A 1080712-nucleotide genomic window follows, 5' to 3' on the forward strand; every position below is an offset into this window, starting at 1 on the left:
CCTCAGGTACCATACAATACCTTACCTCCGGTACCATACCTTACCTCAGGTACCCCACCATACCATACCTCACCTCAGGTACCCTACCATAAGTTACCTCAGGTACCCTAAAATACCATACAATACCTTAGCTCAGATACCCTACTGTACCATACCTTACCTCAGTTACGCTACCATACCATACCTCAGGCTCCCTAACATACCATACCATACCATACCTCAGGTACCCTACCATACCTTACCTCATGTACCCTACCATACCTTACCCCAGGCATCCTACCATAACATGCCTTACCTCAGGTACCATACCATACCTTACCTCAGGTACCATACCATACCATACCTTACCTCAGGTACCATACCATACCTTACCTCAGGTACCATACCATACCTTACCTCAGGTACCATACCATACCTTACCTCAGGTACCCTACCATACCTTACCTCAGGTACCCTACCATACCTTACCTCAGGTACCCTACCATACCAAACCTCAGGTACCCTACCATACCAAACCTCAGGTACCCTACCATACCAAACCTCAGGTACCCTACCATACCAAACCTCAGGTACCCTACCATACCAAACCTCAGGTACCCTACCATACCAAACCTCAGGTACCCTACCACACCTTACCTCAGGTACCCTACCATACAATACCATACCATACCATACCATACCATTCCATACCACACCACACCACACCACACCACACCACACCACACCACACCACACCACACCTTACCTCAGGTACCCTACCATACTATACCATACCTCAGGTACCTTACCATACCTTACCTCAGGTAGCCTACCTCACCATACCTTACCTCAGGTACCCTACCATACCATACCTTACCTCAGGTACCCTACAATACCATACCTTATCTCAAGTACCATACCTTACCTCAGGGACCTTACCATACCTTACCTCAGGGACCTTACCATACCATGCCTCAGGTACTCTGACATACCATACCATACAATACCTCAAGTACCCTACCATACCATACCATACCTTACCTTACCTTACCTTAGGTACCCTACCATACCATAACATACCTCATGTACCCTAACATACCCTACCTTACCTCATGTACCCTGCCATAACATACCATACCTCAGGTACCCTACCATACCATACCTTACCTCAGGTACCCTACTATACCTAACCCTAGGCATCCTACCATACCTTACCTTAACTTACCTTACCTTAGGTACCATACCATACCATATCATATGATATTTTACCTTGGGTACCCTACCATACCATACCCTACCTCAGGTACCCTACCATACCATACCTTAGGTACCTGATCATACTATACAGTACCATACAATACCTTACCTCCCGTACCCTACCATAATATACCATACCTCAAGTACCCTACTATAACATACCATCCCTCAGGTACCATACCTTACCTCAGGTACCATACAATACCTTACCTCAGGTACCATACCTTACCTCAGGTACCGTACCATACCATACAATACCATACCTTACCTCAAGTACCATACTGTACCTTACCTCAGGTACCTTACCTCAGGTACCCACCCACACAATACCATACCTTACCCCAGGTACCCAACCATATCTTATCTCAGGTACCCTACCATACCTTACCTCAGGTACCCTACCATACCTTACCTCAGGTACGCTACTATACCATACCTTACCTCAGGTACCCTACCATACCATGCCTCAGTTACCCTGACATACCATACCATACAATACCTCAAGTACCCTACCATACCACATGATACCATACCTTACTGTAGGTACCCTACCATAACATACCTTACCTCAGGCACCCTACCATAACATACCATACCTTATGCACCCTACTATAACAAACCATACGTTATATTATGTTATGTTATGTTAGATGTGCTTGTATAGCGCACGGCTGCCCCAGCCAAGGGGCGTCCCGGCGCTAGCTGCCTATGTCCAGGGGACAGCAAGATGGAATTGCAGGAGGTCCAGAGGTGTACACAACAAAACTAGTTAAACAGGTAAGTTTTTATGGCTTTGCGAAATGATAAAAGGTCATTCATTGCGCGGATGTGGGCTGGAAGTCCATTCCAAAGTTTGGCGGCTAAGTATCCAAACAAGCGGCCGCCCATTCTGGATAACTTGATGCGGGGATAATGACCAAGTTCTGACCTTCTGACCGAAGGGACCGCCTAGGGACATAGGGTGAGAGCAGAGGACATAACATAGGTGGAGAGCAGAGTTTCAAGATTTTAAAAGCAAGACAGAGAGTTTTAAAATGGATTCTCTTTTCAACAGGTAGCCAGTGTAGGTTCCTGAGGGTGGAGGAGACCGATTTGTGCCGGGGTAGCCCTGTAAGAGCTCTTGCAGCGGCGTTTTGGACTCTTTGTAGTCTCACTTTCTCAGCTACGTTAGTTCCCAGCAGAAGTGAACTAGCGTAGTCCAGCCGTGATAAAATAGCCGACTGTACTATCACTTGGCGGGTTTGGCGGTCGAAGAATTTCAAGATGGGCCGAAAGTTTCGAAGAATCCCAAAACATGTGGCAGCAACTATTTTTGTGTGGTGGGTAAAGTTCAGAGCAGAGTCCACCCAAACTCCTAGATTTTTTACCACCTTCTTGGGGGCAGGCGGTTGGTCTAAGGTTTCAGGCCACCAATTATTGCCCCAGACCGTAGTGTCTTTGCTTAAAAGCAGAACCTCCGTTTTACCGGCGTTTAATTGGAGGTAGTTTGCTGACATCCAGCTGGTGATGTCACTGAGAGTTTGCCTAAAGTTCATGGCACTAAGGCCATTATCGTCTTTTAGAGCCACCACCAGCTGGGTGTCGTCAGCATAGGACACCAATGTGAGTCCATATTTCCTAGCTACCTCTGCCAGTGGGAGGACATATACATTAAACAGGGTCGGGCTAAGAGCCGACCCCAGAGGAACTCCTTGTTCAACGGGACATACCTTCGAGATGAAAGGTGGGGTAGAGACCCTAAAGGATCTGTCGGCAAGGAAGGCCCTGAACCAGTCAAGGGCCTGGTCTACACTTCCTACTTCCTCAAGTCTGGACAGCAGTACCTTGTGTGAAACTGTATCAAAGGCAGCACTGAGATCTAAAAGAATCAGTGCCGCCTTTCCTCCTGCGTCCAGTATGGTCCGAAGATGTTCAATGACGTTAAGGAGAGCAGTCTCGGTACTGTGTCCAGCTCGGAATCCATGTTGAGACCTATCTAGAATGGAGTTAGACATTAGGAAGTTGGTCAGGATGGAATTGACATAGGCTTCTGCCACCTTGGCAGGCCAGGGGAGCAGGGAAATGGGCCTGAAATTCTCCGGGAGGCTAGGGTCAAGTGAGGGTTTTTTTATAATAGGTGAGACCCATGCTTGTTTCCAGGTGGTGGGGATGTTGGCCGTAAGGAAAGACGAGTTGGTGATGGCTCTGAGCGGACCCAGAACATGCTCACCAGCTTCTCTGAAGAATTCAGGTTTTAAAGGATCGGCAGGAGAGCCGGATTTGATTTTGGCACAGACTTTCAAATAGTTGTCATGGCTAATGGGAGGAATAACAGAAAGTTTAGGTCCATGAGAATCGGCGATGGATAAATTATGGGGCACAGTTGTAAACGTGTTGTTGATTTTTTTAATTTTGTCCATAAAGAAGGTGGCCAGATTTTCGCACAGGTCAGGGGAGGTATTGATGTTTTTTACAGTTTTTTTTGCACTCAGCTCTTTCATTATGCGAAAGATGGTTTTAGAGGCATTGTGACTGTTCTGAATTTCCGATGCATAGTATGCCGCCCTGGTCCTACATATGTTACGATGGTAGCTTTTTTGAAGCTGGCAGTAAATGCTTTTTAGCATGGGGTCGTAGTCCTTTCTCCATTTGCGTTCTGCTTTTTTTAGCTCTTTTCTGAGCAAGGTGAGCTCATTATTAAACCAGGGGCTAGATTCATGGGCTCGTGGTTTAGTTAGTTTAGCTGGAATTAATGAGTCTAGAGCTTTTGTTATCCGGTTGCAGAAACAATCGTAGTCTAAATGGGGATCGTCACTGGAAATGGAAGGGTCTGCAGTAAGGAGAGTGTGGAGGTCTTCCAAGCGGAGTTTTTTCCATGGTCTTTTCAAGACCTGGTGGGTGGAAATGGTAGAAAGGTCACTGCTAGCGGATAAATCCATAGTTACTAGGTAGTGATCTGTCCCGGTCATGGGGATGGGAGAATGGACATTCAGATTATCCAAGTTAGAAAAAACTGGGTCGAGAAGGTGCAGACCACTGTGTGTGGGACCCTTCACGAGTTGACAGAGCTGTAAGGCAGCAAGGTCAGCAATCAGGGAGTTGACCTTGTTGTCTGTAACTGAGTCAAAATGGATGTTTAGGTCCCCAATGATGGAGAAATTGGCGGTTTTGATGACTAAGGAACAGACATTCTCCAAGAGGGACTTTATAAAGTTCGCATCCGCGCCCGGGGGTCTGTAGATCAGGAGACCCGTAAGGGTGAGTTGGGGGTTAACTTTGATATGATACTGAGCACTTTCACAGTCCTCTATTACTAAATTAGTAAAGGTGCACGTAAGATGACTTTTAGCAATCATTGCTATCCCACCTCCTCTGGAATGTCTATCTAGGGTGTACGCGGTATAACCCTTAGGGGTTGCTAAGTTTATAATGGAGTCCATGTCCTCCTTCAACCATGTTTCTGTAACAAATAGAATGTCACAGGTTTGGTTGGATAGCAACTCGAAGATTTCTAGATGGTGTTTTGGAAGGGACCTGACATTCAAAAGGCCTAGTCTAAGGGTTGCAGGGGGGGATTTGATGCACGACGGTGGAAGTGTGAGTGTAGGCGCATGAAATCCACACAGGCACACGGCAAGGGAGTTATTGCAGTTAAGGCTGAATTTAGTACAGTGTACATGTCCTTGGTTCAGAGACAGTAGCTCATTTTTTGAGTATCTATAGTAACCTTCTTTAACCACATGGCTGCTGCGGGGATTTTTGCCCTGTGCTGGAAAATCATTGATGCCATTATTCATGACGAGCTCAGCTCGTCATCAGCACACGACACCCGTGGGTGATGACGAGCTGAGCTCGTCATCAGCAGCGAAAGGGTTAATGTCTCCTTGGGCTTGGGGCGACGTCCTGGCGCGGACGGGCTAGTCTTTGGCGCGTCTTCGGCGCGCCGCCGGCGCGCCCGCCCGCTGCGCGGACGTGCAAATCGAGTGTTTTTATCCATAGGTAAGTGAGGAGGGTGGGAGGGACAATGGCCTGCAACGTTTCCCTTCCCTTCCCAAGATGGCGGCTCCGGTGGGTGGGGGGAGTGCCCAGCGTCACTCACAAGCTGAGCTGCGCTGTCCGGTCTTGACGCTGCCTGGAGGGAAGTAATCTCACCCCAGGTAAGAACTTGCTTAAAAACGAACAATTTAAGATATATACAATTTTAAAAGATTTCAATTCTTAGGTGCTGAAGGCAGCGTTCGTGCGAGCCCTAAGTAGTTCCTGTGCTATTATTATTAGTCAACAATAACACCGATTCAATAGGGCGCAAGAGAGCGCTAAGAGCCCCGGCTTCCGCCTCAGGGCGAGTGAACAACTCGAAACAACAGACAATACCGGTTTCAAAGTTTTGAGTCCCTTAAGTAGTATGGGAGGGCGGGAGGGACGATGGACTGCACCGTCTCCCTTCCCTTCCCAAGATGGCGGCTCCGGTGGGTGGGGGGAGTGCCCAGCGTCACTCACAAGCTGAGCTGCGCTGTCCGGTCTTGACGCTGCCTGGAGGGAAGTAATCTCACCCCAGGTAAGAACTTGCTTAAAAACGAACAATTTAAGATATATACAATTTTAAAAGATTTCAATTCTTAGGTGCTGAAGGCAGCGTTCGTGCGAGCCCTAAGTAGTTCCTGTGCTATTATTATTAGCCAACAATAACACCAATTCAATAGGGCGCAAGAGAGCGCTAAGAGCCCCGGCTTCCGCCTCAGGGCGAGTGAACAACTCGAAACAACAGACCTCAGGTACTATACCATACCTTACCTCAGTTACCATACAATACCTTACCTCATGTACCATACCATACCTTACCTCATGTACCCTACCATACCATACCATACCTTACCTCAGGTACCATACCATACCATACCATACATTATCTCAGGTACCCAACCTTACCATACCTTACCTCAGGTACCGTACCATACCATACCTCAAGTACCATACCATACCATACCTCAGGTAATCTACCATACCTCAGTTACCTACCATACCATACCTCAGGTACCCTACCATACCATACCGTATCTCAGGTACCCTACCATACCATACCATACCTTACCTCAGGTACCTTACCATACCATACAATCCCTTACCTCAGGTACCCTACCATACCATACCATACCTTACCTCAGGTACCCTACCATACCATACCTCTGGTACCCTACCATACTATACCTTACCTTACCTTACCTCAGGTACCCTACCATACCTTACCTCAGGTGCCCTACCATACCATACCTTACCTCAGGTACCCTACCATACCATACCTTACGTCAGGTACCCTACCATACCAAACCTCAGGTACCATATCACACCTTACCTCGGGTACTCTACCATACCATACCATACCTTACCTCGAGTCCCCTACCATACCTTACCATACCTTACCTCAGGTACCCGATCCTGATATACCACACCATACAATACCTCAGGTACCCTACATACTATATTTTACCTTAGGTACCCTACCATACCATACCATACCTGAGGTACCCTATATGATATACCTCAGGTACCCTATCATACCATACAATACTATACCATATCTTACCTCAGGTACCCTACCATAACATATCATACCTCAGGTACCCTACTATAACATACCATATCTCAGGTACCATACCTTATCTCAGGTACCATACCTTACCTCAGGTACCATACAATACCTTACCTCAGGTACCATACCATACCATACCTTACCTCAGGTACCCTACCATACCATAACTTACCTCAGGTACCATACCATACCATACCTTACCACAGGAACCCTACCATACCACACATTACATCAGGTACCCTACCATACCATACATTACATCAGGTACCCTACCATACCATACCATACCTTACCTCAGGTATCCTACCTTACCTCAGGTACCCTACTATACCATACCATACCTTACCCCAGGTACCCTACCATTCCATCCCATACCTCAGGTACCTTACCATCCCTTACCTCAGGTACCCTACCATGCCATACCATATTTTACCTTAGGTACCCTACCATACCATACCATACCGGAGGTACCCTACCATGATATACCTCAGGTACCCTATCATACCATACAAAACCATACCATACCTTACCTCAGGTACCCTACCATAACATATCATACCTCAGGTACCCAACTGTAACTTACCATATCTTAGGTACCATACCTTACCTCAGGTATCATACAATACTTTACCTCAGGTACCATACCATACCTTACCTCAGGTACCCTACCATACCATACCATACCATACCTCACCTCAGGTACCATACCATACCATACCATACCTTACCTCAGGAACCCTACCATACCATATATTACCTCAGGTACCCTACCATACCATACCTTACCTCAGGTACCCTACCATACCATCCCATACCTCAGGTACCTTACCATCCCTTACCTCAGGTCCCCTACCATACCTTACCTCAGGTACCCCATCCTGATATACCACACCATGCAATACCTCAGGCACCCTACCACACTATACCATACTATATTTTACCTCAGGTACCCTACCATACCATACCTGAGGTACTCTACCATAATATACCTCAGGTACCCTATCATACCATACAATACCATACCATACCTTACCTCAGGTACCCTACCATAACATATCATACCTCAGGTACCCTACTATAACATACCATATCTCAGGTACCATACCTTACCTCAGGTACCATACAATACCTTACCTCAGGTACCATACCTTACCTCAGGTACCCTACCATACCATACCTCACCTCAGGTACCCTACCATAAGTTACCTCAGGTACCCTACCATACCATACCATACCTTACCTCATATACCCTACCGTACAATACCTTAGCTCAGGTACCATACCATACCATACCTTACCTTACCTCAGGAACCCTACCATACCATACATTACCTCAGGTACCCTACCATACCATACCATACCTTACCTCAGGTACCCTACCATACTTTACCTCAGGTACCCTACTATACCATACCATACCTTACCTCAGGTACCCTACCATACCATCCCATACCTCAGGTACCTTACCATCCCTTACCTCAAGTACCCTACCATGCTATACCATGCCTCAGGTACCCTGACATACTATACCAAACAATACCTCAAGTACCCTACCATACCACACAATACCATACCTTACCTCAGGTACACTACCATACCATACCGCAGGTACCCCATCATACCATATGATACTGTGCCATACCTTACCTCAGGCACCCTACCATACCATACATACCATACCATACCTCAGGTACCATAACATATCTTACCTCAGGTACCATACAATACCTTACCTCAGGTACCATACCTTACCTCAGGTACCCTAACATACCATACCTCACCTCAGGTACCCTACCATAAGTTACCTCAGGTACCCTACCATAAGTTACCTCAGGTACCCTACCATACCATACCTTACCTCAGATACCCTACCGTACCATACCTTACCTTACCTCAGGTACCCTACCATAACTTACCCCAGGCATCCTACCATACCATGCCTTACCTCAGGTACCATACCTTACCTCAGGTACCATACCATACCTTACCTCAGGTATCCTACCATACCTTACCTCAGGTACCCTACCATACCTTACCTCAGGTACCCTACCATACCTTACCTCAGGTACCCTACCATACCTTACCTCAGGTACCCTACCATACCTTACCTCAGGTACCCTACCATACCAAGCCTCAGGTACCCTACCATACCAAGCCTCAGGTACCACACCACACCACACCTTACCTCAGGTACCCTACCATACCATACAATACCATACCATACCATACCATACCATACCACACCTTACCCCAGGTACCCTACCATACTATACCATACCTTACCTCAGGTAGCCTACCACACCATACCTTACCTCAGGTACCCTACTATACCATACCTTACCTCAGGTACCCTAAAATACCATACCTTATCTCAGGTACCATACCTTACCTCAGGAACCTTACCATACCTTACCTCAGGTACCCTACTATACCATACCATGCCTCAGGTACCCCGACATACCATACTATACAATACCTCAAGTACCCTACCATACCACACAATACCATACCTTAACTCAGGTACACTACCATACCATACCTCAGGTACCCTATCATACCATACAATACCGTGCCATACCTTACCTCAGGCACCCTACCATACCATACCATACCATACCTCAGGTACCATAACATATCTTACCTCAGGTACCATACAATAACTTACCTCAGGTACCATACAATACCTTACATCAGGTACCCTACCATGTTATGTTATGTTAAATAGGTCTTCTATAGCGTGCGGCTTCTCCGAGGAGTGTCCCGGCGCTTTGTACTACATGACCTAAGAAGGAACAAACAAAACATAACAGTAAGGATAAGAACAAGAAGGTCACGATTCCGAACAGGGCAGGAGGTCTCTAGCAGATAAAGAGCCAAGTCTTTAAGCCCTTCCTGAACGCAAGTAAATTAGGCGTGGAACGCAGGGTCAGAGGTAAGGAGTTCCACAGCTGCGGAGCTAACAGCCTAAATGACCGTCCTCAAATGCGGGCTTTTTTTATTCGGGGGACTACCGCAAAGAAAAGGGACTCCGATCTCAAGGATCGTGCCGGATGGTAAAAAGCCAGCCTCCTTTGCAAGTATTGAGCTCCCGTGGCATGCAAAGCTTTGTGGGCCAGCGTCATAGCCTTGAATACTATCCGTTTCCGGATGGGGAGCCAATGTAAAGCTTGCAATAAACTAGAGGCACTGGCTCGCCTATGAAGGCCAAAGATGGCTCGCGCTGCAGCATTCTGGGCCACCTGTAGACGTTGTAATAGGTACTCCGGGAGGCCAAGATATAAGATGTTTGAATAATCCAATCTGGATCCAATGAGGGCCTGAACTGTCGTTCTCCTGTGTTCCTCAGAAAGCAACGGAAAGAACTTCGGAGCATCCTGAGAATGCCAAAACATGTTCCAGTAAGAGCCAGCACCTGGGATTTGAGCGTCAACCAGTTATTGATTTTAATTCCCAGGTTCTTGGCTGACTGGGATGAATGAGCTGGAGGGAACATGTCGGCGGGCCACCACCCATGCCAATCCGGATCAGATGGACATCCGAATAAAAGTATCTCAGATTTATCTTAGTTGCTCTTGAGGCTGTTCAGCTGGAACCAATTAAAAACAGCCCCAAGGCACCCACGGATACTTTCGCCATCAAATTCTTCACCCTTCCGGCAGGTGAAGAGAAGCTGGGTGTCATCGGCGTAGGATACGATCTGGGCCCCGAAGGACTCCACCAATGTCCCCAAAGGGGTCATAAAGATGTTAAATAGAGTTGGGCTCAACATGGAGCCCTGAGGAACTCCGACTCCCAAAGGCGACATCTCAGCGAATCCAGGGGAGGCCCAGACCGTTTGTCGGCGGTTGGCTAGAAAAGAGCGAAACCAACTGAGCACCGTCCCCCTCAGACCGATCTCACAAAGTCTTACGAGGAGATCCTCATGGGGGACGGTGTCAAAGGCCGCCAACAAATCCAGCATGACCAGCATCACCCTGCCTCCAACATCCAGCGTCTCCTTAACGACCTCCGAGACCCCCAATAGCGCTGTCTCTGTGCTTAAATTGGGGCGGAAGCCTTATTGAGAGGCATGTAATAGCTCGTGGGACTCCAAGAAATTGGAGAGCACACCATGTACATGCTTCTCAAGAATTTTAGTAAAAGCCGGAAGGAGCGAGGTGGGCCTGTAGTTGGCAGGGACCTCTGGGGCAAGGCTTAGTTTTTTGAGGAGAGGAATGACCATAGCCTGCTTCCATGACTGCGGGATAGCCCCCTGAGTAAGGGACTGATTCAGGATTGGGTTGGCTAGAGGGTTGACAATACCATTTTAGCTAGGAATTTAGCCGGGCAGGGATCACGTGGCGATCCAGATTTGAGATTCGTCATAAGTGTTAGTGACGAAGATATCGTGAGTGGCGGAAAAACCGCCAACACTGGACCAGAGGAAATAGGGTGGACTGGTCCCTCCGGTAGGTTCATAGAATCGACCGTCGGCCTAATGGGAAAAGAATCCTGTATCAACCTGATTTTAGTGGTGAAAAAATTGGCTATGGTGGCAGCCCAAGTCTCGGACGGAACTTCCTGAACTGAGTTAGAGCGCATAGTTGTAAATTCCCTGACAATCGAGAAAATCTCCTTGCAGGAGTTTGCTGCTTCCTCGATTCTCCTAACGAAGTAGCATTTTTTTTCCTGAAATACTTGTCGATGGTAAGATTTGATCATAGATCTATAGGTCAACGTCGCCTCGGCATCATACTGAGCCCACCACGTCCGTTCGGCAACTTTACACTGCCTACGGGAGTGCGCCAGCACCTCGGTGAACCATGGTGCCGAAACCCGTTTCACGGTAGTTCGAGGGGGCAGCACAGGGGCAAGCTCGTTCAGCCTATCTACGAGCCACGTCTGCAGGATTTCAAGATCATTATCCAGGTCACCGGTGTAGGAGACGGGATGGTTCTGGAGGGTCTGGGCCAACAACTCCGGGGTCACCCGATGAAATGCCCTAAAGGCACGTCCCTGCTGTCTCATGGCAATAGCTACTGGTTTCTTAGTGCCTAGTATGAAAAAGTGGGCTAGTCGATGGTCGGACCATAATACCGGCAGCAGTGCAGTCACCTCAACCGGGAGAGTAGAGAAAACCTGGTCTAATGTGTGGCCTTTATTGTGGGTAGGTCCAGAAAGATAGGGGAACAAGCCCAAAGAGGCCGTGATATCGATCATCTTGATGGTATCCAGATCAGAGCAGTCTTCCATATGGAAATTAAAGTCTCCGGCTAGTACACAGTGCTCTGCTCTTAGGGCTAATGTAGAAATTACAGACTGAAGTTCCTCAAAAAAGGATCCTGCAGGACCAGGAGGTCTGTAAACTAAAAGCCCCTTGAGAGATTGTTGGGATGACAGGGATAAGGAGAAAGCAAGGGATTCGGCGCCCGTGATGGCCTCCGTGTGAATGACAGAACACGTATAAGTTTTTTGCACCACGAGAGCCACGCCCCCCCTCTACCCTTCCCTCTGTCTTGCCTGAAGATATTATACTCAGGGGGAATCGCGGATACAATGTCAGGGTGTGATGACTCACTCAGCCATGTCTCAGTCAACATCAGACAAGCAGGTTTTTCAGTGGCCAGGAGATCGAAGATTTCCTGGGCATGTCTGTGGACTGATCTAGTGTTAAGGAGTAAGCAGAGATGTTTAGCATTTCGCTCCTCCTTGCTAGATATGGAAGGGGGGACACTTGCGAGATGCCAGCTACAACCAGGACATTTACGCTTACCCTTATAGTGGCCAGGAAATACCGCATGACAGAGGTCGGCTGGTTTATAAAAAGAGCGGAGCTCCTGGGACGAATAGGATATCATGGTGACACAAAGGTACAATGTGTAAGGAAGATAGCAGTCTGCCACGACGTACGCCTCCAGGACGCTGACGGGCGCAGACGGGCAGGACTCTGGCGCGACTCAGGCGCAGGTCCGGCGCGTCCGCTACGCGGAGGAAGGTGCGTGCTTTTTATAGCGCTGCTAGAGCGCGTGGACGGCGAGGCCTACACCCAAGATGGCCGCCAAAGTCAGATCCCAGCCCTCGGCGTCAATGCTCGGCCGAGGGCGGTCTGAATAACAAGAAAGGGTGAGGGAGCAACGAAGCGCCTAGGAGCGCTGGGAAGTCTCTAGCTCTGAACTCAGACGCTTATTATTCAAGCGCGGAGGGCAAAGCAAAAACGGCACAATATTAAAATGTCTAAACAGACAAGTCAAGACACACAAGTTAAAAGGTGCAAGAAAAGAGAGGAGACCTCCCGGCTTCCGCCTCAGGAGGGAAAAGGTCGTAGCAAGTGGTAATCCCTGAGCAAACACTCGATTTCCTTTTTATAGCGCTGCTACAGCGCGTGGACGGCAAAGCCTACACCCAAGATGGCCGCCAAAGTCAGATCCCAGCCCTCGGCGTCAATGCTCGGCCATAACATATCATACCTCAGGTACCCTACTATAACATACCATATCTCAGGTACCATACCTTACCTCAGGTACCATACAATACCTTACCTCAGGTACCATACCATATCTTACCTCAGGTACCATACAATACAATACCATACCCTACCATACCATACCATACCATACCATACCATACCATACCATACCACACCTTACCTCAGGTACCCTACCATACTATACCATACCTCAGGTACCTTACCATACCTTACCTCAGGTAGCCTACCACACCATACCTTACCTCAGGTACCCTACTATACCATACCTTACCTCAGGTACCCTACAATACCATACCGTATCTCAGGTACCATACCTTACCTCAGGAACCTTACCATACCTTACATCAGGTACCCTACTATACCATACCATGCCTCAGGTACCCTGACATACCATACCATACAATACCTCAAGTACCCTACCATACCACACAATACCATACCTTACCTCAGGTACCCTACAATACCATACCGTATCTCAGGTACCATACCTTACCTCAGGAACCTTACCATACCTTACATCAGGTACCCTACTATACCATACCATACCTCAGGTACCCTATCATACCATATGATACCGTGCCATACCTTACCTCAGGCAACCTACCATACCGTACCATACCATACCTCAGGTACCATAACATATCTTACCTCAAGTACCATACAATACCTTACCTCAGGTACCATACAATACCTTACCTCAGGTACCCTACCATACCATACCACACCTCAGGTACCCTACCATACCATAAGTTACCTCAGGTACCCTACCATACCATACCATACCTTACCTTATATACCCTACCGTACCATACCTTACCTTAGATACGCTACCATACCATACCTCAGGCACCCTAACATACCATAACATACCTTACCTTATGCACCCTACCATACCATACCTTACCTCAGGTACCCTACTATACCATACCATACCTTACCTCAGGTACCCTACCATACCATACCATACATCAGGTACCATAACATACCTTACCTCCGGTACCATACCATACCTTACCTCAGGTACCCCACCATACCAAATGTTACCTCAGGTACCCTACCATACCATACCTCACCTCAGGTACCCTACCATACCATAAGTTACTTCAGGTACCCTACAATACCCTACCTTATCTCAGGTCCCATACCTTACCTCAGGGACCCTACAATACCCTCAGGTCTCAGGTCCCATACCTTACCTCAGGTACCCTACAATACCCTACCTTATCTCAGGTCCCATACCTTACCTCAGGGACCTTACCATACCTTACCTCAGGTACCTTACCTCAGGTACTCTGACATACCAACCATACAATACCTCAAGTACCCTACCATGCCATACCATGCCTTACCTTAGGTACCCTACCATACCATAACATACCTCAGGTACCCTACCATACCATATCTTACCTCATGTACCCTACCATAACTTACCATACCTCAGGTACCCTACCATACCTTACCACAGGCATCCTACCATACCATACCTTACCTTAGGTACCATACCATACCATACCTCAGGTACCTTACCATACCTTACCTCAGGTACCCTACCACACCATACCTTACCTCAGGTACCCTACCACACCATACCTTACCTCAGGTACCCTACTATACCATACCTTACCTCAGGTACCCTACAATACCATACCTTATCTCAGGTACCCTACCATAACATCCCTTACCTTAGGTACCCTACCATACCACACTTTACCTCAGGTACCCTACCATACCATACCATACCTCAGGTACCCTACCATACCTTACCTCAGGTACTCTACCATACCATACCATACCATACCATACCTCAGCTACCATACCATACCATACCTCAGGTACCTTACCATACCTTACCTCAGGTACCCTACCACACCATACCTTACCTCAGGTACCCTACTATGCCATACCTTACCTCAGGTACCCTACAATACCATACCTTATCTCAGGTACCCTACCATAACACCCCTTACCTTAGGTACCCTACCATACCACACCTTACCTCAGGTACCCTACCATACCATACCATACCTCAGGTACCCTACTATACCATACCCTACCTTACCTCAGGTACCCTACCATACCATACCATACCTCAGGTATCTTACCATCCCTTACCTCAAGTACCCTATATACCACACAATACCATACTTACCTCACGTACACTACCATACCATACCTCAGGTACCCTATCATACCATATGATACCGTGCCATACCTTACCTCAGGCACCCTACCATACCATACCTTACCTCAGGTACCACAACATACCTTACCTCAGGTACCATACAATACCTTACCTCAGGTACCATACAATACCTTACCTCAGGTACCATACCATACCTCAGGTACCCTATCATACCATACCTCACCTTACCTCAGATACCCTACTGTACCTTACCTCAGGTACCCTACCATACCATACCATACTGTACCTCAGATACCCTACCGTACCATACCTTGACTCAGGTACCCTACCATACCATACCATACCTCAGGCACCCTAACATACCATAACATACCATACCTAAGGTACCCTACCATACCATGTCATACCTTACCTCAGGTACCATACCATACCATACCATACCATACCATACCATACCTTACCTTACCTCAGGAACCCTACCATACCAAACCTCAGGTACCATGCCACACCTTACCTCAGGTACCCTACGATACAATACCATACCATACCTTAATTCAGGTACCCTACCATACCATACCTTACCTCAGGTACTCTACCATACCATACCATACCTTACCTTACTTCAGCTGCCCTACAATACCATACCTCCGGTACCTTACCATACCTTACCTCAGGTACCCTACTACACCATACCTTACCTCAGGTACCCTACTATACCATACCTTACCTCAGGCACCCTACAATACCATACCTTACCTCAGGTACCCTACCATACCTTACCCTAGGCATCCTACCATACCATGCCTTACCTCAGGTACCATACCATACCTTACCTCAGGTACCATACCATACCTTACCTCGGGTACCATACCTTACCTTACCTCGGGTACCCTACCATACCTTACCTCGGGTACCCTACCATACCTTACCTCGGGTACCCTACCATACCTTACCTCGGGTACCCTACCATACCTTACCTCGGGTACCCTACCATACCTTACCTCAGGTACCCTACCATACCTTACCTCAGGTACCCTACCATACCATACCTCAGGTACCCTACCATACCTTACCTCAGGTACCCTACCATACCTTACCTCAGGTACCCTACCATACCTATTCTCAGGTACCACACCACACCTTACCTCAGGTACCCTACCATACCATACAATACCATACCATACCATACCTTACCTCAGGTACCCTACCATACCTTACCTCATGTACTCGACCATACCATACCATACCTTACCTCAGCTACCCTACTATACCATACTATACCATACCTCAGGTACCTTACCCTACCTTACCTCAGGTATCTTACCCTACCTTACCTCGGGTACCCTACCACACCATACCTTACCTCAGGTACCCTACCATACCACACCTTACCTCAGATACCCTTCAGTACCATACCTTACCTCAGGTACCCTACCATACCATACCATACCTTACCTCAGGTACCCTACTATACCTTACCCCAGGCATCCTACCATACCATGCCTTACCTCAGGTACCATACCATACCTTACCTCAGTACCATACTATACCTTACCTCAGGTACCCTACTATACCTTACCTCAGGTACCCTACCATACCTTACCTCAGGTACCCTACCATACCAAACCTCAGGTACCATACTACACCTTACCTCAGGTACCCTACCAAACAATACCATACCTTACCTCAGGTGCCCTACCATACCTTACCTCAGGTACTCTACCATACCATACCATACCTACCATACCATACCATACCATACCATACCTTACCTCAGCGACTCTACTATACCATACCATACCATACCTCAGGTATCTTACCATCCCTTACCTCAGGTGCCCTACCATACCATACCATACAATACCTCAAGTACCCTACCATACCACACAATACCATACCTTACCTCACGTACACTACCATACCATACCTCAGGTACCCTATCATACCATATGATACCGTGCCATACCTTACCTCAGGCACCCTACCATACCATACCATACCTCAGGTACCACAACATACCTTGCCTCAGGTACCATACAATACCTTATCCAATTAATTGGAGTCTCAGGGGGAGAGATAAAGGGATACAGGCTGCCCCCCACTCAAATCATAATCCACAAACACAGGCCTGTCCCCCAAGGCACTCTTTCTTTAGTTTAAATATACCGCGGATAAGGTGATAAAGAATTTTTATTACCACCAGTCAAGTACTCTTTGACTTTTCACATCCATCCTAAGTGTCCACTAATTAAGTTAATACGGTACTCACACTACAACCAACCAATCTATCGCCGTACCATCACCCACCACACAGTATTCGTGGGAAAAAGTGTGGAGAAGAGAGTGAGCACCTCACGGAAGAACCGCCAATCGGGTTATCTGACTAGTAATTGTCAGTGATCCCAATTTTCATCATTGGTTACTCACTCTCATAACAGTGGGAAAAGGGAAACAAACACCAGAAAAAGACCAACAACATATAACAGTGCTTCTTCTCTCTATCAGCCCCACGGTCTGCTGATTATTCTGATCATAGCGGGTTAACGTTTTACCCTTACTATATTTGTGTGCACATTTAACACAAAAACACAAACTCCCCCAGTGAGAAAGAAAACGTGAATCTGACACAGTTAAAATGAAAGAGTTCACTGGCCCCTCTAATTTTATTCTGGGCTGTGAATCCTCCCAAGTTAAAAATGACTCACACCATATGCAGTCTCAGGTGGGTCGTAGGTGCCAACATGTTTCGTTGCTCTTACTTTCCGCAACTTCTTCAGGGCGAATGGGGGTTACCCACTGTAATTGCCACTTTATTTCAACACACACCTATGATGGTAACAACAACATGATTGTAAAAAATCATTAAAATGAGCCAAAGGTTGAAAAGCCAACTGTAATACATGGTTGTGATATTCAAAGCCAAGTACATAATTACCTGGGGTTAGCGACTTTTACGCATACCTGCTACCCCTTTAATTGCCAGTATATTCGTGTCCAGGAGGATCACGTATTGATTCTGGAAACCCGCTTTCGTCGGGTCTTCTGCACACAGAAACAAGGACAGAACCACAAATAAAATTTGATTAGTATAGCGCAAGTCTATTGACCATCCTAAGCGTATTCTCAGCAACCTTGAAACTCCAGTTGAATACTACACACCTTGTTCCCAAGGTACACCCTGTCAAGAAACACCCCTCAATAGGCGTCTATCCTGCCAGATTACCAGCCCCGTGTGACGCCGGCACAATGCCATTACCGACCCAGTCACAAAGCTTACCAACACTCGGTCACCGGCACTGCTTCTCCTCAACCGCATCTCCTCCCGACTCGGCAAGCCGAATATCAGGGGGCGCATCCGGAAGCATAGGACGTTACATATCACGTGACCGCGGGACATCCCGTGTGGCGGCCATCTTACAGTGTGTTCCTACTCCCACATCACGGCTAATACTGCTGCATCGACATTTATTTTATATTGTAAATAGCAGCGATAATTATAACCCAACATCTAGGAATAATCTGGACTCAAAATTCGAACGATCCTAATTAAAAAATAAAAATAAAATATTAAGATCAAAAACCGGCTCCGAGTAATGCAGTGCCACTCTGCCATTAACATCGTCAAAGGCTCTTAATTGATGGATATCATGGATTATACTTGGCTGGGGGTCTAAAGGTCTACACTCTGTATTTAAACAAGTATAATAAAGATTACATGTAAGGGATCTCCACTATACTCCAAACATCAAGGGGGACCCCAATTGTGTAATAATGCTGGCGAAGCTTGCTAATCGGGGGTCTACACTATACTCTATGTATAGATAGAAAGTAAATGCCAAGGATACCTACTGCACTATATAATTAATGAAATACAGGTTTGGGGAGGCCAGGGACCTTATCAAGCTTGTCGAAAATAACAGGAAATTCATCATAATGTACACTCATCGTTTGGTGATTTTATTCCACTCAATCAGGTCATTCAACCCCTCGCGGTCTACTTGTTCCTGATATATCCAGCGGGCTTCCTTTCTCGACAAAATGTTTTCAACATTATGACCCTACCATACCATACCACACCTTACCTCAGTTACCCTACCATACCATATCATACCACACCTTACCTCAGATACCCTACCGTACCACACCTTACCTCAGGCACCCTAACATACCATAACATACCTTACCTCAGGTACCTTACCATACCTTACCCCAGGCATCCTACCACACCATGCCTTACCTTACCTTACCTCAGGTACCATACCATTGTATGGTACCTGAGGTAAGGTATGTTATGGTACCTTAGGTATGGTATGGTATGGTATGGTAGGGTGCCTGAGGTAAGGTATGGCACGGTATTGTGTGGTATGATAGGGTACCTGAGGTATGGTATGGTATCGTGTGGTATGGTAGGGTACTTGAGGTATTGTATGGTATGGTATATCAGGGTACCTGAGGCATGGTATGGTATGGTAGGGTACCTGAGGTAAGGGATGGTAAGGTACCTGAGGTATGGTATGGTATGGCAGGGTACCTGAGGTAAGGTATGGTATGGTATGGTATGGTATGGTATGGTATGGTATAGTAGGGTACCTGAGGTAAGGTATGGTACCTGAGGTATGGTATAGTATGGTATGGTACCTGAGGTAAGGCGTGGTATGGTAGGGTAGGGTACCTGAGATAAGGTATGGTATTGTAGGGTACCTGAGGTAAGGTATGGTATAGTAGGGTAACTGAGGTAAGGTATGGTGTAGTAGGGTACCTGAGGTAAGGTATGGTAAGGTACCCGAGGTATGGTATGGTATGGTAGGGTAGCTGAGGTAAGGTAAGGTAAGGTATGGTATGGTAGAGTACCTGAGGTAAGGTATGGTATGGTAGGGTACCTGAGGTAAGGTATGGTAAGGTATGGTATGGTATGGTACCGTAGGGTACCTGAGGTAAGGTGTGGTGTGGTGTGGTATGGTACCTGAGGTTTGATATGGTAGGGTACTTGAGGTAAGGTATGGGATGGTATGGTATGGTATGGTATGGTATGGTATGGTATGGTATGGTAGGGTACCTTAGGTATGGTATGTTATGGTATGTTAGGGTGCCTGAGGTATGGTATGGTATGGTAGGGTACCTGAGGTAAGGTATGGTACGGTAGGGTATCTGAGGTAAGGTATCATATGGTATGGTATGGTATGGTAGGGTACCTGAGGTAACTTATGGTATGGTAGAGTACCTGAGGTGAGGTATGGTATGGTAGGGTACATGAAGTAACGTATGGTATGGTATTGTGCCTGAGGTAAGGTATGGTATCATGTGGTATGGTAGGGTACTTGAGGTATTGTATGGTATGGTATGTCAGGGTACCTGAGGCATGGTATGGTATGGTATGGTATGGTAGGGTACCTGAGGTAAGGGATGGTAAGGCACCTGAGGTATGGTATGGTATGGTAGGGCACCTGAGGTATGGTATAGTATGGTAGGGTATCTGAGGTAAGGTGTGGTATGTATGGTACCTGAGATAAGGTATGGTATTGTAGGGTACCTGAGATAAGGTATGGTATTGTAGGGTACCTGAGGTAAGGTATGGTATAGTAGGATACCTGAGGTAAGGTATGGTGTAGTAGGGTACCTGAGGTAAGGTATGGTAAGGTACCTGAGGTATGGTATGGTATGGTAGGGTACATGAGGTAAGGTATGGTATGGTATGGTAGGGTACCTGAGGTATGGTATGGTAGTGTACCTGAGGTAAGGTATGGTATGGTGTGGTAGGGTACTTGAGGTATTTTATGGTATGGTATGTCAGAGTACCTGAGGCATAGTATGGTAGGGTACCTGGGGTAAGGTATGGTAAGGTCCCTGAGGTAAGGTATGGTACCTGAGATAAGGTATGGTATTGTAGGGTACCGGAGGTAAGGTGTGGTATAGTAGCTTACCTGATGTAAGGTATGGTGTGGTAGGGTACCTAGGGTAAGGTATGGTAAGGTACCTGAGGTATGGTCTAGTATGGTAGGGTACCTGAGTTAAGGTGTGGTTTGGTAGGGTACCTGAGATAAGGTATGGTATTGAAGGGTACCTGAGGTAAGGTATGGTATAGTAGGGTACCTGAGGTAAGGTATGGTGTGGTAGCATACCCGAGGTAAGGTATGGTAAGGTACCTGAGGTATGGTATGGTATGGTATAGTAGGGTAGCTGAGGTAAGGTATGATATGGTATGGTATTGTTTGGTAGGGTACCTGAGGTAAGGTGTAGTATGGTACCTGAGGTTTGGCATGGTAGGGTACCTGAGGTAAGGTATGGTAGGGTACCTGAGGTATGGTATGGTAGGGTACCTGAGGTAAGGTATGGTATGATACCTGAGGTAAGGTATGGTATGGTACTGAGGTAAGGTATGGTATGGTATGGTACCTGAGGTAAGGCATGGTATGGTAGGATGCCTGGGGTAAGGTATAGTAGGGTACCTGAGTTAAGGTATGGTAGGGTAGGGAACCCGAGGTAAGGTATGGTACTAAAGGGTATCTGAGGTAAGGTGTGGTATGGTAGGGTACCTGAGGTAAGGTATGGTGTGGTAGGGTACCCGAGGTAAGGTAGGGTAAGGTACCTGAGGTAAGGTAGGGTAAGGTACCTGAGGTATGGTATGGTATAGTAGGGTAGCTGAGGTAAGGTAAGGTATGGTATGGTATGGTATGGTATGGTATGGTCGAGTACCTGAGGTAAGGTATGGTATGGTATGGTATTGTATGGTATGGTAGGGTACCTGAGGTAAGGTGTGGTATGGTACCTGAGGTTTGGTATGGTAGGGTACCTGAGGTAAGGTATGGTAGGGTACCTGAGGTAAGGTATGGTAGGGTACCTATGGTATGGTATGGTAGGGTACCTGAGGTAAGGTATGGTAGGGTACCTGAGGTAAGGTATGGTAGGGTACCCGAGGTACGGTATGGTACGGTACCTGAGGTAAGGTATGGTATGGTACCTGAGGTAAGGTAAGCTCAGGCATGGTATGGTAGGATGCCTGGGGTAAGGTATGGTACCATACCATACCTCACCTCAGGTACCCTACCATACCATCCCTTACCTCAGGTACCCTACCATACTATACCACACCGTACCTCAGATACCCTACCATACCATACCTTACCTCAGGTACCCTACCATACCATACCTCAGGAACCCTAACATACCATAACATACCATACCATACCTAAGGTACCCTACTATACCATACCATACCTTACCTCAGGTACCCTACCATGCCTTACCCCAGGCATACTACCATACCATGTCTTACCTTACCTCAGGTACCATACCTTACCTCAAGTACCATACAGTACCTTACCTCAGGTACCCTACCACACCATACCATACCATACCTCAGGTACCTTACCATATCTTATCTCAGGTACCCTACCACACCATACCTTACCTCAGGTACCCTACTATACCATACATTACCTCAGGTACCCTACCATACCATAGCACACCTTACCTCAGATACTCTACTGTACCATACCTTACCTCAGGTACCCTACCATACCATACCTCAGTAACCCTAACATACCATAACATACCATACCTAAGGTACCCTACTATACCATACCATACCTTACCTCAGGTACCCTACTATACCATACCATACCTCAGGTATCATACCATACGATACCTCAGGTACCCTACCATACCATACCATCCGCCACCCAACCGCGAACAGGCTCCAGGGACCCTGGATCCCCCAACACTCACAGCTACGACTCAGCCACCCTCCTCGCTCTCAACCCTGAAAGAAACAACAACTGCCAGCAGTCCACGCCGAACAAGACCCATGGCCAGTTTTGCCACCACTGCAGAAAGACCATCACCTGCCCTGACCGCCAACACCAGCAGATGCATCCTCCTCAACGTGCACTGCATACACAGACACGCTGTGGAGATCAGGAACCTCCTGGATACCCAATGTCACCTTCTTTTCAGAAACTCGGACCAACGCCTCCTCCGCCCTGGACATCGCCATCGCCATTGCCATCCCGGTTGGATACAATATCTAGAGGAAGGACCACTCCAACCATCTCGGAGGAGGCCTTGCTATTGCGCACATTAACTCCCTCCGCCTCTCCACTGCCAGCAACACCTTCCCTGCCACCGAACACCTGCACTTCCAGGTCCAGACGAGCCCCAACTCCACACTCCACGGCACCCTCGCCTGGGCCCTGGGCCCTCGTCGCAGACTTCATCACCAACCTCATCGCACCCGAAGCCATCGCCTCCGTAGACTACATACTCATCGGTGACCTGAACTTCTACCTCGACAACCCCAGCAAACCCAACTCCACCAATCTCTGTGACAACCTCGCCAACATCGGACTAAAACAGCTAGTCACCACACCTACACACAAGGCAGAACAAACCCTCTACCCCATCTTCACAGGAGGAAACAGCATCCAATTCATTCATCTCGGAGAAGACAGAAGTCTTCATCCCTAGGAACCACCCCATCAGCATGGAACAACACCTGATGGCCCACCGCCCTCAGCAGCCCCCTGACCCCCATGGACCACGCCAGAAACCTTGGCATCATACTCGACTCCTCTCTCTCCATGAACCGGCAGGTCAACGCCGTCACCTCCAGCTGCTTTAACACCCTCCGCATCCTCCGTAAGACTTTCAAATGGATCCCCCCCAAGTCAAGGAAGACAGTCACCCACACACTCATTACCAGCAGACTGGACTACGGAAACACCCTCTACGCCAGTATAAACAAGTCTGTACTCCGCAAGCTCCAGATGATATAGAACACAGTCGCCAGAGTCGTCCTCGGTATCCCTCGAAACAAACACATCAGCTAACACCTACGGAATCTCCACTGGCTCACCGGCATGAAGAGAGTCACTTTCAAGATATTTACCCACACCTACAAATGCCTACACAACATTAGACCCCAATACCTCAACAACAAAATCACCTTCCAAGTACCCAAAAGGAACCTCCAATCCGCCAACCACGCCGAAAACCCACGCATCCGCAGAGTCAAAACAGGGGGAAGAGCCTTCTCCAGCATCTCGGCCAAGACCTGGAACAAGCTCCTGGTTGACATCAGACGCGCCCCTTCCTTGAACACCTTCAGGAAGGCTCTCAAGACCTGGCTCTTGGGCTGAACCGAACTGCTGCTCTCCCTCCTACCCCAGCACCTTGAGACCCTCATGGGTGAGTAGCACGCTTACCATTCCCCTGATTGATTGATTGATTGATTGATTGATTGATTGAGATGGAGGTGATGTTATACGTTGGAATCTCTACCACCCTCCCCTTGATGGATGACAGAAAGGCCCTCAGAGACACACGAATGGCTTGCTATGCCAACAGACTGATATGGACACAGAGTTTAGTGGTCTCAAGTGGAAGCCTAAGTCTCCCAAACCAGCAGTGACTAACCCATCACACCGTCAACTCTGTGCGGGGAAGGGAGAGGCCTCCACTGCAGGTCAAATTGCAATCACAAACCCACCACTGTAAATGATACACATTTTCCTCCAAAATATGGATGGCATCTAACAGGTTCCCAAGGAACTAGGCCCATTGGAACTTCAAATTCTATTGCAGAGTCAGTACATGTCATGTGACATGGTTGAAATGGAGTATGCAGGGAGCTAAATGGCCAAGGAGCCTCCCAACTGTTTTCTCTGAGATCCAGGATCAAGGATGAAACATCAGGATCACAGTCCGAATCTACTGAGATTGTTGCAATGGAGGAAAGGCCTTGAACTGAACTGTGTCCAGGACTTATCTGATGTAGTCTGGTGCAACTTTGATTCGTTGGTTGTGAATCCCGACGATGTTAAGGTTCAATGTCATCTGAAGTTGATCTACAACCGACTGAAGTGAGTCCACCTTCAACAGTCTGTTGTCCCATACCTCAACAACTGTTTTCTCAGACCTTTGAAGATGGGCAGGGACCACGGCCATCACTTTCCTCAATACCCGTGGGCCACTAATGTGGCCACAGGGGAACACAACAAACTGAAAATGCTCCTGCCCCAACTTGAATCAAAGGGTAACACCTGTGGGACTGCATGACAAGTATATTAAAGTACGCGTCCTGCATATCCAGGTCCAACACCCGTCATTCAGGTCCCAGGCAGACCAAATCTGGGCGAACATGAGCATATTGAGTTTGTCCATCCTCAGGAAGGCATTCAAAGGACGAAGCTCTAAGATTCGGCAACTCACCCATCCTTCTTCGGTATGAGAAAATAACGGGCACCCTTTCAATGGCTGCTTCGGAGAGGAAAACTTGCACCTTCTGCAACAGAATGGAAAGGTGTGACCCTGAGATATGCTCTGATGTCGGGCAAAGATTCTGTAGAGCAGATACGAATGGTTCCTCCAAATTGTTCGACATGTCGATGCCCTACCAGACGTTGGACGAGAAGGATCACCAATCTGGGGGGAAAATTCTTGATTCTGCCTCCCACCAGGTGATTGTCCACCCCTAATGGCAAGCTAAAGTGACTTGATGGCGTTTGCAGGACGGCATGGTGATTTGGAAGACTGGGGCCCTTGATGGCCTGTACATTATCTATCTACCTGATCTTCGCCCCTTGCCTCGAAAGGGCTGATGTGATTGCAGCAGAGGCTTGGGAGGCTGACAGTGCCTGTACACCAGCTCCCGAGAAGAGCCTCTGAATTTCTGGAACAGCTGAGGTAACTGTTTGGCAAAAAACAACAACTCTGCTTTAGAATGGAAAAATAGGGCATTGTACTCTATGGTTCTCTTGAAATCTGCCAAACAGACACTTCAGAGAGAGGCCTATACATCTTCATAGAATTCTGTGAAGCATAACCATGCATGGGGCAGAGCACCACATTACAGCCAACCACCCTTTCCAGTCAATTAGTTGTATCAAGACCAGCATATTCACGTAATTGGCCGCATCCAGATTATCCTGAATGGTTTGAGCAGTTGTGTCCTAAGGCTTTGAGGGTTCGCCAGCAAGATCTCACTGGCCATGTGCCAAAGGGCTTGGGCATATCTGCCCAACAAACAAACTATGTTGACTAACCGCAAGGCCAGGGTGGCCGTAGAGAACATTTGTTTTCCGAAAGCCTCAATCTTTTTTTTTACCTAAGATTCCCCCAGATAGAGAGTCTAAGTCAGGGATGACTTTGCTTGTTGAAGCCTGAACCACCAGGCTTTCAAGAGCATGCTGTTTTGTGAGGAAATCTGGGTCACCAGGTGACAGTCTGACATCTGGCCACTTGTCTATTGAGGAGTGGGTAAGAACAGGGCTTTGACCAAGTGCCCATTAAAGTGTCATAGAGGGACTCATTGAAAGAGAGGAAGGGCTTAGAAGTGGCTAGCTGAGACTGCAAGATTTTTGAAGGACATTTGTCTTACACATGCTGCTGGGGTCTTAACTGCAATGGTGGGTAGCTCTAAGTTTTATTACCACTGCAAATGGGACACTCTCCTTCATTGGAGGGTCAAATGGAGAGTTGAACCATGTATCGGGGAAGGTATCAAGCCCAATGTCTTCTTGTAAGTTCTTGAAAAAAATATAATTGTCATATTAAGTAGGTAAATTACCCCCATCATCTGTACTGGGTGGTGGAAAGTTTTGACCACAAATCTGAGGGAAAAAGACAATGGAACCACATTGGGCATGTCTGTTCTCGAAGAGGAATAGGAGTGGAATCACGATTTATAGGGACCACTTGCTCTTTCTTGTTATCATAGAACATCATTAATCAATATTTTGCTAAAGTCGGTTGGGGTCCAACATCGGAACTAGCAATGGATTCTCCACTGGCACCGGCCATACCAGCATCAACAAAAGGAGAAAGGCACCAGGGTGAGCACATGAGCCTGAACAGGAGCAGGTAGAAAGCTTGTGAAAGGCCCAACTGGGTCAGTTGGTGCAGAGGACAGATTAGTCAGCAGTAACCTGACGAACGACTCCTGTGAGTCTTTGGGGCCTGATAGTACACCAGCGGGAGCACGTAGAATGCCAAATATCTGCAACATGGTCTCATCGAAGGCTAAGACATGTTGCGGTGTTGCAGATGGCCCGGGAAGTTCCCACAAAGTCTACCTCTCACGATAACGAGCTCAGGAAAGAGAATGGCTCTGCACCCTCAACATGGAGCATACACGAAACTCAAGATGACTTCTTGCATTTGATGCACAGCTGTACATTACCACTTTTGGGTTCACTTATTTCACAACTTTGAGTTGAGCCTCGAGCCCAAGTACCAAGGATACATCTCATGTAGGTCTGTTACCGACATCTGTTTCCAACAGTTTCGGCATGGTTTGAAGCCTGTAGTTTTAAGAGAGGACATCATTCACTAGCACACTGGATTTTGTTTAGAAGACTGACGAAATTAGGACTGAAACTCTGGATATGCATTGGGAGGTACGGAAAGAAAGAATGGACATCAGTGTGAGGGCAGCTTTCAAAATCCTTCCTTTCACTTGGAAATGCCAAACAGAAATTGCAAAAATTGATTCCTATAACAACATCATACTGTCTAGATTCCCAGCATGAGGGTAAAACAGTTGTACTACAGACTGGGGAGAAGACACCTCATCTCAATGGGGCCAAACTTGAGCAAAAGCCAGAGCACCAGTATGTGGAGGATGGCTGGGACCTTTCTGGATTAGGGACTTGGAGGAGGTTTGCAGTAAGCACAGAGGAATTGCTACCAAGGGGTTGTGGAACTGTGTGATAAACAAGCGCAGATTAGTTGTAGGGAAAGGAGAGCAAACAGCATAAGAGTTGCATCGCATCACCACTTTCTCAGAACAGTCCTAGCCCTCGGAGGAAACATCTGAAAGAAAAGATGATTCTGGCTAAATGCCGAGGAAAGACAACTGGAGAACTCCTGCAGGCACCCAGGTATTGGAACGACTCTCCAAAGATCAAGTAGTTACAATGCTATTGCTGCTACATGGAGTGCCGCTCGAAGGTGTGGACACTGGGTGAATCTCTCTTTTCCTTTTGACTACAGACCAGCGGAGGCAGAGTAAGGAACTCTTACTGATTGAGGGGCAGTGAACTTCAGGACCAACAGCCGGTTCGGGACTGCGAGGACCAGCGGGCCTTGCATGACATCATTGGCCGCAGCTGGGGCCTCTTCCCGCACCCTCCTCCCTCTCGTACTTAACGCCTCGCGGGCCCCGCTCCGTGGGTGCCGCTTGAAGGCGTGGACACTGGGTGAATCTCTCTTTTCCTTTTGACTACGGACCAGCAGGAGGCAGAGCAAGGAACTCTTACCGATTGAGGGGCAGAGTACTTAGGATTAACAGCCGGTTCGGGACTGCGAGGACCAGCGGGTCTTGCGTGACATCATTGGCCGCAGCTGGGGCCTCTTCCCGCACCCTCCTCCATCTCGTACTTAATGCCTTGCGGGCCCCGCTCCGTGGGTGCCGCTTGAAGGCGTGGACACTGGTTGAATCTCTCTTTTCCTTTTGACTACGGACCAGCGGAGGCAGAGCAAGGAACTCTTACCGATTGAGGGGCAGAGTACTTCAGGACCAACAGCTGGTTCGGGACTGCGAGGACCAGTGGGCCTTGCATGACATCATTGGCCGCAGCTGGGGCCTCTTCCCGCACCCTCCTCCCTCTCGTACTTAACGCCTCGCGGGCCCCGCTCCGCGGGTACCGCTTGAAGGCGTGGACACTGGGTGAATCTCTCCTTTCCTTTTTACTACGGACCAGCGGAGGCAGAGCAAGGAACTCTTACCGAATGAGGGGCAGAGTACTTCAGGACGAACAGCCGGTTCGGGACTGCGAGGACTAGCGGCCTTGCGTGACATCATTGGCCGCAGCTGGGGCCTCTTCCCGCACCCTCCTCCCTCTCGTACTTAACGCCTCGCGGCCCCCGCTCTGCGGGGGCGGCTCGAAGGTGTGGACACTGGGTGAATCTCTCTTCTCTTTTGACTACAGACCAGCCGAGGCAGAGCAAGGAACTCTTACCGATTGAGGGGCAGAGTACTTCAGGACCAACAGCCGGTTCGGGACTGCGAGGACCAGCTGGCCTTGCATGACATCATTGGCCGCAGCGGGGGCCTCTTCCTGCACCCCTCCTCCTATCTATTTTAGCTACGCCTACATCCGCGCACGTGGGAAAAGCGCAGGTGAAGCCCGGGCCTAGGGCGGGCCCGTTTAAGCCCGTTCAAGCTCGTACAAGGGCGAGGCGGGCCACCCCCCTTACATCTCAGCAACGGCTGGCTCCTATTGTTTGCACTGTGTACCTCCGTAATTGTAATATTGTTGTGATATAATTGTAAATGGCAGCTAAGGAAGCTAGTAGTAAAATGGCTAGTGTAAACCTAATAGGTTCCATGGACAAATTCATCACCAGGATGAATTCCGCCATTGACCAGAGTATTACAATCATGGAGAGGCGGGTTTCTCAGGATCTGGCACTTGCCAGAAGATCTTCAATGGGTCCAATAGCCATTGCCAGGACTCCGGCCAATCATTATAGTCCTTCTAACCCTGATGTACTTCCTTCCCTGGAGTCTTTAATTTCCGACCCGCTGGTTTGTGTTATTGACAATTTCTCTGAAGGGAACCAAACCACGGCCTCTGATTTGCTTTTGATAACCCCCCCACGAACTACCTACAGAGCCTAGTCCTGTCAAGGAGCATAATACTAGACAACTTCGAGAAAGGCGTCAAGGGGCTATTCCAAAAACTAAACAGCATCTGGCCACTACTAATACTTAAAAGTTGGAAAAAGTAACCAAACGCAAGGGAAAAGCTATAATTGACAAAGGGCAGGCCCCCGAGACTACTAAGGCAATCGTACATACTCCTAATGTAATCATGACTCCTGCGAGATTGCCCCCGGAGGCTAACGGGTCAGAAAGTGGGGTACTTAACGGGTTGTATGTGGATGACCCCTTCATTAATAAGTTAGGAGATCTATTCAGACTTCTTCTCCGCCCAGTTCTTGAGAGGTTAACTAAGATTGAGGAAAAATTAGATAGGATTGGTGTAGTGTCCTCTGGTAAGGCTGATTCATGGAAAAAGGCGAAAGAATCTAGGAATGAAGCCCCTTTTAGTAATCCTTCGGGAGTGGGAGCTGTTAATGATCCTATAATCCCGCTACCCAAGTCCTCGGTAGGCGTGGGCGGAAAATCCGTTCCGCTCGCGGATTTTGCGGATTTTCGGGAAATCCGCAATCCGCGAGATTTGCGAATTTCCCGCAAAATCCGCAAATCCGCGAGCAGCGGATTTTGCTCGCACTGCTCGCACTGTTCGCGTGAGTTCGCGCCCCGCGAATAAGTGCAAAATTGCAGAAATACGATCTTAGCAAAACTGAAAGTAACTACTTACCAGGTTCAAAAGTTCAGGCTCATCATTAGTAGCCATTTCCTGGAGTGCTTCCTGAGGGGCCCCTCCAGAGTTCAGTTGCCAGTTGAAACTATTATGTGACCCTGCTCTGAACCTCAGAATAGTTACACATATGCCACAAAGGTCCTGAATTACAGCTAAGGGAGACAAGCAGGAGCCAGGCTGGAAGTTAAAATCCATTAATCAGCCCCTAATTCATTATTGTCAGTTGGGGCAGGGCAGGTGTTGTAACTAATTTTGCAACAATGAAAGCACTTAGCAAGTGCAAAAGATCACTAATCAGGGCGCACTAAGGAAGCAGGTGCCAGCTAAAAAAATATTCTGTGACACATGAATCAGCCCCAAATTAATTCAGGTCACTTGAGGCAGGGAAGGTGTGCTTTGCTTTGCCGAAAATAATGTACACTGGACAACCAGAGGGTGTGGTGATGAAACAGAGGGTGGCATGGGTGGGCCAGAGGGTGGCATGAGTAGTCAGAGAGTGGCAGTGGTGACAGAGAGTGGCAGTGATGAAGAAGAGTGTCCCAAACAGGCTGGACACGTAGAAACAACAAGTTCGCGAAACTTGCGACCCGACAGGTAAGTTCGCAATTTGCGAAAGTGTACAAAACCCTCGCGAACTGGCAGAAACACGGGCGAACACAAAAAAAAAAAATCCGCAAATTCACGGGAATTCGCGGATTTTGCGGATTGCGAATCCGCAAATCCGCAAAATTCGCGAACGCGAGATCCGCAAAATTCGCTCATGCTTAGTCCTCGGACATACTGGTTACAGCTGCTTCCTCTCTTAATTTACAAGCAAAGGTTCCAGGTGCAACACAGAGTAAAACGTCTCGAACAAACTAGGGTGATGGGTCCCCGAAGGAACTATCTGCCAGTGAAGGAATTAATATCGATCTTTCTCCGGAAGTAAGTCCTTATCTGGTAGTTCTAGCAGGAATACCAGTTTTGGAAAAAGGTGACCATGAATCATATGCATCTTTACGCAACAAGGTTGTGGCCTGGCTTAACAAATTTAGACCGCTACCTATGCATATTTTCAGTAGAATATTGATGGTCAAAAGGGTCTCATGGGTGGGACACTCAGTCAAGGACATTAGGGGAGACTTATCTTAGTCAACTTTGACGATCCCAGGACAGTAGGACATATTTGCAACTGGAAAAGTCATGGTCTAGGAACTTCCATTCTAGCACTCCCACTGTCCTATTTTTATCCCTCCGGTTTTCCTCCTCCCACAGATGACGATTGGACTTTAATACAACGGAGAGATGGGAGATTTAACCCTGGGGGAAACTGGAATCGCGGAGGTTGGTTAGACCCCCGGCTTGTTCCATTTTAATCCCCTGCCAAAACCGGTATAGTGGACTGGAAGCTGTTGACTGACTTCCGGTACAGGTAGGGGTTTCTCCTGTTTCAATTGTCCCCCCTAGAACCATCAATAATAGTCCCCTCTGGTTACCAGAACTCCATGGTACTCCATTCCCAACCTTGGCCACTCTAACACATGGGGGTAATAAGGATAATGTCCAAGGTTTAGATCACCCTTTGGGCTTGATGACTTCTTTGGACTCCACTGTTCTGGTAGGAAATGGTAATGACGGGCTCATGGAGCCTACAGTGCCTGTATTGGCTTGCCCTTTGATTCCAACTGTGGGTAGTGACAAAGGATCTGTCCAGGGGTTAGTCTCGCCACACGTTGATGTTGTTCCCATTAATGGTTATAACGGTAACGTTAACATTATTTCATGGAACGTAGCGGGCTTGCGCAAAAAAATACTACTTCCTGATTGGAATAACTTCATTGAGAAATATGACCTGTGCATTTTTCAGGAAACTTGGTGCCTTGAGCCAATGTATAAGTTTGGCTATTCTTCCTTTTATGTTCCAGCTATCTCTTCTGGGCGGGGTCGCCCGTCGGGCGGACTGTTAATTTGGGTCAAAATTGCGTTAAATTGTAAAATTACCCACCACCAAAGTACATCAATGGACCTGATGAGGCTAACGATTAGGAATCCTCAGGCTACAGTGACCCTGGAGCTTTTTAATATTTATGCCAGTGGTCTGCAAGGGGGGGCTAAATTTCCGACTATTTCTACGTTGGCAGATTTACTCCTAAGTTGCCCCACTGACTCCCTGGCCCTAATTGCTGGCGATTTTAAATGTACTTTTGAACCGTTGGCTGTAGATGGTGCTGGAGGATTTCACGATGAGGATGCTAGATGGGGCATACCTAAACTGACGATCGTGCCAATTAAAAAATGGACACCGATTGTCATTCAAATGAATGCCCTAATAATGGAGCATGCCCTAGTAGCTGTTAACGGGCGCACGCCATCTTATTTCTCGGGAGCCCACACTTACAATAGGGTTTCCTGCCCAAGCAGAATAGATTACATCTTGGTTGACAAGAGGCTATGGAAATTTGTGAGTGACATGACTGTTATCCCATCTATCCATAGCGACCATAATCCCTTGTCCCTTTGTATGCGGAACCAGTTGTTTAATGGGAAACCTCAGTCTAGTAGCAGACCGAGGATGCTGACCAGGGAAATAATACCTTCCAGTCATTTTTTCAAGAGGAATACTTTTGCATCTAAAAGGTTGACACAGTGCTTTTTTCAGAAACTGCAACGAAATCCTATGAGAGGAAAAACAAGTACAGCATTCAGGTGCAGTACAGTGACTTACAAGACAAAGCTCCTGAACGTGAGTATGGGGCAAGGTCCAAGGCAGCACCCACAGGTCACCTCAGGCAGCACTGGGGCAGCTGGATGCAGAGGTGCTTTTCAGTACTGGGTGCCCAATGTTATCCTATGGGGAAAAACAGGTACTGCATTAGGACACTGCGCTACGACTTGCGGAACCAATTTCCGGAACAAAAGGAGAGTATGGGGCAAGGTCCAAGGCAGCGACCACAGGTCACCTCGGGAGGCACTGGGGCAGCCAGATGCAGAGGTGATTTCAGCATAGGTGCCTGTGAGAAAGTGATTCTAACCATTTGAGTCGCACGGATGTTTTTTGCTTTTTCATCACCTGATTTGTTACCTTTTGATGTGGAAGAGCCGCATAACCTGGGATTAATCCACTTTAAACTGATGGCAAAATGGACTGCACGTGTTTTACGCCAGTGTCCGCCTTGTGAGATAAGGCTACTGCAATGCAGCCAGGGTAGAGGCACTGGGATGGTTACATGTGGACACGTGTGCACTCGTGTGTGCACCCGTATAAGGGCTGTGTGGGGGAGATTCCTGTTGTGCACAGCCCAGGACCAGTGTACAGATAGACTGGTGCAGAAGGGACTATGCAGAGTTGGGTGGTGACATGGAGTAGGCCTTATAATGTAGGGGTACACATGTGAGGGATAGTCAGTGTGCTTTACTGTTTCATTGTAGGAAAACTTCATTATACTCGTATGGAAAAGGATGCCTCACAGGGTAGCTTCAGTTCCCTTGAGCCTATAAACTCCAGACATGCATGAAAGTACAATGTAACTTGTGTGAAAAGAACCCTTTTTCTATATCCAAAAGCATATCTGTATCGCTTATGGGTCATCCAAAAAGGTCATACTCCTCTGACTTAGCTCAGAACTAGAGCCAATGCCTTGGATGACCCAGCTAGGCTGGATTAATGACCTTCCTCCCCCAGCTGTAGCATCAGATGCCTAGCCCTTCATGGCAAGCATTCCCCGGGGCGGAGGTGTTCTCTCCATAGGGGAGAGATGGGGTGAAGCTGTGGGGCATTAATCAGCAGCTGTCACCCGGTACCAGGCACCAGGCCTGTTCCAGGTCTGTGTCATGATGTCAGGAAGTGGGGGAAGTGGACTTTTCAGGAACCATGTGGCATGGGACCCCTTAAAATTACCTTCCGGGGGAAGACTAGGACGCATTTCTGTTAAACTTTGAAAGTGCCGCCCGGGCTTCAGGATGGTCAGAGTCTAAATGGCCTTTCTTTTTGGCCCCCCTTCTCACAGGAGAAGCGCAGGCTGCCTACCAGGTAGCGAATGCGAACGGCAACACTCCCTATAATGATATAAAAGAAATAATCCTCAATCACCTCGGGATGGATGCAGAGGCCTATAGGTTAAAGTTCAGGAGAGAGAGGAACCCCTATGAACAACCCAAAGACCCTCTTTTTCAAACCACAAACAAACACTAAGGAAGACATAATGTCTTTGATTTATTTGGAGCAGTTTATAGAAGCGCTACCCTTTTCCACACAGAGTTGGTTAAAACAACAGAAACCCCTGACAGTGGAACAGGCAGTAGAAGTAGCCACCTCCTTCTACTGGGCCCAACCACGATCTCTAGTGAAGCAGAAAAGAAACCCACAAAAGCCCTGCCTGACCCTGTACGATCTCACCAGTTTCGCCCCGAACCGCTCCCTAATCGAGGACCACAGTACTTCGAGTGTGTTGATTGGGGCCACATCGCCAGGCTGTGTCCTGGTAAGAAACCCCAGGAGGAGCCCATGGACATTAATTGCAAACCCCGTTCCATCTTATACACCGAGGAGATGGGACCGAGTTTCTATGTAATTTTGCAAGTACAAGGTACCACTGTACAGGCCCTTTTGGATTCCGGCTGTTGCCAGTCAGTGATCTTAGAGTCTCTCCTTAACACGTCAATATCCCCTACCAAGGAAACAGTGCCTATCAGGTTTGTACACAGTGATATCCGGGTATATCCCTTAGTGCAGCTCCCCATTACTTTACCAACGGGACGGGTGTTACATGTCAAGCTCGGTGTGCTGCCTTTCCTTCCTGAGCAGTTAATTATCGGACAAGATAATCTGTTATTTCTTGCTTTGCTAAGGGATACAATGAAACCCCTCCAATCCCAAGACCCTACCCACCAGGCCCTTCTCACTCATGCTGCCTGGCTATCTGACCATAGCTTTAGGTACAGCCAGACCCATGATCCCACCGTAGCCACCGCTTGGGAACATGCTAAACAAACTGCCCTTTTACCAAACCCTATGTATCCCTTTTTCTGTATTTTCAACGACTTACTATACAGAGTAGGAAAGCAGGGAGAACCCCCTCAATTGGTAGTTCCACAATTCTTTAGAGGGAAAGTACTGTTTTATGCCCACTCTCATCTATTAGCAGGACATAGGGGAGCACAAAAGACAACGGAGCTGCTGCTCCGCCATTTCTATTGGCCAGGGATCTTCTCTCATGTCACTAGATTCTGTCAGGAGTGTGAGGTGTGTAAGAAGAAAAATCCTTATAAACCGCCTGCCGTTCCCCTACAGCCGCTTCCCGTTCTTGGGAAACCGTTCAAAAGGATAGGCATGGACCGCATTGGCCCCCTACCTAGAACCAAAAAATGAAATGAATACGCCTTAGTCGTTGTGGATTATGCCACACGATACCCTTAAGCATTTTCCATACGCGCCCCCACCACTATGAATATTCGCAACAAATTACTAGAGCTATTCTCCAGAGTTGGTTTCCCCCATGATATACTCACGGATCAAAGGACCCCTTTTGTATCTAAACTAATGGCACAGGTTTATAAAACCCTCAACATCTCCCATATAAAAACGTATGTGTACCACCCACAAACTGATGGGTTGTGTGAGAGGTATAATGCCACCCTGAAACTCACATTAAAAAAGTTGTTAAGCGTTGAAGGCAAGGAATGGGACATGCTCCCCCTCTGGCCCTATATATCATCCGGTGCTAGACCCAGGCCAGTCTGGGATGTTCCCCTTTTCAACTTTTATACGGTCGGGAACCCCGTAGTCTTCTAGAAATGACCAAGGAGGTATGGGAACAGGAAGATCAAGAAGAAACTAAAACGTTTCTGGACTACACTCAGTCTTTACCTAACCGTCTGCACAAATTACGAGAGTTTGCTGACACTACTTTAGAACGAGCCCAAACCAAGCAACAAACCTTTTACAATAAAGGAAAAAAATGGAGACACCTCAGAGTAGGTGACTGGGTCTTGGTCTTACTACCCTCCAGCCCTTCCAAAGCGAGATTTGAGTGGCAAGGGCCATACAAGACCACAGACAAAATTGGATTAACATCTTACAGGGTACAGGTCACTCCAAAAAAGACTCTACTTTACCATATAAACTTATTTAAAAAATGGCTAGGACCACTTCCCAAGGATCTCTATACCACTTTTCGTGTCCAAGAATCCTCTTCCACTCTATCTCAACTGTTGATTAACCCCAAACTTAGTCCAGAGCAAAGGGAATCCTTACAACACACTCTCCTCCCCTTTTCCCCTCTATTCTCTGATCTCCCCGGAAAAACTACCCTACACACCATTCTTACTCAGCCTGGGGGTAGTGATAAAACAGAAACCCTATTGTATACCCGCTTGCCGTAGAGAAGCAATAAAACAAGAGGTAGAGAATATGCTCAGTCTAGGGGTCATAAACCATCCCAAAGTGAGTGATCCTCACCGATCGTTCTCGTCCGGAAATCGGACGGATCTGTCCGATTCTGCATTGACTTCAGGGCCGTCAATGCCATATCCAAGTGTGACTCCTATCCCCTCCCTCGAGTGGACGAGCTTATTGAAAAACTAGGTGATGCACAATACATCACCACCCTTGACTTCACAAAGGGATACTGGCAGGTGCCCCTAAGACCACAAGACCAAGAGAAGACTGCCTTTTCAATACCCACAGGCTTATACAAGTTCACGGTCCTGCCCTTTGGTCTACATGGAGCACCTGCCACCTTCCAAAGGCTTATGAACAAGGTATTATCAAGTCATCAGGCCTATTTGTCCGCATATCTCGACGATATTGTTGTATAGAGCCCCACTTGGTAGTCACACCTTCACCATTGTCATCAAGTCCTACAGGCCCTTCAATCAGCAGGCCTACACATCAATGCAAAAAAGTCAAGGGTAGGGTTCCAAAAAGGGAAATACCTAGGGTATCTCCTCGGTGACAGACATATTGAACCACAACAAGAAAAGGTAAAGGCAATCATACACACAGCTTTCCCTAGCACAAAAAAGGAGGTCAGGGCATTGTAAATTGATACTTGTATAGCGCACTACTCATCCGCAAGGGTCTCAAGGCACTTGTACGAATACCGCTGTGGAACCCATCCTGACTTTCCCTGTTAGGCGTCCACTCCTGGGCACCCCCAAGGTGGAGGCCAGGCATCCTTAGCGTTGTGGGAGCCGTTGTGGAGATTAAGCAAGCTATTGCCCAGAGTTACAGAGTGGGACTCCATGATTGGAATAGGCACCGAGGCGAGAATTATCAGGTCAGTCGAATTTTGAGCCCAAGACCCGCCGAGGCGAGGAATTGAACCCTGGTCCCGGGCCAGACCTCTGCATCAGGGTCTGCCGCTCTAACCATTGAGCCACACTTCTCCACATTGCTAGCCTTCTTGGATATTACCAAAGGATCATCCCTCAATACGCCAAAATAGCCTCTCCCCTCACCTATCTGTTAAAGAAAGAAACAAAGACCAGGGACTTTCTCCATCCCTCACCCACAGCAATAAGAGCCTTCCACAACCTGAAAGCTGCTATCACCTCCTCTCCAGTATTGAGGTCTCCTGACTTCACCAAACCATTTTTGCTCCAGACAGACACTTCTGAAAAGCGACTAGGGGCTGTCTCAGACTTCAGATGAGGGCATTGAACACCCCATCTTGGTGATCAGTCGCAAACTATATCCCCGGGAACAGCGCTATCCTATAATAGAGAAGGAGTGTCTTGCGATTAAATGGGCCGTAGACAAACTCTGTTACTACCTTGAGGGTTCCCACTTCCTCCTGTACACAGATCACATCCCCCTGTTGTGGATGAGCCGGAACAAAGGAAACAACCTGCTTATCTTATGATGGTTCTTGTCCTTGCAGCCTTATTAGTTTGAGGTCAGACATCGTAGAGGTTCTGTCAATGGGAATGCGGACTTCCTCTCCTGCTTTCCCCTATTCCCCGATTGGGAATGGTCAGAGGTAAGGGTGTGTAACAAAGTGATGCAGCATACAACAGAGACTGAGGATCTTACGGCAGATCGCTTCCCCCCTTATATTTCTCCGTATCCTCTCCTTTATTTACAGAAGCCCCCCGTGGAACAAACACTAAGCTTTCCCTTTAAGAATCTCTCTCTTTCTGGGAACACCCAGCCGACCACGTGACTGGGTCACATGATCTTCGCGTCTTGAAGGAGGAAGGGGCAGGTTACGAACTTGGTTCCTCGAGACCTCCGGCGTTGGAAGAAGAGGATACGAAGAGAAGAGGAGCCGTGCAGACCTTCTTCATCGCACCTGGAGCTCAAGACGCGGTGAGAGGCCGAACCCAGGCGAAAGACAGACTGGATCCCGGGACCCGACCTACTACCGAGGGGGAGCCAAAGAGGGAACCGGACCCTACCCAGCACTACACAGACCCCAGCCACGTCCCCGGAGGGACGTGGCTTTGCAAGGTATGGAGTCACCTGGGAACAATCTGGGGAACAGGGGTTGGAGTCTCTAGCGAGACGCTGGGTGGGGGAAAGTGAAGGGCACTAACGAGCACACAGTTGTGTTTGGTAAAAGCCACATAACCACTACCACATCGTACAGACCCCGTGAGCACTGGTGCTGGCAGTTGGTGTTATCTCCCCCTCACCCCCTTTCCCAGACTATATTGAGGAGGCGTAAAAACCCTCCTGACATCCTTCTTTGTTTTGTTCTTTTTTTAAAAAACTATTTTGGTTGGAGTACTTCCCAGAGGAATCAAGATATGGGGCTGGAGCTGAAATACCAAGGGAACGCCGTAAAAGACACTCTCTTTGAGGAAGAGAAAGGACTAAGGAGCCATCCTGAACCTGACTTATTGAACAACAGAGACAGTACTCTTAACCTTAATTGCCTTCACATTTTGCAGTCAATAAAATTAATTTCTAAGAACCACAACGTGAATCCCTCATTTCTTCTCCCCCACACTACACCCAAACCAAACCTTTTAGCAAAATTTGGATAATGAGAGTCTTGGGGGGTGGGGGGTATAATGTTTTAACCTTACAACATAGTTTGAATATAAACTCTTCACTGCAGTTTATACATAATTGTGTTATATCACAATTGTAACTTATGAACTGTAAGTAACTAAATCATGTCTGTGACAAAAGCAGTAACCCACTGAGGTACTCACATAAAATGCACTTTAGTGATCTGCATGTACACGTTCTTTGCAGCAGGCATATTAACCCTCTGTGCTACATCAGGATGGGAGAAAATTACCACTGACAGAATGTTGATGTTGCTCCAGCAGGAACATTATTCTCAAGAGTTATCTTGGCAGGATTTGAATTGTTGCCAGAAAACTCCTGGAAGCACAAGGGATTCGGCAGAAGGCGTTTTTATTCGTGAAAACATTGTCGTGGTTAAAAGGGCCGATTCCCTGACTCTTTCTCACTCACAGGTGGAACCCGTATTAAAACAAAAGTAAGCAAGTTCAGCAATGGCTGCAACCGCTTCCAAATGCACAGAACACACGAGCCTCTGCACCTGCACTGCAAGAAATAAAAGTGAAACCAAATTGAAAATACTCCATCAGGAGAGGGAAGCCCGACGGGCTGAACATGCGGGACCCTGCACCAAAAGAGCTGAAACAAACGCTACTCTATTATTAAAATAAAAATGTTTCCTACCTTACAACTCGAACCAACTTAAAACTTTGGGAAAAGGAGGCCCCTGTAGTGTCCTGCGAGACACGTTCTAGTGTCTCGACAGGCACTGGTCTAGCAGCCACTCCCCCTAGGGGAGTGGGCACACTGCACCCCACACCCATTCCTTACAGGCGTCACGGGTGATGTGAGCCTGCTAATAAAAGGGCCCGAGTGCACGTGCTCGGGCCAGTTATCATACTCAACCACGCAGTGTCAGTCTCAGTTATTTACCAGCATGTGGGCCTGAGGCCCAACATGACAATGGTGACGAGGCGGAAGCTGTGCCACGCGTGCCACATCTGCAAATCATCGTGGGGAAAATGAGGGAGAGAGCTGCCTGTCTAGAAGGCACCCCCTGTGAACGGCGCCGGCCGCCGAGAGGCCCGCGGGGCGTGTGTCGAGCCCCGGGCCTGTATGGAGATCAGGAGCTGACCGGGAGCCTACCCGGCACCTCATGAGCCTGCAGTGAACTGTCCCTGCGAGGAAGTGCCCCGGGGGAGAAAGGGCAGGACAAGCGGAGCCCACCCGCATCGACTGCGATGACCCGCCAGTTGGCGGCAAGCCTGGTGATTCAGTGAGAAGCTGTGGGGTTAAAGAAGAGACCCGAGCGAAAAAAGGCCAGAGGGTGGCACCCCGCTCCTTCAGCCCCGAGAATGAAACGCGGAATGCCCCGAGGTGATTCTAGGCCAGAGAGGGCCCACCCCGCTGCACCTGATGAAAGTACGCACTGACCTGCCCCCCGTGCAGCAGAGTGCGGCCCCCGGGGAAAGCAGGTCGGCAGACCAGTCTTTTCCCCGGGGAGTTCGCGCGAGGCTTAGGACAGGCAGGAAGTAGTTAGGGGTTAGGTCAGGGGTGGGAGGGGTTAGGAGGCTATTTAGGGGGACAGGAGGGGAACGACTTCCTTTTCCTGTCCCCGGTGCCTCAGGGAGAAGTCAGTTTTGGGAGTGTAGGCGGAGTGTGATTTAGGTAGGCGGAGTGCTAATTTACTGGATTGGACGTCGCAACCGGTGCCCCAGTGCGACGATTAGGTCAGTTTACTGTGTCCACAGTTAGGCGGGGTGCTATTTAGTTTTAAATTCGATGCGTCGCTAATGGTGCTCCGGTGCGGCGAGCGTAGGTGCCAAACCTCACGCATCTCGCGGACGGTCCGAGCGCGGGTGCCAAACTTCATGCATCTCGCGGGCGGAACTGGCGCTCATTTTCTAGAATGGCAACGCCTGATGCAGCCCGGTGTCCTGGACCAGGCGTGGGTCGGTATGACCCGCCCGCCCAGGTCAGCGTCTGCGGGGGTGGCTGCTGTTGTCGCAGCATGTATGGATGAACCCTCTGGGGCTCGTGAAGGAGTGCCCAAGAAGGGGAAGGGTAAGAAGCAGCAGGAGGCCCCTAAGAAAGGGGGGGGGGCAACTGAGCCTCCCTGCCAGGGTTGAGTCCGGGGACATGGTCCTGGAGGAGGAGGGGGGCCGGAGGGGAAGGGCACATGGGCCCCAAGAGTGCCGTTGGGGAGCCCGGGCAGGGCCAGGCTTCGCTGGCGTCACAGGCCAGGGTGTCTAGGAGCTTGGGTCAGTTGGTAGGGTATGATGAAAGCAGTGAGGGCAGTGGGGGGGGGACCAGGATGATTGGGAGGTGGCGGCTGGAGAGGAGTTTGCTCTCACGCTGTCCGGGGGAGAGGAAGGGTTCACCATCCTTGAGCAGCCGGTCGACCTTTCGGGGGGCGGGAAAGGGGTTGTGAGGGCCCTCTGAAGGCACAGCAGCAGGTGGGAGTAGGGCAGGCGGCGGGAAGTGCTGCGGCACCCGTGCCCGGGAAGGGAGGCCTGGGGGAGCCAGGGCAGTCTTCCATGTTCGACAGGTGGGTGCACATGACCAAGGAGGAGAGGGCCGCGACCAGCGTCGCGTCATTTCAGAATACGAGAGGGAGTGGCAGTGCTTAGGCGACGCCAGGGAGGCGAAGGCGGGTGGGGTGCTCAAGGGCGATGGGGCCCAGGCACCTGCGCGTGGTTGGGGGCCGGCTGGGGGTCGAGGAAAGGGGGCTCCAGGGGCTCAAGGGCAGTGGGTATGGGTGGAAGGTTCAGGGACTGCCTTGACGGATCAGAGACCTGGTGGCACCGGGGCCTCCCCGAGTGCATACGGCTCGGTGGGGGGGGGGGGACAAGCCAGCAGGGATAGCTGGCAGAGGCCGGGGTGGGCCGGCGGGGCACAAAACAGCCTCCAAACACCGGGACGAAGAAGCAGGGGGGTCCGTGGCGGCCTGCCCTCCAATGAGGGAGCGGGCACCGGCGATGTTGGAGTGCGAATTTATGCCTGGAGTGAAAGGGAAAGATGCTAAGAGAGTTGTGACGGAAGTGGTGCCGCTGGATGTGCAAGATGAATGGTTTGACTATGAGGATGAAGAGGATGATTTGGAAGAGGGTGAGTTGCGTGAACCTGAAAGTGTGTACAAGGCTAGGGTGACAACGGCCAAGGTTGGTGCTTTCCAGGAGGCACGGGACGGCACCAGTCGGGCCAGCAGAGGGATTTCGAAGCCGGCGGACGCACAGCGGCAGGAGAGGGACGCTCCTGCAGCTTTATCAGGTGAGGGCGCTTGGTGGGACGCCTGGACGGAAAGGGGAAAAGGGGGAAGGAAGAAGCCCTGCCCGTCGGTGGGGGATGGGTCTGTGCGGTCTGGGACCCCAGGTGGGGTGGTGCCTGTGACGGCTGATGGGGGGAAGCAGGTCGCGATGGCCAGCGCGCAGACTGACAAGGCGGAAGACATGGAGGGGAAGGAAGAGGGGGCTGAGAAGCTTCGGAAGAAGTTGCCATACATGGGTCTGGCGATGCCTCTGGGGTCACATTTGTCGGACAAAACGAGGGCAAGGATCTGGAGGCATGAATATGTTGATGTGTTTAAGCTCCTGCATAGGGAGATTCAGGCGAAGGAGGGGTCTAAAGAGGAGGAGTCGGAATTGACCAGGCGGCCGAGGCTGCCGGTAACAATGGAGAATTGGACGTCGGCCTTTTTGATTTACGCGAGTATTTATTGTGAGAAGTACGGGGATCGGGCGATTGCGTTGTTAAAGTATATGGATGTGATCAGGAAGGCGCAGCTTCATTTCGGGGGTTTTGCATGGTTGAGCTACTACGAGGAGTTCAGGGCCAGGGTCAGTGTTAATCCTGACAAACCATGGGGGGGACGTAGACCAGGAACTCTGGATTCAGTGGATGTCTTCGACACAGGCGTCTACGCATACGGCCAGCGGTCTTCCGGTCACTTATCGGTCTTTTCAGCTGCGCCCCGCCCAGTCTGGGGCGGGTAGTCAGGGAGCTGCAGGTGGACAAGGCAACCAGGCTGTGTGGTCTGGGACAGCAGGGCAACAGTACAAGCCAGCCCCTTCCGGGGCCTGCTGGGGGTTCAATAAAGGTTTCTGCAACCGTCCCTCCTGTAAGTTTAAACATGAATGTTCAAAGTGCGGGGGCGTCACCCAGTCACACAGTGCCTCACCCTGGCTATGCCATCAGAGCAGTGGAAATTTGCCAAGGGTAGGGGGCAGACTGGGCCAAAGGGCCCATACTCCGGTTAAGGTGGAGGCCATGGGTCCATGGCTCTCCCGGTACCCTGATAAGGAGGCGGCGCTGCGTTTGTACTGGGGTTTTGTGGAAGGTTTTCGAATTGGATATCAGGGGCCTAGGGAGAGGAGTTGGGCTGAGAACTTGCGGTCCGCCAAGGAATTGCCGGAGGTTGTGGCGCGTAAGCTGGGGAAGGAGGTTTCGGAGGGCAGGATTGCAGGTCCTTTTACTGATTGGCCGATGTCAGATCTCATTGTCTCGCCTTTGGGGGTGGTGCCCAAGAAAGAGCCTGGGGAATTCAGATCGATTCATGTAAATGTATGTATAGGCATTTATATAGCGCACTACTTACCCGGAGGGTCCCAAGGCGCTTCGACCGCTGCGAAACCCTTCCTGGCTTCCCTGAGAGATGGTCCCTTAATGGGTATCTCCAGGGTGAGACCAGGCATCCCCGGCGGTCTGGTGGGGCCGTTAGTGAAGATGAGGCAAGCTAATGCCCAGAGTTGCCGAGTGTGATCGCTGATCAGAGTGGGCACCGAGGCGAGAGAATTATCGAGTCCGCTGACCCAGGTCCAGAAACCTGCCGCGCCGGGAATCGAACCCTGGTCCACTTGTCTTGGCCGGAAGGTGGGTCTGTGAATGATTTTATCGCGGAGGAGGACTCCAGAGTGCTGTATGCGTCAGTGGATGATGCTATTGGTCTGGTGAGGTCCTGAGGGAGGGGGGCAGAGTTGGCCAAGTGTGACATCAAGTCGGCCTTTCGCCTTCTCCCCATTCATCCGACGGATTTCCCCTTGTTGGGCATGCAGTTTGACGGGGCCCTCTTTGTGGACATGGTGTTGCCGATGGGTTGTGCGATCTCCTGCGCGCTCTTCGAGACTTTCAGCTCCTTTTTGCAGTGGGCCTTTGTGGACCGCAGTGGGCACCGGCTGGTGTCCCACTATTTGGATGACTTTCTGTTTGTGGGCGCGGGTCGCTCTGGAGAATGTGGATCGGCTCTGCAGCAGTTTCAGTTGTTGGCACAGGATTTTGGGGTGCCGTTGGCACCGGAGAAGACTGAGGGGCCCAGTTGTTGCTTGACATTCCTTGGTATTGAGTTGGATTCGGTAACTTGGCAGGCGCGCTTACCAGTGAAGAAGGTGGCTGAGATGCAGGATGCCTCGAGAGGCGCGCTAGAGGTCCGGAAGATGGATTTGAGGCCTGTGCAGCGTTTGTTGGGATTGTTGAACTTTGCCTGCAGAGTGGTGAGGGCTGGGAGGACATTTTGTAGGCGGCTCGGCATGGCCATGTTGGGCGTGGCCCTCCCACACCACAGGGTCAGGGTCACGCTGGGAGTCCGGTCAAACTTGCGAGTGTGGCTGGTGTTCCTGGAGGACTTCAATGGTGTGTCTTTGGATTTCGCACGGGACAGGATGGTTTGGCAGGTTCAACTCTACTCGGACGCGGCGGGAGCGGCAGGTTTCGGGATCTTCTGGGACGGTCCCTGGTGTGCGGAACAGTGGCCAGCTCACTGGCTGCGCCAGGGCAGGAGCATTGTGTTTTTGGAGTTTTTTCCCTTGTTGGTTGTACTGCTGGTGTGGGGCCCAGAATTCAAGAACAGGTCGGTGTTGTTTCATGTGGACAATATGACTGTGGTGGACTTTGTGAACAACCAGAAAGCATGGGACCTGCGAGTGCTGCGCTTGCTGCGAAGTTTCATGCTGCTGTGTCTGCGTTTCAATGTGCTGTTTCGCGCGCAACATGTGCCTGACGCGAGTAACGAAATTGCGGATGTGTTATCTCGTTCGCAGTGGCAGCGCTTCAGGAAGCTGGCGCCGGGAGCGGAAGCTTGCAAGACCAAGGTGCCAGAGGGTATCTGGGCATGGGGGGAGAGAGAGTGGTTGGTTTGGTTGAGAAGTCCTTGGCGGAGTCCACTAGGCGGGCATACAGATTGGCGTGTGCTGAGTTTGGGGGCTTTGTGGGTTGGGGGAAGGATGCGGGGAAGCTGCACAGAGAGGTGTGTGAACAAAGGGTGGTGCACTTTGTGTTGGACTGCATGGATAGGGGATTGTCGCAGACGACAATTGCTGGCAAGTTGGCGGGAGTTTCTTTCTACAGCATGGTGTATTTGGGTTTTGATCCGGCTAGATCGGATCTGCTGAGTCGAATATTGAAGGGTTGGGGGCGGGTGCGGGCGGAAATGGGTCGGGGGAGTTGCCCCGTGAGGCAGTCACGTTTGACTTGTTGGAAAAGGTTTCGAAGGAGTTGCATTTCTGTTGTTACGACGGGGAGGAGGTGGTGTTGTTTCGCCTGTGCATGATCTGGATGTTTTTTGGAGCATTTCGTGTGTCAGAGTTGCTGGGGACCCATGGGGCGCCGGGTCAGATGTTTGCAGATGTGCGTGTGGATGGGGTGCGATTGGGCATCTGGCTGGGGCATTCTAAGACGGACCAGGTGGGGCGGGGCAAGTGGGTATGGTTGTCGGAGAGTGGGTGTGCAAGCGTGTGCCCAGTGCGAGAGTGGCTGGGGTTTTGTGGCCAGGTACAGAGGTCTGAAGGGGAGATTTTTGTGCACGCGTCGCGGAAGCGATTGACGTCATTCCAGTTGCTGGCTGTTCTGTGGATGGCTTTGAGGAGACTGGGCAGGGATCCGGCTCGCTATGGCACGCATTCGTTTTGGATTGGGGCAGCCACTGCGGCGGCAGGCTTGGGTTGGTCGTGGGAGGAGATCCGGAGGATTGGTCGCTGGCGGTCGCGGTGCTGTGAGCGCTATATGCGCAAGTGAGGGCGCGGGCATGCTGCTTGGACGGCTGCGCTGCTTGTCGCTTTCCTTGTTATGCTTTGGTACTAATCTCTTTCTCTTCATAGGTTGTGTTTGTGGACCAGGGGCCAAGACGGTCACTTGGGTCGTTGGGCATTCTTTTCTGCACTGGGCTTCAAAATACGCTGACAGGCAGGTGTACGGCCGTAGCCTGGGCCTGAGGACCAGCCATCACGAAGTACAATGGTGGGGTAAGAGTGGAATGCACTGGGGTGAACTGTTACCGTGGCTAACAATGAAAGTGTCGCAGCTGGGCTTCCCTGACATGCTTATCATCCACCTGGGGGAAAATGACTTGGTGAAGCAATCGGGGGTGTCACTGTTGCATTTGATGCAGAGGGATTTGGAGGTGATGAAACGCAATCTGGCTGGCGCCTGTATTGTGTGGACTGAATTTGTGCCACAGAGGATCTGGAGGGGTGCACTCAAGCCTGCGGCCGTTGAAAGGGCCCGCAGAAATTGAACAGGGCTATGAGACTCTTTTGTGCGGATCAGGGTATCAAAGTGCTGGCTCATGTCGGGCTCCAGCTGGAACGGCCACTTCTTTTCAGGGTTCAGGGACGACGGCATGCACCTTACTCACATGGGCAATGCACTTTACCTGATGGAGCTGCGGGATCCGATTAGTTTTTTGTGGAACGAATCGATATGGTGTAAGAGGGACTGAGTTCGAAAGGTGCACACTTGGTGGGGCAGGTAACCGCCCTCCGGGGGTTCCCTGGGTGGCGGGAACTGGGAGGGGTGGGGAGTCCATGACGGGCAGAATCACCCTTCCAGGGAGGGGGTTACAGGTGCAGGATGGGAGAGAGTGGTAGACGGGAGTGCGATGGATGGAAATGACGGAGGAGTTGGAAAGTGAAAAGGGGAAGTGAATGAGATGCAAAGAGGTCGTGGTGTGATTTGGGAGTGGCTGGTGGAGCACGTGAGTGGATGATGGGTGAAAGGCAGGATGTTGGGGGGATTGTTTAAGTTAATGATGTTATGTTTATTTGTGAATGTCATGCCTGTCCTAATAAATGGCCTTTTACGCAAACTGATGCGTGGAGTGGTTATTGCGCGATACACTGTAAGTGGCTGCGGCAAGCGAGCGTGATGAGGGTGGAGCAGCCCGCAGCTGACAAATGCAGTGCCAGCAACCCCCTGCGCAGCCTGTAAAGGAAAGTCACGCTGCAGTGTCGTATTGTAAATAATTCCACTGACGCGCTATTTGTATTTAAACTTTCACTTTAATCAGCCGGAGCGCCGGGAACCCTGACCGTTGCGTTAGCGGTCGGCGCCTCTATAAGATGGCTGCCTTCCGCTTCCTGTTGCTCCCCTTCCTGTTCCGGAACAACTAGAGCGTCACCACATATCTCCCCCCTTTAATCAACACAAACAGTATAACAATAGAGTCCTTACTTCCAGTTCATTTCAAAGTCTTTGAACTTCCCAGGTACCTTTACAGTTCTTCCCGCTCTGGTTCTCACTCCTTCACTCCCACCTTCTTCCAGTTCCTTTCTGTCCAGTCTTCCTCCAATGCCGTCTCTTTCTCTTTCTATCACTTCCTCACTGCTCTCTTCCTTGCACCAGCTCCTCGTTCCCTCGTATGCACTTCCTTCACCTTCACTGTCTTCCACTTGCTGCACACCTTCACTGACTTTCTCATTTTGCCTTCCTCCACTTGCTTCTTCGCCTTCGTCTACATACTCTGCGCCTTCCTCTTGTTCACTGCCCCACTTGATGATCTTGCTGCATTTTGCCATTCTGTCCTGTGACCACACCTTCCCATCACTGAGTAAGGCAGAACGTGCGTAGGGTTCCAGTACTTGCAAGGGCGGTGAGAACTTGCTCTCTCCTTTTTTCTTGAGGATAGCTAGCTTCACCCTTACCCAGTCGCCCTTCTCCTGCTCTGCACCTTGCACGTTGCGTTTCCTGTTGAAGTGTGTCGTGTATGTTTCTTGAGCTCTTTCCAAGTTCCTTCTGACCACTGCCGGTGACCATTTGCTTTGCACCACTAGTTTCCTCCACGCTAAGTTGTCTCTAGTGAAGGCTTCTCTTCCTCTTAAAACTTTAAATGGGCTGTATCCCGTGCTCCCCGGGGTGATCCGATAGGCCCAAATCATCTTCTCCAGCTCCTTCTCCCAGTCCAATCCATCATTGATCGCCGCTTGGATGGTGCCCATGATCACTCGATTGAAACGCTCCACTTGGCCGTTTCCTGCAGGGTGGTAGATGGGCGTATGTTTGACTTCTATCCCATTCCTGGCAGTGAAGGCAGTCCATTTGGCGGATGTGAATTGTGGCCCATTGTCGCACGTGACCATCTTTGGAATTCCTTCTCTGACGAATGTGGATCGTAAGAAGTTCACCACTGCTTCCGTGTCCACGGTCTCCGTCACTTCCACCTCCGGAAAACTTGGAAAATCTATTGATGAGAACCATGGCATACTTCAGCGTTCCTGCTTTGTTGAGGATGGGGCCCATAATGTCCACAGATAACATTTCCCACGGGCTATCCGGGATTGGGAACCGTCCCAACGGAGGTCTTAACATGCTCTGCGACTTGTCCGCCCTGGCACATGGTTCGCACTGCCTTACATATCTTTCTATCTGAGCATCGATGGCCGGCCACTAGTACGCTTGTCTAGCAAGGGCTTTGGTCTTTGTGATGCCCTGGTGCCCTTCATGCAGTAAGGACATCAAATGATTCAGTATGCCGCGCGGCGGGATCACTTTGTCGCCTCGCAATAGGAATGTTGGGTTCTCTGCTAATGACAGTTCCTCTCTTACTTCCCAATATCTCCTGAGCTCATCCTTGAGGTGTCTCTTTTCCGGCCACCCGTGGACTACGTACCCCTTGATGGCCTCCAAGTCATCGTCCTCTTTATAGGCTTCTTCCCATTCCTGGGCACTGATTACATTCTCTGTCTCTTGGATGGTGGCTACCACGAATCCTTCCCACTTATGTTTCTCCTGGTCCTCCGCCACTTCCATGGCTGCCGCTCTGCTGAGGAAGTCCGCCACTTTGTTTTGCGGCCCCGGGATGTGCTCTACTTCATACACATAGTCCAGTAGTCTGAGTGTCATTTTCGCAATTCTGGGTGTCGCATGAGCATGGCCACTGGAGGTCAGCACTTTGACCAAGGGTTTGTGGTCAGTCCTCACCAGGAATTTCGCACCCCACAAGTACTGCCTGGATCTTTCCATGGCCCAAACTACAGCCAGCATTTCTTTTTCAACTACGCTGAACTTTTCTTCGTTTGGCACTAGAGATCTTAAGTAAAGCTGACTGTTGACATGTCTCCATTTTTGGATTGCTGCATCAGTACCGCTCCCAAACCCGGTCACTGGCATCTGTTGTTAGGATAGATGCTGCCGTTGGATCAAATCCTTTTAGTGGAATGGCGGCTCCCATTTCCCGTTTGAGGGTGTCAAATTCTGTCTGTTCCTCCTGGCTCCATACGAACTTGTTCTTTTCTTTCAGTAGTTGGCGCAGGAGATGAGTTTTCGTTGCGAAGTGAGGAATGAACTTGCTGCAGGAATGACCGAACATCCTCCTTTTTGCTCGGGGTGGGGGCATGCAGGATGGCGTCCATGTTGGCCTTCTTTGGTTCAATCCCTCTTTCGCTCACCTTGTGACCCAGGTAGGTAACTGATTGCACTCCGAACTTGCATTTGGTCCATTCCGCTGTAAGTCCATTGTCTTGTAATGTGCGCAGTTTCTCGTTGTGGTCCTGCTTGGTTCTTCCCATGACTAAGATGTCGTCTTGAAAGAACTGTACATCTTCAACATTTCTCAGGATCCTGTGCATCATCTTCTGAAATACTGCCGCCGCCGAGGCCAGGCCAAACGGCATTCTCACGAACTCGTAGCAGCCGAAGGGCGTGATGAAGGACGTGAGGTGACAACAGGATGGGTGCAGTTTCACTTGGTGGTAGGCGGACGATAAATCCACTGTGGAAAACCACTTGATGTTCTTAGTCTTCGACAGCATCTCATTTATGCGGGGCAGAGGGAATTTGTCGATGACTATGTTCTTGTTTAATTCCCTGAGGTCGACGCACAGCCGCACCTTACCGTTGGGTTTCTGGGCCACCACCAGTGGTGAAAGCCATTCTGCACTCTCTATGGCTCTGATCACCCCTTCCTTTTCTAGCCTGTCCAGCTCCATCTGCACTGCTTCCCTACAACAGAACGGGATGTTCCTCACCTTGTGAACGACAGGTTTCGCTCCTTCCTTAAGTTTTATGAGGTGTTTGTACTTCGATAGTTCTCCAATTTGTCCGTTGAAGACTTTAGGGTATGCTCTGTGCCACGACTCCGTATCATCTTTCTCTTACCAATCCATTAGTAGGATTTTCTCAATGCCTCCTGGGTTGAGCTGTATCCCCAACGCTCCCTGGTCCTTCCAGCTTAGTACTGAGGGCCCTTTCTCTGCGATGTATAGCTTGCACTGTGCGTGACGGCCCCTGAACTCGAACAGGAGGGGGCAGTATCCCAACATGGGAATCTTCTGTCCAGTGTATGTGACCGGTCTCAGGTCCATCGGACGTAGTTCCTCCTCAACGTTGGAGACAAATTTTTCTTCCCACACTCATCTCTGTATGATGGAGATGGGGGCACCGCTGTCTGCAATCATTTCTATGAGTATCCCTCCTATGTGCATGTCTAGTCTTGGTTTGTCCGACTCAAAACCATCCATTTCTAACACCTGCACGTCTATGTAGAGAACTTCTTCTAAGTCATCTTCTTCCTCTTGATTGTCCACATTCTCTTGTTGCTCTTGGTCGACGTATCTGACCATTGCTCCCTTAGGCTTCCGGCGGCACACTTTCTCATAGTGCCCGAACACACTGCAGTATGAGCACCTTGCCCTGAATGCTGGGCACGCTTTGTCGTTCCCGAGATGCGCTGTGCTCCCACACCTGTAGCAGCTTAGTCGCCCTCCTTTGCTCGTTCTCAGGTCCGTTTGATTGGTTGGGGCTGGGCGTCGTCCCTCTTGATTCTTCGGTTGGTCTCTCGGCTTTGGCCACTCACTCTTCCCCGGTGCCATTATCTTGCACACTGTTTGCGATCCTCCCGTTTCCTTCTTGGCCGCTTGTGCACATCGCTTGGATAATTCGGCCTTCTTCACCATCGCCCAGATCTCTTTGAGGGGGGCGTCCCCATTTACCCACAGTTTTTCTTGGACGTGGGTGCTTGATGTGTGCATGATGATCTGATCCCTGATTAGTTCGTCGTGTAGTGTGCCAAATTTACACGAGAGGGCTAACTTCTGGAGGGCCACCACATACTCGTCCACAGACTCACCGCTCTTTTGCTTTCTTTGAAAGAAGTTGTATCTGTCTATGGCGACGCACACCACCGGCCGGTAATGTGCGTCGAGGTCGGCAATGGCGTGGCTGAAAACGTCGGTATCTGTGGCGTCCCTTGCTCCTTTGACTATGGTGTCATATACTCTAATCCCTTCAGGGCCTAAGTTATGCAACAATATTTTCTTCTTCCTCTTGCTAGAAAACGGGGTATCACCTTCCTCCTCCAAAGCATCAAGGTAATTCAGGAAGTACCTCTTCCAGTCTTCCCATTGCATGTCCGGTTCTCCGCTCTTCGTCAAGGATGGCACTAGCTGGGTGAGGGAGGATGACTGGGTAGCCATTTTGGGCTCGCCTCTCTGGCGAGTGGCAACCGGGATAGCCCGACTAGGTGGACTCCCCGGCGTGGACTGCTCGACTGCGTGCCCTTCGTCGCGATCGTCGTCGCTATCTTCCTCACCCTTCACTGCTGAGGAACCAGGTAAAGCCTGTTCAATTCTTTCCTTGGCTGGGTCTGAAGAGCCAGGCACCTCTTTGCCTGATCGCCGCTCCGCCAGCTTGCCGGGCACCTTGCAGCTAAAGTCTGAGATGGGTACTCCACTGAGTAGGGCCAAGCGCTTCCTGTCCGCCCTCTCTACGCCGCACTGCCTGTGCTCGCCTTCTAGCAGCTTCCACTGCCACCCAGGGTACTGTGCACCACTGGACCGGGCTCTTTAGCTTCCTCCCGTGCCCACAGTGTGCCTTTGCTGTATCCCCCTCCAGTCCTTTCTCCCCCCGCAGGCAGGTCATATGGTTGTGTACTTGCCGGCCTGTGGGTTGTGCTGGGGGGGGGCCGGTGCCGTTTCGCGCTCTTTTCCTCTCGGAGGTCGGGACCTCTGCCACGCTCCGGTGTTTCCTCCTGCTGTGGCGCTGTGTCGGAAAGCAGGTGGTGCGCGGGTTTCACTCGCTGAGCCTCGTCGCCATTGTCGTATTGTAAATAATTCCACTGACGCGCTATTTGTATTTAAACTTTCACTTTAATCAGCCGGAGCGCCGGGAACCCTGACCGTTGCGTTAGCGGTCGGCGCCTCTACAAGATGGCTGCCTTCCGCTTCCTGTTGCTCCCCTTCCTGTTCCGGTGAAGGAACAACTAGAGTGTCACCACATGCGGGAAGCCGTGAAAAGTGAACAGGCTAACAGAACTTACGGGGCCGTGGACTGAGCCTTCCTGGGGCATCCTGTCACCCCTGTGTATCTCGGGTCACAGCGTGTGAGCTGAGAGAGCCTCCGGCTGCAGGCAGGAAAAGAGCAGACGGAGGTATTAATGCCCAGCACGAGAGACGAAGGAAAATTCCCCCAGCGGCAACTCCGGCCATTCTCCATGCATCGAAGAACATTATTGAGGCTGCTGCGAGGGGCGGAGGACTCAATTAGACTGAGGCGGCACTAGCAGGTCAAGAGGGTCCTCGTTACATTAGATGCGGCCAAAACAAAAATATAATAAATAACAGGAGAAAGGACTTTCCCGGGGAGGCGCAGCGTAGACCCAAGCCTAATGGGGCGTAGTGGAAGGTCCCACCAGGACGGAGAAAGAGCCCGGAGTCAAGAAACTTGGGGACAGCCAGCACGAAGGCCGCGGCATGGGAAAAAGCTGCCAGGGCCGCTGAAATTAAAGCAGCACTGCCCTCCGGTGGCCGTTTTGCGGCAACGCATTCTGGGAGAACAAACAGTGCCGAGGACAGACAGGCAGGGAACAGACATCTGAGTACTGTAGCCTGCCCGAGGACACTGTAAGGGCTGGCCAGGAGACGCAATAAATTCCTCTCCGGGAAAAGTGAAGGGGAAGAGAATGCACACAAAAGCGAGAGAGGAAACCGTGATACTTCCACGGAAGAACAAAAAAGGATACCCAGGCAAGGATAATGCAAAGTAAGACTGCCGTGCGAGGTACACTAGTCCTAAAGCCACAGGAAGAAAAGAGAAGGCAAAATGATGTGCCAGAGTAGTGCTAGGCTACTACACATCCTTTGCGGATAAAGACAATATGTGCAGGAGGTAAAGCACGAGCAGCAAGCGACATCTGCCCAGACAAGCGGAAGGCTTATAAGGAGTACAGTCACAAGCCAGAGGCGGGCAGCTCCAACAAGGATCACCAGAAGAAGCACACAAAGAGTGGGTGCGTCGTGTATCACCCCAAAGCTGCTGCCAAGTACCAGAGCAGCAAGGTAGCACACGAAGTGATGCACCACTGTGTACAGCACTGGACTAAGATAAAGGAGAGCAGGTGCCCACACCGACTGCACAGATCACTGCGCAACCCCTACACAAGGGGAGGACAGAGTGGGATACATTGAGAAATGGTCAAGACGTTACAGCAATAGACTGACCAGGACAGTACCACCTGCCCCATGGGCTGCATGTCAGTTTGACATAGAGACACTGCTTACTCTAACAGAAAGCCTGCCCAGGCGCCGCCACGTAATGTCCATCCAAACAAGAGAGGCTACAAGTCCATAGCAGCCAGGCCAACAAGAATCAGTCACAGCAAGGAGATCACAGGTCAAGCAACAGCCCAAGGTAGACTACCCCTGCCAAAAGTGCAAGAAAGGACTGGGGCAGAAAGTTAGCCATCAGCAGCGGCCTAACTCCTCCACATGTGCGAAGAGCGTTCTATGCCCCTGGCGGTCAACAAGCACTACCGCAAAGAAGAAGAGCAGGCACGATCGGTGCCATAGGAGGGTGCCCTAGTGATGATAAGCACACAGTCCGAGGTACATGCCGCACACACCCAGAAGCGCGCTAGCACAGGTACACGCCCAGGAGGAAAATAAATCTCCCCAAGATAAGAGAAGCACTAGTGAAACCAGCAAGGAGATCCCACATATCTCCACAGCAGCAACAGCTATGGAACCCAGATGGGGCCAAAACTCAGCAGAGTGTCCTCCCTCATACTGCCACAAGCAGGAGTCGTCAGTGACCCAATGTTGACAAGAGGAGAGTTGTACACCACCAGTGGCCAGCCGCCACCACAGCTTACCACTGTCCATGGAAGTTATTCCCCGGAGAGGGAACACAGAAGAAGAAGCACCCAAGATAAGTGGCTGCCCGCCACGCAGCCGAGAAGAGCGACTGACGGTTCGCCGGAATGGTTCAGAGACCATTGAAGTTAATAGGCCCGTTGGCCTTGTTAGAACATGGGGCATGTCACTGCCCCAGAAGAAGAAGAAAAGTGGAAGTCGTGTTACCCAAAAGAGCTGGACACCCACAGGTGCATCAAAGGCAACAAGAGGAGAGGCCCAAGGACTCGTAGCAACACAACCCAAGAAACCCTTCAAAGACACCAGACAGACACCAAGGCAGACCGACGGCCCTGGCGACAGCACTAAGGATAACCACATGAAAGCGGCAGCAAGTGAGAACCGAGTCTCATACCACCACTTCCCCAGGTGAGCGTCAATCGGCGTCCCTGGACACAGGCTCAAGGGAGAACCAAGAGTAAGCCGCAGCAAGCGCAAACTGAGTCTCATCCCAATGCGTCTCCAGGTGACCGTCAATTGCCGTCCCCGGATAGAGCCTCAAGGGAGAACAAAGAGTAAGCCGCAGCGAGTGCAGACCGAGTATCATCCCAAAGTTTCCCCGGGTGAGCGGCAGCCGGCGTCCCTAGATACAGCCTCACGGGAGAGCTGAACACAAGCCACAGCAAACGCAAACCGTGTATCATCCCAACGCGTCCCCAGACGATCGTCCACCCCAGAGTGTCAGCAGTCTAAGTCAAACGGCATCCCTGCTCCTGACTGCAGATGCCATGGGTGAAGATGAGTATCAAGTGTCTTTCCTCACATCGCCTCAAGACGAAGTCGGCAGTGGCCCCAAGCCAGGCAACAGAGGATCCACACACTACGTGTCACGCCGGCACTGAAACGCAACCTCAGCAAGGCGGAGGCACAGGGCTAACAATTCCCTCCTGACATCCAGCTCTCCCAGCACGTCACCACCACCTGTCATCCTGAGTCACCACATGGCTGGCAACCGCGTTCACGTCAGCCATCACCACATGCGTCAAACACCACTCCCAGAGTATCCATGGACTGGAGTCACACGCTGTTGCCACACCAGCCGAGAGAAGAGACCAGAGGCTACTTGTGAACCGGGCACACCCCTGAACCACGCTAGCGAGAGCAAGCATCGGCCATGACACTTCCACCCTAGAGGGTTGTGCGTGCGACCAAGCAACGGCTCCTAGGTGATCCTGCAGCTGCCCCAGTCAGCACACAAGTGGTCCCAGTGTAGCCTTCCTGCAGTCCCGCAGCAACCACGGCAATGGGCCTCTCCAGACGGGAGAGTGAAAAGAGACTTTGCCCCACCAACGGCTCAGTGGTTACAGCCAAAGGAGTCCACAGAGACACGTGATCAGGCAACACCTCCACAAACCGTCACCATGAACTCCGTCAATGCTCATGACGCATCCCATTGAAAGAACTGTTTGAATTCACCACAGACCATCACCAACGTCAACAAAAGGGAAGTCATGCAAGTCATGCCATCCAAAGTGAACTGTCACCATGCAGTGGACGTCTCCAAGCCAGCGGTCGTGTCCTGAACCGTTCAGATTAAACTGTGAGTGCCAACCGAGAAGGTCCTGCTGCAGGCAGAGTCATCAACCCACGTCTGGCGCCTTCCTGCCACCTGTCTCAGAAGACTGATGGACCCTGTGGTGTTTTAGTTAATTGTTTTGTCCCCACAGGGTGGACCAACATTATGTTTGTTCTTTAATAAAGTTGGAAAGGAATGTAGTGTCCTGCGAGACATGTTCTAGTGTCTCGACAGGCACTGGTCTAGCAGCCACTCCCCCTAGGGGAGTGGGCACACTGCACCCCACACCCATCCATTACAGGAGTCACGGGTGATATGAGCCTGCTAATAAAAGGGCCCGAGTGCACGTGCTCGGGCCAGTTATCATACTCAACCACGCAGTGTCAGTCTCAGTTATTTACCAGCATGTGGGCCTGAGGCCCAACATGACAGCCCCTGCACTTCGAGGAAAGCCAAGCCGATAGTGTGTCTCAACTCTGTGCTACACCATGATCCTGCTGCAGTGGGCCGCCTGAAGTGTCGGTCTGTCGAGATCAGGGAGCACAATCAAACTCACGCCAGTGGCACGGGCAGCAGCTCCTGAGGGCCCAGTTTCATTGTCAGGAAATTGAAACAAAAAAAAACCCATAATGATGCATGCCTGATGCGGAGTCTGGACTGTGCAATATAGTCGGAGTCTGTTCCTGTGACGTCTGTAGTTCATTTTCGGCCGTAGAGGAAAGAATACTTCCCCTGTCCTGATAGTAAAAGAGCTGCTGCACGTCCCCTCACGCTTCCATTGACCTCACTTGACCTGTTCTCTCTCTACATTGATACCATTTACTTTAAGTAAATACCAGATTGGTTACTGGGTCACCCTTGTGAGCCCCTGTATAGTGTACCATAGGTACCCAGGGCATACGTGCACTCTAGGCCAACAAGGGGCTGCAGCATGTATTGTGCCACCCCTGGTTAGCCTTCCAAACTGACACCACAAGTCTGTTCTTGCAGCCTGGGTAAGGTGGTGTAATCACCCCTTACTTGGATGTACTATACCTATATTTATATACATATATATACACATCAAACACACAAGTTGTCCCTCACTTGAAAGGCCCACAAGCAGGTAGGTGTAAATTTCGTTTTAATGCGCAGATGCCATCGCAGACAGAGAAAAACAAAGTCCAGTTTAAATTACTGCAGCCTGACGCGTTTCATGCTCTCCTGAGCATTTCTTCAGAGGCTAGTGAAACTCTGTGTGGAGCACAGTCATTTTAATCAATTGCACCTGCCCCAGTGGGCGTTGGCTCCTTTGAGCCTGCTGGTACATGAAGTTCAAAGTTTTGTGCTTGTGCGCTGCTCCCAGAGTTAAAATAAAAGGATACTTCAATTGAACCCCAGTGGGCCTGGAAATTATTTCCTTCATGTTACACGATGTCAGTGTTCATCTGCACAACGCCCCATCTGCTCACCTCACGCTGTGTGCCTTCTGGCTCCAGCAAGAACCACACGTTCTGTGGCAGGGCTCTCTCCCGACCAGGACCGGCCGGTAAAACATCAAATACACAAGTTGTCCCTCACTTGAAAGGCCCACAAGCAGGTAGGTGTAAATTTCGTTTTAATGCGCAGATGCCATCGCAGACAGAGAAAAACAAAGTCCAGTTTAAATTGCTGCAGCCTGACGCTTTTCATGCTCTCCTGAGCATTTCTTCAGAGGCTAGTGAAACTCTGTGTGGAGCACAGTCATTTTAATCAATTGCACCTGCCCCAGTGGGCGTTGGCTCCTTTGAGCCTGCTGGTACATGAAGTTCAAAGTTTTGTGCTTGTGCGCTGCTCCCAGAGTTAAAATAAAAGGTTACTTCAATTGAACCCCAGTGGGCCTGGAAATTATTTCCTTCATGTTACACGATGTCAGTGTTCATCTGCACAACGCCCCATTTGCTCACCTCACGCTGTGTGCCTTCTGGCTCCAGCAAGAACCACACGTTCTGTGGCAGGGCTCTTTCCCGACCAGGACCGGCCGGTAAAACATCAAACACACAAGTTGTCCCTCACTTGAAAGGCCCACAAGCAGGTAGGTGTAAATTTCGTTTTAATGCGCAGATGCCATCGCAGACAGAGAAAAACAAAGTCCAGTTTAAATTACTGCAGCCTGACGTGTTTCATGCTCTCCTGAGCATTTCTTCAGAGGCTAGTGAAACTCTGTGTGGAGCACAGTCATTTTAATCAATTGCACCTGCCCCAGTGGGCGTTGGCTCCTTTGAGCCTGCTGGTACATGAAGTTCAAAGTTTTGTGCTTGTGCGCTGCTCCCAGAGTTAAAATAAAAGGTTACTTCAATTGAACCCCAGTGAGCCTGGAAATTATTTCCTTCATGTTACACGATGTCAGTGTTCATCTGCACAACGCCCCATCTGCTCACCTCACGCTGTGTGCCTTCTGGCTCCAGCAAGAACCACACGTTCTGTGGCAGGGCTCTCTCCCGACCAGGACCGGCCGGTAAAACATCAAACACACAAGTTGTCCCTCACTTGAAAGGCCCACAAGCAGGTAGGTGTAAATTTCGTTTTAATGCGCAGATGCCATCGCAGACAGAGAAAAACAAAGTCCAGTTTAAATTACTGCAGCCTGACGCGTTTCATGCTCTCCTGAGCATTTCTTCAGAGGCTAGTGAAACTCTGTGTGGAGCACAGTCATTTTAATCAATTGCACCTGCCCCAGTGGGCGTTGGCTCCTTTGAGCCTGCTGGTACATGAAGTTAAAAGTTTTGTGCTTGTGCGCTGCTCCCAGAGTTAAAATAAAAGGTTACTTCAATTGAACCCCAGTGGGCCTGGAAATTATTTCCTTCATGTTACACAATGTCAGTGTTCATCTGCACAACGCCCCATCTGCTCACCTCACGCTGTGTGCCTTCTGGCTCCAGCAAGAACCACACGTTCTGTGGCAGGGCTCTTTCCCGACCAGGACCGGCCAGTAAAACATCAAACACACAAGTTGTCCCTCACTTGAAAGGCCCACAAGCAGGTAGGTGTAAATTTCGTTTTAATGCGCAGATGCCATCGCAGACAGAGAAAAACAAAGTTCAGTTTAAATTACTGCAGCCTGAGCGTTTCATGCTCTCCTGAGCATTTCTTCAGAGGCTAGTGAAACTCTGTGTGGAGCACAGTCATTTTAATCAATTGCACCTGCCCCAGTGGGCGTTGGCTCCTTTGAGCCTGCTGGTACATGAAGTTCAAAGTTTTGTGATTGTGCGCTGCTCCCAGAGTTAAAATAAAAGGTTACTTCAATTGAACCCCAGTGGGCCTGGAAATTATTTCCTTCATGTTACACGATGTCAGTGTTCATCTGCACAACGCCCCATCTGCTCACCTCACGCTGTGTGCCTTCTGGCTCCAGCAAGAACCACACGTTCTGTGGCAGGGCTCTTTCCCAACCAGGACCGGCCGGTAAAACATCAAACACACAAGTTGTCCCTCACTTGAAAGGCCCACAAGCAGGTAGGTGTAAATTTCGTTTTAATGCGCAGATGCCATCGCAGACAGAGAAAAACAAAGTCCAGTTTAAATTACTGCAGCCTGACGCGTTTCATGCTCTCCTGAGCATTTCTTCAGAGGCTAGTGAAACTCTGTGTGGAGCACAGTCATTTTAATCAATTGCACCTGCCCCAGTGGGTGTTGGCTCCTTTGAGCCTGCTGGTACATGAAGTTCAAAGTTTTGTGATTGTGCGCTGCTCCCAGAGTTAAAATAAAAGGTTACTTCAATTGAACCCCAGTGGGCCTGGAAATTATTTCCTTCATGTTACACGATGTCAGTGTTCATCTGCACAACGCCCCATCTGCTCACCTCACGCTGTGTGCCTTCTGGCTCCAGCAAGAACCACACGTTCTGTGGCAGGGCTCTTTCCCAACCAGGACCGGCCGGTAAAACATCAAACACACAAGTTGTCCCTCACTTGAAAGGCCCACAAGCAGGTAGGTGTAAATTTCGTTTTAATGTGCAGATGCCATCGCAGACAGAGAAAAACAAAGTCCAGTTTAAATTGCTGCAGCCTGACACGTTTCATGCTCTCCTGAGCATTTCTTCAGAGGCTAGTGAAACTCTGTGTGGAGCACAGTCATTTTAATCAATTGCACCTGCCCCAGTGGGCGTTGGCTCCTTTGAGCCTGCTGGTACATGAAGTTCAAAGTTTTGTGCTTGTGCGCTGCTCCCAGAGTTAAAATAAAAGGTTACTTCAATTGAACCCCAGTGGGCCTGGAAATTATTTCCTTCATGTTACACAATGTCAGTGTTCATCTGCACAACGCCCCATTTGCTCACCTCACGCTGTGTGCCTTCTGGCTCCAGCAAGAACCACACGTTCTGTGGCAGGGCTCTTTCCCGACCAGGACCGGCCGGTAAAACATCAAACACACAAGTTGTCCCTCACTTGAAAGGCCCACAAGCAGGTAGGTGTAAATTTCGTTTTAATGCGCAGATGCCATCGCAGACAGAGAAAAACAAAAAGTCCAGTTTAAATTACTGCAGCCTGACGCGTTTCATGCTCTCCTGAGCATTTCTTCAGAGGCTAGTGAAACTCTGTGTGGAGCACAGTCATTTTAATCAATTCCTTCCAGGCCCACTGGGGTTCAATTGAAGTAACCTTTTATTTTAACTCTGGGAGCAGCGCAGCCCCATCTGCTCACCTCACGCTGTGTGCCTTCTGGCTCCAGCAAGAACCACACGTTCTGTGGCAGGGCTCTTTCCCGACCAGGACCTGCCGGTAAAACATCAAACACACAAGTTGTCCCTCACTTGAAAGGCCCACAAGCAGGTAGGTGTAAATTTCGTTTTAATGCGCAGATGCCATCGCAGACAGAGAAAAACAAAGTCCAGTTTAAATTACTGCAGCCTGACGCGTTTCATGCTCTCCTGAGCATTTCTTCAGAGGCTAGTGAAACTCTGTGTGGAGCACAGTCATTTTAATCAATTGCACCTGCCCCAGTGGGCGCTGGCTCCTTTGAGCCTGCTGGTACATGAAGTTCAAAGTTTTGTGCTTGTGCGCTGCTCCCAGAGTTAAAATAAAAGGTTACTTCAATTGAACCCCAGTGGGCCTGGAAATTATTTCCTTCATGTTACACAATGTCAGTGTTCATCTGCACAACGCCCCATCTGCTCACCTCACGCTGTGTGCCTTCTGGCTCCAGCAAGAACCACACGTTCTGTGGCAGGGCTCTTTCCTGACCAGGACCGGCCAGTAAAACATCAAACACACAAGTTGTCCCTCACTTGAAAGGCCCACAAGCAGGTAGGTGTAAATTTCGTTTTAATGCGCAGATGCCATCGCAGACAGAGAAAAACAAAGTCCAGTTTAAATTACTGCAGCCTGACGCGTTTCATGCTCTCCTGAGCATTTCTTCAGAGGCTAGTGAAACTCTGTGTGGAGCACAGTCATTTTTTTTTGATTTCAAGAAGATTTTATTAAGAGAGATAATGATAGCAATAATAAAACCAAATACAATATAAGTGATACATTTTGACACAAGAGAAAAATACAAACATGTACTCGACCATTAGCATTCGCTAAACAAATGTATCACCTTCTGATTTAAGGATGGGGACAAGGGAGGTAGCAGAAGAGAGCACAGTCATTTTAATCAATTGCACCTGCCCCAGTGGGCCTTGGCTCCTTTGAGCCTGCTGGTACATGAAGTTCAAAGTTTTGTGCTTGTGCGCTGCTCCCAGAGTTAAAATAAAAGGTTACTTCAATTGAACCCCAGTGGGCCTGGAAATTATTTCCTTCATGTTACACGATGTCAGTGTTCATCTGCACAACGCCCCATCTGCTCACCTCACGCTGTGTGCCTTCTGGCTCCAGCAAGAACCACACGTTCTGTGGCAGGGCTCTTTCCCAACCAGGACCGGCCGGTAAAACATCAAACACACAAGTTGTCCCTCACTTGAAAGGCCCACAAGCAGGTAGGTGTAAATTTCGTTTTAATGTGCAGATGCCATCGCAGACAGAGAAAAACAAAGTCCAGTTTGAATTGCTGCAGCCTGACACGTTTCATGCTCTCCTGAGCATTTCTTCAGAGGCTAGTGAAACTCTGTGTGGAGCACAGTCATTTTAATCAATTGCACCTGCCCCAGTGGGCGTTGGCTCCTTTGAGCCTGCTGGTACATGAAGTTCAAAGTTTTGTGCTTGTGCGCTGCTCCCAGAGTTAAAATAAAAGGTTACTTCAATTGAACCCCAGTGGGCCTGGAAATTATTTCCTTCATGTTACACAATGTCAGTGTTCATCTGCACAACGCCCCATTTGCTCACCTCACGCTGTGTGCCTTCTGGCTCCAGCAAGAACCACACGTTCTGTGGCAGGGCTCTTTCCCGACCAGGACCGGCCGGTAAAACATCAAACACACAAGTTGTCCCTCACTTGAAAGGCCCACAAGCAGGTAGGTGTAAATTTCGTTTTAATGCGCAGATGCCATCGCAGACAGAGAAAAACAAAAAGTCCAGTTTAAATTACTGCAGCCTGACGCGTTTCATGCTCTCCTGAGCATTTCTTCAGAGGCTAGTGAAACTCTGTGTGGAGCACAGTCATTTTAATCAATTCCTTCCAGGCCCACTGGGGTTCAATTGAAGTAACCTTTTATTTTAACTCTGGGAGCAGCGCAGCCCCATCTGCTCACCTCACGCTGTGTGCCTTCTGGCTCCAGCAAGAACCACACGTTCTGTGGCAGGGCTCTTTCCCGACCAGGACCTGCCGGTAAAACATCAAACACACAAGTTGTCCCTCACTTGAAAGGCCCACAAGCAGGTAGGTGTAAATTTCGTTTTAATGCGCAGATGCCATCGCAGACAGAGAAAAACAAAGTCCAGTTTAAATTACTGCAGCCTGACGCGTTTCATGCTCTCCTGAGCATTTCTTCAGAGGCTAGTGAAACTCTGGGGTTCAATTGAAGTAACCTTTTATTTTAACTCTGGGAGCAGCGCACAAGCACAAAACTTTGAACTTCATGTACCAGCAGGCTCAAAGGAGCCAACGCCCACTGGGGCAGGTGCAATTGATTAAAATGACTGTGCTCCACACAGAGTTTCACTAGCCTCTGAAGAAATGCTCAGGAGAGCATGAAACGCGTCAGGCTGCAGTAATTTAAACTGGACTTTGTTTTTCTCTGTCTGCGATGGCATCTGCGCATTAAAACGAAATTTACACCTACCTGCTTGTGGGCCTTTCAAGTGAGGGACAACTTGTGTGTTTGATATATACATACACATATACACCTATAAGTCACTCCTAATGCAGACCTTGGCAATCCTGGAGGTAGAGTGCTTGGTTTTATGTGAGAGGGTGCCCTAGCATGAGCTGATCCCCTCTGCAGCTATCGGAATCATCTCCTTATAGCTGTTCTATGATATAGCCATACCATATACTCTTAAATGCATTATAATCCTTGCGGTTAATACTAACTTTGGTTTGGCTTTATCAAAACATGTCGTACAAGGTGTCAAAACTTTGGAATACTACCACCCGCCAGTCCCGGCGGCAGGGGTAGCATTCCACCCTTCTAGAGGTAGAAGACATGTAGTTACTGGTTTACCCGGTTAAAGTTAAACAGAGCCTCAGCATCACAAAATGGATGCTGCTGCCACAGACACGAGTCTGCCCTCCTGCTGCTGGACGAAACTCCGGTAGGGGAGTCCTAGACAATAGGTTTCCTGTCCAGGGAGGTGCTGGCACCTCCCCAGACACCTCCCCAGACAGTCTCTTAGTGTATTGGGGCAGGGAGGGCTGCATTCAGTGAATGCTTTCCAGACGCTGCCTGGGGCACACAAGGTGCTCCATGCATTTCCCAGTTCCAACCGGTTGCTGGGGCACACAGCCCCAGCTCTGGCGCGAAACTGAACAAAGGGGAAGGGGTGTAACCACCCCCACCCCAGGTCCACCCATAGGAGGGACCTTAGAGTTAGTCCAACCCCTAAACTTGCTATAAGTATAGGACCCCAGTCCCTAGGACTTTAGATTACCCTGGACTAAACTCTGCAACATATATCCTGGACCTTCTGCATTCCATTTAGACTGGAAGATGGAAGAAATCTCCCTTGTGGTCAAGGAGTGACCACCCTGTTCAAACAGGCACCAACAGCATTGTTGCCGGTCTGCATTTTCGAGGCTCCCGCTGGACCCTGAAGAATCATTGACACAGGACACGGACTTCCAGATATCTCTGACCCCGACCTTTGCTCCCAGCAAGGCTGAGACCCGTGGCGGACATGAGAGACGTGGGACCGGAACTCCTGGACATCCTGCATTTTGCTACCTTCATCAACTTCCCGAGGTATCCCGAAGTTATGCATTGGAGTACTTGAAACCCCAGCCTGAGAAGCTTTTGCACCGAAGCTCAGAGGCCCACACTCCACGAGTGTCCCATGGGCCCGCTTTGTGTATTTCAGCTTGATTCGTCTTTGCGGTTTCTAGTCCGTTGATTAGTGAGCCCCCAAGAAGACCAATCTTGAAACTACTTTGCTTTCCTGGTTGCTCCAGGCTTGCTCCAGCTTCCCTGCAAAGGAGAAGCGCCCCAGACCTTGCTGGTCTACATCGAAGCCAATCTCGACATCTTGCATGGATTGTGTTTGCCCAGGCTTGTTGGGTCCAGTCCAGGCACCGACATAGCAGTCAACTAGATCCTTTGTGGGATTGCTCGAATCCAGCTCCTGGTCATCATCAATGCCTCCTGGTCCTCGTGGCTGAAGAGACAAACTTCACCTTTTCACCTGAAATCACCCGACATCTGGTGGCATCTTTCTATCGCCGCCTTGGCCTCTGCTTTCAGGTTCTTCACATCTCTGATCCACCCTTGGATCCACCCGGACACCTTTCCTCTGGTCGTCTGCAGCACTTCTTCGTAGCTCTCCATTGGAATAGACGACGAAAACCAACACGAAAAGACACCTTTGCACCCGGCTTCCCTGCGTGAGGTAACACGAGTACTCAGGTGCTCCAGTGGGTATTGACTCTCCAAGTATCCTAGTCTAAAAGGGTCCCATCACAGTTCACCTCCTTGTACCCTTAATCTTTAAAATTGTAACTTGTTCGTTTCCCATAGAAAGTCAATGGTAACCCGCAGCTGTGTTTAGGGGTTGTGTTTAGAATAAATAGATATATATTTGATATATGCCTTGTGTGATGGGCTTTAATTTGGTACTCAGGAGATTATAAATGGTATAACAACTTGCTTAACTCGTCTCCAAGTCTTAGCCTGAAGACTGCTCTCCACAGCTAACCCTAGGATAGCTTTCTATAAGGTTGACTTTATACCCTACCATCAATAAGTTTCAATTGGACTGGTGCAAGGTGCCCACTAGAATAGCGGACATCATATACCAGGCCAACTTCTCACATTGGTGTGCAGCGGATGGGATAAGAGCTTGCACTTGTTTTACCAAATAATGTTGAGAATATCATTTGAAAAATCACATCAAGGTACCTGTAGGTACATATAAATCAAGACTTACAATACATACATTCTACTGAACTTAGCAGTTGTAGGTGGTAAGGGCTTAGCACACGCGGACTACAACTTCTAGAGAGGTTCTAGTAGGTAACAAGTAGTGTAGGTAGGTACACACACCACTAGTCATGGCTTTAAAGACAGGAGCTATTGTCTCTCTGTCAGATGTCAGCAAAGAGCAGACATCTAAATATGACACATTCACTTTCCAAGACTTAAGAGGATTGTGTGTCACAAGAAAATCAAAGCAAGGACAGAGTCCCACCACCCAACATCTGATAGATATCTGTAAAGATCTTACCAATACTGTTCCGCAGGAGCGCCAGGGATACCAGGTACATGTAGCAAGGTCCTCAACTTTCCGCTACCACCAATTGCCTCTATCAGACGCTAGAGTGCGATGGTAAGCAGTGGAAAGAAGGGAAACGAAACAAGGAAAGAAGGGAGGAGACAGTCTTCGCAATTCAGCTCTCTCTCTCTGCTGGCAGGTAGGTGATAAGCATTGCTGTAAAAGAAAGGGAAGGCTTATCTATGCTCTATGAGACAAATAACTGTAGAACTCAAATAACCCTCTCCCAGAAAGTTACCTAATACACTGGTATGGTACTCTCTAACAAGCTGGAACCCCTCAGTGCAGGCTTAAAGAAATTTGTCTTTTCTCTCTAAAAAGGAATAACATAGAATTCAATCATAATCACTAAATGCAGGGCACAGTGTCTTCTATATTTCTGTCTTTATATCAATCTCACCAAGGCTGTTATTGAGTCCCAGAATATGTTGAGATATGTGAGGAGTTCTTCAATTCCCCTGTAAGGTAATTATAGCAATGTTGAGAGTCAGCAACTTGATATGGTGCAAAAAGTACTTAAAGCAGCGCCAGGCGCTGTTACCGTGGTTCCAGGGTTTCCAGTTGGTAAGTAGATCCAGCAAAGAGGTAGCACAGGCTGTCAAGAACCCAATCGTGCGCAATCAGGTGGGGAAATGGAGGATAAAATAATGGAGTCTGTATCTCCGCGTAGCGGAACCCCCCTACCAAATGAGCGTCGACGCCAACGGGACACTCCCCACGAGACCAGGCAGACCCGCGGGACAAAATCCGGCCGGTCTGCGGAGCCCAGTGATGAAGGATCCCGCTCACCTGCAAAAACCCACCGGCGGAGTCCGGCCACACCGAGATCCCAGGAATGAGAGGGACAGCTCTACCGAAGAAGGAGAGCGGGAACGGTGAGTCAAAACAAAAGGGGAAACCAAGTTGTAAGCAATAACAGGAATCCGTGAAGATACAAGAGTTTGCTGGCTCGCACAGAACGCGAGGAGAAAGTAATCAGTAGTCCGAATACAGAGGCAACACTAGAACGCGAAGCCCCGATGTTACAGGAAGTCGGGCTTTTCAACCTACCTAACTTCCTTGCACATGCGCGGTAGAGAACCGCCAGCTTGGAGTAGAACTGGCATTGGCAATCGTGACAATATCTTAGTGACAGATGACTTAGCAAAAGCATCAGATCCAGGTACTCAGGCTGATATGGATGGGGGCCATCCATCATTAGAAGAGGATCCTAGTGGGGCTCCCCACCAGGACTCTGAGGATGATGAGGATGTAGACCAGAATGTGGTTCCTGAACCCAATCTGGAAAACACAGGACTACCTGGAGATATGGATGGCCATTGTGGGCCTTCCATCATCCCCCCCAAATCGGCCTACTGGTGGACCTAGCAGACCGAGATCTCTTTCATGAGAATCTCACCATTCTGTTTCATTAATAGGGTCCAGCTTTACAAAAGTGGCCCCTAACACTCTGATCAATAAAAATAGACAAATACCCTCGGCCCCTTGGTTCTCTGAAGCCTTAAGGATAGATAAACAAGCATGTAGAAGACAAGAAAGAACTTGGCGGAAAAATTATGATTTTGTAGAACAAAGGAGATACGAAGCTATGATCTCAGCCTTTAAGAAAAAGTTGGTTGCAGAGAAAAGTAATTACTATACGTCTAAGATTGAAAAAGCTAGTGGGTCAAGCAAAGAACTTTTTCATACAATGCAAATCCTAACTTCCGTAAAACAAGATGATCCTACTATCCTTAATCTAGATTTTTGTGACGCCCTGGCACTTTAATTTAAATCCAAGGTGGAATGTATCTATGAGCAATTTACCCATTCAATCGTAGAGGAGAAACCAACTGCTCATCTTCTCAGTGAGCATACTTCCGAGTTTAATTTTCCACTGACCTCACCAGCTAAAATTACATAATTAATAACTATGTGTAAGTCGGGATCTCCAGAAGACCCTTGCCTCCTAAAATTCTACAAACCATTAATACTCTTACTCGCCCCCATCTCTCCATAATATTTAATCAAATGATAGAGCAGGGAATTTTCCCCACTGTGTGGAAGAAGGCGTGTATACTCCCCCTTCTGAAAAAAAGCAATCTGGATGCATTGGATACTGCTAATTATCGGCCGATCTCAAGAATTCCTCTCCCTGCTAAGATAATGGAAAAGATCATGAATGCCGAACTGACAAAATTTATGACCACTAATCAAGTTCTTGATCACAGCCAGTTTGGATTCAGAGCGGGCCACAGTACGGAGTCTGCTCCGATTAAAACCACAGAGGAAATTCGCGTACCGCTTGACAGTGGAGGGTCAGCAGCATTGGTGCTGCTGGACCTCTCCGCTGCATTTGATACGGTAAATCAAGCCCTCCTGTTTCAACGCCTGAGAGAGATCGGAATAGGAGGCAAAGCCCTTGCCCTTCAGTCTTCATTTCTATCTGATAAAACTCATTCAGTACATCTGGGAACATTTTGATCAGCGCCTTTTACTCTCCCATGTGGTGTTCCACAGGGCTCTTCGTTGAGACCTATGCTTTTTAACATTTATGTAGGGGAGTTGGTGTCTTTAATCAGAAATTTCAATCTTATCCCAACATCCTATGCTGATGACACTCAGTTGGTGATTTCTACAGAAAACAAGGACATTAATCACTCTCTTAATCTTCATAACTGCATGCTGTCTCTCAGTCATTGGACGAGCACTCACTGTTAAAAGTTGAATTACAATAAAACAGAGGTGATAATGTTTGGAAATTTGTCTCCTGCATGGTCTCCAGCTTGGTGGCCAGACAGTTTTGGACTCCTTCCCATACCTGTGGATAATGCTAGGAATCTCGGGGTTATTATAGATGGAAAGCTCAATTTAAAAAAGCAAGTGCCTAAGGTAGTGTCGACCTCATTCTGGATGATAAAAACTATTAGGAAAGTTCTTACATACATACCAAAATCATGTAGGAAATCTCTAGTAACCTCCTTAGTTCTGAATAAACTTGATTATTTTAACAGCTTGTATGTCAAGGTTCAGTCAACTCTACTGAGGAAGCTACAGGCGGTGCAAAATGCGGCTGCAAGACTGATTTTGGATATTCCAAAATGTCAATCAGTCAGAACTGAAATCAGAAAACTTCATTGGTTGCCTGTCTGTCAGAGGATAACATTTAAGAGCCTTTGTATTGCTCATAAAGCACTATACAGACAGGGGCTGAAGTTCTTGGAGGACCTGTTTTGATGGTACTCACCAAATAGAGTGCTGCGTTCAGCTAATGCCTTCCTTATGCAGCCAACTGGCTATAAAAATATGAACTGGGGCGGGAGGAGTCTCACCTTTAACACCATCAAAGAATGGAACTTGCTTCAGTTACATTTTAGGAATATTACTCATCATTTCGAATTTAGGAAACAACTGAAGACTTGGCTATTTTAATCAGTGGTTTTGAGCACAGCTATTTGAGTGCGCTAGCGCCAAAACACCTGCAGGTATTCGTGCTCTGTATAAATTCCATTAACATTAACATTAACATCTCACAGGAGGAGAACATTCCCTGAGAGAAAAGAGCATGAAGCTATAATGAGACAAGTCAAGCTTAGGATCAGGAGGCATGAAATTGCCCTTGAGACAGAGACCCTGGCTCTTGAAAGAGAGAGAAAATTGTGTGGGCTAGAGCACACTGGTGGCAGCAAAATCCCTAGTGGTAGGGATAGGTCTTATGACCATAAAAACCTAAGCAAGATTGTCCCTTCCTATCAGAGTGGGGATGACATCCACAAATGGATAACTGCATTGGAGAGGGCCTGCAAAGTACAGCAGGTACCCCAAAGTCAGTGTGCAGCAATCTTGTGGCTCTCCCTTGCAGACAAAGGTAGAGACAAGCTCCTCACTGTCAGAGAAGAGAATGCTGACAATTACAATGTCCTGAAGAGTGCTCTAATAGATGGGTTTGGCCTAAACACTGAACAGTATATGTGGCTGTTCAGAGATACCCAGAAGACACAGACTCAGTACTGGACAGACTTTGTAGATTGTGCTACTAAGGCTCTGGAAGGCTGGTTACTGGGCAGTAAAGTAAGTGACTATACAGGATTGTATAACCTTATAATGAGAGAACACATTCTTAATAAGGGTCAGAACCAGTTATTGCATCAACACCTGGTTGACTCGGATTTGACCTCTCCACAAGAATTGGGTAAGAGGGCAGACACATGGGTCAGAACCAGGGTGAAGCAGAATGTACAGAACCAAGGTTGTGACCAGAAGAAGCAGGACCAAAAGGGTGGGTAGAAAGCAAAAGACCAGAAATCTTCTCAAGGTCCCCAAAAAGCTTCTAAGGGTGGGGGTTCCCAACAATTCAAAAAGAAAGAAGGTTCAAAGAAACCCTGGTACAAGATGTGTAAAGTTAATTCTCACTGGACCAGTGATTGCACCAAAAAGGAGACAGCTCCAACCACCATTGCCCCTAAGGCAACTGTTCCCCCTAGTTCTGCTCCAAGTGGTGGTTCTCAACAGAAGGATGTAGTAGGGTTAACCCTGGGAACTGAGATGGACTCTGGTTTAGTCAGAGTACCAACTCAAGCTGTTTTGATCTGTGATGGAGGCATGGATATGTCCTTCCCTGTGAGTCCCAATAACTTGGGCAAGTACAGACAAACTCCTTTAGTCAATGAAAGAGAGGCTCAGGCCTACAGGGTCACACGGGCTAGTGTCACAATGGTGATACCTGACTTTGTGGACCCTGGACAGATCATACTAGGTGAAACCTACCTAGTGACCAATGCTAGCAATGCCAATACCACACACAGTATGGCAGTTGTTAATTTCTCCTGGGGAGGGGTGACTGGCCTTAAGAAGGTTGTTGTTAGTTCAGACCTCCCTGTAGAATGTTTTCTTGGCAATGACCTAGAGACTTCAGCCTGGTCTGAAGTGGAGTTTAGGACACATGCAGAAATGTTAGGCATCTCAGCACATGTGCTTGCTGTGACTAGGTCACAGGTCAGAAATTGCAACACTGAACAGGCACTGGATTCTGGAATAATGGACCAGTTGCCTACCAGGAAAAGGAGCAATAGGGTTAAGGCTGTCCCTCCCCCCTGCCTCAGGATGAGAATCATCATTCTGAGGAAGCTGATTGTGGGCCTGCAGAAGGAACTGTCCTAGAAGAGCTTGAACCTGATCAGGTTGAGTTTCTTGGGACAGGGGGACCTTCCAGGGCAGATCTGAGGCAGGCGCAGTTGGACTGCCCTTCTCTTGAACCCCTCAGACAGCAAACTGATGCTGAGGATGCAGGGAATGCTAGTGGAACCCATAAAGTTTATTGGGATGAAGGGCTCCTGTACTTAGAGGCTATAGACCCCAAGCCTGGTGCTTCCAGGAGGTTGGTCATACCTTTGGCATTCAGGGGCTTCCTTTTGACACTAGCCCATGACATTCCCCTTGCAGGACATCTTGGCTAGAACAAGACTTGGGACAGGCTTGTCCCTCACTTTCACTGGCCCCACATGTCAAAAGACACAAAGGAGTTTTATCACTCCTGTGTAACCTGCCAAGCCAGTGGCAAAGCAGGCGGCAATACAAAGACCCCCCTGATACCACTACCTTTGGTGGGGGTTCCCTTTGAAAGAGCTAGGATCGACATTGTTGGACCAATGGAACCCCAAACAGCCTCTGGGCACAGGTTTATTCTGGTGGTAGTGGATCATGCCACCAGATACTCAGAAGCTATTCCACTTAGGACCACTACAGCACCTGTTGTGGCAGGAGCCCTCATGGGAGTTTTCTCAAAGGGTGGTTTCCCTAAGGAGTTTGTATCAGATAGAGGTGCAAACTTCATGTCTAGTTACTTGACTGCAATGTGGAAGGAGTGTGGAGTGAACTATAAGTTCACCACACCCTATCACCCACAGTGCAATGGTCTAGTTGAAAGGTTCAACAAGACCTTAAAGGGCGAGATCAAGGGTCTCCCAGAAAAGCTCAGGCAGAGATGGGATATCCTGCTACCCTGCCTTTTGTTTGCTTACAGAGAGGTTCCTCAGAAGGGGGTTGGCTGCAGCCCTTTTGAACTTTTGTTTGGGCATCCTGTGAGAGGGCCCTTTTGTCTGGTGAAGGAATGGATGGAGTTACCTCTCACATTTCCAAAACAAGACATTGTGCACTATATACTTGGTCTCCGATCCAGGATGATTGAGTACATGAAAAAGGCACCCAAAAACCTTGAGGCAAGTCAGGAATTTCAAAAGGCCTCGCATGACCAAATGTCTGTACTGACTGTTTACCAGCCAGGACAGAAAGTGTGGGTGTTGGAGCCAGTGGCCCCAGCAGCTCTCCAAGACAAGTGAAGTGGACTCCACACTATTGTTGAACAGAAGGGAGAATTCACATATTTGGTTGATCTTGGACCTCCCAGGAGCCCCCACAGAGTGCTTCATATCAACAGACTGAAACCATATGTTGACTGGGCAGACATGGCGTGATCATGGCTACTGATGAAGGACAGGAGGAAGAGAGTGACCCTCTCCCAGACCTGCTCTCTCGAACCCTGATGATGGTTCGGTTGATGGTGTAGCCTTGGCAGGCAGCCTCACTGACCAGCAGCAGAGTGAATGCAGACAAGTTCTGCAGACATACAGACATATGTTTTCACTGACTCCAAGTCAGACTACCTGGTACACTCATTAAGTGGACACTGAAGACAGTCTGCCTGTTAAAAGTATAGGCAACCTGATCATGTCAGGGACTGTATCAGGACAGAAGTCCTGAAAATGTTGGAATTGGGAGTAATTGAACCTTCAGATAGCCTTGGGCTGGTCCAGTAGTCCTGGTGCCAAAACCTCACACCCAAGATGGCAAAAGAGAGATGAGCTTTTGTGTAGACTACAGAGGTCTCAATGCTGTCACTAAGACAGATGCCCATCCAAGACCCAGAGCAGATGAGCTCATAGATAAGTTGGCCTCTGCCAAATATCTGAGCACATTTGATCTGACAGCTGGCTACTGGCAAATCAGGTTAGCTGAGGAGGCCAAGCCAAAGACTGCATTTTCAACCCCTAGTGGACATTATCAGGCTGTGGTGATGTCCTTTGGTCTGAAAAATGCACCTGCCACATTTCAAAGGTTGGTGAACAAAGACCTCTCAGGCCTGGATGACTACTGTGCAGCTTATCTTGATGATATTGCTGCCTGGGACCAATAGTCTCACTAGTCCATTCCGTGTTTTTGTCAAGCCGCTAGCGAGAGGGAGCAGAGAGAGTGGTGTGCGGTGCGGTGAGAGCACACCCGAGACCGACGTCGTGCCTCCTTGCTGTGCCCCGAGTGTTCCAGGTGATCTCCGGTCTCCTGTGCTGCTCCCTCCAGCCCTGCTCCTGTACCCAGCTGCGGCGGCACGGGGCGTGAGAGCGGCATGGAGCTGAGCACGGAAGCTGAGCTAAGGGCACATACGAGGACGTTGAGGGCCGCCGTTGCACTTCTGAGTGCTACCAGTGGGCTCCTCTCTGGTTGCTGTGGAAGTGTGGCTGATCCAGGTGAGCTGGCGCAGAGAGCAGAGTGGAGGTGAGCAGGGCTGAGAGCAGCTGCAAATGCTGAGTGCTGCAGATACCGCAGTCACAGCTGCTGGAAGGATCGTCGGGAAAGCCGGGGCTGAGGCCCCCGATCTGGTCTTCCTGAGGCCACTGGACTCTGTGTGGTGCCCGGCGCAAGGCTTGTTTAACCCGCCAGCCGACCATAAAAAGTTTTCTTAACGCGGCAGGGGGCCATGGATCACTGCAAGGCGAGGGTCATCAACAGTACGGCAGGAGCCACAAATTGCCTGATAAAACGTAAGGTGTAAGTTGCTACCTGACTGTTTGTAAGGCACCTGGAGTGCCATTGTTAATCGCGGCAGGAGCTGCAGTTTATTTATTTGTAAAAGCACCCAGGCTGATTACGAGCTAAAGAGCCCAGCGTAAGCTACCAAAAGGCATCAGGAGCCGCAGACTGTCTGCTAAGCACCTGGGGCAGTGTAGGTAATTGTGGCAGGAGCCGCAGCCTACTTGTAAAGCATCCGGAAAAGTTGCTTAACGCGGTAGGTGCCACAGATTACCGGCCAAGCACCCGACCGCAGTGGAGCCAGTTTCAGGTCCTTGTGAAACTAATGTAAGTTTTCCTCCGTGTGGCCAGCAGAGTTCCAGAGACCCGCTACAGCAGTGAGGTGCGAGCCGTTTGTGCAGCAGCAGCGGCCACAAGTGGTTTGAGCTGTTCTGAGAAAAGGCTGGGCACGCTAAATCAAGTCGACAACCACTGTGTCTTAGAAGTTCAGGCGGCCCTCAGGCAGCCTTCAGGCATCTGCAGGAGAAATCATGAGGTCGGGAGGACTAGGGCGCCCCTTGCGTCTAAACCAAGGGGAAACAAAGGGAAGAATTCAAACCCTAGCAGAAAAAACAACACAGAGCCAAACCTCATTACAATCGAGCACGATATGGCAGAGGACCAGAGCATGGCCGCAGCCAAAAGTCAGGCTGCAACCACAACACACTGTACCCAACCAAAGATATACACAAAATTCAGCTTTCTAAGGGATGCGGGTTGGCTATTTTTTCCAGCAACAAATCTCTGCTAGGCCTGCAAACCCCATTGCTACCAGCATTATCACCTTTACCAAAGCTAGCAGCTAACACAAGCCTTTTACCTCTAGACAAACCAAAGAGACAACAGCATCATAGTGAGACTATGACTCATAGTAACACGATCAGCCCCCAGAAGCCTCCGACTAAAGGAGAGAAGTCCCACGAGTCAGCAGACAACCCGCCAGCATCTCCATCACAATCCACAAACAGTGTGGAAAACGCCTGCCTGGGCACCAGCCTGAGGATTACAACGGCAGGACAAAAACAGAATGAGGAAGCTACTTTAACATCTCAACTAGAAGACAAACCGGGAAATTGGCTCACCGAAAGGAAAGACGCCAGGCAGGCGTCCGGGGTCGACCCAAGGACAACAGCAGAGGACCAAATCAGGGAAACAAATCTCAGCTCCTCTGCAAACAGGCTGACCAGAAGTCATAGTACCCCGATCAAGCAAATAGAATTAATGACCAAAAGCCCCCCAACAATCACAGACATGCACGGACATGACCAAGGCAGTGTACCAATTTAACTGGGAGTTCCAGAGGCAGGCCTTCAGGAAGGCTCTCAGGACCCAAGCCAGAAAGAAGATACCAGGGCTATGGTGTCTTACCTAAACACACTTGAATGGGAAGACATGATTGCTACCTACAACTCAGACCAGAAGGAGTACCCAAACCAAAACTCTTTACAAGAGTCCTCCAGGGCTACTAACCAGGCAGCCCACAACACCAATAACGCTAATAAAAGCAAAAACGAGGAGGAAATCAGGAAAGAACAGAATTCTGGCACCTGGATCTCTCTTCTAAATACAATCCAATTAGCTGTTGAAGCCCTACAATTTCAATCATAAAAAATGGAGCTACAACTCACACTTCTGAATACCTCAGCAATATTTACAGCCGGAATTAATGAAAAACTGGGCAACATGAACAGCTTGATAATGAGAGCCCAGACAAACACCTACCTCACTTGCAACTGCAACCAAGTAGTCGATAAACTAGCAACGCTGCCCTCAATGCTAACTGGTTTCATAAGTGATAGAAAAAATGCTTCAGCAAAAAATGCAACAAAAGACTTGGGCACTATCGAAAGCGAAGAGGGGAAACCCAGCAGCAAAACACCCAGCAAAGGTTTAAAGGTTAACCTCGAGGCCCACAACGACAAGACTGCTCAAAGTGAAAACGTCAACAAAAAAGGAAAGGACGTAACCAAAAAACAAAAAACAAATATAACAAAATACTTTTCCATTTTTACAGGCCCTCAGGCGAAACGAGTAACAAACGCCAGGGATGCAGAGCAAACATGTCAGGCAACTCTGGCATCAAACAATCTCGAACAACAACAAAAATTAAATAGAAGAAGCACTGATCATGATGAATTAAAGAGACAAAAACAACCATAACGAAGGACAAAACCCCGATAAACTTAAGAACTAACAGAAAGACCACCCAGCTCCGGAGATACAGGGGGCTCCAAAGGGAAAGGCACACAAAAAAAACTCAAGCTGACTGGCAGGAAAACAGGCTCTCCTACAAGCTTGCATAAGAGCACTCATAAAAAGCTGATTTGGGATTACTCCGCTACCTCGAATCTCTACAAAGAAGATGGGCAAGACTCCCAAAATGAGGCTGGGAAACTAGGCATGATATTTGCAACTCTAAAACAAATTCAAATGGAAGCTAGAACGGAGAGTAGAAGAGCCAGGCATGACACCAAAAAAATCCAAGTCTCTATCAGGAGAATAAACAAAAAATGTGAGGAAGTGGATGAAAGAGTTACCGAAGTGGAAGAAAGGACTGGCAGGATAGAGGAGGAAGTGACGGACTGGCAGGCAAGCAGAGAAGAGCAATCGAAGATAATGGAGGACCTACAATGGAAGGTGGAGGATTTGGAGAATCGCCAGAGTCGAAATAATGCCCGACTCCTTGGAATAGAGGAAGGGGCAGAGGGGCAAGATCTCAGAGGCTTCGTCATTAAGTTGTTAAAAGGTGCCTTTCCAGAGGCCCCTTGGCAATGGGAACAAGAGGTGCAAAGAGCACACAGGTTTCCGCTCACGACAAAGGGGAAAAAAAGAGGTGACGGTACACTTCCAAGAGCGATGCTAGTATTTTTTGGAAATTTCCTGGCGAGACAAGAGCTGATGGATAAAGCCAGACCTGACTCTAAAAAGACGGTGGATGGAACAACATTCTTTGCAAGACCTGACTTTTGCCATGTCACAGTGGAAAGGAGGTGGAGGCTCAGGCAATTGATATCGGCATTTCAGAGCCAAGGCGCCGAGGCTTACTTGATGTTTCCGGCAAAACTAAAAGTTATCGTTGGGGGTAGAGTCAGAATGTTCTTCTCAGAGATTAAAGCTGGAGAATATTTAGAAGAGTTAAAAGAGCTGAAGGAAAAAGGGGGAGCTAGAAGATAGTATCAAGGAGAGGTACTAGCATAGGGGGGGGGCGGGGGGAAAAAAAAGACAAAGGGGATGAAAAAAAAAAAAGATAAACTGTAAAGAGCAGTAAAGAGCAGTAAAGAGAAATATGGAAAAGCCATATAAAGGCCGGGGGAATAGGATCTCTCAGGAGTAGGTTTTTTTCGTATTTGTAGGGGAGGAGAGGGGGGCGACGCCGCAATGCACAGTGGACACGCATAGGTCAGGACTGACCTATTTGCCTGTCGTAGGGGGGGGGGGCAGCAGTTGGGGAGGGGGGTACAGAAGGGGAGGGAGGTGGGGGGGGGCACGGTTGTTGGTTGGCGTAATAATACAGTACAGATTGGTAAAAGTCATTTTGATCATTATGATGGGAGGAAATGCTGGAAGCAATGGGCATGGGCACGAGCACTTGAAAAGTTGGAAAAAAGGAAAAAATGATAGATGGAAACTAGGATAATTACGTTGAATATATGTGGTCTAAATAACAGAGAAAAAAGACAAAAACTGGGGGCACTACTGCGATTCTGGAAAATTGATGTAGATTGTTTACAAGAAACGCATGTAGCCGTTAATGAGAAGTACCTGTTGGAGCAAATGGGTTTTGATGTTCTCGCCTATACAGGTCAGGTAGAAAGATGCAAGGGTGTTGCAGTGTTGGCAAGTAAAGGCTGCACAAAAGTCAAAAAGAAAAAGGAGGATAGTGAGGGGAGATGGGTGATGCTTGAGTTGGAAACAAATGCAAGACGATATACAATTGTCTCAGTGTATGGCCCAAACGATGATGAACCTGATGTTTTTGAATTTGTGGATAGTGAACTAGCATTATGGCCAGAACCTGTGATATGCTGCGGAGATTTTAACATTAACGGTTTAAATGGTCTGCTCGAGAAGTATGGGGGGAGGTATATTGGAAGAAAGAAAAAGATATGCAGATCAGTACAAAACCTTGCTCGTCATAATGCTTTAAGCGATATGTGGGCGGAAAAAAATCCAATGGGTTCAGGCAGCACCTTTTACTCTGCACCACACAAGTCAATAGCAAGATTGGACTATTTTCTCATTTCTAGTTCTCTTGTAGGTATCTCTAGAATAGAGCGATTCCCCAGGATAGTGTCAGATCATAACCCCCTGGTTTTAAGTATTCAAACCGCTCAAGTTAAAGAGAGAACAAGTTCTACCTGGACGTTTGAAAGAGGGCTGCTAAAGGATGAGGATTACATTATAAGAATGAAAGCATGGATAATACAATTTTGGGACATTAATAGATACTCTACTTCGGCAGATGTGGTATGGGATAGCTTCAAGGCAGGTATAAGGGGGGAGACACTAAGCTATACAATTGCAAGAAATAGAAGTGAGAAGGAGAAAACGGAAGAAGAGATAAGAATCCTATGGACACTGGAAGAGGCTCTGGTGGAGGCAATAAGCAAGCGGGAACCATTTGAACCGATTTTACTCGATTTGGAAACTCAAAAAGCAGAAACAGGTGTCTCGTTAGCACAGAAGCTAGCTAGGAATTACTTAGCAAAAAAAGAGAAGTGCTACGAATTCAATGAAAGGGTTGGGCATCTCCTGGCAATTAGAACAAGACAAACATTGGCAGCAGGGGAGATAAAAGAGGTTAGGGATAGCAGTGGGACAATTGTGAATAAGGTAGAGGATGTACAGGAGGTATTCAAGGGGGTATTATGAGGTCTTATACGAGAAAGATGTAACTACGAGAGAGATTGAGGAAGAAAGTATGGGTTATCTAACACCAAGACCACAGACAGAATTTAGTGTAGAAGAGAGGGATAAATTAGATGAGGTGTTAACTTTTCAGGAGATAGGGGATGCAGTAACTGATCTTCCATCGGGTAAAGCAGCAGGACAGGATCAGATACCTGTAGAGTTTTATAAAACTTTCTGGGATGTCATAGGTAAAAATTTGTGGGCAATATGCTGCTTGGCACAGGGAGGTAGGATTGTCCCAAAGTCATGGTCTGGTGCGGACATCATTGTGATCTTAAAAAAGGATAAACCATCAACAGAACCGGGGTCATATAGGCCAATTACTCTACTAAATGCTGATGTGAAGATCTATGCCAAGGCCCTTGCTAATAGGCTGAGTAAGGTCATTGAGAAAATGGTGTCCCCGGAACAACATGGGTTTATACCTGGTAAAGGGACTACCCAACACACCAGGCAAATGATCACTGTCCTAGATGCAGCAGAGGCCTTTGGAGACCCTGTCGCAGCAATCTTTTTAGACGCCGAGAAGGCTTTCGACAGGGTTTCCTGGGCTTACTTATGGAAAGCGATGGAATGGGCAGGAATAGGTAAAGGATTTATGGTAGCAATTCAGGCACTATACAGACAACCTACGGCTAGGATAAGAATCAACAAATCCTATTCAAAAACGGTTCAGATCGGGAGGGGGACAAGACAGGGGTGCCCAGCCTCCCCGTTGTTGTTTGCCATTTATCTGGACCCTTACCTGAGAAGGTTAACAGCTAACTGTAAGATCATGCCTGTTACATTGCATGAGAAAGATTATAAATTATTTGCCTATGCAGATGATGTGGCGATTATAACTCCAGAACCAGCGCAAGCACGGACTGAAATTGAACACGAGGCAAGGAAATTTGGTATGTTTTCAGGATATTCAATAAATAGAGGGAAAACACAGATAGTGCAGAATAATCACTCCACCTTTAGAGATACAAGAGTAGTTCAGGAAGCAACATACTTGGGAGTCAAGGTGACGGCTGAGCTAGGAAAACTGGTAGAGATAAACATGGGACCATTATTAGGGAAGGTTAAGAGGAATTTGGAGAGGGTCAATAATCTACATTTGACTTTAATGGGGCGTATTAATTTCATTAAAATGGTTACTTTTCCCAAATTTTTATACTTTTTTAGGGCAATCCCTCTACTGTTTGATGTGACATGGTTTAACAAAATAGAAGCAACACTGAATGGGTTAATTTGGGCACAAGGGAAGACACGTAGAGCTTATAGATTTCTGACACTACCAAGGGAAAAAGGAGGTTGGGGGGCACCAGATTTCAGATTTTATTATTGGGCAGCAGTACTGCAATACTCCAAAGCGCTATTAGGAGGCAGTTCTCATCAAGAGGAAGGGACAGGTATAGAGAATGTTTATAAAGCGTTGATGGGGGAAAGGGCAGAGAATGCCCTGGTTAATACAGTAGATTTTGCCTACTTCAAACATACTAGATTTAAGACCTTGGAGGCAGTATACAAAATCTGGAGGGTTATTATGAAGAAAGTAGGGTTAGGAAGATATAATAGATATCTGAGGCTATACTTAAATGTCGATTTGCCAACAGAAATTTTTGGGGATACTATAATGAAAGTTTGGAATGATAAAGGAGTTAAGAAATTAGGAGACTTGCTGGATGGGGAAGGGGGGTTTCTATTATTTCAAGAAATCCAACAGAGATTTAAAATACCTGGAAACAACTTCTTCAAATACTTGCAAATAAGAAGCTACTTTCATTTAAAACAGGGGGGGCCAGTAGGCATGACAAGTTGTAGGATTATGGATTATTTAGGGAGTGGCTTAAGGGGATCAATTAGACAATTGTATATAGAATTACAGGAGTATAAAATTGATGATAGGGAGAAATTTAGTAATAAATGGGTTGAGCAAGTAGGGGCCCACCCGGAATCTCTGCAAGCCTCATTAGATTTAGGAAGAACCACACTTTGTTCTGCTACCTTACAAACACAACATTATAAGACTATCTTTTCACTATATCACACACCAGCTAGAATTGCACAATGGGGGGGTAGCACTGGTATAACTTGTCCACGCTGTGACTCATCAAGTGCTAATCTCACGCATATGTTCTCGCAGTGCCCACAGCTATGCACCTTAAAAGTGGCAATAGAGGGATTTCTTGAGAAATCTTTAAGACTAAAAGTGAAATTAACAGATGAACTGTTAATATTAGGTATCAGTATAGGCGATAATAATAACTACCCTGAATTTTTATTTGTGGCCACAGCAGTTTTCAGACTAATTATTGCGAAAGCCTGGAAAGATAAATCTGCACCGACATTTCAAATATGGATGGCAAGGATGCTACACATATATAATATGGAGAAAGCCATCTATGATAGGAAAGGCAGAAGGGCAAGAATATTGGGGGGGAAGATATGGCGCCCTATAGAAGAGTGAAAGAATAGTAAGGCATAAAAACTCTTCTTCTTTTAGGATTATGTTAGGCTATGATTTACTCTGATTTGTTTTATATTTGGTTGGTTCTAGTTGTATGATAATATATATGAATGTATAATTGTGAGAAAATCCTGTACTGTATTCATTGCAATGTAACTTACAGAAAAAATGAAAGAAAATAAAAAATATTTAAAAAAAAAAAAAATGAATTAAAGGTTCAAACCTTGCCAACAAGAGACAAAAACAACCATTACGAAGGACAAAACCCCGATAAACTTAAGAACTAACAGAAAGACCACCCAGGGGCAACATCGTCAAATTATAAGGAGTGATCTAAGATCGACAATTGAGGAACCTCCAAAAGCCGACAACGGAAAGACCAACCAGGGGCAATACCGTAAAATTTTAAGGAGTGATTTAAGATCCCCAATTGACGAACCTACCTCTTCAGGGCAAGCAGGAGGTCAGACATGCAACTTACAGACAATAAGCTCACGTGAAACCAAGCAAACATCCTCATCATCAAATCCCCATATAGGGAACAGAAGGGAAACCAGCGGTCCAATAACAGGGCGAAATCAGGAAGCACCACCAAGACAGATAGAAACAAAGAGCACACACACCACTTCTAGACCAACGGAGTTCAATCTGTCAAAACGCACATACGATAAGGGAATAGAACCAAAACAAACACCTCTAAAACATACAACAACTATACCAAATACAAATATCTCCTTAGCATCTGGAGCTAGCAAGCGTCTGGAAGAAGAAAACTCATACAAAGAGCTAACCGCAACAAAGCACAAATTATCAACGGAACGAGAAAAACTTGAAATCAGTCATCAAAGCCACAGAGATCCTGGTTTTTTACCCAGAATACACGTCAAAGGGACAACAGGATATGTTAAATCAGACTAATGAAATTCATTCCACAGTTAGAGGGCACAAGCTCAAAGGACTTAGCCTCCGTAGAATTCCTACCTGCAGATATTCCACAAAGTGCGGAGGTGACTAAGACGACCTGGATGTCAAGCAATATAGCGGATTCGATCTTAGCAGCACTGGAGATATTCTAATACCTGGGGCATCAGGATCATCCCCTTTCAAAAACCAGCCTTCCTGCTACCATTTCTGAGTATGCCAAATTTAGCATCAAAGACACATCAGACACACCCTATCAGCGTACTTAGAGGCGCCCGGGCTAGCTCACTAAAAAGAAGTGTAAGCTGCCCACACGATCGACCAGACTCACGGTCGGTGGCAACAGTCGAGCTACCTCAAATTCCAAAAAGGGAAATACTGTCCCGTATCATCATAACACGCTCTGAATAGGTCTGACGCCACCCACAAGATTGACATCGTAGTGGGGAAAGGGAACCAATCATAGGCTTATGTTCTTGGAACATTAATGGTCTAAATACAAAAATAAACAACCCCGATTTTTCTGGATTATGTCTCCCTTTTTGACATAATAGCACTACAAGAAACTTGGCTCAAGGACCCACAGCACGTCAAGGGTTATACATCCTTCGCCACACCAGCTTCAAAGACCAGCAGATTTGGCCACCACTCAGGTGGATTGGCTACCTACATCTCCACCACAACAATAGCATCAGCAACCATTAGTCTCAACTTCAATTACAACACTAGCAGTTAAAATAAGAATTGTCCTTGACGGGAAAGAAGAGGAGGTATGCATAATTAACTCATATGTACATCCAAAAAATAAAGCCAAAGACCATATCAACTGGCCGAGTACGTCACCCAGATGGAAAACCCACTCTTCCTTCTGACAGGGGACCTAAACCAAGATCTAATGGGCTTGGCAGAAGAGGAGGAGGTATTGGCTCTAAACAGAATTCATAATGTCCCATCGCAAAGCGTCCTCTTAGACAGGAAAAAGCGCTGCAATAACCTCTTTCCTAATGACTTAGAACATGAAAATCTTCGGGCATGAATGGAAGATTTCTAGCAGACTCTCCCCCAGTCAATTCCTTTTATTCGACAAAAACAAGCTCCATACTGGACTACACATTTGCAAGCCTTGCGCTGTTCCCTCACATCTCAGGGTTCAGAATGGGCAATAAGGGTGATAGCGACCATCGCCCCCAAGAATGTCGCATAAGATCAAACACGCCAATCTCAATCAGGCCTGACACAACACTGGGGCCGATTCATTCCTTAAACCAAAAGAGGATCAAATGTACGATCACTAACACGAACCCTCAAGCCGAAATTGCACTTCAACTCTTCGACACCCAAACATCCATTGCAGCTGGGCACATTACCTATTGGGCTCAGTACACGGCAACATTGTTACAGAAGCTCGCAGTTAACTATTCTCCAAAAGACAGCCTTCGCACAGAGGGCAGCAAATGCAATCAAAACAAAGTTCAGAGAGCACAACTAAGGAACCTCAAAAGATCAGTAAACTGGACTCTACGCAAACTGAGAAAAGCTCCTAAAACACCAGCTTAGGAGCAGTGCTGAAACATCAAAGAGCAACGCTAAAACTATTTAAATGGAACATCAAAAGGGAGGGTGAAAAAGATGCATGGGCCAAACTCCTACACGACATTAACAGTAACAACAGTACCCGTTTCTGAGAAACAGTAAATGGTTTCATGCGCCCGCAGCACAAAGAAATAGGATCTCATATCTCTGAAGAGACCTGGACAAAATATCTCTCCCACCATTTCAACGATGACATAGAGCACCCAGAAGCTCATATGGGGATTAGTAAGATCCCAGAGAAAATTTGGAAAACGGGTAAGCTAGAGTCAAGGGGACAGGCCTTCCCAGGCATCACCAGCATCCACACAGAGACATTGAGGCGCCAGCGGTCAGACTTAATCCAAAAACAGATAGCAAACGGCAGAAAAGAAGGTGCCCCGGGCCCAAACGGCATACCACCTGCCCTTTACATAGCAAAGTACAAAGAGTGGTCTGATATTATGCAACCTCTATTCTTGGAAATCAAACTATTAAACAAAATTCCCGAATCTTGGCAGGGCTCGATGATCGTCCCAATCCACAAAAAGGGAGACAAGGCTGAACCAAACAACTACCGCTTAGTAGCCCTTATTGACAACGAGACGCAATATTTTGCCGGCACCATATTAGAGGAGCTTACACTTTGGGCCGAGTCAAATCAGATAATTCCGCTGAATCAGACAGGCTACAGAAAAACAACTGTAACATCAACAAACATTCTCGCCATGTCAGTAATTATTGATGCAGCAACAACATCCAAGATTCTTTTACATTTGTGCTATATTGACTTTAGCACCGCATTTGATAACATCGAGAGAGGCAGACATTGGGGAAAAGTAGCGCAATGGGGCCTACCACAATCAACCCTAAATATGCTGATGCTCCTCCACATGGACACCTGGGTGCAGGTGAAATTAGAAAGCAGCACTCCCCTGTCCTCAAAAGTACCAACCTTTAAAGGCTTGAAACAACGGTGCGTGCCTGCGCCAACCTTGTTCAATCTTTTTATGGCGTACCTATCGAAAGCGCTCGATGCCTGCAACTCTCACTCCCCAAGGTTAGGCGGAAAAACCTTGAGCAACCTTTTGTATGCAGACGATGTTGTGCTACTCAGTCACACTTACATCAACGTCTCCTTACTGAAATGCAGAATTACGCCAAGGAAAAAAACTTTAAAAAATCTCCGCAAAACAGGCACAATGTCAATTAATGTCAACAAAAAACAACGGAAGAGCTGGTTGCTCGGAAACATAAAAATTGACCTAGCTTGCGAGTACAAATACCTGGGAGTCATATTTGATAAAGAAGGCTCCTTCGCGCACCAAAAGCAGGAAATAAGAAGGAGAGGCTCATTGATTGCACAACTGTGGTCATAATCATATGTATACTAGAAATGTGCTAGGTTACCTCTCTCATGACCAATGTGAAGCTACAAAACTAACTGGGGGAGACATCCCTTAAGGATAAGAACCCTCACTCACCCGAGGGTGACATGCTTCATCATATGGGTTCCCCTTACCAGTGTTGAAATCCTAGTAAACACTGGGAGCTACTACCCCGGAGTTTAAAGGAGGAGCTCAGAGATGTTTTTTGTGGGCAAAGGGATGGTAATCCCATATGTGAGTAAGTAGGTGTAGTGAGGTTAGCAGCGCTGTGTTAAGGAAAGGTAAGTGAATATTAAAACTATCTAAGTGGATACACTAAAATACTTTATTGGTGTGTTCCGCTTGACAGGATTAAAAAGTAACAGCACAGTGGTATAGAGGTAGAACCACTGTCACTAGATGGTCGACATGTTTCAGCCTATTGATCCAAAGGTATCATCGGCTTTCTTCAGGACCAGATGGAAAATGTGTGATATTGCTGCTGTATGCATAGCGCGGGGCCTCCTCCCAGAGCAGCCAGCCAGGTTGAGGTGAGGCAGGATTTTCCTACTAGTGAGGGTAAGTCCTTATGAGTGTAAACCTACACCATTAAATCAATGACATATCATTTGCGCAACATATGTAATCTAAACAGATGTGTATATATGTTTCTCTCTTGTCTCTTTTTGTTTTGCTACTTACTTTGCAGATACCTGGGTATGACCTGATCATCTAATAAAGACAGGAATACCAGTGGAGTATATATACATTTATTTATTTTTTTCACATACTATTTGCAGCAGCAATATCACACATTTTCCATCTGGTCCTGAAGAAAGCCGATGATACCTTTGGATTAGGGAACGCACACTGAGTGGTCTATAAATATCCCTACAGACCCCCAATCTACTGTAGTTTTTTCATAACGAGGCTCATTGATTGCCTTGATGTTGAAAAATCTGGCAAACCAAATAATGGGGCCGACCATTACCCCGTTTCTGAAGGTAATCCAGGCAAAACTGCTTCCCTCGATTACTTATGGCAGCGAAGCAATGCAGGAAGGGACTCCAAAGACCTGGACAGCACACAGGTCAAGGCCTACAGAACAATGTTCTCGCTTCCGACTGACACATCTCCAGCTCAAATAAGATTGGAGTTCGGCCTGCAGAAACAAGATTTAGCCACGCAAGGAGCATACATCATCTGCTGCCACAAATCAAGAAGTGCCACCACAAACACACTAAACTCTCTGTTATGGAGTGATATACAAAACAGGGACGCTTCAGAGGCAAGAAAGTACCTACAGTCAGCTTTGGAGGTCACCAAACTCTCAGAGCTGTGAGACAAACAGATTGGGCATAGCAATTTCAAAAACATAGTCTGGAAAAATGTCAAATCACTCTCCTTACTGGAGGACAAGGTTGCATTCTCAAAAAGATTGCATGCATGGATGACTCTAAACTCCTACAAATCATTAATACCACAAACATACTTCAACCAGGGGTACCCCAGAGCCAGACTAGGGATTCTGCCATGCACAGGGCATCTACCACCATGGCTGAGGAAGGACGGCAATGAGGCCTGCAGTCTATGTAACTCCAGCAATGGCGACATACTTCATGTAACCTGCCGATGTGAAGACCTGCAACAAGCACGTCAATCGCTTCTTAAAGACCAATTTAAGCAGAGAGGGATTGGTACCAGAAGGCAAGCGGTGCTTGCCTGTCTGAATCCATCATCAAATACGCAACTTAACTGCAGATTTGTGAAATTCTTGAGAGTGGCTGAACAGAGAATGCTAAAACTGGTAGAAAACACTACAGAAGTAGGACTATCAGCAAATGGACACTAATTTGACTTAAAACCGAACAGTCTGTCTAGCACTAGAGCCACATCGCTGAGCAATCAGAGCCCATGTGGCAATCACAGTAACTGGCATAACAGGACGATAGCTCCCTATTACAGAGACCAGGACTGACCTGCGGATAGTGCAAAAACTGCTCTATCCAGCTCTGCCGAGTTTCTCCATAACCTAAAGGAATTTCCTATTTTATGACCTATTTTAAGTGTTTTATAACGATGTTTTAAGAATTTTGAAATTTGTTTGCAATTGTTTTAATTAACAAACGCAAATAAACAATTTTGAACCTTTGAAGATATTGCTGCCTTTAGTTCCACCTGGGAAGATCACCTGATCCACCTGAAAAATGTTTTGGAGGCCCTGCAAAAGGCAGGCCTAACTATCAAAGATACCAAGTGCCCGATAGGGCAGAGTCAGGTTGTGTACCTGGGCCACCTTGTAGGTGGAAGCCAGGTTCACCCAGACTCAGGTCAGAGCTTTCTTGGGCCTGACTGGGTACTATAGGAGATTTGTCAAGGGGTATGGTTCCATTGTGACACCCCTGAATGACTTAACTTCTAAAAGAATGCCTAAGAAAGTTCAGTGGACAGCCAGCTGTCAAAAGGCATTTGATGACCTGAAGCAGGCCATGTGCAATTCTCCCATTCTGCAAAGTCCTAACTACTCCAAAGAATTCATTGTCCAAACAGATGCTTCTGAGTTGGGGGTAGGGGCTGTGCTATCACAATTGAATGATGAAGGTCAGGACCAGCCAGTAGCTTTTATTAGCAGAAGGCTGACCCCTAGAGAGAAACGTTGGTCAGCTATTGAGAGGGAGGCCTTTGCTGTGGTTTGGGCCCAGAAGAAGCTGAGGCCATACTTGTTTGGCACTCACTTCACAGTTCAGACAGACCATAGGCCCCTCTTTTGGCTAAAACAGATGAAGGATGAAAATGCCAAACTGCTCAGGTGGTCCATTTCCCTACAGGGGATGGACTATACAGTCGAACATAGACCTGGGAGTAACCATGCCAATGCAGATGGACTCTCCAGATACTTGCACTTAGAACATGAAGACTCAACTGGTCAAGGTTAGTTTAATGTCCCTGCATTGGGGGGGGGGGGGGGGCTTGTGTAGGAGCGTAGGGTCTGCTTCCTATGGTTACCCCCACTTTTTGCTGTGATTCTCTAGTTTTCTGACTTTAGCGTGGCTGTGGAAGTGCTAATCAGGCCCACAGCCCAGCTGTTCTCTCTCTAAATTGATACCATGTACTTTGGGTACATACCAGACTGGTTACTGGGTCACCCTTGTGAGACCCTGTATAGTGTACAATAGGTACCCAGGGCATAGGTGCACCCTAGGCCTACCCGGGGCTGCAGCATGTATTGTGCCACCCCTGGTTAGCCTCCCAAACTGACACCACAGGTCTGTTCTTGCAGCTTGGGTAAGGTGGTGTAATCACCCCTTACTTAGATATAGTTTACCTATTTCTATATACATATATAGACACATATACACCTATAAGCCACTCCTAAGGCAGACCTCGACAATCCTGGAGGTAGAGTGCTTGGTTTTATGTGAGAGGGTGCCCTAGCATGAGCTGAGCCCCTCTGCAGCTTTCGGAACCATCTCCTTATAACTGTTCTATGATATAGCCATACCATATACTCTTAAATGCATTATAATCCTTTGCGGTTAATGCTAACTTTGGTTTGGCTTTATCAAAACATGTCTTGTAAGGTGTCAAACACTTTGGGATACTACCCCCCAATCAGTCCTGGTGGCGGGGGTAGCATTCCACCCTTCTAGAGGGAGAAGACATGTAGTTACTGGTTTACCCAGTTAAAGTTAAACAGAGCCTCAGCATCACAAAATGGATGCTGCTCCCACAGACACGAGTCTGCCTTCCTGCTGCTAGACTAAACTCCGGCAGGGGAGGCCTGGACAATAGGTTTCCTGTCCAGGAAGGTGTTGGCACCTCCCCAGACAGGCTCTTAGTGTATTGGAGCAGGAAGGGCTGCATTCAGAGAATGCTATCAAGACACTGCCTGGGGCACACAAGGTGCTCCATGCATTTCTCAGTTCAAACCGGTTGCTGGGGCACTCAGCCCCAGCTCTGGCGCAAAACTGGACAAAGGGGAAGGGGTGTAACCACCCCCACCCCAGGTCTACCCATAGGAGGGACCTTAGAGGTAGTCCAACCCCTAAACTTACTATAAGCATAGAACCCCAGTCCCTAGGACTTTAGGTTACCCTGGATGAAACTCTGCAACATATATGCTGGACCTTCGACATTCCATTTCGACTGGAAGACGGAAGAAATCTCCCTTGTGGTCAAGGAGTGACCACCCTGTTCAAACAGGCACCAACAGCATCATTGCCAGTCTGCATTTTCAAGGCTCCTGCCGGACCCTGAAGAATCTAAGACACAGGACATGGACTTTCAGACATCTCTGACCCCGACCTTTGCTCCCAGCAAAGTTGAGACCCGTGGCGGACACGAGAGACGGGGGACCGGAACTCCTGGACATCCTGCATTTTGCTACCTGCATCAACGTCCTGAGGTATCCTGAAGTTGTGCATTCGGATGCTTGAAGCCCCAGCCCGAGCATCTTTTTGCACCAAAGCTCAGAGGCCCACACTCCTACATCCCAACCTTTGGTTGTCCTGAGTAGCCCCAGCGATTCCACAGGCCCTAGGCCTGCTTTCTATTCCTCAAGTGGTTCTTATGCCACTGTTTTAGTATATGGTTTGTGAGGCCCCTAGGGCAAAACGTATACTGTGCAACTTAACGTATGCTAATTAAGTTCCTTGTATTGTACTTTTACCTCTTACCTCATAAAGAGTGCAGAGGGGTTGTGTTTAGAATAAATACATATATATTTGATATATACCTTGTGTGGTGTGCTTTCATATGGTACTCAAGAGATTATAAATGGTAAAACAACTTGCTTAACTCGTCTCCAAGTCTTAGCCTGAAGGCTGCTCTCCACTGCTACCCCTAGGATAGCTTTCTATAAGGTTGACTTTATAACCTACTATCAATAAGGGTCGATTGGACTGGTGCAAGGTGCCCACTAGAATAGTGGACATCATATACCAGGCCAACTTCTCGCATGCATCCGTGAATACATTTATTTTTTTGGGCGGTTTTTATATAGCACAAACTCAACCCAAAGGGTTTGGCATTACGTGAGACAAAGGAATATCGGAGACTCTTCCCAAGTGAACCGTGCCACGAGACTGCTGCAAGTTAATATTTATGGTATTTGGTCCTATAGTCAAGCCATTGTGCTGAGGGGGCACCCCGCACCGCATAGCCTGCGGGGGCCTGTGTTATGCCCCTGGACCCCCTCTCCTGTAGAAGGGGTGTGAATGTTTACAGTGTCATCAGGAAGTATTACCATCAGCTTATGTATATTTGTAAATTGTTGCATAGTACTGAGTCGTGGGTCTGCAATAAATGTACTTTGTCCAATCTTTGATTTTCTTTAGAAAAAGGAAGTCATTTATCCAGTGTTATTAATGTATATATGTGAATGATAATTACTAGCCCACACCATCTCCCTTTAGTAGGCCTTGGACTGCTCTGCAGTGCTACCCTATCAAAGTCAAGTGCTACAATGGGGTGTTTGGTTCCCAGTGGAGAACAAATGTAGAACCATTACTTGTGCAGACCACACAACTAGGGTGACCAGATTTTCAGAATGAAAAACCAGGACACAGCCATAGAAACAGAAAAAAGACTGTTTTGGCCATGAAAAAATCCCAGACCAGGACAGCCCTACATGGTACGATTATGGCCCAATATCTGCGCAATGACTGTGCCCCAACAGGACTTATAGTGACAAATTCCCCGAGGCTGTTTCTAAATGATAGGGAGTTTCTGAAGAATTGGGCTCTTATAGCCTGGAGGTGCACGAGAGACTGGCTGATTCTCATCATCCAAACCTCCAAACGCATAGCCGATGCCATACTAATAGAGATCCAAGTTCTTGAATCTAAAATCAAAACCACTCTAGCTCCCAAAGTCTTTCAAAAGAACTTAGACAACTCCAACAAAAACAACAAGGAGTTCAGGGAACATACTCTAACAGTCAAAATGGAAAAATTCAAGAAGGACCTTGACAAGTTTAAATTTGAGAAAGTGTATCCATACTCCAGTGATACCTACACCCCCCCAGACTTCAACACCACTGGCCGAAGAACAGGCTCCTCATATGGTACATCGAGCTCCGATGATAACACCTCAGGGAGTGATACCAGTAGTGAGAATTTCAATACAAGAGGCCAGGGCAGGGTAAGAGAAATTTTAGGTACAACTGGAGGGGCCATCAACCACAACAATGGTGGTCACCTAATCCTTGGCAGTTTGGGGGCATGCATTCCTTATTTCCGCCACAACAGTCAGGTTCCTTTCAACAGCCGATAGGACCCAATATGCCCAATTTCCCAGGGAATTTTCCCACGAACTTCCAGAACAGCTTCAACGGGCAGCCTTTTTTAGGGTTGGGCCGGGGCAGATCACGAGGGAGAAGAAGAGGGAAAACACAACCTCAGGTTCACTTCAGCCCCCCCTCCACCTCGACGGAGGCGAGGGTATTGAGGAGCAACTCGTCCAAGAACAAAGAAGCCGGACAGAGCAGTGCTGCTCCAGTATAGTAATGAACTTGAGTAAACATACTTTGACTCCAATTGAGGAAGAAGCCCTAAATAAGGGGCTAGGTTTGTACCAACCCATCGCAATGACGAGTTTGAGACCCGCTTGGAACTAGCGAGGTTTCTAAGGAAAATAAGACTACATTTCTTTTTCGCAGGGAAAGAAGCCCCCCTGCAAATTGAGGACAATGTCAACACGGGGCTGAAATGTAAGTCGACGTTTACACCTCCAACTCACTCAATGCCTCCTCAGGTCCTTGCTTATGAACAGGCACTCGAAAGAGAGATGGATGACCTTTTCTCTGAAAATAATAAGGTTTTCTATAACTTGCCTAAAGCACAGCATCTAGCGCTTACATCCTTAACTGAGAACAAGGACCTCACAATAAAACCGGCTGACAAGGGCGGATCGATTGTCATACTCGATACAGAGACCTATCGCAATGAATGTCTCAGACAACTGAACATGAGGAATGCTTACTCTCCCCTGAGCCATGATCCCACTGAAGAACTTAAACTTAACATCAAAACGCTGGTGGAAGAAGCGTCCTCGGAAGGATGGATAACACCAGCCGAGGCCTCCTACTTATGTACAGAACATCCGAAGATGCCATATTTTTACACCTTACCAAAGGTCCATAAAGAACAGCGACCACCCCCAGGACGCCCCATAATATCGGGGATAGGATCGGCCCTGGAACCCCTCTCCACTTTCGTGGATCATTTTCTGAGACCGATGGTGCAAGAAATGCCCACGTATCTTAAAGATACGACAGATTTGTTAAGACTAATACCCGACATCGAGTTCAACATGGATACCGATCTCTTGGTCTCTTTTGACGTAGAGGCACTTTACACCTCCATCCCTCAGGATGAGACATTGGACGTTGTACACCAATTACTGGATTCCAGGGATCTGAACAGCATTACACCAGTCCAGTTCATAATGGCCTGCGCCACATTGGCTATTAAACAGAACTTTGTTTCAATTTGAAGAGCAGGTCTACTTACAAAAGTCTGGAACCAGCATGGGGAGCGTCTATGCTCCCAGCTTGGCGAATTTATACGTCCACTCATTCGAACAAGAACACATCTTGAATGATCGCAATCCCTTTATCGATAACCTGAGGACCTGGAAAAGGTATATCGATGACATTTTTGTAACTTGGAGAGGGACAAAAGAAAAATGCATCGAATTCCTGAGTTGGCTCAACAGCAGAAACAATCATTTGAAGTTCACCATTGAAATAGGTCATCATGAACTGGCTTTTCTCGACCTATTAATCATTGCGAAACCAGAGGGCCTACAAACAGAGCTCTATAGAAAACCCACCTCCAGAAATTCGCTATTACTGTTTGACAGCCACCATCCGAAATCTCTGAAGGAGAATCTTTCTTTTGGCCAGTTTTTACGGGTTCAAAGAAACTGTTCAACAACCACGGCATTTAAGAAACACTCCAGCATCTTGAGTACTCAACTGGTTGCCCGAAAATACCCCCCCAGACTAGTCCAACAATCCATGAAACGAGCAATGAACAATAACCGGCAAGCTCTGTTGGAACCCAGACCCCCTAAGACTACACTGGATCGACTAACTTTTGTTCATACTTTTGGGAATCTCTCCAACAAAATCCAGAGTATGGTTCGGAAACACTGGCCGATTCTGAATTCGTGACGTTTGACCCTTCCACGTCCCCTAGTCTCCTTCAAAAGGGGTCCCAACCTGAAAGACAGACTGGTGCACACCAGACCACTTGAAGACCAACCAAGAGCTGTAGGTTCGCTATGGAACCTCCCTCCAGTCCAGGGACATCACCCCTGCGGGAATTGTCAAGTGTGTGCGCAGATGACAAAATCGGTTGAAATTGATTTTGGCACATCAAGACCTTGGAAGCAGACGAAGTTTACCAACTGCAATAGTGACCGTCTGATCTATCTGATAACCTGCCCCTGTGGATATAAGTATGTGGGTATGACCACACGGAAAGTCCGAATAAGAATATCGGAACACGAAAGCACCATTCGATGTGCTAGACAGGCCACGAAACTAACCACCCACTTCCTGGAAGCAAAACATCTAGCTACGGAATTTCATTGGACGGTCCTGGAACAACCCTTCATTCCATCACACACAGCGGATGTGGCTAGATACCTATTGATTAAAGAACAAAGATGGGTACTAAAACTTAACACATATCATGAAGGTCTGAATGATGAAATCCCATGGTCCACCCTGTAGTCTGTCATTTTTCAATGTATTCTCTAAACTGAGATATTACCAACTATATGAATATGTCATTACTGAACCTTTTTGGTCTTTCGCACAGTTTTCCTTTGACTAATATACACCACCCCATCGTGGTCTCATGCCCACCACGTGGACAGTCACACCATGTCTACTTTAACCAAATAGTGCATGAGCGCATGGGTTTACTGTGTAAACCACCGAGGTCTACATTGGTCAATATTTCTTTCAGGTGTAATCCCTTTCAGTACACACCTACTGTGTATCTCATGACAACACATGTCATGAGGCTGTAATCTGAAGATGAAACGAGTGCGGTCTTCTAAATCGGTTTACAACTTTACCTCGTACATATGCGTCTGATATCGCATTCATTTACACTGTCCCCACAGTTTCCTTGACAACCGACATATACAATTAGACCTCGCCCAGCTTGGCCGCCATTCTACCTATCATATTACTGGTTTACTCTGGGACCACCAATGGGCATGCTTGTAATATTTTAGACGCGAGCGGAACCAATAAGAGCACACGTCCGTACATACCACGTGACCTGTCCACCAATGGCAGCGCGTTTGAAATACAGCTTCGATCTTGCCTTCCGGTACCTCCCGAGTCGGCTAGGACGCCGGCCACGGAGTACCGACGGAAAGGTAAGACGAGCTGCTCCCCCACCTGATTACTCGCGGTCATGCTCCGTTCTCAAACGAGCACGTCTCACACATGAGAGGCGTTTCTCCTTCACACTTGGGAACGGCAGCATTAGAGATCAATGCGAGTCTCGCTGTTTCCCGGTCATTGATGGTAGAGATGTGTTTGTATACTGTTGTGCACACTATGTTTTACATGTGCTTCACATGTTTTTTAGAGCGGTGCTTCATTTTCCCCTGAGCCGCTGCCAGGTTGGGTGAAGCAAGTCTACCTTACAGATTAAGGTAAGAACTATATGTCGTTTGGATAATAATATGTTTTTCCAAATGGATGACAACTGACTCTCTAATAATAAGAGTACATATATCAACATCTTTTCAGTGTGATTTCATTATTTATCCATAGACGATGGACTTATCTATAGCTCATAGGATACAGATAGCCTAACCTGACACTCACTTCCTTTATTTTTTCCACAGTGAACGGCGCTAACTGTAATGGCATTTGGACTATACAGGTGACTTTATGCACTTGTTTCTTTTTTCCTTTTGTCACTCTTTCACTTTATGATTTATTCACGTTGTGCAGTAGCACTAGCATCAAAGTCCTGGTCCTGATGAAAGCAAGGACGCAATAGTCCATGTTTGCTGAAACATGTCGACCGACCCTACCTCAGACAGTCTACCTAACTTGACTGCCTAAGGTTATATTTATTTTTAACCTTGGTATTGAGAGCATACACAGAATAAATATCGTTCCGTGCTCTTTTGACCAATTTTAACACACTCTTTTGTCTTGGTTTCTTTCTCTCTCACATTTATTTGCACTGCACACCCCAGTCCCATGTCTTTTTCCACTCATTAAGATCGAGTGGTAGACCACACTGTAATTAATAACCACCTAAGGGACCTCCTTACCACCAGGTCATCCTTTGATTGTGGCACTGATTTTCTCAGACGGGTGGTCCGGATAAAATCCCAAATGATGAAGGGCGGATTCGTATGGTGACTGATGGGTATTTTCCTCATCCCTTGAGAGCCTTTTGTGTCGAATAATTTTTGACCCCTGGGTGATTAGGGGACTGTGGTTGATCAGGCGGTTAGCGTATACCTTTGAGCTTTGCTTGGTTTCAGACCCTCTGGTACTTTTTGTTGTTTCCATGCCAGATTATAGTCAGAGGAGGATTACACACAAAAACATATACATATATATACATATATATATATATATATATATATATATATATATATATATATATATATATATATATATATATTTATTCATATATTAACTACTGGTGGTTGCAAATAGATTGTTATAGTTAGCGCCAAAACAAAAAAAATACTTTTTGAATAGAAACAAGGTCCAGTTTCAAAACTAAAGGGCAACGCAGCCCAGGGGACCACCACCTCCCCGGGTCTAAATTCAAAGGATGCGTGTGGGGCTCACCCCCTCCATGGAGCCCCGGGGACTGCCACCTCCCCAGGGTTAATTTATTGTAATGCGGGGGGCCCGCGGTCTACGTGCTTCCCCGGGACCACCACCTCCCCAGGGCTACAATGTAGATGGGAGGGGGGCTGCGAGGACTCCCTCCAGGAGCCCTCCATGGCCCGGGGGACCGCCACCCCCCTGAGCCAGCTCTAGCAATGTCCCGCCAACTGCTCCCGCCATGCTAGAGCAAAGTCTGGTCTGCTTGATGGAAGCGAGAGCAGGAAAAATGCTCTTGCTTCCATGAAGCAAAGCAGAATTGCATTTGGGCAGTGGGAGCTGCATTTTTGCAGCTCCCTCTGCCCAAAAGCAATGCCGGCTCCCGCAGGAAGCCGGGAGCCGGCAGGGACCACGGGGTCCTTGAGGCTTCCCGCGGTCCCCAACAAAGTGGCCATGTCCCAGGGGATGGGGTCCCTGTGGCTGAAAATGGCCCAGGTAGGGGGGCCGCGCAGGCCCCACCTACCCATTCTTTTTATTTTTTTAAAAGAAAGGATGGGGTAATGCCACAGGGGAGGGGTCCCCGCGGCAATATCGGCCTCAGTAGGGTTCCACGTAGGGCCCACTTCAAAATAAAATAGAGGGCAGGCCCTGGGGGATAGGGACAGGGCCGGACTGGGAACTAAAACCGGCCCTGGCAAAGTGCTGGGACGACCCCCTCTCCGGGGGTTGGGGGTGCCGCCGAGCTCTTTGCCAGGGCCGGTTTTCGCCCGATTTTGTTACAGGGTCGATTTTGCAGCTATGCTGCAACAACGGCCCTGTAACAAAATCGGGCCCCAGGGGCCCAAAACCGGCCCCCACCCATGCGGTGCACCGGGGGATTGCCCGGTGCGCGCTACGGCCAGTCCGGGCCTGGATAGGGACCCCAGGGCAGAAATAAGCCTCAGGAGGGGGCCACAAGGCCTTCCTCCCATTTTATTTTCTTAAAAAATAAAAAAAGGTTCAGGGTCCGGGCTAAAGGGTCCCCAGGGTCCAAAAAGGTAAAGGGAAGAGGGCCAAAGAGCTCCCCTTCCTAAAGTTAAAAAGAAAAAACATCGGAAGCCTCTTCGAAGCTGAGGGTCCTTGAGGGTCAACTAACCTACCTGTCACCTCCAGTAAGCCCCGACGATGAGCAGCAAAGGGGACTTCTTCCCACAACCCAGAGCATGCCAGGAGGCGCGTTCGCAGAGTGGTGGAGATAGGGGTGTGACCTATCTAAACTAAGCAATCATGCTGTGTAGGACTTTTCAGAGGTAACAGAAGAGGTAGTTGGCCTCCAAGGATGTCTTTGGGAGCCAACTACCCCTCCTGTTACCTTCAGTAAGTCCCACACAGTGGGATTGCTAAGAGGTCTTTGGAGGCCACACCTCCTTTGTCTACCACTCTGCAAACGCAGTGCCTGGCGCACTACTGGTTGGGGGATTAAGTCCACTTTACTCAGAGGGAACTTGTGGCCAAGAAACCCTCCTAGTACCTCATGTAAATGCTACGCGTCAGAATTCCTGAGAGCCGGTCAGAGTCCCAGACTCCTTTCTCCACCACTCTGCAAACGTGACTGCTAGTTAAAAACCTTGGAAATTCACTGAAAAAAAACACAGGTTGAAGGGACGCTATAGTTAAACTGATATTTCACTCGTACAAAACCAGATATAGTCAGCCATTATAGTTAGCTGAGCTAACTATAACTCGCACCCTGCAATGCACTGCGTATGACCTCACATATTACATCACTCATGACATGGTCAGCGACATCACTAATGATATCGCAAATGACATCACTAATGACATCAGTGATGACATCATCCACAGCATCACTGACAAACCCACTCACACCTCTAACAAATCTTTTATATAGCCACAGACACTCCCACAAAACCATTCACAAACCCATTCATAGAGCCATACCAGTACTTACACACCAACTCACTGATTCATTGATCTATGCACACATCCACTCTCTCACCCATAGTGTCACTCATAGACCCACTCACTCACTAATTCAGCCTTTGACATATCCACTCGTACAGCCATTAAGGCACTCAAACACTATGTGAGTGTCTAGGTGTGTGACTGTATGAGTGAGTCAGCCATAGACCTACTCAATCATACAGTCACAATTTGTATGAGTAAGTAAGTGGATCGTTTTATAACTGTGTGAGTAACACATACTCACTCAGCTATACAGTCACTGACAGAAGCATGCACTCATCTATATAGCCACTCTCACATTCACTCACTCACGCATACAGGAACTCATATACACTGTCACTAACGTATACCGTATTTCACATATTCAGTTACTCACCCATACTGACATTTGCACTCAATCACTGACACAGCCATACAGACACTCTCTCACCCATACAACTTCTCACACAAGCAACAGTACCCCATACAGCCACTGACTGACTCACTCACTGATCCATACAGGCAGTCGCACACCTCCTCACCCACAAACACAGATGCCCAGACAACCATAGACCCAATCAATCAATCATCCATATAGCCATTCGCGTACCCACTAACACACTCATACACCTACTAATACATCAACTGACAGATACACACATTCACTCAACTAGTCACTCACCCATACATTGACAGTTTAAGTGAGTGATTAGGTGTCTCAGTGAGTCACACACCCACAGTCATCCATACAGTCACTCATACACCCACTGATTCACCAATACACCTTGGTATATATATTTAACACCCAAACTTTTAAGAAATAACAGTCTGAAATGTTACTCATAGTTGGCTGAATTTCGCTGGTTTTGTATAACGTCCCAGAATCCTGTGGTTTATATATATATATGACTCAAGAATATTATTGCATGGAAGCTTTACGCCAATTGAAAGACCATACATGTTACAGTAAAATAGGCAAAGAGGAGTATAATCACAGCATCATTCAATATCATGAGCTGCTTGAAAAATGGGATGCTAAAAAACAACGAACATACATTTTTGACTTGCCCACAACCGGTTACTCTGACTTTTTATCATCTGCCCAAAATCCATAAGAATGCTGTATCACCTACAGGCAGACCAATTATTTCCTCAAAAGGCAGTCTTACAGAAGCTATGTCCCAATATATTGATTTTTTCTTGATTGATTTTATTAAGACATTTCCCTCCTATATACGGGACACTACAGATTTTATCAGGACAATTGCAAATATCACATGAGAACCTGAAATGCTTATGATTGTTTTGGATGTTACAGGACTGTACACATGTATATCACGCCATCAGGGCATAGAAGCAGTGCAATATTTTCCCAAAAGTAGATCATTGCAATTTGCATTACATAATCAGATGCTGACCGAGTTTGTTACCTTCTGTCTTAACAAAAATATTTTTCTATTTCAGAAGCAACATTACAGATAGATTAGAGGGACGGTGATGGGAACCTGCTTCGCCCCCAGCTACGCAAACTTGTTAGTGGGCTGGTGGGAGAAGCAGGTAGCCTGGGCCAACGAAAATCAACAGTGGTTCTCATCAATTATTGGGTGGCATCGGTATATTGATGACCTTTTTATCTTTTGGAAAGTTCCCAGGGCTGAGCAGAAGCATATATCACACATCTGAATGACAATTCATTGAATCTACACTTCAGCGGTCAAATGAGTGACACAATTAGGGAAGGTAAAATCTGCACCTCTCTGTTTCGTAAGAACACAGCAGGTAACTCTATTTTGGAAGCCAACAGTTGTCATCCCAAACCTTTGAAGAATAGTATTCCCTATGGGGAATTACTACGTCTGAAAAGAAATTGTACACTAGACAGTGACTTTGAGAAAGCAGCACAAGAATCAATGGAAAGATTCAAAATCAGAGGATTATTCAGAGCAAATTTTTGTGAAATCCTTTGAAAAAGTTTAGAGAATACCCAGACCGTGCCTCCTAAAGGTCAAAAATAGATTAGAGAATAATGACCAAAGTACCCCTCGCTTTATCACAACTTTCTCGCATGATTCCAAACAAATTCTTCAGGTACTGTCACGTAATTGGCACATCTTGAAGTCAGATAACACTATTGGAACTAACATCTCAGATTACCCCAAAATAACTTACAGAAAAAATCGTTCATTGAGAGACCTGCTTGTGCATAGTCACTTTGATCCTGTTCCCAGATCACCAAGATTGGGGAATCTCACTGGTTTCTTCCCATGTCATTGCTGTAAAGCGTGTAGAACCAGTTCCAAAGTTACAAATTATCAAATACCAGGCAAAAAAATATGTAAAAAGATCAGCAAATTCATGACATGCACTACACCGTATTGTGTTTACTGTTTGGAGTGCCCCTGTAAATTACACTATATTGGCAGCATGATACAGCCCGTAAAATGGAGAACATTAGATCATGCGAGAGCCATAGAGCACAATGACCCGAACTATCCTGCCACCAGACATTTTGCTGAAGAACATCGGAGTGATCGCAACCTCCTTCGATACTTCTGTCTTGATCATATCCCTATTAAAGATCATGGGGGAAACAGAGAGACACAACTACGCAGGTTAGAGTCTAGATTTATCATAGACCTTCAAACCAGCACACCCCTAGGCCTGAATACAGAAGAGGAGGTATCTATTCATTTAGGTTAGTAGTGTCTTTCTGTATGTCTTCCCCCTTCATTTGAAAAAATCATAAAAGATTGTAAAAAGTTGTATAACTCGCAGACCCTCTTTTCATTTATTTTGAATTTGATTGAATCATTAGCGTAGATTGTGACTATCACACACCAGCTCCACACACAAGCCTGTCTAAAGGCTAAATATTTAGTTCTATTATAAACAGTAGTACAATGTATTACTAAGCGGTTTATTTGTTCTTAAAAAACATTTTCTTTATTGACATTAACTGAAATATCAGATCAAAAGTATGCATATAGACATGTCTAAGTAATGAATCATGATATAGATATAATGACTGTATATATTTGGACCAAAAAGTGTGATGAACTGAAAACAGATTAAGGTTGCATACACTTTCTTTTTCATTTTTATCTCACAATGAATTCCAGAAAATGCCGATTTATGGCTTAATTTTGTTGTTGCTGCTATATTACTATCAGTGTAGAAACACATGATAAGATGGCCGCCACATTTATGTATTTACTATAGTGCATCATCGATTTCCATGATTTCACGAATTCCATGACACTCACACCCAGTCAAAAGATCTGGGTTTAATCCATCACCGTTCTTTAGCCCACTCTGCCACCCCAGTTCAGACATGGCTATATGCAAATCAGTCTGACCCTGTGCCTCATGGGAACAGTCCAGCCCGAACTGCCAAAGAATGGTGATGGATCAAACCCAGATATTTTGACTGGGTGTGAGTGTTTGATTGGTTCAGATGCTCCGTCCATCTCCACCCCCTTTTGTACCGCTTTTGTCCGCCACAAGTGTGGCAGGGTATGCTCAGATGTGAGTCCCTTGCTCACTTTGCCACTGGATTCAAGCAAGCCGGGCTGAAGACGGCTGGAATGCCAAAAACCGGTCCTCGGAAGCTTGTTTCCGGTCCAGGGAAGACAAGGCTTGGCAGTTCAGGCTGGATTGTTCCCATGAGGCACAGGGTCAGACTAATTTGCATATAGCCATGTCTGAACTGGGGTGGCAGAGTGGGCTAAAGAACAGTGATGGATTAAACCCAGATCTTTTGACTGGGTGTGAGTGTTTGATTGATTCAGATGCTTGGTCCATCACCACCCCCTTTTGTACCACAAACAACTTCTCTGTCATTCTTAGGTGGACTAAACACAGTCCTGCTCTAACTGGCATAACAATAAACTCATATAAAGTGCATGTGAGTAACCGTAATCCACACCAGGATAAGAGCACTGTTCTAGAGATTCAAATAACACCTAGAGGCTTCCCACATAGGCCACACTGCAATTCAACATTTTCTTAACCAAGACTTTTAACACACCTACATGCCAACACACCCAATTCAGGCGGGACCTTCACGATTTTAAAGCCCAAATGGCGCCTTTATAGCTTTCTCCCAAGTGAAACGACCCCCATTTCAATGGGAGTATGGGAATTAATGAAAAAAATATTTCCCTTGCTTTATTTTTGAAAACCTCCCTTTTTCCCACTTCCAAATGTTTCATCAAAGTATTGTCTAACACTTGCAGCTTTCAATTTTGAAAATAACATTTCATTCTTCAAAAATGATTGACTCTGAGGGAAATGAGGAATTAGATGATTACTACAAGTATTGGTTGATTATACACTGAAACAAACAATGGTGGGACATTTCTCTTGGGCACTTGATCACACCTTTCCAGTCCATGTATCCGCGGCAACTCATTGAACTCTTGTGATCTTGCCTAAAGTGTCCTGCATTGTCGGTTATTTTCCCAGGCTCAACGGTCTCATATGGTTTGGTTACACTTCTCTGTTGCAACTGCACTGAAGAACAAGTTACTTACCTTCGGTAATGCTTTTTCTGGTGGATACAGTATTTGCCTGTGGATTCCTCACCTTTTGAATTACACCTTGAGCAGCATTACACAGAAACCTTTCTCCATAGCTCTCCCATATCGACGAGGACATCACAATGGAACAGCTCCTGTCACGCTCTGCTTTCTGGCCTCTTCGGGGCTGTGCTGAATTACCTATAACCTCCCCTATGAACGACCTCAGAGTCTGAAGTAGAAACACAGACCACTAAGTGAGTCCAACCGGGGAGGGAAAGGAAGGAAACAGCTGGGGGGGAGATCTGCAACAACAAACGACAGGTATTTAGAAACCCCCCCCGTAACTTTTAAGTGATGACCCACCCGCGTGTGCCGCTTTTACTCAAGCACTTCAAAAGAGTCTCACTCATACCTGTAAGGAAAACTCTATTGACCATATCCTAGGAGCCCAGGCATGAGGTGATACCAGAGATTCTACCCAGCTGCAGGGAAAACACAGAAAGGCATGCAATGAAACATGAAACCTAAGAAGGATTGTGCGATGCTTAATGAGGACCTACACACATACCAAAGTTCATGAACGAACACACTTCAATGGGTGAGATTTATTCCTTCTGCATTGGTACCCCTCATGTGTCTCGTGCATAGGGTAAAGATAAACAACGTTGTGGAAACAAAAGGAACAAGATAGCAGACAGTCTTAAAGTACTATCAACTCTGTCTTCCAGTGGTGTTATGCACACACCTCCATTCTTTAACACAGTTCGCCTGTTACCAGGAAGTCCGCCTTCGTTTGCAACTAGATGAAAGCAAACGTGGCAGTGTCCCGGTCGTACCAAAGTTGAATGCACTCTGGAAAATCGGGGAATGCTTCGTAGAAATGAAGCCACAATGTCCGCAGAAAAATGCGGCAAAACAAGTTCCCTCTCAGCCGAGAGGAGAAATCAATGGAACAAGGTACCACGCAGGAAACGTGGCTTGACTCCCGAACACGGAAGTTCCAAGATGATACTATAGTAAGTATCTCAGCTCCGGAGGTGAAAGACCCGCTTTCTTACCGTGACACCAGGAAAACCAACCAACAGTAAGGCACTTCACAGCAGTGGTAGGAACTATCGGCACCGCCGATTCCGCAAGCTTCTCTTTATTTCCGGGGATGCGTGCGCACTTCGCGTCACATGTGTGACGTGCCTCCCAGAATGCTGGGAATTGTAGTTCCTTTGCCATCCCGATGTTTTCAAGAGCGCGCTGACGTGTCAACGCACTGCATGCTAGCGGGTTTTGACAGCTCCACTCCCAACCCTGCGCTAAGCCATCGGAGCTATGAGAAGACCTCAGCGGTGTGCTGACGTCAGTTCCACCCATTTTTTCCGTGCCTTCGAGCCGTATGGGTGAACAGACAACATTTCAGTATACTCAGTATACAGTAACCAAGAAAGAAACTGGAAATTCTAAAACATGGAATGATGTAGGATTTGTCACTAGGAAACTAAGTATTTCAAAATAAAATGTATGAATCACATGTCTATTATTTTACGGTATAAATAGGCAGGCAACGGGGAGGCGGGTGGATCAGTGAGGAATCCACAGGCAGATACTGCATCCACCAGGAAAAGCGTTCCCGATGGTAAGTAACTTGTTCTTCTGATGGATACATCTGCTTGTGGATTACTTACCTTTTGAATTGAATCCCCAAGCAGTTCCGCTCTCGGAGGAGGGTGCCCGCCTATCTTATACAAAAAAATCTTGCAACACAGAAAGTGCAAAGTGAATATCCCTCCTCACCTCTGAGTCTAAGCAATAATGCTTCACGAAAGTGTGGAGGAAATCCCACGTTGCCGCCTTGCAGATGTCTACAACAGGGAAACCTCTAGCTAAAGCCAAAGAAGAAGACTTAGCTCTGGTGGAATGAGGTTGAATACCTCCAGGAGGCTCCTTCTTGGTCAAGGGGTAGCAGATTTTGATGGAGAGGATGATGCACCTAGTCAGTGTTCAATTGGGAACAGCCTTACCCTTCATCTTGCCCACATATCCAATGAAGAGTTGGTCATCCAACCTAAAGACCTTAGTCCTGTCCAGGTAGAAGATGACTGCCCTCTTAAGGTCCAGGTGGTGTAGTCTCTCCTTGAAAGGGTGAGGGAGGGATAAAAAAAGGGAAAGAAATAGATTGCCCTGGGTGAAAGGGAGTGATCACCTTAGGCAGGAAAGCATCTCCGGTCCTAAAAACCATTGTAATCCGCATAACTTGAGATAAATGGGGGCTTAGAGTTAAGGGCCTGTAGCTCACTAACCCTACAAGCAGAAGTTTTTGTAATCAGAATAATTGTTTTAGATGTTAAGAATCTCAATGGACAACTATGCAGGGGTTCAAATGGAGACCCCATCAAGAAAGTAAGGACTAAATTCAAATCCCACTGAGGAAGATAAAGGGAGTGGGGGGAAACCTAGTAATGAGACCCTTAATGAACCTCATGACTCTGGGGGATTTAAACAAAGAGGGTTGGTATGGTTAGCAATGAAAATCCTGCAAGGCAGACAAGTTGGGGTGGGCAGAATACTACACTCGAACAGCGTAGTGGATGAATCCAGCCAGCCCTGCTCCCCGGCCCAGTCCCTGCTTCTGAAAGAAGCCAGGCCGGGGAGAGCCTGCCTGGGCCTCAGTGCACCCCCGTCCCAAGCGCCCGGACCCTCGGCTGGCTAGTAGGACGAGGGGCTCTCGCACCACGGAGCCCGCTGGATGCAGCAGAGCCCCGGACCTGGTCCCAGCTTCCGAACCCTAGGGCCCGGCAGACCCCTGTCACCAGCGCCCGGACCCTCTGATGGCTTGCAGGACGGGGGGGCTCATGCATTCAGGGGCCTGCCGGGTGGAGCTCAAACCAGTCCCAGCTTCTGAACTCCAGCCAGGCCAGGGAGAGCCTCCCCGGGACACAGTGGACCCCCGTCCCCAGCACTCAGACCCTCCGATGGCTTGCAGGACGGGGGGGCTCGCGCACCCCGGGGCCTGCCAGACAGAGCTCAAGCCCCGGTCCCAGCTTCCGAGCCCCCGCCAGGCAGGGGAGAGCCTCCCCGTGCCCTGGTGGATCCCCGTCCCCAGCGTCCAGACCCTCTGATGGCTTGCAGGATGGGGGGGCTCACGCACCCCGGGGCCTGTAGGATGGAGCTCAATCCCCGGGCCGGTCCCAGCTTCCGAACCCTAGCCAGGCCGGGGAGAGCCTCCCCTGGACACAGTGGAACCCCACCCCCAGCACCCGGACCCTCGGCCGGAACCAAGGGGTGTTAAGGCCAGGCCTCGTCCTCTCCCCGACGGCCTGCACGGGGAGCCCATTTTCCTTGACTATTAAGCCCCCACGTAGTGGGGGCTTATAGAATTTTGAGGAAGGACAAAAATTGGAGTTAGCCCGGCCACCAGCCCGCAGGGCCATCTGTTAACCCAGCCCGCAGAGCCATCTGTTGACCCAGCCCGCAGGGCCATCTGGTCACCCTGCCCGCAGGGCCATCTGGTCACCTGGCTGCGGGACCAGATGGCCCGGGACGACCCAGCACCCAGATGGCCTGGGAGTGTGCCGTTCCCAGTCGCCCTTGCAGTCCGGCGAAGGTAACCGGGCGCACCGAGGCAGCCGCTCTGGAGGTTCCTTCCCCCGGGTGGCTGCTGCTCACCTCCCTGCCAGACTTGCCCGGGAGCAGTGGGAAGGGGAGGCCATCTGGTCACCCTGCCGACCCGCGAGGGATGGTGGGACCTGTCCCCGCACCCTGGTGGGGCAGGGACAGGAGGGGGAGGCCCCCGAGCCGAAGGACAGGAGGGGGAGGCCCGAACCGAAGGACAGGAGGGGGAAGCCCCCGAGCCAAAGGACAGGAGGGTGAGGCGGGCTCGCTCGGACCCGTGTTACCCCCTCCGCATCCCTCACGCCAGCCTCGCAGTAGAGCCACCCACCCCTGTGTGTGGTGTAGGGAGGCGTCTGCGGGCACTCACGCACCGAGAGACAAAAGCTTGGCTCAGAGGATGACTTTCAATAGATCGCAGCAAGGCAGCTGCTCTGCTACTTACGAAACCCTGACCCAGAATCCGGTCGTCTACAAATGATTTAGCACTGGGTGCCCCATGAACATGCAGTGAACTAAGGGCGATGGAGGCGGCCCCCTTCCGTCCACGCTCCGGTCCCCAAGCGAGCGGCTCTACGCACCGGCCCCCCGAGAGAGGCCGGCTATCCCAGGCCAACCGAGGCTCCACGGCACTGCGGTATCGTTAGGGTTTAGGGGGGTTTCTGACTTAGAGGCGTTCAGTCATAATCCCACAGATGGTAGCTTCACCCCATTGGCTCCTCAGCCAAGCACATACACCAAATGTCTGAATCTGCAGATCCTCTCGTACTGAGCAGGATTACTATTGCAACAACACATCATCAGTAGGGTAAAACTAATCTGTCTAACGACGGTCTAAACGCAGCTCACCTTCCCTATTAGTGGGTGAACAATCCAACGTTTGGTGAATTCTGCTTCACAATGATAGGAAGAGCGGACATTGAAGGATCAAAAAGCGACGTCGCTATGAACGCTTGGCCGCCTCAAGCCAGTTATCCCTGTGGTAACTTTTCTGACACCTCCTGCATGAAACCCAAAAAGTCAGAAGGATCGTGAGGCCCCGCTTTCACGGTCTGTATTCATACTGAAAATCGAGATCAAGCGAGCTTTTGCCCTTCTGTTCCGCGGGAGGTTTCTGTCCTCCCTAAGCTCGCCTTAGGACACCTGCGTTATCGTTTGACGAGGTGTAGGATAAGTGGGAGGCCCAGTCAAACTCCCCACCTGCCACTGTCCCCGGAGTGGGTCGTGCCCACTGGCGCTTGGAGCCAGAAGCGGGAGCCCCACGGGGCTCGCCCCGCCTCACTGGGTAAGTGAAAAAACAAGAGTAGTGGTATTTCACCGACGGCCCAAGGGCCAGCCACTTATCCTACACCTCTCATGTCTCTTCACAGTGGCAGACTAGAGTCAAGCTCAAAGAGGCCTCTTTCCCCTCTGGTTCTGCCAAGCCTGTTTCCTTGGCTGTGGTTTCGCTAGATAGTAGGTAGGGACAGTGGGAATCTCGTTGATCCATTCATGCACATCACTAATTAGATGACGAGGCATTTGGCTAATCTGTACCACCTCGCGGTAGCTCATTCTGGGTTATTATGCTGCCTATCAGCATCAATTAGGTTTTGCTTCCAACAATACAACATTCTTTCACTCCAGAGTACAGCCACACTGAACGCTGTCCTCACTGGAACTGAGATCATGTACAGGCCAGAAATAGTACACATTACAGTACTATTCCAACAATTTTAAGATTGTCTACGAACAGTTCTGAGAATTAAAATAAAATTAGCAGGACATCAATAATCAATGTGTGATATTTATGTGAATGCGATTATTTCAGAAACACGCCCAGTGCACACCTAGTCACCAAAAGTGGGGACAGGAGCGAACAGTATTAACCTGAAGCTCGCTGATGCAGGCCATCACTGAAACAAGCACAGAGCAGACAGCCACAGAGACAACAAGGTGGCATAGCTAAAATGAGCATAGGACTTCCCAACCGGGCAGCATGAACACTAGGGTGGGAACTAACTCACTAAATATAGAGATGCAGGGTGCAGAATCTGGGACGACCGGCAGCAGAAGGGCTGTTCCTTAGGCACAGCCGATATAGTGTAGGGCGATACCCAATGAAAGGGGCACATCCAAAGGAAGTGGCAGCAGAGGCACCAGAGAACCAATAGGAGCTGGTTAAAAGGAACGTCTATAAATGTAAAAAGGATCTCAGAATTCTACACCACATCCTCAGACTATAAGCGAAAATTAACCCTCATCCAGAAAGAGAGATCTAATTCAGCATCTGAACACATAGAAGGGAGGAGCGTAAATCTAGAGGACCACCCCACTGGGTGGGACGCAAAAGGGAACCTATTGCTGAAGATACAGTAAATATTTACAACAAGGGGTGGTGAGGGACAGAGTCTCTGAATTAAGCAGAAAGCTCTCACCCAGTCAAGAGATCAGGGCTAGATCCAACACCGTTTTTTAGCTCACTGCACCATCCCAGTTTCAGAACCTGGCTGTATGCAAATTAGTCTGTTCCTGTCCCAGTGCATGATGGGAACAGGGCAAACCAAACTACAAAAGCCAATTCTTACACTGGGAAGGAAACAAGCTCCCGGGGACCGGTTTCTGGCATTACAGCCGTCTTCGGCCCGGTTTGCTTGAATCCTGATGGTGCAATGAGCAAGGGTCTCACATCTGAGAATACCCTTCCACGCTTAGGGTGGACAAAAATATTTACAACAAGGGGTGGTGAGGGACAGAGTCTCTGAATTAAGCAGAAAGCTCTCACCCAGTCAAGAGATCAGGGCTAGATCCAACACCGTTTTTTAGCTCACTGCACCATCCCAGTTTCAGAACCTGGCTGTATGCAAATTAGTCTGTTCCTGTCCCAGTGCATGATGGGAACAGGGCAAACCAAACTACAAAAGCCAATTCTTACACTGGGAAGGAAACAAGCTCCCGGGGACCGGTTTCTGGCATTACAGCCGTCTTCGGCTCGGTTTGCTTGAATCCTGATGGTGCAATGAGCAAGGGTCCCCGTCCCCTGTTATGCCAGAAACCGGTCCCCGGTAGCTTGTCTCCTTTCTGGTGAAGAATTGGCTTGGTAGTTTAGTCTGCCCTGTTCCCATGATGCACTGGGCCAGGGACAGACTGATTTGCATATAGCCAGGTTCTGAGCTGGGATGGGGCAGTGAGATAAATAACGGTGATGGATCAAGCCCTGATCTTTGGACTGGGTAAGAGTGGTCTGTTTAACTCAGACACTCTGTTCATCACCACCCCCTTTTCTAAATCGAAGATACAGTAAAAGCAACGAAGTGCACTTAAGTGTACTGAAAGACACACTGCCGAGCAGAACAAGGGCAATCTGAGTGCAGCAGTGAAAAGCTCCCGGACACATGGAGACCTAGGACCAGACCTCGCAGCAGCGAAGAGAGGTGGAGATGTAGGGAGAAGGGTACCCATGGCAACCTGTATGTGTGTGTGTGTGTGTGTGTGTATATATATATATATATCCACGAACAGTCCACTCCAGTAGGGCTAGACAGAAGACCAGCACACCATACCTTCAGCTTCACAAAAGTTTATTAAATTCGAGCCCCTACCCCCACAACAGACGCGTTTCGCCCGGAGGCTTCGTCAGTGTTCACCAGTGTAAAGTTCTCAAACGCCATTTAAAGATCACTCGTCATAACCATCAATGACGGTATGTTGTTCTCAAATGCAGTATATAGCAGCCATCTTGTAACGTGCAAATAACGCAAAAATAAACATTTCATGGCGTAGAAATCACATAAAGTGCTCAGTGCAGGTTTAAAAAACATTAGGTGATCAATGTATATATTTATCTAAAGTGCACACATGTTTAATTTATTCGGCAAACATTAACCATTCTGCCAAATGTACTCTAGTGCTCAATCTCCCTAAAGTTATGTTGTTGTTACATAGTGGCAGAATTGTGTCCCCAAAATTGAGCCCTGAATGGGCTAATGCTCCCCTTCACAATTTCTTCAGTCCATATTGCCCTGGATGGGCTACCATTCAGAAGGGGAGGGGAGGGAGTTTTTTCTATTTTATTGGATGCAGTGGTGTTTGTCGAGAGTATACAAAATATGTGTAGAGATGCAAGGCCGCTCATGAGGAGTGTGGGAATTGTATGATGTTATACAATTCTTTAGGTCTTATTCCAGATGTATCCACATCTCCTCATTGTTGTTCAAACCCCAGGGGACTGTGGTTTTTAGCCCGATTATGTATTTGGATTCTAAAGTCCGGAGTCTTTTCTCTCTGTCACCACCCCTTTCGTTGCGTTCCACTTGGTCCATACAATAAAAGCTTAACAGGTCCCTGTCGCTTTTGTGGAACTCAGCGAAGTGTCTCGCTACGGGGTAGGCTTTGTCCCTGTTAGTTATTGCGCGAAGGTGTTCTAATATTCGCATTTTCGCGGGCTTGATCGTACTGCCTATATAGCGTTTTTTACAAAAAAAAAAATATATATATATATATATCAAGACAACTCCACAGCAACCTCCGGTCTTAGGAACGGCGAAGGAGGAAGACAGACCACAGGATCAGGTAAGTGAAGATTTTTATTTTTGATTTTAAAGTGGCAGCATAGACGCGTTTCAGGCTCAGGAGCCCTTATTCACAAGCGAAGATATATATAGCAATAAGGGTAACGAGCCACGACCATGCAGCATGGGTGTTATAAGAGAAAGACACCTAGTGCATTAATGGCAGGTGGTAGCACATATGCGAGATGACCCATGACGTATAGAAGATAGCGCCAAAGACACAACACTGAAAACCGTACAACTGTAAGATAAGAGCACCAGGGGGCGTAAGAGCCAGACCCACTTGGCATGAAGCAGAGTTACACAATAGCATACAAATACCTCACTTGGGGTATGGCACATCCCCAAACAACGGGGAACACCTGTTAGCAGTCAGAGGACCAGACACAAACAACCTGTGGAACAACGCCACAGTAGGCTTACTGCCAGCTTAAAATGCATACTGCATCTAAAGGATGCTAAATGAAAGAGTAACCACTCCAGAACATGTGACAAGAAGACCTGGGAAATACAGGCTTAAGGAGGAGGGCGAAAGCCCGCAAGTAGGGACTGAACAGTCGATTTGGCATGAGTATCAAACAATAGGACGCCATCAAAGGGTAGATCAACAAGGCGCTCCTGGATATTCTCTGAGAAGACTTTATCCCACAACCAAGCATGGCGCCATAAGGCACCGAACCAGCCATAGCTCAGCCTAAGGAATCGGCAGTATCCAAGACCAAGCGTATTGTAAATTCAGCAAGGTCACGGCCATCCCGGAGAAGATGGAGGTCAACACAAGCGCCTTCAGAGGTGGTTGCCCTGTGGGACTCTGCAGAGTCTCTTCTTTCAGAGGTAGCCCGAGCCAAAACACAGCCCGTATTCAGTGAATGAAGGGTGGTGCTAGTGGAGGTGAGGATGTTATGACCCAACGACTGTAGCCATCTGGATTCCCGGGAGGGAGGAAGCATTAGCTAAGGCACGGAAGGGAAGGCAGTTTACAGAATAAACCCCTGTACGTCTGGGTTAATGAATAAGCAAACTGGATCATGTGGAGCAGGAGGGTGGAGGTGCAAGACAGAATGAGCCACGGGATCACCGGAAGCTACCCGAGCCCAGGTGCCCAAAAGGGCTTCAAAAAACGAGGCTTCAAAGGGCAGAAGCGGCTCCACATTTCTCGACCCCTGGTGGAGGACATCTAGAAGAGGGTCTACAAGGGGTACTGAAGGGGGTTGTATGCCTATAACATGAGCTGCCAGGTAGACCACTCTAAGGAACGTCGCACCGGCCTCGGAAGCCGTCCGGAGAGGAGACAGCAACTCATCCGTAGGTGAGGGCTGTAAACTAGGTCTTTCACCCCAAGGAGGTTGACCAAGAAACGGAAGGTTCGAACAGGTCCAAATGAAGGAAGCCCCATTGACGAATGAGGGTCCTGATGGAAGCGGGGATCCTGCCAGGTCCAAAAATTCTAAGGGGGGGGGGGGGGGGGGGGGGACAGGCAAGGACAGATCCGGCATCGCCGGATGTGAAGGCAATGCCAGATTCTCTCTAGAAGCCTTCAGAGAAGCGTCAACAATCCGGCGTTAGGGCGGCGCCAAAGCAACTTCGGTCGGTGCCGACTCTGCCTCGTTCGGCGCTGACTCGGCCCCATCTGGCGCCGACTCAGCCTTGTCCAGTGCCGATTCCACGTCCACCACAACAAGCTCCGCTTCCGAAGAAGTGGACGACAAGCTTACGTCAACCTCAACCACAACAGGCTCCAGACTCCGAAGTAAGAGGTGGATTCAGAGCCGGGGAGGTGAGTTTATGGTGCCGGATCCAGAATGTCACGGACCCCGGCTCCGGGTAGGCAGAGGTGTGCTCGAAGCAAGGCGTTGAGCACCAGCAACCACCGTGATGCCACAGGGAGCCCCACTGGACTATGCGGCATGGCAGGGGGTGCTATGGGTCGTAGAAGGGGACCCAGCCGGGCCGCACGCTGACAACACCATATCTCCTTCTTTCCTGTAGGGCAAGGGCTCATGCGAGTCAGTCGGAGAGCCTGTATGTAGCGGAGGCCAGAGTATGCCCCAGGGACAGGAGAGGACTCAAGGAAAGCCTGCAGGGCCACGGCATTAGCCTCCGTCTAGTTCCGAGTTGCCCCCATGCCCGGAAAAGGCAGATAGGGGAGGGGTGACTTCCAGGGGCGCACATCCGGGGTGTTCCGGGAACTAGTACCCCCGACAACAGAGAGAAGGGAGGTCGAGGACCTCGGCAACATAAGCCGTGACTTACCCAGAAGAGGCGAACGACGCACCTGGGCTCCAGAAGGCGACCAACGACGTAACTGGAACTCACTGCCGAGGATGAGGCCAAAGGTTGAGACGACTCCGAACGGTACAGGCGAGCCGAAAGGAGCATCACTTGGTGCTCCCGCCGGGATTTCTGCTTGAGGTGTTGGGCGGCATCGCAGTCCATTGAGTCATGGTGTTCGCCCAGACTTTCACTGCCCTCATCCTCAGGCAGTGAAAGTACCAACCGCCCACCCAGGAAAACGACCACAGAACACACTAGACCAGGAGAATCACGAGAATCAAGGCAGCGCCCCTCACCTACCACCACAGAGGAAACCCCTACGACATCTACGCCTTTTTTAGAGGAAGGACCAGACGAGATAGACGACCCCGGAGGGGAAAAAGAGCAGGAAAAGGATCAAGAAGATATCCAACCATTAAACAAAAAGAAAGTCAAGGCGAGGAGGAATCGCTAGTTATAAACATATCAGACATACATTTAACCACTCACGAGATCAAACTTCTCCAACGAGGTACATCATTCATCGCAACAAGCAATACAAACTTACTGGAGTTGGAAGTTAGTACCTTCAAACTAACCAGGAAACTACGCTTAAGACAATTCTTTGAAAACATCATACCACCAGCCACTGATACCAAAACGGACCTTTTGCGGGGCCTACGTCCGCCCAGCACCTATATGCCTCCATGTAGCCATAAAAGTATAGACACTTTTTAAACTATCGTAAGACAAGACATTTCCAAAACATCACTACGAAAGACAAAGACACCTTAAAGAAAATTGCAGGCAACAACACCATAAAATGCCTAAAAGCTGACAAAGGGGGTGCTCTTGTCATCCTCAACACCAGCATGTATGAAGAAAAAATCAAGGAACACATCTCTGACCCTGAGACATAAATGCCGCTCGGAGGCAATCCTACCCTTTAATACAAAACGGAACTAACAGGATTTGTCACCAAAGCACATGAAGATGGTATCATTGACGATCGCACTAAAAAATACTTAGTAGTTGAACACCTCAGAAGTCCAACAATAACCATGTTGCCGAAAATCCACAAAAACCTAACGAACCCACCTTTCGGACCCATCGTATTCACGAGAGGGTCCCTGCATGAACCGATTGGTAAATTCCTCGACCGTTATTTACAACATTCTGTAATTAAGCTTAGAAGCTACATCAAAGATACCACAGAATTCCAAAAAAAACTTTCTGAAATCAACATCACCAACAACGAACAATTGATCCTCTGCACTGCAGATATCAAAAGCCTCCACACCTCCATTCCCCATGGCGGTGGCATTGAAGCCATTGAAAACGTCTTACTGAACAGCGACATCACGGAATCTCTTCAAACCTTCCTCATGGAACTGATGATATATACACTCCATCACAGCTATTTCGTACATGACCAACAGTGGTACCTACAGATGTCCGGCATGTCAATGGGCAATTGTTCAGCACCGACATATGCGAATCTTTACATGGGCGAATTTGAGTCAAGACACATATACACCGACACTAACTGGACCGACAACCTTCTATTATATGTTCGCTACATAGACTATCTCTTCTTCATCTGGAAGAATACTCAACACACCCTAGAGAAGGCCTTAAATGCCCTAAACACCAAAGACAACCGCATCACATTAACATGGAATATCAGTGACAAAGAAATCACATTCCTTGATGTCATGGTAAAACTCACAGAGACAGGAGTAGAAACCGATCTCTTTCGAAAAGCAACTGACCGCAATAATACCCCGCATCACACCAGTTTCCATCAGGATTCTCTGAAAAGACATTTACCATTCAGTCAAATGTTAAGAGTAAAACGAATCGTATCAAATCCAGACGCATGCACCAGCCAAATGATGCAAATGGCCAAAAGGTTTCAAAACAGAGGGTACCCACAAGAAACCCTCAATGAGGCAATCACAAAAGTATCCAACATCACAAGAGAGGAAGCCCTTAGAGGATCCACCACCATTGAAGACAACAAAAGAACGGTATTAGTTTCAAGATACTCCACAGCCAGCAAAACCTTTAAAAGCATCATTTTGAAACATTGGCGTATTCTGGCATCTGAGCCTGATTTTGGGAATCTTTTCAAAGAACCTCCAATCTTCGCTTATACGAGGACGGAAAATCTTAAAGAACTTCTATCCAAACCACCATGTAAACAGATGTCACACACTGGCACACGCCCGTGCCATAATTGCAACAGCTGCAATAACGTCATCCTTGGAAACATTATCAACCATCCGATGAGAGGTTTCAAAATTAAACTTAATGTTGATGCCTCGTGCGACTCCTCCAACCTCATTTACCTTCTCAAATGCCCTTGCGGCATGATCTACGTGGGTAAAACTACCAGAAAAATCAAAGTTCGTCTTAACGAACACAAATCAAACATTCGAACCAAAAACCAGAAGTCCAGTGTTGCAATTCACTTCAATGACTCCAACCACAATGTGGCCCAACTGAAGTACATGGTTCTTGAAACTATTTGCAAAAAAGAAGGGAAAGACAATAATAAACTGCTTCTTAAACGAGAAATGGCCTGGATCTATAGGCTTAAAGCGATGAAGCCACACGGTCTGAATGACCGTATTGAATTAAGTGCCTTTTTGTAGTACCCTGCGTGGTACCGTTCTTTACACATTGCCCCCTGGCAGCATAAGCTTGAGTGTCATTACTGTCCATATATAAATTCACACGCATGGTTCATGCACCTTTCTGTAACCAGAGTCACGTTCTCTATAAACATCTGTTTCCCTCATAACCTCCAACCCATCACGGGTTCCACCCTTCACACACTAGTTCCCACGTCCCCACTCCAATATGGCTGCCCAAACGTAACTTCACCCCAAGTCCTTCCACTATGTCTTGTGACCGAGCCTCATGACTCGTCACATGGCTTCTTTTCACTACGCCAATCGAACCTTTATCTTCCACTCTGTGGAAACTCCGCATTAGACCCCGGTCACCGCCACGGCTGACTGAGACCAAACGGAAGCGCTATGCAAGCGTCCTACCATCCCACAAGTAAGTCGGGGCCCCGACGGGTGTTAAAATGTTGTTTCACCGCTTGGTTTGAAACGCACATTTACAATACCTTACTTGTTTTCTTACCGTGCAGGTTTTCACCAAACAGACCAGCAAGATTGATGTAAGTTCTTATATACACCCTTTCCTGACCCAACTTTCAATTAGCTTTTAAAAATCGCCACATTCAAATTTAGCCCCCACGGCCTATAAGGTACCCTTTTACACCCCACCAGGTGACCAGGTTAGCATGTTTACCAGTGAATTTACACAAATGGAAAATAATGTTATGTATGTTTATATATGCTTTTGAGTCAGTTCCACATTGTAAAAGCGTTTACTAAGGGCTGCTCCAGCACGAAATGCAATGGAGCATTTGTTTTGTGTGAAACACTGCAGTCTCGACTCAACTGAATCATATGCTTGAATATGGATAAAATGAGTTTACAAAACAAAAATACGTGAACATTGATGAAAAATTTTGAATCTAAAATAAAAACACGTCAATTTTGAAACTACACAGGAGTCTGTCGTGTTTATGACGAACCCAATGGTGTGCCCAGTCACAAGGATGCGTTTACGCACATGGTAACGCACTCAACCGTTCGCCCAGACACCACATACAGATAAGGTGTGGGTCTGTCGCTAATATTTGCCGCGAACAGGAGGTACAAGTTTTAAAGCCCGAAGGCATCGCACACTGCTCCAGAAGCAAAGCGTCAAAAAGGGGCCTGAAAACAGTCCAGAAGAACCACTTACTCCGGATCCGCGTTGCACGAGGAAAAGAAGGAAACTGACGTCAGCGCGCCGAGGGACATATATGACCTCCCTGACTTCACGTAGGTGGACGAAGTCAGGGCGGGGTCGTGTGACGCTGTTCCCAGTCGTGCAGAGGTGCTGCTGCCGCAAAAAAAAATCTGGACCCAGTCTGTTGCCTGGGGATATTCTAAGTTAAGGAATCTGACGCTAGATGTCTCTATCAGATTGATCTGTCTACTCTAGTAGGTGGGCCAGGTTTGTAAATTGTGTGGAGTTAGATTTGGTGGAGTGTCTTTTGGCCGATAAAATAACAAGTACCACATCCGGCGGGAGAGAGAAAAAGCTCAGGTTGCCCTGTTCAATCTCCAGGCATAAAGGTGCAAGCTCTGGAGGTGGAGGTGTAGAACCTGCCTGTAGGAAAGTAGGATCTGCTTTTTATGGTTACCCTCAATATTTGCTTGATGTGATGCTGTTTTTGACTAGTCAGACTGGAGTCCTGAATAGCAAGATCGCAGTCAATCTGCTTTCTCCTAAAACTGTGGTCTTGTACTTAGGTACACCCCAGATGTGATAGTGCCTAGTATGTGGTACCCATGTACCCAGGGCATAGGTACGCCAGAGGTCTCCCATGGGCTGCAGCATGTATTATGCCACCGATTAGAGACCATTCAAAATGGCACTAAAGGCCTGCTTTTGTGCCTGTGTAAGTTGGCACATGCACCACTTACTTAAGATATAGGTTTACTATATCTAAGGGTCACTGCACTTAAAACCAAGCACCCTGCCCACTGGATTATAAAGGTCTGCTAAAGGGGTGACATAGGTTTGAGGTGAGAGGCTGCCCCTGCATGAACAGGACACCCTTGCAGCCTATGGAGTCCATTCTATAGGGTTGTCAATGAAGCAGCTATATACTAATATAGAGGGGCATTACGTGTATTTGGGCTCGATGGGAGCACTTGCCAGTGCCTGAAAGTCTACACAGGGACACCAAATGTTCCCCCGTGCATGGTCCAGTTCTAACCAGTCCTGAGAGCCGTTGGCACGAAACTGCACAAAGGACATGGGAGTAACCTCCCCACTGTCCAGACCCTCTCCTGGGAGAGTCTCCTGAATCTTCCTAACCTTCTCTTTGGGGTACTTACGGGTTCCCTGGGTGTAGGTCCCTAGATTAGTCCTGGACAAGATTCAGAACTGAAACCACTGCACTTTAACTGTCTGGGCACTCTGGACTTCGATGGACTTCATTTGGGCCTGACTTTGTCTCCCTTTCAGTGTGCTGCCTTGTTTGCCTGTGAGCCATACAGGAGTGGTGTAGGGCCTGTGGAGCATCCAAAACACCAGAAGATAATCTCCCTTGGAGTGAAGGAGTCACTCCCCTGCATTCGCAGGCACCAGAACACTGCTGATCGGTCTGCTGATCCCGAGTTCCTACGGACTCCGAAGAGGTCAACTACACATGATGTGGTTTGGTTTTCTACATCCCTTGAGGCCCGAGCTGCCCTCTCACCCTATTTGAGGCCATAATTCTTTGTGGGGGCTGCAATACCTGCACCCCTGTGTACTGCATACTTTTGCAAGTGCAAATGATTGTTGGTAATTCTGCAGCAAGTGCATTGGGCTCCAAGTAGCCCCAACCTCTGGCAACTTCTCCTGCAAAGATCTTTAACCACATTGCACCATGTGCTCTGTGGCCTTTTGTTTTGTAAAGCTGCCTAAGGTCCTCTCGCAACTCGTGTGTTCGACCTGTGGATCCTGTGGAGGATCAACTACATCTTCTTTGGGCTCCCCTGACTGCTGTGGTCTTGCTCTGACTCCCTTGCTTGGGGTGAGTCCCCTGGACCTTGCTGGTCCTCTTCCTGCAACTTAACATCCTGCATGGGTTGCTTTTGCCAAGGCTTGTTGGAGCTCACACTGGACACCGACCCCTCAGCACTCAACATCCTTCGTGAGATAGCTCGTATCTGGCTCCTGGGCATCATCAGCGTCGCCTGTTCCCCACAGCTGCAGAGTCAAGATCATCAACACCTATCGTGAAGCACCGCACATCGGTGGACATTCGACTACCGAGCCCTTGGTAACTCTCAAGTGACCCAGACTCTGTCCCCTCTGCTTTCAGGTACTCTTCATCAAGAATCCAAGTTTTGATTCCCACTGACACTTTCGCCTCTTCCAACATCAGCACTTTTCTGAAGTCCTCCATTGGGTTTGACTGCGGTTTCCGATGCCACTCACACTATGCACCTGGCTTCCCTGGGAAAGGTAACTTGGGTACAGTGGTATCCATGGGTGGTGTGGCGCTCCAACATTCTTTCTTCCACTGGTTTCTTCAGGGTCCACTGGGAAAGGACCTTAATCTTTGAAAATCCAACCGCGACTTGCACATAGATTTGTACGGAGCACACAGTTGTGTTCTCACACTGCACCCGCTCTCGTGGGGTCCCGGTCTGCTCACCTTGGGAGGTTCCTTGGGGTCCCAGCAATTCTACGTCCCCACAGCATTGTCCTGGCTCGAGTTGTGGTTCTTATACCAATTTTTTAGTGTATGGTTTGGTCCCCCGTGGGGCCCACTGTGTATTACATACTAGATAGTATTACATAATAAATACATATTTTTATAAATACCTTGTGTGGTTCTCTTTCATTTAATCTATACTATACGATTGCATTCTGGTAAAACAAGCTGCTTGATTTTATTTTTTTATTTATTTTTAGAGTTTTCTATAGCGCTAGCCAGACCCAAGGAAGGGTATCAGAGCGCTTTACATAATGAACAAAATATTAGATATCACAAATAGTGCACACATCGCATACAAAAACCAAGTCATAACAGTGATTAATACAGCATAACTTAGTTCAAAGAAAAAGCAGAAAAGAGAGTAATTCTGAACGATAACAGTCAGTTCGAGATTGTGCAAGACTTAGCATCTAACTATTTGTGGATGGCGAGTGTAGTCCAGTTTTGAGGTTGTGAGTTAGAGTGGTGATTGTCCAGATTTAAGTGAGGAATTTATTCATCAGGAATAGTTTTGCTTCCTTTTTGAAGAGAGGTATTGGGACGATTTTTCTGATTGATGGCGGAAGTGAGTTCCAGATTCTTGGTGCCGCTCCCAAAAATGCTCTGTTGGAGGTTTTAATCTTGTTGAACCGCGAGGGTTTCAGGAGTAGATTGTCTGCACTCCTAGAGAGTCTGTTTCCTCCAGATAAGGTAAGTTTCTGAGCTAGGTATTGTGGGGTGTTGTGGAGTAATGCCTTGTGCGTGATGCAAGCCATCTTTAAGTGAATACAAGCTTCGTAAGGTAGCCAATTGAGTGCCTTTAGGTGTGGTGAGATGTGGTCTAATTTCTTACATCCTGTGATAAGTCTTGCTGCGGCATTGAGACAGGCTTTTAGAGGGGCGGTTGAGATTTTAGGCAACCCCGAGAGGGTAGAACATTCGTATTCCAGCCTTGATATGACTAAGGACTGGACTGCAGTTTTGAGGTCTGAGTTTTCGATGAATGGCTTCATTTTTCTGAGATAACGGAGGTGAAAGCCAGCATTTTTAGCCATCAGGTTGATGTAAGTTTGCATGTTAAGGTTCTTATCCAGTGTGATACCAAGCGAAATTGTATAGTCCACCAATGTTGGTGTACAGTTCAGAGCAGTGATTATTTTGGTCCATTCCTTTGTTTCCCGTGAGTTGTTGGGGGCGAGATTAGAAGGAATTCAGTTTTTTGCGAGTTTAGCTTGAGGAAGTTGGCTGCTAACCATTGGACTGTTTTTTCGAGAGCTAGATTAATCGTCTTTATCTCTTCGATGGAGGTGATCTTGATGTAAAGTTGGGTATCATCCGCGTACATGTGGTAGGAGATGTTCGCCTGCTGTAGTAGATCGGTAAGTGGTTCGACGTATAAGTTGAATAGAGTGGGGGAAAGGGTAGAGCCTTGTGGTATTCCTAGTAGGTTAGGTGAGGAGAGTGAAAGAATCTAGTTGGACATGAACGATTGTGTGCTGTTTTCCAGAAAAGATTTGAACCATAGAAGGACTGTGCCAGATAGACCTGTTAAAAATTAGATTACGATGTGAACATTACCGGCGCCATCTTGTCAAACTTAGGCCTCTACAAGCGCGGATACAGTTTATTGCACCCGTACAGTAAGATCTCGCCTCCCATCAAAGGGGCCGGAATTAATCAATGCCACGACCCCATGAGATCTGACTGATTGCGCATATTTCAGCTCCTGCCGGAATGCCCAGCTGCGCGATAGCAATCACCTGCTGAGACTGGAGTGAGGGACATTTACTGCTGGGTATGTGTGGGAACGGGCCTGAAGCGGGGATTCTAAAGAGGTTTTACAATGCATTAAAGAAATGTCAGAAATGTGTTACCCTGCAATAAAACGTTACAAATCTGTATAAAAGGCCAGGCCGCAGAGATGCAGTTAAAGCACCTCGAGAAGACATTCTGAGTGTCCGATCGGACGTGTTTTCCTCTGGAGAAATAAACCCATTTCTTGCTTTCCAGTTTCCAGCGCCCGCCTCTTTATTTGATAATTACCGAGTGAATTAGAGGCGACTAACGCCAAGCAGTGCTTGAGGATAACTAGGGAAAATCTGCTTATTCAACAGACCCATCCTGTTTTCTAGTCTTCTTAGTAGTTCGTCATGATTGACCGTGTCTGAGGAGAGGTCGAGTAGAACTAACAGGCAGGTTTTATTGCTGACAAGGGCTAAGTGGGCGTCATCTACTATATGCAGGATGGCTGTTTCAGCGCTATGACCAGGTCTGAAACCAGACTGGTGGAGGTACAGTAGATTGAAATTTGTGATGTGTTGGTTCAGTTGATGCTGCACACATTTTTCCAAGACCTTAGCTAGCATGGGAATGTTGGTTATTGGTCGGAAGTTGTTGGGGTCTGAGGTATTAGCTGTTAGTTTTTTGATGATAGGGGTGACTTGTCCGGTTTTAAGGCAGTCCGGAATGTGACCTTGTGTTAACGAGGCATTGATGACTTTGGTCCATAGAGAGGTGATGATATGGTAGATGTGGGGTAGGCAATTTGATGGGACAGGGCTATTGAAGTAGTTGTTGAGTTTGGTAGTCGTAAGAATTTTGTTGATGTGATGGAGATCATAAGGTTTGAAAGTAGACCAGTGAGAGATATTCTTGGGTAGGGTCAGCTCATGTTGTACCAGATTGACGTCTAGGGTGACCTTTGGGGAGGCTGAGTTGCTTGCCGCCATACTTAGTTCGAGTAGGAGGGAATTTGTTTTTGCTGTGAAGAATGAGGAAAATTCTTCACGACTCGGCTGTGAGGTTGAAGTTACGAGTGCAGATTTAGCCAATTTGTTTGCTTGTTGTTTCAGAATTTCGAAGAGTTTTTTTGGTCTATTTTTGGCATTCTCTAGTTCTGATTTGAAGAAGTCTCTTTTTGAGTGTAGAATACTTTTATTGTATGAGTTTCTGGCTTTCCGGAGTAGTTTAAGATGGAGGGGGGAAGGATGTTGCTTCCATTTTTGTTCCATTGATCTGAGTTTGCGTCTCTCTTCATTTAGGGCTCCGCTGAACCATGGATTTTTATCTTTGCCCGGAATTCTTTTGAGTTTTGGCGGAGAGGCTTGGTTGAATACTTTGGTCATCGTAGAGTTATAGTGAGCAGTGAGGGCATTAACGTCTGATGTGCTCCCCACAGCTACCACTTGGAGAGCTTTCTAAGGTTGTCTGAGACCTCCTAAATCACCATAAGGGTTGTCTTGACTGGTACAGGGTGCCCGCTTACATTAGTGGATAGCATATACCAGGCCAGTCTCTCACACTGCACCAGCGACTGCGAAAGGTCTGCCCTGAGAGGGAGCGGACTGTGCAATGAGTGGTAAAGGAGGTCTGTGTACCACACCATTGTTGGGCAGTCCGGAGCGATCAATATGACTTGGGCCCGGTCTTGGTGAATCTTCTGCACAACTCGAGTAATCAAGGGTATGGGAGGAAAAGCATAAGCAAGCCGTGAGCCCCAGTCTAGGTGAAAGGTGTGGTACAGAACTACCCGCATCCAATACTGGAGACTGCAGAACGATGGACAGTGTGCGTTCTCGTGAGTGGCAAAACGGTCCAATCCCCACATCCCGAAAATGTGATGGACCACCTCAGAGTGGAGACGCCACTAGTGATCGGTCGAGTTTTGCCGACTGAGCACACATTCAGCTCTCCGGCTAGATGATTCTCAATCACACAAATCTGATGGCCCTGAACTGAGGATAGACAATATGACCCTACTCCTCCCTGTTTGTTTATGTACCACATCGTGGTAGTGTCGTTGTCAGGACCTGAACTGACTGACGTGAAGAGATGGAAGAAGGACTTTGGGATCCAAATGTATCGCCCGCAATTCTAGAAGATTGGTCTCCAGAGGAAGGATTGCTTAATATCAAAGACCCTTGATCTCCAGGTCCCCCAGACAAGCTCCTCACCCTAGAGTGGAGACATTCGTTATCACTGAGGCCACCGGAGAAGGAGGTTGAAACAGCTTCCCTTGAGACAGGTTGTCCAAAACACTCCACCATAACAACTCTACTGCGGTGTCTCTGGAGATTCTGACTACCTCCCTTAGAAACCACTGCATGCGGAGGACTCCACTGTAGTGCCCTCATGTGTCACTGTTGTTGACCAACAGTATGCATGAAGCGAACAGACCGAGCAGGCATAAGACCTTCAGAACTGGAACAGTCGCTCTATCTTGAAAAATTGAGATTAAATTCTAGATATCTAGAATCCTCTGAGGCAGAAAAGCCCGACTCACAGTAGTGTCCAGTACTGCCCCTATGAACAGGTTGCGCTGAGAGGCCACCAGGTGAGATTTGGGTACATTTATCAAAAAACCCAATTCGAACAACAGTCGCGTTTTTACCTGCAGGTGATGCAGCACCATCTTTGCCTTAAGCAGCCAGTCATCCAGCTACGAAAAAACTGGAATCCCGATCTTCTGAGATGCCCTGCTACCACCACCTTCACCTTTTGTGAAGACCCATAGAGCGGATGTAGGACCAAGCAGAAGGACCGCAAACTGGTAGTGCTGAGATCCCACAGTAAAACGGAGTGCTTCTGATGTAACTTCAGGATGGGAATGTGAAAATACACATCCTGTAAATCGATCAACACCATCCAGTCTTCCTGCTGCAGCACCAGAAGAACCTGAGGTATGGTCAACATCTTGAATTTCTCCAGTTTGAGGTAAAAATTCAAGATTTGAGGTCTAGGATCGGTCTCAATCGGCTGTCCTTTTTGGGGATCAGGAAATACAGAGAGTAGCATCCCTGCCCCCTCCTGCTCCAGAACAATCTCTTTTGCACCTTTCTGTAGCAAAGAGGGAACCTCTTGTTGCAGGAGCAACAGATGGTCCTCCGAGCACCAGCCCTGGCGAAGGGGGAAAGGAGGGGGGAAACTCCTGGAAAGGAAGGGCGTATCCATTTGCTACGAGATCCAAAACCCGGAGATCTGATGCAACAGATCTCCAATTTTGTAGAAAATGGGACACCCGACCACCCACGGGACAAACATGCTCTAAGATGGGGGATCTAGATCTGCTTCCATGCAGTACCAGTTGGGGGAATGGGAGAGGAGGATGAGAAAGATACTTGCTGATGAGCTGAGCTGCGAAGCCGACCTCTACCGTTCCCTCTGTACGATCTGTACAGAGGATTCGCCTATTGCTGCTACTGCCGGGCCCATAAGGAAGGAGACTTGCCAAACCAGCGAAATCTGCAGTAATCAAATCCTCTGGTCTTGGTCTGTAGCTCCAACGATCTACCTGTGGCCCTACTATCCTTAAAGCGCTGTAGCACTGAGTCGCTCTAGTACCAAAGAGGCAAGAGCCATCAAAAGGCAAGTCCAAAAGGGTGGCCTGCACATCTGAAGAAAAACCAGACCCTCTTAGCCAGGCATGCCTCTGATTACCACTGAGGTACCCATCACTCCAGCAACCGAGTCAGCTGTATCAAGCACAGATTGTATGACTTGAGGGGCTGCAGCTTGTGTTCCTGACAGAATCTCTGCAAAATGACCCTGAACATCCTCTGGAAGCTTGGGAATCACTTCCTTAGTAGTATCCATCAATGTGTGAATGTAGCATCTCAGAGCAGACAAGTTGCATTTGTGGAGCATGCAGTATACACCTTAGTGTGGAAGCTTTGTGGAAGCTCCGCCCACTCTCCGCCCGTCTTTTTCATTGGCTTAGGTCTGCACAGACTACTTTCTTTACCAATCCCCCACGCAGTCAGATGCCTTCTCGTCTGCCCCCGCCTCCCCCTTCGTGCCTTGTCGCCCGCCCGTACTCAGTTTGAAATGCAATAGGTCTAGCGTAAATGCAATTCCTATTGCATTGCAAATGCTTGCTTGGCTTGTATTCTGCTCTCACTCTGAAAAAGCCCAAATATTTAAAGGATACATTGATCGAAAGAAGAGCAGCGTCTGTGTGTGAACACCGCGTGCCTGTGATTGGCTCTGTCAGAGCGCGCGCCAAGGTACACATCCCCTCCGCCTGCCTTAACCGGTTCGATGCTGATGACGGAGCCGCTCCGTCATCAGCTGCGGTTGGGCTGTGCTGATGACGGAGCGGTTCCGTCATGGCCCGGCCGCCGCGCCTGCGCGGCGCTGATTTCGCGCCTGCGTGGCGCGTTCTATTAGGTGGGCGGGGCCATGACGGAACGCTCCGTCACGAGCACAGCCCAACTGCGGCTGGTGACAGAGCTGTTCTGTCACCAGCATGCGGCCGCCCCGCCCTTTTAGCGCTGCTGCGGAATAGCCGCCGCAGCGATGTGGTTAATGTAAAAAACAGACCTGAAGTGCTCTGCATGTGAGGAAACGACTCTCACTGGGGCTTATCAGAGCGAGCTCATTAAAAGTATATTATGCTGCTATAATAAAACACATTCTTCCTTTTCAGATGTCAACAAAGGAGAGAGTTTGCCGGCTGGCGTGAAAGGCTGACACCGCGCCTAATCACATCTAGTGATCCCTGATAAATGCACACACAGGTTAGCAGGCGTCTTTTTACATAACCTTTGGACAACACCAGTATGTTCCTAGAAGTCTTTTGCTGTACACAACCGAAGAGGAGCTGGGTCCTGGTCATGCGAGCTGCAATTTCTCGGGGGGCAGACCCACTGTTAGAGTTTGTTTCTTTTTAATAAAAAAAAATAATAATAATTAGATTTCCATTAAATAATATATTGAGGATTTAAAAGGGTACAGACGAACATGAAAATATATGTACTATCTGCTTTTATATACTTAGGCCCTCATTAGGAGTGGTGGAATCTCAACTTAAGTAAAACCTCTGGGTGAAATACCGCGCAGAAGTACTAGGTTTGTAAACTCCAACGTGGTTCAAATCAGCCCCCTCGCCACTGCCCTGACTTCCTGTTTCTCCCGCGCCAACCACCACCTCCTCCACCCAGGGTCGGATTGGGATCACAATTTGGCCCGGGCACGGACGAAAAAAGTGGACCACATTTAAGGGACGTGGCCCACAATTAAGGGGAGTGGCCCACATTCAAGGGGCGTGCCCTTTCATGAAACACCATTTGGTTACTCTTTGAGGTCTAATTTGTAGAGACATATTTAGTAAATTAAGCCTTTTAAAGCTTACAGAGCAAGTAACATTGGTAAAGACTAGGAGCACTGCAGTTCTGAAAACGAAATACTTACTTGCAGTCTTAACACTCTGCACAATGTCATTAGATACTCTTTCCCAACCAGCGATGTCCTAGACTCTAATCATCACATAAATCAAAAATCTAGTACAAAGTCAAGGAGCAAGGGTACGACTGGAATCTCTGGTAATAGAACATGTAATAACAAAAGTAAGAATTCACGAGGAAAAGGCAGTCTGGGGTGTAAAGAATGCTGAAAAATGTATCTGTACAATCTAGTCATAAATTTATTTCACAGCGAGCAGGTGATGTCCATATACATAAAACACAGTTTTATTCATATCTATTGCTGCCTTTAAGTCTTGGCCATGGGGAGACTGAAGATTACTCAAGAATCGTGCCCTAATGACCATGCATACTCCTTAAACTGATTGTTATAAATACAATTTTTTCACATTTATTTTTAACTAGCAGCCCGGCCCAGTGTTGCCCGGGGCAGAAGGGGGCTGAGGGCAGCATTTCAGGCTTGCGTGCACCTTACCTCAGCGCTTGCTCACAGTCACACAAACCCAGGCCCCCGCTCCAGTCCACCTCATTTCACCGCCCCCACTACTCTCACTTAAATGTCTGCACCAAATGTGAAAGCCGTTTTGAAACCTATCATTTATTTTGCTATCCCGCTCCAGTCCGCCTCACTTCACCGCTCCCCACTACACCAAGCCAGTCTACACGCCCCGCTGCAGTCCACTATCCCCGCTCCATTCCGCCTCACTTACCGCTCCTCCCCGCGTACTTCACCGCTCCTCCCCGCGTTTCACATACCTTATGGCGCTGCAGTCTTGCTATGTTCTCCTCTCCTCCATGCGCTGTTGTCCTCCATTCCGCTCCAGTCCACCTTACTTCACCGCTCTTCCCCGCGGTTCACGTACCTCATTCCTCCTCGCATTCCTGTCCTCCAATGATGTCAGCACGCACGTTGTTAGCACACACGGCCGGCGCTACTTCTTAGGGACTACTTTGTTTTATTGTTTATTTTTTAAATAACTTTTTTTTAATTTTCTTTATAGCCTATGTCCATCTACTGGAGCCCCCCTTTCCAACGCTGTATTGGGTGTTGCAATTGGTGGTGTACTTTTCGAGTTTACCTGGCTCAAAGGACACAGGTCTCCCTTTATAATAGTAGTATAGAAATGGGTGATGAGTAAGAACCTATCACAGAGATTTTGCAGAAAATGTGTTAATGTTTCATGCAATATCCATAAAAAATGTCTTTGAGATCAAACAGGCCATCACATATGAGAAATGGGAGGATGTCACTGAGATTATTTTCAGAAATTTTAGTGAGCTGTTACTGTGTTGTAATATTGAAAACACCCGTCAATGTCCTTGAATATTAGATGTAAATACATTAAGAATTTGGACAAGTATGGTAGTGCACTGTCCAGTGACCAGCTGAAATAGGGCATCAAAGAGCAGAAATTGGATTATAAATTCAAATATGTTCCAAACAGAGGCCCAAAAATATGTTTGGCCCAGGGCCCCCAAAATCCTTAAGATGTTTGGCACAGAAAAGGAATGAAAGTGAGAGGATACTGTTCTTGCACAGGACACAGGGCCAAGGTGATAATGGCCTACATGCTGAGCAACTAAAAAAACAGCAAGGCCCCTTTCTGTCACAAAATTATTCGAGCCCTCCAGGGAAGCAGCACCTAATAAGCAGCGAAGACCCTTCTATTACTAACCTACTCAATTCAATTCAATAAACTTTATTTCGTTGCTTTTGCAACATAAAAGATATACAATAAAAAGTACTTTGTACAATGCCAGAAATCAATAATCAATGCTACACATCATCGTTTTGGGTCACACTGTTATGGTTAGAATTATCACAAAATATTGAATAAATATATATAAAAAGATTAAAAATACATTATTACAGATTTAAAAAGTCATTAAATTTGAATTTATAACAGCCAAGGCATAGAAGTTTAGATTAGCAAAAAACAGATAAAAAGAAAAAAGAAAAAACATGGTTGGTCGTTTGAACAGATCCACAGGGTATGCAGTTTAAAAAGGAAGAGACATTTTCAATCTAATAAAGTTTACAGCCAGAAGAAATCTACTAATTCCAAACACAATTACTTGGCTGGTATCCGTATTTAGAATTCTGCCAGCTTCCTTATGGGAAGTAGAACCAATATTATGACATAGTGGCACTATCAATTTTTTCCTTGCTTTACCATAACTAGGACAAAAGAACAATATATGTAAGACGTCTTACCTTATATTGTTTGTACATAAAGTGCAGTAATCACTGTTTGTCTTACCCCAACTTTTCTCAGTGGCCTTAGTTCTCAATGTTCCATATCTGTATTTCAAGTACATGGTTTTGGCCAATGGTGGCTGAACCTCATCAAGAAACATTTCAAAATGGGCCACATTTTTAACCATTAAAACATTTTCAGTTAAAGGGCCGTGCGCTCTTATGTACGCAGAATCATGGCTCACGTAGGACCAAAAGGACAATTTAACAATTTTCTTAGAGGCCATGCTTAAGGACTCCGGCTCACTCCAAAAATAGGTTAGTCCTAGTTTGGTTAACCAGGCGCTTACGTGCTTAAACCAATAGATTTTGCTGCCACTATCTAGGTCCAATACTTCTTTCAACCCATTTTTGTATTCAATCAGTTCGGGGGTTGTCCATAATCTAACCCATATTAATAATGGTCTCAACATTGCATGGTGGTCAGTATGCTTAATGTTTAAGTCTAAAAATAGTGGTATCAATGGAGTGTTATTGGGTACTTTTAATAATCCCCTAATAAACTTGTTCTCCTGTATTTCAAAGGTCTTCCTACATACTGGTCCCCATAATTCTGCCCCATACAAAACAGCTGACTGGACCTTATACCTAAAAATCTCTATTGCTGGGGTAACTGCCTTGTTCACACATTTATTGCGTCTTTTGAATATTGGAAGACAGTTTTGTTTGAACACTATTTTTGATTTTTCTAGCTGTGGTCTCCATCCCAGTGACGAATCTAGTAATACCCCTAAGTATGTGGAACTCTGATCATAATCAAGTTTGTGACCATTTAGCATTAGGTTTCTTTTAAAACTTTTGTGCGGGTTTAGTGCCATATATTTTTTTTAATGTTAATTTCTAGCCCTTTTAAGGTGCAATATTGCTGGAACCTATCTAGTAGGATCTGAAGGCCCTGAGGAGTTTGTGAAATGAGGATCGTATCTTCCGCGAAGAGGAGGGACAGTACTCGTTCACCCCCCCCCCCCCCCCCCCCCAATCGGGGCGAATCATTAACCCAATTCTCCATATAAGCTGCAATATCATTAACAAAAAGGGAGAAAAGTGTGGGAGCCAGTACGCATCCCTGGCGTACTCCCCTTTTTATGGGGATTGGATCTGTAAGTTCCCCATTTGGGCCCCACCTAACCTTAGCATAGTTCTTCTGGTGCAAGCCTATCACCAAATTTAATAGTTCTCCAGGAAGTCCCTGCCTTTCCAGAGATTTCCAAAGTAGGTCACGAGGAATAAGGTCGAATGCTGCTCGTAGATCTACAAAGGTCACATACAAGTGGCCCTTGCGAATGATGACGTATTTCCAATACAAGCAGCACAACCTTAATACCTGATCTATGGTCCCTGTTTTTTCCCTGAACCCGGCCTGATATTTTGATAAAACTGATTCTTCATCCAACCAAGTGTTTATACGGTTTAATATGTGCCTGGCATATATCTTTTGAGTTATGTCTAAAAGACTAATAGGGCGATAATTAGCTGGATCGCCTCTGTCCCCCTTTTTAAAAATTGTAATAATTTCTGCACCATCCCATGTGTCCGGGATTTGGTCACCAGCCGCAATAACATTAAATAAATGATTTAAGTAGGGTGCCCAAACATCAATATTGTGTTTGTAAAGATCGCCTGGAATTTTATCAAGTCCAGGCGCCTTCCCTTGTTTAACGGAAGCAATTGCTAACTCAGTTTCCTGCAGGTCAAAGACTACCAGTGGGTGTGCTTTCTCTGGCTGGATAGAAATGTATTCTTCCTGAGGAGTTTCCTCGGTGGTTTGGGCTGCATACAGCACTGTAAAGTGTTTTACCCACGTGGCCTCATCTGGGAAAACCTCTCTAGAGCCTTTCTCACGTTTGTTCCCCTTAGCTACTAATTCCCAGAATTGCCTCTGGTCCTTGGTTTTGGCTGCTGATAGCATGCTGGACCATAGTTCCTCATCCCAAGAAGATTTTGCTTTTACCATTATCTTGTTATATGATTTCCTTTTATCTTTAATTTCTATAGGACCTTTTCTTTTGAGTGCATCGATCAAAATGGTTTTAGCAACACAGCATTCCTTATTGTACCATGGTTTACCTACTGGTTTTGCATTTACTGTGCCAGTCCCTTTTTTTGGTCTTTTTGTAAGAAGGTCTAACAATTTATTAAAAAGGGATTTATGTAATTTAATGAATTCTCCAGATTCACATCTAAATGGACAATATGATTCAAATGTGTTTACAAAGGTACAGTAAATATTAGCCAATAGGTCCTCTCTTTCCAGTATATATGCCCATTTGACAGCCCTTCGATTATTACTGAGAATGATATTATCTGTTGTTGGTAGCTGTGCTTGACTGTGGCCTTCCTCAATGTCTCCCGGCCCCTTTAATAAGCTTTGCAGAAAGCTAGTTTCAAGTGGGTAATGGTCACTGTCAAATCTTTCCTTGACCTTTAAATCATTTGTGTATGGCCATAGGTCAAAAGAAACAATAACATAATCTAATTTACTTTCACAATCTCGCCTCTTGAAAGTAGGTGCTTTCGGGCTATCAGATGGCATGCGCCCATTACATGCCCTCAAACCATGACTTGTGAGCAACCTTGTGATCTGAAGGGCTAGTGTGGTTCCAGCAACTGTTCCATTATTAGTCAATACAGGTATCCCATTAGCAACATCCTCATCTTCAAACAATTTAACCATGCCCATAATCGGTTCAAAATTGCAGTTCATGTCCCCACATAAGATTACGCTTGCATCTGGTTCTAAAGTGTCCATAAAAATCTCCAGTTTTTCAATGCATAGCGACTCCTTATAGGATGGATGAGGACTGTTATACACATTTATGAGGTTAATCCCCCTTTTATCCTCTGTGGTTATTTCCAGACCAAGTATGTCTAGGGAATCAATATTTAAGATTTTTATGCCAATGTTAATAGATACACTGATCCATATTAATAACCCTCCTGAGGCTCGTCCTCTTGGTGAAGGCACAGCCTCAATTTGGTATGTTTTATATCCAACTCTATGAACCTGATCCGTAGCCCAGGTTTCCTGCAACACACAGATATCAAAGGTATTCATATAAATATTCCAGTCAGGGTCACATACTTTTGCACGCACTCCCGCTACGTTCCATGAGACTAGTGTAATCAAAGAGGGCCCCTCATTTGACCCGCGGTTGCTTGATAGTGTAGATAAGGACAGGCTACTATTAACCCCAGTGCGGGTTGCAGTAATAGTATTTTCTACCCTCGGGGATCTATTCCCTTCTGCCTCCTTAGCTCCGTCTGAACTAAAGATGTTTGCACCACCACTGTCTTCCTCCCTGTTCATTAATCTTCAATCACATTCGTCCAGACCACTAAATACATCAAACCTATTCGATAACTCCAATGGCGTGAATGGCATAAGATGAGCCATTCTTCTGTGTTCACATGTATTGTGTCTGGGGGGTACGGTGTTCCACCCGGATGTAACAGGGGCTGGTGCTGGTTGGTACATATAAACAGGGTTCCTAACAAGCTCCATATTAGAGAAATGGTTATCAAAGAAGGCATTACTGGGTACCGATTGAGGTGGAAATACCACAGATCTTGGATAGAAGTAGGTTAATGGGCGCGGCGTGATACAATTGTTCGCATTGCCATGTGGCCAATTTAGTATGTATTGTACTGCATTTTTATCCCTAAAATTTACTACAACCACATCTCCCCCTATGTCCTTTGGTCTTCCACCTAGCCACGGCAAAGGTCGGACATGGACTATTTCGCCGTTAATATTACTGGCTATTGGTCTATGTGAGGTCAACCAGTGCATTATTTTATTCTTTAGTTGGAAGAAGCCTTCCCGCTTATTTCCAGACAACTCTGGTACCCCGGTGAGTACCACCACATAAGGTACGGCTTCCGGCGGGAGTTCAGTAGGTGGTCTCCTGCCTTGGACCCCTCTTGTATATCTAGCTTCTTCCTCCTCCAATCTTGGTAACCCATTTGATGAATTACCAATTTCCCTTGCTAGATTATTAGCTGGAATATCAGGAATGCGATTCAGTGTTGTGGCCGGTCTTGTCGCTGGTATTTTTGGCTGATTTGTGTTAGGATTGAGGGGATGTTTAGGTGCAGATGTTGTACTTGTAGACAAATGATTGGTAGCAGCCGATAAAACTGATTTCAAGTTATTATGTGAAGTGGTGGTAGAAGGTACTGCTACAACTGCGTCTGATGGGGAGGTATGTGCCGATGTGGAGGCTTGAGAAGGGATTAATGCTGTTATTGGCCCTTTATTTTCTGAAGTCCTAGTAGGATTTCCATGTATTGCCAGAGCTGCCTCTATTTTCCCTAGTCTTAGCTCCATTCCTTTTGGTCTTTCAACTATAGCTAATGTATAGCTTCTCACGATAAGTTCTATGCTATCCAGTAGATTACTAGTAGGGGCTAGTTGAGACCCTTCAACCATTAAATCATGTTCCGTATTAAACTCATTAGCTGAGTGAGAAGATGATGGTAGGAGTGTTGGAGGGTCTAATGCTGTTCCTGCAGCTTCCTTAACGACTATAGTTCCCGTGGCTCCGGTGCTAATAGGGTTAGACTTCTTCCCGAACTCAGAATGGCTCAGCTTTGGCTTAGTTGGATCCACCCTCTTACGTCTCTTTTTAGTTGACGGAGGGCCATGGATTTTATATGGCAGAGACCTCATAAGTTTTCCTCTTACTACCTTTCCTGGCCTGGGTGTTGGTGAAATCATGGCCTTTGATACATTAGGTGTACTAGAGGAATCAAGAGGAATAAGATCTGCTTCAGTTTGAGTTAGGCCGATGGAGGGTGCTAAGCATTCCCTAAGCAGTAGGGGCACACTGGCCACAGGTGAAATGGCATCCGTGGTATCGGCGCAGAGCTCGTTGTCCAGGGTAACAACAGGAATAGGCTCAGAAAGAGTCCTGTTCTTAATACGTTCAATAGAACGACGGCGGTCAGCCCGCCGATCTGCAAAAAGATAATTCTTTTGAACCTTCGGAAACAGCTTTAGTGAAATAGTTGTCCAGTGTTGCGTTCATCAGGCCCCCTGCTTTATCAGAAACAACAGTGCCCGGACTAAGCACGGTGGTAGACATTGATGTACGATGGCAATATTACACCAAACTATAGGAAATTTGGACAACTTACTCAAATGGAGTCCCACGACTAGGGGGACTGGCCCAGTCCAGTCTCCTTAGGCCTCTGAGGGCCACAGAGGGCCCGCCCTTTGCCCGGGCTTAGCCCGGCGCCCGCCCGCGCGTGTCCCGCGAGGCGGGAGGAGAGGCTTGGTCTTATGCGCCTACGGGCGCAGGAAGCTGACGCTGCCACCGGCGTCCTCAGGATGGAGCAGGGGACGCTGGGAATTGTAGGCGTGGGCGCGCTCTCCCCTCTCTGCAGCCGCGAGGACTACTGCGGCGGCGGGGAAGAGCGAAGCAAAGCTGCGGGTCCGAGTCCTGGTATCAGCAGGTAAGGTCACTGCTGAAAAGTGCTCCCACAATGTCTCACCCCCGCTCCCCGGCAGGAGGGCTTGGTCTTATGCGCCTCCGGGCGCAGGAAGCTGACGCTGCCACCGGCGTCCTCAGGATGGAGCAGGGGACGCTGGGAATTGTAGGTGTGGGCGCGCTCTCCCCTCTCTGCGGCCACGAGGACTACTGCGGCAGCGGGGAAGAGCGAAGCAAAGCTGCGGGTCCGAGTCCTAGTATCAGCAGGTAAGGTCACTGCTGAAAAGTGCTCCCACGATGTCTCACCTACTCAGCCCTCCCCAGACCTTCAGCTCAGGAGCACATGAATAGCAGTAAGGCCCCTGCAATTAGAAAATTAATTAGCCCTTCCCAGCCCTCCAGGCCTCAGGGCAATGTCCTGGCAGGGGAGCACAAAACACAGCCGCTGGGTCATCAATGGTAGCAAGGGGGAGGCTGAGGTGAAGATGGTGCAAGTTGCAAAGATCACCTGGCCCCGACAGCGAGACCCATTCTTTCTCGCCCACTATGCCCTGAATGTGAAGGGCTGTGGGCGAGGTGTTAAAACTAACACTGTTTATGTGCTGCGTGGGCCCCAGGGGGGCCGAGGTGAAAACGGCTCAAAGGCCTGAGCAACACCTGGCCTCCAGGGAGGCCGATTTTTGCAAACAATCACCCCCTCACCAGCCACCCTCAGCATGATTGCTCTGCAGGGCAGGGGGTGAAGAAGAGGCCACAGCGGATAATCGCTGCGGCCGCACAGTGAAGCTGCATTCATTTCTCTGTCTCTGTCTCCGTGCCCTCTGTGGGCCTTTTTTTTCTCCCCTTTCCTAGTCCACAGAGAGCACGAAGACAGAGACAGAGAAATGAATGCAGCTTCACTGTGCGGCTGGGAAAGGGGAGAAAAAAAAAACGGCCAACAGAGGGCACGGAGACACCGGCCCTTAGGCAGATTGCCCGAATGCCCGCATTGCCAATCCGCCCCTGCCTCCACCCCACACGCAAACGTGCTGAGCAAGCAGAAAATTGCTGTCTTTTTCCCCAGAGTCGGATAAAACACAAGGAAAAAATAAACAATACATCCGGTTCCCTTTTGATTATCCCCCATTCTGAGGAGATAATTTGTAATTGCAGTTTTTTTGCTGTGGGTATACATAGGTCTGGAAGTGTGGATTCCTTGCCGCTGAAATCCCCTGCCCAAAAACCATCACCCTTGTAATGAGTCCTAAGACCTTTAAAAACAGAGGGATCTATTAAGCAAGAACAGAGGGATCTATTAAGCAAGAAATGCATGCATTAAAAATTAAATGGAATTACCTACTGGCGATAGCCAGTAGGTATATATAGTTAGGATTTTTTCTCTATGGAACTTTTGAAAATTCTATGCCTAATAACTTTGGCGTTTGTGGACGGAATTGGCTGAAATTTTCAGGAAAATGGCACATTTTGTTTCTGAGCAGCTCCTGGAAATTTGGGGGGGGTTCGTCAAGGGGGGGCTGAGAAAAAAGGGGGGTCCCAAAACGCGTTTTTCCCATGTTAATTTCCATAGGGCGGTTGGACTCACTTTTAGCCCGAACGGCTGAATGGATTTCCACGAAACTTTGCAAAATTGTAGGGACTGTTAGCCCGATGTGCCTTTGCTAGGTCTCAATATATGTGCTTCAGTGAATTTTGAGAAATTAACGTTTAAAACAAGATATATATCTGTAACAGCGCTCCGGGCAGCGCTCCGGTTCGCGTACTTTTCGCTTATCGGAACTTTGCGAAGCGAAGCTGATTGGCTCTCCGGTGTCTGTCAACATTCTAAACAGTCCGGTGCGGCCGCCATCTTGTCTCTCGGTAGGATCGAGAGACAAGAGGAGGCCAAAACAAAGGGGGAAATGAAGGAAAGGGGGCAAGGTAGACCCCTTCTGACCCCCTAGGATTGATGAGGGGATATTATAGAGCCACGCTGGGCCCAAAAAAAAAAAAAAAAAAATTCCGATTTTTTCGCCGTAGAGACGCGTCTTGGTACGCGAACCGGGCAGCTAACCGGGAAGCTAACCGGCAGTGTAACGGGAGTCTGACGAGTAGCTGATTGGCTGTCAACATTGTAAACAGTCCGGAGCGGCCGCCATCTTGTCTCTCGGTAGGATCGAGAGACAAGAGGAGGCCAAAACAAAGGGGGAAATGAAGGAAAGGGGCAAGGTAGACCCCTTCTGACCCCTAGGATTGATGAGGGGATATTATAGAGCCACGCTGGGCCCAAAAAAAAAAAAAAAAAAATCCGATTTTTTCGCCGTAGAGACGCGTCTTGGTACGCGAACCGGGCAGCTAACCGGACAGCTAACCGGCAGTGTAACGGGAGTCTGAGGAGAAGCTGATTGGCTGTTATCATTGTAAACAGTCTGGAGCGGCCGCCATCTTGTCTCTCTGTGGGATCGAGAGACAAGAGGTGGAAAAAAAAAAAGGTGTAAATGAATGAAAGGGGTAAGGCAAACCCCTCCTGAACCCCTAGGATTGATGAGGGGGCTATTAAAGTTCCCTGGGGGGTGAAAAAAAAAATTGCGATTTTTCGCGGTAAAGGTGCTTCCTGGTACGTTAACCGGGCAGCTAACCGGCAGCGTAACGGGAGTCCGACATATTGTGTTTTTTGAACGTTTGTGATATGTGCACGTGTGGATTTTGTCTAATTAAGGTTAAAAAAAAATATATATATCTTTAAGCGTGTTCTGGCGCGCTTACGTTTTGGGTTTGGTTTGCGCTGCAGAGACGATACGTCCCGGTTATGCGCTGCATCATGAGGCGTCTCACGGGCTACGTGATACGTCACTTAATAAAGAATATATTTTACAGCTATAGATATTAGCTTTTAAAAAACCAATGAAATTCACAGAAAAAACCATAGGTTATAGACCATATATAGTTAGGAATTTGCATTTACAAAACCTTGAAAATTCACTGAAAAAACCATAGGTTATAGACCATATATAGTTAGGGATTAGCATTTAAAAAACCTTATTTTACTCGCACAAAACCATTGAAATTCCATTTATAGTTAGATGCACTAACTATATATCGCGGACCCGCAATCCACTGCTAATGATGTCACATATTACATCATTCATGACATGGTCAGTGACATCACTGATGACATCACTGATGACATCTCAAATGACATCACTGATGACATCACTGACATCTCATTTGACATTACTGATTACATCACTGATGATATCATTTATGTGATAATACATCTTCAGACTCTAATATAACCTTAGATACACTCAGTGTAAACAGGCACTCACAGACTGTCACACATCCATGGAGTTACCCACACACCTAGTCAGTCATGCAAAGAATCAATCACACCTCCATTTCCTCAACTATACAGTTATACACACCTTACTTATTCAAACATATACTAACACATATTTACTCTCTTATACAATCCTTAATACAAGTTCACAATGATTCATACAGCCACTCTCACATTCACTGGCTCTTATGTTCAGTTATTTATATATGTCAACTCTCACATGGAGTGTGTTTTACATATGTACTTACTTTGACATGTAGAACTGAGATATCCATTCACTCACCAATATACTCATGCACACAGTCAACTGTCCATACAGCTGTTTCTACATGCACTTTTGAACCCATACACCTAGGGAATCAACTGCTCACACATCTATGCACAGAGTTATACACCTCCCAGCCACCCACACACATACTCAGTCTCCCATACAAATACTTGGGCAACCATTCAATAACCCATATAGTTACTGATATAGCTACTGATTTAAACATGCAGCAGTTTACAGAAGAACATAAATAATGATTGCCAAATTAAGACACTTTAATCACTAACCCATGCACTCAGTGAGACACATTTAATCATTCTCTCATACAGTCAGTCATGCACCTACTAAATCCTTCATCCAGACACTTATACATCCACTCATTCTTCAATATGTAAGACATATTTTAACTTTACAGAAACATACAGTCACTGGGTGTTGTCATCAGTGATGTCATTTGAGATGTCATCAGTGATGTCATCAGTGATGTCACTGACCATGTCATGAATGATGTAATATGTGACATCATTAGCAGTGGATTGCGGGTCCGCGATATATAGTTAGTGCATCTAACTATATATGGAATTTAAATGGTTTTGTGCGAGTAAAATAAGGTTTTTTAAATGCTAATCCCTAACTATATATGGTCTATAACCTATGGTTTTTTCAGTGAATTTTCAAGGTTTTGTAAATGCAAATTCCTAACTATATATGGTCTATAACCTATGGTTTTTTCTGTGAATATATATATATATATATATATATATATATATATATATATATATATATATATATATATATATATATATATATATATATATGTATATATACTAGCAGCCCGTCCTGACGTCCGGGTATGAATTGCTGCCGGCCAGTAGTATATTGTTTTGCAGGATTTCGTTTAGATAGCATTTCTTATCTGTGACAGGCCTGTGAAACGCTCCGATTCACAGTGCACTGCTGATGCACTTAAGAGTGCGCGTTCAGTAGTGTGTGAACTCGAGTTTCCCTACTTTATTTTTCCTTGCAATATTATGTAGCGCGAACTCAACATGGCATGAGCACAATTTACATTACAGAAGAACACATTCATTTGTGGTAGGCACGGGGAGACAAAGCAATTTGCCTGGAATCACAGGATGTTGAGCTGATGCCGAGATTCGAACGTAACTCCCCAGCTCTAAAGTTCGCAATTCTAGAACTTGTGGCGGGAGGTGTGTCTAAAAGTGTATGCCGGTGCTGGCCATCAATGAGAGAGACCTGTGCATTTTTCATATGGGTGGTGAAAAAATATGAGTATGTTGATGGAGATGTGGGCCGCCGTGCCACCAATGTACTTACCGGGGGAGGGTAAACACCCATTATTCCGCAACTTTCTTTCCGCATACCATCACTCCGCATACTTTCATTAAGAAAGTACCATGACTCCGCAATGCCATTATAACGCATGGCATTACATTTTATGTGCTTTTACCACACATACATTTACAACGAAATTCGTTGTAAATCATGAATGGTAAAATCATGTTGTTTTAATGTTTGGATAATGTAAGTATGGGTATAGGGATATATGTTTTGGGGTGCTGAGGTATGTTTTGGGCTGTTTGGGTATTTTAAGGGTTAAGATATAGTTTTGGGTTATGGGGTACAGGGGTAGTTTTAGGATTCAGGGATAGGTATGAGTTTTGGGGTACAGGGGTATTTTTAGGGTTCAGGGCTGGGTTTGGGTTTTGGGGTATAGGGGTATTTTTAGGGTTCAGGGGTAGGTTTGGGTTTTGGGGTACAGGGGTATTTTAAGGGTTCAGGGCTAGGTTTGGGGGTACTGGGTTATTTTTAGGGTTCAGGGCTAGGTCTGGGTTTTGGGGTACAGGGGTATTTTAGGGTTCAGGGCTAGGTTTGGGTTTTGGGGTACAGGGGTATTTTTAGGGTTTAGGGATAGGTTTGGGTTTTGGGGTACAGGGTATATTTATAGGGTTAAGATGGGTTAGTGTTTAAGAGTGTTGGGGTATTTTAAGGAGTAAGGATGGATTATGATTATGGGGTGCAGGGGTATTTAAAGGGAGCAGGGTGGGATTAGCACATGATATGAGACATGGCATGAAGAGCAGAACGTACCACATGCCCCCAGAGTTTGTCACGGCCCCAGCACAACGCAGACACGCCCACAAGGGACTACTTTGCAGGTACAGTTCTTTTACCTTTTAAATGTATATGTTGGGCGTCTCCATAGCCTATGTCCTTCTGCTGCAACTGCCCTTTCCAACGCTGTATTGGGTGTTGTGATTGGTGCTGTGGTTCCTGAGAGTACCCGCCTCAAAGGTTTGGGCTCTCTCTTTATTATATTAGTATGGATTTAAATATATATATATATATATATATATATATATAGATATAGATATATATATATAGATAGATATACATGCAAAAGTTAGAAGCAAGTGAAAAGTTTTACACAGTGATATTCAGATTGTCTTATGCTGAATAAAGTTGAGAGCACTACCTAACTATCACAAAGCAAATACTCAAAACAGCTCTAGAACTTATATGACACCCAGATCACAAAAAACTTCCCAGATTTTTCTCAAACAACAGGCATTCGGACTGTGGACTTCATGGCAGCTTCTCTTGCCCAGTTTTCTGAAGGTGCGCAATTTTTGTCTCCTTCGCAGACTGAAATTATTTGTGAAGATCAGTTTTATCTGTAACACATTGTTAGTTCCTCGTATAAGCAAGAATATTCTTAAAAAAACAACTTATTGGAAACAAGATTCAGGTCTGGAGAAACCGTGTATAGTTACAACACTTATTTAAAGGCTGCTTAACATTAACCGCAAGCAGACAGAAAATGCATTTCAACAAACTGTAGTCAGTGCCAAAGTTAGCAAAGAGCAAAAGTAATGCACGATGGATAAAAAAAAACTGGAGAATTGAAGGAGGCGGGACGGGACTGGTGGAGCCAGAAGTTGTGGATTCGATCATGGATATAACCTAATGTGGGAAGGTTGTTACATACAGGCTGATTAGTAGAGGTTTCAACAACTGAAAACATTGTTACTGCCTTCATTTCATCTCATACCATTATCGGTAAAGAGAAGTTCACAAGACTCCCAAGGGCTTTTTAGGTCTTGTGGTGATTACCGCGCGAAAGCGCGGTCTCGCCAGAGACCTATAGTCACCGGCTCAGCTTCCCAGGAGACAAGAGATGGCCACGCACATCTTCAAGAATCGGATCGGAGCGGGCCGCGCGAGCATGTGCACATCTCCTGTCTTCTGGGAACTCCAACACACACAGTCACACCTCCCCCTGCTTTCGCATACGCATGCGCACACACAGAGACACACACACGAGCGCACATGCACGCACGCACACCAGAGACACACACCACTCCCCCCGCCACGCATACACACACACACACACACTAATTTTGTCTGCACACACACTGTATAAACATTGCGCCCACCACGAACTTGAACAATGCCATTAGAGCCGGAGGGGGTGCTAATCTGTGTGTCCGCCAGGTTTCTGGGTAAGGGGCTTAAACCGAACGAATCAGCGCACGCCAGAAGCTGCGGGGCGTAATCATTTATTCAACGAACATAAGCTGTATTATACGCTGTGTAAATGGAAAGCACAGATTTCACAAAACATGGGGCGATATGGGACAGAGGAGCATGCTTGGTCAACAGGAACGACCGGCGACGTCACTTCTATCAACGGACCACACGAAGGTCCTGCTTAGTTATTCAAACACCGTCGGTGCGCATACCATTCACAAGGGGGTGGGGGTGTAAAATGACAGACTGCTTTAGTGGTTACCTGGACACGGTGGTTAGCGAGGTCCCTTGCGGTGCATTCCGAGTTGCGCTCTATGTTGAGCGTTCACAGCAGGTTTTGTTTTCCCACGTAAGCGGCATTCATGAGAGGCCCCCGTCGGAATCTCTATCTGATTTGGGAAGCCCTGCGGTGACTGGCATTTCCCGAACCCGATTGAGCAAGAGGCTCTATACTCCTTGTATGGGAAAAATACCAAAACAAAGGAAGGACTAGGAGTTTCATACGACATAACCTAGTCTTACGGAAAAAATACAGGGATAAGTATATGAAAACGAAGGAGGGACTAGCGAGTTTGTAATTAGGGCTCACAGGTTTATGATATTTTTCTTTAAACATTTCCGTTGGCATTTATCCGTCTATATTCTCTGTCCATCTTATTGCTAGTTCTCAATATTTATTTAGTGTTTTGAGAAGGAATGGAGTCATAACATTTTATACATATTTAGTGTTTTGAGAAGGAATGGAGTCGTAACATTTGATATTTCCTTATTTATTTAAGTGCTAAACATGCATGAGGCCTGCCAAATGTTAGCAAATCAAGCAGCCAAACTCCTGCTGCCCGTCACCATCTACACCCGTTTACAACCATGCATCTTGTACATTCATACATTTTTTTTCTTTACACATCACTCGGGGTCACCACCACGTCACTCGGGGACACCACCACGTCACTCAGGAACACCCCCACATCACTCAGGGGCACCACATCATCACTCAGGGACACCACCACTCATCACTCAGGGACACCACCACATCACTCGGGGACACCACCACATCACTCGGGGACACCACCACATCACTCGGGGACACCACCACATCACTCAGGGGCACCACTACATCACTCAGGGGCACCACCACATCACTCAGGGGCACCACCACATCACTCAGGGGCACCACCACATCACTCAGGGGCACCACTCAGGGGCACCACCACACCACTCAGGGGCACCACCACATCACTAGGGGGCACCAGTACATCACTCGAGGGACACCACCACATCACTCGGGGACACCACCACATCACTCAGGGCCACCACCACATCACTCAGGGGCACCACCACATCACTCAGGGGCACCACCACATCACTCGGGGACACCACCATATCACTCGGGGACACCACCGCATCACTAGGGGACATCACCACATCACTAGGGGACACCACCACATCACTCAGGGACACCACCACATCACTCGGGGACACCACCACATCACTCGGGGACACCACCACATCACTCGGGGACACCACTGCATTACTCGGGGACACCTCCACATCAGTCGGGGACACCTCCACATCAGTCGGGGACACCACCACATCAGTCGGGGACACCTCCACATCACTCGGGGACACCACCACATCACTCGGGGACACCACCACATCACTCGGGGACACCACCACATCACTCTGGGACACCACGAATAAAACAATTACAGTTAATTGCGTTTGTGCCTGGGTGTTAATGGATTTTATTGTCTATGGCCTGGCAGCCCCATTCCTAGAAGATGGTGAATGGTCTTTTCTTTTTGCAAGTTATTTATGGTCTGGTGGACGTGGTACAGGTAGGCTTTTATTTATTTATTAGTTTTCACTTTTATATGGCGCAAACTTTACCCGCAGGTATCAGAGTGCTTTAAATCAGCATGCTTATAACAAGCAAGACTAGCACTCTATTACTTCCAACTTTGTTTAGCATAAGCAACAGCTAACCATTCACAAACAATGTTTATATACCAATTGCAAATTAAAGAAAAAAAATTAATGCAAAGCATTGTCATTTACAATGCCAGTAACTCAAACTTTAATGCTGCGAGACCTATTGCATTGCAAATGCTTGCTTGTTAATGCAGTGGTGATGTAGCTAAAACGCCCCTTCGCTGGTTAACCACTATTCACAGATCTGCTTGGCTGCCTTTTATTGTTTGTGTCCAGTCTGGTGAAACAAGTTAGAGTTACAAAGCTAGGGAAAGAATTATAAAAAAAGATATTAGACAAGTAAGATAGAACCCTGAATGCTGACCCAGGTCTGGTAACAGTTCCACCTGAATTCCCTCCAGGTCCTGTTGTGGTATCCCTAGAGCCATGTTATGTTGTTATGTTATGTTATGTTAAATCTATTTATTGAGCGCGCTAACACCATTAGGTTTCTTGGCGCTATACTGAGGGAGCAGGGAGGAGAGACAGAAAGAAAACCAGACTAAGAAAGAACAACTAGTGATAAGCTACAGTGAACAGGTACGTTTTGAGGGCAGATCTGAACGTGGGGTAGGGGGAGGATAACCTAAGAGAGAGAGGTAGGGAGTTCCAAAAAGAAGGGGCTAAAAAAGAAAACCTAAGGCCACCGTGTTTTTTCCGTTTGAATCTAGGGACGGAAAGTAAAGCCAGTTGGGATGACCGAAGGGTGCGAGAAGGGACATAGGGATGGAGCAAAGAAGAAATGAAGGAGGGGCCATGACCAGTGAGGGATTTGAAGATGATGCAAACAAGCTTAAATTTACAGCGGGCAGAGACCGGGAGCCAATGGAGGCTCTTAAGGAGAGGTTGAACGTGCTGATCCCTGGGTTGATGGTAAATCAAGCGAGCAGCTTGATTTTGGATCAGCTGGAGTCTCCTGAGTTGGTATGCAGGAATGCCTACGTATAGTGCATTTGCGTAGTCAAGCCTAGACATGACTAACGCAAGCAGGGCCAGAATAAGAGCATCAGTGGTCAGTAGGCGGGAGATTTTGCGTATTTTCCTGAGCTGGAAATGGCTAGAGGAAACTACAGCGCTGATCTGGGGTGTCATAGATAGATCGTTGCTTATGACAACTCCCAGACTTTTAGCTGAGTTGACGGGGCAAGGGGGATTGCCAAGACTGGCAGGCCAAAAGGAAGAGTGCCAGGGATTGGAGGGCCCCCCGACAAGGACCAGCTCAGTCTTGTCGGGGTTGAGTTTCAGATGGTGTGTGCCCATCCAATCACTGATGAAGCAGAGGGTATTTTGAAAAGTGGAGATGGATTGGTCACTGGAGTCAATGGTGAAAACCAGTTGGATGTCATCCGCGTAGTTGAACGCGGAGACATTGAATCGACGGAGGGAACGAATTAACGGGGCCAGGTACAAATTAAAAAGGAGAGGGGATAAGGAGGAACCCTGCGGGACACCACAGGTCAGTTTGACTTGAGGGGCGGAGAACTGGGACAACCTGACAGCTTGATGGCGATGGGTCAGGAAAGAGCGCACCCAATCCAAAGCAGTGCCCTGGATGCCAGCCTCTCCGACACGGTCGACCAAAATGTCATGGTCGACCGTGTCAAAGGCGGCCGACAAGTCCAGAAGAACCAGGGCCTGGCAGGTGTTAGCGTCGGCGCCCCTGCGTAGTTCGTCCATCACAGAGAGGATGACTGCTTCTGTGGAATGCGCAGGTCTGAACCCAGCCTGCTGGGGATCCAAAACACCAGAGTCCTCTATAAAAGAAGTAAGGGTCTGAGTGACGTGGGACTCCAGGACTTTGCTGAGGAAGGGAAGGAGGGAGATAGGGCGATAGTTGCTCATGGTGGAGGGATCAGCCGTGGGTTTTTTCAGAATGGCGACCACCTCTGCCCGTTTGAAGGAGGCCGGAACAACCCCTAAGGTTAAAGAGTTGTTTAAGAGGGCCAAAGGGGGGTCCGGACAAGAGGTGAAAGCTTCTCGCAGGGCAGAGGGGGGGCAACAATCGCTGGGGGAGCCAGAAGAGACTTTAAGCAAGAGGGGGAGAAAAGTCTCAGTTGAGATGAGGGGAAACTGGGAAAGGGTGTGAATAATGTGATGAGAGAAAGTACTGGCAGGAGGGGAGACAGGTGAAACATGAGCGGAAATGCTGGTTTTAATTTTAGCGATTTTATCCACAAAAAACTGATTCAAGGCATCGCAAAGGGGCTGGGTGGGGAGCGGGACAATAGTAACTCTAGCCGGATTGGACAGTTCCTCAACAATAGAAAAGATATTCTTAGATTTATTGGTGGAATTCAAGATCTTATTGGAGAAATAGTTAGATTTAGCCCGAGCTATAGCATATTTGTATTCCCTCATCTGAGAAGAAAAAACAGCCTTTGACTCAGGGGTGTATCCTCGGCGCCAGCGTCTTTCGGCCTGACGGAGACTAAGTTTCAGTGCCTTAAGTTCCTCGGTGAACCACCTATGGGCGTCATGACTGCGCCGCGTTTTCACAGGTTTTAAAGGTGCCACCGAGTCAGCGGCAGAAATGAGCCATTGGGTGAGGTGGTCCGATTGAGAGTCAATGGAAGTGGTGGGTTCTGTGATGGAAGGGGCTGATGAGCTCAGGAGGGAGGTGAATTTAATAAAGTCAGCCTTATTCCAATTACGTGCCAGAAAGTTTGATTCTCGGGTAATGTTGGCCAGGGGAGGCTTAGCAAGGGAAAAGGTAATGAGTAGATGGTCTGACCAAGAGCAGGGAAGGACAAGGGGAGGGGAAATAACTAGAGAAGAAGTCCATACCTGGTCCAAAATATGGCCTTTTATGTGCGTGGGTGTGTGTATATGTTGGGTGCAATTGAGACCCAGCATAAGATCAGAGAAGGCGAGGGAATCAGGGGTTTCGTGGGGGTCTGAGGGCCAGTAATTGAAGTCACCGAGGACTAAAACATTGGAGTTGTTGATAGTTAGCTGGGAGATGAGCTCCCCAAACTGTACAGAAAAGTTAGGCATGGGTTGGGGGGGGGCGATAAACTAGAACACATACAAGAGAGGACCCCGGTTGCTCTAGCCTGAGAGCGAGACAATCAGTCATAGGAATGCTAGGGGTGGGCACAGGGGAAAGCCTGATTGAGTGACGAATAATAGCTGCAACCCCGCCGCCCGCTCTGCCAGAGGGACGATTGGCTTGTAGTATATAGTATCCTGGAGGAATGGCCGCCAGGATATCAGGGGAAGAGTCATCTGTGAGCCAGGTCTCGGACAGGAACAAGATGTCAGGCTGTTCCGATCCTAAGAGGTAGAAGATGTCAGTTTTATGACTGACCAGAGACCGAGTGTTCAGGTACATCACAGATAGAGGGGAATTGAGGGCAAGTCCCGAGGTGGAAGGACGAGATTTGTCAGCTAGGGCCGGGGGACTATGAGTGAGGGAAGAAAAAATGATCTCAGGAAAGTGAGTCCTAGGGGTGGGCAAGCCGCATACGGCGTGCTTGACTGAGGCCTCAGGGGGAGGGAAGGAGGGTTTGTGAAGAGAGATAAGTGCGGAACGGGAATAGGCAAAGAGGGGAGCAGAGCGACATGCCCCGTGCCCCGGCCTGCCGCAGACGGGCGCAGACGGGCTTAACTCAGGCGCAACTCCGGCGCGCCTCCGGCGTGCCCGCTGCGCTCGTCCGCTGCGCTGACACATAGTGGCCGTTTAAATAGGGGCAGGACGAGGGTGGAGTCTCAGGGGAGCTTCATGCCGATTGAAGCCCAATCTAAGATGGCGCCCGCTGTCACTGGGAGCCCGAGGTAACAAACAGCCCCCAGCCAGCCACTCGCCTCTGAAAAGCGGAAAAAAGTAATTAGAGCCCTGCACAACAAAAGGTGAGGTTAAGCATACAATTTAAAAGACAGTGCGCAGCGTGAAAACGCCACCGCTCGCATTCGGCGGGGCGAAGGCTAAAAACACAGAGAGAAGCTCTCTCTCACTCACAACTCGCTCAGTGTCAGCAAGCGAGCCCACTGCCACCGGGCTGTCTGCAAAACACCATGATTTGGTGTTTGAAGAGGTGGAGCTAATGGTCTTTCCCCACTCCTTTCCATCACTTATTCAGTAAACCAGCATTGGCTTTTCACCTGAGCCCACTTCCGTTTTCAAGATCCAGACAGTAGATCAGACCAGGAAGGACCAAGCAGACCTGCATGACCACACTGTGTTTGATGTGCCATTCAGGGCCGGCTTAGGCAAAACACACTATATTTAAGAATTGTTGAACAACATCATTATATATAGGTGTTCCACACGCTAAGATCGGTGCTGTGCTTGTGAAAGTGAACTCACAACAAAACTACATAAATTATCGACATATATATTATTAAGAGCCTTGAGCTATTATGTTCAAAGTTAGTCAAACAAGGGCAATTTATCAACTCTTTATTTTGCCCTGTAACAGTCAATCCACATCAAGCTCTTAATTTGTTTGATTGTTGCCGTTTCAACCCATCTGCTGTACTGATACTTGGGTCAATAGATCTTAAAAATAAGATAAGATTGAGATAAGTTTTTCATCACAAATGCTAGCTGGTGATTATTATAATATTGCCTGTTCGAATAGATTCTGGTTCAACCAGATCCACACAAAAGTGATTTTTTATTCTTGAACTTTTTAACGCAGGAAATCACGCTGTGAGAAACTCCTTGACTAACACTCACTTTTCCAGGTTATGTATGAAGGTCATAAATTTTACGAGCTGACTAAATGTAGGTTTCGCCTAAACTTTTAGGAAACCAAACACATACTAACAAAGTCTGGAGTGTCTGCCAGCAGGGACCATATTTAAAAAGTGGCCCCTTTAAAGCAGGCTCTTGTTAAGTAAGGCAGCAGCTCCTCCGCTCTTTATTTACTGTCCCCATGGATGTACAATTTGACTTTATTAGCCACCAAACTACTGCTTGGTGTAGAATTTTAAAGGGGGCTGCACCTGATTATATGATGGAGCACTTACACAATGATACATTTATAGCCACGGAGTTCTATGTTGCACTAATGTGCTGCATCACTAAGGTCCCAAAAGCAAGACTGGTTGCATTGCAAATGCTTGTGTGATGATTGCTCCATCCTCTTAGATTCCCTATTTCCAGGCATGGAAGGGAAAGAGCCAGTAGAGAACTTAGTAGAACATGATGCCTAAGCTACTAAGCTCACAGGGGATGGGTGTGCAGATATGAATGCTGGATCCCCAGGAGCGACCTTGTATCTTCTTGCAACCGATCTGGACACAGAGGGGCAGTAATTGGCTTATGCTATAACTCTACAATGGGCTCAGTCAAAGCCTCATTAAAGGAAGCACAGGCTCTATTAGAGATGGAGAGTGATGAACGTATGTCAGGATGTTAGGCTTAGGCTCTGCAGTAGGTAACTGCAATTACAGCAGATCCGCCGCTGCCTTCCTTATTATGGAGTGCTAAGAAAAGACCTCCTGTGATGGAAGGCCTTTTGGAGAAGAGAGTTCCCACTTCGGAGATGTATCCAAACCCCTAGCCTCCTGCCGTCCCTCAAATTATTGCATAGGGTCAATAACCTCCCCTTCTTCAGCCTCTTCCTGCTGCTCCTGGACTCTTCCTCCTCCAACAGCTTATATGACCCCCTTCTGGGTATCGGCGTCCCCGGCGCCAGAGGTGGTGCCATTGACTTCCAGACCGGTGTCGATGGAGGCTCCACAGGGTTAGCTGAAGGTGCCAGGCGAGGCTGAGAGAGGGCTGGGCTGGAGCCAGACAGCACATGAGAATACTCCAACTGTCCTCTTCTCCCCAGGGATTGCACCGGCGTCGAGAACCTCGGCAGAGGCCAACTTCCCGGAGTCACTGGCATAAAAGCATAAAAGGCATCAATGGTGCCTGTGTGAAGTGAGGTGGCAAACCTCCAAGGGAGTATGACATCGGTCCCATGGGGCCAACAGGCGCACCAGTAGGGTTAGCCGCCCTTGCAAAGATGCTGAACATCGCATTCAAGAAATGCGAAGGATCCGTACCTGGAGCTGGAAAGAGTGGGTACGGATCCGGTACCGCTGGTTCAGGGACAGCTCGAGGAGGCTTAAGACTGGTTACGGTTGCTGTGCCGGAGACACTGGATTCGGGGTAGATTGGCTGGAGGTGAAGGCATTGCTTCCCCAGGTGCAGAGAACACCTCAAAGCCACAGAGGGCGCTGGAGTCACCCGAGGTGAAGGGGAGGGTGAGACGTTATCCTTTCTGCGACGCTGGAGTACCGGGGACCCTGACTTTGGTGACTTATCTTTAGACAAACGAAATCTGGCACCATGAAGGCGCTTTTTCTTGCATTTTCTCAGCGACTTCGAGGTGTGCGGAGTCAGAGCTTGGATCTCGTCCTTTTCCGGCCCCTCTTCTGCTTCTTTGCCCTGGCCATGAACAACTTAGCCTCCCTCTCTTTGAGGGCCTTCAAAATCATTGGTCGGCACAATGAACAACGCTCGAAGTCGTGATCCGATGAGAGGCACCAAAGACAATCATCATGGGGGTCAGTGATAGACATATGACCCCCATATTTCCTAAAAGGCTTGAAACCAGACGTCTACTGAGCAGCCATGTCACTGCTATAATTTTAGGAAGAACCTGCAACAATGAAATTCTCAGAAATGGAGAGCCATGGTAAAAATAATTACGTGTCGGCGACTCTGGAAAATGGGGACCTGACGTCAGCACGCCAACTAGGTCTTCTTATGGCTCCGTTGACATTGTGCGGGGTCGTAAGCGGAGCCATTCCATTGTGACGTCCTCGTCAACGTGGGAGAGCTATGGAGGAAAGTTTCTGTGGAATGATGCGCAAGGGGTAATTCAAAATGTGAGGAATCCACAGACAGATGCATCCATCAGAATTAATTCTTCAAGCATCCTTGATACTATTCATTCTCATAACCTAGAACGCTAGTTACAAAACAAACTTTTTCTTGCAGAATGTCCACATTGCATTGAACCCTTCTATTTCTAATGTCAGGCGTCCAAAATTTTCTTGTCGGCGTCCAAAATTTTCTTGTCTCCAGAGATCAGGTCCCAGATGATTTTGGGGTGAGGGGTAGGTTTGAGGGTTGGACAGATGCCTGTACCTCAGTGGTATTATGCTTGGCGATCACTTTGGAGCGGATGATCAGGATTTTCTACACCAGTCTTTCTTCAAAAGTTGTCTCAGTTGTCTCACCAGATCCATGACAAAGGACACGGGCAAAGGAAACAGAAATGCTAGAAATGGCATACCAAGTAACATATCTTTGTGTCTCTAGACAAAATCCTTTTTAGAATGGAATGATAGCGGTTTTGTCACGTTTTATTCATCTTTGAGCAACTTCCTTCTTTAGTGTTGCCTCCTGAGTACTCAAATGCTAATTTTTTTAGCATGTTCTGTTGTGTTAATGAAGGCAGAAAAAAAACCCATCAAAGAATATTGATATGTCTGCATGACTGTATTACTATAAATATATTAATAAACAAACAAAGTAAAGATAAAATTATAGACATGCCCCATTTTTGGAAAGAGATGATGGTTCTGTGTAAGCAACAGAGTACAATACAATTAATAACAAACCAAAGTGGAGTGCAATAATATATTGAGGCAACCTAATGTGTATGTGCAGAAAAACAAGACTCACTATGGATCCGGCATTTATTTCCGGTGGATGCAAAATTAAAAGGACACTCTAACCAGCGGCTTGACCTACAATTGCACTGTTGTGTCAAAGTGCCTCAAACCCATGTTTCAAAATTATACGTAAATACAGAGGTAAACTTGTATCACAAACACATTAAATGAATGGTCCAGACGCATACATCCAACACTTCAAAACTAGGCAGAGTAAGATTTAGATCAAAAATGGGGGACTTCATTTTCCCCATTAACAGACATTGAAGACTATTTTAGGAGGTAGACACCTAAATGAACACCAGTTTTAGCTTTAAAAAAATGTGGAGTCTACCGCCTGATTCAGGTCAGTTGGCATATATGCCGACGTGAAATGAAAATTAGCTAATCCATGACAAGTTGAAATGCTGAATTTTTGTGTGTGGGGTATGGACATCAGCACAGAAAATTGATGACTGTATTGAAAAAATTAAAACAGTTTATGAGAAGACCACCCAACAGCTGACAGAAGACGACGGCAGCATACCAAAAGTAGTCAGAGTGGCTCGCAAACCAATGAACTAGATGTGAAAACCTCTCCAGGACTTGCTAAGCATTCACTTCCCCGGTTGAGTGGCATCTTCTTGGGATTGAGAAAGCAGAGCACAAAGGGAAAGTTGAGTAGTAGATCCTTTTCTTCTGTGCTTTGTATGAATCCCTAATTCCCTCTCTTCACTTCAGTTGTTTTACAGTGTCTTAGAAAAGGTTTCTTGACAAAGAGTAAGCTACTTAGTAGAGTACACCCAATTGATCCTATTTGGGTTTTTGACTGTGTGCTCTGGATTTTAAGTTGCTTAACAAGAGGTCAGTGTTTGCCTTAATCTGAGCATACTCTTAACTTTATTTCTCCTCGAAACACCTCTACATAAGACTACGAGATCATTCCCAAAATATATGGTGATTCCAGGCATAAAAAGACATGGACCCAGGTAAATGGCTACACCAAGGCACAGACTGATTGATGAATTTCTGCCCCTTGTCAAATATACCCAGTACCTAAAAGGCAACTCAGCCAACAAAACACAACATTAACTCACAAGGAATCCACTCCATAGGAAGCATTCATATACCAGTAACTTCACAGAGCAACAGATGAGTAAAATCTATGTGCTCACTATACAAAGCAAGATATCTAGAAATATCTTCTCCTGCCCAAAAGCAATACAAGTTCAAACCATAATAATCTAGGTCCTTAGCAAGAGTTATAAAGAAAGCTGACATACACCAAGATAACTTCTCAAAGAAGAGTATGAACCCAACCAGAAGTGACCCTGGCTAGAAGATGAATAAATAATCAAATATAAATGCATGTTGTAGAGAATACATTCAACAAGCAATCACTAATGCATAGTCTGCAAACAATAACCTTACAGTGACTAATGTTTGGGGAAGCAGGCACATTAATACCAAAGTGATTGAAATGAAAAGTAAGACACTATTCAATCATGTTGGATACTCTTCGTAGCAAGGTTGATAGCGAAAATAATCAGATTATATTAATACAATAGAAACAAAGCATAAAACAGTTTGGAGTTCCTAAATGTTGATAAGAGATTTAGGGCTGATTTAGAGTTTGTCAAACGGGTGTAACAGATATCCCGTCCGCCTTATTACAAGTGCATGTGTAATAAGGCAGATATAATACTCCATCACAAACGTGATGGACATCCTGTCTGCCAAACTCTAAATAAGGCTCAAAGTGTTGGTCACAAGGCAATACATGGGAAATAAATAAATGCCCTTTCAATCCCAAATGCAATTTAAATTATACAAAATGCATCAAGAAGGCACAATCAAAGTCATTGCATACTGAACAGCCAATACCCCAGCAAATTAATTAAAACATTAGTTCTACTTTTTTCCCCAAATCTCAGTGATGCCATTCCTTTACTTAACAAATTATTAGAACTAACAACGATATAGTATAGGCAATCTTGGTATTACAAACACTGGTACACCACACAGACCATATATTTTGAAAGCTTCTGTGTGTGTGTGTGTGTATAATGCAATCACATACCTATTCAGACCATGAATCAGAGAGAAGGTCTTGTGCATACCAGCCTCTTTTTATATTTTTTACCTCGACAATCTGAGGGCAAGCATGAATCTAAAATGACCCACAGGGTCCGGAATATACTTCTTGTCCTGTATTCCACATCAACCTCCTCAATCCCTTCCTTGCCTCTTCAAAGCCCATCAGAGACCGGAATATGAAGAACAACTACTTTGGTTCATGCGGGTACTGCCAATGCCTTTCAACAGATATTGGAGACTAACTATATTCCAACTTTACTATTTTGTTCCAGGCACCAATGAAACTCATGATAACTTGAAAGATCAGAACATGTGGCCTAGGATTTCTAATCTGCACTCCCGGCACTGGGAATGACACCTATACCTTACACAAACCCTTGCCCCTTTTTGTGCAGTTATCCCTATTTTTTACTGACTTTTTTTGCTAGTTATTTGAATTCACACTGGGAAACTGCTGTCTGTCTAGTATCCAGGGTGTGTGTGCCTGTTCTGACCCCAAAAATGTGTAGCCCACAAGATATGGTGCATGGCATTTATAAGCGGGAATTTAAAATTACAATTGCTCTACAATGACAAGGCCCTAAAAGCTATTTTCACTGTGGCAGGCCCTGCCTGTCCTAGGAAGAAAGCTAGAGTGCAGTTTAAAATATGAATGGTTTGGGACCAGCTTTAAAAAATGATATAACCACAATTTCTATTCTTTATTAAAAACCAGTACAGTTGTGAAGTCGTATTTTTAGTAGATATTTAGGAAACATAACTTTTAGAAAGTTACCTTTTTCCTGCCTTAATCTCCTAGAAGCCAATTTGCATTAGCCAGACAGCATCTTTCCAGCAGTGCTTGATCTTAATTATGTGTGACATATGCTCCCGGACCGGTGACAATAACCTGGGTGTTAGGAGGTGTTTTTCTTCCCTTTGCAAAAAGATGGACTCAAGAACTTCAATAACTTTTAAGGGGCCTGGTACTTCACAAGTCAATGTAAAGTGAGACATGGAGAAAGAAAACCTTTATTGTACCAGCCAGGATGGCAGCAAACCCAGTGGGAGATAAGTTGCACCCAAAACCGGTTTTGAGTGACCACAGAGGAGGAGTTTGCTAATTTTTCTGGCCATGACTGGGTGGACACAGACTCTGGATAAGGGACAAAAGTTTCCCTCATTTCATATTTTACAAGGAAAGTACACTGTTGGATTGTTTACAGTAGGGCAAATGGTAAATGCTACAAGAGTGGGTAGGGTTGCCCCTGGAAATTTCTAGCTCATTGTTTAAGGAGGAGCCAGTAATCACTGCCCATTCACAAGCTAGTGCCAACCATAAATGTGGCCCACCGCGGCACCCTTAGAACACTTTCTGGACCTGTGGAAACACAGAGGTACGGACCCTGCTGTTTGAGACCCGTCAGGCTGGACCTGCTTTCACATGTACCAGGACAAATAAGTGGACTTCAAGAGTCTGTTTGCTGACCTCCTGTGTGGCTACAGGGACACAACAAGCTGCAGGAGCCTTTTTTTCTGGAGGACCCAGTTGGACCTGGACTGGGCTATACTGGTAGCCGTGGCTAGAGGGAGACCTGGTCGATATGTGCTAAGCCTGAGGTCCTTGAACCCTTGGCTGTTCTAACTGGACTTCCCCTACCATTTCAGAAAAGGTATGCAGATTTTTTTATTTTATTTAAATCAGCCACCGGATGATGGGGACCAGCCACCCAAACTGATCCAGCCAAGGCACGACTTCGCTCGGCTGCAGAAACAGGTTTCTCCTGATTGGAGCTTCTCTGCAGCAGAAAATAAATTTCTGTGAACACCTAGCACAAAGGTTTCCTGCCTCTTTGAATCCATAGTTAAAAACAGCGTTGTCCCGAAATTCTGTGCTTCGAAAAAGAGAGACCTATTGTAGAAGTCTTGAACGAGTGAAGGAGTGAAAAGTATCCAGCCAGTGACAGGTCTACCCACGACACACATATGCACCCTTTTCCCACAGAGCTTTCACCCCAAAACTAACAGCTTAAGCAGGACCCAGTCCAATTGCAATCTGGCTTCAAGAGGACTTCCTCAGATACTGCCTGCAATCTTGCCCCCACTAGAGGATTTCGACTTCCATTTCAGAGCAGTCCTAAGGTCAAATCTTTGACCGCGACGAACCTGCGCGACCTAACCGACCCGTGCTCCATTGCGTTTGGAATGAAATCGGGCCTAGGTCCCATCAGAGCGGATTAGAGCTTTACTTTTTCTTGTACTTTTTTCCTTAAATCTTTAAAGATCCATATGCCAGGTTCCCCTTATTTGATTTGTCATTGTAGTGTAATTTAGTATATAAAATTTGACTCTATTTTTATAACTTGGAGCAGGCATTTTATCGAGTTGTGTTTTTAACTTTTTTACTGTTTTAGTACATCTGCTCTATGCCATAGCTACCAGGAGTTGATATTATGTTCAAAATATTGAAACCTTTGGACTTAACACGTTTGTAAACTTACATGTTGCTGTGGACTACCATGCACCGTAAAAAATAATTTTCTTACAGTATGTGTAGTCCTAGCGAAAGTAAGACATTGCAAAATGCAACAAACCATTCATTAACCCTCCTTACTAAGAATTCCCTAAGCTGGAGCCTTCCAACAATTCGAATAGTAGGCCTGAGTGTAATTGTTCTCCAAAGCACAGAAAACCATCCAACCACATTCTGATAATGGAGTGCAATATTAACTTCCCTGATTGGCAAGCTTACAAAAGTTTTGTCAGTCATTGAACTGTTCTCAAATGCTCCATATATGGTGCAAAAAGACTTGAATCAAACCCACCACCGAAGGTAGTATTCTACACTAAAGAAGTGGAAGCTGCCATCTCTAAAATCCCCAGCTCCAGAGCCCCAGGGCTGAATTGGATACCTACAGATCTGGTCAAATGTAACATAGAACTATGGGTGCCATCTTGGACTACTGTATTCAATAATGTGTCTCAAATAACCTACCAAGGTCCTGCTCTCTCTCTCAACGATAGTGCCCATCTTCAAGACAGGCAATAGATCGAACCCAAAGTGTTACTGCCCCATCTCTCTGATTGACCTATCAGTAAAGATTTTGGGCAGGGTCATCTTTAACCAGGGCTGGGATTGGTCAGGGGAGAATAATATACTGTGGAGCAGTTATCTAATATAACAAAGGGGGTCCAAGGACATCTAGAGACACACAAGGGTTGACTCCCCAATCTATAAGTCTACCACAAACAAGAAACCTTTGGGTTTGAGAAAAAATATACAACTTATGAATAAAGGACCTAGCTACAAAGGCATATCCCTTTAAAAGGGCGAATTCCCTCACTTACCAGAGGTGGCATGGTTTATCATCGTGATTCTCCTCGTAGAGTGATACGTAGTTATGATACAGGCTACAACTCCCTTACTGAGAGGGAAGAACACAGGGAGATTTAAATGTAGAGGAGCAGTATGCTAAATACCACTGTAATGAGCTCAATGTTCTGAGAGCATCAAAGCAAGTGAAGGTGATAATAAAACTAGCTACAGGGTGTGCAGTATCCCTTTATTCAAGTGCTCCAGGGCCAGGATTAAAAACAGGGCACTCGAGGGGAACAAATATACCTGCAGTTAAGTGTCAGTAGGTGGTCGACTTGTTTCAGCCTAGTCAACCTTACACAGAGGTGTAGGCTCTTTCTTCGGGACCTACTCATAGGTGCTGCTGCTCAATGTGTTTAACGAAATAAGTGGTGTGAAAGTATGGATGAATATCAAATATCCAAAACCATCCAGTGATCCTAGTAAGTCGTAACAGAGTGGTGGATTCACTGGAAGTACCTGAAAACGGGAGAGCCAGCTCCTGGTACAGTTTATTTCAAGAGTGCTTACTCACTAATGTCGGGGAACACACCTCAACTTATCCTGGCCCGTGGCTTAGGGGACTCAGGGTGTCCTACAATAAATCATAGGCAGGGAAACTTTGTAAGAAGAATGATCACCCAGTAGGCGTCTAGGCATTCCATGGAAGTAAAGTAGAAAGACTAGGTATGACTAAACAGAGAAGACAGTACAGTGTAGGAGCGGTGTCTGCATTCAATGGAAAAGGGAAATGCATCCAAGAATCTGGATGCCCTCTAACAGAATGGGCCGTTGTTAAATGATTAGGAGAAAAAGCGGAAACTGCCCATTTTTAACCAAAAGAGCGTCAGCGCTTGTTAGAGAAGAAAGAAAGAGCGCTACACGTTTGCCTAGCACAGCAATAATCAGTGTACTCTCATAATGTATAGCAAGAATAGGACAAGGAGCATACTGTACTCCAGCAATTGTCACGCCCAAGGAAGATGGGCCCAGGACCAGGCGGTATTTGCTTGCTAGTGCTAGAAAAAGTACTAGTCACAACATAGGAACTAACTCAGTCGTTTTCTTTTTACAAGGCAGACCATTGCATGTGTGCTCAGAAGAGGGCACTGCTATGATACAGTGTGGTTTAAAAAAGGAGTACCAGGTCTAATAGAAAATGCATTTAAAGCCTCAGTAGTAGAGTATTAGACTAGTGCCTGAACAGCAGGACCTCTCAGTAAGAGGGAAAAAAGTAACATTATGGCAGGCGTCTGTACCTGGTTACGAAGTGTTTTTATACAAGGCAGATCATAGCATGTGTGCTCCGAAGAAGCCACAGCTATGGTCCAATGTGGTTTCAAACTGGAGCCCCGGGTATTATAGAAAGCACATGTAAAAGCCTCAGTAGTAGGGTAGCAGACCCATGCCCAAAAAAGGGGGACCTCTCAGTAAGATTTACGCAAACAGAAAAACAAAGTAACATTAGGAAAGGAGGCTATACCTGGATACGGAAAGTTAATACGTCCATCGTGCCACAGCAGGAGGGGGACAATTGCCACGGGATGTAGCTGCTGTATAATTACTTGATCCGCATTGTTACTGAGCTGGAACCAGTGTGTGACTGCTAATTCCTCCCACTGTGACCACGTCACATGTGCACAGCCACATGACCTAGTGCTCTTGGGAGATGTAGTCCCAAGCCCGGTAGGGACCACAATTCCAACTACACGGAGGTCCCGCCAGAGTAACGAACGAGCTATTCTCTCTAAGCGCATTTGGTTACACTCATGCCGGGGTTGGGACTACATCTCTCAAGAGCACATCGAATGCAGACACAATTTCTACATTGTATAGTAAGCCTTCATTGTCTAGAGATGCCTTATGTTTCTAATTTACTTCCGTGGAATGCCTAGATGCCCTCTGGGGGATCATCTTTCCTACATTACATTCCCATATTTGATTTTTTGTAGGACGGCGAGTTCCTTGAGCCACATGACTGGGTCGGTTGCGGCGTGTTCCCTGACATCAGCGGGCAAGCCCTTTTGTAATTAACTGTACCAGGAGCATGCTCTCCTCCCCTTTGTTTTATTTTATTTTCCTTGATCAATTGTACCCAGGAGTAAACAATACTAATTACACAGTAGATAAATGTGGCACAGTGCGACACCACCGCCAGCTGCCTACCACTGCCAGGCTTCTCAACTTGAAGCGAACGTAACTGTTTTAATGTTTGACTTAGCTGTTTATATTACTTACCTTATCTCTTCATGAATATGTTGTCTTTTCAGTTACCTCCAGTGAATCCACCAGTCTATGACGTAATAGGATCACTGGATGGTTTTGTATATTTGATAACCTTACACACTTTCACACCACTTAATTTGTTAAGCAAATTGAGAAGCAGCACTTATTATTAGGTCCTGAAGAAAGCCATTACCCCTCTGCACGAGGGTCACTAGCCTGAAACATGTTGACAGCATACTTACACTTACTTAGGGTTTATTTGTTTCCCGCAAGAGCCCTGTTTTTAATCCTGGCCCACAGACTCATAAAAAAAGGGATATTACGTACCCTGTAGCCTGTTTTTAAATCAACTTCACTTGTTCGGCTGCCCTCACTACCTTGAGCTCGTCACTGTGGTATTTAGCATACCGTTCCTCTACAATGAAACATCCCAGAGCTCCTCCCTCTGAGTGAGGGGATTGTATTGTGTACCGTGACTAAGTGTCATGGTAGGAGGAGAATTCTAATGATGAAGTATGCCACCTCTGGTAGCTGAGGGAATTCGTACTTTTAAAGGGATACCCCTTTGTAGCTAGGTCTTCATTTATAACAACTGTATATTTTTTCTCAGACCCAAGTCGTACACTTACTGTGGAGCAGTGCCTTAATCTCCATTTTATTATAGGAAATTCATTATTGCCATGTGCTGTCCACTGTACCTAGCATTTATGGACCTATCAACAGCATTCAACACTGTAAACCGTAGTAAGCCATGGAGGGTGCTGATGGATATGGGGTTGGATAATGTCCTGGCTGCAATCCCTACATGAGCATGTGAGGGCAAGGTTGCGGTTCGGCCAAGATGGAGTACTCTCTGAGGCCTTCTGTCTGGAACGTGGGCTCCGGCAAAGCCACAAGGTGGCACCCTTGTGGTTTATTTTATAAATTAATAACTTGACCCCATTCCTCATGGTGGCCTTTAAAGTTGTGCCTAAATAGGTAGCATGGCAATACCCACAGTACTTTACGCAGATGATGCAGTACTCATGGTTCGCATCCACTCTTCGGAGAGTGATAGATGCTTTTATTATATTAATGAGCAACCTGGCTCTGACCATCAATTTGAGTAAATCCTGCATTATGGCATGCGGTCCAAAGATACGCATTATATCCCCTGTAGTATGTAAAGGGAATCGACTAACCAGAGTGCATCCTTTCCTTAACTTGGGTATTACGTTTGATCGCTCAGGTGCATGGGTTGATCATGTTTCTGCCAGTACTTTCAAACTATCTAGGGCAGCAAGAGCTGTTCTAAATCTTCCATGGATAGTAGGCCACAGGCCTTGGCCCACCTTATCACTATTTATAATTCTAAGTGTGTTCCTATTGCTTGCTATGACACAGGGGTCTAGGGCTATTCCACCTGCTATCCCCTACAGGATGAGGAAAACCACATATGCAGAGTACTTCTGAGCCAACCTCCTGCTACGTCTAACTATTTTTCAAAGCAAACTTGGTTTGCTCTACCTGGAGGATGGCATCAAATTAGACCCGCTTTTACTATGTTTATCAGTTTGGGCCAACCCTGCAGCTAGACTGAAAAGAGAGGTCATTAGTAACTGCTTGCAGGAGGATAGGGGCAGCACAAAACTCTGGCTAGCCTATATGGTCACTGTCCTAAATGATCTAGGACACCCGAGATATTGGACTCTTCTGTGTTGATTTCCTCAACAGACAGTAAGGTGGTAAAAATCACTTTTTTGGGTAAAAAGAATCCTTTCAAGGGAAGGGCCGAACTATGGAAGTTTACAGTTTCTAATTATTGTGCTCTAAAGCAAAACGTGGAAATGGAACTGTATCTGACCTGGAAAAGTGGGCGACGGGAAAAGTGACTTCTCCTGTTTTAGGACAGGTAGGGTTCACCATATGCTGCGGTTTCCCTTGAGTTATTCATTTTAAGGGGCACCTGCCCTGGTGATCTGGTGATGGGGTTTCGGAGCAAACATTGCTTCATTTTGGTTTTTCTTGGGCAATTTTATCGGTTATATTTTAACCCTGTTTTGTTACCGTTTTTCGGGAAAAATCGATTTGATCAACGCATGGTGGCCCCTAAATTTCTGCAATTATTAAGCAAAGAGGAGGCATGCGATTGAGTTGGATTCTTTTTTAAGTTAGCTATTTACTCAAGAAACAGTAGGTTATAATGTATAAATACATTTTTTTGAATGAATTTTAAAGCAATTTTTGTAGGTTTTACCAGCTGTGCTTACGTGATGGATGGTTATCAAAGTTGGATCACCACCATAGCTGGTTGTTTGAAAAAGGAAATAACTGTATTTTAACTAATTGCTATATGAATGTTTAACTGTTACTAATTCTGCTTGTATGTGTACCATTGGTATGTGAATAAAGGTCGAATATATTCAATGGAGTGCAGTTAGGATTTTATGTAGTAATGTACACATTCCAAAGAAAGAACAGGAGGGTGATACGAACTTATCCTGAAAAGGATAGCTGAGTCAGAGGTCCAATGAGCTGGACAAAAAATATTTGCCAGAGTGGGCAAACGTGGTGAGAAAAGGACAGGATTAGGAAAACTAATTCCATACGATCGGAAGTCGGAATACTCTTTAAGAAAAAGAGTCGCTCTGATTGTTCAAAGAGACTGTAGAAAATTACAGGGGATGACAAACTGCTTCTGGCGTCTAGAGAGGGGTATTTAGGCAGAACAGCACCAGCATTTGTATGTGAACTGAGCAGTACGTTGTCGAGACTGGAAAATCTATAAGCTCATGTGAAGGGTAGGCAGGTGGCAACCTACATATTTGGTTGTGCACAACAGGGCAATGTAGACTGTCGAAGGCAAGGGAGGTGAAGGGAAACACAGAATGCCTAAATTGAATTGATGTGAGGCAAAGAAAGCATGGTATAATGAAGGCATAGACATAAGCTTAAGGGGAGGAAAGCACTGGACAACAAGGCAGGTTGATACTAGCAAGTAAAGTGAACGAGGAAGTCAATGAAATGTGAGGCTAACAGGTGCCAGAGTGGGGCCGAGCAAAGCTTTGCTAGGGTAGGCAGGGTGAAGAAAGCACAGAGAAGCATACTGACGCAGGATGTCATGTATGGCATGGGCTGGATAGCTAGACAGACTGTCTGGTGTGCACCAGATATATGAAGAAGCACCACAATATAAGCACATCCAAAAATGTTTTATACAGCGCAAAAGATCACACTTTGAAATGTAGAAGCTGAATATATTATCTAAAAATTAACCAATACATATTTTTCAAACCATGACTTTGCCGTTCCAGTTTACAGGCAGACAGCCACACTACAAAGCCCGCAGCTGTTGTGCACCCTAATCCCACTCCTTGAATGAATGAGACCGAGTCCCATCTTGAAATCAACATGGCAGGGTGCAACTTTCACGAAGAGGCGGCACAGCCCCACCCTATGTTCTCTTGTAATAAGGTGGCAATTGGCAATCCGGCAAAGGCCTCAATGTCCCTAAAAGGAACTCTTTCTACCAGGCAATATCGTTGTATTGTATTTATATTGTCTCAAAGAAAGGATGCTGAAGACAGTGAAGAGTCTGTGTGTGCTGATTTAGGTATCCGATTAAGAAAGTCTGTGCAGAACATGAGTCGGAATGATGTGGGCGGTCGATGGATGCTCACAGGTTCTGCTCCTCCTCCAAATCAACCTTGGTGAAATTAAGTAGAGGCTGTATTGAGCTATTAGTGCCATGACTCCGGAGGCTCTCAGTAGAGTCTGAAGACCCTGGATTGGGAGACAAGGAGGGAACAGACATGGATTATTTTTCTAAAGATCTGTACTGAAAACAAAATTACATTACTACAAAATCAAACCCCTTGTATCTAATCAGGACACCAAAGTACATTTAAATCATAGACAAGAGGGCAGATGCCAATACAATATACAAGAATTGGTTAATTAACCTCAACATTGTCCTACTTTTAATTATTATAGCACAACAACATAGCAAGTGTCCCTGACCTTAAACAAATGGAGCAGACTTCACCGCTAGCTCTAGACATTTTGCACTTACCCGACCCAATAGCAACAAGGAAGTTATGCCAGTGCTGTACCCATTTGGTTATCTTTTTTAATCAGAGGCGGGCGTCACTGTCAGCTCATATTGCAGCTGAGAAGCAACAACAGCAACATGCAGCACAACAGACACAAATGCAAATACCCTACTGTCCTTAACAGAAAGGGATATGTGTTGCCTTTGAGTCTAGGAAAGCTCGCAGATGGAAACCCAGCCAATATTCTTAATAAGTAACTAATTCTTCTTTTAAACACTCACTTCGCGCTCACTGTACTTTTGCTTTAGACACACAGCATGTAGTAAATATGGTACCAGGGCAATTTCATCATCGAGATCGGTTCTTCAGAGATGGCTAACCGTCTTAAGGATTGACTGCTGTAGCTGTACCAATGAACAATCCAAAATTAAGTTAATGAAGGCTTCGCTTTGGAAACGGTCATGTGAAATATTCACATGACCGTTATGCCAGTTCTTCATTAACCAGAGCACCGACTGGTACAGCTTCTACAGCATTTGCAGGTTAACCTCCAAATGTATGCTAACACTTCAGTACATTTAATGTTATAAAGCTGGGAGGAGAATTAAGCCAATATGTAAACTTCACTTGGCCATGTATTTCTAATTAAAATACTAAGGAAATCGTGCCTACAGTGAATATACACATATCCACTTAAAAGTCGTGCAAACTTTCACCAACAGGGTGCTTTGTAAAAGTGTTGCACTGGCTGCCTTCTACATGCTGGAATGGGTCACTGCCCTTCTCTGGGATGGATTATGAGCCTTGTGTATGGGGAGAGACATGAACGATCTGGATACCGGAGTCGTCCATCCACGTACTTGGCTAACACCATGTACTTTCCCTTATTGGCCTGGACAGCTGCTGGGCAACATTGCTTCTGTTGCTCCACCAGCATACTTAAACACTCTGCTGATATGGATGGGCCCCCACATAGCTGGCGCGCCAGGGCAAGTCCTCTGCGCCCACCCAAGTCAATTCCTCTGCCTGCGCCTGTCCCCCCCAGCCATTTTAATCCAGGTTCTGCTCTATCTGATGATTTAATATATATATATATATATATATATATATATATATATATATATATATTAATACCACACCAAACTTCACCATCCAAGAAGGCGCTGACTCCGTGTATCTCAGTTCAAGATTTTTATTGCATATCAACTTCTGCTCAGACGCGTTTCGGCGGCAACCTCCGCCTTGCTCACTAACGTCTGACTAAACAAAATGACACTTATATACATGTTTTTAACCAATCACATGTGTCAATATGGTCATACTTAATTGGCACTCATTAGTTTCCATGGCAATCATATGTTACACCCCATCAATTTGTATGTGTTTCACACTTCTATGGCGTTTTAGAATACATAACTTTGTTTCTAATATTGTAAAAAATAGGCACGTATTAAATATATACAAATAGTAAAGAAAGGTGCATTTCTAACATTCTGTTTCTTGTTTATCCCTTTATCACTGTTTGAATGTTCTTGGCGGGAGAAAACCTCCGTTTTCGGTGTTTGTTTACATGTTAATGGTGTCATGATTTTGCTGGCCTATCAGTTGAGGAGGTGTGTTCCCCTACGGCCCCTGATTGGTTACCCGGATACTGTCATTTCTCAAAAGGGTTCTGCCTATTCAGGCATCGGTTTGTTAGTCTGGTTGGCAGGGGCAGAGCACTTTCCCCGGTAACAGACGATCGTTCGTGATTCTAGTGAGTAATGACCTGTTTGTTCCGTTTCAGTCTGCTCGGGGTTTATTTAGCCTGTGCTACGAGGAACTTCCCATTGAACTATTAAGCCTTCGTTCTCTGGGACCAAGACCGCTGTTTCATACGAATTGTGATCACAGCGTCTCGAGTGTTTATTTAATAAAAACCAACATATAGTTTTCCCGCTTTAGAGAGAAATATTGTCGTTTTGCGTTAGTGCGCGTTAAATCTCCCTCTAAAAGTGATTCATCTCGGGAAGTGAAATGCCTGCGTGCTAGCTGTGCCATTAGGGGTGAGTTATTGCCAATTAGTCAAAAGGTAGTTCCTATGACTATGTGATAAAATATGTGATGATTCTCACATATTTACGTGTGCTGTTTAACAACGTTAAAGGTACTTGGGAAAGAGAGAGCGGACGCTGCTTCTATATATGGACGCTTAAAGCTTCATCCGCATTAAGCCCTACAGGGATTTTGGAATTGAGTAAAATTATATAACGTGATTCCAAACGACGCAATGCAAGTTTGCGATTGCCTCCCCTCAGATTTTTTGGGACACTATCCAGTACGCAATATGTCAAGCCTTTTGCATCACCACCATGTACTTCGTGGATATGTCTCGCAACAGGGTATGCTGGGTCCTTGTTGGTTATTGCCCTAAGATGTTGCAGCACTCTGACATGCACTGGGTGAATGGTTGATCCCACGTACATTTTACCACATATGCATGTTAGGAGGTATACCGCATGGTCTGTTTTACATGTATAGTGATCCCTCAGAGTGTAGGGTTGTTTGCGGAAGGGTACTGTGATGCTGACTGTGTTTTTGCCATGAATGCAGGCTTTGCATTTCATGCATTTTTTAAAACCTTTTTGGGATTGGTACCAGGCTTTTTGTTTGGGTATTTCTGGGGCATTACAAACCAATTGTTGTCGCATGGATTTTGCCTTTCTAAAAGACATTAGTGGCCTTTCACCCACTGTTTTGCCTATGGTTGCGTCATTTTTAACCAATGGCCAATGTCTTCGAAGTATTTTACGAAGATTGGCTTGGTGACGATTATAGCCTGTGATTAGCCTGGGTGGTTGTCTGTCCGGTGTGGATGTCACAGACTCCACTTCTTTTGTGAATAATAAATCCAGGCGGGTTTTGGAATTACATTTTGTTTCTGCAGCCTTGCATGTCTCATCTGTGTACCCTCTTTTTTTCAGTCTTGTAAAGAGATTAGTTTTTGCATCAGTTAACCCCTCTTTTGTGCTGCAATTGCGAGTCATCCTAAGGCATTCTGCGTATGGGATCGACTGTATTAGTGGTGTTGGGTGGAAGCTGTTCGCATGGAGGATTGTATTGCCCGCAGTGGGCTTACGGTATGTGCGTGTTTGTATTTTCCCATTCTCTACAAATAGCTCCACATCTAAAAACTGAATGCTTTCTTTGCTGGCATTGCACGTAAATTTTAGATTTAGTGAGTTCTCATTCAACTGTTCTGTGAAGATATTGGCACTTTCCACACTCCCCTCCCACAAAATAAATATGTTGTCTATAAATCGTTTATAAACAATTACATTATTCTCCAATGTCTCCTTGTGTAGGTTCTTAAGTACCTGCTCCTCCCACCAGCCCATATGCAGATTCGCATAGCTGGGGGAGAAGCATGTACCCATGGCTGAACCCTGGATCTGTTTATAAAACAACTTATCAAAGATAAAAGTATTATTTGTGAGACACCACTCAGTCATTTCCAAAATCATTGCAGTATGCTTGTACTGGTTCATAGGTCTTTTTCCCAAAAAATGTTTTATGGCATTTAGTCCATCTTTGTGTCTAATGCTGGTATACAGCCCTTGGACATCCAATGTTAGAAATACATAGTTCTCTTTCCATCTTACATCGAATATCTTTTTTAGGAAATCACCAGTGTCCTTTATATAGGCCGGTAGTTTTCTGACCTCTGGTTGGAGAAAGTGGTCAATGTACACACTCGTATTCTCGAAGAGGCTTCCTATGGCTGAAATTATAGGCCTCCCCGGCGGGACTTTCTCATTTTTGTGCACCTTTGGGATTAGGTACAGTTGTGCTGTTACCGGATAGTCTGTTTTAAGGAATTCTAGTTCATTCTTGCTCAGTAATCCTTCTCCTCTCCATTTGTACAGTTCATTATGGTACCTCTCTTGGATACCTACCAAATGGGTTGGACTTATCCTTGTGTAGCACTCCCTATCTTGCAATTGTGAAAGTGCCTCCGCATTGTACATTTCCAGTGGCCATAGTACAATGTTGCCACCTTTGTCGGACCATCTTACTACAATGTCTGGCCTGGATTTGATTTTCTCCATTAGTGCATTGTATTTTCTATTCTGGTCTTCATTTTTCCTATATCTCTGCTTGGTGCTTAGAATAGACAGTTCTTTGAGGTCTTTTATTACATATTCTGCAAACAGATCCAGTCCATCTTTTGGCATTGTTGGCATAAAAATTGATTTCGGTTTGAAACCGGTTTTCACTGGTTGCCAGATGTTAATATCCGAAGCCTTTGCTGCCCCACTGGGTGTGATTTCCTCATTTATTCCTTCATTCTCCATTTCCAAGTCAATTAGGTTCTGTAGTGTTTCCATGTGTTCAACATTTAGTGTATTTGTTGTTTCACTGCTCATTCCTGCTCCTGTTGTGGTAGCATTAACATTGTAGAAATACTTTTGCAGTTTTAGTTTTCTTATATAAAGGAAGAGATCAATCCTTGTTTGTGTGTAATCAAAGTTTGTGTCACTGCAGTAGGTCAGGCCTAGTGACAAAATTTCAAGTTCGTCATTGGTTAGCTCCATATTTGATAGATTTATTATTGTGTTGTCTTTTTCTGTAATATTCATCGGCGCCTGTTGGATCTGTATTTTTGTTTTTGTTTCTGTTTTTCTGTTTTTTGTGCCTGTGGCTCCCCATCTCCTGTCTTTCCGTCTCCTGCTCTTTGTTTTTGTTTTTGTGTTTGATTGTTCGTGCCTCGCCATGTTCCCTGAGTTAGTGTATTTCTCGGGCGCAATGTTCTGAGGCGTTGTAGGCGTAAAAAAGCAAGTTCTTCAGCTGGAGTTGGTGTTATATATATATATGAAATGCGTTACTTACCTGTAACAGCAGTTATCCAGTGTTGGTGTCTTTCATAGATTCACATGCCTGAATCATTCCCCGTCGCCGAGACGGGAGCCTCCGGTACATAAAAAAGTAATGTCCTAAGGACATACATAGAGAATATAGGCCGAAGGGCCTCCCCTTTTGGGGCCTTTCCACGTCCTTATGTAAAAGGACCGAACTCTCATCGTTAGCCAATCAGCTCCGACCTCCCTCTAGAACCTTCCCGGGAGGAGCCTCCGTCCCTCAGATTTTCGTACGCACCCAGCTAGGGTGTCGCAATGTAGACCTAGAGGTACGTGAGTCCTTACCGGGGAGGCGGGAGGGTTGCATGTGAATCTATGAAAGACACCAACACTGGATAACTGCTGTTACAGGTAAGTAACGCATTTCTTATCCAGTATTTGGGTGTCTTTCATAGATTCACATGCCTGAATCAGAGTAGCCAGCAGTTATACATGCATAGTGGTAAAGCACATTCTCACATCTAGCAGGCCTGCATAAATTACAGACAACATGAGAGAAACATGGTAATATACAGTCATGCATATAGCAGAGAAAACCATGAAGAATGTGCATACATGAGAGAAACATGGTAATATACAGTCATGCATATAGCAGAGAAAACCATGAAGAATGTGCATACCTGGATGGCGGGACGAGGTAAGGCTCACCTTATTGGAAGAGATGGCGCAGCACCGCTTGTCCCACTGCAGCGTCCTTCTGCAGTTCGATGTCCAGGCAGTAGTGCTTGGAAAAGGTATGCGGGGACTTCCATGTCGCCGCTCGGCAGATGTCCAGGATCGTCACTCCAGCGAAGAGCGCCGCTGACGTTGACATCGCTCTGGTCGAGTGGGCAGCCACTCGGTCTGTCAAAGGCCGTCCGGCCTGATCATGGCAGAAAGCAATTGCTGAAGAAATCCAGCGTGAGATGCTCTGTTTTGTCAAGGGCAACCCCATGCGCGGGTTGCTGTAGGCTACAAAGAGTTGAGAAGACTTCCTGACGTCTTTGGTCCTGTCCAAGTAGAATTTGAGACACCTTTTAAGGTCCAAGGAATGCAGCGCCCTTTCCGCTGCTGTGGAAGGGTCCGCAAAGAACGACTTGAGGACAATTGGTTCGTTCAGATGAAAGTCTGACGGCACTTTAGGAATGAATTTAGGGTTGGGCCTGAGTACCACTCGGTCGTGCCTGAATTGGAGATACGGTTCCTGAATGGACAGCGCCTGAAGTTCGCTGACCCGTCTGGCTGACGTCAGGGCTAGCAGGAGAGCCGTTTTCCAGGAAAGATGTTTGAGCGAGGCCCGGTGTATGGGCTCGAATGGGTGTTTCATTAGTTGGTTGAGCACCAAGTTCAACTGCCAGGTAGGAGGGACTTTCCGAGGCCTCGGAAAGGATCTGTAGAGCCCCTTCAGAAATTGCTTTACCAGTCGACTGGACCAGAGGGAGGGTCCCGATGGGGTCCTGGTGAACCTAGAAATCGCAGCCAGATGAACCTTAATGGAGGCGTGAGCCAGCCCCGATTGAGCCAGGTGTAGGAGGTACGGTAGCAGCTGTACTGGGGTGACCCGGAGGGGGTGTAAGTCTTGTTCCGAACACCACAAGCAGAACCTCTTCCACTTCAGCGAGTAGGTCTTGGTCGTGCTGCCCGCCCTCGCTTTGGCTAGTACTGCCCTGCAGTCCTGCGGTATATCTAGGTCTCCGAACTCACGGTGCTCAGGAGCCAGGCCGATAAGTTGAGCGAACGGAGGTTCGGGTGGTGTACTTGGCCTCCGGACATTGTCAAGAGGTTCGGGTGTTGTCGCAGGTGAATCGGGGGCCTGATGGACAGGCGAAGTAGATCCGAGAACCAATGTTGTCTCGGCCAGTACGGAGCAATCAGTATCAGCGTGCACGGTTCCGTCCTCATCTTCCGGAGGAGCCTCGGTATCATCGGGAACGGAGGAAAAGCGTACGCAAACACGCTGGACCAGCCGATGGAAAAAGCATTTCCCAGCGACCCCCGTTGGGGATGCCAGCTTGCGTAACTTCGGCATTTGGCGTTCCCTGCCGTCGCGAAGAGATCGATCCTCGGGGTGCCCCATTGTGAGAAGACGTGGGCCACCGTGTCGCCGTTGAGTTCCCATTCGTGGGAGAGAGAGGTCTGCCTGCTGAGGGCGTCCGCGATAGTGTTGTCCTTCCCTGGAACGTACTCCGCTTTGAGGGAGAGGCCGTGCGCCACCAACCAGTTCCAGATTTTTTGCGATTCTCGTGAGAGAGAGAGAGATCGCGTTCCCCCTTGTTTGTTCAGGTAGTGCATCGTCGTGGTGTTGTCTGTTTTGACGAGCACAGGGGAAGTGCCGATGCGTGGCAGGAAGGCCTGTAGAGCCAGATACACTGCTCTCAGTTCCAGGAGGTTGATGTGTAGTTGTTTCTCCTGGGCGTCCCATTTGCCGCTGACTCGAAGGTCCAGCAGTACTGCGCCCCTACCTTCCAGCGAGGCATCGGTCGTGATGACCAGTGGTGCCGGCGGCAGGAGGAACCGCAAGCCGGCCGTCAGGTGTGTCTTGTTTCTCCACCACAGAAGGGCCTTTATGATGGCCGGTGTGATCGTGATAATGTCGTCGAATGAGCCGGAACACTGTTTCCATTGTCTCGCCAACGCCTCCTGCAGGGGGCGCATGCGGAGCCTGCAGTGCGGTACGAGGAGAATGCATGAAGACATCATCCCTAGCAAGGATGTGAACGTCCGGACCTTGATGCGAGGCTTCTTGGCCACCGCCGCGGCCAGAGACAGTATTTTGCTGATCCTGTCCTCTGAGGGGAAAGCCTTCGCGCGCTCCGTGTCCAGGGTCGCCCCTAGGAAGGTGATCCTCGTCGACGGAGTAGTGCATGATTTTTTGAGGTTGATCGTCAGACCCAGCTGTTGGAAAAGAGCGCTGCAGGCGTTGAAGGAAGCCAACGCGTCCTCCGGGGAAGGAGCCTTCACCAGCCAGTCGTCCAGGTAGGGGAACACCTGGTGACCCCTTTGTCGCAGGAAGGCTGCCACTGGCGCCAAGCACTTCGTGAAGATACGTGGGGCAGATTTGAGGCCAAACGGCAAGACCTTGAACTGGTAATGTCTGCCCGCTATTTCGAACCGTAGGTATTTCCTGTGCCTGACGAGGATGGGGATATGGTAGTAGGCGTCCTGTAAGTCCAGGGAGACCATCGAGTCTCCTCTCTCCAGTGCTCCCAGGATCTCCTGGATTGTGACCATCCGGAAGGATTGACTCCTCAGGAAGGCGTTGAGCGCCCGGAGGTCTAAGATCGGCCTCCATTTGTCCCCTTTCTGTTGGACTAGGAAGAAGTGGGAATAAAAACCCTTCCCCTTCTGGGACTCCGGGACTCTTTCGATGGCTCCTTTGACCAACATGGCGGAGACTTCCTGGAGAAGGAGGCGCAGGTGTTTGTGGGCACGCTTCAGCGGAGGGGTGTTGGGAGGGGTGTTGACCAGTTCGAGGGAATGTCCAAATTGAATTATTTGTAGTACCCACCGATCCGTAGTGATTTTTTGCCAGTTGTGGAGGAAGTGGGTCAGTTTTCCCCCAATTCGAAAGGATTGAGACGGTGGTGGGACTGGCTGGAGTAAATGGTCACTGGCGGCCGCCAGTGCCCTTCTTGGCGGATTTGCCTCTGAAGGACGATCTCCCATAGGATGACTGTCGGGACTGTTGTTTTTGCTGGGGCTGGTTCCTGTTGCCGTAGGAATAGGACGACCGGTTTTGGTAGGAACCTCTGTAGGAGTACTGACCTCTGGAGCGGCCCCCTCGAAAGGATTGGTTCCGGGACTGGAGGGAGCCCAGAGCCCTTGCCGTGTCGGTGTCCTTTTTGATGGCCTGGAGTGCCTCGTCTATCTTCTCCCCAAAGAGGAATTGACCATCGAACGGCATATCCAGCACCTTAGATTGGACCTCCTGCCGAAAAGACGTCGCTTTGAGCCAGCCTTGGCGGCGGAGCACGGCAGCCCCGGCCAACTGGCGGAAGCCCGTCATGGCTGCGTCGATGGCGCAGTCGATAATTTCTGCCGCGGAGTTTTGTCCTTCTGCTAGAAGAGCTTTCACCTCGTCCTGGACCGTGGCCGGCAGGCCTTGCAGGTAGGGAGCTATGTCTTCCCATAGCTGGCGGTTGTAGCGGCCAAGGAGGGCGATGGAATTTGCCACCTTGATGGACATGGCGGATGTGGTGGAGAACCTCTTGCCTATGGTGTCCAGCTTCCGTCCTTCCTTGTCCGGGGGCGCAGACAACGGCGAGGAGGGGTTGCGGGATTGTTTTTGGGCCGCCTGAGTGACAACCGAGTCCGGTTTGGGGTGGCCGGTCAGGCAGGCAGGTGCGGAGTTCGGGGCCTTATATTTTTTGTCTAGGCGCGGAACCACCGCAGGCACCGAAGCAGGCGTGAGCATCAGCTTCTTGCCCTGTTCCCATAGAAAGTCTATAAGAGGAATAGACTTGGCCGATTTCTGGGTGTGCTCCTTGAAATCATGGAGGAAGCATTCCGTTTCCGCGGATTCCACTGCCATGTGAAACCTCCTTGCAGCTCTGTCCACCAGTTTGTGGAAACCTCCCACGTCCGCCGCTTCAGAGTGGCGCGGTCGTGGGGATGCCGGGGTAGACGAATGGTGTGATGACGCAGCATCGGCATCTTCGTCTCTGTGGTCCGAGGCGACGTCTTGCACCTCGCCTTCCTCTAAGTCCGTCTCATCCTCCTCGCTTTCCGATGAGTCCTCCGCCTGGGTTTGCGGTCGGAGTTGGCTCCGAGGACGGGCCTGGGGAGCGGAAGGGTGCGAGGCCGACGGTTGCGCTTGGGTGACCGGTACCTGGGCACCGCTGTCTGCGTCCGGGAACCGTTGTTTATAGTCCTGCACCAGGGATTTCAAATCGTTGACCAGAGACAGTGGCAAACAGATCATCGGGGTGTTCACCTTGTCGACGTTCAGGGAGCTGCCTTGATACATAACTTCGTCCCGGATCCCGTGGACGTCCTGGTGTTCTTCGTGAACCTCCTGTTCTTCGTCTGACTCCTCACTCTGGAGTGTTTCCTGTTCTTGCTCGGGTGCTAATTCCACCGTTGGGCGAACCGAGGGCGTTGGAATCGAGTGAATAGAGACTTCGACCAATCTCGATTCTTTCCAAGATGGCGCCGGGGTCTCTTCCGACGACGTGCGTGAAGATGGCGCCCCTGCCGTGTGTGTTGGTGATTTGGGCACCTCCGTCAGGGTCAATGGCATCAAATTTTGCGGGGATAAGGGTTTCGCCGCCTTACTGATGGCAGGGCCTTGGACTTGAGATATCTTTGTCGAAGGCGTGCTCTTTGAACTTGACTTCGACGTTTTAGGAGACGAACTTGACTTCGACGTCTTAGGTGACGAGCCTTCGGTATGATGTGTTTTCGGCGAAGGCGTACCTGTAGATTTAGACCTCTTAGGTGACGAAGAGGCCGCTTTCGTATTGGATGAAGGTTTCAGAGGAATGGTCGAGGAGACCGGTGCTCCTGAGGACGCAGTGGTGGTCGTCGTGGCCGTCGCGGAGGGCGATGAGGCCGTAGTGGTCGACCCAGTGGTCGTGACTGAGGTGGTCCGCTTAGTAGATGGAGCGGGCTTCTTGAACCTCTTGCCATCCTTAACAGACACGGAGGAGGTGGTGGAGCGTGCCTCCGAAGGCTTCCTGTGCGCCTTCTTAGGAGGAGTGTCTGTCTCACCAGGGGACTGCACCCTGGGTCTCTTCTTGGAGACTTTGGAGGTCGCGGAGACACTACCCTCGGAAGATTCCAGAGTGTCTCGGACCTTAAGCCTGTCGAGCCATTCGCGAAGGCGACTTTCCCTTTCCTTAACCGTCTTCTTTGGGAAGGCTCTACACACCCTACACTTGTCAGTGACGTGGTCAGGGTACAGGCAATATAAGCACAGGTCGTGCTTGTCCTCCGCTTGAATCCGCTGCTTGCCGCAGGAGGAACAGGCCCTTAGAAGGGCTTTCTTCTGTGAGTCCGCCATGGACGAAGCTTTCTTATTAGATTCCGACATGTAGTCGATGATAGGATAAATCCTTTTTTGACAAAGTGAATTTCGGCGAAGTTTGAGACTTCGAATTTTGGAAAACCTGAAGAGCTCAGGTTGGAGACTCCCTAGCACAACGTGCGGTAGAAAAATCTGAGGGACGGAGGCTCCTCCCGGGAAGGTTCTAGAGGGAGGTCGGAGCTGATTGGCTAACGATGAGAGTTCGGTCCTTTTACATAAGGACGTGGAAAGGCCCCAAAAGGGGAGGCCCTTCGGCCTATATTCTCTATGTATGTCCTTAGGACATTACTTTTTTATGTACCGGAGGCTCCCGTCTCGGCGACGGGGAATGATTCAGGCATGTGAATCTATGAAAGACACCCAAATACTGGATAATATATATATATATATATATATATATATATATATATATATATATATATATATATATATATATATATATCAATAGTAAACTGCCCCACTGTAGCAATACTATTGATCCCGCCTTCTTGGAGGGTACGGTGTCATGTAAACGCTGCAAATGTGTGCTTGGTATCAGCTGTGCCACTGAGCAACCCTGGAGTAATATTCTTGCCGGTGGACTTATTACTGTGAGGTCCCTCCTCAATCACGTCCAAGAAGTACATGGCCTGGTTATTGCTCTTCTTTTAGATTGTTTGTCTCTCACTGTGTCCTGCTGGCTCAAACCTTGGTCCAACCCAGCCATCTCAATTTCTCTCCCCCCGGGGACATGCCTCAGATGTGATAGGTCTGAAGGATTGTGTTACAAGCTTAGCCATTATTTTTCAAGATTCCTTCCAATTCAGCTATTTTGAGGTCAGCAATTTGAAGTGGGAGAGAGTTTGGGGTTTTGTTCTAAAATTGGTCACTCACAGTCCTTCGATGGGTGCTTAACATACTGCCGACCTGGGTTGTGTCCCAGTTTCTTGGCCACCCTAGGAGATGCCCTGTCGCCACTATTGCTCTAATAGGCTAACTTCAACTTACTAGATGATTTTAATTGAGACTTTTAGCATCAGGATTCTTCAGATCGTTAAAAGTGGTAGAGAGATTCTAACAATATTATACCTCCCTCAATTAGTAGGAGGCCCCATACACTCAGCTGGTCACATTTTGGTTGAGATTTGTACCAATTTCCCTCTACTGGTTTCGGAGGAACCTGTAGTTCACTAATGTTCGGACCATTGACTTGCTTACTTTAGGCTGACAGTGGATGTTAGATCTCGATCTAACCCCCAACCTGGCCAAAACCTTCATTACTTTCATAAATAGGAGAAATTCACAAGTTCCTATCTTTCTACCCGGCTGGCCATGACCCCCCTCATGGGAAGACTTCCAGATTAACTTGATTCGTGTAGTCCATAACCCACTGATTGAACAAATCAACTAGCCCCACTCGATATGCACCCTGGTACACACCTATTTTATCAGAAGGAAAGTTCACCTGCAAGCAGCGTGAGTGTAAATGGTGTTTGGCAACCAAATCTGAGGATCTGACTAACTTCAGGCTGGCCCAGAAGTCCTATCACAATTCTATTAGGCACGCCAAAAAAGCCTATTCCATCAGCCAAGTTGAAAAGACTAACTTTGACCCAAAAAGATCTTTCAAATCATTCCTGCAGCCTAAAGCCCTGTCAAGTGACATTCCCCCCTCACAGGCCCTATGTGATATTTTCACCTTCCTTGAAGAAAATATTTTAACATAGCCTCTAGCCCCGAACCAAACCAGTTACATGGAGAGGCTTCTCACCCCTCGTTTGCCACCTTTCATGAGATCAAGTTGTCACAATCATGACAAGCCATTATTTAGTGTAAGTACGTCTCTCCCCGAGATTCCTGCCCACTGGCCAATTCACATAAGGCCATTGACACAGTGAAACTAGCTATCAACCAGATATTAAATACTTCTCTTCTGTGGCCGAAGTCCCTAAATCTTGGAAAGTGGCTGTGGTCAAACCACTGCTAAACAAAAAAGCTCCTAGTGGACCCTTCAATTCTTGCCAATTTCAGGTCTATTTTGTTGCTTCCAGCGTTGGGCAAAATCTTGGAGAAAATGGCCAACTGTCAACTAACTTCCTATCTTGAAAGCTCACATGCACTCGACATTTGTCTATCTAGTTTCAGACCCAAGCATTCCACATACTCTGCCTTGTTAGAAGTCTCAGATCCAATAGTATCAAAACAGCATTGCTACCAGAATACAGCGTCATCTTAATTGTTTCAATCAGCAGTGTTCAGTACCATTTCCCATCCGATTCTCCTTCAGCATCGTCTTGAGATTGGCATATCTTAAAAGGCCTTGGAATGGTTTAGATCTTTTTTTTTTAGGGGGGGGGGGCAGATAGGAAACAACTGGTAGCTATCCTCCCCCTAGCTGCAAGGAGCTGTGGCTTTTGCCTTAACATCAAGGTTTGCTTATTTTAATAGCCTTTATGCAGAGAGTTAAAAGCAGTTGCTCAATAAACTCCAGATAGTCGAACACGCAGCCCCGGACTTTACTTAAACTTCCCAGAATTCCACTTCTGAAGCACTTAGGCGGTGCATAACAGCGTTTTATTTTAAATTCTCGTTCTGGTCTTTAGAGAATTTCATGCCACAGCCCCAAACATCTCACTGCCCGGTTCTATCACAATAGTACTCAGTGGATGCTGAGCTCTTCACACGCCAATCTTCTGAAAACTCTAAAATTATGTTTATTCATTCAAAGTGTACCCCCTTTGTTAGTCACCAGGCTAATGTAGAGACTAACGGTAAGTGGTGGCTATGTAGTGAAGTGACATTGTACTACCAATTCTCAATGAATATTTTAGCAGGCTCCCATAAATGGGATCTTTCCTCAACTTCTGAATGTTTCTCGGAAACTTTTGAAGTAGTCAAGGAGATCATAAGAAATTGTGTTTTCTGAGAAGACACAATGAATGTAGCCCGAAACAGAAAGTCTCCTTCAAGGTTGCTTTCATTGACGTGTTGCTTTACCTTGCCTAGGGGAACATCCATTTTCTTGTATGACCTAATTCTAACTAGTTTTTATTCACACAGCATCTTTCTAGCTATGGATTTTTAGATATTTCTATGTACATTACTAAACCAAAGACAGCAAGTATGTTCAAACAAAATCTTAATTTACATCTTGAATGGAAAAGCTAATCCTACCTAGTTTAAATAACTTTTACTGTCCAAGAAGCATTAAAGAGATAGGTTTCTGGAGTATAGTCATGGCAGACTAGACAGTTCTATACAGGAAATACCAGTAAGTAGTCTCTTAATTGGGGTGCTGGTAAAATGCCTGCATCTCATACCTAATAATCAGCTAAAACTAACCATTAGTCATGTCATGATTGTGTCATGAGGGCGGTAGTCATCCAAGATAGAAGTACCACTATGGGTATACTGTCAACACAGTCTAGCACTAGTGAGGTCAACTAAAAACAAAAATAAGGGACAGAGACAGCACTTGAGTGGCAATCACATTTAACAGAAAGTACGAGTTACTTACCTCTGGTAACAATGTATCTGGTAGAGACGATTCTAGCTGTAGATTCCTTAACATAGAATTATCCCCAGGCGTGACACTGGATCCGGAAAACTTTTTGCCACAGCATCCCTGCGCGCTGGGGGGATGGCATCAAGCGACTCCGCCCAGGCGTCGTCCGCGTACGTGACGTCAGCAAAATCACATAAGTCCCATCCCGGCGCGCCTACGTCCGTTTTCTTCGGAAAAATTTTCTGCGCCACAACGCAGAGCCACCAGACAAACTGTGGGAACGTGGTGTGCGAATAGCAGAACATTTGGAAAAAGGAATGGTGAGGGACAACACCATAAGGAACAGTGCCAGACACTGTAGTATCCAAAGCAGGGAAAAGAATTGAGATAGCACACAGCCCTGAGCCGCCACCCTGCCAGAATGTGGACAGTACCCCCCTGAGAAAAGGAACACATGCAACTGTCATGACAACCTGCAACAAGAGTAGAGCCCCAACCAAGAACAATGAAGGGGAACCCATTCCAAGACAGACAGGGAACGACAACCCTCCAAGTCTACCCCAGCACAGAGTGCGACCATCTCCCAAGGGAACAAGGGCAAGCACAGCCAGGTGACCCCAACCCAAAGGGTAGCAGAGGGGCCAGAAACTTAGAAACAAAGAGGGAGGAAGGGGAGGGATGAGAGTAAAGGCAAGTCCAAATCCTGAAGCAACCAGGGCAGAGGGGCACAGGAGTACCTATAGACCCATCCTCTAAATCACCAAAGAGGAGGAGGGGACAAGAACAAGACAAAAAAACATCCTGTTAAAAGAGCAAAGAATGCACTCATAGAAACACCGCCATCCACCAGAAGGTGACTGCAGAAGGCCAAGCCAAAAGGTCCTCCCAGAAAGGGGAGGAAGGGCGGGCCGCGAAGGAATCTGCGGCTAGAATCGTCTCGACCAGATACATCGTTACCGAAGGTAAGTAACTCATACATCTGATAGAGACTACTAGCCGCAGATTCCTTCACGTAGAATAGCTACCCTAGTCATACCCACGGGGAGGGAGGGTCTGCGGTAGGGCCCCACCAGCCTGGACATAACAGAGGGACCCACATGGGACTAGTCCAATGGACAGGGCGAAGAGCCCCTTCCTCCCAGGCAAGGGGGGAACCCCCACAAGCAGAACTCCACCAACCCCAAGAGGGGTGTGGGAAGAAGAAAGAAGAGGAAGAAAGCCCGTTCACTCAACAGAGGAACCAAGGGCAAGACCAGGGAGGCCGAAGCACCCCACGCCCCTACAAGGCGACAGAGCTTCCATCCAATGCCAGGGCAAGTAAGAGGAAGAAGAAAAGCCTAGAGGGCCCAAGGAAACGAGGGAAAAGAAGGCGAGCCCACCATAGATGGAAGGCAACAGACCAGACAGAGCGGCGCCGGAAGCAGGAAGAACAGCCCGGGGCCCTGGGAGGACCGGGCAGGCTATGCCTGACAAAGGGAGAAACACAGAACCATCCCAGCCTTCAGGACAGGAGCATGAAGGTGAGGAAATGACCAGACACACTACTACGAGGGGTCCGCACACACGACCTAAAGAAGCATCAGCAACATACATAAACGCCATGGAGAGCAGAGGCCAGAAGGCAACCAGATCTCCCTAGCAGAGCGCAAGCTATATAACAGCTGCCACTACCCCACATAGGGTACGTTAAGTCCCAAGACATGGGAACCCTCTTTGTAAGAAACTTCCGCAGCAGAGGAAAAAACGAAGGGAGCCACAGGAAAAACCCAGCAGAAGGCTTGAGAGAAAAACAGAAGGCCTAATCTCAGGGCCAAATCTGTGCAGATAACTCCAGCAAAAACACACACAGTCAACAAGGGGCCGTCCTGCAGCCAACAAAGCCACAGTTTCAGCAAAGAGGACACAAGTGGCCATAAAACACACCTCACAGCAAGGGCAACCTGCCCAAAAGAAGGTCCATGAACAAGATCAACTCAGCAGTCACTGAGGAGGAGAAGGAGGAGAGGAGGAGGAGGAGGACGGAGCCCTGCCAAGAATATTTGGATGGCAGAGTCTGCCGGGGCATGGAATAACAAAGTGCCATTGAATGGGAGATCAACCAGGTGCTCCCGAACATTTTCAGGAAACACACCGTCCCGAAGCCAAGCATGGCGACAGAGGGCAACCGAGGAAGCCATGGCACGTCCCAGCACCTCCGAGATGTCCAGAGCGGAGCGGAAAATAAACACTGCTAGCTCCCGGCCATCCAATGCATGATGCTGTAAGTCAGCCTGAACAGTCTCCTGTGAAGCGGCGGATCCCATGGACTCAGCCGAGACCTACAAAGAAGAGGTGGCCCTAGGCAACACACATAAGGTGTTAAGGGCCCACATAGCAGCGCTGGTAGAGGCGAACAAGTTGCGCCTCCAAGATTCCAGCCAGCGGGCCTCCTGGGACGGTGGAGACAACAGAGGTGGCACGGAGGGAAAAAAAGTCCACAAAAGTGGACTGGAGGCAGCGGGGTGGAGGGAAAGACACACCGGGTCACATGGCGCAAGAGGTATTGGGGAACCGGATGCCCTGTGGTGGGGCGCCCCCAAGTCCCCATCAGGGAAGAAAGGAGCGAACCCTCAAAGGGAAGTAATAGCTCCCTCTCACCAGAGCCTTGGTGGTGAACCTCCAAAGAATGGTCTGCCGGGAAATGAGCAACTGGGTCACCCATGCGCAGAATACCCACAGCCGTGGACACTGCGAGAGCGAAGGCCGCACCCGCCTCCGTAGGGCCCTGCGGCGGAGAAAGCAGCTCCTCCGTGGGCGACGGCTGTAAGCTAAGGCGGCTGTCACCGAAGCCAAGTGGGGCGGGCAAAGTTAGAAGGAGGAACCGAAGAGTGGGGAATGGCGGGGAGCCGCCCTTTGAGGACGCTGGTAAAAAAGCCACCACGTGGTGGCCTGTCTCCGGTGAAGATGACACCAGCAGGCACCCAACCTTCGGAGAAGTGGGAGCGTCCGGAGACGAATCCGCGACTAGACGCCTGTCCGGCGCCGTAGAGTCCGCAGCCGGAGGCCGGACGTCATCACCATCCGGCGCCGAAGGAGATGCCGTACAGGGCTCCTCCAAGTCACGCAGCGCCGGGGACCGGAGAGCTGAGCCGGAGCCGAAGTGGCCAAGGGGCGGTGCCGCAGCCGCCTGCGTGGAGCGACGAGAGGGACAGGGGAGTGACATGAAACCCTCTGCCAGCCTCGGCCTAGAATGTGACGGAGGTGGTCCGCCGACCCATGCGGTGCTGCCAGGACCTATTCAACCTCCAAATCAACCGCCGACGAGGCAGCCACCTGCGAGGAGGGACGAGAGGGGCCCGAGGGGGACGAGGGATCCCCGTCCAGCCTCGACCCGGAGCAGCACGAGGGGGGGTCCAGCGACCCCTGTTGTGCCACCCGGGCCAGTAGGCAAAGGCGCAGCATCAGCTCAGCCATGGACTAGGCCGCTGTCTGTCCAGAGGGACGAGCGGGGCTCAGGGATGCTACCCGAGCGCCTGCGACCTTCCGCAACACCATAGGGACTCCCATGGGAGTTTGCAGCGAGGCAGAGGCGCAGTGGTCTAAAGGAGGGACCCCCAAAGGGCCGCACCCCAACAGCACCACATCCTCCAAACCGGGATCCAAACCAGTTGGCGCCGGGGCCGGAGCCGCCGGCGACGCCGCGGAGGACCCCGCGGAATGCAAGGGATGTCGATGTCCCAGGAGGAGGAGGAGACACCAGCGAGGCCTGCAAAGCCGCCGCATATGTCTCCATCTGGGCTCTCGACGCCCCCTCACCGGGAAACGGTGGATAGGGGGACGAAAAGCGGGCCGCATCACCTGCGGAGAGCCCACGCCCCCGACAGGCCGGAAACCAGCCCCCAGGGACAAGCTGCGACACTTACCCACCGGGGAGCTACGCTCGTGCAACATCGGAGAGGGAAGAGGACGCCGATGACCGATTCTGAAACCTTCTGCCGAGGCTGACCGAGGGGATGAAGCCGACCTTGAGAGACGCGCCAACAGCCTCGACCCGGAGCAGCCCGAGGGGGGTCCAGCGACCCCTGTGGCGCCACCCGGGCCAGTAGTCACCGGCGCAGCATCAGCTCAGCCGTGGACAAGGCCGCTGTCTGTCCAGAGGGACGAGCGCGGGCTCAGGGATGCGACCCGAGCGCCTGCGACCTTCCGCAACACCATAGGGACTCCCATGGGAGTTTGCAGCGAGGCAGAGGCGCGGTGGTCTAAAGGAGGGACCCCCAAAGGGCCGCACCCCAACAGCACCACATCCTCCAAACCGGGATCCAAACCAGTTGGCGCCGGGGCCGGAGCCGCTGGGGCCGGAGCCGGAGCCGCCGGCGACTCAGCGGAGGGCCCCGCGCAATGCAAGCGATGTCAGTGTCCCAGGAGGAGGAGGAGACACCAGCGAGGTCTGCAAAGCCGCCGCATATGTCTCCATCTGGGCTCTCGACGCCCCCTCACCGGGAAACGGTGGATAGGGGGACGAAAAGTGGGGCCACATCACCTGCGGAGAGACCACGCCCCCGACAGGCCGGAAAACCAGCCCCCAGGGACAAGCTGCGACACTTACCCACCGGGGAGCTACGCTTGTGCAACACCGGAGAGGGAAGATGACGCCGACGACCGATTCTGAAACCTTCTGCCGAGGCTGATCGAGGGGATGACGCCGACCTTGAGAGACGCGCCAACAGTAGTTTAATCTGGCGCTCCCGTCACGACTTCGGCTTCAACTGTTGGCACGCTTCACAATCAGTGGTGCTGTGATCTTCCCCTAAACACCACATACAAATGAGGTGAGGGTCTGTCGCCGACATAAGGCGCCCGCACGACGTGCAAGTTTTAAAGCCCAAAGGCATTCACACACTGTTCCACCAAAAGATATCACAATGATGAAAGAAAAAAGGGGCCTAAACAGGCCCTAACAGAGACCGGATCCGCGTTGCACGCAGAAAAGGAAAAAACGGACGTAGGCGCGCCGGGGTGGGACTTATGTGACCTCGCTGACGTCACGTACGTGGGCAACGCCTGGGCGGAGTCTCGTGATGCCGTTCCCTGCGGCGGCGCAGGGATGCTGTGGCAAAAAGCTTTCTGGATCCAGTCTCACGCCTGGGGATAATTCTACGTTAAGGAATCTGCGGCTTGTAGTCTCTATCAGATCATAATATTTCTCACATTGTAACACCTACAAATGCTGAATGCCTTGGAAGCACTGACAGAGACTCCCTGGCAAGTGTGTTACTGTCAACGACATACAGCTGTGTCTCGTGGCTTAGTGGACTAATGGGTCTACCGTAGGGGCCTGTGTTTGACCTCATGGTCACAGGTTCAAATCCCGGCAGGTCCACTCAGCCTGTCATCTTTCTGAGGTCGATAAAATGAGTACCATTGAGTTGGGTAACAATAAACATCTGTTATTCAGCGTCAAGATACCCTTCCGGGTGAACATGCACTTTACAAATACTTGTTATGCTGTATGCTTTTTGGCATCTCAAAAGTAAAGTTAATTTGCCAAATGCATAGAAGCTTGGAATGGCTAATTTCACGCTTGCTCAGGTCAGCACCATCTTTTCATGGGAAGAAAGACCTTCTGTAACTGAAAGCTATCTTTCAATTAGAGAACAAGGATGTGGCTTTCCTCCTTCATGTAGCCCAGCTGGTACACCTCAAAGTGATCCTGAATGCCCACCTACCTGTTCAGATGACTTGGTTAAAGCAAATGATTTTGTGTAATAACTTTAAAAAGGCATGACCTAATGTGATTTGCATCAACAAAACATTAGCTAGCGAGGCCTGAAGAGAGTTTGGGATGTCATTTTAGGAATAGCGCTCTTCAGTATGCAAAATACAACTCAAAAGATCTTATTTAAACCTTGCCCATCTGTATTATTAGTTAGATGGTGATGACATAAAAAAGTGTTCAAATGTGCCATGCCTATACCGAATTCCTTCTCCTCTGAAGAAAAATAATAATCTTCAATAATTCTATCTAGCCTCTCTGGATGGAAGCAGGCGATTACTTTCCTCTTTTACTGGTTAGATCTACTGCAAAATAGACCAGATCGAAGGTTGCTTTTTTTACATTCAGCGACAAGAGAAACAAAGTGCTCACATGGAGAAAGTTAGGGCCATTTATCAGCAAATCATCCATATATGAACACACATCAATCCTCTCTTCCCTGTAATGATTCAATGTAGCTCCCACAGCAATACTGAGTAAACAAATGAACTATAGGGCTCAAAAAACAAAAGAATTATTAGTGCGCGGGTGATGTTTGACAGATGGAAATATGAACTTTCAAACTTTGAGGCATCTTCTGATAAAATTTCTCCTTAAAACTAAGACTACACTTGTGCACAAAAGGAGAGTAAGTATTAGGGTCAGATTATGGTTCCACTGCTTTGTATTTCAATAAAACGTAGAGTTTGGCCCTGGAGCTTTTGCAAATCAATAATAATGTGTTGTGAATTAAATATGTCCCGCAATCATCAAAACTATGTTATACTACAGATGCACATACAGGGGAGGGCAAACAGTCTCTTCGGATTCCTGCAGTAAAAATACTGATGTTATTTTATGAAAAACCTTTGAGGGCCGAAAGCAATACTGGAATAACTGGCAAGTGAAGATAACTCTCAAAACGGTGTTTTTCTCCATAGTGAAATCACAAACAAATAAGCCATACAAAAATAGAATCTTTACAGAATATCACAATAGACACTATGTGGCTTTTAGGTAACTATCTATGTTTCAACCAGGAACTCTTCAAGTGGTCAAAAGTATTTACTTTAAAGGCCCCTGAGCCCTCAGTTACCTTTGAGTGGAATGCTTCATCATAGCTCGCTCATGTCGAGTGCTGGCGAAACAAGTGGATTCACCCATGCAGTAAGGGAGTACTTGCAGTGGTTATGGCTATATAATCCCTACATCAGGTAGGTGTAAGGGACCTAAGAAAAACTGTTAAACTGTCTACTATGCAACAAGTAATGTTATAAGGGTTGCTGTTGGTAGTATTCAAAACGTAGACACAGAGGTTGATTCAACTTGTGATTGTCGTCTGCCGTAGAAAATGTCTAGTCCCTATCTCAACCCCAAAATGAGTGTGGAGCCTTCTTCAAGACCAAGGGCAGTGAAGCACTGCCTAATTAGACATTAGGTGGTGTATCTGAAGGATAGTGTTGGGTCGGTATACACCTGTTACAACGCATTTTTTACTCCGCACTACCATTACAACGCGACTTTTACAACTCATACCATTACAACGCATTGCGCTGGGGGGCGCTCTAGGATAGGGAATAAGTATAATTTACTATCCAACACCTTCCCTAGGGTCCACGGGGACTGGAGTTAGAATAGTAAATTATACTTACCACTATCCAGCACCCCAAAGCGCTATGCGTTGTAATGGTATGCGTTGTAATGGTCGCGTTGTAATGGTGGGTAGTTGTAATGGTATGCGTTGTAACGTCATACATCCATTGGGTCAGAGACTGGGTTTGCCTTAGGTGGAGGGGCAGGGTGTTCCAGGTCTTGGCAGCGAGGAAGAAGTAGGATCTTCCTCCCGTTCTGGTCTTGTGGATCCATGGGACGGTGGCTAGGGCAAGTTGGGCGGAGCGAAGTTGTCTGGCAGGTACGTGGAATGAGAGGCGGTGGTTCAGATATGCTGGTCCTACGTCGTGGAGAGCTTTGTAGGCATGTGTGAGGAGCTTGAAGGCGATTCTCTTGTTGAATGGGAGCCATTGGAGTTGTCAAAGGTGTTCTGTGATGTGGCTGCGGCGGGGGATGGCGAGGACCAGTCTGGCGGTGGCATTTGAATGCTCTGCAGTTTCCTGAGCTTTTTATGGGTCCGCGCCTGACTGCGCCCAGCGCCAGAACCCCTGGACCCCGCGAACACCACAACACCAGACTCCACTACGATGCCAGCAGCCTACACGCACTCAACGCCGGCCAAAACCACACCTGCTGCCAGGCCACCCCGAAATGGGCCCACGGACCCTTCTCCTGCCGCACCTGCTGCTTCACCTGCAACAGAACCACCAAACCTCCAAGGACCAGACCCAACCACCTCCACTCCTCAACACCTGCTCCGCACCTAAACACGCCTTCGAGCTCTGGGATCTGCTTGACACCTCCGCACCAGACGTGGCCTTCCTGACCAAGACCTGGTGGAACGACTCTTCAGCCCCCGACATCGCCATAGCCATCCCGGACAGCTACAAGATCACCCGCAGGGATCGCGCCAATGGAACCGAAGGAGGAATAGCCATCGTCCACAAGTCCACCCTCAAGGTCGCCACCCACGCAGACGACACCCTCAACACCCACGAACACCTGCACTTCCGGATCCACACCGCCCCCAACACCACGCTCAGAGGAACACTCATCTACAGACCCCCCGGACCACAGGCTCAGTTCAGCGACTCCATCGCCGACCTCGCCAGCACCCACTGACTACATCCTCCTCGGGGACCTGAACTTCCACCTCGAGAACAACAACGACGACGCCAACTCCGCCACCCTGATCGACAAACTCGCCAACCTCGGCCTCTAAACAACTCGTCACCGCGCCCACCCATGCCGCCAGCTACACGCTGGACCCCGTCTTCTCCACAGGCACCCTCTTCGCCTTCAACCACACCACCGAACTCCACTGGACCGACCACCGCTGCATTCATTTCAACTTCAAGAAACCAACCACGCACCACCGCACCCAACAGCTGCCACGCCGCTGCTGGAGCAAAGTAATCGAATACCAACTGATCACCACCCTCGCCCAGAACCCACTCAACGACCCCGCTAACCCAGACGCCGCAGCCCGCAACTTCAGACAATGGATCGACGACTGCGCCAACACCCTCGTCCCACTCAAGAAACCCTCCAACAGCCACACCAGCATTAGAGCCACCTGGTTCACAGACTAGCTCCAGACCTCCAAACGCGCATGCCGGAAACTGGAGAAAATATGGCGCCACGAACGCACACCGGACAACCACACAGCCCACAAGGACGCCACCCGCAGACATCCCCACCACATCAGATTAGCCAAGAGATCCTCCTTCAAGGACCGCTTGGACAACAACGCACACAACAGCAAACAACTCTTCAGCATCGTAAAGGAACTCTCCAACCCCAGCGCCAACCTGCCCTCACAAGAATTGTGCGACTCACTAGCCACCTTCTTCCACCGCAAGATTGCTGACATTCACGACAGCTTCAACACCCCGACCGCCCCGACCACGACAGATTCCGCCCCCCACGAACACCACCTGCACCAACCGCCTGACCTCCTGGTCCTACGTCAACGACGACGAGACGCGCAAGGTTATGAACTCCATCCACTGAGGATCTCCGTCGGACCCGTGCCCACACCACGTATTCAACTAAGCAGACGCAGCCATCGCACCCCAACTACGGTAGGTCATCAACATCTTATTCGAAACAGCGACATTCCGGAAAGCTGGAAACACGCCGATATCAACGCCCTCCTCTAGAAGCCCAAGGCAGACCCCAAGGACCTCAAGAACTTCCGGCCCATCTCCTTTCTCCCGTTCCCGGCAAAGGTCATCGAGAAACTGGTCAACAGGCAATTGGCCCGCCGCCTGGAAGACAACAACATCTTGGACCCGTCCCAGTCCGGATTAAGACGATTCAGACAAAACCACAGCCCGAGACAGCCCTCATCGCCGCCACAGACGACATCAGGCACCAACTAGACAACGGCGAAACATCAGCCCTCATCCTCCTGGACTGGTCGGCTGCCTTCGACACGGTCTGCCATCGCACTCTAAAGACACGCCTCCTAAAAGCCGGAGTCCAAGAGAAGGGCCTTGAGTAGACCACGTCCTTCCTCTCCGGCAGAACCCAGAGCTTCCGCCTCCCACCTTTCCAATCCAAAGCCACCGACATCATCTGCGGGTCCCCCAGGGCTCATCCCTCAGCCCGACGCTGTTCAACATCTACATGGCCCCCTTCGCACAAGTGGCCCGCCATCACGACCTCAACATCATCTCCTACGCCGACGACACCCAGCTCATCCTCTCCCTCACCAAGGACTCGCACATCCCCAGCCCCCCAAAAAAAGGAGTGACTCAAAGTAACCGTTAACTGACTCCCTGGATCCCACACTGAGGTCACCACAGTCCAGTTCAAGTAGGCCAAATCGGCTGATGGCCACCACAGAAGATTTGCTGCTAGCTGCCTTTGGGTGCCCTCAAGAGCCAGAATCTCGATGGCCAAAAGTCGCACCCTTGTCAACCGGACCCCAGAGTGCCGTCAGAGCCCAAATAGGTCGCCAAAGAGGGACACTAGCCCTTCTCCAATATTTTGCTGTGACCGCTGTATACGGAGACCGCTGGCCCATTCGCAGCTTGCCTACTACAGTCTTGAAGAGGACTTTGTTGGACCCCGATTTCTGTGGCCAAAGTCGCCCCACATTCCCCGTTGACCAAGGAATCACTGCAAAAGCACCCCCATTGACCGCACAGAAACTGAAGCATGCTTGAGCATCTTTCCATCCTGTATCCTCACCATCAAGAAGACTCAATTAAAGTCTGTGGTGGTTGTGTTGTAAAGGTTGGAACTGGACTGGAAAAAACTCTAGTGACCAGGTAACATTCCAAATCTATCCCATTGACTCCCCAGACCTTCTCCCAATCGGATTTGGTCACCCAAGCCTGGTATGAGTAGCCAAACTAACTTTACAAACTTCAAGTTTGCAAACTTTGACCAATGCTTGTTTGTGGGTGCATCAGAAAGTGATAAAACGTTCAAAAATATGTACATCCGGAACCCTCTGGTTGATTTTGCTCATCAAGGGCTCTAAAAATTCATAAAAATATAATCTATTTTTATAAATTGGTGTGATTCTTATGTGTTGTGTGGCTTTCAAATGTTGTTGTTTGGTACTGTTAAATGCTTTAAACCAAGTTCTTTTGCATAAGACATGGTGCCCACAGCCATAGCTACCCAGGGTTAAGCTGAAGGTTGTTCAAATGAGCCTGACTGGACCTAAGAGAAGTTTTTGCAAGTGTATTTCAAGGAATAACAATACCATATACTTCACCCAAATCCTCATACTAAGTTACTGTGAAATTTTAGGGACCATTTCTTAGACGAGTCAGTTAGTAAAATGTGCTGATGCGTGCTAGTATTTACAAAAAATATACATAATCCAAATTCAGTGTAACCAGTTTCAACTAAATTATGGAAAACATAAAAAACAGCATTAGCAAAAGCAATAGGGCTGACATTGGTCAGCCTTTATGTTTTGTCAATGAGTGTCTTGTTTTGACATGGTTTGAGCAAAACATTTTTGTTATGGAAGCTACCATGCCCTCACCATTATAACAAACATTAGTAAAACGCACAAATATATTTTAGTCTTAAAAAGCACACATTGCCACAGTAGCCCCTGGCACTGAACAAAACTAGTTTTGTGTGACAGGAAAGTATCGAAAGGTAAGTGAAAATTAACCCATCAAACAGCGGAGTCAGTAAACTTTTAGGTTTATGGGATTTTAGATAGACAAGCACAGCACATAAACAAATAAACAACATATAAACAAATTAATTCAAAAGCAATGACAAAAAATCTTTAAAAGGATTCCTACAAATCTACAGAGGATGAGCAATCAGGCCCACTTTACCTGGAGTAAGGTCAAAATTGAATCCACTCTTGACCTGTGCCTCAATAATACTAAGCGAGAACAAGTGGATAAAATAGATACTATATTTATCAAAATATTTGCCTGCTATTCAGCTTAGGAGATTCAACTCCTCATACAATGATCCAACTAATTTGAATTAAACCTCAAAACAATCAATTGGTTTATGTGTTCTAAAAAAAAAAAAAAGTCTGCAACTGTGCTTCGGCTAGCGCAGAAACCTTGAGTGGTTTGATCTATCGTGAGCTGACGCAGAATCCTTGAAGCACTTTCCCAGACTCAAATTATCGCTTCCGCCAAAGTCCATAATTTACCATCATGACAGGATCTCTTGGCTATGCCAAAGTCCACCCACAAACAACTCAATAGGAAAGGCCAACAGGAGTCCTACCGAATAAAAAACAAATGGCACCCCTTAGAATCGTATTTACAATACAATCAGCAAAAAATTGACTCCAATTTAGAGGCCAAAGAAAAGGTTTTTAAGATTTCACTTAGTATATGTCGCCTAAAAAAGTTTGAAGGGTCAGGGAACTTCAGTTCTAAATTTTCTCAATGCAGAGTTTGCAACTATCCAAAAGAGACACTAGAAAAAATCTTATGCCTCCGACCGAGCTTAAATGAAGTACGCACTAAATATCTACTACCAGCTTTCGGAAAGTCCTCACTCCGAACAGTAAAAGAGGCCATTTTAGCATGTTTAGCAGCACAACCGGGTGCTATCATTGAGAACTTGACAAGATTCTTCAACAGATGTTATGAAAGACTCCAATAGAAAAATATTGCAGCTATAGAGTCCATTGAATAACTGAACATTATTGTATTTTGGTATCAGAAGACCAATAGGACAATGCATATTCACATCACCCTTCCACGATTTTAACAAATAATGTTGACATTTTATAATTCCTGTATCCAAGAGAATGAGTGGGTCAGGGCATTAATTAATTTTAACTCATCTCACAGAAGAATGCTAGCGTAATTAAAAAAAAAAGACATTTGATCCGATGGCTTTATGGATATTGTAATCAATTTTAAAAATGCATACAAAAATGTTCTTTACTTACTCCGTTTGTAGATGTGCTACTTGTAAAAAAGCAGATAGATAGAATTTTAATAAAAACAAAAGTTCTTGGTTAACACCAGACCTAATTACGGGCTCAATTTTAAAGAAAGTCACAAAAGTGCACCATGGTATATGTCCTTCCATTAGTGCAGATTTACGGCTTTCATTAACTCACAAGAATTTACAGAAGTAGGCCAAGAAACCGTACTCCTAGAAAATATTTATGAACTTCATTTTAGCATGAGCAATATATATCCCTGTGTAGATTAGCTCATGTGAAAATCTGTTGAGTGTTCACAAGTTCTTTCCCACCAACCACTTTTTCCCAACCCTGGAAGAAGTTTTATTGCTGACCTTGTTAGGAGTACATTCCCAACCTTTCTCAGTATGGGAAAAGATAAGAGAAGAGCTGGTGAAAACCTCTAAAACATGGAACTTAGTGGGTTTGCACCAGTATGTAGATCTTTCAAAAGATGTAAATATAGTGGAATTTCTGGTATTCAAACCCTACTATAGTATGAGCCATGGCATAATCAGAAAGGCTAGTATCAGAGGGCTTATATAATGAGATTGCTTCAATAATATGTAGCTGCACTACACTGCACCAAAAGAACAAGTGTTTGTTTTTTACAGGATAAGTAGATTTAGGAAGCAATTTGTCCCATGGACAAGTAGATATGTTATTAAATTCCACATCCCTGTAAGTAGCTAAAAATGAATAATCAATGACTGACTAAACTACCAACAACACTTTGTTATGTTACTGGATATTTGTATATACATTTTTCACATATTACTCAGTCTCGAACTGCTTTTTACAGATTTTGGTCTGAGTTTGTGCTTCATCCAGCAGAGTTTTTCTACTCAGGAAAATTCATTTCCAAACCAAATTTAGTGTGGGTGGGGTGGTGAATGCTATTCTTATGATGTGTTTCATAGGTGGGGTTCTATAGATTGGAGTGGGTCTTGCAAATGTAGTCTGTGGGGTGGTTCATAGTGAGGATTCTGGCCATGCAGCTCAATTGTCGCTGAAGTTTGACTGACAAGTTTGGTTCAGATGAATCTCTCACTTCTAGCAGGTCTTGTATTCATCTCAGAGTTGTGTTGGTGAAGCAAGAAAATGTACAGTGGTGGCTCAGCTAACTGATTTTGTCAGAGAGTAGGACTTTAGACCTTGGAAGTGGGTTAGTATCTAATCGCAGAATGGTGTCTAAGGTCTTTTACCAAAGTTGGGGAGATACTTTTAGGCTATTCTTTGATGTCCTGAGAGTCTGCTGCCATCTCTCATTCCCAGCCCTGATTGAGCACTTGCTAAGTTTATCACTTTCAAAGCCCCTGATTCTCATGCACCAAACTCCTAAATTCACCCATGACGTTTCTTTTGGTCATCTCAAAACAATTCTGTGTCAGGAATTCTTCAACTTGTAGGTGTAATTGATAAGATAGTTGTATAGTCTGATGTAAAGTGTGTCACTCTACTAAAACTAGAATAGTACATCTTAGGCCATTACACTTCTTGTGGAGAAGTGTGGCTCAATGGTTAGAGCAGGCAGACCTCGATGCAGAGCTCTGACCAGGGACCAGGGTTCGATTCCTGCCCCGGCGGGTCTTGGGCTCATTAATTCCCCTGACCGGATATTCTCGCCTCAGTGCCTATTCTGATCATGGGTCCCACGCTGCAACTCTGGGCAATAGCTTGCTTAGTCTCCACAACGGCCCCCACAACGCGAGGGATGCCTGGTCTGCACCATGGGGGTGCCCAGGAGTGGACACTTCACAGGGAAAGCCAGGAAGGGTTCCCTTGCGGTATTCGTACACGCGCCGGGAAACCCACTGCGGGTAGCTGTGCGCTATACAAGTACAAAAACATTTACATTTACACCAATTAATCGTGGAACAATACACTATCAAAGATATGTAAGGTAAATCAGTTAACGGTTTAGAAAATAAAAATTGTAGAAAGGTAACCATTAAAAAACATGATTGCCCCACCTCCACTGAGACAATACAATGTTGTAGATGCAGTGCTCTTGAAACAGTGTTACATGGTAGTGGTACTCAAAGTAACATAAAACGTATATGTGGCAAGTTGGCAGTTCAATAGTCAAACAGTCTGTGGAGAAAAGGTATTAGCACGGTCTCAGTGTACAACTTTCTACATGGGTGCTAAAAGGAACTGTAAGGAGAGCTCATATAGAAGGGGAGTTCCTATTCTAGAGGAATGTGGTATAGGAGACATCTATGGGAACTGAAATGGAAAGGTAGTGAGTTAAGTTACTGTACTTGGTGATAAAAGCAAAGTGCGGTAGGCATGTAAGGGATTGGCTCAAGGTGGTGGTAGTTAGCAGAGGAAGGGACATCTTGTGAAAGTCACAGGGGTGAGGATTCGTGGACTAGGTGAAGGTGGTGGGGAAGAAGGAGGGTGCATGAGAGGGGGAAGAAAGATATGAGTAGATAGCAAGGAGGCAAAGAGAGTACAGAGAGATAGGAGAATTCAGGAGAAAAATGGGAGACGTGACAAAACAGAGGAGAGCAAGATATATAAACAGAGGAAGAGTTCAAAGGAGAAAAAAAGTGAAGGGCTGGAACAGGACAGGAGATAAGAGTATAGAGTATGGCATAGGAGGTGAGCAGAGAGCATGAGGACAAGGGACAAATAAAAGATAGGTGAGGGGAGAAGGAACACAAAAATGGAAGATCATGGGGAAGCTTGAAGGGAGCCCAAAAAAAAGAAAAAGAAGAGAGTTGGAAAGTGTAGGAGAGGGCAAGAAGGGTGAAAAGAAGCAAGAAAAAAAGAATGCGAGAGGGAAATGTGAGGGCAGACCAGGAGATAGAGGAAAGAGCAAGAGATGGGAGAGGAGGAAAGAGCAAGAGATGGGAGAGGCGAAGAGTGCAGGAGGAGGAAAGTGAGGGCCAGAAAAATGAGAAAAGAAATGAGAAGAGAGAAAAACGAGAAAGCAAGGAATACAAGGGTATGAGATGGACAAATGAGAACGAGAACAATCTAGGTGGAGGAAAGAGAAAGTTCGAAGACAGTGAGAGGGGGAGGAGAGAAATGGGGAGGACAGCAATAGAACAGAGGAAATTTAGAGAGACAAAGAAAATGGAAAGAAGCCGAACATTCAGAAAATGTTCACCATGTTTAATTTCGGGACTCTTGCAAAATTAATTCAAACATTGGCAAAACTTCTATTTACAGAGTGCAACCACAATAAAAAATAAAATCATCAATTTAAATGAGGATATGAATATCAACAAAGCATTTGCTATTCTGAAATGGTACTTGCGAATATGTAAACAAGACTTAGTAATGAACATTGGATCTGCACAAAACAAAATTCAACATTTGAAGGCAACTTTACAGGCAGAGCTTTGGCCGAATGCTCCCAGCAAATATTCTTGAAATTTATGGCACATGGTGCATGGAAAGGTATAATCAACAGCAATCCTTATCAAAACTTTCACAGCATTCAGAAACCTCTCAAGAGGGGAATTTAAAGGGGAGGGGAAGTCTCAAAAAGTTTTTTCCCTACTTGAAAACAGGGGCAAACCGTTACTTCTAAAGGATATTGGACAAGTAGTATTGTAACATTTTCATTCCTGGATTTAAGAATGTAGGACTTTAGATACGAATACAAAGGCAAACTGGATATTGTCAGTTCCACATGGCCGGGTATTCAAGTCAAGTCAAAACAACTTTATTCGGTGACAACAAGGCAAACACCATAAAAGCATACTAACACACATATATCAAAGAGAAAAAATAAAAACACATTCTGAATATATCTTGTATATGGAAACTGATTATAGTAAAATATGTGCAAATTTAGAGTACATGGAAATGACACAATGAAATATTAAAATCCATTTTCAAAAGACTCCTAAAAGTACGATCTACCACTAATTCTTCCAATAAAGTGCAAATGCGTTCAGTGCAAAGGGATGCATGCGGTCAATAAAAGAGTGGTATTACTCATCAAATTTTTAATACAATAGAGCATCCAAAAGAGCATATTCCTTTCTTTTCCTGATTGATTTTTGTATGTAACAGGTTACAGAGCTTATAATTTTCATTGTATCCAAGCTGCATAAAAAATTAAACGCATCCTTATAATTAAAAAGCATATTTTTTAAAAATAGTGGTTTCAATACAGTTTTTCGAAAATCCATATAAAAAGGGCAAAAAAGAATAAAGTGCAAAGTAGACTGGGCGATTTTGCCATCACATGGACAAGGGGGCAGGGTTCTGTGCCATTTCTCTGTTCTTGGGAAAGCAATTAAATAATGTAAGTTGCCCAACCTTAGCCTAGTCAAGTAAAAACGATGCTGGACATTCCGTACCAAGATAAGATATAACTGGGTCCGCTCATACATGGACGTTCACAATAAGCTACTACTGTTTCTTTTTGCTTAATCATCCTATCCCGATCACGTTCTAGAACTGTAAGATATCTCAATTTCAGGTCGCTTTTGCTGTATTCTTGTATGCTTATGGGATCGTCTATGCATATATCAATCAAAAGTTTTGAAATGTGCCCCAACCATGGTATTTTCATACACTGATCTAGTGCTAGACAGTCAACGATTAAATCCTTTGAAAATGTTGTTTCTTTCTTTGTCCATAAGGCATGCCACAATGTGAGTGAAGCTATATTGACAATATCACCTAAATGTGGGACGGACAGTTCTTTGTGAACGATCATGTTTGCGGTCGCACTGGGGACTGCCAGCAGTCTTTTTAGGAACTTGTTTTCATTAGCTTGAAGGATTGTCGTGTTTGCTCTCCCCCATATGGCAGCTCCATAATTAACTGCTGTAACACATTTACTTTTGTACAAAATAAAAATTTCTCATCTGGGTTTATTTCCAAGTTTTGTTGCAAACCTGAGAATTCCCTCGGTCGTTTTTAAAAACTTCATTTTACATAATTCAATGTGCGAATTCCAAGTACCGTTATTACAAAATAATAACCCCAAATATGAAAATGTCGGAGCTCTACTTATTGGAATCCCGCCCACGTGGTGCAGTCTGCACTTTTGTCTCTTTTGTCTCTTTCCCTCACATGACATTACAAATGTTTTTTTTAAATTCAACTGTAGGTCTATATTAGTCATGTATTGGGAGAAGTGTTCCATTAAGCATTGTAAGACATTTGCAGTTCTCGACATAAGGACAGCGTCATCCGCATATAATAACACGGGGGTGGAACGTGTTCCAACTTTTTGGGCATCTGCAGCCACTTCTTGTAAAACAGATCCACATTGTTTATGTATAAAGAAAATAAGAGGGGGGCCAATACACATCCCTGTCTAATGCCACGCTTTACTGCAAAGTCGGGCGTGCATTTCCCGGATTTTCCATACCGTACCCTTGTTGTTAAATAGGTGTAGATTTGGGATAAAAAAATAATTATTTCTAGGGTAGCACCAAGCCCTCTTAAAGTTTGCCATCATTTTTGGTGATTAACTAAATCGAAGGCGCTGGACAAATCTACAAAACATAGATGAAGAGTACCTTCCTTGGCTAACGTGTACTTCCCTATTAACAAATCTAAATTTAAACTTTGCTCCACCGTTCCAATTCCCCTTCTGAAACCATACTGTGCCGCTGTTAAGATGTCGTTTTCACTGGCCCAGTCTTCTAGCCTCTCTAACATGATTCGACCCATGATCTTAGAGGAGGAATCAAGAAGGGATATTGTGCGGTAGCAATTGGCCTTTTCCCTGTCCCCTTTTTCAAATTTGGGTACGATTATGCTTTCAACCCATGTCGTTGGCAAGGCTCCTCCCAGGGCGGCATTAAAAACTATCATTAGTATCGGTGTCCAAAAATCCAAATCATGCTTAAAAACATCTATCGGCACGCCGTCGGGCCTGCTGCTTTCCCACTTGGCCAGGTATTCACTTGCGTATTAATAGGCATTGACGGTTTCACATGTGCATGGGTCTCAGTGGTCTTCAGCTGGTCCAAGGTCTGAGTCAAGACTAAACTCCACAATGGGCTTAGTTTCACTCTGGGGATGTAGCAAAATGTAGGATTGGGCAGTCCAGAGAATATCCTAATTTTACTCCGCTTGAGGTTCAGGGATGATGGCCATTTGGGCGCAGGTACAGTCTTGCCCCACTGGAAAAGGTTACGGACAGTCCAGTAAAGACTAAGCACATCCAGAAATAGGCTGGTTATCTATAATAAGACATACACTGCTCTCATTTACCCATGACCAACACATTGGCTGACTAAGGAGTCGGGTTAGGCTGGAATCAGGACCGACTGCAGAACTGCCTGTTTCACAAAATGTGAAGAGGCTTTGAGGATGCCTACAGTACTACCTGGTAGCACAGTTGGCTTTTGACATGTAATTGAATCAATGACGTAACTCAGTTCAGCTCAAACTAATCATGAGTGCTAGATGAGAGTCAGACTTGGAGAGACAAAGATTTTCAACTTACAAATAAGCAGTCCAGGATGTGCTGTGCTGAATTGACACCATGTATTTTTTCATAACACTAAGGTACCTCCGACACATTTTTCAGAGCCATAGACCAAGAATAGTTCTTTCCATTCACAATAAAAGACAGGTAAAGATTACACAAGTTGAGTAAACATATAAGTAACAAGCAATAGCCATTGACGAGGGATAGCGGAAACAAAGAGACACCTTTTGTGGCTCTCTTCAACGTTTTAGTCAGCCCGTCAGTGGACTGCACACCTCTAAAGGTGATGCCTCTTTTATTACCACTTGCCTCCTCTACCCAAAATCAGAGTGGACTAAAAACAAGTGATGGATAAGATAGAAAGAAAAACATACCATGTTACTCGTCAATACCAATTGAGCAGGAATCAGGACCCAGAGCTGACCAAAACAGCAAAGGAAAAGAGACAGAAAAGGAAGGGCACATTAGAAATGAAATCAGAATAGAATGACACACACAGCAGAAAATACCTGCCAAAAAGCATTTTATTGTCTAGATTAGATCATTGGCAAAAGAGCAAACGTACAATTGCTGCCTGAAAGAGAAGTACACCTTTTCCACATAATCTAAACATGAACTTTGATCGGCTAAACTAACCTACACATACAGTACTGGTGTATTAGATGTATTTTGCTTTTATGACATTTATTTGTCGAATAAAGCTTTTTGCATTGGAATATTGGTACCCCATTAAAACTGGGGCCTCATTCCCCGGGATATAAAAGGATTCAAACCGACCACTCACACATTGAAGGTCTTTACCTCAAATACAGAATTGTACTGGTACCCTGAGTCCTGTAATGAGATACATTAAGTCATGGATGCTAATGTAATTTGTGGGACAGGTGTAATCGGATATTTGTTACAAGCACATGGCGCCATGTAATAGTAATTTCAGAAGTTTTTTGTAGGTATCTAGAAATACTGAAAGTCATTATAATGAATGACAGAAATGCAGGAATAAAGAAGCAAACCCATAAATTTGATGAGGACAACGAAAATCACAGATAAGGGTAAAGGAGAGAGCATAAAGTACAAAAAAAACACTGAGCTGACGCGAGGCAATTTAAAATAGGAACAGACATGAAGGAATAGCTGGAACAGTTTATTATTAATAAAAACATTAAAATCAAGGGGAAAGTACCAACCATTAGATTTGGTAGAAAGCAACAAAATTAAGAGCGCAAAGGGGAGCAACATCATGAAAAATGAAAAGCAAAAGAGAAACACAATATATACTTAGCCAATGAGAAGGTGAAACCGAAGTAACAACAAAACCCCCAAACTCACCAAATTAACTTTGGTACCTAAAGCGTTACACCTCCCTTGTGCTGCCAGTTTCCAAGATCTGTTTGATTCGAGCGTGCACTGGACTAGAAAAGGAAGCCTAAACTCATGCCCACACAAGTGCTCAGTGGCAGACTAAACCAAGAATAACTGGTCTCATGTATTCAATTTACTACAGCCCTGCCATACCAGGATGGAATAGGCACAGAATTAAAGAGATGACACATGGATCATTGTAAATGTAGGCAACTAACGATGTAGGGAGAACATTTTAACAAAGTTCATATACAGGTTTGAGTGCAGACTGGCATATTTCTGGAATTTACAACGATTTCCACAAAAAACTCTGATCAGGTGAAACCGTTCAAGTTTGCCAGATTTATTTCTAGCAAACTTTTTTGTGTCATAATTTTTTATTGGCGTCAATTTATATGTATGTTCTTGCAAAGCCTTTTTCACATTCAGTACAGTGATTGCACTGTGATGAATTGCCTTTCTATGCATTTCTACTCAAAGGCAAATGTTTATTCCGCTTGGAGAAATCCCTTCCAATATTCACCAATTTCAGTAGTGTTATCTTCCCGTTTGTCACTTGCCCTGTACACAAGTAAGTGTCAAAACATTACCAAGGTAAAAACGGGCCAAATAAAGGTTTGAGGACACCCACAACATCACACGTTTGTGAGTGCTCAGTGGGAGACCTATTGAGCGACCATTGAAGTACTATATGGCTCTCAACCATGAGCAATAAAGGATCAGCTCACTAGTGGCACTTATATGTCACCAAGGCAGTATTATATATCAAGTTCAGGAGTACAAGTAGTAGTTGTATAACTTTATTAGATTTATTTCCTAAAATCATAAAAGTACACAAGAGTAAAAACAATCATAAAAGAGAAATTAACTTGTTGCATAATAACCAGATGCATCCACAAAAATAAGAACATTACAGTATGTGTAACTAAAGCCGACTGTTCTAGAAAGGTTGAGCAACAGTACATATAGCCAACATGGCTCAACCCCCAACTTCTCAACATCCTCTTAGGGAGCGATATTTAAAGTGTAAATGCAAAAACATTTCTTAGAACAAACTTAAGACTCCAAAGAACATTCAAAGCAAAAATATAAAATCCAGATCAAGATACTCATTGCCAATGACACATCCCTGATTAAAAACGTGACAGAAAAAACAAACATCATGTGTGGGTAAGAGTTCTAAAAACAAAAATGCTGGCAGTTTATAAGGCCTCTCATGAACATAGTACTGGGCATGCAGCCCCAAATTTCACATCCTAAACTTGCTTTGGGGCACACATTCGGCATTATAAACATTAAGCATTGATTTAATCTGATAATGCCCAAGCCTTCGCAAAAATACTACAAGTGGTCCTCTTAAAAGCATAATATTTTTTATTGAGCAATGGTTTCCAATTAAGATGAGAATCAAGTAAGATGCCCAGACAAGTAAAATGCTCAATCCTGCTGATAAGTTTACCCATAACCATAAATATTTTTGGTCTGGTGTTTATATGACCAACCACCATGACATGGGATTTGGTATAGTTTGTTGTGAGGTCAAGACTATCCATGAAACTAGGTCAAGGAGTTAGGAGTTGTTGCAAACCCTTGGCCGTACATGTGACTAGGACTGCATCATAAGCATATAAGACCGCAGGCAGCAAGCGGCCACTCGCACTCGAAAGTCCATACCTTGTTCAGTTAAAACGGATTCCAGCCGATTAACGTACAGGATAATAAGAAAGAGGGCCAGGATACAGCTTTAGCCAACGCCTCTCTTTAATCTGAAGTTCTGAGTGCATTCTTCATTACACCATACATCAACCCCCATAGATCACCGCACGACCCAGAGCTTAGCTCTATTAACCCTATCAAATGTCGAGCTGAGGTCCATAAAGGCCAAATGAATTGCACCACCACTTGCCATTCTATATTTAGAGATTATCAAATGTAAATCCCGATTTTGTTTAATAGTTCCCCGCCCTGGCCTGAACCCATATCGAATCTCAGATAAAATCTTCTGTTCTTTTGACCAGGTAGTATGAAGGCCAAGGGGCACCCCAACTATGATTTTAAAGTCAATATCCACCAAAGAAATAGGTAACAGATGGATTCTATTCTATTCTCTGAATTAAATATAGGCACAATCGAAGAACTACAAATGGCTGCATTAATATGTTGGATCACTATTGGTGCCCACAAGCCAACTAGAGATTTTAACAAATCCCCAGGGACCCCATCAAGACCGGGAACCTTACCTGCTGGAAGTGACAAGATGGCATTCCTGACTTCCTCCAACTCAAAGGTAATCCCCAAGGCCTCCTGGCTGCTGTAAGTCGGGTGCTCACCCTTCTCCATATATACATATGGCTGCAAAATGTTCTACCCAGCCCACTGCAGTAATGGATGACAGTTGCACAGAAAACTGGTCTACTAAAAACAGAGGGGGAGTCACTACCCTCCAAAAAGCTGCATTATCCTGGGAAGCACAGGTCCCCAAGTAGGTTGTCCCACATCTCCTTTTGTAGAATCCTTTTTTGATCCCTGCATGCCAAACGATAAGTGGCCCTGGCCCTACTCACCTCTTCCCAGTTACAGGGATGCTTTTGCAAGGACACCATTAGCTCTCTATGGGCCTGTGAGCATTTATTGTCAAACCACTTATGGGGAGGTGCCAATGAAACTACTAGCCAAAGTAAGGTCAGACTTAATGCAGTCAGACAAACAACGGAAATTGACCATCTCGGCGTCCCATTTTTGGGATATGATCTGTCAAGTGAAGTGAAAAGCCTGGCCGCTAATTTTTTAGAAAAATGTTTGCTAATCCAGCCTCCAAAGACTCTGAAAGGTCTACAATCGATTTTAGGATTTCTACATTTCGGCAGAACATAATTTAATACTATGGAGAAAGAGTAAAACCTTTCTACAACCTAATCTGACCAGATTTCACAGCAAACAAGTGGACTTAAAAACAAACAGACACTCTACATTCAATTCAAGCTGACATGATAGCTTCAAAACACTTGCAGACATGAGTAAATGTCCGCAACCTGGTAATACGGGTAGTCTCCGGGTTATTAGGGTATACCTACATCATATTCAATGAAGGTGGGACTGTTCCAATCGCATACAAACCTCATTTGATTACGAATGCTGAAAATAGATTTGCAGCTACAGAAAAAATACTGACTGCAGCACAGACTGCTGTAGGGAGAGACAATGCCCTAGCAAAGGGGAAATGCAGCACCGCTATAACCCCAATACCAACTTTTGAACCGGTAACCAAAACCAGTAATCCAAATGCAAAGGCACTGCATCCATGTTGGATACAGTGGGCTAATTCTCTCACTGCAGTACGAACAAGAATACTCTCTCCTGAATGAAGTCTTGACTCTAGATCAGTATGAATACATCATTTAAACTGACAATTCTGCTAAACCTGCCATTGGAAATAAACAAGTTCCTTCCCAGCAATATGACTACGCAATCTCTGGGAGATTGCACAGCGCAGCTAGCAGAACTAAAAGCCCTGATACTAGCACTACAGTATACGGATTAGGAATTTCCCACACTAATAAAGCGATTCATTTTACTGTGTGCAATCTTACAATAAATCTCTTCATTACTTGAACCAGATGGGTTTAAAGACACCAACGGTGGCAAGATAAAACATAAATAGTTATGGGAACAAGTGGCAAAGCTGAAAGCATGCCTGCCATGGGCTCAAGTTATCACACCTTGAGTCATCAGCGTGTTGGCAAACACGTTGAAGGGAATTCACTGGCTGATGAAGCAGTCAAGGCGACACTGTGAACTGCTGCAGTTGCTGCAATCACTTGTTCACACACGAGAATAGACTGAGATGTACTAGTAGCTTTCAATGCCACAAAGAATGGCTCTGCCGTACTGCGGAAAGGCTCTCCACTCAAGTACTCCTACAAGTTAGATGTGCACAACGCACTGTGTGCTCAAATTCTAGGAGTGGGGGATGGAGTAATACCAAACAAAGATCACAGATTAGGCTTAATTCTAGCTGCACACAAGGGTCTGGGCTGTGCACACACAGGAGTCACTGCAACAATTTCATATTGGAGCAGCGTTACTGGTGGTCGGGGCTGACAGAACAAACAAAGGACTATGTCCTGAAGTGTGATACTTGCAAGCAGATGAACGGTTCCACCATTGACAAGCCACCACAAACACCATTACTGATTTCAGACAAATTCTTGCATGTATCTATTTGTACCACAAGTACATCTTGGTGGCAGTGGATTCATGCTCTAGATTCATGAGGGTTTGGTCCCAGCGCTCGGCTGACGCTCAAACTGTTATAAAGGTCTTGCGAGTCTTCATAAGGACATACACAACTGGCATGTTACATTCCAGCCATAGCCCCACGTTTAGCTCTCGGGCTCACAAGGAAGCCATGGAAAATATGGGTGTGGCCTTGTAGTACTCATCCCCCTACCATCCTGAGGGAAATTCAGTGGAGGAGAGGAAAAACCGGGGCCTAGAGCCAATCTTAACAGGGTATTAGGTGCAGGTAGTAGTCAATCACCTATACGGGTCCAGAGGGCACTCAGTAATGTGCCAAGAAAATCCTTGGGAGGCCGTGCCACTAATGAAATCCTGTTTGGGACAAGTATGTGGGTACCTGATCTCGATTGTGCCAGCACAGTGGCGGATGCAAAACCATTTGAACTGAATGACCCTTTGGCTGTTTTACAGGAACTCAATGAATTCCAGGCGTTACAAAGCAATGTACAAGTCAAACACCCGGCGACTGGGGAAGTGAAACCAGTTCCAGCAAGACCTGCCTGGGTCCCGCAGATTGAGGACCTGGTCAGGGAAAAAAATGTGGACTGAAGAGAGTTTGGGCCATCTTACAGAACACCTGTACCTGTCCTGGCGGTTGTGGGAACAAGAAGAGTACTTCTTCCACTTCTTGCCGGCAAAAAAGAGAAAAGGTTTGTCTGCATTGATCTGATCAAACTGCATCAAGTGGCCCATTCTCAACAGTAGGCAGCGTGGGGTCCTGAGTAACTGCAGATCTCCTTTTGCTACTATACAGGAAGTTCAGATGGAAAGACTAATAACCTTTCAAGACTCTACTACTCAAATGAAGAAGTGCCAAATAATAGAGCACCAATCATTCCAGTTGAAATTGAAAAACATCAGGAAGAAACTACAATGCAAGTTGCAATAAGCCCAACAATGAGGTCTACATTAATGTGCCTTCAAACAACACATCTGCCAGTTTGACAAAACCTACAGAACTACAAAAGATAGATCGAACAATGTCTGGCTACTTCATCAACTTCAATGATTTCTCCTTAGATACAAGTGAACCTGATCAAACACCATCCTTTTCAAAGAAAGATAAAATTCTATCTTTTGCTCAAAAAGACTTACTTAGTGACACCTTGGTTGCATATTTGGTTTACAACAGGAATAGTATACCTGTTAACTTGAATAGGCATAGTAACTGTATTTTTTCTGCTTGTGAAAGCACATTATCTCCCAGACTGCTCTGCAGTACAATCTGTGAACTTGGTCCTGAAACCACATACGCCATCACACTGTGAACAAAGAGACTTATCCCTGGTCAACATTACAGCAATTCCCTACACCTGATGGTATAGTTAGGGATAAAATTTCATATGATTTATTTGGTCCCACTAAACATTTAAAAATTCCACATTTGTTTAAAATTTCTTGAAATAATTTTATTACCCCCAGTACACACTCTTTGATGATTGAGACATTGAAACTATAAGTACAATGATTTCAGATTTAGAACAGTCATCTGCATTTCCTAACAGGGAATTGTATGAAGATACAGCTGATTACGATACCATGTTTTGTTACCAGCATTATGGTCATAATTCTTTGCATAGAGCAAGTATACCAAGCAATGCTAACACTTACCATCAATGGGAACATTGCCCGACACCACCAAAAGGTCGTTATGCCACATTCGTACAGAAGTTTGCATACTTTTCAGGGCTCAATACATAGGACCCATAATCATTTTACCACAAATTTGTATAGACTAATGCAACAACGAAGAAGATTATGTTGACATACTAAACTGATATATTCAGCAACTTTTATCGCCCAACTGTCTATATAGGATTTCGACTGCTGGAGAAACACCATAGACACAAAATCTACCTGGGGGACAAGAGAGTGGGATGTTCAGGGAACTGAGGCTTTATTTAGAGCTTGCCTCATACCATTCCAGATGATTTTCCTGAACAGAACAGTGCAACAGACTACCTGTTACGGGTTTGCAAAAATCAAATACCTGAAGACACTGAGCATCCCTTCAACTACATCTATTAAGGGCGTCTCAAATAACACACAGGGACACATGGTACAACTACGTACAATTCATCATCTCCCGATTGGAAGGGTTGGTTGGTTTGACCTGTAGACACAAATATGCGTAACTCAAGATTTAAGGGTACCACCGAAGGGTTTGGTATCCATAGGCCCGACCCACACTACATACACACAGACGACTCAGGGGTAGTGACTTCCTAAAGTGTCAGGACGTTGTGCACAGATTGGCTAGAGACGTCAACATTATCACAAGTAAAAAAAACTTGTCCCTTCTATCAGACAACATGCATCTTAAGGATTTCTTGTTAGGTTCCAAGACACCACGTAGGAAACGCTTCTTATGTACCATCTACAATGAAGTCTGGAAAGTCTCCTAACAGGAAGCTGCTTAGAGACTTTGTGAAATCAATAGAATTAACCTAGAAGAGGCCTTAGCTGTGGTAGACAACGGCATTACCACACTTTTGTCTCGTATTTATTCACTGGGCAACATTGTGTCCTAAGATATCGACATAATGGAACAAGATTTGTCTATTATACAACATGGGTAATCTCAGCTATGCGCTATTATGCTTCTAAGCTGGACGCTTCAATCATTGCGTTCTAGCCACGTTCCATGGTGATAAATTTAAGGAGACAAATCTGTTTTCAGCTAACAATCTGACCGAAAGACAATTAACTATGGCACGCAGAGATGCGAAGTAGACCATGCTGCTCATTGAAAAACGAGAGAAGTTACCTTTTACTGTAGCAGAATCACCATCTACGGAATGGTTAATCAATGGCTATATCACACTGCCAATCATGACATTTCAATTCCAATAGTGCCTGAAATATTACCCAGTAAGAATTGGGCAAAGGGTACATACGAGAAACACGTCATTACTAGGCGGTCATTATTTATTTATTTATAAAGTTTTATATAGCGCGAACATGATCTCGAAGGATATCAGAGAGCTTACAACCACTGCGTTGTAATGACCGCGTTGTAATGGCATGAAGTGTTCCAGTTTTGTGGTAAACGGTGTTTACTGTAGGTGCGGTTGGCTATCCACCAAGACACTCATTCTAGTTGGGCCGCTAGAACATAGTCCTTAAGAAAGGGGCTCCCTCCCCACCTTCTCAAGTAGGTAATTGCAACTTGTTCAAAGCTATGCGGTGGCAAGTACTCCCCCATATAAATTTTGGTTGGTACAATTTTGAGCTCCCGAAAGAAGGTGCGAAGGGTATCACTGGGAGTTTGGCAAAGTAATACAAAAGTCGCAGCAGCATCACTATCTTTGATAGTGCAATCGTCCCGGTTCGTGCCAGTGGGAGTTTATTCCATAAAGAGACCTGGGATTTCAAGGATGCTAATATGGGTAAATAAATTACCATCAAAAAGGTCAGGTGAGGTATGGTATAGGCAAATCCCTAAGTATCAGACCGCAGAGTTATGCCAGGTGAGGGGAGTTCCACTTAGGGCGATATATGTTGCGTGCCATGGTATCATGGAGGGGGCAAATGGAGGATCTGCTCCTATTGACCGTCATGACAATTAAACCGGCAAAGGACTGCAGGTGCTCTGGAAGAGGGTAGGGTCTGCGTAGGCGTCGCAGAGGAACAGTACGAGATTGTCAGCATACAATGACACTGTGTGTTTCCTAGCTGTGAGTAGGATGCCCCAGTGTGTTCCATCTTGGCGGAACCAAATGGTCATTGCAAAGATCAGGGGTGAAAGAGGACATGCCTGCCGAGTTCAACCGAAAAAGTCTTAGACATGTAGCGACCCACCTGAACTCGTGAAAGGGCCTTTGTATAGAGTAGCCGGGTGTAGGCTAGAAGCTGAATTCTTAACGCCTATCCATTCAAGCATCCTATAGAGATAATTCCAGTCTAATGAATCGAATCCCCAGGCCCAGCACCAGGCACACCATGAAGCTGAACCATCCCTGTATCTGGTCCTGAACGTGGAACAAAGGACAAAGGTTGTGGGAAGTGCTGTGTCTTGGACGAACCCATTCTGGTCTGGGTAGATAAGCTCCAGTAGAATTTGGACATAGAGGGCAAAGAGGATTTTACCCAGGATTTTGTAACCTGCCCCCAGTATGGCAATTGGGCGGTAGGAAGCAATAGCAGTGGGGTCTTGGTCTGGTTTAGGGCTGGAAACCAAAAAGGATTCTTGGAGAGGGGAGGGAAATTCACCCAGTCGGAGGACCTCAATGTGCATGGTGGCTAGGCAAGGGGTTAGAATATCAGTCTATGTGCTATAATTTTCTCCGCTATTAGCGCGGTAAACGCCACGTGGGTTTCTAACGCCTAAGTCAGTTTATGGAATAGACATAAGAATGACGGGCAGAATGCATGCGCCTCTTCGTTCACAATACCTGGCATATACGGAAAGAGATATGTGAATTTATTTTACTCCGCACACGCGGCTTCGATTTATCTTGTCTACCTCGGTCCTCATACACACTCAGTATTGTAGGATAAAAACACTCGGATTATGTCTCACCCCCGTAAAAGTACAAATCCCATCACACCATGCGATAATCGTAACCCCGCTATTTAGCGCCGAAAATATGACGTGCAAGAACGGCGCCAAAGTCAATTGCCAAACGAGCTGACGGGAGACAAAGCAGACCGACGATAAGAGCTCTCAAAGAACCCAAGCGCCCCTCCGTGTTTAACATCCGTGTTTAAACATCCGTTACAGACGAATCGTGAAATTGAACTTAGAGATATCTCCCCGTATACCAGACTCTGTAGCGCCGCGTCCCAAAGTTCACTAACATGCTCTTAATCGCTGCGATATACAGCCCTTTTTTCAAACATTCACATCGGCCCCAAACGTGAGAAGTAAGCACATATTAACACCGCCAGGCCATCCACCACACGAGTGGCTACGAGCATCCAAGCATACAACCAACACGTTCATTTTCCAGTAAGAAAACTCACGGGAAGCCAAACAACCCCCCGCCCGATGGTCACATCAATGCGTTTTTGCTGTCAGTCAGTGGGTAGCCAAACCGCTCCCTTTAACTCTCCTTTATTGTCTTTCCTCTCCCACCAGGATACTTATACAGAATTTCAAGAATGAGTATATCACTTCCTCTCATCTAATTGAGGTTGATCAACAGATGTCATTTATAAAGGAGATACATGCGCCTTGATTCCAGTGAGTAAAATCGATAACTAAGGTCATGAGTTTCACACATCTAAGGTTCAGCAACTGACAGAAATAAACAATTTTATGCCCACAGTTTTCACCAAAGAAATTCAGAAGAAACCGCTACAGGTACTACATGAGTGAGTGTTGTTCTGAATGTGAAGTTGAGAGTCTCTTTTGGCTGTTGATATTGACTTAGTGTTTTTGTTAATTTTATGTTTTCAAGATTTTATCTGTTTTGGTCCTGAGGAGAGTCCCATGAACTAACTGGATTCGAAACACGTCGACCTACTTGTATTGACAGACCTGTGTATATAGACTTTATGACTTCATGATTTGTACTGGATTCATTTATTTGCATTCAAACTTGGCTATTAATTGTTTTTCAAAAGAGAAATTCAGTTCCCTAGGCCCATCCTAGTTGTAAATATTTGAGAGGGCCATATCAATGAGGGTGGTATGGGAGTAATATCCTATATTTCCCTTATGATTCTGGATTGTTAAAATAATTGATTCAGATCTTTTTACGTCTTTTGACTTCCATTCACTTGCACATACCTTTCCTTCCCCTCACCACTTTGTATGTGTTATATATTGTTTTGAATATCTGTGGTATAAGTTTGACGAATAAGTGTTTGAAATATATGTAGTTTGTCCCCTTTTTTGTCTTTGTCTACACAATCCTTTCAACACCAAACTGTATATATTCACTATTTTCCTCCAACAATTTGGATTTACTTCTTAGTGTTTATTCAAGAACAAATAGAATTACTTTAAATTGTGATCCATGAACGCTTGATGTCAAAAAGCAAAAGAAAAACCCCCCAAAATTTTCTTTTGAAAATAAATAAATTTATATTTTTTGAGATACATTGCAGGACTGAAAGAGTGGTCTTTCAAGTTGAGAATGAGGAACTCAACTTATCGATTCTTTGACAAAAATGTTTGAGCAGTATTGGCAATTGTTTTGTTATATATAATTTTCTATAGCAAGGCCGTCCAAGCCTGGGGTCTTATCCCCGGCCAGGTCCTGGATTGCTTGTTTAACATCCGCTGGTGTTATAATTGCTACTTATCACCATAACTCAACAAGACTCCTCAGATGCAGAATATGGGGAGTAAGAAACGAGTCAAAGGTCCCTGCGGGGGTCCGCTTGGGCGCTACATAAATGAAGACATAATATCTATATAATTTCAAAAGGATATAGTTTTGTGTGTGGAAGGCCATGCCGGAGGGAGATCTCAACTCAAGAATAAAGTCTCCTTCTGCTCCAGTCAAATTACCCAAGTGAGGAGGCGGCACTATTTGTCGCCCTCTCTATGGGTTTTGGTGGAGTATGCCTCGAGGTTAAAACACAGCAGGCACTCCAAAAGGGAGGAATGTTGGGGCTTAGCCTCATTTAACGTGGTCAGCGGGTTGCATCATGTTCAGGCTGGCGGTCTAAGAGGGGGAGGCGCTACTCCGTTTCCGTAATTTCGATATCAAGGGTATGCCACATATCTACGATCTATTGAAGGCAAATACCTCAGGTGGCCACCTTGAAGGCGCCTCACTCCAGAAGTTTTTTAGAGGCTGTGCCTTCGTTGTCTGCAAAGTAAGCACAGGTGAGGGAGGCTTGGGTGTTCCGGAAGAAAGGATCTTCCAGACAGACCCGGGATAGATACCACATGGGGATTAGTGGGTGGGGGTACCCCATTGTAGATCAGTAATGTGGGCATCGTGGTTGGACACTACTCAGCCCAAGTATTCTGCAGCATGGAAGGAGGGCAGTAGGGTGTTGGAGCATAGCATACGGTCGAGGCGCATAAACAAATTGTGGGGTCTAGAATTAAAAGAGTACACCTGAGAGGTAGGGTGAAAGGCTCTCCACACATCCGTCAGCACCCAGTGCTGCATCCAGTTCAGAAAAAGTTCCCAGTGAATATGTGTGAGGAGTATGGTAAGGGTGGGTGGGAGTGGTCGAGTAGTAAATCCAGAATGCAATTGTAATCTCCTGCCAATATCCATGGGCCTTCCAGGCTAGGAATTTGAATTTGAATTTAAAACGTTTGTAAAGCGCAGCATTCACCCTGCTGTTTCTTGGCACTATGGAGACAGGTTTAGCAAATCAGGGCCGTGAATGAGTGGGGCAGAGAAATAAAGGGACAAATTACAATACAAGGAAAAGGCCTGTTTAAACAAAAAGGTTTTGAGGTCTTTGCGGAAGGAGGAATAATGTGTAGCAAATCGTAAGTGGTCGGGGAGGGAGTTCCAAAAGGTAGGAGCCAAAGTTGAAAAGTTGGCCCCTCCCCACTTTTTACGCTTGAAGCGTGGGATTTGCAGAAGGGATTTGGACGATGAACGAAGCTCTCTGGCAGGAACATATTCGTTAATCAGGGAAGAAATGAAAGCGGGGGCAGAACCCTGGCGAGCCTGAAAAACCATGCAGCCGGTTTTGAAAAGGGAACGTTCCTTGATAGGAAGCCAATGAAGCTCCTTAAGGAGGGGTGTTGAATGATGAAAGCGCGGGAGACCGTACACCAATCGTGTCGCTTGGTTCTGCACCATCTGGAGCTTCCGCAGGCTGTACGCTGGGATGCCGTTGTACAGGGCATTGGCGTAATCCAGCCGCGAAATCACCAGAGCGGACATGATCAGTTTGAGTGCCAGGGGGGAAAAGAAACGGGAAACAGTGCGAATGGTACGGAGAGTGAGGAAGCAGGAAGAAACAACAGAACTGATTTGTGAATGTAAAGTGAGTTGGTTATTCATTTTGACGCCCAGGGTTTTAACTGTGGAGGAAGGAGTGGGGGAAGGACCAAAAGAAGAGGGCCAGAAAAGAGAATTCCAGGGACTGGAAGAACCACCTGTGAGAACCAACTCGGTTTTGTCCGGGTTCAACTTGAGATGGTTGTGGTTCATCCAGTCCCTTATGAAAATCATAGTAGACTGGAAATTAGAAACAGAGTGGGGAGAAGCGGAGAGGCTGAAGATGAGCTGGAGGTCGTCCGCATAGTTATATACGGTGACCTCCAGCTTCTGAAGTGCAAAGATTAAAGGAAAGATGTAAAGATTGAACAGTAAGGGAGAAAGTGAGGAGCCTTGGGGAACACCACAAGTGACTTGAAGTGGAGTAGTCATGAAATCCCCACTCCGGACCGCCTGGGTGCGGTCCCTCAGGAAGGACGATAGCCAGACCAGGGCTGAGCCCTCGATTCCCGCCGCTCTGACAGGCAGAGAGTGTTGTCAGAACGCGTCTTGGTCAGAATTAGGGGCATCGATGCTCCTGAGTAATATAGGTATGCCACTGAGGTGCTCTTCAAGCAGCACATACCATCCTTCTTTGTCAACTATGTTATCTAAGGCCTGAAACTGGATCCCCGGTTGGATGTACAGGGTGAGGATTAACAATTGCTTGTGCAAGCAGGTCGTCGAGGGATCCAAAAGTATGTTATTCAGCTATTGAGAGAGAGGTTTTTGTGGTGCAGTGGGCTATAAAGAAAATTGGGATTTTTACATGGGGGTCATTTGTTTGTGGAGAAGACTGATCACAAGCCTTTTCAAGAGATTTTCATGAAAATGGACTTGATATTGTGTCTGAGAGAATACGTTGCTTGGTCATCGACCTACAAGACTTTTCATTTGAGGTCCAATATATTCCTGGTGTACACAACTAGGTATCCAACTGTTTGTCAAGATTAGTGGGAATTGAAAAGGAAGATGGTAGTGACCAAGATGGAGGTAAATGTATGTATTAACAGAGGGAAGGATTTCGGAGAGCGAATGGAAGGAGGAGGTAAAAGAAGATTGTGAAAAGAGGAATTTTATAAATAAAAACAGAATTGGAACAAATGTTGGAAGGAAAGGGAGGAAATCTTAAAAGCATTCTAGAATATTCCGAAAGAATTAAGTAAAAAAGATGCGGTGCAGTTCAGGGGTTCATGGCCAATTCCTCCTAAAAACCAGTGGAATAGGATTGTGCAACCGGCCCACGTCGGACATTTCAGTATCGTAAAAACATAAGAATGGACCAGAACAAAGTGCGAGTCAGAAGAATAATGGAGCGGATGTTACACCTTTGTTGAGTGTGGCTGGGTCAAGTCATGGGTCTCATCAGAAGGGTTTTGAAAACAGAAGAACCAAGGGCCCGATGTACGACGTGATTTTGCATGCGCAAATGGGGTTTGAGACCCGTTTGCGCATGCAAAATCACTGTGGGCCATGTGCAAAATTATTTTGCGAGCCGCAAAAAATTGCGACTCGCAAAATAGTGTTTAGCGACTCACAATTAGGAAGGGGCGTTCCACGGGCGTCTTTTCCTAATTGCGACTCGCAGCCCTATGTGTGAATGTTTTGCAACCGCAATTGCGGTCGCAAAACACTCACAAATTACCACCCTTTTCAAGACAGGCTCTGAAATATTTTTTAAGGGCAGGCACTGGTCCAAGGAACCACTAGCTGCCCTTAAAAAATTAAACGAAAACGTTCATTTTTTTTAAAAAAGGCCATTCCCAATGGGGTTGCAAATTGCGAGTGCCTCATTAATATTCCAGAGCCTCGCATTTTGCGACCCCCTTGTGAATCGTTAACAGAGTCTCTGACACTGTTGTACATTTGCGACATGCAAATTGCGCCTCGCAATATTTTGCAATTTGCAAGTCGCAAAAGCAAATGGTCGTACACCTGGTCCCAAGAGTCCTGCTTATTTGAAAGAGGGTATTCAAAGTTAACTTCTCATAAAAAAATACATATATACATTATGGAGTCGGTCGTTTGGGTTGATCAGGGAGCATGTATGTTCAAAAATTTTTACGATGGGAAATGCCCCTACTGCAATGTCCTTATTGTATATATTTTTGTTGTGTTACTTTAATAAAGAAAGGGAGAATTGCAATGTTCTTGATTGTTAAGCGGTAGTTGGAACCCTGGGTATGCTTTCCAGGAACTGGCAGTTACTGTGGGGAGCCAGTGGATGTGGTTTGTATCCAATAAAGATCCTACCTTATATGTTGACGATTTGGGATTCATGTCCAACATCATAGCCATACAACAAACTGTATGTACAGCAAAGGAGGCCGTGCATGTTAATTTCAGAGCATCTTAAGCGAGTATGAGCTGGATAATTCAGTCATAGTATGCAAATAAATTGTATGACATCATTGAATGAAACAATTACTGTGGAATTTTTAGGTCGCAGCCAACCAGAAAGCACAGCTGGCTGGCTATGCTAAAGACATCTTGGGGAGTTGCAGACAGTTGACCCGGGAATGCATTCCACCCATTGCTTTGTGGTTTGTAACTCAGGCTGTCCAGGTTTAGTTAGTCACTCTGAATGCCAAAGCTATGTTTACTGTATACTTCCATCCGGTCTCGTATTCTCTTATTCTCGTCAGAGAATACGAGACCGGATATACCCGTGGCTGTTACAGTATCAAGACGAAAGAGATCCATTATAGTGCCCACAAACCATTATCAAGAGGCGATTGGTGGCCTAGTAACAGAAGGAAAACCACGGGGAAGGAAACACCCTATATAACAGGAGGGGTTCCACCTATGCAATAGAGTGAGGATACAACCCAGAAGCTTCATAACCGGCGTTTAATTAACGAAACAAAGGGCAAACAAATAACCGAAGAAATAATTCCTATAAGCCAGAAACACCGATCAAACAGAGCAAGTATCTAACCGACCAAGTCCAGTGTCTGGTTACGTGTGGAAACTGTCCAAAACTAATACGGGAAATTCAGAACCCTGTACAAAGAAAGGTTATCTGCTATAACCCCAAACGAATTTGATTTGTCCTGATGAAGGTGTGAGCACATCCACGGGCCGATACACCGAAACGAGTCAACGCTTTTTCTAATAGAATTCAAGCCTAGGAGATTCCTGATATTTTGCACATTGTAATACTGGAAATCCGAATGAATTAATGTAAAGGCTGTTGAATCTGACAATCCGTAGCAACAAAAGGTGTTTAATTTAGAGTAGGGGTTTCTTTGTAGATTTTTTTTTTCTCAAATAATTTTTTTTGTGAATAATGGTAGGACTATGTTGATAATTTTGGAAATTGTATTCTCTTTTTTTCCTGTGATACACTGTATAAATGTGATTATGTTTTAAACTTCTTTTTAATTCATTGTACAATATGAAATGTTTTTTTATTTCACATGTTTTCAGTAGAATCTAATTGACTTTATACTGAAATTTTAACCAATATGTTTTTTAATAAAAAGACTGAACGGTATAAACTAGTTTGTGACCAGTGATTTGAATAGTAATTGGAATATATATTGTGAGTGAGTGAGATAGTTTTCCATCATACTAACTCTTCCAGGGATAGCCCTTTGACTTCTCAGTGCTATGAACATGGCCTGCAGCCGCCGAAGGACAAACAATTACACGAAAACACGCACTTCAATCCAGCGATAACAGCGACTGACAAGGATCTGCAGAGACCATCATACACGTGTCACGATTAGGAAGAAGATTTGCTGTCAACTGTGCAAATACACGATCTGGCTCGTTCACGGAATCACACTGTGTGATCTTGGGCAAGCCATTAATTCTTAATCTGCAAGCCACGTCTTTTCAATGGTAACGATGCCTCTTCTGCTCCTCCACCATAGATAGATAAGAAGTTATAGTAAGGAGGCAGGTCAAATTAAATGAGCGTGGATATAGAAATCAGGCATCGAGGGACGCTGAGCGAACTCAGAGCAAGGTTGCCGCATATGTTAGCAAAACATCTACTTATGCCACAAAACATTGTCTGATAGAGAGAGGATGCATTTGGGACCTTAAGTATTCTCTCTGTGCATAATGTCCCAGAAGAGATTCTTTAGTCATAGGCAGTGCCTCTGGAATTATGCGGCTGGGGAGGCCCAATTATGCGACAACACTGAATACATTATGCGGTCGGAAAAGGCAAATTATGTGACTTAGTGCAGCACATTTTATGATAGTATTACATCATTATTTTGATATTTTTGCAGTTGTTAACACTACCTGGGCATTGGATACAATACGAAATCAGCACCCATCCAGGAAATATTATCTTTTTAATCTCGAATGTCCATAATACATGTACAGATGCACAGTCTTTGTAAAGAAGGGATCCAAATTCTTGCAGACTTGCTTTTTCAAGTTCTTTATTAAAGTGTTTCTGCACAAGAGAAATCCAAGAACACAGAAAGATTCACTTCTTAGCCAGCCAACGCGTTTCGTCTCTTACAATGAGACTTCTTCAGGGCTAAGGATAAAGCATATCATAATTACACACCATTCACCATTTACATATACATTTAAATTTAAGAATAAAAACATTTTACGGGACAACCATCCAAAATGATATTGTCTCCATTTAATTTACCCAAGTTGGCCAATGAATTTTAAATACATAAAGCGTTTTAGTTAAGATTTTGTGAAAAGAAAGAGAGAAATAGATTTGGACACATAGAACAGAAGGAAGCACTGTTCTTTTAAAGAAACCCTAGTGGTTACACTAAGGTGCTCACAACCTTATTTTTGTCTGTATGTAAGATTGGCATGAAACTTATAAAATTACAATATAAGACAGATTTATACACCAAATAAAGCAACAAAAACCTGAGCCCATAGCATACCTTCCAAGATAGATTGTAAGCACAAATCAGTGCAGTATGGTAAATTTCGCAAAGACAGGATATTAAGGAAAGTTTGTTCTAAAAAGCGCAAAACAGAAACAATTTACACTTTAGATTATATGACACAAGGGGAAAATCTAGCACTAGACAATAACATTAAGGTAACAGTCCTACTCTAAACAATTATATATTATTGTCTATTATATAGATTTGAAATATTTGTTGAATATATTTCGTTATACACATAGCGGAAGGTGGCGATTGCACATTATAAGATGGCCGCCGCACGCATTGCCCTTCCCAGCCTTGACTGATAACTCTTCTTATTATCGCCTAAAATTGCTTGGCTTACTCTCGTGGAACGGACACGCATGTTTCTAGACTCGGTTCAAAATAATTTTAATCTCTTTTGCCTTAATTAGGTCTAGGTTCCGAGATAGGTGGAGTTGGAACCCTGAAACAACATATATCATGACTTGGTTTTGCACATTATAAGATGGCCGCTGTCCATAGCACTTACTATTGCCCACTTAAGATGTCTAGTTAGACCTTAATTAATCCAGGTGCAGTCAATTACAACTCAGCTTATGGTATATAAGCTAGAGTTGGAGACAGCTCATTCAGTTGCTGCCCTACTGCCGATGTGGATACACCGCTGGTCACCATGCCGTTTCAAGGTGAGTGTAGATAGTTAGATTACCAACTTTTTAACTGTAGCAACACTACTGGTTGACCTTATTTAAAGTCAACCTGTGCCCAGATCTTTTATAACTAATTTTTCTCAGGATTTATCCTCTTTTTCATATATCTGGTGCTTTTTTTATATAATGTTTTTATATAGTCAATTGACAAGAAAGCAATTCCCTACAATGTGCCTAATCCCCTTAATATTTTGTTGAGTTAACTTCCAATAGACATTCTGAGTAAAATGCAAGGAAAATGATAAAATCATGTTCAATGTTGGTACTTCAAATATAGGCTGCATTGAATGCACTGATGGTTGTGTTTTTTATATAACATTAGAATCAAGTGTAAACAGCCTGTAAGATGCACTTACAATGACACTTTGCCCTTTCTGTCTTTTTTATATATTATGCCCAGATTACTAAGAGTGAGCACAGCAAAAACAGGTAGCTCTCTGATTTCACTTGTGTTCAATGATTATTTGATGTATGAACGGTCTATTGTAACTTGATGGGTAATATTAAGATATTGTTATCAATCTGACACTCATTTTCAGTGTAAACAAATTCAGTTACCTAACAGACAGGGAATCTGGACGTTTTATGGGTTCTATCCTCCTGATTACTGACCATCATAATAAAGAGGTAACCGTACAGTTTGATGTAATAAAGTTTGCAGGACTTTATCAAATATAAGAGAGGACTATTAGGTCCAACAGCAATATAGCAACAAGGAATATTATAAACATCCAAGACTTTTCTGTTGTTCTTTAAAATATTCTGGGTCTCATTGATTACTTTTGCATTGTTTTTTGGTACAAGACCTAGATAACGAGGTATCACTGCGAATAAACAGCTAACAAACTGATAAGAACATGCCTATAATCTAGGGTAACATTTTACTGGCTAAACCAACAAATATTTCAAATCTATATAATAGACAATAATATATAATTGTTTAGAGTAGGACTGTTACCTTAATGTTATTGTCTAGTGCTAGATTTTGCCCTTGTGTCATATAATCTAAAGTGTAAATTGTTTCTGTTTTGCGCTTTTTAGAACAAACTTTCCTTAATATCCTGTCTTTGCGAAATTTACCATACTGCACTGATTTGTGCTTACAATCTATCTTGGAAGGTATGCTATGGGCTCAGGTTTTTGTTGCTTTATTTGGTGTATAAATCTGTCTTATATTGTAATTTTATAAGTTTCATGCCAATCTTACATACAGACAAAAATAAGGTTGTGAGCACCTTAGTGTAACCACTAGGGTTTCTTTAAAAGAACAGTGCTTCCTTCTGTTCTATGTGTCCAAATCTATTTCTCTCTTTCTTTCACAAAATCTTAACTAAAACGCTTTACGTATTTAAAATTCATTGGCCAACTTGGGTAAATTAAATGGAGACAATATCATTTTGGATGGTTGTCCCGTAAAATGTTTTTATTCTTAAATTTAAATGTATATGTAAATGGTGAATGGTGTGTAATTATGATATGCTTTATCCTTAGCCCTGAAGAAGTCTCATTGTAAGAGACGAAACGCGTTGGCTGGCTAAGAAGTGAATCTTTCTGTGTTCTTGGATTTCTCTTGTGCAGAAACACTTTAATAAAGGACTTGAAAAAGCAAGTCTGCAAGAATTTGGATCCCTTCTTTACAAAGACTGTGCATCTGTACATGTATTATGGACATTCGAGATTAAAAAGATAATATTTCCTGGATGGGTGCTGATTTCGTATTGTATCTTATGATTTTGGGCTTTGCCCTAGACGGAACAAACGGGGTTGTGTTCCTTGGAATCACAAGCACCATCAATTTGAGCTATAAGCCACAGGAGAAAGCAGGTGCAATTCATTTTACCTCAACCCTTGGTGTTTTTTTGTAAATAACTACCTGGGCATTGGTTACACCTCATTTGTTCCAGTTTAACACTCAAATATAACAATAAGCAACCATAAATGTAACCAGTCAAGCTCTAGAAAGAAAGGGCCTTCCACTGCACAGCAACACGTGACACTCATTGCGCCTTTAGTAACTATTGAACCGTTTGAGCTAAACTAAATTTTTGTTGTGTTAACATCGGTAAATTATGCAGCAGATGGTGAATTATGAGGCAAATGTGGCAAAGCTATAATTATGCGAAAAACCCGCGTACGCACAATGGCACAATTCCAGTGGCTCTGCGCATAGGTGATTTGTGACACAGCATCTCAATTGCAAATGAAGGTCAGGATGGGCTGTTCTCTCTGCAACCATCAGACATCTTATGTGCCAACACACAGCGTCTCCAATGTGTCCCGTATGCTCGCTGAATGTGCAGGGCCTTTCATGATAGGAGTGTCTGAGAACATCAGTGAGGCTTGTTCTACATGAGGTGGGTGTGGAGGACCTGGTGCAGCGCTTGGATCTGTGAGGCGCTTAGAAAAGTGGGCGCTTCGAGCTGAGCCCTGTGTCAGCCACGGGATTAAGCGCAACTTCATCCTTCTTTCGGTGTCTTTAAACCTTGTATTATTAGTGAACAAAAAAGAGTGTGGTAATGAAGCCACGTATTTAATTCAGCAGAGGACTTGCAATGCTAAGCGGTGCCTACACGTGTGAGAAATTAATGCAGAAGGCTCGTGGCAGGGTCTCCCGAGGCTGTGAGTAAATGTATGATCAATGAGAATAAATGCTGTTTGATTCGATATAGCGCCTCCCGCCTGATCCTCTACCACCGCTGTCTTCACAGCGAGTTCTTGGGTAAAGCCACTTCAATGCGCTATACCCAGATTATACCACTTCGGACAGGCGTTGATTATTTTATGTTAATCCTAACCAGCGGGTTGTGTGTGTGATGCTGCTACTGCACACCCTCCCTCGCTTCAATATTGGAGAATGTCGATGAACCAGAGGCCGGTCTGGTTTTGCGACCTTGCACTCCCACTTTCAAAGGTCAAATTTGAATTCCAAAGTAAAGTTCCAAACGCTGCCATCAGCACTTAACGTGTTGACATTCTTGAAGCCCGAGCCGAAGTAATAAGCAGAGACTCCCACGGAAGAGGAATGTGCCTACATGGAACCTGATCGGCGCTTACACACCGCGCTTAGTGGCACACATTCTATCAACCACTCACGGGTGAAAGGAGGCGCTGCCCTAGCCGGCTTGAAACTCGTGCACTTACTGCTTTGGAGGGCGCACAAATGCTTTTTTTTGCGATTTCATATAGCGCGAACTGGACCCGAAGGTATTGGAGCGCTTTATATGAGTACCATCTACGTTAGTATACATTCTAATTTTTTTAGCAGGCACGGGGAGATAAAGTGATTTACTCCTAATCAGAGGATGTTGAGCCCACATTGAGACTCGAGCACGCAGCCTTGATATTCACTGCATCAGTGCTTAATTGCACTGGTCGCAGGCTTCTGGTAAGAGCTTTTGGCACAAGGACTCATTCTTTCACAAGTAAAGAGCTGCTCTCATGCATTTCGCAGTTGAGGGAGTGTTCTGGGGGAATACTTGTCTGTGCAAGTGTGAGAGCACAACTCCGCACTTTTCAAGGGAAATGGTGCCATCTTTTTCTATTTTTGTAGTCGTGGTTGTGCTTGGCTGTAAAAGGCGCCAGCTTTTGGGAATGTACAAAGAAAACATGCAGTATAGTACAATATATAGCGTTTTCATCCACAGGCACGTTATTATTCTGTCATCCATTCAATCTTTCGTTCATCATTCAATCTTTCACCATTTCATCCATCCACCTATTCAAGCATTCATTACCTATGCATGCATCCATCCTTTCACTTACCCATCCATTGTTAAACAAAAAGCACAACTGCGTATTTTGAGTCTGAAATTCAATTTAATGTAAACAATGTCATATTTGAAAAAATGTCTAGGTATTCACCTTGAGCACAAACAGCGGTAGAATGTCCATTCATTTGGCACGGTGGCTCGCGAAACTCTTTACATAACTTTTCTAGCCCGCGACATTTGAGTCCTAGCTGTCATTAAACAGAGCATACTTGTGTTGTGCTCCTCCATTGCAGGTGCGTGAACTATACACATCATGCGCAATCACTGCCTGCATCCAGTGCTTGCTTGCGGTTCAAAAGTGAGCTCAAAGTAGCATTTACCATGGCTGTATGTACTTTTCCCAGCTACTTTATGTTAACATTAATACCTTTTCTGTACAGTTGCCATACACGTTATATTTTGGTATAACATGCACTTTTTTTGTTTAAATAATCACTCCACTAAAAACAAAAAAACATAAATAAAAAATATTGCCAATTAGAATGCCAATTACTCCAACTCGAGCAAATGCGAGACCTATTGCATTGCAAATGTTTGTTTTACAAAGTGAGTAAGATGAAAATTATCTGAAGCGGACAATTTCCGTTCACAGCGGGGACGCCGAGGATGTTCCTAGAATATAGGGAGATTTGTATTGTGACATTTATTTTCTTGGTTACTGGACATCGTTATTAATTTATTTGTTTAAATCAGCATTTGGTGCAGTGTGGAATGTTGGCCCTCATACACACACCTCTCCTCCGTGCTAGCTTTCCCGAGCTGCTTCCCAGGCCTCTCCAGACCCCCAAACATCCACACATAGGTGGCATGGGGTAAGATATCTTGCCATCTTCAACTGCTGAGACCCACAGCACTCTTACATGGAAGTAGAGGCTGTTGGGCCCAGAGAGCGACATATTCTTTCTACTCTGACCCTGTAAGGTCTCCGACTTTACTCTGTTTCTCTAAGTACTTTACTGACTAGGCTACAGATATACATACGTTTGGCAAGCAGACACCCTTGTCTTCACAGTATGCTCTAAGGGCAACATAGCCAGTGCTTGAGAGACTGGTGGGGCTGGAGAAGAGCCAGTCGCGCTTAAGAAAAAAGCCCGGGTTCCTTAGTAAGCTAGTCCACTTCTGGGGACTTTCATCAAAGATATGCTCTTTTTCCTGAAAGGGGTCTTTTTTGTCGAAAGAATAGAATCCAAAAATAACTGCTACACAAAGTAGGTTCATAGCAGTGCAAACATTTTCAAAATCGCATGCTGCTACTGCAGCAAAAGTGTTTCCACTCTACTAATTAAATTGACGCTAGCATACCGTGGCCGTTTGAGTTAAGTAGTAGCTTTTTAGGTCTCGCCTTTTCCATTCCGAAGGAATGGAAAATGGAGAGAATTCAAGTGCTCAAAATACTCGTGAAACCAAGGGTTTTTTGGTGCGGTTTTCTTCGAGTTCACGTGAATCACGTGACCAAACAAGCACGCGCATCAGCCTCCCTCCCTCCTAATTGCATTTTTTCACAGCCGCCACCACATCAAAGGGCTTCTCCCAGCGTGCGCTCCGCGGCTTCTCCTCCCCTAATTAATCATGGCTAGCCGGCTGTACTTTCAGTTTTCCGGACGCTCTTTACCTATGAGCAAACATCTACTTTATATTGTTATTGGTAATGTTGGTTTTAATTTTTCTGTGTAATTCACTGCCTAGGACACTGCTTAGTTAGTTTTAAAAAATTTCCAAAATTGCTGTTTAATAATATAGTGAGTCGCCCTTCTCGATGTTTCTGCTCGTCCGGTTGATTTTACCAATGCGAAGCGTTTCTGTGAGTCAATTTCCTGTTTATGCTCGTTTGCTGCGATGCATGCTTGAAGTCTAGTCTGTCATGTTGTGCGCGTTAAATTCTTTCTAGATGGCCGCCACGTCGTTTACTTCAGCGTGAAGACGTCGTTTTCAGCTGTCATTGACTTCAGCTGGCGATGACAGTTGCTTGTGGCGGTTGTTCATGGCAGTTGCTCGATACCGTTGACTATGTAATTGAGGCTTCTCACACATTACAAACTCCTTCATAGTTCCTGCTTTTATTCCTACCATATGCACTCACAGTTTATGTTAAATTTTTCTGGCACATACTTCAAATTTTTTTTTTTGCTGATCACTGTATAATATTTTACTTCGGTGACACACTGCGCCTTTCTTCAAAAGTCTTTGCGGGTCTTCACCACAAAATTCTTTAACTATACGCTGATCCAATTGCCTTCACAGTTTAAATTCGTGCTAAATTGCTGTTCGTTTTTTTCTGTGACACACAATTTCACTGACATTTCTTTATATTTTTCTTTGTCTGTACCTGCATGTTCGAGGCAAATGTTCTTGGCAATGTTCTCCGTTTGTTTTCTCGCAGCGTATTCCTTTATTTTACAAATGCAATCTCACATTCTGTGTGGGATGCAGGTCTTTAATGCAAACGGAAGTCATCATACCCAGGTCGCACCAGCCTTCTGCCAGTCCAGCCAGCAAGACATGCAAATGCAGGCCTGAGTCACGTGACGCTAATCCGGAGTCTCATGACCTCATTTCTTGCTGGTCATTCACGAGCTGGCTTTACAACCAGAAGGCAACGCTTGCTTTACCCGCCCCTGCACGTGACTCTTGCCTGCAAAACCAAGGTTGTGTAACTGCAGTTCCCACACGCATAGCTCTGCACTTCTGCCGCTCACAAACTCTGTCTATATTATGCAACAACCTGTTGCCTCTGTTGTCATACTTGTTTTTTCTAGTGGCCAAAGCTGGGTCCAGCGCCTATAGTATGGGGAATATCTGTGTGCACATGGGAATGCCTCCTTGTTTACAGTGAGGAGGGCTAAAGGAAGACTGAAAGCCACAGGCAGCCAGGGTGAGAGTGCACATAAGAGTGGAACAGCAGGCAGCCTCAGGATCACCACTGCACTCCCTTCAGTGATGACGCCACACCCCACTGTCCCAAGAGAAGCAGAGTCTGTGACAGGCGCCTAGGCAGTGAGGAATGCCTATATGTGCACAGGCAGCAGGCACAAAGAACGTCAGGAAGTGACAGACAGTTGGAGGGGGGGAGTGCACCGACGAGCGGTACCACTGCAGGCAGTCACGGGTGGGCACTCCACCCCTCCAGGCGAGGTCTCGGGGTGCAGAGAGCCCGGGCAGAGGATAGACGAGAGGGGCCGGAGAGAGTCCTGTTCAATGACTGTAGGAGCCTCCTTCTGTTAACACAACTATTAGGTCTGGCTGTCTTGGTGTCCTGAGTGCTAGGACAAGGGGAGTGTGTGTGTGGGGCGTAAAGAGAGTGAATCAATCCCCTTGGTGTTTCTGCCGTGTCCCGGACCTGTACATGTGATAAGAACAGAACCGGGCCCCTGGTAATGGAGAGACTGAAGGGATGCTCTCTGTGATGTGCTCACCCTTGTGTGTGTCCTCCCCACTTCCCTCCGTCATGTGCTCACCCTGTGTGCTTCCTTCCCACATTCTGGATATGCGCTGAACCAAAACCTCTCTCATATTTGATTTTATAACACATTTCTCCAACTATAATACTAATAATGTGATGCACTAAGGTGAAACACGTGTGTGTGTTACAGAAATAAACACATACTTAAATTTTCAAAAACACCTTTGCTGCAATGATTTAAAGCCCAGCTGTTTTCATGGGTCCGCAAGTGGACGGACTCTTAACACCCGCGCCTCAACTTTTACACTTAATTTGTTGACTCTCCTCCAGACAGGAATGATCAGTCTAGCCCAGGGCTTTCCTTTTAAAACGCTCGGCTGTCGGGTGTTAGTGCAATTGAAATAAAACAAGACTATACTTCCCAGAATGCATTGCGTCATACAATCAAAGTCAAGGGATTTGATATGGATAACCAAAAAGTCTGGTTCCCAAGACTAAAGGGGTGACTAAGTATGGTGGCTTGTACGAGGATCAGCCTCCCTCCCACCTCCCCCCTAATTGCTTTAACTTTCATTGCTTTGCGCTCTGCCTCAGGCCGGCATTTCTCCTCCCCTAATTATTCACTGCATGGCCAGCCGGCACATCAAAGCCTGCTGCTCCCCATGCGTCTCGTCACCCTTCCTCCCTTGTTTTGTTTGCAGGGATAGGGCAGGCTCTGAGACTTTTTCTTTTGTTTCTGCCCTTGTTTTCGAAATGTTGGCTTTTCTAACTATATATGTTCATCCAGAGGGAGTTCAGAAAAGATAACCGTAGTGGTAATAACCCTACATATCGGCATTTGTTTATCCTTTGGTTTCCGTAGCGTTTTTTGTTTCCAATCTGCATTTTTTTTTAGTTTCTCAGTTTCTCCATTGTTTTACTTATTCCGATCGGCATGTCTCTGTAATGTTTTTTTTTTTAATAGGCACAGGAAGAGCCGAGACTAAAACCAGTTTCCAAACTTTGCAGCTCTGGATATTACATCACATCCTCTCTCTAAATCAATCTGCATTTTTGAGGGGGAGTTTCGCAGTTTATTTCTTCTTGTGATCAGCATGTCTACATTTCTTTTTTTGTTTGCACGGATAGGGCAGGCTCTGAGACTCGAACCCTGTCCCCCAGTTTCAAAGTCGGAAACTCTAAATGTTACGCTACATCCTTTTTTCAGGCATTGCTGGGCACAGGCGTCACCCTGAATACTGTTTCATTGTGTTTGGCTTCCCAGAATGCATTGCGTCATAAAATCAAAGTCAAGGGATTTGATATGGATAACCAAACAGTCTCGTTCCCAAGACTAAAGGGGTGACTCTAAGTATGGTGGCTTGTACGAGGCTTGAAAAAAATATTGCAAAGAAAAGCTCAGTTCCTAGAGCGCGCTCCAAAGTTTTCTGAATAAGGTCCAGCATGTGTTTAATTTTATTTATTAGCACACAGCACCACTCAGCACCACCACAGCATCACTCAACACGACCACAGCATCACTCAACACCACCACAGCATCCCTCAGCACCAACACAGCATCCCTCAGCACCACCACAGCATCCCTCAGCACCACCACAGCATCCCTCAGCACCACCACAGCATCCCTCAGCACCAACACAGCATCACTCAGCACCAACACAGCATCACTCAGCACCCCCACAGCACCACTCAGCACCCCCACAGCACCACTCAGCACCCCCACAGCATCCCTCGGCACCACCACAGCATCCCTCGGCACCACCACAGCATCCCTCGGCACCACCACAGCATCCCTCGGCACCACCACAGCATCCCTCAGCACCACCACAGCATCCCTCAGCACCACCACAGCATCCCTCAGCACCACCACAGCATCACTCAGCACCACCACAGCATCACTCAGCACCACCACAGCACCACTCAGCACCACCACAGCACCACTCAGCACCACCACAGCACCACACAGCACCACATCACCACTCAGCTCAAAGACAGCATCACTCAGCGCAACCACAGCATTACTCAGCGCAACCACAGCATCAATCAACGCAACCACAGCATCACTCAGCACCACCACAGCATCACTCAGCACCACCACAGCATCACTCAGCACCACCACAGCATCACTCAGCACCACCACAGCATCACTAGTTCAAATATGTACTCTCAATGTTTGAAGCTTTATTGCAAATGTCACAAAAAAATGTTAAAATTTCACTTCTGTTCTTGGATTTTAGCCACTGAACATAATCTTCACAACAGTTATTTACAAAAGTTTAAGCTATTGTCATTAAAAGTTACAATCACTTTTATTTAAGTATTAATTATTTAAAAAATTTAAAAGCCAATGTTAATTGTAATATCAATACATCTAAGTCAAGTCAATACAAAACATGTGACATTACAAATACTAAAAGTGTCACATATGCTAAAGTTAAAAGTATTGGCATTGTAAATCACAAAACATAAATATAAAATGTCATTTACAAAACCAATAGCTCCAACTTTCCTACTGCGAGACCTATTGGCAACGCCAGTGCTTGTTACTCTTTACTATAATTGATTTCCTGCTTGAACGTATTTTTAGCAAAATATCCAGCAAAGGTTTTTCACATACCGCTTAATCATTATTTAAAGGCTAAACAGGTATTCTGGCAAACATTACGGTGAAAAGTTTAAATAGTCCCTTTACTTCAATTAGGCCTTTGGTATAGTATTGTATTCGAGCATGTATATAGCGCCTCATTCACCTGGTACATCACAAGGCGCTTTGAGGGTCGTTGCTTATGGTTGGTAGTAGTACTTTTAACAAAGTGACCCATGTAGACAGAATGCGGGTGTCAGGCATGAGGTTGGTGGGTGCATCAAATGTTTAGAAGTGAAAGTGCAAAGGCACTCATCATTGAGTAAAGCAGAGAGTGATTTTATAAAGTCGTTTTTGTGTTTCATTACCATACTAAGTAATGGGCTGCTCTGTTCATTGAGTCATTATTGTTTGTGCACTGTATCGTTTTATCAGTAAAACTATATGTGCAAATATATTAGTCATTTCAATTGAAAATATGTTGTCTAATTGCAGTGCACCACTATACCATGCACAATCCACTTTATGCCACTACACTATACAATACTCTACAACCCTACACTCCACTTTATGCCACTCTATGACACTCTGCTCTGACACTCCATGCCACTTTACTCCACTATACGCCACTATACGCTACTCTGCCCTATGACACTTTACTCCATTCTATGCTCCTCCCCTCCACTCTACTCTGCGCAATTCCCTCTACGCCACTGCACTCCAGGCTCCTCCAGTCTATGCCCCTCCATTCTAGGTCACTCTACACCACTCTATGAAATTCCCTCTAAGCCACTCCATGCCAGTTTACTTCACTCTATGCCACTCAACTCTACAACACTGTACTCCATTCTACGTCACTCAATGCCACTCCACTCTATGCAATGGCACTTCATTCTATGCTGTATTAGTGACTGAGAAAACAGGACTCACGCAAATAGTAAAAGAGTTACAGCTGGCTGAGATATTCCCTTCAGACCACCCTTCTGGCGGAGTCTCATCATATGGGATATTTGTTAATCCATCCAACCAACCGCCCAAGCCATCAATTGATGGTGCGGATATGGATGTGGAGTAGAAACTCTAGCCAGACTGTGCCAAGGTTAAAATCACGCCTGGTAGTCTGAATTTATAACTACACTATGGAGCTGTGCAGGACGGTCGACATGTTTCAGCCAAATTGGAAGTTTTATCCAGCTTTCGTCAGGAACTAGATGGTAAGCTACTGCAACATGATAAGGTGAAAGTGCATAAATGTTAATGAAATTAAGTGCTAAAATTATATAGGAATACGTATATCTACCAGGAACTTGGAGCCCCAATGTTCACAAGGAAGATGTGCATTCTATCTTAATCCTGTTGAAAAGAAGCAGAAGAAAAATACATATTCACATGTATAGCCATATATTCACAAGAGACTGTACAGTCAACACAACAGCAAAAGTAAATTATACTCTGCTTGTTCAGGAGTAAACTCACTCATTCACAGAAGAAAAAGATAGCCTAACGCATGTCTTCTGTACGAGCCTCTATCAGGAAGCGATCATACACATGCGCAATTTAGACAAACGCTTTTGTAACCATCTATTAACATTCATTTTGGCGGGTAATAGGCAGCGTAACAAGCTAATCAACCAATCGGTTACGATATATAAGGGAGGAGCCTGGTCCCAGTCGGTACCTCCACTTCCTCTCGGATGTCAGAGAGAGGTACCGACGGGCAGGTAAGGTGGCCTCCTATCTAGACACTGGGTATCTTTAGAATAGCCCTCAGACAAACTTTCATTCTATAACCATCTAGTTTATAACACTTAGAACCTTGAGTGTTTGTCCTCAGCCAAGTCCTGTGGGGTTTTCATTTTGGTTCATGTTGACTCTTTCTACATTCTGAAAGTTAGATATAGGATGCTACAGCTAAAAGCATGGGGCATATAACTTTGGATTTTATGTCCTTTTTCCTTTTGCACCTTAGAGCGGGCCTCATATTCCCGAGCGGTTGCTGGGTGAGGTGAGGTCATCTCCCACGCAATGCGCGGTGAGTATTCACAGTTAGGCTATCTTTTTCTTCTGTGAATGAGTGAGTTTACTCCTGAACAAGCAGAGTACAATTTACTTTTGCTGTTGTGTTGACTGTACAGTCTCTAGTGAATATATGGCTATACATGTGAATATGTATTTTTCTTGTGCTTCTTTTCAACAGGATTAAGATAGAATGCACATCTTCCTTGTGAACATTGGGGCTCCAAGTTCCTGGTAGATATAAGTATTCCTATATAATTTTAGCACTTAATTTCATTAACATTTGTGCACTTTCACCTTATCATGTTGCAGTAGCTTACCATCTAGGTCCTGACGAAAGCCGGATAAAACTTCCAATTTGGCTGAAACATGTTGACCGTCCTGCACAGCGCCATAGTGTAGTTATAAATTCAGACTACCAGGTGTGATTTTAACCTTGGCACTCAGACAATCCCTATTAAAATACTTTTTTGTCTGAGTCGTCAATCTTAAGTTTTCACCACAGCACTGCACCACACACCCTGAGCACTACCCTCTGAGTAACAGTCTGGCTAGAGTTTCTACTCCACATCCATATCCGCACCTTCAATTGATGGCTTGGGCGGTTGGTTGGATGGATTAACAAATATCCCATATGATGAGACTCCGCCAGAAGGGTGGTCTGAAGGGAATATCTCAGCCAGCTGTAACTCTCTTACTATTTGCGTGAGTCCTGTTTTCTCAGTCACTAATACAGCAACACACACCAGACCGGTCATTTCTATATTTTGTATAATGTCTTATGTAGGGAAATGAGATGACAGGTCGTTAAATATATTCCCTTGACCCTTTTCAAATTTAGTCTTTTTGGACTTCATTCTATGCTACTCTATGCCACTCCATTTTATGCCACTCTATGCCATTCCACTTTACGTCAGTAGATGCCACTCCACACTATGCCACTCTACTCTATGCCCATCCACGCCTCTCCACTCCACTCTGCTCCTTCACTCCACACCGCTCCACTCTGCGCCCTTCCACTCAACGCTATGCCATTCCACCCTACCCTATGCCAGTCTACTCCACTCTTTTTGCTACAATGCTCCACTCCACGACACTCTACTCTATGGCACTCCAAGACACTCTACACTACTCCATTTTTTTAATACACCCTACTCTTCGCTACGCCACACTATGACTCTACACACCATTCTCCTCTATGCCACTACATTTTTAGGTATACTGATCAGTAGCCACGCTGGAGTACAACATGGCTAAAACTCATTGGAAAAACCAATAGATCTTGCTGGGACAAGAACTATTAGCTTTGCCAATGCTAGTCATATTTGAAAACCATAGAACAGCGTACAGTGTATCAATATTGATGCAGCATTTACAAATATTTATAACAATTCTGAAAGGTAGTTAAATAATCAGGAGCCACCAAAGCAGGTAGACGGAAGTGCTACCCAATCAATACCAGTGATAAAGTAATAAGCAAGAAATATAAAAATCATCAGAAATATACATTCCAGGGAAAAAAACAATGAGCAATCTCCTAAAACGCTAGTCCAAATTAATAATCTAAACACATAGGAAGGCCTTTAACAATCATAGGGTTAGCAATGATCACTTAAATATTTTATGAGGGACCTTATGATCCACAATGTTAAACCCTGGGGAGAGTTTATACAGAAAAGGGATGGTTGCCTGGACCTCACCAAATGTCAGCAGCAGGCTAAGCAGTTTAAATGGGCAGGTACTGCCAGGTACTTCTGTATTTCTGAAAGTTTGAGTAAGCACCGGCATTTCTCAAAAGCAAGTATGGACACTTTGATATTTCTGTTTTAACACCTTGGCTGCTAGAGGTTTTCCCTCCTGTGCTGCATATGCATGATCCCCATTGTTCATGACGAGCTCAGCTCGTCATAAGCACACGACCAGTGTACTGCATGATGAGCTGAGCTCGTCATGAGCAGCGAAGGGGTTAAGTAAAGTACAAAATAGACCTTCCCCGACCTCCATCAGCACAAACTCAGATTCTAACTGGATCTGGGGCATAAATACAAGCACATAAGTACCATTTAAGGCGAATAACATTGTATATCATAGTACTCCTAGATAGGAGATCCAGTTAAACAGGTTTGAAAAGCCTTTTTTGGCAGTTAGTTTCATTCGAGATGACAAATATTTATTAGACTTTGTACTGTGCAAGTAAAACACTTGGGGGCCAATTACAATGTTGGGCGGAAAGCCTCCTCCCGACAGTCGTATTCTCCAAAGACTGACGGAACCCTTACATCCAACTCGTCTGTTTACAATACAACCGACCGATTACGATGCTCGCGGTCGGAAGGTAAACTAAGTGGTCATTCAGAATCGGTTCCGACTGGCTCTTGGAGAGTTCATGTCATTTGGAACCGACACCTCTACGGACCGCATTTTCAACCAAGCGATTATGATATCGGTTTACAACAGCCTTTCCGAGTCAGATTGTCTAACACGAAAAGGCTGTCAGAAAGTGACTTTTGGGGCCCCTAGTAGGGGCCCTTCATCCTGAGGCCTCCAGTTGGGGGCTGAGGGGATACCTAAGGGACCCTCTGTAAAACCTTGAACTCTGTTGCAGGCACCATGGTGTGCCTGCAACAGGGTCCAGAGATTTCCGCACACCCCCCATTTCCGCACACCCCCCATTTCCCCATAAGACCCTGTGTTGTTGGGCAGAACACAGGATCCCATAGGAGCCCATGGGAATCCAACCGAGCAGTGTTCGGTCGCATCGTAATCAGTCAGGCGGAACAGCTGACTGTGAGTCGGTCGGTCCCGATTCCGAGACGGTGTCAGGCGTAAAGTTTCCACGCAACATCGTAATTGGCCCCTAAATTTGTTCTAATATACAGGTGATAATTGTACGATTGAGACTTCAAAGAACATTTGCTGACAAACATAGGGAGTCAAATATCTTGTTTTATGTGAACAAAAATTATGGGGACAGCAGGGCACACCAGGTAACGAACATGCTACTTACCAGTATGCATCTGTTCTTGGCATGTAGGGCTGCTGACATTCATATCTGTGCATAGATCGCCGCCTAGTGTTGGGTCCGGATGATTGCACATTGTTGTCCTGGAAGAGTCTTCGAAGTATCACGAGACAGGTGGCTCCTCCCTTGGACTACAGTGCGCATGGGCATCCTCTCCATCCTCAGATTGTTTTTCGCCATTGTGGCAGAGATGGAGTGTAGTACAGTAAGTGATGACCATGCAAAGAGTAATTCTGAGTGCTGCAGCTGCTACAGGCGCCGGGGAGGAGGGCGGGCGATATGAATGTCAGCAGCCCTACATGCCAAGAACAGATGCATACTGGTAAGTAGAATATTCGGTTCGAGGCATGTGGGCTGCTGAATTCATATCTGTGCATAGAATATATAGCAGTCCCTCTATTGGCGGCGGCTGCCCGTGCCAGCTGCAGCAGTCTGAAAAAGTGTTTTTAGAACAGCCTGTCCTACAGCTGCCTGCTGTTTGGAGTGCACATCTACGCAGTAGTGTTTGGTAAATGTGTGTATGGTAGACCATGTGGCTGCTCTACAGATTTCCTCTAAAGGAATGTTTCCAAGGAAAGCCATGGATGCCCCTAACTTTCGTGTTGAGTGGGCTCTTGGGGGAATCGTTAATGTGCGCTTAGCCTTTTGATAGCAAATCTGTATGCACTTAACGATCCACCTGGCCACACCTGCTTTTGATATGGGGTTGCCTTTGTGTTGTGGTGAAAAGGCAACAAACAGTTGTTTTGTCTTTCTGAAATCTTTTGTCCTATCTATGTAGTACATTAGAGCTCTTTTGACGTCTAGTGTGTGGAGCATTCTCTCTGCCACTGAATCTGGATTCTGGAAGAACACTGGCAGTTCTATAGTTTGATTCATATGGAACTGTGAAACTACTTTAGGCAGAAACTTAGGGTTTGTGCGTAATACCACCCTGTTGGAGTGAATCTGTATGAATGGCTCTTGGATAGTTAGTGCTTGAAGTTCACTAACTCGTCGTAGCGATGTGATTGCTATTAGGAAAGCCACTTTCCACGTTAAGAATTGTATCTCGCATGAGTGTAGAGGCTCAAAAGTGGGACCCATCAGTCTGGTAAGGACCACATTTAGGTTCCATACAGGTGCCGGTGGGTGTCTGGGAGGAATAACTCGTTTGAGTCCCTCCAGAAAAGCTTTGATGGCAGGCACTCTGAAAAGTGAGAGATGCTGCCTGTTTTGGAGATAAGCTGCTATTGCGGATAAATGTATACGTATGGAAGCATATGTGTGACCAGGGGGCGGAGCAGGATCTTACAACAACCCCTCGATATGTTTTCCCCGCTTTGTCTCCACTACAGCGACCTGTGACCTGGAAAGGAGGGTCGTCTGATACTGCCAATGAAGTCCGCGACGAAGAGGGTGACTGTTACTTTAACTGGGCGGAGTTCCAGTCCGAGCACGGCCCTGGTCAGCCGGGGCTCCGGAAGTAAATGACGGCTCTTCCACAACAGGGGTGTGTCTATCACCCGGAGGGGAGGAGGAGGTGGCGAGAGGAGAAGGAGGCGAGCAGAAGGGAGGAACGGACGAGGAACAATGAGAATCGGAGGAAGAAGCGGAGGACGAGACGAGGCCCACGACTGGAGAGCCAGGAGGCCAACGACAAGGCGCTTCGCCCAGCCGCACTTCAAGGGAAGTGTGGCTCACCCAGGTACGGGACCGTATCGTGGGCTGGGCGGGGAGAAGAGGTTTTAGACCTCCCTCGAGCACTCGCCGCCGTTATCCATTCACAGTACCCCCATCCCCGTGAGAGCACACCTGGCCGAATCTTTGGTTATTAATACACGTGTGACTCCTCACTCCCTTTTCCCTGCCAGACTGAAGTAAACAGAACAAGTTTACTCAGAGCCTTTTTCTTTTCTTTGCATGCGAGCGGAGAGCGGCTCCCAAGACGGACAAGACGGCGACTGCAACGCCAGCGCGTCGGGACAACGACCCACCTTTGCCCTATTATCGCAATGGTACAAGGCGAAGGCGTTTGATAAAAGGAATAAAACCCGCCTTACCCCAACCTAAAGTCTACGAGTTTTCATCAAACCCGCCACAATAGGCCAGATTGCATTTGTATAGATGTAACAGATGATGTTGTGAGTAGATGCATCTAGTGGATTAATGTCGTTGTTGGCACAATAAATGACAAATCGCTTCCATTTTGCTGCATAACATGGTCTAGTTGTGGGCCTTCTTGCTTCCCTTATGATATCCATACAGTCAGGAGGCAGGTTGAGGTAGCCAAATTCTAAGACCTCAGGAGCTAGATCGCCAGGTTGAGATGTTGCGGATCTGGATGCTGAATGTTGCCATGGCTCTGCGTCAAAAGTCTGGGTGTGAGTTGTAGCCTTTGATGCGGTACCATGGAGAGTTCTAGAAACATGGTGTACCATGGTTGGCGTGCCCACGTTGGAGCAACCAGGATGAGAGTCATTGAGTGTTGCCTCAGTTTGCGTGCCACTAGCGGTATTAGCGGTGCTGGGGAAAAAGCGTACGCAAATATGCTTGACCAGTTCATCCATATCGCATTTCCCTGCGACTGTGGGTGTGGGAACCTGGCGGCAAAGATTTGGCATTTTGCGTTTTCCCTTGTGGCGAATAGGTCTATCTCTGGATGACCCCACTGCTGGAACTACGGTTGGAGTACTGATGGATGTATCTCCCACTCGTGCATCTGGTGGCTGTGCCTGCTGAGCAGGTCCGCCATATGATTGTCCTTGCCTGGGAGGTGTTCTGCCATGAGGAAGATGTTTCTCTGAATGGCCCACTTCCACATGCTCTGAGCCAGATGAGACAACTGTGGAGAGTGTGTACCTCCCTGCTTCTGTATGTAGTACATGGCAGTCATGTTGTCCATCCGGATCAACACTACTTTGTTGCACAAATGTACTTTGAATGCTTTCATTGCCATGAAGATTGCCATCAGTTCCAGAAGGTTGATGTGCATCTTTTTCTGCTGTGTTGTCCATAGTCCCTGCACTGTGTAGTGGAGTACATGAGCGCCTCATCGCTGGAGAGATGCGTCCGTCGTCAGTATTATCTGTGCCACAGGCTCTTGGAACGGTCGGCCCCTGCAAAGGTTTTGTGGGTCCACCAATGCAGAGAGCTGTATGCGCGACCGGTCACCAACACTAGGTCTTTCAATTGTCCGTGAGCCTGATTCCACTGACGTGCTAAGCACTCCCGAAGCGGACGCATGTGTAGTCTCGCGTGCGGGACTATGAAGATGCAGGAGGCCATCATGCCTATCAACTGCATGAACACCTGTGCTGGAAGCGAGTGTTCTGGGTTGAATTTCCGTATCAGCAATTGCATGCTGTTGACCCTCACTGAATTTGGCTGTGCTTTGGCTGCCAGAGTGTCTATTGTCGTGCCCAAGTACTGCCGTACGTGGGCGGGCTGAAGGTGGGACTTTGGATAATTCAGTGAAAACCCCAGATTGTGAAGAAGGTGAATGGTGTGGGACATGTGGGTGGCACATTGCTGGGCCGACTTTGCTTGGATAAGCCAATCGTCCAGATAAGGGTAGACGTGAACGTTCTGTCTCCGTAGGTGTGCAGCAACTGTCGCTAGGCACTTGGTAAACACCCTGGGTGCTGTTGTTACTCCGAAAGGGAGGACTTTGAACTGATAATGATGATCCGGAATGGTGAATCTGAGATATTTTCTGTGTGACGGGTGTACCGGTATATGGAAATATGCATCCTTTAGATCTAGTGTTGCGAGGAAATCTCCCTGACTGAGTAACGGTAGAACCTGCTGTAATGTGAGCATGTGAAAATGTTCTGACAAGATGTTTTGGTTTAGGGCCCTGAGGTCCAGTATGGGTCTGAGGGACCCGTCCTTTTTTGTGATCAAGAAGTACAGCGAGTACACCCCTGTACCTTTTTGTTCTACAGGCACGAGCTCTATGGCTCCTTTTTGCAGCATGCTGACTACCTCTTGCTGCAATAACTGTATATGCTCTGCGGACATAGGACGGTGTCTTGGGGGTATGTTGGGTGGAGTGGATGTTAACTCCAGACAATAACCGTACTGGATAAGCTGCCTCACCCACCTGTCTGTAGTTATGGATTTCCAGACCGGCAGGAACTGTTGTAGTCTCCCCCCCGACCGGTGTTATATGGTCGGCGGGTAGTGACAAGACGTCACTGTTTGTTAGTGGCGGAGGATCGGGAGTTGTTGTTTCCACAACCTCTGCCCTTGGAGCTGTTTCCACGATAGCCACCCCTATTGTTCTTGTTGTAGGTGGTCTGCGTGCCTCCTTTACTGTACTGTGTCTGCTGGGACACCTGGCCTCTGGAAGCTCCTCTATTGTTGGAGCGACGAAAAGAACCACCCCTGAACTGCTGCGACTGTAGAGCCCCCATAGACTTTGCAGTCCCTGTGTCCTTTTTAATTTTTTCTAGGGTGGTGTCCACTTCTGGGCCAAATAAGTAATCAGGGTTAACAGGCTGATTGAGTATGGTGGTTTGTATCTCAGGCTTGAAGCCGGAGATTCTCAGCCAGACATGTCTTCGTAACATAACGCTTGTATTAATAGCCCTGGCTGCAGTGTCTGCTGCGTCTAGCGCACACTTAATAGATGCGTTGGATATAAGTTTCCCTTCTTGTATTAGCATTTCTGCTGCCTCCTATTACTCATCTGGCAAGTGTTGTAACAGGGTCTCAAGTGTATCATAATGAGCCCTGTTGTATCTGGCTAAGAGTGCCTGTGTGTTGGAGATTCGCCAGACATTGGCCGCTTGAGCTGCCACCCTTTTCCCTGAGGCTTCTAGCACTTTAGATTCCTTGTCAGGGGGAGGAGCATCACCCGTGGTCTTTTATGAGCATTTGAAACAACCAGAGAGTCCAATGGCAACTGTCCCCTGATATATGTAGGGTCCACAGGTGCTGGTTTGTATTTTTTTTCAATCCTGGGGTTTACCACTCTTGCCTTTGTGGTCTCCTTAAAGATGTCTCCAGCGTGTTTCAGGACACCTTTTAGCATGGGTAGAGTCTTGACAGTTCTCTCTGAGGTTGAGAAGGTGTCAAATAAAAAGTCCTCTTCAATAGGGTCAGCATGGAGCTGGACATCGTGATTTTTTGCTGCCCTCTCAATAAGTGCGTTAAACGCAGCCGTGTCTTCTGTAGGTAAGGTTTTAACAGCATAGATATGACTGTCAGGGGCATTTTGTGGCTCCTCTGGGTCAACAGTGTCTGTCCAGGGTTCAGTGTGGTCTTCTGGATCAGTGTCTACAGGATAACTGTAATCCTCATTGTCACCATCCCTTACATCCACATCTGAATGTGTGGGTGAAAAAGGAACAGGTTCTTGTCCATATCGTTGTAGAGGTTCAAAAAGAAGAGGTGATGTTGCAGAATCCCTTTTTTTCTTTAATGGAATTTTATACGACTCCATAGGCTGTTCTGGGGCGATCTTTCGCTTGTAAATGGAAAGTCTACCAGTCTCAGCGTCGATGAATTGCCTCGACTGATCTTCCTGCAGAGGCTGTTGATGCTTTGTGGCCCCTTCAGTAATTGTAGGCTTTTGCTCCATGGACACCTTCTTGGCCGCTTCAATGCCCATCTTAGGAGCGAACGCCTTAGGTGTCACTGGCGGCGGCAGTATAAACTTAATCGGTGCCGACGCCTTTGGAGTTTTACTGACTGTCTTTGGGGGTGGAGTGGCCTTCGGTCCGACAGCTGTAGCTTTCTCCTTAATGCGCTGCAGCAAGTCCGACACCTGCTTTGAAAAAGAGGCGGATGGTTGTGTTGACTCGACGGGGTCCTTAGAGCCACTGCTTGTTTTGGGCTCGAGGTCTTTGCTGACCTTTGCTTTGTCGAGTTGACGTTTAGGATCGAGAACGTTCTGTGTTTCGAGTCCTTTGTTTGTGTCTACGGTCTTCGGCGCAGACTTCTTTGGGTCGATGTCCTTGACCTTCTTCTTCAGTGCCCCGGCCTTCGTCTCGACACCCTTTAGCGACCTCTCCGGGTCGATAGCACTCTTTTGTTTCGTCGGAGCCGATGGTTCAGAAGCCTTCGATCCGACCAAAGTAAGTTCGGTTTTGTTTCCGGTGCTTTCGGTTTTGTAGTCACCGATGTTTTTTGTTTCGATTTAGATCGATCAACCAATGGCTCTTTTGAATTGTCCGTAGCCGGGCCTTGAAGCGAGGCTGTAGAACTATGCGTTTGATCTTGGGTAAGGCCTTGTGGCGATCCCTCGACCTGAGCCTTACAGTGTTTTAGTCTTGGCCCCCATACCAACGGTTGGGCCTAGCTCCTCGCTCGAGCTATCTTCTACGGCCCCAAAGGCCTCATCTTCGTCTCCTACCTCGTCGACGACTTCTTCATTTTCGACCATCTCCTCATCCTTTGCGTCATAACTGGAGTCAATCTCTGATGCAGGATCAGACAGGTTCCCTTAAACCTCCTGCTCGACTCCCTCATCTTCCTCAGCATCGAAGATGTTCACCGGGTCAGGTGCCGTCTGCTGGGCTTCCTTCCGCGCCGCGCGCCGAAGGCGAAGTGTTTTCTTGGATCGGAACCGAGAACAAGCCATACAACTGGCTTCATCGTGATCCGGAGACAGGCACTTGTTGCACACCGGGTGGACATCAATGTGAGGATACTAGGAGTTGCAAACGGGACATCTCTTGAATGGGCTCCGTTCCATCATCGATCGTCGATAAGGCCTCTGGCGTCGACCGGGCCTTTAGTGCTTAGTAGCCACGCGGCTCTTCTTGACGTCCGGCTCGAGGATTGAGCTGGAACGAGTACTCGGCACCGATCGCAAAGACAATACCTAGAGGCCTTTTGGCCAAATATAACGTTTTTTATCGATTCCGAACTTGAGTTAACAAATATACATCCGAACCCAATGGCGGAAAAAAACAATCTGAGGATGGAGAAGATGCCCATGCGCACTGTAGTCCAGGGGAGGAGCCACCTATCTCGTGATACTTCGAAGACTCTTCCAGGACAACAATGTGCAATCATCCGGACCCAACACTAGGCGGCGATCTATGCACAGATATGAATTCAGCAGCCCACATGCCTCAAACCTACATATGGATCGCTGCACAGGGTGCATTCTGAATCTAATTAGGCTTCCAGCGATTAAGGTAGTTCAAGAAAAAGCAAAGAGAAACTTGAAAACAATGAGAAAAACAAGGCCTCCGTCCAGAACCAATAATATCTGTAGACCCATGCGGTATAGGCAGATTACCCAAGACACCTTAAGCAGGGAAGCAGGACTTGCAATGCAGATCCTCTCCTCCCGTCTCCTTTACCACTGCTGGTGTGAGTAGATCCCTGCCCATATGCTGGAGACCCTTTCAGTAAGAGCAACGCCTGCTTTATGGTATTTAAAAAAGAGCTGTAACAGGTACTAAATTCACAAATGTCATAACTAACAGTTAAGTGATTTTGGTGAGCTTGTTGTTGTTTTTTTTTCGGTGTGCAAGCTTAAATGTGGTAAAGCATCCTGGCAGCCTACAGTATTTGCAATGATTAATTTTTATCTATTTAGCTTCTTTGACTAATGTAATCTGTAAAGACCAGCTCATAGGAATTTAACATTTTGAGTTAGAACCAATTAAGTTTTCAGTTTTATGACAAGCAGGCACAACAACAGTGTTGACAACAATCTGTTTAAAAAGCCACAATCGATTCCAAGGTTCAAGTCAGCTAATCATTCAAGTACAGACAGATGTGAAGCTCCTGCCCTCTCAGAAGGACTAGCATAGCTATCTCAACTATGGTAAAGAACTAGGCAGTTTAATTTACATTAAAATACTTTAAAATGTGCAAGGGAGAAAATTGCTATGGATTAACAAACCTCCATTCCCCCAAAACCAAATCAAGACAAGAGAGGTATGTCTAGTGAAGAAAGGAAAGAAGTTACTTATCTGTAACAGTAGTTCTCCAGCACAGATATCTTTCATAGATTAGCATGCTTCAATTATTCCATGTTGTCAGACCGGGAACCCTCAGTTAGAATGCTAATATAGCAGAGTTGGCCCCACACTCAAAAACATTGAAATTTCTCAAAGACTCTAGTAACCGATTTGCCTCATTATGTATGAGCCAACCTGCAGCCAATCAAAGATTTGCCTCATTATGTATGAGCCAACGTGCAGCCAATCAAAGATCAGCACCATCAGGTATTTCCCCTGCCAGAAGTTCCCAACTGTTAGGTTTGTCTAGCACATACAAGAACACAAGATAAGGTAATTGGAATCATGGGGAGAAGGGTGGGTCGCATGTGAATCTCTAAAAGATGTAAATACAGGAGAACAGGAGTTACAGGTAAGTAACGTATTTCCTTCTCCAGTATTGCATCTTTCATAGATTTGCATGCTTGAATTAAGATTATCATAGCTGTACGCAATGGCAAAAACAGTGGATGACAGAGGTGAAGCTTATAAAAAAGGTTCTGGAGCACAGCCCTCCGAACTGGCATATCCTTGATAACATCCACATCCGTGCAATAATGCTTGGCGAAAGCATGTGTAGTTCTCCATGACAGCCTTGCAAATGTCCTTCAGAGAAAATCCTGCAAAAGAGAGCTGTAGTAGCGGTCACTGCTCTTGTAGAATGATTTCTTACTTATCTTATCAGAGACTTTTTCATGAGCTCATAGGATTTCATGTGGCATCTAACTATCCATCTTGCAAGAGTTTGTTTAGTAATTGGACCTCCTTTATTTATTGCTCCAAATGCTATAAATAGGTGTTCTGTTTTTCTAAAAGTCTTTGTAGTCTGTAAATAGAACTTTAAATCCAGGGAGTGTAATGATCTTTCCACTTCAGTCTTTGGATCTGGAAAGAAAGGAGGAAGCACTATTTTTCTCACAAATTAGAAGTTGATGGTACTTTTGAATGGTTGTCAATCTAACCTTTTTGTTTGCAAAAAGTAAAAATGCCTCTTTACAAGTTTGAGCTTGTAACTTACATGCCTATCTGAGGTGTTAGCTAGCAGGAAAGACATCTTCCAAGATAAAACCGTATTTAACTGTCATTTCGGAGCCAATTTGGAGATGGAGGTAGAATCTAAGGAGTCCTTATACTAATTCCTTAATAATACATTGTGAGATTAAAGATAATGGGTTAGGTTTTCACAAAAATCTATAAATTGCAGCTGGATGTACTTTGTTAGAGACTTAAAAGATGTGGCAAAGACTGTGAAGGTAACATCTGAAGTGCATCTAGGTTTTGTTTCATAGTCCACATAACAAAATGTTTCCACGTGGGTAATATGTTTTGACTGTAAAAGACGCTCTTGCTGCAAGTGGCCAAATTCTAAGTGCTGATGTTCCATACTGTCAATTTGGAGGAACTCAGATTGTGGAGTAGAAATTTTCCTGTCTTGTCTCAATAGCAGATGCGGGTCCAATGTGATACGGTTTTGTGTTCGTACCAACATGTTTTGTAGTATGGACTAAGCCTGGTTTGCACACATTTCTATGTTTGCATGGCTTATTAGAAAGTTTAAACGCCATTTAACCTTTTGCTGCCTATTGCACACGACACTGCATATAGCTGTTTTTGTAAGTTAAGCTGCATGAATGTCTTCATATGAGAAACACTTGTTTTCGACATCCCGAGACTTAGCTTGTGACCCTAGTCCGCACAGTGATCGCCATGAGCCGCAAAGGTTATCATAACATAGTAGCTTTTGTTCGAACTGATCGGCTCACTTAGTTAGACACAACACAGGGAAGCTGCGAAGTGAACTGAAATTCTGGCACCTTTATTATTGCACGACAGCAATGACTTCACACACTTGGAAGATTGTCGTTTCCAGTGCCGAGTGAGCTTTTTGATGATCCTGATGTGAATTACTACTGCTGATCTTAGAGGTATGGGGTCCCCCAAACAAGCCTAAGAGACCTTCTTTATTTTATAAAACATAGTTCCTATTTAGGGAGGGTGTTATAACTAGGTGCTATACGACTTGTTTTCACCATCATTGTAATATGATTTCTCCCTTTGTGTTTTATAGAATTGTAACAATGCTGAACATATTATTTCTGATTATATGTCTGCTTATATTAGCAAAAATACTTTACCTGAGAGCACATTGTTAAAATAAATATTTTAACCATACCCATGTCTCTTCTTTACTCCTGTTGTGGACTGGTATGAGAGTATAACGAAAGAGTGTTCTCATTTCCCACCATTCCTGATTATATCCTAAGTCGCATGTTCTGGGTTGTCTAATCATTGGTTACTTTGCTATAGGACGAAGAGCTAATGTGACACTGATACTAGCTGGTTGGGGTTTTCTAGGTACTACGGTGAGTTTTTGGTACCCCACAATTCACGGAGGTCCTGGTTTTCTGTGCACAGTTCTGTGTAGGAGCAGATTCCTTGCAACAGTTTCACAGTTCTAGCAACCAATGTTGCTGAGGCCACCCTTGGGTTATCAAGTTTTGCATTTGTAACTTGTGATAACTCTCGGAATGAAAAGCATGGGAGGGAAGGCACAGACAAATTATCCAGTCCAATCTATTTGAGATGTAATCTGTTTAATTCTGAGCTAGGGAGCACTCCGATTCTTCAATTATATTTAAACTTTTCAAAATGGTGCTGCGGTTCATAGGGGTTGTCAGTCCCTAGGTATGAAAAGCTAGTTATGTTGGGTATGTTGGCCCAACGAACCGTGCACTATGCACTTGGTGCTATGCACCTGAACAGGTTATATTTTCTTAACAAACAAACTTTCTGTTTTGTTTAATTGCTTCTATTTATTTTTAGATATTTTTTATCTTTTTTCATCTATGTATTACCACATTATAACATTGTATTTCAATGAATTGTATTTCATTCACAAAACCAAAACATAAGCATTACATTTCATGTAATATTCAACAATATTATGTGCTGTACAATTTCTGTAAAATGCCCGGTGCCCAATGCATTTCGGCACTACCAAAGTGCCTTCATCAGGGGCGAATCTGTAAACAATAAATGAAAATGACCATGTAATTTCAAATTTGAGATGCCCATGGGTGTTGTTATGTGTGTGCCCTGTGTGTTATCATACCTGTTCTCGTATTGCTCAACTCTTAAATCCTGTATAGAAAAATACATCTATTTAATCTTTCAGCCAAGCCATGTCTAACAATGCGTCCTAAATATTGATAAATAAACCAAGTCCAGATTGCAAACAAGCTCTACGTAGGCAAAACGGAACGCAAGATTAAGATCCGAATCACGGAGCATAAGAGTAGAATACGCAACATAAACCGAACGTCACCCTTAGCAGTTCACTGGAGAGACACAGGCCACACAATTTCTCAATTGCGGTTCTTTATCATTGAACAAGTAACCATGAAGGCAGGAATCAAAAATCACCAAAGATTGTTGCAAAGAGAATTATTTTGGATTAAAAACTTACACGCGATGGCTCCCATTGGTCTTAACGATAAATATGATTTATCTTGCTTTCTATGAGCAGACAAAGCATCTCATCAGTACGTGTAGATATTAAAATCAGAGCCCTTATGGGTCAGCGCATATAAACTGTAAATTATGAATATCAAGAACCTAAGAAGTTGCATAAATTTGACTAACTTAATCACAATATAGCACTGCGACAAGCAGCAAAGGGTTTTGAGATTTAATCGCAATGTATATTAAGAAATGTAATTAAGATACAACTGTACCTATTAAGAACTTATTGTGCACTTGAATACATTGGTTTATAATGTACACCTTATAACACGCACCATCATTGCCCATAATAAATTCTTTCAAATATAAACCTGAAGGTATTACACAACATCAACCATAGAGTGAACACATTGACAAGACACTTAGAACATTAGTCAGAACGAGGGTTTGTATAACGTGGTGGTTTAGCGAACGGTGTTATCGAGATAAAAACCCATTGTAATATGGCGTCCGTAGAATGATAGTAGCGTTAAAGCTTGAGGCTGATGCTGGTAACAACAAGAGAATCGCCGGGTCACTGCGATGTGACATTCATAACTTGCACATTAAACTTAAGATATTAGGCAGGACGAGGTTTGGGAACCGAGCGCAGGTGATACGAACAGCATTTGTGCCATAGAAAGCCCATTGAAATATGGCGTCCGCGATTTGATTACTGGCAGCACAATAGTCCGTTGTTTATGTTCTTGAATTCAGGCGCGAGGGAGACTGATATGAGACGCGGAACTATCAGCAACAGTTGAGACACTCTTTGATGGGAGAGTAGGTCGTTTTGGTACGGAGAGGATTGTTTGGAGACAAGGTAAGGTGTCTTCGGTTGCACCGAAAGTTATGTAGTTGAGGTGTAGCAATTCGTGATTGACCTTAGTATTGACTGCGAATTTGTTTGTTTATGTTTCGCAGTGAACATCATACGGACGCATTCACCAGGTATGCGGGAGTGGAATGGATAAGATGTTGAAATATAACTTACGGTTCAGAACATTGGAGTATTAATATAGCACACGCGATTTGTCATTATGTTTTGCAGAACGAAACAGTGCTGGAATAACAGGTATGACTGTCAATATACAGGAGTGTTTTTAAGATATACGGAAATGTTTTGAGTAGTGAGGAGGTTACTGAATACATTCCTTGTTTGTCGTTTAGGAAATTTTGAACACACGAGATCTGTGGTAAGCTCATGTTTGCAATCTGGACTTGGTTTATTTATCAATATTTAGGACGCATTGTTAGACATGGCTTGGCTGAAAGATTAAATAGATGTATTTTTCTATACAGGATTTAAGAGTTGAGCAATACGAGAACAGGTATGATAACACACAGGGCACACACATAACACCCATGGGCATCTCAAATTTGAAATTACATGGTCATTTTCATTTATTTTTTACAGATTCGCCTCTGATGAAGGCACTTTGGTAGTGCCGAAATGCATTGGGCACCGGGCATTTTACAGAAATTGTACAGCACATAATATTGTTGAATATTACATGAAATGTAATGCTTAATTTTTGGTTTTGTGAATGAAATACAATTCATTGAAATACAATGTTATAATGTGGTAATACATAGATGAAAAAAGATAAAAAAATATCTAAAAATAAATAGAAGCAATTAAACAAAACAGAAAGTTTATTGTTTGTTAAGAAAATATAACCTGTTCAGGTGCATAGCACCAAGTGGATAGTGCACGGTTCGTTGGGCCAACATACCCAACATAACTAGCAATCTATTTGAGAAGCATTTCCACTGGATCCTGAGCATGGCCTACTGCTGGCAAAGTTGGAACACTTGCTTTTCTGTTGTGCCTTGTCCCAATGTGGAAAACCTCATCTCAGAAAGATAAGCCGCAGTTGGTTGTCATCTAATTGCCACTGGGGAACAACCGAGTAGTGACTGTTTAAGCGATCTGCAACATCATTGTGCACTCCCAGCACATGGTCTACCAAAATTTCTGTATTGTAATGAATCACACTTTTCCAAAGATTTTGAGCTTCTTTGGACAGTGTGATTTGGTTTATCCCAGCTTCAAGATATAAAATACTGTTGTTGTGCTGTCTGTCCAAAAACTGACATGACCATTCTGGATCATTGGTAGGAAGGTATTGCTAGAATATGAATTTACTGTCAGAAGAGGAAACACAAGAGGTGTTTGGCAAAACAGTAAAGACTGGTTTAACTAAATGCAGCAGCCGAGAAACAGGCAACGGAGTAGGGGGTCTGAAGACTATCTCAAAGCACATTGGTTTAAGCCGTCATTTTATATATGACATGAGGGGTCATAAAACAGTTGTACATTCCTTTGGAGACAGAAATCCGGGCCAAGTCACAGGGCCATAAATCTGCTCTTTTGATAAGTAGCGCAGGTGGGCCTTGATCTTGCACGGACACAATGTGGGGCCAGTGGGTACGTGTCCAGATGTTCAGCTTGGGGAGGGTGTGATCACTGCATCTAAAGTGCATGCTGTGTTCTAACTGGCTGTGTGTTCCTAACTCGGGGTGGCATCTGAGTTTACGGTGTTTTGGGGAATGCCTGCCCCTCCAGCCAAACGTGATTTATTGGGGCCAATCTCCTGAGATGATTGTGGTGTCGCTGCCTATCTGTGGGATCGATCTGTGTTTTCCTGCTCGCGCAGTTGTCTAAGCGTTACATCGTCGTCTCCCTCCACCCACTCACCTGTGATCTGTCAATCAGTTATTTCAGGCCTAGGTCACAGGGCCTGCCTATGTATTTCTGACTCCGGTTGAGGGGGAGATCAGATTGGGTGAATTCAACAGCCGAGATGAGAATTTTCTATCGTACATATATCATGGTGTATATCAACATCGTATTTATCAATATTGACAAAGGCTTTCAGGGATAATGGTCCTGCTCTTTCAGGAAATGTATGAGCAGATTGCACTCCATATACCATTCATTTCCATGCCATGGAGATGAGTCCCATCCCGTGAGAGATGAGTCCGCTGTCAAGAATATTTGGAGCTTTGTCGCTGAAAATGTTGTCAGTTGTTGACCATCACCTAAGAGATTTTTCCTTTGGGGAAGTCATCATCCCAATCTTATTGAATTTGAGGTAATTTCTCGATTAATCTCATCTTTTTTTTTATAAATCTTTTTATTGACAAATCCAAAATAAAAGCATCAGGTGACAACCAACGTCATTACGAAAGTCATACATACATACATTTCAATACACCAGAATATACATTTAGGATTTTCCTTAGGGATCATTGAGACTCCCGCACCACAGTATCCTCATTTACAGTCGGAGGCTATACATATCTCCTCTCTGTAACTATTCCAAGCGCCCCAAATTTTCCCCCATTTCCCGGGTCGACCCCTGGCCACGTACACCGACCTCTCCCTAAACATGCACCAGTCTAAATCTTCCATCCATTTCTCCATCTGAGGCGCTTGACTGGCGCCCCATAGCTGCGCAATGTTTCGCTTTGCGATCATACATGCCAGAGTCACCCATTGCTTCCCATGTGCAGTAAGATCAGTAGGTTCCCAAACATTCAGGAGACAACGTCGGGTCTCCAACAACACTTCCACTCCCAGCACCTCTCGGAACTTTTCATGGATCTTGACCCAGTATTGCTGTATTTTGGTACAGTGCCATAAAACATGCATGAATGTTCCGGTCTCTCCACATCCTCTCCGACACTTCCCATCCTCCGCCAATCGCATCCGCACGAGCAGAGGTCCCTTGATGTAGGACCGGTGTAGTATTTTCAATTGCACCAACCCAAGTCTCATTTGGACAGCCACTGTTTTTGGGGAAGATACTGCCTCCCTCCAGTCTTCATCATCTAGGACTAGGCCATCAGCGCCCCATTGCTCTCTAATCTTTACCAGTGGATCCTCTGTGTGATTAATCAGATTTGTATAGATCAGAGAAATGTTTTTGGTTGGAAGATGACCATCTAATACCCGATCCTCTAATGGGGAAGCCTCTTGGGGCGTGGCGTCTCGAGGGATATGTGCCAATAGGGCATGCCTCCTCTGGAGATACCGGTATCGCTCGCTCTCTTGCAGCTGGTAGCTTTTCTGCAGGGCGTCAAATGTAAGAATTCCATCTTTCCCCCACACATCTTTAACTCGTGAGATCCCGATTAATCTCATTTTTAAATGACAATAAGGGATTCGAAAAATGCAGGAGGACAACATTCAGAGAACTGCTTTAAGTGTCCTCACTGTTGCAGTGTTCTTTGCTTGCAATAGGATTGATTGTTGTATCAACTTTTCTCCTCTTTTCTGAGAGGGATACACCATACCTAAATGTGTTGAAATTTTTGACTTGAAAAAGATTTAATTTTTGCTTGATGTTAGCGGAGACGTTTTGTGGTTGATAGCTAGTTTCAGACTGGAGAGAGTTAACCTCAGGATATTGACAGCCTTCACTGCCTGAGACAAGTTAATTGCCTGTTTGAGCCAGTTGTGTGAGTACAGGTATACCACCATGTTTTGTCTTAAGCACTAAGAGTCTTCATGGAATGCATGGCTCCAGTTACAACCTTCCTATTTCAGACCAAAAGGAAAGGCTCTGAATTGGAAATGGCAGCCTGTGATCATGAAGCAACGGAACCTTCTGAATTTCACATTTATACGTATGCTGAAATAAGTGTCTTCCAGATCTATAGATGCTAGGAAGTTCACTTCCTTTAATAAATTCAAAGTCTATTGCATGGTGACCACATGCAAACTCTAAGTTTTCATTTATTTGTTGAGATTCCTTAGATCCAGGATTAGTCGCTTATCTCTTGATCTTTTCAAGACAAGAGAAAATCTTGATTAAAATCCCTGAGATCTTTCTCCAGGCAGCACCTAGTCTATTGCTCCCTTTTGTAATTGTTTTGCAACCTCCACCAGAAACGGAGGGAGTTTTTGTTTTTCTTTCTGTGGCGGAATGCTCTACAAAATCCATGGTATGACCATGATAAACTATGTCCAGTACCCATCTGGCTGATTTTATACGTTGCTAGTTTTCCAAGAATAGTGTTATTCTACTCCCTACTGGCAACTGGATTAGGGAGCGTTTATCCATTGGGAAGGCATGCTTGTGTTCTTTTTGAGTCATATATAGAGGACTGATTCCCTCTTCTTCTTTGTCCTCTGTTATTCTTTTGCTGTCGCCAATCTGATACACATTGCCTATATGAGCAAAACAAAAGAATCCTTAACTATAAGATCTGCTTCGTTGTCTCCTATAATATCCAGATTGTTTTGTTTGCAAGACACCCAAAGATCTAGCAGTTTGTTTCGGTATCAGCCTTTATTGACTGAAGAGCTTATTTCATCTACTTTATTCCCAAAGATGCGGGTGCAGTCAAAAGGTATGTCCATTATGCTGGACTGTACTTCAGGACTAAAGGCCCTCCAACCATCTGTATAGTCTCATTAAGGTAGCATTGTCTATTTGACGATAAGCACAGGTGGGTGCATTAATAGCTGCATCAAATAGAGAAGCAGAAGCTTCCCCATCCATTATTATTGCTTTCGTTTTGGCTTTGTCCTCTTCAGGCAGCTTGCCTATTAACAGATACACATCATTCTAAAGTTGACGATCAAAACAAGCCACAATGAGAGTGGCGTTGGAAATTTTAACGCATCAGTAGAGTAGCCATTAGGTATAATTTTTTACCCGCAGAGTCCCATTTACGTACTTCATTGTCCATAGGTGCAGAGCAAGGAGTGGAAGGATTACGCGACCTTCATTGGACTACCGCAGCCACTACTGAATCAGTTTTAACCTGATTAAGGAAACAAGGTTTACTATATCGGTAGCTTTGCATTTTCTCTCCATTCTTACTAGATTAACAGTAGCCCTCAATGGATTTTGAATGGTTACCAGGTCTTCTTCAAATAAATGGTCTAATTTAGGTATTGACCTTGAACTTCTCTGTGCCTTTTCTTAGAAGTCGAAAAGGAAACATGAGCTTCCAACTGACGAAATTGATAAGCTAAAGCGTTAGGACACCTTATCGATATAACTATTCAATCTACCAATATCATCCGGTGGTTAGTCTCCTGGTTTTGGGTCAGCACTTGCATACTCTGGAATTCCAAAATTATTCCAGTCTGGGCGCCCTATCGGAGTTGTTGGATTCTCTTGATGAGATGCATCATCACCATCCTCATTCAATAGATGCAAATGTTGCAAGGCTGTGTTGCCCGTATACTGTAGTGCATTAAAAAGGCACTGGATGGTCCCGGGCGCTCCTCATCTGACGTTGATGGCTCAGCTTCAGGCGATATTTTTACCGGCAAATGTACATTTTCTGCTTTATTCTTTTCAGGTGTCTTGGGTCTAGTAATAGGTTGTGGCTCCACTGGCCAGGGATGAACTGGAAGTAGGGTTGGTGGTTGTGATGTGGACAACTCTTTAGATCCTGGCATTGAATGTGGTGGGAGCCTGTGATAGATGTCTTTAACCATTGCTTTTAAATAATTAAACATAGATAATGGAATGCGTACCATATGTCCGAGGATGCCAACTACTACTGTACTGGCCAAAACCTGGCACTGTGGGTAAACATAGTTCACATACCTTGTGATGCAGTGTACAGGGTTCTTGTTCGCCTGTCTGATTCTACATATCTGATTTTAAAGCCAGATGGTCTATCAGTCTCATAGTGATCATAGTCAAGTCCACTATCAACATTAAAAAAGACTTCCATTTCATCCATATTATGGTCATCATCATCTGCCTCTGGGTCTGAGTCAACTTCCTGAGATGTAATAGAGGAACATGAAACATTAAGGCATGTGATAGTAATTGCTCTGTAAATTGAGTCTTTTTTTGGTTTATATTTACTGATGTCGAAAATGTTTTTTTTGGCGGCGTCAACAGTGACATAGGTTGTATCGATGGCTGTATCATTAACCATGAAGTTGCTGTCATTGATGTTGAAGCCATCATAGATGATGTTGGTACTTTAATGTTGGTCGACGATACTGTCAAAAAGGGTGTAATGGAGGATTCCAGCACCATCATTGAAAAATGGTTTCCTCAACGTCTCCTTTGTTACCACAATAGGAACTGCCATCACCACCAATTAGGCTGAGTTCTTACTAGGCAACATACCTTTTGTTTCTCAAAGGATGTCTTTCTGGGTGTTGTTTCTTGAAGGATGACCTTTAATTTCTTAGTGAAAGTAGCTTTACTCTTTGACTTTTTTCTGTGTTTTGTTTTTGTTGCACCCACATTTTTAGAGATGTATCAGATAGCAGCTGACTTGATGTCTGAGCTTTAACCCCTTCGAAGCTAATGACGAGCTGGGCTCGTCATGGCGCTTACCTGCCCTGCGCGGATGACAAGGCCAGCTCGTCATGATTTATGGACTTTATGTTTTTTTAGCGCAGGACGGGAAAACGCCTAGCAGCCATGTGGTTAAAAGCAGGGTCAGAGGGTCTTGGAATCTGACTGAAAGTCTTGCTGATAGACTTTGGGACCACCATGACCTCATGGGCGTCCGTTTTGCACAACTAGTCTACTGCAATGCAATATGTGAGAACATGAGGCTGGGAAACTCGGTTCAGAAGTAATGGTTAATATTTACAAATAAAAAATAAACACGAGCTAAACAGTTTAGGCTAAAAAAAAAAAAAGCTAACAGATCTAATAGTAGATTTTTTTTGCTCAGACGTGCGTGGTATAATCTTCTGCCTCCAAGCACTCGCCTTCTAGGCCCGTAAAAGGCAGACGGCCCATTGTCCTTCTTTATGCGATGATCAGCAGCAGATAGAATGACAATGGGCCTGTCCACAGTCTGCTCGAGGTCGGGGAGGGGCTGCTGCAGCCTCTAGAGTTCAAAGAAGTGTGAGAGGTCCCAAGTGAGAGACCGTTTAAACTCCTGGGGCTTCTCGCAGGGGAACAGCACAGCCTGCTGTAGGTGTGAAAATTAGGGATAAAAGGAATGTTGATGGCCTACCTGCTCGGAACACATGGGGTCTGCTACAGCAATGTGCGCTGCCTAAGCGATAATATCACATTGTCACTGGGCCAGCACCGGATAGACCGGCATTCCAGGGGGGGGGGCAAGCGCAACCCCTTGCCCCCCCCTGCGGACGCCCATGCATGACCTGTAGGTGAAGCTTTTTCAAATTTCTCTTCAAGAATTCTTCTTGCATGATCCTTTAGAGCAGGGGTCTTCAAACTGGGGTGCGGGACCCCTTAGGGGACCCTCCAATGATCCCAGGGGGCGTCAGTATCTAGCCAAAGAAGTATTATGCTAATAACTGATTTATTTTCAGTTGAAAAAAATTAATGCCAATATGCTGCTCTGTAAATGGCCACCACTATTCTCATTTATATTCTGGGTGGGGGAAGATGTTCAAAGGGATGGGACTCAAAATTCCCCCCCTCAATTTTTGATAATCACAGTGTGAATTCTTTTACAGTCAGTAATGCCTGAATGACCAGAACTGTAAGCCTGGCAAGCATGCATTCGATTTAGTGTTTTAAATGGTAATAGAAATTAACTGCAATGTAAGTTTAGACCTATTTAAACATTGCCAATTTAATCAAATAATTGGGAAAAGGTTTGAGGGGGGCCGATGATTTCTTTTTTTTCGTCATTGGGGGTGGGTGGGAGGGGGACACAGCATTAAACAGTTTGCAGACTACTGCTTTGGAGTCTTTGAAGAAAAAAATAAGACATCTCTCACTTTTCTTTGGATTATGTCTGGGATGAAGGCAGTAAATACTTTGAATTATTGCCACCCAGAAAGATTTTCTTCTTTCTACAGTCTTTACAAGCTTTGGAGAGTGACTTCTATTGTGCCAGCTCTCCCACCTCCTTCTGATGTTACTTTAACTAAGTAAAGATTGACGAAAGGTATTCTGGTAGACAGATTCTCTTGAAGCTCCTCACTGTGACAAGTGGTGAAAAATCTGGCAGTTGGAAGCTTCTGGCACGGGCAGCCTTCAAGTTCTGGCCTCTGATTGGCTGCAGCTTGGTTCATACATAATGAGGTAAATAGGTTATTAAAGTCTATGAAAAATGTCGGTGTTCTTGAGTGTAGAGCCTTCACTGATATATTAACGTTTTAACCAAGAGTTCCCAGTACAGGGAATAATTCAAGCATGTACATTTATGAAACTCCCAATGCTGGAGAACCTGTTATATCCCTACTCTGGACCACACTAGTAGGAACAAAAAGTATTCCTTTTGTGTTTGTGGACCCTCACCGACATGCTAGTACTGTGGCATGCTTCATCCTCGGGTCCATGTGGCTGTAAAGACTCGGTGGGAGAGACCATATTTTCGGAGAGAGCACTTAGATGTCCAAAAGCATGTCTTTTAGTCTATTCTGACAGTGGGCACACTCAGCAGACTAAAGAAAGGTGTAATGGTGGTATCATTTACTGTAATGCTTTCAATGTAAATATTTTTCATGTGTTCCTGTGGGTTGCTTGGTGTCACGCGACTCACAGTCTTGTTGTTCTAATGCATTACCTGCATTCACAAGCGTTGCCGCGGACTGTCAGGATTTCCTTAGTAACGCTACTCCTAGCGTTGGATTCCTGGCAGCCGGACGGTTTTGATCGTGGGTGTGGACGTTCCTGAATAAACCCACTTTAAATCCACATCTGGCTACTGAGTGATCTATCCTCAACAACTTCAAAAGCAAACAATATAGGACTAAACTAACATTAGCTGAAAGGGGAGAAGGGGACAGAGCCCGATAGTGGGCCACCCACCCTAGCACCTGGGCCTCGCTTCAAAGTTCTTAAAACGATTGATGCACTTGCTCTGGTACCATGCAAAGGGACATCCTACAGAAGGACTGGGATGTACATGTAACAATTTTAATAAGCTTAGTAACCAGTTTAGTTTTCATTATTCTAACCAACCTGACGTTTGCCTCACATTACATTTCTTACCATATTCACATTACAACTTAGTTCTTGTAATTATTGACAATGAAAATATTTTACAATAAATAATCAAACAATGCATCCATTTTATACATTCAATTATTTAACATCAAGTGGTTTGTAAAAAGCCCTGAAATATCACTGTATTGTTAATCAGCACTATTTAAAACCGTATGTGGTTAGGCTTGTTATTCAGATAGCAAATGTCTGTAAATGTGAAGGAAACCACCGCACTCAAAGAGGTTAAACACAGTTTGAGGACCAGTGCCACTGACCCAGATAGCAGAGTTTAAGCAGTCCCTAAATGCTGTAAACTAGCACTGACGTTAGAACTTTCTGAGTAGGTGAGAAACTTAATGTGGATAAGGTAAGCAGGCATGCCATCATTACTTTGGTTTCACAGAAATTTGCTTATACTAATAATTGTTGGCCCAGAGAGTAGGTAACTGGACTACAGAAATACCTTTTGGGCCCAAATACACCAGACAAAGAATAAAAGTTGGAGATTTGTTCCCAAAGGGCTATTCTGATGTCTGGTGAAAATATCCAACTTCTCAGGATTTCACAAATAATTCTCTAAGAGTATCTAATAGTAGAAACAAAATCCAGCCATTGAAGCAAAATCAGTGAAATTTCCCTTTTTAACCCCAATGGTGAAGAGAAGAAAAAGCCATATTGGTTTCCAAAAATACTTCAATATGCATAGCAGCTCACAAAGTCCAAAATGCAATAAACATTAAAATGTTGTTGCAAGGATGTTATAGGGTAGTTATTTGCTGTTCTTATTAATGACCTGCAGTTGCAACAGAAATATGTAGCCAAGTGCTTCGATAGATTCATCTACAGCGAAACAGAGCATCCAAGATTGCCTTACAAGAGAGTTTACAAAGCACTGTCCTGCATTTTGGACTTCTCTACACCATGTGTCAAGACACATAAGTAAAAGGCACACCCTTGAGGTCGAACACATGATTTCTAAGGGGGTTAGACCCAGTATACAGAGTAATTGTTATTTGTTTTTTCTAAATATTTCACCAGATGTCCTATGCAAACATTTTGAATATGCCCTACATTTGCATTTCCTTGCTTCTAAATTCACTCCAGCATCACTGCTTGGTTGCTACACCCCAATCAGTCACCAGACAATCGTCATACTACTGTATGATGTACCATAAGGACGGTGATATTAGAGGGGTTACTGGTCCTATTAAAAGGACAGGCTTGTCTCCTTTACCTGGTAGGCACAAATCCAACGGAGGATCACTTGCTGTTTCGGTAAGACTTCGACGCTCACTGATGCTGTCGTGCGGTATATCTTCCATTGATTGTGGTCGGCTGCCTACAGTAAACGGGCAATGCATGGTCGTAAACCCTAGAACATGTTATTACTCTTCATAAAGTAAGATGCAATTGCCTTCCAAAGATACCTAGCAATAGAAAGACTCCAACACTTCAAAAAAGGTGAGGTCACACAACATCTTTATGAGATCAACAGCTGCAAACTTTATCATCTTCCCTGTCTTTGTATCTATTTTTTTCTGTTCCTGCCCTTGGGCCTGGTCTCCGCCCTCCACCTTGTTCTGCTCCATCTTTGTTCCCCATCACCATATTTTTACCAGACTAAGGCATACATCCTACCATCATTCAACGAGCAGGACTCTGTGATATCTTCAGCTGGAATGCTCTGTAATAAAAATAAAAAAAGAGAAGTGAGTTTTTTCGGCTCTGTATGCTGCTTGTTTACAATCAAAAGGGTGGCAAAAACGTTGGCTGGGTAGTTACACTGCTAGTTCCAATTTACAGCAGTGGAAAAAAGCTTCTATTCTGAGAAGAACTGACATAAATAGATATGTGGGTTGGGGGGGCTTCAATAAATCATGTGAACTAATCACAACTTACACGGCTCTCTCTCCTTATGAGCTGTGCTTCACATGGTGTGGGCAGCTGTAAATCTATGTCATCCGCCAGTTTCTCTTCGTCCTCTTCATGAATTGGAGATGAAGGTGACCTTAACGTACTGTCAGGAAAAAAGAAGAGTGTTCCATCAAATTCAAAGACAGATCGAATGAGGAAGCTGCACAATAACACCAAATACGCACACACAGACACACACACACACGTGGAGAAGTGTGGCTCACTGGTTAGAGGAGGCAGACCTGGAAGCAGAGGTCAGCCCGGGACCAGGGTTCAATTCCCGGCTCGGCGGGGTCTTGAGTCCTAAAATGTCCACGGACTCGACAATTCTCGCTCCGGTGCCTACTCGATTCACGGGTTCACACTCTGCGACTCTGGGCAATAGCTTGCTTAATCTCCACAACGACCCCTAGCGGTGGGATGCCTGGCTTTCACCTTGTGGATACCCTGCTGGGGTTATCTCACAGGGGAATACCAGGACGGGTTCCCTAAGCAAGCGCTTAGATACCGGGTCGGTGATTTGCGCTATATAAATACATGTACATTATATTACATCAGCATGTAGGGCAAAACCCTCTGAAAGGAAGAAGCAAGGAAGTGGACCGACATTTGCAGATATATATGCATGATAGGCAAAGTCTTGCATAATAATATCTCATCCATATCTCTCCTTGGTTTGCACATCTACATGCAGGGCTGCCCTCTGCAGCTGGAGTTTCACAGATGCAAGCAGTGGAAGCAGGGGTAGGGAAACATTTCACAGAGTGAGTCCGCACAGATTGAGCTGGAAAATTAGATGCTTTTCCAAAATGAGTGACAAGAGCAGTCGGAAACGGCAGAGGTCATCGAAAGCAAGGGAGAGCAGAGTCCTTGAGGATTGATGAGACCGATCACAAATCTGTGAATCATGGAGCTCTAAGGAGTGAGCGCACCAGACAGGTTGACATCCCCTCCATCAATCACCTCTACTACATCTAGCATTGTAATACCTTTAGATAGCAGTGCCCTATTCAGCAAAATGTGTTTTTTTAAGTCAATGAACCTTTCGCTCCCCCTCAAGAAAGGATGGACCACCGGGAATGGCTGCAGTGCATCCAGAGGGCTGTATACCTCTCAGTATCAATGAAAAAGGTTAGGTAAGAATGAAGTTCCTTTGAGGCACCATTTATTTATTTATTTATTTATTTATTTATGCAATGTATTTAGCGCACAAATACCCTGAGGTGTCTCGGCGCTGTACTATCAGCGCCATCAATTCGGTGTGGACCTTGTATTATCCCTGGTATGCTCTTTGTTACACCTGGCATTGTCCTGGCTTCTCCTGCTCTCAAGGGACAAGAAGCCACCAGCAGGTATATGCTTCTATTAGCCCGGTTTAATTTCAATTCTATTCTCTCCATGCTCGCCCTTAGCCTCACAGCAGGGAAAAAAAGGCTGGTGGGATTTGGTATGCAAGACGTCAAGCATGTGAGGACATTAGAATTTAACAGCAGAGTTGTCAAATTAGCAATTCTTTGCCTTTTGGTGAGCTGACATCCACTTCAAGGTAGTTTAATAGATTGCTAGAAAGACATAGGCCGCTCGTCTACAGCTAAGCAGTTTGAAAAATATCAGTAAAATGGCAGGGGGGAGTCTGGTTGAGTGGCTGTGTGGGTGAGCAAGTCCCATCAAAGTTCTTAAATAATATACAGATTGTGTACTGGAGCACACTTTTGAAGTACTCCACAAAAAAATAGAAATGGAAAGAAGAGGTTTCAATTCTTGCACTTTGCTATTTCAGACATTAATCTATCATACTGATCAAATGGCTAAATTGAGCTATTGGGAGCAGGGCGTATTTGAAAGGAGGAAGTAAGCAAGGAAGATGGCTTGAGAAAAAAGGGTATTTAAAACAGTCTAGTGAGCAGAGGGTTAATCAATACACATGTGAACTAAGCCAATGAATGTAACAGAAGAAAAAGTTACTTACCTTTGGTAACAATGTTTCCGGTGGATACCCTATCTCCCTGCAGACTCCACACCTATTAAATATTCTGGGCCACAGACTTAATCTGGAAACTTTTCAATAGCTCTCCGCACTAATAGGGGGTGCAGGCTCCACTTCGGCGCTGGATACAGCATCCTTATGATGTTACAGGAGCCATAAAGTGCCTTTGTTAAGGTGCAGATGTCAGTTTCAAACCGTTCTTAATGGGACTTCGAGGCGGACAGACGAAACTAGCATCAAATGAGTCAGGTGCAGCACAGTTTATAGAATTGGGGCCTTATTGGAAAACGTACTTGGTAACCAGCCGTACAAGAGGGAGAACGGCAGGACCATGAGCAATCTGCAGGTAGATATAGTATCCACCAGAAAGATGGTTTCCAAAAGTAAGCAACTTGTTTTTTCTGATGGATATTTCTTACTTGCAGTTTCCTCATTTTAAATAGATTCCCCAGCAGTACTCGACGGGGATGTGTGTGCATAGCTGGTTATACCAAGAAATCATGGAGGACTAAGCATACTAATGGACCTTCCCTTCACACTATCAAGGCCAAACAGTAATGTTTTGCAAAAGTGTGGAAAGAGAAGTTGCCATCTTGCGAATTTCTGCTACTGGTACCCCTCTTGCCAGAGCAGAAGTATCAGACTTTGCTCGGGTGGAATGAGCCCTGATGCCTTCCGGTGGTTCCCTGTGGGCCAGGATATAACACATTTGGATGTATATGATCAACCATGATAATGTCCTCTTGTGGACTGTATTGCCATTCATGTTGCCAACATATCCAATAAACAGTTGGTCATCCAGTCTGAACTGATTGATCTCTTGGGGTCTAGTCTGTGGGTGCTCTCCTCGTCCTAGTGTGATGTGGTGGAGGAAAGCAGGTAGGAGAGTGATAGACTGGCCTCACTGAAAAGGCATAACCACTTAGATCGGGAAGCAATCCTGGTTCTGAAGCACAAGTTATTACTTGTGTAACGATATATCTGTAAGAGACATTAGTGATAGATTCCTTACCTTAGAATATCCCCAGGCGTCAGACTGGATCCGGAAATTTTTGCGTAGCAGTACCCTTGCGTGTCGGTAGGCGTAGTCTGCGGCTCCGTGTCCTTTGTCGGTGTCGTGGGCGCCGTGATGACGTCGTCGGAGTACTTAGACGCCACCTCTGCGTGCTGACGTCAGTTCTTAGACACAGCTTTTCCGCGCCAGAAACGCAGAGCTATGCTAAAAACCAACACTGGTGCCATTGAAACTAGGGCCCTGAAAGGGGATGACCTTAACCCTAGATATCGGTTCGCAGAACGGGGAGGATGGGTGGGTCGGTAAGGAATCTATTAATAACTAATGTCTCTTACAGATATATCGTTACACAAGTAGTAACTTGTGCATCTGAAAGAGACACGTTAGTGATAGATTCCTTACCTTAGAATAGATACCCCAGCAATACCAAACCCGGGGGTGGGTCTGCGAACCAATAATAACACCAGAAAGTCCTGGAAGACGGAACGACCAAAGAAGCCATCCCTCCGGACTTGGCTGTCCAGGCAGTAGTGTCTTGCGAACGAGTGCAACGAGGCCCACGTAGCTGCCTGACAATTGTCCTGCAAGGGGACTCCCCGGCCCAGGGCAGTAGTAGTCGCCGTGGCCCGAGTGGAATGGGCCCTCGGGCCCAGCAGGAGGTTCCTTTTTAGCCAAGGAGTAGCACGCTTGGATGCACAACACGATCCACCGAGAGATGGTCCGTTTGTGCACCGCCCGTCCCTTCTTAGCGCCTACATAACCAACAAAGAGTTGGTCATCCACCCGGAACTGGCGTGTGCGATCCAAATAGAATGAAAGAGCACCTTTTGGGTCCAGACGGTGGAGCCGCTTTTCCTTCTTTGAGGGATGCGGAGGCGGAAAGAAGGTGGGCAAGGTGATAGACTGCCCGATGTGGAAGGCAGTGACTACCTTGGGCAGGAAAGAGGGCTTTGTCCGCAACACAACCTTGTCCGGATGGACAGAAAGGAAAGGAGGTTTAGAGGATAGAGCCTGGAGCTCACTCACTCTCCTGGCAGAGGTGATGGCAACCAGGAAAGCCGTTTTCAAGGTAAGAAGGCGGATAGGACCATTGTGAAGAGGCTCAAAGGGAGCGCACATCAGAAAAGTAAGAACCAGGTTCAAGTCCCACTGAGGCATCACAAAGGGAACCGGTGGAAACGTGTGTTTGATGCCCTTCATGAATCGATTAACAACAGGGGACTTGAACAAAGAAGGTTGATCAGGCAGCCTTAAAAAGGCTGAAAGGGCAGAAAGGTAGCCCTTGATAGTGCCCCGAGCAGAGCCCTGCTGGGGCAAGAGAAAGAAGGAAGAGAAGAACCTCAGAAAGAGGGGCAGAGAGAGGATCCACAGCCTTTGCTGTGCACCATGCCACAAATCTGTTCCACCTGCAGGCGTATACAGACTTTGTGGAGGGACGCAAGGCTGCCAGAATGATGTTACAGACTTCCGGAGGCAAGTCAAATGGCCTCAACTGTTGCCGCTCAATCTCCAAGCATGGAGGTGGAGACTGGACAGGTTCGGGTGGAGGACCGTCCCGTGCTGCTGCGACAGAAGGTCCTCCTGAAGAGGCAGACGAACCGGGGGATCGACTGACATACTGAGTAGCTCGGGATACCAGTATCTTCGTGCCCAGTCCGGAGCCACAAGGATGACTTGTGCCCAGTCGCGCTTGATCTTCTTCAGCACTCTGGGCAGAAGTTGTATAGGCAGAAAGGCTTACAAAAGACCGCAACTCCACTCGTGCAAAAAAGCGTCTCCGAGCGAGTGCCGCCTTGGAAATTCCAACGCGCAATGACATTGCGCGTTCTCTTCGGTGGCAAATAGATCTAACCAAGGCTCTCCCCACTGCAGAAAGAGACCTTGCGCCACGTCCGAGTTCAGACGCCATTAGTGATCCATCACGCACCGGCGGCTGAATACGTCCGCCCTGGCGTTCAGAGAACCTGCGAGGTGTTGAACCACGAGGGTCACACCCTGATGTTCCAGCCACTGCCAAAGGCGCAGAGCCTCCTGGCAGAGGGTCCACGACCCCACCCAGCCCTGTTTGCTGCAGTACCACATGGCGGTGGTGTTGTCCGTGAACACCTGCACTACACTCTCCCGGACAGAGGGGAGGAATGCCTTCAGTGCTAGATGAATCGCCCGCAGCTCCAAAAGGTTGATATGGAGCCGGGACTCCGCCGGAGACCAGAGGCCTCTGATCTCCGCCTCTCCTATGTGGCCTCACCAGCCCTGGAGGGACGCGTCCGTCACAACTATGTGCTCCGGTTGGAGACTATCTCCGATTCAGGAAGTGGCTGAAAACTCATCTCTTTCCTTAATTTCTGACCTCTCCCCTTTGCCCCCACTGACCCGCAGTTGTATGGATCTTAGCGCTGGGATACTTACGGGTGAATACGCGCTTTATAAAATTTAATAATAATAATATTCATAATAATAAGGGAGAGGGATCTGCCGCTGACCCAATCGCGGTCCGTGAGCCACCACTGCAGCTGTCTCGCAGTGCCCTCCGAGATCAGGACATGGTCGGACAGGTTGCCCTGATGCTGGGCCCACTGAAACTTCAGGTCCCACTGCAGAGCCCGCATCCGCCAACGGGAGTGATGCACCAGAAGGATGCAGGAAGCCATCAGCCCCAGAAGCCGCAGCGTCAACCTGACCGCAACTCGGGATTAAGGCTGAAAGATTGGAATCCGAGCCTGTATATCCCGAACCCGCTGTCCGGGTGGGTAAACCCGAAACTGCGCCGAGTCGAGAACCACTCCGATGAAAAGGAGTTTCTGAGAGGGACACAGGTGTGACTTCGGCACATTGATGGAGAACCCCAGCTGGTGCAAGAGGTCTGCCGTCGTCTGGAGATGGCTGACTACTGTCTGGGGCGAGCCTGCCTTCAACAACCAGTCGTCGAGGTAGGGGAAGACTGAAACCCCTAACCTGCGCAGATGAGCTGCGACCACCACCATCACTTTCGTTAACACCCGTGGGGCGCTGGTAAGGCCGAAAGGGAGCACGGTAAACTGAAAGTGCTCGTTGCCTACAGTGAACCGCAGGTAGCGCCGGTGGGTCGGCAGGACGGGGATGTGGAAATAAGCGTCCTGCAAGTCCAACGCTACCATCCAGTCTCCCGGGTCCAGGACAGCTAAGTCCTGAGCCAGAGTCAGCATTTTGAACTTCTCCTTCCGGAGGAAGCCGTTGACGTTCCGTAGGTCCAAGATAGGGCGTAGGCCCCCTTTGCCCTTCTTGGGTACCAGACAGTAGTGGGAGTAGCAACCACATCCTACTTCTGGCCCAGGAACGCGCTCAATGGACCCTTGGCCAAGAGGGCCGAAACTTCCTCCTGCAGAAACCGCAAATGATCCCCCGATACGCGTTGGTGTTGCGGTGGCATGGCTTGAGGGGTCGCCTCTAAGGGGAGGGTGTAGCCCCTTCGGACGATTTGCAGCACCCACCTGTCCGATGTGACAGTGCACCAGTGGGAGTGATGATGGCGAACCCTGCCCCCCACTGGCGTCACATGGGTCGAAAAGCACTAGGAGGGTTTTGAGGCGGATGCTGCGGGGGAAGGTGTGGACAGGCCTCGCCGTTGTCCCCGACCGCCTCCACGGCGATTTCCTTGGCCGCCACCGTGCTAGATGTTAGTCTGCGGTGCGTGGCTGGCAGCACGTGTGGGGGCGCCCCTACCTTGGCCATGAAAGGAGTGAAAGGCCCCCGTTTGCTGGCGCGGGCCGAGAGGTCCAAGGACTTGGCCGTAGCCCTGGAGTCCTTAAAGCGCTCAAGCGCATGGTCTGCCTTGTCGCCAAAAAGGAGACGGCCATCAAACAGCATGTCCATCAGTGTGTTCTGGACATCGGCCGAAAAGGTGTCGAATCTCAACCAGGCTTGGCGACGAATCACCACCATCGTTGCCATCACTCTACCTAGTGAGTCGGTGGTATCCAGCCCACACCAGATAGAATATTTTGCTGCATCCCGGCCTTCCACAAGGGCTTGGCCGAGTTTGGCCCGTACCTCCAACGGGCACTCTGGCAGCAATTCCGCGATCGTGTCCCACAGAGAGTGGGTGTAGCGGCCCAAGAGGCATGCGGTGTTGGAAGACCGCAGTCCCAGACTAAGGGATGAGAATACCTTCTTGCCGTACTGCTCATACCTCTTGGATTCCCTGTCCGGCGATGACCAGACTTTCGGGGGTGGGGTGGGTGGACAGGAAACATGAGTCGCCCGGTGGCATCTGGCCACGTTCCTATCTACGGGCGAACCTGTAGCGAGCCTGGACCAAGTGCCCAAAAGAACGTCAGTCAAGGCCTCATTAAACTGCAGCAGAGGCTCGGCCGAGCTTGACTGCGGTTTAAGGACCTCAGTGAGGAGGTTAATCCCCACGGCCGCGACCGGGAGCTCATGGCCCAGGGCCTTGGCCACCCTCATCAACACCACACTGTAGGTTGCCCCCTCCTCCGTAGCCACGGTAAGAGGCGAGACAAAGCCAGTGTCTGGTGATGTGTCCAGACCACTGGCATCCCCAAGTCCACCTGTCCAGTCCTCTTGTGACTGACACTCTCGGGTCAGAGGGTCCTCACACCCCTCCCAATACTCCTCTTCACCCATCCCCTGATAATCAGGTTTGCCAAACGATGAGACCGGTTCATAGAAGCTAAACTTCCCAAGCGGTGTTGAAAGCGCCGCCCAGCGGCCCCGTTCCGACGCCCGAACCGGAGCGAGGGAGGCATCGGGGATGGCGCCGCCCGAGGACGGCGCCGGAGGTGACACCTGAGGGACCGCACCGGTGAGGTCGTTAGGTCAACCAGTGACTACCCAGATCCCGAAGCGGATCCAGTGGAGCCCTGCAGCGCCGGGCCCGAAGGCGCCGGCGGTGTCGGGGCCAAAGCACCCGACAGCGCCGGGCCGAAGCCTCCGACCCGCTAGGGGCCCCAGACGGGTCCGCTGGGCCTGAAGGCACCGCGGAACCCATCGGGGAAGAGAGGGACCTCATGGCCATGAGGAAACGCTCGATCTCCCACGGCGTCGCGTCCTGCCCAGGGACCGCAGGGTGTGGAGCAGGCCGTAACGCCCGAGCGTGGGCGGTGTCACCCGAACCCCCGGCCACGCCGCGCGAGCGTCGGGGGGAGTCAGAAGATCGATGACGTCTCTTCGACTTCTTGTGGTTACCTGACGACGACTTCGACCCGGAGGAGCGATGCTGACTCTCGGAGCTGTGATGGCTCCGACCCCGCGGCCTGTCCCTCGACCTCCTGTGGGACCGGGACCTCTCGCGGCGCGGGGCTGACTGTCGGAGTTCGAGTCGCTTGCGGGACCGCTCCCGCATAGCTTTCGGAGTCACGGCCCGGCCTTGTCGTCGTGGTCGACGCCGAGACAGTGGAGACACCGACGGTGAGGGTCGGTGACCGACATCAGTGGGTCGCAATCCTCACAGGGCTTGAAACCAGGCCTCCCTATCGGCACCGTCCGGAGTGGCAAGACTCAAGAAAAATTATCAAAAGGGATCAAAAAAGTCTAGTCAAAAAGTGACTAAAGTACTGCTTTTTCCAGGTCTGCGTTTGCTGGCGCGGAAAAAAGAAGAACTGACGTCAGCATGCGGAGGCGGCGTCTAAGTACTCCGACGACGTCATCACGGCACCCACAACGGACGCGGAATCGCAGACGACGCCAACCGACGAGCAAGGGTACTGCTACGCAAAAATGTCCGGATCCAGTCTGACGCCTGGGGATATTCTAAGGTAAGGAATCTATCACTAACGTATCTCTTTGAGATTACCAGCTTGTCAGGAAAGAAAGAAGTGAAGGGAGGCTTGGCATTGAAAGTATGTCTCACTCACCTGTCTTGCAGAATTTACAGAAATAAGAATAACCTGTTTTGAAAGTAAGTACTCTCAATGGGCAACTAGGCAAGGGCTCAAATGGGGAGCATATAAAAAAAATTTGAGAAAAAGATTTAGGTCACATTGGGCGTTATGAAGGCCAAGGGGGAAATTGGATATTTAATCATAAAATCCTTTTAAAACCTCATTACTACGGGTGAGAAGGAATGTCTTGATAAGGGCGACCGAGAAAGGCTGATAATTACCAGTGTGCACGAGTGACTAACAGAATGCATGAAGCCAGAAGAACTAGTGGGCTTAAGACCATCAGGACTAAAACAAGCACTCTCCACTCTGAAAGATCGGAATCATAGTCTGAATGTATTGAACTCTCTGTGGAAGGGCAAAGTCTTGCCTTAATGTGGAGTCCAATATTGCCCCTATGAACATGGGGAGGGTATCAGGTGAGACTTTGGACTTGTTGATGGATAAGCCTAGGTCGAACAGCAGTGTCACTCTGACCGGCATCTGGTGCAAACCATCCCTGGAGGGTTGTTTTTGAGGATGCAGTCCTCCAAGTAAGGTACTGCAATTATTCCTGATCTTCTCAGATGAGTTTTGACTACCGCCATCACCTTTGTGAAGGCTCATGGTGCCGAAGTCAAGAAAAAAATGAAAGGATTGCGATCTTGTACTGGGCGAACGCTGCCATAAAGGGAAGGTACTTCCAGTGCAACTGTAGGATCAGAATGTGGAAATATGCAGCCTGAAGGTTGACCAACATCATCCAGTCTGTGCTTTCCAGTGCAAACAGTACTTAAGCCAGAGATAGCATTTTGAACTTCTTTTTGAGGAAATCCGGAGGTCTTGTATCAGGCACAGATCACCTTCCTTCTTTCGAACCAGAAAGTACCGGAATTAGCACTGCTCTCCCCTGTTCCTGCTCCTGCACTATCTCCACTGCTCCTTTTTGTGGTAGAACTTTTGTCTCCTGGATCTGCAGGTGACATGGTGGCATGGGAGGGGAGAAGGGTTGCAGGCCTGCTGAAAGATATGCTATACTCTCTTTCCATAATCTGTAATACACATTGTTCTGATGTGAAGGGCACTCCGGTCTGTGAAAAGGAGGATACCCGTCTTCCAATTGGCACCCTGAGTTCCAACATGATATAACTAGGGTGCTTCCTTGCGGTGGCTGGAGGGGAAAATGAGGAGGAATCATGCAGGGCATGTCCTTATCCCTTCTCATGTACTCTGTAGCGTTTGCACAGAGGGTTGGTCTGTTTTGATTACTGTGAGGTGTGCTGTGGTCTGCCTCAAAAGGAGAAACCTTTTAAGAAGCCGCTAAACATTTGAAACTGTTGATAGTCTCTCAGCTATGTTTGTAGGCCTGAGGATCTTGTGGTTGCTTTACTCTCTTTAATTCTTTCCAGGGCGTAAACAGCCTTAGCTCCAAAGAGATGTGTGCCATTAAAGGGGAGATCCATAAAAGTCTATTGGACATCCTGTGAAAAACTTGATCCTCTCAGCCAGCGTGGTCGCTAAGAGAGATCAACGTCCCCATAGCTCAGGCAAAAGCCGCAAGTATAACCCAAGTCGGTGCTGTTGGCGGTCACACTGAATGATGTAATGTGTAATGGATGTAATGCGGCTTGGTCCAAGTCGCGGTATTGCTGCAGTTTGCAGACCTGCGAAGTCGGAAAACCCCGGCTCGCATTGGGACATCAGCATTCTATTACAGGAGGATACGTAAAGCCGCGGGTGCTGTGCCCTCTTCAACATGGACCCACTTGGGTTTTATCATTCAGTGTGGCCCCCAACAGCACCCACTTGGGTTATACTTACAGCTTTTGGACGGCATTAACCAGGATGCCTTGCGGTGTTCAAGGCAAGAGAAATCCTGCAAGAAAGGGCGGGACTCTATTTTTGAATAAAAAGCAGGTGTTCCAAAACCATGCTGGTGGCGTCCTAATTCTGATTGGCTCTTGAAAAAGGAATACATTTTGAAACGCGTCGAGCCTTTGGAGATGGTTGAGGTAAAGTGCTGGTACCTGTGGCTGACCCTGCATTATGAGACTATGCTGGCATGAGGGTTCTCACACTATGGGCAACTTTGGTGTGTTTCTATAGAAAAAGGTTTTTTTTCTAATACTTTGGTGCTGTTCAATGAAATAGGCACAACATTTGCTAAAAAGTACATCCACTTTGGGTTGTTTCGTGCTAGTTGTGTGCAGATCTGTTAAGTGGGGCCAGTTAAAAAGTGTGCCTGTATTTATTTTTTTTTTTTTTAAGGGCCCGTTCCAAACATACCATTTCACATAGGTATCTTTGTGTTGGACACAGAAAAAAACATCTAAACGGAATTAGACAAAGTGTGGCATGAAGGTAAAACTTTAGTATTGGTAGTGACAAGTGCTTTGCTTGATTTGGTGTACACATGTTACACATGGCCAAGACTGTGAAAGCAGGGGCTGGCTGCCTGCAGAGGATGAGGGGCAAGACATGGGCAACAGCCAGATCCTGTGCCCCACCCCCAGTGGTTGGAGGCTAGGCCCGGTGACCCACCCGTATTACGCATGCTCAAAGGACATGCGCAGTGGGTGATGGAGGATACCAGAGGCATAGACACAGGCGGCCATTACCAACATGGGGCGAAGGCCCTTAGGGACAAAGAGGGAACTGAAGCCTATAGAGTGTTATGGTAATGCCAGGCTGCAGTACAGGCTCTGTGCGAAGTACTACTTATGAAATTAATGGCCCATTCATTTTTTTCCTATAATCGGGACGATCAGAGATTCTGCAGTGGAACCTTCAAGTGTGTGGGGGGGGGGAAAAGCCTGCCGTAAAATGGGACTGTGTCTTGGAACTGAGGAACCAAGAACACTGGTAAAAATATTTCATTAGAAAAATAAATAATGTTTGCAAAAATGAGGTAGCTCGGAGAAGATCCTTTGCCTTCATCATTTTTTTTGGGCACCCTTGCACGCAGAATTGGACATATTCCTTGAGGCTACGGAGGAAGAATGTCAGATACTTCCATGCATGTCAAACTGGTTTTTATTGTGTATGAGGATTTATGTAGAAATCACTTTGACAAGTTTCTGGGAATTGCCAATTTGTGGACGAAACTAGTTAGACCATTTCCACTTCTGCCTTTGAAAGAATTTGGAATCAACAAATGATGTATAGGAGAAGAGGTGCAATAACTTTTCAAAGGTTTATTTCATTTCAGATGATAAAGCCCTACTGGTAACTGTGAAATGTTATGTTATGTTACGTGAATTTGTACAGCGCACAGCTGCCCCAGCCAAGGGGCGTCCCGGCGCATGTCAAGGTAACACGCAACAACCACAGGAAACACAACAGCTAAAAGGAGAAATCAAGATTGAAACAGGAAAGTTTTTATCGCCTTGCGGAAGGAAAGAAGGTCTTCAAGCAACCGAATCCCCACCGGGAGCGAGTTCCAGAGTTCGGCTGCTTTGACCCGGAAGGAACGACCACCGATACGGCACAGCTTGTATCGCGGAGTGATGGCAAGAGCTTGGCCCAAGGATCTCAGATGTCGAGTGGGGATGTACCAGGACAGAAGGCCCGTAAGAGTTTGAGGGCCGTGCCTTTTAGGATCTTAAAGGCCAGGCACAGTACTTTGAACTGGATTCTTGCTCTGACCGGCAGCCAGTGCAGCGCTTTCAAAGTACTGGAAACAGGGCAAGATCTGGGAAGACCAACGATAGCTCTGGCGGCAGCGTTCTGCACTCGTTGGAGGCGAGTGACTTCGGCCAAGTTAGCGCCGACCAGAAGAGAGCTGGCATAATCCAGGCGCGATATAACAGTCGCCTGTATTACCAACTGCCGTGTATGAGAGTCAAAAAACTTCAGGACTGGTCGCAGAGCCCGGAGAATTCCAAAACACCATGCAGCCGTTTTCTTCGTGTGCCCCACAAAACTGAGAGTGGGATCCATCCACACTCCCAAGTTTTTTAATTCCGTCACAGGAAGGGGGGCCGGCCCAAGCTCCGAAGGCCACCACCTGTCCCCCCAGAGATCCGCCCTTCTACCGACGATCATGATCTCGGTCTTCTTCGCGTTGAGCTGGAGGCAGTTGGCCTTCATCCAGCTTGCCACCGCTCTGAGTCCACTCTGAAACCTGGGAGCATCCTGGTCTGCATCCCCGCTGATCGTAACCGCTAGCTGGGTGTCATCGGCATATGACACCATTGTCATACCCCACTGCCTGACAACCTCAGCTAGCGGTCTCACGTAAAGATTGAACAACGTGGGGCTCAGCGAGGATCCCTGCGGCACTCCCTGTTTCAGAGGATGGAAACTGGACTGGAACGGCGGTATCGCAATGCTGAAGAGACGACCATCGAGGAAGGACTGGAACCACTGGAGGGCGGACCCCCCCACTCCAATCTCCTCCAGGCGGTGCAACAGGATGGGATGGGAGACAGTATCAAAGGCGGCGCTTAGATCTAATAATACTAGCGCTGCCGTCTGTCCTGCATCCATCACTGTGCGAAGATGTTCAGCCATGGTGAGAAGGGCGGTTTCCGTGCTGTGCCCAGCACGGAACCCGTTCTGGGTGGAGTCTAGGATGTTGGCACGAGTAAGGTGATCGGAAAGAACCTTGTTCACGTGGGCCTCCACGACTTTGGTCGGCCAGGGGAGCAGGGAAATAGGCCGGTAATTTTCCGGCTTTTCCGGGTCCAAAGAGGGTTTCTTTAAAATAGGAGCTTCCAGCTTGATGAAACCGTACCCGTGTCAAAATCGTTCCATTCACAATGCACAGTCATTACATCAGGTTGCACACATGTCATATGCTTTCCACCAGAAGCTGATGTCATTTCATTCCATGGATGGCAATCCAAGTAATGCCCACTTTAGACAACATCCTTGTCAACACTGCAATTTGTTGCATACTCACAATCCCAGTAAACAAACGAGCGGCAAACTATCCACATATGAACCATGAAGTTGGAATACCTCTGAGAAGGAGCTCCCGTATCAAAAGTCCTCACCAAGAAACAGTCATTTGAATAGAAAAACGTATTTAATTTAAGGCAATTACATTATGAATGGCTGCTGTCTGTGAGCAGAACAAATTGTAGACGGTACAGTGTATCTTTAACCCTGGTACAGGTACAGTGACAAATGACCAACAGACTGGGCCTGTGGCTTGCAGAAACATTTTCACCTCAACTTTGCAAGTGGAAACCATCCACTGCAAAACATGGTCTGTGCAGTAATTGGTTTAAGCTCTTAATGTGACAGTAAGGACAACCAATGATTTTAAAGTGTGTCTCCTGAAGAATAGGCTACAGGTGGAGAACTTGTATCCTTGATATAAATTGGGAACATGGTTTGATCTGGTAACCTTGGAAACTCCTGCACAAAAAAGGAACCTTTTACTATTGGTTAATGATTTTAAAAAGTCATGTTCAACCAATGCCTTTGTTTGCAACAAACAATTAAACAAAGCTTATCTCTCATTGCATTATTTCAACCTGACCCTGGTTAGCCATATAAGCGTAGCCTCTATTAAAATGACTAGATGAAATCACAGGCTGCATGACGGCTCATGTGTTAACATGTGCTTACCCTCTTTTCACAGTAATACTTTCTAGACTTTCTACTAAATGTTAGAGATAGGGTAGCTTGAAAAGTACTTTATTTTGTGCAAGTGGCTCATTTTCTTACTTTATTGTCTAGGATACATCATGGGATAATAAAAGAGAAGGTAATTAAATGGAAGCAAAGTGATGAATTTCAAAGTTAAAACGGTAGTGTTGATCACCGTAGAAGTGCAAAATAAAGCAGCAGGTGTATTAAACATGCAACTCGATGCTTCATAAAGAATATCAAGAAGGACTTGACATGTGCAACTTTCAGGGGCATTTATTTATGGTATCTAAATGCTAGGAGGATGTGATTGTGTAAGGGTTTACCTCAAGTGAGTTAACAAGGCTAATGTAACTTCTACACACAAAGTGCAAGATTTATATGGGGTTTGCAGCCGGGAAGTCATGGAAAGTGAAGCAAAGCCGTGGTAAGTGTCATAAGAGTATTTCTTTTATAGTGCAAGAGGTATTTTGCACTGGAAATACACCCTTCTGTCTGTGCAAATAGTATTTTGCACCAGTTTACGTAGACCGATGTCCACTGTAGTTGAATTCTTTAGGAGTTGAGCACAGGCCATGCAACCCAACTATGTTGCGCACAGCAAAAGACTGTGCTTAGTAGTAGATGGACACCCATGGAGGATGGGGGTGCAGGGCTTGGACTGAGGCCAGGTCCCCCGCCCTACACCCACTTCACATGGCCTTACACTTGCAGAAGCTGGAGCAAGGGCAGTGCCTCAGACCAGGACCTCTGGGAGCCTACAACCACTGTTCTTTGAAGAAGGCCATGAGTAGCAGTACATTAGGGTGAAGTTGAAGGCCTAGTCATGCATCACCCACTGCACAAGGCCAGACCGATGCGTATTAATGATTGCCAGTCTGTGGTGGGTTGGGTGCAAGGTCTGAACGAAGACCAGGCCCTGCAGACAACCCCTGCAGTACAGTCCCTCTCACTCACTTGCTCATGCAACAGTTTACTGACTAGGATGCAGTGTTTCATTCACGTACCACAATAGTGCGGACTCTCAAACTTAGAAACAGAAAACAAAAGCAAAATGTTTATATACTTTTACTAGCAGCCAGTCCCGATGTTGTGCGGGTATGAATTGCTGCCGGCCAGTAGTATATTGTTATGTAGGATTTCGTTTTGATAGCATTTCTTATCTGTGACAGGCCTGTGAAACGCTCCGATTCACAGTGCACGGCTGATGCACTTATGAGTGCGCGTTCAGTAGTGTGTGAACTTGAGTTTCCCTACTTTATTTTTCCTTGCAATATTATATAGCGCAAACTCGACAACATGGCATGAGCACAATTTTCATTACAGAAGAACACATTCATTTGTGGTAGGCACAGGGAGACAAAGCGATTTGCCTGGAATCACAGGATGTTGAGCTGATGCCGAGATTCGAACATAGCTCCCCAGCTCTAAAGTTCGCAATTCTAGAACTTGTGGCGGGAGGTGTATCTAAAAGTGTATGTCGGTGCTGGCCATCAATGAGAGAGACCTGTGCATTTTTCAAATGGGTGGTGAAAAAATACGAGTATGTTGCTGGAGATGTGAGCCGCCGTGCCACCAATGTACTTACCGGGGGAGGGTAAACACCCATTATTCCGCAACTTTCTTTCCGCATAACCTCACTCTGCATACTTTCATTACGAAAGTACCATGACTCCGCAATGCCATTATAACGCATGGCATTACATTTTATATGCTTTTACCACGCATACATTTACAACGAAATTCGTTGTAAATGAATGAATAGTAAAAGCATGTTTTTTTCCTGTTTGGATAAGGTAAGTATGGGTACAGGGGTATATATTTTGGGGTACTGAGGTACATGTTTTGGGGTATTTTGGTTTTTTAAGGGTTCAGATATAGTTTTGGGTTATGGGGTAGTTTTAGGGTTTAGGGATAGGTATGGGTTTTGGGGCACAGGGGTGTTTTTAGGGTTCAGGGCTAGGTTTGGGTTTTGGGGTATAGGGGTATTTTATGGGTTCAGGGTTAGGTTTGGGTTTTGGGGTACAGGGGTATTTTAAGCGTTCTGGGCTAGGTTTGGGGTACAGGGGTATTTTAGGGTTCAGGGCTAGGTTTGTGTTTTGGGGTACAGGGGTATTTTAGGGTTCAGGGGTAGGTTTGGGTTCAGGGGTACAGGGTTGTTTTTAGGGTTCAGGGCTAGGTTTGGGTTTTGGGGTACAGGGGTATTTTTAGGGTTCAGGGGTAGGTTTGGGTTTTGAGGTACAGGGGTATTTATAGGGTTCAGGGTTAGGTTTGGATTTTGGGGTACAGGGTATATTTATAGGGGTATTTAAAGGGAGCAGGGTGGGCACACGATATGAGACATGGCATGAAGGGTGGAACGTACCACACACCCCCAGCGTTTGTAACACCCCCAGCACACAGCCACAGCACATGCCCACAGCACAACGCAGACACGCCCATAAGGGACTACTTTGCTGGCACGGTTCTTTTACCTTTTAAATGTATATGGTGGGCGTCTGCATAGCCTATGTCCTTCTGCTGCAACTGCCCTTTCCAATGCTGTATTGGGTGTTGTTATTGGTGCTGTGGTTCCTAAGATTACCTGCCTCAAAGGTTTGGGTTCTCTCTTTATTATAGTAGTATAGATGCCATTAAAGTTAGTTCTAAAAAAGAATAATTTTTTAAAACTTTTTTTGCGTCATTCCTTATGGACAAAAAAAAGTGCAACTGGAACAGTGGAATAGGAACTTGGTTTTCAAAAATAATTTGCATGATTACGGACGCTAAACAACTTGATTTCTTTGTGCTCGCACACTCTGCACCCCAAAGGCGAGACTATCCTGCAGACAAGGTAGAGTAGACAAATACTGACAAAGCCTGTGTCAAGCATATCTTTCTCCTGCTGCCGGATATGCTGAGACTATATTCATCCTCTTCAGAGTCACTGTTCTATTTGATTGCAATAAATTGTCTTTGATGTCAAGCATTAAGACTCTTATGCATTGATAATGTCCTCCAGAACTAATAGTTTTCACAACTTCCCCGGCTGAGTTTCTTGTCACATGATGCACACATGCCATACTTCGATGATTGCCTTTTCTCTCCAGCAGGAGCTCTGAATACCTGCCACACTACAGACTGTCGTGGAGAACTGTCTTTGGGCGGATCTTCACTGCGATCCTGAGCGGCTCCCTCTGTTTTTTAACTTTGCCGGTAATGTGATCCAGAAGCCATACCTGAAATTTGGAAAACGTTTGTATCCTCAAAAAAGCAAACCAGCAAAAAAACAGCCGGCTAATTTTGCTGTGTATGTTTCCCATAACCAGGAGTGAGGTGGTATGTCCTAAAAGACAATAAATATTTGGCTGTGGAATAATACAGTCACAAGAGTTGGTTAAATATGTCCAATGGGGTGCAAAGATTCCGGAATCCTCTGCGGTACCAAAAGCACGCCATGCAGCCGCAGAACAGGTTCTCGGTACCATTGTCCAAAAAAGGCTTAAAACATAGGCGTTTTGAAAACTACAGATGCAATGCTCAGTTTCAAATTGTCCTTAAGAATCCCTTGACCTCGAACAATAAAAACAAGTTTGTTTTCTTACCACATTCAACTTCGTAAAAGATTACTGGGTTGAGTAGCAAATCCAGAAAAAGGCGTCTCACCTTCCTGCTCTCATGAGACTACCGCAAAACTATAACATTGTTTCTAGTGAAGTCATAGATGGTCCGCAGATTCACAAATAGCCAAAAAAATGAAATAAGCCATCTGATAGCTAAGCAATGCCCACGAATTAAAAAAGCAAGTTTGCAGCTACTTGAAACAAGGAACTCACCCTTTGGAGGACACAGTGTTGCCTTTGGTTCTTCAGAGGATAAGACCAAGAAACTTCAGTCATTGCTATTATGGTATCTCAGGGCGGTGGAAAAGGCCAAAAAGCAGCAGGGCCATCTTTTGCATAGTCACACCAGGAAAAGGATGTTGTGGTGGTTGCTTTCACATCAATGGCTTCTGCAGTATCTCAACTAGAAAGAGTTTGATGTGGAAGTTTTTCACTTACCCATTTGGTGGAAATAAAAAACTATGCCTGCATGGTAATGTGCACGGTTTCTAACCGAGTGTTACAATGAGGCCATCCTGGCATGTACTCTTTTTGGATGTCCGGGGTGATTAAAGCATCTCAGGACTTCTCATTGTAATGAACTCTTCTAGGCAGAAGTCCAAAGGAAACCCCATGGACAAGCTATTGCTAGAGGAAGATCTTATCAGAGAAATCGGTCAGTGCAATGAAGAACAAGTCTGATCCGCAACTGCAGATGTCTGCAACATACTGCATTTCTTTAAAAAAAAGTCATTTGCTCAGGTGAACATAGTCAATGGACCATCTCTACTGTGATGAACCAACTCTTAATTAAACATCATAAAGATATTTATACATGCTCGTGGAAAATATAAAACCGAGACAAAAATGTTTGAGTAAAAAAAAGTTAATAGTTTAAGAAAACAGGGTACATAATAAAATTAATTACGGTCCGCTCAAAAATAAAAGAAAATGTACATCACAAAACCTTTAACAAATGTATGCTTAAAAGCCAAACTAAATTACATCATTAGAGAATCCTCAGTACAGGTAGGGTATGAGGCTTTCCTATACTACCAACCCCTGCTCACAAGGCTAAATGACATGTTTAGCAGAGGTAAACTGCCCATTATAAGTTGTGTAAAGGGCCTGCAACCGTTCGTTACCACGTAATCTTTATCTAAATAAAACAAGACCAAACAACGAAAATGCAACATACACAAGCAAAGATATCAATTTCAGACGCTTTAAAATAGTTCAGTTCAAAGAAAACTATGGATGCGTCACTTTTTAGTGTAAAGTACCTGGAATGTGTCAAAATCAAAAGACGAAACCAGGCACAGGGGAGATGAGGCGCTGACAACACGGCGATACGTTAATTACATAGTCTCAGGGGAGGTGATGCATCGATTCCTTTCTGTCAGAGGAGGTAATGCGTTGATTCCTTGTTGCGGTGCAGTGGAGGTGATACGTTGATTCCTTGTTTTCAGGGGGGTTGATGCGTCGATTCCATTCTGAGGAGGGAGGTGTAATGCATCCGATTTCAGAACGCGGCCTTGATTCCTTATTGTTGGGCAACGTTGATGAAGACTTGGCGCACAGGTGCGATGCGTGGAAAATACGGGCACACTGGGGTTGATGTAGGGGCAAAATAGGCGCGGTGTTGATTCTACCAGCCGCAAGTAGGTGATGCGTCAAATTTTTCACCCGCACAGCAGGGTCTGCATCAGAGTTGATTCACACGATCGGGCTGCGGCGATCTTGGAGCCGCAGGACAGTTGCTGCGTTGATTTTCCTGTCTCACTGCGGAGATGCGTTGGTTTTTCAAGCACCCGGCAAGCTTAGGGTGGGAAAAACAGGGACTGAAGGCTAGTGCTTGCATGTTCTTCTTTTCTTGCAGCAGAAGCTACCTCCAAGGGCCCAGAACTCGAATTGGCACCATTTGGCAAATCAGAAATTCCAGCAGAGGAGTTCAGGAACAGCAGGTGAAGTCTTTGATGGCCCTGAGACTTCTTAACAGAAGGCAATCACACAAAGGCCTTGAAGAATCTCGGCAAGCAGGATGATGAAGAAGTCCAGTTCTTTTACTCTCCAAGACAGCAGAGGCAAGCAGCAGGCCAGCCCAATACAGCAACAAGCAGAATGGCAGTCCCCCTCCAACAGCTTCTCCTGCTTTTCTTCTTGACACAATGTCCTCTTAGTTCAGAAGAAGTGTTCTAAAAATGTGGGGTCACAGGTCCAGTAATTATACCCCATTCCGACTTTGAAGTAGGTATACTTCAAAGGAAGGACTTTGTAGTGCACAAGACCCTGCCTTTCTCTGGCCTGGTTCCAGACACACTACTGGGTGTGTGGGGACAGGTTTGTGAGAGGACAGGCTCAGCCCTATTCAGGTGTCAGTGACAACTCTTCCCACCACTGTAGGTTAGGAAGGCCCATCAGCCTGGCAATAGGCAATCAGGATATGCAGGGCACACCTCAGCTCCCTTTGTGTATCTGTCTAGAGTGACTTAAAGGTTTTTGGTTAATCACTGCCTACATGTTCTGGTTATTCTTCATTTTTCTCCCGAAACTCTGTGCCTGAGCATACACGGTACTATAGATGCTTGTTTCATTAACTGCACGAGTCTCTCCTTGTGAACAGAAGCACATGTATTTAAAGACACTCGGTCTCCTTTTAGATATTCATGCAACAGTGCATTAGCAATCATGTGGTTGTGGATAGAAGCACATGCACTTAAAGATACTCGGTTTCTTTTCAGATATCCGTACAACGTTACATTAGCAATCTTCTGGCCCCTGGTCGGTGCCTAGTCGTGTTATCCAGGACACCTGATTGTCCTTTCGTCGAAATTGTTGCGTCTTTTCATCCCTTGGCGAGTTACATGTATTTGCGAGATTCATCCTCTCTTTCAGGTATATAGATTTTCCACACATTTAGTGGTTGCAGAACGCCATGTACTACTAATTTTCATGGCTATCCATCTATGCAGTCCATGTAAATTTCATAATGTTTTTCTTATTTTCAATTCATTATTAGCAACTATCATCCTAGTCTTCTGTCATCATTTTCTTAGTGTTTTGTCATCGAATTCTGGTAAGTGCTGATATTTGTGCTCACGGTGGCCAGTAACCTTTGCTGATTTTGAACTTGTCACTGGGGCCTACGGATGTTTCCTTTTCTTCCTCCCTTATTTTCTGGTTTTCTTCTTTTTTATGGCACATCTCCCTGTTTGGTCGTCTGTTCTAGTTCACTTACTAATCAGATCTGTACATCTAGCCAAGGGTGTTATCATTTGGTTTATGTTCCTTCTTACTTATTAGATTTATAAATTTTATGATGTTATCAAATTGTGCTCTTTACTGATGCTAGGCTATAATGTCTGCCCCTATCGCGTCCCTTTTTTTGTCTTCTTTTTAAGCAGGAATATTTGCCTTTGACGATTGGGTGTTTTAAATATTTTTGCCAGTTCATGTTCTTTGTATGTAAGTATTATCTACAGTCCTTTCCTTTTGGTATGGTTACCCCTCGAGAGATTAGCAGGACATTCATATGTTCCCATCCAATTACGATCTTCTATATGGGCCTTTTCTTCAAGCACTGTAATACAATATGCATCTATATGCCATGTCTGGGCTCATGTTTTGTTAATGATGAATTTATATATAGATTTCTGAAGTGAAGCCGATGATTCTTCTTGTTGATCTTTGTGAATTTTTGATCTATTGATTATATATGTCTTCATGCTTTATGTACATACTAGTTAAATGTATATATATTGGATTTGTGGCTTTGTAAATATAATGTTCATGGTTGTGTAAATATGTATCTGTATCCTGAATAAGATTAAAATTCCAAGATGTAAGGTTTTTAACAAACATTGTTGCCTTATGATGCTCACTGTATATATTTGACTTTTACCTATAATTGTAGTGCAATAGACGGTCACCTGATGAAGGCTGCCAAGCCGAAACGCGCGTAGTGTCTATCTACCGCATTGCATCCATCGTCTTTCTTTTCTAATGCTATGTGTGTGTCTGTCATGTGTTTTTTATGAATTTTTGTAATGCTGCTATATAAATAATGGATCATACCTTGAACGCATAACAGTATGAAATATAATTAATAATTGCAAAATAAGCTTTTTGAATAAAAAAATTGAAGAATCTTTCTACTAAGTTGGTGATTAGTCCTTTTCCTGTGGGTGTCAAATTGTGTTCCTTTTCCTGTGGGTGTCAAATTGTGTTCCTAATTAGTTTTTGATCTTGTAACTGTGTGTCCCTACTTGGCTATAGAACTTTTCCAAACTTTCTGTCTAGAGTGAATGCACTAACAACCCAACTGTCAGCCTAAACCAAACGTTGAATCCACAGGCAGGCAGAGACACAGAATAGTAAAGCAAAAAAACGCCCACTTTCTAAAAGTGGCATTTGCAAACACACAATTTAAAAACCAACTTTACTAAAAGATGTATTTTAAATTCTGAGTTTGGGAAACCCAAACTCCAAATCTCTCTCTCTTCACAATTGAAAGTTACAATTATAAGAGGTTACAAGACAGCTCCATTGATAACCTATGGGAGAAATAGATAGTCCTTTCAATAGTGAAAAACGAGATTAGCAGTATTCACTATCAGGACATGTAAGACACACCAGTACATGTCTTACCTTTCACATACAATGCACCCTGCCCATAGGACTACCTTGGGCCTACCTTAGGGGTGCCTTACTTGTAGAAAAAGGGAAAGTTTGGACCTAGCAATTGGGTGCACTTGATAGGTCGACATGCCAGTTTGAAACTGCCCTAACAGAAACTGCAGTGGCAGGCCTGATATGTGTTTGCAGGGCTACTCATGTGGGTGTTACAATCAGTGCTGACGGCCCACTAATAGCATTTGAATTACAGGCCCTGGGCTCTCACAGTGCACATTACGAGGGACTTACCACTCAATCAAATATGCCAATCATGGATAACCAATCTTAATTACATTATACACAGAGAGAACTTGCACTTTAGCACTGATCAGCAGTGGTAAGGTGCCTAGAGTTCTAAAACCAGCAAAAACGAAAGGCAGCACACAGTGAAAAACAGGAGTCGGAAGCAAAAAAAGACAATGGAAAAACAAGCCAAAAATGCCAGGTCTAACACCTCTGTTTAGTATGTATCACAGAGGAAAGACTAGTGCTATCTTAATGCCAGGCCATAAATATCCATCTGGGACAGACGCTCCAAGAGTAGAGAATGCAAAACAATATTAAAAGGCACCAACAGTGCCTCTGTCTAAAGACATTTTAATACAGTCAGACTTCAAGCATGCCACTTTAGGTGCTGTATTGTGGCCTAAAGCCTGATTGAGAAGGAAGTAAAAGGCCTGACTGCTTCAAATAATCTGATAATTGAATGTTCACTAGTTTCTCCAACATTCTAGAGAGTTCTGGGAGTAGAGAAATATCTGGAGTTTGAAAAAATGTCCAAGTTTGCATAGGGCTTTTTTTCAAAAGGGACTTTACCCTTGCATGGTTCCAAGGTGTTGGGACTGATGCAGGGTCAAGAGAGGTGTTCAACAGAGTATTGACGATTGGGTTAAATACTTACATCACCCTAACCAGCACCCTTCGAGGACTTGGGTCATCGGGAGAACCAGATTTACAGCCAATAATGGCTTGTTCAGATTACTGTAGGGTGAAATGCTTATTTTTTGAAAACATACTGTTTATTACTGAGAAGGAAACATGAGTTAATTCCAGATTTGAATCATTAGATTGTATTTTTTAGAGTTTCTGCTCCAATAAATCTCATAGTAAACCACAGAGTTCTACATAAGGCTTAACATCAGCACTGCAAGCTTAATTTTGGAGGAACAATTTATTGAATAAAGTATTTCTCTAGATCCATTCTTATCCGGCTTAAATTTTGAAGTGAAAAAGTGATTATAAATGATGTTGGATCATATTTAAGGTAGTTTTGAATTTTTATTTGTTTTTCACTAAGTGCCATATGTATGAACACATTTTCCCATAGACACAGAATGGGTAAAACCCTTTGATACATACGGCCCCAAGTAAATTTCCTGCCACTTTCTTTCCCAAAATTTGCAGCTCCTTTTTCTTTCAATTGCTAATGACAGGGAAAAACAGGGATCAAAGTTTAGTCTGCCTTTAAGAGGTGAATGATGTGGACTGGGAGAGTTTGTCCATTGCTGAGGTCATCAACTATTTACTTGATCTATGTTTGTTTTCATGTTCCCAGTTAATGCTGGCAAATAATCTGTTAAAGTGTTGACTAAACCCTCCTCTTTAATCTTAAACCCACGTATGAATTGTACAAGTGCTCATTGGCATTGAATGCTTTATACTTCTAAACTTGGTCTAGCCAAAAGGGACGAAAAAGCGATCAGACCAAAGTAATACTAGAGGGCGACCTACTATAAAGGACTAATGATTATTAAAAGTAATATATAAGACATTGCCCATTTAGTGAGTTGGTAAGGAAACTAATTGTCTCAAGTTAAGTGCTACTAATTTTTCTAGAAGTGCCTAGGCTAGTTAATTGCTCTCATTGTCAATGTGGAGATTAAAAACCCCATAAATAGTAAAATTATGTATTCCACACAATAATGGGCAAAGCATCGATTAAGGAATGAACAAATCCAAAAGCTTGGCAAGGGAGGACAATTAATTAAAGCGCCTGAAAAAGAAGATTGTTGTAAAGTTTTAAGACAAAAGCCCACATTTTCTGCTCCTAACAGACCATTTAAAGGGAAGTGGTGCACTGGAATGGGTTTTGAAAAATGATTGCTAATGCACTTTTTTTTACTATATGGTCCAGGTAGGTAATTGTATATCCTTGTGTAACAGACCCAGTAATATTGGTGTTTGAAAATTCATAAAAGCCATGTTTCTCTCAAAAACATGAAATCAATTTTGGTGCCGGTTAAGAATTCTGAAATCTCAAAAGCATAATTAGGGAGTGAACACATATTGATACCACACCCACTAAAATTGCCTGGGCTTTTTGTCTCATACTTTTGCCTTTCTACTATATTTTTGCAATTAGTTGGGAAGATCTTTCATGGCTTGGCTACAATCTGTATCAAAAGATTGCACTTAAGACAGGATAGTGGACAGACAATATCTTGTATATAAAGCTCGATTTTGCATCCTCCATAACTCAAAGTTCCCGAAGTTCTTTAGCAAAGTATGTGAATATTGATTAAATTTTTTAGGGTAAACTGGGCTGGCTTTGTCTACAAAGTGGATGTGCGCAGATGGACTTGACTCAATTGTATCTCTGGGTAACTAGTGTGTGTGGTGCCCCAAAATGGTGGCTTAAGGTGTACAAAAAGAAGAAAAAATTATGGAATGCAAACCGAGCAGGAAAGCGCTCTCAACACAACTTTGCAGACAGAAGAGCAAAGTGCAGAATATCAGTATTTCCTTCTTCCATAATAAATGAATTAAAATCATACATAAAGAACTAAAGGTGCAATTTAAACTGCCCCCAAACATGCTGTCAAAGTGTAAGAATATGAATCAATGGTTTGCAACCAGAATTCCATTTGCATATCATGGAAAAGTTACTGACTCCCAACCCGGGGTAGTAACATATTCACAAAGGAGACTACTTCAGACTTTCACTGAAACTTCGCTGTTCTGAATGTCTGCTGACACAAGTAGGCTACCATCCCTGTGATTTTAACCAATTGAAGTGAGTCACAATTTGCAACCAGCATAATTAATATTATTTAAGTTGGCCAGACGCAACTCACTCCAATTCCTTATACCTATTAGTATATAATAGGCGGGTTTACAAAATAGGTCTCTGGTAGCACAAATACTAGACTGAAATTGTGACTGCTTTTTGGTACCAGAACAGTAGTATCTCTGCTTTCAAATTAGACTTACGATGTTGCTCTAAATCCGAAGGAAAGGTTGCTTGATTTTCAGCTATCCCTTCTATCATTGTATAAAGTCAGGAGAGCCTCTTATCTCTGTACCAGTCCCTATGTGGGGTTGAAAACCGATGCTATAAGCAGATGAAGATAAACTCCTCCCATATGCATTGCATTACAATGTGATTTCACAGCACTTCAACCTTTACTTCTAATAATCAAAGACACTTAAGTTGGTCTCTAAGCTCTTCTAACACTCACTCTATGACAAAAGGACACTCAGGCAAGGGATAATTTGATAATCTCTCCACTATACTCAGTAGCTGAGTTTGAGGGGGCATAATCTTACACTGAAGTGAAAAAAACCCTCATGTATCTGTTTTTAGTTGCACAACAAGATCAGGAGAGCCCTAACTATTCTTCAGATCACCAGAAGAGGATACTTGTTATTTTCTGCTCCCAAATCAGTTGATAAGGGTTGGATGAATGTATGTACTGTTTCCCACCAGTTGAGCCTCTTAGCCCTGCTGCCACTCAACACCTGAGGTCAGGCTAGTTTACTGCTTTGTTCCCCTGTGCCACATGCTCAGAAAAGCCTCTAGTTATGCTTCCCATCACTATTTCAAATCAGGAATGCCACCTCGAACCTCGCTTATAATAAATAGGAGAAGCCAGGACGTCCCTGCTACTCTTGTGATAAAGCATAAAAGTTAAAATTTCAATTATGGCCAGATTCTCACCCGTCAGGAGACACGCTGATCTTGTTCTTCTGATGGCTCGTCTCAGTCACTCTATCAATTCCACCGAGAGGTCTGCTACTTAACCCATCTCCCATTCCAGAGTAGGTGATGGCATCATACAGAGGTGCGGTGGGGAGCGAAGGAGAGATAGATCTAAGGCCATTCAACGCTTCAAGTAGCGATATGGGCTCGTACCCTGGGGGGATGTTGTCAGAGCCCTGCATAAAAGAAGAATTTTAATCAAATGATGGACCTATTCATGTACTAAACGTGGAAAATATTTGATACACAATGGTAAAGAGAAAAAAAGAGACATTTCAGTCAACAACATATATCCCCGAAAAAGACAGCCATTAATATAAACAGAGCTCCGTTTGTAAAACAACTCCTTAAAACATTAATATACATTTTCCACACTTTTAATTTGCGAGCGCAGTAAAAAAAGAAAGAAACAAAAAGAAAAGAAAAAATTACTTAATTGAACCAACAGTTCCTTTGTATGGATACCCGATTACTTCACATTATTAAATATGTGCTGCATCAAGCAAGGCGTTGGAACACCTGAAACGATTCAGAAAAGGGGGTGGTGATGAACAGAGTGTCTGAATTAAGCAGACCACTCTTACCCAGTCCAAAGATCAGGGCTTGATCCATCACCGTTTTTTAGCTCACTGCACCATCCCAGCTCAGAACTTGGCTATATGCAAATTAGTCTGACCCTGGCCCAGTCTGCTTAATTCAGACACTCTGTTCATCACCACCCCCTTTTCTGAATCGTTTTTGGCCACTATAGGTGTGGCAGGGTATACTCAGACATGAGTCCCTTGCTCACTGCACCATCAGGATTCAAGCAAGCCGGGCCGACGACGGCTGAAATGCCAGAAACCGGTCCCCGGAAGCTTGTCTCCTTTCTGGTGAAGAATTGGCTTGGTAGTTTAGTCTGCCCTGTTCCCATGATGCACTGGGCCAGGGACACACTGATTTGCATATAGCCAGGTTCTGAGCTGGGATGGTGCAGTGAGCTAAATAACGGTGATGGATCAAGCCCTGATCTTTGGACTGGGTAAGAGTGGTCTGCTTAATTCAGACACTCTGTTCATCACCACCCCCTTTTCTGGAACACCTGACAAGCACTCACTTAAAAAATGGACATTTACCGTAATGGATTTCTGAGAACAGGTTGGAACAACTGGCAACATGCTCTAGAACACTAATAACAGAAGTACTTGCAGTGAAATCTTTATAGAAGCATGCATAAAATTCACCAAATAGAATTTTACGAAGATGAATTAGTTCTGGAGATAAATAGGAGTAAGCATTTAATCTACGAATAACATGATTTGATATTTACACGAAACTGCTGACCATCTTTTGAATCCTCTGGTTTTCTCAATATAACTATATTTTTTTGAGATTCAAGATATCATTTGTCTTTATAAAAGGCCTGAATGAGAAGAAGAGGTATGCAGTTCCTGTGAAGGAGGGAAGAGGAGGCTGGGTCGGTCAACACCCCTACCCTAAGTTGGAGACAGGGTTTCTCCCAATTTGGGAAGTGGGGCCCTCACACACCCGGTTTGGTGTCATGCTTCGTCATAGGGCTTGCTCCTCGTCAGGCTGGTGCTGCAATCCCTGACGGGCACCCTTTGAGGGGCTCCTTGTCGAAGATATTTTTCCCAAGCCTTTAGGTGTGGTACAGGTGTGGGGCCTCGAGGTGTAGATGTGGATAAAGTGTGTGATGAAATGGGGTGTGGAGGGATAAAATGAGGCACAGTGGTGCTCTAGAATGAATTTAATCTGCAATTCCACTGGACCCAGTTAAAAACATCAATGGTGTCAACGCTGATAAAAATGGTCAGAGGTGGCTTACAAGTGGGTGGTCAACAGGTTTACAAATGCCCGAGAAGACTGACTCACCAATAAACCAGACCTTTTGAAATGCATGGGCCATGTTCTTTCAAGATAACGTTAATGCGGTTTATAGTGGCTTCTCCCAATGTTTTTCTGAAGGGACGTCGCCCCCTTCAGGGACTACAGCTATTTGAAGTGAGGAAAGGGAAAGTCTCAGAGGCACTTCAAGCATCAGTGACCCCCCCCCCCTGAACTACCCTCTTTTCCTTCTTTAACTACTGATGAGGTCACCAATCTCCTGCTGTCCACTAAATCTGGTTCCCCTCTGGATCCATGTCCTCCTAGAATCTTCCACCTTCTGCCAGAAGTATTTGCCTCTCATCTGTCTCCGATTTTCAATCAAATGTTTTCCGCTGGTATGTTCCCGATTAACTAGAAACTAGCGTCTGTCCTCACCCTATTAAAGAAAGTAAATTTCGATGGGGCAGTTCCTAATAATTACCGCCCTATCTCCAGACTCCCTTTGCCAGCACAAATGGTGGAAAAAGCCACGAATAGTGCTATAATCAGACTATATTGAGAGGCATGCCTTTCTGGACGCCACTCAGTTTGGCTTTAGAAAGCACCACAGTACCGAACTGGCATTGATTTTGGCATCTGAACCGATTAGGTAGACAGTTGATGCAGGAGGCAATGCAGCACTTGTGCTGCTTGACCTCTCTGCCGCTGTTGATACTGTAAAGCACCATAAACTATTGGAAGTCCAGGAGGAGATTGGCATTAAAGGGAAAGCACTTGCTTTACTTAAATCATTCCTATCGGGCCAGGAACAGTTTGTGGCTCTATCAGAATTTAAGTCACCAAATTTCACTCTGCCATGTGGAGCACCACAGGGCTCTTCGTTGAGCCCCACTCTTTTTAATATCTATATTCCTCCACTGGCGAGGCTAATCAGAGCGCTGGGCTTCTCTGCTATTTCTTAAGCAGATGATACCCAGATTGTGGTTTCTTTGACAGGTTCACCAGCAGACACAGTTCTATACCGGTCTTCGCCAGGAGGGAGACTGGATGGCCACTAATTGTATGAAACTGAACTCTAGTAAGACTGAAATCTTACTCTTTGGAACCAACACTAACTTCTGGTCCCCTGCTCTTTGGCCTTCGGAGCTGGGCACGCCAATCCTACGAATAAGGTAAAAAATCTGGGAGTAACGTTTGACTCCATGCTTTCCTTTGAAGGCCATGTAAACCAAGTTACATTCATCTCCTTCTAAACACTAAAACTACTCAGAAGGATTCCTCCATTTATTCCGGTGGATTTGCGAAAGTTAGTGATCTCGGCTCTTGTTTTATCTAGAGCAGACTACTATAATGGCTTATTCATGAACCTTCACAAGAAATGCTTGACCAAGTTGCAGATTGTGCAAAATGCTGCTGTTCGTCTATTGATGAACATTCCAAAACATAAATCTGCTCCTCGGTGCTCAAAGAGTTACACTGACTAGCAGTGAATAGACAGATCGAGTTGAAGGCTCTCCGTATAGCTTTTAAAGCTATCCATGGTACAGGGCCTACCTTTTTTAGACAGAATTTGCAGCCATACATTCCAGCCCACCATCTCCGTTCAGCTCACGCCCATAACCTGGTAGTCCCCAGGTTCAAAAAGTGTTCTTGGGGTGGAAAGAGCTTTCTGGTCGGCACAAACAGACTTTGGAACTCGCTTCCTCTGAGGATAAAAGAAGAAACACACCTGATGGCCTTGAGTAAAGGCGTTAAAGACATCGCTATTTAATCTCTGATATGGTTTTAAAAAGGTCAGGTTTATCTTGTCTGCTGAGCTAGCGCCTTGAGACCTTCGGGTGAATGTCTTGCGCTTTATACATTTTTTTGTATTTCATTTCAGAAATCACGTGGCGATTCGTCAGGACGAGAAACACTACACTATCTACACAGTGGTTGGTTTGGTGATGCTCTCTAAAGTGCACCAAGCACTCTGGTGCCTAACATTGAGGTAACTTTATTATATATAGAATGGACCGCCCTGATTTGGGTTATGGTCAGACTCCATCGATTGACAGGCAGAGGATGTACGTTAGAAAAGTTATCATCAGTTCAGAAGGGATCCAGTGCCGGGAAAATACCCCTCATTCCGCCTGCCTTTACTAAAGTGCATTCAAGTATGAAAGTGATACTTACATTTCCCCTGAAGTGAAGAAAATACATAAAATATAGATAGTGAAATGGTTTGATTGACTTAAAAAATATAAATTGTTTTTGTGAGAAAGGCTGCATGGATAATAAACAATGCCTTCATAACACAATCACTTCTATATTTTGGTAATTTTTAGTCTCTTGTTTTTGACACAGTGGGTCACACTCCTAAGCTGTCATAACCCTCTTGGTTAAGCAAATATGAGTCTTAATGGGTTTGCTTCATATATTGACACTTGTATTTATTTATTTACTGTAAAATGGGTTTCAAAGCAGGTAGCCAATTAAATACGCTTGAGTGGGAAGGCATGAAGATTGCAATTTCAAAAACAATAATTAACGGATGAGGGAAGAAACTGAAGAAATCCAGAGTTATGGTAATTATCTAGGCAGTTACTGAGGTGGATGTAGCCTTACAAAGGATTAAGAAATATGCGCAACTGCCTTAAGAGGATTGCAGAGGGCTAGACATAGGCATTTCAACAGACAAGGATGCCAAAGAGTGTTTTCAAGGGTGCAGGGCTGAGGAAAGGTTCTAACCATAAGAGCAGTTTTCAGACCTCTTCTAAACGTCAAAGTCTTTTTCAGCTCTTGCGCATGTAGGCCGATGTTCCGAAATGTGGACCCTTGCACAAGAAGTGCTCTGCTGTCACATAAGTTACACCTTCAAAGGTCAGAGGCAGGAGGGTTGTAACTTAATGGCTATGAACGCCCTTTTAGAGATAAACCCCAATGTGTAGCAGTGCAGACTGAGTACAAGGAACTGAGATCGTTATTTTACCAGAAGTCAGTGTAGTAACTTGAGCATCCCCAAAGTAGGATCAAAACAACTCAAACTGTGTAGGAGACAGGCAGACTAATTTCAGGCACTTTGAAATTTGGTCAAATCTTCTTTTGGTAGTCGGACATAATTGACATGGCAACAGTACTGCTCAGAGATCACAGTGGGAACCAATGCAATAGTGTCAGAGCAGGGATGATTCCATGCAACTGGTATTCATGAGAGAATGTATTTTTGCTACAAACACTGGTGAGTGAGGAGAGGTCAATATCAAACAATAGCTGTAGGTTATGTGTCTTTTGTAAAAGTTGTGGTGGAGCTTTAGGGTAAAAGTGAAGCATCCACTGGGCCTCCAAGTAGGATCTCTGTTCTCTGTCTAGTGAAACAGAGCCAACTGTCCTTCGTCCAATGCTGGACAACTTCCAGATTGTTATCAACTCTGTGAGAGTCTGTAAATTCTTGCTCTCATTTAAGTAGCATGTGTGTTTCATTTGTGTACAAGTGGCACCCAAATAGATATTCTTCAAAGATGTGGGTCAGGGGGATCATACTGGTGTTGAACAGGATCAGTCAGATGGCTGATCCCTGAGGCAGCCCCACAATCAATGCTCCTGTACTCACTGTTATGTTTGCAGTTGAGTCTTGAACTTTAATGAATTCTTCTAAGATGAATCAGAAATCAGATGAAATATTTCTAGATAGACACTGAACCGTTTAGTGATCCCACTGGATTAAGACTGCTGCTGAAAATCTGGCAAGCACCAGAACAGTCACTAACAGAGACTCTGTCAAAAGATTCAAACAGACTCAAGGCCCTAGAGGTGCCATGGACAGGAGCTGTCCAAACACTCACCACATAAGGTAGGCGTGAAAAGTTGGTTTGAAAACCAGATACCCATTCCCCTATGCATCAAACTGACGTTAGTGTCAACTATCCAAGAGCAATGGATAGGGAACAGTTCCTCCCACTTAAATCAGCAGTGACACACAACTCCAAAGAGGAGCGAAAGGGGCAGTATTTAGATACAGTTACGGTGAAGATCAACATAAATAACATTAACTGTGAGGTGAAACGAACACCTGCAATGGGTAACCCAGGCACAAGTGAAAAAATCAAAACAACGATCTAAAAATTATATTTTTTAGTACCAGCAAAATAAAAGTGACAACATATTGCATTTTACTTTCATCTGCGTTTGATAACAGAGCACTAAGGAGTCAAACACATTAAAGTGTAATGACATATCAGTATATGTAAGTAGAGATAGGGGAATCTGAAAATCAGTTTAAAAGCGTGCATTACATAGGCTGATTTATAATAGAGCTATATCCAGTATTTGCAAAAACAATTGAATAGGCAGAATACTGCAAATTAAAATAAAGTATCAAAATAATTTGACCAAACACACAGATAAGCTTTCTGGCACCCCGGCTGCACTATTTTTGTACTATGTGCTTCCACTAATAGCTAACCTGTAAGTAGGCAAAGTTAGGGTCAAGAAAGACAAATTGATAGTCTTTAACAGACTACAAATGTACTTAGATGTAGATCTTACTATTCGAGCTGCACTTTTCAATTTATTCGCTATGACCCTTTGATAGGTAATTAATTAGTTAATGAATGTTACAGTAATTTCAATTATCGCTGATATCCCGAGCAATGAGATCTGATTGACTAAGAAATATAGGTTGTTATACATGCTTTATATATGTGACTTGAGGAATGTTTTATCAAAATAAAACACTGAAAGCAAAGTAATTTCAGATCATGTAAAACATTAAGCATCTTTAGGAGACTGGATAAAGATAAACCTAGCTTTTAAGCAGAAGTAAAAGTTAAATTATTCAGTGAAGAAATTAAGATAGGAAAGATTTAAGTGACTGTGCTGCATTAGTTAAGCTTTTTGAACTAGAGTTCCCATGTTGCTTCAGAGTATCTGATGTATCTTCACTGTCTTTGGACCAATCTAAAATGTAATACATCACTCACCATTAACTTCTCCTTGGTGTCACTCAGATATTTAAACATATTGCTGTTGTCATAAGTTGTCACTTTATTTGCCTTGATATGTGATAGATTTCCGGTTTTCTTTCTTGCCAAGTCTGTTGGCCTGTCAGCACTATCTCTCGGTGCAGGCTTACTATCTGGTGGCCTAATCAGATTACTGAGCAGGAGAGCATGAGGTCTCATGCAAGCTTGGGGAGTAACCTGTGAGCATTCTACGTTCTTCGCAACTTAAAAGTCTTACATAAACTCGACTAATTATCATTACAGCTACACCTTTCATGTGCTTTTCTCCCACATAAATCCTCAATTCTCCAGTTCACATTAGTTGCAGCTTCAATGTACTAATCATGTTTATTCTTACTTTAACACATAGGCTACACAGTTGACAGCTTTTTCAGTTGAATTTACTCTGCACAAACTACAGTTCTTTTGTTTGGAATGTTCCATAATGTAATTTCTGTTTATTGGCCATCTTACTTAGCTCATCGAAGATTGCTTCCTCTCTGTATGCCACATCACAATTTTCAACTTTCTTATTTCACTTATACTAAGCCTTAGATTTAATATGATTAACATACAACATGACAATATCACGATATTTCAGAGCAGAGTGGGCATTTCTAACCATGTCTCTGTAACCGCAAAGATATATAGATAAGACGTTTCTAAAAACTTGAAAAATATCTGTTGCAAGTGCCACTATGCATCTAGCATTTATCAGTGCAAGCAATAGTTTTCATGTAATGGTCAAATGTTCACATTACCACTATGTTAGCAAGTTAGCCACATATTGTACTTGTCACAATCTAGCATTGCTGTATTAATATTTCTATTATATTTACAAAAAGATTGATAGTCTGAGTCCTTAAGTGGCTGTTAGCTGACATGAACTAGTAAGTAATAATTGGAATATTAGTTTTCTGAAAAGCCAGCTAGAGTGCAATGCCTCTGCAATCTGTTTTTCTATCGTCTAAGAAATATTTGATGTTACAATTGATATTTATAGATTCTTTTTTCTGGGGGTTCTAATGGTTTTTTAAACAAGCAATGTAGGGTACAGTATATCTGTTGTCTTCTGAGCGCTCTGGGATGTGATTGTCTGAACTTATGAATTACTACCACCGCCCTAGCCATCCTATAACAATTAATTTAATCTATCCCACAAATAGTAAACCATGCCCACTTACTTTGAGAAATGGAGATCGCAGTTTATTGAAGTGTTGTCAAAGAATAACAGACAGTTTGGCTGTGATCATGCTAAAAAAACTATTCTGTGGCATATGGAATATTTATTTAAACATTCTCTAGCATAGTCTTGTCATTTTCGAATGCACCGCTGGCACAAAATTCATAGCAAAGATCAGCCTTACAAGCTTTTATTTTAACAATGGGTATTCCTAATAAGACAAAACCACATTTAAAACACTAATAAAAATGTTAACTTATCTGCCGCTGCGTACTTAAGACGCCGGAGTGTACAGTGATTAGCAGCTAGTCACACACAAATAGGCACAGAAATATACGCACAGAATGTTCATCATGGTCCAGAGACTGAGCAAGCACAGGACTGAAGGAGACTGGTGACAGGGCACCTGGCTTCTTCTTTACAGCGCGGATCTGCAGGAGAGCCCGGAATGCTGAAATTTGAAATGCAGTGTGATCACTTGACCAAAGAACTCTGCACATCTTTAGCATTATTCTTCCTATTTTCATTAAACAAAGTTTAACTTTTTGAAAAAAACACGAACATGACCGGTCTGAATGGGTGTCAAGTGTGGTTATCCTTCCTATTTTTGCAAGATCTTATCCATTTGCTAGACAAAATTTAGAATCTTACAATCTTTCAGAGACTTTTTCCCAACAAAAGCATCAACTATGGATGAGCCAATTTAACATAATAGTGACGATGAAAGCACAACCCCTGATGGAGATTATTGCTACCTTTTTGGAACAGGAAGGCAAGATGTATGAGTAATCAAAGTGATTCTGGGGTGTATTCCAGGTGTATGCATGTCCTTTCAGACCATATACTAGGGCTGCGAGTTTCAAGTGCTTCAGCATGCATTTCAACAGAAGACACACCCACAAATGTTAATACCATGTGCAAAAAAAAAAAAAAAAAAACCAAAATAGGTAAAGCTATGTTACCTACTCTGTATACATCAGTTTGTGGCATGCAGTGCTCTAGATCCACACACTGTGCATAGTCCTGCCATATAGTGTTAGGATCGAATGTGCGCATGGCATGGGTTCTTTGTTAGACTGTTTCTCTGCAAGGAGGGTGAGGCTATAAATGGAGCTAACAGATACAGAGTAGGCTGACAATGGGAAGAGAGAAGGGCCTCTGTAGAAACCAAGGCTCCCAGGGAGGAGGGTGGGCGCATGTTTTTCTACAGCACTCCATTCCACGAACAGATGCCTAATGGGTGATCTTATCCTTTCGTGGCATGTGTAGTTGTAGATACACATGCTGTTCATAAACTGTAAAGGAGCTCTCCCCTAAGAGGTGACTAGCCAGGGGATGTTGCAGAGGACTGAAAGAGTGCAAGGAGTACAGCTTGGCCAACCTTAGCATGTGGTTGTGGTTCTGAAAGAGAGACAAAGATATTGTCTTACAGAAACATTTTGTACGGTCACTGTAATACACGAGGGCCCTTTTGATATCTAATGTGGGAAGAGCACTCTCTGCCACCGACTCTGGATATGAGAAGAACATTGGGAGCTCAATAGTTTGATTGGGGTGGAAAGAAGGGACTACCTTGGGGAGAAATTTGGGGCTTGTCCTAAGAACTACCCTATCTGCATGAACTTGCAAGAAGGGTGCTTGAAGGGTTAAAGCCTGAAATGTACTCACAAGCTTGAGAGAGTTGATGGCCATTAGAAGGGTACCTTCCAGGAAAGGTACTTACTGCAAGGGATATGAATGAAAAGGTTCGAAAGGAGGGCCAATAAGTCTGGTGAGAACTGTGTTGAGATTTCAAATAGGGCAAGTGGTACCCTCGATGGAATTACTCTTTTGAGTCCCTTCATGAAGGCCCTAATGACTGGGAATCTGAAAAATGAAGTATGTTCTCTGTTCTGAAGGTAGGCAGCAACAGTGGCCAAGTGAAATGAAACAGAATCACAAGCAAGCCCTGATTTTTACAGGTGAAGCAGATAACAGACAATATCTTGGACAGCTGCCTTGAGAGGGTTGACGTGCCTGTGACTGCTGCAGTGCACAAACCCTTTTCATGTAGCTGCACAGAAGGCTCTTCTTGTAAGCCTGAGTGTTTCTCTGGGGATGGGTCATACACTCTGGAGGTAAGTTGAGGTAGCCAAATTCAAATACCTCAGGACCAAATTGCAAAGTTCTGCTTGGGATTTGGCCAGCTTGTTTGGAGGCACCAGGGAGAGGTCGAGGAGCGAATTACACCAGGGCAGTCTGGCCCAGGTGGGTGCCACTAGGATGAGAGTGAGGGATGTTTGCAGCAGTTTTCTAACACTGAACAGAAGAAGAGGCTGAGGCGGAAAAATGTATATAAATATCCCCTACTAATTCATTCATAGTGCATTCCCCTTGGATTGAGGTTGATGGTACCTGGAGGTGAAGCTTGGGCATTTTGCGTTTTTGGCGGTGGCAAAAGGCCTATGTTGAGGAGCCCCCCAAAGCCGTAAGTATGGGATTAGGATTCGCAGGTTGAGGTCCCACTCTAGGACTTGTTGCTTCATCAGGCTGAGCAGGTCTGCAAGGTTGTTGTCCACTCACGGAAGATATTCTGCTATTAGATGGACTTTGTGATGGAGTGCCCACCACCAAATGCCCTGAGCCAATCAAGATAACTGTGGGGGGAAGAGTGCCTCCCTGCTTCTGCAGGTAGCACAAGGCTGTGATGTCTGTATGAATGAGAACTACCTTGTACTGAACAAGAGTGAGGAACGACTTGCCACCAAGTCCAGCTATGTGATGTGTAGACCCCAATGAATGGGGTGTCCAGGTACCTTGAACATTCAAGTTTCTTAATTGCGCCCCCAAACCTGGTGAAGGAAGCTTCTATTGTGATGGTCACCTGCAGGGTCTGAGTCAAGAAAGGGCTTGTCTTGTAACAGATTGGTGCTGTTCTACCACTCAGAGACACTAGATCCTCCCAGCGACCCTTTGCTTGTGACTGTTGTGCAGCTAGGCACTCCTGAAATGGGCGCATGTGAAACATGGGATGGGGAACTATGGCAATGCAGGAGGCCATCATGCCAAGGAAGCGCATGACCATCCTTCTCGTTAGTCAGGGATCTGGCTGAAAAAGAGGGATCAACTTTTGGAAAGCTTGAACCTGTGCTGGGCTAGGATAAGCTTTCCTGGTGACTGAATTGAGAACTGCTCCCAAGAAGGGCTGCACCTTAAGGGGCTAGAGGTGGGACTTCCCTATGTTGATTCCAAAGCCCAGATTGTGTAACAGGTTGATGCTAAATTGGGTTAAGCTCTTGATCAGCCAGTCGTTCAAGTATTGGAATATGTGCATGCCGTTTCTCTAGAGGTAAGCAGTGACGCCGGCAAGACATTTTGTGAACATCCTGTGGATGGTGGTTACCCTGAATGGCAGCAGTTTGAACTGGAAATGCTGACCAATTAGCACAAACCAGAGGTACCAGCGATGTGCAGGGAGGAGCGGGATGTGGAAGTAGGCGTCCTTCAGATCGAGGGTGGTCATAAAGTTGCCTTGCTACAGTAGGCGGAGTGATATCCTGGAGTGTCACCATGTGGATTGCTCTGACAGGATGTACTCATTGAGGGGGCCTGAGGTCTAGTATGGGTCTGAGGGACCCATCCATATTTGGAATGAGAAAGTACAAGGAGTATACTCCATTGCTGAAGTGGTGGAGTGGCAATGGTTCCATGGCTCCCTTTACAAATTAGTGCCTGTACTTCCTCTTGAAGGAGGCGCTGGTTTTCCTGGGAGAGGGATTGTCTGAGGGGAGGGATGTTTGGTGGGGTTTAGGTGAGCTCTAAGCTGTATCCCGATTGATGATGGAAAGAAACCACCAGTTGAGGTGATCCCCTGCTAACAGGTGAGAAACCCCTGTAGTCATTCCCTGACAGGTGTAGTATGATCGGGGGAGAGGGAGTCACTTTTTAGTGCTGGTGCATGAGTTAGCCGCTGGACCCCTACCTCGGTTTCTAGAGCAACTGCCCTTGTAACCTCCCTGGAGTATCCCCATGATGGCGTTTGTTGGTGCTGTTGCCTCTGGTAAGAGGTAGATGCCTCAAGGGAAGTGGTCTTAGAGCCTCTTATATAGTTGGACCTTTGAAAGAACCCCACGGACAAGACTTCTGGAGTGCACACATCACCCTTGCGGTGTCCATGTCCTTTTGGACTTTTTCCAGCATCTCATAAACCTGCAGTGCAAAGAGGTGTTACCCATTGAAAGGCATGTTGAGGAGATGCTGTTGTACCTGTGGTTTAAAGCCAGAGAAATGCAGCCAGGCGTGGTGGCGAATCAGGACACTAGAGTTAATGCCTCCCGCTGCAGTGTCAGCTGAATCCAGGGCACAGAAGATGGTGGTGTTAGAATTGAGCTTCCCTTCGGAGACAAGCTTGTGTCCCCAATTTTTGTTCTCATCTGGGAGCTGCTTACAGGATCTTTAAGGGTTTCAGCTGCGGTTCATAGCATGCCTTTAAGCCTTGGGAGATACTGCTGACCTTTGGGTAGAAGAGTGTCTCCACGAGGAAGTCCTCATACTCCTGGTCCCTATTGAGCTCTACTTTGGGGAAGGTAGCGTTCCTGCTTAGGATGTCATGATTCGAGGTGCTATCATTGGAAGGAGTCAAAGTTGAAGTCAAACTTTTAGTTACATAGCGACTTAAAACTATTGCATAAGAGAAACAAAGCATTAAAAATCCTTAAAAAGTGATAAAATATTGTGTGAGCAGACGAAAGTCCTTTAAAATATATATTTCAAGTTCTTAGAATGTGTCTTGGTATAAAATTGTGCGGCCTCGGAGGAAAAGCCCATGATGGTAGCCTCGCTTGCAGCAAAGACTAATTCGACATTAAAATACAGCGAGATCATGCTTAAAAAGTAAACTGTTGCTCGAATTTAAGAGGTGCTTTGAATTATCTTTTGAAATATTTTGGGCTGGAAACCCCTACCTCAGCAGACTCGCTATTTTTAGCCACCAGTGTCAGGAATTGTACTAGTTGGCAGTTCAGCTGCTGATCCTCTAGTGCAAAGCAGGCCAGCACAGCTTGTCTCGGAGTCTGAATCACTCTTTGATTAAAATGAACTTTTAGGAGCTGTCTCCGTTTCTTCGATACTTCCTTTCAAGTGCATAGGAGCTGCAGCAGATCTTCTGTGGTCGTGCCACTTAAGCGGCAAGCAGTTCCTGCACAGTCCCTTGCCAGTATGAAAGGTGCCGAGTGCATGGTAGTAGCCCCAGGTAATATTTCAGGAATTGGTCTTTAATGGTTTGTGAGAAGCCTAGACTGAAGAATTTTTCAGGTGCCAGTGTGCTATAAGTGCTCAATGTCATCCAGCCATGTGCTCTTTTTGCTAATGTAGCTTTTTCTTCAACCAGCAATCGAAATCTTACTGATTTCCATACTAGCTTTTTGAATGCAGCATTGCTGATGGTTGATTCCCAGAGTTGTAAGATTCCTGTGTTGTGCAGGCATTCACTGAGGTAAGTCATGGCTGGTGAGGAGTCTTTCTGTTGCAGCTCTCACCACAGGTAGTGATTGAGGGTTTCTGGTGAAGCCTTCCGGATTCTGTCCCAGTTGATAATGAAGACTCCTTGCCTTGCCAAGGTCTGCCTTTGAAGTCCAACTCCATTGTTTGGCATCAAGCTCATTAGGGAGCAGGATGGGCTGCTGTTGATACTCCAAGCCCACTAACAACAGGGCTTTGGGCGCTGAATGCTTCGATGCAAACAAGTTTCTGCATGTCATGCACTGAATGGCTTTTTGGAGCCTAAGAAGTCTTGGTAGCCAAGATGGTTTTGGCACTCACTTTGAAGGATGTGTCGTCCCAATGGCCAGGTGTGGAGCAGTTGTCTTGGTGCTGGTAGGTGGCTGGCCTCTGATCTGTGACTATTGTACGATGCCAGCTATGGCTAACAGGAAACGGAGGATCGCAAGCCTGAGTGTAGGCTTCAGGGCTCAATGTCTGAACCTCATTAGGGCGGTGCTAGGCCTGTCGAAGCAGGTGTGGAGGTGTGGGGGTGGTATTGTACTCACAATCTAAGTCTTTTGGGCGAGATGTAGTTCTTCTACATCGGAGTCCAAGTGGGGGCCCGTTTCTGGGCTGAAGCAAAGGGCCAAAGTCTCTGACTCCACCTCGATGTCTTGATCCCAGAAGAGATCAGGGTTGTCGTCGTGTTGACAGGTCGCCATGGTACACTGAGCTAAGAGGAGATTTTCATGGTAGTAAATGCCTATTTTGGATTGGAAGTTGAGGCAGATAGTGCAGGACGCATCGTCATGCTCCAGTAAAAGACGCAATTATAGAAACAAATGTGGTCTGTCTAGGGATCTTTCGAGTGGCACTGTGGACAGTAATGCAAAGGAGTTCTTTCTATCACAAGGTCTGCATTCTTGGTGGAAGAAGCAGATGAGATGGTCGTGTGAAAGGGCAAGTGCCCCGAGGGGGTGATCAAAGGAACTCTGTCAAAGCCGACCAACGTTACCGTGATCAAAGCAACAGAATATGCGATTTGAGGTGGATGCACCGACAGGTACAGGAGACAAACAGCAGAAGGCGCGGACATGCAACTCCCAGGATGCACATCCAAACCCAAGGACAGATAGAGACAATCTAGCAGTGGAGCGGATGCCCATCGGCATTACCACTACCAGTAATAGGTGGAGTTACCATACCCTGTGACTCGAAGACTCTTTCTAGAGAAAACCAAGTTGCACACGTCGAGTCAAAAACTGAATGGAGGGAGTATGCATATCATGTGTATCTACAGCTACACATGCCACAAATGTATTTCTCTTGACAATTTACACAGAACCCTGTCCCTTGCAGGGCTTAATGTTTCACAACAGAAACAGAACAACCAAATATGGTCATGCCACTTTCGAGCTTGAATAAGGGCCCTATACTTCTCTCTCAAGCAAATGCCAAATAAACACCTGCTCAAACTCTGTCAATCAGCAGTCCTAATCTTTGGGCTACCACTAAACTACCCCGTGCAGCCTTCAGATTTAAATCCTTATGCTTCGTTGACACCATCCATTTGGTAGTCTTCCCTCCCCATTTGGAAGCGATCATCTCCATACCTTCATTCAAAATTGCACTGAAATCCCACCTGATCTCATTTGAACATCGTGACAAAGAATGTTTTACCACCAGTCACATACTCTTACACCCAATCTCCTTCATGCTCGCTTCCTTACTGATTGGGAATATACATCTTTTAAATTTACTGGCTTCTCATTTCACTCACCGCTAGAAGTAGCCAAGAAAACATAATTTCTTGATATGCATATTCATGAAGTGTATTTGTGATAGAAATCCTACTCATTAAAATAAAATTAAATCTTAATTTCGGACCATGACTACTTGCCGGCCTATGTCACTAATAAGGCAAACCAGGATAATGCAATGAAAGTTTTGATTGCTTTGGATCAATGTATGAACTCTGCAACAAAACACGAACATAATTAGTAAAATAAGCCTCTCACAATTAACCCATCAACGGCTAGTATAAAGATAAAAAAGAAATCCAATATAGTCTACAAGTGTGGTGATTGTAATTGCCATCTTCCAAGATGAAGTTCATTTTACTCAGGTTACCAAAACAATCTATGTTTTCCAATATGGTCCCATAGCCTTCTGACAAAATCATTAACGAACACATCAGAATTGTTTAACTTAGTTGTTAGGAGTGAATAGAGTTAATCTTTTTCACCCCAATTATCCAGTTTTAGTCACCAGTGGTGTAGAGGCAACTATCAGTAGTTTTATAATTCAGCTTTGTATTTTGCAGAAAGTACAGTAGAGGGTGTCATCAAGAAAGGAGTGGAAATACAAACGTGAACCTTTCACTTTTCACATAATGGGGCAGAAAAGTAAAATATATGACTGGTTGAGAAAAAGGCATAGAGACACACAGAATTGTTGTACTAGTTGATATAAGTGCTCCGGGCTACAAAGTGTTAAGGACAATACTCTGTAAATTGGGGAGCCGCACAGAGGGCATTCTGCAGATAAAGAGGGCATTTGTAAACTTGGAAAATCCAATCCTAGAGATTAGACTAACAGATGAGTGCCCTAGGTAAATATAAGTATTATTATTAACAACCCGAAAAATACTTACGCAATCTGCAAATGGGGCAGTTGTTTGCTTGGTAGCGAAGAGTATCAGCACATGAGTTGCACAAACAGAGATGGCGGCATGGCAGAATGAGAGTGTCACGCAGGTCCGAGAGGCACACCACACACTCACTGCTATTGTCACTGTTTTCATCGTCGGAAGGCTGCAGAAAAAGCAATGACATATTAGCTCATTGACTACAAACAAATCATTTGGAATAACTATTAACTAATTGCTTTGGATGTTACGTATGTAGTAATAGTGATAGTACCACTTGCTTTTCACACTGAATTCCTAACTACTAGGCTTCTCTTCCACTCCAATGAATAACAAGTGGTGCCTGTGTACTTGATAATACTAACACAATACACTTTGGATTTCTGGACAGAGAACAACTTTGACAGCGAACCGTGGCAGTATCAGATCTAGAAGTTGTGAATATCAAATCACAGACAGAATTGATATTAACTGCAAAGTATCACAAATGTAAGCAAAGTTAATGCACAAAATAAGTTCTAAAAAGCAAAGAAACTGCCAAACATTACATTAGAGAATAGGGTGTCACTTGTAACAAAGTTTCATCCCAGGTTGTTGCAAGGCAAACGTTCATTTAACTCTTCACACGATGGCAAGATTATTGTATTTTCTCTGAAGACTTGCTCTTGCCTGTTACTTGTAGTTGCTACTGTAGTGTAATTCACTTTGATAGGAAAGCTCAATATTCCATTGTTAGGTGCAGCACTAGACAACTTTATGTTCTAGAGCAGCGTTTTGAAAAGCGTAGGCCAGGATCGACTGGTGGATTGTGAGCAGATATTTGGCAGTTCGCGAGTCCTGATCTATTTGTCAGTAATATTTAAAATGATTAGCCCTGTTTGTGTACTAGTGAAAAGGTACTGAACAATGTCCCTAAGTCCAGTTTGAAAAATCTCCATGGCAAGCATTCTGGAGCGAGACTCCAGGTGAACCTTCCCGTATTAGTTGCTGTTTTATTTGTTTTTTTACTTCACAAAGTCATTTTACAATGTGCGATGCTACACAACCACACCTCTGGTGTATGATTCTCACACATAAATTGAGAAATATGGATGTGCTCTAACAGCTACAGTTGTAGAGTTTGGATCTGGGGGACCAGGTTGAAGTCCCAGTGTTGGCTCAAGATCCTTAATTCTGGGCTAATCAGTTAATCTCCTGTGCTTATAATAAATTGAATCTGACCTGGTGTAATGTAATATGGTGCTCATATAAAGTGATCCAGTGCCCTTGGGCTGTATTCATGTCACAAATTAGTTATCAACACCAGAATATTTCAGATGTCTTGTGAATTTAGTTAAGAGATGGCACAGACCAGCACCAAACTCGGAAAAGTATTCCAAGCTCCAGACTCAAGCGCAGTAAACCATGTGATACTTGTATGGGCAGATAGACATCTTGGCCATAGTCCGATACAGGAATGTGTGGTCAAGGTTGTGAGGTTTACAGCAATTTCTGTGATTGTAAAAAAAAAGAAAATGTTTAAATCACCCTGCTAGGTGGATTACGAACATCTGCTTTTCTAAAAACCAGGTCAAGGTTCTAACAAGCATTTACAATGCAACGGTTTTGCCTTTGCAAATGTTAGAGCTATTGGCATTGGAAATGACAACATTTTTATTTATGTGTTGGTTTTGAAAACATATAAATAAATGGCATTGTCATTTACAATGCCAATAGCTTAATCTCCCGCAAATGCCACACACACACACCCACCCACAAAGAGCCCCCCACAGAGAGCCCTCCCCACACAAACACAGAGCCCCCCCCACACACACACACACACACACAGGCCCCCCCCCACACACACACAGAGCCCCCCCCCACACACAGAGCCCCCCACACACACTGCGAGCCCCCCCCACACACACACCCACACACAGAGCCCCCTCCACACACCCACACAGAGCCCCCCACACACTGCAAGACCCCCCCACACACTGCGAGCCCCACACACTGCTGCTGTTTACAAGGAGGGGCCGCATGTAAAGGTCAAGTTGGACGCAAGCGGCCCCATGGGCCGTACATTGAGTATCACGGATTTAAAGTATACTCGCAGCAAGTTAGAACGGTAGCCGGGCCCTAAAGCAGCAAACCCATTACTTTCAATTAAAAAACGGAAAGTAATTATCACCGTTACCAATTCGAAATGAAGCAGTTTTTTCCGCCATGCATCTTCAGCAACAAAAACAAAAGACAAAAACAAAAGACAATGGCACTTAACCATCAACCACCGCGCTTTTAACAATTTCACTTTTCTCACAGACTTTACCTACCTCCACTAGGCTGACCTGTGGTGAAAAGGATGCAGTTTTGTTAGTAACAAGCACCCCTACATCTGATTAAACTAATATACTTGATGCTCCACGATCAGTATTGTGGTTCAATTCACATCCTCATAAAAATAGATTACATTTAGAACGAGCATGAACTAGGTAATCAGATGTAACTAGGGCGGATGGCGTTTATGTTCAATAAACTTGTGAGACAGGGGTTGAATTCGTTTTAGATCTTAAAGGTACACAAGCAACGAGGGGGTTAAGGAGCTCATGCACACAAGCAACGAGGAGGGGAAGGGGTGAGGAGCTCACGCACACAAGCAACGAGGGGGGAGGGGGTGAGGAGCGCACGCACACAAGGAACGAGAGGGGAGGGGAGTGAGGAGCTCACGCACACAAGACGGAAAACAAAGATGACAGCCACGAGTTTACCTTAAATGCAAAAACAGGAGCATACATACCAGGCAAAGATGGAAAACAGACACGACAACAACGAGCCACGCAAAGACGGAAAACAAAGAAGACAACAAAAAAACAAGACGGAAAGAAGCCACGGAGACGACAATCGCACAGCCCACTCCTGCAAAAGACACTTCGAAAAAGACCAAAACATGACGGGGGGGAAAAAAAAAAAAAAACAAAAAAAAAAAACATCCACCCATCGCCGCAATGACGTTGTTAAAGGGGCGGAGAGCGAAAAAATCGCCGGAACACCCACGAATCTGCTCGGACAATGACTGACGCATCTCTGTTCCAATGGCTAGCCTCCATTTATGGAGCTAGCCAATGGAACAGAGAGGCGGGTTAAAGCCCCATACTGAAACTCAAAAGATTTCGCCTGCAAGAACACTGCTGCACAGTGGACGCCAGACTAGAATCATTAGTTCCACTCACTAACATTAGCCTCTCTCAACCCTGGCTTACAACTTAATTCCTTTGGAATTTCCCCCATACCCTCCTTCCTGACAAAAGCACCGCCAAAACCACAAGGTGTTGCCTTGTACAACATCAGAACTTGGATTAGAGTCTACCTAATTACATTAAACAATCACAAGCGTCAGTTTAATATCAGGCACAACCACTGTCTAAATGGACAGAAGTGCTTTCTGACATTTATCTGCAGCATTACCCTGCTTCACGAACTATGGGGATGAGCTGGATAGCAAAGTCAAGAAGCCTTTCTTGCTTGCAGAAAAGGGTAAGCTTATTCTCATGTTCAATCAAAAGCAATTTGGTGAGGAATTAGTCTTGCTACAGTAAAGCAAGTCCAGCATATAGTCACTTTTGATCTATGGTGGAGCATATTTTACCTAGACCCAGGGAAGATATTGCCTGGCAATGCAACACAACTACATAGATGACCACACCTTCCGAACTCTAAGATGAGGTTGATGCCTGCCGTCACAAGGGGGAAATCAGAAGCTCATCAAAAGTATTATGATCTTGAGAAATTGTAGGTTCGCCATGAGCTAGTCTTACTGAACTTCTCTAAAATCCAAAGCGGTTTACAGAACACATTTATCCATGGTATGGTGTTAAGAAAAACGAAACAAAAATGTTACTTACCTGCGCCCATAAGGGTACAGTTTATGGTATTGCAGATTTACACACTATGTACTCTTCTGCCATTTAGTATTGGGTCTGGAATTTTATAGGTTCCTCCTAACATCTTCTGTTTCACCCTCAGGCATGACTACAACTATTTGTGACTTGCGGGCACGAGGACACAAACCTCATATTTGACTTTAGGGTTTCTTTCCCCTATTATATATTGTCTCTTTGATGCTGTGCTTTAAGTCTTAACAAATAAAATGTTCTTCTGTTAACCAGAGGGATTGGAAGGATAACCTATTAATTTGTAATAGAACAAACTGCTAAACAATGGTTATAAATAAGCAAGATTTGAAGTTTGCAGCATCTGAATATTCATATACTTTTCAGATGCTATGTACAGATTGGAGGCGGATTGGATATAAATGAACAGAAAGTAATTAATGTTTGACAACTGCTTGTCTGACTCAAGCTTATGAAGCCAACAGTAAATGTGTAAACAAACGACCATTTAGCAGTTATATAAATGTTGGCTCATCTGCAAATATCTCCTTCGTGATCCTTTCAACCAATCAATCGGGGTTGGTAAAGTACTGGGATCATCCGAAGAGCCAGGTCTTGAGGTCCTTCCTGGACTTAAGCAGTGTAGATACTTGCCGGAGGTGAAGATGGGGGGAGCATTCCAGGCCTTGGCTGCGAGATAGGAGAAGGACTCCAGTTCTGGTCTTGTAGATGCGCGGAATTGTGGCAAGAGAGAGCGCATCTAATCAGAGGGGTCTCTTGGGTCTGTGGAGGGAGAGGCGGTTGTTCAGGTATGCTGGTCCGATGTTGTGGAGGGCATTGTATGCGTGAGTGAGGAGGTTGAAGGTTGTTCTTCTTTCGATGGGGAGCCAGTGGAAATCACCGAGGTGTTGGGTGATGTGGTTGGGAAGGGGGATGTCTAGGGTCAGTCTGGCTGTGGTGTACTGGACGGTCTGGAGTTTTCCAAGTAGTTTCTAGTTGATTCCGGCATAGAGAGCGTTGCCGTAGTCCATTTTGCTTCATGATGAAGGCGTGCGTGACCGTTTTTCTGGACTACGATGGGATCCATTTGAATGTTATTCAGAGCATGCGAAGGGTGTTGAAATAAGTCAAAGATATGGCATTGATCTGGCGTTTCATCGTAAGCGATGAGTCTAGTATGATGCTGAGGTGCTCGTGTGTGGTCCATCAGGGTGTTGGGGTCTCCGAGGACGGGTGGCCACCATGTCGTCCCATGCGAAGGAGGTGGAGCAAAGGATGAGGACTTCGGTTTTCTTGGAATTGAGTTACAGGCAGCTCTTCTTCATCCAGGGGACAATAGCTTTTATCCTTTCTTGGAAGTTGTGCCTGCTGATGCTGGGTTCTTTGGTGAGGTAGAAGATGAGCTGGGTGTCATCGGCGTAGGAGATTATGTGGAGCCCATGGTTTCCGACAATGGTAAAGAGGTGGGCCATGTAGATGGTGAAGAGGGTGGGCCTGAGAGAGGATCCCTGGGGCACACCAAATCTGGTCTCTGTTGATTCAGAGAGGTAGGGCGGGAGTCTGACTAGCTGCGTTCTACCTGTGATAAATGAGCATATCCAGTCACGGGCCCTTCCGCGGATGCCGGTGTCATGGAGTCTGGTAGCTAGTGTATGGTAGGAGACAGTGTTAAAGGCAGCCGAGAGGTTCAGGATGATGAGGGTTTCTGTTCTGGCCCTAATCGTGGAGGGAACGGATGGTGTTGGTGGCGGCAGCGAATAGGAAGGTCTCAGTGCTGTGGTTGCTGCGGAATCCGAATTGGGAGATGTCCAGGATGTTGTTCGCTTTGATGAAGGTTGCTAGCTGATTGTTGTCAGCCTTTTCGATGGCCATGGCTGCGAATTGAAGCAGGGAGATGGGCTTGAAGTTCTTGAGGTCTGTCAGGTCTGCAGAGGGTTTCTTCAGGAGGGGGTTGACTTGGCAAGTTTCCAGTTGTCATGGAATGTGGCGGTTTCGAGGGAGCAATTGACCATTCAGAGTAGTTCAAGTGCAATGGCCAAGGGGCTCTGTGGAAGATGTGGGGTGGGCAGGCATCCAAGGGTGCTCCGAAGTAGATGTGCTTCATGGTCTTTAAGGTGTCTTTTGTTGTGAATGGGGTCCAAGTGAGAAGGGTCTGTTGGGTGGCGTCGCAGAGGGATGGGAGCTGGAGCAGTGCGGAGGTCATGGTTGTCGAAATTGTCGTAGATCATCTTAATCTTGAGGTGAAAAAAGGTGCGGAGTCTGTTGCAGAGGTCTTGGGAGGATGGGCGTCTGTTGTTTCGCTGCTGGGTTTGACACATCCCTTGATGATGAAGAAGAGTTCTTTGGTATTGTGGGTGTTGGTGAGAATTCGGTCTCTAAGGCATTTTTTCTTTGTGGATTTGAGAAAAGTTTGCATTCAGGTCTCCCAGTTAATAAGAGACTTCATCGATTGGATATTTCAATGTGGTATGAAGGATGCTCAAGAGTAAAAGAACCACAAAAATTTGAATCTATAGACATTAACAATGCCCAACACAGAAGACACAAGCAAACCAAGGCAATTTCCACTCTAAGGAATTCTTGGAGGCTTCTAACAATGCCCACTTAGGATCACTATAGAGTTTACTAGCGTTCAAGCACTTGTTATGGGCCCAACTATCTCTATGGCTTTTTGTTGGAGAAAAATAGAAAATAGAGTGGCAGTTCCAACTATTTATTCGAAGTTGTGCCCAAAAGGTGCAGATGCTGCTATTTTAACTTCTACCAGTCATGGAGAGATTTTCGTACGATGGCGCAGGTTGACACCAATAGCCATTTAATGTAACCGAAGTGGGACTGCACTTTCAACCAGTGATAACTCTGCAGCCTTGAGGACTAGATTGATGGTTCAAACAGTTCCAGAATCAATACAACTACCTCTAGACCACAGGACTGGAATCCCACAAAATAACTTGTGAAGTCTGTCATCTGTCCTCACTTGGCTGAAGAAAAGGCTTGGTGGAGGCACCATAGGGGATAGTTAGGGGACCAGAAAGCTTACCTTCTTGGATTCCTGAAGGCTATAGATCACCTCCCAGACACGTCACATGGTTATATTAGGCCGGGACAGATACTTAATTTTTACATGCTTACGTTCTTAATTTGCGTGTATCAAGAGGGAGAGAGAGGACCAGATAGCTAGTCCAGATCCCCGGTTTATATGTAGATTAATTAAAAAGAGACTAGCTATGGGTTGGGATGGTATGATGTTTACAATGTAAAAATCATGGTGACTCAGGTAAGTTTTGTCGGTCAGGGGTGGCACCCATTGGGTGTCTTTAGAAAGCCCTCACCCACCAACCTAGTTGAGGGATGTTAAGAAAGTGAGTTTAAAACGGCTTGGCGGGGGTCCCTATACCCGGAGGGTAAAAGACTTTATTAATAGGGACTCCGTCAGCGGTTAAAAATAAGGCTGTGGGACGTAAGAGGCGAGTTACGACCTCTCACGTCCTTTAGAGTGTCAACATGTTTCAGCCAGTGCCTTATTGATATGCTGGCTTTCTTCAGGACAGTTAAAATGGGTGTGGGTGTGATTAAAACTAGTGGGTGTGTAGTGTGGACTCATAGCCCTATTAATAAATTCTTTTACCCTCCGGGTATAGGGACCCCCGCCAAGCCGTTTTCAACTCACTTTCTTAATATCCCTCACCGCACACACAGTGACATACCTGCTCCGCTGTATTCAGGCGTCGTAGCACACCCGGGACACGCTAGGTGTCACTGGGTGGGCCCGATGATGAAGCATGCCACCAACTAGGTTGGTGGGTGAGGGCTTTCTAAAGACACCCAATGGGTGCCACCCCTGACCGACAAAACTTACCTGAGTCACCATGATTTTTACATTGTAAACATCATACCATCCCAACGCATTGCTAGTCTCTTTTTGATTAATCTACGTTCTTAATTTGCCTTCTCTTCTTAACCACAATGACTTCTGACACATTCATTTTGATGAAAAGTTCATCACGCAAACTGTTGTTTGTTTTGAGCGTTCAGCGACAGAGCTATCATAATAGAATAAACAATAGTGGCCTGACTGGGACTTTGGCATAGTAATATGGATGATGCTATTATATGTACAACATCAATCCTTTGTTTAGATACAAGAGCATTTTGTTGGCACTGAGAGGTCAACCCATGCTGGAATTCCAGCCCAGCTGACTCCTGTTTACCTCATGTGAGGGATGCTGTCCAGCTCTCCAGCAAGACGTGCAGCTTGATAACTCCTACCCACAGGTAATGAGGAGTTAGATCACCCTACGGGGATTTGGCATTCACTCACCCTAGACATGATAGGTTAAGAAGCGCTAGGTCAGAGTACAATATATTACACCACTTGTATGCAAGCATATATTCACTGTAATAACCAAAATGGTTGAACTGTTTATTTTTTTCACTATTCTCCTAATGCTAACCACATTATTGTGTTTCTTTCTATTAAATATTGAAACGCTTCACTGTGTATTTCTTGTGTATCGCTTTGGGTATGCATAAGTAACTAAGTGAAACGGTTCTACATCTGTGAACCCAATTTCCTTCGGGAGTAAGGATTATCATGTTCTGAGGTTGCATATCCATTTGTTACCTTGTAAGGTTAGAGGCAAAGATGGTACAATAAGTTAGCAGGACCTCGGACAACATATCTGGACTGTGCGCGTGGAATCAGTCTTCCACAGTTCTGATGGTTATATTGTTCAACAAATGCACAGTTTTACTTAGGAAAGTAAAAGCCGTTCGACAGACCCACAAGTCTCGCTTACTTTTCCTGCCAAAATAGTCTGGGGTGACTTCATTGCTTTGGGCAGTCTCTGTTCCTTGAGATATCCTCACAATAGTCCTTAGTCTGTTTTCCTTGCAATCCCTGGACTCCAGCTTGCAGTTCCGGTACAGCTCTTTGTGGAATTCCTCTTTTACTGGTTAAGTAACAAGGCCACTCTGCAGGTGTTTCCCAGACATATGCTTAGTGGTCTAATGGCTAGAGCGGTCAACCTCGAAGCTGGGGAACCAGGTTAAATCTTTTTTTTTTATAAGGACAACCCAGCAGAGGTTGCACTCCTGTTCCAAAGGACTCTGTCTAAAAGATGGGAGTATAAGCCTCATCTGTGTCAGTTCAATGAAGATTAACCTCATACCCACTAAGAGGGCTCATACTTATTATCCTCTAATAACAACAAGGGAATGCAAAAGCCAATTCGAGTCTGTACAGTTCAGTGTCCCAAGGCTCCTTTAATCATAGAGAGGCTTTTATTCCAGCTATTTTTTGCCACGTTCACAGGCTATTTACCCAGTATTTACATAGAGACCAGTTTAGGCTGGCTATAGAGTGATACATATTCACCTCTGTGTGGAAGATCCACTGTTAAACCAGAGGACCACAATACAGGAAAAAGTGGAGGAGTTGATTACACAGGCATGGTGCAGTTGTTCTCCAACAAAGGCAATGGATTGGCAACATCTCCCACCCACCAGGTGCATGAGTTTTTATGAGGAAAACAGTAGTGTTTGCACGTGCAAGCTGGGACGTCTAGAATGGTATCACCAGCCCAGCACAAAGGAAACCACAATCCTCTGCAGCACGTGCAAGTGGTCCAAAAGGCGCAAGCACTGACCTGTTCTTTTGCAACACACACACACAAAAACCCCTACACACATGCATTGCACTTCCAACCCCAGAGGGAATCATGTCTCAGACATAATATTAATCAACAACCCCAGTTGTGGGTACTGGACACTGTCCTGATAAGACCAATAAATGAAGTAGGGGCCCCCTGAGAGAACGGATTTGGGGCAGACAAGCAGGGGAAATACCAGCTAAATAGAAAAACAAAACAGTCTGCCCCTTTCAATTTATATTGTGGCTCAAATTGAGTCCTAACTTTACAAACAGCAGGGATAAGCTCACTGTAACCAGAGTACAAAACAACTTAAGTCATAGTCAAAAAACTTATAGGAAAATATTCATATTTTATTTCTTTTTTCATGTAAATATATCATTTCTTTTGTACAAACAATAAGACCAGGTTCACACAACATAGACAATGATGATATGTACCAAAATATTTCAAAAACATCCCACACACCCCTGAAAGTCTTCAGTCAAGCTTCCACAAACACACACATTCTAAAAGCATCCACAGACTCCATAAAGTCAGACATACAGATCCATTCTTCAATCATGCCATACACATCACACTTCAGCAGCCAAACGGTGTATACATAATGTGTCCAGGATAGTCTCCAAACATGGGATCGTAGACTAGATGAAAAAATCTCAGGACAGACTTAAAACGTCAACGAGCGTTTCAGTGCAATGCCAGGTCTAAGGCCACAACTTCATCAGGGCACACAGAAGAGGGGAGGGGGACGAGGAAACAGCATACAATTTTCAAATGTTTCTCTCAAGACGTTTTCAAACGCCTCAGGTGCTTGCTATATAGTGACGGGAAATCCGAGAGGTTTCCAGGTCAGGTATTCAGGATAGTCAAAACAGACAGCTCAGGGGCAGTTTTCTGGACAGAGATAACGCCCCCAATCGGTGGCAAGTAAATGTAAACGTCCACTCGGAATGGTCGAGAGCTCAGGTCCGGAGATGCTGGGTCTGGTCAGACGCAGTGAGGAAACGCCTATTCAAAAATGCCCAGGGGGAACAGTATTTCAGTATTTCAATCAGCTCCTGGACGTCTAGGCATAATCGTCCGAATCAACAATCCTTCCAACATGCGGTAATGCGTAACCGCCAAAGGACCCGATCGGGCCATTCTCCCTCAGAACAACAAAGACAATGCTGCCCTCTCCACCACTGTTGGCAGCATCCTTGGTTGACAAGCAGTAGCCACTGTCAATAAAAACATATGATCTCCATTGGTGTCTCAGTCGAATTGGAGTCCAGCTCTGATGACAAGAAAACATTATAGAAAGCGAGCACCTCCAGTAGGTTTGTATGATTTTGGAGCGTCACTGAGGAAAAATACTCAGGACGAGCTAGATTGAAGCAACAGCTGAGCAATACTGGTTGTACAAAGCCATGTAGAGTAGTTACGTCCACATCACCTTGCATGCCTACTGATTTCTCCTTAACATATCTGCCACATCGTTCTCCACCAACGCACAGTGATTGTTCTACATTTAAAAAACTTGGGCTGATCCTTGGGGATTAGGTTTACCCAAAGAACCGTTGCTGTGACTGCGAATTTTAAAGTGTGGAGTAGACACATGTAGTTTTGCAACGAGAACCAGCACTATACATCATACCCAACACTGCATAAACCTCGAGCAATTTCAATGAGCAGGATGCATCCTTGAGGTTGAATGTCGCTATTCAGTCTACATCTTTCAGTGATGGCATAACAGAATGCCATGTTTTCATATAGAAATTGGTCCAAATGCATATTCTTTAAGTGTTCAGAGTTGGAATGTGTGTCTCAGAATTTAATCATTTGTTCGATTAAGGAAACATACAGAATACACTAATTTCCCTCTCTCTTTTACCAGGATTTTTACCTTGATTTCCTTCTCAGTGTCAAAGCCACCTCATCCAACAGATGCAGCAAATAGTCAAAACTGGGGACTAGTCCCTAAGTGGTGTGGTGATGGGGTAATTACTTGAACTTTAAACAATAGCCTTCTTTGATTGTGGCTAGCACATATTTGTCAAGAGGTGATTTTTTTTATTTCATAATTTTTTACTATGATGAATACAAACACATGAATACATAGGAAAAGCATTTAACATTTTAAGCTCACAAAAGATTATTATCATAAAAGTTACCATAAGGATCAGAGAGAGGAAGAATTACATAAAGGAACTTGTATGAAATAGAGAATGGATTAGGAAAGAAAATAATATATTATATACGTTAATAAATACATATATTTCAATACATAGGTAACAGTAAAATAATTATAAGTATGAGATTTAAAATGTAAAGATTGATCCATAAAATACAAAATGCATAAAGTGAGGTGAATATTGAAAGATATGAGGATAGCTGTTGGAGAATCATAGATAAATAAGTAGATATATAAAATGGGATATATATATATATATATATATATATATATATATATATATATATATGCATATAAATAGAGAAATAAAAGTGAGAGAAAAAATAAATAAATATATAAAGGAATACATAGATAAATACAAATGTAAGTATAAATATACATTTATTGATAAATATAAAGATAAACAAAGATATAGATAAATATAAAGATATATATAGATATAAGCTCCTTGTCCAGATGAAAGAGAGTAAAGGGTGAAGAAAAGATATAAGGAGGGGAAGGAAGTACTTCGGGATCTCAAAGAAAGGGAGTGCAAACTTGTTGGAAAATGTCCTCTTGATCCTGAAGCCGATATAAAATACGTTCGTGGAATGCGGTTTGAATCATCACTACCAGCCTTTTTTCATTCGTAGGAGTATTTGTCAATGTCTTAGAATACATATTTTGGCTGTAGAAAGTGCAGTGTATAGAAGACGATTTTGCAGACTTGTAATGGTAGGAAGAGTCCAAAGATCATGCAATAAAGTAATAGAAAGGGAAAGGCGAAGGGAGGGGATAGTTCCCTGCAACATGACCCCTATGTAAGTCCATAACACAGCATGGAAGGACAATCACAAAGTAAATGGGGAAGATCACAATTGACTTCAGATCACCTCCAACATTTAGAATGCAACAATAACCCTGCTTTTTGTAATTTCAGAGGTGTTTTAAAAAGACAGAAATTCAAGCGAGCTTCTCCAGTGCCTTTGTCAAGGGCTGCCAATATATTCGACCATACATTATCTTCAAAAGTAATGTGTAGACGTTCCTGCCATTTCATTTGAAGAGCATTAGCAAGTGGTGTGCAAATAAGTGATGAGTTAAAACACCATACAAGCCTGACATCACTCCTTTGTGTCATCCCCATTTAAGGAGATAATCTAATATTGGTGAGGAGTTTAATATTCAGGGAGGAGAACCTAAACATCATCTTAGACAGTGTTTTAGCTGTAAGTATTGTGAAATTTGGTGTGATGGGAGATTAAACTCTTCATGAAGTAGGTCAAAGGATTTTAGCTGGACATTTGATATGACCTCAGGGCTTGAAAATTCCAATCGACCGCTCGCATAGTCGAGCTAAATTTAACAAGGTCGAGCTGTTTTTAGGTCCTACTCGCCCTTTCTGGCGAGTGGGAAAACAGACCAACTTTTGTACTCTGTCTGTGAAAACGGAGCAAATGTGACAAGATAACAAGATTTAAAGGCATTTTTATTGCTCACAAAGTTAATGAGCAATAGATGCCTTTCAATCGTGTTATCGTGTCACTTTTGACCCGCTTTCACAGACGGAGGTCAAGTAGGTTGCAGTTAGGTCGAGGACATTTTTTAAGGTACTAGTCCTGCAGGACTAGTACAATTTTTCCGATTATTCGAGCTCTGGACCTGATCAAGTGTTTGAATGCCACATGATATCCAACTAGACCATTGAAGCCCTTTACTATTTATTCGGATACTTTCATTACTCCAGAGTGAAGCTTTATAGTGTAAACAGTAAGAAATTTGTAGGAGGCGATGAGCTTTACTCCATGCTTGATATGTAGCTTGCATCACTGGATGTGCAGAGATGGTAAACCCAAACCACCACAGGGCGGCGAGTCAGTAATTTTGCAGCAGCTAAGCGAGGGTATATGGAACCCCAAACAAAACACTGAATACGAGCATCCACTCGACGTAATGTAGATAAGGGGATAACTATCGGAAGCATTCCCAGTATATAAGTAAAGCGAAGTAAGGTGACCATCCTAACAGCTTGTACCCTTCCCCACATAGAAAAACATGAGACCATTTAGCAAAATCAGTTTCCATTTGTGTTATAAGGTGAGTGATATCTGAAACCATACTCTATAGACCTCTAATAACTAGGACTCACAGATATTTTAATTGTGATGATCTCCAACAGAAGGAATAACCATCAATTAATGCTTTTGTGGTACCGGGAGAAAGTGGAAGCGTCTCACTCTCATTCCAGTTCACTTTATAACTAGAATGGATTGCAAAACTCTCAATAATTTCAGGTAAAGCTGGTAAAGAGTGCGGAAGATCTTTTAGAGTAAGGAGAATGTCATCAGCATATAAAAATTGTTTAGAATCACCATATGCTATAGGTATGCCTTGTATTTGTGGTGAATGAGGCAAGAGGTTCTATTGCTAATAGGAATAAAAGGGGAGAAAGGGGACAACCTTGATGAGTACCCCTACGAATTAGGAAAGGGTCTGAAAGAAAACCACCACAGTTAACCTGAGCTATTGGGTCATCATATAAAAGACGAACTTTAGAAATAAATGAATCACGTAGGCCAAAGCGCTTCATAGTTGCAAAAAGGTATCTCCAGTCCATTCGGTCAAATGCTTTTTCAGCACCTAATTAGAGTGCACCAGCATCTTCCGTCAACTCATTTGCAGTCCATAAAGTCTGAGCCAGAGTTCAAAGGTGATTTCTAGATGAGCGACCTGGAACAAAACCCACCTGTGAATGGTGTACAAGAGACGGAATAACTTTGTGAAGGTGTGCCGCTAAAATACTTGCGAAGATCTTAACATCACTATTTATTAGTGAGATGGGTCGATAACTACTACAAACAAGCGTATCTTTGCCAGATTTTGGGATGACTGCAATCAACTCTCTGTTAGAAATAAGACCAAGTGAATCTACTTGAACGGTCTCATGGAAAGCAGAAAATAAGGTTTCAGCTGTTTCCGTTCCGGTCCATATACAAAATTCCGCAAGGAAACCATCTTCCCCAGGGGACTTATGATAAGGTAGTTTGGCAATAGCTGCAGCTAATTCTTCTTTTCTAATAACCCCATCATGGAAAGTTCTACCCTCATCTGTAAGGCAAGGGAGGTTAACACCTTGGCTGCGGAGCATATTCCCCTCCTGTGCTGAAAATGCTTGAATTCCATTGTTCATGACAAGGTCAGCTCGTCATGAGCACACAAGCACCGTGCCTCATGATGAGCTGAGCTCGTCATGAGCATGGAAAGGGTTAATGTCAGCAAGATAGGCCACTAATTGATCTTCGGTTTTTGACATATCGGGAGTATAAAGTTGTTTATAATGGGCGTGGCCAAGATGGAGGAGTGAGTGGTCGCACTCTCCGTGAGCTCCCCCAAGCCTGGGCCTTTAGACCGCTAAAACTAGCTGATCCCCCCCCCCACGTTGCTGTAATTCGGCAGCGGGAGGTAGGGAGCCCCTAGCGACACCGCCCAGGGCGTCGATGGACTCCGTGGCTGCAGTGGAAGGACCCCGGAGGCGCGGCTAGGAGTGGCGGCGGCCCTGTGCGTGGGCTGGAAGTCGTGACGGGACCTGTCTCGTAGCGTGGCATTGCCAGTGAGGCGCCTTGGGACTGCGTGGCCTGCCTGGTGGTGACGGCTGTACCTCCTCGGCTTTGCGGAGGGTCCCGGCGGCTGTGGATGACCGGGAGCGGAGGGGCTGAGGTGCGGGCCCCGGCGAGAGACGCTACGTGAGGCCGAGGCTTGTGGCCTGTGCATCGGGCCTTGGTGCTGTTCCGGAGCGCCCCCCCAGCCTGCCACCCCCTGCTGAGGGAGTAAAGAAGGAGCCGAGCTGTGCCCCTGGCGCAGCGGATGATTCCGGCGGCGGCGTGGAAGCCTTGGTGAGACAGTCGGAGACTCTGACGCCGCTGGACGAGTGGAGCCACGCAACGCTGCATCTGCGGCCTTCGCTTCAGGTCCCGGGGTTGCTCTGTTGGTGGCTCCTGGCCTGGCGAGCCTCCATGGACGAGGTGGGGAGGGCCCGCTAGGCTTCTCCGCCATTGGGATCTTGGCTACTGTGTCGACGCCTCGGGCTGGCGAGGCCTGGGGGTGGTTCAGCATCGTAACGGCCTGCCCGGCGATTGCCCACCCAAGTTCGCCTGGAGTAATGTGGCACAGTGAACAGGCGGCGTGACGTGAATTGCCCCCCTTCTGCGATAGCCATCGGAGGTGAAGGCGTGCTGTTCGCGCTCGGCCTGGAGCACCGGGGGGCCTCTTGGGGCCGCGCCGGATCAGGGGGAGACCACCGCTGCGGAGGGAGTGCTCTGGGGCCGGTAGCCGGTCAGCGCGCTGGTGTCGATAGTTTTGTGCACCGAGTGCCCGAGGACCCCACGGCTCCTACGCCAGCAGTGGAGGCGGAGAGAGATCTCTTCTCGTGACCACCTTAGGGCCGGTGTCGGCCGGTGCCTGGACTTGAGGGCCCAGAAGAAGTACTCGGCCTGAAATTGGAGGTGAGCAGACCGCTGAACACGTGGCGGGGAAGGAGTAGTTTCTGTCCTGTAACTCCAGTTCTGTAGTAGGGGTATCTCTGTTATAGTCATAATCTAGTGAATAGTCCCGCCCATGTGCGTGGACCCCGGCAATCAAAAATAATCTCTTAAGTCGTCAAAATAATGCAGAAACTGCAAAGACACTTAAGAGAGAATTTAAAGACAAATAATGCAGCCTATATCCACAGGCTACACTGTCCAGTACTTCAACTAGAAATTCCACCAAAATTCATCACACACAGCACAGCCTGCTAGTTTCTACCATAGAGAAACCTGCCTTCCCCAGTCAAAGACTCAGGAATGATAGAGAGGAAGGTAGGGACAGACAAGCCCCATAGGCTGCCATTATGTGGCTTAAATAGGATACTGTGCCTTTAAGAGAACTTTCCAGAACCTCTCCCAGTATCCCAGAATGCATAGCAGGTCCCTCTACTTTCAGTTCTTTTTGAAGGCGAAGCACGCCAGACCTGTCGCATTCTTTACATGATGAAAAATCTCCACCGGGGAGGAGGGCGGGCGCTTATGACTATAACAGAGATACCCCTACTACAGAACTGGAGTTACAGGACAGAAACTACTCCTTCTGTAGTAGGGGATCTCTGTGTATAGTCATAATCTAGTGAATAGAATGGCAAGCCCATCCCCACACCAAAGCGGCGGTGGAGAATAAATACATAAACGCCACTACTGTGCGAACAAATTCCGCAGCGAAGCCTGCCCAACCTGAGCGTCTGCCCTGGCGTCAGTGTCCAGGCAGTAATGCATAGCAAAGGTATGAACCGACTTCCAAGTGGCTGCCTTGCAGATTTCCGCAATCGGCACGTTACGGAGCAGAGCCGTCGTGGCAGCTTTGCCCCTGGTGGAATGAGCCTTAGGCTTACCTCCTAAGGTCTTATTAGCTTTCTGATAACACAATTGTATGCAGGACACAATCCACCTAGAAATGGACTGCTTCGAGGTCGCAAGACCCATCCTGACCGATCCATAATTGATAAACAACTGGTCAGACCTACGAATATCCTTGGTTTTATCCAGATAAAATTTCAACACCCTGCTAACATCCAGGGAATGGAGAGACCTCTCCGCTGGGGATGAAGGGTTCTGAAAAAACGTAGGCAAAGTTATAGTCTGGTTGACATGAAAATCAGAAATAACCTTGGGAAGAAATTTAGGGTGAGTACGCATAACAACCTTAGCAGCATGAAATACAGTATAAGGTTCATTACAACACAACGCCTGAATTTCACTCACCCTGCGGGCCGATGTAATGGCCACGAGGAACGCCGCCTTCCAGGACAGGTGCTGCAACGAAGCCTTATGAATAGGTTCAAAAGGCTCCTTCATCAATCTGGACAGCACCACATTCAATTCCCATGAAGGCGAGGGAAGCCTGACAGGAGGGAATACTTTCTTCAAACCTTCCAGAAAATCTTTGATCACAGGGATCTGGAAAAAGGAAGTCTGTGAAGGGCATTTCCTGTAGGCAGTCAATGCAGCAAGATGTACCTTAATGGAATGGACATTAAGGCCAGACTGCGCCAAATGTAAAAGGTAAGGAAGGATGACATCTTCCTTGCAGGTCGTAGGATCATGGTTCTTAGACTGGCACCAGATACAAAACCTCTTCCACTTGTAAGCATATGAAGTCCGAGTGGAAGGTCTCTTAGACTCCTTCAGTATGTCCATGCAGTCATCGGGCAGATTCAGATGGCCATATTGCACTATCTCAGGAGCCATGCCGCCAAACTCAAAGACGAGAGGTTGGGGTGTAACATCCGCCCCCCGAACTTCGTGAGAAGGTCCGGCCTGCACGGCAACCGAATGTGAGGAAGGAGAGGCCGGTGAAGAAGGTCCGTGAACCACCACTGCCTGGGCCACTCCGGGGCGATGAGTATCATCCGAGCCCTGGACCGGGCCAGCTTGATGAGTACCGCCGGAATCAGGGGAATGGTAGGAAAGGCGTACAGAAAACCGTTCGTCCAGTTGATCCATAACGCATTCCCCAGCGTCCCCTGCTGGAAGTACCTGGAGGCGAAGTCTCTGCACTTGCTGTTTTCGGCGGTGGCGAACAAATCTACGTCTGGAGTTCCCCACCTTGCGAAGACTTCTCCGAGCACTTCGTCGTTTATGACCCATTCGTGGTTTTCCTGAAGCAGTCTGCTCAGTGCATCTGCCTGAACATTCTGCACACCTGGTAGATGGGTGGCCGTTATCGTCAGTCCTCTGGCCAGGAGCCAGTGCCAGATCGCCTGCGCCTCCTGTGACAGAGTGCGTGATCTCGACCCCCACTGCTTGTTGAGGTAATACATCGTGGTGGTATTGTCCGTCTGTACAAGCAGCGAGTTGGTCCGGAAGGACGGAAGAAAGGCCTTCAGCGCCAAGTGAACAGCCCTGAGTTCCAGGAAATTGATGTGATACGTGGCCTCCATCGGTGACCACGTGCCTTGAATCTGCAGAGTCCCGGAGTGCGCTCCCCATCCCAGAAGAGACGCATCCGTCACAACAGTCTGCGTGGGAATGTCCTTGTGAGGAGATTCTCCGCCGAACACCACCACTTCAGAGACTGAAGAGCATGCAGCGACAGTCGAATCTTGTCGTCCCAAGATCCCGTCCTCTGATCCCACTGGTCCTCCAAGCACTCCTACAACGGTCTCATGTGCAGCCGTGCGTGTGGCGTCAGGAAGATACAAGAGGCCATCGATCCCAGTAGAGAAGACACCGTCCTCACTGTTGTAGATGGAGTCGTCATAAGAGCCTGAGCCTTCCGAAGGAGTGATAATCGTCGCTCTTCCGAAGGAGACACGCTTGCTGACAGCGTATTGATGGAGGCTCCTAAGTACTGTATGCATTGGACCGGAGTCGGGACAGACTTGGCCATGTTGATGTGCAGTCCCAGCTTGTTCAGGAGAACGCACGTCTTCTGGAAGTGTGCTCGCGCTTCCGAGAAGGAGGATGCCTTGATCAACCAATCGTCCAAGTAAGGGTAGACGAACACCTTGTTCTTCCTCAGGTGTGCTGCTACCACCGCCATGCACTTCGAGAACGTTCTCGGCGCAGACTTCAGTCCGAATGGGAGTACTGTGTATTGATAGTGATAGGTGCCGACTTGGAACCGCAGGAACTTCCTGTGTTTGTGTGCAATGGGCACATGGAAGTAAGCATCCTGTAGGTCTATAGCGCAAAGCCAGTCTCCCTGTTGCAACTGAGGATAAATCTGATGCAACGACAGCATGCGGAACTTTTCTCTGCGAATCCATTTGTTTGCTTGTCGCAAATCCAGAATGGGCCTGAACTCGTTCTTGTCCTTCTTGCGAACCAGAAAGAACCGGGAGTACAGACCTCTTCCTCTCTGAGACAGAGGTACATCTTCTATCGCCCTTTTCCTTAACAGGACATCCGCTTCCGCCTGAAGCTCGCGCAGCTGAAACTGCGAGCTGACCGGGGGAATTGCTGGAGGAGGGCTGGTGAACCGAAGACTGTATCCATTGCAAACAATATTCAGCACCCACTTGTCCTGAGTAATTTGTCTCCACTCTGCCAGAAAAAGTTGTATGCTTCCCCCTACCGGAGTGGGTAACGGATCCGGGGGAAGTAAGTTCCTAGGGCCTCACTCATCCCCTCACTCAGGACCTCCATGAAGTCTTCACGCTGCTCCCGGGGCAAATGCTCCGCAAAGCGCTCAAGGGAGTCCCAGAGGGCGCGGTCGTAGCGTCCCAACAAAGCCGTGGCACTCACCGCTTTCATGGAGGTAGCGGAAGTTCCACAGACTTTCCTCCCCGCCGAGTCCATCCACCTTGACTCCTTGTCCGGGGGAACCGTGGAAGTCGGAGTGGTGGCATGCTGCTTGCGGGCCGCCGTGACGATGACGGAGTCAGGCGGAGGCTCCGCTCTCAAAAAGGCCGGATCCGAGTCGGGAGCCTGGTACTTCTTTAGCAATCTTGACGGAGCCGCCCTCGTCACCGCCGGGGTGAGAAACAGGGCCATAGCCGGTTCTTCCAGGCCCGGCACCAGGGGCAGGAGAGGACGAGACAGATGCTTTTGATGTAGAGTCTCGAAAATGACCGACGTCTTTGGCGTAGGCACGGTCAGGGATATGCCCAGCTTCGCCGCGCCCCTCAGCAGGACGTCGTGAAAAGCAACTAGGTCGTCTATCGGGGACACTCTGGTGTCCGGTGACCCCGACAGGGTAGGTGAATAGTCCCTGGTCCCCGAGGACCTCGTGTGTGAGCGAGATTCGCACCTCCTATGGCGGTGCCTCCATCTCGTGGATGACCTGTGCCGCGACCTCTCCTTCCGCCCAGAGCGAGAGCGAGATCTGCCAGCTCGTGGGCGCTCCTTTGGTTTACGTGGAAGGGTCTTCCGCGGTTCCTCCCGTGGTTTTGGTTTCGGAGTCCCCTTAGGAGGAGCAGGCAGGGAAGGCAGGGAAGTGGACCTCGGCGGAGGGACCACCGGCTGCGGTGCGGGCCCATGCGGAGGGACCGGAGGCGGAGAAGGATCTCCTGAAGGCATTGGCGGTTTAGGTGGAGGGTCCTCCTTAGGCACGGGGGAGGAGTCGGAGTTCTGGGTCGCGACGGAGTGTACACTGCCTTCTTCCTCTCACATGCTGGGCACTTCACAAAAAGTCCAGGCATTTTGGAGCCCCAAAACACCTAAAAAACAGCACAAAAGGGAGAGGAGAGCACCAAGAAATAAACTGCAACACTTTTAAAAGCCAAAAGTGCAAAAACAATTCCAATAAACCCTTGAAAAGGGAGAGCTCAATGCCAGGGTCCTGTAAGCAGGAGCCGGAAAAAAGAACTGAAAGTAGAGGGACCTGCTATGCATTCTGGGATACTGGGAGAAGTTCTGGAAAGTTCTCTTAAAGGCACAGTATCCTATTTAAGCCACATAATGGCAGCCTATGGGGCTTGTCTGTCCCTACCTTCCTCTCTATCATTCCTGAGTCTTTGACTGGGGGAGGCAGGTTTCTCTATGGTAGAAACTAGCAGGCTGTGCTGTGTGTGGTGAATTTTGGTGGAATTTCTAGTTGAAGTACTGGACAGTGTAGCCTGTGGATATAGGCTGCATTATTTGTCTTTAAATTCTCTCTTAAGTGTCTTTGCAGTTTCTACATTATTTTCACGACTTAAGAGATTATTTTTGATTGCCGGGGTCCACGCACATGGGCGGGACTATTCACTAGATTATGACTATACACAGAGATCCCCTACTACAGAAGCTGAGTGTCCTGGAGAGTGGTGCTGACCGGTCTGTTGGTGCCCTAGGGGCGAGGTGAGCGACAGCGGCTGTCCAGCGGCGCCACAGGCCTTCACGTGCAGAATGGCTAGCAACAGAGGGACCAAAAAGGGGGAGCGTACTTTGACGGACATGTTGAGCAGAGGCAATGCGAGGCAAGATCGGGGGCAACACTCCCCGAGCCAATCGGGCGGCTCCCAGGGGGCGAGCGGAGGGGAACCACCGGTCACCAGATCCTTCCTAGAGTCTCTTTTCAGCTCCCTGCGGGAGGATTTTCAGACATTAAAGCAGGAAGTGGCTGGAGAAGTTCGAGAGGTGCGGAGGGAGGTTGATGGCCTCGGTGAGAGGGTGACCACGGTGGAGGAGGCTGGACACGCCAGGGACGAGGAGATCACGCAGTTGCAGCAGGAGGTGATACGGTTGCGGGACCAGCATCTCGATCTTCAGGCACATGCCGAGGACCTGGAGAACCGGTCCCGGAGAAACAACATCCGGGTCCGGGGAGTTCCTTCCAGGGAGGAGGGGGAAGACGTGGCTGGATACCTGAGAGACTTGTTCAGAGAGATATTGGAAGAGCCGGCCGACTTCCCCATCCGGATAGACAGGGCACATAGAGTGGGCCTACAGCGCCGGTCCTCAGCGCCTCCCCCAGATATCCTAGCCTTCCTGCCGGACTACCCTCTGAAGGAAAGGATCCTCCGCGAAGCACGAAAGCGTCCATCCCTGGAGTTTAGGGGTCACCGGGTGGCCTTCTTCCAGGATCTGTCGGCGACCACGTTGCAGAAACGCAAGGCCTTCAAAATCGCAACTGACTTCCTACGGGAGCATGACACTCAGTACTCATGGGGCCACCCCTTCCGCCTCATCTTCCGTTGGAACGGGACTTTGCATCAGCTACGCTCCCTCCAGGATACCTGCGGGGTGCTGGGAATCACTGCGACGGACGACGGAGAACCCACTCCGCGCCATCGACGCATCACTAGAGATGGCTGGCTATCGGTCCCTGGTCGACAGTCTTCTACTTCTTCTGCACGACCGGACTCGCCTACTATTCAAGCGGACATGGACAGTGCAGTGCGGGGAGTGGCCAGGGACACGGCGTCCAGTGAGGTTGCATTGACGAGCCTGAGAGAACTCCGGGGGGAGATCGACATCGCTTAAACTGTAATGCAGGTTTGAGGGTCCGGGGGAGGGGGACGTCCACCTTTGTGACTTTCCGCAGGCTTGTCCGCTGAGGACCGGACTGGGACAATGGATTCTTGGGATCAGTTGGGGGACCAAGGGGTGAGGGAACGGGGATGTTGAGGCGGTTCCAGTTGCGGGTTGGGGTTGGGGACAGTTGGGGAGTTGGGATGGAGGGCGTAAGGGTCGGTGGGACGGGGAGTTGGAGGGAATTGGGATGGGGGAGGGACCCGGGAGCCCGGGAGTTGGGGAGGGGGGGGGGGGGGGGGGGAGGGTCGTCCAGTGCACTGTGCGGTTACTAGATACTCTGGCGATATGCATACATCTTAGTTTACCCGGATGGGGAAGCTGCGCACACACCTACACTTTCTTCTTTGCTTTGCTGCCTCTGGTAATGTTCGGGGCCCTCATACACTCCGCCTTACTAGAGTGGGGCCTTCACGCCTTCCTTTACATCTTTTTATATGCCCCCTGACACTTGTAAGGTTGTGACCCTGAACGTCAGGGGTTTGAACAATCCTGTCAAGCGGCGGGCAGTGCCTTCTCTCCTGGAGAATACCCGGGCGGACATATGTCTACTTCAGGAGACGCATCTGCTGCCACAGGACACACATATGCTGCGCTCCCATAAGTTCCCGTCACAGTTCTTCTCCTCCTGTACCACTAAGACAGCGGGGGTGGCGATACTGGTGGCCAGACACTTTAGGGGGGAAATCCTCCACAAGTTTACCGAACAGAAAGGCAGATTGTTGGCATACCGGTTTAGGATTGGGGGTCTTACTTTTACGATCGGGTCCCTGTATAGCCCTAATAAACGGCAGGAACGTTTCCTGCGGTCAACGGTTGAGGACATTACTGCCTCGCAGGATAGACATATTATTCTCGGGGGAGATTTTAACATGTTTTTTTATTCTGCGATGGACAGGTCGGGGCAGCGCTCCCCGCAGGTGGGGGAGTTCTCCGCCGACTGTAGGGCTCGGCTGGCGGAGGTGGACCTCCTTGATCTCTGGCGACACCTGCATCCCACGGACAGGGACTTTTCGTACTATTCCCATGCACATAAGATGTATGCGAGGCTAGACCACCTTTTGGTCACGTCTCCGGTGCAGGCGCTGGTCTCGGGGTCGGACATGGGAGTGCTGTCTCTATCGGATCATGCCCCGGTCGAGGCCACGTTGTGTTTGCCTCCGGCGGTTCTTCCTCCTAGGACATGGCGCCTCCGCGACACATTGCTGCACAGGAAAGAGGTGGTGGTCCGCATTGATGGCGCGATCCGGGAATATCTGACCCACATTGACAACTCTGACACCGCCCGGGCCACACAGTGGGTGGCCTTGAAAGCAGTCCTCCGAGGGGAATTTTTGGCGATCTCCTCTGCCGACAATAAAGAGCGACAGGCCAAGAGGGATGAACTCACCGATAGGGTCCGCGAGCTTGAACAGATACATCGCAGGACAGGGGCCCCCAGAATTTGGCAGCAGCTCAAGGAAGCGAGAAAGCTCCTGGCGGCCCTGGACTTGGACCGGGCGGAGTACGCTGCACTCCGGCTGCGCCATACCTTTTACACAGGGCAAATTACTGGCCAACAGGCTTCGAGTAGCGCGCCAGAGTCACCTGCTGAAGGAGATCTCTGACCCTACGGGGACGGTGGAGACGGATGACGCTCACATTGCAGCCGTATTCCGCAGGTTTTACGCGGATCTCTACGCTTGTGAGCCACCGGATGAGACGGCCATGGCCGCCTACTTGGACTCGGTCGCCTTGCCTTCCCTGGATCCCCTGCAGGCAGAGCACTTAAATCGAGACATCAGGATAGAGGAGGTGATTTCTGCCATCGCCAGGCTTAAACATGGCAAAGCGCCAGGCCCGGATGGCTACACCGCGCTCTTTTACAAAACGTTTTGCACGACGCTGGCCCCTATCCTTACTCGCCTCTTCAACTCGTTTGCTGAACCGGGAGCCATTCCGCCTGCTCTTCTGCGGGCCTTCATCACAGTTATCCCTAAACCTGGGAAGGACCCGAGGCATTGTGGTTCTTACAGGCCGACATCTCTTCTGAATACCGATTTGAAATTATACACGGGGATCCTGGCCGCCCGACTAGCCCCTCACTTGCCCGGTCTCATAGATCCTGACCAGGCTGGTTTTGTCCCGGGGAGGCAGACGGTTGACAACACGAAACGGATCGTCCACCTGCTGGAGAAGGCCTCCCGGATTCCAGGGGTATGAATGATGCTAGCGGTGGACACGGAGAAGGCATTTGACCGGGTGGACTGCCCTTATCTGGAACGAGTTCTGGTGAAGGCGGGCATAGGGGATAAGTTCCGCTCCATGATTTTTAACTGCTACAGACGGCCGACTCCTGTGGTCGCGTTAATGGGTATACCTCTAGGGCCTTTGACATCGAAAGAGGTACTAGGCAGGGATGCCCGCTCTCGCCCCTGCTCTTCGCCCTTTATATGGAGCCGTTCGCCCAGCGGGTTCGCGACAATCCGGCGGTGACAGGGGTGCGGATGGGAGGTTTCACACACGCTATAAGCCTTTATGCTGACGATGTCATCTTATCGCTTGACAAGCCCCGGACGGCTCTGTCGGCCTGCATCGAGGAGCTGGCCTCCTTTGGCGCGGTTGCGGGGTTCAAAATGAACATGGAAAAGTCGGTGGCTCTAGATATCTCCCTCGAGCCGGCCACTAGGACTTACCTACAGCACCAATTCCCCATGCTTTGGTCGTCAGAGGCGGTACCCTATCTGGGGATCCAGATTGCTCCCACTTTACCGGCCATGGTATAGGCCAACTACGTGGCCCTGGGTGTTAAGATCAGGGAGGAACTAGGCCGATGGAACCGCAGCACCTTCTCCTGGTTGGGCAGGATAGCCGCCATCAAAATGACGGTCCTGCCTCAGGTGCTTTACTTGTTCCGAGACCTACCGCTCCAGCCGCCAGTCGGGTGGATCCCGCAACTACAGGCGGACGTCTCGCGCTTTATCTGGCAGGGGAAGAAACCCAGAATGCGCAGAGCCCTCTCATTGCTGGCCCCTGAGGCGGGAGGTTTGGGAATACCTGACTTCCGTAAGTATTTCCAAGCAGCGCAGTTGCCTTATCTTGTGGAATGGAGTAGGTGGGAGTCCGATAAATACTGGCTCTTCCAGGACCAGGCGGTGGCGGGTAGACCCTTGCAGGAAATCCCATTTCTGCGCCGGCCTCACCGGCCCAAGAACTTGTAGGCCTCCTTTGTTACAAGAGTGCCCCTGCGGCGGGTATGGGATGCCACTAGCATTACGTATAGCCTCACCTCATTCCCGTCGCCACTCACACCGTTGGTGGACAATCCGGACTTTACCCCAGGAATGGAAAGGGGAGCATTCACACACTGGAGACAGGCGGGGTGTAGAGCCATGTGTCACTTGTATGGCCCTGAGGGGGTTGTCCCCTTCCCGCAGTTTTGCCAGGAGTTTTTACTCCCGGAGACCGAGAGGCACCGCTATATGCAAGCTCGTCATTGGGCTCTTCAACCGCAGGTGAGAGAGACGGCCGACAGGCACTTTCTTCCATATGAAAAGTGGTTACTGTCGCGTACGTCAGATTCAAAATTGATTACGGATCTCTATAGGCTACTACAACCGCCCTCGACACACCTCTATAACCCAGGGAGAGAACACTGGGAACGGGAGTTGGGGAGGACATTGAGCCCTAAGGACTGGGAGCACATATCCTATAGAGCGAGGCATTCGGCGTACCACATGGGTCTCACTTTCACACTGACCAAGATCTCCACCTATTGGTACTACACACCGGAGCGGGTTCACGAATTTGACCGTAGCAAGGATACATGTTGGCGAGGGTGCGGGCACCGGGGTACGCTTACACACATTCTATGGGATTGCCCACTACTGGAACCTTATTGGAGGGAAGTGCTGGATGAAATTGATTCTCATTTTGGCATTGAACTACCACGCTTCCCCGCATACACCTTGCTGGGGCTCCCGAATGGACTGATGTACCCCCTCAGATCCCGTAGGGGCAGGCAGATCGCCATCGCGCTAGGTTCAGCAGTCCAAAACATCCTGATACATTGGCACACTACCACGACACCCTCTATCACGGGTTGGTTCCATAGACTATGGCACGTGTTGGGCATGGAGAAATTGTCGCTCACAGTGGCTGGAGATATAGCGCAATTTAATGAGCTTTGGCAACCATTTCATTCCTTACTGCTCACAGAATTTAAGGAACTTACCTGTCCCAAGTACCTCCGCCTCTTGCGGCTCACGAGCCCGGCAGCGTCTGCCCAGTGAATTGATGGGGGACTCACTTTCCCTGTAGGAAGTGGCTTTGGTGTACACTTTGGATAGGGTCTGTGCACTGGACTTAGGGTGGGGAGGGGGGAAGGGAGGGGTCGGGACCGGGGAGTTGGGATGTTGGGGTTTTGGTGGGGGGTTTGCAATAGAAATGTCATTTCATGCTGCGACAATGCATACCATGTATTGCTGTGATGGACTAGCACACGAGAACTGCACCTGAGAATTCTCCGCCGGGGATGGGGCTCTGCCCGCCCTAATAAGACGCTCTATGGTGTTGTATGTTTGTCCTAGTATGTTGTGCTGAATAAAATACTTTAAACCTAAAGTTGTTTATAAAAGGATGCAAAAGCATCTACGATTTCTTGCATCTTAATAAGAATCTCACCCATTTCTGCACACATTGCCGGAACAGCCATAGCTGCCTCACGTGGTTTCAGCTGAACTGCAAGGAATCAACCTGCTTTCTCACCTTGCTCATAGTGCCTACCCTTAAGGCGTTGGAGCGCATATTCTGCTTTAGAAGTATATAGGTTGTTAAGCTCCATCTTAGCAATTTCTAGTTTACAGCCATTGGGTATTGTAGGGTGAGAAATATACTGATGTGTTAGGGAGGTGATTTGAGTCTCCAACTCAATGCGACAAAGTGATGCCGACTTATTGGTCTCTCCTGCATCTCTCATTAATTGACCTCGAATAGTTGCTTCAGCAGCTGCCCAGACCATTCTGCTGGAGGTAACTGATAATGTGGTAATAGTTAAATAATCAGAAATATGGGAGCATAGTAGTGTTTTACCTTTTACGTGGGCGATACCTTTGAATATTCATGCGCCATGGTGTACGGCCTGGAGAGGTAAACCTAATTCTAGGGCAAGAAGAACAGGCGCATGGTCTGATGTTGCAGCTTCCAAGCTTTGAGAATCAGTGTGGTAACAATAACCGAATGCAAAATAAAAAAAATCATCTATGCTGGCCTGGGTGCCATGGGTAGAGGAGAGGAAGGTATACTCCTGATCGGATGGGTGGCAAAGGTGCCAATTATCTACTAGTTCTTGATTTGAAGTTATGTCTCCCAATAAACTCTATCTCCCTCATTATATCTGTCTAGGGGGCCTGGTTGGTCAGTTATCGAACCACGGGCCAGATTCCAATCAACACCAATGACATATCTGGATGTCCCTATTTCTATCAATAGTCGATTCAAACTGAGAAAAAAGGAATGTTTGGCTTCTGTCGGAGCATATACGGAGCCCCCGGAAAGGATCTTGTCTCCTATTTTTAGCTTTGCAAAAATGTATCTGCCATCTGGATCATTCCAGGTTTTAATAAGGTAGAGATTTATGAAGTAGAATGGCCACTCTGCATTTCCGTGGTTGGGCCTCCTTAGGAAGAAGTTGTGTCGTTAGACCACAGTGTATAACCTTTCCTACCCAGTCTCGCCGTAATTTAGAAGATTCTAAAGCATATAAATGAGTTTCTTGTAGAAGAGCAATATCAGCGTTTTTTAAATTGCAAGTAGGATAGCACTTTTTTACATTTAATGAAATGTGTACGGCCATGAACATTCCATGAAATAATACGTAATGGGTGAGAGGTGGAAGAGATGTTAGATACCTGTGTGTGTTAGGAGGTGAAGATACTAAATTCTGAGGAAGATATAGAAGTAGAAAAGGAAGAAAGATAAAGAATGAATTCTGGACAAGGAGGGAGAGTAAATATCAAGTAATTGTTAATAAATAGTAGAATAAGTGAGAGAGAGGAAATATAAGACACTAAAAAGGCTGATAAGAAATTATCAGAGAGAAAAAAGGAAAAGAAAAAGAAAAAAGAAAAAATTGAAAAAGGATAAGTATACTACGTAAAAGCAACACAGTATTTAGGGGGATGAAACTGTTTTCTGTGGCTCTAGACTTTTGAGTTATATGCGCTGGGGAGCCCCATCCAGCAACAAAGTGGATAAAAAGGATATAAAAGAGTCATCGTATTATTAGTAACAAGTGAGCTTGCAATTATAAGGTGAATGAGTATTGAAATGTTGAGATATACAAAACATTGTATAAATAAGGGAAGACATACAAAATGATTAGAATATGATAAGAAAGAGGAAGGAATAGAAGGAGAGGGAAAATACAAAGAGGAATATATAAAATAGCACATGTGAGATCTTGAATGGTATGATAATGATAATAATGATAATAAATATTGAATATAATCATGTGATAATATGACAATTAAATTAAACAATGCAATAGTTGCATAGTAATACAATTAAATGTTATCACAATTAATTAGATAAATATTAATACATCAAGATAATATAGTAAAATTGGTAAATGGAAAACAAAGAAGAGAGATGTAGGGAGAGGACAGTTTTATAAAGTAAAGAGGAAGGCCTATGCTTTTTAAAAGTTTAGCTTATATATACCAATTCTTAATTCGTGTTATGCATAAAAATTCAAAACAATCATATCATAACACTATAAAATAGTAAAACTCTATCATGTGTGTATGCAAGGAGATAGAGGAGGGGAGAAAGGATTTAAGAAAAGGGATAGAATATAGTATAGCATAAATGACGAGCGAGAGGAGGAAAGAATAAAAGGAGAGGGAAAACAGAAAGAGGAATGTATAAAATAGCACACGTGGGATCTTGCACACTATAATAATGATATTCAATATTAAATACAATCATGTTTAAATAATATGACAATCACATTAAATAATGCAATAGTTGTATACTAATACAATTAAATGTTATCACAATGAATTAAGCTAATATTAATACATCAAGATAATATAGTAGATATGCAATGGAAAATTGATAAATAAGAAAAAAGAAGAAAAGAGATAAAGGAGAAGAGAACATTACCACTAAACGTCCAGGCTATATACATTGATGTAATTTTATAGAGTAAAGAGGAAAGCTATGTTATTTTAGAGTTTAGTTTATATATATATTAATTCTTAATTCATAACATTCATACAAATTCATAACATTCATATTATAACACTATAAAATAGTTAAACTCTATCATATGCATATGTTAAGAGATGGGGGAGAGAGGATTTAGGAAAAGGAATATAATATAGTAAAGCATTATATAATATAATATAACCCAAATACAATATAATATAGTGCAAAATGAGCATAACATCATAGATAATGCATAACAGAATAAATGAATATTCAGAAACGCATCAGATCGTAGTTTCAATAGATAGTGAAGTAAATGACTTCTGCCTGCTCTTCAGTAGTAATCAAAATAAATAATAAGTCAAAGTTCAGGAAACATCTTCAGATGATGAAAGATTTTAAAGGACAACGTGTTTTGTCTCGATCTCTTTCCTGCGTAAGAGCAGCTACTGCCTGCAGGGCTTGAGCTCGATCTGCAAAAGAGGGTATATGTCGGTCTGGATCTCTGCCTTTGCTTTGGGACCGATTTGGGTTGTACATAGATTCATCAGGAGATTTCTTGGATATCAGGGAAGAAAGTGGAGATTGTAGCTCAGGTATAAGCGCATTACATTCCATGCTTTGAGGAACAAGAGTGTCTAAAAAGAAACAGAGATCCTCTGGGTTAAAGAAGTCTTTGGATATGCCATCTTTAGTGATCCGTAGACGTGCTGGTTCAAAAAGGCCATATTGGATGTCTAGTGGACGTAAGCGGGGTATAAGAGAAAGAAAAGCTTTGCAGCATTCATTTGTTTCTTTTGAAAAATCTGCTGCCATTCGAACCTGATGACCCTCAAATTTATATGGACCATGTGTATGGGCACAATAATTAATTGACGAGCCTGTTCATGTGTTACAAAGCAGACAATGAGTTTACGTGGATGTAAGTTTCTCCCGCTTTTGAAAGTACCAATGTAATGTGCTCTCTGCATCTCTAACGGCGGATTGAAAGTAAGACCTGTAATTTTTAGGAGAGCTGTTATGAGAAACAATTTGACATCTGATCCTTCCATTCCTTCTGGAAAACCAAAGAAGCGGACATTGTCATAATTGTTTCTATCTTCCAAATCTATCATCTTACTTCTGAGGAAGAGAAGTTCTTGATCTCTATCTGGTATATTATTATTGTGTCTCTCAACGGTGGCTACTCGTTCAGTAAGTCCATCTAGTTTACTCTGAAATCCAGCAATATCTGCACATATCTATTTAGTTCCAGTAGTAAGGGCAGATATGGACGTCTCCATTCCCTCCAAACGCCGTCCAACCGCAGTGATTTCCTGAAGTATCCTCTCAATAGTGGGATCTGGTGCAGTTGACATCAAAGGGTTAGATGATTTTTGGGCTGGGAGGATGGTATTCCAAGCTTCTGAAGTTGAACATCCCTGGTTTCGAATTTAAGAGTATGAGGGATGCTTTATGGATTTACCAGTTGCTTTACTAGAAGGCATTGCCAGTTGCTCCTGTATAGAATTTTATAACTGGTAAACGATTGCTTACAAAATGAGCTGTCTTTGGCTCTTCAAAAACGCGGTGCAAATAAAAGTAAGTAGAAATCTTTTATGCGTTTCACACGATTCTGATGCACAACAGGAGCACGTCTTATTTATAGTAAGTTCAATCTCAGGCAGTTCCAAATATTGTATAACAAAGTATTGGATCAGCACATCTATCTCCTATAACAACAAAGAAGACTGTGTCGGAAATTGAGCGTTATAGAATAGTGTTGTTACTAATTATCTGATATTGTCTCGCCAAGCATGCAGGGAAATAGATAAAAGTTTGAAGTCACCTCTGGTATTTTAATCACGTGGCAAAAGCGCGTAAAATTTAGAGGCGGCTTAACTCCAGTCAGCACCACTTCACCGCATCAACAATGTAACAGAAGACTGGGAAAACAGCTCAAAGAAGAAGTGATTAAATTTCCAAGTATATGGTACAATGAGAAGAAGCAAAATCTCCTCAGATGCTTTGATGTACAGCAATAGCGCACTCTACCTCTTCCATCAGTTGAGGCACAAGCAGAACAACGAAGAAGACTGTGCATAGTCGTTCATCTTTGTTTCAGAAAGCCAACCACATAAGCAGTGAAGTCTTCCCAGGTGTCTCTGGAATTCAGGAGCCGCGCACCACTTTCTGAAGAGGCGTAAATTCAGCCAGCTGTGTCCTGTCAATGTCAAAGCGTTGCAGTGGATATCAGATCTTTGCCTCACCGGATACACGGGGGAGCAGACAGATGCAAAAACACCTCAGGCAGTTCCAGTTCATTTTAGCAGCTCGCAGTTCACACCCGGTTATCTCTCCTTTTTCTTCTCATGGTCAAGCAACACTGTTTCAGTCACATAATTCCCCATTTTGCCAAGAATCACATGAGGCAAAAGATATTCATAAAGAAGGGATGGAGCTGTTAATCTTTCCTCAAAAAGAGCCGACAACATCAGCAGTGAAGTCTCTCAGGCATCTCTGGAATTCAGGAGCCACGCACCGCATTCCGAAGAGGCGCGAGCTTAGTCAGCCATGTCCTATCAAAGTCGGAGTGTTGCAGCTGATATCAAATACACACTCGTAACATACCAGGGGATTACCTCACAACGCTGAAAGAGCCATACCAGTGAGTCCAGCTATTCAGACTGCATTTTCACCACAATTAGATCCTCTCTCACGACTCAAAAGGCTGTTTATTGCAGTCCGGGTCTTCCCTCAGCACAGAACTCCACAGGAGTCCATCTTGCACCGTTGCCAGACCACGCCCCCCAGAGGTGATTTCTTTCCATGTGAGAGGAAAAAAAAATCCATGCTACCCAAGTGACTCATGAGTGAAAGTGACGGGGTGGTAGAAGTTGTTATGGATAGAAGAGTCACGGTTTGGAGCTGGAGGAACCCTGATCTTCACATACCCTTGCTAGGGTTCTTGTATTGCCTTGAAAGGTGCCCTTCTTTCTCCCTCACCGTTCTTTTTTAAGGGTGGAATGCTGTGGCGAGTCGAAGTAACCTATGAATTGTGGGCTACTTTCATGTTTTTGTTAATTCTCATCTTGATGCCTTCTGCTACAAAGGTCCCCACTCCCCCCACCTCCTTGGGGCCAGTTCTCTTTTTGGGTAGGTCCTTTTTTAGACTTTTTCAGACCGATCCTACTTTACAGAGCAAACCAGCTATGTCAATGCCATTGTCTTTTGAATCGGTGTGAATCAAGGTAATTTCTTAAGTCCAATCTTCAGGCCTCTGAACGTGTGCCATTTGAGGTCGATGGCACTGAATTATGAGGCAGCCTCAAGCTCAACAGTGGTTTAGCTATGTTGTGAGACAATAGCAGGATAGAGCTTCAGTGTGTCTTCCTCGTTATAGTCTACCAAAGACTGTGCCTCCGACAGGCTGGTGTAGGAGCTGTGCTCTAGGCTTTTTCATTCTGCATCTTCCCCTTCTTTATTGTGTAGTCTGCAAACACTTTTGTGGCAGACAAAGAGTAACCATGATCTATGAACAAAGGCAAGTGTAAGTTTTTATCAGGCTTTCCCACAAAAAGTGGACCTTAACCACCATCCGCACTTGTGCCATTTTTATGGCCTGAGTCAGTGCACTGCTGGACAGAAAGAACTGGTCCCACAAGTATCCCACAACTCTCAGTCTGAATTTTAAAATCTGTTTGAGCCTTTTCAGAGCAGAAAATTACAGTTGTATGCAATTTAATCACATGCAACACTTTGAGAACCAATGGCAACAAAATAATAATCTAAGGCACAGTTTGTGTCTTGGTGCATTGAGGGTGTCATGGTGATGTTTAATAAATCATTTGGGCCAGACCAGAAGCTGTAACAAAAATAACAAAAAAATTAGAATAAAGGTATACTTAGGGGTTTCAGTTAAAACCGATTATAACTGAAAAAACACCACAAAAGTTAATATTTGTTTTTTGGTAGAAACTGGAAAACACTAGACTTTGCAGCATTTTTACTTCTTTCTTTCTTGGCCCCTCTGGTGTCAAAGCAGTTCAAGTGTACCCTCTATCAACAAACACTTTTCTGTGATCTATGCTGCTGCAATGACTTACTCTGCCCATGATGACACTTAATATGTTTTTTAAACCAGCTGCAAGGTCCCTGTCCATTAAGGACACCCTTCCATTCCCATTTGTGAGCAGGTCTCACCTTAAATGGCTTCAGATTACTGTTCATTGTACACTGCTATTTAGAGGCCAGCAGGTTTGTAGCTGAACTATTAGCAGGTTATTAGTCTAGGGCAGAGGTTCCAAATCTGTGCACTGCGGCAACCTGGTGCGCCTTCAAAACTAAACAGGGGCGCCATGAACAGATGCTGTAAGCATTAATAATGTACGTACTTCCACAAATCAAAGTCTCAGGTAAACTTTAAGCTCAAATTACAGTTCCCATCAGCCAGGGCGTGCTGAGATGCCAACAATTACACCAGTGTGAAAGGCTGTTTGAACTCCGAGGCAGAAGCTGCAGCTGCTGTTTGTTAGTCATTTGAACTCCAGCTGCACACAAATTCTAATTTTTGTTGATGGCTGAATGAAAGTGTTTCCGTCTGCCGTCAGTAGAGGTCTGTGTCTTGAAGGAGCCAATCAGACTTTCAAATGTTGCATGCAGGCCTCATGTGCCAAGGGGGGCGTTTGAAGGCCTGGGGTGGGGGTGGATGGGAGATTTCAGCAAATGTCTCAGCATGTATCACAAATTCGGGGTGTGATGCACGTACTATAACATTCACCAATTAGGGTAATTTTATCTTAACATCAGAGTCAAATCTTTCCCACCAGAGATGGCATCAGTGTGGTAGCTGTGCATGTTGAGGGGGATTTGGGTATGATAACCTGCACAACAAAACAGACACTTCTCTGCTAAGCTCCTAATTGTCCCACGGATTGTGTATGAACAGCAGGGCCTGGAGCTGTGTAGAGGACAGAAACGAATTTCAGCTAGTGTGAAATTTAGAAGCATTGGGCTGGCAAGCCTAAAGCTACAGCTCTTTCGGTGGATGCTAGTAACTCTGAGTTGGCTGTCTGTACAGCACACTCTGGGATCTCAGTTACTTCCTGGCACTATGGGAACTTTTGTGTGGTTTTTGTGGCTTTTAAAAATTGCTTTGTTCAGAGCCAATGGAAATAAACACAGCGTAAAGTCAATGGCTTTTTGAAAGGCCAATGCTCTTTTGCTCAATCTCTTGCTTTCTCTTGTGAGAGTGCCAAGTTTTGCCACTTTTGCTTTTGTGCACTGCACACAGATCACTGAGTACTGTACCACTTCTGACTGATTTAGATGAATAGTTACCTGTGTCCAAAATGAACTATCAACCCAAAGGGGTCAGATGCAGTTACTTTCTCCAGGAACCTGTGATTCGACCATTCTTCCAGTATCTGTAACACACGTTGGCATTTTTACTTTGACTTGATAGCATGCAATTTATTTCTAACCCATATGCATCGCGTGACAAATTAACTTTGTGGATTCTCTTTCTTGGCCCAGTCTGTCTGCAGACACTGAGCTTCCACCTCCAGCATGCAGGTTGTCATAAAGCGCCCCATAGGAAATGTAGGTCATGTACTGGTTGTCTCAGTGGAGTTCTGCACTGTGGTGCAACACACATTTTAGGCACCATTACTTAACATGTTTCTGATGAAAATTATGGAGTGTGACCTTTTTCTTACAAAATAACATTTTATCGTTACTAACATAAGAAATGCGTTACTTACCTGTAACAGCAGTTATCCAGTATTGGTGTCTTTCATAGATTCACATGCCTGAATCATTCCCCGTCGCCGAGACGGGAGCCTCCGGTACATAAAAAAGTAATGTCCTAAGGACATACATAGAGAATATAGGCCTAAGGGCCTCCCCTTTTGGGGCCTTTCCACGTCCTTATGTAAAAGGACCGAACTCTCATCGTTAGCCAATCAGCTCCGACCTCCCTCTAGAACCTTCCCGGGAGGAGCCTCCGTCCCTCAGATTTTCGTACGCACCCAGCTAGGGTGTCGCAATGTAGACCTAGAGGTACGTGAGTCCTTACCGGGGAGGCGGGAGGGTTGCATGTGAATCTATGAAAGACACCAATACTGGATAACTGCTGTTACAGGTAAGTAACGCATTTCTTATCCAGTATTTGGGTGTCTTTCATAGATTCACATGCCTGAATCAGAGTAGCCAGCAGTTATACATGCATAGTGGTAAAGCACATTCTCACATCTAGCAGGCCTGCATAAATTACAGACAACATGAGAGAAACATGGTAATATACAGTCATGCATATAGCAGAGAAAACCATGAAGAATGTGCATACCTGGATGGCGGGACGAGGTAAGGCTCACCTTATTGGAAGAGATGGCGCAGCACCGCTTGTCCCACTGCAGCGTCCTTCTGCAGTTCGATGTCCAGGCAGTAGTGCTTGGAAAAGGTATGCGGGGACTTCCATGTCGCCGCTCGGCAGATGTCCAGGATCGTCACTCCAGCGAAGAGCGCCGCTGACGTTGACATCGCTCTGGTCGAGTGGGCTGCCACTCGGTCTGTCAAAGGCCGTCCGGCCTGATCATGGCAGAAAGCAATTGCTGAAGAAATCCAGCGTGAGATGCTCTGTTTTGTCAAGGGCAACCCCATGCGCGGGTTGCTGTAGGCTACAAAGAGTTGAGAAGACTTCCTGACGTCTTTGGTCCTGTCCAAGTAGAATTTGAGACACCTTTTAAGGTCCAAGGAATGCAGCGCCCTTTCCGCTGCTGTGGAAGGGTCCGCAAAGAACGACTTGAGGACAATTGGTTCGTTCAGATGAAAGTCTGACGGCACTTTAGGAATGAATTTAGGGTTGGGCCTGAGTACCACTCGGTCGTGCCTGAATTGGAGATACGGTTCCTGAATGGACAGCGCCTGAAGTTCGCTGACCCGTCTGGCTGACGTCAGGGCTAGCAGGAGAGCCGTTTTCCAGGAAAGATGTTTGAGCGAGGCCCGGTGTATGGGCTCGAAAGGGTGTTTCATTAGTTGGTTGAGCACCAAGTTCAACTGCCAGGTAGGAGGGACTTTCCGAGGCCTCGGAAAGGATCTGTAGAGCCCCTTCAGAAATTGCTTTACCAGTCGACTGGACCAGAGGGAGGGTCCCGATGGGGTCCTGGTGAACCTAGAAATCGCAGCCAGATGAACCTTAATGGAGGCGTGAGCCAGCCCCGATTGAGCCAGGTGTAGGAGGTACGGTAGCAGCTGTACTGGGGTGACCCGGAGGGGGTGTAAGTCTTGTTCCGAACACCACAAGCAGAACCTCTTCCACTTCAGCGAGTAGGTCTTGGTCGTGCTGCCCGCCCTCGCTTTGGCTAGTACTGCCCTGCAGTCCTGCGGTATATCTAGGTCTCCGAACTCACGGTGCTCAGGAGCCAGGCCGATAAGTTGAGCGAACGGAGGTTCGGGTGGTGTACTTGGCCTCCGGACATTGTCAAGAGGTTCGGGTGTTGTCGCAGGTGAATCGGGGGCCTGATGGACCGGCGAAGTAGATCCGAGAACCAATGTTGTCTCGGCCAGTACGGAGCAATCAGTATCAGCGTGCACGGTTCCGTCCTCATCTTCCGGAGGAGCCTCGGTATCATCGGGAACGGAGGAAAAGCGTACGCAAACACGCTGGACCAGCCGATGGAAAAAGCATTTCCCAGCGACCCCCGTTGGGGATGCCAGCTTGCGTAGCTTCGGCATTTGGCGTTCCCTGCCGTCGCGAAGAGATCGATCCTCGGGGTGCCCCATTGAGAGAAGACGTGGGCCACCGTGTCGCCGTTGAGTTCCCATTCGTGGGAGAGAGAGGTCTGCCTGCTGAGGGCGTCCGCGATAGTGTTGTCCTTCCCTGGGACGTACTCCGCTTTGAGGGAGAGGCCGTGCGCCACCAACCAGTTCCAGATTTTTTGCGATTCTCGTGAGAGAGAGAGAGATCGCGTTCCCCCTTGTTTGTTCAGGTAGTGCATCGTCGTGGTGTTGTCTGTTTTGACGAGCACAGGGGAAGTGCCGATACGTGGCAGGAAGGCCTGTAGAGCCAGATACACTGCTCTCAGTTCCAGGAGGTTGATGTGTAGTTGTTTCTCCTGGGCGTCCCATATGCCGCTGACTCGAAGGTCCAGCAGTACTGCGCCCCAACCTTCCAGCGAGGCATCGGTCGTGATGACCAGTGGTGCCGGCGGCAGGAGGAACCGCAAGCCGGCCGTCAGGTGTGTCTTGTTTCTCCACCACAGAAGGGCCTTTATGATGGCCGGTGTGATCGTGATAATGTCGTCGAATGAGCCGGAACACTGTTTCCATTGTCTCGCCAACGCCTCCTGCAGGGGGCGCATGCGGAGCCTGCAGTGCGGTACGAGGAGAATGCATGAAGACATCATCCCTAGCAAGGATGTGAACGTCCGGACCTTGATGCGAGGCTTCTTGGCCACCGCCGCGGCCAGAGACAGTATTTTGCTGATCCTGTCCTCTGAGGGGAAAGCCTTCGCGCGCTCCGTGTCCAGGGTCGCCCCTAGGAAGGTGATCCTCGTCGACGGAGTAGTGCATGATTTTTTGAGGTTGATCGTCAAACCCAGCTGTTGGAAAAGAGCGCTGCAGGCGTTGAAGGAAGCCAACGCGTCCTCCGGGGAAGGAGCCTTCACCAGCCAGTCGTCCAGGTAGGGGAACACCTGGTGACCCCTTTGTCGCAGGAAGGCTGCCACTGGCGCCAAGCACTTCGTGAAGATACGTGGGGCAGATTTGAGGCCAAACGGCAAGACCTTGAACTGGTAATGTCTGCCCGCTATTTCGAACCGTAGGTATTTCCTGTGCCTGACGAGGATGGGGATATGGTAGTAGGCGTCCTGTAAGTCCAGGGAGACCATCGAGTCTCCTCTCTCCAGTGCTCCCAGGATCTCCTGGATTGTGACCATCCGGAAGGATTGACTCCTCAGGAAGGCGTTGAGCGCCCGGAGGTCTAAGATCGGCCTCCACTTGTCCCCTTTCTGTTGGACTAGGAAGAAGTGGGAATAAAAACCCTTCCCCTTCTGGGACTCCGGGACTCTTTCGATGGCTCCTTTGACCAACATGGCGGAGACTTCCTGGAGAAGGAGGCGCAGGTGTTTGTGGGCACGCTTCAGCGGAGGGGTGTTGGGAGGGGTGTTGACCAGTTCGAGGGAATGTCCAAATTGAATCATTTGTAGTACCCACCGATCCGTAGTGATTTTTTGCCAATTGTGGAGGAAGTGGGTCAGTTTTCCCCCAATTCGAAAGGATTGAGACGGTGGTGGGACTGGCTGGAGTAAATGGTCACTGGCGGCCGCCAGTGCCCTTCTTGGCGGATTTGCCTCTGAAGGACGATCTCCCATAGGATGACTGTCGGGACTGTTGTTTTTGCTGGGGCTGGTTCCTGTTGCCGTAGGAATAGGACGACCGGTTTTGGTAGGAACCTCTGTAGGAGTACTGACCTCTGGAGCGGCCCCCTCGAAAGGATTGGTTCCGGGACTGGAGGGAGCCCAGAGCCCTTGCCGTGTCGGTGTCCTTTTTGATGGCCTGGAGTGCCTCGTCTATCTTCTCCCCAAAGAGGAATTGACCATCGAATGGCATATCCAGCACCTTAGATTGGACCTCCTGCCGAAAAGACGTCGCTTTGAGCCAGCCTTGGCGGCGGAGCACGGCAGCCCCGGCCAACTGGCGGAATCCCGTCATGGGTGCGTCGATGGCGCAGTCGATAATTTCTGCCGCTGAGTTTTGTCCTTCTGCTAGAAGAGCTTTCACCTCGTCCTGGACCGTGGCCGGCAGGCCTTGCAGGTAGGGAGCTATGTCTTCCCATAGCTGGCGGTTGTAGCGGCCAAGGAGGGCGATGGAATTTGCCACCTTGATGGACATGGCGGATGTGGTGGAGAACCTCTTGCCTATGGTGTCCAGCTTCCGTCCTTCCTTGTCCGGGGGCGCAGACAGCGGCGAGGAGGGGTTGCGGGATTGTTTTTGGGCCGCCTGAGTGACAACCGAGTCCGGTTTGGGGTGGCCGGTCAGGCAGGCAGGTGCGGAGTTCGGGGCCTTATATTTTTTGTCTAGGCGCGGAACCACCGCAGGCACCGAAGCAGGTGTGAGCATCAGCTTCTTGCCCTGTTCCCATAGAAAGTCTATAAGAGGAATAGACTTGGCCGATTTCTGGGTGTGCTCCTTGAAATCATGGAGGAAGCATTCCGTTTCCGCGGATTCCACTGCCATGTGAAACCTCCTTGCAGCTCTGTCCACCAGTTTGTGGAAACCTCCCACATCCGCCGCTTCAGAGTGGCGCGGTCGTGGGGATGCCGGGGTAGACGAATGGTGTGATGACGCAGCATCGGCATCTTCGTCTCTGTGGTCCGAGGCGACGTCTTGCACCTCGCCTTCCTCTAAGTCCGTCTCATCCTCCTCGCTTTCCGATGAGTCCTCCGCCTGGGTTTGCGGTCGGAGTTGGCTCCGAGGACGGGCCTGGGGAGCGGAAGGGTGCGAGGCCGACGGTTGCGCTTGGGTGACCGGTACCTGGGCACCGCTGTCTGCGTCCGGGAACCGTTGTTTATAGTCCTGCACCAGGGATTTCAAATCGTTGACCAGAGACAGTGGCAAACAGATCATCGGGGTGTTCACCGTGTCGACGTTCAGGGATCTGCCTTGATACAGAACTTCGTCCCGGATCCCGTGGACGTCCTGGTGTTCTTCGTGAACCTCCTGTTCTTCGTCTGACTCCTCACTCTGGAGTGTTTCCTGTTCTTGCTCGGGTGCTAATTCCACCGTTGGGCGAACCGAGGGCGTTGGAATCGAGTGAATAGAGACTTCGACCAATCTCGATTCTTTCCAAGATGGCGCCGGGGTCTCTTCCGACGACGTGCGTGAAGATGGCGCCCCTGCCGTGTGTGTTGGTGATTTGGGCACCTCCGTCAGGGTCAATGGCATCAAATTTTGCGGGGATAAGGGTTTCGCCGCCTTACTGATGGCAGGGCCTTGGACTTGAGATATCTTTGTCGAAGGCGTGCTCTTTGAACTTGACTTCGACGTTTTAGGAGACGAACTTGACTTCGACGTCTTAGGTGACGAGCCTTCGGTATGATGTGTTTTCGGCGAAGGCGTACCTGTAGATTTAGACCTCTTAGGTGACGAAGAGGCCGCTTTCGTATTGGATGAAGGTTTCAGAGGAATGGTCGAGGAGACCGGTGCTCCTGAGGACGCAGTGGTGGTCGTCGTGGCCGTCGCGGAGGGCGATGAGGCCGTAGTGGTCGACCCAGTGGTCGTGACTGAGGTGGTCCGCTTAGTAGATGGAGCGGGCTTCTTGAACCTCTGGCCATCCTTAACAGACACGGAGGAGGTGGTGGAGCGTGCCTCCGAAGGCTTCCTGTGCGCCTTCTTAGGAGGAGTGTCTGTCTCACCAGGGGACTGCACCCTGGGTCTCTTCTTAGAGACTTTGGAGGTCGCGGAGACACTACCCTCGGAAGATTCCAGAGTGTCTCGGACCTTAAGCCTGTCGAGCCATTCGCGAAGGCGACTTTCCCTTTCCTTAACCGTCTTCTTTGGGAAGGCTCTACACACCCTACACTTGTCAGTGACGTGGTCAGGGTACAGGCAATATAAGCACAGGTCGTGCTTGTCCTCCGCTTGAATCCGCTGCTTGCCACAGGAGGAACAGGCCCTTAGAAGGGCTTTCTTCTGTGAGTCCGCCATGGACGAAGCTTTCTTATTAGATTCCGACATGTAGTCGATGATAGGATAAATCCTTTTTTGACAAAGTGAATTTCGGCGAAGTTTGAGACTTCGAATTTTGGAAAACCTGAAGAGCTCAGTGCGGTAGAAAAATCTGAGGGACGGAGGCTCCTCCCGGGAAGGTTCTAGAGGGAGGTCGGAGCTGATTGGCTAACGATGAGAGTTCGGTCCTTTTACATAAGGACGTGGAAAGGCCCCAAAAGGGGAGGCCCTTCGGCCTATATTCTCTATGTATGTCCTTAGGACATTACTTTTTTATGTACCGGAGGCTCCCGTCTCGGCGACGGGGAATGATTCAGGCATGTGAATCTATGAAAGACACCCAAATACTGGATAATTCTAGTTTGGGATCTTTTGTGCACTTGAGGCACTGCACAAAGGTGCCATGTCATGTCTTGGCTCTGCCCAGTGGAGTGTTCATCCATTGGGTTTTTGGGTAGATCTATTCATGTCCACTTGAGTGTTTGCATTGAAATGGATGACAAATATTTTGATAACTATACCACTCTACATTCACTCTACTGATGCTGGTATGCATTGGCACATTAACGCAATCTTGAGAAAGGTGTAAATGAGAAAAATTTCATTCATACCCCGCCCATCACCTGTTCCACTTGGCTCCCTGGAATGAGCCCCTCTAGAGTCAATTTTTTAAAACAAAAAGATAGTTTTTAAAAATTCCATATGCAGACCTCAGATTATTGTTTCTGGCTTACTTAACCAATTCAAGTTTACATTAAACAGCTGTCATATTTTTATTTTGTTACATCTATGATTACAATACCTTCATCTGCTTCATCCCAATTATTTTCAGGGTGAAAAATGGAAGTACTCCCAAAGCTGGGCTTACATCCCTTCGCCCACAAAAAAAATTAAAATATTGGGGAGCCATGGCCAATGGCCAATAGGTCAAGGGAGCCATGGGTCGAAAAAGTTTGGGAACCAGTGGTCTAGGGCAAGAGTTACCACACTTTGATGTCATCCTCTTTTACTGAGTGCGGGACAGATATCTATCCCGCACTCAGATATCACAATCTTGATATCTGAGGTTTTGGAAACCTCAGATATCAAGATTGTGACAAAGATCACTGTGCATATTTAAGCCAACAGAATCAGTGTCCTCCTTTAAAGCATTGTACCAAACACTCAGTTTTACATTGTGATGATCTGAAAAGCAGGCACACAGGAGTTGCTTCCTCACATAGATGCCAATGACTATATAATTAACAAGTTCAGCAAACACGCAAAAGCATAAAATAATACAGACAAGGACTTGAGTGTATTATTGATGAGTTATTGCAGGAGCAGATTCAAGGGAAAGGCGCAGTAAAAGGGAATTGGGCACAATAAAGGAGAGGAGAATTGATGATAGAAATTAACTTAGGACGGAAATAAAAGCAAATTCTTTATGTGAGCTGGGGGAAAAGTCAGTATTTGTTTATTAGAGCAAAAGCAAAAAAAAGACGACACTGATTTTTACTTTTTTTGAATTAAGTGGAAAACATGGAAGAAATCCAACTGAATTCACAACACATAGGAACTGAAAACAGTAAAGCTTAGTTAGAATACTCCTAGATGTCGGGGCAATGCAAATCATGTAAAACCACAATAGATATGCTGTAAAACTGCACATACAGAAACATAATCGTTTATCAAATGTAAATAGGGTTCAGAAACAGTCCAAATTAGAAACTAACAACATATTTTATATTTTTTCCTTTCACACAAAAATATTCTTGTTGATGTGATTATATGGGAATAGCCATGCCTGTTTCTGGTTTCTCACGTGCGATCAATAGAACTGTTCTTCTACAACATCCCTATGCATGGATTAAGCACAAGGATGAACTAAAACAGGCAATTCTTGTCTCCAATCTTAGAGAAACAATTCTAGATTATTTGATGCATAATATTTTGACAATAATAATCAAAATTGTAACTTTGTGAACCTAACTTACCTTGGTCTCTTGGCTGTTTTTATTTTCAATACCGTATATCTCCTGCAGAAGATAACTAACACGATCCACCTGCAAGAATGAACAAGTTCATGAGATTCTGGCAGGTACAGTAGTAACATAAGACAGTCTTATGATTTGTGACTAATAGGGAATTGGTAAAGTTACAAAGAGAAATTGAGAGGGGAGGGGTCACTGATTTTCTATTTTGCATAGCACACACTGCAAACTGTATAACCACTCAGTCAGGGAAAATGGAACAGTTGTGAAAGGTAAGATATTAAGCACACAGGAAGCAGAACCTCTCCAGTGGAGGAGAGCTTTTATTTTGCTGCCTGCTAGTCAGCCTGGTAATTCACAGCCTCATGCTTATGTGATTCAAGCACTGGTTTGAGGGCATTTCATAGGGAGATGTAGTGGTATTTCATTTGGTTACCAGAGCTCATACTTTGTGGTGATAAGGCAGCATTTCCTTTAGTGATATGGTGAGCTTTACCTGGTCATATGATGGTATATGCCACGTTGATTTAACATATCTGATCGGAGTAATCAATGTGCTGCTGTAGGAGTTTTTCATATGATTATTTAGAGGATATCATCGGGTCTCAAATGCCATTATGACTGGTAATCTGGGGTATTCAATGTCATTGGGTGTAGCATCAATCTGGCAAAATGGAGAATGCCATGTGATGTGGGACAGTCCACATGGTCATATGGGGAAGTACATCAGGGCATATCATCTGACAACTAGTGTGAGTCCAGGTGGCAATTTAGAGCCTTTTCGTAACAAAACAAAAATTCAGTGATAGCGCGCAAATTAGAAGCACCAAGCTACTTCTCATACAGCTATAAAAAAAGACTTTGCTTCTATTACGGAGGAGTTGCGTCCATAGCGGTAAGGTAGACATCATATACAAACAAGCATTGGGAAAGCCAACAGGTTCTTGTCTATGCAAGATCTATTGGCTTTATCAATGTTTGATAGCCATATTCCACAGCAGCGCAGCTGTTCTAGAGAGTGGCTGAAATTAAAAATAAAAGTGTGATGACGCAGATAGCACTTGCCTCATCATAGGGTTTTTTCTTTTTTTTTCAGCTAAGCTGCTGAACAGCACGGTTTAAACAAATATTGACAATAGATCTATTTGGCATTGTCAATTGTTTTTGCCATGTTATCCAGCACTGCGGCTGCTGTTCATCAAAATTGAGAAAAGTGGTGTGTAATGTACGTAGTGGGGGAATAGCAGAGAAAACATTAGAAATGATGTGCACTGGTAGAACTCTCTGTGTGGGCCTTAGTGCTGGATTAGCACAGAAGGATACACATCAGAAATGAGGTGCATCAACAGAGATGTGTGAGTAGGACTTTGTGTTTCCAATGTATCTCATTCGGATGTGCGCCATTCTGCTATTTCAAAGCACAAGTCTTGGTGCAAGTAGGAATGAGGGGCATTTGAACAGCTGTTTAAGGGTCTCGGGGTGAAATAGCTAGGAATACTGCACATCAGAAATGAGGTGCATCAGACGAGCTCTATGTTAATATTCGTTTCAAATAGCAGAGAGTGATGCATAGAAGAGAGTAATGCATATCAGAACGATGTACATAGTAGAGCTGGGCGTGAACCTCAATGCCAGAACAGCAGCTGGTAAGGCACATTTAAATCGAGGTCCTGTATTAGAGCACTTTGTGGGTTTCAGTGCTATAATGCCAGTGGATGTTGTACTCCAGAGATTAGTGCTTCGAGGGAGCTACAGTGCGGCTCAGTGTTACAACAGCAGGAGTGTTGCACAAAGAAAAGGCAAAACACAAGAATGACTAAGGGGCAGATGTATCAACAGAATTCTTACTCGCAAATGCTGCGATTCGCAAAAAAGCAGCGTTTGTGACTAAAAATTGGCAAAATGCTATGTAGTAGGAAAAATCGCATCGCAAAATGTGCGATTCCTTAATCTTGCGTAAGCATTTAGGGATTCGCAGATTGCGATTCCTTAAATGCTATGCAACAAGCATTCAATTTTTGCGATTTCTCCTTAAGAAATCGCAAATTACCACCCACTTCAAGTTGGTGGTAATTTGCGATTTCTTTCACAAATGCACTTTTTGGCATTTGTGAAGGTGCCATATGGCGCACATACATGCCCTTAGAGCATGTATATGCGCACACATTTTAATTTCCGGGGTGCATCAGGGTGTCCTTATGACACCCTTGCACCCTTGAAATTATTCTCAATTTGCGATTCTCAAAATGCAAATCGCAAATTGAGAATGACTTCACATTCATTCGTATGGGCCTCCTGGCCTATAGAAATGAATGAGAAAGCGTTCCTTAATTGCGATTTCGCAATTTGCAATCGCAATTAAGGAAAACTAAGAAATCGCTACAAAATTGCGATTTTTTACATACATTTCTTTTTGCAATTCTCAACTAGCGATTCTCAAAGAATCGCTAGTTGAGAATCGCAAACGGGGATTTTCATACATATGCCCCTAATTGTTCTTCTCCATGGCTTTTAAAGGCTGGTATTTTGCAAACGAAACCGCTTAAAAAGTAATGTATTTAATTAAACAATCAAAATAAAGGCTACAACAATTATCATGTGGGGGGTTTACAAAAGATCTTCAGTAGGATGAGATGAAAAACAGCACTTAAGCTTTAAAATAAAACCTATTTGTAATGGTATGTAAGAACAAATCACACTCCAATTTAGAAAGTACCACCTACCCAACTTAATCTGACTAATCCTAGGTATAATGTGACTTTCATTGGGAAAGGTGCACAGATCAAAATCCAAGGTATCTGAGGTATCTGGGACATAATGATTTTTTTTAACTATTTGTGCATTTTTATAAAATATTTAAGAATAAATGATTGGTTGTTTCCCATTCTGGTTTTAGGAATAAACAGGTAATATGCTCTGCATTCTAAACCATTACCCATTGCAGCATCTTGTAGAACACCCACATCTTTTGCTTTTGATTATTAAGAAAATTCACAAATTTAAGGTTATCTTCAAAGTGGTATATGTGTAGTTCTCTTTATTTAGAGTAATATATATGGGTTTGCTCATATTTTTAAACTATTAATTGGACAATTTACAAAAAGTACCATATTTGTAGTCCTGCTGTAGCACTGCATTTACAAACCTTCAACACTGAATGATCACTTTACATTTTGTGTTTGCAACACCTTAAAGTGGCACCACAAAGGCAGTGGAAATTACACAGTTTTTCCTATTTTTTTAAAGTTTTCAAAGAAATTAATGAACTAGAGTTGTATGCAAGCTTTCTTTTGCTGGTTATTTGTGTTGCTTCCCTGAAGAGGTGGTTTGTGTACACAGAGTAACAAACCCTCTACTAATTACATTTAGAAACCTTTGTCATAACTGCACATTATGATCTAAAATTAATGATGCCCAGTATTAACAAGCACAACAACAAAGGAAGATTGCCAATACTGATATGTTCTTTAAGAAAAAAGTTAAAGTTCAGGAATTTGAATAGCGCACTACTCACCCAGAGGGTCTCAAGGCGCTTGAGGGAGGGTGTGTGCATTACTTATCGAATAGCCAGGTTTTTAGCTGTTTTCTGAAGGAGAGGTGGTTCTGTGTAAGGCGGAGGTGAGAGGGGAGAGAATTCCAGGTTTTGGCCGCTAAGTAGGAGAAGGATCTTCTAAAAAATAAAAATAAAAATACTTTCTCCAAAGTACAGGCGACAGTTCAATACCTGGGGTGGCTATAGAATAGCTGTTTATTCAAAATTATTCAAACATGAACACCATTTATACTTTAGTGCGCCATTTCAGGTTATATTCTTATCCAGCAATGAAAATTAGGACACAAAAGCAGTAAAAAACTTCAACCATATCATCACTCTTCAGACATCACATTCAAACCACTTTCATTCAAACATCCATAAAATACACACAAACTGGAAGTGAGTAAACCAGTTGAAAAAATGACGGGTCAACTATAAGGTTATAAAACAATTCTTCGAAGTTGCAAGAAATGCACCACTGTCATTTCACTTTTTGTTAGTTAGTTGTCAAAAACCTATAACACTAAATGGGTGTATAAAAAGGAAAACCAAGTGCCAAATGAGTAGGCACCAGGATATCAAAAGTTGACCCTACACGGTCTACACGTTTCAAAATAAAGGCTACAACAATTATCATGTGGGGGGTTTACAAAAGATCTTCAGTAGGATGAGATGAAAAACAGCACTTAAGCTTTAGATTTGCAATTGCTGAATGTTTCGTGTTTCCACGAAATTCCATTGTGTTGGAAGAGTGCACCTTCCACAGTAAGGTCACAGCAGAGGCATGTCCCACTTTTATGGTGGCCTGTAATGGGGGTCAAACCCATAAGTTGTCTTAAGGTGGGTTGTGATTCCTTCGGGGGGGCTGCTCTTACTACATAGTTGGCAATACAATTTTCTTTTTTAAATGCAAACAGGGGAGACTTGTGTAGACTCTCATGCAAATTCACTAGATGCCAATTCTGTCCAATGATTTTTTTAAATTTGTTGGCATTAGGGCAAAAAGTAGTGACACAAACTTGACGTTTCAGTTGGAGTTTCTTTTTCCGTTCAAGAAGGTTTTCCCTAGGGGTCCATCTGGCACGTTTCATTGAATTTCGGACTAGTTTTTTCGGGTAACCTCGTTCACATAACTTTAAAGTTAAAAAGAAACTCCAACTGAAACGTCAAGTCATGAGAGTCTACATTACAAGCCACCATAAATGTGGGACATGCCTCTGCTGTGACCTTACTGTGGAAGGTGCACTCTTCCAACACAATGGAATTTCGTGGAAACACGAAACATTCAGCTTCCCGAGGGTCGTGCATGCGCAACCCATTGTGTGCTGTCATTGACTAATTGTTCGCCCATGGCGTCAGACCCGGCTTTCTGATGGTAAGAACTTTGTTCCTTCCATCAGTTACTTACCTGTAACTTCTTACTACGGCCCATTCGGTTCTAAATTCGGCGAGCACCGGTTTTGTTTTTGCAGAAAGTCGGCGTGTTGATTCTATCCTTGACGCTGCTATCGAAAGTCAAGTCTGTTGGAACCGCCCCCGGACTCAAATCAGGAACTCCGCCCAGTAAGCATTCTAGGACGGCCCGGTCTGAATGCGAATAGGTGGTTTCGCGAATTTACGAAGTGTACATGTTCTAAATCTTGTGCATGTGGTTTATTAAGGTTACCACTGCTTGCTGCGCCTGCATTGAAGATTAGACTACTGCTACTCCGGGACACTTGCTACTCCCTGTGAGGTAATCCATTTGGTTATATGACGCTAAGGACGTGCATCATGCACTTGCTATTTGGAAGTGTTACTAATACCCCCTTTCTTTTGATTTATTCTTTCTTCCTACGCTTCTTTCTTTCTTTTTCATTTCATGTAGGAGCCACCACATTTCCCTAAATAACTCTTCATTGTTCTTCTGACGGGTAAGCTGGAGTTGTGGTTTTTGTGTAGTAGTGCTTTTAAGGTTTTTGTGGTTATTCCAAAAACTGAATTACAAACTGAGATTTGGTCTTTGTTTCTCTTTCCTTTTTGTCCCCTCTGCAGAGCGTTCTATGGTCCTGAAGAGAATCCTGTCATTAATAAGGATTCGAAACACGTAGACCGTGTAGGGTCAACTTTTGATATCCTGGTGCCTAGTCATTTGGCACTTGTTTTCCTTCTTATACACCCATTTAGTGTTATAAGTTTTTGACAACTAACTAACAAAAAGTGAAATGACAGTGGTGTATTTCTTGCAACTTCGAAGAATTGTTTTATAACTTTATAGTTGACATGTCATTTTTTCAACTGGTTTACTCACTTCCAGTTTGTGTGTATTTTATGGATGTTTGAATGAAAGTGGTTTGAATGTGATATGTCTGAAAAGTGATGATATGGTTGAAGTTTTTTACTGTTTATGTGTCCTAATTTTCATTGCTGGATAAGAATATAACCAGAAATGGCGCACTAAAGTATAAATGGTTTTCATTTTTGAATAATTTTGAATAAACAGCTATTCCATAGCCACCCCAGGTATTGAACTGTCGTCTGTACTTTGGAGAAAGTATTTTTTCTAAAAGAACATATCAGTATTGGCAATTTTCCTTTGTTGTTGTACTTTCGAGGCTCAGTCTTACTGATTAGAGCCAGCCCTATTTGTTATTAGCAGTATTAATAAGAGCTTTTTAACCCAAAGATCCAAATTTGAGGATGGTCTGGTCACTTGAAGTTAGACTTTATTCTGAAGAACTGGTGTAATAATAGGGTTGTATGTAATTCTGGCCTGGCCAGATAGGTCATGTGTATTAAAACTGAGCAGAAACTGTGTCCCGCTAATTGTCATTTACACTGTAACGAAAGCATTTTTTTCATTAATGACTGACAATTATAGTTTTTATCTTAATTGTATGCACGGTGCTTTCCAACCTCCACATAAACACTCTAGTCGTGTTTTCCATCCTCCCTTGCTTCAGGCACGTCTTCAGTTCTTTTAAGCCCAAGATGGGAGAGAGAGAATATTTTAGAGACAGTTGGGAAGAAGATTATCAGCCCCCAATCTATTTTTGTATCCATCTTTACGGACCTTCATCTTCATTTTTTTCTGACCCGACAGACTTCACACCGGCACACACAACGGCACACACTTGCTCCTCCTACCTTTCTTTAATGTGGTGGTCATTTCTGAAAGTTTGCTATCCACATTATTGTTTTTTATATGACAGGCAATTTTGTTAGAATATGTGGAGGAAAATACCTCTTTTGTATGGTAAGCCCCATTTTTTTCTTGACTGGAGCTGCTGTTTTTTGACAGATTCTGCTAGCTTTTTGACTGCACACCGGTACACTGCCAACCAGCCTAAGTTAGGTATGCCAGCACATGATCTGCCCTCTAAAGCATTTTAAATGTGGCTACACTCCTGACGGGCATATTTAACTTACCTATAAGTCCCTAGTATATGGTACAAAAGTGTACCCAGGCCTTTAAGTTAAATGTCACTAATAGACTGCAGCACATATTGGGCCACCACTGAAGCAACAAAGCAAAGCAAGTCTTCAGGCCGGCTCCTGTCAATTCGATCTGATGAAATAGACCGTTTGTCAGGCATAAACCTTCTTTTTTAATACTTACAAGTCACCCATAGGATAGGCCCTAAATGCCCATAGGGCAGGGTGCATGGCATTTTAAAAGTAGGGATGTGAATGTTATGTTTTACATGTACTTGCAGTGAAAAACGACCAAAGGCATTATTTCAGTGAAGCAAGGCTAGCTCTCCCATAGGAGGGCACTGGGTTACATTATAACACCTTATAATGCTTAACTTCAGGTAGGGAGTAGCTAGGAAAATGAACCAAGGACTCATTTCAATAATAATTTAAAATCCAACTTACTGGTCAAGTTGGATTTTATATTACTAGTTTGAAATTAACACTTTTGGAAAGTCATCATTTTTCTGCCTCTGCCAAATGTTCCTTTGTGCCAGTGTTCAATGTCACACTAGAGCTGAATAGTACACTGATTAGAAGTGGCTCCCAGAGCAGAGACCAAAGGAAGAGGGGTTGTCTTTTTCATAATAGGGTGGTCATTTGGGCTTGTGCACCTTCTGAATGAGTTTACAATCATAATGCATTGTCACAAAAAAGATGATATTTCAGTTGCCAGATCTGAATATCCACCAATATGTAACAAAGGGTCTTGAGGCAAGTGTCTTACTGTTGGTTGATGTAAAATACTGCATTTCGATAAATGAAGGTCTTTTAATTTAAATGACTGTCTGTGCCAGAAAGCCAATTTCTTTCAGGATAAGAGACTGCAAAGCACCAAGACAAGTGGCAAGTGGCACCAGGCAGGTCGCTCCCCCCATCTGCCACGCAGCCCCCTGTGGGTTGATCCGCTGTTGCCGTTTTTCCTCCTGTCTGCTCGCTCCCTCTTTCTTTTTGTACCCCTGCGCTTGGAATCCAGTGCCACCTTGTTGTATTTGCTTTCTCTGCCCCTGCTTTTGCCTTCTGTACCCCTGTGCTCTGTTGTCCCCCTCCCGCAGTCTTTTCCCGCCGTTTTCCCCGGTTCTTCGCCCGCCGCTAAGCCCCTGCGGCCCGCCCCCTTCACTCCCATTGGCCACCCCGCTCCCACCTCCCAGCTGCTCCTCCCTCACTCTACCCTCATATGGAGACCGCGGAGCGGCCGCGCCGCTGGCGCGCCAAAGGCAACCCCGTCTGCGCCGGGACCGCGCCCTGCACCAGCGCCAGAACCCCTGACCCTCGACGATACCAACCCACCCGACGGACTTACAACGCCGCCACCCTCCACGCACTCATCACCGGCCGGAACCCCGCCTGCTACCAAGCCATCCCGAAACACACCCATGGACCCTTCACCTGCCAAGCCTGCAAATTCATCTGCCTCCGAACCTGCACCGCACCCGCCAAGACAAGCACCAGCAACAATCACCTCAAGTGCATCCTGCTCAACACCCGCTCCGTCCACAGGCACGCCGTCGAACTCTGGAGCCTCCTCGACACAACATCACCGGACGTCGCCTTCCTGACGGAACCCTGGATAAACGCCTCCTCAGCCCCCGACATTGCCATAGTCATCGCGGAGGGCTACAAGATCACCCAGAGGGACCGCATCAACCAAACAGGAGGAGGCATTGCCATCGTCCACAGAAACACCATCCGCATCACGACAAATTCCGAAGACACCTTCACCGCCGCCGAGCACCTTCACTTCCAGATACACACCGGCCCCAAGACCACCCTCAGAGGCACCCTCATCTACAGACCCCCGGGACCACGCACACAATTCAGCGAAGCCATTGCAGATTTTGTCAGTCCGCACGCCCTCACCTCCTCAGACTACATCCTCCTAGGGGACCTCAACTTCCACCTGGAGAACAACAATGACAGCAACACCGCCACCCTGCTGGACAACCTCGCCAACCTCGGACTCAAGCAACTGGTGAACACCCCCTCTCACTACGCCGGCCACACGCTTGACCCCGTCTTCTCATCCAGCAAGCACATCGCCTTCAGCCACTCCACCAGACTACATTGGACAGATCACAGCTGCATCCACTCCAACTTCAGGAGAACCACGACCCACCACCACCCGCAACAGATTCCCCGCAGAAGCTCGAGCAAGATCACCGCCGATCAGCTCACCACCGCCCTCAGCCAGACCCCCCCCGCCAACACGACGGACCCCAACGAAGCAGCCCGCAAAGTCACACAGCGGCTTACAAACTGCGCCGATGACCTCGCACCACTGAAGAATCCCCCCAGCAGACCCGGCAGCAAGAAAGCCGCGTGGTTCACCAACGACCTCAAAAACTCCAAGAAAAACTGCCGCACCCTCGAGAAAGCCTGGCGCCACGACCAGACATCAGAAAACATGACAGCCCTCAAGAACGCCACCCGCAAACACCACCAGCTGATCCGCACCACCAAAAGGACAACATTCAGAGAACGACTGGACAACAACACCCACAACAGCAAAGAACTCTTCAGCATCGTTAAAGAGCTCTCCAACTCCAGCACCTGCAACAACGACATCACACCCTCGCAAGACCTCTGCGACTCACTCGCCTCATTCCTCCACCGCAAGATCGCCGACATACACAACAGCTTTGGCGCACAGACCACGCACCCAACCACCCAACCAACGCCCCCCACCACCACCCTCCGCACCTGGACCCTGGTCAATACAAAAGGGGATGATGGACGGAGCGCTTGAGCAAATCAAACACTCACCCCCAGTCAACTGATCTGGGTTTGATCCATCACCATTCTTTAGCTCACTCAGCCACCCCAGATCAGACATGGCCATATGCAAATCAGTCTGACCCTGTGCCTCATGGGAACAGTCCAGCCCGAACTGCCAAGCCATGTCTTCCCTGGACCGGAAACAAGCATCCTGGGACCGGTTTTGGATTCATAATCCTCATCAGCCAGGCTATCTTGAATACAGTGGCAAAGTGAGCAAGAGACTCACGTTTGAGCATACCCTGCCAACTTAGGACGAACAAAGCGATACAAAAGGGGATGATGGACGGAGCGCTTGAGCAAATCAAACACTCAACCCCCAGTCAACTGATCTGGGTTTGATCCATCACCATTCTTTAGCTCACTCAGGCACCCCAGATCAGACATGGCCGCACTCATCGCAGCTACCGACAACATCAGGTCCCTGCTCGACAATGGGGAAACAGCTGCCCTCATCCTCCTGGACCTCTCAGCAGCCTTCGACACTGTATGCCACCGCACCCTGATACAGCGCCTCAGCAACACCGGTATCCAAGGATCGGCCTTGGAGTGGATCATCTCGTTCCTCACCGGAAGAACCCAGAGAGTCCGTTTCCCCCGTTCCGATCCGCGGCCACCGAAGTCATCTGCGGCGTTCCACAAGGATCCTCGCTCAGCCTCACCCTCTTCAACGTCTACATGAGCCCCCTCGCAGCCATCGCACGCCAACACAACCTCAACATAATCTCCTACGCAGACGACACCCAGCTGATCCTTTCCCTCACCAACGACCCCACCACCGCCAGAACCAGCCTCCAGGAAGGAATGAAAGACGTCGCGGAATGGATGAAGCTCAGCCGTCTGAAACTGAACTCAGACAAGACGGAAGTCCTCATCCTGGGACCATCCCCCTCCGCCTGGGACGACTCCTGGTGGCCCCCGGCCCTGGGCACTGCCCCCAAGCCAGCGGACCACGCACGCAACCTGGGCTTCATCCTGGACTCCTGCCTCACAATGACCAAGCAAGTCAATGCCGTCTCGTCATCCTGCTTCAACACCCTGCGCATGCTCCAAAACATCTTCCGGTGGATCCCCACCGAACAGGAAGACGGTCACCCAGGCCCTCGTCACCAGCCGTCTAGACTACGGAAACACCCTCTACGCTGGAACCACAGCCAAACTCCAGAAAAGACTCCAGCGCATACAGAACGCCTCGGCACGACTCATCCTGGACATCCCCCATCACAGCCACATCTCTGCCCATCTGAGAGACCTGCACTGGCTCCCCGTCAGCAAGAGGATCATGTTCAGACTCCTCACCCACGCACACAAGGCTCTCCAAGACATGGGCCCCAAATACCTCAACAACCGCCTCACATTCTACACACCCACCCGCCAGCTCCGCTCGGCCAGCCTCGCCCTCGCCTCCGTCCCACGAATTCGCAGAACCACCACAGGAGGAAGATCCTTCTCCTACCTAGTGGCCAAGACATGGAACTCCCTCCCCACCCACCTACGGCTGCCCCAGGACCACCTCTCCTTCAGGAAACAACTCAAGATCTGGCTGTTTGATCAGTAGAGACTGCCCCCCCCCCTCCCAGCGCCTTGAGACCCTAGCGGGTGAGTAGTGCGCTTTACAAATTTGTATGATTGATTGATTGATGTTTACACTAATAATACTCTTACAAATATGTTGCTTACGACAGTTATGGAATGGTGCACAAAACTCTACTTCTTGTGTGAAGGGACTCTGCCGATCAGCAGACAAGAGGATTTTGGAAGCATCTTGGAATGAGAATGTTTTAATATAGTTTATCTTCATTCTAGTGGAATGGAAGGTGCAATTGGATACGTCTTATATGCATCAAAATATGCAAGGTACTCCTAGATCATGTTTATGTGTGTGAAGCTCTGAAATATTCTTGAGGCTCCACTAGGACTCCTCCATCATTCAAGGTAATTCCTTGTTTCCTAACAAAGGCTGCATGATGAACATGTTACTTACCATCTGTAACACACTTTCCAACAGATATTCTAACTGCAGATTCCTCATCTTAGAATTTATCCGGGGTGCCAGACTGGATGCGGTAAATTTTTGTAGCAGTTCTCTTGCACTTAGTGGTGGCAGTACGGAGCTCCAGGCTGACTCCACACTGCCCCGAAAGTGATGGGTGCAGAGCCACCAATAAGCGCCACCTCCGAATGCTTACATCAGTTTCTTGTCTTATAGCCCTCTGACAAATAGCTCCGACAATTGTTGGAAACTTGGAAAGTGTACTAACATGGAACGTTTTTCCATTTCAAAAGACAACACTCCACAGTACAGCAAGGCAGGAGGAATCGGTGGCTAGATAGAGTACCCACCAGAAAAAACGTTCACAAAGGTAAGTAGCTTGTTCTTCTGATGCGTGTTTTTAACCACATAATCATCACCTTAGAATACATACCTAAGCAGAACCACTCCAAAGTGAAGGGTCGGTAGAGAGATCTCAGACCAGAAAGCCTTGCAGAACCAAGTAGACAAAGCGTCTCTGCTGCCAGACCTGGCTATCAAGGCAGTTGCTTCATGATTGTATGCACAGACGCTCACGTTGCTGGCTGGCAAGAACAGGCACTCCAAGCGTCAATGTAGTGGTAGCACACTTGGCCTTGGTGGAGTGGGTCCTCAGACCTTCCATGGGCTGCTTCTTCCCCAGTGTGTGTTATATTTAAATGCAAAGGGCTGTCCACCTCGAACAGGGTCCACTTCTGCACAGCCTCCCCTTTATTTGCTCCTGAAAAACCCACAGAAAGCTGGTCGCCCACTCAATGGTCCTTGGTACGATCAATGTAAAACTTAGAGCCCCTTTGGGATTCAACCTATGGAGCTTCTCCTTCTCCTTCAAGTGATGAGTGGGAGCAAAGTACTCTTGTATATGATTGAATGCCCAAAATGGAAAGAAGTCATGACTTTCAGGTAGAAGGCTACCAAAGTCAGCTGCACCAATTTGTGCAGGAACAAGATGTTGTAGGGTGGTTGCAATAAAAGTGCCTGCAGTTCACTCACCCAATGAGTTGACTTGATCACAATGAGGAACACAGTCTTCAAGTTCAAGACATGCAACCAACAGATATGCACAGGCTGGAACGGCATTCAGATTAGAAATTCAAAATCATGGTAACATCTCTGAGTGGCATAAACTGCTGGGGAGGAAAAATGTATGGCAAATCTTTAATAAACCTCACCACAACATGTGATTTAAACAAGGGCAGTTGGTCAGTCAAATGGAAAAAGGACTAACACCATGCCCACTGCAAGACCTTGCTGGACCTAACACAAAACTGACTGCAGTGAGCACGCCTTCAGCAGCTAGTCATTGAGGTAGTTCAGTTCAGTTCAAAACAACTTTATTTCGATTCATAACGAATCATAAAAAGCACATAGACAAAAAATACATAATTAAGGGGTGCAGTTACATCGGGTTGCAGTCGCAGTTAAAATAGAGCAATTAAAATATTTAAAACATTTTTTAAAAAGCAGCAATTTTTCAATAATTCCATAGGGTGTTGTCAAGACTTTTAAATTATCTATTTCCAGAACGTTTTTTAAGGCGGAAAGCAGCTACCAAGAAGTTAGCGACACTAAACATATTTAGTGGTGAGTCTAACTTTTTTAAGTAAAATAGGGCAGGCTTGATTTGGACGAACCCCTTGTTCTTAAGCAATGGGACAATATACTTTTTCCTGGGCAGATCATATATACCACAGAAGAACATAAAATGAGCAGTGTCCTGCAGAGAAAAACCGTCACATTTACAGGCCGCTAAGTCCTCTGGCTTGGCCCATACCTTAGAGTCATTTAACAGAAAGTGAATCTGGTTAAGTCTTAGTTTGGTTAATAACCAGCGGTGTAATGGAATAGACACTACTGTTAAATAAGGTTCAATGGCCGGTGTAGTTTTAGAAATATAGTGCTCCCTCACTGTGGGTTTCGCAAGCTCACAGCTCTCCCGCTCCATTTCTCTCACTTTAAAAAAAGTCGATTTGAACCATTCCAGGTCATTCTTAACGATGCAGTCTGGTTTATGGAAGAGATCTGGGCGGCCCAGGGAAGTTAGTGTTTTATTAATATATGCTAGCCACGGGATATTTTTCATATTGTCCAGAAGTAGGCAGTCTCTCATGATTGTGTGGTTCAGAGTTAAGTTGGAGTTCAGCCATGTTTTTAGCCACATCAAGATAGGGGATTGTTTGATGATGTCACTAATGTACCCCTGGCCTAGTTCCATATGGACAGAGAAAGTGGCTGTAGATTGAGGTAATCCTAGAAGCATACGTAAAAATCAGTTTTCTTCCATCTGTATTGCTTCTATATTGTTCGAATAACCCCAGATGGAAACCCCGTACCTTACTACTGATATTGATTTCGCTCTGTAGAGTGCCAGCATTGCTTCCGTGGGCTTACCACCCAGACGTTTTGAGAAGCCGACTATGGCTGCAGCTGTTCTTTTCATGGCATTGGTTTTGACGGATATTTGAGGTGCCCACGTACCCTTATCGTCGTATACTACCCCCAGGTAGGTAAAAGTTCTCACTTTGGAAATAGAAGTGTTAGCACAGTAGAAAGTCTTCAAGTCCTTATTTTTTCTGCCGCCTACAGCCATAACATGGGACTTGTCTGAATTGATTTTTAAACCAAGGGAGGTCATAAAGGCATCGAAGGATGTCAATAGTCTTTGTAGCCCAAGGGGGGTACGTGCCACGAGCACCGCGTCGTCCGCGTAAAGGAGGACCGGGGTGGACAGTCCGCCAAAACGCGGGACGTCGAGTGTTGCCAGCTCCAGTGTGGATTCAAGGTGGTTAATATAGAGTGTAAATAACATTGGGGCGAGAATACACCCCTGTCGCACCCCTCTGGTAGACTTGAATCCGGCTGTGCAGGCTCCTTCCTGCGTCATCCTGATGGATGCTTCTAGGTCCCGATGGGCCTCAGCCAGAAAATGAACCAAGGTAGGGTCCATCCCCAGTTCCAAGAGGATGTCCCACAGCCTGGACCTATTCACTAAGTCGAAGGCTGTGGACAGGTCCATGAACCCTAGGTAGATTGATCCGCTGGCTGCCATAGTGTATTTGCCTAGGATCAGATGTAAGTTGAGGCACTGGTCCTCCGTCCCTCTTCCCTTTCGAAACCCGTATTGGGCATTTGATAAGATGTTATTGCTGCCAGCCCACTCGTCGATCCTTGCCAGTATCACTTTCCCCAGGATTTTGAAAGACGAGTCGATAAGTGAGATGGGGCGGTAGCACCTCGGGTCTCCCCTCTGGCCTTTCTTGAAGATTGGAATGATGGTGGCGTGTGACCAGGAGACAGGCAAGCTATGTTTCATGGCGGCATTGAAGACGTTGGTCAGGATGTTTGCCCAGAAAGAGACATTGGCCTTGAACATGTCGGCTGGAACGCCATCTGGGCCTGGCGCTTTCTTCCCTACTGTGTTGGTTATGGCCTTTTCAACTTCTTCCATATTAAAGGAGAGTGCTGTCTTGGGGGAGTTGGATTTGAGGATAGTCGGTGTTTCGCATATTTGGTCACTCCCATAGATGATTTTAAAATGAGCTAACCAATCCTCCTCAGTGATGTTGGCCTCTAGGATATCGTTAGCTTCTCCAGAAAACAGGGGATTGTTTATAATGGCCCAGAAGCTGGAACTGTCTCTTAAAGTGGCTTTTTCCATTAGTGAGGCCCAGGCATCCTTTTTGAGAGCTTCTTTGCGTTCATGAATGATATTATAATATTCTTTTCTTAGTCTGGCAACTTCCCCTCTGTCCCTAGGGGATTTTTTTAATTCATTCAGGAGGCAAGTGTGTGCTTTCGAGCAGGCTTTATTGAACCAGCCCTTGGTCGGTCGAGTCTTCTTCCTAGATTTAACTGTGAGTTCATCAGAAATTACAGCACACAGGGTATCAAAGGCGGTGATTACATCCTCTCCCTGTTTAGAATTGTCTTGGCAAATATCTAATTCATTGCGGGCTTTGCTACTTAGAGTTTCGAGGAACTCAGATGGGACTACTTTGGACCATTTCAGCCTTCTTCCTTGGTCCGTGGGCCGCACAGCCAGCTCGGGCATTTTGGTTGTTCCCTCCTTAAGTAGGCCCGCAGAGCTGGCAAGCTCAAGGATGACTGGATTATGGTCACTGAACACAGCTACAACTGCGTTGTAAAAGAAGACCCAGCTTAATATTCCAGGGGAAACAAAGATGTAGTCAATAATGGATTCGGAGTTTCTAGCACTGTAGGTCATGACCCTTTCACTGTAGGTATTGAACCCCGGTTCGTAGAGGTCCACATTTGCTAGGAGGTTTTCTAGTGCCAGTCCTTTAGGGTTGTGTTCAAAGTGTTGGTAGTCGCCTGAGGTAGGGCAGTCAGTGTCTTCAATGTGGCAGGAAAGCCTGCAAAGATGAGTGTTAAAATCCCCCATAATTATAATGTGCAACAAAGTGGTTTGACGTTCTTTAAAGTTAATCAAGAAAGACTGTAGAGAACAGAGATGCTCAGTGGAGTGTCCGTCTACTACAGAGTTATAAAAATTAATAAGGATGTATTTATGACCATTGGCTAAGCTGATCTCTAGGCACAAGAAGTTGGGGGAGTTAGTGGTTATTTGTTTAACAGTCCCCGCCAGATGGACAGTAGTCAGAATCATAAGGCCCCCTTTGTCCCTCCCACAGGAGGATCTAGTAGCTGGGACAAAGTAAGATGTGAACCCAGGAACCCAGAAATTGCTGTTGCAGTCCCAGGTTTCTTGCAGGGCTATGATGTCATGTTGGTTCAGAAGGTTCAGCCAAACACTGTCCTCCCTTTTTGAGCGAAGTCCGGCTATGTTCCAGCTTATGAGTAGTCATTGAGGTACAAGAATAGAGTAACTCCTGACCTCCCACAATGCCATCACTTTCAAGAACAGTCAAGGTGTGCGGATGAGGCAGAATCAAAGGATATGAGCCAATGTGAAGGAATACAGGAAGGCATTCATTGGTCAGAGGTCCAAAACAGGCCCGAGGTCCCGGTCCTTTTTCAGGATGAGGAATCAGCAGGAATAACAACCGTCGCCTTTCTCCACGTCTTATATCTTCACCAATGGAGAGCAATGAGTGTAGGTCCTGTACTGTAATGGGATGAACGAGTGCTCCTATGAAATTTGTTCTGTTGTGGGAAGAGAGCAGAGGTTAGGTATAGTGGTTTTGGACAACTGGCTGGATAGGCTGTTGCTGTCTGTATGCCAGTCACCTGAAACAGCCCCTACATTTTCAGGACTGGAGGACATTACTTTGCAGAGCTCAACGACCCCAAGGAATGCACTGTAGGACTGCTGCCTTTGATGTATTCCAGAGCAGGGTCCATCTTCGCTTCAAAGAGGAGAGGCCCATCAAAAGGAATATCCACTTAAGATTCATGTACATCATTGGAGAATGCGGTAGACTATATCCAGGTAAGTCAACGAAGGAAAGCACTAGGAGTGACTGCCCTGCCAATGCCATCCATGGTGTCAAAGGCAGAACAGATAACTTAAATCCAAAGGCATTATTGTCCCAAGGCATCACTCCTTTGGGATTCTCCACTTTGGACACAGACTGAAAACTAGGCTACACCTTACTGATCAGTGCCTGTAAAATTAGAATCTCAGCAGTATGGTGCTTGGTCTTCGGATGTCAGCCTATGCTGCTTGATGACCTGCCAACTATCATGCAAGTAAGAACATGGTTTCAACCAAGTAGTCATCAAAGTATCCGTGACTTTAAATGGGAAGTTACATTAAATGGGAGAAAGAAGTCAGATGTTGGTGGCCCCAGCTGCAAAATGTCTGCTACAAAAATGTAGGGCACCTGTAGTTATAGTACTTCAGCAACACTCCGAATCAGCACTTTAAATGAGGCACTTTCTTCCACTGGTGGCCTTTGTGTTCTGTCAAACTTTGTCCCAAGCCAGTCAATCAGGGTGCAAGGCCTCATCAGTAAACATGAGAGGAGCAACCAGTCTCCCCTCACCATCATCTGTATCCTGCAGTGCACCCTGCTCTGGCACATGATCAGAGTCAGAATTAAAGAAGTTCATGGAGCCTTTGCTTATACGTGTGCTGCTGTAGAGGCACTGGGATACAGTCTATGCCATGACAACAGGTTGCGCTTTTGTGATGCAACATAGGTAAAGCTTGAACAGAGGTCGGCTCAAGAACAAACATGGGTGTTGGCAATGAATCATCAACTGGCATTGGGGCAGCAGGAACCAATATGAATATAGGGTCAGAGTGGAAGGGTGTACTAGATTCAGTAAGGACCTGGTAATGGGTCCTCAGTGGATGGGAACGCAACTGGATGTTCCTGCGGTTCAGTGTGGTCTAAAGGGACCTCAGAGGGAGCTAGAAGCATGCTGAAAATCTGCAGCATGGCATCTTCAAAGCCTTCAATTGGCACACCAGGACCAACTGAGGAATCTGACCCTAAAGAGAGTGCTATTTATATCTTGACGCCCTCGCACATTCTCTTTGGAGTCAGAGTTGCAAGATGGGGGTTGAGTCCCTGATAAAAGCTCTTAATGCAGGTTTAGTTGGAAGAGCAGGTTTATTGATCCAACCATCAACAGCAATCCTCAGCAACTGACACAGTATCAGAAAGTGAACACTCCATCAATGATGTAGATCATACAGTGTTCCATTAAAGAGACAGTAACCATAACACATCCCATTACCAATATAAAAGAAAAGATAAATAAGATCAAGAACAAAAACAGCTTCAAAACAGCTTGAAAGGAATTGCAACAAAAGGAAAAAACAGCCTAATACAGAAGAATAAAATTACAGACAAAGAACTGTACCAGATAATTAATACAGAACATAATCTTTAAATTTCCTGGGAACTTGTCTCGTCCTAGGAACCATACTTTAATTATCAAGAGCACAATCATGACTTTGGCTAGGAGAAGGGCAGGAATGACTGGAACTACCAATAGACACAGGACTACTATTGGAATGACTATTAAACCCAGAACACTTTGTTAATCTAGACATGTTCCAAGTGCACCCATTGTCTAAAGTCACAACATTTTTCCTAATAGCAGTGATGATGAAAGGACCCCTGAAATTGGAAGTACCCTTGTGCCCATATTTTGGCTTCTTCACAAGAACACAATCCCCAACATTCCATTTCCTATATTTGACAGCCATCCTTTCATCATAACGTTGTTTATACTTCCATTGATATCCAGCGAACGCATCCCTCCTTCTCAATTCACTTTCAACACTATCATCACAAATCCTCTCCGGAAGCCAAGCTGGGTTGAGTTTGGAATTAGCTAATCTCCCCCTGAATGCTTCAAAAGGAGACTTCTGCATGATAGAATTGGGAACAGTGCGATACACCCACCAGGTCTCCCTCAACACACTACTAAAAGAAACCTTAGATTACAAAGCCCTCTGCGCACAACTTTTAACAACCCTATTCATTCGTTCAGTAAGTCCATTCGCCTGAGGCGAATAAAGAGCTGTCTTCTGGTGAACAATACCAAGATCCTTAAGAAAACAGTCCATCTCATTGGAGGTAAATTGTACCCCATTGTCAGTAAGCAGGTATTTCGGCACACCCTCTGAGACGAACACGTCCTTAAGAAACTCAATGATAGCCCTGGAGTTCACCTTTCCCATACATTTTGAAATCACCCACTTTGAAGTGTAATCCACCAGTAGTACCACAAACCTCTCGTGTGAGGGCAGGAGCTCAAAAGGACCCGCTATGTCCAACCCCACTTTTGTCCAAACTGCAGAAGGAACTACTACCGGAGAAAGAGGAGAATGACTAGTGGTGTGTGATTTGTCATTGGCAGCACACAAATGGCAATCTCTCACAACAGCTTCCACCATCCGGTCCATACTAGGCCACCAATATCTTTCTCTGATACGAGCCTTGGTAAGGTTTCTCCCGAGATTGCCCTCATGAGCCAGATTGACAACTTTCTCACGCAAATCAATTGGAGTTACAAGTCTGTCACCTCTTAACAAATTACCCTGACAAAATGTCAAGTCATTTCTGGCAGTCCAATAAGGCTTTAATTCACTATCCAGTTGATCATACCTCGGCCACCCTACCCTGATAATATCCCTCAAAGACCGAAAAACAACGTCATTATTAATACAACTTGACCAATCATCCTTGGACAAAGAAGGTTCCAGAACCCAATTTATGGACACCAAATTACCTGAAAAGCAATCTCTTTCAATCAGCAACCTTGATAAACAGTCTGCAGGCTTGTTGTTCTGACCAGCAATATACTGTACAGTAAAATTAAATTCCTGTAGTCCTTCGCTCCATCTCTTCAATCTAGGTGTCATGTGATCACTTTGATGACAAGAAAATATCTGAACAAGAGGGCGATGATCAGATCTCACAACAAATGGAATGCCCCATAAAAAGAACTTAAAATGGTATATTGACCAAAATACAGCCAGCGCCTCTCTTTCAATGCAAGAGTAATTCAATTCTGCATCCTTCAAAGCTCTTGAAGCGAAAAATACCACAACCTCCTTTCCATTCACAACTTGAGAGAGAACAGCGCCAAGGCCTTTAAGGCTGGCATCTGTAGTGACAATAGTTTTTAATTTAGCATCAGAATGACCAAGAGTGGGCATCTTGCCAATTTCAGTCTTTATCAATTGAAACGCATCCTCACAATCACTAGACCAAGTGAATCGTACACCTTTTTTTAAAATGGATCTTATAGGCTCAACAATGCTGGCAAAACCTTTAACAAATTTGGAATAAAATTCCACCCTGCCCAAGAAAGACTTGGCCTGGTCTTTATCCTCTGGAGCTGGTGCTTTAACAATACTCTCAGCCAATTCTAGCTTAGGTTGTATCCCTTTCCCAGAGATTACATGTCCAAGGTAAGTAACTGAGTCCAAACCAATTCTGCATTTCTCTTTCTTAACAGTGAGTCCCCTGTCAGAAAGTCTATTTAACACGGATCTCAAGACCGTATCATGCTCCCTGGCATCCACTCCATACATCAAAATATCATCTTGAAAGAACATTACATTATGCAGATCTCCAAGAACCATTTTCATAACCCTTTGAAAGCAAGCAGCAGCCAAAGCTAAGCCAAAGGGCATTGTCAAGAACGATAAGCACCAAGGGGTGTGACAAAGGATGTTAAATGTCTAGACTCTTGATGTAAGACAATTTGGTGGTATGCAGAAGAGAGATCACGAACACTAAACATGTTCGCTCCCTTAAAAATACTAATGGATTCAGAAATATTTGGTAAAGGTTGTCGATCAACCCAGATACACTCATTTAATCCACGCAAATCCACACACATTCTTACCGCTTTTCCCCCATCCTTAGGTGCCAAAACTATAGGACTTAACCATTCTGAGGACTCAATTTCTTCAATTACTCCTAATTTCAAAAGTTTCTCCAATCTCAAAGGCTCAACCATCATTTTAGGGACTTTCCGAACTTTGTGCACACAAGGTTTAGCAGATTTCTTAAGAATAATTTTGTGTTCAAATCCCTTTAAAGAACCTGTGTCTGAAAAAACTTTAGGGAATTCAGAAAAAATGTTGTTGGAATCAGACACAGTGTTAATTTCTTGAGAAAGAGAGGAGGGAACTAAGTCTTCCATAAAAATGACTTGATTATGAGGATTCTTGGCACAAGGATTAAGGAGAATACCAAAATCATGTTGTTGTTTCCACCCAAAAAGATTGTCTCCTCTCACAGCCACATAAACCTTCCCAGTGATTTATTTTCCTCTAAACGAAATCTAAGCAACTATGTATCCCAAGATATCAATCTTGGAACGACCATAACTCAAAGGAGCAATATCTGGAGGCAACAGTGGAATACTTTCCAAACCAACAACTTCATCCCAAATTTTATTACCTATTAACGTATAAGGAGATCCTGAATCAGCCATGAGTTTGAACATATGCTTATAATACCTATATAACAAAAAGGCATAATAATCTTTTCAGAATCAACACTTTCCTCAGTTACATTTGAAACAACAACAGTGCGAACACTGTCAGAAACATTTTCATTAGACTTCTTCTTTTTGTTAGACTTGCAAACACAAGCATAGTGACCTTTACCCCCACAATTGTTACAGAGACTATCCTTTGCAAAACAGTTTGGATAATTAGAAGTGTGAGAGAAACTACCACACCTGAAACAACGCAAACTTTGATTAGAAAATGAGCGTTGTTGTCGAAAATCACGTTCTTTGGACAAAGAAGACTCTCTATTAAGCAAAGGACGAGCTTCTTGAGAACTTTTCTGAGAAGTTTTTTTGAGGTAACTTGTTTCTCACACTAGTTGAAACTTTCGCAATGGAATCAAGAGATTCTTCTAGAAATTCATCTTCCTGTAGCCTTTGCACAATATCTTGACTTTTCTTTTTTATATCAATAGAAGTGTGATTAGTCTCTTCTTTATTCTTTCTAAAAGTAGAAGTATTCTCCATGCCTTCTACAATAGCCATAGCCTCTTTCAGAGTAGGGTTTTTAGATAATAGTTTTTCTTGAACTCTTATACTATTAGTACATCTTACAAGCTGATCGCTCACGAGTGATTCAGCTAAGTCCCCAAAATCACACGTGCGTGCAAGAGTTTTTAAAACAACTACAAATGTACCCACACGTTCCACAGGGCCTTGTACACGAGTGAAAAATCTGTGGCGTTCTAAGGTAACATTAATTCTAGGACCAAAATAATTTTCAAGCATGGACATAGACATTTCAAAAATATCAGAAGGTTCACCATCAGCACCACCTACTGGTATAGTGTCCATACTATCATACGTGTGTCTACCATCAACCCCTAAATTATGTAACAGAATTGCCTGTTTTCTAGCAGCTGAAAACTTTTCCCCACCAATTGCGACTAGATAGGATTCAAAAAGATCCCGCAATCTCTTCCAGGGAAGAATAGGTTCTCCCTCTTCAGAAAGGAAAGGGGGAGGCTGTGACATACTGGAAGTGAACGTCATCTTGTGGTTTAGTATTCAACACAAGCAAATAAAAAAAAATGAATTAATGTTTAGATTATTAACACATAAGTCATATCTTTCTAACACAAGAAAATAAATAAAGAAAAAATGTGTTCAGAATGTGTCATCTACTTTTCCTGTCCTAAACTTTCTGGTGATGACACGATTACCAACAAGACAAATTACACCATTATACTTTTAAGTCAATGTGCTGTCGTGCAGTAAATTAGCCAAAAATATGATTTACTACAAGGGAATCATGAAAAGTAAATGTGCTGTCGTGCACATCGACGCTGAGAAAAACAATGATGTTAACAAAACACAGCCGTGTGTATTTCGTTGCTGTGCGCATCAGCGTGTTTGCCAAGGTTGCTAAGATTATCAAAGTTACTAAAATGCGCTGCCGTGCGCATCGGCGTGGTTGCCAAGGTTGTCAAGGTTACCAAAATGCGCTGCCGTGCGCATCGGCGTGAAGAGTTACACAATCCAAGATGGCCGTTGCGTGATGACGTTATGCGTCAAACGTCAAGGTCAAGGTTCAGTGGCACGTCACGTCAGGTTGCCAGGGAATCTTGAACGTCAAGACGAAGCTGACTCCAATGCTGATTCCGATGGAGAATGCAAGGTGAGCGCGCAGACACACTCGATGTCACCCGCTGCACAGGCGAAATTTAAGAGTAAACAATTTGAGATCGTAACGGCCAACAGGTGAACAGGCCAAAAGAAAATAACCTTTTTAGCGAAGATTGTATTGCACAATTAGCACCAAAGAGAGTACAGCAGTATTAAGCATAAACACTGCGTTTTCAAATCCAAATCCAAATTCAAAACGATAAGATAATGCAAATTATGACGAAAAGAAGTAGAAAATCCAAATAAGGCAGAAATAAATCCAAATTTCGAGATTTGTGCAGTACTGAATAATATCCAGTGTCCAAAGTTCAATATTAGTCCAATAGGAGTAGAAGAGTAGTCTTCAAAAATATAAGTTTGTTCAAACTTAGTCCAAATCCGAATCCAAATTGAAATTCAATTGTAGGGGAGTTGATGGTTGTAGGTGCTTGTCCCCAATCAAGCCTTGAACCTCGTCGCCAGTGATAAAACCTCTTAATGCAGGTTTAGTTGGAAGAGCAGGTTTATTGATCCAACCATCAACAGCAATCCTCAGCAACTGACACAGTATCAGAAAGTGAACACTCCATCAATGATGTAGAGCATACAGTGTTCCATTAAAGAGACAGTAACCATAACAGTCCAACTTCGCTTTCTTTTGCTTGTGCCTAGACTACCTCAAGGACTTCAAGTGGAAAGTAGAATAGTTGCGAGGCCAGCCCCCTTGCCAGGCCAGTAACTCGGATTGCAACAGGATCTGCAATTGGACTGCAACTTCTTTTTGTGATCAGTAATGTTCAACTTCACCTCCTGGTCTTGAATTGTCTTCAGGTATGTTAGGATGTCTTTATCACACAACTTAAGAGGTATGGCCAGAACCCAGGGTACAAAGACACACATCATGCGAGTATGTTACTTACATCTGCTTCCTGCTTTTGCGGCACAGCTTTAATCTTTTTATTTTCATTGGGGGCATTGTTCCCTAATACACAGAGTAAAGATGTTTGGAGTAATCAAAAGCCCAACAAAGTCAGGACAGTGGGTCTGAATCTGTCCCGGAAGGCATGGTCAGAAAGGAACAGATGTTAATGCGCAGGAGTATACTTCTTCTATGTAGCTTCGCTCTATCACTTCCAGGGATTTGTGGAATCAGCGTGGATCCGTACAATACCACCTGTCAGGGCACGTGAGCACTGCTACAAAATTCTCCTGATCCAGCTGGCACTTGGGAGATATTTGTAGAATGTAGTGTATCCTTGTGTTCTAGTATTAACATTGATGGGGGTTTGGAACTTCATGGAATTTAGAATGCCCTAAGGGTATGTGTATGAATTCTAGATTGTAAGCTGAAGCAGTCATTTTATGAGCTGTTAAGCAGGGAAGCTGTTGTGGGCCATGTATCGGAATAAACATTTTGTTTGGAAACTTCCTAGTGTTGGAATTTTACTTGGTTTCTTCCTAACCCACATCTATTTGGCGACAAGAGATTTAGGAGTTATTGGACCCACAGACACCCTGGGGATCCCTTCATTGCATTTGCTTTTCTTTACATGGAGATTTACATGGAAGAGTTCAAACACAGAAAAACAAGCGTGTTAATTGTGTTTACTGTTCGGAGTTTTGGAGCTATATTTGGAGCAGTAAGGTACTTTATCGTTTGGAGGTTGCCGTACCCGCTAACTTTTTTCAAGCACTGAAATAGCTTACTTTTGAAGCACGCTCTGTGTGCTGATTACAGCATTGATTTCTGCATTTCAGATTTCAGCTTCTTCAGAAAGCACATTCAGCAGCCATATTGGATGTATTTTTCTGGATTTGGAATTGCTTACTTTTCTAATACAATGTTCCGTGCTCAACTGCAAGATTTTACCGGCTCATTTTAGTTTGCTCGCTTGATTTAGTGGCAGGCACACATTTGTATTGGTAATATTTTGTGTAGTTTCCCATCTTAAATTATTTCATATATCTATTTTTTGCTGTTACTTGTTTTAATTCACTTTGTGGCGTATTTATGGCTTCTTCAAGTAATGTGGTGCAACCACCTACGGTTTTTGCAGAATCCAGGGAAACCATCAATGCCATGGAGGAAATGGCTTAAGGTTTTAGAAAACTACCTTGTTGCTATAGATGCTTTTAAGTATAATGCAATACGTCATGCCGCTTTACTATTTAATCATTTGGGTGACACTGGTCAGCAAGTCTTTGATAATTTACCAGTTGTATGCTCACCCATTCTGAAGGTGCTGCTTGGGATGTCTATCTAAACGCTATAGCTATAATGTCCAAAAAGTACACTGATGAACCTTCTGTTAAGCTTAAGAGGAACAATTTCTTCAAACGAAAGCAAGAGGTTGATAAATCATTTGATGACTATTTAGCAGTGCTTAGAGTTTTAGCTGCTAAGTGAGTTTGGTCCCAGTCTTGACATTTCTTTGCATGATCAGTTGGTTTTTAATTATTTTAATAAAAAGATTCAAGAACAGATTTTAACATGTAAAAATCCATCCTTGGATGAGGTCATGGCTATTGCCCGCAGCAATGAACAATCTGGCATATCCTCTAAGATTCTTGCAGAGGATCTCAGAGTTAAGACTTGTGAGTCACAGGCTAGTTCACATGTTGCTACTGTAGGGGAGTCAGATGATGTGGAAGTTAATGTTGCTGTGAACAAGAATGTATTTTTCTCTCTTTATCCCATTATCCCATTCCTCTTTTTTTTTTTTATCCTTTCATGGCACATTTTTTCTTTTCTTTTCCCAGCCCTTTATCTCGTCCTCCCTGATGAGTTAATAGAAACTTAGGTGAGTAAGCGGTAAACAGATGAGCGTGCTTTTACTGTTGTATTTCAACCCAGCTTAGAGCTATTCCCTCTGTTTCCTGCTCCCAAAAGACATTAAAAGTTCATCAGCAGCCTACACTGATCTAATGTTGTACATTTTATTATCTTGCATTATCTTCAGAGATGCAGGGAAGCCCATCTGTACTGTGGCACCTAGTTTGCGAAAAGCATCCATTCTTTGGCCTAGCTCCCATTGTTTATCTAAGGTAAAGCGGGATAGATCTGAGCGAATCTGAAAATTAAAATCTTTGAATGATAATGACTTTTGCTTAAGCTTAGGATGTGCTCTTTCAGGGAGTAGGTATGAAAATTTACAAGAATTTTCCTAGGTTTGGTCCGCTGAGGGTTGCGTCTAAAGGGGTCTCTGTGTATCCGTTGAATATCCGCAGCCAACTCTTCATTAGGGTGCGAGAGATTTAGAGTTTCCTTTAGTAGGGAAATAATATAGCTCTTGATATCCATTCCTTCGCTGCCTTCAGGAACATTCAAGATGCGTATATTGATGCGCCTTGCATTGTTCTCTAAGAGCTCCATTCTCTCTGACAGGGCCTGGTCTTCTTTTTTTAATCTCAAGATGTCATCACCGTGCCCTCAGCCCTCATTGATATTTGCCCCACCGTTTCCTCCAACGCTTGAGTTCTCACCGATAAGGTACATATTCTCTCATCAAGGGACTCACAGAAGTTCCTTATTTCCCTCTGGTTGGAAGCTGACTCAGCAAAACCCTGCTTTATCTCCGCAGATAGTGCCGCAAACATCAGTTGTATCGAGGCTACTGAGATAGTCTCCGAACTCGTCCCTGCGACCCCATTTATTTCTTGAGAAGACAGATGAGTGCCTCCCCCTAACTTAGAGTCAGGATTATTAAATGAAGGGCGTTCAGAAAAGATATCTGCTTCGAAGTTGTCTTCCATGTTAACTGTTTCATCCGAAATAGTTATCCTGATAGGTTCATTGCAACAGTCTGCTGGTACTGAGGGTAGCGCTGTTTCCTCAACAGTCGAAACAGCATTTTTCATGACTAAATCTGCAGAATTTTCGGGCAGTAATCCCTCTCCCTCTGTAGAGGGCTTTACTGGATGTTGTGACATGTGAGCAGAGTCAATATCAGTCGATTGCATCTGGTTGTTTAAAGAGTCAGCTGGAGTGATCTCTGTAACTGGAATCAGAGCCTGCCCATTAGTAGTCATGGTCTCGGACCCTGGGTAAAGCTTCGCGGTGGAGCTACCACTCTGGTGGTGCTCTTTCCCAATTTTCAGGACTTGGGGAACTACCTTAAAGTAAGAACGCAGAGATGGGGTAATTTTAGGTATGGAAGCGGGAAGGGGTTTTGCCCTGCCGCGTTTTCTACCCCTTTTTGCTTTAACCTCAATAGAAAGGTAGGATGAAGACTCCTGATCAGAGTACAATTTCGCTCGGGTTTGAGGGCTCTTATCCGAGTCAGAAACCTCCCTGCCAGCCTCCTACTCAGTAACTTGCAGTGCTCCTTTACCTTTCTTTTTACGGGGTATGCTAATTCCCACTGAGCTCTTCGCCGCGCTCTTACCTTTAGGTTTTTTAGCCGTCTCTGCTGCATTCATGCGTGCCAGGGATAAACCTTTAATTGAGGGTTCTCTGCCACTTCTGGTGTTTATTGCCTTTTTGGCGCGGTGCATCCTCTGTGACCGGCAAGGGGAAAAAAGTTGCTGCATTCTATAAGTGTGGGTCAACATTTCACATGGTAATAGTGCTACATGCCCTGCACAGGGTAAAAGGTGCTCTAATTGCAAGAAAATTGGGCATTTGTATTCGGTCTGTAAATCACACATACTGAGAACCAAAGTAAACCCGGTTGATGAGGACAAACTATGTGAAAGTCTTAATTTATTACTCACAGCGTATGTCAACATTGTGGAGGGTCAAAGAAAAAGGTGCAGACGTCCCATTTGTGATGTAAGTATTGGTAAGGTTAACTTGGGTAAAGTGGTAGACTCAGGTTTGCTGATTACCATTCTTGCATGTAACACCTTTAATAGGTTGTTGTCAAAAAAATTATTGATTCCAGCAGATGTCAATCAAAAGGCATTTGGGGATTATGATGTTCTTATGAAGGGGTATTTTAATGTTGTTGTTGTAGTGTTCGAAGTTAGAAGTGTTTTTACGAACATTTACGTAACTGTGAAAGGAAGTGATATTTTGGGGCGGTAGGATCAAGCAAATTTAGGCACCATCCTCAAACCAGGTGTTAGTGAACCTGTTATGTTCGGCGATTTATCAGTATCATCTATAACACATGTAATGCAAATGCTACTTACCAGTATGCATCTGTTCTTGGCATGTAGGGCTGCTGACATTCATATCTGTGCATAGATCGCCGCCTAGTGTTGGGTCCGGATGATTGCACATTGTTGTCCTGGAAGAGTCTTCGAAGTATCACGAGATAGGTGGCTCCTGCCCTGGACTACAGTGCGCATGGGCATCGCCTCCATTCCCAGATTGTTTTTAGCCATTGGCAGAGATGGAGTGAAGTATGTGAGTGATGACCATGCTATGAGCATATATATATACATATGAATGAATACTGCAGCTGCTACAGGCGCCGGGGAGGAGGGTGGGCGATATGAATGTCAGCAGCCCTACATGCCAAGAACAGATGCATACTGGTAAGTAGCATTTGCAGTTCGAGGCATGTGGGCTGCTGAATTCATATCTGTGCATAGAATACATAGCAGTCCCTCCATTAGCGGCGGCCGCCCGTGCCAGCTGCAGCAGTCTGAAAAAGTGTTTTGAGAACAGCCTGACCAACAGTTGCCTGCTGTTTGGAATGCACGTCTACACAGTAGTGTTTAGTGAAAGTATGTGTGGTAGACCATGTGGCTGCTCTACAGATATCTTCTAAGGGAATGTTACCTAGGAAAGCCATAGAGGCCCCCAACTTCCTGGTGGAATGGGCCCTCGGTGGGATAGTGAGAGTGCGCTTAGCTTTAGCGTAACAGATCTGAATGCATTTCACGATCCACCTAGCGATCCCCGCTTTGGAGATAGCGTTTCCCTTGTGGTGTGTGGCAAAAGCAACAAAAAGCTGCTTGGTTTTGCGAAAATCTTTTGTCCTGTCTACATAGTACATCAAGGCTCTCTTAACGTCAAGGGTGTGGAGCATCCGCTCCGCCAGCGTCTCTGGGTTTTGGAAAAACACCGGCAACTCAATTGTCTGGTTTATATGGAATTGAGATACAACCTTGGGTAAGAATTTAGGGTTAGTGCGGAGCACAACCCTGTTAGCATGCACCTGGAAGAAAGGTTCTTGAATGGTGAGCGCCTGCAGCTCGCTAACCCTCCGTAGCGATGTAATTGCTACTAAGAACGCAACCTTCCAAGTTAGAAACTGAAGCTCACAAGAGTGCAGTGGCTCGAAGGGAGGACCCATCAGCCTTGTAAGAACCACATTGAGGTTCCATTCCGGAGCTGGTGGTGTCCGTGGTGGAATGACCCTTTTGAGTCCTTCCAGAAAGGCCTGGATAGCAGGGACCTTAAAGAGTGACAGGTGTTGCCTATTCTGGAGGTATGCCGCCATAGCAGACAGGTGAATGCGGATGGAAGAGTACGCTAAATTGCATTGATACAGGTGAAACAGGTAACAAATGATGTTTTGAATGGAAGCATCTAGCGGGTCAATATTGTGGTTAACAAAGTAGATGACAAACCTCTTCCATTTGGCCGCATAGCAGGCTCTAGTAGTGGGCTTTCTTGCCTCCCGAATGATGTCCATGCAATCGGGGGGAAGATTGAGGTAGCCAAACTCTAGGACTTCAGGAGCCAGATCGCCAGGTTGAGCTGCTGCGGGTCTGGGTGCTGAATGTCGCCATGGTTCTGCGTCAGAAGGCTGGGGGTGAGATGAAGCCTTTGATGCGGTACCACGGAGAGTTCCAGAAACGTGGTTACCATGGTTGGCGAGCCCACGTTGGAGCAACCAGGATGAGAGTCATCGAGTGCTGCCTGAGCTTGCGTGCCACCAGCGGTATCAGAGGTGCTGGGGGAAAAGCGTACGCAAATCTGCCTGACCAGTTCATCCACATCGCATTGCCCTGTGATTGCGGGTGTGGGAATCTGGCGGCGAAGCTTTGGCATTTTGCGTTCTCCCTTGTGGCGAACAGGTCTATCTCTGGATGACCCCACCTTTGGAAGTACGGTTGGAGTACTGATGGATGTATCTCCCACTCGTGCATTTGATGGCTGTGCCTGCTGAGCAGATCCGCCATCTGATTGTCCTTTCCCGGGAGATGCTCTGCCATGAGGAAGATGTTCCTCTGAATGGCCCACTTCCACATGCTCTGAGCCAGATGAGACAGCTGCGGAGAGTGTGTGCCTCCCTGCTTCTGAATGTAGTACATGGCCGTCATGTTGTCCGTCCGGATCAACACGACTTTGTTGCACAGATGTACTTTGAACGCCTTTAAGGCCATGAAGATTGCCATCAGTTCCAACACATTGATGTGCATCTTCCTTTGCTGTAGTGTCCAGAGTCCCTGCACTGTGTACTGGAGTACATGCGCTCCCCATCCCTGGAGAGAGGCGTCCGTTGTCAGGATAATCTGTGGCACAGGCTCTTGGAATGGTCGGCCCTTGCAAAGGTTTTGTGGATTCCACCAATGCAGAGAGTTGTATGCCCGACCGCTCACCAACACTAGGTCTGTCAGTTGCCCATGAGCCTGAGTCCACTGACGTGCAAGGCACTCCTGAAGCGGACGCATATGTAGTCTCGCGTGCGGGACAATGGAGATGCAGGAGGCCATCATGCCTATCAACTGCATGAACACCTTCGCTGGAAGCGAGTGCTGAGGTCTGAATCGTTGGATCAGCGTCTGGATACTGGCGATTCTCACTGAATTTGGCTGCGCAGTGGCAGCCAGAGTATTGATTGTCGCGCCCAGATACTGTCGCACGTGGGCGGGCTGGAGATGGGACTTTGGGTAGTTCAGAGAGAATCCCAGATCGTGCAGGAGATGAATGGTGCGTGACACGTGGTCGACGCACTGCTGTTCTGTCTTTGCTTGAATGAGCCAGTCGTCCAAGTAGGGGTAGACGTGGACGTTCTGGCGACGGAGATGCGCCGCCACAGTCGCTAGGCACTTTGTAAATACCCTTGGCGCCGTGGTGACCCCGAACGGCAGAACCCTGAACTGGTAATGCTGGTCTTGAATCGTGAATCTGAGATACTTCCTGTGGGAAGGATGCAGGGGGATATGAAAATATGCATCTTTCAGATCCAGCGTAGCCAGGAAGTCCCCCTGCTGAAGCAGAGGGAGTACTTGCTGCAACGTGAGCATATGGAAGTGCTCCGAGAGAATGTACCAGTTGAGGGGCCTGAGGTCCAGGATGGGCCTGAGGGATCCGTCCTTTTTGGGAATTAGAAAATACAGGGAGTAAACCCCTGTTCCCCTTTCCTGCAATGGAACGAGCTCTATTGCCCCTTTTTGCAGCATGACTAGAACTTCCTGCTGCAACAAGGTCAAGTGCTCGCCGGACATAGGACGGCTCCTTGGGGGTATGTTTGGTGGAATGGAAGTAAGTTTCAGACAGTAACCGTACTGGATAAGAGACTTGACCCACCTGTCCGTGGTGATGGATCTCCACGCGGGCAGGAACTGCTGGAGTCTCCCCCCGACCGGTGTTGTATGGTCAGGGGCAGTGACAAGACGTCACTGCTTGTTGGCGGTGGTGGACCTGGAGCTGTTGTTTCCACGTCCCCTGCCCTTGACGTTATTGCCTCTGTAGCCACATCTACCCTTGTTGTTGTACGAGGTCTGGGTGTTACTTTTGTAATACTGTGTGGACTGCGATGCCTGACCCCTTGAGGTGCCTCTGGAATTGGAGCGGCGAAAGGAACCACTCCGAAACTGCTGAGACTGGAGGGCCCCCATAGACTTGGCAGTGTCTGTATCTTTTTTCATTTTTTCCAGCGTTGCATCCACCTCAGGGCCAAACAGGTGGTCAGGATTAACTGTTTGGTTCAGTATTGTCGTTTGAATATCGGGCTTGAACCCTGAAATTCTAAGCCAAGCATGCCGTCTAAGCAACACACTGGTGTTGATTGCCCTGGAGGCTGTATCGGCCACATCCAGCGCACATTTTATGGATGCGTTTGTGATGAGCTTTCCTTCCTGAATCAGCATTTCTCCTGCCTCCTTGTACTGGTCAGGCAAGTGTTGCAGTAGTGATTCTAAGGTGTCGTAATGAGCCCTATCATAGCGTGCAAGTAGGGCCTGTGTGTTTGAGATTCTCCAAATATTAGCTGCCTGTGCAGCAATTAGTTTCCCTGAGGTCTCGAAGATTTTGGACTCTTTGTCTGGGGGAGGAGCGTCACCAGTGGTCTGCGAGTTCGCCCTCTTCCGAGCGTTGGATACAACCAACGAGTCCAGTGGCAAGTGTCCCTTGATGTATGTAGGATCCGAGGGCGCTGCCTTATATTTTTTGTCAATGCGAGGGTTGACGACACGCGCCCGGGTGGGCTCCTTGAAGACCTCCGTTGCGTGTTTAAGCACCCCCTTAAGCATTGGCAGTGTTTTGACTGACTTTTAAGCCACTGAGAAAGTGTCAAATAAAAAGTCCACATCCACAGGGTCCGAGTGCAGCTCGACATCGTGGTTAGCCGCAGCTCTCTCGATCAGAGCGTTGAAGGCCGCTGAGTCCTCCGTCGGTGACGTTTTGGCCGCAAAAAGTTGCGTGTCCTGGCCCGACTGCGGGTCCTCCGTGTCGCCTCCGGCCGACCAAGGTTCGTGCTCCTCCTCCGGATCCGAGTACGCCGGATAGTTGTACTCGGCATCTTCCTCGTCAGCATCGCCTGCGGCGCAATGCGTCGGCGAGTGTCCTAGGGCTTGTGGAGACATAGGTTCTATCGGGGCCGAAGTTTCCGCAGAGTCCCTCTTATTTTTGAGAGGGATCCGAAAATGTTCCAACACCGGCTCAGTGGTGAATTTTCTCTTGAGGAGAGACAGTTTCCCAGTATTGGCGTCGATGATGACCTCTCGACGCTCCTCCTCAGCAAGCGGCTGGAGCCGAAGCTTCGACACCACTAAGGCTGCTTTCGGTGTCAATACCTCCTTCGAGGGCCCGCTATGTTTCGGCGCGAAAGCCTTCGGCGGCAGGGTAAAACGGATAGGCGTTTGCGCCTTCGCAGGCTTCGGCGTGTGCTTAGGCGCCACAGTGTCCTGATCAGGCACCACATTGTCCTTCCGTATCCGCTGCAGGGATTCCGCCACCTTCTTTGTTAAGGCAGGAGAGGGCTTGACCGGCTCGAGCGATCTCCCCGAGTCGGGAGTCGGATCGATGGCAGGCACCTTCTTCGGGGCCGACACCTCACGCGCCTTGTCCCCAAGGGCCGGCGCCGGCCGAGCCCGGGTCGCGTCGTCGCCCTGACGCTTCTTCGGAGCCGTCTTTGGGTCCTCGACCCCCTTCGTCACCGACGCAGCCGCGTCGGTCGACTTCGCCTTTGGCGCCGACCCAGAGGGCTTCGGGTCGGCCATCTTGGCGTGGCTCTTCAAGTCGGCCATCTTGAATTTTTGGGAAGTTGACGCCTCCAGAACCTTCTGCCCCAGCGCAACTTTCACTTTCGGTTTCGAAACCGAGGGAGCGTGACCAGATGGCTTCACTTTCGTTTTCTTCAATGGGAGTGGCGCCTCAGAAATGTCCGTGACCGGGCCCGGAGGCGGGGACGCAGGACTTATAAGTAGATCTTGGGTAAGGCCCGAAGGCGATCCCTCGACCCGGGCCGTATGAAGGGGATTGACCCCTGAGTCTGGTTGGGGATGCTCCTCCTCCGAGCTATCCCCTACGGTGGCAATAGCCCGATCGTCGTCCCCTACCTCGTCGGCGACTTCGTCAAAGTCCTCATCACCCGCGTCGTAGGCATCCCCTTCGGACGCGGGACTAGATTCCGAACCTTGTACGTCGTCTTCGTCTCCAACAGATTCTTGGAATATGTCGTCTGGTGGGGGCGCCGCGGTAGCCGAGAACTTGGCCTGGAGCCTATCTTGAGAGTTTTCTTGCACCGGAATTTCGAACACGCCATGCAGCTGTCTTCGTTACGGTCCGGTGACAAGCAGGTATTGCACACGGGGTGCACGTCGAGGAGTGAATATTTGGAGTTACACACCGGGCACTTCTTAAACGGTGTCCGCTCCATAGCAGAAGTGTAGTGTAGGCCCGTCCGCGCCGAAAGCACGCGGAAGGGTAGCAAGAGTTCGGAGCTGAGAGTCAGACAAGAAACCCGAACGCAACTATACCGACGCTCAGCCTAAAGACCTTCTGGTCTGAAGTAGAAGTTGAACAACTATCGGTTCCGACAGAGGGAACCGAAACACATCCGAACCCAATGGCGGAAAAAAACAATCTGGGGATGGAGGCGATGCCCATGCGCACTGTAGTCCAGGGGAGGAGCCACCTATCTCGTGATATTTCGAAGACTCTTCCAGGACAACAATGTGCAATCATCCGGACCCAACACTAGGCGGCGATCTATGCACAGATATGAATTCAGCAGCCCACATGCCTCGAACATGACAGATTACAAGAGATGACACTGGACATTCTATTAAGAAAATATTCCCAAGTATTAAGTGAGAAAGGGTTGTTATTAAAGGTTTTAAACATTCTATAAAACTGAAGACTAATGCATCTCCTGCAAATGCAAAAAGTCAGACCTGAACCGTTGTCAGGGCGTAAAGAATTGAAGAAGTTATTAGATAACATGTGCACCAAAGGAATTATTACTCCTGTTGAGTCATCCAATTGAGTGTACCCTATTGTAATTGCCTGTAAGAAAACTGGTGAGCTCCATTTATGTGCGGATTTGAGGGTTTTGAAACAAAATATTTAACTTGATCGTCATCCGCTCCCAAAATTTCATATGCTTGCAAATTTGGTTCTAGTAAAGCATTTTATTTAAAAAAATAAATGTTTTTATTGATTTTGTTTTAATAACACAACATTTTGCACATATTTTGGACATCAGTCTAGTAAGCCTCGTAGTTCATACTCTGCACACGCACACTTGTCTGGTATCACTGGAAACATTTGTGCCTTTCACCATTTGTCATGCTTTGTTAATACCCTCTTAACTTTCCCTTTCCATCCATTGTGCCTATATAGCCTCCCATTTACTGCTTGTGTGGGCTTGTCCAATAAATCCAGTCCATAGTGTTTCATCTAGTTTCCCCATACCTTTCGGAACTTGCCTGGGCACCCTCTACTCTTGTATGGTACCCTTTCAGCTGCCATACATTGATCCATTCCTGCTTTCCATTTCTTTACTGTTGGTGTGTCCTGTGCGCCCCAGTGTCATACTATATCTCTTTTCGTGACCACTACTCCCAGGGCACTAAACAGTAGTTGTGGTCTCCGATTATCTATGTAGCTATTTATCCCTAGTAAGAGGAATTTTGGATCTAGGGTGAGGAGGGGGGGGGACAGGGGCTGGATTCTCCCACTAAGTTCTTGTGTGATCTTTCCCCAGTAGATTTGTATCTTGGGCAGCCTCATAACGTGTGGTAGAAGTCCCCTTTCTCACCCTGGCATCTTAGGCAATTTGGAGTGTCCGCCCATCCTATTTTGTGGAGCTTGTCCCCATCATAATAGATCCTATGTAGTATCTTATACTGAATAAGACAGAGACATGTACTAATCGCCACTTTTCTGGGGTGAATAAGGGCAGCCACACAATCACTGTCTTCCATTGCACCCACCTCCGCCTCCCATTCATCTCAAAGGATACAAAGATTCTCTGGCATATTGTTATTCAGCGATTTGTACGGAAGGGCTACTGCTTTGTGTGTGAGCGGCTCTTGCAACAAATAGCCCTCCAGCGGCACGTATTCGGGAAAGCCCTCTGTGGTCAGGGCTTCTGCTGCCCATGCTTGTCTTATTTGTGTATTTAAAGAGGTGAGTGCTGTGGAGTTGGAATTTTTGCGTTGGGCGGTGAAGGCTTTGAGGGCACCTTGGACAGAATGTCTCCCACTGTTGAGATCCCCACTGTGTCCCAGTGGCCGAAACCTTTTATTTTACCTATTTCCCTCAGCCAGGTTTCTTTCCAGAGCGGCATTGCTTTTGTTATCTTATGAGCCCATCCAAGGGTTTTGGAGGCCCTCCCCCACACTTCCAATGTACTTCTTGTGGCTGGGAGTAGGCGGTGCTTCCCTGGCCGCCCATATAGGTAGTGGGTGAATGTATGTTGTTGCACTGTTTCACTTTCTACCATATATGTGGGGCGATTTCTGGCAATGTGTATCCAATCGTTGATTGGTGTTAGATGTTCTGCCCAATAGTAAGCTTCAATGTCTGGTACTGCTAGACCCTCCCATTATATGGGTTCCGTTGCTGTGTGTGAAGCACAATCCGTGGGTGTTTTCTCATGCATAGTAGCGAGCGCAATTCGGCCTCAATTTCCCGGAATATTGTCTGCAGGAGAGGGTAGTAGGAGTTCTGTAGGGCATAAAGGAACTGAGGCAGTGAGATCATTTTAAATTTTGCAGCCCTTCCCATTATCGTGAATGGTAGTGTACTCCATCGTTCTGTATCATCTTTGCACTTACGTATTATTCGTCTAACATTGTGTTCAAGACAGAGTTTCTTGTCTGTTGTGAGAAAAATGCCCAGATATATAAAGCCCTCTTCTACCATCTTTAAGTACTCAGGCAAGGGAGGCCCCCTACTTAAGGGTCTAGGGCGGTGGTTCCCAAAGTGTGCGCCGCGGCTCCCCGGTGCACCGTGATGAGAAGCCAGGGGCGCCGCGCCGCCGCCCAGGATGTGGGCCGTAGAAATTGCAGCCGCAATTCCTCCCCCTTCTTTGTCTGTCAGGTAACGTGATCCCAGCCCTCGCCCTCTGCATTTCAATGCCTCAATTAAGAGCTGCGCTCATCAACCCTGAGGCGAAATCCAGGAGGCCAACGACCCCGTGAAGCACCCAGCCGCACTCCAGGAGGAGCGTGGCTCACACAGGTGCATGCTCTGTTTCGGGGCCATAAGACAAAAACTAAGAAAAGAGTCTAGATCAGACCCAAGATGGGTGAACGAATTCATTGCAGTGTGTATGGAAATAGAAAAGAAAGGGGAAGAAGTCCCAATAGTAGCTGGTAGTATGTGAAAGGTAAGATGTAAAAGAATACATGCTCTATCAAATCCTGGCTGAGCGAGCAGACGCTTACCTAATTTTAAAAAAACAAGACCACCGGAAAATAGGTCACTATCACAGAGGCAATGGATGTAACTAGAAAGGAAAACGGATCTAAAATACTCATAATATTTTTAATAAAAAAAAATCTGAAAGAGTATGCATATATTAAACCTGCTATTAGCGGAAGTTGGTGTATGTAATACTGCGCCACTAAGTATAGATGGCTAATATCTGAAAACTAGTCGCCTCCGGTGTGGCATATAAAGAAAAACAATAAGACGCTTGTACCCAAAAAGTCTTAAAGAGTGGAGTTCACGAACGGAAATGGTAAAGGTAGAGTTTGTTTCTGTGTTGTGTTTAAAAACGGGCGGATGTCCCGCTTGAGGCTGAAATATATGAATAAATAAAATGCCATGAGTCTCATTATCTAAACAGGTGTATGCTCTGTTTCGGGGCTGAGGGTGGTGGGTAGGAGAGAGGTCAGGGATGTCGCAAGGAGCAGAGGGTCATGTTTGCTTCCTCACATGGCCTACCTGGGCCCCAGGTCCTCTTTGCTTCCTTACCGGTGATAGTCCTCTCCACACCATTTCCGCCTGACGGGTGTATGTATTCTCTCACTCCCTGTTCTGCGTATATCGAAAGGAAGCGGCCATAGACCTGATACTCTGTTTTGTTTCTTTTTGTTTATTTGAGCAAACAACGGTTCCTAAGCTGGGCCTTTTTTGGATTTTATATTCCCTTTTGAATTAAATGTTGGTCTCTTCGTACCAAACTGTAACAGTAAAAATAAAAAAAGATAATGTAATATAGCTATTTTAATTTATGATGTCATGTTTAACATGTAATGAGTGTTGTACTATATGAAGTCATGAACAGTGCATGAAAGGGCACAAGGTATAGTGTTAAAGCTCAGGTACATACTTTTTTCTTTCTCTTTTTTTTAAACCTTTATTTAACTTTTTTTCCATTAAAGACATTGCACATCACCGCTGTAAAAATAAAGTTTTATGATGTTGATGGCTACTCTATGATACCTGCATCACGCCTAGGTTTGATTCTTCATGTAGACCAGTGGTTCCCAAAGTGTGCGCCGCGGCACCCCGGTGCGCCGGTAAAAAATGCTGGGGAGCCACGGCCAACTGCCAATTAGGTCAAGGGAGCAGCGGGTCAAAAAAGTTTGGGAACCACTGGTCTAGGGCTACAGGCAAATTGACGTATACTAGTTTACCTTATATCGTGAGTGTCTACCATATTCTTCGATGGTCTGAAAGATAGCAGGGATCGTGTTTTCAGGTTCAGTTATGTATAACAAGAGATCGTCTGCTAAATAAAGAGATTCTTTCCTCACTAGCATCTTCCTGTGTGATCCTGAAGCCCTAAATTCTTTGGTGTTTTCAAATTCGACATGCCAGCTTCTCCAATGTCAATGCAAACAGCAGTGGGGATAGGGGGCACACCTGCCTGATCCCTCTGACAATTAGGAATTCCTGGAATGTTTTGCTGTTCACTCGTACCTTTGCCCTTGGGAAATTGTATAACAGAGCAACTCAGTTTCTAAATTTTGGTCCAAAGCTGAATTTTATGAGGGTAGACTCCAGAAAATGCCAGTGTACTGTGTCAAACTCCTTCTCAGCATTGACTGATAAGAAGCCTGAATGATCACAGTGAATCAGTGATGTTATGACATTTCTCAATCTTGTGGCCAGTTTGATCGCAAGGACCTTCACTTACACGTTTAGGAGGGAAATTGGGCGATAGGACTCACATCTATCCCTCGCTTTTCCTTACTTCTGTATCGTCACTATTGTGCGCAGGCAGAGGTCTGGTGGAAATATCCCTTCATCGTTTGCATCCTGGTAGAGATTTAGCTAGCACGTGTGTGCTCAAGAGATCTGCACATCTCTTGTAAAATTCGGCAGGAAAGCCTTTTGTTCCAGGGGTTTTCCCTGTGTGCAGTTTCCTTATTGTCGCCTTCACTTCATTTAGCGACAAATCTCCTTCCAGCTTCTACCTGTCTGTCCCTTCCAGTGACGGAGTCTGTATTTCTGAGAGGTAGTCCTCCATCTCCTGGGTGTCAGATAAGGGTTTGGCCTTATAAAAGCCCTTATAGTATGCAGCAATCTCTGCCACTATATGTTTGTCGTTTGTGTGCATCTGTCCTTGTCCATCAATTATGCACTTAACCCACCTGCTCTCTATTTCTTTTTTGAATAGCTAGGGGAGCAGTTTTCAGGCTTTGTTCCTGGTATCGTATAATCGGTGTAGGGTGGCTAAGTGCTGGTCTCTGGCCACATTATAAGCTAAATCACTGTATTCCTGTCTAAGTGTCTCCAGTCGTCTGGTGAGATGTGGATCTTGTCCTGTAATTGTCAGCTCTTCTTAAGTCAGGAGTTGGCGCTGTAGAGCTGGAAGCTTAGCACTAGTCACCTCCCGGAGCACTAATTCAGCCGCACCAAGACCTCGTGTGTGAAGGGAAGAAATCAGGGCCGGTGAACTAGCCCGTAGCAGCACAAACCAGGATGGTCCTCTCGCCTAGGGCACAGCCACTACTGAGCGCAAGAGTTCTCAATGGGACACACTTCAAAAGGTGACTGGCCGCCCCAAGAAAGAACGCATCCTGAAGGAAATGCTCTCCCGCCCCGCAACAGGCCCCGTGGGGGACCACGCCCGCAACTAAAACAAATGGGGGACAGGGTTGATCAGACAACCGAAGTGCCAGTAACCCGCACCTGTCTGGAGGCATTCTTCACAACTCTCCAGGAAGATCTCAGAGCAAAGCATAAACTCTCACAAGACATCCAAGAGGTCCAGAGAGATGTAGAAGTGCAGTTAGAAGGTGTAGCGGAACTGGAGGACAAGGAGGGGGGTTTGGAAGAGGAGACCGAGAAGCTTCAACAGGAGGTTCTTCGTCTCCAGGACAACATATAGACTTACAGTCCCACCTGGAGGACTTAGAAAATAGGTCCCAACTGAACAACATACGTATAAGAGGTGTGTTGCCTAAGGCAGAGGGAGACAACATCTTTGGATTTGCCAGTGACTGCTTCCGCCACATCCTCGATGGCCCGTCTGATTGCAGCATCCAAATTAATCTGTGTGCATGATTTCCAAGTCAAGGAGGAGATACTGCGCAAAGCGCACAACATGTATCCCATCACCTTCCAGGGTCAATCTCCGATCTGGCAGTCCTCACGCTACAGAAACGAAGAACATTCCGCCTGGCTACCACACATCTACGCAGCCATGGGATATCCTATTCGTGGGGTCACCCTTTTCACCTGATCTTTCGTTGGAAAGTAAGGCTATATTAACTACGACCCTTAACAGAGACCTGTTGGGTGCTGGGTCTTGAACCCCGAGGAGAGCAACAAGTTGGGGACCCCCTCCCTACAGAGGGAGAGACTAACATGCTGGAGAAGACAGGGATAGCAACGAACAAAAAACAGACCCGATCTGGTAGAGCTAGCCAAAAGCCAGCAAGCAGCTTTGGAGGCAGTACCATCAGCGCTGGGGAGACCTGAAGGGACTTGAAAGCCCTAGACAATCTACAGCACCACACAGAGTTATGAGGCCCGGCGGATGGCGGGGGAGACGGGGCCACTGGTCACACCTAGAACCCCATTGGATTAGCCATGCAGCCCCACCTGGTTGCAGGACTGAACTTAAGACCATGTTCCAAGATGTATATTTTTGTTTATTTGTGTTGTTTAGGTTACATCCGGGGTATACACTTCACATAGGGTACACCACTGCGCATACGACTGGGCGTCAACAGTCTTATCACAATCTATTGCCACTTCGGGGAAGAGGGGCGGCGACAACGTCAGAAGCACGCAGCTTTCCCTAAAATTCATGACAGGCACCCACCTTAGAATCCTCACACTTAATGTGCGAGGTCATAACAATACAACTAAGCTCAGGGCAGTACCCACTTATCTCGAGAACACATGAGCAGATATCTGCCTCCTACAGGAGACACACATCCTCCCAGGAGACTGCCATCAGCTTAAGTATAGGGCCTTCCCCCAGCAATTTTTCTCATCCTCCTTATCCAAAACAGCCTGAGCAGCCATTCGGAGAAAGGTGGAACAGAAAGAATGTGTGACTAACTACATATGTGAAAGGCAGTATGTGAGTGTTGGAGTATATAAATGACTATATGTGAGTGAGTGATATTGAGAGTGGCTGTATGAATGAGTGTATACTTGTATCAGTGATTGTATAACAGAGTAAGAATGCGTTTGTTTCTGCTTGAATAAGTGATGTGGTGTTTGTGTATAACTGAGTAAGTGGAAGTGTGATTGACTCTTTGCATGACTGACTAGGTGTGTGAGTAACTCTGGATGAGTGGTGGTGTGTGTCTCTGTATAGGTGTATGAGTGCATATGATAGTGTTGTATTGATGAGTTACTGCATGTATGTGTGATTGTATGGGTGAATGAGTGGATGTGTGTGTAGACATAGGAATCAGTGAGTGCGGATTTTGTAACTGGTATTGTTGTTGATGGTTTCGAAAATGGTAATCTGTATTTTAGAGTGGGTGTATCAAAGGTTATGTTTGGGTGTGAGGAGGTGCATCAGATTTTAATGTGGATGATGTCATCAGTGATGTCATCTGAGATGTCATCAGTGATGTCACTGACTAGGTCATGAATGATGTAATATGTGACGTCATCAGCAATGCATTGCGGGGGTGCGAGTTATAGTTAGCTGAACTAACTAGAACGGCGGAATTTATCTGGTTTTGTACGAGTGAAATGTCCAACTAACTATAACATCCCTGTAACCTATGGGTTTTTTCAGTGAATTTCTAGGCTTTTTTAAATACTCATTTCTAACTAGAACGTGCCTGAAACCTTTGGTTTTTTCAGTGAATTTCAAAAGTTTTTTAAATGCTAATTTCTAACTATAACGTCCTTGAAACCTGTGCTTTTTTCAGTAAACTTAAGAGGTTTTTTAAATACTAATTTCTAACTATAGCGTCCCTATTAAATCCCCTTGAATCCTGAGGGTCCTTGGGGGACAACTAGCCGACTATGTACCTCCAGTAAGCGCCACAGAGCTGTAGTGCAGAGAGGTGTTCAGAGCTCACGCCCCTTTTTACACCACGCTGCAAACGTGGCTTGTGGGGTACTGCTGCTCGTAGGACTAAGTCCATTTGTATCCTGAGGTTCTCTGGACACAAGAGGACCTCTTTGCCCCACCAGCAGTGCACCAGAAGCCGCATTTGCAGAGTGGTGTAATAAGGGGCATGGCCTCTGACCACCTCTCTGCAACACAGCTCTGTGGCGCTTACTGCAGGAACTTGGTGAGCTAGTTGGCCCCAGGGACCCTCAGGATTGAAGTGGACTGAATCCCCCAATTTAAAATGCGCCGTGGGGGTCTTTGCACACTTGTTGTTTCAGGCCCTGCCCCCCTCACTGCACCACTGTGCAAACGCGCCCCCTGGTGCGTTGTAAGTTGGGGGATTAAGTCCCCTTCAATCCTGAGGGTCCCTGGGATCAACTAGCCCACCAGGTACCTCCAGTAAGCGCCATAGACCTGCGTTGCAGAGAGGTGTAAAAAGGGGCGTGGCCTCGGACCACCACTTTGCAACCAGCTCTGTGGAGCTTACTGGAGGTACTTGGTGGGCTAGTTATCCCCCAAGGACCCTCAGGATTGAAGGGGACCAAATTCCCCAATTTACAATGTACCAGGGGGCACATTTGCGCACTTGCTGTTTCAGGTTCCACCCCCTCGCTGCACCACTGTGCAAACGTGCCCCCTGGTGCGTTGTAAGTTGGGGGATTAAGTCCCCGTCAATCCTGAGGGTCCATGGGGAACAGCTAGCCCACCAGGTACCTCCAGTAACCGCCACAGAGCTGCGTTGCAGATAGGTGTAAAACGGGGGTTGGCCTCAGACCACCTCTTTGCAACGCAGCTCTGTGGCGCAAACCCCCACGGTCCCAGCCAGCTCCCTGCGTCGTGCGGGAGCCGGCATTGCTTTTTCACATGGGGAGCTGCTGACATGCAGCTCTCCTTGTGGAAAGGCAATTCTGCTTTGGCTTTTGGAAGAGAGAGCAGGTTTCCCTGTTCTCGCTTCTAAAAGCCAAAGCAGAGTTTGCTATGAGAGGGCAGGAGCCACACGGCTACCGCCCTGACATAGCAATCAGCACCCCAGGACATTGCAGTAGCCGGTCCTGAGGGTTGGCGGCCACCAGGGCTATCAAGGGCACCTTTATTTTCTATACTCCAGGGAGGTGGTTGTGCCCGGTTTGGGGGTCTGTATCGGACCCCCCAATTTAAATATTTAGTGCCCCGGGTAGGTGGTGGTCAAATCTTTTTAAGGGTTTTACAGAGCTCCGGGCAGTGTGGGGGGAATTGGGACCCCCCCACGCATTTTGTTTTTCAAGCTCCGGGAAGGTGGCGGTCCCCGGGACTGCGGGGGCCACAGTGCCCACTGCATACATTAAAATTAGCCCCGGGGAGGTGGCAGTCCTCTTGGCTGCGAGGGGGCTTGGTCCCCCCGGCACATAATCAATAAAGCTCCGGGGAGGTGTCAGTCCTCGGGCTGCGGGGCCCCCCCGCAGGCCCTCACTAATAAATTGGCAGTGTCCCCGGGACTAGGCCCACCCTGGGGCATTTTTTAAACGATGCACGGGAGCCCACGCTTCATTGTTTTTGTATAATTTCGGCGGAATTCACAACCCTATCAAGCTTTCCGCCGATATTATAAAAAAATACTTTTTTTGGCCCTGGGGGTCCTCGAGAGACCACCTGAGCAGGCCTAGGGGTCAGGGTGTTTCTATGTTTTGTCTACTGTTTTCTTGTGACTCTGTTCTACCGAGACACAAGATGGCTGCCAACGCTTCCTGGTTTGGAGTGTTGGCAGCCAATTAGAATGAAGCTTGTGGTCGAGAGGGTTCGAGCGAACCCACCGCTGCCCCAGATATCGAAACTTTTTCTTTTTCTAATTTTTCAGGAACTACTGAACGGATTTACACCATTTAACAAAAAGGGCTCTTTCTGAACCAAGATCTACCCTTTTGCCAAATTTGGTGTAATTCCCTTCAGCAGTTTGGCCTGTATCTTTGAGTTTCCTATGGAAAATAACATGGGGAAAATCCCCCTTTTTTCTCGGCCCGCTTGACGAATCACCCCGAAACTTTCAATAGTTCTGAAAATTTCACGAAGATTCGTCATCCGGCTCCAAAGTTATTGGGAAAAGAAAAAACGCTTTTCCTATGGAAACTAGGTCCTAACTATAACTACCTACAATACGCCGCACTCAGGAACTTTTGGATTTCAAGATTTTATTTAACAGAGCCCAGTCTGCTCACCGACGCGTTTCAGCCTTGCGGCCTTGGTCAGCTCCATATTAGAATTGTGGTGGAATCATGGCCACATAGGATTTCAGAACAGGCCGTTCTGACATCTCACCTTAATCCTTATTGAATCTCTTCAGGCCACTGACTAGAGGCGAGAGCCTTTGTTCTCAGGGATTCCAAATGGACACTCCATTTTGGGGACTTCTCAAACCAGACCCCATAAATACTTATATTCCGTTACTATCTCCAGGTTATTGGAGCCCAGAAACCAGCTAAACTTTGTTATTCTTATTACCAAAACACAATAACTTTTTTTTCTCCATATTTACCACTAGCTTTTAATAATTACAATATTTCATGAACAGGTCCAGCTTTCTTTGCAAGCCTATCTCTGTCTGAGCTGAGATTACGAGACTGTCTACATATAAAAGGCATGCAACATTTTTGTCATCTATTTTGGGGCTGCCACCCTTTGCGCCCCCCCCCCCCCCGAATTGCTAGCAGATCAGATCTAAATAAGGAGAAAAGTAGGGGAGCCAGAACACACCCCTGACTTAATCCAATTTCAATTAATATTTTCTGAGTCAAAGTCCCCTCTGTGTCAAAAGAAGCAAGGCAGATGTGTTGGATTCCGTCCCCACTTTTTACCCTTGAGTTACACATCACCATGGCTCTTCAGAAAGACCTTCTGACATCAATGTTTTGGGTCTCATTTACACAATCTGAGGGGCAGAAGTTTGGCACATTATGGAAAGAACACACTACATTACATTTTCTAAACATGGTTCATTCTGTCAGGACCCCTTGAACTATGCTCTACAGCAAGACAGTATTACGAGACAGTGTCTCTATTTCTTGCCTCGGATACAGATTACGGGGTTTTTCCAAGCTCTTGCCACCAATAGGCCTAGAATAAGCACACACAGGATGTTATATTATAGCAGTAGTTAAGAATCGAGATACGTCAGCAGGAGGAAGACAATGCCCTAACTAATGTGCATTGCATGCAACCAGAGTAAACTTAACATGAGTATACAGCAAGTCATCTGAAACACAGTCACTACTGGACATCTAGCACTTAATAATGCATCCTTTGGACAGGCAGTTCAAAGCTCTGTTAATATAAAATGCTTTTGAAATGCTTATGCAAATGGTTACTTACAATTTGTTTTTGTTTGAGTGGCTTGACAGAGAAGCTACCATCAACGTGCTGTGAAATTAAAAAAAAATAGGCGAAAGGTAATCAGATGTTAATCTACATGTAAGAGGGTCTGACTGCACAACTGATGATCAATGCCTGCAGCTGCAGAAGTTGTGTGTGAATGGGGCATAGATATGATGAGGGCTACAGAGACTGTGGGTACCAATACCTCAACCAACAGAGAACATATAATCTCAACCAAAGACAGCATATAATCAGTGACAATAGACCAGGACAGAGGAATAGGAAAGAGGGACAAGCAAGTTTGAGGAACAAGCTTAGGCACAACCATTATAGAAGAATAAATGCCATGTGGGGCAAAGCACTGCAACAACACTGTGGTATCAAAATCTAAAAAGAGGAGGGGTAAGACAGTCTGGGGTTGCGGAGGGGATAGAAATGGGAGGCCAAAACTCAGTTGTGAGTAATGAAAGCAATGGTAGAAATAGTCATCAGAAACCGCGGTTTATCAATGTGGAATTAGCAAATCAAATAGTAGATATCAGAGATCCACTAAGTCCAAGGCGCAAACAAAGAGTGCAGGATATTTGAAGGTCAACAATATGGTGAGGCAGACATGTGGATAGCAGGCATGAAGAACAAGTTACTTACCATCAGTAACAATGTATCTGTAGGAGGCATAGGTTAGTTATAGATTCCTTACCTTAGAATTAGCCCCAAGTGTTTATTAGCAGTACCACTGCACGTTGGTAGGTGGCGTTGTTCTACTCCGCGTCCATCGTCAGCGTCATGGTCACCGGGACGACATCACGGTGGCTACTTAGATGCCGCCCCTGCGCGCTGGCGACAAGTCTGACACGTTCTTCCACGCCAGAAGCGCAGAGCCATGAAAGACACTGACCACTGGTGCGCCACACTAGGGCCCTGTAAGGGAGTCCCTATCCCTAGAAATCAGTTGGGAGAGTGGGGAGGATGGGTGGGGCAGTAAGGAATCTATAACTAACCTATGTCTCTTAAATATACATCGTTACCGAAGGTAAGCAACTTGTTCACCTGAAAGAGACAGTTAGTTATAGATTCCTTACCTTAGAATAGGTACCCCAGCAATACCATCCCCGGAGGAGGGACTGCGAACTAAGTTCATACCAAAAAGTCCTGGAGGACAGAAGGGGCAAAATAGGTGTTCCTCCCGACTTGGCTGTCCAGGCAGTAATGTCTGGTGAACATGTGCAAGGATGCACATGTGGCCGCCTGGCAGATGTCAAGAAGGGGGACTCCACATGCCAATGCAGCAGTTGCTGCAGTAGCCCTAGTTGAATGAACACGCAGCCCCACTGGAGGCTCCTTTTTCACTAAAGCATAACAGACTTTAGTATATAGGACAACCAATCGAGAGATGGCACGCTTGTGGACAGCCCGACCTTTCTTGGCACTCACATAGCCAACGAAGAGTTGATCATACACCCAGAAATCTTTTGTGCTGTCAAGGAAGAAGGACAGAGAATGTTCAGGCTCCAGACGGTGGAGTCTCTCCTCCTCCTTTGAAGGGTGCGGAGGTGGGAAAAGTAATCATCTGTCCTATGTGAAAAGGTGTAACCACTTTAGGAAGGAACAATGGTCTCATCCTAAGCACCACTTTGTGAGGATGCACAGAGAAGAAAGGGGGCTTGGAAGATAAGGCCTGAAGCTCACTCACCCTGCGAGCAGAGGTGATGGCTACAAGGAAAACAGTTTTCAGAGTGAGTAGCCAGAGAGTACAGTTGTGAAGAGGCTCGAAGGGAGCGCTCATAAGGTAAATTAAAACAAGATTCAAATCCCACTGGGGTATTATGAAAGGAGATGAAGGAAAGAAATGAATAGTGCCCTTAAAGAATCTACTTACAATAAGGGACTTGAAAAAAGAGGGTTCATGTGGTAGCCGAAGGAAAGCAGAAATAGCTGCAGGATAGCCTTTAAGAGTGCCCAGAGCAGAGCCCTGCTGGGCCAAGTAAAAAATGAACAAGAGAACCCCAGAAAGAAGGGAGGAAAGGGGCTCCACAGCCTTTGCTGTGCACTATACCACAAACTTGCTCCATCTACAGGCGTATAGCGTTTTAAACGTCTGGCTGCCAAGATGACATTACAGACTTCGGGTGAAAGGTCAAATGCTGTCAACTGTCGCCACTCAATCTACATGCAAGGAGGTGGAGGCTGGACAGGTTCGGGTGAAGGACTGTCCCCTGTTGCTGCAACAGAAGATCCTCTGAAGGGGAAGTCTGATCGGAGGATCGATAGCCATGCTCAGTAGCTAGGGGTGTCAGACTCTTCGTGTCCAGTCCGGAGCCACAAAAAATGGACTTGTTCCCAGTCGCGCTTGATCTACTTCAGCACTCGGGGCAGAAGTGGTACAGGTGGAAAGGCATAGAGGAGGCCGCAGTTCCACTCGAGACGAAAAGTATATTGAGCGAGTGCCTCCTTGGAAACTCCAACATGCACAACTGCTGACATTGCGTGTTCTCTTCGGAGGCAAACAAATCTAACCAAGGCTCTCCCCACCGCTGAAAGATACCTTGCACCACCTCTGAGTGAAGACTCCATTCATGATCTATCAGGCACTGATGGCTGAGTCTGTCTGCCCTGGCGTTCAGAGAACCTGCCAGGTGTTGGACCACCCAGGTCATGCCCTGATGTTCCAGCCATGTCCAGAGGCGAAGAGTCTCTTGACAAAGGGTCCACAAACCCACACGCCTTGTTTGTTGCAGTACCACATGGCAGTGGTGTTGACTGTGAACATCTGCACTACTTTCCCTTTGAGGGACGGACGGAAGGCTTTCAGTGCCATGCGGATCGCCTAAAGCTCCAACAGGTTGATGTGGAGCCCGGACTCCGCCAGAGACCAGATGCCACTGATCTCCGCCTCTCCCAGGTGGCCGCCCTATCCCAGAAGCAACGCATCGGTCATCACCGTAAGGTCTAGTTGGAGAAGGGAGAGGGATCTGCCTCTGACCCAAGCTGGGTTTGTTAACCACCACTGCAGTTGTTGTGCGGTTCCCTCCGAGATCTGGACCTAGTTAGAAAGAGTCCCACGATGCTGCGCCCACTGGAACTTCAAGTCCCACGGCAGAGCCTGCATATGCCACCTGGCAGGATCCACCAGCAGGATGCAGGCGGCCATGAGGTCCAGTAGCCTCAGAGTCATTCTCACTGAAATCCGTGCTAGCGGCTGAAACATCGGAATCAGAGCCCAAATTTCTGAGACTCACTGCTCGGGAGGATAGGCCCGAAACTGCACTGTGTCCAGAACAGCTCCGATGAAAGGGAGCGTCTGAGAGGGCGCGAGGTGTGGCTTCGGCACGTTGATATTAACCCCGAGCAAGTGCAAGAAGTGCGCTGTAGTCTGGAGGTGGGAGACGACAGCCTGGGGCGAGCCCACCTTCAACAGTCAGTCGTCGACATAGGGGAAGACTGGAGCCCCTGATCTGCGCAAATGAGCTGCAACCACAGCCAACATTTTTGTGAACACTGAGGGGCGCTGGTAAGGCCAAAGGGGAGCACGGTGAACTGAAAATGAATGTGGGCTACCGTGAACCGTAGAGTGCGCAACTTCCTGACGGCAAAGGGCCAAGTGATTCTCCGACATGCAATGGAAAGCAGGTGGCATGGAGGGAGGGGTAGCCTCGAAGGGGAGGGAGTAGCCCCTTCGGACTATTTGCAAAAGCCACCTGTCCGATGTGATGGATTGCCAGTGGGGCTAGTGATGGCGAATTCTGCCCCCCACTGGCCGCTGATGGGCCTGAAACTTCGGTCTAGGAGGGTTTGGAGGCTGCAGCAGGAGGGAAAAGGGTGATCTGGCCAGCCAGCTGGCTCCGAGACCCACAAGGTCACCAGGTCCCACGTCCGGGGCCACACAGAAGCTGGGCAACTTGCCTGAACCGGTGGCTAGACTGGGCCGAACGTGGTAGGGCACCCCTTCCATAGCCACGAAAGGGGTAAAAAGCAGACTGGAGTGGATGGGAAGATGCGGCGAGGCCCAAAGAACTGTCTGTAGCCCGAGAATCTTCAAAGCGCTCCTGCGCCGTGTCTGCTTTGTCGCCAAAAAGACGACGGCCATCAAAGGGCATGTCCAGCAAAGTTGCCAGGACATCCCCCGAAAAGCCATATGTCCTCAACCAGGCATGGAGTTTAAGGGCTACCGACGTGGCAATCGTTCTGCCTAGTGAGAGGGTGGTAGGCAGTCCACATCTACTCATGAATTTGGCTGCGTCTCTCCCATCTGCCACTGCTTGGAGAGAACGGCCCGGGACTCCTCCAGGCACTGAGGCAGCACCTACGCAAACGTATTCCAGATGGTGTGAGAGTATCAGCTGAAGAGGCACGCAGTATTCACGGACCGGAGTGCAAAGCTGGAGGAAGAGAACATGCGTTTTCCAAGGTGATCCAGCTTCTTGGATTCCATATCTGGTGAGCAGAAGGGAATGCACCCTTTGAAGAAGTGGCTTGGACCACCATCCTCTAAGGAAAAGGTTATGGGTGAGGAAAACTGGGTCGCCAGGGCCGGGTGATAGCGGCGGGCAATTGTCCTTTCCACACTAGCCCCTGTGCTGGGCTTGGACCAGATGGACGTCAGTGAAGGCTTCATTGAAGGGCAGAAGCGGTTCAGAGGCGGTTAAAGCAGGCTGAAACACCTCTGTCGGGAGGTTAGTCCTGGCTGCCAATGAAGGGAGCTCCAGGCCCAAGGCCTCGGCCGTTCTTTGTACCAACACAGCGTAGGACGCTTCCTCCTCCGTAGCCACGGTAGGGTGAGAAAGCATGCCAAAGTCTGGAGAAGTGTCCAGACCATTGGCATCACCCAGGTCCTATCTCCAGTCCAGCTCTTCTAGCTGGCCTGCTAAAGGGTCCAACAATCCCTCCCAGTCCTCATCACCACCTTCTGGATAGTAGGGCACACCAGGGATGATCAGAGGAACAATGGTACCCAACGGTGTCGAATCCGACATCAACTGATGTCGGTTCGGCTTCAGGTCCTCCTCGGGAGTGAGGATGGGCACAGCGTCGACCTGGGGCATGGCCTACGCCGGGGGCGTCATCTGGATAGGCGTCAGTGAAGGTCGAGTAAGATTGACCGGAGACGATACAGATCTACGACCAAATCCACAAGGGGCCGCCAGGGCCGGCCAAGAGCCATCGGCATCGAAGGCACATGACCCCCGACCAACTCCCTGGGGCCCGAAGGAGCGCAGGCAGAGTCGGGCTGCTCAAAAACGAGGTGGAGGGCCTAGTAAAATGTTAAAATTTGGGCAGGGGACGTTCCGGGTCACGAAAACGGGGGGAGGCATGGAGTCATCCCTGAAGTAGGCACCAGAGAAGGAGCCTTCGAGCGATGGCACTCCAGGTCCCACGTTTCATCAACCGACCAACTACGCGAAGGGGAATAGCGCTGGTGCTTCTTCGCCACCTTCTTCTTAGACTTTCCAGAGGATCTCGAGGACTTGGAGTGTGACAAGGTGTGGTGGCTCTGCGAGCGGTCTCAAGACCTTCCTCTTGAACGAGGCGGGAACAACACTGAGCCAACCGCCGGGCAGCCAATATCTTTCGTGACCGCTCCCGCAAAGGCTCTGGATTCATGGCCCGGCAGTTGGAGCATGACTTCGGGTCGTGGTCGCGCTCCAGACACCAAAGGCACACGAGGTGCGGATCCATTACAGACATCAGTTTGTGACAGGAGTCAGACAGCTTGAACCCCGTGCAGTGTTGGGACATTCCTAGCACACCAAAAGTCAAAGACTCGAAAAAGCAGTTGACAAAACGTCAAAAAATGATACGTCAAAAAACGACTAAGGGGTAGCTCTCTCCAGATCTGCGCTAGGCTGGTGCTGAAAAAGAAAGAAATGATGTAAGCATGCAGGGGCGGCATCGACCCACAGATGTGCAGGGGTACTGGTAAGAAAAAATTCTCCAGATCCAGTTTGACGCCTGGGTGGTAATTCTAAGGTAAGGAAACTATAACTGTCTCTTTCAGATTCATTGTATGGAGAAGATAAAGTTGATATATGAAGCAAGGTGCTGCCCAAAACAATTTGATAAAAAGTGTGGGAACTTGAGAGCTTACTATGGCTCGACCGGATGAGGCATCCCAGGCATCCCCTGTGGCAGAGAGCTTTATACACATTGCTGGAACAGACCACAAGAGTGCCACAGTCGCAGTCTCCTTCACCACTGAGCAAGTGAAATGCCCCAGTGATACCAGCAAAGCTATTTTAAATTTTCTATGCACCTGTCAATCGCCTCTACTTGTACAATTGACTGTTTTTGTGTGAGGTGCTATATTGCTGTACAACCGATGGTGGAATGTTAAAAGTTGTTTCGTAAAACAAGAAAACATTAAAAAAAAACAGAGAGAGAGAGAGAGAGAGAGAGAGAGAGAGAGAGAGAGAGAGAGAGAGAGAGAGAGAGAGAGAGAGAGAGAGAGAGAGAGAGAGAGAGAGAGAGAGAGAGAGAGAGAGAGAGAGAGAGATACAAAGAGAGACCGAGAGATGGACAGAGAGAGAGCGAGAGAGAGAGAGAGCGAGAGAGAGAGAATGATAGACTGAGACAGAGAGAGATAGACAGACAGACAGAGAGGTAGACAGACAGACCGAGAGACAAACAGACAGACAGACAGGGTTATGCAGGTGTCCTAAGTGACAAATAGAGCAAAGGAGTTTTGCAGGAGACAGGCCTGGTTAACCAGAGATTTTATTTTACAAGGCTGGTAGGTAGCAAAGATGTATGGGCCTCTTATGCTATGGTAGGCAGGCTTTTAGGGTGTAAGTGCCATGAAGAGTTCAAGTCCTTAAATCAACACAATCAGGGAGAAGAATGTAGCGTGTGTGGTATCCTGCACAGTGTATCTTGGAAGGCCTGGGGCAGATTATATCCCTTCAGTTTTGCTAGTTATTTTGGGGCAGATATATTCTATCTTGGGTGTGGGGTTCAGTGTATAGTCGCTGAGGTGGGGCAAAATGGTGGGGGGTTTTCATGAAGGTGGTGAAAGGTGGGAAGTAACTGAGATGTGGAAAGGAGTATAGCGGTCAAGTGGATAGAAACAGACAAGGTAGGGTTGGAAGGTGGTCTGGAGCGAGAGAGCCAGGCATGTAGTGATTACGGTACGGTCAGGGATGTAGATGGTAGGTGGAGCAGACATGTAGTGTCTGTACTACAGGCATGAATGTGGCGGTCAGACAGATTGTGAAGTATGATTTGGTTTGATCTGCGGGGATTTATAGAGTGCAGCAAATGCTTGGAGGCATCAAGGCGCTACAGTAAGGATGGGATAAGATACAGACGTGTGTGGAGGCAGATGGGTGGAAAAAAACATCTGAGTAGGTGAGCATTGACAGGGTGGAGAATTACCTACAGTGGTGGAAGAGGTGTAGGAGGCAGGTGGCAAGAAACCCTGGTTTTACCGTTGTGAGTTGTAGGGAAAGAACCTTGTGGACAGAAGACTCATTAAGGACAAAGACTCCAAGCACAAAAACTGGGAAGTGTTGGCAAGAGATTTGAAGCACAAATTCCACATAGACTGGGTTGGTAGAAGACTACATGTCAGGTAAGATTTGGTGGTTTGAATTTATGGACTACTTTCAAGACTATGATGCGCACTCATCTGTGCCATTTGAGGTCAAGGAGGATTATTTACCTTCTCAAAAGCCGCCAGCAACACATGAGCATGCCCTGTGACTTCTGCAAGAGAAAAGGAGACATAGTATTAGTGGATACAGATCGGATATGCACCTGGGTTACGTTGACCACCCGCACTAGCCTGAAACGTGTGATACACATGTACGGCAGTCTTTATTACTTGGATCAGATTTAATTTTCATAGACAAATGCAAGAGAAACACAAAAGTCAGAGCTAGTAGAGGACATGTTACTCAGCCACAATTCCTGTGTCACTACGAGCAACTCTTCTATTTCAATCTAAACGTCATGCTCCACTGTGGATCAACTCCAAGGCCTGCCTAATTCGCCCAAAATGTCTTACACCACAGATCAATAAATTCAGTAGCTCTTGCCAAACTGGATATCCAATGCCCCACCTAGTCAAATTACCAATTTACTGTGAACTAATGCCTTAGGCTTGGCTCTTCATGAGTAATGGAAGGCCACTCACATACCACTTTAACAAACTCATACCCACCTCAGCATCAACTAAGACTGCTCACAGAGGTGAATCTTTAAAATAAATAATATACCATTCCAAAGCTATGAACTACTATCAAACAAATGTACATTATTGTTATGGTCACACAAATTAAAGAGTCATACTTGTCCGCTGACAAAGTGCAGATAAACATGAATGCAATTTTTGTAGTAAGTGATTTAGACAGGACATGTAGATTTGACCATTTTAAATACCGTCCTTATTTCTTATAAATTTGATATGTTTTGGGTTTCAAGAACAAGTGGGGTTTACAACCGCTTCTAAGTACCAAATAAAGGGCTAACATTTTAGTCTCTTCCGACTTCTGCTAAATGTCCCTTCCCAAAACATCTAACGGTACACAGTCTAACAAATCATACTTTCACCAAAAGACTTTTCCTGCGTCCAGTACAGGAATATAAAGTTCTGCCTCCTCACAACTTCCCTAAAATCTTTCTTATGATACATTACAGAGGAACAAAAACCTCAAATCTCTTACCTCCCCTAAATATCTTATGTACAAAATCGAGTGGCAAGATAGCGTATGCCTGCCTAACGACACTCCGGCACCGGTAAAGTGACTCAAAGAAAAGTCTTTACTTAATGTCTTTCAAGAGACAAAGACCTAAACCTGCACTTAATTCTACATTATCTACTAACTTTTGGTGCTATAAACTTGAATTCTTGCTACCCTTATTCAATTCATCAACTGTACCTCAATACCCCATTCCATAATAAATACAGTATGTCTAAACACTGCCCCCTTCTACCACAGCAATATCCCCAAACTAGAACCAGATTCAAATGTTTGCATTCCTGCACCTACCTAACCTTATCAAAGACCCTCTCCAGAAGCACCGAAAAGGTACAAACTAATTCCTTACCACTCATACTGAATGCAATCTAACCATTAACTACATTGGAGCAAACACACACAAATACACATAGTGCTCCTGTGAGAAATTGGCTTGTTGGTAGGGGGGGAGGTTTAAGTTCTTCTCAAGCAACAGCCACTATCCAGGTCAGGGTGAACCACAAGAAATTACTAAATTAACTTCTATGAACTTTCTCGTAGCTCGTCACAAAAGCAGTTGGGCTTAACTTGGAGGCAATGTCTAAAGCATCTAGGCAGCACACAAACAGTAATAAAGTGAAAACACAACACAAGAACAATCTCACACCAATATAGAAAAATAGAGTAAAATGTAATAAATTATTTGACACCAAAAGGACAAAAATCCAATCCGATAAACCAGAGATATGCAAGGTAAGTATAGCATCTAAAAGCAGAAAGTGCCATTCGCAACTATGTAGTTGTGTGAGACCAGGTGAAAGTCACAAGTTCATGACAACGACTATGGAGCACAGGCTGGATACAGGGACCAGGTTAGTCCAGCGCAAAAAGTTACCTTCTAAAGTCTAAAGCGAAGTGTTCCATTCGCAGTGAAGGAGACTGCGAAGAGCAGATAGAGTGTCATGGATGGTCATTGCTGTAGAGCAAATCGCTGCAAATCTCTAGTTCAGGAGACACTTATTTGGTATAAGAAGCTTTATGAGTCTGTAGAATCGCTGTGCTTCTATGAGTCATTATAGTACTACTCATTTCAATTTGGGGCTTCCGGGATACACTGTTCTCAACTCTAATGCCTAGGTAAAAAGACCTCTCGATGTGCGAGAGATTAAAATAGAGTAATCGGCAAAGAGAACGGGTGGAATTGATACAATGTTCCGTTTATAGGAATCATGGGCACAACTCTTTAACTCATTGCTCACTACATTAAGAAAATTAAGTAGGGGCTAGAGCGCATCCCTGATGGGCACCACTAGGTTTCTGAATATGTTGGGATCAGTCATCTTTGTGAAATCTTATTATAGAGAGTAATGACGCCGGCACATCCATGGACAGGAGGCATTCACCCAGTTTTCGCCACCGGATTAAACCAAACGCGTCTTGGGGGCCACAAAAGCCATGTATAGGTGTTTCTTTCTGATCGTAATATGCTTCCAGCAAATTAGAGATAATTGGAAGACCTAAATAGTACTAACTTTGGTTCAAAAACCAACCTGAATCAATGACGGAATAGGAGTTTCTTCCATCCACCCATCCAGTTTACTCAGGACTTGCCTCCAGAACTACAAATACACCTTTTGTAGGTTGCCTAGTAAGCTCATCTGTCTTTAATTACTGGGGATCACTACACCAAACTTCTTATGGATTGGTATGATTTTGTGCACCCCCCAAAAAGAATCAGGAATACTCCCTCCTGCCATAATGTTGCTGGACAGCAAGATAATATACTGGGTCGAAACATCTACTTCTGATCGATATAAATCTTCTGGGATCATGTCACAACCAGAGGCCTTCTCATATTTGAGCAATTCAATAGCAGTCTGAGTATCTGAAAGAATACTCTCGAGAAAAAGACTCAGCGCTAGGAGATTGTTGGTGGCCATAAGTTGCTGCACAAGTTTTCAAGTCGGAACTTTACCAGAGGGTGCAGACGGTCAGCCAGAGTGCTGTGAGACTGCGGATATCGGATCCTAATTATAAAAGGGCTCTCGAAGAGTAAATATTCTAAAGTAATTACCAAGCCCCCTAGAAGGTTTTATCAAGAGCCAAGGTGAACAGCGAAAGACAAACATATGTTTTCAACTAAAGATAGACTCTCTAAATAGGACAGAGCTATTTCCTACATAAGATCGGATTATCCTCACCGAGGTTACTGCTATTTTAAATGACAAGTTTTAATACAAAGGTTGTCCTATCAAGCCTTGGACCACCTTGTTCCCCTCAACACCCAGATGAGAAAGGGTGCTATCAGGGAGATCATGCTAATTTAAGCAGGTGATTGTATGTAAACACTCAATATAATACAGAGTGCACACAATAGATGTCTTGATAAAGATGGACTTATAAGGCATAATCCCATCGAAACGTGTCAACGCTACAGTTTGATATACAATCTGGTCATTGAGCACTAGTGAAAGAAGGCTAACTGTATATGGCATACTCCCATGCTTGCAATATCATGTCATGAAGGAGGTGTAAAGTGTAAAGACCAATTTTTTCTGTCTAGCTTTTAGTGTTTCACTCTGGTAGTTTTCATGCTTACTGTGATCAATTCTTTTAATGGGGTGTATTTTTAGGTCTCGCGACCTATCAATGCGTGCAATTCAAGTCCTCAAAATCCTCTCAAACCAAGGGCTTTTTGCTGCGGTTTTCTTTAAGTTCGTGTGAATCACGTGACCAAACAAGCACGCGCATCAGCCTCCCTCCCTCCCTCCTACTCGTACTTTCAGTTTCTCCCGCCCCCATCCGGCCTCTCTCCAAGCGCATCGCGCTTTCGCACACAGGCATTCCGCCTGCCACACTTCTCCTCCCTCGCATTCCCGCCCCCCCACCAGGCTCTCCCGCCCCCATCCGGCTTCCCTCCGGCCTCTCTCCAGATAACTCAGTCGAACGACCTTCATCTAGCCATTAAATGCTTTATCCTCAAAGAGTCATAGAAAACTTTATATAAAAATAATGACGCAATTCTTTTTCATTATGCCTCCTTGATTCCTCATCCACCCACCGCAAACCCCAGCCTCCGGTGGCCGGCCGTACTTTCAGTTTCTCCCGCCCCCATCCGGCTTCCCTCCGGCCTCTCTCCAAGCGCATCGCCCTTTCACACACAGGCATTCCACCTGCCACACTTCTCCTCCCTCGCCGTCCCGCCCCCCCACCAGGCTCTCCCGCCCCCATCCGGCTTCCCTCCGGCCTCTCTCTAGATAACTAAGCTCGGGTCACCCGGTACATTTGGCTCCCATTGAAGTAGGCTGCATTCCTTTGTACTCTGCACTAGAGCTGCACAGCTACTATAACCAGATTACCTCAAGCCATGGCAGGCTGCTTCGCCCCCCCTTCCTTGCTTACATACCCCATTTAGAGTGCTGGTATCAAACTATTTTGCTGCGGCTTCTGTCCATATGTTATTGTAACCAAGCCTAAAGCACGTTATATTTGCTCCTTAACATCGGGCCCCCTTTGAACTACGCGCACAGCTTCCCCATTCCAAGCTGAGGCAAGCGCTCATACTACTCTAAAAAGCATAAGGACACGTTTTATATGGTCCTCCAGATAGGGCCCCCCAAGCACCCGATACCTAAAGTGGAGGTTCCTTCAATTACGCGCAAACTTTTTAATTAGAAGCCATGACAGGATCCCATAGTATTGTCAATAAGCACCAAGACATGTTCAATACATTCCTTATATATTTCGAGTCCATTCAACACCGGGTACATGCAAAAATAAAAAAAATAAAGTTTACACGGGAAATGCAGCACAACCAACATCCCCAGACTTTCATGCGCCAGCGTATTTCATCTCTAGTTACCCCTCGGTGCTTCTAGCATGAAGCGTGCCGATACAAAGCCTTAAAAAAAAGATCATACTGTCTCCCTCCAGTTACGACACACACGGAGACAACCCTGCCTGACTGAAACAAGCACTGGCGTTGCCAATAGGTTTCGCATTTGGAAAGTTGGAGCTATTGGTTTTGTAAATGACATTTTATACTTATATATTGTTATTGACAATGCCAATAACGATATATAAATATAAAATGTCATTTACAAAACCAATAGCTCCAACTTTCCTACTGCGAGACCTATTGGCAACGCCAGTGCTTGTTATGAATTTTTTGTGTTATGAACTGTAATGATTGATGTGCCCTTTTTTTAAATGTAATATTGTATATACAAACAAATAATAAATATATGGGATATTTTTTTTTATATTGAGTGTTTTTGTGGCTTTCCCTATTATATATGGTCCAATTGCAGGTGGTGTGGAATAGGCGACAAAGCATTTAGGAATGTGTGATGTGTGAACTTTGAGGTTACTCTAGGAGGGTGGACACCTGACTATGGTTACCCCAGATTTTTTGCCTTGTGTTTAGATGGTTTTAGACTTAGTTGGCCTGGTTCCCTGCTAATTAGGGCCCCAGGCTATCTGCTCTCTCTTTAAAATGGACTCCATGCACCCTAGGTGCATAACCAATCTGGTACTGGACACCTAATCAGCCCCTGTACATTGCACTATAGGTGCCCAGGGCATAGGTGCATCCAAGGCCTACCAGGGGCTGCAGCATATCTTTTGCCACCCCTGGCTGGACCTTAAATTGACACAACTGGCTGATCACTCAGCTGGGGCAAGGTGGTGTAATCACCCCTTGCTTAGATGTAGTATACCTATATCTGAACCTATATCTGGACACATATATACCTATAAGTCACTCCTATGGCAGGCCTTAATAATCCTGGAGGCAAAGTGCTTGGTTTTATGTGAGATGGTGCTCTAGCGTGAGCTGAGCCTGTCTGCAGCTGTCGGGACCAACTCCCTTAGCTATTCCGGGATATTGCCATACCATATACTCTTAAGTGCATTATAATCCATTGCGGTTATGTACTAACTTTGGTTTGGCTTTATCAAAACATGTCGTGTAAAGTGTCATACGATTTGGAATAATACCCCCTCGCCAGTCCTGGCGACGGGGGTAGCATTCCACCCCCCTAGAGGGAGAAGACATGTTACTTTGCTAAAACGCGGTTAATTCTAACCAGAGCCTCAGCATCACAAAATGGATGCTGCTGCCACAGACACAAGTCTGACCTCCTGCTGCTGACCAAAACTTGGCAGAGGAGGCCTGGACAAAGGGTGTCCTGTCGCAGGGAGGTGCTACACCTCCCCAGACAGGAGATAGTGTATTGGGGAAGGGAGGGCTGAAAGAAACTAGACACTGCCTGGTGGCAGAAGGCTTCCCCTTGCATAATCCGGTCGAACCGGTTCTGGGGCACTCCAGCCCCAGTCCCAGCGCGACCCTGGACAAAGGGAAAGGGGTGTGACAACCCCCTTCCTGAGTCCCACCCATAGGAGGGACCTAGCAGGTAATCCAGCCCACTAGATTGGTATAAGAGTGGGAGCAGTGCTAGTGCACACAGATTATCCTGACTGAAACTTATGAAACGAAACTCTGGACCCTTCGACATCCTACTCGACGTAGAAGACTGAAGAATCTCTCTTGTGGTCAAGGAGTGACCACCCTGTGCAAACAGGCACCATCCAGCACCTCACCGTTTGCTTTTTGCAGTTCCCGCCTGAACTAGAGCGACCGAGATCGACAAGACCCAGCGTTCCTGCCTTCTTACAGCCCGATCCACTGTCCCAGCGAATCTGAGACCCGTGGAGGCGACCTGAAGCGCGGAGCCGGCCATCTTGGAAAAACCACGAAGTGCTGACCATGCAGCTCCCGAGGCTCCCTCGACGCTGTGCATTGGGGTTTGAGAAGCCCCAGCCCTGAGTAGCTTTTGCACCAAAGCTACCCCCTCCACACTCTCCGAGTGCTGCGTGGGGCCCTTCTGCATTTTGCTGCTCAACGCGTTGGTCCGGTCGCTTGCCCGTTGGCTAGCGACCCCAGTACCGACGAACATTTGAATTTGCTCTGCCAGTCCGGTTGCTCTGGACTGGCCCTCGCTCCCCTGAAAAGGAGCACCCGCTCTGACCTTGCTGGTCCGAGTAAGAAGCGATCTTCTAATCCTGCGTGGGTTGCGCTTGCCAAGGTTTGTTTGCTCCAATCCGGAAGCCGACACAGCCGACAGCGAGAGCCTTCGTGGGACAGCTCGTGGTCCACTCCAGGACATCCTCGGTGCCCCAGAGTCCACCTGGCAGCGGAGACAAGCTTCTCGACAACCACCTGATTGCGCCCGACATTGCCTGGTTCCTTCCTGGTTCCACCCTGGTCACTGCTGAGTGACCCAGACTCTGACCCCTCTGCTTTCAGGTACCCTTCAGCTTCGATCCACCCTTGGATCGCACCGGACACTTCTCCTCTGGCCGCCTGCAGCATCATCATCTCCAGGCTCCATAGATCCACACAACGAAAGCCGACACGACTTTGCATCTGTGCACCCGCTTCCTGTGGGTGAGGTAACTCTTGAACGCCGGTGCTCCTGTATTGGTATACACCTCTAGTGTCTAGGTCTAAAGTTTTGTCCTTCTAGGTCAGTCGGAAGACTCTTAAAACAGTAACTCGAAAAGTTTTACGCACCATTGACTTTGCATTGGTGCATGTGTGTGCTTTCAGCGCTGCACCCGAATCCCGATGGCTGTGCCTGACTTCAGAATTGCTAGTCCCGATTGGTCCCAGCGATTCCCCAGGCCCTAGGCCTGACCACTGTTCGAGTAGTGATACTTATACCACTTTTTTAATATATGGTTTGCGTGGCCCCCTGGCCTCATCCATAATTGTGCAACTTTTATATGTTTAACTGTGCTTTTGTTTAAACGCTTGTACCTCTGGACTCAAAGAGTACAGGGGATTATTCTAGTAATACATACATATATTTTTATAATATATAACTTGTGTGGTGTCCTTTCATTTGATATTACAGGATTGTGAGTGGTAAAACAGCTTGCTTCACATGCCCTCTTGAGTTAAGCCTTTAAGGCTGCTTAGTCCATGCTACCCTTAGGATAGCTTGTCTATAAGGTTGACTTACAACCATCACCATAAGGGATTGTTTGGACTGATACAAGGTGCCCCCAGAATTGGAGACATCATATATCAGGCCAAGTTCTCACAGTTACTCTATAACATTATTTACCCAAAGGGATCTTCCTTTTTTCACTGCACAATTGAGAACACTGTTATATGAATATAGTCCAGAAAAGTGCTGTACCCACTGATTTGCTTGGATAATGTGATCAGTTCCAGTGACATCCATGGGTTATAATATGCCAAAAGTCAACCATGTCCGCCTTTATGGATGCTTCCAGTGGTTGTACCCAGTAATCTTCAAGACAGGCCCTCTTGGAAGCCACTCGTATGCGATTATAACTGACTTTAGTCTTTCTTATCAGATTGGTATTTCCAGATTTGACTGCTATAACCAATTGGGTTTTCATTTTCCTACAGTCATCAGTGAACCACAACATAGACCCTATTTTTCTCTAAGCACTGAATTGGAGTACTCGAGTAAAACATTACAGGAAGGAATTAAATAGGAGAATATGTATTTCTGATTTTGGGATATTATTATTATTATTTTTATTATTATTGTAGGAGTTTATAGAGCGCCTGGTGACGCCTCCCGGCGTGTCCCCGCGCTTAGGAGAGAGTATTACTTGGGCGGAAGAGAGACAGGCAGCAATCAGAGAAATTAACTGATGAAAAGATGAGTTTTTAGAAGTTTCCTAAAGGATGTTTCGCTTTTTTCCTGTCTAATGTTCATGGGGAGGGTGTTCCACTCCTTAGCCGCAAGAGTGCGGAAGGATCTGCCTCCAAGTCTGGCTTTTTTTGGGCGTATGGTTTTAAGTAAGCCTGTTCCCTTAGAACGTAGAGATCTGGAGGGTTCATAAAGGGAAACTAGGTCGGACAGATATGAGGGTGCTCTCTGGTGAATGATCCTATGGCACCAGAGGAGTGCCTTGAAAGTTAGCCTCTTTCTAATGGGCAGCCAATGCAGAGCATCCAGGGAAGGTTTAGATGGAGCTCTGCGCGGGAGTCTGAGCACAAGGCGTGCCGCTGAGTTTTGCAGGACCTGCAACTTTCTAATGTTTTTTTCAGAAGTGCCCAACAAAAGCACACTCCCGTAATCAATGCGGGAAGTGATCAGAGCTTGTGTCATGGTGCGCCTGGAACTCAATGGGAGTAGGTCCATGGTGCGGCTGAGTGTCTTCATAACTCCAAAACATTTTCCAACAGTTTTTCTAACATGACTGTCATACGAGAGTTTGTTGTCAATCCAGACACCTAAATTTTTGGCCTCCTGACTGGGGGTAGGTATTGGTCCCAGACATGTAGGCCACCAGTCCTTGGTCCAATTGGTGTTATTTCCCCCTATAATGAGCACCTCTGTTTTCGTCCCGTTTAATTTGAGACAGTGCTCATTCATCCATATGGCCAGCTTGCACATACAGGATTTGATATTATAGGTAGAAAGATCTGCAAAGATCAAAAAAAGATTATACATTTTAGAATATTTGACCATTTCACTGCCCTATGGTTGCTAGCTATAATGGGCTCAGAGTTATACCCATCAACACACATTGGAGTGTCAGACACAATGACATTTAAGGAGAGATGCAACGCGTTATATTAACTATCATTTCTACGTTTAACGATAAAGTCTTGTATTCTATTCCAGTACCTCACATCCAACAGAAAGTATACAACCCTGCTGCAGTAGCGGCCCTTGCAACAGTGCATGCTCCATCCTTATCCAAGGGTGAATGACCACTGCAAAATCTCAAACCATGGGAGAATGTTAGAGATGCAAGTTGAGTAGCCCCTACTGTGCAAGGCTGAAATTAATAGACCAATTATGCCCACAATCTTTCATAACCATTACATAGCGATTTACACCAATAAATTACCCTACAGTGATTATCACTGCATAATATTTCAAGTGGCCTAAACACACTTTGAAACGTCCCCATTTTTGATATTATATTTAATAAAAAAGGCACAAATCCATTACTTAGGTAAAAATAAAAACAATTCAATTCATTTTCATTCTATATTTCGATTAAAATAGATCATAAAAGAGTACATCCAAAGTTTAAAAAAGTACGCATGGTTAAAACAAGTTCATTCTAGAATGATTAGATAAAATGACATTACAGCTTTCATACACTTATTCAAAATCAGACAATTCCATTATTTTACATTTCATGGATCACAGAATTGATTTAAAATATCATAAATTGAATGCACTGTATTTCAATTAGATGTCAGCAGACAAGGAATAGTTTTAAAAATTATGCTGATTCAATGTCAAATTTCAGACAGCGAGTACGTATATGCCACATTGTAGTTATAAATTTGGCTACCGCAAACACAATCGGAGGTGAAACGTCCGTCTTTAGTATTCTGTAAGCCGGCAAGTAATGCCTGAACCCCAGATTTTTAAGAAGGGGGACCAGCCAGTACTTTCTCGGTTTCTGATAAGCTTTGCAGAAAAATAAACCATGCAAATCGTTTTCCTGGTGGTACATACAAGCTGGACAAAACTCTGGGGTAGGGGGGTGGGACCAAGTGCTGCTGAATGCTCTGAAAGGGATTGTGCCATACCTCCACTGTAAAAATAATTTTCTTGTCAAGGGAGGGCTGATTGCATCGAGGCCAAGTTCCTCATAATAGGAGTTTTTGGATTTAATGAATAATTGAGTTAAAGACCCCATTCGGGGATTCTGTAGTAGGGATGTTATTTTAAAATCATAGAAGACCTTTGATAAAGATTTGCGCGAAATATTGCTACAAGCATTTACAGGGTCCAACCAAAGTTCTTGTCTACCTAGGCTCTCACATATCTTTTTTATATATTTTAAAAAGGGAATGTTCATTGTGTTTGGAAGAGATAAAATCTCCTGTAACTCCACTCGAGAGCTCTGGGGTACTCCAAATTCGTCGCCAGAAAGTTTGTGGTTTTAATCCCAACTCTTCCTCAATTGATCTTAGGCCCAGATCTAGTCTGAGCGGGAAGAGTGGGGTGCTTGATAGTAAAGCCACCAGCTGTCTGATGAATTTGTTCTCATTGATTGTCAGGTTTTGTGCAGGTGCATGGCCCCACAACTGCCCCCCCCCCCCCCATATGTAACTGCCCCCCGGGCCTGCATTTTATAAATTTGGAGCACTGGACAGAGTGGTTTTTGGGTTGATCTGTTTGCCATCCTGGAGATACCACCCGTTAGCTGGGCCAATTTGGTATTAGCCTTTGTCCTGTGTGTATCCCAGGTCATGTTTTGATTGATGGTCACCCCCAGATACTCAAATGTATGAACCCTCTCTAGTCTCAGTGTGCCTATGGTGGGATTGGGGCGTGTTGAAGGAGGGGGGTTGAGAATCATGTATTTGGTTTTCAGGGCATTGATCTCAAGGCCCCGCTCAGCACAGAAGGTTTCAAACCCATCCAGGACCCGTTGTATTCCCATCGGGGATTTTGACAGCAGCAGGGTGTCGTCCGCAAACATGATAGCGGGCACCCTGTTGCCGTTGAGCTTTGGAGCAGCTATCCCCCTCAGGTGGTCGATTACCCAGTTGACAAAGAGGCAGAACAGGGTCAGTGCAAGCACACAACCCTGCCTCACCCCCCTGTCAACGGGGAATCTTCCTGATAGAATCCCATTTCTAGCGCACCTGACCCGTGCAAAATTGTCATGGTGCAGTCTTATCAGGATGTTAAGGATGTCAGTAGGGATGCCCATCTCAGCCAACACGGTCCACAGTCTAGCTCTAGGAACCAAATTGAAGGCGGCACGCAGGTCTACAAAGACCGTATAAAGGCTGCCTCCTTCGATTGTTGCAGTTTTCCAGAACAGAAGATTTAGTCTAAAGATCTGATCCGTTGTGGATATCTTCTTTCGGAAACCTGCCTGATTGGGGCTAAGAATGGAGGGCTCCTCGATCCAATTTTGAAGGCGGTCAAGTACCAGCCGGCCGGATAGTTTTTGGGGCACGTCGATAAGGCTTATGGGCCTGTAGTTGGCTGGAAGCAGGGGCGATCCATTCTTAAAAATAGGGACGATCTCTGCTCCCAGCCAAGTACAGGGCACCTCCATGCCCCTAAAAACTGTTAAAAATTGTCAAAAGATAGGGAGCCCAGATGTCCGGTTCTTGTTTAAAGATATCACCCGGAAGGCCGTCCAGGCCAGGCGCCTTTCCTGAGGCCAGCCCTGCAATGGCCACCCGTACCTCTGCCTCTGTGAAATGGTCCCCCTCCAGCAGTGAGTCAATAGGTGGCAGTGCATCAGTTGAGGCACCATCACCATCTGTGTACAAGGTCTGGAAGTGATTTTGCCAAACCTCGGCTGAGATGTAAGGCTCAATTGCAGTAGATAGCTCCTCAGACCCTGCATTCACTGTTCGCCAGAACTTCCGGGAATCCCTAGCAGCTAGTGCGATAGTCAGGTTCTCCCATTTGTCGTAATCCCATTCTGCCTTGGTGTGGGTGGTCAGCCGCTTGTAAGCCTTTCTCCTTTCCTGTATGAGAGATCTGTTTTTACCTCCCTTGAGGGCAGTCAATAGGTCAGATTTAGCTTTTTGGCAAGCCGCATTATACCAAGTAGGACAATGTGGCCTTCCTCCCCCTGACTTTCCCATGGAGAAAAGAACTTCTGCCATGGACTTAATAAGGTCCTCGTGAGCCATCCATAGTTCTACGTGCGCATCAGCAGTGTTGGGTTGCTCCATTAAAGCGCTCGCCCTTTCAAAAATAGGGATGACACGGGCATACAGCCCTGAGACCTTCTCTGAGTTGGCAGCTAACTTTTCCCACCTCACTCTTCATCTATTACTGGCCAGGGACAGTCCCAAATCAGTGCGATCTACCCCGCCCCCGTTTGAAATACCAGTGCCAGGGAGGGAATATTCTAATTCTAGTGCGTTATGATCGCTATCCTCCCTGGGTATCACCTAGAAGTCCTCAATGTGCGACCAGGAGGACAGTGGCACAAAAATGTAGTCTAGTCTTGACTCCCTTCCCGCCTTATTAAATGTACATTTTGGGGGAATGTCAGACTTCGTGCGTCCGTTACAAGCCCTGATCCCATGATTAAGCGTTAGCGTGGTGATCTGTACTGCTAGCGGTGTCCAGGCTCTAGGTGGAGGGGCCGCCGTTGGGGGAACTAGACACACCGCATCTTCCTCCAGTGAAATCTAGTCGGATAATCCTGCGAGAGGCTCGAAGTGTGAATTCAAGTCTCCTCCTACCAGGAATAAAATTCCCTGCGGGAGATCACTAAGGAAGGCGGAAAGTTCCTCGATTGTACTCGATTCCCTAGTTACGTTCACCGGCCTTGAGTAAACGTTTACCAATGCCAGTTTGCTGGAATTAGGCCATTCCAGGATGACAGATTGGATGTCATCCGACACTATGGTATGAGGTGTGGCCTTACAACCTAGGTGAGAAGCCACCCAAATCGCAAGGCCGCCCCTTTCCCCCCCACCTCGCAAGGGTGGAGAATACCGCAAAGCCTGAGCGGAAGTGTTCCTCCCGTGCCCAGGTTTCTTCGACTAGACAGATGTCTTTACTATCCACAAAGGTACTCCACTCTGGGCAATCAAGCTTATTTCCCAGACCAGCCAGGTTCCATGAGAGTATCTTTAACGGAGGCTGTCTGGGGTTGGGAGCAGAACTTGGGGCAATCCTTGTGTCAAGTTTACTCACAGGTGGTATTGCGATTTCGACCGTGTACCCTGGATTTCCTACCGGTCCCCCATGAATGGGCAACAGCCCCATTTGGGGGGGTTGGCCTTCCTGGTCATAGTGCCATTCGGCACGGGGCATAGTCCCTGTAATACACTGTGTATGACTGTTAGATCGACTATTGTTTCCTCCCTCAGCCCCACCATTTTGCTGTTTGCCCACCCGCCCCCACTTCTGGGGATGTCAGTCAATCATGTCCAGGCAGCTAAACCTATTATATGTGTTAAAGTAGGCAGGCTGCCTGTTTAAGTGTCGGAGGGAGTCTCCTCCCTCCCGGCCTCCCCAGCCATCCCCTCGCCTAGAAACTATTTCCCATCCCTCTTTATCGGGTACATAGTTCGTGGGTGGGTAGAAAAAGGAAAGAGGTAGGGATTGGATAGAAGTACCCAGATCACGATAAGACCAGCCACAAATATGAGTGACAGTCCTGTGATCCCCAAAGTTAATCACGGCACAGTCCCCTTTGATTGATTTCCTCAAGTTACCAACCCAGGGGACTCTTCTAACCGTGAGAACCTCGCTCACTATTCCTCGGGGGAGAGGTCGATTTATTGAAAGCCAGCTGGCCACCTTGTTCTTAAGTGAGGTTGCCGATTCTATGGTCTCTGGTTTCAGCTCTGGTATGCCAGCTAAGATAACTACATATGGTCCCGCCTCTGGGGGAAGATTCAGGGGCCTCATTTTTTGTGTCCTGACCGGGTCTCCCAGAGTAGCTTTGGTGTTGGGCCCTGAGTGGGTCGGTTTGGGGGCCCCTTCAGTTGGCTTTGGAATTGGGGAGTGGGTGGTGATCGGGTCAGGTTGTGTAGTTGGAATGGGCTGTTTAACCTCCTTCACTGATGGAACTAGTGTGACCCTCTTATTCTTAGGTTCAGCACCACCCCTAATGACCTTATTATCAGCTTTAAGGGCATCTGTTAAACGGACCGTTAATTTTTCTATGGTCGTGAGACTGGCCTCAATTTTAATTAGCCGGGCTTCTAGAGAGCTAAGGAGGGACTTCAGGAGAGCAGTCAAATTAGCAATGGTAATGACGCCTCCTTCCGTCAGGCTAGAGTTGGAATTTGCCTGCTCCGTTGCCCGAAGAGGTAAGTTTACTTGGGATGCAAGTGTGGATTTCTCAGGCAATTTGGGTGCAGATTTACCAGATTCCACAGAGTCGGCTTCCAGTACGGGATTGAGCTTGGCGGTTTTTGCCTTGCGACCGCCTGGGTTTTGGGTGACTCTTTTCCTTTTCGGTATTGCTCCTTCTCCAACTCCCTGCTTTAAACGGCTATCTCTGGGGTTAGGACTAGCAATATTGACAGAGGGGGGGGGGGGGCTACCAGATTGTGTAACTATCTGTGGTGGAGTTAGTGGGTGAGGAAGATCATTAAAAGAGATAGGAATATCTACATCAGACAATGCTATTGTCCCATTTCTCCCAATATCCCCTGAAGGAAGAGGGATACAATCAGATTCTTTTTCGGGAGTCCTTGCATGTGCTATAGTTCCCATAGAGGATCTTCTTACCCACTCGATTTCCTGGGATATCCGCCGTTCTAATACTGTAATTTCATCGATCAGGAGGGCGCCTGCTTTAACAAAATAATTATCTAGAGTGCTGGTTGAAACTCCGCTGGCCAGAGCACTTTTGCTCCTAGTTTCTCTGGAAGACATGGTCCTTTGCCTTCTGGCCAGTGTCTGACTAGGGTGTGCCTGAGACGAGCCAAAGGGGGGGGAAAGGGGGGGGCGGTCCGGTCTTGCCCGTGCTCGAACGGGCTACAATGGGCCCGCCCTTGGCCCAGCACTGCCCGCGCGCGTCCCGCGTATCGCGGGTTTGGCGTGGTTAAGTAGCGACAGGTGCGGCCGATGTAGCGCCGCTGCAACTGATGGGACTCGCAGTCCCGCTCCAGCACCGCCTCACTGCTACCAAGAATCACCCCAAGGGTCCAGCCAGGTAGGGTCTGTGAACAAGCTCCAACTGCTTCAGAGTCCCGAAGCCCTCACATCCGCGACTGCGAGCGGCACCCTAATTAAATATGGCAGAGCTCAACCTTTGCATTCAGTCAACAAATACAAATATTGCCATGAGCTTTAAAGCGGGTGTCTATGGCTGCCAATGACCAGGTTTCTCCTTGGGATTTCAGTCTGTAAGTTAATTTTCTCAAGTAGCGATAAGACACTTTACTCCTCAACCGGTACAAGGACTAATGCATTTACAGGTCTATGAACAGAGCTGTCCAATGTCAATTATTGCTTAATGATTGATTTATTTATGGATTAAGAAAATAATTTCAGTGATACAGGGATTGAGAAGAGGGGGGATTCTAAAATGGGACCTTTATACTAGGGTATGCGCCATAAATATGCACAAACATTCTTATTATTTTTTTTAAAGTCCAGTGGCGTTTTGTCAGAAAGGACATATAAATACATACGAAATACGATACCATGGAACCTTCTTTTCATGTTGATGTAAAATGACCAGGAGTTAACAGTCGATTACACTATAAATACTAAAAAAAAGTCCACATTGATCACACAGCCTCAAGGTATGTCTGGTATTATGTTTAGGTAGAAGAATGTTTAGGTAGAAAAGTTGTTTAGCAGTTTGTTATTAGCCACAGTGGCTGAATAAAGTTCCCATTTACACAGCCCACAATTATGCAGTTATTGAATGTAGCACATTCTCCAACGTGCACTTTCTTCAACATTTTTCAGTTCATTCCCATTATTTCAGACCCGAGTCAACACTCGGGTCAGCCAAACAGTTTATTTTGCAAAGCTGTGCAAGGTTCCTTTTTTCAAGCCCTTCCATCTTGATGATAAGGACGTTCCTCTAGCCTTTGATGAAGTTTATGAGCCTTACATCTGTTGGCGTGTGAACGGTTAGTTTCCACCTTATAATACCTCTATCATTATACAGAAAATAAAATAAAAAACCTTAATGAATGAAAAAGCCTCCTTATTTAGCAACGCCCTAGATAAGCTTAACAAAACGCCCAAAAGAGCTCTTTAACATAATCAATCAACAGACCTTCAAGCCAGCCATTAAAAAAACAGATATCCAAAGAACAATGTGAAAAATTTGCAAACTTCTTCAATGATGAAATCATAAAGATGGAGCTTTCCCTCAATCACAACCAGCTCTCAAAAGGGGACCCCACCCCCAGAAGTGAAGACAACAACCCCCCTTTTCACTCCACACCATCCTCGGCAACGATCACCTATTAGGAAAACATTGAGAGCCTGTAAACTCCAGGGTCCCACATAAACCAGAGAAGCTGGAAGACTTTCAACCCACTCACTGCGGAAGATGTCTTCTATGCTGGCTACGTCTAACCCCTCCTCCAACTTTCAGGACCCACTTCCAGCCTCTCTGGCAAAAAAAAAATCAACCACGCCCTAGCACCCCTCTGAACTAAGGTAATAAACAGCTGCCTGGAAACTCAAGCGATACCAGATTGTCTCAAACTTGGCCAAGTCACATCAAGAATCAAAAAACCGAAAGCAGACCCGAACAACCGCAATAATTTCAGAGCAGTTTCCAAACTCCCCTTACTAGTCAAAACCCTAGAGAGATACGTTCTGGCACAACTTGACCAACACATCGGAAACAAACATCTCCTGGACCTTCAGAAAAGGATGCAAGGACAGTAACAGCCATTCTGAACATAATAGACGACCTACACAAGTCACTGGACAAAGCTTGCCAACTCATTTTCCTAGGCCTATCAGCGGCCTTCGACACACTTGACCACAAGCTTCTCATGAATTCCCTTCAAAACAGAATTGGGGCAGACAATGTGGTTCTACGCTAGTTTGCCTCCTTTCTACACACCTTTCTACACACCCATGCTCAAAAAATAAAAATAGACAATCAAAACTCAAATACGACAGCGATCAAATACATCGCTCCCCCCTTTCCTCTCGGACCCCACACCGATCACCTGCGGAGTCCCCCAGGGCTCCTCCCTCAGCCCGACGCTCTTCAACGTCTACATGGCTCCACTTGCCCCCATCGTCAGAACCTACGGACTCAACATCGTGTCATATGCAGACGACACCCAGCTCATCCTCTCCCTATCCAACGAGCCCAACACCGCCAGACGCAACTTTCGAGAAGGCATGGAAGCTGTCGCCAAATGGATGAAAAACAGCTGCCTTCAACTAAACACCAACAAAACAGAAGTACTCTTCATGGGCCCAAACCCAGATGCCTGGAGCGACACCTGGTGGCCCACCGCCCTCGGAAACCCGCCAACCCCCACAGACCACGCACGCAACCTGGGAATCATCCTGGACTCCGAGCTCAAAATGGACCGCCAGATCAACTCTGTCTCATCTTCCTGCTTCCACACCCTCCGCCTCCTTCGTAAGACCTTCAAATGGATCCCCCTCGATCACCGAAAGACAGTCACTCACGCCCTGGTCACCAGCAGACTCGACTACGGCAACGCACTCTACGCCGGAATAAACAAAAACCTCATCCGCAAGCTACAGAACATCCAGAACGCCGCCGCAAGACTGGTCCTCAACCTGCCAAAACACTGCCACATCTCCCAGCACCTGCGCACACTCCACTGGCTCCCCGTCGAGGCGAGAATCACCTTTAAGATGCTCACCCACGCACACAAGGCCCTTCACGGCACCGGACCAGCATACCTGAACAGCCGACTCAAATTCCACGCACCCCAAAGGACCCTACGATCAGCCCAGCTTTCCTACGCCGTGGTCCCCCGCACCAGAAAGACCAGATCGGGAGGCCGCTCCTTCTCCTTCCTCGCGGCCAAAGCATGGAACGCCCTTCCGCTCCACCTCAGACAGACAACATCGCTCCCCATCTTCGCAAGAAACCTCAAAACCTGGCTCTTCGACAGACCCCCTCCTTGATGGAATGGAACCTGCACCCCCCCACCCCCCCACCCCTAGCGCCTTGAGACCCTTACGGGTGAGTAGTCGCGCTTTAACAAACTCCTGATTGATTGATTGATAGCCCAGGGAGTCATCCAAGGCTCTGTCCTCTCGCCCACAATATTAAATATTTACATGGAGCCTCTCACAGACATCCACAACCAAGGTAAAATCCCCTTCCATTTATATGCGGATGACATCCAGATATACAGGAAATCTCTTTTGTTGGAGACATTCACCAATTAAATGCCACCTTCAAAGAAGTCCAACACTGGCTCTCTCGCAACCACTTAAAGCTCAACAAAGATAAGACAGAAATACTATTCATTACAAAGCAGCCCACGCAGACGCTAGAATGGATAAACACTACTGAAGCTGTCAACTGCTATCTCTCACTAGCCAACTCTGTCAAATCTCTCTGGATCACTCTGGACTCCAAACTGATCATGAAAGATCATATTAAGAACAATGAAAAGGGTGCCTTCTACAAGCTGAAACTTCTCAGCAAAATCAAACTACCTACTGCAGTATTATCTCAAATCTACCACACAAGAGTTGGTGTTGTCGCCATTAGACTATGGGAATGCCTCCCTCACAAGCTCTGCCAAATCCCACCTTGTGCCCATTAGAACCACTCTTAACGCAGCAGCCAGAATGGTCACAGTCATCAAAAAAATTCAACCACATCTACCCAACCCTAAAAGATCTGAGATGGCTATCCATTGAAACGCACTGCAGCTTTAAAACAGCCTGTCTTACCCACAAAGCCCTATGCACCGGAAAACTAACCTAGCCCGCTTCTAAGCTTAAAAGGGAAGGACAGACAAGAAACCTCGGAAGCTGAAATACCATGATCCTCATCCTGCCCAAACCCCACAATCAAAAAACTCTGACTCGCTCATTTTCAAGCAATGCCCTATAACCTGGAACTCCACACCATTAAATATCAGGACCTACCTCTCCTTCCCATGCTCCAAGAGACAGTTAAAAGATCTCCTAATCAACCGGCATTTCAACTAATGAATCATTAACTGCCCAACGAAACAACATCCCCACCTTCAGCTCTCCCTGGACCTACCCCGCAACTTCTCCTCTCCTGTGAGCAACCACAGACTTGACCCGATATGGCCTTCCTGAGTTGATCTACCTCTTTACCTTGATGTTTAAACGTTAACGGAGTTGTTATAGCCCGCTACCTTGATGTAAACAGTTACTGACTTAAAGCGCTCTGATACCCATGGGTCCTGCTAGCACTATATAATACTCTTTAATAAATAATACATATTTGTTGATATTTCCACTGATGTGGATCAATTCTTTTCCCCTTTGATTGGATTTAAATTCATAAAGATTGCATTTACTCAAGCAGGTGTCTAAGCGCTGGTGGGAATAGACTTACACAGGAATCAGGTGTGTTGTGAACTTTCAAGAGTTTTGTTTCTGTGCAAATGGCTAATGGTGGGCCTGTGCAGTCAACAGAGAAAAGGCCTTACACCCTTGTTGAGACTTTCTGAATTTAGGGATGTTCACCAGATGTAATAAGATATAGCACGAAGATCTGGTAGGGAGATATAATGATTAGGCACATAGCCATGCATGGCTTTATGGCAGAGGTATAGAGCTTTCAATCAATCAGATATGTAAAGCGCAGCTAATCACCAGTGAGGGTATCAAGGCACTGAGAACACTGCGGCAGGGGAGGGTTCAGTTGAGCAGGTCCGGAGTCCTTTCCTTAATTCCAGCAGAGTAAGAAATCCGGATGTGGAGTGGGAGGTCATTCCAGGACTTCGCGGCGAGGTAGGAGAAGAAACATCCTCCACTCTTGCTGCGGGGGATGCAGGGGTTGTGAGCGAGGAAGAGGGAGGCTGTACCGTTGGTGGAAGTTCAGGAGGTGGTCGATGTGTGCTGGTCCTTGGTTGTCTAGGGCTTTGAAGGTGTGGGTCAACATTTTGAACAAGCATCTCTTCTGAATGGGGAACCAGTGGAGCTTCCTGAGGTGGGGGGTGATGTGGGTCCGCTTGGGGAGGTCTAGGAGGAGTCTGGCCGCCAAAATCTGTATGGTCTGCAGTCTCTTGAGGAGGTGCAAGGTGATTCCTATGTAGAGTAAGTTGACGTTGTCCAATCAACAGGTGAAAAGGACTTAGGTGACGGGCCGTCTCGCGTCAATGGGGAGCCACTTGAAGATCTTAAGGAGCATGCAAAGGGTGAGGAAGCAGGCAGATGAGACTGCGTTGATCTGTCTTTTCATGGTGAGCTTACTGTCCAGGATGATGTCAAGGTTGCCGGCGTGGTCAGTCAGAGTAGGTGAAGATCCTAGTTTGGAGGGTGCCAGGATACGCTCCACGGAGAGGTGATGTCCGCGATGCTCGTCATGCACTTACGGAAGTTGGTCAGCGTGACAGAGGGGTCCTCTGAAAGGGAGAGGATGAGTTGTGTTTTGTCTGCCTAGGATATGATGTTTAATCCATGTGTTCTGACTACGTTGGCCAAGGGCGTCATGTTGGTGTTGAACAGAGTAGGATTGAGAGACGTACCTTGAGCTAAGCCGCTGATGGTGTTCTTGGGTTCCAAGGGATAATGAAGGAAGACAGATTCCCTGGGTTCTTCCACTGAGGAAAAAAGTGATCCGTTTGAGGGTGTCTCTTTGGATGTCAATGTGGTGAAACTTTTGATGAGGGTGTGGTGTGATACTGTGTCTCACGCTGCTGAGAGGTCGAGGCAGATTGTGGAGAAGTGTGGCTCAATGGTTAGAGCAGTAGACCCTGATGCAGAGGTCTGGCCAGGACCAGGGTTCAATTCCCGATGCGGCAGGATCTTGGGCTCAATTGTCCACGGACTCGGTAAATCTCACCTCGGTGCCTACTCTAATCATGGGTCCCCACTCTGCAACTCTGGGCAACAGCTTGCTTAATCTCCACTACGGCCCTAAAGCACTGGGATGCCTGGTTTCACCTTCGGGGTGCCCAGTAGGGAGCATTTTACAGGGAAAGCCAGGACGGGTTTCACAGCGGTATACAGCGCCAAGATGCCTGTCAGGTGATAGTGCGCTTTACAAGTATACATACATTTACATCAGGCCTCAGATTTTTTTTCAGGTCAAAGAGTAATCCAATCTCATCTTTGGCTGCGATTAGCACGGTTTCGGGGCTGTGGCTGGTGAAAAATTCAGTTTGAGAGGTGTCCAGAAGATTGCTGACCTCCAGGTGTTCTGCAATTTGGCGGGTGATGGCCTTCTCGAGGACTTTAGTGGGAAATGGCAGCAGGGAGATAGGGCGGTAGTTCTGGAGTTGTTGGGGTTGGCAGAAGGTTTCTTGAGTTGGAGTTTGACTTCTGCATGTTTCCATTCTTCGGGGAAGGTGGCCATGGGGATGGATGCGTTAAAGATGGCGGTGAGCTTGTTGCTGTTCGTCTTCCTCCAGAGGTTGAAGACGTGGTGGGGACAGGGATCTGAGGGTGCTTCTGAGTGGATGGAGTTCATGATGGCTATGATGTCTTGTGTGGTGAGCAGGTCCAAGGTGATGAGCAGGTGGTCATGTTTATCATTTGCTGTCGCAAGAAGGCTGAGAAGTCGGTGGTGGTTGGTTGGGGATCGAAGTTTCTGTAGTTGGAGATCTTGTTGTGGAATAAGTCAGCCAGGGTGTCACAGAGTTCCTGGGAAGGGGTGATGATATTTTTGGTGACTGAAGGGTTGGAAGAACTCTCAGACAATGTTGAAGAGTTATTTGCTGTGGTTGGAACTTACTTCAATGCGGTTGGCAAAGGAGCTCCTTTTTGTCTCTTGCAGAAGTTGGTGGTATTGGTTCTGGGATGTCTTGAATGCGACACAGTCGGTCGGCTTCGTGCGGGTGCATCAATTCCTTTTGGGTCGTTTGCAAATGCGTTTCATGGTTATTAGTTCTATGGTGTACCAACTGACTTATTTGGAGGACCTCTTCAGTTTGGTGGTTTTAACAGGGGTGACTTGTTGGCAGAGTCGGTGATTCAGGCATAGAAGTATTTTATACCAGTTCTAGGTTGGCAGAAGGTGTTGATGGAGTCGGTCCATTGGTTCTCTGAGACTTTGTTCCAGCTGCAATGTGAAGTGCTGGGCGGCTTGGGGGTGGTGCTGGGGGACCCAAGATGGTAAAGTGGATGATGGAGTGGTCTGTCCAGGTGAGCTCGGTTGCATGGCCGTTCTGGAGTCTGTTGCTGGGTGTGAAGATCTGGTCAAATGTGTGTCCTGCGATGTGTGTGGGGTTAGTGACTAACTGACTGAGGCCGATGTTGAACATTTTCTAAAGGAGGTTATAAGTGTTAGCATAGGGTCATCAAGGTGAAAAGTGAGGCCTTCAAGGAAGATTTAGTGTTTGGATGTTTGGAGTAGATGGCGAGCGGGGGATGAATTCAGGGACGGCGTTGCAGAAGCTGGGATATGGTCCTGGGGGTCTGTAGGCGAGGGTGCCCCAGATCATGGTTTTTCTATCGGAATGAAGTTGGAAGTCGAGCTTTGAAGATGCAGCACTGACGCATAGGTAACCAGTGAGGAGGAAAGGTGAATAGGAATACTAAAACTCCAGCTATAACCTATAATGAGGTGAGCAGCTGCATTCTGTATCAACTGCAATTTATGACAAAGGAAAGCAGGATGCACTATGAAGAGGGATTTGCAGTAATCTAGCAGGCTGCTAACAGGTTGAACTAGCATTTTTCTTTGAAGAGCTATACAAAAGGGGAATTTGTTTTTCTAATGCCTTCTTCATAAAGAATCATGTGGCAGTTAGTTTGTTAAGGTTATCTTCAAAGGAGAATGTATTATTCGTTGTGTGTATTAGAGGTGGGCACTAGGCAGGCACTCAAGATTCTGGCCACCAACTGGAGATCCAGATGGGAGAGTTATCGAAAACTAAGACCACAGTCTTATTTGTGTTCCGCGTGAGAGAGGTGGCATTCATACAGTTTACGATTGAAGTAGAACAACTTTTGAAGCTGTCCTACAGAAGTTCATGCTCTTGTTCCAGTTTTAGGATGATTTAGGTATCGTCTGTAAAATTATATAAGATCAAGCCATAGGATAAAATGAAATCAGTCAGGGGAGCCAGAGAGTTTTGAAAAAAATATGGCTCGTTGATGAGCCCTGTGAAACCCCACGTTAATTTATTTAAAAGGGTAGTGATAAGTGACATATAGACTTTGGTTCATTCGGTAACACCTTTTCTAGTAGAGATTCTCTAACCCCAGATTCATCACTTATGAATTTTCCCAGGTGCAAGACTGGATCCAGAAACAGTTGCTAGCAATTCCCCTGGCCATCAGCAGGTGGCATCGTGTTGATCCACAGCAAATCTGTTTTGTCCCAAGTGACGTTGTGACCCCATATATGCGCCACGCTGCCATCTGTTTCTTTCTAAACTCTGTCCGTGCCATCAAACGAGAGGCCTTTGAAATCAGAATATGGTAGTGTGCAGACATTCAGATTTGGGTTCTTACTAATGAAATAAATGTGACCGTTCCAAAGACGGGGATGATAGTGGGTTGGTGAGGAATCTGTGGTTAAAGTCTATGCCAGTAGGAAAATGCTACTTACCAGTATGCATCTGTTCTTGGCATGTAGAGCTGCAGAGTCGTACACTATGCATTAGATCGTCACCTGGTGTTGGGCTCGGATGATTGCAGGTTGTTGTCTTCTTGGAGAAGTCTTTGTAGTCACGATATAGGTAACTCCTTCCTTGGACAATACTGCGCATGAGCATCTGCACCATCTTTAAATTGTTTTTCGCCATGATGGGAAATGATGGAGTTAGTAAAGATACAGTAAGAAAAAAAGGATGTCCATGCGTGTGCATCTAAGTAAGATGAGAACTGAATGGATACTGGTCCGGGGAGGCGGGAGGGCGTGTACGACTCTGCAGCTCTACATGCCAAGAACAGATGCATACTGGTAAGTAGCATTTTCCGTTCGAGGCATATGAGCTGCAGATCGTACACGATGCATCGATTGTGCAGCAGTGTCTCCCCTAGCGGTGGTCGCCTGTATCCATTGCAGTAGTCTGAAATAATGTTCTAAGGACAGCCTGGCCCACTGCAGCTTGCTGCTTGGCTTGCACATCAATACAATAGTGTTTAGTGAAGGTGTGTGGTGTAGACCATGTTGCTGCCTTGCATATGTCCTCTAATGGTATATTTCCTAAGAAAGCCATAGAGGCTCCTAGCTTGCGAGTGGAGTGTGCTCTAGGAGGAACTGTTAGCGTGCGTTTAGCTTTTTGATAGCATATCTGTATGCACTTAACAATCCACCTGGCAATCCCACCCTTAGAGATAGGTTTGCCTTTGTGTGGAGGACAGAAAGATACAAACAATTGTTTTGTCTTTCTAAAGGTTTTGGTTCTATCTATGTAGTATAGCAGAGCTCTTTTAACATCTAACGTGTGTAAGGCCGTTTCTGCTACCGAGTCTGGGTTTTGGAAAAACCCAGGTAACTCTACAGATTGGTTTAAATGAAAAGGTGTGATAACCTTTGGAAGAAATTTTGGATTAGACCTGAGAACCACTTTATTAGTATGTATTTGAAAGAATGGTTCTTGTATAGTGAACAATTGTATTCCACTTACTCTTCTGAGAGAGGTGATGGCAACAAGGAAAGCAGTTTTCCATGTGAGAAATTGCAGTTCACATTTATGCAGAGGCTCAAAAGTGGGTCCCATGAGTCTCGTAAGGACCAAATTTAGGTTCCATACTGGAGAAGGTGGTAGCCTGGGAGGGATTATTCTTTTTAATCCTTTCATAAATGCTATGATTGCAGGTACCCTAAAAAGATACAAGTGTTGTCTGTTTTGTAAATAGGCTGCAATTGCTGCAAGATGTAGGCGTATGGAAGAGCATGCCAAATTAGACGTTTGTAGATGTAAAAGGCAACAAATGATATTTTGGATGGAAGCATCCAGTGGATCAATGTGATTATTGTTTGCAATATATTGCAACTTTTTTCCATTTGGCGGCATAACACGCTCTAGTAGTGGGTTTCCTCGCCTCTTTAATGATATTCATGCAGTCTGTGGTAGGTTAAAATAACCAAACTCTAAGACTTCAGGAGCCAGATTGCCAAATTCAATTGGTTCGGGTCTGGGTGTCTAATTTCTCCATGGTTCTGTGTTAACATCGAGGGTGTGAGCTGTAACTTTTGATGTGGAACCAAAGAGAGATCTAGTAGTGTGGTGAGCCATGTGGGAGCTACTAGAATGAGCTTGAGAGACTGTTGTTTGAGCTTGCGCACCACTAGTGGAATGAGGGGGAGAGGCGGAAAAGCGTACGCAAATATGCCTGATCAGTTCATCCATATTGCATTGCCCTCTGACCTTGGGTGTGGAAACCTGGTGGCGAAGGTTGGGCATTTTGCATTTTCGTGGGTGGCAAACAGGTCTATGTGTGGGTGCCCTCACTGTTGGAAGAATGGTTGAAGAACTTGTGGATGTAGTTCCCATTCGTGAATCTGTTGTGACTGCCGACTTAACAGATCCGCTATCTGATTTATTTATTTATTTTATTTATTTTATTTATTTTTAACACTTATAAAGCGCTACTTATACCCTTGGGCGTCAAGGCGCTAAAACCATTATTGAAGAAAGTGAGGAATGAGAGAATAAACAGATTTGACGGTTGAGAATGGGTTACTGAGAGAAAAGCCAGGTTTTCAGGAGTTTGCGGAACTGGAACAGCGTAGCACTTCGTCTGATGTTAAGAGGCAAGGTGTTCCAGAGTCTGGGGGCCGCCACCAAAAAGCGACGGTCACCCCAGGACACTGTTTTGGTGCGTGGGACAAGCAGTTGGTTAAGGGTGGCTGAACGTAAAGCTCTTGTAGGTTTGTAGAGTTGAAGTTTGTCTCTTAAAAAATGTGGTCCTTGATTATTGACTGATTTGAAGACTATACAGAGGGCTTTGAAGCGGATTCTTTTTTGTACAGTCAGCCAATGGAGGTCTTTTATGTTTTTGGCAATGGGTTCGAACTTTGTTTTGCCGGTAATGAGACAGGCTGCTGCATTTTGTATAGTTTGAAGTTTTGTAGTGACTCGGGTTTGCGCATTAAGAAATAAACCATTACAATAATCCAAGGATGAGAGGACAAGAGCAGAAACCAGTGTCTTAATCGCAGATTCGGGAAGAAAAGGACGTATTTTACGAATCATTTTTAGTTTTAGGTGCGCTGTGGATGCTGTCTTGTTGGCGTGATCCATGAAGTTCTGTCCATCATCGAAGATAACCCCCAAATTCCTGACCTTCGAGGTCGGTGTGGGAGGAGTACCGAAGGTCTCTGGCCACCAACTGGTGGACCAGGCTGGGGATAATGGACCGAAAATGAGTACCTCAGTTTTTTCTGAGTTTAGCTTTAAGCAGTTTGTCGCCATCCAATCTCCTATATCTAGGAGCCCTTTCTTGAATTTTTCAGCTACTTGCTCTCCGTCACCTTTGATCGCCAACACTAGTTGGGTGTCGTCGGCGTACGAGGTAAGGCTCATCCCATGTGCTTTGATGGTCTTAGCTAGGTCCGACACATAGATGTTAAAGAGTGTCGGACTAAGGGATGAGCCTTGAGGAACACCACAGGGGGCGGAGAGTTGTGCTGATTGAAAGGGTCCTAGGATGACTGCCTGCGTTCTATTGGCGAGGAAAGAGGCTATTAGGTTTTTGGCCGTATGACAGATGCCAAATCCTTGGACACGGTCGACCAAGATGTTGTGGTCGACCGTGTCGAAAGCCGCTGATAGGTCTAGCAGAACCAGTATGGCAGTGCCACCTTGGTCCCTAATAACCCTGATATCATCAGCGGCTTTGATCAGGGCTGTCTCGGTCCCGTGATATTTTCGGAACCCAAACTGCGTGTTGTCAAGGAGCTGGTGTACTTCAATAAACTCAGAGATCTGGGTGTTCATGATCTTTTCGATTGTCTTTGCAATGAAAGGTAGACTGGCAATTGGTCGGTAGTTTTTTAGCTCATTTTTGTCGAGCGAGGGTTTTTTTAACAGAGGCTTTAGCAGAGTGTTTTTGAGCGAATTAGGGTAGTGGCCTGACCGCAATATCAAATTGCAGACCTGTGTGAGTGCCGGTATGATAACGTCTAAGACTGGTCTGAGGACAGATAGAGGGCAGGGGTCTAGGGGTGAGCCTGATTTGATGGTCAGAAGTGTGTTTTTTATTTGCTCCTGGGTGACTGGTTGAAAGCACGGGAAGGCATTAGCTGAGGAGGAAGTGACGGATGATATGGAGGCCGGAAGTGATTTGGAGGAAAATGCTTGATAAATGTCATCTACTTTAGTGTAGAAAAAAGATGCAAGAGAGTCACACAGAGATTGTGACGGGGGGGGCGTGAGATCCGGGGAGTTACCTGATAAAGCTTTGGTAATGGAGAATAGTTGTTTACTGGAGTTCCTGGCCTGCTCGATTTGGTCAGTGTAATATTCTCTTTTAGCTTGTGCTATCATATTTTTATATAGGGCTACGGCTTCCCTATAGGCAGACTTACTACCGGCATCATAGTCTTTTCTCCAGGTTCTCTCCTTGCTGCGGTTTATCTGTTTTTGTGTCCTAAGTTTATCGTTATACCAAGGAGCGGTGGGTTTAGCTCTGTTACTGGAGTGTTCCTTGGAAGGGGCTGATTGGTGAGATGCCTGGCCAATCCAGTCATATAATTGCTGGAGAGCTAAATTGGGGTCTGCAGCGAACTCTGGGCAGGTTTGTATGAGTGTGAGCTTAAAGTTTTCTAGATTTATATTTTTCCAGTCTTTAAACGGTAATTTGGGTACCGATTGGGGATTGTTGTTACAGTCATTGCCAGTGGCAATATTAGCAAAGATTGCAAAGTGATCTGTCCACTGCATGGGCAAAATGTTAGTGATTTGGAGTCCTTCTAAATTGGAAAAAATGGGGTCCAAAATGTGGCCTGCTTGGTGAGTGGAGGACATAACAAGCTGTTTTAGCCCTAGGTTGCCTAAGTCAGTGGTGAGGGCAACGGAGTCGGCTAGGTGATCGAGATCTAAATGAAAATTCAGGTTGTGATTGTGAACTCCTGGAAGGTGTTCCGCTAACAGATATATGTTTTGACGAACGGCCCATCTCCAAATGTTCTGTGCGAGCTGGGACAGTTGCAGAGAGTGTGCCCCCCCTGTTTTTGTATATAGTACATTGCTGTTATATTGTCCGTCCGGATTAAGACAGCTTTGTTCTGTACTTGAAGTTGAAAAGTTTTGAGTGCCAAGAATATCGCTAGCAACTCTAGATGGTTGATATGCAACAGCTTTAGTTGGTTGTTCCATCGACCTTGAGTCGTGTGGTGTAAGAGATGGGCTCCCCATCCTGTGAGGGATGCGTCTGTTGTGAGCCCTATTTGTGGAACAGGCTCGAGGAACGCCAGTCGTCTTGCCAAGTTTTTGGTGTTCCACCATTGCAGAGAGTGATGCGTACGGCTGTCTACCAACACCAGGTCTGTGAGCTGACCTTGAGCCTGATTCCACTGTTGTGCTAGACACTTTTGTAAGGAACGCATTTGCAGTCTTGCATGTGGCACTATGAAGATGCAAGATGCCATCATGCCTATTAATCTCATGAACACTCTTGCTTGGAGAGACTGTTGGTGTTGAAAAGTTGAGACTATGGCTTGAATGCTCTGTATCCTGGCTGGACTGGGATACGCTAGAGCTGTAGATGTGTTTATGGTAGCTAGCTCCTAGATACTGATGCAAGTGCGAAGGCTCTAGGCGCGACTTTGTGTAGTTGATCGTAAACCCTAAGTTGTGCAACAGTTGAATTGTCCGCTGAGTGTGTTGTACACATTGGTGGAATGATTTGGCTTTTATGAGCCAATCATCCAGGTAAGGGAAGACGTGTATCTATTGTCTTCTGAGATGTGCTGCTACTACTGCTAAGCACTTCGTGAACACCCGTGGAGCTGTTGTGACACCAAATGGAAGGACTTTGAACTGATGGTGCTGTCCTTGTATTACAAACCGTAGGTACTTCCTGTGAGCAGGATGTATTGGGATGTGAAAATAGGCGTCCTTTAGGTCTAGCGTTGAAAGGAAATCGCCTTGTTGCAACAGTGGGAGCACTTGTTGCAGAGTGATCATATGAAAATAATCTGATTGTATGTAAGGGTTGAGGGGCCTGAGGTCGAGAATTGGTCCCAGTGTCCCGTCCTTTTTGGGAATTAGAAAATACAGCGAGTAAACCTCTTTTTTACTTCTTTTTGTAGAAGTACTAGAACTTCCTGTTGAAGCAGAGTCAGGTGGTCTGTAGACATAGGACGCTGCCTGGGAGATATGTTTGGGGGGGGGGGGGGTTGCTGTAAGTTATAGGCAGTAGCCATGTTGGATAATCTGTCTCACCCACCTGTCCGTTGTGATTGAGTTCCAGACAGGCAGGAACTGTGTTAATCTGCCCCCCACAGGAGTGGAATGCTGATGGGGGAGCAGAGGGAAGTCACTGTTTAGTTGTGGAGGAGGAGCGGTTGCTGTTGTTACTGCGTCCTCTTCCCTTGTTATTATTGCCCCTGTATCCTCCTCAAAAATATCCTTTGTTAAAGGATGTTTGTGTTTGTGTCTTGAAAGATGTTGCTGTGTCTGCTCCAGTCTGCTTGGAGCCTCCTCTATAAAAGGAGCGACGAAAAGAACCTCTAGTCTGTGTGGACTGTAGAGCTCCCATTGACTTTGCCGTATCTGTGTCTTTTTTCATTTTCTCCAGTGTAGTGTCTACTTCTGGACCAAATAACTGGTTTTGGTTAAAAGGCTGGTTCAAAATTGTGGTTTGCACCTCTTGTTCAAACCAGGAAATGCGCAGTCATGCATGTCCCCCGAGTATCACGCTAGTATTTACAGCTCTAGCAGCTGTGTCTGCGACATCTAGTGAACATTTTATTGAGGCATTTGATATTAATTTGCCTTCTTGAATGAGCTCAGTTGCCTGATCTTTATACTGATCTGGAAGGTGCTGTATTAGTGTCTCTAATTGGTCGTAATGAGCCCTGTCTTAACGTGAGAGAAGGTCCTGTGTATTCGCAATGCGCCATATATTTGTAGCTTGTGCAGCAATCCTTTTACCCGACGCATCAATAACTTTGGATTCCTTGTCAGGTGGGGGCGTTTCACCAGAAGTCTGAATTCGCTCTTTTCCTTGCATTGGACACCACCAAGGAGTCTAGAGGAGGATGTCCCTTAATATAGGTTGGGTCAGAGGGTGCAGGCCTATATTCCTTTTCTATCCTAAGATTCAGTACCCTGGCACGTACAGGATCTTTGAATATTTCTGGAGCGTGCTGAATGACTCCTTTGATCATGGGAAGAATGTGAGTGGATCTGTGTGATGGCTCAAAAGTATCTAACAGAAAATCCTCCTCAATATCATCAGAGTGCATTGTAACATTGTGGTAGATAGCAGCTCTGTGTAAGAGGTGATTAAAGCCAATGCTGTCCTCTGGAGGAGAAGGCCTTGATGGGTATAACTGTGGATCCAGGATATCAGGCACATTATGAGGTGGAAAAGTATAAACATCCTCATCTAAAAGGATATGTATTTGGGTCTGCATTCGGATCCTCCCCACCACCTAAGTCATACTCCTCATCAGTTTGTGGTGAATGTGAGGATGCGGGAGAGGCTACAGGAGAGATTTGGGGTGAAATGTAAGGAGGGATAGGAGAGGAAGGAGATGCTGGAGAGGGAGGGTGCATAGGGGAAGTTGCACAGTCCTTTTTGGCAGGAACCACAGGTGTAGGTGGTGTTTCTGCTGGTCTCTTCTTATGAGGTATCGCACCCACATGTCCAGTCTTTGGGTTTATGTAGATCCTCTTGTTTAGGATCTGGTCTGAACAATTCTTCCTCTTCTTCCTCTACAACCTTCTTCGGCGTCGTTTTTTTCGGTTCTGACGGAGGTTGCTTTTGTCGTTTTGCCTTGGGAGGCGTTACAGTGTCCTGTGGCAAAGTTCTTGGTGCCAAAGGTGTTGCTTTCGGCTTGACAGGCGTGTCCGAGGGCTCTGGAACCTCGGGATCCGGCCTTGCGGGTGTTGTCACCGGAGCGGCAGTCTTCAGAGTGGAAGCTGACTTTCCATCTTTATCTTTGGAAGTCGACGGCTTCGGAGCCGAAGCTTCTTTCGGTACTATATTAGTCTGCGGTGCCGAAGGATCTTTTGATTTCGGTGCTGAAGAGTCTTTTGCTTTCGGTGCCGAAGAGTCTTTTGCTTTCGGTGCCGAAGAGTCTTTTGCTTTCGGTGCCGAAGAGTCTTTTGCTTTCGGTGCCGAAGAGTCTTTTGCTTTCGGTGCCGAAGAGTCTTTTGCTTTCGGTGCCGAAGAGTCTTTTGCTTTCGGTGCCGAAGAGTCTTTTGCTTTCGGTGCCGAAGAGTCTTTTGCTTTCGGTGCCGAAGAGTCTTTTGCTTTCGGTGCCGAAGACTCTTTTGGTTTCGGTGCCGAAGACTCTTTTGGTTTCGGTGCCGAAGACTCTTTTGGTTTCGGTGCCGAAGACTCTTTTGGTTTCGGTGCCGAAGACTCTTTTGGTTTCGGTGCCGAAGACTCTTTTGGTTTCGGTGCCGAAGACTCTTTTGGTTTCGGTGCCAAAGAGTCTTTTGGCTTCGGTGCCAAAGAGTCTTTTGGCTTCGGTGCCGAAGAGTCTTTTGGCTTCGGTGCCGAAGAGTCTTTTGGCTTCGGTGCCGAAGAGTCTTTTGGCTTCGGTGCCGAAGAGTCTTTTGGCTTCGGTGCCGAAGAGTCTTTTGGCTTCGGTGCCGAAGAGTCTTTTGGCTTCGGTGCCGAAGAGTCTTTTGGCTTCGGTGCCGAAGAGTATTTTGGCTTCGGTGCCGAAGAGTCATTTGGCTTCGGTACCGAAGAGTCATTTGGCTTCGGCGAAGAGTCTTTCGGACTCGGTGCCGTTGGAGGTGGTGGGATCGGCACGTGCGGTTTGCTCGATGCCGAAGCACCTGAAGGCGTAGTGGTCTTCCTTGGAGCCGAGCTCGAAGTCTGGGCTTCAATAGGGGGCGCTTGGTCTCGACTGGGCCCCTGGGCGGAGTGCTGGCCTTCGCCTTTGGCTTGGGCAGTGTATGGGGTGCAGGGGCAGAGGTACTCACGGGTTGACGTAATGGAATCGAGTCGTCCGAGTCCTCTGCCTCTGATATGATCTGGAGATCTCGCGAATCATCTTCTGGAACGAGCGGAACCTCGTCATCGAAGATATTCTCCGGTGCTGGGGCTGATCTCCTCATCTCGTGTCGACGGGCCCTCCGATCCCGGATGGTCTTCTTTGATCGGAAGGACGCACAAGCTGTGCAGGTCGACTCATTGTGATCCGGTGATAGACAGAGGTTGCAAACCTGGTGATGATCGCTATGCGGGAATTTTGCCTGGCATTTCGAGCATTTCTTGAATGCAGTTCTTTCCATGTAGTGTAGGCCGCACGCCGTTGATAGGCCTAACGGCCCACTTCGATGACCGGAATGGAAGTTATGTCGTCGAAAAGCCTTGTCTTCGATGTCGAAGGTAGTTTCTTGAAGTTTGTGGAAGTTTTGCGCTTCGAAGTTGCTGGAAAAGTTTTTCTATTTATTTATATTTATTTTGTGTACTTATAGAGCGCAGTCCTGTCACCCAAAGGGCATCCTGGCGCTTGAACTTCGAGCGGTTGCACTTTTCACTGCTCAAACAATTTTAGGAAAGAAATGTGTTTTTAACGCTTTCCTGAACAGAAAGTAGTCCCTGTGGCTTCTCAAAGAGAGTGGCAGGGAGTTCCAAAGTTTGGCCGCTGCAACACTAAATGAGCGGCCGCCCATCCTAACTCTCTGAAACCTCGGGACTACAAGCAGTTGTGCCGAAGAAGAGCGGAGGGGCCGTGAGGCAGAGTACCAAGCAAACATATTCTGCAGAGGTACTGGGCCCTGTTGATGTACTGCCTTAAACACCAGACACGCGGCTTTATACAGCACTCGCAGGTGTACCGGGAGCCAATGTAGATCTCTTAAAGCTAGAGTAGAAGAGCTAGACCTAGGGCGGGAAAGAGCCAGCTTGGCGGCCATATTCTGCACCCGTTGTAACTTCCCCAACAGGTTTTTTGGAGCCTCCAGAAGTAGCACATTACAGTAGTCTAGACGACTAAGTATGGTACCACGAACTACTTCCGGCCTGGCCTGGGCAGGGAGAAGGGGCAGAACTTTACGCAGCATGCGTAGCAGCATCATGCACGTAGAAATGGTTTTATTGACGTGCATGTCAAGCTGTAAATTTTGGCCGAAGATCACCCCCAAGTTACGAGCTGATTCTGCCGCCGACACTGGCTCGGGAAAGGTGGCAGGCCGAAGTTCTCTGGAAGTACCCGCGGGATCCGATCTATGGAACAATAGAGCACCTCCGTCTTTGAGCTGTTAAATTGTAAGGAGTTGGCCCGTAGCCAGTCCGCTGTGGCTGCCATACAGCGATGAAATGTCTCCAGCGGGACCGCATTGTTTCCTTCCAGAGAAAAGACCAGCTGGGTGTCGTCGGCGTAATTAAAAGCCGAGACACCAAAAGATTTTATAAGCTGGACCAGGGGGCGGAGGTACAGATTAAAAAGTATAGGGCTGATGGCTGAGCCCTGTGGGACCCCCTGCCCTACTTTCCGTGGCTCAGAGCGAAATGGAGGGAGCGAGACCAACTGTTGCCGGCTGCCAAGATAGGATATCAGCCAGTCTCTTGCACCCTCTGTGACCCCACAGTCCTCTAGTCTCCTGATAAGGGTCCGATGGCAGACCGTATCGAACGCGGCCGACATGTCGAGCAGCACTAAAAAGGCTGCCCGACCACTGTCGACATGCGAACGAAGATGGTCCAATAGGGTTACCAGTGCGGACTCTGTCCCGTGCCCGGGGCGGAAGCCAAACTGTGCCTCATCGAACCATCCGATATTCTCCAGGAAGCCTGAGAGTGAGCGGGTCACCCATTTTTCCATGATCTTAATAGGAAAAGGGAGCAAGGAGATTGGTCTATAGTTGGAAAGGCAGGCAGGGTCCAACGTTGGTTTCTTGAGCAGAGGTGACACTACTGCTAGCTTCCAGCACTCGGGAACAGATGCCAACTCCAAAGACTGGAGACAGATGGAATACAAAGGCTGAAAAAGTTCCCCGTGGAAAACCTTCCAGAATTTGGGAGGCAGTGGGTCGAGCGGAGAGCCCGAGGACACCATATGTGCCAGGCTGCAGAATTCTTCAAAGGAGGGACAGGGAAAGAGTCTTAGTTGGGGTCGACTGGAAGAGGTATCCGGAGCTCCCAAGCAAAGAACTGGGTTGCTCGGCTGGGGTCGACTGGGAGATCCGTCCGGAGCTCCCAGACTGGGGCCAGGGGCACCCGTCTGGGGTCGACTGGGCGGGCCAACTGGAGCTCCCGAGCCGAGAGCTCCCAGTACGAGAGCTGAGTCAGTCGGCTGGGGTCGACTGGGTAACCCGTTCGGAGCTCCCAAGCCAAGGCTAGAAACAACTGGCCGGGGTCGACTGAACAGGCTAACCGGAGCTCCCAAGCCAAGAGCAGCAGGCAAAGAGTTTTTTAAGCCCTCTAAGATCTTTGCAGTCTTCTCCTCAAAAGCACCCGCCAGGGAGTCGCACAGGGCCTGCGACGCAAGGACGTGTTAGCCACACACACAGGGTGGGACAAGTCCCTGACAATTTTAAACAGGGCTTGAGATTTATTAGGCGCTTAGTTCAAGGTGGATTCCAGAAAAGCCGCCTTAGCCAGCTTAATCTGCGCCTTGTAGCCCTGCAGTGCGAGCCTGAACGAGGCCTTTGCTGAGGTTGAATACTGCTTCCTCCAAGCTCTCTCAGCGCATTTGCAGCTCAACTTCAACTGTCGTAGCTCTTCCGTGTACCAGGGAAAAGCCCGGTTCACTCTCCCTCGAGACTTACGAAGGGGCACAACCTTGTCTAGCGTGTCAGTAATGGACCGGCACAGAGTAAGATAACTTTCCTCCACCGAGTTACTCAGACAGAAGTTGTCTGGTAGTAAAGAAGGCAGTGAAGATGAGCTGAATAGTCGGGACCAAGGTCTACCCAGTTTCGACAGTCCTACACCGGCTGCTTCAGAGGGATAATCCCCTATGCAAAGGGAGAAAGCCACCAGTGCGTGGTCGGTCCAGCATTGGCATAGGATATCTTTGACCACTACTGATTGAGCGTCAGCGAAAATCAGATCCAAGACATGACCTCCCCTGTGAGTCGCTGAACGGATCAGTTGCTGCAACTGAATGTCGCCAAAAGCTTGGCAGAGTGTCGTAAACGCCCCATCCAGTGGACCACCCTGCCATAAGTTGAAGTCCCCCAGGACCAACAGCTTAGAGTGAGTGTTAGATAGGTCATATATCAGGTCAAGGAAGTCTGATAGGGAAGGTACAGAGCCCGGTGGACGATAGCATAGCACGCCTGTGAGCAGTGTTCTCTCCAGATCTTTATTAGAGAACCCCATCAGTTCGAAGCCTGAAACCTCACTAATTTTAAGCTGGAAGAGACCCAGCGTTTCTCTATAGATAATACCAATTCCAACACCTCTGTTCTTCGGCCGAGGGGTGTGAATGATTTTAAAGCCTGGGGGGCAAGCCAATCCCAATTCAACTAGACAGTCCTCCCGAGTCCAAGTTTCGGTTAGGAACAACACATCCAACCCTGAGGATTCGATCAGGAAGGCAATCTCTGTATGGTGCTTGCAAAGCGACCGAACCTTAAGCAGTCCGCAAGACAGAGATTGAGACGGGAGTAGAGCAGTAGCCTTCTGAGTCGGGGGCGCCTGAGTCGGTCTTAGTTCCAAAAGGGCAGCCCGAGAATAAACTAGGCGGGGAGAATGCCATCCTTTTTTATGGTATTAGACCGAGCGGAAGTCCACCTCCTGCGTCCCTTGCCCTTCGCAAGATGGCGCCCGAAGTGCTCCCTGGCTTCAGCCCCACCCAAGATGACGGTCGGACCCGCTAGTCTGTCTATATCCCGCCGAATGCGGGTGGAGGATAATTAAAATGCAGGTAAGCCTGTCCAATTCCCCGGCCTACGGAGCCGACACTAAGTGAGCGGCGCAATTATTAGCAGGATTAGCGAGCTCAAGCAGCTCTCTGACGCGATGCCCAGCAGCGCAAATAAGTTTTAAAAATCACAGTTAAAATAAATTTACAGCAAAGAGCGCGCAGGCCAAAAGTTCTGACCTGTCTACGCACTCGCTGGCTTAAATAAGCTCACCAAGTGCGGAAGTCCGCCTCCTGCGTCCCTTGCCCTTCGCAAGATGGCGCCCGAAGTGCTCCCTGGCTTCAGCCCCACCCAAGATGGCGGTCGGACCCGCTAGTCTGTCTATATCCCGCCGAATGCGGGTGGAGAATAATTAAAATGCAGGTAAGCCTGTCCAATTCCCCTGCCTACGGAGCCGACACTAAGTGAGAGGCGCAATTATTAGCAAGATTAGCGAGCTCAAGCAGCTCTCTGACGCGATGCCCAGCAGCGCAAATAAGTTTTAAAAATCACAGTTAAAATAAAGTTACAGCAAAGAGCGCGCAGGCCAAAAGTTCTGACCTGTCTACGCACTCAGTGGCTTAAATAAGCTCACCAAGTGCGGAAGTCCGCCTACTGCGTCCCTTGCCCTTCGCAAGATGGCGCTCGAATTGCTCCCTGGCTTCAGCCCCACCCAAGATGGCGGTCGGACCCGCTAGTCTGTCTATATCCCGCCGAATGCGGGTGGAGAATAATTAAAATGCAGGTAAACCTGTCCAATTCCCGGGCCTACGGAGCCGACACTAAGTGAGCGGCGCAATTATTAGCAGGATTAGCGAGCTCAAGCAGCTCTCTGACGCGATGCCCAGCAGCGCAAATAAGTTTTAAAAATCACAGTTAAAATAAAGTTACAGCAAAGAGTGCGCAGGCCAAAGCGCCGGAGCGGAAAAACTTTCATCCGAACCCAGTGGCGGAAAAAAACAATCTAAGGATGGAGCCAATGCCCATGCGCAGTATTGTCCAAGGGAGGAGTAACCTATATCGTGACTACAAAGACTTCTCCAAGAAGACAACAACCTGCAATCATCCGAGCCCAACACCAGGTGGCGGTCTAATGCATAGTGTACGAGCTGCAGCTCATATGCCTCGAACAAGGCATTACCAAAGGAAAGTAACTTGTTCCTCTGCCAGAGACTTCTAACCGCAGATTCCTCACCTTGTGAACAAATACTAAATCAGTACCTCTCCAGATGGTGGGTATGTGGAATGACTCAGCCAAGGAAACCCTGCACGACAGATCCGGCAAAGTGCCCATCCCACCAGACCTGGCTGTCCAAGCAAGTGTTCTATGAATGTGTGGAAGGGAAATCCAAGTAACTGGTTGGCAAACACCCATAACTGGCACACCACGCTTTAACCCAGTAGTACCAGATTTTGCCCTGGTGAAATGAGTGTCCAATCCTTCTAGTGGGGCTGTTTTTGTCATGCCTGCTTGCAGAGAGCGGGCGCCGCACTCGTGACTGGAGATGTGTTTGGCAAAAATGATGTGGTTGGCAAAAGCTCCCCATACGATGGTGTGCGCATTGCGCATGCGCACGGTAGTTCCTGGTGCATTTAGGACCGCCTTTCCTTTCCGGAAGCGCTTCGCGTCTAGCTAGTGTTTCTGGTTCGTTCCGGGTCACTGGGGGAAGTCGTCCGTGGAGTCAGCGGTTGGCGTCTCTCCACCATCGGCGTTTTCGGCGGTATTTGTGAGTTCAGGAAGATTCCTGAAATTACGTCTTTCATTTGATTTATTATTTATGGCATGTTAGTACTTTTGGTTTAGAGCCGGTTGGCTCTCTATGGATTTCACTTCGCTTTTTGAATAGCGAGTGCCTTAATAATTAACTGACTCGAGGGTAGTCAGAATACGATGTGTTATCTCTGAGTGTATTTTCCAGGATTTAGCACGTTTGGTGTTATTCATCTTATGGACTTCTGCTTGTGTTTCAAGTCGAAGCCCTAGTTTTGTTGGGATTTTGTTGTATCTTACCTTGTGTCTGTGAACAAGGGAATTGGATGCTTGGAGCCTTTATAAGTGTATCCTCTGAAGTGAAGAGGTACAGTGCATATACAGAAAAACATTACATAACTCTAGAAACCTTGTGTCAGTACCTAATCACATGTTATCTTGTTTTTAGGAGAAAACATATATACATAGAAATCAAGACTTTCTTTTATACCGGGAACAAAGCTAAACACACAACATCCCATAGGTATATATATAAATATATTGGGCTCTAAGAACTCACATTCAGGAAAGCTGGAACAGAACTATAATAACCATCTGCTTTGTTTTGTAGATACAAATTTGGTTAAGCTTAAACCTGTCCTGTTAGACGATTGCTGGTTGCAGTGTCTTCCCCTCCTTTCCTTGTTGTGTTCCCCCGTTTTCCCCCAAGTCACCGCTTCTGTGTTAGTCGTTATTTCTGACACAGAGAGGTGATTAGGGGCGAGATTGGGGGCTAGGCATCAAGCTCAGTGGCACTCCTGCGACAATTGGAATCGAGCACGACAGATTTTTAGCCAGCTCACAGCAGATCTTGATGCATAATACAATCCATCAGGCGATGGTTCTCTTCTGCACAGCTTTGTCCTTTTTTGCTCCTGAGAACCCAATGAAAGGTTGGTGCTCCTGTTGGTTGTCTGGTCTGGTCAATGTAGAAACTCAGGGCACTCTTGGGGTCCAGATGGTGGAACCGCCCTTCTACTTTGGAGGAATGGAGAAGGGGGGTGGCATGGTGATTTTTTTTGTGTGAAGGATCAGTTTGTCTGGAAAAAATTAGGTGTATAGCTGCACCACAGATAGCACTTTATGTTCCCTGACTCATCTCGCAGATATTATGGAGACAAGAAATGCGGTCTTAATGGTGAGCAGACATAGAAGACAGCTGTGCATTGGTAAGTGAGGATCAAATTAAGGTCCCCCTGCGGCATAACAAATGGTGCAGGCAGGTACAAATGGATCAGCCTAACTGGGCTTAAAAAAAGGCAGAATATGAGTACATAAGACAACTTGGAATTTACGGTTTGGATGTTGCAGGAGGAACAACAAACAACAAATTTCTCCCAGCATTTCGCGTTTACAGTCTTGGTAGATGGATGCCTGGCTGCCCAGATAACATCAACCACTTTGGGAGGAAGGTCAAAAGCAATCAGCTGTTGCAGTTCAATCTCCATGCGTAGAAGTGTAGATTGTGAAGGCTCGGCTTGAGACTCCACTCTGCTCTGCTGCTGCGACAGGAGGTCCTACTCAAGGGACAGCTGGATCGGAGGACATGTGACCATGGCCAGAAGTTCTGAGTACCTTGCTCTCCTCGCCTAGTCCAGAGCCTTTAGGATGACTTTGGCCTAGGCTTTCTTGATTTGTTTCAGTTATCTGGGCAGGAGAGACATGGGTGGAAAGAAGTACAGGAGGCATGATCCCTAATGGAGGCGGAAGGCATCTCCTAGGGGGAGCTGCCTTGGGAACTCTATCATGCAAAGGTTTGGACACTGCGCGTTCTCTTTGGTGGCAAATAGTTTGAGCCAGGGCCCTCCATTTTGCTGGAAGATTCTGTGTGCCAGCTCAGAGTGTACCCGCCATTCATGATTCACTAGGCAATGGCAGCAGAATTTCTCCACCTTGGTATTAAAGAACCTGCCATGTGGTGGGTGACCAAGGAAATGCGATGATCGTGTAGCCACTTTGAAAAGGCTTAACGCCTCTTGGCACAGGATCCCCGATTCCACACCGCCCTTTCTGTTACAGTACGAGATGGCAGTAGTGCTTTCCAAAAAAAAATGTTTCTGTTCCCTTTTGTTAGTAGGGAAGAACAACTTTAGTGGCAAGCGAATCCCTCGCAATTCCACCAAACAGATATGGGTAGCCAAGTCTCCGCCGGAGTACTCGGATCTCCACCTCTCCCAGATAAACTCCCCAACCCAGAATCTATGGATCAGTCACAACCGCCTGCTCTGGGTGGGGTAGGTAAAGGAGTCAGCCGCAGGTCCAAATACAGTCAAGAAGCCACCACTGCTGGTCTTTCACAGTCTCCTTTAACACCTAGGTGGACTCTTTCACGTAGCCTTGGGGCGGATCCCACTGCACAGCCCGAATGGGTCACCTGGTGTGGTCGACAAGCAGGATGCCAAGATGCCCAGAGGTTTCAGAGTTGCTCTCACTGAAACCCAGGGTCAAGAGTTGAAACATTAGGATCATAGCACGAATGTCCTGGACCAATTGAGAAGTTGGAAAGAGCACCATATACAGGGTGGCACAGATGAAGAGAAGCCGTTGTGAAGGGATCATTGTGAATTTGGAACATGGATGGAAAATCCCAATGATGTCAACAGGCGTCCATTGTCTGGAGGGGTCTAAAGGCTCCATGAGGTGAGCCTACATTGAGGAGTCAGTCATTGAAGAATGAGAAAAATGGTAATCCCAACCTCGGCAGATGGGCTTCAACCACCACCATCACCTCTGAACACCTGAGGTGCACTGATAAGGTCAATGGGGAGCATTAAGAATTGAAAGTGCTCTTCGCCTACAAGACACCACAGATAATACCAGTGGTATTGCAGGATGGGAATATGAAAATAGGCGTCCTGCAAATCCAATGCTATCATCCAGTCTCCTGGATAAGGGGAAGACAGAACTTGGGCCACATGAGCATTCTGAACTTGTACTTCCAGAGGAAGAAGCCCAGAGGACGAACATCTATGATGGGGCGAAGGCCTCAGTCTTTCTTCTGCACCTGGACATAACTGGAGTAATAGCTAGTCCTGATCTCTAGCGTTGGCACCCTCACTATGCCTCCATTGCTAAGACAGTCTGATCTTCTCTGCCGATTATGGACAAATCGTCCTCAAGAAGGTCTTGTGATGTTGAAGGCATTTCCTATGGATGGGAGAGAAAAGGTAGGAAGTAAACCTGTTGCATAACCTGAAGAACTCATTGTTAGGACGTGATCCATCCATGGAGGTCAAAGGTGATAAGACATCCAACCGGCCAATCAGGAGCCACTGAAGCAAAAGGAAAGTGGTTTCGGGGCAGAAATAGGGATGGGGGGCCTGCTGAGGTCTGGGTAGTATGTTGCCCCTAGGGCCTGGATACTGTTGGTCTGTTCCCAGCCTCTTCCCAAAAATGTTTAAGAGGCATGCTGCTGCTGAGGTACATATTGGCAATGATATGCACTGCTAAAGCCTCAAAAGGGTAAGTTACTTGTGGGACTACAAGTAGGCTTGCCTAGGCCTACAGAGCAAGCATTGAGCTTGTTCTATTTCAACCCTTTTAAGGCAAAGTCCGCCTTCGCTCCTAACAACCAAGAGCCATCAAAGGGCATATCCATCAAGGACTGTTAGACGTCTGAGGAACAGCCCTTGAAACAAATCCAGGTGTGGTGCCGAAGCAGTACGCTGGTCCAGACTGCCCTACTCAGACAGTTGGTGGAATCCAGGTCTGATCGAATATAGTACTTCCTGTGTCCTGACCATTCAAAATCAAATGTTTTAATCTTGGTTGCATTTCCTCTGGGACAGCTAGCAAGAAGTCCACCATATTATCCTACAACATTTGCTAATGCCTTCCCAGGAGGCAAGAAATATTTACAGACCTGAGGGCACGGCTGGAGGAGGAAAACATTTGTTTGCCAATGTCTCCATTGGTTTAAACTCTCCTTCAATGGGAGTTGTGGGAAAGGTATTGCGGTTCTGATGACTGGTGGACACATGTACCAAAAAGCTCTCTGCGGTAGGAAGCTGGAGGAGAAAATCAGGTCCTCTAAGAGCAGGTCAGTGCTGCCTCACCACCCGCGCATTCAATGTTTTTGTTTAGGTTTATATGATTTGCATGGCTGCTTCCAATGAAATGTCCCATTAGTAGGATTCTATTGTATGATTGCTACCCCGATAAGAAGGAGCACCGAATTGTAGTGGGATGATTTAAAAAGTCCTGTTTCCAGCGGGTTTCAAAAAACTACTTCAGGATGAATTTTATGCAAAATGAGTGGCATAGTATTGCAGATCTTTGGCACAAGATATCTAAATAAACAAACCCCTACTTTCTTGTCTTGGTAATTGGGGGACCCCTCCCAGCAGAGACCACCATGGGGACCCGGAAGAAGTGTACGTTTTTATTAACTTCTGAAGATAGCCTGGACAGGTATTAAAGAAAATCCTGTACATGTAGCACATGGCTTTGAATTGGATCAATTTACCAATTGGCAGTTAATATATTTCTCCAAGATGTGTCCTGGGCAATGGGTTGTTGAGCTTTGAATCATCTGAAGACATCTTAGCCGTGTCTGAGAGAGGCCTAAGTAAAATACATTACTTTAGACCATAAGAGAAGATACTAGGGCTTCGACCAGAGTTTCCTGAGCCTAAGGAGGCAAGAACCACAACACTTTCTTCAGATATCGTAGCGTCCCAAAGGACCTAGTTGACATTGTCTTAACTTGGTCATCATAGGTGAGGTTCTGATCCAGCCAGACATCTAAGTGTTATACTCTAAGCTTTGGATGTCGACAAGGTCTCAAGGAGTCTAGCTACCATGCAGGGGACCAAATGTTTGAATGGTTCCCCTTAACCATCAACTCCCTTTTCCCCCTATTGGGCTCAAACAACTGTTGCTCCTCTACTTAGCCACCTCAGGAAGAGACATCAAACTAAATGGCGTGGTGCAGTGTGATGATCAATTGTGTGCAACATCCTGGTTTTGCCCAGGTGCCCACTAGGATATCAGTCATGACCTTATTAAAGGGTACTAGACAGGCTGGTTTGTCCTGGGTTAATGACCTCTTTGCATGTTTGTTTTCACCTCAGTAGTAGGTAAAGTGAGGTGGGCCTTCACCGCCCTGCTTATGACTGTGGTGAAGGAGGCAGATTCTTCCATTGCCATAGCCCATGTTGGAGAGACCTATATCCGAGGATGAAATAAGTCCATTGGCATCCAGATAATCAAGTATATTGCCATCATCATACTGTTCTTGGTCATCTTCATTGTCCCGATCATCATAGTAGGGGGCATATGTATACGGTTTGGATTTGGCATATTGTCTAGGTTGATTGGATGGCTCACTTTATCTCAGACGATGGTTACTGCATCGATTCTCGGACCAGTGGTGTTGGCAGTGTTGCTGAAGATCTGCTGGCTGTAATCCCACTAGTGGCCCCCTCGGATTCATGGGACCCAAAGAAATGCCAGAAACACTCAATGGGACATCAAAAATGGCGTCTATGGCTTGTTTTTGTGCTTGGACCTTTTGTGGTATCGCTGAAGGGCCAGGGAATTCATGCCACCTGTGGGCCAGTGTTGGAATCTGTTCCAACGTGAAGGACCAGCTCCTTCACCTAGAGGTGCCCGGGGCACGGCTCGGAGTGGTGTAAGTGACGGGAAGCTGGAGACCCTTGTCTGGTCTTGATGTGTTTCTTGGCGTTTCTCAACTTAGGTGACCTCAGTGACAAACGGTCACAGGGGCGAGAGATCAAACTTCGACCTGCATCATTTCTATGGCTTTGAACGGTGAAGTACGGCAATGGCAAGTTTCGCTTTATGTCGCAGATAGCCTTAAGGTTGATTTGGTTAGGACTGAGGCATCAGAGACGCATACTGTTGGCATCTGTCATTGACATATGACAGACACCACAAGTCTAAAAAAACTTTAGTTTTGGGGGTGGAGAGACCTACTGTTATGTTATGTTATGTCAGGTTATGTTATGTTATGTTATGTTATGTTAACGAAATGTATAAAGCGAATGGCGACCCCAGCACCGGGGCGTCCCGGCGCTAGCAGATCGGATGACAAAAGTAAAGGTGGAAGCTAGGGAAAGGACAGCCCAGAAAGTCCAGTACAGGTGCAACAGGGCAAGAAAACGCCCAGACTAGATGGAAGCGAACAGCCAGGTTTTAATCTGTTTTCTGAAAGCCAAGTGATCTTGGGTGCAGAGGGCCGAGATTGGGATAGAATTCCAGAGGACAGGAGCTAGAGACCTGAAAGAGCGTCCGCCCGCTCTGCTCCTGCGCACCCTGGGCGTGCAGGCCAGGTGCAAATCAGCAGAGCGCAGACCCGTGTAGGTACATACAATGAACAAAGTCCCTGCAGAATCTGGGGGCCTTGGCTAAACAGGATATTATGAAGGATACAGAGAGTTTTAAAATGGATACTCCGTTCGATCGGGAGCCAGTGTAACCAACGCAAGAGATGGGAAGTGTGACAGTATTTAGGAAGGGCAAACAGAGTGCGGGTGGCAGCATTCTGTGCCCCTTGTAATCTCTTTGTGACCGTTTTATTGGTACCCAGTAAAAGTCAGTTACAGTAGTCCAGACGAGAAAAGACTACTGATTGAATGATCATCTGACGGATGGGAGCAGCAAAGAATCCTAAGATGGGCTTCAACTCACGTAAGTGGCCAAAGCAAGTGCCTGCCACTTTGTTGGCATGCAGTTCAAAGGACGGGGAATTATCCATTAGGAACCCTACATTTTTTACTGAGTTTTTTGGCTGGGGGGTAGGACCCAGCACAGCGGGCCACCATTGGTGGTCCCATTTGTGCGAGTCTCTCTCAAACAGGAGCACCTCCGTTTTAGAGGAGTTAAGTTGGAGGTAATTACCCACCAGCCAATCTGAGATTGCCAAAATATCCTCCTGGAACCTAAGTTTATCTAGGCCGGGGTCTTTGGAAAAGGTAAATAGCAGCTGCGTGTCGGCCACATAGGATAGCATATTAATCCCCCGGGCCTTGGCGAAAAGGGCCAGAGGGCGGACGTACACGTTAAAAAGTGTAGGGCTCAGCGCAGAGCCTTGTGGGACACCGCAGTTGAGGGGATGGGTATTGGACTGATGAGGGGGGGCATGGATCTGGAAGGAGCGTTCAGATAGAAAAGATGCAAACCAGGCCCAGGCTGTTCCACTAACCTCGATCTCCCTGAGTCGATGGAGCAAGACCTCATGGGAGACCGTGTCGAAGGCCGCACTCAGATCAAGCAGCACTAGAGCTGTGGTGCCACCCTCGTCCAGTCCCGCCCTCAACTGCTCTGTGACTGCCAACAGCGCAGATTCTGTGCTATAATTAGACCGGAACCCGTTTTGTGACTTGTCCAGTATCTCATTTTCCTCTAGATACTTTTTAAGGATGGTGTTTAAATGGGATTCCATGACCTTCGCCAAGTAAGGGAGCAATGAGATGGGCCGGAAATTCTCAGGAGCAGATGCGTCCAATGTGGGCTTTTTTAGGATTGGAACGACCTTAGCGTATTACCATGATTTGGGGAGCACAGCTGACTGGAGTGATCTATTAATCAGTACCCTCCCCTCTGTCAGGAGGCAGTCTTGAACTTCATAAAAATGTCCGGTTTGACAGGGTCGGCAGGAAAGCTGGATTTCACCTTGTTGGAGATGGTTTCCATGTCTTTACAGGTCAGGCGGGTAGGGCTTGTAGGAGGGGGGAGGAGTCGGAGATAGTGGTAGAAGGCCAAGAATCCGGTACCACCCTACGCACATCGAGGGTAGTATAGATTCAGTCAATTTTATTAATAAAGTACTGGGCTAGAGCTTGGCAATGCTGGTTGGAGGAGATGATATTATTGGAGGCTGCTGTGGGTTTCGTCATATCATTGATGAGAAAATATGGTTTTAGAGGGATTAGCGCTTGAAGTGATTAGATTGGTATAAAATGCAGCTTTTGCCTTTTGAACAAGCTTATGATAGGCTTTGATCGCCCGTCTATAGAGTTGTTTTGCTGAGGGGTCATAGGAGCGTCTCCAGGAACGTTCCAAGGATTTGCAATGTTTTTTTCCTGCCTTAAAGACTCGTTATACCAAGCTTGGGATTTTGTACGCTTAGCACAAGTCAGTTGTTTAGGAATGCAGCAGTCTAATGTACTGCTAATCCAACTCCTATAGACCTTGCCCGCTTCCTCCAGATCGGTAGGCCATGTCGGACAGGAAGATTTTAAGCTGGACGCAAAGCCGGTGGTATCCAGTTTATGCCATGGCCGTTTCATAGGAGTGCTGGAGGACCTGCAGAGGGGCGTCCGCAAGATCAAAACTCATGAATAAGAAAATGGTCAGACCAAGTTAGCTGAAGAGAGACATGGGCAGTGACAGTATGGATATTAGAAAATACAGGGTCCAGTAGGGGGCCTGCTAGATGGGATAGACCCACTACTATTTGCATTAGTTGGCAGGCCTCCAAGTCCCACAGGAAGTTGGCAATTTCCTCGGAGTCCTGGCGGTCTAGATGCAAATTCAGATCGCCCAAAATGCTGAAATTGGCTGCCTACAAAGAAAGTGTGGATGCAGAGCATACAAGGGCCTCTCGGAAAGTTCTAGAGGGGCCCGGAGGGCGATAGATAAGAAGCCCAGAGAGGGTGAAAGTGTGTGATATACAGATTTTAAACAGCGCACACTCATAGTCCGGAATGTCATGGGGGTGATAGGGTGCAAGAGAAGGTTGATTTAAATATCACTGCTAGACCACCACCCCTTCCGCTGGATCTATTCTTTGCATGCAGGGAATAGCCCGAGGGGAGGGCCAGAGCAGGAATTGCCACAGAATTGTTTGTTAGCCATGTTTCAGTTACAAAAAGTATATCTGGAGCAGAGTCCTGAAGGAGATCAAAAACGTCTCTGTGATGTTTAACTAGCGACCTGCAGTTCAAACTGAAGATATTAATCTGTGGAATGCTGGTCGACCTAGATGGAGACCTATCGGTCACTTCAACTTTAAAACCGCATACCTTACACTGTAATGGAGGCATGGCTGGGTGCAGGCTGTGATTGCCACATGATGAATGATTATGCGCAGCAAGCAACTCCTCCCTGGAGTAGATAGAAGCCTGAATAGGGCCAGGGGGTCTGGCGTCTGGCGGCGTACCGGGGCGTACCGGCGCGGACGGGCGCACTCGGGCTTGCCTTTGGCGGTCCTTCGGCGTGCCAAAGAGCTGAGCACAAATTACATTTAGTGCAGGAAGAATGGAACCAACACCATCGGGTGAAGCTGGCATATTTAGGAGGGCCTAAACGTCACATTTGGGGCAGGAGGGATCAGACACAATGCCGTATGATGCCACCTGCCAACAAGCAAGGGAATTGCTAGCAAGTTTTTGGATCCAGTCCAGCATCACAGGAAATTCACAGGTTGAGGAATCTGCAGTTGGAAGTCTCCATAGGAACTGTGCTGGTTTCTAATATCTATAACTCTTCTGATTTGTAGGTAGATATAAGGTGCGCCTCGTGAATTGTTCGACAGTTTGCCATGTTCCCATTTGCAATGCTAAAACACTTTTGCACACTGGGTAATGTTTCGTTTTGAAAAGCATTTTTTGACTAGCCTATAACTTTGGCGCAGTTTCAAGCATCTTCATGAACTTTTCCCCCCAAAAAGTGCCCCAATGAATTGTGTTCTGCATGGAAAGTTTCAGAGTGATCCATCAAACGGGGGACAATGTGTTTCCTATGTAAATTCCCATACAGTCTTTAGACACGCCTGCAGCCCGAACTACTTGATGGAATCACATAAGTGTGGTAGAAAGGTAGATTTTGGGTTTGCAGATCACACGTTATTTGGTATAAATCCATTCAGTTGTTCTTGAGAAATTTAAGGAAATTCTAATTTGTACATCTATGATCTGAACTAATTTGTGAATAATCACAAGCTTGTGCTCAGATATGCAGAGCCCCGATTGACTGCCAGAACTTCAACTGGGAAGTGTTGGCAGCCACCTTGGGACTCTATTTTTTTCATGTTTTTATGGGAATCTTCTAAAGCAAAGGGGGCAGGGTAGGAATACCTGACCCCTTAAGCTCTGGTCTTGGAGGCCCAGACAGACCCCGGCAGGGAAAAAAAGCACTTTAAAAAAACATAAAGCATTGGTGTGTAATCCCGACAAATTCATGGCAAAAATGAAGAAGAAAAAAACAAGCACGGTCTCCCATGCTAGTTTTGAATCTGCCCCCGGGTGTGCCAGGTCCCGGGGGCATGCTTTCTTTATTAAACTAAATGAGGGGGTGAAAGTGACATTTATAAGCCCCGGGCACCACCACCGCCCCAGGGCTTATGTCAAATTAAAAGCAAGGGTGGGGGGCAGCACACCCCCACCCTCCCGGTACCTGGGGACCACCAGTTACCAAGGGCCACAAATAAAATTGATAGGGGATGGTGCTGCCCCCTGGGAATTTTAGTAAATGTAATGCAGGGAGGCATTGTGGATCCCACTGGGCCCCGGTGATCACCACCTCCCTGGGGCTTTTGTTATATTTAATGGGGGGAGGGGCTGCACAAACTGCCCCCTGCCCTGGGGACCACCACCCACTAGGGCTTTAACTAAAATGAATATGGGGTGGTCAACTCCCCTTCCCCTCCGAGAGCCAGGGTCCACCCCCTCCAAGGGGCTTTTGTTAAATTTAATGGGGCGGTTGCGCGGATGCCCTGAATCCCCGGGGACCAACACCTTCCCGGGGCCAAATACAGGAAGGGAGGGGGCCCCGTGCCCCCCTCCTGGATGGAGGCAATTATGCCCCTGGGGTTCAACACCCCACAGGGCCTGCTCCGTCTATGTCCGGTGGTGCCCACCCCCAGGACATAGCGGTTTGCCTTCGCTTGGCGGGAGATGGCAGCTCTCATCAAGCAAAAGAAAACACATTGACTTGAGCGATCAAACTGCTCCAACTGCTGGAAGCGGAGGGTACATCTCTTTCCCTGCAGAAGACATTAAACGATTGCTCTTGCACAGAGGGAGCAGCAAAACAGGCTCGCGCAGGAGACGGGGAGCCGGCTGGGACCGTCAGGGTCTTGTGTCTTCCCCAAGGTTCCCCATGCTGCACACTGGGTGCCCGGGGTGAGCTCCAAGGCACTCAGGAGACATGGCCAGGCCCTGGGGGATGGGGTCCCCAGGGCTAAGATCAGCCCAAGAAGAGGGGCCGTGTGCCCACTTTCCAATTACAGAAGAGGGCAAAACAGAGGGCAGAAAAGGCAAATTAGAAGCCAGATAAACAAGCAGGAAAGGCAAAACCGAGCAGAAAAACGATCAGGAAAGGCAAAACAGAGATGAAGAGGGCAAAACAGAGCACTCTGAGACTCACGCACCCACTCACAGACCCAATTAGACACTCACGCACCTACTCACAGACCCACTAAGAGACTCACGCGCCCACTCACAAACCCCACCGATGACTGATGCACTCACTCACAGACCTCCTCAGACAGACACACACACTTCCAGACCCATCCTGACATTAACACACACTCACAGACCTATTGAGACACTCATGCACTCACTCACTCACTCACTCACTCACTCACTCACTCACACACTCACTGTCACAAGTCTTTAACTACGCGGACGACAGCCAAATCCTGATCCAGATTGACAACTGTCCTGCAGCACATGTACGGATGTAGAATGTCTTGAAATTTATAGTTAACTGGATGACAGCAAACCACCTCAAAAATCAATCCCGATAAAACAGGTTTTGGCTGTCACCACGAATGTCAACCCTTGGAGTGATCTCTTCTGGCCACCAGATCTGGGCTCCTCCCCTGAGCCCTCACGAGTGGTAAAGAGTCTGGGTATTGAAATTGATGCTAAACTCTCCATGTCACACCAGGGAACAACCGTGGTAGGCACATGTGTGGGCTTATTGAGATTGCTGCGGAAACTTGCCCCCCTTCTCTCTTTTACGGCACTTCGTATGGCAGTGTTGCCATTGATTATCTCCAGTCTAGACTACGGGAATTTGCTGTATGTGGGCCTCCTCAGAAAACTCTTGTCTAGACTTCAGGTAGTCATGAATGATGCTGCCAGACTGGTGTGAGGCTCCCTAGACGAGCCCACGACACCCCCTTACTGCAGCAACTGAATTTCCTTCCGATCAAGCAGAGAACGAGATTCAAGGGGCTATGTATTGCCCACAAAGCCATCCATGGTCAAGCCCCAACATATATTAAGGAACGCTTGGAAAATTATAGGCCAGGACGTTCCCTGCGCTCCTCTGATGCCGGCTGGCTGGTCTGCCCCCGTTTCTTGACTTTGTCCACGGGGGTAGAGCTTTCTCCTCTTTAATTCCTCAACTTTGGAATGAGATGCCAGCAGAGCTCCGCAAGGAGCCCGTTCTACTCCCATTTAAGAAAAAACTAAAAACTCATCTGTTTATTGAAGCCTGGGGCACAATGTAGGCCAATCCTGGGCACACTTCCTACTACGGTACCAAGGTTGGGCATTCTTTCAAGTGCTTAGAGACCAGTGGTGATAATGCGCTATAGAAATCCCAATTAACATTAACAAGTTAGTGGTTAGTTAGGAAATAAAATTCAAAACTCCTTAGAAAGTCACTTAAATAACCAAAGGTTACAGAGATGTCATAGTTAGGAAACATTAAAAAAACCTTAGAAATTAGTTGGGCTCAGATTTCTCTCATACAAAACCAGTGAAATTCTGCAGTTATATTTATCTGAGTTAAGTATAACTCATGCCACCACAATGCACTGCTTATGACCTCACATAATACATTACTCATGACATGGTCATTGACATCACTAATGGCATCTCAAATGATACCACTGATGACATCATCCAGTGAGTGTAAGTGTTTTCTAAGAAGTTATAAGTGTTAAACATATATACTAAGCTACAACAAACGTTTAATTAGTGTACTAGGTGTACTAATAACTTCACCAACAACTCAGTAATGACATCTCAAATGACATCACTGATGACATCATCCACACAAAAGCACTCGCACACCCCCTCATAACCCAAAACAAGTTCTCATACACCCACTCAAATGCCCACACAACCACTCACATACCCATTCACAGATCCATACAAATATCACACAACCACTCTCTCCTCCATAGAGCCAATCACACACCCACTCACTCATACAGCCACTCACACAACCACTTTGTTACCCATACAGACTCTTGACACAGCCACTCACTCCCCCACAAATCTATTCACACACCAATGTATACACCCATACAGTCACTCACACACCCATACAGGTACTCAGATACCCACTCACACAGCCATTTGCTCCTGACTCAGACATCACTAGTTCGGGGGAATGCAAAAGTTGGCTCTTCACTCAGTTTGTCGACAGAAACGTAAAATTGGGAAAATGTCTGACTTGTGAAACTAAATATTCAAATTTAGTCTGAGAATTAACAAATGTTGCTCACCATCCCCTTCGTCCACAACAGCCTGTATGACAACGGGGAAGACTCCTCGATCCAAGTCATAGTTCAGCTGAGGATAAAAATAAGAGACATACATATAAACATGTGAGACTGCTAAGCCATGCATAGTGCTCAGTCTGTATAGAAAACTGTATGCGCACACTGGATTATAAGTGACATTCCACTTTTTCTTGAAGGAAACAGAGTTGAGGTGACCACTTTGGTCCAAACTTAAGCAGAGACACTACTCCATCCCACCTGCCCTTTAAAACTGGGAGATAACCACCTAGACTACAATATCAAAGTAACTAAGCCCCTTTTCGAAAATAAGAGAAAATCTACAAGCATACTTCACCACTAGATTGTAAACACTCCATAGTCCAGGAACAAACTAGGAAAAATCCTTCAATGCAACATCAAATAGATTGTTGATGATCATGAACCACTGGAGTACACTTCAAAAGCTCCTGAGAACCTCAGATCAGGCACTTAGAGACCTGTAGGGTGTCAAGGCAGAGGCCAACACAGGTCCAGTTGCCACCGATCAGCTGAGCAGTTACAGGTAAGTCATCTTGTAGCTTTTATTCTCGTAGCTTAAACCAGAGGTCATCCTTATGACACTTTAAGTCGACTTTATTGTTCATGGTACAAGAGAGCAGGTCCAGTTGTTCTTAAGGGATCTTCTCAGATCACAAGATCACAGGCAGCAAGTTCAATTCACTTCTGTTTTTCCTTAGGTTTAGGAAAGTTCTTGATTGGGTGCAGGGAGATGTCATATTCAAAAACAAATAGGAGGTTCCCCTGTTATTAATAGCAGGGAGGGGGATTGTAACAGTAAGAAAGGTTTGGAATCCCTGACTTTTAGAGTAGCAGATTGAAAATGACTGACTGAGTACTTATAAATGTGGTATAGCTTGAGGGGAATAGTTATCTATACCATAATGCCAAAAGTGAGAATACACACTAGGTAGGATAAGTTACTGAACCACGACTTAATTACCTTGAATTAAGAAACACAATCGAATATAACGGGCAGACAATTTATATGGAGTTATAAAAATGATCATAGAATTTATTATTTACCTCCCAAATGGGTTACAATCTAACACATTATCACAAAATAAAAAAACACCTGACGTGGTAATACAATAAAATATCTCAAACAAGTCAAAGTTAAAAAACAGTCGACGCAGCGTTTCGGTGCTTTATTTCTCTTGACACCTTCTTCAGGACCTTAAGACATTTGACTCCATTATTTCTGTATTTTAAAATTGATGCTTTTCGAATGATTACCACAAGGATTGCAAGCTGCTCAGGTGTTTCAATTCCCTTGAGCTCTTATTATACAAATGAGATCCTATGTATTCACGGAAGAGCCACCATCAATGAAGGGGGAACTTCTTATGGTTTTAAACCTATTATGAAGTTAGCCGGGTCTTTCATGAGTATGCTCGATTTATGCGGTTCTCGAACTTTCTCCAAGTCTTTTCTTTATGAGCGAACAGCGGATCTTGTTTTAAAATTCTAATTTCCAGGAAGACGATTTCACGGAGGAGCAGGGAGGCCATAATTTTAAAACAAGATCCGCTGTTCGCTCATAAAGAAAAGACGGTGGCTCTTCCGTGAATACATAGGATCGCATTTTTATAATAAGAGCTCAAGGGAATTGAAACACCTGAGCAGCTTGCAATAAATGGAGTCAAATGTCTTAAGGTCCTGAAGAAGGTGTCAAGAGAAATAAAGCACCGAAACGCTGCGTCGACTGTTTTTAACTTTGACTTGTTTCTATGATCATTTTTATAACTCCATATAAATTGTCTGCCCGTTATATTCGATTGTGTTTCTTAATTCAAGGTAATTAAGTCGTGGTTCAGTAACTTATCCTACCTAGTGTGTATTCTCACTTTTGGCATTATGGTATAGATAACTATTCCCCTCAAGCTAGACCACATTCATAAGTACTCAGTCAGTCATTTTCAATCTGCTACTCTAAAAGTCAGGGATTCCAAACCTTTCTTACTGCAGGGAGATGTCAACATTTATGCCTGGCACAAGCTATAGGGTGTGAACCATCCTAGGCATGCCCTAACCAATGAGGTTAAAGTTCCCGGGGACAACCCAACCCACTTTCTTTCAAGATAGGGAAAGTCTTCTGCCACACAAAACCTGGGTTCTGACGGCTGGGAAGCTGGGAGGCTATGTAGGAAGTGTATTATGGTATCCCTAGTGTCCTCACACATCTAGCACTAAAATACAGTTTGGTCAGTCGCTGGACACCATTAAACCTAGAGAAAGAAATCTGGTCAAATAAAGCAGAGTTTTCCAGGAACCAGACAAAGAATACATGAGAAAAGTTGTGGCATCCTGTTTGCCTTTCTTCCAAATATGCCCCAGTGTTATATGTAAAAACTAAGAGACAGATGTCTGGTGAGACAAAACAGGCCCTTCCCAAACGAGACATGGGATACACAAGAATGGCTTTGGCATTCTGTTTTCCTTCCTTTCAAGTGCACCCCCAATGTAATATGTAAAACCCAAGCAAACCTGTCAAGCAGGTTTGGCACTCAAGCTGGGTTTGACACTGTAATGTCAAAAAGGATGCTATGAGCCCCAGTGAGCATATTCTGTCAGGTTCAGATAAGTCATCTCTGCTATTTCAGGTCAGCCAATGGTTTTTCCTCTTGGAGGCCCTTTTAACCCTTTTCACACGGATTTAAATGTTGACTAGAGAGCAAATACAAATTTTGCTTACATGAATTTTGGGTAGGGTAAAGATACATTTCTGAAAGGTACTTTTCCTTAATATGTATTGAAACTTCTACCTAAATATTGAACTGGAATATTAAAAACTATTAAAATGCTTTATTATTTTTTTAACTATTCCCATTCCAGAGATACAGTTTAGGATTTGATCAGTATTCGGGTTTTCTGCATAAGACGGCTAGGCCTGCCACAGTGAAAAATAGATTTATGAGCTAGTTACTGTGAAGATATGTTATCATTAAATTTCTATATGTCTTACTTTTAAATGCAAGCCATGTATCCTGCCATGTGGACTGCAAGGCCAACATAGCGGCGATTTATTAATATTTAAAATTGAGGTTTTGACCCGTCAAAATGGCTTGTTTTGACCCATTAAAAGGGTTTATTTTGACAAGCCATTGTGAGGTTTTTAATCTGCCACAGTTAAGCTCCAATGGTAGGCTTGTGTTTTAGAATGTCAATGTAGTGGATGGCACAATGGGAGATGCAGTCCACTAGTGACGTTTAACTGACAGCCCCGTGTACATTTTATACAATATACTAGGGACGCATATGTAACTTAAATATACCAATTAGGAATATGTAATTTCTGGCACATTAAATCGTGGCGCACAATCACTTTTACCAGTGGTTAGCAGGGTTAAGCCAAACAAAGTTCTAAAGCCAGCAAAAATATGGGGTTTAGCAAAAGACAACTACTGGATGAGCATACAAAAAATCAGATTTGTAACAGGCAGTATTTAAAACTACCATCAAGAGACTCATTCACCTGGAATCCCATCAAAAGAAGGGGCCAGCAACTCTACAGCCAAGGTAAGTGGCCACCCATATTTCCACAAGAGAGATGGCTGCCTGCTCTCTCACAGAGAGAGGTATCACCTATAGTGAAAGAATCTATTTTTTTCTACCTCTTCGCAGCTTTCAAAAGTCCTCTATTACTGGCGCAGAGAGTCCTATAGAAATAAAGTCCGATATGGCAGATTTTGCTATATACGTACCTCATATACAGAGGCATTCACCAGTCAGGAAAACAACCTGGACAATCATGGTTAGGTACCATAAAAAGGTAGAGACACCCACACACACTCACTGAGGCAGCTCCAAACATTTACACCAATCAAGGGTATTGCAAGCTCCTTAACCATTTCAGGTGACCACCTGCACTTTTATTTCGCCTGCAGTCATAAGCACTCCTATACAAGATAGGCAGCTGCACACACCCATCCAATACCAATAAATGCAGCCATCCAAATCACATCAGGCGTTTCACAATCTGACAAGGAATACAGATGCCTATATTCTCACTAAAGCCTGCATATGGGCACACTCCTACAAATGGAGGGGAAGGCTGCAGGAAACCATGCCCCACATCCAAAGTCAGAGCTTTCTTTACATGAAATTATTTATTTATCTATTTAAACAACTTATAAAGTGCGCAAATACCCATAGGTGTCTTGTCGCTATGGCAGAAAATTGCCTAACTATATCCCCCTAGAGATGGGAAGAAAGGCGGTGCTCTACAATGAGCAGCACAGATAGCAATCTGTTTTGTTAAACATATTATAAGTCGTTTAATACACCACCTGCAACAGACTGAGGACTAACATCCAATTCCATTCACCTATATATATTCCATAATGAGCCATTGTACAACCACCAAAAGTTAAACATCCATCCACATGCCAGATGATTAGGTCTGTTTGAGGGCTTTTCTGAGGTCCTACGAAAGGCAGTGGGTTACTGGACAATATCCCATCTGGGGAATTGTTATTTCTCACTGCTACCTCAGGGAGAACCTAGCTATTCCTTTTAGGCAGTTGACTCTCAGGGTAGAAAGAGTACACAGTCAAGTCTTTATCCACGAGACAGAGGCACTAAAGACACTCCGATTCAGATGACACGTCAAATAATGCTAAATTATATCACTGTCCAGTCACTGCTTTACTGTGAAGTTAAACTAGTTGTATTAAACTAGTTCAGTCAAAAAGATGGCAAACCTGGAGTTCATATGAATTCAGAAAACACAGAATGATTAACCTGCACACCTATCCTTACACTATATACCTTATAACCTTTCGTGAATATCTTCAAAGAAGAATACTAATTTGAAACAATTGGTGCGAACCTGGAGATCCCTGACTAGCTCCTGTCAGGTAGGTATAATGGTCAATAAAGTTCAAACAGAATCTGTTTAAGTCCCAAGGTGCTCTGTTCACAAGCCCTGTGAGGTGCTGTAATAAAATGCAAATAATATAATATCTTTCAATCTTGTTCTTGAACCTGGAGTTTAGCCATGATGTCCAGTTTTAGACAATATTAATTCAAGCGGAGTTCATGGATTAGTTAGGGCCTGACTGGTTCCTAAATTTGTAAAAGACTAACAAAAATATTGAGCCAGCTTTCATTATAATGTCAAATGGGTGCCTTTCTTGCGGGGCCTCTACCCTAAAATCTAACCATCTTGGTGAAGATTTTGCAGTGAAGACAGAGCATAAAGGTCTGGAGGCACGAATTTCTGTCATTAGTGGAAGAAGTATATCTGGGATCTGCTTAGTTTGAGGCTAAAACCGTATAATTCAAGGATGGGGTAAGCACTGTTCAAAATATTATGATGGAAAGTACTTACCCTCATCCTTGAATTAGAAGGTTTTGGTATATTGAGAAATTGCTAAGTGGACACATTTTAACCTTATCAAAATAGTGTACATAAACTAAACAGGTTCTTCGGATTATTTCTGGGTTACCCCATTGTTTTTTAGTAGTTTAAGGTTAGACTTAACAAAGGCTTTAAAGGCAATACTCTGGAACTCAAAAACTAGGAAGATGGTACAGACTGCTAAAGAATCAGGGCAACCACCCCAAGTCACTGGAATTTAACCCTATTCTGGTGGAAGAGAAAGGGGCGTAACACAGGCCCCTGCATCCCCCGCGCTGTGGGGGGGCCCCCAAGCTCCAGGAGGCCCCCAAGCTCCAGGAGGCCCCCTCAGCACTGCCCTCTGGCCGGAGAGCTCCAGGTTTAGCTCGGAGGGGCCCCCTCTAAGTTCCGTACAGGGAGGCCCCCTTCAGTTTTCGTTACGCCAGTGGGAAGAGAAGGTAGGTTGAATGTCTCCTGGTGTCTTTACACTGTTGAACAAAAGAGGATTTAAGCACAGGATGAGTAGGCAACGGTGTAGGTGCACCCTTTTCAACGTAGCAGCTCCTTAACCCAGATGATGTCCTTACGCCATCTTGCGCAATTGGCCGGTGGGGACTTTGTGGAACCTGGATAAACAGGGTCTGTTAATCTTTCCACATGCAAGTCAGCTCAGCTGGGCATTGTTCCTAGTGGTTTGGTCACTCTTCTTGGCAGGAGCAGTTTAGCTTATCTGCCGGCAGTTAAGTCCTCTTACTGGTCCAGGTACCCAGAAGCAAGGTGATTAGTAGGCGTTCCCAAATTTAGAGCCACTCTTGATGGCAGGCAGAAATACAGAAGAAATCCTACTACTGTTCAAATGTCTTCTGTCTACATTGGTGTGCAGGCCTCTTCAGTCTCAGGACAACAGACATGAACCATGAACTGCTTGAGAGGGTCATATTTACACCACTTAGGGAGTGGCGTTGGGATTTCAAAGCCAACAAGAGGGTCTGCCACATTTAAACATTTGCAGGCACGTCCAACCCTGGAGAAGCATCCTAGTTATGGCTGTTGGCACAAAGTCCGCAATAAACCCAGTTCTGGCTGGTCAATGCGTTATGTGTACTGACCTCAGAAAAAGGCCTGCATATTTCCTAGTTGACCTGACAGATAACTGAAAGATAGCAAATGGGGAATAGGTGAATTTCACCTAGGCAGGGAAACCCTTTTGAGATGTGAATGGGCTTAAATCTCCCTTGTCCACCAAATATATACGTTTTGGAGGTGGGGCAGAGGAAGGCTGTGCCTGCTGAGTGGGATCCCCTACTCAACACTAAGAAAGCAACCATTTTGTGCAATACACACAAAAAAACAATGGGGCCGAAATGGACCTCACAAGTCACCAGTAAAATCATAAACAAAACATCGCACAAACACCAAATGAATCTATGACCCAAGCCCTGAAAGCACAGGGCTGGAAACCCCTATCAATGTGCATAAGCCTCCAAAATGTCTTTGATATGTTCTCTCTGTGTTCAATACACCTCATCATACAAGTGTTTCTTCTATATTCTGTGCCTTTTATCACACTGTTTCCAAACTATGAAAGGCGCGTCAGAATGCTGTATGAAGGGCATTATGTTTCCTTGTTGAAAATGGACAGAAAAATACACTGCTCCGTTACATCTTCACTCCACTTCATTTTGTTCAGAGCAAATGCCCACAAATATTGGTTCAGTTCTGTGTGCATTATTTTTGCACCTTATACTCCTAGTTAAACATTTTCAATAAAAATATTATATCCATAAATAAATAAAGAATCAATGTGTACATAGGAAGGTTTCACTTTATGGCCTGATGGGCTTTTATAAAACATTGTTCACGGTTTATCTCCTGCAAAAAACAATGTGTGAAATTAAATGTAGGCTCAGCAAAAGTTTTGACGAAAAAAAAACCTCCTCCCGTTTTCACATTAGACCACGAATCAAAGTAATATCTACAATGTCTGTCTCCCAAATCATATTTGAAAGACAAACTATAAATTATCACTGTCTAAAAATCATAAGAAACATACAAGCGCCACTTCAGTTGTATTAAATGGATAACAGTTAATACAACTAATTGACTGTGTGGGTTTGGGCTTGAGGGTAAGTGTGCGGGGTTGACTGTACACATGTGTGTCAGTTTGCATCTGACTGCGTTTGTGTGTAGGTGTGTAGGTGTGTGTAAGTAGGTGATTGAAAATATGCCTGTGAGTGTAATGATCGGTTTCACCGTGCGGTTGGAGAAGTTGGGATGGGAGACATTAAGTGCTTTACCTCATCGTCTTTCCACTCCGTGAAGTCGATTTTGAAGGCAGGCAAGGAGAACTGCTGGTTGACGCCCCTCTTATAATGAACAGTCTCTGACTGCATTGCAGGGATTTTTGTGCTGTATCTGAAGAGAGAAGGAGAAAGCCTTTTTAATGTCCGTATTCAGCTGGGGATCAAAGGTCACCATTTTCAATGCAGAATGAAAAGAAAGACGAGGAAGATGAACAATAAGAGTCGAGATAACCGGGGTCAGAAACAAGAAGGCGTAAAGGGAGAATATGAGACACTGGGAAGAGGGAATGACAGAGAACAAGAATGAAGTGGGCATGTGAGAAACTAAGGAGGTAAAAAAGTGTCAAAGCGTAACGTCAGATTTTACAGAAGTCGCTAAGACGGAGCAAAAATAAATAAAGAGTGTGAGAAGGAGAATTCGAGAAAAGAACTAAAAGGAGCGCAAGTGAGAGAAAGCTGCAAAGTGTACAAGAAAAAAAGCAAAAGAAAATCATACAGAGGCACAAGACGTGTTCATGATGTCAAACATGGAACAAGCATTGGCATAGCCAATAGGTCTCGCCTTTGGGACCGTATAAGTTTAGCCATGCAGCAGATTATCCCCTATTGTCAGGCGCACACACTCAACATACCAATAGCCACATGAGCGCTGCAACTATGATACGCGATTACCTTAGCGTGAACCCACCCATATATACGTGGTATATAATGTGGTGACAAGGTTACTGGGTATAAGGTAACGAGGTTGCAGTGTACTAACGAAGTATTTAATCAAAAGCCACATAAATGCTGCAGCTTCCGTTCGTTATTGTAGTAGCAAGAATCCTCACGTCTCTATGTTGTATACAATATGGTGACAAGGCACACGCCGAAAAACAAGTTACTTACCTTCGGTAACGCTTTTTTTGGTAGATACAGTATCTGCCTGTGGATTCCTCACCTTGTGAATATCCCCCTTGCTCGGAAGAACAAATGGAGGAGTACTACCCGATGAGGGTAACAGAAGGCTTTTGTCTACCCTCATCGGGTAGTACTCCTCCATTGTTCTTCCGAACCTTGACCAGGGAATCAGGAGTATTCCCCGTCCGACGACTACGGACGCAACTCCTTACTCTCCTTTTTGTTTTCCAATATCCCCCTTGCGTCAGCAACATTCGGAAATTCTTTTTGTAGCTTCGCGCCTACATGGACGACGTCATAGAGGCAAGGCATCGCGCGCGACTCCGCTGACGTCACCGACACCATAATAGGCCCACGCCGGCGTGATGACATCAGTTCCGCTCTTTTTTCCGTGCCTTCGAGGCACACGGACGGACCGATGACAGTAGATATATACACAGTATACACAGTACACAAATATCAAAATAACACACACACAGTGTGAAGCAAAAGCAATAATGCAATTGAAATAGAACATTATCCTGTCCAAATAAATATTTACATTACAATAAGCTCAAGTATAGAAGAGTGGACAACGGGGAGGCGGGTGGGTCAGTGAGGCATCCACAGGCAGATACTGTATCTACCAGAAAAAGCGTTACCGAAGGTAAGTAACTTGTTCTTCTGATAGATACATCTGCCAGTGGATTCCTCACCTTGTGAATAGAGTCCCACAGCAGTCCCCACTCCCGGAGGAGGGTGTCCACTCTCCTATACCAGATAATCTTGGAGGACAGAGCGAGCAAAGTGGCCGTCCCTCCTCACCTCGGTATCTACACAGTAATGCTTCGCAAAAGTGTGGAGGGAGGCCCAAGTTGCTGCTCTGCAGATATCCTCAACAGGTACACCTCTAAACAAAGCAAATGTTGAAGACTTTGCTCTAGTAGAATGAGCCCTTATACCCTCTGGAGGTTCCTTACCCGCCAGGGAGTAGCAGATCTTGATGCATAGTATGATCCATCTCGAGAGCGTGCGCTTGTGCACCACTGTCCCCTTCTTGCAGCCAGCAAATCCAACAAACAGCTGGTCATCCAACCTGAACTCTTGTTCTGTCCAGGTAAAAGCTCACCGCCCTCTTAGGGTCCAAGCGATGAAGTCTCTCCTCCTCCTTGGAAGGGTGAGGGGGAGGATAGAAGGTAGGGAGGGTAACTGACTGCCCCAGATGGACAGGAGTTACCACCTTCTGCAGAAAAGCAGCCCTGGTCTTCCGAACCAATCGTTCAACATGAATGGACAAAAATGGGGGCTTTAAACTAAGAGCTTGAAGCTCACTTACCCTCCTTGCCGAGGTAATTGCTACCAGAAAAATAGTCTTAAAAGACAAAAGTCTCAAGGGACACTTGTGTAAAGGTTCGAAAGGCGAACCCATCAAGAATGGAAGTACAAGGTTCAAGTCCCACTGAGGCACAATAAAAGGTGTTGGAGGAAATTTATTGGTAAGACCCTTAATGAATCGTAATACAATAGGAGATTTAAACAAAGAGGGCTGGTCCGGCAGACAAAGGAAAGCCGATAAGGCCGATAGATAACCTTAGATAGTTGCCATTGGAAAACCCTGCTGGGCCAAGGAAAGTGCAAATTGAAGTATATTGGACAAACGAGCCCTTAAAGGGTCGCCTGACTTCTCCCCACACCAAGCAACAAATTTAGACCATCTATAAGAATAAATGGACTTAGTGGAGTCACGCCTGGCCGATATGACATCCACCACATCGTATGGGAGAGAAAAGGAATTCAGGTTGCCCCGCTCAATCTCCAGGCATGAAGGTGTAAGGTCTGGAGGTGGGGATGTAGAACCTGCCCCTCCATCTGGGAGAGGAGATCTGCCCTGTGAGGGAGACGGAGCGGAGGGCACGAGGAGAGGTGGAGAAGATCTGTGTACCACACCCTCCTTGACCAATCCGGGGCGATCAATATAACTTGGGCCCGGTCTTGGCGAATCTTCCTCAGAACCCGAGGAATCAAGGGTATGGAAGGAAACGCATAAAGGAGTTGTGAGTCCCAACTCAACTGAAACGCGTCCCCCAGTGCTCCTTGCATTGGAAACTGGAGACTGCAGAATAACGGGCAGGGAGCATTCTCGCGAGTGGCAAACAGGTCCACCTGAGGAGTCCCCAACGTCTGAAAGACATAACGAACTACCTCTGGATGGAACCTCCACTCGTGGTCGGCAGAGAACTGCCGACTGAGACTGTGTGCACTTACGTTCAGAACCCCAGCCAGATGATTTGCCATCAGACAAATCTGATGGTCCAGGACCAGAGAAGCAGAACCTCCCTGCGGAGACACTGCGACCCCACACCTCTCTGCTTGTTGATATACCACACTGCGGTCGTGTTGTCCATCAGGACTTGAACTGACTGACCGCAAAGGGAAGGGAGGAATGCCTTGAGCGCCAAACGTATGGCCCGCAACTCTAGAAGGTTGATGTGAAGCAACCTTTCCTCTGGAGACCAAAGACCCTTGACCTCCAGATCCCCCCCGATGAGCACCCCACCCTAGAGTGGAGGCATCCGTTATCACCGTGGCCACCGATGGAGATAGTTGAAAAGGCTTTCCTTGAGACAGATTGCCTTCCACCCTCCACCAAGACAGATCCGCCGCAGGTTCTCTGGAGATCCTGACTGACTCCCTTAGATCTCCGCTGTGCTGATACCACTGCTTGCGGAGGCATGAGGTTCTTCGGTTTTCTACTTCGTCCCGTATTTGGCCGCCATTTTGTGTCCCGTCGCCATTTTGTGTTTTTCTTGTTGTCTTTGTTTACAGTGTGGCCCTGCCATCTGCAGTCTTTGTGCCACCATGTGTGTCCCAAGGCCTGTGTCACAGAAAACATTAAATTGATGTTGCAGCAACAGCTCAACGACCTCATGGCCATTGACATCGACTCAGACTAACTTGAGTCCTTTGTGTTTTGCCTGAGTAATGGCAAAAGGAGGGTCTGAGGTTCTTCGGTTTTCGAATTCGTCCAGTATTTGGCTGCCATTTTGTGTCCCGTCGCCATTTTGTGTTGCCCTCACTCAGGCAGCACGGCGAACGGAGTGGTTTTGCCTTTTCCAGCTGCTACATGTCTCGTCTGTTAAAAAGTAGCGCCCTGCCCTTGTTTACGAAACCGATGTCATGGTCTGGCAGAGTTCACTAATCCATGTCCAGGTTGATTGATCCCGGTCTCGACTGACTTTTTGGCTTCCCCTATTCTTTTCTTACTTTATCTTATCCGATTGGCCTTCGCTATTCTCTCCTTGTATTCTCTTGTTACATAACTATCTTTTGAGGCACACAAGTAAGTCTTGCCACCTGCAAATTGGATTGTAGGCACAAGCACTGATTAACTTGAGGGGAGGGGTGAACACAGGGTCTGAAAGCAGGGTGTTTTTGAGACACTTGATAGCTTGTTTTCCAACTTTTCCTATTGGCTAGCCTTGTATGTATTGGGAGTATACGTTGTAAATATGTGTGCTATAAAAGATTGTGCGCCACAGAATAAAGTGGCAGTCTCCTGACAACCTACTCTGTACTTGTGGGACAACTGTGCTTAGCTGCAGCTAATAAACCTGGTTTTCTACGCCTAACAGAGGGTCTTGTGTCTCTGTCTGACAAGGCAGGTGAACTCAGAGATTTAAGTCGTGCCCTGCGCCGCCAGGCCCATAAGGCCTGGTTCTCCAGGCACCACTGGAGTGCCCTCATGTGCGAGCGTGCATGGTTGACCAACAGAATGCAAGAAGCCATCAGACTGAGCAGACAAAGGACCTTCAGGACTGGAAGGACCGCTGCATTGTAAAATAAAGGAATCATTTCCTGTATGTCGTGAATCCTTTGAGGAGGAGGGAATGCACGACACACAGTAGTGTCCAGTACCGCATCTATGAACAGGTTGCGCTGGGAGGGCACCAGGTGAGATATGAGTACATTTATCGAAAAACCCAACCTGTGCAACAACTGAGTTGTCTCTTGCAGATGATGGAGCACTATGTCTGGAGATTCTGCTTTGATCAGCCAATCGTCCAGATACGGGAATACCGGTATCCCCGATCTTCTGAGATGTGCAGCCACCACAGCAATCACCTTGGTGTAGACTCGAGGCGCAGTAGTAAGACCAAACGGAAGGACCGCAAACTGGTAGTGTTGCGACCCAACCGTGAAACAGAGATACTTCCTGTGCAACTTCATGATGGGAATATGAAAATACGCATCCTGTAAATCGATCAACACCATCCAGTCTTCTTCCAGCAGCGCTTGAAGAACCTGTGCATGGGTGAGCATCTTGAACTTCTCCTACTTCAGGTAAAAATTCAAGATACTGAGATCCAAGATTGGACGAAGTCTGCCATCCTTCTTGGGGATCAGAAAATACCGGGAGTAGAATCCCTGACCCCTTTCCTGCTCTGGAACCACCTCTATTGCACCCTTTCTGAACAGAGCCAGGACTTCTTCTTGCAGGAGAAGCAAGTGGTCCTCCGAGCAATAACCCTGGCAAGGAGGGTAATTTGGGGGAAATTCCCGAAAGGGAAGAGCATACCCATTCTCCACGAGATTGAGAACCCAAAGATCGAATGTAATTTATTCCCAATCTTGCAGGAAATGGGTAAGCCGACCCCCCACTGGAATCACCTGATCCGGAATGGCGGATCTAGGGCTGCTTTGCTGCGTTGGCAGGGGGCTGGGAAGGGGAAGAGGAGGAGTAGGAGGAGTAGGAGGAGGAGGCTTGACGACCTCTAGGACTAGCTCTCGGTCTGCCCCTGTACGACTTGAACAGCATATTTTGCTGCTGCTGTGGCTGCTGCTGAGATTGTTTGTAGGCCCGAAAGGAAGACCTGCCAAATCCTCTGAAACGCCTCCCAGATGTACCTCTGGTCTGAAGGCCCAAAGACTTTGCTGTCGCTCTGCTGTCTTTAAATCGTATTAAAGCAGCGTCAGCCTTCTTGCCAAATAATCCTGACCCATCAAAGGGCAAATCTATCAAGGCAGACTGAACATCTGCAGAAAATTCTGATGACTTCAACTACGCAGCTCTCCTAGTGGCCTCCGAAGAGCCCATGGCTCTCGCCACCGAATCAGCCGTGCCCAGCCCACTCTGGATTACTTGCCTTACAGCAGCCTGAGTGTCCAAAATTACTTCCTGAAAGTCCTTTCTATCCCCTTCAAGAATTTTAGAAACCAACTGTTTTACGGAATCCATCAAAGCATGGATGTATCGTCCCATCAGGCAAGTTGCATTAGTTGATTTTAACGCCACGATGGCTGAGGAGAAGACCTTCTTTGCCGCCTGATCTTGTTTCCTTGACTCTTTTTCCCAAGGAACCTGCGGAAAAGCACCAGCAGACTTCTTTGAGCAGGCAGCTTGCACAACCAAACTCTCAGGCAGGGGATGTGTAGACAAAAAGTCCGGGTCATTAATGCCACCCTATATCTCCTCGCAACCGCCCTGGAAATGGCAGGGGCAGTCAGAGGTTTCTTCCACACCTCATAAATAAGTTCTGCCAAAGCATCATTGAATGGAAGCATTGGTTCAATCACAGAGGAAAGTGAATGAAGGACCTCAGTAAGAATATTTGATTTATATTCAGCGGTAGGCAGAGTAATATTTAACAAGTCTGCCGCCTTCTTTATAACGACATGGTAAGGAGTCACATCCTTTGAGGGTACATCAGACACAGAGGCCAAATCCCACTCAGGAGACAGTTCCAGGCCACTAGCCTCCTTCAGGTCATCAAAAGGATCCTCTGAATCCTTTAGCTCACCTTCCTCCAAGACTTCATCCCGATACCTCTCTTCCTCCAGAAGCCTCTGGGCCTCCTGTCTCGACCTCTCCTTCATAAATGAAGCCGAAGGATCAATGACCGACTCCGCCGGAGTCGGTGCCGGCATCGAAACCGAAGTCGGACGAGGCAGCTTAACTAGAGGTCGAACCGGATTCGGCATCAGAGTTGAGGGTATCGGCGTTGATGGATTCGGCGTCGAAGGCTTCGCCGGCGCTGGAAAATGCCAATGCGGTGCTGGAGCCAGCAAGAAAGGCATAAAGGGCGCAGGAGCATAAGCCTGGGGGACACCCAGATTAAATGCCAAAGGACCCGTGGGACAAACCGGTGCACCAGAGGGGTATATTGCCCTGGAGTAAACTCCAAACATGGCATTCAGGAACTGCGTTGGATCCTGACCTGAAGCCGGAAAGGCTGGATAAGAGCCCCCGGGTTGCTCTCGAGGGAGCGGAGTCGTCACAACGTCGACCTCCTCCTCAGGCTGGTGCACCGGGGTCAACGGACCCGCAGGCCACGAAGCTACGCCTTCACCAACTTCTTCCACCTCACCTTCATCCTCATGACCAGAAGGATTGGACGGAACCGGAGATGGATTCACTATCTGCTTCGGTGACCCAGGCGAATCCGCATGCGAAGCCTCACCCTCGCAGTCCTGTGCTTCCTAAGCCAAAGACACCACCTCCTTCCGAAGTAGCTTAACCTGCGACTTCGGTCTCGAACTAGAGTCCTTCTCTGAGTGATGTCGGGACTCATGGCTCCTCTTCTTGTGCTTCTTCCTCGAAGCATGAGCAGAAGTTGACTCCGAGCGCGACCTCGAACGAGACCTCAACCTCGAACGCCGAGTTCGCGACTTCGAAGTCTTCTTTTCTTGCATACTTTTCAATTTTGCAACGAGGAGCTTCGTCTCCCTCTTACGAAGGGCCTTCGGAGTCATCTTCTTACAAGATGGGCAATCCTCGACGTCATGGTCGGAGCTCAGACACCAGATGCAGAACTCATGCGGGTCAGTGATGGACATCGTCTTGCCACATTACCCGCAAGCTTTAAATCCAGTCTTCTTCGAAGACATCGACAGAAGACAATGAAACACAGAAAAAACTACAAAGTAACAAAAAGTTACTGTACAGCTACAGACGATCCCTTGAAAACCGTTAGTGTCGACGACGCAGAAAAAAGGGAACTGAGGTCATCAAGCCGGCGTGGGCCTAGTATGATGTTGGTGACGTCAGCGGAGTCGCGCGCGATGCCGTGCCTCTATGACGTCGTCCAGTCGGCGCGAAGCTACAAAAAGAATTTCCGAATGTTGCTGACACAAGGGGGAGGATTCCACTGGCAGATGTATCTATCAGAAAGGATCTGTATTGATTTATAACATCTTCATAAACTGAAGAGCGCTCTGAAGGAAGGCTGTTTATTTTTTTGTCGGGATACATCAAGGGAGTAGCTATGTGACAAGGATCCACGCCTGTCTGTATGTAACGGGCCAATAAAGAGACACCTGCTACCTTAGTGTGTAATATGAAGCACGAAACAAGTCGATAAGGGCTGTGCAGTATCCTCTCTGGGTACTGCCTATCAACATACATTCAGTGTTTGATATTCTGGGGCCTCCAGATGTGGGTAGACGCTGAGGCAATCCGTCCAGGATCACACACCACCTGCGTGCAATGGTCTACAGCATCTACACCGTGTTGTACTCAATCAATTTTAAGGGCAGTGGCCTGCTCTGTATATTTGCACCAAAACTCTTGCCCGATGCATAAAAACTGTTTACAAAGCTTAACGTTGTGAGGGAGCTACAGTGTTGCTTTCTGCACACACATAGCACCCCCTGCTCAGGAGGGGCATATGCACCCTTATCCCTCCCGGATGAACCATATTGGCGTAGCATATGTCAGATATTACATTCCTTCACTAACGGGCTACGATCCCTCGGATGTAAATCACCGTAAGGTGGGCAGGAAGATGGCCAGGAGATATTAGCAATACGCTCTGTAAGACACGTAGGTTTGTGTTGTGCTGTGGATTTTCCCAAGCCATTACCACAGCATTTCAACTCAGGTTTTGCAGGCATCAAACCTTCGATTAAACCTTCAGACACTTTTAGAGTCTGATCAGGCTGTAACCCAGCTGGCCCAGTAAAGTGCCAGAGTAAGAAACAAATAAATTGTAGCGAGATAACTGGTGCACCAGAGAAAAATAGATTAAGCTTTATGGACAGATTTAACAAGCAATGGCAATCATTTTGGATTTGTCAAAGTTTGAAAAACAGATGGCCCCTGCACGCCGCTGCTAATTAAAAGCAGATGGTCCTTGCGTGCCGCTGCTGGCTCCTGAGAGCAAAATGCTCTGGGAGTAAACATTTCCAAAAAACCTGGGACATCCACACGCCTTTGGCCAATTGCGTGCTAAAGCCAGACACAAAGGCCAATAGCGTGTGAGCACCACACGCACGAGCTTCTACTTAAGCTGAAGTGAATCCAAGAGGTCGATTTCCTAGAGCAGCGCATGCGCGCAGTGCTAGGCTTGACTTACAAAAAGGAAAAATGTTACACTAAGAGTGTTGAGTGTGTATGGTTTGTGAACCTAATGAGAAATTTAAAAAGAGGAAAGGAGGAAATGAAATATAGATGGACAGGGCAATAGCAGCAGAGGGCAAAACAAGATGGTCAGTTGCATGTGACAAAAGTTTACTTACAAATATGCATTCAACAAAACGGGGAGCATGAAATAATTAGGGGGCATGATGAACAGTGTAGAAAAAAATGCTAAAGAATAAAACAGCAGCAAGAAAGTAAGATAAGGATTAAGTGGAATGCAAGAGAAATATTTATGGGTGACAGAGGTTGAGGTGTAATAGGAGCACTGGACTACCCATTCACCACTTACAAACATCCAGTGAAGGAAGATAGGGGGAGTGAGCCAACAAGAAATCGAAAGCAGAGGTGACAGCTCAGAAATGAAGGTATGGAGTAAGCACACAAGGCAAACCCCACATTCTCCTAAGAAGGCCACAATGCTTTTTATAGATTAGGAACATCTCAATCTGTGGGGAAAATCAAAGTAAAATAAATGCTACCTAATTAAAAATACCATTGTTCATTACCAAACATCACAGAACAGTTTATCTGCCACTTTCATGACCAAACAAACATGACCAATAATTCCTAAGGCACCTTTATTTGATGAGATAGGAAGTCAAGCATCGGTCAAGGGTGAGGACCCAAGGAAATTCCATACAAGGCTGAAGGCTAGCATAGGAAGCTGTGTGGAAAGTACATCCCATATGGTACGAAGACTAATTTCCCAATACTTACACTGCAATCCCACCAACCAACTCCTCAGTAGCCTGGCATGAAATGGTGATAGCAACGCGGGCATCAGCATCAAATGTGAACTCCAAGCTATACAGCACTTTTGGTTTTGGATTCTCCTCAGTTGGACTGTCCACACCATCTTTGTACCTAGAGTCAAGAAAGATAAGTCAGTTCCCCAAAACAGTTGTGAATAAAATGGCCAAAGTGACTGTACAGAAACATCTAACTTGCTAGTAAATTCCAGAGCAGACATGGTCTTTCAATTCACGAGGGAGAAATCTTTCTATACAGCTAAATCGGCCTCATACTTTTTTATGTTTACCCCAGGAAGTTTGAAACTGTTACAGTGCCCAACTCAGCACATTGGGTTTGTACCAAATATCTAGGGACACAAGAATATTTGTACACATGGGCATTGTCCTCAAATCATGGAAGAATTTGAAACCTTGTTAATGGCTGCTGGTGCCCTGAGAATACACTTTCTCTGATGATAATATTGCTTATAGGACATAACCAGATACTTGGATACTCTCAATAAATCATACACCCAGGAGAAGAAATGACTTAAATTAGAAAGTACCAATGAAAAAGTCCTACAAGCAAAGTGACTGTTCATTCTTGGATTACGGTAAAAAGTCAGATGTCTTCAAGATAAACAAAACATTATCCATCAACAACTAACTGGCAAATGCTCCCCCTTCTCATACCTTACAAGACGAAGAGAATCCTTTCGTATATTCACCAAACTTCTTAACGTCTTAACTGGTTCATGGGGAGCGGGTGTCACATATGGAAACTTAGAAAAGGAAAAAAAGAAAAAAAGATTGAGAGTTTATGACATTTATCAGCGTTCCCAATTGGGTGTAATATTTACTTGCAGAATCATGTCACAACAAGCAAAAAAAGTACATTTGTATCTGGTAACAGTAATTTATTTTCAGGGTTTTGCAATTCACATTTAACCATGTGCCTTTTGCTTACCAAATTATTTTACAAAGCTTTCTATACACATAGATTAATTATGAGTAAGATTTGGGTAAAAAAGATTGGAAAATTAAAACTAGAGCAGGGGGTAGGACAAACAATGGTATCTAATACTAAGAGAGGTTGGGTTGAACATTGCAGTCCTATTTTTGGGTCCCCACTGTCCGTTTATTGCTGAACCCTCATTCTGCATATTAAGTTCATCTTATTGAGACCAGGAAAACAGTCAGGTTAGCCCAATGTCTGTTTAGGAGGCAGAGTCTTCTCTTTTTCAAAAGATAACTGTATAAACCGGTTTCATAATGCAGAAGAGACATCTTGTTTGGAATTATTAGCATTACCTAGAGGAGGACAAAATAATGATTTACTAGTATTGTCTTCATACCGACACGAGGTACATATTTTTTCTCTATCAAGTACTCACATCGGTTTGCAGCAATATGAACCGTGCAAAAACACCCTTGATCCAGGTTTTCTGGAAGTTAAGTCTTGGCAAACCCAAATGTGTGCTTGGCTCTTGTGGGTCAGGGGACCCCGTTGGCACAGTCATCTCCCTTGAACTCTGGCTTGGGAGTGAGGGTGCACAGGTACTTTGAGGCGTCGGTCACAGACTCACTTCTTTGTCTTTGTTTTCTGCAGAAAAGGCATTTAGGACAGTTGGGCCACTCACAATGTGGATCTCACTGTCCGCACTGGACACAATAAGCTTTGACTGCTGCAATGGGTCTGGGACATGGGTATTGGGCCTAGTGTACTCCTACTTGGTGGGGGAGATAGAACTGACCTTCAACAGTACAGGGTAATCTTCCAGGGGAGTTGCTGCTTCGTGCTGGCAAAGCACTAGCGGTCCTCTGGACTTCTTGGAGATAGCACAGCAGCGAGATCAGTCTGTTTCTCCCACGATTATTTGGGGGCACAGGTCAGGCTGGCAGGGTTGGCGCAAAGTCAGTGGTTGCTCCTCGGTTCTCATGACAGGACTCTTCTTTGTCCACATCATCTCTTGATATGTCGGAAAATGAAGATCTGGTATGGAAGTCCCCTAAATACTAAATTGAAGTGTGTTAAGGGGAATGAGGGGTAGTAGCCAATAGGCTACTTAACCCTGGGGTTACTATGCCTACTATGTGACCATTGCCTGTGGAAAGTGGGCATAACCCTGCCCAGAGTTCCTAAGTGTGCCAACACAAAGATGACCACTTCTGAAAAGTCATACCCACATCAGGTTAGGCCACCTTAGGGGTGGTACGAGCCGGAGGATGGGCACGGCTGCCTGACTAGCTAATTTTCCTACCTGTCCAGGTGGCAAAAGGCTTTGGATAAAGGGGGTCTGCTTCCTTTCCTGTCAGGGGAGCCAGATTCGCATTTCAAAGGTGGCAACTTCTTTGAAGCTTGCCGGCCTAGGGTGGCTAATCAGCAGGTCATCCTGTGGGAGGGGGTGTGACACCCTCTTCCCAGACAGGTTAACTTCCTGTTCTCCTAAGAGCAAAAGGCTCTCAGCCTAGGAGGTCAGAAACATTGTCTCAGGCGGTAAGCTGGAAAAAACTAGTCAGCCAACACAACAGAAGCTGGTAGATTTTTAGAGGGCACCTCTAAGGTGACCTCAGGGTGCATGTATTAATAAATCTGACACTGGAATCAGTCGTGATTTATTAATATGAGGTGTAGCTGGGGAACTCATTTTTACTAGTGCACGTACATACCTTAAGATGGCTTCCGTGCTCACTTGCAATGTCTATCAGTCGAACTAGACATCACAGGGTCATATCTGCTCATGCAGATATGTCCTCACATAAAATATATAACTCACCCTGCTTCAAGGCTCAAAGGCATGCTCTAGGGGTGACTTACATATATTTATTAAATGCAGTGACTTTGGCATGACACACAGGAGTGTGTCCTGTCATTTTTTCACTCATGGTTTGCAGCATGACAAGCAGCCTGCAATGGCAGTCTGTGTGAGATTTGTATGTGGGTCTTTTAGGGTGGCATAAGATATACTGCAGCTCTTAGGGACCCTCTTTAGCACCCCCTCCCTAGGTACCTAGGGTACCATTTGCTAGGGTCTTAGATGGGTGCTAAAGTGCTTATGCATGTGTAGCACAATTAGACTTAGGAAGGGGCACTGGAACAGAGGTCTGGTTACCAGGCCTCAATGCACTGTCAGAGTAGAAAATCAGAATCTAGTAGCTACAAGCATTTGCAATGCAATAGGTCTCGCACCGAGACACATTTGAGCAACAGAAAGTACAAATAAAAATGTGTGTTTATCTAGCTCCTGAAAAGTAAGAAAAAGCAACTGTAACGAACAAAGCAAATTGGCAAAAGTAGAAAAAAACGTGAGAATTATTGGATGAGTAATTTGCTTATAGATGTTTGCATTGTATTGCATTTAATATGTTATAGAAATAGAAGACTTAATAAACAGAACAGTGCATGTAAATGTTGTGGTGGTGAGTGATGCTGTTGTGTTGCAGAGTTAATATGTTGTTGTGCTTCTCACAAAGCAGGAAACTAATAATTAACACGGCAGGGCGCCAGCGAGTGCAAAAGCCCAATTAACAAAATGTAATAACAGACACGCCCTAAGTAAACACCAGCACCAATAAATCCGACATTCAGACCTACAATATCTGAAAGCAAAGCTTTTAACACTGATACTGACTCACTAAGCAGGAAATGAATGAACGCGGCATGGCGCCAATGTGGAAAAGGTCAGGCTGTTTAAGACAACTGCCAAAGCCTAATAAACAGATTGCAATACGAGAGAAGAGCAAGGTAAACAGCATTGGCATATAAATTGTATATGAAGGCCAAGTATATTTGGAGACAGATTATATTGCACAGAAACCTCTAACATTTGTAGGGCTTTACAAGTGACACGACGGATGGGCTGTTTAGTCCTGAGAATATGTAGATACATGTACTCCTGTCGGCACCTTTTGATATCACGTGGCATCTCTGTAACTTGGCTAATGTGGTGCGCGGTCTTGGAAACCTTGTTATGGGTGTTGGCGCCATGTGTGTCACCTCAGTTTAAGGTAGTCACCCTCACTCGCACTGCTAAGGCAGGTGCAAGGCCTAGAGCGAGGAGGCCTAGACATCCAGGCGCCCACTAACTGGTGTTTGGGAGCAAGGGTCCTGTATCTCAGTTAGCAGTTGTAAGCATGATGGGACTTGTAGTTGCACTTGTGTCACATGGCGGTCTAGACGTCCCAGCATGCCTAGTGCTACTGATTACTCAAGACTGGCCTACCCCCGCCCCTCCCCTGTGGAACACAAAGGTGCACACAAGCCTCTAACTGGCCTCCTGGTTCATGATCTATATGATATTAAGCACTGAAAAACAGCACAGCCACCTCCAGCAAACACTGCACGCTCGCCCATAGCTCAGCGGCGTAATGCACCTGCGACAGAGTATGTGCCGGTTTCCGAACAGTCTTCTTCAGCGCCTCACAACAGCCAACAGTAAGTGCCATATTCTAATTTATAGATTGTACCTGGCTCAAGCGAACTGCGGGAAGTCCTCGTGGATCTGGGGGTAAACCCTGCCTGCAGCTAATGGCACAAAAACAACCATTAGGCAGCGACTGCGTACCTCCTCCTGTGGCTTAGTAGCGACGCGCTAACTTGTAATGACCCCTCCCCCACCCCCAACCAAATGGTACTGTTGCTATCGACATAAGAGGATTAAACGTGCATTAGTGCGCCAAGAAATGAAAATCAACGCATCTCTGTTGTAGGGGCATTCGCTATTACACCAAGGCCACCTTGAAAGAGAGTCAAGAAGCAGCGTCATCTGCGCACATCTGTTAGGGAATCAGACCGCTAAAGCCTTCCTGAACGTAGGAAGACTCTCCTGCTTGGTAATCAAGGCTTTAAGTAGGCCGGTCTCACCGGGTCCGCGCACCAGCAATGTTTTGAAACGGGGCCGCAAAACGGACCCGATTCGGGCTCTTATTTTACTAGGCTGCAGGGGCAGCAGGCACATCAGCGTGCAAGTACTCACACTGCTCACTTCTCAGTAGTGGACAAAATACGGCATGACGGCATGCCAAGTGAGCGTTGTAGGGGAAGCAAAACCTTCCAAACAGTAAATGTTTCTCTGTATTTCCCTTATTTTGTTTAAATGGCGCCTGGGTTACCACACAGTTGTTTAGCAGCCCTTCACAAATGCCGATGATGAACCAATTACCGCGTGGCAGCCAAAAGACATGCTTTTCCCTAAATTTCCTTTGTCTGCCTAGCTCACCGACCCCGATTTTTCAACTCTATCCCTCGTACACATTCGCCAAGTGACACGAGAGACAGACTGCTTAGTATTGGAAGTAGGTAGATACATGTACTCCTGCCGGCACCTTTTGATGACACGTGGTATCTCTGCAACTTGGCTAATGGGGTGCACGGTACTCTACTCATGAAGCTTTAGTCTTCTTTGTGGGTCCAATTGTGTTTTTAGATTTGATGTAATTAAATTGCAGTTTAGTTCCCTGTGCGCGATGTTAACACTAATTCAATTGCAGTGTAGTTTTCTGTGCGCGTGCCGCTGTTCATTATATAAATACTATTTTCTTATAAAGCATTGCTCTTCTTTGTGGGTCCAATATGTGTTTTTCTTTTACATGTGACGCTATTCAATTGATTTTCACTTTCCTGTGCGCGTGCCGCTTGACGCTTGTCCCAAACAAACTAAAGACACACGGCATTAGGCGCGTTCTCTACACCACAGCTGCAGCGCCCGGCAGTCTCAACACGCGATGCTAACGCGCCAGCTGAAGCTCGTGCTATGAATGAAATCTATGACTATGATATAAATGACTGTTTATGATAGAAATACTTATTTTCATATGACGCATTGGTCTTCTTTGTGGGTCCAATATGTATTTTTACATTTCAGGCAATTCAATTGCTGTCCACTTTCCTGTGCGCGTGCCGCTGTTTATTATATAAATACTTATTTTCTTAAGCAGCATTGGTCTTCTTTGTGGGTCCAATATGTGTTTTTCTTTTACAGGCGACGCTATTGAATTGATTTTCACTTTCCTGTACGCGTGCCGCTTGACGCTTGCCCCAAACAACAAACTAAAGACACACGGCATTAGACGCGTTCTCTACACCACAGCTGCAGCGCCCGGCAGAGTCTCAAAACGTTATGCTAACGCGCCAGCTGAAGCGCATGCTAGGAATGAAATATAAACAAACACGCAAGTCATTAGGCGCGTTCACTACACCAGAGCTGCAGCGCCCGAGAATGTCCACGTGAGGCTAAAGCGCCAGCTCAAGCGCATGCTAGAAAAGATATCTAAACAAACACGGAAGTCATTAGGCGCGTTCTCTACACCAGAGCTGAGGCGCGCGGGAATGTCTCAACACGTGATGCTAGCGTGCAGGCTGAAGCGCGTGCTAGAGATGAAATCACCAAAGAAATACGCGTAGCCACCCCCGCTCAGCCATTCCCAGGAAACCCACAACAATAGGTCTTTCGCTTGAGCAGCGCTACGCGCTGCTAACACCAGCGAGACCTAAAAAAGGGGGCAAAAGTGTGTGGGTTAGGGGGTGTAACTGCAACAAAAACCCAGTTCTCTACAGTAAGCAACATTTGTAGACAGTTTTGCATTATTTTGTGTCACAGTAGCTGTCAGACCCAATCTCATTCCCTCTGTGACTCAAGGGAAACTAAGCAATTTTTGCAATAAGTAGTGACATTGTTCCTGCAAACAGAAAGCTCACGGAATGGTCGAGGACGACATCTTAATGCTATGACTTTCAGGGGATTTCACGGGTCAACGTTCAGGGATTACTCTAAGAGGATGCTGCTGCCAAGAATGCTTCATTCAGTTTTCACTCCTCACAATAAATAATATTGCCTAACCAGGAATAAAAGAATATTAACAGTTAAGGAAACAGGAAGCATTATGGCAAAATATATTTACTTTGGTTACTATTGCTGTAACTGTAGCAACATCTTGGTCTCAGGTCCTTGACAAATCAGGGGATACAGTAGCAACAAGCAGCCTAAGCTACAACCAAAGTGAATGATTGGCTTAACATGAATTTGATCACAACTGCAGTAAACTTAACTCAAGTATGGGGTTAGATGCTCTCAGCTGTTCACAGGAATGGAGCTGAAGGGGGTTGCATTCCTGAGCAACATCTGTGCTTTTCTTCCCCTAGGTGTTTGTCAGTAAAAACAAGAGGGCAAAGAGCAGGGAATCAGCGATCATGCTAGATCACATTCATTGTTGGGGAATGGAGAAGCTGCATCATAATGTACAGGTGCCGAATCTGTAATAAAGATGAATAAACTCTCCAGGAGACAAATTAAGTTAATCCGGTAAGAAGAGCCTTTAATGAAGCACCTGCAGTCACAGCGTACAGTCTTGAATGCCGTTTAACCGCACGGCAACTCTATTTAACTAACGCGTCTTTATTCAAGTAACAATACACACACGCGACACACACACGCGACTCAGACTTGCATGCACGCATCAACATTCAAAGAACAACATACAGACACGCGGCACCAAACTACATACACACCTCACGCGAACACAACACGCGACAATAACACATTCAAACCATAACACGATGTTTATTGTTGTGAATGACGCGCGTGCGTTCACGCGCGTCATTTCTAACAATAACCATACACTACACACCTCCCTCTTTTTTTTTTTTAAGAAAGAACAAAGTCATTGAACCTTGAAGGAATCTTGCGACATCTTGAACTCCTCAACAACTCTTGTTTTTTTTTTTTTTTTTTTTTTTTTTGCATTTATAATGCGCACAGATACCCACAAAGGGTTTCCCGGCGCCATGGCTAAAAGGGACAAAGCACAGAAAGCAACTGTTGACAACACATTGACCGCTATTTATTTATTTATTATTCTTGTGAATCACAATCAGTGGAGACAGTAGGTAATTCACTGTCAGTGGAAGCAGTAAGTAACTCAGATGACTTTGAGTCATTAGCGTCAACATCCAAAAATACATTGAATGAGTCATCTTCATTCAAAACAGCATTTGATAAAACATTTTCAGGAAATTCCTTGCTAATATTATATTTTGAAACTCTGCTGAAATGCCACACACTTCCATCAGTCACCCTTACAGCATTCTTAAATACTTCAACAACTTTAACAGGATCAGACCACTTCGCTAGTCCTTTATGTACGTAACTGCCTTTTTTCAACCTCACCAAATCACCAACATGAACAGGCACACAACTCCTTGTTCTATCTCTTGATAAATCTTTCCTCATCTTTTCCTTATAAGTATCAACTTTCCTGCGAATTTCTTCAAAGTCCACTTCTGCAAAATCAACACGATTACTGTCCTTATTCTTTAACCACCAAGGAACCAAATTAGTACTGGGTTTACGCCCTCTTAACATCTCAAAAGGAGATAGTAAAGTAATTGCATTGGGAGCAGTCCTATAAGATAATAACATGGACTGTAAAGCCTTGTTCCAGCACAATCCACCTTTGACAGCTGTTGGATAGCTTCCTTGACAACTCTATTGAATCTTTCTATTTGACCATTGGCCTCAGGATGGAATACTGCTATTCTTCTGTGAAAGATGCCACATCTACTAAAATACTTTTCCATTTGCCTACTAACAAACTGCGGACCATTATCTGTCACTACCTCCTGGGGAATACCCTCCCTGCAGAAAACTTCATCCATAAACTGTATAATAGCATCGCTAGTAACTTCCTTGACTGTTTTTATCTCTGGCCATTTTGAGAAATAATCTATAAGTACTATACCAAAGGAATGTTGTTGTGGTAAAACACCGAAAGGTGTTGGATCTTTCGCCGACTCAACCCACAACCACGGACGCGAGGATGGCCCCACTCCTCTGCCCCTGCTCGGATCGCCACACGCAATTTTGCACAGCGTGACCGCGAACCGGGAAAAGGGAGAAGGTAGGAAAATGTAAAACAAAGAAAAAGTAAAGCCAATGCTCTCTCTTTGTTACAGCACAGCAGACCCTCTTCTGTTGCATGGGAAAGGGGATCCTAACCTGCAGTCATAAGAGAAAAGAAACACAGAAAGGAAAGAGTTTGTTAACATATAGCCCAGTGCTCCTTCCTTTGATTCCCTATTCTCACACAAGAAACACATCCAACACACCCCAATCCCCTCCTTACTTGTGTAACATATCAGGAGTTATCCGAGAAGAGCAAACAATTCATTAGCAGTTCCAGGACCTGCTTAGTAGAATATTCTTATAAGTGAAAGGGGGAAAAAGTCATACGTCTGACATAAAAACCCCAGGAAGAAAAACGTGAAGTGCACACTAGGCACTAAACAATCCAACAAAAAATCCCACTTTCTGTGGCCACAGACTAAACACGCCACCAAAGGTAGCGCTAGAAAACTTCACTAAACCTCGGGCACCCAGAACCCGGCAAAGCTTCCGAGGTTCCCTCGGCGAGGAAAACCCTTTAGCACAGTCCCGATTTAACACAAAATCAGCAGCAGAAAGTTCACGCGCTTTCCCAAAGCGGACGCTTCTTTTACTTTACCGCCGATTCTCACTCGCTCTGGGAGACGACCGGAGCGGCACCCATCCGGGCGGCTGACACGAAGCCTCGTGCAGCAGAACGCCTCCGCTTGACGAGAAGCGATCAGAACAATCCAAAGTCCCACAGGTTCCCACGATGAATCCAGGAATACACGAAATCCCGACTCTCGAAAAACGCCAACAAGGTCAGAAACCAAGCACAGAGCCCTAGTGCTGGCGACCTAAATCCACGGAGGGAAGGGGGGCGGGGTTACCGAAAACAAGGAAACAGAGGAAGGACACCATAGGAAAATCGAAAGAAGGAAAAAGACTAGACCAGGGAGCTAAACCCTCACTAATTCCTAACAAAAGGTCCAATAATATCAATCCCAATCTTATTCCATGGTGATGCTGGTAAACCAACAGGTTGTGGTACACTGGGCAAAGCCTTAGCTGTTTTGTTACTGTTAGCACATAACCCACACAATTTCACCTGTTGCTCAACAAAATAATCAATACCTGGCCACCAGAAATTATTCTTTAAACATCTTCTAGTGACTGATATTCCAAAATGCCCAACATGAGCCAAATCCCAAAATTTTTTCCTGAGACCGAAAGGTGGAATAAATTTATCATTCCTTAATAATATCCCATTTTCTATGGCTAATTCATCCTTAATCTTGTGATAACTCATTAAACCACCTGTAAAGTTCCTTCCTTCAGGCCAGCCTCCCAACACATATTCCTTAACTTTTTTGAGTTCTAAGTCTTTGTTCATTTCCTCATTCCAGGTCTCCTCTTCTACTACTGAATTTTCTCCAAACACTAAATTAACATCATTATAAACATGTGCTACTTCGCATTCATCTTTGTCAACCACATCAGAATCCCTGCATGCCAATGGAAGCCTTGACATACAATCTGCATGAACATTCGATTTCCCAGGAATATATTCCAAGGAATACTGAACATTTTGTAACCTTGATGATAATCTGGCCAATCTTGAAGAAAGAGTACGTCCTCCACCTGGTGATAGTATATGTACCAAAGGCTTGTGATCGGTTTTAATGGTGAATTTCGTTCCCCATAAGAAGGGTCGGAAATGTTCAGCACCCCAAACACACGCCAGAAGTTCTCTTTCAATCACTGAATAATGACGTTCAGACTCTCTCAACGTTCTTGAGGCATACGATACAATCCATTCTTTACCCCATTCCTCTTGAATCAGTACAGCACCCAACCCACAACTACTTGCATCTACTGTCACAATACATTTTTTGCCAATTACAAATGGTTTAAGACAAGGCGCCTTGGTAATCATTGACTTCACAGCGTTGAAAGTTTCAGTCATAGTTTCTGTCCATTCAAATTTTGCATTCTTCTTCAAGAGCATCCTGAAAGGTTCAATCACACTTGCATAGTTTTGGATAACTTTTGCATAGAATTCAACAAGGCCTAAAAATGCAACCAACTGTTCCTTGTTCTGAGGAATAGGAGCTTTGCTGATGTTTTCCAAATGTGAGTTTTTAGGTCTAATGCCATTAGCACTAATACAATGTCCAAGATATTCTACTTCATCTTTCCTAAATTTGCACTTGGACGCACGTAGAGTTAAACCCTTCTCCGATAAGGCGTTCAATACTTTAAATAAATGCTTGTCATGTTCAATTATGTCTTTTCCCAAGACTAAAATATCATCCTGGAATGCAATTGCCCCAGTTAATCCATCCAGTGTCTCTTTCATCAGCCTCTGAAAAACTGCGGCTGCACTTGCTAACCCAAAAGGCATCCTGCAAAATCTATATAGCCCTTCAGGTGTAATAAAAGCAGTCAAATCTTTTGAATCCTCATGCAAAACCACTTGATGATACGCACTTGCTAGATCTAAACATGAGAAAACTTTGGCATTGTTCAATGTAGAAACCATTTCGTGTAGATTGGGCAAGGGATGTGAGTCCACACAAATGGCATTGTTCAAACTGCGTAAATCTATGCATACACGAAGATCTCCCCCAGATTTGATCGAAATTACAATGGGAGAAACCCATGGAGATGATTCGATGGGTTCTATAATATTCTTTTTGCACATGTCATCAAGAATTTCTTTTAATTTTTCTCTGTAAGAAAGAGGCACATTCCTCACTTTATGGCGGACAGGTAAAGCATTTGCATGCACTTTTATCCGATGTTCGAATCCTTTATATTTGCCTAGGACATCACAAAATAATTTTGGAAATTCTTCTTTAATTTTTTAAATCAAATCTTCTCAAGTTTCACTTTGTGCAGATTTGCTAGATTCAGAATCAATAGAATAAACAGGTGGATCAGCATTAGGATCAAGTTTCATTCCTAATTGTTCAGCATGTGGCCAATCCAATAATGAATCACCAGATTCCGTTATATACACCTTCCCATGTGTGGAGTAGCTTTTAAATTTAAGTTCAGCAATGAAATATCCAATGAGTTGCAATTTATGCCCTGTATATCCACTTGGTGTGATATCTGGTAGTATCAATTTAATATTAGGCCAGTTGGATTTAAACAAGACATTAGGCAGAATTGTGTACCATGAGCAAGAGTCAACAAATACTTTGGTAGAGACTCCATTAATAGTGATAAAACATGAAGGAAACTTCCTTACTTTTGGTTCTTTAGTTATACACATTATGGTATTCATGTCAAATTCACAATCACTTGAATTTTCTTGTTCTTGATCTTGAACTAAACTGACTTTCCTTGGTGCTGATCTGCAAACTTTTGAAAAATGCCCCTTTTTTTCAAATCTTGAACAAACTTTGTCCAGAGCTGGACACAATTTTGAATTTCCTAAATGATAACTACTACCACATCTGAAACAGTACATATTATAAGTTCTTGAATCAGGTTTTTGCCACATATTCATCCTTTGATCAGATCTTTGCCATGTATTTGTTCTCTGATCAGGTTTTTGCCATCTATTTCTGTATTCATTTTTATACTGGTTATCATTCCTTGTGTTAGCATATTTCCCATATTTCCCTGAATCTTTAAATTTCTCATTTTCTTTATTTATAATTAGAATATCAGATTTACTGTTGTTTTGCGAACGTATCTCATCTACAAATTTTTCTGAATGTTCTATTGAATTTGCAATTTCAATTGCTGCATTTAAGGTCATATCTGAAGTTGTCCATAGTCTTTGTTGTATCTTCTTGTTATTAGTACACATAAGGATCTGATCCCTTAAAACTTGGTCATAATTAATGTGTTCAAAATCGCAAGTGACTGCTAATGCTCTCAATGAAGATACGTAGTTGTCAATAGACTCATCTGCTTGTTGTTTTCTTGAGTAAAATATAAATCTTTCCATAACCATATTAATCTTTTTTCCATATCTAATAGCTAATTGGCTGGTAGCAATTTGATATACATCTAAATTAGAAGTGTCACTCAACGGAGGAAGACTTTTGAATTCTTTAAGTGCTATTCCACCAAGACAGTGCTTTAATAGAGCTAGTTTCCTTTCTGCTCCACATTCTTCTTCCTCTAAAACTTCAACATATGCCAAAAACATGGGTTCCCAAATGTCCCACTCAATAGGAGGATCGCCTTTACTAGTTAAGAATGAAGGAGGGGGTTGAATCCCAGTCATGGTTAATAAAAGATAAAAGATTTAAACAGTGAAGAGAAATAATTATTTAACAATAGAAATATTTGTGACTCACAACAGTGTGTGCGAATCACAGATGTCACTTACGGTTAATTTCTTCTTTGTAAATACTCTCCAAAGCAGATATGTTCCAGTTGTTGGTAATCCACAATGAACTGAATAAATAAAGTGTTCCCTTTTTTTTTTGTTTTGAAGATGATGCCAAGAAATAACCAATGAAAAGAGCTCTTATTAATCCATTTAGTATAATCCAATGAGAAACGTTGAAGAGCATCCAATAGAAAGTGCTAGTGTAAAACTTCCCAAGTGTAACAGCCAATGAGAACGATTTGTTGAAAAAAATAGAAAAACCCTTGAAAAATGTACTCGTTGCACGCATGGAAACGTGTTTCCGATCGTCGCCAGTGTAATAAAGATGAATAAACTCTCCAGGAGACAAATTAAGTTAATCAGGTAAGAAGAGCCTTTAATGAAGCACCTGCAGTCACAGCGTACAGTCTTGAATGCTGTTTAACCGCACGGCAACTCTATTTAACTAACGCGTCTTTATTCAAGTAACAATACACACACGCGACACACACACGCGACTCAGACTTGCATGCACGCATCAACATTCAAAGAACAACATACAGACACGCGGCACCAAACTACATACACACCTCACGCGAACACAACACGCGACAATAACACATTCAAACCAGAACACGATGTTTATTGTTGTGAATGACGCGCTTGCGTTCACGCGCGTCATTTCTAACAATAACCATACACTACAGAATCCCTGACAATGGGGAAGCGCCACTCATAAACAGGACTCTGGTACAGCTGCTAAGTCAGAGACCCATTGCCCTAACTCTGGCTCTGAATTTGAATGCAGTACTCACTAGAGGCAATAATGATAGAAGTTGGGCAAACAGGCCTATTCAAAGACGTCTCTCTGGGGTAGTGGAAGTTGTGGAGGGACAAGGACCCTCTTAAACCATATTAGTCACTTTCACACTTCTCATGGACAATGACAAGCACAGTCTCACAAAGGTATACAAACAGCAAGTTATCAGCGATTAAGATGCTGAGGCAAACAGGCCCTCATACAGCAGGTTACAGTTACACCAAGGTTGGGCTTTGTAGAGGTTGCACAGAAATGTGCTGGTCACTGGACTTTGGTCCTGGGAAAGGCTGTTTCACTAAACACCTGACATATCTTTTTACTTGGGTTACAGCAGCAGCCTTCTTCCTCCTCAGACATGGGTGTAGCCCTTACGAATCTAGGGTAGAAGTGAAATGGTGTGGCTGGAGTGTTCTACCACACGAAACATCAAAACATTAGAAAAAAAGCCAAAGCGGACAGCTTATATACAGTAAATGCTAGTTGATTTTCAATAAACTCACCAATCAAATTGAAAGTCAGCTTGCAACTTTAGGAGGGAGCAACTAATAAAGCACAAAAATACATGACAGCAAGCCTACAAGTGAACTGTGACTTTGCATATGGGGAATCAGTTTCATATGACCTCTGGCCAAGCAAATGCTGTTGGTAGCCAGGCACTCGCTTAATCTAGGGTGTGCATCTACGGCTATGTCCTTGGCCACAGCCATTTATCAATTGTTGTTCCTCGAAGTCCACAGGATAATGTGCTATGACTGGTTTTGTACAGGTCAGCTGAGTTCAAAACATCCTTCCAGCAACATGACATGGATGTGAATTAAATTCCAAACACATTGGTAAGTTCATGGCATGGTCGTGGCGATGGTTATCAAACACATTAAAAGAAGTACATCCATCACCCAAAAGAGCCTAGTACTCTGTCAATGACAATCTTACAAAAGCAACTTCAGTCCTTTCCAGAATACTGGTTGTAATGAGTTTTCTGCACAAAAAAACATACTAGGGTAATCGGAAGGAGAAAATAAGGCACTGTCAAGGACCTTTGTGTCTTACTGATTGCCTTTGCACTGGCCTTCTGTATATGAAAAGAATCGCTATGTAACTAGGTAGTTAAATGTGAATATTTCCAATTGCATCTTACTCCATTTGTTTTGCTGTTTTTGATTTAATTATGCTTTAACTTGATAAAATAACAGTTGGAGTTCAAATGGCGATACTTAAAAGTCAACAGCATGCAGCAAAAATAGTACCCTGAAGTGCCTGTCCATTAGGAAATTGTGTAAAACATGCAGGAAAAGATCTCGAAGATCATCAAAGATGTTGAATAACAAACTGGGAGCCAGCGGGCAAGTTTGTTTTGTCCCAGTTATTTGTAGAGGCCTTCCATTAATTTATCTCTTAAGCTAAAAGACATGGGTAGATAATGAATCTGCATAGGGGTCTTGGATCAGAGAAGTCAGTGGAGGTTTCTTTTTTTCTACTTTCCTCAAAGAGAATGTTCTTGTTATTTAATGTGAAAGCTGCTAATCTTAAATCACAAAGAAATGTTGCAAGCAGGTTGTTTTTCTTCTCCTGAGCTCAAGCTGTAAATGGGAATTAGAGCATAGCCTTGCATCCTAGTACACAGCCCTCATTAAAATAATGGAGTTTTGAGAAAATATTTATTTTAAGCTGAGAGCATGGATGCTTTCCTAACTTCAGTGTCTCAATTACCTTGGTGATTTGCCTTGGTGCGAAGTCTCCTCCTAAAGGCAGACATATTCTTCTGTCACTACATTTCGGCTATTTGAGGTAAACAGAGGTCCTGAGCTTAATTAGAGATATAAACAATTTTTGATATAGAACACAATAGGGAATTATTACGCCTGTTTTTGGGAGGATCAGGGAGGAAAAGGAACGATAAAGTTTTTTAGAAACCGCAGTGAATTCTTCAGGTGCAAGTGCACAGGTGAGTTAAAAACGCGAGAAAACCTGAAGAATTCACTGTGGTTCCGAGTATTGTAAATGTGTGCATATTCTTCAAAATGCCGACTACTCAGGCTTTGATTTCTAAAAACGTTGTTCCTTTTCCTCCCTGTTCCTCCCAAAAACAGGCATAATAATTTCCCCTGGCAAATCAATTGTTTTTACAGTCCTGATGATGATCCTTAACTATTTGAGCAATGTATCGAAACGTCGACTTTTTTAGGTGGACATACATGGAACCATTGTGTATCAATTTGCATGCTCCACTCTGGAGAACACGGTTTACACTGATTTAAAAGTGTCCAGTTTGCTCTTTTTCCTTGCCTGTGAATTTTTCTGCTCTAACTCTTGCTTCTATTTTCTGTCTCTCTCACTAGTTTGGTACAGGATTGTGCCCTACTACAAGCACCTACTTTTTGTATTCCAATTATTGTTTTGATTGTAACAAAATAAAAATCCTGGTCCGGCTGGACAGGTTAAATATATAGTCCCTATTGTGTTCTATATCAAAAATTGTTTATATCTCTAATTAAGCTCAGGACCTCTGTTCACGTCAAATAATCTACACCCATGGTCCTCTGCTACCTTTTGGGTCCCCCTTGTTTTTCATAAAAAACTGCATTTCGGCTAGCAGTTATGATCAGAAATTGATGTGCAATTCTTAATCCAACTGTGCTGGAAGATCTTACCATGAACAGTTCAGAGCCTTAACACCATCAATTTCCACAATGTCTTTCTGTTTGTGTTGTTACTCTTCGTAGACCTTTCAAGTCACAAGCATCTGTTCATTAGGATCTTAAATCTGCAAGTTATGTTATCTGCTCAGAGATGGTGCAGTGACTCACTCCCGAAGGAGTATCTTGGTGCTTGCTACTCAACGGCGGCACAGAGAAATTAAAACAAGCAGGTTTTTAATCATTTTTTTTTGTTACTTGGAGAGTTCCAAACAGGAACATACATGCAGAGGGAGTTTATTCCAGTGCAATGGGGCAAAATAAGAGAAGGAACGGCCCGACTGTATCATTGTGAATCCGAGGGAAAACTGGGGTTTCAGAGAGTGCCTTAGGAATCGCACACGCTTGTGCGTGTTCTTTTCCTTTTGTGTCCCACTATTGGCCTTTGCGTGCGTGTTTTCACTAAGACGGCATGCAATAGGCCAAAGGCAGGCGCATTGCTCCGCCCATGGCCGATTGGTGTCTATTAAGCGCACCAAAGGTCATGTGGTTTCAATTATCGTGCCCAGACACAGGCGCAATATTTGAAAGCACAGGTCTCGCTGTGGCGCATGCGCACCACTCGCAGGCTTCTTTTTTTTGGATCCATTTCACAGGGAAGTGTGGTGCAGTAGAGCGAGCCATATAAAACAAGCATTGGAAATGCAATAGGGCTCGCATTAGGAAAGTTTGAGCTATTGGTCTTATAAATTAATTTTTTTTATTTATGTGGTGTTTTTTTTAAATAGCTAAATTAATAGCTTTGTCATTTACAATGCCAATAGTTATAACTTTCGCAAATGTGACACCTATAGCATTTGTAATGCAACATGTTTTGTATTTATGTGACTTAGATATATTGATATTACAAATAACAATGGCTTTTAATTTTTTTAAATAATTAATACTTAAATAATGTATTTAATTTGTAATGGCAATAGCTTAAACTTTTGTAACTAACTTTTGTGAAGATTATGTTCAGTGTTTTTTATTGTGACGAAAATCCGAGAACAGAAGTGAAATATTAACATCTTTTTGTGATTTGTAATAAAGCGTGAAAGCTTGAAAACAACTTGAAACATTGAAAGAACATATTTGAACCAGTGATGCTGGGGTTGCGCTGAGTGATGCTGTGGTTGCGCTGAGTGATGCTGTGGTTGCGCTGAGTGGTGTGTGCATTGGTTGAGCTTAGTGGGTGCATTGGTGGAGCTGTTTGGTGGGTGCATTGGTGGAGCTTAGTTGGAGCATCGGTGGAACTGTATGGTGGGTGCATCGGCGGAGCTGTGTGGTGGGTGCATCGGCGGAGCTGTGTGGTGGGTGCATCGGCGGAGCTGTGTGGTGGGTGCATCGGCGGAGCTGTGTGGTGGGTGCATCTGTGGAGCTGTGTGGTGGGTGCATCGGTGGAGCTGTGTGCATCGGTGGAGCTGTGTGGTGGGTGCATCGGTGGAGCTGTGTGGTGGGTGCCTCGGTGGAGCTGTGTGGTGGGTGCCTCGGTGGAGCTGTGTGGTGGGTGCCTCGGTGGAGCTGTGTCGGTGGAGCTGTGTGTTGGCTGCATCGGTGGAGCTGTGTGGTGGGTGCCTCGGTGGAGCTGTGTAGGTGGAGCTGTGTGGTGGGTGCATCGGTGGAGCTGTGTGGTGGGTGCATCGGTGGAGCTGTGTGGTGGGTGCATCGGTGGAGCTTAGTGGGTGCATTGGTGGAGCTGTGTAGTGGGTGCATCGGTGGAGCTTAGTTGGTGCATCGGTGGAGCTGTGTGGTGGGTGCATCGGTGGAGCTTAGTTGGTGCATCGGTGGAGCTGTGTGGTGTGTGCATCGGTGGAGCTGTGTGGTGGGTGCCTCGGCGGAGCTGTGTGGTGGGTGCATCGGCGGAGCTGTGTGGTGGGTGCATCGGCGGAGCTGTGTGGTGGGTGCATCGGCGGAGCTGTGTGGTGGGTGCATCGGCGGAGCTGTGTGCTGGGTGCATCGGTGGAGCTGTGTGCTGGGTGCATCGGTGGAGCTGTGTGCTGGGTGCATCGGTGGAGCTGTGTGCATCGGTGGAGCTGTGTCGGTGGAGCTGTGTGGTGGGTGCATCGGTGGAGCTGGGTGGTGGGTGCATCGGTGGAGCTGGGTGGTGGGTGCATCGGTGGAGCTGGGTGGTGGGTGCATCGGTGGAGCTGTGTCGGTGGAGCTGTGTGTTGGCTGCATCGGTGGAGCTGTGTGGTGGGTGCATCGGTGGAGCTGTGTGGTGGGTGCATCGGTGGAGCTGTGTGGTGGGTGCCTCGGTGGAGCTGTGTGGTGGGTGCCTCGGTGGAGCTGTGTGGTGGGTGCCTCGGTGGAGCTGTGTGGTGGGTGCCTCGGTGGAGCTGTGTGGTGGGTGCCTCGGTGGAGCTGTGTGGTGGGTGCTTCTGTGGAGCTGTGTGGTGGGTGCTTCTGTGGAGCTGTGTGGTGGGTGCTTCTGTGGAGCTGTGTGGTGGGTGCTTCTGTGGAGCTGTGTGGTGGGTGCTTCTGTGGAGCTGTGTGGTGGGTGCATCGGTGGAGCAGTGTGGTGGGTGCATCAGTGGAGCAGTGTGGTGGGTGCATCCGTGGAGCTGTGTGGTGGGTGCCTCGGTGGAGCTGTGTGGTGGGTGCCTCGGTGGAGCTGTGTGGTGGGTGCCTCGGTGGAGCTGTGTGGTGGGTGCCTCGGTGGAGCTGTGTGGTGGGTGCATCGGTGGAGCTGTGTGGTGGGTGCATCGGTGGAGCTGTGTAGGTGGAGCTGTGTGGTGGGTGCATCGGTGGAGCTGTGTGGTTGGTGCATCGGTGGAGCTGTGTGGTGGGTGCCTCGGTGGAGCTGTGTGGTGGGTGCATCGGTGGAGCTGTGTAGGTGGAACTGTGTGGTGGGTGCATCGGTGGAGCTGTGTCGGTGGAGCTGTGTGGTGGGTGCATCGGTGGAGATGGGTGCATCGGTGGAGCTGTGTCGGTGGAGCTGTGTCGATGGAGCGGTCTGGTGGCTGCATCGGTGGAGCTGTGTGGTGGGTGCATCAGTGGAGCTGTGTGGTGGGTGCATCAGTGGAGCTGTGTGGTGGGTGCATCAGTGGAGCTGTGTGGTGGGTGCATCGGTGGAGCTGTGTGGTGGGTGCATCGGTGGAGCTGTGTGGTGGGTGCATCGGTGGAGCTGTGTGGTGGGTGCATCGGTGGAGCTGTGTGGTGGGTGCATCGGTGGAGCTGTGTAGGTGGAGCTGTGTGGTGGGTGCATCGGTGGAGCTGTGTAGGTGGAGCTGTGTGGTGGGTGCATTGGTGGAGCTGTGTGGTGGGTGCATCGGTGGAGCTGTGTGGTGGGTGCATCGGTGGAGCTGTGTAGGTGGAGCTGTGTGGTGGGTGCATCGGTGGAGCTGTGTGGTTGGTGCATTGGTGGAGCTGTGCGGTGGGTGCATTGGTGGAGCTGTGCGGTGGGTGCATTGGTGGAGCTGTGTGGTGGGTGCATCGGTGGAGCTGTGTAGGAGGAGCTGTGTGGTGGGTGCATTGGTGGAGCTGTGTGGTGGGTGCATTGGTAGAGCTGTGTGGTGGGTGCATCAGTGGAGCTGTGTGGTGGGTGCATCGGTGAAGCTGTGTGGTGGGTACATCGGTGAAGCTGTGTGGTGGGTGCATCGGTGAAGCTGTGTGGTGGGCGCATCGGTGGAGCTTAGTGGGTGCATTGGTGGAGCTGTGTGGTGGGTGCATCGGTGGAGCTGTGTAGGTGGAGCTGTGTGGTGGGTGCATCAGTGGAGCTGTGTGGTTGGTGCATTGGTGGAGTGTGTGGTTGGTGCATTGGTGGAGCTGTGTGGTGGGTGCATCGTGGAGCTGTGTGGTGGGTGCATCGATGGAGCTGTGTGGTGGGTGCATCGGTGGAGCTGTGTAGGTGGAGCTGTGTGGTGGGTGCATCGGTGGAGCTGTGTGGTTGGTGCATTGGTGGAGCTGTGCGGTGGGTGCATTGGTGGAGCTGTGTGGTGGGTGCATCGGTAGAGCTGTGTAGGAGGAGCTGTGTGGTGGGTGTATCGGTGGAGCTGTGTGGTGGGTGCATTGGTGGAGCTGTGCGGTGGGTGCATTGGTGGAGCTGTGTGGTGGGTGCATCGGTAGAGCTGTGTAGGAGGAGCTGTGTGGTGGGTGTATCGGTGGAGCTGTGTGGTGGGTGCATTGGTGGAGCTGTGTGGTGGGTGCATCAGTGGAGCTGTGTGGTGGGTGCATCAGTGAAGCTGTGTGGTGGGTACATCGGTGAAGCTGTGTGGTGGGTGCATCTGTGGAGCTTAGTGGGTGCATTGGTGGAGCAGCGAACGACCTTTTTCGAGCCCTACGAGTATTCAGAAAGAAGGATTTTCAGAAAATCTCCCCGTTTACATTTAAGGCAGGTTTCAAATCGCCAAACCTCGTCCCTTTGCTTTGGGAGGTAGAAACAAGGACCAGTACCACCCTGAGCTCCGCAGCACGGTCAAACCATCACCCAGCTCTGAAGTACGATCCTGGAGCAAGGTCATGTGGAGAGCCGCACGGGTTCCATTTTCGAGACGCATGGGCTCCATTTTCGAGCTTGCCAGTGAGCCAGCCCCTACCCTGGAAGTGCTTTCCCTATCTTGAAGAGTATCAGATGTGCAACGACCTGGAAATGAGCAGGGCACGCCCACGGTGAAGTCACTGATGGCAGATAAATATCGTCGTGCTTCCTAGTGGGACAGATCGTGGCATTTATTTTTCATAATAGTGAACACACTGGTTCATGCAGAGATAAGCGGTGCGAGTGGAGTGTTAGTGCTGCGTTGTCTCTTTAAGGGTGGCTTTCCAAAGTGATGTTTGCACCCCATTTTAATCTAGGTTAACAACCTTGCTGTTTTAGTGGCAGCGCCAGTATTTGCAGCAAACCAGAGTCGTAAAAGCAATGACGTGCGGAAGGTGGTGGAGGGGGGGGGGGGCAGCCTGGGAAAGTGAGATTGTATGAATTGCTTTGCAAACAAAGAACAAGAATTGGCTGCATAGGATTTGGGACAATAAAAAACAAATGAAAGAGGAGTGTGAGACACGGACTGTAGTCAGAGCTGAGAAAGGAGGGGTAAGAAGTTGAGTCCTGAGTGCGGCTGAGCTGGGGCTCGAAAGCAGGCTCAGAAGAGGTAGTCACCCTCCCCACCAGCCAAGATTAACTGCCCTGCTTAAAGGACATAAAAAAACAAGGGCTTGTCACCCTGGAATTTAGCACAGTAACAAAATGCACTGTCATTGAGTCCTTATTAGAGAAAGGATGTGGCATAATATACAGAGCTGCCAACTTAGGAAATGGGGAACAGGGTTCGAGTCCCTGCCGGTTCTCTACTATATAAAAAAAGGTTTAAAAAGGTGATTTTAAACAGAATTCAACTAAATTACCAAAACCTAACAATGTGCAGGATCGGCTGAACGTACCACTGGGAGACCCTACAGTAGCAAAAGTCCACATTAAACAAGCCTTCGGCATTGCTGTGGTGGGGAGGGGGGTGCGGGGAGAGTTTCAGAGTATTTGTCAGTCAGGCAGAGTTGGTAAGAGAAGGATTAAAGTAAGTGAGGAAAGACTTCGCGTGTCCATGCGTCTTGCGGTGTCAAAGTGGGATTGTAAAGGGGCATGTTAATGCTTCATCCTGACGCCTTGTTAACACTGCCTGCTGTCACGGGATCTTTCCGGCAACCCTTCACCCGACTTTAAACACTGAGCACACTGAAAGTGCCCTTAAAAGGCACTGAGAGACACATTCTGTGTGGGTTTCTTGCTTTTCAGTTTATGCTGTAAAAGAAAGCATTGCAAGGGTAAAGTTACATAGGATTTAGGGAAGAAGGGGAAGAAGGGAAGAATAGGGGAGAGTAAGGGTGACGAGACGCATGGGGAGCAGCAGCCTTTGATGTGCCAGGCCGGCCTTGGGCAGTGAATAATTAGGGGAGGAGAAATGCCAGAGCACACGCTGGGGTAAGCTTGTAGAGGGAGGCTGGCGGCTTTGATGCTGTGCACGCGCTTTTTCACGGGCACAGCATCAAATCGCCAGTTTAGGTAAGCTCTGGATAAGCTCCAATATGTGTCGACATCTGCAATGCTTGCGCATTGGCAGAGGTCGAGCCCTAAAAAGACTGCGGAGCTCTGTACAAGTTTGAAGGTAGTGACAGTTAATGTAAGTGGGGTGACTTCTGAGAGGGAGTGTGGGCTATTTAGTATGTTATGCATAACTCGGCGCCTCGTCACGGGTAGTAAGTGCTATGTAAATGCAATTAAAGCTGTGAGTGCAGCTGGAAGTGTGCGACGCACCGGTTCCTATTATTTGAGTTTTTTGGAGCTGCATTGCCTTCAGTGTTTCTTTGCCTCCTATTCCATTGGTCTCGGACACTTCATTAGCCCGAATGTGCCTTGTCTACTTTCTTGCTGGCGCGCTTTCTGTTCTCTGATTCTTAACACCTCATCCTCCACAGTGAGGCGCTGTGCTACAGACGAGGTGGACCGGAGCAGAAGCTTTTTACCAATGTAAATCAGTGACCATCAGCTATGCAGTTGGCCATGGACCTTATTCTCGGGTGACTGTTACAGGGACTTTTACTCCTGACAACAATGAGAATAGCACTGATGACAACAATGGGACTAGTGCGGATTCGAACAATGAGAATAGCACTGATGATACCAATGGGACTAGTGTCCATGACAACAGTGAGAATAGCGCTGATGATACCAATGGGACTAGTGCCCATGACAACAATGAGAATAGCGCTGATAATCATGGGACTAGTGCACATGACAACAATGAGAATAGCACTGATGATTCCAATGGGACTAGTGCTCCTGACAACAATGAGAATAGCACTGATAACCATGGGACTATTGGCCATGACAACAATGAGAATAGCGCTGATGATACCAATGGGACTAGTGCCCATGACAACGAGAATAGCGCGGATGATACCAATGAGACTAGTGCTGATGCCAACAATGAGAATAGCTCTGATGATAAAAATGGGACTGGTACCGATGCCAACAATCAGAATAGCGATGATGACAACAATGGGACTGGTGCCCATGACAACAATGAGAATAGCACTAATGATACCAATGGGACTAGTGCCCATGACAACAATGAAAATAGCGCTGATGATACCAATGGGACTAGTGCTCCTGACAACAATGAGAATAACACTGATGATACCAATGGGACTAGTGCCAATGCCAACAATGAGAATATCACTGATGATAACAATGGGACTAGTGCCCAGGACAACAATGAGAATAGCACTGATAACCATGGGACTAGTGCCCATGACAACAATGAGAATAGCGCTGATGATACCAATGGGACTAGTGCCGATGCCAACAATAAGAATAGCACTGATGATTCCAATGGGACTAGTGCCGATGCCAACAATAAGAATAGCACTGATGATACCAATGGGACTAGTGCCCAGGACAACAATGAGAATAGCACTGATGATACCAATGGGACTAGTGCTCCTGACAACAACGAGAATAGCACTGATAACCATGGGATTAGTGCCCCTGACAACAACGAGAATAGCACTGATGATACCAATCGGACTAGTGCCCATGACAACAATGAGATTAGCACTGAGGTGCCGCTCGAGTGGTGAACTCTGTCCTGCTCGCCATTCTACTGGTTGGGAGCCAACGCTACCTGGGGAAACATCGCCTTGCAGTTCGGCCGCAGTGGAGGTGAGAGGCGCAGGCGAGCGGGACTGCGAGGACCAGCATTCCATCGGTCATCGCCAGCTGGTTCCTCTTCCCGCCGCGCCGCGCCCCCTCCCAGTGCCGCGCCCCCCTGCCTGAACTCGTATTAAACTCCTCGCGGCCCCCGCTCTGCGGGTGCCGCTCGAGTGGTGAACTCTGTCCTGCTGTCCTGCTCGCCATTCTACTGGTTGGGAGCCAACGCTACCTGGGGAAACATCGCCTTGCAGTTCGGCCGCAGTGGAGGTGAGAGGCGCAGGCGAGCGGGACTGCGAGGACCAGCATTCCATCGGTCATCGCCAGCTGGTTCCTCTTCCCGCCGCGCCGCGCCCCCTCCCAGTGCCGCGCCCCCCTGCCTGAACTCGTATTAAACTCCTCGCGGCCCCCGCTCCGCGGGTGCCGCTCGAGTGGTGAACTCTGTCCTGCTGTCCTGCTCGCCATTCTACTGGTTGGGAGCCAACGCTACCTGGGGAAACATCGCCTTGCAGTTCGGCCGCAGTGGAGGTGAGAGGCGCAGGCGAGCGGGACTGCGAGGACCAGCATTCCATCGGTCATCGCCAGCTGGTTCCTCTTCCCGCCGCGCCGCGCCCCCTCCCAGTGCCGCGCCCCCCTGCCTGAACTCGTATTAAACTCCTCGCGGCCCCCGCTCCGCGGGGGCCGCTCGAGTGGTGAACTCTGTCCTGCTGTCCTGCTCGCCATTCTACTGGTTGGGAGCCAACGCTACCTGGGGAAACATCGCCTTGCAGTTCGGCCGCAGTGGAGGTGAGAGGCGCAGGCGAGCGGGACTGCGAGGACCAGCATTCCATCGGTCATCGCCAGCTGGTTCCTCTTCCCGCCGCGCCGCGCCCCCTCCCAGTGCCGCGCCCCCCTGCCTGAACTCGTATTAAACTCCTCGCGGCCCCCGCTCTGCGGGTGCCGCTCGAGTGGTGAACTCTGTCCTGCTGTCCTGCTCGCCATTCTACTGGTTGGGAGCCAACGCTACCTGGGGATACATCGCCTTGCAGTTCGGCCGCAGTGGAGGTGAGAGGCGCAGGCGAGCGGGACTGCGAGGACCAGCATTCCATCGGTCATCGCCAGCTGGTTCCTCTTCCCGCCGCGCCGCGCCCCCTCCCAGTGCCGCGCCCCCCTGCCTGAACTCGTATTAAACTCCTAGCGGCCCCCGCTCCGCGGGTGCCGCTCGAGTGGTGAACTCTGTCCTGCTGTCCTGCTCGCCATTCTACTGGTTGGGAGCCAACGCTACCTGGGGAAACATCGCCTTGCAGTTCGGCCGCAGTGGAGGTGAGAGGCGCAGGCGAGCGGGACTGCGAGGACCAGCATTCCATCGGTCATCGCCAGCTGGTTCCTCTTCCCGCCGCGCCGCGCCCCCTCCCAGTGCCGCGCCCCCCTGCCTGAACTCGTATTAAACTCCTCGCGGCCCCCGCTCCGCGGGAGCCGCTCGAGTGGTGAACTCTGTCCTGCTGTCCTGCTCGCCATTCTACTGGTTGGGAGCCAACGCTACCTGGGGAAACATCGCCTTGCAGTTCGGCCGCAGTGGAGGTGAGAGGCGCAGGCGAGCGGGACTGCGAGGACCAGCATTCCATCGGTCATCGCCAGCTGGTTCCTCTTCCCGCCGCGCCGCGCCCCCTCCCAGTGCCGCGCCCCCCTGCCTGAACTCGTATTAAACTCCTCGCGGCCCCCGCTCTGCGGGTGCCGCTCGAGTGGTGAACTCTGTCCTGCTGTCCTGCTCGCCATTCTACTGGTTGGGAGCCAACGCTACCTGGGGAAACATCGCCTTGCAGTTCGGCCGCAGTGGAGGTGAGAGGCGCAGGCGAGCGGGACTGCGAGGACCAGCATTCCATCGGTCATCGCCAGCTGGTTCCTCTTCCCGCCGCGCCGCGCCCCCTCCCAGTGCCACGCCCCCTTGTCATATTTAGGTAAACCTGCTCACGCGCATCGCGGGACGCGCGCGGGGCGGCCACCGGGGCGAAGACCGGGCAAAGAGCGGGCCGTTCTAGGCCGTTAGAGGCCGGCAGAGACCGGACCGGGCCACCCCTCTGACGCTCCCGGCCCTGTAGCTTCCCCCACATACTCCATAATGGCGACCAGAACTTCACGAAGCAAGTCCGCCCAACAAGGTACAAGCACTCTGGAAAACTTTTTCCCTAAGGCGAGTAAATTAGCTAGTAAATGCTCGTCAATCCCAGAGGCGCACCTTGAGATGGGTCCGGAAAGTGTGTTTTTGGATCAGGGGGATACTTTTTCCACAGACGCTAGTACACCGATCCCACTGGATGCCACCCATATGTCACTAATGGACAGTATTGATCAGACGATCGAGTCGGTCCTCCAGCAGTTAAGAACTCCCTTGACGCAGAGGGACAGGAACTCCTCCCGGCTATCTGGGATCTCTGACCATCCTGCCATTCCGGAAAGTAGGGGATCAGTCTTGCAAGATGCAGGCCAGGTCGACCTGCTTACAGACTCTGTAGGCAGCAGAGTGGAACAGCCTCCTAAAAGGAAAAGGTCCAGGAAAGCAAAGAAGGCAAAGAGGGCTAAAGTCGATACAATAGAGCCAAACCAGACTGACAGCATAGACATTTCTGCCTCTCCTGATCTCAATTTATCAAGGTCCAGGTCGAATCACATGGGCTCTCCAGCTCCCGCCTCCCTATCCCTGCACCCGGGCCCTTTTGTTTTTGGTGGGGCAACTTCTACTAGCACTGACTCATTAGTTAAATCACTCACAGACATCATGAAGAATTTGCTAAACCCCATTGCAGCTAAACTGGATGCCATAGAGTCCAGACTGAAGGCTCTGGAAAGTAGTCACCTAAGGAAAAGCCCTGGGTCAGCCACAAATGTGACAAATGCCCCTCCAGTCCCCCGGGCTTCCTCGGGGAATAGTCTGCTGTCCGCTGCACCGTCTCAGGGCGCCAATAGGGTGCTGCCAGGTACAGACGGTGCGCTTGTTTCCCAGACGCACCCTCTGTTACCTTCGGCACCTAGGCCCCCTGTCCCGGCCCCAAGGAGATCAAAGCAAATTCCTGCGCCACAGATAGGGGGAGTAGCGAACCCTACTAATGGCCCCACTGATGGTCCCGCTCCCCATTTTGACAGGCGCAGGGTGGTGAATCTGCCCCCAGAAGCAGTTCCATACACGGTAATCATGGTGGGAGTACCTGAGTTAACTGGTGACATGAGGGAGCCCCAAGACTCGTTACGTAACAAGGTGATAAGCTGGCTTAGTATCAACAGGCCGCTGCCTCCTAACCTGAAAGGCGAGGTCCTGATGGTCAGGAGGATCCCTTGGATTGGTCATACCCCAAAGAATAGGGCAGGGGATTGCATTATCATAAGCTTCAAAAGCCCCCATGTAGCTAACTACATCTCCAACTGGCTCGTAAGGCCTGACAAGTCCAATATTGAACTTGTCCCCCTCTCATACTTCTACCCAAATGTAAGCAGCAGTGAGGCTGGGGGGGAGAAGGGGTGGACTAGAGTAGGTTTTGCTGTGGATGGCTCACGCTATAGACCAAGGCACCACCCACCACATGCCCAGGCAAACTTCATACATCATAATAGATTTTCCTGCCTAGACCACGTCGACTGACCACAAACCAGGGAGACCTCTTTCAGCCCTGGGAAGATGGTGGATGACGTTCAAAGTCGGGTGGGAGAGAGTATAGCCCCTGTAACTGAACCTGGCCCGCAGGATAATGCTAAAGTTGAGGTGCAAAATCGGGTGGGAATGGCTGCAGCCCCTGCGACTGAACACGGCCCGCAGGATAACGCCAAAGATCGACCACTTAGCAGTGGTGACAGTCTGGGCTTACAGGGGTCTTATCACAACATCGGGACTGACCATATCCTGCAACTCGGGGGGGCGGAGTTGGCTGGTCCATCCGCCATCACGGAGTGCACTACTGCTCTGCCAGGAATTCATCCACCCACAGCCCCTGGACAACCCCCTACTGTAGGTCAAGGCCCTTTACCAATAGATCAGGGCTTGAGAATTGTTTCATGGAATGTAGCGGGCATTGCAAATAAGGAAGGCACACCGGAGTGGGACCATTTAGTGGGCAGTAGCGACATCCTCCTTCTCCAGGAAACGTGGGCGAGGGACACCGCAACTAGGAGCGGGTTTGAAGTATTTGAAATCCCTGCCAAATGGGGTGGGAGGGGGAGGCCGTCAGGTGGTCTGGCAATCTGGATCGCGAGCCACGCTGGGTGCCAGGTGGAACAGGTGCACACGTTCTCGCAGGACATCCAGTGTGTTCGGCTCACATGGCCTGGTAAACCATCATGGGCTATTGTGAACGTCTACTCGCGACCGGTTGCCGCACCAAACGAATCTCCAACCCTAAACGACCTGTCCTCCTTCCTGGGGCAACTCCCGGGAGATCTCAGGGTGGTGCTTGGAGGAGACTTCAACTGCCACTTTGAACCTTTGGAGGGCATGTCGGAGGGTGCCCTCACGGCCGAGGATGACTATTGGGGGGTCCCACCCTCGTCTTCCCCCCATCCCAAAGCCTGGTCCCCCCTTGCAATACAACTTATGTCCCTTACCCTGAACTACGCACTGGGGGCTTGTAATGGTCGCACCCCTTCCGACACTCCCTCAGTGTGTACTTTCAATAGGAGGGGTCACGAGTCGAGGCTAGATTACATCATGTTAGACATTACACTCTGGCCCAAAGTCCTCGACTTTAGGGTAATAAACAGGTCAGATAGTGACCATAATGCCCTTTGTTTAAATATCCAGTGGCCCATCCACTTAGCGGGCAAAGTGGTAGAAAACCCAGGGGGAGACATGGGGGAATTGGTCCTTACAACCAACAGGCGCAGGGTTAAGTGGGGAAAGCTTGTGAGCTCAGAAGAGACCATTAGCAAGCTATACGAGTTGGCACTCCCAAGGTTTATGGAGGTGGATGCACTTCTAAACGCACCAAGAACCCCGGAATACAATGAGAAACTGGGTGATATCCACCAGGATCTTGTAAGAGACTTGGCTGAGGTATTCTACCCGGTGGTGCCCAATAGAAAGAAAAAGACCCATGTTCCCACCTGGTATACCTCCTCTTGTAGGGCAGCAAAGACTGAGCTCATTGCTGCAATAAAAGAGGGGACAAATAAGGCCAAGGTACGTGACCTTAGGAAATACTATAAAGCTGTGTTAGCGACTGCCAGGACCGAGTGGGACTGGAATCACTGGCATGATCTTCATGATGCCCTAAAAGTCAGGGACTCCCGCAAATTCTGGGCCCTTATTAATAATGGCATAGGGGAACTCAAAAAAGCAGTGGAACCCAATATTGCCCCCGAGGTTTGGGAGGCCCATTTTGGGGAGCTCTATCAAGACACCAACCCCTGCCCTGACACAGCCCTGCTTGCGCCCTGTGGCGCACAGGATTGTGAAATGGAACTATCCCTGGGGGAGGTGGAGGCAGCCCTGAAGCACTTATCGGGGAAGGCGCCAGGTCTGGATAGGCTACCTGGGGATCTGTTTAGGCATCACATGGACATCTGGGGCCCATACCTTCTTATTCTTTTCAATGCCATCCTAGGAGGTATGTCAATCCCTGGGTCGTGGCTGGGGGCAGAGATTGTTCCGATCCTTAAGAAGGGATCTACTCTGCTCCCCGCCAACTACAGGCCTATTAGCCTAATAGATGTACCCCAAAAGCTCTTTGCGCGCCTCATCCTTAATCACCTCCTGGACTGGGTGGAGGACAATGACATCATGAGCCCCCTTCAGGCTGGCTTCAGAAAGAACACGTCGACCATGGACCAGATCTTCCGCCTTCTTCTCCTATATTGGAAGACTGTAACTATAGAGGGAGGAAGACTGTACATGGTCTTCGTGGATCTGAGGTCAGCCTTTGACCTAGTTCCCAGAGGGAAACTTTGGGAGGTTCTGCAGAAGCTAGGAGTGCCCCCCCACCTCCTTAGCATTATCATCAGGCTGCACGAGAACAACTATGCACAAGTGAGGTGTGGGAGGGATGGTAAGCTCTCGGGCAAATTTCCGGTCCGCCGAGGAGTCAGACAGGGCTGTGTCTTGGCGCCGACCCTGTTCTGCCTTTTCATCAACAGTGTCATTCAACATCTTGACACTGTTGAGGACAATGATGCCCCGGTTTTGGCAGGCAGGAGGGTTCCGGCAATCATGTTTGCTGACGATACCCTCCTGCTTTCCAAATCCCCCATGGGGATCCAGAGGGTTGTGAATGGTTTTGGCCTTTTCTGTCGCCAACATGGGTTGGAGGTCAACACAGATAAAACCAAGTTTATGATCTTCAATCCCCCTGCCAGAACCAGACCCAACCCAAAACTGGGGGAAGTTAGTCTTGAGAGGGTCTCGACCTTTATATATCTGGGGGTAACGCTACAAGAAAACTTAGCTTGGGACTGCCAGATAGCGAGATCAAGGCTGAAACTATCCCAGCTAGCAGGCGCACTCCTGAAGGTGGTAAATAAGTCCACCTTTAAGCCTGTAAGCCCGGCCCTTGAAACATACAGATCCCAAGCGAAGGCAGCAGCCATGTATGGCAGCGAGTTGTGGGGTCACAAAGCAGGGAAGGCACTGGCAGCGGTGGAAAATAGTTTTCTGAGACGACTACTTGCTCTCCCGCAAGGTACGCCACTCCTCCCCCTAAGATTGGATCTGGGGATACACTCCATTGCTGAAGATCTCCTATTGAAACCCGTGAAGTTTTGGCACCGGATATGGTCTACCGAGGAACTGTATCATTACAGGCAGGACCTTACCCATGTACTGAGGCTGAATGGTAGCAACAATATCCCCTGGCTGGCCTATATTAAATCAGAATTGTTCAGTTTGAACTTGCCAGACCTTTGGGATGATCCAGCTCAGGGTTGCCAAAGGATCACGCGTAAAACTCTTGCCCAGCTCTACAAAAACAAAAATCTGGCTGACATGGACAATGCCCATAGCAGCGGCACCTTGACGGGACGTTTTATCGAATCCAAAAATTCTTACCTTTTTGAACCTTTTATGGATTTTATCTTTCCTCTTTTGGCGAGGAAACTGTTTCTGCAATGGAGGTTTGGCACACTCCCCACTAAAGTATTCACCCATAAATGGACCATAGGGGGTGACAAACTCTGTCCTTGCTGTAAAACCAAGGATGAAGATGATTTGCACATAATGTTTGTTTGCCACGCGTACCAGAGTCCCAGGAAGCGCTGGATAGCACCGATGTGCCGAAACCTGGGTTTTCGGGAGTATCAACAAGCCTACAGGGTCATGAAAACCAATACCTTGGGTCATATTGTCTTTGCTGTTTCAAAATTCCTAATGGCAGCTTGGATAATAAGGAAGAAAATGTCCCCCTGAACTGGTACAACCGTGCACTCCTTACCCCATGCAGTCCCTCCAGACTTTTTATATATAAATACTGTATTATTTATACTGCATTTTATTGTGTAATATATGTATTGTATTTTATTGCATCTTTTATGGCCTATGTGGCCGAAATAAAGAATTTTTGGAATTGGATTAGCACTGATAACCATGGGACTAGTGCCCATGACAACAAGGAGAATAGCACTGATGATAACAATGGGACTAGTGCCCATTCCAACAGTGAGAATAGCACTGTTAGTACCAATGGGACTAGTGACGATGCCAACAATGAGAATAGCACTGATGATACCAATGGGACTAGTGTCCATGACAACAATGAGAATAGCACTGATGCCAACATTGGGACTGGTGCCCATGACAACAATGAGAATAGCACTAGTGATACCAATGGGACTAATGCTCCTGATAACAATGATAATAGAAACTGATGATAACAATTGGACTAGTGCTGATGCCAACAATGAGAATAGCACTGATAACCATGAGACTAGTGCCCATGACAACAAGGAGAATACGCCTGATGATAACAATGGGACTAGTGCCCATGATAACATGGAGAATAGCACTGATAACCATGTGACTAGTGCCCATGACAACAACGAGAATAGCACTGATAATCATGGGACTAGTGCCCGTGACAACAATGAGAATAGCGCTGATGATACCAATGGGACTAGTGCTCCTGACAACAATGAGAATAGCACTGATGATAACAATGGCACTAGTGCCGATGCCAACAATGAGAATAGCACTGATAATCATGGGACTAGTGCCCGTGACAACAATGAGAATAGCGCTGATGATACCAATGGGACTAGTGCTCCTGACAACAATGAGAATAGCACTGATGATAACAATGGGACTAGTGCCGATGCCAACAATGAGAATAGCACTGATAATCATGGGACTAGTGCCCGTGACAACAATGAGAATAGCGCTGATGATACCAATGGGACTAGTGCTCCTGACAACAATGAGAATAGCACTGATGATAACAATGGTACTAGTGCCGATGCCAACAATGAGAGTAGCACTGATGATACCAAATGGGACTAGTGCCCATGACAATAATTAGAATAGCACTGATGATAACAATGGGACTAGTGCCCATGCCAACAGTGAGAATAGCACTGATGATACCAATGGGACTAGTGCTGATGCCAACAGTGAGAATAGCACTGATGATACCAATGGGACTATTGCTCATGAAAGCAATGAGAATAGCACTGATAACCATGGGACTAGTGGTGATGATAACAAAGAAAATAGCTCTGATAAGAACAATGGGACTAGTGCTCATGACAACAATGAGAATAGCACTGATAACAATGACTAGAGCTCTGATAATAACAATGGGACTAGTTCTAACGAGAACAGTGACAATAGCGCTGATGACAACAATGAGGCTAGTGCCGATGACAACAAGACTAGTGCCGATGACAACGAGACTAGTGCCGGTGACAACGAGACTAGTGCCGATGACAATGAGACTAGTGCCGATGACAACAATAAGAATAGTGCTGATGATAACAGGACTGGTGCAGATGGCAAAACTGCATGATTAAGATACTGTTACTCAGGGTCCGCACTCCTCATTCATAGGAGATACTGTCCTGGACTCACATGCCTCTCATCAGTGTGCACACTGGTCTTTAACCATATTCCTCCAACAGATTCTAGCACATTTTTACAGGTTAATATGTTCCTTGTTTATTTAAATTATCACTCCACTTAAAAAACATAACTAACAAACATTAGCATTTACAATATCAATAGCTCCAACTTCAACAAATGTGAGACCTATTGCATTGCAAATGCTTGTTTGGTGGGCAGCCAGTGTTAGACTTTCCAGATAGGAACAAAGGCAGACCATGAGGGGAGGATGCTGGTGCTGGTGTGTTATGCATTACCTGCAGCTTGGACAGTAAAGAGTCGTTGGCTGCCACAGGTAGTGCATTACCATAGTCAAAGTGACTAGTAATTAACTCCTGAACCAGGGTTTATCTGGAAGTAGAGGGGAGCAAAGGGAAGACTTTTTTTAGGAGGTGCATGGTAGCAAAGCAAGTGACATAGGTAATGTAGGAAGCTGGCTCTGTACATGGTGTACCACTAGGTAGTGTAAAGGTGCACAGAGTCCAGAGATTCCCCCAAACATTTACAGGGTTCAATGCAAACACAAAGTTCTTGGTTAGTGGTAGTGTGGGCGAGCAGCCTTATGCCTAGCACAGAGGAGTGTAAGTGTGGTATCCTGCTGCTCAGCCAGAATGACTGCCTGATGGTCAGCCAGAATGACTGCCTGATGGAATGTTAGTGTTTGGATGCATGCGTGAATCAGCTGGATGAAGGGCTGAGCAGTAGGGAAGCTGCTCCTATTGGGGCTCCTACTTATACTCTGACTTTACCTCTCTGTATCTAACTTACCACCTCAACACATCTACGTGGTAAACTACCTTGCTTGGAGTGTCCTTTCTTCCATACTACATTTCTGTACCAGACGTGCTAAATTTCTTCAGCCTGAAGAGGCCATCATCCCACGCTCAAGGTAAAGGACTCTCTCCAAATTTAAAAGCTACACATTTGAAAGTTTACTGCATTTTCTAGTGTATATGCAGTGTGGTCTTTCTCCACACTTTCCACCCCAACCTCTCTTTGGAGTAGTTCTATTTTTTTCTGCATGTTATACTTATGTTGTGCTGTGTGGGTCCCTCCCACACCTTCTACCCATCTCCTTAGGGGTAATTCTGCATTTCTTGTATTCTATATCTTCCAACCATCTTAGCTTGGGGAAAGTTCTCTGGTGTTTTCCTTTTCTGATACTTTCCTATTTCTGCGTATTCTACACCACTTTACTTACTTCTTCACTTTTTTCTTCTTTCTAGCACCCTGTACTTTCCTGTTTGCCCGGCCAGCATACATGATCTTAGTACTTGGTTTCCTCTTTAGTCTGTTGTACGGGTTTGTATTTATTTTTGTGTTTCTGTTCAAAGGAAGATGGTGTAATAGTCGCTTGCACTGGTCTTTTTTCTCACTTCCTATCCACTTTACTTCCTCTGCCCGCTCTTTCCATATTTCATTTTCACGCCTTCTTTCAGTGTACCATTCCCTATATTTCATTCTTTTATTTTCTTGCCTCTTTCTGATGCCTTTTAAAACTTACTTCCTTTGCGTTATAAAGGGGGAGAGATATGTGATATCTTGCTGCTCAGCAGGAATGACTGCCTGATGGAATCTTTGTGTTTGGAATGTGTGTGTGCATGAATCAGTTGGATGAAGGTCTGAGCAGCAGGGAAGCTGCCCCTGGTGGAGCTCCTACTTAGACTCTGACTTTACCTCTCTGTATCTAACTTACCACCTCAATAAATCTATGTGGTAAACTACCTTGCTTAGAGCGTCCTTTTTTCGATATTACAGTAAGACATTTATTATACACACATTGACCAATAAATGGCACACAACTCAAAAAGGAGATCCAGACCAAATTTATAAAAATAAGCTTTGTTCAAGTTTTATTTTGAGAACAAGATCTTCGCAAAAAGTTACGTTTTTTAGGAAAAAAACTTTAGTCTTTCAAAAGTCAACAGTGCAATTTTCAAACAGTTCAATGTTAACCCATAGAGGAAAACAACAATATAGTTTCCGGGGGAATTTTACCACTTACAGTTCCAGTCTTCGGGGTCCAAGATCAGCAGAGGCCAAGGGTCAGGTAAGCACGAAGACTGCACCACTAGAGGCACAGGGGCGACCGAGTGCAGAGGTCAAATTCAGAGATGGCCGTTTAACAATGGAGACTGGGGGTGCTTGGAGTCACGCTGCTTCCGAGTAAGTAAATTGGTTGCAGGGGTCAAGCTTTGAAGGTTAGAGAAAGCTCAGGAGGGGCCTTAAGGCAGCACAAAACATACACCATCAGCGGCACAGGAACAGAAGGGTGCAAAAATAGCATCAGGTGGTCCATGCTTTTCAATGGAGAACGTGGATTTTGAAAACCGGCTTGAGGCATGGAAAGAGGCCTCTCTGAGGAAACCAGCGACAGCAGAGGCAAGTTGAGATGTCGTAGGGACACAGATGGGCGAGGCTCCTCAAGGCCCAGAGGCTTCGGGTGCAGGGGTGCCCTTCAACAGTGGGTTTTTCTTACCGGGCCAGTCTGGGTCGGGGGAGCCTCCGGAGTCTGGCTGCAGGCGTTGTCGTGGAGTCCAGAAGGGGTCAGCCAACACTGGACTTGGGGTCAGGATCGCTGAGGAACCTTTTCTGGATCAGTGGGCCACCTGGACACAGGTCAGAGGCATCAGATGCAGAGTGGTCAGGACTCGCTGTTCCGAAGGGCACCAGAGTACATTGTCTTGATTTCTTGGAGACAGGTCTGCTGTCCTCTGGAGTTCTGGTCTTTATCAAAGGCAGGCAGTCTTCCTCGAGTTCTGGAGGTCACTGGCTGCAGGTAAGGCGCTGTTTTGATTGCAGGGGATTCAAAGCTACAGACAGCCCGGTAGGACTGAGGCCAAGTCAGTAGGTGTCTTCAGTCTTCACTGAACAGAGTCTTCTTCATCCTTCTTGGGTCGACATTAACTAGTTTCTGGATTTAGGAGAGCCATCTACAAAGTAGATTTAGTGCTGTTTTGAGGAAGAGACAGGTAGAGGCACTGGGCACCTTACCTAGAGTGTCTACACCCTCAATTATGCCACCCTCCTGTGGTAGGGGAAATAGTCCTAGCCCTGATTGGAGGAGTCTCCCCAACTTCAAGATGACAGGGACTTAAAGGTGTTCTTCCCTTTGCCTCCTACTCCTTAGGGGTGGAGTTGGCAGAGATGGTTACACCTCCTTTTCTTCCTAGGTTTTCCCTCCCAAAGTGGGGGTCTAAACCCGGAGCTGCCATTTGCTGCTAGCAGCAGAGGCTGGGGTTGCATTACAAAGGTGGCAGGACTTTGAAACTTCCCTCTTGCACACTGTGCCCATCCTGGGGGAGGAGGTGTGACTCATCCACTCAGAATCGGTTTTTGTTTTTGGTCCCAGAGAGCGGAGGCTCTAGACCCGGGGGTCCAGAAACACATCTGTTGATGGCAGATAGACTGAAACCTGTGAGGGCCTCCACCCAGGTTGGTAGTTTTTCAGAGGGCAGCTGAAGTGCCCCCCTGATTACATGTTTCAATAGATCCCACACTGGCATCAGTGTGGGTTTACTGAGAGGAGTAGTTTGGTGCCAAACACTCCTGGGTTCAAGCCATCATGGTGCTGGAGAACATGAGTTGTCAGTTTTCCAGCCCATGTACTCTTCATGGCTTCCCTGGTACGTACAATATCTAAGAATAGACAAACATTGTTGGGGCATATCTGCTCATGCAACACTTGTGATATAGTGCACTCTGTGTTAGGGCTGTAAGGCCTGCTAGTGTTGTGACTTAGGGTGAACTTAGGCACTGCTAGTTTGCGCCATGTCGACTTTCTCGTTTGGTCTGCACCAGGGCCTGCGTGCTGTAGTGAGTCTGCATGGCTTAGATAATGAGTCCCTAGGGGACCCTCTTCAGTCCCCACACCCACCCTAGGTACCCAGGTACCATTTACTAGGGATTTACAGAGGGCCAATTGTGGAACAGTTTTAGGGAAGAAGCACTGGCACAGGGGACCTGGTTGGCAGTGACCCTGTGTATTACAATCGAAACCACATCAATTTCCAGGTAAAAAGTGGGGGTCCAACCATGTCAAAAGGCAGAGGTAGTGTAAATGTTGTCTTTCAAGGTGAGGGTTTGGTCGAGCTTGATATCCAGATTCTTTACAACCGGTTTTGGAATAGGGGCAGAGCCGAATTCCGTAGGCCACTAGTCTGCCGAACAGAGCTTCTATGCTTTGCCAAATAGTACAATCTTGGGTTTCTCGCTGTTCAATTGGAGCCAGTTTTTGGTCATCCACTCAACAACTTCTCTCATACAGTTAGCAAATTGAGTTTTAATCACTTCTAGATCGTGTTTTTTGTTGTTTGCGAAGTACCCATAGGTGTAGTTGGATATGAAACCCAGTGGCTATACTAGCAGGTCACCCCCAACATTTAGTGCTTCTTGAGAACTATCTATTTTCAGTCTAATAAAATGCATTTGAATGTCGGATTCTTTTAACCAGCCACTCAGTTCTTAATCAATTCTCATCCATTTAAGTCTTTTCTATACATGATGTTATAGATACGGTTTGAAGTGCCACTGGTCTCCTAGTCTCGATTTTTTTATGCGGGTGACACAGCAACTTGTATGGCAGATGATGCAGTTCCTACTAATTCATGGTTAGAAACATTACAACAATTGGTGTCCCAAGGCAAATATGTTCACTACCAGAGTTCCATCTGTGATAATATGTGCTTCAACTACGATATGAGTTGTAGATCTTTGTGTACATTGGCTTTTACAGCCAGGTTTCCTGGTGCTGTAACTGTGCCTATAGGATTACCCTGTATTCTAAGAAAGAACCTGGGTGAACTGTGAAGGTGTGTAATACTAACAATTTGAAAAGAAAGAAAAGTGTCAAGCAGCAGTTCTAAACCAGTTTTTATTCCCATTACCCACAATATATCTAAAGGCAGAATGGGTCTCTGATGTGTGAAACTTTTTAAACACTTACTATGCAGTAATCATGGTGACAAAAACAAAACGTGTGAGCAAGCAGCCCTTGCGCTCTATAAACTACATGTGGTTTCTACTGATACTCGCTCAACTTTTGCATCTCTAGGATGTCCAGGTTGCACCTTTGGGATCATTTCCTCGGCTTTCCTATGAGCTCATGTTAGCTCATTGTTTTTTTCAAATTTGTCTGTATGGTTGGAAGTGAGAATGCATGATTTACAGGGGAGTTTCAAAGTGCAACAGAACCAAGAGAGAGAAGACGAAAAACAATTGTGAAAAATTGAAAACAAAAGAGAAAAGTGGATAGCACTCTGCAGTGGATACAGTAGAAGGACAAATTAATGATTCCCACAAACCGAGGAATCTATTGACATAAGACATAATGTGGCCCAAGCACATGCAAATTGCCAGACAGCGAACACAAATGCATTTTAACAAATAAAAACAATAATTGTTAAAATTGATAGGTCACAGAACACACAAGCATTTATCAAGGCAACCCATGGGACAGGCACTGTTTTGCTAACACTAATGAAAGAAATTTAGTTCAACACCATAATGTTATTCCTGATACTGCAGCTAATTGCCAAAGAAAAGCTTTCTTACCTGAACTGGTCTATTGCCCAGGAAGTTGAGATCCATATTCTCTCCAAACAGATAACCCTCTGGGTGTGGCGTATCAAACTTCTCACCACCCATGAAGAAATGACTGGCAAAGTAGTTTCCTAGAAAATCAACAATTAATGATTGTTTGCTCTCATTATTTTTATTTTTTTAAGAAAAAATTTGATCTTTTGTAGTGTTTTTGGGTGCAGGAAACCGACGATGGATTGTCAGAATTTCTAACCGATTCCTGACACCAGACAGAGTCATGTATCGAAAATGGTACCCACTGGTACACATTTCTTTTTCAAAAATTCTCTTTTACACAAAAAAAATATAGGTGTGTGCTGTCAATGGCCAGGTGAGGGAAGGAAGGGCATGGACAGATCTTGTATGCATTACATGCCTGGGCAGAAATGTCAACATAATGGAGGCATGGGTTTGCCGCACTGTCAATAGGTATGACAATGAAGAATCTTCTGACGACTGGGAAAGGAATGTGAGTTAATCTATTTTTTTTTTAATAACCAATTTTATTGAAAGTTTTGCGGCAAGAAACAATTGTATCACACTGTAAAAATAGCAAGTGCAGAGGAAAACAGCAATCTCCGACATCAGCATGGCAAGGCAACACAGAATTAAATTGATAGGCCATATGCCCTCAAATGCAGCCGTGCTTCTCAGGACAGCCACGGGCTATATGAATTTGATTTCCTGGTGTGCGCATCATTCCATCCCCCTGCACCAGTACCTGGCAGTCTGTGGTACCTGTTGATTCCAGATTCGAGATTGGTGACCAAACAAGCCAGCACCAGGAAGGTCCGCTCCACCCTTGGTCCCCCGAATTCCTCCGCAAGCCCCAGCAGCACAGTGTGCAAGGTAAACTCCAAGGTGCAGCCCAGGACAGACTCTGCCGACTCCCTGCCAGAAGGGCCGCAGCACAGGGCAATCCCACGCCACGTGGAAGAAATCTGCAGTTGGTGACGCGCATCTAACAGATGTGACCAGGGTGTCAGGAAGAAGGTGCCGCAGGAGCAGCGGGGCAAGATAGGTCGTAGGTGTGCGTTAATCTTAAGGTGGAAAGGAGTAGAGCGAGTTTAAGAAGGTCTCTCCAGTTTAAAACTACTACCCATTACTCTTTCGGTTTATAAAGGAGGGGATGCTTTTCATTCTGACGTGTTTTCCCCAAGCATACAGTATATAGAATGGTGCTGCATAATTATTCATCTTACGGCTAATAAAGATGACAAGACTGTGTGCAGAATTTACGTATTAATTGCCTTCACATCCCCTCACCTGATAGGAAGACTTGTGGCCTGATGAAAGAAAAAGTAAAATTGCATGGGCCATTTTACATTTCATGTACAATGGCCAGGTGAATCAAATCAACAAAACATCCTGCCAACTTTGACACAGATGGCGGTCTACTTGCTATAGCTTTCATCAACTGTAAGTCTTTTGATGCTAGAAGTATAGCAGGAAGAGAAAAAAGCCAAGGCACAACAAACATGTTGAATTATTTGTTAAATTAAAGCTTAGGAAAGGATGCCAGATCACCCACCCAAGGTGATTCCAAAGCAGGCCAGATAAATATCAGATTGATTCAAGGACTATGCCTGGCAGAGTTTAGTGGGCTCAAACACCAGCAAAGGAACTGTTTTCTGGACAGAGACTTCGAAAAGCTAGTAAAGGAGGGGATGCATTACTGGAATTTATTAACGGTTAGCTGCAATACCTAAAGTGAGCAGTAATGGACAGCACGTGAGAACAGAATGACAGCATCTTTCAAAATCGAAATGTAATTTAATGACAGACTGTTAACACTACGGCAAAGTAAAGTATATCAACTCCCGACGCATGCACTCTGTCCTAAAGTGTACATGTTTTTTTATCCTGCAAAATTAAAACCTCACCCATCTACACCAATCTTGTTCACCTCCTGGCAGAAATAGGTTTGATGGTCAACAAACATGGTGAGGTTTCGCTTTTGCAACACAGGGATTAATCTGTGCATTTCTATTTGTACTACTCAGCAAGGACACCTGAGCCAATAATGAATCCATGAAGTAAATCTTAGTTTAAAGTCAAGGTAGAGGGATGTGAACCCACTAAGCTGCAAAAGGATTCATTGTAGAGACACAAAAAAAGGCTATGGGAATGCTGAATATGACGGTGTCAGAATGTTGGATTAGGCCACATCCTATCAAGAATAGAGTTGGTTTGAAAGCTATGGGTGACCGACCCAAGTGGTATAAATTAAGATCAGAAATGTGGGGATTCTTTTTGGTATGATAAAAGGGTTGTGGTTTATAATCCATTCTGTCTGTCTCATTATAGCCAACTTCTGAATGATTCTAGGGTTCAGTGGACATGCTCTTACCTGACTTTGGAGGGTATCTGTAAGCCGAATTTGCCTGAATATCAATGTCTTCCACTCCAGCGATTCTGCGGCTCAGAACGGACCCCATGGTGTCCTGAAGAGAAAAATAAAGATATTTTTCAATAAACTAACACGTAAATGAGAGACACACATCGATAGTTCAAAAGGCATAACTAGCCCCCAAAATTTCAGTTTTGGGAGAGTCATTAAGTCCTGATGGCCAACCAGTCATCTAACCAATTACTTTTGTATTCCATATGTACATCTACTGTCTGTGATATTACTACTGTATATGAGCCCTGTGAGTTTTACATTTCTGATGGCTGGATATCAGTGGAGTTATAATATTTTGTATCTGCACTTGGAGTGCTATTCCTTTTGAATATGTGCACTGTGGAATACTATCCTGTTGCACAGCTGTCCTGCCTGTTGTGGTATTCCTAATGAAACTGAATTATTAGATTCTTCTCTCTTAGCTGACATGTGCATTGCTATATTTACATCTGAAAGTGGTTCAGCGCTTTGCTTTCTCTTTTTGCATATTAGCACTGTGATTTAAATCGATATTGTTGCTGATATGCTAACAGGGTTATAGCAAAACACACGATGGACGGAATGCTGCGCAATCGCAAAACATTCACCCCCAGTCACAGATCTGGGTTTAATCCATCGTTATTTTGCTCACCAAGCCACCCCAGTTCAGACATGGCCATATGCAAATCAGTCTTGACCCTGTGCCTCATGGGAACAGTCCAGACCGAACTGCCAAGCCACGTCTTCCCTGGACTGGAATCAAGCATCCTAGGACCGGTTTCTGGCTATCAGCCGTCTTCAGCCAGGATAGCTTGAACAGGGTTATTATATTCAAACTGCAAATATGCTTGTTCGTTGTCTTAGTCCTAGTTCTAAAATCTGGCCTGGGCAGTGGCATAAGTATTTTTCTCAGATATCCGTCTCCCCTTATCATTTGTTGTATTCCACAGATATTTGCTCTTGAATTGTGCTATACCCAAAAATGTATCTGTGTTATGTCATGCAATATTTCACAGAGGACCCAGATTTGTGTTTAGTGGTATTACCTATGATTATTTGTATAGAGAACTGCGAGACTCCACTTACTCGAGCTAATTGAAAAACTTTTGGCAATGGAGATGCTCTATTGACTGGATATTTTGGTTACACGTGTGGCGGCAAGATGAGGTAGAGGAGATTATCAGTTTAAGGCAACTGAATATGCTTACTAAATTAATATGTTGGACTATAACCCCCTTGGATAAAAGAGAGTTTGGATCGCAACACTGCTGCCAGCCACACAACTGGTGATACTGGCTTGGAAGAAAGCAGAGAGACGCATGAGATGGGATGGCCGGGTGACCAAGGAAACCGCGCTCTGGGTGGGAACACGACTCAAGGAATTTGCCAAGCTGACAGGTTTTCGGAAGTGGGATCTGGTGAGCATTTCTCAGCTCAAAGACATAGTATATCATAAGGAGATGGTGACGTTCTCAAGCCTCCAGACTGAGTACTACATGAACAATACACAACATTTTAAGTATTTGCAATTAAAACATGCATGGCAGGCACAAAGTATTGACATGGAGGGCCTCCCAGAATACGCCCCACTCGAAGGACGGCTCTTGATGGGAGAAATTGGGGAAAAGGCAGTGTCCTGGACTTAAAGGACAACAATAAACAACACTCCAGACCCTTTGCGAAAACTGAGATTACAATGGGAGAAGAATCTGGGGGACATAGACAACTTAGATTGGGAAATGGCTTTGATGCATCCTAGGGAAGTAGCTATTAGGTCACAACTTTGATTGATTCAATCCAAGTATTTACACAGAATGTATTATGACAGAGCCCGATTACATAGGATAGTAAGAACGGACTCAACAAATTGTCTGAAGTGTAGGACCATGGAAGGGACCTTTTTTCACACTGTCTGGGGATGCACACAAACACAGAGATATTGGGGCATACTGCTGAAGGAGCTGGAACTTATATTGCAAGAATCAATACCCCCAGACCCCATGTTTATCTTGCTCAGAATACCCATGGAGATAGACCTGCCCAGAGCGATAGAAACTGACATTACTCCAGTTGGGTTTGGTAGTAGCCAAAAGAGACTTGGCGAGGGCATGTTTGGCTAAACCAATGCTAGAAGAATGGCGAAGGGGTAGGTACATGAACATGCTGGGGGAGAAGACAACGTATAAAGCAAGGGGATGCCCGAAAAAATTCTGGAAGATATGGAAGCCCTGGTTAACTTATTATGGTCTTGCACTTACGTACTCACAGTGAACTAGAGGGGTGGCAGGCTGAATGGGGGAGAAGGGTATAGGAACCCCTTTGGCGGGACCTCTGTTGATTAATTTGCTACTTATGTGATTGTGTTGTTGAACTCCGCTCAGATTATAATGAACATAGGAGTGAGATGCTTTGAATTTTAGACATGTTTCTGTAATGTAACTAAGAAAATGCAAATAAATACATTCCAAAAAAAAGAGTTTGGATCAACAGTTTGTTTCTAACTTCAAACATAGAACGTGCCTCTGATGAAGATGTCAGTTTCAGACTGCCAATTTTAGGTCGAGGACTGTAGGCTGCGCTTGCGCAGTCCCCGGGAGGAGATTTAATGTTTTGGAGTATGGGGGCTTGAACCCACCTCTCTCCTCCATTGACTGGCTTCCTAACCGGAGGCCAGCCATTGGAGGAGAGGGGAGTCACTCCAATAAAGCCCCGTCTCTTTCGGATTCGGGGGTGTGTTTTTTTGCGTTCTTCCGACTGTTACGTCACCCGTCACTCAGAACGCCAAAAACACGCCCCTGAATCCGAAATTTTCGGATGTTTGCGGCCGCCATTTTTTTTGTGCCTTATTTTTTTTTTTTGGATCTGTGGTGGATTCTAGTAATCTAGACACCATTCCACAGGTCTACAAAAGGGATTACAGCAGTCAGCAAAAATACGTGTCCTGTGTGAATGTGCTTCGAAGGCTGCTTTTATTGTTTGGTAATTCTATCTGATGGGGGTGTGTCTATTCGGGACTCCCCCCTGTATTCAGATCCCATGGCGGGTGGTTGTATCAGATCAAAGGTTGTGGCGGGTGTACCTATGGAGGACTGCATGCCCCTTCTCACTTGGCAGGTGCTCTGTGTTTTGGCGCCTCCTGGGCGTAGGGTTTTGTACGCGGGTTTCCCTGGCGCCTCTGCCCAGCCCCGAGAGTCCGTTACTCCCCCTTTTTACTATTCTTGCTGGTAATTGTAGCCCTGAACTCGAAATGGAAAATACAAAACTATAAATAGCACAAATGAAATCAACAAAGGACTAAGCAGACTATAATGCCCAACACTGACCAACCGGAGATCTTTGAAATGAGGACCAAGGAAGGGTGAGGTTCATTTTGCTCACCAAAAGGTTTCTGACCTAGCCAAAGTGATTCCAGCTAGCACCGTTGAGCATGGTTTGCTAGACAGGTAGTGTCTGGGCGATGGTTATCTCTGGCATCTGAGACTATTCATGCACTGAGTGGTCACTGTATATAATATGTGCCCTAATGGACTGTCATAACAGTAGGTTAAATACTACGATTTCTGTGAGATTACCATCCAGCAGCAATCACTCTGCACTTATTTGTCATTTAGAACATATTTGGGTTCTAGCACTTGAATGTGTTCCATCTCTTCTAGGAACCTTTGGAATGTCTCCTCCATTGTCAGCGCTATGAATACTTTCATAAAGGTAGCATGATATGTACCTTTTCTTCGTTACATTGGGCAATATGTTGTATAGCTATTCTTTGCTCTCTATATTATGCATTGTATATTCTCCTGTCTCCGTGGTCTTCACTTTTGTATCATTGCATTTTGATCATGTTTATAGTTTGAATTTTCCACAAGCAAGATGTCTTGAGCCTGTCTGAGTAGTGTTGCCTACTTTGTTTTCTGTAGCTAGCAGATCCATAGCTTGCTTTGCCTTGCTGTAGGTAGCAGATGTGTAGCTTGCTTTGCCTTGCTGTAGGTAGCAGATGCGTAGCTTGCTTTGCCTCGCTGTAGGTAGCAGATGTGTAGTGCTGTAGGTAGGGGATGAGTAGCTTGCTTTGTCTTGCTGTAGGTAGCAGATGCGTAGCTTGCTTTGCCTTGCTGTAGGTAGCAGATGCGTAGCTTGCTTTACCTCGCTGTAGGTAGCAGATGTGTAGTGCTGTAGGTAGGGGATGCGTAGCTAGCTTTGCCTTGCTGTAGGTAGCAGATGCCACATAATTAAATCTTCTGTTGTTGCATAGTGGCAGTGGCCCTGTATGTTGGTTGTTCAAATCGAATGTACAAAATTATTCTCCAGGTTTTTCTTTACACATTAGACGGTGTAAATACAGAGGTATGAATGTAGAAAATGAAAACGTCTCCCTGGCTTTGCCCATCCTCTGTGTGTGTGGGGATATATGTGTGTGTGGGGGGATCTCTGTGTGTGTGTGTGTGGGGATCTCTCTGTGTGTGGAGATCTGTGTGTGTGTGTGTGTTTGTGTGGGGTGGGGGGGATCTATCTACGTGCGTGGGTGTGAGCATCTATCTCTGATCTATCTCCGTGTGTGGGGGGGGGGTCTGTGTGTGTGGGGAGGGGGGATCTGTGTGTGTGTGTGGGGGGGGGAAATCTCTGTGTGTGGGTGGCTCCGTCTGGGTGTGGGTGGCTCCGTCTGGGTGTGGCTGGCTCCGTCTGGGTGTGGCTGGCTCCGTCTGGGTGTGGCTGGCTCCGTCTGGGTGTGGCTGGCTCCGTCTGGGTGTGGCTGGCTCCGTCTGGGTGTGGCTGGCTCCGTCTGGGTGTGGCTGGCTCCGTCTGGGTGTGGCTGGCTCCGTCTGGGTGTGGCTGGCTCCGTCTGGGTGTGGCTGGCTCCGTCTGGGTGTGGCTGGCTCCGTCTGGGTGTGGGTGGCTCCGTCTGGGTGTGGGTGGCTCCGTTTGTGTGTGGGTGGCTCCGTTTGTGTGTGGGTGGCTCTGTCTGTGTGTGGGTGGCTCTGTCTGTGTGTGGGTGGCTCTGTCTGTGTGTGGGTGGCTCTGTCTGTGTGTGGGTGGCTCTGTCTGTGTGTGGGTGGCTCTGTGTGTGTGTGTGTGGCTCTGTGTGTGTGGGTGGCTCTGTGTGTGTGGGTGGCTCTGTGTGTGTGGGTGGCTCTGTGTGTGTGGGTGGCTGTGTGTGTGTGGGTGGCTGTGTGTGTGGGGGTGGCTGTGTGTGTGGGGGTGGCTCTGTGTGTGTGGGGGTGGCTCTGTGTGTGTGGGTGGCTCTGTGTGTGTGGGTGGCTCTGTGTGTGTGGGTGGCTCTGTGTGTGTGTGTGGCTCTGTGTGGGTAGCTTTTTTTGTAGGTGGCTCTATGTGTGGGGGGCTGTGTGTGAGGGTGGCTCTGTGTGAGGGTGGCTCTGTGTGGGTGGCTCTGTGTGTGTAGGTGGCTCTGTGTGTGTAGGTGGCTCTGTGTGTGTAGGTGGCTCTGTGTGTGTAGGTGGCTCTGTGTGTGTAGGTGGCTCTGTGTGTGTAGGTGGCTCTGTGTGTGTAGGTGGCTCTATGCGAATGACTGTGGGTGGCTCTGTCTATGTGTGGGTGGCTGTCTGTGTGTGGGTGGCTGTCTCTGTGTGGGTGGCTCTGTGTGTGTGGGTGGCTCTGTGTGTGTGGGTGGCTCTGTGTGTGTGGGTGGCTCTGTGTGTGTGGGTGGCTCTGTGTGTGTAGCTTTTTTTGTAGGTGGCTCTATGTGTGGGTGGCTGTGTGTGAGGGTGGCTGTGTGTGAGGGTGGCTGTGTGTGAGGGTGGTTCTGTGTGTGGGTGGCTCCGTCTGTGTGTGGGTGGCTCCGTCTGGGTGTGGCTGGCTCCGTCTGGGTGTGGCTGGCTCCGTCTGGGTGTGGCTGGCTCCGTCTGGGTGTGGCTGGCTCCGTCTGGGTGTGGCTGGCTCCGTCTGGGTGTGGCTGGCTCCGTCTGGGTGTGGGTGGCTCCGTCTGTGTGTGGGTGGCTCTGTCTGTGTGTGGGTGGCTCTGTCTGTGTGTGGGTGGCTCTGTGTGTGTGTGGGTGGCTCTGTGTGTGTGTGGGTGGCTCTGTGTGTGTGGGTGGCTCTGTGTGTGTGGGTGGCTCTGTGTGTGTGGGTGGCTCTGTGTGTGGCTGTGTGTGTGGGGGTGGCTCTGTGTGTGTGGGTGGCTCTGTGTGTGTGGGTGGCTCTGTGTGTGTGGGTGGCTCTGTGTGTGTGGGTGGCTCTGTGTGTGTGGGTGGCTCTGTGTGGGTAGCTTTTTTTGTAGGTGGCTCTATGTGTGGGGGGCTGTGTGTGAGGGTGGCTCTGTGTGGGTGGCTCTGTGTGTGTAGGTGGCTCTGTGTGTGTAGGTGGCTCTGTGTGTGTAGGTGGCTCTGTGTGTGTAGGTGGCTCTGTGTGTGTAGGTGGCTCTGTGTGTGTAGGTGGTTTTGTGTGTGTAGGTGGCTCTGTGTGTGTGTAGGTGGCTCTGTGTGTGTGTAGGTGGCTCTGTGTGTGTGGGTGGCTCTATGCGAATGACTGTGGGTGGCTCTGTCTGTGTGTGGGTGGCTGTCTGTGTGTGGGTGGCTCTATGCGAATGACTGTGGGTGGCTCTGTCTGTGTGTGGGTGGCTGTCTGTGTGTGGGTGGCTGTCTGTGTGTGGGTGGCTGTCTGTGTGTGGGTGGCTGTCTGTGTGGGTGGCTCTGTGTGTGTGGGTGGCTCTGTGTGTGTGGGTGGCTCTGTGTGTGTGGGTGGCTCTGTGTGTGTGGGTGGCTCTGTGTGTGTGGGTGGCTCTGTGTGTGTAGCTTTTTTTGTAGGTGGCTCTATGTGTGGGTGGCTGTGTGTGAGGGTGGCTGTGTGTGAGGGTGGCTCTGTGTGAGGGTGGCTCTGTGTGAGGGTGGCTCTGTGTGAGGGTGGCTCTGTGTGAGGGTGGCTCTGTGTGAGGGTGGCTCTGTGTGAGGGTGGCTCTGTGTGAGGGTGGCTCTGTGTGAGGGTGGCTCTGTGTGGGTGGCTCTGTGTGGGTGGCTCTGTGTGGGTGGCTCTGTGTGCGTGAGGGTGGCTCTGTGTAGGTGGCTCTGTGTGTGTGGGTGGCTCTATGTGAATGACTGTGTGGGTGGCTCTGTGTGTGGCTCTGTGTGGGTGTAAATGCAATAGGTCATGTGTATGCGAGCGATTAAGCTATTGGCATTGTAAATGACAATGCCATTTATTTAACGATTAAGCTATTGGCAATGTAAATGACAATGCTATTTATTTAGGATTTAAAAAAAATAATAATAAAATGTCATGAGCAATGCCAATAGCTCTACCTTTAATAATGCCGAGACCATTGCATTATAAATGCCTGTTGTTATCTACTAGTATCATGGGGAAACATTCTCACTTCCCACACAAGACTGTTTTCGTTGCCTTATGAGTTTCACATTCCCTCTACACAATTTCTAAATGTGTATAACAATTTTTTTGAATGAAAAAAAGATTCTGAGAATGAATTACTATTATTATTAACAACGAATTTCTTTAGCAAGAACTATACCTCAAGAAGTGATTTTATACACAGGAGATGCCATAAAAACAAATCTGAGTGTACCAATTACATAATCAGTATCACAAAATGTATGGAATCAAAAACACGAGCATATATACAGACACACAGCAGGTAAGCAAGTAACCATGGCTTTACACTGTCAGGGACTTTTCCATTGGTTATCAGTGTTGGGCATATGAGATATTCATGTTGGTTGTCTGCATAGTAATTACAACCCAAACAGTAATGTTTGTTGCAATATCCGAGCAAAATATTCCCAATAGTTATCTGCGTAGCATGTTAGGATGCTATTTATCAGTTGTCAGGGTGTGTGTGGAGTAGTCTAATTTAGGTACTTCTCAAGGGTTTGCACAGAAATAGTAGACAGAGCAGTTACTTATATTCTACATTGTATGATTTTCCTCATTTAGCAATTAAATGCGCCATGGATATGTGGCTTCCATTAGACAGTATGCTGCTTGACAATATGCTACCATTCATTAACATGAAGCTACAAGTTTCTGTGTAGATGGCTATTATATAATAGTCATGCACTTTATAATCTAGCCCACAGAGGACAACACAACCTATATTGAGGCATACTACTATATTCTTAGTTTCTATAGGTGCCATGTGTTAGAATATATCCACTGGTTACTCGCTCTAGGCATTGGGATAAACCAACTGACCAAATGTTCAGCATTTGACTAACCCAAGATTTACATGAATGGACTATTCCCGTATTGATTTGGGAGCTTGAGAAACCCATTATCAATAGTTTCTTCAGTGTGAGAAAAATACCCACGTTTGGAGTCTGCTCCAAAAACTTGAAAATCCCCATTATGTAGATTGCGTCATGGACTATTGCTGTTACCAGTGTTACAAGTGTTCCTGTTTGTTATCTACAATACATGTTGCACAATTACATATTTTAGTTTGCTAAAATATTCGTACTAGTTCGCGGCACTGGAGGATAATTAAGTTACTATTTTGTGACGCCTGAGATACTGATGATTGAAATTGTTATTGCAAAATCTTATGGCATCAGAATTTTGGTATGTACGCTCATTAGTGGCATCATCTTAATACAATCGAAGATCATTAAAACACAGTTTGAAACCAAGATATGACAATTATAGCAGTTACAAGTGTTTCAGTGTGGTATGATAAACCTGGATGCCAAAGGCAGAACAATCTAGGGACTGATCCCAGAGATGTAAATGTAAGAATTCCTTCTTGGTTTAAACATGTACATTTTTTATACTTTGTGGAGTTATTTCTTTAAGCTAGTTACTGGTTAAATAAATGCAAGGAACTGAAGGGTTGGTATTAGCAGTAGATTAGACAGCATCTACCTCATTGCTGGGATGAGGGAAGCAACACAGTTGTCTAGAAACCATAAATCAAGGCCCCTAAACATGGATTGGTGTATGGCAACAGAAAATGTGGTTTAACTAAGCAGGAGCTGCCCCAATGTGATAAGATTTGGGGGAATTCAATGGAACAGAATGGCATGGACTGTAACAATCAATAGATCAGGAACACAATTCATTAACATGCAGCTACAAGTTTGAGTGTGGAGAAGTGTGGCTCAGGGGTTAGAGGCTGCAGACCCGGAAGCTGAGATTGGCCCTGGACCAGGGTTCAATTCCCCGCCCCGATGGGGGTTGGGCTCAATAATTCCACGGACTCGATAATTCTCGCTCCGGTGCCTACTCGACTCACGGGTTCACACTCTGCGACTCTGGGCAATAGCTTGCTTAATCTCCACAACGGCCCCTCGCGGCGGGATGCCTGGCTTTCACCTTGTGGATACCCTGCCGGGGTATCTCACAGGGGAATACCAGGACGGGTTCCCTAAGCAAGCGCATAGATGCCTGCGATGTGGGTTATTTGCGCTATATAAATACATGTACATTTACATTTACAATTACCATTACTTCTCTAACGAATTAAGATGCATCTCACACTTAACAATAGATAGTAAGACTAACTGCAATTAAATTTGCATGCTTTTTAGGTCTTCTTCCAAACAAGCATATTTGTGATGTACAAATTTGTCAAAACGATGTAAGTCTAGGAACATGCCACAGTGATACTGTAAAAAACGATTGGCATCAAACACAAACTCTGTTTTTCTCTATTTTCTCATAAAACCTTTGGTTCCATGTTACTAATAATTGTAAAATATATATGAAAAAACAAAACAATAAAATGTGCAGTTTAAAAAAAAAAAAGAAGGAATTCATTTGTGTACACCTATTGGTTGCTTTGTCAATGCACAGAAACAGCTATGCCAGGGTCAAGTCCCAGAAAAAGGGAACAAATACCACTTTTAGATCAGTCCGTGCCAATATTCAATTGAGGAGACCTTTGCGATGTAAATAGGTAGAATTAAAATCCTTTAAGGATCTGTGGGCCACCAGGGCTGTCCTATATGGTATTCAGCTAAAAGCGTTTCTGGGCTAGGTTCTTACTACCAGCCAGAAACTGGGGTAGAACCTATATCTTACAGCTGGACGCAATATTAATGTTTTTCATAGACCACTTCTTGATTTTTTTCCAAAACTGAGTGGCAAAAATATGCTGATATTTGAACTTGTCACATTTGCCGGTGATTCAGAGACAAAAGTCAAATGTCAGGCTGCTTTATTCTTTTAACATGGGGATTGATGCTTACTTTTCTTTCCCTGACTGCAAAGTGAGAGAAGATTTTAAAGTGAATTATGTGATAATGCAGGATGTTGTTTTTTGCAATGCACAACAAAAAGTAAAAACCTTTAAATGAGCTGCATGCATCCAGCAGTTAGGAAAGCAAAAATGAAGCACTTTTTTTGTAATTCTCTGGTGTGCTGGAAAAAGAAGTTTTAATAGGATCATGTCTTCTATAAACTTTAGAATATTGGCGTCATGGCAGCACTCTCCGTATCAGGCACCTTGCATTTTTTAGTCCACCCTTAACTATTGAATTTGAACCATTCACAATGATAAGTTTGTACTGGATGTTTCTGATAACACTCCCTATGCTGCTGAGGAATCTGCAATTGCATTTGCAATTGTATAGAATGCACCAATATATTTAGTTCTTTATAAAACATTTCTGTGTAGAGCGGGAGCTGCGCAGACAATCAAATATTCTTTCATCTTCATCTGCCTGCATGCACTATTTGTGAACAGCAATGAAGGATATTGAGGCTTTTCCTCCTTGTGGCTTTCTGGACTTCTTTGGACAGTGTTCTCATAATTTTGCCTGCCTTATTCCGAGAACTGGATTGGTTTGCCCAGCAACTAGGTAGTAGTCTGAGACATAGAAAACTTCCAATTGGCCTCACAGTACTTGTTGCCGTGGAACTTTGAAAAGTCATCCAAGACGGTCTGGTTCCCATGGTCAAGAAAGCAAGGGGTAACTCACTGGCACCCAGGGCACAGCACATCCAGAAAAGACAGACTTCTTTATGAGGCTCCAACACTACGAAAACATAGTGGATGATTGTTCACCATTCAAAAAGGCCCAGTTGGATGAACTGACAGGGCACAAGTTGTCAAAAAAAACAAATTAAAAAGAAAAAGCTCAAACAAGCAAGCATGGAATCTGATCAGTCCTCGGTGGAAAGCCTGCCACTGGTTATCCCCAAAATTGTAGTGTGAATAATTGCCAGTCTCTCTCCCCAACCGCAATCATTTAGAGTACCCCCTAAATCACAGGACTTGCACTTCAAAAGTTATCTTAATCCACTATTCAGGCTAATTCTAAATAGTGCTAATCAATTAAGAGTAAGTGACAAAATGAGAGGATGCTTTGGTAGCCCGCATGTTTCTGTGGATACCCACTCCAGCACAACGTCTAATAACTCTTCCTCTTTGCAAAGTCTAAATATAATAGTTGAGAAGCAGTTTGCTCAAGTTATAGTTCAATATATGAGGTTCTGAAATCCTCTCAGGAGGTCTTTGGAATTTGGCTTCTCCAAATCTAGATCGATTAGATTTAAAAAGAGTACTGAATCAGACACCTGCCTTACTGGCTGCTTTCAAAGTTTATAAGCATCCGATTTTCTAAGAATCATCACACAGAAGGTTGCTTTTCAGCTATGGGTCAGAAAGCGCCGGGACACTCCTTGGAGTAGCCGAGCGCTATATAAGACACCCATAACATTAACATTTGTCTCACTTCTCCCACATGAGCTATGCTAGATAAAAAGACAGCAGAAGCAACTCCATGATCACACTTCATCAGAGGACTTGATCTATTCCTTCTCGATTGTGGATTCCACATTTAAGAGGACTAGAATAAAGCACATAGCAATTTACAAAGAAACTTTAACAGCAGTATTTTGGGTGTAAGCTTACAGGGCCAAACTAAGTATGCTGTGTGCATATGGTCATAATGTGTCTGTGTGTTCTCAAAGAGACCTTAATAACAATAGGCTTGGCCGTCACGCAAAACGCACTATGGCAAACTGCCCTGCTGCTTGTCTCTTGGAGACCAGGCCCAGTAACTGCTTACCACGTGCGCTCAAACAACGAAGAAAGAAGAAGAGAGGATAAGAGAAGGGGTAAGGAGAGGAGCAAAGCAGTAGAGATGGGGCAAGAGAGCGAGTGTGTATCTGTTCTTATTTGCGGAAAGACTGCAAAGGTTTAAGACCTGACAATATATAAACATTTTCTCCCAGGCCTCCATCACAAACGTGAATAGTCCACAGGGAAGAATGCAAGATAACTCTGTATTCTCTTTCTACGCAAAGTAATGCCTATATTCAAACTTCTGGCAGCTTCGGTAATCTAACCTCATGCACCCCACAAAAAGGGGTGGCAATCAACAGGGTGACAAACTATTTTATATAGCACATGTTGCATAATGTTAGGTTTAGTCCAGTCAAATACAAAAGCCCGCATAAATAACTGTTGACAGGATTGCTCTCCTGTGAATCACTATAAGATGGCAACACCTTTGCAGGAGGCATTTCTCAGAGAAGATTGTCATGCTCTCCAACTGGCTAAGGCAGTCTCTGGGGGTAAAACACGTTTATAACGCAACTTTTTTTCCACATACATTCACTTCGCATACCATTATAACTACACTACCATTACCTCGCAATACTTTTATAACGAATACCATTATATCTTTTATGCTTTTACCACGCATGCTTTTACAACGAAATTCGTAGTAAAAGCATGAATGGTAAAAGTATATGTTTTTATTGTTTAAGTTTAAGGTAAGTATATGATTTTATTTTGGGGGTGTTGGGGTATATGTTTTAGGGGGTTAGGGGTATTTTAAGGGTGTGTTTGGATTATGGGGTGCACAGTGTATTTTTAGAGTATGGTATTTTTAAATTATAGGGTTGGTTTTGGGCTACAGGGGTATTTTTAGGATTCGGGGCTAGGTATGGGTTTTGGGGTACAGGGGTATTTTTAAGGTTCAGGGCTAGGTATGGGTTTTGGGGTACAGGGGTATTTTAGGGTTCAGGGCTAGGTTTGGGTTTTGGGGTACAGGGGTATTTTTAGGGTTCAGGGGTAGGTTTGGGTTTGGGGAAACAGGGGTATTTTAGGTTTCAGGGATAGGTTTGGGTTTTGGGGTACAGGGGTATTTTTAGGGTTGAGGGATAGGTTTGGGTTTGGGGTACAGGGGTATTTTTAGGGTTGAGGGGTAGGTTTGGGTTTTGGGGTACAGGGGTATTTTAGGGTTCAGTGCTATGTTTGGGTTTTGGGGTACAGGGGTATTAGGGTTCAGGGCTAGGTTTGGGTTTTGGGGTACAGGGGTATTTATAGGGTTCAGGGCTAGGTTTGGGTTTTGGGGTTCAAGGGTATTTTTAGGGTCAGGATGGGTTAGTGTTTAAGGGTGCTGGGGTATTTAAAGGGACTAGGGTGGGATTCGTTTTTAGGGTGTAAAGGGTAATTAATCATTAAAAAAAAATAATATATATGAAAATATATATATGTAATATTAATATAGATATACATATAATACAATCTAAAAGAAATAATGTTTTATTTGAATATATTATATATATATATATATATATATATATATATATATATTCAATGAAAAAACCATTGGTTTTAGGCCATATATAGTTAGGAATTAGCATTTACAAAACCTTATTTTACTCGCATAAAACCATTGAAATTCCATATATAGTTAGAAGCGCTAACTATATATCGCGCACCCGCAATCCACTGCTGATGATGTCACATATTACATCATTCATGACATGGTCAGTGACATCACTGATGACATCACTGATGACATCTCAAATGACATCACTGATGACAACTCAAATGACATCACTGATGACATCTCAAATGACATCACTGATGACATCACTGATCACAACATCCAGTGATTGTATGTGTCTGTAAAGTTTAAATATGTTTCACATATTGAAGAATGAGTGGATGTATAAGTGTCTGGATGAAGAATTTAGTAGGTGCATGACTGACTGTATGAGTGAGTGATTAAATGTGTCTCACTGAGTGCATGGGTTAGTGACTAAACTGTCTTAATTTGTGCATCAGTATGTTTGTTGTTGTGTAAGCTGCTGCATGTGTTGATCAGTAGCTATAAGAGTGGCCATATGGGTTATTGATTGGTTGCCCAAGTATTTGAATGGGAGGCTGAGTGTGTGTGTGGGTGGCTGGGAGGTGCGTGACTCTGTGCATAGATGTGTAAGCAATTGATTCACTAGGAGTATGAGTTCAAGAGTGCATGTGGAAACAGCTATATGGGCGGTTGACTATGCATGGGTGTGTTGGTGAGTGAATGGATTTCTCATTGGTACATGTGCAAGTAAGTACGTATGTAAAACACAATACATGTGAGAGTTGAGATATATAAATAACTGAACATAAGAGCCAGTGAATGTGTGAGTGGCTGTATCGATCACTGTGAGCTTGTATCAGGGATTATATAAGAGAATAAATATGTGTTATTATATGTTTGAATAAGTAAGATGTGTATAACTTTATAGTTGAGGAAATGGAGGTGTGATTGATTCTTTGCATGACTGACTAGGTGTGTGAGTAACTCCATGGATGAGTGACAGTCTGTGAGTGTCTGTTTATACTGAGTGTATGTAAGGTTATATTAGAGTCTGAAGAGGTTCATTGTATTATCACATGAGTGATGTGATCAGTGATGTCAAATGAGATGTCATCAGTGATGTCATTTGAGTTGTCATCAGTGATGTCATCAGTGATGTCATTTGAGATGTCATCAGTGATGTCATTTGAGTTGTCATCAGTGATGTCATTTGAGATGTCATCAGTGATGTCATTTGATTTTTTTTTTTTTTTTTTTTTATTTTCTTCAAAAATCACGGTTACATTTACAACACGCATTATTCAATTAAACGTTCGCAAATACTGACATATTTCATTTCCCACTACAAAAAGAAAAAAAAGGAAGAAAAGGTAAACATTCAAATAAACAATACTAACAATAATCTCCAGCTTTCCAATCCTTCCGGCTACTATCTTATACTTTATAGGCCTTCCTAACCTCCTCCCCTCCCTACCTTATCGGTCTATTTTTCCAATTCTCAATTGGGTCCCAAATCCTCTTGCCCAGAGATCTTCCTTTTTTCCCTTTCCTGTCATATATTGCTTTCTCCATATTATATGTAGCCAATAGTCTAGCAATCCACATTTGAAACGTTGGTGGTGCTTTTTCAAGCCATAATGTTGCAACACATATACGATATACCGCGGCTACCATAAACATAAACTCGATGGGAATAACATCTTCCCCTGTCACCACCCCCAGCAACAATAATTCATCTGTCAGCTTTACTTTATAGCCTAATGAAACGTCAATAAATTTTTCAATATCATTTTTTAAAGAGTACAATTGCGGGCATTTTGAGAATACATGAATTATATCTGCATCATTAGCATCACACCTAGAGCACGTAGTTCCTGTTGTACCTCCCCATTGTGCAATCCTTGCCGGAGTATAATACAATGAGTACAAAGTTTTGTAGTGCTGTGACTGTAAGGTTGTAGAGCATAAAGTGGTTCGACCCAAATCAAGCGATAATTGAAAGCCCTCTGGTTTTAAGCCAATTTTTCCCTCCCACTTCCTCACATATTTATCCCTGTCATCACTTTTATACTTTCCCAATTCTGCATATAGACACCGAATTGTGCAATGATCACTGTTCTCTATATAATCCATTAAACAGCATGAACCGAAACCCAAAGATCCACCTTGTTTATTTGCAAGGTAACTTCTAACCTGAAGATATTTAAAGAAACTATTATTCCCTACCCTAAAAATGTTTTGTATCTCCTGAAACTGCATGATTCTGCCCTGTTGATCCAATAAATCCCCAATTCTCTTGATCCCTTTATCCTCCCACCCCTTCATTACTGTATCTCCAAATATCTCCCCCGGGAGAGATCTGTTATTATACAGCCGTGTGTACCTGTTGTATCTTCCTATCCCTATTTTCTTTGAAATCGTCCTCCAGATATTATATGCCGCTTTGAGAGTTTTGAATCTTGTGTGCTTGAAATAGGTGAAATCAACTGTATTCAAGAATCCATTTACTGCCCCATCCCCTAACAACACTGTGTAAACATTAAAAAACCCTTGTGTCCTACCTCCTTGTTCGAAGTTACCACCACCAATTAATCCCTGAAAGTACTGTAAAGCTACCGCCCAATAATAAAATCTAAAATCAGGCGCCCCCCACCCACCTCTTTCTCTTGATACTGTCAGATGTCTATATGCTCTTCTGGTTTTGCCCTGTGCCCAAATAAATGCATTCACCGTAGCTTCTATCTTATTGAACCAACTATGATCAAAATATAGCGGGATTGCCCTGAATAAGTATAAAAATTTGGGGAATGTTATCATTTTGATTACATTTATTCTTCCCATCAATGTCAAATGTAATCTATGCATTCTTTCTGTGTTTTCTTTGACTTTACTTAATAATGGTCTAATGTTAAGGTCTACCAACGCGTCCAGATCTGCCGTCACTTTTATTCCTAAGTACGTTGCTTCCTTCACAACTCTACTATCCTGGAATATCATCTGGTTATTCTGTACTATCTGGGTCTTCCCTTTATTGATTTTATATCCTGAAAGTTCTCCAAAATTTGATGCTTCTCTTTCTATCTCTGGAATTGCTATATCTGGCTTGTTGGTGATGACAGCCACATCATCTGCGTACGCAAATACCTTATATCTCTTCTCATGCAGAACAATTGGGGGTATCCTATTATTTTCTTCCAGTCTCCTTAAAATGGGGTCTATATATAGGGCAAATAGTAGCGGTGATGCTGGGCAGCCCTGACGCGTCCCTCGTTGTATCTGTACAGTCTCACTATACCCTTTATTTATTCTTATTCTAGCCGTAGGGTTGGAGTAGACAGCCTGTATTGCTCTGATGTACCCTCTACCCACTCCATATTGCTCCATTACCTCCCATAAATAGTCCCAAGAGACCCTGTCGAAGGCCTTCTCTGCATCCAGAAATATAGCCGCGACCGGATCCCCTGCAACCTCCATAGCGTCCAGAATTGTGATCATTTGCCTTGTGTGCTGTGTAGTGCCCTTCCCTGGAATAAAACCATGTTGTGAAGTACTAACTAAGTGCTCTATAACTTTACTTAACCTAAATGCAAGTGATTTTGTGTATATTTTGGCATCCGCATTCATAAGTGTTATAGGACGATATGACCCAGGTTCTAGAGGTGGTTTATCTTTCTTTAAAATAACAATGATATCAGCCCCTGCCCATGAGTGTGGTATTGACTCTCCCCTCTGTGCTTGAATAAAAATCTCGTGCATATCTTTCCCTAATACATCCCAAAATATTTTATAAAATTCTGCCGGGATCTGGTCTGGGCCAGTAGCTTTCCCACAGGGTAGACTTTTCACAGCATCCTGGATCTCCTGTACTGTAAAACTCATCTCCAATTTCTCCTTCTCATCCCCTTCCAGTACTGGGTGCGTTATCATGTTCAAGTATTCTACTATCTCAGGTTTTGTTCTAGTTATATCCTGCTCATAAAGTTTCGTATAGAATCTCTTAAACACGTCCTGTATATCTGTTACTTTGTTTACCACTACTCCTACCTCGTTTTTAATTTCCTTAATCTCTCCTGCCGCTGCCTTCTGCCTAGTTCTAATAGCAAGGAGATGCCCAATTCTCTCGTTGTACTCATATCCCTCCTCTCTTTTGGCTAAATACCTAGCCGCAGCCCTTCTTGCTACACTTTCACCTGCCTCTGCCTTCTTCAGCTCTATATTTAGCAGTAAATCTTCCAACGGTTCCTGCATGTTGATTGCTGTTATTAGAGAGTCTTCTAGATCTTTTAATTCCCTTATCCTTGTTTCCATTTCCTCTCTCTCTTTTTTAGTTCGTTGCAACGTAAAGCAGAGAGTTTCCCCCCTAATACCTGCTTTAAAAGCATCCCAGACCATAGCAGGAGTTGCCGTCCCTCTATTAATTTCCCAAAATTGCTTAATCCAGGCTGCCATTCTTTTCACATAACCCTCATCTTTCAGAAGTCCTCTCTCAAAGGTCCAATTATAGCTCTTCCTCTCCTCTGCCATCTTATTTGGTAACGTCAGTACCAGCGGGTTATGATCTGATAACATCCTAGGCAGTCTTTCTAGTTGACTACCATCTACTAATGTGCTAGAAATCAGAAAATAATCTAATCTGACAACCAAACGATGAGGTGCTGAGTAATATGTACTACCCGTACCTGGTGGGTGGCTCTGTGCCCATAGATCGATCAACGCATTATGTCTCATAAAATCACATACAGCCTTACACACCTTCTTCTTCCTCCCCCCGTATACCTCACCACCCGACATACCCGACCTACCCAAACCGTTCAACCCATTTATATTCAAATCCCCACAACAAATAATTGGCTCTGGCCAAAGAGACAATTCGTGATCCAAATATTCAATAACCTCAGGGTCATCTTCTGTAGACCCATATATTGACACTAGTGTGCAACATCCTACACTAGTTTCACCCTCAAGTATAACCCATCTCCCGTTCTGATCTTTTTTTCTTTTTATTTTACAGACCCCTTTCTTAGCTAATATAGCTACTCCCTTAGTTTTGGTATCTTGTCTAGTAAAAGCTAACACCTCAAAACCCATTTGCTCCAGTAAAAATTTATTATTTCCTTCAATATGTGTCTCTTGGAGACATATTATATCTAATTTTAGCATTCTTAGCATTGCTGCTACTCTCTGCCTTTTCCCTCCATTATTAAGGCCACATATATTTATAGAGGCGATCCTCAAAGCCATCGACATATCTTATATTTTTCCATCACTTGACACCACTTTTTATTCTCATGAGCTTTAGCCTGCAGTACTCTTTCCTCAAATGTATTGTATTCCTCTGTTTCCTTATTGCGTGTTGTATTTAACCATATGTCCTGCCCCCCCCTCACCCCCCCCAGCTCTCCCCCCTCCCCCTGACTCCCTCCCCCCCTTTTACGGGCAAATAGGTCAATCCTGACCTATGTGTGGCCTCTTCCGCTGTAGGATCGCCTCTCTCTCCTGCCCTTCCCTGTTACCCCTATATGCTACCTGTAGTATAATAGTATCATGTTCTATGGTGGTTTCAGTGCATTTCTCTCTTTATTATTTCTTTCCCCCTCTCTGCTCTGTGAGCTCATCCAAGTATTCTCCTGCTTTAATCTCTGACGTGAATACCCTGATCTGCCCTTTATTAACAACCTTTAACCTTGCTGGGTAGAGTAAATATGCCTCTGCGCCTACATTTTGCAGGGGGGAAATCAGCTGCCGTAGCCTCCATCTTCTTTCGACTGTCACATGACAGAAGTCAGGTCTGGCAAAGAATGTAACATTATCAAAAGTCTTCTTGGCATCTGGTCTTGCTCTGTCCATGATCTCCTGTCTTGCAAGAAAGTTTCCTACGAACACAAGCATTGCTCTTGGCAATGCACTCTGCTGGGCTCTGTGATTTTTCTTCAATATTAGTGGGAATCTATGCGCTCTTTGAATTTCCGATTCCCACTGCCACTGGGAGTCCGGAAAAGCTCCTTTCAATAGTTTGATGACATAGCCCCTGGGGTCTTGCCCCTCCAAACCTTCCTCAATTCCAAGTAGCCTAACGTTATTCCGTCTTTGCCGGTTTTCAAAATCTTCTATCTTCCATTGGAGATCTTCCATTTTCTTCCCTTGTTCATTTTTAAAGTCCTGCCAGTCTGTCAACTCGTCCTCCATTCTTCCTGTCCTCTGTTCCACTTCTGACACCCTCTCTTCCACCACCTCATACTTCCTGTTCAGTTTCCTAATTGATGCCTGTATTTTCTTTGTGTCCCTCCTTGCCCTCCGACTTTCCACCCTGGCCTCCGCCTGTATTTGTTTTAAGGTACTGAACATCATTTCCATGGTTATGTTCTGGGGTGTACTACCAACCCCAATTCCGTCTCCAGACTCTTGATATATCCCAGAGGTCGCTGAATAGTCCCAGGACAGTTTTTTGTTTTTATTACTTTCACCACTTCTTCTTCTTACTCCTGACTTCTTTTTTCTTTGGCTATTTTTATCCCTTGAGTGTCCAGAGTTGTCTGAATCTAAGCCGGATGTAGTGACCTCGGTAGTGCTGCCCCCCTCCTGCTCACTCAAGTCTGTCGAGTCTGACCCTTCATTAACAGAGTAAAACTCTGGGGACCCCCCTCTAGCACCTCTGCTCTTAGCCTGCTGCTGTGAGTCCAGACTCGTAGAACTGCCCCAGTTAGCTTTGCCAATGCTTTTCTGCTCCGCGTTTAATCCAGCCTCCACTGACAATAAGGCATCCATCATCTGAATATTGTTCCTCTTTTCAAGCGCCCCCAGCTCCCCATTCACATTGCCACCCTCTCCACTGCTCACCGTAATCACTGCTGCTTCTTTTCCTTCGATGCCGGCAGTTCCCGCCTGATGCGTGTGAGACTGTGAGGGCTTCGCTGGTTGCCCAGCAACCATTCCGCCAGCGTCCTCGAGGACGTCTTTCGCTTCCGCGTTCGGAGTGTGGATCTCAGCGCTGGTTGCTTCGTTCTCTGTTTGCTGTTGCTGTTGCTGTTGGCCTGTTTTGACAGAGAAGGACTCCGTCAAGGTAGGCTGCCTCATACCCGCCGCGTCTTTGGAGGGGAGGGGGAGCGGGTTTATTCTGTGCGCTCTATGTTTCTCCTTCTCCCTGGCAATCGCCGCTTTAGCTGACGGCGTCTGTTGTTGTTGAGTTAGAATCTCCGTACCCATCTCGCCATCCGCCTCTTGTGTCTTCTTTCCAGCCAGCTCCTTCTTCCTTTGTTGAGCTTTAGATACCACGATCCCTGGAGCCGGCGTCTGCTTTTTGCCTGGGGCAGCCGTTTTCGGTATAGCGCCCGTGGCTGAAGCTACTGGCGCCCCCTTGTTGCGATTGGACATCTTTAGACTTTGCTGCAGGGCTCCGTTGATCCACTTTTTCCACTTCTGTGTAATTGCCACAATTAGCAATGCGATGTGGCTTTTCCCCCTGACTCCGTCAGGCTTGTACTGCGTCAACCAGCCTTCCAACATGAACATTTTCTTCACTCATCATCTTCTTCGCTCTGCCCACATGATACTATGTGGCAGGAGAGAGAGCAGAGTGCGACTGCTCCCTTCAGCGTTGTGGCGGCCATCTTGCCCCCTGAGCCTCCCTCAGTGATGTCATTTGAGTTGTCATCAGTGATGTCATTTGAGATGTCATCAGTGATGTCACTGACCATGTCATGAATGATGTAATATGTGACATCATCAGCAGTGGATTGCGGGTGCGCGATATATAGTTAGCGCTTCTAACTATATATGGAATTTCAATGGTTTTATGCGAGTAAAATAAGGTTTTGTAAATGCTAATTCCTAACTATATATGGCCTAAAACCAATGGTTTTTTCATTGAATTTTCAAGGTTTTGTAAATGCAAATTCCTAACTATATATCCACTATAACCTATGGTTTTTTCTGTGAATTTCATTGGTTTTTTAATAGCAAATATGAAAAGCTTTAAAATGTCAAGTACGTGATAGATAAAAACATTTTCGTATTTATGCACGCTGATGTGCTTTGAACGCTGCACCCCCCCCCCCTCCCCTCTTTTGTCTTAGTAGTACTCTCTCTTTGCAGATACTGAAGGGTAGTTAACGCAGGCCTTTACCCCCGTTGTAATCCGTCGTGCCTCCTTGTCTCTCCATTTGATGGATTGTTGTCCAAGCATTTACTGTTTTAGAATTGGTTCTCTTTGGATCATTCTCTATTTACAAACAAGCACAAAGTCGCAATACTCTGTTTAGTCTTTGCAGATAGTGAAAAATCGTGTAAAAAAATAAAAGTAATCGAGCAAAATCAGTAGGCCACTAATTGGATCTCTTTTTGACCTCGCTAAAATAGAAATATTAGGAACAACCCTTCATGAGAAATACGAAAATAGTGAGATGAACTGAGCTCCACACCATGAGGGCTGCAAGACAGCTCGGCTCCATCACCCATCCCGCACAAAATAACGACAAACCCTATGCAAATATTAAAAATATAGACAACACACCAGCAAAGAAACAGGGTAAAACATTTTATTAAAAAACTATTTACATAACGTTGGTTTATAAGATGATGTTAGTAGTGGACCGATGTGTGAATAGATCGAAAACAGCACAAGGCTCCAAGATCCGGATGGCAAGCTCCTGGATGTTGGGTGCCATAATTTAGAGTTCTGAATTGCAGCCTTTTTCAATGCCTGTGCTTTGTTGAATCAAAATGGCGGCTTGACACAAAGCTGACTCAAGCGTTGCTACTGATGCTATGCAGACCAAAACTGGTTTTCAGTTTGTACATTTTTCTAGATTTTTCAATCCAAGTTTGGTTGACTTTGTAGAACGATGGCTTCAGATTTTCAACATACGGTGTGGTGGCGCTGACTGGGAGGGGGCGCTTCGCTCCTGCCCCCTCCCCAAGTAAGATTTTCATACGTGAAAGTACGTTAATGGTTTTGGTCCCTGAGATGCTTCGATGTCACTACCATTCTCAAATAGCATAAGTTCTGGATGTTGGGTGCCATAGTTAAGAGTTCTGAGCAGTGCTTGTAACACTGTCTGAAGCTTATTTCCACCTACTGCAGCTTCACTATTCTCAAAGTAAGTGAGTGTCGTTTGTGGACCTGACTGCATTAGAAAACAATGTGATATGTTACCTTCCTAAACAGCTTGACGGAGGCCCCTGAGGGGCGGTGTGATGGCCATGGACTCGGAGAAGACGCTTGGCTCCGACACCCTCCCCAAGTCTTATAGCACTGGTGTAGCCTGAGATCGCCCCCGACATAGGCGGCCGGCTCCCGGGGTCCGGCGGAACTTTTTGCCTTTTGATGACTCTTCAATTCTGGACCTTGTCCCACAATCCGTTTGACCTGAAGACAAGCTGTAGTGGGGCGCCCCTTTATCGTTTTAGTTGCCATTCCGCCCGCTTTTGCTACACTGTGCCTCTTCCGCCATTCAGCTGTTTACCGCCCGCTCTTGCGACTACAGCGTCTCGCTCACCATGTAGTTGAGATGCGCCCGCTCTTGCGGTGCAGCGATAGGCGGCTGCCACAGGACTCTCAAAATGGCGGCCGGCTCTTCGGTTTTGGGCCTGGTCCACTAAAATGGCCCTGGGACACCTTGGAACTCGGACGCTTGTCTGCTAGGGCTTGGGTCCCATTCTCGAAAAGCGTCCCCTCAGCCGTGAAGATTCTACAAAAGTCTTGGGGGCCTCCGACTCCCGCAGGCTTCTGGTGGGGAGCGGCTGCCATGATTGCTCGTGGAATGGCCACGACGGAGCTACGAGATGGTAGTGGTCTCATGCTGACGCCAGCTTTAGTCTGAAACATCCAGAAACACTATAGACTACCAATTCGATCAGTTCCGGTAGCGCCCCAACATGACCCGGAAGAGAAGAACTTGCCCTCCCCTCTTTGACTGATGGTTCTTGTTGCCTGTCCCCTCTGTTGTCATTTAACAGAACTTTTTGGACTGCTGAAAGGGGTTGTGTTCTGAACGCTGGTTGGTGGAGACATTTAGACTATATTCTTGACCTACGTTGTCGCGTAATGCGTTTTATGACACGCCGCGTTAGCGCACCCGGAAGTGATCCGAGGCGCGGCGCGCAGCGCGTAACGTAAGCATAACAGGTCATGTGACTTGTTAATAAAACTTTTCATTGGTTCATTTTACTTTTGTTAATTTAATGATGAAAAGCTTGGTCATATGACCTAAAAATTACGCTTTTTATTATTTTCGAACAATATTTTTTTTTAAAACATATATTATAATATTCCAGGCTAATGTACTTTCCCGGAAAATTTACAACTGTCTTGCAAGTAAAATATATTCCTTTTTCGAGAAAAAGGGCGTTTCTTCCTTCCATGACGGAGCCGTTGAGTAAAAGAGATTCGGCCTGCTGTCTTAGTCGCCGATACGCCTGATAATCAGATTCTTATCGATCACTTTATGTTGCAGGCATGAAAAACACAACTGCCCTTGACCATTTATCTTTACTGCGTTCCTACATATTATACCTTTTATCCGTCATGTAATTGGACTGCTTTATTTCACTTGCCTTTTACTGATTCGAAAACAGTCACTAAAAGTAAAAACTTTACAAATGTAAATACTACTACCGTGTTTTGTTTTAAAAACCTTTATTGTGAAAATGTCAGTATACAAATACGGGCCTATAACCACGTGGGCCGGCCACGGAGCAAACTGAAATCGTATATGATGAGGAGACATTTACACTGTAGAAGAACGTAACGAGCGGGCCATTAGGTGACAAGAACAAAGGTGTCTAACAGTTGCGGAATCGGTGGACGTACATTTTGTAATTAAAATACGACAGGGCCACTTACAATAACATTTTCTAGATATACATTTGCGGGCAAGGAGTTACGAGTCCCATTTATACCGGCGCCATTTTGGGCGAGGCCGGGCAGGTCCAAGATATAGTCAAAATGTCTCCACCAACCATCGGCCAGACCAGAACCCCTTTCGGCCCTTTATGCTACAAGATGGTGTCTTCCATTCAGAAAATATTGGTGGCAGCATTTTGAAAGGAAACAGAAACAGCCGTTCTCCTAGTGAGTTTCACATTGTTACATTTAGGAAGAATGTTGAAGAGTAGTATGTGGAAAATCTGAAGCCATTTTTCTACAAACTCTCAATCAGACTTGGATGGAAAAAAAAAACCTGAAGAATGTACAAACTGAAAACCAATTTTTGTCTGTATCGCACCAACAGTAACGCTTGAGTCAGCTTTGTGTCAAGCCGCCATTTTCATTCAATCAATAGCGTCCCCCTGCACACATTCAGGGACCTGGTCGTGTCTTCAGATGAAACGCATTGTAGGAAAAGAAGCAGAAAGGAAAAGGAAAAAAGTTCCGCCGGACCTAGTGAAGCTGCAGCAGGTGCAAATAAGCTTCAGACAGTCTTACAAGCACTGCTCAGAACTCTCAACTGAGGCACTCAACATCCAGGACTTGCCATTCGGATCTTGGTGCCTTGTACTGGTTCCGACCTATTCACACATCGGTCCACTACTGACATCACCTCATAAGCCAACGGGGCACCCCACGCCGACTTTCGGCGCAGCATTGTAGGATGGCCACACCAGTGCGGCAACTTGCTGGACACAACATCGGGGCCATCCAGATCTCGGCGCGTTCGACTCACTGTACCGCAACAGTGACCGCAACTCAGCTGGACACGCCGTCTTTCGGCGCAGCATTGTAGGATGGCCACACCAGTGCGGCAATTTGCTGGACACCACCTCGGTGCCATCCGGATCTCGGCGCGTTCGAGTCACTGTACCGCAACAGTGACCGCAATTCAGCTGGACACGCCGTCTTTCGGCGCAGCATTGTAGGATGGCCACACCAGTGCGGCAATTTGCTGGACACCACCTCGGTGCCATCCGGATCTCGGCGCGTTCGAGTCACTGTACCGCAACAGTGACCGCAATTCAGCTGGACACGCCGTCTTTCGGCGCAGCATTGTAGGATGGCCACACCAGTGCGGCAATTTGCTGGACACCACCTCGGTGCCATCCGCATCTCGGCGCGTTCGAGTCACTGTACCGCAACAGTGACCGCAACTCAGCTGGACACGCCGTCTTTCGGCGCAGCATTGTAGGATGGCCACACCAGTGCGGCAATTTGCTGGACACCACCTCGGTACCATCCGGATCTCGGCCCGTTGTGCTGCCTTCGGCCTATTCGCACATCGGTCCGCTACTGACGCCGCCTCACGTGCCAACGGATTTTCTACGCTTTTTGTAGCCCTATGCCGCATAACAGGTCATGTGACTTGTTTATAAAACTTTTCATTGGTTCATTTTACTTTTGGTTTCCTAAAGATGGAAGGCTTGGTCATATGACCTAAAAATAACACTTTTCATTGGTTTAGAACATTTTTTTTTCCCAAACGATGAAAGCCCCACCTTGTTTCTGGATCATTCAGACTGAAGCTGGCGTCAGCATGAGAGCACCACCATCTCGGGGCTCCGTCGTGGTCATTCCGCGAGCAATCATGGCAGCCGCTCCCCACCGGAAGCCTGCGGGAGTCGGGGGCCCCCAAGACTTTTATACAATCTTCACGGCTGAGGGGACGCTTTTCGAGAATGGAGCCCAAGCCCTAGCAGGCAAGCGTCCGAGTTCCAAAGTGTCCCAGGGCCATTTCAGTGGACCAGGCCTAAAACCGAGGAGCTGTCCGCCATTTTAAGAGCCATGTGGCAGCCGCCTATCGCTGCACTGCAAGAGTGGGAGCAACTCAACAACATGGTGAGCGAGACGCTGTGGCCGCAAGAGCGAGCGCAACTCAGCTAGATGGCCGCCACCTGGGGAGGCCCGTTCACGCCGGCTCCCCCACGCCCCCCCCCCCCCCCGGGCCGCCGCACGCCAATTTTCGGAGCAGCATTGTAGGATACCAAAACCAGTGCGGCAGTTTACTGGACATCACCTGGGTGTCTGTCGTACATGTTGTGTCAGCCATGTGACACTGGACACAGACCGCTACTGACGAGGCCTCCCCCCGCACCACCCGGGACGCCCCACGCTGTTTTTCTGTGCTGCATTGTAGGATCCCTAAACCAGTGCGGCACCCAGGCGACATCACCTGGGTGCCGTCCAGAACTCTGCACGTTGTGCTGCCTTGGGACTATTCGCACAACAGACCGCTACTGACGAGGCCTCCCCCCGCCCCCCCCGGGACGCCCCACGCCAATTTTCGGAGCAGCATTGTAGGATCCCTAAACCAGTGCGGCACCCAGGCGACATCACCTGGGTGCCGTCCAGAACTCTGCACGTTGTGCTGCCTTGGGACTATTCGCACAAAAGACAGCTTCTAACCATTGTTGCTTTTTGTGTTGAGAAATGTTTAAATGTTTTTAGTTTTTGTTCCGTTCGTTAAAGTTAGTAGTTAATAAAGTTTTATAACCTTACTTTGTTGGAGTGTTATCTATTTTTTTAAAAACGGGTGAATGGGGCCTTGAATCGGGTTATTGTCATGTGTGGGCTTTGGAAGTGTGCTGCTGCAGGATCGGACATTTCAAACTCAAATGCACGTTCTTTTTCTTACCTTTCCGAAGCATGGAGCGCAATAGCAGGCAGAGAAAGGGTGATGCACGTGTTGAACACTACCTGACCTGGCAAGTTGCTGGCAGTGCCCCCCCGCCCGCTCCTGAAAGAGGGCACACACACACCGCCGCCCCGAGTACTTCACAAATCTTTAAAAGACCATGCGCTTGTTCATGAGGCTTAAATGGTTTATCACCTCTTCTAGAACCCCTGCATCGACCCTCTGACGTTTCATGGAAAAATTACCATGTAACACAATACCAAGCCCTGTCAGCTGAAACCCCCAAGGAATCGTGGGGCATATTATCAAGGGGGTTTATCTCCGCTTTTTTGGCTTTAAAAGCCATGAAAGCGGAGATAAAATTATTTCCCTATTACCAAGCTGTCGCTAACACCAGTTAGTGACAGCTAAAAGGAGATAGCGACCATCTTGGGCCCCGCTTTGCATGTCAGTGATACTTATCACTAATGACATGCAAAGTGGCGTGCCAAGATGTTAGCGACTGGAAACAGTCCCTAACATTGCTACCTTCTATTACCAACTTTTGGAGATATTCGCGCTAAGCGCGAATATCTCCAAAATCTAACACCTGCCCTGAGCAGTTCTTAGCCATGTTATCCAATGGGAGGTGGATAACATGGCTAAGAGCATTAGGTCGATAATACATGAATATCGCTGACTTTTCTGCGATAATAGCAAGGTTTATCTGCGATAAAAATCGCCGATGTGCGGCGATAATTTTTGTCTCTAAACAAGTTAGAGACAAAAATTATCGCTAGTTGTTCGTAATATGCCCCCGGGTTTTTGCTTGCAGAAATCGGGAGGCGGGAGACTAGCACTGAAATCAGTAGTCACACGCCTGAATCAGGAGGATTGGCATGTCTGAATTCTCTACAGCTGGGGCCATAAACTACATCCGCAGGGTTAGGTGATAGCCTGGGACCAGCCTGACATCTAAAATGGCTGCCGTGCACGACAAAATTGTGGCATTCGAAAAAAGGCAAGATGGCGCAGCCGCTGGAAGAGATGTATCAACATATATCAGCCTCCTCAGCCACCCTCAGGAAACATAGGGGATTAGGATACGTCTCCCGCACCCCCTTATACCTAGTACTTTAATTAACGAAGCACAAAATGGCGAATTCCCGTTTCGCTACCAGTTTGCGGCCCAGTTTGCGGCCCGTGAAGCGCTTCTACCGTGAAAAATCATTTTTTTTTTTTTTTTCCCCACGGGACCCTTTAATAACCCCAACAACATTCCTAGGGGGTCAAGAGGGGGATACCTTGCCCCCTTTCATTAAATTCCCCCTTAGTTTTTCACCTTTTCTTCTCTCTCGATCCTACCGAGAGACAAGATGGCGGCCGCTCCGGACTGTCACGCAGCAAAAAAAAAAAAAAGCTCACGCACAGCCGCTGGAAGAGATGTATCAACATATATCAGCCTCCTCAGCCACCCTCAGGAAACATAGGGGATTAGGATACGTCTCCCGCACCCACTTATAACTAGTACTTTAATTAACGAAGCACAAAATGGCGAATTCCCGTTTCGCTACCAGTTCGCGGCCGCGCTTCTACCGTGAAAAATCATTTTTTTTTATTTTCCCCACGAGACCCTTTAATAACCCCAACAACAATCCTAGGGGGTCAAGAGGGGTATACCTTGCACCCTTTCAATAAATTCCCCCTTCGTTTTTCACCTCTTCTCTCTCGATCCTACCGAGAGATAAGATGGCGGCCGCTCCGGACTGTTTAGAATGTTGACAGACACCGGAGAGCCAATCAGCTTTCTGCGCGCAAAGTTCCGTTTCGCGAAAAATAAGCGGACCGGATCGCTGCCCAGAGCGCTGTTACAGATATATATCTTGGTTTGAACGTTAATTTCTCAAAAACTACTGGAGCACATATATTGAGACCTAGCAAAGGCACATCGGGCTAACAGTCCCTACAATTTTGCCAAGTTTCGTGCAAATCCATTCAGCCGTTCGAGCTAAAAGTGAGTCCAACCGCCCTATGGAAAAATGAATGGGAAAAACGCGTTTTGGGACCCCCCTTTTTTCTCAGCCCCCCCTTGACTAAACTCCACCAAATTTTCAGGGGCTGCTCAGAAACAAAATGTGCCATTTTCCTGAAAATTTCAGCCGATTCCGTCCACAAACGCCAAAGTTATTAGACATAGAATTTTCAGAAATCCCATAGGGAAAAAATCCTAACTATATATACCTACTGGCGAGACGCCAGTAGGTAATATATATATATATATATATATATATAATATATTTTAATAAAGTACTTTTACAAAGTATATGACTTCACCACACATGCATTTGCGTTGCAATGGCATGCGTAATAAAGTCACATGCGTTGTAAAAGTTTGAGGAATTATGGCTTGCGGAGGAATGGTACTTTCGTAGTAAAAAATGCGGAGTGATGGTATGCGGGATGAAAGAATGCGGGATATCATCATATATTCGTCTCTGGGAACTCCTGGGAAGTAGCTTATAGAGGGCCTCACTGAAGGGGGACTAAAGGAAAGAGGTCCCTCTCAAGAACTATTGTTTGAGGAGTGCCATCGGGATTGTTCCCAGATAGAGGCCTGAAAGGTGTGCTCTCTTTGTTGGGATGTCAATGGGAAGATTATGAAGGAGGTGGCATGGGAACACACTCTGGCTATGGCTAACAAGGAGAGGCCGATTGGGGAAGGGTTGTCAGAGTACTTTTGTTTTTAGAGGGCTATGAAGATGTCTTTCAGGGAAGAGACGTGGGATCGCTGAGAGGGCTAGCAAGGACTCTCTTGGGATGCTACCAGTTAATATTGGGAGGGTTGAGGGAGATTTTAAAAGATTAGTCAGTGGTTATTCTTACAAAGGGTGTTGGGGGGGGGGGGGTAGGTCCACGGAAGGGTGGTTAGACATCCCAAACAGTCTTGATTTCACACCATCTGTCTCAGATTGTAGTAAATTTAGTACATATCTTGGTTTTCAGAGAGTCGACTAAACACAGAGGGGGTCAAGATGTCTTGTGTTCTAGGGCAGAATTAGTTAGCAGCTCTTATCAGAAAACAGTAGAAGTAACACAGATGATACTCTGTGTAAAAGATTAATGTAATTACCCTAAGCGCCTCATTATCTGTTTTTTATGTTGATGATAGCAGTCACTTTAGTCCTTCTGTTCCCCCTCAGTAGAAGCTAAATTAGAGTCTGAAAGGATACCCAAAGTACAGTAAGTAAGGAAGAAGTGCTTTGTTACCTAGGAGTACATAAGACGTACGACCGCTGGCACCCTCACTGAAGGCCAAATGTCAAACATCACATTCCATGGAACACACCCCACCCATGGGATGCAATGCAGCACAAGAAAGATCAAAACCCAACATATCCCACCCCTTTAATAAACTAAACAACAACTCACAACAAAAGAAATAAAAAGTACAAGTGTAAAAGTTACCCACACATCAAGAAAACAAAACAAAACATCACAATACAATTTAGGAACTTCCTAAAGTGAAAAGAAAGGAAGGTTAAACAACCCATCACATAATCATTTAGTCGGTCAAGAATATGTCTGGCATTCAACAAACATGTGAGTCGAGCTTACTGTACAACACTTGGAAAGTCAACGCACTTCTCATTTCCAGAGGCACCCAAATGTTTACACACCACATCAACTTTATGATCATGTACCAGAGAAATTTGTCTTTGTTCCGAAAACCATCAACTTTGCCAGCAAAGGGGCAGTACTCCCCCGGGTAGTTCTTCCAGCTATTCTTCTTTGCAGGTTCCTTGATCCAAGGAAGTTCTAAAGTTCTGGTGTCTGGGCCCCAATATTTATACCGCATTTCTCTTTGTTCTCTTGGGCAGCCTGTGCTTAGTCCAAACCAGTTTTGCCCTCTCTGGCCCAGCCTCCCGGCATGAGGTGAAAAAAGCATTGTCCATGGCAGACAAGGCCCATGAGGAGCAAGGAAAACTCCTCCCACTGCTCTAAATGCGGCCCAGGTCTATTCAGCCAAGTCAGGCTCATCCAAGAAAGGCAGGACACACCTAGACTCTAACAGTGGCTGTCTGAAGAGAATGCACACCCCCCCGCCCGTTACTCCAAATTCAGACATTCAATCCACAACCTAGCACAGGCACACAGGATGGCTAAGCAATACCTACTTTCTAAAAATCATCTATACTAAAAGATGGACCTCTACATTCTAAGTTCAGGCATACTAAACTCCATTTCTACATCTTGTCCCAATGGGAAGATATACTTGTAAAATGTTACAGAGGAGTCCACATTCTATCCTATGGGATAGATAGTCTTTTAACAGTGAAAAACGAATTACATTGCAATTCACTATCAGGACATGTCACACAATCAAGGACATGCCCTACCTTTCACATACACTACACCCTCCCTTATGGGTGACTCACAAGTAATAAAAGGGAAGGTTAGGGCTTGGCAAGTGGGTGCACTTGCCAAGTCAACATGGCAGTAAAAACTGCAAACAGACACTGCAGTGGCAGATCAGAGAACCCTTTCAAAGGCTGCTTGTGTGGGTGGCAAATTCCGTGCTGCATGCCCACTAGCAGCATTTGATTTACAGGCACTTTACTAGAGACTTACTAGTAAATAAAGTTTGCTAATCACGGAAACACCAATCCAAAATCCAATTTGCAATCTGAGAATTTGTACTTTATTATTATTATTATTATTATTATTATTACCAATGAACAGCTGTGAAAAAGTGCGCAGACACTAAACCAGCAAAAGCAGAGGCAAAACCAGGAGGCCAGAAAGCAAAAAGACAGGGAAAATACACCAAAAGATGCCAGGTCTAACACATGTCCTCTCCAGCTGAAAGTAGGGAAAACTACCTAATCTCCTTTGAGTTTTCTTCACTAAGGTGGAAGAACCTGGACAAACCAACAAAATTGGCATGTTCTTTGCCAGGGCGGTGTTCCATCGTAAAGTCCATTCCCTGTAGGGAGATGGACCACCTCAACAGTTTTGGGTTCTCACCCCTGTAGGAGAGTAGAGTCTGCTTCCTATGGCCTATGGTTACCCCCACTTTTTGCTGTGATTCTCTGCTTTTTCGACTTTAGTGTGGCTGTGGACCTGCTAATCAGGCCCACAGCTCGGCTGTTCTCTCTCTAAATTGATACCATGTACATTAGGTACATACCAGATTGGTTACTGGGTCACCCTTGTGAGCCCCTGTATAGTGTACCATAGGTACCCAGGGCATAGGTGCACCCTAGACCTACCAGGGGCTGCAGCATGTATTGGTCCACCCATGGTTTGCCTTCCATACCGACACCACAGGCCTGTTCACACAGCCTGGGTAAGGTGGTGTAATCACCCCTTACTTAGATATAGTATATCTATATATACTTATAGATACATATACACCTATAAGTTACTCCTATGGCAGGCCTTGACAATCCTGGAGGCAGAGTGCTTGGTTTTAGCATGAGCTGAGGTGCTCTGCAGCTTTCAGAACCATCTCCTTACAGCTGTTCTATGATATAGCCATGCCATATACTCTTAAGTGCATTATAATCCTCGCGGTTAATGCTAACTTTGGTTTGGCTTTATCAAAACATGTAGTTTAAGGTGTCAAACACTTTGGAATACTACCCCCCGCCCCCAAGCCAGTCCTTACGGCGGGAGTAGCATTCCACCCTTCTAGAGGGAGAAAACATGTAGTTACTGGTTTACCCGGTTAAAGTTAAACAGAGCCTCGGCATCACAAAATGGATGCTGCTGCCTGCCACAGACACAAGTCTACCCTCCTGCTGCTGGACGAAACTCCGGCGGGGGAGGCCTGGACAATAGGTTTCCTGTCCAGGGAGGTGCTGGCACCTCCCCAGACAGGCTTTAGTATATTGGGGTAGGAAGGGCTGCATTCAGTGAATGCTTTCCATACACTGCCTGGGGCACATAAGGTGCTCCATGCTTTTCCCAGTTCAAACCGGTTGCTGGGGCACTTTGCCCCAGCTCTGGCGCAAAACGGGACAAAGTAAAGGGGTGTAACCACCCCCTACCCAGGTCCACCCATAGGAGGGACCTTAAAGGTAGTCCAGCCGCTAAACTTAGTATAAGTATAGGAACCCAGTCCCTAGTACTTTAGATTACCCTGGAAGAAACTCTGAAACATAGATCCTGGACCTTCGACATTCCATTTCGACTGGAAGACGGAAGATATCTCCCTTGTAGTCAAGGAGTGACCACCCTGTTCAAACAGGCACCAACAGCAACTTTTACGGTCTGCATTTTCGAGGCTCCCACCGGACCCAGAAGAATCTGTGACACAGGACACAGACGTCTCTGACCCCGACCTTCGCTCACAGCAAAGCTGAGACCCGTGGCAGACACGAGAGACGTGGGACCGGAACTCCTGGACATCCTGCATTTTGCAAGCTGCACCTACGGTGTGTTACCGTTACAACGGAACTTTTACAACGTAATGCTGTTACAACGCAGCTATTACATCGTAAATACCATTACAATGCATGCCATTACAACGCATGGCATTACATAGCAGATGGTATTACAACGCATACCATTACATCGTAAGTATTGGTAAGTATTTAATTTTTTTTTTTATTTTATTTAATATGTTATTATTGTTTTAATTATTATTAATTATAAAAAAAAAATTATTTCGTTTTTAAATATTATAAATTAAATATATTAATTTAAGTATTTTTTAAAATAAGTATGAGTATAGGAGTATATGTTTTGGGGTACTGATGTATATGTTTTGGGGTGTTTGGGTATTTTTAGGTTTTAGGGCAGTGTTTGGGTTTTGGGGTACAGGGGTGTTTTTAGGTTTTAGGGCAGGGTTTGGGTTTTGGGGTACAGGGGTGTTTTTAGGTTTTAGGGTAGGGTTTGGGTTTTGGGGTACAGGGGTGTTTTTAGGTTTTAGGGTAGGGTTTGGGTTTTGGGGTACAGGGGTGTTTTTAGGTTTTAGGGTAGGGTTTGGGTTTTGGGGTACAGGGGTGTTTTTAGGTTTTAGGGTAGGGTTTGGGTTTTGGGGTACAGGGGTGTTTTTAGGTTTTAGGGCAGGGTTTGGGTTTTGGGGTACAGGGGTGTTTTTAGGTTTTAGGGCAGGGTTTGGGTTTTGGGGTACAGGGGTGTTTTTAGGTTTTAGGGTAGGGTTTGGGTTTTGGGGTACAGGGGTGTTTTTAGGTTTTAGGGTAGGGTTTGGGTTTTGGGGTACAGGGGTGTTTTTAGGTTTTAGGGTAGGGTTTGGGTTTTGGGGTACAGGGGTGTTTTTAGGTTTTAGGGCAGGGTTTGGGTTTTGGGGTACAGGGGTGTTTTTAGGTTTTAGGGCAGGGTTTGGGTTTTGGGGTACAGGGGTGTTTTTAGGTTTTAGGGTAGGGTTTGGGTTTTGGGGTACAGGGGTGTTTTTAGGTTTTAGGGCAGGGTTTGGGTTTTGGGGTACAGGGGTGTTTTTAGGTTTTAGGGCAGGGTTTGGGTTTTGGGGTACAGGGGTGTTTTTAGGTTTTAGGGCAGGGTTTGGGTTTTGGGGTACAGGGGTGTTTTTAGGTTTTAGGGCAGGGTTTGGGTTTTGGGGTACAGGGGTGTTTTTAGGTTTTAGGGCAGTGTTTGGGTTTTGGGGTACAGGGGTGTTTTTAGGTTTTAGGGCAGGGTTTGGGTTTTGGGGTACAGGGGTGTTTTTAGGTTTTAGGGCAGGGTTTGGGTTTTGGGGTACAGGGGTGTTTTTAGGTTTTAGGGCAGTGTTTGGGTTTTGGGGTACAGGGGTATTTCGACTTTAAATAAATTAAATTAATTAAATTAATTTTATTTACTTTAATTAAATTAATAACAATATTTACAATTATTAATTTAATTGTATTAATAAACGATTATAATTAAATTATATTATTTAAAAATGTTTAATTAATTAAATTCTTTTAATTTTATTAATTATAATTATATTATGTATTATTTATAACTTAATTAAATTATAATTATATTTATTGTAATTATTTGCATTATATTATTTTCAATTTAATAATTTTTTATATATCATTAATTATATTATTTTAAATATATTAAATTAATATATTTATTTAATTGTATTAATAAACGATTATAATTAAATTATATTATTTAAAAATGTTTAATTAATTAAATTCTTTTAATTTTATTAATTATAATTATATTATGTATTATTTATAACTTAATTAAATTATAATTATATTTATTGTTATTAATTACATTATATTTTTTTCTATTTATTAATTTTTTATATATCTTTAATTATATTATTTTAAATTACTATAATTAAATTAATTACTGTTTTAAAAATGTAATATTATTTTTATTATTTTAAATTAATTTAATTAACTTTATTACATTTTTTAAAAAAAAGATATACTTACCAATACTTACGATGTAATGGTATGCGTTGTAATACCATCTGCTATGTAATGCCATGCGTTGTAATGGCATGCATTGTAATGGTATTTGCGATGTAAAAATCGCGTTGTAACGGAACGCGTTGTAAAACATCGCGTTGTACTGACACCAATCCGCACCTACTTCACGAGGTATCTCAAAGTTATGCATTGGGGTGCTTGAAGCCCCAGACCTGAGCACAATTTGCAAAGAAGCTCTGAGGCCCCCACTCCACGAGTGACCCGTGGGCCCCGTTTTTGCATTTTAGCTCGACGCGTCTGCGCGGTTCCTTGCCCGTTGGCTAGTGAGCCCCCGAAAACTTTTCTTTGAATCTAACTTGCTTTCCTGGTTGCTCCAGGTTTGTTCTAACTTCCCTGCAAAGTTCCACAGATTTTGCTGATCTGCACCGAAGCCAATCTCGACATCCTGCGTGGGTTGCGTTTGCCAAGGCTTGTTGGGTCCAATCCGGATACCGACACCGCAGTCAACTAGATCCTTCGCGGGACAGCTCAAATCCAGTTCCTGGTCGTTGTCGACGGCTCCTGGTCCTCGTGGCTGAAGAGACAAGCTTCACCTCATCACCTAAAATTACCCGACATCTGGTGGCATCTTCCTATCGCTGCCCTGGTCACTGGCAAGTGACCCAGACTCTGTCCCTTCTGCTTTCAGGTTCTTCGATACACTCTTGGATCCACCCGGACACTTTTCCTATGGTCTCCTGCAGCACTTCCTTGCAGATCTCCATTGAAATAGACGACGAAACCCGACACCAAAAGAGACCTATGCACCCGGCTTCCGTGGGTGAGGTAACACTAGTACTTTGGTAGTCTTGAGGGTATTGGCCCTCCTAGTGTCTAAGTCCAAAAGGGTTCCATCGTAGTTTATTTAGAAGTGTCCTTAAATTGTAAATTTGTAACTTGTTCGTTTCCCATAGAAAGTCAATGGTAACACGCAGCTGTGTTTAGTCACTGCACGTGTCTCCCGTGGGCCTCCTACATCCTAACCTTTGGTTGTTTAGAGTAGCCCCAGCGATTCCACAGGTCCCAGGCCTGCTTTCTAATTCTCACATGGTTGTTATACCACTATTTTATTTTATGGTTTGTGAGACCCCTAAGGCAAAACGTATACTGTGCTACTTATCGTATGCTAATTAAGTAACTTGTATTGTACTTTTACCTCTGACCTCATAAAGAGTGCAGAGGGGTTTGTTTAGAATAACTACATATATATTTTATATATACCTTGTGTGGTGGACTTTCATTGGGTACTCAAGGGATTATAATTGGTAAAACAACTCTGTTAATTCGCCCTCTGAAGTCTTAGCCTGAAGACAGCTTGTCACTGCTACCCCTAGGATAGCTTGCTATAAGTTTGACTTTACAACCACCATCAATAAGGGTCGATTAGACTTGTGCAAGGTGCCCACTAGTACTAGTGGACATCATATGCCAGGCTAACTTCTCACAAACCCTCATTTGCATTAACCATCTGAGGGGCATGTGTACTGTCTGAACTCAGAAGTGAGTCCCAAACAGGCAGGGTCTTAGCTTCTTCAGTGCTTAGACCACAAAAATGCTTCTCGCTCTATGGCACTCCACCTCTGGTCCCTGAGGAGTAGTCTCCTGCTAAGGAATACTACAGGCTGGTCTAGGACTTCATTGTTTAGTTGTGAGAGCACTGCTCCGACATGCTCTGAAGCATTGTTCTGCACTACAAATTCCTTGGAGAAGTCGGAGGCGTTGAGCACGGACGCCATGCACATGGCTGCCTTCAAGACACTAAAAGATTTTTGGCAAACATCAGTCCAGATCACCTTCCTGGGCTGCTTCCTGGAAGTCAGCTCTGTCAAGGGTGCAACAATGGTGCCATTGCCCTTGAAAGATCTCCAGTAGCAGCCGGTGAGACCTAAAAGGCTCTCACCTCTGTCTGGGTCTTGGTGGGCTCTCAAGCCAGAATCTTAGGCTGTAGGGGATCAACCTGGCCACTTCCTACCTGGTGCCCCAAGTACATCACGGATCCCTGCCCAAACTGGCACTTACTGGCCCGGATTGTGAGGTCTGCCCTCTGCAGAGCCTTTAACATTTTCCAGAGGTGTTGGAACTGAACAATGCAATATCGTCCAGGTAGGCGGCACTGTAATCCTCCAGTCCAGCCAACACCTGGTAGACCAACCTCTGAAAGGTGGCAGAGGCATTCTTATACCCAAAGGCATCACCTGAAACTGGTAGGGGCCCTCTGGGATTGAAAATGCTGACCTTTACTTGGCCCCCTCAATTAAGGCAATCAGCCAGTACTCAGACGTCAAATCATATGTGCTGAGAAACTTGGCAGCTCCCAATTGATCAATGAGCTCATCAGATCGGGGGATGGGGTGCGCATCAGTCCTGGTGACTGCGTTGAGCCGATGGTAGTCGACGCAGAACCACAGTTCAGGAGTGGCACCGGGTGCAGCAGTCTTTGGTACCAACACCACTGGCCTTGCCGAAGGACTGTTGGGGGACTCGAGCACCCCTAACAGCAACATCTTCAAGACCTCCTCTTCGATGCTGGTTCGGACCTGGTTAACCTATAAATCTTGTGTTTCACAGGACGGCTGTCACCAGTGTACACGTCATAGGTTCACCAGTGAGTAACACCAGGGGTCATGGAGAAAAGTGTGGGGAACTGCGCTAACAATTGGTGATAGTCACTCTGCTGCTCTGGGGTCAGTGTAAGGGAGAGGATCACACCTTCCACTGGCCCACTGTGCTCCTTGGTAGACAGGAGGTCAGGGAGAGTTTCACTCGCCTCTTCTACCCAATCATCTGTCGCCAAAAGCATGCTCACTTCAGACGTCTCAAAGTGAGGCCTGAGGCGGTTCACATTGAGGATTCTCAAAGGGTTCCTGGGAGTCTGCAAATTCACCAGGCAGGTGACATTACTTTTGCGTCCCACCACCTCAAAAGGTCCAGTCCACTTGTCTTACAAGGCACAAGGTTCGACTGGGGCCGTGACTCACACGTTTTGACCAGGCTCGAAACTCCACCAGAGTGGCATACCAGTGTTTCATCTCCTCCTGGCTTGCTTTCAAGTTCGCCTTAGCGAGTTTGAGTTTCCTGAAGAGTGAAACTAGGTTCCTGACGCTAAATACATCCTGAGGAGTCTTCCTTGGAGCGGTCTCCCAGCCTTCCTTGACCAAACTGAGAGGTCCTCTCACAAGGTGCCCATACAGAAGCGCAAAGGGACTGAACCCTAATTACTTCTGTGGTACCTCCCGGTATGCAAAGAGAAGGCATGGCGAGAGGACGTCCCACTTAGGCCTCATGGTTTCTTTCATAACCCTTGATCATGCCCTTTAAGGTTTGGAGTGGTAAACTAGTAGGTTATACCGCACTACTCTCACAGGGATGTCATATACTTGGATAGGAAATTGGTCCCATGATCAGTTACCACCTCTCTGGGAAAGGCCACTCGGGAAAAGATCCCCATTAACGCCCGGCCTACCTCTGCGCCGCCATTATCCTGAGAGGGATAGCCCGCCGGGTACCGGGTGGCTTGGTCCACCAAGACCAGGATATACCGGTTGACCATGGCTGTCTTGGGATCCAGTGGCCCCACAATGTCCATCTCAACCCTTTCAAAATGGGTTCCTACAACTGGAAAAGGTTGGAGAGGAGCCTTACACTTTCTCCTACTCTTACCACTTGCAAGGCAAGTTTGGCAAGACCTGCAATGTGCATCTGACTGCATTCGCATTTGTGGCCAAAAGAAGTGGGTGACAATCCTGTCAAAGGCCTTGTCCTACCCCAAATGTCCTACCAGAGGCACATCATGAGCCAGACCCAGTAGGAAGGTCCTGAAGCTCTGGGGTACCACCAGCACAAGGGCTGACCCAGGTTTAGAGACCTTAGGCTCCCACTGCAGGAGACCATTCTCCCAGTAGATCCTGTGTGATCCAGACTGATAACCAGCTGTCTGATTTGCAGCCTGCTGCCGCAAACCTTCTAGAGAAGGGCATTCTTTTTGCTTCCTGACGAATTCTTCCCTGGTGGGACCACCTTCTTGCTGCCTGTGGGTCAGCTCATATAAGTCCCCCAGTTCAGTTATCTCCTCCCCTACGGTACAGGGGCGTCTCCCTTGAGGTCAGAGGTCAGCCTCCTCCCAGACCGTGGGAACTTCAGGGGGGGTGGGTTTCCCTCGCCCCGGCCTTTTCTCTTGGCAAGAACCTGGGCCATTGTTTCAGCTCCTTCCGCACACCCTTCCCAGCTGCCATTGACCAAGTGGTCGCACATGCCCACTCTTGTAACACAAGCATCTCCAAGTAAGACCTGAGCTCAACATCCTTCTGCAAGGACTGCTCCAAGTTGGTTCCAAGCAGACAATCTACAGGCATGGGAGGACTCACAACCACCCTCAAGAGACCTGAGCCCCCCCATTGAAAGGGAACCTGCGCCACCATACACTGACGCTCTGAGTTGTTCACAGCGACCAGGTGGATTGCCCCGGGAACTACTAGCTTCTCAGAGACCAGGTGACACTGGACTCAGGTCACACTGGCTACAGTATCTCTGAGAGCCTCTACCCTTCTCCCATTGATGGTCACCAAGGTGCTGTATTTCTTAGTGTTAGCAGGCACCTGGGACCATCTCAATGTCCCCTAGTAAAAGGAGGGTCATCTCTGCAGGATCCACACTCTCCAGTAGGTACCCATCCTTCCCAAGCACTACCCTAGCCAACATCTTGGACTGTCCACCGGTGGGTGGCTGTGCCCTCTCGGTACACTTGGGATCCTCTTTTAAGTGACCTACCTGCTCACAGGCACAGCACTTGCGGGGGCAGTCTGCGCAGGCTTCCCTGAAGAGACCCCTTATTTACCATCTCCAGGGGGATAGGAACCTTTACCCTGGGTATTAGCTTGAGGTCCTTTAGAGAACTCCTGTGCTTTACCCTTGCCCCCCCCCAAACTTCTACTGGAGACCCTGCCCACCTTTGGCAGAGTCTCCCTCATACACATTCTTGTGGACCCTGGTACGTACCCAGCCGTCCGCCTCCATAGCAAGGTTCCTGGGGTCAGTCAGCACACTATCAGTCAAGTGCTGGCACAGCTCTGCAAAACACAGGCTAGACACGTGCTTCCATGCAATCAAATTGTAGAGACCCTGAAAATCTGTCACATTATTGCCCTTCACCTAACCATCCAGTGACCTGCAAAAAGAATCCACACATTCCAACCAAGTGTTTTCATCAGTTTTACTACTGGACCTAAACTGGTCCCTGTACTTGTCAGGAGTGAGATCATACCTGGTGAGAAGGGCCTAGTTCATATCAGCGTAGGTGAGGCTATCTCCTTACCCGAAACCTCTTCTGGTAAAAGAGGCCACAATCCTGCTCCCCAATTCTTTTTATGGACCCCATTCATGTGTGTAGATGCCTCATAACCCTGAAACCACCTTTGTAGGTCATCCCCCTTCATGAATTCCTTGCCTCCATTCTTGGGGATGTGCACAATTCGATCTCACTGCTCTAAGAAATAGCGGCCACCAACTGTGCTGGACCTACTTCTTAGCTCCAGCTCCTTAATAAAACGCTCATGAACCAAGATCATCTCCCTTTCCTCCATGGCTATTCTTTGGTCTTCCCTCTCATTCTCCAGCCAGAGTTTTTCAAATTCAAACATCCTTGCCTCCCGCCAATCCCCCAGCTCCTCTGGTGACAAGCCACTTCTGCCTGCCCCGGAGGGTTCCTCCCTTCCCAAAAACACATCCATCTTAGGAATAGGCTCTTCCACCTCCACACTAAGATCTCCAGACTGCCCACTGGCATGTCTGGCTGCTACCCAGGCCCTCAGTGCCTTTTGTAGCTCCTCTTTCCTGGTGAGGCCCCTGATCTGGACTTTGATGTTCTTGCAGATAGCCTTCAACTCTTTCACGTTGTAGGATTCTAACCTCTCCTCCTCAAAGCCCACTTCCAAGGATGCAACCGATGATGCAATAGCAAGTTCAAGTTAATAACAAATGGCAAGATCAAACATAGGCCAAAAAGAACCAGTAGGTGGTACATAGTGGTCTGTGATATGGTACTAGTGTACATCCCATCACTGTAGGTCAAGTGCAAACGCAAGTCCTATCCTCACCGCTGACAACCAATGTTAGAAATGGGGGTCTCAATTTGGCAATGGTTTGCACCTTCTAGTTAGGATAAGGGGGATGCACTACTGAAATAACCCCTACTTACCCCCTTGGTAGCTTGGCAGGAGCAGTCAAGCTTATCTCAGAGGCAGCGTGTAAAACATTTGCACATAATCTACATTAATACCGTGAAAATAATACAAAAGTACACAATACCAGTTTTAGAAAATTAACCAATATTTATCTGTGCAAACAAGACCAAAATTATAAAAAATCCCACATACAGTAATCCAAAATATGCACTTTGCAAGAATAACTCTAAAATGCAGTTCCTTCAAGCCAGTACCTCGGTCCGGGGCTACTGTAGTGCTGAAAACAACAGAATCAAACCGTTCTGGCCGACCACACTTTGGTGTGGGCCGGCGATAGTGTCAGCAGACTCATAAACAGTACCTTTAGTTCTGTCTGACCTTGTCTGTGCGGGCCGATCTTGGCAACCTTCGCAGTTGCGATGTGAAGCATAGGGGTGTAGCGTGCGGTGCCCTCAAGTCAGGGTGCAGGCAACAGATCAGTGACAGTCGTCTAGCGGCATTGGTGAGACCAGAGCTGTGGTGCAGAGTGAGGCAGTCCTTGTGGCGGTACTGTGGGACCGACAGTGATGGTTGATGGGAGCTGGTGTCGTGCGGCCCAGACTGTGGTGTGGGATGGGGCAGTGTGTCGTGTGACTTACGAGCGGTACCCAAATACTACAGTGCGGTCACGGGTGTGGCAGTCAGCAGGCAGCGACATTATCAGTGAGACCAGGGCGACGGAGTGAAGCAAGACTCAGAGGGAACATAAAAGAAGGAACTACAGCAAAACCCGGAGGGACTTTGTTACACGATTAACAAAACCTATACTTTATTAAATCCCGACACTCACAAGTACTCTGTGGTCGGGTCTAATTCTTTCTCCTGTTACAGTCGTGTCAGAAGTAGGATTTAAAGATATGCCAACAGGAGATGGATTCACCGCAACCCATAAGCATGGAAGACATGGTCAAACAATTGGCGGAAGGACAGAGAATCTTAAAGCTCATGGTAGAGCAATAGACACAAACTACCCAGATAGGATAGAACTGCAGACAGCTATTAAAACCCAAGTTTCTGTGATTACCATCAACCAACAAGCACAAGACAGAGTCATCCAGAAGCTGGTTAATACTATAGCCAGTACGAAGGTTCACCCCAATATCCCCAGACAGTGTTACAAAAAACAGGTGATCTAAATTTTTTCTTTACAAATTTTGAGAGGGTGTCATCTCAGCTGCAAGGCCAACTGAACGCTGCGGACAGTATATTGCTCCCCTCCTATCTGGTGGATTACAAACGGCCTATCAAGTTGCAAATCCAGCTCATATCACACCTTAAACAGACATTAAGAGAACCATTTTACAGCGCTTAGGGTTAGACATTGAATATTAAAGAGTAATATTGCAGAAGGAAAAATGGAATCCACAACTCAAGAGCCCTCTTTCTAGAATTCAAAACTTGGGAAATCAGTGGTTGAGGCTGATGGGAGTGATCCTGGATGACGTATTAGATAAAATCCTCATGGAGCAATTTTTGGAAGCATAACGTTACAGTCACCATTGCTATAGATCTAGCCTGTGACATCTATCAATCTCCCGATTTTAGGGTCACCTAATTCCAAACAGGTCCGCATCTGGCTCCCAGTTAGGGTAATTCCATCCCTAAAACTCCTCCCTGATCTCTACCTGATCACAAAGTCTCCCTGAGATCCCCTGGGAATATGTGGGACAGGGACCCCAGTGCTTTCAGTGTGCCGAGTTGGGACATATAACACGCAACTGTCGCCAGAAATCCCCCCAAAGAAAAAAACAAGGAGATTGGATAGTCCTATGGTACAGTCCTTTATGCAGCGGACAGTCCAAGCAAGTACTAAAGGAACATGAAGGTGAATGGGATTTCATCCACTGTATTGGTTGACTCTGGTAGCCGACAGTCGGTGATGAGCCGAGAAAAGGTAACACCTGAACAATGACAGCAGAGGGAAACTGTAATGATCAACTGTGTCCATGGGGGACTGTAAATCTCAGCCAGTATCGAGGGTTTCTATAAACTGGACGGGTCAGTCCAAATTGTTGAAAGTAGGAGTAATTCCCCAGTTGGTGGAAGAAATGATAAAAGGCACTGCCTATCAGGACTTTTCCCTTTAATTGTACTTTACAGGTAAAGACGAGAAGGAGTCCAGTTGGTGGCGGGAGGCCCCTTTCAGACATGAATACATAGTGGGGGTAAGTGCAGCAGACAATTAACACACAGGGAGAAACAACTTCACAATTGACTATATATTAGCAGGAGAGACTCATCTTTATACTGTTTCTTCAACCACAGCTGGATCTGAGAATACACCATATAGTTTTCAGCCTGCACAAAAGAGGACCCCAATTTGACATTGAAGTGGGGATGGGCATTAAATGATGACAACGGTCAGGTAGGCCTCTATTTCAGTATATGAAATGGGCTGTTGTACAGAAAAGTGAAAGGGGGGGTTACAGTTGTGAAACAATAGGTGGTACCACTCCCTTTCTGACACCAGGTGTTACATTTGGCTCATAGTCAAGTGGGAGGGGGCCACTATGGTCGTAAAAAGATTGAGGAATATTTGTTAGTATGCTTATATTAGCCCGGAGTCTTCTCTGATATTTGATGAAGATTTGCCCAGGAACAAACAGTTCATTAAAGTAGTAGAAGCAAGACTACATTTCACTTTACTGCTTGATGCAAAGACTATATATTTACCACCATATTGCATTTTGGAGACTATACCATGAGCCTGGGCATTTCTCCACTCCCAGAGGTAATATGCACTCCATTTATTTTCTTTAATCACAAGCTTACTAGCAGCCTCAACAAAAATTATACATACGCCCAATCTTGCCACAAAAGAAGAGGAACATTTTCAAAAAAGTGACTGCCCTAGAGAACACAAGTTGTCCAAACTGAAAACCTGAATTAAAACCATGTATTTCAGTTCCATGTTTCTGAGTCTACCAGGCCACAACTGGAAAGGCAGTGATTCCCTTACCATGGAACTGGTACTGTGTTGTGGCCCTGCCTCGCTTTACAATATAGTGTTTATGTCCAGCATAGTTTGGTGAAGTGGAAAAGCTGACATTGGATGTCAGTTATCCTGGACCAGTGCCTGTGACTGTACGGGTTACTTGGCAAAATTATATGTGTGATAGATACTGATATTTACCATAGGTATTTCAAGGCTTAAGACCATTTCAATCCATCTGGGAACCAGAGGTATTAGTTTTCTGAACTTGTCTCCGAAAAGTTGTAACAGCGAGCAGTAAAGGCCTGTTTCCAGGAGATGGTAGAGGAATTAAAACACAAATGCAGTATGAATACTAATCACGCTATACACTTAATCTTGTGTGAGCTATATCCTTAGTTTGGCATCCCTGCCAGGTATCACGCATCATAGGTTATACTAACGCATTTCAGGGCAGGTGTCTGCATCACTGCACTTAAATCATTAGTCACGCATGTACAGCGCTCCAGGGACCATATTTACCGTCGTGTGCAAGGGAGCTGAGCTGCATAAAAAAGAATCCGGTCTTTCCAGGTAACATGCTAAAATTGCTTATCTGCAAGCTGCTGCCTCTGACAAATTAAACAAGCATTGGCAATAGGCCTCACCTTTGGGACTTTATGTGTTTAGCCATGCAGCACATTACCCTGTTAATAATCCGGCCACACAATTTTACGCTCTATGATGTTTAAGGACGCGATTCCTGTGTGCCATGGACAGAAACATGCTTTGTAAGGTACCGTGGTAACACTGGGCTGCAGAAATCAGTGCAGACTATAAGTCTATGCGTTCGACCAGAGGAGATGTCTGTTAAAAAAACATCTTCCACTCATGTGGTAAAATGCAGGCATGTGCAAATGGTTGCAACACATCATACTGCAAGTACACCGGCCGGAACATGTGAAGTATTCTGGAAGAATCCCCCACCACGGACCTGTCAAGAGCTTCCCCCATTCCTTAATGAGCGGACAAGTCACTAGTGGAACACACTAGCTCAGCTCCTGATTTAGATGTGTGCCAAACCATCATATTCATGGCCCCTGGACTGTGCGGCAGGGTACGGCTAAATTATGCGGCAGGGTTGACTAAATTAAGTGGCAAGAAATGGCAAATTATGTGGCATCATCCGGCACATTTTCTGATAGGATTAGTTCATTTTCAGGTCTCCTCTACAAAGCGCACACGTACTGCATAGGAGGACCTTTAGCTGCCACTCTGCTCTTTTTGAAAGCACATACTCGTGCTTGTGCCGGCATCCACCTTGCGGGAGCGAGCAGGGGCGCGTCACAAGCACGAGTATGTGCTTCCAAAAAGAGCAGACTGCGCGCACGCACCACTGCCGGGCTTGTTTCAAACTGCAGCGCAGTGGCCATTTGTTTTTCAAAATACTTATCATTCAGAGGTTTTGTGTTTGTGAATGCTCTTTACTTTCAGTGATTTTATGAAGTGAACTTGTTATTTTCACAGCAAAGTGCAGGGTCTCCAAAGAGGAGCTGAAGTACCAGGATGTTGGTTTAAATATTTATCATTCAGTAATGTGGAAGCACTTACTGGGAAAATATCCCAACTTGTCTCGCTTATGATTTGCAGACGGTGGCAGGGCTCAATCGTTTAGCCAGGTCTCTAACCCTCACCAGTTTGTAGAGACATGGTACATTCGAACACGTTATTTGTCCGATTTCTGTGAATCGCACTATGCACATTACTACACTAACATTGTGGACATTTTTACCAATTTTTGTTTGCTTGTTTGCAGTTTATTGTAGGGGTTGTTTAATTCCAGGTGCGTCCAGCGTATCTCAGATTAGGCTGGCTCCATGCCCTATTTTAAAGTGTAACCCTGATCTATGCAAATTAGTTCCAATTCGAATTGGAGAACAGAATTTTACTTTGCTCAGATATGTCACTAAATTAGTTTAATTAAGTTTATCTTTATTGTAATATATGCTACTTTGCAGACTTTACTAATAAGCTTAAATAAAAAGGGGACAACAAACTCACCAACTCTTACATACAATCTGGTAAATGTACCAATCTATTCATTTAATTAAATAACAGAATCGTGATAAAACTCTGGAGGTGTAGGATATTGAATTAAAAAAACTAAATACTCTAGGGGACGATTACTTCCCAATAAACATCTTCTGATGTCTCTGCAACAGCCCTGCCAAGTGCCACGCATCAGGTGTTAGACTAACGCATTCTAGTGCTGGTGTCCACATCACCGTACTAGAATCCATTAGTCATGCATGGAGAGCTCCCCAACGCTCTGTGGTTCATGAGGCGCTTCAAAATGTAGAATTAGCTGCTCTTGTGAGTAAAATCCTTAGTGAGTAGTATAGGGCAGCATACATTTAAGAGATCTAAGCATTATCAGTCAGCAATGAAAATATCAGAGGCGTCCGAGATCAGAGTGAATAACCATTGCTAAGGCTTTGTGCAGAGTGACAAGTATAGTAAGGCAAACTAAGGGTATACATGTGTCCACCTGAGTGGTGGATGGATTGAGCTAGCTATGTAGTATTGAGGTCAATAATCTATATGGTGATTGCCTTATCAGAAGTAATAAGCAGAGGCACATCTATCTGTGTGACCTCATACACACATCTAACTTTATACAGTAAACAATGCTATACTTCTTAAATAAATAATCTCTCTTTAGTGCAGGATTAAGAGCACAGCACTGGATACAGTTATGCCAATGAGAGGCCGAATGTTCGTTGTGCCATTAGATTTGGCAATTCTGGGGCGCACACATATTTTTTCAAAAAAGGAGGTAGTACTTAATTTGACTTGCGTTGAAGTGCGACAAATACAGTTTGGTTGCGTGACACTCTACCCGTACTAGTGAGACTTTTCATGTACCAAAGTGATCTTATGGGAGTTTGTATACTTCCTATTTCAGAGCTCCAGCGCATTGATTGCGCCTCAATCTGAAGCGAAGAGTAGCAGACCCTTGAATAAGTCTGCCATTCATGCACAGCTGTGTGAAAACACCACCCCATCTCCTTGCGTGGGCTCTGAATGTCAGGGGCTGTCTACAAGGCTACGTGGGCTATAGCTCTGTGCTGCAGGTTCTCTTAAAGGGTGCCTATAGTTTGACAGCAGTTATCCGGTTGGCAGAGGGCTGGCCAGTTCATTGGAGATATGTACAGCTGCTCCAGAGCATGGCAGCAGTGTTTGCATTTGTTTGAAAACTGGGGGACTGTGCAAGCTGTGGTAATTCACAGGGTTTTTACTAAACAGGATAAAGAGCCCTCCACCCCCCCAGAGATAATGTAGACGTTCTCAAGAGCTCTGTAGACAGGGTGGTAATGGGAGTCATGAGCTGTGAGGTTTCGGGAAGGGGGTACAAGGAGAAGAGATAATCTAAAGGGCTCTCTGGAATGTGCAAGACAGAGGTGGGAGAGCAAATGAAAGTATGCGAAAGATGCCTAGCTCTGGCTCAGGTTGAAGTCCTATCTTGAAAATGTGAACCCCATATCCCTGCTGAAAAGAACATGAACCACACGTTTTTGGAGAACTGTGTATTTTAAGAGAAAAGCTGTGAGATACTGCTTTACTCACACAGATGGCATCAAATTAGTTTACTTGTGGAACTTCTGTCGCACACTGCACCTGGTGCTCACCTGAGGGGTGGAGGGCGTTTTGTTTAAATAACATGGGTTTAAAACCAACTGCCACTTGGGCTAAGTACTTTTTGTTCCCAGTTTATTTATTCAACTTATAAAGCGCGCTATCACCTAGCAGGCATCCTGGCGCTGGGAAAACATGGCTCAAGGGGGCGCGAGATTCTGAAGGAACAAGGGGGCGCCTACTGCATTCTAGGAAACAGCCAGGTCTTTACCATTTTTCTAAAAGGAAGAAGCTCTCTCAGTTGCCTGATATCCCCGGGCAGGCTGTTCCATAATTTAGCGGCTGCCACCCCAAAGGATCTGCCCCCGATCTGACCTTACGAAACCTAGGAACCTTCAGCAGTCTTAGCGATGAAGAGAGCAGTGTTCTTCTTGGGATATACCAAGTGAATTTCTTACGCAAGCGCACAGGTCCTAACCCATGGAGGGCTTTAAATACAAGGCAGAGGGATTTAAACAGAACTCTTTGTCTCACTGGGAGCCAGTGCAATTTAGCTAATGCTGCGGAAGCCGAAGAGCTTCTAGGCAGACCTAATATCAGTTTGACGGTTGCCGACAGGATTCTTTGCAATCTATCCAACAGGAAGTTGGGGGAATCCAGCAAGAGAGCATTGCAATAATCGAGCCTACTGAGAATGGTGTATCTGGCCACTTGGGCGCGCACTTGAGAAGGCAGTAGCAGAATTTTTTTACGGCGGGATCTGATGACCGAAAAACAGGAAGCAGAAGTTTTTTTAACCTGACTTTCCAGAGTGAGCTTGTCTTCAAATACAATGCCCAGGTTGAGGACACTGGCAACCGGCTGGACAGTTGATCCCATACCCGAAGGCCAGAAATTGCTGGGAAGAAGAGGAGAAATCCTATTTGCCGAGCAGAAGATCACCTCAGTCTTTCCTGTGTTAAATTGTAGCGAGTTCTCCTGCAGCCAGCGAGCTGTGTCCCGCAAACAATTATGAAAAGCTTCTACTGAAATATGTTCTCACCCTCAAAAGAAAGGATCAATTGGGTATCATCCACATAGTTTATGATGTCAATATCGTAGGCCTTAATAACCGTGATCAGAGGTTTTAGATATACATTAAAGAGGATAGGGCTGATAGCCGATCCCTAGGGCACCCCATGCGGCACATTGGAGAATGTCGATTGAAAGGGGAGGGGGAGGGATACAGCCTGCTGCCCATCCCGCAGAAAGGAGCGGAACCACTGCAAGGCTGGACCCCGCACCCCACAATCGCTCAGCCTTCTCAACAGGATCTCATGGTTGACCGTATCAAAGGCGGCAGACAGGTAAAGTAGAATTAATGCTGCTGCCTGACCCCTGTCTGCCCGCCTTAGAAGCTCGTCCATAGCGGTCACCAGGGCCGTCTCGGTCCCATGAGCCGGCCGAAAACCGAACTGAACCTCATCCAACAAATTATGATGTTCAAGATAAGAGGAAAGAGTCTGACCAACAGCTCTTTCCACGATCTTAGCTGGAAATGGCAATAGGGAGATAGGTCTATAATTCTTCGAACACTCAGGATCGAGGGAGGGCTTCTTCAGCAACGGAGAAACTAACGCTTGTTTCCATTGAGGAGGAACATCACCATTAATAAGTGACTGGTTACAAATCAGCCTTAAGGCGGGAAACAGATCTACATTATATTCTTTCCAGATCTTGTGTGGCAGTGGGTCAAGGGGGGATTCAGAGGAAATACCCCATGCCAGGCTGCAGAATTCCTCCATCGTGAGAGGAGAAAAGCCACAGAGTGGTTCAGTAGCTTGATCACAAAGGCCGGAGACCATCATCCCTGAAACACCCACCCCATGTATTAAAGAGCATTCTGCTGCCAGGCCAGGGTTCCCTGCTGCTTGCTGATCACCCACCACCAGATCATCAATGATCAGCTGAATCTTTTCCCGAAAGAACCCAGCCAGGTTCTCAGAGTTAACACGAAGGTGTAATAACATTCTTCGTGCATTCAGGGTTAATTAATGTGTCAAGAATATTAAAGATACTTCTGGAGCTATTAGAAGCATTGCAAATTACAGAAGAGAAATAATCGGCTTTTGCCCTGTTAATCTCAATCTTATACTCCCCAATTTTCTGTTTCCAAAGCAGCCTGTCACACTCCTTATAGTCTCGCCTCCATCTCCTCTCTGCCTGTTTACAGGTGAGTTTGAGCGCGCTCAGTGTTGTGGTGAACCAAGGAGCAGATTTTCTGCTCTTAGCCATGTGTGTTTTTAGACGGGCACAAGCGTCCAACGTAGAGGTAATAGTTTGCACAGTACGGCATAATTATCCGTAACTGGCAGGACGGGAGAAAAACAGTCCCCAATTTCAAACACAGGGCCTGAACTCTTTCAGCATGATAGGCTCCTCCAGTCTCTACTAGTGTATTCGGTCCGGGTGCGGGAGACCAGACTCAAAGGAGATTTAAGTTCCACAAAAAATGTTATCATGGAGTGATCCGTCCAGTCCATAGGCAAAATATGGCCAATGTGTAGGAGGATAAACACGCCTGGACCGTGATTCAAGGCTATCAGCGGCTGAAACCTCAACCATATTTACTTGATCATTTCTCCCATGAGAGAAAACAGTACTTAACGTTATTGCGGCCGGGGTCATTTCCATCAAAAGATCTGACACCAAAATGGAAATACCCCTGGCAATCCAAGGAATGTCGCTTATGCGGAGGTCGGGACAAGTCCCTTTTACACCTGTTATGCATATGCCCCTCCCTGGCAGCTACCCGAAGAACGGTCCTCCGGGAAGCCTTAAGGAAGGAAGAAATACAGACATGCAGAGCTGCTGTCATCCAATGCCTTGGGGGGTCATCCATCCAACTGTCCTGTAGAGCAATAACATTTCTCAAAATGGCAGCAAGAGAGCTGGATAAAAAGGAAATCATTCACTAACTTAATTAGTTCCAGCATACCCATCAACGGCATTGTCTTAATGTTTCAAATTCTCCTGTTTTTAAATGTAAAATGTATTTTTATTTAAGGTGGTTCACCACCCTTTTATGATTTTTTTTACTGAAATCAAATAAAAGTATTCATGACTGACTGTGTAGGAGGAAAGGCCTGGATAAAATGAGATTGAGGAGGTGCAAAGCCTTGTGGGTGGGTTTCTCAACCAGCTGATGAAGGCCAAGACCCTCACAAGAGTTAATCAGATTATGGAGCCCAGGGTCAAGGGAACCATTGGACCACAGATTAAAATCATCCAGAATGACAAGCTTACGGTGAGTGGCAGCCATATCAGGGAGAGCATTTAGCAGAGATTGTTGCTGCTGAATACTAAAGGCCCCAGGAGGCCTATAACAAACGATCCCTGTGAATATTTACTCAGAGTCGCTCTTAATAGTCAGTCCTAGTAGTTCCACCCCAGGGACCAAGTCCATGTCAATAGTCCTGACCTTCCAAATATCTTTATAAATGACACCGATCCCCTCCCCCCCCCCCCCCTTCCACTAGGTCTAGGTTGATGGTGGATTTTATAAACTGGTGGGCAAGCCCAACCAAGATCGACCTCGCTGTCTGGGCTGGTCCAAGTTTCAGTCAGAAACAACATGCCAAGCTCATGAGAGAGCAATAGCAGCTGAATTTCTGCACTATGCTGAGGCAAAGATCTAACATTGAGGAGTGCACAGGTTAGTAAGCTCTTGGCTAAGAAGTCACCAATGGGGGATGCTGATTCAAGGAGCTTGAAAGTCCCTCTGTCAGCGTAACTTCCCCTAGATAAAGAAGAGCCTCCCTGGAGTATTTAATGGGACCTGCCTCCCAATTACAATGCGCCGCCCCCCCCCCCCCCCCCTCCCAGGCCCAAAGGGACAGCGTGACTGGCGCTGAGCGCTACCTTGGCGCGGACGTGCGCAGTTTTCATGCAACAATAAATAAAATTATGAAAAGCTCGTATTCCAGAAGTCTACGCCCTTCACATATTGGTTGATAGATAGGTTAGTACTACTATCGCCCCCATTTCAAGTTGTAAATCGCTGCAACAGTCAAACCGTCATCAACTTTCACCCAAAGCGCACTGAGACTGCATATCAACTCCGAGTACCCGCATCATATATTTCAAACTCACCCCTCGTCTAGTGGGGCAAAGGGCACCAACCTGAACACACACACAACAGTGACTGGGGACCGTCCACCACAATAAAAAGACTATAGTCCTAAGCTCCACCTCATTGCAACAAACCAACGAAAAACTCCTGCTGTCAAAGCACATCTACAGTATTTTTCCCACACTGCCACCTGATACGTCTCCAATTGACTCTAGGTCAACTAACCTGATCGCCTGACAGCTACTTAGTACTTACATGAACGGTCCGTAGATGCAACCAAATGTCAGTCTTCCGTTGTTGATCTTTTAGCGGATGTTATTTGCGCATAATTCTAACACTTCCGGGTAGCTTTAAAACCAATCCCACGATTGAATGTATTCTAAAGAGTTGTCTAGGCAGTGGTTGGTTACTGCTAATGTGTAGTGATCGCGGATTGAAGGAGTCTCTGTCACTCCTAGTTCGGAATACATAACTCCGGAGATCTGATTGGCTGACCAATCCTCACGTGCCTTTATCGGAGCCAGGCCATTACAATAATACATGTAAACATATTGCTTAAAGCTGTACGTCTGCGCCTCTTCACGATTGCAGAACAGATTTTGATGAGGCGGAACCTTACGGGCGCTTTCGGGGAGGGAAGAAGAGACAAGCAGGCAGGCTCAGACAGGCGACAGCGATATTTCTAAGCTTCCCTTTGACGTCGGAGGAGGCACAAATAGACTGGGGGTGCGACTCCTCCAATCCACGATCTCCTTACACATTAGCCGTAACCAACCACTGCTTAGACAACCCGGAATACATTCAATCGTGGGATTGGTTTTAAAGCGACCCGGAAGTGTTAGGATTATGGCCAAATGATATCCGCCAAAAGATCAACAACGGACGACGGACATTTGGTTGCATCTAGGGACGGTTCATGTAAGTATTAAGTAGTTGTCAGATGTTCAGATTAGTTGGCCTAGAGTCAATTGGAGGCTTAACAATGTGCATCCTGGCAGTGTGGGGGAAATATTGTGGAGGGGCTCTGACAGCTGGAGATTTTCGTTGGTTTGTGGCAGTGAGTTGGAGGTTGGGACTAGAATATTTTTACTGTGGCCAACAGCCCCTGGATGGGGCCCTTTGACCCACTAGAAAAGGGTTACCTTTGTATATGAAATGATGCGGTGACGAGGTCGATATGCAGTCTCAGTGCTCTTTGGTTGCATTTAGGTGAAGATTGATGGGTTGACTGCTGCAGCTAAATAAAACTTGAAATGGGTGTGATAGTACTGCCTATTAACCAAGGTGTGAAGGGCGTGGGCTGTTGGAATACGAGTAGGGTGGACAACTTTCCATTATATATTTGCAGGCCTATTTGCATGCGTATAGTAGGCACATTTCATGCAGACACCAGAAGACATGTGTTTGAAAGTGGCGACTATTCGTCACCAAGCGTATTTTAGGAGTTTTATTCTATATTCTGCAACTCCGAATCTGGCACAATCATAACTTCCAAGTCTTCAGATTGCTCATGTGTGAGATTTCCATGGTTTCAGTATAGGCACGAGTGACATTCCAAGGCCCAAATATGTGACACTTTGTTGCAATTGAATCTAAGCAATGAGGTCCATGTAAAGAGATAAATACCAGAAATGTCCCTCTCTTGAGCATTGAGAAACTCTAAAAAAGGCTTATAAACTGCTGCAAACCCCCTGAAATAGGTCAGCAACCTACATCTTGTGTTAACTTCTTCCCCTAGGCTTTCTTTACTGCGGGAATGGCATGTATTTGCAAAGTTAGTGCTGATCAGAGCCACTCTCGGTGTGCAAATGATAGTCTCTACAGCTTAACTCGGTATTACTGCAAGCCAGGGACTTTGTGATCTAACCATTATTCTGCACCCATAGGGCCCATTCACGTTGGCCTCCTGCTCTTTAGATCTCCCAGTTCATTCGAGTCCCCATGATGCTCCATCAGAAGATGACGAAGTTGAAAACATCCTGGTTTCCTTTGTGATTGGTACCTGGTGCACACTGTCTGCAGCAGGACCGTCTCTGTATGTGACATGGCTGTTAAAGATATTCCAGTCTGGTCTCTTTTCGTTGCCCAGTCAGCACAGGGGGCTGTTCACAAGAGGATCAAGAATGCCAGGACCATTCCCTAAAGACCGTGTGAGGAGATGAGGACTGTCTTTGGCCCAGAGTCAGTTTTATGTTACTGAAATGTAACAAAATACCTAGGCAAATTAAATGGGCTCACACTGAGATCACCATGGCTAACAATTGCCTCTAGACCTGAGTACGTCTAACATATTCCGACAATTGCCAGGATGGTAAATAAATACCTACACCTACTTACTTCCGCTGCTGTACTGCATTTTGTTGCACATATCACTAACAATGCTTTATAATGTGTGATCCTTTATCGTAATATATTGTATATTTACTACACTTGCCCTGTAAAGCGCTCTGTTACTCGCAAGAGTCTGGTTCGCGCTATATAAAACTTTCCAATAAATACGTGCTATGATGTGGACATCGGCATTAGAAGGCTCTATGCTAACATAAGATGCATGGTTCTTAGCCGGCGTGCTGTAGCCAGTAGCAGGTTACAACAATCTCATTTGTCCCTTTCACAGAGAGTTGCATGGGAGCTATGTGTATATGAGGTAGGCTTGTACCGTTACTCCATCTTCTCTGAGGCAGTGCTCAAGGCAGACTGAAAAGTCAGGGACTGTATGATCATTCAGCGAGTTTAACTCACTATGTACAGATAATAGGTTATAATATGTTCAAAGAAATAGTAAATATTGCAGTATGTGCTCTGTGAAAAAAACGATTCTCAGGCCACTATTGGTACTGCCTGCGTAAGCACACTGAGACTGACCACACAGCTGAGCTTAAGCACGTGACAGTGCGTGTGTCACACTAAATGTGCTTAAAGTAGCCTTCCTCGGTAGGGCCTTTGCCGATGTTTCGAGGTGCTTTCCCTAGTTCTGATGCCTGCATAACATTAGTCCAGAGGGCCCTTATGGTACCTTTTTATGACAGCATGACTTCTTGACTTAGCTGTGCTTATATAGCTGTGTTTTCAGTCTGATATTTAGATATAGGCCCAGGCTGGCATTGCTAACCCTTTAATTAATTAATACATACCACTTCTTCACCGCACACCAGTATTTGAGGAGGTCAACTGGGCAAATCATTCTCTAGGTGGTGCCTCCCACTGGAAAATAACAGGACAAGCAGCCGTTGGATCCATGTATGCTTCAGCCGTGCTCCTGTAGCTTTGTGTTTTCAGTCTGATATTCAGATCTAGGCCCAGGCCTGCATTGCTAACTCTTTAACAAATTAATGGTGCTTCATCAATGCACACCAGTATTTGAGGAGGTCAACTGGGCAAATCCGTCTTTGGGTGGTGCCTACCACTAGAATAAAACAGGACAAGGCAACGCTCGGATGCACATTTGCACAGTCTATCTGGGCACATGTTTGATTATTTTATGTTTCACTTAGTTTCACATGACGGTTGCTGAGAGCAGAGACCATGTGGTCCTGGTGCACTCTCGCAGGCTGGGATCTGGCTTCTGTAAGGCAGTTTGCTGTAACTACACAGACTGCCACCATCATGAGCTCCATCTACTCGGGAACACCCAAGGACCCCCACCCCAACACACATGTTCAACCTAGGTAACAGCACCATCAGCAAGGAACTTGCCTCAATCCTCAACGCATTCATCACCTCTGCCTCCTTTCCAGTAGAATGGAAACACGCAGAAATCAAGCCATTCCTCAAAAAAAAATCTGCAGACGCGGAAAAGCCCAAGAACTACCAGCCCTGCCACCCACTCACAAACTACCTTGAGACAACGACCTCCGGGACCCATCCCAATCTGGGTTCCGCTCAAATCACAGCACAAAAACCGCCCTACTTGGAGCCACCGATGACATCAGGACTCTCATAGACCAGGGAGAAACTGCAGCCCTAATCCCCCTTGACCTCTCAGCAGCCTTCGGCAATGAGTCCCACTACACCCTCCTAAAAAGACTCCACCAGATGGAGATGCCCTTAAGTGGATTGGATCTTTCGTCACCAGAGGAACCCAGAGCATACGCCTCCCACCCTACACCTCGGGCCCAAAGAACATAATCTGCGGCGTTCCCCCAATGGTCCTCACTGAGCCCAACCCTGTTCAGCACATACATGGCCCCTCCAGCCTCCTTGGTCAGACTCACGGTTTAAACATATCACATGCTGAGGACACTGCCTATCCCTAGACCCCAGGAAAACCAAAGCTGACTTCCACACGTGCATAACCAGCGTCGCTAGCTGAATGCAAACCAAATGCCTGCAACTTGGCCCAGACAAAACTAAGGTAGTTATCTTCTGAAGCAATACATCCCTGTGGGCACGTTCTGGTGGCTAGCAGAGCTGCCCCCCCCCTCCCACACCTTCAGAACAAGCTAAGAACCTTGGTATCATATTTGATAGCACCCTCACCATGAAATAACAGATAAACAGTGTCCTTGCCTGCTTCCTCACTCTCTGCATGCTCTGGAAAATCTTTAAGTGGCTCCACATCAGCACACTCAGGCCCTTGTCACCAGCCGCCTAGACTAGAGCAACAACCTTTACATTGGGGTCACCTCTCAGCTGTTGAACAGACTTCAGACCATTAAGAACACAGCAGCCAGGCTTGTCCTCTACCTCCCGAGTCAAACCCACATCACTCCTCACCTCAGAACACTCCACTGGCTAACTGTCCACAATAGGTGTAATTCAAAATACTTCCCCACCTCGACAGGGCCCTGTACACCGAAAAACCAGCCTACCTTAACTTCTCCTACCTGGCCACCAAGATCTGGAACTGGCTCCCCCCCCCTCTGCCTTCAGACCTCTCTATCTTTGCAGGAGTTTAGAGACAGGTTAAAAACCTGGCTGGCTGTTCAACTGTGTTACAGCAAAAAATGATGGACGGAATGCTGACAATGCAAACATTCTCCCCCAGTCAAAAGATCTGGGTTAAATCCATCGTTCTTTTGCCCACTACGCCACCCCATTTTGGACCCAGCCATATTCAAATTATTCTTGACCCTGTGCCCCATGGGAACAGTCCAAACCGAACTGCCTGGCCAGGTCCTCCCTGGACCGGAAACAAGCATTCTGGGACCTGTTTCAGGGTATGTCACCCTTCTTCAGCCATGCTAGCTTGAATCCAGTGTCACAGTGAGCACGGGACACACCTGGGCATACCCCTTCTTCAGCCAGGCTAGCTTCAATCCAGTGGCACAGTGAGCTGGGGCCCTGTTCCTATGGGGCACAGTGTCAAGACTGATTTGCATCTTCTGACTGGGGTAGAATGTTTGCATTGTCAGCATTCTGTCCATCATTTGTTTGCTGTATGGCTGTTTAACTGACCAGGTCCAGCAGCAGATACCCCCAGCACCTGGATACCCTCACAGGGGATAAGCCGCGCTTTACAGATCCTAATTGATTGCCCTGAACCTGGTTAGCAGGCTTCAGTGCACTTTGAGTTGAAATCCAGCACCAAGTAGTTCTAATGGGGGCACAAAGTGGGGGGACAACTGCAACAAATTCCAGTTTGCTCCATGTACCACACATTTTGCTGTTGATACAACATTGCAGTGCTTTTCGGTAGTGCAGGGTATGACTTTTCAAATTTTACCCTCGCAGACCATAGTCTGGTTCTGTAGTGGGGGCTTGTCAGGTTTCTTTATCTTTCTTTCTTTATTCGGTTCATAAATACAAACCATAAAAGCACATACTCATTAAAATATTTAAACCTTATTAAAAGAAAAAGGAGAAAATTAAAAAAATACAAATAACAAGCACAGCAGAACTTCACATTTAAAACAAAATTCAGAACCTAGGAGCTGATGTTGTCAACCAAAGTGCAGAGTGCAAACTAAGTAATAAATACGCATCGCATATTTGAAAACAACCCACTTCCTACCAAGTTTTCATAAGGTACTTCGAAGCACGGCAGCAATAAAATAAAAAAATCAGTAATCGCAAACGGCTGCAGCGATAGTGTTTCTGTGCTCACGGGTACACTTCCTAAAAGAGACAACACTTAGACATACTCCCCAGCTTCAGCAAAAATAGAAGTGGCGGTAAATGTCTAGTAAATAGGGGAACCTTTTTAAGGAGCGGAATTAAAAACCTTTTGGTGAAACAACGGTAAAACCTACAAAAAAATAAGAAATGTCAACATTTGCAAGAAGTGCACATCGCAAGGGCAAACCTTCATAAAATTAGGATCATACTGGCCCAGAGGAAACAAAAGCTAACTCCTAATCTTATTCTTTGTAAATCTTGTCAGTAGCACCCTATACCAAGTTTTGGGCACCAACTTCAAATATGGTTCCAGCCCTGTTGTTGTATAGACCAACACGTACTACCTATTGACCGGCCTCGTCAGCTCCAACACTTTGCTACCCACCTTCTTGAATCACTGAACCTTGATTTAACCCAGTTTTTGTCCCTGGTGGAAATGTTAGCTGGATGAAGGAAAATATCAGATCTGCCTAGCCTATTATAGGTATCCTTGATATTGGTTAGCCAGGGGATGCCGTATCCCCTGTCAGATTAAGGGCGATCCAATATAATCTTGTTATTTGGAAAAGCTACTATGGTGTTCCAAATAGAGCACCTTAGTATCAACCGTGCCAGATTAACGTCATCAGCTACGTAGGATAATCCCAATTCCTCATGAACAGCGTAAATCGGCGACCGCGGTGAAATACCAAAAATAAGTCTACATATTCTGTTCTCATCCTGTAAAAATGTAGCTGCCTTATAACCCAACAAACTAGAGCCATAAGTGAGGACAGGTATGCACTTCCTTTTGTAAATCTCAATCATGGGTGCGATAGGGTAATTGCCAATTTTGGAGGCTAGACTGAAAAGGGAACCAATAGAATTGCCAGAGTGCAACGCCCACGCCCCTTTCTTTTGCCCTAAATGCAAAATGCCCTGGTTCTAGTGGGCCTTTAACCCTGGTTCTAGTGGGCCTTTAACCCTCCCCCAAACATCCCATCTGCCCCCGAGTGATGAGGGTGCAGAAAGGCACTATTACCCCTTCTGGGACCAGGGGTATATGCAGGCCTCGAAAAATACACTTGCAATGTCGAGTGACATTTTATCAGGTGCTGGCAAGTTAACTTAAACTGGAAGGTACAGGTGTTCTGTTCATTCAGAAAGTGAATGAGCAATAAAGACATCTTTAAATCTTTTTTTGTCTTGACATATTTGCTGTCTGTCAAGGCCAGAGGTCAAATGTCAGTTTGTCTTTTTACTAATTGTTGCTTATCTGTTCCTAGAAAATGGTTTTTACTTTGCTCTCTCTTATTATAGGTAGTGCTTTTTGTCAAGGGATTTATCTGGCAATAATTGCGAAACAAAAGGCTGTAAATGTCCGTTTTTTTTAACACACATTTAAACTGCTTGTAAATTATTAATACAATTATTTCAAAATATATCAAAATTTATGAAAACATTTTGTTTGTTATTCAGAAGTGTGATGTAAACAAAGTTTACATAGGTGCAAAACAAATCACAACACTTTACTTGGTGATGTGCAAATGACAAATATTTGCAGAAACTCGATTTCCAGACATTGTACTCTACATAGTTTTTAAATCACATGTCCGTGGGATATTCTCTGGGCATTTCAATATAAAATCTGCTGATTGCAAATGAGTGTGCTGCTACTTTATCCTTTAGTTATGTAGTTATTAAAAGTGACAGTTTTTAAACATGAGTTAGAAAACATTCCTGCCACTGCATTGACGACAATGCGGTTAATGAACTGAGACAAGGCGGCGATCATGTGTATCCTATATGTGGCTACATTTGTATTGTATATGGAGCAAAAGTTTAGTTTATTAAACTGAACGATTTTTCTGTACAGTAGACATGCTGAACTTGTGTATTTAAAGGTTCTCTCATATGTGTTAAAGAAGAAAATGCTGGCTCAATGAATTAAAATACTTGCTCAGTAGCACACAATTTGCAACCAGTTTATGGGTCAAGAGCATTCTAATTAGGTCGAGTAGATTATTCAAATCACTGGACCTGCAGGTCTAGTAACATTTTTAGGATTTTTCAAAGCCTATGTTTCCATGTTACGGTGGAGTACCACCTCCTTTTTGTTTGTTTTTGTTGCCATTTTGAAATCCTTGGTGTTTACTGTGCTTACTTCTCCACCACCCTCATGGGTAGGGAGGGTGGCATATTGGTGGACAATACCCCTAACCATCCCCCAGGCTGGCAAAAATCCTATTTGGTTCCGGAGTAGAAGAGAGCATAGGCCCATGACCAGGGGGGGCGATACCTCCAAAACAATACTACATAAATGCCGTCCTTCTGATCTAGTAGACTCTCTGCCCCCTCTGGGAAGTTATTGGGAGATAATTGCCCCATCCACCTCCTAGTGGATGCAGAAAGACTGTTGAGCCCTTTTTTGGGACGCAGGGCATCACAGTGCCGGTGCTGGACAGGCCCTACCCCTGTGGGTTTATCCCCTTGTGTTTAGATAACTGTCTGGCTCCCCGGGGGAGCAGATTGAGGGTGTCTGTGCCCTTTCAGGTGTAGGGTATGGCCATGCCCATGCTGGGCACCCTCCACTCCTATGTTTATTTCTTTAAAATGTACCCTGATGTCTACTGGGCTTTTTAACCACCCTCCTCCTGTTGTAGATTGGGGGTTATTGCCCATCTTGGAAACCAGGAGGGCAGAAAGATAGGTTTTTTTTTTGGGTGGGGGCATGGCCATGCCCATTGTGGGCAGCCCGCTATATTTTTATTTAAGTAACTAACCTGATGTCAAGTGGTCTTCTGCCCCCCTCCCCCCATTTTGAGGGTAATCACCCCCACATCCCCCTCCCCCCCAGGGGAATGGGGGCAGAACATAGTTGGCATGTCTATTGGTGGTGGAGGCATGGCCATCCCTGGTGGGCAGCCCCCATCCCTATATTTTTATTTCTTTGAATCCCTGGTACATAGAGGGCTTTCTGACTCCACAGGGGGGTCAGGTCAGTGGTAGTTGTCCTATCTGCCCCCACAGGGGGCAGAAAGACTACGTTTGGAGGGGGGTTGGGGGAGTACTTGCCCTTGCCTAAGGGGTTGCTCCCCCATCCCTGCCGGCTAGTGGGTGAATCCCTGCTTGAGACGGGCTCTCCTGTGGCGATCCCCAAGCAGGGATGCTCTGGGCAGAGCTACCTTTGGAAAATGGAGATTCTTCTTTATTTCAACGATACCGCTCCCAAAATAATTAGTGTTTGGAAGGGATGGGGCAGGGCTGAGATATGTCCCGTGCACTAATTCAGTGAAAGTGAAACTGCCCTTCGAGTACTTTTACTTTCACTTTTGAAATGTAATGACCTCAGCACGGTCTGCACGCTGATCATCATTGAAAACAAAAAAATAGCTCAGGCTGCTCGGGAAGCTCTGCCTGAGCCAGAGCGCGGGGGTAAAAGAAGGAAACTCTCTAGTGCTAAGCAACAGAGGGGCCTTTCTAACCCTCCTCCGTGACGAGCAATGATGATGCACACGGAGTAGGGGGTGCGGGTGTCGGCCAGTGTTGTGCCTCCTCCCCAGGATGGGCTGGGTCCACAAAGGGGAAGCTTCAAAATCCTGCCACCTTTGAAAGCTATCACTGCCTTTTACTGCCTCCAGCAACTGGCCTCCTCCAGTTCTGCCCCCCACTTTGGGCAGGTGAATCGGTGGGAAAACCAAGCTACGAAGAGAGAAGTGCCCACCTTTGTCAACCCCACTCATCAGGTAGGGGCGGCGAGGTGAAGCACACATTTCAGTCCCTGCCAATTAGGGAGAGGCTCATGCCCCCCTCCCACTGGATGGTAGCATAAATGGGAGTGTATCCACCCAAAGGAAGGGACCCATTGGTCCTGACCTGTACACCCCTATTAACACGCCTACTTTTAGTATTTAGAGATGACTCTGAACCTTGCCTCCTCAGATTAGAGGAAGGAAAAAAAAGGACCTAAGACCCATGCTGACCCAGGAAGAAGACCCCTTAAGCTTTGGCCCCAGCCCTATCAGCATGTTCTTCCTTTAACCTGTCCAGATCAAGAACCGCAGCGAGTCCAGCAACCCCCAGAGCGCGGAGGAACTGCCCTGCACTTATCAAACTGTCTGTCTGTCTCCCATGAGCACCAGATTTGCTCAAGCCAAGAATCAAACACAGACTCCAGAACCAGATGGCTCTGCGATTCTGCACCAGACATCCAGGGCCCGAGTTTGAGTGGCCCAAGACCAGGAGGAGGTCTCCCCAGCGATCCTGACCTGGGTTCTGGTGATCCCTGACCTTCTTCAAGCTTCCAGGCCATGCCTGCAGCATTCCACCTGAAGGGTCCCCCGAACATGACCAGAGCTGGTAAAAAAAACAGACACCAAATGACACCCTTGCACCCGATGCCCCACAGCCTTGGGTGTCCCCACAGCCCTGGGTGGCCCAACCAAAGGTGTCCAGGCATCTCCCAAGAACCCAACTTACCTCTCCAGCCAGTTGTTGCCTTCAGGAAGTCTCACTGACGGAGCCTGCAGCAACGTTGCCGAACCATAGGTCTCCATTGGAAACCACAGGGTCTCCTCCATCCTCTTGGCACCCTGCACCCAGCAGCCCCTGTGCCACTGGTGGTGCGGCTTCTGTGCTGATTGTTGGCCCATGCAGTGCAGACCTTAACCCCAGAAGCTGCTTTGCTCCCACAGCCAAGTGCCTGCTAAGCAGTCCATGACCGAAAGCCTCTTTATCCCAATTGGCTAACATTGTGCCCCTGCACTCTGCACCCGGCCGCCCCTGTGCCGCTGGTGGTGCAATTGAAGTCCCTACCTAGACCTTGGAGAACCTTGGTCCTATTCCCCAAATCTCCCACTCTTAATGAGTTTTTGTTCCTAAAATGGTTTGTGTTGTGCTGCTTTTTGTATGGAAGATAGAGTAACTATACCTTAAACCAGAGGTTTTCAAACTGGAGGGGGCGGGTCCCACTGGGTGGGCCATAGGTGATCTCGGGGGGAGGGGTTGGGGATCACTAGCCAAGAGAAGTATGATGCTTGGTTTTTACTGTTAAAAAATGAGCAGCAGTAAGCCACCTTATAATTGGACATCACTAGCAACTTTTGTAATTTATATCATGAATGTGAGTATGTATAACTAGCATATGCAATGCAATTGTACTCGCCTTTGGGACCTTATATGTATTTAGCTATGCAGCACATTAGCCTGGGGGCTAAAACATCTGCTGTTCTTTAACATAGAGGGAAAATAAGCACCAAACTGCGTGACACTCCAGGTATGGGAGCACATGGAGAGAAATTTTGCCTTTCAGCAGGAAATGGTACAGTCCAAAGCTCTATTTTTAATATAAAATCGGGGCCTTCGGTGGTCATATTACTGAAAATGCAAGATTTGAAAAAAATATTGTTGTCTATGGGTGCTCATGGAAGACCATTTCTATGGACTGGAATCTAGAGAATGCAAAAATGATTCTGGTATTTTACTGACATCTGCTGGTCGTTTTCTATCAAGAACATTTAAATAGAGGCAGTTGCCAGAAAGAAAAACAAGCATTTGCAGTGCAATAGGTCTCGCATTAGGAAAGTGTGAGCTATTGGTATTGTAAATGACTATTTTTTTTTAATATGGGCTGGCTTTGAAAATATATAAATTAATAACATTGTTATTCACGAAGCATATAGCTTACACTTTCCTAATGCGAGTCCTATTGGCTATGGCAATGCTTGTTGGTAGCAAGCAAGGACAGTGCTGTTGTGGTGCTGAGTGATGATGTGGTTGGGCTGAGTGATGATGTGGTTGGGCTGAGTGATGATGTGGTTGGGCTGAGTGATGATGTGGTTGGGCTGAGTGATGATGTGGTTGGGCTGAGTGATGATGTGGTTGGGCTGAGTGATGATGTGGTTGGGCTGAGTGATGATGTGGTTGGGCTGAGTGATGTGGTGGTGTCCCAGAGTGATGTGGTAGTATCACGTCCCAGAGTGATGTGGTGGTATCACGTCCCAGAGTGATGTGGTGGTATCACGTCCCAGAGTGATGTGGTGGTATCACGTCCCAGAGTGATGTGGTGGTATCACGTCCCAGAGTGATGTGGTGGTATCACGTCCCAGAGTGATGTGGTGGTATCGCGTCCCAGAGTGATGTGGTGGTATCACGTCCCAGAGTGATGTGGTGGTATCACGTCCTAGAGTGATGTGGTGGTGTCCCAGAGGGATGTGGTGGTGTCCCAGAGGGATGTGGTGATGTCCCAGAGGGACGTGGTGATGTCCCAGAGGGACGTGGTGATGTCCCAGAGGGATGTGGTGGTGTCCCAGAGGGATGTGGTGGTGTCCCAGAGGGATGTGGTGGTGTCTCAGAGGGATGTGGTGGTGCCCCTGAGTGATGAGGTGGTGCCCCTGAGTGATGAGGTGGTGCCCCTGAGTGATGAGGTGGTGCCCCTGAGTGATGAGGTGGTGCCCCTGAGTGATGAGGTGGTGCCCCTGAGTGATGAGATGGTGTCCCTGAGTGATGTGGTTGTGGTGGTGTCCCTGAGTGATGTGGTGGTGTCCCTGAGTGATGTGGTGGTGTCCCAGGGTGATGTGGTGGTGTTGTGAGGCGTGCAGCAGTGTGTGGCGTGCAGTAGTGTGCAGCATGCAGCAGTGTGAGGCGGGCAGCAGTGTGCAGATTGCAGCAGTATGAGTAATGCAGCAGTGTGCAGCATGAGAATAAGTGTTAATGGAGAGTGATGGGCAGAGGTATTGGCACGGAGAGTGTGGCCGAAGCAACGGTAAAGCGTGCGCATATGTGTAAGTGGCAGGAGAGAGTGCGTGGCAGAGTAAAAGGCAGAGCAGGGAACAACAATAGGATAGGTGGCAGGATAGAGTACAGGGTATAGGAAGAGGCAGGGGGAGGCTAAAATATAAGGATAGGTGGCAGAATAGAGTGCATGACAAAGGGAACAAAATGCTGACTGTTGTGTGTTATGGCAAGAAAAGCGAAAACAAAACGACGCCACTGGAAGCGTATGGCATTGCAAATGCTTGTTACGTGAGGGGGCGCTGCGGTGCATTGGCAAGCTCGATGGCATTGCCTCCATAAAAATGCATATAAAGCTCAACCATATGCAAACAAAAGTAAGCCAATGGAGAGACTAACCTGTGCATGCAGTGCATATACACCCCAAAAAAAATGACTGGCAATAAGCACTGGTAAACAGACAGAAAAACGGAGGATGGGGGTGAGAGTTTAGGATTAAATGAGTTTATGCTGGTTGCGATTTTTTTAAAACAGCAGTCCTGGCACCGAGGCCAAAAATTGTATGGGTAGGCGCTTCAAATAACTGATTTAGTCGTAGGCAGAAAGGGTAATGTTGTGCACTGGTATTCAGATGGTTTGTGATTCGTGGTGGGCATGTTAGGCACGGAGGGAGACAGGATTGCAGGAGATATGTGTGGGGAGGTGCGCTTCCTGGGGATGGAGGATGGGTGTTGTGCTGCTTTGTGACGGGCTTGGAGCGTGGTTGGGCATGCTATGTTGGTTCTAGAGGGTAGGGGCCGGCGGGTATCAGTGAAGTGGCGGGGGCTGCTGCGGAAGCATCGGCTTGGTAGTAATGCATTTGGTCGTTGGATGCAGGAGCGGAGGGGCACTGTGTTCAAAACTGCAGTTGTTGGAGCGGGGAAATAATGTTTAGATCTTGGCGTGGCTCATAAACATCCGGTGATCCTGGGCAGAGTATTAATGACCCACAGTTTCGAAAAAGAGGAATTCGGTATGGTGTGGGGTGAGACAACGGGGTGGCATAAAGGCGCCTGGCACAGTGTTTAAAGTCCCACGGGGAGTATGGGTGTCACCTGACTAGGTCGCATGGCAGGGGTGGAGGCGCAAGGGGGATGGGTACAGGGGGAGGCCTTTGAAGTGGATTTTTCCCCGTACTCTTGTTGGGGGGAATAGGGGTGTCAGGGGTTGTGAGCACGATGTTGTGGAAGACCGGAAGGAGTGTCGGGTTTCAGGGCGAAGGGAGGGCGAAGTAAAAGCATGAGTATAGGTAACAGGACAGAGCATGAGTATAGGAAACAGGACAGAGTTTGGTGGAAAGTTACCGGCACGTAGATGCAATACCATATGGCATATAATAAAACACGAGAAAGAGGCACAGGGAGTTAAAAACATATTGATAGTAGCAAGATAAAAGTGCGGGGCAGAGTGAAACGCAGAGCGAAGCTAGAACATGAGTATAGGTGGGAGGATAAAGTGCATAGTGGAATGTAAGCATTGCGAGTTATAGAGCAGGAGAATAAGTGTTAATGGAGAGTGAGGGGCAGAGGTATTGGCACGGAGAGTGTGGCGGAAGCGAAGGTAAAGCGTGCGCATATGTGTAAGTGGCAGGAGAGAGTGCGCGGCAGAGCAAAAGGCAGAGCAGGGAACAACAATAGGATAGGTGGCAGGATAGAGTACATGGTATAGGAAGAGGCAGGTGGAGGCTAAAATATAAGAATAGGTGGCAGAATAGAGTGCATGACAAAGGGAACAAAATACTGACCAGAAAAGCAACAAGCTCGCGGCTTTGCTGTGGGGGTGGATGGAGCAGCAGCCTTTGATGTGGTGTGCGAGTCGGATGAGGGTGGGAGGCAGGAGAGCAGGGGAGCGAGCGAGTGGGAGGGAACCAGCATGGGGTGTGAGTGAGACCATGCGCGCGCCTGGCGAAGTGTCACGGTTCAGTAGACAACATGCATTGCGAGGAATCTGGCTTGGAATCCTCTTGGTCAAAGAGTTTTTTTAACTACAATAGTTCAGAGTTATCAATAGCTCGACCTAAAAACAGTCCCCAAGCAGAAAGCAACTCTGGTATTTTACTGACTTCTACTGGTTGTTTTCTATTAAGACAGTTAAATAGAGGCAGTTGAACAGGGAAAAAAGTCCCTAAGCTGAAGCAGACAAGTCCTAGGGCTGATCTCCAGAGCCCACAAAGTACAGACACATATAAGTAAATACTAAAGGATATACAAGAGGTGTCAAATGCTCGACCTAAAAAGGGGTAACGGAGATTAACTGCAATGTTTAAATATGTTTAGACATATTTAAACATTGCCAATTTAGCAGAATAATTGTAAAAAAATTGAGTGGGTTCCCCCAAGGATTTTTCTTTTACAGGGGAGAGCGCAGCATTAAGAAGTTTGAAGACCACTGCCTTAAATCAAGAAATGTCTTACTTACCTTGTATTGTGAGATCCCTCTGTGTGATATCTAGGCCTACCACTCAGGTAGTCGATGTAATCTGAATCAAAAAGTGTTCCAAAAGTAATTGCTGTGGAATTTAAATTGCTTTTTGAAGCCATACCAACCTGTAACAATTGCAAATCCATCCCCAATTGCATTTCTGTGTAAAGGTTTACAATTGAAAGTACATTTTACCAACCTCTACCAAGTTCTGCTTGGTTCTAGAAATAAAATATAACTAAACCTTTCTTTTATGCTTACCCAATTGGTCTGGATTCTGTCTCTGAGAGTGTGTATCAGTTCTTGAGTGAGTGAATACAATAAATGCTAACACACCCTCTGGATAAGCCTAACTGCTCACCCATGCTACCACAAAGAGAGATGTTAGTACTTACTTAACTTAGCCTCTGCCATACCTCTCGGGACTCCCTGGACTCTGTGCACTCTATACCTTACTTTGGTATAGTATATACAAAGCCAGCTTCCTACAGCCTTCTCATGGACTTTGGCAGAGAACAGGAGGAGCGTGATGGGAAGATAGTTCTGGAGGTAGTTGGGGGTCTGCAAAGAGTTTGAGGAGTGGTTGTATTTCTGAGTATTCTAGGTGTCAGGGAAAGTGGCTGTGAAGATGGAGGAGTTGACGATGGTAGTGAGTTGGTGGCTGACCCCGTCGCTTCCTAGGTTCAAGAGTCGATGGGGGGCACAGGTCGGTGGGTGCACCTGAGTGGAGGGAGTTTATTAAGGCCTAGGTATTCGCTTTGCTGAGTAGTTCCCATGTGGTGAGCAGGTGTCGGCAGCGGTGTTCGTAGGAGTGGGGATGCTGAGTAGGTCAGTGGCTTGTGGCTCTAAGTTTCTGTAAATGGTGATTATCTTGTTGTGGGAGTGGTCTGCAAGGGCGTCGCAAAGTTCCTGTGAGGGCGAAGTCTAGTTTTCTGTGCCTGACAGGTAAACTCTCTGACGATGGCGAAGAGTTCCTTGGTCTGGTTATCGCTGGCCTCGATGTGGTGTGTCAGGGCCCACTGTTTCATGGTTTTAAGTAGGTGGTGGTAGTTGTTGAGGGCAGACTTGAAGATGGTTCGATCTCTGTCGGTTTTGCTGCAGTGTCATTTTCTTTCCAGTTGGTTGCATATGTATTTCACTGCGCTGAGGTCTGGAGACTACCAGCTGGCTCGTTTGGTGGGTCTGTGCATTCTGACTGCCTGGTTCAAGTTGGTGGAGGTGCTGGGCTGGGAGAGGCAGAAGGCATCGGTGCTGAGTGACCTGGGTCCTGCTGCGGAAAGGGGCGATGTGGAGGTTGGGGGTGGTGCAGGGGGAATCTCGCGATGGTAAATTGTATGATAGAATGATCAGAACAGATGAGTTCTGTGGTGTTGCTATATCTGATTCTGTTGCTGGACGTGAAGATGGGATCCAGCGTGTGTCCAGCTCTGTGCATGGGGTCTGAGACCAGCTGCATGAAGCCGATGTAGTCCATTCATTCCGGTAGGTCAGTGGAGTTGGTGTCTGTGGGATCGTCCAGGTAACCGTTGAGGTCTCCCAAAAAGACAGTGTTCTGATTCAGCGGCAAGCAGGGTGATGAATTCAGTGATGGCGTCTCTGAGGCCGGTTTGCGGTCCTGGGGATCTGTATGCAAGGGCGCCTCTGATGGTGGTATTTGCCGTCGGCATGGAGCTGGAAATTCAGGTGATCCATGAATGGTGTTCTTTCTTCTTCGGTGGCCATACAGAAGATTACTTCCTTGTGTACGATGCAATGCTGCCTTCGTGTCTGCTGGTTCTGTTGTGGTGTTTCATTTTGTAGCCGCTGGGAGTTGCGGGGGCGATGTCTGGGGCTGGCACGGGGTGAGCCAGGTCTCTGATGAATCTTATGTTTGGGGGTGTGTGGAAATAGTGTCCCAGACTTCTGTGGCGTGTTTGCACAGAGATCTTGCATTGATAGGAGGCATCTGAGTTGATCCAGGGGGGTCTCGGGTGGCAGGGACGGCGAAGTGCAGGATTCTGCTAGGGCGGTCGATCCTTGGGTGGTGTTGAAGCTGCAGTGAAGACTAGTAAAGGTACCCGATGTTGAGCGAGGAGGTGCGAGGCAGCAGTTGTTGCATTTGGGGTCTAGTGTGTGGAAATCAGCGGCAGAGTACCTGTGGGAGTCTGGAGGGTCAGGGTTTCTGGCGCTAGGTGCGATCCAGGTGCTGCGGGCTCCATTAAACAGGTCCTGGTAGGGGTGCTGGGGAGGTGTTGGAGCGGGAAAAAGGTGCAGGGGAAACGGTGACGAGAAAATTGGTGACAGTGCAGGGCCTGGTGCACTGGAAACCTGGGTGCTGTTGCAGGAGGGATGTGCTGGCTGACGAATGCTGTCTCTCAGGAGCAGCCTGGCCATCAGCAAGGTGGGAGCTTGCAAGGAACTGCGCACTGAAGCCGCACTGAGGCCTCCATTAAATAGGTCCTGGGAGAGGCGCTGGGTAGGCAGGAAGTGTGGGAGTGGAAAAAAGCATGTGATAAAACTGCAGTGGGAAAACTGGTGAGGGCTCATGGCCCCCTGGGAGACTGGAGACCTGGGCACTGGCACAAGCATTCTACCAACAGGATGCACAACTCCCTTTCTATTCGAAAGTTTGAAAACAAATTGTATTTGAACCTTACTGCAGTCCCACTGTTTTTCACCCAATTAACCTCTTTCAGTCTAGTTTTCAAACTGTTGTTATCCGCTGGAACTGAACTTTTTCACATGTACAACTGTAATCTGTACTTGAACTACTTGCCCTCTCAAATGTATTTGATATTGTTGATAACCCCAAAATGAGCTCTCGTCACTGTAGGCATTACAAATAAAGGATGTGACTGGTTCTCCTCTCTATCAGGTCAGCCTTTCTCAGTCTCCTGATGCTCCTCAGACTAATAACCAACACCTTTCCTGGTTGGCTTCCACCAAGGCTCAGTTTTGGTCATTCTGCTCTTTACATTATCTCATGCTGAGGTTTTGCTAATCATTTTTTATCCTTTATGCTGCTGCTACTGACATTTTCTTTTCTGAAACCTTCATTTCTGATCCTCAGTCCAATATGTGACTGATTTGCAGCATTCACCAAAGAAGTGCAATCTGTTCCTTTTGCATGACGCATCTAAGATTAAAATGGCATATTTTGCTGAAACATTGAATCCCTCTGATGTCTATGCTGTTTTCAAATTTAGCCAGAAATTTTGGTGTACATTTAAACTTAGTATAAGCATAAAACCAATAGCTCCTTCTGCCAGATTCTGAGCACAATATTTGCAGAAACCATCTCTTTTTCACATGGCAGAAATTATACTCTTTGAACTTGTCCTGAGCGAGAAAGTTTATTGCAACAAATTACAGGTAGGCATCCTCATCTTTTGCATGAAAGAATATAATTTTAGAACATTGCTAGCAGGACACAATACAATCTTTCTGGGTGTACATGAACAATTTGCTAAAATCACCAAATTAGTTGGATATTAACAAAAATAACATTGCAACATTCAAGCTACTAATCTGTCTTCTAAGCCACTAACTGTTTATTCCCAACTGCTTTTCACAAAAGACAAACTGAAATGTGCCCCCCTCATAAGATTAACGTAAACGTTGTCACTCCTAAACCTCACTGCCTCCATCAAAGTGGACAAAGTTTTGGTGGTTTTGCACCTGGACTATGGTAGCTCGCTAAATATGAGGACAGATACTTACTATCTTAACTTAAGGTGTTACAGAATGTGGCTGACTGCTTGTTAACAACTATCTGGTTGTTGTTTTTCAAGCTCTCGAGCGGTGTTCGCATTTAATGCACCCTTCATTGTACATCACATTATTCTTTCCTGATCCTTTGTCTGCGATCTTTCTTACTTATGTTTACTTAAGCGAAAGAAAAAGATCCTACTTGTAGAGGCAAAGTGTATATCAAACCCGCTGAAATAATTCAATTTACTTTGACAGTGGTCTGGGCTTTTCGGAAAAAACTAAACCTTGTTTTCTCATTCATTGTCTGGAGTGTATATCTGGTATTGCTAAATCAAAAAAAGTGCTGCATTTAAAAAAAAAAAAAAAAAAAGAAGTCCTGCAATATCGACAAACAGTGTCTTGTACATTACGATATCTAGACCAGTGTCCATAGCCAGCCTGAGATGGGCAGACTATGTTCAGCAACTGGTTTGTTTTAGGAATGAATTAATTGAGGTAAAGAGCATACATCTGGTTCTGCTGATCATCGGATGAAAAGATTAAAATATATACTTTGTAGTCGTTGTAACAGGATACCAGAGACTGTCTCCAGAGTCACTGTGAGAGAGGGAAGTCTAAGCCGCTAGAGTGGCAATGAAAAGGAACACACACCAGGTTCTGCAGGTCAGCACAACATGGTCAAGCAGCACTTTGGCAAGCCTTGCTACCATGTGTAACACGTGGAATCAAGATTTGCAGTCAGTGTAATTGGTCACTGGAGCAAGGAGGCAATGTTTCGGCTTTTAGGATTGCATTTCTGTTGCATCACCCTACTTTCTGAGTGTTGTGTGTGCAAGGTTTAATGAGAATATTTAAGCTGTGTTTCCTGTAGGAAGTCTCTGCCATATGGTTGTGTAATCGCTAGAGAGCTCTACGCGTCTTGGTGCACTCAAAGATTTTAACAAGACACAAAGTTTGGTTTTCTAGACCCCTTGGCACTAAGGGCTTAGTCCTTGTGTCAACCCAAATCCGAAAAACAGTTGTACTGCAACTATTAAACTCATTGAGCAATATCTGAGCTAGTTGTGTCCTAGGTAACGATCAATAGCATGGGATGTTACTGGGATAATCCGTGAAACTCCAAATCTCCTTATGTTAAACAAAAACATTCAAGAACACCAAGGATACATTTAAAATATTTATTTTAAAATCAAAATCCCAGTCCCGTGCACAATATGAATTGTAACCACATTAAAGACATATTATGTCAGTAGCAACTGTTACAAATAGTGTGAATAATAGATACCATTCTATTTCTAGAAATAGAGCAAAGCTAAATATCAAGGCTATTTTGAGTTTCAAAGACACATTTGCATACCTGTTTGGGCAATTATGTTCTATGTTTAAGGAAAAAAACAAGATCTGCTAATTCCCATCTGACGAGGCTGACTGCACTGATAAGTTGGCGAGCGAAGGCTAAGGGCTTTCCGTCCCAGTAGCACTCAGTAGCAATCTGAGATATGATGTACAACCTGTCCCAGTGTCATCTGGCTTGTAGACTCCTCTACTTTCCACTTTCTGTGCTCGACTTTTATAACATACATACCTCATTGTTAACAACCCTTTATGTGAACAACACACAAAGTGGCCTAATGCCCTTTCAATACATGTTGTTCTGAATAGCAAGATATGTAGTTGTCCGCCATCTAGAAAGTCTTCGAAATAAATAACAAACTAATGTAAAAATGAAGCAGTCAGCATTTAAATGAAACATTGCAAATATATTCATATAAACTTGATTATCACACTACAGACCATAATAATATAAACCAAACACCCATCAAATGAATCGTTAGTGTTCAGCATTTAAATTAATTGCTTACAACAAGTAACTGGAGCAGGAGAATTCCCAGTATAGGTAAAAACACAATATTCATGACAGCATTTCTGTCTGAGAATATTTCATTGCAGTAGTGTACTGTAATCTGAAAAGTTGTTTTCCATTATTGAAGTTGAGCATGATAAAATCTTCACAAAGTTATATTGCTGCGCTAGTAGTAACAATTGACCTTTTGATTTTCAAGGTGATAGATAATCATGCTAGTGATCAAATTCGTTTATAGATGAAATAAACAGCTGAAGATTGAATAAGTAAAAGGAGCACAAGTGGTAGAAAATGAACTTCTTACCATGGTCTTCCAATATATCCAGTTGTAGTTGTTATTTATTTTGCAGTTTTGTTCAGCACTCATTGGTCATGAGAGTGCTGTACTTGGTAGTTTACCCAAATGGACTAGCTATAGGCTATATGTTCTTTCGCCTTCACGTACAGTAGCAAGAATTCTTAGTAACATACATCTGTTAGACGTGTGTGATGAAAGTTCACAGGTTAGTACTCCTGAAGTATACGGAGGAAGGCCCTCAAATCTTGGCTTTTTGTTTCCACCTGATTCATTAACCTTTCGTACTCCGCTAGCGCCAAGACACCCTTTGGGGCAGACGAGCGCTGTAGAAAAAAAACAGTTTGCAACATTAACGTTTTGAGGGGGAAGAAACACAGAAATGCACCTGCTCTAGTTTGCAGTGCTGACTATAACTTGCGCCCCTGCGTTGCACTGCTTATGACCTCACATATGACATCACTCAGAACCTGTTCTATGACAATACTGATGACATCATCCAATGAGTGTGTTAGTTTGTTATATAGTTTACATAGTGGCAGGTAGCTAGCATATTACTTTTCAACCTAATGTTGTACATCCTGGGTCCAGTTACTGGGTGTAAGTGTTTACAAAACAAATGTGATTCTAATGCATCAGAGATGTGTAGAGTTATTGAACACGTTATAAATCTTTGTATTGAACAGTAACCCTGTGTGCAGATGACAGTTGACGAGTTCAGTCCAGTATGTGCCTCACATGTTTTTTTGGACTCTGCAGAAAAAGTTTCCAAGAGGGCAAAAATTCTACAAAGTAGACACTAAGTAAATAAGCAGCCTTGAATTATTAGACCAAATCGTCTCAGTATGACAATTTCTACATAACATAGAAGACTGTGTGTACCAGGTACTAACCTATGTACTTGTTTAGCTTTTAGAAGATGGGGTATCTGTAAACTTTTCATCACAATATGAAGCCTGAAGTTAGTATGATTTAGCACCTGAAAACCTAGTAATTTAATAAGCGAATAGTGTCTCTTTGGAAAAGTTTTGTATGGAGTGTAGATTTTAATACTTTTTAATACTCTTTGGTGTACTTCTCATGAGAGGATCACTGTCTGAAGACTCACTTTTCTACTCATATCAACTTCATTTCTCAATGGAGGTTTGGTGACTGTGAGACAGTTAATACAGATAAGGGCTGTCTGTAGTAGATTATTAATTTTGGAAGAGACTTTGAGAATCTTGAGCGACGTGTCTTTCTTTGAAAACTTGTATACAGATTGAAATCTGTGTGCAGTTACAGTTTCCCATATATCTTTGGTTGATTGTTTATATGAACCAGAATGCCAGTGTAGTGTATGGTATAGGGTCCGTGTTGCACATAACCCATGCTACACCCAAAGGGAGTTGTATCTGTCATGGCATTAATGATGCTTCATATTAATCAGAGCTGTTGTGTACTCCTTTCAGGTTTCTGATGTCATACTAGTTTATAGAACATTGTGTTTAAAAAAGCTTGGATAATGTCATCAGTGACATCATCAATTGTGAGATTCTGAGATGTCATCAGTGGTGTTATAATTGAGTTCATAGAAAATGTTGTAAATGATGTTAAGCAGTGCATGGCAGGCACATGTTTTTGTTGTTTTTTTTTTAGTTCAAAACGTTAGTGTTGTCACTGGCAAATTCACATAACTATAATGTTAATTTCATCTTTGTTTATATGTGTGTGTGTACACACACATGATGGTCATCCGGTGGGGTCCCAAAAGAGTTATAAATAAAAATGCAACGCTTGCACTCTCCGCACTACTGTGGGGAATCTCTTTTGCGACAGAACCATAACTTTTTAAATTTATTTTTTAAAGGAATACAGGGGGTGGGGGCGTTGGGCAGCAAAGCAGCAGAGGTCACCCACACTTGGTTGGGTGCAGGGCCAGGACGAAGGCGGCATACAGTGTGGAGTTGGTTCCTCGCTGGGGATTGGATTCAGGGCCTGGCTATATATTTATTTATATACAGGCCTCAAAGTCCCCAAAAATTTACTAGACCTGCAGGTCTAGTAATTTAAATAATCTACTCAGGCGTGGCCAAGATGGCGGTGTGAGAGGACGTGCCTCTCTGAGCTCCCGCCGCCGGTCACTGCAACTAGCACTATCACAGCACCTGCCCGGCCGAGAGTGACCCCCAGGGAGCCCCTGGCGCCAGCGCCTAGCCAGCGACGACCTTCAGGTCCGGCGCTGCGGCCGGAGGCGGCCTGACCCTTGCGGTGTTCGGCCGCAGCAGAGAGTGAGGCCTAGCGCGCCCCGCGAGACCAGGGCACGGCTGAGAGCGAGGCGAGGAGGGCGGAGCCAAGGAGCCGCCGGGGATCGCCTGAGGCAGGTACAGACTGAGGCGGCGGGTCTGCTTTATAGCTTCCAGATCGCAGGCCATACCTTGCTGGTGGGTTCAGTCTATGGCCCGAACGAGGGGCAGGAAAGATTCTTACATACGGCACTAGAGACCGCTACATCCACCACACACGCACTTGCTGTTGGGGGGAGACCTTAACATTGTTTTTCACAACACGGCAGACCGCTCAGGCCAGAGATCCGGGCAGGTGGGAGCACTCACAGCAGCAGGACACGCGCATGTGGCAGACTTGGGCCTCATAGATTTATGGCGACACACGCACCCCCAGACCATAGCATACACGTACTACTCGGCGGCGCGCAAGACGTATGCGAGGCTGGATTATTTCCTGTGCTCCTCTCAACTGGCGCTGCAGGTCGAGGAGGTGGAGATACTGCCAGCCGCGCTCTCGGATCACTCCCCAGTGGTAACGACACTTCGTATGGGTGCCATGCCAGCTCCGCAACGACACTGGAGGCTGCGAGACGGCCTCTTGCAGTTGCCCGACACCCTAACCCGCCTCACAGCTGCGATTGACCACTTTTTGGAACACAACGCCAATGATGATACCTCAAAGGCCACTCAGTGGGCAGCCCTCAAGGCGGTCCTCCGCGGGGAACTTATCTCCATAGCCACCGCCAACAACAGGGACAGGGCGCTGAAGCGTGCCGAGCTTACCCAACGGGTGGCGGAACTAGAACAGATGCACCAACGCACGGGGGCGGCGAGGGCATGGCGCCAATTATGCGCCGAACGGAAAATGTTGGCAGCTTTGGATCAAGATGTAGCGGAATACGCCGCTATGCGCCTTAAGCACGCCTATTACACCGGAGGCGACCGATGCGGGAAGCTTCTGGCAAGCAGACTACGGGCGCAAACTCAACGGCAGCAGGTGCGCTCTCTCCTGTCGGCTGATGGCAGCCAGATCACAGAAGACGCGGCGATTGCGGCAACCTTTGGCAACTTTTATGCGGCGCTATACGACGCAGACCACCTGGACCCACTTGCCGGCCCGGCCTACCTGCAGGGTGCGGAGCTCCCCTCCCTCAACCAGGCCCAAGCGGACTTTCTGGAACGGCCCATTGGCCTGGAGGAAGTCATCTCTGCCATTGCCCGCCTTAAGGTGGGGAAATCCCCGGGACCCGATGGCTATACTGCGGCCTTCTACAAGACCTTTTGCCAGCAGCTTGCCCCCCTCTTGCGCGACCTGTTTAACACCTTTGACACGCCTGGTGCCATCCACCCGGACCTGCTAGAGGCGTCCATCTCTGTCATTCCCAAACCGGGCCGCGACCCAGCGACGTGTGGCTTCTACAGGCCCATCTCGCTGCTGAATGTGGACTTGAAGCTCTACACTGGCATTCTAGCGGGCCGCATTGCACCATACATGCAGCAGTTGATAGACCCTGACCAGGCGGGCTTTATCCCCCAACGGCAGACCAGCGACAACACCAGGCGAGTGCTGCACCTCATTGAGGCCGGGTCGCGCACTAAACCGGGCTGCATGCTACTCACCATCGATGCGGAGAAAGCATTCGACAGAGTGCACTGGCCCTACCTCGACCAGGTTCTCCGCCACTTCGGATTTGGGGAGAAACTCCGCCACCGCATCTTCAATTGCTATCGCCGGCCCAACGCCACGGTCAGGATGAACGGTCATACCTCCCCGAGATTCGACTTGGCAGAGGCACGCGTCAGGGCTGCCCTCTGTCGCCGCTTCTATTCGCACTATATATGGAACCGATGGCTCAGAGGGTGCGGCAGCATGCGCTCATATCTGGTATCAAATTTGGTGCCGACACGCATAAGATCAGCCTGTACGCTGACGACGTCTTGCTGTCCCTTACCGACCCAATGCAATCCCTGCGTGCTCTCTTTGTGGAGCTCTACACCTTTGCCCTGGCCTCGGGTTTTAAAATCAACGAAGCCAAATCTGAAGCCCTGAACATCTCCCTAAGCCCAGACGTGGTGGCCGAGATTAAATCGGAATTCAAGATACAATGGTCGGACGCAACCGTCCCGTACCTAGGCGTTCGCCTGGCTCCTACTGTCAGGGGTACTGCGCGAGTCAATTACGAGGCCCTCACACTCAAACTTCGGGAGCAGCTCCGGCGCTGGAAGCCGCTTACACTGTCATGGCTAGGCAGAATTGCCGCAGTCAAAATGACACTGCTGCCGCAGATCCTGTATCTGTTTCAGACGCTCCCCTTGAACCCCCCGAAGGGTTGGCTTCAACAAACCCAATCGGAACTGTCACGGTTCATTTGGAACGGCCGGCGACCTAGGTTTAAGCACACTCTCGCCACTCTGCCCCCAGCGAACGGGGGGGTCGGCGTGCCCGACCTCACCCTGTACTTTCAGGCAGCACAGCTGCGCACCTTCGTGGAATGGTTCCAGCTGGAGTCCGGCAAACACTGGCTCTTCCAGGACCAGGCAGTGGCCGGCCGTACCCTCCAGGGCGTACCTTTCCTACCACGCCGACACCGTCCCCCTAACCTGTACGCCTCTGAAATCACTAGCACCGCCCTGCGAGTGTGGGACAGAGTGGCCGTGGCCAAGGGGCTGACCACCTTCCCCTCACCTATGACTCCCATATTTGAGAATCCGGACTTCTCGCCGGGCTTGGACCCCGGAGCATTCACGACGTGGCGGACGACGCCCTGTAGAGCGGCGGGACACATGTTCGACATCAAGGGGTTCCTCCCGTTCCAGCAGGTCAAGGCGGATTACGGCGTGGCCGAATCGGAACGCTTGCAATACCTGCAGGTGCGCCACTGGGTGCTCCACCCCTCGATCCAGCCCGGGGCCCAACGGCACCTCACGCCCTACGAACGGTGGCAGCTGACACGCACCTCGGACAAGAAATTGATTTCGGACCTTTATCAGCAGCTACTTCTCACTCAGGCACACACGTACAACGCGGGCCAAGTCCGGTGGGAAAGGGACCTGGGGAGGCAGCTCACTAGGAAAGAATGGGAGGGGGTGTACCATAGGGCCAGACACTCGGCGCACCACACCGGGCTTACCGAGACATTGACTAAGGTAGCCACATACTGGTACCACACCCCTGAGAGACTACATCAATGGGATGCCCGAATAAGTGACAGATGCTGGAGGGGGTGTGGGGAACTAGGGACATTGGAACACCTGCTATGGAGCTGTGAGGCGCTGCGCCCCTATTGGGACCCTATCCTGGACCTTATTGATGCACACCTGGACACACAACTGCCGCGCTTCCCAGCATACATTATTCTAGGCCTCCCAAACGCCCTCATGTACCCTCTGAAATCCTGGAGAGGACGCTTGATCGCGCTTGCGCTTGGGGCTGCGGTCCAAAACATTGTGGCCCACTGGAGAGCAATTCAGGCTCCGCAGCAATTGGGGTGGCTTCACCGGCTCTGGGCGATCCTGGGAATGGAGAAACTATCACTGGCGGCAGCTGGGAGGGGGGCGGACTTTGCGGAACTCTGGCGGCCATTCCTCGCCCTGCTTACCGGGGAGTTTCGGGAGGTGAGCTGCCCACGCTACCTGCGCCTGCTACGCCTGGCAGAAACACCTCTCCCAGACCCCAAGACACACGCCCGTAAGCGCACGGGCCCTGCGCGCGCAGCACCACCTGACTGTTAATAGTGGACCACAACCGATAGATTAATCCCGGAAATGGACAAGGAGAGGGGAGGGTTGGGGTGGGAAGGGTAGGGGGGTTGTTTACAGTTCTTTGTTTCTCAAGTTGCACTAGCACTGATCAGCTTGCACCGTTGTAGCACCTCTTATGACGCGGCCGGCCCAGTGGGGTTGTAGGCGGCTTGCTGTGTTAACAGATGATGTACCCGCTGGCCTCGTGTTGGGTGTCAGAGGGATCGCTGACCTAGGCCTCCCTGGAGTGGTGACGGCCCCTACAGATGTATCGGAGGTGCATTTCTTTGCCTATGCTCAATAAAATATTTAATACATAAATAATCTACTCAACCTTTTGTAATTCTCTTGACCCATTAACTGGTTTCAAATTATGTGAGCGTGGGGAAATAATTGAATTAATTGAGCCGCCATTTTCTTCATTATCACATATGAGAGCACATTCAAAAGTGCGAGTTCAGCATATCTGCTGTACAAAAAACTCTTTTGTTTGATTTAACAGACTATACTTTATTTCCATATATAATACAAATCTGGCCTCATATAGGATACACATGACCCCTGACTTTCCTTGTAGTTCATTAAAAGCATTTTCATCAGGACGAAGGCAGGAATTTTTCTCAAATCATGTTTAAAACTATCACTTTTAATAAATACATAACTAAAGCATGAAGTGGTAGCACAGTGTCATTTGTAATCAGCAGATTTTACATTTAAATGGCCACAAACTTTCCAATTGACATGCAGCATTACTGATAAAACTATATATATAGTGTACAAACAATGTTTGGAAATAGAGTTTCTACAAATATGTCTCGTATTGTATTGTAATTGCATTTATATAGCGCTTTCTACCCCTGACGAGGCGTCAAAGCGCTTTTTCAGCGAGTAGCAAGCTACTCCGGGACCCATAGAGGATTAGTGTTGAATTAGTATAGTGAAACATGCAAGTACATTTTAAGTGGTGGATAAGTTAGTCAGTTATTTGGATTTGGAATGATAGCAGAAGGATAGAGGAGGAAAAAAGATTTGTATTAATATAGCGCTTGTTACCCTGATGGGGTGTTGAGGCACGCTATTCAGGAAGCCCATAAAGGATTAGTGGTGAATTAATATGTTGAAATTTGAATCCATTTCAGTGGTGGATATTAGTCAGTTATTTGGAGTAAGAAGAATAGCAGAGGGATGAAAGGGGAAGTAAGGTTTGCATTCATGTAGCACTTGTTACCCCTGATGGATGTTGGAGAGCTTTTCTGGTTTGTTTTGCTCCTATTTAACTCTTTGTTTGCATCACACTTCTTAATTACAAAAAATATGCTTCTGTTATTCCTGATGAATTTTGAAATATTTGTAATATTAATTTACAGACTATTTGTATATATGTTATGTGTTCGAGAATAATAACTGACCTCTTCAGACCGGTCACTTGACAAAATCACTAACTCTAGTAAGAGAGCAAAAAATAAACCTCATTTTCCAAGCAGCAATTAGTTAAAAGACAAGCTGACATTTGACCTTTTTCATTCACTAGACCACAAATGTGTCAAGATAAAAACACGATTTAATGGCCTCTTTATTGCTCATTCACTTTCTGAATAAACAGAAAACCTGTTCCTTTCCAGCCTAAGTTTACTTGCCAGATGGGACCAGTATGTACTAAAAATAGCTCAACCTGATAAAATTTTACTCATTTGTGAATGGGCAGGTAGATTTTTCGAGGCCTGATATGCTACCCAGTTGCAGTCACCACTGGGTAGGTATAGTTAGGATGGTGTTTTCATAGGAATTTTTTGTGTGTGTGTTGCAAATAACTTGGGTGCCGTTTGATAAATCTCCATGTAACTTTCAGAAAAAGTACTAATTTTTGACTAGCTTGTGCATGGAAAGTTTCAGAGAGATCAGCCAAGCAGGTGCTAAGAGAAATCACATTTGCCCATAGAAACTTTAGACGCAGCTGTAGCCCAAACCGCTGAACGGATTACATCAAATTTGGCAGAACGCTAGTTATTAGTCCAGAAAAAGTGGTTTTGTAATATTGTATAAATCCGTTCAGGTGATATGTTCAGTAACAATGTAATGTTTTAAACTAAAAAGAAAACCGAGAAATTCACCAGTTACAGTTATCTCAAGTAACTATAACTTGTGACCTAAGGTAACTATAACTCCTGCCCTCGCCATGCACTGCTAATTAGCTTACATATTACATCACTTGTGACCTCTTCTATGACATCACTGATAATATCACTGCATCATTTACCAAGAAATCATTGATGACAAAAATGTGCATAGCAGGGGTGCAGGTGTCTTGACCCAACAAGGTATTTTAAAGTGTAGCCTCTTGGTGACTTGAGTAAGCCAGAAAATATTTACTGTCACATTTGTCCTTAGTGCCTATATCTTAGCTGAAGGGTTGTTAAAAAAAAAAATGTATAAATTGACTGACAGAGTATGCTTTTCATGACTTTTCATGATTCGCCACTTGTGACACCACCCTTTTCCATTGCCACACCTTGGCACCCAATGTATGGGTTCCGTTAGTAAATGTTTCAATTTCCAGTACTGCATATAGACATGCAAAAATAGATGTGTTGAGTAGCATACCATACCATAATAAGACCTTGAATACCTTATTGCACATTCCATCTTTCAAGGACTCCATCAAAATAGGAATACCTTGCACCATCCTTCCTTGTAAGAAGAATGCCATCTCTAACGAGACTGTAGAACAGTAAAGGTTTTGGATCCAACGTCTGCCCAGCCTGGATCTCAACAACAGGGAAAACAGAACAGGTTGACTGGACAGGAAAAAATTAAACAAAACAAATTTCCGCCACGTAGTCAATATGTACCACGTGAACACCGGGCAAGAATCCCAAACCAAATTTATTTTCTTTTTTTAACTCAAGTTATTAACGATTCAAGTACACGTGGACAAACAAAACGACTGTTACGACAGTGGATACATGATAACAATATCTACAAATATACAACACTTTTCCAGATGAATCAAGCAACATCATTGAGCAAGACACACAAAACACAATACAAAATTCAGTGAACAATATAAATTGTGATAATATACAGTGCAAAAAACTTTAGGATTTACAATAAATATATGACCAGTCCATCGGACTAAGGGACCATGGGACAGGCGGTGGAGATGGAATGAGAAGCCTGCCTGTCAACCAAGCCTGTGGTTAAATGTTTTGAATGGGTTGCTCAACTAGGATCCAAAATAATCGGTAAAGTTCTATCCTAGGGGCACCCTTGATGTTTGCCACAGGGTGGGAGTGTCGACGCGTTTCGAACCAGCGTTATTACAGGTTCTCTTCAGGACAGGGACTGGGGGTCGTGATTCTGTAAAAAATATACAGAGTGGGTGTCAATTGTATCTATCATAGTACTGTTACAAAATAAGCTGACTCCAGGGAACAAGGGAAAAAGTGATTACCTGCACAATGGCAAGGAATAGCAGAGGTGTCGGTAAATCTCAACCGGACAAATTGTTCTGAAACAACAAGTGAGAGAAAGAGGGGGGGCTTAGCGCGGTTGCACACCAGGGGGCATGGGAGAATGCGAATGAAGGCATGGTGTAAGATATTTTAGGAGTCCTACCTGTACTTCACCCAGGAATTATGCTGAGGGTGTGGTGCCTGCGCAGCAGCGCACAGTCGAGGTGGGAGACCGCTCACATGTTCAAGCGTCTATGTTTTTATAACTGGGAATCATAAAGGAAACAACGTGCCCAGAGTAAGTGTCCGATATGCCGAGTCTGCGAGCTCACTGATAACAGTTATAGACCCAAATGGACAAAAGCCTACCTGAAGTAACGTCCACACCAGCAAGCGGTTAGTTGCTTGTGCTGGAACCTGTTACAGAAAAAGCGTGAGCTTAGATTAAAGACAGGCTGGAGCGTGGCACGCTAGGAATTGTAAAGGAAAGCGCGTCCCATGTACGAGGAAACACTTACTTCTCGGAGGAATCAATCCGGCGTTTCAGGAGGCAGCGCAATCAAGCAGTGAAGCGCAGCGCTCAAACACCAAACTAAAAAACCGGCGCAGTCAGAAGGTCAAAGGGTGTGACTAAGGGGGCGCCCCAGGAGGATGCTGGTAATTGTAGTTAAAATGACTCCACTGAGACGCGTCTCCGTGAGGGTGGGTTTGAACGTTTTTTTACATTTTAACATCTTACCACGTAGTGTTGTAATGCGGCTAAAATTGAACAAGTCATACAAACAGTTGGACGTGTGATTAGAGGGTAGATTTAAACGTTTTTCGACATTTAACATCTTGCAACAGAAGCGTTGTAATTCGGCAACATATTTCTAAATAAAACAAGTCCTGCAAACAATTGACCGTGTGATTACACAGGGTAGATTTAAACATTTTTCGACATTTGACATCTTGCAACAGAAGCGTTGTAATTCGGCAACATATTTCTAAATAAAACAAGTCCTGCAAACAATGGAACGTGTGACTACAGACACCAAATGCAGTTGTAATTCGGCAGCAGTTTTATAAAAAATTAAACCAGCCCTGCAAACAGTAAAACGTGTGCCTGAACCAAATTCATATATAATTCGCACACATGGTATGGGGTCAACCTCTTAAATAGGCGAGGGGTCCTTGCTCTCATAGCAAATGAGTAATCTACACATAGACCTCAATGGTCTCAAGGGTACGTGTGATGCTGACAGTTCGTGAAGACACATCAATCCTGTGCAAGTAAAGGAAGATCACTATTGCAAACATTCTATCATCCACACCCTGGTTGCCTCAACGCGCTGAACACAGAAGATTGTGCAAACACACAAAGTGACAGATTGGGGAATTGCAGAAAGGTAGTTCAAAGTAGACAACCAGCCAAGCTCAGCCAAAAAAATTCAGTTCATAAGCTGGTAGATTCAGTCATTTCATTCAAGCCCGAGTTGGAAGTGTCAAACTTGAGTATGAGGTACGCCTCTTTTTGTGATAGGCGGACGTCTGGGTCACCGTTGCCACCCTTGATGACCGCTAGGACGGTCCATCTCATGTCCTGACTGGAATGTTTTTGTTGAACGAAATGAGAGACCATGGGGGCCGTCATGATTTTGTTGTTAATTCTTGACCGATGTTGTATGATTCTCTGACGCACCTCCTGTGTGGTTTTGCCAATGTATAGCAGGTTGCACGGACATAATATGGCGTACACAGTGTATTTGGTCTTGCAATTTGTGTGTTCGTTGTGCCGCCAAAATTTGTTTCCATCCGTGAAGAGTGAGCCTTCCATTGTGAGATCACATACGGAACATGTCCCGCACTTACGATGCCCAATGACTGGGCTTGCTCCGAAGATGGTACTTTGGGAGACCTTTTTTGGAGGCGGTCTGGTAGATGTAATCATTTGGCCAATGCTCCTATTCTTCTTGAGTGCAAAGAGGGGGACACCTATGTCGGGGAGAATTTCCTGCACCAAATGCCAACTTTTTCTGATGATTTTTTGGAGTTGGTTGGTGTGGGGTCCAAAGGTGGAAACACACACCATCCTCTCAGTCGTGGGCCTCGTTCTTTTTTCCAGGAGGTGTTCCCTAGGTGTCCATCTAGCCCTCTTCATGGAGTGCTTCAAGAGTTTCTGGGGATACCCACGCTCTTGTAGCCTTGAGGTGAGACCCAGGCCATGCATCTCAAACTGGTCGATGGTAGTGCAGTTTTGTCTCACTCTGAGGTACTGGCCATAAGGGAGGTTATCCCTTAGGCTCCGCGGGTGGTAGCTCTTGTAATGAAGACTCTGTGTTTGAGCCCATCTCCAAATTTGTTGATGTTTCTTGAAGCCCCTTGTGACGCAGGTACCATCCTTTCTGCGGGATACCATGGATTTCATAAACAAAGTTGAAGGCCTTCCATTTGATCCCTCCAGTCAACTCCTAGTTTCCATGGATGTGTCTTCTTTATACACACAGATACCACAACAAGATGGCTTAGATGTAATGGAACTGTATCTGGACAGCCGACCACGCCCTCACCGAGTGCCTACCGAATTCATAATTTCCTTGGCGACTGTTACTCTGAAAAAGAACTTTTTTACCTTCGAAGAGGAAATGTTTCTCCAAATCAAGGGCTCAGCCATGGGCTGCCCTTTTGCCCCCGAAATGGCTATCTTGTACATGGGCCAATTCGAAGAAAAATTTGTTCTGAACAACAACCCCTACAGAGACTGCATTGGACAATGGTTCCGATATATAGATGACGTGTGGTGTGTGTGGAACGGAACATCTTTACAACTGGAAGAATTCCACGTGTGGCTGAACAATAGGAGTCCTGATATCAAGTTCAGTCTGAGCTACCATGAAAGATCTCTTCCATTTCTGGATGTCGAAATTTCAGTCAGAGACAATGTGTTGTTGTGCTTGTTGTACCAAAAAAAGACGGACAAAAACAATGCTCTTCATTACAAGAGCTACCACCCGCGGAGCCTAAGGGATAACCTCCCTTATGGCCAGTACCTCCGAGTGAGACGAAACTGCACTACCATCGACCAGTTTGAGATGCATGGCCTGGGTCTCACCTCAAGGCTACAAGAGCGTGGGTATCCCCAGAAACTCTTGAATCACTCCATGAAGAGGGCTAGATGGACACCTAGGGATCACCTCCTGGAAAAAAGAACGAGGCCCACGACTGAGAGGATGGTGTGTGTTTCCACCTTTGGACCCCACACCAACCAACTCCAAAAAATCATCAGAAAAAGTTGGCATTTGGTGCAGGAAATTCTACCCGACATAGGTGTCCCCCTCTTTGCACTCAAGAAGAATAGGAGCATTGGCCAAATGATTACATCTACCAGACCGCCTCCAAAAAAGGTCTCCCAAAGTACCATCTTCGGAGCAAGCCCAGTCATTGGGCACCGTAAGTGCGGGACATGTTCCGTATGTGATCTCACAATGGAAGGCTCACTCTTCACGGATGGAAACAAATTCTGGCGGCACAACGAACACACAAATTGCAAGACCAAATACACTGTGTACGCCATATTATGTCCGTGCAACCTGCTATACATTGGCAAAACCACACAGGAGGTGCGCCAGAGAATCATACAACATCGGTCAAGAATTAACAACAAAATCATGACGGCCCCCATGGTCTCTCATTTCGTTCAACAAAAACATTCCAGTCAGGACATGAGATGGACCGTCCTAGCGGTCATCAAGGGTGGCAACGGTGACCCAGACGTCCGCCTATCACAAAAAGAGGCGTACCTCATACTCAAGTTTGACACTTCCAACTCGGGCTTGAATGAAATGACTGAATCTACCAGCTTATGAACTGAATTTTTTTGGCTGAGCTTGGCTGGTTGTCTACTTTGAACTACCTTTCTGCAATTCCCCAATCTGTCACTTTGTGTGTTTGCACAATCTTCTGTGTTCAGCGCGTTGAGGCAACCAGGGTGTGGATGATAGAATGTTTGCAATAGTGATCTTCCTTTACTTGCACAGGATTGATGTGTCTTCACGAACTGTCAGCATCACACGTACCCTTGAGACCATTGAGGTCTATGTGTAGATTACTCATTTGCTATGAGAGCAAGGACCCCTCGCCTATTTAAGAGGTTGACCCCATACCATGTGTGCGAATTATATATGAATTTGGTTCAGGCACACGTTTTACTGTTTGCAGGGCTGGTTTCATTTTTTATAAAACTGCTGCCGAATTACAACTGCATTTGGTGTCTGTAGTCACACGTTCCATTGTTTGCAGGACTTGTTTTATTTAGAAATATGTTGCCGAATTACAACGCTTCTGTTGCAAGATGTCAAATGTCGAAAAATGTTTAAATCTACCCTGTGTAATCACACGGTCCATTGTTTGCAGGACTTGTTTTATTTAGAAATATGTTGCCGAATTACAACGCTTCTGTTGCAAGATGTTAAATGTCGAAAAACGTTTAAATCTACCCTCTGTAATCACACGTCCAACTGTTTGTATGACTTGTTCAATTTTAGCCGCATTACAACACTACGTGGTAAGATGTTAAAATGTAAAAAAACGTTCAAACCCACCCTCACGGAGACGCGTCTCAGTGGAGTCATTTTAACTACAATTACCAGCATCCTCCTGGGGCGCCCCCTTAGTCACACCCTTTGACCTTCTGACTGCGCCGTTTTTTTAGTTTGGTGTTTGAGCGCGGCGCTTCACTGCTTGATTGCGCTGCCTCCTGAAACGCCGGATTGATTCCTCCGAGAAGTAAGTGTTTCCTCGTACATGGGACGCGCTTTCCTTTACAATTCCTAGCGTGCCACGCTCCAGCCTGTCTTTAATCTAAGCTCACGCTTTTTCTGTAACAGGTTCCAGCACAAGCAACTAACCGCTTGCTGGTGTGGACGTTACTTCAGGTAGGCTTTTGTCCATTTGGGTCTATAACTGTTATCAGTGTGCTCGCAGACTCGGCATATCGGACACTTACTCTGGGCACGTTGTTTCCTTTATGATTCCCAGTTATAAAACATAGACGCTTGAACATGTGAGCGGTCTCCCACCTCGACTGTGCGCTGCTGCGCAGGCACCACACCCTCAGCATAATTCCTGGGTGAAGTACAGGTAGGACTCCTAAAATATCTTACACCATGCCTTCATTCGCATTCTCCCATGCCCCCTGGTGTGCAACCGCGCTAAGCCCCCCCTCTTTCTCTCACTTGTTGTTTCAGAACAATTTGTCCGGTTGAGATTTACCGACACCTCTGCTATTCCTTGCCATTGTGCAGGTAATCACTTTTTCCCTTGTTCCCTGGAGTCAGCTTATTTTGTAACAGTACTATGATAGATACAATTGACACCCACTCTGTATATTTTTTACAGAATCACGACCCCCAGTCCCTGTCCTGAAGAGAACCTGTAATAACGCTGGTTCGAAACGCGTCGACACTCCCACCCTGTGGCAAACATCAAGGGTGCCCCTAGGATAGAACTTTACCGATTATTTTGGATCCTAGTTGAGCAACCCATTCAAAACATTTAACCACAGACTTGGTTGACAGGCAGGCTTCTCATTCCATCTCCACCGCCTGTCCCATGGTCCCTTAGTCCGATGGACTGGTCATATATTTATTGTAAATCCTAAAGTTTTTTGCACTGTATATTATCACAATTTATATTGTTCACTGAATTTTGTATTGTGTTTTGTGTGTCTTGCTCAATGATGTTGCTTGATTCATCTGTATAAGTGTTGTATATTTGTAAAATTTGTATATTTGTAGATATTGTTATCATGTATCCACTGTCGTAACAGTCGTTTTGTTTGTCCACGTGTACTTGAATCGTTAATAACTTGAGTTAAAAAAAGAAAATAAATTTGGTTTGGGATTCTTGCCCGGTGTTCACGTGGTACATATTGACTACGTGGCGGAAATTTGTTTTGTTTAATTTTTTCCTATCTCTAACGAGAGGCATCTAAAAGGCCAAATACTAGAGTTTCTTTGAAGTTGGTTCACATAATTCAAGCCATGCCAGGGCATGTAAACGTCCTGAAAGTGAATGCCATCCAATATCTATTCTACTCCACTCTCCCAATTCAGATCCCTCCCAGTCTAGGCTTTTTGACCTTTACAACTAAATGATTGGGTTTATATGGGCTGAAGGAAGGGCTAGGCCTAACAAAACGATTCTTCTAGAACCAAAGGAGAGAGGAGATGTAGCGTGCCCTGATATAATTAAATATTATCAGACTCCTTATGTGCAGGTCATTGCAGATTGGGGGAGATGGACATAAAATGGCTCTTGGTGCATAAATGGGTAGGAAGATTACTATGGCATTTGGAATGATAGCCAGACGAATGCCTAGCTGGCAACCCCAGTAAAAACTATTTTTGAGATCAAAAATGGAGTATTCATGAAGGGTGGCCTGACCTCTTTCCCTTTACCCAACACACATATCTACCAGAATCATGTCTTCGCCCAGCATGTAAGGGAGAAGCCTTCAAAAGATGGAAGAAAGGATAATACACAATGCTTTCAGATCTCTATCTGTGAACCCAAAGAAAATCTTTTGAGGAATGTGAATCAGACTTCTGGGTAACAGATTTAATGGGATGCATTATCTCCAGTTACGTCTCTGAAGTCTCTTGCCGCTGAATAGAAAAGCAGGCACTAGCCCTCTACGGAGTTCAAGACATATGTCAAAAAATATGATTGCTCCTCAGGCCTTACCTCAAACATAAAGAAAAACCTCCAGATAAATAAACCTACGGTCAAAACATCCTCCCAAAACAAATGGAGTGTATGGATATATGAGCTGCAATTCCTCTACCCACAAGTATCTCCTACAGTGAATCAACCTATAAAATCATACTTTAGTGGTATATAACCCCACAAAATATATATTGGGTCTTCCTAGCCGCCATAGACTGCTGTTGAAGGTGCCACACAAAGTTGGGATCGCTCCTGCAAATTTAGTGTGAGAGTGCATTTGTCCAGATATTTGGAGTTGTTGGGACTTATCGAAGGGGTCATAGGATTCCATGTTCTGAGGGACACTGGGCTAACCTTGGTGGGAGTGAAGGTCCTAGACTAGATGACTTGAATAAAATTACACTTCTCTTAAACATATAAGGAGCAGTAAGGATAGCCATTAGCCTCCATTAGGGCAGAACAGATTAAATGCCAGGGATAGCCCGTTGGTTCCATAAACTATGGCAGATGGAATGAAAATAGGAGAAAAAATCACACACAGTCTGCTTGGCCCTGACTCCAAGTGATCGAATATATGGAATCCCCTGATAATTTATTTCACTAAATAAAAGAATATATATGATTTGCGATTGTTGGATTAAGGGCTTTACAACTGTGTATCTAATAGTGTTCCGGTGGATGTGGTTAGTTAGGGCGACACGTTTAAGAAGGAAGAGACAGGATAAGGAAGAGGCAAAAAAGATCGCCTTATACTATGGAAGCTCTGTTTTAAGCCAGCGATGTAGGATTTTAGATCTACATCAGACTGGGGAGTTTTTGGGAAGTTGTATTTAAGTCAACGGTCACGTTTTGTCTTCTGATATATTTGATGTAAAACTTTCATTGATTTACCACAAGAGCGTGTGTCCCAGTCCTATCTATGCAGACTTGGTGAGAACCATCACATGTCAACTGTGCGAGTCGTTGTTGCGTCCCCTTGCTTTGAAAGTCATCTGTCATTGGTACTGCTGTTTCTAATTTATTACCCAGCACCACTCGGCAAGGCTGCGCTGCTGTGAGTTGCACTTTCCTCACAGACCCAGCCTCTGAGTTTCTGGGTCGAGCGCGTTGCCATCATGACGCCGTGTGTCATCCCCGAGAGGGATTAAGCCACACTTCATTCTGATGGAAATGCTAATCGGCGCGGGGGGCCCATTATCGCCGAGGCAGGAGTCTCCATTCATCAGGGTCTGGACACAACGAGGGTTGTTATTTCTTCTCCTGGCGGGGAGGCGGCCGGGTGATTACTTCCCCACTTAGCCTTGTATTCTTTACTTGGCTTCCGGTCCTTCGGTGTCCGCCCCGGCTTCTGAGGAGATCTCCAAGCGGCCCATTTGCGTTCCACTAAAGCGCAGCAAGGACGGGGCCTCTTCCACTCTCTCGGCGATCACTGATGATGCATGTGGTCATTCACAGAGATTTAGTGCTTGAGCGCTGCGACCAGGCGAGGCGTCCTTTTAGGATTTAAGTGAGTAACGACCGACACCTTTCTGCATAATAGTATCGCCCCTTCATTTGCTGCACGGCGCCTCATACAAAGCCCGGTCTTTAAAACGCATTAGGAATACATCTGTATTCTGAAAAGTGTGGCACGTTTTACTAATGCAGTGTAAGAGCAGAGAGCAGTTATGCATTAAGTGTATAATAATTGCGATACTTTTCCTATAGGGCCAGCTTGACAGGAAAGTAACTGTATTTCTGTTCTTTCTACAGTACTAGATATGAAGTGCCTCTGTATTCCTTATTCCCTTCTCCATTCACGGTTTATATATATATATATATATATATACACACTGAGGAAGGACTGTTGTCTGAAACGCATCTGTCATCTTTTGCCGTATGCAGTAAATACAATCTGCTGCCATACCCGGAGTGCTTCAAGTCTTCTTTCCGAGCTGTGAGGGAGACCAACGAGCTTCAATATATATAATATAATTTTTTTTTAATTTCAATATATTTATTGTTTTTACTTATAGCACAGAAAATTACTGATGTAATTGGTGTTATTATTCCTTAATTTGTAGATGTTTACTTTCGTTATGATTTAATTATAATGACAGATAATACTTTGTTGCTGAAGACTGACTCCATGTTTTTGAACACAAAATGCTTACGTTAATGTATTCATTTAAAAAAAAACCTTTGTTTGACGGGAGGGGGTGTGGGGGAGATATGCGCCTAAACCGCACCCAGCTGACTTGAGACAAGGCAACATGAATTTCAATGAGCCCCCCCCCCCCCCCCCCCCATATTTTTGTTCTCAAATTTCGGCGGGTAAACTGAGCACACCGTCTCCGGAGTGGATATTTAATATGCATCGCTGTAGGGGTTTGAGAGAAGCTTGTCAGAAATGGAGAGGGCCCTGCCCATCTGTCAGTGTTTTTTCTTTCAAAAATGTAAATCGAATTTATTGCTGGAACGACCTCCTCTTCCCACCCCCCTCGTTTTATGTGAGATAGGCCCCGAATGAAGAGTTTATTTAAATTAACACGTTTTCTTTGTATAATTTGTGATGCAATGGAGGCCGTGGATTGGTCCACAATCTGTTTTTGGGATACAGTATCCTAATTCCTATTTTTAGCAGCTACAATGTTAACGCAGTAATCTTAATTCTGAGATTTTAATATTTCTGTTGGTTTCTTTATGTACACTGAACATTTTTAACTTGTTTGAACAGCAGACCTTTGAAAAAGAGGCAGCTTGGGGTTTATCTACTTAGGCTGGAAATGCTGATCGGTGTTAAGTGTTGAAAATGTGTTCTGTTTCAGGATCCCCCAGAGGTTACAGACCGAAGAGCGTAGCAGCATGAGAGGAGAGAGAAGCACTTCAATTTTCCGCCTCCAAAGCTCTGTATAGCAGTCTCCTCCTCCCTGCTTCCTACCCACTATTTGGCTAATCCAGGGGAGCCTTTGGGAGCTGGATGTGGGCTAGACACTGGTCTGCCGTCACATGTGTAGCATGTGGAGCGTACAACCCCACTAATGAAAGGTAAAATGGGGACCCAGGGCAGCCCCGTGAAGAGCTATGACTACCTGCTCAAGTTCCTACTGGTTGGCGACAGCGATGTAGGGAAAGGAGAGATCTTGGAGAGCCTGCAGGATGGGTCATCTGAATCTCCTTACGCATACAGTAATGGTAAGTACTGAGAGCAATAGTTCTTTTATGGTACTTGTATTTTTTTATTTCTTATTAGCCAGTGTGCAAGTTTTGCGATTTTTGTAAGCATGGTTGGATTTAGCATTTAAAGCTGTGTAAATATTTGTGATTTCCTAGAATATTCAGCACACACCTTTACATAATTACTAGTACGGTGGTAAACCCAATATTTAAATCCTACGTACTGTATCTTATGTCTGTTGCATAAGTCAAATGTTTGTTGATCAACCCTTTTCTGTGAAACCTTTTAAGCTCAAGTTGATGTTTCATTATAACTTTGTGCCTGGTGCCAAAGCAATTCTTACCGTAAGAGGATGGTACAAAAATTATTTTGTGTTTCTTGACCACTCAATAGTGAACACAGCAGCGCACCCCATAAAATAATGTTTGATAATAAATTCATTACCAAGACCTAGGTCTGTTTTTTGGAAGCTTTTTTAATGAGAATATTAAAAGCCACTGTTCTTTTCGAGTTTTTCCTTCAGGTCATGTAGTTTCCACAGTAAGTGTAGTGCTATCTTTTAAATCAATGCCTTTTTCATTCACCGGTTCATTAATTACATTTTCTTGGTGTCTAGAACAAACGAGGCCCCAGTGCAGGTGTGCACACAGTGTGTGCCTACATAATTCAGCTAGTTGGAGGTTTGACATTTTTTATAAACTATGTGCTTGTCCAAGGTAAGGAATACATCAGAATCTACTTATCCTTGGAAACAAATCCACTTGTCAATTTTGGTGCAATATTTGCAGGTAACAAATTATGGCAGTAGTCTTATTATATCAGAACTCTGATAATAGATTCTCTGCGTATGCTAGGGCTAATTCTATCTGTTTTTTTTTATTCTAGCAAGGCTCTGTGTTTACTACTTTACCCGCATTTATATTCAGAGCCTAGAAGTAGGCAGTAAGTGGAAGTTCCAGGATTGGAATGCCATGCGAGTCTGTGCATAGTCTCAAAGTAACATGTTTATGGGAATTCACCAACTTTTCTCCGATATCTCCCCCATTTGACAAGGGTGGAAATTTACTCCAGACAAGGGCAGAAGTGAAAGTTTTTTTCCAGACCGGGGAAAAGTGGGTGTAAGGAAAGGGAATTTGCAATCGCTCAGATTTTTCGCATTAGTAAATATTTCTCTGCTCTCTATAGGAAAAGGAGATGCTTCTATTAAACCTGTTCCGTGCCCATGGTGCCTTGTAGAGAATGGAGACATATTTAATAAATCGTGGACTGAAATTACTCTAGTGAAGAATTTGGTGAATGAACAGCTAATGACCCAAATAAAAGGCCGTTTCAATATCGAGCAGCATTAAATCACTTCTGTCCGAAGCTCTGGCCAAGGCTGCATTTATCTCCCTTGGGCACTGACCGTTTCTGTTTCTGGGCATAAAGTTGCTTTGGTTTTTACAGACTAATGTTTTTATTAGATTTTAGCCAGTCTGAAGGCAAGGACCTTTGCCAGGATCTTTGCTTTAACATTTATTAATGAGATTGGGCAGTAAGACGGGCACTCATTTGGAGGCTTGCTTTGATTTGGGATCATAGAGTTTCATGGAGGTCAGGCAAAAGGGACCCTTTACTTAAAGCCTCCTCAAACACACCCCTTCATTTTAGGAGCCACCAAAATGGCAGATTTTTGAAAAACGTTCTGCCATAGCCTGCAGTATCTCCTCAGTTATAATGTGGATGTCTAGTTCAAGGCGTCATAAGCACAAGAGCATGTTCGTGGGATATTGTTTACAATAATATTGTTTACAATAGGCTCTAAGCCAGCTGATTCACTGCTTTAGTACACTTTTTTTTTTTTTTTTTTACAGTAATGGTAGATAGTGGCTACAATTTAGGTGCCTGGTTAGATGGTGATAAGATTTCTATCTCCTTTAAAGTTGCTGGTATAGAGTGCTTAAGTGACATTGCAACCGATTAGCTGGTCGGCCGATCTCTGCTTTCATATATATATATTTTTGCAATGTCATTTCTTTTATTTAAAAAAAAAAAGTATTTTGCATGCACATGATTTGTAAAGTTACTAGGTATATGTTGACCAGAAACAGCAGACTTGCCAAGACCAGATCTCTTGGCTTTGCACATTCTTATTTTATGTTTCATTGAGACTTTCTGTGGAAAAGTGTGGCATGCTAATTGGGCCTTTGAGCTTTGTGTACTAATGCGTATTTCTGGTAATTCAGTTGAATTTTCATAAAGTTTTGTACAATAATTTTATTGGGAGTTTCCTTCCGCACCAGCTCTTTATTTTTGTACTTGGATGGAATTGCACTATGTGTTTCTGTTATCAGTCCCATGCACGGTATCTATTCAAATGTTGCACCAAATGAGTGAATGTGATTGTAGCACTAATTTCGTTATGGATTGTGAGTTTCCCCACATTTGTTTAAACGTTCAAAACTCCTTAGGAGCAACATTTGTTTTTGTACTATTCTTCTATACTCTGTTGCCATCAAAAGTGATATCAAGACCATCAGACTTTGCAGTCACAAAAATAAATGTGTAATGTTATAATAGCTATGCAATACTTGGGCAAAAAGACTGTAATTTGTCTGCTTTGCCCATTACCCTTGTTTTTTTTTTCTGTGTGGAATATTGTCTTAATGGTTTGCCATGTAGCGCGAGCACCATAGCAGATGACTGAATGCCCCTTTAAGGCATGTTTCCTTCATGGTGAAAGGGGGGATTGTTAGCGTTGCATGGTTAATAGGGAGCAGGGAAAGTATTGGTTGGGACATGCTCTGTGTTTGATTGCATTTTCACATAGTATGTTGCACAGGGGTTTCAGAGCAAACCCCATCACAGAAAGCAAGCTTCTACATAATTTGTAAAGTAACCTATATAATGACTCCAAGCAGCTGGGCCAATTTTCCATTTAAAACTACAGCTTCCATCTTGTCTAATAAGTGGTGTGTTGAGGTTTTTACCTTCGTTCACAAAGACCTTGTAGCATTTTGCCAGAGCCTAAAGAAATATTTGTTTAGGAAAGCTTTTGGGCTCTAGTCTTATCAACTTCATGCTGCTTTTCTTCAGCAAGTGCTCTGACGACCCAGCACTGCCTGTGGTGTGATGCTGTACACGCACACAAGCTTATTTAGTGTTGTCCTACGGTCCTACAAAGTTTTAGAGCCCAAAACAGGCATTTAGTTATCCACAACTTCTACTTATTTTATGAAGCGGGACAGTTTGACTTATACAGATGTGCAGTACTTCAGTTCTGCTGTGTTTTCTGCTGCACAAAGTCAGACATGGAGTTCAGTATCGTAGCAAGGATACAATGGGCCCTGGTGCAAGCAAGGGAAATGTTTCATTTGCCTGCTGTTAGGGGACTAAACTACAATTATCCTGGGTAAATGGGGCCAGGTGCACTGCACCTGCAGCTCCAATAGTAGCTATGCCTCTGATGAAGTTAAGCCTTCGACTTACATTTCGAAAAAGGCACAACAAGGACACAGTTCCTGGTGTGATGGCACATTTGATTATTGATCTGATGAACTGTAAATATTTTGCATTTTTGAATTTTTCAGTGGGACACATTTTACTACCATTTATTACTGGCTACACGGATTGGTGACATTATTGACCTGTTTTGTGGAAAAATCATCACCTTTAATAATCCTCCTGTGCCGATGCTGTACTGAATCAAAGAGCATGTCCTGGGGTGACTTGGACTTCTTGCTTTGTGCCCTGTTGTCTGAAATATTAAACTACTGTTCAGCGCCTGGGGTTGATGGATGTTTAAGCAAGGCGTGTTTTGTTTGTCGTTCTCTATCCGTCTTTGTCATTTGTAAACCTCCATCATTGTCTAACTTCCTGGAGGGTGTAGTCCTTTCATTCCTATTAAAAAGCTAGCCTGTTGAAGGTCCCTTTTCCTTTTCTTAATCATTGAAGTTCAGAGTAAGATTTCTTCCTGCAGTTTACTATCCGTACAACTCGAGTCCTTTGAATCTGTGTGTTTATTTCCCGTTTTTTTTCTTCTGAGCCTCTCTTCAAACCTAGGCACGTGCTAAACACAGCGATGTTTCTTTATAGGTGTGGACGAAGTGGCAGTAATTATTAGAGTATTTGGAATGCATATTGTGAGCTATTGGATACTTTTTATTCAGTCTTTATATATATGCTTGATTTAAACCTATATAAAAAATTACTCTGCTCTGAATTAATTTTCAATATGAATTTTGCCGATTTAGCATATATAGGCAAGTCTGCTTCACCCAAGGACTAAATGGGCATGCTAGGCTCTATGGTGCCTTCCTGTAGTATAGCATTTATGAACATCTTTCTGAGCCCCTTATTTAAAAGTTATGTTTTCGTTGGCTAACTGTCTTTCACAGAATGTGACAGTGCACATCTTGTTCTACTTCACTTCAAACATTGGTTGGAGTGACACATTGACTTCCCCAGATGATACAAGGCCTTTTTTTTGTATGCCTGGCCAAGTATTCAGATATATATATATAATTATACAGCCAGTTCTATATCGGTAGTTGCGGCTGCACTACCTTTCACCATGTTCAGCGAGGCAGAGAGGAGAGAGGCGGAACTTGGGATGTTTAAAAATAAGAAAAAACCAGATGGGACACTAAAGGCAGGCACTAGTCAAGCTGGAGGAGGTAGCACCACTTTAAACTCCAAATTGGCCACTTTAGAACGGCTCTATGAAAGAGAGATCAGAAAGTGGTGGGAGGCAACATCATTGCAAAACTACATCGATGTTGACCGTGTCCCCCGTGGACTAAGAATATATACCATCCCAGCATACGAGAACCCGGACCCTAAATTATTGGATGCCTGGGCAGAACACACAGCGGCATCCTGTAAAGGCAGTCTGGAAATACTAGTTCGCTTTGCCTGGAGTGATAGAGATAAAGCTCTGACACAGATCAAGGAGATTGAGGATGAGTTACTTAAGGAAGAAGACCAGACTGGCTTGGAAGAAAAACGTGAACTAATCAAAAAACGTCTGAAAAAATATGAACATAAAATTAAACAACGCAAAAAAGAAAAGTTTGATAGAGATGAAAATGATTACAAAATGGGAAGAGTGTTAACCTTTGCCAAGAAATATGATCATACCAGGAAACAACTGAAGAAAAAGGCAAGCGGTCCAAACACTGTGGAACCTGCAACCTCTGAATCCGACACTAACGCGGATGAAGTGATTAGTGAAGATGGGAGTGAAGAGGCTTCTTCTTTTCAGGTGGAATACAAGGTCATGCGCAACAACCAACTGGAAGGAAGCAGAGGCAAACCCCCGGACAATCAAGGAGCAAGAGGAAGACGAGGCGGGGGGGCTGCGGGAAGAAATCCACTAGGTTTGCCACCAGTAACACGCAGCATGAAGAACTATCCAAAGAAAAAGAACTAAGTTTGAACCAGGAACACACCATGAAATCTGATAATCTGACCATCATCAACTTAACTGACAAAGTACTTACTACTGAAGAAAATTCCATCCTTCAATTGGACTTATCCTTCTGCCCACAAAGGAACTTTGAATTTGCGCAGACTCGGATTGATGTTTTTAAGTTCACGAGAAAATTGAAATTAAACAAATTTTTCAAATCAAAACCGCACATTGAGAGCGCTGTGTCTGGGAGCGAAAGTGCCACTGAGAGCCTTAGATGCCGTGATCTTGGGGGTCTTCGAGCTATGGAGAGCCTCGATCAAGAAATCAACCTGGGCCAGGCAGGAGAAGTCACTAACACTCAGATACTGGCCACTTCCAACATCCAACAAAAGGGAGGTTGCAGTGGATTTAAACCGGCATCCACATTTATGCCCATCATGAGCACGGACGCTATCGACATCTTCTCGGACCCTGTCCTGAGAGATCTTACCAGACTACGCAAGGTGGAACAGTATACCTCGTCTAACGACAACTTCACCAAGCAACAGCAAACGGCTCTACAGACTCTGTGCTCAGACTCAGGCATGGTCTGCAAACCTTCTGATAAAGGGGGGAATATTGTGCTCCTCACTGCTGCACAATACGAAAATGAGGCGAAACGACTGTTGGGAGACACAGAAACCTACACAATCGTGGGTGAAAAAGACTACAACCGTAGCGTGGGTGAGTACCACGACATGATATCCAAATGGTACAATATAAACATGCTCAGCACAGATGAATATCTATTTCTGCGCTGTCTTAGTCCAGTGATTCCCACTTTCTACCACCTTCCCAAGGTGCATAAAGACATTGTCAATCCTCCGGGAAGGCCCATAGTTGCTTCCAATTGCAGCCTCACTGAAAATCTTTCCATTTATGTGGACTCGTTCCTCTCTCCGTTGGTCATGTCATTGCCCTCTTATCTTAGAGACACTAAGCATTTTTTGACTCTTATGGACAATATTGTTTGGAAAGACACTTACTGCATGATGGTACTTGACATCGCCAGTCTATACACATGTATAGCACATGACGATGGTTTGAGATCGATGGCTAGTTTTCTGGACAAACGTCCTATACGTTTTTATGAACACAATAAGATATTGCTTGACTTCATGAATTTTGGTTTGAAAAATAACATCTTTCTTTTCAGCAAACAGTTATACAGGCAGATCTCTGGAGTTGCCATGGGATCTTGCTCCGCTCCAAGTTTTGCCAACCTCTTTGTAGGTTGGTGGGAGGAGCAGGCTCCTTGGAAAATAACTAATCCAGAGTGGAATAACAGCATTATAGGATGGCATCGTTACATTGACGATTTGTTCATCATCCTTGACAGCCCCACAGAAACTGCAAGTGTGTTCATAGACGTACTCAATAATAATGACAGGAATTTAAAATTCTCAGGTCACATAAGTAGGACTTCAGTCAACTACCTTGATCTCACGGTATATATAGATGACAAAGGAATGGTGCAAACCAAACTATTCAGGAAAGAGACGGCAGGCAACTCCACCCTTTTTGCCACAAGTAGCCATCCACGCCCATTGGTCGAAAGCATCCCTTATGGCGAACTTTTGAGGCTCAGGCGCAATAATTCCAGCCCTGACGACTTCAAGAAGGCGGCGGAGGCCAGTCTTCAGAGATTTCGTATAAGAGGCTACAGTGAGAAGGTGTTAGCTCGCGCCCTTGACAGAGCTAACAAGATGCAGAGAAAAGCCTTGTTAGAACCTAAGAAAACTGTCAAATCTAACAATGGGGCATTTCGCCTAATTACCACTTTCTCACGTAATGCTGGGCAAATTAAAAAGATACTCAAAAAGAATTGGAATATTCTTATGTCCGATAACATCATCAAAGCTGACTTGCCGAGTAATCCTCTTGTAACTTTCAGGAAGGCCAGATCACTCAGAGACCAGTTAGTATCTAGTCACTATACTGCTCCTGACAGTAAACCCAAACTTCCTGCATTGAATGGTTTTTATCCTTGTGGCCGGTGCAAGGCCTGTAAACACAGCAAGCGGACGCTTGCTTATAAAGTTTCAGGTCTTCCCACACCCAAAAAGATCACTAAATTCCTAACGTGCTCTACTGCATATGTCATCTATTGTCTCACCTGCCCTTGTGGCCTGAATTATATCGGCAGTACCACCAATGCGGTAAAATTGAGAATATTAGAGCACATGCGTGCCATTGCCAAAAAAGATGTCACCTACCCCGTAGCGAGGCACTTCGAAAAGAAACATAATAGTAACAGGGATCTGTTATCATACATCTGTCTCGACAGTGTAGCAGCTAACATCAGGGGTGGTGACCGCTTTCTCAAGCTCAGAAGGCTTGAGTCCAGATACATAATCGATTTGCAGAGCAAACACCCGAATGGCCTCAACATGCACGAAGAACTTTCAGTTCATTTGGGTTGATTCTTTTGCATTACCTTTTATGATGGACACCCATGATGGCATTAGTACTGTATTCTTGATGAGCATCTTTTCTTGTCCGTACATGCATTTAGCACATCTAGTTTCAGGATATTCGATTATATATTTTTGTGTTGATTGTTAGCTCTTACATCCCATGTTAATTCTGTACAGGTGCAGTACTGTAAGCCCATCCTGGGCATTATCTGAGGTTGCTATGTTCAGCCACATTACGGGTGCTTTCATACACTATATTAGGAGATGTGACACTGTGAGCCTTTGTATTAGGAGTATCTTTACCCGGGTTTTTGCATACCATAATTATGTATCTATATGCTCTGACATTGGTTTTTTCACATTGCTCAGTGTTTGATATATCTTGTTTGCACTCTTGATACAGTACTGTTCACTTGTTCGAGGATATGCCCATCCAGGGCGTCTATGTAAAAGAAGGACTATTGGACCATTGGTGCCCATCATGGGCGTGATAACTCTTGCAGTCCCCAAGTCAATCATTGTGGGGCTTGCGATTAGCTTTGTGGGTACATTCACCTTGTATATGCTTCGTTTATGTATGCAATACAATTGTATTATACCATCTAAAGATGTCCGATCGATTATCCACCTTGTACATAGTCCCCTTTTGCTTTCTATTGTTAATTGCGGAAGTAAGATTTGTTTTAAATGAGTTGAGCGCCTTCGCTCTGTGCATATCTTGACAAAGCCCTCTGGCGAAACGCGTCCTATGCTGTAAAGTTCCCTAATAAATCTTTGTGGAACTACCCCCTGCGTGTGCTGCTTTCCTTACGAACAGACGGTTCGTGGATGTTTGAAGCTGTGATAAATACAACGGGTACACCCCCGTTTGGCGTGCACCCGCTCACGTGTGCAACCGGCTGGTGTTTCGAGCCCTGCATAATTATATATATATATATATATATATATATATATATATATATATATATATATATATATATATATATATATATATATATATATATATATATATATATTTTTTTTTTTTTTAACGGTTATTTTTTAGGTGTAAAGGACCTCCTTGATAATTATCACGCCACTCTGATTTAATAAAATGTAAAATACAAATTGATTATAGCAGAAAGTTAACAGTGAAAATCAAATTGTTATGGGAAAGAAAACCAGATGTATACTTATTTGAACTGTAATAATTATTATTGAGAGGTGAATTTTTATATCTTACCAACCTAAATGGAAACCAATTCGAGGATTTCACCCCTGCCAAAGCAGATTTGTCATAAGTCTATGCAGGTTTCTGCTTAATGGTCAAATTATTTGTAAACATAAAACTTGCTGTCAAGAATGTAAATCAAGCACCAGGCTACAATAATAACCCAACATTTTAATAAACACAAACCTTATGTAGCTATAACAAAAATCACAATTTGGATTAAGTGGCACCCCAATCAACAGGTGGATATAGTAAAACATCCTAAAGATTATATTGGATAAATAGTCTAGGCATTGCTTCAAAACGGCATAAATGAATCTGATGACTTGTAGTATTTTTTTTCATCTTCTGATGCAATATGATTAAACAAGTTGGTAAGGAAAAGTTTGTTGTGATTATTAATTAGGGATGTGGCTGAGTTAAATGGAATATAAGATTTCATTACAATGTACTTAAAGGTTGATGACAGTTTGACATATAATGGGTGTGATAAAATAAACTAAACAGCCCGTCAGACTAACAAGATGGTGTCTATAATGGACCTTAAAAAGATACTTTGGTGCCATTGAGACATCAGGAAGTTACACAATGAACATAGACCAAGATTGAAGACTGACTTTTCGTTCACAGAAGGTTGCAATGAGAATCTTTAAAGTATTTAATGAGTGATCTTTAACATGGTTATGGCTTGAGGTGAAGGCATACAAGCAAGTGCTATTACTGATCTGATAAGGAGAAATTAATACTGGACTGTCTAGCTTGGTTGTAATTGATTAAGAGGTATGGAGTTTTTAAGGTATTGATAGAGAAGCATTTTATGTTTGTTTACCTTAAGGAGTGTGCTATTGTAAAAAAGCAAAAGTGTATAGCCTGGAGTTGATGACCAATTGAAGTCAGTATGGTAAAATAGATTCATAATCATCAGACTAAAGTTTGTAATTCACATTGAAATCTGAGATCTATTAAATTACAGACCACCTGTTGAAAGCCTTTATTTGAAATATATTAATAACATCTTGAACTTCTAAGAGAAAGTGTTTTTTTAAAGAATGTGTTTCAAAAAGTCAGAATTATTATGTAATATGTAACCAGTGATGTTGATAAGACCTGTCGCTGTCTGAGGAAGCCAGTGCTTAATCGGAACTAATTTTTTGTATAATTGAGCCTGTGGTTTAATTTTTGTTCACTCCGACTGCCTATCTAGGCTTTACTATACTTCTGCAGTAAATAACAAGGTGGTAGACGGAATGCTGGAATTCATCTCAGCCATTGGTGATCAATCAAGCTGAATTTACGTCTATTTTTTTTTGTCCCGCAATGCCGCTCTTGACAGATTGCCATGGGCAAATAAGACCTGATTCTGCGGCCGACAGGAACATTCCAGCCATAGCTACCAGGCCAGCATGCCTGAGCTAGTATTCTCTTTCCAATAGTGAATTGTAAGAATTCCCCATTGTATTAAGCTAGCGATATTGCCTTTTCCTTTACCATTAGTAAGATCGGCAGACCCCAAGCATCACTTCTCCTTGATTTGATGGCTTCTTTTGCTTTATTCTGCTGGCACATGCGCATTTGTAAACCAAAATTCCTAATGTCAATGTGGTTAGTGTGACACACTGCTCAGCCCTTTAAGCTATGCTCTTGTAATGCACAGCTAGTACTGAGCAACACGTCGTCACAAAAATACTAACTGCTGATTGGGGTAAACTGAAGAGGCCTTGTGCACTTTACCCTCTGGGAAAGAGGACTGACTGGCCTGTATGTTTAGTTCCAGGCATGTCCTATAATTGTTTTGCATTTGTGATTACAGATCAGCCCATGCACATTCTGCCACATAAAGTTACACTTAAACCTATTTGTCTAATAGGGGGAGATCAAGGGAATTAGCAGCTCAAGAGACCGTACACAAGGAGCTGTGTGTGTGTTAAATTAAAAGAAAAAGGATGTCATCCCTGACTCAGAGGTAAGATATTTAAACATCAGTCTCCAAGCACACGGAATGTTATATGAACACAAATAAGAGTCATTCCATCATTCTTATGTTCTTCAATATTTTCTGTAATGGAATTCGGATTCTTCTGCCAGCCAACTCGTGTTTTCGTCAGTGGGTGTGTCACCCTACGACTTCCTTGGGGCTGTACTCCATAGTCTCTCTCCCAAAGAATGAGTAGAGATTCCGAATTTGTCAATACTGTGTAATTTTCTTAATCGGCATAAGAGCGTCTTGCTCTAGTGTCCTCGGTACCAGAGTACGGGCCAGAGTTTCCACAACTTCACTCTCAACGTACAAGTCTGGACCCGAGTGTGGGTCGGCAAGCCCACAGTCAGTAACTCTGCGTGCATGTCCAACTCTTGTTCAATTGTGTTTTAATTCATCCAAACACTTCTTAGTTGTAGCTATAGATAAATATTGGATTCATAACTGCTTGTTTTAAATCTAATTTAGTGACTTTAAAAACGCAAGACATGCTGTCCTCACATACATGAACAATAATGCATAAGAGGTTGGGTCCGTCATGAGGCAGTGCACTTTTATGTTCCTTCAAAAAATTGTCTAATGTTCGTGTTTTGAATATATAATGTGACTAGGTTGGTGATCCTTGCATCGGAGAGAAGCACGCTTTCTTGGATGCGACCCAGTTTATGTTCAGAAAGCATCATAGCACCGAATTCGCACTGATCACAGTGTCTAAATGATTAGGAAGACCGTTGATGTAGGAAGCAATGCAGCACTTGTGCTGCTTGACCTCTCTGCAGCATTCGATACGGTGAACCATCTAAAATTACTGGAAGTCTTAAAGGGGATCGTATCAAAGAGAAAGCGTTCGCATTACTACTTTTTTTTAAATTTGATCGGGAACAATGTGTGGCTCTTGGTGAGTTTGTCACCAAATTTTACATTGCCATGCGGAGTGCCTCAGGGGTCGTCGGTAAGCCCGACCTTTTTTAACATATACATCACACCACTGGCAAGACTAATTAGGTCGCTGGGTTTCTCGGCTATTTCCTATGCCGATGATACCCAGATTGTAGTCTCTGTGACAGGCTCCCCTGATGACACTGCTGTACAGTTTCACACCTGTCTTCGTCAGGTTGCGGATTGGATGGCCGCCAATTGCTTGAAATTGAACTCCAGTAAGACTGAAGTCCTACTTTTTGGAGGCCATACTAATTTTTGGTGACCAGTTTTGTGGCTGTCAGAATTGGGCCCATTACCAACGCCCACAAATAAGGTGAGAAACTTGGGAATCTTATTTGACTCTATCGTTTCGTTTGAAGATCATGTCAATCAGGTCACAGCCCTTTCCTTTTTCACACTAAATGTGCTGTGAAGGATTCTTCCATTCATTCCGGCTGAACTGCGGAAATTAGTGGTCATGGCTCTGGTGCTATCAAGAGCTGATTACTGTAACGGTTTATTTATCAACCTTCGGAAGAAGTGCCTGTCCAAATTACAGATTGTACAAAACGCAGCTGCATGTCTTCTGTTGAATAACACAAGACATAAATCTGTTTTACCAGTGCTTAAGGAACTACACTGGTTGCCGGTGAGGAGGAGGGTTGAGTTTAAGGCTCTCTGCATTGCTTTTAAGGCCATGCATTTTATTGGGCCGTGCTTTTTAGGTCTCGGCCTGATCCAGCGCATGCACTGGTCTGGCTGAGACATTTAGTAGCTGCTTTCCCGGTGACCAGCTTACTATCACGCGCACTAGAGTGCGCACACCTGCGTGTAATAGCAAGCTGATGGCCGGCAAGGTAGCACTTGCAATGACGCTCATGCGCTCCACTTGCGTCACCACTCCTAATAGTGCATGCTTTTCCTTGCTTTCTCCTTTGTGTGTTCCTTCTTTTTCCCACCAAAGCTCGTCGGATGCTTCCCACGGTTATCCCGACAAAGAACGGGCAGGTGAGCCTCGCGCCTTAATCACAGCATAAATTACTGCATTGCGGTCTAATGCGCGAACATGGACTCCTACAATTGCATGTAAGAAAGAGCATCCATGGCAGAGTCAGTCTAACCCTAGGTTTTGAATACTGTTGTGAAGTGCCAATCACGAGTGCGGGATGCAAATGCAAGCTGTTTACCCACAAGTGCCAGGGCACATTCTTATTGGTCCTTTGTGTCGCCTCGTGCCACCTAATAATGCTCTGCACTTTCATATTTGTAATTATTACTGGAAGCGTGTCAACTGTACATTTTGTTTTACGTCATAACCCGAATTACGTCATATGGTCTAAAGGAAGCCTTACTCCATTGTTGGACGACTAACTAATCTTAATTCTACAGAAAACACGTACAACTACTTCTGCTGTGGGATAAAATACTATACTTTTCACACGCTGCTCTGTGTTTGTAGTACATCTCTGGGTCACACTTCATCATTCCACTGCCCAGGACTTCACCCCACGGACTGCACCTCTTCCGTGGCCCCAAACTGCCACGTATACGCTGTCTGTATACGCTATGTTAACTGAGAAAGGCATATCTTTGTATCTATCCAGCAGGGTCCTCAGGTTTGACAGTGTTTTTAAACTGATCTCCCACTGTGTGTTGAAGGTGTGCCCCTCAGGAGCCCTCACACCACCCCTTATCTCGATAGAGTATTCTGAGTGTTTTAAGGCAGCGCTGTGTACAGATTGACGACTCGTCCTGCAGCGGCTTGGCCCTGGGTAGCCTTGACTGTCCTTTCACCCCACAGGCTGCACAATGCTCGAAGACCCTCTCCGCACGCTCCAGGTAGACAGATGCACGGAGCATGCACATACTTCAAAGAGTGCAGATGCAGCGTGAATCACTTCAGCGCAGCACCTCTCCTGCTGCGTCAATGTATTTGTGTATACATCGTTTGAGCAGCAGGACACTCCCCAGGGAGTTGTCTCGGTGTAACACAAGATTATGTATTAGCTGTGTCAGTGTCAGCCAGAATTAAATTATGGAGCACAGTGAGTTATTCATAGGTAAATAAACTACAAGGGTGCTTTCTTCTACTTTCCACTCTTCTGAAGACATCATTCACATGATCAGTACAGCTTGTCTTTCAGCCTTGGCAAACACAAACAGCTTGTGTTCCAGGGGTGTAACTATCAACAGTACTGAAGGTGCAGTGGCCCCGGAGCCCTTCAGTCTAAGGGGTCCAACGCACCCCGCCTGTAGCTGTTTTTTACTGCCAATATCAAACGAAGGGATGGGGAGCCAATTTCCCCAGTTTGCACCACAGCACATGGCACCCTTCTATGCCACTATTCTGATTATGTAGTTGTGTTTGTGATACTGTATCAGACAGCACTGAGCAGACACAGGGTTCATTAACTGTGGTTAACCTGTGGAGGTGTACATTGACGTATTGTACATGCATAATGGTTACATTTAACTTGTAAAAGATGGCCACTGGTTTAAAAAATGAATTGGAAGGTATTGCTAAACATTCCTGTATTTAACATATTTTAGAAAGCGATGGCACCAAGTTGCGTTTTCTCTGATAGGAGGAGAAACGAGCATTGGCATAGCCAAAGGTCTTGCCTTTGGTACCTTATAAGTGTTTAGCCATGCAACAGTTGATGCTGTTGCACCAAGGATATTGTGCTGCATCACTAAATACTTATAAGGTCCCAAAGGCAAGACCTATATGCTATGCCAGTACTTGTTTAAACATAATCTACAGCCTTATGTATCTGTTCGCAATCTTCGTTCTTCCCATTCTCACAGTCTGATAATCCCCAGGTTTAAAAAATCCTCATGGGGTGGAAGAAGCTCTCTGGTCGGTACGACCAGACTTTGGAACTCCCTTCCTCTAAAGTTAAAACAGGAAACACAACTGCCGGCCTTCAGGAAGGCCTTGAAGACCTGGCTATTTAACCTCTCACAGGGCCATGAATCGGCTAGTTAATCTCAGTTGATGAGCTAGCGCCTTGACACCTTCGGGTGAATGTTCGCACTTTATGAGTTGCCATTTCATTTCATTTCTTTTCTGTTTTTGGTGTGTACTCCTCTTTAGAAATAGTTGTCACGTTTCGGCCAGTCCACTTCCATGAATTAATACAATTGATTATGGTTTGGATAATGTATCAGAGAAGTCCAATAATAATTCAATTATTATTACAGACACATACAAAAAAGAATATTTATCCCTCAATTTAGATTTCTTGGTTTATTCAGTAGCATTGGAAGTAGCAGCATTGCCTATCAATCTGATTCTTCATCATGCTTCTCCTAACGTCTGGTAAAACTAACTGGGGTCCTCGTGCCTACTCTTTGATCATATATACACACACAACACACACACACACCTATACATATATATTCTCTCTCCCCCTCCCCCACACCCCTCCCTCTCCCTCTCCCCCACACCCCTCCCTCTCCCTCTCCCCCTCCCTCTCCCCCTCTCCCTCTCCCCCTCCCTCTCTTTCTCCCTCTCTTTCTCCCTCTCTTTCTCCCTCTCTTTCTCCCTCTCTTTCTCCCTCTCTTTCTCCCTCTCTTCCTCCCTCTCTCCCTCTCTCTCCCCCCCCCCCCCTCCCCCTGTCATGAAATGGACCGGACCACCAGATGCTTTTAACGAGTAATGATTTTTTTCATTCACCACCAGCTAGTGCTGTATTTTAAGCAGCTTCCTGAACTGTTGGCACCATGACACTACCATCTCCATTTAATTAAACAAGCATTGGCAATGCCAATAGGTCTGGTTTGTGAATGCACTGTCAACCCAGAGCTGGAAATCCATGCATCTCAATGACTGCTCTCCGCCCACTTGTGCTGCTGCCAGAGAAAAACTTTATAAGTAATCTAGTTTTCTTAAATGCTTTAATAGCTTTCCGTTTGCATCTGTGTTTCTGTGAAAGTTCAAGCACATGCAGCTGGATAAATAAACAAAATGATCACAGCCGTGTGGCGGGGCAAACACTTTTTTGTGGAAGCCCATAACATCTGCCCAAAAAAAAATGTACTCCGGACCCCCAACATGTGGGCGGAACCAAAGTCCTCTCCTCCTGATACTCGCATAATTGTCTAGCAACAGATTTGCTGTCAAGTCAGACCATGACTGAATCACAGCTCATTCCTAGAGAGCATGAAATTGATTTGGAACTTTTACTTTTTCTCCAAGTTAAGTAAGACAACCAAAAATAGTTTCCTATTCTCACGGTAGCCAATTGGTATTGTTTAACAAAGGTCAATAGTTCTTTCTGAGGTCCTGATGTTTGCATATAAGTTAAAGAAAGGCTGCTTCTTTTGGTATGAGGATGAAATTCTGGCATTCTCATGAAAACTACCTTTTGCTTTCCTTATTCTGCTTCCACAAATTAATAATACCACAGTGCTTTGGTGACCATAGCAGCAGTCCCAAGTGAAATAAATACAATATGCTGAGAAGTGTACTGTCTGGTCCCTGTTGTACACGTTTTCTTGTTCTTGACTGTTATTACAACAAAATGAACTAAAGGAACACCATACTGTCACCTTCTGTCTGAAAAGTAATGAATACTCTTCTTTGAAAATTGCCAAAAAGCATGAAATACACAAAGTTTATTTTTTTTTCTGGGTAGCATTGAGTGAAAAATATAGAAAATTATTGGGATAGCTTTAGCTATAAATTGAATTAGGAATGAAAGAAAATATAGTGGATCAAAAGAGTAATCCTCTCACTGTAGCTGCAGTATAAGAACATGCACAAATTAAAGAATGTGGTCCTTTTGAAAGAGGTTTTCTTTCTGTATCATAGTTTTGCAGCTACAGTTATTGATTTGATTTACACTTATTGCTAGCACCGTAAATCACCATAAATAAACTGGTAAGCCATGATTCTCCAGAGCTATTCTTCTATGACCCCCAAGAAAGAAGTGAAGTTCTTGTTTAAATACACTGGATTCTGTGGTACACATCTCTAAATGGTGCTGAGATTTCTATGCTCTTGGGTTCTTGGTGCGTCACAATGGCTAAAGATGCCGTAATGTTTGGGCCAATACATTGACTGGCTGTAGGCACATACCTCTTGAATAACAGTTAATAATTTGCCTGAATTTAAGTCTTAATTTTATGCCCCACATATCTTATTTCGCTAAAGTTTGTCAACAAAAAGTGAATTCTCGTCGATTTTATAAGGGGGGGTGGGCTAAATTTGGTTTAAATTTCCATTGCCTTCCCAACCAAATTGCATCTACATTGATAATGGTACTAAGCTCTCCTCGGTTATTTCGGACCTATAGAGCTCTAGCTCTCTCGAAGTGATTAATGCCAGGTAGTACTTTACATTATTGAGTGATCTTCGTCTGCACTCTGGCTCCTGTTCCATTAGCTGTGATTACCATCAGCCAAATAGTGTCTTCTCACTTTGCCACCTTCTCTGAGCAGCAAGGTCTATGAGCCTATCAATCACTTCACTCTGGCAGTGGGCCGATTGGGAAGCAAGTGTATACTGTTCTGTAAAACACATCTGCATGTCCCTTGTTATGTCTTTATAGTCCCACGGTTTGTGAACTTAAAAGGGTAAATGTGGGTTGCATAGTTGAGATGCTTTGTTTTGCCTCTATTCAGCTAAGGGTATGTTGTCATATACTGCCGCACCCTACACATGGTTTATATTTTGGAATATTGTTGCAGATAGTTGATGCGCGCACTTCAGAAGAGTTAAACGCCTGATTTTACTTTGTGACAATATAACCAAGTGTGATTGTTAGGAGTTGAGTTCCTGCTGCAGACTGGTCTTTAATGCAGCAGGCAGTTGGTGATTATGCTAAAAAATAAATATTGAGATATTTATAAGCTTTCACTCTAAAGTAAACAAAAAAGTGATGGGTGGAATGATTGAGTTAGGGGAGAAGATGTGGTGTTACGGCCAGAGCCGCAGACCTTGGAACTTGGTAACCGGATTAGAGTCTTGGCATTGGCTCAATATTCTGTGATTCTGGGCTAATCAATTAATCGCTCGTGTCTTAAAATTTTTAAAAAGCCTTGAAATACATTTTTTTTTTTTTTTTAATGAATGAGACCTTTGTGTAATGTAACTGGTGCTCATGTAAAGCACGCCAATACTTTTGGGCCGAGTTTGCGTTTTATAAAACCACCCAAAAACAAACTGTCAGCCACTGGCAATTACTCTGTGTTAGAAATGGGGGGTCTCTAGTTAGCAATGGTTTGCACCTTTGTCCAAGTAGGGACCCTTTTTCCTCGTCAGGGTAAGGGGGATACATTTCTAAAATAAACCCTGCTTAACCCCCTTGGTAGCTTGTCATGAGCAGCCAGGTTTATCTCATAGGCAGTGTGGAAAGCATTTGCACATAACCAACAGTAATACAGAGAAAACACCACAAAAGGACACCTCCCCAGTTTAGAAAAATATCCAATATTTTGTATATATCCAAAACAAGACCAAAACTATAAGAATCCAAATCCAACATACAGTACTTGAAAATATATACCTTGCAAGATATCCTTTAAAATTGTAGAAACATCTCAAAAACACAGTTTTTCCTAGTCGGGAGCTCCGTCTGATACTGAAAACAGAATCCAACTAGTCCGTCTAACCGCGTCAGTCGGGGTTGTCGGCAGACTCGTAAACAGTACCTTTTGCTCAGTGGCCGACACGTTGGTGAGAGCCGGTCATGGCAACCATCGCGGTTGCAATGTGAAGGGGTGCAGCATGCGGTGCCCGCAAAGCACGGTGCAAGCAGCGGCTCGGTGACGGTCGTCCAGCGGCATCGGTCAGACCAGGGCTGCAGTGCAGAGTGAAGGCGGTGCTCGATGCGGTGCTTACAGATCTAAGTGCAGGCAACTGAGCTGGTTGTGGGAAGCTGGCATCGGTCAGTGCAGACTGCGGTGTGGGACAAGGCAGTGCGTCGTGAAACTTATGAGTGGTGCCCCAGCCACAATGCGGTCACGGGTGTCGAAGTCAGTAGGCACCGCACAGGTCACGGTGCAAGCAGCGGCTCGGTGGTGATAGCGTCGGTGAGACCAAGGTTGTGGTGTGAGATGCGGCGGGGCCTTCAGGACACGGAGCCAGTGACGGAGTCACTGACGGAGTCTGTTGCTTTTCCCTTCTCTGTGGCAACAGAAAAAACGGTTCCAGAGGTTGGTGAAGTATTTGCAGTCCCTGAGACTTCAGAACAGAAGGCAAGCTTTACTTCAACCCCTTGGAGATACTCCGCACAAGTAAAGAAAGTTCACTTCTGTCCTTTCACTGCAGGCAGAAGCAGCAACTGCAGGCCAACCCAGCAAAGGGGCAGCACTCCTTCTGGCAGCTCTTCCAGCTCTTCTTTATGGTAGGTTCCTTGATTCTAGTGAGTTATAAAGTTTTGAGTTCTGGGCCCCAATATTTATACTCCAAATTCCTTTGTTCTCTCAGGCAAAGTGTGTCTGTACTTAGTCTAAACCAGTTCTGTCCTCTCAGGCCTAGATTCCCAGCAGGAGGCGGAGACAGCGTTGTCCAAGGCAGACCAGGCCAATTCAGGTGCAAGGAAACTTCCTTCCACTACTCTAAATGCAGCCCAGGTCTTTCCAGCTCTGCCATGACTCATCCAGGAAAGGCAGGACACCCCTCCCCCGTGGTTATCTGTGGAGAATGCACATCCCCTGTCCCTGTCACTCCTCAGACAGACCGTCAATCCACAAACCCAGCAGAGGCACACAGGATGGCAAAACAAGAAAATACCTACTTTCTAAAAGTTGCATTTGCAAACACCGAACCTAAAAATCATCTTTACTAAAAGATGCATTTTTACATTCTTAGTCCAGGCATACTAAACTCCATTTCCCTATCTTGTCTCAGTGGGAAGTTATGCTTATAAGATGTTATAAGTAAGCTCCCATTCTACCTTATGGGACAGATAACCTTTCCATCGTGGAAAACAAAATGCACTGTAATTCCCTACCAGAACATGCTACACACATCAATACATGTCCTACCTTTAACACACACAGTAATCTGTCCAAAGGGGTACCTTGGGCCTACCAAAGGGGTGACTTACATTTAAGAAAATTGAAGATTAGGGCCTGGCAAGTGTGTGCCCTTGCCAGGTCAACATGGCAGTTACAAACTGCCCGCAGACCCTGCAGTGGCAGGTCTGAGATACCTTTTCATGGCTACTCATGTGGGCGGCACAATCGGTGCTGCAGGCCCGCTAGTAGAATTTGGTTTACATGCCCTGGCACACTCAGTGAACTTTATTAGGGGCTTACTAGTAAATCCAGTATGGAAATCATGGAAACACCAATCCATAATAACAATTTACAACAGGAGCACTTGCACTTTAACTCTAAACAGCAGTGAGAAAGTGCATTGAGACACTAAACCAGCAAAAACAGAGCCAAAACCGGGAGGTCAGAAAGCAAAAAGACAGGGGAAAAACACCAAAAGCTGCCAGGTCTAACAGGGACTATTAGAGAAGGACTTTGTGAGATAATGAGCTTTTACTGTGGATTTAATGTCTCAGAAACCGTAATCTCATCTTTGTAATAAGTGGTCCTGCATTTTAGTTAAACTCCGCTTTTTGCATTCTTGCACTCCTTGGATATGTCCTTCACTAGAGCCACCTTACCTACCCTTAATGTCAGATGTCACCTTTGGATCTGAGACAGCAGCCCCTAGTGCACCTTACAATGTGAATGCATCATTCTGATAGGCATATGAGTGTAAAGTGGTTGGTCATAAACTAGTTGCGTTGTTGCCATGTTTGTATGTATTTGTTGAGCAAACGACACTGAATTAGCATTCTGTCCAAACTCTCATGTGAGATTAAGAAGTCTGTGTTGTGCACTTTGCTGTGCAGTGCACCTTTAAAAATGATCCAGGACAAGTCTGCGAATTAGCAAACTGCTGTGCTCTTATGCGACTAACGTCTGCTTGTGTAACGGTGTTCGTCCATGATTTTTAAAACTGGCGTTTGTAGTGAACCCCTGGATGACGCATTTTAATCTGCTGCTTGGGTGCGGTTGGTACTATGTTAATGTATTGTTTGCTTTGCAGCCTTGCAGTGATTTGCTTCCAGTGATCTGAGAGGAGTCTGTTACAGTTCTTAACTACTTGCATGGTTAGCAGATTCATCCTGGCATCCAGCCATCAGTTGTTACTCGTTTTTAAGGTTAACATTAACAAGAACCACGCATGCACTGTTTATGTTGATGGTGTTGCCAGCTGAATCAAAATATTTCCTAGATATAGGACTGCTGGTTAAAGGAAAATTGAGATCTGGTCTACTTTAACTTTAGGAAGGGCTTCAACATGACGATGTTGAACAGAAAGCTAGCAGAAAGATAAGTGGCCTTTGTGTGTGTTTATGAGAAGGAACTATTAGAAACTGCCTGTTGCTGCTCAAGGAAGAGAGAGCAAGATATTGGGTCTGCTTGGACCTTAGCAAGGAACTCAACATGAGTCTTTATAGAAAACCTTCAAACCAGCTAAGGAGCCTCTTTTGGATATCGGTAGGGAAATCTGCTAGGAAACTGTTAAGTCCATTGTAGACCAATGAAGTCCTAACTGGAATTCACTCTGGAATAAGGAGCTTGACTGTCTAACCAACCTAGAAACCTGTTCTGTTTCCTTCCTGTTGAGTGATTCTCCCCACCCCCCACCCTCCCCTCCGGAACTACTGGTGCTAAAGGCTATACTTACTGGGTGTCTCTCTCTGTCCGCGGGACTGGGATCTGTTCACATTGAGTTAATCTTACTTAGAAATCTCCTTCTTTAATTAGCAGCCAGTTTTTGTAGGAATTTATTAGAATTTTATAGATTTTTTGTGATTACCTCCATAATCTTGCATGATTTTAGGACACCCTATTGTGTGGTAAAATAACCCCAACCTCCTTCATGGCACGACTTGTCTAGTTTCCAAACTCGGCCACCATCATCTTACTCAAATTGCAGGTTGATAGAGTATGTTTGTTTTTCACTTGCCGTCTTTAGCTTTGTATAGTTTTCCGGTGCCTATACAAAGACAGCAGTAGAAGAGTTCTGGGTATGTCCTTGCATGGATGCTGTGGGATCGTAATCTAGAAGTCACCGCCTACCGAAGTGGCTGCACTCATGTGTGAAGACCCGCCCTTCAGCTGCATCAGAAATCTCTGGCTTTGCCTTTTGGAATAATAGAAGCACGCTGCCGTGCGTGTGAGGAAATGTCCATCCATGCGGCGGGCCGCTCTACGTCCTTCCTGTGCTTCCGTCCTTCCACCTGGCTTCTCGTGCTGGCTGCAGCTACAGGCTCCCCTACACCGCCTGCGTCATCGGTGGAGCAGCCAGTCTCTCGGGGATAGCCAGCTAGATGCGTGGTTCACACCCACAAGCGCTTTAAGAGGAATAAATATTTCAAGGCATATAAATATTGAGCGGAAAGGGAAATGCACTGCAAGTGTACTCCGCTATTCCTGTACTGTTTGCAAGTGCAGGCCCCTGCTTCATGTCCGCCTTTGGCAGGCTGTCGTGGTTCACCAGTCAATGCAGAACATGCTTTCAATGTCGCACGTATATGTGAATGCAGTCATCTGTGAAGTAAATGCGTGGCAGCAAGTCTTGAAACTTGTGTAGAACAGCGGGGCTGGGCGTGCTAAATGGGATCTACCTCATTATTCAAAGTCTGTTTAAAGAGTGGTCTATAATTGTTCGGACCATTTTCCTATTGTAGTTAATGGTCTTCACGTTGAAAAACGGAAACGATCTAGAATCCCCTAGTTATTCCTTCCCTTCAGGAATTTGTATTATGATTTACCTTTATTTTCATTGTATTTCAGTTGCCTTTAACATTTGTATCATTAATGCAGAGTCTCATTGACTTTGAGCATTGGTTCTTGCAGCTGCCAAGCATACCCCCTTGAAGCACCACTGCTGATCTTTCGTACTGCCATTGTGTCTTCACCATCAGCACCACTGTCTCAAGTCCTAGTATTTTTTTCTGTTTGCCCCATATATTAGCACTAGGCCTTGACCCTTGATGCCACAATGGTTTTTTTATTTTCAATGTAGCCGCACACACAAATAGATCAAGAATAATATTGGCGTGTCTCATATGGATATTCAGAGAAGACCTGAGTGGGATATGCTGAGATTTCTGTGTTTATGGAAGCACTCAGCCTAAAGCTGAATCTCTTTGGTGTGCTGCTTGTTCATGGTGTGGAACGGGGAGGATGGAGCAACTTGTACATTCATTTAGAATATGGTTGTGCAAGTGCTACCTCAGTCCTGTAGGAGGCCCAGGGTGTACTCTCCCAAGCTGTCACCGATGGGAGAGATGCAGCAGAGTTTAATGATCGATGCAGACTTGACACGCCCGACACACTAGGCAGAGTGGTTTCCACAACACTGGCCCTGACTAAGGGTGGCTGACATTTTGAGGGATGTCTAAGCTATCCTTATGGACATTTGTGACTTCAGGCACTGTTACTGACTCAGTGAAATAAGTTGTTATAGCTGTATTTCCTAAAACTACTGCAGGATCGCTGTAATCCTAATGAGTCTCCTGCCTACAGTCTACCACCTGCAACAACTACTCAACAGTTCATAGACAAGTTATAGATTTCAGGTGATCTTCTTATAGGAGACAAGCCCTGTATGTCAAAAAACACTCTTATCTACCACCACTTATCTGTTCCAGCACAAGTGACTTCTGAGCATCACAATTTATATGTGTAGTAGAATAGAACAGGACAATTTATATATATAGTAGAATAGAACAGGACTGTATCCGAAAAGCACTTGGGCCTAACATCCCAAACACCACCGGAATGCCCTTTTGGAATGTGGTGTTGGTGACTGAAAACACAGACCCAGGGACATATGTTCTTCTCGGGTAACCAGGGTTACCCTGAGAGCCTGGGACAAGTTAGCTCCCTTGAATGGTAACGCCTCCATGCACTTCCTGCTGAACCCTGTTAACACTAACACTGACTTCTCTCCCGTTTTTAGGTTTTGACTAGCGAACTGCGCAGCTGCAGGGAAAACCTTATGAGAAGAGTAGAGTGGCTTTGGTCCCCCCCTCTGTTTCCATTGGCTAGCTCCATAAATGGAGGCAAGCCATTGGAACAGACATCTACTTGTCATCCTGAGAGCAGATTCGGGGGCGTTCCTGCAAATTTTTGGCTTTCCGCCCCTTTCGAAATCGTCATGCGGCGGTGGGCGGTGTTTATTTTTTTGTCGCGTCCATGTGTATTTTGTTCATTCTGCAGCCGACCGCCGCCGGAGGAAGTCCAGGTGAGTGCCCGCTCCCGCCCCTCCTCCCGCTGACCGTGTGCCGTTCTCGCCTCCCGCTGACCGTGTGCCGTTCCCGCCCCCCCCCCCCCCCCGCCTCCCACTGTCCGTGCCTTTCCCGCCCCACCTCCCGCTGTCCGTGCCTTTCCCGCCCCCCCTCCCGCTGTCCGTGCCTTTCCTGCCAACACTGACCTTCAGTTTTCCGGATGTAATCCAATATCAAGGTCTGTGGTAGAGGCTTAGCAGTTGATAATTATTTCGTCTGGAGCGCTCTGACACTTATTCCGTCTCACCAGTGCTCGGGGATGTGGGAGACTCTGTTCACGGCGACTGCTACTTCGCGGGTGGGCATTGCACACGCTGGGTTCCACTGCCGCTGAATGGCTCGAATGTGGATAACCAGAAAACCAATCCAGGAACCACTGTGCGCGACATAAATGACTAAATATTTAAGCCGCCTAAACCGCACTCCTCTCTCCTGACCCCTTCACAACTCTGGGACTGCGGGCCACGCCGTGTAGCCCGCAGCTAACCGTTCTGCTTCAGGCTCCAATCCGCCTGCGGTTCCTAATCCCTTTGCACGATACCAGATTGGCAAATCCAACGGTGGGCTGACGGTGCCTTAGCTTTTTCTCTCTGTCTTTAAAGGACTTGAAAGTCAGCAATGGTGTTCTCTATGAGGCTGGACACCTATTTTGAGCGTTTGTCATCTCCCTTTCAGCGTGGAGTGGATCCCTGTTTTATCCCTGCGCAGCCAGGCCAGACACTCATTTAGACATCGGGTGATGCCCAGGCGCTTGATAGATGTGTGGAACCACTTGCTTATTGGCTGTAATCACCACGAGTTGAGAACAAAAACAGTCCATAATAAAATAGAACTCCTTCTGCATTGCCATCGTCTTAAACGTAATCCCGGCACAGGCATTTTTTAATGGCTGCTCACCGCCTTTTGGTGATTATTGCTGAATCGTCCTGTTAGTTTTCAGCTATAAAATGTAGCTCTGTGCAATCAGATCACATGGAATGAGGTAGCTGTCTAGCTCATTTCCTTCCTGTTGGAAATGGGGGTTACCCAAATCTCAAAGGGGGTAGCATGGCATCAAGCGGGCAGGCCAAACTCCAAGGACATGTGAAGCATTCACGCAGTACCCACAGACGACACACCAGGCACACTACAAAAAGAGTCACGACACCACCTTTGGTTGGAAAAAGATTGGAAAAAGATTAAGTTTAGTTATGTCTCCAACCTGCAAGGTAAAAAGGAACAAAATAGTGGTAGTCACAACAAGGCGCCAACTGGCACCGGAGCCAAGTACATCAGGGGAATTATCTACATGGGACAAAAGGGTTGAGTCCATAGTCCATAGCTGTAAGGAAAAAGGATGGTTAAATGAACATTAGACCTGGGGCCAATCTGGCGGGGCCAACTCAGGGTCTCATCCTCAGGGGTAGGCTGTAATTGCAAAATCCAACATTATGCATGAATACACCTCAGGCGTTATAACACCAAACCCCACCCCTGTAAGGGAATAACAACAGGTTATCACAGTATACAACTTACAGGAACACCTGGAATAAATCAGTTCAACAGCTCATAAATCTGGGGCATAGACAGGGACCTGAGATAACTCGTCAGGCCACACAGCAGGCACAGCGCTATCACTGGAAGGGGGCGCTTTTCTCGGAGGACAGCTCCTCCCTCAGCCCACACAGTCCTCAGGGCCAACAGCACTTCGGGGGCCACACCAATCGCAGGGCACAGTCCCTTGGGGGCACAATGCTCCACAGGCAGCAACAGTCTTTAGACTCCCAGCGCTTAGGGGGCGATACTGCAGTTTACGCCAGTCAGCTGTCCACAGCCCTTCACCATAGGCACCTCACAGCCCAGCGCTTCCAAAGGGGCCACAGCTTCCTTGGGGGCATCAACCTCCCCAAAACAGCGCTATTGCAGCACAGCACCTGGCAGCACACCTCACAGGGGGGTGAACAGTCCCACAGTCCGCCTCAGGGGCACACTCCTCACCTCCTGGGCGCTTCTTCACGCAGAGCTGGCGTGGTACCTGGTCCAACAGCGTCAGTGACCTGGGTAGGGTCCCTCCCTTGTCAGGGGCCCATGGGGACAGCAGCGGGGGGGGGGGGGTTTATAGGGGTGCAGGGCCCAGCTCACAGGCCCATGTGGCGGTAGCACCTCACAGCAGGTCCCCCTCCCTTCCTTGTCCCAGCGCTGACTGACTCTCTGGTGACACTTCTCCCTATTTATACCCTCCTCCCAGGCAGTGCCAGGACCTTCTAGAATGTTGGCACATCTAGCCTAAACTGGTTCTAGGGGAGGGGGTGAGCACCCTGGGTGCCAGGCTTTCCCTCCAAAAGCTAGGGGTTGCTGGGTATTAATGACTAGACCGCCAACCTAACGCAGTCAGGTGGCACTACCCAGGCCATGGCATCCATTTTAAAATACAATACATTTCAGTCAGGTGCAGTTTTAAAATGGGGGATATTTTCTGTACACCATTTACAACATGTAATTTTACATTTTCACAAAGTGTCTCACACCACTCATGGCCTATACAGGTTTAATCCCATGGGGGAGACATCCTAGGTAAGGGGGTCAAAAGCGAAAAATTTTGGGGGAAAAAGGCCAAGTCCAACACGACTCCCCCCCAGCCAAAAGCCAGGGTAGACCGATCAATGCCTTGATGGGCTTCCCTGCTTGGGGCGGAAAAAGGTGGACGCAGGCCTGCAACTACAGGAGCACCTGCAGTCTCTCCTCCACTCTGGAACCCATTGGTTCTCTTTCGCAACCCTCCCTTCACCAACAAAACCACCCCACTGGTGTTCCCTAGTGGGATGTTTCTCTTTCCTAGAGTGGGAGGCTCTAGCCTCAGGCTCGTAATTCTCTTGAACCACTCTCTTCTCTCCAAATTGCCACGGGTCCACCCATCTGGGGTCTACACCCTCAGAATGACCAGCCCTTAGGGGCAAGGCTCCCCTCCCCCTACTTCTCCTCCTAGGGTTCCTCCATCTCCTACGCCTGGGGACACCCTCACACAACTCTCTCCCCAACCTGGAGTCGAAACTCACAGGCTGAACCGGTGACAGGGGCGAGTCCTCCCTCTCCCTGCACCCCCTCCCAGAATTCTGCACCCTCCTACCCGGAGAAGTACCCCTGGGAGTCACTTCCGGGGGGACTCTGATTACAGATGTCCCTCCCACCAGGGCAGGCAACTCCTGTCCCTGGCCACCCAACCCGGGATCTATGCCCTGTGGCTGAGCCGGTGACAGAGAGGAGACCTTCCTCCCTCTGCACCCCCTCCCAGAGTTCCGCACCCTCCCGCCCGGAGAAGTACCCCTGGGAGTCACTTCCGGGGGGACTCTGGCTACAGATGTCCCTCCCACCAGGGCAGGCAACTCCTGTCCCTGGCCACCCAACCCAGGATCTGCGCCCTGTGGCTGAGCCGGTGACAGAGAAGAGACCTTCCTCCCTCTGCACCCCCTCCCAGAGTTCCGCACCCTCCCACTGGAAGTGGTACCCCTGGGAGTCAATTTGGTAGGGACCTGCCTTACAGGAACCCCACCCTCCAGGCCAGGCAACTCCTGAACCTGGAACCCCAGTCCAAGATCTAGACCCTGTGACTGGTCAGACCCCCGAACCACCGAAGCTCTGATTAATGATGCTCCGGGTTCTCCTGACATAAGGGGATCCCTCCCTCTGGATGACACATCGGGGCAGCCTAGCCTCCCAAGCTGGGGTTCTCTTAAAGAACACTCCAGGCCTGGTGGCCGCAGCTGGGGTACCTTGGGACACCTCCCCGTCTCACTCCCTTCAGGATCACTCCCCTCTGCCTTCCCAGACACTCTGGCACTTACCCAGAGGTCTGCCTCCCGTGCAAGTTCCCTGGTGTCTGAGAACCCGCACTGCAACAGATGGTGACGCAGTCTTGGGAAACAACTCCTCAGCATGTGCTCCCGGATAACGGCATGGCACAGCCCTTCCCAATCCTCCACTGCTCTCCTCACCACCCAATCCTCCAGTACAGTCCAACACTCCTCCTCAAACTCTCCCCAGGACTGATGGGACAGCTTTCCCCTGCCCCTAAACACTAACCCGTCCTCCTCTTCCGGGGAATCAGGCACGGTCTCCTGGGCTTCGGGAGTGGGACTCCTTGCACTGGACCTACACTCGCTGCCACCACTGGATCCCACCCACCTCGGTGAATCCAGACTCCTAAAACCCCTCTCAGGGGACAAACTACCCACCTGAGCTGATCTCTCCCTGGCGAAGGCCCTCTCCGCCTCCGCCATCCTCTCCAGCGCTAGGACTCTTTCAGTCTCTAGTCGCTGCTCTTCTACCCTCAGCTGCGCTAAGCCCTCGACATGCCTGAGCTTTGCCAGCGCCAGCTGATACTCCCTCTCTTCTCTCCTATCTACCCACTCTTCTGGGGACAGGGAAAGGGATGGGGCAGTGGCCCCTGGGCTGGACCCAGTGCGAGACTCCCTATCTTCGGTGTCCTCCACAGCTACTGGCGTCTCCGCCCTCTCAAACTCTTCCTCCTCATCGGAATAACTACCTCCCAGGGTTCTGGATGGGGAGCCCTCTCTCTGGTCTCTAACCCACTGACCCTTCAACACCTCGGGGGGGGTAGTCAGATAAGTCCCCATCAATCTCTAAGGGCTCTCCCCTCTTGAGGGCCTCATAGAGAAACAGGTTCCTCCTAATGTTCCCTACTGGGGGTATCCCTCTCTCCAGGAGGAAGTCTATCACCTCCTGTTCGGTGTACTCCATCAGTTCCACTTCCTGGTAGATCAACCCCATCGTGGCGAGGTACACCCGGGACACACCCTCCCAGTGGAACAAGGGGACAATTCAGAACACTCTTCAGGAGGAAGCAATCAAAAAACACAATAATCCCCACAACAAGGCTCGGATTACATCCAAAGCTCTATTTGCAGTGTAACCCGTGGCCGCTGTGGTACTGCGCAAACACAAGTCCTATCCCACCGCTCTGCCACCAAATGTTGGAAATGGGGGTTACCCAAATCTCAAAGGGGGTAGCATGGCATCAAGCGGGCAGGCCAAACTCCAAGGACATGTGAAGCATTCACGCAGTACCCACAGACGACACACCAGGCACACTACAAAAAGAGTCACAACACCACCTTTGGTTGGAAAAAGATTAAGTTTAGTTATGTCTCCAACCTGCAAGGTAAAAAGGAACAAAATAGTGGTAGTCACAACAAGGCGCCAACTGGCACCGGAGCCAAGTACATCAGGGGAATTATCTACATGGGACAAAAGGGTTGAGTCCATAGTCCATAGCTGTAAGGAAAAAGGATGGTTAAATGAACATTAGACCTGGGGCCAATCTGGCGGGGCCAACTCAGGGTCTCATCCTCAGGGGTAGGCTGTAATTGCAAAATCCAACATTATGCATGAATACACCTCAGGCGTTATAACACCAAACCCCACCCCTGTAAGGGAATAACAACAGGTTATCACAGTATACAACTTACAGGAACACCTGGAATAAATCAGTTCAACAGCTCATAAATCTGGGGCATAGACAGGGACCTGAGATAACTCGTCAGGCCACACAGCAGGCACAGCGCTATCACTGGAAGGGGGCGCTTTTCTCGGAGGACAGCTCCTCCCTCAGCCCACACAGTCCTCAGGGCCAACAGCACTTCGGGGGCCACACCAATCGCAGGGCACAGTCCCTTGGGGGCACAATGCTCCACAGGCAGCAACAGTCTTTAGACTCCCAGCGCTTAGGGGGCGATACTGCAGTTTACGCCAGTCAGCTGTCCACAGCCCTTCACCATAGGCACCTCACAGCCCAGCGCTTCCAAAGGGGCCACAGCTTCCTTGGGGGCATCAACCTCCCCAAAACAGCGCTATTGCAGCACAGCACCTGGCAGCACACCTCACAGGGGGGTGAACAGTCCCACAGTCCGCCTCAGGGGCACACTCCTCACCTCCTGGGCGCTTCTTCACGCAGAGCTGGCGTGGTACCTGGTCCAACAGCGTCAGTGACCTGGGTAGGGTCCCTCCCTTGTCAGGGGCCCATGGGGACAGCAGGGGGGGGGAGGGGTTTATAGGGGTGCAGGGCCCAGCTCACAGGCCCATGTGGCGGTAGCACCTCACAGCAGGTCCCCCTCCCTTCCTTGTCCCAGCGCTGACTGACTCTCTGGTGACACTTCTCCCTATTTATACCCTCCTCCCAGGCAGTGCCAGGACCTTCTAGAATGTTGGCACATCTAGCCTAAACTGGTTCTAGGGGAGGGGGTGAGCACCCTGGGTGCCAGGCTTTCCCTCCAAAAGCTAGGGGTTGCTGGGTATTAATGACTAGACCGCCAACCTAACGCAGTCAGGTGGCACTACCCAGGCCATGGCATCCATTTTAAAATACAATACATTTCAGTCAGGTGCAGTTTTAAAATGGGGGATATTTTCTGTACACCATTTACAACATGTAATTTTACATTTTCACAAAGTGTCTCACACCACTCATGGCCTATACAGGTTTAATCCCATGGGGGAGACATCCTAGGTAAGGGGGTCAAAAGCGAAAAATTTTGGGGGAAAAAGGCCAAGTCCAACACTTCCCTACTGCATCTATTTTGCTGCTAGTGCACTGTGACTTCACACACTATAATGGTATGGTATGATGTTAGCATTTATATAGTGTTTATTAACCCTGGTGCATCTCTCTCCCCAGTCTGTCACCTTTGAAGTCCTTTTTACACCTGTTGGTTACCTAAGCGGTCGGTTCATCTCCAACAACAGTGTATAACTTGCACAGGGGGGCTCGCAGTGTGTAGAGGGCTCTGTGTGGGTGTGTGGGGGGCTCTGTGTGGGTGTGTGGAGGGCTCTGTGTGGGTGTTTGGAGGGCTCTGTGTGGGTGTTTGGAGGGCTCTGTGTGGGTGTGTGGAGGGCTCTGTGGGTGTGTGTGGGGGGGCTCTGTGGGTGTGTGGGGGGCTCTGTGTGGGTGTGTGGGGGGGCTCTGTGTGGGTGTGTGGAGGGCTCTGTGTGGGGGGGCTCTGTGTGGGTGTGTGGGGGGGCTCTGTGTGGGTGTGTGGGGGGGCTCGCAGTGTGTGTGTGAGGGCTCTGTGTGGGGGGCTCTGTGTGGGTGGGCCCTGTGTGTGGGGGGGGCTCTGTGGAGGGGCGCTGTGTGGGGGGGCTCGGTGTGGGTGTGTGTGGCATTTGCGAGAGATTAAGCTATTGGCATTATAAATGACAATGCCATTTATTTATAGGTTTTCAAAACGAACACATAAATAAAAAAAATTGTCATTTACAATGCAAATAGCTCTAACTTTTCCAAAGGCAAAACCGTTGCATTGTAAATGCTTGTTTGGGAGATGTCAGGAAGCAAGCTGTCAAAGGATAAGAGACTTCTACAACCAGGAATGGATTCAGTCTTTGAACAAATTAAGAATAACTACGGGGTTCCTAAGAGAGAAAGAATGAGATGCTTACATAAAAGACACTGGTTAGGTATTTCATGCTACCAATGGGTCTCATTCCAGCAGACTTCACATCCTTCGAAAAATGAGTCATCACAAAGTGGGAGGATAAGCACATGATGTCTGACATTTACATATTTCTTAATTTTAAGACATCTCCAGGGAAAACTCAGCGCAAAAGCGGTGGTAGGCAGATTTTGAGCACACTCTCTCTGAGGAAGACTGGACCAGCATATTTTACAGAACGCTAGCACCACAGGTAAAAAAAAGCTTTGTTAAAAAATTGTTATACTGATGCTATACCCCTGCATGCCTCAGTATCTAGAATTCAACAAAATCGGCTGACTGGGTGCCTTGCTGTCTGCACCACTACAATTTCACAAGCAAACTACTATAGCACTGCCCCAAATTCAAACGATAGCGCAGGAAGTGCTGTGAAATAAACCCAATATTCAACACAGATTTATCACAATTTCCATCATACAACGTCCTTGACCTACCCAACAAACCTGTCACCTGCGATCAAAAAGAGGTAAGGCCATAGCACTAGCTCTGTGCGCTGGCAAACAGGTCACCACTTTTCTGCAGATGCCCAATGTGATCCCCGAGTACGAAATCTCTATGCAACCTATGGGAATTCCTGAGTATGGAAACCTGATACATAGAACAAATGCATTGCACCTAGAGGAAAGCAGGCTATAGCACAAACTTAGTTCACACAAATGGTAATACTGGGTATGCCCTACAGTGAAACTCTCAATGCTCTGGGTGCGACGGAGGAAGGCAGGGGTAATTGCCTGTTGTTTTAACAGATTGTTTTCTACTATCTATTCTTACTTTTTTTCTTCCTCTTCCCCCCTCTTTATCCCCTCTCCCTCCCTCTCCCCCCCCCCTCCCCCTCTCGTCCTCCTCTCTGCCACGCTCATATCCTTTTGATATCTGACCCCTGCTGGCTTACAGTTGTAGGTGGGCATATGTGTTCAAAATAACAATAAAAGGATTTAAACCACAAAGCTACTAATAAAGTTAGGACACCGATGTGCTTGAAACGTCAAAACTTAATTCCACAGCACCAGCACTCAATTTTTAACAAAGTGCGTGTTACCCAACTTTACTCTGACATTCTTTTCACTGCTAATGCTATCTTTGGAATTATTCAGAATGCGATCTTCTTATTGGACCAGTCCTCCAGACCCAGCACTCTAAGGTCTCTCTTGCTGATTGTGCTGAACCTTTTAAGGCCCCGGGAAGAAGTCGTCCAGGAAGAAAAGCCATTTGCTAAATTGGAAATAAAAATAAATGAGGGCTAATGGAACCCTGGAATAGGATTTGTTAGCTGCAGTGCGAGGGGAATATAAATAGAATATGGTGAAGTGGTTGATAATCTTGACAGTCTCCACTGTGTGAATGTTACGATATTGGCAGTTAGATGGGGCCCTGCCTGCTACAGGTATGGCCTCTCAGTGCAGTTGGCTGTCTGTTGACTTTCCAACAATTTCGAGGTTACCATCGCTGGAGTCCAATTCCTCTTGTGATGAAGTTATATAGGTAATGTGTTATGGTCCTCTTCCTAGTTAAAGAGTTAATGATGCCTGGTGTTTGGGTTACACTAGACAGCGTTCCTGCTAGTTGCTTGTTTATTTTGTAGGTCTGGGATAAACCCATTAACCAGCAGAAAGGAGGTGGAGTGCTCTTGTGTGTGTGCTCTCTCCTGTCTACCTTGAACTTATTAGGCTTATGTTAGAACCCTAGAACAAAATGTTTTGGTATGCACTTTCAAGTCTCCCCATAATCGTAGCTATTACAGATAAACAGGTGATTAATACCTTCGTCGCTCATGACGAGCTGAGCTCGTCATAATGGCCGTGGAACGCCCACGCAGGGATCATTCCCCTCCTGTGTGGGCCGTTCCATTAAGTGGGCGGAGTCATGCCGAGCTCAGCTCGTCATGAGCACAGCTCCACTGTGCTGCATGATGAGCTGAGCTCGTCACGAGCACCGCCGCGCGGCCCCCCTCCCCCTGTGCAGCGGGGGGAATTAGCCCCGCGGCGAAGGAGTTATGGGATCAGTATTTTTTTTAATATGGGGGAGCAATATCTTGGTGCGTGTCTATATATGGAGATTCAACTACAATATTTTCCCAATGCCATAAAATAAATATGCCAGCTTGCGTGTGTTGGACCTCTAACAACTGAAGGATTTGGAATAGAATAATGTTCGAGGCTTGTGAGCTGTAGATCACATGGTTTGCAAACTCCTTCCATCTAGTGTTGGGTCCGGATGTTTGCAAGTGGTTTGTCTTTCCAGTCACAAGGTAAGGTGACTCCTCCTTTCAGTGATAGTGCGCATGGGAATTGACTCCATTGTTAAATTGTTTTTCCCGCCATCGGGTTCAGACGTGTAGTGCTGCGCTCCTGTTCGAAACCGCTCCTCGGGTTCCCCTCGGTGCGCAATTCACTTACACTCGATGGTTTAGATTTAGATTGTGTATCCCATTTCTTCGCGTATCATGTTGGATGTATAAAAACCCTATTTTGATCGGAAATTCATAGAAGGCTGTCAGGCCTAACTGCGTCGGTCCACCTCGCAGTAGATGGAACAGGCTCCATTTAACTTCTGCACTCGGTGCCACATGAAGTTCCCGCGCACAGACTCTCACAAAGTGTGCAACTTGTGCTCCTCTCTGGAGCACAACGAACAGAGTGTGACGTGTGTAGATCGTTCCGCTTGAAGAAAAGCTCTGTGACCATCTGGCTCGAAGTTGCCAAATGCAGAGCCAAAACACCAGATCCATTCCGGACCTCTTCAGAGAAGATTCCGAGCAAGAGACTTACGATGCATTAGGGGCAGAAAAAGAAGAACAGGAAGATCCTGTATCCGGCTCAATGTCCGGCTCTTATATGGACGAAGAGGTTCCACAAGGTCAGCTTATCTAGCGTACCGAACCTCCCTTGCCCGAAGGTCTTACTCGGCTCAAGAAAAAGGCTTTGGACCCACCTCCGCCTTCAGGCGATTATCTGCACCGAGAAAATGTTTCCAAGGACCCGCCTTCCAGCTCGGCACAAAACAAACACTAAAGCCTTCCGGCTCGGGATCGAGTCGGCCACAGTCTGTCACCGAGCCCAAAACCTTTGGCCCCGAAATCGAAACCACACTCTGAGCCGGTTCCTTTGACACCGAAGCAAAAACCAACTTCGGATCTGACATTTTCGGCACCCGAAAAGCTCTGCGTCTAAACACAAAGATGTTCCAGTACCACAACAAGAGCCCCGTTTCGACTTCCAGCCTTCAAAACCGGACCCAAAACAGAAGGACTCTATATTAACCCTAAAACTGGACACATATCTACTAAATTGCCACATAAACGTAAACCTGAGTCAGAAGGCACTTATCACATTCCTTTAAAAGGGAAGCATGCTGGTACTAACCCTTCTCCTCCTCCTTCATCACCTCCTTCGCCACAAAACCAGCATTTACTAATTACACCTACTAATTCACCACAACCACAAACACCTGAAGATCAGGATGATGGGGATGAGGATGAGGGAGATGGTCCTTTACCTACAGACCCCTCGAAGGGCTCCCGGTTTTATGGTATATTTTTTTTAAAATTTCTGTTTGTATTTATCCATATTTATTTTTGGGGCATTTTATCTGTATTTATCCATATTTATGTTATGTTTTGTGTATTAATGTAGTTGTAAAACTGTACATTTCCATATTTAAATGATAGGCGCGCACTCATACTTTGATTTCTGCCAAATATTAGATAGTAGTACATCCACTGGCTAATATTAGCATTATGTTACTTCGTGTGAATGAAATGGAGAGTATGAACTTGAAGAAGTCAAAAAGGAAAAACATTTCGATCTATGATAGATCCATTATAAAAGGCCTACAAGAGAATCCAAACATCCACATACTTAAAGCCGATAAAGGAGGCGCCATAGTCATCATGGACAAGTCAATGTACTACAGAAAAGTGAACGAACATGTAGAAGACACCATGACATATTTGAAATTGGACAGAGACCCTACAGATGAATTGCAACGAACCCTCTCTGAAATCTTGACCAAAGCACTGGACCAAGGACATATAACCGCTACAACCAAACAATTTCTAACGGTGACTAATCCCAGGACTAATCCCAGGAGACCATCACTCTATATGCTCCCCAAGGTGCATAAAAATCTCTCAGACCCCCCCATGCGTCCGATTGTGACCGGGTGTGGTACCATTTTTGAACCACTCGGTCAGTATATCGATACATTTTTACAACCATTCGTTCAAAAATGGCCATCGTATACCAAAGATACCAATGACTTTCTTTTGACGTTAAAAAATGTCAACATAACGAGTCCCATACTATTGTGCACAATTGACGTCAAGTCATTGTACACTTCAATTCCCCACCTAGCTGGGTTGGAAGCCGTGGAATGGGCTTTGCTGCAACAGAATTCAATAAGAGCTAACAAAGTGTTTATTCTAGAGTTATTACATTTTTGTTTACACCACAGCTATTTCAAATGGTCCTCCGATTATTTTCTTCAACAGCATGGAACATCCATGGAACATCCATGGGATTTGCCGGGGCTCCGGCATATGCCAATACCTTTATGGCAAAATTTGAGGCAGATCACATGTACAATAACAAAAGCTGGAATGACCATACAACCTTGTACAGGAGGTTTATCGACGACATTTTTCTGATGTGGTCAGGAACAAGACAAAGCCTGGAGCTGGAAATAGAAAGGTTAAATTTATGTTCAGAACACATTGAATTTACGCATGCCATAAGTGAAAAAGAACTCCCTTTCTTAGACGTACTAGTCAAAATCAATGATCAAACAATTTCTACCACCATATACAGAAAACAGACTGACGTCAACAACTCACTACTGTACCAAAGTTTTCATACCCAACACTTGAAAGACAATCTCCCGGTATCTCAATACATGAGAATTAAGAGGATTTGTTCTGAAGAGGATGAATGTAGACATAATCTAGACCTACAACACCAACGCTACAAAGACAGAGGATATCCAGATGAAGTATTGAGAAAAGCTGAAGACCGCATCAAAGTTTGTAGTAGAGAGAACTTGCTCATTCAAAAACCCAAGAAACTTCAAGACAGACAGGTGTTTGTTTCCAAATTCTCTACAACTTCCAATAAACTGAAAACAATAATAAACAAACATTGGACTCTCCTGAAAAATGAAGTTGATTTTAATGGGATATATAACAAAACACCCATCTTTGCTTATAAACGGTCTAAAAACCTGAAAGAGCTATTGATGACCCCTATTAGGGCAACTGAAGAAATCAACAGAGGTATGAAAAAATGCCAAAACTGCGTACATTGTTCAAATGTAATCATAGGCAATACGGTAAATCATCCGCAAACTGGCAAAGAAATAAAACTACACTACAATGGAGATTGCAACACAAAAAATGTGATTTATTACATCAAATGCCCGTGCGGCAAAATTTACACAGGAAAAACCGAAAGGAAATTAAAAACTAGAATTTCCGAACACAAGAGCACGATTAGAAACAAAAACATCAAAAGCAACTTAGCTCGACATTGGAATGATAATAACCACAGCATCGCTCAGATAAGGTATTCCATCCTAGAGGTAGTTAAAATTTACGAGGGGGTTGATCTCACTAGATCCCTCCTCCAGAGAGAAATCCACTGGATTAAATTCTTAATGTCACAAGAACCAAAAGGTCTCAATGAAAAAATAGACTTTTCATGTTTTGTTTAATCATTCTTGACTTTGTCCCTGTACCAGAGTACACTGTCTGTAACTTGCATCTGCAACATTGTATTGCATTTCATGTATTTTCGAGGCACATTTCAATTCTCATTTTTATTTTCCGATTTCCATTAACATTATTTTCTTTCCTTTCACAACTTTCCTTTCAACCTTTGTATTTGTATTTTGTATTTTGTGGGGGTATTTGTAAAGCGCGGCGTTCGCTCCGGAGGGAGCATCTTGGTGCTGAGTGTTCTTGAGGGCCGGTCTGGGAACAGAGCGGGAATTAGATGGCTGCTTTAGTGAGATCTTCATGCTCATGTCTTTATTTATTATTACTTTTTGTCATTACAAGATGGCGCGTATTAGCATTCAGAAGCTTTGAGAAGTTAGTCCGTTTTCCATGTCTGTGGACGCAGTCAGGGTTTAGATCCGGCGAGGTTTGCTCCGTCGCACTTACTGTTTTGAGAGAGGAAGCACGAGTGATTTACCAGAGAGGAGTTTGTTTTACACGCAGAGGAAGCGTTACGAGGTGAGCATGCTGCGTTACAGCAGCGGTGTCTTTCGACATCGGTCAGGGTTAGCTCGTCTCCCGATTGACAGATATGGGTTTCTCTGTCATTTTTAGGTTCACTCAGAAGTACTGGGAGCACAGTATTTTGAATCACTGGATCTTAAGACAAGGTAACGTGGCGCTTTAATGGATTGAGTTGATGTTTTTGATGTTTTTGAGCTTAGACCTGGCGACAGCCATCGTGGTGATTACATGAGTTAGGACACATGCTTGGTTTTTGTTTTTACAGAAGGATATAGCGCTTGAGGAGCGCGATAGTAGTAAGTTGTTTTTCTCACACGTGCACTTAGGTGAAGGTGACGGTTTTTCTTTTTCTCTTGAGTGATGAGCTGCAATTGGCTATTTTTAACTGTTCGTGTGCCTCAAGAATTTAGAGTGATAGTATTGCTTTCCATATTATATCTTTACAGGCCCCCGACGAAGAGCTGCTCTCAGCTCAAAATGCATTGGGCATACAGATGAAATGGGCATACAGATGAAATGCCATAATTGATAAAGAAACTGACATTGAAGTTTTTTTGAATACTGTGTTATAATCATACGTTGTGTTTGATACAAAATGAAAATATGTTGTGTTTATTTGTAATGTTTTGAAATCATTTTTGAAAAAGCACTAAAACTAAATCTGAAAAAGCATTCAAGAGTGTATATTTAATTTGTAGCGCGTTCAGCGCTTGAGCAACAGTGCGCTAAGGTTAAGTGTTATTTACACTTAAGATAAGGTTGTCTAATATTAGCATTATACCACACATTTAAGTTGATCCATGCAGTTATTTTAAAGAAATTTCATCCTGTTTTTTAATTTCCCATGCTGTCCATCTGCTCAGCTGATGGGCTATAATTCATGAAAACAGCACGAAGAGTCACTTAAAACAAGCACATTTTATGTATTTATCCAGTTTTAAAAATAAATACAGACCGAAAACACATTGTTTTCTGTCTGTATGTGTATAAATCAGTAAAAACGGAAAACAGGGAGCCTTAATTCTAATTAGGGCTCCCGGTTTTATGGTATTTTTTTTATCATTTCCGTCTGTATTTATACATATTTATTTTTTTGGCCATCCTATTGGTATTTATCCATATTTATTTTGTGTTTTCAAGAATAAATGTAGTTGTAAAACGGTATAATCCCGCATTTATAGAACTCTTCAACGTGCACTCAAACATGGATGTCCGTCACGTTTTAGCAAACTAAGCAGCCACGTATAACAAAAGATTACACTCACTGGTACATATTAGCATCATTCTACAAATATATGTTAACATATGCTTTTATTTAAGGAAATCTCATCCTGTATTTTAACCCTCCACGCTGTTTTGTCTGCTTGGCTGTCGCCTAGAATTCATGAAAGAAAGCATGGAGAGTTTCTCACAAGAAGCACCATTTTCAGTATTATTACACTTTTAAAAATAAATACAGACAGGGAACTTATTGTTTTCTGTCTGTATTCATCTGTAAAAAATCAGTAAAAATGGAAAACTAGAAGCCTTAATTATAATTAAGGCTCCCTGTTTTCCGTTTTACAAATCTTTACAGATAAATACAGACAGAAAACCATTTATTTTCTTGTCTGTATTTATTATTAAAAATGGATAAAAACGGAAATGAGGTGCATTTGGAGTGATTCTAAAAACACTTTGCTATTACTGCCAGGCTAATATCTGTGTGGATTGAGGAGGTAAGGAGGTTAAAAAAAAGGAATTTCAGTATAGAGGCTTAAACAGCAGTAGATATGCACAAGGCTGATTCTGATTTGTGCATATTTTCAGATAAGTGCATTGATTTATCTTCTGCGGGTGTTCATCTCACCGAAACCAGGCAGGCATTCAAGCATGACACCATATTTATTGGGTAAATAAATGTGGAAATATACCAGTTTCAGCTTTATTTTTTCACAAAACACATAATAATTATGGATAAATCCAGCTAAAGTTGACAAAATAAATATGGATAAATACAGACGGAAATGTCTGAAAAATAAATGCCATAAAACCTGGAGCCTTAATAATAATTATATATAGAGCTTTTAAGCAGAGCTGCTGAATATCATGGGGTACAATTACATAAGGAATACCTAGAAGAGGATTTCTCTTTGAGGCCCGTAGTAATTCACAAAGATCAACCTATACGCTCCCTATACTCAAAGACATGTTGAGACATGCGGACAACATATTTAAAAATCCCATTCGTGCATGCATTCTCACCTCAAAAATAGATAAAAATATAAGCTTGCACCATCAGATCCAGCTTTCATTAAAGGCCAGTTACCTTTAGGTTCTTTTAGTAGTCTTTAAGGCCTTTAAGCGAGCCAATTCACAAACGTCAGGGGATGCCCCCCCCCCCCCCCCTCCCTCCAGACAAAGAGTCGAAACTTATAGACTCCTCCAGGAAGTGAGGAGCCTCCCAAGCAGCAAATCACTGGCTTATTGCTAACACCCAGACCCTTCTAGCCAGGTATGATAGAGCACACTAAGATGAAATGGAGTAATCGCTCCAATTTCTGCCAAATGAGCATAAATCCAAAGCTCAGGAGTTGATACAAGAAGGGAAGCTCATCTCTAATACTTCAATTAGGTGTGCTTTAGATGCCGCTGACACTGCAGCTAGGGCAGTCAATACCAGTGTATTATTAAGAAGACAGGAAAGGTTGAGGATTTCCGGATTTAAACATGAAGTCCAAGCTTCCATTCTCAACACACCTTTCGACAAAAAACTTCTCTTTGGTCCTGTGGTAGACACGTCCTCCGAGAAGATGAAGAAAGACACAGACGTGGCAAAATCTATCTAGGGGATCCCTACAGTCACCTTCCAACCGTGGTTCCTTTCGTCTCTTCTTCTATCGTGGAGGGTCCAAGAATATCTCTACAGACACTGCCTCTACACCATACAAAGGAAACAATCAGACCTCTTCCTCAAGAGGTTTCTTGAGAGGAGGGTACAGCTTCCCCAGTCAGGGGACGTCTTTCATAATCCCTCCCCGTCTGGCAATCAGTAACTACAGACAAATGGGTGCTAGGAATTATCCAATCTGGTTATTGCCTGGAGCTTACCTCCAATCCTCCAAACATTCCCCCAAGTTCACTCAAAATGTTACCAGATCATCTACACCTCCTCAAACAAGAGGTTCAGTCTCTCCTTTTAAAAAGGAGACATGGGGCCTGTACGGATACAATATCAAGGATCAGGCTTATACTCCGAGAGCTAAATCATTACATACAATCAAATCATTTTCACATGGTGACACTTCAACAAGTGCTCTCCCTTCTATAGCAAGGCAACTTTATGTCTACTCCAGACTTAAAGGATGCATATTTTCGCATTCCAATACATCCCACTCATCGCAGATATCTCAGATTTGTAACAGCGGGGCAGCATTACCAGTTCAAAGTGCTTCCATTGGAGTCACCACTGCTCCCAGAGTATTCACCAAATGCCTAGCAGTAGTTGCTGCTCACCTGAGAAGACCACTCATTCATGTCTTCCCATACTTGGACGACTGGCTCATCAAAGCCAGCTCTTGCCCAAAGTGTCTCACATATTGCTACAATTACTGCACCAACTTGGGTTTACAGTCAATGTCTAGCTTTTCCCAATGCAGCCATAATTTGCAATATTCAGACTCTAATTGCTCAGTTTCAGCCCAACCACTCACTATCAGCTCATGTGTTTATGCAAATGCTGGTAATGGTGGTGTCTTGCATCATGATTGTTCCTCATGCAAGGCTTCACATGCATCCCCTTTAGGAATGCTTAGTGAATCAGTGGAATCAGTCGCAGGGTAATTTAACCGATCTAGTGTTGGTAAACAGCCGCACCCATTGCTCTCTTGCTCTCTGCAGTGGTGGAACCCACAAAACCTATCCAAAGGGCGGCCCTTCATCGACCCTGTTCCACAGACTGTGCTAACAGCAGACGGGTCGCTCACTGGTTGGGGAGCTCATCTCAAAAAAACACACAATTCAAGGCTTGTGGAGTCCAAAGCAAAAGGATCTCCACATAAATCATCTATAGCTGCTAGCAGTGTTTCTAGCGCTCAAAGCCTTTCAAATTCACCTCCTAGGCAAAGCTGTCCTAGTCCGCACCAACAACATGACAGCTATGTGCTATATACCAAAACAGGGGGGGGGACACACTCCCCAACTGTCGTGCCTAGCACAAGCCATTTGAAAATGGGCCGTACACCACAGAATTTATCCCCTAGCAGAACCCCTTCTAGGAGTAAACTATCAGATTGCCAACCTTCTCAGCAGACAAAGGCAGCAAGTCCACGAGTGGGAACTTCAACCTCAAGTTCTCTTACCATACTTTCAAAATTGGGGTTTTCCTCAAATAGATCCGTTCGCCAGACACAAACGCAAAAAGCCCAAGCTTCGCCTCCATGTATCCACACCTGCTCTCCAAAGGCAATGCACTGTGGATGAATTGGTCAGGGGTATTTGCCTATGCTTTTCCATGTCTCCCACTCATTCCACTAGTGGTTCGGAAGCTCAGGCAAACATCCCTCAGATTAATTCTAATAGCTCTCATGTGTGCTCGTCAACCTTGGTTCACAACACTGCCGGAGCTGTCAGGAGTTCCATCTCAAAATCTTTATCTCGCATCCAGTCTCCTCACCCAGAGCAATTGAGAAATAAGACACCCAGATCCCAAAGAACTGAACCTAGCGATCTGGCTCCTGAAGTCATAGGGTTTGAATATCTGAATCTTCCACCAGACTGTATGGACATCATACAAGAGGCCAAAAGGCCTACTACAAGAGCTTGTTATGCAGCTAAATGGAAACAATTTGTTATATACTGTAATATCTATCAATCCTTTGGTTGCTTCCATACAAAATATCATCTGTTTATTACACTTGCAGCAGTCCGGATTAGCTTATATATCCCTCCACTTACATCTCGCTGTAATAGCTGCGTACCTACAAAATAGACAGCACTTGTCTCTGTTTAGAGTACCAGTTATCGAAGCCTTCACGGAAGGACTCAAAAGAGTTATACCACTAAGACTTCCACCTGCCCCAGTGTGGAATCTTAACATAGTCCTTACATGCTTAATGGGTCCACCTTTTGAACCAATGCATAAATGTGAACTGCAATTTCTCTCACGGAAAGGCGCTTTCCTCCTTAGCAATTACTTCACTGAGGAGAGTAGGTGAGCTTATAGGCACTAACCATAGAAGAAACTTTTTTCTGACTTCACAAAGACAGTGTTTCTTCATACAAACCCTACATTTCTACCTAAAGTACTATCTGCCTTTCACATCAATCAATCGGTTGAGTTACATATGTCCTTTGCTCAACCAGATTCAGTGGCAGAACGAGCTCTACACACATCAGATGTTAGAAGAGCTTTGGTATTTTATATAGAAAGAACAAAACCATTTTGCACTACAAAAACTTTTTGTTGCTTTTGCTCCACCTCACAAAGGCAATCCTATATCCAAATCAGGTATTGCTAGCTGGATTGTTAAATGTATTCAAACATGTTATGTGAAAGCAAAGAACTTTAACAATACCCTCTAGAGGGCATTCCACTCGTAAAATAGGGGCTACTATGGCGTTCTTAGGAAACATTCCCATAGCTGACATCTGTAAAGCTGCAGCATGGTCTACACTGTACGCAACACCAAGCACTATTGTGTAGATGTGCTAGCGAGTCAGCAAGCTAATGTAGGCCAGGCAGTACTTAGAACACTCTTTCAGACAACTGCAACAGCTACAGGTTAGCCACGGCTTTGGGAGAATACTGCTGTATGGTATATGCAAAGCATGTGATCTACAGCTCACAAGCCTCGAACGGAAAATGTTACCTACTCAGTAAGCATCTGTTCTTGGCATGTAGAGCTTTAGATTCACATGCTCCGACCCTCCTCCCCAGGTACCTATACCTGTTGCAGTTTCTTACTCCTATACATCCGCACGGACATCTTTATTCTACTCTTACTATCTCCATTCTCACCCTCTGAGGGAAAATAATCTAACAATGGGGTCAATGCCCATGCGCTCTATCACCAATAGGAGGAGTCCCCTTATCTTGTGACTGGAAAGACTTCTTCAAAGACAAACCACTTGCAAACATCCGGACCAAACACTAGATGGCAGGAGTTTGCAAACCTTGTGAATCTACAGCTTTACGTGCCAAGAACAGATGCTTACTGGGTAAGTATTATTTCCCTTTATGCACTCACCGGTGTGAATGAATAACCATTTAAAAACCTCAAATTAATAACTCGTAAATCTAAAGAAAATAGATTTACCTCATGCTGCCTAATTTGCCCAGAGAAATTTCACAAAAGACTCCAAAGACTGGATTGGCCCGAGAATAAAACTTATGCCTTTTTCATCCCAAGATTATACACAGTCAAGAAATTGAGCAAATTCCTTCCAAGCTTCATTGACTCATTCCAGAAGGCTGCTATTGTGCCTCAGGAATGCTAGTCAAGAAACGCTTAGTTACTTAGTGCTTAATATTCATAACTAGGCTGGAGCAAGAAAAGTGTTTTTGCCTGCTCCAATGTGACACCCCGAGTGTGACAGATATGGCCAGACATGAAGAGTGTCTGTTAGTAGAATAAAGGGCTATGAGATGGATTATGGCCTTTGAGCAGAGCTTTAGGCATGGGAACTTATTTTTATGCAAATTAAGCACTGTCTGATGTGGCATGGTGAGCCAAAAATAAGTATGCCCTGGATTGCAGCCCAGAGTTTTTACCTGTGGCTGAGATACATTCAAACAATTCAACTATAATTGTTTTGTGTTCCTCTGGAATGATATCAAACAATCTACTATAGATCTAACAAGATTAACTTTTGGCCTCCAAGAACCCAAAAGGCCTGAGCTCCAAGAAACTACCCCTAACCTGCGCCCCTCTTGGAAAATGGCTGGTAAATTGACAGCTATCACCCTGCATTGACCTTCCTGGAGGTGGTCCTCACTAGGTAACTTTACCCGTAACAAACAGCAAACACAGTGAGCTTTGATCGACAAATGGAAAGTAAATTATTCTCAACTTTTTCTATGCTATCCTTAACTCACCCTTTATAAAATCTCATTTGAATCTTCTGCTTTTCTTTCTCTTTTACTCAGTCTCCCCTCTCCTCTAAACTCTTTCTCTTCTCATTTCTTCATCGCTAGTGCACTCACTTGTATTCCTCATTTTCTTTTGTTGCCTCTGTCCTTCTTTTTTGTTGTTCTATTTTCTTTTGCTAGTCTTTGTCCTCACCACACTTCTGTTCCCTCCTTCTCTTGCTTTTTCTCACCACCTTTTGATGGTTCTGTACAGCCATCCTAAACCAGCTAATCCGTTACAGTATCCCCTTCAATGTACAAGTAGAGGTTGTGTTGTGTCCTTCCTTTTTATTTACCTAAAATGTGCTGCTTGCATTGGCTTTCTAGACACTAACCAGTGCTTGTGTCAGTTCATATCACGTTATAAAAATATGTACCCGGGGCAACAAGTTACATTTCTTTGGAATTGCATTGCTATCCCCAAAACAGAATGTTCAGCTTAGTAAGGTCTGCTAATAGTCACATATTCTATACTGTACTCAAAGTCCTAGCTTCTCTTTAACATGATGGGCTGCCTAAACCTTTTAGTCTCCAAGCTATAGGGGTTCTGACCAGACTGAGAGCTTGAGCTTTGGGAATTTTATAGGTCCTCCCTTTAACTCAGCTGCTTTTGGTGGCGTGCAGTCTACTGCATGTAAGAGATTGTGTCGCTTATCCGACATGCTCACTGTTGTAAATAAGAAGTGTTCTGTAGCCAGATGATGAGTAGATATATATCGTAGATTTATTGTTAAGAAAATAACATCAGTGAGTCACAGGAAGATAAGTCCATGTGATGCCCCACCAGGAGCAGCCTCTGTCCTGCTCAGCCTGCACACTCAAACTGACACTCCACAGCTCACCAAGCACCCATCATTCCATGACATCATCAGTCATCCAACATTCTAGACATCTTCAGGCAAACCAACACTCAAACTGGCTGAGCAGTAGAGAAGAGAAACATAGGCAAGGGGAAATGCAACAATAGATTATAACACTCACCCTAGGTGTATTATAGGCACTAGGACGGTAGGCTCTGTCCTCTACCTTTTGGAAATATGGAGTATGCTCCAGAGCAGAGAGGTGCAGGTCCAGACCAGCTCCACATTGCTGTCCGTCTGCGCTCTGCTTGCTTTCTGTTCAAACGAGATTGGGTGGGCTCTTCTTGCAGACGGAAGAGTAAGACGAGACATGCAAGTTAACCCCTTCGCTGCAGCGGCAATTCCGCTGCAGCGCTAGAGGGGGCCGAGCAGCGCTCGCATGCTCGTGACGGAGCGGCTCCGTCACGAGCCGCGGTTGAGCTGTGCTCGTGACGGAGCGGTTCCGTCATGGCCCCGCCCGCTCAATAGAATGCGCCGCGCATGCGCGAAATCAGCGCCACGCAGGCGCGGCGGCAGGGCCATGACGGAACCGCTCCGTCATGAGCACAGCTCAACCGATGCTCATGACGCAGCGGCTCCGTCATGAGCATGGGAGGGCTTAATTAAAACAAAAAAAAGCAGAGTTAACAAGGCAGCCATCATGGAATGCTGTATGCTCCCATTCACAAGCATGGATTGGGTAATAAAGTACTTTACAAGTACTTCTTGAGTCGGTAAAGCAAATTTGCCATTATTTGATAACATCCTATGAAAATCAGTATACTTTGTATTACATAAAACATACTGGACTTCTTGTTGGGTTTTGTACTCTACCTAGTAGACATCACTTCCTTCCTTGTATAGAAAATAGCATTGCCAAAAATTGGTATGATTGAGTGACCTTTACTCTGCTTCTGAAGCTTCTTTTTTGTGTCCTTTCAGGAATAGATTACAAGACTACAACAATCTTGCTAGATGGCAGGCGGGTGAAGCTAGAGCTCTGGTGAGTTTTTTCTTTCAGTATTAACAGTGAACCCATCATTAATTTTTTTGCAGTTTTTCACTTGTTGCTGTACCTGTTCGATTTATTAAACATATAGAGACTCACATAAATGCAGTTACATTTCTGTGCCCCTGTGTTCTGTATCTTCCATAAACCTTCGATACTTTAGCATAATCGTTTTTTAAGGATTAGCTTTTGTTTCCATTCCCTCCTTTTCTTCTAAGAGTTTTGTGCAGTACATGTGAAATTGTGGCAGTGGTGACTTGGTCAATTTAGTCATTTGCTGAAACGTGAAGCTGTATTAGGTTTTCTTGATTTTAGTAGCAAAAGCCTACCATTTGATGAGCCATATACTTTCGCTTTGAACGCATTTGAAAAATGCAAGATTGAGGGTATTCAAACAGTTTCCTACTTCTCAAACAGCAAGCAGCTTCCTTTTGTTTTTCTTTGCTAAATGCCAATATGTCCCTGATGACCGAAATTTAATTCAACACATTGAGGTAATGTATGTTACAATGTACTGTAATTCATTATATTTTAGAGTACTCCCGCAGTGTATTATTTAGTACATCTTCTTTGTAAACTACGTTTGCTTGAGCTGCCTGGTTGCACACACACTACCTAAACGCAGAAGCTCATTTCTGTAGTAGGGGATCTCTGTGTACAGTCATAATCTAGTGAATAGTCCCGCCCATGTGCGTGGACCCCGGCAATCAAAAATAATCTCTTAAGTTGTCAAATCATGCAGAAACTGCAAAGACACTTAAGAGAGAATTTAAAGACAAATAATGCAGCCTATATCCACAGGCTACACTGTCCAGTACTTCAACTAGAAATTCCACCAAACAACACCACACACAACACAGCCTGCCCAGTTTCTACCATAGAGAAACTTGCCTCTACCAGTAAAAGACTCTGGAAGGATAGAGAGGAAGGCATGGACAGACACGCCCCATAGGCTGGCTTAAATAGGATACTGTGCCTTTAAGAGAACTTTCCAGAACTTTCTCCCAGAATGCACAGCAGGTCCCTTTTACTTTCAGTTCTTTTTTCCGGCTCCTGCTAACAGGACCCTGGCATTGAGCTCTCCCCTTTTTCAAGGGTTTATTGGATTTTTTGTGCACTTTGTGATTTAAAAGTGTTTCAGTGTTTGTCTTGGTGCTTTACCTTCACTCCTGTGTGTTTGTTCAGGTGTTTTAGGGCTCTAAAATGCCTGCTCTTTTCGACAAATGCCCGATCTGCGGGAGGAAGAAGGCCAAGACTGATCCACACGAGGTCTGCATCATCTGCCTTCCTGAAGCACATGTCCCTGAAGAGTGTGACATCTGCAAGACCTTTTCTGCAAGAACTTTGAAGGAAAGGCTGAAGATTAGGCTTCAAGGCCTGGAGGACAGACGACTGCAGGCTGCAGGTGGGTCTGGCAGACCGGGAAGGCTCCCTCTGCCTCTGCTGAGGCCTCTGGGGGGCTCCCCAGAGGCAGGAAGACCAGCAAACGGTCCCGGTCTCTGTCGGCGTCGATTGCATCGACGACTACGTCGAGAGGGATGACGACGGTGTGTTCCCCATCTCCCCGGGGCTCCGGGTCGAGACGGCGTGAGGATTCGACGTCGAAGGGCCTGGATAGGCCGCCGTCTAGACCACCGTCGACTGCATCTTCATCGTCGACGTCCGCGTCGGACTATCGCCGTCGAAGGAGCGACAGGCGTCGGCGCTCGCCGTCGCGGCGACACCGCCGGTCGCCATTGAGACGACGTTCAACGTCGAGGACCTTGAGAAGGAGTCAGCGCTAGTCATCGAGAATGGAACGGTCGACGTCGCGGAGGCGGCGTTCGACGTCAAGGAGGAGGAGGTCGACGTCGCGGAGGTGGCATTCGACGCCGGAAAAGCGTCGCTCAGCGTCGAGAAGGAAGAGATCGGCGTCTAGGAGTCGCTCCAACTCTCCTAAACGGCGCAAGAGGAGTTCTGGCGCCAGAGGTCAGGCTGGATCTAGTGGAGGACGCAAGAGAAAGCGATCGCCTGCTGAAGGGACTGGGTCGCAGACCCCTTCCCCGAAGGAGTCACCGGGCTCGGTGTACTCGGTGGTATATACACCACCTCGGCCTAAGTCGCCCCCTCCTCCTGTACCTAAGGAGGACCCTCCCACCAACCCTCCACTTTCACCAGGACGACCACTACCACTGCTTCCACCGCAAGGGCCTGCCCCTCGGTCGGTGATACCCCCTGTCCCTCCGCCAAGGTCGGCGTCACTACCTCCTCTGCCTACACCACCTAAGGGGACTCCTAGACCTAGGCCCCAGGAGGAACCGCGGAAGACGCCCCCACGGAAACCTGCGGAGCGTCCACGTGCCGGGAGATCACGCTCTCGCTCTAGGAGGAAGGAGCGATCGCGCCACAGGTCGTCCACGCGCCGAGACGCCGCCATAGGAGGCACAGATCTCGCACGAGGTCCTCGGGGACCAGGGACTACTCTCCGACCTTGTCGGGATCGCCGGACACAAGGGTGTCGCCGGTTGACCTGGTGGCGTTCCCTGATGTCCTTCTGAGAGGCGCTGCCAAATTGGCCATATCTTTGGCGGTGCCCACGCCTAAGACATCAGTCATTTTCGAGACACTGCACCAGAAACACCGGTATCGTCCACTACTACCTCTGGTGCCGGCCATGGACCTTTTCCTCACCCATGCGGTGACTAAGGCGGCCCCATCGAGATTGCAGAAAAAATACCGTGCTCCCGATTCGGACCCGGCTTTTCTAAGGTTGGAACCTCCTCCGGATTCTGTGATTTGTGACGGCGGCCCGCAAACAACATACCACCACCCAGTCATCCACGGTTCCCCCGGACAAAGAATCTAGATGGATGGATTCAGCTGGAAGGAAAGTATGTGGAACATCGGCGACCTCTAAGAAGGCTGCGAGTGCCACGGCTTTGTTGGGGCGCTACGACCGCGCCCTCTGGGACTCCCTCCAGCAGTTTGCGGAACAGTTGCCTCGCGATAAGCGGGAAGACTTCCAGGAAGTGCTAAACGAAGGGATGCTGGTAGCGAATCAAATTATCAGCGCTGCAGCAGACTCATCCCTCTTAGCGGCACATGGCTTTTGCAATGGGATTAACCAGCGACGTCACGCCTGGCTCCGCCTTACGTCACTAAAACCGGACGCACAGCAAAGGGTAGCCAACCCTCCATTCTCTGGCGAGACCCTTTTTGGGAAACATGCGGATGACGAAATGGCCCGCATGAAGGCGGAGGCCGAAACGCTCACGGCTGTGGGCCTAGAGAAGGCCAAAGAAGCGAAGAAATCGTACCGCCCATTCCAACGGCGTTCGGTGGGCAGGGCAGAGGACGTGGCCCAACTTCGGGACAGTCTCAGCAACATCAACAGTTCCGTAAGCCATTCCAGAAACGCCCGAAGGGCAGAGGAGGCCAACAGTCGGCTCCAGCGACCAAAGGCCCGGCCCGGTCTAGGCCCTGAGCACTTATTTCCCCCGGATCTGTTACCCACTCCGGTAGGGGGAAGCATTCAATTTTTTCTGGCAGAGTGGAGAAAAATTACTCAGGACAAGTGGGTGCTGAATATTGTTTGCAATGGATACAGTCTTCGGTTCACCAGCCCGCCTCCAGCAATTCCACCGGTCAGCTCGCAGTTTCAGCTGCGCGAGCTTCAGGCGGAGGCAGATATCCTGTTAAGGAAATGGGCGATAGAAGACGTACCTCTGTCTCAGAGAGGAAGAGGTCTGTACTCCCGGTTCTTCCTGGTTCGCAAGAAGGACAAGAAGGAGTTCAGGCCCATTCTGGACTTGCGACAGGCAAACAGATGGATTCGCAGGGAAAAGTTTTGCATGCTGTTGTTGCATCAGATTTATCCTCAGTTGCAACAGGGGGACTGGCTATGTGCTATAGACCTACAGGATGCGTACTTCCATGTGCCCAGCACACAAACACAAAGTTCCTGCGGTTCCAAGTCGGCGCCAATCATTATCAATACACAGTACTCCCATTCGGACTAAAGTCTGCGCCGAGAACGTTCTCGAAGTGCATGGCGGTGGTAGCAGCACACCTGAGGAAGAAAAAGGTGTTTGTCTACCCGTACCTGGACGATTGGCTGATCAAGGCATCCTCCTTCTCGGAAGCTCGAGCACACTTCCAGGAGACATGCGTTCTCTTGAACAAGCTGGGGTTGCACATCAACATGTCCAAGTCTGTCCCGACTCCGGTCCAATGCATACAGTACTTGGGAGCCTCCATCAAGGCTTCCTTCGCCTTCATGGGAATTGAATATGGTGCTGTCCAGATTGATGAAGGAGCCTTTTGAACCTATTCATAAGGCTTTGTTGCAGCACCTGTCCTGGAAGGCGGCGTTCCTCGTGGCCATTACATCGGCCCCCAGGGTGAGTGAAATTCAGGCGTTGTGTTGCCAAGAACCTTATACTGTATTTCATGCTGCTAAGGTTGTTATGCGTACTCACCCTAAATTTCTTCCCAAGGTTATTTCTGATTTTCATGTCAACCAGACCATAACGTTGCCTACGTTTTTTCAGAATCCTTCATCTCCAGCAGAAAGGTCTCTACATTCCCTGGATGTTAGGAGGGTGTTGAAATTTTATCTGGATAAAACCAAAGATATTTGTAGGTCAGACCAATCATTTGTCAATTATGGATCGGTCAGGACAGGTCTTGCTACCTCTAAGCAGTCCATCTCTAGGTGGATTGTGTCCTGCATACAGTTGTGTTACCAAAAAGCTAATAGGACCTTAGGGGGTAAACCTAAGGCTCATTCCACCAGGGGAAAAGCTGCCACTACAGCTTTGCTCCATAATGTTCCGATTGCAGAGATCTGCAAGGCGGCCACTTGGAAGTCGGTTCATACCTTTGCTAAGCATTACTGTCTGGACACTGATGCCAGGGCAGATGCTCAGGTTGGACAGGCTTCGCTACGGAATTTGTTCGCACAATAGTGGTGTTGGTTTCTTTTCTCCACCGCCGCTTTGGTGTGGGGATGGGCTTGCCATTCTATTCACTAGATTATGACTATACACAGAGATCCCCTACTAAAGAAGGAGTAGTTTCTGTCCTGTAACTCCAGTTCTGTAGTAGGGGTGTCTCTGTTATAGTCATAAGCGCCCGCCCTCCTCCCCGGTGGAGATAATGATTCATGTAAGGAATGCTACAGGTCTGGTGTGCTACGCCTTCAAAAAGAACTGAAAGTAAAAGGGACCTGCTGTGCATTCTGGGATACTGGGAGAAAGTTCTGGAATGTTCTCTTAAAGACGCAGTATCCTATTTAAGACACTTAACGGCAGCCTATGGGGCTTGACTGTCCATGCCTTCCTCTCTATTATTCCAGAATCTTTTACTGGTAGAGGCAAGTTTCTCTATGGTAGAAACTGGGCAGGCTGTGTTGTGTGTGGTGTTGTTTGGTGGAATTTTAGTTGAAGTACTGGACAGTGTAGCCTGTGGATATAGCCTGCATTATTTGTCTTTAAATTCTCTCTTAAGTGTCTTTGCAGTTTCTGCATGATTTGACAACTTAAGAGATTATTTTTATTGCCGGGGTCCACGCACATGTGCGGGACTATTCACTAGATTATGACTATAACAGATAACCCTACTACAGAACTGGAGTTACAGGACAGAAACTACTCCTTCCTTATGAATGCAATTCTGCAGCAAAGTCATTGACAAAATAATGCTGTCCACCAGTGCAATAGGTTCCTCACGCATACCAGTGGAAGCAAAAAACAGCAGAACTCTCCAACAAGCATTGGAAATGCAATAGGGCTCGCATTAGGAAAGTTTGAGCTATTGGTCTTATAAATAATTCTTTTTTTATTTGTGTTATTTTTTTAAATAGCTAAATTAATAGCTTTGTCATTTACAATGCAAATAGTTATAACTTTCGCAAACACCTATAGCATTTGTAATGCAACATGTTTTGTATTTACGTGACTTGGATGTATTGATATTACAAATAACAATGGCTTTTAATTGTTTTAAATAATTAATACTTAAATAATTTATTTAATTTGTAATGGCAATAGCTTAAACTTTTGTAAATAACTTTTGTGAAGATTATGTTCAGTGTTTTTTATTGTGACAAAAATCCAAGAACAGAAGTGAAATATTAACATCTTTTTGTGATTTGTAATAAAGCATGAAAGCTTGAAAACAGCTTGAAACATTGAAAGAACATATTTGAACCAGTGATGCTGTGGTTACGCTGAGTGATGCTGTGGTTGCGCTGAGTGATGCTGTGGTTGCGCTGAGTGATGCTGTGGTTGCGCTGAGTGATGCTGTGGTTGCGCTGAGTGATGCTGTGGTTGCGCTGAGTGATGCTGTGGTTGCGCTGAGTGGTGTGTGCATCGGTGGAGCTTAGTGGGTGCATTGGTGGAGCTTAGTGGGTGCATTGGTGGAGCTGTGTGGTGGGTGCCTCGGCGGAGCTGGGTGGTGGGTGCATCTGTGGAGCTGGGTGGTGGGTGCATCTGTGGAGCTGTGTGGTGGGTGCATCTGTGGAGCTGTGTGGTGGGTGCATCGGTGGAGCTGTGTTGTGGGTGCCTCGGTGGAGCTGTGTTGTGGGTGCCTCGGTGGAGCTGTGTGGTGGGTGCCTCGGTGGAGCTGTGTGGTGGGTGCCTCGGTGGAGCTGTGTGGTGGGTGCCTCGGTGGAGCTGTGTGGTGGGTGCCTCGGTGGAGCTGTGTGGTGGGTGCATCGGTGGAGCTGTGTGGTGGGTGCATCGGTGGAGCTGTGTGGTGGGTGCATCGGTGGAGCTGTGTGGTGGGTGCATCGGTGGAGCTGTGTGGTGGGTGCATCGGTGGAGCTGTGTGGTGGGTGCATCGGTGGAGCTGTGTGGTGGGTGCATCGGTGGAGCTCTGTGGTGGGTGCATCGGTGGAGCTCTGTGGTGGGTGCATCGGTGGAGCTCTGTGGTGGGTGCATCGGTGGAGCTCTGTGGTGGGTGCATCGGTGGAGCTCTGTGGTGGGTGCATCGGTGGAGCTCTGTGGTGGGTGCATCGGTGGAGCTCTGTGGTGGGTGCATCGGTGGAGCTGTGTGGTGGGTGCATTGGTGGAGCTTAGTTGGAGCATCGGTGGAGCTGTGTGGTGGGTGCCTCGGTGGAGCTGTGTGGTGGGTGCATCGGTGGAGCTGTGTGGTGGGTGCATCGGTGGAGCTGTGTCGGTGGAGCTGTGTGGTGCTGTGGTTGCGCTGAGTGATGCTGTGGTTGCGCTGAGTGATGCTGTGGTTGCGCTGAGTGATGCTGTGGTTGCGCTGAGTGATGCTGTGGTTGCGCTGAGTGATGCCGTGGTTGCGCTGATTGGTGTGTGCATCGGTGGAGCTTAGTGGGTGCATCGGTGGAGCTTAGTGGGTGCATCGGTGGAGCTTAGTGGGTGCATCGGTGGAGCTTAGTGGGTGCATCGGTGGAGCTTAGTTGGAGCATCGGTGGAGCTGTGTGGTGGGTGCCTCGGCGGAGCTGGGTGGTGGGTGCATCGGCGGAGCTGTGTGGTGGGTGCATCGGCGGAGCTGTGTGGTGGGTGCATCGGCGGAGCTGTGTGGTGGGTGCATCGGCGGAGCTGGGTGGTGGGTGCATCGGTGGAGCTGGGTGGTGGGTGCATCGGTGGAGCTGTGTCGGTCGAGCTGTGTGGTGGCTGCATCGGTGGAGCTGTGTGGTGGCTGCATCGGTGGAGCTGTGTGGTGGCTGCATCGGTGGAGCTGTGTGGTGGGTGCATCGGTGGAGCTGTGTGGTGGGTGCATCGGTGGAGCTGTGTGGTGGGTGCATCGGTGGAGCTGTGTGGTGGGGGCATCGGTGGAGCTGTGTGGTGGGTGCCTCGGTGGAGCTGTGTGGTGCGTGCCTCGGTGGAGCTGTGTGGTGGGTGCCTCGGTGGAGCTGTGTGGTGGGTGCATCGGTGGAGCTGTGTGGTGGGTGCATCGGTGGAGCTGTGTGGTGGGTGCATCGGTGGAGCTGTGTGGTGGGTGCATCGGTGGAGCTGTGTGGTGGGTGCATCGGTGGAGCTGTGTGGTGGGTGCATCGGTGGAGCTGTGTGGTGGGTGCATCGGTGGAGCTGTGTGGTGGGTGCATCGGTGGAGCTGTGTGGTGGGTGCATCGGTGGAGCTGTGTGGTGGGTGCATCGGTGGAGCTGTGTGGTGGGTGCATCGGTGGAGCTCTGTGGTGGGTGCATCGGTGGAGCTCTGTGGTGGGTGCATCGGTGGAGCTCTGTGGTGGGTGCATCGGTGGAGCTCTGTGGTGGGTGCATCGGTGGAGCTCAGTGGTGGGTGCATCGGTGGAGCTCTGTGGTGGGTGCATCGGTGGAGCTGTGTGGTGGGTGCATTGGTGGAGCTTAGTTGGAGCATCAGTGGAGCTGTGTGGTGGGTGCCTCGGTGGAGCTGTGTGGTGGGTGCATCGGTGGAGCTGTGTGGTGGGTGCATCGGTGGAGCTGTGTCGGTGGAGCTGTGTGGTGCTGTGGTTGCGCTGAGTGATGCTGTGGTTGCGCTGAGTGATGCTGTGGTTGCGCTGAGTGATGCTGTGGTTGCGCTGAGTGATGCTGTGGTTGCGCTGAGTGATGCTGTGGTTGCGCTGATTGGTGTGTGCATCGGTGGAGCTTAGTTGGTGCATCGGTGGAGCTTAGTGGGTGCATCGGTGGAGCTTAGTGGGTGCATCGGTGGAGCTTAGTGGGTGCATCGGTGGAGCTTAGTGGGTGCATCGGTGGAGCTTAGTTGGAGCATCGGTGGAGCTGGGTGGTGGGTGCATCGGCGGAGCTGGGTGGTGGGTGCATCGGCGGAGCTGTGTGGTGGGTGCATCGGCGGAGCTGTGTGGTGGGTGCATCGGCGGAGCTGGGTGGTGGGTGCATCGGTGGAGCTGGGTGGTGGGTGCATCGGTGGAGCTGTGTCGGTGGAGCTGTGTGGTGGCTGCATCGGTGGAGCTGTGTGGTGGCTGCATCGGTGGAGCTGTGTGGTGGCTGCATCGGTGGAGCTGTGTGGTGGGTGCATCGGTGGAGCTGTGTGGTGGGTGCATCGGTGGAGCTGTGTGGTGGGTGCATCGGTGGAGCTGTGTGGTGGGGGCATCGGTGGAGCTGTGGTGGGTGCATCGGTGGAGCTCTGTGGTGGGTGCATCGGTGGAGCTCTGTGGTGGGTGCATCGGTGGAGCTCTGTGGTGGGTGCATCGGTGGAGCTCTGTGGTGGGTGCATCGGTGGAGCTCTGTGGTGGGTGCATCGGTGGAGCTCTGTGGTGGGTGCATCGGTGGAGCTCTGTGGTGGGTGCATCGGTGAAGCTGTGTGGGTGCATCGGTGGAGCTGTGTGGTGGGTGCATCGGTGGAGCTTAGTTGGAGCGTGCCTCGGTGGAGCTGTGTGGTGGGTGCCTCGGTGGAGCTGTGTGGTGGGTGCCTCGGTGGAGCTGTGTGGTGGGTGCCTCGGTGGAGCTGTGTGGTGGGTGCCTCGGTGGAGCTGTGTGGTGGGTGCCTCGGTGGAGCTGTGTGGTGGGTGCCTCGGTGGAGCTGTGTGGTGGGTGCCTCGGTGGAGCTGTGTGGTGGGTGCCTCGGTGGAGCTGTGTGGTGGTTGCCTCGGTGGAGCTGTGTGGTGGGTGCATCGGTGGAGCTGTGTGGTGGGTGCATCGGTGGAGCTGTGTGGTGGGTGCATCGGTGGAGCTGTGTGGTGGATGCATCGGTGGAGCTGTGTGGTGGGTGCATCGGTGGAGCTGTGTGGTGGGTGCATCGGTGGAGCTGTGTGGTAGGTGCATCGTTACAGAGGGAAGGAATCTGTACTTGGAGGAAGTGGGGAGAAAATCGGTAGGGGTTAGGTAGAGCTTGAGCCGGGAGAGAAATGCATCTACAAGCGGCTTGCCAATAGTGAGACTACAAAGCTTCACACACGAAGCAGAGCTGAGGAGTTTGACAGAAACAAAGGTCACTCCGGTAATGGGTACAAAGCAAACCAGCATTTACAATGCAATGCTCTCGGTATTGTTAGAGTTAGAGCTATTGGCATTGCTCATGACATTTTTTTTATTTATGTTTTTGTTTTTAAAACATATAAATAAATGGCATTGTCATTTACAATGCCAATAGCTTAATCTCTCGCAAATCCAAGACCTATTGCATTTGCACCCACACACACAGAGCCACACACACAAAGCCACCCACCCACACAGAGTCATTCACATAGAGCCACCCACACAGTCATTCACATAAAGCCACTCACACAGAACCATTCACATAGAGCCACCCACACAGAGCCACCTACACTCAAACAGAGCCACCCTCACACAGACCCATCTACACACACACACAGAGCCACCCTAACACAGACCCACCTACAAAACAAGGGGCCATGTAACAGCCGGGGCAGGGGGAAGAGGCTGGAGGGATTGGAAGAGAGAACAGGAGAGAATTGCAAGGGGCCATGAGGTGGTAGAGTAGGTCACAAGACGGAGGGCGAGTTGATGTGGCAGTTGGCTGGATGAGAAAAAGAGAAACACATGAAAGGAGAGCCTGCAATTGAAACACCAAACATTGAAGAAGTGGAAGCGAGGGTGGGGGTTACTATGCTAGAGATGAAAGACGAGAGAAGCCAGGTTAGGAGTTAGATATTGAGACAAGGACTAAACACGTTTTAAACTACAGAGAGTAAGTGACACACAAGAGGCGTTATGTGCGTACCTCGTACTGATTTGTGTGTTTCAGATAACAATGGCATGGAGGGACAGGCTGTTGAATCAATTGTGACATAAATGAGCAAACCCTATAGTTTATTTAGTAGCTGAAGATTGATACATATTTTTGTGTTACTGTTCTGAATCTGCGGGTTTTGGCGGTGAGAGGGCTTTTTGATAAATGCATAATACTTCATCAAGATCAGTGTTGTGTCTGCTTTAAAAAATTCCACTTCCAAGGTGCTCAACATAATAGCAGAACAAGCAGCACGGCCACACACACAAACCGTTACAATAAAAAATAATGTCAAAAATACAATGGAGTATGCATACAAGGAAAAAGCAATTGCTTAAAGCGACGCAATATGACTTATGCTTTAGACTAAATCCGGCCGTTCCTTAATGTTTGCACTTGCAGCATTTGTGTTGGTGGGCAGAAGCAGTGACGGGCATGACCTCTCTTTAAAGAAAAAGCTGCTTTTGTGTCGGAGGATGGTGGGAGGGCGGAAGCAAGGACAGAAGCAAAGCCATAGTGTTATAGAGTACATCCAACTTACTTGGATTCCTGTCTTCATTATTACTTCCAACACATAGTCCCCTTACTCATCTCCATAATGCACCCACCTCTATTAAACACCCACTGCTTGCCTTTCACACGTTTCTGCGAGCTTGCATTTGTGTGAGGGCGGAAGCAACTACGAGAATAAAGCAAACATTCTTTTTTAAAGTCACCAGGCTCCTACATTAAACACACGCTGCTCACCTTTAATATGTTTCTGCTTAGCCTACCTTTGTGCCTGAAGTGCGAAAGCATTATTGGGAGCAAATCAAACTTTAAAAAAAAGAAATGTCACCACACTCAGCTCCGTAGTGCAGCCACCTAAATTTAACACCATCTGCTCACCTATAATACGTTTCTATGGAGCCTGCACCTGTGTCGGAGGGTGGTGGAAGGGCATCAGAAAAGACGGGAATAGAGCAACAATGTTTTTTTCTAAGTCAGCACGCTCTGCTCTATAGTACACACACCTCCCTGAAACACCCGCTGCTTGCCTGTTATAACTCTCTGCAGAGCTCAGCCAAGTTGATCAGTTTGTTTTCTAGAGATCACGGAACGCGGACAGTGTACATTGTAATATGTGAACATCGCATGTTTGCGAAGTGAGTGCCACTGATTACATTACGGCAGCACAGCCACACACAAACAAATACTATTAGAAATAAATACAATGCCTCTGTAAAAATAACAACAAAAATAAAACTGAGTATGCATACGAGGTAAAAGCTATTACTTAAAGAGACGGGATATGCATTATGCCTTTGAGTTCATCCGGCTCTGCCTTGATGTTTATAAGCGCAGCATTTGTGTTGGAGGGCAGAAGCAGTGACAGGGATGCCCCGTGTTTAAAGAAAAATCTGCTTTTGAATTGGAGAGTGGTGGGAGGACAGAAGCAAATACGGGAGCAAAGCCATTAAAAAAAAAGCAACTTAATTTTTAAAGTCACCAAACTGAGCTCCGAAGTTTAGCCATCTACATTAAACACCCGGTGCTCGCTCTCCTAAGTATGTACGGAGCATGCCTCTCCGAAGTTTGTACTGAGCCCGCATCTGTGTTGGAGGGTATTGGGAGGGCTGAAGGAAAGACAGGAACAAAGCAACAATTAACAGGTGATTTTTAGGTTTTGCCTCGCCAAAAAGATGCGCTCTGCGCATCTTTTTCGCGCAGGCGAAAACCTGATGAGAACTGTAGTGTGGCTTTGGGTCGGCCCTCGTCATTCATTGGCTGGCTCCATAAATGGAGCCTAGCCATTGGACGAGGGGCCTGTCCGTCAATGCCGGACCAGACACGGGGGCGTTCCCGACATTCTTTGGCTTTTGCCGACGTCACGCGACGTCGGGCGAAAGCCGAGAACGCCCCCGAATCTGTTCCGGCATTGCCGGCACTTCTGCGTCTCTCCTCCCCCGTTTCCCGCCCCGTGACTGGCCGGCCAATCCTAGCGCGGCCGGCCGGAAGTGCCCGCCCCCCGCAGCCCGGGGGAAGAAGGAAGACGGCAAGAAGTATGGCGGCGCCCGCGGGGCTCCCGTGGCCTGGAGGGAACCCCGGGAGATGCGGAGGACGTTGCCGGTCTCCCATGCCGAAGAGGGAGACCGGAGAAGTGCCAGAGAGATTGCCGCCGTCGACGTTGCCGGTCTCCCATGCCGAAGAGGGAGACCGGAGAAGTGCCGCCGTCGCAAGGTGCAGGTGAGTCGATTTTTTTTTTTTTTTTCCCCTCCTCTCTTCCCCTGCCTTCCTGCCCCAACCTCTCTCCCCCTGTCTCCTACCTTCACTCGTCGCTCGTCATGTCCTCCCGCAGCTCCTCGTCCACCTACCGCTCCTCGCAGCGCTACAGCGCTTTCGGTTCCATTGTTTCTTTAAAAAGGAAAAAAAAAACATACAGAAAAAACGTTGCCGAACGTTGATGTGGTGAAACGCCGGTTTACCTGATGCTGTGTGAATCGGGCAGAGCACACAAAATGGCGGCCGCCGCTCGCCTCACTGAAAGGAAATTTGCTGTCGCTGCTACAAACACGCTGGTGGCACTAGAGATGTCAGAGCACCTGCAATCACTGCTCCGACCCTTCTTCCACACAAAACCATCTCCGCAACTGCTGCCGAGGAACAATACCGGGCTGTAATCAGAGTCGGAGCTCCACAAACGCAAGGAGCTCATGGAGGAGCTTCCATCTACAAGCGGCGCGCGACCACACCCCGCATAAAACATAACACTTAACCTGCAAAACGTATTAGTCGTAAACCCCATGTTCAAACTTTCGTCTCCATGATAACTTTTCACCACTGGGTTAAATTAATAACTTGGCTTCTTTCAGCAAATTCTATGCCAAATGGTAAGGTATATGCATAAATCACGACTATAAGTTATATGCATAAATCACAACCATAGATCTCCCCCAAAAACTTTGTAACAAATGCATCGTGGGTGAAGGAGTATCACACGCTTAAATTGTGGATTTCTAATGCCATCGCCCGCTCTTTGGGGTGCGGTACCAGTGGATGTCGGGCAGCTTTGATCACATGTAAGCGCAGTCCTCTCCTGAGAGACTTCTTCTCTGGATGGGCAGGGTTCGCGGCTGGCTGGGGTAGGGTACAAGTTGGTTCAGATGGAGGCCCAAATGGTCTATACTCTAGCCTGGCTGTGACCTGAACTCTTCTCTGTAGGCTACGCCAGGAAACACGGCATGAAGATAACCAAAAGAACTGTGCATGTCTTCCCTGCCAGCTGTAGCAGAAGGGTTTGGCCTCCTTCCTAGTTGCACTGGCTGTTGCTAATTCAGCTTCCTGTCTAGGGCAGTGGGGCATGCATGTTTAACGTGTTCTGGTGAAGGGATTGACGTACTTGTGCCAAACTATTGTTTCTTAGTCAAACAATATGCTCACGCTCCCCAGGTATCCACCTGCATCCCTGGTGGAGTCATACTGGAACAATTTCAGAGTGATTGAGAGCAATTAACATTACACGGCAGAAATCATAGAGACTCAAAAATACAAGCTTCATTTGAAGGAAAAGTATAGCAAATGTATTCAACAGGAGAGAGGTAAGGGTGTAAGTAGTAGCTGGTGGTCCATTTGGGAGCTCATAGGCAGAAAAATATTATGAAACAGTGGTGTGGTGATACATTGTCATTTACAGTAAATACGTTTATATTGAAATGGCAACTGAATTTGCTCATGCATACAGTTTTACTAATTAAACGACGTAGGTCTGAAGCTCCACTCTGAAGCTCCACTCTGAAGCTCCACTCTGAAGCTCCACTCTGAAGCTCCACTCTGGCTGCAGATTCAGAGTGGAGCTTCAGAGTGGAGCTTCAGAGTGGAGCTTCAGAGTGGAGCTTCAGAGTGGAGCTTCAGAGTGGAGCTTCAGAGTGGAGCTTCAGAGTGGAGCTTCAGAGTGGAGCTTCAGAGTGGAGCTTCAGGGTGCAGAGTGGAGCTGCAGATTCAGAGTGGAGCTGCAGAGTGCAGATTCAGAGTGCAGAGTGGAGCTTCAGAGTGGAGCTGCAGAGTGCAGATTCAGAGTGCAGAGTGGAGCTGCAGAGTGCAGATTCAGAGTGGAGCATCAGAGTGCAGAGTGGAGCTTCAGAGTGGAGCTTCAGAGTGGAGCTTCAGAGTGGAGCTTCAGAGTGGAGCTTCAGAGTGGAGCTTCAGAGTGGAGCTTCAGAGTGGAGCTTCAGAGTGGAGCTTCAGAGTGGAGCTTCAGAGTGTCAAGAGCAATGCCAATAGCTCTAACTTTAACAAAGGCAAAACCATTGCATTGTAAATGCTTGTTTAAGTTTGAACTGTGCCACCTACAGTAAACACCTGCTGCTCACCTTCAATGTGTTTCTGCTTAGGCTGTCTTTGTGCCGGAGGTAGGTGGGTGGGCGGATGCAACAACGGGAGCAAAGGAACAATTTTATTAGGAAAAAGTCACCACATTGAGCCTCGAAATGCAGCCATCTACATTAAACATTCGCTGCTTGCTCTCCGAAATTTGTATGGAGCCTGCCTCTCTGAAGTTTGAACGGAGCCTGAATCTCTGTTGGAGGGTGCTGGGCGGGCAGAAGGGAAGACGGGAGCAAAGCAACAATGACCAGGTGTTTTTTTTTTTTTTAAAGTTTGCACCCGCTATATAGATCGCATGTAAAACAAATACTCACCCGAGGACGATCGGGTAAAATGAGTAAACGCCTACCTCCTAGTGACGGAGAGAAAAGGGGCGGGATTTTAAAAAAAAGCCAGAAACGCCCATGAATCGCGTCAAGGCGGGGAAAAGAGTAACAGACACCCATCTCTTCCAATGGCTAGCCTCCATTTATGGAGCTAGCCAATGGAAGAGAGAGGCGGAATAAAGCCCCAAGTTGAAGTCATAAAATCTCGGGCTCTGCCCACACTGCTTACGCAGTGTGACGCTAGGCCCAAGACCTAAAAACTACGTTTTTCATGAAACAAGAGGGTAAACTGGCAGTGGAACTACCCAGACTACTGGAGCAGTTTTGAGTTTCTTAGCACACCTCCGCCTGAGCCCGCATTCAAGGAAAGATCAAAATGTCAAACAAACATGGTCACTCTTCATATGCAGCCGCCACTTCCTCAAGATGTCAGTGCTGCATTGTTAGGCACTACTCGTCAGACAATGTCCACAGGAAAAAAGAAAATATATCCTTAAATGCGCAATGAAAACAATTACGACTGGCAAGGTGATCTGCAAGAACTATACTTCAAGAGGGAAAGAATCTGTACTTGGAGGAAGTGGGGAGAAAATCGGCATGGGTAGGTAGAGCTTGAGCCGGGAGAGAAATGCATCTAGGAGAGAAATGCATCTACAAGCGGCTTGCCAATAGTGAGATTACAAAGCTTCACACACGAAGCACAGTCTTTGACAGAAACAAAGGTCACTCCTGGAATGGGTACAAAGAGAAGGGTTTAGTCCGGGAGATTGATGGGAGTGAGTAAGGGTGATGAGAATAGGGTGAGGGAAAGCTAGAAGACATTCAACCAGAAAAGGAAAAGCTGCCATGTTAAAATAAACACGAGACACGGCCTGGCGGCTGTGTAAAGTGAAAGTACGGCCGGCCTGGGCAGTGAAAGGGGAGGAGGGAGGAGAAATGCGAGTCACGGCAGCAGCAGCCTTTGATGTTGCTGCCGGCCGTGCAGTGAATAATTAGGGGAGGAGAAATGCCGGCTGGGGGAAGCTGAGATGCCTGTTGGAGGGAGGCTTTGATGTGCTGGTGGCTTTGATGTGCACGTGCTTTTTGCCAATGCGCTTGCACATTGAGCTTGTTTTTCTCGGGCACAGCAACAAATCGCTGAGATGGTTAAGCTCTAGTTAAGCCACAATATAGCTCGCCAGCTATGCGCAAGCGCATCAGCAGGCGAGCCCTAACAACAAGCCTATCTTAACCTTGAGGTTTACAGTATTGCACCATAGCCATCTAGTTAACGAGGTGATGCCATGCTAACAGTACTTCTGTTCTCCCCAAATCTTTTGATAATCAACTGAAGATATCAACACACGCACACACTCTGTAATTAGCAGCATTATGCTCCCCAGTAATGATACTCGCTGTTAGAAACACAACTGCTCAAATTAGACAACCCATATCTGACCTCACACATTTCACGAAAGCTATTTAGACGGTTACTGGATTCTACACCAACAGTACATTTAATACAATCTTTTAGCCCGTCATCAGCCATTCATCTGTGTTTTGCTGTACGATTTACTCATCCTGACTTGCACACTGGCCTCGCAAGTCCACCTAGAAATGGTTATCCTTGAAACCAATTGAGAGTTATCACTTATTATATCACTGAACAGATGTCTAATTGAGCACATCCCATTTTTCTATTTGATTTAGGGAAATAAGAACCTCAAAGTACGTGCACAAATGTTCTCCCTAGACTGCTAAAAGTGATATAATCTAATTCTCCCATAGATTCACATGCTTGTATCTTCCTCTTCGTCATGGTGGGAGTCCCATGGTAACAATAATAAACAAGCATTTGCAATGCAATAGGTCTCGCATTAGGAAAGTTTGAGCAATTGGTATTGTAAATGACAAATTTTTTATTTATGTTTTGTTTTTGAAAATAGCTTTGTCATTTACAATGCCAATAGTTATAACTTTCGCAAACGTGACACCTATAGCATTTGTAATGCAATATGTGTTGTATTTACGTGACTTACATGTATTGATATTACAAATAACAATGGCTTTTAATTTTTTTCAATAATAGTACTTAAATAAAAGTTATTGTAATTTATAATGGCAATAGCTTTAAGTTTTGTAAATAACTTTTGTGAAGATTATGCTCAGAGTTTTTTATTATGAAGAAAACCCAAGAACAGAAGTGAAATTTTAACATCTATTTGTTACATTTGTAATAAAGCTTGAAACATTGAGAGAACATATTTGAACCGGGTTTTGTTGAATGGTTGCACAGATTGATGCTGTGGTGGCGCTGAGTAATGTTGTGATGGCGAACGAGTGATGCTGTGGCCTCAGTGATGCTGTGGTGCCCCTGAGTGATGCTGTGGTGGTGCGGAGTGATGCTGTATGCTATGCTATGTTTTGTTTTGCTATGCTGTTTGCACGAGATAAGGCAAAATATTTAGCACCTAACACCCGTTATTTGTCGAAGAAATTTAATAATCTATAGTGAAAAAATCTTTATTTTTGTTTTAAGAGTGATTATAAAGGAAAAAAGATACAATGTTATGATGTTAATTGTTCATATATACTAGACATATAAAGATGTGTTTTTGATATAATGGCTGACGGATCAGATGTGCGCAATACGAGCGTATGGTATCGCGCTCTATTGATAGCTGAACAATTTTTCCTTTCAACCCATGGGCTCGGTTTCATTTACAAAGATGGCGGCTGATCGTGCCAGGCCTCTGTCCGTTTTCACTGTTAGTCTCTTTGAAATGATCCCTCACCTCTGCGATTGGCTGAAGCTCAGCAACCATTCAAAGGAGTTTTCGTCGGGCCAGGGAGGCCAATCGAGAAAAAAGCATTTCAACTTTTCTTAGAAAAGGGTGTAGTAGGTTGTTTACCTGAATATTTTTAGCAGTATGCTCGGTTGATATTGGATACGTACCTTATATGAAGATCACGTTTACTTTCGAGGGGAATACACATACGAAAAGGACAACCCTGTCTTTTTATGGAAATTGGAACCCTTGTCGTGTTCAATCCTATATTGACAGAACGTTTAGAACACCAACCTGTGTCAACGAAGTGGGGGACTGGGCAGTTTCTCAGTTTTAAGAACGCACTAATAAAACAATTTCTGTTGGGATTAATAATGTACCATGAGTGTGTCAATTACGTAAAATAAATTCTCTAATTTTAAAAATAATCGTTTCTATCACCATTGCTTTCTAAACGACTCAACCGAACTTAAAAAGCAAGAACGTATTCGTTACATGTATTATTTGTGGATTGTGCAATCAACAGCCTGTGATTCTAGGCAAATCAATCTCCTACCAAAATAAAATATATGTGGCCTTGTGTAACATAACTGTTGCTCATGCATAAGCGCTCTAACACCTTCGGGTCGAGTTTGCGCTATATAAAACCGCAATAAAATACATAAATGTATTTATTTTAACAGGCAGCGGTCCGGAACTCACTAGTCTGAAGTCAGACGTGTCCCAAGACGTGGCATCCAGCCGGTGCAGGAACGAGACAGCCACAATACAATGTAAAGTGCTGCCTGCAAACTGAGCATCGTCAGCCACATTCCGCACAAAATATGGTTACTTTTATAATTACTTCTAAAAAAAAAAATCAGCAACTCTTAAATTTAGCATTAAATATATACAGTTGCCAGTTAAAATGGGCAAAAAATAACGTGCATTTGAGTATCACCAACGACAGTTGTATTAAACGGAAGATGAAAATTGCATTTACTTTTTCCCCCATGTTGTTACAGGGAATATTCCTATCACTACGGCGGGTACGTGTTTAACGGTCAGCTGCTTCGGGCTGGCTCGTGTGCAGCGGGGTAACCTGCGGGTCACGCGCTGTGCTTTCTGTTTCCTATTCAGAGGGCCGGGTGTCGCCTCCCGCGCGTTTAACGACGGGGGCGGGGCCGGGCGCGCTGAAGCCCTGCTGATGTCTGCCGGCCGTTGAGCGGGGCGTAAAATGGCGGCGGTGAGTCGCGCCCGTGGGGACCCAGGCAGTGTCGCAGCTGCCTGCGGGGAGGCCTCGGAGAGCGGGCTGGAACCCCTCTCCCGAGAGAATGCCATGTGCCCGGTGTGCCTGGACATCCTGCTGCGGCCGGTGACCATGCCGTGCCGCCACTCCATGTGCCTGCTGTGCTTCCAGCGCACCGTGGAGCTGGCTAGCCTGTGCTGCCCGCTTTGCCGCACACACATTTCCAACTGGCCTCGGCAGCGCAGCTGGGAAGAGACCCTGGTGGACCGCGAGCTGTGGGAGCGGGTGCGCCGGAGCTTCCCGGAACGCTGCCGCCAGAGGGAGCAGGAGGAGGACGAGGGCGGCGCCCCGCCGCAGGCAGCGCTAGAAGGTGCGGAGGGGGGCTGAGCTGTCATCCTGGGTGCAGTGATTGAGGGACGCCGCCGCAGAGTGGCCTGCTGTGCTTGCTGGGAGCCGTTACTGCCCTGTGACTACTACCACCAACCACTGGTCGGTGAGCGGCTCAACACGTGAGCTGTCACTGCACTGACATGCTTATTCAGCGGCTGCCCGTGCACTCTAGGCGCACAGTAGCATGCCTCGATGTTGTTCACGCTTAAGATATGTTTTGTAAGTGCTGCCCCATTATCTCCTCACAAAGGTGCTGGTCACTCCTACACCTACAAAAGTGCCACATCGAACAGAGTTACATCCTAGCGAAACATGCTGGTCATTTACGTTCACTTGTGTATTAACATAGTCTTCTTCAAAACTTTATCTCTTATGTTAACGTCGCCAGTTAGCAGGGGCGTAGCTTCCGGGAGTTGGGAGAGTTACACCCCTAATAAATACATTTTCTGGAAAATGGTTGGGAACAGAGGTTTTCAGTCTGGTATGCTTAGGTGAATGTCGGCTTTTACAAGGCATTGTTACAAAAACAATGCTCCCCTTGCTTTGAAAATCTGAAACCTACCCCCATCACCCTAATCTTACTTACCAAGCTACGCAACAATATTTATGTATAGAAAATTGATTTGGTTGATTCGGTATTAATTATTTCCACTGTTATTTATATAAATTTGTATGAAATTAAAAAAAATATTACGCATGAGTGCAATTATAATTGATTTTCATACGGTATTTAATGTAGTGTTCTTGCCGCAGCAATTAGCTTGTTCAGCAGGCAGTTGTTTCTTGTTGTCTGACATTTGACTGGATGTATGGTAGCATGCCAGCACAGGATCGTTGAGTCTGCAGCTGGGCTCGAACAGCATTCTTATTTCCAAGAGATACAGTAGTGCTTTGTTAATCACATTTACTGTTTTCTTTGAATGCCAGTTGTTATCTAGTTGCTTCTACAAAGATTAGATTGAATAAAGTTTAGTGTAATCTATGATGAGCAAAAATGGCCTAAGTTTAGGGCTTCATTGTTCCCCCACGCTCTTTTAATATAGGTGGATGAGGCCGGTGAGCTGTATACCTAAGCGAACACATTCACTTGAAACCTACAGAACTCCTGATATTCTCACTTTACCTTTGGTAATTCTGTTTAGCCAGGAGATATCACTATTTGAACACGATTTTTTTTAAATATTTGAAATTGGCCTATTTGCCTGATCCTTTAGTTTTGAAAAATACTCTTATAGTAGCCTAAAAGCTGCATATCAAGGGTACGATTGGGGTGCAGGTAAAATAGCCTGAAGAGGTAAACAATAATTGCTGAAATATGTAAATGTGCACTTCATAGGTTTGAATCCTGGCTGTGTAGAATCAACCTTCATCTTTCAGAGCTTCTTAAATTGAGTATGTCACAGTAACACCTGTTGATTTACAGGCAAAACCAGAAGCAAACCATGTATTAAACAAGCATGTTCATTCAAAGCCAGCCTCGGGGAAAACGAAAGTAACAAGAGGACGCATACGCATTGCTAGAGGCATGACATTATTTAAAGGAGTCACTGTGATGCTCTCAATACGGAATAAAAAACATAATTGTGCCTTTACTGTAAAAGCCTAGCAGCCTACTTCATAATGATAACACACACGCACTGCACGCAAACGGGAATAACATTATTTAAATGAGTGGCGCCAACTGAGTATAACAAAAGATTATCCGACTAGCAAGTGCTTAGGACGCAAAGGCATTGCACAGAAAGAGGCATGACATTATTTAAAGGAGTCACTGTCATGCTCTCAATACGGAATAAAAAAACGCTAAATGTGCCTTTACTGTAAACGATACCCGCCTACTTCATAATGAAAACACACACGCAGTGCACGCAAACAGGGACAACATTATTTAAATGTAAGCATTGCATTGACAGCTAACGCTGCCGTCAGGCTTCCGAAAATAGTTAGAACGCTAACCATGGCGCCAGATTAATAAAAACACAGCTTCAAAAGATTAATAAAAACACAGCTTCGAAATCATTGCATTAACAGCTAACGCTGCCGTCAGGCTTCCGAGAATGGTTGGAACGCTAACCACACAGCTTGAAAAGATAATAAAAACACAGCTTCATAATGAGCCATTTGTACTTTAAAAGCGAGCACAACAAAGAAGTATTTCGAAAGGAGTAAGAGCAAAAAACATAATCTATGCATAGTGCTCAGCAGAATGTTGACGCCACAATAATAAAATCAGCAGCTTGACCCATTTATTCACTGTCATGTTTCCAATACGAGATAGAACGCTAAATGTGCCCTTATAAAGAAGTGTTTTGAAAGGGATACGAGCGTGTATGTTCATTACGAAACAGCTTGCAAATAATTACACATGATGTTCACAGCAAGCCTGCTTATTCCAAGCTAGCTTCGGGGAAAACGAACAGCAAAAAATATGACGCCAAAATAATAAACCAGCAGCTTGACCCATTTATTCACTGTCATGCTTCCAATAATGATAAATGTGCCTTTACAAAGAAGTGTTTTCAAAGGGATACCAGCGTGCATGTTCATTACGAGCCACCTTGCAAATAATTACTCATGATGTTCACAGCAAGCCTGTTCATTCCAAGCCAGCCTCGGGGAAAACGAAAGTAATAAAAAAAGCGAAACTGACACTGCCACTGCAGACAATGCTGCGCGCTCCCGCGGTGAAATCCGACACTGGGAAAGCTCGTGACACTTTGGTGTCCACTCTCCTAAATACGGATAGCATTAGTTGTCGAGCTGACAGCATTCATGCTTCGCATGAATGCTATCGTCAGCTCGACCTAAAAAGCAGTTCTATACCTTGGCATTGAAAACCACATAGAAACCAATTGGCATTGGTAACCAGTTCACCTTCTTTTAATAGAACCCAGCTTCAACAATCAGAACCTAGACCCTGAAGCAATCTTCCCCTGCAGATTTCTACCGCACGTCATGTGTGAGGGAGTCTTGCTGAGCTTTGCTGAGTCTGTGTTTTGTCAACTTTTGACCTTTTCCTCTGCTGTCAGGAGAAATATTTTGATCTTCGTATACCTCTGAGGTAACGGCTTTTAGGTTCTTTTCCTAGATAACACCATCTCAGAGAGAACTAATAAGAGGTGTTTCAGGCCTTGCAAGTCTTGTGCGAAACCAAGATTGATTTCTGAAGATCCTCATAAGGAATGACTTTACTGCTTACACCCTCACCATAACCCTAAGGCATGCAAGCATTGCTGAACTTTTTCGACCAAGACCCTAAAACATCATTAAGCCAGGCTCTTCCTTTGGCTTCATAACAGGAAGGCCCATTCGGACTCCAATTCCAATGATGAGGTATGGAGTCATTCTCTATCGGGGAAGAAAATATAAAAATTAGGGCTTAACCTCATATGAGAAGGAAAAGAGAACAAGGCCTCACAGCATGGGCTCTGAGTAGAGCATCCTCTAGCCGATCCTCTTCTCAAAAAATGGTTCTTTCTCCCTCTTCTGTACCTGTGACTCCTTTTAAGGAGCCATCATCAAAGAAAATCTGTCCATCGACTGACCTGTTGGTGAGCAAAATGTCGTCTGCTCACGCATCAACAGTGAGATTGTCAATGCAAATTTTATCCGACTTGCCGGTGGCACCGTCCTCTGTAACTTCGATGACGAGAACAGCGATGACGACATCTTCCTCGCTGATGAAAACAACATTGTCATTGACGAAGCCGTTTTCGACACCATCGACGGGGACTTTCACTTCAAGACCTACTACTCTTACATCGACTAAGAGATTGTCTTTTCCTTCATCATCGATGGCCAATAAAGACACAGTTCTCATCGCAGATTAAGAAATTTCACTGCTTTTACATCAGGATCCAAGCAAGGTGTCACCTCTGCCCCTGTGCTTCTTTTGAGATGGAGTCAGGAGATATGGGGCCATTTGGGCCAGGCTATAATCCCACCCAGTTAAATGATAAATGCCAGGATACTGATGACTCTGACAAGGAGACTGCTACATATTTGGAAGGAGTTTTTTCTTTTCAAGACCGACAACAATCTGCTACTCATCGTTATGACACTTTACAAGAACATTATCCTTACAATGAGCCCTATGGGGAACATCAGGGCTCACAAGAAGACACCATTTCGGTGCCTATATAACTTGTAACTGACTTACGACACATGTTGAACAACTATTACAGGAGATTTCCTGAAGCAATGTTATAGTTCAACATAATCCGGTTTGTTCTGAGACACCAGGTGTAGTGTCTCTTACGAAAACTCCTTTGGGCACACAATCACAAAAAGAAAAAAAGTTTTGCCATCCATTACTATAAGGGCTGACTTCATTGAGAGTGATGTGGAGGAAGTGCTGGAGGAAGGTGAAATTCCTCAGATCATAGCCAGTAATGGCATGATTATAAAGCTCCTTTCGGCTGCTTCACCCGCACCATCTCCTGCTGACTCTCCTCCAAGAGACCTAGGTGGTTTTCCTGAGGTTTTGGAAGAGGCCAGTAAGTGTTTTGACTTGACTTGCCTGTACCTGTCAGGCAGATCTGAATGTTTCTTCTACAATTTGAAATACTGAGCTAAAAAATCTATCCGTTCGATCCCCATTGTTGATTACATAAGGAAGGAAGGTTTGAAACTTCTGAAAACCCCAGATTCGGTGGCAGCTGTTGTCCTTTAGCTGGATAAAAAGTATAAGGCGCCAGAAAAATAATTAACATGTTAAATTGGTCACCGCGCTCCAAACTCTGTTATGCAGGCAGCATAAAGGTGGCCTAGAAACTCTTCTGTCCCATGCTCAGCCATTCCTGACAATATTGGTAACCTCTTCTCAGCTGTGGCGGTAACCTCCATTAAGGCATCCAATATGCTTGCCATTCTAGGGGGGTACGACAGACCAATGTGGTCTGACATTTCAGCACTTATAGAATTTTTACCAGAGGATGAAAAGAAAGCAGGAAAGGAAATGTTTCAGGAGTGTGAGAGAGCGTCCTCTGAAATTATAGATACAGCGATTGATCTCTCCTTTGACAGCCACAGACTTTCGACTATAGGTAAAGGTAAAAATATTAGCCTAGCCCTTTGATGGGGAGAATATGTATGGAAAACATGTTGATGATGCACTTCAGTCTATTGAGGCAGAAATGGATGCTCTCTGGGGACATTACAGCAGTGCTGCTTTCAGCCCATTGAGGAGGTAGAGGAAGAGGCCAATTTATACCCAGAGCACCTTACCAGCAAAACAGATACAGACCTATTCTCAACAGGGGGAATCTTCCTCAATATGCATCCAACAACAATATAGTGCTACTTAGGCCTCTTCATATTCACGGCAACCTGCAAGTAGACTTCCTCAGGTTGGGGGAGGGAACCCAAGATGCCTCCAGACGCCACTTACCATTTGTGTGCTCTTGTCACCTCAGTCTCTCATCGTTGGCATCTAGGAAAACACCTTTTCAGATTTTACACTCCGTAAAGAAATATCTTTTAAGACAAATGGGGTTTAGGCATGTCCATTTCCTGGAATTTGTTCCAAAACCTCCAAATCGTCGTCCTAGCAAGAAGTCTCACCATCATCTGTCTCTTCTAAAGCAGGAAATCGGTTTGCTTGTCCTCATGGATGCAATAGAAGTTCAGTTGATACATCGCAAACAAGGGCTTCGATTCCAACTTCTTCCTCGTCAAAAAGAAGTCAGGAAAATAGAGACCGGTGATGGGTCTGAGGCTATTAGACAAATACATAAAGAAACAACATTTCTGAATGCTATCTTTATAAGAAGTCCAACAACTGTTCAACACAGGGTATTATATGATGTCTTTAGATCTCCTAGAAGCGTACTTTCATATCCCCATACATGTGAGACTTTGGAAGTTTTGAAGTTCGAGGTGGCAGGGTGCCATTACCAATACAAAGTACTCCCCTTGATAGTCTTTGGCACCCAGAGTCTTCAGAAAATGCCTGGCCCCTCTGGCGGCCTTCTTGAGAAGTAGTGGTCATCAGGTGTTCCCATAACTGGACAACTGGCTTATCGAGGGCCTTACATTCCCATCAGCAAGAAGATCTACTTGGGCCTGTCTTCGGCTATTCAAAACTTTAGGTCTAAAATTGAGCAAAGAAAAGTTGCCCCTAACTGCATCTATATTGTCAGTTTTTCTGGGGGCAATTCAGGATGCAAAGTTCTCCAAGGCACACAAAACTATGGAAAGAATTCAACGCACTTCAGCAAGAACTGCTTCCCTTTAAAAAAAAAAAAAAAAGTTCACTCCTGTTTGGACGTTCACGTCAATGTTTGGAATGAAGTCATCTTGATTTCCTTTAATCCAAAATTGGCGTCTACACTTGAAGACTTTACAGGAGCAATTAGAGGTACAATTGGTTCAAAGCCAGGGAACCGTCGAAGACCGTTGAAGACACAATGTCCGTTAACACAGCAATGAAGCTAGAGATGGCTTAGTGGGAAAAAATAACAAATTTATCTGGGGGGGTGGGGGGTCGTGGCTACGGAAGCGACTAAGATAGCAGCGTCTGACTAGAGCTCCGCCGGTCGGGCAATACCAGCAGCCTCGATCCGGCGTTGAGGGAGCCCTTCCTCACGCCAATACCTCCCCCTGTGAGCGCGGGGCTCGGAGCTTGGGATAGATGCCGCCATAACAGCTGAGACGCTCCTGGGGACGTCGCTGGAGCCGGATGCCGCCGGGCCTCGGCTTGAGCCTTTCTTTCTTCGTCCCGGTGCCGCCTGAGTCGGGATGATTCCTCGCCCCTTTCCTCCCCCTGCCCGCGCGCTTCTCCCTACTCTCGCCTGCCCTGGTGCCTGCTCCCGCGGTCCGTTACCTGGTTGCCTCTCCCCTGCCTGGCCCCCACAGTCAGTGCGGTCCCTTTGGCTTTCGGGCCTACCGCGCTGCGGAAGTCGGGGCCTAAAGTAGGTGTGCAGGCCGGACCTGGATGCTGGTGGCACACGTGAGGTGATCGCGGGTGGGAGGGATTTGGGGGGTGGTGGTGGACCGGTGGGGGTGGGCGTTCGTGCTTCCCCCCCCCCCCCACCCTCGGCACCTGCACCTGGAGGGTGTTCTGTGACCGGTTGGGATAGGGTCAGCCATATCCCCCCTTCTCCCTTCCGGTTTGGGATCCCTCTTGGCTACACCTAAGGACCCGAGCGCCTGGTTGTGCCACTGGCTGCCGGGACTCCCAGATTGACTGCTATCCCTGTCGATTGGACCTACCAACGCTCCTATTCCTGCCTGTGGGTAGCTGTGCCCGAGCCCTTCCTGCACATGGATGACTTTTGATTGTTTCCAGCCACTGCAGTCCACCACAAGACTTTCCCCTGGCAGCGCAACCATACTTATATTGCGACGACGGTCCCTCCTGGCACTGTTCTGGTCCTTCCTGCTGCTTCATTCTGGGGGCGCCCCTGCAGTGGCTGGCGTGCTGTTCTCTTGGAGGCCTGGATTAGGCCATTAAATCCACGAGGCCTGCAATCCTGACCACGCGGGCTGTTCAGCTTCTGCCCTGAAGGTCAGTGGTTCGTCTCCGCTCCTGTCCACTGGCCTGGCTGCGCCTTCCACACGTGCCCTACTGGTGGAACATGTTTTTGGTCATTTTCGTCGCAACTAGTCTGCAACTAGCTCGCCATGATGGTCAAGAAGGACCCGAGGCAGCCCAAGCTCCAATTTGACAAGCCACCGGCTACCACGTCGGACCCCGCGGCGGACTCTTCAGCGGAAGCCGCACCCCATCAGGAGGAGACCGACTCGGCCCACCTGGCTGCCGCCATGATAGCTGAAATGAGAGCTGGATTCAAGGCCCTGGACGCCCGTTTCGATGACATGGATAAGAAGCTGGCTGACATGAACGCGAAGGTCCAGGGCCACGATCGCAGGCTAGACGTGGTGGAATCCAGAGTTTCGGACCTTGAAGACGGTGCCTCCTCCTCTCTGAAACGGCTGGAGTGGGTCGAGAAAATCCTTAAGGAAGTGGCTATAAAGAACGAAGACTTGGAGGCCCGGTGGCGCCGTAACAACATACGCATTCTCGGCGTACCGGAGACTACAGCCACTGGTCGACTGGACTCATTCGTGGAGCAGCTTCTGTCGGACTTGTTTGGAAGAGAATCCTTTACCCAAGGCTTTATGGTTGAGCGAGCGCATCGATCCATACGCCCTCGCCCCAAACCGGGCCTACCTCGCAGACCAATTGTCGCAAGACTTATGAACTTTCGTGATCAGGACACTGTCCTCCGAGCGGCCCGAGAGAGGGGCGAGATCCAGTGGCAGGGTTGCAGTCTTTCCTTCTTTCTGGATTTCACGGTCGTGGTGCAGGATGCCCGGCGAAAGTATCAAAGTGTCAAGGTCATGCTTAGAAATTTGGGGCTTCGATATGGCATGCTTTGTCCAGCTCGTCTCAAGGTGGACATTGATGGCAGGCCAAGGATCTTTGACAATCCGCACGCTGCACAGGAATTTTTTCGAGACTTTAAGAACAACAAAGGTGGAGCGTCGGGCATCTCGCGGTCCCATTCCCCTTCAGTGCAGACCTTACAAACCAGCGTGGACCTCTTTTCCCAGACTGGGAATGGCTGATTAGTCTTGTATTGTTCATTGGCTCTATAGTGTTTCGTGGACTTTGGCTCGTTCGCATGCTTATCCACTATTCAATTGTTCTGTTGTTTGTTTGCTGGGTTGCCCGACTGGCGTGGCGTTGCCATGCCCCATAGTGAATACCGCCATGGTTTGTTTTCTGGGGAATGATGTTAGGGTGTTCCTCTTTCTGGGTAGAGAGAGGGTGGGTGGTGGGGGATTTTTGTTTTGATTTTTGATGGATATTTTAGTTTACAGAAGATGAGGATGGCTTTATATGTTGCGATGCATTTATACACTGACCTCCATTATTTGGTATTGTACATATGGTGCTGTTAGGAAATGTGCCCGGTCCTTCTGGGCTTTCGTTATTAACGTGGAATGTGCGGTGCCTGAATATTAATAGGAAACGTAGGCAAGTCTTTAACTATGTGGCACGGCATAAGACTGATATCCTCTTTATGCACGAAACCCATTTGGCAGACGCAAGTGCTTAACTGTATGGCGTCAGGTTGGGGTCCACACAGGTACTTCTCTGCTTACAGTTCATATTCAAGAGGAGTCGCTGTTTTTGTACACAAAAGGATTCAGTTTGCACACTATGCTACACAACGTGACCCCGAAGGCCGGTTCTTGATTGTCACTAGGCAGTGAATGGGTCATGCGGTATCACTGGTTTGCGTGTACGGACCGAACACTGACTCTCCCTCGTTCTATCACTCCCTGTTGACCCACCTCCTCGCTGTTGACACAGGGCTCTTGATCATTGGTGGGGACTTTAACCTTCTCCTGGACCACTCTAGGGATAGCACAGCCTCCACTCCCGACTCCAAGCCCCATTCCCGCCTGGCCCTTATTGAGATTTGCACGCAATACTCCTTAGTAGACATTGATTCCCATCTGCACACACACACAACCCTGCTTTTACTCATTATTCTCTGTTTCACTACACCTGGACCAGAATCGATTACTGGCTGGTCTCCCCTGGAGTTGCTGGCTGATTGGGGTCGGTACAGACTCTCCCGTGCACTCTTTCCGATCACTGCCCGGTTCTTCTTCAGCTATTTATTCGTCGTGAGGGTGGTTATGAGAGGCAGTGGCGTTTTCCCAGCCGGGCCTTGATGGACTCCGCCTTCAGCGAGAAAGTAAGGCAGGCCATAGAAGATTATTTTGATTCGAACACTGGCTCTGTCGACACGTGGGCGGTCTTATGGGAGGGATTTAAAGCTTACATAAGGGGGGTCTGCATCTCTAAACATGCTGGAGTCCTCCGCGATCTGCGTTCTACCTTAGATAGGGCCGAAAAGTAGATCGCCGCTGCAGACCGCAAATTACTCACTGCTCCCTCGGAATCTCTTTCTGTACAAGGTTTGAGTTATGTATCGAATTTCGGAACGCGGCGGTATGCTGTTTCTCAATAAACATGGCGTAGCGCGGCGGTATGGGGAAGGAGAACGCCCGGGTCGTCTATTGGCCAACACGCTGCGCCCCCTAGGGGCCCTACATGTATCATCTCTATGGCGGGTCTAGATGGCTCCCCAGTCCATTCTACCTCAGCGGTCTGTGAACTGTTTCTTAAATATTATAAGACCCTCTATGCTTCACGCCTGTCTGGGAATCTGGACGGTCAGGGAGATTAACTATATGAGGTTGCCCTGGTGTATCTGGAACGGTACATGCAGGAGTTCCTTCTGACCCCCATTACCTCCGACAGTATCACTGACGCGATCGATGCCCTGCGCGCGTCATCTGCCCCCGGACTGGACGACTTTTCGGCTGCCTTTTATAAAGCGTATAAAGACCTTTTGGTTCCGCGCTTGGTTGAGGTCTATGCGGAAGCCCTAGAGGTGGGCATCCTTCCCCCGACGTTTCGGGAAGCTATGATCATTTTACTGCCCAAACCCGGGAAAGACCCCTTGCAATGCGGCTCATATAGACCACTGTCATTGTTAAATTTAGACTACAAGATCTTAACCAAAGTCATCGCCATCAGACTATCGCTACTGATGGAATTCATCATTTCCCCCGTGCAGTCGGGTTTCGTTCCGCACAGGTCCACTTCCCTCAATCTCCGTACGTTATTTACTGTACTACACCGTATTGATCCTTCCACGCCGGCCGCTGCAATTTTGCTGGATGCAGAGAAGGCCTTCGACTCCCTTGAATGGCCTTTTTTTCTTTGTCATGCGTCGAATGGGTATGCCGGAATGTTTTGTAGCAACTGTTACTAATTTATACACTAGACCCAATGCCCGGTTGCGTTTTAGCGGTACTTTGTCGGATCCTTTCCCTCTGTCTCGAGGCACAAGGCAGGGTTGCCCCCTTTCCCATCATTTATTTTAGCCATGGATCCCTTGGCTCTGCAGTTTCAGGAGAACCACCTTCAGCGGTGTTGCAATTTCGCACTGGCCCTTTGTGGATGTCCATGTACACGGACCACATGGTATTATATGTTCGACAACCTCATGACAATTTATCATCATTGATTCAGAAAATCATACGATTCATCAATTTTTCCGGGCTCAATATCAATTGCCACAAATCAGTCATTTTTCCGCTCACTGCCTGCACTACATCCTGGTCATTCGAGTTTCCGCTAGAATGGTGCGACGATTCCATTAAATATCTGGGCATTCACATTCATTTAGAAACTGCATCGGTGATCCGACTCCACTATGGCTCCGCAATCGACATATTGGAATCACTGATCACCCGATGGATTCGCTTACCCCTATCCATGGCGGGCAGAATCGCTATTATTAAAATGATAGTATTACCCCACTTTTGGTATTTTAATAATATTCCTGTTCCCTTAACCAAGGCATTTTTCAATCCACTCCGTTCTCTTCTGCTTCGCTTGATCTGGGGGGATAAAACCCCTCGGGTCAGTTGGAAGGTGTTGATCTTGCCACCAGACAGAGGTAGGTTGGGTGTGCCAGACTTTTATTTGTATTATTTAGTTGCGCAGTGTGCCTACGCCTATGCTTGGTTCCACCCGAACGCACGCATACCTTATTTATGGCCAGAGGCAGATCTGGTTCTCCCGAGACGGCTCCTTACAATTCTCCCCACTGGCTTCCCTCGGGACCCCCACGACATCCAGACTGTTTCCACCATATGCTGGGCCTGGATTAGACTGCGCAAACTTTTGGGAATTGATCTATTATATTCACCGACGTTGCCCCTTCCCAATGCCTCCCTTTTCCCAATTACAGGGGAGGCTCTGGTGAAGGGCACCTTGGCGAAATTTAACATATGCACCCTCAGGGATTTATTCCCAGATGGGCATGTGTTCTTCTTGTCGGAGGAGGTCCGGTATAGCGACCGCTCCTTCATGGACACATTAATTCTCACCCGGATTCGTTCAGCGTTGAAGGCGGGTTTCCCCTCCTTTCCTTTAGCCCTGGATGAGACTCACCCCCCCTCACTTTGGTGATACAGAGCCCAGCTAATGCGCACCTGATCTCCAAATTGTATAAACAGTGTGGGGCACTCAAACCACTTGACGACTCTAAGCTCAGGGCCGCTTGGGAGGAGGACCTGGGTGGGCCCATCCATGATGAGCAATGGGTATATTGCTGTAGAACCACAACAGACGTCTCTGAATAGTCGCCATAAGTTGTTTCAGTTTAAATTCCTGCGTCGGATGTATTTTACTCCGGCCTGCGCACACAGAATTGACAAATCCCAGCCCCATCATTGTCGGAAATGTCTTTCCCCCTTTGCTGATTTCGCACATCTAGCCTGGACTTTTCCCAAGATACACCAGTATTGGCTAGAAATCCATTCCACATTGGGTAATATATTGTCCGTGCCACTCCTTCCCACACCTGAGATTGCGCTGTTTGGGGTATGTCGAGAATTCCCCTAGAAAAGTTTGTAAACTAGCGGCGATTGGCTTTCTATTAGCCAAAAGGGAAATAGCATTGCTGTGGGTCAGTAGGCGTGTTCCTACTCTTCGCTCCTGGTTAAACAGCTTAGCGTTCTGCAATGTGAATTGCGAAGAATTCAGTACCTTGCTCCTCATCTCTTCCAGACCAACTGATATCTGGGGCCCGTATCGAGACTATATCTCCCGGCAGCAGCTAGCCCATAATTCTCCGTTACAGTCCGGCATCACCCCTACCGGGGTGGGTTAGTTCCCATCAGACTCTGGAATGGAACAACAGGGTAAAGACGACTTTATAATTGCTCGACTTTTTGTCTTTGCTTTTTGTAGTACTCAGTGGATGCAGTTTTGTCATTAGATCGACTTTTCATTATGTATGGTATATTTGATGCAGTCAGTGTTAATGTATCACTTTGTTCTTTTTCCTTTTTTGTCCTCATAATTTGTGTTCATATTTCATTGATATGTTTTGCAGATACTTTGCAAATGTCATTCGATGTTCTCATATGTATAATGCCATCATTTGTTTTCTTTTTCTTTTCTTTTCATGCATAATGGAAAAATAAAGTTAAAAAAATATATATATATACACACATATATATTATATATATATATATATATATATATATATATATATATATATATATATATATATATATCTAGGGGCCTTTAATTTGTTCCTGTGCAGCCCCATATTGTATTGATGAGACAATTCCTTAGAAGGCTGGGGAGCTCATCTTCAGGACCTAGACATTCACGGAAAATTGTATTTTCAAGAGGAAGAGATGCGCAACAACCTTCTGGAATTGAAGACTATCTTCCTAGGTCTCCAATCTTGTCTTACCGAACTACACAGTTCCTCTGTCTTGGTAAGAACAGACAATACCACAACCATGTTTTATCCCACCAAGCAGGGGGGAACAAAATCAAAGGTCCTGTCTCCTCGAACCCAACAAATCTAGGAATGGTTAATTGCTCACAACATTTTACTACTAGTGGAACATGCTCCTGGGGTGGACAACGGATGGGTAGATTCCCTGAGATGGACTGCAAAACAGTGTCACGAATGGGAACTAAATCAACAACAGTTACTCCAAATATTCCATCAGTGGGGGACCCCAAACCTGGATCTATTTGCAAAATGTATGGAAGTAGGTTTCCACAGAAAAAGTATTGGGGAAATGCCTTTTAACTAGCTTGGACAGGAATGTTTGCTTATGCTTCCCCTCCTTTTCCCCAGATTCCAAAAATTATTTGGAAAAATGAAGCAGGAACCATACCGCCACATTCGATAGCTCGACCGTGGCCAAGCCACTATTGGTTCAGAGCTTCTTCCCCCTATAAGCGTGTCTGCAAATTCATTCAAACCTACGGAGAATCCCCTGACCATTAACAAGGGTCAGATCGATCATCCAGAAATAGTAATTCAGCTTGCCTCCTCACGACACTGAATTTGGATCATTGAACACGCCAGAGGGGTCCAAGACAGTTCTTCAGCATTCTCGTGCGGTTGCCACAAGTAAATGTTACATAGCAAAACAGAGACGATTTTTTGGGTGTGTCTGTAATAAGCTGCATCCACGTACATCCTCTCTGGAGCAGACACTGCCTTATTTACTCCACCTAGCAAAACCTGGTCTGGCGCATTCCTCTATTAGATTGCATCTGTCGGCTATTTCCAGATTTCAGAGACAAAATGAGGGACTCTTTCTTATGATCCAACAGACTAATCAAGGAGTTCATGAGAGGGCTTTTAAGGTTTATCCTCCTGTAAAACATCCTCCAGTGACATGGCAGCTAAATACCAGTTCTGTCATAGCTCGTGAGGAATCCATTCAAACCTATTTATAAGGCAGACATAAAATGTTTTGTGGAAGGTGACTCTTCTGTTGGCCCTCACCTCTGCTAGAAAGATAAATGAGATTAAAGCCTTTACAATTAATGAACCTTACAATGCCAGGATGACAGAGCCCTATTAAAAACTAATCGTAAGTTCATTCCGAAAGTGCCAAATTCATTTCACCTGAAGGAGCTTATTGTGTTAACAGCATTATTTAAAATCCATTGTTCACAGCTTAAAGAGCCCTATATTCTTTGGATGTCAAACAATGTTTAAAATTCTATACAGACAGAACAAGGATGTTCGTATTTAGTTTGCTCTGCTTAGAAAAGGTCCCGCTTTATCACGAAGCAGTATAGCTTATTGGGTTTCTGCAGCCAATACTTTTTGCCATGACAGAAGCCTGCAAAGGTTAAAGCGCACTCTACATGGAAATTAGCTGCACCTGCAGCCCAGTTTTTCAGAGTTTTGTTACTGGACATTTGCAGGGCAGAGACGTGGACTAATGTCCACACCTTCACAAAACGGTGTCTGGATTCTAAGCTGAAAGCAGATATTGCAGTTGGGCCGGCAGTGTTACTTTGCCTCATTCAGTAAGGTATAGATATATAATATACCTCCTTGAGAGAACAATAGTTATGCAATGTTTTTAAGCCTTTATGTTTGAATTAATACATGCAAGTTCTATTTTGATACTAAATTTGGTATCTTAATGGTAGATTTCACGGTGAAGTCCTTTACCTTACCCACCGCCTCTTGATCTTGGTACTACTTACTAGTCTGATTCAAGCATATGAATCTATGAAAGATTCAATACTGGAGAAAAATCAAGTTACTTACCTGTACACTGGTACTCCAATATTGATATTTTTCATAGTTTCACATGCAACCCTCTATCCTACTTGTTGCAGCTCACACTAAGGGAACCACTTATATTCTTTTACTTTACACTTGTGCTCGAAATCTGAGGTGTGGTGGCTCTGCAGAGGAAGAGTGCTTCAGGTTCTAGGTTTTGATTGGTTGAAATTTGGTTCTATTAAAAACAATGTCAATTGGTTACCAATGTCAATTTGTTTCTATGTGGTTGTCCGTGCATAGGTATAGCACTGCATTTTTATTATTATTGGTATTGTGGGACTCCCACCATGACGACGGGGAAAATTCAAGCATGTGAACCTATGAAAGATATCCATACTGGAGAACCACAGTGTACACATAAGTAACTTGTTTTTTTATTACAAATGACAGCAGTGCGCTACACCAAAGCTGATGAAGTGACATAACGTTGTAAACTTAAGTCTAAATTATTTGCACTTTTGAAAAGTCACATTTTCTGAAGTGCTATGCTTGAAATTGCTAGGATGCATTGCCTACTACCTTTTGATTGCTTCATCATTTCCATTGCTCGAAACTGCTAAATAGTTACTTCATAATTAGCCAAGTAATCTTCTGTTTCTTGTACTAGTCACAGAGCGGGTCACTTGTTTTCCTGGATGGAAACATACTGACTGGTTTTCAATCAACATCTGTCTTGTTAGATGTGCATATAAAGCAATTATCTGAAGTATATCAAAAAGTGAGGGATGGATTGCTCGAATTAATCTCAGCTACTGGTAATTACTCTGGTTGCATGCCAATCTATTGTTGTTTTGCACAGCATGTTGTAGGAAACGTCCTTTCTGATATGGACACCCCCACGTTTAGCCTGGTGTTTGATGTGATTTTAACTGGAAGTGCACTAGGTTCCTGCTAACCAGGTCCCCAGTGCCAGATCGCTATCCCAAAACTGTGCAATTGTACCCCAAATGACAATGCCTTTAGCACACCCTTTAAGTCTTTAGTAAGTGGTACCTCTGGTATCCTGGGCAAGGAGGCTAAAGATGGTCCTTAAGGGCTGCAGCACAAATTGTTCCACCCTAAACGACTCCTCACCAAACACATACAGGTTGCCACTGAAGGCTGCGTGTCTTGGTGCTGACAAAAGTGAAAACACAAAATGGCACACATCCATGTGTGCCATGCCCACAGACACTGCATGCAGTATAGGTAAGTCACCCCCTACAGTAGATCTTACAGCCCTAAGGCAGGTTAAATATACTACATGTGAGGACATATCTGCATGACCGGATATGCCCCTGTGCAGATTAGCTCTATTGCAACTAGTACAAGTGAACATGGAAGCCATTTTATGTACATGTGCCTGGCATAGGTGAAAATGAGTTCCCCAGCTACATGATGACTTCCCTGAAAAAAGTGATGTTTGGTATTAAACATCTCCTATTAATAAAACAACACTGATGCCAGTGTTGGATTTATTAATACATGCACACAGGGGGGCATCATAGATGTGCCCACTGAAAACTTGCCAGCTACAGCTGTGATGACTAACTGTTTTTCGCAAGCCTGCAACCAGAAACAAGTTTCTGACCTCCAAGGTTGGGGGCCTTTGCTCTCAGGAGGCCAGAAAAAAAGCCTGCTCGGACAGAGGCTGTTTACTCCCCCTCCCACAGGATGACCAGCAGATTGCAAGGCTGAGGAGCTTCAAAGAGCTCACCACCTTTAGTATTAGAATCTGGCTTCTCTCACAGGAAAGGAAGCGGTCTCCCTTTGTTGAGAGCCCTTTGGCACCTGGACATGCTGGAAAATTAGCTTGTCGGATAGGCGTGCCCACCCTCTGGCTAGTACCACCCCTAATGTTGGTTACCTGAAGTGGATTTGACGTTTCAGAGTTGATGTTGATGATGGCAACCTTAGGGACTCTGGGACAGGGTAATGTCTAATTTTCACAAGAAGGGGTCATATAGGGGGCATAGTGACCCCAGGGGTTGGTTGCACATTGGCTACTACCCTACACTCCCCTAACACCCCTAAATTCAGTATTTAGGGTAGTTCCAGGCACCAGAAGATCAGATCCTGCAGACCTGAAAGAAGAAGACTGACATGAAGAGTCGCAAACAGCAGGAGGAGAAGATCCAGCAACTGACTTGATGCCAGCCCTGCCGGCATGCCTGCTGACTTCGACAGTTGCACCAAAAGAAGCCAGCCCTTCACCCAGGAACCAAGAACTCCTGTACACCTGCTCCCTTGCATCCTGCAGGTGCCAAAAGACTGAGCTGTGATGCTCCAAGACTGTGAAAATCCGATGCTGGAAAGCACCACTGCACCTGAGTCACCCTGCTGAAGTGAGCCAACTGTGTGAACGTGGTTCCCAGACCCTTCAGACTCTAAGCCCACCTCTGGTTTCCCTGCTGTGGACTTCTCAATGCCATCTGCAGCCTCTGTTTGCAGATCCCCTCTACCACGACCGCTCCTGGTGACTAAGGCCCAACACCTAAAGACACCTCTGCACCTGTCACCCCAGCCAGTGGAGAAGAGGACCAAAGGTGTCCCACATCCAGAGCATCGGGAGGCCTTAGTCCCCCCTCTTGGTTTAGACTGGCTGGTCTTGAAGTTGCAACCTGCTGCCCCTTTTCATGAAGACCGATCCCCATAGCCCAACATTGGGCACCGGACACTGTGTTGCACCACTTCATCTGGCTGCCCTAGTGCAGCTGGAGGTGACCTGCTGATGCTGCCTTAGACCGTGCCAAATGCTCACCTTAAGTCCCAGAGACTTATCTGTAAGTCACTGCACTGTACCTGAAAGCCGTACTTGTTTTTCCTCCCGTAGGATAACATTGCAGCTTCTGAAAAATGCACTACGTGTCGACTTTGTAAACGTAAAAGTATTTCTCTTGTAAAACGTACTTGCTTATCATGTTGTATGGATTTTGGTTCCTAAACCTACATAAAGATACTTGTTATTTTTTATAAATTGTTGTAGATCTCCTTATTGAATGGTGGCCATCATTTATTGAATATTGTGTGTATGTACAGATGTCTAACACTCTTCTCTGATAATGAAGTAGTGTGGCTCACTGGTTAGAGGCGGCAGACCCGAGAGCAGAGGACGGCCCGGGACCAGGGTTCGATTCCCGGCGCGGCAGGTTTCTGGACCAGGGTCAGCGGACTCGATAATTCTCTCGCCTCGGTGCCCACTCTGATCAGCGATCACACTCGGCAACTCTGGGCATTAGCTTGCCTCATCTTCACTAACGGCCCCACCTGACCGCCGGGGATGCCTGGTCTCACCCTGGAGATACCCATTAAGGGACCATCTCTCAGGGAAGCCAGGAAGGGTTTCGCAGCGGGCGAAGCGCCTTGGGACCCTACGGGTAAGTAGTGCGCTATATAAATGCCTATACATTTACACTTACATTTACATAATCCTAAGGCTGCTCAACCACACTACCCCGTGGAAGAGTACATTGGGATTGCTAGAGAAAGCCCCTGTCTATTCGTAAGTGAATACCTGGACTGTTTGTACGATATACCTAATTTTGGTATCAATCAATCAATTGGATTTGTATAGCACGGCTGCTTAACGCGTGAGGGTCTCTAGGCTGTGTGGGGGGTCATGCTGCAGAATCGCACTTCCTGTTAGGTTAACATCCAGGTCTTGAAGCCCTTCCTGAACTGTTGGATCGATGTTGAAGCTCTATGGTGCAGGGGGAAGTGTTGGGTAGCTACTAGGGAGAGGGATCTGGAATGGTATTCCCTGGTAGATTGGTGGAAATTCACTTGTTTGTTGAGGTACACCAATCCTTCATTGTGTAGTGCCTTGTAAGCGTGGGTGAGCAGCTTGAACTGGCATCTCTTTGCGACTGGTAGCCAATGGAGTTTCCTGAGGTGGAGGTTGATGTGCGTCTGTCTGGGGAGGTCGAGGGTGAGTCTAACTGCTGTGTTCTGATGAGAGTTTGCATGACAGTTCGCACGGTGTTGGGTGGGAGCCATCTGAAGACCACCTCTATCCAATGAAAAGCCAACTTCCGACACGTCACCTAATTTAGGATCCAGCTATATGCAATCTGTCTTGAATCTGCTCCAGTAGGAACAGTCCAGCCCAAACTGGCTCAGGGATGACTTGACTTGGCAGTTTGGGCCGGACTGTTCCTATTGGAGCAGGGTCAAGACTGATTTGCATATAGCGTGGTCTAAACTGCGGTGACATGGTTGCAAAACAATGATGGATTTGTATGTGGCCTGAGTAATTACCAGTGGCTGAGATTAATTTGTTCCTTCCATCACTGTTTTGTATACATATTATAAAGCAATTATGGTAATTGAATTTTCTGTCATTAATTAATTGCTGGGATTTCATGGCATTGAAACTCCTTTGTAGAAAACATCATTGTTGACATCGATCTTCATTTCTGTAAATTGTGAAGGGAATAGTCGCTGTACAGTGCTGTCCATGGGCATGCTAACTTTCTCAAATGCGCTGCCTGACCTCTAACACATCGGCTTGGCCCTGTTTTACTTCTCCTATTACTGCCACTGAAAGAGTCCAGCATTTTAGACCGAAATATGGATCTTTACAGGCATACATAAAGTAAATGGTAGACTTCAACTTCTCAATAAGAGGATGTTTCCTGCTTAGTGGTTTCAAGTGACAAAGATAACCAACCTTATCTCGTGCTATGAGATGTAATTTGGAAGACCTTGTCTGATGAGTTCGTACTTATGCAGTGCTTTCACAACTCCATTTAAGGTTCTCTCAAGAAACCTCCATCCATACCCCTCGTATGTCTTATGACAAGGGCTTGAAAGTTATACAGAATGATGCTCATTCATTTATACCAGAGACTCTTGAGTCTTTGTGCTAGCTCAGAAAATATCATACAAGCAGCTCAAAATAAAGGCCAGAACCATGGTACAACAGTGATTAAATTAAATTGGACATATAGGGCCCCATTAGGATGGCGGGCGGATTGCCTCCGCCAGGGTAGCGGTGGCCACCGCCACCCTGGCGGAGGCAATCCGCCCGCCATCCTTCCCTGCATTCCCCCCCGCCATATTACGATGGCGGAGGGGACCGCAGCGGTCGGAAACACCGCCCGCCTGTTTTCCGCCCCGGTCGCCTAGCGGCCGGGGCGGAAAGCCTGTAACATGGTGGCGGTGTCTTGTAGACACCGCCCGCCATATTACTATGTGCATTACACAGTGCATTTCCGTGGCGGCAATGCCGCCACGGAAAGGCATGCGGAGACTCCCTGCGGGGGCCCCTTGCGGGCCCCCTGGGAGTCCGTGGCTTGGGGGGTGCACATGGGGGGTACCTAGGGTACCCCCCCGCATGTCAGAGTGCAACATGGCAGGCACCGCGCGGTGCCTGTCGTGTTGCGCGTTGCCAAGCAAAACGTGCACTTTTACCATTGCGGCGGGCGGAGATTCCTGCTCCGCCCGCCGCAATGGTAGACATACAGGATGCACCCGCCTGTGTGGCGGGCGCATCCTAATACATATGTCGGGACCCCCGCACTGTTAGCGGGCGGTCCTCTTCTCCGTTAGGGTGGCGGGCGGGCAAAGCCCGCCCGCCATCCTAATGGACCCCATAGTCTTTTGCTCTCCAGAGCTAATGAGCTCACATCTGCCTTTTGGAAGTGATGTGTTCATATGCTCTCTACTGTATTAAGGAATTTCAAATGTCTTTTGAATGTTGTTCAGCTTTATGAATTCCAGAATCTGCACATTAACCCTCCGTGTTTCTGTTGGTATTTGAACAGGAAGAATATTCACAGTCACGGACGTCAGTGTCCATGTTTACCTCACAATTTATGATAGTTACTGAAAAGCTTTTGTTATTCCCATTAAACCACAAATGCTCTTACCTAAAGCCAGCTTTTGTTCTTTATTTTCAGGGACACATCTGGGCAGGGTCGTTTCTGCACCATCTTCCGGTCTTATTCCAGGGGTGCACAGGTAAGACGTCAAACGCAGGGAAAATGTAGTTTTTTTCTTTCAAATGAGGCCAAAATTATATATCATGCTTTACAATTAGCTCTTAATTAAGCTATTATTATTTTTATTATTATTAACATGGTGCTTATTGTGCTTTTTCTTTTTTTCCTCCAATTGCCCAACACAGCACATTTGTTCTTTGACACTCCGTGGTAAAAATCTGCTGGTGATGCTTGTTAAGGCTTTGGGATGGGAGGTATGTCCCAGAACTCGCCTGCAATGGAAGTTCCAACCATTGCAGGCTTTTACTTTACATCCATTGAAGAACATCTTAGTTTTCCTCCTAATGTAAGTGGTGGGCCTTCCTAGATGGTGTCTTTCTTAGGGTGTGATGGGATGGAAAAGTCCTCTTCATGGTAATGGACACGTACCCCTGCCATGAGTGCCTATTTGTACTGTTGTTTGGATCCCTAATGCTGATTATTGTTGTCATAGGAAAACGCAAATCATGTATATGCACCAGAACATAGACCGGTCTCTTGGATTGGGGTGTTGTTGTACTGAGAGGGGCGCCCAAAACTCTACCTCATAGTGGTGGAAGACTACTGCCTTCACCATGAGTTAAGCGGCACAGGCGTGGTGGTGGCAGCTACTGTGTTGTAATCAGTTGGAGAGAATAAGTCCTTTATATCTTGTGTTCTGTGTGACTAGAGTGAGGCCTGCAGGCTCACTCACCTTTTTTTAAGTTCTGCTACTGTTGGCTTACGCCACCCTTGGTCCACGTTAATTAGATGTAAAGTGCTGTGCAGTGCAGGAGGGATGACTCTGCAATGGTTGTATGTGTGTGTGGGAGAGTACCGTACAGGGTTTGAGTAGTACTGCGCTGTGCGTACATGGTGAATGCATGTACTAGGTGTATTTGTAACTGCGAGAAATACAATACATGAAGGGTGTAGACATGTGCAGCGCGTGCATGTTGAATGTGTTCGCTGGCTGTGTGTGCGTCTGCAAGTGGTACAATACTGAAAGGGTACAGTACCGAGCAATGGGCGCAGAGTGATTATAGGCTGGATGTATATGTGCCTATAGTGGCACAATTCATGGACATAACAGTACTGAACAGTAATCCTGTGAACTGGGTGGGACATACTGGAGAAGGGCGAGAGAGACTCACTGTGCTCTTTGATTCAGTGAGAGATCACTAAGCAGGGGCCTGGACACATCTCAGGAAAGAAATAGGGATAATAAGTGTTAGACGGGGACCCGAAGGGTCGGCCGAGTACAGGGGGGGGAGGCCTCTGGTGAGGGCCTCCTCCGGTGATCGTACAGACAAGTAACTTCCCCCCCAAAGATGGACACCACACAAAGATGAGTTCTGCACACTTTATATAGGAATCTTGAGGCAAGGGGATAAACGATACAGCGGGACCAGGATACGAGGATCCTGCCAATTCTAGTCTCTTTGGGGAAAAGGGGTAGCGGGACAGTCTTAGTACCGGTCCAATACGGGAGCAGTATGAGAGGGAGCTCACAATCCTCGAGCTGGAGAGTTTGCAAGGATGGGCCGCGGCAGCGCCAGCAGGCTTCGACGATGGTTCACAACGAGGAGCCGCGGCAGCGCCAGCAGGCTTTGACGATGGTTCACGATGAAGAGGGCCGCGGCAGCGCCAGCAGGCTTCGAAGGTGGTTTCACGATGCAGAGGGCCGCGGCAGCGCCAGCAGGCTTCGAAGATAGTTTCACGATGAAGAGGGCCGCGGCAGCGCCAGCAGGCTTCGTAGATGGTTTCACGATGAAGAGGGCCGCGGCAGCGCCAGCAGGCTTCGAAGGTGGTTCACAAGAAGGAGCCGCGGCAGCGCCAGCAGGCCTCCAAGGATGAGTTTGTCTCGGTGTCTCTCGACTCCAGGATACAACTCCCTTCCTGTTCTGGAGCTGCCCCAGTTATAGGTCTGGCGCCCTTTGATGTCCGGACCCTCGCACTTGGAGGTCGGGAGGTCCGGGATGAGGGAGTCCAGACACCCAGCAGGGGGGTGGAGCCAGCGCCCGGGGAGGCTGTGGGTGATCGACACCTGGCAGAGGGTAGCCATCGACACTCCTTCTCCCATTGACCTGCCAAGTGGTCTCTTCACCCCCTGGGTGGATGGTGGTGCCTCGATGTCGGGGCCTGGCCAGGCCCGGGGTTGGGGTCGATCTGAGGCCACGCGGCCTTGTCGTGTAGTGTCCAAAATGGCGGCTGGGCCGGGGGCAGGGGTGCTGAAAGGGGCCCGGACCAGCCGATACCGGGGGGTTCAGGAGCTGGGGTTCCGTTGGTGAGGGGCCGTGGGTTGCCCCGGTGGGTCGCCGGGATGGTTCTTGTGGAGGACATCGGAGGAGCAGGGGTCCAGGGACCGGGCCTTCCATGAGGCCTGTCCAACATGCGTCCCCCCCCCCAGCTGAAGGCAGGGAGAGTCACCCATCTACTTGGGTACTCTCCTCGCCGAGGCAGAAGAAGCGTGACAGGCCGTCTGCATTGACGTGGTCTTGGCCTGGACGATGCTCCACAGTGAAGTCCATCCCCTGCAGGGAGATGGACCAGCGCAACAACTTTGGGTTCTCTCCCCGCATCTGCATTAGCCATTGCAGGGGGCGGTGATCTGTTTGCACCCGGAAGTGGGTACCGAAGAGATAGGGCCGGAGCTTCTTGAGGGCCCACACCACGGCGAAGGCCTCCGGTTCGATGGTGCTCCAGCGCTGCTCTCGAGCCAGCAGGCGTCGGCTGATGAAGGCCACTGGTTGGTCAACTCCCTCGGTGTTGAGTTGGGAGAGGACGGCCCCCACGCCATGATCTGAGGCGTCTGTCTGTACTATGAACTCCCGGCTGTAGTCGGGGCCTGGAGCACGGGGGCGGTGCACATGGCGGACTTCAATTTCTCAAAAGCCGCCTGGCAGTCAGGAGTCCAGTTGACGTTTTTGGGGTTCTTCTTGGATGTGAGTTCTGTGAGGGGCCCTACAATGGTGCCATAGTCTTTTACAAAGCGCCGGTAGTATCCGGTGAGCCCCAAGAAGGCTCGGACCTCTGTTTGGGTGACCGGAGGTTCCCAGGCCTGGATGGCAGCAATCTTGAGCTGGAGGGGGGCCACCAGGCCGCTTCCCACTTGGTGTCCCAGGTATGTCACGGACCCTTGGCCAATCTGGCACTTGCTGGCTGTGATGGTAAGCCCGGCCTGCCGGAGGGCGTTCAGGACCTCCTGGAGGTGGTGGAGGTGTTCTTCCCAGTGGCGACTGTACACAGCAATATCGGCCAGGCCCGGGGTTGGGGTCGATCTGAGGCCACGCGGCCTTGTCGTGTAGTGTCCAAAATGGCGGCTGGGCCGGGGGCAGGGGTGCTGAAAGGGGCCCGGGCCAGCCGATACCGGGGGGTTCAGGAGCTGGGGTTCCGTTGGTAAGGGGCCGTGGGTTGCCCCGGTGGGTCGCCGGGATGGTTCTTGTGGAGGACATAGGAGGAGCAGGGGTCCGGGCCCCGCCATGCGGGGAGGGACCGGGCCTTCCATGAGGCCTGTCCAACAATAAGCGAATCACAAAGCTTGTGGTTGGGAGCCAGGTATTAACCTTTTGGTACATATATCCGTTATTGACACCCAGGTGTGCTCTAGTCACTCCAAAGGCCTGTTTTGTGGGCCTGTCCGCTTTGGCGTCTCTTCTGCTGTGACAGACAGCCTTTCAAGAGAAGAAGTGTGCAACTCAAAAGAAGCAGAACCCCAACAAAAAACTTCAAAGACCCAGAACATAAACACACATTTTGTCTCTGGAAATGGACTATAAGAAGGGTAGGTTAAGACCCCAAAATTGTCATCTTCCAAGCTGCCAGATGAACCAGTGGGGAAGCCTGTAGAGTGGGCTCCTGGTGCAAGGTGTGAGGAGATTGCTGCTACACGGATTCTTGACCATGTGCAGATACAAGGTGGTGACCCCTGTGTGCCAGGACTGCTTTGTGGTGAGGGCTGGCACCTTGGTTGGTAGTGTTGCTGCAACCTCATATGCCAGAAGAGGCTGCCAGTATGAATCTTGCTGCGAGGATCAGTCAGTTGCCCGAGAACTGCAAGCTTGTGTGACCGTAAGTCACAAGGAAGCATCGAGGATTGTACCTGACCTGCCCCTGTGAACTGAGGAGGACAACGTGGATGCATACATCACTGGGACCCAGATTAGAAGCGTCGAAATGCACCCTCTTCCTCACCCCCACTTCCCTGCACATGGAGGGGGAGGGGTTGGGGCGTTGGACTTGCTGTGTAGAAGTAGCACCTCCGCTGCTGGAGCTGATCGCATAAGCTCAAAAGAGAGGCTGCAATTGACGGATGCTGCGTAGCTCCTGTGTTCAGCCAACGTGCCAAACTGGAGCCTTGAGTGCCCATGGACCGGGCACCCGCTGAGATGTCCATGCTTCCTCACTGCTGCAGTAATACTGATAATGGGCCTACTGGGCCCCAAGGGACTCGCTGCTAGCGCAATGCAGCACCATGACACTTTTGACTATTTTTTAGGAGTCAGAGTAAACTCTTAAGTTAAGGCCTAACAGTGAGTACCTCCTGGTTGCGGCCACCATTGAATGGAGAATAACCCAACAACATTACGAAAAGCGGCTTGTTGGGTCCCGTCCAGATTCCGACACTGAGGCTTGTTGGGTCCCATCCGGATTCCGACAGCGCAGTCAGCTAGATCCTTTGTGGGACAGCTCGAATCCAGCTCCTGGTCGTCGTCGACGCCTCCTGGTCCTCGTGGCTGAAGAGTCAAGCTTCACCTCTTTAACCTGAAAACACCCGACATCGGCTGGCATCTTCTCCTCACCATCCTGGTCACTGACTAGTGATCCAGACTCTGTCCCATCTGCTTTCAGGTTCTTCACATCTCCGATCCACCCTTGGATCCACCTAGACACTTTTCCTCTGGTCACCTGTAGCATTTCTTCGCAGCTCTCCATAGGAGTCGACGACAAAACTAGACACCAAAAGACACCTAGGCACCCAGCTTCCCTGGGTGAGGTAACACGAGTACTCTGGTGCTCCCGTGGGTATTGACTCTTGAAGTGTCCTAGTCTAAAAGGGTTCCATCGTAGTTCACCTCTAAGTGCCCCCCAGTCTTTAAAATTGTAACTTGCTTGTTCTCCATAGAAAGTCAATGGTGATCCGCGGCTGTGTTTAGACACTGCACGCATCCCCCCTGGGCCTCCTGCATGCTAACTGTGGGTGATTCTAGGTAGCCCCAGCGGATCCACAGACCCTAGGCCTGCTTTCTAACTCTCACGTGGGTCTTGTACCATTCTTTTAGTGTATGGTTTGTGAGGCCCCTAGGGCATAACCTATATGGTGCAACTTATTGTATGCTAATTAAGTTCCTGGTATTGTACTTTTACCTCTGCCCTCATAAAGAGTCCAGAGGGGTTGTGTTGAGAATAAATACATATATATTTGATATATACCTTGTGTGGTGTGCTTTCATTTGATCATTCAAGGGATTATAATTGGTAAAACAACTAGCTTAACTCGCCTCTAAGTCTTAGCCTGAAGGCTGCTCTCCATAGCTACCACTAGGATAGCTTTTTATAAAGGTTGACTTTAAACCTACCATCAATAAGGGTCGTTTGGACTGGTGCAAGGTGCCCACTAGAATATTGCCAGGTCAGCTTCTCCCACTTAGGGGGGGCCACTATTGGTCTTCTGCTGGCAGGTTCACCCTCAGAACCATTCGAGCCCCTTGGATCCATTGATGGATTGGGAGCGGCGGCAGTTGTACCACTGCTACTTTCCACTGACGCCCACTCCAGTGCCAACTTCCCTTGTGGAGCCGTCAATGGACGTCATTTGGGATTAGTCGGGGGTCGCAGCTCTGACCTCCAACTTGCTCCCTACTACCCCTGGCACTTACTTTGCGATCCCTGGCCTCAGAGGAGCCATACTGTTTTGGATCTTCTGAGGCCAGGGATCACATAGGAAGTGCCAGGAGTAACAGGAAACAAGTTAAAGGTTGGAGCTATGATCCGTGACTAGTGCCAAATTACGTCTCCATTGTGACCCCCCCCCAACCGACTCCGACATGGAGCCAGATTGACGCCAACCCACGCCAGTGCCGACCGGAGGCAGATACCCCAGGCCAGAGCCAGTATAGATTCCCTTGGAACTGGTTTTTGTGAAGACTTGGAGGAGCCACTTGACCCTTATGAATACCAGCCATTAGATGACACTGAGGACAATACCTGGTATGAGGATCTGGCTTAGACACCGCCCCAGGCACTGGCTTGTTCGCTCCCCCTACTGTGGCTACGGAAGAGGGAGCCTGATTTGTCTTGGCTGCTACTGAGAGTTGTGTAAGGGCCAGGACCTCAGCCGCCATACTTACCACCATAGCAAATGTCTTGGCAGAGGTGCTTAAACCAGGAGTCGTGCAATCTGAATCACTTCTTCCTTTTACCAAAGCCCTCACAGAAGTCCTCTTTAGGGCCTGGTCCAAAACCTGCACATGGGCTCCTTTGCATAGAACTATTGCCCACCGCCATCATTGCCCACTGCCATCACACCAGGGTACTCCAGTTTTTCCTCACCCAACACCCCACCCCAGAAAGCTTGGTGGTGCAAGCCTCGACTTCCAGATTAAATCCTTGCGTATTCCCCATCACTCCACCAGACAGGAAATCCAAGGCGCAAAATACCTTTCTGAAAGGAATGTTCTCTTCTGCCAGCCTGGCACACCAGTCACAGAACATTGTGTGCCTTTTGGGCAGATACTCCCATACAGTCTTGGACTTTGTTGCCTGGGTGCTGCCTGTGGTCTCCGAGGATGCCCAAGCCATTGCTGATGGGAGGGATGCAACGAAGTTCGCCATTTGCTGTGGGCTGGACAAGTCCTACTCACTGGACAGAACGATTTCACCTTCGGTGGCCCTTGAGAGCCATGTCTGGTTGAGAACCACTGGCTTTTTGGTGGGCTTCCAGGCCTTACTAATGGACATGCCCTTTGATGGCTGCTCCCTCTTCGTAGAGAAGGAGGACTCAGCGCTTCAAGGACAGCAAGGCCACAGCCAGGTCCTTGGGCCTATCAATGTCCCCCTTCCAACCCCCGTCTGCCTTGCGCCTCTTTCGTGGGCCAGGAAATGGGCTTCCAGCTGAGTCTCTTACCGCCCAGCCACCACGGCCAGCAGGCTTCTCATCCTTTCCATGGCTGAGGACGTGGAACTCATGGGCCAAGTAGCCAGAGGTCGGGTCAGTCCACCCCCTCCCCAGCAGCTGCAGCTTCCAAGCACTTTTAGTTTGTCTTCCGACCATCATGGGCACCCAGTGGAGGGTAGGATATGCCATCACCGGCACCACTGGAGGTCGATGACATCCGACAGCTGGTTACGCTATTTTGTCCAAAAGGGCTATTCCCTCCCCTTTGTGGCAACCCCTCCACCCATGTCCCCTACGTGTGACAGGCTGGGGGAGGATAACATTTCATTACTCCATCAGGAAGTGGCATCTCACTTGGTCAAGGGAGCCATAGAGAGGATGCAGTTATTGGAAGTAGGTCGTGGTTGTTATTCCTGCTACTTTCTAGTGCCCAAAAAGGACTGAGGCCTTCGTCCTATCCCAGTCCTGTGCCCTCTCAATATCTTCCTGAAAAAAAGAAATTCAAAATGCTCTCGCTCACTCAAGTTCTGTCCGCCCTGGACCTGGGAGACTGGATGTTAGCGTTAGACTTGCAGTATCGATACTTCCATATCCCTGTCCTGTCTGCCCACAGACGTTACCTGCTGTTCATGGTAGGCCTCAAACACTTTCAGTTTTTCCAGATCCCCTTTGGCCTTACCAGCGCCCCTCGGATGTTCACCAAGGTGATGCAGTAGTTGCAGCTCATCTGCGGGGTTCAGGGGTGCCAGTCTTCCACTATGTCGATGACTGGCTGTTGAAGGCAGGCTCGCCCCAGGCAGTCGTCTCCCATTTCCAGCCTACAGCGGACCTCCTTCACTCGCTGGTATTCACTATCAACGTGCCGAAGTCACACGTGATCCCTTCTCAGACGCTCCTTTTCATCAGAGCTGTTATAGACACAGTGCAGTTTCTGGCTTATCCTCTCTAGCATGGAGTCCAGGATATCTTGGCTGTGATACTGATGTTTCAGCCTCTAACCTGGATTCCTATGAGACTAAATATGAGCTGCAGGGCTTCATGGCCTCCTGCACCCTGTTTATGACGAATGCCCTTTGGCGTATGCAGTTCTGGGGTATGACACGTGATTCCAGTGGTCTCAATATCAGCGGAATCTCTCCGACATTCCCCACATCTCGAAGGGCACTGCAAAAGATCTGCAGTGGTAGCTGATGGACCGCGATTGACTCAGTGGCAGACCCCTCTCTCTTCCTCAACCTGATCAAACGGCAATGACAGACTCGTCAATCCTGGGCTGGGCCTGCTATCTGGGAGAGCTGGAACTCAGAGGACTTTGGTTTCTGGTGGAATCTCCACATCAACCTGTTGAAGCTCTAATCGATCCGGTTGCCATTGAAAGCCTTTTTACCAAGGTAAAGCTAATGCATGTGTTCATGGTCATCTCCACCATGTGGAACTGCAACAAACAGGGTGGTGTTGGGCCTTGGAACCTCTGTCAAGAGGTCTTACGTCTCTGGACATAGATGGAACGTCAGGGCATTTCCCTGGTGATTCAACACCTGAAGATTTCTCTTAGCGCAAGAGCAAGCAAACTCAGCCAAATTTTCCTAGCGGATCACGAGTGATATCTTCAACCGAACGTGGTGCACTGTCTTTTTCAGCAACGGGGAGAACCATTGTTAGATCTGTTCACCACTGCTGAGAACGTCAGTTTGTAGCGTGGTGTACAGTCAAACGGGCTGAGTATTTATCTGCATCTCTTTACCAAGTTCTTTTGTTTATTCTTACCCTGGCCAAATAGGGCTCTGCATTGGGCATGTTGAAAGCTTATTTGTCTGCTATCTCATCTTTTCTGCAGCTGTCAAAACAGTCCTCCCTTTTCAACTCCCCTATCGTAAATAGATTTCTCAAAGTTATTCAGCATATGTTCCATTCATTATGCCTCAGTGAGGTCTAAACTTCGTTCTTACTTTTTTGATGTACACTCCCTTTGATACGCTACACAACTGTTCTCTTAAGCTCCTCACCATCAAGACATCCTTTCTGGTGGCAGTTGCATCTATCCAGAGGGTCAGTGAATTACAGGTGCTGTCATCCCAGCCTCTGTATATTTCCATCTAACTAGACAAACTGGTCTTTCGTACTCTAGCATAATTCTTGCCGAAAGTGGTAATCCCGTTCAATGTAGGCCAGTCCATGATTGTAGCTACCTCCTACGTTCCGCCTCATCGCTTTAAAGAAAAGGAGAGACTCTACCAGCTGGACCCAAAAAGTGCTTTGTTCTACCTTGACTGCACAAAATTTTGGGCGGACGACCAACTCTTCGTGGGATATGTTAGAACCAAGAAAGGGTAAGCTGTGCAGAAAAGTACCATCACCCGATGCACTGTGCTTCATTAAAACCTCTTCTAGCCAAGAAGCAACCCCTGAAGGGCTTGCTGGCTCATTCTACCGGGGCCAATGCTGCAAACACTGCCTTAGCACGCTGAGTCCCGGTCCTAGACAACAGTCAGACTGCAATGTGGACTTCTCTGCACACGTTTACCAAGCACTACTGCCTGAACACTTTGCCTGTTCGGTCCTACAGGACTTTCTGGCTGGAATCTGTTCTACAGACCCACCTCCCTAGAGATATTGCTTGGGTATCTGGTGTAAGGTAAGGAATCTGCAGCTAGAAGCCTCTATCAGATGAACAAGTTACTTACCTTTGGTAACGCCTTATCTAGTATAGTCTATCTAGCTGCAGATTCCTTAACGACCCACTCATCCTCATCGCTCTGCAAACTGATTTTTAAGTGCAGGGATGTTCCCTTTTCAGGGCCCTAGCTTTACACACCAGTGGTCAGTGTTCTTCGTTGCTCTTGACTCCTGTCATGGAAAGTCACAAAATGAAACTGACTTCAGTGCACTGGTGTGGCTCCGACATAGACCCAACGCATGTCACTTCTGATGCTGTTTATGCCACACGGAACCGAACGATCCCCCTCCCCTTACCGGCACACAGAGGTACTGCTCTCAAGCAATTTCCGGATCTAGGCTAATACCTGGGGATAATTCTAAGTTAAGGAAACCTCGACTAGATAGTCTCTACTAGATAAGGAAGTTAAGTAACCTGTTTAAAACACATGCAGCTGATGAGACGTCCATAGCATCTTTTCTTTGCTCTCCTGCTACTTGTACTATACCTTGTCAGTGCTGCACACTTGTGTGTTGAGTGATATGTGCTCTGTGCTATACCTGCTTTTGTGAGTGGTATATACTCCTGCTACCTGGTGTTTGTGTGTGCGTGTTTGTGTAGCTTACACTGCCACTAGTTCTGTACTTGTCCTGCATGTTTGGAACAGGTGCAAAGAAGACAGTTTAAGGTTAACCGTGTTCATGAAGCTTTTAAACATCTTTTCACTGTACAAAAGTCAAAAACCTGCAGTTTTAGCTGGGTATATTTTAGCTTTTTTCTTTCTAGAAATCTCAATAAAACATATTATAACAGCTAGTATTCTGGAAATTAGTCATAAGTATCATATCAAGTGCTGTAAACTGTCTTACCAAGCAGCTTGTGTTATATCATTAGATCTGATGCTGCCCCTCACTCCCTCCCCCTTCTTTCCATATCCAAGCTTGTCATTAAGCTTGTTTGGAACTCTTTGCAATATGCCAGATTTGCAAGGCCTGCCAACTAGCTGGAACCTAGTTAGTTAACATGAGCAAGGCAAAGAATATGGTTTGTGTCTCATTGGAAGTATCCCAAACCTTTTGCCAGGTGAAGGGGGTTATAACTTGGTACAGTGAGAGCTGGCTTGATGCCTCGACCATACTGGGCTGTAGTAGAAAATAGTTCATAATCACCCAGTTCAGTGTAGTGTGAGGGATGCAGGTGTAGGCTCTTTTATAAGTGCTTTTAAGAAGGGATCAGCCTTTAAGCCCTTCTCTGGTAAGCGCTTCCTTAAACACAGCGAACGTGAAACAAAGTAATTACAGTTTATCGGCTCCAGTAACAACGCTGACCATATGTGTTTAGAGACTGAAAGAAGAATTTTGAGTGAAACCCGAAGAACATGCAGAGGAAACGAGAGTGGTGCTAAAAAGAAAGGATAAACAGCAATTCAACAGAAAGATATCCTGTCTTGCTTGGGTCATGATGCTGACTGTAACACTTCAGTAAAGCTCATCAGTGTACCGTTATACATTCTATGTGTAGGAGTTTAATTGGACCTATGTAAAGCAAAATCATTTCTTTTCTGTAGGGTATTCTTTTGGTGTACGATATCACCAATCGTTGGTCCTTTGACGGCATTGACCGATGGATCAAGGAAATAGATGAGGTAAGATACAAATTATTTATATGAACCTGAATAGATGGCTGAAATTAGAGGAGTTTAGAATTTCTGCCCAAAAGTTCTGCATAGTCACTGAATATAATGATGTGCTTAAAAATGGTTCAAATAATATATGAATTGGAATTAAATACCTGGAAACTTTGTTTAAAAAAAACAAAATTGGTGAATTAAAGGTTTCCACTGATTTTGTATAGACAAATGTGAAATGAAATGTGTTCTGAACATTTTACTTCTATAAAAAATAAGTCATTATGATGGATACTTCATCCAGTGTGTATGCTCATTTAAAAGGTGCCTGCCAACCTAGTTTTTCTTTCAACCAATGAATGTTTTCGCATTATAAATGGCGTTGTTGTGTTTCGCTGATCATGACCAGCCGAAAAGCCACAGCCTACAGCACTGTGCTATCAGATGATTACCTGAGAATAGCCCACAGATTCAGAGTAGCCAACCTGTCCCTCCACAACAGGTAAGTATAAAACAAGCACTTTTAATAGTCTTGCTTTTATACCTTTGTTGCACCTACAAATAGCAGTATTAGTTCTTTAAGAGTATTTGCCATTAAAATTGATGCTCCCTGCCCACCCAGCAGTCTTGTAGCTTCAAAAGAGCAGGTGCCCTCCCTGCTTGCTTTAAGCTCCATAGGTCTTACTTTTGGAACTATTGGCTTTTCCTGTGCTTGTTTTGGTGAATTTGAATGCATCGGTAAAAGCAATGCTTTATGCCATTGCGTCTAGTATCGACAAAAAAATGATTAATTGACACTGCTGCTGGTTAGGGGAAGCCACAGAGAGTGGTAGCACGATGGGGAAAGCAACTCTGGGGGAGAAGCACAAGAAGGAGACAAAACATGGGGGCAGGAGGTGAAATGCAGTGGAGGGAGAGAAAACACAGAGTACCCTGAGTGGAGAAATGCATCCGGGAGAGAGCACATGTACTCTGATGTTTAACCAAGAACAAAATGGTAGTTCTCCAAAGGTGAGAAGTGGAAGTACACAAGGTAGCTAGTCAAGAGGATAATAAAGAGGTTATGCCCCAGGGGAGGAACAAACCCAGGATAAACAGAGAAAACCGTCAAATAAGAAGCAAGTAAATGAGAGTGAAAAATTGTCTAGCAGATTCGACAAAGAATTTTCAATTCTATTAAGGACACGGAGGCGAGGATTCTGCTTCTCTATTCTTTACTGGCAAAACAGCAGCCAATAAGAACTTTAAAATGGTATGTCCCCGGAAGGACAACCCCCTCCCTCAGGCTGTACCAATCATAGTCCAGTTCACCGCATAAATGTCCCAGTGATCTCCAAGACCTCCTCTTTCTTTGCGAGTCTTCAACAACAGTCCAAACCATGACTGAACCCCAACGTGGCAACAACGCTTCCTGCGTAGAAGATTCCATATCCACTCCAGCGACCGATTTCGCCTCAGATCAAACGCTGATCTTCTCAAGTCTGTTTGTGTGAATCACCTGAAACAAAAATATACATCGTAATGGCCGTTGCACAACTAGGAAAAACATCATCAAGCCATTACAACCATCGGGTGGGCATAGAACTTCAGAAATATAACCATTAATGTAATCGTTATTGAGTAAGCCTGGGTGGGATAATCCTCGCCTCAGTGTCCTTAATAGAATTGAAAATTCTTTGTCGCGTCTGCTAGACAATTTTTCATTCTGTGTCAGTCCACGGAGGCTCTGGTTATGCTAGTTTAAAGTTCCTCAACTACCACAGAGGCCACATCCACAAAAGGTTTATGATAAAACGTCTTGAATGTGGAATCAGACGACCAATCTGCCGCAGTCATGATGTCTTGGAACCGGAACCAAAAGACTTGGAGGCCATAGCTCCCCTTACTGAGTGGGCTCCAAATTTGGAGGTATCAATACCGGCTAGACTCAAAACCCAGGAAACCCACCTGGCCAGAGTCGCAACTGTGACTGGGCGGAAAGGTCTCTGTAGAGATATCAATAGCTGGCCTAACCCATCAGTTCTAAATTCTCTAGTACAGTCCTCATAAACCTTTAAACATTTTACTACACATAATTTACTGTGATGAGGAAACGCAGGGTATGAAATACATTTTGAATGCGTTTTAGTGCGTTTCGAGATTGTAAACGAGACTTCCGAAGGAGTAAATACTCTACCTGCCAAATCCGATGCACAGATATCAGACACTCGTCTGCATGAAATCAGACAAAGTAAAACCGCAAGCTTCGCCGAAAGCTGCTTTCGTGATAGGCCCTTGTTAGCTGGCCAAGCCATCAGAAAACGTAAGAGCACCGACACATCCCAAAGTTCCTTGTACTTGGGTTGGGGAGGGTTAACCAACCGGATCCCCCTGACAACCTTACACACTAGGGGGTGTTCCCCCACAGGTTTACCATCCACATGTGGATGTCCCGCTGAAATTGCTGACCTGAAGTTATTCACTGTTCTATGTGCCATACCTGAACTCGCAAGTTCTGACAGAAAGTTCGCAATCATATACACATCGGATCCCAAAGGATCACCTTGCCCACCTTGCCGTTCATTACACCAACCAACCCATCTTCGCCAAGCCGACTCATATCGCTTGTGAGTGGAAGGTGCCCACGCTTGTGACAGGAAAAAGAGTGCCTTGCGAAACTCCCGGCACTTGCCAACGATGCTGGAAAGTCTCCAGGCCATGAGACTTAGGCGATTCTGAAGGACCAGCGGGTGTTGAAGGCCTAACGGATCTGTTAGAACATCCGGGAAGGATGCGATCCGTACCGGAAATGCACACGCGAGACTCATTGCGACGGGGAACCGCGCTTGTGCCTTCCAACATGGGGAAATCAGCACAATCTCTGCTTCCTGCCGCCGAACTTGAGCTAGAACTCTCGGAATCATGACGAACGGGGGAAATGCATATAGAATACCCGTCGTCCACAATTGAAGAAACGCATCCGAGCTGATCGCTAACGGATCTGGACGCCAGCTGTAGAACCGAGGTAACTGTCTGTTGAGCCGAGAGGCAAACATCTATCACACATGGACCCCACTTGTTATGTTATGTTAATAACACTTCTATAGCGCACAGCTGCCCCAGCCAAGGGGCGTCCCGGCGCTTCAGAAAGAGTACCCAGACACAACACAGCAGTACAAGGGCAGAAGCGCACAGATCAGAATACTAAGATCTATGAGGGAACAGATGCGTTTTAATAGCCCTCCTGAACTTCAGCAGCTCATCTATTTCATGAATGTGGGACGGAAGAGAATTCCACAGTTTTGCAGCCAAAACCCGGAAAGAGCGACCTCCCGCCCTGCACAGTCTGAACCGTGGGACCACGACCAAGTTTTGGCCCAAGGATCTCAAGGAGCGCGAGGTGCACGTATGGCACCAGAAGATTATCAAGAATCTGGGGGGAGGCCAACTTGAGGATCTTGAAGGAAAGGCACAGGGTCTTGAAGTGGATCCTCTGTGTCATAGGCAGCCAGTGTAGAGAACGGATGGTACTCTCCGCAGAGCAGAACCTCGGTAAACCCACCAGGGCTCTGGCTGCGGCGCTCTGGATACGTTGCATCCGGGCAATTTCAGCCTGGTTAGCCCACAACAGGAGGGAGCTGGCGTAATCAAGCCGAGATAGTATGGATGCTTGTATGACCCAACTGCCTAGTAGAAGCATCAGAGAACCTCAAAATAGGTCTCAATCCTCGTAGGATGCCAAAACAGGTGGCCGCCACTTTTTTGTGTGGCCACAGAAACTGAGGGCAGGATCTAACCAGACCCCCAAGTTTTTTACCTCTGAGACTGGAATAGGTGTTACACCCAGCTCAGGGGGCCACCACATGTCACCCCAGAGATCCGTTCACTTGCCCACTATCATGACCTCCGTTTTTTAGCATTAAGCTGGAGACAGTTGGTATTCATCCAGCTGGCTACTGCCAAGAGTCCATCCCGAAATCTGGGGGCATCAAGGTCGTAGTCCCCACTCAGGGCGACCGCCAGCTGCGTGTCGTTAGCATAGGAGACCATAGTCATGCCCCAATGCTTGACGACAGCCGCCAGCGGCCTCACATATAGATTGAATAATGTGGGGCTCAACGACGAACCCTGAGGCACACCCAGCTCCAGCGGGTAGGATTTGGACTCAAAAGGCGGGTTAGCAACCTTGAAGGTCCGATCAGCGAGGAAGGAACGAAACCAGTCAAGTGCGGTGCCCGTAACACCCGCCTCTCGAAGACGTTGGAGTAAGATCCTGTGCGAGACCGTGTCAAACGCGGCACTAAGATCGAGTAGTACTAGTGCCGCAGTCTGACCAGAGTCGAGCACAGAGCGAAGATGTTCCGTCATTGAGAGCAAGGCTGTCTCCGTGCTGTGACCAGCACGGAACCCGTTCTGGGAAGAATCCAAAATACATGCCCTCGCAAGATGTTCAGACAACACCCCATTCACGTGGGCCTCAGCAATTTTAGCAGCCCAGGGAAGGAGAGAAATTGGGCGATAGCTCTCAAGTTTAAGGGGTCCAGTGTAGCCTTTTTCAATATGGGTGTCACAACAGCCTGTTTCCACTTAATTGGGACAGCACCCGAGGTGAGAGAAAGATTGATGAGGTGGCACACTGGAGGGAGACAAACAGCAGCAGAGTCTCTGAACTGGGCAGGCCTCAAGGGATCCGCTGACGAGCCCGATTTAATCTTAGAGGCCAGCTTGTGAAATGTCTCCATCGACAAACTGGGGAGTGCGGCTAAGGACTCACATGTGGCCGGTATAGGGCTAGTAGGCTCAACTACCTGCTCAATAATGGGAAAGGCACGATAAATGGCTTGGACCTTTTCAATGAAAAAAGCAGCCAGATTTTCGCAGTGATCCACTGAACAGATTTCCGTCGCAGTGGCTCTTTTGGCCGTCAGGTCCTTAAGGACTTTAAAAATTAAGTTGGACGGATTGAGGCTATTTCTAAATTCCTGGGAATAGTAGGCTGCACGGGCTCTACACACAGCTCTATGATATAATTTGATTTTAGAGAAATACACAGTTTTTTTTCCAGCCTTGCGATCCAATGCTTTGAAAATCCTGGGATGCATCCAATCATTGACTTCTCTCAGGTAACGAGAGTTCCAATCCGCGGCCACATTGAGAGACCCCGGGATATACTCCGCGGTCACTGCAATGTGATGTTCCAGGCAATAATGCCAAAAGTCTTTGGCTATCTCCACCAGAAGGCGAGACCTGGTGCCCCCGAGGCGATTTATATATCGTACTGCGGACACCTTGTCCATTCGAAGGAGAATGCAACAAGTCGCCTGTCGCGGGGACAAAGTACGAATCTCGAATGAACCCGCCAGGAGTTCCAGGCAGTTGATGTGGAGACTCAATTCCTCTCAAGACCACCGGCCCCCCGTCTCCACCGAGCAGCATCGGGCTCCCCAGCCCTACCGACTGGCATCTGATTCTATCACTATCTCCGTAGAGGCTGCAAAAATGGCCCTGTCATTCCAGGCGTCCATATGCTTGAACCACCAATTCATCTCCGTACGAGCCTCTGGTGAAAGTAAGATCTGTTGAGAGTAAGTTAAACCCGTACGTAGGTGCATTATATTCAACCGTTGCAGGGCCCTGTAGTGTAATGGGCCCGGAAATATCGCCAGAATTGACGAGGCCAAAAGCCCGACCAGGCGCGCCAAAGTCCGCAAGGAGATTGTCGGAGAGGCAAGCGCTTTCCTCAACTCCTTCCTGATCGATACCCTCTTCTTGAGGGGTAACAACAACTGCGCTGCCACTGAATTCACCTGAAACCCCAGGAACTCCATAACCTGAGAAGGTTTCAAAATAGACTTCTGTAGATTCAGTAGAAACCCTAATTCCTGTAGGAGTTGGATTGTCCACGAAAGGTGTAGTGACACCAACTCCGCTGACTGACCCATGATCAGAATGTCGTCGAGGTAAATAATCAACCTCACTCCCCGTTCTCTCAACCACTGAACCACCGGTTTCAACAGCTTGGTGAAACACCAAGGGGCGGACGACAGACCAAAGGGCATGGCGGAAAACTCGAACCACCGGTTGCGCCACTGGAATTGTAGAAAACGACGATGTGGGAGGTAAATGGGCACCGCCAGTTAGGCGTCCTTTAAATCCAGACGCACCATCCAATCCTGTTCTAGAAGGATTTCGCGTAGGAGGTGTATGCCTTCGATTTTGAAGTGCCGATACACAACCCAGCCATTGAATTAACACCAGTCGATATCCTAGGTCTTTTTTGGGGACCACGAAGACGGTGCTTATGAAGCCTAGATCGTGTGGGGTGGACTCCACAATCGCTCCCTTCTGGAGAAAGGAGCGTATCTCTGCGTCGATGAAACTCTGTTCTGTTTGCAAAAAATGAAGGGGGCTTGGCGCCTGACTCTGTTCTGGGGAGGCATAGAACTCTATGTGAAATCCCTGCACTGTTTGTAACACCCATGGGTCGTTTGTGAGCTCTCGCCACCTGTGGAGAAAAAGAAACAGTCTGCCTCCCACCATATGTTCTGAAGGACATAGAAGTCGTACCTGAATAGGAATTATCTCCTGAATTATTCTGTTGTCCTCGATAGGTTCCTCTCTGCCCCTTGCCTCGACCTCTTCTATTGCTGGAGGGGTAGAAATTGGAGCGCTGATTGCCTCTGCCTCGTTGATCTGCTCCACGCGAGGTCTGTGGATAACCTCGGCCGGACCCTCGACCTTGTGGGCATCCGGCCCTATCAAAAACACCAGTGTGGAATACTCTTTTGATGTTTGTCTGCGCTTTATCCAGCACGGAGAAGGTGGCTACATATTTGCCCATTTCTTTCACAAATTTGTCCCCAAAGAGCATACCATTAGCCAGGGAGCCTGGTTCGGAAGGGGCCATTTCCGCAAGTTGGGAATCAATTCTCATAAGAAAAGAGCGTCTCCGCTCCGTAGAAAGGGCCACATTAGCATTCCCCAAGAAGCACATGGCACGTTGTGCCCATTCCAGGACATCTGACACATCCAGAGGCACATTTTGATCCTTAGCCTTAACTGCGGCATCTAGAATCTTTGTGAGGGGTCCAGAGACGTCCAACATCTTGTCCTGACAACCCCGCCATGCTCTATCCAGCCCCTTTTTAGGATCTTTCGCATACTTCCTCATAAACGCCGCCACACACACTCTGCAACCTCAGTTGCCAACACACTGAGAGGCCGGTAAATTTAAGGTGGAAGAAGACCCCTATTAGCACAACAACTCCCCTCGAGCCAAGCTCTCGTCCGGTAACGCTCCGGTCAGCGTTCAGATGAGGCCAGAGATTGATGCAGTCTCACTTGCGCGATCCCCGTGGAGCCGGTAACAAAAGTGAAACTGCGTCGCTTATGGGGCCCGACTCGACTGCTCTCTGTGCGCGAGAGACCTGCGTCTGCCTCCTCCTGCTCCACCGCCCCCTATCCCGATCTCCTGCGCACCGACGTTACGGCCGAAACCACTATCAAACACACACGGGACCAGGCAGATACCACACAATACCGGTACAACTCCACAACGCTCTCGCGCTAACTTGGTAATATCACAAATGCCAACAAACCAACAAATGAATGAAGAAAGGGCACTTACTCGCTGCTGCAGCAGCAAAGAAAGAGGAGGTCTTGGGGTTCACTGGGACATTTATGTGGTGAACTGGACTATAATTGGTACAGACTGAGGGAGGGGGCTGTCCTTCCAGGGTCATACCAGTTTAAATTTCTTATTGCCTGCTGTTTTGTCAGTAAAGAATAGAGCAGCATAATCAGAGCCTCCGTGGACTGACATAGAATGCCAATAACGCCAACCAGTGGAAAGCAATGGCTTTAAGCTCCGTTTAGGTTCTTAGTAAGCTCATAATAGTTTTGGCAACCAGACAATTGTGCTGTTTTGCCAGCTTGTGCTTGACCTAAAAATAATGTGCACATAGGGAAATAACAAACTCTGGCATTCACTCGAGTGTAATTATTTTTATTGCACATACATTTAAAAGGCAAGCACTGCAAATTGAAGTAACAGTCTATGGGCAGCATTAATTCCGTGAAATGGAAAAACTCAATATTTAAACAAAAAAAATCCAAGTGAAACACAATTCCATTCTAAAATATTCATTTTTCTGAGCGCTATGGTTCTCTCACCATTATTTACATATACATTTTCAATGTAAAGGTTTGTTTAACCACATGGCTGCTGTGGGGATTTTTGCACTGTGCTGCAAATTGCTCTTTTGCTGCAGTTATGACGAGCTCAGCTCGTCATCAGCACACGACACCCGTGGGTGATGACGAGCTGAGCTCGTCATCAGCAGCGAAAGGGTTAAAGAACTGTGATGACATTTGTATAACAAAGATTCATTTGTGGTGGTGCCATTCTCAGTGGGCTGAATTGAGAAGAGTGCAGGCTGGCTGCTACCCAATTGGTCAGGGGTGGGAGGGGTCCCATATAAAGCACATTCATTGATATTATGTTGACTGGCTACTTATTGTGTAATGGATTCTAGGTACCTTATTTATGTGAGCTATTGAAAGTTGCTGGAGTGGATGTTATGATTCACAAGGAATTCCTGCCGTACACATTTATGCACCAAAATTGTGTTTGGTGAGATATAACTTTTGGTATGTCTCATGGCTATCAATATAATATAGGGAGCAATCTTGTTTAAGTGAAAATGAGGTTAATGAGTGAAAGTCCAGAGATAGCTTTCTGATTATAATCGGTATTAGGGTAAGTAGGCCCACAGAGAAAGGCTTGTAAACTCATGGAACTGCCTTACAGCTGGAATAGGAGAGTTTCATTCCGATACAGAATTCCAAAAGCCCTGTGATAGAAGCTGGGTATAATCAATGTTAAGAAAAAGACATGTAGGCTGTGTAAAATGGACAAGAGTGAAATGTAGGATGTGTAACTAATTGATTTGAAGGAGGAAGGGCAGAGGAGTTAAGGCAGGTGCCCAAACTGTCATGCAAGTGCCTTAATCATACTTCTTTAGTATTACTGCTATTCGGTTTTTTTTTTTTGTGTACACGTCTAACAAATTTCATTATCTTCTACAAAGCATGCCCCTGGGGTTCCACGGATTCTAGTTGGAAACCGGCTTCACTTGGCCTTCAAGCGGCAGGTCCCAACAGAGCAGGCTCGTGCCTATGCAGAGAAGAACGGTATGACCTTCTTTGAAGTGAGCCCTCTTTGCAACTTCAACGTGATTGAGTCCTTTACTGAGCTATCCCGCATCGTCCTCATGAGGCATGGCATGGAGAAGATCTGGAGGCCCAATAGAGGTGAGAACAGAACACTGGATGTAAAAGAGTATCGTTTAGACCTAATAGTCAATAAAGATGGTCAATAGCAGAGGGAAAAAAAAAAAAAAACCAGTGCAGATGACATTTATGCTTGGTATCTAGTGCGTTACTGCACCCACTTTACACATTTGTGCTAATTATTGGACAATGTTGCATGCTAAATGTATTTGCTCCCAGTTTGTACGTTATTGAAAATGTGTCCTGATTTCCACAACACTCACCGCCAGATAGTACCTATTTATTGATTTATATAGCGCGAACAAGACCCTTTCAAGTGTCAGAGCACTTTACAGTGTACAGAGACATGGGATACAACCTTAAAGAAATGTAACATAAATAAAAATACAATATATACACATGGACTAATGGTGAACAGAGAAATAGGAGCGCGTAATATAGCATAAATCCAGGCCAAGAACATATTATTTCAAGATAAGAGGCAGCAGACAAATTGGAAGGAGGGATCGATCTAGGGGAGATGGGGCAAGTCCTCCGTGTGAAAGAGCTTGTTGGATAGTAAGAATTTTACTTCTTTCTTGAAGATGGATTGCATGTGACTTCTGTAGGGATAGAGTTCCAAATATTTAGGGCAATTCTTATTTATTTAATTTTTTTGATACTTTAGGAGTAAGGAGCTAGTGCTTCTGGAGGGTCTGTTACCATCCTATATGGCTGGGTCAGGTAGGAAGGGGGGTATTCTGTTAAAGCACTTTGTAGGTCATACAAGCAGTTTTGATATGGATCCTGGCCTCAAAGGGTAGCCTTTTCAGTGATATAAGGTCGGGTCAGTGTGGACTTCAGTGGTGCAAGTGAGGTTTTCGGATGCCCACCAGGATAGTGCTGCTGTAATCCAATTTCAACAGTACAATGCCATGTACTGCGGTTCTGCGGTCTGCGGTGGCAGAGGAAAGGTTTTTAGTTTCCTAAGAATATGCACTGATGGTTAGCTCTTCTAGTGTTGGTGCTGATGTGTTTTTGGTTGGAGAAGTCTTTGTCCAAGGTTATATCAAAGGATTTGACAGACAGTGATAGTGGAGTGCAGGTCAAGGCAGTGAGAAGAGGGTACTTGCCTGTACAGCCAAGTAGGCAACATTTGTGGTAGTCTTCTGATGAACACTAGTGTAAAAAGTGGCACAAATATTTTTTTTCTCTAATTTAGACTAACTGCTTGATCTAAATGCCCCTTAAATTAGTTTGAGACAAACAGCTAGGGTTTTTTGGGTAGATGTTTCTCATTGTAAGACCATAGCGGAATCTCTCGGTGTGAGAAATCTAAGACAAGTGCATGGTTGTTTGCCTGCCCCAGGGACATGTCCTTCTTGACCTCCACCTTCAAACAAAAAAGTGGAGTGGGATCAAGTTGCCCACTAAAATAATGTTATAAATTGTAATTAACACAAGTTATTTTAGTTTTTGTGTAAAAACTGCATACCAACTAACCTGACCAGTATCTGTGATCCTAAGATGGAAACTAACAGTACTAAATTAAAACACTTTGTTTTAATCTAAGCTGGGGCCAATTATTTTAGTTATGTGACTATTTTCAACAGCCAGAGCCTTTGTAGTGTTTACTAAGCTGCTCCAGCTGCGGGCATAGCTGTGTGAGGCCAAGGGCATACAGCACAACCTATGCAGTCAGTGGTGTCCAGGCCTGCATGCAGCACAAACTTTGCAGCATTCAACTTGGATCGTTTGGGCCAGTGAGTTCCTGAGGTCCGTCTTGATAGCTGGCAAGATCTTGCTGGTCATGTCCTACAAGACATGGGTGGACCTGCTAAGAAGGCACAACATAGTCAAAGAGCGTAAGGCTAGGCTAACTGAGAAGTACATTTTTGTTTCAAAGGCATTAATACATTTTGAAGGAAAAGCATTTGGATTGACTTTACTTGTCGACTTCTGAACCACAAGGCTATTGGGCTTTGGGTATTTTGTAAAAAAAGTCAGGATCCTCAGGTCTATGCCTTCTAGTTCACTATGGTCGCTGAACATGGCTTGGACCAAGTGGCCCTGAAGTCCGGAAAGGCCTCAAAAATAATAGTGGCTTAGATATAGTTGGGCCTGGCTGAAAAATATTTAGTCAAAAATTGGCTTTGGTTTCCAGTGTAGCTAATTGCCATTCTAGAACTTCTGCTGCTATTTGCACTACCATAGCCAAAGAGGCACTTGCTTCAGCTGGTGGACCAGGTGGGGAGTCCAAATCCATCATTGGTGAGGTATCCAGCCCACTGGAATTTTGTAAGTCTAAATACAGCTCTTTTCCAGTGTGAAGGAGGAGCATATTTTCTACCTCCTCATCATTATCAGTATTGTGAGCGGCACTGGGTATGCCCTGGACTGCATCAGCATCAGAGGCAAAGAGGGTTTCTATCCTCTAGATGTAATGTAAATGTACAGGAATTTAAATAGCGCAAATCACTGAGCGGTTTCTAAGCGCTTGCTTAGGGAACCCGTCCTGGTATTCCCCTGTGAGATAACCCCGGCAGGGTATCCGCAAGGTGAAAGCCAGGCATCCCGCCGCGAGGGGCCTTTGTGGAAATTAAGCAAGCTATTGCCCAGAGTCGCAGAGTGTGAACCCGTGAATCGAGTAGGCACCGTAGTGAGAATTGTCGAGTCCATGGACATTTTAGGACTCAAGACCCTGCCAAGCCGGGAATTGAACCCTGGTCCCGGGCTGACCTCTGCTTCCAGGTCTGCCTCCTCTAACCAGTGAGCCACACAGCCAACAGAGGCAGAATCTGAAGGTCTGGCTGCATAAAGGACTGGTTGCGCCTTAGTAATTTCATTGCGCAACTCAGGCCTGATATTGGCAACTGTCCGGTAGGGGTCAGCAGTACCACAGCCCACTGGCGGGGGTCAGAGCTGGCACCTGCGTGGAAGGACCTGCTGTGGACACTTCGACCATTTTGTAAGTGAGGACGTGCTCTGATACGGGTTAAGTAACAGTTTCTGAAGGAAAAGTTGGGGGAGGACCTGCAGGAGGAAGTCAAACAGGGGGGGGGGGGGGGGGCATGCAGCTCCATGGGAAAACGTAAATCACTTTCAGCATCAATCCTATTGGAAATGTGTCCCTTCTGCAGGGTGATCCTGAATGTTTTGGCCTTCTTGTTGAACCCTATTTTTGCGCACTATGGGACTCTGTGGACATCAGACACTCGTGGTGGAATTCCAACTCATAATTCTTTTGCCCACCATGCTATCTCAGATTAGACCCAGCCATTTAGAAATCAGTTTTGGTCCTCTCCTTTTGGGTGTAGTTTGGTTTCAGCGGCACTGTGAAAGCAGAACCCATGTCAGGGCATACCCTTGTCATTTAGGGTGTTACATCAAACGCACAAAAGGCAAGTGAGTAATGCTTGCAATAAGTTTAACCACAGGCAATCTGTGCACTTTACCACTGCTAACCAGTGGTGAAGTGTTATGCTTGTCCTTTTGATGTGGTAAAATTGGTATACTCCTGAATGGCATATTTAACTTACCTAGCAGTCCCTAGTATATGGTACCCACAATGTAGCCAGGGTTGGTAAGTTAAATGTGACCAGTGTACTGCAACACACTTTGTGCCACCCACTACATTGGCAATGCAAACATGAGTGAATGCCTGCCACCAGAAGCCCGACAGTGCAGATTTAAGCTTCAAATTCGATTTAACAAAATAATCCCTTTTGACAGGCCTAGAATCCACCTCCTGAATTATTTCTAAATATTTAGATGTTTATAAGTCACCCAAGTAAGCATTATTGCCCATAAATGCAGGGCGCATGGTATTTAAAAGTAGGTCATGTACAAGTTTAATGTTAAACATGTCCTTACAATGAAAAGGCCCAAAAGGCTATTTTCACTCAAGCAAGCTTAGCTGTTTCAAAGGAAAGCAATATTAAATACTAATCCTGTGCCCTAGGAATGGAACTAACTAGAAAACTAATTAAACTACTATTTTTTATAGTTGTTAAAAATGCAATTGAATTATAAAGTCAAATTTTGTCTAATAGTCACAGAAAAGGTACTTTAGGAGAGTTACCTTTTGCCAGCCTACAGCTTCTAAGGCCTTTCAGTGCCTTCCGTTTATCACCTGGCAACGGACGGCTTTCCTGTGATGTGGTAGGAACTGTTCTCGGGAGCAAACAGTAGGCTGAACTGAGAGGGAAGAGCTGACCATTCTAAACCTGATAGAATAAACAGAGGAGGCTGGGAGAATCTTCTGACATGGCAGTGTCAAGTTCAGCTTGAATGTCACATTCTGCCTAACTGGTGTGCCGGGGCTTGTAATATGGAACTTGGGCACACTTCATAGAGGCCATCCAGTCACAAGCAAATATTAGCTGACACATTGGCAGGTTCCTTCTGTTGTCTTCCAGCCAAATAACAGTAGTCTTCTTTTGCCATTACAGTGGCACAGCCTGTTTGACAGGTCTGATAGGTTTACATATAACATTTGGGTCAAACTTCAAAAGAGGAAAACAGAATGCCTAAACAATGTGTGTGTGTGTCTACTGTTTGGTTGTTGAAAACTCAACCATGTCATACAAGAATTCTGCAGCTGAGGTTGTTGTGGGCACAAAGACTGCATCCAATTGGATTTTGGGTGATAGGTGTATGAAGACACTGGGATTACCATAGTATACTCCCCACACACATCCCCACCCTCGGAGGCCAGGTTTAGTGCAGCCGAAGATTCTGGCTGTCTTGAAAATTCCCAAAGTGGGTAGGGTTAGCCCCAGGAAGCCTTACCCTTGATTAGACCTACCCCAGTGGTCATTCATAAGCTTGTGCCAGTTACAAATGTGGCACCTTCAGGCACCCACTTGTGAATACTTCTAAATTTGCATAAAAAACAGAAGAGGACTGGACCTGCTGTCTGAGACCTGAGAAGAGTTTATAAGACTGCTCTCTGTCTTGTACCTAGGGCATAGAATTAGACTCCAGTTTGATCACCTGTTAAAGTTCGCTGGGACACAATAAGCTACAAGAGGCCTAGTTCGAGGCATGTGGGCTGCTGAATTCATATCTGTGCATAGATCGCCGCCTAGTGTTGGGTCCGGATGATTGCACATTGTTGTCCTGGAAGAGTCTTCGAAGTATCACGAGATAGGTGGCTCCTCCCCTGGACTACAGTGCGCATGGGCATCGCCTCCATCCCCAGATTGTTTTTTTCCGCCATTGGGTTCGGATGTGTTTCGGTTCCCTCTGTCGGAACCGATAGTTGTTCAACTTCTACTCGAGACCAAAAGGTCTTTAGGCTGGGCGTCGGTATAGTTGCGTACGGGTTTCTTGTCTGACTCTCAGCTCCGATCTCTCGCTGCCCTTCCACGTGCTTTCGGCGCAGACGGGCCTACACTACACTTCTGCTATGGAGCGAACACCGTTTAAGAAGTGCCCGGTGTGTAACTCCAAATATTCACACCTCGACGTGCACCCTGTGTGCAATACATGCTTGTCACCGGATCACCACGAAGACAGCTGCATGGCGTGTTCAAAATTCCGGTGCAAGAAGACTTTGAAGATTCGTCAGGCCAATAGGCTCCAGGCTAGGTTATCAGCTACTGCGGCGCCCCCACCAGACGACATATTCCAGGAATCTGTTGAAGGCGACGATGACGTGCAAGGTTCGGACTCTAGTCCCGCGTCCGAGGGGAGACCTACGACGCGGGTGAGGAGAACTTTGACGAAGTCACTGACGAGGTAGGGGACGACGAATCGGCTTTTGCCACTGTGGGGGATAGCTCGGAGGAGGAGCATCCCCAACCAGACTCAGGGGTTATTCCCCTTCATACGGCCCAGGTCGAGGGATCGCCTTCGGGCCTTACCCAAGATCTACTTATGAGTCCAACGTCCCCGCCTCCGGGCCCGGTCACGGACATTTATGAGAAGCCACTTACGTTGAAGAAAACGAAAGTGAAGCCGTCTGGTCACGCACCCTCGGATGCGAAACCGAAAGTGAAAGCTGCGCTGGTGCAGAAAGTTCTGGAGGCGTCGACTTCTAAGAAACTCAAAATGGCCGACTCGAAGAGCCACGCCAAGATGGCCGACCCGAAGCCCTCGGGGTCGGCGCCGAAGGCGAAGTCGTCCGACGCGGCTGAGTCGGTTCCGAAAGGGGTCGTGGACCCGAAGTCGGCTCCGAAGAAGCGTCAGGGCGACGACGCACATAGACATGGGGCGTCGGCCCCGAAGAAAGTGCCTGCCGGCGAACAAGCTCTCGACGCTGAGAGGTCGCTCGAGCCGGTCAAGCCCTCTCCGGCCTTGACGAAGAAGGTGGCGGAATCCCTGCAGCGGATACGAAAGGACAGTGTGGTTCCCGCTCAGGACACTGTAACGCCTAAGCTCACGCCTAAGCCTGCGAAGGAGCAAACGCCTATCCGTTTCACCTTGCCTCCCAAGTCGGCGCCGAAGGCCTTCGCGCCGAAACGGGGCGGACCCTCGAAGGAGGTATTGGCGCCGAAAGCTGCCTTGGTGGTGTCGAAGCTTCGGCTCCAGCCGCTTGCTGAAGAGGAACGTCGTGAGGTAACCATCGACGCCAACACCGGGAAGCTGTCTCTCCTCAAGAGGAAAATCACGACGGAGCCGGCGTTGGAGCATTTTAAGATCCCTCTCAAAAATAAAAGGGACTCTGCAGAATCTTCGGCTCTGGTGGAACCTGTGTCCCCACAAGCCCTAGGACACTCGCCAACGCATTCCGCCGCAGGCAATGCGGACGAGGAAGACGCCGAGTACACCTATCCGGCGTACTCGGATCCGGAGGAGGAGCACGAGCCTTGGTCCGCTGGAGGCGACCCAGAGGACCCGCAGTCGGGCCAGGACACGCAACTTTTTGCGGCAAAAACGTCCCCGACTGAGGACTCGGCGGCCTTTAACGCTCTGATCGAGAGAGCTGCGGCTAACCACGACGTCGAGCTGCACTCGGACCCCGTGGATGTGGACTTCTTGTTTGACACTTTCTCTGTAGCTGAAAAGTCAGTCAAAACGCTGCCGATGCTTAAAGGGGTGCTTAAACATGCAACGGAGGTCTTCAAGGAGCCCACCCGGGCGCGTGTGGTCAACCCTCGCATCGACAGGAAATATAAGGCAGCGCCCACGGATCCTACATATATCAAGGGACACTTGCCATTGGACTCCTTGGTTGTTTCCAACGCTCGGAAGAGGGCGAACTCGCAAACTACTGGTGACGCTCCTCCCCCAGACAAAGAGTCCAAGATCTTTGAGGCCTCAGGCAAACGGATTGCTGCACAGGCAGCTAATATCTGGAGAATATCTAACACACAAGCCCTACTTGCACGCTATGATAGGGCCCATTATGACACCTTAGAGTCAATACTGCAACACTTGCCTGACCAATACAAGGAGGCAGGAGAAATGCTGATTCAGGAAGGAAAGCTCATTACGAATGCATCCATAAAATGTGCACTGGATGTGGCAGAAACAGCCTCCAGGGCGATCAATACCAGTGTGTTGCTTAGACGCCATGCCTGGCTTAGAATTTCAGGGTTCAAACCCGATATCCAAACTACCATACTTAATCAAACAGTTAATCCTGACCACCTGTTTGGCCCTGAGGTGGATGCGACCCTGGAAAAAATGAAAAAAGACACGGAAACTGCCAAGTCTATGGGGGCCTTACAAAGTCAGCAGTTTCGGGGTAGTTCCTTTCGCCGCTCCGCTTCCAGAGGCACCTCAAGGGGTCAGGCATCGCAGTCCACACAGTATTACAAGAGTACCACCCAAACCTCGTACAACAACAAGGGTAGATGGGGTTACAGAGGCAATAACGTCAAGGGCAGGGGACGTGGAAACAATAGCTCCAGGTCCACCACCACCAACAAACAGTGACGTCTTGTCACTGCCCCCCGACCATACAACACCGGTCGGGGGGAGACTCCAGCAGTTCCTGCCGGCGTGGAAGTCCATCACCACGGACAGGTGGGTCAGGTCTCTTATCCAGTACGGGTACTGTCTAGAGCTTACTTCCATTCCACCAAACATGCCCCCAAGGAGCCGTCCTATGTCCGGCGAGCACTTGACCTTGTTGCAGCAAGAAGTTCTAGTCATGCTGCAAAAAGGGGCGATAGAGCTCGTTCCGTTGCAAGAGCGGGGAACAGGGGTTTACTCCCTGTATTTTCTAATCCCCAAAAAGGACGGATCCCTCAGGCCCATCCTGGACCTCAGGCCCCTAAACTGGTACATTCTCTCGGAGCACTTCCATATGCTCACGTTACAGCAAGTGCTCCCCCTACTTCAGCAGGGGGACTTCCTGGCTACGCTGGATCTGAAAGATGCATATTTTCATATCCCCCTGCATCCTTCCCACAGGAAGTATCTCAGATTCACGATTCAGGACCAGCATTACCAGTTCAGGGTTCTGCCGTTCGGGGTCACCCCGGCGCCAAGGGTATTTACAAAGTGCCTAGCGACTGTGGCGGCGCATCTCCGTCGCCAGAACGTCCACGTCTACCCCTACCTGGACGACTGGCTCATTCAAGCAAAAACAGAACGACAGTGCGTCAACCATGTGTCACGCACCATTCATCTCCTGCACGATCTGGGATTCTCTCTGAACTACCCAAAGTCCCATCTCCAGCCCGCCCACGTGCGACAGTATCTGGGCGCGACTATCAACACTCTGGCAGCCACTGCGCAGCCAAATTCAGTGAGAATCGCCAGTATCCAGGCGCTGATCCAACGATTCAGACCTCAGCACTCGCTTCCAGCGAAGGTGTTCATGCAGTTGATAGGCATGATGGCCTCCTGCATCTCCATTGTCCCGCACGCGAGACTACATATGCGTCCGCTTCAGGAGTGCCTTGCACGTCAGTGGACTCAGGCTCATGGGCAACTGACAGACCTAGTGTTGGTGAGCGGTCGGGCATACAACTCTCTGCATTGGTGGAATCCACAAAACCTTTGCAAGGGCCGACCATTCCAAGAGCCTGTGCCACAGATTATCCTGACGACGGACGCCTCTCTCCAGGGATGGGGAGCGCATGTACTCCAGTACACAGTGCAGGGACTCTGGACACTACAGCAAAGGAAGATGCACATCAACGTGTTGGAACTGATGGCAATCTTCATGGCCTTAAAGGCGTTCAAAGTACATCTGTGCAACAAAGTCGTGTTGATCCGGACGGACAACATGACGGCCATGTACTACATTCAGAAGCAGGGAGGCACACACTCTCCGCAGCTGTCTCATCTGGCTCAGAGCATGTGGAAGTGGGCCATTCAGAGGAACATCTTCCTCATGGCAGAGCATCTCCCGGGCAAGGACAATCAGATGGCGGATCTGCTCAGCAGGCACAGCCATCAGATGCACGAGTGGGAGATACATCCATCAGTACTCCAACCGTACTTCCAAAGGTGGGGTCATCCAGAGATAGACCTGTTCGCCACAAAGGAGAACGCAAAATGCCAAAGCTTCGCCGCCAGATTCCCACACCCGCAATCACAGGGCAATGCGATGTGGATGAACTGGTCAGGCAGATTTGCGTACGCTTTTCCCCCAGCACCTCTGATTCCGCTGGTGGCACGCAAGCTCAGGCAGCACTCGATGACTCTCATCCTGGTTGCTCCGACGTGGGCTCGCCAACCATGGTACACCACATTTCTGGAACTGTCCGTGGTACCGCATCAAAGGCTTCATCTCACTCCCAGCCTTCTGACGCAGAGCCATGGCGACATTCAGCACCCAGATCCGCAACAGCTCAACCTGGCGATCTGGCTCCTGAAGTCCTAGAGTTTGGCTACCTCAATCTTCCTCCCGATTGCATGGACATCATTCGGGAGGCAAGGAAGCCCACTACGAGAGCTTGTTATGCGGCTAAATGGAAGAGGTTTGTCATCTACTGTGTTAACCACGATATCGACCCGCTGGATGCTTCCATTCAAAACATCATTTGTTACCTGTTCCATCTGTATCGATGCAATCTGGCGTACTCTTCCATCCGCATTCACCTGTCTGCTATGGCAGCATACCTCCAGAATAGGCAACACCTATTACTCTTTAAGGTCCCTGCTATCAAGGCCTTTCTGGAGGGACTCAAAAGAGTCATTCCACCAAGGACCCCACCAGCTCCAGAATGGAACCTCAATGTGGTTCTTACAAGGCTGATGGGTCCTCCCTTCGAGCCACTGCACTCTTGTGAGCTTCAGTTTTTGACTTGGAAGGTTGCGTTCTTAGTAGCAATTACATCGCTACGGAGGGTTAGCGAGCTGCAGGCGCTCACCATCCAAGAACCTTTCTTCCAAGTACATGCTAACAGGGTGGTGCTACGCACTAACCCTAAATTCCTACCCAAGGTGGTATCTCAATTCCACATAAACCAGACAATTGAGTTGCCGGTGTTTTTCCAAAACCCAGAGACACTGGCGGAGCGGATGCTCCACACCCTTGATGTTAAGAGAGCCTTGATGTACTATGTAGACAGGACAAAAGATTTTCGCAAAACCAAGCAGCTTTTTGTTGCTTTTGCCACACACCACAAGGGAAACGCTATCTCCAAAGCTGGGATCGCTAGGTGGATAGTGAAATGCATTCAGATCTGTTACGCTAAAGCTAAGCGCACTCTCACTATCCCACCAAGGGCCCACTCCACCAGGAAGTTGGGGGCCTCTATGGCTTTCCTAGGTAACATTCCCTTAGAAGATATCTGTAGAGCGGCCACATGGTCTACCACACATACTTTCACTAAACACTACTGTGTAGACGTGCATTCCAAACAGCAGGCAGCTGTTGGTCAGGCTGTTCTCAAAACACTTTTTCAGACTGCTGCAGCTGGCACGGGCGGCCGCCGCTAATGGAGGGACTGCTATGTATTCTATGCACAGATATGAATTCAGCAGCCCACATGCCTCGAACTGCAAATGCTACTTACCAGTATACATCTGTTCTTGGCATGTAGGGCTGCTGACATTCATATCGCCCACCCTCCTCCCCGGCGCCTGTAGCAGCTGCAGTATTTCATTCATATGTATATATGTATATGCTCATAGCATGGTCATCACTCACATACTTCACTCCATCTCTGCCAATGGCTAAAAACAATCTGGGGATGGAGGCGATGCCCATGCGCACTGTAGTCCAGGGGAGGAGCCACCTATCTCGTCATACTTCGAAGACTCTTCCAGGACAACAATGTGCAATCATCCGGACCCAACACTAGGTGGCGATCTATGCACAGATATGAATGTCAGCAGCCCTACATGCCAAGAACAGATGCATACTGGTAAGTAGCATTTGCATTTTCTGCTACTGCCCGGCTGACCAGTGGTAACAGGACATTAACTGTACCTTCCTCTTAGTCTCTGGCTGCCAATCAGCTAGTTCCTAAGTGCCTCCACTGAGGTCCTGGGAGCTTAATAAGTGTACACCTGTTGTGGATTGGGACTTAAAGGACTAAAGTCCGAAGGTAAAATCTTGAATAAGGATGAACCAAGGTTAGTGTTTCCGACCAACACTCCAAGGTGGTCAGTGTCAAATTGCAGCTAGGTCCTATTCTACTACAACCATTGACTATCATTGGCACTTTGGCGCCATTTTGGAGTAAAACTTTTAACATTAATTTCGTGGGTTCCTCCTATTATGTTTGGGTCATTTTGCTTATAACATTTTACTCTATTTTTCTAGCTAGTTTTGGGATTTGTATTTTTTTACATTTCGCCTTTATTATTGTTTTTGTACTACATAAATGCTTTACACATAGCTTCTCAGTTAAGCCTGTCTGCTCTGTGCAATAGCTACCAGGGGGTTGAGCTCAGGTTTGATTAGTGACTGTAGTGGTTCACTGACCAGGGTTGTGATTATTATTTCAGGTGGGTAGTCTCCCCTCAACTAATACCACAGTTTCCTAAAGATGGCTTCGGCTTCACCATTGCTGAGTAGTTCGCCCAAATTACTGTTCTACTCTTAAGTGTTAGTTTCTTCACCATGTTGGAAATGACAGATGTTTGCTTGTATAGTTTCTTTCACAGCAATTCACGAGCTATACAACTTGTTATTTTTGGCCTTTTTTAATTTAATAAATTAAGTTTAAGTAGTGTGGCATAGCTGTCCCTTCACCAATGGATCCTTGTTAGGTCACGGGCGTAGCTTGCATTGGTGCATCAGTGGCACCAGAGCATAAAGTAGCTGTTTGTAAGGAATTAAACATGTTGTTCTGTTAACCATTTTGTTCCCATTAACCCTTTCGGTGCTCATGACGGAATTGTTCCGTCATAAGCACCAGTGCTCCTGTGCTCATGACGGAACCATTCCATCATGAATACAGGGGCATTTAATCCCTCTGCTGCAGACAGCAGAGGGATTTCCTTTTTTGTTTTGTTGGCTTCGGGATGTTGGGGAAGAGCGTCCCCAAACGATAGCGTACATGGCGCGCTGCTGTAATTGCATTGAAAATGAAACTGTTTTGGTGCTCATGGAGCTCTCCCAGCCCCCGAGCACTGAAACACTTGGAGAGGTATCCTTGGAAAGGGGAGAATCTCCACTTTCCAATGGTACCCTTCCCTAGTGGATCCCTGCTTGGGGATAGCCCCAGGAAGGTGATCCCCAAGCTGGGATCCACCCACTAGCCACCAGGGAGGGGGGAGCAGCCCCTTGGGCAACGCCCCCTCCCCAATAAAATGTTGCCACAGACCGTCTTTCTGACAGCCCACTAGGCACCAGGTATTTGTTTTTTAAAGTTCGGGTGGGGGCTGCCCAGAATGGGCATGCCAATGCCCCTACACGTCAGGAGGCCGATGGTGGCAATAGCCTCTTATCTGCCCCTTCAGGGGCAGAAAGCCCGCTATGCACTAGGGATATATATTTTTCAAAATCCATGGGTGGGGAATGCCCAGCATGGGTATGCCAATACCCCCAACCCCCCAAAAAGATTCCAGTCTTTCTACCCCCCCCCGCCTCCCCCCCCCCCCCCCCCCTCCCCCAAGGAGAGGAAGATGGGGGCAGTAGCCCCAGATCTGCCCCCTAGGGGGTGGGGCAGAGAGCCCACTAGGCGCCAGCAAGTATGCTGTTTTTTTTTCTCCATACGTAGGGGTGGGGGCTGCCCAGAATGGGCATCCCAATGCCCCACCCCTCCCAAAAAGTAGCCACAGTCTTTCCGCCCTCCTTTGGGCGCATTTCGGGGCAATAGCCCCCAGGTCAGCAGAAAGCCAACTAGGCACTGACTTTTTTTCGGAATGTTCCTACCTGTGGATTTTGGGTCCTAGCGCAGCCGGCACCTAAGGAAACATAGCAAACCTATATATTTTTTTTAAACTAGACACCAAGGGGAACCCAGGATGACGTGTGTGGCTCTCAATCACAGAAATGTGTGCAAATGTTTTCTTTCTTCTTTTTTTCTTTTTTTTTTCAGAGTTTGAGGTTTGCAAGGGATTCTGGGTAACAGAACCTGGTCAGAGCCAGACAAGTCACCCCATCCTGGATTTCCCTGGGTGTCTAGTTTAAAAAAATGTATAGGTTAGTTAGGTTTCCCTAGGTGCCAGCAGAGCTAGGGATCAAAATCTACAGCTATGCACTTTGAAAAAAGGGTCAGGTTTCACTGTAAAAATGTGGTTTGTCCACGTTGCGTTTTGGGCCGTTTTCTGACACGGGCACTAGGCCTACCCACACAAGTGAGGCACCATTTTTATCGGGAGACTTAAACACAGAATTGTAGAGCAACTGTCATAACCTATTTGATTTTTCACTGTTTTTATATTCCCAAATGTATTGCAATATACCCGGTACAAAATGAAAAACCATTGGAAGACACTGCTCAGTTATTGACTCTGGGTTCCTCGGGTTCTTGGTGAACCTACAGGTCCTATATATCCCCAAAACCAGAAGCGTCCAGCGTATGTAACAGTATATTGCTTTCAAATCTCTGTCATACTTAGAAGAAGTTACAGGTGAAAATGTTGGCACAAATGGCTGGTTTTTTTTCAACTCATTTTCAATTTTTTGTTTGTGTACCCGTTAGTTTCTATTAAAAAAACCTTGAAGGATCTACACAAATGATCCCTTGCTGAATTCAGAATGTTGTCTACTTTTCTGAAATGTATAGCTTTCCAGCATCCATTATTGCTTTCATACCCATTTCTGCCATTAACTAGAAGGAGGTTGAAAGCACAAAACATTGAAAAAATAGACTATGTCTCAGTAAAATGCCAAAACTGTGTAAAACATTTTTGGTTTTCTTACAAAAGTCTGTCAGTCCCTGAATGCTGGGAAGATGATGATTTCAGCACCACAATCCCTATGTTGATACCATTTGCAGAGAAAAAAACAGACGCTTTCTTCTGCAGCCCTTTTTTCCCATTTATCCCCCAAAAATAACATGTTGCTGTATTTTGGCTAATTTATTGGTCTCCTCCAGGGGAATAAACAAACCCTGGGTGTGTTTAAAATCCCTATGATGGAAGAAAAGGAAGCAAATTTGGCGAGCATACCTTATGTGCTCAAAAAGTTACAGGTACCTAAGCGCAAACTAACCCAAATAGACAATAACGGCTAAGCACAGGGGGTAAGGCCTAAGAGCGAAGGGGTTAACCCTCAGATTTGAGCTGTCAATATTCTTGAGCCTCTGCCTGTGAGAGAACTCTGCTTACAAAAAGCATTGCAGATACCCCAAACTCAATCTCTTTTACATTTGCAGTGATATTTACCAAATCAGAGAGCAAATTTATGGCTTTTCCCAATAATCAGAAAGCGGTGTTTTCAAGAGCAAGATGGCTTTATTCAGACGGGCTAATGCTTAACCTCATGCGCGCTAGCGGAATTCCGCTCGCACGCTGAGATTTTTTAAATCGCATGTTACGTGACGAGCTGGGCTCGTCATCAGCGTGCGAGGAGGCTACGCCATGACGAGCCCAGCTCGTCATCAGCGTGGAAGGGGTTAAGGAAAACGGTTGTTGGCAAAACCTTGATCACATTTTGAAAGCTTACATTTATTACTTTGCCTAGCACTTGTTTTGATTGGGATTTTTTTTACTCACTATGTCACTTTTAGTAGATGCGACAGTCACTTTTTTTTTCTCTTTCATATCATTTTTTTAACAGATATTCTGCACAGAAGGCGCAATGCTGTATAGCATGGCTAGATTTATTGATGAAGCCAAAAGGTCCAATACACGGGACCTATTACTTTGCCAAAGCGTATTCTATACTACCACTATACCAAATTAGGCATCACAGCTCTTAGCCATCCAAACTAGAACAATTAATCGGATTACTGGAAACATAGAACAAGTGTAACAGTATCCTACTGGGCTAGCTACATAAATCATGAGAAAAATGAAAGGGGAGATAGTTTGGAGAAGGACCGTGCGGGGCAAGCCTACACAATAGCTGAATGCATTATGATCTGTGCATGGGAATGTAATCATATTTTAAGTTAAACCACGCATGTACTCCGCCAGTGTTGGGCAGTTGTGCTATAAAATGGGTGTTGCTGAGCATTAGGATCATAATAGCTTGGAATTTGGAGGGAGATCTCTGGAAGATGAGTAGGGGCTCCAAAACCAGCAAAAAACAGAAAAGGATAATGGAGGCTTTTATTAAATCAAACAGTTTATGATTGACAGTCTTAGATCCTTCTAAACATCTGGCACAATGGTCACAACTTCACATACAAAGTCAAGATTTCCAACATTCAGAACAGGGCGACCCAAGAAAAGAGTCAAAAGATTTCTCTACAAACTCCTGAAGCAAGGACAGTTGAGAGCACTGCAAATAGTTGATTGTATGTCAAAATTCAACCTTGTTTTATCTGCTTCAATATAGCCACATATGGAAATTGGTTTGCTCGAGATGAACTGCTGATTGCATGATTAATGTCACCACATAAGCAAGGATATCTACTTTCATTGTCCAATCCTGAATGATTAGAAAGGAAAAATTGGCAGTTTAACTGTAGCCTTTACCCTGTTTGCTCATGAGAATGGCTGCTCTGAAAGGATTCCAATGAAAGACTCTTTAATTTGGGACTACGTAAACATCATGTCTTTTAAAAGTCAGCCGGTATGCCTGCAGGATCCATTCCCCAGATTTCATCGATCTCATTGTCTACTGTATTTAAACATCCTGGGCAGGTTCATCTAGGTTTGCCTTGTTACACGGCGATTCAAGACTTTTATATCAGCAACGATGTATCATAGTGTCCATGTTTTGGTAGCATACCAAGCATATTGTTTGGTATATAAAGTTTAAAGTCTGCATTTCCTTAGCTATGCAGACAGTCCACTAGTTTCAGTTTTGCAGCGTGAATCTTTCTGGATTCACTATGCTGTGCATATTCCGCGGTCTTGTGGTTGGGTCCGGATTCGTAGTCTTTTCTTTGGTTTTTTTTTTTTTTAGTAGCCCAGGTGGGCGTCGGCGTCACCCCTCCTCGGGTGCATTTCCGGTGACGTTGGCATGCTTCCTGCGGAAGCTCCCACCCTTGGGCGCCATCTTCAGATTCTTTTTTCCGCGGTCAGGTCTGGATCGTTCCTGTTGGGCTCCAGACATTTTTGGAGAAAGTACAAGGAAAAGACTGAATTCACCAGAAGACTACGGAAGACTTCGCCGATCACTGACCAGCGAAAAAGAAGGAGAAATCATCGAGGACTTCGACGATCGTCGACGTCCACGCGGCCAGGGAGGCCTGAACACTCGATGAAGGACAACACGCCGTTCAAGTCCTGCCATAACTGCCACGACAAGTACGCGCAGAAAGACCAACACCCGGTTTGCAACCTTTGCCTACCGGTAGACCACAGAAGCGAGGACTGCAACGCCTGCTCCGCCTTCGCCCCGAAGACCCTTCGTGTGAGAAAGAGCCAGAGGGTAGCGCACACCACCCTCCAAGGAAAAGCCCCGACGCCATCGCTGTACAAGCTGGGGATGTCCTCGGAGGAAGAGGACAACGCTGCCGCCGAAGACGACAGCTACACAGTCGTAGAGACCGATTACACGAAGACATCTGATAAAGTAGGAGACTCGTCGTTCCCCAAGAACACGAGAGACTCTGAGTCTCGAAAAAACGAGGGCAAGACCCCGAAAGCGCCGACGCAGAAACACCTGGCGTCCGCGACTACCCACAGGCCCAGCGGATCCTCTGAGAAGGAGTCCCCGGCGCCGAGAGCTGTTGAACAGCAGAAGTCGTCGAAAATCGCCCCCGAAAGGGACCGATCGACGCCGAGGGAGAAAGACCCTAAAGCCCCGACGCCGTCCAGGGACCCGAAACCCAGTTCGACGTCCAAGTCTTCGGCACCGAAAATCTTGCCGCCGAGTCAGGCGCCGAAGAGAGGGGCCGAACAACCCGGCGCCGACAACGCGGCCGAGATGGAGAAGAAAAGAAGGCGACTAGAAGCCGAAATGGAAAACATCTTGCAGCGGAAGAAAGATTTCGACGCCAAGATGAGAGACTTCACGTTTCCCCACAAGACCAAGCCACCCGTGCTAGAACTGGTCGAGGAGGAAGACGAAAACGTCGAGGAGCATGAGCCTGGCGTCGAAATAGTCGACGACCAGGAAGATGACGAGAACCCCTACGAGAGTTACAGCTATGGGGAAGAAGAGGACAGCAGGATGGACGCCGAGTCGGCCACCTCTGACCCGCAGGAGGAGGATTACCTGGATGTCGACACCGAAAGCCCGGAAGAGGCGGTCGACACATATCCCTCGAGGCCAATGCCACCGGACGACATCGGGGCCTACAACTCGGTGATACGGTCTGCGGCAGCAGCTTTTAAACTCCAGCTCGACGAAGAGAAGCAGAAAGCGGACTTTCTTCTTGAGACATTACTCCCCACGCAAACAAGGAGCCAGTATCTGCCTATGCTCGATAGCGTCTTGGCGCAGGGGATGGAAGCATTCAGGGAGCCCGCAACATGCAAGGCAGTCACTCCCAGAACGGAAAAGAAGTACAAGCATTCCTCAAAGCACCCAGCCTACATTCGAGGCATGGTCTCAGCTGACTTCATCATCACGGCCACAGCAAGGAAGAGGGCTAACGTGCCCACTACTTCTGGGCCACCACCTGATAAGGAGAGCAAAAGGATGGACTTAGTGGGCAGAAGGATCGAACGGAATGCCGCGACCCAATGGCGCATGGCTAATTCCAATGCCCTCATAAACAGGCACATGTACCAGATCATGGAGGAGCTGGGACGGCTTGTGAAAGACCTGCCCCAGGAGGCCAGGCAGAAGGCCGAGAAACTGGTGGAAGACGGGAAGAATGCGGCAAATTGTTGCCTCAAGACGCCCCTGGATGGAGCAGACACCTCCAGCAGGCTCATGATGATGGGTGTCACTGAAAGAAGACACGCATGGCTCAGAATCTCGGGCTTCAACCCAGAGGTGCAACACAGCATCTTGAACACACCGTTCAACGGCGAGACGCTGTTCGGAACAACAGTTGACGACAAACTCAGTCAACTAAAGAAAGACAATGAAACTGCAAGATCCATGGGAGCATTGCAGTTCAGAGGCAACAAAAGGGGCACCCAGTCACGGAGGCCCGGCGGAAGGGGTGGAAACCAGCCAGGTACATCACACCAGGCTTTCCAACAGACGCACCAGGCGGACTCGCAGGCGCAACCGAGTCAGCAGAAGCAGTCCTGGCAGTACCAGTCAAGAGGCCAGTCCTTTCGAGGGAGAGGAAATGGACGAGGACAGCATAAAAGAGGGGGCCAGCAGCCCGCCTCTAAATGACTTCAAAGAGATCCGTGTGCCCGACCACAGAAAAGATCCCAGGGGGCAACACGTACAAAGGGGTCAAGACAAACTGGACACCTACCACCACATAACACCAGTGGGTGGAAGATTAAGATTCTACCTCCAGGAATGGAGAGAGATCACATCAGACAAATGGATCCTCAACATCATCCAATTCGGATACTGCATAGAGTTGGAAGGGAGGCCACCAAGCAGGAGACCAAAGAGAAAGCCACTAGCAAACGAACAGCTAGAGCGGCTTCAGGAAGAAGCAAAAGAACTCCTACAAAAGCAGGCCATAGAACGGGTTCCCTTCAAGGAAAGAAACAAGGGAATATACTCAACGTATTTCCTCGTGCCAAAGGTCGATGAGACAATGAGACACATTCTGGACCTGAGGTTCCAGAACAAATTCATAAGAACACAAAAATTAAAAATGACCTCCTGCAGGAGGTGCTACCGCAATTGCAGATCGGAGACTTCATGGTCACGATAGACCTCAAGGACGCCTACCTGCACATCCCAATGAACGTAAAGCACAAGCATATGCTCAGGTTCACGATCGGAGAAAGCCACTACCAGTTCACAACACTAGCCTTCGGGCTAAAATCAGCACTGAGGGTCTTCACAAAGTGCCTCGCGGCAGTCGCAGCGCACCTACGAAGGCAGGGAATACATGTATACCCTTACCTGGACGACTGGTTAGTGAAAGCAAACTCGTACCAGAAATGCAAGCAACACGCACATACAGTGACGAGCACGCTAATAAACCTGGGGTTCTCCATCCATTGGAAGAAATCGTCAATGGAGCCGGAGCGAGTAAAGATCTTCCTGGGGGCACAGATCAACACCTTACAGGGCAGGGTGTTCCCCAGCGAGAGGAGAGCAAGGGCCCTGGTGAGGGAAACTCGCCTCTACCGGAGGGGACAAGCTCGGACAGTGAGGACTGCGAGCAAGATCTTGGAGATGATGGCATCATGCATTCACCTGGTACCAAATGTACGACTTCACATGAGACCCATCCAAGAATGGCTCCAGGAACAATGGTCACAGGCTTCAGGCAGTTGGGAGGATCTAGTGGTTGTGACGCACGCAGTGCAGAAGGAGATGGCATGGTGGACCATGGAAAACATAACAAAGGGAAAGCCTCTAACACCCCCAACACCAACAGTGACCATCACCACAGACGCATCCCTGAAGGGATGGGGCGCTCACATGGAGGAACTCAAAGTGAGGGGTCTGTGGACACCAACAGATGCGACAAAGCACATCAATTACCTAGAATTGATGACAATCTTCCTTGCACTGAAAGCCTTCCAGACAAGACTGTACAAGCACAAGGTGTTGCTACAGACAGACAACACCACAGCGATGTTCTACATCAACAAGCAGGGTGGAACACAGTCAACCACGCTTTCGACACTGGCGTAGGAGATATGGAGATGGTCCATCCCCCTCAGGATAGACCTACTAGCCATACACCTACCAGGGAAGGAGAACATTCAAGCAGACTGGCTCAGCAGACAGACATTGGCATCCCACGAGTGGGAGCTCAATGCTCAGGAGACGAGGTTGTTGTTCAACAGGTGGGGAACGCTATCAGTGGACCTGTTTGCAACATGCCAAAATGCAAAATGCCGAAGCTCCGCATCCAGAAAACCCAAAGAGGGGGTCCCTTGGGAATGCCCTATGGATAGATTGGTCCGGGACATTTGCTTATGCTTTTCCCCCGATACCACTGATGCACAGAGTACTGAGCAAGTGCAGAGCGAGCAACATGACCCTGATACTGGTCGCGCCACAGTGGGCCAGACAGACATGGTACTCGCAGATCATGGAGATGACACAGAGTGCACCCCACAGATTCGGCAGGAGAAAAGACTTGCTCTCCATGCACAACGGAGAGGTACTGCACCCAGAGCCAGAGAGCCTGAGCCTAGTGGCATGGCTCCTGAGGACATAGAGTTCGCACACTTGAGACTGCCAGAGAGCACCCTCAGGGTCCTTCGGGAGGCACGAAGGCCCAGCACACGGAAGTGCTATGTGGCAAAGTGGAAAAGATTCACGATATGGTGCAGGAAAAAAAGACTTCACAATAAAATGAAGAAGGACTCCACAGTGCTAAAATACCTCACGCACTTACTGGAGAAGAACCTCAGCTCGTCCTCCTTGAGAGTCCACTTGGGAGCGATAGTCGCCTACACAAGGGGTGAGATGGGCAGGAGTTTCTTCACATCACAAGTTGTGAAGAGGTTCCTGGAAGGAGCGAAGAGGATCGCACCACCCAAGCGTGTGCCGCCACCGGCATGGAACTTGAACATAGTCCTAACGGAACTCATGAAGGAGCCCTTTGAACAACTCCACAAGGCCTCACTAGAAATGCTAACCATGAAAACAGCTTTCTTGGTTGCAATAACGTCCTTACGCAGAGTAAGCGAGCTTCAAGCGCTAACGCTACAGGAACCCTACATACAAATACACAATGACAGGGTTGTGATGAGGACCGACCCACACTTCATGCCAAAGGTGGTGTCCAAATTCCACATGAACCAGTCCATACAGATACCGAGTTTTTTCCAAAAACCAACCACTAGCGCAGAGCGAGCTCTGCACACCCTAGACGCCAGAAGGGCGGTCATGCACTACATTGAGAGGACAAAGGGACACAGGAAGACAAAACAGTTCTTTGTGTAATTCGCCAACAGTTTCATGGGAAAGGCAGTAACCAAAAACACTATTGCACGATGGACCGCGCAAACAATTCAACTTTGCCACAAAAGGGCAGGGCAAGAACTAGCAGAGGGCCCACGTGCCCACTCTACTAGGAAAAAAGGTGCTACAATAGCTTTCCTGGCTAACACACCCATACAAGACATATGCCTGGCGACAACATGGGTTTCGGTGCACACATTCACGAAGCACTACTGCATGGATGTTCAGGTGAACAAGGAAGCGCAGGTCGGACAAAAGGTGCTCCAGCACATATTCAAAAAACAAAGCTCATCTTCCACCCAGCTGCCACAGAAATGAGAAACCGCTACAAAATCTATGCACAGCATAGTGAATCCAGAAAGATTCACACTGCAAAACGAATAGTTTCTTACCTGTCGGTGTAGTTTTGCAGCTTGAAGATCTTTCTGGATTCACTAGCGAACCCACCCACCTCCGCCAGAAAGATGAGGCTGGAGAGGGAAGAGGTGGTCAAAAAAAAAAAAGTAGAAAGGACTTTATGTGTAAAGCGGTTAAAAAGTTTCACCTACATAGAACATTGCCATCACTTCGGAGAGGAAAGAAACACGGAAAAAAGAATCCAAAGATGGCGCCCAAGGGTGGGAGCTTCCGCAGGAAGCATGCCGACGTCACCGGAAATGCACCCGAGGAGGGGTGAAGCCGACGCCCACATGGGCTACGAAAAAAAAAAAGAAAAGACTACGAATCCGGACCCAACCACAAGACCACGGAATATGCACTGCATAGTGAATCCAGAAAGATCGTCAAGCTGCAAAACTACACCGACAGGTAAACTATTAGTTTTCCTCCCAAGCCTTCAAGGTTTGTAATTCAGTTCCTTCCTGCATAGCATTATATTAGAGATATTCAGTTTTTTTGCCCATTGGATTTTTCACTACTTTTCCTAGCCTCCTAACCAATGAGTTATATTTGTATCTTGCTTATTGTAAAACAGGAGGCGCTGGGCATCGGGTGAGATGATAGACATGTGCACTTGTATTTTCTGTCCAACTGAATTTTGCACATTTTCAGTTCGTTTTGGTCATCAATCATTGCTATTTATACTCCCTCTTCAAGCAAACACGATTGGAAACTCCACATTTCTCCTCAAGTAAAAGTTTAACTTCAGTTATTTTAGATTAGTTAATGCTAATACTACACTGTTGTCCATTTGCCATCTGGCTCAAGAGGACAACAAGTAAGCCTTTATATAAAGATAAGAATTGAAATAAAAGTCAGCTCATTTTGTGCAAGAAATAATAATCAACTGGGGAGGACCACCTTGGCTGTATGAATTGGGTAGCAGAAAACACCATGTTCTTGGGCGTGTTGCTGAGGCTTTGGCAGGATTTACCCGATTAGGTCTGCAATTAATCTGAAATTGACCCTCAAAACCATTGAAGGAGCCACAATCTTCTATTACTTCAATAGGGATCCCTGAACATTACTAAAGTACATCAGAGAAATATAAACTTAATATAGAAGCATTCCTTGTCAAACCTATTACCACACATTCTATGGAATGGGATAGCAATCCTCTACGTCCTAATTTTAGTTTGTGCAAAAACTATGAATCCCCCTGGTTTTGTATTATGGTGTGGATCATATTCCATTTTGTAAATCCTATCAAGGAGTATAATATCACAATCACTTCTAAAACATAGTTGCTGGCCATACTGGCCACGGCAGTGGTGGTTCCCGGACCTTCTTCATCTGTCTGCGTGTCCACACAAACGGCTGCCCTGCAGACCAGAACTGTTGAGCAAGATGAACGGGAGGATTCTGCATCCCAACCTCCCGTCTCTGAACCTGACAGCATGGCTCCTGAAGTCCTACAGTACGGACATCTGAACCTGCCTCCTGAATGTATGCACATTTTAAGAGAAGCTAAGAGGCCTTCCACAAGAGCGTCTTATGCGTTCAAGTGGAAGAGGTTTTATATGTGGTGCAGAGAGCGTCATCTTGACCCTACTACGGGGCAGGAGGAGGTTGTTCTACCATACCTCCTTTCCTTAGCAACATCTGGGTTGAAGTATGCTTCAATTAGAGTACATCTGTCAGCCATTGTAGCGTATAGGAAATCACCAAGCCAAACTTCTTTCTTTCAAGTTCCAGTGGTCAAGGATTTCCTTCAGGGGTTGAAGAAAGTCTATCCCCACTGTGCGAAATCCTTCTCCTCCTTGGGAGTTGAACCTGGTTCTATCCAAGTTGATGGGGCCTCCTTTTGAGCCCATCCACAAGGCCTCTTTGCAGCACCTCTCTTGGAAGGTTACGTTTTTGGTGGCAATTACATCAGCGCGAAGAGTAAGTGAGATACAAGCGCTGTGTACAAAAGAACCCTACACTGTTTTCCACCACAACAGAGTAGTCTTAAGAGCACATCCATCCTTTTTACCTAAAAGTGGTCTCTGATTTTCATATTAATCAGTCCATTTCTCTTCCATCCTTTTTTCCAAACCCTACGACCCCGGCTGAGCGGTCTCTGAACTCTTTAGATCTCAAGAGAGTGCTTAAGTTTGATTTGGAAAATACCAAAAGTATTAGGAAGACGGATCAGCTCTTTATCAACTATGGCTCAATGAGAACAGGCTTTCCAGCTGCCAAAAGATCCATCTCCAGATGGATTGTTTCCTGTATTAAATTGGCTTATCAGCTGGCAGGCAAGCCATTACTGTTGTCACCTAGAGCACACTCTACTAGGGGGAAAGCAGCCACAGTAGCTTTCTTACATGATGTCCCTATGTCTGAGATTTGCAAGGCTGCAACCTGGAGATCAGTTCATACCTTTACAAGGCATTACTATCTTGAATCTGATTCAAGGACTGATACTCAAGTAGGACAAGCCTCTTTGAGGAATCTATTTGGGTAGCCTGCGGATTGTACAAGTTTCGTTTTTCTAGGCTTAGTATTGATATTACTGTTTTCATTACTCCTTTGCCCGCAGGGAGATGAGGTGAGGCTCGCTATTCTATTCTAATGCTTATGACTATTGATGAGAATCCCCTGGAAGGGAAGGATTAGTTACTTACCTGTAATCCTAGTTCTCTTCCAGGGGTATCCTCATCAAAGTCATAAGCAACCCTCCCGTCTCCCCGGGCAAAGAAATATTTTAAGTAGGAGATATGGTTAACCTAAATGTTTCATGGTTTTTTCAGTCTCGGCAAAGAACAACTGACCTAACTATCACCCCTGAGGCATGATGGGAAGCTGGGGGTCATAGGTGCCTTAAAGTCATAGTGTCAGTTTACTGCATGTTGGCTTTTCAGTCTTTTTAGACTGTGGTTTTGCAATGCAGCCTGGGAGCTTCCTATGCTTTCAGTGTTTCATGAGAATTTCCACTGCTTTCTGAGCATTAAAACAGTTCTAAAACAGAACTGTTGTTGTCTCTCATGTTTACAATGCATGTTTGTTCACGGTTTATGGAAATTCTTTACAGCATAATTCAGCTCTGGTGTTTATTAGGCTGCAATTGTTTATATATATATATATATATAATCACATTTAAAATAATTTTTCTGGGGTCCCGCGCATGGGCGGGAATATTCTAATGCTTATGACTTTGATGAGGATACCCCTGGAAGAGAACTAGGATTACAGGTAAGTAACTAATCCTTCCCAATTATGAGAAACCACCTCCAGACAAAATTTGAGTTGGCGGGTACTCTTCCCTGTGTCCAGAGAGAAGACTATCAGAGTGTAGTCTGCTTAAGAGATTAGCCAAGGATGGACATACACATTAAAAAGTGTATGGCTCATTGAAAATCCCTGTGACACCCTGAAAGCTTTAGAATGTGCCATGGAAGCAAACGGTTAGAAGCAAATTGAAAAGATTGGTTCTCCAAGAATTAAGTAAATCAACAGGGGGTGTGAGATAAAGTTGGAGGGATCATGGGGGCACAGTTCTCAAGTCTCCTAATGAATGGGTGGACCACTTTAGAAAAAGCTGCACTGAAAGACAAAAGGATGAGTGCTGTAGTCCTTCTTTGAGGCCTTTTGTGACCTTAAGGAGCTCAGACTCCGTGCTATGATCTGGATGGAAGCCAGATTAGACATGTGAAATTCTTCCGGCCTTCGGTGATCTGTTTGGCCCTGAAAGCTTTCCTACTGACCATCAAGGGAAGGCTGGTACAGGTCCTAAAAGACGATAACAGCCATGTGGTACTGCAACAAGCTCGATTTGGTGGGGTGGGGTCCTGTGCAGCTGTCTCTGCTGGTGACTGGGACAGAAAAAGGTCTTTCTGGTAGCCAACTACCTAGCAGGATCCCAGAATGCCAGGACACAAAAGCTGGTGGTGTGTGAGTGGTGTCACCATCGTGAGATTACACAGTACAACTTCAGTCAGTGGGGTGTGTCCTAACTAGATTTGCCACTGTTGAGGGCATGCAGTGCCAATGCTTCTATGCACTGAAGTTTTCTCTAAAAAGGTAATTGGAGACACATTTTATCTGCGATGCGACATGGGCTAGGCCCAAGTCATCCTAATAGGCCAAACTGGCCAGGAGAGTGCAGTACCGTGAGTTCCTGGGCATTTAATTCTGATCCGGACCCCCCTTTGGGCGGACTTCCTTCCTCCGCAAAAGGAGAGGACCCTGCACTCTTTTCTCCACCACCTACACCGTTGGAGACTGAGTAGTGACAGCTAAATTATTTTGACTTGCTGCCTGAAGTGGTATGTAATTTCTGCAGACAGATGCCCGTTAATGAAATCAATCTGTGACGGACACAGGGACAAGTTTATTTGCCAGATAAGCCCTCTCTCTTTAAATCACAGATATGTTTTCTAAAGGACCTGACTCACTTGTTCCTTCCTTCTACTGAGTAGGAGCAAGTCTCATTATAATTACAGATGTTTTTTTCTTGACCAACCAAGAGAAAGCGATCCTTTAGGTGTGTAGGCTGCTCAGAAGCCAACAACATGCCTGCATTCAAAACGGTGCTTTTTTTAAGTTGAAGAGGATGTTTATATTTCGATTTCATGCAGGTGTTCTGCTTGTGGAACCAGACAAGATTCAGAAATGAAATCCACTACACTGAGGATGTAAGAAGACCTCAGGTTCAAGGTTGCTTTTTAATAGCTGAGGAGCAACGTCTCCAAAACTTGGGGATTGAACTCCACACTCCATATTGAGATGACCTCCGGTGCCATTCCTATTTAAAAAGATTCAAGTGTTGCAGTTGCTCACCTCATCTTGGTGAAGGTCATTCCTTATAAATTGCCATAATACTGCTTAGGTAGACAGCACACTACTGCGATTTAGATTCCTAAAAGTTCTGTGTGTCATTCAATTTGCCAGTAGAAACAACAATGGATGTCCATGTCTTGCTAATTACTAGTGTACCAACTTAAGCAAATTAACTGGGGTGCCATATCTTACATAATTCTTGCTAAGCCCAGGGCTTGGTTTGTTAAATGAGTGCCTGTGCCCGAAGCTCTGGTCAGAAGACCGCTGCGGGTGCAATTAAATATCTAAGCACCAAATAACAAGCTGGTGGTCTTCAGTCCACCACATGCCTCTTTAATCCGCTACCAGACACTCCCTGCCCTTTTAACTCACTCTTGCAGGTTCCTTCTTTCTCCCTCTGTGACGTTTTTGCCATCTTTCTCTTCCTCTGTCCTTCCATTCTGTGTTTTACCCTCTCTTGCACTCTGTACTAATCTGATGTGGATAACCAAAAATAAGTGCCAGTCCCCACCACCGGCACCCACCTGCTCAAATTAAGGACTGCCTAGGCCCCCTTTTAATCCAAGCTCTAAATTACCGTTGGACTTGCAATTGATGAACACCGATTTCTTTTTCCATCCCTATCACTATAAAATCTATACATTTTGCATCTTTCCCATAAACCATTTTGACCTGTGAAGCATGATACTTTAATTGGAGATTCCGTTTGACTGTATGATGATCCTTCTACACTGTAATCCAAAGAAAATGGGTTGGATCATTTCACAAAGGACCACATTCATTTTCTTAAGTGAACAGCAAGAAGATCTTCAGCAATTGGGATCATACCAGAACTAATGTTTAGAGTTTTAAAGCCACTTTTGGGAAGTCTACAGACAAATTGCAGTGTTTTTAAATTAATAATTCTCCATTAAATAACTGTTCGATCTGGGGGTCTCTAGTTGGCAATGGTATTCACCTTTGTCCAATTAGGGATCCTTACTTCTAAGCCAGGATAAGGGGATTACACTCCTAGATAACCCCTGCTCACCCCCTTGGTAGCTTGGCACGAGCAGCCAGGCTTATCTCCGAGGCAGTGTGTTAAGCATATGTGAATATACACAGTAATACAGTGAAAGCACTACAGATGGACACAACACAGGTTTTATAAAATAAGTATTCTTTATATAGACTTAACACAAGACCACAAACGACAAAAATCCACAATACTGTACTTAAGATTGACTTAAAGATGGTAAAAGTTACTTAGTTCAAGTTGGTGATAAATGCGACACAGTTCTCAACAAAGTACCTGGATGCGTAACGCAAAATGAACAAAAAGGCTCGCAAAGGGAAATGCGTCTGTTCCGTAATCCGGGAAAGATGATGCGCCGCGCCTCAATGCTTGCGCAGAGTAGGGGATGCGTCGTGATCCTTACCGATGCGGGAGTGATGCGTAGTTTCTTGGCCTGCGGCCCAGTTGCTATGCGCAAGATAGCGCCTCGATGCGATGCGACAAACCTGATGCAATGCGAGAAGATGGCGACGATGAGGCGTAGACGCCCTGGCAGCCTTGCGTCGACTCTGTACTTTGGAGCCGCGACAGGCCCTGCGACACGCTGCTCCGGCGATGCGATGGCGACCCTCTCAATGGCGTCACGCTTCTCCGGCAAGGAAATTCAGGGGTGAGCTGGAGATGAAGTCTTTTGTCCCGGAGACTTCAGCAGGAGGCAAGCACAAATTCAAGCCCTTGGAGAATATTCTGTAAGATGATGAAAGTCCTTAAAAAGTTCCATCTCCTTTTCCTTGGCAATAAAGAAACCACTGTAGGCCAACCCAGCAAACAGCACGCTGGTAGAGGGGCAGTCCAAAACTCCTGCAGCTTCCTTGGTTCTTCTCCTTGGCAAAAGGTTTGTCTTGTTCCCAGAAGTGATCCAAAGTCTTGGGTCCGAGTCCCAATATTTATACTACTTTTCTCTTTGTTCTCTGAAGGCAGAGAGGCCTCAGCCTAGTCCAAACCAGTTCTTGAGCACTTTGTTTACAGGACTCCTTCTTTCCTTTCACAGTGCAGGGCAGAAACATCAGACGGCCCACAGGAGGTGGAGCCAGCATTGTGGAGGGAAAGCACAGCCCTGGAGCACTTGGTTGACATGATTCCTTCTCTTCTTTCACAGAGCAGGGCAGAGACATCAGACACATCACAGGAGGTGAACCCAGCATTGTCGAGGGAAGGCCCAGCCCTATTCAAGTCCCAGGTGAAACTCCTCCCTCCCATCTAGATGCAGATCTCCCTATTCACCACTGGGCTGACTCATTCTGTCTCCTGGAATCCCCCTACCCTGTCACTCAAAACAAGGAATACACAACCCAGCAGAGGCAGGCTTTGGATAGTTAGACCAGAAAATACCTACTTTCTGAAAGTGGTATTTTCAAACACAGAATGTTAAAGCCAACTTTACTAAAATATGTATTTTATCATTCTGAGTTCAGGCATACTAAATTCAAATTTCTACTAAGTTCCCTGAGTCAGTTAGGATTATAAGATATAATAATCTAACTGCCCATTCTGGCCTATGAAGAATCTGTAGCCTTGCAATAGTGAAAAACGAAAATGGCTGTAATTCACTATTAGGACATGCTACACACACCAGGGCATGTCCTACCTTATACTTAAAATGCACCCTGCCCTTGGGCCTACCTTAGGGGTGTCTGATATGAAGACAAGGGAAGGTTTAGGGACTTGTAAGTGGGTGCACTTACCAAGTCGACATGGCAGTCACAGACTGCACACAGGCCTTGCAATGGCAGGCCTGAGACATACTTTACAAGCTGCTTCTGTGGGTGGCAAAACCAGTGCTGCAAGCCCACCAGCAGCATTTGACTTACAAGCCCTGGGCACATATGATGCACTGTACTAGGGTCTGACAAGTAAATCAAATAACCCAGTCATGGAATCACTAATTAGTACATCAATTCAACATAGGGAGCACTTGCACTGTGGCACTGAATAGCAGTGGCACAGTGCCCAAACATATAACTAGCAAAAACATATAAAAAAACGAGGAGTCCATCAGTAAAAATTGAAGGGAGACTCGCGCCAATGATGCCAGGTCTAACAATAACTCTCTGTTCCACCCACTCTACTAGGGACATAGCTGCTTTGACTGCTTAGATCTGAAACCTACATTTGGGATACCTTTTAAATAACATTTTACTAGCATTTTAAAAACGAGCATTTTCTTGTACCATAATTGTTAGGCTAAGACGCTCATAACATTTGCACAATTGTATCGTGTAAAGCTATTGCTTGTGGACACCCAGCCCCGTTCCATCGCGGCTTCGTGCCGTTTGTGTGGAGGGCAGGGCGAGCTTCAGTACCTCAGAGCCGCCTCCCAGAGCAGAACGGAGTTAGCGTTCCAGCTGGGGGCGTGGCTTAAAGTATAAAATGGTCACTTTAAAGCGCAGCGGTCGAGCGCAGCGGGAGCGCCGACACCGCGCCGAAGCCGTGCCAAAGGGGTGCCAGTCTGCGCCAGTCCGCGCTGGTTCCGCGCTATGCGCCAAACCTCCTGCCTCATGTAACAACTCTAATCTTCCTAAGGTAATAACCTACACTCGATCTCAACTTCTTAGTATTGGTAATATTTTAACTGATAAAAAATGTTCCCATTTTTGTGCAGACTCTTTAGCCAACTTGCCTATAAATCCGTGCCCAAACTGCTCCTTTAAATCCACTCCTCCTCACTCTAATTTAGCTGCCCCTAGGTTGCTACTAACCCCAGATAAATCTATACATTGCTCTCTTATAAATGCCCGTTCCCTTGTTAAACACAGAGATGAGGTCGCTGAACTTATAGCCACTCAAAATCTTGACATCCTGTTTATAACTGAGACCTGGGCTGACTCTGCTTCTGGCCCGGATTTCAAGATCGCTACTCCTGATGGCTACTATGTCACCCGACTAGATAGGCCATCGGGGAAACGAGGGGGTGGGTTAGCTATCATACATCGTGCTAACATAGCTCTAAAAACTGAGCCAATGATCCATGATTCCATGGAAGCATTATGTTTCACCTTTATTCTCTCCCCCACTCAAACTTTTAAAGGCATATTACTATACCGACCTCCCACCCCACGCACATCCTTCTTGGAAGCGCTTAATCCTCTATTAGAACCAATAGCTGCCCACAAAGAATATACAATACTGGGTGATTTCAACTTTCACTTAGAAAATCATTCAGATAAAGATACCATCAAGATTATCGCTGATTTTCAAGCTGTAGGCCTAGAACAACGGGTCTCCTCACCCACTCACCAAGCTGGTCACACCTTGGACGGACTATTTACAAATAATTCATACATGAATCAACCTACAGTGATCCCACTTACATGGACTGATCATTCGGCAGTCCTATTTTCCATAACAATTAGGAAACACAAACACGACACGCTCTCTGCACGCTCACAGATCAAATGTCGTGACTGGAAAAATATCGATCACCATGCGTTTAATAATGCACTAAATACTACTAATTTTAAAGACTCAAATGACCCAGATGAGGCATCCAACAACTATGTACACTGGCTGAACAAGGCACTAGATCATGTGGCACCTCTCAAAAAATTACAGCCTAACCGTAACAAACCCTCTGCCCCATGGTTCTCTGAATCATTAAGGCTTGAAAGACAACATTGTCGCAATCTAGAGAGACGTTGACGCAGGAATTATGACAACAACGATAAAGATAGATACAAGACAGCCCTGCACAACTATAAGAAACTTATTACAAAGGAAAAATGTAATTTCTACACCACTCAAATAGAATCAGCTCAAAACTCTAGCAAACAGTTATTCCAGGTGGTAAAAAAGTTATCCAACCCGACAGTACCTGATTCTACAGAACCTTCTCAAACCTTCTGTAATGAAATCGCAGATTTTTTCAAAGGAAAAGTTACAGATATTTTTAATAATTTCACACAACAAATTTCTGATACTATAGTTGGCCCAACTGCCCCTCAGTCATCTATCAGACCAATTCTGGATACATTCTCCTCGCTTCCTCAAGCATCTATAGAAGAAATCATGAATGCAGTCAAATCAGGATCTCCTTTGGACCCATGTCCTCCGAGTATACTTAAACTAGTATCTAATCAAGTAGCCCCGGCGCTTACCCACATCTGCAACACGATGTTCCAGACAGGAGATTACCCTAAAATCTGGAAGAAAGTCATCGTGAAGCCCCTTTTGAAGAAATCAACATTAAACCCAGCAGAGCTGAAAAGCTATCGACCCATTGCCTCACTTCCCTATCCCTCTAAGGTATTTGAGAAAGCAATTAATTTACAACTCTCTAGCTTTATTGATAATAACAACCTATTAGATGAGACCCAATTTGGGTTTAGAAAGGGTCATAGCACTGAGACCGCCTTAATAAAAGCAACCGAAGAAGTTAGAATAATTCTAGATCAAGGCGGTACAGCAATCCTGATACTCTTAGATCTATCGGCTGCATTCGACACGGTCGATCATAACATCTTGATCGACCGTGTCGATGCCATGGGTATCCAGGGCAAAGCAAAGACTCTCCTGGCATCGTTTCTATCAGACAGAGTACAGTCTGTGAAAATGGGCAGCTACTATTCGCCCAATTTCACTTTACCTTGTGGAGTTCCTCAAGGCTCCTCGCTAAGTCCGACGCTTTTTAATATCTATGTATCGGACTTAGCGAGGGTGATCAAGTCATTTGGCATAGGAATAACATCATACGCCGATGACACTCAATTGGTCCTGGCTATTCATAGGAACGGAGCTGCAGTGGCCGCTAACTTTCAGGAAGGAATGAGAGCAATTTGCACCTGGATGGACCAGAACTGCCTAAAATTAAACTCTGACAAGACGGAGGTCATGCTTTTTGGTGATCTGACCCCGTCTTGGTCACCAGTTTGGTGGCCAGCAGAGCTGGGAGATCCTCCTCACCCTGTGAAAAAAGTCAGGAACCTCGGAGTTCTACTCGACAATAAGCTTACCTTCCACAGCCATGCTAATGCAGTGGTCTCGGCATCCTTTTACACTCTGCGAATGGTAAAAAAGCTTCTTCCTTTTCTTCCTCCTGACTCAGGCAAAACCCTAATGTCTACACTAGTCCTTTCAAAGATTGACTACTGTAACGCATTATGGCTGAATGCACAGGAACAAGTCATGAACAAACTACAATTAGTGCAAAATGCTGCAGCAAGAATTTTAACTGGCACACCTAAATTCTCATCCATATCGCCCATCATTCGCCAACTTCATTGGCTACCAGTGAGAAGCCGTACAAAGTTCAAGGCCTTGTGCATCATTTATAAAACACTGAATAACACCGGACCGGATTTTTAAAAAAAATCCATTACTCCATACAAACCTAAGCGCTCTCTACGCTCTGAGGCATCCCAGCTACTCTATATTCCACGCACTAAGAAAGCAACATGGGGCGATAAGCGTTTCACAATTGCTGCTTCTAAATTGTGGAATCAGCTCCCTCTTAATATCAGATCAAGCTCCTCCCTACTCATATTTCGGAAGCACATCAAAACATGGCTTTTCAACCAGTAAGCTATGTGGGAGCTCTCTGCAATCTTAACGAACTCTAGCGCCGAGACACCGGAAGGTATTTGTGCGCTTTAGAAATTTTATAAATAAATAAATAAATCAGTTGAAGACCTCTAACGGTGCTATAGTGGTGTTACTGCATACGTTAGAAAACCGTAATGAGGATGCTAGACATTAAAACGATGCCACATTTGGCAAAGCAGTCCTTTACCAAATCCATAGTTCATTTTGTTTAGTTTCTGAACTCAAGAAGGGGAAACACTTTGACAGTAGACAGCCAAAGTCTTGCTTGAGATCCAGCCTTGCGGCTGGCTATCCATGCTATGGTTGGGCTTCCCATTACCTTGCCAATTAAAAAAACATATATATCTTAAATGTTTGTTCAAGACCATTAGGGATATGGTTCGCATATGGCACGAAATTCTCGATTATTGCTCATTTACTCTCGAAGATCTCCATAACTACTTTAAACTGGAATAATCCAATTCTCCCAAGCATATTTCATGATCTTACTGCTTGTAGGTGGGCAAGGTGTGGAATTGAACAGCTTGGCCAGCTTTATGATATCTACTTTTAAACAACGCACACGCCGCTGTACCTGGGACGCTGGGACGCTGTTATCTGGAATTGCTGCCAAATCGCCCTCAACGCCTTGCCGCACCCGCTTCGCCGGTGCCGCTGCGCGGTGTGAGTTGCACTTCCCGCAGCCTTGGAATTGTGTTCTGCCTGGGGAGGTGGTAAGGGAGAATCAGGGGTGGAGCGCTGCAGGGACTCTCATTCCCAGGAGTCCCTGCTTGACCTCTGGCATCTGGTCTGTGCCCCCTGACTGCCCCGCCCCCTAGACGCCACTATTACACCTATATTACTAGTGTATTCTCATGCTGCGCGGGAGCGCGCTGGAGTGCCGGGCGAAGCCCGTGCCAAGGGCGGGCCCGTTTGAGCCCGTTAGAGACCGTTTTTGACCGGACCGGGCCCCCCTCTTGGTTTCGTATCTGCCTTGGAGACTTGTCGTTTAAAGACCTTTTTCTACCTACAAGGCTCCAGTTGATAACATGTCCACAAGGGGAAGCAGAAGTAAAACTGCGGCGGGAGGAGAACAGATAATCGGGCCATTGGATAATTTTATAACAAGGGCGAATGAAGCGATAGATCAGGGCATCATTCTCCTTGAACGCAGAGTATCCCAAGACTTACAAATAGCTAGGCGTTCATCCTTGGGACTCCTCGCATTAGCAAGAACCCCTGTACATACCCAGGATTCATGTGCCACGAACAATGTTAGGACTGCAACACCTAGTTTGCCAAATATAGTCGACCTGTCTGCATCCCAACTCTTATCAGACTCCCAACTAAGTCTGGATTTAGAAAAATCACCTGATTTACTTATTAATCACATGCCAGATGAAGTAAGGAATAGACAGTCACGGGGTAAGAGAGAGGGTGCCATATCAAAGCAAAAGACGCAAGCTAAAGCGGCATCAGTCAAAAAGAAAAATGCACCAACGAAAAAGCCTAGCAAAGTAAAAAATCATCAAGTAAAAAATGGGAGTAGCAGAGTAATCCCTGGTGAGATCAGACGGTTTGGAACTAGGAAGCATAGAAACCCTTGTAGTAGGGGGGGATACGCATAACTGTTGTGAAGCCACCGGCAGCCTGCTAGCAAAAATTGAGGAACTTTTTAGAACTTATTTTTCCCCTATACAGATTAGACTCTCAACTATTGAGAAACAACTAGCTGGGCTGCATGCTTCATCTAAAATTATCCCTAAGACTACCACAAACGCATCTAATCCCGGGCCCTCTCTAACAGGTGGGACTAAAACTGGAAACAACAACACCCTAGCCCCAGGGCCCAAGAAGTCCACAACACAAGTGTTGAGTACTACTGAAAGAACAAAGACACCAGTAGCGAAACCAATAAATGATCCCGCACCTCCCCAACCCACCAAACAAGTAGAAAGAAGGGAGAAAAAGAGCATAGACGTGCGGTTCATCTACCTCCAGAGGCTAGCTCATTGGTAGAAGTTATGACTGGGGTCCCAGAGGTAGCTGATCACATCACTGAAACCAGCTGGTCACTTAAAAATAAAGTACAATACTGGCTTAATGTTAACCGACCACTGCCTTTACATTACACTAGCAGGATTCTAACAGTCCGCAGAGTACCCTGGATAGGAAAAGAGCGCAAGACTACCCAGGGTGACTGCGTTATAATTAGCTTTGAGGATCCTCGAACTGTAGACTACATATGCTCCTGGAACACACAAGGCTCCTATAAACACATAGAAACAAAACGACTCTCTTTTTTCTATCCCCCCAGGAGTCGTGTTTGGCCAGGCCATGATAGGAGTTGGAGCAGACCGGGTTACCAAGATTGGGGTGAAGAATGGGGAAGTTGGGAAGGGAATATGGGTAACTGGGGAGGAAACATGGGAAGAGATGCAGGCCCCATGGACAATTTCATGGGGCTTCAGACCTACAATAGATATAGCTGTTTAGAGATGGTCGACTGACTGATACCAACCATCAACCCACATAAAGAACAGGGTGGTCACAGCAAGTACAATAGTAGCAACAATCAGCAACCCAATGATAATCAGATTCCCAACTCCTCACCCAGGAGGATAAATAATGAAAAACAGAAAATAACAACACCAACAATAAGTAGTAGCCAGGGCATAGATAGCTTGTTATCCACAAGGAAAACCCAGCCAGAAAGGATTGCATTCACTGAAACCACAATAGATGTCAGTACCAACACACTTCACATACCAACTAAGCCTAATTCTGATCTATCGATCCTTAGTTGGAATGTGGCTGGCCTGGAGACCATTTCCAATATAGACATAATTATGTTCCAGGAAACATGGGCCACCACTAACCTGCACATTGAGGACTTCCACTGTAACTGTGTAATTGCGGCCAAACCTTACTTTGGTAGACCGATGGGCGGATTGTCAATTGGCATCAGGGTCACTGCAGGCGGGAATATTAAGGTAATACCAACCAAAAGCTCTAATATTCAGATTATTGAATATAAAAGAAAGCTCCCCTTTTATATTATTAATTTTTATAATAATGATTTTCATTCAATCCCAAATATTAACTTCATTGAATTATCCAAAATTCTGAGTAACATAACTGAACCCCTAGAAAACAATACAAGTAAAGGGATTATTCTAGCTGGGGATTTTAATGCAAAAATTTCTAATTTAGATCGACCAGGGGCAAATATCTATAACGACCAAGTAAATGTAAATGTAAATGTATAGGCATTTATATAGCGCACTACTTACCCGGAGGGTCCCAAGGCGCTTCGACCGCTGCGAAACCCTTCCTGGCTTCCCTGAGAGATGGTCCCGTAATGGGTATCTCCAGGGTGAGACCAGGCATCCCCGGCGGTCTGGTGGGGCCGTTGGTGAAGATGAGACAAGCTAATGCCCAGAGTTGCCGAGTGTGATCGCTGATCAGAGTGGGCACCGAGGCGAGAGAATTATCGAGTCCGCTGACCCTGGTCCAGAAACCAGCCGCGCCGGGAATCGAACCCTGGTCCCGGGCCGTCCTCTGCTCTCGGGTCTGCCGCCTCTAACCAGTGAGCCACACAGACAAAAGGGGGCAAGAATTGGACTTGCTTATCCGTGATCATATGTTAACTAACATCATGGATTAAAGCCCAACTCCTAACATCGATTATGTCCCCACATTTCGAGGTAGAGATCATTCTTCAACTATTGATTACATTTTCATGTCACCCGAACTCATTGACAGCCTTACGATGGCCAAGGTCATTGAGACTGCATTCGGAGACCACAACGCATTGGTCGCGAGTATTAGATTAGGACCCCCGCCAGTATTTAAAACTACTATGGGGGCAAGAGATATAACCCCCGCCACAAATAATTTAAGATTGAAATGGAGGAAGGTGGATAGTGGTAGTATAACTAACCAACTCACTACCAACCATCAACATTTAATAGATTTGTGCAATACAGCCGATGGGAATCACCAAAGGGTGATCTCAGATTTTACTAATCTGTGCTTAGTTATAAAAACAATTTTAACTGTCCCTAATCGTAAAAGCAATACGGACCCCAATTGGTTCGAAAACAACTGCTCAGCCGCAAATAGGGCTTTACGTAATGCACTGAATGCTAAGCCTAGATGTCAAACTACGGTCAGGGAGGCAAGAAGGAGGTACAAAGCTGAAATAGGGAAACTCAAGGCAACCATTTTGTCAGAACGCTGGGAGGAACTATCAGACTCAGCCTCTGGGAAAAAGGGCACAATATTGTGGGCCGCTGTAAAAAACCTGCGCAATATGGGTACACAAACGTCAGCATTAAGCTGTACCATGTCCAGCAACCAATGGGAAAACCATTTCTCTAATGTATATGCAACACCACCAAACGTTAATAATAACTTTGTATTAGGTGATTTGCGTCCCTTAGAGATTAGCCTGGGAGAGGTCATCGCCTGTATTAAACAAAGCCTCTGCAATAAAGCCCCAGGGCCAGATGGCCTCCCAATCAACATCATTAAATGGAAACCAGAACTTTGGGCACCCATCTTGACTAATGTATTTAACAGCCTACCTTTAGTGCCTATACCCGACACATGGTCTACTAGCATAATAGTGCCTATATATAAAAAAGGAGAGAGAACAGATCCAATGAACTATAGACCCATCTCGCTCCTAGATAATACTCTTAAAATCTTGGGAAGAGTATTATACTATAGAATTAATGAGTGGGAAGACGATACAGGGATTTTAGACTCCTGCCAAATGGGGTTTAGGAGTGGGGTTGGAACAACCGAGCAGTGCCTAAATTTAGTAATTGGTAAACATACTATTGCTCGGTCTGCACCAATCTACCTATCCTTTATGGATTTATCGTCCGCATTTGACCTAGTAAATAGGTCTAAATTGTGGGCGATTCTTTTAGACTATGGTCTGGATGAATCATTTGTTTACTTTCTTGCGTATTTGCACACTGACACAAGGGCACAAGTAAGGATCGGGATGGGGGGGAAGTGTCAGAACCCATAAAAGTAGAAAGAGGAGTTAGGCAGGGGTGTGTTGTAGCACCCCTGTTATTCATTATCTACATAAATGGACTAAACAAATCCTTAAAAACGATATCCACATATGTCCCGAAAATAAGGGGGAGACTGCTACCGACTCTGCTCTACGCAGATGATGCGGTTCTTATGGGTCTAACCCCAAATGCCCTGCGCAGCTTGGTAAGAGACTTTGTGCAATATGTGGAAAAACTCGATCTTAAAGTAAATTTTAAAAAATCTTTTATTATGTCCTGTGGCCCGGGTAAGAGACAATTGAGTGGTATCTCAGTGGGTGTTGATAAACTTTACTCTACCAACACCTTTCCCTATATAGGAATGGTTTTTGCTGCGAGCGGCTCGTGGAGTGGACATTTAGCCCACGCCACGAGCAAGTTCTCAAAATCCATTAACTCTGTTCTTAGTCTCCCACGGCCTAGGAAAGTAGATGCTACAAAAGCCATTTAAAAAAATTTAAATCACAATGTGTGCCAGTAGCTACTTATGGGGCAGAAATTTGGGGTCTGGGGAAAACACCGAGCATCCAGACAGAGGAAAACCGCTTCTGCAGAAAAATCCTCGAAGCACCCTTTTCCTCCTCTGAATACATTTGCCACTGCGAACTAAATTTGCATTAGATATCAGATTTTATTGCCTCCAGACCGGCAATGTTCTGGCTTGCTATTTGGAAGAATAACATGGCTGGCCTAACTCAGGACATCATAAGAGACTGCCTCCTTTGTGATAAAGGGATGTTAATTCCTTGGCTCTCCGGAGTGTTTAAAAAATTGAGTAGTGTAGGCAAAGTACACCTTTTCCTTGACCCAAGTAAAATCAACCCGAAAAAGATAAAAACGTCTTAAAAACTGCACTGTACGCACTTTATAGAGAAGAAAGATCAGCAAGAGAATTAACTAAACCTACAATCCAGGCTTATGTGAACCAAGATCTGTATGTACAATCAATCCCTTTGTATCTTACGCTTCCAATGACAAAGTGGGAAAGATCTTTGCTTTTCCGCCTCAGGGCAGGGACTGTGTAGATTTTTGTTGTGTTTTCCACTAGGCTATACCTTTTTAAAATCTGGAAATAATTTGTGCCCATGTGATGACGTGAGCGCGCAAACGGATTTACATTTCTTTTTCTTTTGTAAATTTTATCAAAAATATTTTAAATGGTTTTTAGTACCGTATTTTAAAAAGCACAGACCACTTTCTTTGGAGGAATCAAACTTGATGTTGTTGACTTTGAATAATGAAGAGTTGATATTCCGCACTAGCACTTTTCTAAGAGTTATTACCCATGTTCGTAAAACAATGGAGAACCCTTAGTAAATCTGAGACCTATATTTATAAACTGTTTTTAATATTGCTGTAAAAATGTTATTTGATTTGGGATTGTCTGCATTGCTTTTATGAATTTGCAAAAATTCGAATAAAGATTTTGAATTGAATTGATTGATATCAACGGTTTTTGAACTTTCGCATCTTTACAATCTAATTTTGGTCTTCCACAATAATCCTTTTTTTAAATATTTACAAATTAGAGATTATTTTTTAAAACCACAACGAACGCAACTCCCACATTCTCATGTACTACTGACATACTTTTTAAATCTTTCGCTTAAAGCCAGAATTTGTTCAATATATTTGCAACTTTGCTGTTTCAGGTGTGATGATACCGGTCGTCTGGCTTCCAAATAGAGTCCGATATTAGGTATTATTACGGATACTTCTGAGATTGTTTCTGCTTTGGACACTTTAGATAATTCCATCCACTCTATACATCTAAAGCTGCAACAATTTCGAACCATCTGTGTGCTTTACTATACTCCTGAAAGGATTAGTAAATGGTAACAAAAGGCACAGGGCTCTGTGGGAGATGTCGTAGATAGATCATGTTGCCCCAACTGCGGTCTTATTATTATTATTATTATTATTATTATTCCGAGTTTTGTATAGCGCCTGGTTACCAATAGGCATCCCCGCGCTTATCAGAACATAACACTGCTACAAGAATGCAAGGATTAAACAGAGAACAAAAAAGTTTTTAAAAGTTTACGAAACCTGAAGAGACTGGCTTCGGAACGCAGTTGTAGGGGCAGTGAGTTCCACAAGGAGGCCACATTTATTGAAAACCTTCTGCCACCAGTTCTTGCCTTTTTCACCCTGCCAACCTGAAGGAGATGTTGGTGGTCAGAGCGGAGGGAACGAGAGGCCTTATAGGGCTGGACCATCTCCTCAAGAATAGGTGGACCCACCCATTTGCAGGACTTTGTGGGCGATGCAGAGTGACTTGAATTTCACCCGGTCCCTCACAGGGAGCCAGTGCAGTGCCCTCAACGCCGGGCGGGCAGATTGCCGCCTAGGGAGACCCGTCAAAAGCCTGGCCGCAGCGTTCTGCACTTGCTGCAGTCTGTTCAGGGTCGATTCGGGTGCGCCCAGGAATAGCGCATTGCTGAAATCCAGCCGCGAGATGATAAGTCCCTGGATGAGAAGCCTTCGAGTGGCCACTGGGAGCAAGGGCAGAATCTTATGGCAGCTAACATTCTCCATATGTTCTGCACACGTCCTATGTTACTTGATTTTTGGGAGAAAGTTACACAATATATTGCTCAATGTTCGGGCTCTAATCTTTCACTCATTAATAAAGACATCATGTTAGCGTTTAAGCAGAGTGATAATCGTGCCATGAGAAGCTTTTTATCTATTGCACTAGTTGCTGCCCGTCTTTGTATTGTGAGAGTATGGATCTCTCCTAACCCTTAATGGTTAGCTCTCATGAAAGACATATATGAGTGGGAACGGGCACTGGCCAAAACTGGAGCTATACGTTCATTGCAAAAATGTAGCCGCATATGGGAATTTTTCGTGTGAATTGTGTGATTCCCCTGCCATATATAGTTAATTTTTTCTCTTCGTTGTTTTGCTCATTTGCTTGATATGATTATCTGCTATACGTATGCAGTTGATTGTTATTCTACTCTGTTTACTTATTTCTTGTTTATGTACCCTCTGTATTTAAAAAATAAAAAATGTATTTAAAAAAATAGACTGCTTACATCTGAAACGTACATCAGTTGAAGACCTCTAAGGGTGCTAAAGTGGTGTTACTGCATACTTTAGAAAACAGCAGTGAGGATGCTAGACATTAAAACGATGCCATATTTGGCAAGGCAGTCCTTTACCAAATCCATAGTTCATTATGTTTTGTTTGTGAACTCAAGAAGGGGGAAACTCTGACAGTAGGCAGCCAAAGTCTTGCTTGAAATCCAGCCTTGCGGCTGGCTATCTTTGCTGTGGTTGGGTTTCCCATTACCTTACCAATTAAAAAATATATATATTTTAAGAAACGTTTGTTAAAAATAAAGACATCCAGGATCTCCACTGTTATGATGTTCAAATCTAAAGCTGAATTTAGGTTAAAAACATGCCTCCAATGCTGTCAGTGTGTACAAGGGGTGTGTAAGTCGTCTTCTGGGAACATCAAGACACATATATTGTCTCTGAGTACAGAGGAATGTGTTTTATAAGGGGCTACGGCTTTTAGTCACTGTTATTGGTTTCTGTGCAATAGATGCTACACTGGATGTGCAGTATGCCATGGATGAAGATGTGTTACATTGAATGCATGTGAAGTTCCATTTTGAGCTGCCTCATGATGCACCACTCCATCTTGTGTACTTTGTTATATAAGGTAATTATCTTGATATTTATTTTTCTTTTTTTGCCTTCAGTGTTCAGCCTGCAGGATCTTTGCTGTCGAGCCATTGTCTCATGTACACCAGTTCATCTCATTGACAAGCTCCCGCTGCCTGTTGCCATAAAGAGTCACCTGAAATCCTTCTCCATGGCCAATGGGATGAATGCAGTGATGATGCATGGACGTTCCTATTCTGTTGCTAACAGCGGTGCGGGCAGTGGCGGTGGTGGCAGCAGCAGCAAGGGCAACAGTCTAAAACGCTCAAAGTCGATTCGCCCCCCACAGAGCCCACCACAGAACTGCTCAAGGAATAACTGCAAGATCTCTTAGCCAATGAGTCAGTCCTACCAGGTCCTTCCTTGCCGGCTTGTCATCCTTTCCTCTTCAGGGGCTTCCACCAGTATTTCTCCCAGCACTTCACTTATAGAAAAGCTATGGTTTGTGAACTAGGCCTGGTTTGTCTGGGTCATAGAACTGGTCAGCTTCTTGGGAGAGTACGCTATATCTGCTAGCCTCTGGAATATCCAGTATACAAAGATACAGGAAGAATTGAGAAAAGAGATTTTGCATTCACTTCAGTAGGTGGAATCGGAGGACTGACCACAATGGAGATCTGTTCCCAATCTACTTCAGCAGAGGCTTTTTTAGTCTTTATATCATCCAGACCACTGTTGGGATGAGACATGAAAGCAGTGAATGCAAGAACCTCTCCCAGCTGGCCTGCCACCATCAGAAAAACACCCACACTGATAGCATGGTGTTGAAGGCTATTAGAGGAGTATACACCTAATCGGATTTCTTCCCTTCTGTAAAATACGTTAACAGTCATGATTTTATTTTTATCTTGTAATTTCAGGAACTCTTTTATGCACCCCTGTATATTAGAGTGTTGAGTGGGGTGTTGTCACTCAGGGATACTGCTGTGGTGGAGCTTATCATAGAGAAAGCTGTGCTCCTTCTGCACCAGGCAGCACATTCGGTTTCAACACAAGTAGGACTCACTCTAGATACAGTTGCTAATGATCCATTCCGAATATGTGCACATTCCTGGTTTATCTAGAGGTTTAGAACAAATCCATATGTTTTTGGCAAACAAAGAGAAAGCAGTCATGGTAACAAGCTGAAACCATTCACGTTCTTGTCTGATGCTGTGCTTAGAATTCCCGTATTGCAGTTTCCTGCAATGGAAAAGGTGTTATGTAAGCTTTACAAGAAATCTTAGTTGGCCTAAGCATTGGCCTGTAGAGGTACCTTGCAGTGCTGTGCGCTTCCCTCCACGTGTTTCTAGTTTTTCTATGCAGGACATCCTGCTATATAATAGACCAATCACAATGTTTGCTGATCTAAGAGGGAAAACCAATATCTTGCTTTATGCTAATGCAGCAACACTAGTTGTTTTTTGCTTTGGAAAGCACAATAATTTGATTGTCCTGTTCACTAAAATGCTGCTTGTCCCCTTTTGCTTTCACCTCGGTAGGAAAGATGGTGTTAGTACACTTTGCTTGTCTGCAGGAACTGTTGGTTGTGCGGTGCTCTTGCATGCTGAGGCCCCTAGCCACCATCCGCTTATACACACATCTGGTTGTCTTGTGTGTTGCTCTGCATCAGATTCTAGTCATTCGGTCCTCTCTGGTGAAGAATATGGTTGGCAGATCACAGCTGGCAGGCCTACTGCAGTCTAACATGCTGTTGATTTTCTGCCATTACTCCATTAAATCCTCAAAACTAGGATAACCGTAACAATCTGGGAGTGGCCAGCCTCTTTCCGGCAAAGCAATGTACTCCATTCCCATCTTTTGAGGCTACCACATTGCTCAGACAGGACCTGTTCGCATTGTGAAGAAAGGAGAAAAGCTTCATGTGTACAGCTTTTGTAACTGTACCTGATCTAGTGTTCACTAACCCTGTCTAATTTCCATTTAGCAAACAACATGGAAGAGGCAATTTACAGCATGCGTGACAGTACATCTCACTTGATGTCTTTTGAATTGGACAACCCTTTAAAGAGATTTGAAGTAGTCTAAAAAAAACTAAGCTTATTGCAGTGCCTTTACGCTCAAAGTTCCTGTGTCTTGGTCTGAACACAGATTAATGGTAGCCAGTGCAGGCCAAGTGTACCAAAAAGCAGTAATTTCAGCAAAATTTGGAACAGATTTTGCCATGAGCTGCCTACCATCACCGTTGATATGATCTATGAAATCCAATGGCATTACAGATCTATCGGTTGTGTGGTAGTACCAAATTATGCATTCATGCAAAGCTTGGTTATAGTAATAAGTCCTAAGGTCTCCTTTCTAGTTAACCACCATGACACTCCACTGATCAGTGTGACCACACAAACGTGGGCCATATGTTGATTCTGCACTGCTAACTTTGAAAATGAATGGAAATACTTTAAAGGAATATATTAGTTATTTCTCAGTTGCCATTCTTGTTCCATAAAAGTAAAGATTAGGGAAGCATTGACTGGTTTAGTCGGAGCACAGTCTGCAATCCAAGCAAAACGAGGATACATTTATGAACGTTGGGAGTAGTTGGAATCTTCTGCGTGTTACGTGCAGTAGACAGATAGTCTGGTGCATGGATTTAATGACCCAGTCGTACAGTATTCTACATCTGCAGTCCTGCTGCAATAAGCTGCATTGAACATAAGCCATGACATAAATGATTTGCCTTTGTATAACCATTATTTCTTTATCGCCTACATGTTCAAAGTGATAGTAATCTATCTGAAGAATCACTTTTGTCTAGGATACAGGAGACATGAAAAGCTGATTTTTCTTCAACGGATACCGATGTGCAGTTTTGTAGCAAACTGTCTTCTTTTGATGCCTATGCTTTGAAAAGTTCCTGTCAGCAAGAGATTCTGTGCATTTTGTTAAAATGTTCCTAATAGTAATCTATTTTGCTAAGGCCCTTATTACTTAAAACCTTCAAATGGTCCCATACTGCCCAATGGCATCCTGGATTGTTTTCTTTTCTGGCATCCCAGATCACTTCCTTAGAATGCTATTTGAGAGCATTCTTTGGTTTATGGTGTGTAGTCACCTAGGTCGAGAGCCTTTCTGTCTAGCATGCACTAGTATTTGAATGGCTTTTAGGTGTTTCAATAGACTGGAGGGTTCGAGTAATGATGGGGCCTTGAATAGAGGCCACAGAAGATAGCAATCAGTTGCAGGCTTCGTGAACCAGATGGATTATTGATTAAATGCTCTCAAAGGGGCTTCTTGCGGCCACTGAATAGTGAAGTCCTCCCACTACTGCACTGTTCCAAAGCACTGAATCTTTTATAAATTGAGTTTTTAATTCTTCCCTGTTGCTGTCTGTAAATCTGAGGCCTTCTGCTGTGTTCCGAACACTGCCTTTCTATGTCTCTCAAACGTTTGTGGCTTATGAGTGGAGAGTTCCAACTCCTTGCTCATTCTGACCCCAGATAGTCTATTCACAGGATGTCATTCTAGTTTACTGTGACATCTGTCGGTATTTTGTGACCTGTTTTTGTTCGATACACACACTTTTACCATTTATTTTTGTTACAGTGTGACCGGATACCTCTGCATTTATGCTGGTCCTTTCTATTTTAGTATCTCCTATTATGTTTTTCCAAATATAGTTTGCTTCTCAAAAAACACCCTTGGTTGTTTCAGGAAAATTAGCAGTTATTCAAGGCCATGATCCTTATAAGTGCCAAATATGTTGGGAGTAATTGCTTACATTTCTTAGCAATGTGATCACAACTCAAACAAGCAGTGACTTTCTACTTCCTTGTTCAGAGGAAAGAACCCTCCTATTTAAATCTTACCACAGGAAGATGTTGATTTTTCATGTGGCAATTTTTTTATTCCACATCTGGGCTCTTTTATGAAAAATAATGCAATTCTTTATTAGCTTCTATCCCTACCAGAAGAGGGTGAGTGATTGAAACTTCCTGCCCCTCCCTCCAGATTATCATAGGTGCAAAGTGGCTATTTAGCTGATCTGTGGCCTTCCTCAAGATCCAGAACCTGTTCAGCACCTATCCCTAATGCATGTGAGTGCTCAACATATACTCTTGAGGCAAGCAGCACATGATTCTCTGAGGATTTACAATGTCAACTCCTTTTGACGTAACACCCCAACATTTTCATACTGTCTGGAGGAGCACATAGTGATGAACCTTAAATAGTCAGATGTATAGACACTTTCCCTTTTCTCTCCTCTACAAACGGGGAATAATATAGGACTCTTCGTACATGAAGAGGACTTTTTTTTGTCAATAAACATAAACAAATTAAGCCTTTGCCTTCTCGAGTTTCATACCCGGAGCTTTGAAGAAATGAAGGAATCCCTGCCAAAGAAATGCAGCTTAAGAGTTACGTTTCTGGCTGGTCATGCAAAACTCTTATTTGCCACCACCATAGCCTGTGGCAGTGGTGGTTATTCTTTAAAAACACACTGTGGAGGTACTCAAAGCATTCTACTATTCCCAAGCCTAATATTTGATTTCATTAGTTTGCGGATGTCTTTGCTAGATGTTTCAGATGTGCAGATTGCTTTCATAGAAAGGCACAGACAAGAGTTTTCACTTTTGTGGCTGACAAAAAATGAAGAGCGAAAACTCTACAGCGGTTAATATGTTTGTGCAAACCTGTGTACTATCAGTAATTAAAGAAAAAAATGTAAGCTCAAGCCCTTGTGAAGTAACATTGGCATTCCAGGTATTAAGTTTGGAAGAAATTTCTGGTTGTGTATTAGCCAAGCATGAAGACAAATGCTGTGGATGCTTTAGCACAACTGCTCTGCTCTTCAGTGATGCAGGAGAAGTCCCAAGAATCATCGTCTTATAATAGTTAGTTACTTACTGTAGTCTTTGTGTTGGAATCTTTCTGAGAGCAACAGTTATGGTTGCAACAACATAGTATTTTGCGAGAGCCATGCAGTAACATTGCCAAGTGCTATCCTACGTTCAACACTAAAATAAGGATGGCATACAGATTTCCTACTGGGCCTTTAAGAACTCTCTGAAACACAGTGGATGCCTCAAATTAGGTCACAGTAATGTTTTCTTCAGCTACTCGAGAGCGTTTCACAAAATCATGTGTTATTATTGAACAATAAATTCACTATACACACTACGACTCCCTATATATAACAAACCTTGGCTCTTAAGGTTCTAAAGGTTATTAGGAAAGTAATTCAAGTTAAATAGTTCCTAAAATAATAAATAAATAAAAGCCTCAGTTCGATGCTATTGCATTTGAATAAAGAGGAAAATTCCATAATTATTATCCCGGTATTGAGACTGTGTCTGAGAGAACTTCTCCGAAGGGGACTACTAGAACTTTTCTTTGCTTCCTAATATGATTTACATGTACATTATCTCATCGTTAATGTCATTCAGAAGCTCGAAGCTCCTAAGATATGGTCCTCCTTCTTCTCCTTACATAAAGTTTTTCTGTACACTAGATAGGCTACCTGACACAGTCCTGTTTGGTAGTTTTGCCGTGCCTAATTTCTGAGGTCTTGACAGAGGGTCGTGTTAATCTCCGTCACAATTGTGTGGCAGTTCTGATTAAAGTGGGAGGGGATTAATGGATTGTACCATGATGTTTTACTCTTTAAAATGTTAACAATTATTCACTTTGCCCTTTCATTTGTATCTGGAAAATTTACGTCTGAAGTCTTCTGTTCTTCCAGGCATTTGAATCCTTTATGAGAGGCCAAATTATTTTTTTAATAGCATTAGTTTGTGATCTCTGTCAGACTTTTGATGAGAAAATGTCTTGTTGAAGTCCAACTTGATAACTTACTGTTCTCGTGGAGCTCATGAAGACAGCTCCCTTTGGGTATCTGTACAATTGTAATATAAATGATTTGACTTTTAAAGTTGCCTTCATAGTTGCAAGTAGTTTTATTAGAAGAAATCCTGGAATTGATACTTTGTCCTTTAAGTTTACTGTTTTAATAGGAATATGATCTGAATTAGTACTCATCCAGTTTTACTAGTGCAATGTATCATCTTCTTATTACTAGTTTTTCTGCCATTTTAGTAGACACCACTCCTATTCCTTTCTTTCAGACCCATAAAATAATGTTATGTTTCTCTCTTAAACATATCAAGAAACTAAACGCAAGAACACTTTCAATATTCGTCAAAGGGGTGTACCTCAGAACAAAGTTTAGCTCTATAGTACCTTCAGTGTTCTTTTTTGTAAAATGCATGACAGGAAACATGGTGCTTTAGAATAACAAACCGGCCACTTTTATGTCTTTTGTGAACATTCCAGCTTGGATACTGACGAGGGACAGCAATTGGATTTATCATTCTGACTTTAGAAACCGCTTACGCCTCATTTAATGGATGGTTACTTTGTTGTATTTTATACTAGGCAAGTAACTCTAAATTCCACACTTAAGAATATTTTCAGTGTTTAAATTGACCTGTCCCAACTCCCTTTTTTAACTAAGGCATCGTATTTCTTTATCCTACACCCTTCGAAAGCCAAGAAGGCATTTACTAGGAGGTGTCATGTTTTGAACATCCCAGTGACCTGGATGCCTAAATGCTCTCTCTACCGTGAGTGGTGTGAAGGCTAAAAATGTTAGCAACATGTTTGGAAGTCTGCCCTCCTTCCTCCGCTCCTTTATAAGGAGGAAGAAGAATATGAATCTATGCTGGATAGCCATGCTCAAGAACTGTTGATCGAAATAATGTTTTTGTGGCTATCCTGATGTAAAGTATTGACTGAAATGTCTAGTAGAAAACCTCGTCCCCCATGGCAGTTTGAGGAAGCTAATGTTATGTTGCTCAGAATGTTCATTAATATGAGAATTTAAATTTCTGTTTTGTTGCTTAAATTTCGGGTATTTGATCTTTAAGCATCCTCAACCCTTTTTGGCCAGTTGTTTGTGATGAGATTGCTTTATATGAAGTCTTGCTTTGACACATTTTCACTTTCTTCCATCATATTCCTGTTGTCAGTGGCCTGAGATTTTCGTTTACTCTTCTCCTAATTATTATATTTCCCCCAGGAACAGAATGCTATTTGTTTCACCTGTTATAGCTACATTTTTCACCTGTTCTAGCTACATTTGACTTTAGCTTCAGTGAGATTCTTTTGTGCAGCAGGCAAAACAGGTACCTTTTGCTAGTAATCTTTTTTTACAAATGTATGGGCTTCCAGCAAACAGTAGCCTTTATTCGCAGCTATGATGAAAGTCTTAATTTAACTAGGTCCTTCTGCATATCCCCGGAGCAAATACTTTGTATCAAAATGATGATTGGACACTGATCACACGCCACCCCTTCTGCCCTAACTGTAAATGATGAAGAGGTGACAGGACGCTGAAAGGTGTGGTCATTGGAATGGTACATTATTGAAGCTCTGAGAGAGTATCTCTCATCACTAATACATGCCCTTCCATGCATATTTTAGTGAGATCTCTCCCCCCATGACTGGTGCAATGTAAAGAATGGACACAGCTGAATCTCCTCGCTGTAAACTAAAATGCTTTGCAACTGAATCATGAAGCACAAGAGTTAGCTAGGGTGTCCTTGGTTTAGTTTACTCCAACTCTCCTTTTAGGTTTCACACAATGACAATTTACTGAACCATACCCCACCATTGTTTTCCCTTGATAACTTAATCAAATAGATGGTGTTTAAAATCATAGCCACGCCATAGTTGCCAACAATTAATTACTGATCAGAACCTTGGTGCTGCTACCACTGCAACAAAGAAAGCTTCTGTCTAAATTATGTACAGCACAGATACATCCTTTTGTAGTTATTGTAAACCATAGAACTACAGCGGCTAGTGCACCAACGCAGCCGTGCCTGTCACGCTGCAGTCCTTGACAGAGCACTTAAAGGCTGCCTGGCTTGAGAGCTGCACAAGTATTAGACACTATCATATGCTTGTTATCTCCTGTAGACTATTTATCTTGCAGTTTGAAAAGGAAGGCTTACAAAGTGAGTGCTTCAGTATATCACAAATACAGCACAAGAAGCGTTCTCATTGAGTGGCATTTGCTTACTGCACTTATTGACCCATTCTCCGCTTGAGGCAACATCTTGAAGTGGAAGAGACATCGCTCTTAGTGTTGGGTAACTAATCGCCATACTGCGAAAATCAACAAAGACTACTCTCACTGTGCCTATTTATTTATAACACGTTAGACAGGACACAGCTAAAATGGTAGAACATCACTAATATCTCTCATTTACTTTCCACAACTGTCATTGAATGATTCCACTGTAAACTGCCTATCATTACTTCTACCACAGCACTCATTGCACGTAGCACAATAAGATGTATAGGAAGCTTATGTGCTTTTTATATTCCTAAATGGGAATTTTTTATTCAATTATTTGTTGTATTTCCTTGCACGAGAATTTTTTTTTAATGAATTTATCATTCCAAGCACTCTCTCCCTAATCTCTAAGATTCCGTCTTGGTCCATGACCATGTGGCACCATCTTCAGAGATTCCTGCTGTGCTGGGGTGGGTTTCTGTACTTTCATGTTCAAGTGCTCCCCTTCCAGCAGTCAGTGATCCATTAGCATTCATTGTGGTCTAATTTTAAATATATTTCCCATTCCTTATGACCAACAAGGATGCAAAACCCAATGGGAGTGTAGAATGTGCACTATAGATGGGAACAAACATTTTTTGACACTACAAACAGAATGTTGCATTTTTAAGCTGCTGCAAACTTATAGCATTCCTATCTTCTTTACAACTTTTTTGTATATCTGTACAGCAAATGTAAACTGTGAAATGTTTGTTTTCTATTAAAATAAATTAAACTGTTTTTTGTTTTAAACTGTTGAGCCCATGTGGCAGTATGTATTTTGGGAGTTCCATTTCAGGGCTCCCTTTTCCCCTCCCATTGCAGAATCAAGGTGCCAGATGATTCTTCATTGAATCTATGAAAGATACCAATACTGGAGAACCACAGTGAACAGGTAAGTAACTTGTTTTGTGCTGGACCGCTCTGAGTACAGGGGCCACGGGATGAAAGGACAGCTTATAACACCCTTTGCACAATTACACAAAAAGAGTAGTTTTTTTAGGGCGATCTATTATTTCTAATTGAATTGATTCATTCTCTACTAAGAATCATATTGAAGTGACATGTGCCCCCTGGCTTTTCTGTACACTGTACGGGTGCAACATGATAACATCTCCTACATGCTCTTCAATAGCCCATAATCGTTTGTGTGGTATGTGTAAAGACTAAATAGAATTATTCTAAGTGTTTTCATTCTACACCTTGGCTGGAATTATTCAGTGTAAGACCAAAGCTTCAAAGTGTTATGGGTAAACTCTTTTATTAGCACTCGAAATATATAAAACACACACATACAACATTGTGACAGGAGGGTAAAAGCAAAAAAAGCTGACCACTTAATACCACTTCACATTAACCAACTAAAAGTACATATACCCAAAAACCACCACATTCCACATATACCCAAAAAACTCCACATTCCACAATCAACTAACTTACAGCATCCACTAGCTTAATGGCGGAAGTGGAGAAGGAGGAAAAAGAAAACAAAAAGGCACTTTTGCTCTAAATAGTCAAACGCACATAATGCTACACAGACTTTCACATAAGTCACCAAATAAGAAATGGAATAATCCCCATGACACACTCAGCAGCTATATATATATATATATATTATGGCACATGGCTAAAAACAAAAGGCTTCACAAAATGCCATAGTTGTAAAGTGTGCCAAATCGCCAATCCTATAAGGGAACTAACTATGGAAGATGGTAAGGTATGGCGGATACAGCAATTTATCACTTGTAAAAGTCAGTACACTGTGTACATAATAGAATGCCCATGTAAACTCAAATATGTGGGGAGCACAATTTGTGAGCTCAAGAAGAGTCCTTGAACACGTGAGAGCGACGGTAAATAAGGACAAAAATAATGCCATTGCAAAACATGTAGAAATTCACTACAAGGGTGATTGGAAATGTTTAAAATTCAGTGGAATAGAAACTGTCCCCCAGAGTGAGCCTGGGATTAACAGGGAACGAACTTTACTGCAGAAAGAGTCCAGACATATCCTCAATTTCAGAACCATGTCCCCGTATGGATTGAATTTATCTGAGGAATTATACATACACCTTTGAAGCACCCTGGAGACCGTGATGTGTTCTTAAAAAAGGAAAGAGAAATGGAAAAAGAAATAGGAGTTGGTTCACAATGAGAAGTGGTATAAAAGAGAATAAAATAATTAATGGACAACTGAATGGAATCAAGTTATATTATTCACAAGAAGATTCAAGGAAACCAAGGTACGAACCATAATGAATACCGTGGAACGGGAAGACCCAAAAGGAAAAGAATGAAATTAATTCTAGAAGCAATGTGTTTTGAACAATAAAGTTATAAAACTACACACAAAAAAGTCATTAAACCGACCAAAATCCTTGGAAGATGCTTAATTGAACCTTATACAAACAGTCAGCACAAATAAAAGACAAGGAACTAATAAATATATAACATGTAAAGAACAAAATCTCTTTGTGAACCACAATATACTCCTTCCAATTTTAAAATTGTAAATATAGAGACTCTCTGTCCCATAATGCACTGTTGGACTAAATGCAAAGTAACATGTAATGCTGTTTGTTGTGAACACACCAACCATGATCAAGGTATAAGCGTACCGAAACGCATAGGTTGTTCGCCTGTACCCTTATTTGGATTTTGATTGGAATAATAAATCAATCTACAGCTGCTGAAAATCGGAAAGTGAGTGCAGCTTCATTTGGGTTCCTGTGGGTGACATGGGATCGGAGTTGAAATATATATAAACTAGCAGCCTATCCGACGTTGTCCGGGCATGCTGTGTCCGACGCCACTGTACCTTAACACGCTCCAGCCGCAAATGTGTTTGTCTGGTGTTCGCTCCATCCCCGAACGTGCTTGGCTGCTCCAGCCTACGCCACTGCAATATGCGAACATGTGTGTTCGCTCCATCCTCAAACGTCACCTAGACGCACAACATCGCATCAACGTCCAACGCTCACAACAATGCTAAAGGTCACGCCCACTCGTATTGGAACGCTAGTCCCACACAGAAAGCTTCTCTTTTGCCGAATCCCACAACGCACACGTCCACAACGGACTACTTTTCACAAAACGTTCTTTTCCCCTTCTAATGTATATGTTGGGCTGCTGTATAGCCTATGACCATCTGCTCATACTGTAGTTTGCAATGCTGTATTGGGTGTTCCGATTGGTGCTGTAGTTCTTGTGCTTACCCGCCTCAAAGGTTTGGGCTCTCTCTGTATAATAGTAGTATAGATATATATATAGATAGATATATAGATATATATATATAGATAGATAGATATATATATATATACATACATATATATATATAGATATATAGATAGATATATATAATCTCCAACCCACAGTTCAATCCGCGAACTGTTCCGCAAATAAGGACACTCCAGCCAGATTTATCGGTCTCTGCGCTTGGTTTATTTTTAGCGCGTACACTTCAGTCAACAAACAAACGCGTTTCGGCGTTGCCGCCTTCATCAGTGCTGGCTAACAGAGACATTTTTGTCATTTAAATAAAGTTTCATTCAACACATCACATGTTAACCCTTTCGATACTCATGACGAGCTCAGCTCGTCATGATGCACAGTTGAGCTGTGCTGATGACGAGCTGAGCTCGTCATGACACCAGCAAAATGGCAATTTCCAGCACAGGGGGGGGGAAACGCCTAGCAGCCAAGGCGTTAAAAATAATAAACATAAAAGAGGCACATAAGTTCATTCACTTTTGGCAGCCATCTTGGAGTGTTCAAATCGGCTATATATATGCATACACTCCATCACTGTCATTTTGGCTCTCCACTTTGTCACAGCTGTTACTGCAAGCTCTTAGCATCAAGAAATTCTCTGGCTGACTTAAACGTCTTGCCACTATCCTGCTTTCTTAATTACACAGCCAATGAAAGTCACATCTTTATGCAATGAAATCTATTCCTCCTTATCGTGGATGGCTCTAATCGGACAAGATATGAAACCTGGAGCCATCAATCACCGGGCCCTGCTTATCAATGATTTAGTCACCTGTCACATTTTGTAGTGGACTGCCAACTCTGCAAACACTGTACCAGTATCAGACTGGTATCACTGAAGGGGCCACTTGCCGGCTTGTGCTTAGCAGTCACTGTACCATCATCTGGCCCTCTCGAAATCACAGTCTGTGAGAGTCTGTAGATGTTTTACTTTGGACTAGATTGCTACAATACAATAAGGTTGTAAAGCACTACGATGCCTCCGGGTCTGTCCAGGGCTACATAAAACCCTTAAAATAAAATAAAATGTGTGGTGGTTGTGAGACCTCACCAATGAATAAAATCACTATTATGTAACAGGGCCAGTTAGGTTACTTTAATCTCTAAACCTTAGCTCAGTCCTGGCTATCTGTGGCACAGGACAATCAGGCTTAACTCAAAGGAACAAGTGTAGTAATAATAAAAATTGGATGTTGAGACCCTGGCTGCCTTAACTCCCAGCATAGTGAAGTACAAGCAATAGTCCAGCATCAGTGGTACTAAAGTAGAGGCTATGAGTGGAGGACAGCGGCTATCATGACTGCTGTGGTGATTACATTGGATTCGCCTAAGCAGATAATCCCAGAGCTGTTACCCAGAGTAGTTAATGCTGACAATGAAGTAAAGTTTTGCCAATTCCATGGTCAACTTTGAGTGGGGAGGGTATTACTGGCATGAAGAAGGTATCTGTATCTTGTAGCCATTCCAGTGGAATGTCTGATGCAGAATTATCTTGAAACCTCTGATTGGTCAGATGTGTAAAGGAAGAGTCCTTGAGAGATGCTGGGTCTCCCTGAATAGTCCTGGCCCCTAGATATACCTTCGTAAAATCATACATTGCTAACCCAGGCCGAAATATTCTGGACAACATTTTTTAAAATGATGAACGCGCTGCAGTGATGATGTAATATTTCAGGAACCATGATACCTATATTCTTCATTTTGGTGTTAAAACGTAGGTTTTGGGTGTTCAGCAGTCTTGGAGGCACTGAAAATAACTCCTCAGAGTAAACCTTTCACCATTTTCCAAAATGGCGGCTCTATAATCATCTGTTTTATCCATCATATTCGTAATTCTTTTTTGTTTCTGGTTTTCTGTTGACTTAAAGTCATAAACATAAGCTAAGCATGTGGTAGCTGAAGATCTTTGCCTTCTGACAAAGTGTTGCTACCTCCAAAATCTTAGGACTCCTTCAACAAAGTAAAATGTGTCATATGCCAAACTAATCCAAAAGAAAAGCTTACATCAACTACTGCTGGACAGAAGAGACTTCAATATGCTGCAGAAATGCAGCAAGACAAAGTTCACAAAAGATTGAAACTGATGGGTTAATAGGATCAAATATGTTATTATTGTATTGTAATTGCATTTATATAATGCTTACTACCCCTGACGAGGCGTCAGAAAGAGCTTTTTTGGCGAGTAGCAAGCTACTCCAGAACCCATAAAGGATTAGTGGTCAATTAGTATAGTGAAAATATGAAAGTAAATTGAGTGGTGGATATGTTAGTCTGTTATTTGGATTTAACAGGATAGTGGAGGGATAGAGAAGAGAAAACAAGTTTGCATTCATATAGCGCTTGCTACTCCCTGATGGGGTGTTGAAGTGTTTTTTCGGCGAGTAGAACGCTACTCTGAAACCCATACAGTGTTAGTGGTGAATTAGTATAGTGAAATATGAAAGTAATTTAGGTGGTGGATAAGTTATTTGGATTGAGAAGGATAGCGAAGGGTGGAAGAGGTAAAAAGGTTTGCATTTATATAGCTCTTGCTACCCCTGATGAGGTGTTGAAGTGCTTTTTTCGGCGAGTAGCGCGCTACTCCGGAACCCATAAAGGATTAGTGGTGAATTAGCATAGTGAAATATGAAATTAATATTAGTCTGTAATTTGGATTGAATAGGATAGTGGAGGGATAGAAGGGTAGGATTTAGAATGTTTTTGTTTGTTTTGGAGCCCATAGCAGTAGTAGTAGGAGGAGGAGGTTTGGGCTGAGTAAGATTGAGGTGGAGGGGGACGAGTAAAACAGGTGGAGAGGGAGGGTTTAGGAAGGCTTGTTTTGAGGGATCAGAATAGTAAAAAAGGTACGAGATGATGCAAGGAGGGGTGGAGTATGGAAGAGTCTCGAAAGGGTTGTTTTGGGAATCCTAGTAATGGTATGGGGTTTGGGATGAATGAGAATTGAGCTAGAGGATATATTGAGAGGTATAGGGTGAAAAATAGGGTAGTATATTGGATATGCTGAATAAGAAGAAAAGTGATAAATAAATAGGTCCAGTACTAATAAAGATAAATATCCATGAATACTTGGAAGGTATATAGATGAATAAAGGAAGGCAGTGTATGTAGATTATAGATGCATTAATTAAACTCTGGATTTCAAGTATTGTTGTACTTTAAATTAGTGTGTGTGTGTATATATATATATATATATATATATATATATATATATATATATATATATATATCGCCAGTAGGTATATATAGTTAGGACCTAGTTTCTATAGGAAATCCGCAACATTCTTTTGGGAATAACTTTGGCGCCGCTTGTTGAATCTTCACGAATTTCCGTTCCGCTCCGCTTCTTCCCTGAAAGTTCGTCAAGCAGAGGCCGAGAAAAAAGGGGGGTCCCAAAACGTGTTTTCCCCATGTTAATTTCCATAGGACCGTTCGACACGGCTACAGCCTGAACCGCTGAACGGAATTACACCAAATTTGGCAAAATGGTAGTCTGATTCGCAGATCACGCTTTTGCTTAAATGGTGTAAATCCCTCCAGTAGTTCCTCATAAAATCAAGAGAAAAAAATATATATCTATAAGCGCGCACCTTTCCGTGCACGAGCTGTATGCTGATTGGCTGCCACTGTCTGTCAACACTCCAAAACAGAAATTGATGGCAGCCATCTTGTGCCTCGGTAGACTGAGGCACAAGAAAGCAGAAAAACAAACGTGTAGAACTCAAAAAGGGGGCAGAGTAGAAGCACCCTGACCCCAAGGCCAAAAACAATATTTCTCTCCCCCCCCCCCCCCCCCAAATTTTTTAGGGGTCCTTGGGCTCCATGTGGGACCCCCTGAGCAGGCCTAGGGGGTCAGGGTGCTTCTACCCTGCCCCCCGTTTGAGTTCTAAAACTTTCCGAGCAGGAGCTGCATGCTCATTGGCTTTTATTTTTTGACAAGTAACCAGCTCAGGCAAAATAAAGCGAGCGGCAATGTAGGCAAACAAAGAGAACAGATATACACTTTAAATTGTAAGAATACTCAGTTTAATGAATTTCATTAAAATCGGATAAAAAATATTCTTGATATTTATAGTAAAAAAAAACAGAAAATATCTCAATACATAAAGTCAATAGTGTATAGTCTACACAATTCATAATATACAGATCAATATAGAGAAAAGACGGTCCTCTTCGACGCGTTTCGACACGGAAGTGTCTTCTTCAGGAAAATAGCATCTAAAATATTGAATCTACAAGTGAGTGAACAATGTTTATAAAATCAGTTACAATAAGATATAAAGTACATATAGAGAGAAAACTCATTGCCTCATACATTGCCTAAAATAAGATAACAATATTCAACTAACCGCTATATTGTGTGCTATTGTGGTATATACGTGAGCTGATGTTATAGTGAACATAGAAAATAGTACAGTAATACAATAGTTTGAGCATAAATATGTAAATCACAATACAATGGATCATTTATCCCAGAACTCAAGAAAAAATAGAAGGTAGAAAAGAGGGAAAATAGACTGAACAAGCAAATTCTAATGGTCCTATAGTGCTGGATTAATAAATGAAGGATTAAAGTACACAAAAGGGAGGGAAAGCTTGAAAAACAGTAAGTGACTGTATAATGTTAGATTGAACAATAGAATCCAATTCGCATTGGCTTTCAACACTTCATGTGCATAATGGAGGCTCATGGGGGGCTAGTTGGCCCCCAGGGAACCCCAGTATGCAAGGGAACTTAATCCCCCAATTTAGAACACTATAGGGCACGTTTGCGCAGTTCAAGTTGGGGAATTAATTCCTGTTCAATTCAGAGGTCCCCTAGAGGGAACTAGTCCACTTCCGGCTAGCATCTACGCTTGGGCTGAGTTACTTGTCCTGCTGCTGCTGCCGAGCGATCTGCCCCCCACGCTATCCACCCTAGCGGTAGCCGGGCTGCAGTCACCCACTGCCTTGCCCACATAACACTGGTGACAAGCGGAGGGGGCCCAACCCTCGCCCGTGCCTTACCGTGGCCACGGGAGCACTCCACTCCCTTGCCCGGCTCCGCCGCGCCTCACCGTGCTACCAGTGCCTCCTCATGGTGTGGCCTGCTACCCCTGCCTGGAGCTAATTGGGGGCCTGCTGTGGACCTGCCTGCCACCTCCCGCCACCCAGACCTCACCTGCACTGCCTCCGCTGCTCTCCCGGAGCAATCTGCCGCCTCCCCGCACACGCTGTTCGGCCGGTGTGCGACGCTGTGCCATTCCCCACGCATCTTACGTGCGCGGAGAAAGAAGAGGGTGCCGAACCTCACGCATCTCGCGTGAGATTCAGAATTTGTGCCCCAGGAGCTCCAGAAGCACACAAGACAGCCTGCGGACGTCGGGCATGCTGCTGGAGGCGCACAACAGCAGCTGCAGTGGAATCCTGGAGTGGAGCTGTGATTAGTGATGGGGAGGATTGGTGGACGGGAGTGGAGCCAGAGAAGGCGGGAAGGTGCCTCTCAAGATCTGTGAGTCCCCTGCTGCGACAGCCCTGCAGTGACTCACCCAACTCACCCACCAAATTCAATATGAGGTCAGGCAAGAAAAGGGTCCAACTCGAGCGCAAGCCGAAGCCTAAAGCTGAAACCAATTTGAAAACAAAGTTGGAGATCGCACTGAACGTCATTGAAACAGTTAATGAAACAGAAATTGCCCAAGAAGAAATCTCCCAAGGAGAGCTCAAGAGTGTCTAGCGATCGAGTCTCACCAGTTGCGATTCCTCGTTCTATTCTTCGGCAACCGAGGATCACATCTAAATTCATCTTTTTGAAGGATCCCTTTTCTACCATCTTCTCGACCAGCAGTAAAATCCTGGGCCTCCAGGACTCACTTCTTCCCCTATCCCCGGTGGATCCACACATTAATCAATCCTTGGACCAAGTTAGTTGCATTTCAACCAACTCTTCTATATTGGTCGGCCAACCTCCATCGAGTTCAGTGACAGCAGGGGAAACAGGGGCTTCAGTTGAAGGCAAGCCCTCTTACACGGCCACCTGCACCCCTTCAGTGCCCCAGGAAGGCGACAGTGGGGCCAGGTCTATCCGTCATCCATCTTCATCTGTCACGGTTCTCAATTTTACATCAGCACTAACAGGTGCATCTCCATGCGGAATCAGTCAGACACAAAAGCATTCTGTGCCCAATTTTATAATCAGCAGTGGCAGGGAGGGTTTTCAATGGCAAGAAGTCCCAAGCAGCGAAGATCCAGGCAATATAACCAACTTGCCGATTACAGACAAAAGCCATCTAGCCCATCAGGACAGCACAATTCCTCACTTACAGCCCCCTGAAGGAGTTGCTAAAGATCAGCTAGGCCAAAGTAAGGAGGATGTGGTAAATTTACCAAACCTTGGGAGCGACGGCCCCGTTAATACTACCTACTTGAGTTCACAAGAATGGGCCGATCTAGTTGCTGCATACATCCCGACTACTGGCATTAATCCATCTTCGCCAATAGCAGAATCAATTAACAGCATCCAGGCTACTGAATGGGGCCCAATCCGTGAGGGTGTCTACTCAAATTCAACCTTCTTACCGAATTCTTCACTGTCTTCAACTCCTAAAAAGGGGGCAAATGGTACCGGGCCACCATCAAGATCCCAAGCGACTGAAGTATCAAATACGTGGGACATCTTGCTTAATACTATGCAACGAACCGTTGACACTCTGCATCTCCAATCGGACAAAATGGACCTACAGCTGACCCTACTCGACACCTTGGCTGTCTTTGTCGGGCGGATAGATGACAAACTTGGACAACTAAACTCGCTAATCGTCAGAGCTCAGCAGGAGGCAAAGCTGGTATGCAGTTGCGGTCCTATAATTGACAAACTTGCAGCGCTTCAAGAAATTGTATCCTGGTTAATAGAAGGGCTGCCTAAAGAGACAACCACAAGGCCCAGGTGCACTAATACGGCCGAAACAGCCGTCCATGCAGCACCAACAGGAGGATCAACTACATCAAGTACCTCTGAAAAAGTCTTATTGGTGTTACCAGCTGGGTCTCTGGCGCCAAAACCGGCTCACACGTCAACGTGTTCCACTCCTCCTTTAAAGGTCAACAAGCCCCCCCCTCAATGCAAAAGGGCGGCGACAATTGAAAAGGAAAGGCCGCAAAAAACAAACACTAACAAGCATACCAGAAGTTTATCCACTCTTTCAGCCAAGGAAATGACATGAGCAGCAGGACATGGGTCCTAACAGAGCAAGCAACCTTGGAAGAGACCAACCTTCTACAGGCCCCAGACTTTCCACCAATGTAGTACATACGTCCGTAAGCACAGCAGTCTCCACGTTGGAGGATGGCAGTGTCTCACTTGGAGGGGACATCGGGAAGCAGAACACGATGGACAAGTATGTCCTTAACAAAGTAATAGAGGGGAGCCTCCTCATTCCACTTCGAATATCTGAGCCTGGAGCGATACAGGTAAATCAGACCATGGATCTTGCACGGGATGATCCAATCATGTCCCCATGTGAATGGTCCCGCCCCCAAGAACTGACGGAACCACGGCCTCCGAGCCCCCAAACTAAGCTCTCTTCTACTATAGCAAGCATCACCGCAGCTCCTTCTGTGCCCGTTTCAATAACCTTCCCCTCTGGAGACAGTTCCATTGAAACATTGCCTCAGTGTGACTATAATAAATTAAGAACTCAAGGCCCTAACATTCAGTTAACTGCTCTGTCGCATGTTCCGAACAAGTTCCCGACTAGCATCATCATTTTCACTCCTGAGTACCAATCAAAGGGCCGATTCGATATCTTAAACAGAGGGAATCTACTACGACTACTCAGCACCATACCAGCGCTAAAAGACTTATCTTCAGCAGACCTGCTATCTATAGAATTTATAAGAACTGATAGGTTGGATGGGAACGAGGCGACAAAAGCCACATGGATTTCGCCTGAAATCGCTAATAAAATCATCGAAGAGCAAGGTCTCCTTAAAATATGGGGGATTAGCACAGCCGTCCACCACGATACTGGATATCCGTTGCCCTTGTTCGAGAGGCCCAAGCAGCTACCACCCAAAACAACTCCAACGACAAGGTCTGTGCTGAGGGGCGCATTGGGTTGCTCTCCTACAGTAGTTCAGGCAACATCTGCGGAGAATATTTCAAGGCCTACCAACATGAATCGCACGATTGAACATCGGCTCTTCAGTATAAGTAATACAACAATGATTTCCCAATGACCAGGATATCCAACAAAGCCGGAAATGTCCATAGAAGCATCACACCTAGAACTAAGCTCCTGGAACATAAACTGGCTTAACAACAAAGTAGCGGACACTGATTTCATACAATACTTGAAAACATTTGACATCATCCTTCTCCAGGAAACATGGCTGGAAGAGCCGGTTCAACTAGAGGGTTATACCTGTTACGTTCTGCAGCAACAAGGAAAAGCAAGTTTGGTCGGTTGTCAGGAGGTCTAGCAACCTACCTCAAAATATCAACCATTGGTAGCACACAAGCCTTAAGCAATAATTCCTCGGCTACAAATACAGCAGAGATATCACTTAACTTTGGGGGCATAAAGAAATATATACAGCTGACCAACACTTATATTAACCCAAAAAATAAGAGTCATGAGGGGAAACTTCTAATGGACCATTTACATCACGTTATCACTACTCAAACATCAACAAATCTAATTCTGTCTGGAGACCTTAATCAATGCATCTTAGGGTCTTCCTCAAACAGTGATATTCAAGCCCAGCCGTACCATTGGAATATACCAACTCAATCATTTAGTAGCTAATGTAAAACATCCAAGCTTGCAAAATCACTATTGGAAGATCTGGAACATATGGGCCTAAGGGCTCTAAATGGTAGATTTCCTGATGACTCACCATCTGTGGCCTCATTTACCTCAGGCAAAACAACCTCTACTATCGACTACACTCTAGTCTCCCTTTCATTGTTCCATCATATGTTGGGCTTCAACTTAGGAGACAAGGGTGATAGCGATCATCGCCCTCAAGAAGTCATCCTACGAGCCCTTCCTGAGGCCATACTCTCAAACCCAACAGGACTGCTGGACAGTCACACCATAAATCATAAACTAATCAGAACTTCGGTAGCAAATACTGTGGAGGTACTTCAGGCTGCAAAAAGGCAATTGAACAACTTAAACTACCCTTCGGGCAATACAGTAGCAGGTTGGGAAAAATTCACGACTGAGTTTGCAAACAATTATTCAACAACTGTACGGCACTTCCCACCATCTGCATCTGGTATTGCAAGGAAGATCTCAGGCACCCAGAAACTGGCCATGAAATCCCACAAAAAAATGATTAACAAATCTTTAAGACAGTTGAAGAAAAGCCCGGGTGGCGGAACACTTCTAGCGCAGCTTCGTAAGCATCGTGCTGATCTCAAAAAGCTGAAATGGAGAATCAAAAGAACCAATGATGAGGATTTCTGGGCAAAACTCCATTATGCTTCCAAGGATAATAACAGCGCCCAATTTTGGTCTACTATAAACAAAATGTTAAATCCGAGAAGTAATGGCATAACATCTTATATAACCAAATCGTCTTGGGAATCTTTTCTTGACGAACATTTCAATCTACAGGTTGCAAAAACAAGCGAGCCCCAGGTTCAGCTAGAGAGCCGACCACTTCAAACAGTCTCATTATGTGAAGATGTCAAACCTGAACCTTCTGCGGTCCTAATCAGGAAATTAATCTCCAAAGGCAGGAAAGACGGCGCAGCCGGGCCTAATTGAATTCCGCCGGCCCTCTTTAAACTCGAACCGGAATATAGGGCTGACACGCTGACCCCCCTCTTTATGTCTGTCAATAATTCGGGGTGCTTGCCTGCCTCATGGAGGGGCTTAATCATTTCACCGATTTACAAGGCAGGGGATAGAATACTCCCAAAAAACTACCGCCTGATTGCACTCCAAGACATTGAGGCTAAATATTTTGCGGGCCTTCTATTGACCCAGCTGCGAGAATGGGCAACAAACCATAGCCTAATACCCTCTAGCCAAATGGGATTCTGCAGAGACACCGGAACAACAACAAATCTGGTGGCCATTTCATTACTCATCGATAAGGCAAGAGCGACCAAGCAGGCTCTTCATCTCTGCTTTGTGGACTTTAAGGCGGCCTTCGATAATGTTAACAGAGGAATCCTTTGGCGAAAATTGGCCTCCTGGGGGATTCCCTCGTCATTATTAAGTCTCCTGATTGAATTGCACACGAACACGTGGGTCCAGGTAAAGCTTGGAAATGGCTCGCACCTCTCTAGGCGTATTCCAACTACAAAAGGCCTAAAGCAGGGGTGTGTGCTAGCTCCTACCCTCTTCAATCTATTTACAGCTGACCTGCCACCCGCACTAGAGGCTTGCAATTCCCACGCCCCCCGGTTAGGGGGAAAAGCATTATCCAGTATATCTTATGCTGATGACGTGGTCCTGGTCAGCCACACAAAAGTGGGCCTTCAAAATCTGATTAACACGCTCCATGGGTACGCTGACGATAATCTATTAGAAGTCAACATCAACAAAACCAAAGTGTTGTCCATAACTAGGAACAAAACATTGCACACTTGGTCCCTTGGCACAAAAGTAATTTCTAACTGCTCAGAATATAAATAACTTGGGATCATAGTTGATAAAGGTGGCCGCCACCAAAATCAATTAGAAGCTATTAAGAGGAAAGGGATGCTAATAACCATGACACTGAAACCGCTAAAGTCCAACTTGAGTGGTGAGACTCTATTGCCACTGCTTCGAGTGCCGAAAACTAAAATAGAGCTAGCACCACCTTGCACTTGCGACAATTTTTCAGTTCAAGACACCATGCACTTTATTATGTTTTGCGATTTCTTCTCTGACCAGAGAGAAAAACACCTGTTACCTGTTTTAAGGGAAGCTGGCTTCTCCCAGGTGAGACCAGCCATGCTTTATCTACAATCATTGGGAAATATACGCATTACATTCGCCATGGCAAATTTCCTAGTGGCAGTGGCTAGATCAAGAAGACGCAAGAACTCTGTAATCCCCTTTGTATAAACTGCTTTTATTGATTTTTAAACCCTGTTTTTATTGTAATACTCAGTCATATGAATTCGATTGAAATGAAATTGTTTAATTGCATTTTACTTGTATATAATAATGTTTTTTATGTCCTTTGTATGATTTTTAACTAAATCGAATAAAGTGAATTTGACTGACTGACTGACTAAAATAGTCATCAATCACGTATGGCAGTGAGGCCCTAAGAGGTACTGATGCATAACTTCTAGATATAACTATATCAAAGGCCTACAGACTTCTCTTTCATTTGCCATCCTATACCTCACAAGCTCAGATTTGTTTAGAATTTGGTCTGACGAGCCAAATGCTTGCACGTAGAGGGTCATATATAAAGTGTTGTCACAAAATAAAGAGTTCACCGGAAAACTCCTTGAATCAACAGCTCTGGCAATACCTGATCAACTCCTCTGGAACACCGGCGAAAAAATACTTAGAGGAGTCCCTGAGTATTACAGGTCTAAAAGAGCTATGGGAGATTCCTCTATCGCATGCACAATTTAAGCACGCAGTGAACAAGAGCTTAAAAAGACATTCTAGTATTAAATCTCTTTATTCAGAGCAAAGAAAATACCGACCCATGCTTGTGCAGGCACCGGCCACATAATTACAATGCATAAGTAAGGGCATAGCAGGCATAGGTATCAGGCAGGACACAGTAAACACAGCAAGCCGCCTACAACCCACACGGGCCGGCCGCGTCAATAAGCAAGGGAGCATGTCGGATGCTAAAAAAATCTGTGCAATAAACCCAAAACCCAAACAACCCCTCCCTGACCCCGCCCCCCACCCCCCTTCTTGTCCGCTAAGTAGGCCATGCCCAACCCCGTCCAACCCAGCTGCCCTAAAGGGCCGGTTCTTGAACCATCGCACTCTGAGCTGTGCATCTGCGGGTCTTAGTCTTAGGCTCGGGGAGCGGGGTGTCCGCGAGATGTAGCAATCGCAGGTATCGGGGGCAGCTCAGCTCCCGAAATTCCCCGGTGAGCAGAGTTAAGAACGGCCGCCATATGTCTGCAAACTCCTCGCTCCGCCCTGTCGCCGTCAGGGACAGTTTCTCCATCCCTAAAACTGTCCAAAGTCTATGTAGCCAGCCCAGGTGTACGGGTGGCTGTAGGTCTCTCCAGCGTGCCACTATGTTCTGCACCGCGGCACCCAGAGCTATGGAAATCAACCTCCTTCTCATAGATTTCAGGGGATACATTAGCGCATTCGGTAAGCCAAGAATTACATAGGCGGGAAACCTAGGGAGTTGGGTGTCTAAGTGCGCATCAACGAGGTCTCGGATGATGGTCTAGTATAGTCGCAGCCTCTCGCAGCTCCAGAGCAGGTGTTCAAGCGTGCCCCGTTCCCCACATCCCCTCCAACATCGATCACTAGCCTTGGGATCCCAACGATGGATGCGTGCTGGGGTATGATACCAATACATGGCTACTTTGGTCAGGGTCTCCGTGAGGCAGGTGTGATAGGCCGAGTGTCTGGCTCTATGATAAATCCCTTCCCACTCCTTCCGAGTGAGCTGCCTCCCCAGGTCTTCCTCCCATCTGGCTTTCCCCGGGTGGTAAGTGTATATGTGAGTGAGGAGCAAGTGTTGGTACAGATCGGAGAGTAGTTTCTTCTCTGACGTGCGTGTGAGGAGCCATTTCTCATATGGCGTGAGGAAACGCTGCGCTCCCGGCCGGATGGAGGGGTGCAGAACCCAATGCCGTACCTGCAAGTATGGGAGTCTGTCTGCCTCCTGTATCCCATACTCCTCTTTCACTTTCTGAAAGGAGAGGATGCCCTCCAGATTGAACATGTGCCCTACTTCCCTGCAAGGAGTGGTCCTCCATGTTTTGAAAAGCTGTGGGTCCAGACCCGGAGTAAAGTCGGGATCCCCGAATATGGGCGTCAACGGGGATGGAAACGAGGTGAGTTCTCTCCGGACAGCCACTTGATCCCAGACCTTCATCACCGTGCTCGTGATGTAGGATGCATAGAGGTTAGGGGGCCTGTGACGCCGCGGCAGAAAGGGTACCCCTTGGAGAGGTCGCCCAGCGACAGCCTGGTCTTGGAAGAGCCAATGTTTGCTAGACTCAAGTTGGTACCACTCCACCAGAGTACGGAGCTGTGCCTCTTGAAAGTACAGTGTGAGGTCCGGCAGACCCACGCCGCCATGTGCGGGGGGGAGAGTCGCTATTCGCTGCTTAAAACGGGGCCGGCGTCCGTTCCAGACATAACGCGCCAAATCCGCTTGCGTCTTCTGGAGCCATCCCATCGGCGGGCGCAGGGGCAGGGTCTGAAAGATGTACAGAATTTGCGGCAGGAGGGTCATCTTGACTGCCACTACACGTCCGAGCCACGAAAGTGTGAGGCGATTCCACTTACCCAGCGTCTCACTAATTTGCGCGCTCAGTTTGGTGTAGTTGGCTTCTGCCGTGCCCCGCACTGCCGGCGCCAGTAGAACCCCCAGATAGGGGACTGTGGTATCAGACCACTGTAAATCAAACTCCGCCTTGGCATCTGCCAGGACGTCGGGGGGCAGGGACACATTCAGGGCCACCGACTTACCCACGTTGATTTTAAAGCCCGAGGCCTGTGCAAAGGAATGTAGTTCGACCAGGAGCGCCCGCAGGGATTGCATAGGGTCCATCAGGGGCAGGAGGATGTCATCTGCATACAGGCTGATCTTGTGCGTGTCTCCCCCAAAGGGGATGCCCCTAATGCGGTGGTGATGCCTGACCCGCTGTGCTAGCGGCTCCATGTAGAGCGCAAACAGGAGAGGGGAGAGAGGGCAACCCTGCCTGGTCCCCCTGCCTATCGGGAAGCGCGGTGAGGTGTGGCCATTAACCCGTACCGTTGCGGTGGGCTGTCTATAGCAATTAAATATCCGGTTTTGGGTAGTCTCTCCCAGGCCGAACCTCTGGAGTGCCTGTTCAAGGTAGGGCCAGTGCACCCGGTCAAAAGCCTTCTCGGCATCGATGGCGAGGAGCATACATCCCGGTCTCGTGCACGAGCGGGCCTCAATAAGATGGAGGACCCGCCTGGTGTTGTCACTCGTTTGCCGCTGGGGGATGAAGCTGGCCTGGTTGGGCTCGACCAGTTGCTGCATGTACGGCGCCAACCGGTTCGCGATGATACACGTATACAGCTTGAGATCCACATTCAACAGGGATATTGGTCTGTAGGATCCGCACTGAGTGGGGTCCCTGCCGGCCTTGGGTATCACCGATATTGCCGCCTCTAGGAGTTCCGGGGGGATAGACCCGGCCTGATCAAAGGTGTTGAAGAGGTCCCGCAGTAGGGGGGCCACCTGCTGGCAAAACGTCTTATAAAAAGCCGCCGAGTATCCGTCCGGGCCTGGGGGATTTCCCCAGCTTGAGGCGAGAAATCGCGGAGATGACCTCTTCCAGACCAATGGGCCTGTCGAGGAATTGAGACTGCGCTTCGGTCAGCGACGGGAGAGTTGCCCCGTCCAGGTAGTTGCTACCGCATTCCACGTCTAGCCTGTCTGCATCATACAAGTCGGCATAGAAGGACCCGAAGGTTGCCGCTATTGCAGCGTCTTCGGTGAGCGTATCTCCTCGGGTGGTCCTAATGGCGTGAATGCGTCGCTGCTGCCGCTGGTCTCGCAGCTTACATGCCAGCAGTCTCCCTCAGCGGTCCCCACCTGTGTAGTAGGCATGCTTCAGACGTATCGCTGCGAATTCCGCGACATCCTGATCTAGCGCGGCCAGCATCTTCCGCTCCGTGCAGAGCTGGCGTCACGCCCTGACCGCCCCGGTGCGTTGATGCAGTTGTTCAAGTTCCTTTACGCGCTGTGTGAGGTCGGCCCTTGTCTGCGCGCGCTCCCTATTATTGGCAACCGTCAGCGAGATGAACTCGCCTCGGAGGACAGCCTTTAGCGTTGCCCACTGGGTAGCTTTGGAAGTGTCCCCGTTAGCATTGTGTGCAAGAAATTGACAGATGGCCGCCTTGGTTTTCTCCACTGCGGAGGGGTTCTGCAGAAGGCCATTGCGCAAGCGCCAGTGACATTGTGGGCTGGGTGTATCGGGTACCAGAAAGGATGCCGAAAGCGGGGAGTGATCAGAGAGCGAGGCCGGATGGATCTCCACCTCCTGCACCCGCGTTGCCAATTGGGTGGAGCAAAGTAGGTAATCCAGCCGTGCGTAAGACTTATGGGCCGCTGAGTAGTGTGTGTAGGCTGTGTCGTGAGGATGGAAGTGTCGCCACAGATCGATAAGACCCAGGTCCGCGAGATGTGCGTGGCCCTCCGTCGACAATGCCCCCACCTGGCCCACCCTCTGGTTAGAGCGATCTGCAACATTGTGGAACACCAGGTTTAAGTCCCCTCCCAGTAGTAGATGTTGGTGTGTGTTGGCTGTAGCCGCCTCAAGCGCAGAGTGCAAGTACCTTTCCTGTCCTTCATTAGGTGCATACATGGAGCCTATGAGTAGTGTCTGCCCTGCCACAGAGAAGCGGTGAATCAGTAGCCTGCCCTTCACCTCTGCCTCCTTCTGCAACACCCGCCCCTTAAAAGATCTAGCCCCCAATATGGCCACCCCAACCACTTTCTTGGACGCAGATGAGAAAAGCTGCTCAGGGAAGGCGCGGGACCGGAGTCTGTGATGATCCTTGGACAGCAGATGTGTCTCCTGTAGGAGGCAGATGTCGGCCTGCGAGCGCTCTAAAAAGGAGAGGATCGCCCTGCGCTTGTTGGGGCTATTAAGCCCCCTGACATTTAGGGAAAGAATAGTCAGTGAAGGCATCATTCCAGGTGTGAATCGGGAGCGCGCTTATGTTCTGTGTGGGCTAGCGGCCTGTGGGATAAAGAGTCAATGAAATTTCTCAGAGTCCGTGGACAAGAAGGTTCCCCCCCCACCCCTCCCCTCACCCCTCCCCTCAAAGGACTGTCCCGCCCTAACCCCAACTAGTGAGTACCACCAACCCCACCGAGTCCCACCTCCCTCCCCATCTCTTCCCCCCAACAAACCCAAAACTTGGAATTCCAAAGAACAAACCATAGTCCCCGTCCTGGTGGGCAACACAGGTCCGTAGAAGGGTCTCCGTAGGGAACGTGACAGTGGCGGCCTCCGCCCGGCCCCCGACCCCCCCATGTTAGAGCGAATAGTGGTGAGTGACCTCCATTGTGCTGCTCACGGGGCCACAGTGGTATCCCGCTCTACTTCCTGGACAGCTGCTGCCTGTTCCTGGGCTATAGTCTCGGGTCTGGTTTTAGGCGCGCTCCACGCCTGCTCCGCCGTCCAACTCTTTGCCAGTCGTCCTGGTTGCGCCGCGCCGATCCGTCCTGAGACCCATGGGGCGGTCCATCCTCCGAGTCTGAAAGGTCTGGCAGGTCGATGTTCAGGAGGGCGCAAGTGTCTCTGAGAGAGCGAAGTTGGTGCAGTTTCCCCTGCCATTTGAAAATGATCCGGAACGGATGGCCCCAGGAGTATGGCACCTCTTTCTCTCGCAAGAAGGCTGTCACAACCCTAAATTTGCGTCTCTTTTGCAGCGTGATAGCCGATAGGTCCTGAAACAATGCCATGGTCACTCCTCGAAACTGCAAGGGTTGCTTACGCCGAGCCTCCTGGAGAATCCGCTCCTTCAACAGGAAGTCAGGGAGGTAGGCCAGGATGTCTGGTGGCGGGGCCGGGGCTCGCCGCGGCAGGCCCACTCGATGAGCACGGTCAAAGCGTATGGGGAAGTCCGCTGCTTCTCCTAGCACCTCCCGGAAGAGATCCTGCAGGTATGCAGTGACGCTATTCCCTTCAGCCCCCTGTGGCACATTCCGGACCCGTATATTATTTCTCCGAGAGCGATTCTCCAGGTCCTCAGCGTGTGCCTGCAGGCCAACCTGTTGCTCCTGAAGACAGAGGACTTCCTGCTGCAGGTGCACCAGTTCTTCGCTGTGGGCATGACCAGTCTCTTCCACCGCAGCCACTCTCTTCCCCCAGACCATCCAGGTCACGACGGAGTTCCCGTTGTTCTCCGGCGATGTCTTGTTTGAGGGCCTGGAAGTCGTCTGTGAGGGTATTGAATAGCGCTTCCAAAAAGGTGCGCGTGATAGGCGCTTCTTCTTCCTGGTGTTGCGCCCCCGTGTCAGCCGGTGTGGAGGGGTAAGCTTGAGTCTTCCCACCCTTGGTAGTGGGTTTGTTGAGCATATCTGTGATGGTGCGATTAGTCCTGCGGTTCGCGTTGGCCATGTCGCTCTCTTGGTCTGGGCTGTGCCGTGCGTGGGCCCGGGAGGGAGCCTGCTCTCGTCCATCCGCGAGTTACTCGGGCCCCCCGTTGGTACCTCTGTGGCCTGCAGACCTCCCCCACCGGCACCTCTGATCCACGGTTCTGCCCGCGGGGCTCACCGTCTCCCGTCTCAGTCTGCCTCTCCACACCTGGTCCGGCCTCAAAGAGTGTCTCTTGCTTCTTCCGCCGGGGACCCGGTCACCTTGCTCCCCGAGATATGCGGCCCAGCCCTCACCTCGACACGGGCCGTCTTGCACTCTGAGGCTCCCTTCGTGGCAAAGGCAGCTTGCTGGCTATGGACCCGGCACCCCACTCTCCGGGGGGTAGCCGTCTCCCTCGGTGAGCCTTAGAGGTCTGGCCCACTCAGAGGTCACCCTTGGGTCCGGGTCCTCTGGTCCGCCGTCCAGCCTAGAGCCCCCTAGGCAGCAGGGGCCTCTCTCGGCACGTGTCCGGCAGTCTAGGCCCCAGGCCGGCCTCCAAGGGCTGTGGCCCGGTGCACCGCCAAAGCCCCCAGGCCCCGGGTCCGGTGTGTAGCGCCTGTGTCAGCAGCGGGGTCTGGTCTCCCACCTCCGTAGCCTCTGTGCCCCGTGCCACTCTCGTGTTCCGACGCTGTGCCGCCCCCCCGGGGTGCTTAGGCTCACCTCCTGATCCGGCCTGGTTCTGTTCTCTCCGTCCTGGAGCCACCGGGTGCTGTAGGAGGAGTCCCGGTTCCTCTTGGAATCCGTGCAGTGCTCGCCCAGTGCCGCTGTCGCTCCGGGCTGCCGGATTCCGCCGTGTCGGTCTAGGCCCAAAGCCGGGGCCTCGAGTAGAACAGTCCGCCGATGGGGCCAGGCGCCTACCACTCCTGGCTACTGCAGGCGTTCCGGAGGATTGCGTGGCCACAACCAGCTGCCGCGGCCGGTTGGGTACTGCGGATTGTGTGGTTGCTGCGGCTCCATCACCAGCAGGACCCCTGGTGCCGCCGCTAAGGATGCCCCGTCGCCGCCGCCCAGGCCCGAAGCCGGGGCCTCGGGTGAGTCCGCCCGCCGGCCAGGGATCGGGCAGCTGCTGCTCCTCACCGCTCCAGGGGGGCCTCGCGTCTCCGGCTGTCGGCTGGGTCTGTCGGCTCCAAGACACCACTGCCCCGATCTCGGCCCACCGGCCGATCCGCCACCCCTGTCGATCCGCAAGCCTCCGGGGTCCGCTGCAATGGTGGCTATCTCCTGCTCCGGGCCGGAGCACCTGTCGCTTCTCTCGCTCTGCAGATCCGGGCCGGGGCCCGGTTCCGTCGCTGGAGATCTCCTGCCCGCTCTGTAAGGGTGGAAAATCGCCGGTGTTGGAGGTCCCCACAGCAATATAGACACTGATTCGAGGTTTGGGCCGGGGAGCCGAAGGCAACCACGTCTGCCTAGCCTGCCATCTTGGCCACGCCCCTAAAAAGACATTCTCATGTGGAGGACAAAGCCACCTTTTCTCACAGGCGCCATGCCTGGATGACTCTATGGACATACAAAACACAGGGGCTCCAAGCATATTTTGCTCTGAGATATGGCTGGAAAACAAAAGAAGCCTTTTTAAAATATAGGTTGGGGATTCTACCTGCCATTCCATATCTACCACCGTGGCTGAGAACTAACTATGGGACTAGATGCCGGCTGTACGGAATAGGATTCGAAGACTTAGAACATTTACTATGCACTTGCTGGAGGCTGAACGAGGAGAGAGCAGCCCTGTTAAAAACAGACTTTAACGAACTAAGTATCCGCTTACGCAGACAAACAGTCCTTGCTTGTTTTGATCCTGATCTTCCACCGCTAAATGGGAAGCTGGTGAAATTTCTGATACTAGCAGAACGGAAACTACCATGCCATACAGTCGGCTAAAGAGGAAATTTTGGGCTGTGACCAGCTGCTATGAACAGTTTGCCACTCGCGTTTATTGATTTTAGTAATGTTACTTTTTAGCTAACATTTCTTGCTTTTACATTTTCTTTTTTAATTCTACATGTGGAGATTGTTTTAATGTATTTTTTTGTAATGGATTTAATTAACCTAATCAATAAAAGTTACTTACACTATAGTCCAACAGGTATCTCCAGTAAGCACCATGGAGCTGCGCTGCAGAGTGTTGTAAAACCCAAAACCAGGTTTTTTTTCCCAAATTACCCCCCGGGGGACAAAATCGCGGGGGCATAGTGATAAAGAAGTGTGGGGGGGGCAATCCCCCCCTACACTGCCCCGGGGACCCCGGGGAAAAGCAAAGCAGGCCCCTAGCACATAATGGAGGCTCATGGTGGGCTAGTTGGCCCCCAGGGACCCTCCGTATGCAAGGGAACTTAATCCTCCAGTTTAGAACACTCTACAGGGCGCGTTTGCACAGTTTAAGTTGGGGAATTAATTTCTGTTCAATTCAGAGATCCCCTAGAGGGAACTAGTCCAACAGGTATCTCCAGTAAGCGCCATGGAGCTGCGCTGCAGAGTGTTGTAAAAAGGGGGAGTGCCATCTGAACACCTGCCTGCAAAAATGTAGTAAATCAGTAAAAAAAAAAAACAATTAATACATTTAAAAATTGTCTTTTAAAAAACCTTTGAAATTCAACGAAAAAACCATAGGTTTCTGGCCTGATATAGTTAGGAATTAGCATTTAAAAAACCATTGAAATTCACTGAAAAAAACATAGGTTTCAGGCCTTATATAGTTAGGAATTAGCATTTAAAAAACCTTTGAAATTCGCTGAAAAAACCATAGGTTTCAGCCCTTATATAGTTAGGAATTAGCATTTAAAACTTGCAAATTCTCTGAAAAAACCATAGGTTTCAGGCCTTATATAGTTCGTAATTAGCATTTAAAAAACCTTTGAAATGCACTGAAAAAAACATATGTTTCAGGCCTTATATAGTTAGGAATTAGCATTTAAAAAACCTTTGAAATTCACTCAAAAAACTATAAGTTTTAGGGGTGTTATAGTTAGCTGGACATTTCACTTATACAAAACCATTGAAATTGCTCCCATATAGTTAGTTGTACTAACTATATTTCGCGCACCCGCAATCCACTGCTGATGATGTCACATATTACATCATTCATGACATGGTCAGCGACATCACTGATGACATCTCAAATGACATCACTGTGACAATCACATACGCCTTTTCATACACTAGTAAAATGCTTCATCACTCTTTGTAAAATACAGAGTATCATATTTGAATCCATTGACACAGCAATACAAGTATCTAAAAACCCACTCAGTGATTCCTAGATGTATACACACATCTAATCACTTACCTGTAGATTCACTCATACATGCTGTCAATGAACAATAGAACACTATCAAAAATACTTATACACCTATATATCAACATTACACACATTACACAACCCATTCACATATGAAGTTATCCTACTCTCTTATGCAAACAATGGATCATACTTACTTAGCTACACACTTATACAAACACCACTTCATCTATTTATTTAGATAGTAAGTCATACTTAGTGTATTATAAAATCATTGAGTCTTATGTATACTTATTTATATACAACTGACACATACACTGCCTTTTATTTTTCTAGTTTGTTGGACATGAACCATTGAGAAATATATTTGCAAATCACCACATCCATAAAGATATTCACTCACCAGAACAACTGTTAGAACATGTAGTTTTAACTTCATATATCTACTGAATCAACTATTCACACATCTTTGCGCAGTCACACCACCCCCCACCGAACCCCACACACATTCACTCTTCCATACAAATACTCAGTTAACTAATCAATAACTAATATAGACCTTCACATAGCTAGTAACCAACTGGAGAACCAGTTTACACAACAACTGACTAAGTGATACAGATATTCACACAGTTTAATCACTATCCACTATATTTAGTGAGACACTATAAATTGTTAAAGTAAACAGTCAATTACACTGCTACTAAATCCTCCATCCAAATATTTATTTTTATATATCCACTCATTCTTCAATGCAAATTGCTATATATATAATGCATATTTAAATAACGATTTACAAAAAGTAAATATTTAAATAACGAAGCAAACCACATTCACTGGATGATGTCATCATTGATGTCATTTGAGATGTCATCAGTGATGTCACTGACCAGGTCATGAATGATATAATATGTGACATCATCAGCAGTGGATTGCGGGTGCGCGAAATATAGTTAGTACAACTAACTATATAGGAGCAATTTCAATGGTTTTGTATGAGTGAAATGTCCAGCTAACTATAACCCCCCTAAAAATGATAGTTTTTTAGTGAATTTCAAAGGTTTTTTAAATGCTAATTCTTAACTATATAAGGCCTGAAACCTATGTTTTTTTTCAGTAAATATAAATATATATATATATATACTCTGTCTGCCAAATAAAGATCTGTTAAGCACCTCGAGGTCCGTGTCCGGAGTCTGCTTGTTAGCTGTGCGAGCTTGGAGACAAACGGAGTACAGGATATATATATATATATATATATATATATATATATATATATATATATATAACCTACTGGCGGTCGCCAGTAGGTATATATAGTTAGGACCTAGTTACCACAGGAAATCCCCAAAATTCTATTGGGAATAACTTTGGCGCCGATTGAGGAATCTGCGTGTAATTTTCCTTAAAATTGCTTCGCTCCTTCCCTGAAAGTTTCGGGGGGATTCGTCAAGCGGGGGCCGAGGAAAAAAGGGGGTCCCAAAACGTGTTTTCCCCCATGTTAATTTCCATAGGGACCTTTAGACACGGGTATCGCCCGAACGGCTGAATGGAATTACACCAAATTTGGCAAAATGGTATGGCCTGGTATGCAGATGTTTCTTTGCTATGTTTGGTGGAAATCCCTGCAGTAGTTCTTGAGAAAATTTAATTTGAAATTTTTCAAATGGCATTTTCTATGGGACCTCTTTAGACACGGCTACAGCCCGAACCGCTGAACGGAATTGCACCAAGCTTGGCAAAATGGTAGGTGCAGGTATGCAGTAGTGATTTTTCTATATTTGGTGAAAATCCCTCCAGTAGTTGTTGAGAAAATGGAATTTGAGCAAATTATATATCTATATGCGCTCAACATTCTATTGGGAATAACTTTGGCTCCGATTGAGGAATCTGTGTGTAATTTTCCAGAATTTTGGCCAGCTCTGCTCCGTTCCTTCCCTGAAAGTTTTGGGGGGATTCGTCAAGCGGGGGCCGAAAAGGGGTCCCAAAACGTGTTTTCCCCATGTTAATTTCCATAGGGACCTTTAGACACGGCTACAGCCCGAACGGCTGAATGGAATTACACCAAACCTGGCAATATGGTAGGGCCTGGTATGCAGATGTGCCTTTGCTATGTTTGGTGACAATCCCTCCAGTAGTTCTTGAGAAAATTGAATTTGAAAATTTTCAAATGGCTTTTTTTATGGGACCTTTAGACACGGCTACAGCCCGAACGGCTGAACGGAATTACACCAAACTAGGCAAAATGGTAGGGACAAGTATACAGTAGTGCCTTTTCTGTATTTGGTGAAAATCCCTCCAGTAGTTGTTGAGAAAATTGAATTTTAGCAAATTATATATCTATATGCGCTCACCGTACGCGCACCGTACGTGCATGGTACACGTACCGTACGTGCGTGTACCTGTTTCCGATTGACTGGCAGTAGACTGTCAACATTACAAACTGTCCAAACCAGGAAGTGTTGGCCACCTTCTTGTTTTTCAGGAGAACTGAGGCACAAGAGAGCCCAAAACAAGAGTGGAAAACACGAAAAGGGGGCAGGGTAGAGACCCCCCAACCCTCTAGCCCTTCTCAGGGGGTCCCAAAAGGACCCCCAAGGGAAAAAACAAAAACAAAATCGGAAAAATCGCGGGGTACGCGTACGGTGCGCGTACCCTGCGATTTAAAAAAAATGGATACATATTTCTTTGCACTTGGTGGTCCTTCTGGGACCCCCTGAGAAGGGCTAGGGGGTCTCAACCCTGCCCCCTTTTCGCGTTTTCCACTCTTGTTTTGGGCTCTCTTGTGCCTCACTTCTCCTGAGAAACAAGATGGCTGCTCAGGTGGTCCCAGAAGGATAATAACATATATAAATGTTATCCGCTAATAGAATTAGCATTTATAAAACCTTTGAAATTGATTGAAAAAAAATATAGGGTTTCACGCCTGATATAGTTAGGAATTAGCATTTAAAAAACCTTGCAAATTCACTGAAAAAAACATAGGTTTCAAGCCTTATATAGTTAGGAATTAGCATTTAAAAAACCTTGCAAATTCACTTAAAAAACCATAGGTGTCAGGCCTTATATAGCTAGGAATTAGCATTTAAAAAAACCTTGCAAATTCCCTTAAAAAACCATAGGTTTCAGGCCTTATATAGTTAGGAATTAGCATTTTAAAAACCTTGCAAATTCACTTAAAAAACCATAGGTTTCAGGCCTTATATAGTTAGGAATTAGCATTTAAAAAAACATTGACATCATCAGCAGTGGATTGCTGGTGCTCGAAATATAGTTGGTACAACTAACTATAAAGGAGCAATTTCAATGGTTTTTTAAATGCTAATTCCTAACTATATAAGGCCTGAAACCTATGGTTTTTTTAAGTGAATATATATATATATATATATATATATATATATATATATATATATATATATATATATATATATTCAAAATTGCTCGCTTCAGCTACCAACTCCCATAGGGTCAGAAAGAAAAACGAGGCAGACCCTTCTTGGTGCTTTTTTCAGTTTATTTCAAACACCAGTCCTCACGACGCGTTTCGGCAGATCCCTGCCTTGATCACATGACAACACGTCAGTGAAGCACATCCCTTTTTAAAGTGCTAGTGCTCATTAATAGACATAAAAGAGGTATTAACATATATACATGACGGTAATCCGTCTTTCTGCACTTCGTTTTCATGAATGCAAACTTTTTCCGTTTTTTGTGATTATATGTATAATACATTTGTGCATTATGAGAATTATATGGATATTTATGTCCACCATACAGTATAGCTTTTCACCATTGTCACCAATAATACTTGTAAAATACAGGTTTCACTCTTCACATATACTCCAATATTCTGTATAAATACATATTATAAACTTTTATATTGGAATGACATAATTACGTGAATGTATATTTTCTCATTAGAATTTTCTTATGCTTATGTTGCCGATACCTCTCTTATTCAAATCATACTATTGTGCTTCCCCTGGAACATCCCCTAGTTAGCCTTTTTAGTGTTTCACATCAAAAAAGTGCTATTCAAGTGCATATAAATAATAAAGTGCTGGTATACTGCATTAATTTCATATGTGCGGTATATATCTATTCTGTTATACTGTTTTTTGTAAGTCAGCACTTTTCATGCCAAGCAGGATGCAGGCTAAATGGATTTTCATTCAGCTGGGTTTATAAAACATGATTCCCACAATTAATTTTCAATAAATATACCAATAAAATCCATTAAAAATCAATTTCATGTTTAAATAGCTAAAATTTCCAATCCATCTAAGATCATAAAACCAACATATGAACACATTTTGTAGAAAAAATATATATATGTATATGGTTTCAACAGTTAATTTTCACAGTAAGTTAAAATACTTATCAAAAATTCATAAAATTAACGTATTTGCAGATCTACTTTATACAACGAGTCCTGTTGTTCTTTCTGACTTGACCCTTAATGCTCTTATGTTCAGTATGCTTTTCTCATCCCCTGAGTTATTCTAGTGGCCATATGGATATTTTAGTTTCATTTTAATCCAAGTAAGTGTACATATCTTCCCCCATATTTAATCCATTAGGTTGTTTGCTATCTAATAGCAGAATGTAATGGGTTTCCAGGCGACGTAATGCCCCTTCCCTGTTACCTCCCCTTCTTTGCACTGGGACGTTGTCTATGAGGTAATATTGCAGATCTTTGGGTTTTCCACCATGATGTTCTTTGAAGTGGCGGGCTACTGGATAGCTAGGGTCATTATTGGTTATCGCCCTGAGGTGTTGTAATATTCTCTGGTACCCTGGGAGTTTTGTACTTCCTACGTACCTAAGACCACATCCACACTCTAGAACGTACACTACATAATCATTTCTACAAGTTAGATGTTGCCTGATCATATATGGTTTGGGACTGAAGGCTGTCATGTATGACGTTGTATTTTTTCCATGTGTACAAGCTTTACAGCTGATACACTTGAAAAATCCTTTTCTAGCGCTGAGCCAGTCCGTGGTATTCTCACATTCCGGACTACTCTTTACTAGGGTATCTGCCATTGAAGTTGATTTTCTAAACGTTATAGTCGGCTGTTCTGACAATGTTTTCCCAATAATTGGATCGTCTTTGACTATGTGCCAATTGTTTTTAAATATTTGGCGCAGGGACTTGTGCTGACGATTATACGTTAGTATCAATCTTGGATTTCCCTCCATTTCTGCTGTGTTGGATTTGACGCCTTCCAAATCCTTCTTACTGTGTAGCAACAAGTCCTCTCTTGGTCTAATTCTAGATTTCTTAATTGCATTCTTGATACATTTGGCACTATAGCCCCTTTCTAAAAACCTCATTTTGCTTGCTTGCTGATTCTTAGACAATTCTACCTCATTGCTACATATCCTACGTAGTCTAAGCATTTCCCCATAGGGGATGCTTTGAATGAGATGAACAGGATGTGCACTTGTTGCGTGCAAAAGTGGATTTCCAGATGTTTCTTTCCTGTATAATGTAGTACTTATTGTCTGATTTTCTATCTTAATCAGGACGTCTAGGAATGGTATTTGTTCCTTACTTATGTGTGAGGTAAAATTAAGGTTAATCTCATTGTCATTCAACTCTTCAATGAACTTTTCTGCTTCTTCCTTCGTCCCATTCCATATGATCATTAAATCATCAATATATCGTAGCCACGATATAACTTTATCTTCATAGGTGTTGTTATGTTTTCTCATTAGGACCAGCTCCTCCCACCAACCCATAAACAAACAGGCATATGTGGGGGAGAAGCTGGCCCCCATTGCTACACCTTGCACTTGTCTGAACATCTGTTTTTTAAAAAGAAAGAAATTATGCTCTAGACAAAAGATTAGAAGATCCATCAGCATTTTGTTATGACTAGTATATTCAATGGGTCTCCTCGCCCAAAAATATTCTACTGCCTTTATGCCATCTATGTTACGTATGCAAGTATATAATGATGTTACGTCTAAAGTAATAAGCATGTAGTCTTCTTCCCATTTGACTTTTCCTAGTTTTCCCAAAAAATCTCCTGTGTCTCTCACATAGGAGTTTAACCCTTGTACATGTTCTTGGAGGAAAAAGTCAATATATCTTGATACATTTTCAAGAGGTCCATCACAGGCGGCAATGATTGGGCGTCCCGGTGGGTGATCTTTACTCTTGTGTATTTTCGGGATGAAATAAATTACCGGAGTTTTTGGAAAGTCTTTCTTTAAGAATTTGAATTCTTCCAAACTCAGTAAACCTTTACTCTTCCATGCTAGTTATTTGCTCCAGAGTTCATCTTGCATCTGCTTATATTTCAGGGGCGTGCTGTGATGGTAACACTGTATGTCATTTAATTGTCTCTCTGCTTCAGACAAATATTCTTTGAGGGGCCACAGCACTATATTCCCCCCCCTTGTCTGAATTCCGTATCACAATGTCTTAGCGCTTTTTTAATTTCTCCATTAATGCCCCATAGTGTCTTTCCTGAGTGGTAAGTTTCCTTTTTGTATTTGTTATTTTCATATTCAATTTTTTTATTTGTGAAACAACCACATCACTGAAAACATCGATGGCATCTTTTGTCATTATCGGTACAAATTTAGATTTCTTTTTAAACGGGGTTTCAGGCTTTTTGTTTCCAATATTGTCTATATCTTGGGTGTTCAAAATTGGAAATCCCCCCTGGCTTACTTGGCTTCCTTGAGGGGTACTTTGTGTTTGATTGTCTGGTATGATATTTACTATGGATTGAACATCCCTTAATAATTCGAAGTCACCAGCTGATAAGTTAGGCATGGCCGCTGTGTCCAACGATGAATTGTTAGGTCTCGTTTTAGTGCTCGCCTGTTTATGATATTTGCACAGTTTTAATTTTCTTATAAATTGGTACACATCAGCCCTAGTTTTCGTGTACTGGAAATTGGATTCCGGGCAATATGAAAGACCCAGCGATAAGAGTTGTTCTTCTGCTGTTGTTAAATCTATTCCTGCCAAATTGATAATGGTGTTAGCATTGCCAGAGTTGATTACAGGTTCCGTTATTTTGTTTTCTTGTTTGTCCACGACCCCCTGCCTCTGCCTCCTCTCTTTGTTGCGTTGTTTGTTTGCGGTCCTCCTCGCCCTCCTCCTCCTTGTACGCCGTTTTTTGCCGATTGTATGGTGCTTGAACGTAGAGTTTGTCGCCGGCTTTGCCTTACGTATTCCAGTTCCTCGGCCGGAGTTAATTTGTCAATATCATCCAGGCCCTCTGAGTCAGAATTGCTTTCCACTATCCCGCTGCCATCCGACAGCGATGAGACTTCGGGTTCTGATTCATCCACATGTGCCGGCGGTTTGTTGCCATTTTGCATACCTTTTTGAACTTTCTTTGCGGCTGTTTTTCGCATCACATCAAATTTTCTTGCAAAGGTAAAGATTTTACCATCCTCATAGTCTTGTTTGTCTCGTCTAAATTTGTACTGTTTTCTTGCTTTGATTTTTTCCTCCTCTTTTTCAAGTCTTTGTTCCATTTCCTCGTTGTACTTAGTTTTCTGGTCTTGTGGGTCACTCATGGCTTCTATTTCCTTTCTTAAACTCTCAATCTGTGGCACTAGTTCCTCTCTGTCGCTTTTTGCGTATTTTACTAGTAACTCCACCAGTTTTCGTGAGGAATCTAAATTACATTGTGCCCATTCTGCCATTAATCGCGGGTTTGGGGTGTCATAACTAGGGGCAATCATTATTCTTAATCCCCTCGGTATACGGTTCACATCCAAGTATCTTCTGAGTGATGTAGACTCCCACCATTTTGCTGTTTCCCTGCGAATGAGTTTCTCCAGCTGCTTGTATTTATCTTTCAATCCTGCTCCCACATTAGCGTTACTTGTGCCGGCAGATTTATTGCTTCTCGCCGATTGCGGTGTCTCATCCGAGAACACGTCAGCCGCCGCACTCTCCCTGTTCCTTAGTGTTGTCGCGGACATGGTGTTAGTTTGTTTATGTGTTACTGCTCGCCCACTACTGCTGATAAACGCACAGTGTTCTATTTTCACTCGCTTCGCGTTACCGCCAGTCTAGGCTTAGCACTCCTCCTCACCTGCCGGTTATCTTGGATCTCGTCCTTTGCCAGCGACGTCCGGTTTTCCCTCCACCGCGGCTCCCTCGTTCCAGCTCCTCCGAACCGTACTCGGAAACCTGTGGGCGTGTCACCTTCCGTTCTGCTCAGCCGGGCGTTCTCCTTCCAATGCGGCAGAGGGCTCCGTGTATTCCTCCGTCTCCGGTTTGTTTCGCATCCGACACCCTCCCGAAAAGCCCTTTCTCCGGGAGTCTGGTGCCTTTGACTTTTCTTTATTTCCACGGTGCCAAACTTATGTGGAGGGGGTCTGCTTCTTACTGGGAAAAGTCCGCCAGTATAATTTTCAAAATTGCTCGCTTCAGCTACCAACTCCCATAGGTTTTTTAAGTGAATATATATATATATATATATATATATATATATATATATATATATGAAACAACCACCGCAATCATCGCAATCGTTCTCTCCACGACCACGCTTTGCGGACACAGACACGGACCAGAGATTTCGGATGCTGTTAATCTTTATTCAGCTGTCGCCATAACGTTTTGGCACAAAGCCTTGATCGCATGACAGCGCAACAACATTAGCAGTGATTATTTAAAGTGCACAGTGCTGCTTCATGATTGGGTCATTCTTTTCATGAATATGGAGAAAAGACTCGCCATTATTTCAAAGCATGTCATTCACTAGGATTAATGTACGATTTACTTATACGTATAAAACCATTATATTGGTATAAAATCATGCCTAAATTCATATTTGTATTTACATTTTCGTAGATATAACAGGTTAAATCCCGATACGATTTTCAACATTTGAAAAATTCAAAAATGTGTGTTAAATCCCTTAACCATATCATTCCTAAAATGTAATGAGCCTAATCTTTCCAAGTATAATAAAACAAATTTTCTAAGTGTACAAAAAAGTGCATTTCCGTGCTATTTAAAATTACGTGAACTAATTTGACTGAGTAGGACTGAGCCCAGAACCTTTACTCATTTTACTATATGATTGCTTCCAGTAGCCCCTCCCTCTCCTTTATATTTTGATCCTTGTATAGTAGTTTCAAGACTATCCTCAGACCCATTATAAATAATAGGCAATATATACTTAACATATAAAGTTTTCAATAGAGGTGGCATTTTAAATTCATTATCAAATTAATCGTAAGCTATTTCCATATACTCTGTTTTTTGTTTTTTGTTTTTTCATCATTGGACTATAATTTAATGACATTAGAACCTGCCGAACATTATTGTATTCGTGGACTAGGGGATGAAAAACTCCAATAGGGTAAAGCTGTCCAACTATATATTTTCTCTCCTTACATATTGCATTAGTACATTTGTTGAAGTTTGATGTTTGAGTAGTTACTATTACTGTACAGTTGGTTTCCACTGATTGTCTGAGGAATACATATTTCATTAGATAATATTACGATTTTAAGATAATAAATATCCTTAAATCCATAAAAAGATTCCCTAATTATAAATAAATAGTTATAATAACTTCATTTATCTACATCAATATATACATTACAGTCATTCCTCTTTTACCACCATTTCATACTAATGCAGATGTTTGATTTTGTCCACCCTAATGCAAACATGTGTATAAATCCTCAGTGAGGTTCAACCCCCCTGGCAGCTTGCTGTTTAATTTCAAAATATAGTTGGTTTCCAATTTACGTAGCTTGGCCTCCCTATTGCCTCCCCTTCTACTTGCAGTAATGGCATCCACCACATAGTATGTCAATTCCTTGTTATTGCTCTGGTGGTGTGTTTTAAAATGGCGTGCCACGGGGTAGGTGTTGTCCTGTGATGTAATTGCCCTGAGATGTTGTTGTATTCTTCTATGAACGGGGAGCTTAGTGCTCCCCATATATCCTCATTTACATGGGCATTCCAGGATGTATATAGCGTATTCCGTTTTACACGTTAATACTTTAGTGATCTGATGTTCGCGATCACTGAAGCCATCCTTGTATACCCGTTTGTTGACACCGCTGATACAGGCGTTACAGATTTTGCATCTGAAAAATCCCTGGTTGTTTTTATACCATGATGTAGTATCTAATATCTCAGGGCATGTGACAACCACTCTTTCTTTCATGTTGGGAGCTTTACTGAATGTGATGGATGCTTTCCTGGGGCGCTCCTGGCCAATAATGGGGTCTTTACTTGCTATTGGCCAATTTCTGTCAATGATTTTACGAACCTCCCTTTGTTGGTCACAGTACCCCGTAATTATCCGGAAGGGCTCAATTTTTATCACCTCATTACTGCTGGTTGTATTTAGCTGGCTTTGTGTCTCATTATTATGACCAAGCAGCTTTAATCTATCCATAGCCATGGATTTCTGTATTGCCTGTTTGATTGTATTGATGTGGTAACCACGTTCCAAAAATCTATTTGTACTGGCTTCCTGAGCTTTTACTAACTCCCCATACTCACTACATAATCTTCTTAGTCTTAGCATCTCCCCATACGGGATGCTCCGTATTAGGTGAGCTGGGTGAGTGCTGCTCGCATGCAGTATAGTGTTACCTGCCGTGTTTATTTGGAATAATCTACTTTCCAACTTGTTGTCGTGAACATATACTTCAATGTCTAGAAAGGGAACCCGTTCCTGGCTCATCGTAACTGTGAAGTTAATATTAAGTTCGTTTTTATTGATGCCTTCGATAAACATTTCAGCTTCTTCACGTCCCCCCTTCCATACAACAAACAAGTCATCAATAAAGCGGTACCACGCAATGACATTTTCCTTCATCTCATTTTCAAAGTTGGTTCTGAGGACCAGTTCCGCCCAAGCTCCCATATGCAAACATGCGAAGCTAGGGGAGAAACTGGCCCCCATTGCCACTCCCTGTCGTTGTCTGTATAAGAGGTTATTGAACATAAATACATTATGTTCCAGGCAATATGTCAACATCTTAATCAACATGGCATTATGCTCTTTAAAAACATCAGTCCTTCTTTCCAAATAATACCTGACAGCATGAATTCCATCCTGGTGGTGGATACTCGTGTAAAGGGCACTGACATCAAGGGCAAGCATCCAGTCACCTGGCTGCCATTGGATATTATTCAATTTACACAGAAAATCCCCCGAATCACGAATATATGAGTCTAAAGGCTGCACATGGGTTTTCAGGAAATAGTCAATATAAACTGGCGTATTTTCTAGCAATCCCCCTTTCGCACTTATAATAGGTCTACCTGGGGGATTTTCGAGGTCCTTATGCACTTTGGGAATAAAATATATAAAGGGCATAACCGGATGGTCTGTTTTAAGATATTGATATTCACAATCTGATAACAATTTCATGCCCTTCCATTTATCCAAAAGTGAATGACATTCAGTTTGCATTCCATTGACTGTTGTTACATTCACCCTCTCATAATGATTACGATCATTTAGCTGTGCATATGCTTCCTTCTCATAAAGGGCCTTTGTCAATAAGACCACATTACCACCTTTGTCACTTGGTCGTACTATGGAGTTCTTATCTTTATTTAATTTGGTAACCAATTGTTCATAGTCCATTGTCAGTTGGTTGTTTCTATAATGTCCTTTGCATACTTTTTTGTGTAGATCCTTAAGTTCATTTGTAACATTCTCATGGAAGATATCCAAACTGTCGCGTGGCATTATCGGACAAAACCTGGAAGGGGGCTTGAAAGGTGTTAATGCTGTTTCACTTTCATTGCAATTCTGCACATTAAGCTTATTTTCCGCCTGCACCACCGGTTCTGCCCCCTCAGTTTCCCATAGACCCGCCAACTCTTGTGTGAGGGTCCCTGTCTGATCACTTTGGCTTAAGTTGCTACAGGTAGGCCGCTTGTTCGCATTTTTAATTTTGTAGTATTTCTTCAATTTTAATTTCCTCGTGGCTTTATAGATGTCAGTTCGTGCTGCCACATAGTTAAGATTAGATTTTGGTGCAAATGAAAGCCCCAATTTTAAGATGTCTTCTTCTTTGCTAGTTAAGATCATTGGGGTGAGGTTGATTATCGTTTTGCCTGTTGTTGTTACTTCTTCTTGGTCCACTTGCCTCGACCTCTCCAATTGGGCTGACCTCCGTTGCCTCGTCATTTGCCTTTTCCTTGCGATATAGTTCTTCCTCCTGCGTTGTAGTTTTTTCGCATCCCAGGTCTTAGGGACTGCAGTCGGTCCTGAAATAAAAAACTGATTTCTTCACCCGGGGAGGGCTTTTTCTTCATTGCATTAGACGCTGCCTCCCTTTGCTCAGACTCTGATCCACGACCTGCTTCCGAGCTGAAGTCAGACATTGTCGAATCAGTTTGATCTTTGCGGGCTTTATTTTGAGACCCCCCTTTCCCGCATTGCTGGTTGTGCTTTTCCCGACAAAGTTGTGCGCAAAGAGTCATACCGATTTGAGAATGTGAAGATCTTCCCAAGTTCATAATCTTTACGATCTCTTTGGAACTTTTATGTCTTACGATCTATTATTTTTTTCCTCCTCTTTTTTTAACCTTATTTTCATTTCCTTTAATAGTTTTTCTTTTTCAACCTCCGGACCCATGGTTTCCAATTCCTCAAGTAAGGCAGAGATTTCCTCAAGAATTTTAGCACGATCAAAATCGGCATACTTTATTAGAACGAGCACTTGTCGCCTGGAGGCATCCAGGTTAATGTCTGCCCATTCCCTCATTTGGTCCGGGTTAGGGTTTTCATAACTGGGCGCTGTTAGTATACGAAGCCCCCGAGGTATCCTATTTACATCAATGTACCTCTGAAGGGACTTCGACTCCCACCATTTACTTTGTTCCTGGCGGGATTTCTTTTCCAGGATCTTAATATTATCATGTAGATAGTCATTTTTGGGGCCACTGGCAGCTTCCAACTTGTCACGAATAGCCGCTGGTACCAGATGGCTATCCGAAAACCTCGTGCTCGCCCTAGCCTCTCGTTCTTTCACGCTGTCGGCCGACATTTTTGTTTTGCTGTTTAATTATTACGGGTTTCCTGTTACGCTGTGACTACTAATTATGCTTGATCACAGTTAACCCCGCGCATCCATGTATGCTCTCCTCCCTCCTGTACCTGGGTTCAGTGTCTTCCCGAATCCCAATCCTCGTCCTGGTCCTGCCGCACCCACTCTCTGGTGCAGCTACCTCGGGGTTGTTGGATCTCCGAATGCTCCTTCAGTACATGGGGGGGGGGGTCTGACGCTACTCTTCCTCACGGAAGTTCCCAACTGTCCAGGTGACCCCGGACCAGAAACCACTTCGGCGTCGACCTATCAGCCCTCACTCCTCGAGCTGACTTCTGGAGAGGGTCCGTGTATAGCCGTGTGATATCAAAACGACTAAATATATGAAACAACCACTGTCTCCTCACGCAATCGTTCTCTCCACGACCACGCCTTGCAGACACAGACACGGACCAGAGATTTCAGATGCTGTTAATCTTTATTCAGCTGTCGCCATAACGTTTCGGCACAAAGCCTTGATCGCATGACAGCGCAACAACATTAGCAGTGATTATTTAAAGTGCACAGTGCTGCTTCATGATTGGGTAATTCTTTTCATGAATATAGAGGAAAGAATCGCCATTATTTCAAAGCATATCATTCACTAAGATTAATGTACGATTTACTTATATGTATAAACCCATTATATTCGTATAAAATCATGCCTAAATTCATATTTGTATTTACATTTTCGTAGATATAACAGGTTAAATCCCGATACGATTTTCAACATTTGAAAACATATATATATATATATATATATATATATATATATATATATATTCAAGCTCTTTGGGGAGTGTCCAACAAGTAAGAAGCACTCGAGCACCAGAACTGCTTTTCCCCAAAGCTTTATTAAGGTTCAAACACTCGCTTTTGCCAGTAGATGTGGGCTGTTTCATCCGGACACGTTTCGGGCATCTCCCTTCCTCGGCGGCATACAGTCCATGAAACACCATGTTGTCCCGCCTCCATTTAAGCCGATATCGCATGCCATGGATTGGCTGATCAGCATGATTGTATGCGTTGCTTTATGGGAGGCGTAGTCCATGTGATTGTGGTGCTCATATATTAATAATTAAAAGCTACAATGAGCCCCAGCGAAAGCGGCGTGTTAACATCCTTGTTGCAGTGCCCCACACTTGAAGCTCCTGTGTGCAGTTCCGTATATATATATATATATATATATATATATATATATATATATATATATATATATTTATTCACTGAAAAAACCATAGGTTTCGCACCAGTTATAGTTAGGAATTAGCATTTAAAAAACCTATTAAATTCACTGAAAAAACCATAGGTTTCATACCAGTTATAGTTACCTGGAAATTTTACCGACATAAAACCATTGAAATTCCCATGTTATAGTTAGTTGGACTCACTATAACTTGCGCGTGCAATGCACTGCTGATGACGTCACATATTACATCACTCATGACATCACTGATGATACCATCCTTGTGACAGACCTCCTTTCACTGTAATGTAACCCTTGAAACACATATTCAAAAATACAAACTAAAATTTTCAAAACAATGCAGATACCCATACCAGTTACAACCAAATCTATAATTCCAGCATTTATATACACATTCACCAACAGTTCTATATAGTCACTCATACATATACTCACTCATCATATGTAGTGATACACCTATACATCCTGTTACACACCAACAGTCATCCAAACGTTACTTACACATACTAACACATGCAAATATACTATTGAACATCCATTTATTTGCATATACAACTATACACACACACTACCACCTTACTTCTAAGGACACTTGCACATACTTACTCTCTTAAACAATCACTTATAGAAACACATACATATTTAAACAGGAACTCTTACAATCTCTCACTCTCACTCATATACTCACTTATATACATCAATACTCACATATACTGGATTAAAACATATGTAGTTACTCATAAAGACACTAGTGAGGCAGGCTTTCACTCACTAACACACACATATACACACTCATCCACCCATACAGTCCTGCACATATGCTGTCTTCAAAACACACACAAACAGTGAGTCAGCCATTGACGCATCTATGTGCTAAGTAATACTCCCACCAAACCATACAGACACTCCTACTGATACTAAAAAAAATCTAATAACCCATATACACACACATGTAGCTACTCACCAACCCATGCAGCCACTTATACACAAAGTGAAACACTGATACATATATTTAAGCATTTAAACATTACTCACTAATATATGTATTCACTAAGATACACTTAATTAGCCAGTTAACCAATCAATTTATTTTAAAAAAACATCCTTTTAGACACTTATTTAAATATTTATTCTTCCATCGACCTTCACATATACATATATAAAACATATGGTTTTTTCAGTGAATTTCAAAGTTTTTTTTAATGCTAATCCCTAACTGTAACTGGTGTGAAACCTATGGTTTTTACAGTGAATTTAATAGATTTTTTAAATGCTAATTCCTAACTATAAGTCTCACTTTATAAGTACATTGGTCTACATTGGGCTACATTTGGGCTCTAACATATATATAGCCCAAAGTGGCCCAATATATATTTTTTTTAAAGTTAATTTTCTTAAAAACCACTTGAGCATATATCTTAAGACATAGCAAAGGCACATCGGGCTACCAGTCCCTTCAATTTTGCAATTTTTTTTTTAAATAATTTTTTATTTTTTTATTTTTGTTGCATCGGAGCGCTCCCGGGGAGCGCAACGGAAAGCGTACTATTATGAAGCGCCCCGGGGAGCGTCAGGTTAGCGCCATTTTTGCGAACGAAAACATGATCGTGACGTATCGCGTAGCCGCGTCCGCGTGATACGCACGGCGTAAGCGCACCCGGAAGCACTCGAGCGAATACGATCGCGCAACGTAATCTTCCAACGTGCTTACGTGACGCGACCCGGGGCGCGCCCCGGGATGCGCCCCGGGGCGCGTAGCGTAAGCACGTCGGGTCATTTGACCTGAAAATAACACTTTTCATTGGTTCATAACAGTTTTGGTTTCATAATGATGAAACCCCTGGTCATGTGACCTAAAATTAACACTTTTCATTGGTTCAGGATATTTTTTTTCTTCCAAATGATGAAAGCCCACACCCTTTTTTCCTTATTCTACCTTTTTGCTTTGAGAGAGTAAGACCTGTACTTATATCTGTCGAAAATGGCTACATTAGCTGCAGCTGCTGGATCGTCTGGACCACCACCACCACCACCACCACCACCACCACCACCACCACCACAAGGACCTCCACAACTTCACAGTGGTGGAGATCAAGAACAGGAGGAGGATGAGGACGAAGAGGAGAGTAGATTCGTCCGAGAGGACAACATAACCTACAAGCCAAAAGAGCACATCATATGGCAATTTTTTTCTATCCCGAGTGACAAAAAAAAAAGTAAATGCACCTAAAGCAACCTGCCTAATCTGTCATCAGGAGCTGTCAAGGGGGAATCCCAACAAGAAATACTCCTTCGGCAACCACACAATGATTAGGCATGTGCTTAGAAAGCATCCCAATAACTATTCTAGGGCAGAGGTCAGGGAACTGGCCAAAAACCCTGTCCAATCTTCTGCCAGCACCTCCCAAACTACTGTTTTCACCCCATCAGGACCGGAAGTTAGGGTTACATGCTCCATCATACAAACCAACTTTTAAAATCTTAAAATGGTTTGTAAATTTTGTGGTCAAACAATTTGCTATGGTGAGCAATGCATCACACTTATTAATTGTGCTTGGGAAAACCACAAGTGCCAAAGGAAATATTAATTTGCTGCACTTTTTTTTTCTCCTGTTGAGCCCTTTTGAAATGCCTGTTTTTTGTTTCTCCCCTTAAAAAATACAAAAAAACCAAAAAATGTTCAGAAAAAACAAAAAAAGAAAAAAATGTTTAAAACCCCCCAAAAAATATAAAACAACAAAAAGAATTAAAAAAACAGTTCTTTTCAGAACTACCTCCCATTTATATAAAATGACTTAAATTTAAAAACTCTGCCATTCTCTTTTCTCCCTGGTGCGCGTACCGGGCGCTTCCCCCGCGCAAATCGAAAAAAAAATATATTTTTTTTTTTGCCCCGCGGCCCTTTTATAGCCCCCACATGAAACCTAGGGGGTCAGGGGGGTCTACTATGCCCCCTAATGGTCTTTTCCCCTTTGTTTTGGCCACCTCTTGTGTCTCGATCATACTGAGATACAAGATGGCGGCCGCTCCGGAACGTTTGGAATGTTTACAGACACCCGAGAGCCAATCTGCTTTCCGTGCACAAGTCGCGTAGCGCGCCTGGAGCGCTCCCCGGAGCGCGTACCGGGGCGTGCTTACAGATATATATATTTTTTTGAACCTAAATTACTCAAAATCCACTGGAGCACATATCTTGAGACATAGCAAAGGCACATCGGGCTACCAGTCCCTACAATTTTGCCAAGTTTGGTGGAAATCCATTCAGCCGTTCGGGCTAAAAGTGAGGTCGACCGCCCTATGGAAATTAACATGGGGACAACGCGTTTTGGGACCCCCCTTTTATCTCGGCCCCGGCTTGACGCATCCTCCCCAAACTTTCAGGGAAGGACCGGAGCTCGACGAGGCCATTTTGAGGAAATTTTTAGGCAGATTCTTCAACCGGTGCCAAATAGAATTTTCAGATTTAACATTGAAAAAAATCCTAACTATAACTACCTACTGGCGACCGCCAGTAGGTAATATATATATATATATATATATATATATATATATATATATATATATTCCTCCAATCCTGCTTTCAGTTAAAACAGGTCTGACACATGCTCGGGTTGCCAAACTGAATTTTATTGCCACCGGTGCGCATTTGCCAACATCGCGATGTCCACTATTACAGCGTCTGGGAGACTCGTTTCGGCGTGTGCCTCATCAGTGCCAGGTAAGTGCAGAATGTGTCATGGTGATTCATTTCGCGGGGCTGCTGTTTGAATACACCGAGTGTTCTGCAATGTGGAACAAACAAACCAAGCTGTCAGATTGTGGTACAGTGACCCATCTTCACACATGATAATGCATTTGTTGCTTCGCCTACTCCTTTGAAATTGCAGGAACTAACGGGTGGAATATTATCACAGCCGGGCATTCCTTTAAGCAGACAGCCTGCCTGCTCCCTCTCCCCAGTACCTCCAATATATATATCTATATATATATAGATATATATATTACATTACATTACAGCTCCCTGATCACAGACTTGTTTCGGAAGCCGCCTTATTCGATGTTTGCCTAAATACGCCGGAGCCACCATTTTTTATACGTTCCACTTACAAAACATTGTACGTTTCCAGGTAGGTAAAAACAGTGAAAGGACCACAGTATACATGCATGACTGCAGATTTGGCACAAATGTGAGTATAAAATCCTAGGCCATCCACAAAGTAAGTGACCATAAAAGCTAGGACCAATGGAAAGACAAAGAAATGTCGAAAGCTAAGGTGTATATTAAAAAATATATATATTTTTAATTAAACGTAGATAAAAATCATATAGAGACTCAAAAGGATAAGTCAAACTATATGATACAATAAAATAGTTACATATACAATTCTTGAAAGAAATACATCAAACACATTCATTAAAAAACAAAATACATCATCGTAACATAATTGACCCTGACTGATTTTAAAGTTTAAACAGGAAAAGTGTTTTTTTCTAAAATAACAGTTACACTTATTGGAAGTTTATTAAGTGGACTCGACGCGCGTTTCAGCAGTAGAAGAGCTGCCTTCTTCAGGAGTCTTTGATGAAACTCTGAAAAGAACATCATAGGAAAGAGTGTTATGCATAAACGTGCACTTGTTTTTTTATACTTACAAACTTACTACATCTATTAGATTATATACCTATTTAATCGTTATACAGTACAGAATTCGAAACAACTCTTTATCTAACCGAGAGGTCCAGACATAGAAATTAGTCACTTAGCGTCATATAATAGACTGATCTATATACAAAGTTAGTGCAGTACTTATCTAAACCTAAAGAACCGTCAAAATTCTGGGGTTCCTTCTTGGTATAGGTACAAATGATTGTTATACAGAACATTTACACTCCATTTCTCAATGAGAGTTTCATATTTAAAACTGATCACAGTTGATGTATTACGACTTCAGTTCAGGATACACGCATATCAATTCACTTACATTTGTGGTATTGTATATTACTCCGTTCATGACAAAGGGAATCGATGATAACTTCCTTGTTTTTTAGAAAGGAGGCCAAAAGGCACACAGGGCCACTTGATGGGGTTGATACCTAATTTAAAAATAATTTATTGTGAGGTCAACTATATGGATGAATGGAGGGGGGAGAGAAACACTTTGAACATAATGGGTGAACTCAAGATAAGTGCCTAGTGCAGGGTGATGTGGTCTCATACATTTGTATTTATCGCAAAAAGATATATATATCGAGTGCGAAATTGCCTATTTTCATTCTTTTTGTTACCATAATACGGCTAGTCCTGTGTAAATTGATACGAAAATGGAAAGACCCTAAAAGCAAGAACCAATGTTAGGATCAGAGGTTGAAATAGTGGATCGCCGTGTTCGTTATAACACAGACACAAAAAGATAAGACAGTTTATACCGGAAGTATTTTACCATTAAAAATCTCGATTTAAAGCCCAATGTCAAATGGGCGATGTCCTAAGTGAGTGGTTAATTGGATTTATTGTAAAGACAGAGAAAATACCTGTTGCTTTCACAGCAATTATGCTGTGACTCACTAAAGCGAGATACTTCGCTTCATGATACTGTTCAATAGGCGGTAAGTAACAATCACTGCAGATGGGTATAAAAGATATAAACAGATCTTAAGATCATTCCCATTGTGTATCTGGTGTGCAAAAACAAACATTAAGTTGCAACTTATTAGGCTCACAAGTGCTCGCATTTTTAAAAAGCTAGAAAGTCATGGAAATTACCTCTAATTATGTGGTTCTTGATAATCCAATTGTGGTTCACATATGTAACTGGATATAATGACAAATTAAAAATGCACAAGGCATGGGATGGGCTGAAAGATATAAATAAAAGAGTGACGAGCGTTAATGCTAGCCAACTATAGCTCTATGAGTATCAAGGCGTGAAGAGCGCTAGTTTAGTGAATAACACATAATTTACAAAGAAAAACGTTATATAGATAGAGACGCCAGCGTTAGTCAAGTACCGATATAGTTGATTAGTAATTACCTTCAAGGAGGTATCTAAATGCTGGCAGATTTGGCACAGACATTCCGCCATTTAGTAGTATATATATAACTGACAGCGAACCCTGAATGCTGTGCATTAATACTCAGTATTGGGATTCATCACCTAACCCTTTGGTCACCTTCAGAAAAGTTAGATCTTTGCGTAATAACTTGGTTCATAGTCATCAGAATATGGAAATTACCAAGTCTGTTTTAAAATCTTTAAATGGGTTTTACCCGTGCAGGATATGTAAGGCATGTAAAAAAAAGTAAACGAGTCTTGGCCTATAATGTACCAGGGATGTCTACACCTAAGAAAATGAAAAAATTTCTAACATGCACTACTCCATACTCTGTATTTTACCTCACGCGCCCTTGTGGGTTGCAATACATTGGTAGCACCATTCACCCCTCAAATATTCGGATACTAGAACACATGAGGGCAATAGCAAATGGTGATGAGGCCTACCAAGTTGCGAGACACTTTAACATAGAGCATAATCACAATAGGGATTTGTTAACATACCACTGTGTGGATCATGTACCCGTAAATCCCAGGGAAGGTGATAAAATCCTGAAGCTGAGATGTCTGGAATCCCGCTATATTTTAGATCTACAGAGTAAAAGTCTGCTGGGTCTGAACAGGAACGAGCAGTACATCTGGCGGACTGATCATGAGACTTCATTGTGGTTTAACTCTATTCCATTCTATTCAATATGATTTATTCAATTGTATTTATTTTACTTTTATTACCTACTGGCGGTCGCCAGAAGGTAGTTATAGTTAAAACCTAGTTTCCATAGGAAATCCGCAACATTCTATTTGGAATAACTTTGGCGCCGTGGACGAATCTTCGCGAATTTCTCCAAGAAAATGGCCTGCTCCGCTCTTTCTCTGAAAGTTTGGGGGTGATTTATCAAGTGGGGGCCGAGAAAAAAGGGGGGTCCCAAAACTTGTTCTCCCCATGCAATTTTCCATAGGGACCTTTAGCCAGGGCTACAGCCCGAATGACTGATCGGAATTACACCAAATTTGGCAGAGAGGTAGATTTTGTTTCGCAGATTGTGCTTTTTATTAAATGTTGTAAATCCGTTCAGTAGTTCCTGAGAAAATCAAAAGTAAATTCATAGCGATATCTAGAGACTGAGTACAGTACGCGTACCTTCCCGAGCACGAGCTGCATGCTGATTGGCTGTCAACTGTCTGTCAACACTCGAAACCAGGAAGTGTTGGCAGCCATTTTGTGCCTCGGTAGAACCGAGTCACAAGAAAACAGGGAAACAAAGGTATAAACAAAGAAAAGGGGGCAGGGTAGAAACACCCTGACCCCCTAGGCCTGCTCAGGGAGTCCCACAAGAAACCCCAAGGCAAAAAAAAATAAAAAATTGTGAAAAAATCGCGGGGTACGCGTACATTGCCAATCCTACAAAAAAAATTAAGGCACCACTCTGATGGGCTAGTTGGCCCCAGGGACCCCCAATATGCAATGGGAGATAGTTCCCCCTCTGTAAACGTGCCAGGGGCTGCGTTGCAGAGAGGTGTAAAAAGGGGGGGGGGGGGGCTCTTTACACTTCTCTGCAAGGCAACCCCCTGGCGCATACTGGAGGTTCCTGACCCCCTAGGCCTGCTCAGGGGGTCCCACAAGGACCCCCAAGGCCCAAAAAAATATTTTTTTTTTTTTTAAAATCCCGGGATACATGCAGGGTAGGCGTACCCTGTCTATCCCAAAAAAAACCATAAAGGCACCACTCTGCAAATGCACCCCGGGCACGTTTGCAGAGGGGAAAATAATTCCCCTTGATTACTGGGGGTCCCTGGGGGCCAAGTAGCCCACCAGGAACCTCCAGTATGCGCTAGGGGGCTGCCTTGCAGAGATGTGTAAAGAGACCACACCCCTTTTTACACCTCTCTGCAACGCAGCCCCCTGGCACATACTGGAGGTTCCTTGTGGGTTAGTTGGCCTCCAGGGACCCCCAGTATTCAAGGGGAATTAGTTCCCCCTCTGCAAACGCGCCAGGGGGTGTGTTTGCAGAGTTGTGCAATCCGTCACCTCAAGCCCTGCCCCTTCCCTGCACCACTCATCAAATGCGCCCTCTGGCGTGTTTGCAGAGGGGGAAGTAATTTCCCTTGAATACTGGGGGCCAGCTATCTCACCATGTACCTCCAGTAAGTGCCATGGAGCTGCTTTGTAGAGTGTTGTAAAAAGGGGCATGGTCTCATTACACCTCTCTGCAATGCAGCTCCCTGGCGCATACTGGTGGTTCCTGGTGGATAGTTGGCCCCCAGGGACCCCCATTATGCAAGGAGAATTAGTTCCCCCTCTGTAAACGTGCCAGGGGGCTACGTTGCAGAGAGGTGTAAAAATGGGCGGGCCTCATTACACCTCTGTGCAACACAGCCCCCTGGCGCATACTGGAGGTTCCTGGTGGGCTAGTTGGCCCCCAGGGACTGCCAATATGCAAGGAGAATTAGTTCTCCTTCTGTAAACGAGCCAGGGGGCTGCGTTGCAGAGAGGTGTAATTAGGTCACGCCCCTGTTCACACCTCTCAGCAACACAGCCCCCAGGCACATACTGGAGGTTCCTGGTGGGCTAGTTGGCCTCCAGGGACACCCAGTATGCAAGGAGACTTAATCCCCCAACTTAGAACGCGCTACGGGGCACGTTTGGATAGTGGTTAGGGTAGGGGGTGGGGCTTGAGGTGATATGTGTGCAAACATGCTCTGTGGCGAGTTTTAAGTTGGGGAATTAATTCCTCTTCAATCCAGAGGTTCACTAGGGGCCAACTAGTCCAATAGGTACCTCCATTAAGCGCCACAGAGCTGTGTTGCAGCGAGTTGTAAAAAGGGGGTGTGGCCTCTGAACACCTCTCTGCAACACAGCTCCCTTGTGTATACTGGAGGTACCTGGTGGGCTAGTTGGCTCACAGGGGACCTCAGGATCGAAGAGGAATGAATTCCCCAATCTAAAACGCGCCACAGGGCGTGTTTGCACACATGTCACCTCAGGCCCCACCCCTTCCTTCACTATTGAGCAAAATATTCCTCTAAAATCAGCGGAACTACAAATTCCGATGTACTCACCTGTTATCACAAGAGACGTCAGTGCTGCATCTTTGAGCCCAGTATGGACCCTTAAAAGTAAATCTAAAAGTACTTACCAGTCACTTGTATTTCCTTCCATAGGAATCTATTGTGTGGTTTTCACCAGAAAAGTTTGTGTCTATTTTTGAAACGTACAAATATTCCTCTAAAATCAGCCGAACTACGAATTCTGATTTACTTACCTGTTATCAGGAGAGACCTCAGTGCTGCATCTTTCAGCCCACTACTGATCCTGAAAAGTAATTCTAATCGTAGTTACAGTAACTTGAATTTCCTTCCATAGGCTAACATTGACTGATTTCACTTGGAAATCCTTCTAAGTGGAGTTTTGGAACCTAAAAAAATTCCTCAAAAATCAGTCGAACTACGAATTCCAATTTACTCACCTGTTATCAGGAGATACCTCAGTGCTGCATCTTTCAGCTCACTACTATTCCTGAAAAGTAAATTTAACTGTACTTACCAGTAACTTGAATTTCCTTCCATATGATATCATTGCCTGCTATATAAAATATATATAAATGAAAAAAGATTGAATAAAAAAAAGATTACAATTTCAATATTTTTAAAAACATTTTTTTTCAATTTATATTAAAAATATGTAATTGTAATTTAAAAAATAAAATATCTAAAAATAAACACTAAAACAATGTAGTAAATTAGTATAAAAAAATATAACAATACATTTAAAAATTATCATTTACAAAACCTTAGAAATTCACTGAAAAAACCATAGGTTTCACACACGTTATAGTTGGGAATTAGCATTTCAAAAAACCTTAGAAATTCACTGAAAAAAACCATAGGTTTCACACACGTTATAGTTAAAAATTAGCATTTAAAAAACCTTAGAAATTCACTGAAAAAACTATAGGTTTCACACGTTATAGTTAGCTGGACATTTCACTCATACAAAACCATTGAAATTCCCCCGTTATAGTTAGTTTAGTTAACTATAACTCGCGCGCCCGCAATGCACTGCTGATGACGTCACATACTACATCACTGATGACATCATCCTTGTGAGAGTGGCAGACCTCCTCTCACCCTAATATAACCAACCTATTCAGTAATTCCAACATCTTCATACACATCCACTCATTCACCAACATTTCTATACAGTCACTCATACATGTACTCACTCATCATATGTACTGATACATCTATACATCCTGTTACACACCGACACTCATACATAGTTCTTCACACATGCAAATAAACTATCAAGCATCCATTTACTTGCATATACAGCTATACACACACCACTACACTTACTTCTACAGAAACATACACATACTTACTCTCTTAAACAATCACTTATACAAACAAATACTTATATATACAGGAACTCTTACGATCTCTCACTCTCATATATACTCATGTATATACAACAATACTCACATATACTAGTTTAAAACATATGAACTTACTCATAAAGACACTATTGGGACAGTCATTCACTCACTAACACACCCATACACAAACTCATCCACCCATACAGTCTTGCACACATGCTGTCTTCAAAACACATACAAACAGTGAGTCAGTCATTCATGCATCTATACGCTAAGTAATATCCCCCACTGAACCATACAGACATTCATACTGATACTCAAAAAACCAACTAATAAGCCATATACACACTCATGTAGCTACTTACCAACCCATGCAGCCACTTATACACAGAGTGAGACACTGATACAGATATTTACATATTTAAACATTACTCGTTAATACATGGAAGGAATTCATGGAAGGAATTCTGTAGACACGGATTTGTACAAGGAAGTCCCAATGCCGTTTTCTTAAGAGGATACTACTCAGAAGATTCAAGACTCACATGGCCCTCTCCCCCCGCCCCCAAAACAACATAGGAGTGACGTGTCCGTGGTGTGTAGTATGTGGGTCCCTCACAAGACTGACGGTGTCTAGAAGCTTCCTTGGAAGGTGGCGGGCTGCTCAGCAGGGTGGCTGACAGAATTTTGAAACATTCCCTCACAACTGCACAGCCTGTGAACTAATCTCATCTGTAACACAACACGTCGAACAGCTTCAGATAGTTGACACCTAGAAAATGGTTTTGCCACACAGAAGCGCTACACAGTGAGCATAAAAGTGGCCCCACAGCATGTTGTTTTGAGTAATTGTATTAATAAATACAGGAGTGCAGAGGAAAAAATCCAAGTTATTATAACAGTACAGTGTAAGTTGCAGGAGAATACACTGTTTTTTGTGTGACAGAATTCATATGAGAGAAGGAAACAATCCTGCTAATAGTCACATGAGCTAATCAGTGTGGTTTTCATCTCAAAGTATAGACGTGATCTGTTATACGTTGGTTCTGGTTAAACATCTTTTCCCAATTCTCATGTGTCGTGGTCAATTATGGGCCAATAAACAAAAATTAACAGCTCATGACCGTATATGTTGGAAATTACATTGATGATATGACATATCATGTTACCTTTGACAAGAACACAGTAGAATATTTTTGTTTTGTCAAGCAAAGAGGGGGATTGAGGCTTTAGGGGCCGCACCAAGGGTCAAGTTCCTAATATTTGTCAAGGTAAGGGTGCAAATGGTCTGGGATACAACCCCTTAGATCCCAACATAGAACAAATAAGAATTTGTTCTGTACATCAAATTTCACAAATTGACCTCGCACACCAAAAGGCTATATGATAAACACAATATTAATGCTCAATAAACATTCGTATTGTAACAAAGATAAAATCCAACTGTTCTCCCAAGAAATTTTTCAAGTCAGTTTTCTTCGTTTTATTCTTTCTTTATTTGTTCAAAAACTCACAGATAAAAATAGCCAACGCGTTTCGTCCGAAACCGGACTTCTTCAGGGCTTTGCGCAGTGTATTCTTATGTTAAGCGTCCCATCCGTCCTGGCAGGTGTACAAGCAATAGGTTTTATAGTTATGTGGTTGGCAGATTTAATAATCATCCATTCGTTTTAGGATCCAGTGGAGTTAAAGGAAGAATAAAGTATATGCCATAAAGTTCGGCGTCTTCGTCGCGTGCGTGTGCGGTCGTCTGGTCTCCCGGTCCGGGACGAAGACGCGGAACTTTATGGCATATACTTTATTATTCCCTTGACTCCACTGGTTCCTAAAACGAATGGATGATTATTAAATCTGCCAACCACATAACTATAAAACCTATTGCTTGTACACCTGCCAGGACGGATGGGACGCTTAACATAAGAATACACTGCGCAAAGCCCTGAAGAAGTCCGGTTTCGGACGAAACGCGTTGGCTATTTTTATCTGCGAGTTTTTGAACAAATAAAGAAAGAATAAAACGAAGAAAACTGACTTGAAAAATTTCTTGGGAGAACAGTTGGATTTTATCTTTGTTACAATACGAATGTTTATTGAGCATTAATATTGTGTTTATCATATAGCCTTTTGGTGTGCGAGGTCAATTTGTGAAATTTGAATATTTTTGTTTGCATATGTGTTATTATTTAATGATTTTGTTTTGTTAGATCCGTTTGTTTATTGGTTAAATGTTGTGAGTTCACAAACATACCATTTCAGGGCAATCTTTTGTTTTGATGGTTATGCTTTGTGCAGTGGTCAACAACTTGTGACTTTCAAGGATTTTTAGATTTTGATGTGGAACTATACTGTTACCTTAACTATAGTTTTTCAGGAAAACTCCTAGCTATTTTAACATCAGTGGCCCAGTGCTTCCACTACCTGAACCAAGACGCTATTTTAAATACGTGTTATCAGTGATTTTTTTAGTTTGCTTAAATGAAATATTAGTGATTGGATCAAGGCCCACCACGTGTGCGTCCAATTTCCATTGTGCAATGCCTCCAACCTGGTCCAGGACCCAAACAACAGCGCATCAGAAGAGGCCATACAGCCAATCACATGCACAATTACTCAATCCTTTAATCAATTCTCTTTTTTGGGGGGATAAATTCAGCATTTCTTCACACTCTTGATTTCAGACTCACACATTTGAATTTACTAAGGAGCTTGGGCTGTATGCAGGGCCCCTAGAATATGCAGCAATGGAGCACCAATTTATGTGGCAGGGTTGACTAAAATATGCGACAAGAAAGAGCAAATTATGTGGCATAATTTGGCATAGTTTTTGATACTATTGCTTTATTATTTTGTAACTTTTACACATGGAAATACTGAGGGGTGTGTGTCTTAAACCCTGGATAGCAGCAGCAGGCTGTGTGTTGTTGCACATCTGAGGTGCCTCGGCGGAGCTTTGGTTTAATCGGCACTGGCAGAAGAGTGTGTGACTGAGGCCTCTCTCTCGCTCTTATCAATACACTTGGCTCTCGGCCCCTGCCTGGGGAGGGGCTCTGTGTGGGTAGATTTTTTTGTAGGTGGGTCTGTGTGAGGGTGGCTCTGTGTGTGTGGGTGGCTCTGTGTGTGTGGGTGGCTCTGTATGTGTGTGTGGGTGGCTTTGTGTGTGTGGCTCTGTGTGTGGGTGCAAATGCAATAGGTCTCGCATTTGCGAGAGATTAAGCTATTGGCATTGTAAATGACAATGCCATTTATTTATATGTTTTAAAAACAAAAACATAAATAAAAATAATGTCATGAGCAATGCCAATAGCTCTAACTTTAACAATGCCGAGACCATTGCATTGTAAATGCTTGTTTTAATCTATGTAATGTAATGAAGTAGTTTAGATCCTAGTACAGAATTGTGTCCGGGTTGGTAGTACTAGAACATGGCTCATAGCCCATCCAGGGCCAGATGGAGTTGAATCAACCTTGTATAGGTATTTGCATGTTGAAGTGAATTTTGCCAATATAGGGCAATATCCAACAGACTTGGTTATTATATATGTGTTGGCTGGAAATGAAAATGTCTATAGGTAATAGTACCATTATTAAAGTATTACACCGAGTATTAATGCACAGCTTTAGGGTTTGCTGTCCGTTTTTTATATATATATATATATATATATATATATATATATATATATATATATATATATATACACTACAAAATGGCCGAATCGCTGTGCCAAATCTGCAGTCATGCATGTATACTGTAGTCCTTTCGCTGTTTTTACATACCCGGAAACATACAATGTTTTGTAAGTGGAACGTATAAAAATTGGAGGCTCCGGCGTTGCAGGCAAACACTGAAAAAGGTGGTTGCTGAAATGCGTTTGTGTGTGTGCCCAGAGTCCGTTTTGATGAATAAAATTAAGGAACTCGCCCCAAGAGTGCTGTCTTCCTTTGTGGGTACAATTACCCGGTGGAGTTGGGAGCAGAATATATATATATATATATATATATATATATATATATATATATATATATATATATATATATATATATATATATATAATTATAATTTTTTTCTTAGATCCATTGTGAAGCAATGGTAGATAAATAGTTATGATTAAAAGATTTACTTATTTATGCAGTCACTTATATACATGTTAAAAACAGAATAATGTAACTATCAGTAATATGTACATTTGCTAAGTAGAACTAATGCATAGATATAATTTTTTTAACATAAGTAATTACACGTTTATTAAAAGCAATACACATATATAGGTACACATCTATCCAATAAATAAATGCTTATATGCAGAGAGATATGCTGTATATTTCTATCTGTTTGAGTATGGTGGTTTTGTGGGGTTAGAGCCAATTCTTGAGTAGTTTTCTGAAGATAAGGTTGTTATTCAAGGATCTTATGTTGGGGGTAAAGAGTTCCATAGTTTGTCTGCTTGAACAGAGAATGATGTGCCACCCATTGTTTTTTTCTTGTATCTTGGGATTTTGAGGCGAGGTTCCACTCCAGAGCGGAGGTTCCTTTGCTGAATGTGTTTGGTGATTTTATTCCTGATGAAGAGTGGTCCCGTTCCATGGATTTCTTTATGGGTGATATAAGCAGCTTGAACATTGATCTACTAGCAACCGGTAACGAGTGCAGGACTTTCAAGGCAGGGGAGATGTGTTTTTTATGTAAGAGTAGTCTGGAAGCCGAGTTCTGAATCCTTTGTAGTGTTTTCATGGTTGTTACAGGTGATCCATGGTAGAGGTTATTGGATTAATAGACTTTGGACAAAACAAGGGAGATGGTAGCTTGGACCTTGTGTGGAAATCCCATTGTAACAACAGGTGCTACAAGTCTTATACAGTGGAAAAGGCATGGAAAACAATTGTCAAAAAATTGCTGAAACCAGTGAACTGGTGTCCTCTGAGAAAGCAAAGACAATCAAACCCAATGCCCATCCAATCCGAAAATCAATGGCTACTCCTTGTCCACTTCCAACAACTGATCAGAAAGCAAAGGATCTTCAACGTGTTCTCTAATTTTTTGCCAGAACAAGTGCCAAGGGGATTGACAAAAGTACAGAGTATGAGTCTCAAAGGGAAACATGTTTTTCACTGCAGCTATTTTTCTCCAAGATGAGATTTTCAGCAGAGTAGCCAGGGATGTGGAATTTAATAAAATATCTACTTGTCCATGGGACAGCTTACTTCATAAATCTACTTGTCCTGTAACTAAATCCACTTGTCCCCTTGGTGCCATGTAATGCCATTTAGTGCCATGTAGTGCACTGTCAAATAATGGCAGCTTTCTCATTATAGAAGAGCTCGGATAATAGCCTCTCTGGTTATGTCAGGCTCAGATTATAGAAGGTTTCGAATACTTGTGATTTCTTTATTTTGCCTCTTTTTTTTTTTTTGGACATCTACCCTTTCATCCTTTCATTCACCCACTAATATCTAGCATTTCACCTTTACATTGGCATCCATTCATTCTTTCATCAGACTTTCCCCATTCAGTTTGTCCATCCATCCGCTCATCCACATTCAAACCTACCCATCCATCCCCAACCATATCCATCCATCGGCCCATCCTTCCGCTCATCCATCAATGTACCCTTTCACTCATCCATCAATTTACCCTTTCACTCATCCATCCTTTAGCTTACTAATCAATCCACCCAGCAACCCATCTATCTTTTCACCCTTTCCTTCGACACATCCATCCACCATCCCCATCACTCATCCATCCTTTCACTCATTCCTCCAACTAGTAAGCCACAGTTACACTCACTCATCCATCCTTCCTTTCACTCACTCTCCGTTACACATTAATTATGGGCCTTTGACTGCTGAGCTGCAGACAGATGAGGCCCATCAAGAGCTCCACCCCCGCTGTAGCTCCTAAAGAGAGGGGTTCACAATGCCCCGGGCCCAACCTATCCTTCCAGCTCTAAATCTATCATTCAAACTCATCCATCCCTTCTTCCTTCCGCTCATCCATCCTTTCACTCATCCATCCTTTCGCTCATCCATTCATCCACTTTCACTCCCTCTATCCACCCTTTCACTCATACCCATCCTTTTACTCATCCCTCCATCCTTTTGCTCTTCCACCCCAACCATCCTCCTTTTTCCTCATATCCATCCACCCTTTCATTCATCCGTCTATTCACTGTTTCACTCAACTATCCACCCTTCTATCCATCATTCCACCCAGCCATCCACCCACTCCACCATCCATTCATCCAATCTCTCTCATCCATCAATCCACGCTTTCATTCAACCATTCATCCGTTCACTCATCCATCCACTTTCACCCCATTCATTCATTCACCCTTGCATTCATCCATCCTCCTTTCACTCATCCATCCTTACACTCATTCATCCATGTATATATCCTTTCACGCCAATTATGAACATTTTGTCTGGACCTGCAGAAAGAAGAGGCCCATCAAGATCTCTACAGCTGCTGTAGGGTGTTCAGATGCCCCTGGTGCACGCATGAAGTGAGATAGAGACCCAGTGCAAGGACAGACATGAAGCTGTGCCTGAAGACTGCATGAATTCCCCATGGGGAAACTATTGAGCGTTATTGTAAACCCTTGATGATGCAGGATATGAGAGGCCAAGGGGGGCGGGTCAGGGCAGTCAGAGGAGGCAGCAGAGGAGGGTGGGATGGGATTAGCAAATTCAGGCACTGGGTGAAACATAAGGTGCACAGTAAAGTCAAAGTGCAAAGGAGGGTTGTTCAAGAGCTGCATGAGAAGGGTGAATATTTTAAGGAAACAAGGGGGATCCAATTGGTAGCTAAGGACCAAGGGTATTAGTCAAGTAAAGAAACAATGGTCCTAAGCAAAATCAAAGATACTTATTAATGATATATAGACCACAATAGGCCGCTATATATTTTTCCATGTCCAGCCGGACAAGGAATTTATTTTTAAGTGGAATTAAAGTTTTAAGTCTGAATACAAAAACAACACATTTTTGGGGTAAGGCACAGTCCTGTACCGTACTAAGGAAGGAAACACAGTGGGAGAGAAAGGAGTAATAAAATAAGAAAAACACTTTTTCAGGCAAAGAAAATGAGCATTCTGGACACTTTTTAGATCAGTGTTGAGAGTGTTTGCCAGAGTAGTACATACAAATAGTAATACACATTGGTTGGATTGATGTCTACTTAGGAGAGTGGACGTTTCGATCCCGTGCTCAAGTTACAAAGGGATCATCATCAGGACTTAGCAGGGTTATTTGCCTGGTTTAAACAATAAGACGCCTGTTGAGGAGAGAACAGGGGAGGTAGCAAAACAATGTAATTTTAAGGAAAGGTTTGAAAAAAGGTTAGAGACGTCAGCATTTACACGTTCTGTACATTATTAACATAAATCGGAGTCGCAGTGATCACGTGCTTTTTACAGTATTTCGAGTGGTGGAAGTTGTTTTTTCGGCGCAGTCGTCGTGTTTCAGGCATTATTGCTTTCTAATCGTGATTAGGTTGGTACTCCCTGATTGTGAGGGGATGTATTCTATACGAGGAGCGTGATTCGCTAGTAGTGGTTGTGGTAACAGGCCACGATTGTTTTCGGCCATATGGACAGGAAAACCTGGTATACAGAGATTGAGTATTGTACCAGTGGTTTGCGGCGGCAAGCGGCGACAGCATGCAGCCTCCGTTGGAGCGATCGTGCTTACATGCAGTGGTGCGGCATGGTGGAGGAGAGGGGAATTTCTAATTCGGCGCATCAAGCATTCTAAAGAAGGCAGTGCTAAAGTGTGCATAAAATAGCCGTGCGACCAATGACCAAGTGTTTAGGTAGGCTAGTCTGCTTACCTCGGCTGTGAGGGCTCTTAATTGCGAGTTCAAGATAGGCCACACGGCGTTTGTGATAATTACGCTGTGAAAACAAGGAATGGCTATTAGAACTGTGGTGTCGGTTTCAGGGTGAACACAGGGATTGTAGTGCATGAAGCAGAACGTACCAATAGGCTCTTTTGGACATTTGTAGTTTGCGGCGTTTCCTTGGGAAAAACGTATTGGCAACGCGGGTTTGGTAATCCTCTGTGTTGCGGTGCGGTCTTTCAGTTTAAGGATCCGCTGGGGGAGACAAAGGCAGCGGGAGTTATTGTTAAGGGTAAGGAAGCTGAGTATGGGCCAGGGTCGGTCTTGGAGCATGACACTTACCGAGGCGCTGATCAATGTCAGGGTGTCAGAGTGTTGCAGACAGGCCGGAGCGTGGATTCGCTGCTGGTCTGGTGCTGCAATAGGAGCCTAATGCCGGACGGGGGCCATATTGGTTAAATCTCATGGCTCCATGGTCAGGTGACCGCGAACCCGCATCACGTGAAGGGGGTGTGATGTATTGAAAATCACAGGGCGGCCATCTTACAGTGGTGGAGAGCGACCAAGATAACATTCAGTGATTAGCCAAGGGCAAGTGATTAGGGAACCGACGCGAGTGAATTAAGTGCGAAAGTGACATGTGAGATACAAACAGTATAAATTACAACTTATTTTCATATCTCATGAGAGCATTCTGTATATTCCATTTAGACAGTTGTAGTGAAACCGGTGAATACAAGGTATGTCTTGATCTCATTTCTCTGAAATATAAAAGGGTGTGGGTCAAAATTTGACCTGCGTCAGTTGTAAAAGTTCCTCTGAGGGGTGTAAAGTTCAAAATCATTGGTGAGTCCTCCTGCTACAAAAGGGTTGTCCAGTCCTGACTTCGATTCAGACCTGTCCGTATGGTATTGAACTGGATTATGGTCTTCAATTCCTCTCGATTAAAGAGTTGGGCTAGGTTACCGTCCCTTTGTGGCAACTTGACAACTTTAAGGATTGTCCATCTAATGTCATCCTCGGTATGGTTTGCTTCAGAGAAATGTTCGACCAGTGGGGCATTGGGAGTCCTGCACCTGATGCGGCTCCTGTGTTGACAAATGCGGGTCTTGGCCTTCTGAGTTGTCTGCCCCACATACATTTTCGGACAAGGGCAGAGTATTGTGTAAATAACACTGTTAGTGTTACAGTTAGAGAAGGATTTCATTGCAACAGTGACACCATTGTGACGAAAATTCCGTGTCTCAACTGTGTATTCACAAACATTACAACAACCACATTTCACATGTCCCAGCAGCGGTGGCAGACCCCAGTTTGATTCAATGGTTGATTTAGGTATAGGAGCTGGTAGTGCTGCTCTGACCAAATGGTCTATTAGGTTCCTACTTTTTTGGAAAGCAAACAATGGTCTTTCTAGATTAATAGGGCCTGCATTTGTAACTTGAGCACGGGATCGAAACGTCGACTCTCCTAAGTAGACATACATCCAACCAATGTGTATTACTATTTGTATGTACTACTCTGGCAAACTCTCTCAACACTGATCTACAAAATGTCCAGAATGCTCATTTTCTTTGCCTGAAAAAGTGCTTTTCTTATTGTATTACTCCTTTCTCTCCCACTGTGTTTCCTTCCTTAGTACGGTACAGGACTGTGCCTTACTCAAAAAATTTGTTGTCTCTGTATTCAGACTTAAAACTTTAATTCCACTTAAAAATAAATTCCTTGTCCGGCTGGACATGGAAAAATATATAGCAGCCTATTGTGGTCTATATATCATTAATAAGTATCTTTAATTTTGCTTAGGACCATTGTTTCTTCACTTGACTAATACCCTTGGTCCTTAGCTACCAATTGGGTCTCCCTTGTTTCCTTAAAAAACTTGAGCGCAATCGCTGGATTTCAGGGGTTTCTTTACTCAAACCTTCAAGCCTCGTTATACGAGGACGGACTTCTTAGTCCCCCAGTACACTCACCACTGCTTATTCTTCACTGTTTCACTCACTGAGAAATGTTAGCACATGCCCCTTTGTACACTGACGATTACATTAAGCACCTATGTTCAAGGCTGTAGCACTACTGTCCTCTTGGGGTCGAAGCAGAGTAGCAACACGTAGCACTACAACTCCCAGAATGACCTGGGTTCTGGCAAACCGGAAGTCGTGTGCGGGAACAGCGTTATAAGCACCTCCCCGACACTGCCCGGTGCTTGTCAATCCTTTCATGAATCCTGAGAGAGTGAGCCTGTGTACTTTGTTAGAGCAGCAGCAGCAGCGGACGCTTGCCTTCCCGCTCGGAGGACGCCGAGCCCAGCAGCAGCGGACGCTTGCCTTCCCGCTCGGAGGACGCCGAGCCCAGCAGCAGCGGACGCTTGCCTTCCCGCTCGGAGGACGCCGAGCACTGCCGTACCGAACACTTAGAGGTAGGCACTTTGTAGTAGCACGGCCGTGCTAGATAAACTGTTTTCTATCTCCGCAATAGCATTCCTGTGGAGTCCCTGCCCTTTTCTTTGAACTTCGTTCCCAGCCTACAGTGACTGTAACTAGGAGGCTTGAGAGACGTATTGGAAATTCCTTTGTTAATCATAGTTAGTGAATGGACTAATGAGGCTCTAGCCTGTCGACCCACTACTACACAGACCAGAATCCTTTTGGGCACGTACCATGTGATATCCTGTAAGTATTGGTCTTCCCTTAGCATATACAGCGAAAGGCATGTTCAATGCAGGCTAACGGTCTGTCCTTTTGTGTTTCCCCAGTTGTGTTGTGACCTGAAGACCTCCTTACCTTTTGACCAGACCAAGAGGGGTATCTTCATAACAACGTCCTCCTTCGTTGTTCCCTCCCTTTTTCCTGGAGTGCCGTCTGTCCCTTGCGTGTGCTTCATGCTGGGAGAGTGGGCATTATTGGGAACTGGGAGACTTTTCCTCGCGCTGTGGTCCCCGCTGGCTAGTACCTGAAGGTTAGTGGCTTGAGTATTCTCTTCTTGGGGTATCTGGTCACTGCTAACCGCGACAAAGGCCCTCTCTGCTCTCTGACACTCCAGATGCACCAACATTGACTAATACCTCCTTGCCCGACCAGATGGAGAAATTTAAGAAGAAACAAGTCCGCCTACAGTTAATGGTTTTAATGTTAACAGACTACCTGAAGGCTGAGCTTATACCATTGGGTCTCCAAGTCCGAAACATCCCTGGCATCTTCACAGACATTCCGAAGTACATTGCCAACTTTAGTCATATTGGAACCACCTGCTCCAGGCACTGGCTTGTACTGGGCATAGACATAGCCACTGAAACACTAAAATCCCTAGAACTAGAAATCAGTGACATATTAAAACAGATTAACGATTCAGACCCAACCACAGAATGCAAAAAATTGCTTGACCAAGTTGAAAAAACCGTGGGTGAATTTCATCGGATTGAGCAAAATAAAAAAGCAAATAAAATTAAGAAAGACATCAGGACATACAATACTGAAAACACCTACCCCTACTTGCAAAAAGATTTTTACAGCAACAGGTCATACTCCAATTCTCAAAATAGTAGACCCTGGGGTCACTATAACAAATGTCAGAACCTTGTAGGTTTCTCTGACACATCAGCTGAGTTCTTTGACAGTTCAGACCCAGGTGAAGAAGCCAGCACTTCAAGACGTGGGGGAGGTGCCCAGTCCAATTTTTTAGCCAGAGGCCAACCAATACCCCCAAAGAGGACGGGTAAAGAAACCACAACAGTGTTTCAACCCTCCAGGAGAACGCAGAACAAGGAACAATTTCTACCAGTGGTAGAGAATAATACAACAGCTGACCTCACTATGGTTGTCTCCCCAGAATCACCTCCAGAAATAATCGCCATTTTCAACCTATCAAACCATAATTTGTTGGACCCTGAAGTAGAACTCTTAAAAAAAGGCTTATCCTTTGTACCTACGATCCGCCCCAACTTCATGGAACTGCAGACGGAGCTACTGAGATTCTTCAGGTTGATCCATCTTAAGGCCTTTTTTCAACTACACCCTTCACCCTCCATTAACTCAAACACACCTTTCCGCCCACCATTTACTTTCTTGCCCACTACTGGCATGATTCCATCAGAAATCATAACATTTGAAAAACTAGTCCAAAAAGATCTTTGTGATTTAGAGAAGAAAAAGCTCTTTATTCCATACAATATTTCTCGCCAAGAGAAAAATGCCATAAGCGCACTGAAGAGTAATTCATCACTCGTAATAGTGCGGATAAGGGAGGGGGTATTGTACTTCAGGACATTGATTCCTACAAAGGTGAAGTCCTGCGCCAACTTGGAAATACAGACCATTATCAAAGACTACCGGGTAATCCCACTAAAGACATCCAGGACACTATACTAAAACTCACTTCTGACGCGTGTACCGAAGGCTACCTGAGCAAAAAGGAATATAACTTCCTTAATGTGAAAAGCCCCCGCTAACCGGTCATATACACCCTTCCCAAAGTTCACAAAAACACTGACAATCCCCCTGGATGATCAATCGTCTCCGCCTGCGGTTCAGTCCTTGAACAATTGGGGGCCTATGTCGATTTCTTTATTAAAGATTTTGTGCCCGTTACAGCCTGCTACGTTAGGGACAGTATGGCGATGGTTAACTTGGTAGAACACTATCCTTTTGACCCTGCATATAATACACTTTACACCATGGACGTAGAGTCGCTCTACACAAACATCCCCCAGACAGCGGCTCTACTAGTCATCCATAAAATTCTTGACTCCGGTCCACGCCCACACAGAGTTCCAACTCTGTTTATTCCACAACTGCTGGAGTTATGCCTGTCCAGAAACTTCATTTTTTTTGATAATGTATATTATCAGCAAATCAAGGGAACCTCCATGGGGGCAATTGTTGCCCCAAACCTGGCTATTCTTTTTATGGATGCACTTGAGACTGGATCAATTCTGACAGATGGGAACCCCTTCCTGTCAGGGATTGGATTATGGCGTTGTTATATTGACAATATTTTCCTTATTTGCAATCTTGACATCAATGCACTACACATGTTCCTCCACTGGCTCCATAATAATTGCGCTGACCTAAACTTCACATTTGCCCATGATAAAGCACAAATTGCTTTCTTGGACCAGACTATCTACCACAACAAAGGTGAATTGTTAACACGCCTCTACAGAAAGCCCACAGAACGGAACACGCTCCTGAGCTACGACAGCAACCACCCCAATGCCCTAAAAGACTCACTTCCTTATTCCCAATTTTTAAGGATAAGACGTAATTGCTCGTCCAAAGCAGACTACTTCAGGGAGGCTAATATCCTTGCTAGCAAATTAAAAACTGTGGCTACCCAAGAAGGCTAGTCAAGACCGCGTCCAAAAGGGCATGGTACTGTCCACGCGATGCTCTACTAACACCAAAAACACGTGACAAAACAGAGAGGATAGCCTGTGTTACTACCTTTTCCCCTGTCTCAAACAAAATCAGAAAGTCTATTCTAAAGCACTGGCCAACAATCAATGCAGGCCCTATTAATCTAGAAAGACCATTGCTTGCTTTCCGAAAAAGTAGGAACCTAAAAGACCATTTGGTCAGAGCAGCCCTACTAGCCCCTACACCTAAATCAACCATTGAATCAAACTGGGGTCTGCCACCGCTGCTGGGACATGTGAAATGTGGTTGTTGTAATGTTTGTGAATACACAGTTAAGACACGGAAGTTTAGTCACAATGGTGTCACTGTTGCAATGAAATATTTCTCTAACTGTAACACTAACAATGTTATTTACACGATACTCTGCCCTTGTCCGAAAATGTATGTGGGGCAGGCAATTCAGAAGGCCAAGACACGCATTTGTCAACACAGGAGCCGCATCAGGTGCAGGACTCCCAATGCCCCACTGGTCGAACATTTCTCTGAAGCAAACCATACCGAGGATGACATTAGATGGACAATCCTTAAAGTTGTCAAGTTGCCACAAAGGGGTAGTAACCTAGCCCAACTCTTGAATCGAGAGGAATTGAAGACCATAATACAGTTCAATACCATACGGACAGGTCTGAATCGAAGTGAGGACTGTACAACCCTATTGTAGCAGACTCACCAATGATATTGAACTTTACACCCCTCAGAGGAACTTTTACAACTGACTCAGGGCAAATTTTGACCCACTCCCTTTTATATTTCAGAGAAATGAGATCAAGACATACCTTGTATTCAGCGGTTTCACTACAACTGTCTAAATGGAATACACAGAATGCTCTCATGAGATATGTAAATAAGTTGTAATTTATACTGTTTGTATCTCACATGTCACTTTCGCACTTAATCCACGTGTGTCGGTTCCCTAATCACTTGCCCTTGGCTAATCACTGAATGTTATCTCGGTCGCTCTGCACCACTGTAAGATGGCCGCCCTGTGATTTTCAATACATCACACCCCCTTCACGTGATGCGGGTTCGCGGTCACCTGACCATGGAGCCATGAGATTTAACCAATATGGCCCCCGCCCGGCATTAGGCTCCTATTGGAGCACCAGACCAGCAGCGAATCCACGCTCAGGCCTGTCTGCAACACTCTGACACCCTGACATTGATCAGCGCCTCGGTAAGTGTCACGCTCCAAGACCGACCCTGGCCCATACTCAGCTTCCTAACCCTTAACAATAACTCCTGCTCTCCTTGTCTCCCCAGCGGATCCTTAAACTGAAAGACCGCACCACAACACAGAGGATTACCAAACCCGCGTTGCCAATACGTTTTTCACAAGGAAATGCTGCAAACTACAAATGCCCAAAAGAGCCTATTGGTACTTTCTGCTCATGCACTACAATCCCTGTGTTCACCCTGAAGCTGACACCATGGTTCTAATAGCCATTCCTTGTTTTCACAGCGTAATCATCACAAACGCCGTGTGCCCTATCTTGAACTCGCAATTAAGAGCCCTCACAGCCGAGGTAAGCAGACTAGCCTACCCAAACACTTGGTCATTGGTCGCACGGCTATTTTATGCACACTTTAGCACTACCTTCTTTAGAATGCTTGATGCGCCGAATTAGAAATTCCCCTCTCCTCCACCATGCTGCACCACTGCATGTACGCACGATCGCTCCAACAGAGGCTGCATGCTGTCGCCGCTTGCCGCCGCAAACCACTGGTACAATACTCAATCTCTGTATACCAGGTTTTCCTGTCCATATGGCCGAAAACAATCATAGCCTGTTACCACAACCACTACTAGCGAATCACGCTCCTCGTATAGAATACATCCCCTCACAATCACGTAGTACCAACCTAATCACGATTAGAAAGCAATAATGCCTGAAACACGACGACTGCGCTGAAAAAACAACTTCCACCACTGGAAATACTGTAAAAAGCACGTGATCACTGCGACTCCGAATTATGTTAATAATGTACAGAACGTGTAAATGCTGACGTCTAACCTTTTTTCAAACCTTTCCTTAAAATTACCTTGTTTTGCTCCCTCCCCTGTTCTCTCCTCAACAGGCGTCTTATTGCTTAAACCAGGCAAATAGCCCTGCTAAGTCCTGATGATGATCCCTTTGTAACTTGAGCACGGGATCAAAACGTCCACTCTCCTAAGTAGACATCAATCCAACCAATGTGTATTACTATTTGTATGTACTACTCTGGCAAACCCTCTCAACACTGATCTAAAAAGTGTCCAGAATGCTAATTTTCTTTGCCTGAAAAAGTGTTTTTCTTATTGTATTACTCCTTTCTCTCCCACTGTGTTTCCTTCCTTAGTACGGTACAGGACTGTGCCTTACTCCAAACATTTGTTGTCTCTGTATTCAGACTTAAAACTTTAATTCCACTTAAAAATAAATTTCTTGTCGAGCTGGACATTGAAAAATATATAGCAGCCTATTGTGGTCTATATATCATTAATAAGTATCTTTGATTTTGCTTAGGACCATTGTTTCTTTACTTGCATGAGAAGGGTGAGGCACAGAATAAAAGGCAGGGGTCACAAGGTTCAAGTCTGGGCAGGAGCCAAGAGGCCGATAACATTACCTTCCAGTGATGTGAGTGTTCTGGAGCAGCAGAAGCTCCATGTTCGTTTTGTGCTCGAAGAAAATGAAAGGACCAGGGGAGGGCCTGAAAGCCACACATGAGCCTCTGGGAGAAAGCCAAAAGACTCCAGTGCTGTGGATGTTTTATATGGAGCTGCAACTTTGAGCTCAGCTCCATCATGTCGTGCTTCTGCTCTTGGGAAATTAAAATGCAGGCCCCAGCTTTTGCATTGACCCTTTCACTGCCAATAAACTTTTCAGAGCTACTTAATAACTGGCTGAGACCAACAAGGTTGAACAGATGTGTATCATATTACCGTAAAACTCTCTACTTGTCCTTTGGACAAAATAGAAATGAAAACCTCTTGCCCATGTAAGAAATCTTGATGTCTCTGGCGTCGGGAGATAGGAATTCCTCACCCCTGAGAGTAGCTGATCTAAACCGCGAGGTGAATGTATTTGCAGCAGATTTGTATGCCCACCCGAACTGTATGCAGGCATACATAAAAAAATATGAATGTACAGTGAGTTTCCAGCAGCAACGTAACCGTCAGCCTTCAGTTAAGTTTGCGCTCTTTGAAAAAGCAAATTACCTTTTAAAGCCACTCTTGAGTGCTGGCTACAGGTTCACACTCAATGAGATCAGAGAAATAATGGTCCACATTGAGGAAACTGTATTGATCCATAATAATGAAAGTAAGATTTTTCTGGTGAGATTGTACAATGACAAATTGTTTTATTTAAGTTACTTATGGTGTTCTCAGGTAAATTGACTGCTCTTTTGTCAGTTCTTGCTGCCAAAATAAAATCACAGGATGCAGTAATATCATCTGGAACCATTTTTAGAAACATCTTGAAAGATTTAGATTTTTGACTTGAGGAGAAATTTTGTGATACCCCAGAGCTCTGTCAATCATGGGAGTCAACAAGAATGCCCGAATTTGTCTTAACATTTTTTACATCATTGTTTATTATCAGTAAAGCAAAACTGTTACAGACTAAAGTCCTTGAGTTCGGAACAGAAAGCCGAAAACATTGATAATGGCTTTGAAGTTATAAGCAAAGAAGTGGAAGACAATCTCATAAACCGACAGGCTTATGCTGTGCAAATGTACTGTCTTTTCCAAATCATATTTTATGAATTACATCCCAACAAAAAGAGAACTCCGCTACACGACTGCCCACACAATCTATGACAAGTGCAAAAGTAGAGAGCTAATCACTTCAATTAATAGGATAGGTGTATCAACAAGTTATAATAGCCTGTGCAGAGCAGGAACTTGTTAGCAGCTCATGCTGTCAAATCTTGTGAATCCGACAGCACACCACTTCCAAGTCACTTTACCAGGAAAGGATTTACAATTGCTGCTGTTGATAATAGTGATTTTAAATACGGCTCTTCTTTGTCTGGAACATCCAGTACACATGATACTGCCATGGTGCTTTTTCAAGACTGTACCAATGAAGTAGCTGATGGAAACTAGCTGTGTCAGCTGTAGGCATAAATAAACGAAGCTGCAAACTTGGAACACAACTACCTTGCCAATGTATGCAAAATCACTACAAGCAATCAACATGTCCCAGTCTACCAGAAAGTTTCAAAGTGGCTGAGGATGTGGATCTTCTTCTACCTGATGCTGTGGTCTGCAAAGCTGATTTAGCTGAATTTATCATATTGCTTACTTGATGCGGACTGAAGGATGAAGAAAAGCCAGTTCCGCCGTGGGCTGGAATTCATGCTCTGATCTCCCAGAATACCATCCTTCTGAAGAAGTTTGGGTTTTTACCATTAATACCATGTCTAGTCACAAACTACACAAAAGTATACACACCTCTAAACCTATTTCCAAAATGCGCATGCTCAGCTTGAAGACCAGCCTATCCTGCTCATTTTCTGCGATGAAGGTGTTTTCTTTATTGTAGCGGAAATTTTATGAGCAATCCAGTAGAAGTGATGCTCTTCATCCAATGATTGGTGTTTTCCACATAAAAAAAAGTTGTGTTGCTGTATGTAGGAAGGTATGTCAGTGAATGGGGCATAGATTATGCTCTGATTGAGGCTGAAATCTTTGGAAGCAAAACTGTCTAGTCAATATTGAGCGGAACTCATTATGTTTGGTACAAGCAAGGCATGCTCATATCTGAGGCTATAGAAACATTGCGTTGGAATTCGTTCTGGAACAAGAGCTACAGATTAGGTTTTCAATATCTTATCTCAGAAGCGAACAAGGCACAGGGTGCACTTCATTCAAAAGACATAATGCACAACCAGGCAAAGTTCAATACACTCAGTTTGAAACCTGAAAACCAAGTTTGTAGAATTTGTCAAAGAATGTAAAGAAAAATCTGACTTTGCAAATACTGGGGAAATGTTATGCACATGATAGATCTAGGGAAAAACCTGGTACATGCTGATTGCGTGCTGTACGTGAAAACTATGGCGTCACTGACTACTGTGCTTTGCAAATTCTATTGCATAAATGTTAGACCTGGCCCCATTGGCGTAGGTCCCCCTTCCATTTTTGTTGCTGTTGCCTCATGTGTTATGCTGGTGTTAGCTGCTCAGAGCACTGTGCCACTGCCAATCAGTGCCACAGTGCAAGTGCTCCCTATATGAAAATGTATATGTTGATTGGTTTCCATGATTGGCTTATTTGGTTTACTGTCAGGCCCCAGTAAAGTGCACCAGGAGTGCCCAGGGCTTGTAAATCCAAATGCTGCTAGTGAGCCTGCAGCACTGGTTGTGCCCCCACAGAAGCAGCCCTGTAAAATCGGTCTAAGGTCTGCCATTGCAGAACCTGCGTGCAGTCTGGTACTGTAATGCTGACTGGGCAAGTGTACCTACTTGCCAGTCCCTAAACCTTCCCTTAACTTCATATTAGTCACCCCTAAGGTAGGCCCAAGGGCAGGGTGCATTGTAAGCATAAGGTAGGACAAGCCCTGATGTGTGCGGCATGTCCTAATAGTGAATTACAGCCATTTCCGTTTTTCACTATTGTAAGGCTACCTGTTCTCATACCCAGAAGGGGCTGTTAGAATTATTACATCCTATGATCCTTACAGACTCAGGGAACATGGTAGAAATTCGAGATTAGTATGCCTGAACTCAGAATAATAAAATACATCTTTTAGTAAAGTTTATTTTAATGTTCTGTGTTTGCAAAAAACACTTTTAGAAAGTTGCTGTTTGCTTGCCTAACCATTTCAGCCCACCTCTGCTATGATGTGTATCTGCTGTCTGGTTTCTGTGAGTGACAGGGCTGGGGAATTCCAGGAGACAGGCTGGGCAGCCAGGTGCTGAATCGGAAGATTACACCAGGATGGGTGGGAGGAGTGCCCCTTGACTCTGAATAGGGCTGTGCTCTGTGGAAGGAAGAACAGAGGTCTTAGAAACGGAAGTGGCAAAAAATTAAAGAGCTATCCACGACCCACGAGGCCTGCCTTACGGACCTGATGAGCAAGCAAGAGGAGCAAGAAAATCGAATGCGCTGGAATAATCTTAGACTACTAGGAATACCAGAAGGGGCCGAAGGGACAGACCCCAGGGCATTCATCATCAAACTTCTCCAGCCCTCCTTCCCCTCGCAGACCAGCTGGAATAGGGACCACAAAATACAAAGGGCCATCGGTTCCCTTTTAACCTCAGACGACGAAGAGACAGTCGCAACTTAAGCAATGACAAACCAAGGGCCTTTTTGTTTTTTTGGGGGGAACTTTTTGCTGAGGCAGCTGGTTTATGATCCGGCTAGGCCCAACTCCCCTAAGGTAGTAGACATGATAAGATTTTTTTCAAAACCAGATTTTGGGCATGTAACTGTCGAGCGGAGGTGCCGGCTCCGCCAATTGATAACACCACTTCAGCAGTTGGGAGCTCAAGTATATCTGATGAACCCGCAAGACTGAAAGTTATCTTTGAAGGGTCAACCTGGGTCTTCTTGTCAGAGATTAAGGCAGGAGAATATATGAAGGAACTGTCTAGCAAGAAGAAAACCTAAAGCAAATTTCAGGGTTAGAGTCTGCTGGACTCTGGATTGGACTAATTAGTCACCTTACTTCAAACTTTCTAAACCGGGACCTTAATCAGATACCATCGCAAAGTTTTTCTTTCTGGTCCTTTTTTCCCTACTTCCTTTCTTTTCTTTTTTTTTCTCCCTCTCCTGCACAACACAGCTTTTTTCCTTCTGTCTTTTCTCTCTCTCTTCTCTGATCTCTTTTTTGTAGTAAGCTTTTAATATGATTGTAATGGCCGCTCGGTGTGGTCCTTCTTGGGGTGGAGGCTGGGATCTCACACTAGCTCACCATCATTCAGGGTTTTCCTGACTGTTCAATTTTGGGGGTGGGGGTACCTGGTCCAGGGTTCACACTTGTCTAACTGGCTACAGGCTTAGGGTATATGTTTTCAGTTTTTTTTCACTTTTAAGTACCATAGTTCAGGGAAATTACCTGAGAGAGCTCTTAGGTGGCGGTGGGCGATGGATCATTATCATTGGTTGCTGTTTGAATTTAACTTAAACAATGGGAACGTTAAATAAACTTAAGATAGTCATGCTAAACATTTGTAGCTTGAACAATTTATCTAAAAGGCAGAAAACTGCGCAGATACTAAGGTTAATGGGAGAAGACATTATATGTCTCCAAGAGACACACATCGAAGGGGCACAGAGATTTTTATTGGATTCCCTGGGATATAAGGTAATTGGGGCTACGTCTCAAGGAGCTAAGGTGAAGGGTGTTGGGATTTTGGTCCGGAAAACCTTAGCGCTTGTGGCCAATCAAGTCAAAGTTGATACTCTAAGAAGATGGGTTATCTCACGTTGCACTTTAGCCTCCAAATCTGTCTTCACAATTTGCTCCGTTTATGCCAGTAATCAGGATGACCCAGGGGTGATACATCAAGTAAGCGATGAACTCGCTCATTGGCCACTTCCTCTTGTCCTGTGTGGTGACTTGAACCTAAACCTACCAAGCTCATTGGATACTACAAGTTCTTGGGCCTATCAGGGTCGCAAGCCAAGAGTTTTCCGCGCATTGTATGATTTAGTTAGTACTCACGGGTTAAAAGATGTTTGGGCTTCTTTGAAACCGGATCAGCTTGGTTTTACTTTCTTTTCCACTCCCCACCTATCGTTTGCTAGATTAGATAATTTTTTTGTATCTTCTGCTTTAATCCATGATTGTTCCATCGAAATCGCCCCTCAACTTATATCCGATCACAACCCCGTTATTTTAACTTTAGCTGGCTGGGGGAACCAGAAAACTATTTCACACTGGACGTTTGAAAAAGCACTACTTTATAATCACAAGTACCGAGACCACATGGTCAGTTGGTTGCAAGAATTCTTAGCTATAAATGTGGGGACAGCTCCTATTGCTGTTGTCTGGGACACCCTCAAAGCTGGTATTCGGGGCAAGACACTCCGATTCTCTATCCGCCAGAATCCAGCTGAGAAGGTACAAATTAGTCTGGCACAGGGACGGGTGATCGGAGTGGAGAGGAACTAATCCATGCAGTTCAGGCTGGGACAGGAGTTGATGAGGCCCAACTAGCAGTCATGGTGACCAAGTCAGAGATGGGTGCCATCTTAACAGAAAAAATATCTTTAAAATGGCAGCATCTAAAGAAAAATGCTATGAACTTGGAGTACGTATTAGCCATCAACTCGCTATGGCAAACAGACAGCAGACAACGGCTAATACCATTGACATAATAAATGTAGATAATGTAGGTACTTCTGATCCTAGTAAGATAAAGGATGCTTTTACAAATTATTATAAGGATCTCTATACAGAGAATATAGAAGGAACAAACACGGACATACAGGCTAAAATTAAGGCATACCTAGATAGCATCCCTCATCATAAGCTTAATCAGGATGCAAGAGAAGGAACTGAAAGTACCCCGACTTGGAATGAGATCTTAACGGCATTTTCTTGCCTGCCAGATGGTAAAGCCGCTGGAACCGACAACATCTCCGTAGAATTTTAGAAGGTCTTCTCAACACAAATTAAAGAAATATTTACTTCACTGGTCAAATCAATCTTTGAGGGGGTTTAATCCCTGGAGTCGTGGTCATCCGCTAAAATTGTTATTTTCCCCCAAAAAGATAAATCCCCATTAGAAATGTCATCATATCGCCCTATTACTCTAATCAATACAGACTCAAAAGAATTTTCAAAAATTATCGCCACCAGACTTTCCTCTAACATTGAACCCATAGTTTCTAATTGGCAACACAGCTTTATATCGAAAAAAGGGACCACAGAGCACAACCACTGTTCTATTACTTTATTTGATGCTGCGGAGGTGTCGAGAGACCCGATCTCGCTGATTCTCTTGGACGCAGAAAAGGCGTTTGATTGGGTCTCCTGGCAGTTCCTATGGGCGGTAATGCGTCGAACTGGTTTCGGACCCAAAATATTGCAGGCAATTCAACCACTTTATGTAGCCCCTTCTGCTAAAATTCTTAACAACGGCCAATTGACGGAGCAGATTGAAATCACAAGAGGGACCAGGCAGGGATGTCCTTGTTCTCCTCTGCTGTTCACCCTTTACATCGAACCCCTGATTAAAAGAATCGAGCTAAATCCTCTGATTTTGCCAGTCAGTAGGTTCAGCATGGAAACAAAAATTATGGCCTATGCTGATGACATGGCAATCATCACTCCTGACCCTGAGACCTCTGTCAGGTCTTTAGAAGCAGAAGCACAAGAATTTGGCTTGTTGTCCGGTTATGCTTTGAATAAGTCTAAAACGCAAATAGTTGTAAACCATAAGATAAGCTGGGTGGATGATAGGGTTGTTACAAAGGCTAGATATTTAGGTGTCACTATAGTTTCTGATCTAGATTCTCTAGTAGCAGAAAATGTGACCCCTCTCGCCGTAACCATGGAGAAATCACTTCGGAAACTTGATAATCTTCATCTCACGATAGTAGGCAGAAGTAATGTTTTAAAAATGACTTATTTTCCTAAACTACGGTATTTTTTCCGGACAATTCCATTAATTTTCAATAATCAATTATTTGCTCGGTTTGAGCGTATTTTCTCCCGGTTTATTTGGTCCTATTCACAGCCCAGGAGAGCATTTAACCTACTTTCTCTTCCTAGGGAAATGGGAGGCTGGGCTCTACCCAACTTGAAATTTTATTATTGGGCCGCTGTACTACAGCACTCCTGTGAACTTTGACATGAAGATCGGGCCATAAGCCCCATAGGATTGCACTCTCCATTTCTTTTAACTCTAGGAGAGAAGGTAAAGGGTTGTCTTTGGCGGCAACTCGAACTTAGCTACTTTAAGCGAGTTCGATTCAAGACACTGCTCAGTGCGTATCAGGTCTTCAACAATGTTCGTAAGTTGTTTGGAATATCCAAATTAAACTACTATACTCCTATTATATGTAATGATAATCTGCCTTTGATATTCCAGAATACATATACTCGACACTGGCATGCTGCGGGAATGAATAAACTAGGGGATCTATTCAGGTCTGGTAATATTCGTCCGTTTACAGAACTTCAAACCTACTATAAACTGGGCAATACTCTTTCATTATCAGGCTATAGTGAGGTTTTTAATACATAAAACTGGTGGGACAGCGGGCTTTACCACTGTTTTCTTAGTCGATAAATTAATGAATCCTAGTCTTGCTAGGATAGGTAGTATCTACTCCATTTTGAACGGACATCGAACAGATGACTTAGACAAAACTGACACCAAATGGCAGCTCAAACTTAATGTCCCACCAAACGTTTTTAGCTTAGCCTACGACCAATCTCAGTTATTTTTGCTCTCTTCCAAACTGCAAGCGCAGTTTTAAAAGACTGCTTTCTTTCTGTATATAATGCCGTCCAGAGTAGCTAAATGGTCATCTGGCCCTGGAGTAAATTGTCCGCGATGCCAAGTATTTAATGCAGATATTGTACACATGTTTGCCACCTGCCCTAACCTCCAGCCATTAATACAAGGCGAACAAAAATTATTGGGCAATCTACTATCTATAAATATCCAACTCACACCTGGTACTATCTGTTAGGGTTATACGACCAGCTACACCCAAAGGCAGGAGGAGCATTGATCTTCGTAGCAATGACTATTCTTAGGATATGCATCGCTTCATATTGGAAAGACTTGAGCCCCCCCTCGTTTTGTCAATGGCAAGCTAGGCTATTCGCTCCGTTTAGGCTGGAGTGGGCTATCTATGCCAAGAAGGGGCGAAGGGCTAAACAAAGGGGCCAAGTAGTTTGGGGCCCCATGGCCAATTGGCTGGAGGCCATTAATACTTAGGTTTACTCGTATGCCTTAATGTTTTCTGTTTATTACTAGTCTGGACTCACCAGAAGCTGTTTTTTTCTCTTCGCTCGCAATCAAAGAAAGAGTGTAACATTGTTAAACTGGTACACCGCCTGTAACCATTTTTCATATTCATGATGATGTCTTTTTGTTTTTTGTAATCATGTACCCCGGGGGAGGGGAGGGGGGCTCGTCAAGTAAATATCTACCTGAACTGTAAATTGTTGAATCAATAAAAATTTAAAAATAAAAAAACAAATAGTTTGCCTGAACTCAGAATAATAACATATATCTTTTAGCAAAGTTTATTTTAATGTTCTGTGTTTGCAAATACCACTTTTAGAAAGTTGGTGTTTGCTTGCCTAACCATTTCAGCCCGCCTCTGCTATGATGTGTATCTGCTGTCTGGTTTCTGTGAGTGACAGGGCTGGGGAAATCCAGGAGACAGGCTGGGCAGCCAGGTGGTGAATAGAAAGATTACACCAGGATGGGTGGGAGGAGGGCCCCTTGACTCTGAATAGGGCTGTGCTCTGCCACCACAATGCTGGCCCCACCTCCTGTGGAGCTTCTGATGTCTCTGCCCTGCACCTTGAAAGAAGAAGGCAGCCTCATGTCAACAAAGTGCTCAAGAACTGGACTGAACTAGGCAAAGGCCCCTGGCCTCAAAGAACAAAAGATTTGTAGTATAAATATAGGAGCCCTGCTCCTCAGAAATTAGATCCTGCTTGAAACAAGAAGAACCTCTGCCCGACGAGAAGGAACTGGGAAAGCTGTAAGGAGGAGTACTGTCCCTGACCTGGGGGATTGGCCTGCAGTGGTTGCCTTGCTGTGAAAGGAGAGTAAAAGACTGAAAGAGACTTTTATTCAACTTGTGCTTCAACTATCTCCAAGGGCTTGTGGGTAAGCTTGCCCCCTGAACGGAGTCCCAGGACTATTGGACTCCTCCTGCCTTCACCAGCGAGCTGCTGAACTTTGCCCGATCTTCCTTGCCGCTGGAGCCACGATTTCAGGACGCCTCATCCCCCGGTCTGCTGTGAAGCCTGTGCCCGGCCACCCCGCCTCGTGTGACTCCACTCTGACCCGAGCCGTAGCTCGCACCGTCCAGCCAGGGCTGCCCGCACTCTGCTTCACCCCCCTTTGAGCTGCACTGGTCGCCTTGCCGCCCCCACCGCGGGAAATAAGGATCAGAGCGCATCGCAAGGCGAAGTACGGCCCGTACGCTTGAAGCGTACCGGCCGCATCGCACCTTACTCCTGGGATCCCACAGACCGCCCGCACTTCAAAGCCCGGCCCGTACGCCACGTACCGGCCGCCTCGTGCCTTGCTGTCTGCATCGGGAAAAGCCACCCTCTACTGAAGGTACGGCTCGAACGCCGCCCCGCAGTGTGACCGCTTGAGGACCCGGACCGTCTGCCTCGCCGCCCCGTGGCTCCCGCTCTACACCTCGCCCAGAGACGCTGCAACCAGCCGGGATCACAGCACAGAGAGGCCGCCAACGCTCCAAGTCCGCCGTCACGTCCTGCACGCTTCGTCCGAGCCAGACGCCTCACATCTAGAAGGTACTGTCAAAACGACTCGCACTCCCTGTGCGTACGCCTCGGACCGGAAAGTCCGCAGCGCCTGTCCAGTCCTAATAGACATTGTTTTAACCTCGTGAGGGTCGGACAAGAGTGCGCGAAGCGCACAGAACCAGAGAATTACACATTTTAAAGAATTCTTACCTTCCTAAAAAGTATTGTGGATTCTTTTTGCAACTATATGGTCTTGTGTTAAACCCTTATATAAAAGATACTATTTTTGATAAACCTAGTGTTGTGTCCATTTATGGGGTTGTCAGTTAATTGCTGTATGTGGTCAAAAAACTCCTAGCACTCTAAGATTAGCCTTGTCTGCTCATGCCACACTGTCTAGAGGGTGAGCAGGGATTATTTTGAAGAGTAATCCCCTTGTCCTGACTAGAGGAGAGGGTCCCTGCTTGTCACAAGTACTTACCTGTGCCAACCAGAGATCCCCAATTCTAACATTGGAAGCAGCGGAAGGGATTTCGAATTTGCATTTGTGATTAATATACTGTAATTGGCGAACACCACTTAGTGAGTGCAGACCAATAGCGCAGCCACATACTTGTGATTTTTGCTGAAGAGATCTCCATTTTTAAAGAAATCATGCCTGGCCCAAACAGCATAGAAAAGGCTGCATCTGTAGTCTTTGAAGGATTTGAAGAAGTAGATTGGAAAGAGGAGAGACTAGACCACTACACCAAGGCCCAGGTGATGGGCTTCTGCCGAAAGTTTAAAGTTCCCATAGCTGGATGTAGAAACAAGCCAGAATACCACAGGGCGCTGAAGGCCTGGATTGAGTCAAGGGCACCTGAGAATGTGGTGGAAGTTGAACCAGCGGGAAGTGTCATTAATTTTGGCAGAGGAGTTGGCGAACAGGAAGGAAACCAGAGCACATGAAATGGAGTTGGTAAAACTTAAATTGAGGGGGCAACTGGAGCTGGAAAGCAAAAGGATGGCTCTGGAAGAAAGAAGAATTCAGATGGAGCATAAGATGAAATTGAGGGAGATGCAGCTGAAAGCTAATAGAATGGAACATACTCCCTCTGGTAGCAGTGGCACACCAGTGCAGGTAGAGTCAAGGGTGTACGTACCTAAAGAAATGGTAAAAGAGTTATTTAAGAATGATGACATAGGACAGTGGTTCAAGGCCTATGAGGTAGCCATGTCTTCCCACCGGGTCCCTGAGAGAGATTGGGGAGCGGGGTTGTGGGGGCGGTTCCTTAGTGAGGGGCGGGACACACTGCTAGATTTACCCTCTGAGGTTCATAACTCTTACCCCCACATGAAGGATGCTTTGATGACCAGGTATGGGTTAACTCCTGAATTGTACAGACAGAGGTTCAGGGGTTGTGCAAAGATTCCTAACAGTACATATGTTGAGTATGTAACTTTCTTCTGCAGAGCACTGGATGGTTGGGTGAAGGGTAGCAAAGTTAATGATTTTCAAGGTCTCTTTGATTTAATTGCATGGGAGCACTTGTCTGGTAATTGTTTTCCTGAGCTACGCCAGCACCTCATTGATTGCAAGCTGACTAACCCTAGGAAACTTGCTGAGGAGGCGGACCGCTAGGTCAGCACCAGGGTCTATAAGGGTCAAGTGGGAGACTCTGCCAAGGGTGGGCAGGGTCCCCAGCAGAAGAGTGGGGGGATAAGGGCAAACAGAGGGAGTTTCAGAAGAGGCCCCAAAGTAATCCCCAAGGGAACCAAGGGAAAGGTTCTCAGCCTCCCCTAACCCAGAAACCGACTGGGGCCCCGACAGGTACCCCTGTTCAAAGGGCCCCCAATGTGTTACAAGTGTGGTGACCTGGGTCATTTTACCAATGATCCCAAGTGTCCCCTGTTTGGTAAACCAGCACCCACTGGTGCTCCGCCCTGGCAGATGGCTTGTGTAGCCTTTGGGGAGGAAGTAGCAGCCCAAGGTGGGTGGGGTACCGTAGAAATGTCCCTTGTCTCTTTAGGCGACTGTAAGGTGGTCCCTGAGAATCAACTGCCCAATAACACTAAAAAATATGGGCAGTGGGTGACCTTCAATGGCAAAAAGGTGGGGGCTCTTAGAGATACAGGAGCCAATGTGACAGCTGTCAAGCATCACCTGGTGTCTCAAGAGCAGGTTGTCCCACATGCATTCTGCCGAGTCGTGAACACCGACAACACTGAGAGTCAGTGTCCAATGGCTGAGGTTCCCTTTGAGTGAGGGGGGGGGGGTCTCTGGCACTTTTCAAGTAGCTGTGAGAAATGCCATGCCTGGAGACTGTTTGTTGGGGAACAACTTGGAGAGTTCACCTTGGGAGAAGGTGGAGAAGAGTATTCACCTGAGGATGGTGGGTCTGCCTGACCGGGCGTGCATGACCACCTGGTCAATGGCAGCCAGTAATGGTGCTCAAGATGTCCTGGAGCCTGAGGGAGAGGCCCAGGGACCGGCCTTAGAGAGAAGGCGCAGGAGCTGTGGGAAACCAGCCCCTGAAGTTCCCACGGCCCAGGAGGTGGCAGACCTTGAGGGGGATGCCCTGGAGCCTACCGGGAAACAGATAGCTGAACTGGGGGACCTGCCTGAGCTGACCCATTGGCAGCAGGAAGGAGGCCCCTCCAGGGAGGAATTCTGCAGGGCGCAGAAAGAGTGTCCTTCTCTCATAGGTCTGCGGCAGCAGGCTGCAGACCAGGCCAACGGTGATCAGTCTGGAACACATTTCATTTATTGGGAGAATGACCTCCTGTATTCAGAGCCTACGGTTGCTGAGCCTGGGTCAGCCTGTGCGCTGGTGGTACCCCAGAGCTTCAACGCCTTCCTACTGGGGCTGGCACATGATGTGCCATTGGGAGGGAATTTGGGGCAGGACAAGACCTATGAAAGGCTTGTCACCCACTTTAATTGGCCTCAAATTCCAGACTTGCCAGGCAAGTGAAAAGAGTAGGAGCAAGCAGAAGGCTCCTCTCCAGCCATTTCCTGTAGTCAGTACCCCATTCCAGTGAGTGGGTATTGACATTGTGGGGCCACTGGACCCCAGGACAGCCATGGGCAACCTGTTTATCCTGGTCCTGGTAGACTATGCCACCCGGTACCCGGAAGCCATCCCTCTGAGGACAGTGACGGCCCCCGTGGTGGGACGATTACTGATGGGAATTTTCTCCAGATTGGGATTCCCTCTAGAGGTGGTATCTGACCGGGGTATCATATCCAAGTATATGAAATCCCTTTGGCAAGAGTGTGGTGTAACCTACAAGTTCACAACCCCTTACCACCCCCAAGGAACTGGGTTGGTTGAGAGATTCAACTGTACCCTGAAGGGCATGATTATGGGTCTGGAAGAACCCATGAGGCGTAAGTGGGACGTCCTCTTGCCATGCCTGCTCTTCCTTTACCGTGAGGTGCCACAGAAGTCTCTAGGGTCCAGCCCCTTTGAGCTCCTGTATGGCCACCCAGTGAGAGGACCTCTAAGTCTGGTCAAAGAAGGTTGGGAGCATTCTCCCAGGAAACCTCCCCAGAAAGTATATAGCTACATTCTGGCCTTCAGGAACCAGACTAGGTGTTTCAGAGCACTTGCTGAGGCAAATCTGGAAGCCAGCCAGGAGGAGATGAAGTAGTGGTATGACCAGAATGCCACTCTGGTAGAGCTTCAACCTGGACAGAAGGTGTGGGCCTTAGCCCCCGTGGAGCCTTGTGTGCTCCATAATAAGTGGACAGGCCCCTTTGAGGTTGTGGAGTGCAAGAGTTCTGTCACTTATTTGGTGGACTTGCAGTCTCCCAGGAACCCCTTAAGGGTCCTGCATGTCAACCGCCTTAAGCCCCACCTGGGCAGGTCCGAAGTGGGCATGCTCTTGGCAACAGATGATGGAATGGAAGAGGAGACTGAGCCTCTTCCTGACCTCCTGGTAGCCAGGGAGCAAGATGGGTCAGTGGAGGGAGTTAACCTCTCTCCCACGCTGACCCCTGAGCAACAGAATGTTTGCCGCCAGTAGCTGGAGCAGTTCTCTGACCTGTTCTCCCTAGTTCCTAGTATCACTGATTGGTGCGTCCATGATGTGGATACAGGAGACAGTTTACATATGAAGCACAAGGCTTACAGGGAGACTGACAGGGTCAGGGATTGCATTTAAGTGGAGGTCTCAAAGATGCTTGCTCTTGGGGTGATTGAGTCCTCCAGCAGTCCTTAGGCCAGCCCAGTGGTCTTGGTCCCGAAGGCTGCAGCGACGGGTGCCACACCCGAACTCCGGTTCTGTGTGGACTACAGAGGACTCAATTCAGTCACTAAGACTGATGGCACCCCATCCCCAGAGCTGATGAGCTCATTGATCAGTTAGGGGCTGCACAGTACCTCAGCACGTTTGACTTGACGTCTGGGTACTGGCAGATCGCCCTGACTGATGGGGCAAAAGAGAGGTCAGCATTCTCCACACCAGATGGGCATTTCCAGTTCCGGGTTATGCCATTTGGGATGAAGAATGCCCCTGCCACCTTTCAGAGGTTGGTCAACCAGGTGTTGGTTGGGCTGGATGAGTTCAGTGCCGCCTACCTGGATGACATCGCAGTGTTCAATGTCACATGGGAAGAACATCTGCACCACCTCTGGGAAGTGTTGTTGGCACTGCGGAAGGCAGGCCTCAGGATCAAGGAGAGTAAGTGCCAGATCGGGCAGGGTTCTGTGGTGTACTTGGGACACCAAGTAGGGCGCGGCCAGGTGGCGCCCCTTCAGCCCAAGATTGAAACCCTCCTGGCTTGGGAACCCCAAAAACCCAGACAGAGGTGAGGGCCTTCCTAGGACTCACCGGGTTTCTACAGGAGGTTTGTCAAGGGGTATGGCAACATTGTTGCACCCTTGACAGAGCTGACTTCCAAGAAGCAGCCAAAGAAAGTGATCTGGACTGACACCTGTCAGAAAGCTTTTGACACCCTGAAAACTGCCACGTGCACGGCACCCGTGCTCCTGGCACCCAACTTCTCCAAAGAGTTCCTTGTGCAGACAGATGCTTCAGAGCCTGGTGTAGGGGCTGTTCTACCACAGATGACTGAGGAGGGCTTTGACCAACCCGTAGCCGTCATCAGTAGGAGGATACTTCCACGGGAACAGAGGTGGAGTGCAATTGAGCGTGAGGCTTTTGCTGTGGTCTGGACACTGAAGAAGTTAAGACCCTACCTGTTTGGGACGCACTTCCGGGTTCAGGCAGACCACAGGCCCCTCAGATGGTTAATGCAAATGAGGGGTTAGAGTCTAAAGCTGTTGAGGTGGTCCATTTCCCTACAGGGTATGCATTTCATGGTGGAACATCGCCCTAGCACAGATCACGCCAACGCTGACGGTCTGTCCAGATTTTTCCGCCTTAATGATGAGAACTCCCTGGGGTAGGGTAGCTCTCCCCACATTTCAGCTGGAGGGGACACGTGTTCGACCTAGCCCCATTGTCATGGGTCTCCCTTTCATTTTTGTTGCTGTTGCCTCATGTGTTTTGCTGGTGTTAGCTGCTCAGAGCACTGTGCCACTGCCAATCAGTGCCACAGTGCAAGGGCTCCCTATATAACAAGCATTTGCAATGCAATAGGTCTCGCATTAGGAAAGTTTGAGCTATTGGTATTGTAAATGACACATTTTTTATTTATGTGTTGGTTTTTAAAATAGCAAACTTAATAGCTTTGTCGTTTACAATGCCAATAGTTTTAACTTTCGCAAATGTGACACTTATAGCATTTGTAATGCCATATGTGTTGTATTTACGTGACTTAGATGTATTGATATTTCAAATAACAATGGCTTTTACATTTTTTAATAATTAATACTTAAATAAAAGTTATTGTAATTTATAATAGCAATAGCTTAAACTTTTGTTAAAAAAATTTGTGAAGATTATGTAAATTGTATTTTCTTGTAACGAAAATCCAAGAACAGAAGTGAAATATTATCATCTTTTTGTGACATTTGTAATAAAGCTTGAACATATTTGAACCAGTTGTTGAATGGTTGCACAGATTGATGCTGTGGTGGCGCTGAGTGATGTTGTAGTGGCGACGAGTGATGCTGTGGCGTTCAGTGATGCTGTGGTAGCGCCTAGTGATGTTGTATTTCCCATGAGTGATGCTGTGGTGGTACTGAGCGATGGTGTGGCAAAGCAATAGATAGATAAAGTGAGGGTGATAGATTGATACAGTGACGGCGATAGATAGAGTGTATTTATGTTGCATTAAGTAGCATTGAGTAGTGTAAGTATGAGGTGTGTAATTATACGGCACTAAGAGGTATTAGGTGGAGTGTATTTACGTTGCATTGAGAAGAGTAATTATATGGGGTGTAATTATTTGGGACTGAGTGGTAATATGGGGAGTGTATGCTGTATTCAGTAGAGCAATTATGTGGCACTGAGTGGTATTTGGAGTGCATGTTTTATTAAGTGCAGTGTAATTACGTAGCATATAATTATATGGCACCAAGTGGTATTGTTTAGAGTGTATGTTGCATTGAGTGCCGTGTAATTATGTAGCATATTATGTGGCACTGAGTGGTATTGTGTGGAGTGTGTGTTGCATTCAGTAGAGTGTACTTATGTGGCACTGAGTGGGATTTGGATTGAATGTTGCATTGAGTGCAGTGTAATTATGTGGTGTGTAATTGTGAGGCACTTAGTAGTATTTGGAGTGTATGTTGCATTGAGTGCAGTGTAATTATGTAGCATGTAATTATGTGGCATTGAGTGGTATTGTGTGGAGTGTATGTTGTATTCAGTAGAGTGGAATTTTGTTGTGTGTAAATTTGTGGCACTGAGTGGTATTGTGTGGAATGTGGGTTGCATTCAGTAGAGTAATTATGTGGTGTGTAATTATGTGGCAGTGAGCGGTATTTGTAGTGTATGTTACATTGAGTGCAGTGTAATTATGTTGCATATAATTATGTGGCACTGAGTGGTATTTGTAGTGTATGTTGCATTGAGAGCTGTGTAATTATGTGGCAGTGCAGAGTGTGTGAGGCAGCGCAGTATGTTAGGCAGCACAGTGTGTGAGGCAGCGCAGTGTGTGAGGCAGCGCAGTGTGAGGCAGCGCAGTGTGTGTGTGTGAGGCAGCGCATTGTGTGTATGTGAGGCAGCGCAGTGTCCAATGTGTTGGAAGGCCCTGGTTATTTCAGCATGAATGACGCACCTGCACTTCATAGCAGCTAGATTTAGACCGGCACTGCAGGATTATAAACCCCTTAGAAGCTCTTGAATCGTCTGTACATCCAGTTCTAGGGTCACAAGACGCATTCTTTTGTTTTTATCCATTTCCAATACACGTGGCTGTGTTTAAATGTGACGTGGTACTGCTTAGCCCAAAACATGGGCTTCAAACGTCTGGTCGCAGAGCGGTGCAGCCGCCTGCAGGCTGGAAGCACACGGCTTGATATGGAATGACTTACATTTAAACAACAAGTCCCAGGCTGAAAAGGGCGAGGGCAACGCTCCCACACAGCATGCTGCCAGCGGGCGGTGGTTTCAACCCCTGCCTTCTTTTGGCTTTGAAGCGCTGTGAGGAGAAGGAGGAAGAGCTTGGCCATAGGGTACAGTTTTATTTCTGCACCCAAGTCAGCCTCAAGCAGAAGACATGAAAACCACCAAAATTTGCTGCCCGGCAGTGAGACTGCAACACGTCCGGGGACGGGCAAACTTAAACCAGCACTTCCCAGGAAGAGGGTGCGACCGTGCGAGCTCTCATCATACATGCTCCCACATTGCCTGAGATATCTGCGTAATCCACTGCCGGGTGCAACTTAGACACGAATCTTGCGTCCACCTCCATGCTGGTCCTCGTCTTAAAACGGCGTCAAGTTCGGAAAAGATGATGTCCTGCACCGCATCTTCTCCTCGCGTGCAGGCTGTGTGCGGGTACCAGTAGCTCTCTTTGGAGCGAGGGGCTGCAGGAAGCAACAGGCACTGAAGGCGGGAAGGAGCCAAGGAGAGAAGGGCAGATAAATAGGGGAGTGGGACGCAGCGCCCAAGGTAGCCAGTAGGAGGATACCTGTCATCCCTGAGGCCGGGGGTGGGGTGCAGAGGGAGGGTGAGTGGGGGAGTAGGAGTGGTTTGGAGAAGAGATGCGCGGTAGGGTTCTTCCATTCAGCGTCAGATGCGCTACTGACGCTGAATGCAAGAACCCTACCGCGGGTGTAGCCCCTCTCCTCCAAGCACCGGGTCTTTCGCAAGGGTGTGGGTCAGCCACCTGTTATCTTCGCCCTGAAAGTCTGTCTGGGAGTGGGGGCTCCAAGAGGATGTGGCATAACCGCTAGAGCGGTTGTCCTCGAAGCTGTGAAGCAACCCGCAGTCACATTACGACTTTTTGATTACATTGGTGGTGAGGTGATGTTAGAGTAGGTGACTAATGAAAGGCAGTGACGGTGCAACCCGCAGGGTGCAGGGCTGTTATTCTGGGAGTGGGTTTCTAAATGATTGCCCTGATCATCTGCCATGTGTTTTCAGTTGTTTCTCTTCTACACCACGCACGTGCGTCTTTAGCTCAGGTGAGCAGTGACACGTCAGGCACCGCTGTCCTGTCTGTCTCTTGTCACCCGTGACAAACCCAGCTGCTTGCTGCTTCTGATGTTTATCGTGTCTTTCTAATCTTACGCGCTCAGGGCAGGTTTTGCTGGAGGGGACAGTGAGATAATCTTGTTATCGATTCTGAAAACAACTTCTCGTATTATTAGACATTTGTAGTTACTTAATCTAAGATATTATAGACGCATTTTGCAGCGTATATGCAAGGGTAGCAAAAAAATAAATGAGCAAATGTTTTTTTTCCTCCTTGATGTGATGGCTGACTAACGACTGCCAGGGACTAGGCCGCTCCCACTCGCAGAAAACAATCGTTTTTTTCTAATAAAAGAAGTGTTTCAATAAACTTCAATAAGAAAGAAATGTACTCGTGACTCACCTGCCACAAACATACACATCGAGGACACCAGTAACAGCAACATCGCAGCTCTTCGCGTCTATAATAACAAGCTTAGTATCCGGGCTGGGAGGAGTGGGAGGGCGGGGGCTCACTGCACATGCGCAACATTTTAAAGTTTCGTTTTGAGGTCGGAGCGCGAGCCCGGAGCAACAGCGAAGTGCTGTACCGTACCTGAAGTCCCGGGACCCAGGAGGGGGCCCGGGTGAAGACCAGCGGGGAGACTGCGGGACCCCCAAGCCTAAGGGGAGAGCCCCGCTTCTTGCTGGAATGACAAAGGAGCTCGAGTGCTCTGCGAGGCTCCCGAGAAGCCCAAAGACCAGTTAGGTAAGAGAGGGGAGGGGAGAGGGGGTTGCCTGTATGTGTGTGCCTGCGTCTGGGTGCCTGGGTGTGTGTGTGGGGGTGTGGGTGTGTGTGTGTGTGTGTGTGTGTGTGTGTGTGTGTGTGTGTGTGTGTGTAAGTGTAAGTGTAAGTGTAAGTGTAAGTGCGTGTGCGCCCGCGCGTGTGTGTGTGTGTGTGCATGCACGCACTTTACGCTGACTTGCTGGGTATGTGAACGGAGCCGACGTGCGCGTTCACGCAGGCAAATCCAGCAGCAGAAGCGCTTGGCACCCTCCTGTCCCTAATTCCCCCGAGACGGATGACTAAAGTTGTCGAACTGGAGCATCCTTCGGATGCAACTCCAGCTCGACCTAAAAAGGAACAAATGGGAAGATAATTAAAAAAATAAACATCAACACGTGTTAAACAAGCATTTACAATGCAATATGTTTCGCAGCATTAAAGTTAGAGTTTTTGGCATTGTATATGACAATGCGTTGCATCCCCAAAATAATGTAAACTTTGAATTGGTGTAGTGGCAGAAGTACAGGCTAACTGACTCTTCGTACGCACCCATTCAGTTGTTGGCCTCTCAGCTGAGTCAGCCAACTCAACAAAAAAGCATTGGCAAAGCCACTAGGATGGTAGCCAATCCCAGATCTACTGGCTTTGTAAATTCAACTGGCTAGTCCTGCTGTTTCAGAGCACACAGAATTATCAAATTCACACCCTAATAGCCCCCCTTCCCTATTATCCTCGTCTTGCCATGGACTGACTTCATGCAGGCCAGATGAAGGCGTTTGAAGGATCACAGTCTACCTATCATGTGCATATTCTGCCAGTGAGCTGTACTCTACCTATGTGCTGACGTGAGGGATGTGCACATAATATCGCATATCATTCCATGTGCTGCCCCTGCCATACACACATGAGAATGAGGGGCTAGAATTAAATATTTTGGATCCAATGCACACTGTTAATCTTCTTTTAGTTTCAAGAAAATAGACAAGCAAAACCACTGACCTCCATGTTTCAAACTATCACTGCGGTGAAGGGGTTCAGCTGACAATCAACTACAACCACAACACCACTATTCACTGCCCTATACAAGTCCGTCCATCCACAATTCCAACCCTATTTGTATAGGCATATTCTGAATATCCAACCACATGCGTGCACAGCTAATAGAATAATTTCACATGCACACAACAAAGTGCACCTTCCTTTTGTGACTGGTCCTCGAGCAATCCAGAGCTGCAAGCGGTGGTGCACACTTCCACAGCTCAGGTAGTTTTGATGATGGGCACTCCAAAAGCACAGTACAGCAGCAGCTCCCACCTTCTTCATATTTCATTCACACGCATGCAATACAATACGACAAAGCAGTGTTGGCCTTCTGCTCGAAAGAAATTTCTTGACAAGGTTAGTGTTGCGACATTAAAGGTGCTATTTTTGGTTGGCGAGGGAGGGAGATGGTTTTAATTGGTTTAATAATCATGGGCCTCAGGCCCCACTATGCTGCCCTGGGTACCACTTTCATTCGTTTTTGATCCACTGGACTTGGTTACAAACTAGAGAAACTTAAAGAAAAAAAAACATAATTGTTAGTCTACAGGTTGCGCTGTAATCGCCACGAGACCTAAAAATCCTGGTTCATAAAAGAACATACACAGTTGTTTTTCGCTGCTGATACTGCGCCCATTGTGTGAGCAGAATGGGGAGGTGTGTGATTAAATCATACATCCCCGAAAAGATCATCACGGGGCGTGTTCCATGGAATCACCTTTCACACCTCATTTCTTTGTTAAAAGAGCCTTTTGTGTGTTATTAATTACTGCAAGTTGTTACTGCAGGGACCCCTAGTGACCCCGGAAGATGGAAATATGATTAATGACAGGCTGCAGGGAGGCTAATTAATGAAGAGCAGCCGAGTGGGCCGCGCGCTCCAGATATTAATGCCGCCGGCCTCCAGGACACCTCGGCCGGAGCAGGGCTAGGGGGTGGGGTGCAGAGGGCGGTAATAATCGTTTGATGCTTTTTATTCTGAAAAAAACGCTTCCTTTTTATCGAACATTTCAGCAGCGTGGTCTCTGGAGCTAGAGCCATGCACTTGGCGCCTTGGCTACGGTAGTCCCTGTGCGTTTCTTTCTAAAGTACACTGTACATCAGGTAGTGCATGTATGTAGAAACTACTCGGAGGGGTGGACTCCCGTTATTCAGACTTGCTTCCCCCAAAGATAACCCCAACACCTCTGCGAGGTGCTCCATGTGGAGACATGTATTAAGTAAGACCCCTCCCCACCTTACACTCATCCTCCGAGAAAGGTTCTGGTTGCCACAGCGGAGATATGGGTGGGGTGGAGGGACTTCCTCTTTCTGAGATAAGCTGGCCCCGATTGCTTCCACACATCATTTACCACCTCCTTGGCTGCCTGTTGATTACCATAGAAGGAGCCAGTCCCGATATAGTATTTACAATTAACGCGACCAAATATTTAAAGTAAAACTATAACTAGACCGGGCAAGGTTAGATAAGGCCATCCATATATTAAACTTTAGCAGTGATCACATGTGAACGCTATAATTAGAAAATGCGGCATTACAAATGGAAATGTAATAACAGAAAGAGCACTCACTAGCTCGTACATTTACAGCTTAATGTCAAAGTTTAGGAGGAAAAACTACACACCAGTCACAAAAATAACATTTGTAGAATCTGCCTGAAATGCGACTTATCAAGATCACAAATAAGGAATAAAACGGGGAGTAACATGTTTAAAAGGATTGGGTCGGTCCTTACCTTCACCAATTGGGCCAATCAGAAGTGAAAAAGTCAGCCAAAGAGCCATTATATTCCTCACTTATGGAGCTGCTCAACCACAACAAACAAAAGCAGATTTGCAAACAATCTGCCTGTGATATTAATTCCTTCACAGAGCGGAGACGGCCTATCATGGAGAGCAGTGCAGGCGGTGGATCCAAACAAGGTCCCGGTGTTGGCAGCACGGTGGTCAGCCTCGCCAAGGGTTGGAGCGGGGACATGCGGGTACTAGTCGGCTGTATGTGAATTCACTGGGCCGAAGCAGGCCACCGTTTATCCAAGCTGCCGCCTCTAGACCCACCCGGAGACCCGACTCATGGCTGCAACCAAAACGGAGCAAACTTTCCCAGCCGCTGCCAGCCCAGGCAAAGAGCAGGCACGTGCCTCGCAGAGGAACAAACGTGGTGCTGCGACTACTAGTCAAACAAGCATTAGATGAGTTATTTATTTTAAATTTTGTACCGTAAATTAAAATATCTACCGTTGTGTCATGTAAGGTACATTTTGCTAAATAAAACGGCCTTCGAATGTTCCAAAACGATAGCGAATTAGGCTATGTATACAGTTGCTTCTGTTCTATCCTCTTTCTGCTTCACATACAGTGTAATCACGCAACTAAAACAGTCAAGTAGGATTAATCCCACAATAAAGTGTATCGATACATAAAACTACATTTCCCGGATTTCTCTAGTTTCGTTGTCCATGAAAGCTTCCCCAGCTCACGGGGAGGGCGGGACGGCAGAATGTATCCGAGTCGTGATTGGTCCACTGCTGTTTACACCTCGCTTCCATTGGCGGCAGCTGCCTGACGCCCCTCTGGGTAGGCTGCACCGTAAGATCCGGCCGTGGGAGTGGAAGAGACCCGTGTGTGTCAAGCTGGTCACTTGTACCCATGGAGGACGCCGAGGGGGCTGAGGCAGGGGGGCAGGTCGGAGACTTTCATGGTGACGAGGAGATCATCGAGGTGTTGGAGCTGAATGACGATGGCCAGGACCCGGGTACTCAGGGGGCGCAGTGGGGTCAGGGGTACAAGATGTGCTGTCTGGACTCACAATTTCAAAGGTTGGCTTTTTCAAAAGTAGGAATGAGGCAGAGGCGGAGGCGGGGCGGGGGTGGGGTCGGGTCTCTATGTGTGTGTGTGTGTGTGTAAGTGTAAGTGCATGTGCGCACGCGCACGTGTGTGTGTGTGTCTGTGTGCATGCACGTGCGTTAGGCTGACTTGCTAGGAATGTGGACGGAGCCGACGTGCGCGTTCACGCAGGCAAATCCAGCACCAGAAGCGCGTGGCACTCTCCTGTCCCTAATCCCCCCGAGACCGACGACTAAAGTTGTCGAACTGGAGCATCCTTCGGATGCATCTCCAGCTCGACCTAAAAATGTATATGCAGATTGGTTTCCATGATCGGCTTATTTAGTTTACTGTTAGCCCCCAGTAAAGTGCACCAGGAGTGCCCAGGGCTTGTAAATCCAAATGCTGCTAGTGGGCCTGCAGCACTGGCTGTGCCATCCACAGAAGCAGCCCTGTAAAATGGGTCTAAGGTCTGCCGTCCCTAAACCTTCCCTTAACTTCATATTAGTCACCCCTAAGGTAGGCCCAAGGCCAGGGTGCATTGTAAGCATAAGGTAGGACAAGCCCTGATGTGTGTGGCATTTCCTAATAGTGAATTACAGCCATTTTTGTTTTTCACTATTGTAAGGCTACCTGTTCTCATAGGCCAGAAGGGGTTGTTAGAATTGTTACATCCTATGATCCTAACAGACTCAGGGAACATGGTAGAAGTTCGAGTTTAGTATGCCTAAACTCAGAGTAATAAAATACATCTTTTAGTAAAGTTTATTTTAATGTTCTGTGTTTGCAAATACCACTTTTAGAAAGTTGGTGTTTGCTTGCCTAACCATTTCAGCCCGCCTCTGCTATGATGTGTATCTGCTGTCTGGTTTCTGTGAGTGACAGGGCTAGGGAATTCCAGGAGACAAGCAGGGCAGCCAGGTGGTGAATCTGAAGATTACACCAGGATGGGTGGGAGGAGTGCCCCTTGACTCTGAATAGGGCTGTGCTCTGCCACCACAATGCTGGCTCCACCTCCTGTGGAGCGTCTGATGTCTCTGCTCTGCACCCTGAAAGAAGAAGGCAGCCTCATGTCAACAAAGTGCTCAAGAACTGGACTGAACTAGGCAAAGGACCCCTGGCCTCAAAGAACAAAAGATTTGTAGCATAAATATAGGAGCCCTGCTCCTCTGAAATTAGATCCTGCTTGAAACAAGAAGAACCTCTGCCCGAAGAGAAGGAACTGGGAAAGCTGCAAGGAGGAGTACTGTCCCTGACCTGGGGATTGGCCTGCAGTGGTTGTCTTACTGTGAAAGGAGAGAAAAAGACTGAAAGAGACTTTTATTCAACTTATCCTTCAACTATCTCCAAGGGCTTGTGGGTGAGCTTGACCCCTGAATGGAGTCCCAGGACTATTGGACTCCTCCTGCCTTCACCAGCGAGCTGCTGAACTTGGCCCGATCTTCCTTGCCGCTGAAGCCACGATTTCAGTGCACCTCATCCACCGTCTGCTGTGAAGCCTGTGCCCGGCCGCCATGTCCCGTGTGACTCCGCTCTGACCCGAGCCGTAGCTCGCACCATCCAGCCAGGACCGCCCGCACTCTGCTTCACCCTCCCCCCTTTGCGCCGCACTGATCGCCTCGCCACCCCCACCGCGGGAAATCAGGATCGGAGTGCATCGCAAGGCGAAGTACGGCCCGTACGCTCAAAGCCTACCGGCTGCCTCGCACCGCGCTCCTGGGAACCCACAGACCGCCCGCATTTCAAAGCCCGGCCCGTACGCCACGTACCGGCCGCCTCGTGCCGCGCTGTCTGCAACGGGAAAAGCCGCCCGCTACTGAAGGTACGACTCGAACGCCGCCCCACACTCTGACCACTTGAGGACCTGGACTACCCGCCTCGCCACCCCGTGGCCCCACTCTACGTCTCGCCCAGAGACGCTGCAACCAGCTGGGATCACCGCACAGAGAGGCCGAAAACGCTCCAAGTCCGCCATCACGTCCTTCACGCTTCGTCCAAGCCGGTGAAGTACCAAAATTATTTATCATAGAGCTATACTTACCAATAGCCCATATACCTTATTACCAAAAAGAAGTCGATCGGCAATGGAGAAGGTTCAATTGTTTATTTTGCAAAAGCGCCCTATATAGGGGAGTCACCCTCTCGCCCTCTCCCTTAAAGGTGCACAGAGGAGACTGCTGGATTACATTTAAGACAGTGCATATATACTTTCAGCATACATTACAAAAACCCCTTACATGGAAAAAGTACCACTTCTCGTGAAGCCAAAAGGAAAACCCATATAAGGCACAATGAATTACTTTGAAACTCAGCTCTAACTATTCCGGGGGTAGGTCAGTAAAGGTGCCTCCCTTTCATTCTGGGACACGGGAGTATAGGCACAGCGCCTGCAAGAATGCGCTCATCCTAACAGAAAGGCAGATGTGACCTTGAGTTTCTTAAGTTAGAATCAATGGTCTGTTCATAGCCCAAGGCAGCGTCTCTTGCTCTCTGTGTACAGTATCAGGTCACGTGCTTTCCTAACCAATGAAAGAGTCACGGAAGGGGAAACCAAAATAGCGTTTGTTCAGTCTAAGCCCAATTCCAAATGTATACATGGTGCGAGCCTATTTACAATGGGTTTTCCTATTAGAATATTTTGATATATATTGGATGCATTAGGCCAACTTTGTACTATATTGATTTATATTCCCTCAGACTGTCCTTTTGGCGTGATGTAGCCAATATATATGTGCAGGAAAATAACTAGCTTTTAATCCAAAAATACACCTTCATCTATTTGCATTAGTCCTGCAACTTCCTTTTGCACTAATTGTTTCTTAACTTTCTCCTGGCGGGAAACTGTCAACGAGGAAGCGAGCTTAGAGCAACAATAGGAGCAACAGGCTGGCCCACAATGCAAGCATAGGTAACAAATAAGTATTACCCCAATTAATCCTGTAAGGATCATAAATATCATCCAACCCCAGGTAGACAAGAGGTCCCAGAACCACCCTGTTAAGGACCAGATACCAGTATCAGCATGAACTTCTGCTGCCAAGCGATGCAATTTCTGAATGGCCAAATGTATAGTTGTAGCAGAATCAGGTATATACATGCAGCAGGAGCTGCCGATCACACGGCATGCTCCTCCTCGATCAGCTATGATGACGTTAAACATCATCCGATTCTGAAGCGAAACAAGCCTCGTGGCTTGAAGCTCTACTGTCAGATTAGTCAGAATTCCAGCAGTGGTTTGAACTACATTTTCTACTACTCTGGACAAGCATCTAACATCTCTACTGATAAAAATAGGACCCCACATGGGAAAGAAACATTTCGCCACATCCACAAACTGCTGTAAAGCGGTGTCAGTCTGATCTGTACTGTCAGTATCAATACTTCTACTAATTCGTGTAGAATCTAGATTTCGTTTAGTCAGCTGGTGATTCTTATGATAATTGGATGGGGCTATATATACTGGAGGGTAAAGGAAAGACAGGTAACACTGTCCGGACCATCCTCGGGGAAGCCAAGTGTAGGCGTTTTCACCACATACAAAATACACATTAGGCGGAGTTATTAAAGGCGGGGAGCTATCCGTATGTAAAGAATAAGTGTAAATACATCTACTATTTCCAACCCTAACGTGTCCTTTACCTCTAATACAGAATGAAGCAGTACTATTTAAAATGGGAACTGGCATTGCCGTATCGTCAGTAACATTTCGATATTGAAAATATTGCGTAGAATTAAAATGTTCAAAGTCTAACATTTCTTCCTTCAGCCAGGTGGCATTTTCATAAGTGGTATACATATTCATACAAGCATCTGGATCTAAAGACCATTCTCCCTGGTTTCCCATAGCGTCAAATCCTTGATGTCATTCTATATATTTTAAGATAGCTTCGTATCCTTTTCAGTATATCTTTTGGGGTCAGCTACATAATGTAAATACATGAGAGATAGTAACTGAAACCAGGCCTCACAACTTACTAAATGCGATAATGGCAGAGAAATTAATAAATCATGATGATGCATTACAGATGGCAAGAGGCCACATACCCAACAGTTTGTCTTATTAGTAGTATTATGAGCTTGATGTAACATTTCAATAAATACATTTTTAGCATAAGTTTCTCGGTTTCTTTCCTTATGAGGAGGCAAAGTATAAAGTGATGCTCAGGCGGAACTGTTGTAGTACCCAACACCTTATGCATAGGATATTGAAATTCTAAATACATAAACACACTCATTAATGTTATCATGATTACTGCAATAATTATCACAAAGGCTATCTTCACTCTGATAGCCCAACCAGAAAACATAGGGACATTTTCAAGGAAAGGTCAGGGTACAAGAGGTCGTTCATCTTCAAGGGCGAACCGGGCAAAGGGGTACATTCTAACTAAAAGTCCGAACTAAACTCAGGAAAAAAGGTGCAAGCCAACTGCCAGAGGGTTTCTTCTTCCTGTGTCCGTTTAGAGCCTCACAGGCAGGCTCCTATCGTTCATCAAAAAGAACACAACTTCACTTTATTCCTTTTTGTTGCAATTTAGGCCCTTAACGTATCACAGTCTTTCTTGCTGAACAGAGCAATACAGGAGTTCCAAGCTCTCCACGGATTCAGTCCAGTGTCTCGCTCAGTACCCCAGTAAAAAGCTTATCTTTTAACCCTTCAACTCCAGTCTTTCCCTATCTCCTAAAATCTGAAACTGGGGTACCATGTTGCTTTGGGGGCCGTAAATTGTATCGAAGATGGCCAGGTTGTTCCTGGTCACGAAACAACACAGCAGCAGGGACATTTGGTGCAACGAGGTTCTCAGAAGCCTCTGAGAAATCAGCTCTATCAAGGGATTCAAGAACTGGGGCTGATTTGTTTCCTTGCGGTATCAACAATCCTTCCTCTTGCCCGATTTCAAGGGCATCCAAGAACGGCACCAAACTCAACCTCCGCTCTCCTTCTTGTGTTAGAGCTCGATCATGGTTCTGCGGATCAAAAGGAAGCGGAAGAGGCAATTTCTTTAGATGAGAAACATGTATCCAATGTTTCTTCCCGTCCACTTTTACTGCTGTTCGTGAAGCCAAGAGCATTTGATAGGGACGGCTTCACTTCGGTTCTAAACTCGATTTCCGCTGGTAATTTTGGACTAGGACCCACTGTCCTGGTTCCAAACGGTGTCCAGGACCCTCTGGCAGTGGCTGCAGTACAGCTGACACTTGTTGATGAATGGAACGTAAATCTTTAGTTAAAGCGTACAGGTAATCTGTCATCATTGGGTAATCAATATCATGGAAAGATCTAGGTCTTGGGACACCCCATACATTAGCTGGTCGACCAAAGACGACCTCATAAGGTGACAGTCCGGCTCGTGAATGAGGGGTTACTCTTAATGACATTAAAGCTAGGGTTAAAGCATCAGGGCAGCTCAAGCCGGTGCTTTCTTGAATCTTTGCCATTTTTAACTTTAGTGTACCATTATATTTCTCAACCAGTCCGGCAGATTGCGGATGTTGTGCTGCATGAAATTTTTGTTTTATCTGTAAGCCTTTGCAAATATTTTTGACAAGGTCTGCATTGAAGTGTACCCCATTGTCTGTCCAAATGACTCGAGGCAACCCAAATTGGGGAAGGAATTCTTTTATTAAGGCTTTTGCAGTGGCCATAGCGGTATTGTCTTTGGTAGGATATGCTTCAACCCATTTACTAAAAGCACATACCACCACTAGCACATACTTAAGGTGGTTTACTCTTTCTAGCTGAATATAATCCATTTGTATCACTTCAAACGGTAAAGTAGGAGGCGCAAAATTCCCGCTAAGGGCTGTTTCCCTCCACCAGGATTATACTGTAAACAAACCATGCAATATTTAACCACATGAGCATCAGTTTTCGAAATATTCGGATTATTCCACACAGGGTCTAATAGTGCACAAATGCCTTTTGCCCCAATGCGAGCGGGACCATGTGCCGTCACGACTACTGCATATACCAGTGCATTGGGCAAAAGCCATCTCTGTTTGTCAGTCAAATCAATCCAACAATTGTTTTTATCCAACTTTCCAGTTTCCTGCTCCCATTTCATTATTTCATCAGGGGTCGCTTCTTTCTGCAGTTCTTTAACGCTCTCAATAGTATTATCATACACTGTTGTCTCCGCCACCCACCTTGCTGATACACTGGGGAACATAGGGGACATTTTAGTTTGTGCTGTATCTTTTGCTACTTGATCGGCAAAGGCATTTCCCTTTCCTGTGGTATCAATAATTTTCTTGTGGGCGCTACACTTAATAATGGCCACTTTTTCTGGCAAGGTTAATGCATTCAACAATCTCTCAATCAAGGGGCCATGTTGTATTCTCTGACCATGAGAGGTAAGAAATCCTCGTTCCCGCCACAGCTGCCCGAAACTATGGGCCACGCCAAAGGCGTACTGGCTGTCTATGAAATTATTTACTTTTAGGCCTTTGCTTAGTTCAGATGCTCTTAACAATGCTATTAGTTCAGCTGCCTGGGCTGAGTGATGGGAAACTTGAGCGGTCTCCACTACAGTTCTGAGGGTGGTTATAGCATATGCAGCTGTTGTCGTGCCATCTGGTAATTTAAAACATGAGCCATCCACATACAACTCCCCTTGAGGTTCAGATAAGGGAGTGTCGGTGAGGTCTACTCGTCCCTTCGTTTCTTCTTCAGTTCGAAATATACAATCATGGACATCGTCTTTTTGGTCATTCAAAGGGAGGGGTAGTAACGTGGCTGGATTCAGAGTGGCATATCCTTTAATAGTAATGTGAGGTGCAAATAGAGTGAATTCATACCCATTCAATCGAGTACTCGTAAGGTGCTGAGTTTTTGTTCGATTCAGTAATATATCCACAGCGTGCGGTACCGTCACTGTGAGATCAGTATTCAGAACAATCCACTCTGACTGTCGAATGGCCACAGAAGCGGTAGCCCTTAGATAGCTAGGAAGAGCCCTTGCTAACATTATCCAATACTGCCGAAAAATATGAACAAGGTCGCTGTTTGTCGTCAAAGCCTTGTGTTAACACTGAAAGTGAGCAACCGTCCACCTCATGCACGTAAAGGACAAAAGGCTTTCGGTAATCTGGAGTACCCAAGACGGGTGCAGAGCAAAGAGTAGTATTTAAAGATTCAAAAGCATCCTGACATTCATCCGTCCAGGGCAAGGGTTCGTGCACATCTTTGGTTGTCAAATGCGACAAGGGTTTAGCATAAAGAGAAAAGTTAGGAATCCATTGGCGACAGTAAGAGGTTATGCCAAGAAAAGCGCTAACATCACGTTGAGTACGAGGTACAGACATGTTAGTAATAACAGTTATTCGTTCTGGAGTTAGTCTCCTCCCCGCTTTTGACAGTAAATGACCAAGATAGGTCACTTCCTGTCGACACTACTGAAATTTGGACAGGAATACTTTATTTCCGTTAGCTGCTAGATGAGTCAATAGTTTGACGGTGGCCTCCTCACAACCTTCTGCTGTGTCCGATGCCACCAATATATCATCCACATACTAAATGAGAACATTACCAGGTGGTAGGACTAGTTCATTTAATACTGCTTTCAAAGCTTGGTTGTAAATACTAGGACTTTCTGTGTAGCCTTGAGGGGTGCGACAAAATCTAAAGCTACGGCCAGATAACGAGAATCCAAAAATATGTCGGCAGTCAGGGGGGATTGGAATGCTAAAGAAAGAATTCTTTAGATCTATCATGGAAAAATATTTAGCAGTAGGGGGAATCATAGTGAGAATTGCAGTGATATCCGGAACCACAGGAAATTGGGGAATCACTATTTTGTTAACCTCTCTTAGGTCAATCACAAAACGATATGTATTTTTGTAATCTGGGTCACCATGCAATGGAGCTTTCTTCAAAATTGGTAAAATGGGACTGTTACAGACATTAGCAGCTGTTTCTTCCACTACTCCTCTCTTAATTAAGTCACAAATAATCTGTAATAAGGCCTGTTTGCCCTCCGGCAAAATTCGATATTGTGGAATACGTGGCAAATGTGCATTTGGTGTCAAGATAATTGATACAGGGGGTATTTTTAACAATCCCACATCCGTGTCACCTGTTGCCCAAAGGGTTCGGAAAATTTTAGACAATTCAGGTGGAAGATGTTCATCTTTAACAACACATTGAGACGTGCAGTTAGTTGGAGGTTGCATTATTAAATAAACACCATCAGGAGAACAATAAATGCGTGCATGCAATTTTTTCAATATATCCAGTCCTAAAAGATTCTCGCCACAACTAGAAGTGAGCAAAAATGGAGAGTCTACAGTAATCGGGTCAATGGTAAATGGAAGTGGCTTAGAAATGGGGCTTACTACTGGGATTCCTGAGAAACCCACCAATACATTATTTTGCCCAGACAGAGCAGCCCCCGGGACCAGTGAATGGGCAACAGAACTATTCATTGCTCCAGTATCCACCAAAAACTTCTCAGATGTCCCCATCAATAGCCCCTTTACATAAGGCCCCTGTTGGTCAACTGGTACTGATATGTGGCCCCTGCTCTGTCCGTGGCTATCTCATGCGTAGCCATTTCCATCATAATCATCTTCCTGATAATCCGTATGGTAGTATTGCCTTCCTTGAGGATCATCAAAATAATTTCTTCCTGATTCACCATCGTACGTATCTCCTTACCTCATATTATTTTGATCAGTACCACCTCGTCCTCTTCCTCTGTTGAAAGTGCCTCGTCCATATAATAATGGACACTGAGCTCGCCAGTGTCCCACTTGTCTAGAATTGGAACACTGATTTATCCCTATATTAGGAGCTGCATCCGTTCCTCCTCCACGCCCCATCATTGGCCTTCTTATAAATGAACCCATTCCTCTCCTTCCAGCATTTTGTCCTCTACTAACCTGTTGTAGCAGTACTCGAGTGTTTAATTCTTTGACCCTTTTATCAGACTTGTCATTACTCTCATTTTCCCTGTGTTCATAATACTGGGCCATGCTAAGAATAACTGAAGGGGCCGAAGTGGACCAGGTACTTTCAGCAGCTAGTAATCGTGTCATTATTTCAGGCAATAAATTAGTAATAAACCTATTCACAAATCTTGTCCACTATAATCAATGAATACTTTTTCAAAACGTGTAAAGAAATCTGACACACTCTCATCTTTTTTCTGTTTACAAGCCGTTAATTTATCCCAATCCACTTTCCGTGGGGGAATAAGGGTTTGTATGTAAGTTATAATACGGGCTGGTATGGCTAAAATCTCATCTTTTGGTTTATCACCTGGCTTTCGATCCTTTTCCAAACTTTAAACTGGTCCCAGGTCCCTCCAAGTTCTGGAGCATGATCTGTGTCATGTATTTGTCTCCATATGTCAAATGGAATTAAAAGGCAGAAAAATAGCTCAATGTCAGCTAAGGCCATAACTGCCGAATTTACAGCTTCAGTTAATTCTTTATATTAGGCGGTGGGATTTTTACGAGGGTCAGGAAGTTGGGCTTTCAATGTAAGGATCTCACTTCGCTTCCAAGGGGTATAAACCCATTGTTCTTGAAATCGCGACTCTACACGATTCCTAACCACTGCTCCACCAGCATCTTTTAGCTCAGGAATTTCAGGATGACAAAGGGGGTGCACTTCCCTCATAGGATGTTGTGTCTCCCAATCTGGACGTTTATTGTACATTCGTTCCCGGTAATGTATCAACGTTTCAATATTCCGGAAAACTTCTTCAATTTGTAATTCGAACTTAAAAGCTCAATCCTTTATATCAAATAGTACCTGGGGAGCCAGTCCTTCATCAAAACATTGTTCCCATAGGGCAATTAATCTAATCGCCATATGTTCTATTGCCCATTGTTGCGCCACTGGTTCAAATTATCTCATAACACTCCAAATGTCTTCCATAGTATAGATCGAATTCTGCATCCATTGGGATGCTTGAATTGCAATCCTCTACCTTTCCTCAGTTCCCAAGGCTGATCGATTAAAATTCAACTACCTTCTAAACCCCCCATGGGACATCGTGGCGTATCAACATTCACTCCCGTAAGGGATATAGTCGGTCCCACTGCTTGGGGTGTCAAAAAGACTTGGGACGAGGGGGAAGGGGAAACAACAACTGACCCAGGTAATAAAGTAAGTAATTCTGAGGTAGCTGGATGAAGGGTAGGCAGGGGAAATAACGGAGCTGGAAGGTGCACGGCTACCGGTGCAGTAGCAACCGAAGGCACCGCCGCGGGAGGCGGAGTCCTGGTTACTCCCGTTCTAGCTATTGTAACTGCCGGATATAAACCTTGAGGGGCATACGGTGGTGGCGGATGGGCTTCTAATAAGTCTTCAATATCATCATCTACAGAACGAAGAGTCTCCTGAGGCGGAAGCCGGGAGTGAACCTTGCGCTTTTTAAAATTTATTGTGATTCACTGTGTTTTTAACATTTCCTACTCACCCCTGCTCTCGAACAGCGTCTTCAGCGCTGCAACGATCTCTATCTCTGCCATCACCGAGGTGCGAGGCGCGTCCTTAGAAACGCCCACCTCAGCTGGCCACGCCCCCTGATATTGACTACAAAAGTGTGCGCAGCTGACAGCGCGACACTACAGAACGAAGAGTCTCCTGCGGCGGAACCCGGGAGTGAACCTTGCGCTTTTTAAAATTTATTGTGATTCACTGTGTTTTTAACATTTCCTACTCACCCCTGCTCTCGAACAGCGTCTTCAGCGCTGCAACGATCTCTATCTCTGCCATCACCGAGGTGCGAGGCGCGTCCTTAGAAACGCCCACCTCAGCTGGCCACGCCCCCTGATATTGACTACAAAAGTGTGCGCAGCTGACAGCGCGACACTACAGAACGAAGAGTCTCCTGAGGCGGAAGCCGGGAGTGAACCTTGCGCTTTTTAAAATTTATTGTGATTCACTGTGTTTTTAACATTTCCTACTCACCCCTGCTCTCGAACAGCGTCTTCAGTGCTGCAACGATCTCTATCTCTGCCATCACCGAGGTGCGAGGCGCGTCCTTAGAAACGCCCACCTCAGCTGGCCACGCCCCCTGATATTGACTACAAAAGTGTGCGCAGCTGACAGCGCGACACTACAGAACGAAGAGTCTCCTGAGGCGGAAGCCGGGAGTGAACCTTGCGCTTTTTAAAATTTATTGTGATTCACTGTGTTTTTAACATTTCCTACTCACCCCTGCTCTCGAATAGCGTCTTCAGCGCTGCAACAATCTCTATCTCTGCCATCACCGAGGTGCGAGGCGCGTCCTTAGAAACGCCCACCTCAGCTGGCCACGCCCCCTGATATTGACTACAAAAGTGTGCGCAGCTGACAGCGCGACACTACAGAACGAAGAGTCTCCTGAGGCGGAAGCCGGGAGTGAACCTTGCGCTTTTTAAAATTTATTGTGATTCACTGTGTTTTTAACATTTCCTACTCACCCCTGCTCTCGAACAGCGTCTTCAGCGCTGCAATGATCTCTATCTCTGCCATCACCGAGGTGCGAGGCGCGTCCTTAGAAACGCCCACCTCAGCTGGCCACGCCCCCTGATATTGACTACAAAAGTGTGCGCAGCTGACAGCGCGACACTACAGAACGAAGAGTCTCCTGAGGCGGAAGCCGGGAGTGAACCTTGCGCTTTTTAAAATTTATTGTGATTCACTGTGTTTTTAACATTTCCTACTCACCCCTGCTCTCGAACAGCGTCTTCAGCGCTGCAACGATCTCTATCTCTGCCATCACCGAGGTGCGAGGCGCGTCCTTAGAAACGCCCACCTCAGCTGGCCACGCCCCCTGATATTGACTACAAAAGTGTGCGCAGCTGACAGCGCGACACTACAGAACGAAGAGTCTCCTGAGGCAGAAGCCGGGAGTGAACCTTGCGCTTTTTAAAATTTATTGTGATTCACTGTGTTTTTAACATTTCCTACTCACCCCTGCTCTCGAACAGCGTCTTCAGCGCTGCAACGATCTCTATCTCTGCCATCACCGAGGTGCGAGGCGCGTCCTTAGAAACGCCCACCTCAGCTGGCCACGCCCCCTGATATTGACTACAAAAGTGTGCACAGCTGACAGCGCGACACTACAGAACGAAGAGTCTCCTGAGGCGGAAGCCGGGAGTGAACCTTGCGCTTTTTAAAATTTATTGTGATTCACTGTGTTTTTAACATTTCCTACTCACCCCTGCTCTCGAACAGCGTCTTCAGCGCTGCAACGATCTCTATCTCTGCCATCACCGAGGTGCGAGGCGCGTCCTTAGAAACGCCCACCTCAGCTGGCCACGCCCCCTGATATTGACTACAAAAGTGTGCGCAGCTGACAGCGCGACACTACAGAACGAAGAGTCTCCTGAGGCGGAAGCCGGGAGTGAACCTTGCGCTTTTTAAAATTTATTGTGATTCACTGTGTTTTTAACATTTCCTACTCACCCCTGCTCTCGAACAGCGTCTTCAGCGCTGCAACGATCTCTATCTCTGCCATCACCGAGGTGCGAGGCGCGTCCTTAGAAACGCCCACCTCAGCTGGCCACGCCCCCTGATATTGACTACAAAAGTGTGCGCAGCTGACAGCGCGACACTACAGAACGAAGAGTCTCCTGAGGCGGAAGCCGGGAGTGAACCTTGCGCTTTTTAAAATTTATTGTGATTCACTGTGTTTTTAACATTTCCTACTCACCCCTGCTCTCGAACAGCGTCTTCAGCGCTGCAACGATCTCTATCTCTGCCATCACCGAGGTGCGAGGCGCGTCCTTAGAAACGCCCACCTCAGCTGGCCACGCCCCCTGATATTGACTACAAAAGTGTGCGCAGCTGACAGCGCGACACTACAGAACGAAGAGTCTCCTGAGGCGGAAGCCGGGAGTGAACCTTGCGCTTTTTAAAATTTATTGTGATTCACTGTGTTTTTAACATTTCCTACTCACCCCTGCTCTCGAACAGCGTCTTCAGCGCTGCAACGATCTCTATCTCTGCCATCACCGAGGTGCGAGGCGCGTCCTTAGAAACGCCCACCTCAGCTGGCCACGCCCCCTGATATTGACTACAAAAGTGTGCGCAGCTGACAGCGCGACACTACAGAACGAAGAGTCTCCTGAGGCGGAAGCCGGGAGTGAACCTTGCGCTTTTTAAAATTTATTGTGATTCACTGTGTTTTTAACATTTCCTACTCACCCCTGCTCTCGAACAGCGTCTTCAGCGCTGCAACGATCTCTATCTCTGCCATCACCGAGGTGCGAGGCGCGTCCTTAGAAACGCCCACCTCAGCTGGCCACACCCCCGTGACGCCCTCCCCTCAGGCATAAATTATGTGCGCCGCTAGGAAGCGCAGCGGACGGGCGCAGCGGGCGCGCCGTCAGCGCGCCGAAGGCGCGCCAAAGGCAAGCCCGTCTGGGCCCGTCCGGGCCTGGACCGGGCCCAGGGCCATTCCCCCTGTCGGCGCCGATGATCCTACTCGCAGGTGCTGGACCAATACCCAACTTCATTTTCTTAATCCCTCTCCCTGTGCGACCACAACCCCCTGCAACCCTATTCACTTGGAATCCGCACCTTTTCATTGCCCTCAATGCAATTTTACTCTCCCGCCCTTCCCTTCCCATCTGCTTTCCTATCCCACGCCGCAGCCCCCAGCATCCAACCACCGGATGCTGAAAGCAGGCCTGGTCAACTGCCGGTCTCTCCCCCGTCATGCCAACGACATCTGGATGTCGATCTCCTCCGAGGAGTGGGATATTCTATTTCTCACCGAGTCTTGGATGACCGACTCCTCCGCTCCGGACATCTATCTAGCCATTCCCTCAGGCTATGACATAAAATGTGTTAACCGGGCTGGAGGTAAATCGGGAGGCGGACTGGCAGTCATCTCTAAATCTCATCTTCAGGTGACCACCACTAAACTCACCAACATTGGTATCATTGAAGCTCTATACTTCTCCGTATCCAATTCTGCGGCTGTTATACTGGCTGGTTTACTAATCTATAACCCCCCCACTGCTGCTTCCCTTTCTCTTACCGCTCTCACCCACCAGTTGGCAGATCTATCCCTTAAACATCAACACTTTCTAGTTTTAGGTGATTTTAACCTTCACGTTGACAATCCCCACTGCACAAAAGCGAATAATTTCCTGGAAATCATGGACAGTTTTAACTTTATTCAACTAGTCACCGGTCCTACTCATGTGGCGGGTCACACCTTAGATCTTATTTTCGCTAATTTTACTTCTATCACCGTCTCCCCCTCCCTTCCCCTTACATGGTCCGACCACTACCTCATCCCTTTTTCTTTGGCCTTAGACCGGAAATCTGTCCCTCCTACGCCCAGGAAAGAGCTGGGAAGGAAGTGGCATAAAGTCACATGCGCAACCCTGGACCCGGTATTTCACTTTCAGACGGATCATTTATCCCCTGATATCGACGCAAATATCGCCAGGCTTAATACCGCCCTCATCAATGCTATTGACCACGTTGCTCCCCTGAAAATCATTGCCTCCACTAGATCTCGCCCCTCCGCTCCTTGGTTCTCCACTTCTCTCCGTGAGGAAAAAAGTAGCTGTAAAGCACTCGAACGGAAGTGGAGAATAAATTACGATCCAGAAGCTAAGCTTGCCTACAAGGATGCTCTGAAAACATTTCTCAAACATAAAAAAATAGCCATGAAAGACCACTTTTCGTTCCAAATTGCCAAAGCCAAAAATTCCTCAAAAACCCTTTTCTCCATCGTTAAAGATTTTATTAATCCCCCGGCCAGGACCACTCAGAACTCTGCTAGCCAGACCCTGTGCGAAGGACTTTCGGACTTCTTTCTCGAAAAAATCAATAAGCTATGCATCTCCTTCCCTAAAGGGCCAATACCCGGGCCTCCGTCAACAAGCCCCTCTGCCTTACCGTCCCTTCTTGCCTTTAAAAAACTCACTCAGGATGATGCTATCAGACTACTAATCCACTGCAAATCATGGGTGAACTGGCCCCCTCGTTAGCCGATTCCTTCCTCTCCATCTGGAATGCCTCCCTGCACCACGGCTTCTTTCCTACCACTTGGAAGGAAGCCTTGGTGATCCCCATTCTAAAAAAGGCAGATGCTGATCCCATGGTTTTCTCCAACTACCGCCCCATTTCCCTTCTCCCCAAACCTGCAAAGGTTCTGGAAAAAGCCGTGCAGTTACAGCTCACGGAGTACTTGGAAAGTAACTCACTTCTGCACGACTCACAATCTGGATTTCGGGCGGGATACAGCACGGAGACGGCCCTGCTGGAAGTCTCGGAGACTATCCGGGAGTGCGTGGACAGGGGCGAGGAGGCCATGTTAGTCCTCCTCGACCTGTCCGCTGCATTCGATACGGTATCTCACCCCATCCTCCTTGACCGACTTAAACAGACTGGCATTGGCGGCACTGCCTTTAGCTGGATTGAGTCCTTCCTCTCAGGAAGAAGTCAGAGGGTATTGCTGCGGCCTTTCAAATCGGAGGAAAAACCCCTGTCTTGCGGTGTGCCACAGGGCTCGTCCCTCAGCCCTCTGTTTTTTAACATCTATCTTGCCCCACTGGCCGGCGTGGTGGAGTCCTACGGAGTCAGGGTGGTCTCCTATGCTGATGATACCCAGCTAGTGTTTTCCTTCAGAGACCACTCTGACTCCGCGTTCGCCAACTTCCGCCTGTGCCTCAACAACATCAGTGGTTGGATGTCCGAAAACCATCTAAGACTCAATGCAGACAAAACAGAGGTGCTGTTTTTTAACCAGAAAAACTCCATCCCCTCCTCCTGGTGGTGGCCCACGGCGCTCGATCCCGCCCCCTCTCCCGTCCACTCGGCCCGCAATCTGGGCTTCCTGTTTGACGACTCCCTTTCATGCAAGACTCAGATTAAAAAAGTGACCTCTGCCTGCTTTCTGAAGTTGTGCATGATTAGAAAAATCCTCCCCTATCTCCCTCTGGATTCCCGCCGTACAGTTACCCATGCCCTCATCACGTCCCACCTGGACTATGCTAATAGCCTTTATGCCGGAGCTCCCCAATACTTGATCGATCGGCTGCAGATTGTTCAGAATGCGGCGGCGAGGTTGATTGGCAATATTCCCTATCGTCAATCTGTTGCCGCATATCGTAGGGAACTGCACTGGCTACCTGTGGCCAACCGTATCCGGTTTAAGATCCTCACTCTAACCCATCGAGCCATCAATGACCGCGGACCAAATTACTTGAAAAAACGTGTTTCCATATCCCGCTCCACCAGATCTCTGAGATCCAATGACCTTTGCCTTTTGATCTCCCCCCGTTTCAGACTATCCAGAATGGGTGGCAGAGGGTTCAGTGTCATTGCGGCAAAACATTGGAACGCGCTGCCAGTCGATCTCAGATTCTGTCCCTCCGAATCCATCTTCCGGGCCAAACTCAAAACTTGGCTCTTCTCTGGACATTGATTCACTGCACTACTCCCCCTCTTGCTCCTTGCTCCCCTCTGAGACTTAGGTTCTAGCGCCGGGACACCCCTTCGGGGGTAGCTGTGCGCTTTATAAACTACATAAAATAAAATAAAAATAAATCTTCTGTCTCAGTTCGTGTCACATAACTCTTGTCTGTCTGTAGCTGAAATTGTCTGTCTTTCTGTTCGATACTTTTTTCTACTTTTTCTTTGTCATATGCCACTGCCTTTTGAGTAATAGTCTGGCCTGCTTTAAATTTTTCCAATTTTTCTTCTCTTATTCGTCGTCGTTTCGCCTCCTTTAACCATAAGTTCAAAGAGTCGAACATGCTTTTACTGCATTTTTTCACAAACAATTTCTTTTGCAAATAATTAATTTTATCTTCATCGAAAGACCCTGTTAAAGTCCTAAGTATACCAAATTATCTTTGGTATACTTATTCCACAATGTACTAAACAAAATGGGAGAGATACCATGCTTTACATACATATCAAAACTAGGACTGCCTTCCGAAGGAGCAGGCTGTCTTTCTTCCAGATGTCTACTCCGGCAACAGCAACATCCAAAACATAGTTTACTAAAACATGACATGTTTATGAACCTTAATAAGTTATATTGTTGCAATAAACTCACATAGATACTCTACTTCAATTCAATTCAAAAAGTCTTTATTCGAATTTGAAAAATTCATAAAAGTAGCCACATTATCATAAAATCCCATTTAAAACCTTTATACAGACTTTCAAGTTTAGGCTACAGATTATTATGGCAATTAAAACAAACTACAGTTCATGGGTTTTCCATCATTTGGCAAATACCGACAACAAGTCTCAGAAAAGTGCTAGTGCGGAAGATTAATTCTTCGGTGTCCAGAGAAAGCAGCATCAGATACGATTCCCCCAGGGAAAGGGGTCTGTGTTTCTTAAAATACAGAGTTAAAAACCATTTGACATATTTTACTTAGAACTGCTTGCCAGCTGTAGTGCAAGTCGCACCGACGCGCTGAATATAGCACAGAGGTGCTTTTCTTTTTAATCGCCGAAATTATTGTTTTATTGTTCATTCTATTTTTTAATAAACTCACTACTTGATCTTGACTGCTTCCGCATACCCGCACTGTAAAAAACGTTGGAAACATCCTCACCCACCGCTTTGGCGTGATTAGATCTCCTGTGTGGCTCCTGCGCCATATTGGTTGAGGGAGGGTTGGGCTAGGTTCCATCCTCAGGCGCCATCTTGAGAGGTGCTCTAGTTGTTGGTAGCTCCTCCAGGCCACCTCATTTAAACTAGAGGATGCAAGTGCGCCAGAGGCAAGCCTGTCCACGCCCGTCCGTGCTCCGGAGGCGCTCGGCGCCGGAATTTCTGCCCGTGTGGCCAGCGGTCAAGGACGCATAGTCTACGACAGAGAACAACTGCTGAGACTAGATGGGGTGGAAGGAAATGCGAGCCCTTCCCCGGTCCAGGTGAAAAAGGCAGGTAATACCCTCACTGGGGGACTGATTAACAGCCGGTCTCTTATTAAACATTCCTTCGAGGTTTTGGGCCTGATAGAGGACTTGGGGCTCGATGTTCTGTTTCTTTCGGAAACTTGGTCTCACGCTTAGTCTGCTGTAGACCTAGGAAATGCCTGCCCCAATGGGTATAAAATCCTCCACAAACCTAGAATTACGGGTAGAGGTGGGGGAGTGGGGATGATTTTTAAGGAGGAACTGGATTTTAGAGCTCTGCAGGTGGATGAGGTAGAGGGAATGGAAATGCTGGGATTCTCCCTACACTCCCCCAGTGGAAACCTCCTTACAGGATTGGTGTGTTATAGACCGCCTGGGGGCCCAAAAAATATCAAACTCTGTTTGACACTATCACTAACATCGCATTGGCACACTCCAATATGATCATCCTAGGAGATTTCAATCTCTGGGAAGAAGGGAATGTCAACAGCCATTTGCATGATCTTAGGCTTACCTGTGCTAATCTAAATCTCTCCCAGCTGGTGGAAAACCCTACACATCCAGGGGGTCACACCCTTGATCTGCTATTTTCCAACCAGTCTACGACGAGGATCCTGAACATAACTCCCCAGACCTGGTCTGACCACTATCTCATTCAGTTTATCACCGAGCTGCCACCCTCGGGAGACAGGACCGGTCAGCAAAGGGCTTACAGGAGAGGCAGGGAATGGGCAAAGTTGGGTTGGACCGGTTCTTCTGCACTAGAACTGGGCGTCACCCACTTTGCAGCCACAATATCTGTTGATGAAAACTATAAAGTGTTTACCAATCACATAGATCACACCTTGGATCAAGTTATCCCCGTAAAAGATATAAAAATCAAAAGCAAAATCTCGGCTCCATGGTACTGTGAGGAGTTGAAACAGCTCTGTGCGCTTCGTAAAAAGGTGGAAAGGAAGTGGAGGAAACGCTACGATGAGGAAGAGAAAAAAGCTCAATACAGATACAACTGCAATATAAAGAGCAAATCCTCAGGGCCAAGGCAGATTTTTATGCCAGCTCTATTATCCAAGCGCCCAACGGGACTAAAGCATTATTTAAAATAATTAAAGTCCTCTCCTCCCCCACATGTTTAGAAAATAAAATTGTAACGTCCCAAAAACTATTTGATGGAATCAACCTGCACTTTCAGGACAAGATTGCAAGCATTGTGAACACCTTGCATGACAATGCTAATGTCGCACAACCTAACCCTGAACATAGTACTCAGTGTGAGCCGCATCTGTCGGCATACCTGGACAACTTCCAGACATTAACTGAAACGGTCTTTGATAACCTGGGTGACAATGTCTCATTGTCAAGACCTGCCTGGCTGCCATCAAACATGACATTGGAAAATCTAAAAATACGTTTGGAAGACAAGCGCGATGTAAATACTCGCGTTTGAAAAGACGACATGTGGTGTCTGTGATATTCCTCAAACGGTGTTTGACTGTGCTTCAGGATAGCAGTGCACACATGGCTGGAGTGTTGGGACGCGGCAGAGTTCCGAGTTACCGGTCTAGTGTTCCTCAGCTCGCGACTGATACTGCAGGTGAGGTGGGCGTTCCGATAATGAACTGCGCACTTCAACTGAAGTCGTTCGTCGAGTCAAAGTGAATTCCTGAGATCTCCGTGAGTCAGAGAAGTGTTATTTCAATTATCTACAAGTTTCCGGTTATCGCATGCGCAACTTGAGACTCACGAAGTAAGAAATCCAATCTCCAATTCAAAGAGTGTTAAAAACTTCATTAACGCTGCAATTGTGACGCATTCTTTGCTTCTTGAATTCAAGAGTGAATTAACTCGTCAGTCCGATAGTGACTTTTCACCCCCTTTTAGTTTGCTCATAGTTAGGATTCCTTTCTTTTGGTGAAGCACAGAACTCTCCTACTTACGTGCTATTTCTGTTGACAAGTTACTGAGGATTCTTCATATGTGACAGGTATACATTCAACAATAGGAAGGTACATTTAGAGTTATGTCATGTAATATAAGAATACTAATTGTGTTGTGCTTACATAGGTCATAAGAAATCTGTGTTCACATATGAAAATCCAGAGAGAGAGAAGCAATTGCCTAAAGTCCTAGGGTAAGCGTTACTGTAGCATAAAGGTGTAATTATATGCTAGTCAGTGTTGCATGTATTATATTTAGTGTTCCCCTGCAGGTTATCGTACAGAAGACCCAGAGGACCAACTCGAAGTGTGTAACACTACCACTCGGAGGCAGTCTCTCTTTTTTCTTCCACTTCCCTTTTCCCCCCTGCTTTAGAGGTTACCTGGACATTTATTGTCGGGTGGCCTCTGAGGTGGTCGGGCGTTGGGACTAGCGTCGTCTCCTGTGGATCCATCAGGCCTTCTTGACACTCATCTGGTTCTCCCCTGGATCCTTTTTCTCATAAACTGTGTATATCTCTAGGGCGTAATACCTTTCCATGGCTGAGGCAGATTTGCAATCAGTCCCTGGAAGAAGGTAAGGTCCCGGAATGCTGGAAATTGGCGGTGGTGTCCCCCTTGATTAAAAAGCCCTCTCTGGACCCATCAGTACCTGCTAATTTTAGGCCCATCTCCCTTCTTCCATAGCCGGTGAAGATTCTGGAAAAAGCAGTCAGTAGGACCCTGTCCTGTTTTCTGGAGAATCTCTTATTGGATAAAGACCAGTTTGGCTTTCGTCCAGGGCATGCGACTGAGTCCGCCCTGACTACAATGATAGATAACCTACGTATGCAGGGTGACAGCGGGAATGTTACTATTCTAATGCTTCTCAATATGTCGGCCGCATTCGATACGGTGAATCATCTCTTACTGGTGGAAAGGCTGAAGAGCTTGGGAGTGAGAGGTTGTGCACTGCAATTGCTTCAGTCCTATTTGGAGGGCCACCAGCAGGTAGTAACTCTTGCACCCTTCTCCTCCGGTAAATCCTCAGTTGTGCATGGGGTGCTGCAGGGATCTGCAATTATCCCTATCTATTCAATGTCTACTTGCAGCCCCTGTTTTCCATCATAAAGTCTTTTGGAGTCGGCCGACTCAACTATGCTGACGATACGCAACTGGCCTTCTCCTTGGAGGGGGACCACGCAGTATCGATGAACCTGTTCCAGCAATGCATGCGGCAGATGACGGACTGGCTCAGAAGGAACTCTCTGCAATTTAACATCGGGAAGACGGAGGTGATGTTCTGCTCTGCAGGCAGGATATCTAGACAATTTCCTTGTGACTTCAGACTCCTACCAGAGGATTACTCACTCATCTCGGTTAGGAAAGTTAGTAATCTGGGGGTCTTGTTTGACGATGACCTCCAGATGGAATCACAGGCAAATAAGACCGCCAGCGTTTGCTTTACTCTCATTCGTGTGCTGCGCAAAATACTTCCTTTATTACCTAAAGAGAATCGTTCTCTGGTGGTAAGCAGCATCGTGGGCAGCAGGCTGGATTACTGCAATGCCCTTTATCTGGGAGCCCCTGGGTACATCTTTCAAGGATTGCAAAGAATCCAGTCTGCAGCAGCCAAACTGGCCCTTGGCAGGCCACGGAGTACCTCTTCTACCGCGGCTTTAAGAGAGCTTCATTGGCTGTCTGTTAGGGAAAGGGTCCACTTTAAAACTCTATGTATGGTCTTCCGAGCTGTGCATGAGCTTGGCCCGGTTCCCCTACAGGAAAGGTTCAGATGGTATCTTCCTACAAGGCAGCTTCACTCTTCCAGTACCGGTCTGCTGTCAATTCCTTGGTTCAAACGGGCCAGGCTTGGAGGAAGGGCCTTTAGCAGGGTAGGCGCTCGACTATGGAACAAGCTCCCTCAGAACCTTAGATTAGTCAGCTCACTGTTAGAATTCCGTAGGAACTTAAAAACCTGGCTTTATCCCATGGTCTAGACCATGTTCCCTCCTCTGCGGCGACCTCTTCTACTCTGGTCACGGTTAGTTCTTTGTCTGAAGCGCCAGGATGCCCGTAGGGTGACAGCATGCGCTATAAAAAAAAGCTAAAATCAATCAATCAATCAAATAAAATTAGCAAAAGAAGAAAAAATGCAGATCATTTTGTGCGCTCACTCCATCGCAAGGACAAGGTTTACAATGTGATTTTGAACAATAACCCAAGGGAAAACATAAAAAGACTCTTACATTTCCCGCCCTTAAGCGAAACAAGAGGGATCTTTCCCAATTAGTCTTTGGTAGGATGAGGTAAAGTGGTAAAGGATACCTATACAACTCATTATTCATATATGCTGCCACAGATGATTTAGTAAGTACCTTTTTTGTCCTATCTAGATTGTAAAGTGCATATAGTGCAGATTTTAGCTAGGCTCGATTCTAGTGGGGTCCAGGAAAAGATTACCTTTATCCACGCTACATAAGCTCTTGTAAACTCCTGAGAGCCAGGGGATCTCCATACCTTTGTCACAACTGAGACAGTCACTTATGATTTCTTGCTTCAAAGTGTCTGAATTATTCCTCCAAATGGAGAGTCAAAATGACGCTGGTCTTGTCCCAATAAAATCACAAATAAAGTGCAAATTTAGTTCCCTGTGACAGATATACTCAGAAGTAGAGATCAGTGCACCCAAGATTTTTCTGAATAATCGATTTTCTTCTAATTGGATGCAGTGTTTTTTTGCCAGGCCCCGTATCTCTGCCCCATATGTAACCACTGGAGTGCACTGCAATTTAAAACATTTTAAAATAGCCTTATGGCAAATATTTTCCTCGGGCGTGGTAGGCTGAGAATTTAGTTGATGGCCTTTGAGAACTTGCTCGTGGAGTGGGCCAAATGTCCAGTCCACGAGCCGTTCGCAGCAAAGACCATCCCTAGATATGGGAATGAGCTAGTAGAGTGTAATATATCGCCTCCCACTGAGATGGAGGTAAGCTGTCGTTTCCCTGGCCCACACGACATAATAAAAGATTTTTTTAAATTCACTAGTAGGTCCAGGTCGTCCATATGTTGAGCGAAGGTTTTAACCAAAATACGCAGGGAGTTAGGAGTGCTGCCCATAAGGACCGCATCGTCTGTGTAAAGTAGTGCTGGGAGTAGTTTCCCTTTAATTTTTGACACATTTGAAGTTGCCTGCCTTAGGGAATTGCTCAACCCATTAATATAAATAATAAAAAGCAGGGGTGCTAAAACGCCCCCCTGTCTAACGCCTCGTCCCACCTTAATAGATACTCTACTTATTTCATACCCATTCGTTCTTCAATCATACAATCTCTCACATTTCTCATACATATATTTAATAAATTCTCGATCGATAAGCGCTGTTCAGTTCCTATTCTTAATGCAAGGCCACTATTTCCAAAATTCCAAATGACATGTCTTCTAAATCAAACAGAGCCCGTCGACTCCTGTTCGGGGAACCGATCACCCTGGATACCAGACCAACTAAATTCACAAAAGAGACAGTCCAACGACTGCCCTTGAGATCATCAGACAGGCGAACCACGGACCCTCTTACAGACCATCTCGTAGTCCTGTGCTGGTTGGGCCGGGGGTCTGGGCACGGGCTCCAGAACCCAAGCTTACCCAGTTGCTCCTAGGGCTTTTCCGAAGAGGATACGGCCGAGTGAGCACCCCCCGTGCACCACTAAGGTGTACGATGTTGTCGCAAATAATCACCAAACAAGTCTGTGGGGCATCCGCTCGTGCAGTCACTCCACTGCCACGTTAGACCCCCAGATTCCCTGTGGTTCATTAACCACCATATTCCATATACAGTTAACTGTTTCCATAAGCCACTTTGTCAAAAGTGCTTGTTCCAAAGACGTCTGAATACATACAATACAATTCACTCACCTGGTGCACTCAGGTCTGATTGCGCGTTCTCCACTGCCGGCTCCTTTATAGACCAAGAAGGTCAGCTTGTTCCAGGTTAAGCCCGAAGGACTCCGGCGAGGGTTTTTTTCTAGCAGCTGGGAAGGTCACTGGGCTCGAGAGTGGAATTTCTTTTTCTACCATAAACTGGTTTTCTCAATTAGGATCCTTTTACAGTCCACCCCCTTGACCAGAATCTGACCCTGTCCCTCTTCTCCTGTTTACAGGAGGGGACAACCCTATTGCGGAGTCACAGCGGAGTCGCCAACTGAAGTACCAAAATTATTTATCATAGAGCTATACTTACCAATAGCCCATATACTTCATTACCAAAAAGACGTCAATCGGCAAATGAGAAGGTTCAATCGTTTATTTTGAAAAAGCGCCCTATATAGGGGAGTCACCCTCTCGCCCTCTCCCTCAAAGGTGCGCAGAAGAGACTGCTGGATTACATTTAAGACAGTGCATATATACTTTCAGCATACATTACAAAAACCCCTTACATGGAAAAAGTACCACTTCTCGTGAAGGCAACAGGAAAACCCTTATAAGGCACAATTAATTGCTTTGAAACTCAGCTCTAACTATTCCGGGGGTAGGCCAGTAAAGGTGCCTCCCTTTCTTTCTGGGACACGGGAGTATAGGCACGGCGCCTGCAAGAATGCGCTCATCCTAACAAAAAGGCAGATGTGACCTTGAGTTTCTTAAGTTAGAATCAATGGTCTGTTATAGCCCAAGGCAGCCTCTCTTGCTCTATGTGTACAATATCAGGTCACGTGCTTTCCTAACCAATGAAAGAGTCATGGGAGGGGAAACCAAAATGGCGTTTGTTCAGTCTAAGCCCAATTCCAAATGTATACATGGTTCGAGCGTATTTACAATGGGTTTTCCTATTAGAATATTTTGATATATATTGGATGCATTAGGCCAACATTGTACTATATTGATTTATATTCCCTCAACGGACGCCTCACATCTAGAAGGTACTGTCAAAACGACTCGCACCCCTTGTGCGTACGCCTCGAACCGGAAAGTCCGCAGCGCCTGTCCAGTCCTAATAGACATTATTTTAACCTTGTGAGGGTGGGACAAGAGTGCGCAAAGCGCACAGAACCAGAGAATTATGCATTTTAAAGAATTCTTAACTTCCTAAACAGTATTGTGGATTATTTTTGCAACTATATGGTTTTGTGTTAAACCCTTCTATAAAAGATACTATTTTTGATAAACCTAGTGTGGTGTCCATTTGTGGGATTGTCAGTTAATTGCTGTATGTGGTCATAAATGCTTAACTCATAGCACTCTAAGATTAGCCTTGTCTGCTCGCGACACACTACCTAGAGGGTGAGCAGGGGTTATTTTCAAGAGTAATCCCCTTGTCCTAACTAGAGGAGAGGGTCCCTGCTTGTCACAAGTACTTACCTGTGCCAACCAGAGACCCCCAATTCTAACAATAAACTACCTAAGATATGGGTTCTGGCATTTGAAAAGAGTGAAGAAGCTACAAGTGGAAAAACCAAACCTCTACACAAAATCCATCCTAAGACATTTTGTGGTGAAAGACAGACAGGGAAGGTTCAATGCTGTGGCTCCAGACATGAAACTAAAAGAGACCATCCAGAGATCACAGAAAAGCTCCAAGGGAATTGTTGGTCAGACACGTAAAAGTGAATATGTTGCTCAATGGCAGCTAGTTTGCCATGAAGACCTTTCTGTTTGCAATGTTTTCAGAGATGACAAATTCTAAATTTATGGACCATTGTGAAACTGTTCCTCACCATGAACTTGTGGGAAAGAGAGGGGAACATTTTAAAAAACATGTTGACAGCCTTCTTCATTTCATACAGCAGCAAGGAGACCCCTTTGATATGACTGAGCCTGTGCGACTATACATCTTTGTGACCAAACAATATGTGGATAACGATATAAAGTCATGTCTGCTAGATGTCCTGGAACATGGATCGAAAATATCTGAAGAACTGAAGCAGGAGAGATTTGTGTTGAAAGAGAAATGGCTGTTTGACATAATCACCAATGCAAAACGTCCATGCTTTAATTGCCATAGTACGAGTTTGGTCTAACTAGCCACTACCATACAGGTTACAAAAAAAATATACGTTTGCAAGCACATAGAGAGATGGATGTAGCAAATGAAAGGGGTGAATTTATCAAGGGCATTGTGTTGTATGGTCTTCTTCAAACTAACTAATTAGTTGGAGATGCTGCAACCAAACCAAAGAATAAACTCTTACAAGAGCTTGGGGAAAAAACTTGCTCCTGAACAATTTCAGTTTGAAAAGTTGTCCTCATTGAAAACTGCTGTTGACTATATTTCACAATTTTGAATGGTCAAGATTTCATCCATGCAAAACTTCAGACGTCATTCAGACTGTTCTACAGATATCAAAGTCAGCGTGCACCTTGCAAGAACTGCACATTGTCTCTGACCATTATCTTGAACTGTCTGTCAAAGAATGTGAGAGAATCAGATGAATTTCAACACGTGGAACAATTGATCTTGCCTACAATTAAAAAAGTGACCTGTGCATCTTGATAAATTCTGGTTATCAACATCGAAAAAGATGCACTTGGAGATGTTAACTCGCCAAAACATTGCTGATGCTTCAGTGAACAGTGAATTTCCAATTATTGCAAGTGCAGTGATTGTCAATGAGGAGTTGGTGCAGGCAGAGAGAGATTCAAAATGTACGGGCCATATTGTTCAAGAATTTAACAGAAAATTGGAGAAAGCTTACCTTCGTGTTGGGCCACATGCGAAGTGAACACAAGGAGATGATGGACGGAGCGCTGAAAGTTTTCAGACACTCACCCCCCAGTCACAGATCTGGGTTGAATCCATCATCATTCTTTAGCTCACTTTGCCGCTCCAGTTCAGACACACCTATATGCAAATCAGTCTTGGCACTGGACCGGAAACAAACATCCTGGGACCAGGTTTGGGGTAACAGCCCTATTCAGCCAGGCTAGCTTGAATCCAGTGGCATAGTGAGCAAGGGACCTACATCTGAGCGTACAATGCCAACTTAGGGCGAACAAAGCAAACACAAGGATATGATGGGCGGAGCGCTGAAACTTTTCAGACACTCACCCCCAGTCACAGATCTTGGTTGAATCCCTCATCATTCTTTAGCTTACTTCACCACCCCAGTTCAGACACAGCTAATGCAAATGAGTCTTGGCCCTGTGCCGCATGGGAACAGTCCAGCCCTAACTGCCAAGCCATGTCTTCCCTGGATCGGAAACAAGCATCCTGGGACCGGTTTCAGTGTATCACCCCTCTTCTGCCAGGCTCGCTTGAATCCAGTGGCAAAGTGAGCAAGAGACCCACGTCTGGGCATAGATAGAAAAAGATGAACTTGAAGATGTTAACTCGCCAAAACATTGCTGATGCTTCAGTGAACAGTGAATTTCCAATTATTGCAAGTGGAGTGATTGTCAATGAGTAGTTGATGCCTGCAGAGAGATATTCAAAATGTACGGGCCGTATTGTTCAAGAACTTTAACAGCAAATTGGAGGAAGATGACCTTCGTGTTGTGCCGCATGTTGAGTGGGCTGTCCGAAATGGTTCCAACCGAGTCATTGTATTCTTGAATGACACGGATGTTATTATTGTGCTACTCAGATTTTTTACAATGTTCTGAAGTCAAAGATTGTCAGAGTTAAGGATAGGTTATGGAACAGACAGAAAAGGCACTTGATCCCGCTCCATATTCTGTACAACAAACTTGACCAAGAGATGCCCAGTGTTCTTATAAAGGCACATATTATTCTGGGTGATGACACTATGAGCAAAATTGGAAAACAGCTTGGATCTTTAACTGCTAAACCTGTGAAGTTTCTAAAAGGATTTGCTGAGACAGAAGAAGAATGTGATTTCAAAGAAAGAGAGAGAGAGAGAAAGAAACCACACAAACTGGTTATGATTGTCACTCATTTGACGATCTTCGGTACAGTGAGCTCAAGAGATCAGCCCCGCTAAGTGGCCTTCCACCGATGTCCTATTCTGGGCATGGATACATTTAAAAGAGCATTCTACTTGATCAGAAGATGTGTAAATGTTTTGGATCATGCATATGTAGAGAAAGATCAGTGTGAATTTGTTTGGGATGATATTGCTGGGGTTTTCAAACCTACGAAATTTCTAAAGTCTCTACCCACAGAACTTCCATGCACTTGCAAAACCTGTTCTACAAAAAGATTTTCCTGTCAATGTGCTCTTAACAAATGTTCAAAATTCTGCAAATGTACCATGAGCTATTGCGGAAACAAAGTGAACTATGGAAATGTGTCTAAAACAGGAGTGATAAATGATTTTTTTTCAAATTCAGATCATAAACATTGTTTGGTGTATACATAAGAGGATAAATAAACAATATTTGTTTTATCTCTATATATGTCTCCTCTTCCTCTTTTCTAGCCACCATTTGGGAAAATGGTGGAAGGGTTGTTCTGAGTAGTTATTGTCTTTCTCTTTAAGCCTACTTGACACCCAAAATCTATGTTTTGACACTAAAATGAAGTATATAGGTCTCATGGTTCCTTAATATTGCATCATCACTGCAACACATCTGACATTTTTTTAAATGTTGCCCAGAAAATTTCAGACCGGATCAGCAATTTCTACCCCAGCTAAGTTACTTCTCTAATGATTCAAAAACACAAATAATGAAAATCTCAGCACAACAATTTTATTACGGAGGTATATCAGCGGGCTGGGATTAGAGTGGGTGTGTTTGGCACTGGGGCCCAAACAGCATGCCAAGGGAGCCCAAGCCCCTACAAACTAGAGGAAAGGCAATATGTCTTTGAAAAAAGATTCCCAAGTTCTCACCCCCTGGGTGAGGACCTGGGACTTGAAGGGGAAGGCCCCCTCCCCCAGGAGTTTGGCCAGAGCATGCAAAGTTGCAAGGGGAAGAAGTACCTTCAAGAAGAACAAGGGGCATATTACCAAGGGCCTTATTGCCGCTTTAGCGGGAGTTTTTCCGGCTAAATCGGCGATAATTTTATCGCCCTATTACCTAGCTGTCGCTAACACCAATTAGCGACAGCTAGTAGGAGATAGCGATCATCTTGGGTCCCACTTTGCATGTCAGCGATAATTATCGCTAATGACATGCAAAGTGGGCGTGCCAAGATGTTAGCGACTGGAAACAGTCGCTAACATCGCTATCTCCTATTACCTACTTTTGGAAATATTCGCGCTAAGCGCGAATATCTCCAAAAGCTAACGCCTGCCCAGAGCAGTTCTTAGCCATGTTATCCAATGGTAGGTGGATAACATGGCTAAGAGCATTAGCTCGGTAATGCATGAATATCGCTGACTTTTCAGCGATATTCATGCATTTCGGCCGATTTTTATCGCTTAGGAGATAAAGCTTGATAATAGCAAGGTTTCTAAGCGATAAAAATAGGCGAAGCACAGCGATAAAATTATAGCCGCTAACCAAGCTTAGCGATAATTATCGCATATTCTTGGTAATATGCCCCCAAGTTACTTACCTTCTGTATTACTTTTTCTGGTGGATATAGTATCTGCCTGTGGCTTCCACACCTTTTGAATCATCCCAATGCGCAACATTCCACAGAAACTTTTCTCCTCTGCTCTCTCACATTGACAAGGACGTCACAATGGAACAGCTCTGCACACAACAGCGTGTGATGTCATCGGAGCCATTAAAAGACCTCGTCGGCATGGTGAAGTCAGTTCCACCCATTCTTTCCGTGCCTTCGAGGCGAACCAGCAACATTTTCACAAGTATACACAGTATACAAACACAGCCAACTCTGGAATTTCTTCATCATAGACATTTCCTAGTCCCAAGCATGACATGATTCCAACACTAAGTCATATAAGATTTACATTGATTATTTTTCAGTATAAGCAGACAGGCAACAGGGAGGCGGGTGGGTCAGTGAGGAATCCACAGGCAGATACTGTATCCTCCAGAAAAAGCATTACAGAAAGTAAGTAACTTGTTCTTCTAATGGATACATCTACCTGTGGATTCCTCACCTTTTGAATCGAATTCCCAAGTAGTCCTGCTCCCGGCAGAGGGTGCCTGTCTATTCCTAAAAATCCTGCAGTGCAGAACGTGCAAAATGGCCGTCCCTCCTCACCTCCGAATCCAAGCAATAGTGCTTCGCAAAAGTGTGGAGGGAGGCCCAAGCTGCCACCTTGCAGATGTCTACCACAAAGACACCTCTAGCTAAAGCCGAATAAGAAGACTTAGCTCTGGTAGAATGAGCATAAATACCTCCAGGTGGCTTCTTTTTGGCCAAGGGGTTTAGCATATCTTGATACAGAGGATGATCCTCCTGGACAGCGTTCTTTAGTGGACAGCCTTGCTCTTCATGTTGCCCACATAACAAATGAAGAGCTGAACGTCCAACCTGAAGTCCTGGGTTCTGTCCAAGTAGAAGCTGAATGCCTTTTTGGGGTCCAGGCGATGGTCTCTCCTCAGACGGGTGAGGGCTCCAGGAGGATAGAAAGTGGGTAAAGTGATGGTCTACCCCAAGTAGAAAGGAGTGACCACCTTAGGAAGGAAAGCAGCTCTGGTCCTGAGAACCATCTTATCTGCATGGAATGATGTAAAAGAAGGCTTGGAGATAAAAGCCTGCAACACACGCACCCTCATAGCGGAAGTGATTGCATTAAAAAATATAGTTTTAAATGCTAGAAATTTTAAGGGACAACTATGTAATAGTTCAAAGGTCAAGCCCATCAAGAAAGTGAGAACCAAATTCAAACCCCACTGAGGCATGAAAAAAGGAGTGGGAGGAAACCTATTTGAGAGACCCTTAATGAATCTCATAACTATGGGAGATTTAAACAACGAGGGTTGATCTGGTAAACAGAGAAAAGCAGAAGTAACCCTTAACAAGGACATAACCCTGTTGTGCTAGGGAAAGAAACTCAGAACATCATATAAACGGGCCTGCAAAGGATCAATCAACCATTCTCTACACCATATAACAACATTGGCCCACCTACCAAACAGACAGATTTGGTGGAGTGTCTTCTGGCCAATAACATAACATCCACCACTTCTGGAGGGAGAGAGAACTCCGGTTGCCCCGTTCAATCTCCAGGCAGAATTAAGGGCATGGGAGGAAATGCATAAAGAAGCTATGACCCCCCCAATCTAACTGGAACGCGTCCCTCAGGGCTCCCTGCATTGGATACTGGAGACTGTAGAACATATGGCAGTGCACATTCTCGTGTGTGGCAAACAGGTCCAACTGAGGAAGCCCCCACTAACTGAAAATGTGAAGGACCACCTCTGGATGGAGATGCCACTTGTGATCGGCCGAATACTGCTGACTGAAACGGTCGACATGCACAGGCAGTTCTCCGGCCAGATGCTTTGCGATTACGCAAATCTGATGGTTTTTAGCCCAGTACCAGAGTTGCAGTGCCTCTCTGCAAATAAAACACAACTGTACTCCTCCCTGTTTGTTGATGTACCACATTGCAGTAGTGTTGTTCAGGAGGACCTGAACCCACTGACCACGAAGGGATGGAAGGAAGGCCTTGAAAGCCAAACATATCGACCGCAATTCCAGAAGGTTGATTTGAAACCATCTTTTCTCTGGAGACCAAAGACCTCTGACATCCAGATCCCCTAGATGGGCTCCCCATCCTAGAGTTGAAGGCATCAGTTATCACTGTGGTCACCAGAGAAGGAGGTTGAAACACTTTCCTTTGAGATAGGTTGCCTGGAACATTTAACCATAGTAGCTCTGCTGCAGTCTCTCTGGAGATTCTGACCACTTCCTCAAGATCTCCGTTGTGTTGAAACCACTGTCGGCGGAGGCACCACTGGCGGGCCCTCATATGCCAGCCTGCATGGTTGACCAACAGTATGCAGGAAGCGAACAGACAGAGCAAGTGCAAGACCTTCAGAACAGGAACAGCTGCTCCCGTCTGAAAAAGTGGAATCATAGCCTGGATGTCTCAAATCCTCTGTAGAGGTGGGAAGGCACGACTTCCAGTAGTGTCCAGTACTGCCCCTATGAACAGGTTTTGCTGAGAGGGCAACAGGTGAGATTTGGGTACATGTATAGAAAGCCCCAAGTCGAACAACAGTTGTGTTGTTACTTGCAAATGATGTAACACCATCTCTGGCGACTTTGCTTTTAGCAGTCAGTTGTTCAGATAGAGGAATAAAGGAATCCCTAACCTTCTGAGATTTGCTTCCACCACCGCCATCACCTTTGTGAAGACCTGAGGTGCAAAAGTAAGGCCGAACAGAAGGACCGCAAACTGGTAGTGTTGAGACCACACTGTAAAACTGAGATATTTCAGATGCGACTTCAGGATGGGAATATGAAAATACGCATCCTTTAAATAGATCAACACCATCCAGTCTTCCTTCTGCAGAGTAAGAAGAACCTGAGACAGGGTCAACATTTTGAATTTCTCCTGTTTGAGGTAAACATTTAAAACCCTGAGGTTGAGGATCGCCCTCAAACAACTGTCCTTTTTGGGAATCAGGAAGTACCTTGAGTAGCATTCTTTACCCCTTTCCTGCTCCGGAACCACCTCGATCTCTCCTTTCAACAGCAATGACAGAACCTCCTGCAGGAGAAGCAGCAGGTGCTCTCTGAGCACAAGTCCTGACGGGGAGGAAAAGGAGGGGAAACACACGGAAGGGTAGGACATACCTATGCTCTACTATGTTCATGAAGCCTTGATCGCCAAGATTTCCGGCGAAGGATGGGTGGACCGAAAAGAAGGATCCTCGAAGCAACCTTCTACCTCCTTAGGACCGTCCTGGAAACCGCTGGAGAAGACATTGGCTTCTTCCACACATCGAGAATGGGCTTGGTCAATGCCTCATTAAAGGGAAGTAAAGTCTCTGAAATAGAGGAAAGGTAATGGAGCACCTCAGTCAGTTTATTAGACTTTAACTCCACTGTAGGAAGAAGCAATTTGAAGAGATCCGCAGCCTTTCTGATCAGAGCATTATATGTGGTCACCTCCTACGTCGGCAGACCCTTTGAAGATGAAAGCTCACATTCAGGAGAGGTATCCAGGCCAGTAGCCTTCTGTAAATCCTCAAAATCCAGGTCAGGATCCACAATCTCTCCTCCCTCAGCCTCTCCATGTTCCTTCTGGTACTCTATGTCCTCCAATAGTCTTTGCACCTCTCTCCGAGACCTCATCCCTGAAACAGGCGTTGACAGCACCAGACATCATGACTTCAGGATCGGCATCGATGGAAGGTCCACAGAAACAGGAGTCGAAGCCGGTCGAGTTGGTGGCAGTTCGGATCCAGACAGCGCTAAGGATGAACCATCCAGAGGAACTCGTCCCTCCAAAGACTGCAAAGGCGTCAAATCTCGGCATCAAAAGAGGCCAACTTCCTGGATCCATAGGCATGAGCGGTGCTTGAGGAAAGGTGGGTGGTAAACCACCTAAACAATATGCCAATGGACTCATTGGGCCAACAGGCGACAGGGTTTGCGAACAAGCCAAACATTGCATTAAAAAAATGTGATGGATCCAAACTTGGAATCGGTAAAGCAGGATGCATCAGATCCAGTAGTACAGGAGCTGGAGCTGCTCGGGGAGGCGCTAAATTCTACTCCGGCTGCGGCACCCGCGACCCCAGAGCCGGAAGTGGAGTGGTCGACTTTGGCAACGGTGGAGCCATTGTGTCTCTCGGAGCCGGTGGAGTCGCTGCTCTCGGAACCGAGGACTGAGCCAGATTCACCCCAAGTGAAAGAGTCCATGAGTTCTCATCCCTGCAATGAGGTCTGGGACACTGGGATAACGACTTTGGAATCACCTCCTTGGATGAGCGACGGCGAGAACCATGGTGCCGCCTATTCTTATGTATCTTCGACCTTGAAGTGTTTGGAGTCGGAGACTACGAACGGGTCTTTGACCTTCTGCGACCCCTTTTCTGCTTCTTGGCTTTGCCCAGGAATAATTTTACCTCCCTCTCTTTCAGCGCTTTAAGATTCATGCCCTTACACGAAGTGCATGCCCTGGTATCGAAAGACACCATAAACAGTCTTCATGGGGGTTAGTCATGGACATCTGGCCACCGCATTTTCTGCATGGTTTGAAACCTGATTTTTTTCAGAGTAGTCATGCCCGAGGGCTACAAAGTCATGACAATCTGCAACAAAGAAACTCCCAGAAATGGAGAGCCTAGGAAAAAACAGATATGCGTCCACAGCACGGAAAAAGGGAACTGACGCCAAAACACCAATGAGGTCGTCTTATGGCTCCGATGATGTCTTGCGGAGTCGTGTGCGGAGCCGTTTCGTTGTGACATCCTTGTTGACATTGGCGAAATGAGGAGAAAAGTTTCTGTGTCCCAGGATGCTTGTTTCCGGTCCAGGGAATACATGGCTTGGCAGTTTGTGCTGGACTGTTCCCATGAGGCACAGGGCCAAGACTGATTTGCATATAGATGTGTCTGAACTAGGGTGGTGAAGTGAGCTAAAGAATGATGGTGACTTCAACCCAGATCTTGAACTGGGGTGAGTGTCTGAAAAGTGTAAATGCTCCATCAATCACCTCCTTGTATTTGCTTTGTTCCCCCTAAGTTGGCAGGGTGTGCCCAGATGTGGGTCCCTTGCTCACTTTGCCACTGGATTCAAGCTAGCCTGGCTGAAGATGGGTGTTAACCCAAAAACGGTCCCAGGATGCTTGTTTCCGGTCCAGGAAAGACATGGCTTGGCTGTTCGGGCTGCACTGGTCTCATGAGGCACAGGGCCAAGCGTGATTTGCATATAGGTGTGTCTGAACTGGGGTGGCGAAGTGAGCTAAAGAATGATGATGGATTCAACCCAGATCAGTGACTGGGGGTAAATGTCTGAAAAGTTTCAGCGCTCCGTCCATCATCTCCTTGTGTTTGCTTTGTTCTCTTCAAAACCAGGCCTGACCCAGTTGTGTGTCCATGATGTGTACAAAGATGACTGATTTTCTCTCAAAAGTAAAATCTACTGGTTGTCTGACCACGTGAAGGCCACCATTAAAGCTATGGTTCATATGATGTTAGGGTTGGGTGGGACTGAGTCCTCCATTAGTTCTTGGTCGAGCCCAGTGGTGCTGGTGCCCAAGGCCAACTCTCAATATGGGAAGCCAGAGCTAAGGTTGCATGCACTACAGGGGACTCAGTGATGCTATCAAGACTGATGCACACCCCATCCCAAGAGCTGATGAGCTCATAGACTAATTTGGGGTTGCTTAATACCTGGGCACATTTGACCCTACTTCAGGCTTCTGGCAGACTGCCCTAACATAGGGAGCCAAGGAGAGGTCTATATTCTCCACACCAGACGACCATTTTGAGCTTAAAGTGATGTCCTTTGGTTTGCCCTTGCCACCTTCCAAAGGTTGGTGAACAGGGTTATGTCTGGACTGGAAGCATTTAGTGCAGTGTATCTGGATGAAATTGTTGTATTTAGCGCCACATGACAAGATCACCTGACCTACCGGGGAGGAAGGGAGAGGAACATGGCGGTGGCAGGCTGACGGCTGCTGCGGAGCTCCTGCACTCCGAAGCACCTTAAACAATATTTGTATGGTTATATCTCCCATGTTCGAGAGAGGATTGCGCTTTAATATGCGGTTAGGACGGGTGAATATTCCCTAAAGAAATTCATTTACGGGGTACTTTAATTTTAACCTGTCTGTTTTTCTTCCGGAGGCTTGGAGAACGCAGGAGTATACGAGAGCGCTAGGACCCTGCGGGATGCCGGGGCGCTGTTACGCAAAGGAAGTGGAGACGGGGCAGCTGTGTCGGATTTGGAGCTGCAGGCTGTGGAAGTTAGCAACAAACCAGATTGCTGAGGCTACACGAGAGCCTCGAGAGTCCCGAGTCAGCCGCAGTAGTCTCTGGCTTCGTTCCAGGGAGGCGCTTTTTTCTCGTGTGAGAGGTCCGGTAGGCTGGGGGACCTATGCAACAATATTCAACGGTAAGGTGGTTCTCAGAGGGGTGGATCGTATGGACTGCATTGAGGCAGTTAATACTAAAACAAATTGCCAAAGTGATTGCGAGAAACAAGCTAAAGACCTTAAGGCTGGCAGTGCAGAGGGGGAGGCTAGTCTTGACCACCATCAAAAGCAGAATAGTACAACTAAAGGAAGAACCAGAGAAGTAAGAAATAGGTATCAGTTAAGATCAAAACAAGAGTTGAGGAAACAAGGGGTCTGGGACTCTGCTGATACTGCTGATAGAGGAGGGCCGACGCCCGTTTCTCCAAACAAACAAAAGAAGAGAGGCGGAGTGAGAAAGGGGGGGTCAGCCAAGGCAATAAAGCAGTCACAATCATTAAAAAGTACTCCTTCACTTAAAAGTTATTTTAAAATAATGAAACAGGCAGTGAACTCCAAGGAAAGCGCAATAAACAAGGCAGAAGCCAAATTAGGCTCTGAAGCAGCTGATATTGCCCGGACAGATGAAGTACTTACTCCCTTATCTTCTTCTATTCTACCTCTGTGTAATAAGTACGCAGTACTAGAGCCAGCCCCCAATGAGGGAGAACTGCGGGTAGTTGTACAGACCAGCATTGATCAAGATTTAGGCCCAAGTTCACGCTCTGGTTCAGGTTCAGGCTTAGGCTCAGGCTTAGGCGCAGTCGTCCCAGCGGTCTCAGTGGGTGAAGCACCTGTTCCGATTATTGTTCCTACAATGCAAGACTCGTCGAGTTCTGTTGTAACTTCTCCTTTCCCAGTCCTTCACATTGCTCAGGCTGAATCTATATCTCCCCTTCCACCTATACATGACACACATAGCTCGACACCTCAGTCTAACGGAACTGACAGATCAAATGGGGTTGAGAATGAGACTGAGAGTGATAGACTTGGCTCTTTATTTAAATCATTGAGAGAGGATTTTCTGGTCAAGTTCGAGATCTCTGAGAGAAGCCAAAGGGGCTACATGATAAATGTGATGTCTTAGAGACGAAGCTAGAGGAAATTACGGCCAGGACTAGTGTATTGGAGAGCAAAGTTACTGCACTTTCAGAAACTTCGAAGGGAAATTCCAAAGACATAGAAGCTATCAAAGCCCAAAATCGAGCATTGACGATGGATTTGGAAAGATTGGAAACGCAGAGCCGACGTAATAACCTCAGGATTCTTAAAATTCCAGAAGGGGTCGAGGTGGAAGATAGTAAGGGATTTGTATGTAGACTACTCAGGGAAGATATATTAAAGGATCGGCTGGATATCGACCTAGAAGCAGAGATTCACTGAGTACATAGAGACCCTTTTAAGTTACATCCAGATCGTAAGGCACCAAGGAAGATTTTGGTTAGTTTTCAAACCTACAGTATCAAAGAACTAATTCTCACGAGGTGTCTAGCACGTACCTCTCTCCATTATCGTGCTAACCCCTATCAAATCAGATCTGACATAGGTGGAAAGACTGCTCAAAGGCAATGGGAGCTGGATTCAAGGATGCCAGAGTTACGTTCATTGGGAGCCCAGGTCCAAATGAAGTTCTCCGCATTATTAAAAATAATGTGGAATAACAAGATGTATACCTGTCATTTTCCAGAAGAAGTCGACAATTTATTAATTAAAATGAGAAAGAAGCTAATTTCTTATTAGAACTGTGCTCACAGGATAATGGACACTGGACATCGGACATTGGTTACTATCGACTGGGGGGAACTTACTTAATTATTTAATTAAGAAATAATTTGGTATTTGGGGAAAAAAAGTATAAAGGGAAAAAAAATCTTCATTATCAAATAGGGGGATATTCTAGATGGAACGGGGGAGAAGACTGTTCTCTAGTCTCACTTAAGAAGGTGTCTTGGGGTGCGGGGCCTCCTAAGGCGTGCTTACGCCGAACAGGAGGGTTGGGTTCCTCGGGGTGGGAAGGGAGGGGTCACAGGGTGGAAGGGAAGAAACAAATAAAAATGTCCTCATCTGCTATTAGTTTCTATAGTCTTAAAATTAAATATGAACATAGGACACTACTGGTTACAGATGCAGAGCTAAATTATCATGGTTTTAACTATGGCATCTAGCAGTAAATTCCTTTCCTGGAATTTGAATGGCATAGGGAGTCAAAAAAAGCAACAAAGAGTCTGTGATTTTTTGAAAAATTCTGAAGCTCACGTATATCTTTTACAAGAAACACATCTGGAAGCAGAAGCCTGTAGGAAAGTATTCATGAAATTAAACTGGGTTCAGGAAATTCTTTGGTCTAAGCAAACTGGTTCTACAAGAAGGGTAGCTATAATGGTACGGGCTAATAAGGGGATTAGGATTCATGACTGGGGCACGGATCAGTCTGGACGATGGTTGGCGGCAGTCCTTTCGATTGGTAGCTCTAATTTTTTATGCGCTGTATACTATGGTCCTAACGAAGATAAGGCCTGTTTCCTTCAAATGTTGGAGCAATATATGATACAACATACAGCCCCTGTCATATTAGGAGGTGATTTCAATCTTATAATGGATCCACAATTAGACCGCACCTGTAAAGTTAAATACAACTCCCCAAATAAATCCCTTCTAGCTTTAAAGAACATAATGAAAGAGTTTTCATTACAGGACGTCTGGAGATTCAAGCATGGCAATCTTAGAGAGTATTCTTTTTATAGCAAAAAGTATAGTCAGTTCCCCAGAATAGATTTTCTTTTGCTAGATCAATCATTTTTGTCTAATATTGTTTCAGTTTCACATGTCCCAGTAGGGTTGTCAGATCACTCGGTGGTCGAGTTAAAAATAACCTTTAAAGTCAGTCTCTCAGAACATAGGTGGACACTTGATAGGTGTGGAGAAGAAGTCGTCCCTACCTCTCCGGGGCGACGTCCGAGCCAGGGGTCCCTGCCCTCCTCAACGGGTTGTACAGCGTCCCTTCCAAATCGGACTTCCCCTCTCTCTCTTCACCCACAGGAACCGGCAACAAACACCGAGCCCGACGAACCGGAAGCGATACCGCATGACCCCGGAAGTGAAGCACCAGTAGAGGAACCGGAAACGACCCCTTCCGAACCCGGAAGCGCATCCACGGAAACCAGCCCGGAACAGAGAAAAGCCGTCTGGAAGGAAGGAGAGGCGTTCACACCAGCGGACTCGTGGCAGGAGACAGCGGTAGGCGTGGAACCCCTGACAGAGAGCGGAGCATAGCAGAAGAGCGGAGACGAGGACGAGGAAGAGGACGTCTGGACAGAAGACTGGTAGCGTCCTCAGGAGGTGGCTGGAGAGCGGCCGCAACTCGGAAGAGAGTTGCAGCGGGGCATGTGAGTACACACTATCCTTTCTCCGTGTTCCCTCTGTACATAACTGTAAAATACTGGATAGAGACCCTCACGAGCACCAAGCACTAGATATAAATAGAGAAGTATCACTGGCACTGTATAAACTCCTGAGCACTGATCCCTGTCACAGACAACACCCTCTTCCCATTCCCTTTCTTACTCGTCTTGTCCCATCCTACCCTACCGGCCCTTCCTCACGTTCGGTTTCCGATCCCTTCACTCCCCGGTGTAGGTGGAAGTACTCAATAGTCCTTGCTGAACTGGACTAACCCCCTGTATTCTCTCTCCCCTGTATACCTCCGAGGAGTACCAGTACCCTGTCTTCATCAAGACGACATCAGCCCAGCAGAGGACAACCCCACGGCACCTAACCATTATCCGAGCTACCCCAGCCCTGCACTTCCACCCGGGACTCATTCATCAAACTCTGCCACTAAAGACTGTTGTGCTCTACAAACTTCCAATAAAAACCACTGACCATAGCTCACTATATCCGGCCTCCCCGCCTGTTATTCCGGTCCGCCCAACTCACAACTCCACAATAGGACTATATTGTTAGATGAGGAGATTAAAAATAAAATCAAGGTGAGTCTGTTGGAATTTTTTTTTGTTTAATGAAGGAACGGCTTCAGATCAAATTGTATGGGACACACTTAAGTCTTATTTAAGAGGAATCTATGGATCTCATATGGCTTTAAATAGAAAACTCAAGAAAGAAAAGGATATTCATGATCTAGACTTAATTAAAATAAAGGAACTAAAATTACAGCAGGCTGCTTTGGATGATAGAACTAGGATACCGGGGCTTGAAAAAGAAATATTAGACCTACAGACTGGTTTTAAAGCCCGAGCCGACAAAACAATTAAAGATAGGTGGGAGGTAAGCAAGCTCCGTAATTTTGAGTACAGAGAGAAGTGTGGCTCCCTGTTAGCTTGGAAGGCATGGTCAGAGCGGATCAGAAATAATATAAATTTTTTAACCCAGCTCGGTACTGGTTTGCCTTTAGTTGAGGACACAGAGATAAAGGAAGAGGCTAGAGGCTTTATGGAGGAACTCTATCAGGAAAAGAATATATTGGGGTTGGTAGAGTTGGACAATTGGTGGGCTTTGAGAGTGTTACCTCAGTTGAGCGATTTAGAGCCTTTTTAGTTACTGAGATCACGGAGGGAGAAATAAGGTTACAGTTGAAAAAGATGGCTAGAAATAAGGCCTCTGGCCCTGATGGATTACCGACCGAGGTATATAAAGATAATTTAGAAGAAGTAATAGCCCCATTATTGAGACTCTTTAATAAAATATTTCTGGAGGGGGAATGTGCCCCAGCCTCATGGTCAGAAGCTACAATCTCCCTCATAGCGAAACCGAACAAAGACCCAAAAAAGATAGAGTCATACCGACCTATTTCTCTCCTAAACTCAGATTCAAAAATCTACTCCGGTATACTTGCTTCTAGATTGGCTAAAATAATTAAGTCTATTATTCACCCGGATCAGAGGGGGTTTATTCCCGGCCATCAATTAAATGAACTGACTTTTTAAGTTATTGGAGCAATAGATACAGCAATTGAAAGGAAGATGCCTCTTACTATTGTGGCAATTGACGCCGCAAAGGCGTTCAATCAAGTTAATTGGCAATTTCTTTGGAAGACCATGACAAAATTTGGCTTTCCAGATATGTTCATTAAAGGGATTGAGACATTGTACAGGAGTCCCCGGGCTAAAGTATTGGTCAACGGTAGCCTGTCCGAATGGCTGAAAATTTCTAGGGGGACGCGGCAGGGTTGTCCCCTGTCCCCCCTTCTTTTCGATATTTATATTGAGCCTTTTATTTGTTCTCTGAGACAAGATCCAATAATTAAACCATTTATAATGGGAGACCTGGTGCTCAAGACAGCACTTTATGCTGATGACCTTCTTCTTTATACATCTAACCCTGTGGAGGCTATCCCCAGGTTATTTGAACTGGCTGAAAATGTTGGTACTGTGTCGGGGTATAGCGTTAATAAAGATAAAACGGATATAATGAGCTGGAACAATTTTGCCCCGATTCCAGAAACAAAACCAAAAATTAGATATCTGGGGATTTATCTTACCCAGACATTAGAAGAAGTCCCCAAAACGAGTTGGTCAATGGTTGTTAAGGAGGTTAGGAAGCTTTTGACTAGATGGAACACTCTACCTTTTAACATCTATGGTAGAGTGAACCTAGTTAAAATGATAATACTGCCAAAGGTCTCCTTTTTATTTAACTCCATCCCTCTAAATTTCGATAAAAAGGATATTTCTAATTTGCAAGGGAGGATCGGCCCTTTTATATGGGCTACTAAGTCTCCGGGAATAGCTTGGAATAAATTGAGGAGGGGATTGAAATTGGGTGGGCTGGCTCTTCGGGATGTACTTTTTTATTGTTATGCTTTTCAGTTTAAAAATTTCAGACTCCTAGCCAACAAGTTGGACTCTTCATCTCATGGTAGACTTTTTCGGGCTATGTTATTAGACCTACCACATGGCTCAGACTTTTTTCTCTATAAATTTGGAGATCAGAAGCTTTTTAAGAATATTAGTTTGAAGCTCTTACGTACAGCCTTAGATAATTGGCAATCAATACGTAGAATTTTAGACATCCCATACTATCATTCCCAGGCCCCAATATGGGATTTTCTGGTACTCCGGAATGTCTATTGGACCAACTTGCCATTCCATTGAGAACAGCAGGCCTTACGAAATGGGGAGAATTGTGTAACAACTCAAAATTATTAAGCTGGGAATCCCTATCAAATTTAACAGAAGGTACCATTACGAGATTTAAATTCTATCAGCTATCTGCCTGGTGGGGGAGCCAGAATTGGACTAATGATGGGGAAAGCTCTATTTTTGAATCAATTAGTAGGGAGATGGGATGGAAAGGCGAGGTTGCTCTATGGGATGGGATATTGGTGGGTACAAAAGATAATCTAGAGGCTGAAATTATTAAATTATGGGATAATTCTACGGCACAGATTCCAGGAGACCTGTTAAAAGTCTGGACGGACTCCTTTACACTCTCTCAAAAAATTATAAAACCATTAAATCTGAGAAGAAACCACCTGTTTACGGTGTATAGGGCTTATTGGACACCTGCAAAACTTTCTAAGATTGCAACTGAAGAGTACTTATGTCCAAGATGCAGGTTTCCAGCAGCAGACAATGGACATATGTTTGTCGAATGCCCTGAAATAGCTACTTACTGGAGACAGGTGTGTGGGTTTCTTGAAGAGGTGTTGTCACAACCTATAACTTATACTCCTAGATTAGTTTTATTTGGTCTCCCCTATGATTATGATATAAAAAGTTGTACCTCACAGTTTATTTTCTACGTTGTTGTCATTGCTAGGAGGGAGATCTGTAAAGAATGGAAATAGGAAAATTCTCCCAAATTTGCAGACTGTTTAAGAAATATCATGGCAGTGAGTCGTTTAAATATGTTGTGTGGTGGGGAAAATTCTATTAAGCTTTGGTCTGCATTAAAAGTATGGTGTGAGAAATAGCAACAAAAAGTCCAATGATTATGCCAGAGGTTAAGTGGTCCTATCCTCCCAAAGTGGCAAGTAACATCGATAGTGGGAGTTGGATTGGAAACGACCTACCTCTGGGCAATCTCCCACGGCTATCCACAAACTTAAGGGCTGGAGAGGTTGGTTTGTGCCAGTGGCCTGGAGTAAGCCCATCTAGAGTTAACATCTACTGGTGGCATGTATGAGGACAAAAAAAAAAAAGATCACCTGACCTACCGGAAGCAATTTCTTCAGGCTCTGCAGCAGGCAGCTTAACTAATAAGCAAAGCAAGTGCCAAATACGGCAAGGGACTGTTGTGTACCTGGGATACCTTGTAGGTGGTACACATTTACAGCCTGTCAAGTCCAAGATTCAGACAATTTTGTCTTGGGATCCTCCCAAAACCCACATCCAGATAAGAGCCTTTCTTAGCCTGACTGAATACGACAGGAGGTTTGTAAAAAAGCATGGCTCTATTATAGCACCAATGACATATTTCGCCTCCAAGAAGCAGCCCACGAAAGGTGTTTGGAGTGAATGGTGTCAGAAGGCCGCTGATTCCCTAAAGCAATGTGCTCAGCACCTGTCCTAAAAAGATTTGACTGTAGTGGGTATTGTCTATAGCGACTAAAGAGTTTATTGTCCAGATAGATGCTTTGGAACATGGGATTGGGGCAGTGTTGGCACTGGTTAATGATGAGGGCCAGGATCAACCAGTTGCCCTTATTAGTACGTGACTCCTCCCTAGAAAGCAGCGGTGGAGTTCCACTGAGAGGAAGCCTTTGCTGTGGTGTGGTCCAAGAAGAAACTGAGACCCTACCTGTTTAGGATTCACTTAGGAGTTCTAACCCACAAGAGGTCTCTTAGATGTCTCATGTAGATTAGAGGGGAGAACCCCAAACCTTTAAGGTAATTCATCTCCCTACAGGAAATGAATTTTACAGTGGAACACAGACCTGGGAGTGACTATGCAAATGAAGACAGCTTTTCCAGGTTTTATTCCCTGAGATGATTAGAACTACCAGGCCGGTTAGGTTTGTTCCTGATCACCTTTCATCTGGAGAGAGCAAACAATTAAGGAACTGATGCTGCTGGTCTGTTTTCAAGCTCCCTTGGCCGTGTTGACAAAGCTGCGGTGCATGTGCTCTGACCCCTCAAATGTATGTGCAATTAGCGAATGCCTGATTGGCATATTTAACTTACCTATAACCCTAGTATATGGTACAATGTGGACCCGGGCAGGTACATTAAATGTCACTAAGGAACTATAGCAATTATTATGCCACTACTGCATTAGCCAAGTGAAAACCTGGCTCTAGGCCTGCCACTGCAGCCTAGTCGGACAGCTTGTATACTACCAACTTGACATAGCAAAATAACCGGTTTGCCAAGTCCAAACCTTCTTTTTGTTAATATTTATGTGTCCCACTAAGACCCTAAGATAGGCCTTCAAAGGAAATGTTTCTGAAATGTTTTACATGTCCTGACAGTGAATACTCAACATTGTCTTTTTCACTGTAGCAAGGCTGGTAGTCCCATTGTCTAACATGGGTTTACAGTGACACAACCGCTGAGTGATAACTTTCTTCTAGGACCACCAAAGAAAGTACTTCAAGCTATCAAAATAATTGTTGCATTAAACCAGACCTATTGCTAAAGTCGAACTTAAGGTAACTTTGAATATAAATGTGACTTTAGAAAGTTCGTATTACAAATACTGGTTTAAAGTTACAATTTTTTTGCCCACAGTATCCCGGGCTCCCTTGACCAATCGCAATGCTGCAATGATGTGGTTCGGCGCTCAGCCAGGGACTTGGGGGCCTGGGCATGTTCCTCATGCAGGCTGCATCAGCCTGCGTGGAGAACAGGGAAAGTGCACATGACACATGATGCTTTGGATAGTTACACTGCTATAGGTTATGTGTTAAGCCAAAGTGTTGAAAATTGTTTGTTTCACATATGTTAGACATCTGGGCCTTGTTATAAAATCCGGTTTGGACTCAGCAATAGTGCACATGAACAGTGGTATGCCGTTCACATGAGGTTTGAACTCAACAAATGATCCACATAACCAATTGTATTCTCCTCTCCCAGCCACCCATGTTGTGGCCTTTTTTCTTATTTGTTAGTGTCTTCTGCATGTTAACGCAGCCGAGATCTTTAAGGATCTCAGCGATGTTACGCGGCCATGTTGGATGTGGCCTTGGTATTTGACACCATGACCAAATTTTAGAACACATTTTGCCTTCAAGATTCCATGCTCTTGGCAGCATTTTCGTGTACTCCCTCTGGGCGCTCTTACCTGCATGCTGGAGAGCCGCCGATTACTGGAGTCTTCATCCCTATGGTTACCTGGTGCTCCAATTCCTGCAAAACAAGTAAAAAACTGTACAGTAGGTACAGTGAGAATACACTTCCAATAGAACAAGGGGGCCCCTGAAGTTAAATGGGGGTGGAGATGCAGGGGAATTAGTTCAATCAAATACAAAAAAAATGTCTCCACCCTGAATAATTCAAAAAGGCGCTAATGAGTAAGCATGGGTGGATTTCGCGGATTCACAATCCGCGAATTTGCGGATTTGCATATTCGCAGATTTGCAAAATCCGCGAATTTGCGGATTTTGCGTATTTTTTTAATGGGGGGATCTTCTGTGCGAGTTCAAGTGCCTCTTGTGTGTATAAATGGTCAGAGACCGATCAGAGCAGCAGATGAAGAGAAAGAAGCTCCTGGTCACAGGAACAGCACGAGGATTGCGCTCGTGAAAGTCAAGGATACAAAGGCCTCTATCCAACATCACCGCTGATTTTCAACGGTAGATTTGGGAAGAAGGCACACCTGCCCAGCCTCGACGACGCTCACGATTGTTTTTGGGCTGATGAATGAGTCACTGAATTTGAGCTTCAACTAGTTCCAGCGGCCATGTGTGTGTTACTATGCAATCGCAGCGATGTGCGCAGGGGTCCCTTGAGTGAGCTGTCCATCATCCTGTAACTATTTTAGGATGGCGCCGGCAAGCTGCCAGCGCCATCCTAAAATAGTTACTAAATTAGCTTCATCAGGAAGCACTAATAGATAAAATAAAGCAGGTGCTCGAGCACATTGTAAAGTGTGTGCTTATTATCTAATGTGTTTGGTATAATACAAAGGCTATTTTTATATATATAGCCTTGTGTGGAGTTTCCTTTGTTTGCTGGGTGCGCACGCAAACGCTTAACTTCCAAAGCCTCCGAGATTAGCCTTACTGCTCGTGTCACGTTACCAAGGGAGTGAGCAGGGGTTATCTTGGCATGTAACTCCCTTGCCTGACGTAGAGTGGTGGTTTCTGCCTGACTTTAGCACAAGCCTCAGCCAACCGGAAATCGACATTTCTAACACCATGCATTAATGTATCTGGGTGGGTGACTCGGACAAGGATTCGCAGATCTGAAAAGATTTGATTGGCCTCCACAACACAAAAAGAAAATTGGGCTGCCATTACATCACATGAGGTCCCGGATCCTGAATCCTGGGGGAAACAAATTGGAAGGTCACATAATGGGGCAGGGTGAGCACACCCTAAACCCCAGGCCCATCCCCAAACTATGTGTTCAAAATAAAATGTTAAATGGCAGCAAACCCCTCACTGTGCTCGGCCAAGCTTGATGTGCTGCAGGGTTGGATCCTGCAGCAAACCACCCTTACACACGGCCAAAGACCCTGTGCATTGAGGGTTTGCAGCCTGCAGAGGGTTGGATGCAAGACCTGGCCATATTCCAGTAATCCTAGACAATTACCTCTACATCCTCGTCCCTATTATTACTTGTGAGAAATACCCAAGCAAGTACTCTCGCTTCGTCTAAAGGAAAAATAAACCAGACACTTAGTATCTTCTACACCCAGTGAACGTTACTGAAACCCTTTACATTATTACAAAACTGAACTTAGAGCCCCACCACAAATGTTCTTTTTATCACTGTCAATGCCCTACAGACTGTACTACTGCACAAAGGTATCTGAAATGGTTCATGTTGCTGGCCTACAGGTCTCAGCCAAAGGAACAAGCTCCACCAAAAATGCAGGCAACATTCTTGTGGATTTGCCTTGATTGCTTTCCGGTAGAGGGTTCCCCAACACTTAGTTGCCAAGACAACTGTACATGGAATGTGTATGCTGATTATCATAGATGAGCCCTTTATTTCTTGTCCAGCCAAAACAAATGTCACCAGGGGATGATCAGATTTCCTAAGGGGTGTAAGTAAATCAAAAGAGCTCTCCTAATGTCTAACAAGTGCAAATGTTGTTCCTCTGGTGAGGAAGGAGATGAAAAGAACACGGGTATTATTACTGCTTGAGCTTTAACAAAACCCGTAGAAACTGTGGAAAAGTAGGACCGGCATTTAAAACCGACATGTCTTCTGAAATATTCAGAAAGGGAGTCCTACATAGCAAATGACCCAACTCTCCTAACCTGGCTGAGGTGACCTCTGTCAGAAAAGCTATCCTCATTGTCAAGATTTTGATATCGCTAGACTCAGGGGGTTCAAATGTGTGATCTAGCAAGAACTGAACGTATATCCCATGGGGCAGGTAATAATTTTGAACTTGGACTTGATAAAGAAAGGCTCTTAAGTCAGACCGGATACAGACGTTTCATCACATACCCAATGTTCCTGCAAGGTTCTCTAAGGCATAATAGATGACCACTGAACCCTGAGAGTAGAGAGAGAAAGAGAAAGGTTTTCCAAACCCCGTCCCACAAGAACTACAGAGTGATAGAAAGTTGATATGTGAATCACAAAGTTTCTGGAAAAATTTGTAATGTATTTTTAATCTAGAAGCTCTTCATGATCTCTGAAGGACTTCTGATAAATTTACAGGAAACTATTCCCTCAACAACCTCTCCCTTTCAACTTCCAAATTCAAATATGCAAATGTTTTTGAAAGTGGGACCGAACTGGATTGAACAGAGGAATTTTCCAAGGAAGACCAGGGACTTCAAGATAAGGAACCAGGAGCTCCTTGACCAGAATGGAACCATTACTGCCACTTCTTGAACTCTTGACCTGAACCTTTCCAATAACCACCTGGGAATTAAAGGAAAATGGTAGTTGGGAAGCATATAAGAGTTCTTGTGACCATTATATGGAAAAGCCATCCACACCAACCCACACCAACCCATGCAGTTCCTAGATAGCATAGGAGATGTCCTTGGTGATTTGACTCTTAGGTTCGCCAATTTTACTCTATTAGGAGACGTTAACTTTCATTTAGATGACCCTTATGATCCCCATGCATTTAGTTTTAAAGAAACGCTGCATGTTTTGGGGCTGACAATGAAGGTACTAGAAACGACTCACGAGGCTGGACATATTCTCGACTGCATTGGTTCCAATTTGGACGCAATGACGGTCGAACCCCCTGTACGGCTATCCTGGACAGATCATTATTTCATTGAATTTAACCTCAAGATTGAGGGAAATGGGATAAAGATAAAGGAGATACCAAAAAAGGGCACACCCTCACCTTGCTGGGGGAAAATTATAGAGCACCCTGATCTTGGTGAATGGGTGAAAGAGAGTAAACCCACTCTCACAGGGAACACAACAATAGATTATCAGAGATTTGAGAGTTGGATGACCAAGATCGGAAACCAAATTAAAAACCCAGGCAGAAGTTCTACCTCAAGTAGAAGGAGGTTATCTGCACCCTGGTTTTTAGGTGAACAAAAAGAAATGCTCGGTAAAATCAGAATTCTAGAGCGAAGGTGGCGACGTAATTATGGGATTGAAGAAAAGGAGGCATACAAGAGAGCAAGGAGGCTTTATCATTCCTCTATAAAAGGCGCAAAAGCCAAGTATTTTACTTCTTTAATTGAAGCCTCCAGTAACAAACAGAAAGATATTTTTAAAATTGTTAACAGCTTCAGAAAGCCCAAAGCGTTAACACAAGAGATCCCACCCTCCCAGACTCTCTGTGACGAGATAGCTAACTATTTCGCACAGAAAATAGATACCTTTACGAAAGATTTCCCTCAGTCTGAGAAAGAGGAGTTAGAGGATAAAACCAGCACAGATATAGGCAAATCATGCTGGGACACCTTCAATCAAATCAGTCTGGAAGACACGTATCAGGGAATATCTGCGATTAAGTCAGGATCTCCTTTCGAACCCTGTCCCCCTATGCTGCTTAAAGCAATAATAGAAGAAGTTATTCCAGTAATTAACTCTATTATAAACTCATCCCTCCAATCAGGTGAAATCCCCTCTCACTGGAAAGTGGCAGCAGTCAGACCACTGCACAAGAAGGTTTTGCAGGATCCCGCTACCCTTTCTAACCTGCGCCCCATTTCACTCCTCCCAGCTGTTTGCAAATTGACAGAATTACATGTTAATAAGCAATTTATGGCTTTTTTGGAGGCAAATGAAATTCTTCATCCATGTCAAGCAGGTTTTAGAGCCAATCATTCAACTGAATCTGCCCTGTTGTCTTCAACTGAAACCATTCGAGCTGCATTGGATCAGGGCAAGATGGCAGTCCTGATCCTATTAGATCTCTCTGCAGCGTTCGACACGGTGTCCCACGCTAACCTTTTACATCGCCTTGCAAATGCAGGCATAGCGGGAACCGTTTTCGATTGGTTCAAAAATTATTTGGCACACAGATGCCAGATTACTATGCTGGGAAATTTCCGCTCTGAGGAGAAAGTGTTAAAAACAGGGGTTCCGCAGGGCTCGAGTTTGAGCCCCTCATTGTTCAACCTGTATATGGTTCCCCTGATTAAACTGATCTCCTCTTTCGGTATCAGTACGATTGCATATGCCGATGATACCCAGTTGGTATTGGTTCTTGATAAGAACAAAACCAATGCGGAAATGACCCTGAGGGAATGCCTATCGGCAACTTTTACGTGGATGACGAACAATCACCTAAAGTGTAACTCTGCGAAAACAGAAATTCTGCCCTTTGGACCTAACAACTGCTTCTCTCCTCAGGATTGATGGCCTCATGAGACAGAGGCTCCTCCAAAGACCATCAAGGCAGTTCGAAATCTGGGCATCAAGTTTAATAATACCCTGTCCTTCACACAACAAGCAAAAGAAGTAGCAGGTGTTTGTTTTAACATCATTAGGGGCCTTAGAAATGTTTTCGACTTGCTCCCCCTGAGTGCCAGGCGGACGGTTGCAGTGGCGCTGATAACATCCAGGCTAGATTACTGTAATAGTCTGTATGCAGGGTTAAATAAATCTGTCCTGCACAGACTTCAGATGGTCCAACATGCAGCCGCCAGGCTGGTCCTCAGATGGCCCAGAAAATCCTCGGCCTCTGCGGCATTAGATGCCCTTCACTGGCTCCCAGTACAAAAGCGTATCCTGTTCAAGGTCCTCATTATCACCTACAGAGCCTTTCACTATCAGGGCCCATTGTACCTGCGTAGGCTTTTTGAACAATACCATCCGACGAGAGAACTGAGATCTTCTACAGCAAATCTCCTCTCCATTCCCAGATTTAGGCTGACAACCAAAGGAGGAACATCTCTAGCAGTTATCGGCGCTAAGGCTTGGAACAAATTACCCCCCTGCCTTCGGGAAGCCACCTCGGAGCTTAGGTTCAGAAAAATACTAAAAACATGGATTTACACACTGTCAGACACAGGCTGTAAAGCCTTATTATGATCCCTCCTTTGCTACATGGGCAGTCCAGCTGTGGTTATCTGCTGGTATTTCAAGAGTCGCAGCGCCAAGATGCTCCCTGGAGTGGTAGTGCGCTATAAAAATGCCATATCACATCACATATCACATCACACACCCCAGTCTCACATCTGAAGACACTGGGAACAAAACCTCAGAAGCTGTGCATTCCTCTGGGATGCAAACAGATCAGAGAATAGGGGCCCAAGGCTTTTGTATATCTTTTGAAAAACGATCAGAGACACTGCCATTTCCTGAGAGTGAGAAAATATCCTACTGAGATGATTCATAGCAATGTTGTCCACTTCCTTGATGTATGTCATTTTCAAGAACATCAGGTGAATCTCCTCCCAGGAACTCAGCTGAAATGCTACTGAATCTAGAGATTTTGCATGATTCCCCCACCTTGATAGTTCATATATCTGACTTCCACAAAATTGTCTGAACTCACAAATATGTTTCTTTTAAATCTGATTTTGGAATTGTATAAGCTCTCGGAAAACTGCTGACAACTCTGTCCAATTGGAAAAATTGAAGTTATCTGTCAAGGCCAAGCAGCCTTGAATTGGTTCATACATGTGGGTCATGACTCAGACATGTGTCTCCCAATCCAAAGAACTTGCATCTGTTGCTATTGTGCAAAGACCTCCTGGATGCAATTGAGCCCCTTCTTTGCATTGTCTAGGTTTTGCCACCATTCCAGAACTTGTTTGATCTGGTCTGCAACTAGACTGGTGGAAAGAATTTGTGAAGATGAAGCAGAGGTCTATACAGATTCATGCAGCCCATGGGACCATTAAATGCATGGCACATATATCTTTCATGTCTCGACCCTGATCACACTGGTGCCTGAAACATTTTTATCAATAATGACACCATGTTATAAATGGTTAAAACGATGTTTTCCAGAAGGAAGGCCATGACCAAGTTCATCATGAACATCGCTCTGATAAACAAAAAAAGGAAATTAGTATTTAGAATGATTGAGCTGACATTTATTCCTTTTTTTAATTGATATTTATAGAGACATTGTACATATAATTTATTATTTATTGATTGATTTATTCAAGAGTTTTATATAGCGCTAGCTAGACCCGGAGGTATCAGAGCGCTTTACATGAGGTTTCACAAAATTACATTACAAGATTACATCAGTTCCAATTTACATCAGATGCTAGACAAACAAATGCAAGAGCATAGAAGACGAGATGATTGAAGTGTAGAGGGGAAGGGGGTAAGGGTAAAGGGGTAGTAGGGAGATACGGCAGAGAGACGAAAGGAAAGTCTGTCCAAAGTCTGGCTGGGTAGGTGACGGTCGAGGGGAAGTCCCAAAACCCATCTCCTCTATAGCTATCAGGTAGCTCCACCGGGCATTGTCCAAATAGCTCGGTCTCAATGGGAAAAATAATTAAAGAAGCATGGAGGGCAAAATAAATGTAGCGTAGAGGGGAGGGGGCATGGAAAGAGAGAAAGGGGGGGATGGGGGAAGAGACAACAGGGAGAGACAAAATGAAGTCTTTCTAACGGCCGACTGGGTAGGTGACGACCAAGGAGGGAGTCCACGGCCCATCTCCCCTATAGCTAAACCAGGTAGCTCCATCGGGCATTCGACAAAATAGTTCAGTCTCAATACATTGAGAGAGGAGAGAAGGAGAGACAAAAATAGAGGGAGAATGCGGGAAGAGATGACAGGAGAGACGAAAGGAAGTCTGGCTGAAAACCGACTGGGTAGGTGACGTCCAAGGAGGGAATCCCCGACATGTCTACCCTATAGCTAAACCAGGTAGCTCCATCGGGCATCAGACAAAATAGCTAGATCTCAAATGACAAGGGAAAATTCGCAGATAGACAGGGTGGGGACTAAGGGCCAGGACAGGTGAATTATCACGATAATTATCTATTAATCCAAATTAATACTGTTACAAAAGGAGAAAAAAAAAGCAGAGGCGAGACAATACATAAAACACATTTATATTAGCACAAATTTAATCTATATACATTAACCTAACCCTTTGAAACTGGAGCCCATAATTTTATACCCCATTTTTTTGCCTGGTACCCCTTGCAAGTATACAAAGCGTGTTCAAGTTTATATACGGCTATAAGACAGGCCAAGAATTTATGAAAGCATGGGGCATTGGATCCTTCCATCTAGTTGCAATGAGGAGCCTAATTATAGTAACTGAGATAAATATGATAGTGATCTGAGCTTGATCTAGCTCAGCACTGCTGTCATATCCAATCATCATAAGCGAAGAGGTTAGTACCACCATTTTACCAAGGATCCTCTCCCAGAACTTCACCAGTTTGATTTTTATCGAGTCAAGATGTAAAACATATGAATCTCTTCTGCTGGTCCTACCCCACATCTAGGGCATTTATCATCCTCCCTTTTTCCCCATTTAAATTATTTGGCCGGAGTAAAATACAGATTATAAATCGTTTTATAATGTTTTGATTTTAAATTGCCGGATAGCAGCATTTTCTTTACTAACCGTAGTGACATATCAATATCGACATCTTCGTCTTCTAATCTACTGGACCATTTAGTTATAGTTTTTTCAATATCATCCAGAGCTTGCTCCATCATCATACTATATGTGTTTAAATTTACGGGCGGATCTCACCATGGTTTCAAACAATGCAATTTTAGCACTAGAAATTGCCTGTCTCCTTTTACCAACCCCCCCCCCTTTATGTGTAGATATTTAAGATATTGCCAATCCTGAATTCCAAATGCTCTTTGTAGCTCACTGAACAGATATAATTGGCCATTTGGCTGATTATCTCCCACTAGCTGTAGCCCAAGTTGCTCCCATTGTTTGGCTATAACATCATAAAACACGGGGAAATAGGGATGATCTCCAAATGGGTGTATACTTTATCTTCTCGATATTCATATGTTTTTGTATTCTACCCCAGATTTTCTAAGCATTCAGAATAAACTTAAATCGAACCTTCTAAAAGTAGCTGGGTTCCAACTCGTGTGAAAACAATGCATCTGCCCTTTCCCCAAGCACTAGCTCATAAATTGTTGGGAGATCCTCAACCTGTGCCCCACTGAGCTGACTTTTCTTCCAGTTGATCAGTCACTCATGAAGATAGTCAGTTTAGAATTGCGTTCAGACCTTGTCTAGCTTGAGATTCTGATTGAACATGAAAAAGCCAGCGATCCAGATGTGGATTCACTCTCCAACCCTGTAGACATAGAGGAGCCACTAAGGGACCCGCCCCATCTTTGTGAAGACTCGAGGAGCAGTCTTGAGGCCAAACGGTAGTACTTAAAATTAGACAAGAACGTTTATAAAGACAAAATCTTGAGTACATTTGAATGAACTGCCCTACGGGAATGTGATAATATGCGCCCATCAAGTCTCCTGTCATCTACCCTGAAATTGCCTGTTTGACTAAATAGATTGATCTTTTGGAGTTCCTCTATTGTGAATGGCAGAATTGTCACTCATAGATTCCAAAATGATCGATCTGTCACCATCCTAAGCCTCCCAGACAATTTGGTGGCTAGACAGATGACAGAATGACTGCCTGTTCCTTCTACCTTCTTAAGACATAGACTGACTGTGTAAGTCCAGTATGACTTTGAGAAACTACAATCTCTTCTGAGTCTCTGGCCAAGGAGTGATCTTGAGCCGTGACTCCGAAGAGGTAGATGGCAACTCTTTTTTGTAGCCAAACTTAGCCAAAATTAATTACTTGAAGCACCCATGTGTCAGATTGGATTTCTTTTTACTCCTTTTCTAGATAAAACTCAATTAAACCCCCCCTGAGTCAGTAGTGCTTGAAGAAACTTGACATAGTCAGGAACATGCTCGCTTGTGTCCCTGCCTCTACTGATGCAGATTAGATTGCTACCCTTGTTTTGGCTGAATTCATTGGTCCAATGTTGCTCGTCGCCACAAATGATGACTTTACCTGTTGTCACCAAGAATTATTGCTGCATGCAGAAACCAATTGCTATAAAATATGCATTAAGCTTTATATATATTCCTGTATATATTGGTAAAAATTAAGTACATTTATTTACTTTCAAATATTTACTAATACTAATCTGTAAAGTAGTAACACCCGATGTAAGTGTAGTTAAAATTACCTATGATGTAATGACTACTGATGTATTGCTAGCAATGTAAAAGTCGCACACCTTTAGGGTGATAATTTTGTCAACTATTGCAAATATTAATACCTTTGACAGGTATAGAGACTGAGCACAGAAATGTGTGTGTCGTACAATGGTCAGTATTTGTGTGATGTAGGTGGGGAGTGTTCTGTATGATGCAGAGATTGATGTGAAGGAGGAGTTATGGCAGATGTTTAAGTGTGGTAGCAGTGAAATAACCTATCTAAGACATTTAACACAGGAAATGTTGGTATTATCCATGTTAATAAGAGAAAAACAAAACAATCACCTTTATTGGTTAGAAACAAACTTGGCTAGAGATAACGTTAGGATTTCTTACCCACCTCTTAGTAAAACTGCTAAACCTAAGAAGTAAATGGTTTAATATACACTTGCTGAGACTGCCCAGATGAAGAGGACAATATCTACTGTAGATCAGAACCTGCAGCTCCTTTGGATGTTCAAGCCGAATCTGATACACCACCATCTCAAATGCCGCTAAGAGATAACGCTTAGTGACAATGCTAACCCTGTTATTGTTAATTGTCAGCCTGAGTTTTTCAGTCAACTCTAAAAGCACAGAATTCCTGGGCCAAACTCGGATTGAAAGGGATCTCTAAGCTTCCAACAGCTTAGAGAAGTAGGGTTGTTTGGAAATGAGCAGAGCTTACTGGGTTCTATGGATTTACAGAAATTTAATCACTATACTTCCCTTTGTGTCAGGGAATTGAGACTCTGCCCCTACATTAAAATAGTAGAATGTCACCAGTGTTTTGTTTGGAATTAGATTTCTTTTTTAACTAGGTGCACCAGAGGGGAGGCCATTATTTTTTTTGTATTATTATCATTTTTTAAGCGCAACAAATCATCCCTGAGGGGATCTCTCAACGCCACAGCATCAGACAACAATTAGCAGAGCAATGTCAAGGTTAGGGATCGAACAACCAGGTTTTGAGGAGTTTTCTAACTGAATTAAGATAGTGCAGGAGCGAATGTATAACAGCAGCTGGTTCCAGTGGTGGGAGGACAAGAAAGAGAAGGAGCGACCTTCCAGTCTGGTTTTATGAATCCGTTTGGTGCACAGTAATAACTGGTCACTAGATCTAAGTAGCCGAGTGGGAGTATATGGCAGTAGTTAATTTTTCAGTTGGATGGTCCCCTTCCATGCAGGGTTTTAAAGACCAGATGTAGGAGGTTAAATAGAGCCCGCATTTTTACGGGCAACCAGTGAAGTAGGCGCAATAGAGGTTCAGATGGTGAGCGTGGAGGAAGATTGAGGGCAAGGCATGCTGCTGTATTCTGCACCACCTGAAGCCTAGAGAAAAGGCCTTCATTCATAGCGACCATTAGGTAATTACCAAAATCCAGGCGGATCACTATCAGAGCCTTGGTCAGGGTTTCCTGGCAGAAAGAGGGATCCAAGGAAACACCTTCCTAAGCATGCGCATCAGGCCGAAACTAATGCACTATATGCTCTTAACATGTTCATACATGGATAGGCCATCATCCAATAGGATACCTACACTTTTCATTAAACCCAAGCCCTAAAAACCTAGAATTCGTAATAGAATGGCAAGCAAAAATCTGTTTTTTTCTTCCAAGTGACCCCTTATTAGCCATTAATTACTCATTCATGGAATTTGAATTTATTTAGTCTTCAGTGACAACGGGTACTTATACATTGGTCATTACACAGTGTAAGATAATTATTGTACATCAACTTGGTGAATCATTTTGCATTCTTCTACATAATATATGCCTAAATCTCTGCGTGTTTGTGTTAGCAGTAATTAGATTGAACAACATGCCTATTGCCATTACCCTATTTGAATGAGTAACAGGTCCCTGTTACATGCACCTTGTGTGATGTTGATTCAACCTCATATCTGTATATCTGTTCTTACTGTGGTTATTGAAGTTCCTATGTGTCAACAAATGTAAGCCCCGCCCAACAGGTCCCTGTTCGGTGCAGGCTTCATAAATGAAATCTTCCTGCTCTGGAAACACATGACAGCTGATGTACGAATGTCTACACAGTCATATAAATCCTCTCAGCTAGTAATGCTGAGCAGAGATATCTGTCTAGAAATCTCCTCCTGTTCATTCAAACCTCCATTGACCGAATCAAGAAAATGAATCAACTTACATTCACGCAGGTTCATGATGGCAGATATAGAACCCCCTCTGGGATTTGACGTTATCTTCTCTAACACCCACCACTCAATGTTGTTACTTGTGTGCCTTTTGCTTCGTCTGTCCTACATATACTCTTTGGCATGGACATCTGATTAGGGGGATTACATCTTGTGTGTTACAGTTTGTGTGATGGTGTAGATGATATTGTTTCCCATTATGGGTAAATTCCTTTTGTTCCACAGTGAGTTCACACACCCTACAATGTCCACATTGATAATGTCCTTGCAATGGTGGCAACATTAGGAGTGAACGTGCGCCAGGCACTGGCTCTTCTTTGAGATAAGAGCTAACAAAATGATCTTTGATATTCTTGCCTCTTTTGAATGCAAACAGCGGGTGTTCTGTGCTACCTATTTCATCTGATACTAGGAGCCAATTCCGATTTATAATTGTCTTGATTTGCCTCCTGGTTTGGATCTCTCCATGTGTCTGGGGATAAAATCTCACCGAAACGTCGACACTTTATTGCCAAGTGTTGATGATCGCCCAAATAATTTGATTAATCGCTCACTGGGCTGATATTTCTATTTTCAAAAACTTTGCACTGTGTTTAGATATAATTTTTCTTTGTAGTATATGTCCATGTATTTTGTGTAATGTGTTGTGATATGTAAATATTTAAATGTTTGTGTTCACTGAAGTTCACGAGTCTTATATGTTAGTACAGAAGAATCATTCTGTGTGTATGTAAAGATATGTATTTAAATAAGTTTACACTCACCTTTCAAAATACTGATACAAAAAATATATCTTGAAAAATAATACAAGTGTTTTGCAGTTCTTGGTTTGGACAGAAGGTGTAATTCGCTATCTCATTTGTTGATTGTTCTCAATCATTTGGAGAGACATAACTGTATAAAGATATTTTGATTTCCAAGAGTAGCAGAACCACTGTTCACGTATAGTATTAACCCCCAGGTTCTGCACTGTACTGGGCCAGCCCATTGTTTTATAGGGTCTGCAAAATGAGCAGGACGCTGACTCATTAATAAGTGTATCATCTGATAGACTTCTAGCTGCATATTCCTTACCTTAGCATTATCCTCAGGCGTCCGACTGGATGTGCAAATCTTTTGTGAGCAGTAGCCCTGTGAGCCGGTAGGTGGCGTGGTTCTGCGTGGCGCAAGCGGCAGTGACTTGCATTGTGTCTATATAAGTGCCACCACAAGAAATAAATTATTTTCTTTCTTCACCAGTCAGCGGAGAAACAACGAGAGCTACCCTCAGTCAATTTATGACTGACTTTTTCAACATGTTGTCACAGTCTTTTGGGGATTTTTGTCCTGGTGCAGCAGGATGTCAACTACGAAGGCCAGCTTGAAACCCTGCGGTGCCTGTCACTGGCAGATGCTGGTGACTGACATGTACTTTGTTTGCCTTTGGTGCCTTGAGCGCTACCACCACATGAAGACCTGCGTCGACTGCTGCGCCATGCACACCAGGCCTTGAGGGTCTCATACTCCTTGCCTCCCAATGTGCAACGCCATGACAGTCTCGATTCTGGTCAAGAGGAAGGTTCCGGAATCAGTTGCAGAGCCCAAATCCTCGTTGCAACCCAAGATGACTTCAGGTAAGTCCCACAATTGTAGGAAGAGTAAGAAGTTGAAGAGGTTTCCGACTTTTACCTGTCCGTCGAAGTGATCCGACAAGACGAAAAAGCATCATCATTTAAGGCCTGGCTCCGCGGTTGAGCCTGCGCCTGGGCAGGCTCCACGCCTCACAAGTTTACCCACAAGGGGTTAAGAGGCGCACTCTAATAGTAATCCCTGCTTAAATTAGTTTGACAAGGGTGCTACACTTAACACATGTGTTGGCTACACGCAGCGACGGAGTTAGACACATCGATGACAAGGCCACCAGCCACTAAAAGCACAGTACCGTCAACTCAGCCAGGATCGGCCCAACCAGCAATAAATACCTGGGATACGATAACAACTATATCGTCAGCTACATCGTCTTTTTTGTTACAGGCAACAGATCTACAACAAACACCTATGAGTCCACCACGAGTACACAAAAGTCCACAGCGAACCACAGGCCCAGAAACTTCAAGACTAGGAGAGGACAAGGTAGGAAAACAACTAAGAAGCGGGAAGAATCTTGTCTAATCATAAACATTTCATCACATCCGCTAACTCCTGAAGGACTAGGGATCTTGAATAAAGGAAGAACATTTGTGCCAACGGCAACTACCACTAAACTTGACACAGATACCGCATTGTTCAAATTTATGCGGAAATTAAGACTTAAACACTACTTTACGAACGTAGTTCAAGACCCTGTAAAAGAACGATCAGAACTCAGTGAGAGATTAAAACCAGCAAGCAAGTTTTTACCACCAAGCTCGCACAAAACATTGGATATGTTTGAAAATCTTGTGAAGCATGATTGTGCAAAACTTAACTACAAAGATAGACCTGCATCTAATGTGACGAAGTATGAATTACAATTGATACATGGTATCTCTAACAACAAAGAGTTAACCCTGAAGCCTGCTGATAAGGGGGGAGCTTGGGTAGCCATGGACACGCAGTATTATGAGAATAAGGTCAACGAGCATGTGTTTGACAGTAACACATACATAGTACTTGATGGAGATCCAACTCAGAAACTGCAAAGGATGCTGCAAGACATCCTAACACAAGCAGAAGAGCAAGGAACAATAGACACCAATCTAAAAATTATGTTAACATCACAAAATCCTAGGAGACCAAGGATTTACATGACCCCCAAAATACATAAGGACCCTGTCGATCCGCCCTTCAGACCTATAGTATCGGCTTGTAATTCCATTTTTGAACCACTGGGGAAATATTTAGACTACTTTCTGCAACAATTCGTTCAAAATTGGTGTACATATGTTAAAGACACTACAGACTTCCTCACAAAACTACGCACCATTGAATATCTGGTCAGAGAAGAGTGGTTACTATGCACTATCGATGTAACAGCTTTATACACGTCTATAGCGCATACACAAGGAATGGATGCCGTAGAATGGGCACTTTTGAAAATGGAAGGCTCGCAGGAACAAAACATTTTTCTGTTACAGCTTTTGTTTTTCTGTTTACACAACAGTTACTTCCAGTGGAAGGATGATTTCTTTGGACAACTTACAGGAACCTCTATGGGTTTTTCTGGGGCACCTGCCTACGCTAACATCTATATGGCGAAATTCGAGAATGATTACATTCTTACACAAAAGGACTGGACGCAAGGTTTAGCACAATACTGTCGATATATCGACGATATCTTTTTGATATGGACTCGTCCCAAGGACACATTAATCCAACTTATTGCTGAACTTAATAACCGAGACCCAAGAATAAAATTCACCTTCTCTATTCATCAAGATGAAATTCATTACCTGGATGTACTTATTAAGAAAGGTAATAATCAATTGAGTACTGAAATTTTCACTAAACCTACTGATCGTAACAGCACACTGATGCATTCAAGTTTTCACCCGAGGAGTTTGGTGGAAAATCTTCCATATTCGCAATTCACCAGAATCAAAAGAATATGTTCGGATCCGAGAGTTGCAGAAAAAAAGATTGAAGAATTTAAAGAGAAATTTGCTAATAGGGGCTACCCAGACACCTTATTAGAGAAAAACATGGCCAGAATACAAATGAAAGAGAGGAATCAACTTTTTGAGAAGAGACCAAAGCAACCCTCCAACACCCCGACTTTTGTCTCAAAATTTTCCAATAAATCCAATCAAATCAAGAAAATTGGTGAACGAACCTGAGTTTAATGGCATTTTTCAAGACTTACCAACTTTTGCATACACCAGGGCCAAAAACTTGCAAGAACTTATACAGACTGGATCAAGTAAGATTAAAAATACTGAATACAAAGGGACTCAAAAATGCCATAATTGCATACATTGTAATAATATAATCACCGGTAAAATTCTTACACATCCCATTACAGGGGCGAAGATTAAATTGCGTCATACATCTGACTGTAATACAACCAACATAGTCTATAGTTTAAAATGCCCATGTGGCAAAGCCTATGTAGGCAAAACGGAGAGGAAATTTAAACTAAGACTAACAGAGCACAAAAGCACCATTAGATTAAAGAATACAACATCAAGTGTAGCTAGTCATTGGGCAGAAGAGAACCATACCATAGCACAACTACGGGCACAAATAGTAGAGGTGGTTTCCAAAGCAGATGGTATTGATAATACTCAAAAACTCCTGCAGCGAGAAGTGTTTTGGATAGAGTTTCTACAAACCATGCAGCCTAGAGGTCTCAATGATAAGATTGATATGAGTTGCTTTTTGTGAATCACCAGAAAGAAGTGAGTATGGTAGTGGCATCATAAATGAAAAGAAGAATGTGCCATATCACTAGGATAGCAAGAACGTGATTTAATTGCATTGTTATTTAGGCACAATTTTACATGTTAGTAAGATAAAAAAGTGAAACGTTTCACAATAGTATATTGTGCATTAGATGTATTCAGATTATAATGTGTTAGGAATAATTCAATATGCGAGAAACAGACAACCTGGTATATTATGCAAAATGTATACTGGCTATTGAATTTTTTTAGAGACCCCTTTCAATGTGAGAGAATAACATTTATTGGTTATATACAATTTGTTTACATGTGTAAATAAGCCATAGATGCAAGATTCACTGAAAAATCAGTATATTGGGTAATATGATACATGTGCAATCTATAATGAGAGCATGTCCACCGAAGTCATTATAATTTCTTATATGAAGTCAGAGCCTTTTGTTCCAAGATCCACATATTTCAGCTAATTTGCGATAGACCGCATTTCCAACATGCTTTAAAAACGTTTATATATTAGTTTCCTATTCCTATAGAACAACAGCATAGGGTCTACTTCACTTACAAATGTGGAAACTACATATCCCATAATCCCATTAGCCACATGACCAACCCATCGGGTATATAGGGCTCACTAATCTGGCGCGAAAACCATTAGGACGAGACAAACTCCGTGAACTTCGCACAGAGCGGCCGCTTACAATACAGCTTAAGTAAGTAGAAATATCCTTAAATAGGTTATTAAATCTAGCCGTCGCACAGCAACACGAGCCAGTAACAGCGGCTTTTGTTTATTTTTTTGTTTACCACGTGTAGAAACACAAACTCGTTACATGTTTTTCCAGCTGACAATAAATCATGGAGTCAGTTCTCTGAAGTACGTCGCCAACACACGGCTGAGTCTTTTTGCAGCGTGTATTCGTGTAAGTACCTGTAGCGCTTTAGTATGGCACACACATTAAGTATTAAATAGTACAGTCGGCGAGTAACACGATTATCCATTTGCCCCATTCAGCACGTGTTGCAATAAGGACCCGATATCCACGTCTCCTTTTATGTTCTCGAGCGGTGAAATATTAGTACCACACGACAGCACACAAGTAAGTGCACGATGCACACTATTAGTTATCTAATGTTTTACAAAGTTATTGGTTTAAGTGAGTGACAATAGTTTCTTATTCACTTTCATATCACGTTAGGAAGAGGAACAGACTACCGTGTTGGTCTACTTTACTAGCTATTAGGTCGCCATACGAGCGGAATCGTCTCCATTAAAGAAAGTTACCTTTTCACTGAAATTTTACACTTTAGCCAGCATGCAGTAACACAACTTCAATGGTGTTCAACTAACTTAGTCTCTATGTTAGTTTGCGGTAATACAATCACGAAGGATTTTCCATCAAATGTCTCATGTTGCGTATATTAATGGGTATATTAGGGAGAGAACCAATGTGATATGAGTATAAAGTACAATACTGATTGGGAACATTTTTTACATGGCAGTAAATTTATTTGTTGACTATTCTATGGTTTAGATAGACTTGGGTATGGTAATGCTTTATAGATTCTCGCAAGTGGGTTGAAGGACAGTTTAATTAGACACATAATGCATATGTCTATGTTCTCTTGGTGTTATGAATTGACTGACTGCAAATGGAGACACTCATGTATAAGAATAACAGTGCCAGTGAAGTCTGCATATATGCATTTTTAGATCCCAAAAAGGTTTATAATTTATCAATTGTAGATATCAATGTCTTGGACATGCGTTTAGTAATTGTAACTCTTTATTTACAGAACACAGCCCCTGAGGAACGAACCTTGGTTCCGAAATGCATTGGGGCAGCAATTAAGTGTGGTGTAACAGTTGATGTTAAAAAAAAATTTGGGGAGAAAATGCATTTGAGTGTTAACAATATGCAAATTTGAAACAGATTGTAACTGTATGTTGAACTACTGAGGATCAGTATGAATACTAGTTATATGTTGTAATAATGAAAAAAGAGAATGAAGTAAATAACAGTATAAACTAAAGTGATGTTTGTGGTGAATGTCTGACTAAATATCGAAATCAAAAATATCGACATACAAAAATATCGGGACAAAAATATCGAAGTCAAAAATATCGGAATCCTATCCCTAACAAGGTAAGTACAAAAATATCGAAAAAATAATATCGTAGTACAAAAATATCGGAATTAAAAATATCGTTTTTTTAAATGTATTAATAATAATGTTAAAATAATTATAAAATACATATAATGTTACAAATATTAAATAAAAATATTAAAACATAATAAAAAAATTTAAACTAATACATATACATTTAAAATAAATTAAAAACGTAATAATTTAATGTAATTTTATATTTTATAATTTCATTTAATTGATTTAATTTAATTTTTTTTAATTTTTACCCTGTACGACTGTACCCCAAAAACCCAAAACTGACCCAGAACCCTAAAAATACCCCTTAACCCAAATACTGAAAACTGACACTGAACCCTAAAAATACCCCTTTACCCATGAACTGAAAACTGACCCAGAACCCTAAAAATACCCCTTTACCCATGAACTGAAAACTGACCCTGAACCCTAAAAATACCCCTTTACCCACAAACTGAAAACTGACCCTGAACCCTAAAAATACCCTTTACCCACAAACTGAAAACTGACCCTGAACCCTAAAAATACCCCTTTACCCATGAACTGAAAACTGACCCAGAACCCTAAAAATACCCCTTTACCCATGAACTGAAAACTGACCCTGAACCCTAAAAATACTCCTTTACCCATGAACTGAAAACTGACCCTGAACCCTAAAAATACCCCTGTACCCATGAACTGAAAACTGACCCTGAACCCTAAAAATACCCCTTTACCCATGAACTGAAAACTGACCCTGAACCCTAAAAATACTCCTTTACCCATGAACTGAAAACTGACCCTGAACCCTAAAAATACCCCTGTACCCATGAACTGAAAACTGACCCTGAACCCTAAAAATACCCCTTTACCCATGAACTGAAAACTGACCCTGAACCCTAAAAATACCCCTGTACCCATGAACTGAAAACTGACCCTGAACCCTAAAAATACCCCTGTACCCACAATTAATTAATATTATTTAATTACCAATTAATTATTAATTAACAATAACAATAAAATAAATATATTAGCACATTTGCTGTAATTAATTTAATTTAATAATTAATATTATTTTGCACAATTAATTAATTAATAACAATAAATAATATATATAAAAATTACTTTAATTAATTTAATAAAATAATTAATATTAATTAATTACCAACTAATTAATAATTATAAATATGAAAAAAATTATAATAATTAATTAACTAATTAATAGAAATTAATTACCAATTAATTATTTAAAATATGTACAAACATATATCAATTAATTAATTATTATTAAATTACTTCCCACCCTATTCCCCTATAAACCCATAACCCGCTACAGAACATATTTATCAATTAATAAATTAATTAAAATAATTTAAAATTAATTCTCAATTAATTAATTAATAATTCCTAATAATGAATAATTAATTTAACATAATTAAATTACTTCCCACCCTATTCCCCTATAAACCCACAACCCGCTACAGTAGTAAAACACAATATTTAATAAAATAACATTAAAAAAAATTATAAAACATAATTAATACAATATAATATACACTAAATTTATTTAAAAATAGATATTAGTAACATCAAAGTTATTAATTTCGATATTATTAACATCGATATTTACAACTTCGATATTACTGATATCATACCAATATCGATATTTAGACTGTCGATATTACTTACCTTCGATATTTCTGTATATCGATATTTAAACTTCGATATTTTTGCTTATCGATATTAAAAAATCGATATTTTGTCTGTGTACCGTTTGTGGTATATTTAGTTCAAGTCTAAAATTGTTACTGGAATTTACTGTACGTTAAAAATTGTGAACAGTCATTAGGAACAGTGCACACTTGAGCAGGTTTTACCTGTTCTGGGTTTTACAGGCTCCACGCCTCCCCAACTTTTCTGGGAGATGTAGCAACTCCCGCCCAACTTCACATGTTCTGTGAGGTAATTTACCTCATATTTGGGCAGCCCATCCTCACTGGCATGCTTTTGGGCCCCTCCAGTTGGGGGTGGGGGCCCGACTGGTTCACCACGGCAGGACCATCCCCAATTCCAGTCAGGCCCTTTGGAACCACGGATGGATCTGTGCGAGGCTGATGCTCTTTGTGCCACCAGCGGTGCCGTCATCATTCTCATTCTCATCCCCGACATGTAGCCTGAGAAGCGTCGGCTGATTACGACTCCAGAGCCAACTGGAAGCATTCCTTCCAGGCCAGAGCCTGAGCCCTATATGGGCTGGGATTCTGGGAAGATTCGGAGGGGTCACTGGCTACCTGCTTCTTGGACCTAACATGGACTGGCGTGAGGAATTGGTGCATGCCAATGGATTGGGCACCTCTCCAGATACTGGCATGCTCTCTCCTCCTACCATGGCTATGGAGGAGGGTCCTTTCTTTTGCTATGGTGATGATAATGATGGCTGAGGTTCTGGACGGTAGCCTACTCTCAGTGGCAGTCAAGACTGAGGTGCTTCAGCCTTGAGTGACCACTCAGAACTGCTTCTCCCATTTAACGAAGCCCTCATGGACGTCTTGCTTGGGACTTGGTCCAAACACTGCACAGGATCTCCTCTGAACAGGATTATTGCCCGCTGCCAATGCCCAACCCCATGGGATCCCAACTTCCTCATGCAGCATCCTATCCCGGAGAGCTTGCTGGTCCAAGCCTCCACCTCCTGTGTAAATCCTTGAACATTCCCCACCACTCCACCAGATAGGGAATCCAAGAGGCTAGATACCTTACGAAAGAAAATGTTTTCTTCCAACAGCCTGGCACTGCGCTCCATAAACATCACGTTCCGTTATTCTCATGCCCTGTGGGATTCGGTTGCGCAGGTGCTGCTCATGATCCCGGCGGAGGCCCCAGCCGTACTGTCCCGCGATATGTCTGACAGGAGAGATGCAGTGAAGTTCACAATTTGATGTGGACTGGACATGACCGACTCGCTGGACCGATAGGTTTTATCATCGGTGGCTTTACGACTCTAAATCTGGCTGAGAACAACTGGCTTTTTCAGGGATGTCCAGCATCGCATATGGACATGCCCTTTCATAGCTCCCATCTCTTGAGACAAGGCGGACTCAGTGCTGGAGCAATTCGAGGATAGCAAAGCTATGGCCAGGTCCTTGGGCCTTTGCATTGCCCCTCCTGAACCCCAGTCCATCTTCTGCTTCTTTCATGACCACAGAAGAGGTTTCTGGATGCCTCTTTACCTCTCCAGCCACCACAGCGTGCAAGCTTCCCAGCCTCTATGTGGAGAAGTGTGGCTCAGGTGTTAGAGGCGGCAGACCCGGAAGCTGAGATCGGCCCTGGACCAGGGTTCAATTCCCCGCTTCGGCGGGTCTTGGGCTCAAAAAATTCCACGGACTTGATAATTCTCGCTCCGGTGCCTTCTCAACTCACGGGTTCACACTCTGCGACTCTGGGCAATAGCTTGCTTAATCTCCACAACGGCCCCTCGCGGCGGGATGCCTGGCTTTCACCTTGTGGATACCCTGCAGGGGTTATCCCACAGGGGAATACCAGGACGGGTTCCCTAAGCAAGCGCCGGGAAACCCTTTGTGGGTAGCTGTGCGCTATATAAGCTCAAATACATTTACATTTACATTTACCTCTTGGGTTGGGTAGCTAGAGGTCAAGCCAGTCTGTAACTTCCCCGGAATCTATAGCCTCCAAATCCCTTTAGTTTGTCCTCTCACCATCATGGACACCTAGTGGGAGGTAAGATATGCCTTCCCCTGCCCCACTGGAGGACTATAATGTGAGACCTCTGGGTTCTTCAGATTGTTCAAAGGGGCTACTCGCTCCCTTTGCCACCCACTTGTGACAGGCTGACAGAGGACCATCTCTCCTTGCTCCACCAGGAAGGAACAGCTCTCTCAGCTAAGGGAGCCATAGAGAGGGTTCCAGTGCCAGAAGTAGGTCGTAGTTGTTACTTCTGCTACTTTCTGGTGCCCAAGAAGCTTGGAGTCCATCATCCTATCCTAGACCTGCACCCTTTCAATTTCTTCCTCAAAAAGGAGAAGTTCAAGATGGTCATGCTTGGTCGAGCCTTGTCTTCCCTGGACCCGAGAGACAGGATGGTAGTGTTGGACTTGCAGGAAGCATACTTCCCTTTTCCCGTCCTGCCTGCCCACAGGCATTACCTGTTGGTCACTGTATGCCACAAAAAATGTCAGTTTCCTGTACTCCCTTTTGGTCTTACCAGCGCCCCTCGGGTGTTCACCAAGGTGAATGTGGTGATTGCAGCTCATCTACTGAGATCATGGTTGCCAGGATGGTACTGCAAAAGATCTGCAGTGGTGGTAAACATACCGAGATTGGGTCATGGAAGATGCCTTGCCTTTCTCCAACTATATCTGACAATGATGACAGATGTGTGACTCCTTGGTCTGGGTCTGCCACCTGTGAGGAGTGGAGATCGATGGCCTCTGGTCTCCGGCGGAATCTGGGCTCCACATCAACCTACTCAACCTACTGGAGCTCTGGGCGATCGAGCTGGCATTGGAAGCCTTTCTACCCTCTATAAAGGGAAAGTTAGTGCTGTTGTTCAAGGACAACACCACCCCTTGTGGTTCTACAACAGGGTGGGTGGAGTCTTGGACCCTTTGTCAAGGGGCTCTGTGTCTGGATATGGCTTGAATGTCAGGGAATATCCCTGGTGGCCTAACACCTGCCTAGCGAATCATGAGTGCCATTTCCATCCGCAGGAGGTGCAAGGTCTCTTTCATCAGGGAGAGACATGGTTGGATCTGTTCACCACTGCAGAGAACACGCAATGTCATCAGTTTTGTGGGCTAGAGATTCCAAGGTGGCTCTCGCTTGAAGATGCTTTTCATCTTGAGTGGAGCTCAGGCCTTCTGTATGCCTTTCCATCCATACCAGTCCTGCCCAACGCTTTCAAGAATATCAGGAACAACTGGACCCAAGTCATCCTTGTGGCTCCGGACTAGGCTAGGGGAGTTTGGTATCCCGAGCTATGAGCATGACCATCGTCACCCGATCAGACCGCTCCTTTGGGAGGATCTTCTGTTGCAGCAGCAGGGGAGAGTTCTCCACCGGAACCTGTCAACATTCCACCTTAATGCGTGGAGGTTCAGCAGCGACAGTTAACAGCTTTCAACCTTCCACCCGAAGTCTGCAATGTTATCTTGCCAACCAGGTGTCCCTCTACCAAGACTGTATAAACCTGCTGTTGGGACAAGTTTGTGGCATGATGTGTAGAGACCCTCTTTCGCTCCCCTCTCTCAGGCCCTTCTCTTTATCCTTTCTCTTGCCCAGCAGGGTTCTGCTTTCGGCACCTTAAAGGGGCTATCTTTCTGCCATCTCAGCCTTTCTGCGGTTGTCAGATCAGCCATCCCTGTTCAAATTCCCTGATGTAAATAGGTTCCTCTGTGGGACCTCCATCTCGTCCTTAAATTTCTGATGTGCGCTCTCTTTGAGCCACTGCTCCACTGTCCGCTCAGGCTCCTTACCATCATGACAGCCTTCCTAATGGCAATAACACCCGCCCAGAGGGTCAAGGAGCTTCAGGCTTTGACATCCAAGCCTCTGTACCTGAACATCTTCCCTGGTAAGCTGGTTCTTTGCACTAGAGCTTCCTTTCTGCCTAAAGTCGTCACTCCTTTTAGTGTAGGTCAGTCCATCACCCTACCTACTTTTTATGATCTGCCACATCCCTCTAAGGAAGAGGACCTAAAAAAGAAAGTTGTCATTCTACCTTGGCCACACAAAAGAGTTCCGGGTGGATGACCAACTCTTTGTGGGGTATGTCGGAGCAAATAAGGGAAAGACGTGCAGAAATGGACCATCTCCCGATGAATAGTGTTCTGCATTAAGATCTGCTACGTTTTTGCCAGGAAGCAACACTCTTGAGAGTTTGCAAGATCATTCCACCAGAGCTAAGGCTGCAACCACTGCATTAGCACGTGGAGTTCCGTTCCTGGATATCTGCTTGGCAGCAACATGGGTTTCTTTACACACATTCATGAAGCATTAATGCCTGGACAGTCAGGTCTGTCGGTCCGGGCACTTTGCTCGTTCGGTCCTCAGGACTTTCCAGTATGAAACAGTTTTGCAGACCCCCCACCTCTAAGGAAGTATTGCTTTAGTATCTATTCTAAGGTAAGGAATCTCTAGCTAGAAGTCTACCAGATGAACAAGTTATTTACCTTCGGTAACGCCTTATCTAGTAGGGACTCTATCTAGCTGCAGATTCCTTATCGACACACCCATCCAGCCCGCTCTGCAAACGGATTTCTAGGGACAGGGCTGTTACCCTTTGACCACTGGTGTGGCAAACATGGGCACTCAGACTTCTTTGTGGCTCTGCACACCTGTCGTGGAAAGTCGCTAAAGGAAATTGATGTCAGTGTGCTTTGGTGATGCCTATAAGGCACCACGTGCGTCAGGTCCGGTGCGAACAACGTCACATACTGGCACATGAAGGTACTGCTCACGGAAAAATTCCAGATCCAGTCTGGGGATAATTCTAAGGTAAGGAATCTGCGCCTAGAGAGCCTCCACAGGATAAGGCATTACTGAAGGTAAGTAACTATTCGTTATGGCCAGAGCAGCTCTCTGTGACCATTAAATCAATGGGAGCGGTAATACAGTAGATCGCAATTTCCTCAAGAGGGAACATTTTGTTGGCGGACCATGTGGATAATGGTATCTTTAGAAATTCTTTCAAACTTTCTTCTGCGCTCTCCAGCTGTGAAACATTAAGTAATGCTTTAACTCTCATGGATTACTACTGCAGGAATTGGACTACTGTACTCATTAAACCAACTACATGAAACACCAAAATTCTAAGATAGCTTCTATTTAAAAGGGTAATATGTCCTAGTGCTTGGGCATGGATTTAGTATTAATTAACCTGCCCTTCACAAAACGAGTATTACTATGAACAGGAATGGGAAAAGAAGAAACTAAAATATATTCTTCTTGTTTATGGCTGCCAGGTTCATTGAAGCTATTACGGTCCTTAATTTGGGAGTGGAGACCTGTGATAGGGTGACAGTGTATTGGTAGCTTAAGCACACAATAAAATCTTAGTATTTTGTATAAAAAAAAGAGAGGGAGCAAAAGTCATTTGATCTCCTTAGGTGACAACTCACCAACAAAAGTTGCATGTTTCATCGACAGGTCACACTCTCACTCAGACTGGGATCGGCCTCTAGGAAGGAGGCTCTTGATATTGTACATAGGGGAAAAAAAACAGAGCGTAAAATTGCCCGAGGAATAGTCCTATCATTGTTAATATGGGACTCCTCAAACAAAAATAAAATAGATTTGGGTGGACGTCACGTATCGGGTCTTACTATCGAATATTTCAGCCAACTACCTTGCCTTGTAGGTCGATGGATTTTGTCGGTACGTAATTCTCTACTATTCACTCAGTGACTGCAGTGTAAATGTTATGCTATTTGAAATGTTGAAGTGGCCAATAAAACAGTCAACTCATGTCAAGCATACTGACTTGTATTCCTATTATTCTACTGGTAATCCCAAAATGAACATATTTTCCAACAATATAGGAGATTAAATTTACGGATCACTGAAACAATATCAAGGTCAAAAATATCGAGTTACAAAACTATCGAGATAAAAATATAGAATACCATAATATCAACCTCCTATCTCCAAACAGGTAAGTACAAAAATATTGAATCTAAAATATCGATGTAAAAAATATAGTTAGTCAAAATATCGAACTTTTAAAAAGGCTTTAAATTAATTAAAAATTAATTAAATAATAAATATAATTAACTTAAACATACTTAAACTACTTAAATAACCTTAAAATTAATAATTAATGAATGTAATTTTAAATAAATTGTACAAATTAATTGGTTAATACATATATATATATATATATATATATATATATATATATATATATATATATATATATATATATATATATATATATATATATATATATATATATATATATATATATATATATATATATATATATATAAACATAATATTAATAAAATATTTACAATATTTTTACCGTGGGATAGCGGAAAGTCTAACATTTACTATAACCACTCCATTAAGTGCAACAGTAGAGAAAGCGTTGGATAGCGTAGGGGTAAAAATTACTATTCCCACTCCAGAAAGTGCAACAGTAGGTAAAGCGTTGGATAGCGTAGGTGTGAAAATTACTATTCCCACTCGACAGAGTGCAACAGTAGGGAAAGCGTTGGATAGCGTAGGGGTGATAATTACTATTCCCACTCCAGAAAGTGCAACAGTAGGGAAAGTGTTGGATAGCGGGAGGGTTAAAATTACTATTCCCACTCCAGAGAGTGCAACAGTAGGGAAAGCGTTGGATAGCGTAGGGGTAAAAATTACTATTCCCACTCCAGAGAGTGCAACACTATAGAAAGCGTTGGATAGCGTAGGGGTAAAAATTACTATTCCCACTCCAGAGAGTGCAACAGTAGAGAAAGTGTTGGATAGTGTAGGGGTAAAAATTACTAGTCCCACTCCAGTGAGTGCAACAGTAGGGAAAGCTTTGAATAGTGTAGGGGTAAAAATTACTATTCCCACACCAAAGAGTGCAACAGTAGGCAAAGCGTTGGATAGCGGGAGGGTTAAAATTACTATTCCCACTCCAGAGAGTGCAACAGTAGGGAAAGCGTTGGATAGCGTAGGGATAAAAATTACTATTCCCACTCCAGAGAGTGCAAAAGTATACAGACCCTCCAGCTTATCGCGATTTCGCGATTTGTAAAAACATCGCGAAATCGGCAGATCCGTGCAAATGCCGCGATATTTACAACGTCTCCTTTCCATCTCGCATCTGAAGACCTCGGGCTACAGTTACCTGGTCCAACCCCGGTTTGGCGGTTGTCCAGAGTGCAGTTATCTTTAGAACATGTAGCCTTTGATTGTTTAACGCATCCTTGGGCACTCCATACAAACCAGATGCATGAAATGGGGGTTTGATGTGTTGGATCCGGTGAGGTTTTTTTTCCAGTTTAGGCCCCGCGCACTCTACGGCTATCATCAGGGTGAGGTCACAGGAGGAGAGGCCCTCGGCCTGAAAACTCGAGGGCCCCGCTAATCCCCTCATTACGGCTCCCGTAATCCACCGTGACAATGAAATGTTGATGGCCCTTCTCCGAGAGGGGCAACGGGGCTCTCTCGGCAGGAGGCGCACCTCGCCCTGGCAGGAATCTGTCCTCGCGGATTAGAGACTGCTCCAGCCCGGTGACTGCTGGAAGATGGAGGAAGGAGCGTCTGAAGGGGGGGACGGAGAGAGAGAAAAGAAAGAAAGAGAGGGAGGAAGAGAGACAGGGAGAGGGCGAGAGGGAGGAAGAGAGAGAGAGAGGGAGAACAGGGGGAGGGAGGGCTGCAGGAGGACAGAAAGGGAGTGTGGAGAGGAGCTCGAGGAGTAACAGAGAGAATAGAAAATAGAGGAAGGAACATCTGAAGGGGGGAACGGAGAGAGAGAGAAGAGAAAGAAAGACAGACAGGGAGCGAGGAAGAGACAGGGAGAGAGAGAGAGAGAGGGAGGAGGGGGGGAGAGAGAGAATAGAAACTAGAGGAAGGAACATCGGAATGGGGAACGGAGAGAGAGAGAAGAGAAAGAAAGAGAGACAGGGAGGGAGGAAGAGAGACAGGGAGAGGAGAGAGAGAGAGAGAGAGAGAGAGAGAGAGAGAGAGAGAGAGAGAGAGAGAGAGAGAGAGGGAGGAGGGAGGAAGAGAGAGGGAGAGTGAGAGAGCGAAAGGGGGAGGGGGGTCTGCAGGAGGAAAGAAAGGGAGAGGAGCTGGAGGAATAACCGAGTGCACGTTAACACCACAATAATTTTTTCAGATCAAGTTAATCGATATTAGAAACCATTAAGATATTGTTTTCTCTGCAAACAGCTCTACAAATTCTTCTTCAGCTTTCATTTTCGAATGCTAAGCTGCCAGCTGTCTCTTCTGCCCTGTGAGTTGTCACTTTAGACCTACTTCACTCTACAGCAGCACTCGGTCACTTGCCACACCTTACACCTGAGAGATTGCGCAGCTTCATGCTGGTATTTCTTAAGTCCACTAACCATTGCTTTTTCATGCACGTTACAGCTTTGATACCCAGGCTTTGAGAGGTCTACTCCTACACAGGCACCTAGACTTGTGACCACTGATAGTGTAAGATAGTGTCAGTTTTTTTTGCCGGTTACCCATGCCGTTTTCTCCAACTGCAGTGTAAAGTGTCATAGAAGTCGAATCTTTCTTTAACGTTATCAGTGTCTTTCCCAAGCTACACCAGGGAGGAGCACTGTCCTTGCTTGCTACCAAAAATGGACCAGCGGCTCGAGACTATTTATGATCCCTTGTCTGCAGTTCCGGGGGGGGGGGGCGTGGGCTGCTCCCAGCCGCGAGTACGTTTGTTAGCCAGACCCTCCAGCTTATCGCGATTTTGCGATTTGCAAAAAAATCGCGAAATCGGCCGATCCGTGCAAATGCCGTGCAAACGCCTGCAAGGAACACGGCACAACTCACAGCAAGAAGGGAGAGAATGCTTTTCGAGGGAAACAAAGTGTCTACATTGTAATTGAACCAAATATACATAGCTTCATGTTGTTAAACAACTAAAAAAGCTAAGATATCTGTGTTTGTTGTAGGAAAAATGGCCAGATAAAATGCCGCAAAATTGCCGCTAAATTTCCATATTTGTGCCGCTAAATTTCCATTTTTGGGCCGCTAAATTTGCGAATCCATGCCGCTATATCCTGGGGGGTCTGAGTATAGAAAGTGTTGGATAGATTAGGGGTTAAAATTACTATTCCCACTCCAGAGAGTGCAACAGTAGGGAAAGCGTTGGATAGCGTAGGGGTAACAATTACTATTCCCACTCCAAAGAGTACAACAGCAGGGAAAGCATTGGATAGCGTAGGGGTAAAAATTACTATTCCCACTCCAGAAAGTGCAACAGTAGGGAAAGCTTTGCATAGCGGGAGGGTTAAAATAACTATTCCCAATCCAGAGAGTGCAGCAGTAGGGAAAGCGTTGGATAGCGTAGGAGTAAAAAATTACTATTCCCACTCCAGTGAGTGCAACAGTAGGGAAAGTGTTGGATAGCGTAGGGTTTAAAAATTACTATTCCCACTCCAAAGAGTGCAACAGTAGGGAAAGCGTTGGATAGCGGGAGGGTTAAAATTACTATTCCCACTCCAGAGAGTGCAACAGTAGGGAAAGCGTTGGATAGCGTAGGGGTGAAAATTACTATTCCAACTCCAGAGAGTGCAACAGTAGGGAAAGTGTTGGATAGCGTAGGGGTAAAAAATACTATTCCCACTCCAGAGAGTGCAACAGTAGGGAAAGTGTTGGATAGCGTAGGGGTAAAAAATACTATTCCCACTCCAGAGAGTGCAACAGTAGGGAAAGCGTTGGATAGCGTAGGTGTAAAAATTACTATTCCCACTCCAGAGAGTGCAACAGTAGGCAAAGAGTTGGATAGCGTAGGGGTAAAAATTACTATTCCCACTCCAGAAATTGCAACAGTAGGGAAAGCGTTCTGATCGCCGCTGAGCTTACCTGCATTTCATTTAACTATTTGAAGTTTATTTTCACTCGGTTTGCGCGTTGGCTGTGCTCCCCCCTCCGCCTCCATTTTGTTTGTTGTTGTGCTCATCTTTAGCCCGCCCCACCTCCCAGCTGAGACGCCCTCCCACTTACTAGAACAGCGCTTCTCCACCTGAAGTCGCCGTGACTCGCTCCTCTCCCTAGAGCTGAGTGGTCGCTCCCCAGTGTCCCTCTGAGATATCTGGTATCGTTCTGGCGCTTTATTTCACATAACTGCAACTTTATTTGTGCCTGCTGCCTGCGTGATCGCCACTGAGCTAACTTTCATTTAATTAATTATTTATTTATTTGACTGACTCGAGCCTGTTTGCGCGTTGTGCCGCTTTGCTCCCACAACTGCATAATATTGGTGCCTGCTGCCTGCCTGATCGCCGCTGAGCTTACCTGCATTTCATTTAACTATTTGAAGTTTATTTTCACTCGGTTTGCGCGTTGGCTGTGCTCCCCCCTCCGCCTCCATTTTGTTTGTTGTTGTGCTCATCTTTAGCCCGCCCCGCCTCCCAGCTGAGACGCCCTCGCCCCTCCCCTCCACTATCCATATATGACAGCTTCTCCCGCGTGCAGCGTTCACGTGCAGCGACCGCGCCGAAGGTGCGCCAAAGGTAAGCCCGTCTACGCCCGTCCGCGCCTGGACCGCGCCCAGCGCCAGACCCCCTGCCCCTCGCGCTGCCCAGCCCCCCGCATTACCTACGATGCCACCACCCTCCTAGCCCTCAACCCCGGTCGCGCCCCCAACTGCGTCCAAGCCGCTCCTGGACACACCCATGGACCTTTCTCTTGCTACTCCTGCAAATTCATCGGCACTGACAACATCCCCGCTACGACCACACCACAGACTCCCGACCCCAATCACCTACAATGCATCCTTCTCAACACCCTATCGGTCCACAGACACGCCATTGACCTATGGAATCTACTAGACACCATCTCTCCAGACGTCGCCTTCCTAACAGAAACATGGATGAACGCTTCCTCCGCCCCAGACATCACCATTGCCATCCCTGAAGATTATAAGATCACACGCAAGGACCGTACCGGACACACAGGAGGAGGAATCGCTATCGTCCATAAGAAATCAATCCGCATCTCAACCAGCTCTGACGCCAACCTCGCCAACTCCGAACACCTTCACTTCCAGATACACATCGACCCCAAGACCACACTCAGAGGCACCCTCCTCTACAGACCACCAGGACCCCGCGCAAAATTCAGTGAAGACATCACGGACTTCATCACTCCACACGCGCTCCCCTCCAAAGAATACATCCTTCTGGGAGACCTCAACTTTCACCTTGAAAAGATCAACGACCGCAACACCACCACCCTCTTGGACAACCTCGCCAACCTCGGACTTAAACAACTGGTCACTTCCCCCACCCACATCGCAGGTCACACACTCGACCCCATCTTCACCTCCAGCAATCATGTCTCCTTCAACCACACTACGGATCTCCTCTGGACTGACCACAGCTGCGTTCACTTCACCTACAACAAGCCAAAACCCAACAACCACCCCCAACCAACTCTGCAAAGAAACTGGAACAAAATCACCATCGACCAGATCTCCTCATCGCTCCTTCTTAACACCCCAGCCCACTCCTCTAACCCAGACCAAGCCGCCGCTAACTTCACCCTATGGTTATCCAACACCGCCGACACCTTAGCACCACTGAAAAAACGCCAAAGCAAACCTGGCAACAAGAAGGCCTCATGGTTCAACGATGATCTTAAGAAGTCCAAGAAACTCTGCCGCTCCCTTGAAAAGGCCTGGAAAAAAGACCCAACCACCAGCACCAAGGACGCCTTCAAAAACGCCACTCGCACTCACCACCAACTAATCCGAAAGGCCAAGAAAACAGCATTCAAGGATCGACTTGACAACAACGCCCACAACAGCAAGGAACTTTTCAACATCGTCAAGGAATTTTCCAATCCCTCGGCCAACTCCAACGACATCACCCCCTCTCAAGCCCTCTGCGACTCCCTAGCCTCATTCTTCCACAACAAGATTGCAGACATCCACAACAGCTTCAACAACCAACCCGGAGACCAACCCTCCCAACCATATGCTGAACACTCCCCCCCCGCGAACACCCTTAACGACTGGAAGCCAATCTCCACTGAGGACACCATCCGCCTGATGAACTCCATCCACTCAGGATCCCCCACAGACCCATGTCCTCACCACATCTTCAACAAAGCAGACTCCGTCATAGCACCGCACCTCCGAGACGTCATCAACTGCTCCTTCAACTCCGCCACCTTCCCGGAAAACTGGAAACACGCTGAACTCACCGCCCTTCTGAAAAAACCCACAGCGGACCCCACCGAACTCAAAAATTACCGCCCCATTTCACTCCTTCCATTCCCGGCCAAAGTAATCGAGAAAGCTGTCAACAACCAGCTCGCCGCTTTCCTCGAAGCCAACAAATCCCTCGACTCCTCACAATCTGGCTTCTGAGCAAAACACAGCACCGAAACCGCCCTCATCGCAGCAACAGACGACATTCGAACTCTACTGGACAATGGAGACACAGTCGCCCTCATCCTCCTCGACCTCTCTGCAGCATTCGACACAGTCTGCCACAGCACCCTTTTACAACGCCTCAGTAACATCGGAATACAAGGAAAAGCACTTGAATGGATAACCTCGTTCCTCACCGGAAGAACCCAGAGAGTCCGCCTCCCACCATTCAAGTCCGAGGCCACTGAAGTCATCTGCGGCGTACCACAAGGATCTTCACTCAGCCCCACCCTCTTCAACGTATACATGAGCCCCCTCGCGGCCATCGCCCGCCAACACAACCTCAACATTATCTCTTACGCGGATGACACTCAACTAATCCTTTCTCTCACCAAGGACCCCAACACCGCCAAAACTAACCTACACGAAGGAATGAAAGAAGTTGCTGAATGGATGAAACACAGCCGTCTGAAACTGAACTCAGATAAAACAGAAGTCCTCATCCTAGGTACATCCCCCTCTGCATGGGACGACTCTTGGTGGCCGGAAGCCCTTAGAAAAGCACCCATCCCGACAGACCACGCACGGAACCTAGGCGTTATCCTGGATTCCTCACTTTCAATGAACAGACAAGTCAGCGCCGTATCCTCATCCTGCTTCAACATTCTTCGCATGCTCAAAAAAACATTTCGCTGGATCCCCACCGAAACCAGGAAAACAGTCACCCATGCCCTGGTCACGAGCCGACTGGACTACGGAAACACCCTCTACGCAGGTACTACCGCTAAACTTCAGAAGAAACTCCAACGAATCCAAAACGCCTCAGCCAGGATCATATTAGACATCCCACGCAACGAACACATCTCTGGTCACCTGAAAGACCTCCACTGGCTACCCGTCAATAAGAGAATCACTTTCCGTCTGCTAACCCACGCACACAAATCACTCTACGACATCGGACCAGAATGCCTCAACTCAAGACTGTCCTTCTACACCCCCTCCCGCCAACTACGTTCTTCCAGCCAAGCCCTCGCCACTGTACCTCGCATCAACAAGACCACCATGGGAGGCAGATCCTTCTCATACCTGGCTGCTAAAACATGGAACTCACTCCCCACTTACCTTCGCCTTACCCAGAACCACCTAGCATTCAGAAAGCAACTTAAAACGTGGATATTTGACAAGTAATCCTCCTCCCCTTCCTAAGCGCCTTGAGACCCTCTGGGTATGTAGTGCGCTATATACATTTTCTGACTTGACTTGACTTGACTTGACTTGACAGTAGGCAAAGCGTTGGATAGCGGGAGGGTTAAAATTACTATTCCCACTTCAGAGAGTGCAACAGTAGGAAAAGCGTTGGATAGCGTAGGGATAAAAATTACTATTCCCACTCCAGAGAGTGCAACAGTATAGAAAGTATTGGATAGCATAGGGGTTAAAATTACTATTCCTACTCCAGAGAGTGCAACAGTAGGAAAAGCGTTGAATAGCGTAGGGGTAAAAATTACTATTCCCACTCCACAGAGTGCAACAGTAGGCAAAGCGTTGGATAGCGTAGGGGTAAAAATTACTATTCCCACGCCAAAGAGTACAACAGTAGGGAAAGCATTGGATAGCGTAGGGGTAAAAATTACTATTCCCACTCCAGAAAGTGCAACAGTAGGAAAAGCTTTGCAAAGCGGCAGGTTTAAAATAACTATTCCCACTCCAGAGAGTGCAACAGTAGGGAAAGCGTTGGATAGCGTAGGAGTAAAAAATTACTATTCCCACTCCAGTGAGTGCAACAGTAGGGAAAGTGTTGGATAGCGTAGGGGTAAATATTACTATTCCCACTCCAAAGAGTGCAACAGTAGGGAAAGCGTTGGATAGCGGGAGGGTTAAAATTACTATTCCCACTCCAGAGAGTGCAACAGTAGGGAAAGCGTTGGATAGCGTAGGGGTAAAAATTACTATTCTCACTCCACAGAGTGCAAATGTATAGAAAGTGTTGGATAGCGTAGGGGTAACAATTACTATTCCCACTCCAGAGAGTACAACAGTAGGGAAAGTGTTGGATAGCCTAGGGGTAAAAATTACTATTCCCAGTCCAGAAAGTGCAACAGTAGGGAAAGCGTTGGATAGCGTAGGTGTAAAAATTACTATTCCCACTCCACAGAGTGCAACAGTAGGCAAAGAGTTGGATAGCGTAGGGGTGAAAATTACTATTCCCACTCTAAAGAGTGCAACAGTAGGGAAAGCATTGGATAGCGTAGGGGTAAACATTATTATTCCGACTCCAGAAAGTGCAACAGTAGGGAAAGCGTTGGATAGGGAGGGTTAAAATTACTATTCCCACTCCAGAGAGTGCAACAGTAGGGAAAGCGTTGGACAGCGTAGGGGTAAAAATTACTATTCACACTCCAGAAAGTGCAACAGTAGAGAAAGTAAATACTTCATATATGAATAAAAATAAATTAAATATTAATAGCAAATACAAAATAATTAACAATAATTAACAATTTTTTATAATACAATCATTAATCAATTAAAAATACAAAAAACATAGTTATTACAAATAATTACCTATTAATACAAATTATTTACCAATTAACAATTAATTAATTAACAATTTAAAATGTATTAAAAATTACAACAAAACAAAACCAATAAAGAAATAACAATATTTATTCATTCACAATTAAATTACTTCCCACCCTATTCCCCTATAAACCCACAAACCACTACAGAAAATAAATTAATATAATTAACAATTAAACTATTAATTAAAATTAAATAGCAATCATATTTTAATTAATTACCAATTAACAATTTATATATCAATTAATTCCAAATAAATACCAAAAAATAAATTTAAAAATGTAATTAATTATAATTAATTTACTTCCCACCCTATTCCCCTATAAACCCACAACTCACTACAGAAAAAACATTAATACAATTTACATAATTATCAATTAATCAATTAATTAAAATGAATTACCAATTATATTTATATTAATTACCAATTAAACATTTAAATATCAATTAATTCAAAATAAATACCAATAAATACATTTAAACATTTAAATAATTAAATTTACATTACTTCCCACCCTATTCCCCTATAAACCCACAACCCGCTACAGAAAATACATTAATAAAATTAACATAATTATCAATAATCAATTAATTAAAATATTTAACAATTATATTTTAATTAATTACCAATTAATTATCAATTAACAATTAATTCTAAATAAATACCAATAAATAAATTAACATATTTAATTAATTATAATTAAATCACTTCCCGCCCTATTCCCCTATAAACCCACAACCCGCTACAGAAAATACATTAATAAAATTAACATAATTATCAATTAATCAATTAATTAAAATAATTAACAATTATATTTTATTTAATTACCAATTAATTATCAATTAACAATTAATTCTAAATAAATACCAATAAATAAATGAACATATTTAATTAATTATAATTAAATTACTTCCCACCCTATTCCCCTATAAACCCACAACCCGCTACAGAATTATATTACGCAAAAATTAAATACCATAAAATTAAATAATTAAAATAAATTATAAAATAAATATTCACTTTTCACACATATACTAACATAAAAAATACTTTAAAAAATAATATTAACTTACCTCAAATTGGATATTTTTGCTGTCTATGTTCTGTCATTCTATATTTTTGTTGTCTATATTCTGTCCATTCGATATTTTGCCCATTCTATATTTTTTGATTCGATGTTTATGCTATTCTATTCGATATTTTTGTAGTCTATATTCTGTCCATTCAATATTGTGTCCATTCTATATTTTTAACTTGATATTAATGTAACTCGATATTAAAAACTCGATATTTTGACTGTATACCGAAATTTACACACCATACTAGAAGCAATCACTATTTGATGGCCCCTCAGTTATATACATCAAACATGCCCAACATAAAGCACTTGTGAATATTGTGGCCACTGGTGTCACATAGCACATTGAAGTCATGCTTGCCCTAATATTTAGAACTCTTAACTCCCAGGAATGGGGGAGAGGCACTGCTCCCAGGAGTCACACGCTCTGAATAACAGCGGTAATATGGAGATGTTAGTGATTGCTCTCATAAAAGAGGAATTGCAAATTGTCCTTTTCTTATTGCTTAAAAGGGAGAGTGCCCCCAAATCTATCAGGCCGATGAATCAAATTAAGTTTGGGAAACAGATGCACAAAGGCAGCTCCTCCATTAGGGCGGAGGAGCGTAGTCCCACTGCTAACGTTCAGTTATTACCATTTTATGTTTGGTTGCGGGTGGGCGGGACTGCGGTGCGAGCAGTGAAGGAGTGGTGTGCCTGTCCACTCCTGAGTGCGCAAAGACTGTTTGGTCTGCCCCAGGAGCTGCTCAAACCAGTAATGCGCACTCTGCCCTTCTTGCAGCCTGCATGGAGAACATGGCCTCCCCATACGTCCTTGGCTGGGCGGCGAGCCAACCAATCACAACGCTGCTTGCAGCGTTGTGATTAGCTTAGGGGAGGGAGCCTGGCTTTCTGCTTTCTGTTCCTGCCAGAGACAGGATCACTGGAGCAGAGAAGACACAGGACCCCGCTGGCGGAAAGGAAAGTTTCATTTTATTATTATTACATTAACTCCGCACGACCAGCGACTCCCTGCCCCCAGGACGGCCCCAAGCCCCTGACGCCTCCCCCCAACCCGTGAGCCATGCCGGCCGCGACTGCAGATGCACCTGTACCCCACCTTCCCAAAACAATCAGGGCCTTCATTACCTAGTTTTCCTCATTGCTCCCTACCATCTCCCCATTTACTTTAGAGTCACACGAAACAAGAATTGACAAACCCTAAAGGTTTTAGCAACATGTCAGTGTGGCTACAGTGCATATTTGATGTAAGTAAAGACTTTGAATTTGAACCTCTCTTTGCTTTAGTGCAATTTTGCATTGTAATTGACTTTATTGAATATTGACAAAGCCAGGAGGTCTCTGCTCTAAAGAGCTGAGCTATCGGGGTTTCCAATGCTTGTATACTACATCAGAGCTGAGTCGAAGTTAGATCTCCGGGCGAGTTCTGATTGAGAGAGGGTGCTCATAATGTGGTACATTAAGATACCTGGAATAGAGGCTACAGGTAATGTGAGTCAGTGGACCATAAAAGGTTTGAGATTGCATACTCATCCAATTCTGTCCTGTCGCAAGTGCATGTATATTAATTGTCACACATGTACCATCTTTAATTATTAGTTCTAATTATTTACAACAACATCACTGTTGTTACTCATTTATATCAAACTGCTAACACACACTTACAAAGCCATTAGGTCTGACTTGTTTTAGGCATATCTTTGTTTGCAATAGCAGAAAAGTGAAACAAGCATTTGCAATGCAATAGGTATCGCATTAGGAAAGTTTGAGTTATTTGTCTTGTACATGACACATTTGTTATTTATGTGTTATTTTTGAAAATTGTGAATTTAATAGCTTTGTCATTTACAATGCTAATACTTTTATTTTTGACAATGTTACACCTATTTCGAATTCGAAAACCAATTGTTTTTACAGAGCCATGGGAACTCCATGGGCAGTGCCTTTGCGCCATCGGTGGCCGGACTCTACGTCAGTAACTTTGAAACTCATCATGTACTCACAACTGCCAACCCATACGTTTCCAGTATCATTTACTGGAAACGTTATATAGACGACGTCTTCTTGATTTGGCTCAATAATCAAGATCTGAAAACTTTTGTCGACTGGCTTAACACACGTGATCCCTGGTTGAGATTCACATACACAGCTGATAAGGAAAGTATTGACTTCCTAGATCTAACGATCTTTTCAGAGAACAACAAAATCGAGACAAAAACCTTCAGAAAACCGACTGCCAAAAATAGCTTGTTGTCCTACAAAAGTTATCATCCTCAACCGCTCAGAGACAACCTACCTTACAGCCAATTTTTGCGCTTAAAAAGGAACTGCAGTCAAAAAAAGGATTATCAAACACAATCACGAGCCCTGAGTATCAGATTACAACAAAGACACTACAAAAATAGCACAATATCAAAATGCCAAAAAAGAGCCCAGAACCAGCCGAGGGAAAACCTTCTAACATCTTTTGAAAAAACTGAAAATAAGGACCTCGTAACCTGTGTGACCACATTTGGCCCTGCAACATACCAGGTCAACAAACTGATCAGTAAGAATTGGCATATTGTAAATACTGGCAAATTCAACTGGCCAAAACCCTGTTTTGCGAATAGACGTACAAAAAACCTACGTGACATGCTGGTTCATACCCGTCCAAAACAGAGAAATCCAACGAATCAGATCAGAAACATAAATATGGCTCCAGTGTCAGGCCACTACCCATGCGGTTCGTGCACAGCTTGTACTTCTACATCCATTTCTAAAACATTGCAATTGTCACCAACATTCACATGGACCCAGCGACAACACAGCAACTGCAACTCTTCCCATGTGATCTACATGGTGACATGTCCATGTGACAAAAAATACATCGGTATGACCTGCAGAAAGGTTAAACTGCGCATAGGTGAGCACAAAAGCAATATACGCTTAAAAAAGAACACAACCAAACTATGTGCACATTTCATCGAACAAAAACATAGTATTGAAGACCTGAAGTGGACAGTTATAGAAAAAGTTCAAGACAATACACCCAACGTTGAAAAGGTGTTGTACGAAAAAGAACAACGCTGGGTGGACCGCCTTAAGACTAATAAATATGGTCTAAATGATGATATTTGCTGGCACCACTTCGCACGCTGATACTAGCTGTTTGTTAATCTGAAAATTTAGAGTCCACTTAGTGCTCTGACACTCATAAGCCTATGAGATTCTAAGTTCATCCTGTCTACAAATGTACTCCCCAAGGAACAGGTACAGTCCGTATCTTTTACAAAAGATTTTAAATATAATTTTCTTTGATTTAGTGCCTTAATAATCATGAGACCATGATGTAGATAACCTATAATTACTTATTAGGCATACAAAATTTTCAATAATTACCTTTGAAGTTGTTCTTCGTTTGTATACAAAAGTCTCATTTCTATCTCTATGATCAGCGTAGCTAAAACGCCATTGGAAACGTGCTCTTGGCGTCCAGGAGGCAGAGCCAGCACAAGACGCGGAACACATTTCCGCTGCGGGTAAGTCGTCCCTCCACCGCCCTCGCTCATCCACACCTTATAGTACCAGAGTGACTAATACCTTGTTTCTCTGATACTGTTATAGCCTGGGACCTCCTGAGGGAACCTTTTTTAAACACAATTAAGGTAAGACCTCACATGGGGTATGACGGACTTCCTTACCATTACGTAAATGTGCCGAACACTTACCATTCCCGTTTTTCTATCAGGTTCGCATACTCAAGTTCACCTGATTTAGAGGTATGTCACACTCCTTGCAATTTACATGTCGCAACAAGTCGCCACCATTTACTCGCCAATATGTCCTTATTGTTCTCAATTTCCTAAAACAGTATGCCACAATTGAGCTTGCATGAAAATGGTACAATGTTTTTCCATTTCTTTCCAATTTTAAACCGCACTTTGGTAAAATGCCACTAGTGACCCCAACCTTTTTCTTCAAATTTACAGGTGACTACATAGAACCTCACAAGGGTAAGATTGTAAATTACACCTCTACCCCCCTACATCACAAATAGTGATAGGTAGATCTCTGTTTATTGTTGTCTTTGTCCTGATGAATGCTCTTAGACCCACGGGCCAACAGAGCAGAAACATGTCGACGTTTTGTCAATACTACTAATATATGCTATGGATTCCTAATTTTCCAGCGAGCATACCAACTTCTTTTAAACTAGTTGTCCACCGATACTAATAAAAAAGAGTATCTTAATCGGCTGGAAACTATTTTATCCTTTTTGTGCCCTTTTCTGTTGGGGTTATTCGAATTTTTTATCTCTGGAGACTGCCACGAAAAAAACCAGAGAAAGCCTCGGGCGAGGCTAGGCAATACACAATTTTGTCAAACCCGATGATTGCTGCCAAAACGTTTGTGTGGGGCGGAGAACAAGATATACCGCTTCTCGTTATACACAACGTTTATGAGGGTTTCACAATATATTTCTCTTGGTATAAGTGGTAACAAGTGTCCTATCCAATTTTGATAATCTCTACTGAGTTCCGGGGAACAGATAGGACAACCTTTCCTCGTCCCTCTATTTGATGTATTCAATGTTACACCTATAGCATTTTTAATGCAACATGTTTTGTATTTACGTGACTTAGAAGTATTGATTTTACAAATAACAAAGTTTTTAAAAAAAAACAATGAATACTTAAATAAAAGTTATTGTAATTTATAATGGCAATAGCTTAAACTTTTGTAATTAACTTTTGTGAAGATTATGTTCAGTGTATTTTATTGTGACTAAAATATAAGAACAGAAGGGAAATATCAACATTTTTTGTGACATTTGTAATAAAGCTTGAAACATTGAGAGAACATATTTGAACCAGTTGTTGAATGTTTGCACAGATTGATACTGTGGTGACGCTGAGTGATGTTGTGGTGGCGACAAGGGATGCTGTGGCGTTCAGTGATGCTGTGGTAGCGCATAGTGATGTGGTGGTGCCCCTGAGTGATGTTGTGGTGCCCCTGAGTGATGCTGTGGTGCCCCTGAGTGATGCTGTTGTTGTGCGATAGATAGATAGAGTGAGGACGATAGATATCTAGAGGGAGGGGGAAAGATAGATAGAGTGAGGGTGATAGATAGATAGAGTGAGGGCGATAGATCTATAGAGTGTGGGCGATAAATCTATAGAGTGAGGGCGATAGAGTGAGGGCGATAGATAGAGTGAAGGCGATAGATAGAGTGAGGGCGATAGAGTGAGAGCGATAGATAGAGTGAGGGCGATAGAGTGAGGGCGATAGATAGAGTGAGGGAGATAGATAGAGTGAGGGGGATAGATGTGTGTGGTTGTGTGTGTGTGGTTGTATGTGTGTTGCTGTATGTATGTGTGTGTGCGGTTACAGAAGGATGTATGTGGAAGAGAGCAGCAGATCAGCATATTATAAGGAGGAGAAATGAACAGGGAATTAGAGAAGGAGGCAGGTTTTAGAGAGCAGCAGATCAGCACAGGTGAAGAGAACAGGGAGTTAAAGAAGGAGGTGGGGTGGAAGAGAGCAGCAGATCAGCACAGGAGAAGAGAACAGGGAGTTAAAGAAGGAGGCGGGTGGAAGAGAACAGCAGATCGGCACAGGAGAAGAGAAGAGAACAGGGAGTTAGAGAATGAGGCGGTGTAATAGAGCAGTAGATTAGTACGGGAGAATAGAAGAGAACAGGGAATTAGAGAAGGAGGTGGGTGGAAGAGAGCATCAGATCAGCACAGCAAAAGAGAACAGGGAGTTAAAGAAGGAGGTCGGGTGGAAGAGAGCAGCAGATCAGCACAGGAGAAGAGAAGAGAACAGGGAGTTAGAGAAGGAGGTGAGGTGGAAGAGAGCAGCAGATTAGCACAGCAGAAGAGAACAGTGAGTTAAAGAAGGAGGCGGGTGGAATAGAATAGCAGATCAGCACAGGAGAAGAGAGCAGGGAGTTACAGAAGGAGGCGGGGTGAAAGAGAACAGCAGATCAGTACCGGAGAAGAGAAAAGGGAGTTAGAGAAGGAAGCGGATGGAAGAGAGCAACAAGATTATCACAGGAGAAGGCAACAAGGAGTTAGAGAATGAGGCGGTTGGGAGAGAGCAGCAGATCAGCACGTGAGAATAGAACATGGAGTTAAAGAAGGAGGCGGGTGGAAGAGAGTAGCAGATCAGCACAGAAGAAGAGAAGAGAACAGGGAGTTAAAGAAGGAGTTGGGGTGGAAGAGTGCATCAGATCAGCACAGGAGAAGAGAACAGGGAGTTAAAGAAGGAGGCGGTTGGAAGAGAACAGCAGATTAGCACAGGAGAAAAGAACAGAGTTAAAGAAGGAGGCGGGGTGTTTGAGAGCAGCAGGTCAGCACAGGTGAAGAGAACATGGAGTTAAAGAAGGATGTGGAGTGGAAGAGAACAGCAGATCGGCACAGGAGAAGAGAACAGGGATTTAAAGAAGGAGGTGGGGTGGAAGAGAACAGCAGATTAGCACGAGAGAAGAAAAAAGGGAGTTAGAGAAGGAGGCGGGTGAAAGAGAACAGCAGATCAGCACGAGAGAAGAGAAAAGGGAGTTAGAGAAGGAGGCGGGTGAAAGAACAGCAGATCAGCACAGGAGAAAAAAACAGAGTTAAAGAAGGAGGCGGGGTGGAAGAGAACAGCAGATTAGCACATGAGAAGAGAACAGGGAGTTAAGTAAGGAAGCGGGTGGAAGAGAACAACATTAGCACAGGAGAAGAGAACAGTGAGTTAGAGAAGGGGGCGAGTGAAAGAGAACAGCAGTTTAGCACAGGAGAAGAGAACAGTGAGTTAGAGAAGGGGGCGGGTGAAAGAGAACAGCAGTTTAGCACAGGAGAAGAGAAAAGGGAGTTAGAGAAGGAGGCGGGTGAAAGAACTGCAGATAAGCACAGGAGAAGAGAAAAGGGAGTTAGAGAAGGAGGCGAGTGAAAGAGAACAGCAGATCAGCACGGGAGAAAAGAACAGGAAGTTAGAGAAGTAGGCGGATGGAAGATAGCTTAAAGATTATCACAGGAGAAGAGAACAGGGAGTTAGTGAATGATGCTGGAGGAAAAGAGCAGCAGATCTGTATGTGAGAAGAGAACAGGGCCTTAGAGAAGGAGGTTGTGGAAAGGAACAGCAGATCAGCACAGGAGAAAAAAACAAGGAGTTAAAGGAGGAGGTGGGGTGGAAGAGAGGAGCAGATCAGCACAGGAGAAGAGAAGCAAACCGGGATTTTAAGAAGGATTTGGGGTGGACGAGAGCAGCAGATCAGCACAGCAGAAGAGAAGAGACCAGGGAGTTAAAAAAGGAGGTGGGGTGGAAGAGAGCAGCAGATCAGCACAGGAGAAGAGACCAGGGAGTTAAAGACTGAGGAGGTTGGGAGAAAGCAGCAGATTAGTACAGGAGAAGAGAACAGGGAGTTAAAGAGGAAGGCGGGTATAAGATAGCGGCAGATCAGCACAGGAGAAGAGAAGAGAACAGGGAGCTAGAGAAGAAGGCAGTTGGAAGAGAGCATCAGTTCAGCTCGGGAGAAGAGAAGAGACTAGGGAGTTGGAGAAGGAGGTGGGTGGAACAGAGCAACATAACAGCACAGCAGAAGAGAACCTGGAGTTAAAGAAGGAGGCGGGTGGAAGAGAGCAGCAGATCAGCACAGTATAAGAGAACAGGGAGTTAAAACGGATGCGGGGTGGAAGAGAACAGTAGATCGGCACAGGAGAAGAGAACAGGGAGTTAGAGAAAGAGGCGGGTGGAAGAGAACCGCAGTTTAGCACAGGAGAAGAACACAGTGAGTTAAAGAAGGAGGCGGGTGGAAGAGAGCAGCAGATTAGTACAGGAGAAGAGAACAGTGAGTTAGAGAAGGAGGCAGAGTGGAAGAGAGCAGCAGATCAGCACGAGAGAAGAGAAGAGAACAGAGAGTTAAAGAAGGAGTTGGGGTGGAAGCGAGCAGCAGATCAGCACAGGATAAGAACAGGGAGTTAAAAAGGATGAGGGGTGGAAGAGAACAGCAGATCGGCACAGGAGAAGAAAACCGTGAGTTAAAGAAGGAGGCGGTGGAAAAGAGCAGCAGATTAGCACAGTAGAAGAGAACAGTGAGTTAGAGAAGGAGGCAGAGTGGAAGAGAGCAGCAGATCAGCACAGGATAAGAGAAGAGAACAGGGAGTTAGAGAAGGAGGTGGGTGGAAGAGAGGAGCACATCAGCAAAGCAGACGAGAACAGGGAGGTAAAGAAGGAGGTGGGGTGGAAGAGAGCAGCAGATTAGCACAGGAGAAGAGAACAGTGAGTTAGAGAAGGATGCGATGTGGAAGAGAGCAGCAGATCAGCATAAGAGAACAGGGAGTTAAAGAAGGAGGCGGGGTCGAAGAGAGCAGCAGGTCAGCAGAGGGCTAAAATAAGAGAACAGGGAGTTAGAGAAGGAGGTGGGTGGAAGAGAGCAGCAGATCAGCACAGCAGAAGAGAACAGGGAGTTAGAGAAGGAGGTGGGTGGAAGAGAGCAGCAGATCGGCACAGCAGAAGAGAACAGGGAGTTACAGAAAGAGGTGGGTGGAAGAGAGCAGCAGATTAGCACAGGCGAAGAGAACATGGAGTTAAAGAAGGAGGTGTTGTTGAAGAGAGCAGCAGAACAGGACGGGAGAAGAGAACAGGGAGGTAGAGAAGGAGGCGGGTTTAAGAGAGCTGGATCAGCTCTGGAGAACAGCAGATTAGCGTAGGAGAAGAAAATAGGGAGTTAAAGAAGGAGGCAGGTTGGAAGAGAGCAGCAGATCAGCACATGAGAAGAGAACATGGAGTTAGAGAAGGAGGCAGGGTAGAAGAGATCAGCAGTTCTGCGCGGGAGAAGAGAAGAGAACAGGGAGTTAGAGAAGGAGTTTGTTGGAAGAGAGGAACAGATCAGCACAGCAGAAGAGAACAGGGAGTTAAAGAAGGAGGAGGGGTGGAAGAGAGCAGTAGATCAGCACAGGAGAAGAGAATAGAATAGGGAGTTAGAGAAGGAGGTGTGGTGAAAGTGAGCATCAGATCAGCAGAAGTTAACAGGAGTTAAAATGCAATGCAATATGTTTCTCATTCAGAAAGTTTGAGCTATTGCTATTGTAAATGACCAGTTTTATTTTAATGTTTTGTTGTGAAAAATAGTGAAATTAATTGCTTTGTCATTTACAACGCTAATAGTTATAACTTTTTTTTTATTTTTTTTTTAACTTTTGCAAATGTGACACCTATAGCATTTGTAATGCAATATGGGTTGTATTTATGTGACTTACATGTATTGATATTACAAACAACAATGGTTTGAAGTTGGAGGGTGGAGTTGGAGGGTGGAGTTGGCTTTTGAGTTGGAGGGTGGAGTTGGCTTTTGATTTCGAGGGTGGATTTTGAGGGTGGAGTTGGAGGTTGGAGTTGGAGGTTGGGGTTGGAGGGTGAAGTTGGAGGGTGGAGTTGGACGGTGGAGTTGGAGGGTGGAGATGGAGGGTGGAGTTGGAGGGTGGATTTGGAGGGTGGAGTTGGAGGGATGATTTGGAGGGTGGATTTGGAGGGTGGAGATGGAGGGTGTAGTTTGAGGGTGGAGTTGGATGGTGGAGTTGGATTTGGAGGTGGATTTGGAATTGTATGTAGGATTTTGATTTGGATGGTGGAGTTTGATGGTGTAGTTTGATGATGTGGTTTGATGGTGTAGTTTGATGGAGTTTGATGGTGTAGTTTGATGGTGGAGTTTGATGGTGGAGTTTGATGGTGGAGTTGGAGGGTGGAGTTGGAGAGTGCATTTGGAGGGTTGTGTTGGAGGGTGGAGTTGGAGGGTGGAGTTGTAGTGTGTATTTGGAGGGTTGTGTTGGAGGGTGGATTTGGAGGGTGGATTTGGAGGTTGGAGTTGGATGGTGGAGTTGGATTTTGAGGGTGGAGTTGGAGTCTATAGTTGTAGTTTGCGGGTGGATTTGGAGGGTGGATTTGGATTAGGAGGGTGGATTTGGAGGCTGGTGTTGTAGTTGGAGGGTGGATTTGTAGGGTGTATTTGGATGTTGGAGTTGGAGGGTTGAGTTGGATGGGAGAGAGAGTGTGTGAGAGAGAGAGTGTGAGAGAGAGAGAGAGAGTGTGTGAGTGAGGTAGAGAGAGAGAGTGAGGTAGGGAGAGAGAGTGAGGTAGTGAGGGAGAGAGTGTGAGGTAGTGAGGGAGAGAGAGAGAGGTAGTGAGAGAGTGTGTAAGAGAGAGAGCGTGTAAGAGAGTGTGTAAGAGAGAGAGTGAGAGTGTGTAAGAGAGAGAGTAAGAGAGAGAGTTTGTAAGAGAGAGAGTGTGTAAGAGAGAGAGTGTGTAAGAGAGAGAGTGTGTGAGAGAGAGAGTGTGTGAGAGAGAGAGTGCACAAGCAAGATCATTTGTAACCCAGGACCTAATGAATTTGAGATCTATTGTGCTCACTTTTGTAAGGACAAGCTTTTTCTTTCCAATAAAGAGATTTTTTTTTAAAGTATCGAAGGGCCATAAAACAAAGATACAACAAAACAGTAGGTCCCAAGGAATTCTTCAAGTTTGGTATAACTTAGTGCCCGATATCACAAATCTAAAAAAAACACTCGGATATGAATATCAAGGTTGTTTATACAAGATAAATCACTTTCTTAGACACATTATTCATGTAACACAGAAGCTCCACAGTGAGTGGAAAGTAGGTGTAGATAGGGGCACTCCTGGATAGATCAGAGAAGAATAAGAATTACGAGTGAAATCATATATAGTGTATAAAATGATTTCAGATTACGACCGTCTGACAATATTCTTTCTAATACGGCCACAAGTCATTAGATACACTTTATGAATGCTGTGTTTATCTGAATGTGGAGAAGTTTTCGGTCACGGCCACAAGGGTTGAAATGTCGACATTTTGACCCCAAAAACATTTTTTGGGGAAAAAGCATTGTACTGAAGGACCTCCAAACGGGAAGTAACCAGCTTGGCAAGACCCAGGGCGTGCTCCGAGGCAATTCCGAACCACAGGGGCTGCCAGCAACCAAACAGATTCTGAAAGTTTGTTCATGAATGAAGTAATTAGCAGTGCGACTGTAAATGTAAAACAAGTCTTCGGAGGAGGGCTGATTCTGCGGAGCGCGTGAAGTAGCAAGCTCTGGCATTACGCAGAGGGGGGCGGGAGAGAGCATTCCTTTGAAATCTGAAGCTCTCTGCATTGCTGTGGCGGGTCTGATGCGATGATGCGAGGCACATGCCGAGGCTCGGGGAGCAAATGGCAAGCGCATGCACGGAGAACATGCACTGTGCGTAATCCGCCTGCCAAAGCCCTCTTGGTAAGCTTTCCTGATACACCTCTATGTGTCTCGAGCTGCAATACCCAAGCGCTTTGGCAGGTCGAGACCTACAAAGGACACCAAAACATTGGTCAGGCAACATGCTTTGTACAACATCGAATTGTAGTTCATTTTTAAAGCCATGCCCTCAGTTATATAGGCCCCCGTCACTTTTTTCATCCCACTTAGCACTATGGCCCATAATAGGCGTTCCCTTAAGGGCGGCTTAAAGCTGTCTCGTAGCCAAGAACTAAAACGTGCGAAGTCAGATGGAAAACACATGTACTCTTATAGAGTGTTTAAACAAAAAGAAAAAAGTAGCACCTGAGAAATGAGCAGAGGAAGTATACAAAATAATGTGTTTATGCTCCAAGGAAGGGACAAACACAGGCTAACAAATAGGAAGCAAGCAATGAGAGTGATAATGAAACCAACCGATGGTCAGCAATCGGCATGCTCTAAACTCATCACCAGTTAATAATCCTTCTTGCAATAGACAGCACATGCGCTGTCTAGTAGGCAAATCCAAAAACTCTACATTCCCCATGTCAAACTCCAGTGTACAGGATGCAGACGTTTTTAGTATGTGGACCATCTGTTTGGAACGCCATTCCTGCTCATCTTAGACTCTCTATTCCAAATTATGGAAAACACTAAAATCCCACTTTTTAAGGTAACCTGAATGGCTGACACCAGCAATCAGGGTTGGGCTGACCTATAGGACAGTCAGGCAGTGCCTGACGGGCTAGTCCGAAAGGTCATTGTGTGGGTCACTTTTCCAGCTGTTTCTAATCCTATTTTATCGACTTCTGGGCCAGTTTATACTGTTAATTTTTCTGATATTAAAACAAACATTGCATGTAGCAAGCTCAAATCCATGCAGTTTTCCATACCTTGCAAAACCCTTAAACAGCATGTCTTTATAAATTTAAAGCTGCCCCAATATGCAAACATGGGCCACTTTTTTAGCTATCTAATTCACAAATGAGAGCCACTTTTATCTTGGTGCTTGCAGCAGTTTTCAGTCCCTGTCTGACCGTGCCAACATCGCCCTCCCGGCTGAATAGTGTCCCTAATATAAATGTTATTATAGTTAGATCATTACTCAAGGAGTACTAAGATCAGGCTAGAGGAGGTTGGGCATGCACCCCATGCATAAGCCTGAATCATTAAGCTTGGACATGCTGGTTCCATTTAATGTCCCTTTAGACATGGTTTGACAAATTAAGAGTTATTTGCCCCTGTGAGAGTGAGCGATCAGCTTGTATTACTAGAGGCCCGCATCCAGAAGGGATTAGAGGGGCTGCCATGGTAAACGGTGCCAAGGCCCAGGAACTGTGGTGTGTGGGTGGAAAGACTGCCAAAAGTGCAAGGAGTGGCGAACAACTTGCTGGCCAATTGGTGGATGGGTGAGGGGTGGTCTTGCAGCATTTGGAATGTGCCTGTTGGGCATCAGGGCCCTATTAAAGGAGAATCGCCTGTACCCAAACACTGTTTATGCTGGGACGGTGCCACAGGATCATCAAAAGAGAGGAGGAACACTGTGACTCATCGGAGGCAGCGGTACTCGATTGCGGGAAGACTACCACTCGTTCCCAACCCAGCTGGGCCGGTTTCATTCTGCAGGTCCTCCCGTTTGCTGGAGGATACACGACCCATTTGTAAGTCAGCCTGCTTCACCACCATGGTAGGACCAGAGTTTGCAACTCAACGGGCATGCACAGTGCTGGCAGAGGATCACTGCTGGGTGCGGCAACACGACTCTGGGCACCTGGGTACATTGCGGGCATATGCCTGTGGCTTAGTGGATTTCTTCTGGGTATGCAGTATTGGGCCCCTGTGAGCAGTCAGAAAGCTGCCTCAAGTCAACAGGCTTCTTTTTCCATCAGTGGCAAGGTGGCACCAGCTTCAGTGGATCCATTTGGCTGCTGGGGGAAAGGAAAGAAAGCAAGAGATCCACAGTGGTATGATACTAATACGACAGGGACGAGTGCACCTGGGGCCTGTCCTGTAAGATTAGGCATGTGTGCTCAACCTGCTGGGCGATACCCAGCAGTTGACTGCCAGAAAGGCAGAAGCAGAAGAGAAAAGAAAAGAAAGAGAAGACAAGAAAAAGTAGCTCAGGAGTTAAGAAGGCTGGAGCGGGATTGGGTGGTCTTTCAGCTACCATGTTCCCCTATCATTACTCACAGATTAAGGCTGCTAGTTAATCAATATGACAACAAGGCAGACGCATAATTATTATGTGAAGGATTTAAAAGAGGTTTCAGAATTCCAGTAATGGAGCTAGTCAAGTCAGGCAGATCCAAGAACCTGTGCTGAGCACTTCTCCACCCAGAAATAGTGCGCAAGAAAATATTGAAGGAAAAAGATTTGGACAGAATAGAAGGTCCCCTAGGCTTTGGGAGGCCAGCTGGTTTGGTGGTCTCCCCACTTGGAGTAGTACCCAAGAAGGAGCAGGGACAATACAGGCTCATTCATCATTTGTTGTTTCCCTAAAGAGAATTGTTTAATGATAAGATCAACCCTCAGGACTTCACCGTAGGGTATGTTTCAGTGGAAGATGGGGTTGATTTGGTGTGCGCAGTTGGGCGGGGGGCTTTGATGGTGACAACAGACATAGGGTCCGCCTTTTGGCTATTGCCAGTCCACCCTGAAATCTTTCATCTCCTGGGTTTTTAATTTGATGGGGAGCTGTACTTTGAAAAAGCGTTTCCCATGCCTGTTCAATATCTTACACATATTTTGAGAAATGCAATACGTTCCTTGAATGGACACAGCATAAAAGACACCCTGAGGGAGGCAAGCGTTACTACCTGGATGAATTCCTGTTTGTGGGTAAACTGGAGGTGGTGGAGAGTGTGGGGACCTACTTAACGCATTCTGGCAACGAGTGGCAGAGTTAGGCATGCCACTGGCTTCGGGCAAAACTGTAGGGCCACCTACCAAAATCGTTTTCTTGGGGATAAGGCTGGACTCCAAGGTGGACACCAAAAATTCCTTTAGATATGGTCCAAGACATCAAATAAAACGTCATGGCACTAATAAGGAAGTTGAAAGCCACACTGAGCGAGCTACAGGAGCCAATAGGTAAACTGAATTTTGCAGCAATGGTTATCCCAGTGGGGAGGGTATTCACAGAAATGCTGACCCAACTGACAAAAGGTCTGAGAAACAAACATCACCACATCAGATTAAGCTCAGGGGCAAAACATGATCTGGAGAACTGACTTTCGTTCCTACAAGACTTCAACGGGGTGCTCATTTGGAGGGAAGGATGGGTCTCGGACAGAGAGCTATCCCTTTACAGAGATGCAGCAGGAAGCATAGGCTTTTGCGCAGTGTTATGGACATGTACTGTGCTCAAAGGTGGACCCCTAGCTGGGCAGCTGCAGGGATAACTAAGAACATCTCAGTCCTAGAGTTCTTCCCAAGCATTGTGGTGCTGACAATATGGAAAGCAAGGCTAACCAACATGAAGCTGACGCTATGGTCAGATAATCAAGCTGTAGTTTAGGTATCAATAAAGGGGTGGCAAGATGCCCATTAGTTCTTTTTTTCTGTTTGAAAAGCTTTATTGAAGAAGATTATAAGCAAACAAAGACATAAGCAGAAAAAACAACAAGATCAAAAATTACACATGGCATAAAATAGTGAATGCTAATGTCAGTGAATGGAAATGAAAAAGCATTTTATGGGTTTTTTTAAAGAGAGAAGGTAAGGGAAAGAAAGGGGGAGGGAGAGAAGACAATAGCAGTACAGAATATATAATGCGAAGGATAATTACGGCGTTTGAGCAAATGGTACAATTCTAAGACGAAATAAAACAGCATAAAAAAGATAACAAAATAGAAGGAGAGATTGAGAATCCTTCAGGGTGGTTTAAAATTCTCTGAGTGGATAGAAATAGGCAGTTTCAAAGTCAATCGATCTAGGTATAAGGTGAGGGGTAACCAGTAAAGATCAGTGTTGCACATTGGTTTGCATGAAGAGGCGAAGGCAACATCAAGTCTGTGAAAATGATATAGAGTGTTCCACCAGCCTTGTATGGAAATGTTGGTAAGGGATTTCCAATTGGAAGAGATATGTTGGAATGCAAGAGCAAGCATGAGATCAAAGAGACCATGGAAATGTGGAGGAAGTTCCAAAGAGTCAGAAAGGCTGCCCAGAAAGAGAATGTTGGTGGTGTATGGAATAGAAAGCGAAAAAATGTGAGAGAGGTATGACCAAACCTTGTCTCAAAAGATGGAAACAACAGGGCAGAAAAAGAACAGATGTCAAAGGTCTGCATGCAAAGCACCACAGGTCAAGCACGTAGGATCAAAGGAAGATATGAAGCGAGACAAAGCAAGAGGAGAAAGATAGAGACGATGATATAAATAGAATAAAGATTGAGTAAGAGAAGGAGAGCGAGAGATTTTTAGAGACCTGGACCAGATTTTATCCCAAAGTGCAACGGGCCAAGCACAGTCTAAATCCGCTTCCCAAGCAAGCTCCACTTTAGTCCTAGCACTATCTGGATTAGGAGAAGAGAAGAATCTATAAATAAGGGATGCCTTGGGAAGAGTGGCAAGGATAGTAAGAAGAGGGGATTGAGGAGATGATAATGTTGAAGAGGGAAGAGAATAATAACGATCAAGAATTATTGCCATAAGAGTAGTAAATTTGTGCAAGAAAGAACGCAGACATTTGAATAAAAGTTGAAATTGGGGAAAGGAGCAAGGAGCAATCCATCAAATAGATGATTAACCCATATGATGCCTTTTGATCTCCAAGAGGTCCAAGATATGGGCCTGTCGTTTAAAAGGATAAGAGAATTATACCAGATGAGGGTATTTAAAAATGATTCCCGTGTCATATCGTGTGGGAGAACCAAAGGTTTTAAGAGAGAGGAGGCGTGTTTAAATAAGAGAGATAATGTAAAGGGAGATCTAGAAGAGAAACGTATTACTTCACTGAAAGAGAAAGGTAGTAAGAGAGTTTGTTCAATAATGAGCCAAAGAGGAGTAAAGGTAGAAGGTTCAGAAGAAAGCCATTGTGCTGCCTGTCATAGAGAAAAAGATTTATGATAAAGGCGAAAGTCTGGAAATTTAACCCCTCCATTAAGTTTAGGTTTGCAAAGAGCCACAAGAGAAATTCTAGATTTTTTATTTTTCCAAAGGAACTTTGAGAGGGAGTAATCGATACGTTTAAAATAAAGGGCAGGGATATGAACAGGTAACATGGAAAAAGTGTAAATTAGAATAGGAGCTATCATCATTTTAATAGAGTCCAATCTTCCCCACCAGGAAAGGAAAAGAGCATTCCAAGAGGAAAACAATTGATCAATACGGGACAAACTGCGGACATGTTTAATTTAATTGAAGAAGAAATGGAATTGGAAAACCATATGCCCAGATATTTAATCTTTGTGTTATTCCAAGCGAAACCAGTTGAGGAGAAAAAATGGGGACGTCAAGTTTTGGTTAAGGAAAGAATATCAGTTTTATCAGAATTTATCTTGTAGCCTGAAACTAAAGAGAAGGATTCAAATTCAGAAAGTAAAGGGGGAATAGATACTTTTGGATTAGATATGAACAGGAGGATGTCAAGTTTCAGCTGAAAGAAATGGGGCTTTATTTTAAACATTAAGAAAAAGACGAGAGTTATCGGAAGTGAGTCTACCCTTTACAAAGCCACATTTTTCCTTACCAATAAGATACGGAATAAGAGGATCTAAGCGTAATGCGAGTAATTTGTCAAACAATTTATAATCCACATTAACTAAAGAGATCAGCCGATAATTTTTACAAAATTTAGGATCACGACCATCCTTTGGGATAAGACAAATGGTGGGATCTTGAAATGTACCCTCAGCTTTACCAGAAGAATAAAAGGAACGAAAGAGCGATAAAAGTTTGGGTAATAAAAGATCAGAGAAATGTAAATAAAATTCAACAGGAAAACCATCAGATCCAGGTGTTATACCCTTAGTAAGAGATGACAAAGCCACGGAGAGCTCATGTAATGAAAGATCAAGGTCAAGGGCTGGAAAGTTAAGATGAGAATTGGAAGGTGTAGGAAGTTTGTCAAAGTAATTCTGAGTAAGAGTAGGAGAGGGAGGCAATTCTGGGGTGTAAAGCTGTTGATAAAACTGTTGGAATTGATCCAATATTTCTTTATCTTTATGTAAAAGAGAATTATTAGGAGAGTGAATGGATTCTATAAAAGTACGTTCTTTACGAGATTTAAGATAGTTAGCAGGAGCTTCCCAGATTTGTTACGACCACCATAATAATGAGCACTACTACGAAGAAGAATTGAGGATGCATTATCATTAGAAAATTTGTTACATTCTAATTTTGCTCGCAGAAGATCTGGTGACAAATGTTTATATGGTGAAGTATAGAATTTATGTTCCAGAGATTTTATATGTGCTAGAGAAGTTTTACGCTTCTGAAGAAATTGTTTCTTTTTCCTGGATACAAAGTCAATAATGAATCCCTTTGCTGAAGCCTTGAAAGAATCCAAGAGGATATAAGGAGGGGTACTAGGATCAGAATTAAATAGAAAAAAGTATTTAGTAAAGGAACGGAATGCAGAAGAGAAATTAGAATCAGTGAGAAGCTCTATTAAAACGCCAGCGAGAAGGCTTAGGATGCGGTGGAAGTAAATCAAGATCTGTTACAATAAGAGCATGGTCCGAAATAACAATTGGTTCAATAGAAGAAGATAGTAAGTTTTGAGATAGAGTTTGAGAGAGAAAAATGTAATCCATATGAGAGAAAGATGTATGAGGAGGAGAGAGAAAAGAATAATCCAACGTGTCAGGATGAGAAAGTCTCCAAGAGTCAGTAAGAAGTGATTGCAAGATAGTGTCAAGAAATTGTTTATGTTTTTTATGTGGAAAGAAGCGTACTGAGGATTTACGATCAAGGAATGGATCCACAACCTGGTTACAATCTCCACCTAAAATGAATAAATCATCTTTATGTTGAATACAATTGTTTGTAATTAGAGGCCAAAAGAACAGTCAGGCTGAATAGGACCAATAACATTAAAAACAGTTAAAGGAATAGAATTAATAAGCAACTTAACCAGTACTCATCTACCGTCTTCATCATGTTCCTGTAATAAAACTTTACATTTCAATTTTTTATGACATAAAATAGCATCACCGCTCTTTTTGTTAGTAGAAGGGTAAAATAAAACTGTTCCAACCCACTGTCTTTTTAATTTAAGGGATTCAATTTCAGTAAGGTGGGTTTCTTGTAAAAGGACAAGATCAGGATTATAAGATGCTGAATAGGAAAGGACTCTCTGCCATTCAATGGGATTATTAAAACCTTTTACATTCCAGGAAATAACTCTGAATGTGAATAGAGCATAAATTTAATAGAGGCAAAAATTGCAATAAAGATTATACAAAACAAACAGTCGAAAAATGGATGAAAGAGTAAAGAGAAATAAGGAGAAAGAACTACAATAAAAAGAGGAATAGGGTAAGGTATGGAAGAGAAAAAGCAAGCTGTACAGATACAGAAAGTGATGGTAAGAAAATAGCACTGGATGATAGCTATAGAGAACCAGAGATTAAAGGGAAGAAGCCAGTGAAGAGGAAGAAGGGAAAGGAGAGGAATAGAGGGGAGGAGAAAAAGAAGAGAAAAGAAGAGACAGTACATATCCAAACCGATGACTGATAATAACATACCTGAAAGGAAAATACAAGAGGGAGATGGGGCAGTGACGACACTCAACAAGACGAACCGCTTGAAGGGCGAGACTCCAAACCGCACCGGGACAAAATATTTCAGGAAAGGAGCCACATGGGACAAAAGAAAGAGCCGCACAAACCTATGAAGGATATAAAAATGGTAAATGACAATAGGAAAATAACAATAGGGACGCACATTATAAGATACTCAGTAAACAAACATGATACCAAAAGACAATATAACTGTGGTGAGGAGATCACTACAGTACACGAATTGACCGAAGGGCAAATCTAAATGTATAATAACAATAGAAGTGCTATAAGATGAAAAACAAACATATGTTAGTATCTATGGGAACCCTAGGTTATGTAAGATTATGAGAATGCATCCAAAACATCTAAAGATAAACTTGAATATAGAGCAACAAAAGAAATTCCGTAAGAAGAAAAACCAACATAAGCAAATATAGAAGATTATACGATCAGCCACAAGAAGAGGTGGAAGTATCCATGGCACCACCAGATTGCAGATGAATAAAGTTTTTAAGTTCTCCAGGATTTTGAAAGGTCCATGTTTTATTTTGATGAGTAACCTTGAAAATACAGGGATGAAACAAGCACCAAGAGAGCGTGGAGGTGCACAAAGACTCAGAAACTCCTTTCTCCTGGATGCTGTGGCATTAGAGACATCTTGGGAGAGGAACACTCTCTGTCCCATCCAGACGACTTGACATTTGGATCTAGCTGCAGAAAGAACTGAGAGGAGATCTGTAAATTTCAGAAAAAGAATGACTCCTCGTGGTTTTGGCGAATCAGATGTACGTGGACCAAGTCTATGAGCTCTCTGGATGCTGAGAGAAGTGGTGGGAGGCATGTCCAGCAGTTTCAGAATGAAGGAGGTGAAAAATGTTACAGGGTCGTCCCCTTCCAGAGACTCTGGTAGACCATAAATACGAAGATTATTCCTTCTATTCCTATTTTCTAAATCCTCGGTATGTTGGTGGAGGGAGAGGACCGATTACTCCAGGGAAGAGATGCGCTGGGAGTTGGATTGTAACTCCGTAACTTGTTGTTCTACAGATGAGATCCTAGCATCCATAGACGCCCGTTTTTCTTTCAGAAGTTGCATGTCTTTGCTAGTGTCCTCAACAAAAGGGGGCAAAGCGCGTATCTCCTCTAGAAGTAGCTCCATAGAGATTAGAGAGGATAGTTTGTCTGGTGATGGAGGATCTTCTTCAGACGTTTAGAAGAAGCTTCGGGAGGAGAAGATTTAGTTGATGTTGACTGTGTTGAAGAAGAACGATGTGGAGCCAGACCAGCCATTTGGTCCACAGTTCTAGAAATGTTGGAAGAGACTGAGGTGGACGTCTCTTGAGGAGACTTAGAAGAAATGAAGACGAACTTTGGTTTGCGCAGTTTGCCAATATAAAGAAAATTACTATAAGCTGCGTAGTCGAAAAAATGTATTTCGTACTCAACAGAGCAGACAGTCAGCAAAACATGTATGTATTCAGCACATGAAGCAACTGAGGATGGGAAATCAGGAAAAACCATACAGAAATCTTATAAAGAAACTGGAATACGTAGATACATCCTCAAATATGTGTTAAATGGTGCAAGCGAAAAACACATCCTCAAATATGTGGTAGTTGGTGCAAGCGAAAAACAGTGGCCACACACATTACAGGAAAACCATAAGTCCAAAAAACGAAGTAAGTAGGGACATGCAGTTCAGCAAAAAAGGGATGCGTTGAGTTAAAATGGCGGATATAGCAGGGTCATAACTGTATTGGCGCCATAATTCTGGTGAAGCGGTAGCCAGTGAGGGAGAACAAACAGCTCACTCGACAAAAATGAAGCTCGGTATCATATAGAGGAGCAATTAGGCAGCATTAATAAGTGACAAGCGAGCTGCAAATAATGACATGCATGAGTGACCTGTTAATAGAGCACAGACCAGGTAAACCCTCCAACTGACGAGAAAAACTGAAAATAGACTGAAGCAACCAAAATATGTGGCAAGCGGTAGTTAATAAGGAGAGAAAAAATATACCATGGCCACAGAAGAGGTCTTTTCATAAAACACCCCGCTGAAGGCAGAAATTGTTCCTGTGCCGAGCAGCGCATTTTGGCAAAATGGCGCGCATCATGGAGATGTGGACTCAGCGGCTCCGGTAATTAAGAAACGCCGTGCGGCGGGTGAATACAAACTGCTCACCCGACAGTGCACATGTTCCCACAAATGTAGATGCCGGTTGCAGCCGTGGAAGTCCTGAATAGACGCCACAAAGCTTGTTAATTAGGTCTGGCGCGGCGGAGAATCAGCTTTAAGCCGTCATCTTGTGCGGCGCCGAAACCACGCCCCCGCCCATTAGTTCTAAGGTTACTAAGAAGACTGGTCAGGCTACGGTTGACAAGCAATCCTGGAGGTGAGGGCGAGACATGTCCATGGGATAAATAATGCTAAAGGGTATGCACTCTCTTGTTTTCAGATGGAGAAATTCAGGGAGCTGGCTCCCACAGCAGAGAGTGCCATGACCCCTTCCCAGAGGAGCTGTGGTCCCTAGGGGACTCGACCTGTCCCAGTTGGTAGAGCATGCAATAGCACCCAAGACAGTGCAGAGGCATTCTACCTATGAGCAATCAGTTTTGAGGCTGACAGGGTTGCAATCTTTCGAGGACACAGGCAGCTCAGCTCTTGCAGTGCATCAGTTTGTGAAGTGGACTTTTAATCACAGTAAAATCTGATCTTGGCCACAGGCACACTTATCAGCGATAGCTCATTTGGCCACCGGGGAACATTCCACCACAACTACTTACCTCAAAGCAGCAAAGAAGGTTGGGTAGTGCCTAGAAGGCATGAAGGAGGACAAAAGGAAGCACATAGAGTTCAGCACACTGGTGCGAGTCCTAAGGGTGTTGCCTGAAATTTATGCAGATGCATCAGAAGTCACGTTATTCAAGGCAGCCTTTATGCTAGTTTTCTTCTGCGCCTTTAGGTTGAGTGAGCTGGTGGCTCCAGCTAAGTGTGGAAACGCAGGGGCTTGTCTCCAAGCACAGGATGTGCTTCTGAGCCCCGTGCAAATAAAAGTGACTCTGAGAAGGTCCAAGGCGGATCAGGAGGCAAAGTGCACACTGGTAAAATTGCAAGATCTGTCAAGCAGCAAACTGTATCCTGTACACTGTGTGCATGAATATTGGACAATCCGCCCAGCAGGAGGTCGTCCACTGTAGAAGCACAAACATGGGGACTGTCTGAGTAGGTTCCAATTTTGGGCAGTACTAAAATTGGCACCTCAAAATGTCAGGCTTACCTGCTGTGGACTTTGGCACCCATTCATTCCGCATTGGTGCACCGACAACAGAAGCCAGGTGGGAGGTGTATCAGATGCTACAAAGAAGGTAGGAAAGTGGCATTCACCAGCCCACAGGCATTTTTGTGAGGTTGCTGCAAGGAGGAAGCCCATAACATACAAGCACCAGACCACCCTCTCCACCCCACCAACAAATGCTTGCAATCGAACTCGTGCCAAGCTCTCACCATTTGTCATAGCAGGTGTGAAGAGGAAGACGGTTTGGGTGGTAGACCACTCTTTGATCCAGAGAACTCAAGAGTGGTGGTCACAAAGGAAGCTCCTTAATCTAGGGATACTCATGATCTCTTAATCTATTGCTTGAATAAAAAGCAGCCTCGCTCTGATCTCGACAGTACAAGACAGCACAAGACTCACATACACTTTGAACGGACAAAAAATGTGTGAATAGCGAGATGGCACCTCACGGGCGCACCACCAATGGGACCCCTGGTTGTTACTCACCAGGATGGCCCTGTTATCATCATTGGTGCCATCAAGCTTTAACGGAAACGTGTCTCAAACCCAAAGTGTAAAGACAGTGCGTGGTGCAGTGAACACAACTTATATGTAACAAAAACTAACAACATTAAACATTTAAACATATAAGATACTGTGCAACTAGGACTCTCCTTTTTTAATTTAAGTGTTTTACTGTTTGCAACAGAGAAAGGAACAGAAGTAAAGTTTGAAGTCCTAGTTGCACAGTATCTTATATGTTTAAATGTTTAATGTTGTTAGTTTTTGTTAATAGATTAAGAGATCATGAGTATCCCTAGATTAAGGAACTCCCTGGTGTGATCTACAAGCAACCAGCGATTTCTATATATCTTTAAAAAATATTGCAGTGAGAACTAGGACTTGTTTTGTTTGATGACTTATTGAGTGGGGGGCGTCCTAGCTCTGTCTTTCCCTCTAGACTCCAGTTTTTGTGCACGGTCACAAAGGAAGGCCAAAGGCTCCCCACATCAATTAACACGAGACTAAGGTGGTTGGGAACACCCGGTATGTGCTGGGAGCAACTGGAGGCAACACTGGCAAGATTACACAAGGGGTACCCAAACAAACCAGAAGTGCTGGTTGTGCGCCTAAGGTGGAATGACCTGGCGCGTTTAGAAAAGTACTACTAGACTACATCAGACAAGGTCTAATTAGAGCCTCCAGGTGGCTAGGCAGCACCAGCTTGTTGTGGTCCGAAATAGTACCTAGGCAGAAGAAGAAAGGTGCTTGGTCCACCAGCACCCTAGAGAAGTCCAGGAAGAAGCTTAATGTGGCAGTGGAAAAATGTTGTAGGGCCAACGGCTGGGAAGCTATTCAGCATGGCCTAATCAATTTAAGATGCCCAGAATACTTGTCAGAGTGCATTTTTCAGACACAGGGCTGGAGGTTTTTTGGTTCAACTTATGGTCAGCCATGATGCTAGCGGGCTGTCAGTAGATCGAACACTGAAACAAGGCAAGCTGCCCGAGGACGGAAGCCTGCATGCAGCATGGCTGTAAAGAGTCTGTTAAATGGAGCGCAAGAGTTTGAAAGGCCACCAACAGAGTGGCAGATCTGGGTGAGGCTTACTAGAGAGAGGAGGGGTCCTAGAACACAGCACTCGCAGCCCTGACCCACCTGCGGCAGACCACACCAAATAAGTATGGCAGTGAGTTGGGCCTTAAAAAGAGATGGTGCAATGCCCCTCATCCACATGATATGCTTTAAATGTGTCATTGCCTTTGATTTATGACTCTATTTCCCGTCACCATTTTGCTTTACGACTTGAATTATGACCTTGATTTATGACATGATGAATGATTTACGATTTGATTTATGACCTGGTGCCAGCCAGGCAGTGTGATTTATGGAATGATCTACAGTGATCATGGTTCATGATATTGTCATGGAGGCGCAGGATGATTTATGACCCCCCAATTAAATCAAAGCAGGGTGGCTTTGTGCAATGTTAAATAAAGCTGCAGCTGATAACTTCCAAAAGGAGTTGGCGGCCTAACGGCTATGGCGCGACCTGGGGATCTGGGTTCGAGTCTCGGCAACGACCAGGGGCGTAACAAATGCCCCCGCAGCCCCCGCAGTGCGGGGGGGCCCCACTCTCTACTGATAATTAAGGGGGCCCCTGGGCCCCCCTCAGCTCTTCAGTGAGAGATGCTTGCGCTGAAGCAAGCCTCTCTCCCTCCAAAGCAGGTGCAGGCTGTCTGCAGCCTGCTCTGAGCCCCCTCCCTCTGACTGAAGAGAAACAATGTATCAGGTTAAATTGTTTCTCTTCAGTCAGAGCGCTGAGGCCAGATGATGGGGTAGGGGCACGGAGAGCAGGAGGCACTGGAAATGACAAAGCACACACAGGAAACGGACAAGAGCACTCCCTCTCCCAGATCTATTATGAATCAGTATTCAAAATAGCAGCTAGGAGATTAAAGAAAGATAGCTCAGCTGCTAAAGTGCCTGCTGCAGAGTTCCATGCATAGCCCTTGTAAGTGACAGTTTCGAGTGAAGTAGGTAAAAGGAGCACCACTGACTTGCAGAATCATCACATATCAGTGAGGCACCCGCAGATAATTCAATATGCGCTCTATTTGGTATGTAGATGGTAGTTGTACCCGTCCAGGAGGGGATGACTTTCTTCTCTGGCCCTCTCTCCCCAGAGGGAGGAGTCAGTTCCACTCCCTGCGGAGGGTGAGGTCATGCAAACAGTATTAAAACACCTCCTTTTGCTGTCATTTCTGCCTGGAACACACTGGGGTCATGCCCCCTTCCCCCGCCCCTTGGACTGTCACTGGCACATTCCTCGCTCCGGAGGGCCTGCTTGTACATTCACCTAAGGTACTCACTCCAATCAGAGAGTAATGCAGGCTTTATCGCCAGCTCTTCAGTGCAATGGACCCCCCCCCCCCCCCCCACACACACACACCTCCCTCAGGAACTTGATTCAATTCCACCGCCACTGGCAGGCAACTACTTTGACTGCATTCTCAGTCAGATATATTCATTTATTTGCTGTTTTATACCGTGGGCTAAACGCAGTGAGTGGCGGAGCGCTTTTATAAGAGAGGAAAATGTATGCTGAATATACAAAGACATTACAATGCGAATTAATTGTATGAATTGTACAAAAAGTATATATATATAACTGGCAAGAAAAGCTATTTATATACAGAAATGCAGAGTGTTCCTCCCAACAGATGTAGGAGTACCTGTAGAATAAGTACATTGTGGAAAGAACCCATAATTTTGAAACGGGTCCCCAGAGGAAGTGACGTTGGAACAGAAAAGATTTCAACTCTCTTTTAAAGGTCAGGACTGGTTTTAGGTCAGTGCGACCAGTGCGGCCGCCCTGGGCGCCAACCTGGAAGGTGGGGCGCTGTGTTTAGCAATAACGTAGGATGTAAAAGCATTTGATGCAGAGTTCCTTGTGCGACCAGATTTCAGGCAGCAATAAACATGTCGGGAGAATGGTGCAAGGTAGAAAAGGGTGCAAGGCAGGGGTGGAGTAGGGTGCAAGGCAGAGAGGAGAAGGGTGCAAGGCAGAGGGGAGAAGGGTGCAAGGTAGAGAGGAGAAGGGTGGAAGGCAGAGGAGAGAAGGGTGCAAGGCAGAGACGAGAAGGGTGCAGGGCAGAGGGGAGAAGGGTGCAAGGCAGAGGGGAGAAGGGTGCAAGGCAGAGGGGAGAAGGGTGCAAGGCAGAGGGTAGAAGGGTGCAAGGTAGAGGGGAGAATGGTGCAAGGCAGAGGAGAGAATGGTGCAAGGTAGAAAAGGGTGCAAGGCGGAGGGGAGAAGGGTGCAAGGGGGATGGAAGAAGGGTGCAAGGGGGAGGGCGAGAAGGGTGCAAGGCAGAGGGAAGAAGGGTGCAAGGAGGATGGTGATGAAGTTAAAAATGTGACGCCCCTGGAAACATTTCTGCGGACTCCCATGGCAACGCACACTACTTTGTGAGAGAGAGTGGGAGAGAGTGGACAGAGAGTGGAGTGAGAGAGAGAGTGGAGAGAGAGAGTGGGGAGAGCCAGTGGAGAGAGAGAGAGTAGAGAGAGAGAGAGAGGGTGGAGATAGAGAGTGGAGACAGAGACAGTGGAGAGAGAGTGGAGAGAGAGAGAGTGGAGTGTAGAGAGAGTGTAGAGAGAGTGGAGAGAGAGAGGAGAGAGAGTGGAGAGAGAGAGGAGAGAGAGAGGAGAGAGAGTGGAGAGAGAGTGGAGAGAGAGTTGAGGGAGAGTGGAGAGAGAGTGGAGAGGGACAGTGGAGAGAGAGTGGAGAGAGAGTGGAGCGAGCGAGAGAGTGGAGAGGGACAGTGGAGAGAGAGTGGAGAGAGTGGAGAGAGACAGTGGAGAGAGAGACAGTGGAGAGAGAGTAGAGAGATAGAGTGGAGAGAGAGTGGAGATAGACAGTGGAGAGAGAGAGAGAGAGAGAGTGGAGAGAGCGTGGAGGGACAGTGGAGAGAGTGTGGAGAGAGAGAGAGTGGAGAGAGACAGTGGAGAGAGAGAGAGTGGCGAGAGTGGAGAGAGAGTGGAGAGATTGGAGAGAGAGGGAGTGGAGAGAGAGTAGAGAGAGAGAGAGAAGAGAGAGAAGAGAGAAGAGAGAGAGAGTGGAGAGAGAGAGTGGAGAGAGGGAGTGGAGAGAGAGTGGAGAGTGGAGAGAGAGAGAGAGAGAGAGAGGAGAGAGAGAGATTGGAGAGAGAGAGAGTGGAGAGAGTGGAGAGAGAGTGGAGAGAGAGTGGAGAGAGAGAGAAGAGGGAGTGGAGAGAGAGTGGAGAGAGAGAGAGAGTGGAGAGAGAGTAGAGAGAGAAATGTGAAAGGGAGAATAGAGAGGGTGAAGGGAGACAGTGGATGGAGACAGTGGGGAAGAGAGAGAGAGAGGAGAGAGAGGAGAGAGAGGAGAGAGAGAGAAAGTAGAGAGAGAGAGACAGTGGATAGAGAGACTGTGAAGAGAGAGTGAAGACAGAGACAGTGGAGATAGAGTGGGCAGAGTTGAGAGAGAGAATGGAGAGAGAGAGATACGAGTGGGGAGAGAGTAGAGACTGACTGACTCACAGACTGAATACTGACTGACCAAGAGACTGACTGGCTGAGAAACTGACTGAGAGAGACTGACTGATTGAGAGAGAGAGACTGACTGACTGACAGAAAGAGAGAGTTAGAGAGACTGACAGAGAGTGAGACCGACTGACTAACAGACTGACAGAGAGAGAGAGAGAGACTGACAGACTGACTGACTGACAGATTGATTGACTGAGAGAGACTGAATGACAGTGACAGAGAGAGAGAGAGAGACTGACTCACTGAGAGAGAGAAGAGAGAGAGAGAGAGAGAGAGAGAGAGAGAGAGAGAGAGAGAGAGAGAGAGAGAGAGAGAGAGAGAAAGAATGTGATGGAATTGGGGTCACAGTGTGTATGAAGCTATGCAATGCCTCTTAAGATTGCTATTGTCTACTAATAAAAATGTATTATCAAAATTTGCTCTTTGTAGTTACATCTGCTTTTGAAATACTGCATTGCCGCATTGTCTAATGTTTTAAAACAAGAACGAGCAGTGGATGCACTTTTGTCAAAACTGAACGTTGAGGAGGGGCGTGGCTAGCAGCCGATCATGGCGGCAGCATAAGGGACGAGCTCCGCGGCTGAAGCGGCCTCTTTGTCGATCCGACACAAAATCCGTTACAACTTTAAGCCCCAAAGGCAGGCGCCGGATCCCAGGACCGGGCGGAGTGAGCAGCGACAAGCAGCGAGAAAATCCGACGTCCGTAGCCAAAGATACGTCGAAGCCTCCGACCGGCCTGCCAACACCTCCAGAGCCGGGACCTTCCCTGGCTTTTCACCCCGCCGGAAGTGCATCCTGACCGGAGAACTTGGACCGGAAGTGCCCGTGCGGCGGTGGTCTCAACAAATCGACTGCACCTCGGGAGGTCGGAGATTCAGGCGAATCAAGGAAGCAGTGCCCATGGAAGGGACCGCTGGAATCCTGACAGCCTCGAAGGTTATCACCTAATGTGCCGAGAGCCTGGGCATCGACGACGGAGTGAGTACCCGCCATCTTGTGACCTGACGGTCGCCACGCACTTGGCGACTAACGAAGCACCTCGCGCCCCGAAGAAGCACGCCCGACCTGTTCGTTGCTGAATCGGACTGGTCTGGGGGCCTGCACCGATCCTCACCTCCTGGCGCGTAGGGGCACGAGGAGCACAACACTCGGCGGCATGGCGGGGAAAGGCCCTAAGGGCGGCGTCACACAGACTCGTATAGATCGCTTTACCTCCGATAAGCCCACCGGATCCCCGGCAGGGAAGGAACAGACCGGTAAGACGGCCGACTCCCCTGGGGGAAAAAAGGCCACGCTGGACGACGTCATGGATGCATTGGCACAACTGCAAACCACTGTCGGCGGAATCTCCACGGACGTCACCCTACTTCGAGCAGACCTCCACAAAATGTCGGAAAAGGTCAAGAGTATGGAGGTGATCACGAAATCGCTGGTGGAAGACGTCGCGGAACTCCAGCGTGAAATGGGGAAGATGGCGCAGGACAATAGAATGCTTCGGGAAAAGCTGGATGAGCAGGAAGGGCGTTCCAGGCGCAACAATATCCGCATTATAGGGGTACCGGAATCAGAAGGCGTGAAGGCGATGGATCTCTTCGTAGAGAACCTGATCACTAACGAACTGAAGCCAAAGGGACTGTCCAGCTTCTTTTCGGTGGAGAGGGCCCATCGAGTCCCGGGTGGCCAACCGAAGCCAGGGGCTAACCCGCGACCCATAGTGGCACGTCTGTTTAACTTCCGTGACCGGGACACAATCCTACAGGCGGCCAGGTCCTCCCCTCCCCTCAAGATCCAGAACGCCACCGTTGCCATCTTCCCCGACTACACCGCAGAAGTCGCCCGTCGGCGACGCACATTTTTTGACGTGAAAAAGGAACTGAGGTCCAGGGAACTGCCGTACTCCATGTTATTCCCCGCAAGACTACGGGTGGTAGCGGAGAACAAAACCTGGTTCTTCGACAGCCCGGAAAACGTGCAAGAATGGCTCGAAGGATGGAGACCGGGTCAAAACCACAGACGGACGAATCGCTCCAGAAAAGATCGGGCTGACGCCTATCGCAGCGACTCGCAGGCCTCCGGCGGGAGACCGGACAACAGTGACTCTTTGGGAGCTGAAGGCGGCGGGGACGAGACTGAGGAACAATGAACGCTTGGGGACAATTCATTTTCACTTCAGTATTGAGACTGTTAAGCTGTGAAGCGCTTCCCGCCATTGGACACTGGGTGAAGGGCCTCCGGGGGTGTGAATGAGAGACTGCCGGCTGCAGAGAGTCCCTCACCCCAACGCGCAAGTACACTGGTTTGGGGATGGGGTATGCACTCTGCTAAGTTGGGGGGGCGGGCAGTTTTGAGTCCGTATAGCAGGGGGGCAGGGAGGGGGGAAGAGTTGAATAAGTTTTTTCTATGGGACTTCTTGGTCCTACAAGTTTACGTTCTATGCACACTTAAGTATCTAGGCATGTCTTATGTAACCAAGAACTTCTGGCACACTCGGGGCGCAGGGAGGTCTGATTGGGAGTCTAGCAATGGCTGCAGCGGATAGCCCAACCACGAAGAACTCACTGATTGTCATGTCCTGGAACGTGAGGGGCCTGGGGGATAAGATAAAGCGAGGGCTAGTGTTACAGGGGATAAGGAGACGGGGCCCGGCTCTCATTCTCCTGCAGGAGACACACTTGTCGGGAGCGGCCACGAAGGCCCTAGATAGGAGAGGCTATCATATGATAGTGCATGCGGAGTTCACTTCGGGGTCCCGTGGCACCGGCATCCTGCAGAAAAAATCTTCCAAATTCATTGTCAAGTCTACTGCAACGGATGACCATGGCAGATTCGCGGCAGTTCATGGCCAGTGGGAGGGGAAGCTCTTTAATGTAGTCTCGGTCTACATACCACCAGCACTGCACTCTGAGGCCCTGCCGGATCTGGGCAAATTCCTGCTAACACTCCCTGATGGGGAACTACTCATAGGTGGGGACTTCCACATGACACTCACAAACTCTGAGGACCGCTTTCCCCCACGTACTCACGCAGGTGGGCCCAACAGGCTCCGGACATTCTTGACTGCACAGGGGTTGGTGGATGTTTGGCGCGCTCTGCACCCTACTCAGCATCAATACACATACTACTCGGCCACACACAATAGCCTGTCCAGGATAGACTACCTCTTTACTTTGATTAATGGTCACCTTACGATAGCCGAAGCCGAGATACTACCACGGGGGGTCTCCGATCACTCGCCACTCACTTTGACACTCACCACTTCAACCATGGCACGGCGCAGATTATTCCCGATTTTCCCAGGCTACCTCAAAGTGCCCCGGATTCACAAGGATTTGAAGAGGGCAACCCGACAGTACTTCGAAGAAAACCAATCCTCGGTGGCCTCCCCCTCCATACTGTGGGAGGCGTATAAGACAGTGTTCAGGGGTCAAGCCATAGCAGTGATCGCGAATCACAAAAAGACGCACAGGCGGGAGGCCCTCGAGATAGAGCTAGGCCTAGAGCGGGCCAACACGGCCCATATGGCGAACCCCTCAGACGACACGCTTCACGAACTCCAGATTCACCAGCACCGCCTTACTGATCACATGCGCAAGGTCACGATGTCGGACATTGCGGCTACACAGCACAGGGTATACGATATTGGAGACAAGGCCAGTAAATTGCTGGCATGGTTGGACAAGAGTCAGGGGGGGGGAAGAATATCTTGCAACTTACGGACCCACAGGGCAACAACCACACCGCCCCGATGAGATAGTGAACGTCCTCGCCGATTATTTCACCTCAGTCTACACCCCAGAGATAGTGGTGGAGGAGGGGGAGGTGCGGACTGCCCTTGAACATGTTCCCTTGCCAGAGCTGACCCCAGAGATGTCCGAGGGCATAGACGCGCCTCTCACGGTGGAGGAGATCCAGCTGGCTATAGGCGCCCTTCATCCAGGCAAAGCGATGGGCCCCAGCGGGATTCCCATTGAATGGTTGAAAGTCATGGCTGAATCCTTAAGCACACCCCTACTCAATATGTATGAGGAATCTAGAACACAGGGTACGCTGCCGCTAGATCAGCGGATGGCTACTATTGTGGCACTACCGAAGCCAGGTAAGCCCCCCAACGAATGCTCCTCATATAGACCGATCTCCTTTTGAACCCGGAGGCCAAAATTATTGCCAAAGTGTTGGCGAACAGGATCATGCCGACTCTGTCACACCTGATCCACCCGGACCAGTCCGGATTCATGCCACACCGCAGCACTGCTTTGAATCTCCGCAGGGTGCATGGTGTGCTGGCGCGAGTTCCACTACTGCAAGAACCGGCTGCCATCCTCTCCTTAGACGCCAAGATGGCGTTTGACATGGTGGAATGGAGCTACCTCTTTGCAGTGCTCACACGTATGGGTTTTGGCCCGGTGTTCCTTTCCTGGATACGAATGCTGTACAGGGACCCGGTGGCGCAGGTGACGGCCAACGGCCATATTTCAAGCACCTTCTCCATAGGCAGGGGCACACGTCAGGGCTGCCCGCTTTCACCCCTGCTCTTCGCCTTAGTCTTAGAACCGCTGGCGGTCACGATACGTACCACCCAACTCCTGAAAGGGATACAATGGACCCCGTTATGGGAGGACAGAGTGTCCCTCTACGCAGACGACATGCTGATCTATCTCACAGATCTGGAAGAGAGTCTCCCTAACCTCCTGGCTCTCTGTACGGCTCATGGGCGAATCTCGGGTTACACCATTAACTGGGCCAAATCCATCATTTTTGAACTGCGGGGGCCACTCCCGCCTCTCCCGGACTCCTGCCCACTGGAACTGGCGCACACGTCATTTAAATACCTGGGGATTCATATCACCCGGAACGAGGCAGATTTCTCACGCCTCAACCTACAACCCCCCTTGGCCCGTCTCCGAGGGGACGTGCGCCATTGGAAGGATCTCCCCCTAACGCTCCTTGGCCGTGCAGCACTATTTAAAATGATGGCTCTGCCACGCTTCCTATATGTGCTGGAGAACGCCCCGTATTTGGTGCCGGATGGCTACCTCCAGAAAATAACGGCGCAGATCTCGGGCCTGTTATGGGGCAACCAGCCAGCCCGCATTTCTCACACTAAACTGAACAGGGGGTGGTACGACGGGGCATCGCCCTCCCGAATGTACAGTTGTACTACTGGGCGGCCCAACTCAAAATCCTTAACCAATGGATACATGCCCCGCAGGAAGACCCAGCGTACAAGGCCGACAGGGCGCAACTGGGTGCGAACACCTTACTGGCCCCACTGTACCACCGTGGAGTGGCGGCAAAACTCACTGGGCCTACGAAACACACGGTCCGCATATGGTACAAGGCACAGGCAAAATTGAAGTGGGATGGCGTCATTACGAAACTTACGCCCCTTTGGGACACAAAGGCGTTGGGCCATTTGCGGCGCTCTAAGGGTTTTACACAATGGGACAGCATCGGCATCTCCACGGTGGGGGACATGTGGACGAGGGAAGGAGTGATCTCATTTGCCACTTTGCAGGACCAATATGAGTTGGGGAACACAGAGCTCTACAGATACATCCAGGTCCGACACGCACTGCAAGCAGCGATCTCACCAGACACACCCCTGCCCGAATCCTCCCCTCTGGAGGATCGTCTACTTACCGACTTCTTGCAAGAAGGGGCGACATCGCTGACATACCGCAAGCTGATTAACAATATGCCTGATCCACTGGGGAAGCTGAAGGACAAATGGATGGCGGAAGTGGGTGACCTGGATGAAAATGACTGGAACACAGCCATGGCATCCCCTCGTGAAGCAGGCATATCGTCTAAATTTCGCCTAGTGCAGCTAAAATTTCTTCACAGAATCTATTACACCCGTACGTTACTTCACAAACTGCACAGGGCGGATCATCCATATTGCCTTAGGGGCTGCGGGGCAGAAGGGACCTTCATACACACGGTGTGGGAATGTCCATTGTTAGTCGGCTACTGGCAACGGGTAGTACGCACGATGGCCCAAGCACTTCACACCACCCTCACCCTAGACTCACGGCTCTGTCTGCTAAACATCTGGGAGCCGACTGACCTCACCTTTTATGCAAGAACCTGGGTCACAGCGGGGATGGTAACAGCGAAACGGGACATAGCACAGAAGTGGGGGTCGGCTGACCTCCCCACGCTGCCCCAATGGCTCCGCAACATGGACATGCTCATGTTGACTGAAAGGGCGGTGTACAAATTGAGGGGTAACCCACGTAAATGGAACGGGGTGTGGCAATCCTGGAACACCTACAGAGGGGATATCTGCGAACCACTGGAGGAAGCTGACGACGAAGGGTCAGAGAGTGACGAGGAGCGTTGATTGGGTTGTAATTAGGTAAATAGGGCGAGCGCAACAGAAGTGGATGGGTACAGCCGTGGGAGGTGGCATGGGAGGGAGGGGGAACTAGGGGGCTATGCAACAATACACTGCTCTCTTTACAGATGGACTGTGCTACGAGTGCCGAAAGCTACTACTTCAAGTACGTGCCGGACTAAGTGTGCTGTTTTTACTGTTTTATGTTTATTGCAAGGTGAGAAAGGCAAGACTCAGACGAATAGTAGCCAACAAAACACAAAATCGCAAACTGTATTTTTACGACACAAGTATATTCCTATTCATCACATCGTCGATGAGACCTGCAATGCTCTATACTACTGTGGATGTTATAAGTTTTGCCATTGTGAATACTGTATCACTTCATCCACCTAGCAACTTATGTATGAGAATGCGATGGATGACACTGTACTTACTATCTTTGTTTTGCACCAAAAATAAAAATTTAAAAAAAAAAAAAACTGAACGTTGAGTGGGCCCGATGTTGTATATCATGACAGGAGTCTGCATCAGGAAACCCACCTAAAATTGGGCAAGCTTCCCCGTCGTACTGATGGCAGGGACCCTGTAATGCATGGACCGCCACCTATGATAGTCTGCTGGCAGACGAAGCCCTAGCTTTAACTCCACCATCCAGTGTTACTAGTTACAACGGCTGGATTGATGACAGTGGCGAAACAATAGCCCGCATCCCCTGCAGAATGGCGGTCGCTGGCCTGAGAGCTCTAGACTGGCACGGAGAATGGGAGGGGGGCCCCTTCCATGTAGTTTGCAGGGGGGCCCCCTCAAGTTTTGTTACGCCACTGGCAACGACGCCAAAACCTCCTGCGATTCTGGGCAAATCACTTAATCTCCCCGTGCCTAAAATGAATGTGTCCTCGTGTAACGTAATTGGTGCTATGTAAAGCGTCCTGATACCAGATTCGGTTCGGGTCTAGTTCGCGCTATATAAAAAAAAAATCAAAACATCTTCAAGCATCCAGCATTTCAACAAGAAGTGGCCGTGTGCGAAGTTTATCGTTATGGGTTTTCCCAGTGGGGGGTGCGCGGGGAGTGAAAGTGTCTTGCCCGGGAACCCAATTGTTTGCCCATCACCCCTCTCTCACCTTAGAAACAGATGAAAGGGCCCACACTAGTGTGTGTGTCTCCCTCCCTGGTTTCCCTCACGAACTTGTCCACGTACTTCAGTTTCCACGCATGTTCGCCATGAACAGCTTTTGTTCGATACAATCAGTCAGGGCCAGCTTTAGGGCTGGTGGCGACTGGTGCGCCAATCATTATTGGCGGCCCCACCCCCAATGAAGCCTCCTCAGATTCTCTCACTACCACCAGGGAAAAGTGCCCTTCACCTCAATCATAAGTTATTGCTAAAAGTAGCGCCTGCATCCCCACCCCCGCCACCCGGAATCACGGGGTCAGGGCCCCCTCAACAGGTCGGTGCCCAGTGCGGCTCCACCGGTCGCACTGGCCCAAAGCTGGCCCTGCAATCAGTTGTCTTTCAGAGCAACCTCTGTGTTAATTGTGCAAATAACTTCTTTTCTTTTTCGAGAATTTGTTTGGAGCCATTTGAAATTCCAATCAACCATGCAGGGCCGGGCCTACCTCCCAGGCTGCGTTGAGCGGATTCTCACTGGGTTTGATCTCTACCCTACACCAAGGTCACGGGAGGGCAGGCCCTGTTCCTCTTGGAACAGCGGGTCACGGGCAAGGGTCACGCGAGCTCGACTGTAATGAAAAGGGGAATGGCGGATGGCCACCTCCTCCCCCCAGCTTGGACCTTGGAAACAAAGGGCGGGTTATAGGATGCTCTCTCCAGACGCCCCTGCCTTCCCTTTTGATCTGCGTGGCATGGCAATGAGGCATGTGAGGCCTTCTCGTGAAGCTCGGTGCAGCCGTGGCGGGAAGCGGCCCAGCTTGGGATGGTGGATGTGTGAGGTGTCTCGTTGGGTGAGTTATGGCGAGCACAGGCCCCTGTCGCCTCTATCAATCTCACTCGGAGGCAGACGGCTCTTCGGGCCTCCACAGCTTTGAACTGCGCACTCCGGTATGTGAGGGTCTAGTGCACTTTACCCAGAAATTGAAATTGAGGAGTTTGATTCGTGTTGCGAGTTGCTTTCAGTACAGATAGCCTTTTCCAGAACATGGTGTTTTGAAATATGTGGGAGTGGGTTGGGGGCTTTTTTAAACGGTTCATGCCCAAAAATACTAAACTAGGATTCCTTTCCAAAAGATGTGGCCTTTGTAAGTAAGGGTGTGGCTTAAAACGTGTAAACTAAAACCTTGTGCATCACACGTGCCGCCCGACTAGTATTTGGGTGCCTTTTTGGGCGCAACTGGACCCGAACTTTGAGGAGAGGGGGGTGCTATCACTCCCAGCCAGTGCTGGCCCTAGCACTGGTCGCACATTGTGCAATTTTTTCTTTTATAAATCATTTTATTAAACAATATCGACATTTCAAGCGATTTTTAAACATAATTCGGAGACAGTATACATATCAAGCATCTGTACCAGTTCACGGAAGTTCAATACACAGTGTAGAATGCATAACACCTAGGGGGGTGCATGGCAACACTCTTTTTTGGCGCCCCTCCCCAATTTCCTTCTTCTCCACGAACTCCCTCATTACCACTCACCAACAATGCACCTCATCTATCTATAGCACCTTTCTGACAAACATTTAATTTTTTTATAGCGCTACTCATAGTTTACTCACACTCATTTCTGTGATCTGCATGGTCCACGTTCTTTTTAGCAGGCACATTAATCCTCTGCATTGTGTGGGTGGCAGGTGTGCACATGTGAGTGCACGGTGAGCCATGCAACAGTGTGAGAGTAGGGTAAGAGGAGTCACTGCAGGGTGTGTGAGGTAACCATATGAATTTGCGTGCAGATGTAAGTGCAGAGTGGGACAAATTAATGCATGGTTAGTGATGGGCTTGTTTGAGTGAGATTGCAGATTGAGCTGTGAGGGGGACAGGTGAGTAAAGTGTCCCATGAGTGCGGGGTGAGTAGTTTGCTTGTGTGACTGCAGGAAGGGTAGAGGTACATGGTGAACAGCGTAAGTGCATTGTGAGTGCAGAGTGATCAGTGTGAGTGCAGGGTGTGCAGGTGAATGGTGTGATCGCATGGTGATCAGTATGACTGCATTGTGATTACAGTGAGGGCACGGTGAGCTTGAAAGTGAAGGTCGAGAATGAGGAGTGAGTTGTCTGAATGCAGAGTGCATTCCCAGACACTTGAACTAACTCAGAATTTTATTGACGGTGGCGTAGGGTTTCAGTTATAAGTTAAACCATTGCTATTGGGCATGGCTTTAAGTGAGATGGAAAAACTGGGGGGAGACCACATCCTCTAGTTGCATAAGTGAAATATACTACATGCATACATGCAACTATGGCTTTGTTGTATATAATATTACAAATGCTTTAGTTCTTGCGGGAGAGGTTGTGGTGTAATGGCTAGAGCAGCCAAATTTGGAGCTGAGGAAGCAGGTTTGAGTCTGAGCGTTGGCTCAACATCCTTTGTTTTTGGACAAATCACTTAATTGTCCGTGCCTACCAAAAAAAAGAATGAAGATGTCCTTGTTGGTGCTCACGTAAAGCACTTGGGGGCATATGTACAAGCCGCTATCGCCACCACAACGTCAATTTTTATGACGTTGTGGTGGCGATAGGGGCATTGCCTTATTTACAAGGCAGCCTTAAGCCACTTAATGTGGCTTAACACTGCCCTGTAAATTAAGCCCCTTTTCACGCTATGCTTAACATTAAAGTGGTGGGCAGTGGTGTTGCGGCGGGCGTTCCACCACAACACCCATTGAATTTGATGCTGCCCCCTATTTACAAGGGCTGCGTAAATAGGAGGCAGCGCTAAATTAAGACCAGGGAAAACCTGGTCTTAAGTTGGTAAAACGAGGAGAATTGCATTATTTATCCTCGTTTTTAGGGCTCGCCTGCTGTGCGCATGCGCATAGCTGGCGAAGCTCTATAGGGGCTTAAACAGACTTTACCCAACTTAGCGATTTGGTGCTGTGCCCCTGGCTTTTAGGTCAATGCGCTTGCGCATTGACCTAAAATGCGCGTGCACATCACCAAATCGCTGTCTGTTCCCTCAGCCGCACTCCTCCCACACCTTTGAAGTCACTTCAAAGGCCCCTGCTGCTTAACACCCTCTCCCTGCTCCGCCCCCTCCCCTGCCTGCCATGTCGCATTTCTCCGCCCCCCTCCCCACAGCAATGCCCTCCGTCTGGTTTTATGGGTTTTAGTAAAAAACACCCCCTACGATTCGACAAAATTCCAGCCCGCATATCAGCAGGATTGTAGGTCTCTATGCGGATAACTCACTAGTGCAGTTAAACTGCAGCGGACGACTACCATCTTGTCTAGCTGATCTGGGTGCTTAGTCATGTATTAACAGAACATCAATTCATTCATAAGAATGTTTCCTTGTTAAGTCGATATGCTGTTCAGAGGTTGGCACAGAGCCCGAAGACGTTGATTTCATACAACTTATTTAATAAATTGATCTAAGTGATGTTTCGTGCATTTCCACCTCAGGAATTTCTGCAAAAAAGTTCAGAGGCTTGAAGTCCGAATGTGCTTCCTTTAAGTGCAGTTTATTAAGTAAGAGGTCAGCAGTACTTCACGCACATCTAGTCCACAAATGGTATTACACAAAAGCTATGTGTTCTTTTTATGTCGGCCAAAGGCAGTCCTATATATTCTTTGGGTATCCAGTTTCTGTAATGGACAGCGGAAACGAGTGTGTGAAATGAGCAGGCGTTGTGGTGTTTTTTTGCAGACCACCTTCCTCTCATCACTTCTAAATCATTGCGGGCCCTGCATGAATACCTAATAATATCTGCTTCCACCCTTGACATACGTATAGCAGGCGCATTGTTCGGTCTGTGCGCTGGCTGGTAAGTGCGCAGCAACGTGTACATTTTACCTACAGAAGTTTCCAGAAAGAATGCCCCATACTTGACAGTCTCCTAGCTTTACGCTTTCAGCGTCACAGAGCACAGGTCTTAAGACTGCTGACTGGCCCTCCGTTGACCACAGATAAGCCTTCTATAAGGTGGAGTGGGGCTGCTGTGGTTGAGGTGCACCAGTGGAGGCAAGGCTCTTGTTTATCTAAAGACCGTACTGAAGTGGTGACCTTAAAGCTGTGCAGTTTTTATTATTGTTATGGAATTAAAATTAAAACTCAATAAAATGATCGACCCGTTGTCTGTCGTTGCAGTGAAATAAATTTCGTTCCATAATACACATTTTTAGAAACAGCGGAACTTAAAACGCACTACCTTCACACATTTATGACTACAGTGTCAAAGTCCATTTTTTAACAACGGTACAGCAGAATTGACATGGGGAAAATAGTTTTCTGTCTCAGATTGCACATTGCAAGGACTGTTACACAGGGAAACGTGTCTCTAAAAGTCACATGGCCTCTGTAATGTGATTGTGCCGTTATGCACATTTAACACATTGCACCCTGGTCTTGGTTTAATCGTTTTAAAAAAAAATAAAACATATTAATGAAAAATTCAATGGGATGAACCATACATGCAGGTAGAGCAGACTAGAACGTACTATTTATCACCATTCGCAGCAACATGTTGACCTATATGATGGGAGGTATAGCGCTTCTAGGCACACATCCACCATGACATCTACCGCCACATCCACCACCGCATCCACCACCACATCCACCGCATCCACCACCACATTCACCATCACCACCACATCCACCATCACATCCACCACCATCACATCCATCATCACATCCACCATCACCTCTATATCCACCGCCACATCCACCACCACATCCACCACCACCACATCCACCACATCCACCAACACCACATCCACCACCACCGCATCCACCACCACACCCACCACCACTACATCCACCACCACATCCACTACAACCACCAACCCATCCACCACTACCACCACCACCGCATCCACCACCACCACCGCATCCACCATCACCACATCCACTGCATCCACCACCACCACATCCACCACCACATCCACCACCACCACCACCTCCACCATGACATCCACCGCCACATCCACCACCACATTCACCACATCCACCACCGCCACCACCACCACCACATCCACCACCACTGCCACATCCACCACCACTTCCACCACCACCACATCCACCACCACATTCACAGCATCCACCACCACCCCACCACCACATTCACCGCATCCACCACCACCACATCCACCACCACCACATCCACATCCACCACCACCACCACCACATCCACCACCACCACCACATCCACCACCGTATCCATCACCGCATCCACCAACGCATCCACCACCACCACCACATCCACCACCACATCCACCACCTCATCCACCACCGCATCCACCACCACCACATCCACCACCCCCACATCCACCACCACATCCACCACACCCACCACCATCACTTCCACCACCACATCCACCACCACTTTCACCACAACCACAACCCCCACATCCACCACCCCCACATCCACCACATCACCACCAAATCCACCACCTCCACATCCACCACCACATCCACCCCCTCATCCACCACCATCACCACCCCCTCATCCACCACCATCACCACCCCATCCACCATCAACACCACTACCACATCCACCACCACCATATTCCCCAGATCCACCACTACCACATCTATATGTGTGTGTGGCTCTGTGTGTGTGTAGGTGCACCCACCACCACCACATCCACCACCACATCCACCATCACCTCCACATCCACCATGACATCCACCACAACCACCACCCCATCCACCACCACCACCGCATCCACCACCACCACCACCACAGCATCCACCACCACCACATCCACCGCATCCACCACCACCGCATCCACCACATCCGCCATCACCACCACATCCACCATCACATCCACCACCACATCCACCATCACATCCACCATCACCTCCACATCCACCATGACATCCACCGCCACATCCACCACCACCACATCCACCACCACCGCATCCACCACCACCGCATCCACCACCACTACATCCACCACCACATCCACTACAACCACCACCCCATCCACCACTACAACCACCACCACATCCACCACCACCACGGCATCCACCATCACCACATCCACCGCATCCACCACCACATACACCATCACCACCACATCCACCATCACCACCACATCCACCATCACCACCACATCACCACCACATCCACCATGACCTCCACATCCACCACCACCACATCCACCACCGCCACATCCACCACCACCACCACATCCACCACCACCACCACCACATCCACCACTTCCACCACCACCACATCCACCACCACATCCACCACTTCCACCACCACCGCATCCACCACCACATCCACCACCACATCCACCACCACATCCACCACTTCCACCACCGCATCCACCACCACATCCACCACCACATCCACCACTTCCACCACCACCTCCACCACCTCATGCACCACCACATCCACAACCACCACCACATCCGCCACCGCATTCACCACCACCACATCCACAACCTCATCCACCACCGCATCCACCACCACCACATCCACCACCACATCCACCACCTCATCCACCACCGCATCCACCACCACCACATCCACCACACCCACCACCATCACTTCCACCACCACTTTCACCACATCCACAACCACCACATCCACAACCACCACATCCACCACATCACCACCACATCCACCACCTCCACCACCACCACCACATCCACCCCCTCATCCACCACCATCACCACCACATCCACCATCACCATATCCCCCAGATCCACCACTACCACATCTATATGTGTGTGTGTGTGTGTGGCTTTGTGTGTGTGTGTAGGTGCAAATGCAATGTTCTTGGATTTTTGTCACAATAAAATACACTGAACATAATCTTCACAAAAGTTATTTACAAGCGTTTAAGCTATTGCCATTATAAATTACAATAACTTTTATTTAAGTATTAATTATTTACAAAATTAAAAGCCATTGTTATTTGTAATATCAAGACATCTAAGTCACTTAAATACAACACACATTGCATTACAAATGCTATAGGTGTCACATTTGCAAAAGTTAACACTATTGACATTGTAACTGACAAACCTATTAATTTTGCTACTTTCAAAACCAACACATAAATAAAAAAAATGTCATTTACAATACCAATAGCTCAAACTTTCCTAATGCGAGACCTATTGCATTTCCAATGCTTGTTGCTTTTTCCATGTGTGCTACCATGTGCAGCACACATAGAAAAAGCAAAATGCCTAGGATTGTTTATGTACAGGAAGGTCCCCCTTCCTGTACATAAACAATCTTTTTTAAAAATGCCATTTTGTGATTTTCGTGTGTGCTGCATTGAGCAGCACACATAGAAGTGGCAAAATGGCATTTAAAGATTGTTTATGTGCAGAAAGGGAGACCTTCCTGTACATAAACAATATTCTCCTGCACACAGACACCCTTGCACTGTGGTGTAAGGGTGTCTGCGTTGGCGCTACACTGCTAAGTGTAGCGCCAGCGCAGGGGGAAACGCAAGGCTGCACCATATCGTTGTAAATATGGTGCAGCTCAGCATTTCTGAAGTGGCAGAGTGAGGCATTAAATCGTCTAGGTATGTCAATGTACATGTAAGTTGGGCCAGCTATCAAGAAGGAACAATGGAAATAAATGGCAAAGGTATATAAAAAGTATATTTTTATTTTTTATGTATTAAAAACCATATTAAAACTGACCAACGGTCATGTAATATGATGAATAGGTAAAAATATCTTAGTACTGTTAGCACACAATAATCATACAAAGATTATATATCAGTTGCAGATTACATTTTGAGAAAACTGTTTATCAAAAGAGTACCCTACCAGGCTTTCAGCATAAGTGTTCAAGTAACACAGATATACTCACAACAGTAGGACTCTATCCATGCAGCAAGAAACATCGAAGGGGAATCTTCATGTAATACAGATACGATTACTCAATATTTTGTAGTGGAAGAATTCCTATTAATAGAGTTCAATATTAGTAATGGGTGGACATACCGAATTGATAATCTATATACGAACACATTGGCTCAACGTCTTGCTCTTAACATGTGGATAGCCCTGCAGAGTATTATAATTATAAAAGGATGGGACATAAGATATGCATGTTCATGTAGGAAGTATCCTTTGGATGATTATGCCTTAAAATACCGATCCTATTCCCTATGTATGGTCACGTTAAGGCCCTCAGGGTTCTCAAGTGATTACTGGAGACTACCTGATGTAGGCCGCTGACAATTACATAGATGACCGCGAGAGGGGACCCGCACAAGAATGGATACGGTATCCCAAAAGACTAGAATATAAAAATGCCAATCTAGTACCTTATATTTCCACATGCGATGTTTGAGTGTTCTAGATGAGGTTTATTCTTTATATAGCATACGGTGACCATATTGAGAATGTCCCATATCAATGGGTACAGAAAATACACTATGGGAAAAATTGAAAGAAGAGTAAACTTATTCATCATGAATTATACCCATTTTAACAGCATAGGTCTTAAGATAAAATAATTCTTGAAGTATGGTAAATGAAGTCATTACCTTCAGCAAAACGCTACATAGGCTGATAAAGTTAATACTTGAGGCAGAGTGGCTTTTAATGGCGCTCTTGCTCGTCAATCACGAACTGATAAAAAATGGGTTCTGAAATAAGGAAGTCGAAATGGCAATTAACCTTTAAGAGGTCTCTCTGTTAGTTACAAATTGAGACATTATAACAGAACCGAGCTGTTAAAGACTAGTACTGTGCCCCAAACAATCCATATTAGAGATTACCTTAGTTTAAGATGAAGCAGTGCTTATATTAAACACACTTCGAAAAGGTCGACTTGAAAAGGCGCCTTGCGGTGTTCAGTTAAAAGGTAAGATCTGAAAGAATGGGATCAGAGTACGCGGTCAGTTACGTTAATTATGGTTACAAAGTTGCAAAGTTGCAACATATTACACAGACTGCTGAGAACTGAGCGCTCTCCCATTATGTGCCTAAACGCGGTTCTTACCGAGAAACGTGAGGTTACTCGCGGACAGCAAGATGTAGCTGCTCCGTGTTCCGGCGTGTGGGGACTCGTCCTCCTCCAGGATACAAAGTATCCAACGGTTGAACGCCTTCCGTATTTAAAGGGACTGTTTTACGCGGGAACGAGGCAGGTTGATGACGGCGTTAATAATCAAAGAAGGACTAGCGATATACAGGCCGATCCTGTTTCAAAATGGCGCTCATAAGCGCGTAACAATGGTAAATAACAGGGGGCTCACCGCGTTTTATGATGACATTGTCGTGAGTGATTTATACGTTATAACGTATATATAAATCCCATTCTGATTCGAATCTAGCGCTGATTCGTCAGAATATTTAACCTAAACAATATCTAAGGCTTGTACTGCACAATGAGAACCATATCAAAAAATACAGCAAACCCCCAAATACGAGGGCTCGAGAATATATGGCAGAGCTGGCGAGAAGCAATATACTTATGACCTGAAAGGTGAAAAAGTAGCGTAATCAAACCTAATATCAATTGTTAAAAGAATATAGATACAACTAATATAGCCTTAATTTAAGTTGTTGTATATAGAGATGAATAGAAGGCAACTGCATGAGTTACCTATAGTGTATACATAACTAATGTCACCCCGATGTATATTAACTCTCAACAAGGGGGCATGTAAGTACACTGATAAAGAGGTAGGATGTAATATACCGATTATTTTGAGAGTGGTAAACAGCCAAGTTGAACTTGCCACCACTTGTCGCATAATATAGTTAAAAAAAACATGATTAGAGCTATAGGGTATGCTGATGGAAAGGTGACTACACAGGCAACTTATATTCCATCCATAGTTAATAATACCCTGATGGAATATAGAGCTAATGTAGGCTTAAATTAATGAATGAAGAAATCTCAGCATGTGAAGAACCTATAAGATAGCGTTCTCCCAGGGAATCTCAGCATTGAGGCCCCGTTTGAAGGTTCCCAGGGAAAAGATCCAGAACACTTCCCTCTTTTTCCTGACTTGGTCACCTCCCTTGCTGCTGGGGAGTCTAATTTTTTCTAAAATACGCCATTTAAAGTTGTCTGGGGCATGATTATTTTTAGTGAATTGTTTCACTAATGGCGCTAGCTGTTTGTTGGTCCGGATGGCTGACCGGTGTTCTGTCATCCTTGTTTGTACGGGCCTAGAAGTCTCACCCACGTAGCCTAGCTGACATGGGCACAGGATAAAGTATATACAGTTAGCAGTTTTGCAGTTCCACATGTCAGTAGCAGAGGTATGGCAGCCATTATGTTCAAAAGACTCACCTTCAATGATGTTGCTGCAGGATTTACAGGCTGAGCATTTGACCGTACCTTTAACAGGAAAGTTATTGCTAATTGACCTCTGTACAAATTCTGACTGACGATTATTAGTTGTAAATCGTGAATGAACAACCAAATCTTTAAGATTTTTATTCCTCCTATGTGCAAAGATGGGTTTCTCTAGTTTATCGTAGGAGGGGTTCGAGTTCAAAATGTGCCAATTTTTGGTCACAATATGTCTTATTGTTTTGTCTAGGGTCGAATGCTTTGTTATGCATACTAGTTGGTCATTGGTTGCTGGCGGTTTCGTCCTGAGTAGGTGATCCCGATCGTAGTGAAGTCAGCTATTGTACAATTGTCAGACACTATGTGGCTTATCAGAGGCCATCAGTGTACATAACAATAGTCATGGTCAGCTTTAGAGTTAGGAATAAGGTTTTTTAACATGTTAGTAATAATGTTGGCTTTATAAATTCTATGCACGTTGAGATAATAGAAATATTCTTTTCATAACTGTGTTTCAGGAAGTAAATTGTGTCTCCTGAAGAAGGCGGTCCCCTGCCGAAACGCGCGTCGAGTTCTTATACTTGTTTTATTTCTGTGATTATTTGTATATTTTTGTTAATATATTGTTTTACTTTGTGTATTATGCAATTTATGTGAACCTTTCATGATTTTTGCATGTAATGTTGTTATAAGATATTTTTACCTATTCATCATATTACATGACCGTTGGTCAGTTTTAATATGGTTTTTAATACATAAAAAATAAAAATATACTTTTTATATACCTTTGCCATTTATTTCCATTGTTCCTTCTTGATAGCTGGCCCACCTTACATGTACATTGACATACCTAGACGTCCTAGGAATTTTTTCGCATCTGTTGCTACCCTGCCCTAGGAGTCTATAGATTTTCACTACCCAGGGGGTCCTTGTTATTCTCAGCAGAGTGAGGCATTAAGCCATGACAGCTAACACCTCGCTCCGCCACTTCCTTGAACATGCCCCTTAGAGTTTAGCAATACAGAACTGCAAAAAAATATAAGTAACATCAAAACAGTAAACTGCTGCAGAGTTAAGATTTTTTTTCCATTCAGAGCGTGAGGGTGAAAATGGAGAGCCCGATAGAGACCCATTTTGGTGCTAAGCATCGGCACCAGCACCCGCACCCACTTAAAGCCCTGCTATTATGGCATTAATCCGGGATTGAGGATGGAGCAAATAAATAATGTGCTGATCCTGCAACAAACTTCTAGTCTTATGATTAGGGTTACCAGGTCATTATTTTCCTGTCCCAGACGGTACAAATATAAGCAGTCACCTAAAGCTGTATTTTCAGCACTTGTCTGTGCACACCTCGAACAGCAAATATAAATATAAAAGCACTTTTAATTGTGTTCTAGGGCTGCCTGAATCATCCATGACTGATGAAGGGAACAAACACAGAGAAGTCACATTACAATTGAATGCATACTTTTTCATTTATAACCCTATTTAGTGTCAAGATGAGGTCTTTGCAGGCTCTTTAAACAAGACATGGCTGGTATTTGTCTTTTGGCAACACTATATTATATATATTCCTTTCATTGAAATGCATTCTAACACTAGGGCAGAAAATGTAAAAGCCAGAGTTGGGGCCCAGAGTGTACTGGAACCAGAAAAAAAACCGAAGGCTCGGGAACCAGCTTACAGAGGTATGTAAATATGCAAATTGTCTTTAAAGACGTCAGAAAAACTAGAGCGTGTCCGAGAATAGACTGCAGATAGTGCCTAGCCGAGCCCACTGCAGCTCTAGCTGCAGCAGCCCGGGCTGAAACACATCAAGGGGGGAGGGGGGGGGGGGGGGTGAAGCCCTTTTAGCCCCATGGCCGTTGCACGCATGCCTCTTTGTGAGTTTTCTGTTATTGCATCCAGACATATCACCAACAACTAATATAAGGTTAAAACAAGTAAGAGGAGTAAGGGGAGGTGACCTGATGACTAGAGCGGTCGACCTCGAAGCTGGGGAAACGGGTTCGAGTCTTGGCAATGACACTCAACATCCGGTGATTCTGGGCAAATCGCTTAATCTCCCTGTGCATAACAAAAAAAAGAAAATGAATGTGTTTATTTGTAATGAAACTGCTGCTCATCTAAAGCGCTCAGATACCCCATGTCTCAGGTCTAGTTTGTGCTATATAAAACTCTTTAAAAAAAGACCAACTGGCTTGTTCACTGTATCAAATAAACGAGTAACAATGATTTCCTTGTGTATACTTAGAAGTGAAAATATTTAAATTCTGAAAACGTGAGTTTGTGAATTAAACATTACTATGACCTCAGAAAGGAGTACTGCTTTTCGTAGTGTTTCAGTCATTCCAGTTCTCTCCTTCATTCCACTTTACCCTGAGGCTCTCACTCAGTTCAACTTTTTCACCCTTTTCTTCCTACATCTTTCTCAAATCTTCCATCTCTTTATCTCACTCTACACCACAATAATCACATATGCAAATATAGAGGTGTGCGCTCTGCAGAGAGGCCCAAGATTGGGTGATCATTTAGGGCCTAATTTATGAGAAGTGTTGCAACGCTGCATGAAAACAGCGATGCGTCACTTCTCAGTCCGCCCTCCTTGCGACATGATGGATGCATCATATTTACTGTATGCCGGCATCATGCCGCAAGGAGTTACAGATACATCAGTATTTCTGATGTATCTGTAGGCACAAAAGTGACGCTTTGCTGGGGTTTGTCTCAAAACAGATGCAACTCCAGCAATGTGTCCTTTCACATGGGGCAAGCCCCATGTGAAAGGGCCTGCGTCAGTCTAACGCCTGTTGTGAGGCAGAAGTAAGATATTGATGCAGTGGCGTCCTAAAAGTGGTGCACTGAAATCTCATAGATTTCAATGTGCCACTTCTACGAGGCTTTTTGCGGGGGATCGCCCACCCTGCATACATTATACCTGGCACAGGTATAATCAGAGACAGGAGTTTACAAAGTGGCGCATCTGCCTAGCACTTTGTAAATAGGGCGCAACATGGCGCATTTGTTACGCCGCTGGTGCGTCACAACAAGTTAGGCACCAGCAGCGTAAAAAAGTGATGCAAGGCCTCATAAATAAGGCCCTTAGTCTGAACACCTCTATGACCCACTGATGTACTCAGAGAAAATGTACTGCCTTCTCTCTCAACCTCAAAGCTCTCAACTGTGCTCCCAAATGGGCACCACAACCCGAGCCCACCCAGGCACCTACAGGCGACTGAGTTCAAACCAGGCTGTGTACAAGAGTCATATGTTGTAATACAAAACTACAGACTTCTTGAGAAAAGCAAATAGTCTTAGGGAATGTAATATGCAGTAAAACATGTGAAATGTAAACATGCATTGCACTGCTGCATGAGTTTTTATGTTGTCATTTTTGTGAAATTGATCAGTGATTGTGCTAGCAAGAATGCTTCATTACTTACCGGTAATCCTCATTACTCCTGGTCCCGTTGTCCTCGGCCCATTCATTACTAATGGAGATTACTATCTCCTGACAGAAAATAAAAACAAGAGGAATGCTGCCCCTCCCCCCGGGAGTATAAAGGTAGAACCTACCCAGCAGACCTCCTGTACTAACAAGCCCAGACAGGAAAGCCGGCCGCCCGGGAGGGAGGGAGGGGCGTATGAATGGGCCGAGGACAACGGGACCAGGAGTAATGAGGATTACCGGTAAGTAATGAAGCATTACCCCCAGGTCCCTTATGTCCTCGGCCCATTCATTACTAATGGAGAAATACCAAAGCAGTAAAAAGCCGGCCTTCCCAACCCAACAGAAGCCAACCCAGGAAACCACACCAAGGCAGCAACCACAGAAGGAAAAAGGAAGAACCGGGGAAACCCCAGGCAGAGCCCCCGACAAGAGGGACCCCTACCAGACCAGCAGACACCCAACAAGAGCAAGGGCGCACAGCCAGACGACCAGACCGGCCACCACAGAGGCCAACCAGCCCACCGCAGGAACACCCGACAGCCAACCAGCGACAGGGCGAACACAGACACCCAAGACACCACAGGCAAGGGGACAACGGCAGAAGAGAGGCCAAAAGAAGAGAAAGGCCATGAACCACCAGGCCAAAAAGCCAGAAACGGGCAGGAGAAGACAACCCACGCCAGAACCGGCAGGAGACAAGTGGACCAGAGGAACCAAAGGCCCAACCAAGAATAACAGCGGAAGCCCACCAGAACCCGACCCGAAAGGCAAGACCGAGCCCAAGGCCAGGGAAAGAGAGAAACCCCAGACCCCAGGGAACGAAGAGCAAACCCGAGGAAGCCAAGCCACCAGGTCCCGCAAGACGAGGACACAAGGCAAAGGGAACCCGCACCTCCAGGAAACCCGAGCAGGAACAACCAACAAGGGCAACCAACCGGGACAAGAGACCCGGAAAAAGAGGAAAGGGAACCGAAGGAACCCCAGGAGCCCCAAAACAGAACTCCAGCCAAAGCGGAGGAAACGGGAGCAGGAAACAACAGGCCGAAGAAGGCAAACCTGAACACCAAAGCAGGAGAGCAACCGGACGGGCCAAGGACCCGGAGGACCCAAGACAACAGCAAGGGAACCACGAAGGACACAACAACCACAACCCAGAGGCCAGAGAGACAGAGGCAAAACCACCCCAGAGGACCTCACAGAATCAACCGCAGCCAGGGAGGAAAGCACAAGCAAACCACAACCCACAGCCCGGCAAGACCCAAGGCAGGGCCAGCACAGGGGACGAACCCCGCACGGCGAAAGCCGCAACCAGGGATACAGGCAGGAAGCCCAAGCCGAAGCCAAAGCAACCCGCAGAACCAACCCAAAACAAGGGAAGGACAAAGAGGGCAAGACCCCAACAGAGCACAGGCCCGAGAGCCAACAGCCCCGCCGAAGCCCCAACGAACCCCAGAAGAGGCAAGAAGGGCAAACAAGAAGGCAACAGTGTGACGGCCAGAAACAAGAACCAGACCGGAACACACCACAACCAGAAGCAACCGGAACCCCACGACGCAGGGACCAGACACCCCACAGTCAAACAGGGCACCCGCAAAGAAGCGCCAAGCCACCCACGAAACTCCCAGAAGACACTCCACCCGGCAGTCCAGGACCGCAGAAAGAGCACAACCAGGCAACCCAGAGCAGGACGCACAAACAGAAGGCAGACCAGCCCAGAACAGGAGCCAACAGGGAGGAAGCCCAAGGCAACAGGCCACCACAGAAAGCCATGGCCGAAAGCCAAGCAGAAGCAAACGCAGGCCACAGCAACCAGCGCAGCGCGCCACCCACACGGCCAAGCAACGGGGAGACGCGCAAAGGGCCGAGAACCCGGAACACCGGCCAGGAGGAAGCCATGCCACCCAGCAAGCCCGGCAGGCCGGGAGGCAGACCCAGCAGACATCCAATGAGATAAGAATCCACAGGCCCAGGAGAGGCAACAACAACGGCCACCCCGCAACACCACCAAAACCAGAAGAGGCAGTGGAGAAACCCACAGGAAGAAGCCAATCGCACCCCACCGCTCCAGGCGGCCAGGCAGAAAACCACCAGGCCAGACCAAGCGACCGAGCAGACAGCGGACCACACACCAACCCCGAGACAAGGAGGCAGGACAGGACCCCGCAGCCGCCAGGAGACCCCAGGCAGCCAATACAGCCGATACAGGAGGGGATGCCAGGAAACAGCCAGCAAAGGGAAGGCCACAGCACCAGAAGGACCAAGCAGGCCCCCACAACGCACCACGCCCGACAACAGGAGCAGGCCGGGAGGAGCAGAACCGCCGCACCCAAGGCAGCCAAAAAGCCACCCAAGCAGAGGCAGAGGGGAGAGAGCACCCCAAAGAACCAACGGCACCCACGAGAGGAACCAGGCGCAGCCAAGGCAAAGGAGGGACAGGACCAGGAACCCGGAAGGGCAGGATCCCCAAGCAGGGCAGAGGCCACAACAGCCAGCCAGCAGAGGAGGCAAGACCACCGAGGAAGAACAGGATGGCAGGCCAACCTGAACGAGGGGAGCCCACAGGACCCACCGTGCAGCGGCCCAAGAAGCAGGAACAACGACCCAGCACCAGACGGGGCAGAGAGCCGGATCAGAAGGCAACCCAAACAGGCCGCCGAAAAGAAGAGACACCGGCACCAGAGCACCAGAGGGCAAGGCTCAAACCAGCAGGCAGGGAAACCCCAACCACACAGGGAACCCACGAGCAAGCAAAGGCAGGAGCAGTAAAAAGAACCAGCCACCACAGAGGCGACCGGAACCCAAGCCAGAAACAGAAAGGGCAAACACCCCCAGAGCGCCAAGAGCAGGGGAACCCTCGAAGAAGAGAACCAAGGGAACAGACCCACGGAACGTCCACCACCGGAGAACCGGGGCAGCCGAAGGGAGCGCGGACCCCCGAAACAGCAGCAGCAGGAAATCCCAAAAGGGAAGGAAGCACAGAGCCCACAATCAAGCCCCGATACCAAACAGAGGCTCAAACCGCCAGAGCGGAGGCCAACCAAACGCCGCACAGGGGACCGGAGGACCAACAGAGGGCAAAGCGCCAACCAACACAGCGAAAGGAAGCGCCAGCCAAGGCAACCCAGGAGGCGGACGAGCAGCAACACGGCAGCGAGGAGCCCACGACAAGGAGAAAGGCACCCACACCCAGCCGCAGCGGAACAGGCCGCAGGGACTACAAGGAAAGCACCCCGCACAGCCACTCACACAGACCCCCGCACAACAAGTGCACAGGAAGGTCAAGGAAACCCCACACCCAGAAGGGAAGAGGATCACAGAGCCACCAGACCCATAACAAAACAGGGGCCAAAGAACAGGCCACGGCAGGCAGCAGCGCACACACCCCAGAAACCGAGACCCAAAGCCCAGCGCCCCACCAAGAAGCGCGGCGAGTCGAAGGGCAGAGCGGCAGGGACAGAGCAGCCCCACCACAGAGGAGCCCCCCCCCCCCAAGATGAGAGCAAGGGACAGCACCGGCCCAGCAGCCACGCAACCGACGCAGCAAACGCGCTCCCAACAGTGCATAACCACAAAAGGGAGGCAGTACAAAGCAAACAACTGTACAGTGTGCACCCTGGACAGAAAGCCACAGGCCAACAGCACACCGACGTCGGGAGCAGAGAGTGGCAACACACAGGAAACCCCGCCAACACGACAAACTCAAGAGGATGGGCAAATCCAGTGGAAGGAAAAGTGGAAAAGCCGGCAGCCTGTGCAGGAACGTCACAGGCACAGGCACCACAAGCAAACAGCCGAGAAAAACGCCGCATCACCAGGCAGGAGACAGCATCGGCAGGCAGGAGACATCCGAGGCAAGTTGCACAGGCACCCCAAGAAAAACGCCCGAAAAACGCCGCATCACCAGGCAGGACACAGCATTGGCAGGCATGAGGCACCCGAGGCATCCTGCATAGGCACCCCTTTTAACTCCTGAGAAACGCCTCCACCACAGGCTGGACTCCGCAGCGGCCGCCACGAGACATCCGAGGCAGGAGAGCAAAACCTGCAGGGAGAGAGACACAAAGCCAGCAGCGCAGCACATCAGAAAACAGAGCAACCGGCTAGACACGCAGCAGCCGTCTGACAAGCCCCGGCTGCAGCGGTGAACAGGAAACCACACTCGGACAGGGGGAGCAAAAGAACACCGCAAAGCGGGACTCACCCGGAGCGGGGGCCCGAGCAGCTCCAAAAAGGCCCCCACCCCAACAGCCGGATCCGGGAAAGAAACACCAGCGCAGCGCGTCTCCCACCCGGCCAGGCACGGGGAGACGCGCTCAGCGACCCGGAAGGAACCGGGAGGCGGCGCACCAGCCGCAAAGGGCCGGAAACCCGGAAGAACGGCTGCAAGGAAGTCAATCCCCCCCAGCAAGCCCGGCAGGCCGGGGGGGAGACACAACAGGAACCACACCCCTGCCCGAGAAGCCAGGCAGCCGGGCAGGAGGATCCAGACGAGCACAGCACGCCACTCAAGCCCAGCAGGAGCCGGTGCAGCCTCGATCAGCAATCACAGCATCCATCAGTCATTCTGTCGAAGACAGAAAAAAAGAACAGGAGGTCTGCTGGGTAGGTTCTACCTTTATACTCCCGGGGGGAGGGGCAGTAGGTATATCCCAGCATTCCTCTTGTTTTTATTTTCTGTCAGGAGATAGTAATCTCCATTAGTAATGAATGGGCCGAGGACATAAGGGACCTGGGGGTAATAAGGACATTCATATAGGGCCCAATCGGCTCTCATTTCAAAGGACCTGTCCCACTTAGAGCCCTGCTCTTTTCATGGTTGCAGTGTGCAAATGTGTCTTTCCAAACGGTGAAATGATGTTGTTGGGATGGGAAAGGTCCCCATGCTCTTCCTTTCCCTATGCAGGTTTCAGATGGGTTTGATTTTTTGGCCTCCGCATACACAACAACCTTGCTTGTGCATAGAAGGCCCAGTAGACGCAGAAAGCGACCCAGATAAGGGCTCTGTTATCAGGAGGGGCACCTTGTGTGCACCCTCCTTTAATGATCGGAACTGCTGTCAGCTCACTGTGCTGTGGAGGACTGAGAGTGGTGACAGCAATGGATTAAAGTAGGAGGACAGGCCTTTAAACCTGTCACATGCATGGACTCTTGCCACAAGTATGTTCTTTGGACCATCTGTGTGGAATACAGAAGGTGTAGGTGTGTTTACTGTCTGTATGTGCAGTTGCATGTGCTTTCTGTGTGTGCGTGCAGTAGCATGTGCATGGTGTGTGTGCTGTGTACTACTGTGGCTTCCTAGGAATCCATTTGATTTCCTTCACATGAGTGGTACCTGAGATTGTGGTTGGTGAGAGCCTGCCAGACAACAATGTGATTTGCAGGACTTTCCCAAATCATTTCTCACGTAGTTTCTTGTGGACCAGTCTCTAGGATATGACAGGCAGGAGACATTCCCCCTTTGTGGTGCAAACAACACCCTTGCCTCTTTCCTGATCCGGTGTAACCCCCAACAGGTTCAGAAGTGGTTAAGTGAGGAGTCCTGACCCTCTTTTGTGCCTTTCCTTTCAGTTCCAATGGCAAGAAGCACTGAATCCCATCCTATTTCCGTTTGACATTAAAGAACAAGGACTGTGGCTCAGGCTCTGGAAGGAATATTCAAAGGTCAGGAAGTCCCTGAGGTTGACTTGTGAAATAGCCAATCTGTCTGCAAAACTGACATATGTATGCGGCAGAAACTACAAGTTGAGGTGCCAAGATTCCTCATCATATGGTGTGTGAGCTCCCACTCCATCTGAGACCCAGAAACTCTTCTGTGCTCCAGGGTTGCGGAGAGGTTTGCCAGGTTTGAGAACAGGAACCTTGGAGTTCTCACCTTAACAGGAACAGCTGTTTTGAGACAACCTTAAGGGAATTAACTCATTACTGAAGAGAGGCGTTAGAGGTACTCTTGCATAAATAAAAGGGTGCTTAAAAAGGAGGGTAGTGAAGCAGTTTGGTAGAATAAACAGAAACAGAGCACAGCAGCCCAGAAATGCATCAGTACCACCAAACCGTGCATAGAAGTCTCAAAACCCTAGGGCTCGTGAAGCATGCATAGAAGCATAAACGCCCATGATGGCTTGGTAATCAGGAAAATCGCAAATCGCATTAAGTGGTTTTCTGAAGAAAAGCCAATGAGCCTATGATGGTTTGGCTCCATAGAAAAAAATGCAACCACACTCAGTGGCTTGTTGCACTCACTTTCTTCAATTAAGATGCTGCCACTTCCAACTTCACCGATCAGTCTGCAAGCGAAACAGGCAAGATGGACAGCGGGGGTAGGATCTGTTGCTCAGGCCAGTGTGCAGTTAGCTTGGCACGGGTAAAACAGATAGTTTATTTGTCACGTTCAGTAATGAAGGTGTAGATCATCACATTACTCCACTCAATAGGACCATACTCATTGGCACTCCCACATTGGAATCAGTGAGTACATGGGAGCACAGAAGACATGAAGAGAGTTTCAGATCCTGTTTGTACTGATCCAAATATTGCAGAAAATTATTGTCTTTGTAAATTGAGCATTTGCTTCAGATATGGGAGTAAGCTCCATGTTTGATTTTTCAAACCTCCCTTATGCCCCCTTCTTGCACAGCCACATGATGATCCAACCAAATCGGCTTGCAGAGAAGAGGGCCACCCAGGCCCACAGAGAGACCAGGGAGCTGGTTGGCTTCTCACAAGGTGGGTGCAGAACATAGCTGTAGGCAGGAGGAGTGTCTAGATCCTGATGATGATCTGGAGATGTTTTGGTAGGGATAGGACTCTTTCTATCAACTGGTCTGATATCTTTTGGCTCCGAGATTGACTTGCAATGACAAACGTGGATCCAGGCTGGCAGTCTTTGACAGCATACTCCTGTGTAGATGGTGAGAAGGACCTCGCCAATGGGCTTTAAGTCATTACTTTTGGTAATGAACTTTCACATGTGCCCAGTTGCAGTGTTGTAGATAGTGGCAGGCTTCAGTGAGGATGGTGGCAAGTGCAACTTCAACCTGAGAATGGGAGCTGTTGAGAAAGCAAATCAGTTATTTGAAATAAACTAGCATCAGCTCATCAGATAAATGCAAAATGAGTAAAGCTGGAGACTGGAGTTGGTAAAAGGAAGAATCATGGGTGTGCCCATAACAATCTCATATTGGCTCAATATGTCTTTTGGGTGGGTGTCTCCCTAATTGGTAAAAGGTAAGTTATCTGGCCACTTGCATCCAGTTTCCTCACATATCTTAGAAACTGTACTGTTTTGGAGTTCCAGTAGAACGTTCAACTTTCCTGAGGACTCAGAAAAGACACAGTTAAAATGTTTGTCACTTCTCTAGAGCTTTGCATAGTTCCTGGGCAGCATAGGGCATAAACGAGGTAATATACCATCACTGAATTTAATAGGGATCCTAAAATGGGGAATACAATCTCACACTAATCTCGTAGTCTCTTAGATACAATGATGGTGTGGGTCTGGGAACAGAGATAATATTCAACATATCTAGAAAACATGCATACTAGAAACAAATCATAAGTGTAACAGCAACACCGGAGCATTTCGATGAAGTCAATCTGCACATGGGCGAAAGTTCTGCACGGGTCAGAATGGGTAGCAGGGATAGTTTTGACACCTTCTCCAACATTGTAGGTAATTATCCCCTCTAGCATTTGTAGAACTCTGGCTCATGCCATAGAATGCAGTGATCCATGAGAATGTCATGGATAAGTCATTCTGTGCTTTGGCGACCTACTGTCAAGTTGGTGTTCTTGTATACTGGAATAAACATCATTAATTCATCCAAGAAGGCTTTCGTGGATTTAATACTGGCGACGAGGATGGGATGCTATCACCGACTCCCCTGCCTGCCTACTTGTGTCTACCGTATTTGATGGAGATTTCACCACACAGTTTACAGATTTGGACTGCTCTGGGTGGTTTGGAGGCCGAACTTGGGATGTTCCAGTTTGTGTTTCCTTGGATTTGGAGCTGGACTTGAGGCCCAAACCGTGAGTTTTGGGGTTGTGAGGAACCGCTAGACTGGCGCGAGGCTCACCTTGTTAACCGCAGCACCACAAGCCTCCTCACTCTCTCTTCGGATTCCTCAGATACTCACTAATTGCAGCGCCCAGAGCCCTCAGCTGAAACTGATTTTGAAGCGTGACTCCTCGGCATTGTCAACTCGAGAGTGGTATCGTAGCTTCAGGAATTGCACGCTGAGCATTTTCTTTCCATTGAGCTTGCAGCGAGTTGTAACTGTGCAGTGTTGTGAACGCTCTGTAACCACAGCTTGTTTAAAGGGTTAGCGCTAATCTGGCTGTGCTTGCTGGTATAGTTAGATAAGTTTCGTTTTTGGCTCCACCACCATCTTGTGTGTTGTCCTTTCCCCTGACACGCCTCCCCGAGACCGCCTCCCAGCTGACCCTCCCACACACGAACAGAGGGTTCCCGTCCTCCCAAGGCAGATTGTGACCGCCTGGACCTCGTCCTGAACGGCCGCTCCCCCCTCACGCTCCCTGACTCCAGCTAATTGCAGCGCCCAGAGCCCTCAGCTGAAACTGATTTTGAAGCGTGACTCCTCAGCATTGTCAACTCGAGAGTGGTATCGTAGCTTCAGGAATTGCACGCTGAGCATTTTCTTTCCATTGAGCTTGCAGCGAGTTGTAACTGTGCAGTGTTGTGAACGCTCTGTAACCACAGCTTGTTTAAAGGGTTAGCGCTAATCTGGCTGTGCTTGCTGGTATAGTTAGATAAGTTTCGTTTTTGGCTCCACCACCATCTTGTGTGTTGTCCTTTCCCCTGACACGCCTCCCCGAGACCGCCTCCCAGCTGCCCCTCCCACACACGAACAGAGGGTTCCCGTCCTCCCAAGGCAGGTTGTGACCGCCTGGACCTCGTCCTGAACGGCCGCTCCCCCCTCACGCTCCCTGACTCCAGCTAATTGCAGCGCCCAGAGCCCTCAGCTGAAACTGATTTTGAAGCGTGACTCCTCGGCATTGTCAACTCGAGAGTGGTATCGTAGCTTCAGGAATTGCACGCTGAGCATTTTCTTTCCATTGAGCTTGCAGCGAGTTGTAACTGTGCAGTGTTGTGAACGCTCTGGAACCACAGCTTCTTTAAAGGGTTAGCGCTAATCTGGCTGTGCTTGCTGGTATAGTTAGATAAGTTTCGTTTTTGGCTCCACCACCATCTTGTGTGTTGTCCTTTCCCCTGACACGCCTCCCCGAGACCGCCTCCCAGCTGACCCTCCCACACACGAACAGAGGGTTCCCGTCCTCCCAAGGCAGATTGTGACCTCCTGGACCTCGTCCTGAACGGCCGCTCCCCCCTCACGCTCCCTGACTCCAGCTAATTGCAGCGCCCAGAGCCCTCAGCTGAAACTGATTTTGAAGCGTGACTCCTCGGCATTGTCAACTCGAGAGTGGTATCGTAGCTTCAGGAATTGCACGCTGAGCATTTTCTTTCCATTGAGCTTGCAGCGAGTTGTAACTGTGCAGTGTTGTGAACGCTCTGTAACCACAGCTTGTTTAAAGGGTTAGCGCTAATCTGGCTGTGCTTGCTGGTATAGTTAGATAAGTTTCGTTTTTGGCTCCACCACCATCTTGTGTGTTGTCCTTTCCCCTGACACGCCTCCCCGAGACCGCCTCCCAGCTGACCCTCCCACGCTCCGCCCCCTCCTTCATCCATTTATGGCCAATGCCCCCACGCGCAGCGTCCACGCGCTACGGCCGCGCCGAAGGTGCGCCAAAGGTAAGCCCGTCTACGCCCGTCCGCGCCTGGACCGCGCCCAGCGCCAGACCCCCTGCCCCTCGCGCTGCCCAGCCCTCCCGCATTACCTACGATGCCTCCACCCTCCTAGCCCTTAACCCCGGTCGCGCCCCCAACTGCGTCCAAGCCGCCCCTGGACACACCCATGGACCTTTCTCCTGCTACTCCTGCAAATTCATCGGCACCGTCTACAACTCCGCTACTATCACACCTCAGACTCCCAACCCCAACCACCTACAATGCATCCTGCTCAACACCCGTTCGGTCCACAGACACGCCATTGACCTATGGAACCTACTAGACACCATCTCTCCAGACGTCGCCTTCCTAACAGAAACATGGATGCACGCCTCCTCCGCCCCAGACATCACCATCGCCATCCCTGAAGACTATAAGATCACACGCAAGGATCGTACCGGCCACATAGGAGGAGGAATCGCTATCGTCCATAAAAAATCAATCCGCATCTCAACCAGCTCTGACTCCAACCTCGCCAACTCCGAACACCTTCACTTCCAGATCCACATCGACCCCAAGACCACACTCAGAGGCACCCTCCTCTACAGACCACCAGGACCCCGCGCAAAATTCAGTGAAGACATCACGGACTTCATCACTCCACACGCGCTCCCCTCCAAAGACTACATCCTTCTGGGAGACCTCAACTTTCACCTTGAAAAGATCAACGACCGCAACACCACCACCCTCTTGGACAACCTCGCCAACCTAGGACTTAAACAACTGGTCACTTCCCCCACCCACATCGCAGGTCACACACTCGACCCCATCTTCACCTCCAGCAATCATGTCTCCTTCAGCCACACTACGGATCTCCTCTGGACTGACCACAGCTGCGTTCACTTCACCTACAACAAACCAAAACCCATCAACCACCTCCAACCAACTCTGCAAAGAAACTGGAACAAAACCACCATCGACCAGATCTCCTCATCGCTCCTTCTAAACACCCCAACCCACTCTTCTAACCCAGACCAAGCCGCCGCCAACTTCACTCTATGGTTATCCAACACCGCCGACACCCTAGCACCACTGAAAAAACGTCAAAGCAAACCTGGCAGCAAGAAGGCCTCATGGTTCAACGATGATCTTAAAAAGTCCAAGAAACTCTGCCGCTCCCTTGAAAAGGCCTGGAAAAAAGACCCAACCACTAGCACCAAGGACGCCTTCAAAAACGCCACCCGCACACACCACCAACTAATCCGAAAGGCCAAGAAAACAGCATTCAAGGATTGACTTGACAACAACGCCCACAACAGCAAGGAACTTTTCAACATCGTCAAGGAATTTACCAATCCCTCGGCCAACTCCAACGACATCACCCCCTCTCAAGCCCTCTGCGACTCCCTAGCCTCATTCTTTCACAACAAAATTGCAGACATCCACAACAGCTTCGACAACCAACCCGGAGACCAACCCACCCTACCATATGCTGAACATTCTCCCCCCCTGAACACCCTCAACGACTGGAACCCAATCTCCACTGAGGACACCATCCGCCTGATGAACTCCATCCACTCAGGATCCCCCACAGACCCATGTCCTCACCACATCTTCAACAAAGCAGACTCCGTCATAGCACCGCACCTCCGAGATGTCATCAACTGCTCCTTCAACTCCGCCACCTTCCCGGAAAGCTGGAAACACGCTGAACTCACCGCCCTTCTGAAAAAACCCACAGCGGATCCCACCGAACTCAAAAATTACCGCCCCATCTCGCTCCTTCCATTCCCGGCCAAAGTAATCGAGAAAGCCGTCAACAACCAGCTCGCCGCTTTCCTCGAAGCCAACAAATCCCTCGACTCCTCACAATCTGGCTTCCGAGCAAAACACAGCACTGAGACCGCCCTCATCGCAGCAACAGACGACATTCGAACTCTACTGGACAATGGAGACACAGTCGCCCTCATCCTCCTGACCTCTCTGCAGCCTTCGACACAGTCTGCCACAGCACCCTTTTACAACGCCTCAGAAACATCGGAATACAAGGAAAAGCACTTGAATGGATCACCTCGTTCCTCTCCGGAAGAACCCAGAGAGTCCGCCTTTCACCATTCAAGTCCGAGGCCACTGAAGTCATCTGTGGCGTACCACAAGGATCCTCACTCAGTCCCACCCTCTTCAACGTATACATGAGCCCCCTCGCGGCCATCGCCCGCCAACACAACCTCAACATCATCTCCTACGCGGATGACACTCAACTGATCCTTTCTCTCACCAATGACCCCAGCACCGCCAAAACTAACCTTCACGAAGGAATGAAAGAAGTTGCCGAATGGATGAAACACAGCCGTCTGAAACTGAACTCAGATAAAACAGAAGTCCTCATCTTAGGTACATCCCCCTCTGCATGGGACGACTCTTGGTGGCCGGAAGCCCTTGGAAAAGCACCCATCCTGACAGACCACGCACGGAACCTAGGCGTTATCCTGGATTCTTCACTCTCAATGAACAGACAAGTCAACGCCGTATCCTCATCCTGCTTCAACATTCTCCGCATGCTCAAAAAAACATTTCGCTGGATCCCCACCGAAACCAGAAAAACAGTCACCCATGCTCTTGTCACGAGCCGACTGGACTACGGAAACACCCTCTACGCAGGTACTACCGCTAAACTCCAGAAGAAAGTCCAACCAAGCCAAAACGCCTCAGCCAGGATCATATTAGACATCCCGCGCAACGAACACATCTCTGGCCACCTGAAAGACCTCCACTGGCTACCCGTCAATAAGAGGATCACTTTCCGACTGCTAACCCACGCACACAAATCACTCTACGACATCGGACCAGAATGCCTCAACTCACGACTATCCTTCTACACCCCCTCCCGCCAACTACGTTCTTCTAGCCAAGCCTTCGCCACTGTACCTCGCATCAACAAGACCACCATGGGAGGCAGATCCTTCTCATACCTGGCCGCTAAAACATGGAACTCACTCCCCACTCACCTTCGCCTTACCCAGAACCACCTAGCATTCAGAAAGCAACTTAAAACGTGGATATTTGACAAGTAATCCTCCTCCCCTCCCTAAGCGCCTTGAAACCCTCTGGGTACGTAGTGCGCTATATAAATTCTTTGACTTGACTTGACTTGACGCCTCACTTTGGGATTTCTCCTTGGCTCACTGTGGCGCAAGCCGCACGCCGACTTGCATGTAATCACATTGTTGCCTACGTGGCGGGTGGCCGTCTTGGAAGTAGTATCTTCCATCACCGAGCCCACATCACATCTTCGCTGCTTTACCAACATTGGAGCTTTGCGCAGATGGACTCAGATTCTTCAAAAGGTGGACTCTGTTTCACTTTGTCTACTTTACGGTGAGAGTAGGAAGGGACATTTAGTATATTTCCTTTGTGTTATTTTGATTTCATCCTTTGATCACCCAAACCTTTGGTGACATTTGAGACTGAGTATTGTATCGTGACTGTTACTAGTGCCTAAGTCTTCCAATATACAGTTGTAAGGCACGCAACTTTACCTTTATGTTTTGACATTTCAGTCAAAGTTCTGCCTAAACCTTTTCCTTGCGCTGAGGCTAGATTCTGCATCTTACAACAAACATTTCTACCTGCAAACGTTTTAAGGCACATTTTCTTGTATTTTTATCACAATAACAAAACATCTCAAGTGGGTTTATTTCGCATTCTGTTCCACTTATATCACCATGGCAACTTCTACTAGCATGTCGCAACCTCCTGCGTTTTTATCAGAAAAGGGAGATCCTGTCCTCCCATGGAAGAGATGGAGGAATCTTTTTGACTCATATATAGTGGCAATTGGAGGAGAAAAATGTTCTGCTTTTAGGAAACAGGCTATTCTCTTGCATAATTTAGGTGTAGAAGGGAGAAACATGTATAACAGCATGGATTTTATCCCAGTTGGCAATGGTGAGGGGGGGCCTGCAGATGTTTATGAGATGTCAATGACTAAGTTGGAGAGGTATTTCTGTCCCCGTATCAATGTGATTCTTGAACAGCACAGATTTTTCACTAGAGTTCAAGGGCCAGTTGAGCTATATTGCCTCTCTAAAAACTCTCGCACTGACTTGTGAGTTTGGTGAGTTATCTGATTCCTTGGTCAGGGATCAGTTGGTGAGGTGCACCCTCAGCACCAGAGTACAAGAAAAGTTGTTGTCTTGGAATCCGTCTTTGTCTGAAGCCTTTACTATCGTTGAAAGAATGGAAAACAAGTCTACGTCGGTAAAGAAAATGAGGAAGAACTGTGAGGAAAAGAAGGATGGTCAGGGTGATGTCCATGCCTTATTGGACCCCCACTGTCTGGTATCTTACGACAGTATTGCTAATGGTCTCTTCCAATGATAAGGGTAAAGGGGCTGAAAGGGATGCACGTACCGTGCGTAGCTCTAGCAGGGATCTTCCAACACGGCCAGAGCGTGACACTCGTCAATCTAGTGCAGATCGTAATTTTAATGATAAGAATGTCAATGACTCTCAGAAGATTAAGTGCTTTAAAAGGCAGAAGTTTCTCACATCTTTCTAATTTTCCCAACTGTTATGCCAGAGGGTCGGTGTGCAAGAAGTGTGGTATCAAGGGGCATTATGCTCGAGTTTGTAGATCCTCTGGGAAAAGCCGTACCCCGAGAACTCAGCTGAAACAGTGCGCACCATTATTTTGAATGTCAAGGAGGGTGATGGTGGTGGGATGTGGGAAAGGTGATAATGCCAGAATGTGATATTGCTGTAGATGGACCTGGCTTTGTTGTGCTGGGTGATTCTGTTTCACCTTTCACCATGATTGGTAATAAACAAAGGGATGAGAGTGTAGGGCTGAACAATATGACCCTTATACTTCCTGATATCAACCCTGTCAGTATTGGAGGTTCACAGATTAATGTTCTGGGTTATGTTGAAGCCAAGATCCTATTAAAGGCAGACACACCAATGGTAAAGTGTATGTGGCAGAAAGGGGTGATAACCTGTTTGGGTGGAGGCACCAATGTGCTTTGGGGATCATACTGAACCCAAGCGCTAGTGATCTTAGAGATCTGGTCATGCTGGTTGATTATTCGAGTTGTGGAGAAGTATACTTTAACAAATTTCCGGAAGTCTTTACTGACACACTTGATGTCTCAAAGGTTTTAAGCGTTGTATCATCTTAAAAAAAAGGCTATACCCTGTATACACACAGTGAGAAGGGTACCTAATATGATGATGGAACCCGTAAAGGTTGAACTCAAAAGATTGTCGAATTTGGGGGTCATTGAGGAAATAGAAGCCTCAGAATGGTTGGCTCCGATTGTTTTGGCCTCGAAGATAGTGGTGCCAATGTTATGTTATGTTAAAAAATTTTATACCGCGCTCGGTCACCAAAACGGTTTCATGGCGCTCTGTCATGTCAGAATGTGTGTGCACTTGCGTGGGTTGAATGAGTGGATTTGGGTTGAACGTCAGCCTCTTCCTAATATTTCAGAGTCTATTACCATGTTGAAGGGGGCGAAGATTTTTAGTGTGTTGGATCTCTTGTCTGCCTACCATCTGATCATTTTACACAAAGATGCCAGACACCTGACATCCTTTGTAACACCTTTGGGGGCTTATCGTTTTCTGAGGATGCCCTTTGGCCTGGCCCCGGCGGCGGCTTGTTTCCAAAGGGTTATGAAGGTGGTCCTTGGTAACATGGATAACGTCTTGTTTTTTCAGGACGATATCCTGATTTATGGGAGGAACGAAGTGGAACATGGTGCGACTTTGGAAGGTGTGTTAAAGAGGCTGAAGGAGAGAAGGCTTACTGTGAAGAAACACAAATGTTGCATTGGTTTGAAGTCAGTCACGTATCTTGAGCATGTTATCCCAGGAGAGGGAATACAACCCAAAATGGAGCTTGCTGCGAGTATTGTGAATGCTCCCACTCCCGTAGATAAGGGGCAAGTGAGGTCGTTCTTAGGACTTGCGGAGTTCTACTTTAAGTTTGTTCCGGGGTTTGCAAGTGTGATTGAACCCATCAGGGCTTTACTTAAGAAAGGTGTGCATTTTGAGTGGTTTCGTGAATGTCACAAAGCCTTTGTCACCATTAAGAATGAAATTGGGAAAATGTCCAACTTAGAGTATTTTGATGTCAAACAAAAAAACATTTTTACTACTGACGACAGCCTCAAGGGTCTGGGAGCTGTGTTTTCCCAGGAGCTGGGAGGTGAGGAGTGAGTGGTTGCTTTTGCTTCCAGAGCGCTCAGTCATGCTGAAGTGAATTACTCCTGTATAGAGAGGGAGGCTTTTATTGTGTTTTGGGCTGTGAGACATTTTTAATTTTATCTTTGGAGTATTCCGCTTTTGGTCAGGACTGATCATCGCCCCCTGGTGCAAGTTTCCTCCTCTCATCATAATGAACACATGACTCCCAGACTTAAACACTGGAATGAAAGACTCCAAGAATACAATTTCTGTGTACAGTATGTACCTGGTTTGAGCAACAGGTCAGCCTACTGTCTTTCTCACCTGCCCGTGGAGCATGTGTAGGGCAATACTTAGATTGAATGTGTGAGCTGGGTAGAAGAACCGGCTCTGTCCATTAAGGAGCGGTAGGACAGTGTTAACAAGGACAAGGTGTTATCTTCCCTCGAGATGAGCATAACCAAAGGTTGGACTGACTATAAGACCTTTGATCTGGACCTGAGACCCTTTTGGTCTGTGAGGGATGACTTGTCCTTCTACCATGGCAATCTTATGAGGGGTGATAGAGTAGTCCCTCCTACGGATTTCAGGGACAAGATAATTAATCTTGCTTACGAAGGACATTTGGGAAGGAGCCTCACTAAAGCTTGTGTAAGAGAGAGGTACTGTTGTCCAGGGATGGACCGTATGATTGAAAATGTGGTCAAAGATTGTTTGTTGTGTGCCACCAATGACAAATCTAATGTCACCAGTCATGTGCCTCTGTCTCCTGTGGAGGCCCCTGATACTGTGTAGTCTAAGTTAGGTTTGGACATAGTTGGTCCTTTCGAGCTTATGCCCTCTTACGAAAGGTTTGTTCTCCTATTAGTAGACTATACTTCCAAGTGGGTGGTGACGAAAAGTGGGGCTGTGGTCAATACCAAAACTGTAATTGATTTCCTCAAAGATGTGTTTGTGTCTGAAGGTGTTCCAAAGTTTTTGGTCACTGACAATGGGGTGCAATTGGCGTCCCACGAAATGCGAGCGTTACTTAAAGATTTTGACATAGTTCATCAAAATACACCCTTGTATGCACCACAGGCCAACAGTTTACCTGAAAGGATGAACAGAGTGGTTAAAGGTTGTGCTCAACGTGCACTTGAATCAAGGTTGTCATTCAGTAGTGTTTTGAGAGAAACATGGTGGGCTCATCGCTTGCTTTCCCAATTTGGTCACACAGGGGTCTCCTTTTGAAGCATTGAAGGGAAGAAAAGCCACTTCTTAGTTGAATCCTGCGTGGTTGCCTGAGTGTAGCAGTGTGGGTATTTCAAGTGATGTGAGACAGACCAGACTTTTGGATTACCAGCAGAAATACAAGTTGAGGTATGATGCAAAAATGTATGTGAAAAGGAGGAAGTGGTGTCTTGGGGATCAAGTTTTGGTGAAAAAACCAAGACACATCTGTAAAGGGATCTCAGGTTTTATGGGTCCCTATACCATCATTGTTATCAGAAAGAATGTTGTGAAGGGTGACCCTGGCAAAAAGTAGAGTATGTCCAGGCTGGTGAGGTACACTGGCAAATCTCTTGGTGTCCATGTTCCTGCTTCTTCTGATGGCTGTGGTCCCATGTATGAAGATTTCCGTGATAGTGATGTGGGCAGTTCTTCTGCGATAAGGTGCAGAAATTTGCCTACAAAGCTGAAGAATTATGTTTTATATTAACCCTTTTGCAAAATCGGTGTATCCTGTCATTTACTTGGTATTTTTCCTACTGTCAATTTCAGAAGATTTAATCTGCTGAAATTTATTGTGTGAAAATGTGGGGGTTGTGGCACTTATCATAGAAATTGTAATTGCGATATGTGCAGTAGCAGAAGTTACAGCACATATCTGAATTATTTGGGGCTACTGTAACCAGGCAGTAGGTACTTCAGACACTCTGGTACAATGCACAAGATCTTTAGCACATTTTCTGTATGTCTAGTGCCTTCCACGCTGCTACTTATTACAGTACTTCTAGTGATGCCACTTCAGGTGAAGCTACATGTTTGCAAAGGTTTGTGTTACAGCTCAACGCCTCCACAGACTGGGGATATTGTGAAGTTGGCTCCTCTGCTCACCAGAGTAGTGTTGTGCAGGCTAAGGTAGACCTTATCAGTAGGCAGGTGCTATGCTGAAAAAAAGTGATATTGAGGCATGCATAAACCGAAAGCCACACGCAGGGAGACAAAAGGGCAGAGAGCAGATTTACAATAACTGGTGTATCCCTGCATATCAGCAGGGATGCACCAGTTATTGTGCGTCACGGCAGACACCTCTTGCGCCACCATGGATGCGCCGCCTTTACAATGCGGCGCACCATGGGGCAAGAATAGACGATGCGTGACGCATCTGATGGTGGAAAGGTGACGCATTGCTAGAGTTGCGTCACAAGCGCGACGCAGCTCCAGCAAGGCTCGGGGTGCCCCTATGCCTAACATGCTGCGTCAATCCTTACGCCTGCTTCAAACCGGCGCAGGGTTTTGACGCAGCATGGCCGTAAAAGTGACTGAGTGGAATCTTGTAGATTTCACTTAGCCACTTTTAGAAGGCGTTCCTGTGCCGGAACGCCCCCCCCCCCCCTTTTGTGCCGGAACGCCCACATGTGGTGCAGGGCTTTACAACGTGACGCATCTCCCTAGATGTGTCACGTTGTAAATACCCCGCAGCATGGCGCTGGCTCTGCGCAGCCGCTGCGTCACAAAAGTGAATCAACGGCGGCTCAAATGTGGTGTACGGGACTTGTAAATCTGTACCCTGGTTTATACATTTTTAGCGGGCACAGGGCAACAACCAAGGTGGCTGCACTGCATCGTGAAAGGGGAAGAAAGCAGTGTAGAGCCATATTTTGTGGTCATCCCTGAGCTAGTGCGCCACGTGCAAGTGTGTGTGTGTGCGTGTGTGTGCGTGTGTGTATTCTACCCATTGGATGTGTGCTGTAAAGTGCAGCACACATGCAGTGTGTTAAATGTTTGGAGAAATAAAAACATTATCCAAGTTAGCACCTACTACTAGGAGTCATAATGTTTTATTCCAAAGTTCGGTGTGACTATCTTAGTATATCGAGCTTTGTAACAAACCCTATAAGTGTTTGTGATGATCAACCCATTTCACATCCATGTGATGCCTTCCTGAAGCAAAATAGAGCAAACTGCTATGTGCACTGAGAAAAAGGCACCTTTGCAATGAAAAATACCTTTTGCGCTCGAAAGTAAATATCCTACCGAGACAATATGTCACTTGGCGTGGCTTTGCTCAAGTCTAAGTAAATCTGTCTCTCCAAAGTACTGCACACTGAAAGTGAAACTACAAATTCAAGTATACAACATGCTTGTAAGAACGTGACTTAGCATTCTAGTAGTTGGTGGGATGAGATGTGGGAGGGACCTGAAAGGGAGGAGCGGAGGCGAAAGGAAAGAGGCAGAATAGAGTAAGGATAGAAGAGGAAGGGTCATGCTAAATAAAGCTCTTTGAATAAAGCATGTCGTCTGCCTCATCATCGTGGGGACGACGTGACAACTGGCGACGAGGGTGGGATGATTGCGCTATGCAAATGCGCTGATCCCTGAAGTAATCTACCCGTTCCTGTGTGGTGCATATTGAAGGTCGCCGTCGCGACGAGTGTTCCCCCTGTTAAGTGCGTGTCGTGGCTGAGGTGAGACCATCGGCAGCGTGTCCCTAGAACTGGAGCTCCATGACCTGGAGGTCGTGTGGAGCGTGGCCCTGCAAGCGCGGTTGTGCGCTGTAAACTGGGTGCTCACCCCAGCTGTGGAGAACGAATGCACGATGGCGCTGACATCGGGAGCCCGCCCCGCTCCTACCTGTGCCTGAGAAGTCTACTGGTGAGGAGGTGCAGTAATCCTGGCCTTCACCAGCGCAGCGACGTAGGAATTCAGCGTAGTGAGTGCCCGCCTGCATGCTAAGAAGTTGGGAACATTGTGGAGCCAAATCTCGCCAAAAAAGAGATTTCGAGGACGGTAGCCATCTTAGAGTCAGGCGCCACCTCCAGTCCCCTGTCAAGGATATTGAGCGGCCATTTTAAAGTCAGGCGACTGGAGTTTTGCAACAAGCCCAAGCAAGTCCAAGCCCTAAATACAACAAGCACAAATAAATGCAAGTCGTGAATGCAACAAACACAAACAAATGCAACAAGCACAAGCAAATGCAAGTCCTGAATGCAACAAGCACGAGTAAATACAAGTCCCGAATGCAACAAGCACAAGCAAATGCAAGTGTCGAGTGCAATAAGCACAAGCAGATGCAAGTCCTGAATGCAACAAGCACAAGCAAATACAAGTCTTGAATGCAACAAGCACAAGCAAATGCAAATCCCGAGTGTAACGAGCAAGTGCAAGTCCCGAAGTAAATTTTGAGCACCACGTGAAGATAAGTAACTGAAATTATAGGAAGCAAGAAAATAAATGATCTAGAAACACAAGTAAACAAGTGTCAGGGAAGCTTTCTCTCGTCAACCAAAGTGGCTGATAACTCACATAAGCCTTGAGAAAAAGAGCAAGATGTCAACATCGCCAAGTACCAGTGCTGAGGAAGCACAAATCACCTGCAATTGAGTGGCGACCATTTTGAACTCAGGCAATCCAAGACTAACTCACTGAAACCTACTGAAACAGACATACTAAGGGCGGACACCAAGCCAGGTTTGCTTTTGAAAGGAATACGCATAGCTGGGGGCATAAAAACTTATCACACTCTATCCCCTCCAATCTTACACAATCTACATCACTCCATTCCACCCTTATCTACCCAACTCCACTCCAGTCTACCCCACTCCATTCCAATCCACCCCACTCTAATCTACCCCAATCTACAACACTCCACTTCACTCCAATCTACCACACTCCACTCACATCTACTCTAATCCAGTCCAATCTAACCTACTCCAGCTCAATCCACTCCACTCAAATCTCCACCAGCACACTCCTCCCCAAATGCCACAACTCAATCTACCCCACTCCAATGTACCCCACTCCAATCTTCTCTAATCTATTTCACACCAATCCAATCCAACCCACTCTACCCCAATCTACCCACTCCAATCTGCCCAACTTCACCCCAGTCTATCATACACCAATCTATTCCACTTCACTCCAATCTACCCCACTGTACTCCAATCTACCCCACTCCAATCTAACCCACTCTACTCCAAACTACCTCAATCCACTCCAATATGCACACTCCATTTTAATCTACCCTACTCCAATCCACCCTAATCTACCTCACTCCAATCCACCTTACTCTACTCCACTCCACACTAATCTACCCCACTCCAATCTACTTCACTCTTCCCCAATCTACCTCACTCCAATATAATCTACCCCCTACACTCCATTCCAATCTACCCATATCTACACCACTCCTATCTATCTACCCCACCCACTCCAATCCACCCAACACCACCTCAATCCACTGAAATGTACCCCAATCTACTCCACTCCAGTCAAATCTACCCCACTCCACCCCAATTCACTCCACTCTACCCCACGCCAACCTACCATGCCAATCAACCCCCACTGTTCCAGTCTAATCTACCCTACTCCAATCCACCCTACTCAATCTACCCCACTCCAGTCTAACCCACTCCAATCTGCCCCAATCTACTTTACTCCATTCCATTCCAATCGACTCCACTCTAATCTACCCCACTCCACTCCACCCCACCTCAACTCCATTCCAGTCTACCCCACTCAACTTCAATGTATTCTTCTCTGCTCCACAACAATCTACTCCACTACAAACTACCCCAATCTACCCCACTCCAGTCTATCTCACTCTCCCCACTCCACCCCACTGTAGTCTACCCAAACCCAACTCCACCCCAATCTACTCTACCCCAATCTACCCCCTCCAATCTGCCCAACTTCATCCCAGTCTATCATACACCAATCTATTCCACTTCACTCCAATCTACCCCACTGTACTTCACTCCATCTTACTCTGCCCCACTCCAACCTACCCCACTCCAATCTACCACACTCTTCCCCAATCTACCTAACTCCAATGCAATCTAACCCCTACACTCCATTCCAATCTACCCCACTTCTATCTACCCCAACCCACTCCAATCCACCCAACACCACCTCAATCCATTGAGATTTACCCCAATCCAATCCACTCCAGTCAAATCTACCCCACTCTACCCTACTTCACCCCACTCTACCCCACCCCAACCTACCACACCAATCAACTCCCACTGCTCCAGTCTAATCTACCCTACTCCAATCCACCCTATTCCAATTTACCCCACTCCACTCCAGTCTAACCCACTCCAATCTGCCCCAATCTACTCTACTCCATTCCATTCCAATAGAATCCACACCAATCTACCCCACTCTACACCACCCCAACTCCATTCCAGTGTACCCCACCCAACTTCAATGTATCCTTATCTACTCCACAACAATCTACCCCACTCTACTCGACTATCATCTACCACCAACCTACCCCACTCCAGTCTATCTCACTCTACTCCACTCCACCCCACTCCAGTCTACCCAAACCCCACTCCACCCCAATCTACCCTACTTCAATCTACCCCACTGCAATCTATCCAGTGTATCCCAATATATTCCACTCCAATGTACTCTACTCTACCCCAATCTACTCACTTCAATCTACCCCACCCCACCTCAATCTACCCCGCCCCACTCTACCCCACTCCACCCCAGTCTGCTCGACTCCACTCCAATCTACTCCACTCTAATTTACCCCACTCCAAACTACCCCTATACAATATACCCAAGTAAATTCTACTCCCACACCGCTCCAATCTACCCCACTCCACTCCAATCTACCTGCTCAACTCCAATCTACTCCACTCCACTCTTCCCCAGTCTACCACATTCCATTCCTGGCTCCACTCCAATCTTTCCCATTCCAGTCCAATCTACCCCACTCCATTTTACCACAATCTACCACACTCCACACCTATCTACCCCAACTCACTCCAATCTTCCCCACTCCAATCCATCCAATCTACCTCATTTCACTCCAATGTACCGCACTCCACCCTAATCTACCACACTCCACTCCATTCCCCCGATCTACCCCACTCCACTCTATTCCAATTAACCACTCCACTCATATCTACATCACTTCAGTCCAATCTAGCTTATTCCACCACAATCCACCCCACTCCACCCCACTCCAATTCAGCTCACCCCAATCTACCCTACTCCAATCTACCCACTCAATTCCACTGTACCCTACTCCACCCAATTTACCAGACTCCACTCCACCCTAATCTTGCCCCACTCCACTCTACCTCATTCAATCTATCCAACTACAATCTACCCCAATCCACTCCACTCTTCCCCAATCCACCCCACTCCAAGCTACCACTATATTCCCTATTACACTCTATCCCAATCTACCCCACTCCTATCTATCCCATTCTAATCTAAATATATCCTATTCTACCCCAATCTACCCCACTCCTCTCCAATCTACCCCTCCCTACCCTCCCTGCAGTCTACCCCAATCTACCCTACTCCACTCCACTCCAGTTTACCCCATCTACCCTGCTCCACTCAAATCTGTCCTGTTCCACCTCAATCCACCTCAGTTCAATGTACCCAACTCCAATATATCACGTTAATCTTCCCCACTCCACTCTCCAATCTACCCCACTCACCTTCAATCTACCCCACGCCACTCTATTCAATCTACCCCTCTCCAATCTACCCCACCCCACACCACTAACTTTTAGTCATCCTGAACAACAGCCACACAGCTGTACAACAAGGCTGAAACACATTGCCATAGCCATTAGCTATCGTATAGGTGAGATCTATTGGCTTTCCCAATGCGTGTTAGTAAATGTGACCTGGAGAGTACAGGAGTGTAGCTATCAGTGTTGAAGATGTGGTGCAGTGGCACGAGGACCCAAACAGCGAGGGGGCCCGCCAGCCCTGAACCAGTTGCAATTAAAAAAACAGGGCACATGCTAAGAAATTCTTTTGGACGTTCTTCTGTTGGCATGGCTCTCATAGAGAGTGCAGTAGGCCCCAGGAAGGCAGTAGCACACACAACATCGAGTGAGACAAGATCAGATGCTCTATATGTGGACTTGTCATTACCTGATCTTCTTTGTTAATTTGATGACCAGAGTCAGTCATCCATTTACAAAGCCGCACAAGACAGTGCATAGGTGGAATACTGTGGGTGTTGGGCAGTATCACGCATTCAACTTCTGGAAGTAGAAGACAGGGTGAGATAACGGCAGTATGGCTCCTCCTTTGGAGCGGAGGAGCGTGGCCCCACTTAAGTTAACTCTTAAGGATGAAAAATAATATGGTATTACATTACCATTGTATTTTTCATCCTGCCTTCCTGACCCTCACGTCAGGATGGGGGAGGTCCACTGCTGAATGACTGCAGCAGGGAGGAGATTGGGCTGTGTTTTCACTTTTCAAAGTGTGCATGTCTTTTTGGCCGGCTGGCTTGCGCCGGCCAGCCAGACATGCGCACTTTGAAATCTTTAACCCAGCTGTATTAAGACAGCTGGGCCAGAGTAAGTGCAGCGCACCACTGCCCTTGGGAGCGGCAAGTAAGGCTACTCCCTCCAACCAGGGCGCTGCTCTCACAGCATAAGAGCACACCAGGACATGGGCGTCCGCAGGGGGGTGGCAAGGGGTGGGGCACTGGTCAGGGAGGGAGGGAGACAGAGGGCGACAGACAGAGGGAGGGGGCGACAGAGGGAGGGAGACAGACAGACAGGTAGACAGATAGAGGGAGAGAGAAGGAGACAGAAGGAGACAGAGAGAGGGAGACCGAGAGAGAGGGAGACAGAGGGATGGAGGGAGGGAGACAGAGGAAGGGAGAGGGACACAGAGAGAGAGGGAGACAGAGAGAGATGGAGACAGAGGGAGGGAGACAAGGAGGGAGACAGGGAGGGAGACAGGGAGGGATACAGAGGGAGGGAGATAGAGACAGACAGTGGGAGGCAGAGAGGGAGACAGATAGGGCGGGAGACAGAGGTAGAGAGAGGGAGGGAGGGAGACAGAGGGAGACAGAGTGCGACAGACAAAGGGAGGGGGGTGACAGACAGAGGGAGGGGGCTACAGAGGGAGGGAGACAGACAGGGAGACGGATAGAGGGAGACAGAGGGAGGGAGATAGACAGAGACAGACAGAGGGAGGTAGACAGAGAGAGAGGGAAAGAGAGGGAGGAAGAGAGAGAGAGGAAGACAGAGAGAGGGAGACAGAGAGAGGGACACAGAGAGAGAGGGAGACAGAGGGAGGGAGACAGGGGGAGGCAGAGGGAGACAGAGAGAGAGGGAGAAAGAGGGAGGGAGGGAGAGAGACAGACAGGGAGACGGATAGAGGGAGACAGAGGGCGGGAGACAGACAGAGACAGACAGAGGGAGGGAGACAGACAGAGAGAGAAAGAGAGGGAGGGAGACAGAGAGAGAGGGAGACAGAGAGGTCGACACCGAGACAGAGGGAGGGAGACAGAGGGAGGCAGAGGGAGATAGAGAGAGAGGGAGACAGAGAGAGAGGGAGACAGAGACAGAGGGAGACAGAGAGGGGGGAGACAGAGGGAGGGAGACAGAGGGAGGGAGGCAGAGGGAGGGAGACAGAGGGTCTGAGACAGAGGGAGGGAGACAGACAGAGGGATGGAGACAGAGGGAGGGAGTCAGACAGAGGGAGACAGAGGGAGGAAGACAGAGGGAGAGAGAGGGAGGGAGACAGAGAGAGAGAGAGAGTGGGACAGGCAGAGTGAGTGAGTCAGGGGGAGACAGAGAGAGAAAATGAGTGAGACTTAGAGGGAGGGAGACAGAGAGAGAGAGAGGGAGGGAGGGAGACAGAGACAGACAGAGATAGAAGCAGAGACAGGTGGAGGCAGAGACTGTGACAGGGGCAGACAGGCAGAGACAGACAGAGAGACAGAGAGGGAGACAGAGGGAGTGAAACATGGACAGAACGGGACAGATAGATACAGGGACAGACATTCAGACAGATAGAGGCAGCGACAGACAGATAGAGGCAGAGACTACGACAGACAGAGAAACAGGGAGACAGACAGAGGCAGACAGACGGAGGCAGACAGAGGGAGGGAGACAGAGAGAGGGAGACCGAGAGAGAGAGGGAGACGGGCAGAGTGAGTGAGACAGAGGGAGAGAGAGGGAGAGAGAGAGAGGGAGACAGAGAGGGAGGGAGACAGAGAGAGAGAGGGAGGGAGGGAGACAGAGACAGACAGACATAGAGACAGACAGAGACAGATGGAGGCAGAGACATGGACAGGGGCAGATAGGCAGAGACAGACAGAGAGATGGAGAGGGAGACAGAGGGAGGGAAACAGGGACAGGCAGGGACAGATTCAGACAGGGACAGACAGACAGATAGAGGCAGAGACTAAGACAGACAGAGAGACAGAGGGAGACAGAGGGAGAGAGAGGGAGAGAGAGGGAGGGAGACAGACGAAAGGAGACAGAGGGAGGGAGACAGAGGGTGACAGACAAAGGGAGACAGACAGAGGGCGACAGACAGAGGGCAACAGACAGAGGGAGGGAGCCAGAGGGAGGGAGCCAGAGGGAGGGAGCCAGAGGGAGACAGAGAGGGAGACAGAGAGAGAGAGGGAGACAGAGGGAGGGAGACAGAGAGAGAGGGAGACAGAGGGAGGGAGACAGAGAGAGGGAGAGAGACAGACAGAAGGAGACAGACAGAGGGAGGGAGACAGACAGAGGGAGGGAGAGAGACAGACAGAGGGAGACAGACAGAGAGAAGAGGGCAACAGAGGGAGGTAGACAGACAGAGGGAAAGAGACAGAGGGAGAGGGAGGTAGAGGGAGGGAGAGGGAGCGGGAGGGAGAGGGAGGGAGGCAGGGAGAGAGAGGGAGGGAGACAAAGAGAGAGGGAGGGAGAGGGAAAGAATCAGACAGAGTGAGTGAGACAGAGGAAGAGAGAGAGAGGGGGGAGAGATGGAGAGAGAGAGAGATAGAGAGAGGGAGGGAGTCAGAGATAGAGAGAGGGAGAGAGAAATAAAGATGCGTGCATCCTAGGTCTGGTAGCTCAGTGGACAAAGGCGTCCGTTGCAGGGGCATGTGTTCAACCTCATGCTCATAGTTTTTTTTGTTGCTCTAGCCCCACCCCCTCCCCCGCTGACCCCACCCCCACCAGTGCTGCGCACAACCACAAACCACACTGTAAATTTGGCCCCGAGAGAAAGTTTGTGAGTACCCATGCTCTAGAACCACATCAACCTGATTTAGAATTTTTTTGGTTTTCCCTGTTTTATTGTAGTTTCCAGGTCGTCTGCTGTGGAGCCTCACAAGATTTTTCTCTTCCCCTATAGGTTTCTTTGTTTATTTAAGCTCTTCATCTTATTAGATTTTTTTAAAATGTATTTAATACTTGTGCTCAATCATGTCGGTGGATGGTGATGAAGTTAAAATGTTGCCCCCCCCTGGAAACATTTCTGCGGACGCCCATGGACCAGGATTGGTCCCCGCACTGCAGTATCCGGTTGAGAAGAGGTCCGGTCTGGAGGACGTCGTTCAGGTTTCAAATTAGAATATTTGCATGCGTTTGCCAGCCCGCCCTCCATCCCCGTAGATGCCAGCCACCGCATTGGAATGCGAAGGAGAAAACTGAATAAAACAGCAAGAGGGGCAGAGAAAAAAAAAAGCAAATACATGGGAAAGACTGAATGAAAAGAAAGAAGCGATAGGACGGATAGGAGAAAACGACAAGAAGCACTCAAAAAATTGTCAAAAACAAGAGGGAGGAGGAGAATACGAATAGAAAGTATAAAGGAAAGCGGAGGTTTGGTGTAGAGCGAGAAAGAGGGACCAGGCAAGAGGGGGGCACAGAGAGAGCAAGAGAAAAGATGAAATATGGAGGTAAGCTAAAATGGGAAAAATGAATTGAGCAGATATGGGCAAAATGTAGACGAGCAGAAATAGCAGAAGAAGAGTTGAAGAAGATATAGATTTGAAGGACTGAGAATATCAAGCAAAGTGGCATAAGTAGAAGAAGAAAGCACCAGAAATAAGGATTTTGGAGAGAACAGTAGAAAGGAGATGAGATGGATAGTAAAGAAGTGAAGACAAGATATAAATGTCAGTGGATAAAGAAAAGCTGTGTAGAGGGAATGGTAGGACAGAGATATATAACAGACGACAGGGGATAAGTCGGAGAGCAAAACGAAAAGAAAAAGAGGAGAGGTTAAAGGGGAGCATTGAGAAGAGAAGAAAACGTGAAACAAGAAGTATAAAAAGAGGAGTGAGAAAAAGTGGAAGTTCAAAGGAAGGTCAGCCAGTGGAAGGGAGGAGAGGTAGAGAAGAGAGAGGAATGGGAATAGGAAAAAGAGTGGGTAGACAAGTAGAATGATGCACTCAGAGATATATAAGTACAGATGTAGATATATTTAGCGCTGCAGGTACAGTGGCATTAGTTGCCAAGGGTGCGAGGGGCCAACTAGCAGTATCATGAACGCCCTATAATACTGAGCCTTTGGGTGATGGGTCCATGTTCTGTGCTTGCATTAGAGTCCAAGGCCCCGTTGCTAAGCTGCTGAAAGATACCAACTGACGAGTTCACCAGTGTCCCCATTTCTTGCATAAGTAGCATCTCCAGCTTTTATATTCTGGCTCTTGTAATCCTGTTCATGCTATTTTAAATTCAGGACTAAAAGTGCTACACCACAAACAGATAACCAGGAGTGGGTCAGTTAACTCAGCCATAGAGTCAGAGAGCATGCTACTACCCTACCCCAAATGTAATAAACATATTTACTTCAAACACACTGTTGTAGAAATAGATCTCTGTGCAGAGTGAACTCTCCTTCGGGCTTAGCATACTACTCAGAGAGTTCTTTTCTCCCAGTAGGGCATATTTACAACGGAGGTGGCGGAGTGAGCGTTAGCCTTCCTGGCTTAGCACCTCCCTCCGCCACTTCAGAAACGCAGGGCTGCACCATATTTGCAAGAATATGTTGCAAACCCAGGGCTGCACCATATTTACAAGAATATGGTGCGGCCCTGCGTTTCCCCCTGCGCTGGTGCTACACTTAGCAGCCTAGCATCAACGAAGGCACCCTTGCACCATAGTGCAAGAATGTCTGCGCGCAGGGGAAGATTGTTTATGTGCAGTAAGGTCCCCCTTTCTGCACATAAATAATCTTAATATGCAGTTTTTTTAACTTCTATGTCTGCTGTTTAATGCAGCACACATAGAAGTTTCAAGATGGCATTTTTAAAAAAATTATTGTTTATGTGCAGGAAGGGAGACCTTCAGGTACATAAACAATCATTGCCCTTTTGCTGTTTTTATGTGTGCTGCACAATGCAGCAGACATGAAAACAGCAAAAACTAGAGACAATGAAACATCTCTCGTTGTTGCGCAAGGGTAAGACCAAGTTTTCCCTGGTCTTAATTATGGTGCTTCTACCTATTTTCGCCTCCCTTGTGAATAGGGGGCAGCATCAGAATCAATGGGTGTTGCAGTGGAATGCCCACAGCAACACCCATTGTTCTCCCCTTTCTTGCTAAGTGTAGAGTGAAAGGGGCCTTATTTACAAGGCAGCGTTAAGCCACGTTAAGGGGCTTAACGCTAGCTTGTAAATAAGGTGAAGCCCCTATCGCAGAGGTCTTCAAACTTTTGGATGCCGAGACCCCCCTGTCAACATTTTCAGACGTAAGGACCCCCTCCTGACAAAAATGTCTAAACTTGTCGGCAGGGCTACTGTAATTATGAGGCAGGTGAGGACCAAATTATGCGACAGACTTGACTAAATTGTGTGAGTAGAAAATGTAAATAATGTTCTGTGATGCCGCGTATTTTGGGATAGCATTGCTTTATTATTTAGAAAATTTTCAAACACAGTAACACTGAGGAAAGATTTCACCCCATCATTACCAGTTTATAACCAAAATACAGCAATTAACATCAGAAAGATGTCTAGTCAACCTTTGTGAATGGCCTCCCATTCCGCACGAATACGCGCTGCCACACTAGAAGCTCACCTGGCCCTGGCCGGGAGCAGCAAGGGTCCCTTCAAACTCTAGCGGTCTTATGTAGAGTTAAGCAGTTTACCCATGCCCCTTTCCTCTCACCCAGTTCCTTCCATACCTCTCTTCTCTCCTCTCCCAACCCCTGATCCCTCTCTCACATTGCAGGCCATTTTCTTTCACCCCTGTTTACAACTTCAACCTCTCACTTCACCTTTAATCACCTCTTGCCATTCTGTCTTTTCATGCCTTCATCTCTAACAGTCTTTTGCATTTATCTCATGGCCTCTCTGGCCCCGTCACCTCCCGTGCACATCATCACTTCTCATTCACCTCAAGTCTCTCCATTCAAATTTTTGTCTATTTGTATCTTACACCTCTCCAGCCCACCCATTCATCTTTCACATCTCCCCTTTGTCTTCCACACCTTCTTGAACTAACGTCCTTCTCCCCTGTTACCTCAGCACCAGTACCTAATTTGAGCAGGTGGTTTTCGGTGCTCCGCACTGGCACCTAATTATGCACACTGGCACTATGACAGACTTCCAGATGGTGGCTCTGTCTGTGTAATTTAGAGATGAGCAGAACAGCTGTTTATTAATTCAATATACACTAAAAATGATAACCTCCTGACACCTATGCCATTCTTTATAGCTTTGGGGGCTTGGAATAGTCTGAATAGTCACACTTGTATGAGTGTTATGGTTGGTTGTTGCATTGGTATTGTCATTGGCCGCACATGCCAGGCAATGGTGGGTGGTTAAAGTTGCAATGGACTACTGGTGAGGGCCCTGGCATATGTTGTATTGCAAATTAATCACTGCTCAGCACACACCCCAATACTCCCTCTCTTGCCCTATCGCTGCTGTCCCTCACCTATGTCGCATCAAATTATCTTTTTAGGTCACAGATCATCTCTCAGCTATCTTATCTCACAATTTAACAGTAGCCCTCATCTTTTGCTCATACTCACTTTTTGCGTGTCTGCGCTTCGCTTCAGAACTTCACATTTCACCTCATCCCTGACCTCTTCAATCAATCAACAAAGCTTTATTTCGATATTTGATATCATAAAAGCACATTTACAAATTTAAAACACAATTCATAATAAATACATTAAAAAGAGAATTTCATCTAAAATGAATAGATAAAAAATGAATTAAACTTTAACAGCTTTGTGAATGTTTAAAAACAATTAATTATACAGATTCTTCATAAAGCGTTAGTCTAATCAGCCATGTCCAGCTTAAAAAATTTAGCCACCCCACAGGCTAGGGTTGTACTGGCATCAACCTTAAGTATTCTAAGTGCAACAGAGTGGTCACTAGTTTCAAGCTGCAGGCACACAGGTTTAAGCCATTTCAATCTAGGTTTTGTATAGGCTGGGCATACGAAGAAAAGGTGAGGGATATTTTCAACGACACCTGCACAGTTTGGACAATCCACGGGCGTTTGGTGCGGGGGCTTCCATTTGCTGGTATGATCACGAAGAGGAAGGGTGCTCATCCTAAACTGGATAAAGAGAGTCCTATCTCTCGGCTTTGTGATAAAGTCCAAATAGGGCTCCAGGCGAGGTATATGCTTGTGTTGACGAAATACCTCAGTCAGCCTGCCTTGGTTTGGGTCGCTCTGCTCTTGATTATCAACCCATGGCCAAAAGGCTCTCTTGGTTTCTACCTTTGATAACACTGCCCCAGACTCCCAGGCAGTTAAAAGGCCAGTGACCAAAAAGAGCTTTCTTATATTGGCTAACCATCCGATCTTGTGGGATCGTTGGAGATTCATGACCTCTCTTAGGCCCTCAGCATACCTGGAAAGCTCTGGAGTGCACCATAACCGGACCCAGTATAAGAGAGATCGCAGGGTGACTAGGTCCTTAATTGAACGGTGACCCAAATCACTCAAAAGTGGCTTAGTTGGGGTGCCCCTCGGGAGTGAAACAAGCTCACTAAAGAACTTGTTTTCTGTAGTGACTAGCACGTCTACACATCCAAAGCCCCAGAGTTCTGTTCCATATAGGGCACAGCCTACAGCTTTTGCAGCATAGATTCCCAGAGCAGGAGCAATGGGCTTAGAGGTAGACGCGCGATGTTCCCTCCCTAATACTCCTACTACCCATTTATGATTTAGGGCCATTTTATCAATATGTAACTGCCATTTAAATTTATCAGAAATTCTGATCCCCAAATAATCAAACTCTTTTATGCGCTCCAGTGGCACCCCATCGAGAGCCAAAGTAGATCTAGACGATCTGCTTGGGTTAAAATAAAGAAGCTTTGTTTTAGAGGTGTTAATGACAAGACCCCTCATCTTACAAAACAAGCAGAAGCGATCCAACAGCTTCTGTAACCCTGCAGGAGTTTTTCTTCAATCGAATTCTCCCACTCCTTTGCTGTTCTTTCATCTCTCCTCATGGAGCATACGGGTCGGACACCTATGCTGCTCTCGCCCTGTGCCACTCTGCTTATTCTTCCCTAATTCAGGAAGGCATGAATTGTCTGTCTCGTTGTTTTGGTGCAGGCCGTGCAGTTATGGAACTTGCACCCTCCTTTGCTTCGCCCACCAAGAATCTATTATCCTTTAGGAAGATGTAAAAACCTGGCTCTATGCTCTGTAGGTCACCCCATTTGGCTGGTTCTCTTTCCCCTTCTGTTTGTTTCTCGTTTGCCTTCAGGCAGCAGATGGTTATTAGCCCCAGGACACCTTTTGGTAACAGTAGCACACTACAAATGTAAATAATAATAGGCAGAAGCAGGGGGTCCACTAGACCCGAACTTCGGGGGGGGGGGGCTAACACTCCCAGCCAGGGCTGGCCCTAGCACTGGTCGCACACGGTACAACAGTCTTTCCACCTTCTCCATGAATTCCCTCACTACCACTCACCAACAATACACCTCATCTCTCTATAGCACCTTTCTGACAAACATTTTATTTTTTTATAGCGCTACTCATAGTTTACTCACACTCAGTTCTGTGATGTGCATGGTACATGTTCTTTGTACCAGGCACTTTAACCTTCTGCACTGTGTGGGTGACACAGTGCAGAAGGTGAGTGCCCATGTGACTGCACGGTGAGCGATGCAACAGTGTGAGAGTTCGGTAAAAGGAGTGACTGCAGGGTGAGTGAAGTGACCATATGAATTTGGGTTCGCCTGCAAGTGCAGAGTGGGACGAAATAATGCATGGTTAGTGATGGCCTTGTTTGAGTGAGCTACAGATTGAGCAGTTTGGGGGGGGGACAGGTGAGTGAAGTGTCACATGAGTGCAGGGTGAGCAGTGTGCTTGTGTGACTGCAGAGTGAGGTACAGGGTGAACAATGCCAGCACATTGTTAGTGCAGAGTGATCACTGTGAGTGGGTAAATGTTGTGAGTGCATGGTGATCAGTGTGAGTGCACGTGATCACTGTGAGTGCAGAGTGAGCGGGTGAATTGTGAGTACATGGTGATCAGTGTGAGTGCATGGTGATCAGTGTGAGTGCAGGGTGAGCGGGTGAATGGTGTGAGTGCATGGAGATCAGTGTGAGTGCATGGTGGTCAGTGTGAGTGCAGGGAGAGCAGGTGAATGATGTGAGTACATTGTGATCAGTGTGAGTGCATTGTGATCACTGTGAGTGCAGTGTGAGCGGGTGAATGTTGTGAGTGCATGGTGATCAGTGTGAGTGCACGGTGATTAGTGTGAGTGCATGGTGATCAGTGTGAGTGCATTCTGATCAATGTGAGTGCATGTTGATCAGTGTGAGTGCATTCTGATCTCTGTGAGTGCAGGGTGAGCCGGTGAATGGTGTGAGTGCATGGTGATCAGTGTGAGTGCATGGTGATCGCTGTGAGCGCAGGGTGAGCGTGAAAGTGAAGGCGAGAATGAGGAGTGAGTTGTCCGAATGCAGGGTGCATTACCAGAAACTTGAAGCGTAGGGTTTCAGATATAAATTAAACTGTTGCTATAATGGCATTAATCAGGGATCGAGGGTGGAGGAAATAAATAATGCACTGATCCTGCAACAAACTACCAGTCTTATGATTAGGGTTACCAACTCATTATTTTGATGGCCCAGAAATAAGCAGTCACCTAAAGCTGTACTTTTAGCACTTATCTGTGAATACTTAGAACAGCAAATATAAATAGAAAACACTTTTAATTGTGTCACTTTTAATTGTGTTCTAGGGCTGCCTCAATGATCCATGACTGAAAATTAAAGAGAACAACGACAGAAAAGTCACATAACTAATTAATACATACTTCTTATTTATAACTCTATTTAGTGTCAAGAGCAGGTCTCTGCAGGCTCTTTAAACAACACACGGCAGGCATTTTTCTTTTGGCAACCCAACTTTATATTTATTTTCATTAAATACATTCTCACACTACAGCAGTAAGTGTAAAAATTCAAATGTAAGGAATAGGCAGAGTGGGGGCCCAGGGGGTACTGGAATCATAAAAAAACGAAGCCTCGGTAACCTTTTAACAAAGGCATGTAAATATGCAAATGGTCTTTAAAGACCTGTGAAAAACTTGGCCGTGTGGAGATAAGACTCCAGACACTGCCCAGCCGAGCCCCCAGCAGCGCGAGCTGCACTGCAGCAGCCCGGGCTGAGACACAGGAAGGGGGAGGAGGGGGGCTGACTGTGAATGCGCGACCCCCTTCACATCACTCCACGGCCCCCCTGAGGGTCGCGCCCCACAGTTTGAAGACCCCTGCCCTATCGCCACAGGAACGTCAGAAACAGTGACTTTTTAATGACAAAATTAGGTGCATTAAAAACTTTGTACATTCTATCAAGTAAAAAAAAATGCAGCGCCGGTCACTAATAAGGTCTGACCTCTGCCATTTAGTGTGATACCTGAATTGAAGAATCTCCTTGAAAAAACGGTCAAAGATGGTAATATTAAGAATGTTCATTCCTCTGCATGGGTCAGTCAAATAGTTATGGTCCGCAAAAAGGATAGTGACATCAGACTGTGTGCTGACCTGCGCAGTTTGAACAAAAACATTGAGGTGGATTTCCTCCCACTTCCCAAAGTCCAAGAGGAATGTAGGAGCCTCTCTGAGACCATATGTTCAAGTGTCTGAGGACATTTCTCTGGCAGATGGTGTATTATTTATTGCAAGCTGGTGTTCATGTTCCACCAGTGTCACTCAGAAACACTCTAATCAAGGAGGCCCATTAAGGTCATGTGGGTGTTTACTGTTTGCAGCACCAATAAGGCGCTTAGACAATCTTACTGGTGGCCAGCTATGGAGTCTCATGTTGCGAAGTTCGTTGGTGAATGTACTGCATGCTTCGTTTCAGACTAACATTGGCAGGTGCATGAATCTTCGCTTCACATAATACTGTTTCCTGTAGAAGCATGGCACAAGGTTGCTCTAGATCTTGCAGGGCTCTTCGAGTTACTACCAAAATCTCAAAGATACATGATGGTCCTTGTAGATTATTTTTCGAAGTGGGTGTATTTTAATTTCACGCCAATTCCCAACACTGATTCCAACATTACATTTTTGTAAAGAGTTTTTGCCATTGAAGGGGCACCCAGGGAGATAGAGACTGACAATGGGATTAATTTTATACCCAGTTGTATGAGAAACTTTGTTGCTGATTTTCATATTTCTCACATTAAAGTGGACCTTCACTCTACTTCATCAAATTGCCTTGTGGAACGCTTGAACAAATTTCTGAAAGAAGGTGTGCAGACAGCTTTGACAATGGAGCTGTACCTGATACAGTGAAAATTAGTCAAACCCACACCAAAAACTTTTTGTTAAGAAATATAATGTCAAGAGCATAGAGATTATGGTAATTGGGTTTTGGACAGGGTTTCCCCAAGGGTGAAGAAAAATGAATATGAATTTTCAACATCTGTAAGAGTGGAGAAAGTTTCAAAACGATCTTTTCTGTTGCCTTACAAAGGTTGGTGGAGCAGAAGAGATGTCGTCAAATATATATATATATATATATATATCTGATCAACCTCAGAAAATCCAATCTGTTAGGGGTTGTGATGAAGCACCCCTTAATGATTTTGTGGGGGTGAATTCTGAAGTGCATTCTAGTGGTGGATCTGATACCATGGTCTCTGTATCCTGTGATCCTGACTTTGTTGCTACACCATGTGACCCTGTCAATGTTTATGATGATGATGTTGGGTCTAGTGTAGATTCACAGGTGGGTCAAAGGGTTTGTGTCCACATTCAAAGAGTTACAAGCAATGTTGGCATGCCCGCAAAATCCAAACCTTACTGTTTTGCATGAACTGTTTTAATTGATGTGAATTTGGTTTAGGATTTTTGGTACACTTTGCTGCAATATTTATCTTTATTTTTCAAAAACGGGAAGGTGTTGTAGGAATGACTCTCTGTGTGCTTTTTTATGGAGTGTTATTCCTTAAATGTGTTGTGCATCTTTTGTTATGGTGTGAGCCTCCTCATGTACTCAATGTGTTATATATATTTTCATGGGCGTAGGAAGTGTTGGGGACGTGGGGGATATATCCCCCCCAGATTTTGGAGTGGGGGGGACAAGGGTTTTGGGGACGAGAAAACAAAATATTTCCCTTCTCCCTTCCGAGATTAGCATGGCCATTAGCTCTCGAAAGCGCTTCCTATAATGGCCCTGCATTTGCCCTGTGATCTTCCTCCAGTCACAGAGTCCACCTGCCCCTTGTTATGCTGCACCCTCCATAGAAATAGCCAATGCCTATGGATATGGATTGGCGCTCTGAGATGGGCAGAGAAGGAAAAAAGACACTGTGAAATGGATCAAAAAAAAGAAAGTAACACTTTGGCTGGAAATGTTGTCATTTTCTGACCTTATTCTATTACAAAGTGCAACCTCCAGAGCAAGAGAAAAAAAAGGATCAAAAGACTAAAAATAAACTAAATAAAGCAATACAGAGTGCTCGCAGACAGGCCAGATTGGTGTTGTTCGCACCCACACATTAACGCCACTTTACATAGTTTGCCAGTGAAGCGCTACTTTCTTTTTATCTCCTTTCTTTGAATAAGATTGCTTTCCCAGGGTGGGGAAGTGCACCATTCCTAGAGGGACTGCAATACCTGGTTGATGGGTGAGTGGGAAACATTTAAGGTGATCCTTTTCAACTGTTTTAATTGTTTTAGCTTATAAAATGTGTACATGGCTCTGTGTTCAGGGATGTGGTCTTTTTAAACCAAACTCCTTACGTTTTGTAAGGATATATGCAATGGACATTGGAACAGGTCCTGTCCGGGCCCTGTAGTTATGTCCTGAACTTTTGAGGCAAAAGCACTCACTGATTTCTGAATAATGAGTGTAAAAGTGTTAAGGTAACCATGTTGTTCGTGCTTAGATTTCACATGCTTTATTTATTTTTGCATTCCCTATAAGTGCTTTTTCCAAGATGTTATTACTTTTTTTCTTCAGGCAGGATATTACTCTTGTCTAGTACATAATTTGAATTGAGTCACAGCTCAATTGGGATGTAGCTGAAGGGAGTGCAAGTTTCTCTTAGTGGGACAGTATGATGTTCAGTGGGGGAGAGGATTTAGCACTCTGGCCAGATCTGCCAAATTTGGAACTAGAGAACCAGGTTCACCCTTCATGACCAGTCCATCAGAACACTCTCCTGGCGGAACACATTCCCATGCTACACCTTAGAAGGCCCAGCTAGACCTTAGAATCCCTGGTGTCTTAGCACCAGTAGGTGGACCCTTGCGGTGGCAAATGTGGGTTAACCTTGAAGGCCTGTCCACCACAATCAATACTGAAGTTCACCTCCAGTCTTGTGGGCAGGCATTTGAAGCAGCACACCCTAGAGCGATAGTGACTCTGTCACTGCGGTTACAAGACGCTTAAGGACAGTCCACCTCGCCCATTGGTATCTCTATTTGCCTTTTCCAGCAGTAGTAGAGCTATTCACTGGGGATCGGGAATCCAGGATTTGCACACACACCAAACGAAGTTTGCAAACTTCACTGTTTCTCTGCTTCATGCATTAGCACTTTAAACATCTGCTGCCTGCTCTGAGGCCTCTGGAATTATGCAGCAAAGGAGGACAAAATTCTGTCACAGTGTTAACTAAAATATGCAGAAAAAAAGACTGCAGCGTAATGCTGTACATTTTATGATACTTTATTATTTTGACATTCTTATATATACACTAACAGACTCTGCAAAGATTTTGCCTCATTGGTACCTGTGTAATATACAAATGCAGCAGTGACAAAGGTGACCAGTCAACATTTGCTAAGGGCCCTCCACTTCGCAGCAACATAAGTCACAATTTCTTTTGTAATTTTTGATCAGTTTGAGCTACAAACAATTATTTTGTTGAAATCGTTATATTATGCAGCAGATGATGTATTATGCAGCAAATATTGTACATCCATAATTAAGTGGAAAACATTTGTAAACTAGGATATTTTGCCATTTATGTTTCAGCTGCTCTTGTGGAAAAAGGGAGACGTGCAGATGACAGAAACTCCATAGTTCGGAGACAGATGGCTTGTGATTCCACTTTTACGCATATTTGGCATATTCTGTGATCGGAAGCATATCCCACTTTGTTAATGTATTTTAATTTCAATAACTCATATTAAACCTTAAATAAACATGTATTGGTTGAAATAAATACCGTGATACGCTGTAACTGGTCAGTGAAGTTCCAAACAAATACTAAAAATAGGAAAGTTTTGCTCTTTCTGGCCACACCTCTGACTGCTCCCACAGACCCAAACCTCAGGTTATTCTCACACTCCGATTCTCAGCCCACAGTTTTCCTACTTTTTATCCCCACTTCAACCACTGCTTCCTGTTTATTGTGTTTTGAATGTCGAGGCCTCATGAATTGAACTATTATCGTAGCCTGACTAACCGCACAGTCACAGCAGTTGCAGATCACAGTTGGCTTGAAATTAGGAATCACGGACTGCATAGGGCACTTTCCCTGTGCCTTCTTACTTCACTAATGAAGCCTAGTAAAGAAACCAGATGACATTGTTATATGTTAGGATTTTAACTTATTAACTGCAAGTAACAAAAGAATCTCCAGACAAAAGCAGTGACTCACTGACCTATTTACATTATATGTACTTTGTGACCTGGATGGTACACGTTCTCTGCAGCAGGCATATTAACCCACTGTGTCTACCTTACTATGAGTCAAAACTTCCACTACACAAATCTCCAATCTCTCTCAATGAAGAACATTATTCACTGGAGTTATCTTGACATTTTTATTGGTCCCTGAAAATTGCTGGACAGCAGGAATGCAGAAGCAGGTACTTTTCAAACCATAACGCAGTTGCAAACACCACACCCCCAACCAAAGTCAGTGACCTTTGTTTGCTTGGTACATGAAGTAGCAAGATTCATGTGCATTTTTTTCACATTTGGTTTAATTACTATGAATGTAAATAACAATAAAACATACTTGCAAACTGTGACTACATGCCTGCTTTTCTCAATATTTCTCTTAAAAACTGTGCAATTGAATTTGTTTAACGGGTTTACGGTCTCACAGAACGGGCGATTTGTATAGGGCCACTGGAAAGTCCACAAGGTTGTCCCTGTCCCCCCAGAATTTTAGAGTCTCCTACGCCCCATTATATTGTGCTTATGCTTAGATGTGGATGTCACGGCCTGTGCTACCCTTGGTGATAGTCAGAGCAGTTACTGCTGAGCAGCCGATGCGCAGGGTGCGCTGACTGTGGGTTCCATCTATATTACTACTTTTTTACTGCAATAAACATACAGTGGAATACCTACCTGAATTTTGTGTGGAATTCATCTTGCAACACACACACCACACTGTGCTAATCTCATGGTGTGTGGACTGCAGGGTTGATGTGACCTATGTTGGAAAATCCCCTGCTGACCTCCCACGTGGTCTGCATGACCGTTCACCTAGCCCCTGTTTGCCTAACACTGATGCCCTGCACGTTGTTGTGTGACCTGCCCTGACCTGGTGGTGCAGCCTGCCAGTGTTGATATTGACACAGAGTGGCGCGTTCACTTGGCACAGACAGTGCTGTGACGACATCAATGAGTCCTACTCCACGCTTTTCCAGGACACGCTGGCCAGATGCAGAGACACTGGATTATACTTCCTTTTTTTCTGTCACATGACCTGGTGGGAGACAGGTTAAATAGGGTCACCTAGATCAAACAAATGAAATTGAACTTTACCTACATCAAAGGCCCTGATTATGAGTGGGTTGGTGTGTCAGGACTCCGAGTAGAGTGGTATTTACCACACCCCATTTTTAAATATTTACTGGAACATGTTGATTTGGATGCATTTACCCCTTCCGTGCTGCCGTCGGCTATTGGCCGACGGCAGCACTACCTCCCCAGTGCTGCCGTCGGCCAATGGCCGACGCGGCCCCGCCCATTTTGCGGAAGTGCCGCACTGCCGCGAAATCGCGGCAGCATGGAAGGGGTTAAGCAACAAAACCCATGTGTTATTCCCCCAAAACTCAGAATTGGGCTATTTATTGTACCTGATAAATCTGAACCCCATGGGGCCCGATGCACAAAGGGCCTTTGCACGTGTGGTGGAGGCCCCGCAGTCGTGGGAGAGTATCCGCACTCGGGCGGAATCTCGGTAATGAGAATTCTCATTGTGGAGACTCCCCACACCACTGCGGGGCCAATGCCACAACAGCGGAGGCCCTTCGTGAATCAGGCCCACTGTGTCTGATTTTACTGATTGCAATACATAGTGCCTACTGCTCTGACAAACTCAGAATCAGGACTATAGAATAATTACTTCTGCAGCACCTTTTTACAAGTAAAGGAAAGTGGCTGTCAATGGCCGTCAGTGGCCGCTGGTGGACTTTGAGAGCTGGGGGGAGTGAAGACCTGCCTCAAAAGGGATTGAGTGAGTGAGCAAAGTAATTTAACCCAGCTCGTACTTCTTGGAGTTTTACCACACTCAAGACAATTTTAAAAATCACCATGGCTATTTCACAAATTTTAGGGTGATATTTTTATACAAATTAGCTATTTCACACATTTTAAAGGAATATTTTCATACAAATTGTCTATAGAGATCTGATTAAGAAACTCCAATTCTCTTGTAGAGTGATATGGAAGCATTGTCTACCCAAGGGTAATTAGGGCTCACCCTCCCCAACAAAACTTAAATAAAAGAGGCAACATAGTACGTTTTTTAGCACAATTTCCCTACAAACTGGTAATGATCTCCATGTATTAGAGACAGGTAACATACCAGGGTACAAAATGCCACATGGCCCATCATCTTTCAAAACAAAGAATGATGCTAAAATTACTAAGTGGCTGGATTATGGGTTACAATTTAGAAACATATGCAGGTTGGTGGGCATGTGTGAGCATAGCATTCGAATCACTGAGGGCAGACTAAGCAGATATGATGCTGGAGCGTATATAATCTGGTTGCAACAGATAGCAGACTGAGATCTGTTACACCAGCACTTGGTGGATACCAAGCTTACCGTAAGAGGAACCCCAATGCCCAATGCCACTGTTCACTAGGCGAATGCCAGACTACATAGAAAGCCAATGGGAGTTGCCACCAGAAGGATGCGTCTTATTTTCCTATGGTTTTATCAGGTTGGATTAGACATCAAAAAGTACTTCCTTGAGGCCCCCACAATTCATTCTGCTTAGGGACAGGTTCTAGAAGAGTCCAGAAAGGAAGAATGGGTATGCAAATTAAAGAAGAGACCCAATGATCAGAGATCTGGGAGCCAGAGGAGTTTAGGGGGTTGGGCCTGTGGAGAAGTCCCCAATAAAAGGGTATACAAGAGCTGTTCTGGGAATCACCACAGTGTGTGTGGGTCGCAAAGAAAATTTCTTGTGGGTTTTAGTATATACCATGATTTAAAGGGGAAAGGAGTGGTAGAGTCACTGTAGATCATTTGGAGGCATACTTTGATGGTCAGGAAGAGATGGCTGCTGACAGCACCAGATACCACCTAAATGCCTCACTGAAAAGGATCCTGCTGAGTGCCCTGGGAGAGCCAGAGGATAGTCAGATCCTGTAGAAGGGTAAGCATGTGCTCAATAATTATTAGGTTCATGGGAAATGTACTAGAATTGTGGGGTTCTCAGCTCTGTGCTTGTGCAACCAGTGGGGTTGTTCAACCAGGAATAAGAGAAAGGTGTAGTGTTGCTCATATGGAATTGTAAACATGTCCTAGTCTGCCAGTGAAATGTACCCTATACAATATTTTGTCTATCTCAGTGCTGGGTCGTGTGGCTGTTATTGCCCAGTTTTCTCTCAGAGGAACTGCAAAGGTTCAGACCCCAGGATAACAATAGCAGGGATAGCTGTCAGGTTAGATGTTTAGTGGTGGAGGCACTATATCAGGCGTTGCCTGCTTCTACAGGCGAGGGGAATGCGTTGAACACTGTAGCTACAACTTGAGACGTGGAGAGAGACTATTATACTGGATGACTGTTAGGTGCTTGGCGATCTACCCTAGGAAGATATATACATGGCACAGTAGGAATGTGACTATCCCCAGGGCCTGCACTATGAGGCAGCACTAGAACTTAGGGATGACCTTGAAAAGGTCAACCCCATGGTGTCACTCTTAAACTTAATGAAGTGAGTTTGAAAGGAGCGTGCTTGTTCCAAGAGGGTGAGGACCCCATGTAGAGGTTACCTGGAGGCTTGTGAGACCTCACAAGATTCCTGTAGCTGACAGCCTAACAAGTATACCAGCATCCAGGAAAGGACATGAGATCATCTAATTAAACAAAAGCTTAAATCTAAGTAATGAGCTGGCTTAACCTGGAGGTCATGAAGATCTTGCTGTAGAAGGATTGATGGAGCTGCAGTGCTCAATAACTGCAAGCAAAGGTGACATAGGTCTCGCCTCTGCAGCTTCACTGTTAGACATAATACTCTTGATGTTGGCAACACTTCATGGTATTCTAGAAGCTCTCATAGTGACAAGAATCAACAGATACACTCTGACCTACTTAAGGATATATCGGCTGAGCGACAACATATTACTGTCTGTTTATCAACGCTGATAAGACCAGATTCTGGAGGGTGTGTTTCAGGGATAAATGAGGCTTTGACAAAAGGTTGAGGTTTCATTATTTCCTATTCTTGGCCTATTCATTTGAATGAATTTCTGCTTGTATTTTGCATTTCTGTTTTTACAAAATGGACTTGAGCTTTTTATGTGTTTTTATCCGCAACTGTACATTTTTAATCCCTTCTATTATTAATGGTGTTATGTAATTGCATGTTGTAGGCTGTAAAGTGAGCTGTCTTTTTTTTCTTGTGCTTTTATAGATTCATGTGTAAATCCGAATAAAGTTTATGACAGAGTCAATTATGGATGAGGGAGATGGAAGAAACTTAGTCAGTTCAAGGTAGCAGGAGCATAACCCCCCACCTTCTCCCCGCGCACTGACCCCGGATTGGCTGTGATGTGAATGAAAGTATTAATGGACCCGTTTCATGTAAATGGCTGTGCAGCATGCTTGAAGCTGCTGCCGCGCTGACACATGCCAGAAGAGAGACAAAATAACCTTTACTATCTCTTTCAAGCAGAGCCTGGCTGTGTGTTTGGGAGAAGGTTTACAGAGAGAGGACTGGACACCCTCATAAAGAGATTACCATCAAATAAGCAAGTGAAAGGGAAAGAGGGAACACAGAAAATAGTTATCACTGGAACAGGGAAGATGTGCAACTCTAGCAATGGGAGCAGAAGTAATCAATGCTGAGAGGTGACAGAAAACTAAATTTTCACATTATGACATGGTTGGGGGTAAGTGTGTGGCAGGTACAACACATGTGTAACAAAAACCCTTCACGATAATGAGGGTCAGGTCATTGCTATCATTTGTGCAGCAGATGCAGTGGCACCAGGGCCCATTAAGTTGACTGGCCCACTGCAAACCAATGTTGGAGTTACTTTGCTACTTTCTTGTATTGGGGGCCACCCTGACCTTACTACACTACTCGTGGTGGGTGGGATGGACTTTAAAATGTGTGTTTTAATACTGCAGCAAACCACTGAGAATTTGCATATGACAACTCTTGGAGCCCTGCAGCCATAAGCAAAACATAAGTATTTGTGTTGCTGTCGCACCATTTAGGGGTCGATTCTGATTCGGGTTGGAAATCGGCCCGACCGACTCGTTCCAGGACCGGAGCCCGACTGACACCTACATGCACAGTACGAGCCTTGCAGAACGATGTAAAGCCCATGATTTACAACCGAGCCAGTCGGAAACCAAGCCGTACGACCAAGCCATACAAACTTCAGCCATCCGGCCGGAAAATAAACACGAGCCGCACCGACCGAACCGATCCCAGAATGAACCCGACCGATATGTACCCGCGACGTCCGAGCCGCACAGTACGATGCCAAATGCATGAAATCTAACCGAATCGCATGGAGCCCAAGCCGCATGACCGACCCGGGCCGAAAACTTACCTGAAGAGAGAGAGACCACCGCGAAAGACTTGCATGCAACACAGAACACAATCAGCGTGAAAGACACGGAGCAGCCCGCACAAGCCAACATGAGAGTCCGCCTTGGTCAGAAGAACGTCTCCTACATGCCCACCAAAAACAATGGCAAAATCACAAAAAAAGGACCAGTCAAGCCATGACAAAGTCAATAAATACACACAAAAAACCACAAAGACACACCCACAACTCCACCTATAAAAAGGCAAAACTACACTACCATGATCCTTTACAAATACAACAGAGCAGCCAGCATAGAACAACTTGAGACACCAACCACAGATACACACACAACTCACCCATCACACAACCTGTACACCATCAGCACCCCTCCAAAAGCTCACACACATACACCTACAAAAACAGACAGTGACCCACCCACCCTCACTTGCACCCACCCACCCACATCACTCCTCACCCCCACCCATCACCATGCCCCCTAAGAAGAATCCACTGTTCACAGAGACAGAGTTAGAAATATTGGTAGATGAGATCCTCAGAGTGGAGCCACATTTGTTTAGCACATTGGTACAAAGGACCCCCATGTCACAGAAAACCAAGATGTGGGACAGGATCGTGGACAAGGTGAACGCACAAGCACCAGCGTATCGCACAAAGACCGACATCCAGAACAGGTGGTATAACGTGTGCAGGAGGGTCAAGAAGCTCCTCCAGAAGGAACACGCCTTGAGCCAGGTCACTGCAAACAAAACAGGTGATGGACCGAATGTGGATCAATGTCACACATTCATCCCAGTCCAAAGATCTGGGCCCAAATCCATCGTTTTTTTGCACTCCACACCACCCTGGGTTAGACAATGGCGATATGCAAATCAGCTCTGACCCTGTGCCCCATGGGAACAGTCCAGTCCGAACTACAAAAGCCATGTCCTTCCCAGAACGGAATCAAGCATCCGAGGACCGGACCGGTTTCGAGGTAACACCTCTCATCAGCCCGGCTAGCTTGACTCCAGTGGTGTGGAGTGCCTGGGACCCACGTCTGGGCATCCCCAGCGCACTTAGGGCGGCAATTGCAAACAAAACAGGTGATGGACCGAATGTGGATCAATGTCACACATTCATCCCAGTCCAAAGATCTGGGCCCAAATCCATCGTTTTTTTGCACTCCACACCACCCTGGGTTAGACAATGGCGATATGCAAATCAGCTCTGACCCTGTGCCCCATGGGAACAGTCCAGTCCGAACTACAAAAGCCATGTCCTTCCCAGAACGGAATCAAGCATCCGAGGACCGGACCGGTTTCGAGGTAACACCTCTCATCAGCCCGGCTAGCTTGACTCCAGTGGTGTGGAGTGCCTGGGACCCACGTCTGGGCATCCCCAGCGCACTTAGGGCGGCAATTGCAAACAAAACAGGTGATGGACCGAATGTGGATCAATGTCACACATTCATCCCAGTCCAAAGATCTGGGCCCAAATCCATCGTTTTTTTGCACTCCACACCACCCTGGGTTAGACAATGGCGATATGCAAATCAGCTCTGACCCTGTGCCCCATGGGAACAGTCCAGTCCGAACTACAAAAGCCATGTCCTTCCCAGAACGGAATCAAGCATCCGAGGACCGGACCGGTTTCGAGGTAACACCTCTCATCAGCCCGGCTAGCTTGACTCCAGTGGTGTGGAGTGCCTGGGACCCACGTCTGGGCATCCCCAGCGCACTTAGGGCGGCAATTGCAAACAAAACAGGTGATGGACCGAATGTGGATCAATGTCACACATTCATCCCAGTCCAAAGATCTGGGCCCAAATCCATCGTTTTTTTGCACTCCACACCACCCTGGGTTAGACAATGGCGATATGCAAATCAGCTCTGACCCTGTGCCCCATGGGAACAGTCCAGTCCGAACTACAAAAGCCATGTCCTTCCCAGAACGGAATCAAGCATCCGAGGACCGGACCGGTTTCGAGGTAACACCTCTCATCAGCCCGGCTAGCTTGACTCCAGTGGTGTGGAGTGCCTGGGACCCACGTCTGGGCATCCCCAGCGCACTTAGGGCGGCAATTGCAAACAAAACAGGTGATGGACCGAATGTGGATCAATGTCACACATTCATCCCAGTCCAAAGATCTGGGCCCAAATCCATCGTTTTTTTGCACTCCACACCACCCTGGGTTAGACAATGGCGATATGCAAATCAGCTCTGACCCTGTGCCCCATGGGAACAGTCCAGTCCGAACTACAAAAGCCATGTCCTTCCCAGAACGGAATCAAGCATCCGAGGACCGGACCGGTTTCGAGGTAACACCTCTCATCAGCCCGGCTAGCTTGACTCCAGTGGTGTGGAGTGCCTGGGACCCACGTCTGGGCATCCCCAGCGCACTTAGGGCGGCAATTGCAAACAAAACAGGTGATGGACCGAATGTGGATCAATGTCACACATTCATCCCAGTCCAAAGATCTGGGCCCAAATGCATCGTTTTTTTGCACTCCACACCACCCTGGGTTAGACAATGGCGATATGCAAATCAGCTCTGACCCTGTGCCCCATGGGAACAGTCCAGTCCGAACTACAAAAGCCATGTCCTTCCCAGAACGGAATCAAGTAGTTCGGACTGGACTGGACATTGGGCCCAGATCTTTTGACTGGGGGAATGTGTGACATTGATCCACATTCGGTCCATCACTTGTTGTTTTTGCAATTGCCGCCCTAAGTGCGCTGGGGATGCCCAGACGTGGGTCCCAGGCACTCCACACCACTTGGAGTCAAGCTAGCCGGGCTGATGAGAGGTGTTACCTCGAAACCGGTCCGGTCCTCGGATGCTTGATTCCGTTCTGGGAAGGACATGGCTTTTGTAGTTCGGACTGGACTGTTCCCATGGGGCAACAGGGTCAGAGCTGATTTGCATATCGCCATTGTCTAACCCAGGGTGGTGTGGAGTGCAAAAAAACGATGGATTTGGGCCCAGATCTTTTGACTGGGGGAATGTGTGACATTGATCCACATTCGGTCCATCACTTGTTGTTTTTGCAATTGCCGCCCTAAGTGCGCTGGGGATGCCCAGACGTGGGTCCCAGGCACTCCACACCACTTGGAGTCAAGCTAGCCGGGCTGATGAGAGGTGTTACCTCGAAACCGGTCCGGTCCTCGGATGCTTGATTCCGTTCTGGGAAGGACATGGCTTTTGTAGTTCGGACTGGACTGTTCCCATGGGGCAACAGGGTCAGAGCTGAATTGCATATCGCCATTGTCTAACCCAGGGTGGTGTGGAGTGCAAAAAAACGATGGATTTGGGCCCAGATCTTTTGACTGGGAGAATGTGTGACATTGATCCACATTCGGTCCATCACTTGTTGTTTTTGCAATTGCCGCCCTAAGTGCGCTGGGGATGCCCAGACGTGGGTCCCAGGCACTCCACACCACTTGGAGTCAAGCTAGCCGGGCTGATGAGAGGTGTTACCTCGAAACCGGTCCGGTCCTCGGATGCTTGATTCCGTTCTGGGAAGGACATGGCTTTTGTAGTTCGGACTGGACTGTTCCCATGGGGCAACAGGGTCAGAGCTGAATTGCATATCGCCATTGTCTAACCCAGGGTGGTGTGGAGTGCAAAAAAACGATGGATTTGGGCCCAGATCTTTTGACTGGGGGAATGTGTGACATTGATCCACATTCGGTCCATCACTTGTTGTTTTTGCAATTGCCACCCTAAGTGCGCTGGGGATGCCCAGACGTGGGTCCCAGGCACTCCACACCACTTGGAGTCAAGCTAGCCGGGCTGATGAGAGGTGTTACCTCGAAACCGGTCCGGTCCTCGGATGCTTGATTCCGTTCTGGGAAGGACATAGCTTTTGTAGTTCGGACTGGACTGTTCCCATGGGGCAACAGGGTCAGAGCTGATTTGCATATCGCCATTGTCTAACCCAGGGTGGTGTGGAGTGCAAAAAAACCATGGATTTGGGCCCAGATCTTTTGACTGGGGGAATGTGTGACATTGATCCACATTCGGTCCATCACTTGTTGTTTTTGCAATTGAGCCAGGTCACTGGCAGTAGCCCTCCTGCCAAACTAGTCTACTTCAGGTCCTGGGAGGAGAAGGCGCGGGACATCCTACCACCAGAGGGCATCCAAGGCTTACCTGACATACCAGAGCCTGGTGAGTACACAACCAATATACCTAATATTGTGTCTCAGTACACACACATCACCGTTAGGGGGACAGTGAAACCATGCACTGATTGCAAAGGCCCAGTAAACAAAAGTATATCAGCCCAAGAAGTGTATGCTAGTCATACAAACACAATAATGGCCACATCATAGTGATTTGCAACTGTGTCATGACATGTACAAACCTACCAACAAATAGGGCAAGGTAGTGGCACTAATCTGACTCAACACTGTCAGACATCCCTGCCACCACAACCAATATCTCACAGTGAAGCTGACCGCCAGGAAGGAATATTGGGTATGCTTGTGAAGTGAGTGTATACCAAAGCATGATGATGGTGGTGTTGTCACAGATAATGCACACCCTCACAATTGCACCATCAACACCTCTCTGAACAATGCTCACCTCAGAGGGGCTGGAAATGGGCTGGCAGGTACTCTGGGAGTGGGCTCTGTTGTGGGCAGCACAAGGCCCTGCTGGGAATTGGCCACCAACCAACACAAGAACTCCACTGTCAGCCATCTTCCCACCCAAATGGCCCAGCAAGCTCACACTGAACCATGCTCACCTCAATTCGGGGGGGGGGGGGGACTGACAAGAACTCTGTGACTGGGCACTGTTGTGGGGAGTACAAAGCTCCACTGGGAATTGCCACCAACAAACAACAGGACTCCACTGTCAGCCATCTTGTCAGTACAGGCACACCCCCTCACATGTAAGCAGAGTCAGAAGGAGGGAAGTGAGGGCATGCTGGGAAGGGGGTGTAGCCAGGAGCATGCTGGGACTTGCAGTTACTCACAATACCGACCCACCCAAATGGCCCAGCAAGCTTGCACTGAACCATGCTCACCTCAATTGGGGAGGGGGGACTGACAAGAACTCTGTGACTGGGCACTGTTGTGGGGAGTACAAAGCTCCACTGGGAATTGGCCACCAACAAACACCAGGACTCCACTGTCAGCCATCTGGTCAGCACAGACACACCCCCTCACAGGCAAGCAGAGTAAGAAGGAGGGAAGTGAAGGCATACTGGGAAGGGAGTGTAGCCGGGAGCATGCTGGGACTTGCAGTCACTCACAATACTGACCCACCCAAATGGCCCTGCAAGCTTACACTGAACCATGCTTACCTCAATTGGGGGGGGGGGGGGGGACTGACAAGAACTCTGTGACTGGGTACTGTTGTAGGGAGTACAAAGCTCCATTGGGAATTGGTCAACAACAAACACCAGGACTACACTGTCAGCCATCTTGTCAGCAAAGGCACGCACACACCCTCATAGGCAAGCAGAGTCAAATGTTGACAGGGATCATACTCCTTTGTCAGCAACCTGATGGCCATTGAGTAACAATTACCATGTACATGGGAATCCAGACATGACCTGGGTATGTGCACACATAAACATGCGCATTCAAAGGCTTCATGTTGGCAGGACAATGTGCTACCACAACATCAATCTCTGCCTGTGACGACTGAAGATGATGCAGTGTTCAAGCATTCACCCTGACGTCACGTTGCAAATGTCACGTATATCAAACATTGTTACAAAGATCAAGGAGGGGTGAATGGTCTACTCCTCCTGTGCAACCGTGTTCATAACTGATTGTGTTGCCTCCATTGAAAGCCTCACATATGTACACATGCGTAGTGCGTGATATCATGCTTTTCCACATCAGTGTACTGTAGCAGCAGCATCATTGCCTCTCCCTTGTTGCAAATATGCTGTGCCTCCACATGGAGGTAACCTGCCTGGTTCCCCAGTAGTGCCCAGAAGAGAAAACTGAGAGTGTGTGTTTGTGCTCAAGTGCTGTGAGTCAAAAACACACACACCACCCAAAGGCAAATGTAAAATGTTGAACATTGTGATGTATGAAGTTACAAACAAAGGTGTTGTGTGTGTGGATCCAGCTACTGATACACCACCCCAGTGTTGGTCACTGTTGGTCAACATGTAGCAGTCCCATGTGATCCTAGAGCTAATATCACCTCTGGACACTACTGGGAAAGCAGCCAGTCTACCTCCAGGTGGAGCCACATCATATTTGCATTAAAGGTGAACCAAAGTAAATGCAGCTACAGTACACTGAGGCAGCAATCCAAGAAGCAAGGCCCCATTCCTGTATACGTATAGGAGGAAATTTACTCAGGGATTAAATCATGTACATACCATGGCTGCACAGGATGAGTGATCCCTTGCCCCATCCTTCATTGTTAGTACTACCCATTGCAAGATGGCTGTATCAGTACCTCTTCCTCCCTCCCTGTTGTAACATACATAGTTCAACCATTGATGTCTGTAGTAACCTAACTGACAATGTCTGTCTCTTCCAAACACAGGAGCCACTGGGGAAACAGCAGCAAGTGAGGATGAGTCACTGGCCCAGACTCTGGTGGAGGATGAGCTCTCTGGCGTGGATCTCGCTCTGTCCTCTTCGGATGACGAAGATCAACCTGGCACCTCCGTTGTGAGTCATCAGGCAGCCCCACCATCACAGACACCTGCACCCCCTGCAGCCATGCCAATAACATCTGACCACAGACCTAACACCCCCGCCAACACAGACAGACCTAGAAGACTAAGTTCAAGCAGCACAGGGGCCCCGGCTACCCAGGATGCTACCAACAATGACACCAGTAGCAACACCCAAGGGGCCCCTGGGTCAACTATGCCTGCCACCACAGGTACAGGCCGTGTGTCTAGGGGTGGTGGGAGGGGTGTTAGGCAGAGGTCATGGTCTGCAGAGGGGCCTGGACTGCCTGATGACCCCCAAATTGTACGTATCATAGATGGGTACCAGGATAGCTCCGGAGGATTCAGCCAGGTAGTGGGGGTCCTCAAGGACATGCAACAGGAGCAGTCTGGCCATCATGCACGCATGAAGGCCAAGTGGGTAAAACTTACGGCGGTGCATATGGACATATTGACCTGTCTCCGCCAGATCAGCACAAACATGTCCACACCTCCCTCTGTGCCCACAACATCTCTTGCAACAACATCTGCAAATGCCACAGGGAGGGAGGATGTATCTGGTGGAGAGTCCGATGCAACATCGGTGCCTGCTCCTGGGGATCTCCCCCGAAGAAGAGGAGGGGTCATCTGAAGAAGGACAAGTGAGCCACAGTTGTCCCTGCACCTCCCCCAGGAACCCAGCACCTGTTTTGGATATTGGTCTTTGTGTGCAAAGCGTTCACGTTGTTGCACATGACACAACTCCCCAACATGACATGGAGGGTCCATGTTGTACTAATGTAGAAGATGAATGGGGACTTCACTCTGGACATTTAATCTACCAATACTTAAAACTCATCTGTGAACTTTGGAATCTAAACCTCATGTACAGCACTACTTCCACACATGTATGTAAATAAACTCACTATTAAACTATACTTGCCTATGTTGTGATTCAACCTTGGTATGTGTCATAGAGATGATGAAATGCCGAAGTACACAGTGCATGCCTACTACTACCGCAATGTCATTACCGTTATGTGACTCATGTTGATGTGACACCTATGAGGGAGACACACCCATAGGACACCACAACACATACTCACCATGGACATGTGACACATTGCCTACAAAGATGGTTGCCAGATATACAGTGGAATGCACAGACACGACACCTTCCCACAGTCACTGCCAACAAGCCCACAGGTGAGGTAACCAGATGTCAGTCAGATGTGTGAAGACAGACAACACACATAACTAAGTGAAGCACAGGTACAGTACAAATCAGAAACACATTTATTACACAACAATATGAAGGTGAATCCACATGACAGTGGGCACATGGTCACCAAGTACTGTGAAATGGCGCTTTAAGGGTGGATTCTGGTTGTCGGTGTCAGACTTGCCCCAGCACCAGGCAAAGTACCTTTACAGAAATGAGACACAGTCAGAAGCACACCAGAACAGGATGGAAATGCAATAAGTATGTCACAAGAAACCTACACACTAACAACTTAGCATGTCAACACCATTGTGGACTACAGACAATCTGACAGGACACATCACTGCACGCTTCAAGTCAAGTACCACACGGACAAACTCTAACAGCAACTGAGCTGCACAAACGCATTACAGGCTCGCTCAGGACATTGACATGACAACCCTGTGAACTCACCTTCAGCTGAAGAAGTTGTTGATGAGCTGTGTGCGGACGTCACCCATATCATCATCACTGGCCTTGTGGCCCAGGCCAGGATCCTCCACAGGTGGTGGATGTTGGTCATCGTCATCCTGGTTGAGAGGCACCTCCTTCAGTACTGCCATGTTGTGGAGCATGCAGCAAACGATTTTACACACCTTTGCAGGCTGATATGGGAGGGCCCCTACGGTCTTGTCCAGGCAGGGGAAGCAGCTTTTCAGGAAACCAAAGGTACGCTTGATGACGCGTCTGGTTCTGCAATGTGCCTGATTGTAGCACATCTCGGATGCTGTCACAGGGTTCCTCAGGGGTGTCAGCAACCATGGCATGTTGGGGTATCCAGAGTCACCTACATACAAAGAATCACACATTAGTTGAGTATTGTCAGGCGGTGGGAGACAACATTGCAAAACACACACAATGGTAAACAGTATAAACCAACAAGCCAGGCACGCTAGTTTGGCATCTGTGACATCATCAACGGTATGCAACTCCCCCTCAAGATGTAGGCATCGTGGGTCAAACCAGGAAAACATACACACACATGTGTAATCACCATGTCTGCCAGGCATACCACAAGAGCATTGATTGAGTGGTAATGTTTGCGGTTGCGGTATGTCTGTTCCTGTGCCCGTGGTGGTATCAGGGCCACATGTGTTCCATCGATTGAATCAATCATGTTTGGCATTCTCCCCAGTAGATAGAAGGTATCCTTGATCTCTGCGAGTTGACTCGGTGTAGGAAACCTGATGTTGGAGTCCAGGTGAGTCAACATCCCCACCAAGAAATCTCGTAGCACACGGCTGAACATAGTTTGTGACATACCACCAACACTACCCACTGTGTGTTGGAAGGTACCAGTGGCAAAGAAGTGCAGGGCTGCCATCACCTTCACCTTTGGTGTCAGTGCTGTTCTGGTATGTGTGGCCAGGTAGCAGATTTGGTACCAACTTCTCCGCCAACTCATCGATCATGCTCCTAGTGAAGAGGTACCGTCGGATGCTGTCGCTTTCCTCCATGGTCTGGAGGTCAGGGAACGGTCTATGCACTGCTGGGGCCCTGCAGTACAGATTTGAGCAAAGTAACATCATATATTCAGCTATCCATGTGGCACTCATCTTGCAAACAATCACATTTTATATCATAGCTATTCACAATTAACTAGGGTGTGTGGGGTTGGTCATGGACACATATGTCACCTTCATGCCCATCATCTCACATATAAATTACACATGTGTATATGAGTTCCTAGGGGTGCAATGACAAATCATTGGTCTGTGGCACAGTACTCATGGACTGCTGTCATGTTCAAAACACACAACACAGTGACAAGGGAGTACTGATGTTTCACAGGCATCACAACTCCATGTCAGGGAAATAGCCATGGTCCCTGTATTGCCACATGTGCACTGGAATGACATGTTGTATCATGGACATCACACAACCAATAAAGAGTCTCACAGTTAGTGGCCCCTGAGGTCCCTGCAGACCATACATGGATGCCTCTTACACACACAGCATGAAATTGCTTGCACAAGGCGCATGGTGGACCCTGTCTCACATTGGGCACATGGAATCACAAACATCAGAGACACAACATGCACACAGACTGTGTGGATAGATTATGATTGCAGCCATAGGCCTGGCTGTGACGTACAGGACATGCAACCCTGTACTCATGGTGTAAGTGACAGGTCATACACATCTCCAAACTGGGCCTGTGTCCATTACTCATGCCCATAAGCCAACACTTTGAAATTACATTTGTGAGGTGCACCACAAACACTAATCTGGCCCCATGAACTCCTGCCCAGCCTGGGAGTGGCTTGACCTAAGTGCCATTCAAAAATAGAAATGTTGCCCCCCATACACCCACAGGTGATACAGCCTTACATGCCATGAGATGCAGTGTGGGACATGCTGTGTTGTTGAAGGTGTGGCCATGGCACTTAAATCTGTGTTTAAATCGTCTGCAAGTCACACCAATGTGATCCGATGCGGCTGACTTGTATGCAGATGCACCATACATGCATGGACTGAGTAGTGCTCACACCTTGTCCATTGACTGCACGATGCGTATGCATTACAGTCACCCGCATCTGATCACATTGATGCCAATGGGCAATGCGTGTGCACATCTCGGTTCATGCATGTTGGACGCGTATGCAATCTGACCCGACGCGGGTGACTTGTAAGCAGCCACGTCGTACAGGCATGGACCAAGCTGTGCGCACGCTTAGCCCATAGAATCGTATCCAGACGGATGCGTCTTGTTAAAAAAATATGCGTCGGATAGTCAGTTTACCGAGCCGTGTGCACTCACTGGCAATGGGCTGTCATGGAGACGGACGCAAATTCAAAGAACGTTCGAATTGTGCGCTGGAAATACAGTTGGATGCATACAACAATGTTGCAATCCTAGGGCGTCCTGAAGGTGAGTGATTTGAATGATGCGGAAGATATGTAGGAGTCTTACATTTCCATGGATTGGACAGATTCATAGAATGCAACTGTGTCTGGCCTATCAGTGAGGGGCAATATCACAGAATCTGCCTCTGCAGCACTGATTTAAGGCTGGCAGGCCCCCAGGGAGCTCACTTGCCTGCACTACATGCTACAGGATAACTTTCCCAAATCCACTGCTGCTGCTGTCTATGCTTCCTCTGGATCCTGCAATGGCAAGCACTTTGGAGAGGGCCCCAGCATTCCCTGAGGAGGAGAACCAGGCCCTGCTGGATGGGGTCCTCCCAGAGTACAGCAAGGTGTATGGGAAATCAGGGGAGCAGGTGAGTGTGCAGTCCACTGCCTATCATTGTATGCAAGTTGTCTGACCAAAAGTAATAGAAGTGTGCACAGTAGTGTGAGGCATATGCACTGAGTACTTTCAGCTACCTATTTCAGTGGGTGCATGTGATGAACAGGTGTTCTGCTGCACAAGCGCAGGAGTGCTAGCCTTAAATTCCTAGCAAGTGTTGCCATGTCAGACCTACAGCACAAATGCACATTCATATGGGCCCGCTACCTGTGTACCTCTTTTAGCTTTGTGATGACTACATTTATTCTCAGCTGTATGTAGCACAATTATGTGGCATGTGTGGTAATGTCCTCTTCACTTTGTCATCCTCACAGGTTGATGCCCACCAGAAGCAAGAAATCTGGCTGACCATTGTCAGGGCAATGCGATCAGTGGGGGTCTACAAGTGCCGGATCCGCAACTGCCAGAACAGGAGGCAGACCTACGTGGCTGGACCCGGAAGGTTCGTGAGGGTCCAGCTGAAGCTGTCGCCTCCTCTCCGTAGGGGCGGACACCGGACCCTGACCCCCCACATGCTCAGGATTCTGGCAGTTGTCTTCCTGGACATGGACGGGCAACTGAAGGCCAGACAGCAGCAAGGAGGGGGGTAAGTCCATGCCTGATCGATGAACATGTCTGACATGCCATTTGCAATCTTTTGGCCTGGTCATACTCCCACATTACATTGGTCTTGGAGTCCAGGACTCATGTCCCTCAATTGTGTCAGTCACACTCCTCATCTGATCTACAGTTGTGGACCCCTACAGTCTGAGCCTTTTTTGACTTGGGGACTGTGTTCCTTCATTCAGCTATGCTGAGGGTCCTGCACAGCATATGTTACTGGGACTCTGAAGTGTGCATTGTGGGTGGGTCTATTCTTTGCACTATGCCTGGTCTCTGACATGTGCTCTGTGTGTGCCTTTCATATGTGTTCAAATTGCTGGTCTGGGTCACAACATGTGTGATGGGGTTCTCAAAGCATGCACATGCATCAGGTGAGTCCATGTAATGTCCTCAGGAGTATGTTTAGGAAGTATGTCACATTTGCCCAGACACCTCCCTACTGTCCAGGCCAATACACTGTTTTAGGTTTACCTGGTCAGTCATGCCCACTCCACAGCATTGGTAGAGTCTGTACTCACACTCACGTGTATGGACCTACTGATTGTGCTTCCTGAAATGTGCCATCAGGTGTCTGACACAATGTCATTGTGTTGTTGCTTTCTTTTTGTGACAACTGGTGTGTTGAGGATTTTAGTGTCAGCAGGACATCTGAGTTGTGACAATGGTGATCATACCTGTGCAACATATAGGGGTGTGGTCAGTTGAATGCGCACAACGCTGTATGCAACAGTGACTTTCACGCAGCTGTGTGTCATTGTCAGTAGACTGTGAGGTGCTCATATTCATGTAGTTGTGTTTGCAGTCACTCATATGTCAGATTTGAGTGCTGTAGGTTCATCATAGTCCAAGACCAGTGTGTGGCAGGGGAAAGAGTGGTGCACTTGTCAGCTGCAGAGTTTGGAATGGCCACGACCTATGAATGTGACGCAGTGCAGACTGATGTTGTCCGGATGCTTTGCCCCATGACATGTGACAGTGAAGACTGACTTACCATGCATGTCTGTGCCAGGGCATTGACTTGAGAAGAGGGATCCTCCATTGGAGACAGAGGTGCTCTATGCACCCCATTGTGTCATTAACTTTCATGACCTAAGGACATCATTGTGTGTTGTGCTGCTAGGCATCACAAGATTGTGAAATGTGAGTCTGGGTATACATTCATCCAGACCCCTGTACTGAGTGATTGGCATGGGATGTGGTGTATGTCAATAGTACTGTACTTCTACATGGTCATTTGCATGCTCAACAACTGTGTATGTGGTGCATATGTGCATCTTCAGGTATTATCAGCCAGCATGCAACAGACATATGGGTACAGGTCCAGGAGGGATTTGTGTGCCATGTTTGATGTTCAGACTGGCTATTGCCATAGGTACACCAGTGTGGGCATTTTGAGCACATATCAGCTAAGGATGCCAGTGCATGGCCTGTGATGTGGTATATTTACAGTGTTGTGTGCAGTCCGTGCGGCAACTAATGTGGTCGTCTATGCAGATACATCCACGGGCACAGGAGACAGCGCCAAGGAACAGGAGGAGCCGCAGAGCCAGCCTGGGCCAGCAACTGAGGAGTCGGAAGGACCCAGTGGCACGGAGGGTGAGGGGAGCCACACCGAGGAGTCCTCAGCACCATCCACCTCAGCAGAGGACCAGAGCAGCTCGGAGGATGACTCCCTTGTGGGGGTGGGTGTCAGCAGCCAGGAAACAACGGATAGTGAGGCTCTCCCTGCCACCACCACCACCCTCTCCTCGGCTCCCATCCCAGAGGTCCGTGGCAGCTCCCGTGTTCGGGAGCATGTCTCCTTCCTGACAGGCACCGTGCCCCCTGTGTCCCCTGCTGCCCTGAGTGTGGAGTCTGTGGACCTACTTAAACAGATCCATGTAGGGCAGACATCAATGCTGAGTGTCCTCCGTGCACACACCGCTCTGTTGACACAACTGGTGTTGTTCATGGAGGGCATCTCCTCTGGCATGTCTGCCCTACAGAGGACCAATCAGTCCATGGCCTCCTCACTGACGGCAGCAGTATCCCTCCTCCAGCAGTCCCTGACCCCTTCAGCCTCAACCCAAACAACTACTCCTAGCACCCTACCTGTCCCCAGCACACACACACCTGCACGGTCACCCAAACACACAGACACAGAGAGCACACAATCACCCAAACATAAGTCTAAACATGCACACAAGCTAAGTCAGGGGACAGATACCACACACACAGGGGATGGGTCGCATACACACACGGACATCTACAACCACTCTGCAGTCCTCAGATCCCTCTCCCTCCAAGAGCCATTCCCTTGCCTCACCTGCAACCCCATCTCCTAAGAAGCTCTTCCTGTGTGACCTAGGCCTCTTCCCCTCAGATCCAGCAGATCCTGACTACAGGGGGAAGGGGAAGTCCCCACACACAGTGAAGAGTGCCCCTCACACCCGGACACCCTCCCCCAAGCCCAGGCAGACTGAGGCCCCCACCCGTAAGTCACCCTGTACCCGGAAGAGCAAGACACCACCCTCACTCCACCCAGCTCCACTGCACAGTCTCCTTCCTCCATCCCCCAGGTCAGCACACCACAGGTTCCCCTGCAACTCCCTGTCCCAGGTTCAACCACCCACAGATACATCATCCTCAAAATGATCAGGCCCTCCCCAAGTCCCACGTGCTCTTCCACTGACACCACCACCACTCTGTCTGTTTCTGCAACTACTGTGGGGACCGTGTCCCCCCCAGCTGTCCTACCAACCTCACCTGCACCCCTTTCCACTTCCATGGGGTTAGGTACTGCAGTGGAGTCCACGCCCACCCAGTCTGACATGGGCACTGCAGTGGGGACCATGTCCACTAAGCCTGACCTGCCCACTGCAGTGATTCCAGCACCCACCCCATCAGACTTGTGCCCCACAGTTGTGACGGCACAATCCATGTCAGACCCCTCCACTGCAGTTGCCACTGACTCTCCTGCACCCTGCACCCCTTCACAACCTCCTTCTGCTGAGCCCTGATCCTGTCCCTGCGGGGCCTGGCCTGCCCCATGTATGTTCCTCAGAGTGGATTTCCCCAGTCCTTATCAGTGCAGGCAAGCAATAGGTGACAGGTGTCACTCACACCATCATTGGACTTTGGACTTTCAAAGGGACATTGGACTACATTTCATTGTTGATTTTCCCTTCCAGATGGCAGATTGATGATTAAAGCATTTTTTGTTCTCCTTGTGCATTTGATTGAGCTGTAGATTTTGTTGATGCTGTTTAGCCTGACCTTGGTGTGATGATGCAGATTTACAAATGTCTGTTGCTGAGGTGTTGATGTGGTGCACTCCATGTGGCCCATGAGATGTGTTTCATGTTCAGGTTGGTATCCATTTCATCCTTTGCAGCTGAGTGGGTGTGTCATGATAAACTAATTTACCACAGGGATGGTAACATTTTATTGGCATGGCCACATCTGTGGCTTGCACCCATGCACATATGATGTGCTTCACAATGTCTAATTTGCCAGTTTCCCTGACGGTTGTGCCATCTCCACTGTACATGCAGGTGTGGGCATCATCGGTGTAAAGTCAACTGTGTCCTCTGTGCAACTTGGTAGACATATGTATTGTCTATGTGCAGGTGACTTAAGGGGCAATCTACACACCCTACTATCCCAACTACCACACATATCCACCATCACCTACAAACAGTACACAACTCTATCCTATACCACTAACCAATACACTCATCACTAACACATTGCCAATCAACACCATACATAACTATATCCCATTCAGACACACTCTCCCTACTGTAATTACACCTAACAGACCACCTTTTATCACTAACAAACGTATATTCATCCTTCCATCAGTTGTCCGACAAACACCCTCCTCTCCCTTCTACCATAATAACACTAACACACAACACACACACTGCACACCACCACACTTTGTAACTCTTGCAACAAAGCAGTCTAAGATAAACACTCTCACATCTACTTCATTCCCTCCTACACACAACATACACTCTACTCATAAACACATCACCACGCCCTCTACGTCACATCCTCCTCTCACAAACAATACTACACAACCAAATCCATTGCATGAAACATATACATCAGCACCCTTTTTTACTACTCCTCAAAAGCAAAACATATCACACACACCAGCACAACAAGATCTTCAAAGCGCAATACCTCATAATACTTACCAGCACAAAATACAAACATATACCCACCTTTCAAACCACACAAAGGAACAAACTCCAATGCCAAGCTTTCACTCTTCCACCACACCTAACACAGATACAGCAATACAGCACCTCTCTTCTAACCGCCTCTCATCCACTGGACAATTTAGAACATTACTACATGACCAACACCTGCACCACCTCCCCTGACATACTTCCATTGTGCATCTATGTACCTTCCATGTACTTGGATCTGTGTGTCCGTTACTTTTCTCCTGAAAATGCATATCCAATGCACTACCCTATTTCTCATCCTGTGCCTCTATCAATATCTTTAATCTACATATACTTACCTCCTTTATGTATCTATATACGTTCAATGTAATTATGGATCTATATATTTATCACTTTCTTCTAATTTAGTACTTCCAGTGCACTACCCTATTTCTCGGCCTATACTTCGCTCAATATATCTTCTAGCCCAACCTTCTGACTCATCCTCTACATCCACTCTCTCATTTATCCCAAACCCCATACCACTACTATGATTGCCAAAATAACCCTTTCTAGACTCTCTCCTACTCTACCCCTCCTTGCATCATCTGACACCTCTTTTACTATACCGATCCCCTAAAACAAACCTTTCTAAACTCTTTCCTCTGAGTCCTCCCCTCCAAAACTCCTTTTTACTCATCCAAAAGCCTCCTCCTATTGATAAGACCTAAAAACAAAATCAACAAAAAAAGTTTCCCTCTTTTATCCCTCCACTATCCTTTTCAATAGAAATTAACAGACTAACATGTTCACTTCTCAAATTCCATATTAAACTATACTAATATACTACCCAAATAACTGAATAACTGAAAACATATCCACTACTCAAATTACTTCATATTTTTTTTACTATACTAATTTTCAACAGTAATCCTTTATGGGTTCTGGAGTGGCGTGCTACTCGCCAGAAAAGCGATTCAACACCCATCAGGGGTAACAAGTGCTATATGAATGCAAATCTTTCTTCCCCTTTTATCCCTCCGCTATCCTTCCCACTCCAAGTAACTGACTAATATCCACCACTGAAATTACTTCATATTTCACCATATTAATTCACCACTAATCCTTTGTAGGCTTCCTGAGTAGCGTGTGTCAACAAGTGCTACATAAATAAAAACCTTTGTCCTCCTCTATCCTTCTGCTATCAATCAATCAATCAATTCTTTATTCGGATACAGGGAAATATCCATAAAAGTACAGAATAAAAATCAAGACAGTACATATATAAATAGGATATTATAAAAGTGAGTCAGCAAATGCGATGGACATATTAATATAGCTACAGAATAAATGATATACAGGGTACAATAATCAATTCATCAAAACAATCCTACGACAATCAGACCTAGAATTTAGCTAAAAGATTTGGTAATGATAATAAATAAAAATAAAAAGGCAATATTTCATGTTTTTTTAATAGAATTATATATCAAATACAATAAATACACAATAATTCAAAAAATTTATTAACAAAATATTATTACTGAAACATGTCAATAGGTATCAGGTCAGACAATCAATGGTCACAATACAGTTCAAGAAGTCATAATAAATCAGAGCATGGCTAGGGAATATGTTCCTACGCGCATTTCGGCTATGTGCCTTCATCAGGAAGCCATGTATTCAACGACAAAGATGTGACCTGAAAAGTGAAATGAGATGTAATCGGATACATGTATTTAACCATTCGTGTCACACATTGAATCTATGGAGGTCCTACACATTATATACAAAAACTAATATATAAAATGCTAACTAATGGTAAAAATATTTGTCGCAAGCCTATTAGATAAAAATGTAGAAGGGAAGGCAGGGATCGCCGTGAAGTAGATAAGAAGCCACCACCTTGTAGTATCTTTAACTAAAACCAAGCAGAGTGACAATCACACCCCTAAGGATAGGCAAGAAAAGAATCGTTGATAACAAGAACACAAGTGAAGGGGAAGAGAAAAGGTTGCATGGAAATCCCAACTCACAATAAGACGTAAGGCATATGGTAATATGGAGCATCTGTACTACCTAAAGTGATGTCCCACAAAATGGAGCAATAGTAAATCTGGTCGATGTCTGGTTCGATGGTTAAAAAGGGTTCTAAAGAAGTATGGAAACAGGAAAAAGATGTCACAAAAATGAACAGGCATATTAAGCTAACCAGAATGCTAACCAGATAGGGAACATGTCCAGGCTGTATCTAATTCAGTATGTGGTTAGCGCTTCTCAGGGCCCCTGTGATAAGAATAAAATAACAGCTGGGGAAGAGCAGATACAAAGAGCAGGTCTCATTACCTATATATAGAGGCAGTGCGTCCCGGCGAGATGTGCAAAGCCCAGCGAGAGGGTCCCGGAACTCTCTAAATGTAGGGAAATAAAGTAACTACACATGAAACCCTAAAGATGCCATTCTATATGCTAAAAACATAGCAGAAAATGCAACAATAGACCCTCCACGATAGAGTCTTAAAGGCTTACTGCCAAGTGTGCCAGAATATCTTACGGAGGTAATTAAAAACGGTTGAGGGTCCAAGTTCAGTTGATGATGGGGCTGATCTAAGGTGCCTGTAACAAGATGTATACAAAAGTGAAACAACTGGGAAACTAAAGTGACGGTCAGATAATTAGATATAAAGGGGCTACAGATCTTTAGTGCTGAAAACACAAGAACTTTGTTTCAATAACATCAATATTGCATTAAACAGTCTGACGAATTGTAAGACCACAAATATCATATACCTTCTCTTATGTCCATGTAATCAAGGATACGTGGGAGAAACTTCTCGTACCATGGCCACCAGATTATCGGAACATAGATCAGCGATCCGGACAGGCAAGACCCAGGCGACTCTGGTAGAGCACTGTATGGACCAACAACATACCTCGGATGAGATATGTTGGCTCATTATAGAAAAAATCCGAATTAACATCAACCCACAGAGCACCAACATAAGGAAATGTAGAGAGGTATTCTGGATATTTACTCTCAATACATACCTTCACGGTATGAACAGTGAGATACCCTGGGATCAGGTTATCAAACACTATATATTAGTTTTTGTATATAATGTGTTGGACCTCCATAGATTCAATGTGTGACAAGAATGGTTAAATACATGCATCCGATTACATCTCATTTCACTTTTCAGGTCACATCTTTGTCGTTGAATACATGGCTTCCTGATGAAGGCACATAGCCGAAACGCGCGAAGGAACATATTCCCTAGCCATGCTCTGATTTATTATGACTTCTTGAACTGTATTGTGACCATTGATTGTCTGACTTGATGCCTATTGACATGTTTCAGTAATAATATTTTGTTAATGAATTTTTTGAATTATTATGTATTTATTGTATTTGATATATAATTCTATAAAAAAAGTCAAATAAAAAAGATATTCTAATGACACTATTATCTTTATTTATAACCGATGACATGTATTTTTGACATTCGTTAGTTAATTATTTTGTTTAGGTCCACTGTATTTATCCTGTTCCTAAATGTTCTTATTCACACCAGTGTAATTTTCCCTGATTTAGGAACATATTTCAGGGGTACCCCTTTTTTTGCTCCCAATATTTCATGTTTTAACATTTTTTTTTTTCTTTTAAAAAGCGGACACTTTAACACATGGGAACCACATATAGGTTAATTCAGATACCAGGCATATAACTAAAAAGCGTTCTTACGCTGTATTCATAGTGGCACGGGAATGAACTGCCAGTCTCAAAAAAGTACTGTCACTGCTATCATTCCAAATCCAAATAACTGACTAACCTATCCACCACTTAAAATGTACTTGCATGTTTCGCTATACTAATTCAACACTAATCCTCTATGGGTCCCGGAGTAGCGTGCTACTCGCCGAAAAAGCGCTTCAACGCCTCATCAGGGGTAGTAAGCGCTATATAAATGCAATTACAATACAATACAATACCTTGGGTGTTAGATGAAGGTTGACTGTACAGGTGCTGTGCTGACATGCCCAGAAATCATACATACTGTTTGGCATGTGCTGCTGTTTCCATGATGACACCTACCGTGTGGTCACTGTGCTGATAGGTGATGTTCACCCTTTGCCACAATGGTCAACTTTAGCTGCAGTTTGTGTCCACACATTTTACATTGGATGTACACACTGATGGGGGTTTTTCACACATTGGCCCAGTGCTATTTCAAAGCTTGACTTGTGTAGCCCACACTCTGGTATTGTTCACACATGTGATGGTAGTTAATTTGTGTGTTGTGAATCAAAATCACTGTTGGGGGTATTTGTCAGGCACTACACACTGTTGGCATGATGTTGTTGTGAAATGTATTTGGCTGACATGCCTTTGATTGATGTTTGATGATGTGTGCCACATCATCCTCCCTATGGGTGGGGGTGTCAATATTGTCTTCCACACTGACTCCTATGGGTGGGTGAGGCAGTATTGATAGGTAACATGGCCCTATGGGGGGGTGGCATCAGTGATAGGCAACATGCCCCTATGGGTGGGGTGGCATCTGTCACGGGCAACATGCCCCTGTGGGTGGGGTGGCATCAGTGATAGGCAACATGATACATATGGGTGGGGTGGCATCAGTGATAGGCAACATGCCCCTATGGGTGGGGTTGCATCAGTCACAGGCAACATGACACATATGGGTGGGGTGGCATTAGTGATAGGCAACATGGCACATATGGGTTGGGTGGCATCAGTGATAGGCAACACGACACATATGGGTGGGGTGGCATCAGTGATAGGCAACATGCCCCTATGGGTGGGGTGGCATCATTCACAGGCAACATGACACATATGGGTGGGGTGGCATCAGTGATAGGCAACATGACACATATGGGTGGGGTGGCATCAGTGATAAGCAACATGACACCATGACACATATGGGTGGGGTGGCATCAGTCACAGGCAACATGCCCCTATGGGTGGGGTGGCCGCCTCACCGGCCTGGACACGCAACGAGGTGACAATTGTGGCAGCCAGAGACTACTAGCTTTACTGGAGCTGCCGGATGACAGGTGCAGAGCTGGCAGTGATGAGGGATTGCCATGACTGGCAACGAGATCCTGATGATATAGGATTGTAGCTGGAGCTAACTGCTGCGGTGGCCTGGGCCGGAGCTGCAGACTGTCGACACGAGTGAGGGTAAGGTGTGGTGGGTGCTTTCCTCGGATAGGTGTTCCGGACATTGTGTAGGGAAGCAACACATTGGTAGAAAGGCGTGTTTAGCTGTCTGTCTGGCTTTGATTTCCTAGCACAAGAGAGTACCTGAATAACAATCCAGGGAAAGCATTTTAACTACGACTGGGACGTTTGTTTACTTTTAGCAAATGTTTTGCGCGACCCCCTTCCCATGGCTCCACGCCCCCCGGGGATCGCTCCCCACAAATTGAAGACCTCTGCACTAGATAGTGATGTTTCTGACAAAAGATCCCATCTCACACCACAGCAGCCTTTTGTGGTGTGGGCTACAGCTCCTGGAATAGGAGAAGATCTTGGATTTTTAAAACAATACTATGACATTCTATGGTGTGGGTGAACCACCAGAGTGTAAAACGTTTAAAGAGAATATGGTGAGCCTAAACCTATCTCCTGGTAGGATACTGCAACTTTAATCAATCCCTCAAGGATAGGATTGAAAACAGTGAGAAACTGCAGGGAAACAATCCAACCCTAACATCAAGAAGTCAACATGTTTCTGCCCTAATAATGCCCTTAATGAGATGTAGGGGGCATTTTTTAGACCTAGGAGAGTCACTCTGCTTGCACTAAAACAACCTGTGATGTTGTTGAGTCTCAATAATCGAGTCCCTTAGGATCGGCTCGTTGTTCAAAGTGGTCCACCTCTTGATAGCCTTAAATCCGATTGCCATAACAGCACAGATTATTAAGGTGATCAAGCGAGAGAAGGAAGGGAAGGGAACGGCAGGGAAGGAGAGCTCTAAAACATAACAGATGAACTTATATATATATGTATATATATATTTTTTATTTTTTTGAATGATTAATGATCATCAAAATTCTTCTATACTAGTATATATAATTTTTTTATTTTTTTTTATTTTTATTTTGCAGTATATCAGTTGAAAATAGAAAGGGGGTTGGAAACAGTAAGAGGGGAATCAGAAAGGGAAGAGAAAGACAGGCGACATACCGCCACGAAACCCCACACAGGGGGCGCAAAAATAGGGAGGGGCTCATTCAAAGAAGAAGGGCGACAGGGCTCCATAGTCCACAGGTAGTCAACAATAGTTCGACAGGCAACGGGGGAGCTTCCACCCAGTGCAGATTCTAGTCCAGAACAGGCACCCCGTAGTTCGAAAGAGCCGCCCAAACTCCGCTCATGGCCCAGTAGCCCTCCCTAGGCATAGCTAGTCGGAACGAGAGAGAGAGAAGGAAAGAAGAACACAAGATGATTACCCCAACTATCCCCCACCCTCGTCCCTCCCCAACATCACCCTCCCCCCAGTGGCGGCGACCAGCAAGCATACAAAGCAGTACAGACATTCTCGAGATCAAATTTGGAAGAGATGGAGAGATCGCAGCGTTGATGGGCATACAGCCGAAGGTAAACCTCGGGACAGAAATCTCACAAGCGAGCCCCAATTGTACATAAAGTTCTTAAAGTTCCCCAGGAAGATGTCAGAGAGGCGTTCCATGCTCAACAGACGCCACAGTCGGGCATGCCACAAGGAAATAGCTGGGGTAGATGGGGACTTCCACGCTGCCGCTAGAGTCATCTTGGCCGCACCCAAACACAACCACATAACACGCTTATCCGCCCTAGTCTGGTGTTCAAGCAGCGGGTCCCTAAGCCCTAATAGGACAAAGTCCATGGAGTCCCGAATCGGGTAACCCAAGATGTCCCTTATGTGGGATAGAATCTCAGCCCAGAACGGCTTGATGGTGGGGCAGTCCCACCATATATGGCTAAAGTCTCCCAACATCCCACAGCCCCGCCAAAACCTATCTGAAGTAGCCGGAAATATGCGGTGTAATTTGGAGGGATATAGGTACCAATCAAAGATGAGTTTCATATGTACCTCTCTGAGGTCAGTAGAGTGATTGTGCGCTGTCACATCTCTCCATAAGGCCTGCCATTCGTTAGGAGAAATGTCCCTCCCCAGTGTGGATTCCCAATGGTCTTGGTATCGCGGTCGCGGTGACACGGTAGAGTCTAATAACAGTTTGTACAGGAAAGAAATCGTACCCCTCATGGTAGAAGTGTGAAGAAGGAAGGACTCAAATTTCGACAAGGGTCTGGTAGCCGCGTCCACTACGGCAGGTGACGTCGCCCAATGCAGGAGCTGGAGATGTCTAAAGCGTTCCGTTGGGAGAACACCATAATCCCTCATACAGTTGTGGAAAGTGAGGGGTTCAACGCCATGGAACAAGTGGGTGAGGGCTCTACAGCCACCCTCCCTCCAAGCGTCGAAGGGACCTTCCGCCAGGGCCGGGGGAAAAGCCGGGTTGAAGTGAATCGGGGTGAATGGGGACGGGAATGTGGTCCAACGGTCGTCACCGCTTACCGTGTCCCAAACCTTCAGCACCGTGCTCGTGGGGGTTGTGAGAAGGTGGCCTGATATGCAGTGGTCACTATTCTAGTGAACACTATGTATCAGTCCAGCAACCCTTATTGATGATTGGTTGTAAGTCAACCTTATAGACCAGCTATCCTAGTAGCGTGGATACGAGCAGTCTAAGGCTAAAGACTCGAGAGGGCGTGTTAAGCCAGCTGTTATACCACATATACCCCTTGAACACCAAGTGAAAGGACACCACACAAGTGTTATGAAAATAAACAGTTATTTATTAAAGATCACAACAGCCCTGTACTCTTTATGAGGACAGGGTACTAAGCACAAACCAAAACTCTTACAAAAAATACTTAAGTTAGCACAGTATATACAAATGCCCGAGGGGCACGGAAAACCATATACTTGAAAAGTGGAATGCGAAATTACTAGCAGGTAAGTACAGTACTAATAGGCTTTGGAATCGCTAGGACTTGACTATAGAATCGTTAGATTACTTCTAGGAGACCCAGGGGACTCGGGTGCAGTGTGTGCACTCTCACGCGAGATGCGGGACAAAGTCTATGGTAGCTAGAAATTGCAAAGTTAGTGTTCTCGGGCGAACCCGACCTGGTAGGGAGAAAACGAAAGTAGATTCTGACCCTTGAATAGTGAGGCTATGCTGGGGCACCGAAATGCCGAAGTTACCTAGCCATGGGGCTGCAGCTGCATAGGACTCAAAGGACGTCGGGAATCCTCGTTGACGGACCAGGAGCCTGGAGGAAAGAAGTTGCTGGCAGGCGACCAGTGAAGAAAGTTCGGTGGATCCAAGCCTGGATCGATGGAAGATGACACCTGAAAGCAGAGGGGACCAAGTTCGAGACTACTAGCCAGTAGTCAGTGGGCACCAGGAGGGCACCGGATGGTAGCCACCTCGACAAGGTGAGTGGGTGACGCTGTGCTCGGAGATCTCACGGACCAGGAGGCGTTGTCGGCGACCAGGAAGGAGGATCGAGCTGTCCCACGAAGATAGAAGCTGTCGGCGTCGCTGGACCCAGGATTGGGCTACAAAGCCTTAGCAAATTCAAGCCCACGCGGTGGACCTAAAATGGCGTCTGGAGTGGACCAGGAGGGTCCGGGGTGCCTCTCTTCAAGAAGGAAGCAAGGGCCAGTCTGGAGCAACCAGACCAGCAGCAGTGATGTCGTCGGGCGTCGTTCAGAAGGCCACAAGCCAGCCGGCTAGTAGCCAAACAACGCGGTGCACAGCAAACAGCAGAAGGGCCCCACGCAGATCGTGGAGATGCAGGGAGGCTGACCTTGGGTGCTGGAGCTGCGCAGGGTCGGGGCTTCTCGGACCCCAAAGCACTTACCCGTGGAGGACACGGTGGGCTTGCAGTAAAGATGTCGTGCAGTCTTGCCGATCGTCGGTCCCTCGGGGTCTCGTCGCACTCACGGTTCTCAGCTTTGCTGTAGAGGTGAGTAGAGGTCAGAGGTGCCAGGGAAGCCGGGTCTCGTCGAGCTGGGTCGTCGGATTCGTGATGAAGGACTTGCAGCAGACCGCAGTGTTCTTTAGGATGGTGCCTGCGGATGCAGGGTGACTACTCCTTAGCCACAAGGGAGAATCTTGATGAAGAAATCGTGAAGTCCTTTCGAAGAAAGTTGTGTCTTGATTCCAAAGATGATCTAATTTGAACAGGGGGCCCGCTCCCATCTTTATACTAAAAAAGGGGGCTGACCCGGTGACTAGGTCCTGCCTATGGGTGGGACTAGGAGGGGGGTGGTTACACCCCTCTGCCATGCCGGACTTTCCCCAGGCCAGGGGCTGGTGTGCCCCTGGAACTGGTTCTGACCGGCCTATGCGTAGTGAGCACCGGGGTGCCACTCAGCAGTCACCTTCCTGAAAAGCCCTGCCTACCCAGGATACACAAAACCATGTCTGGGACGGTGCTAGCACCGCCCCGGACAGGAAACCCTTTGTCCAGGCCTCCCTCGCTGGAAGGACTCCCAGCAGCAGGAGGTCAGACTCGTGTCTGTGGTGGCAGCATCCATTTTGTGGAGCTGAGGCTTTGTTTAACTTTAACCGGGGTTCACAGTTACATACATGTCGTGTCCCTCTAGAAGGGTGGAATGCTAACCCCGTCGCCAGAATTGGCGAGGGGTTAGTATTCCAATTCGTATGACACCTTACTCGACATGTTTTGATAAAGCAATACCAAAGTTAGCATTTAACCGCGAGGATTATAATGCACTTAAGAGTATATGGTATGCAATATCATGGAACAGCTTTTAGGACTTGGTTCCGCAAGCTGCAGGCAGGCTCAGCTCATGCCAGAGCACCATCTCACACGATTCCAAGCACTCTGCCTTCAGGATTGTCAAGGCCTGCCATAGGAGTGACTGATAGGAATCTGTGTGTCCATTTTAGGGTTAGGTATAGGTATACTACACCTACAGCAAAGGGTGATTACACGACTTTGCCCCAGCTGTCATGCAGCCAGTTGTGTCAAATTTAGGAGGCCAGCCAGGGGTGGCATAATACATGCTGCAGCCCCTGGCAGCCCTGGGTACACCCATGCCCTGAGTTACAGGGTCTGATAGGGTGGCCCAGTACCAATTGGAAATGTACCTAGGGTACATGGAATCCATTTTAAAGAGAGAGCAGTAGGCCTGGGGTCCTGATTGGCAGGATCCCAGGTCGACTATGTCCAAAACCAGCTAAAACACAGGGCAAAAAGTTGGGGGCAACCATAGTCAGGAGGTACCTTCCTACACAACCCCCCCCCCCCAAACGAAAGGAGCTAAGGCTATCCTTGTCCAGGTAAGCCTCTATTACCTAAGTGGCCATATAAGGAAGTACCAGCTCTAGCTTGGTTTCCCCCTGTGTCATGGTCCACTAGGCAACCCCTCACCCTAAGGGTATCTGAGGGTCTCCACCATAGGGAATCTCTGTCTCTGGTGTGTCTTGGGAAAGTAAAAGGCTGATGCTGGGATGGAATACTGAAGTGAGGCTCCTCTACCTTTGGGCTCAACTTCCCCCAATCACCATTCATCCTGTGTGCCTTTCTTTCTTTAGCTGCGATGCACTGAGCTCTCAGGGTCAGCCTCTGGCTACCTAAAGCTGGAGGCTGAGTCCCTCTGTTTGGCTTACTGGAGGGACAGGTCAGGTCTGGGGTTTTTAGGCCCCATGTTTGGCTGTGCCCAACAGTGTCCAGCTGTGGGAGTTCCCTAACTACTTTTAAGGGGGATCCCTCAGGAGTCTGACTTATTTTCACTTGGCTAGGTTTACCAGCTTCAGTGATCCTAATCTGCTGATTAAGGGGTTCTTTTGGACAGGGGGCCCTTTGGGGTCCACCACTGGCCTCCCTGTTCTCTTCAGCCCTGGGCTGACTGAGACAGGGTAGAGAGGTGCAGGTTACCTGCTCCAGACTGGGTCCCACCTGGGAAGGGTCCACTGCCATCAGGGGCTCTGCCAGGCTAGGCCTGACTACCTCTGGGGCAGTTCCTTCAACAGGGGTAGAGTCAGTTCCCTGAGGAGGCTGGCTCTCACCTAGTGTCTGGGAGGGGGAAGACTCTTCTTCCCCCTCAATGCTCTCTGTTTGAGTGGAGTGGTCCATTGTTTCAGGCTTCACAACCTCACTATCTGTTTGAGTAGAGGCTGAGACCATTTCAACCTTGCCGACCTTTTCAGGAGGGCACTCAGTTTGTGTTTGGGCTGTGACTGTCACAGCCCTCCTATCCTGTTCTGGAAAGTCTGTCTGAGCCTGGGCAGTGGCTACCACTGCCCTTCCAACCTTTTCAGGGAGGAATGGTGCTTGGACTGGGGCTGTAGCTATTACTGCCCCACTAACCTGTCTGGATAGGCCTATCATTCTGGAGTGAGTTTCTTGCTCCACCTCAGCCCATGCTGAGAGTTCCAGGTCATTCCCCAGTAAGCAATCTACAGGTAGGTCATCTGTCACTGCCACTCTCATGGGCCCTGTGACATTACCCCAGCTGAGCTTGACTACTGCCATGGGATGCCTTCTCTTCACTCCATGAATGTCTGTCACCTGATAAGTAAAACCAGGGGTCAGTTGAGCAGAGGGGACCAGATGGTCACTCACCATGGTGAGGCTGGCCCCTGTGTCTCTGAATGCCTCAACTTTCTGACCATTCAATAAAACTTCTTGTCTATACTTTCCCAAAATGTGGGGTCCAGTAGTGAAGTTGGAAAACCCCATGCCAGTCTCACAGACAAGAGTGTGGTCAGGGAACCTGGCTAGGCCATAGTCCTCCTGATTGCCCAAAGTAATGCCCACCACATTCTTGGGGGCACTCCCACCACCTGGGGGGTTACCACTAGTGGTAACAGGAGGTTTAGGAGTATTTCCTGGGGGTATATTTCCCTTATTACCATTTTTAGGGCAACTGGCATCACTTTTGTAATGACCCACCTGTTTACAGGTATGGCAATAAGGTTTCTTTTGCTCTGAAGGAGTGTTCTGGGACCCACCACCCTTGTTGGAGTTTTGGGGCCCTTGGGAAGTCTTCTCTGTGGATTTATCCCCACCCTTCTCTTGAGGCTTGGTTGATTCCTTTTTCTGGTCACCACCCTGGTTTTTAGGCCTAACCCTGGTTCTGACCCATTTGTCTGCCCTCTTACCCAATTCCTGTGGAGAGGTCAGATCAGAGTCTACCAGGTGCTGGTGTAATAACTGGTTCTGACAATTATTTAAGATTTGCTCCCTCATAATTAGATTATACAATCCTTTAAAATCAGTAACCTTACTACCCAGTAACCAGCCTTCAAAAGCCTTAGTGGCACAATCAACAAAGTCAGTCCAATCTTGAGACTGAGTTTTCTGGGTGTCTCTGAACAGCATCCTGTATTGTTCAGTGGTTAAACCAAACCCATCAACCAGTGTATTCTTCAAGATTTGGTAATTGTTAGCATCCTCCACCCTTGTGGTGAGGAGCTTATCTCTACCTTTACCATCAAAGGAGAGCCACAAGATAGCTGCCCACTGACTTTGGGGAACACCCTGCACAGTGCAGGCTCTCTCCAAAGCAGTAATCCATTTGTGGATGTCATCCCCTTCTTTAAAGGGGGGCACTATCTTATTCAGGTGCTTTGTATCAAAACTCCTTTCCCTATTGCTAGGTTTATTGCTGCCACCAGTGGGCTGTAGCCCACATAATTCTTGCTCTCTAGCAAGGGCAAGTCTCTCTTTGGCCAGGGCAAGTTCTTCCCTTTCAATCCTCAGTTTGATTGCCCTTTCTTCAGCTTCATACACCCTCCTCTTAGGGGAAGACATCCCTCTGTGAGAAGAGTTGAGAGAGCCATTGGTTCGAAGGGATCTGTTAGAGCCTCTTGATAGAGACCTAACTCGTCCATTCCCAATGTTAAGCTGACCTGAGAGTGGGCCCAGGAGTCCCCTAGTACCAAGCTCATGTCTGCTTAAGTTGGACCTGGTTAGTCTATTGACTTCTACCTGTCCCTTATCTGCCTCATCCCCTGACAACTGGTCCTCATCCTCATCCTCAGCATCATCTGCTTCCTGGAGGGGATGGTCCTGGCTATCAAAGGGTCCCTGTAAGGAGGGCAAACTCCCCTCTGGATGAGAAGGGTCTGGGTTACCAGCCCTACTGGCATCATAAGCCTCTAAGAGACCAATCAGAAAGGAGGTGGTGGGGTTAGACCCCTGTTTTAGCTTCCTGAGGGTACACACTTGTCTCATCTCATGGAAGCTAAGAGCAGCATATTTTGAAGTAAGGACCTGTGGAGGGTCCACTGACACAAGGGGATACTCAGAGTTTCCTCCTTTGTCTGACATGCTGATTCTAGTGTGGTGTAAGTGATGCACCTACCTACACTATGTGTTTGCCTACTGATCCCTTGCTAAGAGTTGCAGCGAAGGTGTGCTAAGCCTTGAGGAGCTACAACAGCTGGTTCAGTAGAACTCAGAGTATTCTAAGCTTTAGTTATATGTACTAACAGTACTTATGTGATCTTTCAACAAGATATTCTTAGGATACGTGTGGTAAAACTACAGCAAGCTCAAATCCCAACCGCTGCCACCAATGTGAGAAGGTGGCCTGATATGCAGTGGTCACTATTCTAGTGAACACTATGTATCAGTCCAGCAACCCTATTGATGATTGGTTGTAAGTCAACCTTATAGACCAGCTATCCTAGTAGCGTGGATACGAGCAGTCTAAGGCTAAAGACTCGAGAGGGCGTGTTAAGCCAGCTGTTATACCACATATACCCCTTGAACACCAAGTGAAAGGACACCACACAAGTGTTATGAAAATAAACAGTTATTTATTAAAGATCACAACAGCCCTGTACTCTTTATGAGGACAGGGTACTAAGCACAAACCAAAACTCTTACAAAAAATACTTAAGTTAGCACAGTATATACAAATGCCCGAGGGGCACGGAAAACCATATACTTGAAAAGTGGAATGCGAAATTACTAGCAGGTAAGTACAGTACTAATAGGCTTTGGAATCGCTAGGACTTGACTATAGAATCGTTAGATTACTTCTAGGAGACCCAGGGGACTCGGGTGCAGTGTGTGCACTCTCACGCGAGATGCGGGACAAAGTCTATGGTAGCTAGAAATTGCAAAGTTAGTGTTCTCGGGCGAACCCGACCTGGTAGGGAGAAAACAAAAGTAGATTCTGACCCTTGGATAGTGAGGCTATGCTGGGGCACCGAAATGCCGAAGTTACCTAGCCCAGGGGCTGCAGCTGCATAGGACTCAAAGGATGTCGGGAATCCTCGTTGACGGACCAGGAGCCTGGAGGAAAGAAGTTGCTGGCAGGCGACCAGTGAAGAAAGTTCGGTGGATCCAAGCCTGGATCGATGGAAGATGACACCTGAAAGCAGAGGGGACCAAGTTCGAGACTACTAGCCAGTAGTCAGTGGGCACCAGGAGGGCACCGGATGGTAGCCACCTCGACAAGGTGAGTGGGTGACGCTGTGCTCGGAGATCTCACGGACCAGGAGGCGTTGTCGGCGACCAGGAAGGAGGATCGAGCTGTCCCACGAAGATAGAAGCTGTCGGCGTCGCTGGACCCAGGATTGGGCAACAAAGCCTTGGCAAATTCAAGCCCACGCGGTGGACCTAAAATGGCGTCTGGAGTGGACCAGGAGGGTCCGGGGTGCCTCTCTTCAAGAAGGAAGCAAGGGCCAGTCTGGAGCAACCAGACCAGCAGCAGTGATGTCGTCGGGCGTCGTTCAGAAGGCCACAAGCCAGCCGGCTAGTAGCCAAACAACGCGGTGCACAGCAAACAGCAGAAGGGCCCCACGCAGATCGTGGAGATGCAGGGAGGCTGACCTTGGGTGCTGGAGCTGCGCAGGGTCGGGGCTTCTCGGACCCCAAAGCACTCACCCGTGGAGGACACGGTGGGCTTGCAGTAAAGATGTCGTGCAGTCTTGGCGATCGTCGGTCCCTCGGGGTCTCGTCGCACTCACGGTTCTCAGCTTTGTTGTAGAGGTGAGTAGAGGTCAGAGGTGCCAGGGAACATTTATGAAAACAAGAGAGCGACACAACACTCCCACTAGCATAACTTGTAGTTATGAACTGCCCATAGATTGAGTAACACTCAAAGTGACCCTTCTTGATTGTAATATCAAAGAGATTATAAAAAAGAAGATTTTTTATTTGATTAAATTATTTTTATTTTTAAATATTTCACGTTTTCTTTTTATTAATATATTGCATCTCTTAAATAATACATTAATCAACATACATTTCATACATATATATTAATATACAATAAACACTACAAAAATACACTATACAAAACCAAACACAAATTTTCCGGTCGATGTAGCAGTGAAGTAGGCAAAGCGGTGGAATATAGCAACTACGCGCGTTTCGGCCAGTAGCCTTCGTCAGGTGACCGTCATTGACAAAAAGACAAAACTTGACATAATACAACGTAAATCTACAAAAAGGGAAATATAAAAAGAAACTTAGCATTATCTATTTGGGTCACTTTCTATTTTGTTATTTATCTACAGTGATATATGTATCCACAAGAGAACTCAATGGGTCAGTATTGACAGTACATAATATACCTCTTTATATCACTTCATACTTATCACAAAAAAGCAGCTATATGTATTTATCAAAAATGGGGAAAGAAAACATAATTCTATTCATCTCTATGTGAAAATTTCATTATACATTTGTATCTTATTTAAATCCTGTATTTATATTTACTGTTTGAACATCCATTGATTCTATAGATTGTGCCTGAAACATTTCCACCTATTAGGTTACATACTTATTCATTGGCATATCTTTTGTATTTGACTTGTGTAGACATGTGGGTCACTTAACAAAAGTGACCTCCAGTTCGGAGTTGAAAAAAGAACGAGAAAGCGGATGAAAAACAGAACACAGTAGGGAAGATGAAAGCAGTTTGGTAGAAACATATTGTAGTCCCTTTTGGTTCACTAAATAGGCAGGCCTAACCTATGGATTAAGTAAGATGAATATATACTTACTATTAAGGTATTTGTGTTTAAAATCTTGAAAGGTTATTATCTGGTCTGTTCTATTCCATAGGGTGGAGAGAGAATTCCGCACTTATATGGTGGCTTTTATTTTGTCCAATCCAAAACCGGGAAGTATTTTGGACACTATGGTAAAGTTAGAGAAAGAAACGACACTCTTATTGTTCTGCGTAGTGTTATAGATAAAAAGGTTTAAAGGGAAATACTTTCCTCAGAGCATATTATTTAAGGCGAGTTAATTATATTGTAAGTCTGGCTATTTCGTACAGTAGACAACTTTATCATACTCAAGTATAGCTTGAAATTACCGTCGAGTCGGTCCTCTATTTTTCTGACGTTCCAATTAGATGGTCTCAGTTGTATTGTTATAAAAAGAGGGAGATTCTGAGATAAATCAGCAATCATTTCCTATTGGGTAAATACATATGCGTATCGATTAGTTGGCTGTATTTAACGGAGCTATCTAGGTAAAAATCCTATGTTTTAACCATTTAGATTACCTTATATAGGGAATAGTATTTTCTGGGTAATATCTCTCTTCAGAAGGAGGCCATCATTGTGTTGCGGTCCTCTAGTATCTTTTTAGTCGTGCACGATTCTATAAAAGATCGAACATCGTTTGTTTAATGATACAGGATGCAAGAGTAAATATAATAGCACTGTAATATGTGCTAAAAGTACAGAGCCATACCTATTGTCTTTTCACAAAATGCGATAGATAGCCTTCCAATATTCTTTATTAGTCGTATGAGTTTATCTGAAAAGAGATAAACGCAAGGCAATATTTATTTAATACCAAAGTGAATTATGGCTATCTCACATATTGGGCAATCTCCTGACTGAAATTCTTACCTTTCTAACGGGATAGTCTATCCGTGCATAGCGCCGGGAGTCCGCAACGATCAGGAAGCACCAACTACCTGGGGTCGAGTCTGTTTATTTATAGCGTGTATGCATCCCGCGGTTTTTCTAATATCGGCCACCGGTGTGTAACTAGTGGTAAGGGCGCCAACAAATGACGTAGATAAACGTTGACTCTCCATATCTCCAGGCAATCAGAAAGAGAGGGATGTTCACAGGCATAGACGCCTTGTTGGTAGTAGTATATTACTCTTAGTGATAGGTCGTCCAAATAAATGACGGACTCTAAGGTCGATGTTAAGAGAGAAAGAGAGGGATGTTCACAGGCATAGACGCCATGTTAGTAATGGTGCATTACTTTTAGTGATAGATCATAAAAATAAATGACGGACTCTAAGGTCAATGATAAGGAGCCAAAATAATGTTGTTCGTATATTCGGTATTATGTATATTCACATGCAGTTATGTGATCTATTTATGCCAGATTATATTGCAGGTCGCTTACACAATAGATACATTAACCACATAATGGGAGGTAAAAAAGAGAGAATTATGTATATGAAACCACAGTCAATAGTTGGAGGCGCATGCGCTAAAGTGTACTAAAGGGAATAATGATAAGTGGGATGATTTATGAACAAATTACATTATAGCTTGTTCCCACGGAATTTCTTGATTAAGTCCTGTTTTTACAGTATCCAAAGTGAATATCCAAAACACTTCACGTTTTAGCCTAATTTTATCTATGCATAAACCTTCCTTGGGGATAATTTTTTCTAAAATTACCCACTGGATTTCTTCAGGTTTATGTCCATGTTCCAAATAATGTGCCACTAGTGGAGCATTAAGTTTTTTAGTGCGGATCGCTGACTTATGTTCTGTAACTCTTGTGTATATTGTACGAGACGATTCCCCTACATATCCTAATTTGCAAGGACATAAAAGCAGATATACAATATTTTTTGTCTTGCAATTTGTCATGTAGTTTAATTGTATTGTAATACCATTGTACTGAAATTCTTTTGTTTCAAAGGCCTGTGGACAGATTTTACATGTTCCACACTTGTGGTTACCAATTACTGGGTTCCCAGTGATAACATTGCTTTGGATACTTTGTCTGGGTGGTGGCATACGTGACCTAACAACCAGATCTTTTAGATTTTTGTTTTTGCGAATTTGAGTAAATGATTTGGCGTATTTGGTTATCATTTACTCAAATTGGCATGTACTAAATGTAAACAAGACACCGGAAAACTTGATACCTAAACCAATCTTTGCTTTTCGCAAAAACAAAAATCTAAAAGATCTGGTTGTTAGGTTACAACCCTCTGCCATGCCGGACTTTCCCCAGGCCAGGGGCTGGTGTGCCCCTGGAACTGGTTCTGACCGGCCTATGCGTAGTGAGCACCGGGGTGCCACTCAGCAGTCACCTTCCTGAAAAGCCCTGCCTACCCAGGATACACAAAACCATGTCTGGGACGGTGCTAGCACCGCCCCGGACAGGAAACCCTTTGTCCAGGCCTCCCTCGCTGGAAGGACTCCCAGCAGCAGGAGGTCAGACTCGTGTCTGTGGTGGCAGCATCCATTTTGTGGAGCTGAGGCTTTGTTTAACTTTAACCGGGGTTTACAGTTACATACATGTCGTGTCCCTCTAGAAGGGTGGAATGCTAACCCCGTCACCAGAATTGGCGAGGGGTTAGTATTCCAATTCGTATGACACCTTACTCGACATGTTTTGATAAAGCAATACCAAAGTTAGCATTTAACCGCGAGGATTATAATGCACTTAAGAGTATATGGTATGCAATATCATGGAACAGCTATTAGGACTTGGTTCCGCAAGCTGCAGACAGGCTCAGCTCATGCCAGAGCACCATCTCACACGATTCCAAGCACTCTGCCTTCAGGATTGTCAAGGCCTGCCATAGGAGTGACTGATAGGAATCTGTGTGTCCATTTTAGGGTTAGGTATAGGTATACTACACCTACAGCAAAGGGTGATTACACGACTTTGCCCCAGCTGTCATGCAGCCAGTTGTGTCAAATTTAGGAGGCCAGCCAGGGGTGGCATAATACATGCTGCAGCCCCTGGAAGCCCTGGGTACACCCATGCCCTGAGTTACAGGGTCTGATAGGGTGGCCCAGTACCAATTGGAAATGTACCTAGGGTACATGGAATCCATTTTAAAGAGAGAGCAGTAGGCCTGGGGTCCTGATTGGCAGGATCCCAGGTCGACTATGTCCAAAACCAGCTAAAACACAGGGCAAAAAGTTGGGGGCAACCATAGTCAGGAGGTACCTTCCTACAGGGGTGCTAATGTAAGCATTCTTGGGTCGGTCTGCCTTAGGCTTCCAGGCCAGATCCCAGATGGAGCGGCCCGCAACGCTCCGATCCATGTGGAGCCAGTGCTTTTCCGACATCTGTTGGGACCACTCCACGATGACCCTCAGTTGGGCGGCTTTGTAGTACAAATGCATGTCCGGAAAGCCAACCCCCCCCCTCCAAGCGTGGGCGCCGCAGGATTGAGAATGGAAGCCGTGCTCGGCCACCCTGCCAGACATATCTCAGCATCACGGTCTTCAATCGGCGGAAGTAGTCTAGCCCTATCGGAATAGGCAAAGCCTGAAATAAATACAACAGTTTGGGAAGGAGCACCATTTTAAGGGCGTGTATCCTGCCCAGCCACGAGATGAATTTAGGCTTCCATCGTTCCAGCTCAATTTTAATGGAAGATAACATCGGAGGGAAGTTAGCGTGGAACAGGGCATTCACGGTGGAAGTCAACCGCACGCCCAGGTAGAGCAAGGGCTCCGACGCCCAAGCGAGCGGAGTGAGCTGCCTGGTCAGTTGCACCTCCCCCGCCGAGAGGGTCAGATTTAGGATGTAGGATTTATCGAAATTAACCTTGAAACCCGCCACCTCCTCGTAGGCAGAGAGCACCGAGTGGACATGCGGTAGCGACAGCGCCGGCTCCCTGATAGACAACAGGACATCGTCCGCAAAGAGCGAGATCTTGTGCTGCTCGCCTGTAAAGGGAAGTCCTAGAATCTTCTCATTTTCTCGCACCGCCAATGCCAATGGCTCAATACTAAGAGCAAAGAGAAGGGGTAAGAGGGGACATCCCTGGCGCATCCCTCGGGAATGACGAAAGCTCGTGGATCTATGGCCGTTGACCAACACACGAGATGTAGGGCCACTGTAGTTAGCCTCAATCATTCTCACGAGAGAAGGCGAGAAACCGAAGGTTACTAGTGTCTGGTGCAAAAATCCCCAGTCGACGCGGTCGAAAGCCTTCTCTGCGTCGAGCCCTACGAGCACCGCGGGTATGCGAAATCGTTCCGCCTTTTCGATGAGGTGTATGACGCGGCGCAGGTTATCATGGGTCTGTCTGCCTTTAATAAACCCCGATTGATCAGGATGGATCAGGGCAGGCATCAGGTCCTGCAGTCTACCCGCCAGAATAGAGGAATACAGTTTGGCGTCCAAGTTAAGAAGCGCGATCGGGCGGTAAGATGTACAAAGGGTAGGATCCTTCCCCGGCTTGGGAATAATACTGATCAGTGCCTCAGCCATTGAGTCCGTGGTTCTGCCATCAATCGCCATTGCGTTGAAGAGGGAGAGCAAGTAGTCGCACACTTCAGAAGCAAACGTTTTGTAGAAGAGGGCCATATAGCCGTCAGGCCCGGGGGCCTTGTGCAGCTTCAGGCCTTTAATGGCATCCAAGACCTCCTCCCGAGTGATGGGGGAGGATAGTGAATCGTTCCATTCCTTAGAGACCTTCGGGAGAGACAGGCCCTCCAGGAATTTGGATTGTGCGCCGGGATCAAGGGTGTCACTCGAGTAGAGTGCCGCATAAAAGCGCCCGAATATGGTCGCTTTGTCCGCATCTCTATGCTGAATAGAGCCCGCCTGATCGCGAATTCCCCCAATATAATCTTTCTCGCGTTTGTCCCGGAGTTGCCGGGCAAGATGGCGCCCGATCTTGTTGCCCTGGGAATAGGAGGTACGCCTAAGTCGCAGAAGAGTAAATTCCGCCCTGTTATTATAATGGGCCTTCAGTTTCCCTCGCACCGCCGTCAGGGGGCGTAGGGTCACCCTGGAGGGGTTCGCCTTGTGGGCCTGTTCCAAATTAGCCAGTTCCAATTCCAGAGCCTCCCTTTCCTCGCGCCTTAGCTTATTCAGGTTCGCGTTGAGGGCGAGGCATGTGCCCCGTAAAGAGGCCTTGCACGCGTCCCACGTGGTATACACCGACGTGTCTGCGGGTGGATTGAGGAGGAAAAAATCACCAATCGCCTTGCGTAGGGCCTTACACGATTCCTCATCTCGCACCAGAGCTGCCGGGAAATACCACTTGCGCCAACCATCCCCCCCGGTGGCCCAATGCAGTCCCAGAACCACAAGGCTATGGTCCGATAGTGAGAGCGGAAAAATACTAGCCAATTGTATGTCCCCCCGAAGGGCCTGACTAATCAAGATATAATCAATGCGGGAGTATGAGTGATGTACGTTGGAAAAAAAGGTGTAATCTCTGGTCTGCGCGTGGAGAAAGCGCCAACTGTCAATCAGCCCCATGTCTCCTAACTGACGTTTAGTTTCGTCTGAGAAGACGCCAGTGTCCGCCCTGCGGCCCCCAGAGCTATCCAGACCCCTGTCCCATATCATATTGAAGTCGCCTAGTAAGAGTAAGTGACCCTCCACAAAGTCCCCCATCCTGTCCAGTAGACCCTGCAAAAAGCCATTCTGTCCCGTATTAGGGGCATACAATACAGCAAAAGTACACAGGCGGCCACGCAACAGACCCTTCACCAGCAGCCAACGGCCTTCCCTATCCACACTCACACCCATGGGTTGAAAATGCAGGGAAGCCCGGAAGAGCAGGGCCACCCCTCTATGCTTCGTGGCTGCAGAGGCCCTGTAGATAAGGGGGAACTGCCTATGACGAAGCCTCAACTCATCCCTCCTAGCCAGGTGGGTCTCCTGGAGGGCCACCACATCCAGATGGTGATCCATGATGTACTTCCAGAGTTTCTGCCGTTTCTGCGGGGAGTTAAGGCCCTTTACATTCCAAGTTCCTATGCTGACAGGCATAAGGGGCAACAAAGATTCCACGCCATGCTCACAGCCAGACAGCCACGGTGCCTGCACCGGTCCCGCACATGCATCACGAACCAAGCCCAGGGAAGAGAAACAAACACAGGGACTCTAGGAAAGGATCCCAGCCACAACCACCCCAGGAGGCCCACCCGGTCACTCCGTAAGTCCCGCGTGATATCCATGCTCCTAAAGTACGCAAGGGTCAAAGAAGGCACATCCCGAAACAATATACGAAATATAGAAGAGAATGTCAACAAAGGCCCTTTCAACACACACTCATCACACACTGCCGCCGCCACCCCCCGAACTCCCATCCCCAACCCAAATCGCCCTGTCATGACATCCATATTCAGAGCGCCAACAGACCCACCCTCTACCCCCCCAAGAACAAAGAACAACAAAATGCAACTCAAGGCACTGAACCTGAACCTCGCAGTCTTCAGTTCCAGCAGGTCACGGTTCAAAAGTCCCCCACTGGACTGGGGTTGGGGCAGGGGTGTCCACCTGGGGACCCCCAGGTCCAAAGTCCGGGGCGTCTTCTCCAAAAGTACCTTTGTACCCCGAGGACCTCAGGCCAAGAGCCCCTCCGACGCCACTCCATAAGTTCGGGGTCACGCTGCTCCAGAGCTCATCTGGGAATCCGTCATGGTGGCGGAGGCCACCGAAGCCACTGCGGCCCCTCTCTCCTGCTCACTAGTCGCCGAGTCCGGCCGCCGCCGCTCTGGGGATGGGCCCACCCTGTGCCACGAGGAAGAGCGACGCCGCCTTCGGAATGGAGAGCCACGCGCCTCCTGCGACGGTTCCGTTTCCTCAATACCCAGAAGATCCTTTGCCTCCCGTAGGGAATTGATCTGTCGTAGCCGATTCTCCCATCGAAAGATGATCCGGAAAGGATGGCCCCAGGAGTAGGATATTCCGCGCCCCCGGAGAAAGGCGGTCACAGGTCGGAAGTCCCTTCGTTTCTGCAAGGTCGTCGCCGCCAGGTCCTGGTAAAGCTGGGGGTGATGGCCCCTGAATTGCAGCGAGGCAGTGGTTCTCGCTTTTCTCAATATCTTTTCCTTTATCTGAAAGTCATGTACGCAAACGAGGATATCTGGAGGCGGCCCCCCGCCTCTCCTGGGCAGCCCCACTCTGTGCACTCTATCCATCTGGATGTCACGCACCTCTTCATCCTCTAAGATCTGGAGAAACAAGGCCAGGACGTACCCACGCAGGTCCCCCGCTTCCCCGTCCCATGGCACTGCTTTAATACGAATGTTATTTCTTCTGGAGCGGTTCTCCAAATCCTCTGCGTGGGTATGCAAATACAGATTTTGCTCCGTAAGGCGTATGATGTCCTGTTGGAGTTGGTGCACATCATTCGCCATGCTAAGGTCATGGTCCTCCAGCGTCGCCACCCTTTCGCCAATCCCATCTACGTCCCTCCGTACCTCTCGGAGGTCCGAGGCCAACTGTGTACGGAGTTCGGAAATGTCTTCCTTGATAGTTGCGAAGAGTTCCTTCATGAAGGCTTTAGTTGCTGGCGCCTCATCATCCGATTGTCTGGAGGAGCCGCTGGCTCCTGGCGACGCCGGTTGCTGCGATGATTTGGGGACTACCTCCTTCCCCGTCTTCCCCCCTCTGCGTTGCGAGTTGGACATGGCTGTGCGCTGCACCCACACACTTTCACTTAGGCTCTAGAGAGCCGCCGCTGGGAGGGCGAGACTCGGGTCGGTGACCCACCGCGTCAGTACGGCCTGTTGATGGTGCTATTCGCCTTCTCCAGGGGTCATTCAGGTACACTCCGTCGATAGTGCGGCCTCTCTTCCACCAGGCCACCACTACTCATCGATGCTTCTAGCGCTCAAGGGTCCGTCCAGCCCCAGGGGCAGAAAGCGGGCGGGAAGGCTTACACCCCAAAGCTGGCGACCAGGCACGGGCCTGTGGGATCCCAATACAGCACGTGTCCCCGCCAACGGTCAAGACCCGGGGGAAGCCGGTCCGGCCCGCCACCGTCAGGGCCCCTCCAAATTGGCGCCAAGCGCTCAGTCGCAAGAAGGACCCACCACCCAGGTGGGCGGCAGTCCTGGTGCTCCGCTCCCCAAGATCTGTGCCAGCAAGCTGCAAGTCCTCCGCTCCCCCCTGGCGCCAATGCACAGCTTAAGGGCGCCGCCGCTCCGGCGGAGCCGCCTCCGGAAAAGTCCACCACCAGCGCAATGTCAGGCCACTCCACAGTATCTACCAGCAGGGCCAACTGTCCCCGAGGGTATCCAAAGCTCCGCCACTACCGTGATCCGGCCGCCAGGCCTTTATGTCCCTCCTTGCGTTACGCAGGCGTGTGCAAGACCACGCGCCGGTCCTCCAGCCACTGTCACTCTCCAGGCCCGAGTCCGGAAGGCCCCAACGTGGCGCGCGTTCCTGGGCAGATATTTGGCCTCGCTACCACGCAGTTCTTCCTTTCCTCCCCCGCCGGTAGACACACCAGTCCGCTGCCCTCTGAGAAGGGGGAGCCACCTGCTCTTCCCCCGTCGGGCCTGTGCTGCAGCGCTCGGATCAGCTCCGAGTTCTAGGGGCCGCCCCTCGACTCAGTGTCCGGCTCTCCTGTCAACCCCCGGCGGCGTCCAGCCACCGGCGCGGCCCACCGAGTGCTCCTCCCAACGCCTTCCAGCAAGCGCTCCTCCGCCGGCGAGTCCAGTTCCCCGCCTCACCCACTCAGCGCGGTATAGCCAGCGCCAGTGCTGTGCCAGGGCTTGGGTCCGCTCCGCCTCCTCCGGCCTCCAGATCACGCGAGGTCGCCGCCTCACAGGCCGCAGCTCGGCTCCCCGCTATCGGCTCCTGCCGGCCACCCTCCGCCGAGGTGACGACACCGGAGCACACCGCCAGCAATCGGCAGCCCCCGCCGATCGAGCAGCACAGGCCGGACGCCTTGGGACCCCGCAGTAAGTCGCTATGCAGGATCGGCGTCGGAGAGGCTCGAGAAAGCGTCCTACTCCGACGCCATCTTGCCACGCCCCCTCTATATATAATTTTTTACCTGTAAAAGAAAATAACCCTGGATAACCTTGTGTCCAAGGACAAGAGTCCAAATACTCCACTATCCTCTTTCCTCAGAGTAATACTGTAATATAAAAATACACTTATCTACCTAAACTTGTACTGGTTAATTTTTGTCACCATTCCCATAATCATGACTACCTACCAAATAGAACAAGAAGACAAGCCTCACAGAGATTGAACCAACCAGGACTCAAATGATGCCCTGTTAGGATATCAAAAAGAGACTACAAAAGAACTAATAAATGTTCCAATGGGTAACAGATTTGTGTCCTAGCAATCAAGGAATCAGTGATTGTTTCTTTTCATAACCGCAACTTCCTTTTGTATAGTTCATAAGTTCCTTAAGACTTTTTTTTATCTCAGTAACAAAATTGATATTCTGAAAGTCTATCAAAATATTGCAGGGAAGCCACGATCCTTTAACACAGTTGTTTGGTGTTTTCTTTGGTAAAATTCACAGCTGTTTCTCTCCCCCAATTACCAAAGAATTCCGATACAAACAAGTTATCCGGGCAAGGTGAAGAATACTCACCGAACCGTGAATTAGCTTAGGAATAACACCGGCAAATACTTCACCATAAAAAATGTTTTTGGAGAACATGTTCCAAACACAGAAAGAAATGTCCGCTTTGTTTAAATAGACAAAGCTAAGCGGTGATTAGAGAGCAGCCTTCACTCAGCCACCACTTCAACAATCCAAACTTTGATTGGTGCACGATGTGGCGTTCTAGTGTTCCGCGGGTCTCGGCTGAGACCCGGAAACACCTCCAAACAATGTAGCACCTTCTGGCCAGGCGTGGCCAGGAGGCTTTAAATAAACTGACGGTCGCCGCTCGCGGCTTCCGGTCCATATCACCATTGACAGTGTGTGGTCTCCCTTATTGTGTTTGTGTGTGTGCCCCGTTAGCCCGTGGCCCTAAGGTGTTATGGTCACGTCTTGCTCCCCTACACTGGCGACGAGGGTGGAGACTCGTGTGTGGAACCACGACGAAGGAGCAAGCTGTCGTCGATACCTGGTCGGTGTCGGCGTCCACGTGGGTCTGCGCGTGGCAAGCGCCGCGCTGTCGGTGAAGAAAGGGCCGCCGCTGGAAAAAGAACCGGTAAGCAGCGTGAGTGGAGCTGCATAAAGGACCGGCGGCTTGAGAGCCCTGCTGGAGTTGAGTGCGCGACCAGCGGCAGGCTGTGTGGCGAAGGAAGACCGGCTAACGCCTCGAGTGGTGCGCGCATGCGCAGTAGGTGTGAAGGTGATCCCCAGCGCTGGGAGCGCACGAAGGGGCCTCCGCTCGTTGAAGGAGCGGTGTGAGTTTACACGCGGAGCAATGGACCCAGGACAGCGGAGCACACGCGAAGAAGGCAGCAGTGATAGTAGGATATCAACAAGCATTGGCAAAACAAATTCAAAGAAAAAAAGGGAAAGTGCAGGAACAGTGTGAATAACAATAAAGATAATTGAATTGAAGGAGTGAAAGAGCACAATCGTGCAATTAAGATCACAAGTGCTGGAGCAGGCCCCCACTCAGTGCAAGGATGTCGGTGCAGGATGCAGCAGCCGCAGGAGGAGCACAACAGGTCGCAACCCCAGCACAGGTAGCAGGGCCAGCGGGACAACAGGCAGTGGGACCAGTGATTCAACAGTCGCCGCACTCCCAGATTAACCCAATCCCTCCGTTCAGCGCGCTGATTGACCCAAGCACAGTAGCGCCAAGATGGACAGTGTGGCTGAGCCGCCTAAACAACTACTTCACGGCGACACGGGAAAAAGACAATGAGGTAAAAAGGCCCCTGCTGTTATATTTCGGAGGAGATGAGCTCTATAAACTGTTTATACACCTGCCAAATACAGGGTCAGCAACAGACTATGATGCGGCGGTGCAAGCGCTGAATGCACACTTTGATCCACTGTTGAACCCCCACTATGAAAGGTTCAAATTTAGGCAGTCTAGACAAAGGGAGGGAGAGACAATGGACGCTTTTCATGCAAGGTTGAGAGAGCTAATAAGCACATGTCCGGACGATGATCAAACGAAAGAGGTAACAGCCCAATTGATTCAAGGGTGCAAAAACAAGCATTTGAGGACACTGATTTTAAGACAACCCCGCATAACACTTGATGAAATACTCATGTTGGCCAGGTTACATGAGCTTTCAGATGCACGAGCCACGGTGATGGAAGCAGCAATAAACCCGTCGGCGAGCACCGAAGTAACCGTAAAAACAGAAAGAGTGGATGCCCTGCGAAACAGTAACCGCGGAGGAAGAGGAAGATGGCCGACCAGGACACAACGCCGCACGCCATGTGGCGCATGCGGGTATGAAGAACACAACCAAAATGGCTGCCCTGCACGTGGCAAGGCATGTGCCAAATGCGGCGGGCTGAACCACTTCGCCAGTGTCTGCCGAGGTAATTCAAGAGGGAGTATCAGAGGTCAAGAGACGGCGGGAAAGAGAACCCCGAACAAAGCAGTCAGGCAACTTACGCTGGATGACGCCCGGGAGACGAGTTCGTCGAGAGGAAGCAGACCGCAATCCCACTATCCTCAGCGGTTAGATGACTCGTCAACAGATGATGAAGAAGAATGCTACTACGTGTCATTCATGAGTGAACTAAAAAGGAAACAAAGACCACAACCTACATGTCAGATTCAAATCGACGGATCAACAGTAACCGGAGTCATAGATACAGAAGCCACGATTAATGTGATGGGCAGTCAACATTATAAAGCGCTCAAACCAAGACCACAACTGGTGCCATCGAGAGCGCGCATTCTAACGTATGGCAGCAAAACGCCGCTACCCCTGAAAGGCAAAATGACTGTACAAGTGAAGGCAGAAGGTCAAGAGCTGACGACCACCTTTCACGTAATTGATAGGGAGGTAGACTTGCTGATTGGGAGTCACACTGCTGAAGATCTCAAGTTAATAGCTTTCGCAAATGCAGTGAAAGCGCTACACACGGAGGAAATCCTTCAAATGTTCCCATCGCTATTCCAAGGGTTAGGTACCATCAAAAGGCCACCAGTCCAGTTACATATTGATAAAGCGATACAACGGGTGGCGTTGAGACATAGGAGAATCCCGTTCCATCTTAGGTCGGCGGTGGAACAAGAACTGATGAAGCTAGAGGAACAGGGTGTAATAGAGAAAGTGACTGGACCGACGCCATGGGTATCTCCGATGGTGATCGCGGAGAAACCCCGACAGCCCGGCAAGATCCGGATATGCATTGATATGCGGATGCCGAACAAGGCAATCAAGAGGGAGAGACATCTTACGCCCACAGTCGATGACATCTTGACAGACCTGAACGGAGCACAGTGGTTCTCCAAGTTAGACCTCAACGCAGGATATCACCAGCTCAAGCTAGCAGAAGAGAGTCGTTACATTACGACGTTTTCGACGCACTTAGGATTGAGAAGGTATAAAAGGCTCAATTTCGGCATCACCTCTGCCGCAGAAATCTTCCAAAATACTATTAAAGAGATCTTGTCTGGATTGAACGGAGTACTAAATGTCAGTGATGACATACTCATCCACGCGAAGACCAGTGAAGAACACCACAAGAGACTGCAAGCCACGCTCCGGAGGCTAGCAGAGTTTGGGGTCACTTTGCACAAGGAGAAATGTCAGTTCTATAAACAATCTATAGAATTTTTTGGATATGTCCCCCCGGAAGTCATCAGCCATTAAACGTGCTCCGGCTCCAACAACTGCTTCCGAAGTGAGAAGCTTTATGGGCATGGCACAATACTGTGCCCGGTTTATTCCACAGCTAGCCACGATCGCGGAACCTCTGAGAAACCTGACGAAAAAAGAAACTTCTTGGAGATGGTCCCAGCTCGAAGCAGAAGCATTTGACAAGATTAAAGTGGCCCTGTTAGACAGCACAACGATGGCGTACTTTGATACTGCAAGACCAACGGAAATTCTCGTAGACGCCAGCCCTGTAGGTTTGGGTGCGCTGCTGACTCAAGAATCGGAACCTGGAGTGTGGGTTCCCCTGGCCTTTGCAAGCAAGGCCCTGACTGCGACTGAAGCAAGATACTCGCAGATAGAGAGAGAGACATTAGCAGTGAAGTGGGCGTGCAATCAGTTCCACCTATATATAGCCGGACAGCCGTTTAGGATGGTCACGGATCATCAACCGCTGATACCGTTGTTTAAAGGGACGGCACCATACCCTCCGCCTCGGATTGAAATATGGGCCATTCAGATTCAACACTACCAAATGGATTTGATCTACCGACCTGGGGCCAAGAATCCAGCGGATTTTCTGTCACGACATCCTCCGGTGGAAGAGGAGGTAGCTCATGACCAAGAACTACAGACTGAGGAATTCGTAGACATGGTATCCCAACTCTCGTGTCCACAAGCGTTGTCAGCAGAAGACATCGTAAGTCAATATGACAATGATGCAGTCATTACCAGAGTCAAGACAGCGATAGACAATGGGTCCTGGGAGAACTTTTTACGCAATGTCAGTGAGTGGAGCGACGCAGACCGCACTCGCCTGTCTCAGTTCTGGAGGGTACACAATGAGCTGAGCAAAGCAAGCAATGGACTCATACTGCGAGGGTCACGTGTAGTGATCCCGACTTCTCTCCAAGACCAAGCGACCCTGTTAGCCCATGAGGGGCACCAAGGAATGAGAAGAATGAAGGCAAGAATGAGGGAAAAAGTGTGGTTTCCTCAGATGGACGAGAAAGTTGACAGTGTGGTAAGGAACTGCCGAGCTTGCCAGTTAACCAGTGCACCAGACACACCAGCACCCATTATCACGGAAGAACCCTCCCCATCACCCTGGAGCTGGGTCAGTCTGGACTTTGGTAGTTTTCCTGACGGAAGAGTGACGGTGGTGATGGTGGATAGTTACACCAAGTACCCTGTGGTGGAGTTAGCAGCATCCACCAGCTTTGCAAATATACAGCCCCTGCTCAGTAAGACATTTGCGATGTTTGGCATTCCCCAGCGGATCAAAACCGACAATGGGCCTCCGTTTCAAGATAATGATTTAAAAGACTTCCTACGAAGCCTAGGGGTGAAACATCATCGAGTCACTCCTCAATGGCCCCAGGCCAATGGAGAAGCAGAACGATTTATGAGGACTGTCAACAAGACTCTGAGAATAGCTATGGTGGAAGGCAAGGACCCAGAGATGGCTTTTCAACTGTTCCTGAGGGAATATCGAAGTACTCCCCACAGCACCACCCAGAGATCTCCGTGGTCGTTAATGTTCGCCGGACCCCAGGGAGATTGGTTACCCATGGCAGAAAACTGGCGGCCTGCACCCTATGTGCCAGCTATTGCCCAAGAGAGAAGGAGGAAAACCAATGAGCGAGCAAGCCAGAGGAGGAGGGCACAAGACAAGGAACTAATCCCGGGGGACACGGTGCTGGTAAGAGCACAACGACCGGGAGGGAAGTTCCGGACACCCTATGAGACTGAGCCGTGGGTAATCAAAGCAACTAAGGGCACAGCCATAACAGCACAAAAATATGGGGGAGAAATCACTCAGAACGTGTCATGGTTTAAGCGCATCCCTTCTGTGTCTGAGAATTCCCCAAGTGGTGAAAGGCAGAACATCGACGCTGTTGAACCCTCAGAGAACACCACCCGCACAGAAGAGGCTGTCTGCACTCCAGTGTCCCCAAGAATGCCAGAAACTGAACTCCCGATAACCCGAGGAAGAAGCGGTCACAACCTCCGACCGAACCCCAGGCCAAATTCAAGGTTGGCCGATTTTGCATGTTGACTGTTTAATATTCTTTCTGAAGAAAACAAAATACCAAGTTGGGAAGGGATGTGGTGTTCTAGTGTTGCGTGGGTCTCGGCTGAGACCCGGAAACACCTCCAAACAATGTAGCACCTTCTGGCCAGGCGTGGCCAGAAGGCTTTAAATAAACGGACGGTCGCCGCTCGTGGCTTCCGGTCCATATCACCATTGACAGTGTGTGGTCTCCCTTATTGTGTTTGTGTGTGTGCCCCGTTAGCCCGTGGCCCTAAGGCAGGGGTCTTCAAACTGTGGGGCGCGACCCCCAGGGGGGCCGTGGAGCGATGCAAAGGGGGTCGCGCCTTCACAGTCATATTTCTTCCCAGGCCGAAGGGCTTCAGCCCCCCTCCTCCCTCGTCGTGTCTCTCAGCCTGGCTGCTGCTGCAGTGTAACTCGAGCTGGGGGCTTGGCTGGGCAGTGTCTGGAGGCTTATCTCGGCCTGAGTTTTTCACAGGTCTTTAAAGACCATTTGCATATTTACATGCCTTTGTTAACTGATTACAGAGGCTTAGTCTTTTTTCATGATTTCCGTACCCACTGGGCCCCCACTGTGCCTGTTCCTTACATTTGTATTTTACAATTACTGCTGTAGTGTGAAAATGTATTTAATGGAAAGGAATATAAAGTAGGGTTTGCCAAAAGAAAAATGCCTGTTGTTTTGATTAAAGAGCCTGCAAAGATCTCCTCTTGACACTAAATAGACTTTTAAATACAAAAGTATCTATGCATTAGTTATGTGACTTTTCTGTATTTTTTCTCTTTGACAGTCAGGGATCATTGAGGCAGCCCTAGAACACAATTAAAAGTGCTTTCCATTTATATTTGTTGTTCGAAGTATGCACAGAAAAGTGCTTAAAATACAGCTTTAGGTGTCTGCTTATTTTTGTACCGACTGGGCCATCAAAATAATCTGCTGGCAACCCTAACCATAGGACTGTAAGTTTGTTGCAGGATCAGCACATTATTTATTTCCTCCACCCTTGATCCCCGATTAATGCCGCAATAGTTTAACTTAGATCTTAAACCCTACGCCGCCGTCAAGAACACGCTGAATTACTTCAAGTGTATGGAAATGCACCCTGCATTCAGACAACTCGCTCCTCATTCTCGCCCTTCACTTTCACGCTCACCGTGCACTCACACTGATCACCCTGCACTCACACCATTCACCCTGCACTCACAGTAATCACAATGCCCTCACATTGATCCCCATGCACTCACAGAATTCACCAGCTCAACCTGCACTCAAGTGATCTCTCTGCACTTACATTGATCTCCATGCACTCACACCATTCACCCGCTCACCCTGCACTCACAGTGATCACTCTGCACTCACAATGCACTTGCGCTGTTCACCCTATACCTCACCCTGCAGTCACACAAGTACACTACTCATCCTGCACTCATGTGACACTTCACTCACCTGACCCCCTCACTGCTCAATAAGCAAGTCACTCAAAAAAGCCCATCAGTAATCATACATTCATTCGTCCCATTCTGAACTTTCATCCGCACCCAAATTCCTAAATTCATACGCCACCTCACTCACCCTGCAGTCACTCCTCTTACCCTACTCTCGCACTGTTGCATCGCTCACCGTGCACTCACACGGGCACTCTTGTCACCCACACAGTGTGCAGAGGGTTACTGTGCCTGCTACAAAGAACGTGTACCATGCAGATCACAGAACTGAGTTTGAATAAACTATGAGTTGTGCTATAAATAATGAAATGTTTCTCAGAAAGGTGCTATCGAGAGATGAGGTGCATTATTAAAGTGAGAGGTTGAATGGGGAGAGTTCAGATGTTGTAAAAAGTGCTGAAAGAAAATGGCCTGCAAAGTGAGAGAAGGATCCAGGGTTAGGAGAGAAGAGATGGATGGAAGGGAGGGGATGAGAGGAAAGCTGCATGGGTAAACTGCTTAACTCTGCACAAAACCGCCAGGTTTTTAAGGGACCCCTGCCTCTCCTGGCCAGGGCCAGGTGAGCTTCTAATGTGGCAGCACATATTCCTGCGGAGTGGAAGGCCCTTCTCAAAGGTTGACTAGAAATCTTTCTGATGTTAATTGCTATATTTTGGTTATAAACGGGTAGTGATGGGGTGAAATCTTTCCTCAGTGTTACTGTGTGTAAAAAATGACAAAATAATAAAGTAATGTTATCTCAAAATATGCGGCATCACATAACATCACTTACATTTTCTTCCCGCACAATTTAGTCAAGCTTGTCGCGTAATTTGGTCCTCAATTGCCTCATAATTCTAGTAGCCCTGCCTACAGGATTAGAATTTTTTGTCAGGGGGGGGGGTCCTTATGCCTCAAAATGTTGACAGGGGGGTCTCGTCATCCAAAAGTTTGAAGACCTCTGCCCTAAGGTGTTACGGTCACGTCTTGCTCCCCTACACACTACACCCTTACCCACAAGAAGACTCTGATACAAATGCACAGCAGCTCTGCTTCAAAGATCCGGCAAGAATAATCTGCAGTGTGCTGAACTCGGAAGCTGCTTTTATACTTCCAGTTTATCAGGAATCATGTGAATAGTAGTTTAGTCTCTCAGACCATCTCCTCCCACCAATTCATTAACTGAGAATACAACTCCTGCATGGCTGAATGACTCTGGAAGGAATACATCATGGGCAACGAGGAACATTCTCCACTGGCACACAAAAGTTTTGTTACTCGCCCCTGATGTCTTTGCGATGAATGTGTAACAGATGTGGTGTAAAAAAAGAAGAATTAGTACAACCGGGGGTCACCAAAAGAACCAGGGAGATACACCTTCTTGGACTACTTGTGAAATAGAAATGGTATGAAGTCAGAACATAATACATTCATAGGTATACATGTATCATAACTACATAATATCTTGAGGGTATTCAATGCACCATAAAGGACAGTGCAAAGTCATGCTTCCTATGATAGATCCAGTGAATTGTGAAAAAGTGCTCATTCACCCATCAATGGAAAAAAACAATACATGCTTATCCTCTGTTGTCGGGTGTTCTGCCTCCACTCGAAGCTAATTTGGCAATTAACCCAGGATTGCAGCTCTGACACACATCAAAAGAACCTTGTACTAGTGCTCAGCTAAGACAAAAACATAGAAATAAATGTAGTAATAGTAATGTGCACAGTACAAAGTTGTTATAATGCTTGATCCACGGTGGGTCTGGCTGCTGAGACACTCATCTAGCCTTTGCAGAATCCTAAAGTAGTGTCTGCCTTATCAGAAACCAATGTGTCAACATTAACAATCCAATAAAAACTATTACGAGGGGAGAAAGGGAAAAAATTGTCCACTCGGAATATGCGGTGCCCATCTAACACAACTACAGTTGTGTTACTTTGAATAAATGAATGAAATAGAACTTGTATAGCACATGGCTACCCTGAGGCCTCCCAGCGCTGCGAACAGCTCAAGTGGACCAGAACCGAGTGATTAGAGAGGGATGTTGAAAAGACGAGTTTTGAGGAGTCTTCGAAATGCGACCAGATTGGGCTCCTTCCGCAGGTACACAGAGAGGGAATTCCAGGAGTTGGCAGCGTTGAAAGAGAAGCAGCGCCCGCCCCATCTGGCTCTCCGTATTCTGTGTGTAACGGCAGAGATGGTGAGACTGGTGCGGAGATTCCTGGCCAGATGATAGGGTGTGACCAGGGAATGGGAAATAGCTGGGCTACACTTCCAGAAGGCCTTGTGTGTCAGGCACATGGCTTTGAACAGGATCCTTACCCTGACAGGGAGCAAGTGAAGATTTCTAAGTGCTGGTTTAGCAGATGCCTGCGGGGGATCAGGAGAAGTAGATGGGCGGCACAATTTTGGATGATCTGGAGCTTGTGGATGGTGGATGAAGGAGCTCCCAGAGAGAGAGCATTTCCATAATCCAGGCGGAAAAGGATAAGGGCTTGTATCAGGATCCTTCTCGCCTGGAATGTGAGAAAGGGAGGATCTTCTGGAACATCCTCAACAGGCCAAAGCAGTTTGCTGAGAGCTTGGTATACTGATAGTTAAAGTTAAGGGAGCGGTCAAGCCACATGCCGAGGCTCTTGATCTGGTCTTTTGAGTCTGGTGCAGGACCGAGACAAAGAGGCCACAGTAATGCAGGGTTGAAGGAGGGAGAGTTGCCAAGAAGCATGAGCTCAGTTTTATCCCTGTTAAGTTTGAGGCAGGAGAGTTCCATCCATTTGGCGACCTCCTCTAGGCAGGGGCCTAGGGTGCTAGATAACCCTTCGGGGTGATTCAATGCCACCACGAGTTGTGTGTCATCTGCATAGGTAATGATCTTAATGCTAAATGTATGGACAATCTCCGCCGGGGGACTCATGTAGATGTTAAATACTGTGGGGCTTAAGGAGGAGCCCTGGGGTACCCCAAAACTGAGAGTAAACCAGTTAGAGACAACATCTCCTTCAAACAATTGAAAAACGTGGTAGCTGAGGAAGGACTGGAGCCAAGTTAGTGCAGGCTGGTTAATCCTAGGCTGTTAAGGCGGAGGATCAAGGTATTGTGATTGACAGTGTCAAAAGCGGCACTGAGCTCAAGGGGGATGACTTTAGCACACTGTATGGTCTAAAGTAAAGTCTAAAGTAAAGAACAGGGGAGTGGGGGCCGAGACAACTGCCTCCAACTCAACTCTGACACAACGGAAGTACTGATCTTCGGGAAGAACACTTCCACATGGGACCACTGCTGCTGGCCTGCAGAACTCAGACACACGCCTCCACCGCCCGACCATGCACACAACCTCTGCATCATCCTAGACAGCCAACTGACCATGAAATACCAAGTCAACGGTGCGGTGATGCAGAAGGAGGGTAATGTGCACAATGGCACATCGAGAGAGGTTATTGGGATTTGTAGTGTGTTGCAGTGTGTAAACACATCACTGCATCTTAGAAAGTGGAAACCCTATGTGGCAAAAGTTTGAGTCACATCAAAACAGGAACCCCGACCAGTGGATAATAATGAAATGTATAAATGAAATGTATAATCATGACAGTTTATATATGTGCATGAGGGCATTGGCATCCTACAAAGAAAATCACTGACCAATTTGTTTAAGAAGTGTAATGGATTCAATACTCTCCCTTCATTGTAAATGAGAAAGGGAGTATAACACCAAGAATCATTTGGGAGTTGGAGTGTTGTAGGCCAAATAGCCTAAATGAGTGAACATGAAGGCATCCTACAACAGGGATAACCTATTAAACAGACCCATTACCTTCCTTTCATTTAATTGGAGGTCATGAAATGTAGAACACCAAAAAAGGAGGGAGAAAAAAGCACTTAAAATGTCTCAATATTGTTTTCTTATTGAAAGGAAGAATTCATTGCAATAAATCTTGTAGTCACAAAGTGAAACCAAATCACAGACAAACTCATCCTAGGGCTGTCATCATTCAGCCCACACTCAAGGCTTCTCAGTCTAAAAATCCAATATTTTTTTTTAAAAAAAGAATTGTGTCAGATCTCGGTGTCTATTAGTATGTATAGTTTGGAGAGGTGTGGTGCAGCGGCTAGGGCAGCTGACTTCAGAGCACAGGGTTCACGGTTCGATCCACGGCTCCAGCGGCAGCTCAGCTCAGCGCCATGTGACTCTGGGCAATAGCTCACTTAATTTCCACGACGGCCTGCAGCACCTTGAGACCTGTAAGGGTGAGTGGCTCGCGCTTTACATTTCATTTCATTTATAACTTTATTTCGATTTACATAAAATCACAAAAGTTAAAACTCATGTACATAGCATATATTAAAAAGAAAATGGAGCTACACTTTATAGTTAAGAAAACGGATACAATATATCCAATCAAGCACCTTATCTATTCATTAAAAGTTATTTATGATATATATAAAATCTTTAAAACATTAAAAATGTCGGTAAAAAAACCCATGACGGATGTCCTAAAATTGGTGCTCTGCATTTGCAGTAATTACATTTTATCTAAGGGGGATATTTCACAATAGATGTTTCAAAATAAAAGAAGGCCCATCTGGGGGTGGATCAATGCCTCTACCTCCTCTCTTTCCAGCAAAGCACCCATACACAGCCTAGATACTTGGCTACTGCAACCACAACCGGTCAAGCCACTGATGTTTTGAGGATTCGGAGAGCCTCAAGGCTGGACCTAATACCCATGTTAGTACAGGTGGGTTTCAGCCGCCTAGATCTTGGTTTGCTCTACGCGGGACAGACGAAAAAGATATGACCTATTGTTTCTGTCAAGTCCACGCAAAATGGGCAGTTGCTGGATTGTGTGTTACCCCACTTAGATATAAAGTTATTGATGGGGAGCGTGCCCACCCTGAACTGATGGAATAGCTTCCTATCGCAGGTAGATGAAATGATATACCAGTACCCCTCATATTTTGGCTCCTGCTTGAAGTCCAGAAAAACACCAGACAGAGAAGAACTAGGGGAGGCCACAATACATTTCATATTAACCATAGTCCAGTAGGCGGCTTTGAACTCTGGTTTGGATGGAAATATACTTTCAGCTGTGGAAGTCCGCTAGTGGGCCAGCCCCATATCCGTAAGTATATTTTTGACACTCCTGAACCACCCAAGTTTCCTGTTTACGTCCAAATCTCTGACTTCCATCAAAGACTGGGCATAGTGGGTGAGTTCTGGTGTCACCCATAGTCTTCTCCAGTAGGCCACCAACCTGAAATGTGCCACATCCCTTATGGTATGGCACCCTAGGTCCAGAAACAGGGGGACTAGAGGGGTAGATTGAGGAAGACCAATTATTGAACATAGGAATTTGTTCTGTGCCATAACTAGGCAGTCCACATTCGCATAACCCCACAGCTCAGCCCCATAAAGTAACGAGGCACCAATTTTAGAATTATAGAGCTGGAGCACCGGTGCCATAGGTTTTGTATGGGACTAGTAGCACAAGAAGGGTACAAAGTTCCCAGATGAGAGTGTGAAATACAAGTGAGTGTAAATGCGTGAGTAGCGTAGAAGATGGTAAAAAGGGAGGGGGAATTCCCTTTTTGGAACTAAAACCTTCACACACCCAGCGAGCTAGGTGTCATGCTTCATCATATGGGTTCTGCTCCTCGTCAGACTGGTGCTGCAATGTCTGACGAGCACCCACGAAGGGGCTCTTTATCGGAGATCTTTTGTTCCAGCTATATGGTGCATGCGTGTGAGAGGGCAAGTGAAAGTGTAGTCGTGAAGTGGTGGTGAATAAAAAAGGTGGGTCAGTCCACAGAGAACTTTATTGGCGTGGCTAACTCCCTTGATTAAAAAGGGGTGGGAGGGGAGATATATGCTGAGACAGATTCACAACAAAATATCTTCTACCCTCAGGTCAGGTCAACATGTTTCTTGTCGTCATGGCAATTCTTCAGGACCTAAGTGCTCTGTACTACACAGTGAAAAAAGTAAAGGAATGTAAATTACAACTTTTTGTATGGGACTGTCTGTGTTCCTTCAACAAAGCTCCCACGAGTTGGGCATGCCTAACGGCTTGACAGTTGACCTGCGGCTTCCAGCTTACCCTTCTATCGATTAGAACGCACAGATAAGAAAAGGTCTCAGTTTGTTCAAGAATTACCTCGTTCATCCGGACGACACCAATAGCCTTTGAGGAGTTGGTCAGGACCATGTACTTGGACTTGTCAACATTGACAACAAGATGATAGTCCTGACAGACTGCTCAAATCTGGACAGGGCACACTGAAGGCCCTGTCTGGTATTAGAGAGGATAAGGGTGTCGTCCGCGAACATTAATAGTGGGATCCTAGTCCCCGCTAAAGTTGGAGCATCAGTAGAGAAATCCTTGAAGTATTGTACCACCCCGTTTATGTATATTGAAAAGAGGGTGGGAGCAAGGGCACACCCTTGTCTCACCCCCAGTTCAACCGGAAATGTTTGTGTGGCATTACCCCTTGCGTCCCTTCTAACCAGGGCAAAGTTATCAGTATATAATTTCGCCACAAAGGCCAACAGGTCTGCCAGCATGCCAGGCCTTTTCAGTGTACACCACAGCTTGTTACACGGAACCAAGTCAAACGCTGACTTAAGGTCCACGAACGCTGCAAAGATGGTGCCCCTCCCTATAGTTACAGTGCGCCAATATATCAAAATAAACCTCATAACCTGATCCACAGTACTTGTGCATTGCCGGAACCCTACCTGTAGGTTCGAAAGAATAGCATGTTCCTCCAACCAGGCCTGAATTCTGCCTAGCACCACCCTTGCGATAACTTTTTGAAGGCAGTCTATTAGGCTGATGGGCCTATAGTTGGCCGGAATCGACCAATCCCCTTTTTTGAAGATAGGACGAATTACTGCTCCTGCCCAAGTACAGGGTAGGCGAGCTCCCTTAGCTATGGCATTAGCTAGGAGCTGGATATATTCAGCCCACAATCCTGTGTCTTTGAGGAACTGATCAGCGGGTATGCAGTCGAGCCCCGGGGCCCTGCCCTTTGGGACCCGAAGTAGAACCTTTTCTACTTCAGGCTTTGTTACATGAAGAATTGAGATTACTGTTGGCATTTCTGTAAAAACACCTATTGCAGTGTCACAAGTAAATTGACCTTTGTAGTGGGAAACCCATTGCTGGGGCTCCACATGGTTTGGGGGTACGTTTGCTGGTAAGCCATTACCCCACTTTACCAGATGCCAAAATGTGGGCATGTCTCTCCTAGAGGAAGCCTCCAGGAGGGCGAAACAATGCTCTTCATTGCATTCTCTTTTGGCCGCTAACTGCGCAGCCTTATAGTCAGTCCTACTTTTACTTAATAGTGCCCTATCTTTACTCCTAATAGCTGCTGCTAGTGCTCTGTTGGCTATCCGACAAGACAAATTGTACCATTCAGCTGATTTTGGTCGGGCAGGTTTGGTTGGTTCATTACCTTTAGTAATAAAAAACATTTTAAGTTCATTAAAAAGGTGCTTGTGAACATCAACTGCTCTATTGCTCGGTACTTCCTGCTCTACCTCTACCTGTAATGTTGCTATAGCACTAGATACCAGCATATTCATGTAGTTCACACACTCGACTTTACACGCCACCCTGGACCATTTAAGGCGACGTGTGTCATTAGACATGTGGGCCTCTACATATTCTGAGCTAACTACCATACCCTCCGCGCTTTACAAATACGGATTTATTTTGTTTGTTCATTACTGTCCAGTTAAATTATCTCATTGTGGCCAATGGCCAGGCAGTGTGTAGTCAGTTTAGCAGTTGCACGATTCCATTGTATGGTACTTCCATGTTCCATGATGCGTATGCTCACCTTCTTTGTTGTCATTCCTATATAGCAGAGGCCACAGGACAAGTGATCATGTTGCTCAATCTGTCACTATTGCTGTAAGTGTGTTGTCGCAACTCCCAAATGGTAGTTAGCCCCAATTCACGACGTGCTATATTTTTGGTGTAATGACAAACCCCACAACCACCACATGGAAATTGTCACTTTACAGGCGGTAGTGCCCAAAGGGGCACCTAGCCCTGTACTCCTGAAGATAGTTGTCCAGCATGTTACTAGTCTGTGTTTCAAATTCCGACTCTGCTTAAAGGCAAATAATTAAGATTATCTCTTAATGATTTTGGATTAACACTTTCACAGACAATTAAGAGTTCTGATCAAAGGGGTTTCTGTAAAGTTCTGGCCCTAACACCCTACCCAGGCGGTATGTCAGGAGGTCAATGAATGGCAATCTGTCCTTACTGTAATCCCAGGTGAACTTCAAATGTGAGTTTCTAGAGTTCAACCATGTACTGAACTCAAGAATGGTCGAAACTTCACCTCCCCAAATAACTACTATATCTTTGATGTATCCTCTTCATAGTCTCTGACGTTTATTGAATGAGCTGGAATATGGGTAATTATGGGTGGTCTCACACTTGTGCATATAGAGGTTAGCCGTGCCTGGTGCAAAAGTACTGCCCATAGATGTCCCAGACACTTGCAGGTAAAAGCAGTAATCAAACTGAAAGAAATTCTCTTTCATGGCTAACTGGGCACACTCCATAGTGAAGGAGACTGGTGTGATGTAGTCAGGTGGCTGTTTACTAGTAAGGACCATACAGTTTGTAGGGTTTTGTCCGGAGGAATTCAGGTGCAGATATATTCTACATCAAAAGAAAACAAGAGGTCTTTTGTAATATCAAAAGGTAAATCTTCCAAGGTGTTTACGGTGGCTTTAGAGTCTTGGAAATAAGATAGCATAGCAGTCACTAAAGGCCTCAAGAAAACATCCACAAATTGTGAAAGAGGCTTTAAAAGAGACTCGAGGCCTGAAACAATCAGCCATCCTGGTGGTGGGCATTGTGGTTTATTGATTCTGGGTAATATGCAAAAATACGGAGTGTCTACCTACCACTTGGGAGTTATGACAACACACTAATTTCAAGTGACAGATCGATCTTCATGATCACCTGCCCCTGTGGCCTCAACTATATGGGAATGACAGTGAAGAAGGTGAGGATACGTATCATAGGAACATCGAGTACCATAAGTTGTAAATGGGCAACTAGTACACACAGCCTGGCAATTGGTCACAATGACATGATTTGACTGGACAGTAAAAGACAAACCATATAAACCAATTAGAACCCGAGATGTAACACAGTTCTTGTTTATGAACGAACAACGTTGGATTATTATACTGAGAAGCCACGAGTGTGGGCTGAATGTTCTCTGTGATTTGTTTTCACTTTGTGACAATGAGATGTATTGGTCTGATGCTTCTTTTCAGAAAGAGAATATTGTAAGAGTAAGAGAATATTGAGACATTTTTGTGATTTTTTTTCTCCCCCTCTTTTTTTGGTGTTGTTCACTTAAACGAAAAGGAGGTAATGGGTCTCTTTAATAGGATGTCCCTCTTGGAGGGTGCCTTCATGCCCACTCATACAGGCTATTTGGCCAAGCGCACTACTACTCAAATCAAATCAAATCAAATTTAGCTTTATTCGATTTAACAGAAAAATCATAAAAGCATACAAGTACAGTTTATACCATAAATCTAAAAATAGTTTCCACATAGAGAAAATTGTAAAAAATCTATAAAACATTTTTACATATATAAGAAGTCAGTAATAGACATATAAGGGAAGGCCTCGTATTGGAGTGTTTAGTTGATTTAGACCTATAAAGCTTAGATCATAGAGTTTCTGTATTTTATTACTGACATTAAAAAGCGAGAAACAACAAAAATAACATGCACCTCATCTAACAAGAGTAACTTCAGATAGGCAGTTTTACATGTTCTTATGCCCCAGCGTTTAAGAAGAGGTAAGAGGAACAATTTCCTCGGGGTAGAGTACAGATTACAGAAGAACATAATATGAATGTTACTTTGTGATGAATGATCATCGCATGGACAAATTAGATTCGACGAAGTCCAATCATTCTGTTTTGGGAAAGTGACCATACGAAAGAAAGTCCCTAAACGCAGCCTGGTAAGAAGCATGCGAGGGTAGGGTGCAGTTTCAATCCTGAGATACAATTGTAAACCTTCAATAGGGGTAATTTGTTGGTAACTCAGGGTAGTACTTTTGAGTTTCTCAGTGTTCCATCTAACGCTTTCTAGGTGTGTAATTAAAAGTTTTTTGAGAGCTGACCTGGACAAGGTTGCTAGGGACTCTGGGTCATCATAAAATTCGGGATGTCAAATGTTAGAGAACATCATCTGGACGTATCGTAGCCATTTGATTCTTGAAGCGCCATCCAAGATCAAGCAGTCTGTGATGAGTTCTCTGTTGAATTGGCATTCCACAGTGGTCCAGATTTTGTGCCAGAGCAAACACGGTGACAACTTTATAATGTCGCTGAGGAATTTGAGGCCAGACTCAATATGGATCATGAAAGTCGAGGTAGTTTTGTTCACGCCTAGTAAGTAGCGGATAAAAAGGTTCTCACAGGTTTGAAGTGAGGACACATTTTCGGAACCCCATAGGCCTGCTCCATAGGTGGCCGTCGCTATACACTTGGCCCGATAGATCTGTAACATCTCAGCAATAGGTTTGCCCCCAATTTTAGCTGCGAAAGTTCGCAGGGCCCCAATAGCACGGGTGAAGGCTAGTTTCCTGGCAGATACTGCATATTTCCAACCTCCTCTCCTCTCAAAGACAACGCCCAGGTAGCAAAAGGTGTCCGTGATCTCGATTCTTTGCTCATCCAGATATATTGAGCATTGTGGTCTTTTGTTTTTTTGGGTGCAGGACATGGAGAAAGTTTTAGAGATGTTCACTTTCAGGTTTCTTTTCCCCATGTAGGATGAGAATTCAGTTACGGCTCTCTGCAGCCCTATCTTAGTCCTAGACATAATTGCCGCATCATCGGCATATAAGAGAATGGGTACAGGCCTACCATTGACGGCTGGGTAATCACTCGGGCAGTTTGTTAAATGCTCTACAATGGAGTTTATGTAAAAACTAAATAAGAGGGGCGCAAGTATGCAGCCTTGCCTAACCCCTCTATTTATGGCAAATTTTTGTGTGCATTGCCCCTGGGACCCGAACCTCACTCTGGCACCGGCATCTCTGTATAATTCTTTTATGAATATGATGATGGTAGGATCCACCCCAATGTGTTCCAATGTTGACCAGAGCAGCAGATGGTCCACACAATCAAATGCTGAGCTAAGGTCAACAAAGGTAATGAACAGGTCCCCTTTTTTGGCCTCAGTGTATTTGGAGATCAATAAAGACAGATTTAAACATTGTTCCTGGGTACCCAGTCCCTTTCGGAACCCATATTGGAGCTCCGAGATGACCTTTTTTCCTGTCTCCCAGTGCTGGATCCTCTTGAGGACGATCCTTCCTGCTATTTTCATAAGTCCGTCCAATAACGAAATTGGACGATAGCAAGCAGGATCGTCCCTATTCCCCTTTTTAAAGATGGGCACTACAATTGCGTCTGACCATGTGTTAATTAAGCCACATTTGTTACCCATATTTAAAACATTAGTTAACAGGGGAACCCAAAAATCCAGGTTTGTTTTGTATACGTCCACTGGGGTGTAATCAGGGCCGGGGGCTTTCCCTGACGGGCTTTCCCTGAGGGCATCTTCCACTTCTAGGGAGGTAAAAGCCAAATCAATTGGATAGGGGGATACTGGGGGGTCACTAAGCGGGTAATCCTTAGTTGATTTATCCAAAGGTGAAGTTACCTTTTGTTGGTTCCGGTTGTCCCCCTGGCTATTGGTGTAAAGTTTGCCGTAATGTTCTACCCAAAGCTCTGCCGTAATTGCTACATCTATGGAATTATCACCATCTTTTGTGTTATATACAGATCTTATAACTTTCCAAAAGAGGTTAGTGTCCTTGTTCCTAGCAGCTTCCCCCAAAGCTTCCCAGGCCTCCCTCTTCATTGTCGCCTTCCGATGGTTAATCTCCCTCTTGTACTCTCGTCTCGCCTGAGACATTTGAACCCTGTCTCTGGGAATGGCGGATAAAACTCTCTTTAAATTCTTCAGGGCAGCTGTACACCTGGAGTCAAACCACCCACGTGTGTGTTTCCCATTCTTTTTGTGGCTCCTGGTTAGCATATCTTTTATATATCGCTGGATATTAGAGAAGGCTGCCATTATGGCCTTAGGATCAGTGTCTTCTTCTAAACAGACAAATATGTCTGTAGAGCAGGATGATATGAGGTTATGGAAGAAAATTGTAGGGTTCATTTTCTCCCACTTTAACACGTAGCCGGTGATCTTTGTTAGGGTGACCTCAAGTGGATAAAGAGCCCCGCTGGATTCCTTTGCTTTCCCCTCTGCCAGCCTTACTCCAAAAATAATAGGATAATGATCACTCATTGGATCATCCCCAATCTCCCAAAAAGTTATAAAATTGGGATTAGTGGGTGATATTAGTGCAAAATCGATTGTAGTTTCACAGCCTCTTCCATTATATGTTGGGGCAAAGGGAACTGGGGGGAGCATGCCTGATTGATGAAGGTAAGATCAAAAGAGAATATGATACTGTTAAGGAGAGACCCCAGATTGGTGTGTGAGAAGTGGAAAGGGCCATCCTCCTCATGATCTGAAAGGCCGCACAAACCTAACTCAGAAGATGGACAGATGGCACAATTAAAATCTCCCACCCACAGTACTGTGTGGTCCCCCGTGTTTTGATCTCTCAGTTTGTGGATATGATGGCTCATTTTGTTCAGAATCAATTCCATTTCATTGGCTGGCATGTTATTGTAAAAGTTCACCAGTATCACCTTTTGTGTGGTGCCCCATTTAAATGAAAGGATTTGGAAGTATTGATCGGAATGGGAATTATAAACTTTTACATCCCCTACATTAGAAATGTATATGCACAGACCCCCTTTATTGCGACCCAGGGGAGAGGGAACAGCGGGTGAATGGAATGTTCGAAACCCCAGAATGTGACTTTCCTCTACAAGCCAGGTTTCTTGCAGGCAAAGAATGCCATGCTTCTGCACAATCTCCAACCAAGGTTTATGGGTGATCTTATTACCCAGGCCTGCTACATTCCAGGATAGGAGTGAATGCTTTAAGTCACTATTTTTCTGGTAAGGTTGGCCCAAGTTCCCCGGTATGTCTAGCGGAACTAGGGAATGTGCCATCTCTATCTGTTGTGTGGCCTGCACAGGAAGGGGAGGCTGTTTGGGGCAGGGAAGATCTGCACCCGGAAGGGTTACATTTTTGTTAATGGGTGATAATTTATCACTGATACTGACATTCGTTGGATCATTTTGGGCACTCGACGGGGGTGAGGGATCGATGGTTCCCAGTCAATCCACCTGATCTAGGCATTCAAACCTGTTCATAGTGGGTACTCCTCCCCACCAGTTATTAGTGGGTTGCCATCCCTGCCCCTGCCCTTTCCATCTATGATTGTGGGCTATAGACCAGGCCCCAGGTAGCTCTACTGTCTGTTTTGGAGGGTAAAAAAAGGTAAGGGGTTTGGTAACGATGGATTGGTCAGACGCATATGGATCCCAAGTGGTGATGAGTTGGGCTGTATGGGGGTCTGCAAATGAGACCACGATGCTGTCTCCAGGTATGGATTTATAGGTGCGACCCACCCATGGGACTCGCCTGACCATTAGGACCCTGCTCCTGGTGGTTTGAGGGAGCTGCCTGTTGATATTTAGCCAGTAGATCACTTTGTTCTTTAAGGACCACTGGGTCTCCACTGAATCGGGGTCAAGCGGAGGAACCCCAGCCAAGATGACAACATAGGGCCCGGCATCAGGAGGGAGATCAATATAGCCCCCGCGAAAGTTCTGATGATTTTGGTGTTGGTTGAATGTGCACTGTGAAAGAGGGCTGATGGTCTTGTTCGCCTTCTGGGCAGCTCTAGCAATAGATTTGGGCTGCACCTGCTTTTGGGGGGGTTTTTTCTCGGGTTTTAGTGAGTTGGATGTGGGGGGAACAGAGACATTTGAGATTGTCCGAGGTTTGGGAATTGGAGTAGGTTTAGGTGGTGGAGGGGGCAAGGGGGAGGGCTGAATTAAAGGAGCAAGGGAGGCGGCGTTAAGGCCTAGAGCCGGTTGGAAGCCAGCATTAGGGGCTAGTGCAGGTTGAATACCATCATTACTAACCTGGGGGGCACCCTCAGTGATATGGGGATATGTTGCTTCCAGCTGTTTTAGGCTAAGCGTGGCCAGGGATACTAAGGTCTTATCCATTTCAAGAAGGTGATTCTCAATACGTGACAGTCTGAGTTCAAAAGGTGACAATAGTTGTTTTAAAGTAACCCAGACTGTTTTGAGAAAGTCTTCATCGTCACCCGCCTTGTCCATATCCCTCCCTAGCTCATTTTTTCCTCCCCCTGTTAAGTTGTCGTCAGAAACAGCGAGGTTCTCTGGAGCAGGGGCAAGAGTGATGTTAGAATGGGTAAGTTCACTATCACCCCCTGTTGGCTGAATGAACGAATGTGATGTTTGTGTAAGCTCCCCTGTATTGGGCAGGGTTCTTCTGTGATTGAAAAACTGCTGCCTTGCTATTTTTGCTTTTTTGCGAGCGTAAGCAGATTTTGCATTATTTTTCTTTTTCAGGGGTGGGCGATCCAGATTTTTACTTTTTACTAAAGAAAAGGAAAAGGAAGGGGCAGGGGTGTCCGGCAGAGTGATAGAGGTTCCCTGCCCGGTAGGCACGTGACCCTCAGTAGGTTTAGAGGGCATGGAAGTGAAAATAAAAGTGGAGTCTAATGGGAGTGGAGAGGAAGGGGGGGGATGGTGAATGTCCGCGTGGGTTAACAGGGGAAGGGGGCGTGAGGCGTGTTGGGGAGATGCAGCAGACGCAATGTTTCCCAGAGAAGATTTTTTAGAGTTAGCAAAAGTTTGGGAAAGCCTGCGCGCAGCGTCTAGCTCAATTGAAACCCTCTTCTGCATTTTAGTGATTTCGGCGTCTATTGCCAAGTTTGTTTTTACAAGAAAATCATCCAAGGTCCCCTTAGACTTGCTCAAACCCAGTGCAGTCTTACTGCGACTACCCCGAGTGCACATGATGGGTGGCAGTTATAGTTCCTGTAGAGTACTCACTAATCTCGAAGTCCAGGCACGGTGACAGTGACAGGAACCAAGGGGGGTGGGCCAGGCCAGTCCTCTTAGGCCTCGAACGGCCTCAAACGGTCCCGCCCTTGTCCCGGGCTTCTCCCGGCGCCCTCCCGCGCGCTCCCGCGCAGCGGGGAGGCTGTCTGACTTTTGTAGCTATTGGATTGGAGGCCGAGGAGGTGGGGCCGGCAGGGAGAGCAGCCCAGATGGAGACGGGCGCGCGTGGGCTCCTGGACCTTGGAGTCCCCACGCTACTAGCTCGCAGCCCTGCCGGTCAAATCCTGGGACACAAACACCCCTTGCAGCACTGGTCTGGCCGCTGCTGACCGCGAAGCGGGACCCGCGGAGCGGGTCCGGCGAGGCGTGGCGGCAGCAGCTGGCTCTAAGGGCTCCCGCTGGTGTACAACAATCCTTGGTCCGCTGGTGGCAGGTCGGTCAATGAGGCAATCCGGTGAGCTAAGGCGCGGGGCTTCTTTGAAGTGTTCAGGTGGGGGTGGGACCGGCAGGGAGAGCAGCCCAGATGGAGACGGGCGCGCGTGGGCTCCTGGACCTTGGAGTCCCCACGCTACTAGCTCGCAGCCCTGCCGGTCAAATCCTGGGACACAAACACCCCTTGCAGCACTGGTCTGGCCACTGCTGACCGCGAAGCGGGACCCGCGGAGCGGGTCCGGCGAGGCGTGGCGGCAGCAGCTGGCTCTAAGGGCTCCCGCTGGTGTACAACAATCCTTGGTCCGCTGGTGGCAGGTCGGTCAATGAGGCAATCCGGTGAGCTAAGGCGCGGGGCTTCTTTGAAGTGTTCAGGTGGGGGTGGGACCGGCAGGGAGAGCAGCCCAGATGGAGACGGGCGCGCGTGGGCTCCTGGACCTTGGAGTCCCCACGCTACTAGCTCGCAGCCCTGCCGGTCAAATCCTGGGACACAAACACCCCTTGCAGCACTGGTCTGGCCGCTGCTGACCGCGAAGCGGGACCCGCGGAGCGGGTCCGGCGAGGCGTGGCGGCAGCAGCTGGCTCTAAGGGCTCCCGCTGGTGTACAACAATCCTTGGTCCGCTGGTGGCAGGTCGGTCAATGAGGCAATCACTACAACTCCTATCTGACACTTGGGGCATATTTACAAGCCTCTATCGCCACAGGAACATCACTTTCAGTGACTTTACTAATCCTTTAATGAATCTTTGTGGTATGAAATGTAACCACTCTCTTTGTTCCTTGTGGAATCTAATATGCTTCACATTATTGAAATGTATTGAAATGTCATGTCTAGCGGCAGTCGGACCTAAAGATTCATCAATGAACCTCAATTTGCACCAGAATTTGCAGGAAGAAAAGCGCACATCACATTCAAAGATACACACCTCAAGGTGCATCACCTGGCTTCTTCGGAGCATCATCCAAACGCTTGCTCGAACAGATAAA

The 1080712-nt window shown here is 46.1% G+C and overlaps 2 protein-coding genes and 1 pseudogene across 4 annotated transcripts; 1 reads left to right on the top strand and 2 right to left on the bottom strand.

Annotated features, from left to right (window-relative positions):
• Positions 1–106728: 106728 nt before the first annotated feature.
• LOC147685346 (28S ribosomal RNA) lies at positions 106729–107765 on the bottom strand (annotated as a pseudogene).
• Positions 107766–161895: 54130 nt separating this feature from the next.
• MGRN1 (mahogunin ring finger 1) lies at positions 161896–557199 on the bottom strand. 3 transcript variants are annotated; one of them, XM_086941277.1, is made up of 18 exons: positions 556742–557153; positions 504100–504193; positions 501723–501841; positions 463489–463577; positions 462782–462928; positions 452764–452881; positions 445072–445138; positions 393306–393349; positions 385649–385696; positions 339832–339900; positions 296308–296467; positions 288536–288645; positions 280161–280378; positions 253496–253613; positions 253235–253280; positions 252831–252935; positions 196687–196731; positions 161896–162481 (listed from the first exon to the last, which is right to left on the bottom strand). In XM_086941277.1, exons 2-17 carry the CDS (start codon positions 504185–504187, stop codon positions 196691–196693), a joined length of 1587 nt encoding a protein of 528 aa, XP_086797403.1. In that variant the 5' UTR covers positions 504188–504193; positions 556742–557153; the 3' UTR covers positions 161896–162481; positions 196687–196690. The 3 variants fall into 3 exon arrangements, with proteins under 3 accessions (XP_086797403.1, XP_086797402.1, XP_086797404.1); XM_086941276.1 differs by lacking the exon at positions 196687–196731 and having other exon boundaries at positions 556742–557199; XM_086941278.1 differs by lacking the exons at positions 196687–196731; positions 252831–252935 and having other exon boundaries at positions 556742–557145.
• Positions 557200–557285: 86 nt separating this feature from the next.
• Positions 557286–756045, top strand: RAB40C (RAB40C, member RAS oncogene family). The gene is made up of 7 exons (XM_086941279.1): positions 557286–557404; positions 596536–596902; positions 643759–643819; positions 684572–684632; positions 695972–696049; positions 705100–705322; positions 747275–756045. The coding sequence occupies exons 2-7, from the start codon at positions 596749–596751 to the stop codon at positions 747568–747570; spliced, it is 873 nt and encodes a 290-aa protein (XP_086797405.1). The 5' UTR covers positions 557286–557404; positions 596536–596748; the 3' UTR covers positions 747571–756045.
• Positions 756046–1080712: the final 324667 nt, after the last annotated feature.

The sequence above is a fragment of the Lissotriton vulgaris genome, chromosome 10 (assembly GCF_964263255.1).
Source record: "Lissotriton vulgaris chromosome 10, aLisVul1.2, whole genome shotgun sequence".
Classification (NCBI taxonomy): Eukaryota; Metazoa; Chordata; class Amphibia; order Caudata; family Salamandridae; genus Lissotriton; species Lissotriton vulgaris.

Coding starts and splice junctions, on each gene's coding strand:
- MGRN1 (XM_086941276.1), bottom strand. CDS start 504,187: ATGGGGTCCGTTCTGAGCCGCAGAATCGCTGGAGTGGAAGACATTGAT. Junction 501,842..504,099: donor CAGATACCCTCCAAAGTCAG/GTAAGAGCATGT, acceptor TTGATTTTCTAG/GAAACTACTTTGCCAGTCAT. Junction 385,697..393,305: donor TGCTGGCGGCTTTTGAGAAG/GTAAATAATCCT, acceptor TTAATTTCACAG/CACGTTGATGGTAGCTTCTC.
- RAB40C (XM_086941279.1), top strand. CDS start 596,749: ATGAAAGGTAAAATGGGGACCCAGGGCAGCCCCGTGAAGAGCTATGAC. Junction 596,903..643,758: donor TCCTTACGCATACAGTAATG/GTAAGTACTGAG, acceptor GTGTCCTTTCAG/GAATAGATTACAAGACTACA. Junction 643,820..684,571: donor CGGGTGAAGCTAGAGCTCTG/GTGAGTTTTTTC, acceptor CTTTATTTTCAG/GGACACATCTGGGCAGGGTC.